Below are 1,153,433 nucleotides of genomic sequence, written 5' to 3'. Positions count from 1 at the left end.
AATAGACTTTGGGGCCAGGGCTTGGCACCCTAACAGACTTGACTGGAAAACACGCCTAAAGGCCAACAAAAAGTCCTTGAACTAACTACAAGGTTTTCTTTCTTGTTGTGTTTTGTTTTGTTGTCATTGGCTTGTTATTGTTGTTTTGCTTTATTTTGTTGCTTGGTTTTGCTCTGTCTTGTTTTTGTGCATGTAATAATAATCTCCACAGGTCTGTCTAAATAAGATAGACTGGATGAACAATCTGGAGGCGAAAACAACGGGACCGACAGTTCCAGGAGGACTGTTCCAGGGGGACGTGTGGGGAAAGGTAGTGATGTTAACAAACCCAGGGAAAAGGGAACAACAAATGATCCAAATCAGTGGTGAGGAGGGTGTAGGAGGCCTGGTAGGGTGTGACCAAGGGTAATGTAAGCGAGAGGAATTACTGTAACCGAAATGAAGGCTTAGCATGATAGTTGGACAGAGGAAAGTAAAAGGAAGTAGAGGAAAGAACTAGGAGGGAAAGGGCATGTATAGAGGTCTAAATAAAGGCATGTAAATATATTTATATATGATGATGTGGAAATAGATCTATGTGCATATATTTATAGGTTTAGTATTAAGGTAGCAGATGGACATTGGGCTTCCACTCAAGTACTCCTTCAATGCAAGAGTGCTTGGTTCTATTAAACTGGCATTCCATGATGCTCACCTTCCCGACACAATCACTGACTGAAGACATAGTGAGTGCATAAGCAAATGTAGTGAAGAAAGCAGATGGAGCCTGGCTATCAATAGATATAGCGCCTAGCGACTTAAACAAGCAGCCATCTAGCTCAGAAGCAACAAAGCCCAACATGAAAGAAGCACACCAGCCTGCATGCTCACGAGGTGCCGAAGGGATCAGTTATCAGGCATCAAAGAACAACAACAACAAAAATCATATCATTGTATTCTCACCTCCCTGATACTATCACTGAAGACAAATGGGTGCATAAGCAAATGGGGTGAAGAAAGCTGATGGTGCCCGGCTATCAAAACATATAGAGTCTGGGGTCTTAAAGGCTTGAAGGTAAACAAGCAGCCATCTAGCTCAGAAGCAACAATGCCCACATGGAGGAAGCGCACTAGCTTGTGTGATCACGAGGTGTTGAAGGGATCAGGTATCGGGCATTATCAGAAGAAAAAAATCATATCATTGTGAATGAGGAGGAGTACGGGGTAGAGACCCAAAGCCCATCTGTAGGCAACTGTACATTCTCTTACGGAAGGGTCATGGGGAGGAGATGAGCCAGTCAGGGTGCAGTGTAGCAACAATGAAACATACAACTTCCCTCTAGTTCCTAACTGCTTCCTCCCCACCCAATATCATGATACCAATTCTACCTTACAAATCTGGCTAGACCAGAGGATGTACACTGGTACAAATAGGAACTGGAAATACAGGGAATCCAGGGCGGATGATCCCTTCAGGACCAGTGATGTGAGTGGCAATACTGGGAGGGTGGAGGGAAGGTGGGAGAGAAAGGGGGAACAGATTACAAGGATCTCCATATAACCCCCTGCCTGGGGGACGGACAACAGAAAAGTGGGTGAAGGGAGACGTCGGACACTATAAAATATGACAAAATAATAATTTATAAATATAATTTTAAAATTATGAGGGAGGGAGGGGAAAATGAGGAGCTGATGCCATGGGCTTAAGTGGAGATCAAATGTTTTTAGAATGATGAGGGCAATGAATGTACAAATGTGCTTTACACAATTGATGTATGTATGAATTGTTATAAGAGTTGTATGAGCCCCTAATAAGATGGTTAAAAATAAAATTAAAAAGTAAAAGATATAGCCTCTCGGGTCTTAAAGATTTGAAGATAAACAAGCAGCCATCTAGATGAAAAGCAACAAAGCCCACATGAAAGAAGCACATCAGCCTGTGAGATCACAAAGTGTCGAAGGGATCAGGTATCAGGCATCAGAAGACCCAAAACAAACAACAATATCGATGCAAACGAGAGAGGCCAGAGTGTAGACCCAAAGCCTATCTGTAGACAATTGGACATCCCCTCACAGAAGGGTCACAAAAAAAATCCAGCCAGGAAACAGTATATCAACAATGAAGCACACATTTCTCTAGTTCTTTAATGCTTCCTGCCCGCACTATCATGACCCCAGTTCTACCTTATAATTCATGCTAGACCAGATTATGTACACTGGTACAAGCAAGAGCTCTAGACACACAGAATCCAAAATAAATAAGTCCCTCAGGAACAATAATGGAAGTATCGATACATGAGGGTAGGGGGATGGTAGGGAGAGAAACAGGGAACCAATTGCAATGATCGATGTATATTCCCCCCTTCCAGGAAGATAAACAACAGGAAAGTGGGTGAAGGGAGATAGTGGAAAGTTTAAGATATGAAAATAATAATAATTTATCAAGGGTTCATGAGGGTGGGAGTGTGGGTGTGGGAGGGGAAATAAGAGAAGCTGATACCAAGGGCTCAAGCAGAAAGGAAATGTTTTGAAAATGATGATGGCAACAAATGTACAAATGTGCTTGATGCGATAGATGCATGGATTGTGGTAAGAGGTGTCATAGCCCCCAATAGAACTATTTATTTTTTAAAAATCACATGGAAGGAAAATTTTGCTGAAGATAATTCAAAATGGTTACAGCAGTACATCAATAGAAAGCGGCCAGAAATTCAAGCTGGATTCGTAAAAGGACGCAGAATAAGATCTATCACTGCTGATACCGGATAGATGTTGGTTGAAAACAGGAAACACCAGAAATATTTGTGTTTGTGTTCTATTGATTATGAAACGCCCTTTAACTACGGGGACCATAGCAAACTATGGAGAACGTGAAGGAAGGGACTTTCAAGACTCTGGCTCACAGGGAATCTCCACATAGTCCAAGAGGCAGTTGTTCCAGCAGCAGAAGGGAATAGAGTGTGGCTGGAAATCAGGAAAGGGGTGTGTCAGGGTTGTATCTTTTCATCCTACATATTCAACCTGTATGCTGAGGAAATAAGCCAAGAAATTGGACTGTATGAAGCAGAATGAGGCATCAGGCTCAGAGCAAGACTTCTTCACAGCCGTGATATGCAGATGAGACAAGCTTGCTTGCTCTTGAAGCACTTGCTGATGAAGATAAGATTGCAGCCTTTCGTATAGATTGTAACTCGACATAAAGACAACCCAAGCCCTCAAACCTGAACTAATAAAAAATATGATAGAAAAGATTGAGGTTGTCAAGGATTTCACTTTACGTGAATCCATAATCAATTCTCTTAGAAGCAGCACCCAAGACATCCCACGATGTATGACACTGGCCAAGAGCAAAGATGTCACTGTGAGGACTAACATGTACCCACCCACGCCATGGTCCTTTCAACAGCTTCATCTGCATGTAAACGCTGGGCAATGAACAAGGACGCCTGCAGAAGAATCGATCAATTTGAATTCTGGGATTGGCAGACAATATTCACAGGACCGTAGGCTGGCTGAACAAAAAGCAAGTCTGTCCTCGAAGTACAGCCAGAATGCTCCTTAAAACAGAAGAAGACAAAACTTGATTTCATGGATGCTAGACATGTTATTGGGAAAGGTTGGTCTCTGGAAAAGAACATCATGCTTTGTAAAGTAGAGAGTGTCTGTGAAAAAGAGATGGATGAATACCAGGGCTGAAATTATGGGCTCAAACGTAACCACAGCAGCACGGACCAGGCGGTGTGTCATTCTGCTGTGCACGGGACACCGCAGGGGAACTGACGAGATGGCACCCAACCACCACGGTATACAGAAGAACTATATCGTTCTGCCACAGTGGAAAAGAGAAAGAGCCTTTGTAGGCATCTTGCACAAGAGGTGGGCGGAGGGTAGAGGTATTTCTTGGCTCTTCTGTTTATCTCCAGCTGTGTTACTTAGGACCTTGCTGAGCTCCAGTAAGGGGGATGTCCTCAGACAGATTGTCTCCAACCCAGACACTGATGCTTGCTTCACGGACAGTCACATTCTTCACTGACAGGCAGGTGAGGGACAGAAAGCAAAGAATGGGAAATCTGTTGGGTTAAGTAAGAATTGAGCAAGACCCCGTTGCCTCCGATAAGCTGTTTTAGAACATAACCACATTCCTTTGTGCCAAGGGCTGATATGACTCCTAAAGGCAACTAACCAGAACCAGACCTCAGACATGTGCAGATGTGAGCCCATCCTATGGACCCAGAATGTTAAAACTCATGTCAAAGATCCAGCATTTACTTGGACTACCCCATTGTGTCCCCCTCGGACCCATGTCCGAAGAGAAGGATCCTAAGGCCTCAGCCATGTGTAGACCCCCCCCATGTGTAGACCCCCCCCATGTGTAGACCCCCCAGCCCTTTGGAAATGTGCATGCTTTGTTCTCAACCTCCCTCTAACACCCCTCCCCACCACTCTTGGAGCAGGTAGTCTTTTCCCAAGAAACAATTCTCCCTCTCTGCGTTTGCTTGCAAGCAAAGCGAAATCCATCTGCCCGTGCGTCACAGGGACCCTCTGTGTCCTTTGAGGGTCCCAGGAGAGGAAGGGGGGATTCCTCCTTCTCGATAACAAGTTCAATATCAAAGAGAACTTACTGGGGGGAAGGGGTGGGTACCTGCATTGTTTTAGCAATAGTCTTTGCGGTGGGGGTTGGCTCCTGATGAGGGGAACGAGTGAACGAGACTAGCATTACCACAGAACTACAGAAAAGGGAGTCATCTCAGCCTCCCACAGGCACCTCGCTCAATTTAGAAAGGACAAGGGCAAGTCGGTGAACCTAATCAACACCGCAGAAGATGAGATTTATCCTCTCACTCCTTGGTTGAGCCTGTAGCCTGTCCCAGGAGGGGCTGTGTTCATCTCCTGTGCCCTGTTTACTTTCCTCCTGTCTTCCCCACTGTGGAAGTTACCTCAGCTGGCATCAGTTTGAGGATTCTGAGGGAGGGGGTGGAGTCTAGCCTGTCAATCAGGTAGTAGCTTGATGACCTCATTTGGAGGCCCTAAGGAGATAATTAGCTCCCTGGAGGCGAGACACACACTCACTCCTTGTGAGACATCCCTGTGGAGAAGACACAGGGAGAGAGGCTGATGGAGCCAGACCGCTGGAGCCGGAGAAGCCACGTGGAGACCCTTGCCAGTGCTGAGATGCTTACAATGCTGCTGGATCCACAAGACTTCCCACCCATTGGCCGGTGATCTCCTTGCATTCAGCATCATTGCACGTGCTTTGTGAGTCTGAAGAGGGCTTTATAGATTGGTATCAGACATAAAGGCTAATATCGGACTGATAGACTTGATCTGGACTGGGCTGGGATGTTTCCTCAATACGCTCTTGTATATAAAGTGCTTGCTTATATACATATGGGTGTCTCTGGATTTGATTCTCTAGTCTACCCAGACTAACACACCCCCATCCCACACTAGAGTTTACTGAAGGGTAAGGAGTTCTTTTTTCAACCTTTTATTGTGAATTAGATGGAGGTTTAGAGAGCAGATCATCAGGTTTATATTCAATAGTTCATACACATTTTGTTTCAATTTACCCACTGCCACCCTCGCTATGCCTGTGTCTCCCTGTTTGCATAATTCCTTCTTTCTCAGTCTTTTGTCGTTTGTACTTGAGTAATGCTGCCCTTTGGTCTTAAGTGGTTGATGATTCTAACACAGAGCGAGTTCAGTTCCAGACCCACGGGGAGGTTCACCAGTCTCTAGCTGACTAGTCAGCTGGTCTGTGGTGATTTTGAGTTCCATTCCACATTTTTCTCTGACTCAGTCCAGGGCCTCCTAATGTGATCCTTTTCTGAGCAGTTGGCAGGGGTAACCTGGGTGCCATCTAGTTCTCCTGGTGGGCAAGGCATTCTCACTTGACAGTGCAAAACGTGCTCTAGCTCTCAGGCTCCTCTGAGACTTACAGTGCTTGTGTGGTAGGTTGGTTTGGGCCTGGACATTCTTCTGTGTCCTCATAAATTGCCTTGCTGAGTCTCCAAATATGCTGTGGGTGACGGGGCTGCTACTCCCTGCCCAGCCCTTGGTTTCAAGTGGCCCATTCCATCATGACTCCTTCTACTGGTACCCATCACCTCCCAAGTTATCCTTGTTGTTCCAGGCGGGGCGGGGGTGGGGGTGGGTGATGGGTGGGAGGGGCGACAGCTGAACACTGAGCCCACCCATCACAGAGTTCTTCTCTCTTTCTCACTTTCCTGTTTGTGAGTTTCTTTGTTTATAAGACTTTCCAGGCCAGGGTCAGACACTAGTACACGGTCTTCCTCTCCACCACCAAGGGAAGGGTGTACATCTCAAGGTCTCCAGATGGAAGCCCTTCGCACTAGACTTGTGAGACTGTGCACTACGTCACAAGTCCCCGTCTGTTCCCTAGGCAGGGAAGCTGGACTCAATGCACCTTTCTATGTCTCCACTTGATCAGCCGTTTACATTTTCACTGTGGTTTCAGAGTTGTCTAACTGGCTTTTGTTTGCCAATATTGTGAAATTCTCACTAATAAAAACCATGAAATGGACAAACTGGGACAAACCAGCCGTCCCATTCCCAGGCCAGCCTTTTTCTCCCATTGACTTCTTTGGCGACAGCAGCTGAAGAGGGGTGATTGCAGCCAGTGACTTTATTTATTTTCGTCTCCGAAAGGAGATTGCTTTCATTCTGTCCAGTTTTCGCTCTCTGTGAATGAAACATTATGTGCAGTCAGAAGGATATGTAGCCTTTCCTGCGAGGAAATTACAGAGCGGTGATTACCATGCTGTCCTGTTCCTCCTTAAATAATCAGAGCAGGAAAGAGAATCTTACAGATGGTACCCATGCTTACCCCTTGAGTCAATGTTGAAATTTATGCTGGAAGGAAGAGAAAAAAGTATCCGACACACAGTTCATCACAGGCTAAATAAGTCTGGGGACATATGGGCTGGCCTGGTTTCTCACTCCTGTGGATTCAGACTCTTGCTTCAACATTCTTATTTTCCCTTGCTGAATCCTCTGTACAGTCTGTCATATTTCACGTCGTTTGTTTCTTGTTAGTGAAAAGCTAAATGTTAGTGAAAAGCTACGATACCTTAGCATTTTGAACATTTTAGACGTTGAAAACATTTTCTACTTTTCGTGCTGAGTTTTCCCACTTTGAAGATGCATGTGCTGGTGGTGCTTCAGAAGCTAGCTGCCATCCCATGCTTAGCTCCAGTCGGAAAGCAGCCGCAGGAAGTAAACATGCGCCTGAGAGCCGCTATTCGACAGCCAAGTTCTCCATGTGCCACTGAGGCAAGCTAGTGAGAAGTTAGTGGGAGTCTGCGCCCAGCTTCCTACTCTGGATTCAAATAGGAGAAAACAATGCTGATTATATTTCTAGCAGCAGCAATTAAGATGGCAAGGAAAGCTCTTCTGGTACATTGTCAAAACAATGTGTTATCATAATTAACAGGGCTGTCACATGTAAGTATTTGATCTACAGTCATTTGTTTAACCTCTATGCTTGACGTGATTAATGTCAGATGTAGTCTAGAGAAGAGACTTTCAACTCTGACGACACCTTATAGTGTCTAGGAAACTTCAAGAAAAATACTTGAAAACACTGTATATACACGAGGATAAGCCAACCGGAATACCAGTCGAGGCACCTAATTTTACCACAGAAACTGCATTAAAAATGTGCTGAAACACCAGCCTACCCTGACACAAATGCTGCGGTGAAGGAAGCTGACCGTGGCCGCTGTCAAAAGATAGAGAATCTGGGGTCCCATGGGCTGGAAGATCAACAAGGGGCCATCTAACTGAGAAACAACAAAGCCCACATGGAAGAAGCATACCAGCCTGTGAGATCACAAGGGATCGAGGGGATCAGGTATCAGGCATCAAAGACAAAAAAAATCATAGCATTATGAATAAAGGGGAGTGCGGAGTGGGGACCCAGGGCCCATCTGTGGGAAATTGGACATCCCTTGCAGAAGGCCTATGGGGAGGAGACGAGCCAGTCAGGGTGCAGTGTAGCAATGATGAAATAAACCATTTTCCTCTAGTTCTTGAATGCCTCCCCCTGCCACTATCGTGATCCCAATTCTACCTTGTACATCCAGCTGGACTGGAAGATTTACACCGGCACAGATAGGAACTGGAAACACAGGGAATCCAGGACAGATGAGTCCCTCAGAACCAGTGGTGAGAGTGGTTATATCGGAAGGGTGGAGGGAAGGTGAGGGAGAAAGGGGAAACAGATTACAAGATCTACATATAACCTCCTCCCTGGGGGACGGACAGCGGAGAAGTGGGTAAGGGAGACGTCAGATGGTGTAAGATAAGACAAAATAATAATAATTTATAAATTATCAAGGGTCCAGCGGGGAGGCGGGAGTGGGAAGGGAGGGGGAAAATGAGGAGCTGATACCAAGGGCTCAAGTAGAAAGCAGGTGTTTTGAGAATGATGATGGCAACATATGTACAAATGTGCTTGACACAATTGCTGTATGTATGGATAGTGATAAGAGTTGGATGAGCCCCTAAAATGATTTTTTTAAATGTGCTTAAAAACTGGGCTTATACACAAGCATATACAGTAATACAAGCCCAGTATCAGAGATTTGTATTTAACTGGGTGGGATGGAGCACAAGGTGATTTCCATCTGAAGCTTGAATTGAGAATAACTAGAGGACAGGGGGAAATTCAGGATGTGTCGTTGGAAATACAATGATGACTCCAATCCTGGATCAAGCATGTACACTTGTATGGCCTTTGAAGAATTACTTATGATAAGCCTAAATATTCTCTTGGGCCTAAAGGAAGAGGAGATGCTGCTTTATGGGGTTGTGACCCATGTGTTACTGTGATGCTGGAAGACATGCCACTAGTATGTCAGTGGTATCAGGGCTACCCATGGGGGCCAGTTCAGTGGAACTTCCAGACTCAGGCTGATTAGGAAAGGGTGCCTGGCAATCTACTTCTGAAACCTTATGAATAGCAGCAAAGCATCGCCTGACACCGTTCCAGAAGATGGACCCTGGGTTGGAAGGCACTCAAACAACAAGCAAACAAACACAAAGAGGCAGAGTTGACTTTACTGACATGGGTGCAGTAAAGCTCTGGGGACTTTTATTTGCTGATGAAGGATGACTTAAACTAGGGGAAAACCCAGCTGCAAGCATTCATTAGTGATTGGAGCTGGGAACCTAGAGAGCAGTGGTTCTCAACCTTCCTAGCGCTGAGACCCTTTAATTCGGTTCCTCGTGTGGTGGTGACCCCCAGCCATGAAATTATTTTCATTGCTACTTCATCACTGTCATTTTGACCCCCAAAGGGGTTGCAACCCGCAAGTTGAGAGTTGCTGATATAGAATATGAATCTAGCAAAATTGAAAGCCAAGAAACATGAAATGGAACACATAAAATTGTTTTTCATCAGCTGAAAGGAGCCCTTTTGGTGTTGCAGGTTAGGTATTTAACTGCTGACAGCAAGGTTAGTGGTTCAAACCCACCAGCCACTCCTAAGGAAACAGATAAGGCCGTCTGCTTCTGTAGATTTATACTCTCAGAGACTATACATGGTTGCTATATGGTCTACTATCCCAAGAATTACGAAGACAAATGGCATCTCATTGATCATTAAATAGACCATTTAGAGATCTAGCCTGAAGTACACTTCTGTTGGTGATAGGATAATATCTGCATGTCTACAGAGAAAACATTTAACATGATTCTAATTCAAATTTGCTCACCAACACTAAAGGCAATAATGAAGATTTTGACAATTTTTATAACAGTTTTGTTAGCATATTATTCACATATCATTCAATTCAGTAGTTCAATCATATTAAAAATAGTTATACAATCAGCTCTACAATCAATTTTAGAATATTTTCTTTCTTGTTCTCATTGTTATTAGCTCTCCATTTACCCTCAACCTCCCCTGCCACACCCTGAAGAAACCATTGATCCAGTTACTGTTTCTATAGATTTACCTATTATGGATTTCATATACAGAAAAACATACAAAACCAAAACAAAAAAAACCCAATAACAATAACAAAGTAAAATACAGAAAAATCTCAATTGAAAAGAAAGCAGAAAATACTAAAAACTAGAGCAAGTTTATATTGTGTCAGAGGGAGATAATGATAAGGTATTACATTTCAACCTGACTTTCCAATGCACTCTGCATGCTAGTAAGAGTATTCGTCTCCCTGGGCCAGTCAGAGGGAATTCACTGGAGTCGTAGTTCACATGTGTTTCCCCTTCATTTTTTTTAAAAAAAAGGAACAACTTTAAAATGAGTCAAGATGAAGATCAAGTGTTATTATGTTTTAACCTAACTGTATCTGCCATAGCAGACTTTTCAACACTCTCTGATAATAAGGCTATTTAAATCCCTCAACTATGGTCAGAGGGGATTTACTAGAGGCTTAATCTAGGAGTGGACTCGCAGTGGATTTTGGGCTTCCACTGTCACCCATAGCTTTCTGAAAACCAGGTGTTCTCAATTTCAGCTCTGATGCCATTGCCTCCTTCCAATTTTATTATTTACAATCCTTGGATCACACAAACGTATGAGTGTGAGCTCCTTTCATGTAGACTTAGTTGATGCCTCACCTAGATGGCTGCTTTTTTGAAAACAAGCCTTAGAGACTCCAGACACTATTTTTTCTGACAGCCAGGACCATCTGCATTCTTCACCACACTTAGTTATAGCACCCATATCCCCAATCAGCTCACTATGAGAGTAAGCGTCAAACGGGGTCATGTTGTAAGAACTAATTGTTCTTAGATTGGAGTTAGAATTAAGGGAGTCCCAAATCCATTCATATACTATGGTTTCTATAGATCACTGACTGACCTTCAGGACTTTATTGTCATTTTATGCTACAGAATTATCAATCATCCCCCCTGGGGTATAAGGTAATTTCATCAATAGTGTCATTAATTTAGCCAATGGTATAGAATTTAAAACAGTGTTGAGAAAAGGACATGATATAAGTTAGCACTTCCCATACATGCAGTAACTTCCCACACATGCAGTAACTTCCCACACATGCAGTAACTTCCATACATGCAGTAACAGTACGTACACAACACAGCATGTATATTATGAGCCCTAACACAGGCTACTCTATGCAAAGTCATGTCATCACATTCTGGAATATCATCGGCCTGCATTAGGCCTCACACTATACAAGCTGCATTGTGAACATTCTGTAAGGCAGTGTATGTAGTAATGCAGTGCATATAGTAACACAGTGTGTATAGGTATTGTTGACAACATGTTGTTTTTGTTGACCCTCTTTTCCATTCCAGAGCTAGTTTTAGTTTTTCTTTGAAATAAATATTCGAAACATTTAACCTACTGATGCCTCAATTAATGTAATTTTACTAGTATCTATGTTTTATTTTGAAATTAACCAGTAGTTGCTGCATTTCCTACCCTAGGCTTATATTCGAGTCAATACATTTTCCCAGTTTTTGTGGTAAAATTAGGTGCCTCAGCTTATATTTGGGTCAGCTACTACTCGAGTATACACGGTAAGTATAGATATTTTTGTTTTACTCACTCATAAAATGGTCAGAAAGACCCTCAATGAGCTATAAGGACACTGGCTGTAACACTGGGATCAAACATAACAGCAATTGGGAGCATGGCCCAGGACTGGGCAATGTTTTGTTGTGTTGTGCATAGGATCACGATGAGTTGGAATGGACTCAATTACATTCCTCCTAAACTCCACCTAACTTGATCAACCTAGTTAGAAAGAGTCTGGGATTGCTCTCAATGTCTTGAAATGAAAACTATGAAGGAATATGGCGCCTCCCATGTTGTCAATAAAGTCCAGGTGCAAGAACATGACCCATGTCCACTGTGAAAGTCTTTGAAGATTAAATGTGATTTTCTCTAGTTCTAAACTTGAGATGCCAAAAACATTCCCACCAGGCTGAGGGCAATAGGAGTGTGGAGTCCAGAAGGCGAACTCGGGAGGAAGAATTAGGAGAGCAGAGGTAGATTGCGTCTGGTAAACAAGTGCTTAGGGATCAGCAAAACAAGGCACCAGATGTCCAAAACAAAGACCCACGGATGCCAGGCCGACAGGATGCAGGAAAGGTGAGTACTGCAACGGAAGGGAACTGGCACGAAATGAAACCCATACCAGCTCCTGTGTGTGAGAACGTGCTGGCTGGGAACACAGTTTCCTACAGGTCATGAGCGTGCCTTCTCGCAAGGCTGTTTAAACTATGATGCCCCTACCTGGGACCTACCACTTCAATACCTTCTATGGCACAGGCCTCCTCTGCTCCACTCCCAAGTAATGGAAACTCCTTATTTGCACTGACCTTTTGGGAGTATACTATCTCTTTCTAAGAAATGAGAGGTGGAGGTGAGCTGTCTAGTCTAACTCTTGCACCATTTACCCAATATTTAACTGGATCCAATATGAGCAGATCCTGGGCAGGGATGAATTACTATTGTTATACTTTAAAAGGAATTACATCATGCAATCATGCAAGACACGTATATATGCATGTGTGTTGATTTACATATCCCAATGGAATACCTGAGTAAGAAGAGAAGGGAGAGCCACAGATTGCTAGTGGTGCCTTCATTTGCCTGAATCTGAGGTAATTTGAGATGCTTGGGATCAAGTGGGTTGGGAACAGAGTCCAGCTGATTATTTTTGAAACAACCTTACAGAAACTGAGCCAAGTCAAGCCGTTTGGTGATTCTGGGTCTTATGTTTTCCTCTCGCACGAAAGAATAGGGAGCTGGTCTAACACGGGAAGGGTTCATGGTTGGGTTGCATTCCTTTCCCCCCTTTTAAGGATATAGAAACTAGGTAATGGGGGGAAAAGATGTAGGAAACTTGGACATAGCCCTGGTGGTGCAGAGGTGAAAGGTTTGGCTGTTAGTCCAAATGTCAGTTGATTGAACTCCCCCCGCCCCCTGCTCTGTGGGAGCAAGATGGAGCAGTCTGCTTCCACACCCATGCGCAGCCTCAGAAACCCTAGGAGGCTGCTCCACGCAGTCCTAGAAGGTCACTGCGGATCCCCTCCAGGACAGCAATGGGTTTGGCTTGGGTTTAGGGTCCTTGGATCATTTCATCTAGACTTAGCACGTTGCAGAGCAATGACAAATTTCTAAGCAATAAATCTCAAATTTTTTTGTTTCTTTTTAACTGAAGGCAATGAGTGGGAAATATTTTTATATTACTGGTTGTATAAAGACTGGTGGAACTCCCGTCAGGTGTGGAAACGAACTCAAGGACATCATGCTTGGTGAAGCAGAAGGTCATTGAAAAAGAGGAAACCTGTCCATGGGATGGATTGACACAGTTACTGCAACAGTGGGTTCAAACATAAAGGCGATAGGATGATGGTGCGGGTCCCAGGGGTGTTTCTATCTTTATACCAACTCCACACACCTATTTCAGGAAACTCAAGCTAATAGGTCAGGGTTAAATAACTTAGTGTCCTAGGTTGGGGACTTGTGCCATTAATTGAAGAAACAACCTGACAAGCATCAGATGAACAGGCAAATGATAACGAAGGACGTTCAACATGTGATATTAATATATAGAGATACTGACTCCTGCACCCTTGATAGGAAACACTCCAGTGTTGGGCAGGAACTAGGAGAGGCAGCTCAGAATGCATCTTCAACTTCTCTTTGAAAACAAATGGCTACAGAGCTGCCTTCGGACAGCATCAGATGGATGGCTACCTTTCCATGTCCCTGAGTGACGTCGATTAGATCTCTAAAACCCACCATTCCAGGTTTTAGTCTGCGTTTTGATGACTGCTGAAATAAACACGTGAAACTAGATGGATTTGAACTATCACATTGGTCTCTTTCTCCCGATCCTTTCAGGCAGCAAGATGTCCACTTTATGGTGTTCGAAACAGGGCTGTAATGAAATACCAAAAAAAAAGAGAAAAGAAGCTTGATTTTAGTTTTTGAGTTTCAGTGTAGACCTTAGATTCATGACAGAAATTAGCTGGCAATGAAATGGTGTTCAAGAACCAAATCCAAAGTCCTCGTTCTATTTAATTAAACTATGTATAACAGAAAATGGAAAAAGAACTTCAACAATACAGAAGTTTATTTCTTGTTCCTTTCAAACAAGCCTAGTAGATAGTGCAGAGCTACCATGATCACTAGAGCCCAGGTGCCATTTGCCTTTCTGTTGCTTCTATTGCAAGACGGGGTCTTGCACACCCACCGTCATAGCTACAGTCAAGGCAGTGGGAATGAGGGAACGGAAAGGGACCTAAGAGCAAACAGATGTAGGTTCCTGAGCTGCCCCTCACGTCTCTAGAGTAATCACGAGACCCTCATGAGGCGTACCAGAAACGTGACGTCGATTTGGGGATCCAAAAGTCCAAATGTTCTGTGCCTTGCTCCTTCAGATGCGGAGGTAACAAGCATCGTGGCATTTTGCCAGACCTGTGTAGTCTGATACGTGTAATAGACATGAAGTTTCCTGTGACCCCAGAGTAATGTGAGTGAGGTCCCCACTGCATGCCCCCACTGCAGTAAGAAGGGCTGAGAAACAGCTGAGTGGCTTTTTAAAGGCTGTTTTTTAAAAAAATATTTACTTCTTTCTAATTTTATTGACATCTACTTCATGAATGATACAATTCAATGGCTTCAATATAGTAAAGCGTAGTGTGATCATTGCCACAATCAATTTGTGAACATTTTCATCGTTCTTGTGTCCATTGTTACTATGTCCCCAGCGGCCCCACCTCTCCTGGTAGAACCTTTTGTTAAGGATCTATTAATCTCGGTACTGTTGCTATAGATTTGTCTATCCTGGATTCATATGAAAAAAGTCATACAAAAAAAATGAAAAACACCCCTCAGGAACAACAAAATAAAACACAGATGTACTTTAACCCAAAAGAAATCAGAAAAGAATATGCACTAGAGCAAGTTAAAAATGGGTCAAGAGGAAAAATAAATGTTAAGATGTTAAATTTTCATCTAACTGTATCTGCAGTATCCATTTTCCTATCCACTCAAATTGAGGACAAAACTATTCACATATCTGGTCAATGGTTTGCGGGAGTTCAGTGGAGACTTGGCCTTTAAGACCCCAGCTTTCTGACTCTAGCCGCCTTCTTCATCATCCTTTGCTATAGCACTCTTCTCTTCCGTGATCACACCTCGGGGGCAAGTATTGAGCGGAGTCAAATCATAAGAGCTAAGTGTTCTTCAGTTAGGGCTTGCCATTAAATGTAAGCTCACAGTCCATTCGTATATCCCAGGCTTATATAAACCTTTGATCTACATTAGAGGCAGTATCATCAACTTCTTGAGAAATAATGTAATTAACCTGTAGGGGACACTTGTAATAATTGTATCATTAATCTAGTCAATGGTATGTGATTTAAAACACTAGTACAGAATATGCATATATGTTGTTAGGTGCCGTTGAATCTGTTCGGACTCATAATGACCCAATGTACAACAGAGAGAAACAGTCCTCATGAGGGGCGGTGATGAGAAGCTGATACCAAGGGCTCAAGTTGAAAGAAAATGTTTTGAGAATGATGATGGCAACAAATGTACAAATGTGCTTGACACAATGGATGGATGGGTGGAGGGGTTGTGGTAAGAGTTGTATGAGCCCCTAATAAAATGATTTTTAAAAGAAAGAAAGAAAGAAAGAAAGAGAGAGAGAGAGAGAGAGAGAGAGAGAGAGAGAGAGAGAGAACGAAAGAAAGAAAGAGTCCTGCATCATCCACACAATTCTGCCAATGTTTGAGTTCATTGTTGCGTCCCTGTGTCCATCCATCTCATTGAAGGTCTTCCTCTTTTTCACTGCCCCTCCACTTTCCCAAGCCTGATGTCTTTCGCCGGAAACAGGTCTCTTCTAGTGGCACGCCCAAAGTCAGGAGATGAAGTCTCACATCCTTGTTTCCAAGGAGCATTCTGGCTGGACTTCCAAGACAGATTTGTTTGTGCTTTTCACAGTCCACGGTCCCTTGAATATCCTCCACCAGAACCATCGTTCAAATGCACCGATTCTTCCGCAGTCTTCCTTATTCGGTGTCCAACGATCCTCTGCATAGGAGGCGACTGAAAATACTATGGTTTGAGTCAGGTGCACCTTAGTTCTCAAATTAACATTCTTTGTCAATACTTTAAAGAGGTCTTTTGCAGTCGATTTACCCAGTGAAATGCATCCTTTGATCTCCTGACTGCGGCTTCCATGAGCATTGCTTGTGCATCCAAGAACGACGAAATTCTGTACAAGGTCAATCTCTTCTCCATTTATCATGCTATTAATTTTTGGTCCAGTTGTGAGGATTTGGGCTGTCTTTACATTAAGTTGTACGCCATATAGAAAGCTGCAATCTTTGATCTTCATCAGCAAATGCTTCAAGTCCTCAATTTCAGCAAGCAAGGTTGTGTCCTCTGCATATTGAGGATTGCTAATGGAGTTTCTTCCAATGCTGATGCCACATTATTCTTCATGTAGTCCATATTTCCTGATCATTTGTCCAGTATACAGATTAAATAATTATGGTGAGAGGCTACAACCTTGACACAAATCTTTTCTTATTTTAAACCATACAGTATTCCCTTGTTCTGTTCTCACAATTGCCACTTGACCCATGTACAAGTTCTGCTTGAGCAAAACGAAGTGTTCTGGAATTCCCATTCTTCTTGAGGCTATCCATAATTTGTTGTGTCCAAATAGTTGAATACCTTTGCATAGTCAATAAAATACAAGTAAACATCTTTCTGATGGTCTCTTCTTTCAGCCAAGATCCATCTGCCATCCTTTCCTGAATCTAGCGTGAGCCTCTGGAAACTCCTTGTCAATGGATTGCTGTAACCTTTGTTGAATGATCTTCAGCAAAATTTCACTCACATGTGATATCAATGATAGCGCTTTATAATTTGTGTATTTTGTTGGGCCACCTTTCTTTGGAATGGGTCCAAATATGGATCTCTTCCATTTGGTTGGCCAGTAGCTGTCTTAAAATTTTCATGGCATAGATGAGTGTTTCTCCAGTGCTTCGTCTGCTTGTTAAAATATTTCAGTCAGTGTGCCTTCAGTTCCTCAAGTCTTGTGATTTGGTTACTACCTTCAGTGCAGCTTGGGCTTCAGTTCCCTTAGTTCTTGATCACGTGCTATCTGTGGAAATGGTTCAATTTTGACTAGTTATTTTTGGTATAGTGACTCTGTATTCTTTCCATCTTCTCTCTCTCTCTTAATATATCATTTTATTGAGGGCTCTTACAAATCTTATGACAATCCATCATTCAGTTGTATTAAGCACACTTGCACATATGTTTCCATCAACATTTCCAAAATGTTTTCTTTCTGTTTGAGTTCTTGGTATCAGCTCCTCTTTTTTCTCCTGCATCATTCAATAGTTTCCCAATATTAATTTATGCACAACTACTAAAGCTAGTGATAAAGAAATGGAAGAATTTACCAATGTCTCAGTCTGACATTGATCAAATATACAATCAAGATGCATGGATAATTAATGGCGATTGGCATGCAAAAGTTTTGGAAACAAGAGGAAAGAACAGTACTTGGAAAATAATGGCCTAGGTGATAGAAACAAAGCGGGAGGTGACATGGTAGAATTTTACCAGACCAACAACTTCTTCATCACAAACAGCAACTGTGCACGTCGACTTCTCTAGATGGAATGAATACGCAGAAATCAAATGACTGTGTCTGCAGAAGAGACCACGGGAAAGCTGAACAACAGCAGCTAAAATGAGCTAGGAGCCGACTGTGGAACAGACCTTCAATGTAAGCTCAGGTTGAAGCTTTAGAAAATGGAAACAAGTCCACAAGAGCCAGAATATGACCTTGACTCTATCCCACTTGAATTTCAAGAACCTCTCTAAAACAGATGTGATGTATTAAACCCTAATAACCTCATCAGAAGACCTGATGAGCTGCAGAAGGACATCAAGAACATCATGTATGAAGAAAGCAAAACGTCCTTCAAAAGACAGGAAAGAAAGATCACCCACAGATCAAAGTGGGTGTCGGGAGAGCCCCCTATGGAGGAAAACGAATTAGACTGAAAAGTCACTGCTGGAACACTGCTTGAGAAAACAAAGACACAAAGAAAATAAAACAAAACAAAACATTTTTAACAGTCGTTCACTAAGACAAAACTATGCCTGCAGAACTAAGACACGTTGCAAAAAGCAAAGAAAATATGAAAATAACATAAAAGCTGTTTTGTTACCTCCTCACCCTGTTGAAAAGGAAAGAATTTCTGGCCTAGGGTTACGGGGATGGCCCTGCGCACCATGCAAGTCCACGTGGACATTACACTTGGGAAAACAATGAATAACCAAGGGCAACAGGGTCCCTGTGAGTCAGGACAGACTTGATAGCGGGGAGTTTGGGTTGGGTTGGTAGGAAGTGGGCTTTGTCGTTTTAGGAGGATGGAGGTCCCGTATGAGGATGGGACTGACTTGTTTGAAGAATTCCATGGACGGCCAAAGAATTGAAACCCACGACTCACTGCATCTGGGTCATTTGAAGAGATTGTTTGACTGGGAGACCTTTTCTGCAGGAGCAGAGCAGAGAGGGGAAACTTGGGGCTAGGCCATCCAAAGCCTTCTTGCTTCAGATATCAAGACAACTTGACATCATACTAAATTTAGGCCTTAAACTACACTGAGAGAGGCCATCAGCCTCAATATGCTTTGAGATTAACATGAGAGGGCTACAAGGTGACCTTCCTGGATCAACTCCCAGAGTCCAGGAGGCGAATCCAGCTGTCCTAGAAGTTTCCTATGGGGAAGAAGTACATCTCTGGAAATGTCAACAGGGACAGATGCTCCCCATCCTCCAGCACCGGTGCTCTTGAAAGCTCCCTAGAACTGAAATATAGTGCAGTAGACCGAAACAAATTTTGATTTCAGTGAGAAAACCCAAGTTTGCCACAAGTGTCTTGGCTTGAGCACCAGGCTGCCGACACGAAGGTTGGCAATTCAAACCCACGAGCCCTTCTGCAGGGGGAACGTGTAGTAAGTAGCTTGCTTCAGTAAACCGTCACAGTCTCGGAAACTGGAGCAGTTCTTCCCTGTTCTTTGGGGTCACGATGGGTCAGAGTCCCATCAGCAGTGGGTTTGAGTTTTGGGGGTTTTCTTTAGCGTAGAGACGATTAAGTTATACTGCTGGGCCAAATGATGGTTATGGTTAAGATGATTTAGTTTGAAGGAAAAAACAATGTTTCTGCACAACAGGGTGTATGACATACAGAACTTCATTGCAGCACACGTTCTTTATTTGTCCTATCTCACCTGACAAAGTCATTTAGCTCATAGTATTTGGGCATTCCTTTCTTCAGCGGTGTAATAAAAAGTAGTAACAGATACCTATAGCTATTTGAAGTGAGCAGACGTCACAACATAAAGCTAATCAATGATAATCTACATTCATACCCATGACTTACAAACACCACCACTCTCCTTCCTTGGCCCCCAAAAAACACCTACACAGTTGGCTAAAAGTTGTGTTTTCCAAATTCACTGCATCTAAGGCGACCAATTCATCTTGGTTTGCCCGGGACAATTCCGGCTTTAGCAGTGAATGTCCCGTGTTCTTGGAATCCTTTCAGTCTAGTGAACTGGGACGGTTGACCACACATGCTGCATCAGAATCAGCTCTACCCGCCCGCACACCCTCTGGGCCCCTGACCTTCTCATTCCGCAGGTCTGGGGTAGGAGCCCAAGATTTTGCATTTACAACAAGCTCTGAGGGGAAAAGATGCAAATGATCTAAAGGCCACATTTTAATCTCAGAGAGACAGAATTCAGTACCACCCCCACATTAGCATAATAAAACAATTCTGTTGAGCCACATAATTACTCAACATGAATTTGTGACGATACCTTTCACAAAGATTTTAGTGGTTGTGTTTGTTTGTTTTGTCTTCTTTCATAGCAGTTCCCTTGTCGGAGATTGGGTGGGATCATCTGGTATTTATCTGAGGCAGAACCTATCCCGTCAGCTCACCTCTGTATTCTATGTCTGACGTCCTTGGCTTCCCTGACAGAAACGGCATAAAACAAACTGCATACGAATTGCAGGATGGAAAACTGACTTGTTCCAAACTGCCTTCATCCAACTCACAATAAAAAGTCTTTCAAAATTCTATGAGCCCATCCAGCCTTTCAAAAATGCAGTAAGTGCCTAACTTTTTATATTCTACCCTTTTTCTGTTAAAACCAGCAAGATTGTTTTGTTTTCTGTAACTGAATCCTGACCGAAACTGATGGGGCCCTGGCCTGCAGCGTTTGAGAAACAGTCAAGAAAAGGGGAGGGAGTTTGGGTGCATTTCAGTGGGTGAGGGAGAGGGAAAGGCGGAGCTCACTTGTGCATGCAAAGGCTTGTCTGGGCAAACATGCCCCTCCATACCTCTGCTGTTTACAAGGCACACACTTCCAACCAGCTGTGGAAAGTGAGATCAATACATTCCTGAACAGTTGTTAGACGCGGTACAACAATGACCTCAAGCCTCCTCCCCAATAGAGCCATAAGGCTGACTCTCACTCTGCAAACAACCGAACCAATAGCTCTCTTTCTAACAGATGGAGAGGAATAGGCTGAAAGCTGATGGTGTGTTTTCTGTGGGTAACCAGGCTCTGCCAGTACAAATATCGTGGAAAGTTACAAACGAGAACCCCACATCCCACAGGAAGACCGCCTGAGCCGACTGCAGACTTCTAATAGAAACCACGGTCCTGACATCCTTAGAGTTTCAAACACAATCTCAAAGAGAGGAGGTCCCTGATCCTCACAGCTCTCCAAAGAATCGCCTTCAAAGCCATTTCCCTTTCAGCCTTAAAACCAAATTCACCGTGTAAGGTAAAGAGGGACAATCGAGAGTAGAGGCACTGTCAGCTCCAGGGTGGCTAATTTGCTAAATCAAGCGTGGAGTAGAGAAACGTAGACCATGACATCTCAGTGAAGCCAGTCTTTGATGTCAACTCGAACTGCCAATTAAATTCTTGAAATTGGATTATGCATGTGTAAGAAAACAAGTGTTAGATATTAAAGTAACATTTTCCAGAGCAATCGGCGCTTCTCGGATTCAGGGAAGCGGTCAGTACGTACCAGTCACTACATCTGAAGGCAATGGCCTGTCGTGTTGTTGCTGCTGTTGTTAGGCGCCATCAAGTCAGTTTCAACTCAAACAACAGACCGACACACAGCCTGATCCTGCGTCATCCTCAAGTGCTGTGATGTTTGAGGCCACTGTAACTGCTGTCATGGTCGCCGGGTCAATGGATCTTGTCCGGGGCCTTTGCCTTTTTTTGCTGCCCCTCTACTTGACCGAGCATGATGTCCTTCTCCAGGGACTGGTCTCTCCGGACAACATGTCCACAGCACATAGGATGAAGTCTCACCACCCTTGCCTGTGAGGGCCATTCTGGCTGTATTTCTTCTCATCCAGGTGTGTTTGTTCTTCTGGCGGTGCAGTGTAGCCAAGGGATAATGGAAAACACTATAGACAGTTTCCACCATTTCGCACTCATTTTAGAAGTTATTTTCTGACTTGCAGACTTATTGCAAGTAAATCTCTTGCTGTATAAACGTCACTGCGATCTGTAAGGTTCCCATGATGTTGCTCAAAGAGCCATGGAATACACATTGTTAAAAACTTGACGTATATCGTGATAGAAACTTTCAGCCCTTATGACCACATCCAAAAAATCAAACCCATGGTCACTGAGTCGATTGCAACTCACGGTGACCCCACGTGTGACAAGGCACAACTGCCCCATAGGGTTTCCTTGGTTGAAATCTCTATGGAGGCAAATTGCCAGGCCTTTCTGTTAGGTGGGTGGGATTCAAACTGCCATCTTTTTGGATAGTAGCTGAGCCCAGATTACATCACCTAGGGACCTCATATGTGTTGCTGGGTGCAGGTGAGTCGACATGGATGAATAGTGGCCATACTGTGGGAAGCCGCAGCTCTCGCCGCCATTACAAGATGGCGCCGGGCAGTCAGGGCGGTGGCCCAGTTAAGTGGTAAACAACCACTTAGAGCATGCACACTGCTTAGATGACGTAGTCATAACTCCACCCTGGAGTATGCTAATAAGGGTTCTGGCGAACGCACCAATCAATGCACAGCACGTCCCCATAGAGCGCATAGAAGCAGCAGTAGTTTGGGGCTTCGGGGTCTTTTTCCGCATCTGCAAATCGAACCCGCATTAAACGCCTGTGGAAGAATCCTGTTGTGGCGCGTCCTTCTTGCTGGCGAGACTGAGCGCGCGACAGCCCCACCAGGTTTTCTAGGCTGTTATGTATCTGGGAGCAGATCACCAGGTTCACCAGTGCTGCCAGGTGAGTTGGAACCACAAATCTCTCTGTTAGCCCCGGAGCACTTAACCATTGTGCCACCAGGGCTTCTGATGTGTCTAACGGTTCACAGTCCAATTAGTTTGCAGTTTTCACATCTGTTTTTCCTGTCCTGCTATGTGTTCAATGAACTCAGTGTAACGATTTCACCCATTTATTGTCAGGCACTTTCTATCCAACGGCTCTGAAGGTGAGGCGGATCCAAACAAAGGAATGGCCGAGAATAGAAAGACTTCTTCCTGGTCTACTTCCTGGCAGGCATAGGGGACACATGTTGGGCTGCAATTCTCAAGGTCAGGCGATCAAAACCGTCAGCTGCTCCATGAGAGAAAGAGATGTCCACTCAGAAAGTTATGGCCTTGGACGCTCGCAGGGCAGTGCCGCTCTGCTCTAGCGGGTCACTGGGAGTCCGCATGATGCGACGGCAATGAGGTGACTTGGCTGTCTCATATTGCAGCTCTCCAGCCCTCTTCCAGCACAGCAGCAGGGACTTTACAAGATGGAAATCTGCTGTGCTCTGCCCTGCATAGAATGCCCCGCAGTTTCCCCTTGTACCCAGGATACAATGAACAATAAAAGAAGCCTCTGTGTTGTGACCGGCAACCACAGGCGTCTTTTCAGGAGCGTTATATGCATTGATGAATGTAAAACTCTCAGAGCTGCGCCTGGGCCATCGCAAGTATGCAGTGACGCTTAGGCAACCTCTCCCTTGTCCCCACCTGCTGCCTCTTTATATTGGACATGATATGACAAGGCTCTACATGGTCGAAAAGGTCCCTGGTGGGTGGGGGATGGGGGGTGAAGTTTGTGCTCAACCACAAGCCTAAAGGTTGCTGGTTAGAACCCGCCTGCCATGCAGGGAATTACTTGGTCTGGCTCGCCACCAAACGGCTCTTTCCCGACGAGTCTGAATGAGAGACAGCGGAGGAAGATTCCAATAGGATCCAGTTGGGGTGGGGGTGGTTGTTAACGGGTTATTGGGGTTGCCATCCTGCTAGGTATAACACGAGCCGTGTCAGAAGCTGGCTGGGAGGAATCTGAGCACCAGCAAGAGATAGGAGCCAGATGTGCCCTTTGGGCCCTAGATTCCTGCACACTGACCCTCCTTGCTCTAGGAGAGAGCTTGGATACCCGAGGAGCAGGAGGTGGCAGAGGACTGGCAGCCGTGGAAACAGAGCCAGAGCATGAGAAAAGTAGGGGATTTCCCAGGCCCCAAAGCAAGTAAAGCTGAGAGCCTTCGGGCAAGAGATTGGCTTGTCCATCGGGTGCCTCCAGGTATTTAATCAGGGGAACTATGTTTGCCGACCCACAGAGGCACAGCCAAGTGTTTACAGGCTGAGGTGTCACCAGAGTAGTGTGCCCTGTGGGCATTTATTGGCAGCCCTAACAGAACTTTGTAACATTACGTGAGCAGGGCCGAGGCCAGGCCAAGAGGCAGAGGGCCAGAGAGAGACCTGCAGAGAAGAAAGCGACCTGAGTCAACTGTATCCTCAGCAGTTCTCACCTAAGATGGGCAGAAGTGAGTAATGTATCCTAGACCTAAACTTTTGATGTCAGAAGACCAAAAGCAGACCCCCATCAAAGCCCTGGACACGGACAAGATACCCTCCTGTGACCTCCTTTTCCCCTCGGAGCACTCACAGAAGACTCATGCTGAGAATCCAGTGACAAATGCCAGTCAGATGCCAGTGGTGGCCCAGGAATGGCACAAGACCCTGTGTGCTCCTTTGCCAGGTGAATCCAGTAAGACCTCCTCTCCCTTCGGGATGTTACCTGTCTCTGTGGATACACTGGACAGCTTTGGCCAAGTTCAGCCTCTTGCTCTGGAACCAGCATCTGGCTTGCCTCCACCTGACCTCTGGCTTTTAGGACTGCCACTGGCAACCTCATGAGTCAACGGTGCCAATTTGGTGAGAATGAGTATCCGCCAGATGGGGGTCTGAATGTCGGTTGCAGGATTTGCCCACCTCCACCAGCAGGTGAGTTGTTTCGTTGTGAGCTTCTGAGTTCTTTGTGGCCATGACAATGAATGCTCAAACCCAGCAGGGAAGTAAAGAGTGCTGTGGGAGTGACCGTTGGTGACAGAGTTGATAAGAAGGTTGAAGGCGTGTCTGATCTCAGCCTACTAGGAATTGGCCCTGATGTGGAATCTGATTCTCTTTCCTCTTGTGGAGATGGAGGATGTCAGGCACCTCCTCATGTCTTTTTTTTTTTTTAATATCACCCATAGAATCACAGACAAAAAGGCCCAGTGATCTCCTTCCAGAAAGATTACAGCCAAGGAGACCCCACGGAGCAGTTCTACTCTGTCATGTTGGGGCTGGCCATAGGTGGGGATCAATTCAAGGGCGAGTTTGGTTTTATGATCTGGTGTTTGCCTCAAGCTTAGTGTGTGGCTGCCTCTCCCTCCTTCGTGGGCAGCAACCACATGGACCATTCCTCAGTAACAGATGGCTTGTCTTAGCTTCTTAGTGCTGCTTTAACAGAAAAGCAGGTGGGTGACTCAGATGAACACAGATTTGTCTTTTCACAGTTGAGGAGGCTTGAAGTCCAAGTTCATGGCATTGCCCTTAGGGGAAGGATCTGTGTGCTCTGCTGAGGATACTGTGCCAGCTTCTCTTAATGTTCTTCTCGGTGTTCCTTGGAGAGCCCCACATGGCCCCCATCTTTCCTCAATTCATGCTTTCTTTCCTCTGTGTCTCTAGCTGAAAATGTATGGGCTTAATCACGTTGGCTACATGGTTGTTGTTGTTGATGATGATGATGTTGTTAAGTTCCCTCAAGTCAGTTCTGACTCCTAGTGATCCTATGTACAATAGAATGAAGCACTGACCCGTCTTGTACCATTGTGATAGTCAGGTTTATTGTGCCAACCTGGCCAATGAACACATGTGGGATTCATTGAAGGGCAATTTAATTGAAGAGCAGAGAGATAAATGGCTTGGTGAGCCTCCCCTTTCTAGTTCTCAGGTCTCTTGCTCGCTGATGGCCGGACCAGGGTGCAGCTGCCTTAGCTAGTTCTCTGCCTCAGCTGGCAAGCCTCACTTCCTGCGAGAAATTCCTGAGGAGAAGCCACATGGACCTACCCTGATGCAGCCCGGGGTGCTGGAGCAGCCGCATGGAGACCCCTGCCAGCGCTGAGATGCTTACAGACTCACTGATTTGGCTTTCCTCCTGCATTTGATGTCATTGTGTGTGTTTTGTGAGTTTGAGGAGGACTTTGTAGATCAGTGTCAGACATATGGACTAAAGTTCGACTTATGGGCTTGGGCAGCACTGGGTTTGGATGGTTTCTTAATGTGCACTTACCCTTTATCTGAAACGCTCTCTTATACACGTAGGAGTTTCTGTGGATTTCTTTCTCTATTCGACCCAGACTAACACAACCATCCTTGCAATTGTTCGGCTGTTTGGGCCCATTATTGTAGCCCCAGTGTCAATCCATCTTGTCAAGGGTCTTCCTCTTTTCACTGCCCCTCTACTTCACCAGGGACGACGTCCTTTTCCAGGAATTGGTCTCTTGATAACTTTTCGAAAGTATGTGAGCCCAAACCTTGCCACCTTTGTTTTTAAGCAGCATCCGGGCTTATTTCCAAGTAGGAAGGCTGTACTTCCAAGACCAATAGGTCTGTCCTCCTCGGAGTCCGTGCTACTCTCAAGATTCCTCACCGGCATCATAATTCAAATGCACCGATTCTGCTTCAGACTTCTTTATTCGATGTCCATCTTTCACATGCATAGGAGACGATTGAAAATACCATGGCTTGATTCAGGGCACCTTAGTCCTCAAAGGAACTTTCTTCCTTTCAACACTCTGAAGAGGTCTTATGTAGCAGGTTTACCTAATGCAATGCAATTAGGTTTACCTAATCTCTTGACTGTTGATTCCAAGAGCACTGATTGTGGATCCAAGATAGACAAAATCCTTGACAGCTTCAATTTTTCCTCCATTTTTCATGATGTTACCTTTTGGTCCGGTTGTGAGGATTTGGTCTTCTTTACATTAAGTTGTAATCCATCCACAAGTGCTTCCAAGTCCTCCTCACTTTGGGCAAGCAAGGTTGTGTCATCTGCATATTACAGGCTATTAAAAAGCCTTCCTTCAATCCCGATGCCACGCTCTTCTTTATGTGGTCAATCTTCTAGGATTACGTACTCAGCATACAGATTGGGTAAGTATGGTGAGACAATGCGACTCTGACACACACCTCTCTTGATTTTATTCCATGCAGTCTTCCCTGGCTTTGTTAGCACGACTGCCTCTTGGTCCATGTCCAGGTTCCACATGAGCACCATGAAGCTCCCTACAATGGCCTGGCTTTATTAACATCACAAAGAAAGCCATATTCTTAAATGGGATGACGTCTACAGATATTGTTCTGAGAAACCATCAAGGCAGCTCCAAATCCTAGTGATCATAGGATAACAGAACAAAACATGCCCAGTCCTGCCGGAGCCCACTATCGGAGCCCTGGTGTCACTCACTCCTGCTGAGCATCTTCCTCTTTTGTCACTGACTCTCCTTTCCCAAGCCTGCTCTCCTTTTCCAGGGAGGGGTTAGGGCTACAAAACATATTTTGGGGGGCCATTAATCAATCTATAACATACCCAGTCAACTTTCAGTGCTTCAGTCACAACTTGTACTTGATCCTTAGCAGCTCTGGTTCCCATCGAGTGATTAGTGGCTACCTCAGCTGGAAGGCACGGAGCGTGACTGTTAATGGGGAAGGGATTTTTGGGAGGGGTGATGAAAATATTCTGGAATTAAATAGTGGTGATAGTTGTACAGCTTTGTAAATATATTAAAATTCACTGGATTCTATACTTTAAAAAGGTTAACTTTATGATATATGAATTAAATCTCAATTGATAAAAATTACATTGGAATGGGAGTTAGTAATTATGTGCCTTAACGCACCTTTAGCTATTTCCACTAAGACAGTGCATAGAAATGCAGCAGACAGCTGAGGACTTGCATGAAGTCCCACCTAATAATTCGTTCCTGTTAGTCCGGGTGGACTAGAAAAACAAACTCATACACTCGTAAGTGTATAAGAAAGAGCTTTATATACAAGAGCAGTTGAATATAGAGAAAACATCCCAGCCCAGTCCAGATCAAGTCCATAATTCCAATATTAGCCCATATGTCTGATACCAACCTATAAGATCCTCTTCAGACTCACCGAACACATGCAATAGTGCTGAATGTAGGAAAATCAGAGGTCAGTGGGTGGAAGGTCTTGTGGATCCAGCAGCAGTGTGAGCATCTCAGCGCTGGCAGGGGGCTCCACATGATTCTCCTCTGGCTCCAGAGCTCTAGCGTAGCTCCATGTGTCTTGTCAATGGAAATGTCTCCCAGAGAGTGAGCTTGTGTCCCGACTCCAACAAGCTATTTATCTCCTTAGCACCCCCAAATGGGGTCATCAAGCTGCGTCCTGATTAGCAGGCTAAACTCCACCCCTTCACTCTAAAGTCTCAAACTGACAACAGATTATGTAACTATCACAGTTCCTTATATTAACTATTCTTTAAAAAAATTTAACCTGTGATTTAAGTCAAGGTTTATAGAGAAGAGAATCATATATGCACTCAATTTGCAAACATTTGGTTTCAACTCATCCACTGGAATCCCTTCAATGTGTCATCACTTTTCCCACTTTCTCCCTCCTTTTTTAACCCTCTGTCCTTGGGTAAGTGTTGCACCTTGATAATTCTAAATGGTTGCTAGCTCCAGACCTGAAAGTCTCTATTCAAGCAGTAAGCCTGGTCTCTAATGAGTGTGAGTTTCACTGCATGTTTCCCTCCCACAGGACCTTCTAATGCGACCCAGAGCAATTGGCAGAGGGCACCATCTAGTTCTTCTGGCCTCAGGGCCATGGAGGCTGATGCTTCCATGGTCCATTAGGTCATTGCCCTCTCCACAAGGGAACAGCTCTGACCTCAGGCTGAGAATCACCAGTCAATGGATGGGTGAGCGTTAGGGGTGGGCATCTTTCTGGCCACCAGGGAGGTTTGGGGACAAGAGAGGGGTCCCACCTTTCTCATTGCCAGCCATGGGGGTGTGCTAGACGACTGTCTGAATGGAATGCTGCTTGCAAATTTCAAGATGTCACACCGTCTCAAGCTAGCTGACAATCCACCCTTCTCTCTCTTCTCTCACCTCGTCTCCCTTTTGTTGTGCTTCTTCTCCAGTCAGTGTCCAATCCACTTCTCTCTCCTTGCTTTGAGAAAGACAGCCTATTCGGTGGAGGGGCAGAGAAAGAAAGGAACACTCTCCAGGACATGGATTAACACAGCAGCTGCAACAGTGAAGTCAAGCTTAGGAATAACTGTGAGGATGGGGCAGAACAGGCAGTGGTGTTCGGTTGTGCGTAAGGTCAGTATGGGCTGGAACCGACTCGATGGCACCTGACACCCCCCCTCTTTCCTTTGTAGCTCAGGGTTGCAAGACCATCATCTGTGAGTTTCATTAGGTCTCTCACTTCTTGGAAGTAGAGGCTCTGTGTGCAGGTCTTCCTCCTCCGCCATCTTGCCAGGAGTCCTCGGTCCTCTTTCAAAGCACATGTCCATAGTTTCCAGGCCTTCACACGTGGCATCTGTAACTCCTTCATGGGAAACGAGAGATTCCTGTCTGGGGCCGTATTTTCAGATAATGTTGCGCCCTTAACCATGAGTTTAAGTGTTCTTGTGTTTCTAAGAGTTCCCTTGAACTTGCTCCCAGGGATGTGTGTGCATGGCACAAAGCACTTGGACAACACCACCCGTACGGCGAGAAATCATTATGGTTTAATGAGCCTGGGCAGCCATTCTCTAATGATTACTGGTCTGAGTCCCCACTCAGTTCTCACGTGTTGAATCATGTTCAAATTTTGCATAGAGAAATTTAGTCTTTGAAAGACTAATGCATTTCAAATATCAATCATAGCACTATCATGAACTGCCATAAATTATCCTGCCACTGTGACTAAGTGGCGTGCCAACCAAAATCTGAAGTTTGCCCTAAAAGCTTTTCAGTATTCTGAGCATTTGAGATTACGCATTCACCAAATGAGACAAGGACATCGGCACCCTTTGTCACACAAAGTCCTGCTCTTCTGATGGATTGAGCCCAGTATGTTTCATTCATTTAAAAGATGCTTTGTTTTGTTTTTAATGTTCACGTTGAAAAAGAACAGAAAAACAGCAACTGATTTCTAATCCCATTCCTCCCATTGACAGTATTTACTGGTGCCATCTGCTGGAAGTTCTTGACATTTTGATGAGGTTAAGATGAACCGAATGATTAATGGCACAGCGCATTGTATTTGAAGTCCACAAATTTCACATCGAAGTTAATGTAGGTAAAGCGTTTGGTGTGCATGTCTCATGTTAAAAGTTGCTGTGAAATGTTGTGATGTTGAGTATGTGGATCTGAATTTTAGCAGTCATTCTATGTTAGTCCAGGCAGACTAGAGAAACAAATCCATAGAAACACTTATGTGTATAAGAAAGAGATTTAGATACAAGAGGAATTGAACATTGAGAAAACATCCCAGCCCAGTCCAGTCCAAGGCCATAAATCTGATATTAGCCCAGATGTCTGATACCAATCTATAAAGTCCTCTTCAGACTCACGAAACACATGCAATGATGCCAAATGCAGGACGATCACAAGCCAGTGGGTAGAAAGTCTTTGAGTCCAGTGGCGTTGTAAACATCTCAGCACTGGCAGGGGTCTCTCGCTTCTCCAGCCTCCAAGGTCGGGTTGCGTCCATGTGGCTTGTCTTTTGCAGTGTCTCCTAGGGAGTGGCAGAGAGAGATAAGTGTCTTCCGCCTCCAAGGAGGAAGTACCAGATTTCCCAGAATTCTCCGGAGAAGGCCATGCCCAGGCAGAAGTCTCTTTGGCTATCTCCAGATTGACAGCATAGACTCCACCCCCACACTCTTAATCCTTCAGTTGACACCAGAGTAAGTGACTAGCACACACTCACTAAGCCCATATGTTTTGCGCTTTTGCTGTTTGCCAAGCTCTGTGCTTGGGCCCAGTGGTACAAGGAGGTATATATCTCTGACTTGCTCACAAAACCCTCCATTTAGTGGGGAGAGAACCAGATACACTCAAAGTGATGTGTATTGCAATAGGGAGGAGGCCTAGTGGCACAGCAGTTACAAGTTGGGCTGCTAACTGCAAGGTCAGCAGTTTGAAACCACCAGCAGTTCCTCGGGAGAAGGATGGGGCTTTCTACTCCCATAAAGAGTTACAGTCTTGGAAACTCACAAGGGCAGTTCTACCCACCTGATAGGTCGCTATGAATAGGAATCAACTTGATGGCAGTGAGTTTGTTTTTTAGGGTTAGTTTGTTTTGTGTTGTTGTTGTCATTGCAATCAGGACAGGGACCTCTCAAACCAGGGGATGGTGATCTTTCTACAAAATAACTGGCATTTTAGCACAGATGGAGCAGATAGGGAAAGCCTAACTGAAACATAAATAGCATCGAGGTTCCTGAACGGGCTCATACTTCTGACGGCCCCGAGTTTGGATCTCTGTTCTATAACTCGTACCTGATCTTGGAAAACTACATCAACTGTTTAAGCTTTAGCTTCCTAATGCAGCCAATAAAAGTCATAAGGTCTACCTAAGAAGACTGTCATAAGGATGAATAAAGATGGAGCATTTAGCACTTGATAACGAACTCCAGGTTGTTGGGTGCTTTCGAATCAATTTCAACTCATGGCAATACTGTGTGACCAGGTAGGACTCCTGCAGGGGGGCGGGGGGGGGGGGGCAGGTCTCGTCTTTATCTGATGGGGGCGGGTCTCCAGGTCTTTTTCCTACAGAGCCTCAGGGTGGGTTCAAACCACCTGCCTTTCTGTTAGCAGCCAAGCATTTAACTGTTGTGTTGCCAGGATTCCTTAACAACTCAGTATGGTCCTAAGGCACAGTCTTTGGTGCATGGGTCCCATACATTGTAGAGGGGAACATATATGTATGTATGTGTTTTTTTAAAACTCATTCAACCATTTTTCCCATGTTATTGGGAGTTCTGATAGATATAACATTCCACAGTTCATTCACATCAAACAGTTATTATACAATTGCTACCACAGTCCATTTCAAAGCATCTTCTTTCTTCTTGAGCTCCTGCATGTTGGCTCCCCTTTGAACATTGCCCCAGTTGCCCACAGCAACCCCAGAGGACAGAATAGACCCGTCCATGGGTGTCTAATGCTAGAGTCTCTACAGAAGCTGACTGCATGTTGTTCTCCCACAGAGGCTACTGGTGGATCTAAACCACTGACCACTGTTCATAGCCCAGGACTCAACCACTGTGCCACCCCGGCTCCTTGATTTGCCCTCATAACAGCCATCAATGTGATTCTGACTCAGAGCGATCCCACAGAGCAGAGTAAAACCACTGTCCCTGGCGGTTTCCAACTCTGCAACTCTTTCTGGGAGTAGAAAGCCTCATCCTTCTCCCTCGGAGAAGCTGGTAGGTTTGAATCACTGGCCTTGTGGTTAGCAGCCCAGTATATGATCCACTACAGCTCCAGAGCTCCCTGAATTGTCCCCAGACCTAAATACTGCAGTCTTCTAGGGAATAAACCCCTTTCAGTATAGTTTTTCAAAGGTCATTTTTACTGGCTTCCCCCTCTGTTTCAACATAGCTTTAAGAACCTTGGTGGGGCTGTCGGGTAGACATTAAACTACAAGATAGCAGAGACTGGCTGCTCCTGGAAATATTCATTACAGCCTCAGAAACACTCTAAAGCAGCGGTTCGCCCCTGTGGGTCATGACTCCTTTGGGGATCAAACGACCCTTTCACAAGGGTCACCTAAGTTCATGGAAAAACACATATTTCTGATGGCCTTAGGAACCAAGATACCGCTCTATCTGTCTCCAGGCGGGTCCGCCCACATGCAGATATGCCCACATACAAGTACCCTGCATAAAGACTGTTGCCCAGGCTACACTATGAGAAAATTTCAAGACAATCTTTCATTTATTTGTCATTAGAAATAAATATTTCATGATATATAATGACATATTGTTTTTGTGATGAATCACTATGCTTCAATGATGTTCAATTTGTAACCATGAAAATACATCCTGCATATCAGGTATTTACATTATGATTCATAACAGTAGTAAAAGTACAGTGATGAAGTAGCAACAAAAATATTTTGATGGGGTCACCACAGCATGAAGAACGATATGAAAGGGTCTCGGCATTAGGAAGGTTGACACCCAATGCTCTAGAGGGTCACGATGAGTTAGAATTGATGTGATGGCATGGGTTTGGGTGTGGGGTCAACACAGCACTGCTGCAGAGTTCTTAGAGATTATCTGTAGGGCGTGGAAGATTTCCTATTGAGTGGTCAGATAAGGGGAAAAATACTTTGATTAGGAAACTCTTTGAATGGGTATGGCTCTCCTCCATCCTGTCCATTATCTAATCTTATACATGGAGTTCCTGAGATAGCTCACTCTGCCTCTTCCTGAGTCTCTCATTCATTTCAATGTTTCAAGCTGTCATTTTCCCTGTCCTGATGATTGTACTGGATCGTACACCCACATTTTACAAATTCTGGTCTTTTCTAATTTTGTGGCTTTGGTCGTGACTGAGCTGGTTTGGATTGATTGGAAAGCCTAGGTTAAATAGAGGGAATGGTTACAAAAGTTCTAGAAGGGTTGAAATATTGAACAAGGGGTTTAGAGATACCTGAGAGAATCAAGTTCTAAGGTTAGAGGGGAGAAAACAGGTAGAAAAATAGGAGAGAGTCAAGTTACTAGGTCTATCAGGCATTCATCACAGTCTCTGATGAAACATCCTGTTACTGCCAGAACCACCAGCAACACTCCGGCCCACCACTGCTACCTACAGCAGCCACCCACCGCCGACCAGCAGCTGGGGGCCGCTGGGGCTACTGCTAAAACTGCCAAAGGCCCCTGGAGCCTGGAACTAAGAGAGAATGTCAGAGGAAGACATTGCTTTCTGGTCTTGCCCCTTCCCCTCAGGGCATCCCATTGCTACTAGAAATTTCTGTAAAGGAAATGTAATATAGAGGGTCTAGAATTCAACCTGGTTCAGCAGAACTCTCCACAACAATAAAAAGAGTCTACAATTTGTGTAGTACAAAATGGTAGTTGTTAGCCACATACGGACTAATGGGCTCTTGAAATTTGGCTTGTGTGACTGAAGAATTGAACTTTAATTCTACTTAATTTTAATTAATTTACATGGAAGTATCCATATGGACAATGGGTGGCCATCTTGGACAACACAGAGCAGCAATACAGAGCCAGCATGAAAGGACGATATTGGAGCTAAAAGCAAATGGAGAAATGACCAGTAGAGAATCAATGTCAGACAGACTTGGCTTTCCACCGCCATGGTCTGCCACTTACTAACTGTGCCATCTTGGACAAATTATTCTCTGGATGTCATCTATAAAAATGGCAAGACTAATATCGACCTCCTATGCCTACAGAGAGTTATTAGAAGAACTACACAAGACGATGCAAGCATTCAGAAAATGTTTGACTGAGGGGAAGAGCCAGATCCATGGTCATGAACATTATCTGAACTAAAGCCTTCCAGAGCTTCAGGCACTGGGGATTGGGCATGCGGTGTAGGACATCTGTGGAGAGATGGGTAGCTCAGTTTTCTCCCAATGTTTCTTTTAGCTATAATTCTGTAAGTATATTTGCTAAACATTTTTCTCCCTCTTTTCTACATTATTTGTTGTTGTATTGTCTAGCAAATGACATCAGCATCTCTCTGTGACTTAAAAAAAATCATTTTATTGGAGGCTCGTACAATTCTTATCACAATCCATACATCCATCGTGTCGAGCACATTTGTACATTTGTTGCCATCATCATTCTCAAAACATTTGCCTTCTACTTGAGACCCTTAATATAGGCTCCTCATTTCCCCCCTCCCTCCCCACTCCCCCTCCCTTATGCACCCTTCATAATTCATAAATTATTATTTTATCATATGTTACACTCTCTGTGTCTTATAAAGATGTTATTGTTGTTGCTAAGTGCTATGGTTTTGGCTCCGATTCACTACAGCTGTGCACACAGAACGAAACACTGCCTGGCCCTGGCCCTTCCTCATAAGTGCTCTGAGGTTGGAGTCCATTGTGGGAGCCACTACCATCTATCTTCCTGAGGCCCTTTCTTTTTAACTGACCATCTACTTTGCCAAGCATGATGCCCTTTTCCAGGAACTGGCCTCTCCTAAGAACATGCCCAAAGGACATGAGGTTAAATCTTACCGCTCTTGATTCTAAGGATCATTCTAGCTATACTTCTTCCAAGATAGACTGGTTTTATTCTTCTAGCAGTTCATGGTACTTTCAATATTTTTTCACCAATACCATAATTCAAATGCATCAATTCTCCCACAGTCTTCCTCATTCATGGGCTGACATCCGCGTGCCTATGATGCAGTTGAAAATACCGTGGCTGCTAGAGTCTGCAGCATCTTTGTCCCAAAGTGACCTTCTTACTTCGACAAGAGCCCTTAAGCAGCAGACCTGCCCAATTCTATGCATCTGGTTTATTTCTTGACTGCTGCTTCCATTCGAACTGATTATGGATCCAGCTGCAATGAAGTCCTTGACAACGTCAATGTTTTCTCCATCAATCATCACGTTCGGAGGATTTTTGTTTCCTTTACACGGAGTCACATCCGACACTGAAAGCTGAAGTCTTTGATTTTCATTCAATGATAACTAGTTGATCAATTTCAGACTGAAGAAGTTGGTGGAATTCTTCGATTTTTTTCCAATCACTAGCTATAGTGGTTGGTGCATAAATTTGAATAACAGTTGTTTTTAATGGGATTTCCTTGGAGACGCATAGCTATTGCCCTTTGGCACACACACACAGCATTGTGCTTCAAGATAGATCTTGTCATATTCTTTTTAAGGGACTTCTCTGCGGTGTAATCCCGAGTATGGCTCGGGGTTACCGCTTCTGACAGTCAACATTCACCTGAGCCACCTCGGGATTGCCGCCAGGGAGGTTAATGATGAATCTCACACCATCTCTGTTGGATTTGTCTTCCCTGGCCCAGGAAACCACACAGTTGTGTGGCTCTCCTTTGAAGGCATTTTGAGTGCCCTCCACCCGAGGGGCTCATTCCAGCACCATATTCAATAAAAACTGCCATTTACAAGGTTTCCAGTGGCTAATCCCTCAGACGCAGGCAGCTCATACCTTGTGCATAGTCTGTGCTCAGTCTGTGAGCTCCACGGAAACCTTTCCCCACCCAGGCCCTGCTGGTATTTGAAAAGCCGGTGGCATAACTTTCTGTATAACAGGTACATACAAGCCACCCAGTGTGACAAGCTGACTGATGCATGGTGGTCTTCTAAGCACATGTTTTTAACTCTGAGTTATTTAGTATACTGTCTGGCCATATTAGTGTAGAAGATTGACTAAACTATCACATTATTGTACTTCGTGATTACTAAGAAATAATGTTTGTTGGACTTGCCATGGTGCTATAAGATTCCTTGTTATATATTCTTATTTCCACGGGTGATTTTTCAGACACCTCTGGGGCATTCTAAGAAGCTTTGTCCACGACACATTTCACTGAATATTTGTCTGACTTTTCCTTACTAGACTCTTAAAGATACGAAAGACACACAAATGTTTATAAACATTTTATACTAATTCTGATATATCACAGAATAGTTCTTGCAAACTCTAATGTTTTGTGTCCAAAATCTCTGTGGCTCTTGGGGTGGTTTAGAAAAACATATTAGCGAGTCCGGCAGGGCGGCCGAGGGGAAGAGTGAAGGAGCAGAACCCCCGAGGTGTGGAGAGGCCGGCGGAGTGGAGGCCCCAGCCGTGGAGCCCTGTGGTGCATGTGTGGTGATACCCTGTCTGTGCCCCCTGCTCCCCGATGCTGCCACTGTGTCTGGAGCTGAGCAGGAAACGGCCGCGTTTATGAGCACAGCTGGGCTGACGCCCTCTCTGCCAACCGGCTCCCTCATGTCAAGTACACCTGTCCCCATGCGCCTCGGATCCCTGGGACACTCAATATGAAGATGGGCATGCCCTCCTGGTTGGACCTGATGGGGCTGAGCCCGGAGGCCCCGGCGGACGAGGCTGGCATCAAGAAGGCAGCGGAGAACATCAAGGCCCTGATTGAGCACGAGGTGCTGGCAGGCTTCTCATGGGGTGGGGCCTGTCCCTCTACACCGCCCTCACTGCCCCCACCCTCTGGCTGGCATCGTGGCGCTGAGCTGTTGGCTGCCGCTGCACCGGGTCTTCCCTTCCCCCAGGCAGCCCATGGCAGCGCCAAGGACCTGGCCACCCTTCAGTGCCACGGGGAGCTGGACCCCATGGTGCCTATCGGGTTTGGGGACTGACGGCTGAAAAGCCCCGCTCCATCGTCACACCTGCCACAGACGCAGCCGGGAGTCATGCACAGCTCCTGCCCGCGGGAGATGGCCGCTGGGAAGGAGTCTCTGGAGAAGCCTTGCCTCCTGTCTAACAGGCGTTGGAGGAACACAGCATAGATCTGAGCGGCAGAGCCAACACCCCCACTTCCTCCACCTGTCCTCTCCCACAGGCCTTGGGGCAGACAGGCCAAGGCCTGCCCAGCTTGCCCCCCGCCCCCGCAGGCAGAGAGCTGCTTCTCTTCCGCCCCCCCCCACCCCACCCCTTCCCTGGAGGCGGCCCCCCAGCAGCAGTATTGGCAGCGGGAGGAAGGGGCCCAGTCGCTGACCCACTCACTAAGGACCTCACTCACTAGCCCCACTTTGGCCCCCCTCTTGTGACCTCAGGGTTTGGCCCAACCGGACCCTCCTGGGCCCCACCTACTGACCCCCCAAGAACTCTGTCCAGATAATCATGTCATCTGCCTCCTCTCCAGCCGCTTCTGAATCACGAATGTGCCCAGGGTCCGCCCCCGGCTGCTGTGGGCCACCTGCCGCAGCCTGGCAGGAGTGTTGGTCAAGGGGTGGCGTCCCCTGCTTGCCCCACCTCCCCTGTGTGTCATCTCCTTCGTGCAGGCCTGGAGACTGCTGGGCTGGCTGGAGGCTCAAGGTCTCCCCAGCTGCCACCCACACTCAGTCCTTGTTCTTGAGGTAAGGTGGCCGTGGGGGAGCAATTGTCTGTCTTCTGTCTCCGTGTGGTTTTGGGTGATTTTCTTGTTGTATCCTGGATTCCGATAAAATTAAGGAAATTGCTTCCTCAAAAAAATGAGAAAGAATAATGTTCCAATTGAAAATGACAAAATTTCTGAAGACCCGACCCTTCTTGCAACTGTGCTACAGAGACAGCTTCTTTTAGTTCAACTCGGGTCCAGGGCTAACGGCGCAGACCTGAGAACAAAACACCTCTATCACGGGCTAGTAAAACCAACAAAACATCTCCCTTGCTCACCTACAGGGACAAGCATAGCTCGTTTCTGAGCTAACGCTTGGAGAAAGGACAGAGGTGGATCCTAAGCAGGGCAGCTATGGAGCATGCCCTGGGCACCTCCTGAAGGGGGCCGTCCCTGAGCAGTTTCTATGGACCATCTGTTTCCATTGCTAGCTGTGAGAGATCATTCAGCAGGCTAGAAAGAATACTTTCCTATCCTTTAGAAAGTCAAACTTTAGAGCAGCGCTTCTCAACCTGTGGGTCAAGACCCCTTTGGGGGTCAAATGACACTTTCACAGGGGTCACCCGATTGCTAACAGTAGCAAAATGACAGTGATGAAGGAGCAGTGAATATAATTTTATGGCTTATGGGGGTCACTAGAACATGAGGAACAATATTAAAGGGTCGCGGCCTGAGGAAGGTTGAGAAACACTGATCTAGAGCATGGCCTTGTACCTTTGAGCAAGACTTAAACAAGTCAAGGGAAAGAAGCCTATGGGCATGAGTGAGGGCTGTCTTTCAACTGCTAAGTTATTTCTGCACTGGCAATATGCAAGAGAGGGTGACTTTAAGCAAATCGCAATAATGCACAAGAAAAAGTTCCCGATGGAGAGTTGCTCCACCAGCTGTTTTCCGTACTTTAGAGGCCTGGAAAGGGGAGTGGAAGGACAGCAATCAAGCTGGTTAACATTAGCTTGTAGCAGCCAGCAGTGTTGTCACCACTTTCCAGAATAGACCCTGTGGAGTTGCGGTCCCTTTCAGTTACACCTGCTATTTAGCAGTATATGAAAACTCTGGCACGATGCCAGAACGGAGAGGGCGATTTCCCTCCAATATTACCTGTCTGGACCATCATGCTTGATTGATCATCAAGGAGAGGGTTGACTGGAATAGTCTCGGAGAATTGAGACTTTCACAGTTGTGGGATTATTTGGTTTTGGAAAATCTTTGGCATTTCCATTTTACTCATTCCCATCACGGTGACACTCCTGCGTGATTCTGTTTCTGCTAAAAGAACAACCAGAAAGAAGCCAGCCCTGGGCTCCTGGCGCTATTTACCACCCCAGGCACCCCGTTCCTCACATACTGAAGTCAGTAATCTGAGAGCTGGAGCAATCCGACAGAGTGTTTATTGACAATATAGGATGGAGTAGGCAGTACAAGCCAAGTTTTCTTCTAATTCTTTCCATGAAAATTAGATGGATTGAATAAACTTCCCAGCTGTGTTTGGTGGAAAGTGGCAGTGGAGAGACTCGCCAGTTATTTGACCATGCTAAGTATTTTAAGTACATTCGCTTCCACTCCACACATTTTCAAGATTTATAAACTGAGGTTTGGAGAGTTTAAATCAGAGTTGTAAATGGTTGACTTCAGATGCAAGCCCGGATGTGTCTGACTAGAAAGGCCACATTTAAAGTGCCGTACTTCCCTAGACTGTCTGGGTAGACTTCCACCCATTCTATGAAGGGAAAATAGGTCCTTAGTGACGAGAACACCACCAGAGATTGTATTATAGGATTTTGAAAGACAATGACCTGCTCATCAGAAAATAACTGCTTTCAACCACATAAACAGTGACTATACACAGGAACTTGCCAAGTAGAATACATATGAATCAAAGCAATTACATCTGTGAGAGGGACCACATCAGACAGAACAAGGCCAGGGGTCGACTGCAGGACAGATCAACACGAGCAAGTTCTAGATGAAACTGAAGAAAATTAAAATAAGTCTGTAAGAGCCAGAGTGTGACCTTGAGTGCATCGTTCCTGAATTTAGAGCCCATGTCAAGGACAGAGGTGATACACTGAACACTAATGTTACCTGATGGGTTGTGGGCTGGCACCAAGGACATCATACATGAAGAAAGCAAAAGATTTTTTAAAAGACAGAGGGGAAAAAAACCAAAATGGTGCCAGGAGAGACACTGAAACTTGTTCTTGAACATAGAGTAGCTAAAGTGAGTGGTGAAATGATGAAGCAAAAGAGCAGAGCAGATGGCTTGAGAAGACAAAGGGTTATGATGAAATGTACAAAGAACCACAGTTGGGAACTCAAAAGGGCACAGCACCATAGGCATTTCTCAAGTTGAACGAACTACAGGAAAAATCCAAGCCTCGAGTTGCAGTATTGAAGAATTCTGGGGACAAGAAATTGGACTACACAGGAAGTATTGAAAAGATAGAAAGAGTACACAAAAATCACTGTACCAACAAGAACTGTTTGCTTTCAATTATTTCAGGAAGTCGTATATAAACAAACTCTAATGGTCCTGAAGAAACAAATCCAAGGTCCATTGAAGGCATTGGCAAAAAGCAAGGCACCAAGAATTGATGGAATACCAGCTGAAAACCCACTGCCACAAGTCAATTTGGTTCCCATTTATAAGGTTTCTGAAACTATAAACCTTTCTGCAAACACCCAGTCTATTTTTCTCCCGTGGGGTAGCTGTTGGTTTTGAACCAGAAACTTTTCAGTTAACAGCCCAATTCTTACCCGACCACCCCACTAGAACTCCTTATACCAACAGAGATGCTTCCGTAAACGAAGGCAATGTTAGAGGCAGTAACTGGCAGATGCAATAAAAGATCAATGTCTGTGCCCATTTCAAAGTCAGGCAATTGAATAGAACAAAGAAATTATCAAGCAATATCATGAATATCATATGCAAGTAAAATTTTGCCCAAGATGATTTTCAAAATGGTTACGGCGGTACATCAACAAAGCCTTGCCAGAGATTCCAGCCGGATTCAGAAGACATGGGATAAAAGTTAGCGTTGCTGATGTCACCTGGATCTTGGATGAAAGCAGGTATGGCATATTTACCAGAAAGCAGATACCTTTACCTACATTTTATTGACTATGCAAGAACATTTGACTGTGTGAATCACAACAGAGTATGAATAACAACGTAATGAATGGGAATTCCAGAACACTTCATTGTACTCTTGTGGAAACTATTTAGACCAAGAGACAATCCTTGGAGCAGACAGAGAGAATACTGCCTGGTTAAAAATCAGGGAAGATGTGTGTCAGGGTTGTATCCTTTCACCATGGCTTTTCAATCTGTGTGCTCGGAAAATAATCAAAGAAACCAGATTATATGAAGAACTTGAATTGGAATTGGAGGAAGGCTCCTTAACCACCTGTGGTGTGCAGATAACGCATTTTGCTTGATGAAAGCAAAGGGGAATGAAGCACGTATTGATGATCACAATTCTAGCCTTCAGTAGGAACTATAACTCAACAAAAAACAAAGACTCACAACTGCACCAATAAACAACGACAACTGAAGTTGTCGAGGATTTACCATAATTTTATTTTTGGACTCACAATTAAATCCATAGAAGCAACATTCAAGAAATCAAACGACATATTCCATTGTGTAAATCCTTCTGCAAAGACCTTTTCTAAGGTACTCAAAAAGGAAAATATCACTTGGAGGACTGATATGCATTTGAACCAAGTCACAACCTTTTCAATTGCCTGATACGCAGCCAAAAGTGAAACAATTAATAAGGAAGAGCAAAGAGGAATCGGTGCCATTTGAACTATGGCGGTGGTGAAGAATATCCAAGGACTGCCAGAACACACAATCAACTCTGTGTTGGAAGAAGTGTAGCCAGAGTTCTCCTTAGCAGCAAGGATGGAGTGATCAGGTCCTGCATACTTTGAACATGTCATCAGGAGGTATCAGTCCTGAGAAAAGACACCATGTTTGGTGAAGTAGAGGATCAGCAAAAAGAAGACCTTCAATGAGATGGATTGGCACAGTGGTTCACAATGTAGGAGTGCTTGCGAGGGTGGCCTTGGATAAGCAGAGTTTCATTTGGTTGTGTGTGAGTCACAGCTGACATGACATCGCTTGACAACAATGAAGAAGTGCTTTCAAGACATTGACAGTAAACGTGAGACCCCAGGAAACTGTGACATCACAGGAAATATATACTAGTCAGGACAGAGATAGTTACTACTAACTGAATGCCTATTAAGTGCTAGGCACTTGGTGGTTGGTATTCACCTAATTATCATAATCACTCTGTGGGATAGGTGTAACTACACACCCATATTTAGGTCAGAAACTGTCTAGTCATACAGTTGACAAGGGGTAAAATGAGGTTTACAGTCAAATGTGATTTGTCACTCAACGTTCTTACTCTCAGCATCCAGTGTGGAGCTCACAGAAACTGTTTCATAGATACTTGTTGAATGAATCAATGCATAAATGAGGGTCGGATTGGAGTATGTATCTTATATCACCCAACAGAATACTAATCAGATGCTCTTGTTGGGTTGCTAACTACAAGGTCAGCAATACAAACCCACCTGCTACTCCTTGGAGGAAAGACTGGGCTATCTGCGCCTGTAAAACGGACAGCTTGGGAAACTATACTGGGTCGCCATGAGTCAGAAAATTTTACTAAATGTTGCTGCAGGTCATCCAAAGCCGTTGCAGCAACACATTGAGAAGGAGCTGCCAGAAGTTCAGGCCAGATTCAGAAGGGGCCGTGGAACAAGGGATAGGATTGCTGATGTCAGATGGATCTTGGCTGAAAGCCGAGAATACCAGAAAGATGTTTCCTTGTGTTTTATTGACTGTGCCAAGGTATTCAACAGTGCGGATCATAACCAACTATGGGTCACCTTGAGAAGAATGGGAATTCCAGAATACTCCATTGTGCTCCTGTGGAACTTCTACATGGATCAAGAGGCAGTTGTAGGAACAGAACAAGGGGACACGACATCGTTTAAAATCAGGAAAGGTAGGTGACAGCATTGTATCTTGTCACCATACTAATTCCATCTGTGTGCTGAACAAATAATCACAGAAGCTGGCTAACATGAAGAATGTGGCATCATCATTGCAGGAAGGCTTATTAACAACCTATAATATACTGACTGATAACACAAGCTTGCTTGTTGAAAGTGAGGAGGACTTGAAGCACTGGCTGATGAAGATCAAGGACTGCAGCCTTCAGCATGGATTGAAACTCAATGTCAAGAAGACCAAAACCTCACCACTGGACCAATAGATAGCATCAATATAAATGGGGGAAAAGATTGCAGTTCTTAAGGATTTTGTCTTGCTTGAGTCCACAATCGATGCTCATGGAAGCAACAGTCAAGAGATTTGTTAGGTAAATGTAGCCCTCCAGCCAGCTGGGAGCTACCCCAGATGCGTGGAAGAACTGCTCATGACCAGAAATTGAGTCTTGAGGGAAAGGGAGAGGGGCTCAAGAGCGAGAAGACCCTCCTAAGCTGCCCTGCTCGCCGGTTTTTATTGGCACCCTGGAGGAGAAAGTTTACAAAGTTCAAATGCAGGACACAAGGCTCAGGTGTTTCGTGATTCATAACTAGCGAACATTCTGGGTGACTAACAGTCTCGCAGGCGAGCCTATTCTGACCTGATGACGTGTGAAATCCTGGTGCCATAGCTTTCAGCGTTGCAGCAACACCTAAGCCACCACGGTCCTCCAAACAGACAGACAAGCCGGACAAGCCTGGGAGGTATTAGCATTTCCCATGCTGTCCCCAGGCCCTATTGACACGGAAGCAAAATAATTGATTTGGGATGGTTTGGGTTGCTTATTAGTAAATTTATTAAAAGGTTGAAAGTTGAGTAATTCTTTCAGAATATGGAGTCATGAGCAAAAATTAAAAAGTTGAGTCTTGGGGAAAGAAAATGAAGAAATTCTTCCTATCTAGTGGAGAGAATGAGAGGCTGGGCCAAGCGCCCAGTAGGCAGTGATCTCCCAGAGCTCCTTAGTGTTTTCTGGCTGGGAATGGAGAACTACCTTCCTTCCGTCCCCAAGGTAGTCAAATACCTCGGCGGAAGGAAGGAAGCAAGCGACAGACATGCCAGGGCTTGGCGATCATCACCAAAATGAACTGGTATGTCTTTGCTACTGCCAGGTGTTCCATTAAGGACCAGGAGGGAAAGGCTGGGGAGGGAGGAAAGAAACTAGTTTGAATTTTTGTGTAAGTTACAGTTAAACAGTGCTACAAGGTTTATAAATAAAATACGTTAGTTGGCAGCCACCTGCGCAGCCATTTCCCCACTGCAACAAAAAAGCAACAACTTTTTAGAATGTTACCTAGTATCTCAGAGCCGACCTGAGTGACTCCATTTCCGTAGCCTGCACTCGTTTAGTTTTGATGATGAGAATCCTGATGTTTATACAACTTGGTGGACCTTTTTTAAGAAGAAAGAAAAATAGCATTTCAAGTATAAAATTAGATAGAACCTTGGGATGATCCTAACTAGCTGAGCTTTATTAAGCTTCATGCTAAAGCTGTCTCTGTTCAAGAGATAAGCCACAAGACCCCTTGTATCAAGTCATCCCATTGTCGCCTCTAAACTATTGCCCAGTCCACATACCATGTCTAAAACACCAAGATCGCTCCTAGTTTTTCCAAGTAGCTCCTCAAATCCTACCTTTTCTCTAAACTCCTTTCTGTCACTGTAAAAGTAATATTTCTCTAGTTCGTTTTCTAAACATTTGATTCCATGTGTTCTTTCACTTAGCACTTTAAAGCACGCGTATCCCATCTCTTAAGGCAATTTTAAAAATCACATGGACTCATTTGCAGCCCATGATGCACAATGAAGTATAGAGTTGGCTTTGTATGTTGAAGAAAATTAATTCAGTTATTGGCTAAATCACTAAATTTGCGTCAAGAAGCATCTTTATAGATATTAGCATCTTTAGGGAGAAATACTATTTCTAGTGTTTGGTTTAATATGGCTACTTAGCTAGGGAAAAAATAACATGGCATAAAGTAGTAAAGATGACCAGATGGCAGGTATGAAAGCCAAAGAAAACAAGCCATGCAGGATACACTCAGGCACAAAAGGTAACTCAGCGCATTGGTTTGGCTGATGCTGTTGTTTAGTATTCTCAATTTATTGACACATGGCACTCCCAGAACTCTAAAAAGTATCCTTCTACAGCAAATTGTCACCTAAAAATGTGACTTTTCCCTGCATTGGTAGGTTGCCACTGCACTGAACATTGATACTTTCAGTAATAGTGGAGGTAGTAATTGGAAGGTGTATCATCTGACCAGCTGTAATGGATACACCTATGGCATACTAAAATGATTGTTGCTAGGCTATCCGCTCTGCAGCAGTTAGATTTTAGAGCATGGAGCCACAGTGATGGATTATGAGTCAATTTTTAAACCGAGGCTAACGTTGTGCGGTGTTTGTGCTGTTGTTGTTGTTAGGTGTCACTGAGTGTTTTCCAACTCGTTACAACCCCATTTACACCAGAATGAGACGCCTGGGTCCTGCACCATCCTCACAATCTTTGCTTTGAGCCCAGTATTGTAGCCAACGTGTCAGGCTAGCTTACTGAGGTCTTCTTCTTTTTCACTGACTCTCCACCAACACGAGGGGACTGGTCCCGTCTCCAGGGACTGGTCTCTACTGAAAACATGCTTAAAAACCTAAGACGAAGTTTAACTTTGCCATCTTTGCTTTTAAGGAGCATCCTGGGCATACTTCTTCCAAGACATATTTGATTATTCTTCTGGAAGCCTGTGATATGTTTAATATTGACACCCTAATTCAAAGGCATCGGTTCCTCTTCAGTCTTTCTTATTCACTGTCTAGCTTTCACGTGTACACCAATTCTTCTTTAGCCTTCCTTACTCATTGTCTAGCTTCCACGTGTACACCAAATTTATCTTCAGTCTTCCTTACTCATTGTCTAGGTTTCACATATACATGAAGTGATTGAAAAAGACCGTGGCTTCATTCAAGTACATCTTAATCCTCCAAGTGACGTCTTTGCTCTTGAGCACTTTAAAGAGATAATGTACAACACATTTGTCCAGTGCAATATGCTGTCTGATTTCTTGTCCTTCATGTCAATGAGCATTAATTTACATCCAGAAAAATGAAATTTAGAAGTCAGAAATAAACACACACATTGATGGTCAATTTGTGACAAGGTGCCAGGACCAATCAATTTAGAGGAAACAGCCTTTCAACAAATGGCATGAAGACAACTGGATATCCAAATGCAGAAAAAGGAAGGTCACCCTTAAATATCTACCATGATACAAAAATGAGCACAAAATGAGTGAAAGTTCTAAATATGAGAACTGAGAGATCCTTAGGGAAAAACAAAGGCACAAGCACTGGACTCGTCTCTTAGATATGCACAAGTAACAAAAATTAAAATACGCATGTACACAGTCTTCAAAAAGATAGTGGAAACTAGAATTAAAAGATAATGGAAATAAAATTTGTATTTTACTTTTATCTTGAAATTCCATTTTCCCACAAATTTTTAGAAGCCCGTGTAGAACAGAAAGAAAAACTTGGTGTAAACAAGAAATAACACCAGTCCCTTCCAGGCAATAGAAGATAAGGGAACACTTGCCAAAGTATTTCATATGGACACCATTGCCTTGATGTCCACACCAGAGAAATAAAGTATAAGGGCAATAATAAGGTCAATGTCCCTCATGAACATAGACCCCAAATCCTCAACAAGATACACCTACTCTAAAATATACACAAAACAAACAAAAAAGATATACCTACTCTACAGCTATCACTCTCTCGTTATATCCAGCAAAATATAAATTTTACATTTACAACAATAGATAAAAATCTACCCGTTTTCTGCATGCATCATAACATATATCTGGCAGTAATGATTTCTGAGTTTTGAGGCAAAAATAACGCTGACTGTGATGGTTATAGTTGCATGTCATTTAACTGGCCCATTATGCCCAGTGGTTTGGCAGTTATGCAACATATATCTGGCATATATGTATACATATATATGGCAGTTAATTCATGATGTAGTCATCTTCCATTTCATGATCTTCTCCACTCTGCATAGCTACCTGGTCTTTGGAACCTAACCGTGTCGATCAGCAAGGATCATGTGTATTAGTAAAGCTCATCAAATAAAATATTAAGTGATGCATGCTTTTGGTGGTTATGAAATGGGTTGGTGAAAGTCTTCTAATTTTCATTGTAGTGGTGGTTACAAAAGTCTTTACACGTATTACAGTTCACAGAACTGTACACATAAATACATGCGGAACAATGTGCTAATTTGAAAATAATAAAGTTTAAGAAAAGTGGGGGTCGGGAGGCCATCATGCAACAAGTTAAATGTAGAAACAGTATGAAAACTGCAGTGTCTTCTAATAAAATGATTTGCAGAAATATCTAACAGTGCACCCTTCTCATGATTATTTTTGTCTTGGAAAAGAATTGTTTTACATAACAATATAATTATGTTAAAAAACTGTGGGTGTTAAAAATACTATTTAAAACATGAAAAAAAGAAAAGAAAACCCAGGGTGGGGTGGGAAGCAAGGAGGGAGGGGAAAAATGAGTAGCTGATCCCAAGGGCTCCAGTAGAAAGTATTTTGAGAATGATGATGGCAACAGATGCACAAATGTGCTGGACACAATGGATGGATGAATGGATTGTGATGAGTTGTACGAGCCCACAATAAAATGATCTTTTTAAAAGAAAGAAAACCCACAGAATTTTATCTGAGATATGCCCTAATTAATATTAGTATTAAAAACTAGGTTTTTGTTATTATTTATTTATTTAAAAGCTAGGTTTTTTAAGCTGTCCAACTTTCTCTTACAATTTTCCATAAACAAAGCTGTAGGGCTTGTCGGGGCTACAATTCCACTGCTGCCAGTGATCGGAGTTGGTGGTCAAACCCCAAACCAAATTGATTCCGAGCCGTCCACAGGATTTCCAAGGCTGTATTCTCTATGAGCGCTGACTGTCACAGTTTTCTCCCACGGAGTGGCTGGTGGGTTTGAACCATCTACCTTTTGGTGAGCATCCCAACGCAAATCTCACTGTGTCACCTGGGTCTGGATACCCCAAAGTAGTGAAAGGACTTTTTAACGGTGGTTATCCAGGAAAGTAAGTCTACTTCTACTTTCCAAGTCTGGTTACTTTTTGGCAAAAAACCATGTAGAGCAAATCCACCCTGTTTAAGAATCTCAGCTTCTAGAAGGAACCCCTGGTAGCACCGCATGCTGGGCGGCTAGCGAGGAAGTCAGTCGTTTGCAATTAGCTGCTGCTCCATGGTAGATGTGCTAGCCCTGGTTTACTACAGTAGTGGTTCTCAACCTTGCGACTGCCCCAACCCTTTCATACAGTGCCTCATGTTGTGGCGACACCCCCCCCACCCCCCCACCCCCCCACCCCGCCCCACCAACCATAAAATTATTTTCGTTGCTACTTCAAAACTGTCATTTTGCTACTGTAATGAATCGGGTGATGACCCCCGTGAAAGGGTTGTTCGGCCCCCAAAGGGGGCGTGACTCACAGATTGAGAGCCACTGCACAAGAAAAACAAATTCATTGACACTCATGTGTGTATAAGAAAGAACTTTATATAAAAGAGCAGTTGTATATTGAGAAAACATCCTAACCCGGTCCAGACCAAATCCTTAATCCAATATTAGGTGGTATGTCAGACGCTAGTCCACACATTCCTCTTTAGACTCACTCAGCACATGCAATGATACCAAATGCCGGAAGATCACACCGGCCAGTGGGCAGAAGGTCTTGTGGATCCAGTGGCAGTGGAAGCCATCTCAACACTGGCACGGTCTCCACGCCCTCCTCCAGCTCCAGGGCTCTGGCTCCATCATTGTGTCTCCATGTGGCTTGTCAACAGGTATGTGTAGCAGAGAGTGTGTGTGTGTGTGTGTCCAGCCTCCAGGGAGGAAGACAGAGTTCCCAGAATCCTCTAGAGAAGGCCGTGCCCACACAGAGGCCTCATTGGCTATGACGTGATTGATAGGCTGGACTCCACTCCTTCACTCAAATCGACAGGAGATTGTGTGACTGCCACAGTAGAGAAGTGAGGTTTCTACGTCGGTAAAAACCATACGATCTTGGAAACCCACTAGAGCAGTTCTACTCTGTCCTACAGGGTGGCTGTGCGTTCAAACAGACTGGATGGCAGTGAGTTCTGCTTTGGGGTTTGGGCTCCTGAAGCCCCCAAGTGAAGTAGGATCTCTTCACTTCACTGCCAATGGTAGGGTGGGAGTTACCAGTTGGCCTGAGACCCTCAAGGTCTGAAGTTCCAAAACACCAGCTGTGCGGAACTCATAGGCAGTTCCATCCTGCCCTGTGGTCGACTCTGGCATCAACCAGCTGGCAGGGAGCTTGATTTCTTTGGGTTTCACTGCTATCGAGCCCATTCTGACTCACAGCGTCCCTTCGGGACAGACCAGAAGTGGCCTGGTGGGTTTGCAGGGCGGCAAACCTTTGCGGGAGTAGAAAGGAGCGGCTGGTGGTTAGCCTCGAACCGGCGGCCCCACGCGGAGCCAGCGCACCACCAGCGCTCCCGGGGCGGTTGGAAAGGAAGATCACCGAGAGCTCCTAAAATGGTCACCAGGCCAACGCCGCGGGCCCCAGATGGAGATAGGGTTCGCCGGGCGCTCGCGGAGCTGTAATTACGCAGGGCGCGGGGCGCGCGCCGCCTTCACCTGGGCCCGGGGCGCGCGGGCGGGGCCTGGCGAGCCGACCCGCCCGCCCGCCGCGCCCGCCCGGACTTGCCCTGCCGACCGGCGGCGCAGTCTCGCGGGATCGCTCAGCTCTCGCGCCCCGCGCAGCTCCCGGGCGGCCGCCGGGGTCCGGACACTGCCCAGCGCCGTCGGAGGCCGCCGGGGCGCAGGGCCCGCACGGGGACCGGAGCTCGCACGGCCGCGGCTCGCGCGCCGCCTTCCGAGGTGAGCGTCCTCCGGGCCCTTCCGGGCGCACGGGAGGGCGGGCCCTGCTGGGGCGCGGGGTGACCTGGGGCCATGGCCAGGGTCGGAGGGGGTGCCGACCAGCCGGGCTGGGGGGGCGGGCGCGCCCCGGGAGCCACAGGTGCCCGGAGGACACTCTGGACGCCCCCAGAGCTCTCGAACGTTGGAGCCAGCTCCCGAGCGACGACGTGCAGCCGGGACGCAGCTTGGGCCCCCGGGCAGGTGCCCAGGAATGGGGCTGGAAGACGGGGTGCAGGTGCCTGTGTAGGAGGCGACCCCAGCGCCTTCCTGTCACCCTCCCGGGATAGCTTTCTTCATTTTCCCTTTGGACAGGAAATCTGCACTGGAGCGCAGGAAAGCGACCATGTCGCTCTCCCGCAGGAGGAATCCTAGAAGGCTCCCTGTGGTCGTCATGTGGGAAAACAGGAAGAGTGTATCCCCAGGAGACTGCCACCAAAAGTTAGTGCGGAGCCAGTCTAGGAATTCCTCGGGGTTCCCCGACCTCGCGGTTCTTGTCTTTAACATGATTTCCAGGAGGGGCTGTGGGGGTGTCTGGCTCCGTTCACCCCGTTCCCTTTCTTCCCAGCCCCTGCCCCTCATCAGATGTCCTTTTGGTGCACCGTGCGCCATAACGCGCAGGTGGTCTGTTCTAGACCAAAGCAGGTGCGTGAGGGTGTACCGCGGTGGGATGGAATTTTCCCAACGTTCGGGACCTAGGATGAAAATCCGAGCTCTGCTCTTCGACGCCCACATTTGTGCTTTTCGACGAATGTTACCAATATACCCTCTTGGTGGTTTTTGTTGTTTTCAGCGTGATTGCCCCCAGATTCATTTTCGGGACGACCGCTACCTTCTGTGTGGCAGCAATGAAATCGGGAGTCTGAATGTGTTGTGCGGTTGGAGGGCAGTCTTCTGAATGAATGAGAAGAGGGACTTATCCGCGCCGTTCGGTAAAATCGGAAACCAGAAGACCATGGAACTGTTTACGTTTTTGTTGACATCAACTTTCCTGGCCTTCGTCGATGGACACAGCTCCTTCTCCTGCGAGCCCATCACAATTCCCAAGTGCATGAAAATGCCCTACAATCTGACCTTTTTCCCCAATCTGATGCGACATTATGACCAGGGCACTGCTGCTAAGGCAATGGAGGTGAGTTGTGCTTCATACCTTTTTTGAGAATTTTGTTTATGCTGTAATCTGGGTTAAACTTTATATAGGATTCTTAAAAATAGTAATACATTTAAATTGTTTAAGAACTTTAAGTTGCATAAATCATATTTTTACTAAATCCTTATATTTTGTGTCCATTCAGGACCACGTGTAGGGAACTTAGATGAAAAACTAAACTGCCATTGAATCAGTTCTGACTCATGGCTACCCTCTAAGGCAGAATAATTTGCCCCTGTGGGTTTATGAAACAGTAACTTCATTACCGAAGTAAAAATCTTCATACTATTTCTCGCTGGAGTGACTGGTGGTTTTGAACTGCTGATCTCGCGTTTAGCAGCCCCTCACATAACTACTACACCACCAGGGCTCCCTGGACTCAAGATAGGGCTTATTTTGTAAATATGGAGATGTGTTATTATGAATGATTTTGAAAAGCTTGCTTCTGGTAATGTTTTTGTTTTCTTGAATTTATTATGATTTTTATTATGAAAGGGGCAAATTGATTCTCCTCCCCGTCCCCTCCAGTTCTTCTGGCATATAGCGTGGTTTGCTTGGCTAAAAGTGAAGATGCCTTCTTCTGATTAGTAGGTGTGATGTTCACTTGGCTTTTCTGAAATAAATTACTGGGAGATTTTGGGGCTGTAGCGAGTCTCTTGCTAAAAAGTGACTTTGTTTTGTTTTAATCATTTTATTAGCGGCTCTTACAACTCTTATCACAATCCATACATGCATCCATTGTGTCAAGCACATTTGTGCATGTGTTACCATCATCATTCTCAAAACATTTTCTTTCTACTTAAGCCCTTGGTATCAGCTCATGTATCCCCCTCCTCCCCACCTTCCCTCCCTCATGAACCCTTGACAATTTATAAATAATTATTTTTTTCATGTCTGTGACTTTTTTTTTAGCATCCCCACTGCCCACGGGTCGATTTTAATGCATAGTGACCCTATTAGGGATTCCGAGGCTGTAAATCTGTATAGTAGAGAGCCTCATCTTTCTGCCGGAGCAACTGGTGGACATGAACTGTTAACCTTTCAGTTAACAGCCCAATGGGAACCCACTAGCCACTCATCCACTGCCATCAAGTCAATTCCTGCTGTCTGTGACCCTGTAAACGAGTTCCTAGACTGTAAATCAGGATTCCTGGTCACAGAGTAGTTACATGTTGTGCAAAGTCAGCAGTTTGAAACCGCCAGCTCCTCTACAGGCCAAAGATGTGACTTTCTACTCCTATCAAGAGTTACAGTCGCAGAACCCCCAGAGGCAGTGCTACCCTGCCTTGTAGGGCTGGTATGGGCGATTATACTCCATGACAGTGGGTTTGGTTTTGAGTTTGAAACTGTACATTTCTGGGTGAGCAGGTAGCCTCATCTTTCTTCCAATGAACGTTCAAATGCTTACTCAATGGACTCTACCAAGAGTCTTTCCCCTAAAGATTCTAAAAAGAAACCAAACTTCCTGCCCTAAAGTTGATTCCAACTCATAGCGCCCCTTATAGGAGAGAGTAGAACCATTCCTTTAGGTTTGGGCATCATTAAAACCTTTATGGAAGGAGACAGCCTCACCTTTCGCCTGCAGAGAACCTGGTGGGTTCCAACCGCCAACCTTGCAGTTACTAGCTCCAGTGTAGCGCACTCCACTCCCAGGGCTCCCTCAGAGGTTATCATGTGGGAACCCTGCGGGTAGTTCTGCTCTGTCCTGGAGGGTCACTGTGAATCGCCAACAACAACAGATCTCTCGGTGCTTTTTCAAATCAAGGCGGGATGTCATTTTGAAAAGTGAGACTTTAATTGATTAGGCAGAACCATTTTGATATTTAAATCTGATCAGATTATGTAGTGGGAATGCCTCCAAGCAATGACTACTCATTCTTATTTATGATGACAATGTGTGTTTGATAATTCATGTTTTACGGTGGTTGCAAAAAAGGTTTTTTAAAATCTAGTTTTAAAGTGTTTTATTAAATGTAGTGGCTACATATAACTTCATTCTGAATGTTAGCAGTGACCTTATAAATTCAGATTGAATAGGATAAGTTCATTATCATAGAGCACCATCATTAAGGTAAGAGAGAGCTGCATCTCTGCGAGTCAATGCCTGGAGTCGTAAGCAGGTTAGAATGCACTTTTATTCCATGTATGGATGTTTTTTTAAAGAATCAGTTGCTTCTGACCAATCTGTAAGTATGTGTGTGTGTGTGTGTGTTAGATACACACAGATACTTAAACACACGCCATTAGCTTCTTTCCCAGGTAATTTGATGTCTGGACATTATCAAGAAGAATGTATTGTCTTACCTCCTTTATTTGATGGCAAATATTACTATTCTCATGATATATTTTTAAAAAGCATTGTTTTAGGGAAATAATGCAGGTACCACATCATTATTCTTTAGCCTAGTATGTTTACAAAATACTTTGGGAAGAGAGCACAGTTGTCCAAAAAATATACCAAAAACCAACTATATAATGTGCATGCCATGTACCTGTAGGGTAGTCTTCCTCCCATATTAAGTGTTCTCATGTTCTTTGCTACTTAAAACTGTAATCATACAGATCATACTTCAGCAGGTTTAGGTTAATGCTATGGTAGCAGCATTAACCTAAAAGTGCTCGGGAAGACAGGGACAGAAAGGCAAATGGGAAGATGAAATCACGCCATCAGTGCAGGTCAGATCGGCACTCCCTGGTTTATGAGTGCAGAGTTTATTTCAGTGCTGTGCTGGCCTGCTTCTCCGTCCCGGTGCACCCTGAGCCGGCCGCCAGGTTTCCAGTTTCTGTGTGGAACCTCCAAAGTCCTGTGCAGCTTTCCCCCACTATCCGAAAACAGAGCGAGCCCATGACACCTTCTGAAAACTGAAATGGGTACAGTGGAGCAATCACCATTGATCCATATGAGAAAAGGGAGCCCGGTGGCACTGTCGAGGGTAAGCATTGGGCTGTGAACCACATGGTTGGCAGTTCAAAACCACCAGCCGTTCTCTGGGAAAACCATGAGCCTGTCTGCTCGGTAAAGCTCTACAAAGCCTTGGACTCACTCTGCAGGGTGGCACGGACCCAGAATCCACGCGATGACAGTGGGTTTGATGTGGGTTTGGTTTAATATGAGAAAAAAATCTGAGCATCTCCAGACCCAGTGGCCCCACAAATCATACCAAATAGCACCCACAGCCTAAACTAGGGTGTTCACACACAGTTCAGTGCCCTTGGGAAGACTTGAGTGCACACTGCCTCTTTAAAAGCAAAAATCCTCTTGGGCTTTTATTCCGTTTGTGAAAATGTGGCAATGGAGACCTTTTGTAAAGTCAAACTTTGATCAAAGCCGGGATACCAGTAATTTTCAAGTTGGAAGTGACCTTAAACATCGTACCAGGCTTCTTAACCTCTTTGGGGCCACAGACTCGCTGTCACTGTCCTGTTTTCAAAATTAGTGTTTGAAATTAAGTGCACAGGATGACAAAGGATTTATATAAGTAAAAAGCACAGGATTCGAATTGGTTCGTTGTATAAAATGCTTATACCCATTTAAGGCTCAGGTGCAGACCTTCTGAATGTCTTATCGTATAGATCAGTGTTTCCGAATGTGGATGTTACCATTCCCTTCAGGGTTGGTGGGGTTGGTGCTGGAAGATCCAAAGGGGCCGCAAAAGCAAATCCCTTTAATCCTGGATTATGGGCCCTAGTACAAAGGTTTTTCATTGCTGAGGGTAGAGAGTTGTGCTGGGTAATTTGTTTCTGAAAAGGGGGCAGTGGTAGACCAAATAAGTTTGGGAACATCTGAGATAGAAGAAGAAACTGAGTCCCAGAGAAGTTCCGATTTCCCCAAGATCTGCGCACTCTAATCGGACCCAGCCTTCTCTCTCAACCTGGATCAGAAGGTCATCTTTAATACTTGTTTTCTTTTTTACTTGTTTCCCTCTTTTATTCAGCTCTTACTCCCCCCCACAACCCCACCCCACCCCATCTGTGGCTTGAATGCAACTCTGGTCAGACTATTTAGATGCAAACAGAAATCTTTACCCCTCTCCTTACCTTTCTCTCTCCCCGCTTCCTGGTGCCCAAGTGCAACCGTCTGCATAGTTCTTTGGGGTTAGGACCTAGCACACCACACCGTGCGTACCCCCTCCCCTCCCCTCCCCTCCCCTCCCCTCCCCTGCATTTCTTCTTGTCTTTGTGCCCAGCCTGCTCTCTTGCCCTTCCCTGCATTGCATGCCCTGTGCAGGCATGCTGCTCTGCTTCTTGAACGTATCATACGTAACTCACTCTCCTCTCCGTGGCTTACACAATCATCCCCTCTGCCTGATGTGCCCGTTGACCCCTCTTCAATGCCTCAGTTCTCAGAGCAGTGGACACTGCCTTCCATCTTTCTCCAAGGCATGTTGAATCAGTTCCGTCCTGAATAGTAATGCCCACGGGGGACCCCATAGGTTACTGCGTAGACCATGCCGCTGCCTTAGCTGCAGTCTTTACAGAAACAGGGGAAGCCTTTCCTTGGCAGTTCTGCTGGGTGGATTCAACACGCAGCCTTCAGTTGAGAGTCAAGCACAAACCGTTTCTGCCACCCTGGTGCCCACACAGCCTTACGGTGGGTGCTTACTATATGTGACTTCCTCTGCTTATCAAACTGTCTTGCAAGCATGTACCTGGCTCACTAGATGGTGAACCTGGCGAGGGCAGGAACGGTGTCTCTTCATCCCTTACTCTAATGTTGGGAGAAAGACTGAACTTTCTACTCTCATAAACAGTTGCAGTCTCAAACCCACAGGGGCCTCTATGAGCCTGCCTCTGCTCGGTGGCAGTGAGTTTAGTTTGGAGTTTAGCTCCAATGCTAGCACAGTCTCATGGGCACTGAAGATGCTCAGTCAAGAAAAAGTTGGTAGTCCCCATGCTAACAAATCAGCAAAGAAAATTTGGAGTACTTGGAAGTGTTCTTTAGTATAATGTAAAAAAGCATGTTGCTATCAAATCGATTCGGACTCATAGTAAAACTTAATTGGTCTACCACCCTTTGCATTAAAAAAAAAAAAAAGACCCAGCGTCCCCCTGGCAATTAACAACTTTTGTACTGTATCCCACCCTCCAGGATAAAGTGTAGGTATCTGCTCTTGTGGCCTGCCTCCACCTCCAGATTGTTCCAGTGCCTCCCAGGGTAGTATCCCCCATTCTGGGACACACTGTCATAGGGTTTCTGAGGCTTGAAACCTGAGTGAAAGCCAATTGCCCCCTCTTTCTCCTGATGAGCAACTCATGGGCTTGAACCTTCGACCCTTTGGTTAGCAGCTGACCACTTTAATCGCTGTGCTACCTGGGCTTCTCAGCATAGGATGCCCACTGCTGTCCTGTCAGTTTTCACTCAGGGGACCCTACAGGACAGAATAGAGCTGCCTGCCTGCTGCTCATGTTTCTAAGACCGTCAAGCTTTATGCAAGCCACCAAAGAGCAGCTGGTGGATTCAAACTGCTGACCTTGGTTTAGCAGGTGAGTACTGCCACTAAGACTCTTAATAATAGAACAGCGTGCCCCCCCCCCAAACAACAAAACAAAATCCGCTGCTATCCAGTGGATTCTAACTCATAGCAACCCTACATAGACTTTCCAAGGTTATGAATCTTCGCAGACACAGACTGCCTCAACCCTACATAGACTTTCCAAGGTTATGAATCTTCACAGACACAGACCGCCTCATCCGTCTCTTGAGCAGTGTCGTGAGTTTGAACCTCTGACTTTGCCGTTGGCAGTCCATCCCTTGCCCAACTGTACCACCAGGGCTCCTCAGAATGATCCGGCCCTGATAAACAGCCAACATCCCTGTGTGTTCTTGTTAACATGCTGTCTGAGTGTCAGGGTGTTTCTTTTGCCACAGACTTTGTTTTGAAGTGTCTTTATCCCCAGCAGAAAGATCTAGCTGAGATTTCCTGGCTCTTGGGGTGAGCTGCAGTTTTGGTTCAGGGAGCACGGGGAGTAAGGGACTCCAGGCATGGGGCCTCGCTTTGTGCTGCGTGTGTTACAAAGAGTTAACCTCGGACTGTGAGCTGCAGTGGGGCTGTGTCATGAAAGGATGTCGGCAGTGGAAAAACAAATGGTTGCTGGTTTCCATTGTGCTGCTTTGTGTTCCATATCTAGAGCATTGTTTCTCAAATTGTGAAGTTGGCCTCCCTGGAGAGGCTGATTTCATCCAGAAAATGCTGAGACTGATCTCGGGAAAATGGAAACAGGAATATTGTATTTTTCTTTGCTTTGAATCGCCTCCATCAGGTCGAGGCAACAGCAGGATCATGTATTGTTTGCAGCAGCATGTGGTCATTCCCCTTTTAGACAGTCTAAAGGGACAGGAGTGTTTTTTTTTGGGGGGGGTGGCGTTTAAAAGAAAAAACAAACTCCTTTCCTTTACACCTGTTACCATGTCTCTGTTCACTTATAAATAAAGGCTGGAGAAAGACTGAATCAACAAACTTTTAAGAAAATAAAAGAATATTTTCCCTGGAGCTGTGGTTTTTACACATTTTCTTCTGGCTGCTTTTAGAAGAGCCCATTGGACGTCGTCCTCTCTTTACTTTGCCGATGTGGAAGGAAAATGGTTAGTGTTTTCCCCCCAGGAAAAAGAACATCAGAAAATAGTGGTAGCCATGCTGAGAGGAAGCTATTGGGTCCTAAACAGAACTAGACATTGAAAGGCCGCTCCCTATCAGTTGTATGTGCGTACACAGTCGCTGCTGTGGCGTGTTAAACACAGAAGCCCCAAAGCTCACCTTCCTCTGAGGCTTTGCTGGCGTAGCCGGGACTCCTGGGTCTGCAGAGTGAGGGTAGACCGGTCGTGAGCCGAGAAGACCATGTTTCTCCTGGGTGACTCTGCTGGTCGGCACTTGGTTCCTCCAGAGCCATTCCTTGGCATGCCCCGTGGTCTGCAGTCTGATTCGTCAGGCCCGTGGGATCTCCTGGTCACAACGGGACAAGGTTCTTCTTGCAGACCGTGGAAAGGCCACCTGGCCATGGCGGTTTCTTTTCCCTGATATTGCAGCCTGCAGATAGTGACCCTTCGTGGTTCTGATGGTCTCGGTGATGCTTGTTGAATGTGTAGCTTCCCTGGGTTTGGAGTTTCAGTTAGAAGTTGAAAATGAATAAATTAAGGGATTCCTCGGTACATAGAATCCTTTGTCGTTAAGTGCCACGGAGTCACTTCCAGTTCCTAAACCCAATGCACAACAGAAGGAAACAAAGGCCAGCCCCATACCGTTCTCACAGCCGTTCCGATGTGGGAGCCACCTGTTGCATCAGGCCATCTAGTCGGAGGGCTTCTTGTTCCCTGGTCCTGATGTCCTTCTCCAGGAGCCAGTCCCTCCTGATTACATGTCCACAGACTCATCATCCTTACTTCTGAAGGAGCTCTGATTATACGTCTTCCCAGACAGCTCTGTTCTGGCAGCCCATGGGATCTTCGATAATCTTTGCCAACACCAGAAACACGTGCATCAATTCTTCTTCAACATTCCTTCTCTACTGGCCAGCTTTTGCATGCATATGAGGTGGTTGAAAATACAAATGCATATGAGATGGTTTGGCTCAGGTCAACCTTCGTCCTCACAGTAGGATCTTCATTCTTGCGCATCTTGATAAAGTCTTTGGATTCCGGCCCAGAACATATCCCTAAGGGGCGGGCTTCTCTTGATGGCAAACTCTCCTGCTCTGGAGGATTCTCTTGTGATCAGGTACAGCTTGGGAAACCATGACCAGGTAGGCATGAGTTACGGCCACAGCTAACGAGAGACCTTGGTGGCAACACTATGGCAGGATATGAAGAAGGGACCCAATGACAGAGGGAGTCAAAGCCAAGCCAAGGAGAAATCATTTGAAGCCCATGGACTGTCCCTGAAAAATGACACACTCCAAATAAAACGCATAAAGAACAAAAAGAAGAAAGAGTACTTAAATGAAGATGTGAATGGGTTCATGGAATACCTAAGGCAGAGCTCACAGTTGGCTCACGATGGGGAGAGGGGAGCACCTATCCGTGCGGAAATCAGGGAAGACATTGCACTTGCTCTGAAGAAAGTCAGAGGGAAGGAAGACGACTGAAAAGGCAAACCTCAAAGACAAATGCAATGGTCTGTCTCCATTGTAGACGACCTGGAGATGGGGTTGCAGACTGCCCAGCTGCCCTTGCCACTCAGGATACAGGCCCTGGAATATGGTATCGTTGCAGGTCCACAGAGCACGAAATAACTAAGTGCAAAGCTAAGGTGGACATAGCTCTTGGCGAATTTCCTTGTGCAAAATGTTTCGTGTGTGGGGCGATGGGGCACCTGTGCAGATCTCGTCCTGAGAACCCCAAAGGCGTCTATGCTGATGGTGGCTGCAGACTTTTTGGGTCCATGCAGAAAGACTGCCCAGAAACGAAGAACTCTGATCGAGTGGTCACAGTTGGTCGCTGGGAAAGGGGAATGAGTGCAGACCATGAAGACATTTTGCATGCTCCCAAGCTACAGGCACCCCAAACCAAGTAGCCCCAATTCTGAACATGTCTGCTTCACCAGAGGGTGCTGGGCTTCCTGGGAGGCCTGTGTGATCTGGTCACAGCCAAGCCTCGTTTCCTGAGTGTGCCCAGTCAAGGAGGACCTTCTACCTACACTGTTTGGAGAATACCCCTGGAAAAAAGGCCTATGTTGACATGAACTTCTCCAAAACACAGTGAACACACAGAACCTTGGTATAACTAGGCTATTACGCGCCTGATTTTAACAATCCCCTTTCCTTAAAAACAATCACGTATTAATGCAAACCGCTGTACCCAAAGGTCTATTTGCCTTTGAAGATCAACTTTTCTCATACTGTTTTCTTCAAAATAGAAATCTTACTTATTATTACAAAGAAACGTATTTAAAATGGGCGCAAAATTGCTGTAGTTTTACAATACGGAATAAGAAGTAATTTACTTGGGAGAAAACAAGAAGTCTTTTGCAGCAGATTGGCTCAGTGCAATCTGTCCTTTGGTTTCTGGGCTGCTGCTTCCATGGGTGTTGAGCGTGGATCCAAGTAGCGTGAAATCCTCGACAGTTCATTCTTTGCTCTTTTGATTACGATGCTGCTTATGGTCTAGTGGCGAGTATTTCATCTTTTTTTTAGGTCGAGTTGTAATCCACAGTGAAGGCTGTGGCCTTTGGTCTTCTCCAGTCAATGCTTCAAGCCCTCGTAACTTTCAGCAAGTACAGATGCGCCATCTACAAATGACAAGTTGTTCATGGGTCTTCTCATCCTGATAGCGGGGTCTTCTTCCGAGAACCCAGTTCATTTGCTGAGCTTACTGAGAAACGGATGCCATGCTCACATGGAGCCAGGGGCCCAGGAATCAACACTGTGCTTTAGTGTCCACACCGGGAGTGCTGGTAACCTAGCACTGAATCAGGAATCTGGGATCTTAATTCAGGCTAGACTTGTGAATGTCAGTAAGGGATTAGTCTCACAACTTCAGGTTTCTCACTTGTAAATTGAGGGTTTGGGTAGTGATTTTTAAACTCCGGTCTGTGGCCATCCTCTGAGGTGGTGGCAGGGGAGGGGATCCCACAGGGAAGACTTCCTTTCTCACAGGAAGGACTTGCTTTTATTAATTAGTATATTAGGCTTCTCTGTAACCTGTTAAAGAGTGTTCATTGGAAAAATTCACACGTACACAGACACTTTGAAAGTAATTTACTTTAAAATTCTCTCAGATCCTTTCAGAGCTCACGTTCTCCAGTCTTCTAGTAGTAGAGTCAGCAGCAGAACTTGAAAAGTGGTGGCCCACAGGGGACCCGCCCTGAAGACCTCTACCCCTAGAGGATTTTAAATATGTCGGCGAACTTGCCGAAACTTAAAAAGAGGGAGATTTGGCATTAAAATTCCAGCGTCGCCTTCATTATGAAAACCGGAAATCCCTGCGCATTCTGTGTCTAGACTCCCAAAGGGCAGTCTGTTGCACTGTGTGGTACCCGCTCCCTAATGCCACCTTATGCTGCCCTCTTGAATTTACCTGCCTGCCCTACGGAGACGTGGACTCTGTCCCGCAAACTGCATGAATGTCACATTATTGGATGAGCCGATGTTGATGCCCTGGCAGAATGAAAGGGAATGACTTGGAACTTTTTCCCCCTGGGCATGCGTTACGCTCTCGTGCCTGCCGTTGAATGGGGGTGCTTGTTTGGAAGCGTCACGCCTGTGAGAGCAGTTTTCCGAATTGCAGGAACTGAACATCGTCCACTTTCACTTTCTCCCTCAGAATCTAACGGTTAGATGTTCAAACACTTCAGGAGCTGGGCTTATTTAAACCCCACATACGGAATCCCACTGCCACTGTCGGTTGTTACTCATGACGCCCCTGTACAAGTACAGACGCAAACTGCCCCTTCGGGTTCCCGAGGCTCAGTGTGAAGGGGAGCAAACAGCTCTACTTTTGGGGAGCGGATTAGAACACCCCGCCTCACCCAGCGCTTAGACCACGTGCCAATGACCAAAACAGTTGAGAGCCATCCAGTTGTTTCCTGTCCAGGCGCCGCGTGACAGAGCAGAAGTACTCTGTAAGAGCTCCTTGGCTGTATTCTTCATGGAAGCCAGGCGCCAGACCTTTCCTTCTGTGGAACCACTGGTGGGTTCGAGCTACGGACCTTTCAGTTGCAGCTAAGTGCTTAAGCATTGGGTCTTGAGCCCAGGCTGTCCGTTTCCTGTATCAGGCCCAGTGGAGGACGTGGAACAGAGGACTTTGAGGAAAATGTGCTTTTCGCTTCCCAACAAACACTCCTGCTGGGGGCAGAGGGCCGTGTCTCAGAGCGTCGTTCAGGTGGAGAGGTGTATGGTCGCTGCCCTCGGTGGCCCTATCAGTTCCGCCACTCTCCTTGCCCCTCCTGTTCATCGGGCAGAGCTCGCTCGCCCTGGTCCAGCATCTTCCAAAGCTGTAATGGTTGGGCGTGAGGTTCTGTGTGAGCCCTTTAAATCAGACGGCTTAATTGCAGTCTTCGAACCAGATCTGTTTACTTACTAATTTCTTGGTCTGCCTTTGACCTTTCATTTAGTAAGATGTGCCAAAGCCTCTCATTACGACCCTAGAACTGTCCATTTCCCCCAGTTGCCAGCCTCTGCTTTATGCATTTGAAAAGAATGTGACTGGGGAGAGACGGTGCTCAGCACTGCGTTCGAAGGTGTCGTCGTTACCAGGCCTGTGAACCCCGAGCCTCTGCCACCAGAGGAGCACGTACATACTCACTGGGCCAGACCGTGGGAAGCAGAAGGCCTCCTCCCTTCTCTTCATCCTCACACATTTCTCCGGGGCCCTTCACTGGTGCCGCCTCTGCCCCACCTGCGCTCTCATTTCAGTGGCGTTTGGAGAGGAAGGGAGCTCATCTCGATTCGGTGCAGACGCTTCATTTGCTCGTACTCCACCTGCTCTTATTGGGTCTTGTCAACCAGTTATTTCAATGATCAGACCGATTTCTTCTGATCTGACATGCTTAACCTAATATCACCTCCCTTGTTCATTTTATCCTGGCAGGTTAGCACCTTTGTGTTTCTCTCTCTCTCTCTCTTTCTCAGTAAGGAAGAGGAGAAAACCTATGTAGTCAATCAACCATTTTTCCCAGAATCTACCCAAACACGGGATTGTAGGCATCGCCGTTACTAACACTTATTGAGTGCTCACTGTGTGCAGCCGCTGCGCTAGGTGCTCGCCCATTTACTAACTCCGTTTTCACAACAATCTTAAGAGGCAAATACTCCCATTATTCCCATTTGACAAATGAAGAAGCCAACACATGTAGAAATTACATCTCTTGACCCAAAGTTAGACACCCGGGAAGTGAGGAGCCAGGATTCAAACTCCGGCTGTGAGACTCTCAATCACTTCCTGCATAAAAGTCTCCAGGAGTGCCCCACTCCTCTAATAAAATCCCAGTGACTCGGCCTGCCATTTGGACTATCAGGGTCATGTCCAGTCTCATCCCCCTCCTCTGCCCCTGGCCCCACCTTTGTGGGCTCCGAGTCTCTTGTCCTGGATGTACCAGGTTCTCAGCACCCCTGTGTTTTTTCCCTGGGGGCCCTGCTGCCCCACTCCTTTGTCTCCCAGCATCCACAGGACCGTGTTGACTTTGCAGCACGTCCTTGGACATGGAGTTATTTGAGGAATTGACTGAGCCTAGTAAGCAAGTTGTCCTTCTGCTTTGTTTGGGTTGAGCACATCTTCTTGGGAAATGTGTGATGGGTCAAGCCATGGGGTCCCATTGTGTCCGGAGCGTTCACAAGTCTAAACCCAGGGAGCAGCGTCCTTTGCTCCCACGTTGGTGTGTGGAGGAGGAGGCGGTGGAAAGGGACGTTTGCACAGTAAATGAAGCCACTTTATGCCTTGGCTAGTGAGTGTTCTCCTACCTGATGGTGCCGTTTGGCTTTCTAGGGCTTTCTCACTCTTGCAAATGTGGAATGCTCCCTGGACGTGGAAACTTTCCTCTGTAACGCTTTCGTCCCAAGCTGCACGGAGCCGCTTCAGGTGACCTTGCCTTGCCGCGAACTTTGTGAGAAAGTGTATGCTGATTGCAAGAAAGTGATCGACACCTTTGACATCCAGTGGCCCGAGGAACTTGAGTGTAACAGGTAAATTATGCTTTTGACAAAAAGCCGTTGATGGTATTTTAACCTTGGTGCGGTCCCCAAAATGCGAGCGACAGACATACTTCCACAGGCGTTTGCTACGTACCTGATGCGTGGGAAGCACAATGGTGAGCAAAAGCAGACGTGATTCTTTCTCTCAGGGAACTTACAGTGTGGTGGGAGAGGTGGATCATAGTCAAATTGCCATATAAATAAATGCAAAAGTATAACTGGTAGGTCAAGCAAAGGAGAGCTGTATGCCTCTCTGAGAACATGCCACGGAACATGTGGCCTGAACTGGGGGACAGGGAAGGCTAGCCTGAGGGAATGACTCTTGAAGTAAAGTCCGGGCCAGACAACACTGACCGGAGAGTGAGGGTGGGGAAAGCATTTTAGGCAGAGGGGCTGGCTTCTTCGGAGGCCCCAGTGGCAGAAGAAAGCGCAGCATAGTCAAGGGATGAAAGGAGCAGCGTGGCTGGGGTGCCATGAGGAGGAGCATGGGCAAGGTAGGGAAGGCCGCGGGGGCCAGTAGAGCATGCTCTATGCCAAGGCAATGAGAAGCTCCTGGACTCCTGACGATCGTGACGCTGGGGGCCCAGGGGAAGGGGTGACCCTGTAATCTGTAGATTGTACGGAGTGTGTTCTCCCGTCACAGTCTGGTGAAAGTTGGTGTTTTCTGTCCCTGAGGGATCTACTTGTCCTCATTTCTATTAATGAGACTCTTAGGGTTTTACAATATATGTCCTCTTACTTTGGAAACACAGAAAGAGAAGCTGCCGGCTGAAGTGCTCGTTCTAGCCTCATGAGAGGATTTGGCGTGATGCTGTGTTGTACATACCGTGTCTAGCTGTGCAGTAAAAGCATAGAAGACTCATTGCTCGAGAAACCATTTATTGCCGTGGCTGTGGGCCCCCTGGAAGTCGGGGCTCCCCAGAAGGGTGCCGTGGCCTCCCGTGCCTCAGCCCTGAAAGTCAGGCAGCAGGCTCATTATTTCTCATAATTGAACTTGGCCATTCTCGGCTTGTTACCGCACCCTTTCACACGGGCGCTGGCTGGCAGATGGGCTCTCTCTCAAGCTCTGGGCCCAGCCCCGATAGTTTGCCAACAGCTAGCCAGCTCACTGCCCCTCACGGAGACCGGTTGTATTTCTTTATGCTCAGTTCTCCTTCTGCTACAGCAGTGTGTGCTCACCGCCTGCTCGTGGGCCTAGGGAATGGTCAGCCTTCCTGGGTTCTGTTTTCTCGCTTTCTGTTCTCGATCTTTCTTCTGATACTCCACCTCTTGGCCCCGGAGGTATCTTTGCTTTGCTTTCGTGAAGATGTGTAGGCCAGCCCTAACCGGCACTCCCTTTAGCTTTGTCTGTCTCCCTGCCAACTAGCAACGCATAGGTAGGGCAGTCCGTTGTGGCATTGGAATACAAATGTTGAAGTCGTGCACTTAACTTGTCTAATCTCTACAGATTACAGTCCTGTGATGGGATGAGCCCTGTGACCCTTGACCTACCCATAAAGCTCCCCGGCCCCAAAGAGAAGAAGAACGAACAAGCGCCAAGAGACATTGGGTTTTGGTGCCCAAGGCATCTGAAGACTTCCGCGGGACAAGGCTCCAAGTTCCTGGGGCTCGACCACTGTGCGCCTCCGTGCCCCAACATGTACTTTCAAAGTGCAGAGCTCGAGTTTGCAAGAAGTTTCATCGGAACGGTTTCAATCGTCTGCCTGTGCGCCACCCTGTTCACCTTCCTGACCTTTCTAATTGACGTCACGAGATTCAGATACCCCGAGAGGCCCATCATCTACTACTCGGTGTGCTGCAGCATTGTGTCGCTCATGTACTTTGTTGGCTTTTTGCTAGGCAACCACACAGCCTGTAACAAGGCGGACGAGAAGCTAGCGCTGGGGGACACCGTTGTTCTGGGCTCTCAGAACAAGGCCTGCACTGTTCTGTTTATGTTTCTGTACTTCTTCACCATGGCTGGCACGGTGTGGTGGGTGATCCTCACCATTACTTGGTTCCTGGCTGCAGGCAGGAAGTGGAGCTGCGAAGCCATTGAGCAGAAAGCAGTGTGGTTCCATGCTGCCGCCTGGGGAATGCCAGGTTTTCTCACTGTCATGCTTCTTGCTATGAACAAAGTGGAAGGAGACAATATCAGCGGCGTTTGCTTTGTTGGCCTTTATGACCTGGACGCCTCGCGCTACTTCGTACTCTTGCCTCTGTGCGTTTGCGTGTTCCTTGGGCTGTCTCTGCTTTTAGCCGGAATCATTTCTTTGAATCATGTCCGCCAAGTTATACAACGTAATGGCCGAAACCAGCAGAAACTGAAGAAGTTCATGATTCGGATTGGCGTCTTCAGCGGCCTGTATCTTGTGCCACTGCTGTCACTTCTTGGGTGCTACATCTATGAGCAACTGAATAGGGCCACCTGGGAGATCACGTGGGTCTCGGATCACTGTCAAGAGTACCACATCCCATGCCCTTATCAGGTAAAGCCAGCACCCAGGTCATTTTACTCTAATTTCCACCTAGAAAATGTTCCCTAGAAATCCCTCTTTCAGTCATGGAATGACTGGTAGGAATAAGGAGCCGAGCCCCAAGGATATGCCTCAAGCAGGGTCAGAGGGAGGAGAGAGGTGACCCGAATGGGGGATTGTTTTTCATTCTTGTGTGATTCTTGTTTTTATTTCTTTGAAATCAAGAAAAGGCTGTATCTGGATATATTCAGTTAGGTCTTTATCATATTAGAATTATTACATAGCTTATGCAGTGTTATTGCATTGCTGTAAAACAGACCTTGATTATTTTGGCCTAAACCATTCTGTCATTTCTTAACTAAAAGTAATGTTTAGAGGCAAAATACAAAAAAGAAGAATGATAATGTATTTGAAGGTGAAATGAGAAAATAATTTTAAAATGTAGCATGACTTGATAAATATAAGGTTCAGAAACCATAAAAGATTGCTAAACTTGACCAAGTTGAAAAAAAAGTAAACATTTTAACAATCCCATCATCAAAAACCCACAACTGGGGAAATGTACTAGCCACTCATTTTACAGTAGGAGGGCTAATGTCTTTAACGTATCGAGAGGGCCTGGCATTAATAAATGCAAAAAATGAGCATAAAATGGGGAAGAATATGAAGATGCACAAAAGCAAATCAAAAGACTTTTCTTGTACGTGTGAGCAGGTGTTGTAGTGAAAGAAAAGAGAAATATAAAAGCCTAAAGGTTTTCTGTCCACTGCGTGGTTAAAGTGTAGTACAATTGGCCTTCTCAGATGTGTTCATTGAGAACTTCAATTAGGACACCCTTTCTTGGAAAGCAAATTGATTGACAATATCAGATTAAAAATGTAGATACCCTTTTTCCTGCCACTTTGGGAATGTATCAACTGACTTACCCATGAGGATATGGGAATTTACGTATGTACCAAGATGGCCTCTGTAACATTATTTGCAATGGCAGTTGATTCAGTTAACTCTGCTCATGACTAGTGATAGTTCAATTATGGTTCATATGTAGAACGAAATACTAGGCTTCCTTGAAAAATAACCAAGAGTTGTATTTGTTCTGATATAGAACGGTTTCCAAGAAATATTATTGTGCCCAAAGCAAGATACAGTGGAGAGTGGAGATTTCTTTGATATTTATTTGCAACATTTAAAAAAATGTATGAAAGCTTATGCCTGAAGAAGTATGATTTTATTATTAGGAGATTTTCACAGTTTAACATTTTGGGGGAACACTGATACTTTATTTTAACTAACCAGGTTTTTTGTTTGTTTTTTTTTTCTAACCAGGTTTTTAAGCATAGACTCTAAAGCAGCATGTTCTTAAAATGAGTTTAAATGTAGTTTTTATATGTTTGTGGTGGATTATCATGAAGGGAACTTGATAAATATCTAGAGCAGCGGTTCTCAACCTGTGGGCCGCGACCCCTTTGGGGTCCAACGACCCTTTCACAGGGTTGCCCAATTCATAACAGTAGCAAAATGACAGTGATGATGTAGCAACAAAAAATCATTTTCTGATGTAGCAACAAAAAATCATTTTCTGGTTCCACCACATGAGGAGCTGTCTGAAAGGGCCAGGGCCTGAGGAAGGTGGAGAACCACCTCTCTAGAGGCACATGGTTCATGGAAACGGATTTATCTCTGAGGGAAAATTTCCGGAAGTCACCATTTCGGCATCTTTCCCTTTTCCAGCTCTGTACAGGGACAGGTACCTTGATACACAGGTACAGGCTCTGTGCTAGTTGTTCACAAAGAAAGTACCACATTTACAGCACCGCTCGTTACAGGACAGCGCGTGAAGCCTCGGGTAGTAAGCTGACTTCGCAAATTGATGCCTCTGTTCACCTTTTACATTTCTGTATATGCAATCTGCATTGCTCACCTTTTGTTTGTTTGTTTGATTTTGGGGCAGGCAAATAAGAAAAGAGAAGCTCGACCAGATTTGGCCTTATTTCTGATGAAGTACCTGATGACGTTAATTGTTGGCATCTCTGCCGTCTTCTGGGTTGGAAGCAAAAAGACCTGCACGGAATGGGCTGGGTTTTGTAAACGCAATCGAGAGCGCAAGACAGAGTAAGAACCCGTTGAATTCTCTGAGGTTGCTTTAAAATAAACAGATCAAGTATCGGGGAACTGGTCAAGTGATCATTGTGCTGGAGATCAACTATCAACTAGTGCTTGAATAGGATGCGCCACGTAATCTTTTTGGAAATCTTCCTCGAGAGAGAGGCTTGATTTTGGCATTTTGTCAGAACAGCCTGTCATGCACTATTCCCTTTAGCATTGTCATTTAATGTGTCATTTTGAGTGGCATTTAGTAGTTTTCTCATGTGTATCCATAATATGAGAATTAAGTGGACTCTATATAAGCATAGCTGTAAAGTACATTTTACTGGAAGGGATGTGTTACAATCTCTGTGTGAAGCTTGTTAAGGAGCCCTGGTGATGTACCAGATTCAGTGTTGGACTGCTAACTGCAAGGTTGGCGTCCAAACCCACCAGCTGTTCTGTGGAAGAAAGATGAGGCTCTCTGATCCCACAGAGATTGATAGGCTTAGAAACCCTACGGAACAGCAAGACCCTGTCCTAAGAGTTGAGTCAACTCCATGGCAGTGAGTTTTTAAAGTCTGTTACACATTGCTATGACATAACCTTCACTTTTTTGCCTTGCTAAAATAAGAAATTCAAATTCACAGACTATTCTGGAACAATATGCTTAATGTACACACTCACACGTGCTATTTCAGCTTTTTAATATGGTATTCTAAAAAGCCAGCAGAGAACATATAATACAGGGGAGGGGCAGTTAGCAAACAACAGTTGAAGGTGTGTGTTATTTGTGCACAAATAGAGTAACTAGTCCAGCTGAGTTATTTACTTACAGTGTGTATAATGTGTTAACAACAAAATACGGTTTGAGAAACTCTTTTGCATTACTCTGATCAAGGAATCTCTTGTGTAAATTTCGGGATGATAGATTTTTTTTCACAAATAATTTTGAGATCAGAAAAAGTAGGCTCCAGCTTTTTTTTGCACATCCTATTATTAGAAGTCTAGCACACATTTGTGTGCTCACACTGAGGGCCAAGTAACTCTCTGACTTTAATGTGAGGAAGTAGCGAAATTCAAACGAGGATTATTATATGCTGAGCTTTCTGTGCTGGCTGCCTGTAGAGGAAGGGTGGCGACCGCGAGTTTACTTACGGTTTTCAAAGAGCTGTCCATCGTGAAGCCCCTCTCTTTACGCCACTTTGGCTACCTCGCCTTCGTCATGCCACTTTGCCCACTTAATCTCTCCAAAGTCAGATACTTTGCATGCACAAAAGACTTCACCTTATAGCTATTGACTGATATCCAATGTATAACCTCAGCTTTTATAAATCGTATTGCATGTCTAGTTTCGGTGCATATTGGTTTGGGGCCCAAGTGGCATATTTTGTGGAGCCCCTGATGGTACAGATGATTGAGTGCTCCATCCGCCACTCACTAAAAGGCTGACAGTTCAAACCCACCTAAGGGCACCTCAGAACAAAGGGCTGGTAACCTTCCAACAAGGTCACAGCATCTTGAGAACCCTCTGGAGTGTGTTTCTGTTTTGCACACATGGGCCACCAGGAGCAGGAATCCATTGGATGACACCTGCTTTTGTGTGTGTGTGTGTGTGTGTGTGTGTGTGTGTGTTTGTGTGTGCGCGCGCGCTTCTACAGTAATGGTATTTATCTAGCAAATCTTACCTTGGGTTTTCCTACAGCTCGGTCACTGAAAGTCGGAAAGTCCTACAGGAGTCATGTGAGTATTTCTTGAAGCACAGTTCTAAAGGCAAGCGCAAACGGAGGCACTGCAGACCCGCTTCGCACAGACTGAAAGTCATTTCCAAGTCCATGGGGACCAGCACGGGCGCCACGGCGAATCACGGCACGTCGGCCATAGCAGTCACTAGCCAGGATTACTTAGGCCAAGAAACCATCCGAGAGAGCGTGACCTCTGCCGAATCAACGCTGAAAGGCGCAGACACAGATGCGAACAGCACCCCCAAATTAAGCAAAGGGGACAGTGGCCAGCCTTCTTCAGCAGCAGCTCCCAGCTCCAAAGGCCCCGGGGAGCAGGCCGACCAAACGGGCCAGACAGCGAGTGGGAACGAGAAGGACAGTCCATCTGGAAGTGTGCAGAGCGAAAGGAGGTAGGAGCCCGTTTCCCCCGCCCCCCGAAGGCATCACCCCTGGGATGGCCCCATCGCACCTTTTCTAATACGAGCAGCACAAACACATCTGGGAAGAAGCCATTGTGTGAGCACACGCCACTGCCATGGGTGCAGGCGTTCTCCACGTTCGCGAGGACATGTGGGCCCGCCCGGGGTCCCAAGGTGTCACTTTGCACCGAGCCTTCATGTCGGGCTGTTGAAGGGGTGGGGGTGGGGGGGATGCCCACTTCCAGCCGAATTGTTGAGGGTTGTTTGCTCATTGATACACATGTTTCAGCTCCATCTGAGACGGAACCATCCAGTCGTCGTCAGCGCACCGTCTAAAAGATACTTGTCATTTTATACAAAGGTGATCATGAAATACTCTGTCGTGAATTTTCCCCAATGGTCCTAAGTGGGTCAGAACCCAGGCAGACGCGTCATTAAACAGAATCACCTTCGGGTCTCAGGGCGAGCTCCCCGGCCCTCCCGCACGGCCTCCGTGTCTGCATCACACCCTCGGGATGCTGCCTTGTCATTCAGCCCTGGCCCCAAAGTCGCGCTGTCCAGCCCCTTCCATCTCAGAGCAGCCCTGGAGGACAGGGGCGAACTACCCCTGTGGGTTTCGGGAACGGTAGCTCGTGACAGGCGTAGAAAGCTGTTCTCCCGCAGAGCAGCTGGGGCTTTCAAACGGCTGGCTTTGTAGTTCGCCGCCCAACAACCAGCCCAGAGGCCACCAGGGCTCCTTGTGAAATGGACATGTGCTATTTCTGTCTCTCCTTGATTCCGACGTGTCTCAAAGGCCACCCCTTCATGAAACAGCTGCCTGGCCCAGGGTGGGACAGCAATGGACTACGTGCTGACCTGAGGGCAGGAGCCCCACCTTAGGGGACACTAGGCGCAGCCATTGCGCGATGGTGCTGGGAACGTTCCCGAAGCCAACAAAAATGGCCCTTGATAAATTACTTGCATTTTGAAAGCTTTGCGTGTACTTGAGGACTTTTGTGAATGATCCTTGGCTAGCGGTGGAGGGAAGTCATAAGGACACCCAACACATACGATTTGCACATGTCTATGCATGGATGTCAACTCTCTTTCTTTTATCTAGGCTCAGCCCCCAAAGTGAGCATGCTGGAACAGACCCAGGCCAGAGCGGCAGCCTACAGGTGTCCGGTGCCTCCCAGCCCAGCAATCTCCAAGGCTCCATGCCTACATGCCTTGCTCACCCGGCACCAGGAGCTGGGACCGAGCAGGGGTCGGGCAGCCCCTCCAGAGCCTGAAGCAGCCTTTCTAGGAAGGAGATTCATGCTGCGCTGCCAGTGACTGATGTACTGTCTTACAAGAATCCCCGTTACAGCCATATTTTGCACTTACATTCCTACTGTTACACTGGAAAAAGGAATCGATTCCAAGGAGAAGATGGTTCATTTCACAAAGAGGTTAAGGAAAGAAGTAGATCTGAATCGTGGCATTGTTACAGGTTAATCTTTTTTTTTTCTCTGATGAGGGGCGGGGGGTGGGGTGGGGGCAGGAGTTAGAATGAATCTTTTTTCTATTTATTGTTCAAAGTATTTTTGAAAGACCAGGCTCACAGGTCGGGAAAGAGACTGGAGGAACTGCCCAGGCTACTGCTCTTTTGATCACTTTCGGCCTTGATATTGAAACCATTCCTGGAGGCCGCCTTCCCACCAAACACAGGGCTGTGAAACAGCCACCACCTCCACCATTGCCAGCATGCAGCTCAGCGACCAGCGACCAGCTCAACACCAGAAGGACCACAGTGAACCACGCCAAAGAGGAGAAGACTGGGAGGGGCAGGCGAACTTGACCGGTGGAAATGGGGCACCAGGGAGGGAGTGGAGAGGACTGCACCCCTCAGTGGGGAGTACAGCCAAGGTCACAACAATTTGTGTCTGAATTATTGATCGGAAGCTCACTACGAAAGTTTTCCCCAACACACAAAAGCATGGTCAGAAGTCCCGTGCGAGTTCACTGTAATGATTTACCACCATGGTTTTTCCTTGATGAAATACTGTTTTTGTGTATTTCAAAGTAAGTTTATATGTATATGAGTTTTTCTAAAGAAACCCTGGGCAGTGTTACATTCCGATATCTTGGTAGTACTTTGGTAGCTTTTACACTGAATTTCTAAAATAAAGAAAAATAGTACTTTTATAGTATAAAAATAGTTCATATACCAAAAGGTATTATGGTGGGAATTCAATGAAAAAAAGAAAGAAAAACCACTATTCTACCTTAAAAGCCTTAAATGTTTGAATTTTATAAGCTCAAACGGTTTTAGAAAACTCCAAGATCTATTATGCAACTGAAATGAGGTGCTCGCTGTGATTGTTCAATGTTGATTCTCTGCTGCTGCTCACTGACCCTTCTGCATTTTTGTAAATCCAATGTCCTGGAGGATTAGTAGATGAATGATTTAGTCTTTTCACAATTAAGCTTTAGTGCAATTGATTTTTTTAATGGTTCAATGTCCACTCAAGATGATACCATGCCCTGTTACAGTTTGCTTACACTTCTGTGCTGCACATTAAGAATAGTGTAAATACGTTGTATTTGTGCACTATCCTTCCCAGACACGGCATTGAACTCATTCCTACAACTCAGGATTCTGATGACCATTTCAAAAGTGCGATAGTCATATTAGTGTGCCAGTCACGTAGGGCAATATATATACATACAGTCCTGGTAAAATATGTTTTATGCAACAGTCTTAAATTTTTAAAGAAAGTTCTTGATTTTATTTCCCAGTAAATGTTTTTCCTTGAATTTTATTCCTTGATTAGTGTTTTTCTGATGCTTTGATATTTTTCCTCTTTAGCATTCTGTTATTACATCATCATGTACTGTATGGGAAAAGTTATATTTTTCACATTTGTAAACAGGTAATGAATACAAGGACTTGTTTCATGTGGTCTTTTCAGGAATAAACTATTCTTTGTAGAAGAGACTGTGGAGTATTGGTCTCCAGGCAGGTGTGATTTCTGTGACCGGTGGCTCCAGTGTTATGCAGCCAGAAGCATCTGGATTTAACCTTTGCCATCTTCACCATTCCTCGCTGTCGAACTCAGTAACATGAATTACTCTCACCAGATGGTGTGCTGCCGCCACCCCTCTCTGTTTCCACGTGTGCACCACCCAAAGAGAAGTGCAGCGCGCCGTCAGCAGTCACCGGCCCTCCCACCTCCCACCGCTCCTGGGACTCAAGGTTTATCTCCTTACTCACGTGAGCATACAATAACTTCCCTTCTGTGCCCAGCTTCACTCGGCGTCATGTTTGGGAGGCTCACCCATGTTCTCCCATGTATCAGACTTTGCTTCCTTTACACGGCTGAGTTGAGTCCATCGGAGAGCACATTTGACCCATCACTGGTTGATGGAGACTTGAGGTTTTCCATCATTTGTCTCCAATGAATAATGCTGCAGTGAACGTGTGCCCACCCATACCTGTTTGAGCCCCTACTCTTAATATTTGAGGGAGAGATCTAGGAGTGTGTCTGAGACGGTCACTGAGTAGAATTGACTTAGTGGCAGTGGATATCTAGGAGTGTGACTCTTGCGTCATGTGGTGATTCTGTTGTGTGTTTTAGAAACTGCCAAACTGTTTTCCACAGCAACTCTTCAGTGCTACACAAGGATTGCAATTTCTCCATAGCCTTGTGTTGGACCCGGTGGACTAGAGAAACAAATCCAGCGACACTCACATAGGTGTAAGAAAGAGCTTTCTATCAAGAAAACATCCCAGCCCAGTCCAACTCGAGCCCATGAGTCCCTCTTCAGACTCATGCAGCCTCATGCAATGATGCAGAATGCAGGAAGACCACAGGCCAGTGGGTGCAAAGCCGGGTGGGTCCAGTGGTGGTGGGCACATTCCCAGGGCTCTGGCAGCAGCCAGGGTCCATCAACAGGGAGAGAGAGAAGGGAGAGGCTCTCAGGGCCCTCCTTAGGAAAAGGTCACACTCACAAGGAGGCACCATTAGGCTGTGACCTCATTGACAGGCTAAATTTTACCCTTACACTTTTATATACCTTCAAGTTCACATGAAATCATGTAACTGCCACAAGCCTCCCCAACACTTAGTACTTATTGTCAATTTTTAAGCCACTGAGACACCTGGCAGGTGGGAAGCGAGGGAAACCCAGGACCCCCTTGAGCTTCAGAAAGTGGACTGTCACCCTAGCAAGCCTCTCCATACAGAAATCTGAAATGTATGGATAAAAGCAAATACCTTGCCCAAAGCACTAAACAATAAATAAGACTGTAAGTAACTGCCAAGCTAAGGTCTGGAAGAAGGCAAACATTCACAGAAATGAAGCCAGCATTTGGAGGTATCTTGGCCCAAGGAGCATTTGCTTATTCGCAGACAGATGGCAGAGAGGTAGAGCTGTCCCACTAACAGCCTCAAAGGGCTGAAGAACAAGGGAAGGGAGGTCTGGCAAATGGCCCTACATTGAGACTTGTGACCTCAAAGGGTTCAATCCTAGAAGGAAGTGTGAACGGTGCATAAGCAAACCTGCTTCAAGTCACCTGCGTAGCTTAGGACAATCTCAAACCCTGAAACTCAGTCATTCTGGGTTGTTCCTGGGTGGCATGAGCAGTTTGCGACTGGCAACGCACCTAAAGGTTGGCAATTTGAACCCACCCAGAGGGCCCTTTGGGCGAAAACTCGGGAGATCTCCCATAAGATTGCTGCTGCTGCTCAAGTCAGTTTTAACTCATGGGGACTCTCTGTGCGGAGCAGAACACATCCGCAGGGTTTTCAAGGTCCTGACCTTACAGACACAGCTCACCAAACCTGTCTTCCAAGGCGTGTGAGGGGGCATCTTGGTCGCTTCCAGTATAAATCACCAAGTTCATTTGAACCACCAAAATTTTGGCTAATAGACAAGCATTTAACCACGCAGAGACTACCAGTTAAGATTACAGCCAGAAAATCCTTTGGAATAACCTCACCCTAATGCATGGGGTCACATGGCATGGGGATGGGTCTATGGCCATAGGTCTATGCTGGAACAGTAGTGTCCCTGACACCAGGTGAAACTTCTTTCTGGAGGAGGAAAATGTCATTCGACATACTCTACAAATACTTTTAAAACGACAATATCTGTATATGATCAAACCTAAGGAAGCACGCAAAAAGTCAATACTACATGAACAGGAATCGACACAAGCATCGCACAGAAAAAAGATCGACAACTCTTCCTGGAATTACCAGGCCTGGGTATTTTAAACTCACGTAACTTAAAGTATTCCCAAAGAAACAATAGCGAGGGAATGCTACAAGCCTATGACAATGGCTAACGTCTAGAAAACCTGATGATCCAAATTTTGGCTGAGAATGTGGAAAAAACAACGGGATTCCTCATGTATTGCTGGTAGGAATGCAAAATGGCATGGCCGCTCTGCAAGACCGTGTGGCAAAGCGAGACATAACTCAGTCCCACATCAAAACTCACTGCCATTGAGTCTGTGCCAGCTCATGACACCCCTGTTTGTTTCCGAGGCTGTAACTGTTTACGGGACTAGAAAGCCCTGTCTTTCTCCTGAGGTGCAGCTGGTGGTTTTGAACTGTAGACCATGAGGATCGCAACCCAACATGTAACCACTGTACCATCAGGGGTCTTGGTAGACAATCCAGCAAACCCATTCCTAGACATTTACCCAATTGCTTTGAAAACATGGCTGTTTTTAGGTGCCATCAAATTGGTTATGACCCATAGTGACCTTATGCCCACGGAATGAAAGCCACGCAGTCCTGTGACAGCTTCACAATTGTTCCTGTGCTTGAGTCCATTGCTGCCTTGAAAACATTCATTGTTGCATTGAAAACATACTTTTACATAACAGCCTGCGTGGAAGTGTTGATAGCAGCTTTATTAAACCGGAAGCAACCAAGATGCCCTTCCATAGGTGAACAAATAAACTGCAATACAGCTATAGAATGAAACATATTCAGCAATAAAAGGAAATGTCCACCAATCCACAACAAGGCACGGGTAAATCTTAAATCCATAGTGCTTAAGTGAAAGAGGAACTAGGCAAGGGCTATATACTGCATGCTTCTAGGTATACTGTACATCGACTGGGTTTGGCTGGGAATTCGAGAGAAGAGGTGGGGATGGTAAACTAAGGATGCTCTCTCTCTCTCTCTCTCTCTATATATATATATATATATATATATATATATATAATTTTTTAGGTAGTGAAACTATTATGTATGATACTGTAATTGTGGGTTCATACCATGATGCATTTGTAAAAACCTACTGAATTTTATAGCACAAAGGCAGCCTTAATGTATGAAAATTTTAAAAAGTCATTTAGGAGGTGGGGAAAATCCTCAGATGAAATGTTTAACGTGACAAAATAGTCTAACTGCATTACAAATGTGCGAGACAACCTCAGTGAAGGGAATAGTGGAAAAAGTAGCTGAACTCTATTCCCTTGGAGATGCAGGGAAAGGAGGAGGATATGGGATGTGTTTGCCTCCATGAACAGCTGCTGCCTTTGCCACAAGACCAGAAGAACTGGCTGGTGCCCAGCTGCCACTACTGAGAAACGTTCCCCAGAAGAATGCTGATCAAAGGGGGGGACATGTAGAAGAACATCAAATTCTCACAGATGTTAGACTTTCTGGAGTCATGGAGGATGGAGGGACCTCTGAAACCACTGCCCTGAGATAATCTTTAAAGGTTAAACCAAAAATATCCCCTAAAGCCATCTTAAAATCTGTTAGCAGTCTAGTTTACCAAGGAAGAAAGACCTGCCTGGAGCATTGTGCTCTTTTAAGAATGAACCTATGTGAGATAAAATTAAAAACAGCAGCCCCAAAGATTAGATAGGAGCCTTGGGAGGCAGGGAGTTGTCAGGTGTGAGCCCATCATTGCAACACTGTGTCAGTTCACCTTATTGAGGGAATTCTTCATTTGACGGTGTGTTAGTCTGGCTAGACTAGACTAGAGAAACAAATCCACAGAAACTCATATGTACAAGAGGGAGTTTTATAGAAAGGGTAAGTGTACGTTAAGAAAGCATCTCAACCCAGTTCAGTCCAAGCCATAAGTCAAACTTTAGTCCATATGTCCTACACCGATCTACAAAGTCCTCCTCAAACTCACAAAACACGCAGGAGGAAAGCCGATTCAGTGAGTGTGTAAGCATCTCAGTGCTGGCAGAGGTCGCCACGCAGCTGCTCCAGCACCCAGGGCTGCATCAGGGTAGGTCCATCTGGCTTCTCCTTGGGGATGTCTCGCAGGAAGTGAGCTTTGCCAGCTGAAGCAGGGAACTGGCTAAGGCAGCTGCACCCTGGTCTGACCACCAGAGAGCAAGAGACCTGAGAACGAGAAAGGGGAGGCTCACCGAGCCATTTATCTCTCTGCCCTTCAATTCATCCTACATGTGTTCATTGGCTAGGTTTGCACAATAAACTTGACTATCTCAGATGGCTTTACCAAGCCTGGTTGTCCTTTTCCAGGGTCTGATCTCTCCTGATGACTTGCCCAAAGAGCTTGAATCACAGGCTCATTGTCCTTGATTCTGAGGAACATTCTGGTTGTATTTCTTCTGAGATAGATGTTCGTTCTTCTGGAGGTTCCTGATATATTTCGAAGCTCTTCGCCAGCACCATCATTCAAATGCATCAGTTCTTCTGCCTCCTTTTCTCATTATCCAACTTTCACATGCATAAGATGCAATTAAAAATAAATGGCTTGCGTCGGGAATATTTCAGTTATAAAGATGACATCTTTTCTCTTAAACATTTTTAAAGGGGTCTTGTTCAGCAGATCTGCCCAGTGCAATATGTTATTTTATATCTTGAATGCTGCTTCCCTGAACATTGATTGTGGAGCCAAATGAAATGAAATCGACAACTTCAATCTCTTTTCAATCTCATTATGTCATCTGCATATCACAAGCTGTTAATGAGCCTTTCGCCGATCTTGATGCCACATTCTTTTCTGTTTAATCATATCATTCTCGGGCTGTGTACTCAGCATACAGGGTAAGTACATAGAGATTAAGTATGATGAGAAGACAGAATCCACCCACATCTCCCAATTTTAAACCACTCAGCACTCATTCTGCTGAATGACTGCCTTTGCGCCTATGTACAGATTCCACATTAGCACCATTAAGTGTTCACAAATACCCATTCTTCCAAATGGTTTTCATAACTTGCTATGTTCCACACAGTTGAAGTCCTTTGTACAGACAATAAACACAAGTAAATATCCTTGTGGTATTCTCTGTTTTCAGCCAAGATCCATCTGTTGTCACCAGGAACCGTTGCTTTCTGTCTTCTTCTGAATCTAGCTTAATTTTTGACAGCTCCCTGTAATTGCTACAACTCTTCATTAATTGGCTGCTGCAAAATTTCGCTGACATGTGATATTAATGATACTGTTAGATACTGTCAATATTATATTGAATCACCCCTCTTTGGCATAGACACAGATATGGATCTCTTCCAGTCTGTTAGCCAGACAGCTGTCTTCCAGATTTCTTAACATAAATGAATGAGTGCTGTCAGTCATGCAACGGTTCGCTGAAATATCTCAATTAGTGTTCCACCAGTTGCTAGAGCCTTGTTTTGGGCTGATGCCATCTGTGCAGCTTGGACTTCTTCCTTCAGCACCATTGGTTCTTGCTTATATGCTACCTTCTGAGATGGCTGAACATCAACCAATTCTTTCTGGCACAACGACTCTGTGGATTCCTTCTATCTTCTTTTGACGCTTCCCTCGTCATTCAGTATTTGCCCAGAGAATCCTTTAATGTTTCAACCCCAGGCTTGAGTTTTTCTTCAGTTCTTTCGGCTTGATAAATGCTAAGCACCATCTTCCACTTTTGTTTTCTAACTCAGGTATTTACATATTTTATTACTACTTTACTTTATCTTCTCAAGGTTCCCTTTGGACTCTTCTGTTCAGCTCTCTGACATTATCACTTCATCCATTTTCATTAACTACTCTACTTTCAAGAGCAAGTTGCTGAATCTTATCTGACATCCACTTTGGTCTTTTCTTTCTTTTCCACCTTTTTAATGACTACTTGCTTTCCTCATGTGTAATATTTTTTTATATCATCCCGCAACTTGTTGGATCTTCTGTCATTAGTGTTTAGTGCATCAAATCTGTTCTTAAGATGGTCCATACAAAAAAAAAAGATGGTCCATACATGCAAGTGTGATATATTCAAGTTCATATTTTGCCTCTCTTGGAATTGTCTTGATGTTATTCAGTTTCAACTTGAACTTGTATATGAGCAGTTGCTGGCCTGTTTCACGGTCAGCCCCAGGTCTTGTGACCAATGATATCAACTTCTCCAGTATCTCTTCCCACAAATGTAGTCACTTTGGTTCCTGTGTAGTCCATCTGGGGAGGTCCATGTGTCTAGTCACCATTTATGTTGTTGAAAACAGGTATTCATAACATATAAGTCCTTGGTCTTTCAAAATTCTATCATCTGATCTCCAGCTTAGTTTCTATCATCACGACCATACTTTCCAAAGACTGATCCTTTTTGTTTCCGACTTTGGCATTGCAACCACCAACAGTTATCTAGGCCTCTTGATTGCCAGAGGATGAATTTCAAACAAAACGCTGGTAGAATTCCTCATTTTCTTCATTACTAGCTTTAGTGGTTGCTGTGTATATTTGCATAATAATTGTATTACTGGACTTCTTTGTAAGCATGTAGATAATATTCCATCACAGACAGCATTACATTTCAGAATAGATCTTGAAATATTCTCTTTGATGATACACACGATGTTGTTGTTCTTGAATTTGTCATTCCCAACATGATAAACTATATGCTGGTTTGGCTCAAAATGGCCAATACCAATCAGTGTCTGTTCACTAATGCCTAGGTTATAGATCTGTATGTATTCCATTTCATTTTTGTTGACTTCTGATTTTCCTAGATTCATACTACAGACATTCCACCTTCTGACTGTTCATGGATGTTTGCCACTGTTTCTTCACATTTTGAGCCGTGTCTTGTCAGCAATTGGAGGTCCTGAAAGCTTTTCTCCATCAGTAGGGCGACCCTCTTGGGATTGGAAAACCCAGAGGCACAGCTCCTGCATCGCAGCAACACTCAAGCTGCTCAAGTTTGACAAATTGACACGTTGAGCGGTGGCCTCTTCAGTTAGGGCACAAAAATAATTAAGTCCTTCCTTGCAAATTGACGGGACCGGTCTGCTCCTGTAGGTTTCATCTTCAGCGGCGTCTTGTTCCTTCTTGAAACAATGTATCCATTTGTAAGCTGCTAATTTCTTTGAGGCATGGTCCCCATTCAGTATTCACTGAACGATCATAGTTTTTCATAAGTGTCAGTGATGCCACCAAGCTTCACTATAGTTTTGGTGTTGCTTCAATTTTACCAGAATTCATGGTGCTCTGATAGGGGCTCATTTCAGATTGATGTTTTATTCCTAGTGCCTTAATTTGGTCCTGATATGTTAGTTTGAGTTTATTTTGCTGCAAAAAGATTTTGAAATCCATGCACACTTTTGTCAAAAATATACATTTTCCATTAACATTTGAGGATCCCTCATAAATGAGAGAGAAGACAAATCTGTGCAAAATTCTGAATGATTTTTGTAGATAGCCTTGTCCTCAAGAAGTAGCATGAGTGTGACTAGTGTGTGTTGAATTCCATTCTGTGGGAGGTGGGAGGTGAGTGGGGGGAATAACTTTACAACCTGATGACCACCATTTCAGCTAGCAGATCATAATCAACAAGAATTTTAAAAAAATTCACAGCCATCAAATCATGGCAACCCTATGGGACAGATTAGAACTACTTCGGTGGGTTTCCAAGACTGTAAGTCTTTATGGAAGTAGAAATCCTCCTCTTTCTCTGTGAAGTGGCTAGCTGTTTCAAACTGCTGGCCTTGGGGACACAACCCAATGCATACCCACAACACCACTCGGCATAAAACTGGGCTGCAATGCAGTTGTCCATTTGGGTGTGGATTTGTGACTGCTATTGATGCTGTCCTAGATGTTGATTATCATCCCACATGGGGCCTGAGATATGTAGTCTTGTTTGATGCCTTGGAGAAGAAATCGACGTGGTGACAACCTGGCCAGTAATGTTTCCATCTACGAAGGAGCCCTAGTGGCACTGGGAGTGAAGTGTTGGACTTTGAGCTGCTAGGGTCAAACCCACCAGCTTTTTCTCAGGAGAATAATGAGGCTGTCTGTTCACTTAAAGATTTAGGGCCTAGGAATCCCTCCATAGGATCCGTAAGTGGCAGAATTGGATAGATGGCAGTGGATTGGGGATTTTTTGTTTGATTTCAATCTACTAATGTAATATATTAATTTCCTAATATAATGCCAATCTTGAACTCCTAGAATAACTCCACTTGATCATAATGCATTATCTAATAGACTGCTGCTAGAATTTGATTTGTTAAGGATTCATTCTGGATAAAAATATAAATTGGCTCCATCTATAATCTATATGATTTCTTAACCATGGGCATAATATTTATAATCTGTAAACCAGAATTTTAGCAGTATTCATTTTTAATAGAAAAAATACCTAATTCAAAAGCAAACAGTCATTTTTCTTGTTTGTGGGACGAGACTTTCAAGCAAAAAGAGCCTGCTGTTTCAAAGGGTGTGACTTAAACTTTTATATGAATTAAATAACATTCTGTAGCCAAGGAAGTTGACTTAACTTACATAATCTATTGACATTTACAGCACCAAGGTTTATGTGCGTGTGGGGCATGAAAGAAAGGCCTTCAGTAGGAGGGAGGGGATCACACACCAGCATTCACTAGGAAGGCTGCTCCAAACGCTGAGCAGAGCTTTATGGACGAGCATCTCTCTGCAAGACCCAGTGCCCCTCCACCCCTACTCCACCCCACCACTCCCACTCCTTTCACCCCCACCCCCACCCCCGGCGGCCTCGCCACTATGCCAGCCACTCTTCTCAAGGAACCTGCTCCCATGGCCAAATGAGAGCTTGCAGTTGCCACCCAGCATCAAAGTCATTTCAGTGCTTCCTCATTCTCACCCCTCAGAAATGCACCACTCGCTGGGCTTTCCGATCCCGACTGCTGGAAAACTTTTAACATTGCCAGGGCAGGCACTTGTATGCTCAGGAAATGAAAGATAGGATTTTAATAACCACAAGAAACTCTGCCATCCTTCTTTTATTTCTTTTGCATGGGATGCATAACCTTTAATACCTCACTGCGCACTCAGCCCAAGTCAGACTTAAATTCCAGATGCTAAATTTGGTTAGCAGGGGCCGCTGTGATCCGCCATGTGAGGAAGAGCCCGGTTTTTATCAACTTTCAGAGGCCGTGTGTCCACAAAGAGCAGGAAAGCAAGGGGTAAAGTGCTCGCTCCAAATGAGCCACATTCAAGACTTTGTCTCCGGTACTTGGGGCATATTCTCAGACCTATCTCTGCAGAAGAGCGTTATTCATGTCATAGCAGGGGATCAGGGGGAAGACCCTCAATGAGATGGATTGACATGTAAATGCAACTGAAGGAAAGCATCCATTGTGAGGATGGTGCAGGCAATGCTGTGTTTGTTTGTTTGTTTGTTTGTTTGGGCACATGAGTCAGAACTCACTGGATGGTACCGAACCACGATAAAAATATTGTTAACTTGAAAATAAAAAGGATCCCATTGGGGGCCATCACCAATGGGAAGTTCATTGAAAACATGATGGGAAGAGGGGAACAAAAAAAGGCGCGAAATATGAAAAGAAGTGTGAGAAAAGAAATAGAAGGGCTTGTTGTTCGTGTGAAATATGAACTAGAAGTGAAAATAAATGAGACGATGGCTGCTCACGTGAGTCAGATTCAGCAGGCAAATCTGAAGTGTAGGGTGGGGTTCTCTTTAACTTTCCATTCTTGAAAGGAAAGTCAGCAAGCCCTGGGTCGAATAAAAAGGTCACGTGCTCCACAGGCTGGCAGTTCAAACCTGCCCAGAGACCCTGGGAAGTAAGGCCAGGCAATGAACTTTGGAAAGCACACCGTCCTGCAGCCCTGCTCTGCCCGTGGGGGCTGCCACGAGTTGCGTTAATTCGACTTGACAGCAGCTAACAATTCCAGCCACCGCCCAGAGAAAGAAGGGGAAACCAGCACCGCTTTGGAAGAATACGTTTCTTAACTTGCCCTCACAGAAGGAGGACGTGAAGGAGGAGGAATCGATCTTGATCGGAATAGGTCAGAGGAAGTGTATCACATATATGCCATGTTCCAAGCCCGCGCCCTGCTTTGTTTTCACTGGCATTGAACGCACACTTCAGCGATCTCCTTCCTGGGCTTCCCGTATCCCCCGTTTCCACGTAGCCAGTACAAAGGCTATCCAACACGATCCGCTGTGGTTGTCGGGGGTGTTGAGTCGGCTCTGAGGCACAGCGACCCTACGAAGCATTGCTCCATCCTCGGCCATCATCACAAAGGGTGTTGTCCTTGAGCCCAGTGTCCCAGCCGCTGTGTGAAGTCATCGCCTGGACCCTCTTCATCCCATCCGTCCACTTTGTCAAGCAGTGATGTCCTTCAGGGACTGGCCTCGCCTGATAACGTGTGCAAATTGCTTCAGACAAAATCTCGACATCTTTGCCCTTTTTTATTATTATTCAAGACTTTTATTGGGGGCTCTTACATCTCTTATCACAATCCACACATTCCTCCATTGTGTCAAGCACATTTGTACATTTGTTGCCATCTCATTTTCAAAGCATTTTCTTTCTACCTGAGCCCTTGGTATAGAGCTCCTCGTTTTCCCCCCACCCTCCCTCCCTTATGAATCCTTGATAAGTTATAGATTATTATTTACATATCTTACATCATTCTCTGTCACCCTTCACCCACTTTTCTGTTATTTGTGCCCCTGGGAAGGGGTTATAGATTGATCCTGTGATCAATTCCCCCTTTCTCCCCCCACCCTCCCCTAATCCTCCTGACATCTCTACTCTCCTTGTTGGCCCTGAGGAGTTTATCTATCCTGGATTCCCTGTGTTGCAGGCTCTTATCTGTGGCAGTGTGCATGCTCTGGTCTAATCCGATCTGTAAGGTAGAATTGCAGTCATGATAGTGGGGGGGGGGGGGGAAGGAAGCAGTAAAGAGCTCGAGGAAAGGTGTGTGTTTCATCCGTGCTACCGTCTTTGCTTTTAGGAAGCGTTCTGGCTGTACTTCTTCCCAGCTGGATTTGCTCATTCTTCGGACAGTCCACGGTGCCCCCCTGATCCTCACCAGGGGAGGATCAAATGCTTCATTCAGAAGAGCCTGTCGTGTTAACAATAGCTTGAGGACAAAGGCACACAACCAAAAGAAGCGTCTTAAACTCTCCGGAGCTTCATCTCCTCTTCCAAAGCGCTAGCTAACATGAAACTGTCTAGCGTGGGGGTTTATTTCCCAAGGAACCTATTTCTAGTTGGTTTCACGGTCCGGAAAAGTTCAGATTTGAATATGTACACTCCAGACTTTGGCCTAGAAAGCATCACCAGTCACGTATAAGTTCCCCCTCGTGATCTCTACGATCGTTCTTAGCAGCCAGCCCACTGGCACCTAAAACAGAAACCTCGAGAGCCGGTGAACAAAGTTGCCCACTGGCAAAGCCCTCCCTGGCACTCTCAGTCTGTTCACTGCCACTTCCATTAGCACTGGAAGAACGTCTCGCCGTGTTTGCAGACTGGCCTCGTTGGCAGGCAGCGAGCAATGAAAGTCCAGTCAAACAACAGGAGGACGGTATTTCCTCAGTGGCTGGCCATCACTGCCTCTGTCGCTGGGCCTGAGTGCAGGCAGGGCTGTCCAGGCTCACCCTCAAGCACTGACAGTTCCAAACACTTTCTGTACGAAACCCAGTTATATGCAAGAGACGTTCGAACATATGCAGAGTTGGGAAGAGAGTACAACCAAGGCTTTGGAGGCAAGGGAGAGTCTGGCTACGCTGGCCACTCTGGAGAGACCAAAAATATTCTAAAAACATGTTTTCCCAACTCCAGTGACATACAGAGTGATGAAGGAGACCGCGTCCTCTTGAAGCCCATCTTAACCAATAGATAAAAAGGAATGAAATCTACATGCATTCCCTCAGAGGCCTCTTGAAACATTGCATCTGAAAAAGGAGGTTGTGTGTTTATGTTGCCATACATGTAAACAACCCCCACATCATAGAACAATACTATGGGGTGTCTGTGGTTATAGTAATAGAGAAAAAGAAAACTTTGTTATTGAGTGAGTTTCCACTCAAGGTGGCCCACGTGTTACCGAAATAGAACTGCGGTTTTATTGGCTGTAATCTTTATGGGAACGCAGCTCCAGGAAGGAGATCACCATGCCATCCTTCAGCAGTATCGCTGGGGAAGTTTGAACAGTCAAGATTTAGCTTAGTTCAGAGAAAACCACTTATAGTACATAAAAATGTGTGTCAATGCACGATCGCTGAAGACAAACTGGGTGCATTAGCAAATGTGGTGAAGAAAGCTGATGGTGCCTGGTTATCAAAAGATATAGCATCTGGGATCTTAAAGGCTTGAAGATAAACTAGCAGCCATCTAGCTGAGAAGCAACAAAGCCCACATGGAGGAAGCACACCAGCCTGTGTGATCATCAGGTGTTGATGGGATCAGGTATCAAGCATCAAAGACCCAGAACAAAAAATCATGTCATTGTGAATGGGGTGGGGAGTACAGAGTGGAGCCCAAAGTCCTTCTGTAGGCAATTGGACATCCCTTTACAGAAGGGTCTCAGGGAGGAGACAGGCCAGTCAAGGTGCATTATAGCACCAGTGAAACATACAACTTTCCTCTAGTTGGTTAATGCTTCCCCTCTTCCCACTATCACGACCCCAATTCTACCTTACAAATCTGGCTAGACCACAGGGAATCCGGGACAGATAAACCCCTTGGGACCAATATTTGGAGTAGCCATACCAGGAGCATAAGAGGAAGGTGGGGGAAAAAGAGGGAACCAATCACAATGATCTATCTATAATCCCATTCCAGGGGGATGGACAGCAGAAAAGTGGGTAAAGGGAGACATCGGTCAGTGTAAGACATAAAGTGGCAGTGGGTAAGACAGCCGTGGCGGCATTCGACACTGGGGATGATCACCAAAGCAGACTTAGGTAGGACTGGCGATGCACAAAGACTTAGAAGAAGAACGTATTAATAGGTTACATGGCATAATTGAAATTAATTTTATTCAAGAGGAAATTCACCCCCTGTATATACCGCTAAAATGCTGGCACAGCACATTTGCCTGAGAGGGTCCTGAAAGGACTCGGCTGCTGCTCTACCAGATACCTGATCAGACAGTGTGATGCCATCTCTGTCCACTGTCGCAGCCTTGACTTCCTGGAGTCTTTGCATCTCTTCTCTCCTGGAAGCCACACTCTCTCCTTCCGGCAGTCACCGCGAGCTTATGGAGTACCTTCATGCCCACTTCCTTCCTGTCCGTCCTTTCCATCCCCGCGAAGAAAGTTCAGAGATGCTGGCCGAATCCCATCACGTGGCAGTCAGAAGACACCGCAGGCCAGTCTCCCAGGGGGTGACATGTGGGCAGAGGGGCAAGGAAGGGACGCAGCAGTGGGCTGTAGCCAGCGGAGCACCAGTGGTGGCAAATTGTCTCCATCCGTTCACCAGACACACACTCAGAGGCCCAATTTGATTGTGCTCCACTTAATTGTCCTTCGTATTGTGTGCTTTTTACAAAGCGGATGTTTGTGATAGCCCCGTATTGAGCAAATGCACTCGCGCCATTTATCCGACAACGTATGTTTCTGTCACATTTTGGAAATTCTCACATTTCAAAAAGTGTAGCTGCTGAGTCCATTTCAACTCCGACAGCCTCATCGCGTCCTTGGAGTTTTCATGTTGTTGTCGTTAGTGCCATTGAGTTGGTTCCAATACACATCGACCCCTTGCCCAGCTAAACAAAACACTGCGTGGTCCTGTGCCATCTCACAACGGTTCCTGTGCCTGAGCCCATGGACGCAGCCGCTGTGTCCATCCATCTTGTTGAGGGCCTTCCTCTTTTCACCGCCCCTCCCCTTTACCAAGCATGATGCCTGAGATAGGTAAGGTTTATTGTGCCAAGCTGGCCGATAAACACATGTGGGGTTAATTGAAGGGTGGAGGGATAAATGGCTCCATGAGCCTCTCCTTTCTAGTTCTCAGGTCTCTTGCTTGCTGATGGTTGGACCAGGTGCAGCTGCCTTAACCAGTTCCCTACTTCAGCTGGCAAGGCTCACTTCCTGCAAGACATCCCTGAGGAGAAGCCACATGGACCTACCCCGATGCAGCCCTGAGTGCTGAAGCAGCCGTGTGGAGACCCCTGCCAGTGCTGAGATGCTTACACAGTCACTGATTCCGCTTTCCTCCCACAGTCAGCGTCACTGCATGTGTTTTGTGAGATTGAGGAGGACTTCGTAGATCGGTGTTGGACATATGGGCTAATGTTGGACTAATGGGCTTGGGCAGCACTGGGTTGGAATGCTTTCTTAATGTACACTACCCTTTCTATAAAACTCTCTCTTACGCATATGAGTTTCTGTGGATTTGTTTCTCGAATGCACCCAGATTAACACAATGTCCGTTTCCAGGGACTGGTCTCTCCTGACAGCATGTCCAAAGTATATAAGATGACATCTTGCCACACTTGCCTCTAAGGAGCACTCTGTTCTTACTTCTTCCAAGACAGATGAGTTTGTCCTTTTAGCAGTCCATGATGCTTTCAATATTCTTCTCCAGTACCACCATTCAAATGCCTGTTTTTCGTGGTTATGGACTTTCAGAAGCACATCTCTTCCAAGGGACTTCTGGATGAGTTGCAACTGCCAACTTTTCAGTGCATTGACTGAGCACCTAACTGCTTGTTCCATCCATTAACAGGTTTCTACAGAAGGCAAGAGAGAGCTCCCTTCTACCAAGGAAAGAGATGCTTATTTGTGCCCATGTCAAAGAAAGGTGATCCAATAAAATGCAGAATATAAAAATATCATTAAGATCACATGCAAATAAAATTTTGTTGAAGATAATTCAAAAGTGGTTGCAATGGTACATTGGCAGGGCACCACCGAAAATTCGAGCTGACTCAGAAGAGGGCATGGAACAAGGGATCTCATTGCTGACATCAGGTGGATCATGGCTGAAAGCAGCGAATACCAGGAAGATGTTTACCTGTGCTGGATTGATGATACAAAAGTGTTTGCGTGGATCATAACAAATTATGGATACCATTTCAAATAATGGGAATTCCGGAATCCATCACTGTTCTCACTCAGCATAGAGATAAAGAGGCTGTGGTCCAAGAGAACACAGCAATACTGTGTGGTTTAACATCAGAGAAGGTATCCGGCATAGCTGTGTCCCTTGATCATACTTATTGAACAAATAGCTTCAGAAACGGCACTGCATGAAGGGAAATGTAGTGTCAGGATTGGGGCCAGACTCATTAACCGCCTGCCATTTGCAGTCGACACAACCTGGGAAGATCAAGCACTACAGCCTTTTGCCTGGGTAGCACCTCAACATAAGGAAAGCGAAATTGCTCACAACTGGACCGATATGCAATAGAGAAAAGATGGAAGTTACCGAAGATTCCATTTACTTGGATCCATAATCAACACTCATGGAAGTAGCAGTCAAAAAGTCAAATGACATATTGCACCAGACAAATCTGATGCAAAGTATTTAAAGTGTTAATGAGCAAAGCTGTCACAGTGAGGACTATGGTGTGTCTCACCCACACCATGATCTATTTAATCACCTCATATGCACGCAAACGCTGGACTCTGAATATGGAAGAAAGAAGAAAAAATGATGCCTTTGAATTTTCTTGTCTTCATTGGAAAACTCTGTCTTGGAAGAAGTAAAGCCACAATGGCCCTTAGAAGCAAGGATGGTTAAACTTTCTCTCATGAATTGTGGACTTGTTCTCAGGAGCGACCTCAGGAAAGGACACCATGCTTGATAGAGGGTCATCGAAACCAACGAGACAGGTCCTCTACAAGGGGACATGGTGGCTGCAACAGGAGGCTCACATATGGTGGAGATGGTGCAGGACAGGGCGGGCTCTTGTTCTGTTGTACATGGGGTCACTATGAATCAGAAGTGACTGGCTGGCACCTAGAAATGAAAACAGCAACAGATGGCAGACCACCATGTCCGCCTTTCTTTAGAAACTCTGTCGAGGTACTCATGCACACTGCTGGGAGCCAGGTAGACTGATCAAGGCTGGCGGATTCTGGACTGAAGCACAGAAGACCATGGAACTGAGAAGAAAGCTGCTTGCTTAGAGTTGGCTCTGTCCATGTAGCCATGGCTGGGTGTTCTTGGGACTGACCAGTCTAGACCAACCGTCCTCAATTGGCCGGGGTGTTTGTGAGGGGGTTGCCCAATAAGCATGGTGAGCTGGGGTTTATTTGTGTTTGATGTGGTGAAATCTGTGTGAAATTGTTCACTATAAATTAGTAAGTAAGCACAAGTAAGACTAAATTTCCCTTACTGAGTATTCCATCCCCATTAAGGATTACACAGTTGAAGAGGCTTTGAGGCTGTACAAAGTTTGTGTGGGGTTAGGAGATATACAGATGCTAGCCAAAATCTTTGATGTGGTGAAACATATGAAGTTGTCCACAGCACAAGTAGTTCCACGGGTAGGCTGAGTATAAAAGCAAACAATTTCTTGCCTGTGATCTGCCTACTATTTCAATTGTTAAGAGACTAGCTCTTGATTTCAGAGTTTGACCTAGTCCTTTCTCTCCAGATCAGGTTTGACAAAAGCAAAAATATGGACTAGGCATTTCAGTAAACTGTTTAATTAATATTTAAATATAAAAATTATCTTTAAAATACAGTTATTAGACACACACATAGCATTCCCTCGAATTCCTTGTGCTAGACACATTACACTTCCTTTACCTCCTTTGTCATTCTCTTGAGAACCTTGCCCGCAGACAGCCTGAAGTACAGGCAATGGCTGACTTTACCCTCCTCCCACCGTGCCCCAACTGGACAAGGAGGAGCATCTGCCTTAGCTAGTAGGAGGAACAGAGTCCAATTTTGGTACCAACCTCTAATTTTACAGAACCCATAAAACTGGCCCCAAATAAACACACAAAATGGCTGTTGGGATTCGCTGCATTCAAAACCTGTAATTTGGATAATATCTTACCAGGAGATATCATGCAGGCTGTCTTTCTTAATTATATTCTAGAGGTTGACTGGCAAATCCAGCAAGAGAAGAATTACTCCAGGATATTCGACATCCTGCCAGGCCACAGTTGAACCTTATTGTGGTAGATATATAATCATTAGTCAGTTTCAGGATTAAGAGTGAATGGGTGAAGTCTACTTGTCAATTGGGTCGTAGCCAATGAGGCTTCTGTGTGGGCATGGCCTTCTCCTGAGAATTCTGGGAAATCTGGTCATTCCTCCTTGGAGGTGGGAGACACCTCCTCTCTCTGCTACTCCCTGGGAGATATTGCAGCTGACAGGATCTCTGAAGCTGGAGAAGCCACGTAGAGAGACCCCTGCCAGCACTGAGATGCTTACAGTGCCACTGGATCCAAAGACTTTCTACCCACTGGCCTGTGATCATCCTGCATTAAGCATCATTGCATGTGTTTCGTGAGTCTGAAGAGGACTTTAGGGATTGCTGTCAGACATATGGGCTAATGTTGGACTTATGGACTTGATCTGGTTTGAGCTGGTTTGTTTTCTCAATGTTCAATTGCTCTTCTATATAAACCTCTCCCTTATAACTATGCATGTTCATGTGTTTGTTTCTCTAGTCTACCCAGACTAACACACATATCTTTGGCTAATTTCACACACACACACACACACACACACACACACACACACACACACACACCACCACCACCACCACCACCACCCACACAGAGCAGAGAGTATAGGCTTCAAAAAAATTGTGGAAAAATTCCATTACCTTGTCAGTTGATTTTTCCATACACTTTTTGAAGCCCTGTGTCTGCATATGTATGTGTACATATATGTACATGTATATAATTCTGATATATGTACTTATATTCATTCATCACATATCTAGTATTTATTATATAGTATGCCACTTGTCTATCAGCTGGACATACAGTAGTGGCTTTTGTGTTAGTGTGATGCTGTGTTAGATATTCCGCCAGTATGTCAAATACCAGCAGGTTCACCCATGGTGGACAGGTGTCAGCAGAACTTCTAGATCAGTGGTTCTTGACCCCTTTGGGGTCAAGAGTTGAACGACCCTGTCATAGGGTCACCTGATTTATAACAGTAGCAAAACTACAGTGATGAAGTAGCAACGAAAATAATTTTATGATTGGGTCACTACGACATGAGGAACTGTATTAAAGGGTCGTGGCATTAGGAAGGTTGAGAACTAGAATAGAAAGAAGAGCCCCACTTCTGCGTTTATAGCCACTGAACACCTTATGAGCAGCTGGGGTCTGCTATCTGATATCACGCTGGAAGATGAGCCCCTCACCGTGGAACGCAGCCGCGGAAGAGAAGTGTGTCGGCTGTGTTGACAGGAAATGCTTAGGATGATGCTTCCATCCACAGTCTTTGTAGTCACTGGGTGGGAGCATGCAGATAAGGAGCATGCCAGGAAAACTCCGGGCTTGCTCAGATTTGCCATTCCCCTGGGTACAGAACAACCATTTCAGAAGCAGGCACAAAAGAGGAGCTGATACCCAGGGCTCAATAGAAAGTAAATGTCTAGAAAATAATGATGGCAACATATACAAAATGCTCGATACAACTGATGTATGGATTTTTTAAGGTCTGTAAGAGCCCCAAATAAAATGATTTTTTAATTTAAAAAAATCAGGAACCAAAAGAATTCCATGACCATCAGGAAAGAACAGACATCATAGGAGCCTGTGCGAGATCCTTGTCTGAAGAGCCAGAGGAGCAGAGACACCAGAGATCAGACTGCTGAGACCACGCGGCAGAGCAGAGGCAGCACTGAGGCTGGGAGGCAGTGGTCCAGGGGCAGGCTTCCCAAACCCGGAAATGAGGCAGAGGCTAAAGGACTACGTGGCCGAGAGAATGGAAACCAGAGAGATGTGATTGCTGGCTGTATTTTATTATTATAACTATTGTTGTTATTATTACTCTGATGTATGGTGACATGTTACTGTCACTAATAAACCCCAGCACTGTGAATATTGTCTGTGAGATTATCAAACCCAGCAAGGTAGAGTGCCCTGGGAAGAAGAGTTGGTGTCAGAAGAGGGAGAAAGAATGGATGGAAGATCGAGGCATGCCTGAACTCTTCCCTGTGGCAATTGGCCTTGCCCTACTGTGGGGCTGGTTTCTCCTTCTTCTTACTGAACCCAGAGGAGGTCCAATGTGGCCCCCATGCCATTTATTATGGCCTCAAAGACATGGATGTAGAAATTTTCCTGGAACGATCCTTTTCTGATGGAGTATGACTCGAAATGAGGACAAAGAGCTACAAACTTCTACTAGTCATCAGAATGTGGATTGTATGAAGCATGAATTTAGGAAAGTTGGAAGTCATCAAAAATAAAATGGGATGCATAAAGATCAATATCCTAGGCATAAGTGAACTAAAATGGGTCGCATAAAGATCAATATCCTAGGCATGAGTGAATTAAAACTGCTACTGGCCTTTTTGAATCAGATAATCATGTGGTTTGCTATGCCAGAAATGACAAGTTCAAGAGGAATGGCATTGTGTTCATCATTAATAATAATAATGTCTATCTTAAAGTACAATGATGGGATAATAGCTATACCCCCTACAAGGAAAACAAATGAATACTAATACTATTCTAATATATGCACCAATCACTAAAGCCAATGATGAAGAAATTGAAGGATTCTGAAATTGATCAAACAATGCAATACAGACGCACTGATAATTACTCATAACTGAAAGTGGGAAACAAAGAGAAAGAAGCAAGAGGTTGAAAAATAGGCCATGATGATAGAAATGAAGCTGGAGATTGTGCGATAAAATTTTGCATGACCAAACATTTATTCGATGTAAATACCTTTTTCAACAAGATAAACAATGACTAAAGTGTAGATCTCCCCAGAGGGAATGCACAGGAATGAAAACACAAGGGAGATGCTCAGTGTCAGCAATGGAAACAAAGCCAAGAGCTAACTGTGGAACAGATCACCACTTGCTCACATGCAAGCTCGGGTTGAAGCTGGAAAACTAAAACAAGTCCACAAGAGCTAAAATACAACTCTGAGTCATCCTACATGAATTAGACACTGTCTCAAGAACACACTGAGCACCAAACTGAAGACAACAGACAGGTTGGGGGAGAACATCAAGCACACAAGCACACCACACACGAAGAGAGCAAGTCATTAAAAAGACAGGGAAAAAGGAGAGACCAAAGTGGATGTCAGGAGAGACTCTGAAACGTGCTCTTCAATACAGAGTAGCTAACGCAAATGCAAGAAGTGCTGAAGTCAACGAGCTGAACAGAAAATTTCAAAGGGAACTTTGAGAAGACAAGGGGATATAATGAAAATTAAAGACTTGGAGGTAGAAAGCCAAGAAGGCGCAGCACACTCAGCCTCTCAAGCTGAAAGCGCTGAAGAAAACAAGCTTATTGGTTTTTGCAATATTGAGAGATCCGATAGGCAAAATACTGAATGATACAGGAAGCATTAAAAAAAAAAAAGGTAAAAGGAACATGGTGAGTCACTGCACCAAGAAGAACTGGTTGATGTTCAACCATCTCAAGAGGTAGCAAGTGAGCGAGACCCACTGGTCCTGAGGAGGAAGCCCAAGCTACACTGAAGGCGTTAGCCAAAGACAAGGGTCCAGGGATTGACGGAATAGCCACTGAAATGCTGCAGCAAACTCATGGAGCACTGGAAATGCTTCCTCATCAATGCCAAGAAATTTAGAAGAAAGCTACCTGGTCAACCGACCAGAAGAGACCCATAGTTGTACTCATTCCAAAGGTAACCCGAAAGAACGAAGAAATTATCAGGTAATCATCATTAATAGCAAATGCAAGTAACATTTTGTTCAAGGTGATTTTAAGATGATTGAAGCAGGACATCAACAGGGAGCTGCCAGAGTTTCCAGTGAGATTCGGAGGAGGACATGGAACGAGGGATTCCATTGTGACCTCAGAAAGATATTAGCTGCAACTAATACCAGAAAGATATTTCCTTGTGCTTAATGGCTGGGAAGGGGCACTGGATTGTGCGGCTCCTAACAAACACTTATTTATGCTCGTGTGGAAGCTGTTCAGAGACCAAGCAGTAGTCATTAGAAGCAACATCAGGATTGTAAGAAGGCTCATTAGCACGCTCCAAATGAAGATGACACAGCCTTGCTTGCTGAAGCATTTACTCATGAAGATTCAAGACAATCCCCTTCAGTCTGGGTTAACATTCAGTGCGAGGAAAACAAACATCTTCACCACAGGATCAATCGGCAGCGTCGTGAGGAATGGAGAAATGGTCAAAGTTGTCAATTGTTTCATTTTACTTAGGTCCACCACAATCTATGTTCAGGGAAGCAGCAGTGGAGAACTTGAACGGCTGACGGCTTCTTTTTGCACAGGATGCGCTCCCACAAACAAGGTGAGTGTCCCTAAAACTCGCCCGACTGTAAGAAGTATGGTAAGCAGCAATCGCACAAAGGGAGACAGAATGAAACGGGCAGAGATTATTTACGGTGTTCCCAGGGAACGCAGCATTTTAACAGGCAGCAGAGCGGATCTGGTGGGCGACTAAGCCATTTTCCGGAAGGCTACAACTACAGAGAAAATGGGTTGTGTTCAGATTCAAATGTGTTGAGCCCCACTGCAGATCTAAGCAAATATTGACTATGAAGAGATGCAAGCATTTTGAACTGGGAGGAGATACGGAGGAAAAGGGTCAAGGGATCCAGTTCTAAGCTTCCTTTTGTTTTATTGACGATACGATCTTGATGTTTAGTTCATACACACAAAAAAATTAAACAATGTATTGTGTTGCAGAAATACCCTGTAAAAAAATGTCCCAGAAGTGTTTAAAGAACAAAGATGTCTCTCTGAAGACTTAGTTGTGCCTGACTTAAGCCATGGTATTTTCAATGGCCTCATATGCATGTGAAATCTTGATACCCAATAAGGAAGACCAGAGACGGATGAATGCATTTGCATTATGATGCTGGTGAGATGCATTACTCGGACCATGAACTTCCGGAAGGACAAACAAATCTGTCCTACAGGAAGTATAGCCAGAATGCTCCCCTGAAGGGGCAATGAGTACTTACGACCTGTCACCAGTCTCTGAAGAAGGATGCCATACTTGGCAAAGCAGAAGGTGAGCAAAAAGGGGAGGGAAGGCCTTGCCCAAGGTGGATGGACACAATGGCTGTGATAATGGGGTCAGGCGCAGCAGCAGGTGGGAGGATGGCGCAGGCAGAGGCAGTTTCATTCTGTTGTGCAGGATCCCTGTGAGCCATCCTATTGCGGCAGGTCTGGGATGCTACCTAGACACTAGGTAACTAAGACACAAACCAGGGCCACTAACTATTTCAGAGCAGCGACGTTACCCTGTGGTTGCTCCTGGGTGCACTGAGTCGCTTGTCAACTCCTACATGAGTCCATGGTCTTCTCGATATATTGAGCTCACGCTATTCAAGATGAGCATGTGCTGCTCTTTCAAAATTAGCATTTCCTATTCTCCACGCCACCCCCAAACTGGGAGGTGGGGAGAATCGCACACAAAAAGTGGTAAGAAAGGACAGCCTGCTTTGCCAACTTCTTTTACTCATTATACTAATTGGATATTTCATGCAAATCAGTGTATATTGCAGGTCAAAATCTATATCCATATGAATGTAGGCAGCTTTCTTGGTTTGTCTTCTACAAGCGGGGGGCCTTAAAAAATTCATAGAAATATGGAATGAAAAGATAATTACATTTCTGAAAAACCCTCCTATATCATTCTTGAATTTTTCTAATAATGACCCACCAGATAGATGTTTCTTTTTAATTTTGTAAAAGATAAAGTATGTATGCCCCTGGAACATGACATGTAAATGTTTATTCATTACCTATATTTTAATGTATAACATGCATAGGTCATTCACCTCCTACCGTAACTTGGCTTAGAAGTTAACTTTGATGAGGGATTTGGGTCCCTGGAGAGAGATCTTAGGAACAGTTCACGTGTTTTAGTCCTATACTCAATTCTCAGTTAAATATTTCAACATGGCTTTGGTCAGCCAAGCCTGACTGCTGGAATGCAGACATGAGCAAATCACTAAAAATAACAATTAAAATTCTTACTCTGGACAGGCAGCTTGGAAGCCAGGATATCTGCTGAACATATTAACAATGAGTCATAACCACATGAGTTAAATATACCGAGAAATTAAACGTTTAGCTCAGAGCTCTGGGTCCGCGGAGGTCTGGGGTGACTGGAATTCGAACAGAAACCTGAGATTGAATTAGGTATATTGGATTTGACACCAGCTTCGAGGCCAAGAGCGGGTGATGCAGCCTGCTGAGCACAGACAGACTAGAGGGAAGCTTCCCGGTCCTGCTCTGCTTTCTGACTTCCAGGACTCTGTCAGGCCAGAGGGGAAAATATCTTCACAGGATCAGTGGTGCCTTTGTTGCTGCAAAACCCAAGAATCTCAGAATGCAAAGGAGACCTCCACACCCAATAAAATGATTTTTTTAAAGGAAGAAAGGAGACCTCCAGACAAACTTATTCCAGAGGATGCAGTCAGGAGAGAGGGGTAAAGAAGATGTTCACTGGCACCCTGAATTCCTATCAGAACATTCCTTGCCTTTGGGGTCATCCCTGTGGACCCTGAACACCCCAGAGCTCTTGGTCTCTCAGCTCTCTCTATCCGTCTCCCATCAAAGCAGCACAGAAACCACCCTGGTATCACAAACCGGCAGACAGTATGCTCAACATACAGATTAAATACATACGGTGAAAGAATACAACCCTAACACACACCTTACCTGACTAAAAATGCATAATATCCTCTTACTTATGCACAGGTTCTGCATGTGCGCCATTAAACGGACTGGACTGGAATTCCCATTACTTGCCATGCTAGCGGCCATTTGCTATGGTCCACACAGTTAAAGGCCAGTAGTTAAATAGTTGATAAGAAAAAAAGCCAAGCCAAACTCAGTGTCAGCAAGTCAATTCCAACACATAGTGACCCTATCCGGAATATCCAAGATTATAGATCTTTACAGAAGCAGACAGCCTCATCTTTCTCCTGAGGAGAAGCCAGTGGGTTTGAGCCATCAACCTTGTGCTTAGCAGCCCAACACCTCAGACACATCACCACCAGGGCTCCTACTCTGGAAGCTCATCTCAGAAATCCACAGGGGCAGTTCTATGCTGTTCTATAGGGTCGCCATGAATCAGAATGGACTCCACAGCAGTGAGTTTGAGTTCAAGAAGTCCCAGGAAGGGCCTTGGCTGTAGGTTACCCTGGACACTTAGAGGGGTGACTTACCCATGCTCCTGGCTTTCTGGAGGCTGCTAGCAATCTTTGGAATCCTTTTGCTGCTTATAGATGCATCTGCCTCTACGGTCACATAGCATTTGTCTTCCCTGGTGTGTCTCCCTTTTGAGAAGATGCCACTCAGAGAGGATGAAGGCCCACTCTTCTCCAGTATGGTGTTGTTAAAATAACTGACAACAAAGAAAAACCCCGTTTCCCCGAACAAGGTAAGGACTTCCACATACCTTTGGGGGGGATGCTATGCAACTCATTGCACCACATGATACATACCTTGTTGGATGATTAAAAACAAAAGAAAACACGACTGATGCCTTCCCTAAGGGCCGAGAGAAGAGATGCAAAGACTCCAGGAAGTCGAGGCTCATCGTTCGCTCTCCATGCTTCTTCATTACAGAATCCCCGTGTACTCAAGAAGTAATGCTTCTTCGAGATGAGAAAACGAGTCCCAGGAGCTTCTTCTTCTTTTGCCTGAGCCGTTTGTGGTTATCTCATTCCCATGGTTAAAGCTTATTTTAAGTCTGGCCATGAGATCATGTCCTGGCCCATCAAATGGGAAGCTGGTCACGGGGCTCCTGGGAAAGAGTCTCATCCTCATGTGAAGCACCTCAAGCGATGATCCGCTTCTTCCTCTAGGCATCGCTGCATCCACCTGAGACACTTAGATCCACTCTGCCCTGGGGGAGATGAAGGCTTGAGTCAAAACCTTGAGAGTACTCACTTCCTTGAAGAATTGGTCCTATTCCTATCAACCCTCGAGGACAGAGGAGCACTGTCCCTTGGGGTAGCAGAAAGCTTTATCTTTCTGGTGGTTTCAACGGCTGGCCTTGCCATGATCAACTAATGTGACACCATGCCACCATCACTCCTTTCCTGAGAGCAGCAGACCCCAAACAAAACAAACATATGACAAACCGAAGCCTTCCCGAGACGAGGAGTCCTTGAATTCACTACCCCTGGAACAGCCTTCCCTCTGGACTTATTGTTGAGAAGAAATACATTTTCTTTTTGTTTAAATCTCATGAAGTTGGATTTTATGTGGCCTGCTTCTGAAACCATCTTAACTGATAGGACAATGGCAACTGGGGTGTGGAGTGAAATATATTCCATAAAGATCACTAAATCATGTTGATTGTATTCAGAGGAGGACATGGAACAAGGGATATCATTGCTGACATTAGAAATACGGTAAGATGGACTCTAACTCTGAGGTTGGTCAGCGTTGCCCTGGGTATAAAACAACCATTTCAGAAGTGGGAACAAAAGAGCTGATACCAAGGGTTCACTAGAAAGTGTTGAGTTGGATCATTTCACCCAAATAACTCTGTTTGATCTCGCTTATATTGCAAAATGAAAAGCAAAATAAGGGCATGGTAGGACTTATGTGGAGTGAGTACGTCACTGGTGTCAAGAGTCGGCACCTGTAACCCTGGGGCTAAGGAAATGCAATTTATGTCTGTGGAAAAGTAGTTGGAAGTTCTGTGGATTTATCCATCAACTTTTGGAGCTGTGGGGAGCCCCGGTGGCATAGTGGTTACATGTTGGGCTGCTAACCACAAGGTCTAGAGTTGGGAGCGACCAGCTGTTCTATAGGAGAAAGAATCCCATTCAAAGTTACAGTCTTGGAAACCCAGAGGGACATTCTACTCTGCTCGGTAGGGTTGCTATGAGCCAGAATTGACTCGATGACAGTGAGTTGTTTTTTTTTTGGGGGGGTGGGGGGTTCGTTATAGGAGAGAATAATGGCAGAACAGGAAAAGAAAATGTTTCCTGATCTGGGATCTGCTGAAAACTATCAAAATAGTTACTGTGCCTCTAGAACAGAAAGTTTGAAGTGAAAGTTTAATTATCTGCCTGGACTAGCTTCACTCTTTTACTTAAGAGAGATGCCACTCCTTATAATCTAGCTGCCCATCTTTCTAATGCATATGAGGGGATTGAACATGGAAGTAAAGCAGAACCTTAGGAAGTCATACTGCATAGCAAAGTGGGGACTTTGAGCAAAAAGTTTACATTACGGCAGAAAGCCTAACAGCTTCAGGTCCTCAGTGCTTGCCTCCAGCAAATGCTCCACCACCGGGGCACGGTCGTCAGGGAACCTGCGAGAGGACTGCCATGGGTTCTTTGGCCCTGTGATTGCTGCAAACAGTGTCTGCCCCTGGACGAGGCATGTGGGGATGGAAGAGGCAGATGCTTACGATGCTAATAGAAAGTAGCTTAATCCATTTGTTAACTTGAGTGAATCTTTTTGTATGTAAATTTTACTTCAATAACATTTATTTTAAAGAAAAGAAAAATGGAAATAAACCTGAATCCTTGATGAAGTGACGAGTGACTGAATTAACTAAGCCCAGACCAGCCCTCTCTCTCTCTCTGAACGTCTTGTTAAGAGAGAAAATAGATTTCTCTTGTTAGGAGAGAAAATAAATTCCTCCTGGGTAGAGAGCACTTTAGTCCTCAAAGTGACCTCGGAAGAAGGATCCGATTCTTGGTAGAGAAGCCGCGGCGAAGAGCAAGGCGCCCTACTAGATGGACTGACACCCTGACCGCAGCAATGCGCTCAAATCAAGACACAGTTGCACCTGTGGTTCCGGACGCGGCCATGTTTCATTCGACTGTACGGAGCATCACCGTGGATCAGAACCAACTCAACAGCAGCGAACAACATCTGCTTGGCATCTTGCCATGGCGCCGGAGATCTCTGCAATGGTGACAATGGCAAGGTTTTGGTCCAGGGTGACCCAGTGGCAAGGTCTTCGTGAGTCAACACTTCACTTTTCCACCCATTCATGCTCAACATTTTAACTGCATTTTGGTTACAGATTCCAAGAGAATGGCCCTCTTCCCAACCCGATTCTAGTAACGTCGTCTAGCTACTCTGAAATGTACATGAAGATAAGACTGGCACTTCAGTGCCATGTAACATGTCTTATTTAACAGCTACTGTGTATCCAAAGAGGAACCCTAGTGGCATCTTGGGGACATGTTGGGCTACTCACCGCAATGTCAGCAGTTCAAAATCACCAATCAGCAATGCTGGAGGGAGATGGGGCTTCCTACTCGCGTACAGAGTTATGGTCTTGGAAACTCACAGGGACAGCTCTCCCTGTGCTAAAGGGTCATATGAGTTGGCAACAACCCAATGGCAGTGAGTTGTTTCCTTTTGTTTTAACATCTGAGCTCTAAGGAGCCCTGGCGGCGCGGTTCGGTAAACCTTGGCCTGCTAACCGTGAGGCCAGGGATCACACCCACCAGCTCCTCTGCCAGAGAGAGGTGAGGCTGCCTGCACCTATAAAAACAGACAGCGCCAGAAGCCCTACAGAGGGTGGCTGAGTCAGAGTTGACGTGATGGCAGCACTTTTGGTATCCGAACTCTGTGACCAAAGCATACTACTAAGCTTTTTATGGCAGGACAAACACAGCACAAGAAAACATCTGTCTCTCAAAATCACTGCCATGAAGTCGATGCCAACTCATAGCGACCCTATTGAACAGGGTAGACCTGCCCCTGTGAATTTCCAAGACTGTAACTCTTTACGGAAGTAGGAAGCCCAGTCTTTCTCTCACTGAGCGACTGGTGGTTTCAAACTGCTGACTTTGTGGATCACAGCAGAACAAAAACCACTACCCCACCAGAGCTCATCTATGTCTCTAGCGTATTAAAATTGTACATTTAACTATGTCACATTGTGGACAGCAGTTCACTGTCTTGAACATGTCATCTCCACCCTCTTCTAGAGCTGCTTGATGTATGAATGGAGTTTACTGCAAAGAGGACAAGAGCGCATGTCTGGAGTGCCTTTGATGCCTGTATCAATCACTCAATGGCTGATTCATCTCCTACCATCACCACTAGCTATCCACTCTGATCATCTATTTCCCCACAAACTGCGGGAAGCATATCTTTTCCTATCGGGCTCTGGTGTAAGCACATGGACGTTGTCTTAGCCATCTCTTCCAGCTTGGCATCATCTAGAACCTGTGGGTCGTGACCTCTTTGGGGGCCAAACGACCCGTTCACAGGGGTCGCCTAATACATCCTGTATATCAGATATTTACATGAAGATTCATAACAGTAGCAATCTTACAGTGATGAAATAGCAGTGAAAATAATTTTATGGTTGGGGGGTCACCACAAGATGGGGAGCTGTATGAAAGGCTCGCGGCTTTAGGAAGGTGGAGAACCACTGCTCTAGACTCAGTTAGCAGAGCATGCTCTCTAAAGAATTCACTGGTGAAGGAGGGATAAAGAGTGAGAAGGAAAAGTGGTGAGAGGCCATGTCTGATCATTCTGAGGATGCCGTGAAAGGATCGGATGATATTGCCAAAGAGCTGTTTTTAAATCATGGGAAGAGTTTGCCTAGACGTGATTTTAATTTCACACACAGTGATTAGCAAGTCTTACCATAAAAAAATCACTGCCATCGAGTCGATTCATTGCACCAGGTAAGGTTTACGCATGACTGGGAATGAACTATTCCACAAGCACTCCCCTCCCCAACACCCCCCTTAGGAAATTCTTGTTCTGTTCCCTAGGATCCAAACCACCTGGCTTCTTTCTCCCTCCGCTCTCCACTTGATTCCCAAGATGTCACTTTTTAGCATTCCTTATTGGCAGATCTGGGGAGAAAAGGAATTGATTCTGCTTGCTTTGCCTTTTGTCCGAAATGGTAAGAATCCTGGCAGGTGAGGGAAATTTCCATCTCAATGACCTGATTTGATATCAACAAATGAATCACATACTAAGAGTCAGGGGGAGAGGTGAGGAGAGAGTAACAAGAAACCAGGCTTAGCCGATGGGGCTGGAGATTTCTGGAGGGAGACTGGGGAAATGAATGCATTTAGCAAACCTAAATGTTTTAAGATGTAATTCCAAAAATCCTGCTTACTTTGGCTGACTTTTATCACCAGACAGGCAGTTCTTTGTGCCTTGAGAGAGACACACAGGCTGCAGAGTCATCTGAACTGCCCAGAAACCTCTTTAATCTTGACCATTTTCAAGCAGATTTCCATGGTGAACAATTTCCTGAGGAATTCTTATAATGCAGAGTCTGTTCCGAGGATGCTGATTTTAAAGCCTCTGTACACAGAGGATAATGCAGGAGTGGGGGGTGGGGAGAAAGTGCACAGCGGAATGAAGCTTTATAAAAAGGACAGGAAAATTGCACAGGAAATGAAAGGCAACCCAACCTGAAAGCAAGTGACAGAACCCACGGAATGGGCCTCTTCCAGGTCTAACCCAAGCCGGGGCAGACACTGCAAAAGCGCCAGCTTCCAGTTGTATAGGTGTGCTGCAGTAAGAGAGGATGTCTGCAGAATGGACACGCCACCATCCCAGGTGAGGGACCGTCACATCTTTTCCCTAGGATTGTCCTAGGATACTTTTCAGCCGGCTTTAATTATCTTGTTGTTGGTGTTGTTGTCAGCTGCTGTTGAGTCAGTTCTGACTCGACAGCGACCCTCTGGACAACAGAACTAAACACTGCCCAGTCCTGCACCATCTCCACAGCTATTCTATGTTAAGCCCACGGTGGTAGCCCTTGCGCCAACCCATCTTGTCCAGGGCCTTCCTCTTTTGTCGCAGCCCCTCCAGTTTACCAAGTATGGTGTCCTTCTCCAGGGACTGATCTCTCCTGACAACATGTGCAAAGTCCGCGGGCAAAGTGTCTCTACGCTTTCGCCTAAGGAGCACTCTCGCTGTCCTTCCCAGACGGATCTGTTGGTTCCTTGGGCAGTCAGTGGTATTTGCAATAGCCTTCGCCAGCGCCATCATTCAATGCATGGATTTCTCTTCAGTCTTCCTTAGTCAATGCCCCACCTTCACAGACACAGGGGGCCATTGAAGATGCCCTGCCTTTGGCCAGGTGCATCGTAGACCTCAGAGTAACAGCCCTGGTTTTCAACATTTGCAAGAGGTCTTGTGCTGCAGACTTATCCTCTCAGAACGATGGGAATTTCCATCACTCCTGGGCTGACAAGAGTGCAGTATAATGTCTGTCAACGTCAACAGAGGAGAGCTGAGATGTCGTGGTTGAACACTCAGCTGTCTACTGGAAAGTTCGCGGTTCAAAGCCACTGACCGCTTCCTGGGGCAGAGATGTAGCAGTCTGCTTTTGTAACGAAGACTGCCTGGGAAACCCTCTGGGGACAGTTCTCCTCCGGCCTAGAGGGCCACTATCAGTTGGAATCGACTCAGTGGCAATGAGTTTGTGTCCATACAAATTCAGTAGATTTGATGGACTTCGTTGTCGCCATGCTTACTTCACTATCTCTGTGGGCTTACAAGGTCACCTGTCCTACCGCCTCTGGAGTTTTTAAATCAGTCCTGAGGAGATTTTTTTTTGGTAAAAATCTCAGCCCCTTTGCCGTGGAGTGAAATTTCTTCATATGGCTCTTCCTTTCTTCCATGGTGACAACGGAGGGGCTTCAAATCACTCACCTTTAGGTTAGCAGTCGATCAAAATGGCTGTTGAAGGATGCCATTATGACGTCATGCTAATGGTCTCCCCTGTGTGGATGATGTGGCTTTGTCCTGTTTAAGACTTAACCGATGTTCTCCTTACAAAAAAATAAATTATTGTTTGTGGAACTCAAACTCCTAGCTTATAATACTGGGTACTATTTCCATAATTATCCATTCCAAACTGTAGATTAATAAACGGAACCCATTTTAAAGCATTCTAACATATGCCCTTCAGATGGGGGATTAGGATTGTAACCCAACTCAACAATGTCTCCTAAGCATATGTTCAGACTGAATCTTACCTACCCAGCACCCTTTGGGCCTCAGCATCTTATGAACTTCTTTCACAACGTTATGCCCCTGATTAGAGCTGATGAGCTTGCCAATAAACTCTCCACGCTTTATGTTCATATATATGATGCAAGGGCTTAGGAGCCCATACGCACAGAGGAGGGGAAGTACCATGACATTTAAAGTAAAATGTCCCAAGTGAGAGCCGAGGATCTGCTGCTTACTAAAATTATGACCTTTTGAAAATCACTTCACTGCTCTGGGCTAGTGGCTTATTCATCGGCAGCTAATGCCATCATCACAGATGATCTGATCCAGGTGTGGAAACTTCCACACTTTCAGGGATCCTAGTGGGTTACACACTGGGCTGCTAACCATAAAGTCAGCAGTTTGAAATCTGCAGGAGAAAGATGTGTTGGTCTGGGTTGACTAGAAAAACAAATCCAGGGACACTCATATGTACAAGAAAGAGCTTTCTATCAAAGAGTAATTATATATTAGGAAAACATCCCAGTCCAGTCCCGATCAAGTCCAGAAGTCAATATTAGCCCATATGTCCAATAGCAGTCTATAAATTCCTCTTCAGATTACTGCAACACAGGCAATGACGCCGAATGCAGGAAGATCACAGGCCAGTGGGTAGAGAGTCTTGTGGATCCAGTGGCAGTGGACGCATCTCAGTACTGGTGTGGGTCTCCACGTGGCTCCTTCAGCTGAAAGGCTCTGGTTCCATCAGTATAGCTCCATGTGGGTTGTCAACAGGAATGTCTCACAGGGAGAGAGTGAGAGTCCGGTCTCCAGTGAGCTAATTATCTTCTTAGCACCACCAAATGGTCCATCAAGCTGTGACCTGATTGACAAGCTAAATGCCACCCCTTCATTCTTAATAGTCTCAAATTGACACCAGATTATGTAACTGCCACTAAAGATAAGGCTTTCTGCACTGATAAAGACTGACAGTTTGGGACACCCTGGGGTGCAATTCTACTCTGCTCTTTAGGCTTGCTATGAGTCGGAATCGACTTAACAGCAGTAGGTTGGTCTTGAAGGAAAGTTCTGGGGAAGACCATCATGCTTGTCAAGTGGAGAGTCAGCAGAAAGAGGAAGACCCAGAGTGAGGCACAGTGGTTGGAACCATGGGCTCGCACATAGCAACAACTGTGAGCATGGTACAGTCCTGGCAGTGTTTCATTCCAGGGTCACTATGAGTCAGAACCGACTGGATGCCACCAAACAACAACTTTAAGCAAAAGGACACCAAATGATGTGCCAAAGTGGCCATTTCAAGTGAGGAAAGAAATCACAAGTTATATATTTTTTAAAAGCCAAGAAATGCCATAGACATTACCAAATCCAGGAGGCAAAATCACAGTGTTTTTCACGAACTGCCTGACACGTGTCTATCTTACTTTTGCTCCTATATCTTTAAGATGCTTACCCTTTGGTTAACTCTGATAGGAGAATGTTCTTATAAAGTAATTTTCTGTAGAGATACTAGAAACACAGTTCTGTCATTCCGGTACAACAGTTGATGGAAGCTTTTTATTATTCGTAGTTGGTATGGGGGGGTAAATGCCTTCACACACTGATGAGCTCAGTAGCTGTGGTGCTAATACAGACTCGTGATCTGTAAGCACAGATTCTTGACAAAAAAAGAAAAAATAGACACACATTATGGTATTCAGTGCACGATCAAGTACTTTCATTGCAGAAGAAAATTTCCATATTTTTTTGTTTATTTGCTTTTTCCCACGTTTTAACATGTAAGTCACATATCATACAATTCAATAGGTCAATCACATCAAGAAGAATTGTCCAATCATCAGCATAATCTGTTTTAGAACGTGTTCTTCATTCTTGTACTCATTGTTATTAGCGCCCCGTTTCCCCCCAACCTCCCCTGCCATATCCCCAAGGAACCATTAATCCAGTTACTGTCTCTGTAGATTTACTTGCCCTGGATTACATAAACAGAAAACCATCAAAAAGCCAACCATTAATTCCCATTTTGACTGGATGTTGATGATAACCCACAACGTATTACCTACTGATTGGAAATGTCCTCACAGACTAGCTTCTGCCCCCATCCAGGTGAATCTTTGTTTCTCCTCTAGAACCAGGTACCTCCAGACGTATCCTAATATACCTGCTTACTTTGTAGCTTCATGTATGGACCAAGAGAGAGTAGCAGATTTCTGGAGGCCATTCCTATCTCAGGGCTGCTAGCAATAGCCAGCCCATATAAGCTCCCTAATCATAAGCTAACCAAATCCCTAAATCGATGACTCCTTAGCTGGGTCTGAAAAATGCTTGCAGCAATTCCAGTGCCACCGGGCAGGAGGGCGAAGCTGTGAAGTGCTAAGAGAAAACAATCTTAAAGTGGGCCGAATATGCTTCCTTTTACCAACTTTGCAAAACAGGAGGCCACATAGACACATGGCCCGACCTCCTTCCAAGACCTTGGAAAACTACTGAGGAGGTGAGGGGTCCTGAAGCTGAAGCCACATCAAAAACACAAACAACAACAACAAACCAAACCAGCTGCCTCTCCATTGACCCCACGTGAGTCAAATCCCGCTATCTCGTGCAGAACTGCATTCCACGGGCCTTCGATGCCGGGACTCCCAGAACCAGCTCCCCAGGCCTTTCTTACGCAGTGCCCCTGCGCAGGTTCACACTGCTAACCTTTCAGCTACACACCCAGTGACTCACTCACTCAGGCCCTAGGAAACCTGCCTCTGCCTGTCAGGCGAGTTAGACCCCCGGGTGCAGGGTGTGGAGAAGCCCTCTGTATTCTGACCGGCAAGTACTTCTCCACTTGCGCTATGCATCATTGAGACGCAGCTGATGATACCTGACTGATTAGCCAATGGTGTCATTTCATTGTGCGAATGTGGTATGAACACAAGGCTAGCTCCTTGCTGGAACCAAAATGCACCCAGAGAGTGGCCATTGGAAGTCACAGGATGGCGGCAGCAGCAGCCCTGGCAGCAGCAGGAACATGGGGAAAAGCAGAGCTTCTGGGTGGCGGCACCGCCTCGGCTGCCCCCACAGTGGTTTGGCTGCAAAACTCTGCCAGCTGGTACGTGGCTTCGCTTCAGACTGGGAACGCCCGGCAGGTGCGCAATCTGTGCGGTGGCTCCGGCTGCTGAACGGGAGAGAGGCTTAGTGCGCTGCTTTAAAGCTCCCAGACGGGCCCCACTGTCGGAGTTTTCAGTTTTCGTTTAACTTGGGGCAAGGACACTTCATTTTGTCCTGCAAATCATTAAGAGGCCCTGGCTGGCTTTTGCACTCACTGGGGTGTGTGCATCTTCTGCCCAACGCCTCCGCCAACTCTGATCCAGTGGAAGGCACGGGACTTGCATGCTGATCTTTTAAAAGACATGATGATGTCTGAAATGCGCCGTAGTTGGGCGCTGGCCCAGGAGTGCCCTGCTCCCAGGCCAGACGGCTCCTTCCCTTTGCAGTTGGAAGAGGCGACAACTTCCTGGAACCCAGCTGGGTTTCCAAAGAGCGCCCTGCGGAGGGTGGTGAGTTCTGTCAGCAACCTGCATGTTGTAACAGATGTGGTCATACTTCTTTTCTGCCGGGGTCCAGTCAGCCATGCATACAGGGGCTGGGGACCCAACATGACCCTCCCAGGTGTGTTTTGGCCTGACCTCCTGAGGATGTGTCCCTCCACTCCCACCCTCAGTGAACAAAGGAGGCCATGTCTGGGGAGCCCCAGTCTGGAAGGGCTCGCGTTCCAGTGGGGCCAGCCCGCCAGCCTCTTACTCCAGCCACCTCTCCGCCTCCGCTTACATCCGTATCGTTCAAATTCCGGAGCACCAGGAAGCCAAGGTTGGCAGGATGCTGCCTCCAGTCCAGGTGAGGCCTGAATTGCTCTAAAGAAGAGCTGGAGGTGAACCTCCCCTCCTGTTTCCTCATCAGTGGTCTGCGGAGGGTCAAGCCCAGGGGACATCTGCACAGGATGGCAGGAGGCCGCCAGCGTGGCTCTCAGAACTTAGTATCAGCACTTATGATTAGGATCAAAACCAAACCAAAACCGAACTCACTGCCATGGGCACCCCCTGTGGGTTTCTGAGACTGTCACTGCCTACGGGAGTAGAAAGCTGGGCTTTCTCCGCGGAGCCGCTGGGGACTTCGAACTGCGGACCTGCAGACCGCAGCCACCAAGACAACCCCTACTATTACAAGAACCATCTGTAACCATTGGGGTCCCAGATCCTTTGGAGAACCTGAATGTCCCAACTCCCCACCCCCTCTGAAAGTCACCTTTCCATCCCCCAAAAGGGGTTGGTCACCCCTTCAAGCCGCCTCCTGGGCCCAGGCGCCTCCAAAAGGTCACTCCGGGGGTCCTCTCGCCACCCTAGGCCTTGCTTACTCCAGGGGCTCCCGGACCACGTGCGCGCCCCTGTCTGCCCGGCCCCCGAGGGTCCGGGAGGGTGGCGTGGCGGCGGCGGAGGGGCGGGCCCGGCCGTCGGCCCGCCCCGCGCGGGGCTCGGAGTGGGGGCTCCGGCCTATGGCAGGCGGGAAGGTGGGGGGCCGAGGGCGGGGGGCGCGGCCCGCGGTGCGCTGCAGCTTGGCTGGGCCACGTCCCGGCGCCTCCACCGCCGCCGCCTCCAGTGCGCGCTCTGCCGCGCCGCCCGCCCGCCCGCCATGCGCCCCCCGCGCCCCGCCGCCGCCTCCACGCCTTGGCCGCTCGGCCTCCTGCTGCTGCTGCTGCTGCTGCCGCTGCCCGCGCCGTCGGGCGGCTCCGAGCTCCCCAGGGCGAAGCAGAAGGCGCTGCTCCGGCAGAGGGAGGTGGTGGACGTGGTGAGTGCGGCCCGGGGTCGGGGGCGCCCGTCCAGGGTCGTGTGGGGGTGCCATCCGTGTGCGACCTGCCTGGTGCTCCGCTTTGTCTGCGTCTCCGTGGGAAGAAGGACACCCCACCCCGGGCTGCATGTGTCGTGGGGTCCTGGAACGGAGAGAGGCGTGGCCCCTGAGCAGAGATGGGGCGGGGGTCCCGTGGGATGCCCCATCAGTTGCCGAATCATCCCTACCGCCCAGGGATGGTGGAGAGAGTTGGGGCTGGGATGGGAGCAGAATGGGGGCACCGTGGGTAGGTTTGAACCCTGCCCTGGGAGCTAGCTGCCTGGGACCTTTTGCTCTCTTGGGCTGGGGTCTGGCTACGTGTCCTTTGTTGGGGCGGTGGCCCCATGGCACCGCAGGAGGTGGGGGAAGAACCTTGCAAGCCTCTGCCCAACCCTTTGTAACTTGACGACGATGAGTCACGATGGGTCATCCTCCCAGGGCCGCAATTTCCTTAGCCCTTAACCGACCGCAGCTGGGCCGGGAATGGCTCACAGGGTTGCAAGCTGCCAGGAGAAATGAAGGGTCCCACGTTAACCCTCCAATGACCCATGTCATTTGTTCTGTTTAGTCCAGAGAATGGGTCCTGCGACACGGTGACCCTGTGACCACAAGGTAGTGACATCCAAGTCTAGTTTAGGGAGAAGGAAGTTTCGGGAAGGATTAGCCCCAGTGCTGTCGGGGTGGTTGCTCTTTGAGCCTCGGTGGCAGTGTGGGCGGAATGTTGGGTGGTTCAAACCCACCAGCCTCTCTGAGGCAGAACCACGACACTGCTTGCTCCTGGAAAGATTCCCAATCAAAAAAAAAAAAAAAAAAAAGATTCCCAGTCTCCGAAACCCTCAGAAATGCTTTGCTCTGCCGCACGGGGACACTGAGTTGCCATCTATTCAATGGCAGTGGAGTATAAGCCGCGAAAAGATCTGCTTGCTTCTAGCTCTTGTCCTTTAAAAGTCTACAGAACCATTGGAGGGCAGAGACCTGGGAAAGCCATCTTTTCCTAACTCCCATATTCCTAGACACAAAACAGCCCTTTGACCAGCGTCACTGGCAAACAAATGTGGGTTACAGGCCTTCCATCAATAAGATGAAAAATAAACCAACCAACCCTCACTGCTATTTCATAGCAACCCTTTAGGAAAGGGGAGGTCTGTCCCGTGAGGTTCTGCAACTCTAACTCTACCAGAGTACACAACCTCCTCTTTCTGCTGCGGAGCACCTCGTGGTTTCCAACTACTGACCTCACAGTTAGCAGCGCAACCGGTAACCGCTTTGCCATGAAGACTCCTTAGCATAGATAAGACATGGGGGCATTAAAAAAATTTTTTTTAAGTGTCAAATTCACCCAGAAGCCATTCTAAGCTGAACTAATAAACCAAAGTCCCTGGCAGCTTGTTCAATACTGGATTCAAAAGCGCTGGAAACTTTCCTAGTTCACTAAGCACTTTTGGGTGATATGCTGTGTCGTTTGCCTTCACGAAAGACGACTCTGTAGGCAAGGCTGTAGATCTATTTTAAATGTCTGAAGTTTTAAGAAATCAGTGTGGATTGTGTGTGACTTGCACGATTATGGGTCTACAGTTAGGAGACATCAATAGCCTCTCTTCTCCTAAGGCTAGCCCTTCTTTTCTGCCCCTTCAAGGATTTCCAGTACTGTAGCTTCCCACAGTTCGCGCCTCACTTGGAAAACCAGACTGTGCAGCTAGGCGCAGGTACAGCCTGTAGATTGGATTTGGTTTTGCTGAAAGGAAAAGCTCACATGGTCATTAAAAAAAGTTTCAGCAGATCCTGTCAAACAACTTCTTTGTACAGATCCTTCAAAGTGGCCCTTTCATGCTTTCAGCAAGCTCTGCCCCCTGGCGGCCAGGGGGAAGAACACTGCAGAGTATCAACTGGGGGATAGGAACTTCAGTGTTTGTCGGTTTTACAGACATTTATCGAAACCCACTGGCATGTGCTGGGTTAACATTTAGACATGGAAGAAGACAGAATCGAACCAGATAAAATTGCTTAGTGCTCGAAATGCACTTTTTGGATGAGAGAATAAATGAAAAATTCAGTGTTTCTAAATCTGGGTCGACACTTTGGGCCAGAAAACCTCTTTGTGGCAGAGGGTCCTCTGTGTGGCACACAGCATCATCCTGGGCGTCTCCTCACAAGGTGCCATTCCTTCCCACTTGGGACTACGGCAGTATCTCCAGACATTGCCACATGCCCTGGGGTGGGGTTAAGGGTCAAATGGTCTCTGGTTGAGAACCACTGGTATATAGGAAAATCAAATTAAGTTTGTGTAGCCTCTTACTCAATGGGAATCATAAAAAGGAAAAAAAATCCAGAAGAAACTTTGTTTCTCTCTCCCCCTTGTTACCTATGAGGGTGCGCACACATTGCGTAGAGCTAATGAAAAGCGCATGAAATCACTGCAATGAAAGTTCATCTAAAATAAAGCTAGACTCTTGGAATGTTGTTGTTTACTTTGACATGCCTTCATATATTTTTACAAATATTAAATACTTTTCTTACTATTTTTCTTATTACTATTTATAGCAGTGGTTCTCAACCTTTCTAATGCCATGACCTTTTAATACAGTTCCTCATGTTGTGGTGACCGCCCAACCATAAAATTATTTTCGTCGCTACTTCATCACTGCCATTTTGCTACTGTGATGAATTTGGCGACCCCTATGAAAGGGTCGTTCAATCCCCAAGGGGTTGCAACCCACAGGTTGAGAACTGCTCATTTATAGCCAATCATAGTGTCCTTTTCACATGACAAATGAGGACATGACAATGGCCATGAAAATGATCCAAACAAAGATCAAACTGGTGATGTGAGAAGAAACTTGGGTGGCTGACATTAGTTTAGATACCTGATAACCCTTTCTAGCCTTGCTCGTTATTGGATTTTATTATTTGACTACTTCCTATCCCAGAGAGTGAAGCCAAAAGATTAGTGTGTTAGTCTGAGTAGACTAGAGAAACAAATTCATAGACACTCATATGTGTATAGAAAAGAGCTTTATATAAAGAGTAATTGTACATTAAGAAAACATCCCAGTCCAGATCAAGTCCATAAGTCTGATATTAGCTCATATGTCCAGGGCCAGTCTGTAACGCCGAGTGCGGGAAGATCACAGTCTTGTGGATCCAGTGGTGGCGGCAGCATCTTAGCACTGGTGTGGGTCTCCACATGGCTCCTCCAGCTCCTAGGCTCTGGCTGCCATCAGCATAGCTCCATGTGACCTGTCAACAGGAATGTCTTGCAGGGAACCAGTGTGTGTCCCACCTGCAGGGAGCTAATTATCTCCTTAGAGCTTCCAAATAAGGTCAACAAGCTATGACCTGATTGACAAGCTAGACTCCACAAGTTGACAACAGATTATGAAACCACCACAATCAGCTTTAAATAATTTTAATAAATGAAGAATTTTATTCTTTGCTCTCATTGGACAATATATTTGTGCAGAATGATGGTATTGAACAATCTACACACAAGTCAGTGGTTAAAATAAAGCACAGAATTGGATTGTGTTGGAGGGTGAAGTCTGATACATGAAGAATTTTCCAACTGATCCTACTAAGGCTTCTCGCTGTCAAGTTGATTCTGACATGAGAATAGGGCAGGTAGCGACCGAAATGCCACCTTTATCACTGAGTAAATGGCATTGGGATATGTGACCTGTGTGCGTAAGCAGCACGTCTGTTAAAGCTCTCTGTCCCAAGTCTTGTTTGTGCCAACGAGTCAGTTCCGACCTACAGTGCTCTGTGACAGAGTAAAGCTGCCGTAATCTTTACAGGAAGAGCCCTGGTGGCGCAGGGATTACAAATTGGGCTGCTCACTTCAAGGTCGGAAGTTGGGAACCACCAGCCGCTCCAAGGGAGAAACACTGGCTTTCGACTCCCGTTAGCAGTCACAGTCTCGGAAACTCACAGGGACAGTCCTGCCCTGCCCTGCCCTGAGTCAGCATCAGCTCCATGGCAGTGCCTTTTGTTTCTGAGTCTTTAATCTTTACAGAAGCGGATCGCCAGTGGTGCTGAGTGGGTTTGAATCTCGGACCTGTCTGTTAGCATCCCAGGGCTTAACCGTTGTGCCCCTAGGTCAAGTCCGACAAGAGGGTGGACACACATGCCCAGGATTACCGGCTCTCACTGATCCTGAAGGAATGAGAATAAGAATAGCTCGCATATGTGGGGTTCATCATGTGCTAAGCGCATTTTATTTATTATTACACTGAGATCACATAACAAGCCCCAGAGTTCAGTTCCTGTATTATCCCCATTTTGTAGCTAGGAGAGCTGAGGCACTGGCAGTTTGAGTCGCTGGCTGTCTTGCTTGTCTAGTGGGGCCATGACAGAAATGCCACCACCAGACGGCATAACCACAGCTCTCTGTGAGAGAAACTTGTCCCAGCTTGCCGCCCAAATGGAGGGCGCAAGCTCTTGGGGATGGCGTTCTCTCTTTGTCAGCTCTAGGGGTACGTCCTTGTCTCTTCTCAGCATCTGTGGGCCTGGTGTCCCTTCCTGATTTCCCTGCATCTTGTTATCAATCTTCCCTGGTTCTGAGCATAGGAAGCCCAGGTCCAAAAGACCCCCCCGCTCCTGGCTCTTTCTGGGTAATAGTAGATACCTCTCCCTGCTTGCTTCTCGCTCCCTTTTAAAATAAAATAAAAGGTGATTCTACTACAACCCTGGGGAAGTTCCCCTGCCTGAGTAAAGCTGTTGTATCCCACCTTAAACTAGCCTCATTAACATAAAAATCAGCCAGTCCTTATTAGCATAAGATAATCCTACTTTATTAATATATAACCAAAACTAAACCAAACCAAACCCACTGCCATCTGTCAAGTTCAACTCATAGCAACCTTGATATAAGGTTTCGAGACTATAAATCTTTAGGGGAGCAGGTAGCCTCATCTTTCTCCCAAGGAGTAGCTGGTGGGTTTGAAGCACCAACCTTGTGGCTAGCAGCCCAATACTTATAGCACCACCAGGATTCCTTAAATGTCAGGATTTACAAAAATCACAAATGGAGGATAATCACATCACATCGTGAGGATGATTACATCATTACATAACTGCCACACCCTGAAAATCATTGCCTAGCTAAGTTAACACATATTCTTGGGGGGAACCTCAATTTATTCCTTGATACTTATCTCAAAAGTGACAGAACCAGGATTTAAGTCCAGAGTAGCTTCAGTAGCTTTCAACCACTACACAATACCACACCCAAGCAAAGAAAACAGAATTCTAGCACCTAAGACTTAATTTTTTTTGGTACTTAAAAACTTTTCATAGATGTCTGCCCTCCTATTGAGAACCAATAGTCACCTACCACCAGGTCACTTACTCCTCAAGGAGGAGGGGTGGGATTAGAGACCAGGAGTGCTTCCCTGGTGACATGTCCTCCGGATAAAAATAGTGAGGTTGTGGGAAAGTAAATTACTTGGTTTGAAAGTAAATCACTATATCCATAGTTTTGTTACTCCCACCAAAGGGCGGCCTGGAAACATGCAAATAAAGTATGGAAGACTCTAGCTCGGGGATTGGTTAGTTTTGCCATCCCCCTGGGTACAGAATGAGCCATCTACGAACAGAGGAATCCCACAGCCATCAAGAAGGAAGCACCACCACATGCAAAATCCCCACCTGAAGTGGTGGAGGCCACAAAGACACCAGAGGCTGCAGCACCAAGACCATGAGACAGAGTGGTGGGCTCCCAGTCCCCCCAGAATGCGGCAAGTCGAGAGCCTCTGAGCAGAAGTGAGACGCCCTTTGGGATATTTACCAGCACTGGATGTCCTTTGTAACACTTGCCGGAATGGGATGGAGGCCAAAGGACCACCAGGCAGATGGAGGACCAAAGAGAGATTGTACTCTTACCATTTTGTAACCTGTTGACTTTCCTTATAATAAACCTTTATAATCATGAGTATTGTCTCTGAGTTCTGTGTGGCCATGGCAACAAATTATTAAACCAAGAGGGTTGCCATCAGAACAGGGTATTGGCAGAGTGAGGGGGCAGTTGGTGGCAGGTGGTGTTTCGGCTGAGGTGAAGCCGAGGGAGCTCAGACGTGGCCTCCACACCATTTCTTCAGAGGGTCTGCAGGGACATGTGTAGGCACAGGAGCCTGTGGGCGCAGTGGAAAAGTTGGTAGTTTGAACTCCACCGCTGGTTCCGAGGGAGGAAGACCAACAGTTTCACGGTTACACTTTGAGTCACAGTCGCCCCAAGAGCACCTCGCGACTACGACGTGTGTCTAATGTACAGGGTAGGATAAATATTGACCACTGCGATTTCAGCATTCTAGTCTTAGGAATTGATCTTTAACAGATAATTCATAACACAAGACCTACCTAACGATGAGAGCCAAGTCTCTTGATAAACTCCAGCAGTAGGTGTAAAATGCGGAACATCAAATTCTATTCAGTGTGGAACCGCCGTTGTTTTAAAATGACACGTTGCAATAAAAAAGAGCCAAGCAAGGGGAACATTGTGCCCTCATATTTTAATGGTGTGGAGCCCTGGTGGCGAAGTGGTTAAAGCGCTGCTAGCGGAACGGGCTTAGCTGCTCTGCCGGGAAAAGGTGTGGCCATCGGCTTCTATAAAGATCATGACTTGGAATCCCTATGGCCTAAGGGTCGCTCGAACGGGACTCCCGGTGGTTCCCCTAGCGGCTACGAAGAGAATGACAAGATCCCTTCTCGGCGGCTGCTGGTCTACCCACCTCTACTGTCCGGAGTTCCCCGGGCGAGGCCAGTGGGGGTGGTGGTCAGTTCAACATTGTCCTATGGGGCCACTAGGAGTCGAATTTGATTCAGTAGCAACTCGTTTGATTTTTTTTTTAATGCGTGTGTGTTAAATTGGTGTAATAAAAAAGTATATAGGCAAGAAACTCATAATATTTTAATAGTTTTTACATGAACAGTCAATAGCTCATAGACTCACATAGACAAGCGTAATGGAGGATGCTTAGCCCCAAGAGGTGGGAATAAATGCATTTCTAATTGTATTCTTACACTAATGGAAATCTTACTCTAATGCTTTCTCCCTGCAGTACAATGGAATGTGCTTACAAGGGCCTGCAGGGGTCCCTGGTCGAGATGGGAACCCTGGGGCCAACGGCATTCCTGGCACCCCAGGAATCCCAGGTCGGGATGGATTCAAAGGGGAAAAGGGGGAATGCCTTCGGGAAACGTTTGAGGAGTCCTGGACGCCCAACTACAAGCAGTGTTCATGGAGTTCCCTGAATTACGGCATAGATCTCGGGAAAATCGCAGTAAGTAAAATCTAATGTATTTTGTTTGTAAAGTTGGAACAAACGTTGGGTTTTCATATCTGACACTTTACTTTTAGGTGGGATTTTATTGTGACTGTGGGTTTTGTGTGTGTTTTTAACCCAAAGACTTAAAAATGATATAAAGGTTAGGTAAAATGTGACTAGTAACTGAAAGTTACACTCCCTCACTGCTAGCAAGGCAACCCTTGCAGGCCAAGCTAGAGCTGCCCCTGTGGGTTTCCATTGACTTGATGGCAATGAGTTGAGCTGAGAATTGAACTCTCTATGAGAGCAGAAAACCCATCCTTTTCCTACAGTGACTGGTTCTTTTGAACTGCTGATCTGGGTCCGCGGCCGGCACTTGTCAGGAGAGTATGCCAAGACCAATGAGAGGGAAACCCAAACCTTATGATTTTACCATATAAACAAAGACTAAGTGGGTTACCTGTTGGACTTTGAACCGCAAGGTCAGCAGTTTGAAATCACCAGCATACTACTGGGGTATGGGGGTGGTGGTGGTGGTGGTGGTAAGGTTTTGAACTCTCATAAAGAGTTAGACTCTCAGAAACTCACAGGGGCTGTTCTACCCTATCCTGTAGGATTGCTAGGGGTCAAAATTGACTCTATTCATTGTTGTACCTGCAGCATCTCAGACATCACTGGGGGCTTAGGAAATATTTTGAATTAAATCAGTAGGTAAACACACATACTGCTCAGACGATGCTGATGTCTAATTGTTTTGGTCAAACTGAGAGAAGTCCTCAGTGGGACTAAGAATGCTGCCTACTTTAAGGTAGCAGACAGGCATTGGGTCTCTACTCAAGTCCTCTCTCAATGCAATAACATTTTGTTCTAATAACCTAGTATTCTGTGATGCTCACCTTCCAGACACGATCACTGAAGGCAAAATGGGTGCATAAGCAAATGTGGTGAAGAAAGCTGATGGTGCCTGACTATCAAACGATATATCGGCTGGGGTCTTAAAGGCTTGAAACTGAACAAGTGGGAATCTAGCAGAGAAGTAACAAAGCCCACATGGAAGAAGCACACCAGCCTGTGTGATCACAAAGTGTCAATGGGATAAGGTATTACCGTATGTACCCGAGTGTAAGCAGACCCAAATATCAGGCAAGGCATCTAATTTTACCACAAAAACTGCATTAAAAATGTTCTGAGACCAGACTTCAACCCAGTGCCGCAAGGTGTGAATGCAATATCCCGGCGTGGAGTAGGGAACCAGTTGGGAGGTCTGGGAGGCTGGCCCCAGCACCCAAAATTAAGTGGATTCCTGCCCCTCCCCCGAAAAGAATTTGTTCCAAAGGATGACATTGACTCTGCAGCCCCGGGAGATGGACATATCTGATCAGAGCACATGGGAGCAGATGAAGGGGCAGGAGGAGAGAGTGGAACACAGCCTGGCCCACCAGGCCGTGAGGATGATGTTCCTGAGTAGAGCAGCCAGTCCACAGAGAGAACAACATGGCTGGCCCCACTGTGAGACATGATGCCCCTCAGTGACTAAGGGCGATACAGGGGACTGCACCGGAGACACAGTGTGGGAATTGCACCTGACCTGATCCCGCCACACCGAGGCAAAGCACTGGGGGAGTGCAGCGGAACAGCAAGGGAATGGAGTGGCAAGGTCCCCAGGGAATGCTGAAAGTGGACTTTGGGGCCAGGGCGTGGTGCCCCAACAGACTGGACTGGAAAACGCTCCTAAGGGCCAGCAAACGATCCTTGAACGAACTACAAAAAAAAAAAAGTGCTGAAAAACTCGGCTTATACACGATTATATATGGTAGGCATCAGAAGACCCCAAACAAACAAATATATAGATGCAAATGATGGAAGTCTGAGTGGAGACCCAAAGCCCATCTGTAGATAATTGGACATTCCCTCCCAGAAGGGTCACAAGGAAAGAAAGAGCCAGCCAGGGTGCAGCGTAGCACCGATGCAACACACAACTTTGCTCTTGTTCTTTAATGCTTCCTGCCCCACCCCCACTCCCGATTACCATAACCCCGGTTCTACCTTACAAATCCGGCTAGACCGGAGCATAACACCCAATACAGATAAGAGTTCTCAACACATGGAATCCAGGACAGACCCCTCAGGAACAACAATGAGAGTAGTGATACCATGAAGGTAGGGGGAAGGTGGAGGGAGAAGGGGTAGAAATGGGGAACTGACTACAATGATGCATAATTCACCCCTCCTCCCCAGGGGGATGGACAACAATCACATGGATGAAGGGAGACAGGGGGTGGTGTAAGATATGAAAATAATAATAATTTATAACTTACCAGGGAGAGTGGGAGAGGGAGGCTAAAAAAGAAGAGCTGATACCAAGGGCTCAAACAGAAAGAAAATATTTTGAAAATAATGAAGGCAACAGATGTACAAATGTGCTTGATACAATTGATGTATGGCTTGTTATAAGAGCTGTAAGAGCCCCCAATAAAATGATTTACTTATTAAAAAATAAAATGATGCAGCCAGCCACCATCAGATAGTCAGAGTTCCTGTATCAGTCTCTTACCCATCTTTCATGACACCTCTCTGTGACCAAATTGAGCATCTTGACCCTGTCTTGACCCAGTTCTTTTCCACTTGGAATTATTTACTGATCTTATGTGTTTTCATTAATGGAAGCCATGCTGAATCACAGGGCATTAATGAGAGTTTTCTATGAAGTATAGATTTGCTTACATAGGTGGGTTACTCTGAACTCTAGGATAAAATTGGATGGGACACATTGGTACCTCTGGACTCGGGAGGTAGGATTAGGGGGTCAAACCTGCCCCTCTGGACCCTGCCTCATTGCTTTCTAGAGCCTTTACCTCGTGTTTGCCATTCAGAGTGCCTGAATGTGTGGTCTTCACATGAACGTGGCCTCCTTGCAAGGCAGGCATTGTCCCAACATGCTCAGGAACCAGGAAACAGAAGGCTTATCTCCCAGTAAAAAAGCTAAAACCAGGCAAAAGCCTGGCCAGACCACACCTCCAAGCTGTGCCTCATACAATCCGAGTCACCTGCAGCACAGGCCCGCTCCTGAGAGCTGCGGCTGGCCCATGAACCCCAGAGGAGGAGAATGGAGGCAGGCGCTTATGCCCCGCAGGCTGTGAAAGAGTGGTTGGGGGTGTGCGGGGATAAACTCACAGTACAATTGGAGAGTCCGTCCCCCTCAGCTCAGACAGCAACGCTCAGCTTTCTGTGTTTGTGGCAGGAGTGTACCTTCACCAAGATGCGCTCCAACAGTGCTCTCAGGGTGCTGTTCAGTGGCTCGCTTCGACTCAAATGCAGAAACGCGTGCTGCCAGCGCTGGTACTTCACATTCAACGGAGCCGAATGCTCAGGACCTCTTCCCATCGAAGCCATCATTTACTTGGACCAAGGAAGCCCGGAGCTGAATTCAACAATTAATATTCACCGCACGTCTTCCGGTATGTAGAAGGACGACACTCTGTCCGGGCTTCCGAGGCTCACAATGAGTTCTGCGGGGCTGCTCTCCAGCTGCCCCCACCCTGCAAAAACCAGATGGTCTGAAGCGTAGGTTCCCAAACGTACTTGGCCGGCCACCCTTTTCAGGGGGAAAAAATCACTCAGCGCCCCGCTGGCGATGAAAACCTTTTGTTCTCTGGCCCATAGCCCAGAATAAAGTGTAGACATCTGCTTTTGCAGCCCCCTGGACCATTCCGGTGCCCCACCGCAGGGGCGCGACTGCCCACTCTGGGAAACTGCTCGAAATGGGAGGCTGTGTCGGGTTCCCAGCACATGATTCTCCCTGGTTTCACTTTAGAATTACTTGGGCATCTTTGATGCATGTCATTATGCATGCTGTGTCCCATCTCTGACAGATGGAATCTCAATCTCTGGGGAAAGGACCCCACATCCACACCTGCAGAAAGATGCCCTGATGATTCTGATGCAGTGACCAGGGCTCATCGCGGGGACCTTGACCATGATCCATGCTGGGACCTCCCCGTCCTCCACGGCAATGGGACTTCCAGAGTAGCTCCAGATTATGCTAGTGTTCAGCCAAGGTTGACACCACTGGTTTAGATGTGTCAAAAGACTGATGCCACTGCCTTGTCCTTAAAAGGGTGGAAAAGTTCTGCTGAATTTGTCAGAGAGAACATTTCTTTGCCATTCCTGCCTTGTGGGGTGTTTTCCCTCTACTCACTAGGAGAGACCCAAAGCACCAAGCGAGCTGATTGCTGTCTCATTGATTCTGCCTCACAGCAAGCCTGCAGGACAGCGGAGACTGCGCCACAGGGCGCCTCGGGCTGCATATCCTTACAGGCGCAGCCGACCACAGCTTCTCCTGTGGAGCAGCTGGTGGGTTTGAACCACTGGCCTTTGGGTTGTCAGATGACTGCTTTCCCTGCTCATGACCAGGGCCAAGAGGAATACATTCTATGAAACTATTCTCAGGCCCTTTAAAGAAATTTTAGAAACTACCAAAAAGAGGAAGACCCAACCCAGCCCACTGTTCTTGAGTCAATCCCAACTCGTAGTGACCCAAGAGGACGGAGTCGAACTGCTTCATAGGGTTTCCAAGAATGTCCACCTCTATGGGCGGAAGCAGACAGCCTTGTCTTTCACTGGTGAGTTTGAACTGCCAACCATTGGGCGTTTGCAGCCCAATGCTTACCCCATGGTTGCCACCAGGGATCCTTAAAAGTAGAAGGGGGTGGGGATCCCCTGTTAACATCATCCATCTTCTCCACTGACAATGTTTGGCTGAAGGCCATTTTGATTTATTGGGTTACAGTGGGGGTGGCACCCCGAGGAGATCCCCTCTGATACAGCCAGCACCATCCTCATCGTTTTTCCTGCTTGAAGGGTTTTCCTACTAAGCTCGTGCCAAAAACAGCAGAAGGAAGAAGGAAAGCCACCTTCCGCCCCACTGCTAACCAGCTCAGCTCAGCCCTCAGCCTCCTACAAGGGATCCGGGTCAGGTGCCTCATTCACAAGCCAGTATAGCACACCTGGACCCCCAAGAAATTAACCATCCCCCTTTCACGTTTTCCCTCAAGCTCTCACAGCACCCTCGCCAATCTAGAGAGGCTATTTATAGGGGAAGACAGCCCATGGACGTAACAGGTCTTAACAGGGCCAGGAGCCCTGGTGGATCTGTGGGAGGAAGACGTGGCAAGCTGCTTCCCCGAAGATCACAGTCTAGGGAGACCCTGTTCCCGAGATGGGGTGGGGTGGGGGGAGAAGGGAGGGGCAGTGCCATGCTGCCCCACAGAGTCGTTGTGAGTGGGAACTGACTCCACAGCAATGGGTTTGGTTCAGAAGGGAGGAGTCTTGTGGGTGAAATTGTCACATGTTCTGCTGCTAACTGGGAGGTGTGGGGTTGGAACCTACAGTCGCCTTGTGGGAGAAAAGACAGGGGATCTGCTGGCTTAACGTCTACAGCCTAGGTCTCCCTATGGGACAGTTCTGCTCCATCACTTGGGGTCTCCATGTGCCGCCAGACGGCACCCGACAGCCACAGACAACCACAGCCAGGAAGGAGACCGGAAAGCGTGCAGCAAAGCGAGAGGAGAACCCTGCTCTTTTGTCTCCCAAGCCTTTTCCATTTTAATTTGTGTTATCAGATTTAAAAGCCTTTTCACGCCTGCCTTAGACACTTGTGCTAAAAAGGAAGCAACGCCTTTCATCTGAGCAGTAGTGTCTAGAATGAGGAAAGCCTCGCTATAAAATAAAAATTTTAAAAATATTTTATTAGGAAGTGATATATGTTTCCATGGCAGGTGGTGACGGCAGCCTCCCTCCAGTGAGATGATCTTTAAAGCGTGCTCAGTAGCTGGCTCAGCTGCAAGCCCTCAGGCAGACACTGTGTCACAGAGGTCCTCAATTATTCAGGGTCACCCTTCCCACCCATGATGTGGAAATCCATTGGCGCTGATCAGCTGGGTGGAGTGTCATAAGTAATTTATGAATAATAGTTTTGTGTTAAGGTAGATTGCAGGTGATAATATAAAGTAGATTACGGGTGTAATATAATCATTTTATCCGGAACATTCATACTCTTTCTTCCTGGAGGGGAAAAGAAGGGGTGAATTGATAGTTCGTGCATCAGAGCCTGACTTAGCGCCTGGGGCACACCCGTGCAGTTTGATGAGCACTTGGATAGCGCCTGTGACACGAGGAGAAGAGGTGAAGGACCCCAATCCGACCTAAGGGGTGCCCTTCAAAATAGGTGGTGGGGAAAATGGATACATAGATAATGGACTTTTTAATGAGCTGCTTGAAGCCCCCTCATATTTTAGGTGTGTAACACACTACTGCATTCAAGAATCAAACCAGGGTCCCCTTCATGACAGGCAAGAGTTCTACCTCTGAACCACCAGTGCTCCTGGTGGTACAGTTGGCTAAGCATTGAACTGCTAACTGCAAGGTGGTGGTTCAAACCTGCTGGCTACTCTGCGGGAAAATGATGAGGCTGCCTGTCGCCATACAAGGTGACAGTCTGGGTAACCCTATGGAGCAGTTTCTGCTGTGATTCAGCATAGCCTCAATGACAGCGGGTTCTTGGTTTTATACTGCACTATTACTCCGGAAAATACTACAGTAGGTACTACAAACCAAAACTCAAACTGACTGTCATCGTGTTGATTTTGACTCATAAGAAGCGTATAGGACAGAGCAGAACTGCCCTTTGGGTTTCCAAGCCCGTTTAGAAAACAACAACAACAACAAAAAACCCCACTGCTATCAAACTGATTCTGACTCACTGATCCCAGATAGGGTTTCTGCGGATCCGTAAATCAGTGTTTCTCAAAGCGGGTCAGAGTGCCCCTTTAGGAGGGTGCTGGAACAATCCTGGGACCTGCAACAGAAGAGGCCTATACTTTATCCTGGATTATGGGCTGTAACATGCAACTTTTCATTGCTGAGGGGTGCTTACTATTATTATTTTTTCCTGAAAAGGCAGCAGTAGGCCAAATACGTTTGTGGGCTTATGCTGAAAACCTCTGTGGAAGCAGCTAGCCTCCTGGTTCTCCTGTAGAGCAGCTGGTGGGTTTGAACCACCTACCTAATGGGTAGCAGTGCTGTGCTTACCCAATACCACCACCAAAATAAAGTAACGCAGTACTACATCATTCATTCAACACACATAATTTCACTTGCCAAAGACTATGACGTGACCGTTCATCTTTCCTGTAAAGCGGATGCTGGCCCCAAGGTGACTTCCTGAGTCAGAGTGTCATCGGGTGAGGGAATAGGTTTCTGGGTCACAGAGATCCAGATTTGAGGAATTCATGACGCTGCCACTTGGCTTGGTATGAGAATACCAGATTAAATGAGATTATGCGTCCACCACTTAGCGGTCCAGATTTGGGCAATGACCTGAACTGGAGCCAGGATGCTGGGTTCTGAGAGAGCAGCCTAGATTCCCTGATGTAATAGCTGAGGAGGCAGGACGTTGCAGCCCTCCATCCCCGGGGCTCTCTAGCCCCTACCACACAGAAAGTGCCCTCAGTCATGTGTGTATGCTCCTTGTACGTCAGGTCTTCTCCTTCGAGAATCTGGAAACCTACAGTTTCTTTTTCCCCCCAAAAGGCACCAAACTTGCCTGTTAAAATGACCACAGGGAGACATCTGTTTGCAACATATGGGAATCGCCTTGGATGGTGGAATACAAGTTGTTTGTCAGTATATGAAAGTCCTGCAGACATTGAAAAGGGCAGCGAGTTAAAGCTTAAAATATAGAGGAAGGGAAGTCTCTGTTTTGTGTTTTGCTTAACTGCGAGGAAGTTCTGTATAAAATTTTATTTCCAACTTGCAGGACTAGTAGAATGCTTACATTAGAACTTCTTTTAATGTTACAAAACACCATCTTTTATTTTAAAAGCATCAAGTATAAGTACTGAAAAGGACTTTATTAAAAGATAACTTGCATTATTAAATCAAAATTGTGTCTTTTTAAAGTGTAGGCTTCCTTTGGTTTAATTAAATGAATTACCTTTAAAATTTTTTAGGTTATCTCTAATTGAATCAATGCTGTTCTTTATGATTGAGATCTGTAAGCAAGTTGTTAAGCTTAACTCCTAGAATGGAATAGATATGTCTTTATATACCAACCTATAAAAGAGAATTGATCTTTATTAGATCTTTATCAAGTTTTGGGATTAGCCATGCATTAAGCAGATTGAATTAAGTCTGCTAAAATAATAAAACTTAGATTTTTGCTAAAGGGATGTATGCTTCACCGTTCTTTGCAGTGGAAGGGCTTTGTGAAGGAATTGGTGCTGGACTGGTGGATGTTGCGATTTGGGTTGGTACCTGTGCAGATTACCCAAAAGGAGATGCCTCTACTGGATGGAATTCAGTGTCTCGTATCATCATTGAAGAACTACCAAAGTAACCTTTAAGTTTCACCTCGACCGTGCTTTACCATACTTTTGAATGTTTTTCTTAATTGCATTTTATATCAGTATTGTGTATCTGAATAAAAATAAAGTGCTACATGTTTACAGACCAAAGTGTGATTTCACACTGTTTTAAAACCTAGTATTATTCATTTTGTTTCTATTAGAAAGGTTGTAATTTTTTAGTTGATTTGAATATTTTCTTCATATTCCCTGAATCTATAATTTGGGTTGTCATTGTGGCTTCAGTTTTACCCATTTGCTTAGTGTGGCATGCTTTAAAATGTCAAAGGTACGACAGCATTGTTAAAAATACTGAAGTTACCAACTTTTTTACAAGTTGTAAATGTTCAGAACTGTTTTTATAACTGTCAAATAAACCTAATTTCAAACGACTTTAATGCTTTACAACTAATAGCCCTTGAAATTAGTCATTTGTAGCTGGAGCCCTGGTGGCATTGTGGGTGATGAGTTGGGCTGCTCACTACAAGGACAGTAGTTCAAAACCACCAGCCACTCCAAGGGACAGAGAAGAGGCTTTCTGATCCTCCAAAGAGTTACAGTCTCGGAAACCCACAGGGCAGTTCTACCCTGCCCTCTAGGGTCAATCTGAGTCAGAATTGACTCGATGACAGTGAGTCTGTATCTGGAAAAAAGTTTAATATACACATAATTTTGCATGTACTCATTTAGCAATCATATATTGATTTTTAGTACCTGTATAGTTAGTACTATTCCATTTTTTGTTGGGAAAAAAAAGAAAGGGTGTTTATGTGTCAGGAAATGTACTGGCCATTTAGGAATTTTAACTTTATTTTTAAAAGTGTAAAAATACACGGACTCTGCCTGCAGGGTGTTTACCATTTGATTGTGAAGATCAGAAACATACAACAACATTAACACATGCAAGGTGAATATGCTGATAGGAGCCAAAGTGGTGTGAGCAGCTGGTAACTGGCTGCTAACCTAAAGATTCAGAACGCCCCCCCCCCCCCAAAGCAGTATTGCAGGAGCAAGGACCGACCAGCTGTAAAGATTCCAGCCAAGATGCCCTGTGGAGCGGTTCTGTTGCCACGCATTGGAAGTTGCCATGAAGGCAGCTAACAGTTGGCAGTACTTTGAGTGCCACAGACGTTGTTGAGGGAGGGGTGCAGTTCACAGGAAGGAGAGATCAAGGCCTCTGGTTGAGGTGTAAGACTGATGAAGTTAAGGAAATCAGTTCTCGATTTAAATCTGGACTTGACTCGAAAGTTCCGGTGTGAATTTGTAACGTATTTTATCTTAAATAGCAACCGCCAAATCTCCTAACTTTGTTCACTGGAAAGCCCAAATTATGATCTCTATGTATCATTTCCTGCTAACGAGGATGAAGGCTCTTTGAAGAAGTAGCTTGTTTCGTATGAGCCTCGAACATACTGGGAACCAAGGTGACTAAAGACAACTCAGAAGGATGAAAATATCTAATAGACTTCCACTGGCAAAAACGATAGAATGTGGGCATCAATAAATAATCACAATGCTTAGAAATACATCAAATATGTTGTTGTTTAGGTGTGTTAAGTTCCAACTCATAGTGACCCAATGTACAAAACCCAAACTTACTGCCAACGAGTTGAACAGGGTAAATTTGTCCTGTGAGTTTCTGAGAGTAACTTTTTTTTTTAATTGTTTTTTAAATTATTTTAATTTTTATTGCTTTTAATTCCACTGTAGAGATCTGCCAGGTTGTGCTTATCCAGTTACCAGTTGACAGATATTTAGATTGTTCTCAGTTTAGGGCTGTTATGAATAATGCTGCACTGAACACTTATACAAATCTTGGTGTACCTTTTTTTTCCATTTCTCTAGGATGCTTGCCTAGGTTTAAGAATGCTGGGCGGTGTGGAAGTATACGTTTAACTTTCTAGGAACTGCCAAACTGTTTTCCAAAGTTACTATCATTTTACATTCTCATCAGCAGTTCCATAGATTCGAGTTCCAGTTTTATTATTAATACTTGTTATCTCAGACATTTTGATTTTGGCCATTCTAATAGATAATATAAGGAGCCCTGGTCAATGGTCCAAGATAATTGCAAGTCCAATTGAGGACTCAGCAAATGGATTTGGGGCTTTCACTGTCATCCTTTGCCTTCTGCAAACCAGGTGCTCAGGATTTAAGTTCTCAAACAATTCCCTCCTCTGATCTTGGATTTTATTATATGCAATCCTTGGGTCACATGAGGTGGTTTACTCCATGTGAACTTAGGCAACACTTTATATAGATTGATGCTTGATTTAAGATAAGCCTCAACTCAATGGCAGCGAGTTTTGCTTTAAAGCATGTATTTTGAATCCCAAGCCCTAGTCCATTGACAGGGAGTTGCAACAAATTCAAGCTGGATTCCATAAAGGGTGTTGCATGAGAGTTGTCATTGCTGATGTCAGATAGATCTTGGCTGAAGGGAGAGAACACTAGAAAGATTTTTACTTGTACTCTTTGATAATGCATAGGCATTCGACTATGTGGATCATAACAAACTATAGATAGCATTGAGAAAAATGGGAATTGCAGAACACATCAAATGTAGGTAAAACTTGTATAAAGATAAAAATTGATAAGTAGGGGGGAAAAAGCAACAAGCAGGTGATTCCTTGGCCTCTGCCTTCCCAGGGCCAGGAAGCCCACCCCTCGCCGTGCCTGTCTGTCTTTTTGCTCCTTTGCTCGGGGCCATGGCCATCTCATACCCCTTTAACTGTGTCACTTGATGGGGTCCTCTGCTCCCTCACCTTCTAGTGATGCCATCACTTTGTCACATAAGGTAGCATAATCACAAGGGTGATAGTGAATTAGTTCCAGGTCCCAACTACATTCATGGGGAGTTTACATAGGGTGTGTGGGGGGGCGGGGGGGGGCAGGGAGTCATTGGAGTTCATTCTGCCTACCGCAGCCAGCCAGCTGGCCATTTAGCACTGCTGAACCAACTGAATCAACCAGTTAGAACAGAGTCATCAGCCCGCTGTTGTCAATGAACCTAATTACCAAGGGAAATTGAGTAGCTGCTCCACAGAGGCAGCTAGGACTATGGGAGATTTCCCAAGGTGCCTCTCCGTACGTCTGCACCCAACAGAAAGGTGAATAGAAAACTGTAACAGTGAGAGAAAGGCTGGCCCTGCAAGAGGGAAGATTTGTATATTGCACCAGGTAAAGCATTCAGAGGCTCTGGCCATCAGCAAGGGAAGTACAGAATGGACGGTTGAAGACAAAAGCCATGGATGTAAATGTTGACATCATGACCAATAGTAGGAACAAGGTCTATCGATTTACATGTTATTTGTGTGTGTGTTTGTGTGTGTATTCCTCTCCTTTTTCACTTGACATATAAGTTGGAAGTTAATTTTACAATAGTTTGTGGCTATCAGAATCCGCAGTGGGATCATGGCTGAATGTGAGGAGCAGCGACCTAGCCCGCAATGGCTGTGATGACTGTTGGGACTTGGTGTGGCTTCTCATATGGGGAAGAGAATTTGGCTAATAAGAAGATAGTGTTGTTGCTTTGTTGCGGCAGAAGTGTGTCTCTGGAAGCTAAGTAGCCAAAGGTGTGGACTGAACCAGGTGGTGCTGTCAGTAAGCACGTAACTGCAAGTTCAAACCCACCAGTCACACGCCACAGGAGAAAGGTGCGATTGCTCTCATAAAGACTTGAGCCTCAGAAACTCACTGACAGTGGGTTTGGGCGGGATGGGGGTAACCAGGTTATTGAATCTCATCCCCATAGCATTTCTTCTGGAGGGTGAGCATGGGGTTGAGCTGTGTCCAGAAAGGCTGCTGGCGGGACGGTGCTTCTCTTCCTGGTTTCAGATGCTGAATTCTGCCCTCTCCTGCTCCTACTGCATGAACTGTCAGTGGTGTGGTGTTTGTGGATGAGGGATGTTCTTCCCACGTGCACACCCAGAAAAAACAAACATTCCACTCCTTTGAGGGAGCTCTGGGGGCATCGTCAGTGGAGTAGGCTGCTAAGCTCGGGAGAAAGATGAAGCTGTCTCATCTCACAGAGAAGCGGAGTGCATCTGTGAGTCTAGGTCAAAGGCAGAAAAGAAGCCTGATGTGAGCAGTTAAAACTTGTCAGCAGGATCCCCCTGGAACCCATGCTAGACCTGATGTGGTGACCAAAACCTTACATATTTGGAGGTTTACTATTTTACTTGTTTTATTGTACTTATTAGGGGATATCTCAAGAGTTTTTTATCCGTGGGGGTCACCCTCTTGAAGTCACGGTATATGTTTGCTTGTTTTTGGGGGTTGAGGTAGTTTATTGTGCCAACCTGGCCAATAAGCACATGTGGGGTTAATTAAAGGGTGGAGAGATAAATGGCTCGATGAGCCTCACCTTTCAAGTTCTCGGGTCTCTTGCTTTGTGATGGTTGGACCAGGGTGCAGCTGCCTTAGTCAGTTCCTTGCTTCAGCTGGCAAGGCACACTTCCTGCAAGACATCCCCTAGGAGAAGCCACATGGACCTACTCTGATGCAGCCCTGGGTGCTGGGGCACCTGTGTGGAGACCCCTGCCAGCGCTCAGATGCTTACATGTTCACTGATTCAGCCTTCCTCCTGCAGTAGGCATCAGTGTTTTGTGATATGGAGGCACTGTGGATTGGTATCGGACATACGGGTTAATGTTGAATCTGTGGGTTTGGGCAGCACTGGGTTTTCTTGATGTGCACTTACCCTTTATATAAAACTCTCTGATACACGGGTTTCTGTGGATTTGTTTTTCTAAAGTACCCAGACTAACACGGAGGGTATGAAAACCAGGCCTGATGAACCTATAGAGTCAGCAAGTGGAATAAGGGTTTTGAGGGGAAGGGGACACGGAAGTGTTGGCAGGGTGAGGGTGTGATGACATTAAGGGGTCCATTTAGAAAAATTAATGCTTGCAAACTGATTGTGGTAGCAAACATACATTTCTGCTGGACATGATGGAACTATGGAATGATTTGATATATGTATTAATACCAATAAATAAAATAAAACAAACATGCCTATGAAGAGCATAAACTTTAATTGAGCTACTAAGACCAAAATGAAACAAATAATAAAAATATATCGTCCATAGCTAATCCTAAAATAAGTTAGTCTCAGAAAACCTACAAGGGCAGTTCTACTCTGCCCCATGGGGTCGCTGAGTCAGAATCAGCTGGAGGGCAGGGACCTGGGGTTTGGGGTTGACTCTCTCGAGGCTCAGACGCAGGCCTGGGAATCACCTTGCTGCGGCCTTCCTCACAGGTACACACCACGGGCTCCCGTCCTTGTGTTCTGTCTCCCTCTGGACACAACACCAGTCTTGGCCTGCATGCCCCGAGAGATGCCCCCGAAGTGTTGCCAATGTGTGGATAAGGCCCGCTCTTGGTTTTGCACTTCCTAAAATCCCAACCCCACTCTGCACGCCTGTCCTCCGACCTTGGCTTGGCTACCCAAGAGGATTATTTCTTGTTTATTAGAAATTTGAAAACCATTTCTGGCCTGGGCATCCCAGCCAATTCCACCACGCAGTAAAGGATACCCGTTCTTTCAAGTTTGTCTTTCTTGGGAATGCTCCCTCAGCATAAAGGCACCACTTAGCATCCCAGTGGCTCTATGGAGTCAGCATAAAGTTAACCACAAGGGAAGCAGTTCAAACCCACCAGCTGTTCCATGAGAGAAGGATGAGGCGGGATGCTCCTGTAAAGATTGTCTTGGGAACCCTAAGGAGTTCTGTTCTGCACTATAGGTTGACTCAGTCAGAAACAACCTGATGGCAGTATTGCATTTACTCTCTTTTATAATTCTTTTTCTTTCTAAAACTAATGTGCAGTTTCCCTCTCCCAATTGAACCCATATACAAAGTGATCATTTGATTGATGAATTTGAGAAAGTGAGCACTGGTTCTTTCTCCTCTTGGGAACAACTTACTCACTGAGAGCCTGTGTTCTGCTCTCTCCCTCCTTGCCATACATTTCATAGGGGCAGCTGCTCAGTGTGCTCTGTGCAAGGGCGGGCATGGCTGCATGATTCTGGGCCTTGGTATGAGGTGCCCACTCCACAAATACAGGCTTCATTTTTCTCCTTTAGGTTTTGTCATGTGCCACTTAACTCATTGACTTCTGAATGAGTTTAGAACTGTGGTGGGAAAGAGGTTAATGCGAATCACTCGAGTAGTTTTTTGCAGTTGTATGCCTCATCGTTGCTGCACTACCTGCTGAATATGAATTGGTTTTCGTCACTTTCTCGCCTTGAATGGAAGAAGCCTAATGTCCCGATCATCCTATACAGAAATTTGATACTAAAAGTAAAGCTCTATAATGTGTGATCTCAGAAAATCGCACTAGGGCAGATTCTTTCTGAACTGTAGAGCTTAAAGGGAAGTTTAGGTTCCCAGCAGGAATTCAGAAAGACCCCAAGACCAAAGGGAAATGATCCTGGGCAGTCAACAACAGGTTCTCAACAGGTGTCCCAAAGTCTTATTTCTCAGCCACTTTAACTCTGCAGAAAGTTAAGACTTTTAAGTAATCTGAAACCACCTATTTCCAGCATGTTACCTAACACATTTTCATAAAACAGGCATAAATTAAAGGTTATGTCATTTCACAGTGTTTTATTTTTGGAAGTTATTTTGTAACTGCTAAAAAAGAAAATAAAAGGGGGGGGGAAGGGATGGGGCTGGGGGAGAAAGGCTACCTCACTATGAGTGTTAACACATGTTCAAGAAAATGTCCACCTTCAAAGGAAAACCCAGACTCTGATGATTGGCACATTCAAACGTGTTTTAGCAGCTGTGCTTTTTGAGTGGTGTTTAAAAGAAAACACCTGATTTTCTATAGTTCACCAGACCACTGAAATGTACCTGCCTTTTCACAAGCCATTTGCCCATCACCACCTTTGGTCACAGTCTGCCCAGTGTCCTCTGGAGGTTAGCTCCAGCAAGCCCTTTTTTTTGGGGGGGGGGGGACTCTATTTTTATTTTCAAGAGTTAGCACTTTTTAAAGAGTTCTCTGGTCCAATCTTCCCCATGCCCACCCCTTTTACACTCACAGTACTTTTTCAAACCGAGTTCTTTCATCTGTCCTCTATGGGCTTCAATCCAGGAAAGAGCCTATAGTGAAATGAATACTTGCCCCCCACCCGCCTTAGCTGCGTGCAACCTGTCTGCAGCCTCTCTAATTTGAGTCTGTTATGAGTTATCGATGGCACTAATCTTCATTCTACGTAAATATTTACATGGTTAATAATTGCCTCCCCGTCCTTTTGAGCTTCCTTTTTCCCCATCTTGACATATAATTCACACACCATACAAATCAGTGGTTCCAGCACATCAAGAGTTATATAATCATCACCACAGTCTTAGAACATTATTCATTCTTGCATCCACTGTTTTCAGCATTCCTGTTGCCTCACCGTCCCGTTGTAGCCCCAAGAAACTTTATCTAGTTGCTCTCTAAGTTTACATATCCTGGATTTCATATAAAGAAAATCATACAAGCAAAACACAAACACCTAGCAGCAATAACGTAACACACAGAACAATCTCATTCCAAAAGAAAACAGAGAGCAACAAAAGTCGGACAAGTTAAAAATAGGCCCAAAGGGCAATGGGTGCACAAGCAAATGTGGTGAAGAAAGCTGATGGTGCCCAGCTACCTAAAGATATAGTACCTGAAGTCTTAAAGACCTGAAGATAAAGTTTTTTTTTTTAAAGACCTGAAGATAAACAAGCAGCCATCTAGCTGAGACAACAAAACCCACATGGAAGAAGCACACCGGCTTGTCTCGACTCCATCGCTGAGGACAAAGTGGGTGCATAAGCAAAAGTTGTGAATAAAGCTGGTGGTGCCTGGCTTTCAAATGATATAGCATCTGGGGTCTTAAAGGCTTGAAGAAAATCAGGCAGCCATCTAGCTAAGAAACACAAAGCCCACACGGAAGAAGCACAACAGCCTACCCTGACACAACGGTGAAGACAAAGCAGGTGCATGGGCAAAAGTTGTGAACAAAGCTAATGGTGCCCAGTTGTCAAAATATATAGAATCTGGGGTCCCATAGGCTGGAAGATAAACAAGGGGCCATCTGAGAAACAACAAAGCCCACATGGAAAATACACACACAAGGCGTCAAAGGCATCAGGTATCAAGGACCAAAAAAAAATAAAAATCATAGCATTGTGAATGAGGGGAAGTGCAGAGTGGGGACCAAGGGCCCATCTGGGGGAAATTGGATATCCCCTTGAAGAAGGGCTATGGGGAGGTGACGAGCCAGTCAGAGTGCAGTGTAGCAACAATGAAATATACAATTTCCCTCTAGTTCTTAAATGCTTCCTCCCCGCCCCACTATCATGATCCCAATTCTACCTTACATAACCAGCTGAACCGGAAGATGTATACTGGCACAGATAGGTACTGGAAATACAAGGAATACGGGACAGATGAACCCCTCAGGATTAGTGGTGAGAGTGATGATATCAGAAGGGTGGAGGGAGGGTGAGGGAGAAAGGGGAACAGATTACAAGGTCTACATATAACCTCCTCCCTGGAGGACAGACAGCGGAGAACTGGGTGAGGGAGACGACGGGTGGTGTAAGATATAAAATAATTATTTACAAATTATCAAGGGGGAGGGAGTGGGGAGGGAGGGGAAAATGAGGAGTTGATACCAAGGGCTCAAGTAGAAAGCAGGTGTTTTGAGAATGATGATGGCAACATACGTACAAATGTGCTGGACACAAATGATGTATGTACAGATTGTGAAAAGAGTTGTATGAGCCCCTAATAAACTGATTTAAAAAAATAGGTCAAAGGGGAAAGCAAATGTTAAGATGTGAAATTTAAACTAAACTGTATCTGCAGTGAGCCACTTTCTAATTCACCATGTCAGTGGACAAGATTATTCACATCCCTGTTCAATAGTCAAAGGGAATTCAAGCAAGGATTAATCCACGTAGACTCTGCAAATAAGATTTTGGGCTTTCACTGATGTCCACTGCCTTCTGCAAACCAGGTGTTCAGAATTTAAGTTCTGATAGTTTCCTCCTCTGATCTTAGGTTTGACTCAAAATCCTTAGATTATGTGGGCTAGTGTGCTTCTTCCACGTGGATTAATCCAGCACTGCACTTAAATGATTGCTTAAGACCTGTTATATTTTTTCTGATAGCCAGACACCATCCTATTTCTAGCACCCATATCTTCAGGGGTCACTTCATGAGGACATGGATCAAGCGGAGCCTTATCTTAAGAATAAATTATTTAGGGTTTACAATTAAGTGCAAACTTCTCGTCTGACTGGCCTTCCTGTCACTTCTAGGACATAGTTATCTTTTAACTATTCTCTTTTTAAAATCAACTAAAATCCACAGTTGTTTTAGTAAAGCTCTAAGTTCTCGTGACCTGGCTCTCCTCCTGCAGCTCTATCTTTCACCTGTTCCTTTCATTAACAAATAGGGGACAACTTGCTGTTCAAGAAATGCCACCTGTGTACCAGTCAGCGTGCACTGTAGCAACGATGAGGCATGCAGTTTTCCTCCAGCTCTTGAATGCTTCCTTCCCCCCACTATCATGATCCCAATTCTATCTTACATAACCGGCTGGACTGGAAGATGTACACTGGCACAGACAGGAACTGGAAATGCGGGGAATCCAAGACAGGTGAGCTCCTTGGGAACAGTGATGAGTGGCGATGTCGGGAAGGTGGAGGGAGGATGAGGGAGATGACAAGGTCTACATGTAACCTCCTCCCTGGAGGACGGACAGCGGAGAACTGGGTGAGGAAGATGTCGGATGGTGTAAGATACGATAAAATAATAATTATAAATTATGGGTTCAGGGGGAGGCGGGAACGGGGAGGGAAAATGAGGAGCTGATACTAAGGGCTCAAATAGAAAGCAGGTGTTTTGAGGATGATGGCAACATATGTACGAATGTGCTGGAGACAAATGCATGTACGGATTGTAAAAAGTTGTATGAGCCCCTAATAAAATGATTTTTAAAAAATGTCACCTATACTTTCCTCCACCCTTCAAGGTTCCTTCAAAGCCCGGCTCAAATGTTTTTCCTTCCATAAGGTCTTCTCTGGTTCTCTTAAGCCACAAAGCACTGCTCCCAACTCCATGCAACCACCAGCTCTTGCTGAGACTTCCATAAATTTCCTAACAAGGATCAATGCTTCTTGCCTTGTTGTTTCTCCATTCAATCATAAGTAAGATCTCTCACACAATCCAAACTCCTTTCCATAGACTACAAGAATTGTGCTTATTGGTTCAACCAATGTGCTAAGTACTTACTTCTGTTGATACAATCCTATGAGCTATCAGCTTTTTGGGTGGTTATAAAAATACATTATCCATTTGCCAACTCAGTATTTTTCAGATGTAATTTAGTACTATCAACTCATAAATCATGTTATGCAATTATCGCCCATAAGTTTTGCCAAATTTCCCCAAGGCTTCCTAAATAACATGAGTTAGGGTGTTTAGTAAAGTCCCCATTTGTAGATGTTACACCTGTACCTACTCTGGGGCTGATGCACACAACTCCAGCTGGCGCTCACAGCTCATGCTTCAGGCCTCTTTGGAGGACTGCTCTTGGCTGAGACACTTAGCTCTCTGCCTACTCCCAGTGCTCCCTCCCCAGTCAATGGCTAAGTGACTTGGGAAGGTAAAAAGTTCGCCCCGTGCGTGCCTCTCGGTAGGCCCTCTGCAGTGCAATCCAGCCTGCAGAAGGCCCTGTACAGCCGGTGGTGACTGCATTTCTCCTTTCCTGACCCATCCTAGTTTTGCTTGTTTTCCACTCCACTACAGTTTTCCCCGAAGAGGGTTCCCTCAATAAATCACTTGCCCGAGAGCCCCACCTCAGGCTTTGATTCAACAGAATGGATCTGAGACACCATTTATTAATGAGGAAACTTGAGACAGAGAGGAAGTGATTCGCCTCAGATCAAACGGAAATTTGAAACGTTTGGCTTTCCAACCTGTTTTCACCACCACACTGTCGAGTCTACTTCTTCAGCCTCCTCAGGACAGACCTTAATCATCCCCCTCTGGTAGCACGATCGTGTGGCACTGAGGCAATTCTGACTCACAGTGGCTTTACTGGACAAAGCAGAATTGCCTCTTAGGGTTTTCCTGGCTGCAATCTTTATGAGAGCCAATCACTAGGACTTTCCTCGAGAGCTCCAAACCACCAACCTTTCCATTGGCAGCCCAGTGCTTAACCAATGCACCCCCTGGGCTCCTCATCCCTCTTCCAGAAAAACTCACCCGGGCCATAGGTTCTTTGTACTTGCTATTTTCTCTGCTTGGACAGTTTCTCTCTAGCTTGTTTCCTTCTCTCAAAATGTGACAAACATTACCTCCTTTAAAAGGCCTTTCGGAACACCTCCACACAGCCCCTACTGTATCTCAACTTTTACATCTGAGGAGCCCTGGTAGCTTAGTGGGTTATGCACAGAGCTGCGGACCACAAAGTCAATGTTCAAGCCCACTTGTTGCTCTCTGGTGAAAGGCGAGCCTGTTTGCTCCTATGGTGGTGGTGTTTTCCTTCAGTATCTGAAATTATATCCTACATATAACTTGTCTGATAACCATCGAAACACCAAACTCACTGCCAGCAAAGGATTCTGACTCACAGTAACCCTGTAAGACAGAGTTGAACGTGCTACCCCTTCAGGTTTCTAAGACTGTACAAATCTTTACGGGAGCAGTCAGCCTCATCTTTCTCCCTTGGAGCAACTGGTGGGTTCCAACTGCTGACCTCAGAGCGAGCTCAGTGTGCCACCCAGGGCACCAGCAGGGCCCCTCTGACACCTACACTAAAGTGTCCATCCCAGGAGGGCACAAAAGCTGTCTGGGGGAGACCTCTCTTGAACACAGTAGGAGCTTAGAAACTGTTCATTCTTGAATGAGTTCTTGAGATGTGTTCTCGTCTCTCAGAAATCCTCCAGGGCTCTGTGGAAATCTCCTTGCATGCTCTTCAACTACACTCTAAATTTTCTTAATTTTGGAGTACATGGTAGGTAGTGGAATAATGAGGCTATCTCTAAATTCCGAATAGCAACGACAATTTGTTTTTCCATGTCGGGATCAACATCAGGGTTTCACACACATTATAATGGCCCAGAATATGAAAGAAAAACCATAATTTACAAAGCGCTTCTACACATCACTAGAGATTTTAGTAAAAACAATTAGTTACTTGTCATCTTTATTTCAAAAACAAAGCCATTTTCAAAATATAAAAAATAGACCTATTTTCAAAGAACCAATTAAATAGGGCTTTGAAAGCCACGCTGTTTTATTTACAACAGAGAGGGTAGTGCAACAGCATGTCTCGTGTTTGTGAGAAACAAAAAGGACTTCGCTGACATTCTGGCAGGCCTTTATCATTTACAATGATGCACAAAAGCAGAGTCAGTCATGGCTATGAATGTAATGTCTATCGAGACCTGGATTTAAAGAACCAATGTAGATTCATCATTTACTGGGGATCTGGGCCCATGGGTCCCAAAGGTAAAGTAGAGTACCATTCAAGAGGGATGCAGACTCGTTTTCTCACAGTCTGTCACCAAACACATCCCAAATGTCCCAGCGGTTGTATAAGAGATTCTATGAGCATCTTCAGTAAGTGATTCATAGGCGGATCCTACAAGTTCAGATTTTGTACATTTAAAACACACTAAGTATCTCGGCCAAAACGCTAGAACTGGATCCGGGGTTCTCTTTTAAATGATAGGAAAACCTCTAAAAATGAAATGGAATGGCATCAGATGTCAGGTATTTTTCAAATTAAGACAACCCAGGCAAATGAGTTCAGAAAAACAAGAAAATTAGTCTAGTCTATTTAGTAAATATTACAAATCCATTTCTACTTGAATAAAAGAGATGCATTTTTGCAAGTCTACACTGCTGGCTGCCAGTGTTCACGTTGTGTTGATGGCAGACATTTCAGGCAGAGGGAAGCCAGGTCCTACATGCACAGAAGGCAAAAAGCAGGAAACACTGTGAAGACGTCGCCGTTCTCTGACTTCTTGTAATGACTATGGACCACTTTCAGTGTGAGCAGGCTGGGGGGCAGTACTCTTCTGAGTTTTACATTTCAGACCCTAGGAAGGAGGCTATCTGCCTGCAGCAGGTACTTTGAAATGATTTCCTTTTAGCTTACTTTGTTTTTTCTCAAGTCAAGTAAAAAATGTAAGACATTTTCATATACCACAAAGGTAATGCAGCAGGCTGGAGTGACTCTAATCAAATTGGGGGCAATGCCTTTGTAAAATCCACCGATGCCTTCTTTCCTGTAGAGAGAAAAACAGATATGTGTTCCATCACCACATGGCTCACCTGAAAATACACACGTTTAACACGGAGCAAACAGTCACAGAGCACAAAAGTTCAGGTTTTCGGATGATAAGACATTTGGAGGGCTTAGACTGCTCTTATGGATGGCAAAAGGACAGCTCAAAGTAGAATTTACCAGTGTTTAATGAAAACCATCTCTCAAGTACCTTTAACCTCTGCAGGAATTTAACTCTCATTTAATGTAGGCACTAAAGATAACTTACTGTGTAAGTGCTAAGCAACACTGAATCCAGCACACACACAACTGACCACCTGATTTCCTTCATGCTTAGAAAAAAGAACATGACTTAAGAACTCATCACTTAAGAGACTAAGTAACTATTTTCTGAATTGAACTAAATTTAAACACCTTCAATAGTCCACTCTGAACTTTTTACAGGAAAAGGGAATCATGGGGATGTTTGTATATAATAGTCTAGCTTTTCCCATGTTAGATGAGGAAGAACAGTCTCTCTCCCATCCATGGAAACAACTATTTGCCAGTGTTACGCTGCCAGGAGCAGGTGTGGCTCTTCTAAAATTATTAACCTGGGATCTTTTTGTTGTTTCTTTTTTTTAAGGGGGAGATGAGTCCAAGGTCACAGATAAAAGCAAATGGGAATGCAGGCAACACCAGACAACTTTTCATCACAACACCCTTACCTTTGCTATAAAACAAGTATCGATTTAACCATCTGCGACATGCAAGGCCTCACCTCCTAAGACCACTTCTGGGGAACCCCATTGCTCTTACCTCCATGTCTTTGTGATCACATCCAGCACACCTGTGTAAAAAATGTGTTGATCCTGAAGACGAGCTCTCACAACTTGATACGGGTATGTTGCCGCCACCGCAACTATCTTGGATAGTGCTGCCACAGATATATATTCCGGTGTGCTCTAAAACAACACACACACATGGCTGGTTTTCTTTAGAAAAGACACGGGCTTTAAAAAGTCCACAGATATATATCCCAGTGTGCTCTAAAACAACATACACACACATGGCTGGTTTTCTTTAGAAAATACAGGGGGCTTTAAAAAATCCACAGAATGGAATCCCAAGATAATGGAGTTTATCCATTAACTTCTTGAAGCCCCTGTTTCTGTAGAAATAAAAATCATATAGGAAAAAACCCTTTACATGGGTTTTTAACAGTTAAGAGGTGCTATTTTTTTAAACATTTATGTATCATGAGACTATAAAGATCAAATTAGTGGAAGATTCAGTATTTAAAATCATAGCAATATCACCCAAGCAAGCATGACCCACTGCCCACCTATATGTAAACGCCCATAAAAGTCAATTATATCATTTTTTCCAATAATCATCTTACCAATGGGGCTTCTGGTAATCTATTGATATGTTGGTTATATTTCAACTTCAGCAATTCATATGTCATAAACTGAAGAGCACCATGTGATGTCCCAAAGAGCCCAGGAACAAATCCCTAAAGGGAACCATTTAAAAAAGGAACTAAGTTACCAGTGCACTCTCAAAGGCGTGTTTTCCCTTCCTTCTTAGGGTAGCTACTTTAAGCAAATCCATCAACTGTTACAGTTTTGGATAAACCACATTTTCATATGAAAACTCTAAAGTGCATTCTTTCCTATTTAATTTTTTTATTTTAAGGCTTAAAATTTCAGATCTTAGGATTTAAAAACTTAATAAACATCAAGTGAAGAGACCTACATTATCAGGGGAGAAAAATGGAAACTTCAAAACTGCAGCAGTTCTGGAATGGAGACAGTACTTTTAGATCCATAAACACTAAGCAACTTTGAATAACTTTTCCAGTTCTTCCTTCCTTGGTTCCATCACTTATAATGTCAGGAGTTGGATTGGATGAGATCTGCTAGCAAAACCACCTACTATAGAGCTGGGGCGTGAGTAGGAGATTAACTATGGGAAAGCTAACAAAGGAAAATGCTAACTCAATGGAATGTTTACCAGTATTTTACAAGAACGTGGACAAAATAATTCTTTATAAATTATCTAGGGTTCATGAGTGAGGGGGAGTGGGGAGGGAGGGCGGAAATGAGGAGCTGATGCCAGGGGCTTACGTGGAGAGCAAATGTTTTGAGAATGAGGAGGGTAACGAATGTACAAATGTGCTTTACACAACTGATGATGTACGGCTTGTGGTAAGAGTTGTATGAGCCCCAATAAAATGATCCCCCCCCAAAATAAATAAATAAAAGAACATGGCAACCAGCAAATGATATATTTCCACAGGTTTTTGCTCCTGCGTCAGTTAAGTGCTAACAAGAATCTTACGATCTATAGAACTTATGACGTAATGTGTTTGATTTTGATTTTTAAACTGGTGAAACTGTCGAGTACCAGGCACACACATGACTGCTAACAGCAAGGGCAGCAGTTCAAACACAGCAGCCTCTCTATGCGAGACAGATTAGGCTGGCTGCTCCCATAAAGCTATATAAAGCACGGAGAACCTATGTAGGGTGCTTTGAGTTGGAAACATGATGCTAGTGGATTTTTTGGTAGGAAGAGTAATAAAATGTTATGAGGGTAAACAGCAGGTAGAGCTAGGAACTAGACAAGAGGCAAACAAGAAAAAAAGAGCTATAAAACTGGAAACAGATTTATAGCCAGAGTAGGAATAAATCTCAAAAAACCAATAAGGGGCTATTTTTGTTGTTTTTTTAATTCATTTAAAATCCAGTCAAAGATATTCCCTTGGAACAGATTGGAATTGTTGCACATTTGGTCAGTAAAATCAACTAAGATCTGTTCACAGGACCACTGACATCTTCTCATTACATTATCCCAAATTCCCAAGGGATCAGGGCTGTCGGGAAGAGAATGGAGATTGAATGCCTGATTGTATGACCTCCTGAAAACACACCAGTTTTATACAGTTCTTCCCATACCTGCCATTATCATGCTACAGTTCTCACAGCTTAAAGTATCATTTCAATACGGTTGATTCCAGTTTTTTAAAATTATGTAACAAGTTATTACCTTATACAGCCCTCGCACACCTTCATACTTATGAATTTTCATGAGCGTATCAAACAGTCCTTTATACTGTCGATGTGGAGGGTTAACCTCATTCTCATACTGCAACATCAGGCGGGTTTTTGCTACCCATAATGGGTTTGTAAGGCAGAGGGTCATGGCTCCTAAAATCAGATACAATAAGGTTACTCAATATACTGGTACCTTCTAATTTCTGATGATCCAATTAAGAACAGCATATTTATGTAAAGAATGGGGGTGCCCAGGGCTGGTCTTAGATTTGTTGTTCATTATGTTCCACAGGGTTTTCATAGCTCTGATCTTTGAAAGCACGGCCAGGCCTGTCTCCTGAAGTGCCTCTGGATAGATGTGAACTACCAGCCTTTGGTTAGTAGTGGGTGCTTTGCCATTTGTGCGCTTTAGCCTCAGAGCAGAATAGACAGAATTCTCAGTGGTCTTACCAAGTTCCGCCACTGGTTAGCAAGAGGTGAATTACAGGAAGTAGACTGTGAGATACTTTCCCTTTGACAATGAACTGTAGGTCCTAAACAATGCTAGCTGGGGTAGAGCCGATGGAAATTTGAGAAATAGTCCACGATAGATAAGAAGACTTGGGAGTAGGACATGATTTAACAAGAGGGGCTGGCTGAAGATTAGGAGACCAGGCGTTCAGCCATTTGCATACATGTAAGATAATTATAAAAATCTTCAAATCCATTCTAAGAAACTCCTTAAAATTGAAGTAGCTATGATATAATGAATGCAATGTTACAATCTTGATAGAAAAAAAATTTTTAATCAGGGAAGTTCCTTTTTGCTTTTTCTTAAGTAGTCACTTCTTCAACAGGTATTTATTAAACCCTGCTGTGGACTCTGTAAGCAGTTAGGTATGCAGAAGTGAGAAAGACAGCTCTTGTCCTGAAGGACTCACGGCATTTTGAAGATGATAAAACTAAAGGAGGCAGGATATCCAAGTAGGAGTTACACTCGGCTTTTCCTTTGTGTTCTTCCCTCTAGACATCAGACGTGCATGAAGCAATTAAACAAGCTACTACACTGTACAATTTTAAAATCGAAATTTTACTTCAAAAACTATCAAATCACTTTAAACTATTAATGGACCCATAACCTTGCTAAATCTTCCACTTTTTGTGGTAGATCTATCCAGAGGAATCAGCAAGGAGCAAAATGTGGGTGTCTGTTCTTATCAAGATTTACAACCAAGGAAACCCTTCGGCAGGTCTACGCTGCCCTATTAGTTCTTCATCAACTGGAATCAACTCCGTGGCAGCGTCCTTGGCTTTGGGTTTTACCCAAGGGGAAGACCTGCTTTCTACGTAATCATGTGGCCCCTGAGTCATATAGGGAATAGAGCACAGTCAAGTTCTGGTGTTCAAAAGGGATAAATCAAATCAAAGAAGATTCAAGGTGTAAACTGACATTCTGCACGTCACACTTTGCCTTACCAGCTTCGGCAGCCGAGATAAGGTATTCTGTAGCCTCTAACTGTTCAGTTCTTCCATCTGTCTTATATGATTTGATGGCATTGTAACTAAAAATTCAAACACAGTTTGATAAAATGTGTGAATAGGCATTATACAACACTAAAGTCTGCTTGAAAGAGTGTTACCAAAGCATCCCAGAATTAATATATATTAAGACAAAATGAGACCTCTTCCAAGAATGGACATGTTGACAGTGGTTCACTGTAACATGAGTATTAAGCTTACAAAAGTAGCCAGTTAAATATTTCACCTTCCTACATGCACTTCATCAAAGGAACTTCTGTAAGAAGTTATGCCGCCACCGCATCCACTTCCTTCCAGAGCAAATGCCTCTGCCAACAGCTCACAGAGAATGAAACTAATAAACCATCTTGCTCTTTCTGACCCTTCTAATTCAGAGAAATTAATTACCTGAGTTATCTTGTATCAACTGGCATGTAAAACTCACTAGGAAAAGAATTAAGAATTTTTATTTGGCATTGTTAAAATCTCCCAGATCTACTCACAAAAAAAAGTAGAGTCCCCAGGATAAACCTGCACCCCACACATTCGGAGTTACTCCTTGGTAGAGTCCTCGCAGTCCATCAAGCTTCCAAATAGTAGTCAGACAATGCAAAATTCCTTTATACTTCGGTCTTAGTTCCAATCCATCATTCACTGCATGACAGGACACACAGATGAGAACAAGTTCAAGTTCTAACTCACATGTGCATATAGGCATCACATCACTGGCTACATAAAAATGACAAACCCACAGAAAAATATTTTAGGTGAAGAAAAATAAAAACGATGGACCTTTTAGGTAGCAGCCAAGCGCTTGAGCACTGCGCCACTTGGGGTCCTTTCTCATAGCCCATAATGATTCACTCTCTTATAGTGACATGTAATTTATAGACTAGGTTACTTTACCTTATAGAATTCTCACATACACCTTTTTCCCTAGAGAATATATTGAGCATTCACCTCACTAGTTAAGACTTTTCTTTCTCATTTTTTTGTTACCATAGAACGTCTCTCCAAGTATACTCTATAACAGAGACTGAATTCTTATTTCCTTGAATTTGCTGTTAAAATGGGATATAACTTTAAGGTCATAATAAGCCAGTGGTTCTCAATCTTCCTAATGCCGCCACCCTTTAATACAGTTCCTCATTTTGTGGTGACTGCCCAACCATAACATTATTTTCATTGCTACTTCAAAATTGTCATTTTGCTGTTATGAATCAGGCGACCCCTACGAAAGGGTCGTTCAACCCCCAAAGGGATCACGACCCACAGGTTGAGAACCGCTGACATAAGCACATGCTGAAATTGCCATCCAGAAAGTTTACACAAATTACAATTCCACTGGCTGGGTGCAATCATACCCATTCACTGGCCTGACTTTCACTGCTAATGTTTACAGTATAGGGCCGAGCCCGGCAGGGAAGCACGACGATCTATCATTGGCAGGCAAAGGTGGATAAGTCCAATTCTTTCATCACTAACCTGGCCATGTGACAGCATCAAACGAGATTAAAGTACACGAGGCTTTGTCAGAAGAACTGGGCTTGAGCTCTAACTGCCCTGATTAGCGTTGGCACCCTCATTTGCAAAACGGGGATAAATATCACCTTTCTCCCAGGATTATTGTCAGGTTTATACAAGACAGGTATAAAAGCAGGCAGGTATACAATCTTTTATGTTGTTTATCAAAAGACATAACTTTCACATGTAGAATATTCAAGTTTTTAGGTTATTTTTAAGAACGAGTCATTCATGTCTCATTATTGTATATTTAAAATTAAATCTTTAAGTCTGAAAGGGCTTCAATCATCGTCTAATCTAAACTTCCCACTGAATACAAGGATTTTCTAACCTGTCATCGAGCCTCTCCCTGAACCACTTCATTACAAGCCCGCTGTTTGACTTCTGCACCCCACCACTCTGCCAGGCCAAGAGCAGCTTCCCTGTAATTTCCACCCAACCTACATCTGCTCTTTGGCCACTCCCTTTCCACTTGGCAGCTCTCTGAGTAGGAGCTTAAGAGATTTTGTTTTTCCCTTCAGGTTCCAGTAATTTTCTCCTGTGAAATGATCTCTGTTCTTTCTAACACCCTGGACATCTCCTGAGGGAGTTCCTTTCAGGATCAACAACCAGATAGCGCCAGAAATTATAATCTAATGAGTCATTTCAGATGGATGCGGATTAAAAAATCAACTATTTTGATCTCATAAGGTCACTATAAGAGCGAGCAGGGCCCTATACAAGATGGACTGATACGGTGGCTGCAGCAATGGCTCAGGCACAGGAACCATTGTGAGGAAAGCGCAGGCCTACAGTATTCCGTTGTGTTGTGTATAAGGTGGCTATGAGTCAGCACTGACTGGATGGTACCTGACAACAGGGATACTATGACTCAGCATGGACTCAATGACAGCAAGGTTTGTTTGTTTTTTGTATTTTGATTTCAGCTATTCATCTTCTGAAATTTCCCTTTTGTCGTTAGCCATTTATAGCCACACTGTGGGCTTTAAAAATGTAATACAAAGCTTTTGCTTTGACAAGATCATTAAGTCCTCAGATCTTACCTCAGTCTCTTACCAGTCACCTCAGCTTTATTGATTGCCTAATTTGCTCCTGATTTCACCAAGAATACCACTCTTCTCAGGTCCAAAGGGTGCCCTTCAGGCATGGCCAGCTTCTTAGCACTGCCTTAAGCTCATAAGGCAACCATCCTTCGCTGGGTGATGTATTAACTGCTACCTGGTAACAGAACACTGAAGAGACAACTCCTCCTAGAGCAAGGGTTCTCAGCCTGTGGGTTTTGACCCCTTTGGGTGGGTGGGCTTGAGCAACTCTTTCACAGGGGCCACCCGATTCTTAAGAGTAGTGAAATAACAGTTATGAAGTAGCAATGAAAACAATGTTATGGCTGGGCTGTCACCACAACATGAGGAACTGTATGAAAGGGTGGTGGCACTAGGAAGGTTGAGGACCACCGTCACAGAGGGTTACAGCTGCAGCCGGGTCTAAAATTGTTTTCTTCATGTTCAGAGGTGTATCAGGGATCCCCTGAGATAGTATGGAGAGTTCTAGGGTTAGACTACCTGGGCTGAAATCCCAGATCCATCTTTTACACGGTTGTGACTTTCACTTACGCAACTTAGCCAACTTTGAAAAAAATGCACAGGATTGTTGAGTAAAAACACAAAACAAAACAAACCTCACTATCATCAAGTAGATTTCAACTTATAACGAGCCTATATGACAGAGTAGAGCTGCTCCTATGGGTTTCTGATAAGCCTTTGTGGACTTTTCTCCTAAGGAGATCATTCTAACTTCCACTGAGTTTCTGTCATCAGAAGTTTCTTGCCTCATTTTCTCGATATCCAATTTAATCTATGGAAAACTTATCAAACAAATGTGGCCATCAACAATCTATAATTCTGATAGTCCATTCTCTGATTATTTTGGTATTTGAGTTTACTCCACTCTGCCTTGGCCTTTGTTACCTAGTTTTAAATATTTGCATAATTAGACTGTAAGCTCCTTGAGGACAAGAATCTCTATGTCCCATCCAGTACTCCACGAATAATAATATAATAAGTATCTGTTGAGTTGAATGGAATGATCTGAACTCCTTAAGATAAAGCACTTTGCAGATCTAATTCTCAATGAGGGAAGAACTTAATTTGTAGGGATAATACCAGAAAAGTTTCCTGATAAAAGTTATACGGATCATCTATGAAAGGATCTTTTCCAGATTATGTGTTGACTGTAAAGGTTCTTTTCATTTCAAGGTACTTAATGGATTAACTCAATACACACAGCACAATAAACTTACATACAACTGCTGGTTCCTAGGTACCTTTGTGATCGCAGCACCTTGCACACGATAAACGCTACAAACTCAAACCACCTTGGAGAGAATTCACTCCTACACCTACTCCCTCCCAATTACCTGCGGGGTGAGGATTAACCTCTACTCGCCGTGCCTGCATTTCCCTCTCAGCAGAACTGCCAAACACGTGGTTACTTTACGATTTTTCGATTTCAAAGTACCTCCAAGCCGTGTGCGGCGGTGGCTAAGCCGTTCAATGTGAGAATCCCTTCATTAGTCTAAACCCGGCTTTGAGCCCTCTCCTGTTCGACACTCAGGAGGATCCTTCCCTACCCACACGTCCCGCGGGGATGGGATCCACAGCAGCCAGACACCTTCGCCGGGTTCCGCTAACCAGACCTAGGTGTAGCTGAGCATCCTCTCCACAGTACGGACGAGGCAGGAGAGACAAGGCTCCTCTGGCACCCAGTCCAGGTGCTGGGGTCGTCAGACTTCTCACAACTCGCCCACCGTTCAGAGGGGGCGGGGAGACGCGGGCTGGATGAGGGGTCCAGAAAAGGGGGGTGTCAGCGAGGGGGCCGGCGCCCGGGGTCTAAGATGGTCCTTACCGGCGAAGCGTATTTTCACGAGGTCCAGCGGGTGCAGCGCGAGGTTGGACAGCACTCCTCCGCTCACGCCCGCCACCAGGTTCTCGTACCGGACATGGCGGAAAATCGAGCTCCAAGCCGACGAGCCGGACGCTGGCTGGCCCTGGCTCGTCATAGGCTCCGGACCCGCCGGCACCACGGCGCTCAGGGCCGCGGCGGTGGGACGAGATGCAGTGGCCGCCACCGTGGCGACGGAAGCCGCCGGGAGCAGCCACTGAGCGGCGCGAACCCACTTCCGTGGCTGGCACGTGGAGTCCGGCGCCAGGACGCGGGAGCGAAGCCGGGACAGACCGGCGCGAAGGGGACTGGAAGGGGGCAGCGGAGGCGAACGCGAGGGAGGCGGGGCCCCAGGCTCCGCCCTGCCTCCCCGGCGGCCACAGCGGCAGACCGCGGTCAAGGAAGCGGGTGAGAGCCGACAGCTGGAGCCCCGCCCCCGGTAAGCTTCGCCGGCGAAACCACTGAGCGCCGCAGGACTCCGCGGTCGGCTTCCGGTTCGGGGGTCACGGGACAGGAAGTAGACCAGGTGCAGCGGAAAGCGCGTGTGCGGGAGGAGGCGGTGCTTCCGGCATCGGGGTAGGAAAGGCTCGTGGAGTGTGTGTGGAGAACCCGTCGCCGAGATGAAGGTGAAGATGCTGAGCCGGAATCCGGACAACTATGTCCGCGAAACGAAGTTGGACATACAGAGAGGTGAGACAAGTTGGCACAAAGGAAAGGGGGCCATTTTCCGCGAGTGCCTGGGGGTTTGTGTCAGCTTTCTCCAGCGTGAGGCTGCGAAGAAGCGCTTCCTTCTCTGTGTGTTTACCTGTTATCGTTCACTGGTAGCGCAGGAAAAACGAGTGCGGGTCTGCGACTGCCAGTGAGGTCCCTTCGTGTCTTTGGTAGAAGTGAAAAGTGGTTAACTCTACGGGGAATTTTTCTGCCAGCTTGTCGCGGGTTCCTGTCACTGGATTGAAGGCTTTGAGAGTTACACTTAAGACTTCTGACTGCTACTTTTACGTTAGTCTGGCCTGTGGAAAGAGACCAAGCAGAACTCTACTCTTGTAAGGAAGTTTAATGCGGAGAATATGGTCACATACATTTTGTTTCCTAGTACTGACATGTTTCCTATTAACATGTTCATGAGACTGAGAACAAGGAACAAACCGTGCCAACATAATTTCCCGGGTAATGAGGGCAAAAAGGTTAACGCGGGAATGAACAGGGAAAGAAAGGCGGCCAGTGGTAGACAGTGAACTGAAGCAGTGCGTCATGTGTTTTGATTGAGTAGTAGAGATCGACAACATGCGTGAGTAGTGTCCTTAAAATGTGGTGTCTGCTCACAAAATGTTTACAGATTATGTAACAAGATTGTAAAGAGAATTTAGATTATGCCACTTTCCCACCAAGGGCCTGGCATTACCCTTATTCCTTTAACTACTAGACCCTCGTTCAATCTCACCTGTCAATTGCTTTCCCACAAGTAGCTTACTTTTGGACTTCCTGGGGAGTGCAAGTAATTAAGCTGGATACTAACCAACGGGTTGGAAGTTCAAACCCACCCAGTGGTACCTTGGAAGACAGGCCTGGCAATCTGATCACAGCCTTGGAAACCCTATGCGCAACCCTGTTCCCTATACACAGTCACCATCAGTTGGAGTCTTCGGGATGGCAGCTGACTGCAGATTACTTTGACGGTTGTTTGTCTGAGTACATTTGAGCCATTCTCTTTCAGTCTTCCTTTAGCACACCCTTATATACGTCAGCTCCTTGCTGCATCCAGTCACCCTGCTTCTGCCCGTTTATCATGTGTACATATGTATCGTGTTGTCTAATTTGATTATGTCTCTCCCACTAGACTGCCCGTGCAGTGAAAAGTTTTGCTTATTTCCACATCCATTCTATTTAAACAGCATTTGGCACATACTATGTTTTCTCACAAATAATGTCCTGAAAATAATGCACAGGAAAGTACGCATGTGTGGTTTGGCAAAAAAAAAAAAAAGTAACAGAAGTATTATTTGCATGAACATCTGGTAGGTGTTTTATAAAAGTTTAAGGATTGAATGAATAAAAGTGGTAGACTGAAGAGGGGAGGTAGGTTGAGCCGTAGATCAGTCTCAGAAATGGGTATTGCAGGGTGTCCATTGGCGTGTGTGTGTGAGGGGAATGGCGATTAGTACGTACTTCAGTTTACATGAGGGGACTAAAGGGAGTTTGTAGAAGAATTGGGACTTTGGGATTTTCCCACAAACTTTTAGACTCTCCTTCATTCTTTTATCTTGAAAATATTTTCACATCATCAATTGGCACTGACTTCCTTACTGGAACCTTATAATAAATGATGATGTCGGAAGCAAGCCGATCCAACTCATGGCAGCCCCTTGTGTGTGGAGCACCACTGCCTGCTGAGATTTTCATGGCTGTGACCTTTGGGAAGCAGATTGCTGGGCCTGTTTTCTGAGGCGACTGAGTTAAGCTGTAGTTGCTGTTGCTGCTGTTAGGTGCCCTTGAGTCAGCTCCAACCCATCGGGATCCTGTGTGCAACAGAACAAAAAACTGCACGGTCCTGCGCCAGCCTCACAATGGCTCCTGAGCTAAACAGTTACACGCTCTATCTGCTTCTACTAGATCACAAGGAAAGGATGTCAAGGTTCTGAATTCTGCAGCATTTTACATTTATTAAGGGCTTAATCTTAAAATCGTGGAATCTTACTAATCATTTTTAGATTTATGTATGATTATAATAGAAAGGACCATGAAAAGAAGCAGAAAACCTCGTCTTTCTCCTGTGGAGAGCTTGGTGGGTTCAAACTGCTGACTTCATGGTTGTCAGTTCAACATGTTATCAGCCCAATGTGTAACTAACTACGCCACCGGGACTCTTTTTTAGAAATCATTAAAAGCAAATATTGAAATGTAAAATTTTTAAATTGCCTTGCCAGGATTAAGTGGGGACTTTTAAAAAGCACTTTTAATCACAGTTCTCCTTAATTCATTATACAAGGAGACTTTAAAAGATTCATGCAAAATGGAATTTAGACATCATGAGGTTTTTCAGTGAATGTTTTGAAGCCACCTCATACATAAGTCGAGGGGAAGAGACCAGATAAAAAATTCTTGTTACTAATGGGCGCAAAACCATGAGAGAAGACTACTACTACCAAGAATAATCTCAAGTTTTAAAATTATGTAAAAAGCTGTCTTTCAGTTTGATTTATCTGACAACAGTATAACTGTCACCAAATAGGTAGGGATGGAATCACAATAGGTCAAAGGTAAACTAAACCTACGAAGTTACTAGCTTACAGCTCAGGTCCATCGAGTCAGTTCTGACTTACGGTGCCCGTAGAGCTCACAGCCGAACTGCCCCTCTGGGTTTCCAAGGCTGTGGCTCTTAATGGAAATAGAATGCCTCATCTTTCTCCCAGTTTGGTGGTTTCAAACTAATTCATTAGATGTGGGAAAAGAGAGAGTAGAGTGAATGACAAATATCAGAAAATGGTAGGACCTCGTGAGTTTTGAGAGTGTGTGATGTGGAAGATGGAATGTATCAGAATGACCAAAACTTGAGCTTGACTGACTAAAATGTTAAGAAGTCTAAACAAAGAGACATCAGGGACCGGGGTATAGGCATGGGGTAAGAGAATGCATTTTCTTTTAAACATTGGGAACATTTTTTTAGGCTTGTGGGCTTAGACTCAACTCAGCAACATTATTAACTGGCTTGGGAGCAACACATGGATTCTGTTTGAACTTAAAGCCAGACCCATCACTTATTTGTCCTCTCTGTGCCTCAGTTTCCCTATCTAAAATTTATTCTTAGGGCACTTTGGGAATGAATTGAGTTCATGGAAGTTTACAATGGTGCCTGGCACATGGTAAGCTATATATTTTTTAAATTAGGCAATGAACAGAAAAATGCTCAATACATGCCAGCTATATAATATAGGTAATAAAATCTTCACACTGTGTGCTTAGCAGTCTAGTGCAGAGCACCAAAGATTGATGGTGTTTTCTACACCAGGAACATAGAGTCCCAGCATTTATCATACACTTATTTTGTCTCAGCATAGTGGTTACACTTTGAGCTATGATCCACAAGGTATGAAGTTTGAAACTTCCAGGCACTCTTTGGAGTTACAATCTCTGAAACTCATAGCACTTCTACCCTGTCTGCAGGTTCACCATGAGTCGGCATCGACTTGTGTAGAATTTGGTTTTGTCCTAGCCACAGTACAAATTACTGGCTACTGGTGTAATTAGGACATACAAAAGGAGAAGTAATCTCTACTGCGGGTCTAATTATTTCACAAAGCATGTATTCCATGAATTTCCAGTAATGTTTGCAAAAGGTATCTGGGTGATAGATCTTTTACTTTCGAATTCTTTATAGCACTAGGCATAGAATTGGTTCTCTAATCAAGGCTGATAGAGAATAAATTGATTAGCTATACAATACCATAGGAAAGATGAATTATTAAGAGGTATTATTCTTCGTTCAGTTCCAAGAAACTATGATCCTGCCTTACATCCTTTTGAAGTTCCTCGAGAATACGTAAGAGCTTTAAATGCTACCAAACTGGAACGGGTGTTTGCAAAACCATTCCTTGCTTCCCTGGATGGCCACCGAGATGGAGTCAATTGCTTGGCGAAGCATCCAAAGAGCCTGGCTACTGTCCTTTCTGGGGCATGTGATGGAGAGGCAAGTGTCACTTTACATATTGATCTCTCTCTCTCTTTTTATTTTAATTCATTTTATTGACTTCATTCTTTCTATATTTTGTTTCCTTTTAATCCTCCAGACAAAATTCTGTTTGAAATAGTAACTTTAATAGTTTCTTCACTCATCCCGGGAACTAAAACGAAGAAACTATTAAAGTTACTATTTCAAACAGAATTTTGTTTTGACGGCCCGTAAAGTAAGAAATTATGCTTGCAATGAAAGGTATTTGTGTGAGCTTTGTCTCACAGAGGGTGTTATTAATGATGCAGCAGGATTATTTCCCACTCTGTTGAGTTCGAAAAAATGCTTCAAACTAGGCTCAACAAAGTGACAGATTAGATTTTCTGCTTGTTGATATACTTATCCATATGTATTACATCATTTTAATACAACACTGCTTGTTTTCAGCTGCCTTGTAGAGTGATTCATAGCCTTCTTATTGTTGAATATCTTTTTCTTAAAATGTAGTATTTCTTTGCCTAAACATTTTCTATTTATAATTCCTGGAAATGTCCTGCCATGCTTTGTTATAGGTTAGACTCTGGAACTTGACAAAACGAAAATGTATCCGCACAATACAAGCACATGAAGGTTTTGTGCGAGGAATATGCACTCGCTTCTGCGGCTCTTCTTTTTTTACTGTAAGTATAAATGCTCTTCCGTTCCTAAAACTTTGCAAGCCACATAAGACTGATCTAATTGAATAGATTATCATCTGAAGTTCATTTCTTCCACAACCCTTTGAGGCTGTACAGTACAAAGTAACCTGACCTTGAAGAATCCACATCTGTATATAATCTCACCCTATAACTAATTACTTTTTGAGTGATTGAACCATATTACTGCACTAATCTTCAGAGAGTATGAGGAGGTCAGACTAGAACGATCGTTTGGCTAAGGTTTTCAGTGCTAGGCTGAGAAATTGATACTTTAATGGAAAGTTGAAAATCTTTGAAGGCTTTTGAGTGACCGTCTGAGCTATACTTGGCGGTGTTGAATGGCAGTGAGTGATCAGCCTGGAGAGTAATCTGTTGGGAGTAGTCTGAGTAGGCAGTAGTAAAATGCTGCGCTAGGGCATAGAAAAAGAAAAATGGTTGTGTTCAGAAGCATTTTGGAGGCTTGACCAGCTTGTTAACTGAGGTGGTGGGTCCTGTGACAGAGACACAGAAGGCAGAAGGACCAGCACTATGAGAGCAGATTGAGATTGGGGTGATAAACTGTGGTCAGTGGGACTGTCAGTGGGCTATTGGAGTTAGGCTTTCAGACCTTTATAGAACAGGTCTGGAACTGGGAGGTGGGGGTGGGGTGTTAGAGCTAAACATGACATCAACACAAGAGTTCCCTGATTTATAGCCATGATATTCCTATCATTGTGACATAGTGAAGAGAAGAAATGTAGCACAAAGGTGTCAGGGAAGGACCGTGGCCTTGGGAATGTCTGCCCTGGGAAGTGGATCGACTGATAGAAGGCTGTGCGTGAACTTAGTATCGCAGGAGGAAAGGTGAATCATCTGTGAACGACATAAAGGATGCTTAGGAGGAAGACAAAACATTTTAGGACTGAATGTATAAAAAACAGAAAGCTATAGTCCCAGCATTCTACTCTTTCATTTCTAACCCTGCTTTCAGGTGTATGTCTTAGGAAGCTAACACAACAATTCTCTGTGTTCTCAGAACCCTTTTGCACTTAGAAATTATGAAGACCCTGACAAGGGGATTCTGTTAATCTGTTGATTTTAAATTATGTATTAGGAATTTAAACTGAGATGAGAAAGTTGTAAATACTTAAAAAAATCCCATTAGCTAGCAACATGAAAATGATGCTATTATGAAAAAGTGAAATTTTTAGGAGTAAAAAATATAATGTGACAATGGGAGTTACCTTACATTTTTGTTGCTGTGTTTCATGTCTGGCTTCATAGAAGACAGCTGGAGTCTTGGGTCTGCAGGATGTGGCTTAGTTCACGTCCAGGAAAGAGTCTGACCTTACAGAGATGTGTAGTTAAAAAGGGGAAGGGTATGTTCTATTTAGGTCATCATTGAATTTTCTTTGATACTACACTCAAAGTTGATAAGGTTTACCTTTTAATGCTGAAACTTCTAAATCTAAAACTGTCTATAAATTTTACATAAAGGGGACTTCAAAAAGTTTGGGAAATTTTCTTTTTTTTTAAATTTTATTTTATTTTAATTTTTATTTATTTTTATTTTTTTAAATTTTTTTAAGGGAAATTTTCAATTCATTATTTTTAACCTGTTAAAAAATCCAGGCTTTTTGGCCCCTCCTCGTTAAATCCTTTGCTCTGTCTTGCATTTAGAATACTCTTTGACTCTAGTGTAATTTTGTGATAACAGGCAGTGATCATCTGGAAACTCTTGGTTCACTGAAATCTGTAGATCTTCTCAATGTTAACATTCTTTAATTGTACAGTATCATAAGTAAGTAAATCTGTTAAGATTGCTAATGGCCTGTTAGAAACCTTTCAAGTGTTGGAAAGCTGTCCACATCATGACGGCGGGTATAGAGTTCCCAAAATTTTTATATTTTTGCTTGAAAGCATTCGTTTTTCTCATGAGCAACGAGTTCTGTCAGTCTTTTTTCCTTGAGGTGATAGGATCACATCCTTTAGGAAAATCTCTGCCACATACTCAGCTCTTAATTACTGTGGCTTGTTGCCCTGCCTTGATTTGTGCTCAGCTAAGGTAACAACTGCTTTACTGTTTTTGGCCGTGTTTATGACTCAACTTTATTCCTTTGCCTGTTCTTTTACTCTGTTCATGCTGTTTTATTTTTAGCTTTATGTAGTTTCTTTGGCATTATTTTTAGCTTTATGTAGTTTCTTTGGCACACAGCTTTACTAAAGCATGATGGCATATACATGCTTTTAATTTGAGGTATGTGGTGGCAAGTGTATGATCTATAACTGTTGCTCATTCTCACTGTAATCATAAGGAAACACTTATTTCTAGACTGGTGACGACAAGACTGTGAAGCAGTGGAAAATGGATGGACCAGGCTCTGGAGAAGAGGAGGAGCCTCTGCTTACAATATTAGGAAAGGTACAGAATCATGGACCCTGACATATTAAACTTCTTCTCGTTCACTTAAGGTTACTGGAAATCCTGTTTTTAACCCCAGTAAGCAGAGAGAGACACTTTAGACTCTAATAATTGAGTAACCTGTGCAGTGGTTTTGAAATTGAGATCCTTTGCAGCTAAAGCCCTTGGATGTTTATTGTACAGTCGTAGACCTGGGCCCTGTTTGTAGCTAGAAGATGCAATGAGACATGTCCTGTAGTAGTATTCAAAACTGAGAATTTAACTTGATAGAACAATCCTCTAGGCAATGAAGAAATGTAATAATGTGATGCATTTGCATTTTTTACAAATTATTCTACATATCAGATTATGTGGTCTAGTAATAGTTTTAAGTATTCATAACATTTGACTTACCCGTGTTTTACAGAGCTTGCATTTTGATATCATTAAGCAAATAAAATTTTAAAATTAGATTTAATTATCAAGCAGAATGCATGAATTTTAAAATCACTTTGTCATTTTGATTAGAATATGCTAAAGTTCTCCTGTTTAGATTTCCAGAAGTTGTGTCCACATTCTTAAAGGGACACAGTGGCGTGGGGTACGGGCATGTGATAAAGCTAAATTCACAGATGATTTGTAATCCCTGAAACAAAGTCAATTCCATTCTGGCAAAATGCCTTTTCCCTAAGGAGTTCCAAAAATATGACACACTTAGGCTTAACTCTACCTCTGTGGTATTGGGGATTCATTTTTATTGTAGGAAATTTGTATTTCTAATAATAGAAAATTATTAGAAATCAGCAGGTGCTGCTAAAGGTTAAAGACTTAGTGCTGCCCAAGTATATCCCTTTAATGCTTTACAATAGGGCTTCCTCTCGGCCAATGCCCTGCAGAGAATTCTGCCTTTCCACCCCACAAATACTGAATCAGAGCCGGCCTTTTTTAGCAAGAGACCAGGTGATTCTTGTGTACATATATGAAGCATGTTAAAAGGTTGATTCTGATTCACTATGTCTGGGTTGGAAGGCAAATAATTCTCAGCATGAGGTCAGACCACTTTGAAACCCTGCTTTGTAAAAAACAATTGTTACAATTTAGTACAAAGATCAGCTTTAATTTGATCCTGAGCTGATTAATCACACATTCCAAGTGAATAATATCAAATTTATGAGGGTGTGTTTTTTATGATTTTGTTTTGTTTGCTTTTGTTTAACACTTTCAACAATATTGGTATCCATTCCATCGCCTCAGTCTTGCTCCTTCCTTCAAGTTTTGTTCTGGTTATTTATGTTCAGCCCAGGACATAGTTTCTGTGTCGAACGTGGAACTAAGTTTTTTACAAATTATTTTGCACTTGTTAGTGCTTTCCAAATTCCTTTGGTACTCAGAATTCAAATCACTTCATTGAAATGTATTGGAACTTAAAATTAAGTTTATCCCACACTAATTTTATTATTCTTAGGCTCAGTGGGAAGCTATATCATGCCATATACTACTATTTTTCCCCTTAGGTAAATGCTTCAAGGAAGTTATTTTGTGAACAGGGGTTGTCTTAATAATAATGATGATTGCTTATAAATGTATTAAAATGTTTGCTGTAGGTTTGCAGTCATAATGAGCAGACCCATCTCTAACACTCTGTGCTTTTGAAGACAGTGTATACCGGAATTGACCACCACTGGAAAGAAGCGGTTTTTGCCACATGTGGACAGCAAGTGGACATTTGGGATGAGCAAAGAACCAGTCCTATTTGTTCAATGACCTGGGGATTTGACAGTATAAGTAGTGTTAAATTTAACCCAATTGAGGTACTATTCCTTTTTAAATTACATTCTATTTATTTAAACATCCTCGGTTAATAATTTTAGCTCTCTTTAGGAAACATGGGTTGTATGATAAAAGAATCTTCTGAATTAATGGTCTGGCATTTGATTACCTTCTAGATTTTAACAGGGTCCTGGTGCCTTTGTTCAGATCTTAGCACACTTGCTCACCATCTGGTCCCTGAAAACCATGTGACGCATATGGCTTCTATACGGGGGTGGGGGTGGCGTGTGTGTGTGTTCATGGATTAGAATTCAAGCAAGTCTGTATGGTTTACCTTTAGTTTTACCCATGCCTCCAATGTCATGATTATAGTTTTTTAACCTTGTAAGGGGTCAGTGATAACAGCAACCCATGCTGTATAATAATCAAAATTGTACTGCATTATATATATCTATACATACTGCTTACAAGTCTGAGGGGTAATTCCTGGTTTCTCTTAGGTCTAAAGCAGCAGTTCTCAACCTGTGGGTCGTGACCTCTTTGGGTGGGGGGGTGTCGAACAACCCTTTTACAGGAGTCGCCTGATTCATAACAGTAGCAAAATTATAGTTATGAAGTAGCAACAAAAATAATTTTATGGTTGGGGGCTCACCACAGCATTAGGAACTGGATTAAAGGGCCGTGACATTAGGAAGGTTGAGAACCACTGGTCTAAAGGAAGTGTTGGAGATTAGCGCCACTGTGGTTCATGTGAAGAAGCCCAGGTGGTGCAGTGGTCTAAACACTGGGCAATTAACTGCAAGGTCAGTGTTTCCAATCCACCGGCTGCCCCGAAGGAGACAGATGAAGCTGGCTGTTCCTGTAAAGATTTAAAGTCTTAGAAACCTGAAGGAGTACTTCTCTGCCCTATAGGGTTGCTATGAGTCAAATTCAAATCACTGGCAGGGTTTATTGTCTATGTAGTTCTGAATAAATTTACCAGAGGTGGCTGCCCTGAAAGCTAAGCTAGCCTTTGAACTCCAGGCCTTTCCTAAATATTTCTAAGTAACATAGTGATAAGTGGACTTACTGACCGAAAAACTGAGTAGAGACGCCTTTTCTTGCAATAAGAAAATTAAGTCATTACCTAGACAAAAAGGGTTTCAGAAAGTTATGGAAAAATAGAATCCTTCCGTGAACTTTTTGAAGCCCTCTTCTGTAAGCTGATTTTAGGATTTATTAGAAGATTGTTGTGTTTGCCTCTCTAAGATAATAGGATATAGAGTGAATACCCTGATTTGTGGGAGCTGAACATTCCCACAAGCCAAAGAAAAGTCAAAGGAGCAGGGTGTAAGCATTGTAGGATGTATTGACCCCGAGCTGCTTCGGGGTGAGGTGAGTTTGGATCGGAGGTGCTGCTGAGAAGTCAGAAGACATTACTCTACTCCCAGAACTTCCCTCCCGGTGCTCCTTGGACAGGCTGCAAGGCTAAGGCAGAGGCTGCAGACTGGTTCATGAGCCAGGTCTGGCTGGCTGCCTGTTTTTGCAAACAAAATTCTGCTGGAGCACAGCCATGGCTGTTTGCTTACGTATTGTTTCTAGCTACTTTTGCATTATATTGGCTGCGTTAAGTAATGGAGATAAGAGACCTTATGACCACAAAGCCTAAAACTTACTGCCTGTCCCTTTGTAAAGTTGCTGATCCCCTGGCCTAGAGTATCCATTTCTTATATACAGGGGTATCCCTTACTGCCATCTCCTTTCCCCTGTATCTCTCTTGGTTGTTTAAAAATAAAAACAAAACCCAAACCCGCGGTCACCAAGTCCATTCCAACTCATAGCACCCCTACGCGGGTTTCCAAGGTGGCAGGTCTTTATAAAACAACATAGTCTCAACTTTGGCCTGGGTTGCTGACCTTGCAGTTGGAAGTCCAGCACTTACCCGACTGCAGGTAAGGGCAAGTCAGCTTTGCAGAGCAGGGACAAGACTACCTACATAGGGTCCGAACACAGGCGATTTGTAGGAGCAGTTTTATGTCCTTTGAGATGTAGAGCAGAGCTGAATTTGAATTTCTTGCCGCTGAGCCTTTGCACTAACTTTGTATGCATCACAGTTTTCCTCTATATTTGCTTCTTTTTTTTAATGAGATTAATTTGACCTCTCAGTCTACTTCGTAGGCTTGTTGTGAGTGTAAGACGTGATAATATATGTGAACATTTCTTAAAGTGCTATACAAAGTCAAGGTAGTGATGTTATTACTATTAAAAAAAACCCAGAGAAGGAACAAATATTGATTTCTTCTTCACTAAGGGCCAAAGAGCATCTTTTGAGTCTTGGTTTTGGTGGCACCTGTGTCAGAAGAGCTGATGTCCATTTCTAGATTCGTGGTGACCTAGTGGTCATGTTCAGACCGGGCAGTGTAACAACCTATTTGTACAGCTGTGAGGTTTTTTCATTAACCATAGGAACTGACTTAGTAGTGCGAACAAACGGTGTGTTTGTCTCTTGACCCGTCTTAAACCCAATGGGGGCAGTGTGCTTTGTCCTCGCATCATTAATACTTGGATTTGCTGCTAAATTGCGCACCTAGCGTTTGAGTGAAGCCACCAGTTTATACAGAGCACTGCCACGTTTTTCCAACGTGAAAATTGGCTTTTGATCAAGGTAGCGTTATGTGCTTTGCTCAGAGTCTTTGTTTCTACAAATGGAACCTGGTCAGATTATAAGGTGACATAGTGAGAAGCCAAAAGGGCCCACTAACTCAAGGAAACTCTGGCAGCGATGAGACCAGGCAGGCTTGGGAAAGGGCTAGCAGGGACTGCGAGAGCATGAGCCCTATGAGGCCTTAGTTAAATGTGTCCAAACATGGTGTAGGAGGTCTCTAGCCACACCACTGTAGTAAATATGAGGAGTTTCAAAGGTTATCGTTAAATAGAATCAAAAGGTGGTGGGTTTTCCCGTGAACCTTCTGAAGCCCTCTCAGAGCTCTCCTTGTTCCTGCTACTCTGGAAAGGGGAAGCCTCACAGGCAGAAGCCAAAAGTGGCGTGTCGGGACCCTTGAGGGAGGAGAAGGGCTCTGCTGGTAGGCGGCGTGCTTATTTTCATGTCTCACTCACCAAGGGATGTTGAGGATCAGGCACATTTGTAAGTGACATGCAAGTACGTGAAACATCTTGCAAGGACTGGACAAAGGGCGAGTCAAAGTTCTTAAAGAGAATTAGCAAACATGAGGAAGTGTTAGTGATTAAGCAGTAAATTGATGTAACTATGAAGTATCGTGATATAAATATTAACTATCAAGGCCACACAAATGTTTATGTATTTTGATTCAATAACGCCACTCCAGAAACCTTATTCTAAGACAATAAGTGAAGAAGAGCTAAATGAAAAACAAAACGTAAGTGAAATGTGTTTCATTGTAGATGAGAGCACGCTAGTATCTGTACGTTATCATACAGACATCTAAAGTGACGAGAATGAGGGCTTAACAGTGAAAATACTGAAGATTCCGAGATTGTGGGTGGTTTATTCTCTTCTTTAAAACAGACTTTAATGTTTTAACTTTGTGATTTAGCATAAGCATGAAGATTGAGTAAGTCATTGTGCACTGAAGTCATTGTGCATTGCTTGGCTTTTAACTGGTGATTGTTACATTTATTTGTAGACGTTTCTCTTGGGAAGTTGTGCTTCTGACAGGAATATAGTACTATATGATATGAGGCAAGCTACTCCTCTGAAAAAGGTAAGTTGTAATAAGGCTTCATGTAATTATCAAAGCATTAATCTATAAGTCAGAGTTGAGGGCAAATATCTTTTTAGAATTAATTTTTCCACGCAGAGATGGTCTTCAGAACCCACAGTGATGACAGCAGCATTCTCTCAGCTTCCGTGGGGTCCCATTTAAAGACCCCGTCAGTGTCCACCAGGTTCTGTGTCCTAGTCGCCTTTGCGTCTTCCATGGTAAATTTCAGTAAATTCCACCTCATACTTAATGAAAGCTGTTAAAAATTGTCATATTACTTAGCTGTATAGTCGATTCTCATGATGTGTCTTCTCCCAGGAAGTTTTATAACTGATGTGGGTGGTGTTACTTGTGTAGTTAAGCTCTGATGGCTACTAGTTTGACATTTTGTTCAGACAAGTGCTATCCTGGTCAAGGTGACATATTCATAATAGTTGTTAGATTGTTCCAGAGGGAGAGCAGAGCTGTCCATGGACAGCAGTGCCATTGTAAAGGACGGTGCATGATGGGTCTCAGTAACTAGGATTGTGAAACGCAGGAAGGGAAGAGCCCATTGCTATAGTCCTCGTGTAAAATAAATGCTTGTACTTCCTATGTTTGCTATCCTTAAAGCATTTCTGTCAAATGTAATCTTTGAGATATAGAAGTAGATTGACTGTATTCATTGAAGTTTAAGACCAATAAATAGGGATGATCTTTCCAAATCACCCTTTTTGTCCTTTCACGTGGTGCAGTAGAATCGGACACAAGCTTTCCTGTTAAGCCATAAGCAGGTAACTTTACCTACGTTTGTCCTTGAAGTGGTGATAGTAATAAGCACCGTGTAGCACAATGGTGAGAATAAAACATGGTGCAGTTGTCATTGCTCATGTCCCTAACGTTTATGTTTAAACCCCCAATCACTGCTCAGTGTTCTCATAGTTGTTTGTGAACATACATAAAGCTGTGGAAAATTAGTCCCCAACGCACATTCCCAGCTAGGGTCAAACAAGGTGACTTGTGCCTTCTTGGTTCATGTTCATTCTGTCTACAGATGTCATTTCCCTAATCTGGGGTCATGTTTTTCGCATTTTTCCTTGTGTGTGTGTCAGGGTGAGGGGTGATTTTGTGTTGAAAGTGGTCCCCGAGTGTGCAGAAGTGCTGTCGTGTTCTTACACTCAAGCGCCTGTGATGGGCTTGATGGAGAAGATACATGTATTAGATAAGCTTTGTTCAAGGTGGCTGTAAGCAGAAACACTTGTGTGTGTCTTTAAAACCCGCCCAACCCACTGCCACCGAGTCATTTCCCACTCAGAGTGACGCTGTATGTAGCACAGCGGTTCTCAGCCTTGTTAGTGCCGCGGCCCTTTCTTACAGCTCCTCAGCTTGGGAGCCATAAATTTATTTTCATTGCTACTTCACCACTGTAATTTTGCTGCTATTATGAATCAGGCAACCCCTGTGAGAGGGTTGTTACACACACACACACACACACACACACACAAAGGGATCGCGACCCACAGGCTGAGAACCATTGCTGTAGGGTTTTCCAGACTACATCTTTAAGGGGACAGGCCGCGTCATCTGTCTACAGAGCAGCTGGTAGGGCTGAACTGCCTACCTTGAGATGAGCAGCCCAGTAGCTAGCCCACAGCCAAGAATCAACTGACACAGCGTTTAGCAGAGAGGTAGCATGAAGTATGAGTTTAATAAATTGGGATTTTCCCCTGGCCCCTCACCTGTGTCCACTTTTAGTGATTTCCCTTAACTTTCAAGTTGAAAAGAACTGTAACTTGACTCTCAAGGTTCTCCAGAATTTGGTCCCAGTTTACATTCCACTGATTTATTTGTTTTAGTAAAACCAAAAGCCACCCTCGGTGTCATCGAGCTGATAAGGTATGGCGATTCTGTAGGGTTGCTATGATGAGACAGTGTTGTCGCATAACAGGCACCATAATCGGAATAGAGATCATTAGCTAGTGCTGTGCTCTGTTGTTTTCCTGTTCTGTCGGCTACACTTTCTATGTCTTTTTCTGTACGAAATGCAATGACTTAGGAGAAACTGGACTTTCAGAAATGGAGGTGGTGAGATTTTGGATGTTGCTATTGGCATTAGCAGACACTCCTGGAGACTAAACTTCCTACAGCAGACAGTTGCACATAATCAGGAGATTGTTCTCTCCAAAACACTGTACTAGCCTGGTCTTCCCAGTCAGCTCACACCATGCTTGCTTTATGACACCTGCACCACCGGCTGTTCACTACAAGGTCGACAGTTCAAACCCCCAAGCCGCTCAGCAGGAGAATGAGGGGCTGTCTGCCCTTGTGAGGCTGTGGTCTCGGGAACCCCATATTGGGTCACATGAATTGGAATCGACTCGATGGCACTGATATTCTTCTCCACTGTAACCTTAAGCTCATACCATTCATTTTGCCATTTGACAGTTTATCATTTTATTGTGTTTGATTGTTTTTATGTATGTCTCATTTTTCTAATTAAACAAAACAATGCATTAAGCATTTTTCTGTTTTTTAATACCGACACTCTGCCTGGTGGCTTAGTGGTCAGCCGTTAGAACTCACCAGCCATCCTATGAGGGAAAGACGCGATGCTCTGCGTCCGTACAGATTACAGCCTTGGAGACGACCAGGCAGTTCTGCTCTGCCCAGTAGGGACACCAAACAGCCAGCAGGGAGTTTGGTTTAGGTTTGACATGTGTGTATTTTCCCCCTTTATTAAGCTGAATGCTGCGTAAAATGGGTGTTCACAAAATACTGCTTGAATCAGGAAAAAAGAAGCAAAGGAGATAAAATGGGAAATGCTTACATTGTAGAGGTCATTCCTTTTGTGGTAATGGGATCTCTCTCGCGTGTCGTTTTGCAGGTGATTTTAGATATGAGAACAAATACAATCTGTTGGAACCCTATGGAGGCTTTTATTTTTACCGCAGCCAATGAAGATTATAAGTAAGTTCTGTTTCTTAAAACTTTGTATCAGGAATGACTCGATTGTATGTCTTACTAATGAAATGTGCTTTACTGAGTACGCCTTCCTCTATGCGTTAAAAACGATCATTTGATTTATTTATTTTTTAATATTCTCAAATTGAGGGAGAGTTTGACAAGGATTCTTGGCCCTCAGAGCACCTACCAAATTTGCAGGTGAATGTTTTTATAGATAAAAAGTTGTCTTGTTGTGTAGCCTCAGTATTGACATACTGAATCTGACTGCTTTTGTACTGCAGTGGCAAAGTTGATCCTATGACCCATCAAGCCAAAAATGTTTATTGTCTGGCCCTTGTCAAAGGAGTTAGCTGGTCCCTAATATACTGAACCATGTTTCCATGGAAACTGCCTGCATAATTTGTAGTCTGACATGTATCTGATACTCAATGGCATCATGGCATCGAATGTTAATATTACTCCTGAAAGACAAAAGGGAAACTTGGAGGTTAGGTTTTTAGTTTAGTATTTGCAGATATACTCTTCTGTGACAACATGTAAAGTTTACTTAGCAGCCTTACATTCTTGACCTAAATTCAATTTTGTGATTTTTGATATATGAGCGGGCTTCAAAATTTCATGAAATAATGGAATTAAGATAGTGGGAGTTTTGCAAAAATGTTGTTTGAAGCCCTCACAGATAACTTGCTGAAGCAGTTAACATCAGAGATCTTATTTGATGTTTTCAGTATCTTTGTAAGTTAGATAGAGCCTCTGCTACCCAGGAAGACTAGTCTCCAAGGGAGGGAAAGAACATTTTATTCATTTTTTTTCCTTGTTATACAAAGTATTTTTGTAGTACTGTGTATGGTAGATTCTTATGCATGTTTTTTGAGAAGGTGAAAGTTTGTTGGTGGATCGCACTATAGACCTTATTTTTATATTCTTGTGTTCTTTCTGTCATACTGACTTTTAAGAATAAATAATAATATTCCCTCACACTTGTCACCTGTTACATGATGCTTTAGACTGATTCGGTAGTAAAAAGTTCAGGTAGACTCTTAAACCAAGCCAATTGAATTGGAGCTGTTGTGACCTGTATTGCCACTGTGAGATTGTGACATCATTTCTGTCAAAGGCCATGAAAGAATGTCCACTGTCCCTACTGATCTCACTGAGGTCCCTGAAATGTGTCCTAAGGAGTCTTGCATCCCGGAGGTCAGATGCTGGGCCTGGGATGAAGGCGTGGAAGCCCTGTGGGGCAGCTTGACTTTGACAGCTGCACCTTTGTAGTGGCTCTTTATTTCCCCCCTCTTTTAATAAATTTTAATCACTCGTACAGAAAGGTGTCTTTTTAGAGAGTAGCTTGGATACGGCCCCTGAAATATAAAGAGTACATTCCTTGTAAGAGGCGAGACTGCTGGAGTGCATTGTCCTCGTCCTTAAAGGCGCTTGTTGTGGTCTCCCGTTTCTGATGTTAAGTATTTTCCTGTAGTGCTATTTAAATATACTAACGATTCCGCGTTAAAGACCCGACCCCAAGTTCATGTGTAGACCCAACCGTTAACTGCTAAAGAAAGTTGAACAAGCCAATGTATATCCTGGTTTCAGTAGCTAAGAGAGTTGGAATAAATGATTACTGAAGAGTGCTATCGTGCAAAACTTGGTTTAAGTAAACATCCTCGATTATTTTGTTTTCCCCAAATGAATAGATTCCCTTGGGATTTAAATAAATTCTTTTTTTTCATGTAGAAATAATGCAGTTTACTAAAAATCAAAATTTGCTTAAAAAAAAACAAACCCAGGGGGAAATCACTCCTCCCACCAGGGACTGTGAAGCAGCTGTGCGCTCAGAAACGGAACGTCCAACATCAGTGTGCTCCTGGATGACAATCCTGTGATCTGGTGGAAGGCGATAGGAGGAAACTGCCGTGTATGTTTTGACAAGCATTCCATGGCACTTAGGATATTTTATCATTAGCATCAGTAACTTTTTGTAGCCATGGTATTAAAAATACTCCAAATGTCGGCTTTTCAAAACATTTCCATTTGAAATAATTTTAGATGAACTGGAAAGCTGCAAAAATAGTACGATAGAGTTATATAAGTTATACAATTATAACTTAGCCACAGTATCATTTGTAAAGCCAAGAAATTAACATGGGGCAGTGGGGTGGACAGTGCTGTCAACTAGACCACAGACTTGATTCCATCACCAGTCCGCCCGCCTCTCATGTTGTTGGTTCTAGAAGCCAACCTAGATCCAATGTTGAGTTTAACTCCAGCTCTCAGCCTGCTCAGTCCGCAGTTGTGCTTCATTCTTGTCTTCCATCACCTTGGTACTTGGAAGAGGACTCGTCAGGTTTTTTGCAGCATGCCCTTACTTTGGATTTAGCTGATTGTTCCTCATGATTGTATTGAAGTTAACGCATTTTGGGCAAGAATTCCACAAAAGTGATATGCCCTGCTCAGTGCATTGTGGTGTTGAGACTGACTCTACCCGTCATGTTAACCTTGAGCATTGGCGATGATGGGATCTGCCAGATTTCGCAGATGCTATAAAGTTAGTATTTTTCCCCCATTAGTTAATGCATATCTTTAGGGAATGTAACTAAGTTTTTGCTTCTCAAATTTCTCCTCACTAAGTGTGCTCTTTTGCTTTAGAAAGTCTTGAAGTCGTTTGCTATTAGGACTTTAGTCACAGTGATGGGGTGTAACTGCTGTCCTTTGTCCATGTTGACTTCTCTGGAACCCTGATCTCTTTGCTGGTGACTCGGGTTTTTAATCTCGAACAAGGCGTTAATTCTCCAAGTGTGTACAAGTGTGGTTTTCTAAAACCTTTGGAAGCCCGTGCTTATGGTTCTCTCACAGACGGCACTAGAGATGGGTGCGGCTTTGTGGGACAGTGATTGGGAACTTGAATCAAGCCTTGACATGCTCATGTCATTAAAGACAATCACCCTACAAAATAACCCATTGTGAGAATCTGCTTAGACAGATAGCATTGATTCTCCCCACTTGATAAAGACCGAATGTTGACAATTTCAATGCTGGGATTTCATGTAAGTATTGTTTATAATCGGTATAATTAGTAGTTGGGAGCTTTCAAAAATGAGAAACAAATTACTTTAATTCATATATAATTATGATGCCATTAAAATCTCTTCAAAGATTATTAAAAGATATATGTAAATGTCCAATAGAATAGTATAAAAGGTTAAAAGACGTTACATTTTTCTGTGTGATGAGATTAAAGGTAAATTTTGTATTGTGGGAACTCTTAAAATTTCCATCTTTTCTGCAGTGAGACCTGTGCTTGTCAGAGGGCATGTGTGTTTCCTATGGAACGACAGCTGATGGCATGTTCCCCTGTTCCTCACTGGGCCTCGTGAAGAATTCAGCCTTACGTATTTTATTTAGCTAATGGATCTTATTTTGACTAGTGAGTCTTAGCACTACATATAACTTAGTCCTAGAAACTTGTGTGAGCAATTTAACATTCTTTTGCAGCTTGTATACTTTTGACATGCGGGCACTGGACACACCTGTGATGGTGCATATGGACCACGTGTCTGCAGTGCTTGATGTGGATTACTCTCCTACTGGGAAGGAGTTTGTGTCCGCTAGTTTTGACAAGTCTATTCGAATCTTTCCTGTGGACAAAAGTCGAAGTAGGTATGTGGCAACCAATACACCTTTGGTTTTCTTTATCTTGTCCCTCATTGTCTTTTCTGAGGTTATGTGTATTAAATGTCTCATCCCTAGGACTGTCACGGAGGGTGCAGGGTCAGCCTACTAGGCAGTTTCTTTCATGGTCAAGATGATGATGCCCTTTGCCTCCTTATGATTTACATTAGCTGTGCATCACTTGTCTCTCCTGGGTTCCAGCCCTACACTGCCTCCTTCGGAGAGGCAAGGGACTCAGCCCTACCTTGTGATGATACACGATCTGCTTTGCTCAACTCTTGGATGCTGCTCCACTCAGATTTGAGGATATACTGATTCCTAAACCTTGAACCATCTTTGATGGCTAGCAAACAGTTGCCCTTTTTACTCCTTAGCTCATTGCCAAGGTGTGTGCCTTTGCTTAAATCGAAAGCATACCAGCTAGAGTTCTCTGGTGGCTTGGTCTTTACCCCACCATCCCTGGTGTTGGATAGCCATGGTTCTTTGTGGCTGCCTTTTCTTTTCAACCAGATGCTCTCCATGCTCTCAGGAAGGGTCAGACTCAAGGCATTCGCGATAGGTTTGATTCACCTCCCATCTATAGAGAATGTGAGCTTCCCCTAATTTTTTTCTCCCCCCACACCTCTCAAGTTTGTAGAACAGTACTTTTTTGACATGATACTGGACACAGACAGACTAGGATGGAAACACAAAGAGAAATGGGAATGTAGAGACCTGTTTTAAAAACAGCCCTGGTGATGCACTGGTTAAGAGTCTGGCTGCTAACTGAAAGATGAGCCCTGGGAACCCACCCTACAGGAGTCGCAAGGTGTGGTCGTCTGCCTCTGCATGGTGCAGCTCTACTCTGGCCTGTGTACAGGCTATGATCCTAGGAGCCTGGCATTTGATTAAGTTCTAACTAAATTATTTCACAGTCAACCTGGGTGGCTAAGTGCAGATTTAGGTAGCATGCCCACGTTATCCCAAAATTGTATGATGGAAAGAGATCCTAGGCCCCAAAGCCAGCAAGTTGTCTCTTAGGGTCCTTTGGAGGTGTTGTCTTCACAGAGGCGTTGCATGCTGACCTTCATCTTCAGCTGCTTTAAAGGTGCTTTCTGTCGGCTCCAGTTTCCTAGAGTGATTCAGGAAGTGCCTCGAATAATCCAAATTTTTTAAATCGCTTTGAACAACCTTAAAATGGCTAAAAAGTTTCTTTTTAAAGTTTGAGTTGACTTTTAGGCATTATGTGGTTACATCAATATCTGAAAATTGTCTTCTCTGGAGTTCACTCTGTTTACTAAACAATTAAGTAAATCAACAACCAGAACTAACCTCACTGCTATCAAGTCAATTCTGGTGCATAGCAACCCTAGGGATTTACAAGACTGTAAGTCTCTGCGGGAGCCAACAGCCTCAGCTTTCTCCCAAGGAACAGCTAGTGAGTTTGAACTACCAATCTTACAGGTTAGCAGCTCGGTGCCTACCCAGCAGTGCCACCAGGGTACCTTAAGTCATTCACATTGTGTGGAATGGTTTGTTGGACTGGATACATAAAAATGCTTTGTCTGCTGATGCATACTATGACTTCCCGTGAGCTTTGTACACCTAGATCTGTGCGAGCGTAAACTTGTCCGGAGCGTAAGAACTCTGCCAAAGGTGAGGTCTCAGTTGTGCAAGTGACTGGCCTAATTGTGACTTGACTAGCCTGAGGGATGGCAGAGTCCTGGTGGTGTGGGGAGAGAGGCACTGAACTGCTACCTGAAAGGTCAGCATCTTGAAACCACCAGCTGCTCTGCGGGAGAAAGGTGAGGGTCAAGTCACACGATGGCAGGGGTTTTACTGCATGAGCGGGGGATGTGGACTGATTGTTGAGGCCTTGAACTTCCTGTCATTTAGACTCGTTCCGTTCCTTTGGAGAGAAGGGCCTCTCAAACAGGTAGCTATTATATTGAAGGAGAGGAAAAGAAAAGGCAGTCTTTTGCATCCAGCTTTCATTTTAATAGGATTTTTTTTTTTGGCCTAACTATTCCCATTAAAAAAAAAAAAGTTTCTTGTGGTTTCCCTGCATATTTATGTATTCATGAACTCAAAATATATAGAAACCACACAAAAGACTCGCTTTGTGTGTGTGCTTTTAGAAGCTTTCGGTGCTCCTATTTGTAGGTGTTTTTTGACTCGTCATCACATGTGGCCTTGCTTTTATTGTGCTTGGTTTGCTTGTTGCCTTTCTCTTGTGGGTCCGCAATTTGAGTCATTTAATCCAGATGCGGAAATCATATTTCTTTCTCCATCTCATCCTTTTATTTTTTCTGACCTTGCCTTTTATTTGCTTTTTAATGCTCTCCCTAACGCCTCCCAATTTGGAATCATCTGTGAATTCACTTAGCATGTTTCACAGCTTCTCCAAATAGGTATGCGATTATTTGACATCTCCATTTATTAAATCCTCCCTAAAGTTAACTCCTCACACACCTCTGGAGCCCTCCCTCCTCTCTTCACACATGTAAATCATCCACTTTAGCATCAATTAACTAAGCTGCTGAAACAGTTTGACTAAAACAAAAATCAGACATTAGAATCAACACACCCAGCTGTGGTCTTTGAAGACCACAGCATGTATTTTCCAGTAAGACGCAGGTTGCGAGTACGGTGCTGAGGGCTGGCACTTAGTATCGCCAGGTTGCTCCAGCTTCGTGGGGTTTGGGTTCTGGCTCATACAAGATCCCCTGTGACACAGTTGAGCTGTCCCATGGGGGTTTCTGAACCTCACAGAAGCAGAGCGGCATTTCTCACTCCGTTGAACTGCCTGGGTGGGTTTGAACTACTAATCTTTTGGTTAGCAGCCAGACCACCAGGGATCGTGCCCACTTTTGCTTTACGTTACTTGGGTTCTATGTCTTCGGTTGTTGGGGAACCACTTTGGTCTGTCGGATTTTGTTTCCTTTGTCTATCATGGGATTCTAAGTTCTTCAAGGGAGGAAATGTTGTTATTGTTCCCCATCACCTAGTACAGTATTGCTGGTTGGACTCAATAAATATACATTAAAATGAATTTGATTTTCCCTTTTATTCTCCCTCAGGACTGAAACATTGCATCCTGGTCATTGACAAGCAGTAGTTAGCAGTAGAAAAATATGTCCCAAAATTAACTTTCGGCTTTTAACTTCCTTCCTCTTTAATAGGGAAGTGTATCACACAAAGCGAATGCAGCATGTCATCTGCGTCAGGTGGACTTCGGACAGCAAGTACATTATGTGCGGCTCTGACGAAATGAACATTCGCCTGTGGAAAGCTCACGCTTCTGAGAAACTGGGTGTGGTAAGAGACCAGCTCTCGTTGCTCTAAAGCTGCTTTGCCGTTTTGCTGCTTATCGTTGTTTTGTGAAGAGAATTGATGTAAGGGGCTGTCAGTGTTTTATCAGATCGACATCGCCATGGTGAGTGAGTGCCAACAGAGCCCGCAAGTGCTGTGAGGAGTGTTTTTATGTCCCCGTCCCCCCTGTGTCACAGGTACCTTCATGCAGACGCTTGATGGTGTGTGAGGGGTCCTGCTTTGTGGCGCTTTCCCAAGGCGGAGAAAGAAGCCGTGCAGACGAACGGACGGACGCTCTCACTGAGGGAGCACGTGCTTCCTCTGTTGTAGAAACGGAATCAGGCAGATCAGAGGCTGCAAGGCCCTTTGAGGCCTTTCAATATCAGACACCGTGAAACTCTTCATTAAAACAAGACTCAGACTTTAAAGAGATTTACTGAAAATGTAGCAGATACTGTCACTTGCTGGCTCCCTCTGGGTGTGGGCTCATGGTTGGTTTTCGTTTTACACTGGAGCAGAACAAAGCACACATCCCTCCTTAAGATACCCAAACTGCTCTGTTTTCCAGCTTTCATCACGAGAAAAAGCAGCCAAGGATTATAATCAGAAACTGAAGGAGAAGTTTCAACATCACCCTCAGATAAAACGGATCTCTCGCCACCGGCATCTCCCCAAGTCCATCTACAGTCAGATTCTGGAGCAGCGGGTCATGAAAGAAGCGCGCCGACGGAAGTATGTTCAGGGCCGTTGATGGCGGCAGCAGAGCCTGTACATCAGGGCAGCTGTGTGCATGTAGAACTGCCCCCCCAGGCTTAATTTCTTATCTGACCCAAAACAAAAGCTGCCTCTTCAGGGAGTAGTTTGTGTGCAGATGTACATCAGGATTAGTTGTGAGACACCTCTGGGCTTCTCTGTTTCTTGAGGAAAACAGTGAGGACCTGAGTGTGAAGATTTGCCTTAACCACGTTTGAGGATTTGTTTCAAGGACATTACAGGTGGGGTGGGGAGGGAGGGGGGAAATGAGCTGATACCAAAGTCTCGAGTAGAAAGAAAATGTTTTGAGAATGATGAAGGCAACAGATGTACAAATGTGCTCGACACAATGGATATATTTATGAATTGTGTTGTACGAGCCCCCAATAAAATGATTTTAAAAGGGGGGAGAGGGGGAAGAAAACAAGTTACATTGCAATAAGAACATACTTATTAGTAAAATACTACCACAAATAGGCAATATTTAAAGTGTATTTCTAGTGTAGGGGGGAGTAGAGCTATGGTAAATTTTCCAAGTTAAAGAATGCAGAGAACCTTTATATAGAGTTCTGAGATAATTTTTCTCAAATTCTTTAATATTTGAGATTTAACATCTTGTATCTGAAGTGGGTTTCCACACACACCCCGCCCCTTATCCCCACCCCCCCCCCACCCCCCCCCCCGACTATTCTTATCTTTGAATTCATACTAGGTCTATAGCAATTCTAAAAGCTCTTTTTTTTTCTAAAACCAGATCATATAAGTAAAGAATTTTGCTGGTTTTTAGGTAGATGTTGGGTTTGTCATTTTGAAAATTGTTTTATACTTTTATTGGGGCCTCTTACATCCCTTATCACAATCCATACCTTCATCCAGTGTGTCGAGCGCATTTGCACATATACCGCCATCATCATTTTCAAAGCATTCTCTTCCCACTTGAGCCCCTGATATCATTTCCCTATTTCTTCCCCCTCCCTCATAAACACTTGATAAGTTATAGATTATTATTTCCATATCTTATATTGCCTTTTGTCGCCCCTCACCCACTTTTCTGTTATTCACCCCCCTAGGAGGGTGCTATAGATTGATCCTTGTGATCCATTCCTGCTTTCTCCCCCCACCCTCCCCTAATCCTCCTGGTATCTACTCTCCTTGTTGGCCCTGAGGGGTTTATCTATCCTGGATTCCCTGTGTTTCTGGCTCTTATCTGTAGCAGTGTGCATGCTCTGGTCTAATCCTATCTGTAAAGTACAATTGAGGTCATGATAGTGGGGTAAAGGAAACACCAAAGAACTAGAGGAAATTTGTGTGTTTCATCTGTGCTATATTGCATCCTGACTGGTTCATCTCTTCCCTGTGACCCCTTTGTGAGGGGATGTCCAGTTGTCTACAGATGGTCTCCACTCCATGCCCCCATCCCTTCCCCCACCCCCTTCACCTTGGTTATGGTTTTATTCTGGGTCTTAGATGCCTGATACCTGATCCCATTGACACCTCATGATCACACAGGCTGGTGTGCTTCTTCCATGTGGGCTTTGTTGCTTCTGAGCTAGATGGCCACTTGTTTATCTTCAAGCTTTTAAGACCCTAGATGCTATATCTTTTGATAGCCGGGCTCCATCAGCTTTCTTCACATTTCTTCACCATTTTGTCTTCAGTGAGTGTAGGGAAAGTGAGCATCACATAATGTTTAATTGTTAGAACAAAGTGTTCTTATGTTGGAGTGAGTCAGGCCCAATGTCCAGCTGCAACCTTAATTCTTCACATATAGATATGAGTACATAGTTCTATTCCCCTCTGCATATATATATATATATATATATGTATTTATTTACATATGTACATGCCTGTATTCAGGCCTCTATAAATGTCCTTTGCCTCCTGGTTCTTTCTTTTGTTTCCTTTGACTCCCCTCTTGTCCCTCCATCATGTCCGGCCTTCATTCCGGTTCAGTAATTGCTCACTGCTACATTGCCCTTGATTGAGCCCCCCTAGGCATCTTACAGCCTTCCTTCCATTGATTTTAGTTCACTTTTTGTTTTGAAATTTCTTAATGACGGTCTTGTTGTTAAACTTAGCAAAGGACATTGATATGTCCTGGGTTATGAACAACTTAATAAGTAATAAATAACCATTTCTACTCACTTTTTATTTACCCTCATTATGAAAAGTATTTTTGCCCCTCCAGTAAGCCATTTTCTGGGGGAAGAAATGGTTTGCTATTTTTTTCTGGGGAAGTTTTATTTTCTTAGGATGATTTTGCATTAACTTGCTTATGTTTTGCCTGTTCTCTTTCTTTGTAGGGAGGTGAATCGGCGTAAGCATAGCAAGCCTGGATCTGTGCCAGTTGTATCCGAGAAGAAGAAGCACATTGTGGCCGTCGTGAAGTAGAATTTGATATCTACGGAGCCTGTTCTGCTGTGATAGGTGGGCTCCTCAAATAAAAGTGCTGGCTCCCGGTGAATGAGGAGCATTTAGCTTGTTTGTGTAAAGCCTTATCAGTGCTCACTTTGGCTTCCTCGCAAAACTATCCTTACAGGTATCCTAGGTGCTAAGATAAGGTGACCAGATTTTAACATCGGTAACGCGGGACACAATTGATAAAACTCACATCCTGGCAAAATAGCCACATGGCAGCCGAAAACCATATACCCTAGCTTGTCGTGTATTCTTTCCTCAAATTGGGACTTTTTTAAAACGCTGCAGGACGCGGGAAAAATTGTTAAAAATTGGGACGTCTGGTCACCTTATGCTAAGACCACCAAACGTTTTTCCTTATTCTTTCATTGAAGAATACAATATTTGCAACCCAACTTAATTTTTGCTGTTAGGAATTAGGATTTTATTTTCTCTGGCCTCTTGTGGGTCGACACTGCATTTAAATTCACACTCGAGGCCAAGCATCTTTGTTCCCCTCATATTAGCTTGGGTAGACTACAGTGATATTCTGCCTTTGATTTCATATATCTTTTAGAAGAAGTAACTCAGTACTTTTTTCGACTGAGATATTGTGTGCTTATTTATTTGGGGGCTTTTCGAGACTTTAAAGGGGATCATGATTGACCTGCATTTATGTAGCTTTGACAAGTTCATATAATAAAACCTCTTTTTTCTTAGTGTTGAGGTTTTGATCAATGTCTCTTTCCTCTCACTGGCATGGTTTTTATGTGTACTTATCATAAGATTAGGGACCACTGAGGGATGCCCTTGATTAGTGCTCAACTACGAGCTAAAAGTTGGTGATTCTCTCCCCGTCGGGGCTCCTCAGAAGACCAGCCTGGCAATCTCAGTGTGCAAGGTCGCAGCCTTGACAACTCTCCTCTGCACCTCGGCCTCCCTCAGTCAGGACTGACAGCAAAGCACACTGGGACCTGCAGGGATGCATACATTCATTGTAAACATATAAAATCCACAGAAATGACAAAGACCACAATCTGGAGAGCAGGAGGAAGATGCAGTCAGGGTGAGCGCAAAGGACTTCATTGCTGTTTCGTTGGTGAGGGTCCATGTCTTAAGCTGGGTGTGCATTCCCTTAGTTTTCATACTACATTCTCAACACAAGAGATGACTATAACCCTGTAGGGATCAGTTTTTAATCCCAGTAATCTATTACAGGGCTTAAGTTCCTGAATAACTGTCTGAGGATTTCTAATCCTGAATTGTCACCTGTTAACTCTCTTAATGAGTCTCATAATCATGAGCATTATCATTAAGTGCTTTGTGGTGATCCTTGCAGTGAATCATCAAACACCAAAGTGTGCCGTGGGGGGTGGGGGTTAAGATTGGAGAATGGAGACACGCCTGACCTTTGCCTCATAGGAATGTGACCTGGGGCTAATGTTGAGTTTGAAGTCAGAGGAAGTGGAATGCCATCCCCCACCCCCCACCCCCATCGTTGTGACAATGTTCTCCATCAACTAGGCTCCTCCACTGCTAGTCCAGGACAGCACATTTCCCGGCTGCCACTCTGTCCGCTTTCATGCCATTATCACTTTGGCTTTGATATCTGTTTGAATAGCTGAATAGGAAATCTCACCGGCTTCGTGGGTGCACAGGAAATCTTGACTTGGCCTGAACTTAACCTAAGTGAAAGTGCATTTCACTGCAGAGTGCTACTCAAATATTAGTCATAACTGGTATTCAGAGCTATCAGGGAACTATCAGGGAACAGAATGGAGCCCAGCTTAGTACTTTGCACATAGTGCTTAATAAATACTTGTTGACACTAAATAAAACTTAAACATGTCTTCCTGATAGAATATTTTCTGATGATTTTAGTTACACTATTTCATGACAACTCTCTCCCCTAACTTGTCATCCAAATCATGGTTAATGTGGAATCTCCTTTTTTTAAAGGCAAGTTTAAAATATAATTTTGCTGAAATAAAGTAATATTTTGTCCAAGGACAAGAGTAAAAGTTTGACTCAGTTTTTAATGAGTGATACAAATGTTCAGTGTTGGACAACTAACCCCAAGGTTGGTCGTTCAGACACACTCGGTGCCTTGCAAGATAGGCCTGGCAGTCTGCCTCTGGAAGGTCACAGCTTTGAAAACACTACAGAGCAGCCATCGGCTGCTTGAGTCAGAACCACTAAAGAGCAGCACACCTGCGCTCACCTCGAGTCGGTGTCAACAGCCACTGACAACAGTAACAAATATCAAAAGGTTCACTTGATAAAACCAAACTGATTAAATTTCTGTTTCCGTCTTCTCATGCTACTGAACGCTGCATCTTAACCAGGTAAAATGACTTCCATGGAAATACTCACATGCTATTTGTCATCCACACCATACCCCAGTTAATTCAAATACGGTAATTGCAAGCATTCACATCCATGAAAATTGTCACATATTTAAAATGAGACCAAATACCATTCTGGTTTTACTATTGTGTTGAAGAATAATCCCTATACAAGTTTTCTTACTTTTCAGCCATGATTTATCTTTCATTTAACTTGATAAAACAGATCTTGTGCTTTAAAAAACAAAACCCACTGCTCGAGTTAATTCCAACTTGACTGTTGTGTAGGACTGAGCAGAGCGGTCCCACAGTGTTGGCAAGGCTGTGCTCTTGCAGCAGGCTCACGGCTCTTTCCTGCAGAAGCCTGGTGAGTTCCCACTGCAGCCGCCCAGCGAGCTGCTGACTGCTCAACCCCAGCACCCAAGGGGCTTGAGGGGCTGACTGCAGGGGAATTTAAATCGGACGGGGTTCTTGCCTATTCACAGATCGCCTGACCACTTTTGACAGTTTTGATGCTGGTGTAAGTGAAAACGGATAACAATTATACCAAGGTTCCAGTTCATACGTACTGAGGTTTGTCCAAGCAACACGTGTTTGAAAACATGCCTCTGCCTCCAGGCAAGTTCTTTCAGACAGACTGAAGTCTCAGGGTGCCTTCCAAAGAAAAGGTCTACTCAAACCTGGTTCCAAGGGGGATCTTTTGGGCCACTTAAGTTCAAGGCAGAAGTCAGCTCAGAAAGCTAGGAAAACGGTGTTGAGATCTTAACGGAATAATCTTGGTAGCTCGATCTTGAGGAACACAGGACCTTATGAAGAAATTTTACGAAAATTGAAAACTGCAGTTGGTGAGGAAAAGGCTAAGAAAGTTGTGCCGAGAAATGAATTGTGTCTCCCCCCCTACACCCGCCCCCTCCATTTTTACAATGTACCTGCACCTTTGAGGGGAGCAAGGGCCAACCTAGATTTCCTGGGAAACCTTACTCTCCCACTGTCCCAGTCTTACCCCTCCAGACTTCTTTTTGTTCCCCAAACCCAATGAATAAAACATGTTATGAACCCACCCCTGAAGGATTCCCAAGCTGCTGTTTTGTCGTCATTTCAAGGGAAGAGGGCTGCTGGGTTCTTTGGGGAAGGACTAGAGAGCGAAACACCGCCCTCAGAAGGGTAGAGACCTGGGGACGGGGCTTCACATTTTGGTACTTCTCCGGTCTCCCTGGTTTTGTAGCAGCACTTTGTAACTTGTTCTCCTTTTTGCCATCGTTCTTGTTGATGTCATGAGGGTTCAGAGCAGAGGCATGGCAAGCTGAATGGTCTGAGCTTACTTCCCTGTAGGACTGAGTTCTCAGCTCTAAAGCCAATAGAATGACAACAGCAAGCATTTTTTAAAAATTAAAGTGACATTAAATACACTAAGAAACACTTGTGGAAGGGAGATCGCTTTAGGTAGGAGCTTTGGCATACAATGAAGTATTTCTTTTCCTTTAAAATGCTCACAGAAGAGTCAGGATTCCCAACTCTAACCCCCATTTAATTACATGGGAGCAGGGCTTTTCCAAACAATCTGAAAAGTGGGACTAGGAAGAGGAATTGGGATTGGAGGTAAACTCCAAAACCTGCGGTACGCTGGAGAGACAACTGGCTGAGAGCGAAGAGGCCTTGGAGCACGTACTGATGAAGATAGACTATACAGCCTAAGTGGGGATGACACCTCGAACAAAAATCCTCAACGAGAAATTATTGAAGGTAATGAAGGATTTCATTTTGCTTAGATCCACAATCAGGGCCCCTGGAAGCAGCAGTCAAGAGATCAAATGAATTAACTACACTGAGCAAATCTGCAAAGGACTTCAAATGCCCCTGACCTCATCCATGGTGTTTTTATATTTTTTATTATAAGATAATTTGGGGGCTCTTACAGCTCTTAGAACAATCCATGCATTGATTGTATCAAACATTTATATTTGTACATACGTTGTCATCAAAATTCTCTAAACATTTACTTTCTATAGAGCCCTTGGCATCAGTGTCCCCCCCTCCCATCCATGGTGTTTTTACTTGTCTAGTTAATACTTGTACAGAAGATGGACAATGGGTAAGGAAAATGGAGATAAATTGATGCCTTTGAACTAAGGGTGTTGCACAGGTCATGCCTCACCAGAACAAGCAACTGTGTCTTGAAGACGTACACCCAGAATGCTGCTCAGAAGTGAGGATGGTGAGATTTTGTCTCGTACTTTGGATGTGTTATCAGGAGGGAGCAGTCCCTGGAAAAGGATTCACTGTTAGGTGCCTTCGAGCCAGTTCTGATTCACAGTGATCCTACATAAAACAATGAAGCACTGCCTGGTCATGTGCCATCCTCACAATTGTCCCTTTGCTTGAGCTCATTGTAGTCCCTGTGCCAATCCGTGTTGTCGAAGCCTTTTTCCACTGCCCTGTTACTTTACCAAGCATGATGTCCTTTTCCAGGGACTGGTCTCTCCCCACAACATGTCCCAAGTACATGAGACTAAATACCACCATCCTTGCCTCCAAGAAACATTCTGGTTGTATGCTTCTCCAAAACAGATTTGTTCTTTTAGCAGTCCATGGTACTTTTAACATTCTTGGCTAACACCAGAGTTGAAATTCATCAAATTATTCTTCAGTCTTCCTTACTCAATCTCCAACTTTCACGGGCATCTGAGGCAATTAAAGATAGCATGGCTGGGATCCAGCACACCTTGCACCTCAAAGTGGCATCCTTGCTTTCAACCCCAAAAATGTCTTGTGCATCAGATTTACCCAACACAAGTCATCCTTTGATCTCTTGGCTGCTGTTTCCATGAGCATTGATTGTGGATCCAAGCAAGATGAAATCCTTGACCACTTTGACCTTCTCTCCATTTGTCATGTTGCCCAGTTGTGAGGGTTTTGGTGGTCTCCACACTGAGTTGTGATCCATGCAGAAGGCTGCTATCCTTGGTTTTCATCCAGTGCTTCAAGGGCTCGCTTTCAGCAAGCCATGTGCAGTGAAGTAGGAGGTCAGCAAAAAGGAGGAAGACCCCCATGAGGTCGAGTGATAACGGAGCCGCAGCAATGGACGCAAGCGGCGGAATGATGGGGAAGATGGTGTCAGAGTGAGCAGTGAGATGGAGATCATCATGAGCCAGAAACTACTCCTGGGCACCAAAGAACAGCAGCGTTTGCACCATTAGTCCAGGGGTTCTCAACCCACTCGCCAGGTTCTGCTGTGTGCACTTTTGTCCCCCAGTGGATGGACATGTGACAAATATCTACAAGTGTTTTTGATTATCCCAACTTGGAGACGGGAATGGAAACATGCTTCTGGTATCTCGGGAGCAAAGAATGTGAAATACCCCACGACATTCAAGACAATCCCCCAACAAGGAATTATGTGGCCCCAAATCTCTATACTGCCATTGATGAGAAACTCTATTTTAGTCAGATTTAAACAAGCTGCCACAGAAATAACCGAGGTTTTTCCAATCAAATTTCAAGTTTATAATTCAGAAAGGGAGAACAATCCAGTGAAAGTTTCACATCTAGCAATTAGCTCCGTCGCCGGCAGTAAGAATGAGTCTAACGGTGGAGCGCACATCGTCTTAGAGCCCCCTGCTAAGTAAGCCCAGTCACTAAGCCGATTTTCCAGTGACTCAAGCAGTAGAAGGGAGGTTAATGTTTTTCTAGTTCTCACTTCAGCATTTGATATGATTGTTGTTTCTGTTGTTGTCTTGCCCATAATCTCAGGATCTAAAATCGGGCTGCACTGTAGCCTGGTGAAACCTCAATCTACGAATCACGTAAAAAGAGGGACAGCCACAGTGTGGCTTTTGCCTGATGTCTCCCGCTGGCTGTTGTGCAGCTCTGGCTAGAAGGGAAATACCACCAGCTGAGTCACGGGCACTACCTCTTCCTACAACCTGCTGTTTCCATAGTGATGTCAGTGAATTGCACACAACAGAACCTGACTAGTTAGAGACATGCGCCCTTTCCTGCAATTTGGACCGTTTGCTAATCAAGAAATGGGTGGGTGGTTTGGGCCATTTGAAGCAAAGCTTTACTCGGCAGAATCTTTGGGGATAAAATGCACCCATGTCGAAAGAAATGAAGTTGTTAGGCAAGCCCCTGGAAGGAGGAAGGAAGGAGGGGACGGTGGGGAAGGGTTACCCCAGAGGACATAGAGAAATGTGTCCCTCGGAAGAAAAGTTGTATGAAGCATCCTCGTTAATCTTCCTACTTATTCACTGCTACAACTTTTGCCTTTGATTGGATAAGAGGAGGCAGACTGCTCCTCAACCTATTCTTCTAGAAGCCCCATTCATCTTATTTTCAGGGGAGAAAAAAGGAAGGGAAAAGGATAATTTCCCCCTCCATCAGTTTTTTATGTGGACATAAAATAATCTTTCTGTCCTTTCTTCCCTGTCTTGCTGGCCTGCCTGCTGCCTGCTTTCCTCCCTCCCTCATCTCCTGGTTCTCCATACGTGTTTACAATTACACACCAGAGCAGAGGGTGGATTTGTGTTCAGAGTGATGTAACAGCCATAGGCCAAGGAGACTTTAGGACTGTCACGGACAAGAGACAATAGGCAACATTCGTGGTCAGCTTGGGGGCACTGACCAACGAATCCCAAGTTGGTTGCAACTCTTTCTATACCTGTAATGTACCCAGGGCCTTCCCAAATCAAGCCCACTACCGCTGAGTGGATTGGAGCTCACAGAGCCTCTGGAGGGTTTCCGCGGCTGTCAGTCTTCACGGGAGCAGACAACCTCACTTTTCTCCCTAGGGAGTGGCTGTGGGGTTGCCTTGAGGTGAGTGTGCAAAGCGTGCCACCAGGACTCTTGAGCGGGGATTTCAGCCCGCTGAGTAGCTTCTTGCTGGGAGGAGTTTTAAAGCAATGGAGCCCTGTTTTCCAGTCGGCAGCTTGGAGGGCACCTCCCCTAGTGATCAGGGAACATGCCTTTCAAGGTTAAAACTAGGTTCTCATTGAGCCCTTTCTTTGGCTGGTGAGCGTTAATGTTAGGGACAATAAGCTCAGTGAATGAAGGAATAATTTGTTGAGTAAGCATTCTTTCATTTGGTTGTCAACATTGACTGAGCTCCAGCTGTGTGTGTGTGTGTGTGTGTGTGTGTGTGTGTGTGTGTGTGTGTTTAGTCAGAAGCAGTACTGGCTTCGTGACTGGATCTCCTCACAAGCACTGAAACCAATGTTGAATTTGAAGACATGCATCAGGTGCTCCATCCCCCACATTTCATCTTCTGCATTGCCTCTGAGTGACATGCCACCCACAAAGACCCGCTCAAGACAGAGATGGGAGTTTAAGGACACAGAGTTCCTAGTCATAGTAAACAATGGCATTAGCAGCTAATGGGGATTGAGCAGTCACAACACTGCAAATGCTTTGCATGCACATAATTTAAATTACATTTAATTCTCATAAGAACCCTCAAAGGAAGGCCCTGTTATTATCCATACTTAGTCTTTGCACTCTGCACTCCATCTTTAAAGGACTCTAAGAGCACAGCTTGCCGGGAGAGGAACATGCAGACAAGGGATTGCAGTGCATTATGGTGCCTTAGCAGTCCCCAGAGAACAAGCCCCACCGTCCTGCCGGGGAAGCAAGAAGCCCTCCCGAGGGGAGCTGTGTTTACCGATGCCAGCTCATGAGATGGCGCGGGCTGCATGGCTGAGTAGACATAGTCTGGGATAAGTCTGGGATCCCTCATGCAGACATGTCACTATTAAGGAAGGAAACTGTCCCAGCATTGCTGTGCTATCAGAAATGTCTTACCCTCAGCTAAAAAAGAAAAAACAACAACAAATAAAATAGAAAAGAGCTCAAGGTAGATAGGGGAATTGTGGGACATAATTTCATTAGGTTCTAAAGGTCAGTGGATCAGAAAACATGATCTATCTGCAGGGCAGAGGGCAGAAAGGGGGTGGTGAGTGGTCAAGAGAAGAGGGGTGTGTGATTGGAGGCCTGAGGCAGAGCAGAGTGCTGCATGTCCTGGTGCACAAGCCCCAGCCAGACTGCCGGCACGTGCACACGGGGTGTCTGCGCACACACCAAGGAGTGAAAGAAGATTGACAGAAAAAGGAATTTATCCCTGAGTTTTTCCCTGCCATTCGCCCATCCAAAGGAGGGCATCACTTTTAGGGCCACCTTTAGAAATACACCTGAATGATCTCATAATTCCAACCCAATCCCTCTCATGCTTCTTATCCTAAGTAAATACCTCTTGGCCAACTAAAGACAAAAGATTAAAAATGTAAGGGTTGTTTGAGTAAATACATTGATTGAAATACACTGTAGCACTGCTGATGTCAGATGGATCTTGGCTGAAAGCAGAGAATACCAGAAAGATATTGACGTGTGCTTCATTGACTATACTAAGACGTTCAACTGTGGGGACCATAACAAACTGAATAGCCTCGGAAGTCCCAGAACACGTCATTGTGCTCATGTGACACCTGTGGGTGGATCAAGAGGCAGTTGGGAAAACAGAACAAGGGACTACTGCATAGTTTACAATCAGGAGGGGTGGGCTTCAGGGTTTCATCCTCTCGCCGTATTTATTCAATCTGGATGCGGAGAAAATCATCCAAAAGGTTGAATTCTATGAAGAAAATGGGGTATCCGGATGGAGGAAGGCTAATTAACAACCTTCAATACGCAGAAACAACCTTGCTTGCTGAAAGCGAGAAGGACTTAAACACTGCTGATGAAGATCAAAGAGTTCAGCTTTCAGTATGGATGACAACTCAATGTAAAGTCTACCGAAATCCTCATGACCTGACCAATAGGGAACATCATGGTAAACGGGGAAAAGATTGAAGTTGTCAAGGATTTCATCTTGCCTGGATCCACAATCAATGCTCATGCAAGCAGCAGTCAAGAGATCAAAGGGCACATTGCACTGGGTAAATCTGCTGCACAAGACATCCTTAAAGTGTTGAAAAGCAAGGATGTTACTTTGAGGGCTAAGGTGCGCCTGTTCCGAGCCATATGAAAGTTGCAAACTGAATAAGGACGACTGAAGAAGAATCGATGCATTTGAACTCTGGTGCTGGCAAAGAATACTGAAAGCACCACAGACTGTCAAAAGAACAAACAAATCGGTCTGGGAAGAAGTCCGGCCAGAAAGCTCCTTAGAGGAAAGGATGCTGAGACGCCATTTCACATACTTCGGACATGTTGTGAAGAGAGACCAGTCGCTGGAAAAGGACCTCATGCTTGGTAAAGTAACAGGGCAGTGACAAAGAAGACCCTTGACAAGGTGGATTGACACAGTGACTGCCACAATGGACTCAAACCCAAGCACTACTGGAGGATGGCCCAGGATGGTGCAGTGTTTCATTCCGTTCTCGTGGGGTCCCTTTGAGTCAGAACTGAATGGTTGGCACCTAACAACAACATTCTTGTCAGGAACAGTATTTTGCAGTAGCCAGTCCAAGAAATTGATGGGGAAGAATATCACAGAAACTCAATGCCAGACACCATCGGACAGCCATGAGGAAACGAAGTCCCTTATACATCAGCTCAGGAGCCCTGGTGGCATTGGCGTTGGGCTGGATGGCAGTGGAAAACCACCAGCTGCTGTGTGGGTGGAAGACGAGTCCTGCTCCCGTAGAGAGTCACGGGATGGAAACCCATCAGGGCAGTCCTCTCTGTCCTCTAGGGCTTACTACACGTCAGAATCAACTCAAGGGCCATGAGTTTTGTTTGGTTTTATGCATCTGCTCTGGGCTTATTCTGCCAACGGGTGGCTTCTCCTTGCTTACGATTGCTAATTTTCCACACTTACTTCTTTCTGTCACCCAAACAGCTGTCCCAGTCACCTGCTGTGGGTTTCCCATGCACCATTTATTGACCACTTACCTCTGTGACTTTCCATTCCGTTATTCTTCCAGGGAAGAAACTCTCCTTCGTTTGGGTCATCTGTTGGGGGCAGAGTCTTTTGCGGCCGTCACGTCAGGGGCCCCGGGTAGCAGCCTGTCTCACCCATCCTTTTGAGCATGTGGCAGAGCAAGCCCCGTGCGTGGAAATCTCCAGAATGACCTGCGGCCGAGCAAGCCTCTGAAATGCCTAGTAATCAAAATAAAGGACCATAGCCTGTCAGTACTTTGATATGGAAAAAAGAGGCGAAGAAAATTAGACAAGTCAGGAGCAGGCAGGTGACTCCCAAGTTGATGAAAGGGCACAGAAAGGAGACAGATGTCAGCACTTGTCCAGTTTCTCTCTCTGTTTTCCTGAGTTCTCAATCCTGCGTCTCCTGACCGTCATTCTCAGACACCCTTCGAGGCTCCGTGTTGCCTCTGTTGTGGCTCCTGGGGGAGGCAGTGGTGCTTGCAATGTAATTAGGTCCCCTAGACCCTCAGAAGCGCCCCAGGCTTGAATGACTTCCTCCCAGATGCTGCACATCTATCTCCCTGTGACTCTCCCCTGAGCTCCCGGGAGCAGTGCAGGAGAGCCCTAACAAAACCAGTTGTTGTCAAGTTGACTGGCTCATGGCAACCCTGTGCGTGTCCCATCGAGCTCACCATAGGCGTTTCAAAGGCTGGTCTTTGGGAAGCAGATCAAAGGGCCTTACTGCTCAGAGAAAAACAACATCGTATCACTTACACAATATTACTTTGAAAGTAGCAACAATAATATCAACATCTAAATTCCCAGCAAGAACAGTGGAAGCCAGAATATAATAACATTACATATTTAAAGTGAGGACGGAAAAAGAACTGCCAACCTGGAAATCTTTACCCAGTGAAAATAAAAGTGGTTTTCAGAGAAATAAACATTTAAAGAATGTCTCACTGGCAAGCCTGCACTAAAATCTATGGGAGATTTTTCTCCAAGGAGGGAAAGGCCTTATTTTTTGAGGTGCCGCTGGGTAAACTCCAGGTCTGCTCTGTGGTACAGAGGGTACTAGTCTGGTTCATAAAGTGAGCTAGTTCTCAGAAAACTTCCCTTTGTCCTTCGACCAATCACCAGTGAGCCCCTGGATCTGACCTGGGTGTGTTCAACCTTCAGCACCTCTGAGACCACTGGTATCTTAGCCAGTCACTGCAGCTCCTCATGTGAAAGGCCGTTAGCCAGAGCTCCTGGCTTATTGCTGAGGTCCCAGCATGCTTCACACCTGAGGGGAATGCAAACTTTGCAGACCTCATAAATACTCGAAAAGGAATTTCATCTCCACCTTAGCAGGGACAAAATAGAAGAGGTGTTGTTTTCTTGCTAGCACGTTCAGGAAGCCTGTTGTTGTTGTTGTTATTGTTGTTGGTTTAAAACGATTTGAGTTGACTTTAACACCCTGAACTTGTGTATGAAGAAATTTATTTCCCTAAGGACTCCTTAATCAAACACATTGACATTCGAGACTGATGTGCACACTTTCCCTGAAGCAATCAGAACGGAGAGGGCATAGAAATCCAAACATGAAGCTCGGGACAATGATGGTATCGTGGGTCCCTCAAAGCCATTGTTCTCGGTATTTAAAATTTTATTTGAATTTTGTGTTGTTATGATAGTATATAAAATATTCAACATAAAGTTTTCTATCTCAAATATAAGAGGTAACTAGAACAAGACTCTGAGTCTAGTTTCAATTCTAAAAGGAAATAGGTCAGGAAATTAATTTGTAAAAAGCAATCTTGTTAATGAGATTCTTTGCAGGTGAAATGTGAAGCTTTGAATAACGTTATCCATTCTGACTTATAATGAATGAATTCAATTTCCATTGTAATGAAGACATTTCCTATTCATCTAGCTGTGACTTCCGAATCACTCTCACTGGTTTTATGAAGAAATAAGGAAGTAAAGTATTTCCTAGAGGAAGTCCGAAGAGTTCCTGGAAAAATTTCATTATCTTTTCATTTCAATTTCCCATGAACTTTTTGGAAGCTATCTTGAAGAGACATAGTTTAAGCTAAATTTCTTAGTCATGTTTTGCTTAAATGAGAACAAATAACAGAGAAGAAACTAATTACTTCCCATTTATTTTTTTTTTGGCCATAATATACCAATTATGTATATAGCACGTGAGTGTAGGCAAATCTTTAGCCTCTTGGGGACTCGGTCACATTGTTTGTAAAATAGGTCTCTGTACAGAGTTGAGGGCTTCTAATATAATGTCACCTCTGGAGCCAGCAGCAGTCTTAGCAAAGATGTTTGCTTCGAGATCTCAGAAACTCAGTGAAGCCAAAGTTCAAGGTAGGCCTGGATGATGTTTGGCGTCCTGGTGGTATAATAGGATACACTTGGCTACGGATCAAAAGGTTTGCAGTTCGAATCCACCAGCTGTTGCATGGGAGAAAAGACCTGGCTGTCGGTTCCCATAAAGACTGCAGCCTAGGAGACCTTCTGGGGTACGTCTACTCTGTCATGCAGGGTCACTATGAGGCGGAAGTGACTGACTACAGTAAGAGGCAGTATTTGCTGCTGGAGTGTGCTATTGTTAGAGGTCAGTCTTGGGCAGAATGCATTTGCTACCCTTCAACCATTCCTAAAATCTGTCACTGAAACTCTACCCTTTCATTCGAATAATAGCTTAATAAATGAGTGTAAGCAGTATGAGATGGACATGCCTCCTTTTCCTGGCTGCCCACTGTGGTAGTTACATCATCTGTTGTCAATGTGAGAGGATTAAGGTAAAGGGGTGGAGTTTAGCCTATCAATGAGGTCGCAGCTTGATGGCCTACTTGGAAGGCGCCAAGGAGATAAATAGCTCACTGGAGGTAGGATGAGCAGGCTGACTCTGGGAGACATTGCAGCTGACAAGACACATGGAACTACGCTAGTGCCCTGAGCTGGAGGAGTCATGTGGAGACCCCTGCCAGCACTGAGATGCTTATACCACCACTGGATCCACAAGACTGCTTACCCACTGGCCTGTGATCTTCCTGCATTGGACATCATTGCATTTGTTTCGTAAGTCTGAAGAGGACTTTATAGATTGGTATCAGACCTATGGGGCTAATATCAGGCTTATCGACTTGATCGGGACAGGGCTGGGATGTTTTCTTAATTTACAATTACTCTATATAAAGCTCTTTCTTATACACATATGAGTCTCCCTGGACTTGTTTCTCTAGTCTACCCAGACTAACATACCCACCATCTGTTTTGCTGACATCCTCATAAATGATAGGGCCCTGTTCTCTTATGCACAAAGCCAATGGGATAATCCTGCCGTAGGCTCTGAAGCTGCAGTTAGTGAGGCTCCTGCTGGGCAGTTTGGCATTGGTGCACCACGGGGCCTCCAGCCACAGCCGAGCTTAGCAGTGGCAGTGATATCTATTGAGGCATCCCAAACAGACCATTCCTGTAGTGGGCATTTGGCCTGGTTCCTGCTGCCCAATGTTTCCTGGCTCCGATCTAATTCCTAGCCTCGGAGTCCAGTCTTCCTATCTAATCCACAGCTTTTCTATTCCTTTCCAATAAATTCCTTTTCTGCTGAAGTCAGCAAGAGTCCGTTTCTGTCGCTATACTCAAGAACAAGCATGTAGCCTCTGGCCAATTAATTCATTAGGAAATTACCTCTTCGTAATTACATTGGAAAAGATTCTCATTTATTAGGATCTCTTAAGTAAATTTTCTTTCTTTAGAAATAGTTTTCTTTAAAAAAAAATCACGGAGTGGGCAACCAGTAAAGAATGGTGAACTCTTGAGAATGATGAGGGCAATGAATGTACAAATGTGCTTTACACAATTGATGTATGGATGGATGGTGATAAGAGTTGTACGAGCCCCTAATAAAATGATTAAAAAAAAAAGAATGGTGAACTCTGTACAATGACCTGGTAATTCACAATGAACTTCCTTCTCTCCTGGTTTGGATAGTCTTGTGGGAGTTTATATGTCAACTTGGGCTAAGCCATGTGATTGCTTCAGTGCTGCTGAGGTGATTATGACCCTGTAGAGTTTGCAAGGCTATGGGATCAGACTGTCGCATCTTTCTCCCTCAGAGAACCGGGTGTTTGATTAGTAGCTAAGTATTAAACCGCTGCTCCTCAAGGCTCCTAAGCTAGCTCATAGGAACCCCGCCATCGAGTCCATTCTGACTCATAGAACTGCTCCTTAAGGTTTCCGCAACTAAAGTGCATGAGAGCAGTCAGCCTCATGTTTTTCCCATGGAGCCGCTGGTGGGTTTGAACTGCTGATTTTGTGGGTTGCAGCTGAATTCTTTTTCTTCTCTGCCCCACCCCACCCCACCCCACCCCACCTCTAATAACTTTTAACCTTTGACATTGCCAGGGTTTCTAAGGTAGGCACCTAGTTATTTAAATGGACAAGACTCCAGGTGATGCTGTTGAAAGTGCTTTGTCCATGTGGTTAACTCAACTCCTTTCCTCACACTCTCCCTGCCATCAAGTCAGTGCTGACTCATACAGACCCCTTGTGGGTTTCTGAGGCTGTAACTGTTTATGTGAGAAGAAAGCCCAGTGTTTCTCCTATGGAACTGCTGGTGGTCTTGAACTGCTAACCATGAGGATAGCAGCCCACCATGTAATCACTATACCACCAGTGTTCTCCCGTGAACTCCTTTACTTTACTTACAAAGATTACCCTTTGCAATGTGGATGGGATCTCATCCCATTAGTTGAAGCCTTTAAAAGCAAAAACTAAGTTTTCCCAAAAAACAAAATTTTTGGCTCAACATAGCTAACTCCTACCTGGAATTACAGCTTTCATACCTGCCTTAAAAATTCCAGACTCAAGGTTATAGTATCAATTTCTGCCTTAGTTTTCGGCCTACTGGTTTAGCCTGCAGATTTCAGACTTGCCAATTTTCACAATTAGACGAGTCGATTTTTAAAAATAAATGCCCAGTAGGGGGATTGCTGGGTCATAAGGTAGCTCAATTTTCATCTATTTTAGATATCACCAAATTGATTTCCACAGTGGCTGTACAAACCTGTAAGTCTACCAGCAGTGGATGAGAGTTCCTATCTCACCACAGCTCCAACACTTGTTGCTTTCTAATTTTTTGAATTGGGTTCTCTTCAAGGGCTCTCTTTTAAAGAGGACTCTCTTTAAAACATAGTTACTTTAATTTGAATTTCTCTTATGTCTAATGATGGGGGACATTTTCCCATGTTTATTGGCCATTCAGATTTCTGCCCTTGTGAAACTTCTGTTCAGGCCCTTTGCCCACCTCCTCAATGGGCGATTAGTTTTTTTCTTATTGTAGGCTAGCAGAGTATTGTAGATTTTAGTAATAAGGCCTTTGTCTGATGTGTCATTGCTAAAGATGTTTTCCCAGTCTGTGGACTCTCTTATTACTCTCTTGGTGAATTCTTTTGATGTGCACAGGTGTTTTATCTTCAGCATATCACACTTATCTTGCTTAAGGTCATTTATCTTCTCTCAACTCTTCCTAACCCACTCACATTTCTGCCACTGATTCACTGATTAGTGTCAGTTGTCCAAATCATGGGGAATCTTATGGCCCCACTCACCTGATTGTCATGCTGTTATGGCTTGTGTGATGCTGGAAGATATGGCATTGGTATTTCACATACCAGCAGGGTCACGCATATGGACTGGCGTCAACAAAGCTTTCAGTCAAAGAACAGACTAGGAAGAAGGTGTAGGCTATCCTATTCAGGCTCCTTAGCTAGGGATTCTGAGAGATTAGCCACTGCACCCTTTGTAAATAGTAGCAGAATATTGTCTGATATCGTCTGATACAGTGTCAGAAGATGAGCCCTGAGGCTGGAAGGCACTCAGAATATGACTGGGAAAGAGCTGTCTTCTCAAAGCAAGGAGACCTCAAGGAGGTGAGTGGAGCAAAGCTTTCAGATCTCCTTTTCCTGGCGGATCACGACTCAAAATGATAAGAAACAGTTGCAAATAACTAATGTTAATAGCCAGAATGTGAATTGTAAAAGTATGAATCTAGAAAAGTCTTCAGTGGTAACAATGAACTGGAATGCACAGAGATGGGTACCCTAGGCATTCGTGAGCTGACAGGGACTGGTGTGGGCCGCTTGGATGATTTACGATCTCAGAATAACAAATTAAAGAGGAATGGTGCCACATTCGCCCTCAAAAGAAACACCTCAAGGTCTATTCTGAAGTACAATGACTACAGAGAAGACCAGCTGATACTCGATCAAAACTGTTACTCAAATGTGTGCACCAGTCATGAAAGCCAGGGATGAAGAAACAGGAACCAAAGTCTTCAGCCTGAATCGATCCATCATGCAATCAACAGACAACGCTAATATGACCTATTGACTTGCATGATGTATGAATTTTGTGCCAATTTTAAAAGAGGGGGAAAGATACATTGACAATTACCGGCATTTAGAATGTGAATGTTGGAAACAAAGATAAATGAAACTAATTAGAAAATATAGCCTTGGTGATAGAAATGAAGGTGAAGATCACATGATAGAACTTTGCAAGACCAACAAGTCTCATAGCAAATACCCTTTTCAACAACATAAATGACAACTGTACATGTGACCTCACTAGATGAAATATTCAGGAATAAGTTGACTACATCTGTGATAACATCGTCCGTTAAAACAAGGCCAAGGGTTGTCTGTGGAGCAGACTGTCAACTGCTTACATTCAAGTTCAAGGTTAAAGTTGGAAAAAATTAAAGGAAGTCCATCAGAGCTAAAATACAACCTTGAACTTACCCCATCTGAATGTAGACACCATCTCAAGAATAGGCCTTGACGTATTGAACTTTAATAACCAAACATCAGTCAAGTTATGGGATAACATCATACACCAAGAAAGCAAAATGTCATAGAAAAAACAGGAAAGAAAAGACCACGTGTATGTCAGAAGAGACTCTGAAATTTGTTCTTTACTATAGAGTAGCTAAAGGAAATGGAAGAAATGATTAAAATTGCTAAACAGAAATGAAGAAAATGTTCTAAAACTGTTTGTGGTGATGAGTGTAAAACTCTTCTTGATGTGAATGAACTACTGAATTTTATGATATGTGAATGAAATGCCAATAAAACTGTTGTGGGGGGGAAGGGGGGCTTGAACCGAAGACTTCAAAGGGCTATTACAGAAAAACAAAGCATTATGTTGTAATGTGCAAAAAGCTGGAAATAGACAACCAAAAGGGACGAATATGCTCAGCATATCTCAATTTAAAGAAATGAAGAAAAAATTCAATCTGCAAGGGGTAGCCCTAAAGGATTTCATACATATTCTGGGGCAGTGGTTCTCAACTTGTGGTTCTCAACTAATGACAGTGATGAGGTAGCAACAAAAATAATTTTATGATTGGGGCCACCACAACATGAGGAACTGCCTTAAAGGGTCGCGGCATTAGGAAGGCTGAGAACCACTGTTTTAGGGGAATCCTGCATGGTTCAAAATCAGGAAAATTGTGGGTCAGTGATATACCCTTTGGAAAAAAGACACAGAGTCACCGTATCAAAAAGTATTGGCTGGTACTCAACTATTTCATAACGTAGCACGTGGTCAAGAAAAAGAAGATCCTCAATCTGATGGCTTGGTGCGGTGTCTTCAACAGTGGGTTTAAACACAATGACAATTGTGAGGATGGCGCAGGGCCTGGTAGTGTTTCCTTCCATGCAGAGAGTCATTATGAACTGGAGCCCACTCGATAGCGCTTTACCACAGCAACCTAGAGAAAAGTAGCCCAGAGGGAGGTCAAGCTGTGGCCAGCAGCTGGGCAGAGAAGAGGAGGCCAGAGAAGACGGGCTATCACACACAGGTAAACATCTCAGTATTCTCTCCTCTCAGCCAAGACGCATCCACCGGACATTAGAAATGAAATCCTCATTCCACATTCTCTTCTGCAGCTCACTTGAACTTCTGGCACCTCCATATCAATACAATTTTATTTGAAGTAGATCACCAGGACTTGCTGCAGTGTTGCCTTTGGTGGGCTCAAACCTTCAACCTTTCCATTTGTACCATTGGGGACCCTGGTGCATGCTATTGTTATTAGATGCCGTTGAGTCAATCCTGGCTCATGGTGACCCCAGTGAGTACAGTGTACACCCCAGGGTCTTCAAGGCTGTGATCCTTGGGGAGCAGATCACCAGGGCTTTGTGTCCCTCATGGGCTCAGAGCTGCCATCACGTCAGCTAGAGTTGAACATGTCATCGTTTGTGTCACTTGGATACTAAATTGGTGTTTAATTCATGTTTGTTGACAAAATGTGATAAAATTTCCATTTACATCAATACATGTAAACTGATACACTAAGTATATTAAATCTTAAAACAAGTTTTTATGAGTTGATTTGAGAACTTCATCATGATTTTGAACTGATTCTTCTAGTAGAGCATATAATCCAGGAATCAAACCGTGGCTGTAACAGATAAACTATAAAAAGGCAATTTCTGATATTCCAGGGGAAGTCAAGTGGAAGGGCATGAATGTTGGCAGTGATGAGTTAGTAAGTAAAGGAGATATAGCCTCAAAGTTGATATGAGTTGATAAAAATGCATAAGCGTCTTGATATATGAATGTACTAAGCTGTTCTCCATTTTAGCATTTGCTCAGATTCTGTCTTGAACAGTAAACCTGCGCTATGTAGTTTGAAGTTAATGTAATAACGTTTAAAAAGTGGGGTTTACAAAAGCTACAGAAGCTTTAAGAGCCTCTCCAGCTTGCAGACTGCTCAGAGCCACCTGAAGTCTTCCAGGGCCTGAGTCCCGGGTCATCACCCCCTGCCGTAGTCTTTGGCTGCGGTATTCGACACTCAGCTTTTTCTACCTGCCCTGAAACATGCTAGCATTGCTTCATTGATTAGCAGTTACCCAGATATTCGGTTTCTACCTTTGGTGTCCTTGGCTCCTCCTTGTCCTCCCATCAATCACCAAATTCAAATATCTCCTTGTTTTTTGTTTTAGATTTCCCTCACTCTCCCTTTCACTGTCAACACCGTATCTATCCCATTACCACCCCTTACTCAGAATACAGCAATAGTCTCTCTGTTTTTAATCATCTCTTAAAAAAATAATTTTAATTGCAAATTCGATGGTGGTTTACATTTCAGATCATCAATTTTGTGTTCAGTAGTTTAATCACCCCACCCCAATAATTTATTCTTCACTCTCGCCTTGATTTCTCTTCTCCCTCTTGTAGACAACTGACTTCCATTTCACTCGAGTTAAAGGAAACATTCTTCAGTCTTATGTAATCCCATAGCCCTTCTTACTACCTGCCAAAGGGCATCAAGTGTACCTGCCTTACCCAGAGCTGTAATTGTCTTATCCATTCCTATATAACTTCCTCAATAACTTCGCTCTGTTTTGATCACATCCACCCAGACTCTCTTTTCCTCTAAGCCCAGAGGAGGGGGTCTATTCCTCTCATCATTCTTATTTTGAACTCTCTCCTAGAGAAATGTATCCCGTATTTAACAGGTCCCTAATCAACTTGTTTCAGTAAACTAATCTTAGAGACAGACCCGTGTCCTAGTTAAAATTGTAGGCCCTTACGCCAACCCTGACTTTGCCAAGCACAAGGAATATGAGTTTGGATAAGTTCTGAGTCTCCTCATATGCAAAGTGCATGCTAGTACGACTTACCTCATAGAGCTGTTGGGAGAATGAAATGAAGTAACATGTGTCAAACACTGGGAAAAGTCCTTGGTGTCTGCTGCAGGTTATGTCTGCTTTTGCAGGGTCATTTCTGGAACACAGACTACAAGCTAGACTAGCAAGGTCAACTCACCGCGAGCGGGGTTATGCGTGTCTTGCTTCATTTGGTTTGACCAATGACTAGCAGTCTAGTACTAAAAAATGCACATTAAGTCGACAGGGCTTCAGAAAGTTCACGGAAGTGTAGAATGAAAAGATAATGAAATGTTTCTATGAACTTTTTTAAGTTCCTCATAGGATGAACACAAGGGTGGCTTATTCACAGAATTGTTATTAGATCTCAGTGGCAATGAGGTCTATGGGTCCTTATCCAGTGGCCACAAACAACGCCCTTCCTTGCAGACCATTGTTACTTTCAGGCTCGGAACCTAGTGTTCTGCTTGGTCTTTTCTCTGGATCCCAGGATTCATTCTCAGTTACACTTCTTTGGATGATCTCTTTGTTCTGACATTTGTGACAAGATGGCCTCTTGTCTTCTCCACCTCCTATTCATTGCTATAATATCTCTCCGAGAGGTCAGCCGACTTCTCTGCCTTCAATTTTAGTGAACACTTCCCCTGTCCCGAGGCTACTCTAGCCTTACGGATATTGAGAAGATAAGGGGACATGATTAGCATGTCCTTCCCAAACTGTAAACCCTCTAAGAGTTTGCCGAAGGGGATTAATATAGCCAGATATCAGCAAAAGAACGTTATGAAGACCTTGTATCTCTCCCGACTTTAATGAGTAAGATGGTAGATGTGATGGCGGTCTGTAAATAGTGTGTAACAGCAAGTTTATTAAAGTCTAGGACAGTCACATTACCCAGCTGTACACAGTGTTTTCTTTCTTCAGATGCTTTGATAAGTGGTGAGGAAAAAGGTTGCCATGGAGATAGTTAAACTCTGCCCTCTGGCTAACAGATTAGAAATCCATTTAAACACAGAAGAGAATGCATTTTGCCTCTAAGTGATATTTACAGATTATTTCTATCACAGTTATAACCCAAGTTATTAAAGCGCAAATATTAAGCTTATAAACTAGTTTATGAAGACTTTGATCTTTGGTGTAACATTTAAAGCAAATCTTAAAAATGACCATCTTTTTGCATTGGAAATATATATTGTAAAAGTTCTTCTTCCTAAAACGGCTAAAAAAATCTTCCTAAAAATCTATTTTATCATGTTGTTGGCTTCATTTTATTTGAAGCTCACTTTTAATTTTTTTGAATCATTTGTCAGAGCCAATATGTAGGCTTGCAAAGGATGTACCTGCACAGGAAACACATTTAAAACATGGAAGCCCCATTTAATAACTCATAGTACATAATCAGTTAGCAGAAAGATTTGTGGATGGTACTATTCAGATTCTTATGTAGTCATTTAATCTCTTCTTCAAAATGCAGAAAGTAATTACAAATCTACCGCTGGCAGAAGCTGCCAGTGGACGCAAACGCTTACTGCGGGGAGAACATTTGTCAAGGTTAAGCTTATGTTGCCTGGTTGAGGAAGATAGGTTCTGTGGATAACAAAGAGGAAGCGGAATTTTTTTTGTAAATTGAATGAATTTTATGTCATTGTAAATCGGACCACTGTTCCCTGAAAGATTGCGGCATAAATGCAATTTTTTTCCGGTGTGACAACTTAAAAGAGATATCTATCCCTTAGGGAACTAAGAATTGCATTTCCCTGTGTTTCCTGGCCATGGAGATTCAGTCACGACCTTTCTTTACCCAAGCCTAGGGTTAGATAATTGCTTCCTTCCCCTATGAGGGTGGTGACTATTTTTATCTGTGTGTGTGTGTGTGTGTGTGTGTGTGTGCACGAGTGCCTGCGTGCTCCCTTGCTTAATTGGGCATTGAAAGGGAGGGAGAATCGTAAGAAAAAAGTACCTTGTCACAGTGCAGCTCTCCAGACTAAGACCTCTTAAAGCTGTCTATTTGAGAGAGTAATTTATGATAGAGCTCCTCTTTCCCTGGAGTGAATTGCCAGGGTCATATTCTTTGTCCGGGTTTTGCACATCCTCTATGCTTTTGCTTGAATGCAGTAAGACCAAATGTTAATATGCCGGAAGATTTCGTAGAACTGGGAAAGAAGGACCATAGAACATTTAGGAGGATCAGTTTCTTTTTCTTGGGCTGATGTGTAAACTTCAGCACTACATGCTTCCTATGCTCGGATAGCTGGACTAGGAGGCATGCCTTGTTCCTGCTCTTTTAACGAGGTTTGAAGTTCACTGTTTGTGCCACCATCTAAAGAGCTCTTGGATATCTGTACAAGGAAAAGTGCGGCAGATCGTGAAGGCTGGCTAACCTGGAATTTATTCCCAATCCTCATCTCCACTCGCAGCGCTTCACTAGAGAAAGGGAAAGGGCTACGTATTTTCTTTCGGCTTCCCTTGCAGCTAAGGGTGACTATCCGATCCTGTGCTGGCCAACGTGGCAAGAGCAGAAGTCTACTGCAAGGTTTCTGGGAAAGGTTTATTTTCCCCTAATCAAGGGTCAGATATGATTAGTGTCACCCTTTACCCCCGACCCTCTTCTTTATACCTTAAATTGAGAATTGGATGCTTGGGACTCTAGTGGCCATTTTTGACCTTGTGACCAAAAGCATGAGGCTCAGGATAGTGGAATGGAAATACAGAAAAGCCAAGGTGTTTGAGGGCATCATGCTACAGAGACCTAACCTTGTATTCTCTGTCTCTTAATTATATGAGATAAATAATTCCCTAATAGGTTAAGCCACTGTTAGTACGATTTTCTGATACTTACATTCAAGTATGTTGTTTAGTACAGCGGGTTAAGTGCTTGAAGCTAGCACAAGACTGGCAGTTCAAACTCACCCGTAGACACTTTGGAAGACAAAGCTGCTTTTGAAATGCTATCGTCTTGTGCTATGGATTGAATTGTGTCCCCCAAAGTATTTATCAAGTTGGTTAGGTCATGATTCTCAGTATCATTCAGTGATCCACCATTTTGTAATACAATATAATTATAAACCTTAACCTATGTGATGTTAGTGAGGCAGGATAGAGGAAGTTATGTTAACAAGGCAAGATATAATCTACAAGATTAGGTATGTCTTAATCTCTCTTTTTTGAACAATATTAACAGTATTATTAACATAAAATTCACACATCCTATAATTCAATGAGCTGAGCTTTTTCATCATCTCTTTGCACAGATGTAGTTGGTTTAATTCCTGTGTATTCCACCTGGCAAGATCTCTATGTATAGTTGCCATTTATATTGTTAAAGAAAGATATTTTTGAAGAAGATGTCATTGGCCTTGCAAAATCCTATTAGGTCATCTTCATTTCTATCACCAAAGTCACACTTTCCAACTTATGATCCTTCCTCTTTGTGATCAACTTTCACATTCCAATCATAGTAATTAATGCATCTTGATGGCATGTTTCATCAATTTCAGAATTCAGAATGTGGGTCAAGGCTGGTGCCATAAATTTGAACAACAGTCATATCAACTGGTCTTCTTTAGAGGTATATGGAGATTATCTTACCGCCGACAGCGCTTTGTTCAGGAAAGATCTTGAAATGTTCTTTCGCACAATGAATCTAATGCCATTCCTCTTCAACATGCCGGGCCTGGGAGAGTAGAGCATATGATCATCTGATTCCCAATGGCCAATATCAGTCTCATTTCAACTTGCCAACGCCGAGGCTAGTGATCTCCAAGTGTTCCATTTCATAAAATGGAACTGAGTTTGGAAATGAGACCACTTACAGACTACAATGGAGCAAACTTAAAACTAAGGCATTTAATCGGAGGCCAGGTGGGCTATGCTCATATAACATACCCAATCATTTCTGTGTAAGCTCATGAAACGTTCTCTCTGAAGAAGAAAGCACATCCTGCTGGTATGGACTCAATTCTTCTAACTCTGTCTCGTCAGTAACAGAACCTGCTCTCTTGACAAATTCATTTGTTTTTTTAATAGAATGATCTACAGTTCTTCCAAAGCACTTCTCCTGTGGACTTCCCCTGGTCCTAATTAGTACTCGACAGAATGGTAGATGTACTTCTATGATTTCTGAGCTGTCAGCTGCAAGGCTCTGTGTCTATCAGTGTCAGCATCTGACACTATCAAGTTCCCCACCATCTCTCAGTCATTTCAGACAGCCACCCTTGTTCAAGTTCATGTCACCTGTTCTGAACACATTCTCTATCAGTTAAGGTGGAAGCAAGACTTTATAATTGATTCTTGCTACCCTTCAAACACACTCATACAGAGAATGGGTTCTCTGGAAAGGATAGCCTTTTGTGACAATCCAGAGAACTGTTTTAATTCAGTGGCTATATGAAGTACCACTAATCATGGTAATAAAAATGTTTCATGCTGTTGATTCTACATAATCAACTGCTGCTTACAAAAATCAATGTTAAATTCATATAGCCTAAAAGTAACCCTTTTAAAGTGTGATTCAGTGATATTGTGCATAGTCACAATGTTACCACCCCCTGCATCAGGTTCTGAAATATTTTTATCCAAAAGAAAACCCCGTATCTGTGAAGCAGTTCCTCTCTACTACCCCTTCCTCCAGTCCAAGGCAACCACCCATTTACTTTTTGTCTCTATGGAATGACCCATTCTGGATATTTCCTTAAAAAATGCAATCATTCAATATATGACCTTTGGCACATAACTCCTTTGACTTAGCTTTGTGTTTTGAATTCATTTATGTCTGAATTTGTATCAGTATGTGGTAATCAGCCATATCTGTCCTCCTCTGGCTTCCCTATTGCCAATAGGCAGGAGTAAGCTATGCCTCCATTCTCCATCCTTCTTTACCTCCTCAGATACCAACTCTTCCTCCCACGCTCTAATTCTATGCTGGGTTCAGTAATTTGTTGCAATGCCCACACAGAGCTCACAGATAATCCTCACAATTGTAAGAGGTGATCAGGAAAGTCCATAGGATACCACAAGTTGGGATCAGGTCCATAGCAACCCCTCTCCTCAGCCAGCAGCCAAGTCTTCCTCTGGTACTCAGCCTGTCAGCCTCATGTCCCTTGGCCTCTCTTCCACAGACCAAGTAGCCCACCTTTCACTGTATCTCACAGTGCTGCTTCTCTTGCTGTATGCCATAGTTTCTGTGCCACAGTTCCTGGTGTCTCTAGTCTTGGCCTCCCCCACTTCAGACAGAGCTCTGGAATGTGCTACTCCAATCGTTCTGGGATTTCTCTCTCTGTTCCTGCTTCAAAGATGGCTCCTCCCGATAGTCAGGGGCGGTAATGAAAACGGACTGGTCCTCTCTATTGTATTACACAGGCCTCTGCATGGTCCCATCCAATCATTTTGTGGGGGTTACAGAGAAATGGATAGAAGAGCCGTATTAAGAAATTTAACTCCACCATGCAGTATTTCATTTCTTTTTATGCCTGAATGTAGCCTATTGTTTGTATCTAGCACATACTGCACATTTACTCATCTCTTAATGAGAATTTGGATGGTTTCCATCTTCTGGTTATTGTGAATAGTGCTATTATGATCACTTCTGGGTAAACACTTGCTTGAGCATTTGTTTTTGATTCTTTTGGATGTGTGTGCAGACGGGGACTTGCTGAGTCATAGAGCAAGTCTGTTTAACGGTTCGAGGACTCGCCGCACAGTTCCCACAGCGGCTGCATGATTTTATATTCCACCAGCAGGGAGTGAGGGCTCCAATTTCTCCAGCTGGTCACGAACTCTTGTTGCTTTTCACTCCTCTGATGAGAGACATGCTAGTAGGTATAAAGTGGGGTCTCATTGTACTTTCCATTTGCATGTCTCTTTTCATTCAAACCATTTTATTAGGACATAACCTAGACATCATTCAATTCAATAAGTCCGTCATATCAAGAAGTGCTGTACATCTATCTGCTACACAATTTTAAAATATTTCCTTCCTTCTTGTACTCCTTGATATTAGCTCCTCATTAAGCCTCCCCCCACCATCCACCTCTCCTGCCACAGCTTCCAGGAACCCTTAATCCACTTATTGTCTTTATAGATTCACTCATCCTGGGTTTTGTATGCTAAAAAACAGCAAAATACATGACAGAGACTCCCAAGGGTGACTAACAGTAACAAATACAACAAAGATAAACCTCAGTTTGGGAGGAAAAAATACCCCTAATATTAAACACTAGACCAAGCTGGAGCTGTGTCAAGAAGGAGCACAAATGATCAGGTTTGTGCCAGTGTACATCCTCTGGTCTAGCCGGATTTGTAAGGTAGACTTGGGATCATGATAGTGGGGGGAGGAAGCATTTAGGAACTAGAGGAAAGTTGTATGTTTCATCGTTGCTACCCTGCACTCTGACTGATCTCATCTCCTCCCCACGACCCTTCTGTAAAGGGTTGTCCCATTACCTACAGGTGGGCTTTGGGTCTCCACTCTGCACTCAAGGGTGTAGCTTTGAAACAAGTAATAAGACTCTTTATTCCTGACACTACCCAACAAGCAAGCCTTTGGGAAACAGGACTAGAAATAGAATTTATTTCGGAGCTTTCTGTGCCTACCAAGGTTTCAAAGAAGGTCAGCCCTCCCGCCACACTGAGTCCTACCTATGAGCTGTGTTCCTGGGAGAGTGAGTCTCCATAGATTTTTAACTTGATAGGTTCAGAAATCTTTTTTTTTTAATTCATGCAAAATTGTTTACCTTTAAGAAGAACTGATTTATGCAAACAACTCAAAAGGGATTGCTTTATGAAGTAAGATACTAATTTTAGATGTACAGAATTGATATTCTCTCCATGGTAAAAAAAATTACTCTAACCTGTCATTTGCTTCTATGCTTCCCAGTTAGAGGCAGTCCACTTGGAAGAACAAGTTTTTGGTGCTGGCATTCAAGAAAAGGGTGTGTGTCTCTGGGTGTGTCTGGGGCGAGGACTCAGGTAGTATGGATCTTCACCTGTCCTTATGCAGTGTGTGTGTCTGTGTGTGTGTGTGTGTGTGTGTGTGTTTTTGGGAGTAGGGAGAGGACTCAGGTAGTATGGATCTTCACCTGCCCTTATGCAGTGTGTGTGTGTGTGTGTGTGTGTGTGTGTTAGGAGCTGGGGAGAGGACTCAGGTAGTATGGATCTTCACCTGCCCTTATGCACTTACAGCACTGCACAGAGAGGGCTTGTATAAATACTAGTGGGTTTTCCCCCAAGGAGGTTGTCTTTCAGCAGGCACGATGTTCATTCCCATCATCAGCCTTCCTCTTAGTGAGTGGTAGCCTGGATGAAAGCATGTTTAGAGATGCAGGAGAAATCTGCTATGAGTCCGGTGGTTTTATTTCCCACCGCAGGGGAGACTTGATTCTTCTATTAATCAAACCTCTCTTGCCAGTGGCTGCACTTCTGGTAATTCAATAGATTCATTAACTTAGAAGCCTCTGAATGACCCAAGGAGAAGAAGGCAAAGATGCTTCATTTTCTCCTGCTTTTGCATCTCCAAAAGCGAGAAGGAGCTGAGAGAAAAAGTGAGTTGTAAGTGTATTTAGCACTTCCGTTCTTATGTATAAGCCACTCCATTACCGTAGACAAACTATTTCAAGAGTCAGAAGGGATTTGCCTATCACTGGTAGGGATGGTTTTAGATGGCCGGCCAATGAAGGACTTTTATTTATTTTTAAAAAATCATTTTATTGGGGGCTCTTACAGCTCATAACATTTCATACATCAAATGTTTCAAGCATATTTGTATGTACATTTCCATCATCATTTTCTTTTTTTAAAACATTTTATTAGGGGCTCATACAACTCTTATCACAATCCATACATATACATACATCAATTGTATAAAGCACATCCGCACATTCCCTGCCCCAATCATTCTCAAAGCACTTGCTCTCCACTTAAGCCCTTTGCATCAGGTCCTCTTTTTTCCCTCTCCCTCCCCGCTACCCCCTCCCTCATGAGTCCTTGATAATTTATAGATTGTTATTTTGTCATATCTTGCCCTATCCAGAGTCTCCCTTCCCCCCTTCTCTGTCGTCCGTCTCCCAGGGTGGAGGTCACATGTGGATCCTTGTAATCAGTTCCCCCTTTCCAACCCACTCACCCTATACTCTCCCAGCATCGCCCCTCACACCCCTGGTCCTGAAGGTATCATCCACCCTGGATTCCCTGTACCTCCAGCTCCCATATGCACCAGTGTACAGCCTCTGTCCTATCCAGTCCTGCAAGGTAGAATTCGGATCATGGTAGTTGGGGGGAGGAAGCATCTAGGATCTGGGGGGAAAGCTGTGTTCTTCATCGGTACTACCTCGCACCCTGACTGACCCATCTCCTCTCCTAAACCTCACAGAGGACTTTTATTTTTAAGGCTGTGTCTTTATGTTAATTTATGTTCAAAAGAGACTTAGCATAGCAGACTTATGGTGTCATCGGTACTCTTGCCTGGGAGGAAGCAAAAAAGTGTAAATTTTAAAACATGAATTGCTTGATAGAATTATATTAAGTCAATGAGGATGGAGCATACAGCAAAGTCGGTGAAGGTGGTACCCAAAGGACACAGCATTTATTTTTGTGCTTAAGCCACACATTTTCTACAAACAGGATTTACACAGCCTATCTTGATAACTGACTTGATACAGCCAACTAATCACACTCTATTTCCTAACGGCAATTTCATTTCACTGGTTTTTAAATGTTTACCCCTCCATCGATTGACATTACAAAGTGTAAACTTCATTTGGAAAAATGCTTACTAGGACAACCTCTACATGGGCCATCCTCTCCCAATTCTCCTCTGCGCTACAGCTTTCAGAGTCAGCATTTATCTGGGAATGCACCGGGGTGATTACGCCTCATCCTGACTCTTATCAGCCCGCCAGCCTGGCCTTTCTCTTCGCCTTTCTTTCTGTTCACCCACTCCTGAGCTGCATCTCTCTCGAAACGTCCATTTCGCCATTTATTTTCCTATCCGGCACTAAATGTACTTTATTTCCTCATTCATGACATTCCTAGCCACTCCTCTTCCCGCTTCTTTCTGCCTACTGCAACACTTGGTGAAAATAATTACAACACAAATAGTTAGATGCAATTACTGGCTATTTTTATAAAATTAAGTGTAGCTTGCCCTTGCTCTATTCTAGGCATATGCTAACTTAATAATTGACATCGGTCCTCGGAAGTCAAAGTGGCCTTCCACGGGGGGAGCCTGGTAAAAGCCGGCTCGACTTCCTTTTCTCGGGTCTCCCTCTGCCATCAAAGGATAGCAGTCGTCTGTGACTGTGGACAGCGCCACTGAGTGAGCTACCGAGTTTGGAGCAAACCAATGACTTTTTTAATAGGATAAAGGGATAATGGCCCCACTTGGGGCATGTTTATAGACCACTTTGAGTGAGTTTCTTTTGGTAGATGGATAACTGACCCCATTTTAGTAGTTTCAATATCAGAAGTCGACTGCTTCTTGACCTCATCCCCCAATGTTATCACTTTATCCAATTTGGAGCCTTGGGAAACTACTACACTCTTCCCTGAGATTTCTCAGCATCCTTATTTCCAGGTTCTTCGTCCCACTATCACCTGCCTTCTTTTCTCAGTGACAGATCTGATTGCAAATTGGATTGTACATTGGTCATTGCTAAGGAGATCTTGGTTGCTTAAGACTTTTGGGTTAAAAAAAATCTTCCCCAGTGCCTGCATGGATTTTAGGGGATAGTATTTCTGTTTATATGGAGGCAAGAGTAATTGAAATAGGGACAGGCTTTACCAAGAAGGGTAGGATGAAAAGCTCGGGAGATACTAGAGGAGAAGATCAGAGAGGGAAAGAAACAAACCCAACTCATTGCCATTGAGTCGATTCTGACTCACAGCGACCCTACAGGACAGGGTAGAACTGCCCCTGTGGGATCTCAAGACTGTAGCTTTACTGGAGTAGAAAGCCTCTTCTTTCTAGAGGAGCTGCTGGTGGTTTCAAACGGCTGACCTTGAGGTTAGCAGCCCAACACCTAACCACCACCCCATCAAGGTTGTGTGGACACTTGGGGAAGTCCATGTAGCATAAGGAACTATAAGAGGAAGCAGAAGTTATAAGGATGCGATGAGAGTACAGTGGGGTGTGCATCAGCTTTATACAGAAGAGTTATCTATAAAAGCCTTGGAAAGCTGAAGCAGCAGCTTAAATCACTTTACTTAAAGAAACAGGGTTGAGAAAAGAATTGGATAAAGGGTGTAGGAAACAACCCAGATAGAACTGTTTTAGCAGAGAACGCTTTTCTTTTGTCATTTGTGGGAATATCTGATTAAATTACTAGCTGACCTGGCAGTACGTTTTTAATAACAATCTGTTAGAATTGGGTTTAATGAGCTCAGAAGCATCAAGCTGGTTTCAGTAGCCAGACATACCACTGTTATTCTGGATAATCCCTATCCCTAAATTTCCCCACTGCACAATAAAGTCATTCTGAAACCTAAATGACTGTGCTGTGAGAGCAAGGACCCAGAATGGAGGGAAAACAAGGGATAAATACAATAAAAGGAAAAATCTACAGTTTCTAAAGTCGAAAAACTTCCCAGACACAGAATTCCAGGAACTTCTCTCTCTGGGTTACTCTGAAAGCTTTTTGTCCCAAAGTGTACAGAAAATTATTTTGGGATGTGGGATCATTCATTTAAAAAAATCATTTTATTGGAGGTTCATATAAGGCTTATCACAATCCATACATACATCCATTTATTGTGTCAAGCACATTTGTACATTTATTGCCAGCATCATTCTCAAAACATTTGCTTTCTACTTGAGCCCTTGGTATCAGCTCTTCATTTTCTCCCCTCCCTCCCTATTCCCCCTACGTCATGAACCCTTGATAATTTATAAATTATTTTCTCATATCTCACACTGTCCAACGTCTCCCTTCACCCACTTTTCTGTTGTCCATCCCCCAGGGAGGAGGTTATATGTAGATCCTTGTAATCAGTTCTCCCTTTCCAACCCACCTTCCCTCCACCCTCTAAGTATCATCACTCTCACCACTGATCCTGAAGGGATCTGAAGGGATCATCTGTCCTGGATTCCCTGTGTTTGTGGGGTCATTCTTAAGCCAAAAAACACACTGCATGGAGTTGAGTCTAATTCATAGTGACTGTATAGGATAGGGTAGAGCTGCCCTTGTGGGGTTCTGAGACTGTAACTCTCACAGCAGTGGTTCTCAAGCTTCCTAAGGCAACGACCCTTTCATACAGTTCCTCATGTTGTGGTGACCCCCCCAACCATAACATTATTGTTGTTGTCACTTCATCGCTGTCATTTTGAGACTATTATGAATTGGGTGACTCCTGTGAAAGGGGTTGCGACCCACAGGTTGAGAACCGCTGCTTTACAGGATGAGATGGTTTTTTGTGCCAACATGGCTCCCATAGAAACATATGGGCGGAGTTTAGTCTGCCAATCAGGTTGCATCTTGATTATTGGGCAACAGAGAAAAATGGCTTTCTGAGGCCAGCCTCTTCCGCTTTCTCCCTGGAAGCAGGTCTCTCTCTGTCTCTCTGTCCCTCTCTCTCTCTTTCTGCTTTCACCTTCCTGTTGACAAACCACATGGAGACATGCTGAGACCTGCGAGAGCCCTGGAAATGCTTCCACTGTCACTGGAGCCACAAGAATTTTCATCTACTGGCCTGTGATCTTCATGCATTTTGCATCATTTCATGCGCTGCATGAGTCTGGAGAGGGATTTGTGGACTAGTATCGGGCTTATATCAGATTTTTGGACTTGATCTGGACTGGGCTGGGAAGTTTTCTTACTATACAATTACTCTTTGATATAAAGCTCTGTCTTATACATATGAGTGTCTCTAGATTTGTTTCCCTAGTCAACCCCGACTAACACGCAGCCTCATCTTTCCCCCTTGGTCTCAAACAACTGACCTACTACCCGTCCAGGACTATCTAGTCTTGAGGATGAATTGAGGTGGGCGACATGTTCTGTTTTTCAGTACACAATGAAATTCAATGTATAACAGAAATAAAATATTTATATCCATTTTCTTTTCAACCAAATTTCCTTCTATTAGAAAGCAAACCAAAGAAACAGATGGCCAAATTCCTCCATCTCTGTTTTTCTCTTAGGAATGTTCCATTCTTCCCTCTAAGCAAATGTCTCTGTTATCATTGAAGTATGATAACTCAAATAAACCAAGCTCACTGCCATTTAGTCAACTCTGACTCATAGAGACTCAATAGGTCAGGGTAGAACTGCTCTCATGGATTTCTGAGACTAACTTTTTACAGGAGTAGAAAGCTTTGTCTTTCTCCCTCAGAGCAGGTAATAGTCCGGTAAGTTTTTAAAAATTGTGGTAAATCATATACAACATCAATTTGCCATTTTAAGTCTGCAATCCAGTACACCTAAATATTCACAATGTTGTGAAACTTTATCGTTGTTTATTTCCAAAACTTTTTCATGACTTCAAATGGAAACCCAGTACCCATTAAGCATTTTTATGCAAGTAACATGTGTCTTCTAGGTTTGTTTGCCAATTGCCACCTCCATGTTGTTGTAAATGTGCCATAGTAATTTTTTACAGCAATCTACGGTATTTGTCCTTTTGTGTCCAACTCATTTCACTTACCATAATGCTTTCAAGGTCCATCTATGTCATAGTACTTATTAGAACTTCATTAATTTTTATGGCTAAATATTCTGTTGTGTGTGTATAGTTTTGTTAATCCATTTATCTGTGTGAATAATGGGATTGTTTTTACCTTTTGACTACTGAAAATAATGCTGCAATGACTATTGGCACACAAGCATCTTGTTGAGTCGATGGTTTGAAGTGTTTGGGGGTGTACAGAGGTAGGAAAGGACTTGTTGGCTCAGAAGATAATTCAATGCTTAGCCATTTGATGGGCAGTCCAATCATTTCCCATAGGAGTCACACCGACTTACATTCCCACCAGCAATGCAAGAGGGTGCCAACTTCTTCTTAACTTGATATTTTCTGTATTTATGATAATAGCCCACCAAGTTGAGTGTAAACTGGTGTCTATCTCATTTGAGTGTTTCTCTGCATTTTTCTAGTGACTAAGACAGTAGCCCTAGTGACATAGCAGTTAAACACCTGGCTGTTAGGTTGGCCACCAAATGCTCCTTGGAAGAATGGTAGTGACTCTTGATACTGAACATCTTTCATGAGCTTATTGGCCATTTGAATCACCTCTTTGGAGACATAGCATCTATTGAAGTCCTTTGCCTATGTTTTTGATTGGGTGGTTAGACTTTTTGTTGTTGAGCTGTAAGAATTTTCTTTCTATAATTCTACTAATGAAACTTTTTATCAGGTATATGATTTACAAATGTCTCTTTGGTTTCTTGAGAATGTCCTTTAATGCACACAAATTACAAAATCTATTACACATCTTTTGACAACTTAAAGTTTTACTGGTGTATGACTTATTGGAAACAATTATATGATTCAAGTGTACAACGTTCCCCTTGATCAGTGTGATTTTACCATCGCTGTAAACTGAGACTCTTTCACTTCCTCCTTCCACTCCCGGTAACCACAAATCAACTTTGACCTCTATACATTTGCCTGTTCTTTTTGTATAAGTGAGGTCACATAGTATTTGTCCTTTGGTGATTACAATAATGTGATTCAGACTACGTATGATTCAGGTTACTCTTAAATTGCTTTGTCTTGATTTGAGAAAATGTCATACACATTTTCTCAAAGCTCATTTCCCCCTCAAAGGTCAATTCTACTGTAAAATAGGTTTTTCTTTAGCAAGTTTTTGGAGCAAAGCTGATAATTCATCCAAGTGGTTAACATAAGCCTTCCACTAGAGGAACAGAACTGCCCTATACACTTTCCAAGGCTATACTCTACCAGGGGTCCTCAAAGTTTTTAAAGAGGGGGCCAGTTCACTGTCCCTCAAACCCGTTGGAGGGCCGGACTATAGTTTAAAAAAAACAACTATGAACAAATTCTTATGCACACTGCACATATCTTATTTTGAAGTAAGAAAAACAAACAGGCTGGATAAATGTCCTCAGCGGGCCACACGTGGCCCGTGGGCTGTAGTTTGAGGGCTGCTGCCACAGATGAGCCCAGTCGTGCAGTGGTTCAGTGCTCAGCTGCAAAGAGGTTGGTGATTTGAACCTACCAGTTGCTTAGTGAGAGACAGATGTGGGAGTCTGCTTCCCTACAGATGTCAACCTTAGAAACCCCCAGGGGAAGCTCTGCTCAGTTGGAATCCATCAGCAGCAAAGGTGTTTGGTTTGGGGTTTAAACGTTTCCAGAAGGAAGTCGTGACATCTTTTTTCTGCTAGGGTTGGTTCTCATTGCTGCCTTTTTGGTTGTCATCCAGGAGCTTACACTAGAAAACCACCAGGCCTCCTTGTGGTTAACATAGGCAACACGGCATTTTGATTTTGGAACGGGGAAACAGTTTGGAAATTCGTTAAAACCAAGTGACTTGACTGGTAGAAGCAGACATCTAAGTGGATAAAACTGGCACATGGCAGTGTGCTGTCTCAGAAATGAGAGAGCCGTGTCAAGTATCAGCAAGATCTGGCATCTGGCATCTGGCTCAGGGACACCATCAACCAGATAAGGGCCATCCAGGGATGCCCTCCCCGGCTCTTGCTTGGCGCCCTGCCCCCATGCCCTGCGATGGGTGAAAATTCAGCGGGGCAGCTGGGCAGGGTGAGAATTTCCTAACATATCTTCAGAGCCAGAAATGTATCCAGGACTTAACTTTAGCATATGCAAAGAAGAGGAGAGGATGGGAGCAGATGATGGTGAGCGATCAGGCTCTTTTCTTGTGAGGGAAGTAAGCGCATAATAAAGCTACGACGTGTCTTCCTGCTCTATGTCCTTCCTCTGCACTCCTTCTCAGTTTTGCTTACTCGCTATCTTTCCATCTTGGTATTAGAGCCTCCAGGTCTTACGTTAGAATATGGCTGAAAGGAAGCCATGTGTTTGGTTGGTACACTTCATCTCCAGGGCAAAGGAAGGGCTAATGCACATTCCCTCCCTTCCTCCACCTGCTTGCCCAAATATTGCACATGCACAGGTTACTCGAGTATCCAGACTATTGGTGGTCCGTCCTCTGTGAGTCACCACCACCACCACCACCACTAATGATGACGCGAACCTTGTGTTCATCTGTGTCCTGCCCCTGTGGACCCATTCAGAGACCATTGCAGCTGGGGGTGGGAGTTGGGGGGAGGCAGGGGTGTGTGTGGATACCTGGTTTCTGAAAGCCTAGGGAAAAGCAGGCATTTTGTCCAGTGTTATGAAGAAGTCTTGAAGTGTGAACTCATTTCTCCATAATATCCCATCTGTACAAACCCTCTGGGGTTTGGATACACAAGAATCATTGAAAATCTTTCTAGAATGAAGTAAGAATGTGATCACATTCTCTGATTGAGTTGATCAAGTCAAGATCTAAATGACATTTGTGTTTTATAGTTGTCATAGCTACCCTGTGTGCACCACCAGTTGTAAATTTCTCTACGGATCCCCGGTGGCACAGTGGTTGCCTGTTGGACCGCTAATCACAAGATCAGCAGTTCAGAATACCAGGTGCCCCCTGGAGAGGGCTAGGCTTTTGACTTCCATAAAGATTTATAGTCTCAGAAATACACAGGGGAAGTTCTACTCTGCCCTATAGGGTCACTACGAGTCAGAATCAACTCAGGTGTTACCAGAAAGGAGCCTTGGTGGTGATGTCCATTAAGGGTTGGGCTGCTAACCACAAGGTTGGAGGTTCAAACCCACTAGTGGTGGGTTGATGAAAGTACTTGGCTGCTAACCACCATATAGAAGTCTGTTTCTGTAAAGAGTTATAGCCTTGGAAACCCTATGGGCAGTTCTCTTCTGTTCTATAGACTCAAAGGCAAAACCAAACCAAACTCACGCCCCCTGAGTCAATCCTGACCCAGTGATCCTAGAGGACAGAGTAGAACTGTCCTTGTGGATTTCTGAGGCTAAACATCTTTAAGAGACCAGAAAACTCTATTTTCCTTCTGTGGAGCAGCGGTGGGCTCAAACTGCTGACCTGTGGTTAGCCACCCAATGTGGAGCCTACGACACCACCAAGGCGCTTCAGGGTCAAAGGTAGGTGGGTTTGATTGTTTTGGTATAGGACACCTGGGATCTCTGGCTTTGCTCTGTCCCCATGACCCAACCCTTTCAACCCATCTGTCCTTGGAAGTTCGTATTTCCCTGCATTTCAGTCTATTTGGTTGTCTGGTGACACCACTTTTTAAATAGGTTCAAGAAAATGTATGATCTGTTGATCAAACAGCTTTTTCCCCCTTGGCAAGTGGGCACAGATTCTTTCTAGTTCACTACGTCTTAAGTGAAAGTGTGATTACATTTGATTTTAAAAACATTAGGTCTATGTGAAGGATAAGCTAGTAGATATTTCTAAGCAGTAGTGAGAGGTGTGAAACTGTTACTGGAACAGAACGTGAACACTCAGGCATCTCTGAAGATGGTGATCATTGAGGTCGATGGGATCGATGCTATCGTAGGGAAAGAATAAAGGGGAGAAGGCAGGGAGACTTAGAATTAAATCATGGAACTTTCCGTAGAAGGATTAATCTTTGTGTGTTTGTCTGTCTGACAGGAAGTGGGCGGTTAGACACAATACTAATAAAACGATCCTTGTAGTCTACTGTCCTTCCAGTTTTAGATCTGGTTTCTTTGCTGTCTGGGTCTTTTGGTTAGGCAGAAGTGTTCTTTGAGCATCGTCTGCAATACTTCTCTTCTTCCTTAGTTGGTTAATATGGACACATTCCAGCTGTATCAGTAAAGGAAGAACTCACTATTTCTTGTGTTCTTTTTCTTCCCATTTCTCTAATCACTTAAAGTCGTGCTGCTCCAAATAGCTAAAGACTAATTAAAAAAACCCAAACGGTGATTCATTCATTTCCTCCACCAGAGCCACATAGCAGCCTAAGGGCTCGGGATGGCAGCAGCATGAGGTTAATTCTGGAATCACAGGCTGCTTGCTCAAGAAGTGTTAGCTTCACTGCTCATCTCCCACTGACTGCAGATACAGAGTGACAGCTGAGAATGAGGCTTTCTATTTGGGAGTTAGGTATTTTGAGCAACATTAAGGAAGGGGGAGACGGGGTGGCTTAGATAGAAATGAACCCTATCCTGACAAAGTCTCTTAAAATATACACACACACAGCAGCTCACAAAGCCAGCATCCACTCTCAAAAACAAGGTAAATCACCAGACATCTGCAGTGGCCTACTAGTTTCTCAGCAAATAGCAGCATCATATGATAATTAAGGTAATTAAGGCAATGGATTCTGAACTTCAATCCTGGCTGCAACCACCCTCTGGCTATGTAACCTTGGAATGTGATTTCATCTTCCCACATTTCCATTTTTTAAGTGTTCTACAGGGGTTAACAAACACTGGTCATGTGTATTGAAGATAGGAGAGGCACAGAGGGATCCCTTCACTAATATATTTATTTTTTCCATTTAACCACTTAAAAGAGGAGTTGGAAGAAAATACTCAGAAGTAAGCAGTATAAAAAAGAGCCAAAGATAAACAGTGACTGGGCTGGACACACATTGCAGTGGGAGTCTCAGAAGGAGTGAGAGACCGTGGAGAAGCTTGAAATTAACATAGGCAACATTGGCCAGGTGCGCACTAGTCATCCCACTGATTTAACCATTAGAACAACTCTCTGAAGGGTACTCTTCTTGCCACACCCATTTTGGAAATGAGCACTCCCTGGCACTGATAAGTCAGGTGACTTTCTTAGGGCCACCTTGGTAATAAACTGGGGAGATGGGATAGAAGCAATCTGGCTTCAGAGTGTGCATTTTAGACCAGTCCTATTCTAAGGATTTTACATATATCATCAAGCGGTTTTCTATTTTAAGGATTTTACATCTATTATTAACTCATTAAATGCTCACACATAAAAAACATTGAAAAAAATTTAAAAACCATGAACTAGGTACAATTATTATCCTCTGTTGGAGATTGAGAGATTAGATCCTTTACCAAAGGTCACTGTCATGGTCATCTAATGATATCCTAACGGAAGCAGCCCTGGTAATGTAGTGGTTATGCTTTGGGCAGCTAATTGCAAGGTCAGCAGTGTGAAACCACCTGTGGAGAGAGGATTTTCTACTCTGGTAGAGTTACAGTTTCTGAAATCCATAGGGGCAATTCTACCCTATCCTATAGAGTCACTACAAATCAGCATCAACTCAATAGCCATGAATAGAGAACAATACCACAAGTGGTTTTGCTTTCACAAATAGGCACTGATTTCTCACAATTCAGGAGGTTAGAAGTCTGAATTCCGAGGGTTGTGTCCAGAAGGAAGGCTTGCTCTCTGTGTTGGCTCTGAGGGTACATCTGGTCTTTTCTGCTTCTTTTTCCTGATTCCTTGAAGACTGAAATGATCTTGCCCCATCTCTGCTTGCTTGCTTCCATCCTGAAGCTGCTCTTTTCACATCTCCAAAAAGATTGATTTTAAGACACATCATGCACTAATACCGCCCCATTAACCATAACAAAGAAAAGCATTCCCAAATGGGATTATAACTACAGGTTCTATCTATCTATCTATCTATCTATCTATCTATCTATCTATCTATCTGTCTGTCTGTCTGTCTGTCTGTCTGTCTGTCTGTCTGTCTGTCTGTCTGTCTGTCTATCTATCTATCTATCTATCTATCTATCTATCTATCCATCCATCCACAGGTTATATCTATCTATCATTTATCTAACTCACTGCATTCAGTTGGTCGTTTTGATTTATAACAGATATTTTGGGGGACACAATTAAATTCATAGCAGTTACCCAGCTAGCGAATGGTCAAGCCCAGATACAAACCCAGGCAAATCTCACTCAAACACCCATAGTTTTCATTATTAGGTTGTATCACCTCTCAGTTACCACACCTGTATTAGAGAGTTCTCGTGAGAATCAAGTGGGATTTGTTACTTAAAATCCCCAGCCTAGGGCCTGGCATGTTCTGAGATAGCAGTTTATTATTATTGCTACTACTACTGCACTTGATCTTCACCTAAAGGCCATGAAGCCAGGCTATCATCACTATTCCTGAGTACCCAGGAAGCTCGTGGCTTACCGAGAGCATGGAGGTGGGAAGAGCCGGGATGTGTAGAATACTCCGAAGGATGCCACCCTTTGGATTTGGTGGCATCCCAAACCATCTAAATGCCCGAGACTGAGGCAGCATCACCAACATCAGCACAAAGCTGCTTCCTGTGAGGGAGAGGTGAGAAGAACCAGCGCTTTCACCCCTTCAGACACTGGGTATCCTCGCAAGGCACTCTATGCTCTTCAAGTGGCTATCCCATTCTCCTTTCCATACCTGTGAGCCTGCACATCTCTGCATGCATTTACACGTCGGTAGAGCATCATTATGGCCAGATTGTGGCTATAACAGCATTTACTTCTGTTGCCTTTCATGTTTCCACTCCTCCCAGTGTCTTCCCTGCCTTCAGCATTTTTGCTGACACCCCTCCCCCACTTATTCGTATATTGCTTTCTTCTTCACCCAAATTCTTTACTGGAGTAGAAAGTCCCATTTTTTCACCCGCAGAGCTGCTGGAGGATTCAGACTTCTGACCTTGTGATTTGCAGCCCAATGCGTAACCACTACACCACCAGAGCAGTTCTACTCTGTCCTGTAGCATTGCTATGAGTCAGCATCAATGACGATGAGTTTGGTTTTTGAGTTGCACTTAAATTAACATGTAGCTACTCTCTAGCCAGCAATTTCCCATCCTTTTCCCTTCTGTTGCTGATAACCTTCAAAGAATGTTTCTTTGAGTATGAAAACCTTTTCTTAATTGTTTACAACAGTGGTCTCATGCAATATCTGTCCTTTGTGATGAACTAATTTCACTGAGTATAATGTCCTTCAGGTTCACCCCTGTTTTGAGGCACTTGACAGACTCGCCCTTATTCTTCAACAGTGCCTAGTTTCCCATTGTGTGTATATGATACAGAATTATTCTTCCACTGATGGCCATTTCAGTTTTTTCCGTCTTTCTATTGTTGTGAATGGTGCTGATATGAACAGGAAGGTGCATCCATCTGTTCATGTTGTGCATCTTATTTCCGTAGGACATATGCCACGTAGAGGGATTTCTGCATCAGACAGTGTTTTTCTTCTCAGCTTTCTGAGGACGGGCCATAGCATTTTCTACAGCCGTTGTCCCATTTTACCAGTCCCACCAGCAGTATATGAGGGTCCCAGCGATGCCACACCCTCACCAGCATTTGTTTCCTGGCGACTTGGCTTTGTTTTGCTTTTGCTATTAATGCTTCGGTGAGACGGTATCTCATCAATATTTTGATTCATATCCATCTACTGAGAAGCCCTGGTGGCAGAGTGATTATGAGTTGGATTCTAACTGTAAGGCCAGCCGTTTGAAACCACCAACCACTCTGGGGGACAAAGACAGGCCTTCTACTCCCGTAAAGAGTTCTGATCTTGGAAACGCACAGGGCCAGTTCTAGGTCTTATTGGCATCAACTTGATGGCAATGTGTTTGTTATTGTGCTTAGAAAAAGCTAGAAACTTCATGAACACATTTAGAAGTGAAACACACTGTCACTTACTGACAGTCGAGATAAACTTATGAACTAGGGAGACCGTGGTTCCACTAAGTGATTAAAGCTGACATTGCAAAAGGAAACTCCACACTTGGCCTTCAAAATGCCTTCTCACTGCAAATGGAATATTTATATAAAACTAAGGGGCTCAGTGTCAGATGTAGAGCGCGTGTGAGGAGCAGCAGATGTCAGAGCAGGTAATGAAGAAAGCAGAACGAAGAACGGAAGCATGTCTGACTCTTGCCTCCTTTGGGTAAGGAAGCCAGCAGAGGCCAGATCCGTCCACATTCCATTGCTGTTGTTTGCACTGTTGTACAAAGGACCTCAGTCATAATCACCCGAACACAATAGTCATCTAGTTTCTCTTCTGTTTTTAGTTATAGTTGAGTGCATATTTCTGACGTCTTAGGGTGTCTGAGTTTGTCCCTATTGTTTCCTTCATGAACTTTATAGTCCTATACTTCACATCTAGGCTTCTGACGCATCTTGAGTTTATTTTTGTACATGGTGTGAGATATGGGGCACGTTATATTTTTCACCAAATGGATATCTGGGTTTGCCAGCACCATTTGTTAGAGAGGTCATCTCTCCCCCCAATTTAATGTGTCTTAGTCTTTTGCCAAAGAGTAGCTGTCTGCAGATAGATGGATTTACTGAAATTTCTCAGTTTTGCTCCATCGGACGGGTCTCTTGTACCAGTGCCGGGCTGTCTTGACTTCCACACTTGTCTAGTAGGTTTTGATATCAGGAAGTGTGAGGCTTCTACGTTTTCTTCTTTAATATTGTTTTGCTTATATGGACTTTCTTTCCTTTCTATGTAAAGTGGATGATTAGGGTTTTTTTTTCTTCCTATTAAAGAACGATGGATCTGGATCATGATTACACCGTGTCTCTAGATTGCATTGGATAACATCGACATTTTCAGGTGAAGTGTTCCTCTCCGTGATCATGTATGTTCTTCCACTCACACAGGTCTCTTTTGTTTCTTGTTAATAGTGTTTTGTCGACTTCTTTTTATATGTCTTTTGTTACTCTGGTTAGATTTATTTATACCTATTTCATGGTTTGTGTGGCTGTGGAAAATGGTTTTACTTTCTTGGTTTCCTTTTCAGAGTTCTCCGTGTAAAGAATTCCAACTGATTTTTATATGTTTATCTTTGCTGAATATTTCAATTAGTTACAGTAATTTCCTTTTTCAGTCTTTTACACTTTCTATATACAGTAACACGTCATCTGCAAAGAAATAGCGTCTTACTACTTCTCTGCTGCTTGAGATGCCTTTAATTTCCCTTTTTGCCTTATATCTCTGACTAAGAGTTTCAGTGCTTTCTGTTTTCTCCCTTTAAAAATAAAGTTGGCCATTGGTTTTGTATATATGACCTTAATTATGTTGAAGAATTTCCCTTCTATTGCTATTTTGTTGAATTTTAAAAATCATGCATGTGTTATTTTTTTCACATCTTTTCTGTATCAATCAATATAATCATGTGGCTCCTTTTCTTTGTTTTATTTTATTTTTGGTGTATTACATTGATTATTTTCTAATATTGAAATATTAACTCTAATGTTTCAACAGATATGTTTCAATATATATATTTGGTTAGGATTCTGTTGAGAACTTTTGCGTCTATATTCGTGAGGGATATTGGTCTATAATTTTGTTTTTAGTAATGTTTTTGCTTGGTTTTGGTATCAGAGTTATGCTTACTTCATAAAATGAATTGGAGAGTTTTGTACCTTTTTATGCTTTGGATCAGTTTGAATAGAAATATTGTGAGCTCTTTCCTGTTCAGTAGTGTTTAGCAGTATTCTCTGGGCCTAGACTATTATTAGTTGGGAATTTTTTAATGGCCTAATAAATTTGCTCTTTTCTTATGGGTGTCTTCAAATTTTCTATCTCACTTTGAATTAGTTTAAGGAGGTAGTGTGTAACTAGAAATTTGTTCATTTCTTCTATATTTTCAAATTTGTTGGAGTACAGTTCTCAAAATATTCTTTTATTACCATTTTTATTTCACTCAATTCTGTTGTGATGCCACCTGTTGTTTCTTATTTGTGTTATACCTTTTCTTTTTTTAAAATCTGTCAGAGGTTCATCAATTTTATTAATCCTTTCAAATAACCAACTTCTAATCTTGAATCTTTCTATTATTTTTGTTTCATTGATTTCCACTCTAATATTTATTGTTTTCTTTGTGTTATTTTGAGTTAGGCTTATTTTGCCATTCTAGTTATAAGAGAAGTTGAGTTAAGGTGTTTGTTTTGGTTCTATCTTCTTTTAGGATGTGTGCATTTATTGTTATAAATTTATTTTAAAAATTAAATAATAAAAAAAGCACAGTTGCTTTTGCTCTGTCTTAATGGGTTGAGTATGTTGTATTTGTATTCTTGTTTGATTCAAGGAATTTATTTCATTGTTAATTTTTTCTATTATCTCAGTTTTTAAGCCTAGTGTTATTCAAGTTCTAAGTATTTCTAATTTTATATCATTGTGACTTTCTAGCTTATCAGTGTTTTTGATGGACTGAAAATTACTCTGTGTATGTATGGATTGTGATAAGAGTTGTATGAGTCCTTAATAAAATGTTTTTTAAAAAAAGAACACGAAAAAAATTACTGTGTGGCATAACATATAGTCTACTCTGGAGTCTGTTGTATATGAACCAGAAACAAATGGATATACTATGTTGTTGTTGGATAGAATGTCCTGTATATGTCTATGAGGTCCATTTTTGGTAGATTGTGTTGTTTAATCCTTTGTCTTTGTTGAGTCTTTCTAGCTGCCATGTACTTCATTGATAGTGGTATATTAAAGTCTCCAACTATTGCTGCAGTGTTTTCTATTTGTCTTCAACTTTGTTAGCTTAATTAATGTATTTTTAGGGTCTTTCATTAAGTGCAGACTTATTTGCTATGGCGATGCTTTCTTGTTCAATTTACCCAGTAATCGCTATATAATGTCAATTCATGCTTCTTATGCTGGCTTTTACCTTAAGATCTATTGTATCAGATATCAACATCACCACTTCTGCTCTATTTTGATTACCATTAACTGGATATACTTTTTTCATGTTTATGTCTAAGATGTGTCCTTCCAGATAGCATATTGATGGGTCTTTATTTCTTATCCATTTTGCTACTCTCTATCTCTTGACTTGTATACTCAATCCATTGATATTCAGTGTAATTCTTGATAGATCTGAATCTTTTGTTGTCATTTCTGTGAGTTTCTTCTCTCTCTCTGAAACTGTTGGTTTCTTTGTTTACAAATTTTTTTGTGTGTTTTAAAATTTTGTGTGCCAAATTCGTTTAATTTGTAATGTTTCTTATTTTCTTCATTGATTTTGCTTTAGTATATCCATTACGATTTTCCTGTTTGTATCTTAATGAGATTTATTGATTTTTCTGTATTTTTTTACTTTCTTCCCATGTTTACAACAGTTCAGTCTATCTTGAAATCTACTTGACTATTTATTTTACTCACTTGCTTGAGTCACTTCGTCTTGTTCTTCATGTGAGCTGAAATTGTCTTTTGCCTCTGGGACCTTGCGTTGTTGATGTTTTTGCATTTAATTGGTGATTGTGCATTGATGTATCCTTGGAGACTCACCACCTGTCTCCGGGTGGGTATGACAGAGGATGGGAGAGTGTGTGCTGTTCTCTGTTCCCTGTAAATGTAGCACAGGTGAGGGCAGTCTGGGCTTGTGTTGGTCATTGTCTTTCATTGAGTAGGTGTAATAGGAACAGGTGGTGGACTTTGCAAAGTGGGTGGGGCTGTAGCAGATATGACTGTGGATAGATTGGGTGGGCATGGCTGCTTTTTGGACACCAGCTACCTGTGTGGGCACTTGTGTGGTCCTTGGGGAGCAGAACCCAGGATCCGTTCATTTTTCTGAGAAATCACTGCTTGCAAGTTCAAAATGATTAGGCTGTGTCAGATCCTTTGACAGTTCACCTGCTCTGTCTGTTTCCCTCGCTGCTTTTGTTCAGTTTCTTTTCCTAAGTGGCATATAATCTATTTATTCACTTCTTTTTTCCCTGAAGAACGGGGTCACAGGATTATTTTCTTAGTTCTTTCATGTACTTGTTGTTGTGGGTCTGGGAAGTATATGGTATAGTCCTTTATCTAGCCAGAAGTCTCCTAAATCTAAAGTGCCTTCTTGATGTCCAATTCCAGGCCCGGTGAGGACAAGTCAATTAGTAGGAAGTGGTGAGTGATGTTCACTCTGCCCTTTATTTTTACCTAAGGCAAAATTTCTTGGCCCATATCAGCAACCAACAATTTTGTTTTACTTCCTTGAAATCCTAAAAAATTACTTTCTACTCAAAAATATGTACCTTCCCTCATTTATCAATGATTCTCATTATCTGACATTTTGTATTGGTGACAACAGTAAAAAAATCTACTACTAGCTGTTTTATGCATTAATAATATACATCTGGCAGCTACAAATGCTGAGGTCTAAGGTGAGAGTAACATTGACTGTGATGGTTATGTGTCAACTTGGCTATACAATGATTCCTAGTGGTTTTGCATCTGTATAATGTTAAAATTTAGCAAGTAGAAGGTGATATGATTTGTCAGGTATGAGATTTACACATGATATAATTACATACCCATTCTCCATTTAGGGATCTTCTGTGGTCATCCTCCATCTCCACATGATGTTCATTTTTGCATAACAACTTATCTTTGGAACTTAATCCTGTCCATAAGTGAGTGGATATTAAAAAGTCAACAAGCAGGATGTGCAAAAGAGGAAGATTTAGGGACTCGATAGGCTTTATATACTCTTCTTCCTCAACTTATTCTTTGTTTGGAAGGGACATCAAAGCCTTTATTAGGCTTTTCTAAGTAGCAGTAGGCCATAGCTGTAGCCGGTTAATCTCATGCTTCACAAGAGAAGAAAAAGACCTACAAGACGCTGTCAGGGAAGAGTCTGGCCTCTTGTAGGAAAGTTTCCCAAGGGTTTTTAGTAAAGAAGTGTTTCCTTCTTTACTACTTTATGCTATTGAATTGAACAGCTTTTATGTAATGCAAGCATTGATACATTTCCACACTCATGGCCAATTAAAAATTTTAATATTGCATTCTATAACATACATGTAGACTTATGATATTTTTACATAATTTTATTTTTTCATATTTGTAGAGGTATTAAGCAGGATTTTATAAAGACGCGGGGTGCGAAATATAAAGCTAAAATTTTGTGTGGATAGTTGTCACTACAAGTGTGAGTTTATCAATATAACTTGATGTGAGTAGTGGATGATTTGCTGACAAACCTTTGTCTTATAGCTCGCAGTGGTTTTCACTAGTACCTGACCACAGTAAATGCTTCATTAGTATTTAACCAATGAATTAAAGGAATGGGTTTAGCAACATCACTGTATAAATTTCCAATAAGTATTTTTTTAATAGTTCCAGGTCTGTTTGTTGGCCTTTATGAGTGTTTTCCAATCGAGTCTGATGAGGTGCCACACTCTGTCTCCAAAGTCTATTTTGGGTCTTCCCCGTGGGTTCATCACTGCTCCCCCTGCTGCTCTGCTGTATGCCCCCAGTGTGATGCGGCTAGACCGTGCACCATTCCTGCACTGTGTCTGTAGTACTGTTCCCTGCAGTGTCATGGTTTAGTGAGAGACCCTGTGTCCCATGGTGCGGCCGGCCCTACGATTCTCCCCATGTGTTGTCTGCTCTGAGCAGAAACACCATCCACAGGGCTTGGTGGGCCAGGATGTCCTCTCCTCCCATGTTCTCTAATCCGATGCACCCATCCCCCCAAGCTGTAACCCCAGTGCTGTCCTCTGAAGTGCATTCTTCTGAGGGGGGGAGCGCAGTCCACATAGTCAGAATTGGGGCCAGCTCTGCAGACCTCTCTATTGGTTCCCTGATAGATGCTGGTATGTTGTATTCATGTCTTGGCACATTGGGTTGAAGCCTATTCTCTCTCTCCCTCTCCTGTGGAGATATAAACAATACCCTCCCCTGCTCCCCCTGCTCCCCTCCTACCCATGTCGTCTTCTTTTTTTCTCTTTTTCTTTCTCCCTCTTACATAGTTGTCTGCAGTATGTATCTCTGGATTGGGTTTGGTCCCTGCCATAGTTGCTGGACCTCACCCCAGGGATGTATGTATATAGTAGCTTTTCTCCTATGCCCCATTGTTGTTTTTAAGCTTACCTCAGTGGACTCATGTTTTACTTGTCCTTTTGTGTTTGACTTGCTTCACTTAGCATGATTTCCCCCAGTTCTTCCCATGTGGTGATATGCTTCATGCGTTCTTCGCTGTTTTTTAGGAATGCATAGTACTCCATTGTATGTATGTACCACAGTTTTTTGAGCCATTCACCTGCTGATGGAAATATGGGTTGTTTGCAACTCCTTGCAATTGTGAACTGTGCCGCGATGAACATTGGAGCACGGATGTCTGGCCGTGGTTTGTTTCTTGCCTCTTCTGGGTATATGCCCAGTAGGGGGATTGCTGGGTCGTATGGTAGCTAAATCTCCATCTGGTTTAGATATTGCCAAATCGATTTCCATAATGGCTGTACATACTTACAGGTCCACCAGCAGTGGAGGAGAGTTCCTTTCTCACGACAGCCCCTCCAACACTTGTTGCTTTCTGACTTTTTGAATTGGGCGACCTTTGAGGGTGTCAGGTGTTATCTCATAGTTGTTTCAATTTGCATTTCTCTTATGACTAATGATCAGGAACCTTTTCTCATCTTTGTTGGCCATTCAAATTTCTGCCCGTGTGAAACTTCTTTTCAGGTCCTTTGCCCACCTCCTCAGTGGGCAGTTAGTTTTTTCTTATTGTAAGCTTGCAAAGTATTGTAGATTTTAGCAATAAGACCTTTGTCTGATGTGTCATTGTTAAAGATGTTTTCCCAGTCTGTGGGCTCTCTTATTCACTTATGTGAATCCAATAAGTTTTCAAGTATAAATACCTAGGTAACAGCATTAGAGGGAGCGTTGGTGGCATAGTGGTTACGAGTTAAGCTGCTCGCTTCACGTAAGCAATTCAAAATCACCAACCGCTCCTCAGAGAAAGATGAGGCTTTCTGTTCTATTGCTGTAAAGGGTTATAGTCTCAGAAACTCATAGGGGCAGTTCTTTCATGTCCTGTTGGGGTGCTGTATGTCAGAATCGACTTGATGGCAGTGATTTTTTAAAAACAACATTAGAATAACTTCAATAAGAATTAAAATACTTTTGAGTTTGGGCTATGGAATAAATACAATTGTGACTTTACTGAGATAATATCAGTAACAATCGAAAAAGAGGAAGATTCTCATAAAGATGGATTGACACAGTGGCGGTATAATGGATCAAATTGTGAGAATGATACATGATGCAGGAACATTTATTTCTATTGTATATGGGGCCACTGTGAGTTGGAACTGATTTTATGAGGAACAAATCCTTTTTTTCTAGCTCACAATCCTGGAACAATCTTGGGACAGTAAAAGGACTTTCAAAGTCACTGTGATGTGTTAATTGAAGCTAATGTGAATCATGTTTTCCCAACTTTCATATACCAGCTAGGCCTCCCAATTTCTTCCTTTAAAATTTAGAACATTTTATAAGGATTAGTCTGTTTTCCCCAAACATCACTTCTGTCACTTTTCTCAGTTAAATTTGTAAAGTTCCAAATCCATGCTCCACCCTCATCTCCATGCTAACTTTTATTTTTAACTCTTTTATTTTCCTATAACTGGATTTTTATAGCATTTTCTTTTTCTATCTCTCAATCTTAGTTTAACTTATTAAATTTCATCATCTCAATTATGATCATATACTGGAAGCCATTAGAGAGTTGGCTTTGTTCCAAGCTACCACAGCAATGTGTGCAGGAGAAGTAAATCATTGGGTACTATGGGGGCCTATAATTGAATTGATGGTAACAATGAGAGATATCCTAGTCTTTTTTAAAAAATCATTTTATTGGGGGCTCGTACAATTCTTATCACAATCCATACATCCATCCATTGTGTCGAGCACATATGTACATTTGTTGCCATCATCATTCTCAAGACATTTGCCTTCTACTTGAGCCCTTAATATCAGCTGCTCATTTCTCCCCCCTCCCTCCCCATTACCCCCTACCTCATGAACCCTTTACAATTCATAAATTATTTTGTCATATGTTACACTGTCCGACGTCTCCCCCCCACCTCTTCTCTGCTGTCCATCCCCCAGAGAGGAGGCTATATTTAGATTCTTGTAATCAGTTCCCCCTCTCTACCCCACATTCTCTCCACCCTTCAGGCATCGCCACTCTCACGACTGGTCCTGAAGGAGTCATCTGTCCTGGATTCCCTGTGTTTCCAGTTGCTTTCTGTACCTATGTACATCCTCTGGTCTAGCCAGATTTGTAAGGTAGAAATGGGATCATGATAGTGGGGGAGAAGAAGCATTTAAGAACTAGAGGAAGAAAAAAAGAGAAAAAAATGATTAGGGCAAAGACTGTACAGATGTGCTTTATACAATTGATGTATGTATATGTATGAACTGTGAAAAGAATTGTATGAGCCCCAATAAATTGTTAAAAAAAAAAAAGAACTAGAGGAAAGTTATATGTTTCATTGTTGCTATCCTGCACCTTGACTGGCTCATCTCCTCCCCATAACCCTTCAGTAAGGGGTGTCCAATGGTTGGTTACTGATGGGCTTTGAGTCTCCACTCTGCACTCACCCACATTTACAATGATATAATTTTTTGTTCCTTGATGCCTGATGCCTGATCCCTTCGACAGCTTGTGGTCACACAGGCTGTTGTGTTTCTTCCATGTGGACTTTGTTGCTTCTGAACTAGATGGCCACTTGTTTATCTTTGAGCCTTTAAGACCCCAGATGCTATATCTTTTGATAGCCGGCACCATCAACTTTCTTCACCACATTTGCTTATGCACACGTTTGTCTTCAGTGATCGTATCAGGAAGGTGGGCACCCATTGATATGATGGGGCTCGTACAATTCTTATCACAATCCATACATACATCTTTTGTGTTAAGCGCATATGTACATTTGTTGCCATCATCATTCTCAAAACATTTGCCTTCTACTTGAGCCTTTAATATCGGCTGCTTGATATCCTAGTCTTTAATCCTGTTTGGCTGAAATTTTACTCACGAATTTTGCAATCTCTTTCTTTTAGGAAAATCACGTGAATCAATATGCTTAATAATAATCTTATATAGTTGGTAAAAATTTATGCTGAGTCATAATGTAAAGTCTCCTCCCTTTTAAAAAATCTTTTTATTGTGATTGGGTGAAAATTTACAGAGTATATTGATTTTTCATTCAGCAATCCATAGGCATTTTATTTCTACTCTTCCTTTTTCAGTTAGTTAATACACAGAATCTTCTCAGTTTTGTTTATTGAAAATACTGGAAGGAAATCCGGAGGAAAAGTCAATTAAATTACCTTAATTCATTCACTTCCATTTTCATCTTTTCTTCGGGGCTCTTTCACTTTGATAGAGGTTGGCTATCAAAGTCTACTCCAAATGTGACCGTTATTTCTTTCCTTGATTCTCCTTGGGAGAGACCAAACAGGTGACCATTTTGAAAATGTTGCTAAATAGTAAGAGAGAAACAACAACAATAAAAAATAACCTACACTCTAAAAGTGATTGTGGTAATTGAACTCTTGAGTTATATGATATTTGGATTATGTCTCAATCAAACTTTATAATTTTTTTAAATTAAAAAAGACTTACAGAAAATAGTAAAAAAAGCATTAAAAGTTTGATGATGAGGTAATTATAATCATTTAGCAACTTAAACGGTTAATTCAATTTTCCAAGTCTGATTTTCTTCCTTCTCCTCGCTCTTCCTCCAGATGACTGGGGAACTCATTGACTCCCACAAAAGAGTGGCTTCCTCATGTACTTAAGTATTCTTGGATCAAGGTTAGGAGGCAACCCTGGTTTAAATGTCCCAGACTAAATAGAGTCTTCTTGGATTGGTTCAGATTTCCATACTTTATCTACAAGGGATATTGAGATTATGATAATCGACACAAAACATTTTCCAAACATTTCTTAGTTATGGTTAACAGATGAGCCAACTACTCAAGCATTCTGTGAGGAAGTAACCTGAAAGAATCACAAAATTCCTTTTAGCATATTATAATCCTCACATACACACAGTAACACAGAGCAATCCTCTCATCAAAACACACAGAGAAGGAAGAAGGAGAAATATTACTAATCCTGGGGCAGGAAGGTATTCCTCCTCTACTCTGAATGAAGCATGGCAGTGAGTGAGGTGAAGGGCTGCTGACCACAAGGTCAGCAGTTCAGACTCATGAGCGACCGTGTGGAAGAAAATGAGGCTGTCTGCTTCTACAGAGGTGGACAGTCTTAGAAATCCCAAGAAAAAACAACCAAAAAGAAAGAAATGCTCAGAAACGGTGCTTGTCTGTCCTTCAAGGTCCCTGTGAGTCAGGACAGGCTTGGTGGCAGTGAGTGCACAGTTAGGAAGGAGCTTAATCATTTTTCACTCTTGAAATCAACCCAGAAAGTTAAATTAAAATGCTCTTTGGAAGGTGAGCTAGAATTTGGAACTATGAAGTGATGTCTCATCAATTCAACTGATCAAATTGATCTAAGATTTTGACAACACTTACGCTAATAATAAAAGCCCAAAGCTGAAATTTTTTGAAAACCTCAACCTTTAAAATGAAAGAAAAAAAGAAAATCATATTACTATGTTTAAATATTAAATTAAATCTTATCAAACTGCTTCATAGGCATATTTTTTAAGATTTAAGAAAATGGACTGACATCATTTGCATAAACATTGTTTATTAAATCTTTTTTAAAATGAATTTTTCTTAACATGTAATTAATTCTCACCTTTATGCTTTGCTATGTTGTGCTGTTGAATTTAACTGTATAAAAAGGTTTCATTTCATTTAGCCTCATTAGTAATATATTTAATGGCGAGTAAAAACATTAGGTGAGTGCTAACGAGCTCAATTTATAAATAAATGATTGCATCATAATTAGGCAACTGTTCTTGCTTTTGAAGTGCTGTGATTCATGAAAAAAATGCTCTTAATATTTCAGATAAATCATATTTAAATTAAAAAAGTGAACTAAAAACTAAAATGCCAACCAGCTGCAAATCTACAAGCAACAGTTGCACTGGGAAGCCTTTATTATTAGAGACGTATCAGATACCCAAGTTTCAAGTCATAATATTTTACTGAAACTCATAATGTGTGGTTTCCATTAATAAAATATTTTGTATAGAAATAGCAAAATATTTTTATACAAACTAATGGGTCCTGTCAACACTTTGATTTGCAGCGGATGAAGACTGTCAATTACAAGTCCTGTTTGCAAAGGTTTTGAGACTTTGCTAGTTGGGGAAGCAATAAAGGGGTCAAGGGCACAATTGTGAAGGAAACTGGTATGGTTTTCCAGGTGCCACTTGTGGGGAAAAAACACTTTAGAAGATCCGAAGACAGTAAGACACTAAAATTGAGGTGAAGCAGGCAGCTTTCAGAGGAATGAATGTAGTCATCAAGCGAAGCTATTGGAAAGACACATTGGGCTCAAAGTCTTTCCTGAGAGCAGAACCAGGGCTCTGTGGGCTCCTTTATATAGGGAGGGAAATTGCCAGTGATTTCACCCAGGGGTCCTTTGCTTCATTGGTTACTCTCTCTCTAGGGCAGTTCTTAGAAGCTGTGCTATTTTTCCCACCGACCGCCTGTCTTTCAGCCACCCAGTCCCACTTTTCAAATGGATTGCACTGAAGCCAGGGTTTTCCTTCCTTGAGTGCTCTCCCTGCAGCGCACGCAACATCCCTCAGTTTGAGGAATTTGTAATCCATCGGCGGTGTCACTAAGGACATGCGCAGACTGCAGACTGCTGGGTGACACTGTCAGAGGGAGTGACACTGAAATCATTGTCTATACATGTTTCTGTAATATCTGAGCCGAAATGTTTTTAAAACAGTTTTATTAATATATAGCTCACATATAGAATGCAATAGTTTAAACATGTAAAAACTTGTGAAATAATCACAACTAATGATTTAAACAAGAGTTAAAAATTAAAAATCCATGTAGTTAATGTAACCACAAAGACAAGTTTGCATAAGCCTAGCTCACAGGTGTCAATGTACCTATCATGCTAAAACACGATGCCAATTGACTTTTTGAACCTTCTAATTCGCTCTGGTCAGAGCTGTCATTATTACCCAGTTACAGTGACACGTGTACAGTGACATCACCACGTGGTTTTTTGTTTGTTTTGTTTTTTGCACTCACTACAAGCACCTGCTGTTGTATTTGTTGGTCCTGGTCTTTTTGTAATTGTTGATTTTGTCAAATTTTCTTAAGTGTTAGCTACGATATTGTGGTAGTTAGACTGTGTGAACCTTTATTAATACGTTTTTAAAGAAGGAAGTAGTATGTAAAGGAAAAGGAGAAAATAACATGGCTAATAATGTCATAATTCAATGTAAAAAAGAGTTTACCAAACAATTTTGTTGTTACCATTCATGTGAATGAAGAAATATTACATTTAAGCCACTTACAACTATTCATCACATATTATTTTGTGAGTAAAATGTATATTAGATATTATTGATGAGTTGTATGGTCTGATATGGGAAGAGTCCCATAGGGAGAGGAGGTATCATGAGTTACTGCACGGGTCGACATGAAGGCAAGTGATATTTTTGTAATGTAGACAGAGAAACAAGACCCTAACCCACGGTCCTTGAGTCTAGCTCCTGGCGATTTGTATGTTAGAGACGGGCTTTTCTGCAGTTTCCAATATCAACCTTTAGGTTAGCAGTTTATCACAAGCCACTTGCAACCACCCAGGGACCTAAAGAAGCAATATCTACATCTAGACATAAAAGACACAATCTAGACATAAAAGACACAAACATAGGCAAGTTTAGGAGCCCAGGGAGTGTGATGGTTAAGCACTTGGCTGCAAATGGAAAGACAAGCTGCAAAACCTAACTGTGTAGCGTTTCAAACCCACCAGTTGCTCCACAGGAGAAAGATGTGGCGGTCTGCTTCCATAAAGCATATGGCCCTGAAAACCCTATGGGCCAGTTCTACATTGTCCTGTAGGGTTAGTGTGACTCAGAATCCACTTGAAGGTAACTGGTTTGGTTTGGGGTTATAAGGTAAGTTAAGGCAGCATTTATAGAAAGAGACATCATCAAAGAGATAGTATTTAATTGGACCTTAGAGATGATGGAGTGGTCATCCTCGAATCTATTAGCCACGTTCATTTGCTACCTTGACAATATCCAGGTTTTAACTCGGGTAGTAGTACTGATAGTGCAATTGCTTAAGCACTTGGTTGCTAACAAAAAGGTTGGCAATTTGAACTCACTGCGTGACTCTGCAGGAGGAAGACCTGGTTATCTGCTTCTGTAAAGATGACAATCAGGAAACCTGATGGGGCCGTTCTACTCTGTCACACAATGACTGGGGCATGGTACTTAAGAATGACAGCATCTTTAATCATAAATGCAAGTACTTTGAAGGTAGCTGATCCCACTGGCAAGCCCTAGTGAAAGCTCTGGTTACATTAATCCCATCACTGGCACATTCTATTTCTCCTGGCTATATCATTGTTTATATAGGGGGATGGAGGGTGAAGGAGTGGGAGATAGAAAGAGGAGGATATGATCCAATCTATTCAATCAGAGTAAATCTTAGGACTCTTGTCTGGAATGATGGGATAGATTCTCTTGTATTCTAAGACCAAATGGAAGCCTGGAACCACTGAAGCCACTTTGCTTCCACCATGATATAAGTAAGTCCACGGACCAAGGAAATGAACAGAGAAGGGTACTGGCAAGAGCTAAAAATAAGCAGAGGCTCAAACAGATCTGTAGCGGGTCTTACCATTGGAACAATACATTTCCTTATTGTTTAACCCAGTTTAAGTTATTATTATCATGAGTGTTCTTGTTAATTCATATATCTGAGAGCCTCCTGGTTCAGATGGGTACACCCCAAATTAATAAAGGGGCTGAAAGGTTTTAGGCATAAATCATATTGAAAAAATATGAAGAAGTCAAGAATTCTTGAGTGATCAAGAGTAGAAAAAATATATTTTGGAGAATAGGGTAAACACATAATATATAGTAAGTACAAGTGTAGAAAAAAGTAATTCAAATGTGGGCAAACTTAAAATGCAGGCTGTGGATTTTGGACTTGCTTTATAGGCAGGGTCATTTAATGGATTTTGAGTGGGGTAGATAAGAATTATAACAAGCACTTATTGAGCCCTTGCTGTGTTACTGAGGAGGGGGACAGTGGATAATTCTGTTTTATGCATATTAAGTTTAGGTGACAGCAGAACCTTCAGGTGGCAAATTGTAGACAGCTAGGATTAAAGGGGTGAAATTGGAGATAGAAGTTTAGATATTCGTTTCATTGACATAGTAGTTGAAATGACGATTTTCTCCTTAATCTTAACATGAGAGTAAAGTTAAGCAAAGCAAAGGCATTATAATATATTTAATCCTGCATCCATCTGGGTTCCTTTCAGTTACTTGAAAAAGCTTTAGGCGAGTAAATGAAAAAGAATGTAATGCTTCTGCAGGATGTGGAGGAAACATTTCCATTCATCTCTCACATATGGAGAAAAGATAAGCAATGATATATTTAAAGCTTGACTTTATCATGGTCATTAACTCAATACATGTTTGTATATGAGAAGACTTATTTATAAAATAGTTAATGACCATGTATGTATCTTTTATGGGTGGCTTAAGTGTTTCTCAATCACTTTTTGCATAGCTTTTATTTTATTAAAGTTTCTCATCTAGAGTTTCTAGGCTACTTCTGGGTATATTCCAACCATTTCCTTATTCAGTGAAGCCTGTGAGCATCAAAATTCAAAAGAATTGCCTTGATTTTTCCAGATCTCACAAGTTTCCAGATACTGACAGGGCGTAGTCTTTGAACGCTCCCATCGCTCATCTTGATGGCGGCTGCCTGCCTCTCCATCTCTGATAGGTTTCTGTCTTTCCAAAGTTCTGGTTTTTGCGGAGCTTTGCTGTACCGATTCTTCTCATAGATCTAGCTTCCCCAATCTTTGGTGGCTACACGAGATAAGTAATCTTTACAACCTTTATATGACTGTGTTTGTTCCTTAGGCTCTCTTTAATATGAGTTTTGTGACTCAGAAACCAACATCTTCTTATATTTCACAGTATATTATCATAAAAGAACTAACATGATATAAACATTTTAAAAATAAGTGGACATAAATTAAAATTAAGGGAAGGTCAGCATTCTTTTTTTTCCCAGCTGATCATGTAAATATGTTTATTTCCCCAACGTTCATTTTACCTTCCCACTCTTTTTTTTTTAAACATTTTATTAGGGGCTCATACAACTCTTATCACAATCCATACATATACATATTATCTAAAGCACATCTGTACATTCTTTGCCCTAATCATTTTCTTTTTTTACATTTTATTAGGGGCTCATACAACTCTTATCACAATCCATTCATATACATACATCAATTGTATAAAGCACATCTGCACGCACATTCCCTGCCCTGATCATTCTCAAAGCATTTGCTCTCCACTTAAACCCTTTGCATCAGTTCCTCTTTTTTTCCCCCTCCCTTCCCACTCCCCTCTCCCTCATGTGCCCTTGGTAAACCTTCCCACTCTTATGTGACTCTCTTGCTACAGTGGAGTCAGTTGGGCCTTGGACAGAGAGATGAGTCAGGGGTGCTCTGACCAGAGGTGCACAGTTGAGAACTTCTGGTGAATGGACAAGGGAAGAGACTCACTCTGGATATGGAAAATCTCGAGCTGTTTAAATAACTGTTCTGGTGACTGAAAGGATAACAAAATCAACACCATGGTCAGGGAAGCACAGATTCAGAATGAAATCTCCATCCCTGGATCAACCAATTCTGAAACCTTTGTTACTTCTGGATTTTCCAGTTACATGAGTCAGTATATTTCGTTTTAGTCAAACCAGTGTGTAACAAATTTTCCTTTCCCTATCACAGACCGCTTCCTAATAAGTAAAGCACTCTTTCTCGATGGTCATTGGAAAAGCCCGAAATAGACCTCATCTTTAAATCTCTGGAACTACTCCTGGCGATTGCACCAGGCTTTAACGAGGAGCCACGTTTACTCATTGCTTCCACATGGGTACGGTGTCTGTGATCATTCTCAAAGACGTACTTAGAAAGGAGCTCATGTCCTCAGGGGTGTAAGGATCTTGAGTTGTCTTCTGGGATTTCCAAACTTTGGTGTTATTTCTCAAAGGAAAGCGATGTGGTCGAGCTTGCCCAGATTGCCTCACTCTATTGAAAATAGATTTGCAACAATACCATTTGCAGTTTTTCCTCATTAATTCTTTGTTGCATTTTTCAAAAGCCCTCAAATGTCTTATAACAAAAGGATTCATTTTAAAAGAAAGGAATAAAAAATTAAGACAATAGGGTGTTGATCACGTGACTTCCCTTAAAGACAGTCTCACCACACACATTACTTCCCTGCTTAGAATAAACTTCCCGTTCCAAATGTGGCCCATGGACTAGTGAGAGCTACATCATTTAGGGCATAGGAGAAGGCGAAATCTCATGTCCCACCACAGGTGACTTTTATGCCCATTTGAATTAGAAATACACCGTACTCACACCTTTACTATAATAGAAAATCTGTTATGAATTTTCTTCATGACCTGACTCAGCTCAGTCCCAGTCTTATTTCCAGCCCTTGCCTTTTCTCCAATCTCATAAAGCCTTTTTTTTAAAAACATTTTATTAGGGGCTCATACAACACTTATCACAATCCACACATATACACACATCAATTGTATAAAGCACATCTGTACATTCTTTGCCCTAATCATTTTCAAAGCATTTGCTCTCCACTTCATAAAGCCTTTATACTTCAAATTATAGCCCTCCAAAAATCATTTGCAATTCTGTGTATCAATCTTCGTATCTCTACACCTAAATAAGCCTTTCTCTTGGCCTCCAAAACCCTATTGAAATTCATCTTTCTGTGGTTCTTTGCCAGGGTTTAGTGAATCCTCTTTGTGCTCTCACCAAATTTTATAGATCGCTCTCTCAAAGCATGTAGTATTCTGGATTATGATCAGTTTTTTATATTGCATGCTAAACCATGCATTTTTTGGGGGGTATGTACTGCTTCTCACACAGTTCTGCCTTCTTAATAAAAGCTCACTGAATGAGTGATGTTTCAGAATTATTAGATAATGGTCGCATTTCATAGAATCATTACACTTGAAAAGTATACAAAATCTCACTGATCACTTGTCTAGGGGTTTTGGTTGACAGGAGGAAATGGAAAACCCCCAGAGATGAATGACTTTAAAACAATGATTACCATGGCAACACCATCTGTCTATACTAGACACTCTATAATGGAGCCAATCAGCACAAGACATCTTCTCTTGTTGATCTTGGGATGAATTAAATTGCCCTTGCCTTGGAAAATAAACACTCTAATATATTTGCACTATTCCTGATTTCTTCTGCTAATCCTTTCTTCACCTTTCCCTTGTGGGAAATGACCAGGTTCTTTTCTATCTCCCTTTCAGTTTGGTGTTATATGACGCTAATCAGGAAGATAGCGAAGTAATTAGGGATGCAGTACTATCAGTACACAGCTGATAGTAAGCTTTGCATCTCCTTTCATCAGATGTAGGATGCAGGTTTCTTGAATTTCACTGTCTGGCGGAGTAAGAGACCTGGACGAAAGCGGCTGGATCAAACACCATCTAGATAAGACTAAGCAAGCCTCGAAGGCAGAGGGAGACAGTTGCAGTACAGAGCAGTCAGTCACAATGTGGAAAACAAACCCATCTTTTCCCTCTTCTTTTTTCTAAACATTTTATTAGGGGCTCATACAACTCTTATCACAATCCATACATATACATACATCAATTGTATAAAGCACATCTGTACATTCTTTGCCCTAATCAGTTTCGAAGCATTTGCTCTCCACTTAAGCCCTTTGCAACAGGTCCTCTTTTTACCCCCTCCCTCCCTGCTCCCCCTTCCTCATGAGTCCTTGACAATTTATAGATTATTATTTTGTCATACCTTGCCCTATCCGGCATCTCCCTTCACCCCCTTCTCTGTTGTCCGTCCCCCAGGGAGGAGGTCGCATGTAGATCCTTGTAATCAGTTCCCCCTTTCAAACCCACTCACACTCTACTCTCCCAGTATTGCCCCTCACCCACTGGTCCTGAAGGTATCATCCACCCTGGATTCCCTGTGCCTCCAGCCCTCATATGTACCAGTGTACAGCCTCTGTCCTATCCAGCCCTGCAAGGTAGAATTCAGATCATGGTAGTTGGGGGGAGGAAGCATCCAGGATCTAGGGGGAAAGCTGTGTTCTTCATCGGTACTACATCGCACCCTGACTGACTCATCTCCTCCCCATAATTTTGTAGGAAATCTTGGATTGCAGGATATTCCTGAGTAGTTAGATCTTGACCAAGACTTCTACAATGACTTCATAGGACCACGACTGCTCACTTCCATCGAGTGGATCCTGATTTGTAGGACAGAGGAGAACTGCCCCTATGGGTTTCTGAGACTACATCTTTATGGGAGTAGAAAGCAGCATCTTTCTCCCAGGCAGTGACTTCATACATGCCTTCAAATAAAAGACTATTAGCTTCTCTTACATTTGGTAAACTTGCTAATGTTTTTAAAGGAACACTTATTCGTATTGTATTTCAGGTCCTTGTTATTTACTGTTGTATTACTTATTATGCTTGTTTTACAAATCCCCAGGCAATTTGATTCATTTTTGCCATGAAACTTCATTGGAATATGGAATTGATACTTTTGTGATTTCTATTAAGTTAGTCCTGGATTCCAGCTGGGGTATAAATCTTGTCTTAGGGGAGAATATACTCTAACCAAATAAGAGTGATTTACTCGTTTCTGGAAGGGAACCTATGTTTACCATAGTGGCTGCTAACCTCAAAGCCAGCAGTTTGGACTCACCAGCAGATGAGGCTTTCTGCTCTTACCAAGATTTACTGCTTGGAAACCCACAGGGACAGTTCTACTTCATTCTGTAAGGTCATTTACGAGGCAGATTTAACTTGATGACAGTAGTCAGAATTGACTTGAGGGCAGTGAGTTTTTGAAAGCAAATGTATAACACAATAGTATGATAATGACAAGGATGGATAAGATACAGATATTTTCTCCAGATGTCCACTACTTGCATTTTGTAAATTTTCTATACCCAACACATACATTGTGCACCTGCACCTAATTAATATACTAAATACAGTCTGACCATATGCTTTGATGCCCAAACTGGGACGTCTGGGGTAGTGGGCAGAGTTGTAATTAATAATTACCTGTGATCAACAAGCATTCTCCTGGGTTAACTGGAATATTATCAAGTAAGCAGGCACACACGGTCACCTTAACTAAAACATTCATTTTCCCCACAATTAAAAAGTTTTAAGTATGACAGTTATTAGGGAACGTGCTAGTTACCTCGTGTTGCTGTAGCAAAAGTACCATGAAGTAGGTGGCTTTAAAGAATGGAAATTTATCTTCTCAAAGTTCAGGAGGCTGTAAGTCAGAGTGATGATTCTAGGAGAGCTCCTTCTTTGTTTCTGTCAGCATCTACGAATGGCCAGTAGTCCTTGCTGTTCCTGCATATGTAGACGCATGTGCCTGTAATGTCAAATGACACGAGGAGCGCTTGTCATGTCTGATTTTTTCTCTTATTTTAAGCCCCCACCTACGAAATGTTGCAAATATACATGAATAATCAGAATGCAGAAGGTATGGTGTGAAGCTAGGAAAATAGGAAGTCATCAAAAATGAAATGGGACGCATAAAGATCAGTATGCTGGCCATTTTGGATCTAGCAATCATATGGTTGATTTGTCAGGAATGATAAATTCAAGAGGAATCAGGTCATATTCCTTGTCAAAAGAATATCTGAAGATCTATCTTGAAGTTCAATGCTGTCTGTGGTAAAATAATATCTACACACCTAGAAGGAAGACCTGTTAAAACAACTGCTATTCAAATTTATGAGGCAACCACTAACGCCATTGTCTGAAATTGAACAGAATGCATTCAAGATGTATTGATAATTACTGGATTGGAATATGAAATCTGGAAACAAAGAGGATCAGTAGCTGCAATGGCAGACGGACCTTAGCTAACATGAAAGAATTCCAGAAAGATGTTTATTTGCATTTTATTTGGCATGCAAAGGCATTTGACTGTGCGGCTCCTAACAAATAGAGCCTCACATTGCAAAGAGTGGGAATTCCAGAATACTTCATTGCGCTCCTGGGGAACTTGTTCACAAACCAAGAGGCTGCCTTTCAAACACAACAAGGGGGGTATTTCATGTTTTAAAACCGGAAAAAGAGTACTTTAGGATTGCATCTTTTCACCATCCTTATTCAATCTGTAGGTTGAACCCATAATCTGAGAAGCTGGGTTATATGGAGACTATCATAGCACCAGGGTTGGGGGACAGGTCATGAACAATCTTTGATATGCAGATGACACTCACTTTTCTGCTGAAAGCCAGGAAGACTTATCGCACTTACTGATGATGATCAAACATTTCACCCCTTAGTATGGATTACAACTCAATGAAAAGAAAACAAAGATCCTCACAAGCAGACCACTAGACAACTGGAGAAACAGAAACCAGATGGTAGTTGTCTAGGCTTTTATTTTACTTGGCTCCAAAGCTAGTGTTCATGGAAGCAGCCATAAAGGAATCAAATAACATATCAATTGCATTGGGCTAATCTACTGTATAAGACCTCTTTTAAGTGTGAAAGAGCAAAGACAATCACTCTGAGGAAAATTTTTAATTTTCTTATATGCATGTGAAAGGAGGACAATGAATAAGGAAGGCTGGTGAAGAACTGATGCATTAGACATATGGTGTTGGCAAAGAATATTGAAAGTTTCATAAACTGTGAAAAGAATGTACTAATCAGTCTTGGAGGAAGTACTGGCAGAATGCTCCTTCAGAGTGAGTGTGGCGAGACTTCATCTCATGGACTTCGGACATCTTATCAGGAGATACCAGTCCCTGAAAAAGCACATCATGGCTGGCAAAGCAGAGTATCCAGCAGATGGATTGACTCAGTGGCCGGGCTCAAACCTAACAATCCCAAGGATGGTGCAGAGCTAAACAGTGTTTCATTCTGTGGCATGTGGGGTAGAGTCAGTGCGTTATTTAATGTGGTTCTTCTAGCCAAGTTTTTAACTCCCACCAAATGACATTTCTCTGCAGGGGTCTGATAAGAAGGTGGAAGAAGATACTGATAGGGTTTACCTATCAGTGAGCAATTTTGTAGGATTCCCTGGAATGCCATCCTGCTGTGTTTAAAATGAGCCCTCTGAGAAGCAGCAGGAACCCAGGAGGAGGAAAGAGCCAGCAAGAGGTGAGAGTGGAGTGCATCCCCAGGACCTGAGGTATGTGTCCAGTGAACCTGCTGGATCCAGATGACAGCTACAACATCATAAGAGCAGCAGCAGAACCAGGAGCCAAAGCATGGAACAGAGTGATGCACTTTTCAACCCAAGTACAGATGAGTGCTTCCATGCAGGAGGCTGGCTTTCCGGAGTAGGGTGCCTCTGCACATAATTGGGGAAGTTGTACTTGCTGACTCACAAAGCTTACAGCGGAATGCCTTAAGGTCGAGATTTACAGCAGACCACTTATTGTATACCCTTTGGACATTCATTAGAAGACTCAACAGAACTTTGTAAAACGTCCTGATAAACGTCTCAATCCTGGTCATTTCTCATTGGCATTACAGCTTGCTCACTTCCTTACTAAACCCTTGAATCGTGGATTTTGTCTGTGAGTTCTGTGTAGCCATTACAACAGATATCAGAACCTAGAGGCAAATCCTAGAATATTAATTAAGACAACACAGACAGGATTGCTCAATCAGAGCTGAATCAGGAAGCACCTAACAATAAAACATCACTCAGAAAGGATTAGGTTTACACTCAACCTAATCTGATATTACCTTCAGAACTGGACTGATAAACAACATCATGATAAATGGAGAGCCGTAGTGATGTTATCAAGGATTTCATTTTGTTTACACTCACACTCAATATCCGTGGAAGTAACAATCAGGAAATCAAAGTTGGTATTGTACTGGGCAGATCTGCTACGAAAGATCTTCTGAAAGTGTTAAAAAAGCAAAGATATTACTTTGAAGAGAAGGGTGAGCCTGACCCAAGATATGTTTTCAGCCCCCTTAAATGCATGTGAGTGCTAATTAATAAAGGAAATAAAATAATTTATGCCTTTGAATTATAATGTTGACAAAGAATATTGAATGGACTGCCTGAAGTGGTAGAAGTATAGTCAAAATGCTTCTTAGAAACAAGGAGAAGGGAGGGGGTGAAATGGGGAGCTGATAATGAGGGGCTCAAGTGGGAAGAAAGTGCTTTGAGAATGATGATGGTCGCGTATGTGCAAATGTGCTTGACACACTGGAGGAATGTATGGATTGTGATAAGAGATGTAAGAGCCCCCAATAAAAGTAAGAAAGGGGAAAAAAAAAAAGAACCAAGGAGGAGGAAACCTCAATTTACATTCTTTGGACATGTTATTAGGATGGACCAGTCCTGGAGAAGGAAATCATGTTTGGTAGAAGGTCCCTGAAAAAGAGGAAGACCTTCAAGGAGATGGACTGACAGCTGCCCCAGCAATGGGCTCAAATATGGGAATGATGGGGCAGCACCCGGCAGGAGTTTGTTCTCTTGTACTTAGCATCACTATGAGTCAGAATGGACTCAACCATACCTGACAACAACATATTGAAAGAAAAATATTTCCAGAGTCATATTCATAGGTACAAATGTTGGACTTCAACATTTTTTTTTGGTGGGGGCCCCATTCAGTCTGTAACAAGGAGTGTTGTTTGGTTAAATATAATTCTTTTATGATGCTTTTTATATGCCAGACATCACATTAAAAGTGGCTGATGTCATTTCAAAATTGATTCTGACTCATAGCAACCCTAGACAGTGTTTCAGATGCAGTAAATCTTTAATGGAAGCAGACAGCTTCGTCTTTCTGTTTCTATTCATTAAGGTTTCAGTATCTGACAATGCTTCCATGCTGTTCATAGGTTTTCAGTGGTGACGTCCTCTGAACTGGACAGCCTATTCCCTCCTCCTAGTCTGTTCTTGGTTTGTAAGCTCTGCTGTCAACTAATCACTACGGGTAACCCTGCCAGTATTTGAAATACCAGTGACAGCTTTCCAGCATTGTATCAACACACAAGCCAGCACACTACGACAGACTGTTGTTCTTAGGGAACTCAACTTTTAGATAGGTAGACAGTATTTGTAGACATTTTGGTCTACAAATTTGTAGGCAGTATTGTAGCCATTGTGTCTATCAACCGCCATCACATTCTGCCTCATAGTGACATTATAATTGGACAGAGTAGAACTGATCCCTAGGGTTTCTGAGGCGTAAATCTTTGTGAGAACATACAGCCTCATCTCTCCTTAGCAGAGCCACTGGTGGGTTCGAACTGCTAATTTGTAGTTAACAGCTCAATCTGTAATCAATGATGCCACGAAGGAGCCTTCGTTTTGTGTAACAGAATGAATAATAGACAGGGAACTAGGAAATCTAGCTTTGAAAATGAGTGCAGAAATTCAGTCTCGTTCTTAGAGCCTATTATCTTATCTCTCTGATGGAAAAAGTGTAACTTTTCTTAGGATGTCATGAGGTGGTTAAAAAATCTGGACACATGCAACAGAATATCCATTTAACAATGAGTGTTTGGCAAAGGGTATCAACCCACCAGCTGCACCTGGGTTAATGAAAGAAAACCAGAGAGGAAATTAGAAACTAGTATAGAATTGCTCTCATTCTCTTTGAAAGAAATTTATTGAGAAGTATTACAAAATATATGTATGTGTATATATATATATGTATGTGTGTGCATACACGCATGCACACACACAAAATAGAAATAAATCCATGTACCCATCACTCAGCCAAGTCACCATCACCCTTGGCCAATCCTGCCTCATTCACATGCCCAGCAATGAAGCAAATCCCTGGTATCACATTTCAACCATACATATTTCATACACTTCATTAAGAATTCTATTTCAACATAATTACCCTATCATTATTAACCTAAAAAGCACAATTCTATATTTTCACCAAATTATCCTGTTCAAATATTCAATTATAAAATTTAACCCCCAATTCTTTTTTCTCCCAATTTTTCTTTTTAAAAAATTCAGGGTACAACTGAGGTCTTCAATTGTGCTTGGTTGATGTCTTTTAAGACTCATTTAAACTTATTTTTTTCCCTTGCAATAGAGTTACTGGAAATTACTTTCCAGTAGATTCACTTGGTCTTCTAGAATGCACTGTAGAATTCCATATAGATTGCAGACCCATCATGCAGATTAATAAATTCCACTGTCCTCAGTCTTTCTGTGAATTGGTTAGTATAGAAGATGTTCACATTTAAATTTGATTTTGGCCAGGATCTTTTCAAAGGTGATATTGTTTTCTCCCATCAGAAGGTATACAACCTGGTTGACACCTTTTCAGATGTTAATACTCACTGCCTATGAGTTGATTCTGACTCACAGTGACCCTATGGGACAGGGTAGAACTGCCCCTCTGGCTTTCCAAGAATATAACTCTTTCCAGGAGTAGAAAGCCTTGTCTTTCTCCCTCAGCGTGGCTGGTGGTTTTGAACTGCTGACCTTGCAGCTAGCACTCCCATGGGTAACCACTATGCCACTAGGGTTCCTTATTTGTTCATAAGGCAATTTTATTTCTGCTCACAGAACTTAACCCTTACAAATTTCAGTACTCGGCAGAATTGTAATTATAAAGTTGTAATTAAGAACACAGCAGCATTAATTAAGCATAAATGTTCCAACCTCTAACATTGTCCTGTTTCATGTTACAGATTTGCTTATTAATTGCTGAGAGGGAACAAAAATGGAAATAATTTTTATAGTACCATAAATGAAAATGATTCGAGTGAGATTTCCTACTTTAATATAAATGGCTCCATGTGTTTTATGGCATAGCAATGAAGAAATAACTGTCTATATTGCTAAATACACAAAAGGTACTTAATTAAATTTATCTACACTAGCATCCACTACAATTTTCATTACCTCTTGGCCTGGGATTCCAATAAGTCAACTGTCCTAATCTCTAGCTTCTTGTCTAGGAACAAACAATGTATTCTTTTTCTGATGCATGATGTTTGGTTATAACTAATATAATACTGCTATTTTAATTTTAAGTGACACTATGGTCCTGTAACTAATAGCCAGGCACTTTCAGTTGCTTCTCCAATAATGGTGATTAAGTTTCGATGAACCAGTCATGTTCTTCCACCCAGTTCCTAAGCGAGAAATAACATGTTGCCCTATGACAACTGGCAAATAATAAGTCAACTATGGCCGCCGCACCCACAGATTCTCCAAGGGATTTAAACCATGACCTTGGCCTCTGTGGTAGTTAATAATTGTCGATTTAAGGATTAAATGTGTAGGGGTAGAGTCTAGTCTATCAATCAGATCATAGCCAACGAGGCCTCTGTGTGGGCATGGCCTACTCCTGAGAATTCTGGGAACTCCAGTACTTCCTCCTTAGAGGCAGGAGATAACTCTCTCTCTGCTGACTTCCTTAGGAGACATTGCAGCTGACAAGACACATGGAACTACCCTAATCCCCTGAGCCAGATAAGCCAGTGCATGCAACCAGACCTCGGAGGCTGGAGAAACCACCGAGAGACCTCTGCCAGCGCTGAGATGTTTATAATGCCACTGGACCCAAAGACTTTCTACCCACTGGCTTGTGATTGTCCTGCATTTGGCTTCATTGCATGGTTTCGTGAGTCTGAAGAGGACTTTATAGCTTGGAATAGGACATATGGGCTAGTATCAGACTTATAGCCTTGGACTGGACTGAGTTGGGATGTTTTCTTAATGTACAATTGCTCGTGTATATAAACCTCTTCCTTATATACATGTGTGTCCATGGATTTGTTTCTCTAGTCTACCCTGACTAACACATTATGATACCAGGAGTGGGGTCATTCTACTGGCCCCCCCTGTAACAAGTGGAGTCCTTGGGCCCCAACAGGGTCAGAGACAGCCTCATTATCATGCTGTTATAATTTAATGAGCAAAAGAGCTACAGAAATAAAATTCGAAAACAGAGGGTGAAAAATTCAATTGGTGTTTCTGACCCTAAACCATTGTGCACCTGTGTCCTTTCAAGAATCCTATTAGCAGGTATTTTGAGTATGAATGACGCCATGAGGCAGTTTATTCTCCTGAAAATCAAAGTTGATTTTGGTCTTTTTGTAGCTAAAAGATCTCTAGCAACTATTTGATGGCTATTAGTTCAAATTCTTTAGCATAGCAAACAGGCATGCCTCAGAGATACTGAAAACTCCATTTCAGACCAAGGTAATAAATCAGATGTTTTGGTTTTCCAGTGTGTATAAAAATTATGTTTACACTATACGTCTGCTAAGTGTGCAACAGCATTTTGAAAAAGTTCCTACCCACTGGCTTGTGACCGTCCTGCAGTTGGCTTCATTGCATGGGTTTTGTGAGCCTGAAGAGGACTTTATTGGGAGAATTATCAAAATGGGACACACAGAGACACAAAGTGAAAACACGCTGTTGGAAATAACTGGCACCGGCAGGCTTGTTGATGCAGGGTTGCCCGAGCCTTCAGTTTGTCAAGAACAAGCAGGCTTGTGAAGCACAGCAAATGAGGTATGTATGTTTACGGTGATCCCTTGCCACAACTCTCTCCTCGCTTTAGACTCCACGGTTTCCTCATTCTCTTCTAACTGCTAATTGCTGAGCATATATTTATTGAACTGCTACCATGTGTGAGACACTGCTAGACCCAGGGGAACTCGAATGAAAGGCACATTCTCTGATGTTAAAGAATCCACAGACCAGTTGGGAAGACAGTGAAAGGAATTAATGCATGTAGCGTGTTAGAAAGTCTGGGTAATGCAGAAGGCGGGAAGAGAAGGGAGGGCTGTGCATATGGCGAAGAAGACAAAGAAGTGAACTAGACCGACAAGAAGGTTATGAGAGAGAAGGGTGGGAGAGCGGGAGAGGAAAAGAGGATCCATGATGAAAGAATAGAAGGTCACACAGATGAGAAGTTTTACATTTCGTTAATTGCAGGTAGACTGTCATGATGGAAGAGGGGATACTGGCAGGCCCTGGGCGGCTGCCGATGCTGCTAGAGAGGTAGGCAGAAGCTGAATTCTAAAGGAACCTGGAAATCGTCTCCTGTTCAACCGAAGCCAACAATATAATGGCAAAAAGTCTTCCTTGAAATTAATGCAACTAACATTTATCAGGAAACCACACACAGTTGTAGGTGCGTGGAATACATTAGTAAAAATCCCTGTCCTGTGTTCACATTCTCCTAGAGCAGTTGATGATGACTGAGAAACATAATGAGCTGGTAATGTTATCCATCTTGGAGGGAAATTACAGTTGTACGAGAGGGTAAGTCTTACGAAACAAGAAGTAGGGCAAAGTAAAGGAGATTACCAGGGAAGGGGATGGTGGGCTGGTATATTACATAGGATGGACAACTGAACCAAGATGTGAAGAAGGAGGAGTGAACCAAATCACTGCATCTCCTCGTGACGTCTGTTCCAAGCAGAGAGAACAGCTAGAGGAAAGCCTGAAAGACAGTGGTGGGGCAGGAGTCAGAGAGATCACATGCCATTTGCAGGCTATTCATGGAGTTTAGCACTTTCTCTGACTCAACTGGGGGCCAACTCAGGGTTTTACTCAGTGCAGTAATATGATCTGACTAATGTGTTAGGAAGAGTACTCTTTGTTATGCTGAGAAAAGACTGAGCCACAAGGGGCAAGCAGGGAGACCTGTTAGGAGAAGCTGTGAAATGCCAATGCTCTAGCATACTCCTGTGGAGTATACTCCTGTGGAGTAGCGGAGGGTTGCTACAGTTCCAGGCCTTGTCTGGCAGCCAGATCTCTTAGCAGAATATGTGACAAATGAGTCCTCAGTAAATCTTAGTGATGTGAGAATCCTAGTTAACAATTTTAGCTTTAGTTTATCATTTTAGTTTAGTGATAGCTCCTGGGAAGTTAAGTAGTAGATTACAATAGGCTATACTCATTTATAAAAGATGAATATATAGACTCGCATGCTTCACTGGCCTAGAGGAATCCAGCAAGTTAGCTCCATGATCCAGATGATGAGTTACTTCTAGAATTAAAACCAACATTTTATAGCTTCAGTTCAACTTCAAAATTGTGTTCATGCATTTGAGGGATGGGCCCAAGTGAAATGTAAGGCTATGCATGGCACAGTGAGATGTAACAAACAGTTTAAGTAAAATAAGCCAGAATATATAAAGCAAAACACCTCTGAGTCATAGTATAGAAAAAGAGGCCCTTTGAAGGTATTTTACTTTATTTTCCAGCATAGCAATCTTATACTAAACGGAGTGACTGCTTTGAAGAGTAGCCTATTTAAATATTCTGTTAGGCCAGGTTGACGAGAGAAACAAATTCAGTGACACTTAAATATGTGTAAAAAAGCTTTATATCAAGGAGACATAATGTATCAGGAAAACATCCCAGCCCAGTCTGATACGGGTCCATAAGTCCCTCTTCAGATTTATGCAGCCACATGCAATGGTGTAGGATACAGAAAGATCACAGGCTGGTGGGTGCAGTTAGGTGGATCCAACAATGGTGGCTGAATCACAGGGTTCACTCAGGTCTCAGTGTGGCTCCAGTCAACCAGATGGTGAAGGCAGAGAGAGGTGGGGGGAGGTTCCCAGGACCTCCTTATGAGAAGGCCACGTCCACAAGGAGGTACCACCAGGCTGTGACCTGATTGACAGGCTAGACTCCACCCCTACATTTTTATATCTTCAAGTTGACACAAAACTGTGTCAACTGAGAAGTGGAAAACCATAACACGTCTAGAGAGAAGTAAATTTTTTTTTACCTAAAATTGAAATGTCGTTTCAAATATTCATACTCTCACATGCAATGAGATATACCCATACCTATGATTTTATCCTTGGAAACCCAAGGTTTAATAAAATGCACTTATTCCTCCTCTAGAAGAGAGAGCAGAGCTGGAAATCATCAAAAGGGAAAGGGGGAACATTACCTTATTCAGCGATAGCTTATTCAGTGTGATATGTAAGGAGTCCTGGTGGTGCAGTGGTTAAGCACTCCCCCCACTTTCCAATAACCTAAAGCTTCATGGTTTCAATCTACCAGCAGCTTTGAGGGAGAAAGAAGTGGCAGTTTGCTTCCCTAAAAAATCACAGCCTTGGAAATCCTATGGGGTCAGTTCTTCTCTGTCCTACTGAGTTACTGTGTCAGAATCAACTCAATGGCAAGGGAGTATGTGATAGATATTTCATCTATATAGTGATGAAATACTTTAATTTTGAAAAGATGTGAGTCCGGATGGAAGATAGTCTTATATTTTCACATTTAAGGAATCCCTGTAATAGGAAAACACACATTGAGTTAAGACTTAAAAAACAGCAACACCAATCCCACTCACTTCTGCTGCAGCCTCTAAGAAGTCAGGTGGCCCAGTGATTCCAGCTCAAGCACACTGTACACATGTCATATGCTGGCACTGTGTCCTGGCAGGTAAGAGGCAGTGGGGATTCGGGGAGACACAGCAGCAGGCATCCAGCGTGCTAACTATGTCACCGGCAGAAAATAATGCAGGGCTAAAGGAAGCCCACACCGTCCAATTGGGAAGACGACTTTCAAGTTCACATTTGATGTACTCAAAATAACTCGAGCTATTTTAACAGTTGAAGCCTCAGAGCAGTGTTTGTATTGCAGCTTCTGGTTCTGCTTGGGGTGATAGTTTGCTTGAGGGTGGGAAGTGCTGTTGTTTTTTTCAAATCTGGCCCAGAAATAGCTGAATAATGTTCCCCCTTGCCCTTTTGATGATTTCCAGGTCTGCTCTCTCTTCTAGAGGAGGAATAAGTGCATTTTATTAAACCTTGGGTTTCCAAGGATAAAATCATAGGTATGGGTATTTTCTGGTATATCTCATTGCATGTGAGAGTATGAATATTTGAAACTACATTTCAATTTTAGGTAAAAAAATTACTTCTCTCTAGACGTGTTATGGTTTTCCACTTCTCAGTTGTGATTTTTTCTCCTCAATTTTTATGTGTGGCAATGCACACTGTGAAATTCTTAACATATGCTATACATTAGTCACTTGGTACCACTGAAAGTACCACAGACTGCTAAAAGCACAAACTGATCTATCTGTCTGGGAAGAAAGATGGCCAGAGTGCCCCTTCGAGGCAAGGATGGTGAGATTTTATTTTACGAACTCTGGACATGTTGTCAGGAGAGACCAGTCCCTGAAGAAGGACATCATGTTTGGTAAAGTGGAGGGGCAGTGAGAAAGAGAAAGGTCATCAACGAGACACAGTGGCTGCAACAATGGACTCAAGCAGAGGAACGATTGTGAGGATGCCGCAGGACTTGGCTGTCTGTTGTTATATTGTGTATAATGTCGCTATAGGTCAGAACTGACTTGACAGCACCTACCAACAAGGCACTTGGGGAGCTATCAAAGTCCCAACCCCAGAGATAAATTCATTTGATTTAGAGATGGTACTCACTGCTAGTCATTGGGATGTCAGTGGCTAATCCCTTAGAAGTGGACTGCCCATTCCTTTATCCCAGTCTGGAAGCTCCACTGAAACCTGACTACTGCTGGTATTTGAAATACCCGAGGTATTAAGTAATGCAAGTTATGATAGCATGCCAAACTGATAGAAGAGTTGTGGAAGAGATGCATGTTTGTACTCATTCCAAAGAAAGGTGACCCAACAGACTCTGGAAATTATCAAGCAATATCATTAACAACACAGGAAAGTATAATTTTAATGAAGATAATTTAAAAACATTTGTATTAGGACACAGACAGAGGGCTGCCAAATATGCAAGTTGGATTCAGAAGAGCATGTGGGAGAAGGATAGCATTTCTGGTGTCAGGTGGATCTCAGCTGAAAGCAGAGAATACTTGAGGGTTTTTACGTGCGTTTTAGTGACTTTGCCAAAGCATTTGACTACGCAGATCCTAGCAAACTATGGATAATCTTGAAAAGGATGGGATTGTGTTCACATGGAATCTGTACATAGACAAAGAGATAGTTGTTTGAACAGAAAAAGGGGGTATCGCATGGTTTAAAAGCAGGAGAGGTTTGCATCCGTGTTATATCCTTTTCAATCGATATGCTAAGCAAATAACTTGAGAAGCTGGGCTATATGAAGAACGTGGCATCATGATCATTACCAACCTGCAATGTGCAGATGACACAGCCTTGCCTGGTTGATGAAGATCAGAGATTACAGATGTCAGATTACACTGCTATGTAAAGAAAACAAAACCCCTCACAATGGGAGAAACATAACAGAGATGAAAGATTAAGGATTTCTTTTACTGAGACCCACCATCAACATTCATGGTAGCAGCTGTCCAGAAGTCAAAGGATGCATTGCTCCAGGCAACTGCAGCACAAGGCTGATTTAAAATGTTCAAGAGCAAAGAAGAGACTTTGAGGGCTAAGGTATTACTGGCCGAAGCCACATATTTTCAATAACCTTATATGCTTATGAAACCTGGACAATGAATAAAGACAATCCAAGAAGAAGAGATGCATGTAAATTATGGTGTGTGTTGGAGAAGAATAGTGCTAGAAGATCAAACAAATCTTGGAGGAAGCACAGCCAGAATACTACTTAGAAGTAAGGATGTGGAGACCTCACCTCATTTTCCATAGGATGAGCTTGGGTGTATAAAACATCTCTAAAATAAGATTAAGTAAATTGGGATTTATAAAATCTTATTGAGCTTAATTACTTCCAAAGAGATGAAAATGGAATTATTTACATATGCGAGTTTGGTTTGAAGCAGGTAATAATGATCAATAGTGAAAAACAGCATTTAAGTATTTTTTTTTCCCTTCTCCCTTTTCCCAATTACAAGGCATGGGAGAAAAGAAACAGAAATTTCAGCTCGGAAACCACATGAGACTTCTGGGGCTGCTTTGTCTGTTCCCCAGCTCCCTTAAATTGAGAGCTAGTTGGAAGGTACCTTGGGACTGAAGGAGGAGGGGAGAGGTTACTACACACCGAGCAAGTAAATACAAACCCCAAGGGTTTTATACTACGTTAGACCATACTTTGGCCTGGCAATAAATCGCGAGAGGCGGGGATCGCGAGAGGCGGGGTCGGGGTGTATACACGTACGGACACACACACACACACACACACACACACACACACACACACACACACACACACACACACACACACACACACACTAACAGGGCTTGCCAGGCACCCACACTAGAGGAAATGGTCCCAGGTGGCAAGTTACTCCCAGCCAGGTCTCGCCCCGCCGAGAGGGTTGTCTGGGAGGCATTGCTCAACCCCACTGAGAGCTAGGCTGGGGCTGCCATAGCAGTTCTCCAAGGGGCTGGTTTTCCTTCTACTCTTGTCTCGTAAATCAATCTCTGTGATTCCAAAATCAGACTCTGACTCCAACCCGACAGCCTTACCCCCCTGCTGCTTCTCTAGTTTGTACGCCCTGGATCCAAGAGCTAGCTAGCTCATCCTCACCTGGGTGGGTGGTCCCTAACCCTCCTACCTTAACAGCACCGCCCTCCTCACATACCTCCTAGATAACCCTTAACTCCCCAATTTCCCCACTTCTCCACGCTCTCCTTCGACCCCACCTACATCTCTAAGAGCATTCCCATTCCACTCGCCCATTTTTCAGAACGTCCGCACCCATCACCCACTTACCTAACCCTTCACATCCCTCCTCCCTTTAGGGACATCCCAGTCCCTAGTCCCCTACCCCTGACACACACCCGGGGCTCCCTGACCTCCTGTGAGCACCCCCGCTCTCCTTTCAAGATCCAGCCCCAAAGCCACGGGCAGCCCCTCTCCCACTTCACCCCGCCCCCAGCAGCCGACACCTGGGGCGCGCCCCTCCCCCACCGCGCCACTCACTCCACTCCGTCACCTCCCGGCCAGACACCTCGGGAGCACTTCCCTTCTTCCTCACCCGCCCCCACTCACGACACCTCGTGCGCCACCACCCGATCACAGCCTCCACAGCCCGACCCCGAAAACTTGGACGCCCACTCTCGCGCTTACACTCTTCCCCTCCACCTCGCCCCAGCCCGCGGGTCGCGGCCCGGAGGGGAGGCCACCGCCCGCGAGCCCGGGCCTGGGCGGCGGGGAGGTGACGCGGTCCGCGCGGGAGGAGCCCGGGAGGCGAAGGGGCGGAGGAGGCGCGGGCGGCGGCGCACGGAGCTGGCCCTCCGCGCCGACTCCATGCACCTGAGGGGCGGCGGCTGAGGGACCCCCGCGGGCGCGTGATGCGGACGGGCCGGCGCCCGACGCAGCTCCTCGTCGGCGCTCGCTGCGACCCCCGTGCGCGGGACTCTCCGCCGCGCGCCGCTCCTCCTCCTCCGCTCCTCTCCAGCCCCGGGGGCTCCGCCCGCGGCCTGCCCCCCTCCGCTTCCAGAGGGGTCCTCCCTCCGCCACGCCGGGGAGCCCCGTGACGCGCCAGCCGGCGGGACAGGTCTCCGGGAAATTCATCGCCGCCGCCTGGCGCCTCCTCCCGGCTCCCGGGACAGCGCCTCGGGAGCCCGCAGCTCCGGGCCGGCGCTCCCGGGGGGCCACCCCTCCCCCGCCCCGGGGCGCGCGCCCCCCGCCGCGGCCGGACACTCGCTGGGGCCGGCGCGCCGCCCTCGCCGCGCTCGCTCGTGTCACCCCACCCTCGGCGGCCGCCGCTACCTTACTCCACCGCCCTCCCCCGCCGCTCGGCGCCCTCGGCGTCCAGGCCCGGCCTCCCGCTCCTCTCTTCCGCGCCGCTCACTTGGCAGCCCTTCGCCCCCGGGAAGACTGCTCGCTCCCCGGAGCGCGCTCTCCGGCCCCCTCCCCCCGCGCCCCTCCCCCGCTGCCCGTTCTTTCTGGAGCCGGGGGGGCTGTCGCCTCAGATGGAAGGCCGTTGATTTGTATGTGTTTGTCCCGGCGCCGGAGGCTGCCCCAGCCGCCCGCCCCGGTGCTGCCGCCCGCGGAGTTGCCTCTCCGTTTCCCTAGGGTGGTTCGGCTCCACCAAACATGTCGGCTCCGGTCGGGCCCCGGGGCCGCCCGGCGCCTACCCCGGCGGCCTCGCAGCCGCCCCTGCCGCCCGAGATGCCCGACCTCAGCCACCTCACGGAGGAGGAGAGGAAGATCATCCTGGCCGTCATGGACCGGCAGAAGAAAGAAGAGGAGAAGGAGCAGTCCGTGCTCAAGTAAGGACCGGGCTCCATCTTCCCGCCTAGCTCCTTGCCCTCCGCCCCCTCGGCCGCTGGCGCGCCCCGGACCGCCGCCCTCTCCGCGCGCCCGCCCGTCCGCCCGTCCGCCGGGGGCGCGGGGCCACGAGGGCCGCGGCCGGCGCCGGGGCTGCTTTCCGGGTGTCGAGCGCGGGTGTGTGTGTCGGGGAGGGAGGGCGCCGAGGCCGGCGGAGGTGAGGGGGGCGAGCCTGTAGGCTCTGCGATTTCCCGGGGCGCCCCTCCTCCGGCTCTCCTGTCCCGGCCAGTTCGAGTCCGGGGCTCCGGCGGCGCTGGGGCTGATCCGGGCGCCGCGCGTCCCTCTCCTTCCCCTGCCGCCCCCGCGCGGAGGCAGGGACCGGGGCAAGGAATCCAATATGGCCGTGCACAGGTGCTCCCGGGCCGGGACCCGGCGAAGGGGCGCCAGCTGGGGGGTTCAGTCGTCGCCGGGGCCCCTCGTCCCGCGCCGCCGCACAGCGGCTCCGTCCCCAAGGCGGCGAGGTGAGGAGGTGCCCAGGCTCGCGGCGGGCGAGGGGCCCGCGCCCAGCCGCGCCTCCGGTGGGTGTGCGGCCGTCGCCATCTTCTAGCCCCTCCCCCTCGGCGGCTCCTCACACCCTGCACCCCGCCGCCCGTGCCGCTTGCCACCAGGAAATCTGCTTAACCCCAACCAGAGGCTCCGCTTCCCCCAGCCCAGCCCTGTGGAGCTTCACCCTCCGTGCTCGCAGTGTAGGCGCCGGGGCTGTGCCCACACCGGCGGGCTGAAAGTGAGCTCGGAGGCGCCCGCGCCGCGCCGGGCGACTTCAGCACCAGGGAGCTGTCCAGACGGGGCTCGCGCTGGCTGGGAGATAGCCTCTCCTGGTTCAGGCCCGGCTTGGTTCTACAAGTTGGCTTTAAATATTTGATGTCTGTTTGAGCTCTCCGTTGCGACGTGAAAGGGATTGTGTACGAGCGCGTGCCTTTTTGTGTTGTATGAAACGGAGCTTGTCTTTTTTTTTTCACTTGAGTTATTCCTAAGCGATGGGTTTTTGCCATGTACATTCTGCAGTTGGGACACTTTTTCTCACGGCGCTCTTCCCCAGAGTTGGGACGGTGTTAGCAAGTACACTTTGACTGTATTTTTCACAGGGCACACATTGTTAGCGAAGGGTTCGTCAATGAAAAGAGCTAACACACTGACCTCTAATCACTTCTCAAAACAGGTTGTTGTTGCGTTCAGGCTTCTTTAAGGTACTTAGAAACAGTTCTGTCTTCCACATATGTTCTTCTTAATATATAGTTCATGCTTTAATGAAAACTACTCTAAATAATTTGTGGTAGCAAACATATCAAATAGACATAGATCTCTCTCGTGCCATTTCTGGCCGAAAGTTGAAGGACTACGGAAGCAAATGTATTCTTGACATATGAACTCACAGTTGAGATGTCTTGGTTCTTTACAGATAATTTCTGGATTTGAATGCCTGTTGGGATATGAGACATTTTATAAACTATAAGTAGTTTATTGAAATTCGTGGAATAAATAATTATTTTTAAGAACATTCGATAGCTTAACTTTCCAAGCTTTTGCTGTGGAACTTACAGTATGACAGTTAAATATTTGGGCTTATACTGCTAAAAATTGGTATTGCTAACGTAGCTGTTTGATCTAGACTTTTTTTATAGTATGCCAAAATTTTAGTGTTTATTGGCTACTTTAATTCTGTTTATATATCGCTCTCAGTACTGTCAAAGTACAGCATGTATTATTGGCAAAAGATTTTTCTTCAACTGTTCTAAATATCATCGTGTTTATGTATTCATATTTGCATAGTTCTGGTAAAAAAACATTCTCTAAGCATATGTTCTTACAATCTCTGGCATTTTGTTGATGGCAACCCTATTCATATTTATTTTCAGTAAATATTTGCATTTCTACTTACCTTAGCTTTGGAAAGGGTCTTATGCAATGGGTAACACCGCTCCAGAATTATTTTTAAATTAATTGTAGCAAGCAATTGAAATACAATATTTTTGATAGTTTAAACTTAAGCATTCTTTGGCTTTTATCATCCAATAAGAGGAGGCAAGGAGACAGTTTATTACAATAGAGTCAAATAGTTTTGAAGGATTTTAAAAGTTTATTAACAGCAAACAATACATTATTGAGGTTGGGTTTTTAATAGCTTGAGGTTACATGTTAACATTCATGTTTAGAGAAGGTCATGAGCAGAGAAAAATAAATGGAAATTCAGATCCATGCCTACCATCTCTAAACTATGTTACAAAGGAAAAAAAACAAGAAAAGCTTGTTGTGTGAAATGATTGAAACTGCTGGATAAAAGATTTTTTGCATGATCTGTGAGTTTCAACATTTATATCCAGTGTTCATGCAAAGTATAGTGTAAAACCTAAAGGGCAATATGATGATATACTGAAGGAGAGGAAGAAAATGTTAGAACTCATATCTACACTTTTGTTTTTATTAGGAAACAAAGAAAGCTTTTTTATTATTTAATGTATAGATTGACCATATTTGTGTGCATATAAATTACCTGTAAATATACATATATTAAGAGTTTTAGCTTGGAAGTTTTCTATTTTTACGGTAATAAACATTTTTAATGAGATTGAGACCAATTCTTGTTTGGAGCCTGAATCATTTAGAATTGTTTATTAGCAATTTCTTAATTCTTAAGTATTAGCAATTTCTTCAAAGCTCTACTATCAATTCCATCTTATGTAGATTGAAATATTATAATTTTGTAATTATTTTTGCATCTCAGTAGATTCCCTTGTCAATAGATTCCCTTTATTGCATCAATTCCTGTAGCACTTTTAGTTTCAATAACAATCTGTCGGTGAAATCTATAAAGTTCTTTTACTGATTGATGTTTTTATACTTTGTTTTATAAGACTGTGAACTTCTTGAGGATGAGAATCCAATTTTACTCCTTTGGTATCTCATTGTTTTGCAGAATATCCTTAACATGTGCACATGGCTGGTGCCTAATAAGTAATGTTGATTTGACTTGTAATATTAGTGAGGCACTTTAAAAATCTTGTTGGAAAATATGAGGAATACATTTTAAAAATTATTCTTTGTTAGGTGTGTGTATTATATTATGAAAAGAATATATAAGGAAAGCCAAGCACAGAAATCAATAGAGTTTTTACTATGTTCGAATTATAGTCTTTTAGATAAGAGTTTCTGTAACAAAGTTGGAAATTGTGTTTTTTGCCTTGTGTATTATCCCTTCATTCTTAGTTTAAATTCCCATCAACACTAAAGGGATTGCTTGATTTCCAAATAAAGAAAGATCAAAATCTTCCTAACTCATTCTATGAGGGTAGCGTTACTGTGCCTATTACGATATAATAATTTAGTTCACATTTAAAACTTAGGCGGGTAATTCTAAATGAGTTTTAATAATTAAAATTTAAAAAAAATTAAAAGTACCTTTCAAGTCAGTTGATACAATTTTTCATTTTCTTTACTAGTAGTCAATACATAGTATGATGTAAAAATTCTTAGCTATTTATTTTGCCTACTCAGAGGTAACTACTGTCACCAATTTAGTGTTACTCTTATAATATCATAGGCATGTAAATCAATATGTATCATATTAAGTCTTGTATGTATTTGTATGTGTATGTGTGTTTATGGAGTCCTGCAGTTTGCTTTCTAGGAGATCCATACCATATCAGTTCATATGTAGCTTTCTCTTTCATGTTTGTTGTTAGGTGATATCAAGTCAATTCTGACGCACAGAATGAGTGAAACATCTCCTAGTCCTGCACCATCTGCAAGATTGTTGCTCTGCCCATTGTGTCAATCTTTCCATGGGAGTTTCCTTCCTTTTCACTGACACTTTGCTGTATCAGCATCCAGGCCCTTTTCTAGTGATTAGTCTTTCTTGATAAGTTCAAAGCAAGTGTGCCAAAGCCTTGGCTCATTGGACCAATTTTGCTTCTAAGGAACATTCTGGTTGTTGTCTAGACCTGATTTGTTTTTTGTTCTTGCGGCAGTCTATGGTATGTTCCATTTTGTCTTTAGAGCTATAAATAAATATCTTTGTACATATAGTCATGTGCCACCTAACATACATTTGGGCAATGTCTGACTGCATGTACATCCAAAGTCCCAGCCACTTGTGAAGTCTATTAAAAGGTTGAGGAACTTTTATTGGCTTATATTAACATGCCTACTGTTTTGTGACACATTAAAACATTGTTATTACTGTACTGTACTAAAGATGTTTTAGTGTATCTAGAAGTGTTTTTTTAATGTGTAGAAAGGTATAGAGTATGGTGTTTTCTCAGTGTCCAAATCACATGATATCACAGATCATGTGGTTATTAAGGGACACATAACTGTATATAATTTTCTACAGGTGTGATGACTATATCTCTGGGATAAGTTCTTAGAAATGAAGTTTTTGGTTTAAAAGGTCAGTGTACTTGGAATTGTAATAAATATTGCCAAGTTCACCTTCAGTGAAGTCATATGAATGGATGACATTGTTGAGAGTCTTTTTCCCATACCCTTGCCAAATCAGTGTATGGTCATATTTGCTTACTTTTTGGTGAAAAAAAAATAGGTCATTGTACTTAATTTGTATTTTTCCTCTCAGTGAATTTACATTTATTTAGAGTAATTTGTGTTTTCTTGCACTTGTTCATGCTTAGTGATTTGTAGAAGCTCTTTATTAAATTTTAATTTTGTTTGTAATGAGTTGTGATACTTTTTGCATGATTAGTCATTTATTTTGCAGTCTTTGCATGTGTGTATGTATGTCTTACACTTGTCAGTGTGTATGTATGTATGCTTTACACTTGTCAGCAATTTTAAGTTCTTATTTATTTGAATTTATGCTTTTAGATTTCTGTAGTGATAATGCATAGAATGACTTTCCCCATTTGAACTCCCCCAAAAAACTTTAAATTTTTTATAGCTTAAATTTTAAGGACTTCACATCATAATACCAAAATGATCAGTTATTCAGACAGACTTTTGAGTAAAAAATATTGCTGTTTGAGGGTAAGTAAAAACTCATATCTATAAAAGCATAGAAACCTTTGTTTATCAAAAGTATAAACAATGGTTGGATGGTGCCTTGAGATATCCTTCACCTGGGTGTATACACCGGGTCCTGGTGGCTGCTGAATCCAAGGCCAGCAGTTTGAAACCATCCGCTGCTGAGGTAGAAGGAAGGGAATTTCTGATCCCATACAGAATGATCAGCCTTGGCATTCACAGGGGAGAGTCCCGCCCAGTCACAGGGGGTTGCTGTGAGTCAGCAATGAGTCCGTGGCGCTGAGTTTGGTTTGCGACCTCGACTCGTATGAAGGTGGTGCTTGCCTCTTACTAAACCCTTTCTCAAAGGATTCACCACTCTTTCTTCACACCATTCTTGACAGCAGTCAGGGCATTCCTGAGGGACTCAAATCATGTTCCTTTTCAATGTTCTTTGAGTTTGGGGAACACAAAGAAATCTGAATGGACAAGACCAGGTCTGTAGGATGGAGATAAGATTTCCCAGCAAAATGCCTGTAGGTTAGGCCTTGCTTCTCTCAAAGAATGAGCAGATGTAACGTCATGACAGAAAGAAATACCTTGGCACATGTTTCATGTCCCTTTCTCACCAAGGCAGTTTTCAATTTTCTTAACTTCTTCCTATGAAATCCCTGTGGTCATCCAGTTTCTTTGAGAAAACCTACCAATATTACCCCGTTAGAATTCCAAAGCACAATTGCCATAACCTTCCGAGTTGACCTCTCTGCATCTAATTTAATTGACCCAGCAGATCCCCTTGGAAGCTACTGTTCTCATTGGACCAATCATGGAGAAGTTTATTGCTGAGAGAACTTGACTGCAACCATCCTCTAATTGCAGGAACATGTTTAAACATGTTTTCTTTGGAATAAAACCAGCCATGTATGAACGGGAACCCTGGTAGCAATACTGTTTACTTGCCCCCTGAGAATATGCCATGGGGGCTACATCTGAGGAGAATCTTAACTCCACACCAGCTTAGCTCCACACTGTGACCCATTGCCACAGAGGATAGACGTGCCTCAACCTCCCATCCTTCTTTCCCTTAGTGTAATAGCAACTATCCCTCCTATTGCACTGTGCTTCCCTGCTGGGTTTGATAAGTCATTGCAGTGGCCACAGAGAACTCACAGTCAATACTCATGGCTACGGAAGTTTATTAGGGAAGCTAGTAGGTTACAAAATGGGAGGACATAGTTTTGTTGTTAACAGTGTCCTTCCCCGTTATACTGACATGTATGTTTCTCTGGTTCTTGGCTTCTCAGCCATGTGGTCCCTTGGCCTTTGCCTCATACTGTTCTACCACATGATCTCAGCATGACTCCTCTGCTCTGTCTCATGGTCTCAGTTCTCTGGTCTCTTGTGCCTCTGCCTTCACCCCTTCAGGCAAGGAACTCAAATGTGCTCTGATGGTGGCAATTCTTTCTTGTTCTTGTTTCTGAGATGATTCACTTTTAGAACCAGTGGAATGGTAAAACTGAGCAATCGCCGAGTTCATCTTCTACACCTTATTTTCATGTATATAAGATTATAGATAGAAGAGCTGTATCACCACACCCTATTATATATAAATAAATATTGTTATTGCCAAATATTAAAAACCTGTGTTTTTTCAAGACTCAAAACTCATTCTAAAAATTTGTTTGGCAGTTTATGAGAATATAATGAATGCATTCTTCTTATGTTCTCTAATTTGTTGTTGTGAGTTCCATCAATTGGTCTGACTAGCGATCTGTGTACAACCAAATGGAACACTGCTAAGTCCTGTGCCAGTCTCTAATAGCTGCTATCTTGGAATCCATTGCTGCAGCCAGGGCATCGATCTGTCTGATTGAGGGGCTGCCTCTTTTTGCTGACCCCTTTCTACTCGATCATGAGAGAAAGACAGGGCTTTCTACTCTTGTAAAGAATTACAGCCTTGGAAACTCACAGGGACAGTTCTACCCTTCTACAGGGTCGCTGAGTCGACATCGACTAGTTGGAAGCGAGTTTGTATGTGTGTGTGTGTGTGTGTGCTTGCTACTTTACCAAGCGTGATGTCTTTTTTCAGGGACTAGTTCTGCTTGATAGCATGTCTAAAGTATTTGAGATGAATTCTCCTCTTCTTCACTTCTAAGAAGCATTCTGATTGTTCTTTCTTCACGACATGTTTGTTAGTTCTTCTGGCAGTTTATGGTATATTCGATGTTTTTTTGTGAACATTATAATCCACACCCGCCAATACTCCTTTGGTCTTCATTGCTTTCACATGCACCTGAGGCGATTTGAGTCAGGTACATGGTAGTTCTCAAAGGGACATCTTTGCTCTTTAGCATGTACAGATAGCAGATCTGCCCAATGCAATACTTCATTTGATTTCTTGACTGCTACTTCTGTGAGTAAAATGAAGTACCAGAGAGCCTCCATCTTTTCCCCATTTGTCATGATGTTTCTTATTGAGCCAGTTATGAGTATTTTTATTTTATGTTGAGGTATAATCCATATTGAAGACTATAGTCTTTGTTTTCATCAGAAAGTGCTGTAAAGTCCTCCTTGCTTTCAGCAAGCAAGGTTGTATCAGAAAATTGCAGTTTGTTAATAGTCTTTCCTCCAATTCTGCTGCTGTGTTCTTTTTCATATAGTCCAGTTTCTTGTACTATATTTGCTTAGCATACAGTTAGAGTAAGTATGGTGTAAGGGCAATTAAATATATCCTGTGGACAATATATTTTGTCAAAGAACTGATTACATTGTGTGATAAAGAGAGGTACTGTATGATGAGACATGATAAAATTTGACTTAAAGGCTTGCTCTGCTAATTAATAATGGTAAGGTCCCGATGTTATTGAATTATGTTACTAAACTTTCTGAGCCTGTGTTTCTTCATCTGTACTGTGTGAGTAATGACACCTACCTGGAGCAGTTAGCGTGTCGCAGACTGCAAATCAAGTAGGCACGCAGTAAATAATACTATCGTCAACTGGCAACAGGGGGTAAGCCTTAGTGTTAGTGTTCCTGGGTGAGAGATCATCTTCCCTTTTTTTTTAATTGAGAAATTCTTTTCCTCATCCATGTGATTCCCACTCATGGTGAACTCGTGTAGATGCGAGTGGAACTGTTCTCCACAGTGGCTGGCTTGTCAGAAGTAGATTGTAAGGCTTTTCTTGTGAGACACCTCTGAGTGCACTTGAACCTCCAGCTGTTCTGTGAGCTGCAGAGTGTACTAGCCTTTTGCATCCCCCATGGACTCCTTGGGTTAATCTAGCTTTGAAGCATGGGTTTGAGAGTTTAAAGTGCTCAGCTTCTCCGCACTGCTCTTTACAGACACACAGTCTCCGCACCACTGCCTCTTCCACAACCCTTCTGACCTCAGCTTCCAATTTTCCTATGTAGAGGAGTCTTTCTTGACCATGTTTTAAAATATGTTTCCGCCTCTAGTCTTTATCACAACGCCATTAGTATTTCCTTCACAATGCTTTCCAAAATTATGTACTTATTTACTTGGTTATGATAAGTCTACCCAGATAAATTTTAAGCTCCTTGAGAGCAGATAGCAACATCTGTCTTATTCACTATTGTAAACTCAACTTCTAATCTAACACAATGCCTTCTACATACTAGAACTCAAAAATATTATGTGGATGAATGAGTGAAACATTGGGAATGAAGTACTATGCTCATTTAAGTAGTGCTTGCCTTTAAGGTAAAATTCAGAAAATCCAAAAGAAAAGGGTTTGCTTATGTAGTAATGCACTTATTTTTAAAACCAAATGTCATCTTTAAGCATATGCCCAATTTTGCTTAGCTTACCTGGAAGTATAATTGTAGTATTTAATTGCATTCATCCATCTTTTGGATTAGGAGAATCTTTGTTTTCACTAGGTACCAGGGGAACATTTCCATATTACATATTTTTAAAGTTTAGGAATAGTACACTTTAAGATGACTGCTTTGCTTTCAGAGCATTTTTAAAAGGTTCCTTGTGTTAATCAGAACTGGGTGATATGGAATTGAGATAACAATGCTACAGATAGAAATGATTCGTGTCCTCCAAGGACTGACAATCTAAGGTTAACCATAATCGTATGAAAAAAATACTAAGATGTTTTAATATATCATAACCATAGTAAAAACATACTAGGCTAGTCTTATGAGTGACATTGTTTCTGTGATAAGGTTTGAGGAGAGTCAGGCGGTTTAGTCAGTTAAAATCCCTGGATGTTTGCCCAGCAGATTTTAAAGACTCTTGGTATTCTCTCATCACCTACAGAAGTGTAGTTATCTCTGAATGTAGCACACCTTTGAAATATTATCAGCTAACTCTTAGCCTTCACTGAGAAACACGATTGACCTTAATTAAAATACTGCATTATAGGTGCTGGGACACTACTACTGTGTAGCGTGGATGTATTCATTCAAGGGGAGTGCCTGCCGATATCTTGGGGAACTAGTATCCATGCTGAGTAGGTGCTAGGCGGTGGTGGTGTGGGGGAGGGGAGGAGAAGATATTCCAAGGAAAAGAACTGAAGTTCTCACCAAACAAAACAAATCCCCAAAGCAGGGCCTGGTTAAGAAAATCTCTGAAAGTGGTTCAGAAAGTGTGGCTCAGAAGGCTTTAAGTGGAGGTGGGTCAGTGGAGGAGGAGTAGGGTTTCATGGAGGGGTTTTAAGCAGTGACATACTACAAATTGGCCATTGGTTAAAACCATGTGGCTGGTCCAAAGTTAGTGAGATATCATAATGATTGCTTACAGTCAATTACTGGTTGACCTATATGTCTACCTCACCTCACTACTACCCTTGACTAGTCTTAAAAAATTAAACAAAACAAAACAAAAACAAAAAACCCACAAATTAAAAAACAAAACAAAACATTTTTCTTGGGAATGTGGTAAATATATATGTAGCAATATATGTGACTTTTCAGCAATTTTCACATGTATAGTTCAGTGATACTACTTTTGTTCATGACTGTCACCTTTTTATCAATTCCTAAATTACATCATTACCCTTAAGAGAAACTCTGTCCTCAAGGATTGAGTCCTCTGTTCCCTCTTCCCTGCCTTTTCTTCCTACTCACTAATCAACAATGGTCTTTACATAATTGTGTATTCTAGATATTTCATATAAGTCTGATCCTGTAATACTTGTCCTTTTGGTCACTGATTTATTTCACTCAGCCCAGTATTTTCAAGCATCATCCATGGAGTAGCATATGTCATGCCAACATTTCTCTGTATGATTGAGTTTATTACACAAGTATGTGCTACATTTATTTATCCATTCATCTGTTGCTGGACATGTGGCTAGTAGGAGCAGTGCTGCAGTGAGCAATGAACATCTGTTTGTGTTCTAGCTTTCAGTTCTCGGGATCTCTACCTAGGAGTGAAGTTGCTGGATCAGAAGGAAATTCTGGTTAACTTTTTGAGGAACTGCCAAACTGCTGTTCCCAGAGGCGGTACCATTTTACTTGCCCACCAGCAATGGATAGGGGTTCTGTTTTCCGCAGATCTTCACCAACACCTATTGGTTTCCGTTGTTACATAACCTTCAGAGTGGGTGTGGTGTGATAATATTTCTGTTTGCAGATTTACCCTTGAAAACCCTAAAACGGACTCGACAATTAACACCACCACGAACACAACGACTAATAACGCTGAGTATCTTTTCACGTGCTTGTTGGACATTTGTGTATCCTCTGCCCCACAAAAAGCCAGAATTGCACTGGCAGAGCCGAGCTTTCATAGTACTCATTTTTCCTGCTCGTTAGCATCGAGCAACTCACTCTGAGTTAGTGCACCGAGTGGTGTTGCCTGGGAAGATTCTCTCTGACCACAGTGCATTTTTTTTGTAAAAGGAGTTTCACTAGAACCTCTCTTTTTGTGATGGATGATTGCAGAGAACAGTATTTGGCTGTGAAATTTTGTTTCCTGCTCGGGAAAAATGTTACAGAAACTTGTGATATTGAATACAGCTTACAAGGACAGCAATTTGGGAAAAACTCAAGCATACTAGTGGTTTTCTCATTTCAAAAAAGGTGAAATGTCAATTGATGACAAACCTTGTTTTGGACGTCCATCAATCTCCCGAACACACGAAAATGTCAAGTAGTGCATTTGGAGTTCGTTCCACCGGGTCAGACTGTTAATCAAGTTTTCTATTTAGAGGTTCTGAAAAGATAAAGTAACAGTATGTGACCAAAATAGGTCTGATTTGTGGCAGGTAGGGACTGGTTTTGCCACCATGACAATGCCATCTCATGCGGCCATCTCAGTGCACCAGTTTTTGGGAAAAAAACAACGTGCCTCTCTTGCCCCACACAGCTGACACACCTGACCTCACTCCATGCTACTTCTCTTTGTTTTCGGGAATGAACAGGGATGCGAACGGACAATTTGACAACGTAGAAGAGGTGAAGAAAAAAATGAGGGAGGTGTGGTCAACCATTCAAACAGATGAAAAAAGTTACCACGAATGGAATCGCAGATTTGACAAATGCATTAATTAAGTGTCATGGAGTGTACTTTGAAGGTGAACAGGTTGTTTTGTAAAAATATTTAAATACATAGCCTTGCAAAAAATCCATTTTTTATGGGTACCACCTTGTATATTTCATTTGATCCTTGATAGTGTTTCTTTGATTTCTTTTAAATGAGGTAGTTTGTCTTTTTGTTGTTTAGTTGTAAAATTAAAACAATATATATCCTGGATATTAAACTTTTAACTAACAGATGATATCCAAAATTTTTCTCCCAATTTGTAGGTTCTCTTTATTTTCTTGAAAAAGCCCTTTGCTAAACAGAGGTTCTTAATTTTCATGAGGCTCCGTTATCAGTTTTGTCTTATGCTGCTCCTGCTTTTAGTATCACAGCCAAGAATCCATTGTTAAAACCTTCTTGGAGTATTATCCCTCCTTTATGTGTTCTGCTAAGAGTTTTATAGTTTAAGATATTACATGTAGGTCTTTGATTAATTTTGAATTAGTTTTCCTAGATGAGAGTAAGTAAAAAACACATGGCTACAAAATCACAGAAACCTTTATTGAAATAAATATAAAAATGTGAAGCTATTGTTTCTTGATATGCCCTCCATCTACGTCTACATACTCTGAAGGTGAAGTTTCCATCTTCCATCCCTTCCTCAAAGAATTCTGCATTTTTCAACTTAAACCATATCAAAATGGCAGTTTGAAATATTCAAGATACTGGTCATGTTCTTTAAGTTTTGCAAACAAAAAGACATCTGAAGATGCAAGATCAGGAGTGTAGGGTAGATGGTGTAAGGTTTCTCAATGAAACTCTCATTGGATAGCCCTTGCCACCCTCCAAGAACGCACAGGTGTGTTGTCACGGGGGGGGGGGGGGATTCCTTGGGATAACTTTTCTGGGATTTTTTTTTCTCACCAATGCAGTTTTCAGGTTTACTGAAATTTCTTCCTCATAAGCCCTTGTGATTGTCCCGTGCCCTTTGAGGAAAATTCTCAAGATTATCCCACTGGAATCCTAAAACATAGTCATCATAATCTTTTGAGCTGGCCTTTCTGCTTTGTATTTAACTGGCCTAGCTGATCCCCTATGAAAGCACCATTTTGATGGGACCCTTTTGGGGAAGGGATCTTAAGGAGACTAAGACAAGACAGAGAACTTGTCTGCATCCATCCTCTGATCACAGAGCTGATTAAACGTGTTTTGTTTGGATCAAACCCTGGGTTCATGAACTGGAGCTCTGGTAGCAATACTTTTTGACTTATCCTCGTGTGTTGTGAACTACAGGTTTAGATTTGTACTTTCACTTCTGGAAGTCCAGTTATCTAAGCACCGTTTATTAAAGAAAACTGTTCTTCCCTATTGGATGTTCTCAGCAACCTGTTGAAAATCAGTTGACCGTAGATTTACAAGTCTGTTTCTGCTTATAGCCAAGGAAAAAACGGCACATTAAGCAGGAGCCCTGGTAGCACAGTGATTACGTGTTGGGCTGTGATCTGAGCGGTCAGCACTTCAAAGCCACTAGCTACTCCCTGTGGGAGAAAGATGGAGCCCTCTACTCCTGTAAACATGCCCATTATGAATTGGCATGGATTCGATGGCAGTGGGTGAGTTTTGAGATTCAGCGTAGCTAGTTAGCACAGCCACAATGATGTTTGGTGCTTTGGTATCGTTTAGTTGACAGATGGAGAGAATGCTCACATCCATCTTGCTTTGTTGGCATATAAGCTATTATCATTTTTTGGGTAACAGTTTGCTTTCCAGGCACATAAATGAAAAATCTGTTTCATCACACACACTTCTCTTTAACTAAAAGCTCTATTTAGCCCAGAAAAATTAATTCATGTTTATAGTAGCACAAAAGGTTTTTTTTTTATCCCCCATCAAAAATGAATGCTGTGGTGAAGATGGGTAGGTGTCCCTCAAAGACTTGAATTCTCTCTTTAGAGTTACTGTTTACTCGAGCTGCTGCACTTTGAACTAATTCCCTAGCCTTGCGCATCTTGATGGATTTTTATGTGATGGACTGTAGTTTATAACTACCCTTTCCTATACCACTTAGACATGTCATCAGTAAGAAATATACTTCTGTGTTAAGTTACTTTGATTCTGGGGATATATCTGTTCGTATGGTTCACATTACACTGACTACTGGATGGTTATTATTTATCATTTACTTCAAACAAAACTCACTGTCACTGAGTTGAACCCAACTCAGAGTGATCATATGAGACAGGAAAACTGCTCCAGTTGGTTTCTGAGACTAAATCTTTACAGGAGTAGAAAACCTCATCTTTCTCCCACGGAGCTGCTGATGGTTTCGAACTGATGGCCTTTTGGTTAGTCCAACCCACTATGCCACCATGCCTCTTAGCATTTGAAAAAATTTGGAGCTTATATCTGTGCAATAGTTGACTCAAGAAGTAATTCCATGACACTGAATTTTACTACCATAGACTAGCTAGGCTAAGCCGTAACTCAGGTATCGGATTTGAGTATAGAATTTATCAGCAAGGGCTGGTCCATTTGCTTGGTGACAACTGGGCTGTGACACACTGAAGATTTGTTGAAGATGCAGAACATGATAAACTCTGGCTCTGGATTCAGATAAAGTACAAAAACTTAATGATAAGACAGAAATCTGCAGTAGGAGGAATCTATATTTAAACAAATTGAAGTCTCATGTCTGATGTTGAGTAGAATGAATTCTAATCACCTCCATCTTCGAACTAAACATTTAGAGAATAGTTACAGAAACCGCAGGTGAGTTTTAGAAGACCAGGGGGAGATAGAGTTGAATGTTGTTTGCACATATTTCCATTTTTTCTTGGTAGATCTACTCTACACTTTCCCTCATCTCTACTGATGGCACCTGAGAGTTCCTTTATTCTCTGGTTTCCCCTTAGGCTCCGTTACTCTGAAAACTGGGCTCAATAGGTTGGAGAGAGGACAGGGATGTCAGGCAGTTTTCTCCCTAGGCTTCCTAAATGCCTGCTCTCTTACTAAAAACCAGTTCCTCCGGTTGGCCCTGTGGTATACCTACTTACTTCTGATTCTGGCAGTTATTGTTGGTTGTGAGCCCCAGGTACTGCACCAGCTTTAGTTAGTTTCTTTAAGTTCCACCCCACCTTTGTAAATAGTCCCTTATTAAACTCTCCTCAGTTGCTCAGTTTTAATATGCCATCTGTTTCCTGCCTGCCCTTGACTGATAGACCTGGTTCAGTAGAAATTTATTGACATTATGGATGTGATTAGACCCAGATCTTATCTACTTTTCTTAATGTCTTTCAATTTAACCAAAGTAACCTCCTTATTAAGGAGTTTTGTTAACACATAGTTAAGTGCTTGGATGCTAATGGGAAGGTTGGTAGTTGGAATTTACTGGCAGCTCCTGGGAGAAAGATGAGACAGTCTGCTTCCTTACAGACTGCAGACTTGGGAACTCTGTTGGACAGTGCTCTGCCCTAAGGGGTCACGAGGAGTTGGAATCAACTTGATAGTGGTCGTTTTATGGTTAATCTCGTTATTGCTATTAAGTGCCATCAAGTTGGTTTAATTCACAGCCGGCCCTATCTGTGTACAGCAGACTGAAACACAGGGGTCCTGTGCCATCTGCACAAATGTTGTCATGCTTCAACCCATTGTTTCAGTCACTGTGTCAATCCATCTCTTCTGCTGCAGTGATCCTCTACAAACTCATCATTAGTTCCGATACAAGTCATGTTCTTAACTTTGATTACACACCTCCTTCCTTTTTACCTCAGGAGGGCTCTAGTGATGTAGTTAGTTAAAAGTTGAGCTGATACCACAAGGTCAGTGGCTCGAACCTACTAATTGCTTCGAGGGAGAAAGATGAATCTCTTGTAAAGATCTGAAGTCTCAGAAACCCGAAAGGGTTATTCTACTCTGTCCTGTAGAGTCAATATGAGTCATAATTGACTTGATGCAAAGGAGTTTGGGTTTTCACTCTTTACCTATGAGCTGTTTTGTGTCTGGCTTCTGTGAAGTTGTAGTCCAAATTTTAATCTTTTTTTTTTTGCTAGGCCCATAAATGTCATTCAGTAAACATTTTGTTAAAACTAGTGGGTGGGATGGGGCCTCTCTCAGCCTTCTAAATAGCACTTCTCAACCTGTGGGTCGCTACCCCTTTAGGGGTCGAACGACCCTTTCATAGGAGTCACCTGATTCATAACAGTAGCAAAATTACAGTGATGAAATAACAATGAAAATAATTTTAGGTTAGGGGGTCACCACAACATGAGGAACTATATTAAAGGGTCGAGGGCATTAGGAAGGTTGAGAACCACTGTTCTAAGACAGTCAATTACCAAATCTATCAGTTGTATTTTCCAACCGCCTTTGAAATCTGTCTCCTCTCAATTGTCATTGACTTTTTAATGCCTTTATTATATTTGGCCTAGTTTTAATGAATTTCTAAACAATTATCTCCACTTTCAGGCTCATTCCTCTGATATACTTTCTGCCTTACAATCTTTAATAAAATCTAGGTTTCTGGGTATATCATACAAGGCCTTTTGTGATATTTTATCAGTCTTTGTCTCCTAGTAAGTAGTCTTTTAGGGGCACCATTAATTTTGGCTGTATAAAACTTATTTGAAGTTAATTCACACATACTAGGGGATTTCAAAGAATTTGTGGAAAAATTCCATTTTCTTTTAATTTCACTTTTCCACAAACTTTTTGGAAGTGTGTGAAAGAGAGGGGGGAATTGAGCACTTCAGAAAGTTTGTGGAAAAATGGAATGGAAAAACAATAGAATTTTCCCATAAACTCTTTAAAGTCCTCTTCTGTGTGTGTGTATGTATGTATATATCTACATGTATATACATACACACATATACATATATATACATATATATACACATGTATACATATAGAACTTCAAAAGGTTTGTGGAAAAATGGAATTAAAAGATAATGGAATGTCTCCCCGAAGCCTCTGTCATTTAGCACATATTGTTCCCGTTGCTTAGAAAGCCCTGCGCCCTTTTTTCTCTAATTTCTGCTAAAGAAATTCTAGGCATTTTAAAGACTTAACTCCGCTTTCAACCTGTTGGAAACTGGGTTCAGTGACTCCTTTGTGGTCTTATAACTATTACTGCATAAGCCTGTCATGCCTTTTATCACATTAATAATTAATAGCTAATGTTTACTCAGCCACAGGGTTTTCATTTTCAGAAGTAAGTCACCAGGTGTTTCTTCCTACTCTTATTCTGGGAGTGTCACTGAAACTTGTTCACCAGAGGTGACCCTGCTGGTATCTGACTAACCAGCATTTTGTTCAGTTGTACATGAGGCAGTCTTGACATAGATCTGACTCTACAAACAGTAACATTTTAAAATGCTCACTATAAGGAGTCCTTGACAATGTGGGATAGGCATTGGGTTGGGAGTCACAAGGTTGGTGGTTCAAACTCACTAGTGTCTCTGAGGGAGAAAGATGAAGTTGTCTGCTTCCTTGAATATGTAGTGTCAGAAACCTTATATAGGGTCCCTGTGAGTCTGAATCAACTAGATGGCAGTGGGCTTTTTTTTAAAACACTTTAATATTCTATATTTTACATGCGTTAACTTATTCATCCCTTATCACAACTTTCTGAGAATTGTTTTTCCCAGTTTTATAGATGAAAAACAAAGCCTTAAGTAAGTGGAAGGAGTTCTGCTGGCATAGTGGTTACACCTTGGGTTGCTAAGCGCAAGGTCAGTGGTTTAAAACCCAAAAGCTGCTCCACAGAAGAAAGATGTGGCTTTCAACTCTGAGAAAGGGCTGCAGTCTTGAAAACTCAGAGGGCATTTCTGTGAGTCAGAATGGACTGGATGGCAGCGAGTTTTTGTGGTTTTAAGTAAGTGGTCAGCGTCGCACACTTGTCAGCAGCCAGAAACCAGAACCTGTACTCTTAATGATTGCATTTTGTGATATTACAGTAGTCGACTTATCTGGCTACTTTTTTCTAGTACATTGTACAGAAAGAATAGTGCTCCCACTGGGTGGTTCCCTGTAAATGGATGGTAACTGTTTGAATGGATACTTCAGAACGGCTCCGCTTCATTAATAGAGTGAAACTGATAATACCCCAGGAAATTATTATCTTTGGAATTTTATGGATACACTTGCAAGATATGAGAGCCATTGGATATGGGGCATGGTATTAATTAAACAAACATCAAGGAGCAACAGATCAAAATCATGACAAAAAGATTTGCAAGGGGTGCCTCCCAAAAAACCAGCATTGCACTGGCAGAGCGGAGCTTTCATAGGATGCATTTTCCCTGCTAGGCAAGCATGGAGCAACTCTGAGGTAGTGCACCCAGTCGCGTCGCCTGGGGTAGGTTCTCTCTGGTCAAAGTGAAATTATTCATAAAAGCAGTTTCATTAGAACCTTGAACCATGTTTTTTTATAGTGGCCGATTGAAGAGAACAGCGTGTGGCTGTGAAATTTTGTTTCCTGCCCAGGAAAAGTGCCAGAGAAATAGTTGTGACGTTGAACACAGCTTAGAACGACAGCGCAATGGAAAAACTCAAGTGTATGAGTGTTTTTTTCATTTCAAAAAAGATGAATTGTTGATTGACAAGCCTCGTTCTACATGTCTGTCAACTTCCCGAAAGAAAAAAAATGTCAACTTGGAGTGCATTTGGAGTTTGTTCCACCAGGTCAGACTGTTAATCAAGTTTTCTGTTTAGAGGTTCTGAAAAGGTTGCATAACAGTGTGCAACAAAAAGGTCTGATTTGTGGCAGACAGGGGACTGGTTTTGCCACCACAACAATCCACCTGCTCATGCAGTCATCTCAGTGTGCCAGTTTTTGGCAAAAAAATGACATGCCTCTCTTACCCCATGTACCTGACTCACATGACCTTGCTCCGTGTGACTTCTTTGTTTCCGTGAATGAAGAGGGACATGAAGGGACAGGCATTTGAGGATGTATAGGAGTTGAAGAAAAAAAACGAGGGAGGTGCTGTCAGCAATCCAAAGAGATGAGTTTGAAAAATGTTACCACAAATGGAATCGCAGATTTGACAAATGTATTAAGTGTCATGGAGAGTACTTTTCAAGGTGACACGGTTGTTTTGTAAAAAATTTAAATGCATAGCTATGAAAAAAAAATTCTGATTTTTTGAGGGGTGTCCCCTTGTATAATGTTAATTTCATTAAAAATTTCCATTTAATAAACATTTATTTATTAGCAATCAGGATATGAGAGTTTAACTGACCTCATACTAGTGACAGGCATGCAATCTTCTTTTTGATATTGTACGAGATAATATTTCTATGTGAAAATATTAGCTGTTAGCATTTTAGAAACAAATTAAAAAAAACCTGAGCCATAGCAATGGGGGTATTCCCAGAAGAGATAACTAAAAAGATCTTCAGAGAAAATATGTAGAATTATATGTATGCTCAAAAAAACAAATGAACAGTCCAGGAAACTCAAGAATGCAGACATTTAAATAGTTCGCTGGTCTGCTGGTAGCAGACCTTTTACTTTAACCAGCTCGAGTTCCTCCTGCAACTCCTTCCTATCCGACCGAAATAGGATAGCCCGAATCTCTCATCACTGCCTCCCAGGGCAACTTGCCTCCCAGTGGATCTTGGCAGATTTATATTCAGTGCCAAGTACAAGACTGCTTTCTACTCCTTTTACTTCCCTGTAGCTGCTGCATGTTTATGGCGGGCATCGATCTGGAGATGGAGCATGCAATGCCAGAGGATCCTGCTGGAGATGGGCGGGTTGTTTCAGCTTCAGCATGATTCCCTAGACCTCTTTGGTGACCCCAGTGTGATGGCACTGACCTACAGGACAACAAATGCAGCTGGCTGGTGGTTCAGTGCTTGCAGGGGACCTCTCTCCAACAGCTCTGGGTCCTGCAGGAGGACTATGGGCAGTAGGAGGCAGAAAAGGTGGTGCCAGTGAGGGCAATGTATGCAGACATGGAGCTGCTGTGCTAGCTGGCCAGTTTATGCAGCGGATGAGTTTTGAGTACTGCGCTGCTCTGCTGCCGTCCTCCGTCTTCTGGGCCTAGCACATGCTGTCTACAAGCAGAAAAAGTGACCTGATGTCTGGGAGGGCAGAGAGGGTAGGTCTCAATATGTTATTTAGCCTTAAAAAAAAAAAAAGGTTAGCTGGTGCTAATAATTTTCAATAAGGAAATTTAAATATAAAGAATTATTTACCTGAAACACGAGCAATAGAGAGCACACTGAAGGTCTAGTAAGATGGAGACAGAGTATCTAAGGAAGGGACGAAGTTGAAAGGATTTCCCTCACTGCAAAGACCGAGGTGCTCCAAACTGGAGTAGGCTAGCCGGAGGCACGGGATCACTGGGGAGATATTAATGGGTCTTGCTGAGAAACTGTCTTGTGTGCCTTCGAAACTCTTTGGAAAACCAACTGGTGTGCCTTCGAAACTCATTGGGAAGCCACCTATTGGTGAAGACTTGTTGAGAAGCTGCCTGAAGGGATCTTGTTAAAACTTATGGGAAGATGCCCTGTGGGGTGCTAGTGAAACTTTCTTAGAAGGCGAGTGCCTTTGGAGATCTCTTAAGTGCCTAGTAGCGCTGAACACTGGAAAAACAACAAACCAAGAAGAGTAGCCCCTTCCTCTCTTAATGTTGCTGCAGCTCCCTCTACTGATCATGCTTAACATCGTGCCCGCTGGCGGAGGGAGCCTGGTTAGACCCATTATTACAGAGCAGGCCAGAGAAGAGTGGATTTGGAGCTAAGAAGCAATTACTTTCTAATAGATCATGCCCCTACACATGAGGAACATAAAACAGTGTAAATTCATTTATTTTTGTTGCTTCACTTTATCCTGGGGCACTCGCAGTGATACTCCGTGCTCCCCTCTCTGAAAGACAGGCTGATAGAATAGCCACTATGTGCAACACTGCTAGAGAGAGAAAGAGACTGTAATGAATGGAAAGTTTTTTTAACATTCTTTTTTTTAGTCAAGATTTTTTTATAGTTTCCACCCAGAATTGGGCATACACATTATGCTTAGATATCATAGGTCAAAGGAAGTTATATGCTCATGCTTGACCTAGAGTAGAGAAGTGTAATCATACCCCATGGGAAAGGAGAGCCAGCAATAATTGCTGACAAATATAACTGCCAAAATCTTAGTAGGACTAGCGGCACTGAGAGATAAAACAGTCTCTACAATTGTAAAAATATTTCTACTTTAAAATTTTTGCTCTGCAGTTTTTATTGATTTTAGTGAATGATTAAAAAAAGAAAACAAAAAGCCAAAAAACTCCCCCAAACTTACTGCCACAGTGGTCTGATTCAGAGAAATCCTATAGGACCGAGTAGAACTGGCCATGTGGCTTTCTAAGACTAACTCTACATGAGAGTAGAATGCCTCATTTTCCTCTTGAGGAGTGACTGGTGGCTTTGAATTGCCAACCTTATGACCATCAGGCCATTAATATAGCATAAGCATAAAAATTGATGCCGTTCTTAAAATTGAGGTCAGTGAATTCAAATTAGGTAGTTATTGTTTGAAACTGAAATGGAATAAATGTGACCAAACCAAGCCAGATCCACTGCAATTCAGTCAATTCTAACACATAACAACACTATATAAGATTTCTAAGACTGAATCATTATGGAAGCAGTCTCAGCTTTTTCCCATGCAGTGGCTTGTGAGTTTGAACCATCGACCTTGTAGTTAGCAGCCCACATCTAGCACACAGCGCCACCAGGGGTCCTTGAGAACAAACTTAAGCAATAGGAAATAAATATTTTGGAAGATGAGTTGCAAGTAGATTTACTATTTTATTTTCCATTTTAAGCGCTAGGCATTCATTTAAGCTTACTTGATATCACGTACATAAAATGTGAAATATCTCGGCTGCAGGTCAGGGAGAGGGACATGTCTGATCAGAGCACACAGGAGCAAATGAAGGGGGAAGAAGAGAGTGGAGCACAACCTGGCCCACCAAGCCTTGAGGATGATATCCATGCTCAGAACAGCCAACGCAGAGTGGACCATGTGGCTGGTCCCACTATGAGACATGACGTCCCTTGCTGACCCATGGCTCTATGGGAGACAACAGTGGAGAGACTCAGTGTTGGGATTGACCCAGTCTGACCCCACCACACCGAGGCAAAACACTAAGGGCGTGTGTGACACAGCAGCGGGGGTGGAGGGTGAAGCAGAGCAGGGAGGTCCCGAGGGAGTGCCATGGATAGACATTGGGGCAAGGGCATGGCACCCCATTGGACTTGACTGGAGGACACTCCTAGAGGTTAACAAACAGACCTTTAACTATTTACAGGTTTTTCTTTTTCAAGTTATTTATTAATTTATTGTCATTGGTTTTTTTGTTGTCATTGTTTTGTTTTCTTTTGTCACTTTGTTTAGCTGTGCCTTGTTTTTTTGTGCATATTATTATCTCTGCAGGTCTATCCAGATAGGATAGGCTGGATGAACAATCTGGAGGAGAAAACAACGGGACCCGATGGTTTCGGGGATACAAGGGAGAGGAGGAGGTGGGGGAAAGGAGGTGCTGTAGACCAACCCAGGGACAAGGGACCAACAAGGATCCAAAATCAGTGGCAAGGAGGTGTAAGAGGCTTGGTAGGAATTGATCAAAGGCCATGTAACTGAGAGAAATTGCTAAAACCCAAATGAAGGCTGAGTATGATAGTGGAAAAAGAGGAAAGTAAAAGGAAATAGAGGAAAGAACTAGGAGGTAAAGGGCATTTATAGAGGTCTAAATATAGGCATGTACATATGTAAACATTTATATATGATGATGGGGAAATAGATCTCTGTGTATATATTTATAGGTTTACTAATAAAGTAGTAGATGGACATTAGGCCTCCACTCAAGTACTCCCTCAATGCAAGAATACTTTGTTCTATTAAATTGGCATTGCATGATGCTCACCTTCCCGACAGGATCGCTGAAGACAAATGTGTGCATAAGCAAATGTGGTGAAGCAAGCTGATGGTGCCTGACTATCAAAAGATATAGCATCTGAGGTCTTAAAGGCTTGAAGGTAAACAAGTGGCCATCTATCTCAGAAGCAACAAAGCCTACATGGAATAAGCACACCAGCCTGTGTGACCATGAGGTGTCAAAAGGATCAGGTATCAGGCATCAAAGAACAAAAAATCATATCATTATGAATGAGGGGGAGTGTGAAGTGGGGTCCCAAAGCCCATCTGTAGGCAACTGGACATCACCTTACAGAAGTGTTGTGGGGAGATGAGCCAGTCAGGGTGCAGTATAGCAATGATGAAGCATACAACTTTCTTCTAGTCCTTAAATGCTCCCCCTTACCCCCCCCCCACTATCATGATCCCAATTCTGCCTTACATATCTGGCTAGACCAGAGGTTGTACACTGGTACAGATAGGAACCGGAAACACAGGGATCTAAGACAAATGATCCCTTCAGGATCAGTGCTTAGTTAGAGTGGCGATACCGGAGGGTAGAGGGAAGGTGGGGCAGAAAGGGGGAACCAGTTATAAGGATCTACATATAACCTCCTCCCTGGGGGATGGACAACCGAATAGTGGGTGAAGGGATATCAGACAGTGTAAGATATGACAAAATAATTATAATTTATAAATTATCATGAGGGAGAGGTACAGGGAAGGAGGGGAAAAATGAGGAGCTGATACCAAGGGCTCAAGTAGAAAGCAAATGTTTTGAGAATGAGGGCAACAAATGTACAAATGTGCTTGACATACAGTGGATGTATATATCGATTGTGATAAGAATTGTATGAGCCCCCAATAAAATTATTAAAAAAAGAAAAGAAAAGAAAAAGGCACTTGTATTATAGTCAATCATGAATTAGGGGATAGTTCAGAAAAATGTCGAGATCTAAGAGTTCAGAGTCTATCATTATGAACTATATTAAAGCAGCATTTAAACCCTGCAAACCTTGTAGATGGAGATCAAAACACAGGTCCACAATCTTGCAACTGAATCCTATGGTGCCAAGCGTATTTTAGAATTCAGGTATTTTGGACTTCAGAAATGTAACTGTGCATATACCATATCACAGTAACTTGGCGGGGTAAGGAACAACATTAATCAAATACATTTGTATTTCTCCAGTAAAACATGTGACTGCTTATACTAAGTGGGTTAAATAAAGATTACACATAGCCTCATGCCAATTCAGCTCAAGAATCTTGGCACAGACTTAAAAAACAAGTTCTGCTTTCAGAGCTTTTTGGACTTTTGGATTGGTAGACTTCTGGATCTGTGCTATCTGTATCATAGACTTGACGTGACAACCTGTGAATGGCAGTAATTTCAATTATCATGATCCGTTGATGTTATCATTAGCATAAGTTGTTTAAAATAATGTTTAAAGGAAATAATTAAAATTTAAATGTAGCTGCCGCAGGCAGGCTCACTTAAAGAGATTAATTCCAGATCATTTGAATTTATATTTAATTTAAATTATACTATTGCTAGAAAGAGACATACATAAAAAGTGAAATCATATAACTCTTTTGCTTTTAGTGACATCTCCGTATTTCCATTTGGATGCTACCTTTAACCTTTAGGGTTCATTCAGAACCATAGAACACCAGAAATATTACGAGCATTTATTTTCTCATTTCTCTAGTACCATTATAGATGCATTTAACAAAAAAAACACCACCAAACTCACTGACATCGAGTTGATTCCCGGCTCATAGGGATCTTATAGGACAGGGTAGAACTGTCCCTGTGAGTTCCTGAGACTGTAACTCTTTACTGAAGTAGAAAGCTGCTTCTTTGTTCCATTGAGTTTTTGAGAGTGGCATAAATGGTTTGTTCTTGGCCACTAAACTCAAGGTTGGTGGTTTGAACCCATCCAGTGTCTCTGAAGAAGAAAGGCTTAGAGTTATCTGCTTCCTTAACAATTATTGCATGCTATCAAGTGAATTCTTACTCAAAACAACCCTACATGAATGCCAGAGTAGAATTTCCATAGGGTTTTCAATGCTGTGATCTTCGCTTCAAGGGAGCTGATTGGGGTTCGATCAGGATATTTTGGCTTTCTGTTGGTGCTTAAAATCATTAAGAATTGTTGTGATTAAGTTAGCTCCAACTAAAAGTGATCCTACTGATAACAGAATGAAACACTGTCCCCTCCACACCGTGAAATCCCTTGGGTCAGTTTTGTTTTGAAACATGGGGTCACCATGAGTTGGGATGGACTTGATAACAATGGATTAGTTTTGGGTCTCACTTGGGACTTAGTGGGAGAAAAAATTGGTTAGGTTTTCTGTTACCTGAGATAAACAAAGTGTAAGATTAAATATCCCTGGTGTACTGGTTAGGCATTGGGCTGTGATCCACATGGTCTGCAGTTTGAAATCATGAGCCGTTCAGTGGGAGAAAGACTATTCTTTCTACTCCGTTGAACAGTTACAGTCCCCGAAACCCACGGAGTCCACGCTATGAGTCAGCACTGACTCGTTGGCAGTGCGTTTAAATAATATCGATGTTCTTCCTCAAACAACGGTCTATTATTCTTAGTCATTTTTCATCAGGACTCAAATGATAACATTGATGATCACTGGTGAATCATTAAAGCAACTTTTTATTAAGTTGTACAGACTATAAATAGATTTTCATTCAACAGGTGATACATTTAGTTTTGTGACATCCCTTAATGTGACAGCATTGTTTTACTTCCTCTCTGCACTCACTATTTTTTTCTATCCCTTACAGCTTTCTGGGCTTTATCCCTGGGCATATGATCCCACGTGGTTGATTGTTCTAAGGAGTGTGTACCTCTCTGGTATTATTCTTTACTTATAGACCTATCTATTTTTTGGCTGAAAGTGGAGCCAGAAGGATGAGTTTCCTTCCAGGCTCAAAAACTGACCAACGGCCATGGTGTTGCAAGGTTGGTGGACCCACCAATCTTTGTTAGACTATTTATTAAACCTTTTTTTTTTTAAATAGTTTTGGGTTTTGTTCCACATTTTTCTCCTACTCTATCCAAGAGTTTCAGTTGCGGCCACTAGGCACTATCTAGTTCTTTTGGTATTGGAGAAAAAAATAATTTCAACCCCGTCATTGTGAAGCTGGGTTTTTGCTTTGAACCTATAAACATTTTCATAATCATTTTCATTGGGTTCATGAACATTTTAAATTAAATTCACTGAGGTGTTTAAAACTGTCATCTATATAAGCCATTAAAAAAAAAACCAAACCAAAAACAATAGTTACCTTTCAACAAATTTGTTAGCTGATAATCCATAACAATGTCAATGCTTATTTTTTAAAATTTCTATTAATTAGGATTCATCCATCTATCAAATCATTCCATAGTTCAGTGATTTCCAGCAGAATTGTACATTTGCTACCACAATCAGTTTCCAAACTTTTTTTCTATGTGGATCCTACAGAACATTAAAACAAAAGCTTGTCATTCAAATAGACAATATTGAATGTGGAATATCAAAGAGTAGTTTCTGATACCATTTCTTTATAAAGCCACAAAATGTATAGAACTATAATAGTTTACAGTCATGAGATTCTCCATTTGACAGCATACACCTGTGGACAAAATTTTACATATAAAAGTTTCTCTAGGAATAAAATGTATTATTTGAGTCTCACATTTCAGAATGAATTCTAACTTTAGAGCTTTTATATTTTCTTGTTATTGCAAATTTATATGGTATTTTTAAAGTGAATTTTTTTATTGTGAATTTGTTGAGAGGCTTACATTTCAGACCATTAACTCTGCTTTCAGCAATTCAAGTCCCCTGTCAACCTTCTGTGGTCCTCTGGCATCCTTGACCTCTTCCACTTCCTTCCAATAGGGACAGGTGGACACCAAGACTAGTTCCCCTTCAGGTATGGAACTGAACTCCCCCCTGTGGTGGTCTAATTATTCATTCAAGACCAAATGTTTAGCATATACTCAAAGATTAGGAAAGGAGAATTGGAAATGGAGGAAGTAGGATAAAGGATGGTACACTTACGGAAGTGTAATGAATGAGCTGAATCAGAAAGTGTATGAATTGTTGAATGTAAGACTGATGATCTGCCCTTTGAACTTTCACCTAATTCACAACAAAAAGCTTTTAAAAATGGGGATTTTTTGTTAGCAGATCTGCTCAGTGAAATACATTGACTTCTTGACTGCTGTTTCCATGAGCACTGATTGTGGATTCATGCAAAGTGAAATCCTTAACAACTTCAGTCTTTTCTCCATTTACGATGATGCTGTTTATTGGTCAGCTGTGAGACCTTCTGTTTGGTGCCAGAGACCAAATGACTATTATTTTATTAGGGAAGATGTTGGAGATTATGGTTCTAAATACCAAATTACGGTTCCATTGAACAAGAGATTAAATCTATACTTTCCGACTCAACAAAGGAGTTAGAAACTACTAAAATAACAATTTATAAAACAAGTTATATAACTTGGTAAGCAGGTATCTGTATTCTACACCTATAGTTTATTTGGAAAATAAAGATAATTATATTTTACTGTTAATTTATATATTAATTTTATGGACATTATTAGATCAGTGGTTAAATACTTTGACTCACCTATGCTTGTATTTGATACTAAGAAGTTTGAATTTATCTAATCGGCATGCTTGATTTGCAGCAAAAAGTTTTGAAAGACAAGAGTGATGAGGATTCATTTTTATATGTCAACAAGTCCTATTGATTTAATGTCAGAAATTCTCACTAGTGTGAGAATTTTCTCCAGTCTGTTTTGATTTGAGCTGCCACCAATTTGTAATCTGGGAACTTGTGTCTACATTCTGGATTTATCCTTAATATTGTGGTAGAGTATCTTCTTAAAAAGCAAATTGAAATCATCCATTGTCTGGTGGAAAGGTATTGTTTGGCTTCTTAATGATTTGGATATAATTCCAACTTCTTAATTTTTCAGGTTCCTCAGAGTCTTTCCTCAGCGTATCTTTCCAGTTTGTTTTCCATCCCTTTATTTTGTGGAGCCTTCCCTTCAGCTATAATGCATTTTTTCTTTCAGTTTTGCAGCGTTGAAAAAGGAAAGGGGGCATGTGTAGAATAATAATTCTGTGAATTTATGTATCATACAAATTATGTACTCTAGCAGAATTGAGACTAGGAACCCAAATAGTGGTCCTTTCATTTTGAAAAGTTAACTTTAAATTATCTTTTGAAGAAACTGACCTATCAGTAAGGACAAAAACCTCTCATTACTCATTTACTTCAACTTCAATGGGAAATCTTATGGAATTATTTTGGAACACATGCTTCCAATCTGCCACTAGATTTTCCAGCAGGAATTTATATAACCATGCCATAACTCAAACTGTCTCACAATTTACCATATGTTTCAGTATTTCCAATGTTTTCAAACACTCTCCTCTCTTTCCCACCCATCCAGTTCACATTTTTCAGCTTTGTCCCAGCATTTACCACAGACTGTATTTCTCTGATTCATGGGCAAGAGCTCCAATGTAAAACCAGTCTTCAATGGTTCTTTTCCATGTACCCCTTTCTTACACACAAATGATGCTTAATTCTCACTTTAGAATGTTAGATTTCTGGTTCTAAATACGAAATTATGGTGCCATTAAACAAGATAATAAATCAACAAGTTGTAAAACTGCACAGTTGACTGGAAATGACTGAAATAACCCTGTGAGCAGCCTTGTCTGGTTCTGCACTCTAATCTCAGGATATATATATATATAATACCCACAAAACCAGTGCTTTCTTGATGTGAAGGGGATCGTGCATTTGGAGTTCATTCCACAATGTCAAACTGATAATCAAGCTTTCTAGTTAGAGGTTCTGAAAAGATTGCATAACAGTGTGGCAGGCAGGGGACTGGTTTTGCCACCATAACAGCTCACCTGTTACACAGACATCTCTGTGCCACCAGTTACTTTGTAAAAAACAGCATGGCTTTCTTGCCTACACACCTGACTCACCTGACCACTCTGTGTGACTTCTTTTTGTTTCTGCTAATGAAGAGGGACATGAAAGGAAAGTGATTTGACAACATAGAACAGTTGTTCTAAACCTGTGGGTCATGACCCCTTTGGGGGTCGAATGACCTTTTCACAGGGGCCTCCCAATTCATAACAGTAGCAAAATTACAGTTATGAAGTAGCAATGAAAATAATTTGATGGTTGGGTCACCACAACACGAGGAACTGTATAGAAGGGTCGTGACATTAGTAAGGTTGAGAACCACTGATGTAGAAGAAGGTGAAGGAAAAAATGAAGGAGGTGCTGTCAGCCGTCGAAAGAGATGAGTTTGAAAATGTTACCAAGAATGGAATCACAGATTTGACACATGCATTAGGTGTAATGGAGAGTACTTGAAGGTAACAAGGTTGTTTTATAAGAAAATTTGAATACATAGCTGTGGGGGAAATTCTGGTTTTTTGGGGGGTGCCCCCTCATGTTCAGGGCTTGGCTTCTTGTTTTTATCTGAATTTAAATTCATTGGAGTTGGAAACAGTATGGGTTAGCGTTGGGCTATTTTCTATACTAGTATGAATGGGCTTCAAAAAATTTGTGTAAACATTCCATTACCTTTTAATTCCATTTTTTTTTTTTTTTGCCAGCAACCTTTGTAGCCCTTAAGATAGCAGTTGTGGTCAACGTTTTCCTCTCTAGTTTTCATCTAGTTAGGGGATTTCTGTATACTAAATTAATCAGTCTTAAATCTAATTATCTAAAGATAGCTTTATGTAAATAGGTGGATCTTTATTACTGTAAATGTTGCCTATCTGCCCATTTTCCTCCTAATTCAGCATTCTCATAGATGGTGCGAGAAATCAAGGCAGAAAAGTCAGAAGGCAATGGCATTTGTCAACTCTGGGTCATATCTCAGTTTGCCAGGTACTGTCTGTGACCTTGTGTCAAGTCTCTGAGATGATCTGTAACCTGAGGACTCCATGTGGTTGTGGTGAGAAGCAAATGTCATCCACCTGGCACACAGGAGACATGTACTAACTGGCAATAGAAAAAACCCAGGCGCTGTGTGCTCCATCGCTCACTCTCTCTCGTTAGACGAGCATTTCTATGAAGGGCAGTCTTGGAGGTTTATAGATGAGAATAGCGTGAGAGGAAGTGAGATGAAGTCCTGATGAAATTCATCTGAGCATTTGTCCTTGAATATTCACATCACTTAAGAGTTTTGGAAAATGTTGCTAATAGGCCAGAGGGTGGGTTTTTGGGCCTTTTTCTGCTTTTTTAATTTCAAATAAAATGGTGAAAACAATCATAATCTCAATTTAATGCTATTCTTGTTATCAGTAACCTATTTTACATTCAATTTTTAAAATAACTATTAAATATTAAAACCAGTTGCCATCAAATCATTTCTGACTAGGCAACCCTATGACTCTTATCAGAGAGTAGAACTGTGCTTCATAGAGTTTTCAATGGCTGATTTTTCAGAAGTAATTTTCCACGCCTAGCCTCTCAGATGCCTCTGTGTGGACTTGAACGTCCAACTTTAAAATTAACCATTAAGTACATTAACCATGCACATCACTCAGGGATTCCTCTAACCATATAGCCAATATACCTACTGCCGTCAAGTGGATTCCAGCTCCTAGCGACCTTTAATAGGGTTTCTCAGCTGTGTGATTGGTATTTCAAATACCAGCAGGGTCACCTAAACTCAATGGGTTTCAGCAGAGCTTCCAAACTAAGAACAGACCAAGAAGACTAAGAGCTGTCCACTTCAGAGGAATTAGCATGGAAACATTGTCAGGTACTGAAAACCTAATGAATGGAAGCAGAACATGGTCAAAGACAGTGCCAGAAGATGAGCTCCTCAGGTCAAAAGTCACCCAAAATATGACTGAGGAAGAACTACTTTCTCAAAATAGAGTTGATCATAATGACATGGATGGAGCAAAGCCATTGGGACCTTCATTTGCTGATTGGACATGAATCAAAATGAGAAGAAACAGCTGAAAGCATCGATTAATTGGAATTTGAAATGTACAAGGTATGAATCTAAGAAAATTAGAAGCCCCATCAAAAATGAAATGAAACCCTTAGCATTTGGTATTGTAGGCATTAGTGAGCTGAAATGGACTGGTATTGACCATTTTAAATTAGGAAATCATATAAGTTACTATGCTGGGAATGGTACAATCAAGAGAAATAGTGTTGCATTCATCATCAAAAAGTACATTTCAAAATCATCTTGAAATATAATGAATGCTATCTGTGATATGATAAAGATTCTCTTCATACAAAGAAATTCAGTCAATACAATTACTCAAATTTATGCACCAATTACATAAGAATTGCTTCAAGATGTTCAATATATTCAGCCTGAAGTGATCAAACATGGAATCAAGGTGCATTGATAATTTTTGGACATTAGAATGCAAAAGTAGGTGACAAAGAGGAAGGAGCAGTAGCTGGAAAACATGGCCTTATGATAAAAATGAAGCTGGAGATGGCATGATAGAATTTTGCAAGACCAAGCATTTGTTCCTAGCAAATAATTCTTTTAAAACAACGTAAAGGTAAATATATTCATGGATTTCTCCAGATGGAATATACAGAGATCCAACTGACTACATTTCAGGGAAGAGACATATGATGTAGATGTTCAATATCAGCAACTAAAACCAGGCCAGGGGCTGAATGTGGAACAGACCATCAATTGTTTATATGTAAGTTCAGGTTGAAGTTGAACAAAATTAAAACAAGTTTACAAGATTTTATGCATATATGTACATCCCACCTGAATTTTGAGAATATCAAGAATAGATTTGATGCATTAAACACTAATTACAGAAGACCTGGTGAGGTGTGGATGACATCAAGGACTTATTTCATGAAAAAAACAAAAGGTCAATAACGAAAGAAAAGATCAAAGTGGATGTCAGAAGAGACTTTAAATTCTTATTAGTACAGCATAGACAAAACATGGAATAAATGATGAAGTTAAAAGATTGAACTGAGAATTCCAAAGAGCAGCTTGAGAAGACAAAGTAAAATTGTAAAAGTGAAATGTGCAAAGACCTAAAGTTAGACAACTAAAAAGGAAGAACACATAGCATCTCTGAAACTGAAAGAACTCAAGAAAAAAAAAAACACTCAAGTTTTGAGTGGCAATACTACAAGATTCTAGGGGCAAAATATTGGATGATTCAGGAGGCAGGAAAGCATCTACAGAATCACTGTACCAAAAAAACCCTAGTCAATATTCAACCATTTCAAGAATAGCATACGAGCAAGAACCAATGGCGCTGCAGGAAGGAGTCCCAGGTGCACCTAGAGCATTAGGGAAAAAGAAGGCTCCAGGAATGGGTGTAATACCAAAGGAAATGTTTCAATAAGCTGATAAAGCACTGGGGGCACTCATTTGTCTATGCCAGGAAATTTGGAAGACAGTCACTTGTCCAGCTGACTGGGAGAGATCCGTATTTTTACCCATTCCAAAGAAAAGTGACCAAACAGATTGTCCAAACTGTTGAACAATATCATTGATATTACATGCAAGTAAAATTTTGCTGAAGACCATCCAAGAACAGTTTCAGCAGTACATTGACAGGGAACTGCCAGAGGTGCAGGCTGGATTCAGAAGAGTACGTAGAACAAGGAATATCATTGCTGATATCAGATGGATCTTGGCTCAAAGCAGAGAATTCCAGAAAATGTTTACTTGTATGTTTATTGACTGTACCATGGTGTGCTCTTGAGAAGAAAGGGAATTCCTGAACACTTCCTTGTGCTCATGTAGAACCTTTACTTCAGTGGGTTTCAACCTTCTTCATGCCACCACCCTTTAATACAGTTTCTCATGTTGTGGTGACCCCCCAACCATCAAATTATTTTCGTTGCTACTTCATAACTGTCATTTTGCTACTGTTATGAATCAGGCTACCCCTGTGAAAGGGTCGTTTGACCCCCAAGGGGGTCGCAACCCACAGGTTGAGAACCACTGCTTTACGTGGATCAAAGGTAGTTATGTGAATAAACCCAGGGAATACTGCATGGTTTATACTCAGGAATTGGATGCATCAGGGTTGTGTTCTCTCACCATACTTATTCACTGTGCATGAGCATGTGCATTGAGCAAATAATCAGAGACACTGGGTTATTTGAAGATGAACTCAGTGTCAGGATTGGAGGAAAGTTTATTAATAATGTGTGATCTGCAGATGACACAACCTTGCTTGCTGAAAGTGAGAGGGATTGAAAGCACTTGCTGATAAAGATCAAGGATTGCAATCTTCAGCCTTCAGTGTGGATTACAACTCAATGTAAAGAATATAGAAATCTTCACAACTGAACCAATAGTTAACATCATGATAAATGGAGAAAAGGTTCAAGTTGTCAGAACTGCCAAACCACTTAGGTTGACAGTAAAGAACATTAGAGAAGAGCACATGATTATAGATCATTAGCCCTTATGAATATAGATGCAAAAATAACATCCAAATGAATCCAAAACTATGTTAAAATGATAATTCACCATGACCAAATGAAATTTATTCCAACAACAAAAAAATCTTTTAAAAATCATTTTATTGGGGGTTCATACAATTCTTATCACAATCTATACATACATCCATTGTGTCAAGTACATATGTACATTTGTTGCCATCATCATTCTCAAAACATTTGCCTTCTACTTGAGCCCTTAATATCAGCTGCTCATTCTCCCGCTTCCCTCCCCACGTCCCTCTCCCTCATGAGCCCTTCATAATTCATAAATTATTATTATTTTGTTATGTTACACTGTATGGCATTTCTCCCTGCCCTCTTCTCTGCTGTCCAACCCTCAGGGAGGAGGCTTTATGTAGATTCTTGTAGGAGGTTCCCCCTTTCTAGCCCACATTCCCTCCACCCTCCAGGCATCACCACTCTCACCACTGGTCCTGAAGGGTCATCTGTCTTGGATTCCCTGTGTTTCCAGTTGCTATCTGTACCAATGTACATCCTCTAGTCTAGCTAGATTTGTAAGGTAAAATTTGGATCATGATAGTGGGCAGGGGGGAAGGGAGAGGAAGCATTTAAGAACTAGAGGACAGTTATATGTTTCATCGTTGCTACCCTGCATCCTGACTGGCTTAACCCCCCCCCCCCCCACCACAACCCTTCAGTAAGGGGTGTCCAGTTGCCTACCGATGGGCTTTGAGTCTCCACTTTGCACTCACTCACATTTACAATGATAGGATTTTTAGATAGGATTTAGAATTTTAGCATCTTTGATGCTTGATACCTGATCCATTCGACAGCTCGTGGTCCCACAGGCCGGTGTGTTTCTTCCATGTGGGCTTTGTTGCTTCTGAGCTAGATGACTGCTTGTTTATCTTCAAGCCTTTAAGACCCCAGCCACTATATCTTTTGATAGTCAGGCACCATCAGCTTTCTTAACCACATTTGCTTATGCACACGTTTGTCTTCAGTGATCGTATCAGGAAGGTGGGCACCCACTGATATTATTTTTAATTCTTTGATATCTGATAGCTGGTCCCATCTACACCTTGTGGTCAGACAGGCTGGTGTGCTTATTCCATGTGGGCTTTGACGTTTCTCAGCTAGATGACCGCTTGCTTATCTTCAAACCTTTAAGACTGCAGGTGCTATATCTTTTGATAGCCAGGTACCATCAGCCTTCTTCACTACATTTGCTTATGCACACATTTTTCTCCAGCAATGGTATAGGGAAGGTGTGCATCCTGGAATGCCCTTTTAATAGAACCACATGTTCTTGCATTGAGTAAGGGCTTGAGTGGAGGCCCAGTGTTCCATCTGCTGCTTTAATACTAAACCTATAAATATATGCACGTGAATCTGTTACCCCACACTCTTATATAAATATATTTACATATATTTACATGTGTACATTCTTTAAACCTCTATAATTACCCTTTGTCACCTAGTTCTTTCCTCTATTTCCTTTTACTTTCCTCTTGTCCCACTGTCATGCTCAGCCTTCATTTGAGTTTCAGTAATTTCTCTCGGTTACTTTGCCCTTGCTGAATCCTTACCAGGCTTCTCACACCCTCCTTGCCACTGATTTTGGATCACTTGTTGCTTCCTTGTCCCTGGGTTGGTCAACACCATCTCCTTACCCCTGCCTCCCCCTTTCCTGTGTCCCTCCCCTGAACCACTGGTCCCATTGTTCTCTCCTCCAGACTATTCATCCAGTCTATCTTATCTAGATAGATCTGTAGAGATAATAATATGCACCCAAAATCAAGCCATAGCAAGATAGGCGATGAATGAGAACACGGTGATGACAACAAAAAAGGAAACCAATTATCCATAGAAGAATAAATTAATTTAAAAAATTTAAAAAGAAAGAAAAACCTGTAAATAGATCAAGGTCTGCTTGTTGATCTCTAGGCATGTCCTTCGGTCAGGTCCGATGGGGTACCATGCTCTGGCCCCAGAGTCTGTCCTTTGTACTCCCTTGGGGGCTCCCTGCTCTGCTCCCATGGTTGCTGTGCTTTTAGTTGTTTGCCTTGGTGTCACAGGGTCAGTCTGGGCCAGTCCCGACACTGAGTCTCCAGTGTTGTCCCCCTTAGGGTCCTGGGTCATCAAAGGATGGAGTGTTTCGTAGTGGGATCAGCCATATTGTCCACTCTGCATAGGCTGTTCAGAGTGGGGATATCGTCCTCCAGGCCAGGATGTGCTCTAGTCTCTCTTCCTTCCCCTTCATTTGCTCCCATTTGCTCTCATCAGACATGCCCCTCTCCCCTACCTGCAGCTTCAGTGCTGTCCTCTCAAATAAATTCTTCTGGGGGAGGGGCAGTTGCCAACATAGCTGGTATGGGGCCGAGCCCTCAGGCCCCTCCAGCGTGCTGGCTCCCCACTCCTTACCGGCACACTGCACTCCTCTGACACTAGCTTTAAATCTAGTCTCTCTTTCCCTCACAATTTTCTGGTCTGGCAGCAGGAGCTCTGGACAGGTGAGTCCTGTCGGGTTGCCATTTTTTTCCTCCATTCCCCAAAGAATCTTTTTTGAGGATTTTTGCTTTATTTTATTAATTCATCTTTTACTCTTCTCAATTCCTTCCCCATGCTGTAATCTCTATTAACTGTTGTACATATCAGTTTAATATTTTTCATTTCCATTTATGTCCTTATAACTTTAATCTACTCTGAAGTTAGCTTATTATGACATTTTTATAAATGAACACAGTATATCCTAAAAAAATCTTTAAATTGCCTGGTAAAATGTGTTCCCTTCATTTTGTTGCATAGTTTACTCCATACAAATTTGTTCAGTTAAATTTGATTGGACTTTGGACCAGGAGATCCCTTGGGACTGATTAATATTAAGTTTGCTGGATGAGTTTAAGGAGCCTTCATGGCGTATCTGCTTATGAGTTTAGCTGTTTGCTAACTTCAAGGTCAGCAGTTCTAATCCACCTGCCACTTCACTGGAGAAATAAGAGATTTTCTGCAACTGTAAAAATTTATAGCCTTGGAAACCCAGAGAGTGGTTTTACTCTCTCCTATAGGGTTTCTATATGTTGGAATTGACTGAATGTGCTGGAAATCTAATTTGGAGAAGCTAATGGATATCCTTCTCACAGTACTGCTTGCTGTTTTGATGGATTCACTGTACCCCTTTCTGCTTAAGAACCCTGTTCCCAGGAGAGCAACAGTGTGGTTGAGCATGGGCTAGTCGATCACCCTTTAGTCACAGGAAAGCATGGCGCCTTGCTTGACAATTCTATCAAGACTGCATTTTGAGATGATTGTGGAGAATGGATACTTGACAAGTAAAACTGCAATATTTACATCAACTGAGAGTTGTTTTAGATTCGTCGTAGGTAGTTCAAAACTTCCACCCAAAATTCTTGAGCCTTTGGTATGTAATAGGCATGCTGATCTCCCTTAATAATATCTCTGAGGAAGTTGTTATTATTATCCTAATGTTACAGATGAGAAAAATTGAGAGGTGCACTTCTGGTGATGGTGAATTACTCAATTTGGACTAACCTTCCCACTGAAAACAACTAGACAAGCTGGATCAAATATAACAACCATCTGTTTGAAGGTATCAGAGAGCTAACACATCAGTAAAAACTATGGGATAAGAGCCTGGAGAAGAAGGAAACCCACAGTGGTGAGCTGGGATTCTAAGGCTTCTCTTCCCCTAGCTGAGTCTACTGTTGGTTTGTGAGGTGGCTAGAGGTGGAGATACTGAGAAGAAGTCAGGGTGTGGGAGAAGAGAGCAACAATTTAGCAGTTAACCAAGGAGTCTCATAACCTGTTCACTGCCCCAGGCTTTGGTTTGAGACCCTGAAAAGCTACTCATTAGGAATAAACGTGAAGTTGATGCAGCAGGGTCTTTTTTTTTTTAATCATCTTGGGGGCTCGTACAACTTTTATCACACTCCACACATCCATCCATCCATGTGTCAAGCACATTTGTACATTTATTGCCATCATCATTCCCAAAACATTTGCTTTCTGCCTGAGACCTTGGTATCAGCTCCTCATTTTTCCCCTTCCCTCCCTGTTCCCCCTACCTCATAAGCCCTTGATAATGTATAAATTATTATTATTTTGTTATATCTTACACTGTCCAACATCTCCCTTAACCCACTTTTCTGTTGTCCTCCCCCGAGGGAGGAGGTTATAGTTAAATCTGTTAGATCTCTCAGGGTAGAGATGTACATCAGTCCTTGGCTCCACACGAGAAAGAATTCATGCCGAAGCCTGGTTTGTGATCCAAGTGAGTTTTATGAGAGTTAGAAGTTTCAGGTTTACTCAGGCACCTGCAAGGCTCCTCACGAATGTGCACCCTGCCTGGAAACTGCACAGAAAGTCACGTGGTCGGCTCTGGGGTCCTGCCTTTTCAATTATTCTATGGGGAGGTGTGGTGGACGACCCTGGCTGAATTGAATTCACCTGGTCTAGGTGGGCCAGTCCAGGTGCAGTACCCACCCATGTGTACCCCCCCTTCATAGCGGGAAACCTGAACCTCTGAGCATGGTCTGTCTCCCACTTCTTGTTACTGGTAGCTCGGACCTCTGGGCATGTATAATGTACGCCCCAGCCCCTAAGTTAGACTACCTAACATTACCCCCTGAAGAGATATGGACCCACATCTTTGGGGTACTGGGTGACAACATCTCTAGCTACTTCCTGCTGGCAAAAGGGGAGAAATGGGGTTTTGGGTCCTTCCATACCCTTCCTACTCTGTTGGAAGGGGTTGTCCATTCAGGGACCAGGATGGATAAGGTCGAGATGGTCCAGGAGATGTTGGTTTCTGGAACTGGTACACTTGGTTCAGAGGCCTTGGAAACCTGAGAACTTTTGGAAAAACAAACAAACAGACAAACAGGAAAACTGTTTAAGTGAGACAAGGATAAGATTGTGAGGTGGCAGTGCCCTTGAAATTAGGTTAGTGTCACAGGAAATAAAAATCTTAGGACTAACAGGTATGAGTGTTGGTTACTGTAAACACAGGAATGGGGTAAAGGCATTCACTGGCCTAAAGGCTGTGAGGGGTCTGAGGTAGAGTCGTCTGTGTAGCCCTCATCTGAAATACCATCCTAAGACCATCTAATGGCTCACAGGAGTATTCTTCTGCAGCCTCTGCCTCGGAGGGGTCAGATGGCGATGGTTTCCAGGGTTTCACCCATGTATGGTGGAACCAAACACTCTGCCCTGGAACTTTGACAGCAGTGGGCTTAGAGAGAATTACTGGCAAAGGTCCCTTCCAGGCTGGCTGGAGCTGGGAATTAAGGGACCTGTCCTTCCAACTTTTTATAAGAACTAGATCTCCTGGCTAGCATAAGGGTGGTAACTTTTCCTCCCTTTGGGTCTGAGTAAGCCCAAATTGATGGAATGCCTCCTGACATTGGGCTACTTGGGTGGCATATTACTGAATTAAGGATACCTCAGAGTCTATAGCTGGCTCTGTTATAAGAAAAGGCTGCCCATATAAAACTCCATAGGGGCTCAAACACGTAGGTTGCCGTGGGTCATTCCTAAGACGTAACAGAGCCATGGGTAAGTGCATCTTTCCAGCTCATATGAGTTTCTTGTGTCAGCTCTCTGAGGGTTAACTTCAGGTGTTAATTAATTCTCTCTACCTGCCCCGAAGACAGGCCTCCTGGTACAATGGAGACGATAAGTTATTCCCAAGTGTTGGGAGACTGCCTGAGTGATTTGGGAGATGAAAGCAGGCCCGTTATCACTCTGCAGTGATTTGGGAAGCCCAAATTGAGGAATTATTTCCTGAAGTAATGTTTTAGCCACTTCATGAGCCTTCTCAGTGTGGGTGGGATATGTTTTAATCCACTCAGTAAAGGTGTCTATAAACACCAGAAGATACTTCAATCTCTGGACAGCAGGAACCTGGGTAAAATCTATCTGCCAGTCTTCCCTAGGGTAGGATCTTTTAGGAAAATCTTTACAGCAGTAGCATACTTAGTTTTGCTAGGGACTCTTGTGTCCCAAACTTGAGGAGTTACGGCTTGTTCCCACAGTTCCTGTGGGGGAATCTGTGGCTCCTCCACTGTGAGGAACATTTGCAAAGCTGTAGAGGGACGAAGATGAGGCCCGATGACTGTGTAGGTGTGTAGCTTAGACAGTATATCTTGGCCTAGGAATGTAGCTGGACATTCAGGGATTCCTAGGAAGCTATGAGAAAAATAGAAGTTATCACATAGGTTCAGTAAAATGTTTAACTACAGGTTTTCCTGACACTCCCAGGATGGAGCAGGTGTGGGGTACCAGGAGTACGGGGAAGGAAACAAGGGCAAAAAAGGTGGCCCCGGTATCTAAAAGGAAATTTACTGACCTTCCTGCCACTTCGATGCTCACCCTAGGCTCCAGACCAGTAACAGCTATCTCTTGCTTCTGGGCTGTCCGAATCATGCACTTTCAATCCTCCTCCGTTATCAGTTGCACCTTAGCCTGTGGGCACCTCTCCTCCAGGGGTTTGGCCTTAGGACAGAGAGAGGCCAGCCCAGTGGCCGGTCTACTTCCAATGGAAACATGGCGTCCGAGGAGGCTTGTTTTGGTTAGGGCAGTTCCTAGGCCAATGACCTGGTCGCCGGCAAATGTAGCACTTGGTACCTGATTCAAAGGTCCGAGAAACCCAGGAGGCATTCAGCGGGTATCGGTTATTAAGTGTATGCTGGATGTCCTGTCTTCTATCCTTCTCCCAGGCTCGAGCCTCCCCTTCCTGCTCCTTATTGTAAAAGGCTGTATTAGCACAAGCAACCATCTCTTCTAGGGTAGCTCCTTCAGGTTTCTGCACTAGTTTTTGGAGCTTCCTGCGAATGTCCAGTGCAGCCTGTGTGAGACACTTGTCCCTGATTAAGACTTGCCCCTCATAAGATTCTATATCTATAGCAGTATGATTCTTTAGGGCCTTCTTTAGCCACCCTAAAATGCTTACAGGAGACCCCGTAGGTCTCTGGTGAATCACTGTCACTTTGGCATAATTAATGGCCTTTTGCCTACCTGACTTTAGTCCCTTTGTGATGCACACCACGAAATGTTCCCGTGCCCACTTGTCCTGAGGCTCACTATGATTATAAGCAGTCAGTTAATGGTACAGCAGTTTCCCCTACAGGACACTTAACACTCCTCACAGGTAACTCATCTGCAAACTCCCTAGCACCTTTGAGCACTTTTTCTTTTCCAAAGTCTGTCATAGTCTGTCCCAGTATGACCATTACATCCTTCCAGGTTAAATCCTAGGCTAGGGTGAGGTGCTGTAAGTGTTCTATGTACTATTTGGGTTTGTTGGAGTAACTGCCCAAGTCATTTTTAATTTGCTTGAGTTCAATTAGAGTAAAAGGCTTGTAAATTGCTGGGGGACCAAATTCCCCTGCTGTCTATTACAGGTAGAATGATCAGGGCTGTTTCAGAGCTGGGGGAATAGTTTCCCCTAAGTCCAGCGTCCCTTAGGGGGTCCTGGGTGCACTGAGAACGAAGATCTTTGCCGCTCCTCAAAAAGAAAAATGCTCTAACATATGGGATCTCCGCCCACTTCCCCATTGTTCCACAAACACGTTCTAGCTGGTTTAGGGCTGAAAGGGGAAGTGTACCATTGGCTGGCCACAATTCTCCTTTCTCTAAAAGATACTGTGGCCAAATAGAGTTGCAAAGTGTAATCAGCTTCTGTTTGTCCAGCCTCTCTGGATCAAATCTATCCCAATTGAACAGGATACATCCAAGGGGGAAGTTCCTGGGTATTGAGCTGGTAAGTTCCATCTAGAAAACACAAAACAAGGAGGCTATTGAGAACTTGATGCCTCAAGGTCAGTAACCAAAGTTTTAGCACGCACATCTGGGGTGCCATGAATCTGAGGCTTAAGGCAGGTGCCCCCGCCCAAGGGAAGGGCTCAAAGACCAGTCGCTGCAGCTGTTAGGTCCAACCGTTTTCTAGACCACAAGTTAGGAAGACCACTGCTTGGTGTGGCCCCACAGCCTTCAAAGATGCCTGTTGGCAGGAGAAGACTCCCAAATCTGTGAAGGGAAGGGATGTTTATCCGGCAGTTCAGGGAACCTTTAGGGAAATTGGAATTTCTGGCTGGAACATTGTGGTGGCGGAGCTGTATTAAGAGCTGTCCCCAAAAGTGCCGGAGGCAGCGTCACTGAAAGGTGAAAGTTAACAGTTACTCGGGCTAGGCTTCCAAATGCGTTTGGCCTAGGCATGGGCAATGGAAAACTAACCGGTAGCAAGGAACAAACCCAAACTGGTAGAACACTAAAGCAGCTTGTTTGAAAAACCAGAAGAAAGCTAAACGGAATGAAGAGGAAAAGGGAAACATTCAGCTCCCGGGACTAGAGCAACCAGCTACCTAAGCACCGCCCTCCCTGTGTTTGGAGTGGTGGGCGCCACCTTGGCCAGGGTCATGTGGTCCCTTGCCCTGCAGCAAAAATGGCGGACACCCAGTGGCGCCATGCTGCCAGGGAAGGAAGAGTCACGTGGTCGGGAAAATGGCTGCCACCACTTGCGGCCTAGCTGAAAGCCATCAGGGGGTCAGCCACCAGAGCCAGAGTCCTGCAGAAACCAACAGAGTGTATGCAGGTGCACCCAGCCACCCAGCTGGCTGGAGCACGAAGCAGACCACTGAGACTGGAAAAGACTTTGGGAATCGCAATTCTCCCAGCCTGCAGGCAACAACGTCCCAGCTCCTCCAAGAAATCCAGATTGGGGATGGCATGCACGTTCCTGGGAAGGCAGGCACAGAAAGGCAGACATAAAATCCCATACACCAGTAAGAAAAGGTCAAAAGACGCACACAAAAGGATGGGGCTGCGGTAATACATTATGAATGTCTCCATGAGTAGGTTCAAGCAGCCATCTGCCTCCACGGTGTTGTGGAAGGAGTTCAGTCTGGCTGCCTTTCCAGCTATGCGCCGTCTCCCAAGGGTGGTGAGGTGAAAAGAGTCCAGAAGGTGCCTGGAACCTGTGAGACCATGATGTGAGGGCCTGCTCCTGGACCGGCTTACTTTATATATCCAAGTCATGGTACCACTTATGTTAAATCTCGCAGGGTCGAGATATACCTTGGTCCTTGGCTCCACACGAGAAAGAATTCATGCTGAAGCCTGGTTTGTGATCCAAGTGAGTTTTTCGAGAGTTAGAAGTTGTTTCAGGTTTACACAGGCACCCGCAGGGCTTCTCACGAATGTGCAGCCTGCATGGAAACTGCTCGGAAAGTCAAGCAGTCAGCTCTGGGCTCCCGCCTTTTCAATTATTCCACAGGGAGGCATGGTGGACAACCCTGGCTGACCCCACTGGCTGAATTGAATTCATCTGGTCTAGGTCGGTCAATCCAGGTACAGCACCCACCCAGGTGTACCTCCCCTTCCTGGTGGGAAACCTGAGCCTCTGAGCATGCACAGTGTGCCACTCCATGTGCCGGTAGCTCGGACCTCTGGCATGTGTAATGGATGCCCCAGCCCCTAAGCTAGATTATCAAACAGATCCTTGTCATTGGTTCCCCCTTTGCACCCCACCCTGTACCCGCCCGGTATCGCCACTCTCAGTACTGGTCCTGAAGGGATCATCTGTCCTGGATTCCCTGTGTTTCCCGTTCCTATCTGTACCAGTGTACATCCTCCCGTCTACCCAGATTTGTAGGGTAGAACTGTGATCATGATAGTGGGGGGTGGGGGTTAGAAGGAAACATTTAGGAACTAGAGGAAAGTTGTATGTTTCGTCATTGCTTCACTACACCCTGACTGGCTCGTTTCCACTCTGACCTTTCTGTAAGGGGATGCCCAGTTGCCTCCAGATGGGTCTTGTGTCCCCAATCTGTACTCCCCCTCATTCACAATGATTTGAATTTTTTGTTCTTTGATGCCTGATACCTGATCCCTTTGACACCTCGTGATCACACAAGCTGGTGGCAGCAAGGTCTTTTAATAGAATAAAACACAGTTCAGAATCTCTTACTCTTGATTTTATTAAGGATATCTTAGATTGTTAATGACTAGCTATCTGTGAAAGCAAGAATGAGATCATCCTTGTCCTCAAATAATCTCTACAGCTTATGGCTGGCATGGACACAGAAATAGCTGGGCAAAGAAGAGACAAGATAATTTGACTGAAAAGAAGAGAAATAACAGATCATAGAAACAGACCCACTTCATTTCTGGGTTTCGGCACACACACACAAAAAAGAAACAGACCCACAGGGGATTCAAACAATAGAATTCTCAGACACTGACTTAAAAATACTCATTTTTAAAAAATATTCTTATGTAGAATATGATTAAGGTAGCAAACTTCAATACTGAGAATTTTAGTAGAGCACTGTGGACCTGAAAAATAGAATAAATGAACTATTTTACAGTAGATGAGTTATAATTGAAGACACAATTAGTTAACTGGAAGATATGATAGGAGAAAATATAGATAATAAGACAGTTTTTAAATATATCTTACAAAAGAGTTAAGGAAAAGAATTATAAACATGGGGATATGTGAATTTGGAGAAGGAGAATATGGTAGACACAATATTTAATGAGATAATAACTAAGGTTCCCCCAAATTGAGAAGATGTACCAAGCCACAGATTCAAGAAGTACTACTTGACAAGCAAGGCCAATGTAAAGGACTGAGGATATCATTCTGAAACTTCCCCCAAACCCCAACAACAGAAAACAAACAAAATAATCACAAAATCTCGTAAGTATCCTCTGGCTGAGGAAAGGTGTAGTTGCTTTCAAGGTTGTAACAATAATATTTACAGCTGATTCCCAACACAAATATGGAGTTTAAATGGATGTCTTCAAAGTTTTGTAAAAAACAACAGAGATAAAACCCACAGACATAGAAATGTATATCCAATAAAACTTCTCAGAAATGAAGTCAAAATGAGAGGCATTTCCGATAATAACAATGGCCATAATTTGACAGATACATTTAAGGCAATGCAAAAAAAAAAGTGGTAGATAGAAGGAAAAAGATCTCACACAAAAGACTAGACATGAAAGGAATGAAAAGCAGTTGTTTGACTTTTCTAAAGAGATCCTGGTGGCGCAGTGGTTAAGCACTCAACTGATAACTCAAAGGTCAGCTGTTCAAACTCACCTGTGGGTCTGTGGGAGAGAAGAACTGTGAGTTTGCTGCCATAAAGACAGCCTAGGAGCCCATGGGCAGTGTACCCCTGCTGTACAGGGCCCGTGTGACTTGAAATCAATTCAACAGCGCACAGCAATAACAATAGGGCTTCCATACTATAAACTGGGTGGCTTAAATAACAGAAAGTTAATTTCACAGGTCTAGGGACTGGAAGTCTTAGCTCAAGTTGTTAGCAAGGTTGGTGCCTTTTGGAGCCTCTGAGGTAGAAATTGTCCCATCTCTTTTTTAGCAATTGATGATTACTGGCAGACCTCGGTGTTTCTGGCTTGTAGCTTCATCCATCATGGCGGTCTCTGCCTCTCTCATCATGTATTATATGAAAGGCCCATTTTACACTAGTGTGCATGTGAATTATCTTACCTAGTTACATCTGTCCTGATGGTGTTGTGGTTATGCTATTGGGCTGCTAACTACATGGTCAGCAGTTCAAAACCACCAGCTGCTCCGAGGGAGAAAGATAAGGCTTTCTATTCCTGTAAACAGTTACAGCCTTGGAAAACCCACCGGGCCACTTCTACCCAGTTTTAGGGTCTCTCTGAGTTGGCATTGACGTGCTGGCAGTGAGTTTGAGTTGCTGTTTGAATTACATCTGCCAGGAGCCCTGGAGGTGTGGATTACCCAACTGGGTTGTTAATCACAGGGTCAGCAGTTCAGAACCACCAGCCACTCTGAAGGAGAAAATTTTCTACAGTCTCAAACTCATAGGGGTCGTACTAATCTGTTCTGTAGGGTCACTGTGAGTCAGAATTGTCTCATTGGCAGTGAGTTTGGTTTTGATTTTTAAATTACGTTTGCAGTGACTGTTTACAAATGAAATCACATTCAGAAGTTCTGGGAAGTACATGACTATTGGGAGGATGCTGAATGCTATTCAGCCTAGTACAGTGGTGGAGAGGGTAAATGTACAAATATATAAAAATCAATATTGAATGAAAACCAATAGAAATGATGGATTATGTGGTTTAAAATATATATATTTTATACATATTTTACACTAGTGTACATGTGAATTATCTTATGTAGTTACATCTGCCCTGGTGGCCTTGTGGTTAAGTATTGGACTGCTAACTACAAAATCAGCAGTTCAAAACCATCAGCTGTTCTGAGGGAGAAAGATGAGCCTTTCTACACCTGTAAACAGTTACAGTCTTGGAAAACCACCCAGGACCACTTCTACCGAGTTTTAGGGTCTCTCTTAGTCGGCATTGACATGCTGGCTAAGAATGATAGTATATAAGTTGAGACAGGGAAAGTTTAAGTCATACTGAGTTACAGTGGCAGGAAGATGTACAAAACCTATGTTTATGTTAGTGTTCTAAGAGTCAAAGATGTGTGTTATAATTACTATGGGTTATTATAAAAGGATTGTGAAATAATGCATAACTTTTAAACTAAGAGAGGAAAAATAAAACAATAAAGTATTTAATCAATTAAAAAGACAAGGAAAAGTAAAAAAAGTAAACAGAACAAGTCAAACAAATAGCAAGTGGTAAAATGATATATCTGATCACAGATATATTAAAAATTAAAATAAGTTTAATGTAATAGACTATTATAATAAAAAAACAAATACTTAAACATAGGATGAAAAAACAAAATCCAACTCTCTTCAGTTTATTATAGACACGTCTAAAATTTATGTGGTGAAATATTAAAAATAAAATGATGTTGTTAAGGCCCATTGAGTTGAATAGACATTAAAATACACTATTTAAATGCTAACAAAAGAATTCAGAGAAAGTAGAATTCAATATAAGATCATCTATAGAGGTAAAGAAGGATATTTCATTATGATAAAAGGCTTGTTTCATTGGAATTTAAAATGGTTTTAATATGCATGCATAATAATATATGATGTGTGTATATGCATATATATAATCATATATGGGCTTTGAACACAAGGGGTTTTAAGTCCCCTTGTGTGTGTTTATATGCAAGTAAACATAGACTCCAACACATACACACTATTTCTCACTTATCACTTACTTAATTTCCTAACATTTTACTTTTATAACAATAATAGAAACATTTCTGACTTTTTTGCACATTAATAATGTGTTTAGCAGTTACAAATAGTGAAACATGTGGAAGAATAAGGCTGGTTTTAATGCTTAGTTATGGGTAGACTTGACTTGATTGTGTCAACTTGGGCCAGGATTCTCTTAGGTTTGGCAGTTATGGAATGATGTAATTTGGCAATCATATAGTGATATAGTCATTTTTCATTTTGTGATGTCATGTGATTTTCATTCTTTTTTCCATAGTGATCTGGCCTTTGGGACCTACCCAGATTGGGAGTGAGAAGTGACTGTATAAAGCAAAATTTTACAGAATTGTTAAGTTTAAAAAGAAGACAGGTAAAATAATTATGTGTGATGAATCGAGATGTATAGACTGAGCATGAGGGATGATTATGTTCTATGTATTGCTTTAATTACTTGTAACAAAACAAACAATCCCCCCACCAAAAAAAGAAAACAACCAACTATGTCATTCATTCGATTTTGACTCATAGCAGTTGTTTCAAGGGTGAGTTACACATAAAAAATTTAAAACCATAACTTTTATGGTTTATATTCTTTTTTGTTTATATGTGATATTTTAGTTTAATATTTTGCTTCAAGGTAAATAACGATAGTGAGAGACTTTTACATAAAGACGACAGCATTATCAATAGAGTAGTCTGTTCACCATCATGAACATATTAAAACCTTGGAAGAATTAAGAGGTTGGCAACGATGACATGAATTGTACTGACTGTGTACAGAGCACTGCCGCCAACAACTGCAGAACGTACATTCAGTTCAAGTGCACGTGGAGTAACTGACTGACCATCAAAAATCAATTCTTAACAAATGCCAGAAGATAATAAGTATACAGAGTGTGTCCTTGGACCATTGGTTGATATCCATCACAAAAAGATAACTAGAAAATTCCCATATATTTTGAAATCAAGAAGACACTACCAAGTAATCCAAGGACAGAAGAAGATATAACAAAGGAATAATAAATAATTTTATCTGAATGATAATGAAAACACAGTTTGTCAAAGTGTCTGTCATACAGCTAAAGTCTCTAGAAGAGCATTTATAGTGTTAAGGGCATATATGACAAATGAAAACTAGATGAAAATTTAATGATCTTTTCAAATATTTTAAGGAAGAAAAATGAACTAAATTAAGCCCCCTCAGAGTAGAAGGAAGTTAGTAAGTTAATAAAGCTGAGAGAAGAAGAAGCCAACATAAAAAAAGAGGACCAATCAAAATAAGTGATAAAATTAGTAAACACTTAGAATCACTGATGGAGGAAAAAAAGACTTGGCACATCCAAGCACTATCAGGAATGAGAAAGAGGACATCACTGTTGATCCTATTGGCATTATGAAGTAGGTAGTAGTAGAAGGATAATATGAAACAGCGTATGGCAAGACTGACTGTTAGTTAATTGAGATGGACAAATTCCTAGAAAAAAAAGACAATTTACTAAAATCCCCTGCCCCCAACAAAAGGAGACTGCAACAGTTTTGTAATGCTTAGTAACATGGAATCTGTAATTTGAGAATCTTCCCACAAAGAAAATAGTGAGAAGCAAATGATGACTGTCATAAAGGAAGGGAGTAGAAAAGGAGAGAACGATTACAGCTCATTTCAGAGGCCAGTAAACTTTCCATTCCTAAAGGTGATATTACAGGAAGGCAACTTTATAAGTCCAGTGATAGAGGCAAAAGTCCCCCAAAGACACAGAAGTGTATAAAGAAATAAAAATGGTAATTCACTATTGGGTGTAGTCCAGGAATTTGCTTTATTTCTTTTTATTAATCATTTTATTGGGGAGCTCTTACAAATCTTAGAACAAGCCGTCATTCAATTGTATTAAGCACACTTGTACATATGTTGCCATCAACATTTCCAAAACATTTTCTTCCTACTTTAGCCCTTGGTATAAGCTCCTCTTTTTTTTCCCCTTCCCACTCCCACCCTTGTGAACTCTTGATCAATTATATATTATTGTTATTTTGTGTATTACACTGTCTGTTGTCTCCCTCCTCCTACCTTTCTGTTATTCAGCCCCCTGATGGGGGGGGCTATATATCCAAATTTATGGTGGGTTCCTCCTTTCTGCACCCCCACCATCCCCCTACCTTCATGATATCACTACTCCTACTACTGTTTCTGAGGGTTTCATCTGTCCTGAATTCCATGTGTTGAGAGTTCTTCTTCTTTTTTTTTTTTAACATTTTATTCATTCAACTCTTATCACAATCCATACATATACATACATCAATTGTATAAAGCACATCCATACATTCTTTGCCCTAATCATTTCCAAAGCATTTGCTCTCCACTTAAGCCCTTTGCAGCAGGTCCTCTTTTTCCCCCCTCCCTCCCTCCCCGCTCCCCCTCCTTCATGAGCCCTTGATAATTTATAGATTGTTATTTTGTCATATCTTGCCTTATTCGGAGTCTCCCTTCTCCCCCTTCTCTGCCATCCGTCTCCCAGGGAGGAGATGACATGCACATGTGGGTCCTTGTAATCGGTTCCCCCTCTCCAATCCACTCACCCTCTACTCTCCCAGTATTTCCCCTCACACCCCTGGTCCTGAAGGTATCATCCACCCTGGATTCCCTGTGCCCCCAGCTCCCATATGCACCAGTGTACAACCTCTGCCCTATCCAGCCCTGCAAGGTAGAATTCGGATCATGGTAGTTGGGGGAGGAAGCATCTAGGATCTGGTGGGGGAAAGCTGTATTCTTCATCGGTACTACATCGCACCCTGACTGATCCATCCCCTCCCTAAACCCCTCTGTGAGGGGTTCTCCAGTGGCCGACAAATGGGCTTTGGGTCTCCACTCTGCACTTCCCTCTTCATTCACTATGGTATATATATATATATATATATATATATATATATATATATATATATATATATATATATATATATATATATATATTTTTTGATGATGCCTTATACCTGGTCCCTTTGGCACCTCGTGAACGCACAGGCTGGTGTGCTTCTTCCATGTGGGCTTTGTTGCTTCTGAGCTAGATGGCCGCTTGCTTATTCACCTTCAAGCCTTTAAGACCCCAAACACTATCTCTTTGATAGCCGGGCACCATCAGCTTTCTTCGCCACATTTGCTTATGCACCCATTTGTCTTCGGCGATCATATCATGGAGGTGTGCAGCCAATGATATGATTTTTTGTTATTTGATTCCTGATAACTGATCCTTCAGGACCACGTGATCACACAGGCTGGTGTGTTCTTCTATGTGGGCTTTGTTGCTTTTGAGCTAGATGGCCGCTTGTTTATCTTCAAGCCTTTAAGACCCCAGACACTATCTCTTTTGATAGCTGGGCACCATCAGCTTTCTTCACCACATTTACTTGTTCACCCGCTTTGGCTTCAGCAGTTGTGTCGGGAGGGTGAGCATCGTAGAGTGCCAATTTAATAAAAGAAAGTATTCATGCATTGAGGGAGTGCTTGAGTAGAGGCCCAAGGTCCTTCTGCCACCTTAATACTAAACCTATAAATATAGACACATAGATCTATTTCCCCATCCTCATATATATATTTGCATGTACATGTCTTTGTCTAGACGTGTTGAGAGTTCTTATCTGTACCAATGTGTGTACTCTGGTCCAGTCAGATTTGTAAGGTAAAACTGAGTCATGGTAGTGTCAGGGAGGAAGCATTCAGGAACTAGAGGAATGCACCCTGGTTGAGTCATCCCATCTTGTAACCCTTCTGTTAGGGGAGGTCCAATTATCTACTGATGGGCTTTAGATCTCTCCAACCCCCACCTTTCGCATTAATAGAATTTTTTGTTCTGGGTCTTTGATACCTGATACCTGATCTTGTCCAAACCTCATGATCACACAGGCTGGTGTGCTTCTTCCATGTGGGCTTTGTTGCTTATCAGCTAGAAGGCCACGTGTTTATTTTCAAGCCTTTAAAACCCCAGGCACTGTATTTTTTGATAGCTGGGCAGGAATTTAAGTTTTGATATAACACTTGAAAAATCAAATTAGTGTTGTTCAAAATATTAACTGTATAAAGAGAGAACTGTCTAATGTCATTAAATGCAGAGAAAGTATGCGATCAAATATATTATCCATTGATGATAAAAGTCTTATCAAGCTAAGAATTGATGGGTTATTAGGATTGTAGTCCTGCCTCTATCAGTTCTGAGACTTTTTAAAGTCTGATAATTTCATTTGTAAAATTAAGAGGCTAGGCATGATTATTTTTATAGCTTTTCCCTATTTTAATGTGCTATTATTCTACTATTGGAAAAAAACATTAAATTTTACTCACCTATTTATGAAACAAGTATTTTGTACTTTACGTTTTTCAAAAATGCACCTTTATGGCATCAAATTTGACTCAGCAACCCTGTAGGACAGGATAGAACTGACCCTGCGGGTTTCTGAGACTGTTACCCTTTGGGGTAGTAGACAGCTTCATCTTTCTCCTACATCGCTACTGGTGGTTTCTAACTGCTAACCTTGTGGTTAGCAGGCCAACTCATAACCTACTGTACCACCAGGGCTCCACACTTTAGATTTTACATAATTATTAAAATAGAAAACTTTTAGCAAGGGTGAGAACAGCACAATTCCAATTTCTGCTAACTATTATAACCTTTTTTAAACTTTCTAACTCAAGTTGATTCCAATTCATGGCAACCTTACATAGGGTTTCTGAGACTGTAACTCTTTACAGGAGCAAAACGCTTCATCTTTCTCCGTTGGATCAGCTGGTGAATTTGAACCGTTGACCTTGTGAGCAGCCCAGAACTAAGCCACAGCACCAACAGGGCTTTTTTGTTCTAGGACTAGGATTTTTTAAAAAATTTAAGTCATTCTATTAGGGGCTCATACAACTCTTATCACAATCCATACATACATCCATTATGTCAAGCACATTTGTACATTTGTTGCCATCATCATTCTCAAAACATTTGCTTTCTACTTCAGCCCTTGGTATCAGCTCCTCATTTCCCCCTCCCCTCCCTCACGAACCCTTGATAATTTATAAATTATTATTGTTTTGTCATACCTTACACTGTCTGACATCTCCCTTCACCCACTTTTCTATTGTCCATCACCCAGGGAGGAGGTTATATGTAGATCCTTGTCATTGGTTCCCCCTTTCTATCCCACCTTCCCACTACCCTCCTGGTATCGCCACTCTTGCCACTGGTGAGAGTGAAGGGATCATCTGTCCTGGATTCCCTGTGTTTCCAGTTCCTATCTGTACCAGTGTACAACCTCTGGTCTAGCCAGATTTGTAAGGTAGAATTGGAATCATGATAGTGGGGTGGGAGGAGGAAACATTTAAGAACTAGAGCAAAGTTGTATGTTTCATCATTGCTACCCTGCACCCTGACTGGCTTGTCTCCTCCCCGCAACCCTTCTGTAAGGGGGTGTCCAGTTGTCTACAGATGGGCTTTGGGTCTCCACTCTTCACTCACCCTCATTTACAATGATATGGTTTTTTGTTCTTTGATCTCTGATACCTGATCCCTTTGACACCTCCTGGTCGCACAGGCTGGTGTGCTTCTTCCGTGTGGGCTTTGTTGCTTCTCAGCTAGTGGCCACTTGTTTATCTTTAAGCTTTTAAGACCCCAGATGCTATATCTTTTGATAGCTGGGCATCATCAGCTTCTTCACCACATTTGCTTATGCACACATTTGTCTTCAGTGATCATATCAGGAAGGTGGGCACTCACTCATAGGATATTTTGTTCTTTGATGCCTGATACCTGGTCCCTTCAACACCTCATGCTCAGACAGGCTGGTGTGCTTCTTCCATGTGGACTGTTGCTTCTCAACTAGGTGGTTGCTTGTTTATCTGCAAGCCTTTAAGACCCCAGGCAATTAATCTTTTGATAGCCGGGCACCATCAGCTTTCTTCACCATATTTGCTTATGCATACATTTGTCTTCAGCAACCATGTTGGGAGGTGTGCATCATGGAATGCCAATTTAATAGAACAAAGTGTTCATGCATTGAGTAAGTACTTGAGTGGAGGTCTCTTCTACAGAAGATATATGTTGTATAGTATTTAATTCATTTAAAAATTATTTAAAAATTTAAAAAGAAAAGATCAATCACATTTTGAAAAATAGAATATTAGTGCAGTGCTGGTTCACTTTAGTGGATATAGATGAAGAGCAGAGATTTTGGAAGCAAAGTTAATTTAATAAATTATTTCTTCTAAGATGGTCAAATGAGGATAATACCACCTGTGTTTAGCGTTGTGAGAATTAAGTGATAATATATACATAAAGTATCTGAAACAGCACCCAAAACACCTCACTGTCATCAAGTTGCTTCCTACTCATAGCCACCCTATAGAACAGAATTTATGAGTCTAACTCTTTACAGGAGTAGGAGACCTGTTTTTCTCTTGAAAAACAACAGAGTGGTATAGAATTTGCAGTTGTCAATTATATTTCCTCCCTCTCTATTTTCTCTTTAGCAATCCCTCAGGGGAGGGGAAGATGGGAAAATAAATAAGTAATTGCAAATACTGTAGCTATGCACTTTGTTACAGCTGAAATAAGTTTCTGAGTGGCTCATTTTTCAGTCAGGCAAGGAAATCCAAGTACTTATAAACTTCAGTTAATTAAATCATATTTCATTAAAGCTGATGAAGAACTTTGTCCTGAGAAAACTTAAAAAAATTGGGGACTATTAATATTTCAGTGAGAATGGTTACTTAAGGAGTTAAGGACATCAGCATCGATTAGAATGCAAGGCAAGTGATTTTGAGTAGTTTTCCTTGGCTTTTCAGAATTGAAAAGCATGATAGCTACTTTACTGTTGTTTACTTGAGAGTTTGAGATGGATGACCAATTAGTCTTCTATACAAATAGACACAAACGTTTTCATAAACTTTGAGGAAGTATTAATTCAGTACAATCTGAAGTGAAATCTGCTAAGATGTGTTACAACTGATGATGATAAAAAAGATGCCTGGAGTAGAAGACTTGTTGCAGGGTCAATTCTGACTCCTAGTGACCCCGAAGGACAGAGGAAAACTGCCTAGTAGGCTTTCCTAGACTGCAGTGGCTGTGAGAGTGTATTATCGGTTCTTTCTCTTGGGGAGTCACTTAGAACTCTGGGCCTTTTGGTTAGCAGCTGTTAACCTTCGTGTCATCAGAGATCCATAGAAAAAGAATTGCCAGTAGTTGTACAAATTTACAAAATTTGTGAAAATAGATAAAAGGTGTTTAAAGCCTTTGGCTATGGTTCTTTATTTGCAGTCACTTTGCAGAAACGATTTGAATTATGTTTTGTATTGGGTAGTGCTACTGATGATTCCCTCTTGTGGGATTAATTATCATCAGTTCTGTGAATTTTTGCTGGAAATGAAATATCCTGGATTATCTTAACTTGCCTTAAGGGAAAGAAGTTTGATGGTTAAGCATTAGTAAACTTTTATTTTTTTTAACATAGGGATGACATTGGGACTTTTATGAACAGAGAGAAACCATTCTTTAACCTTTAACTACTATTATTTAATATGTATGACTTTGGTAACTTGCTCTTACTGCAGAAATTGTAGCATCTCCCTGCTCAATTGAAAATTTCAAGGCAAAACAGTGCTTATGAAGAACTTATGTGGCAGTGAGAGCAGTCCTGGTGGCATAGTGGGTTACATGTTGGGCTGCTAACTGCAAGGTCAGCAGTTTGACTCCATGAGCCACTCTGAGGGAGAAAGATGATGCTGTCTTCCTTAGTGCTCTATAGTTGGGAAACACACAGGGGCAGGTCCATTCTGACTTATGGGCTCATGATCAGTAGGAATTGATTCAATGGTAGTGAGTTCAAAATTTAAAAAAATCGGTCTTTGGTTCTATACTGTGGTGAAGCCATTTGAATGACTAGTGTTCGAACCACAGTCATTCTCGGTTGTTTTATACAGTGGTCACGCTGTATAAAATGTTAAAACAGGTATTATGTTCTCTAGTCCCATTCATATTTGCAGGCAGCTCAAATTCTGGCTCCAATAGTATTTTTCTCAGATTTTGACAGAAGTGCAAAATAAATGTTTACATTTCAAAATCATTTAGCTGTGTAACTGAAAACTTTAACCCAGTTATAATCTTCAGTGTAATGGCACAATAAAAGGCCAATATCAAGTGAAGAATCGAATTCAATTATGTAATTATCTTTTCAGTAATGAATATGCTTAATTAGAATAATGCTTCTAGATTTACTAGTATATTAGTATTTAGAAGTACTGTGTGTGAGACACATTTTCTATGATAAATCATATAAAAGCACTTCACAGATCAGCATTATTCCTTTGAATTGGAATATTATCCTTAATTTTTCCTTTTGGCTTACAAAATACTGTTTGGTTTCTTATAGAAAAAAGTTTGCTGACCCTAATTTAGACCAATAAACAAATAACAGTATATTGAAATAAACAAATATGGAATCTATACTTTGTATTGGTTTTCTTCTTTGACTAACCAAGAGGCATTTGTTTCTTTTCAGCGTAGTTTACAGTTGCCCTATTTTAAAAAAACATGAATTTAAGTAGTAAGTCAGACTTAACCACTCATCTTGATGAGTATCTTCTGGAACTGAGATCAGAGTGTGAAAGCCATTATCAGAGTGCTTGCAGCCAGAAGAACTTCAAGAACTATATCAGAACCCAGGCCTGTCCTAGGATGGCCTATGTGACACGTGTCCTGGGTGCCACTTGAAGCTGGCTGTAGGGATGGGGAGGATGGGCGGTGGTGCTCCTGAGCAGTTTCTACTAACCATTGCAGTTTCCACTGGAAGCTGCGAGAGATTATTCAGCACGTTAAAACTATTGCTTTTGTTTTTGAGAGCCTCCATGCCCCAACGCAAACTATGATCTAGTTCTGTTGAGTGTGGAAGGCAAAGAAATTAAAGGGAAAAAAAAGAATTTGAGTTCATCAGTGAAAGCAAGGAAGGTGCAGTTATAATTTCCTTATGATGTCACAGTGTATTAAGTAAAAGATTAACAAGCTTAACTTGTATGTTTTAGTTGGTTTTATGTAAACTTCTCTACAAGATCGCTGTCAGATGTTTGGACAGGGGAGTGATTTTAGTGCTGGCCTTAGGGGCTATAGTTCGTAGAATATGCCTCTGGCCAGAATCCAACATTAGCTTTTGGCTAGTTCCCAGGATCCAGTGGTGAACCTTGGCCATCTGGGCTTCCGCACCTTCAGTTCCTGCCAAACAGTGAGGCAACAATTTGGTGCATTTTGATTAATGATAGGCTTGGCAGTTGGTGATGGGTTAGACCTTCAGGTAGCCGAATGTGACAGGGCTCAACATTCACAGGTTTCTGAATACTATATGCTTATAGTGAAGATGATAATGTGATATGTCATAAGGAAGAAATTTGGGAAGGTACTAAGATTAATAGAGCAGGGGGCATTGTGCTAGGTGCTTTACATGTGCTATTTTTATTACATTTTAGCAAATAAAGTGTGACATAAGGTACTTCCATGTACATTTGATGGGTGAGATGCAGAGATTAAGTAATTCAGACCAGTAAGGCAAGCTGAGTCCTTCTGCCTTAGAATGTGTACTCTTAGGATACTATTGACACAGGAGAAAGGCCAAAAATAAAACAGCAGTTTGTGACACCCTTGGCTTTAGCTTCATCATACTGTGTTTTACTGGGGAGGCCAATTGTGTTGGGTCCAAACCTCTCTTCTGGGAATGGAGCTATAGAGATAAATCTCTTGATTGCTGTTTTGTGTGCTCAGCTCTAAGGAGCAGCTTTTTTGGATTTGCCTAAGAAAAGGCACATGAGGACCTGTCTGTGGGGTATGGGAGTAAAGAGATTTTACAAAAGAAAACATTTAAAAGCTTATTTACATATTTTTACAAATACAATTTCTGACAGATAAGGCTTTCAGAGCCTATAAGGACCTAAAACAATAGGAAAACAAATATTATTACGGCATGTACAAATTGTGAAATCTGAATATATACACTAGTCAGATTTTGGAATAATATCTATTTTTGGATGTAAAGCTTAAAAAGAACAAGAAATCTACAAAAAGAAAACCTCAAAAGTTGTTAATTGTTTATTGAACAAGCAAACAAATGTATAGCCATTTTACTAATTCATAGATTATTCATCCAATTTTGAATGCACACTAACTGAATCTTTGTTAGGCACGGGTGATATAAAGATGAATATCATGGTTTTGGTATTTCTCAAGTTTCATTGTTCTCATTCATAAAATCAGTGTATAAAGGTTATTTACCTTAAAGGTTGTCTGTGTATTTGAGGTTTAAGTAAGATGATGTATTTATATTCTTTGAAGTGCTTGGCTATGTTAAAAATCCAAACAAACTTAATGCCTTAAGGATAGATTGAGACTCATAGCCACCATATGGGACTAAGTAGACTTACCCCTGTGGCTTCTGGGACTTTAAATCTATGAGAGCAGACCACCTGGTCTTTCTCCTGAGGAGTGACTCGTGTGCTTGATGTACAGCCCACTATGCCACCAAGGCTCCTACTTGACCAAATAATAGGTCTTAATTAATTTCCTAGTCTAGTCGAGGGGATCAAGGAGTAAATATTAATTATATTATGATTGAGATACTATTGAAATCATTCCTCAGAGGAGATGGCATTGAATCCTTGAAGAAGGGTAAACAGATTAGTTAAATTTGGATTTTGGAAGTGATTCAGTTTAGAATGGTTCAGAAGATATCTTGTTAATCCACTTTTTACAGAGATATTCTTGAAGATGTGATGATAGTTTTGTTAAGTCCCAATAGTTTTACCAAGAGTTTTCCAGGGTCTTTGTTTTCCTAGTGCAGGGAGTTAAGACTCTTAAGATTGGGATTCCTAATCTGGTTTTGAAGTATCTAACCTTAAATAATTACTTAATTTCCTTTACCTCAGCATCCACCGATCAAATGAGAACAATAGTACTCATCTCAGAGGATAGTACTTGTGGCATTTAAGTAATCTGTCAACTTGTGAAGGGGTGGAGGTTAGCCTGTCAATCAGCTCACAGCCAATGAGGTCTCTGTGTGGGCATAACCTTCGCCTGAGTATTCTGGGAACTACTGTCTTCCTCCCTGTATGTGGAAACAGATTCACTACTTGACATTCCTAATGACAAGTCACATGGAGCTATCCTGATGGAGCCAGAGCCCTGGAGCTGGAGGAGCTGAGACGCTTCCACCACGCCTAGATCCACAAGACTTTCCACCCACTAGCCTGTGACCTTCCTGCATTCAGCATCATTGCATGGCTGCATGAATCTGAGTTTATAGACTGGTATTGGACATATGTGCTAACTATTGGACTTATGGAATTGATCTGCCCTGGCCTGGGATGTTTTCTCGCTATACAATTGCATACACACACACACACACATATTCTTTTTTATACATATGTGTCTATTAATTTCTTTCTCTAGTCAACTCAAACTAACAAAGTACTTAACATGCCTGATATTGTAAGCAGTCAGTAAAGGGAAATTGCAATGATTATTTTTTAATAATTGTTGAACTTCTGAGTAGTATGTTAGTCCCCGGTTGCTGCTTGCTTATAGTCTTTGCCATGGCCTTTCTCTTTCTGTAACCTTTCAACTAGTAGAGACATACCAAAAGTAGTGTTCTCAGGGAATTCAGAACACATGATCCCTTCAGGACCAGTGCTAAGAGTGGCGATACCGGGAGGGTGGAGGGATGGTGGGGTGAAAAGGGGTAACCGATGACAAGGATCTACATATAACTTCCTCCCTGAGTGATGGACAATAGAAAAGTGGGTGAAGGGAGATGTCGGACAGTGTAAGATATGACAAAACAATAATAATTGATAAATTATCAAGGGTTCATAAGGGAAGGAGGAGCAGGGAGGGAGGGGAAAAATGGGCTCAAGTAGAAAGCAAATGTTTTGAGAATGATGATGACAACAAATGTACAAATGTGCTTGACACAATGGATGTATGTATGGATTGTGATAAGAGGTGTACGAGCCCCCAATATAATGATTAAATAATAAATAAATAAATGAAATGAAAAAATATATAGTGTCTGTGCTTTAGCTGTGGCAGGGCTATTTGATATATTTTGGCTACTTGTTAAATTTTGAGCCTATCAAAAAAGATAATTTTTTTGAAGGTTAAGGCCAAGATGATCAATGTCTGTTTTATAGAGAACATGTGCAATTAGGCTTATGATTGATTTAGGTTAGGTATTAGAAATTGTTGAAGTTATCCTCTGAATTGATAGGAGTTCTCTGTCATGGTCTTTGAAATGTGTTCATCTGTATGGTATGTTCAAGTTTAGATCCCTTCATAGTGACCAACTAAGACTTCTGAATAAATTAAATATAAGAAGTTTGTATATGTGTGTACTCATCAAATTTTCTTTCAAATCATTTCATTAGGGGCTCATACAACTTTTTTTTCCATTAAAGATAATTTTATTGGGGGCGCTTACAGGTATTATAGCAATCCATACATCAGTTGTATCAAGCATATTTGTACATATGTTGCCATCATTATTTTCTAGAATTTACTTTTAAAAATCATTTTATTCGTGTCTCATACAACTCTTACCACAATACATACATACATCAATTGTGTAAAGCACATTTGTACATTCATTGCCCTCATCATTCTCAAAACATTTGCTCTCCACTTAAGCCTCTAGCATCAGCTCCTAATTTTTCCCTCTCCGTCCCCACTCCCCACTCCCTCATGAACCCTTGATAATTTATAAATTATTATTTTGTCATATCTTATACTGTCCGACACCTCCCTTCACTCACTTTTCTGTTGTCCATCCTCCAGGGAGGAGATTATATGTAGATGCTGTAATCGGTTCCCCTTTTCTACCCCACCCTCCTCTCACCATCCCAGTATTGCCACTCTCACCATTGGTCTTGAAGGGATCATCTGCCCTGGATTCCCTGTGCTTTCAGCTCCCATCTGCACCAGTGTACCTCTGGTCTAGCCATTATTTGTAAGGTAGAATTGGGATCATGATAGTGTGTGTGTGGGGCCCCTAGATTTAGGAACTAGAGGAAAGTTGTATGTTTCATTGTTGCTACACTGTACACTGACTGGCTCATCTCCCCTCGGTCCTTCTGTAAGGGGTGTCCAATTGCCTACAGATGGGCTTTGGGGCTCCACTCTGCACTCCCCCTTATTCACTATGATATGATATTTTGTTCTGATGATGCCTGATACTTGATGCCTTCAACACCTCGTGATGACACAGGCTGGTGTGCTTCTTCCATGTGGGCTTTGTTGCTTCTGAGCTAGATGGCTGTTTGTTTACCATCAAGCCAGGCACCATTAGCTTTCTTCACCACATTTGCTTATGTAACCTCTTTGTCTTCAGTGATTGCCAGGAAGGTGAGCATCATGAAATGCCAGTTTAATAGAACAAAGTATTCTTGCATTGAGGGAGTACTTGAGTGGGGGCCCAATGTCCATCTGCTACCTTAATACTAAACCTAGATATATATGCATATAGATCTATTTCCACATCCTCCTACATAAATGTATTTACATATGTTCATGCCTTTATTTAGACCTCTATAAATACCCTTTGTCTCCTAGCTCTTTCCTCTATTTCCATTTACTTACCTCTTGTCCCACTATCATGTTCAGCCTTCATTTGGGTTTCAGTAATTCTTCTCGGTTACAATACTCATATCATTTTCCCAAATTTTTAAATCTACCTATTCCATCCTTCTTTAGTTTTCACTTTTGTATGGGTGGAAGTTTACAGAACAAATTAGTTTTCCTTTGAGCAACTTTTACACATTCTGTTTTGTAGCATTAGTTACAATTCCCTTAATGTAATGACTGTCTTCCAAGCTTCTCTCTGGGTCCCCTAACTCCTTTAGTCCTCCATTCCTGCACCTTACTGCCTCTTGGGCTTTGTTTGGTATAGTTTCTGCCCATTTGCTTGCATATTGATTGTTCTGAGAAGTACATTTTCCTGGGGTGCTCTTGTTCACTGTATCTGCCTTTCTGCTGTTTGGTTGCAAGATGACTCCCAGGGGTGGGTTCAGCTCCAGGTTTGAAGGATGTCTAAGCACTACAGTTTCAGGCTTCTACTAGGCTCCCTCCAGTAAGTGTGGGATTTTTTTGAATGATTTTCATTTTTGTTTTATGTTTTCCTCCTATTCTGTGTAGGACCTACTGTGGAATGATGAGAGCAGTCATAGCTGAGGACTGTCTAATTCCTCTGGTCCCCTTTGCTCTAATTGTTTACCTGAATTTTGGTTTTCTTCACTCTTTGTTTTGGATGGGAAAGGCTAGTAGTTGCACCTTAGATGGCTGCTCCCTAGCTTTTAAGATCTCAGCCACTACTAGTTACAATAGGACGTAGAACACTGTGCACACTATGTTATGCCAGTTGATTTTACTGTGTCTTTGAGATTGTTTCCCTAAGCGTCTAAATCAGTGGTTCACTACCTGTGGGTCACCACCCCTTTGGGGGGTGCGAAGGACCCTTTTACAGGGGTTGCCCAATTCATAACAGCAAAATTACAGTGATGAAGTAGCAACGAAAGTAAGTTTATGGTTTGTGGGGGGGAGGGACCACCACAACATAAGAAACTGTATTAATGGGTCGTGGCATTAGGAAGATTGAGAACCACTGTCCTAAACCCAGTAACTCACTTCCTCAAGGTGCTTGCTTATTGCTAAGAAATGCTAATAATTACCCCCTGTATGCTTTACTGTATACCCACTGCCATTGAGTCAATTCTGACTCATAGTGACCCTCTGTAGGATTTCCAAGGCTAAATCTTCATGGAAGCAGAGAGCCTCATCTTTTGCCCGGAGAGTGGCTGGCTGACTTGAATTGCCATTCTTGCAATTAGCAATCCAATGCTTACTTGCCGGCACCACCATGGCTCTACTGTATACATAGATAGATTTATAGCACACAGAACGAGTTATGTAGAAATATCTGCCAAATCTTCAGGGTGTAGTTCCATTTTCCTACCAATGGTCTATTTAGCTTGCTTGTCCACGTGATTATAATTATTACAGAATTGTGTATGTAATAATATTTATCTTTGTTATATGTACCTGCATTTCTTAGTGTCGTCTTTTGTCTTAGTGACATTGTGCTGATGAGTCCCTTATTGGATATTGCATTTTCCCTTCCCAAAATTAATAGGTACCTTCATTCGATTTTATATATTAGCCATGTCTGCTTCTCATTGACCTTTTCCACTTGGATATGTTAGTTACCTCAAAGTTTGTGCTCAAAACTAAAATATAATCTACATCTTCCCAAATACGCTCTTTTCGACTTGAATTTTCCATTCATTACACACTGTTCTACCGGTCTTCAGGTTTTTAGCCATGGTCTCTTGTGACTACTCCCTTTTTATTGCTTATATGTGTATCTAATTTGTTACAAAGGCCCGTGGCGTTTCCTATTGCTTTCCTTTCTGTTACCCGTGTTAACCAATTGCTGTTGAGGGAATTTGACTCATCTCAACCCCATGTGTTCTTCCCAGGTGCCTCTGGGTTGACTTGAACCTTGCTCAGCACTCAAGCATGTTACCTGCAACACCAAGGGAAGGGACTCTTCTGTTGCAGTTTTAATTAATACTGCATTATTTGTGACTCCTGGAGTTAATTTCCAACCAATTTACTTGTATTCTTGGACTAATTTTGCTCATTGTATCTTGATTAGTTTTCTTCATTAAAGAAAATATAGAATTCTATTCAGAAATCTTAAGTGGTTCCTAGTTCATCAAACAAAAGAGGTGAAGCCTTTAAATTCCATCAAAAACTGACTTATAATACTATTCAATTAGAATTTCACTTAGTCTCTGAAGCAGTTTACAGTTTATTAAGTACTTTAATAAATTATCTTTTTTTTTCTTGGATTAATCTTGTAAAAGTAGGGAAAGTAATTATTTTACAGATGAGGAAACTGAGAGTTCAGTAAGTTAGGTTACCTTCACAGTCGTACTAGAAGAGCCAAGACTTGACTGAGGTCTTTTGAGGTATGTTGACAAAGCATTGCTACTAGCATTCCAGTTCATGCAGGTACAAGTTGATTGAAAATAAGATGTGTTTACACATGCCTCTATGGGCAGTGCATGGCTGCTCTCTGTCATGCACTTGTCTTAGTCTCCATAGGGTGCCTTAAACAAAAAAGGTGGCTTCAAAACCGGTCAGGGCAGAAAGGTCAGCACAGAAGATTATGATAAGTGTGTCTGTGGGTTCCAAGAACACGGGGCAATGTTGGTGACTTATTTGAAAGCTGCGTTGGTGCGGGAAAGACCAAGAAAGTTAAACTTTAAAAACAAAATCTGCTCATTCTTTGAGGTTAGCATGAAATATCATATGAGGATTTTTTGGGGGAAACCTTATCCCACCTGCCCAACAGCCTGGATCTTACCTGATCAAAGTTTTCTATGATTTTGTAGCAATTCTTTTTAACGTAACTTCGTATTTGCCTATCTTCCTAGGAAAAGTGTGCATGAGGTAGGCTAGTATATACTGTTTTCATCAAGTTACCCACTGAACTCAGAGAACAAAAGTAAAATGCCAGCTAATATCCCTTATATTAATGACAGACAAGTCACTACCAATGAGTTGAACAATACTTTATTTTCTTCATGTACCAGGTACATAGTTCTTCACGAAAAAAGAAAACATATTATTGGTAAGGGATTTATTCCCAAGGTGAACCAGAAAACTTACCTAACAAATAATGTGTTTTTTAAGCAGGATTGATTTTCTTACTCTTTCATTAATTGCAACATTATAATATTTCAGTTATATATTAGCTTTTGTGAGTTGGCATTGGGACCTAGCAGTGCTTTCATGGACAGATGTACTCTTGGATAGGAAAAAATATGATTGGAATATAATTATTCGGAAATTGGAGACAATCTACCTAAGCAGAGGAGTCGGATAAGTGAAATAAGAAATACAAATCAAGATTGAAATCCTTTGTAGAACGAGGAAAATAGATTACCTTCATAGGTGAAACAGTGTGTGTGAGTACCTAGTATAATGCTAAACTCAAGAATTTCTAGTGGAATCTCAACAACTAGTAGTTTCTTCTTTTCACCTGCATTGCTGATCCTCAGTGATGACTGATACTACTTACATAATTCCCTATCGGTGCCCCAGCTAGGACAGAACTACCTTAACACTAGACTGCCAGAGTGAGTGTATTGTAAAATGCCAGGATCAAATGGCCCATTCCATTGGTGTAGGCACTTAGTTTCTCATGATTGTTTAGTTTTAATTGACATTCTTCATTTGTGTTCTTTCTGATATATTTTTCTTTTTCACCTTCAGGCTAAACAAAAAAAGAGGTTAGTATAGTTATATATCATTGTTATATATTGTGATGTTGTAAAACAATATGGTTCATAGTAGTAAATAGTTATAAAATGTTATATTTATTTTGGGCAAGGATCCTTGGTGGAGTAGTGAGTTAAGTGTTGGGCTGCTAACTAGAAGGTTGGCACTTTGAAGCAACTAGCTGCTCTGCAGAAGAATGGTGACGTAATCTGCTTCTGAAAAGGTCTACAGTCTCAGAAACCCGTGGAAGCAGTTCTACACTATCCTATAGGTTCTTATGTGTTGGAATCTACTTGATGGCACTGGATTTGCTTTGGTTTGGGTGTTGTGGGCACTGACCCAGGGCTTTGAAACACAATAGCAAACGAGATCACTAGATAAATGATTAAATCATTAATTCCTACACTCATGGAGTTTGGTTCTGCCCAGTGCTAGGTCACTAAGGAATGACTATAACAAGTGTCTTACATATTTTGTTTCTCTTTTGTCAACACTTTCCATTATAATCCAGCCCAACAAGCTACAATTTTGTAAGTGTACAGAATCAAGTATAACAGAATAGTTTCTGGTATAATAATAAGAAATAGTGAAGACTGGTAGTCTGGGCTCTAGTTCTAACTCTTTTCCAACTAAATATGTAACCTCAGACATATTCCTCCTAGCATGGGTTCATTTTAAGGATGGGATTTTCTCCAAGGTTTCTTCAGTTCTAAACATTTCTGAGATTCCAAGATTTTGAAAAGGCATAGAATATTATTCTTTTTCTAATAACACCATCAATTTTTTGACTGTCCATAATACAAATCTAAGTTAAAATTGCAGTGTCTATTTAGCATTGTGCTAAGCACATAACTCACTACTGATTGTTGAGTTGATTCTGACTCATAGTGACCCTATTATAAGGTAGAATAGAACTGCTCCATATGGTTTCTGAGATTATGAAGTTTTACAGGAATATTTTACAGTCATTTGAAATTTAGGATGCATTTCTAAATCTGAATAATAAATTTATTTCAAAGCTTTTATTTCATTTCAAATTCCTTAATGAAAAGTGTAACTCCTGGTGCCATGCATCTAGTCTTTTGAAGTTGTGTTGATTATAGATAGATGTTTTTTGTATCTCCGTTTTACAGTGCATTGACCAGAATTGTAAAGAAGCAAATAAGCACATAGCAACCAGAAATTCACAAACTACATATGTGGGGGGTAATGCCAGCCCCCCCCACAACTAATCAATAGGTGTAATTGCATGGTTGAGAAATATATATATTATAACAAAGTCCTAGAGAGCATGAGAGAAAGAGGAGAGATTGAAATAATGGAGTCAGACACATTTCATGGTAGCATGCTCACCTCCTGGATGGCCATGATCTTACCAGCCAGGTTCGCACACAGCATGGGCCACGGCAAGGTGGGCTGGGGACCTGGGAACCGGCTTAGGGACTGCAGCAGGAGGTGAGGTGGGGCCGAGACCCCATTTATCGCTAACCCAGGCTTTTATCTACTTAAGGGAGCATGAATACAGGTAACCACACATGTCACAGGAAGGGGCTGTACAATAGACAATACAAGCATGACAGGAAGGGGATGAGCTAGGGGTGTGCACATAGGAAGGGGAAGGACTATATACATGTGACAAGATGGGCAGACCCTAGGTTCATGATGGCAGCCTAGCCTTGGTCACTCTTGGCTGGGCTTTACCTCTCTGGGGTCTCCTACAAGGAAACAGTCAACTACTATCCTTATCAGAAGGGAGTGGGTCCTATTTGCGGGATAAACACTGGGGTCTGCTTGCTCTGGATGGCTGATAACCCTTAGGGAGAATAACCCCTGACCTACTTCTGTTGATCTCCAAGTGTATAGTCATTCCCACATGTAGCAAGCAGCTAAGTTTGGGATATATTTGGTGGAGACAACTTGGGTGAAATCTTTCTGTTTCCCACAATTCCCCCTTTTGTTTTATATATAAAATTGAAAAGAGTCACAGTGGTTACATGGTTATTTTCTTTCTTTTTTTAAATTTTATTTTTGGTTTTCTATACATTGAAAGCTGGCAAGGCAAATTTAATGACCAAATCAATATAGCCAAAAACTCAGGCTATGGCAAACATTTTGAATACAGGCACGGGGGATAAAGTCCCCTTATGCCCATCTGCTATTGAAGGAAGATATGAGAGGGACTGGATGCCGCCACAGGAAGAAATAAAGCCAATAGGAGTGTCTGCTTCTATAGTAAAAGCTGCTGGCCACACAGCAATCAGCTAAGTGTTAGTAAAAGACAACCTCAAAACAGCACCATATAGGAGGGTAAAATGGGGAATCATATCATGAGAATGTGATCAGGACTTACCTAAAACTCACAAGGGTGAAGGTCCTCCTCCAAGTCTAGAATCCTAGCCTGCCAGGCTTTTCTGGAGAGAATAAAGGATTCGTCCTCTTAAACACTCTCTTCACTTTCTCTGCTCCCCACAGGGTTTGCTTTATGCACGAACTTCAAAAGAGCCATGGAGACCATATGATTCTCCTTCACATGCCTTAGCTTTCTATAGAGGCAACACGTAATAGCCAGGACAAAAATTGTGATTATGAGCAGCACTGTTAGGCTGGAACCCAGGCTCTGAGAAATACTTTGAACCCAAGCTGGAGGATCCAACCCTTCCATGCCATTCACCAATTGCGTAATCATATCAGAGCCAGGAGATGCTTGAAGCTCGTTTTTGAATGTATAGAAAATATCCTTTTTAAGCTGATCAACATCTAATGAAATGTTTCCCTCAAACCCTTGTAAATGTTTCCTTTTCAAATCCCAATCATGCAATGTCTTATTATATGGTAAGGAGTTATACCAAAATCGGTTACATTCCAATCACATTATAGCATTAATTGACAAGTTCAAAATCTTGATCTTTCAGCAAAAGAACAGTCTGTTGTCATAGTCCAGTCACTCTTGTATAAAATGTTCAGTTATGATAGAGTCCCAGAGTGTCCCTCAGATGGCATCAGCCATAGAAGAAATATCTCAGCAGTCGGTGATCACCATTCTCAGGAATCTGCAAGGTCTACTTGATGTTTTGGATAACTTCAGTAGCAGGACAGGGTCAGGTCACCCATCAGCTTCCCTCCTTTCTTCTGGGCCTTGAAACATAAAAAAACAGCCCCTATGAAAACATAAAAATATAGCCCCTCCCTTCAGGGTGTCAGCAATCTGGAAAAAGAATTATGATTAAGATTTTGTGATTTCTTCATCTCCTTTTTATCCATCTTTCTCCAAACGTGGTTGCGTCCATTTAAGGGGAGTCCATCAGGTTTATTCAGCAAAAACATAAATGCATTGCCCTTTCTCCAGGTGACAAATGGACTTGGATCCCAAACTTGGTTTCCATCTTCTTGGGACTCCTTGGGACCAGCTTTCTCTGTAGAAGTGAAAATGTGTTTATCTGCTCTAATTTGGTACAAGCTTTTAGTAAGAGACATTTTTTGTTTAAAATGAACAAATGAAATTTGTCATACATAGGATTACTCTTCTCCTTCTGTTTTAACAATGCAAATTTTAAAGTACTGCTGGCAATTTTAGTTAACTTGTTTGGTTTTGAACAAGTAAAACTACTAGTTAGCTAGCCTTCATTGTTATGTAAATATTGGCTGTTAGCTCTCAGAGGATTGAGAGAGCTACTTAATTGTGAGAACTTCTTACAACACTCAAGATGATTTGAAAGACTAAAAAAAATTTTTTTTACATTTTATTAGGGGCTCATAGGACTCATCACAATCCATACATATACATACATCAATTGTATAAAGCACATCCATACATTCTTTGCCCTAATCATTTTCAAAGCATTTGCACTCCACTTAAGCCCTTTGCAGCAGGTCCTCTTTTTTTCCCCTCCCTCCCTTCTCTCCCCTCCCTCCTTATCCCTTGATAATTTATAGATTGTTATTTTGTCATATCTTGTCCTATCCGGAGTCACCCTTTCCCCCCTTCTCTGCCATCCGTCTCCCAGGGAGGTCACATGTGGATTCTTGTAATCGGTTCCCCCTTTCCAACCCACTCACCCTCTACTCTCCCAGTATTGCCCCTCACACCCCTGGTCCTGAAGGTATCATCCACCCTGGATTCCCTGTGCCTCCAGCTCCCATATGCACCAGTGTACAACCTCTGCCCTATCCAGCCCTGCAAGGTAGAATTCGGTTCACAGTAGTTGTTTAGCTGTTCTTGAAGTAACTTACCAAACATTTTTTTCCTCTAAGTTTACCAGTAAGGTTACAGGCTCAATTAAGCTGTATTGTTCTTTAGGCTTCTTACAATGTAGGATTTTACAATCTTGCAATATTCTGACTTGGTTAATTTCACTCATTTCTTCCATGCTAGATTTAGGGGAAGTTAACGGGCAGGTCTTGGGCCCTCGTGAATGCCCTAAGGAAATCACCCCATATCCAGAGTTTAAAAACCCTTTCCTCCAATTTCTAATTCCATGTGGGGGCACTGTTGTTTTCACACAACAGTGCTCCCAAAGACCCCTTGATTTAATATAGGGTGGTCAGACTTCTTAACTGTTCTTTCCTGATAGGTATAACTTTTAACTCCCGAAATGCAAGGAAGCAAAAATTGGCTTAAGCAATTTTTCTTCTTTATAAACCATGGTATATCATATTTTATCACTGCCTCAATTTCTTCATAATCCCAATTAGTAACTCTGGCAAGAGTCTAAACACCTTGAGAATTCAGGTTGGACTTTCCTAACAAACACCCCATAGTTCTTTTGGGTAGCGGACCCCAATTACTACTCTTAATAATTTCTGATTTGGCTTTTCCTCACAACTCTGATCAACTCTAGTATCAATTTTAATTCCTTTGAGTACTTGGTTAAATCTTCCTGATAGAAAGTGTATTACTCTTTCAATAAGATGCTCCTGCTTTTAAAAATCAACAAACTGTGTGAGGGCTTCTGAGCCTTTTCTTGGTTAGTCAAACTCACTGCAGTGAGAACAGAGGCTGGGCTTTTGCCTGTTTGGTGATTGCTGCCATTTGAAGATTCTTTTGCTGGTTTATGCAGAGGCTCGGATTTCCGAGCTCTATTGGGTCGGACTTGGATCAAGTTCCTTCCTTCATTTTCCTGCCTGGAAGCCTTTGCTAATGGCAATCCTTTACTGTTGAATCTTGATCCACATTGACTTGCCCAGTGAGTTCCTTTCCTGCAGCGGGGCAAAGTTCAGGTTCTTTTAAACCTGAACTTGGTGGGCCTTGCCCATTCTCGGACACAGGCCCCAGCTTGCTCTCTGTGGCCAGGCTGATTGTCCTGTGCTGCCTACACTCTCTTTGAAGATGACCTGTCTTCCCGCAACTAAAGCATTTTCTTCTACGTCTGGTGGAATTTGGCAAGGCAGCTGCCATGAGGTTGGCCATTCCTGCATATTCTGAGATAATCTAACAGTGTGCCCTGTTCCCAGTAGGGATGCAAGGCATTTTACAGTGTTTACTAGAGAAATCATAAGGTAGCTTATGCAGTAGATCTCTTACTGCTTGGATATTTTTTACACATTTGGAAATCGAATTTTTCTATCGGGACACAAAGTCAGCATAGAATTCATCATTCTGCTGTCTTATAGCCATGCAACTCGGCTTTCTCTCTTCTGATGGAATTATCTTTTCTCAGGCACTTAGGCAAACCTCATGTATCTGTCCTATTGTCTGTTGAATAAACTGTAGTTGAGACTCAACTGTGATATAATTCTCATCCCCTAGCAATTGATGAATTCCTATATCTATCCCATCCTCCGCATTCTTCTAAGCTTGTGAGTGGACTGTAAAGTTTCACCACACATGATAATGTAAAAATTCTGAAGGGTAAAGACATACTTTCCCCAGGGCCCTCCAGTTAACAGGGGTCCAGCTCTGAGACTCTGCTAAAGCCATTATCATGCTAACTACAAAATGTGAGTCTGAGCCATAATCATTGACTGCCTGCTTGAGATCTTTTAGTAACTCAAAGGGTAAGGCAATGTGAATTCCTTGTTGGTGTTTCCCATAAGGTTGTCTGTTAAAAACTCTAAGAGGATAAGACATTCTAAATTCTAAATATCCTCTGCAATCCCTCTTTCTACCCTTGAAAGTAAAGGTGCTTCTCTATACTTTGTCTCTTTGCTTTTGTTCTCTGAGCTGATCTTCTGGACTGACTATCCTAAAGCTCTGCTTCCTGACCTTCATCTTCTGTGTTAGCTCTCTTTGTTTGCATTTCTTTGGAGTCAATCTCTCTACCTCCAGGACTGGCTTGCTTGCTTGTTTTACAATCTCTAGACTTTCTTACACTAAATTCCAGCAGGGGAGCAGATGCTTTTAATATTTCCCGCCCTGACTCAGGTTTAGTTTTCTCAGCTCTGTCAAATCTTCTCATTTGCCTGATACCCGTTCTTCTTGCTTCTCACCAGATTTAAGTTTGGGTATCTTAGAGGGTTCCCATTGCTCTGCTAGTCTTGTTCCTTTGCTCTCTCACCCTGCAGAGGCTCCAACACTATTTTAATCTGCATCCACAGCCCAGGTCTCCATGGGTATGCTCTGTCCTTCCCTGTGGGCTTTTCTTAAGTTAATGGCTACCTTATCCCAGATCTCTACATCAAAGGTTTCTGACTTAGGAAAAGGATTAAATTTCTTTACCACTTGAAGAAACTCTCATTCTCTTATTCGTTACCATTACATTTTGTTTCTTCAAGAGGTGGCAAAGCGTGATACTGTTCTCTGTATCCTTACTCTTTGCCTGACCCATATCTCACGCAGACTAAAAAACACACTTAACAAAAATAAAGTCAAAAATATTTTTCCCGATTCCCCCTCTCTGTCCGATGAGGCCATACAATTGTTACACGGAATATAACTCAAAAGAGTTATTTTCCTACAAGGCCACATGTAATGGGCGCCATGTGTCAGGGTACCCGCCGTAACACATCATCACAGGTCCTGTAAGTACAAGATTATAATAGTAACGATTATAGTAAAGTCATAGAGAGAATGAGAGAAGAGAGATTGATATAATGGAGTCAGACACATTTATATAGATATATATAGATATGTATAGATATAGCTCACCAAGGCCTTTATATTCTCTGGGGATGTGCAAAGCCCCCTAATTACAGGTGATGACATATGTCACAGGAAAGGGTTGTGCTATAGGTAATACAGTAATGGTAGGGGGGGTGATGTAGGGGTATCCAAATAATAGGAAAGGGAGGTAATAAGGGTACACATGTGACAAGATGGGCGGATCCTAGATTCAGGATGACAGCCTAACTTTGGATGTCACTGAGCTGGGTTGACCTGTTGTCTGACTCACTATAGAAACCATTATCAGTAGGGTATAAACCCACCTACAAGAACCAGACTAATGATTGCAAGCCTTTGGGGAGAAGTAGCAGATTGTCCTTAACAGCAGGGAGTGGGGCCTACCTGTGGTGGGCCCAAACAGTAGTCTGACAACTGACTGCCTTCAGGGAGGTAACTTGACAATCATTTATCATTTGCTGCAAGCAATGTCCTAAGTCTAACATGTATTTGGGGGAGCTGACTTGGGAGAAATCTTTCTGTTTCCCACAACCGCAGATCAATGCAAACAAACGTACAACAAAAATTCCTGTGTCTTTAAATTCTTAAGTGTGCTTTGAAATGTTTGATAAAGTTAGGTTGGTTTTAAAATTTAGCTCAGTGACTCAGTTGCAGCTGTTTCAAATAATTGGTCATGAGCTTTTTATACTATCTGGCTTAATCTAAGAGAGTACAGCTTCCTGCTGCTTTCTCCTCTCCCAGAGCAGGAATCTGAAAATACATACTTTAAGGGATTATTTCAATTGTTCATACTTAAGGATAACAAATAGTAAAGATTCAGGACCAGGGATGTGAATGGCGATACTGGGAGGGTAGAGGGAGAGTGGGTTGGAAAGAGGGAGCCAGTTTCAAGGATCTGTGACCTCCTCCCTGGGGGACGGACAACAAAAAAGGGGCTGAAGGGCGACATCGGACAGGGCAAGATATGACAAAATAATAATTTATAAATTATCAAGGGCTCATGAGGGAGGGGGGAGCAGGGAGGAAGGGGAAAAAAAGAGGACCTGATGCCAAGGGCTTAAGTGGTGTGCAAATGCTTTGAAAATGATGAGGGCAATGAATGTACAGATGTGCTTTACACAATTGATGTATGTATGGATTGTGATAAGAGTTGTATAAGCCCCTAATAAAATGTTTTCTAAAAGAGTAAAATATTTTTAATTTGCATACTTTTGATGTAGATAAAAATAATAGGATTTTCAATTGACCATGTGTTTTTAAAATGAAGAAAATCACATGATCATTGTATGAATTTGGAAAAGCCGGGCCTTTAAAAAAAGAAATGACCATTACATGCACTCTTTTCACTTAGTGATAGCTGCTGTAACATTGGGTTTCACTGTGTCTTGACTTCTGGTTTATTGCTTCTGTAATGATTAAAATTGGGTACCCTATACAACATTTGTTGGAACTTAAGAGATTGACAAACAAATGGCCACTACTGATCTTTGAGAAACATTTTCCTTTTTTATCTAAAAGCACTTCCTTTTTTACATTACTAACAAGCAACAGTAGCAATATAAAAGCTCTCTCCTTCTATCTTGAGTTAATAAATATTGGTTGCAGGGGGAAGGAGCATTAGAACTGATTGTGATGATGTATGCACAACTCTTTTAAAAAGCAATTTAACTATGGAAGTTAAATGTTGTATCAAGAAAACTAAAAAAAGAAACCAAACTTGATCAATGGTCACCATGGGTGAAAAAGGAAGAGTTGTTGCTTAGGGAACATTGAGTTTATATTAATAGTGGTGTAATAATTTGGAAAGGGATATTAATAATGATTTTTCTGGTCTCTCTTTTAAGAGACTACAATCACAACCGCAATTATGGCTACCCTACAATATCTATGCAGTTGTTGTCATGAGGTGTCTCAAGTCGGTTCTGGCCCTTAGCAACCCTATGTATTACAGAAGGAAATTCTGCCCCAACCTATACTGTGGTATAGGTTAAAATGATCCTTTCATGAGAAGGAACAGAACTTTTGGAACACATGAACTCAAGTGAAATAATCTACTGTCAACTCTTATTTCAAGTGTGATTACAGAAATATGATTCAAAGGGGGAAATGAACTGATTTTCAATAAACGGATCCAATCAGGTGCGTGTTGCACCTTAGCAGTCACCTTCGGAGGTTATGAGTTTATTATAGCTGTCTTGTTACTGCTGTTAACTTCTTAATTTTAATTTCTTGGTGAGATTAGACATGCTCATAGTTTTAAAATAAAAAAAAAGGAATAAAGACTGTTATGCAATATACTTCCTCGTTCCAGGTTTTAGCCACACCTGCACACCCATGAGTTAATCTATCTCTTTTAAAGTTTTATTGAGAAATTAACATGTCATACAATTCAGTAGTTCAAGCACATTACGAAGAGTTGTACAACAATCACCACAATCATCTTTGGAACATTTTCTTCCTTCTTTTCTGTTGAAAATCATTTTATTGGGGGGTCCTACAACTCTTACACAATCCATACATCCATCCATTGTGTAAACACATTTGTACAATTGTTGCCATCATCATTTTCAAAACCTTTTCTTTCTACTTGGGCCCTTGGGATCAGCTCCTCATTTTTTCCTCTCCTTTCCCGCTCCCCTCTACCTCCCTCCCCCATAAACCCTTGATTATTTATATATAATTATTATTTTTTCATGTTTTACACTGACTGATGTCTCCCTTCACCCACTTTTCTGTTGTGCATCCTCCTGGGAGGGAGTTATAGATAAATCATTGTGATTGGTTTCCCCTATCTTCCCCCACATTTCCCTTCCCCTCCTGGTATGGCTACTCCTGGTCCTGAGGGGTTTATCTGTCCTGCCTTCCCTGTGTTTCCAACTCTTGTCTGCACCCATATACGTGCTCTGGTCTAGCCAAATTTGTAAGGTTGAATTGGGGTCATGATAGTGGGGCCAGGAAACATTAAAAAACTAGAAAAAAAGTTGTATGTTTCATCGGTGCTATACTGCACCCTGACTGTATTGTCTCCTCCCCACAATCCTTATGTAAGTTGCCTACAATTGGGCTTTGTGTCTCTACTCTGCACTCCCCCTCATTCACAATGATATGATTTTTGGTTCTGGGTCTTTAATGCCTGACACCTGATCCTGTCGACACTTCATGATCGCATAGGCTGGTGTGTTTTTCCATGTGGGCTTTGTTGCTTCTCAGCTAGATGGCTGCTTGCTTATCTTCAAGCCTTTAAGACCCTAGACATTATTTCTTTTGATAGCTGAGCACCATCAACTTTCTTCACTACATTTGCTTATGCACCCTCTTTGTCTTCAGCGATTGTGTTGAGAAGGTGAGCACGATGGAATGTGAGGTTAATAGAACAATGTGTTCTTGCATTGAGGGAATACTTGAATAGAGGCCCAATGTCCATCTGCTACCTTAATATTAAACCTATAAATATATGTACATAAATCTATTTCCCTATCATATATAAATATATTTACATATATACATGTCTGTATTTAGACCTCTATAAATGCCCTTTGCCTCCTTCTATTTCCTTTTACTTTCCTCTTGATCCTCACACATTCAGCCTTTATTTGAATTTCAGTAATTCCTCTTGATTACATTGCCCTTGATCAAGCCCTACGAGGCCTCCTTTACCCTCCTTGCCATCGATTTTGGATCATTTGTTGTTACCTTGTCCCTGGGTTTGTTAACATCCACTTCCGTTCCCCCACCACCCCTCTCTCTCAGGTCCCCCAGGAACCATTGGTCCTGTTGTTTTCTCCTCCAGATTGTTTATCCCACCTATCTTACCTAGGTAGACATGCAGAGATAGTAATATGCACCAAAACAAGACAGAGCAAAACAAAGCAACAAAAAAATACACAACAACAACAAAAAGAAAAGCCTACAAGTAGTTCATGGTCTTTGTTGACCTTTAGGAATGTTTTCCTGTTGAGTTGGATGGGGTGCCATGCCATGGCCCAAAGTCTATTTTTTGTTTTCCCTGGGGACTTCATTGCTCTGCTTCCCTTGCTGTTCTGTTGCATGTCCTTAGTTGTTTTGCCTTGGTGTGGTGGGGTCAGAGCGAGCACAATTCCCCCACTGTGTCTCCAGTGTTGTCCCTAGAAGCGTGTGGGTCAGTAAGGGACATCGTGTCTCATAGTGGGGCTGGCCGTATGGTCCTCTCTGTGCATTGGCTGCTCTGAGCATGAATATCATCCTCAGGGCATGGTGGCCAGGATGTGCTTCACTCTCTCCCTCATGCTTCATTTGCTCCTGTGTGCTCTGATCAGATGTGCCCCTTTCTCAGAGCTATAGCTTTAATGCTGTCCTCTGAAGAGAAGTTTTCTTGGGGCAGAGGGGACTGTCCATATAGTTGGGATTGCAGACCTCTCTATTGGTTCCCTGCTTCATGTGGGTATGTTGCATTCATGTCTTGGAGCATCGGATTGAAGTCTGGTCCCTCTTTCTCTGTCAAGATATAAACAACACCCTCCTCTTGGTACCGTGTTTCCCTGCTACCTATGTCTCTTCCCCCTGCCCTTTTTAGTTGGCTATCATATGTATCCCTGGATTTGGCCTGGCCCCTGCCATACTACCTAGACCTCACCCCAGGAATGTACACATTAGCTTATTTCCTATGCCCCCTTTGCATTTTTAAGCTTACCTCAGTAGACTCATGTTGTACTTGTCCTTTTGTGCTTGACTTCCTTTGCTTAGCATAATTGCCTCAAGTTCTTCCCATGTTGTGATATGCTTCATGCATTCATCACTGCTCTTTAGGGATGTGTAGTACTCCATTGTGTGCATATACCACAATTTTTAAATCTATTCATCTGTTAATGGAAGTTGGGTTATTTTCAACTCCTTGTAATTGTGAACTGTGCTGCGATGAACATTGGAGCACAGATGTCTGGCTGTGGTTTGTTTCTTGCCTCTTCTGGGCATATGCTCAGTAGGTGGGGGGGGGAGGGGGATTGCTGGGTTGTATGGTAGCTCCATTTCTATCTATTTTAGATATCACCAAATCAATTTCCACAGTGACTGTACATACCTACATGTCCACCAGCAGTGAATGAGAGTTCCTGTCTTGCCTTGCTTTCTGATTTTTTGAATTGTGCTATCTTTGAGGGTGTTCCGTGGTTATCTCATAGTTGTTTTAATTTGCATTTATTTTATGGCTAATGATTAGGAACATTTTCCCATGTTTCTTGGCCATTCAGATTTCTGCCCTTGTGAAACTACTGTGCAGGTCCTTTGTCCACCTGTTCAGTGGGCAATTAGGTTTTTTTTGGAAGCTAGCAGAGTATTGTAGATTTTAGTAATAAGGCTTGTCTGATGTGTCATTGCTAAAGATGTTTTCCCAGTCTGGACTCTCTTATTACTCTCTTGGTGAATTCTTTCACCGTACACAGGAGTTTATCTTCAGTATATCCCACTTGTCAATTTATGACTCATCTGTATTTGTGTCCTTCCCTATTTCTGATAGCCTATGTATTCCTTGCACCAAAGTTTTCAGTTTATCCCAGTTTCCTCATTGATGGCCCTAATAGTTGGGGTTTTACCTCAAGATCCGTGCTCCACCTTGAGTTTGTTATGCATGGTGTGAGATAAAGGTCTTGCTTAATTTTTTTGCAGGTATTTATCCATTTTTTTCCAGCATCACTTGTTGAATAGGGTATCCACTTCCCATTTGATAATTTTTGGGCCCTTATCAAAGATCATTTGTCGGTATGCTGATGATTTTATTACTGAGTTTAGTTCTTTAACATTGGTCTCAGTATCTCTCATTATTCCAATACCATGCAATTTTGACCACTGTGGCTGTGTATTATGTGCTAAATTCAGGTAAAGTAAGCCCTCCCACTGTGTCCTTCTTAAGGAGTTCTCTGATAATTCTGGGCTTCTTTCCTTTCCATATGAAGTTGGTAATCAGTTTTTCTAGTTCTTCGAAGAAAGATGATAGTAATTTTATTAGGATTGTGTTAAACTAATGTAGTGCCTTGGGCAGAACTGACATATTTACTATAGTGAGTCTTCCAATTCAGGAGCATGGGATAGTCTTCCATTTGTTGAGGTAACTTGTGGTTTCTTGTAATAATGTTCTGTAGTTTTCCTTATACAAAACTTTTGTTGTTTCTTTTAGTCAGGCATATTCCTAGATATTTCAATTTGTTCTTGGCTATTGTAAAGGGTACCACTGTTTTGATCCCCTCTTCTGTGGTCTTGTCTGATCTGTATAGCATTCCGATAGACTTCTGTGTGTTGGTCTTGTGTCCTGCTATTCTGCCATAGTCCACTATTGCAGTGGTTCTCAACCTTCCTAATACTGGGACCCTTTAATACAGTTCCTCATGTTGTGGTGACCCAATATGTGGATGTATCTGCATATTGGCGGACCAGTTCCTAAGACCACAGAAAATATCGTCTTCGGCCACCCTGTGAAAGGGTCATTTGAACCCCAAAGGGGTCGTGACCCCCAGGATGAGAACTGCTGTATTGCTTCCAGTACTCCCCTGTGGAGCTTTTGGGATTTTCCATATATCAGATTGTATCATCTGCAAATAACAATAGTTTCACCTCTTCATTCCCCAGGTGAGTACCTTTGATGTCTTTTCTCTGCCTTATGCCCTTAGCTAACACTTCCAGTACAATGTTAAATAAGAGTGAAGACAAGGGGCATCTTTGTTTGGTTCCCTTTTTCACTGGGATTGTTTTCATCTTTTTTCCCATTGACTACCTTGTTGGCTGTTGGTTTTTCATATATACCTTGTATTGTCTTGAGGAATTTTCTTTGCATTCCTGTCTGCTTGAGTGTCTTAAACAGGACTTCGTGTTGGGCAGTGTTGAATGATTTTTCTGTATCCATCAATATTATCATGTGGTTCTTATAATTTTTTATGTAAATATGGCGAATGATACTAATGGTCTTTAGTATGTTGAACCATCCCTGCATCCCTGGTAGGAATTCCACTTGGTCATGGTGAATTATTTGTTTCATATATTTTGTATTATATTGGACAGTATTTTGTTAAGGATTTTTGCATCAATGTTTATTAGGGATATTGGTCATCTGTAGTTCTCCATTCTTATGGGATCCTTGCCCAGTTTTGGTATCAGAATTATACTAGCTTCATAGAAAGAGTTCATGAGTTTACCATCTTTTTCTATGTTTTGGAAGAGTTTGTGTAGGACTGGTGTCAGTTCTTCCCTAAATGCTTGATTGAATTCTGGTCCATGGGATTTATTTTTTGTTGGTAATCCCTCAATAACTTTGTCTACTTCTTCTATCGCTACGGGTCTGCTGAGATTCTTGACATCCATTGGGGATAGTCTAGGGAGGCATTGTTTTTCCAAAAATTTGTCCATGTCTTCCACGTTGTTGAATTCAATGGAGTACAGCCCTTCATAGTACTGTGTAATTATCCTTTTGATTTCATAGGGTCTGTTGTAATGTCCCATTTTTCATCCCTCATTCTTGTTATTGAAATTTTTTCCTTCCTTTCTTTAGTTAGGCTTGCCAGTGGTCTGTCGATTCTGTTTATCCTAAAAAAAAAGCACACCAATTTTTAGCAGTGTTAATATTTTCCATAGTTTTCTTACTTTCCCTCTCCTGAATCTCAAGCCCAGATTTTTATTATTTCTTTTCTTTTGCAATTAGTAGGATTGTTCTGTTAAGTCTGCTCTAGTTGTATCAGCATATCTGTCATAAGTCTCTATTTTTCTTGTGTGCATGTATTTCTATGAAACTTATGCAGATAACTGCCTCTGCTGTGCCCCATAAGTTTTGCTATGTTGTGTTCTCAATATTGATTTCTAGAAATTTCCCAATTTCATCTCTGTTCTGGGCCAGTACATACTCCTTTTACAATAGAATTATTTATCATGTAATTGCTTTATTTGCCCTTGTTCTATTCATCTTCCTTTTGTTGATTTCGAGTCTTTTGGCACAGTGGTCAGAGAGAGAGGTCTGTATGATATCAATGTGCTTAAATTTATGCAGATCCAACTTATGCCCTGGCATTTGGTCTGTCTTTGAATATGTACCATATCAGCTTAAAAAGAATGTGAATTTGTTTGTATTTTGGTATAAAGCTCAGTAAATATGTATCAGGTCAAGTCATCCAATTGTGCTGCTTCGATTGGTAGCCGCCTTTTGAGTTTCTTTCCCTGTGATCTATCGCAGAGAGTGTATCATTTTCGGAGATTGGTGTATTGAAGTCACCTGCCATAATTGGTGAGCCTGTTCTTTCTTTTTGAATTTTTTTTGGAACATTTGATTGACATATTCATCGGGTCTCTTGTTCTGGGAATATATGTTTAAAATACTTAGTGGTTCTTTGTCTACAGTTCCCTTGAGCATTATATACTGTCCTTCTTTATCTCTTTTTATGGCTTGCATTTTGAGATGAAATTTATCTGAGATTAGGATTGCAACCCCTGCTTTTTTTAAGTGCTGTTTTCTTGGTATATTTTTCTCCAGCCTTTGATTCTGAGCCTATTTTTTTCTGTAATTTTGAGATGTGTCTCCTGTAGGCAGCAGATTGATGCCTCAGCCTTTTAATGCCTGAGTTCAGTCCATTGATATCCAGGGTTATTACATCCATCTGTGGACTCTTTGATGGCATCTTATACCTTTGGTTTGGGTGTTTTCTTACCTCCCTTTCTTATTAGTGTGTTGTGCATGTGCATGTGTGTGGTTCATTCTTGACTTCTTTCCACCCTTAAGCCAGTTCTATCTTGTGATCTGTGTTCTCTTTGTTGCCCTCTGGGTGGGGTTGTTCTATGTAGTGGTCTCTTGTTTGTACTCAGTGAGTGCTCTTCTTCTGCTCATACTGGGCTGGCAAGGCTCTTTTGTAGGGCTGGGTTTATTTTACCATATTGTTTGAGTTTTTCTTTGTCTGGGAAGACTCTTACTTCTCCATCTATCTTGATAGATAATTTGGCTGGATAGAATATTTTTGGGTTTGTGTTATTTTCCTTCAATTTTTGGAATATGTTACTCCACACTCTCCTCTTCTTCATAGTGTCTGCTGATAGGTCTGAGCATAGTATTATTTGAAAACCTATATATGAGACTGCTTGTTTTTCCCTAGCTGCTTTCATGATTTTCTCCTTTTTCTCAAAGTTGGATAGTTTAACTATTATGTGCCTTGGTGACCTCTTCTTGGGATTTAGTCTAGCTGATGTTCTTTCAACCTCCTGAATGGTTGCCTGGTTTTCATTCATTAAGCTGTGTAAGTTTTCCTCCAACAATTCTATCACTATTTTTGCAGTTGACTTATTTTTTCGTGTCTTCCTCTGGTTATCCAATTATTCTAATGTTGTTTCTCTTCAATGCATCAGGCATAGCTCTTTGGGTTTTTCCAGCTTTTCTAATCATCTTATTAGACTTTTTTTTTTTTCACGTTTATTTATGTCTGCTTGGCTGTCCTTTAGGCTACTGGTGAAGTTTTCTGCCTCCTCTAGTCAGTTGGCAAAGTATGTGAATTTGCTACTAGTTTTTGTTATCTTGTTCCTAGCTCTTGTATTTCCCTTTGCAGTATGGTCTAAATCTCCTCTTATCATTTCATCTTTTTTCTGTATTGTTTCCCTCATGTCCTGTATGGCTCCAAGCATCATCCTGAAAATTTCTCTCTGTGGCAGGATCAATGTCCTCTTCTTCTATGTACGTCATTAGAATCAGGGCATCTTCCAACATTGCCTTTTGTTTCTACTGTTTTTCCATTGAGGTCTTTGGGGCTGATTGCTGTTAGCATTCCGTCATTTTAGAGGAGGCTTGTGCCATTTTCCAGAGAGTCGAAGAGCACTGGCCTCTCTCTAGAAGACTTGTAGGAATGCTTCTTCAAACTGGCTGCACCTAATTGCACTATGTGATTGGCCTACTACTTTATCATCCTGGGGCTTCACTCTTTTCCTAGTCAACCAGTATTCTGTTATATGGAGGGTACGTTGGATGATCCTCTCAAGGGATGCTGGTTGGGTCATGGTGGACCCTAGAAGATGGTGCTCCACTGGATGATCTCACAAGAAGCTATGGTGGTGTGGTCCATGGCAGCTTGGGGTGCCGCAGAGCGTGTGAAGTGGTTCCTCCCCAACGGGAGTGCTGCAGAAGGCAGGTGGGTATTCTCACTTTGCTGTAGAGCACTGCACATGGTGGCTGGAATTGCCCGTGCTTCGCTAAATCACTGCAGAGGCTGGGAAGAGGTTCCTGCAGCAGCTTGGAGCACTGCAGAGTGCTGCCAGAGCTACCTTCGGCCATGTGAGGCACTATTGCAGTCAGGAGGAAGTTCCCTCAGTCATATGGGACCACACAGGATGGGCAGGTGCTCCCCCAGCCATGCAGGTGGGACATTCTTCGAATACTCAATTGTGTATTAAGTGCTGCAGAGGGCAGGCAGGCAGGAATTCCCCTGGAGGAAAGGTCAGCGGATTTCTCCTGGAGGTAGGTGGGTCGGCTTCGCCCAGCCTCATGTTATGCTGCAGAGTGTGGAGCTCCCCCAGTTGGGTGGAGGGTGGGCTCAATTGCCCTATGCTAAGAGGAGTGACCTGGAGGTCAACAGTGGCATGTGAGTGAAAAGGGAAAATAAAAAGAAAAAGAACCCCAACTGATCCCACTGATACTGTGGGGGAATGAGAAAAGAGAGAAACAAAAGTTACTATTTAGCCGAGCCCCGATCCCTGACTGAGGGGCTGGAGAGGTTTAAATTCTGCCCTCAGGTGGTGATAAGCTGTGGCTGTGTTGAGATAAAATCCTTGGGCTGGTGGACGGAGTGTAGTTCTGGCTGAGACTACAGCAGGGCTAAAGTTAAACCCTAGCCAGCCTATTTTATTTTTTTTAATAAATCATTTTATTGAGACTCATACAACTCTTATCACAATCCATATATACATCAATTGAGTAAACCACCCTTATACATTTGTTGCCCTCATCATTCTCAAAATTCGCCTTGTACTTGGGTTCCTGGAATCAGCTCATTTTCCTTTTTCCCTCCCCTTCCCTTCCTATTTCCCCCTCCCTCACGAACCTTTAATAATTTATAAATTATTATTTGATCTTATCTTACACTGCCTGGCGTCTCCCTTCATCCACTTTACTGTTGCCCATCCCCCAGAGAGGAGGTTATATGTAGATCCCCGATATCGGTTCCCCCTTTCTACACCCCCTTCCTTCCTGGTGTCGCCACTCTTACCATTGGTCCTGGGGGGTTCATCTGTCCAAGATTCCCTGTGTTTCCAGATCCCAACTGTACCGCTGTGCATCCTTTGGTCTAACCAGGTTTGCAAGGTAGACTTGAGATCATGATAATTGCAGGGGAGGGAGTGTTTAAGAACTAGAGGAAGGTTTTGAGTTTCATTGTTGCTCTACTGAACCCTGAGTGACTCATGTCCTCCCTACTATCCCTCTGCAAGGATGTCCATTTGTCTACACATGGGCATTGAGGCCCCATCACACACTGCCCTCATTCACAATGATATGATTTTTCCCCCTCCCCCCCCCACCTTTCTTGCTTGAAACCTGGTCCCCTTGGCCCTTCATGATCACACATGTTGGTGTGCTGCTTCCATGTGGGCTTTGTTGCTTCTGGGCTAGATGACCGCTTGTTTACTTTCAAGCCTTTAAGTCCCCAGATGCTATATCTCTCAATAGCCAGGCACCATCAGTCTTCTTCACCACACTTACTTATGCACACATTCGTATGTAGCATTTATGTGGGGAAGGTGATCACACAATGATGGTTTTTGTTCTTTGGTGTCTACTACCTGATCCCTTCAACACCTCGTGTTCACTTAGGCTTGTGTACTTCTTCTCTCTGGGATTTGTTGCTTCCGAGCTAGATGGCGCTTGTTTGCCTTCCAACCTTTAAGACCCCAGATTCTATATCTTTTTGATAGCTGGGCACCGTCAGCTTTCTTCACCGTGTTTGCTTATTCACACGTCTGTCTTCAGCGATCATGTCGGGAAGGTGGGTATCATGGAATGACCATTTAGCTCAGCAAGGTGCTATTGTATTGAGGGAGTGTGCTCGAGGAGGCCCAATGTCCACCTGGTACCCTACTACTGAACCTATAAATATATGCACATAGGTCTATTTCCCCCATAATCATAAATATATTTACATATGTACATGTCTGTATTTAGGCTTCTATGTATGCCCTTTGCCTCCTACTCCTTTCTTCTATTTCCTTACACTTTCCTCCTGTCCCACTACCATGTTTAGCCTTCATTCTGGTTTCAGTTATTCCTCTCATTTACCTTGCCCTTAGTCACTCCCTACCAGTCCTCCCATCCCCTCCCTCCACTGGTTTTGAACCACTCATTTTTCCCTTGTCCCTGGGTTGGCCAACATCTCCTCCCTTCTCCTACCTCCCACACTCTCATGTCCCTCTGGAACCATTGGTCCCGTTATTTCCTTCTCACATTGTTTGTCCAGCCTATCTTATCTAGGTGGACCTGCAGTTATAGTAATATGTGCATAAAAATGCAGGTGGCTTTGACAGCACCAAAGTGGCACATAAGAACGTGGCACTGACAGCAGCAACGCCAACATGCTGACAAAAATGCCACTGACATACTAAATTTAAAAGAAGAGGAATAAAAAAGAAAAAAACTAACAAAAAGACAGCAAAAAAAAAAAACCTGTTAGTAGTTCGAGGTCTGTTTGTTGACCTTTAGGAGTGTTTTCCTGATGAGTCTGATCGGGTGCCACATCCTGGCCCCAAAATCCATCCTTTATACTCCCTCGGGACCTTCTTGCTCTGCTTCCCCTGCCGCTCCATTGCATGCCCCCAGTGTTTTGCCTCAGTGTAGTGTGGTCAGCTGCCCACAGCTTTTCAAAACCTAGTAGATCTATGTCTACTTATCTTTATGATGCTCCTCCTGTGACCTGGCAGTGTGGAATTTCCCTCTTAGTGAATATCCTGCACTGATTTCTGTGAAGTCCCTCTGATGTGCGTTACTCAGTCACCATCTTCGGAAGTCTCTATTTCTACCTTCTTTTACCCATTGCCGTTGAATTTTCATTTACCCTCAATCTCCCCTTCAGGGCCCCCAGGTAGTTATTAATCCAGTTACTGTCTCCATGAATCCACCTGTCCTGATTTTCCTATACAGAAAAACACACAAAGATAGCAAACTAAAACGGACCTTGTAACATTGCCCAAATAGAGAAAAACCTATAAAGCAGGAAATATTTAAAAACCAGAATAAATTCAAAATGGGTCAAAAAGGAGATCTCTTAAGGTATTAGATTCCAGCCTAACTACCACTGCTAAAATCCTGTTTACAAGGTTATTTATCTTATATCAAAGCATTGACATTCATAGATTATGGTTGGTTGGAATTCTCCAAAGACTCAATGCACATAGGACTTTGCAATTGAATTTTAGGCTTCATTCATAACTTTCTGCAGACTAAATATTTAGAATTTAGGCCCTGGTACTATTCTCGGAATACAGAAGCTGATGTGCTTTTTCGTGTGACTGAGCTGACTCCTCATTTAGATCGTTGCTTTTTTTGAGACAAGTCTTTAAGATTGTACTTGCTGTTCTTGTCTAATAGCCATGCCCCATTAGATTCCTTCACTACACTTTGTTATGTAGCACTTATATCTCTTCACAGAAAGGGGGAACACGTACATGCTATGAGTTTGGAATAGTGTGCATTCTAAGAAAGAACGTAATGGATAATTGTGATGCAATGGTCATTATACACAAAAATGTGAGTAGTTAAATAAACCACGACGGTAATCTTTGCAGTTTGAGTTGTTAAATGTTAAACTGTGATCAGCCCTGTAAACCTTTACCTAATTCACAAAAAAAGTTAAAATAATTTTTCAAAAAATGCAAAACAACAGCCTTTCTCACTACATTTTTGGGAACATATAACTTATTCTTAAAGTTATTTATATGAACACATTATGGGAATATTGTTGTTTATAATTATAAAATACATATTTAATAACTTAGATTGTATTTGTTATATGGTAAGTAGCATAAGACATAACCCACAATGCAAAAGCTCATTGGGATCCTCAATAATTTTAATAGTGTAATTTTAAATAAGACAAAAAAGTTTGAAAATTGATTAAATAAAGGAAAGGTACAGAGCATCTTAGATGTATTTAGGGATGGCAGATTGTGGCTGGATGGTTTACTTACTGATAAAGAATTGCAGGATATTAATAAATCATAAATGTTCCTACTGTTCATGCCTGATTTATGATTCCAGTAGAGTACCATTGCTCTGGGTCTCTGTATGGTCCTGGGTCACCCAGGCTACATGCCATAGAATACTGAGGTCCACTGCATATTGCAAATCCCACACCAGAGGGATGTGATGTGGAAACTCCACTAGGTGAACAGGCTCTATCTCAAGCACACCTGTAATCCAAGGATTTAGGGTGAAACTATACAGTGTGTGAAGAAGCAGAGGACAGCTATTGGACGTTTGATAGGTGGACTAACAGTTATTTACTATTAATGGCCCACTTATTTTATTAAGATGTGTATTGCTCTGACAGATCTGGGTCTAACATTGTCAGTGAATATTATTGTAAGTTTTCCTGGCTATCTACTCCCATTGTTTGTGTATTGTCTACTCTTGTAGATATTTAATCTGTACAAGTCAACAATCCATGTATTTCGATTTCTTGTTAGCTTGCATTTGTTTAATCTCCCTTTCTCAATGGTATTTAAAAAGTAAATTAATATGAGCTAAATAATTGACACTGTAAACAGAAGAACCTTAACCATGAGGGACATTATTGATATGTCTTCTAATTCCCCACCCCAACACACACACACACACACACACACACACACACACAACAAAGATATCTGTAAGGTAAACCATAGGCAGAAAATCTAGATATAGGAATAGATTTTTGGATCTCACCTAATCCTAGCTCCAATCCAAGAACTATTAATTCTTTTCACATAGCCCTACTTCATAAGCGCCATTATGGAGGAAATTTGACTGATATGGGTGCTACAGCAAAGTGTGGTGAAGAAATTAGATGGTGCTTGGTTATCAGAAAGAGTAGTGTCTGGAGTTGTAAAGGTTTCTTTTCAAACGAGTAGCCCTCTAAATGAGATGTTACCTGAGTCCATATGGAAGAAGCTCACTAACACACATGATCTAAGAATTGTAAATAAAATGATTCAAATCTGAAGGTGGGAATGGTATGAGAGCTTGAATTTTGAAAGTCTGGTTTGCAGAGAACTGTGGATGACAGTGGAAGGCCAAAATACATTTATAGGATATACACATGGATTAAGCCTCTGATACAGACTCCCCTCTGATCACCACTGCGGGATGGAAACAACCTGGTTATCAGACCAAGTGTTGTAGGAACAATTTAAATAGATTAAAATGAAAAGTCCCTAATTTGAGTGGTTAAAACCTTGTAATTTGATTTCCCTTTTGATATATTTTGAACCTAATATGGTTTTTATTAATTTCTGGTATGTTTATTTTTTTTCAAACTGGAGTTTATCTCTTGTTTTTTATGATTGTTGGTACCTTCTTGACTCTTTGTTTTGTATTTTATATGTTTTTTGGTATATAAGAAACCCAGGATGTATGAATCTATAGGGACAATAACTAGATGAAAGCTTCTGGGGCAATGGGGGGTGGGGCAACAGGAGAAATGAGGGAGAAATAATGGGGAGCTGATAGCAAGGGGTACAAGGATGAGGAATTGTTTGGAGACTGATGGTGGTAGTGATTATACAACACTATGTGATATGACTGAACTATTGACTGGTATGTCTGGATTATGTCCTAATAAAGTGGGTGGGGGAAAAGTTCCTCTTCTAAAGAACAAAGAGAAAGAAAATACAGACATTAGTAGGTTGGGGGTATTCCTTAGCTTAAAATCTCCAACATTTATTGGTGTTTCTGAGTTGCCTGATCTTTATTTAAAACTCACCTCAGCACCTTTTTACCTGCTGTCTTCTCTGTAAGACTTGGGACAAAGTCCAGGAAACAAAGACAGTACAATGAGACCTGAAAACAAAACAGGTCATAGTTATTCATTATGAGGCAAGTTTGTACTGTTAATGGTCATCCATATTTTTTTATATCTTGTTTTAAGTTGTATTAAGATTGTGTTTTATGAACAGATGGTCATGTCATGTAAATAACAAAGATAGCATATGCTTCTATTGAATTTAGTGTTGTAATGAATAAAATCATAAAAATACAATGCATATATATATAATCCTTATTGTGGAAATGGCTTCTATACACGACTACAGTATTTTTAATGCAATTTCAATCATCAGGCATGATTTTGCATTCTCTTCTCCTTTGTTCTTTATCAGCAGCTGTCTGATGGTACATTTAACACTCATCACATGGGCACATACACAAGTCTGTAAGACTGTGTATATTTCCTGATCCGTATGCACACAGATGAAAGTTCTGCACCTGATTTTCCTTGTACCGCACCTTGAAGTTGTTCCTCTAGGTTCATGAACTGGAATAAAATGTAATGAGGGCTGTGTAGCCTTGGTGTTTGACCATTGGCATTGGGAAGTAGGAAGAAGGATTAAGGTTTAGAATAGGCTAGAGTCATGCTCAATCAGAGAAGCGACAGGGAGGGAGAGGTAGGACAGGCTTCAAAGTAGAGAGCCGGGTAGTCAGTTGGGGTTATGCTCAAGCACAGCAAACTTCAAATATAGAAACTGCAATTGGAAGGTGTAATTTTCTGTACTTAGTAGTTGGGTCATCAGTTCAGTCTTCCTTGGGGAGTGGGACATCGCTCGACGGAGAGAGAGGTTAATGGTGGTTCCTGCTAAGCCACACGCCTTACCCACCCCTCATATACAAGCATAATTTCTGTAGCACATGAGCACTCTTGCCTCTCTTACTCTAGTCTTCCTTAAAATTGCTTTCTTATTTATTTTCCACACTGTTTATATAAATTATAGAAGTTAGTTTAAAAAGAAAACTTTCGTGTGTGAAACTCATTTTCCTGTTGATTGGTTATTTTCCCCGTTTTCCTCTTATTTTATTTCTTCTTTTTAAATAGTGCTGCAATAAACATTCCTTTGTAGTCTTGGAATATATGATTTTCTTTTACAAAAAATCTTTTATATCCTCAAATAGTCATTAGAATATGCACAATTTAAAAAAATTAAAAGTTGTTCATGGGATAATGCTATATATTGCTTAATGAAATGTATAATTATCTAAATTACTATTTGTTTATACATTGTTAGCTTGCTTGTCACTGAAATTTAACCATGAACAACACTTTGCCAATTAATTTAGATGCTCATCAATTCAGATGGCCATCTTTTTGTGTGTTAGATACCTTTACATAATAATTAATATATTTTGTTGGGTAAAGTGGTGAATCAGCAAATGCCTAATTCTGATTAATTTTAATTTGACCTCACTTCGGTTTAAACATATCCTTAATTTTGTGTATAAGATTTCACTGTAGTTACCTAAGTCTCTCAAAAGAGTGGCTTTTCAAAATAGAATTGTATGTCCCCGTAGTTTGGGAGGTCAGAAGCCCACATCAGGTTCATGGCTGAGTGTCTTCCCTCTGTGAACCAGCCTCTTAATTCCTGGCATCAGCCACCATGCTTTGGTGTTTCTTGTCCTTTGTGTGTGTCTCTGTGTCATACTGATCTTTTTATAACTCAGCAGTGATTTGGTTAAGGTTTCACCCTGCATTGGTGTGACCTCAAAAACACAACAGAATAAAAATCCCATTTCCAAGTAGGATCACATTCACAGGTACAGGAGTAAAATTAAAGCGCTTATTTTGGGGTAGGGTACAATTCAGTTCACAGCAGCACAGATTCTTGTTCTTGAAAAAATGAAATAAAGTGAAGAATAAAACAATAACTACCCAATTATTTTCAAAGACACAGCTTGCACATTTTCCCAAGTGGCAGTTAGTAGTTATTGCATCTCTAAATTATTGATGTCTTTTGGAAATCTTTCCTTTATTAGTAAAGATGAAGAAAAAGATAAATGAAAAGAATGCTTCCATATAATATGCATTTGATATATTTACCCACTAAAGTTATATTATTACTTCCATAGCACAGTTGTGTACTTGAAGTATTAAAGAAACAGGGAAACCATTTGGATCTCCAAACAGTTATAAAGCTATGTGGCAGAAATGAAATTTGATTCTAATTTCTGACCATGGAAAATTATTAAATAGGTAGGCAAGTTATTTAATCAGTTGAGCACTGTAATAAAAATAGGTTAAAATTGTTGGCAGGAAAGAAGTGTTATTGCATAGCATAATAGAGAAAGATTCCGCATTTTCTGTGACTCCAGTGAGTTTCAGTTGTCCGTGCTTGTCTCTGAAAGCCTGAGAGCACCCGCCTAACTGCACAGTTCCATACCTCTCTCTTCTTAAACACAAAGCAGCCAAATGCCATCAACCATATTATTTCTGTTGGCCTTGCTTCCTCTTGTGTGCCTATTTCTGCTTCCCCACCTGGCACTGGTTCGATTAAGCCTCCTGCTTCAGCTGCTCCTTGGTTTCCTCGTCTGGCTGTGCTTACTGTCCATTCTTGACTTCCTGGGCTGGCCCGTAGGTCCCTCACCTCCTGCTTCTCTGACTACTGACTGCTCATTTCCGATTTTCTGTTGAATGCTTATGCTTCCCCTTTGGCCTGGGGATACCTCCCTCTTCTGACTTACTCTCCTTTGCAACTCTTTTGCTCACAGAGCAAAATGATTTGAAACCTATCGTGACCCCATGTTTCAGATAGAACTGTCCAATAGGATTTTCTAGGCTGTAATTTTTGAGAGTGTATAGCCAGGATTTTCTCCTTTGTTCCGGAACCTCTGAGTAGGTTTGAACCACCTGCCTTTCAGTTAGTGGCTGAGTGCTTAATCATTGCACCCCCGGGAGAATATAAAAAGAGCATGAAGTACTTAGGCATTCAGTCCATCCTTAGCCCTGATTTCAGGCACCTTTATTGTCATTTTAAACATTTTAAGAATTATTATGGAATCTTGATGATCCTAATGTAGCTTATATCAGAAACTCTGGCTTATATCGCTCCATCTGTTCTTACTTTAAATTAACTTAGAATAGATTTAGTGGCCTAGGGAGCTGAAATGGAATGTAATATTATTAAGGAGATGGTGAATTCAGAGTTTACCATAACATAGGCAGTGGTAAGGGTGGAGGCTTAGTTTTTGCTTTATGCTGTGCACTTACTCTGGCTTTTCTAGAGCTGAAGTTTCTTTTTTGTTTTCTTTTCTCACTATGTATATTCTTCCAAATGAATTTTTCTTTCTTATTAACAAGTACTTTAATAAAAAGTCTTATTGACATATAATTCACATACCCTACAATTCAACAGTTTAATCATATTAAAAAGAGTTGTGAAATCATCACCACAATCAATTTTAGAACATTTGCTTCCTTCTTGTTCTCATTATTATTAGCTCCTCATTTTTCCTCAGCCTTCCCTGCCAGACCTCTAAGAAACCATTAGTCCAGTCTTTATAGATTTACCTATCCTGGATTTCATATACAGAAAAATGTATCAGCCCCCTCCCCCCCAAACAAAAAACAAAACAAAACCATGCATCGATAATAAAACTAAAAACCTCAACTGAAAAGGAAACAGACATTTTACAAACTAGTCATTATGCATTGGGCTACTAACTATAAGATCAGCATTTGAAACCACCAGCTGCTCTGATGGAGAAAGACGGTGTGATAGGTAGGTTTATTGTGCCAACCAGGCTAATAAGAGCACATGGGATTAACAAAGTTGCAGTTTGATTGGAGGGCAAAGATAAATGGCTCGGTGAGCCCCACCTCTCTCTCTCTTGCTTTCTGGTGATCGGACCAGAGTGCCGCTGATAATTCTCTGCCTCAACTCGTGAGGTATACTACCTGTGGGACTGTGAACCTGTGGATTATGTTGCTAGAGCTTGAGGTTCCTTGAAGACATGCTTTGCCATTGCTGCTGGTGTATCCATTTCTTGAGCTTGGGACTGTTGGACCTTGTTGACTGTTGGTGACTCGCCCTGCTGTTTGTTGCCTGTGGCTGGACTGCCTGCATTGCCCTGTGGAAGACTCAGCTGTCTGCTTCCTTGACTTGGACCCAGTGGCCCTTGTGAGTTGAAGGACTTCCAGTATATTAACACCTCCACGGAAGTGATTTGAACTGAGCCCTCTGTACTGCTGTGTGGGCTAATTAGTTGTTATTATTCCTTCATGCTCTATCTATCTATCTATCTATCTATCTATCTATCTATCTATCTATCTATCTATCTGTATCTGTCTATAAAATCATAAGTGCCCTGGTTTCATTTCTCTAGCTAACCATGTCTAACACACATGGCTTTCTAGGTCCCTAAAGAATTACAGTCTTGTAAATTCACAGGGGAAGTTCTTACTGTCCTACAGGTTCACTATGAGTTGGCATGAACTGAATGGCAATCATTTTGGTTTGTTTGTTTTTGTCTTAAATAATCCAGTTTCCAGTGTACTCTTGTCTAATAGCAAGCTCTTCACAGCCCTGGTCAAAGGTAAAAAAGAATTCATGGGATGCTTAATCCATATAGGAGCCCTGCAAATACATTTTGGATTTTCACTGTCATCCATAGCCTACTGCAAACCAAATACTCAGAATTTAAGCTCTAGTATAATTCCCTTCTCCAGGATTAAATTTCATTATCTACAATTCTTGGATCACCCAGGCTGATGTGATTCTTCCATGTAAATGCTGATGTGATTCTTCCATGTGAACTTAGCAGGCACCTCACTTAGATGACAAACCTTTAAGACCCCTGACACTCTTTCTGATAGTGTCACCACACTTTGGCACCCATATCTTCAGTGATCTCTTCATGAGGACAAGTATTGAGAAGGGCCTTGTTATATTATCAAGTACATAATTTGTTAACAATGGTGGACTAACGACAAAGAAGTTTCAGATTCTGTGAACTTGAATTTGTGAATTGTTAGATGGATGTGGTTATAGTTTGTTTTCATGTATCCAGTCTCTCTGTAACCTTGGAGAGTCAGTACTAGTACTTAGGATGAGAGGGCTTTAAGCCAGCATCCAGTTATATAAAGGAACTTGTGCCTTTAGGTTTTGAAAGGCCTAACAATTGGAGCCCTGGTGGAGTAGTGGGTTAAATGTTGTGCTGCTAACCACCTGGCCCAACAGTTCAAATCCATCAGCTGCTGTGTGGGTGAAAGATGAGGCTTTCCTGCTCCAAGAAAGATTTACAACTTCGGAAACCCAAAGGGGCAGTTCGGCTCTCCCTTTTGGGGCCCCTATGAGTCAGACAAGACTTGATGACAGTGAGTTTAGGGTAGTATACATGAAAGTATTTCTACTTTTGCAAAAGCACAAGTGGCATTTTTCACTCTTAATACATGATTTTATCAGATTGCTGTGTTGGAGTAGTTAGTGGATTACATGTTGGGCTGCTAACTGCAGGGTTAGCCAGCCGTTTGACGCCACCAGTATCTCTGGTGTTTTCTTTATTTCTGCCTGAGAAAGATGAGACTTTCTACTCTTATAAAGATTTATATTTCAAAAACCTACAGGGACTTTCTACTCTGTTCTAGAGGGTTGCTCTGAGTGGGAATTGACTTGATGACAGTGAGTGATTTTCTGGTTTGGGTTGACTATCCTTTTAGGGTTGCTACTCCATATAATGACTATCATTCTAGGCCAGTGAGGAGGTGAGGATCATTATCTTTTTTTGGTTTAATATTTGCTACCTTTAAAAATAATTTTATTAGGGGCTCGTACAACTCTTACCATAATCCATGCATCCATCCATTGTGTCAAGCACTTTTGTTGCCATCATCATTCTCAAAACATTTTCTTTCTACTTGAGCCCTTGGTATCAGCTCCTCATTTTTCCCCTCCCTCCCCGCGCCCCTCTCTCATGAACCTTGATAATTTATGAATTATTATTATGTTGTTATCTCTTACACTGTCCGACGTCTCCCTTCACCCACTTTTCTGTTGTTTGTGTTTATAAGTGGATCCTTGTAATCAGTTTTCCCTTTTTACCCCACCTTCCATCCACCTCCCGGTATTGCCACTTTCACCACTGGTTCTGAGGGGTTCATGTATCCTGGATTCCCCGTGTTTCCAGTTCTTATCTGTACCAGTGTATATCCTCTGGTTAAGCTGGATTTGTAAGATAGAATTGGGATCATGATAGTGGGTGGGAGGAAGCAATAAAGCACTAGAGGAAAGTTGTATGTTTCATCATTGCTACACTGCACCCTGACTGGCTCTTCTCCTCTCCGTGACTCTTCTGTAAAGGAATGTCCAGTTGCCTACAGATGGGCTTTGGGTCCCCACTCCGCACTACTCCTCATTCACAATGATACAATTTTTTGTTCTTAGATGTCTGATACCTGATCCCTTCGACACCTCATGGTCACACAGGCTGGTGTGCTTCTTCTTTGTGGGCTTTGTTGCTTCTCAGCTAGATAGCCGCTTGTTTATAGGGATCATTATCTTCAGGAAAAAAAATGAGGATATCTGCTCCATTAAACATTCACAGTCTAGGAAGCACTGTGTAGCGTCTCTTTGATTCGGAACGGACTTGATGGCAGTGGGTTTTTATATCATTATCTTTAAGGTCAGTGGTTCAAACCCATTGGCCTCTCTGAGGGAAAAAGATGTGGCTGTTTATTGGTCTCAGGAATTAATAGTCTCAGAAATCCTATGTAGGATCATTGTGAGTTTGAATTGATCTGATGGAAGTGGTTGGGTTTATCATTATCGCACAGTCAGGGAAGTTGGTAGTTCTGATGTGTAAAATTGAGAACTTCTTTTTTGGTAATGCCCAAAGGACATCAACTTTTAAATATTTTATTATCTTGTTATATACTTCCTCTAAAATCACTCACTTGTATCTTCTTTGTTTGAAACAGCTGTTTTTAGTCATTTTGAACGTATTAGCAGTTTTGTATATTGTGAGCTCTACCAACCAACAAAACTGTAATAGTTCGTGGATAAAGATTACTTTGTTGTTGGTATAATTATTATTTCTTCTTTTTTGCCTTTAGATAATGTATTGCTTCATATTTAAAGACTGCCCTATTCATTTTTCTACACTAATTTTAAAAAATGGTAGAAGTAAATGATTGTAATTAATTTGTAATAAATGAGGGTGTTAACTTAACAATAATGATTTATTATGAACAAAAATTTTCAATCTGTGAACCATAATTTAGCTATTAAATATTCAGCAATCCTCTTAACAGAAATAACTGAAAGAAACATCTGTCTATGAGTTAACACCTAAACTTCCGTTAAACAGTAACTCTGTTGCAGATAATGTGACATCTAACATGTTAAACCAAAAACCCAACTCACTGTCATGGAAACAGTTCTGATTCAAAACTACCCTACAGGACACAGTGGAACTACCCCTTTGGGTTTCCGAGGCTGTAATTTTTATGGTAATGGAATGTTTGCTGTTTCTCCTGAAAGTATTAAAGTACTTGTAAATTTAATGTTCACTCAATTATTTAACAAAACATTTATTGAGTAAAATTCATAAGTATCAGTGAAGTGTTTTATAGTGTCCCTGTAGGACAGAGTAGAGCTGCCCTGTGGGTTTCCAAGGCTAAGTATTTACATGAATAGAAACCTCATTTCACTTCTGTGGAGCGGCTGGTGGTTTCAGACTTCTGATCTTGTTAGCAGCCCAGCGTGTGACCCAGTATGCTGTCAGGGCCACTGTGAGTTGGAATTGACTTTATGGCAGTGTGTTTGTACTCAAGTGAGGAGGATAAAGGAACAATTAACCTTAATGAAAATATAATAGGTAAGGTTAGAAAGTCAGCAGGTATATAATCTATTATATTTCCACATGTATACAATTATAGCTGTTATTGCAGACTTATGTGTACTCTATAAATATGTGTTGAATGTTGACTAAATTTAACTCCCCTTGCTTTTATCCTTCATTGTTCCTACCTTTATAACAGTGATCTTGATGGTTTCACATAAATTGAATGAACTTTCTTTGTCTAAGTGGGATTCATTATTAGTAATATTCTGACTTTGTATGATGTGAAGATTCCATGAATTAATGCAAAAGAGACCATTTTGGAAATTTCAAGGTAGTGTAGTAGTTAATAAGTTCTTGGTGACTTTCAAGGTCAGTGGTTCAAACCCACCAACTATTCTGTGGGAGAAAGATGAGGCTGTGTGCTTTCCTACAGACTTTTCATGTTTTACAAACCCCAAGGGGCAGTTCTCTTTGTTCTATAGGGTCATTATGAGTTGGCATCTAATAGATGATGGTGAGTTCTTCTTTTTTTTTTTTGCAAAGGGGTGGGATGGGGCTGTTTATTCTTTATTTTTATACCTTTTATGAATACAAAGGTATTGCAAACAAATGTCTTAATATTGAATTCACTTTCTTATTTCTTCTGTGACAATGCTCTGTTCTAGAATATGGCTTCTGAACTAGAATGTGAGAATTTTGAAATCACCTTATTTTGGCTCTTTGCTGTCTTGTTCTTTCATTTTATGTATGTAGTACCTAGACCCATGCCTGACATAATGGGTGATTAAAAAGTATTTGCTAGTGGACTGCTCTACTTTGTAATTAGAAGGCTTCTCTAGGTATTGTGTGGCACCTTGTGACAGTTTTTCCAGATGGAACACAATGGTCTGTGTCTCAGTTCCCCATGTTGTGTGATGTGTTCTGATCTCCTCTCCTTTTCATCTTTTAGTGCTGCTTATTTCTTTGTAAATGATAATTTTTCTCACCATCCACAGGTCTTCCCTTTGTCAGACCTCACTCCATCCTTTTATATACTTTCCCCCTTTACATGTAACCCACTTGTCATCTCTGTAACCACAGCGGTACACCCGAAGGATACCAGGCCCCAGCTTAAATTTCAGGAACCTCTTTTTAAACAGAGATTTATTTCTCAGTCTCATTATATTTTGGTTCCTTGAAGTCTTCATTTTGGGACTCAGGCTGGTGGATTAACCTCTATCTGTAATGCTTCTCTTGGCATAGTGATTATTCGTTGGTCTGCGGCCCACAAGGCAAACAGTTCGAGACCACCAGCCAGCTCCAAGGGAAAAAGATGAGGCTTTCTACTTCGGCAGACTTACAGTTGCAGACACTCACAGGGGCAGCTCTACCTAGCTTTATAGGGTTGCTTTGAATTGGCACCAACTCTATAGCAGTGAGCAATGCCTATGGTAGAGTGAAAAGAGAGATGGCAGTCCATGCAGTGATTAATAAAGCTTCTGCCCAATAATTACTGCTCTTTTGCTGAATGTCATCAGACAAGCAACTCCTAAGTTCAGCAGGATGGGGCCGTGTAATCATCTCATAGAGCAGTGGTTCTCAACCTGTGGGTTGCAACCCCTTTGGGTGTTGAACAACCCTTTCACAGGGGTTGCCTTATTTATAACAGTAGCAAAATTATAGTGATGAAGTAGCAACAATATAATTTTATGGTCACCACACATGAGGAACTATATGAAAGGGTCGCAGCATTAGGAAGGTTGAGAACCACTGACATAGAGGGATCATTGCAGGGAGGACTTAGGGGAATATTTGGTGAAAAGTAATAACAGTTAACTACAGTTAATCTGACATTAATATCTGATGTGTTAATGTTAAACACATGTACATATCTGCAAGAGGAGAATTTCTACAGTGACAGAAAAAGAAATTCTGGTCTTGAACCTTGTCAAACAAAGACGCTTGACTCAAAGCTCCCCACTGGCATTGAGCGGTGAAGCTGGCATTGTCCGCATTTAATTTTCATTGGATTTCTTTTCTTTTTCTTGTTGATTTTTAGGAGTTCTTTGAGTAGTCCAGATATTACTTACTGAGGTTGCAGATAATGGTGCCCTACCTGTTTATTTGATATGTGATGCCCTCTATTGAACAAATGTCTTTACTTGTCAGTTGTCAGAGGCATCGTGTTTTCCATCATTTATAATTTTAAGAGGTTTTCATTCACTCTAAGATGTGTTTTATCTCTCACCTGTAAAACATTAATCCACTTTGAGATTTTGCTTTTAATGATGAAAATCAGATGCTGTGGAGTCTATTATTCAGAGTCATGGCGACCCCATACATTACAGAGTAGAACTGTTCCATATGTTTTTGCTTTTTAAAATAAAATTTTTTTAATTTGGTGAGGGTTTATAGAGCGGATAATCCATTCAACAATTCAAATGTTTTCCATTTAATAATTCATAGACATTTTGTTTTATGTCCTTCATTGTAATCCCTACGTGTAACGTCACTTATCCTACCTCCTTCCTGTGTCCCACATCTCCATTCCTTCTTCTTCCCTACCTTTCCCCCTTCTGGTCTCTGTTCTTGGATACATGCTGCCCTTTTGATCTCAAATGGTTTGATTGCTTTAAGGTGTGTTACCAATCCTGGTGTTCCTGTTCACCTGGTCAACATGTCTGTTGTTTGGCTCGATATTCAGTCACGGGGGTGAGTTCATTTCCAGGCCTGAAGGGAATGTAGGGCCATTGTCTCAGTGGTCCCACCTGTTTCTAGCTGACTAGTAAGCCTGCCACTTTTTGTGATTTTGAGTTTTGTACCACAGTTGCCTCCTATTCTTGTCTGGGCCTTTCAGAGCAGCATCTGGGCACTATCTAGTTCCTGTCTCAGGAGTGTGGAGACCGAGGATTGGCGGTCCATTTCCATTAGTCCCTTGGAATAATTCTTCCCATGTGTCTTTCATTTTCTCCACTTTTCTTTTATTCGGATGGGGTTCCAAACTACTTTTTTGACTGTAATTTAAGTGGAAGTAGATTGAAAAGCCTTTTCTGCTGCTGAATAGGTGGGTTTGAAGCGACACCTTCAGGTTAACAATCAAGAGCAAACAGTTTGTGTCATCTAATAAGGAATTCTGATGGGCTGTCAGGCCAGCAGTCCTAACTGCAAGGTCAGCATTTCAAGCTCACCAGCTGCTCAGAGGCAGAAAGATGAGTCAGCTTTCCTTCAACAGATTTACACTGTCAGGAGCCCTGTGGAACAGTTTTACACTGCCCTGTAGGGTTGATAGGCATCAAAACCCACTGGTTGGCACTGGGTTTGTGCTTTGTATGTTTGATTCATGGTATTACCTATTATGTGGGATTTCTTTATTCTAGTGACTCCAACTTGTAGGTTTTAGTCATTTAAACTAGAGATAACCATAGACATAAGCTCCTCAAAATAATCAATAACTTAGTTTATTCTGGAACAAATGGAATATATCTTCATATTTGTGCCCCTTTTTCCTTAGGCTTTGAGAAGCGTTCCTACTACAACCTTGTGTTGAAGGTCATCAGATGATGTTTATTGACTGATACATCTGCCTAGACGTAGAGGGAAGTCTGAACTTGATAATCTCCTATAGTTACACCCCCCTCCCTTTATTGTCCTTTCCTGCTAAAAAAACTGGTTCAAACATTTCTGATCTGTATCAAGGAAATGAATCTACATAATTCAGGCATATCATGTGTCACTTATAAGTTTATAAACTTATATAATTGTAAGTTTCATAAGTTTGAAATAGTTCACACATGTAGAGAGGTTTAGAGGGTGAGGAAACATGCACCATGCACTTTTATCCATCACTTTATTTAATCCTAAAAGCCACCCAACGAGGTAGGCGACCATTTTTGGCCTCATTTTTGCAAATATTAGAAAATGCTTGCGTAATTGATCATGTGACTGCTAGACCCAATATTCAAGCCCTGTTGGCTTGACTCCAAAGACCATACTCTTGCCATATGAAAATGAACAAAATCCAGTTGGGAAATCCGCTTGTTTTAAATTAACCTCCAGTATTGAGAATAAAAGCTCCAGGCCCCTCTTTTCTTGTGAAGTATCCTAGGGAGGAAAAAGAACCACTCTGTCTTTCTCTTTTCAGTTTATTTCAGGCAATTCTTGGTGCTCTCAGATGTTGTGACAGCAGGCTCTGTTGTCCACCATCCTGTTGAGAACAAATAACCTGTGCTGGGTCAGCACGATTTATCGCTGCTACTTCCTTTCTTTATGTTTCCAGTAATTTTATCATAAAAGAATGTACACTGTTTTAGACATCTCCAAATGCCTCAGCGATGGAAGCAGGCCTCCCGGCTGCTTGGCTAACTGCTTGTGGACAGTACTATATTTGAAAGCTGGAAAAAGTAGGGGAAAAAATTGGATTTCTCAAACAAAATTGGTAGACTAAATCACATCACCATATATTCTCTAATGTCCGTAGAAAGCTGCCAAAGATTTCCAAAGAATCAGAGAGCATTTATGAAGGTTGCGTTGGTTTTTTTTCCTGTTCTTTGAGAAACCCTGCTCTGCTCTGTGCCATTGGGTTGATTCTGTTTCATTACAAGCCCCCGTGTTATAGAGTAGAACTGCTCTATTGGTTCACTTGGATGTAGTTTCTAAGGAAGGAGATTACCAGGCATTTCTTCTGCAAAGCCATGGGTGGGTTTGAACTGCCAAGCATTTCTTTACCAATTGAGCACAAACCCCTTGCCCTGGATCAATGCTAAGTCTCTCTATGAAAGCAGGGCTTCTTAAACTTTTTACACTCATGGCTTCTTTTGCCAAAGAAATTTGCAACATGGGCAAGCACTGTCAGAAACACCGGATTTATTACCTGTTTGCTTTTGAATTACTTTTTGTTCCTTGCGAGTTCAGAGTCTGTGTACTGTTGCCAAATTTCTGAAGCACCACATTCAGTTGCATGACCCCAAATGAGGGTCTCAAGCCACAGTTTAAGAAGTTTTGTTGGTATAGCCCTGGTGGCACTGTGGGGTAAGCATTGGATTGCTAACAGAAACGTTGGTGGTTCAAACCCACTAGCCACTCCAAGGGAGAAGGCTGCTGCGATACCCTCAAAGACCCTAAATAGGGCCAGTTTGAGTCAGAATTGACTAGATGGCAGTGGGTTTGGGTATTTTTGGAAGTCCTAGTGCTGACGGGGGAATGAAGGAAGCGGGGAAGTGATTCGGTCCTGAGGGGGGATGGATGGAAGCGGGGAAGTGTGGGAACTCTGTTTTCAACACCAACCCAGCCCAAACCAAACAACCTGCCTTTGTCAGTTCCATTCAGAGTGACCCTATGGGACAGAATTGAACTGCCTCCGAAATCCACAGGGTTTCTATAAAATTTGACATGAGTAGAAAGCCTCATCGTTTTCCCTTGAAGTGTGTGATGGTTTCAAACTGCTGACCAGGCGGTTAGCAGCCCAGTGCATAAGCACTTACCACCAGGCCACCATTGTCAACACGCTTTGCTGACTGAAAGTTGTTTTTCATGGAAATGGAATTTAGACTATTATGTTTGACATTGATTCATCTTTAAATGACCTATAAGCCTAGAACATTTTTTTAAAACCAAATGGCATTTCAAAATAAAATTTGTGTTACTTGTTTAATGAAGAGAAAAATATAATTGGATTCGGGGGGAAAATGGAAAGTAGAAACTGAAAAGATAAAATTGCCTGCAACTCCAATAACATAAGGTATTTCTTGCTTATTTATTTTCTTTCTCCTATGCATTTTTAATTTTTAACTTAATCTCTCAAATAATGTCTTAACATCTCTTCTGGATATACAATTATATGATTGGTAGTGATGATGCCAAATAATTTCAGAGTATTTTGGTGTGATTGTGTGTATTTAAGCAGTGTGGTTACTCATCTAAAACATGTGATACCCTTTCTGCTTTATCAAGTAACTCTGCATCTACTATAGAAAACAATCAGTTTTGTTCTTTGTCAGTTCTGAAAAAATGACCCTCTGCTTTGTGAAATAAGCTAGGACGAGGTGGTGGTTAGGTGTTCAATTGATAATTGAAAGGTTGGTGGTTCAAACCCCACAATGACTGCTGGAAAAAGATACAGCCATCTGCTTTTGTGAAGATTACAGCATAGAAACCTTTTAGAGTATTTCTACTTTGTCATATGTGGTTGCTGTGAGGTGAAAACACTGATTAAGAAATTCAAAGGTCTAAAATAAATGTGAGATATGTTGTGTTTATGCATGGTAATACTCATTGCTATTAAGATGTTAATTCTAATTTGATTCAAAGGGTCAACATAGTCCCAATAACAATACCAGAAAAAATTTTATAGATGTCATGCTGATTATTAAATTTATATGAAAAGCCAAAGCTACTAGCATAGCCAAAACTATTTTGTAAAACCAAGAGTAATGTGGAATCACTCTTGCTAGAAGCTTATAATTAAAACATTTTTAATGGATATTTGCTATTGATTCTATTGGTATCCCCCCATGTTTTTATTTCACTGATATCTGCCCTTATTATTTCTTTTTTCTATGTGATAAAGGTTTAGTTTGCTCAATTCCTCGTAGCTGATCATGAATGAAAAAAAAGGACATCATCAAAAATTTTATTGAGAAAGGAAGTATTTTGAAGAATACCTGTCTATAAGTTTTTAAATTAAGAGAAAAAATTAAAATCTCTTATTGATAATTATAAAACTGATCAAATAAATTTTTGGCCATACCCAGACCAAAGAAATTAAAATGATAAGTTTTAAAAAATATTCCCACAATTCTCTTATGGACCTTATTATATCTGCTGGTGTTTCTTTTTTGTTTCCAATTTGAGCTGTCTAGTTACTAGTAATTATCAATGCATCTTGATTGTATGATTAATGAATTTCAGGTTGGAAAAATCTTAACATTTTTTCTTTGGCCTTAGTGGTGTGTGCATACTTTGACTAATATTGAAGTGCATAGATTTTATCCTGTCACTGATAATGTTTTATTCAAGGAGAGATTTTGAATTATTCTCATTAGATCATCATGGGACACTACATTAATTTTTTATTCTTGGAATAGTAGACTATATGATTATGTGCTACAGAATGACCAATCACAGTCTATTTCAGCTCTGTAATGAATAGGATATTGATCTTTTGCATTTAATGACATTTCTGATGACTTCCAGCGTTCCTGGATCCATTCTTTGTCCATTCTATGTTCTGATTATTAATGAATACTTGGAGCTGTGTCGTCTCATTTTGCATCATGCCACCTCAGCAAATGAAGGCCTGGAAAGCTTTCCTCTCTTCACATGTGAAAGTCAATTCTATTTTGGAGAACCAGTTTCTAACCTGAATGGCTCTGGGTTAGACAATGTTCCGTGATGCACCTAAGGTTTTCATTGGCTAATGTTTCAGATGTAGATTACCGGATCCTTCCTTGTAGTATGTTTTAGTCTGGAAGCTTCGCCTGTCCACTATACTTCCCCTGCTCGTATGTGAAGTACTGGTGGCATAGGTTCCAACATCACTGCATTAAAGAAACATATAAACCACCATAGCACAAGTGACAGACAAGTAGTGGTTCAGTGTGACAGTATGCTCACACGTTTGGGTAAGCTGTTCCAGAATTATTTGGGAAATACTTATTGAGGTAAAACTTACAGTCTGCCTGTCATGTTTCCTAACCCTGCCTCTAATTTCTTTTTGTTTTTCTCAGTTTTCCTGAGAGTGAATTAAAATCAAAATTTGGTTGGAGGAATTGAAATATATAAAGCATTGAATACTTTCTTAGGGACTAGACCTGCTCCTTACTGTCAACTGCCTCATTATATGATATTTTACATTTATGATCATAGTAAAAATCTACTTAATGAAGTATGTATGGCAGGAATGAATGCCGAAGTGTGAGGTGAGAATAACTACCAGTGATGGTTGAGGTGACGTGTCCTGGATTTTAGTGGTTTGGCAGTTATGCAATAAAGTACTTTGTAAGTTATGTCATGGTGAAATATAGTTGTGTAATGATGTAACTTTGCCGCTATGCGATTATGTAGTCATTCTCCATTTGGGGATATGATGTGGTCCTCTTTCATTTTTGACCAATGCTACCTTCATATAACGACCTAGTCTTTGGAACCTAATCATGTCAATAAGTGAGGAATGGATGTAATGTTATGTCTGTGCATATATGCTGATCCTGGAAAATGGCAGGGCACAATTATTATGAGCATAAGATCTGTAATCAGATTGCCTGGAAATTAGTCCTTGCTCTTATTTTAAAATTTGTGTTTGAATATGTACTCAAATTCTGTAAATTTTAGTTTTAGTACATGTAACACTGGAGCAGTAGAAATACCTAATTCATTGTGGTCTTATGTACATTTTTTGGAAAGAAACCACTACTGCCAAGTCACATTCAACTCATAGTGACCCTACATAGCGTTTCTGAGGTTGGTAATTTTTACCAGAGCAGATTAAGTCTATTTTCAGGGGATTAGTTGATGGGTTTCATTCGCCAACTTTTCAGTTAGTTGTTCCCATGCTTACCTGGCAGTGCCACCAGGGCTCCTTATGTTAATAGAAAGGCATATTAGACAATCCAGTCCATGCCCAAAACACTTGGTATATAGCATTAGATTTTTACATATTTTATTAAAAACTAACAGAGTAGAAGTGTCCCAAAGGTTTCCAACGTTGTGAGACTTGTTTTGTACTGGCCCAGGTTCCCCTTCATGTCCTGAAAATTGTGAAAGGAAAATGATATGGATTAGTGTTTAATCTTATGAAAGAAATGTAAAGAGAAGTTAATCCTACTAATTACAGAGGGTGCCCCCATCAGGGTGACTCATGAATTTGGAATTTACTTTTTTTTAGTGAGGAATAGGTAATTGTTGCCATCCCATCTCCTGTGGATTGACTGCGTACTTCTCAATGCATTTCTGATCATGAATTTATAGCTTTTGGTACTATTAAAATTAATTTTCCCCACATGATTAGAGTGAAAGTTTCTCAGTATACTGTTGGACAAGGCATTATTGAATTCTGAGTTGATCACAGTATAAATGCATTTTCAATCCATTTAATTTTTGTGAATAATTTACTTTAAATTATGGATGTCTTAATTTAGTATTATTTAATAATTCAGTAGTTAGTTTTAGATTTATTGGATACATAATCTCCCCAATATCTTTTTTGCCCAGTTAAGGACTAAACAAATTCATAAATAAATCTTATATTTTATTTAAGATACTTATGCCTTTATTCCAATTTATACTAAAGAAGAAATAGAAAGATAAAATAGGAATCTATTTAACATCAATAATGTAAATGTCACTAGGCTTCATAGGATAATTTAATACATCAAAGGCTTCAGCATCAATAAATATGTGCCAAGAACTTGAGGGTTATTAAATTATTGCTTTAGGATTGTTGTCATATTAGTTCTTTTGGTTAAGAACAAATGATTTAACTTTTTTTGTTTCAAATTAATTGAAATATGTAATGTGATGAAGTACTAAGCTTCTCTGTGTACCTTGTCCCCTTCATATGACCACAGATCTGTAGAGACAGTTCTTAGTATATTGCACTCAGTCGTGCAAACTTATCTTTTTAGGGTTAAAGAAGAACACAAAGCACAACCGACGCAGTAAGTAAATGTCTTAAGAGTGCGTAGGCTTGACTTCTCTGTACCTTTGCCACATTCTGCTTTCCGCACCTTGGGTAGTATGAGCTTTCCCTAATACTGGACTGAGGAAGCTGCCGCTAGTGTGTCTTCTGCTTTCTGACTTTCTGGCTTGTAAGAGAGCTGCCTGCAGCTTCTTACTTCATCCACATAGTGACTGGATGTAGTTTTTTGCTGCCTGCTTGTGGACTGGTTAAGTGTTAAATCTTAATTTCCCTACATTCTTCTTGCCTGGATGGTAATTGGAGCTCACATTTCCATTGGCTGTAGCTTTTGTGCCTGTGTCTCTTTATTATTGTGGATAAGAAAACATTTGACCTACACTGTTATTCATTTGGTTATTCAGTCACATTATTTGCTTATTTAAACAGGTGGTTTCCCTTTAGTGGGATCACTGAACTGGTAAATAACGTTCTTCAGCCCCAGCAAAAACAACAAAATGAAAAGGAGCCCCAGACGTAAGTAAGCTGATCTATACAGACTAAATATTATCTGATGGAGAGTATGTCTTAAAATACTGTCCTTGCAATGGTATGCCCTGAGGAAGCAAAACGGTTAGGTTTGAATATGGCACTTTTATCTTTAATGATCCCCTGGAAACTAAGACAATTTATGGGGGAGAGGGGAGTGAATTCTCCCTTAAATTTTAGTATAAATAATATAAACAATATTTACCAAGTAAAATACCTCACTTCAGTAATGCAGTATGGTGTGTCTTTATTTGAAAAAGTGATGTTAACGACTCCCCGAACTTAGTCTTTGCATAAATACTTCTGGAGAAGTTGAGTTAAAAATGAGGAGCGGGTTTCTGTATTATAATATTCTCCAAAAGTATGAGAGCATGCACTGTTTATTAAATTTATTTTACCACTGAATCCTATTTTTAGTGAGAATTTCGCTAGACTATAAAACATAATCTGTGAAATACAGCAGCTTTTTCATATATTGTCCTGAAGCATTAAGAATCAACTTATTTTGGTTTTTGGCAGATTAAAAATGTCTTTAACAAAATCGATATAGGGAAGAATGGCAAAAATAATGACCCTAAGGGAAGATATTGGGTGATTTGCAAGAGTTAAAGGCAACAGAAGTGAAGACTGCTAGATTCACAATCCTGCAATGACTGTGATCTGCAAGTAAATGCTTGTATAGACACACAGGTTGAACAGATGTGGGAGTGTGCCCAAGCATATATATATTCTGCAAATACATCCATGAATGTGGTGGAGCATACAGGGGACAAAGTTTTGAAAATGCCTTCGACATAACCAGACACCCGAGAGAACAGGTTGCTGGGCCTGGGGACTCAGAACCATAGCCTCAAGAGAAATCAGGGTGAATCAGCATGACATAGTTCACAAAGACAATGTTCTACATCCATCTGGGCTCTTGAAAAAGCTCATTAGCAGCCATCTAAGGGGCAACTATTAGTCTCTCCATGCTTAGAAGAAAGAAGAGTGAGTAAAATCGAATAGACACATGCAAACAATTTGTCCAACAAACTAAAGGTTGATGAAAGCATCAGTCTTCATAACCTGAGACCAAAAGAACTAAATGGTGCCCGGCTACCACTAAGAGATGCTCTGGAAAGTCTTACATTAGAAGATCCTGCATAAAGTGGGCGAAAAAATGTGCAACATAACTCAAAAATCATAAAAGAGACCAAGTAAACTGGTCTGATAAAGAACCACCAAGACTATGGCTCTTAGTCACCCTTCAGGTCTGGAAATCAGCTTGGCGGTTCAAACTTCAGCCAAATAGACAGGTCCATATGGGGAAAACAGCACTAGCAAAGTATGCACACCTTAGAATAAGCAACCACTTCCCATCAAATTTATTATCTAATGACAAAGTTCAGAGGGCGAGTAAAGAAGGAGAATGGAAATAGTAGAGCACAGGGAGGAAGTGGGATAGGTACATTGAGGGAATTGTAGTGAATGAGATGAAACAAAATGCACGTTACTTGCTGAGTGTGAAACCATCTGCTCGGTAAACTTCCACCAAATTCACAATTAAAAGTTTAGAATAAATAATAAGGGGTACAGTAATAATTTTGGGGGATTGTGGAAGGTAGAAGTAGCTGAGAACGTGAGATAATCTGCACATATTCACATTCCAGTCTCCCTATGATAAATGACATCACACGAAGAAATGCTTTTACTATTTAGCCTCTTTTAAGTAGGAGTTATGTCTGTGAAAAGTTGACTTATTTGGAGGAGCGGGCAGGCTGCAAAGTGTTGTGAAGTTCAGGAGAAAATGAGAATAAACAGTAGGCTCTCTAAGATGAAATGCTCAGTACGGCACCATCACTTTTTCTGTAGTGCAAACGAAAGGATGGCTGCCCCTTTGCTTTATGCTATTGATGAGGGTCATCGCCTCATCCATTTTTTTTGTAACCCTGTATGCATCTTATTTTATGTGTTGTTGATGTTTCAGTTTCAATGGAAGTAAAGTAGTGTCATGAGATAGATTACTCCTCATCGCTGATGAAGGAGCCCGTGCAGCACTGCTGGGGAAGGACTGGAGTGCTGAGTTCAAACACTCCCACAAGTAGTTGAGGCTATCTGTTCCCGCAAAGACGTGCAGCCTGGAAACCCTAGAATGGATCACTGAGTCAGATTTGAGTAGAAAGCAGTGAGTTTGAGACTTGGATACTTGGTATGTAGTTCTACAATTTGAACTTCTGCCTGAACTCAGGGCCTGTGTTTTGCTTTTCTAATATTTTCCCCAAACCCCTCACCCCCCCCCCCCCCCCCCGGCTCACTGCCCCGGCATTTAGCAAAATGCTGGATACATAGTTGAGAACTCAGTATTTCTTCTTGATTGATCTTACAAGGTTTACCCTATTTTTATATTGTTATATTTAATTAAATTTTTGAATCAGCAATTATATTAAAAAGGCACACAGTGTAATCATTTTGTTGATTTCCCCCTCCAGGCAGTAAAAGCTAATATAGAATAAAATAGTTCAATCAAAAGCAAACATAATTACCTGTCATATAACTTAGACTTTAAAAGACTTAAGCTATGTATCTTGTGAATGAGCTGTAGAAAAATAAAATCATATCATTACATCATATATACATCATCTCATGTGGTAGATTGCAGTTACATTCTATAAAATATTATACTTTGAGAGTAGGTTTAAACAATGCGCTTTAACATATTACAAAAAGTATTTGGTAGTCATAAATGAAGATCAAGAAATATCTGTCAATAATAAATATAATTTAATCTGCTTTGATTTTTTCATTAGGATATGATTAATAAAAAGTCTTTTGGATTTTTCAAAATTAATTCTGGATTAATGACTATTTTTTTCCCCATACTAGCTCCCCTGTCAATGAATTCATTCTTGTTGTGTAATATATGCAGTTTAAAAATTTAGATTTAATAGAGAATATTTGTCTTCTTCTTCTTACATTATTGTTACATGCAAGATTTCTAATCTATAATTTCCTAGAATCTTTTTCTTTTCTCTCTGGACCACAGAAGAAAGTTCTTTCTGAAATCTTCCTTTGTAATTCATCTACCTCAGAGTTTTAAGACTTCTCCCTGTGTCGTCTCTTTCGCTTTACTTGTTGACCCTCATTTGAGGGAGATAACTTCCTGTCTCCTTACTTTGTGTTCATTCATAAAATTATTTCTGAAAACTCACAGGTTATTTTAAATTAAAAATTTTAAAAATAGACTTTCACTTTTATATTTCTTAAATATTTTCATATTAGAGTAAATGACTAAACTATATCATATATTTAATATTAAAAATATGTTTCTTGAGCAGTTGTAATCTATTTATACAGCTCCTATTTTTATGGTTTTTCCAAATCTATAATAATGTCAACTTCTTTAAGTCTATATATTTTTAGTGTTTTCCCCCCACATAGTTGTTTAGCACATTGACTTAGATCATTCTATGAAGTCTATATTAAAGTCCTAACTTGAAAGATGTAGATGCAGGTACTCAGGCTCCGTAACTTGCCAACAGTTTCATGTAGTTGATTGGTAATGAAGCCATGAGTAGGACCATGTTTAAAGATAAATCTCTTTCCTACCCATAGATTTCCTTGAAGCAATGAGTTGTTTTTGCTCATTTAAAATGCCTCAATGTGATTTTAAACAAGGCATACATTAATTGATTACCTAGTATACCAGATAATGTGCTAGGAAAAAGATAAATGGTCCAGGCAGATAATATACATGATTATAAAATTATGTATTGTTGAGAAGTGCGTCATAAAAGTGAATGTTTAGCTCTGTCCAATGGGTATCTACATTTTTGAAATCTAACGTAGATCTTGTATCCTAAAAAAAAAAAAGAATCTATAAATTACAAAGAGTAAGTTATAATCTCATTGGTGGAAGGAGAGCTATAGCATAGGGCTTCCCTGTAAAGTTTCAAGGTCGATTTGCCATCGAGGGTGCTGTTCCACAAAGCAGTGTTCAAACCATGTAGCTTTGTAGGCTAGTGGTTCTCAGACCAATCTAGTTGTTTCTTGGGCTCCTAACTTACAATTTTAGATATATTAGGTTTGGGGTGAATTCAAGGTTTCTGTTTCTTAAAAAGAAAGAAACTCTAGGTGGTTGGGATGATTAGCCAGTTTTGGCAATCATCGCAAGACATCATGCAAACATATTTTACTATGAATTTGCAATTTACATGTAATTTTGAAGCAGTCTTCTGTTTTTTATATAGATTAGCTATTATTAGTTATTTAGAGCTATTATTAGTTTTCTTTTTTTTAAATTACTTTATTTGTAACATAGTAGGGACAACATCGGATATTTTTCTCAAGTGGCAAATGAGGCAAAAGATAACATTTCTCTATGATTCCTAATGAGAACCTCAAAATCATCTGTCTTTGGAGGATTCAATTTCTTACGACGTCTGTGATACTGTCCATGAGGATACCAATGGTGCTTTGTGGTAAAGAACATTTTGCTAAGTTGCTCTATCATCGGTCCTTGTTGAAGGGGCTGATCTTTCACTTCTAATCTACTTTTCAGCACATGATCATGTGTTTCTTCGCCGTTATGTATAGGATCTGGCCGAGGAATAGGTTTTGTATGTTCCTATGGAATGTCCACAGAAGGGTGGTAGCGTACTATTGTCCTGCCATCTGATGTCAAAGCAAGCTCGACCTTGCAATTATAGTCATCTGGGAGAGGCGGTGTAGATTTATGACAAACACTGTATAAAACTCCATTTCGAATTGATAAGAAATGTTTCAGGGCAGTTCTGTTTGACAGTGTCCATGTTACTGCTGCTACTGCCATGGTGGACCAAGATAAGTGTATCAGACGATATGGCAAAAGATGTTATGCAGAGAAACTGAAATATCTGCTTCCAGGCACATCTATTTTCATCCCTGCTTGACTGGTCCTCACGGCGAAACCGCCATGTTGTCTCCCATCGGCTCCTCTATTATTAGTTTTCAAGATAAGTAACATGTGTTGTTACATCATGTAATATTCAAGACTTAGAGAAATGGCACCAATTTTCAGATTAAGTGCAATTCAGCTCACTCAAACTATAAAAAATGCAAATAATATTATGATCAGAAATTTGTTTCTCTTATTTTTAGATGATGGTATTTAGTCTTTTACTCAGACAGTAATGGACAAAAATGCTTTAGTCTCTTATGTCGTCTCAGATGTGTCTACTTTATTTTGGGTTAAGCAGTTGGTGAAATGTTGACTTAAAAGTGCTGCTTCTCTTTACTCCCTGCTTTCCCCTCAGAATTGTGTTTGTTAAGTACTTTTCTTTAAGAACCAAATTTCAGCAAAGCACTGAAGCACATTTCCCGTCACAGTCAGGAGGGGGAAACATTCCCTCCAACTGATCCTGTGAGTTTGATTGCCTTTCAGCGATTGGTTATGGTAACAACATAAAATAGAGATGAAAATTATTTATATTAAAAATAAATCTTAAAGATAAGGAGTTATTATTAATTGTAGAACTTGATGTGGCTTTTGACATTAAATCTTTCAGAGAGAAAGAGTGCGAGCATATGCAATAGTAATCGTAGTTTCAGAGAAATGCCATTTGTCTAAAAAGAGTGAGCCAAATATCTGGTTTCTTTGAAATAGTTTTGTAATACTCCACAACACTACCTTCCTGATTTCTATAACTTGTTATACTACAAACTAAGATGGATATGAATTCATAAGAGGAAATATTTCTTAGCATGACATTCAAGGTCATCTCCCCCAAGCTGTCTTTCCGCCTTCTTATGCTCCATTTCCCTTTCTCCTCTCACTATGCACACCTTATGCCAAATTAAAATTCTGTCAATATCCCAGGTTCTCCACCTGATTTCTTGTTTTGCACATAGAACATATTAGGCTGTACTTTTCTGCCTGTCTGTCATAATTTTGTAAACCTTTCAAGGCTAAGATGTACATGATATTTTAAAAAGCAAACAAAGCGCCTCTTCTATAAAGTCATTCCAACGTCATTCACGATTATTGTCTTTTTCTTGTGTTCCAATACCAGGTTTTCTTATATATTTATTTAGCATATGCTCCACCTTGCTTCACCTTATAGTTTGTTTATTGCTGAAACATGTTTGTATATGTCTGTTCTCTTATCAGTGACAAGAATTGGGATTCATTCCACTTCATGTTATCTTTTTGCTCTACCGCGTATCACCGTGAGTCTCTCACTGTGCCTCACATAAGGTTTAGAATGTAGAGCAGAAACAGAAGAATTCTCATGGATATGTGTTCTAATTACAGAGATAGTCACTTCTTAAGTAATTAGATAAATGGTATAAAGCTACAACTATGAAAAGCTCAATCTACTGCAGCACTTTGGAAATATTTAAGGGAGGGATTTTGATGTCGTCAAGGGTGATAAGGAATGCCTTCCCATGGAAGTATTGTTGAGTAAATGAGAATAATGAGTGATGGAGGTAAAAACTGTGAAGTATAGTTCATTTTATGAAATTGTTAGAGAACTGGATTTTTAGGGGGAAAAAAGAACGTAGAAATATCTCATAAAAGTCCTTGATCTGTTATTATATGGAGCCTTTGAATTTGTTGTAACCTACAGATACTTTCCCAAAGTAATGCTTTTCAATGAATAACATATACTATAAACTGTTCCAGAGGAAGACAACTAAATTAAAATACAGACCCATCCCTGGACCAGTTGGCTATGAATTATAAACATTTGAGTTACAAAAAATTATCTATCAAGAGAGATAGGTCTGTTACTGTTTGTTTTGTTTTTTTTGTATGTGTGTGTGTTTTGAAGATCTGCAGTAAATGGAGATACGCATCCTGTTTGTTGGAGGGAAGACTCCAACATCAGGAAGACACCCATTCTTCTAAAATGGTTCTAGACGTATATTGAAAGCCCACTAGGATTTTCAAGGGTACTGGATAAAAGGACCTCCAATGTATATGGAGTAAAGCAGTGTATAGAAGAAAGAAGCTTTCCAAATAACGTGGTTCTCAAAAAGAAGAGTAGGAAAAGGGGGACCCATTGATCAAACACCCAAGCCAATTACAAAGTTGGAATACTGTACTTGTACATTGTGGAATATATCAATAGCTGTTTTCTTTTTAACTGAAATTACCTCTCTAATAAAAGGAAAGTCCGCTAATTCTTTGAGTCCTTTAACAATCTTTCCTGTTATGCAGAGCCACTCACCCTTCAGTTTTTCTGTTTCAATGAAAATGTGCTGCTTGGAGAAAACAAAGTAGCCTAATAGGACGTCAAATAATTAGAGTTATGGTTAATATCATGATTATACAATAGTGTTTATAAAAAGGGGAGATAGAGAAATTTAGAAATTTCTTGAAATTCCCCTGACTCTGGACTTACTATCGCAAGTGTTGGAAGCTGATTTAAGCAAACCTTTGAAAAATCACATTAAAAAATAATCATGCAAGTGGTTAGTTTGTAGAGATTATGAAAATATACACATAAAATGAATGGATCAATAACAATAACAGCGACAAGCTATGCTGCTGGGATTCATATGTCCAGGAACAGCAGTGAACCTGGATGGAAAGTGAATACAGGCCAAAGTGAAGACTAGGAACTTTGGGTTCAATGAGGTCCCTAAGTAATGATGGAGAAATTGATACAGAAGATCATTGAAAATTTAAAATATTTTTATGAAATAAAGTACAAAAAGTAATATTTGTAAGTTGATGCATACCTTTTAAATATGTATTTGTGCTAAAATTTTAAAAATGATTATGAATACAAGGGTGCAAGTTTGTGGAAAAATTCCGCCCCCCACCCTGCAAAAGCAAAAACTCCCACTCAATGCCATCAAGTGAGTTCTGACACATAGCAACCCCATAGGACCGAGTAGAACTGTTTCATTGGGTTTTACCTCTTGTATTTTAGGCTCTCAATTATTATGTGAGCATACAGCATCATCTGTCTCCCATAGAGCAGCTAGTGGGTTCAAACTGCTGACTTTTTGGGAAAATTCCAGTATCCTTAAATCTTATTTTTTCCAAGAAATTTTCTCTCAACTATATCAGGCACCTGTGTGCCAAATCCAGCTTGCTGCTTGTTTTTAAAAGTTTTATTGTAATATAGTCACTCCTTTATGTGCATCTTTCTTTTGACTCCTGTACCAATAACATATGTGAATAGTTGTGGCAGTAACCCTGTAGCCCACCAAGTCAACATATTTTCTGCCTGGTTCTTAACAGAAAAAAGTTTGCTGAACTTTGATCTATATCAGGAGATTATATATTCAAGTTTATTCTAGTATTTAAGATACTTTGGATCTTTAGTTGCATTTGAACTTTGGTTATAATAGTTTTGTCTTGGAGTATGAACAGACACAAAAATCAATGAAACACAATAAAAATTAAATGCCTGTATAGACCCAATGGACACACGGGAACTTGGCATATGAGAGAATGACACCACAGATTTGGGGGTGGGGCCGGGAATGACAACAAATTCACTGCCATTAGGAGTTTCCAACTCAAAGTGACCCTACCGTACAGAATAGAACTTCCTCATGATCATTATGGGAGCAGTCAGCCTGAACTTTCTCCCTCAGAATGCGTGGTAGGTTCGCACCACTAGCATGGTGGTTTGCACAGTTTTGGAGAGATGCAGTCTCAATAGGGAGAAGAAAAGCACCCTAGTGGCACAGTAATTAAGCTCTTGGCTGTTAATTGAAAGGTCAGCAATTTGAATCCCCCAGCACTCCATGAAGAAGGTTGTGGCAGTTGGCTTTCATAAAAGTTTTATCACCATGGTAATTATGGGCATATGCTCTCCTGATGGCATTGGGTTTGGGCCTTTTATATGGAGAAAAATGAAGATGCATCATCGCATCGCACAAAAACAAACTTCCAATTGATTGAAAACCTAAATCCAAGAGATAAAATTATAAAGCTATCAGAAGAAATTGTGGAATATTTTTGTGACTGACTGGGGTAAGTAAGGTTTTTTATTCTTTAAAGCCACTGAAACTAGAAACCACAGTGGGGAAATTCATGCATTCGACTACATCAAAAATGAAAGATTTCTGTTTGGAAGGAAAGGATACCACATCAAAACAATGACCAGTTGACAGACTAGGAAAAGGTATTTGCTCTGCTTAAGCTATAAAATATTATTGTGTACTTTATAAAGGGTACTCTGAAAATTAGTGAGAAAAAGATAGGAAATCCAATGGCAATGTACGAGGTCAAGAATATGAATAAGTAACTTAGGAGAGAGACATAATTGGATGGACTTAGTTGTTGTTAGGTGCTGTTTATCAGTGACTCTGCACAAGGTCCTGCACCATGCTCACAGTTCTTATGCTTGAGCCCATTGTTGCAGCCACTGGATCAACTCATTTTGTAGAGGTCATTCCTTTTCCTTGCTGCCCCTCCACTTTAGCCAGCACGATGTCCTTCTCCAGGGACTGGTCTTTCCTGACAACATGCCTAAAATATATTTTTTCTTATTTATAAGTCAGAAAAAATGTGAATTTAAAAAATAAGACTGTCATTTTGCATCCATAAGAGATAACAAAATTTGAATAGTATCACATATTAGCAAGAATAAGAGGAAACTGGAACCTTAATTGTTTGCAGGTGTACTAATTCATTGAGACTATTTAGGAGAGCAGTTTAGAAAGATTTAGTGATATTGAGTAGGTACACTCTCCTTTTCATGTATATTCCATAGGAAACCTTATGTAGGTTTACATGTCATTATAGCCACAGTACATAGAAAATTATGAAGTGACACCTTTTCTTAAGTAACGAAATGGATGAATGGAATATGGTTTATACAAGCAGGAAATATTTGATGTTGTTTGTTGCCATGGTAACGGATGAAACCCTGTGCACAATTGAATGAAACACTGCTTGGTTTTGCCTTGTCTCCATAACTGATTGGGGATGGAGCCTTTGTAAGCCATAGTTTTCATTGACTGCTTTTTGGGAAGTAAATCACCTTTTTCTTCCCAGTATGTCTGCAAACTCTGCTGCTATCTGTTAAGCATCATAGCAACATGCAAGCTTCCACTGAAGCGGATGACCGTGCCTTAGTTGGCTGTAGAGACATATACCCAGATGAGTTTTGAGAAACATACATTGTTACATGTCAACTAGCACACTGACTGGGAATTGACCCTGGGTCTACTGGATGGAAAATGAGAATAGTTTAAAAAAAAGAAAATGAGAATAGTAACTATTAAATGCTTCATTTAATCTATTAACTAGATGCTTCATTTAAATATGTTAACTAGATGCAACAGCTATAGTATATACAAATATGTACACTGGATTTGGATCTGGTTTTTACCATCTAGCTGTGTGACTAGAGTAAGATGAAATCCCTATAAATAAGGACCACTGACAATCATAGTAATGATGATGCTTATCTACCTGATAAGGAGTCCTGGTGGTGCCAATGGGTAAGTGTTGGATTGTAACCACCGTGTTGGTGATTTGGATACACTAGCAGCTCTCCCAGAGAAAGATGGTGCTGTCTGTTCAAAGAAAGCTGTCTAGTATGAAAATGAATGTGGAATCAGGATTGGAGGAAGGTTGATTAACAATCTTTGATATGCAGATAACACAACCAAGCTTGCTGAAAATGAGGAGGACTTGAAGCACTTGCTGATGAAGATCAAGGGTGGAAGCCTTCCAGTGTGCATTGCAACTTGATGTGAAAAAAATCTAAGTCCACATAACTAGACCTGTAGGTGACATCATGATAAATGAAGAAAAGATTGTTATTGTCAAAGATTATGTCTTGCTTGGATCCACAATCTATGCTCATGAAAACAACCATGCAGATATTGAGACAATATCTTCTGCACAAGACCGATTTAGAATGTTGAAAAGCAGGGAGGTTACTTTAAGGACTAAGGTGTGCCTGATCCACGTCAGGATATTTTCAGTGGCCTCTTATGCATGTGAAAGTTGGAAATTGAATAAGGAAGACTGAATGAAGAAGTATCAATGAATTTGAATTGTGGTGCTGGTAATTAATATTGAAAGCAGAATGGACTACCCAAAAGACAGACAAATCTGTCTTGAAAGAAGTATGACCGGAATGAGCCCTACAGGCAAGAACTTCCTCTTTACGTACTTTGGATGTGTTGGCAGGAGAGACCAGTCTCTGGAGAAGGACCTCATATTTGGTAAAGTAGAGGGGCAGTGACAAAGAGGAAGACCCTCAACACGATCTATTGACACAGTGGCTGCAACAATGGACTCCAGCATAAGAACAATTGTGAGCATGTTGCAGGACCAAGCAGTGTTTTGCTCTGTTGTGCATAGGGTCACTGTAGGTAGAACTAACTGGATTACACTTAACAACATCTCCCATAGTGATTGACAGGCTTGGAAACCCTATGTGGGTCGCTATGAGTTGTAAGTGATTCTATGGCATTGGGTTTAGTTTTTTGGTACTACTTGATGCATGTACATTATCTGTAGTTCTCTATTTAGGGTTTAATCACAAAAATATACTAGTGGTTGTTGACTCAAATTGGAAAAGAAAAAGAAAAAAAGTCAACTGAAATAGAAATCAAGCATGGATCTGTGGTGGCATAATGACTATGAGTTCGACTGTTAACCATAAGGTCAGTAGTTAGACTCCACCAGTCACGTGCTGGGAGAAAGAGGAGGCTTTCTGCTCCTGTAAAGATGAACAGCTTTGGAAACTCAAAGGGGCGGTTCTTCTCTATTCTATAGAGTTGCTATGAGTAGGAGACTACCGGATAGCAATTCGTTCCCCTCCCCCGGCCCCCACTGGAGGTTTATAAAAAGGGGGATGTGCAGCATTTCATTCTAAGCAAATGGAAGAGCATATGTAAAAAACAAAGATTGTAATGGAACACATTACACTTAAGCCTGATGGGAGATTTTTTTTGAGAAAAAAATGTTATTAAAGTTAGAGAAAAAAGTTAATTTTGGCATAGATCTTTGAAATCCATTGATCCCAGGTGTGAAAAAGGAGGTGCACTTTTGTGATTAAGAAATATAAAGATACCTATAGTTTTGATTTGTGTACCTACTGACTTTAGATCCGCACTCTGACACTTCTTTTTAAAGTCAAGTCTTGTGAGGCGTAACTTAGTTTCAGTAAAATTCACTCTTAAAATTCATACCAAAGTGAGTTTTGACAACCATATCTAGTCCCTTATCTCACATCCCAATCAAGGCACAGAATATTTTTCTGATCACAAAAAGTTCCTGTGCCCATTTGTGGTTGAAGCTCACTGTACTCCAGCCCTGCTAAACACTGATCTGATTTCCACCCTTATGATTTTGCCATTTCCAGAATGCTAAGTTAATGAAACTATATTTTACAGGAACAGGCAAGCTATGGCCTATGCTTAACCAGGCTTACTCTCTGTTTTTCATAACTGGTGAGTTAAGAATGGTTTTCACCTTTTACAAATAGGTGGACAGAGTTTTAGAAGGGTATTTTGTGACGGATACATAATAAAAATTTCAATGTTTGTAAATAGTATCTTACTGGCATCTAGCCAGGCTCATTGATTTATTATAGAGTTTGGTTCTGATTTCTATGCCATTAAAATACTTGTGAAATAATTCAGATACCTCATTATAAACTACGTTTTCATGATTATTTCCTTTTGTTATCAGTATTTTTGATTTTATTTATATCTTTTTATTTTTCTTGGGGAATTGGAAACATTGCGTATTAACTTGCAGATATAATGACATCAGCAAATTGAGCACTGCCACCTTGTCTGGAGTGCATGTTACTAAGGACAGGATGTGTGAATAAAGACAAAACAAGCCGTCTGCTATAAGTGCGGGGCACTGTAATGTGCATGGGTTGTAAGTCAGAGAGAACCTCTATTTGTCAATGACTGCTTTCTGGTTCATGCTTTTTATGTCTTCTTGAAGGAAGACTACTTTGCTTTATGATTTGTCTAACTCAAGGTCATGACATTTTTCCTCATTGTTTTCGTCTGAAAGTTATGTAGGTTTAATTATTATATTTAGGTATGATCCATTTGAGTTAATGTTTGTATAAGATGTGAAATTTGAATTGAGGTTCATTCATATATTTTCACACAGATTTTCAGGTACCATTTTAAAATGCAAATTTCCCATCACTTATGAGACTATTCTTTACTGAATTCTCTTGACACTTGTGTAAAAATATTACGATCTAATAATGACCCTCACTATGCTGGATGGTTTCTGGATTCTCTGCTCTGTACTATGACATTTGTGTATCCTTTGCTAGAACGACATTGACTTGATACTGTAGCCTTTGTAATAAATCTGGAAATTAGGTTGTGTGAGTCCTTCAACTTCTTTTAAAAAATATTTTATGTCTTGTCTTTTGATTTTCTGTATAAATTTTAGAGCCACCTAATTTCTACAGCCCCCCCCCCCCCCAAAAAAAAAAGCTAAAACTTGATTGGGATGGTGCTGAATTAGTAGAAAACTTGTAAATAATTGAGACACTGACAATATTAATTTTTCTTCATCAATGCACACAGTATATGTATACATGAAGGGACTTTTTGTATATGTATATTAAGTTTGTAGAAAATGGAATGAAAGCTAGTGGATTTTCCTCCTCAAGTTTTTGAAGCCTTCTTGTATCACCTACTCTTTAGATAGTTCTCACCATAAAAAGTTAGCACAAATTTTGCCAGATTTGTACCTGCTTCCTTTGCTGCTTTTCTTTCCCCATTCCCATCCTATTCCTCTTAGCTCCTATTCCCAACCCCATCTCTCTGGGCTACTGTGGACTTAAAAAAACATTTCCAATTGTTCATTGCTGGTCTATATAGAAATAGATTTGATTTTTTAAATGAAACACTGAGTTTGTATCCTAGGCCTTTGCTAAATACACTTACTTGTTCTAGGAGGTTTTTTCCCCCAAGTTGTTTCTTTGGGGTTTTATATGTAAACAATAACCATCTGCATGTGTGTGTATGTGTGTGTATACTCATATATATACATATGTATATATAGAAGGCATTTTATATCTTCCTTTCCAATCTATATGTTTTTCATATCTTTTTTTCTTGCCTTAATACACTAACTAGATTTCAAGTTTGATGTTAATTAAAAATAGAAGACATCATTCTCTTTTTCCTGATATTAGGGGGTTTTTCTGTAGATGCCCTTATCAGGTTAAAGAAGTTTCTGTCTATTACTAGTTTGCTAAGCAGTTTGATTACTTATTCTCAACTTGTTTCGAGTCAGACTTGTTTGATTCCTTTTCCCTTTAGTCTGTTAATAGGGTGTATTACAGTACCAAGTATTAGAATGTAGAAACAACATTAAATTCCCAAGATAAATATGAAAAATATATATATTAACTAATGTTGGGCTGAGGAGTTTTATATTTGTGCATGAGGAATATTAATTTTTACATTTCTTTTCTTTTAACATCTTAGTATATGTACAATCATTTAGGAATCAAAATAATGTTAACTCATGAATTTAATTGATAAATATTCCTTCTTTTCTTTCCTGGAAGAGGTTGTGTAGAATTGGTATTTTTGTTTCTTTAAATATTTGGTAGATTTCACTGATAAAACTATTCAGAACTGGAGTTTTTATTTTTTGGAAAGTTTTTAAGCTAATAATTAAATTTCCATAGTAGATACAGAATGCATGCTGTTTGAGTGACATGTAGTAGTTTCTGTTTTTCTCTTTTTCAAGTAAATGGCTTATTTCCCAAGGAAACTGTAGAAAGTCACACAGGCCTTTCTATCCTGCTCTATAGGGTCGCCGTGAGAGGAATTAATTCAGTGGCAGTGAATTTTGAGCCTTTCTTTCCCTTTAATGGTGACTATGGCTGGGGGGGGGGCTATTATGATCTCACTTCTCTTACTCTTGTTGTCGGAAGTCTGCGTTGAGATGACTAGGTTGCCTTCTAACATCAACATCTGGTGAAGTCAGGAAAGGGTCAGCTTTTGCAGGTTACTCAGCAGTTTACCTTTGTTAAGACCTGAGCTTTCTCACTCTTGGAGCAGGACAAGTTATTATTTTTAAGCATTCTTGATTTTTCTCTAAAAAGGCAATGTAAATAAAAAGTAAACCACGATTTTTATAGGTAAATAATACCTGGTTTTAGGTACTTGAAAAACCGTCATAAAATGAAACTTTGATTCACTTGCATAGCCTGACTTGGTCAGCTCCTGACATTTCATGATGTTTCTGTTACCGACAGCATCCAGACTGCTCAGCAGATGTGAACAATTACTGCGAGAACTCATCCAGTGTTTCCCCCCTGGATCTTGCAGATTACTCCTATTGAGACTCAGTCTAAATGATTTCATATTTGGGTTTCATTGTGTAAGTGAGAAGGAGCCCTGTTTGTGTAGTGGGTTATGTATTGGGCTGCCAATCACAAGATCAGCAGTTCAAAACCACTAGGAAAGAAGATGAGGCTTTCTACTCCTTAAAAAGAGTTTACAGTCTCAGAAACTCAAAGGGACAGTTCTTTCAATTCTGCCCTATGGGGTCGCTGTGAATCGGAATTGACTTAATGGCAGTGACTGTAAGACAAATTAGCTCCATTTCAGAAGCTGGAGCCCTGGTGTTGCTATTGGGTAAACGTTGGACTGCTAACCACAAGGTCCCAAGGTTGGTGGTTCAAACCCACCAGCCGCTCTGAGGTAGAAATATGAGGCTGTCTATATGAATTTGCATCACTCAATGGCAGTGTGTGTTTCAGGAGCTAAACTGTTGAAAAGTAACATTGTAAACATCTTAGAGCCTATGATTGACTGTATGTTATAAATGGTAGAGATTTAAAAATTATATGCAAATATCTCCATAAACATATGCATTGACTCTTAAGTGGACATTCATTTGAGAAGACAGAGTAGTCTCAGCACTTTTATGATATGATGGACTATAAGATGCTCTTTTATAATTAGCAAGCTACATTTTTATTATTTTGTTCTTACTCTATGAATTGTTTGGAATTCTTTTTTTTTGGCCCCGATGTCTCCCTTCACCCACTTTTCTGAATTGTTTGGAATTCTTGTATGCAGCTGTGGTTTGTGGTGATGACTATTTTTCTGAGCCCACCAGGAAACCAATTTTAAAACTCTGTTTTTCTTCGCAGAAAACTGCACCAACAGTTCGAAATGTATAAGGAGCAGGTCAAGAAGATGGGAGAAGAATCCCAGCAACAGCAAGAGCAAAAGGGGGATGCCCCAACCTGTGGTATCTGCCACAAAACAAAGTTTGCCGATGGCTGCGGCCATAACTGTTCGTATTGCCAAACCAAGTTCTGTGCTCGCTGTGGAGGACGAGTGTCCTTGCGTTCAAACAAGGTACAGACATGATTTACATTACTACATGCACCAACTGTCTTCGAGATAAGCAGACTGCTAGTCAAAGTACGGAGATGGTTGCTGTTGTTATTAGATGAGCCAAAGAGCAAAGCACCTTCTCTAGTATCTTCATTCTAAAGCTTTTTACTTTCCAAACTGAATTAAGAAGATTGCTTCACCGTTTCATTTAGCTCATACTTTTGTTTAGAACGGTAGTTTTTAGACTTTCAAAGGATATGAGAGAAATGCAGTTGTTCCAATTCCTTTGTTTACAGGTGCAGAACACTCAGACGAGAGACCAAAGTTCATTCTCAAAGTCACAAATGATGACTGTCACAACTGTGACTCTTCTTTTCCCATTACTACACATATTTTACAGACTTCGTAGAGCTGCTCTTTGTGACTCTTAGCACCTGTGTTAACTCATTGGCCTGCTAACTGCAAGTCAGAGTTTGAGGCAGTTACGCCTGCCCTATAGGGTTTTATGAGTCAAAATTGATGTGAAAGCAATGAGTCTGGTTCTACGCCCCACCCCACCCAGACTATGAAGAAAGAAATGTGTTAAGAAAGTGTTCCCCACTTGTACTGGTGTTTTATAGTTTATACATCTACTATAGGGATTACAATAATGATACCCAAGGAATGATTTGATAAAATTAGCGAAAAACCAAACTCACTGCTATTGTGCCCACTCTGACTTATAGTGATGCTCTAGGACAGGGTAGAACTGCTTCTGTGGTCTCTGAGACTGTAATTCTCTATGGGAGTAAAAACCTAGTCTTTCTCCTGTGGACTAGTTGGTGGGTTCAGTGGTAGCATGGTTAGCAGCCCAATGTGTAACCACTATGCCAGCTAGGAGTTTGTCTCCTTACCCTCCTTAGAACTCACATTTATCTTCTTGTCAGTAAGGTAGCATCCACTTGACTTAGGTAGTTTTTAAATAGGAAGTTGATATTTGTAAATACATGTGTTAGTCTGGGTAGACTAGAGAAACAAATTCATGGACACACATATGTGTATAAGAGGTTTGTATACAAGAGCAGTTGAAAACATCCCAGCCCAGTCCAGTCCATATCAAGTCCATAAGTCCACTATTAGCCCATATATCCAATACCAATCTATAAAGTCCTCTGCAGACTCACGAAACACATGCAATGACGCTGAATGCAGGAAGATCGCAGGCCAGTGGGTGCAAAGTCTTGTGGGTCCAGTGGCATTGTAAGCATCTCAGCACTGGCAAGGGTCTTTAAGTGTCTTCTCCAGGTTAGGGCACTAGCACAGTTCAATGTGTCTTATCAGCTACAAAGTCTCCCAGGGAGTGAACAGAGAGAGAGAGAGAGAGTCTCTCCCACTTCCAAGGAGGAAAATGCCTGAGTTCCCAAAATTCTCAGGAGAAGGCCATGTCCACACAGAGGCCTCATCGGTTATAGCTTGATTAACAGGCCAGACTCCATCCCTTCACTCGTAATCCTCTCAAGTTGACACTAAATTATGTAGCTACCACAATACATTAATCAGTTGGCCTCCAATTGATTCTGATTAAGCCCATGTGTGTCAAAGTAGAAATGTGTTCCACAAAGACTGATGTTGACAAAGATTGCATTTTTTTTCGAGATTTCCTCAAATTTCAACTTTTTGGGTAACCATTTGCATTCACCCAGGGACTCCGCTAAATACTCTAAAGTCCCTCAAAAATTAGAGGGAATTTCTTAACCCTATGTGATTTTGTTTCCCCTTTTGTTGCCATTTTCCCTCCTGGTTTTAATTTCTTGTTTTGCCTAGGACTAATCTTTTTGATTTATTTCCTACTCCCAGTGTCTCCAGCTAGTTTACCAGAGCATGCTTGTTTGTTTTCCTCCTCCTTGTTTGATTGCATGGGCTGAACACTTCAGTAACAATTCTGAGTAGAAGTGGTAGGATCAGACATCCTTGTGTTGTTCTTAAGCCTAAAGGCAAAGCAGTCAGCATTTCATTAGTTCACTCGATGCCATCTAGACTTACTTTGTAGATGCTTGACTTTTAAAACAGGGAATGGCTGTTGGACTTTGTCAGATGCTCTTCCTGCCTCTGTTGAGCTCAAGCATGCATGTTATGTGTTTGTTCATTAATATAGTGAAGTAAACTGATTTAAAGTGATTTTATTTATTTTTGTAAAGTACATATGGGTTAGACATGGTTTTCTAGAGAAACAAAACCAGAAGGCTAATGATTTTATATATATTTATATAGATAGATAACATAAGAAATAAACAGTTAATTAAATTATAAAGCAGTACAAATGGCTCAGTGCAACTCACTCCTGTGAGAAAGTTGTGAGACCCTCGCAGTCCTTCAAGTCTTGAGGGCCGCTGGATAGTCCTCTATAGAGCAATTGCGGCTATCCGGGCACAGGCAGCAAACAGCAAGGCAGGTCACCAACAGTCCCCAGCTCAAGAGATGTAAATTCCAATAGTGTGGCGAAGCAGGTCTTGAAGGAACCTCAAATTATAGCGACACAGTCTACAGTGTCCCACAGGTAGTGTAGCTTGCAAATTGAGGCATAGAACAAGCAGGCAGCTGCACACTGGTCTGATGATCAAAGATCAAGAGAGGTGAGGCTCGCCAAGCCATTTATCTCTCCGCCCTTCAATTAATCTCATGTGTTCATTGGCCATGTTGGCACAATAAATGTTAACTATCTCAACATATAAAATAGTTTGCCATTTTAATATAACATATAAAATAGTTTGCCATTTTAATATAACATATAAAATAGTTCGCCATTTTAATAATTTTTAAGTGCACTATTAAGTGGCATTAACTATTTTTAGAATATTGGACAACTGTAACTATTTCTAAAACTTTCATGATCTCAACTGGAAATTCTGTACCCAATTAGACAAAAGTTAGTCTCTCAACCTACTCTTAGCCCCTGATAACATTCTGCTTTTTGTGTCTATGAACTTGCCTAGTTTAGATATTTTAGATATTTCACATAAATGGAATCATATATTTGTGTCTGGCTTATTTCACTTGGCATTATCTTTTCAAGATTCAATTCTATTCTTTTTATGATGCCATAATATTCATTGGTCTGTGTACTCTATATTTTGTTTATTTGTTGGTAGACATTCAGATTGTTTATAGTTTTTTATTAGGAACAGTGCCGCAATGAACATTCATGTTCCAGAATCTGTTTCAGTCCCTGATTTCAAATCTTTGAGGTCTAGACGTAGGAGTGGTCCTGCTAGGTTATATTCCATGTTTAAATTTTTGAGGAGCTACCAAACTATTTTTTGCAGTGGCTGCACAGTTTTACATTTCCATCAGCAAGAGGAGTTCCTCTTTCACCATCATCCTTCTTCACATTATTTTCACATGTATAATTTAGTAATGTTAATTACCTTCTTTGAATTGTTCAATCATTCTCACTCTCTTTCTGAGTTGTTACTCATTAACATACACTGTTGACCCAGGTTTATATATAATCTTTCCAAGAGTCCGTTCCAATTTGATCCCATGTATGTAATTCTTCAAACAACCTAATGCTTGAGACAGACCTGTTACAGGTATTTTTGTTAAACTATTCACAACCAAAGCAAATTTATTCCCATAAGGTCCGTGCCGATGCATTGTGAGCCTACAGGACAGAGTAGAACTGCCCCTGTGGCAGTCACTCTTTAGAAGGCCCCTCTTTCTCTCATGGGGAAGCCGGCCTTCAGTTAGCCACCCTTTATGTAGCCCACTCTGCCACCAGGGGTTCTTAGCTAATCCCTAGTTATCTTTTAAGATGAATTTAGGGGATAGTTTTGGTTTAAGGTTTAAAGATATCACAGGGCAGTAGTTTCAGAAATTCATCCACCCTGTATAGCTCCATAAAGCCTGGATTCTATGAGAATTTGAAATTTTGTTGTGAATCTCAGATCTGAATTTTTCTATGGAATTTTTGATCAAAACAGTCATGAATGTTAGCTGGTATGAATGGTAGCTTGTCACCACCCCATACTGTGATCTCATGGCAAAAGAGGTGGTTGTTCTTGGAGGCCTTTAGCCACACATTCCAATCTTCCTCCTAACCCTGATTCCACTTCTTCCATTGTTCTGGGTGCTTAGAGACCAGTTGTAAGTTCTCAAGAACCCAGGCACTGTGCAATGAAATAAGAGGTGGAACAGAAGCACTAGGCATGTTTGTAAGCAGTGAATTAGCTTGTCTCATGCTGAGGAACCAAGTCCCATGAGGTGTTCGTGCCCAAGCCGCCACAGCCGCGCTCCTTAGTTGTTGTTATAAACGCACTTATTTAACAGCTTTTGCCCATCAACTTTTTCATGTGTCCCATGTAAAATTCTTTGGACAATGGTCATCTATTGGTTGTGAAGTGGTATTTCATTGAGACTTTGATTTGCATCTAATCATGTTGAGCATCTGTTCCTGCTTCATTGGAATATATTATAGAAATGTCCATTTAATTCTTTGTCCATTGTGTTAAAATTTTAACAGCATCTTAACTTAGTACCACATATTGGGTGACGTGTAAGAAGAGAAATGCATTTTCTCACTGTTCTGGAAGATAGTAGTATGAATTAATTTGTTGGTGGGACCATGTTTTCTAAAGTTTCCAAGGGAAGATCTTTTCTGGTCTCTCCTGCCATATGTTATTTCCAGGCGTTCCTTAACTTGCAGCTCATGCACACAATATAGAGTCACCTCTGTCTGTTTATATTTGTGTCTCTTTTAGAACCCCTGGGTGATGCAAATGGTCTGCACTTAATTATGAACCCAATGGTTGGTGGTTTGGACTCACCAACTGCCCTGTGGAGGAAAGACCTGGCACTCTACTTCTGTAAAGATAACTGCCAAGGAAACCCTTCAGTGACTCTACTCTGTAACACAAAGTTCCAATAGATTTGATGGCAATGGGATAGGATTTTTGTGTTGTGGTGGTTAAGAGCCTGACTCAGATTGTCTTAGGACCCACTCTGATTTGGTATGATTTCATGTTAACTAATGACATCTTCAAAGATCCTACTTTGCTTCAACATATCTTTTTGGGAAAATTTAATCCCAAACATTTCATGCTCTGCCTTCCCTCCGCATCATGTCCTCTCCATGTGTAAAATCCAGTTACCCCATCCCAGCATCCACCAAAAGTCTTAACTCATTCCACCATTAACTCTAAGTCTAATATTTTATCTTTTAAAAAGCTTAAATCAGGCCTGGATGAGGAACTGGGTATGATCCACCCAGGAGCAAAATTCCTCTCTATTTGTAGATTCATGAAACCTAGACTACGAAAAACAGTGTGTGCTAGGCACAAGGTAGATGTTCCTAATCTAAAGGAAGAAATTGGAAGGGAAGAAGGAGTCTAGATCAAGTTTGACACAGATTTCATGGCTTGAAAATAGTAATCTGTCCTGTGGGCCCGCTTGCATACTCTGGACACATTTGGCCATAGCAATGTATTCTGGGCTCACTTGGCTTGCGTCCTCACTCTCCGGCACCACCTTTTTCTGGGGTGGCTACACTGAAGGGATTGGCCAAAAATAGGCTCTGAGAATTGATGAACTACCAATTGAAATGTTTCAGTACAGTGATGCAGTGCTAGAAGCACTAGGCTATGTCTAGAAACTTGGAAGACAGCTACCTGGCCAATCGACTGGAAAAGATCCATATTTGTGTCTGTTACAAAGTAAGGTGACCCAGTAGAATGTAGAAATTATCAAGCCATGTCTTCATGTCACATGGAAGTAAAATTTTGATGACTTTAAAAGTGGCTGCAGCAGTGCATCAACAGGGGCTACCAGACATTCAAGGTGGGCTCTGAAGAGGAAGTAGCATGAGGACAGATACCAGAATAATGTTTACTTGCATTTTATGCAAAGTCATTTGACTGGTTGGATCATAACAAACTATGGGTAATATTGTGAAGAAGGGGAATTCCAGAACATTCCATTGTGCTCCTGTGAACGCTTTACATAGACCAACCAGCAGCCATTCAAGCAGAACAAGGGGAGACTGCACGTTGTAAAATCAGAAAAGGTATGTGTGTCAGGGTTGAATCTTTTCACCATCCTTCTTCAGTCTGTATGCTGAGGAAATAATCCAGGAAACTGGACTATCTGAAGAACCCAGTATCATCATTAGAGGAAGGCTCATTAACAACCTCGATACACAAATGACACAGCCTTGACTGCTGAAAGCCAAAAGGACTTGAAACACTTACTGATGAAGATCAAAGACTATAGTCTTCACTATGGATTACAACTCAGTGTAAAAATAACAAAACCACACATAACTGGACCAATAGAATAAATGAGGAAAAGATCAATGTTGCCAAGGATTTCATCCCACTTGAACCCACACTTAATGATCAGGGAAGCAACAGTCAAGAAACCAAACTATTGATGGGAATGAGCAAATCTGCTCCTATGACCTCTTTTGAGAGTTACAAAGAGCAAAGATGGCTCTTGGAGGACTCATCTACTCGTGAACTAAGCTATAAGGAGCCCTGGTAGTGTAGTGGTTACCAGCTGGGCTGCGATCCACATGGTCTCCAGTTCAAAACCACCACAAGCTCTGCTGGAGAGAGCTGGGTTTTCTATTCTGGTCAACAGTTACAGTCTTGGAAGCCCACAGGGGGTTACTATGTTTTTGAGAGGCAAGCATGGCAGTTCGTCTCATATGCATGTGAAAGGTAGGCAGTGCCCAAGGAATACCTCAGAAGAATTGATGCCTTTGATTATGGCATTTGCAAAGAATATGGAAAATATGGTGGACGGGTAGAAGAACAAGGAAGTCTGTCCTGGAGGAAGTCTAGGCAGAATCTCCCTTAGGTGGATGGCAAGACATTGCTCATGTACTTTGGACATATTATCAAGAGGACTCCGTCCCTAGGAGAGTGTTAGTGAAAAAGAGGCAGACCATTGAAGAAATGGATTGGCATAGCGGCTATCACAATGAGCTCCAACAATACTATTGAGAGAGGTGCAGGATTGGGTAATGTTTTATTCTGGCTTTTACTGTGACTGGACAGAACCTAATATCATATCTTCTTTTTTAGATGACTTCTTTATCATTATGAAGTGACTTATTTCTGATAATATATCCTAGTCTTATTTTAATATGGTCATTTCACTTTTGTATTGAGTAGTATCAGCATGCGATAGCTTTTCCTAGTCTTCTTTCATGTTATCATTGTCGATGTATTTAAAGAGCTTTTATTACAGTCATTGAATAGTTAGAATTTGTGATTTTATCCTGTATGACACCATCTGCCTTTTAATAACTGTTAAGACCATTTACATTTAATTTAATTGTTGATATGGTTAGGTTTGAGTGCATCATATTTGTTTTGTTTTCTGTTGGTCTCTCCTGTTGTTAGCTTATTTTTCTTGTTTGTTTTTTGATTAATAAAGTATTAATTTTATTTTATTATTTTATTTTCTCTCCTTTTTAGGCTTATTACCTATAATTCTTTGCTCTATTTTAGTAATTGTACTTGAGAAAGTACACATTTTGTGAACATACTGTAGTCAAGCTTCAACCAGTATTATACCCCTTCATGTATAGCATGAGAACACACACAGACTTTCAGACAGTGGTATTAGTGTATGGTGCAGTGGTTATAGGAGAAAGTCGAAGCTCTTCACTCCTGTAAATATTTACAGTTGCAGTAACTCACAGGGCTAGTCCCACTTGGCCTTCCAGGGTTGCTATGCGTTAGCATCAACTTCATAGCTACGAATGTCTATTATTATTAGTGTAAAAGCAGCTTCAAAAAGTTCATGGGAAGATATTTGAAGCCCTCTTATGTTTTATGTTATTGATATTAGACATTAATTTTTACCTATGTTACCAATATCATTATAAATTATTATCATTTTTTCATGTCTTAAACTGAAATTTCTCATCACCCACTTTTCTGTTGTCTATCCCTCTGGGAGGGCGTTATAGATTGATCATTGTGATTGGTTCCCCCTTTGTCTCCCCACCTTCCCCTTACTCTCCTGGTAGCTCTACTCTCATTATTGGTCCTGAGGGGTTTATCTGTCCTGGATTCCCTCTGTTTCCAGTTCCTATCTGTTCCAGTGTAAATCCTCTGGTCTAGCCAGATTTATAAGGTAGAATTGGGAGGGATCATGATAGTTGGGCGGCGGGGGGGTTGGGGGGACATTAAAGAGCTAGAGGAAAATTGAATGTTTCTGGCTGGCTCGTCTCTTTCTAGTGACCCTTCTGTAAGGGATGTCCAATTGTCTACAGATGGGCTTTGGGTCTCTACACTGCACCCCCTCTCATTCACATTGATATGATTTTTTGTTCTGGGTCTTTGATGCCTGATACCTGATCCCATCAACACCTCATGTTCACACAGGCTGGTATGCTTCTTACATGTGGCCTTTGTTGCTTCCCAGCTAGATGGCCGCATGTTTATCTTCAAGCCTTTAGGACCCCGGATGCTATATCTTTTGATAGCCGGGCAGCATCAGCTTTCTTCACGTCAATTGCTTATGCATCCATTTTCTACATTATTTTTTGTTGTTGTTGGCCTTGGCTTTCTTTAATGTCTCTCTTCTCATTCAGAAACTCTAATTACCTATATATTTGGACGTCCTACAGCTCACTTCGGTTGTTTTCATTAAAAGAAATTTTATTTAGTCTCTTTTCCGTGGCGTCGCGGAGGCGGTCGGGTGCTTCACCATGAAGCTGAACATCTCCTTCCCAGCCACTGGCTGCCAGAAACTCATTGAAGTGGATGATGAACGCAAACTTCGCACCTTTTATGAGAAGCGAATGGCCACGGAGGTCGCCGGGGAGGCGCTGGGCGATGAATGGAAGGGCTATGTCGTCCGCATTAGCGGCGGGAATGACAAGCAAGGTTTTTCCCATGAAGCAAGGTGTCTTGACCCACGGCCGTGTCCGCCTGCTGCTGAGTAAGGGGCACTCCTGCTACAGACCACGGAGAACTGGGGAGAGGAAGCGCAAATCTGTCCGGGGGTGCATTGTGGATGCCAATCTGAGCGTTCTCAACTTGGTTATTGTAAAGAAAGGGGAGAAAGATATCCCAGGACTTACTGACACAACTGTGCCTCGTTGCCTGGGGCCCAAAAGAGCCAGCAGAATCCGCAAACTCTTCAATCTCGCTAAAGAAGATGACGTCCGCCAGTACGTTGTGAGAAAGCCACTGAACAAAGAGGGCAAGAAATCTAGGACCAAAGCGCCCAAGATTCAGCGTCTTGTGACTCCGCGGGTCCTGCAGCACAAGCGCCGGCGCATTGCCCTGAAGAAGCAGCGCACCAAGAAAAACGAGGAGGAGGCCGCCGAATATGCCAAGCTTTTGGCCAAGAGAACGAAGGAGGCCAAGGAGAAGCGGCAGGAGCAGATTGCCAAGCGACGGAGGCTGTCCTCGCTGAGGGCTTCTACCTCCAAGTCTGAGTCCAGTCAGAAATGAAAGAGCCTGGAATAAATAAGCTCATCTAGTGAAAAAAAAAAAAAGAAATTTTATTTATTTTTGTTTCATTTTGGATACTTGGCTATGCTTTAGTTCACTAATCTTTTCTTTTGTCAAATCTGCTGTTGATACCACTCAGTATCATTTTTACCTCTAGAAGTTCAATTTGGGATTTAAAAAAATATCTTCCATGCCTCTACTTATCTTTATGAACACCTAGGATACAGTTTTAATAAGTGATGTGATTACCTGTTCTGCTAATTCTAACCTCTTTGTCAATTCATGGTAGATTTTGATAGGTTATTCGCAGCATGGGATGTGTGTCTTTGACCCTTGCATGCCGAGTCTTTTAGGTTAAATGACAGGCATTGTACATTTTACTTTGTTGAGTGATGGATATTTTTGTATTCCTATAAATCTTATTAAACATTATGTAGAACCCACCTTATTCTTTTATATCTTGCTTTTATGATTTATTAGGCAGATTTGGGACTGCACAGTTTAACACTCACTATTCTCTTTCAACTGAGGCAAGCTACTTTACCTAATGAGAGTTTGCAAGGCAGGCTGGTAGGAATGGCTATCTTTCCCTCTAATCTTTTGAGAAGGTTCACTTCCTGCTCTGGGGTGTTCCATAACCATGCACAGGTGGCACATTAGCTAAATACGTAGCGGGGGCCATTGGAAGATTTGGAGAGTTCTCTTTCTGCAGATTTCTTCTCCTTGGTAATGGTAACCTGTTCCATTAAGTCTAGCTGTAGCCTCTTCAGATTCTGAACTCTTTCTCTTCAACTCAGGAAGTTTGCTAGGTTCTGCCTCAGTTTCCCCTTACTATGCTGCTGCCTCGAAGTCTCTCAAAGCAATAAACTGAGAAAATTTTAGTGTTTTATCTAGTTTGGCTCCACTGTTCACTGAGGCCTGGTGTGCAGTGTCTTAAAAATAATTTTTTATCCGTTTTATCTGCCCCCCCCCGTTTGTTTTTAGGCAGGACAAATTTAGCCTCAGATTTTAGCTAGAAACAAAAGTCCCCAATTATGTCTGGTTATAATGTACTTGTTAGAAAATATATTTCTTAGTTTCTAATGCACTGTCCCTTTATGTTGAACAGCTGAATCAATAAATTAAACTTTAGTGAAAAGTTGGAATGCCCCTTGAAAATCTATTATATTGTGATCATTGTATACTGTGAAGGCAGGAGGTGGAGCAGTATTCCTTTTTTTGCCTCCTCTCTTCTCTGTTTTGTGTTTTATATTTGATGAGGAATTGTCAGGGAAATAAAAAAGTAATCTAGATTTTAGCTCAAGGAAGACAACCCTGGTTTTTTCCTATTAATTTTTTTATATTGTCCTTCAGGTATGAGACTTATCACAAGAAACTTTTTGTTAATATGGGAAAGCATTTTTCTTTGGTTGATATATGTAAAGGTTGTCTGTATTCCAAATGAAAAGAATATTGAGTTCAATTTCTCTTCTTAAATCATCAGACCTATGCTCAGTTGCCTTAGAGAAGGAAGCTCTTGATGTCTCTAGGGGCTAAATACATTTATCTGATTTATTATACCCTCAAAGGAGTAAGAAGAGTGAAACCTGGGCAGACTATTCTTATGGAATATAATAACTAGGTGACTTAAAACTTATTCATAAAGCTACTTAGAAATTGCTTTTGTAATCTCCTGAGAGACCAAGATAAAATAAACTTTTGGTTTTAATTTCTAAGCTCATCCATGTGGACCCATCCTTAAAAATAACCAATTATCTTGAGGTACAGTTAAGATGCAGAGAGAAACATGAGGTTCATGATAGATGGAAGTCCCAATGCAACAAGCGCTTATGAAGTATTGCCTCCATTTATTTCCTGTTAGATGATACCTTTTCATAAATAAAAGTTGTACGCTGGTCAAATGAAAAAATAATGACTTTATAAAGAAGAGATTATTTTGTAATCATACAAAAAGTTTGTGAAAAATATTCCATTATTTTTAAATTCCATTTTTCTAAGAACTATTTGGAGCCCCATTTAGATGCTGACGTTAATCGAAAAGGCATTAAGGTAATTATAATGAGAATCATGTTATGTTTCCAAGTAGGGCGAATTTGATTTTTATTTCTTTTACTTTTGTTATTGTTAAGTGCTCTCAAGTCAGTCCCGACTCAAGATCATCCCAGCCTACAACTGAACGAAACCCCGTCCAGCCCTGGGCCAGCCTCAGAGTGGCTCTTACGTTTCTTAGGTTGAAGCCTATCCACGCAGCTGCTTAATAGGTTATCTAGTTTCAAAAATTACTAAGTACACAATTTCAGATTTGTATTGCTTAACAGAAATGTAACAGAAACGAACTTTTCACTCAATACCTTATCAGATTTAAGGCAGAATGAACTATGCTTATCATTGTTATAAAAGAAGAAAAATTATTTTTATTGGTTTGAAATGAACTTGTTTGTCACTAAAGACTTTCGGTCCATTTCAGTTTTATCTCCCTCCCTCCCACTGCCTTTAAAAAAAAGTCACTGAAACCACTATTTAGGTTTGTGGGATAAAGAATCTGGAGGGATTTTTGTTAAATTATTACAGAAACATGTGGTATTTATATTTGCACAGACCCTCTTAAGAAATGAGATTAAGAGAGAACTTCTTAGCAAGTTCTTTAAAATATATTGACTGACGTAGAAGCACTATATTAACACAGTAAGACTGGAACCATGACACTGATAGTCTGTTGCAGTGGTTCTCAACCTTCCTCAGGCTGCGACCCTTTCATACAGTTCCTCAGGTCGTGGTGACCCCCCACCCATAAAATTATTTTCATGGCTACTTCATCTCTGCCATTTTGCTACTGTTATGAATCAAACAACCCCTGTGAAAGGGTCGTTCGACCCACACACAGGTTGAGAACCGCTGGTCAATTGTGTAATCAAGTCCTTATGCCTGGTGTTAGTGATTACTATTTATTGTATGCTGTGAGATAAAAGAATGATTAGAGTCTTTTTGCAGTCCTCTAGGCAGTCTTTTTTTAAAACTAAATTAAATTCAAGCCGCTGTGAGAGCCTGCAGTGTGTGGAACTCCTACATAATCGTGACAGGGCACTGGGATAACTTGAAATGAGCCCGCACACACCCAAGTCAAGTAGTAGGGATCTTCCTTAAGATTTCTTCAAATAACCGTATATACTCGTGGATAAGCCGAGTTTTTCAGCACATTTTTAAATGCAGTTTTTGTGGTAAAATTAGGTACCTCGACTGATATTTGGGTGGGCTTATACTCAAGTACATATGGCACTAAGAACCAATGTACAAGAGAGGATGTGACTTCCTCAGGGAGAGTGTGACAAAGAAAAACCAGGAGAGCCAGGTTCTGTGCTCACTCTCATGTGCTGTGGCTTTCGTCTGACAAGTCATTTCATCTCTTGGTGCTCTTATTTTTAAAAATCTGTGAAATGAAGGCATTGATCTAAAATATTCCTAAGGTCTCTGCTGGGTTTAACATTTATTGATTTAAACAAATTAATGCTAGATTATTTATGACATTTTTTAAAGACTTGAAAAATGTGTTTTCCTCTGAGCCACATGTTATATGATCAGATAATTTTTTTAAAATAATTGAGAAGTTCATTAATTCCCTTAGGTTACTGTGAGTGAAGCTTTGGTGTTTTACAGGATCACCAGATCTTCAGTTTTAAGTCATTAGACAGAATAACTTACAGTGGTTGAGAATGTTAGTAGAAAATCCCTGTGGCCTTTAAAGAGAGAAGAAAGGCATCTCCTTAACTCGGCAGGATAGTGTGGCAACTTCAAAAAGCAGTCGAACTCAAGACTCTTCAGGATGTTGTTTTTATCTCCTAATGAATATTAGCATCACAGAAGCTGGCAAATACATTTTCAAATCTAGCATACAGGAAAACATTTTCAACAGAATGTTCATTTGCAATGTTACCGGAAAGCTGGAGCCGCCCAGAGGCTCCTCAGGAGAGAAGCCTGAAGATCTGCTTCTGCAGAACCAGCCAGTGAAAACCATAGGGGCACACCTGATCTCTGAGACAGGGGTCACCTGTGGGCTGGAGGACAACCTCAGTTGCAATACTAACCTCTATCAAGTTTCCACTGGTTCCTTTCCCATCCCGCCACTTTCGTGACCCGTGTTTCCTAATAACCAAATCTGGAATGTGACGTGGTAGAAGGTCAGTGGAAAAGAGGAACACCCTGGAGAGGGACTGGCATGTTGTGGCCACTGTGGGCTCAAACATCACAACAGTTGTGAGGTTGATGCAGGAGCAGTCAGTGATGCACTCTGCGCATGTAGGTTGTTACGAGCCAGAACAGACCAGATGGCACGGAACAGCAATCTTATAGATAGAGTCAGAGTTCTTTGTGTGGAGTTGTTTCTCCTCAACAATCTCCCGGTGATTTCCTGCATTCCTTATGCTGAGGGAACATGGCAGTTCCTGAAGGAAAGGGTTGGTACCTTTGGTGTGGGACAGTAGCTTTCTCCAGGGTAGGGTGAGTGTGAATAACTTAAAGGGCAAATATTTCCAAATGTATTCTAATCTACCCAAGAACATTTTCAGTTTTGCAAATCACAACCTCCTCCCCCTCCCCTTCATTTGGACAATGGTCCTTCTGCTTCTGGTCCACCAAACAAAGGAATGATTGCAGAATGCATTGTCTTGCAGGAGAGCTGGATCAGGGCAAAGCTGAAAGAGCTTTGCAAGAAATGTAAAAAGGACACAACCTTAGTTCATGAAGGAAGCAGGGATGTGTGTGTGTGTGTGTGTGTGTGTGTGTGTGTGACTAGTTCCTAGTCTGTGTGTTTTCGAGCTAGAGCTGGGTTGGGAGCTGATCGTCATAGTGATCCACAGGAGTGCTTAAGCTCAAACAAAATTCATTTGAATTTCAGAGTGAAGTTAGATGTTTTCTTTTCTTTTATTTAGACCCTTTCTTTAAACAAGTCAGATGTGTCTGATGCTATGACAGTCTGGACTGGCTTTGGCATTTAAGTAACAGTAAGGCATTTTTATCAATCGGACGAGCGAAATCTGATCAAATTAAAGCAAATGAAGATCAAATGAAGATCAAATTAAAGCACATTTACAGACCACAATAAATCTGTAAATATATCTATTCAGCCATTTAAATGTAAACTGTGAATGTGAGGGATACTTGGCTTTAGAGCAGTGGTCCTCAACCTTCCTAATGTTGCGACCCTTTCATACAGTTCCTCAGGTTGTGGTGACCCCCAACCATAAAATTATTTTTGTTACTACTTCATCACTGTCATTTTGCTACTGTTATGAATCAGGCGACCCCTGTGAAAGGGTCATTCGATCCCCAAAGGGGTCGCAACTCACAGATTGAGAACCCCCGCTTTAAAAATATATTTTAGGATAGAGGAAAAAGTCTTTGTAGATCATTGGAATTAGGCAAGTTACACTCGTTACTGGCATAGCTGCATTTGAACTTCACATTTACTATCAACTTGCTCTTAAACCCTTGCTGGCAAGGATACCGCCTAGTTGAGTGGCCACAAAGGAGAAAGATATTCCGTCTCCATATCTGCCCAAGGCCGATCGCCGTAAGACCAAGAGACCAGACACGCCTCTGCCCTCCATCCTTTTTTACCCTACTCTGACACTAACCACCGTGACACTACAGTTCTGCTGGGTTCAATAATTCTCTGCAACGGCCACATACATCTCCAGACAATACTCACAATTAAAGGGCTTTATTAGGGAAATTAATAGGTTCCCAAAAGCTAGATCAGAAAACACATCGGATATAGTCATTGGCCCACAGTGACACCTGTCCTCAGCCAACAGCTAAGTCTCTTTTCTGTTCTGTCTCTCAGCCATGCCTTCCTTCTGCCTCCAAAGGCTGGGAAGGCCTGCTTGCTACTTCACCTGACTGTCTCTTGGTCTCCCTGCCTCGAACTCTGGTCTTGCCTCTGTTACCTCTGTTGGCCAGGACAGCTCTTCTTCCTGGATGATCTTGGGAATTCCCTGCTGCTTCTTATGGGATTGCTCTCTTAGAGCCAGAGGAATAGCATTCCCAAAGAAACTGCCCCCCCCCATTAGTGCTTCATACAACCTATTTATATATTCCCACCCAATCATTTGGTAGGAATTAGAGATTGGATGGAAGAGCTACTTTCAGATATTTTACTTCACCACAGCAGTCTAACATCACATCAGTTGACGGAGTGGATACCTTATTAGTAGGCAAGGTGAATGTCAGGTTGAACAGATTCTACTCAGCATATATTGGAACAATCAGTATCTGTAATGAGTTGCAATCATAATAGGAGGTGACACAGTGGTTTAATATGTAACATACTTGTGGACATCACCCAGATTGGCTTTCTCCTCTGAAAAAGAGTTACAGTCTCGGAAACCTGCAGGGGCATTATTATTTAGTCTTCTCTGGGTTGCCCTGAGTCAGAATTGACTCCATAGCAGTGAGAAAATGACACTGGAAAGAAAAGAAGCAAAGTACAAGTCAGAAATGTGAGTCATGATTCCTTTATCTTTTTAAAATGGTTCAATGATTAAAGTAGCTTTCTAATCATGTGTAATGTGAGGGTGCTTCAAAAAATTCCTGGAAAACAGAATGAAAGATCATTGGATTTCTCTACAAACTCTCTGAAGCCCCTCATAAGTCTCATTCAGTTCCTATTCAAGGAAGATTCTTTTACCTCAACTTTGACAAAAAAAAAAAAAGATAAGTGAACTATTTGAAACGTTTTTTTTTCAGTTTAAAAGAATTCTGATTCATATAAAAAGTAGGACTTCCTTTGAAGTCCTTCTCTTTCTAATCCCCTTTTGACATATGTGAAAAGACTTCAAAAAGTTCCTGGAAAAATGAAACTGAAAGATAATGGATTTTTCCAGGGTTTTGTAGTCCCTTTGTATATTAGAATGCCACTCGCATAGAATAGACTTAAGGAGAAATACGTAGATGTACTAGCATAGAATCGACACACATAGAAATACTTAGATATACTAGCATAGAATATATGTAGATTATATAGTTATTTGTGTTAAACAACAACAACAACAACAACAAACAAAACACCCCCTCCTAAAACCAAACCAAACACCATCCTCTGCCATCAAATTGATTCTAACTCATGGTGACCGGGTAGGACAGAGTAGAACCACCATATGGTTTCGAAGGCTGTCCATCTTTATGGAAACAGATGGTATCGTGGATTTGAACTACCAGCCTTTTTGATTAGCAGCCCAATACTTAACCCACATCACCAAGGCTCCGTGTGGTAGGTGCTCTCAAGTTAGCTCCAAGTCATAGTGATCCTCTGGACTGGAGTGAGTAAAAAAATATTGATACTAGAGTCCGGTTAAATACACAGATTTATTCCAAACAAAACATTCTTTAACATGGTCTCTGTGATCAATCGATGGCTTCAGGCACATTTTCTCAGTAATATACAAATAAAGGTTCAATCAAAATTGGCTTCTAGGGCAATCTGCTGGACTAAATTCAAGCCAGGGAAGTCAGATCAGAAGGCTGTTGCATTTGTTTTTTGAAATTGCAAAAAGGTGTTTCACATAGATTTTTCTCAATGGGCATGGCATAGTCTTAAGGGCATCTGGCTCTTATTTTGTGTCCTGACTCATCAGCACATGAAGGCTTTTCTTCTGTCAACATTGTTAATGTGGACTGTACTTTGAGTTACATTTTGATGTGCATTGAAATGCTACATTTTAATTTACAGTTACATTTTAATGCATTCTATCAGCCACTCTAGGAAGCCACTCCAGGTGGTCTAACAGTTACTGTTGGTCTGTTAACTGCAAGGTCAGCAGTTCGAAACCACCAGCTGCTCCTCTGGAGAAAAATAGGGCTTTCTACTCCTGTAAAGAGTTACATTCTTGGAAACTAACAGGGACAGTTATACCCTGCCCTATAAGGTTGCTAATGATTGGATCGACTTGAGGGCCATGACCTTTTGGGGGGCTGGAGGGTGCGGGGGAGCTATCAGCTACCTCACAGGAGAAAGCTAAGGTTATCTGTTTCTGTAAAGATTTACAGCCTCGCAAACCCTTTATAGGACTGTTCTGAAAGCAGTTGACTCCTTGGCAGTGGGTTTGTTTCCAGCTTGAGGTCCTAATTTTTCTGCCATGCAACAGACTATGTTCTGCTGCTATTCATGTTTTCGGTGGCTAATACCACGGAAGTGGGCCACCTATTTTTACTTCTTCTGAAAGATCCACTAAAACCTGTTTGCCTTGGGCCCCATGCAAGACACCACAGGATGGCAGACTGACAGATGGGTGGGTTATTGTGGCATAGACATTGTGTTTGATTCAGTTCCTTACTGTGTTAGATTGGGAATGGAATGCGAGCTTACCTTGGGCGCACGGAATTATTATGACCAGTTGAGATGCAAACACGGCAAAAGGAGTTTTATTTTTCTAGCTCCAGCTAGGGCTTTCCACCCTCCGCGGCCCAGCGCAGCGGGGACCCAGCGCCCTAAGGGAATCAACCCTGAGTTCTTTGTTCTCCAGGCTTTTATAGGGTTAGGGGGCAAGGGGCAGTCCAGGGTTATTATTCTTTAAATTGATTGGAGAATATTTCTGGTGCCAGTCTTGTCCGGCAGTGACTGGCCAGTAGGGTTGTGTGTGTCCTCCCGATTGGTCTGCCGACGGTGGGTGGTCGCCTGTTGGACACTGTGTCCCATTGGTCAGCGTGAGTCAGCCTAAATCAGGCGGTGGTTTACTTCTGTTCCAGGAACCTGAAACTGAACCTTAGGCCCTTTCCGAGAAACCAAAACTTGGGCCCACCTCAAACTTTGTTTTTCCACAGCCTATTCCAGCCCTGACCCAGTTGATCTATACTTGTGCCCCACAGCTGCAGCTCAGTACTGTGGTCATGTTTTCTTGAATATAGTAGTTCAAACTTGTGGATGGACAAAAACACTATAACAGAAAATTTAATTGTCTTAAAAAGAGGCATGAGACATAGACAGGAGATTGAGTCACACTAACTACAGTGGTGGGAAACAGGTGATTTTGAATTACTTATATAAGATAGGCAAGAAGAGATGGCAGAATGATTTCACTAGAGAGTATAGAGTATACATGTAGAAGGAGGGGTTCTGTCTTTTTGGCAATGTAGTGGAGGAAGTGATAGGAAGAGACTGAGTCATCTATGGCAGGAATCTGAGAGGGGTCTGATAGTAGTTTCCTAGTGGCCTGGGAGACTCATCAAAATATTAGACACAGACTTGCTGGGAGATGAAATCACCATGCTTCCAGTAAAATGGTGCCATCACTATCAAGAGGAAATGCCAGAAGGGAGAGACAACAATATCATCAATCTAGTCTGAGTGAGAAGGAGAAGGCATACGAATGGTATGGGCATCTGCCTTCCTCTGACTTCACAAGAGGGAGGAGAATCCAACTGAGCATTAGCTCAAGGCTGATTCTTAGGAGACTGTCAGTCTTGCTTTTACTCTCCAACCTTCTGGACCAATTCTGATACCAACTTTCCCTCCCAACATACCTTTCTCCACTTCTCTGCTTATGTAACACACACACACACACACACACACACACACACACACACGACTATGGGATTTACTAGGAGGGCTTGGTCCTCAGCAATTCTTCTCAGCCATGTCTGCTGGCATACCTCTCTCTGGTCCTTGGCCTCTCAGTTCTGTAGTCCCTTGGCCTTTTCCCTGCTTGGCAATGTTCCTAAGCTCTTTTAGCACTTCAGATAGTTGCCCCAAAGGCACTCCACTCTGCTTTCATTAAGTGAGCCTCCACTTGAAAGGGCTCAGCTTTAGCTCTATGGGTCTGCAAAACTAGCTCCCCTGGTTCAATGCCTGGAGGCACCCCATTCCACAAATATGCCTTCTACCTGCAGGCACTCAGTTTTACTAGCTCTGTGCGCTGGGAAGCCCCCTGATCTGGACTCTGCTGCCACTGTAGCCACTGCACCTATTATCCATCTGCCATTCCTGTGGGGGTGTAGCTCTGTCTGCTGGATCTAGGAGGTTCAGGGCACCAGAATTTTGGGGTCCAAAGAACAGATTTCACTCCTGCTTTGATGGTAGTAAGCTCTTCTTGTTACTTTGAACAGGATATTTTATAGCCAGCATGTTGGCAAAATTGGCCAATCCCTACAGTAGAGGTCCAAGGTTTTACAGTCACAATTAGCCTTGTTAGCAGTCAATCACAAACAAATCACACAATCCAACCAACCTCTTCCATACTCCTTTTCTATTATACACAGTCATCTGAGGGAAAAAAAACTCCTCACTTTATAATGGGCCCACCCAGTCTTTGGTGAGCATTACTTACAAAGACTAAGACTAGAAGAAACATAGCAAGCACATCACTGCACCACAGAAGATTCGGGAATACATGTAAATTAACCTTGGGATATTTGTCCTCCAAATCCATAAGATCTTAAGACTGGCCATTGGGATAGCTGATTTTGAGAAAAATGCTGAGTATAAAGCTATTTTTATTAAATATTCTATACCTTTAACTATTTAAATATAAATTTTAAGTTGTGCAATTATTAGCCCATACTGTTAAATTAGTAATTATTTTTGGATATTAAAAAACCAAACCAATCATCAATAAGTCAATTCCAATGCATAGCCATCAGGTCTGGTAATTTTGACCTAAAACAATAAATTGATTAGCTAAATTTTAGAAATGATGCATGAGGGTGTCAGATTAGAATTAAACTTTTTGAAGCCCCCTTGTATAAAGCCTATATAAGTCACTGGCATTATATAAAGGCAGCATTATATAGCTGCTGTAGAATAAGCTCTGAAGCGAGAGAGACTAAGTTTTACTGTTTACCAGCAATGTGCCCAGGGGCCACATGATTAATCTCTCTGTGCCTCACTTTCTCCATCTGTAGGAAGAGGTAATAATACCTGCCCCACGAGGCTGTTGTAAGGAAAAATGAGCATATTCCGAAGCGCTGAGACGTGAACGTGGCACCACATATTGAGTGCTACAGAAGTGTTTTGCAATGATTATATTGCTGTTGGATTTACCTATTATATGTACCAGGCACTGTACCTGTTTCTCCATGTGTTATTTAATCAAATCACATTTGCATATTGTATCAATGAATTCCTTTAGTGCATGCGAAACTGAGTATGCCTTTAAGTAAATAGGTATATAAAATATATAAAGTAAACCTTTATCTTTGAATGCAACCACTTAGTCATTTATACTATAAGGGCAAAGCGGAGATAAATACCCTCATGATTCAGGTTGAAAATTCATGTTAAAGAGCATTTTAAAATCCAGTTTATCATGTACTTATAATAAAAATATTCTTCCACAGTTGGTTACTTTTTATATTTTACACGAGACTTGAATCAGTCTTTGTCTCAATGCCTGATATTTTAGTTTTAGAATTTACCTCGTTTTTCATGTAACTCTCTTTTTTATTATTAGTGAGATTAATATAACTTTTCAAAGATATAGGGAGACTTCAGTAATTTAATTGAATTACTAAAATGTGATTAGAAGATGTAGCCAGCCCTTTTGTTTGAATTTCTTTTTTCCTGCCAGTCAAAAGAAAAGCACTATTTTGATTCAGGGCTCATCTGCGTTTTTTCTTTCAACGGTCTCCTTGTGGTGGTGCTGGTGCTGTCCAGTTGGTTCTGACCCCCAGCAACACCGTGTGAGCAGCAGGAGAGCGCGGTCCCAGTCCGCGCCATCTTTACATTTGTTATGTTTGACCTTGTGATTTCCGCCACGGTGTCAACCCATCTCATTGAGCATGTTCTTCTTTTTCTGAACCCTTCTACTTTATAGAGCCTGATGTCCTTTTCTAGGGACTGGTCTCTCCGAGGACATGCCAAAATACATGAGACAGAGTCTTACCATCCTCACTTCTAAGGAGCATTCTGGCTGTCCAGCTTGCCAGACAGATTGGGTTGTTCTTGGCAGTCCACGGTGTGGCCAGTATTCTTTGTCAGCACCATTATTCAAATCCATTGCTTCTTCTTCAGTCGTCCTCATTCAGCAGCTAACTTGCACGTGCATATGAGGCGATTGCAAATACCATGACTTGGGTCAGGCGCACCTGAATGCACCTTAGGAAATTGTATTCACTCCTAAAGCTTCAAATACAATGTACACAAGGTGACACGCAAACTTGGTTCACCAGCAGGACGATTCTTCTGAACTCCAGAGTTACCTATATATCCACCTTTTGGGAAAATCTCTAGTTGAATGTGTTATAGACACTTCAGATTCACGTCGTCTGTATCCAAAATTTTTTTCCCTAAACCTTTCGTGTGTGCTTTCAGCGTATTTGTGTAAGGAATTGCCTCTTATCTTCCCAGTTGCTGAAGCCATACTTCTGGAGTCCTGTTGTAGATCTTTCTCTTTCTCACTCAAGTTTGGTGGGGGACGTCCGTTGCTCCTGCTGTTCCTGTAGTTCACGCCACCCTGATTTTTGTTTGTTTCTTAACCAGTTCATCTGCACAGCTTCCTGATTGCTCTCCCTGCTTCCAAATTTTTCTCTTTCAAATTTAGTCTGGATATTGTAACAGGGTAAGCACTCAATAAATGGTAGCTAATAATCGTACCTCTTATATATTCAGCATTTGGTAGATTTGGGGGATTGTGTTTTTCTTTCTTTGGAAAGATAACGATCAAAGATATGATGTCAGTAATATTTCATGTATATATTATGGCTAAGTGTCTCATGTATCCATTATAGCTAAAATTGAGCTAATGACTGTAAAGAGGAGTTAACACTTTGTGTTGACTTTATCTCCTTTTCTTTTTGTCTCAGAGGAACCATTTTCCAGGTTACGTAAGACTGTCTGCCCATTGAATTCTTTTGTGAAAGTGTTATGCTTGTTGTGATCGGTGTTAATATAGTTAGCCTTGGAGACCTAAATTTGAATACATCAATTGTACTCTAGTTATTCCAAGATAATTATAGTCAAAACACACCCATTCAGTTAGTGAGTGTGGGTAGTTTTGCATTATGCCATGTTCTTTCCATGAACTGTTTCCCCTTTCTCTTCCTGAGATTCTCTTCATTATTCAGACTCTGCTCAAGTCCCATCTACTTCGTGAGACGTCTTATTTCTTCCTTCTTGCAGACCCCTCATCTCCTCTGCCTGTGGTCTTCTTCCCTTGCTCCGAGTACCGCTCTCTGTTGTACAGTGATTTGTTTATTTCCAGTGAGCGACACTGAATTCCGTGGGGGTAGAAACTCATTTTCACATCAGAGGCGTCTATGAGCATGCCCCGTACGTATATGACGAGTGTGCAGAAAGTGATTTTGTGGTGAAACTAACTTGTTGGCCGTCGATGCCCTGGGCCATGCGCAGTCACTTTTATGTGATCTGTAACAAAATGAAGCAGCCAAGCACACAGCAATGTCAAGGATACAGTCCTCTCCCCTAGGTACAATGCATTGTGTTTTATAGGCTAGAATAGCAGCAATGGAACGAGGTGCCAGGCACTATCCACATGGTATTTTATCCAATTTTCAACTCGCCCTAAAAGGTGAGTAATTAATGCCCCACTTTCTAGAGGAGGAAGTAAAAGCTAAGTGAGCTTAAGGAAATTGCACAAGATATTCAGAGGTGTAGTTTAAAAGAAGTAAGATTTTAAAATAGACCTGCCTAATTCCAAAGTCTTTCCACTTAATCTCAAATATTATTCTGCCACTGTGTTCATTTATAGTGCACCAACATGTTCTTTTGACCAAATATGTACCTTATATTATTTCCTACCTTTATAATTCATATATCTAGAACCTCAGATTATCAGGTGTAATTCAGAGCATTTTATCTTCAGTGACTATCTTTAATTAAATCTTTCTTTTTAATTATAAAATCTAGAAGACACATGCATTAGTTGGACAGAAATAGATTTTGAAAGCCACATGGATTATACATAATTTATGAAACACTATGTCTTACTTGTTTTTAAGTGATTTTTTTATTGTGAGTTAGTTGGAGAGTTTACATTTCCTGCTGTCAACTCTGTATTCATCAGTTCAAACCACTTGCCAGCCCCCTCCCCGCTTATCATGTTCATTTTTAATAGCCTAAGATTACATTGAAGTTAAGCACTAAAGCTGTGTATTTACTGTCTTTGTACATAAAAGCCTTTTTCTTAAACAAGTTTCAGATTTTTCCTTTGAGTTAATTCAGTGTCCAATTAGGATTTTATTTGTAGAAAGAGCACTTTTCTTTCTGATGTTTGGGGAATTAATTGCTTTTATGGAAATTATTCTTTTTATATAATCTGACTATTTTCTAATATGTAGCATGTTTTGCTTAAACAGAACAAAATGTAAGGAAACTTTTTTATCTTTAATTGTTTAGAATTCAATTAAATTGTTTCTTAAACTTTTTTCAAAGTTTTTAAGTTTACTAACGAACACTTGTTTTAAGAATGGACTTAATTATTTCTTTTTGTTTTTTGTCTTTTCTGTCCTTTCTTACTTGCTTTCGTGGATATTCACACCAGGAGGACAAAGTGGTTAGAATCTTTTATTCTGTTTAATATTATTTTCTTTATTATTATTATCACTCATTTTAATTTTACAACTACATTTAATTTAAATCTTTCTAAGTGTTTGTTTTAGATGTAGTGCATGCTAACTGATAAACATTATGGCATTTTAAGCATGCTGGCTAATTTTATGGGGGAAAAGCCTTTGCATTTTCTTATATATGAAAACGTTGATTATTTGATATGATTTCTAAAGAGACTCATGTCTTTAAAATTTTCCATGTTTTCCAAGGAGTTTCACGGTATTCCTCATTCAGATACGGGTTCCTTTAAGCATATAATGGTTCCCTAGTCCCATTATTGTACCGATCAGATTTTTAAAAAGATTTTTCAGAGTTAGCTCAAAAATTCAATCTTTGTAATCATGAGTGACAATAACATTGAACGTGAAGTTTCTGGAGAGTGCGTCATATTTTTCCAGCTTTTTATAACTATTAAGTGTATATTGAGTTTCCTCAATCATATGTTTTAAAGATTGTGAAGTGAAATCCCTGTATTGAATACTAGGGGGCTTCATAAAGGTGGTGAATTAAATGGAAGGAAAAAGGAATGGATTTTTGTCGAGATTTTGAAGACTTGGGACTGACTACACTGGCCAGCACATTTTGGTGCCTCAACTGTTAGACTTTTTTTCTGGGTGTATGTGACCTTGTTGATTTCAAAAAGGGTACCAGTTTTCTCCTCTCAGCTTGAGCCTTTGAAATACAGAACATAAGCCATATACCACTCTGCACTCTGCTCGTCCATTTAAAAAAAGCATATTTTCATGTAGTGTTAGCTAGCCTGAGATAGAGGCAGTATACTTTAGTTTTATTGAAAGAAGTTTGTATTGTCCTAAATATTTAGGTCAAGTTATACCTCACCTGGTGTCCTATGAGCCAAATATATATTTGAATAGTGCAAGTTAACAGGAACTTGGAATTTCCCCAAGTATCACTTTACCTTTATTAGGATCTGAATAGCAGGCAGTTTCCATTTGTTATCTTAAAACAGGGGCCAGAAATAAAAGTTAATGTGCAATAAATAAAGAGCCCTGATGATGCAGTGGGCTACATGTGTGACTGTTAACCACAAGGTCAGCTTTTCAAGCCTACTAGCTGCTCTACAAGAGAAAGGTGAGACTTTCTGCTCTGTACAGATTGACAGCCTCAGAACCCAGGAGAAATTCCACTCTGTCCCTATAGGGTCTCTGGAAGTCATACTCGACTGACTAGTACAATAAAAAGAGATACAAATCTTCTGAAACCTGAAATGGGTTGGTGAGAGTTAAAACTCCTTTATTAAAATGAAAATGTTCCAATCTTGTAGGATGGCACAACTTCTCCACCTGTGCACAGAAACACTTCAAAGAAACGTTAGAATTTTTAAATTCTTATAAAGAAGTTTCTGAAGCATTGGACATGAATTATTCATTGACATATAGATGAAGATGTATTCTGAAATGTTGACTGCATTATTTGAAGAAAAATTTAGGTCGTTAAAATCTTTATTAAAATTGCAAGGACATTTTACATTTTGACACTCTCAGTGGCCCTCACACTTTCCATCTATGTGCCTTTTCCATTTTATTTTCCACTCTGTGCAGGCTGTGTTCTGGCTTTGCAGGATCCAACTTGTCGTCTGTGTGTTTCTTGCACAGTCTCACATATTAAAAAGAAAACCTGCTGCCAATGAATCAAGTCTAACTCATAGTGACCCTATGGGACAGAGAAGATCTGCTTTGGGTTTCCAATTTTAACAGGTTTTAAAAAATCGTTTTATTAGGGGCTCATACAACTCTTATCTCAATCCATACATACATCAATTGAATAAATCACATTTGTACATTCATTGCCCTTATCACTCTCAAACATTTGCTCTCCACTTAAGCCCCTGGCATCAGGTCCTCATTTTCCCCCTCTCTCCCCGCTCTCCCCTCCCTCATGAACCCTTAATAATTTATAAATTATTATTTTGTCATATCTTGCCCTGTCTGACATCTCCCTTCACCCACTTTTCTGCTGTCCATCCCCCAGGGAGGAGGTCACATGTAGATCCTTGAAATCTGTTCCCCCTTTCCAACCCACCCTCCATATGCCCTCCCAGTATCGCCACTCACACCACTGGTCCTGAGGGGATCATCCGCCCTGGATTCCCTGTACCAGTGTACATCCTCTGGTCTAGCCAGACTTGCAAGGTAGGATTGGGATCATGATAGTGTGTGTGTGTGTCGGGGGGCAGCGGGGGGCGGGGGGGCGATGGGGAGAGGAAGCATTTAGGAATTAGAGGGAAGTTGTATTTTTCAGTTTTGTTGCATCGCACCCTGACTGGCTCGTCTCCTCCCCAAGACCCTAGGGGCTTTGGGTCTCTACTCTGCCCTCCCCTCCCCACCATTCACTATGGTAAGATTTTTTTGTTCTGATGATGCCTGATACCTGATCCCTTTGACACCTTGTGATCTCACAGGCTGGTATGCTTCTTCGATGTGAGTTTTGTTGCTTCTGAGCTAGATAACCGCTTGTTTACCCTCAAGCCTTTAAGACCCCAGATGCTATATTTTTTGATAGCCTGGCACCATCAGCTTTCTTCACGACATTTGCTTAATGCACCCATTTGTTTTCAGCAATTGTATCAGAGAGGTAAGCACACAATGATATGATTTTTTTTGTTTTGTTTTTTTGATGCCTGATAACTGATCTCTTTGGCACCTTGTGATCACACAGGCTGGTGTGCTTCTTCCATGTGGGCTTTGTTGCTTCTGAGCTAGATGGCTGCTTGTTTACCTTCAAGCCTTTAAAACCCCAGATGCTATATCTTTTGATAGCCAGGCACTATCAGCTTTCTTCACCACATTTGCTTATTCACCCGCTTTGTCTTCAGTGGTTGTGTTGGGAAGGTGTTCATCATAGAATGCCAATTTAATAGAAGAAAGTATTCTTGCATTGAGGCAGTACTTGTGTGGAGTCCCAATGTCCTTCTGGTACCTTAATACTAAACCTATAAATATATGCACATAGATCTATTTCCCCATCCTAATATATAAATATATTTGCATATGTACATGTCATTATCTAGATCTCTATTAATGCCATTTGCCTCCCAGCTCTTTCCTCTATTTCCTTTGACTTTCCTCCTGTCCCACTATCATGCTCAGTCCCCACCAGGGTTTCAGCAATTCCTCTTTGTTACATTACCCTTGATCGTTCCCTACCAGACCTCCCACACCCTCCTCACCACCGATTTGGATCACTTGTTGTTCCCTTGCCCTTAGGTTTATTAACACCACTACCTTTCCCTCCACCTCCCCATCTCCCCTCGGAACTGTCGGTCCCATTGTTTTCTCCTCCAGATTGTTCATCCAGCCTATCTTATTTAGACAGACCTGCAGAGGTAATAACATGCACAAAAACAAGACAGAGCAAAACCAAGCAACAATATACAACAAAACAACAACAAACCAATGACAAAAACAAAACAAAACACAATACAACAAGAAAGAAAAGCTTGTAGTTAGTTCAAGGATTATTTGTTGGCCTTTAGTAGTGTTTTCCAGTCCAGTCTGTTGGGGCACCATGCCCTGGCCCCAAAGTCCACCTTCAGCATTTCCTGGGGACCTCGCCTCTCTGTTCCCTTACTTTTCTGTTGCACCCCCTTAATGTTTTGCCTAGGTGTGGCAGGACAAGATTGGGTACAATTCCCACACTGTGTCTCTGGTGTTCTCACCTATAGGGCTATGGGTCAGTGAGGGGCATCATGTCTCATATTCACGCCGGCCATGTGGTCCTCCCTGTGGACTGGCTGCTCTAATTGGAACATCGTCCTCACAGCCTGATGGGGCAGGATATGCTCCACTCTCTCCTCCTCCCCCTTATCTGCTCCTGTGTGCTCCTTTCAGATATGTCCCTCTCCCAGAGCTGTTCAGTGACTGGTGGGTTCAAACCACTGACCTTATGATTGGCAGCTCAATGTGTGACTAACAAGCTAACCATGGTTCCGTATATAACTTTCCTTGGAAGTCACTTAGTACCTAATTCTTTTTCAACTCTTTTGTTCTTTTTTTTTTGCTTATCTTGTCATTTGTGCATATGAATTCTTTTCATATTGAAAACTAGGGTGACAAATTAAAACAGTAGACCTTAATAGCTGAAAATATAATGTAGCACCACGTCTGGGAAACTAGAGCTGATATGATCTGTCCAATACAATTTTCTGAATCAGCACTCCAGATAAACCCTGGAAGAGGCCAAAAAATCAAGACACCAATAAAAAATTATTTTTTATCGGCCTGTGCTGTAATTATAATTTAAAATACTGAAGTGCATTCAATTACACTACATGTTATGTCTTATTATTCTGCTGGTTTCTGCCCCTACTTGGTTTGACTTGTTTATGTATTTGCTCTGGACATAATGAGTTTTTGCAAATTCAGACAAAATCCCTCTATTCTGATTCTCTTTTGATGAGTCAAACTAAAATTTGAAGTTGTTTCACATTTCCCAGTTTGCATTTGGCTTAAACCTAAAGTTGGTTTAAAGCCTTCTTTATGCTCTCTCTCTCAACCTTTAAAACTTTTACCAGTTGGAGCCTTTTCCTCCCTCCTAAAGTCCTTTGATGTTGAGGTTTGGGATGATGTAGGCGGTGGGATATAGCATATGACCTAAACGCACTCTTGAAGGTGTAGAATGAAATATCTGAGCTCAAGAAAGGATTACACAACTGTCGTGCATGTGTATGTGTTTTAACTTATTTGAGTCATACCAGGCTTTCAAAGGAATTTTGTAGATGCATGGTTGAATTATTTCAAGTATGTTCATCATCTTGATTCAAGGCCGATTCCCTAGAGGACCTACCGGTTTTCTACAAGCTCATCTTTTTTAGATGACTCACTAGTGGGCAATTCAAAATCTTTAGAATTTCTAGAGCTAGTTTTCGGTCCAGGATTAACCTAGGATGCACTGTACTGATTATTGTTTGGTTTTCATATGAATTCATAATGTAGGCCAAGGATTGACTAACAAATTAAGATAAATTAATTTTACATGGGGTTGGAACATTGTAAATAATATCTAACAGGTCTTTTCGAGACTCTCTTTATGCACAATTTTTCAATAGAGCTTTAAGCAGCAGTGAGATTGTTTTATATCTCCCCTGTCCTGTGTCATAAGCACTAATACCCTATGAAATTCATTGGGAATACAGTAATAAAGAAGACTGACAAGTTCCTATTCTAATGGAGCTTACATTCCTGTCAGGAAGTAAACAGTGGATGAATAAGAGGTCTGTAAAAACAAGATCATTATTTATGTGTGCCTTGAAGAAAATTAGCAAAATGATATGATAGATTCCCACTCACTCTATCGAGTCAATGCCTACTCATAGTGACCCTACAGGTCAGGGTGGAGCTGCTCCTGTGGGTTTCCAAGACTCAGTCTAACTGCTTACAGGTCTAGTGCTCTTTAAAGGGAAGTGACATTCCACAGAGGTTTGTCACTTTGAAGTGATGACAAGAAAGCTGATATCACACATGGGAAGGAGCTTGCCGTCTGAAACCTGAAGATGTGCGTTCCGTACAGAGGAGCCCACATCTGTCAATGCATGGAGGTAGGAAAGGACGTGGCAAGGACGACTAAAGAAAGGCCTGGGAAAACAAGTGGGAGGGGGCTGGGGATCAGATGAGATGGTGTTGGAGAGATAGTCAAAATCAGATATAGTGTCTTCTGTTTAAGCCCTAGGTTTTTGGTTGATTTTTTTTTTTTTAAGCATTGGAAGGCTCTTAAAAGATTTAGGAAACATGGAAGAACACACTAGCCTGTGTAATCATGAGGTTCTGAAGGGTTCAGTTATCAGGCATCAAAGAACAAAAAATCATATCATTGGGTGCACACCTCCATGATATGATCGCTGAGGACAAATGGGAGCATAATCAAATGTGGTGAAGGAAGCTGATGGTGCCCGGCTATCAAAAGATATAGCATCTGGGGTCTTAAAAGCTTGAAGGTAAGCAAGCGGCCATCTAACTCAGAAGCAACAAAGCCCACATGGACGAAGCACACCAGCCTGTGCGATCATGAGGTGTCAAAGGGATCAGGTACAAGGCATCATCAGAACAAAAAAATCTTACCATAGTGAATGAAGGGGGAAGTGCAGAGTGGAGACACAAAGCCCATTTGTCCATCACTAGAGATCCCCTTGCAGAGGGGGCTAGGGGAGGAGATGAGTCAGTCAGGGTGCGAAGTAGCACTGATGAAGAATACAGCTTTCCTCTAGTTCCTAAATACTCTCCCCTCCCCCACTATCATGATCCAAATTCTACCTTGCAAGTATGGCTAAACCAGATGATACACCCTGGTGCAGATAGGAGCTGGAGGCACAGGGAATCCAGGGCGGATGATACCTTCAGGACCAGGGGTATGAGGACTGATAATGGGAGGGTGCAGGGAGGGTGGGTTGGAAAGAGGGAACCGATTACAAGGATCTACATGTGACCTCCTCCCTGGGGGATGGACAACAGAAAAGGGAGTGAAGGGAGACGTCGGACAGGGCAAGATATGACAAAATAATAATTTATAAATTACCATGGGCTCATGAGGGAGGGGGGAGCAGGAAGGGAGGGGATAAAGAGGATGCCAAGGGCTTAGTGGAGAGAAAATGCTTTGAAAATGATGAGGGCAATGAATGTACAGATGTGCTGTACACAATCGATGTATGTATGGATTGTGATAAGAGTTGTATGAGCCCCTAATACAATGTTTAAAAAAAAGATTTAAGCGAGGCACAGTCTGGTTGCATTTTGAAAAATATTGCCCTAGCAGATTTATAGAGACAGGTTGGAATAAGGAAGCAGAGGGATGGATTAAGAAACTATTCCAAGGCCCACTGGAGACATGCCCATCGCTTAGACTAGGACAGTTGCTTAGACTAGCAACAAAAAAGGTATGTTTTAGAGAAACCACCTGGATATGGTGACAAATTCAAATAGCTCAGTAATGGAATAGGAAGAAATAAGGTTTATCCCTCAGATTTAAGCCTGAGGAGCCAGATATGCAGTGATTCTGCCAGGTGGATTGCATATTAAATTTGAGATGCCTATCTGATATCCCAGAAAAGATACTAAGCAGAGGGGTGGCCTACCCTCCTTCCTGATTTTGGTCTCAAGATGGTGCTCATTAGCTTTGAATCTTCCTGTCACAGATGCCGCCATCCTGTATCTTTTTTTTTCTTCCCCCATCCTGTATCTTATGGTCTGTTTTGCTTCTGAAGTCACTCTTATTGTAAGGTAGGGTCCGATTAAAATGGGCTAGACCCTGAAGTATAGGTCAGAGCTAGAATATACATTTAAAATACACCAACATACAGATGATCTTTACAGCCTTTAAAGAGCCCATATTCTGCCCTGTACCTTTAGAATACAGTTTCTATCCCCTTTGTTTGATCGGTAAAATGAGGAATTGATCTGCGAATTCACCTCTCTTCACCAAAAGATGAATGTCTTCAACACATCCAGTATGCAGTGATGCGCAGGAAGAACAGTAACTAATAAAAACTCTCATTCCAAAAGGTCATGAGCCACATCCAGTGTGCGCCATAGTATACAGCAATTCCTGCATGAACGAGGGCACAACCTTCTTGGTTAGTTGGTCTGGCACCACCCCTGCCCTAGTTTTGCTTCTGAGGTGGTTGGTACTCTTTTGGTCATTGCTATTCATGTCCCCTGGCACTATCCTTTGGGAAGATAATCCCTTTTCTGTTAACTTCCTCGATTATACGCCCAAGGCTTATGTGCATGTCATAATGCCAGAATGGCTACAGGGAGTTGTGTATGGTTCATAAGGTTGAATGGTCATAAAATATTTGCTATCTAGGCTTGGCACTGTTTTCAGACTCCAGACTTATAAGCCACTGGCATCAAGTCAATTCTGACTCATAAAAACCCTTATAGCTGCCCGAGACCTTGCAAATCTTTACAGGAGCCGTCAGCTTTGTCTTTCACCCTCAGAGCGGCTGCTGGGTTTGAACTATCTGTTTACTGTTGCAGTTAGACATGACTATTTTAAACAATGAAGATCAAATAACATTATACATTCATAAGTCACAAGGATGCTGAATAAGCCTACTTGCCACTGGCTGCATCAGGCCAGGGGATTTTTCCTCTCTATTGACATCAGCTTTATGGGTTATCCAAATAATTTAGTATTAAGAGAACTTAGAAATGAATGTGAAACATCCAACTGGGTTTTGTGGCAGTTGTCTCTGTGTTGTGCTTCCCACCCCTGAGTGTACATTCCAGAGAGAACTTGGTCCGGGCTCTTAGGAAACAGTTGTCTTCAAAGAAAACCAGTCTAACAGAGTGCTCATTGGCTCAGTCTATTTCTTGGTATCACAGACTCAGTCATCAAATGCCGTCATCCTATAGCTTAGGTTTGTTCTGTTTTCGAGGGTTGCTCTTATTGTATTGGATGATGGGAGCAGATTAAAATGGGCATAGGTCAGAAGGAGGTGCTGTGATCTGCAGCTCTCCTAGAAAGGTAAATATAACCTGTCATGGAAATTCAGATCCGTGCTTCATTAGAGAGACTGGGAGCTCATCAGAGGGCCGTCAAGCGGAATAGCTCTAAGAATAGCTCATCAGTTATCCAGCCACCACAGGGAACTGACCCGGGCTTTCAGATAACAGATAGTGGTTTCTCGAGGACTAGTTCTTCCAACTGGATGTGCAGTGCTAGTGCAAATTGTCCAGAATAAAAATACACACACACACACACACACACACACACACACACACACACACACATAAAACAGAAGTTGCCGAGCTGTTTATGTGCCTTTTAAAAATGTCAGCACCTTGTGCTTATTGGAATTCAGGCGGGTAAGGATTTTTAGTTTCTAGTGAGACTGGTGTGCTAACCCCCAGCAATGTAGTCTTAGAATTCATTGAGATGTTCAAAAAGCAGAGGAATGCCAATGAAAAGCAAGATATCCTTCACTAGGGATCCCCTGAAAGTAGCCTACACCCAAGCCACAAAAATACAAGAGCCATGGACTTGATTAGATATATTGGGTTTGGGAATAAAGAAGATATCAAGAAAAGGAAGTATTTGCTCTTGGAATTTAGCTACCCTGCCATATAAAACTATCCACGATTGAGATTTTTCTAAATTCTCGACCTTAACCTTCCGCCTGCCCTCCTTTTGTGTCTAAGACCCAGCACTCTTGAAATGTCTTGCATCAAGGAGACATCATCTGTTTAATGCTGCTGCCTGTTCCACGCTTTATTTCCATTGTCCAGAACCCCCTTCTCTGTTTTGTTTATTTAGAAGATGCATGTTGATCCTTCCAAAGCCATCCTGTGCACTACTTCCTTCAGAAACAATAAAGGGCTTTGTCAACTCTTCCTCAGCATTTTCCGTTTGCGATTTTATCAGATTTTATTGTCTATATAAATCATCTGCTGTTCCTTTGAGGACAGTCAATATTTTTATTGATTTTCATATCAGGAGTATATAACATGAGTAGTAAAATACAGTGGATACTCACTGGTTGATATTTAGATTGTTTAGTAATGGACACAGCCTGGACATCAACTGCTGAGAAAGTGTAACTGATGAGTCAGAACAGACACTGGCTGTCTATGGCAGTGGTTCTCAACCTATGGGTTGCGATTCCTTTGGGGTCGAACGACCCTTTCACAGGGGTTGCCCAATTCATAACAGTAGCAAAATGACAATGATGAAATAGCAATGAAAATAATTTTATGGTTGGGGGGAGGAACAGTCACCCCAACATGAGGAACTGTATGACAGGGTCATGGCATTAGGAAGGTTGAGAACCACTGCTCGATGGGCTACTCTGAGGGATTTTAAAAAGTTTGGAAAATGGAATTAAGGATAAATGGGATTTTCCCATGGACTTTTTGAAGTTCCTCATATCAATCTTAGTTGCTTATCCAAAACATATTGATGATAAAAAAGTAGGCAGGATTTTTTCTCTTTCTTTAATTCAACTAAAAAAAATACAATATGCTTCTCATCACCCCATTATGCCATAGATAGACCCAAGTTTGGAATGGAAGCATAACCTATTTGGGCTGGTAGGAAGGGTTAGGCCAGAATGCCAATGTGAGAGTGCTAGGTCATTTTGTAGATTTTATATCTTTCTTAAATATCACTCCAAAAACTCAGTCCACATGAATATAGTATGAATTTTGATGTACTACGTTGGCTAACATCATCTTGTTAGTCAAAGCAATTCTCAATTATTCCTACAAAAATGGAAGTTTGCTTAAGGATATTCTGTTTCTGTTATTTAAAAAAGAGTATTGATGCCAATTTTCCAAATTGCATAAAACAAGAACCTCTGGAACAATTAAAAATGGACATATTCCAGAAAAACAATCTTCAAAGTGGAATTGCATGCATTAGCTCATTTTCCAATGGCATTCACTAATGTGGAAGATGGCTTCTGTTCCCTATGGTTCCTGGAGACGGAGCTGCTGTCATCAGCCCTCGTGCTACCACAGCCCTCGTGCTGGTGGCGAACACTTGATGTTGCTGCGTAAGTGCCCGTTGATAAGAACTGGCAGGGGAACATTGGAACGAAACTCAAAGGTTTCCTAATTAATAACTTTGCGTTCTGTATTTAAAATATGACCCATGAATTTTAAATTCCCAAATAATGTGCAGGTATTTTTAACAGAAAGCAGTAAACTTGCTCAATTTCCTTGGGATATCTAAAAGAGTCAGGATCTCACAAGATCAGCAGACTGACTCTAAAAGTCATGCAGGGGGAGTGAGATGAGACTGTCTGACCTTCTCAAGATTTGCAGCCTTGGAAAGGGGGCAGCTCTACAAGGTCCGGTAGGGCAGCCCTGAGTCAGAGTTGACGCCATGGCAGTTGGGGTGGAGGGGGTGGGGAAGGGGGACAGTGAGTTGGAATCAATTTGATGGCAGCAGTGTATTTGTTTTTAGTGGGAGAATGGGATGGGTTTAAATATTTTCAACAACTATGCCCAGAGATTAGAGAATGGAATCAAACACAGTATTTCTCTGTCAAGGAGCTTAATTCTCTGACACATAGAAAACTGAGCTTCATATGGGTGAACTAACTTGCCCATAGTCCCAATAACTAATTAGTGTCAGACCTGTGATGATTTATCTCAAGAGTTTCTGAATTCTTGTCCTTTGGTCAGATTACAATTATCAGTGAGCATTTGCAAAAAAGTACATGTAACCACCTACAACGGAGTAGCTGAATTAGAGAATCTAAGAATAGTGCACTAGAGTCATTATTTGCTTAAAGTTGCACATATAGTTACTAAGGGACCACTAGTTGATCTGACTTGAAAGATTTTCCAGGAAGACCAGTCACTGACAAAGGATAGCATGGTCGGCAAAGTAGAGGGTCAGCAAAAAACCAAACAGAAGACCTGAGGGAAATGCTCACTAACTGAAATGAAGCATTCAGACGCACCAGTGATGATAAGGCTGCCACAGGATCACACTCATTTTTGTGTCAAAACAAGGTGGCCACTTTTTCAGAGGATTGTCCTTTCTGAAAAGTAAGTCCACAGAAAGAAACAAACACAAGACATTGGAAATCAAAGCGGTTCTCATAGAAGTGAAAAAAATGAGTTCTCTCAGTGCATTCCCTTCTATTAAATTTAGAACAACGTTAGGGGAAAGGGACAGTCTTTTAACCCTTTGTAAGGTTGTGTATCAGGTGGCCTTGGTTCAAATGACAAAGATCTTTTCTTTGAAGCAGGGCCATTCAGGATTAATGCACTTGGAGATGAGTATGTGCTGAATCCTAGAGTCTGAAAGGTAGGACCTGTGTGAAGAATGACAATACGTGTTTTCTGTGGCTTAAAACCAAAGAGATGGCTTATAAATGTAAATCTTGCCCATGGCCGAGAGAGCCTAGCTGCCTGTTGTATCTTAAATCAGACTGGATAGGAAATGATAGATCTAGACAGGTCCTGTTGATGTAAACATAGAAAGTCAACTTGCTCTTAGTGTTTAGGGATACGTAGCTTCTCATCCTTTGACAGATAGTCTACTAGTAAGATAGTGAGGCATTGGAGGGAAGGAACTCCAACTCCAAGTTCACGCATAACTCCCCCTACATCTTGATCAGGATTCTTCTAGAGCAGTGGTTCTCAGCCTTCCTAATGCTGCAACCCTTTCATACAGTTCCTCATGTTGTGGGGACTCCCATCCATAAAATTATTTTTGTTGCTACTTCATAACTGTGATTTTGCTATTATTATGAATCATAATGTAAACATATGATATGCAGGATATACTTTCATGGTTACAAATTGAACATAATTAAAGCATAGTGATTAATCACAAAACAATATGTAATTGTAATTCATGAAATGTCGTTTTACCTCCAATGTACTGCTTTCAACCAAGCCGCTTTTAACAGAGTAGCTGCTTTTAACACAGCAATTGCTTTCTACACAGTAGCTGCTGTCTGCACATGTGTGACTGGTCTGCATGAGTACATTATGGCGCCAACCTTGTCACATACACCTGTATTTGTATGTGATGGGGTTGGTGTGATGATGTCATCATGCCGGGTACTTGCATGTTGGTGCACCTGCCTGGAAACGAATAGTGGAGTGGTGTCTTGTTTCCTAAGACCATCAGAAATAGGTGTTTTCCGATGGTCTTTGAAGACCCCTGTGAAAGGGTTGTTCTACATATCCCCCCTCCCCAGGGGTTGCAACCCACAGGTTGAGAACCAGTGTTCTAGAGTATCTTCGGTCAAAAGTTTAAGTAACTGTAGTTGTCTTTGCTTCAAAATTTACTTACTTTGTTTATATCTTTTTGTTGAGCTGTAAGAATTATTTAATCTTCTGGATATGGACACTTACTGGATATGTAATTCTTTACAAATATTTCCTCCAATTGTGTGGTTTGCCTCTTCACATTCTTTGCAGTGTTTTTTGATGCACAGATATATATATATATTTTTTTAAAAATTTTTTTTTAATTTTAACAATTTATTAGGGGCTCATACAATTCTTATCACAGTTCATACATATACATACATCAATTGTATAAAGCACATCTGTACAGTCCCTGCCCTAATCATTTTTTTCTCCTCTTTTCTTTTTTTACATTTTATTAGGGACCCATACAACTCTTATCACCATCCATACATATACATACATCAATTGTATAAAGCACATCCATACATTCCCTGCCCCAATCATTCTCAAAGCATTTGCTCTCCACTTAAGCCCCTTGCATCAGGTCCTCTTTTTTTTTCCCCCTCCCTCCCCTTTCCCCCCTCCCTCATGTGTCCTTGGTAATTTATACCTCGTTATTTTGTCATATCTTGCCCTATCCGGAGTCTCCCTTCCCCCCTTCTCTGCTGTCCCTCTCCCAGGGAAGAGGTCACATGTGGATCCTTGTAATCAGTTCCCCCTTTCCAACCCACTCACCCTCCACTCTCCCAACATCGTCCCTCACACCCTTGGTCCTGAAGGTATCATCCACCCTGGATTCCCTGTACCTCCAGCCCTCATATGCACCAGTGTACAGCCTCTGTCCTATCCAGGCCTGCAAGGTAGAATTCGGATCATGGTAGTTGGGGGGAGGAAGCATTCAGGATCTGGGGGAAAGCTGTGTTCCCCATCGGTACTACCTCGCACCCTAATTAACCCATCTCCTCTCCTAAACGCCTCTATGAGGGGCTCTCCATTGGCCGACACTTGGGCCTTGGGTCTCCACTCTGCACTTCCCCCTTCATTTAATATGGTATATATATATACATATACACATATATACACACACTTATATCGTTGTTGTTGTTTTTTTTGCATGATGCCTTATACCTGGTCCCTTGGCACCTCGTGATCGCACTGGCCGGTGTGCTTCTTCCATGTGGGCTTTTTTGCTTCTGAGCTAGATGGCCGCTTGTTCACCTTCAAGCCTTTAAGACCCCAGACACTATCTCTTTTGATAGCCGGGCACCATCAGCTTTCTTCACCACATTTGCTTATGCACCCATTTGTCTTCAGCGATCCTATCATGGAGGTGTGCAGTCAATGATATGATTTTTTGTTCTTTGATGCCTGGTAACTGATCCCCCTGGGACCACTCGATCACTTCCATGTGTACTTTGTTGCTTCTGAGCTAGATGGCCGCTTGTTTATCTTTAAGCCTTTAAGACCCCAGTCACTATCTCTTTTGATAGCCGGGCACCATCAGCTTTCTTCACCACATTTACTTGTTCACCCACTTTGGCTCCAGCCGTTGTGTCGGGAGAGTGAGCATCATAGAGTTCCAATTTAATAAAAGAAGGTATTCATGCATTGAGGGAGTGTTTGAGTAGAGGCCCAAGGTCCTTCCGCCACCTTAATACTTGACCTATAAATATAGACACATAGATCTATTTCCCCATCCTCCTATATATATTTGCATGTTCATGTCTTTGTCTAGACCTCCATGAATGCCCTTTGACTCCTAGCTCTTTCCTCCATCTCCCTTGACTTTCCTCCTGCTCTACTACCATGCTTCATCGCCACCTGGGCTAGAGTATACCTCTTCTCTAAGCAACCTTACCCTTGATCATTTCCCACCATGCCTGCCACTCAACCTTCTCTACCATTTGGGGTCCCATGTTTTTCCCTTGTCCCTGGGTTTGTTAACACCACTTCCTTACCCCCCCTACCCCCCCACCCCAAGCCCCCCCGGAACTGTCGGTCCCGTTGATTTTCCTCCAGATAGTTCATCTAGCCTGTCCTATTCAGACAGACCTGTGGAGTCACTAACATGCACAAAAACAAGACAGAGGAAAACAAAGCAACAGTATACAACCAGACAACAAAACAACAAAAACAAACCACTGACAAAGAACAGAACAAAACAGTTCACAAGAGAAAAGCTTGTAGTTAGTTCAGGGATCGTTTGCTGGCCCTTAGGAGCGTTTTCCAGTCCAGTCTGTTGGGGCACCACGCCCTGGTCCCAAAGTCCACTTTCAGCATTCCCTGGGGACCTTGCCACTCCATCCCCTTGCTGTTCCGCTGCACTCCCCCAGTGATTTGCCTCGGTGTGGTGGGATCTGGTCAGGTTGCACAGATATTTTTAATTTGTTGAAGTCAACTGGGTTTGCACTTGTTCCTTTGACTGTTTGTGTATTTGGTCTCAAACAAAGAAACCACATCACCCAATCTAAGGGCATAAGATTTAATTCTAAATTTTCTTTTTTTAAAAACATTTTATTAGGGGCTCATACAACTCTTATCACAGTCCATACATATACATACATCAATTGTATAAAGCATATCTGTACATTCTTTGCCCTAATCATTTTCTTTTTTTCTCCTCTTTTCTTTTTTTACATTTTATTAGGGACTCATACAACTCTTATCACAATCCATACATATACATACATCAATTGTATAAAGCATATCCCTATCTAAATTTTCTTTGAAATGTTTTATAGCTTCATCTCTTACATCTAGGTCTTTGATCTAGTTGAGTTAGTTTTTTTATATGGTGTGATTAAGGGGTCCAGCTTCACTCTTTTGCATATTGATGCCCAATTTTCCCAGTCACCGTGTTGAAAAGACTGTCTGTTTCCCATTGAATGGTATTGGCACCCTTGTTGAAAATGAATTGGTTGTAGGTGTATGAACTTATTTTTATATTCCCTGTTCTATCGATCAGATTCTCTGCTCAAATGCCAGCATTATCTTGATTATTGTACTTCTTCAGTAAGTTTTGAAACTAGAAAGTGTGAGGTGAAGAGGTATTTGATATTCATGTGTACATATATTTCTTTAATACTTATTAGTCCATTTATATGAATACGTACATACAAACTAGTCTTTCGTAAGGTCTTTATCAGAAATGTAACTTTATCTTGTGAATATTATATGTAGAAATGGATGTTTATCCAGAAAAATAAATACTCCTCTCAATAAAAAGATCTAGTAATGTTCTAAAGTTTTGATAAGTTATGTCTCAAAATAGTATCCCAGCTCAACAAATTTGGAACTTCTGAGATAAGCTTTAAATAATGTCTTCATTTAAATATTTAAGCAATTTTAATCCACATGAAAATCTTAAAATAATGTATTCACGTATCTTGAATTTTATTAAAGGAGTATTTTGATAAGAAAATAATTTTATAATAATACTTGAGTTTGCAAAGCTCTTGTGTTTCTAGGTGCAAGGTGGTGGTTCAACGTCAACAGCCACTTCAGCGGATAAAGATGAGGCTATCTGATCCCATGGAGATGTAGTCTTAGAAGCTCACAGGAGCAGTTCTGTTTTGTACCAGAGGTCACTGTGAGTTGAAACCGACTCGGTGGTAGTGAGGGTTGTTTTTTTTTAAGTAACTATTATTTCATTTCTTATCAGATAGTTTCATGAAACCCTACGATCGTAGAAGTTTCATGAGCAAAGAGCTCTTAAAGCAAATAATGCATAGCTAACTACATTTTCTGCAGTTGATACAGAAACTCATTAATTAACGTATCTTGGTGTTTTCAAGTTTTCAGAGTATTATAGCGAATGAAAATAGACCAACATGTTTTAGCTTCAATGAGAGAAAGTGGATCGTGAGCAGTGACTAGCAAGAGGTGGGGGAGTAAACCTGCCGAGTAGCGAGGGGTGAATTATTCTGGTGGACCATCCTTGATAGACTGGCATAACAGCAAGAAAGTTGCCGTCCCTGGAGTTAGCAGGATATGGATCTTGCATGGAAAGAAAAGGCATTGAGGTGTCTTCTGAGCAAAATAGGCAGCTTGACCAGACAAGTGACAGGAAGGAACAGATTCTAAACCTTTGAAAGCAATGATTTTGCCTATTTCCTGGAAATAATTTGTGGTGCATGAGGATCAGCGGCTGTGAGGAGAGATGGCCAAGTAGAGCTAGGCGATTGTGGCGGAGGTGGAAAGCGCGGTTTTTGTTTAAAAGGAGAGCGCGAAAGACCTTCAGGTTGAAGGCATGTGTGATGCGAAAGGAAAGGGCCATTCCAAGAATTTGGAGGGCGGCCAAACTGGGCTCGGAGGTGTGGCGGATGCTTCTAAGAGCTGTGCAATAGCTCGGCGGCGGCGGCGGCCGTCTTGGTAGGTCCGAGATTCAGGCTTGGATCGGCTAAGTTGAAGATGAATTCAGGCGTGAATGCACTCAAGTCCAGCTACGAGGTCACGCTGCAAGTTTGGACTCTGATACAGCTTATCTGTCTAATCAGAGCAGATCTCAGTTGGGTGAGCCCGTTGGATTTGCCATAGGTGGATCTCTGCTTTGCAGTAGTGATTCGTGAGGTTGCTGCGTCTTAGTAGTTACACGAGCAAGAAGCACCATTTGCAAAGTTTGTGTATCATTTCATGGCACCTGGAATTTAACTTTCAAGAAATCCTGGAAGATCCCAAATACTTTGTCATTAAAGATTTGCCACTAATTTTAAATTGTAAAGGATTACGGGTGGGGATTTGGGAAACTGTTAAAATGAAGCTCTTGATATTTTCCATTTCAAAACTCCTTCCCTAAACAGTTCTTCCTGGTGAGAGTGTTTTTACAATTTCTATATCACCAGATTTTGTAGTTTTTCACCATCTTTAGCTCTAGTTGTTTTGTTTTTTTTTTTAAGCAAAAGGGAAGAAATTTATTGGAGCCCATACGGAAACCTTAAGGGGGCCCAGCATACTCTACTGTGTAGGCATGCCCAGCAAAGAGTCATACCATTCACTGTACCCCCATGTCCCAGAGGGACTCCCCTTGAGCCAAGCCCCAAAGCCCCAGGACTGGCTGGGGGTGGGGACGTTTTAGCTCTAGTTTTGTGTCTCAATTTCTCTTCAATCTGGATAAACCGTCATTGTTTTTACCACCTGTTAGCCATTATAAAATTATGTTCTAGATTCCTCCCTTTTCTAAGGTAACATCTTCCAAAATTGTCATGTTCTGTTCCCCATTTTACATTAAATGTAGTCTTCATGTAATATGCTTTTCCACTGTAGGAAAAATTCCACTGGATTTTTCTCCAGTTTAAACTATAGCTTTGTTTTAATTATTACCAGCATTACTTTGTAGCTTTATACTTTGCACAAGGAACGCTGCTAACTGCAAGGCCATCAGTTCAGACCTACCAGCTGCGCCTAGAGAGAAGGGTGAGGCTTTTCTGCCCTTACAAAGACTTAACGTCAAAAAAAAAAAAAAAAGACAACGTCTCCGTAACCCAGTGAGTTGATTCTTTTCTGCCCTATGGGAGCACTATGACTTGAAATAGACATGATGGTAATGAATGTGAGATAGTTTGTACATCACAACTTGTAATTTCTTCTGAATAATGGAAAATAGAATTGTCTACTGATAGTATGTTTGTATTTACTTTTGTAGAATATTTGAATCAGCTAATATGATAAGGGAAATACTTATTCTAAATATGTTTACATTTTACAATGTAGAACAATTAAACTCTTCAAATCATTTTGCCTGATTCATGCTCTTCCTGCAAATCTGCTTTATTTTTAGGGGAAAAGTAGGTTAGCAATACTCAAGCAGGAATGCTTTTCAACAGATTGAACAAAGTGCTATGTCACCACCTAGTGGCAACATTCAATAACTACAGAAATGTATAATTTCCTCTATCTTGTGGACAGACCTAGGATTAAGACTTGACCATTCTCTTTAAAAATTACTTATAGAAATTTAAGTTTAAAATAAAATTTAATACAATTTAGTTTACTAGAAAAGTCATGTTGATTATGAATGCAGCAATTGTATATTCTGATGATAAGGAACACTATTAAATACTTCTCAAAGCTCAGTTTACCTTGGAAACCCTTTTCTTAGATTTTTCAATAAACTTTTAGGACAGGAAGTTTATAAATGAATCACTTCCTATGAGGGAAATTAAAAATGAAAACAGCACAAAAATACATGCAGCTAATTGGTTACTATTTATATAGTTGACTGACCTTCTTACTCCTACTTCTGCTGTCAAAAACCCTAGAAAGTAAGTTAACATATTTATAAATTTTTTTGGTGAAAAATACACTGGCTATTTTAACTATTATAATTATGTCAATACATATTTACCTTCAATGTAATTATAAATTCATTGTCTCTGAGTCAAATTTGACTTATAGAGACTATAATACAGGGTCGAACTGATTTTGTGGGCAGTTTCCAAGACAGTAATGCTTCACTGGAGTAGAAAGCCTCGTCTTTCTCCCTTGGAGTGGCTGATGGTTTTGAACTGGTCACCCTGTGGTTAGCAGCTCAATGAGTAACCAGTAGGCAACATGGGTCTCAGTATAATGATAAATATTAATAAATCTTTCATCAATACAATTAACCTTAATTGTTTATTAGCCTGAGTTTCCGAGTTACATATACTGGAAAATTGTTCTTTCTCTTCAGAATTATCTTGATTGTTATTTTTGGCTCTTCTGTATTTATCTTAGAATCATCTTGCTAACTTTCACAAAAACTAATGGGAGTTTTGATTAAAATTATATTGAACTTACAGATTTTAATTTAAGAAGACTGTCTCTATGGTCTTATATCTTCTCATCTCAGCAGTATAGATCTCTCTACTTCTGTACATCATCTTTTAGGTATTTCAATAAAGGTTTGTAATTTTTAATGGGAGGGCTTACATATCTTTTGTTATGTTGATTTGTAAGAAGCAATCTTGTATGTTGATTTACTTTGTAACAAGTTTATCTTTGGAATTTTAACATAATGTTTACTTGTTAATATTAAATAACAAGTTACAAATAATATCAAGTAATTAAAAACAAACTTCTTGTTAGTATTTGTATAATATAGAATAGTTATATATTTTTTATTTTTTATAATTGATGGAGGAAATTCACTGAGTTCATACTATTTTTAATATTTTGTGTTTAGATTTTTAAAATCATTTTATTGGGGGATCATACAATTCTTATCACAATCCATACATATCCATTGTGTCAAGAACATATGTACATTTGTTGCCATCATCATTCTCAAAACATTTGCCTTCTACTTGAGCCCTTAATATCTGCTGCTCATTTTCCCTCTCCCTCCCCATTCCCCCACCTCATGAACCCTTCATCATTCATATATTGTTATTATTTTGACATATATTCCACTGTCTGACATCTTCCTCTGCCCTCTTCTCTGCTCTCCCTCCCCCAGGGAGGAGGCTATACGTAGATTCCTGTAATCAGTTCCCTCTTTCTAGCCTACATTCTCTCCACCCTCCAGGCATCGCCACTCTCATCACTGGTTCTGGAGGAGTCATCTATCCTGGATTCCCTGTGTTTCCAGTTGTTATCTGTACCAATGTACATCCTCTGGTCTAGCCAGATTTGCAAGGTAGAATTAGGATCATGATAGTGGAGGGGGAGGAAGCATTTAAGAACTAGAGGAAAGTTATATATTTCATTGTTGCTACCCTGCACTCTGAGTGGCTCATCTCCTCCCCACAACCCCTCAGCAAGGGGTGTCCGGTTGGCTACCATTGGGCTTTGAGTCTCCACTCTGCACTCACCCACATTTTCAATGATATGATTTTTTGTTCCTTGATGCTTGATGCCTGATCCCTTCGACAGCTTGTGGTCACACAGGCTGGTTTGTTTCTTCCATGTGGGCTTTGTTGCTTCTGAGCTATATGGCCACTTGTTTATCTTCGAGCCTTTAAGACCCCAGACGCTATATCTTTTGATAGCTGGGCACCATCAGCTTTCTTCACCACATTTGCTTATACACACATTTGGCTTCATTGATCGTATCAGGGAGGTGGGCACCCACTGATATAGTTTTTTAGCTCATTGATGTCTGATAACTGGTCCCTTTTGCACCTTGTGGTCAGACAGGCTCATTTGCTTCTTCCATGTGGGCTTTGATGCTTCTCAGCTAGATGGCCACTTGTTTATCTTAAAGCCTTTAAGACCCCAGATGCTATATCTTTTGATAGCCAGGCACCATTAGCTTTCTTCACCACATTTGCATATGCACGTTTGTCTTCAGTGGTTGTGTCAGGAAGGTGGACACCCACTGATAGGATTTTTAGCTCTGTTTAGATTTTTTTTTCAGGAATTTTATTTCATTCTTTTGCTGTGTGTGAGTGTGTTTTCATTTGCTATGCTAGTTCCTCTAGAACAGTGTTTTAAAAGGAAGTGACTTGGGGCATTCTGATTTTAAATGGAAAACTCTTGTCTTCCATTCTTAAGTAAAATATGCTATGTGTTTTTTTTGTAGAAACATTTTATCAAGTTAAAGCATTGCTCTTATACTTATTTGCTAGATTTTATTGCTACATGAAAAAATCTGGAATCTTCAGATTGATGAATGATTTTTCTCTATTGATATAATCACATATTATTTTATATTTTAATCTCTTCATTTGACAGATTATTAAATTATTCTTGCAATCCTGGTATAACTTCCCTTTTGTCATGATAGATTTATTTTTAATTCACCTACTTTTCATATTTGCTGTATGAAATTTATGATTTGTTTTGTAAGTGTTACTTAATACTTAAGAGTTATGTATTCATCTCGCTTTGTGCTATTGGCCCAGGTTTTACTCTTATTCTGCCTGCGGTCGACTGAAAGATGGCTCCCCAGTTATTCCCATCCTAATCTTTGGAACTAGTGACTGGTACCTTAGGTGGGAAAAGAAAGAACCAAGGGGCTTTGCAAATGTGAATAAATACGTCCTTGCCATGGGAGATTACCCTCCAGTCTCCACTCAAGCCCACTCCTAGTGACCTTATAGAACAGAGTCGTCCTGCTTTATGGAGTTTCTGAGATTGTAATTCTTTATGGGAGAGGAGACAGCCTCATCTTCCTCTTGTGGAGTGGTTTATGGGTTTGAACCACTGACCTTGGGCTCGCAGCCCAATACTCAACCCACTGAGCAACTAGATCTCCTTTGTATTATCCAAATGGGCCTTAACTACATGACTTGTATTCTTATGAGAAGGATAAAGAGGGAGATTAGATGAGAGCAAATAAAAAAAGACTTCAAAAATCACAGAAATCTTTATTAAACAGAAATATAAAAGTGAAAGTGCGAGGCTGTTGTTTCTGAGCATGTCCTGCATCCAGGTCCATGCACTTTGGAAGGTGGTGCTTCCACCCCCCCCCCCCCGCCCTTGGATTTACGTCCTATCAGAACAGCAGTGTGGGCCTCCTCCAGCATCTCAAATGCGGCTGCTTTTAAATGTCCTTTGAGTGTGGTTGGGAACCCGAAGACATCTGGATTAGGTAAGGCTTCCCAGTCCTCATAGGCCAGCAGGCCGTGCCACTTAGGTAAAAAGAGCAGGTGCCTTGTCCTGCCTCGGGGAGGGGAATCCTCAGCACACCTTTCTTGGTTCTTTTCTCATTAATGCAATTTTAAATTGTCTTAAAACATGTTCATAATAATCCCCTGTGATCTTCCAGTGTCCTTTGAATAAACCTGTCAGGATGACCCCTGTGGAGTAAACAGGACGCATAAACCATCACCCTGAGCTTCTGGGCTGGATTTTTCCCTAGAAGGTAACTGGTCCAGCAGATCCTCTCAGAGCCATTGTTTGGATTTGCCCCGCCCCCTTTTAAAGTACTCTAATAAGAATAAGACAAATTTATTACTGAAGGAACGGGTCTGCATGCATTTCGTTTGGAATTGACCTGCATGTAGAAGCACCATGGTTTGACTCTCGCTGTGCACACAGAGGAAAGGCAATGGGAAGACAGAGCAGAGAGAGATGGAGGTCGAGGTCATGCCACCAACAAAACACGGAGCTAAACTCAGGAGCCAGAAATGGCAAGGGATGCGTCTCCCTTTGGGACACTGGGTGGAGTAGAGTCCTCTTGATGCAATAACTGATTTCTGACTCCGGGTCTTCAGAACTGTGAGAGGTTACTGTCCCCACAGTCATCCAAAAAAAAAAAAAAAAACCAACCCTCACTGTCGTTGAGTCACTACTGGCTCATAGTGGTCCCTATTGGTTTCCGAGACTGTAACTGTTTGCGGGAGTAGAAAGCCCAGTCTTTCTCCCGCAGAGCTGCTGAGGGTTTTGAACTGCTGACCATGTGGATTGCAGCCTAACGTGTAACAGCTACGACACCAGGACTTCTTGCCCCAACATAAGAAACTAAAACACTATCCTTCTTGGATTTTGCCATCCATGTTTTCAAGTCTCATGAGTTGAGAATTTTCTCTCCACTACCCCACTTTTCTTCTTTACTTTATAGCATTTTGAGTAAGTTTGAGATTATTGATTGATCCCTTCTGTGTTTGGTAGGAGTCATCTCTATGAGTGGTAGAGTTCATTATCATTTTTAATTCTCTAGAATTGCTCTGAATTTCTAAGTACATGTTAATTTGCCTCTTTTCAATTGCATGTTTGTTTTCATAGTGCAGATGTCTAGCATTTTTTTAATTCACTGGCTGCATGGTAATATAATAGTAAATCTCTTGTATTTTCAACTTGTCTTTTGTTCTGAAGATCATTTTCCATCTTCTAATGAATATTTGACCTCTCCTTTGGCTAAAACATTGGCGATGGAGTCATTATGTTACAGATTTTACAAAGTCATTGAAATGACTCCTGAATCATCTAAGCATCTCAGTTTTCTAATTGAGTTGGTTATTCATTGTGGGGTCATGGGGGTTAATATTCAGTGATTCCCCCACCTCTGTTTTCTGATTGAATAGGTTGAAACCAGTTTTAGTTTCACCGAATAGCTCTCTCTTTAGAGCAGAATCACCATGAACACATCCTTCAGTGATATTGAGATGACCGGGGCCTGGAGCACGTTTTCACCCAGCCACCGGTGGGCATTCCCTTTTTCAGCAATCACGCAAGTTGTTCCTTTGGACTCTTCCAAAGAGGTCTGATCTTTGGTTCTGAGTACTCACCTCAGGCCTCAGGTTTGTTGTGCTGTTTCTTTAGATTACTGATTTCAGTTCGTTTTTCAGTATTTAAAACCGAACACTTTTAAATGTCCTCTTTAAATAGTGCAGGCAATGGCCTTTTCCCCTAAGGACGGGCTCTGACTGGCTTACCTTCCTGCTCAGCCTTCCTTTTATCCCTAACCCCTGCCCACACAGGAAACCAGGCAGTGTGCCTGAGGCCCCATGGAAGACAGGCCAGGTACTTTAGATCCAAGAGTGACAGCCATGAAAACACACCATGACAGTTCTGCTCTGACCACCAGGGGTCACTGTAAGTCAGAATGGCCTCAATAGCAAGATAACAACCTGAACCCGAAGCTCCCAGGACTTCTCTCTGGAACCAGCGGGTGTGGATCCCGTTCATGCTTTGGACTTCCTCCTCAACCCAAACTCAGCCACTGAGTCAATTCGGACTTACCGTGACCTTCCAGGGCAGGGTAGGACTGCCCCAGTGGGTTTCCAAGACTGTCACTCTTTGTGGGAGTAGAAAACCCTGTCTCTCCCCCTTGGAGCAGCTGGCAGTTTTGAACTGCTGTCCTGTCAGTTAGCAGCCTGGTGTGTAACCAGGATGCCAACACAATGCTCAGATCATAGTGTAGCAGGGACATTACGTTCGAAGTACCATTGCATCCGACCTGAATGTGCCTAGGGGAAGTCCTAAGCATATAGACAAGGGCCGATAAAGAGGGAAAGGAGCCTACTTACAGACCTCTCCTCTTCTTGTAGCCTTGGGGGAGAAGCACAAATAGAGACGCCAGGCAAGTAGGCAATCAGATGTGTATTCCAATCTCTTCTCTCCAGACTTGGACCCAAGAGGAGGATGCGTTCTGATTAAATTGAAGACAATCTTATGGTTAGGCGACTTTTGTCATTTTCAGTCATTGAGATTCTTGGAAAAGATCACCTTTCAGCTGTCCTATCACCTGCCTGGAGCACGGGCCCTTTGGAGTGAGTTCGCCAGCATTAGCTTTATGCGACTGTTCTTCCTCCCACTCTAGCACGAAGGACACAAAGGTTGCGCATGCCCCTGTCTTGATATCTCCAACCTTTGAAGGGTGGGTTGGATTTTAGGGAGAGGCTGCACATCAGAGTCTCAGAGGACTCGGTGGGGAGGTGGTTGGTACGATGAGAGGGGGTCAGCAGTGGAATCACAAGTTTGTCCGCACTGAGAAGGATAAGGCGATGAATGAGATACTTGGCAGAAATTTCAGCAACAGGTGTCTCACAGAACACCTGGACCCTTAAGTTTGCAGTGGAACAAGAGCCACAAGCCCATTGATTAGAGTCCAATTTAGTGGTTTGCTTTGAAGATAAATCTGATTTGTGGTTGCTCTTTGAAGAAAACCAGATTAGAAGTTGAGGAATAAGCAACGAGCTACATTCTTTTGGATATCTGAGCATAGTGTCAATTTGCAAAGCTACTACCAGAACAAACAGGTAAGATTTTCTTACAAGTAGGATTGGAAACTCAAGCTCAGAGCTCCTTATGTGTTGGCGCGACTCCCTGAGAAATACTTGGGTGACCATTTCACTTTCACTCTTCAGCCGACAGATGTGGCTGCCACTGGAGACCCCGAGCTTATAGTCCATGGAGCATGTGGGGAAGTCTCACTGCTTATTTGAGGCATGTCTGATGAGGCAGCATTTTCATGTCATTTTGCTTTCTAATCCACGTGTTATACAGGGGATAGATTGACTTCATACTTTCTTAAGGAACATATTTGAAAAACTAACCCTCTAAGAATGTGGATTCGTGTCTAAACGTCCCCACTTTATCATGGCAGCACTGCGGCAGAGTCTGTTAGTTGGGGGCCCAAATGCCTTTGCGGGAGAAAGTGCCCCGCCCTGGATCTGAGGATGGGCAGACTTGAGGAGAATGCTGTGGGTCAGCTTCGTAGGTTTGCAGGCCTTTAGCAGGGGAAGCAAAGTAGATTCCAGTGATCACATGAGATCCCTCCTCATTCTTGTTTTTCTCCAAATATCGTGGGCAGAGAGGGAAGTGTGATGTGAATGCAGTCCCTTTCTTAAGCATTTATTGCAAATATACTACAGAATGTTTTTGTGTAGCTTTGTTTGCTCCCTCCCCCTCCTCTGAACTTGACACTTCACAGCAAAATCTGCACCTGTCGAGCAATATGCACTGGCTCTCAGCATAGGCATCAAGTGGGTTTTGTATGCCTAGATAGATCATTAATGAATTAGTGTTAATAGCTCTGTCTTTCTGTAAATAAATTGGTATTTTATAATGTTATCGATTGTACAGAATAAACACAAACATATCTATGGTTCCACATATTAGGAATTTATTTACCCATGGGAAATACACACTACAGTGTGCCTGATCAGCAGAGAGCTGTTTTCCAAGTGTTTCAGGGTCCTACGCTCCCTTTTCTTGTGCTCTTTTGTCACCTAGGGCCTTGGGGTGAAAAGTGTCGACATCACTGAGAACTCACTGGCCAGCCCTTGCTCCTATGATCATGTTGATGTTAACTGCCGTTGCGTAGGCTGAGTAGCGCTGCCCCATGGGTAGCAGAATCAAAGGTGCTGCAGTCCTGCACTATCTCCTATGCTCCAGTTTGGTTGCGTTGTTACTGCGTACTGTGAAGTCCTGTCCACCTAGGCCCCACATCTTCCAGCACTGTATTGGGCAGTATTCGCTGGTGATGCATGGAGTTTTGCCTAATTTTGTCTGTGTTTGTGAGAGGTGGTTTAATGTCAATTTCTAAGTATGTTGTTGTGAATGTAAAGGTGGTGTCAGTACTTCTTTAAAGGGGATGACTTTTGGTTTCCTGAGCTTTGAATCATAACTTCTTAACTTAAGAGTGAGAAGAGATGGTAAGAGAGGAAAGGTGAGTTAGGTGCTAGAGGATATGAGGACATTAGGAACTGGCAGTTTTAGAAGGGACCTGTGTTAGACCGGGTTGACTGGAGAAACAAATCCAGTGACACTCACATAAGAAAGATCTTTATATACAACGGTAATTGTATATGAAGAAAACATCCCAGCCTAGTCCAGATCAAGTCTATAACTTCTATCTTAGCCCATAAGTTCAATACTAGTCCAAAAATCCTTCTTCAGACTCACGCAGCCACATATAATGATGCAAAATGCAGGAAGATCACAGGCCGGTGAGTGCAGAGTCTTGTGGATGCAGCAGTGGTGGAAACACCTCTGCGCTGGCGCCGGTCTCCGTGTGGCTCCTCCAGCTGAGTGTGGGCTTCAACATGAAGGTGAAACAGAGAGAGGGGCTCTCGTGGGTTGTCAACAGGAAGATGAAGGAAGAGAGCGAGAGAGAGAGAGAGAGAGAGAGAGAGAGAGAGAGAGAGATCCCAGAATCCTCACGAGAAGGCACGCCCACGAGGAGGTGTCATCAGGCTGTGACTTTATTGACAGCGTGACTCCACCCCGACACTTATGTATCAGGTTGACTTGAAACTATGTAACTCCCCCAGGAACATAGGATCTCATCAGGAAAAGGGCAGCCAGTGTAGGAAAGGGATTAGCTTGTAAATTCAAACCCACTGCCGTCCAGTTGATTCTGGTTCCGGGTGGCCCTAGGGGACCGAGTAGAACTGCTCCTCAGACTCAGACCAGTCGCTCTCAACCTTGCATGCCTGCTAGTCTCCTGGAGGACTAGGGCAGGTGGGGGAATCTGAGAATGTTGGGTCCTGTGTCGTGGTGGATCGTGTGTATTTGCCTTCAGTGAGCTCTCTGATGAGACAGACGCTGCTGTTCCAGGCATATTCTTTTGGAATTTCTGTCGCAAGACAAAGTGCCTTGTGATAAGGAATGAGGCCACAGAGGGCTGATTCTGCAAATGGTGGTTTCACAAAACTCTCCTTATTGGGTTCCGTCCAGCACAAAAGGAAGCTAGTCTTCAGTAGGCCTAGTGTGACTTCTCCAGGTAACTCTCTTAATCCCATGGAGCATAGACTATTGTCATAAATCATCATTGGTTTAAAACAGGACTGAGAAGTTGAAACTTGCGTAAATTTTAATGTTATTTTGTTCTTCACTGGTTAGTGTGTAATCCTCAGGTGGTACAGACAGCACAAAAGGTTCAGCTGCTGACCGAAGGAGGAGCGATTTGAGTCGTCGTCTCCCCCCCCAGAGCTGCCTCGGAAGAAAGGCCTGGCAAGCTTCGAGTGCTTTTTTACCATCCGCTTTGTGAGCTCTGGGGACAGCTCTGCTCTAACACACGCACGCACGCACGCATCCGGAGTGGGAAACGACTGAATGTCAAGGGGTTCCTTTTCCACGAGGCTTTCTGTTCCTGTCAAGAGTTGCAATCTCAGAAACCTGTAGGGGGCAGTCCTACCCCTTTCTATGGCAGTGAGTTTGCTTTGAGGTTACTTTTCAAAAAGAGAGCTGCAGTACCTGCTTTGGTCACAAGATGGCAGCAAAAGGCTGTAAATCTGGTTGAAATTTGACTTTGGGGGCTAGGCTGGGGAACAGTGAAGCCTCTAAAGGCCTGGCTTTTACTGACCTGCCTCGTTTTCCTGGCACTTGCAAGTTTTCCACCTTTCACAGGGTGCAGTCTTGCTATCGCTTCCTGTCGCTTCCTTTCGTGGGAAACATTTGTTTTTACTAACCTAACAAGTTTCTTCCTTACATAGGTACTGACTGTCGCACGTTTTACCTAGTCTTTATTTAAACCACGCATAGCAAAAGAAATTTGAATCTCATAGTTATTTTTTAATTAGAAGGCAATACTAGTATTGTTATAGCAAAAATAATTTATTTACTTATAAAAATGATGTATGTACCTATTGATGTTATTGATGATAAATTAGAATTAAATGAAACATTCATTTTGATATCATAATGACAGATTAGTTATAATTTATATTCCCCCCTGAAGAGTTTCAAATGAATTCAAGTTAACAACATTTATAAGGTCTTATTATTTGCAGTTAAGTGTTCCACTATAAGTTCAAAGAATGGCGGGTCAAACCCACCCCAATCCCTGTGAACATGACTACTCTACACACACGGGATTCACGTGTTTTAGAATCACAAGTTCTGTGATAAATAAGTTTTTATCATATGAGCAGAACGTATAGTTAGTTCATGGCCTGCCCTTAATGCACTTTGAATTTAATTGGTCAAAATAAAGTGTGTGTGTGTGTGTTTCTGCACACTTGTGCTTCATATGTTCATGGAAAAAGGAACTAATAAAGGTAGTGGAATTTTTCCATGAACATATTGTAGCTCCCTCATCCAATTCAAAGAGAAAAAAATTATCTAGTATATGATTGCGCGATATGGACTCTTTAACCAATGTGACTTGGAATAATGGCATTTAATAAAATAAGTGATATTTTACAAAAATTTCTTTTATCAGTTGAAAACAGCACACTAAATATTTTATTACTGTGATATATATTGCTATACTTTATGAAACATATAATAAAATAAAAATATAACTCATTTAAAACGTGAGACCATGTGTAGGGACTGGGAGAGCCAACTTCCAGTATTTGCCATAAATAAAACACCAGGAAACTCCCACTTGAAATAGGGACTCCTCTTCTATTTTATGAGTAAATGATTTTATTTACATATTCTGATTTTTATTAAAGTCATAAGCTTTCTTCAGAACTGAGTGGAGAGTGAAGACTTTTCTTTTCAGACAGATGTTATGTAACAGTATGCTTGTAGTCTTGGAAGATGACCGATACGTATCTGAACAATGAGGATCAACAATGTTCCCAGCGCTGTTTTAGCCACGATGAGCTATTTAAAGGAAGTGAAAGTCCCTTCAAGAATTGTATAATGTAATTGGTGACGAACAATTAACCTAATATTACTTATTGGAAATATAGCATATGTCAGCCTCTCTGCTAGACATGTATATTATCTCCAACTCTCAAAACAATTCAACTAAATACGTATTAGCAACACCAGTTCCCTATTTTATCATTAAGAGCACTAGATTTCACAGATGGGAGATTCAGGCTCTTGTTAAGGGTCACAGACTACGGAATCTAGAGTTGGTTTTTAATCAGACTTATAAGCCATTTTCTGTTTACAATGCTTGTTGCCAGTTTCAACAACAACAAGAAACACACACAAGACAATTAGTATTTTGATACTCAAGTTAGGTATTTCTACTGTCAGCAAATGGTTGCATAGTTCATTATCATTCTGAAAAATTTTGAAGAATCAGTGATTTAATGAGAACTGTTCATGTGGTTTGCATCGCCACTTGAGGAAAGATGAGTAACCATCTGATGAATTGTTGACGTGCTGCTCTCTCTCTCTCTCTGCATTTGGTTTTCACACTGGGGGAACATTCATTTCTTTTTTCCCATTGTTTGCACACAGGTTATGTGGGTATGTAATTTGTGCCGAAAACAACAAGAAATCCTCACTAAATCGGGAGCCTGGTTTTATAATAGTGGAACGAATACACCTCAGCAGCCTGATGCGAAGGGTCTCCGAGGACTGAGAAATGAAGAGGCACCTCAGGAGAAAAAAGCAAAACTGCACGAGCAGGCCCAGTACCAAGGAGCCCCAGGTGACTACTCTGTACCTGCAGTGGAGAAAAGTCGACCTCATGGGCTCACAAGACAGGACTCTATTAAAAATGGGTCAGGAATGAAGCACCAAATTGGCAGTGACATAGCTTCAGACAGGTAAACATTTTGTTTAATCTTTAGGTAAATATACTGGCTTTAACCTTCAATCTCTTTAAAATAAGAATACATGAAATGTGTAGGCAATGGTCAGTTGTCTGAGTGTACTGTGGTTTATGTAAATGCGGAATGTGATGTTCATGATTGAGCCACCGTGGCTTTGATATAGGAGTGTTGCGTTCTCAGATTACTTACCATAATAAAGAAATGACGTAAGATGGGAGCCTCGGTAGGGGCTTATTGGATGGAGAGATTACATGCTTAAACTTCGGTCGGAGCAATGGGAATGATTCTTTTAGCTTGGATTGATCAGAGTAATTGGACATGGGCGTTAAGGGAGGAGGGAGGTTGATGTCACAAAGGCTTCTCTCCTGGGCTGGAGTTTCCCAACAAAGTTTTCAGTCACGGTGTTTGTAATTTGATTTATCCATGGTCTCATAACTCTGTTGTTAATATTTTGGTTTGGTTACATAGCATTCCATGTTTAAAATAGTCGGCTCTTAAAAAGTGATTTCTATTTCTTCTATTTACTACCTTTGGAAGAGGTGGAGATGAAAAGAAAAAAATCTCTGGAAATACATAATTCCTCTGTCTAAATGGAATATATATATGTATATATATGTATATATTCTATTAGTTCTATTGTCCATACATTTGGATCTGTTTCTTTGAGAACAGTTCAAAGTCATGCATTGTGGCAAAGTGAAACTAAACACTATTTATAGGACGGTGGATTCTGAGCCATCACTTATAGCAGGAAAGATCACTGGTAGCCATTTTGGATCGGGGCCTACAGCCGTGACTCCAATGTATTTTGGGGACATGATAAAATGATGCTGTGCCAGATTATCTGATCCTTATGGAGTACTTTTAAAAACTCAGTGAAAATGAAATAATATGGGACCAATCCTACCTCTGAGCAAAACAATGGCTGGAATATTCTGTAAACATCCTACGTGGAAATCTTAGGAAGTCATGGGTTTAAAGGGTGAGGAATGCTTAGCTTGAGTCCTTCTTTAAATGGACAAAAATTTGAGTACACAGAATTGTTTGGAAGACAATCCCAGGCTGCACTCATGGGAGAGAAAGGAATAGAAAGAAGGCAATACTGGGTTCATTCGGGAGCAGACGCCTTCTTTTGGCAATCATGACTCGGTTTTACTGGGACATCCGGGAAACACTGTGGAATCCTCTCCCAGTTACCCTACATTCGGACCTAGGACAGGTGTCCATCACACTGGGGCATTTGTCTATCAGTTTTCCTCCTTTTGTTAGTTGGTGGTGGTTCCTGGAACTCACACGCAAAGCCTGTTCCTGTGGCTTCTCTAGAGAAGCACTCAGGCAGAGAATGACAAATGTCGACAATAAGAAAACATGGCTATACAGGGAACAGTGAATGAGGAGGCAAGGTCAACTGAGTGCTGGCAGTGTCTGCTGCACAAAATTTTTCAAGACAAAGTTCAGAAAATGCCCACTATAGTGGTCAGGCTATTTGGGTCTGAAAAAAAATAGGAGTTATGATCTAGAAATATGACAGAAATCCTATGGAAATTTTTGAATGTGATATGTATATTATTCTTTATGATGAATGTTCCTTGTTAGCTTTTATCTCACAATAACTATTTATTGTGAATTGGCTCAAGGTTGACAGAGCAGGTCTGTTTCCCATTCAACAGTTCACATAGATACTTTGTTTCATGGCTTCCAGGGTACCTGCCCCTAACACATAAATACGGCTCCAGTAGGTGTAATTGTACAGCGATAAGAAGTGAAAATTATAGTAAAGTCATAGAGAGCATGAGAGATAGAAGAGAGATATTGAAATAATGGAGTCAGACACAATTCATGGGAGCAATGCTCACCTCAGCCCCGCTTGGTGGTCCACGTGGAGAGAGAGTTATTTAATGCTAACCAAGGCTTTTATCTTCTCTGGGGACATGCAAGCCCCCTAATTACAGGTGAAGGCATACGTCACAGGAAGGGATTGTGCTATAGGTAATACAGTAATGGGAGGGGGTGATCTCAGGGTATCCACACAATAGGAAGAGGAGGGATTAGGGTATACATGTGGCAAGATGGGCAGATCCTAGATACAGGATGACAGCCTAACTTTGGTTGTCACAGGGCCAGCTTGACCTGTTCCCTGGCTCAACTGATAGAGACCAGTAGGGTGTGTACTCCACCTACAAGAACCAAATGACTGTGGGCATGTCCATTGTCCTTAATAGCAGGGCGTGGGGCCTACAGTAGTCTGGTGACTGACTGTCTTCAGGGAGGATGTTTGTAAGCATCTGACCTCCCCCCACACATGACATTGGTTGCAGTCCCCTCCGTGTAACATCCCCTATCCCACTTCATCTAGTGTTTCCTATTTCCGTTCCTTCTCTCGTAGCACTTCTCCACTTTGCCCTTGGGTCAGTGCTGCCCTTCTGAGCTTACAGGCCAGATGTATTGAAGGTCTGTCTATCATCTCTAGATTCACTGTTCCACAATAGAGACTTGTCTATTGCTTGGCTAACAATCAAGCCCGTAGGTCTTAGATAGAGGGATAGATAGATCTAGGAAGAGAGACACATTCATCCTTTTGGAACTTAGAAAGGCAGATTTAGAAAGAATAAAAGTACCTCATAAAAGCATCAGGTCTCATGATAGACGACTCAGTTTTAGAATGCATTTTATCAGAAAGTACATAGTACAATAAGTTCATACATACATTAAAAATAAAAGTTTTTTCCCCATTTCAGCTAAGTTAGCATATTTCTAACCTTTGAAGTATATGGTAATAAGAACATTATATAATTGTTTCTCTATATCTTTCCCACTTTCCTCTTCATTATCTCTCCTCTTACCCTCTTTTTTCTACCAGCAGAGGCCTTCTAGCAATATTTGAGTTTAAAGCATGACCATTAATTTGTTTCTTCAATATAATTGCATTTAAATTTCCGTGGACCTAGAGCACCAATTGTCCTATCAATTTCCATCCTTTAAGTATCTTCAGTTAGCTTATCTTTGAGAACTACGTGCCATCCTAGTTGGGGCTTGCTCTATGACATTTGACTTCTCTCACAGGTCTTAGTACAGGTTCACACAGCTAGGCCTTTAACATTCACTGAATGAAGACATACTAAGTTGGATTTAGACCATACCCCCCCCCCCCACACACACCAAAATACAAGGAAAACAAACAAAAAGACACTCCCATTGAGTGGATCCCGAATCATGCCGCTCTTCCATAGGGCTTCCCCGGCGGTAGATCTCTGCAGGAGCAGACAGCTACATCTTTCTCTTCTAGAGCAGCTAGTGATGTGAACCACCTGGTGCATGTGGATGCTTTGGTTGACAGGCCAAGTTCCACTTTCTTTCCAGACATTGGATGTAAATAAATGAGGATGTACTTAACCCACTCGTTCATAAAAATTGCAAGTGCATATTGTTGGTAGCATTGTCAGCTAAGCATTGGGCTGCGAACCACACGTTTGGTGGTTCAAAGCCCTCATACCCTCCAGGGAGAAAGATGGAGGTCCCATTCCTGTAACGATTTATAAAACTAAACACACACTGCTAATGAGTGAATTCCAACCCCTAGTGACCCTGTAAGACAAAGGAGTCCTACTCTCCTGGTTTCCTAGACTCTAAAAAGCCTCGTCTTTCTCCCATGGATTGGCTGGTGGTTTCCAACTGCTGACCTTGAAGTTACCAGCCCAATGAGTAACCCATTATCCTTTTTCTGCTTAGGTGAAGACATTTATTGAAAGTACCAAGTGATCCTATGTTTTGGATGTTTTAGTGTTATTATCGATTTTTAAGTGGGCTAGAATAGCAAGCTAAGCCTAGTCATGACTCAAGGCATTTATGCAGATAGAATAGGCCACCATGTTATGAGTGATGGTAAGAGAATAAGAGAATTTAAAGCAATCAGATTGTGTTTAAATTGTAATAAGATCGATTAAGTATAATGGATATTTAGCTGTTTGGCCATTTATTTATTTTCTAACACTTCTGATCATTCAAGTTACTTTGTAATAGTTATTATTATTTTTTAAAGAAACAACTGGAATATGGGCTTAAAACTTCCAGTTGAGATAGAGTCATCGGGTTTGAATTTACCTTTCCGACTAAAACATCTGAAAGAAAGAAAAAAAGAAAGAAATAAGCCATGAAACACAAATATTTGAAAGAAAATGTTTTTTTTAAAATGCTGGGCACCACCCCGCAGAGAACTTTGGTACCCGAGAGATGGGCACAGAAAGCGCTGTGGCTCCCCCTAGGGAACTGCACAGGGAATGGAAAGTCCATGAAACCTGGACTTGAGTTGGGGAGACACTTTGGAGAGACTGGGGAGAGATAAAACACATGCCAGAAGAAATCATGACACTGCCTATCGTGAGCGGACTCTCTGGGGGTAATGGGCATGTTCTGGATCTCGGTAAGTATACTGAGTCCATGGTCATATGCATTTGTAGACAGGCATTGTGTAATGTGCTATACTTTAGCAAGAAGTATAGCCAGAATGCTCCTTAGAAGTGAGGATGGTGAGAATTTGGATATATTCTCAGGACAACCAGTCTTTGGAGAAAGAGATCATGGTTGGGCAAGTGCCGTGTCAACAAAAGAGAGGAAGATCTTTGAGGAAATGGATTGACATGGCAGTTGCAACAGTGGGCTGAAGCATACAAACAATTATGAGGATGATGCCGTGCTGGCCAGTGTTTCATTGTTACACGAGGGGCCTCAGGAAGTTTGTGGAAGAATTCTCTGAGCCATTTCCACACGTTTCTCGAAGCTCCTGCATACATACGGTCTGTTTGAGTCAGAACCTGTTCTATGGCCCCTAGCAACATCACCACTTATGATCTGGGCGCATTTCATGAAGAGTCAAGTGTACCTCCAAAGAATTCAAATGGGAAAGTGGGTGATTCTTACCTGCACTGTAAAAATGCCGGTTACATGGAATTGTTTGAGATTTCTTGTGGGAATGGATCAGAAATAATGCCTTTTTTTCTCTCCAAACTTTCCCACAATGGCTCCTTTAGTACATTTGGAGATGGTTATCTTTCTAGAGGAGCCCTCATGGCACCCTCCGGTAAGTCTCCGGACTCCTCACCTCGTCCCTCTCCCCTCGGCTGCTCCCTGGGAAAAGGACACCGCTCTGCTCTGCTTTCACTACGATTTACAAAGCCTTGGAAGCCCTAGACAGGGTCCCTAGGGGTTGGAATGGCCTCAGTGGCAGCGGGTTTGCGTTTTTGTTTTGTTTCGTATTTACAGAGAGGTGGCACAAAGGATTACATACCTGACTGCTAACTGAAAGGTTGACGCTTGGGTCCACGAGAAGTGTCTCGAAAGAAAGCTCTGGATTGACTTCCCCAAAAGCCAGCAATTGCAAACCTTGTGGAGGAGCCCCTTAGACTGAGGCTCCTGTGGATCACCATGAGTCGGCAACTGGTTTGGTTTTATATTTATAGACTGTTGATAGGATACCCACAACCCAAGCAGCCGTGTTTACAATTTACAGTGTGGATTGCACATGGCTTAAGAACTACCCCATACATTTTTATAAGCGGTTCTAGGAAATCATGAATGATTCTCATGAATCTCACTTAAAGTGGTTATCCAAGATATGTAGTGAGGATACATAATATCAGAGGAGGAAAATAAGATAAAAAGATGTAAACAAAAATAGTTTTTTAAAGGGGGCTTTAAAATATAAATAGGAAAGAAATTATACTATCAAGAGCTGAAGACTAGAAAGAATACCATGTCTGTGGTTCCTTCAGGAGTAAAACATCCTTGGAATCAGATGGCCTTGCCGCCTCTATTCTTGTGTGGTTCTTATACTGTAAAAAGTTTACCTTATCAGATAAAAAGAGAAGACAGGCCGCTGTATATTTGATAGCATTTTCTGTGACTTTCCTACATTCAGTCAATGCTCAAAGCAGATGATGAATGAGTGGGAATGGTTGTATTAATGCCTTTAGTATGATTGATGTCCTTTCTGTAGCATCTTTGTCTTTTATTGGCAGAATGATCAGTCAATAGCCTTGAAAATGCACAATGACATGCTTTCATAGCGCTAACGCCTAAGAGACGTCTTCGTTTCTAGGAACATGCTATGCGCTCTGAAAGACAAAGTGTCTCTTTAAATGGCTGTTCAAACTATTAGGATAATTGATTGCATAGAAATCGAGGTAGTCTGTTGTTCTCTTGGAATAAATAGCCTTATTGTTTTTTAATGCCAAGAATCAGGTAACAAAACAAAACCCCCAAAAAACAAATCTACTGCTATTGACTCAATTCTGATGCATAGGAATCTTGATGATGATTATTTTTAGCTGTATGAAACTGGAACCATTCTCCAGTTTTTTTTCAATTCAGTAACCTGTACGTAAGGTGTTTTGTAGTCTGTTCTAAATCTGTAAGCTCTGCTAACACCTGTTTACCTTGGATGACCCCCATGGTGTTTGAAATACTCGTGACACAGCTTTCAGCAGAGGAGCCCTGGTGCATAGTGGGCTATGTGTTGAGCTGCTAACTTCAAGGTCAGCAGTTTGAAATCACCAGCTATTCCACAAGCAAAAGACAAGGCTTTCTACTCCAGTAAAAATTTGCAGTCTCAGAAATCTACCCGGTCACTATGAGCTGGGGTTGACTCAGTAGCAGGGAGAGCTGCCATCATCACAGAAAAACACAAGACATCACAAAGTGACAAAGTGATAGAGACATGGTGATTAAGAACAGACGACAACGGAGGAATAGACTGTTCCCTTCTGAGGGATTAGTCACTGTGAAGTTCATGAAAGCAGCTGAACATTGTCAGAAAGAGTACTGGAAGACGAGGTCCTCAGGTAGGAAGACACTCAAAACAGGACTGGGAAAAGCTGCCTTTGCAAAGATGAGTCAGTCATAAGGGGGTGGATGAACTAACGGTTCCAAGACCTTCATTTGCTGGTGGGCATGACTCAAGGAGAAGAAGCACCTTCAAATGTTTACTAACAATGGAATGCGAAACGTGTGAAGCAGGAGTCTGGGAAAATGGGTAGTTTTCAAAAATGATATGGATCGAAAAAAGATTGATATCCTAGGCATTAGTGGGCTCAACTAGATTGATAGTGGCCTTTTTGACTCAAGCAATCACATGTAGGAATGTCAAATTCAGGAGGACTGACATTGCATTCATCTTCAAAAAGAACAATGAAGATCTATCTTGAAGGACAGTGCTGTCTGAGATAGGCATGCAAGGAAATTCAGTTAATAGAAATTGTATTGAAATTTACACACCAACTAGTAAAGCCAGTGATGAAGAAATTGAAAATTCTACCAATTTCTTCAGTTTGAAATTGATCAAAAATGAAAGTAAGATGCATTGATAATTATTGGAAATTGGAATGCAAAAGTTGGAGCAAAAGGAAAGAACAGTAGTTGGAAACTGTGGCCTTGGTAATAGAAACAAAGCTGCTGGTCTCATGATAGACTTGCAAGAGCATCAATTTCTTCATTGTAAATATCCTTTACAACAACATGAACTGCGGCAGTACACATGGACCTCACCAGATGGAATACCCAGAAATCTACCAGTTGACTACATCTCAATGTGAGTAGCTAAAATGAGGCCAAGACCGTTAATTACTTTTATGAAAGTTTAGCTTGTAGTTGAAGCAAATGAAAACCAGCCCAAGAGAGCCAGAGTATGACCTGGAATCTATCCCACTTGAATAAATTTACACACACAATGCATGCATATATATGCATACACACAACATGTATGTGATAGAAAATGTGTATGACTGTTGCTCCAGAGAGACATGTAAATGATGAGTGTTTTAGGCAGCACACATTTTTGTCGTTTGATATCTACTGGGGAAGCCGCCTCAAAGTCATCACGTACATGCAAAAAGGAAAAAAACCTGGTGACTCAGCAGCTTCTATTTCTAAAGCTGTTAGTTACTTTAATACGGCTCTAAATTGAGGATGTAATGTTTACACATGCAGAAGTCGTCGTCTAGTTGCCACTTTTCAGTGTGACTTTTCCTTCAAAACCCACTTTAATCAGTTTCAAGTCCAAGTTGTCCAGTCAGAAGGTAAATGATTGGCTCCATTAACAGGAAAACGACACTATGTGGGGAAGTGGGGCGTTTCTGCATCATTGACATCAGATCTTTAAAGTGTAAAATTAGTTCATTCCATGGTGATTTTTTAACCTAATTTTTATTGTAATCCCCCCATTTTTTTGGGTGGTGGTTATTGAAACAAAGCAGTGATTTTCAACCATTTTAATGTCGTGACCCTTTAATACAGTTCTTTATGTGGTGGTGACCCCCAACCATAAAATTATCTTCATTGCTACTGCATCACTGTCATTTTGCTACTGTTATAAATTGGGCAACCTACAGGTTGAGAACCGCTAAGTAAAACTTTTGAATGATAAGTGGATTATCCTCTCTGAAGATGGAATCGGTGACACTTTTGTGAAGGCAAACTCAATTGAAAAGATACTTGTTTCTTAATAATACAAATATAAACTTTAATGGATCACAGATCTATTAATGTCATTACTAAATTAAAAAACTTATAGAGGACTATGGAGAAGAAACCAGGGAATTGGTTCTATGTCATATGATGTAGCTTATAATTATATAAAAAGATGCAATATATTTCTTATTTAAATAAAAGTTATTAATACTTACACAATTTTTTTTACATCCAGAGAGTAGTCAGCCGATGACCAGATTTCATGACTACGCTTTGATGCACACATGGTCCCTGTGACTGAAATGTTCTTTCTGTTGGCCCTTTTGAAGACGTTGTTAGGTTTCATGAAGTCAGTGTGGACCCTGAGTGACCCTGTGTCTAACAGAGTGAAACACTGTGTGCTGCCATCCTCACAAGCATTGCTGTGTTTTAGCCCATTGTTGCATTGATAAGTCTTCTAAAACTTGGTTTGCTTCTGTTAAAGATCAATTGGAAATCTTTAATCAGGCAGTTAAATGAATGGATTTTAAGATTTACCGTAAATAGCAGTTATTGAAATCAACGCTTATCAGTAACAACTGAGATTTTTCTCTACAAAAGCCAGTGAAGTACTGAGCAAATAAAATCTGTTGCAAGAATGATGGCTGTTTTCTTCCTCAGTGGATTCCTGGACATCTGAGCAGCCATCAATGCATGGTGGTTATAAGTTGCCATACGTCGATGGCCTTATAAAAAATGAAATGTTTTCTAGTCCCACACCATTTTCATTATCATTGGTACATAGGAATCCCTTGTTGCAGCTGATGTGTTTTTCGTATTTTGAGTTCTCTCCAACCTGAGGAGGCTTGTCTACCAGAACGTGATTAAACCTATTTCATTGTGATTCACAGGGTGTTCATTAACTGAGTTTTGGGTGAAGATTGCTAGACTTTTCTACTTATCATCATCCTTAAAACTCTTTTAAAATTATTAATTGGAAATTAATACCTATATTATATCTTTCCATAGTCCCAGCACATCAGACAGTATTGTACAATTGCTACCACAATTGAAACCGTTCCCATGGTGACCTTGCTGGGATTTGAAATGACACAATATAGCTTCCAGCATTATGGTAACATTTATACATAACAGTGCTCAATGAATATTTGATAAAAGACTGGATGAATGTATGGATAAGTAAAATAACCAAGTAAAAATAGGAGTGTATTATAACAATACTGAAGTGTCTGGTAGAACTCCAAACAAGAAAGAGGAATAACTAGTTGAACAAAGGGAGTTATGAACTCAAATAATTGAACTTTATTCTGGTATCTTGTCTCTGTTTCTCAGTGTAGCACAGTGTTTCCCAGAGTGAGTAATACCACCCCGTGGGGCCGGGGGTCAGTTAGAACAACCCAGGGGAGTTGCAAAAGCGAATGCCTTCACTTTATCTTGGGTATGGGCTGTACGTATAAAAGCTTTTCATTCCCAAGCGGGGCCTGGACTATATATATTTTTTTTTTCTGAAAAGGGGGCAGTAGACCAGAGAAGTTTGGGATCTTCTGGCTTATCGCTTTTACTTGTCCATTTTGACACAGCAACTGAAGATAATTTGAACGTTTTCCATTTCCCCCTGACCCTCTACTGTACCAAACACAACGTTCTTTCTAGAGCTTGGTCCTTCTTGATGACATGTCCCAGTAATCGAGACAAGTTTGCAGCCTTTCTTCAAGGAGCCATCCGAGTGTACTTCTTCCAAGGCAGATTTGTTCATTTTCTGATAGTCCAGTGTTTAGGCGTAGGGCCGTAGTTGGAAAACCACTAGTAACTTCGTGGGGGAAAGACAAGGCTCTCTACTCCCATAGAGAGTTACAGTCCTGGGAGCCTGCAGGGAAGGTTGTGTCCTGTCCTATAGGGTTTCTATGAGTCAGAACCTACTCGATGTCAGTGACTTTGGTTTGAGTTAGTTTTTTCCTGTATGATATTCTTGATGTCATCTACCACGTGTGTAGTCTTTATTCATTAATGTTCAAAGTTTCAAATCTGTTCTTGAAGTGGTCTCTAGATTCAGGTGGCATATATTCAAGGTCATATTTAGGCTCTTATGAGCTTATTTTAAGATTTTCAGTTTCAATCTGAACTTGCTTTTGAGCAACTGATAGTCTGTTTTACAGTTGGCTTCTTACCTTGTTTCAGCCAACAACATTGAGCTTCTCTCTCATCTCCTTCCACCAGATGTTGATTTGATTTCTTTGCACTCCGTCTGGTGAGGTTCACATGCATAGTTGCCACAGACAGATGTAAAATTTTGCATAAGAGTAAATCTGAGATAAACTAAACTTCCCAGATTTGGAATCACTTGATCAATGAGTGTATGCAGTTTTAATTTGCATAGGCATTACTAAATTACTTGCTATAAATGTTGTACTGATTTATACTTTGACGAAGAATTATGAGCATTATTTTCTAATTAGTGAAGCAATGATGTAAGACTTTTGATCTCTATATGTCTGGTGAAGAATATTGCTGTATTATAGTTTTAATTTCCTTATCAAAATTGAATCAAACATGTGATCAGGAAACATTGTATTTCTTTTCATTTTGTTTCGTTCCCATCTTTGGCGTACTTTAATATTGGCTTACTATTATTTAAATTTATACTATAGAAATTAGACCTATTGCTCTGTAACAAATTACTACAAACTTAGTGATGTAATTACCAACACTAATTTATTCTGTCCCAGTAGGCAGCTTCTACTCAAGGTCTTGTCTTGCTTGGCTGAAAGTGAGGTCGTGGCTGGGCAGCAATGTCATTTGATGCTCATGTTCCTCTTCCAAGTTCAGTGGTTTTTGACAAAATTCAGTGCTTTGAAGGTGATGATGGCAACAAATGTACAAATATGCTTGACACAGTGGAAATATGTCTGGGTTGTGATAAGAGCTGTAAGTGCTCCCAATAAAATGACTTTTAAACAATTAAAAAAAAAGATTTGCAACCCACAGGGGCAGTGCTGCTCTGCCCATAGGGTAGCTAGGAGTCAGGATTGACTCGGTGGCAGGGAGTGATCTAATTCCAGAGGCTTTTCAACATCTTCAGAAAAACCAGCAGTCTTTACCAGGGACTCCTCGTTACTCCTCCACCCAGGCCCTGGCAACCAGTACTTCTCTTTCTCTGTCTATGGCTATTCCACAGAAATGGAATCATACCATATATGACCTTTTGTGTCTGCTTGCTTATCGTTCCAGAATTCGTTCATATTGTTGCCTGAATTAGTACATATGACTAAGTGATGTCTCTTTTTATGCATATAACAGTTTTTAAAATTCATTCATAAATCAATGGACACTTAAGTCATTTTCAATTTTGAGTTATTAAGAATAATGCGGCTGTGAACATTCATGTACAAGTTTTTGAATAGTGGTACAGGGATTAAGCATTGCACTGCTGATGGAAAGATGTGAAGTTTGGGCTCACCAGTGGCTCCGAGGAAAAATAATGAAGCTGTGTGCTTCATAAAGATTTGGAGACTTGGGAACTCTATGGAGCAGTTGTGTTCCATCCTACAGAGTTGCTATGAGCTGGAATTGACTTCCTTGAAGTTTTGTGCTTAGCAAAATGCTTAGCAAAAGAACCCTAGTAGCAGACTGAGTAAGTGCACACTGATGACCAAAACGCTGTCAGTTCTAATCCACCAGCAATTTGTGGAGAAAGATGTGGCAATTTGTTTCCATAAAGATGACAACTTTGGAAACTTTATGGGCAGTTCTCCTCTGATGGTTTGCTTGGAATCTGACCGTTCTTTGGAATGGAGCCACTGCAGTGAGTTTTGTGTTCTGGATTGTCTAATGATGTGGATCATCTTTCCATGGGCTTATTGGCCATTTAGATACATTAAAACCAGCAAACGCTGGGTCCTTTGTAAGGCTAGAACTCTCAGAAAAGGAAAACACAAAGATATTTCCCCTGAAAACAAGTTAGAGAACATGGTAGGCCTACTCCCTGCAGAGACAGAAAACTTGGAAGGCCCAGAAAAACATGACAGGCCCATAGAGTTCGGGTCTCATGGTTCTCAGTGCATCTAATTTGGAGAAATGTCTATATATTAATTTTTGTTTAAAATAGTTTTAATTTTTGTTTAAAATTGTGGTTATTTTTAAAAGGCTCTCTCCTCTCCAAGGTTTGAAAATTTTCTCCATGATTTTCTTCTATAATGGTTATTATTTTAATTTTTACATTGTAAGATCATATCTGAAATTAGTGTCTGCAAGGTACGCCTCGGATGTTACGCCTTCCCCCCATGGCTAATCCCTTTGTCTCAACAGTATAGATTAATCAATCTTTGTTCCCACTGCCTGGCGGGACCATAGTGTCCCTATATTTGATTTTTGTTAGTCTATATTTACAGATGTTCTGTTCCTTTGTTCAGTTTGTCCAAAGCATATACCTACCTAGTTTCCCCAAGCCCATTTTCATCACAGTCCACACTATTTGTAGTTGAAAACAGGCCACTTTGCCACATGAACTTTAGAAATTTAAACTTAAGGTTATTTAGCTAACAGTGTTGTAGTATATTGGATCCAGGGAATGAATAATGAAGGAGTGCGAATGGTGAGAGGGGTTGGGAAGTTGCTGTTTTTACTGTAATACTTCAAGTCACACGGTATGAGTGCAAGGATAGAAAATAGGAAGAGAAAGAGCAATTGAGTAATTAGGAAACATGAAAGATCCCTTCCCTGTAAAATATTGCTGGAAATGGCACAAATAAGCATGATGATCAACGTTCATTTTAGTTTCTAAATGATTAAGAATAAACCTGCATTTATCATTTTTGTCAGCAGATGGCGAAGGTGTGTTCTGAAAGCAAAGCTATTACACTGATTGATTCCATGTGGATTAGCTTCAGAGCTGTTTCTAGACTAATACATGGATGAACGTAGCACTTGAGACAGTGGGAAACAGGACTTCTTTCACAGTCGAAGATGGTAGTTATTCCCCAAGGTTACTTATATTTGAAACGGCAGGCTGTACAAGCTTACCTTTGTTGCACAAACACTTCACACAGTGTTCAAAATCCAAGCAGGCATTCATTTCCCATGTTACTTTTTCATAGTAAGTGGGGCCCAACCATAGGCTTCTAAATTTATTTAGCTTTCTGTACCCTTTACAGGGAAAACATTTATTTTTACAGTACACCCTCCTGGCAATTTAAAACATCTGTGCTGTGGCTTGTCGTGCAGGAAGAAGGATATGTGTCTGCTTTTGCCGCCTCCTTGGGTCATCCCAGCATCAGTACCACCCCCCACGCCCTCCAGGAGAGTACCGCCATTTTTTGGCAATTATTCTGTTGCCTAAATTTAGATACCTAGGTATAATTGTCTCTGACTCTTAAAAGTAATACACAGAATTTCTTAAGCTTAATACATGTATATTTAAAATGTTTACTTTGTCCGTTCATCGCTGTCATATCCACACTTGCAGTGGAACCCTAGTGGTGGTGTAATAGGTAAGTACTTTGCTACTCACTGAAAAGCAGGAGATTTGAACCCATGGGCTTCTCTATTTGAGAAAGGCATCACCACCGGCTTAGGCAAAGATGACCAAAACAGCAACCAGAAAATCCCACTGCCATCAAGTAGTTCTGACTCATAGCAATCCTGTATGTGGGACAGAGTAGAACTGCTATGTAGTGTTTCCAAGGCTAGAACTCTTTTCAGCCATTTGCTCTGACTACATTCTGCTTTGGTTCCAGAGTTTTGATCTTTAAATGCAGATATGATCACTCTTGATATCCCCCTTCTCGTCCTTAAAATTTAGTTCCTTAGCTCTCTAAGAGAAGCTAGCATTTGTTAACTACAATATTCTTATCTCAGTGAGAAGCAGTTTAAGGCAGTTAATATCCTTGTTGTTGTTCAGGCACGCTGGTGGTATAGTGGTTACTCATTGGGCTACTAACCGAAAGGCCAGCGTTCAAAACCACCAGCCACTCAGTGGGAGAAAGATGGAGCTTTCTACTCTCATAAAGAGTTAGTGTCAAAAACTGTCAGGGGCAGTCCCACTCTGTGGTGTAGGGTCGTTGAGTTGGCATCAACTCAATGAAGGTGAGTTTGGCTTTTGGTTTTGCTGTTAGGTGCTGTCTAGTTATTTCTGACTCGTATTAACTCTCAACAATGGAATGAAACCCTGGTCAGTCCGTCATCGTCCAACAAAACCATCGTTATATTTCTGCCCATTGCTGCACCTACTGCGTCAGTTCCTCTCATTGAGGGTCTTCCTCTTTACTTGACCAAGAGTGATATCCTCTTCCAGAGACTGATCCCTCCTGATAACATGTCCCGCTACTCGAGATGGGAGTCACACCATCCTCACCTCTAAGGAGCACTCTGGCTGCACGTCTTCCAAGACAGAGCTGTTCATTCTCCTGGCAGCCCATGGTACTTCCAGTATTTTTTCCCCGACACCAACTATTCTTTGACCTTCCTTATTCCTTGTCATTTTCTTTCATGTGTATCGGAGACAATAGAAAATTACCATGGCTTGAATCAGGTGCACCATTCATAAGTTGTCCTAGCTATGCATACATTTGTTAAAAGTATATATATATATATTGAATGGTGACTGTGTCCCAAGGTCCTGGATGTGGAGGGATAGCAGTGAATAAAAAAATAGACAAAGATGGACAGATAAAACTTTTAAATAAGTGTTCCAGCTCTTTTAGAATTTGTCTAGCAGGTTTTCTGGTTTTCCCGGAAAACCCCCACACACCAGTAAGACAGTTATTTAACAATAGGCTAGTTGAGAGATTTTAATTCCATGTACATCGCTCCCGAGGCTTCATGCCTGTTTCTCGGGGGATGCAGCCCCCGTTACGACCTGGCTTCCGGTTGCTGCTGATGCTACTTCCCCTGCGGGCCCCCCCTCCCCCCCCACCCCACCCCTCCTGGCGTCAGGCCCGCTTCACTGCGCGTGCCCCTTCTCTAGCCTATATGGCGTCCGCTTCGGCCCAGCCTGCGGCACTAAGCGCCGAGCAGGCCAAGGTGGTGCCGGCCGAGGTCTCCCGAGAACACCGTGCGCATGGACGAAGCACGGGACAACGCGTGCAACGACATGGGCAAGATGCTGCAGTTCGTCCTGCCTGTGGCCACGCAGATCCAGCAGGAGGTCATCGAAGCCTATGGCTTCAGCTGCGATGGGGAAGGTGTCCTGAAGCTTGCCCGCCTGGTCAAGACCTACGAAGCCCCGGACCCTGAGATTGCCAGCCTGTCGGGCAAGCTGAGGGCCCTGTTCCTGCCACCCATGATGTTGCTGCCCCACGGGCCTGTGACTCCACAACTCCCCCCCCCCCCCAAATAAAACCAAAAAACTTTTTAATTGGCTAAGAGAGACAAAGAAATAAGAAATAACTAGTATATTGGATAGCAATATCAGACTTTGAATTCCACGGTCCAGGCTATAAGTTGTAATAAACTCAATTGCAGTCAGTTTGGTGTTTATGGATGACATAATCAATACATCTTGGGCCTCTAACCACAAGGTCAGTAGTTTGAAACCACCAGCCACTCGTAAGAGGAAAGAGGAAGCTTTCTACTCCCATAAAGAGTTACAGTTTCTGAAACCCACAGGAGTTACAGAAATCTACCCTATCCTGTGTGGTAGCTGTGAGCTGGAATCTACTCAAACAAGGTGAGTTTTTCCCCATAGGCCGGACTGTTCCTCATAAACACCGCGGGGTGCCATTCACTTAGTGTGAGTGGGCACAGTCCGGAATTCTGCTCCTCAGAGCTTGTGGTACCACGTGCCATGTGGAAAATAATGTAGCGAAGAAGAGAGGATTATTAAGGGGAAGTGTACCAATTTTAAATCAAGGGTTAGGGGTGACATTGCATGACACTGAGCTAAGACCCGAAGGCCAGCTGTAAATATTTGAAATCATAAAGTTAGACTAAATAAGAGCTGTATGCACCTGTTCCAACTTACATTCAGTGTTTTTAAGATGACACTTAGGATCTTGTTTGTAATGTATAGGCACTGCCTGTACAGAAATGATATGATGTTTTAGATCTCATGTTTCAAAAGATTTATTCATGTAGGGATATTAGCTCATTGCTCCAGGAAGAATGATGGCCCCAGAGATACTCAGCATCTTAATCTGTGGAGTCTGCGGATAAGGTGCCTTACAGAGCAAGGGAGACTTTGCAAAGGTAATTATGGTCACAGGTCACGAGATGGGGTGAGTCTACTGGGTTTCTTTTCCAGCACAATCCACACAAGTCCTGGAAAGTTGAAAACTTTTCAAGCCTAAGTCGGACTTAACCAGCTACTGTTGAGTTTTACTGTTGAAGAAGGGGAGGGGGCTGTCAATCAAAGAATACAGGGACTTCTAGATGCTGAGGACCACTTTCAGTTTATAACCAGCAAGAACATGGTGCCTCTGTTCTGTGTCACAAGGGATTGAGTTCTGCTAGTGACCTGAATGAGCATGAAAGGGGTTCTCCCTAGAGCCTTCCCTAGGGAACTCCGTCAGTACCTTAATTTTATTCTGAAGAAATTGATGTCAGATTTCTGACCTATTGAACTGAAAGATAATGAACTGGTGGTATCTTCAACCACTAAGTTCATGATATTTTTTATGAAAAGAGAAAACCAATGTTATTCGGTGGCATGGAGCACCCCTTTGTACAAAACACTGCCTAGTCCATCACTGTTTCACAGTGGTTACACTGGAGCTCATTGTTGCTCCAGCTGAGCTCATGTCAGTCCAGCTTGTTAAATGTGTTCCTTTTTTTATTCACTGACCCTATGCTTTACCAAAAATAATGTCCTTGCGCAGGGGCCAGTCCTTCCTGATAACATGTGCAATGTGTGTGAGAGGTACGCTATGCGCATTTCTAAGGAGCATTTTGGTTGTACTTCCTCCAAGACCAATTTGAATGTTTTTTGGCAGTCCATGGTACTTTCAGTGTTCTGCGCCAACGCCATAATTCAAATGCATCATTTATTTTCTGGGCCAGGAAATTAATACATACTCCCTAACGTAAATCTAAGGAGTCCTGGTGGCATAGCGGTGTGAGTATTCTGTTGCCACTGGAAGGTCAGCAGTTTAAATCCAGCAGCTGCTCTGTGAGGCAAAGATGAGGCTGTCTGCTCCTGTAAAGGTTTATAGTCTGCTACAGAGCTTCTTAACCCTTTTCCACTGTGACGCCTTTCAGCCTGACAAAGTTATAACATGGGCAAGCTCTGCCAGAAGCACCTCGTATTCAGTAGGCTTGATTTTGAAGTAGATTTTAGTTGTTGCACATTCAGAAACCTTTTACTGTGATCAAACTTTTCGTGACCTCAACACCCAGTTATGTGACTTCTTAAGGTATCGTGATCATAGTTTAAGAGACTGAGGTCTGGGGAACTCCTCTATGGTGGCTATGAGCCAGCAGTGACACAGTGGCAGGGGTAACATATGTGTACCACATTCTGACACTCCCCTAGAGATGCATCCAATGTTCTTATTACTACAAACAGCAGGGTAGTAGCCATCCTGGCGCATACCTCTTCATGGACCTTTGATACCTGCTCTGTGGTCTGACTCTGCATGTGGGATTAATGTGCCAAAGGGTATGTGTTCTTCAAGGTGCTCTATTGTTCATAATGGCTTTGTCCACCCTCCATTTAGCTAATTGGACTCGTTATAATAGCTGTTTTCCTTTTTTCCTAAGAGTCCTTGGAATTCTCTAGAGATGATTGAATAAAAGACATAAAATGCCAAATAAAAGTGGTGAGAGTGCCATCTTTGCCTTGCTCTCAGTCTCAAGGTGAATGGCTTGAATCTCTCATAATTAAATGTGCCAGCTGTGGGGTTTCATAGATAGCCTTTCAGGTCCAAGATTCTCGTCCAGTGCTACTTGGCTGAGGATGTTTATCAGGAATGACTATGGAATTTTATCAGGTTTTCCTGCCCTCCCTATGTACCTAGTGAGGTGAGAATATGGATTTTTTCCTCTAGTTTATTTATATGGGGAAGTACATTGTCTATTTTCTGATGTTGTATTAACCTTGCACTCCTGGCTCACCCCTCCAGATGGTATTTTTCTATTTATATGCTTCTAGGTCTGAGGTTCTAACTTTGGTTAAGGAATTTCACGTTGATAGTCATGAGGGATTTTGGTGTGTAGTTTTCTTTCCTTATAACATGCTGATTTGGGGATCAGGGAAATGCCAATCTTACAAGATGATTTAAAACGTGATCATCACCTATTTTCAGTTTTCTGTAAGAATTTGTGTAAAACTATTCTTAGTACTCCTTCAAATGTTTTGTACAACTTGCCTCAGACGCCATTTGGACTTGGAGCTGTCTTTGACTATTATTATTATTAATGATATATTAAATAAATGTAGGGTTGTTTAGATTACCTACTTATCCTTGAACATTTGAGTGTTCTTGTAGTCTAGTTTTAGAAACCCTGCTAGCTGTATTTATTCTGGGGTGTCTTACTTATTTTTCCTTTTAAAATGCTGGAAACAGATTAACATGTTTTGATAGAACACTTTCCCAACAGGCTGAAGATCCAGTTTCTTTGAGTTAGTTTCAATGGCCATTCCTATATGTCGCTAGAGACATTTAATCAGAGTGATTTTCCTTTGCCTTGTAGAAATTTTGCCTTTTAGTTCACTGCCCCTTTGTTTTGTCTTTCTTATTCAAAGTCTAGGGAAACTGCTACCTGTTTCTTTTTGGGACTTGGTTAAATTGTTCAATTTGGAAGTAGTTGCTTTTGAGAACCACTAGATTACAGGTGAACATTTTGGGAGCAACCATTGTAATAAAGTATTTATTAACATGTGTTCAGGATTATGTCAAGTAGTCTAAGCTATGAGTATGTTGAACTCTGCTTGCCTCTTTTTCAATTGGTTTCAGTTATATCCTTGAGTTCCTGTACATGAATGATTTTCTTTGATTCTGTGGTAACCAAGTGCAAAAAATCTTGATCCTATTTTCTTGGAGGAATAAGTAAGAATATATCCAGTAGGTAGGGGTTGGGACAGAGTTTTGGTTTTATAAATAATCCCAGCATCTTTTGATTGTAGACTAATCAGCAAAGATGCAGTAGCCTCTCAGAGATTTGGCTCAAGGCTTAGATGTTTTTAAATGTCTTTTTCTATTAATATGCTATTTCTAAATTTTGGTTATTCATTAAAAAATTTTATATTATGGAATCATTTTTATATGTGTGTATGGACATGTGTGTGCATTACTTAATAATGGTAATAGTGTGTATGTATTGTCTTAATATTATCTACTTTTCTAATATCTATTGCAATGACTATACAGAACTTACTGACAAAAGTCATGATTAAAGTGTTTAGTAAGGAAGTTAACAACTTATAATGCCAGTAAGGAATGCTCAGTGTAGCTGTTTACCAGCATATGTTACAAAGTTCAGGTATTCCAAGAAATGCCCAGGGGACATACCACTCTGCCGTAAAGCTCAACCTGAAGGCATTCAGTTCAAACTTAGTAGATCAGAAAACCCAGTTTCCTGAATTAAGTGCCCAGTGGCAGCCCACTCCAGTAAGCCTCAGTCTGAAGACACTCAGCTCCACTTCTGTGGGTCAGCAAGCCCAACGTTCCCGATGAAGTGCCTAGAGGCACCCCACTCCAGAAGCCAGTCTCCTGCACCAAAACACTCATCTGTGCTTGTCCCCTGGCTCCTGGGACTTTTGCCGCTCCTCTCACGTTGTAGCTCGTGTTTAGACCCGGGATGCTCACTGTGCATGGATCTTGGGTCCTCGAGCTCCACTCTTGGCTCTTGTAGTTATGAGATGCCCCCTCCTGCTTTTCAGGCTCATTTTATGCCCAGCAGGATGGCACTCCAAGGAATTCTGTTCACAGTTACAGGTGAATGAATCCTTCACCTCCTTCCCAGACCCACTCAGGGAAAGGTTGTTTGGTGGGAGTTAGAGATGTGGCTGGAAGTGCCACATTGAATAATTCACTGTCTCTGGAAGTATTATTCTTAAATGTTTTTGTGCTAACTTTGTGTGATTGATCCTGTTAATCTTTAAGAATCTTAAAGAATGAATTAGTATCATTCCTTACAAAATAGTTAAATCAGTGTTAAATTGCTGTTGTTTTAAGTTTTGGGTGGGGTGAAATTTGTTAAGAATGGTATATCTTCTGGATTCTTTGTTTAGTAAGAATCCTAATTTTTTGTTTTTCAAACAAGACAATATAGTTACACTATTTAGAGGATTAACTTGTTACTTGTAATCAGTTGTTTTTCATTTCTGTAATACATTTTTGAAAGTAGCATCTATACATTATTTGACATAACTGCATGCTTTGAGGAGAGATTTTAAACTCTTTGAATGGAAAGGAGGTCTTCCAGGGTTGATCTGAAGGATCGGTTTTCATAGTGCTTACTCCATGACACAGTGCTTAAACTGGAAAATTAAAATTTAGTTTGACCTCTTCCCATACAAATTTAATCCCCTACCTTTTTTTCTTCTGTTAATTCTTCTTTCTTTCATTATATTTTACCTGAACATTTTTGAGTTTGTTTTTAACTTTTCCTCAGTAATGTAATTCCATTAAACTTTACATTAATTTAATCTCTTTAGTTATTTTAGTGTTACTTTTCACTCTATAAGGATTTAGTAGAGCTGGATTGGCAACATTTGAAACTATATCTCTTAGAAAGTTTAAGTTATCAGTCATATAACCCAAACTATAAAATTGCAGCGTATAGGGAATCAGAATTGTTATAAAGCAAAGTAACTATTTTTTATTTGCTTTTGTAACTTACTCGACATAGTTGAATGTTTTGAGGTGTTATTTAAAATTGCTATTTGGAAAATGGTAAGAATTCTATTTTAGCCACCTTTGGCTGCTAAGAATTAGATCCAACTTATCTTGGAGCAGTGTTAGCGCAATGTCCTGTATATTTTTCTCCAAAAGTAATGATTTGAGGAGAGAACTTTATATTGATCTTATTGTTTGTATTTTCACACCACCTTTCCCTTTTAAAATTCGGAGGGTAATTACAGACTATAAAATGACCTTCCATTTGCAACCTGAGCAACCCTAGGGCGTGGCTGCTTGACTTGGTCTAAGGTAAGAGTACCAAGCTGTGGGTCTGAAGACAGAGGCGCCAGCTCAACCAGTGGACAGAAGATGCCATGGGAAAAATAGTGCTTCTCACTTATGTGTTTATAAATTGAGCATGTGGATGCTAATCCAAATGTTATAGGACGCTATCAGATGGTTTCGCATGGGAGGAACATTATTTGATTTATGTTTTTGTGTGATAGTTCTAGTATGTGAAGAATGAGTTATTAAGTAGTGTGGCACAAATTGCTACAGTGAGTAGTTAGGGGAGGGTATGGAAAGAAAGGTCGATAGCCAGGAGAGAGCTGTTGTTAGCTGCAACCAGACCTGTAGTAGTGAGTAGGAAAACACTGATGAAAGTAGGCTCCCGTTTGAAGGTTGCATGGGCAGAATCTACTGATAGTGTGGGTGTATGGGATAGGCGTGAAAGAAGTGAGAAATTAAGGCTAACTCCTAGATAAGCATGATATTGTTTTAATATTAGAAAAGGTGAGGGGGGGAGAGGTATGGGTGAAGAAATCAAGAATTCTGTTTGGCCATATTATGTTTGGGATGCCCTTTGATTTCCATTTGCGATGGCAAGTTGGCCGACATTTGTTTGCATCTGAATGTGAGGGAGAGAGCAGGGGGCATGTATGACATTACGTACACCACGTAACTCCAGTTACCAAGGGGAGAGCATGCGGATAAAAGGAGCATGCGGATAAGAGGAGGTCCATAGCACAGGCGTGGCAAGTCTCGACATTCGAGATCTAAGAGCAGCCAAACATTGCAGAGGGGAGAAAAATATTACAGAGAACAGGAAAATCAGAATTTCGTAAATGAAAAGGATCAAAAAAGCACTCAAGAGCCATGGACAGCATAGCATCTGTGTAATGCTACAGGCAAGTTATGCTAAATTAAGAATAGAGACTTGCTTATCGGCTCTATTGAATTGGTCACATGGAAGTAATTGCGGGCATTGGCGAAAGAAATTCCAATGGAGTGTTACGGATAGCAACTTGAGAGGTACACATTGAGAGAATGTGAAATGAAGTGTACATAGAAACTATAGAAAGCTTCATAGATATTTACTGTCAAGAGGTGCAGGAAAAGCTAAACCATATCTGAAAGGGAAGTACTTTAATGATAGGCAGGAGGGAGAGACATATCACTTGATTCACAAGGTTTGATTCACACATAAAGTGAATGGTATTCATTGACCATGCCATGATCATGGGAACCAAAGGGCTTCTGAGGTAGGCTCCAACCCAAATACAGTAGCTAATTTAGGAAGAGGGCGGAGTGGATACAAAGTCGATAGACCAGTCCTTCTGTACTTTATGCTTTCCTCTAGTTTCTACGATCAAGTTTGTACTTTGTACTTTCACATGTCATGGGGAGTAAGTGGGATCAGGCCAGGTCTGATCCAAGCCAGGTCTAGTTTTTCCTCATTCCTCCTCCCCTGCCCCTTTTTAATGGGCAGGATTAGATGATAGTATTTATAAATTTGCATGAGTTTATTTGCATAAGGTTTTCTGTTTGGGCTGAACAAAGACTGAAGATTTTGTTCACTTACCTTTCATCAGGACACGGGAGCATGAAGAGGGAGGCTTAGATGTCTGCCAAGTTCATCATCAAGTGCTTGCTATGGGCCCTACCGAGTGAGAGATTTCTGGCCAAAAGAGCTATTTTCAGCATTGTTTTGAAATAGCCAGTCACAAGCAATTCATCACATTCCAGATGACAGTATCCAAGACCAGGTTGGCCATGCTATTCTTTCTGTAACACTGTCTTTTCTTGGCTTCAGGTCCACCACGTTCTCCTGCCTCTGCGGCTGCTGCTCCTCTAACTCTTGCCGACTTTTCCTTTACTTCATCACTTTAGAAGGAACTTTGTCTTCTGATGTTCTGACTTAGACGTCTTCTCCACTTACTCCCATTTTGAAGCTTTTGCTTTTTAAATATCTCATCCACCCTCTGGAAAACCATTACTAATATGCTGATGTTCCCAAATGTGTGTCTCAGCTGAGAATTCGCGTTTGAATGACATGGTGGCATATCCAGTGGTTTTCTTGATGTGACTTTTTGACCATCTAACGTACACTTAAACTCTACAATTTATCTTCTTCTCCTTGCTCCCTGTGCACCCCACTGCTCCGTTAGCATTCTCGGCCTCAGCAACTTTTAAGACTGTCTGTTCGGTTACTTAAGAGAGAAACACAAGAGCCATTTTAACTTCCTTCTTGACCTTCATATAGTACCTCCCACCCATGGCGAGTCAATCACTAAACCCTGTTGATTCAACACGGACCTTTTTAGTCTGTTCCCCTTTCTCCACCTTACTGCCATCACTCTCATGTAGGCGCAGTCTTCGCTTTCTAATTGCTCTCTCTGCATCCGTGTGCAGTGAGATATTTTGATGTGTTTCTTGTTAATTCCTAAACTGTCTCAATCTGACACGCAGGGCTTGATGTAGTTTCTGACTCAAAGGAGGGTTGCTAAAGAAAAACAGACGATTCCTGGATTTTGAGGATTAGAAATAAAAATGCTCAACAATTTTTAATGCCTTGTGGGGTATAGCTCTTGTTTATTCTCCAGCTACTTGACATCCGCTCAAATTGCCCTGGTCCCTTGATTGTGTCATATAGGTGTCACCTCTTGCCTTGGTATATGTTGTCACCATATGCAGAATATATTCTCTTTCCTCACTCTTTGCTTGGCTCTCAAATAGTTCTTCTAAGGTTTTCACCATGAATGGTGCTTTATTCATGAATTCCCTAAACTTTTGATCAGTATTTATCATCCCCACTAGAGAGTAGACAAAAATGCATTTTGAAGACTTCAGTGATATGTTTCTTCCTCTGCCCTCCCTCCCTCCCTCCCTTCCTCCCTCTCCCCTCTCTCTTCTTTCTCCCCTCTCTCCCCTCCATATACTTGCTTGGCCTGTGAGCCATTATAATCAAAACATGATTTGCTTATATGCAACATTAATGGTGATCCAACGGGATTTTGTCTCTGCATGTATGTGTGTTATTTCAATATATGCAGAAGTCTTTGGAGAGCTACTGAAGAGTAAACTCATTAGGTTTAGACCTTCAAAGGAGACTCAAGCAAAAACTGTACTCATAGCTTGAAGTTTTTAAAATGTATTCAAGCAGAAGATATTAAAGAATTCTGAATTAATTGAAAGATAGGATTAGTTGACTATTGTATTCCCTTCCAAATTTTAGGCTGAATCCCAGATGTCTTCGGTTCCCATCAGGCTATGATTAAACAAGGAATTGCTTTAAGAATACTAATTCAAATTTATACAAGACTTGACTTCCACTTGCATTTTTTAAGAATTCAAATTCTCACCAAATCACCTTTCCTATTTTTGGAAGTTTCCAAACATACCACACTTACTTCCAGAGTCCTCAATTCCTATACTCCTACGATCTCTTCAGGGATATCAGCTGCTTAGAAAGTCATTTGAGTGTGAAACTTCACCACTGTTGGTGAAGTTTGGCCTGAATTTCAGTTTCCAGCCAAAGATGCTGGATCCCAAGACTGTGCTCTTTCAAAGTGATCTGTTTTTTACTAGTATGGGAAGAATGACTCTCTCTTCAAATTGCATCAATTCATTATGCATCTTTATTCAGTACTAAGTATAGTTTTATAGGTGCTTCTCTAAGTACTAAAAAACCAGCGTTGAACAGAATGGGAATTCCACATTGCTTAGGTGTGCTCACTCAGAGCCTGAACATAAACCAAGACACGGTCATTTGAACAGAACCTGGAATATTGCAATATTTCAAATCAGAAAAGGTATGCATTGGGGTTGTGTCCTTTCACTAGACCTATTCCTCTGTTAGCTGAGACAATAATTGGAGAAGCTGGACTATATGAATAAGAATGGAGCATCATGATAGGAAGAAGAGCAACAATTTATGATAAGTGGATGACAGCATCTTGCTTACCAAAATCGAAGAGATTTGAAGCACTTATTTATGAAGGTCAAAACCTATAGCCTTCAGTATGAATTAGACATCAATTTAAAGAATCAAAAAGCTTCATAATTGGACCAATAAGCAACATATGATAAACAGATTTTATTTTACTTGGATGCACAATTAATACCTATGGAAGCAGCAGAAGCAGGAGTCAGGAAGTCAAATTATGTCTTTCCTTGGGCAAATTTGTTGCAAAAGTTCTCTCTAATGTGTTAAAAAGCAAAGATGTCGCTTTGAGGAGGAAGGTATGTATACCTGGCCATAGTCTTCTCAATCTCATTTGCATGTGAAAGGCAGACTTTGAATAAATAAGGAAGAATAAATAAGGAAGAATTGATGTCTTTGAATGATAGTGTTGGTGATGAATATTGACTATACCATTGACTGACAGAATCTGTCTTTTACAAAATACATCCATCCAGATGATCCTTTGAAAGAATGGCTGGTAAGACTGTCTCATGCACTTTGAACATATTATCAGGAAGGGCCAGTTCCCAGAGCTGGACATCATCCTGGATAAAGAGTCAGTGAAAAAGAAGACCCTCACTGGGGTGAATTGATGAGGTGGCTGCAACCTTGAACTGAAAGTGCAATGACGTTCAGGATGGTGCAGGACCAGGCAGTGTTTCATTCAGTTACACATATGGGGTCCCCATGAGCTGAAGTGGACTCATTGCTACCTAACAACAATAACAGAAAGTTCATAGGAAGGAAAGAAAGGAAAGCGAGAGATAAAAGAAAGGGAGGGTGGGAAAGAGGTGGGGATGGAGGAAAGAAGGGGAAAAAGAAAAAAGAGAGGAAAGCTAAGCAATGGAAAAGAGTTAGGCAACTGAGCGCCGAATCACTGTGACCATGCGGTCAGTATCAAGATTAGTGTGTATTTCATTGAACCTCATATATGTGCTGGAAAAATGAGAATATGGAGAATACATTGTATTTTATGGGAAGTGTTCTGTATTGTACAAGTTAGGATGAAGAGCTTTAAACTTTACTCTTATGTTTTTATGGGATCACTTTTTCTTTAGCATTGAGCCTGATAGATGTTCTTAAAGCTTCTAAAGAACTTTTACTACAGCCAGTGTCAAAGCCGAAAGAAATATTTGTATTTATGGAACACATTTGGTAGAAATGACTTTTCACACTCACCGCCCTTTATTTCTCTAAGGCAGAGAGGAATTGCATAAAAGAACAAAACTGTGGTTAGCCACTCATTGAGGCGAATTAGTACACAGTGTTTCCTTTGTCTCATGCTTTCCTGAAGCACAGTAATAGTTGTGCCAATGGCTTTTATTTTGACTATTTTTATATACTAAGTTATATAGCCAGTATTACTTTTCTGAAGAATTTAGGTGCTCTCAGAATTTACTTGGTAGCAGAGGTGCCTTGGAGAGGCAGTTTGCATGCTCAGGTATGAGTTTCTGGAGGCCTAAGGCTCTAAACATTCGATGCACTATGTTTCTGTGAATGTAGCCATTAGAGATGTGGTGGAGCTCATGGATGTTGCTGTGGCCACCAGTGATTCTCTTCATAGGTATCAAGACTTGGGCATGTACTCAGAACTCAACACTCAACACTTAACTGCTGTCAAGTGGGTTCTGACTCATAGTGACTCTATAGAACAGAGGGGAAAGGCACCTGTGTGCTTCTGAGGCTGTAAATCCTTATGGGAGCAGAAGGCCTCATTTTACTCCCAGGGAGCAGATTGCAGATTTGAACTGCTTACCTTGTAGTTAGGAACTCAGTGCATAACTCACTATGCATCAGGGCTTTTTAAAACTAGCAACTTTAATAGTGAAGTAATTTATGTCCCCCCACCCCACCCTCTCTTTTTCCCTCAGAAACTTGGCTTCCTTTCCAATAAAACTTGAGTATCTAGATGTCATGATAGTTTCTCTGGGCATTGTTGATCTGGAGCTACAATCTAGACTTGGTAATCAGTAGCCTGATTCTTAAGTCCAAGGGGAAAGATGCTCCTTCTGTTGCCAACTCTAGGATGTGGGAACTGCCCTGGCAAGAATAGCCCTGGCACAGCACTGCTGCAGTAAGCTGCTAATGCCACGCAGAAGGATACCAGCGCCAAGCACAGGGGAATAATGATAGCGGGGCTTTACTCACTTGTAGAGCCTTCACTGTGTCCCCTGCTTTCCCTTTTTAATTAGATGGTAGGCACTGTTTATGTTTCCATTGTGTCCTGCAGCGGTGGGGGCAATTATAGGCAGATACAGTGTTCAGGCCCTGGAAATACTGGTACTGCAAACAGTTTTGTGTATATCAGAAAACATTTGAGAATCAGCACAACTTAAACATACATATTATAAAAAGCATGGAAACTGCTGGAGATAGTGTAGAATGTAATGCTTTCTGATTATTATTGAATTTTTGATAGTGTAAAATGTATGATGAGACTTCAGAAAGTTTGTGGGGAAATGGAATTAAAAGAGGATAGAGTCTTTCCGTGAACAATTTGAAGCCCTATTATACTACTCATCAGTAGATTTACAATGTGCACACTTAGGTCTGGCCTATTCTTTCTCTCTTGCGTCCTTCAGTTGTGTAAACTATACTTACTGGAGTTGCTCCCCCCCCCCCCCAAAAAAAAACCCAACACCTTTCACTACCTATCTCTCCTCTTGTTAGAAATTCTGTCATCTTTTGGCTTCTTTGTTTATTTACTATCTCTTGGTGGATATTTTTATAATCTTTGAAAGGAAAGATTTATAACCCAAAATGCCAGTTGTTGAGTTGATTGCAACTGATGTTGGGCCGTGTGTGTGAGAAATAAACCATGCTTCCTAGGTTTTCCAGTGGTTGACTGGAAATAAGTACCAAGCCTTTTTTCTAAGGCCCTGCTGAATGTGTTCAAACGTAGTTATTTTCTTTACAGAAAAACCAGTTAAAGAGAATGAACCACTAATCACCAAGAGGACCTCGCTGTACACTTGGTGGCTCCCAGACCATCGATGTGCTCACTAGCTTGTTGGGTATAGTTACCAATAGACTTACAGTTCTAACAATAGTCTGAAAGGTGCTTTCCCTTCTAAAATGTGTGGCGTAACTTGGTGTATAATCTTTTAGCCTTCTCTTAGAGCTCTTGAATATATATATATATATATATATATATATATATATATATATACATACACACATACACACACACAAATATATGTATTTTTGGAAAGGTGGCGTCAGTGAACACATCTACCGTTACGTATGATACAAGAGTACTCACTCTGTTCTCCCTGGCCAATACTTTGTCACTGTAAGAGGCAAATTTATAGTATATCATTTGTTCTTATTTGAGCTTTTTGATGATTTTAGATTGAACTCTTACATATATTGATTGAATTTTTAAATACATTTTTAATGAAATTGCCTTTACTCCTAAACATTTCTTAATACTTCTTTTGTGAGAATCCTTATAATGCATTGCTGTTTTCCAATGAGGTGCTAGCTATCCACTATGATAGCCACAGGGAACCAATTGTCTTGATATGAGAAGTTCACCTCTGTGGGAGTCAATGCCTCTCTGCCAGACTTACTCTCACTCTCTCTAATGTATTTATACAACCCCACCCTCACCCAAGGTAGCACATGCTCTGTACTCCCATTTACCAACTGCTGCCGCCCTCCTGGGGAAATTGTTTGTAAACGCGCTAGGCATAGTGGTGCTTAAGGGAAATACCTGCCTTGGGGATGAAGTGATGGCAATCCGATGTAGAAGGTGCGTGGGATTTGTGTAACAACACAGTAATGCACATGTGGAGCTGATGTTACAGGGAGGACATGCAGGATTCACCTTGCTTTCCAGGAACAGGTCAGAGTGAATGTTGCATGCCTTTCACATCTAAAGAACAGTGCCTGCACCAAGAAATCTATAAATATTTGTTGCATGAATAAATAAGATAAATAGAGGATACCAAATTTTTAGAATTCTAGTCCAAGTAATTTGATTCTTTGTGGAGTTCATAAATAAGCCCTTCAGACTTTCTAAAATGCATTTGTGTATATCCCTGTTTTCATACTCACAATAATAACCATGTGCAGTATGCAATGCAGCTTACTTTACATTTGAAGAAACCATAGCTCAGATGTATACAGTGGTATCCTGAAGCATTGTAGGCACCCCCCATTACCATGGCCTTCCTGTTGTCCTGGACACCTCGAATATTCTTATTACTTATGAGCCCAGGCTCTATAGAAATGTTAAAACAAATGTGAGACCTAAGCAATACTTATAATACTCAAGGTATTCACACAAAAAATTACAAAGCCCATCCAAAATACCAGGTTGTTAAATGCAGATATTGGTGACTCTTGTTATTATGAGTTTATTGAAATAATTTGGTAGGCTAAATTGAAAGCAAACCCAAAGCCGCCACAACAATTCAAAGTATCAAATGGCTTCATACATCCTCTATGATACGTAATAAAAAATAATGAACTTCTCAATAAAATGTAGACATCTATTTGTTCAACAAATATCTATTGAGAATATTCTGTACTAACCTCTCTCCTAGGTAAATAAGAGAGAATGTGGGTTCCACGCACAGGGAAGTAAGCACAAAGTAAAGTTAGAGTTGGTAACTGGGGACTACCCAGATCTAGGTCAGAGAAACCTTCCCGAGAACATGGACATCTGAGGTCCTCAGGATGAATAGGTGCAAGTGAAGGGTGGTAGTACTGTGGGGAGGGGTAATCAATCACTGCCAGGGGCTCGAGGGAGCAGAGAGAAATGGGCTAATGCAGTATGAGGAGGGGGGGAAATAAAGCCCCGGGGCTGAGGAAGGCAGTAATATTGTTAATCCTTCAAAGGAGTCATTTTCAGTCTTATTTCCAATATTTTTTCCATCGTATAGACTGCTTTTGAAACTCTTTCTATGGCATTACCTTTAGCTCCAATGTTGAGATCTATGGAAAGAAAGCATGTTTAAGCAAAATCAAGGCAGACTGTTTCAGTATTATAATCATCTTATTTAATATCCTTGGCTCAAAAGGCCTTTGAGTCGGGGCAGTGGTGGGTTGCGCACACACTTGCACACATACACACGCTTGTATGAGCTGTGATATTTACTTGAAAATAAAACTAATGTGCATGTTACCACATAGGAAAATCAATTTGTGATCAGAGACTTCATAATTTAAGCATATATAGTTGATTCTGTGTGAGCTAAATGGAAGAAAGCCATTTGGAATTACTGAGTTAGCAATTTGGAGACGTTTTCTCTCACCCAGATGCCTTGATGAGGCCTCCAGCAGGTGGTTTTCCTACCCATGTGTGGAGACTGACTAGCAGGGATCGTTGGGGTGGGGGGTTTGGGGCACGGGGACTTATGTGTGCCCATCTATATAGGGAATGACCGGAGGAAATGGAATCTGAAGACCAGCACGTATTCTTTCTACTTCTCATAAGATGTGTCATCTTTGACTCCTTTAAACACTCAATTTGTTTTCATCTCTAAAATGGTAATGACATTAATGCTTACATACAGCATTTTCTGGATAAGAAAAAAGAGCAGAAGTAATTTATAATTTCAAACTAATTCGTTACATAGGTATACATCTATGTTTGACAAATAGGTGCGCATGTATGAAAATAATAGTCAAGATTAAGGGTACTCTTAGTGGAGGACAAACCTATAATTGAATGTCTTTATTTATCCAAGAAATAGTTTAGAAATTTTTATGATTACATGTGATCATTCCACAAAAGAATGAGCCTGTTTTAAAAACTTCCTAGTGTAGGAAAGGGCTTATATATTGACAGGATCATGTGTGTGGAAGGAGATGAAGGGGTTAAAGCTAAGACTTGACATAAAGGACTACAAGAATAGATTTGTTGAAGAAGGAGTTATTCAGACCGAGTGAAAATATCAAGCATCTCTGACAATGAGTTGATCTTAAAAATTTGGTTTACATGTGGCCTTTAGAGCATCTTCTATAGAAACATGAATGCACCTGGCTATAGAAAAACTTGATTTCACTCCGTGGAGGTATTATCCATGAAGAATGGGCCATGCATGATCTTAGGTACTCAGAGAATTTTGGAGCCTTTAGTAAAATCCACTTTTATTCTGTTCCTTCGCTCTAACCACCATTATTAAAATAAATTCTTGAGCATTGATAAGATCACCTTGGCCCTAGCTGTGATTTTGCGGTTTGTGCGGCAGTTTGTATTTACTGTGTGGTTTAAGCTCATTTTAAACTTGATAAGGTATCCTGATTAAAAAATTACTCATGCTCTCATGTAGCAGCTCTGCAGGGCCTTTAGAAAAGAGCCAGATTGGACAGTATTCACTTAACAACAACTAACGAAAACATGAAAAATGCCATGTGAATTTTAGATGAGTAATCCTGTTTTCCAAATGCCCGTTTAGAGGTGTGGTTTTATAAATGCAGGCAATCAAAAGTCTATCACCTGGCATATTTTTATTGCTTCAGGTTTTCAGAAGAAAGATATACTGCCTCCTTTTTTTATTCCCCCACTCTGTCTCTGATGCTCTGCAGCAGCCTGCATGCACACTAGAGAGATCTAGATGCTGTGTTACTGGAGTTAAATCCATTTTTTCAGAGAAGGAGCAAAGGGTTGGGAAGATGCATAATTTCTCCTCCTCTCACCCAGTAGTGCCATTGAGGAGATACCTTGTCCCGTTTTTATGACTTCTGAGATTTGATCGCTGGCAGCCAGATGTGCTGAAACTCCTGACGCCAGCATCTCTTCATTGCGTGTTTTTAATAGGCTTGGAGAAATATGAGTAGAGTACATGAAAGCAGCTCTGCTTCACACTTCAGCTGGGAATGCCCCCAGAGCCCGCTGCTGCTTAGCATGCTTGCTACAGTCAGGAGAAAGCTGAAAGCTGCACGGTGCTGACTCTTCCACAGCGGAGTCGGAAGAATAATGACTGTACAATTAGCTACCAACCTCTGCTCATTTAAGCACAGTTTTTACAGAGACCAGGAGAAATATGGAACTTGATTGGCATGTTTATATTTGATGGTGACTGCAAATAGAGGACTTTAAAGACAGGTGGTAAGGAAAAAATAAGAGAAGGGAAAAAAAAGAAAATGCAATTTGAGACATTGCGCCAGGTCTGCAATTCTGTTTTATCTCATTTCCACGGGGTTTTTTCCTCCCCACCAAATATTTTACAAAATGAGCTTTTTGGACAAACGCTGACCAATGCACGGTGAGTAAAGCTGAACTCTATTTTATTTCAGTGTTGATATTTTCCGGATGATAACCTTTTCTGTCTGTGAAAACTGTTCAGCATGGAAATGCTTGTAGGGTTTTGAAAAGCAATGTAACATCATTTTGTATTGTATCTTCTTCATTTGACATGAGCAAGTAGAAGAAGCTTACTTCAGGCATAAAAAGCATCTTAAATTTAACTAGCGTGACCTCTGAAAGATAACATAGATATCAAAAAGGTTGTTTTTGTTTCGTTTTGTTTTTTTTCATCTTCTAATAATGAAAATGAACTTACAATGTCTGATAGCTGTTTTTTGTGTTTTTTTGCATGGCCCTGGCAGTGATCACACTGCATATGCAGCGATGGGTCTCCATAGTCGTATGTGATTTGTTGGAAACTGCGAATTAGCAATCATGCATGCTCTCTGTAGACAACATGCGGAAGATGTTTTTCAGGTCTAAGGCATATCTCTAAGCAGGGTAGAGCAGTAATCACTTTTAAATCACATATGCTCTGCAACGATTAATAATGCTTTTCAGGGTGGCTAGTGTGGAAGTATTCTTTGTTATAAATTCCAATTGCTTATTCAGTCTGATAGTGTGTGTGTGTGTGTGTGTGTGTGTGTGTGTGAGAGATGGAGGTTGTTAAATTATGAACATATGTTTTGATGGTTCCTATGGCTTGTACTAAAAGGAGAAATTCTATTAAAGAAGGCTTTTACAATGCAGTTTTGTCACCCAGTTCTTCCTCGTGTAAGTTGCTTGCCTTTTGAGAATTTCTAATGTTAGAGACCTAGTAAAGAAAATATCTCATCTTTACTAAATATATATGGCTGAAGATCGAGAAAGAAATTCAGTGCACATGAGAATGCAATGAAATCTGAAATTGAGCGAGGATTAACAGTGCATCAAATATTGAATGGCTTGGCTGGTCTTCCTTGTAGGATCTCCAAGCAATCTGAGCCAGCTTATTTTAGAGAGTTTAAAAAATACCTATGATGCAGTACATATCTTCATTTAGCAAATAAAGAGGAAGCTTTGAATATGTTGACATTTTACTGATGAAAATGTATTTTTTGACCTTTGTTTTAAATATGGAATACCTTCACTTTACTTATTTTTTTAAAAAGCATTTCACTGGTTTTCCTCAGTGCAGTTGAGATTCACTTAACTAATTTACCTGGCCATATTTAATTGTTAGATGTATTAAAATGTATATAATATTTTATTATATAGTATATGGAATTATATTATATGGAATGCTACATGGAATGTTAGGAAACAAGGCATGTTAGGAAATTTTATAATAAGTGACCTATAGTATAAGATATTATTTTCTTTTGATTTTCTAATAGTTGGCTAAGGTGCCTGTATTTTATGACGAAAAACATTCTGAACCATGTATATTAGAATAAAAGAGGCAATCTGTTTTCTAAAAATTTCCATGACTTGAAGCTACCAGAGTTTTAGCATTTATACTCAATCTTGTGAATCTCTTTTTAGTTTTATTTCAATACCTATTTTTAATGTCAGCATTTAAGTGCTGATAAATATTAACATTAGGGCTGTGTGTATGATCACTTTTGAAATTGTGCTAATAGGGTTGGTTATTAACTTTAAGATATATGTATCTTAAAGAAACTGTGTACTTTCCTATCACTATGTCCCTGACTTCAAGTTTCTTTTATTATTGACATACCTATAGTTTCAGTGCCATTAAAATATTCAGGAATTTTATATTACTACAATTAAACATTAAATTATAGAATCTCTATAGCTTTCATAAGATCAATAATATCTTACTTTGATTTGCTTAGCTACAATTATTTTAAAATGTTAATGGATCAATAAAGAATTTACCCTTCTTTAGGAGAAAAGCCCTGTCTTTATATGTTCATATTAATTCGTCTTTTAAAAGTATATGGTTTTTTTACACAAATAGATTTACAGATTTTAATAAATAATCCACTGCTTGATTTACTTATGAAACAAGTCCAGTGATATAAATAGTATTATATTAGAAGTATAAAAAGTGAAAAATAAGTGTCTATGAACTTGCAGTTCTCTGTCCGATGCGATTTCTATGAGTTGGAATCTACTTGGTGGCAGTGGGTTGTTTTTCTTTTTGGGCTCATATTCGTATGTTGGTGATTTCTTGGGTTCAGGTCAAATGCAGTCCCCTTTCAAATGGGTCTATTCTGCTCTCGTTTTTTGAAGCAATAGCATAGGCATTAACATTTCCTTAACGTTGACTTAAAAAGTAAAATACCAATTATAAATCAGTTCCTGAGAAAATCGGTAAGCATGATCTGAATGTCATTAGAAGACAGGCTTTGACAGCCACTTCATGTTCTTTTCCCCTAAGCAGTAGACCCTTCAGTCTTATGGACTGGACATTCATGGTCTAGAACATTTCAAACATTAATTATATAACTCACACCTCTGGACTAGTTAAAATGTCATACTCAATGTTTGCTTTGTCATTTTTATAAACTGATGGAACAAAGCTTCATAGAGGTGGACAATAATAGTATATATATTTTTCAACTGCTTTCAGGAAAAGTCACTAGAGGAATAGTGCTGTGCATTGTCAGCAGACCATATATTCATAGAAGGGGACCTTCCAGGTAGCTAATTTTAATCATAAGTCTGCAACTTACCTTTGATCAGGGTTTAAGATGGTAGGACAGTTTATTTCTCAGACATGCTATCCATGAAGGGTAAGGCACCCAATAATCGCTACAAAAAAGCTCAAACTTTAACTTGCCAAAGGAACGAAGATTTAAAATATACCAATAATATTTACGTATCATGGTTATGAAACTGGAGATTAATATGGGTTGGTAAGCTATTTTATTACCTAATATATAATCAAAATTTATTTTTGAGTGAAAATAATTAAAATCTTTTAGACTAACTTTTATGTCGAAACCCTATAGCACAGCTGTTTTGTTTCTAAGTGCTGTTCACTGTATCTCGCACCACTAGGGTTCTGGGTACCAGTGAAGTACATGAGGGTAGTGCAAGGTGTGGACCAACTGCAGATCCAGCCCCCACCCACACACCCGGAGTTTCTGCCCTCTTTCCCCTCATAAGCTCAGTTGATAGGTTTTTATGAAAGGCCACTTTAATTTAAATTCCTGTTATCAAGCCTTTATATAGTAAACTAATTTTTCTTAAATTATTTAATCAGTACACAAAGATAATTGCTTTTGTTGAAGTAAAAAGTCCTCAAGTCCTGAATTCATTATGGAATCTAATGCGTGTGCTCTTGTCTTTGAAAGCAAACAGAAAGACTGGGGTGCTTGAAGGCGTGTTTCCGGCAGAGTTCTCTCTACTGCACTGAGTAGTCAGTTGCTTTGGCCCATGTGCAAGTGCACATGGGAATAATTACTATATATTTTAATTATGTTTATGGAAAACGGACTTAGCATCCTCTGTGTATTTTCATTTGCTGATTTAGCCATCTTTCTTAAACAATGAAGTGATCTGTATCTTCTTTAAATGTATCTATTTCTCTGACACTGAATGTATGTGACAGTGAATTTTTGCTGTACTGGTTGGCACACAGGGGCATAATATCACTGAATCTGTGCAGAGTGGATATTAGAGACAGCCTTCCTTTCCATTACGTGCGTATAATGAACTATGCAGATTGTCAAATTGTGAAAATACAAAGAAAAATTAGTAGACCAAAGAATATTGAGATTTGTTGATGTAGCTTTTTCATGAATAAAGCATCACATAAAATCTAGTGTGCTTGAAATAATCCAAGTTCACAGCTGCTGTCCTCCAGTCAGAATTCTCAGTGCCTTTTTTTTCCTTTCAAAATGTTCTGATTTGGTCATTCTGATTTTAAAAATGAAACGAATTTTAGATTCATTTAGTTTTAGCGTATTATATTCTTTCATGTCAAAAAATTGTCAAATCTATAAAACATGAATATTTTAAATAAAATATATTACCCCCACCCCAAAATAAACATTTAATTATTTAGTCTGGTGGGGTTTTTAAAATCCTGTACACAACATAAAGCATTGCTTTGGTTGATAATGAAGCCATCGGTTTGCAATCAGACATAATTATTGCCCCAAACACTTGTTATTCATCCTGGTACATTAGTAACTACCTTGACATTGAAAGAACGTAAAGTCCGCATGCTTACTTTTCATGGCTCTGTGAGGGCAATCTGCACCATGTGTGTTGTTTGGATGTGACATGATCAGAACACAGTTCAGTTTTCCTGTTAGAAACGTAGTTCCTCAGTACTCTATTTTGAGTCAAAAAGTGCCTGCTGATTCTCTGCTGTTATACATCCCCAAATCTCTAAAATGTTCTATATGAAGAAGAACGTGGCATTTGGATTGGGGGAAAGTTTGTTATACGGATGACACAAGTTTGCTTGCTAAAAGTGAGGAGGACTTGAAGTACTTGCTGGCGAAGACCAAGAACTGCAGCCTTCAGTGTGGATTTCAACTCAATGTAAAAAAAATAAAAATCCTCATAACTGGACCAATAGGCAAATCCTGGTAAATAGAGAAAAAAATGAAGTTGTCAAGGATTTCATCAATACTCATGGAAGCAGCAGTCAAGTGATCAAAGAATGCATTGCATTGGGTAAATCTGCTGCACAAAATCTCTTTAGTTGAAAAGCCAGGATGGTATTTTAAGGACTTGAGTGTGCCTGACCAAACTGTGGTATTTTCAATTGCCTCATATGTTTATGAAAGTTGGACATTCAATAAGGAAGACTGAAGAAGAATCAATGCATTTGAATTGTGGTGCTGGGGAAGAATGGTGAACCTACTGTGCGCTCTCAAAAGAACCAACAAATCTGTCACGGACGAAGTACAGCCATAATGCTCCTTAGAGGCAAAGATGGCCAGACTTTGTCTTGTGTACTCTGGACATGTCAGGAGAGACACTATACATGGTAAAGTAGAGGGACAGTGAAAAGGAAGGCGGCCCTGGACACATTGGCTGCAATAAGGAGCTCGAACATAAAGAGTTGTGAGCAGCTGCAGGGCTGGGCAGTGTCTTCTTCTGTTGGATACGGGTGATTGTGAGTTGGAACGACGGCAGCACCTAACACCCGCAGTTTGTGGCGTGCACACGTACATACACATCTAAATCACACGAAGTATTTTATAATATGTTTATGAAAATTTATTATTTTAATACTCCATTTATATTTGTAATCAAAATGGCTTTCAATTCAGAGATGTGCATGATTAAGGTTTTTATTAGATATTTACTTCAGACCTTAGTCAGTCTCACAATTACTAGTATAAATGCTCCAGCTGATACCAGTCTGAACTCTTTAAATATATATTTTTTTTACTGAAGGGACTTTGCTAAAGCTACTGCATTTGCTGATATCGCACAGATAGATTTCAATGATCCTTTCTTATTATCAACTTAGATATGGTCTTCACAGATCCCAGAAAAGGCAAAGAATATCATTGTCAGTCAGCCTCTTGCTATTGAATGTTGGCACACTTCTCTGAGTATGAAATGAACTAAGTGCTATCAGCGATTTTTTTTATTCTTTTATGAATTCCTCACCAACATTGGCTCCTCAAAGAAAAGAATTCCCTAAGCATAAGCTAGAACTTGTATCCATTTCTGAATTCAAGAAGCATTCAGGATCTCAGAAATGAGTGTAAAGCTTGATAAGGTGAGAGGGGATAAGCCATTGCTCTTTAAAAGTGGAGCTTCTGAGCTTTGCCTAGCCTTTTTCACACGATGCTTTTAGTGTGGCGTTTTTTATTTTAAACAGGAAACAAACACCTGCTCCATCGTTCAAGCTCACAGACTTTGGAGATTGCCAAGGTGGGGAGGGCACGGGAGGGAAGATAAAGCAATGGGGTGAGATGGTTGGGAAAGAGAAATCAAGGAGCTGGTGCAAGGTAAGCTATTCGGGGAGGTGGGGGTGTTGATTAATAGTTAAAATGATGTGTACCAATTTGATGATTTGATATGTAAATGTACACCTAATTTACAATAAGAACATTGTTTTTAAAAAATCTAAAATGGCATGTGGGGCCCAGCTTGGGTTTTATTCCACCACTGTCATAGACACACTAAAGTACAGCTGCTAGCTGAAGCCCAAATCTAGAACCCTCCCTTCTACCCCTTGAACCTTTTCTCATGTCATTGCCTGTCTCTTCTAATGACCGAGGAGACTGGTAAAGGGCAATGCCACGGTTAAGCAAGTATTGGTATGTTTCTGACTTTTCTATTGTAGTTCTTTTACGCTTAACACAGAACCTAAGGCCACATGTAAGGGGTGCTACTTTCTGGGTATGCCATGTGGGTCACATCACTATGTGGTATGCTTCTTGTGTTAGAGATGACATATTAACCTCTGAATTCCTCGCTCTTCGCATAATATTTGGTGCATGATTTGGACTCAGCAATTACTGGATAAGTTAACATGCTCTTGTGAATCCACATTTTCTTTAAATATGAAGCAGAAACAGTGCTCGTTATCACTTTGAAGGATTAAAGATTTAGGAGGACGTTGCTACAATAATGTCTGGCCTGTACAAGGTACTCTAATACCTCTTCATTTATGTAAATGTTTGTTTTAGTTTATCTCTCATCCCCATACGGACAAGGACAGACCTTGCTTATTTTCTGAGATCAAACAAGATCTGGTGCGTCCAGGCCATTGACTTTCCTTAATTGATCTAAGCAATATTTTATTTTTCCAGAATCAAAGCCTTACATGATTGGTATTAGTTTTCTTACTATTTTTTGAGGGGGGGAAAGAATACTTTTGAATGTTTTAAAATTTCCATTTTCAGTTCTTTATTGCTAATATGTAAAATCGATTTTATTTTTACTATTAAAATAACCTTGTATCTTTGGATTTTGTTAAATTTCACTTGGAAGTTCTAGAACTTACTTTGTAGAGTTGTTGTAATATTTTATGTAAACAGCGATATCTGCAGAGACAAGCTTACCTATCCTTTTGAATGATTATTCTAGCCACATATATCAAATTGGAACATTGTCCTTTCTCTTCTTTCTGCTATTTGAAACAGTGCTGTAAGATTGGTGCTATTTCTCTCTTAAACATTTGATAGAATTCTGTTAAAGCAAGACAATTTGGACATGCGTGAACATTTTGATTCCTATCTTGATTTCCTTTGTGAGATTTGTCAGTGTGGTATAAATTATGTTGCCATTTTATCTAAATTGACAAATTTGTACCTATCAAGTTGTGTTGTTATAGTATGTCTTTTTATCCTTTGATAGCCAGTGCACCTATCTTGATAACCATTATTGTATTTCTGATATTTATATTTTATAATTCATGATCTTTCTGATACTGGGTTTGCTTGATCAATCTGGGTAGTATCCTAGGTTGCCACATTTGGGGGCTTTGTTAATTTTCTGTGTTGTTTGTTATTTTACTGATTCCTGTCTATCTTAGTTAGCTTCTTCTATCGAGTCTTGGCTTCCTTTCCTCTTTTCGCTTAAGCTTGCTAAGTTGTAGTCTTAGGATTTTTTCCGAGTCGTAAATTAGTGAAGTTTAAAAATTTCTACATGTCTGATTTAAAAAAACCATTAACTTGCAATTGCTATTAATTTCTTATGCAACTCCTTGGTGTTCAGGTAATTTACCCTGTATCTTTTCATTTCTTTCAGATTTGTTAAGACTCATCACCAAATATATAGTCTGAACTTTTGTGGTCTATAGACGTCAGTCAGTGTTTGGTCAGATCTTCAATAGCTGTAGAGTTTAAAAAAAATATTATTTTTTCTCCAATGCTGAGAGAAGGATATTAAGTGTTTTGAAGATAATTAAAGAATTTACAATCTTCCATTTTAACTTTGCTAATTTTTGCCATGTTCTTCTGTAAGTTCTGTTACTGGTCACGTACATATTCATGACTTGTACTTTTCTGATGAATTATCCTTTTGATCTGGTGATGTGTTCTGATCTTATAAATATTCTGATTTTATAAATATATATGTAATATATAAATGGGTGGCTCTAATGAGCATACATTTGTTTTCTCACAGTTTAAAAAGTCAGATGCCTGAATTCAGGATACTGACTCTAAGGAAGGGATATCTATCTCTTTATCCATTCTGGGGGAAGATCCCTGTCTCTTTTCATTGTCTGTTCCTAGATTTCTTGAAGATTGTGTGATAGACTCGTCTCCTCTGTCAGCATTTTTATACTTCAAAAGAAACTTGAGTTTCTTGTTGTTAGGTGGCATTGAATTGATTCTAACCCATAGCGACCCTGTTCACAACAGGACGAAACACTGCAAGGTCAAGCGCCACCCTAGTGATTACTTGTAGTGCTGGTAGCTATGAGGTCAGCAGTTCAAAACTATCAGCCACTTTGCAGTAGAAAGATGGGACTCTCTACTCACATAAAGAGTCACAGTATCAAAAACTCATAGGAGCAATTCTAACCTATCTACAGGATTACTATGCGTTGACATTGACACGATGGCAGTGAGTATTTAAGACCCACCACACATTAATACTTCCTCTTTAACCTCACAAAGAAAACCTGTTCTCCAATGGGTTTAGAATGACAGGTATTGGATTAGGGTTAACACATTCAGGGAGGACATAATTTAATCCATGACATCCCCATACTTCCAAAAAGCAGCAGTCAATATATATATATTTTTAAGAGCTACTAGTAATTATCAAAGTAAAGCGAATACAAAATGCGTTCTCTTTGCCCTGAAGAGGAATGGTCTTTCCCTCTTCCCTGGGTCATCATATGGCCAGGATCAGGGAACACTCACTGGAGAAAAGTCCTGTGTTCAAAGTGCGGCAATAGGCCAGCACTCTGGTACAGAGGGGGGCTCTGTACAGTCCAAAGCAGGCACCAGTCTTCACTGAGCAGTGAACTCAGCGTATTGGCCTACCCAGATGCAGAAGATGTCTAGAGAAGTCCCTTTCCTAATATTTACTGCCATTTATCGGATATGTAATCTGTGCTTTTTCCTTTACATTAATTGCCATGGTGTCCCTTGAAGCTCTGTAGGAAGTATCATGAGCTCCATTTTACATTTAGTGAAACTGAGGCTCAGGGAACATATTAATAAGGAATTGGTCTTTTGAAGATAATCTAATTTAAAAGAGCTCAAGCAACAAGTGTACTTTTCTTGGCACACGTAGTCAGAAGAAATTAATGAGATGCAAGCACAGCTGAGGGGACTGCCAGCCTGCATTCCTTGGTGGATGGGTTAGAGAAGCTCCCAAGAGCAGCATGCCCCGCCCCGCAACCCCCCCCCCCACTACACCCCTGTCAACTCCTTTTCCTGTCTCCTCACATCACTGTCCTTTGGCTGTTTCTTGACATCTCTGCTTATAAATCTTGCTTTATTTATTTTTAATAGAGCCATTTGTACATATGATTTGCATGTTAGCCTTTGTTTTCAAGATATCTTTGGTGTTTTGCTCTCAGAATTTTCTCTCATAATCGCTAATTTTAGCGTTTCTAAGAAATAGTCCATGGTCAGTTCCAGACCACTGTAATAAGGTCAGCCATGCAATTATTTGTTTTTGTTTCCCAGTGCATATAAAATTGTATTTATGCAATACTATACCCTGTTTATGGACCAAGAGCCAAAGGCATGGTTTAAAATCAGATAGATATGTGCCAGGGTTGTATTCTCTCAGCATATTCATTTAAGCCACATGCTGAGAAGAAGCTGGACTATATGAAGAAGAAATATGGTCTCAAGGTTGGAGGAAGGCTTATTAACAACCTATGATATACAGATGATACAGCCCTTCTTGCTGACAGTGAAGAGGGCTTGAAGAATTAACTGATGAAGATCAAGGACTGCAACCTTTGATATCTATTACAACTCCGTGTAAAGAAAACCCAAATCCTCACAACCAGACCAATAGACAATATCACGATAAATGGAGAAAAGATTGAAGTTGTCAAAGATTTCATATTGTTTGCATCCACAGTGGGTGCTTATGAAAGAAGCAGTCATGAGATCGAACAACACCATGCATTGGGTAAATCTGCACAAGACCTCTTTAAAGTGCTGAAGAACAGGATGTTACCTTGAGGACAAAATTGTAGTTGACACAAGCCATGGTCTTTTCATTCATATTATATGCTTGTGAAAGTTGGATGTTGACTAAGGAAGCCTGATGGAGAATTGATGCATTTGAATTATGGTGTAGGCAAAGAATATTAAAAATATCATGGGCCTCCATAAGAGCAAACCAATCTATCTTGGAAGAACTATAGTCAGAATGTTCCTTGGAAGGAGGAGAGTGTAATTAGGATTTGTTATCAGGAGAGACCAGTCTCTGAAAAAGTACATCATGCTTGGTTCAATGGCAAGCATAAAAACAATTTTAAGGATGTCACAGAACTGAGTAGTGTTCTTTTGTGTGTAGGGTCCTTACGAGATGGAACCCACCTGGGAGTACTTAACAGTAGAGTGTAGGCTATTAAGTGTGTGGAGCCTTGGTGGTGTAGTGGTTAGGCGTTGGACTGGAATCACAGCATCATTTTGAAACCACCAGCCATTCCTAGGAAGAAAGATGCCCCTTTCTACTCCTGTTAACAGTTACGCTCTTGGGAACTCACAGGGGACTCTTCTACGCGGTTCTAGAGGGTCACTGTGAGTGGCTATTGACTCGATGGCAGTGAGTTTGTTTGCTTGTTTTGGGGATTTGGTTTTATTAAGTGTGTAATAAATAGCATTGTGAAGAAAGCTTGAACTATTAGGAGAATTATTAAAATGTGACACAAAGTGAGCACATGCTTTTGGAAAAATATTGCTGATAGACTTGCCTCAGTCAGTGTTGCCACAGCCTTTAATTTGTAAAAAACACAGTGTTTGCCAAGTGCAAAAAAGTGAGGTGATTGCCAAGTGCAATAAAGTGAGGTGATGCTTTACTGAACTCCTAACAGTAAGGTAGGCAGTTCAAACCCACCAGCCACTCCAAGGGAGTGGTGAGGCTATTTGCTACTGTAAACATTGACAGCCTCAGGAACCCTCCGTAAGGTCACGATGAGTTAGAATCCACTTGGAAACTGTGGGTTTGAGTTTTGCATAAAATTCATCATACCTATTTTGCTTGGACTTGCTGAACTTTTAAAATCTGTAAATTTGTATCTTTCATCTATTTTGATAATTTTTGGCCATTACAATTTTCTCCAATCTCACTCTCTCTTTTTCTGAGCTTTCCAGTTATTTGTATTTAAAGCTTGCCTGAACCGCACTCTTTTGAACAGAGTAAGGGGAACCACGGTTCAAACCCAGAAAAAGTGTGCATCTGGGTGATCACCCTCTACCATCTATAGTCGGTTTGTATGCTGAACAAATACTCTGAGGGGATGGTTTCACATGAAGACGAATGTGGCACCGGAATCGGAGGGAGACTTATTAACAACCTGTGATAGGCAGATGACACCATCTTGCTTGCTGAAAGTCAAGAGGATTTGACTTATTGATGAAGGTCAAAGACCTATCCTTTAGTATGGATTACACTATAATAAAGTAAACAAAAACCCTCCCAACAGGTCCAAGAAGCAGCAGCATAATAAATTGGAAAAAGGTGGAAGTTGTTAAGGATTTCATTTTACTTGGATCCACAATCAATACCTATGAAAAAGAAGTCAAGAAATCAAACAAGACATATTCCATTGGGCACATGTTTAATGTGCTGCAAAGCAAAGATGCCAAACCGAGGAACAAGGTGCACGTGATCCAAGCCAATGTCTCTTCATTCACCTCATCCACACGCAAAGCTGGACAATGAATAAGGAAGGCCAAAGAATTATATATAATATATTTGAAGTATGGTGTTGGAGTAAAATAGAATGCCATCACTGCCAGAAGAATTAACACATTTTTCTGGAAAGATGTGCAACCACAGAGCTCTTTAGAAGCAAGATTTTATCTCACACTGGACATCTCCTCAGGAGGGACCGAACCCAGAACAAGGATATCAGGCTTGGTAAAAGTAGTGGGCCGATGGGTCCCTAGACGTTGGAGCCAACTTCAGGGCACTTCACAGCAACAAGACATAGTTCTCAGAAGGAGCTCTGGTCATGCAGTGGTTACATGCTTGGCTGCTAACTGAAAACCCAGTGGTTCAAACTCACCAGCTGCTGCAGGCGAGAGGTGGCAATCTGCGACTCCCCAGCACGGCACGCAGCCATGATCTACTCTGCCTGGGGGGGGGGGTTGCTGTGCTTCAGAAGAGACAGGATGGCAGTGGTTTTGGGGTTGATGATTATCCTGTAGATTCTTGTCATTTCTTTACATTGTTTTCTCTTGGTTCTTCAAAATGATTTATTTCCATGGTTATTGATTCTTTCATCTAACGCCTATCTAGTGAATGCTTAAAACTTAATTTTTTTCACCTTATAATTTCCTCTTCTTTTTTTATAATCACAATTTTGCCGTTGAGATTTTTCTGCCTTTTCTTTCATTTTGAGCATATGGCTTGACGTCCGTGAACAGTCATTATGGTGGCTCTAAAATTCCTTTATGAAAATGTTAATATCCATGTTATCTCTGGGTCAGTCACCACGGAATGCTTTTTCTCTTGGGTATGGATCATGGGTTCTTAATTCTTTATATATCAGGTTATTTGGATTCTGTCTTGGAGCTTGTTAACAATACATTTATGCCAGTTTGTGGGAAGAGTGTTTGGGTTTTCTTGGGGGTGGGTGTTAAGCAGATACTTAACTTGGCTGATTGTTGGCTACAAACTCTGCTTCTCTTGCAGGGGCAGCTGCTGAAATCTTAGTTTAATTAATTTAATTTTAGCTGAGCAGCTTGGCGGCACCCTGTCCATGATGATGATTTGGGCAGCATTTATCATCTACAGAATTTTGCTTTCCCTTTCTGTAGATTTCTTATTCCCGCCCCTCATTTTTCCTACCTTCTGCCTGTGTTCAAATGCTTTCTCTCCCCTCTGTGTTAAATCCATGGCGACCCTGGATTGTCTTCCATAGATGACTTCTGGACCGGATGCTGCTAAAAGCAATAACCAGGGAAGTTAACCCCCTGCCATTCTCCCAAGAGTCAGCTGTACCACAGGATCTGTTTCTACCTTTTTCTCTTTCTCTGGGCCGGCCTTCAGATATTGACTTGTTCACATTCCATCCTGAGCTGATGCTTTTTAAAAACTCTGTGGGAGAGTTAGTATGATAGAAGTTGCTTGGCTATTAGAGAAGAACCTGTTCTTTTATATTTTAATTGCCTTTATTAACCATTGTCCCGGCAGGAATGAGATCTGTAACTTTCTTCTAAGCCAACTGCACTCCTTGTAAATATGCTTTTCCAAGTGTCATTGGACAACCACTCTTCTGTCCACTGGCTGTTTAGGAACTTCATGTCCTAATGAGATTGTTGTTGGACAGGTTGGAATACATAGAAAGCCGACAGCTCTTAAATGTTCTTTCTTTTCTACTCGGCATCATCCATATCCTAATGATGATTGCTGCCAATAAAATGTGACCAAGATGTGCAGACGTTCTTCACAGAAATTACAAGGTTGATATGTCTAATATAATTACAAGAGAAATTGTCTAATCAGATACAGTAATGAGCTCAAAACTACCATATTTCATCTTCATTCTCTAATTGGATGAGCATCCTTTTCACAGATGACTGCCAGGAATTTTAAAGGAAATGTAGCAGTATTTGTGGTGGCACTGAGGAGGCTCAAGATAAATTCTGCATTGTGGGAGTGGTCACCTGCAGCTTCTTCAACTGGCGTCAAAGGCAATTGAAGAAGGCAAAAGTGTGCGCTCAAAGTTTTATGGTAATCATTTGTAATAATGACCAATGTTTTGAATGAACAGTTTCCCCCCCAAAGCCACAGTGTGTTTTTGCAGTACATTTCTGACCTTTTTTTTCTTTGAGTCCTGCTGAGTTATATAATAATTTTGAAACACAGCAGGGTGATCCTAAAGTAGGTCACACTGCCTTTTCTAAAGAAATGGAGCAGCTAGTATTAAAAGTTATTTGCACAAAATGTAAATCTGATGGAAAAAATACACCGAGAACAATGTATCTCTCAAAGAGTATGACTGCATTTCCTATGAAGCACATATAGCTAGGGAAACACTCATTATTGTATTTCTTACACAAATGATCTTGAGTGCCATGGCTTTTCATTCTGAATAACCCTCTGCATGTTATTTTCATAAGCTCCTTATATCAGCCTTCTTTTACCTGCTGCTGACTTCAGTGCCTGTTGATGTGGAGGCTTGGTTCCCAGCAGCAGACCCCACAGTTTCTAAAGCAGCCCTGCTCTTTGCAGCATGCCTGCCCTGTTCTGCACCCTCCAATGCAGGGAGAAATAGCTGTCCCTGCCCTGGAAGAGCCTTGCCAGTGCAGCCCATGGCAGACTGGCCCCAGTCTGTGCCCCTCGGGCCATAGAGACCACCTTGGGCAGTTTGATTCTTCCACTCACACAGACTTCGTCAGGCAGGGGTGGGAGCCATGGGCACAGGAGGGTCATGCTCCCTTTGTTTGGACAAGACTTGCCTGGGAGTCCGGTGGGATCCGGGCACTGTATACCTGCTGCACCCAGTCCTGCTGTCTGGTTCCACACGGAGCCCGCACAGAGGACCTGGGTCCGTATTGACCAGCCATCCTCTGATCTCCTCTGTGACTTACTTGGGCCCTATTGGGTTCAAACCACCCATCTCCGGCGGAACCAGCAAGTGCCCCAGAGCAAACACGCGGTTTGAGTTGTTTCTTTGTCTCCTCTTAAGCTATTACCACACTTGGTATCCCGACTTCTCAACTATGGCATATATCTTTACAGCACACGTACGGGAGTGAAGGAGGCAGACATTCAGTTCTGACAATGTCACAAGACAAGCATGGTACACACACGGCATGCTATGTCAGAAAACAAAGAACATCACCGCAGCACTTCAGCCCTCTGCATATTATTTACATGGGGGCATTTATTGTGAAAAAATACAGTGTATTCTTTACTATTTAGATTGTAACACATATATGTGAACAGCTTCAGAGTCACCTGGTGCCACCGTTTGATAATATGGTCCAAAGATTTTATGGGATTTTTCAACTGTATGACTGTTTTCATTCATGAACAACTCAGGTTTAGAAGAAATCAACTGCAAGGTGCCTTGGAAGTCAGATCGGCTGGACTTCTTGTCTCGTTTAAACTGGTCAGAAAAGACTAATTGCTAGAAAAGACCTTTTTTCCAAATAAGTCACATTCATGGGTGACTAAGGTAAAAACATCAATAGATCTTTTTGAAAGAGATCATTCAATTCCTAAAAGAAGGCAGTAAGAACTCAATACCAAAAGCTTGATTAAGAATGATTGTTTCACCTTTTAGTAAAATAACTGTTGCTTTCTATTGGAAAGTCGTTTTTGGAAGAATTTACTCTTGTGTCTTAAGCTGTGGAATGTTTTGCATAAAGTTCTTGTTATTATCTTCTTATTAAAGTATATAGTATCTATAGGGCCATTTCATTTTTCATTCATGATATTGTTAATTTGTATTTTTCCTTTTATGTTGACCATAGTTGTTTATAATTTTGCTGACTTTGGAATAAGATTAAATTTGGGGGTAATTTTTTTCAGTTGTATGTTTTTATTTAACTGATGTCCTTTTAAATTTAATTTCTTTAGGTTTTAGTTATACTTATTTTTCCAGCTTATGCTGGCACTTTATATCATAGAATTTATCCTTCCTAATTTCTCATCTAAGGAGCCCTGGTGGTGTAGGGGTTCCATGTTGGGCTGCGATCTGCAAGGTCAGCAGTTCAAAAGCATAGCAGCTCCACGGGAGAAAGACTGGGCTTTGTGCTTCCACGGCTCCAGTGACAGTCCCGGAGCCCAAAGCAGGGTTGCTATGAGTCAGCACTGACTCAACGACAGTGAGAATTTTCTAATATAATTATTACTGCTGTTGGATTTTTCTCCTAGTACTGCTTGATCTGCATGCCAACATATACATATATATATATATATATATATATATATATATATATATATATATATATATATAAAATTGTTTTAGCTAGAACTTTTTGCATTCTAATTTTAACTTTTCTTTGAACCTTTCGTTATTTACAAGTATAGTGTTTAATTTATAAACTTTGATATGTCATTTTTCTTGTCCATTATATGGATTATGTTGGTAAATTTTTCATATGCACTTGGGTAGAATTTATAGCTGTTTGGTATAGTATTCTAATATAGAAGTTAGGTAAAGTTGATGAATATTTTTCACTCAAATCTTCTTGTACAATGATTTTTGTTTGTTTTTCATAATTTACTGAGAAAAGAGTGTTCAAACCTCCCGCTATGAGGTTTTAGATCGCACAGTGTTATCGACCTGTACGTATTTTGTATAATTCTGAAAATTGCCCACCAGTTTTAATGTTTTATTTATCTGCAGGACTATTTCTTAGAATGTGCATTCCCTTCATGATAGATACCTGTTTCCTTGCTTCTTAGTGTGTCTTGCCATGTCTCCTTGTATGCTCAGCATTGTAAACGCTTCATTGTAGGGTCCTGCACTGTCATTTCATCTGAAGAATGCAGACGTTTTATTCTGTCAGGAAGTTAAATGGAGGAGGATCATGCTAATTGAAGCCATGGCTGTAGGCTTTGTTGGGAAGCATATTTTCTGGAGTTCTCGCCAGTGTGCCTTGCTTCATAAGGGCCAGCTACTGTATGTAGCAAGCCAGAATGATCGCTGTTTTTAACACCAGATGGCTTTTTCCCTGCTCAGTAAGACCGATGCTGTCTGCTTGGCCTTATGCTCCAGTTGGGAAAACTTCTCCAGCCAGAAAGCTGGTGTGAATATGAAACTTCCTTTATTTGCTCTCAGCCTGTGTTGTGTGTTATTAGTGCCTTAGAATAGCCGTTTCACAGATTCTGCCCAGTTTGTAGTGATTTACTGCAACGAGTCAAATCTTATGCTAGATCCTGAGAAACGTGCTGGTTATAATGTAACAGATATCTGCAAATCCACAATTGCTGGAGATTATGGTAACTGTCTGGGAAAGTTTCAGGAAAAATTTCATTATCTTTTCAGTTCATTTTCTATGAACTTTATAAAACCTGTTCATAGAAGGCTGCTAGGGGTCAAACTCCACTTGATGACACACCAGCAAAAGCAGCAACAGCTGCAACATAGGAAGACTGTGTTTAGTGTCTCAAGAGACTGCCAGACCGTCTTCTGAATTATTGCTCCCATTTTGCATTTGAACCAGAAATGAATGAGATAACGTGTTGTTCCCCATGATTGACAGCATTCGGTATTGTCAGTGTTTTGACTTGGCCATCGGCTCCGTGGCAGTGGGTTTTTAAATAGGTGTGTGGAGATCTGGTAGTGCGATGGTTAAACCCTCAGCTGCTAACTCCAAAGGTGGGTCCAACTTATCCAGCTGCTCTGAAGGTGAAAGACCAGGCGATGGCTTCCTGCTTACTTGCCTGTGTTAGCGGGGGGGGGGGGGGGGGGGGGGGGGGGGGAGGGGAGGGACGGGGGGAGGGGGGGCTGCTCAAGGTTTGGCGCTCTCCTCTCCTCCCTTCTTTCCCCACTCACTAGGAAGATGGACAAAATTCGGACCAGAATCAGAGGCAAAGGTTGGACAGAAAGGGTGAGTTTATTGAAGGGGATACTTCAGGAAAGAAGCCCAAAAAGCTCTTCAGTAAACCAAACTCACTGCAGTAGTCCATTCAGGTTCATAGCGACCCTGAAGGACAGGGCAGAATTGCCCCAGTCAGTTCCCAAGACTCTAACTTTACCCAGGAGGAGAAAGGCTTCTCTTTCTCCCACGGAGCAGCTGGTGGTTTTGAATGTCTGTCCTTGTGGTTAGCAGCCAGACGCCAGCTTCCTGCCATCATCACCTTTCCTTTCATTGCCCACCTCTGTCTAGCTAACCATAACCAGCAACAATAGGAGTGCAGTAGTATTTCATTATTGTTTTAATGAGTTTAATGTTGGGGACATTTGTTCCCTGGAAACCTTGATTCTGTGTATCAGCCTGTCAGTCTCTCCAGTTGGGGACATCAGTTTCCCTCATGATCTAAATTCTCTGAAGAGTGGAAGAAAAGCTGTTGATTTGCAGTGTATTTTTCTTGATGTAAGGATGCCAGGGATGACTTCCAAGCTCTTTACATGTTGCATTGGAAAGTAGAGGTACATATTGACTCACCTCCTGAATGGACTGTGGATTATTTCTAAGTTTTTAATATTTTCAAAGTGTTCCCATGAACATTCTTGCACATGTCTTTTATATATACATTGGAGTTTTTGGATATGTTCCATTTAGATGTTCAACTTTAGGAAATAATGTCAAAATGATTCTTTCCTATGAAATTTTTAGGCAATGACAATTCATTGCTTCATTGCACCCAGAAGTGTCAATTAAATGTTGTAAGAGCAAAACCTTAGTAAAAAACAAGTGGACAATGTTTTAACTAAAGCGCCTACCTGGAGGTATGCTTCTTTGTTTCAACAAAAACATAATCGTAGAATTCAGTGCCTGTGAGCCATGCCTACATGCCCAAAGTTGCCTGCTGGTCTGCTTTACTGCGTCCTTCCCTTCTTGCTCTTCTTCCTTAATACTAGAGCAAGTTAAGGAAGAAGCCTTCTGACATATGCAGGAGTTGCAGTCGTGGTGTTTTGAGCAGGATTTTAAGAATACAGAGTTCAGCAGTTTCATGTAATTGGTATCTGGATTGCTGAGCATTGCTATAGAAAACTCCATAATCTGCAGTGATAACAAATGAAGCTTCCCAGGCTCACCTAATGCTGCTTATATATTCATTCATTCATGCATTCATTCATCCATTCATTTACTCATTCATTTATTTATTCTCAATTAGTTCCTAAAATCCCATTATCGGTTCTCCCCACAATACCTCCGCCAGGGAATGACTCCTGCTATATCCAGAAACAATAAATACTTAATTTCTAAAGTTTGTTTCTGTATCCTTAATTGTGGGATTTCCCCCACCTTGCTAGCCGAGAATAAGGCATGCCTCCTATTTTTTTTTCTTACACATGTTGCTACTTCATGTCCTTTCTCTTCTCTTTGGATCTTTATTGTTGAACTCTTAAAAAATATTAGTCCTAACAATCTCATGGTGTAAGTCCTGTAAGATGCTGCAGTCAAGTAAATCATAGTATGATGTACAATCTTCACAGCTTGATAGTGCTCTATCTAATCTGCCTCTCGCTACCAAAACGCAGGTGAGCCTTGTTAACCCAATCAGCAGCCATCCTTCTCCATAAAATCTTACAGATGCATCTGACGTTCAGGAGTCTCTTAGCATCTGTTTAAAATTCTCAAGCTGCTTCCACCAAATTTGTTTGAATCCTGTTTGCGGTTGCACTTGATTACACATCTGTAGACGTTTGAGGATTGGCATTAAGAAATAGCTTATGTCTAACAAACATTGCCATCTCAGCAACTATAAATGAAGTAAAGAACTAAACAAAAACAAAGCCACGGAATTTATGAGATTAGAATATTCAAAGAAGTAGAGCTTAACTTCACTTTATGTGGGTTACTAGTACATAATGCAAAATCCGACTTTTCTTTTGATTTCCATTATGCTTTCAATGATTAAATATAGACTAATGCCTTTGACTTCTTCCATTCATGCCAAGTGAAATAAAGAAGATAGATGTATTTATTTTGCCAAACTATTTTCCTAAGAGTTTAATCCAATTACCTTCCCAAAAGGAATACACAAGATTGCTTTTCAGCTCTGGCATTGGCAAGCCTCCGACGGTTCTATTGTTTATATCAGTGGATTTTTATATAAGTTTTGTTTGTTTTTTAATTTTGCAAAAAACTCCCAAGACCAAACCCACTGCCATCGAGTTGATGCTGGCATTATCAGTTGAAAGTAAACAGTACATTTTATTCCTTTTATTAGAATTTAATGCCCTTATTTGTGTGCTTCTTTTTGACAATTCCTTAAAGTCACAATTTTATTGGTTTGGTTTCTTAAATGTAAATATTTTAGTGGTATGAATATTTTGGGTATTTTTTAATGGAAGGATATATGGGTGATGTTTTCTGAAAATGCATGTGTTTGAGACTGTTAGGCTGGGGTTAACTAGAGAAACAGTTGATGATGACAACATACGTACAAATATGCTTGACAGAATGGATGTATGTATGGATTGTTATAAGAGCTATAAGATCCCTCAATAAAATAATATTTAGAAAAAAGAAACAAATCCAATTACACTCACTTATGTAAAATAAAAAGGTTTCTATCAAGTCATTATATATCAAGAAAGCATTTCAGCCCAGATGCTTCATGCATTAAGTTTGATACTCTATTCATTAAGTTTGCTACTAGTCCTGAAGTCCCGCTTCACACTCACACAGCCACGTGTGATGATGCGGAATACAGGAAGTTCACAGGTCGATGGATGGATTCAAAGTCGGTAGAAACATAGCAGGGATTTGGCAACTCTCAGGGTCAGTGACCCAGTCCCAGCAGATAGGAAAGCACAGAGGACAAGGAGTTTCCCAGGGTCTTCCTTATGAGAAGGCCACACTCCCAAGGAAGCACCATCAGTGTAACCTTTTTGACAAGTTGAATTCCACCCCCTACACTTGCATACATCTTCAAGTTGACATAGAATCAGCTAACTAGCACAAGAATGTTTTTGCTCCTTATTCTTCACACGTGGCATGCAGCTTTTGATTCATCGCGGTTTCCTTAAAGTTGTGCAGGAGCCTAAGGTATTACCGTATATACTCATGTATATGCCGCTGAAAACTGGGGTTCTGCTTATACACGGGTCAGTGGCATGAATGGATGTCATCTGGCCAAGCCCAACTAACAAAAGGAGGAAATCTCATGAAGCCTGACATAGAGTTAATAGCAAAGTGAGTTCGAGATGCATGGGAAGACATTCCAGAAGACATGGTGCGACGTGCCTTCCAGAAATGTAGTATTAGTAATGCTACGGATGGCAGCAAAGACTGCGCTTTGTATGAAAATGATAGCAGTGATGGTGATGACGGCGCTCTCAGTGAGGACAGCGTCTATGATGACCTCACACCAGCTGAAGCTCTGCATTGGGATACGGATGATGATGAGGAATCCAGTTTTGAAGGAATTAACTCTTTACATTTTAGCTTGGTTGCTGATTGCTCAGGGAATAGTACTCTTAAGGTATCATTGTTGATACCTTATTGTTTTTGTTGAACCTATTTTCCACTTACTGTGCTGGTTTACTAATGTTAAATGACTTGTCCTTTTATTTATGTTTTTATTTAAAATAAATATTTAAATACATTACCCCACTGATGTCTCAATTTTTAGTTATTTTATTTTCATTTGTTTTGATTATTGAAACTCACTAATAGCTTTTTCATTCTCCACCCTAGGCTTATACTCGAGTGATTCAGTTTTTCTGGTTTCCCAGGTAATAATTAGGTGCCTCGGCTTATATTCGAATACATACGGTATATTTCTCTTTGAAGTTAATGACAGTTCTTACTGTAGTTAGTTGTCTTAGAGTTGGTTCTGACGAAGCACTCTCCAAATGTGTGGACTTAACTGCACTCCACTGAGTTTTCCGAAGTTTTGACCAGTTGGACTTGTCTTTCAAACCATCTCTGGATGAGTGTGTTCTGCCATCTTGATTCGTAGGACAGACGTAGTCATTTGTGCCCCTCAGGGGTCTCCATTTTGACTCTATAATACTTTCCCAAGACTGTAGTCTTGCCTGCTTTCTTACTTCTCTTACAGCCAGTATTTTTGCCCTGTGATATCATAGTATCTTTATGAGTAAAATCTTGGATGAAAAGTCGTGATTATTGTGATAAAAATCACAATTTCGGCATGATTTGGGTTTTCATCCTCTTTGAGACACTTTCTTGTATAATATCTACAAATACAATGGCTCGTGAAAATATATATACATAGTATGCTATAATCTTTAAACAAACAAATAAATAAACAACATTACTACAAGTCAATTCAGATTCATGATTCTGGGACAGCGTAGAACTGTCCCATAGGGTTTCCCAGGCTGTCGACATTTGAGGATTGACATTAAGCAATAGCTTTATTGAAGCAGATTGCTGCTTCTCTCTCTCGTGGAGTTCTGATGGGTTCAAACCATGGAGCTTTGTTCTGTGACTAGGTTCTTAAGCACCGCACCAACAGGATATTCTCGGCAGTTTTACAGCAACCACGTGCATAGACACCTTTGTAGGGTTCCTCTGACAAGTCAGTTCTGTCCCACCTCATAGTGTCTTCATAGGACAGCCTTGCAAGCTCCCAAGTCTCTTGTGGGCACTGAGGGAAGAGAGATAGACAAGATCACCAGGGTCCCTATCCTTGAAGAAGCTATACTTATCTATCACATTTCAACTCACGAGAAAAGAAACGTGTGCTTAGTTAGCATCGTTCTTAGATTAGGCCTTTGAGTTCATCTTAATGCTTCCTTCATTGACAAGCCTCTGTGGATGACTTCCCTTTTTTGATCCAGTTTATGTCTAATTGGAAACTTGAGGATGAGAAGTTAAAATCTTGATAGACTTCCTGAAAACTTATGTTAGAATTTATGCCGCCTTGATGAAAGAAGGGTATCAAAGTGTAAGCTGCCGAGGAAGGAATTGTAGTGGGTATTTCTGGATGAGGGCGTACCCTTCAGGAGTAACAAAAAGAGTGAAGCCGGATTGAGTGGCTTCCGCTCTGGAATGATTATATTTTCACACTGGAAATTTTTTCTAATCAGGTTTTAGCACGTTCCCTTCTACTCACATTTCCTGCCATTATTATTCAGCCACTGTAGGAGAAAAGTACTCTAAAGGAAACATTTCCAAGGGTTGCATCTGTAACTTCTAGTTATAAGACAAATGATGAGCGCAATCTCATTTTGGGACAATACTTTGATGGAATATAGTATACCTTTGGTATTGCTGGTTGATTGTGAAACAAAATTTTCCCTCCATCAAACTCAGGATCCCCAAGTCCAAGACAGCTCAGTAGATTTCCTCTGCCGCGTGTGCCATTTGGAATCATGTTACAGAGGCTGTTAAGTACACTATCTTGGAGGGAGGATCATCTTCCAATGTAGCTCCATGGTGCCTGTTTAGTTTCCCCAGGAATGCCAAAGACCAAGTGCTCTGGGTTTTAGTTGACGAGGAGGAGACTGGAGACCTCCTAATTCGGCTCTTGTCTTTGGTGGCCACCAATTCGTTCCGCCCAGTGATGACGTTCTGCTCTTACTGCACTTATATTTCCTGTTATCAAACATAAGAAAGCAGAGCGAAGGAAGTAGACTTGGGGTTTAGTAGGTAAGTCATCTAAGTTTAATGTGAATGCCTGAAATGTACTAGATCTGCACTGTTGCATATGATCGTCCTGATCTGAAAGTCTACTTAGAATCTTACAATTTCTCTTATCCAGTCTCAACTACTAAGAAAACTAGTTCTTGAGTATAAACATGCATGGATTATATATTGTTTTCTGTATTAAAACTATTATGCCTCTGAATAGGGCAAGCTTTTGATAGTTCTTATTAAGTGTTTTAAAGAACTTCCTCATTATTTGTTCACTTTGTCAGAATTTGGGCAAGTAAATTTTAAAACTCATTATAATTTTTATGGTTTTACATATTAAATTGTTAAGTGCCACACCTGAGTGTGAATTTTTTTTTTACATTCAAGCATGAGAGGAATATTACTTAGAGAACAACTTTTAATATTCGTTTAAGCTTTTATTTTCAAAAAGCTTTTATTTTCTCTAAAGTAATAAAGTAATATTTTCTCTAAAGTTGAAATGGAAAATGAAAGTACATAGTCACAGTCAAATAGTTTTAGACCATAGGAAAAGTGTTTTTGAGAGCCAGAAAAATGAGTTTATTATCTTGTGAATTTTCAATTGCTGTGCATATATTTGTCATAGCCCTATAGGCTTTTTTGGAGTGTGTTTTGTTAATTTTTTACAAATTGACCCCACCATTTCATAATCAAAAAACATTTGTACTGTTCATAAAAGATGAAAAGGATCTATGTGTGATTCTTTGAAGTGAGCAGAATAAATAGTCTAAGAATCTGTGATCAAGAATAGAGTATATTTTCTTCATATTCAGAAAATAGTTTAATTTTATTATTGTTACAGCTGAAAGCTATAGACCAAGCCTCTATTTATACATGTACAAGCTTGTATGTCTAGTCAGAGGAAGGCTGATAACTTTGAATCACAAAATTACCTAAATTCCAATTGTAATTGAATTATTTGCTAGGGTACAACAAAGAGGATAGTTGGAGACCTTGTAAAGCTTAGTATGGGCTATGTCTAAAATCATTCTTTTTTAAACCAAAGCTTTGTTTTTGCTCCAATAAAGCATATCTACTACTCATGCATGAAAGATGTGACAATTAGTCAGAGAAATTCATGAGTATTGATTCTGTTGCTAAAGTTGATGGATCAGAAATTAGGTAAATAGTTGCTTAATATATATTATTCTAGTTTACAAATATATGCAGCTTTTAATGAAGATCCATGGTTAGTGCCTCACAATCTTTCTTTGAGCTGTCTTCTTATTGCAAAGTAGACATGGTAGGGTACTCACTGTCATCGAGTCGGTTCCTCTTCAAAGCAGAGGACCAAATCTGTTCTGCTCTCTCATTAACTTCCATTTTAAGCAAAGTTTTGTTCAAACCCTAAATCCTGAAGCCCATGGGTGCTCGTGTTATTTGAAATTTCTTAACAAAATCATAGACGTACAGATCCTATCTTTTCTGGTTATTGGGATCCTCTGCTTCCTTGCCCCTCTGTCGACTCCCTTGTGAGAGAGCTGCACGGGAGGAGCATTCTGAACTGCTCTACTCCTGCTCCCACTCCTCTCTCTGAAATAAGGAAGTGAGCATAAGTAACACTCCGTCTTGACCTCCTCTTTCTACTGGGAACAAGCTGCTCAGAAAGAGGTGGCATTTTCTCTGCTTTGTGTAGTACAAGAGCAGGCTGGGAAAGTAATTTTCTTGGATTGGTGTTGTCTGACACACACTCCAATTTCAGTTTTCTCAGAAATATTTCATGTGCTATTTACATCTTTTTTTCTATTTCTATGTTAGCTTAGAAGTTCAGTGAAGGATGCTTTCGTGTGAATTATTTGAAAAGGGCATCTTGTTGCTATTTCTTGAGACCTATGGCATGTGATTTGTGTTACAGAACACTCAAGGCAGAGTGGATGAGACATTGGGTTGCTAACTACAAGGTCGTGGATTCAAACCCACCAGCCACTTCACAGCAGAAAGACAAGGCAGTTGGCTTCCATGAAAATTTATAATTGGAGATAGTGGTTCTAGAGGGTTGTAACGAGTCACAAATGACTCAATGGCAGTGGATTTCTAGACTTGGATAAAAGAATCCAAACCAAGCCCACTGCCATAAAGTAGATTCCAACTCGTAGAGAGAACAAGCTTAATAATAAGTTTTATATGCAATTTCACACCAAAAATGCAACCCTTGTGATTTTTGATCTCAGAAATTTTTAGTCAGGGCTTCCCCTAACTAAATCTTTGGTTATTTTAGAAAATTTATTCTTCCTTTTGCTTTCCATGCTGAATTGAATATCTATTCAATCTTTATAAATATTAAATGACTAGTATTTTTAACTGTAAAATTTAAAATAGTTTAGTGAAAACCATATGACCCAAGTGTATGTATACACAGGTCCCAAAGGACTCACTTTCCACAGAGGTAAAATCTTTTCCCCTGGAAAGAGTCCATAAAATAATGACAGCTGATGAAACAATAGCATACAAACTTTAGAGTGTGTGTACAGACTGCTAGCCAATCCAGAGGATTCCAATGACATGGAATAGAAAACCCAGCTGAGACTGGCTTAAAAACCAGAGGGATTTTACTGGTTCATCTAACCCCAAACCCCAGAGGTCCATGCTGCTTCAGACAAGGATTGATACTGGAGTTCATATTACGTGGCTTAGTAGAGAATGTCGTTCTATTTTTAAACTGCCACTTACTGGGTATTGATTCCAGTTTGGGGATAACTATCTTGTGATCCTAAGTTGGCTTCTAGTAGCCCTAGAAGTTACAGGAATGTTTCTGAGTCGTGCAACAGAAATCTGTGTTTCGATGCTGTCAGACAAATGCATGTATAACGGTTTCCATTGCTGTGCCAATTCCAAACCAGGCACTATGAGCAGAGATGACACCTGAAGTTGGCCTTTGTTAACTGGAGCCCTACCCTTGAGCTGCTGAGTCCAATTCCTTGGAAACCACAAAGTTGGAAATGGAAGTCATTTTCACATTCACAAAGGAGGCCATTAATGTCAGGGAGCCAACAGCAGGTATTGACTACAGTTACTCCTGGAGTACAATTCCCATTTTTTCTTCAGTATCAACCCATTCTTTCCCAGGAAAACAAACAAGCCCCCAAACAACATTTTTTTTAAAGCTTGTGTAAACACCATACACCCCTCAATAAAAATGGCAAAAAGCTCCTCTGGGTGGAACTTTCCATAGTATGCATTTTTCCCCACTTGGCAAGCATCTAGCAACTCACTCTGCAGTAGTGCACCCAGTGGCATTGCCTCGGAAAGTTCTCTCTGGTCGCAGTGAATTTTTTCGTAAGCGCAGTTTTACTTGAACCTTAATTTTTGTGATGGTTGGTATAAGAGAACAGTGTGCAGCTGTGAAATTTTGTTTCCTGTGTGGGAAAAATGCTGCAGAAACAGTAGTGATGTTGAACACAGTTTATAAAGACAGTGCTATGGGAAAAGCTCACGTGTACAAGTGGTTTTCTCATTTCAAAAGAGCTCAAGTCTTGATTGATGACAAACCTTGTTCCTGATGTCCATCAACTTCCTGAACGAACAGAAATGTCAACTCAGCACATTTGGAGTTCATTCTACCTGGTTAGTCTGTTAATCAAGCTTTCTATTGAAAGGTTCTGAAAAGATGGTGTAACAGTGTGAGACAAAAAAAGGCCTGGTTTGTGGCTGATGGGGGACTGACTGGTTTTGCCACCACGACAATGCACCTGCTCTCGCAATCCTCTCAGTGCACTACAGTTTGGCAAAAAACAGCATGCCTCTCTTGCCCCACACACCTTTCTCATCTGTCCTCACTCCGTGCGGCATTTTTTATTTCCGCGGATGAAGAGGGACATGAAAGGACAGCGATTTGACGACATAGCACAGGTGAAGAAAAAAAATGAGGGAGGTGCTGTCAGCTTTTCAAACAGATGGTTTTGAAAAATGTTTCCAAGAATGGCATCGCAGATTTGTCAAATGTATTAAATGTAATGAAAAGTATTTTGAAGGTGATAAAATTGTTTGCCAAAAAATTAAATGCATAGCTTTGAAAAAAAATTCCTTTTTTGGGGTGGGGAGTACTTCCTTGTACACTTAGAAATTGGGGTTAAGCAAGTAATTTCACAAAGTGATACCACAATGTAATGCTATTTCCACCAGTTCCTGTTAAATTGTTAAAGAAACATTTCTATAAAAGTGGTGAAGATGTAACTTAACTTGGAGAAATTTATAATAAAAAAACATACTTACATTCAGAAGGGAGCCCTCACTGTGAGGTCTGATCTGGTGCCCTGACTCAGCATCCTTAGCGCTTCAAATGTGCCCTCTAGTAGATGTCCCACTTTTGAGGTGCCACTGAAAGAAAGAACACTGTGCTTTAAATATAATCACACAGAAACTCCACCAGAGCATCTTATTTGGAACTTAGCTCAAGCTAATCCTGCTACCCATTGTTGTCCAGTTGAACCCAACTCCTGGCCTTGCTCTGGGTGTCAAAATAGAGTGTTCTTTGCGTTTCTTGTTTTGAAGGATTTTTGTCAGGCCTTCTGAGATGCCTCTCATTCAAATCTTACTGCCACTGACTTGATTCCAACCCATAGTGATCCAGCAGGACAGAGTAGGACTTCCCCTTTGCACTTATAAGTCTTTACGTCTGTATGAAAGCAAATAGCCCCATCTTTCTCCCTCTGAGTAACTGGTGGGTTCAAACTGATAACCTTGGGATTAGCAGTTCAATGTGTAACCCACTAAACCACCCGGTCTTCTGAGATACTGTTTTCAAAGTCAGTGCCACAGCGTTGATTCTGACCCATAGTGACCCTGTAGGACAGGGTAGAACTGTCCCGTGGACTTCTGAGACTAACTCTTTACAGGAGTAGAAGCTTCATCTTTCTCCATTAGAGTGGCTGGTGGTTTTGAGCAGACCTCGTTGTTAGATCAAATCATAACCCACCACATCGCCAGATGCCTCTGTTGTTCTGACTCATAGCGACCGTATGTACAGCAGAATGAAACACTGCCCAGTCTTGGCACCGTCATCACACTTGTTTTTACGTTTGAACCTATTTTTGAAGCCACTGGGTCAAGCTACTTATCAAAGGCCTTCCTCTGTTTTACTGCCCCTCTCGCTACTCTACCAAGCAAGATGTCCCTCTCCAGGGATTGGTATCTCATGACGTGTCCAAAGTACCCGAGATGAAGTCTTACCACCCTTGCCTCTAAGAAGCATTCAGCCTACACTTCTTCCAAGGTACTTTTAATATTCTTTTCCAGAATCATAATTCATATACATTGATTCTTATAGGTGAACTCAACTGTCAAACATTTTGGTCAACAGCTGATTGGCTTAATTTTTGTCATTACCTAGGTCCAAAAAGCTTCATCTCCCTTTCCCTCACCCTCTCCCTCTCCCTCTCTCTCTCCCTCTCTTTTTCTGGTTATAGTGGGCTATACACTGAACTGCTAACCACAAGGTCAGTGGTTCGAATTTACCAGCCACTCTGACTCGAGGATTGCTATGAGTCAGAATTGACTTGAAGCTTTGATGAGCTTTTGAGTGGGTAATCACTGGCCAAAGGAAATTGGTAGAGTAGTGTTGGGGAAGAAATTGCTAAGAGACTGAGACTTCTTTCTTGAAGGTAGAATCTCTGTAAGGAAAGAATAGAATTGTTTAAAGAGAGAGTATTTTGTTTTGTTTTGTTTTAAATAAATTATTTTATTGGGAACTTGTGGCAATGGGGTGGAGTCTACTCTGTCAATCAGGTCGCAGCTTGATGACCTTATCTGGAGGCACAAAGGAGATAAATAGCTCACAGGAGGCCATCTACACTCTGCTTGTCTCCTTGGGGGACATTCCTGTTGGTAAGCCACATGGAGCTACGCTGATGGAGCCAGAGCCCTGGAGCTGGAGGAGCCACAGGGAGGGAGACCCATGCCAGTGCCGACCGAGAATGGAGTGAACACAATGGCATTCCAAGATATAAATGCAATTACTTTTAATTCCTTTTGAGGACAATCTGCTAAAACAGTCCACTCTATAGTATTTTGCCAGTCTTAAAGAATTAAGTGTGCAAAGTAATCTCTCCTCCAGAGGGCACCTGGATTGAAGTATAATTTGAAGCAATACAGTATTCATATAGAGAGTTAAGGAACAACCCATGGATCATTGCTGGCAGGAAGATGTTAAATGCCACTCTCTGTTTGAGAAAGAACATTCTGTTAACCGAAAGATAAACTGTGGTTCTTCAGTTGTTCTCCCAGTACATGAGTCAGATCCGAATGTGCATCTCATATCAAAATAATTCTGTCCGTTCCTTAAACTGTATCAAAACAAATAGCATGCTATCTATGTACGTGTTTATTTTTATGCACACAATGTCATACAGATGTTACACAGGAACATGTCTGTTACCACACGTACTGGTAAGAAAAGACATCTATATGGTTTCAAACAGTCCTATTGCTTGGTTATTAGTAATGCTCTTAAAAGAAAAATCTTGCCTTTGTACCCCTCAGTCTGTAGAATAATTTGACTAAATTTTATTCTCCTGCAAATTAGATGTGGGCTAATTCAGAGTTGCTGCTTCTTATTTTCAGTCTTTTCATTCTACTGTTAAGAAAGAACTTTTCCTTAACCCCTTACTTCTCTGTCACAAGCAACACAGTTTTCTCCATTTCTGGAAAAAGTCATTTCCATTCTCAAGTTACTCTTAAACAAAACACAGTACTCCAAACACATTCAGTAGCTGGGAGAGTTAAAGAGGTTAATTTAATATTCAGGATTCATATGCATCAAAGGCACATCTTTTGCTGGTTCACTTATGAGTTGTAGTATTTGGGAGTCATTTGGGGATTTATTTTTCAAGTTAAAATGAAAATAAGGAAAACAAGTCATATGAATTTGAGCCCATACTACTAATTTTATATTGTAGGTAAACTGTCTAATTGGGACAAATGAAGTTTACTTTTAGACTTGTAAAAACATGCTTAACTTAAAGAGCTCTTATTTATTTATTATTATTATTTTTAAAAACAATTTCTTAGGGGCTCATACAACACTTATCACAGTCCATACATATACATACATCAATTGTTTAAAGCACATCTGTACATTCTTTGCCCTAATCATTTTCTTTTTTTTCCCTCCTCTTTTCTTTTTTTACATTTTATTAGGGACTCATACAACTCTCATCACAATCCATACATATATGTACATCAATTGTATAAAGCACATCCATACATTCCCTGCCCAAATCATTCTCAAAGCATTTGCTCTCCACTTAAGCCCTTTGCATCAGGTCCTCTTTTTTTTCCCTCCCTCCCCGCTCACCCTTCCCTCATGTGCCCTTGGTAATTTATATATCGTTATTTTGTCATATCTTTCCCTATCCGGAGTCCCCCTTCCCCCCCTTCCCTGCTGTCCCTCTCTCAGGAAGGAGGTCACATGTGGGTCCTTGTAATCAGTTCCCCCTTTCCAACCCACTCGCCCTCCACTCTCCCAGCATCGCCCCTCACACCCTTGGTCCTGAAGTTATCATCCACCCTAGATTCCCTGTACCTCCAGCCCTCATATGTACCAGTGTACAATCTATTATCTTTTGGGGTTTTTTTGGCATGATGCCTTATACCCGGTCCCTTTGGCACCTCGTGATCGCACTGGCCGGTGTGCTTCTTTCATGTGGCCTTTTTTGCTTCTGAGCTAGATGGCTGCTTGTTCATCTTCAAGCCTTTAAGACCCCAGACACTATCTCTTTTGATAGCCGGGCACCATCAGCTTTCTTCACCACATTTGCTTATGCACCCATTTGTCTTCAGCGATCCTATCATGGAGGTGTGCAGTCAATCATATGATTTTTTGTCCTTTGATGCCTGATAACTGATCCCTTTGGGACCACTCAATCACACAGGCTGGTGTGTTCTTCCATGTGGACTTTGTTGCTTCTGAGCTAGATGGCCGCTTGTTTATCTTGCTCTTTTTTTTTAATCCAGGAAATATTTATTGAGTACCTCCTGTATGCCAGGCATTTGGTTTGACTAAAACAATTGCCCACAAAACTTGATTTTCACATGAAAGTAGTAAACCAGCTAAGTTTAAGGAATTAGGAAAAAAATTAAAGTAGATAAAGAGCGTTGCAATGGGGAAAATAGGCCTGGAGGAGGAGACTGGTGTTGTAAATAACTGGAGTGCAGTTCGGAGGCTTGGTAGTGTAGTGGGTTAAACACCGGTCCGCTAATCCAAGGTTAGCCCTTTGACCTCACCAGGTTCATCGCAGGAGAAAGAAAGACCAGGCTTTCTACTCCCATAAAGGCTTTCTATTCCCATAGCAACGACAGTGGGTTTGTTGTTCTGGCCTTTTTGTAAAGAAGGAACCCAGTTAAGGCACGTTTACTGCTTCTGTTCAACCTACTTAGCTGGAGTCTCATACTTTAAAATACTGCATGTGGTGCTGTTTGGAAAGCTTGTTGAATACAAAGCCTACAGCTCAAATCCACCAGCCTCTCCTTGGAAGAAAATTGAGCCCTCTGCTCTTTTCTGTGTATAAGGTCACCATGGATTGGAATCTACTTGATGCCTTTTTTTTTTTTAAAGAGTGGTTAGGGTAGGACTCTAAAAACATGAGACTTGAAAGAAGACTCGAAGGTAAATAATTATCTCTTGATACATGGAGGGCCACCATTGCAGGCAGAGAGAATGGTCCTCCGATGAAAGCTTGCAGGAAGTCAGTGTGACTGTGCACCTTCAGAGAGGAGGCCCGACAGGTAATGGGTGTCAGATCCCCCGGGGGTTATGTAAAGCATTTGATCTCCATCCTAAGGAAGATGGTAAATTACTGCAGGATTTTGAGCACATTCGTGGTATGATCTGATTGACATCTGGCTGTTGTGTGGAGAGGAGACTGTAGGGGATTAGGTGGAAACAGGGAGAAGTTAGGAGGCTTTGCTGTGATTTGCTTGGGAAATGATGGTGCTCAGAAGTGTTTATACTCTGGATATAATCTGAGGGTAGATCTTCAACCAATCTTTTGGCTAGGCAGCTTTGATGGTGTAATCATATATGAAAATACTGTAGGGTTCTTTGTGTAAATAAAGACAGTGAAAATCAATTATATACCTTTTCTGTCTTGCTGATAAGCATCACCTAATTTTCTTTGATAGATACAATTAAATGTGTCTGTTTTGTTTTATAGGAAGAGATTTTGCTGAATGAGCAAACATTTGTACGCTCTCTTTGGAACAAATGAAGTATACTTTTTCAATGAGGAAAGAGTGAAATAGTAAAGTCATCATTGGAATTGAAGAAAGGAACCACTATATTTCCGGGACTATAAACAGGATAGGGGAGAATGGGAAAGAAAATGTCTGGGGGCTCTCACTGATGCTTCTGGAGGCTGGTTGTTGGTCAAAGTTACCTCTGTTTTCTTTTCCCTTTTACTTGCATTTTCTAAGGCTTTTGTTCTAAGGCTGCCTGAGCCTCAGCTAGAGCCCCTTAAAGAAGGAACTAGCTACAGATCTAAATCATCTTCTAGCATAGTCCAGTTCCAGTTCTTAAGCTTATTATTGTGGGCAGGATAGGGACAATGTTAAGAGAGATGCTGAGGCCAGTGACATCATGGGTTACTGTTTTGGACCAATTCACTTTCTGGAGGTTTTAGCAAATGGAGTCTTCGCCCTTCAAGTATATCACTTGATAATATTATCATGGATAAAATAAAAATTGAACTGATTATGATTGAGAGAATCATTTGTTAAATTGTACTTCTTCAAGGAATTGTAAAATTAGTTATTCTCATGAAAACCCTTTTTAACTCAAAATCAGGCCTCAGAAATTTGTGTGGGTGGGGACTACTTGCCCAGGACATGAAGACATGCACCAGTGATGAGTTCAACATCAGGAACATAGATAGTACTGAGAGGAGAGGTAAAGTCCTGGGGAGTGGGAGAAGGGAAAGGGTTTGTAAGACTTCCCCCCTTACCAATTTGGGAGAATCAAAGCATACCATGGGGAAAAAAAAACGTGTGTGTTTTGTTTTCCCCCTTCAGTTTGATAGAAACTGTCTAAAAGGTTGAATTTTGTAATTATGTAGCATTCTGGTGAAAATGAGATATTTTGAATTTATCTCACATTTCTTTTGGATTAATTTGCAAGTCTTACTGAGGGATCTCAATAAGGAGAACTCATTCTTTCTAGGAGAAACACCTTCTAGATGACTGGTACACCATTGGTAGGGGCTCTTGAGATTTGGGAGAGAAAAAGAGCCAGCACCGTCCTTTTGTACCTCTGCTGCTTCTCACACTTCTAATCCGTTCTTCATTTACGTGAACGTATTTGGAATTAGGTCGGTATAATCCGTGTGTAGAGTGGTACTGTCTAGGCTTTGGGCAGGATGCATTCGGTGATGTTATAGCCCTGTCTTCTTTTTTGATGACCACATAGAGACATTTTGAGGCAGGGTGATCATTAAAGTGAGCACATGATTTCTTACTAATTTCCCACAGTCCCCGCTGCACTTTGAACTTCTGAAGAAACTTTTCTTTTAAAGTAAAAACTAAAGATGTTTCTATTGCATCACAGGCCTGTTCCGCTCTCAGCCATATTGTCTTATCACAATACATTTCGCAATGAACACTAAGCTCTCATGACCTCTCATGAGTGCAGCAAACTGTTATTTTAGAAATCCTGCAGTTCATATAGGAGAACATGATTGATAGATTTCTAATCTGTCAGTTTTCAGTATAGTGGCCAGCACCGCCGTGGATGTAGGCTGCATTTGGCATTTAGTACTGAGGCACTAATCAGCTAAGTACCATAATCCTCCTTCCAGGGTAGTTCTTACTTGACCTCGAGCTATATACAGCTGCATAGTAGCAGCATCACTGGCCTGCACTGCTGGGTTTTATGACTCCCATCTTCAGTAAGTGTTGCTTTATGAGTAACATTTTAGACACTGAGTTTTGAAATAAAACGATTTTAGGCAAGTAGAGACTTTTGCAAATCATCGGATTAAGGATGGCTCCTATGCTTTTACTAGAGCGAGAAGGATTAAGTGAAAGCCCTGCCTGGCACAGTGTTGATGTATTTTCGTCAACATGATGCTTCATGCTCGACAGATGTGCGCTGGTTGAGCAAAAGGTAAATCAAAATTGCGTTAGTTTTGATATGTTTTTTAAAATGGCTTATATTGTTTTTGATGTGTATATGTTGTTTGGTTCTTAAGTATTTTGTGGGACTTGCAGGCACTGAACTTATTTCACATTTTATAGAAACAGAATTCTGTTAAATCTCTGATTTTTAGCATTTTAACAGCTTCAGATTTTAGAATTTGAGTCATTCATTGTGCTTTAAAACTCGGCTGTACTGGGCATTATGTAATTGTATTAATTAGACCTTTTTGTATATAGCAATATCCATGATTTACAAAGCTTAGCTTGTGTTCTATTATTTGAGAAATGACATCTTTTTCATGAAAATCACTCAAATGTTACAAATATATACTGGATTATATTTTCAGAGGTCTGATGACTACTTCATAGTATGTATAGTCAGTACTACAGATGGTAGTATAATACTAACCACCTAAGATGGTAAAATTGTATGGTATAAATAAGGCAATAAAATGAAAATAAAACATGAAATTTAATATGAAGTGCATAAATTGAGAAAAGTTTCTCTAATTGGGAAGGAAGCTTTTAATATCCTATCAGTAAGATTTTTTAGCATGGAATTTCTAAGAGATTAATAGGTAGAACATCTTGCTCAAACTCTATTGTGTTAGTGAGAATAACATTTATAATACAGCCCAGAATCAAGCAGTGCAGCTATTAGAGAATATTTCAAAATTCATTGGATAGTTCATCCATAAGACATAAAAATGAGAGCAACGGCTATAGAAACACATTGGTTGAGGTAAATGTGGTTTGTTTAAATAGTGATTTTCCATAAAATGTTTTTAGTTAAAACCACCATAATGTGATGAAGAGAAAATAATTGGGACAATTTAGATCCACGTAAAGATAAGTAAAATAAATAGATACCAGATGACTATAAATTGAATATAAATATGGTTGTTAGTATATCAGGGTACATGAATGGAAAGCAAAACTCCATGGATGTCACAAAAACATTTTATTCTAAAGAAAGAGATAATTTTGGATTGTACCTCTTAATGTTTTGGGGTTTCTGAAGGATTAAATATAATGTCAGATTTACATTTTACACTAAATTATGACTTGTCGGTTATATACTGTTAAATACTTTATAAGGCTTTAAAGAAGTGTACAAACTATCATGATATGCTTTTGCCTACGAAATGTTTTTCATCTGATGATGCTAAGTAGCAAGGCTTGCTTATAATGTGCAGTGATGAAGATCGTGGTGCGAAGGGTTGTTGTTTGACCCTGTTTTACCTGACCCTCCACTGCCCTCATCGTTTTTGCTGTGCTGTCTTCCTCACTTCCACTGCCCCTCAACTTTACCAATACGTTCTTCCTGATAATGTGACCAAAGACTAAGAAACAACGTTTTTCCATCTTCACTTCTAAGGATCATATTTGGATTGTACTTCTTCCAAGATAGTGATTAGAAATACGGTAATTTGGTTTTATGGATTTCCTTCAGTTCCTGAAAGGGATGTAGTGCCTAAGAAATATTTGCAGTTTTAATTTAAAGGGGAATATATATATATATGACAAGGAGCCTCTGGTGGACTTGGCTGCTAACCAAAAGGTCACCTATTGAAACCCACCAGCTACATTGTTGGAGAGAGATGTAGTTTGCTTCCATAAAGATCTACAGCCTTCTAAATTAAATTTTGTCAGTCTGCTTTGCTTGGTGTGGTCGCTGTGACTCAGAATTGACTCAACACAGGATTTTTAGTTTTATAGATGAGATAATTCATCATATGATTGATAGTTTTTTTAACAAAAAAATTTAAATTTGGGAATAATTACTCTCATATGCTATGTTATACATTAAGCACATTAAAACATTTTAAAGCACATTTTTCTAAAAACCTAAGTCTATGTTAGGAGTTTGCATAAAAAAAGAATTTGTCTTACACAGTTTGGCCACCTTGTCCCGAGAGCCTGGAAAGGGCGGCGTGTTTGGTCAAGTAGTGGGGCAGCAAAAAGGAAGACGATCCTAGACAAACGAGGAATTGACACAGTGGCAGCAACAATACGCTCAAACATCAGAACTGGGAGGAAGGTGCCAGCCTAGGCGGTATTTTGCTCTGTGGTCTCTGTGAATTAGAACCCACTTGGCACCAAACGCCATGTGAAAATCGTCATTTCAATTTCAGTAACCACGGCCATTGTTCTGCTTCGATGGACCGTAAGTTCTGTACAGTTCATCATTTACATTATGATTCACAAAGTTCAGGCAAGTTTTAAAAGCTCTATAGCCAAGTCCTGTTCTACACCCTGGTGGTGTAGAAACCACCATCTGTGCTGCAGAACGACAAGGTGTTCTACTTTGGTGAAGGGTGACAGTCTCCGGAACCCACATTGGGATTGACTTGATGGCAGTGAGTTTGTGTGTGTGTTGTTGTTGTTGTTGTTGTTCAGAACATAGTCACTATTGGATTTGATATAAAATTGTTAAATTCTCTTTTCCTAAGGTATGATTTTAAAAAGCCTTTAAAGGGTTCGTTAGAAACTAAGGTAGCTCTTGTGGCACTGTCGATGTTGGGCTGCTAACCACCGGTCTGGAGGTTCAAGCCCACTGACCCCTGAATAGCAGTGGGGGATAACTGAAGTGTAGCAGGCCACACGAGGAAGCTCGACTTGACGATTTTTTCTACAACTGAATATGATGATGATCTAATTTGAGAGCATGAGTATGTTTCATAGTGTCTCAAGTGTTTCAAAACCACTGCAAAAATACTTTTACATGGAATATTTGAACTGAATAAAACGAAGCCTAGTGAAACACTTGCAACAGCAAGCTTTTAAAATGAGTCAGAAAAAAGAAAAGAAAAAGGAACCATTTTGGGTTTATTCAACAGCCTGCCAATGACTCAAGGTGTAACACTGTTTCAATATTGCTCTTCCTCATATTTGTTTTTCCCCTTTGATTGCCAGGAAAAGAAGTCCATCCGTGTCCAGAGAGCAGGATAGAAGATACGACCAAAGGGAAGACAGAGAGGAATATTCGCAGTATGCTCCTTCCGATAGCGCAATGCCCAGGTCTCCGTCAGATTATGCTGACAGGCGACCGCAGCACGAGGCTCCGTTTTACGAAGCACCTGATCATGTGAGTTACAGGGACTCCAACAGGAGAGGGCCCAGGCGTTCCAAAGAGTACCTGGAGGACGCAGAGGAGGACGTGGAGGGCAGGGGTGACTACGGGAGGCAGAGGAGAGAGGAGGAGGACCAGGCGCGCTACCGGAGTGATCCGAACCTGGCCCGGTACCCAGTGAAGCCACAGCTGTACGAAGAACAGATGCGCATGCACGCCGAGGTGTCGCGGGCTCGGCACGAGAGGAGGCACAGCGACGTCTCTCTGGCCAATGCGGAATTGGAAGATTCCCGGATTTCCATGCTAAGGATGGAACGGCCCTCCCGGCAAAGGTCGGTCTCGGAACGGAGGGCGGTTCTGGAAAACCAACGATCTTACTCGATGGAAAGAACTCGAGAGGCTCAGGGACCGGGCTCTTACCCGTCAAGGACCACAAACCATAGCCCGCCCACCCCCCGCAGGAGCCCCCTGCCCGTCGACCGGCCCGACGTGCGGCGCGCCGACTCCCTGCGGAAGCAGCACCACCTGGACCCCAGCTCGGCCGTCCGGAAAACCAAGCGGGAAAAGATGGAAACCATGCTAAGGAATGATTCTCTGAGCTCGGACCAGTCCGAGTCGGTCAGGCCTCCGCCACCCAAGCCTCACAAGTCCAAGAAAGGAGGGAAAATGCGCCAGGTGTCCCTGAGCAGCTCCGAGGAGGAGTTGGCCTCCACGCCCGAGTACACCAGCTGCGACGACGTGGAGATCGAAAGCGAGAGTGTAAGTGAGAAAGGTAAGCAGCCGCCCAGCCCTCGCGGCGTCCTCTGCGCGCGTGTCGGCAAACCTCCCCAGTTAGCGGGCCCTGCCTTTATTTTATGGGCTTGTTCAACAGGGAATAAATACACCGTCTGGGTTCGTGTCTATGAGAAGTCAACCCATTTTACAAAGTGATTATAGCTGTGGGGTTTGGGGGTTGTTTGGCCTTGCATTTCTGAATTTTTCTGTTGTCTCCCTCAATGACGTCTTTGAGAAGTGCCTATTAACTGCAGTTTTAAAAATAACTTATTTTGGGTGATTTATAAAAGGAATGTGTTCATGCAGAACATCTTTTAATTTCCTCAATGTATTAAAAAAATGAAATACAAATTATTCAGAATTTCCAGATAACCATTGTTAACATTTTGCTATATTTCTTTTTACCCTATGCATGTATATTTCACATGTTTGTAAAATTGGTGTCATACTATATATATAAATAACATAATTTTATATCCTCATTTTTTCAGTTAATTTCATAAGCTCCCCCACCCCATGCTATTAGGTGTTACTAAATATTGCTTAAAATATGATTTAAATTACTGCACCAATATTCTATTGTAAGTTTATATCATAACTTAACTATTCCATTGTTTGGATGTATTACCTTTGTTTCTGACTGGTAGTATAATGGTTATATCTATGCATAATTTTTGGCCTATACTTTTTATTATTTCACAAATAAATATTCATATGTAGGACTCCTTTATATTTGTAATGCAGTTTTCTACTTGCTTTCCAAAAAGGCTGTAACATTTTCTACTTTTGCCAAATATGCTTGGGCTCTGTCTCAGTGCACTTGCCAATTGAATAGGTCACAAGGACTACTGTGCCATCGCCATTTTAATTTGATTATAAAGTTGAATGTTTTATATGTACATTAGCCATTTGAGATCTTCTTCTATGAATTATCTATTCATTCATTCAGTTCCCTCAGCACCAGGTCCCATTGGGATTTAATGTTTTTTCATTGCTTAAGAAGAGCCTTTTATTATCGTCAGGATTTTGCTGTATGTAACTGCCATTTGTTTTAAATATATGTCTCATTTTGATATCTATCAACTATTTTTCTTTGGTCACTTGGAAATATTAAATTCTAAGCCTTAGCATTTTTGGAGAGTTTTGCCATCATGATCATTTTACCAAAAAACAAGCAAATAAGCAAACTCATTGCCATTGAGTCAATTCTGACCCTTAGCAACGCTGTCGGACATAGTAGCCCTACTGCGGAGGGTTTCTAAGACTGTCTCTGGTGGGTTTGAACTGCTACATTTGTGATGAGCAACTCAAAGTACAGTCCCCTATGTCACCAGGGTTCCTCTGCTTTCATTTTAGTAACTCTACTCGTTCCTAAATTGTTAAATATTGAACTCTATTTTCTCATGTTTTGATCAGTTATTTTTGAACCTTTACCCTTTCATCAATTGGGAATTTATTTTGGTGTACCAAATGTATCAGGTATGTGTGGGCATCTAACATCCTACCACTGAATGACTGTCTAATATCATTTGATGAGTCATCCACTTCTTGTTTATTCTCAATAAGCCAAGAAGCATAAATATGAGAAGTCAAAATCGGCTAGACAGGATAGAACCATTTTAAACTATACCAACAATTTTTAGTTAGAAACTTTGAATACAAAGTGGTGGCTTGGTTGAGGATCTATCTAGGAGGTAGATCCTGTTTCAGGATCATGCAGTATTCACTTGTTAAAACCTGAAACAAATAAGAGTCAGAATTAATTATAGTCATATTCTCATCTTTATAACTCTATTCAGCAAACCTAAAAAAAATGAAATATAGGAAGACACATCACATTATATATGTATATATATCTATGCTATTCTAACTTGAACTTTGGAGGAATAAGTCCAAGTGAAATAATCCTTTCTTGTGTGAGAGTACTCATGCAAGCAGAATTCATTGTGAAGACATATTAAGCGATTAGTGTAGTATGGGAAAAAGATTTAATTGTGCCATATCTTGGCACTGCTTTATTATATTATTTATTTGGGGAGAAGGTAGGGGACGTCAGTCTGATTTGAGAATCAGCTGCTTTAAAAGAATATCTGACCTTGGGATTGACAACTATCTCTTGAGAGTGAAACAAGTTTTATTAGTGGAATTTAAACACATTTATTTCCCTAGATGTGGCTACATCATTCTTTTGAGGACAAGCAGACTTTTAAAAGATGATCATCCCCTTGCCTTTCGTGTCTCTAGGGGAAATAACTCAAAAGACATATCTTAAAACAGGAGTCTTTCTTTCTCTCTACTTTTATGACTTACCATTTTATATATAACTTTTCAAATATGGGCAAAGCAAATTTAGGTTAAGTAATCAAATAAGAAGTGTTAACAAGTTTTTATACTGTGGATAGTATTAGGCAGCATTATAATTGCAGAAGGATTCTTTCCAGGTCCTTGAATATAATACCATAACATCTACATAGTAGATTCTATTTTGCACCTTAAATAATAGAATACCAATAGTCATTTATATAATTAACTCTATTTTGGGGGGTTTTGTTTGTTTCTCTGAAATATATTTGGCTAATCAGTGGTTTCTTATCTTCAGTTTATTGGAATTTTGGTGTCTTTTGATTTTATTTATTCAGTTGTCACAATGGATCTTTCATTATTTTACATATATAGACTTTAATCCAAATTTGTAGTCAATGCTATTTCACTTACTACATCCTGGTGAATGATAATAATTGTAATCTACAAGTGTATTGTGTAATGCTGACAGGAAGATTTCATGGAATAAGCATGAATTCTAGCATCAAAGAGGAGCATGATTTCTGCCTGTGTTACTCACTGACTATAAGACATTTCCCCACTTATTTAACTACTCTGAATCTGTTTCTTTATGTGTAAACCAGATAATGGCATTCCATTGCTTGTTTCTCAACCTCAGTATTATTGACATCTGGTGACAGATTAGATATGTTGCTTTCTAGTGCATTGTAAGATGCTTGCAAATCTGTGGCTTCTCCCTCTTAGATGTCAATAGCGCTCTGCCCTCTCCCCACTTGTGAAAACCTAGTATCTTCCGAAATGGCTAAATAACCCCTGTTATTGGAGTAAGTGTCCATAGTCCTCTCTCTTATCCCCCTTTCCTTTGTTCAATATCCCTCCATCTTTCAGAAATAATTTAGAGAGACAAAACTCAAACTCACTGCCATCCGGTCTATTTTGACTCAGAGAGACCCTACAGGATGCAGTAGAACTGCTCGTTTGAGTTTCTGAGACCATGACTCTTTACAAGCCTCATCTGCTCACTTTATGGTTTGTGGTTCCACACCACCACCCCTACCACACCAAACCCAACTCACTGCCATTGACAACGTTGACTCATAGCAACCCCCTGTGGGTTTCCCAGGCTATAACTGTTTATGGGAGTAGAAAGCCCACCCAGTCTGTCTCCTAGGAGCTGCTGGTGGTTTCAAACTACTGACCAAGCACTTCGCAGCCCAACTCATTACCACTACACCCCAGGGCTTTTGAATTCACTCAGAGAGAGGGTGTTGTTATTGTTTTGTGCTCTTTGATCAACTCTTAATAGTCTTACAGAACAGAGACCCTATAGGGTTCCCTGGGCAGTATTCATGATGGGAGCTAGGCTCCTGGCCTTTTCTTCAACAAGGCACTGGTGGGCTTTCCGTTAGCAGCCTAGTATGCTAACCATTGTCTTACCAAGGATCCTTGAGAGAAAAGGTAGCAATTACTATTAATAAAAATAACTAGAATAGAACGGATTCAAAATAACGGATTAGAATTCACAGAGTAAGGGTAATTGTTATAGTAATTTGGATTTAGCTCTCTCTCTCTCTCTCTCTCTCTCTCTCTCTCTCTCTCTCTCTCTCTACTCCAAAAACTCTCAATGTTGAATATGCTTTTTAATGAGGATCATGACCAAAGTATTTTAAAGCTACTGCCACACAATAGAATTTTAGCCTCACTATTCTAGAAATGATGTTCAATGGAATTTGAAGCATTACAGACTGACTCTGTTTTTGCTTCATTAGATGTTTTCATCTTCATATTACAATGGAATATATGTTTGCTTCCTCATTTCATTTACCAGGTCAGTTGTCAACTACTTGTCCAGCTGTACAGAAAATGCTCTGTTGGGGATTTTGTTAAAGAAGTAGGCTCTTTTAGGGTCTCCTGTGTTCCAGGACATTACCGGTTACATAGAGACTGATCTTACTTCGTATTACAGGTCTTTTGCTTTATTCTATAAAATCTCGATTAGAAAGTGGACTAGCAAATGAAAAAAATACATGTGTACGTAAGTCTTCTGAACTATTAATTTTGAAGCATTTCTTTAAGTGGTTCATATCTTGAAGATAGCAGAACACATTGTGTTCCTAAACTTGTTTTTGATGGGGAGGGTGACTAGATGTGGAAGAGTGGGGCAAATTAGAAATTCCACCCAACACAGGAAGAACGAACATGGACTGAAAGCCTCCAGACAGCAGCACAGGCCTTAGGGTGTTCATAACCAACACTGCCGATACCAGCTTTTTTTTTTTAACAATTTATTAGGGGCTCATACAACTCTTATCACAGTCCATACATATACATACATCAATTGTATAAAGCACATCTGCACATTCCCTGCCCCAACCATTCTCAAAGCATTTGCTCTCCACTTAAGCTCTTTGCATCAGGTCCTCTTTTTTTTTTCCCCTCCCTCCCCGCTCCCCTCTCCCTCATGTGCCCTTGGTAATTTATACATTGTTATTTTGTCATATCTTGCCCTATCCGGAGGCCGATACCAGCTTTATAGACTTTAGATGCCAGGGTCGACAGTGATGTTTATGCATTTGCATGAGCTCTTATTTTTTATAGTTGGGAATTTATGGTATGTGTTTGTGAAGAATATAGTCTATTGAAATGATAGATAATGTACACTAACACTTGGAAGAAGATGTTAATTTATGGTGTTCAACAAATACATTTGAAAGTGATCAGGAGGTGTTGAAGGGATGAGGTATCAGGCATCATCAGAACAAAAAATCATATCATAGTGAATGAGGGGGGGGAGTACGGAGTGGAAACCCAAAGCCCATTTGTAGGCCCCTGGACATCCCCTTACAGAAGGGTTGCGGGGAGGAGACCAGCCAGTCAGGGTGCAGTGTAGCAACGATGAAACATACAACTTTCCTCTAGTTCCTAAATGCTTCCTCCTCCCCCACTATCATAATCCCAATTCTACCTTACAAATCTGGCTAGACCAGAGGATGTACACTGGTACAGAGAGAAACTGGAAACACAGGGAATCCAGAGAAGATGATCCCTTTAGGACCAGTGGTGTGAGTGGCAATACTGGGAAGGTAGGTTGGAAAGGCGGAACCAGTTACAAGGATCTACATGTGACCTCCTCCCTGGGCGACAGACAACAGAAAAGTGGGTGAAGGGAGATGTCAGACAGGGAAAGATACGACAAAATAATAATTTATAAATTTTCAAGGGTTCATGAGGGAAGGGGAAGGGCGGAGGGAGGGGAAAATGAGGAGCTGATGCCAGGGGCTTAGGTGGAGAGCAAATGTTTTGAGAATGATGAGGGCAATGAATGTACAAATGTGCTTTACATGATTGATGTATGTATGGATTATGATAAGAGCTGTATGAACCCCTAATAAAATGATTTAAATAAATAAATAAATACATTTGAAATTCTGATTTATAGAGTAGAATGTAGCAATGCGAATATTAAAAATATTAGCTATTCTATTATGAAGACTTCCAGAAATAAATATTTTAAAGGAATCTAAGACTAGCTAGTTTTTCATAGATCACTTCATTATTGGTAAAGTATTTTTATGATAGATTATTACTTTAATTACAACATGAATGTTTGAGATTCACTATTGAATTAAAGCTCATACAGGATTTACATAGTTAGCATTAATATATTACTAGATTAGGTGGCAGTTGAAGTTATTTCATTCTATCTTCTTAAAATAGAATGCTTTCCTTTGGGAATCAAGTTCAGAGTAATTGGGACTTGGAAATTGCATAACACAAATGCCAACAGATTAAAAACCAAAGCTAGCTCAAAATTAATTTGTAAATAGCTAAATGCAAGATTTATAAATAGGCATAAAGGAGAATATTTTGTTCCCTGATAAATTGCAGCATTTAAAAAATTAAGATCGAGAATTCATTCTCCTGGCAAAAACATTTCTTTGTTAATTATGGATTAAATACTACCTTGAGCTCTTGTCTACAGAAAAAGGATTGCCTTTAATGGGAAGTTTAGTATCCAATTAGGTATCAAGAACTTTTTTTTTTTACAGATTTCAATTAAGAGATATTTAAATCGGTGCTTAGATGCTTAAATTTAAAAATTAAAAGGACTCACTGTCATTGAGTCAGAGCTGATTCGTACAGACCACCCTGTGGGTTTCCAAGACTATGACTGTTTACAGGAATAGAAAGCCCGGTCTTTCTCCTGCAGAGATGCTGGTAGTTTCGAACTGCCGCCCATGGCGATTACATTCCTACCTGAAACCACTATGCCACCAGCGCTCCTGCGGGTATTTGGATAAGAAATCAAAGCACAAATGTAAATGATCAGCTCATTTAAATGTAGTAAATGTTCATTTTTTTCACTGAAAATGAAATCTCTATTAACCGGGTTAGAATTCAGTAGATTAAACCTAAAAAAATGATGACGAGATCGCTAGAAAGATAGACAAACATACATGGATGGATATTATTATTTTATATATGCCAATTAGTTGAAAAAGCATAGAAATAGTGGAAAAGTTTATCTTAATCTAGAGTTTCGAAAGTAGGCTCCTGAGGGTTCATCTCTCCTTCCAGCCATCCTTTATAGCAGCTGATTGTGGGACATGGACTATGAAAGCATTTGTATCACCCTAAAATTCCCATTCTGAGGACGCAGAAGAAAAAAATTGAGCTCCAAATTTGGCTGCATTTATGGTAGCTGTTCCATTCAAGAAATTTGCATAAGGACTAGATGTGGATTTTATTTGTCGGTGAGGTAAGTGTGTTGGTTTCCTCAGTGTGACTTCACAGACCCATAGCCTGCCTCCTAGTTGAGTCTCTGACTTTGAATCCACGCTGTAATTGTGCTGCAGGTAGAAAAGTGCCCATTTACTAGAAAGCTCCACTTGCAAGTATCACATAATACACAGGTTAGACAAGAGGTTGGCAAAGCATGCCTTGTGAGCTAAATCTAGCTTGTCTGAAGTTCCTATTTGACTCCTGTTTTGAACTGAGAATGGTTTCTATGTTCTTAAGTGGCTCATATAAACTTATTAAAACAGAAAAGGTGACATGTAAACATATGAAAGTCCATGTATGTAAATAAAGTTTTCTTTAAACACAACCACCCTCATTCATCGGCATATTTTCTCTGAGTGCTTTCATGCTACAAGCACAGCGAGGAATGGTTGCACCAGACCACATGTGCTCTCAGCAGTTTGCACGATGGTTCCGTGTTGAGTGCCCTGTGTGTTGCCCTCCTGTGGCAGTTTATTTCATTTTTGTGCCAGCACACACCACCATGCCTCTCAAAGAATGGAAGAGAACGTACGTTTTGCCTGCCACACTTTCAGCAGGACACTCTTGGGGTAGGGGTCATTTTGGTATGGAGTTAGATGGCGAGCCGTCATGCTTCTTATACGATGACAGGATAGCAGTGCTAAGTGGACACAGTATATATCGCCAGCACCAGTCACCCATCAGATATTGCCTCTGACGGTAGAGGGGAAGTCAGGACCATTTGAATGAAGCAGGATATGTCATCACAGCAGAATTTCTTCATGACAATTTTTTATCAAATAAAAATGACCAGAGTAAATTTTCAAGTACCATAGTTCTTTGGTTAGACAATCCAAGAAAGCTGTTGACCATCGGTGGGTTAATTAAAGTGTATTATTAGTCCTGGATTTGAAGTCATATGTCCAGAGAAAAGCAAGTTGTTTCAGATTGCTAGACAAGATCGGTGCTATATTTTTAAGTGACTGAGAAACTAGCCTGAAGCGCCAGAAGGTGAGAATATTTTCAAAGCAACTGATTCAGGATATTCTAGAATGGAATCTGCTGAACTGAAAGATGTATAGAGCTGCAAAAAGCTTAATTGGACTAATATGCAGAGCTTGTGAAAATATAGGGTGTTAAAAGCCTGTGGTTAGTCATTCTATTATTCATGATCACAGGCTCATTTGAACCTATCGTGCATTATAGAGCTGTTAGTCTTAATGGTGAACCTCCTTTGATCTTGTGGATTGAAACCATTTTTGACTTCCATGAATTTTTGTCAGAAGCTGGATGCCCTGACTTCCCTTACCACACAGCAGGTTGATGGCTTAGGAGAAGCAAAAACTCTTTGAATTTCTTTTTTTTTTTTTTAAGGTCAAGGTCAATACCCAAATTTTTCTGAATGATGAGAGTTGTCTCCAGCCACTTTTATAGAATAATGAATGGCTTTTAAAATTAGATTTTGTTGCTGATCTGATATTTCTTAATGGACTATGGTTTCCTGCATAATTTTAGGATAAATAGCCAATTGTATTTTTCCAGTGAGGTGGCAGTTTAATATTTGTAACTCACTTTAAGAAAACTTGTTCTCACATGAATAGGTGAAAAGGGAAGATATTCCTTATTTTCTTTTGTTGAGGGCATGCATAAGAAAACAGTTTCTACATGTACAACTTCGTGACACTGGTCACATTCTTGCAGCTCTACAACCATTTGCCCCCTCTCTCATTAACAAGCTTGTTCCCCCAGAAAGTCTCTATCTGACCTTTCAAATCTGTCTTGGAAATTTTGTCCCACACAGACCAGTGCTAAAAGAGCATAGTGCTCAGGCAGGCAGGCTTTCAGGATATATTTTTGAGTGAATAAGAAAGATTTTACTATTATTCCTGGTAACTATGTATACTTCTTTGTTGCAACACCCAAACTTGACAAATGGTAATTTCACCGATACTTTTTTTTAATACCATTACATTAAAGTCAGTTGGACACTTTCACTTATAATGGATTTTTAGTAACAACACTTGGAAGATGTTGCTTCACCTAGTAATGCAAACTGCATTACTAATGAATGTTAGCATATGACTCTATTTAAAAATATAACTGAAAAATTTAAGATTAAAGAGAAGTTTATAGTGTAATAAAGTCATTTTGACACCAGTATTATTTGCATCACAAATAATGCCAGTCCACTCTGCTCATCAGGTCAGAATTTTATGCACAAAAGCAGTATCTTCATTCTCACCCGAGTTTGTGCTAGAAATACCTTCTGAGCTCTAACTACAGTTGCATCAGTAATTAGTCATCCATGCAAATGTAAGAAAAGTTTCATATTTCAAAATCCATTTAATTGTGCTGTTGAGTTGCTTCTACCTAACTTTCAATTAGAAGTGATTAATCTGCAATGCAATGAATACTAAAAGGTAAATATCAAGAGGAGAATTTAATAAAAGCCTAAAAATACCTTATAAGTGATGAATATGCTCAGTTAGAATCATATAATTATGGATTAATATCAGTGATTAGTGGTAGCTATCTTGGTGACATGATAATTTTAGAAGATGAAATATATTTTATTACAGATCAGTGATAACAGATGAATATTTGCAGTCAAGTTTGATGATAAGGCAAATTATATCATTGACTGCACACCACCAACCCACGAGTACAATAGCACCAGTAGCCAGCAAAGTATAGTTGCCACCACTTTATCAGAGGTCTGACTTGCAGCTTCTTAGGGCCCCTTCTACAAGCTTCCATTTTCAATCATTTCAGCCAGTTCTCTTTGCTCTCCCAGGCCTCGATAGCTACTTTCTACAATTGCAATGGTAGTGATAGCATAGTGTTCTCTTTTTATCTCGTCATTTATCTAGGTGTAATACCTAATGACAGGTCTTCATGTTAAATCCTCTCTGTTCAATAACCGGTGTTGTTTTTTGGCCCCTGACTGAGCCCTGCATGATAGAAAAATCATTACCAGAAGAGATTCCACCAATAGGCACTCAAGCTTGGAATTTTGGAGATGGATTTGATCCTAGTTGTGTGGTTTGAAATTTATTTTGGAAAATATATTAGGCATGCTTCTTTTTGTCTTTTTTTGTATCTTCCATGAATTTCTAGAGCTAGATTTACTAAAATTGGCCCAGATAATCATATGAATTATATACCTGATAGGATGAGACTATGCATAGCCCCATTATGTGACATGATTGATAAACCATGCTGTGAATATCATAATTTTGATAAGGATTTTATTTTAAGAATTTAATTTTTAGGTCCTATTCTTTATCATAAGTGATAAGGGTCAGATTTGCTGAGGAAGGGGTCCAGTGTGGCTCTTGATTTCGACAGCCATTTAAGGGCGATCTTGTCATTTGCTAAGTGATGCTTGGGGAAGATGAGTCAAAGGGAGAATCAAGGGTTACAGGTTGAATATAGAACCTGTACTCGCTAATCAGGTCTAGCCCATAGTGACGTTTCATATGGTTTCTAAGACTGTAACTCTTTATGGGAGTAGACAGTGTCATCTTTCTCCTGTGGAGCAGTAGTGGATTTGAACCACTGACTTTTGCAGTTTGCAGCCCAGTACGTAATGCACAGGGCCACAGGTAACCATCTTTCTGATATTCTTGGCTTTCAGCCAGTAAATATACAGCCTTGGAAGCCCTATGGGGCAGTTCGGGTCTGTTCTGTAGGATCACCATGAGTTGGAATTGACCCAAGGGCACACAATAACAAAGCATGAATAAAATGGCAACATGGTGACTTGACAGTAGCTGTTAAAACTTTGTGAGAAGAATGGCTGACAGATGAGGAGGCGCTGAAAAGGGAATGCGATGTAAGGAAGTGAAGATAGCATGTTTACACTACATAGGAGCGACTTACTGAGATCCACATCAAAAGGGCATCCATATGTGTGGGGGCTTGGGTTAATGAAAGTTGGAATCACAAATTTTCTATTTACTGTTCAGGAACAATTCTTTCTGTCTCCCTTTTTTCCTAGAATATTCCCACGAGAAAGGTTTTGTTGTTGTTATTTTTCTTTTGGATGGGAGGAGGTATGCTTCAAAGTACACAGACCATGTTTGGCAGTAAATTCAGAGCTCAATTGAGTGTCATACATCCTAATCCAATACTCCCTGGAGATGTTTATGGGCCCTTTCTTGTAGGATATAGCTTGGCTAAACACTCACTGGGGCAGACAATAAAGCACATTTAATTTCAAGTATGGACTCCTACAGTATAAAATACTTAATGAAATATAATCAAAGATTTAATCTCATTGGAATTTAAGATATTCCTAATACCTACCTCTTGAATCCAAATTTTAAGGTGTATGATTGTACAAGTTTAGTAGTGAATAAAAATTCAATATTGAATAAAATAACAGGATCTGAGGAAATTGCTATTGTTTAATAATGACCGAGATGGTAAGTGCAAGTTAGACTTCGTATCAGATGGAGATCAAGGAAGAAACTGAAAGGGAATAAAAGAAGGAAATTAAACATTCTGCATAAGAATTGTATAAAGTGAGCTTTCTAATCTCATCAAACCAAATGAATTTCAGTTATATACTTTTACAAAACCATGCATGTTCATAGATGCACACTATGATTATGTGTAGGAGTCACATTAAAAAAGAAGAGCAAATTGCAAATTTTACTCTGAGATGATTAGACAAGCAACTTTATTTCAGCACGTGCTGCTCTGTATATGTTTTGAATAATCATTTAAAACCCCTTGGTACCTCTTATTTCGAATGTAATCATTACCTTTTTTGTACTTAAGGATTTGTAGAGTTTGATTAATTTAGAATTTAGGTCTCATATCCTGTTCTTGATAGTGAATAAGGAGCAATTCTCTATTACTAAGGACACAGGTGGTTTATGCATCTTATTTCAAACTTTGGATACATTTGCTCAAAGGAAAAGTAGTATAAAATGGCAATAAACCATACTTTTTATCCATTTTAACCTGCAAGTTCAAGAAGCATGGGAATCTGATGTGTTCAAGACATGTTACTTAAAAAAAAATCTATGACATTTAAAAAATGTCACCTTTATTTTTTAAGGGGACTTCTCTAGATATAAAGCTCTTGAGTCACAGTCCCTTGCCTTTCCCCTTTAGCACTTTGAATATGTCATAATATTTCCTCTGACCCCCATTTTTTTGCAGAGACATCACTGTTCAGTTTATTTTGTTTCCCTTTACAGCATGAGTCTACGTTCTCGCTGTTTCCTTTTTATCTTGGACTTCACAGTTCGATTTTGATGTGTCTAGGCGTGGGTTGATCAGTGAGCCTGGATCTGTAGGTTAAAGTTTTTCTTGAGTATCTTAAGTTTGAAAAGTTTTCAAATCTTGTTTCTTCATTTTTCCCCCTCCCAGGATTCTCATTGCATGTGTGTTCCCATGCTTGACATTTGCCTGCAGATCTCTGTGATCCTTCCACTTTTCTTCAATGTTTTTCTCACTATTTACCACGGTGGGAACTTTCTATTGACCTGTGTTAAAGTTCACTGGGGTTTTCATCTGCTCTCTCAAATCTGCTGCTGGGCCCTTAAATTGAACTTTTCATTTCATCGATTGCATTTTTTTCAACTCTAAATTTTTCTCTTGTTTCTTTTCTAAAGTTTCTAGTTCTTTTTCGAGAGTTTCTGCCTATTGAGTCATTGTCACCATGTTTTACTCTAACCCTTTGGCACGGGTTCCTTTCATTTAAAATGTTTTTATAAGAGATGCTTTTCAGAGGTAACTCAAGATTATAATAGATGCTTTTCAGAGGTAACTCACGTTTCTTTTTTTTATTTTTTCCTTCCTGATTTTGGGTCCATAATCCTGTCTCTTTGCATGCTACGTAGTTTCTGGTTGAAGACTGGATAGTTTAGATAATATATTGTTATACCCCTGGATTCTGACTTATTTTCCTGAGGACTGTTTTGTCTTTTCTTTCTTTCTGTTTTCTATTTTAGTAACTTACCTGGACTTAAAGTGTGGCATGTGTCCCCGCTGTGGTAGGTGTCCACTGATATCTCTAACCCAAATTCTTTCTTTTGTTTGGCATATATCTCTATCTATCTATCTATCTATCTATCTATCTATCTATCTATCTATCTATCTATCTATCTATCTATCATCTATCTATCTATCTATCTATCTATCTAATCTATCTATCTAATCTATCTTCCCAGGCATACTCCTGTATCACCAAAGCTTCTTTGTCAGGCCAGGCTTTGAGCAGAGGTTGTCTTGAGATCTCTCAAGGCTGTAAGGCTCCGGCCCTCTGCTGTTCAATCTCTGTATGGTTTAGGGCACAGAGTTCCGCTGGTTCTCAGGTCCCCCTTGGGTTCTACTTTATGCTGGGCTCTTGAGTTTTCCCTGCACATGAACTAGTTACCTAAGGAGTCTTCAATTTTCAGAGAGCTGGTCTAGCATTTCTGTGGGTCCTTCATTTCCATGGTCTTTTGGTTCCACTTTGTTTTTTGTGCCATTCGCCTTGTGTGGGACTGCACTCTTAGGCAAGCAAAGCTTCAGCTTTTCCTTAATTACTCTCTAATGAGCATGCCCCTTACTATGTCACTCTGGTACCAAATCTGATGATTTTTCCAGGTAAAATGGTAATACACTACTGCTATTATTATCTGCAGTGCTACCAGATTTTGGTTGTTTTTTTTTTTTTTAAAGAACAAATGCTTTTCAAATTATGATCTGCTTTTGCTTGATCTCCAGAGCTGTGCAATTACTGTTTTTGACAATCTTGTTTGAGCATATTCTTGGTTTTGTGATGAGTGTTAGTTTACACTTCATGCCACTATAAAACGAATTTCCTCCAGTTTCATAATTTTGTGAGTGTAGAAGTCAGGCTACACAGAGTTATTTTCCAGTTAGTTGGACTTTTTATATGGTATCCCAGGAATTATACAGGTAAGAGTCCCAAGAAGCCACTTATTATGATAAAGGTTTAAGTCAGAGAAGGTTCCTTCTGCTTTATTCTATTGGATATAAACAAATCATAATACATAAAAGAGAAGGGTCCAGCTACTACATGGATTTTAAGGTGTTACAAAGATTTTCTCTCTGCTAAAAAATCTTTTGTGCTCATTTTCATTAGTTCCTTCACATACTTCTTTTTCAGACATCATTTTATCCAGTCTTTTCTTTTTTTCCCCCTTCTAAGGCCCCTACCAACTAGTTCTTGTTCTTGTATGCGTGTCTACATATTCTACCACGTTGCACTTCCTTCTATACAAATTGGATATCCAAGTGCACCATCGTAAACTTTGGGAGGTTTCCAGACTTATGATGGTAACTCCACATGCCGAGGATCCCTCGTGGGGGTTCTTCCATATCTCAACTGTTTCCATTTGGGAACCAAGGCAACGAGTGACCACCAGGTGGAATTAGATGAATCGGGGAGCTCACTGTTAACCAGATCTGGACCAGGACTCATTCTATTACCTGATCATTTTACTCTTCAGTCTAAAATGGTGGCCAGGCTGACATGGAGTTCTTGGATATTAAAGTCAATCAATTAGGATCCTTATGTCTAACAGTTCTTGAAATGTCTGCATACTTCATTTTGTACGTTTATTGTTACCCAAGGAAATAGCTGTGCTCCTTGCTGTAATGTTAGAGAGCTTTACCTCCTGGCAACCAGTACTCTGAAAAGTGGTTTCAGTCCAGAACTGGGCACAGAATCTTGTCGTTTTATGGGGATGGCCGCCCGCATCCCTCTGATCCTGTATAATTTATTTGTTTTTGTTGTATAGATTGAGCATACCCTCATTGACTCCCCACAATCTTGCCCTTGGGGATGTTATGTTCTATAATTTTCTCCTTAGCTCTGTAGAACAGTTTCTTGTGGTTAAACTTAACGACCATTATTATAATGCCATGCACGATGTTTCTTATTATTAATAGCTTTCACCCGGATTCCATTTTGTAATTCTGTTACTTCCATTAGTATCTGGGAGCCTCGATCTGTCTAGCATATCCTCTTGCCAGCCTTCCCCTCCTGCAGATACCCACCACTGACATTCACAATGAAACCAGAGTCCCTCTCCGCAGGACTTCTTTGTTCTAATAAGTGACGATCTTCTGGATGTTCTCTTAACATCACTTGCCTGCCTGGTGTACTTCCTGGCTTGCTACTCTAAGCATTTTTATCTTTTTTGTCTTTATCTGCCATGGCAGTTCTGACATTTCTATTTCAGTTGGTTTCCATCACCACTTTTCCCAGATTTTCAAGAGCTCTTTGGTCGTTTTTGAAAATAATGTTCAGCATTGTTGTCAGCGTGTTAGACATGCTCTCATAAGCACATGCTCCAGTATCTATAAACTGCTCCTCATCAGACTTTGTGTGCCCCCTTTCTTTCCACTCAAGACTGCCAGGATCCATTCCCATGCATGATCGCCTTGCTTCTGGTAAAATTGGGAGAGATCCTGTGGGTTTTGTTTTGGGAGGCATAGCCTCTTGCTTTCCAGCATTGCCTTGGTAAGAATATATTATAACTCAACCCCAGGTAGTGATCAAGAAGGAAAATGAGAGTAGATGCATTGTTTTGCAGTCACTTTTTCAATCAAGGGAGTATGGCACTAACATTTAACTGTAAAGAACAGACCCTCTGGAGACACTTGAGGGCCTTTTAGTGTCTTCTTTGAAGAGGGACTGATTTCAGGACTTTTGAGTATATTCAACCCATATGGTCTCCATCCTAGACTTTAGGTTTTGTTTCCCTGCCATTCAGGGCTTGCCCTTGCTGAGATGGAGAATTTAATTTCTCAGGGCATGATGCCCATATCATCAGTACTGGGGAGCGATCCTTAGTTCCTTCTGCTCACTAACAACAAAAGGCAAGAGCCCTTGGTGGCACAGACGTGAACTGCTCCACTGCCAATCACAATGTTGATTGGCGCAGTTTGAATCCACTAGTCACTCTGTGGGAGAAAGATGCGTCAGTGGGCCTCCAAAGATTTACAGCCTCATAAATTCTGTGGGATAGTTCTCCTCTGTCCGATAGGGTCTCTCTGAGTTGGGATCACTCAATATCAATGAGTCAGATGGGGCTTGGATTTGGACCTGCAAAAGAGGATAAAACTCTCTATGCTTCCAATGAAGTGTTTTGGTTTTGACTCTTGACCTTACATTTGTGATTTATCCTTGTGTTCCTTGCCTTTCACAAATGTGTAGATAACCCCCAACAATGATATTTATAGTTATCATAATTACTATTTCTAAGACCCTCTCAAAAACCTGGGGTGTGGGCCAGTAGTATACCTTCCCTTCGATCAGGATTCCATTCCAGTTCACCACTGCAAAAACTTCTATCATAATATCACTATCACATGGCAAGAACTTTCTGTGGTTAACCACTACTAGTGATCAGAGTGCTGTTTGCCAGCTATGCAGTTAGTGATGCAGCCTGCAAACACCATTTTAAGTCATTTTCCTAGGACCACACTGAACTCAGCTCACTTATGTTGGGTTCCCTAAGCAACAGAACTTCGTGTACAGGTTGTTTATCCAGAAGTGCTCTTGGTAATGGCCCTTGTAAGAGAAAGAGAGGAGATAGCAGAGGAAGAAAAATTGCTATTTCATTGCAACAGATGCCTCAACTAAATACAGAAGGGCTTGGAACTGGGCTAGATCTTCAGAGAAGAGCCAGTTTGGGGCAAGAAGAGCAGGTGGACTGGATGTTGGTTGTCCCCTGGGGTTGGGAGTACAATTCGGGGAAAGGCAATTCTCTGCCTGAAGATAGCTCTTGGGGAGGGATTTGGTTATGAGCCACCATTAAGCAACCTTTGGTTCAGCTTGGAGGCTAAACGTTGTTCTGAAAAACCATGCTGCAGTAACGAACAATATTCCCTATCACTTTTATCCTCAGAATTATTTCCTTATATTTACAAGATGATTCTACCTATTCTAAGCATCCCTGACTCATCTAATCTTGAAATTGAGGTATATGTTTCAGACCTTTTAATGTGTCTGTCTTGGCTATTCTTGTTACTTGTCCCAATTCCTAACTAGTTATGAGAAAGGGACTTGGAATTATCAAGATTAGCTTATAGTTTGGAATCCTAAGAAGATAGAGTGGTTGGGTAGGCAATCAATTCTACCTGCCAATGATCCAAAGTGATTACACGCAAAAAAATGACACAACCCAAATCTGCTGTCACCGAGTTGATTCACACACATAGGTTTCTGCGGACACTGTAAATCTTTATGAGAGCAGACAGTTTCATCTTTTTCTATCTGGTGGCTGGTGGTTTTGACCAACAGAACTTATACTTAGCTTAGCCTATATTGTCAACTGGATACAACCGAGGGCTCAAAAATCGCTGGTTTAAGAGCAATGGTGTATTGGAGCTGGCATGCCCCAGTTTGTGAGATCCAATTGTGCACATCTCTTCCTAACTCCATATTCAGCGGCATCTTGCTGCTGGTTCTAATTTGGCCTAAGTGGGAGTATTCGTACCAGGAGAATAAGCAAATGCTATAAAACAGACCCCCCTATTCTCCCAGAGAAGTGTTTGCTAAATATTTACCACCTTGCCATTGATCCCTGCATGCTTTCATAACTACTGTGAAGATCGTGGTCACATGGAAGATTGTGCAGGATGAAAGTTTAGTCTGCTATAATTAAAATTATATCTCCTACATTGAAATTACATGTGCATAATTGTGAGAAAGGAGCACTGGTGGAATACTGGTGAAGTGTTGGGAACCTCTCATGTAGGTTGGCAGTTCAAAACCAACAGCCACTCCCAGGGAAAAAGACAAGGATTACAGTCGCAGAAAGTCGCCGGGGCAGTTACTCCCACTCCTTTAGGGTAGCTGTGAGTCGGCATCTACTCTGTGATAGCCAGTTTGTTTTTTGCTTTTTACTGGTGAGAACTGTAAAGAACTAAGAATAGATTAGAAGTTTGATTTGATGGCAGTAGTTTATTGGAGAAATGTAAAATGTATTTTCATTATGTGGGTATTATGTTTGTGTAATAAGGGGAAAAAAGGAACAATTTCTATTGATTTAATTACTACCTTCCTATAGTATCTTTTCAGTTAAGCATTCCTTTCTACTGCTCCCACTCCATATATCTGTTTTATTTATTGTTTATTTCTTTAGGATATGGATACCATGTAGAGAGATTGCAAGAGCATATGGTACTTGTATTTGTTTAAGGATGGGCCATATTGTTTTCCATAAGAGCTACATAATTCTGCAATCCCACCTACAATGTATGAGCATTCTAATCTCGCCACATCCTTTCCAGCATTTGTTATGTTCTGCTTTTACAAAATTTTTATTTTGATAAAATTGTGGGTTCAAGGTGTTATCTCATTGTTTCAATATATATTTCTCTGTGGCTAATGAATTCGAGCATTTCTTCATATGACTGTTGACTGTCTGAATGTCATCGTGAGTAAACTGTCTACTTATGGTTTGTGTCCATTTTTGATTGGGTTACTTGTACTTTCTATCTTAAGGTGTTGTAGTTTTCTGTAGATGTTTGAAATTAGCCCTTTATCTGACATATCATTGCCAAGTACATTTTCCAAATCTGGGGCTTCTCAATTTGCTCTTTTGCTGAAGTCTTTTGAAGTACATAAATGTCATATTTTGTTATTTTTTTTCATTATGTTTGATCTTGTATTTCATTATGATTGGCCTTGTAGTAGGGCCTTTTAGTTTGACCCTATACTTTCATTGATGAGCCTTATGGTTCTAGGGTTCATATTTAAGTCTTTAATCCATCTTGAGTTCCTTTTTTTAAATGGTGTGAGGTATGGGCTCTGGTTCATTCTTTTGCAGGTGGAGATCCAACCCAATTTTTCCAGCACCATTTATTGAAGAGGCTATCTCTTCCCCCATGTAATGTATCTTAGTCCTTTATCAGAAATCAGGTGTCTGTAGGTGTTTGGTTGTATTCCTGGATTTTGGTTTACATATCTATAGTTGTACAAATACCCAGCTACTCTGATTATGGTGGATGTCTAATATGTTTTAAAATTGGAAAGTGAAATACTTCCTACTTTGTTTTTTAATAGTGCTTTGTTTATCCTGGACTTATTTTCTTTCCATATAAAGTTGATTAATGTTTTTCATTTCTTTGAAGAATTGTGTTTGGATTTGGATCTTAATTGCATTGAATTTATAGAGGCTTTTGGTAATATTGACATTTTCACTATATTATGTTTTTGCCTACACGAGTTTATCACATTCTTCCATTTTTGTAAGTCTCCTTTGGTTTCTTGTAAAAGTGTTTTATAATTTTCTTTGTCTGAGTCTTTTGTGTTCCTGGTAAATTGTATATTCATAATATTTTATCTTTTGAATAATTATTATAAATGGTATTATTTTTATTATTTCCTTTTTAGAGTCTTCTTTAATTTTTATTTGTTGATCTTATAAGCTTGCTGTGGTGCCAAAATTTTTAATTACTTCCAGCAATTTTTAAATTGAATCTTTGCGGTTTTTATGTCTCTCTCTCTCTCTCTCCATATATATATATATATATATATATATAGATGATTATGTCATCTGCAAATAAAGATTTATTTCTTTTGTGCCAAAGAGGTACCTTTAAAATCCTTACTATTTTGAGTTGCAAATATTATATATAAAATAGTAAATGCTTTTTGGGTATGCTGAATGAAAGTTCCTCTTTTATACACACTCAATAAAATCACAAATGAATGCATTTTTAAATGCTAGTATTGTAAACTACAGCAATGGAAAATATTTAATCATCGTTAAAAATATGACATCTTTAAGTAAAACTCTTACATCTTTAATTACAGATGAAGAAAATATAGTCACATAAATAAGATGTTCTAACTATTGTTTTCTTTTTATCTCATAATTGAGAATATTGACTTTCTGTTTGACAGGGTCGTCTAAATGAAATAAATTAAACAAATTACACACAAATAGTTTTCATCTGCTTTGGAAGCAACTGGAGTTATTTCTGGGCAAATGCAATCATGAGCAGTATATGTGTGTAAATAATGGACCACTAAAACCTAATTGACAAATTATGAAAAATATTTTGTCTTTGGATTTCACTACTCTGAGCACCCTATTTCTGAATTGTTCGGTAATTGTTGTTTTTAGGTGCCCTCTATTTTCCTCTCTCTCTTTCTCCTTCTTTGCTCTATCTTCTTTTCTATCTCCCCATTACCATCTTACCTTCCTGTTTCCCCGCCCCTTTCCTCTTTTCGCCTCTTTGCATGTGCCCACTTAATTCCCTTGACATTTTTTCGTGGCACCTCAGACATGATTTGTAAGAATTCAAATATACTGGAAAACTGTATATCTTATCATTTAAATCCAACCCATCATTGAAATCTAAACCCATTACAATGAAATGACATTAAAAGCTTTGTAACTACTTTCTGTTTAACATTGGACAACCCCCAAACTACAAAGAGTAGAATAATATGTCATACAAACAAATCCCCACCCCTACCCAAAATTTGTCTTATGGTTGACTATATTGATGTGATGGCAGTGAAATTTTAAAAATATATATGATGATAATTAATGTTTGCATTTAAATTTAACTGTGAGTGGATTAGCATGATATGAGGCATTGACACATCCACTTGAATTCTTCACATAATTTTTATTATATTAAGTAATTTTTAACACTTTTAGGAATTAATTGAAATTTACATAGAAGATCATCAGTTTTACATTCAATAATTCAAACACATTATGTTTCAACTCAGCAGTTTTAATCCTCTCAAAGTATCATCACTGGTCCAACCTCCTCCCTATATTTCCTGTTTCCATTCCTCTCCTTTCCTAACACTATGAACTCTGTCCTTGAATAAATGCTGTGCTTTTGATGACAGATGTTTGAATATTCTAATACTTGGTGATCTCAGTTTTAGACTTGAATGGTGAGTAAGGGCACTTGGGGTCCCATCTGTCGCTACCCCATAAGTAATTTTGGTCTTTTATATGAGTTGGAACTTTGTTCCACATTTTTCTCCTACTCTGTCCTGGACCTTCTGATGTGATCCTTCTCAGAACAGTTGATAGGAATAGCTCGGTACCACCTTGTTCTTCTGGTCTCTGGGTTGGGATGACTGTGTTAGTCTGCGTTGATTAGATAAACAAATCCAGAGACACTCATATGTCAAAGATGAATTGTGTATTAAGAAAAAATCCCAGCTAAGTCCAGATTAAGTCCATATGTCTGATATTAACCCATATATCCAATACTAGTCTATAAATTCCTCTTCAGACTCATGAAGCACATGCAATGATGCCAAATACAGGAGGATCACAGCCCGGTGAGTGGAACACCTTTGGATCCAGTGACAATGGAAGCATCTCAGGACTCTTGCTGCCATCAGCATGGCTCCATGTGGCTTGTCAGCAGGCATGTGAAGCAGAGAGGATTCTTTTGATGGCAGAATAAAGAGAAAAAGAGTTCCTAAAATCCTCATGAGAAGTCTGTACCCACAAGGCAGGATCATCAGGCTGTGGCCTGATTGACAGGCTAGGCTCCACCCCTTCATTCTTTTATCAAGTTGACATGAAATTCTGTAACTAATATAGACCACCCCTTGTCACCTTGACACCTTATACAATTCTTTAGCCATATATCATTTTAAACACAACAATAATAAAATCATATCTGTACTAACAGGATAAACTAAAATGCATACAATTCAAAATGTACCTGCCTCATTTAAGCATATTTTGTAAGTGAGCAAAGCAACAATATTCTATGCTTACCAATTGAAGTTATGTGAATACCGACACCATAATCCTATTAATATATTCCCTCAGCTATGCAAGTTTGTAAGCCAGCCACTTCATGCCTTTATCCACCCAATTTTAGGTATCCAATTTCTATACTGCCCACTTAAATCAAGCCAATGCTCTGAGGCCATAATCATATTCTTTGACGTGAAGAATCTTCATTCCAGTTGAAACCTTGTGAGTCTGCATCCATTAGCAAAGAAAAATCAGGACAGGCTGTTCACAAAGAGATACCAGGACAGGCTGTTCATAAAGTCAGCAGCAATATGCACCAATTCACGGGCTCAAAAGTCTTCTCTTGATCTGGTCGGGCTTAACTCACTTACTCTTACCTGGGTGTCCATTGGTTGCCTCACCTTTACACCACGGGTCCCATCACAAATTCTAGCCTCCTTGAACTAAGACCAGCCTACCCACTCTTGTCTTCTTTTCTAGTCCCCGTGAACCAGGTCCACGGGTGTGAGTGGCCAGATTCAACCCGGCTCTCTATGGCTGCATTTCTCCCACTTCCACTCAACAAGTGGATCCAGGTGGTCACCTAGCAAGCATTTCAGCTTGCCCACAGGCTCCCTTTAACAGTTCAGTCCTAGATAGAAGAGTTCCTTCATGCCTCCAAATTTTTCCAGCTTTAGGTACAAACCACTAGTTCTAAATTCAAAAGGCCAAAGGGTTTCTTTTTTCTTCAATCTCTCAACAGCCCATAGGCAAGCCTCATAGAAAGCAAATGTCCTGAATACGTCAAAGCACTGGGTGGGGCTTGTCTTTTCAGAGTCTTCTTTGCAGGTGTTTCCTACACCCATTTAAAGATCCATTTTAAAGGCTGAAGACAAGTAGGTCTATAAACTCTCTGTTTTTACTTTCCAATCATCATTCCTATCACATTGATTCAATAACAATAGTCAAAAGGAAACAGCATAAACCTAGTACAGCTAGATCTTAAACTCAGTTTTTAAAATAGTAGTGTTCAATTCTTATCTATTTATTTAATCCTTATCAAAACCATATCAATGATATAAAATATGGTCTTAGGTGTCTGACTGCATCAATTAGGGCTTGACCTTCTGTCAGTCATTTTGACCTTCTGTCATCCATTTTCACTAAGCAGAATGTTTCTAAGAAAAAGTTCAAGGGGCGATTTCATCCCCCAAGCTCAAGATTCACATTAATTTTCACCATTTCAAAAAGGAATAACTAAAGACAACTTCTGGAAATTGAAACCTTTATTTTCCATGCCCTTTTCAGAAAACAATCAAGTAAACACTATGGCCCTATCTGATCTCTGACTCTCCGAAGAACAACTATCCATAAGGCGGGAGTCAAGCAAGCATTCCTTCTCCATCTTTATGATTTATTTTTCTAGTAGCCCATTCCTGGTACTGTAATGTATTAGTCCAAGTTGACTAGAGAAACAAATCCAGGGACACTCATATGTGTGTAAGAGAGAACTTTATATCAAAGAGTAATTGTGTACTAAGAAAACATCCAAAACCTGTCCAGATCAAGCCTATCTGTCTGACATTAACCCGTATGTCTGATACTAGTCTATAAATTCCTCTTCAGACGCATGTAGCACAAGCAATGATGCCAAAAGCAGGAATATCACAGACTGGTGGGTAAAAAGTCTCGTGGATCCAGTGGTGGTGGAAGCATCTTCAGGGCTCTGGGGCTGCCGTCAGCATGGCTCCATGTGGCTTATCAACAGGAATGTGAAGCAGAGACGACGGGGGTGGGACATGTGTGTGTGTGGTGGGGGGTGGCTTGTCTCTTCTGATGGCAGAAACAAGAAAGAGAACATCCCAGAATCCTCATGAGCAGGCCACATCCACAAGGAGGGATCATCAGGCTATGTATGACCTGATTGACAGGCTAGACTCCACCCCCTCGTTATTTGATCAAGTTGATTGAAATTGTGTAGCCACCACAGTGACTGATGTATTTTTGCTATTGTGACTAGTGAGCACGCCTTTCTTTATTTGAATTTACACTATTTATTTCTTAACAAGAACTTTTTTATCATATTAACTGTTGATAAACTTATAAATTTGTTCTGAGTCACAATATAATATACCTACCTAGTTCTAGGAATCACAGCTGCTAAAGTCCATTTAAATTCACTATATCATTTTCTGAAAATGAATTGTTAAGGAAATCATGCCTAACATTTCATTGATGTTTTTCTTATGTGAAGTTATTGACTTTTATTCTTTTAAAATAGTGTCCAGTGATTAAAATTGTATAAATAGATTTTAAAATATTTTAAAGTACGCATCCAAAACAATTATTAATATTAGAGTCAAGTAAAGGTTAGCTAGCAAAAGAAAAAGGAGCATTATAATCAATAATACACAAAATCCATTAAAGAGAAACAATTATTAGGTTTAAAATATGATAAGATTGTGATAACAATCTAGTTTAACTGATGGAACATATCCTACTAATTAAAGCAAATTAGTTCCTGCTTAACCTTCATGAAGCTGGAGATTTACAATACAGATGTGCTCTTAAACCTGACTTTCAGTTTCTGTTTACTACAATTTAATTAACTCAGTACAGGACAGCAAAAATATATTTCATCCTTTTTTTTTTCTTCGGTTCTGGTGCTGTGCTAAGTGCTGTATCTAAGAGACTATAACACAACCACGATTTGAGAGATAAACATTTAAGCAAACAAGATCAATGCAACGTAAAACATAATCGTTCAGTATGAAGATAGAAGGAAAATTAAACAGGATTAGCAATGCTCTGCTCCTTTACACCTACATCGCCATTAGTGGTCAGATCCAGCTTGACTTCAACTAAAAACTTGAAAGAGACACATCTCCTTCTGCTCATCAGAGAGGGCTGTAGAGAAGAGTTAATATGTGCCTTCGTCTTTAAGGGTGAATAAAATTTCCCAGGAGAAAAAGTCATGCAAAGGATCTGAATTCTTTATTCCAGATAGTGGCACAAAAATATGCCCACTGTTATGTGTTGTTGAGCCATTTGCCTCATAACAGCCCTATGGAACAGAGAAGAACTGCTCCACGGAGTCTCCTGGGCTGTAATCTTTATGGAAGCTGATTATAGAATTTTTTGATCATATAAAACACGTTTTTAAACATTTACAACATCTTTGAAATAGGGTAAGTTTTTACCATCACATGTTAGTTATTGTTTCGTGGTATAGTTTTTTCCCCCAAAATTATTAAAATTGTGAAAATGTCAATACTACTGAAAGTAATTTAAAAATACAACACAATTTTGATCCAAATACCAACGTTATTTTTTAAACATATGGAAAAATTAATTACCAACTTCATGTGCAGAGAGTAAAGACCCAGGACAAGCAAAGAGCTTCTTAAAAAGACGAGAAAAGTAAGAGCCCTTGCTCTACAGGACTTCAGACTCTGCTAAACAGCCGTCCTAGCCAGAACAGCCTGGCCGTGCCTCAGTGACAGACAACTAGACCAGTGATACAGGATAGAAAACCAAGAAATAAAAGCATCTACCTACCGGCTATTGATTTTCAACAAATGGCCAAAACCCAGTAAATGGGCAAGGGTTATTCTCCTCTTCAACAAATAGAATAGAAAACATTGGATCGCTATATGCAAAAGAATGAAACACTACCCTATTTCACTACGTGCGCAAAAACCAACTCAAGATGAATTAGAGACCTAAATGTAAACCCCAGAGCTATAAAGATCGTCAATTAGAAAATGGGACAAACTTAAAGACCCTAGTGCAGGACATGTAGAGACTTCCAAACATAAAAAAGAAGCACACTGAGTGGAAGACAAAGTAGATCACTGTGACCTATTGGAAATAAAACACTTAGGCACATCAGAATACCTCAAGAATAGAATAAAATGAGAGACCATGGGTTCGGGGAAAATCTTTAGCAATGACAGTGGACAATGTACTGAATACTAAGATGTATAGAATTCTGCAACACCTCAATAAGGAAGAAGCAATCCAATTAATAGGTAAGCAAAGGACATGAATAAACAATTCACAAGGGAAAACACTCGAATGACTAATAAACACATGAGGAAATGCACACACTCGCTAGCTGTCCGGGAGATGCGGATCAATTTAGCGATGGAGAATCACCTCACCCCCACGATAGCCCAGTTAAAAACAACAACAACGGGAACAGTAACAAATGCTGAAGAGGTTGTGAAGAGATTGGAACTGCTGGTAAGCATGTATAAAAATAAGTACAGTCATTGTGGAAAGCAATATGGCGCTACCTAAAACAACTGGAAATAGAAATACCATGCAATACAGGAATACTTCTTTGCTGGCCATATACCTCAAAATAGTAATAGGACATGAACAGATGAAGACAGGCGTCTACTCCCAGGTTATATAATCGCCTTATCTGGTCTCCAAGCAACGAGGTTGAGAGCCTGCCTGCCTAGTGCCCATGAACCATATATCACACTCTCTGTGCCTCTGAAAAATCACTTGGAGTGAAACCTTACCTCAGCTGGATCCTTTTCAGAAGATGGAGAAGTGGGGGGTGACCATCAGTCGCTGCAATGCTGTATTGTGCTAAGGTCACCCCAGAGCAACAAACACTCCTATGGAAAGGATAAGGGAACCTTACTGGAAATTCAAGGCAAGACTAGGGGAAGGGGACATTACACTCTGTTGGTGGGCAAATAGGAAGGAGCAAACTCCAATCAGGAAAAATTACTTAACAACACTTATAGTACCCCAGCAGGGAATGTGCCCAGTACTGTGTCCATAATTTAACCAACTAGAATAGTTTTTATATGAGGACTTTTGACTGTCCTCTTGAGGCACACAAGTGCCACATCAGAAGAACTCAGTGTGGAAACCCACTAAGAAAACCGGGCTTTATCTCAAGCTCACCTATAGCAGATTTAAGGAACTGACATACCTCCTTGGACTTAAAACTGGAATTCCCTAACGTGAGAAGCAAATTACTGTATATGCTTGTGTATAAGCTGAGTTTTTTTCAGCACATTTGTTAGTGCAGTTTTTGTGGTAAAATTAGGTGCTTCAGCTGATATTCGGGTCGGCTTATACTCGAGAATATACAATACTAAGTCTAAGGAACTGTGTCAGTTCCTTAAATCGGCTACAGGTGGGTTTGAGCTATGGAATTGGTGGTCCTTGGACTTTGGTTTGAGTCTCTTTCTTGAGTGTTCCCAATGACTGGTGGCCAGGAGCTCTCATATATTTACTGTATTAATGATCTCCTTGCTTTATCGTGACATTGTAGGCATGGTTCTGCCTTTGTGAATGAGTGTTATTAAAAGTTTTGTCCTATCACCAACCCCCATTGTTTATGTAAATAGTGTCCAGTAACATAAATGTTTTCTTTATAAGTCAACAATACATGCACTTCCATTTGAAAAGCCAGTCTGTAATTGTATAGCTTCCTTTTCTCAACTGTGCTTTAAATTCTGTACCACAGGCTAACTTAATGACATTATCAGTAAAATTAACCCATGCCCTAGAGAGATGTTTGATAATGTTCTCTATCATAAAATGATAACGATGTCTCTAAAGTGAACTAGAGACATATATAAACCTTAGAGATATGAATGGATTCTGGGCTTCCACTTAATACTAAACTCAATCTAAACAACAATTACCGTATATATTTGAATATAAGCTGACCCAAGTATAAGCCAAGGTACCTAATTATTACCTGGGAAACCAGAAAAACTGATTGACTCGAGTATAAGCCTAGGGTGGGAAATGCAGGATGTGAATTAACACAGAGACCAGAGGGGAGAAAGGGAGCGCAGCCATAGACACATCCTTACCAGTTCAGTTTCCAGCGTAAGTGAATCACTATGGGTGTTTCTGCGAATTGGAGCCGTTCACATCATAGGACTGCTCTGATTGGTTAGATGTGAGTGAACAAACATTCAAAGTCCCGCAGTGTCAGCGGGGCTTTGAATGAACAGCGGAGGAACAGCAATCACCCGAGAGATGTTACACCTCGCTGGGGTACCACTGACCCGTGTATAAGTTGAACCCCAGTTTTTCAACACTGAAAAACTCGGCTTATACATGAGTATATACAGTAATTCTTATGGCATGGCCCTACTTGATACCCTAATGAAGAGATCACTGAAGATATGGATGCTGTGGTAAATGTGAAGAAATTAGATGGTGCCCAGCTATCAGAAAGAATAGCATCTAGGATTTGAAAGCTATCTTCCCAGAATCAGCCAACGAAGTGAGGCATGAACTAAGTGCATATGGAAGAAGCAGACCTGTTTGTATAATTTAAGTCTTGTTAATTTTAAAGTCTAAATCTGAAGATGGGAACAATATCAGATCTTAAATTGTGAACACCCAGTCTGTAGAAGGCTATGGATGACAGTGGGAGCTAAAGCCACTTTCCGGATCCCTACTGGGTTACGTCTCCAGTAACCCTGTCTCAGCACAGTCCAGGGATGTGAATAGCTAGGCTATAAGGCAAAAGTTAAAGGGCGATTATGGCGATTATGATTAGATTAAAATGTGAGACTGTATCATTTTATCTTCCTTTTGGCCCATTTAAAAATATTTTTGTTTTTAATGTTTTCTACTTTCTTTTAGATCAAAATTTTTCCGTTTTTGTTTTGTTTTATAATTACCTAGGGCAGAGGTCCTCAAACTACAGCCCACGGGTCACATGCGGCCCATCGAGGATATTTATCCAGGCCGCCGGGTGTTTTTGCCTGTTTTGCTTTTTACTTCCAAATAAGATGTGTACAGTGTGCATAGGAATTTGATAATAGTTTTTGTTGTTTTTTTAAAATTATAGTCAGGCCTTCCAACGGATCTGAGGGACTATGAACTGGCCCCTGTTTAAAAAGTTTGAGGACCCCTGACCTAGGGGCATGACCCACCACTTGTCTGTGTATTTTTCTTACTATGGTGGTTAATGTGTTGCTGTGATGCCAGAGCTATGTCACTGGTATTTCAAATGCCAGTAGGGTCACCCACTTTGAACAAGTTTCAGCAGAGTTTCTAGTTTAAGAACAAACTACAAAGAAGGACTTGGCTCCCTACTTTGGAGGAAGTAGCCACTGAAAAATCTTACATGTACCATGGAAATATTGCCAGATACTGAAGGCCTAATCAATGGAAGCAGAACACTATTAGAGATAGTGCTGGGGGATGGGACCCTGTGTTCGGGAAGGCACTTAGCACTTGAAATGTGACTGAGGACTAGCTGCTTTGTCAATGTAGAGTCTATCATGGTGAAATGAATATAGTAAGTGAGTTAAAAGCTTGCAGGACCTTCATTTACTGATGGGACACAACACAAGATGAGTACAAACAGCTGCAATAGGTACTAGTAGTTGTAACTCGGAGTTATGAAATATGAATCTATGAAAATTAGAACTCATCAAAATGAAATGGAACATTGATATGATTATTTTTTCTTCTGGGTCTTTGATGCCTGCTACATGATCCCATCAACACTCGTGATCACACAGGCTGGTGTGCTTCTGCCATGTGGACTTTGTTGCTTCTCAGCTAGATGGCTGCTTGTTTATCTTCAAGCCTTTAAGACCCCAGACACTATATCTTTTGATAGCCGGGCACCATCCACTTTCTTTACCATGTTTGCTTATGTACCCATTTTATCTTCAGCGATCATATCAGGAAGCTAAGCATCATGGAATGCCAGGTTATTAGAACAAAGTGTTCTTGCATTGAGGGAGTACTTAAGTAGAGGTCCAATGTCCGCCTGCTACCTTAATCGCATCAATGTGAATGAGGGAGAGGGAGGAGTGGAGACCCAAAGCCCAACTGTAGATAATTAGACATCCTCCTTACATAAGGGTCACAAGGAAGAGACAAGTCAGTCAGGTGCTGTATAGCACTGAGGAAACATATAGCTTTCCTCTAGTTCTTTAATGTTCCCCCCCCCCCACACACACACACTATCATGATCCCAATTCTACCTTACAAATCAGGCTAGACCAGAACATGTACTGGTACAGATAAGAGCTGAAAACACAGGAATCCAGGATATATGAACCCCTCAGGACCAATAATGAGAGTAGTGGTACCAGGAGGGTAAAGGGGAGAAAGGGGGAACCGATCACAATGATCTAATTATAACCACCTCCCAGGAACAGGGAAAACAGAAAAGTGGGTGAAGGGGACATCGGTTAGGGTAAGAAATGAAAAAAATAATAAAGTATAAGTTATCAAGGGTTCATGTGGGAGGGAAAAAATGAGGAGCTGATACCAAGGGCTCAAACAGAAAGAAAATGTTTTGAAAATTATGATGGCAACAAATATACAATTGTGCTTGACTCAATGGATGGATATATGGATTATAGTAAGAGCTGTACAATCTCCCAATAAAATGATTCAAAAACTTTAATGGAACAAATAAAAATCTGTCTTTGGCATCAGTGAGTGGGGATGGACTTATGTTGGCCATTTTGAATCAGAACATCACATTCTATCGAGAGGAATGGCCTTGCATTTCTGGTCAAAAAGGACATTTCAAGATGTAACTTAGAATGTATGAAGTATGAATCTATTGAAGTACAATACTGCCTGTGATTGAATTATATCTGTGTACCTTCAAGGAATTCCAGTCAGTAAACTATTATTTCCATTTATGCCTCAACCACAAAAGCTAATGATTAAGAAATTGAAGAATTCCATCAACATATTCAGTCTGAAACTGATTAACAATGAAACTGAGATAAATTGATAATTATTTGTGATTGGAATACAAAAGTTGGAAACAAAGAAGAAGGAACAGTGGTTGGAAAATGCAGCGTTGGTGTTAGAAATGCACCCGGAGGTCACAGGATAGAAGTTTGCAGACCGCTGCTGCCTTCATTGCGGATTCCCTTCCAGCAACAAATGGCAACTCCACACCATGTCCTTTTCCAGATGGAATGCACAGAAGTCAAATAGACTACATCTGTGGGAACAGACAATGGAGAAGCTCAATATCAGAAGCTAAAAGTCAGGGGCTGACTGTGGAATAAACCATCAATTATTCATATGTAGGAAGAGTTTGAAGTTCTCAAGGATGTTGTTTTGACAACTTGAATCCATAATCAATTCTCATGGAAGCAGCAGTCAAGAGATCAAAAAACGAGTTGCATTAGATAAATCTGCTGTACCAGATTTCCAGGAAATTGACAGTGTCTGAGTCTTGAAAAGCAAGTGTGTTACATTGATGACTATGGTGCAACTGACCCAAGCCATTATATTTTCAGTTTCCTCACATGCATGTGAAAGTTGGACATTGAATAAGGAAGACCGACCAAGAATCAATGCATTTGAATTGCAGTGCTGGCGAAGAATATTGAAAAGTACCATGCACTGCCAAAAGGACAAGCAAATCTGCCTTGCAAGAAGTATAGCCTGAGTGCTCCTTAGAGGCAAGGATGGTGAGACTGCGTCTTACATATTTTGGACGTGTCAGGAACGATCATTCTCTGGACAACATCATGCTTGGTAAAGTAGAGCGGCAGTGAATGTAAGGGGAAGGCTCACAATGAGGTCGATTTAGGAACAATTGTGAGGATGGTGCAGGAGAGAGCAGTGTTTCGTTCTGTTGTGATAGGGTCTCTAAGAGTTGAAGCAAACTGGGTAGCATCCAGCAACAGAGGCATGGGAGGGGAGGTTGAAGGAGAAGTGGAGAGCTCACAACAATCAATACGAGAATAAAATGTTTTGAAATTTATTGTGATAATGATTACTGAACTCATTACGGTTAAATGATAAGATTGTGTAGTATGTGGTCTGTCCCAATAAAACTATTTTTTAAAGGAAAAGTTTGTGTATAAACCATATATGACTTGAAAAACCTAAATATTTAAAGCTTACTAGAAAACTATTTTGGGTTAGATAACACTATAACATTATACTAATATCTCATGAGTTATAGATATATTACACCACTTGTTACTATACATCTTAACCCTCTGGGAGCTGCCTTTGAAGCCACATTTGGAGCTCCATCCAGAGCCAGTTAGAGGCTTTAACTGCATGGTATAGTACAGGTTGTTCCTTGGTTACTAAACCTTAGACTTACTAACAACTTGAACATGACCTTTTATGTTACATATAACTTTCTCCTCAGCATTTCTTAACTGTTTCATAAATTGTGATACGTTGTATCATTTAGCTTTGTGGGTTTTCCTCCCTGGAGATGACTTCTGTGACCAGTAATGGATTTAGAAGTATGTTGTTTTTTAATGTTTGGAGACTTTTATGTTCATGAGTTCTAGTTTGATTTCTTGTAGTCAGAGCATATATTCTTTGATTTAAATTCTTTTAAATTTGTTGCTTTTCCCCTCTAATAATGGTCCTTTTATTGAAATCAACTTTATTTGATATTGGTATAGGCACTCCTGCTTTTATGATTATCAGGTGCATGTTTTTTCCACTCTCTTGTTTTCAACTATCTGTATTGCTTTAACTGACATTGGTTTCTTGCAGGTAGAATATTTTCTTATCCATTCTGTTGACTCTATTTTTTAAATTGGTTCATTTAAAATATGCATGTTTCATATAATTATATGTTAGGCATTTTCTGTTTGCTCCTTCTGTTCCCCTGGGTTTTCATTTCTCTGTCATCTCTTTCTAGTTTTCCTAAGGATTGCTGAAGATATTACTTTATCTAGTTGAGTGGTTCTCTTTGCATAGACTTTAGAGGATTGTGACTCAAACTCAGAAACCAAACTCAATGCCAACTCATGGGGCCCCTTTGGTATGGAATAAAACTGGTGTTTCTGAAGTGTAAATCGTTAAGAGTGGAAAGTCACACTTTTCTCCTGAGGAGCAGTAGGTGGTTTTGAATTGCTGATCTTGTGATTCGCAGCCCAAGGAGTAAGCAGGATGCCTCCAGAGCTCCCTGTATTACTAGTTCCAGCAAATGTAGAAAACTGATTTCCTTTACATTTCCTTACCTCCCCTACTTATAATGATTGTCTTAAATATTTCTTAGATACATTGAAGATCATGTCAAACTGTAGTATGGGTGATTTACCAACATTTTTACATCATATTTATTTCATTCCTTTCCAATATTTCTAGGCTCCCACTTGTTTGCTTCCTTTCTATTTCAAGCACTTCTTTTATTCTTTGAGTATAAATCTTCCAGCGAGGAATTCCTCTCTTTATTTCCCATTCATGCCTGAAAGTTAATTTCACTGTATTTAGAATTCAGAACTGACATTTTAGTCTTTGAAAAACATGCGTTATTTTCTTCAAGCTTCTTAGATTTCTGAAAACTGTTACTCAAATTACTTTCCCCCTATCAGTAAAGCATTATTTCTTTCCTACTGGTTTCAAGAATATTTTCCGTACATTCAGTGTTTAATTTGATTAGGATGTTTCTTGGTGCACATTACTTTGAGTCATTCTATTTGGATTTTATTGAACTGCTGGAGTCTCTGTAGGCTCGTTTCCTGGGCCAGATTTGAGACCAATTCAGCCATCATTTCCCTGGGAGTTTCACCAATGCCATCCACTTTCATTTCTGAGACCCCAGTGATGTAATGTTGAGTCTTTTCTTCTAGTCCTTCAACTCCTTGAGACTTCATGTTTTTTACACTCTATTCCATGTCTTTGATTTTTTTTTGAGAATGGATACTTTCTATTGTTTTCAATATTCAAGCTCTTTGAGTTGTTCTGCTGTCCCCTTGATTCTTCAGCTGAGTCCATCCTATCCAGTGTTTTAATTCACATATTGTACTTTTTTGTACTAAAATGTTTATTCCAATTTTCCTTCTGTCTGTGATTTTTTTGGGGGGTGGGCCTGGAAACCTTAGGCCAGTAGCACATTGTTATATTGCTACAAGAGGATTGATATATGAAACTATATTAAGAATATATAATGAAAAAGCCTCCCCTCTCAATCAAACCCACTGCCATGGAGTTGATTCTGACTTGTACCCCTTTATGGTGTAGTGGTCGCACATGGGCCTGCTAACCAGAAAGGCAGCAAATTGAAATCATTAGCTTCTCCACAGGACAAACATGAGTCTTTCTACTCCCATGAAGTGTTATAGTGTCAGGTACTCCCAGGGGCAGTTCGTTCCACCCGGTCCTATGGGGTTACGCATTAATCGTTAGAATCTACTTGATGGCAGTAAGTGAGAAATCTTTGTAGGAGCAGGCAGGTTCACCCTCATCTTTCTTCTGAGGAGCAGCTAGTGGGTTTGAACTGGTAATCTTGTGATTAGCGGTCCATTGCCTAGCCCAGGATGCCACAAATGTTCCAAACACTCTAATTCGCTGCATTGAATAGATTTTGGCTCATAACAACTGTATAGAACAGGCTAGAATGCTGCAATGGTAAGTCTTTGTAGGAACAGACAGCCTCATCTTTCTCTCCCAAGCATCGAGTGGGTCAGCAGCTCTATGTTTAACTCACTGTGCCACCAGGGCTTCTTATTAAATCAAAAGTATTATCTAAATACTAATAGTTCTAGGTGGTTAAGATGATTTTCTCTCTTTTTCCCCCCAAAAAGGGTATTTATTTAAAACCATTTTATTGGGACATAATCCACTTATCATACAATTCAATAGTTGAGTCATATCAAGAAGGGTTGTACAATTCTCACCAGTCAGTTTTAGAACATTGTGTGCCTTTTAATTAGCTCCTTATTGCCCCCCAGCCTGCATTGCCATACGCTCAAGGACCCATGAATCCAGCTGCTGTCTCTACAAGATTTACCCATCCTGCAGTTCACATTACCAAAAACATAAGACAAAGGGGAAAAATTTAACAATAACAGAATAAAATGAGGAAAAAACCTCAATAAAAATAAATCAAAATATTAAAAACTAGAAAACTTGAAAATGGAGCTCAAATGATAATGTGCTCAACTTTAACCTAACTACATCTGCCATAATCCACTTTCCCGCGTGGTTTACATGGAAACAAAGCTGTCCACCTCCCTGGTCTGCGTTCATAAGGGATTCATCAGAGGCTTATGTTCATGATTTTAAATTTACTACCTTATTTCATTCTTAGTTACATTATAGTGACAATGACTAGTTTTTGCCTGTTCACCAGATCTGTGGCAGAAAGATGAGGCAACAAGCCTCAGTAAAGATTGAGCGCCCCAGAAGCCCCGTGGAAAGGTGCTGCTCTCCCATGGCTGGCTCTGACGCACGCTACCCCCAGTGTTTTTCACTGGGTTTGGAGATCACAGTCTGTCTCTTTTTCTCTTTCTCTCCATGCCTCCCTCAGCTCAAACTCAGAGGGTAGGAATTAATCTGAATTCTCTTCATATCTCACTTTATCTTCTCTTTTTAAGCGGGATGACTTATTACTCCTGTCTTTATGCTGATAATGTCCAAATTAATGTTCCCAGCTGAGACTTTTTGTCTAAGCCTTATTATAGTTTGATAAATTTATTTTATGTGTCCACTTGAATAACTTATAAGCATTCAAATACTATGTAATTGAAAGTTAATCACTATATTTAATCAATTCTGAGATGCTCTTAGATATTTCATATTTCAGTATCTCCAAAACATAATGCTTATTACATTGCATGACTATATGAAAGGCAGTAATTCACTCCTACCTGTTCTGAAATATTAAGTGCCCCTCTTTTAGTCTTGTCATCTCAAATAGGTTTCTTCTTTCATTCAGTGAACACCTGGCATGTCCTTGACTCCTTAGTCATAGTCCTGCTATTCCTGCTTGCAAGCTAGCTCTTAGTTCCTTCGCCTGGTCTGTCCACTGCCATCCTCTTTATTTGAGGCATAGTTACCTGTCTCTTACATTATTTTAAAAACAAAACAAAAAAAACCTTTCAACATGCAGGGTCTTTGAACTCAGTCTTCATATGGTTCTTTGATTTATCTTTTAAAAATGTAAATCAGCTCAGTCACCCTTTTGCTTGAAATTGCTCGGGGGAAAAAAATTCAGCATCATTAGTCCCTTTTGCTTAAAATTGCTCAGGGGAAAAAATTCAGGATCGTTAGTATGCATGAAAAAACCTCTACAAGTGGGTTTGGGCTGCTGCTCAAGTCTCAATTAGCGCTGTATTCCTCCTCATTCTTGCTGGTTCACACATTGGGCTCTCTGTCAGTCCTTTTACAGCACTGCCTTCTTCAGTTTTCACCTGCCTTCTTAGTGGCGTAGGTAAGTATTTGCCAGTCTCAAGGTGTTAGTTCAAACCCACCAGCTGTTCTGCAAGAAAAAAAAGGAGCCTATGTGCTCCTGCCGATATTTGCAGCCTCAGAAAGCCTCGATGGGCTGCACTAGGTGGCGCTGGGTTCGGTGTAGTCTGGTTTGCATCTCCGTATTTGTTCTTGAGTTCTCACCCTTCGCCTCACTCTGTCGATGGGTTTGCTGACAACTAAGTCAAAAGGAGATCTTTTTATACCTACTTGTATGCTGCTTTATAGCACTAAGTCCATGTGTTTTGTATTTTTTGTGGTCATTTGTGTTGATCCTCCACTCTATTGTTAGCGTATCTTGTTGACACCTAACAGATGGAAGATATTTAATAAGAATTTTTTAATAATTGAAAGCATGCATTGAGTTTTTAAAGACAGATGTGTGTGTAGAGATGCAAAATGATTTTTTGCTTTTTAATTTGAGTGAAAGGAGCAACAAGTAAGTTTTAGATATGGATATTATTCTTAGTTGTAAGTTACATGAATTGACTTCAAATGAGTTTAAAAGGAGAAAAACTTTGTTTTTTCCAAGAATATAATTCCTGAAAATGACTTCAAAGTAGTATTAAATTAATGTTAACCCAAATAATTAAAAATTAATTGAAAAATTAGTGTTATTTAAATAGCACCTCCCCACTGGTACAATTTGAATGAATAAGGCTTGTCATTTTCATACAAAACTCACCTTTTATGTCTCCAATTCTTTTATCTGAACGTTTTCCTTAGCCACCCAACTCTTCTAGGGGATCACACCATCATAGGGAATGTCAGAACTTTTGGCTTTTTGTTGTGGTGGTTATTGGCCAACCATTGCTTATTTTATGAAATGTTCCTTATCCTTGAAGCAGAACAAAGGTACCTCTGTATGCCAGCCTGTGAAAATAAATGCCACAAGTAACAGACACAGTTGACAGTTTCTTTTCTTGAATAAGTAGCTTATTTGATTCCTGTTCCGTTTATTATTCGCCTTTTCTCTCTCTTCTTGTAGGGTTCGCCTAGAGTGCAAACATTTTATTTTCTACATTCTATAAATTTTACTCATAGGGAAGCTTAGCTTTCTCTTGGTATGTACAGCAAGTGCTGCAGACAGAGTTCTTAAAACTAGACAGGCTCATAAAATTTAAGATGTTTATAATGTCTTTGTCTGTCCTTTCTTTCGACGTCTCCTTTACTGCACTCTTTTGTCTGTCTGACTCTCACAGGAGACATGGATTACAACTGGTTGGACCATACGTCTTGGCATAGCAGTGAGGCATCCCCAATGTCTTTGGTGAGACATGTGGAGCCTTACTATTTTAATTTTGGTTATCATTTCATGTATCCTTTTTATTTACACCTTTGCATGTTTTCTTGTATCTTTATTTTATTTTTTATTTTTATCCCACACCTGTAGGGGACAGTCAAAAGGGAAAAAGAAAAACTAGTGAGCAGGCAGTTTTGTCGGACTCTTACACCAGGTCTGAGAGACAAAAGAAAAGGATGTACTTTGGAGGCCACTCTTTGGAAGCGGATTTGGAATGGTCCGAGCCTCAGATTAAGGACTCTGGGGTAGATACCTGTAGTAGCACAACCCTAAACGAGGATCATAGCCATAGTGAGAAGGTACTGAGATTGTGGAGCCTGCCTTTTACCTGCTCATTTGGTCTTCGTTTGCTCTCTGTCACTCATTAAAGCAGAACATAGTAATAATAATGATAATAAAAGGACAGGGCATTTCAAAGGTCAATGTAGCATTTTGTAAGGTGCAGAAAAGAAAAACAAAACAAAACAAAAACCCTCTTGCTTGCTTTGCTGTTTTTATGGTTTGACCATCTGCCAAAAAGTAAATAAGTAAATAAAAATAAAAACGAGGCACAAAGGAGAGTTTTGTCTTCTGGTCGCATGAAATAACTTTGTGATGTTATTATAAACCAGAATAATGAAGAATTTATTTTGGATTGGCTTATTTGAATGCTTGCCTATATTTTCCTTGGGATGAAAATTAAATTATTAATAGTGTGAATCCCAGGCAAAAGGGAGATAATTGGGTTTGTTTGCACAGAAAAAAAGTTGTTTTTCTTTTTTCCCTTTCACTGTCATTTTGCTCTTTTGTTTCATTGTCATAGCATTTTAATGTAGCATTAATTAGTATTAGAATCATTGCCATCTGCTTTGGTATTTATTATTTTTGCTTTTAGTGTAGTGGGAATTTTGAAACTCTTTTTACCATATCAATTTGATTGAGTGGAATTTATCTTTTGCCTGCTAAATTTTGCATGACAGTATGCATGCTACTTCCAGATGACTGAAACTACTGTGATTACACAAATCATTTTACTTTATTTTAGATATAACTCATAAAGGAATGGTAGCTATATTTATAAAGGACGTGGGTCTGCCTTGAGAAGGAACTAAACAACCAATATTTCGAGGTTATTTGACAATGGCCAGGGCTGAATTATCTTGTAGATACACTAAATACATCAAGCACATAAAAGCGTCAATGAGCGTGCTCAAAAGTGAGAAGAATTATCCATTCTCACTTGAGAGTTATTTCTCTAAATGACTTCTCCATACCATCTTATTGGAAGGTTATTGAGGTTTGTGTATTCTTTTTGTAAATTTAATCTAGACTTCTCTTTGCTTAAATTTCATGTTTAAATATTTAATATTATCCCTTTCCAAATTTTCCAAAAAATGTTTGAAGGTTAAATTCTCATTTTTAAATGATTTTGCTGCCATTGAATTTCGAGCTATTTTTTCTGCCTGTGGATTTTTAATCTTTAACACATCACTGATATATCAAACTATGCATATATTTTAAAGATTTTTTTGTTTCATAGAACTAAACAGTTTCCATGCTGGGTGAGAACTTGAAGTAATTGCATATTGAAAAAAATTGAGGCTATCAGCTTAATGTACTAAATCCTTTGGTCAATGTTTTAGAATTGAAACTGGTTTGTGTAATCATAACACTTTGGAATAAATAAAATTTTATTTTACTGAAATCTAGAAAGATTGTATAATGAAGTAATTTGTCATGAAAGAACATAATTTGTTTGTTTGTTTGTTGATACAATATGGAAGCATCCTGTGACCTGGCAGCCATCTAAAGACGGGGATCGTTTAATTGGTCGCATTTTATTAAGTAAACGCCTAAAAGATGGAAGTGTTCCTCGAGATTCAGGAGCAATGCTTGGCTTAAAGGTATGTAAGAAAATTGATGATATTTTAGATGTATTTATTATTATGAATAGTGTAATCATTCTATCTATGCCAATTTAGTGCTCCCCCCATTTTCAAGGATCCCCAAATATTTGCACTCATTAGCCTAAACTTTTTTGTTCTCCAAATATTATGAAGTTGACATTGTGCTACATTAGTACCATTATTTCTACTTTTGGAAGTCAATAAACATAACTTGATTTTTTATAAATTTTCATTCTGAATATATGATCAGACTTAATTTCTACACCTTTTTCCATTAAGCCTTGTACTTTATTCAAAGAATATTTTTATTGAAGTACTAAATATGCAAGCCTAAGAATTGTATGTATGTATAACTGAAAACCAAACTCATTGCCCTTGACTCAATTCTAACTCATAGTGGCCCTATTAGGGGCTTCCGAGACTGTAAATCTTTATGGGAACATGGTGGGTTTGAACTGCCAGCCTTGTATTTAGCAGTCCCCTGCTTACCTTACAGTGCCACAAAGGCTGCTTGTATGTATAATATATCAATATAACTTTGTGTTAGTTTTGAAAGATGATTGTATAAAAGATAATACAGTTTGAAGTCTGGAGATGCAAAAACATTTATGTCATGAGGTTAACTAGAAATAGTGAGTTTTATTTATTTTGTAACTTTGATACATATATAAAATAGAATTCTGTTTGTTTTTTTTCTCATATGTGTATCTGGTATGGCCAATGAAAAACTGAAATGAAAGAAAAAGTAAATATTTTAAAGTAAATCATTGCTAGAGAAGTTGTTTTGTAGAGCCTGTATTAAATGGAAGCTATTCGAGAACTCTGGGTATCAGTGGGGTTAGGCAGTGAACACCGTAGGATTACCATATCACTTATACTGATCTCAGGGTTTACATTTATTATCTGATTTGGCACAATACATTTAAAATGGTCTTTTGTAAGGCTGTGTAGCTTGCTATGGCTTTGTGGATTGTGACAAAGGTGGGATTAGCAGACTATGCTATGTGGACACCGTGATAGAGAGGTTAGACTTGAATTCTAGTTACTGCAGTAACTGTATGACATTGGACAGCTAACCTTCTCTTGCCCTTAGTTTCGTACTCTGTTAAGTGGACATTTTCATACTTGTTAAATGCTTGTAATAAGCTTCACTAAAATAAGATATAAAGTTTTAGTACAGCGAGTAGCTCCCTGTAAGCTTTCAATAATAGTTATATGTATCAAACCATGATAATTTAATATTTACTTAAAATTTTAGATGATAAGATATACACATTAATTTTGAAGATCAAACCTGTGAATAACAGTTTAATATTGTCTTGTATCGGAGTGTAATTCACTTTAATTATGGAAAAATTGTGTACAATTAGATAAATCCGTGAATTTTGAGTCCAGGTATATTGGGACAATTGATCAGAATCAAAAGTATTGCTTTCTTTAAGAGATCAGCATGTTACTGGTACACATATTGCTCCACTGCATTATCACTAATAGGTGTTTTGCTGTTGTGAAATAATTTTTAGGTGTGTAATGTTGTTGTTCTGGTTACCCACATGTGCAGAGGGGAAAATGCCCCAGGGTATCTTTTCAGAGCAGAGTGTTGGGCCTGTAGTCCCCAGCACTGCTGGCTGAGTTTCAATAGCCAACATTTTGGCTAGTCAGCAAGTGCTGAATGCTTGTCACACTCAGGATTGGGATGCAAATGATCTAAATTTTATAGTTGTTCTGATGGGATTAAGTCAATTTGGTCATTTTTCTCACAAAGGATCCACCATCACAGTGCACATTAATAAATGTGCTTAAAGGATGACTAATGAATGAAATTTTGATAGTACCTTATAGTCAGAACAATAAGTACTTATATGGTTATGTTACATATCGACAAATGTTTAAATTATTATATTGTATTATAATAATGTTGTTATTTTAGAAATTGTAACCATAAGAATTCTGTAATATAGACTCCAAAACTCAAAAAACCAAATCCACCTTCATTGAGATGATTTTGACCCGTGGCAACCGTATAGAACAGGGCAGAATTGGGTTTCTGAGGCTATAAATCATTTTTTTAAAATAATTTTATTGGGTGCTCATATAACTCTTATCATAATCCATACATACATCCATTGTGTCAGAAATGGGTTTCTGAGGCTATCAATCTTTTTTTTCTTTTTAAAATAATTTTATTGGGGACTCGTACAACTGTTATCACAATCCATACATACATCCATTGTGTCAAGCACATTTGTACATTTGTTGCCATCAAAGGCTGTAAATCCTTATGGAAGCAGAAAGCCTCCTTTTTTCTCAGCGTGCCTGGTGGATTTGAACTGCTGACCTTGTATTTGCCAGTGCAATATAAGTACCCACTCTCCCACCAGGACTTTCTAATAAGTATAGCTATTACAAAATTGTTAATTACTAAAGAATGAAATATTTTTTTAAAAAATGACAGATTAAGTTGAAAACAATTGGGAGATGTAGAAAGTCCACACTTAGAATATGTATTTAGTGCTTAATAATAGCACTATATGATCTAAAGATTATTATTAGTGCATTAGCTTAAGTTAAAAAAAATAAAGCAGCAAATTGCGTAGGTATTTTTACTTGAATTTTCAACTGTTCACGTTGACAATGAGCCTATTTTAATAGTTCCCTCTTTTAAACAGGTTGTAGGAGGAAAGATGACAGAATCAGGTCGGCTTTGCGCATTTATTACCAAAGTCAAAAAAGGAAGTTTAGCTGATACTGTGGGCCATCTTAGACCAGGTACGTCTACTTTGATTTTTTTAAAACGTTTTAAATGTTAAAACTTCTGAAAAAGTAACTCTTATATAACATTGAGTTGGCCAATTTAGAGAGAGCTATTTTCTGTCAGACCTAAGTGTTTATTTATTAAGAGAAAGTTCTATTAGTTCTTGCATCATATTTTATATTTACTGACCATATATTTATATATTTTGGTAGCTATTCTCTATTTTCTATTTGGTTTCTCATATACTTGACTTTAAAAAATTAAGCTTTATTCAAGAAACAAACTTTATAGATAAAGGCATATTTCCTAATAGTAGTCAACCTTGTCTCTTTGGCAATAACTTCTTATTGGAGAAATCCTTGAGTATCTTGGAGAGGATTCTACAAGACACTACTCATTAAGATTTTTACAAGAGAAGTTAGACCACAGAAAACCTGTAAGGAAAACAAGGTCTCCAGCCACGTACATACTGCAAAACCTGGAGTACAGGATTGTGAGATATTCAGAGGGGGAATGGATCTTGACTGTTGCCTATAAATACAATTTCTATTAAGAAATTACATATAGCTTTTCTGTATCTTTCTCTCTTTGATCCTAGACCTTGTTAGAGTCTTTCCTTTGAATGAAATATAATTATCATCCTAATCATAAAATTTTATGCCACTTAAGCTGTTCTCAAGATGTTTCTTGGACCATAATGTTGATTTTAGTATTTAGAGTTCCTTGAGGTTCAAAGTTATTTCTGTTTTAAGTGCGTTTTATGGGACTAGGTTTTCTTTCTAAGACTACCCCGCTGACACACTCTCTAGGTGACGAAGTGTCGGAGTGGAACGGAAGACTGTTGCAAGGAGCCACCTTTGAAGAAGTGTACAGCATCATTCTGGAGTCCAAACCCGAACCGCAGGTGGAGCTGGTGGTTTCAAGGCCTATTGGGTAAATAGATTTCAGTGTTTTATCATGCTGGGTACTAGTCAATAATTTATCATGTGTAAACCAAAAATGTTTCATTGCTCTATGAAAATAAATTTTTGTAGGCAACAGTTTTTCATTCCTTTACCAAAAAGATCTCACCCTAAATCTCTTGATCTGATTGATCATCCTAGAAAATATAGTTAATGACAAAAGAAGAAATACCTTGTTATTTCAGCAGTTTAGTAGATTACTGAAGGCAATAGTAGGCAAAAAAGGACATCTCTCATGTACTTGGTAGAATAAGAATCATTATACTTAGAGTACTTAATGAACTATTTTGTACAATTTAACCCCAAACTCTGCTGCCATTAAGTTGATTCTTACTCATAGTTGTCCAGCAAGGACACAGTAGACTGCTCCCTACTGTTTCCAAGACTGTGCATCTCTGTGGACAGCCCATCTTTCCCCACAAAAGGGCTATTGGGTTCACACCACTACTCTTTTGGTTACTAGTAGCTCGATACTAAGCCCATTGCACTACTAGGTCCCTTTTGTAAAAACAGTACTAACTACATTTACTTTCCCCCCATTCTCCTCAAAATGATTTCAACTTAGGAAAGAGAGAAGAACATAAAATTCCCATGTATAGGTAATTGTTTAAGGAAAGATAGAACCTTCTAAAAAATGATGAGCTAATAGAAAAGTAACCAACACGAATGTATCCTTTGCTTTGCTAATTTATTGCCTATCATTTAAGTAGACATTTGTTTTCAATTGGCCTATATGTGATCCTTTGTACCAATATGAGAATCATTCATCAAAAATCACAGCTGCTCTTCCTTTAGAGAAGCTTATATTCCACCACTAAACCAGAGCCTTCAAGTTGATTCCGAGTCAGAGAAAACCTACAAGGACACACTCGCACTCCTCATAGGGTTCCCCAGGCTGCAAATCTTTCTGGAAGCAGACGACCTCATCTGTCTCATGCGGAGCAGCTTGTGGGTTGGGACTGCAAGCCTTTTTGTGAGCAACTTAATGTTTCACACGCCACACAACCTGTGCCTCTTTTTATATTTTACACCCAAATTACAGGCACACCTATAACTAAATGAAAGCAATAAAAAAATCACAAGCAGTGAGTTATCAGATTCATTATTTAGGAGAAGAGCTCTCTAAGGGGAAGGCAACAGAAATTGTTCCATGTAAAATACTAATTGTTTCGTTGATCTCTTTTTAATTAAAAAAATTATTATTAATTGGGAGTTAATACACATATCATTCCATAGTTCATTCACATCAAGCAGGATCATACAGTTCTACCACAATCATCCTCCAAGCATCCTTTTTCTTCGGGACTCCTTGACATCGTCTCCCTCTTACTCCACCACCACCACCACCACCACCACTGTAATCCCCCTTGTGCCCCCTGAAACCCCTATCCCACTTGCTGACCCTGGAGGTTCATCAGTCCTGGATTTCATTTACCGAAACACAGAAAAACCTTTAACATAACTTCTTCAGGGTGACCTCCAATGACGTAACCTTTGAGATGCACCCTAATATGAACAAATAAAAACAAAACACAACAACAATACAGAAAATATTGAAACCCACATCAGGCCCAGCGTGCTTCAGAGGGGGATCAACTGGCATAGTTTTAACTGGTCAAGTCAGACTTAGGCCTTTGATCTTCTACACCGTCTCTCCAATACACTCTGTTTATTGGCCACTTTCCTCCCATCCCTCAATTGTGGACTTCTTTTCATGCAAAAATAAATTGCTTAAGTTTGCATCTTAGTTTTATTGAAATTCTCCTGCCAGTGTAGTGAGACTGGCACTTAAAATCATATCCATTTTAAATTTTGTCTTAACTTTCTAAAGCTCTGCAAAGTGGTGAATGGCAATGCATCCTTTTAGCAGGCAGTCTGCACTATTGGATTACCTAGTCAGCATGACCGGCATGAGCTTATTTGTGCTTCTTTGCTACTTTCTTGTGGATGGTCTTCCTTTTTAAAATCGCATCAAAGATTCTGCTCCTAGGTGTGACTGTCATCTGTCTTCTTAACCCCTGATACCTTCCTACAGAAAGAATCAGTGTCTCTTCAAATTTACAATTCCTCACAATGATAGAATACCTAGGTAGCAAGGTAAGCACAGTATTACTGGTGCTTACTTACTAATTTGTAGTGAGTAGTTTCACATGTTTTTCAACACATCAAAAATGTGTAAGTACAAATTTTGTAAGTAAGCTCAAATAAGCCCGTGCTTACTTTGCTCATTGGGTAATCTGCCCGTGGTGGTTAAATGTATAAGTTAAATTATAAAAATATTGGTGCCTGGGTGTATTCCAAACAGAACGTGTTTAAATCTGTGTCTCTGATCAGTGGATGGCTGCAGGCAAATCTTGCATTTATACATTTGTCTTTGTTCCACGTGCTTGTGAGGTGCTGTCCGGTTGGTTCTAACTCACAGCGACTGTGCACACCAGTGAAGCCCTGCCCAGTGCTGTGCCATCCCCAGAATTGTCCTTATGTTTGAGCTCACCAACACAGCCACTGGATTAATCCCTCTTTGTTGGAAGTTTCCTCTTTTTGTACTGCCCCACTACTTTCCCAAGCAGATGTCCTTCTCCAAGGACTGTCTCTCCTGACATGTCCAAAGTACCTGCAGTGAATTCTCACCATCTTTGCCTTCTGGCTGCATTTCTTCCAAGACAGATTTGTTTGTTGTTTTGGCGGTCTGTGACACTTACACTAGTCTTCAGCAGCACCTCAATTCAAATGGATTGATTCTTTGGGGGTCTTTATTCAGCATTCAACTTTGACATGCATATGAGGCGATTGAAAATATCATTGTTAGTCCTCAAAATAACATTCTTGCTTTCCTACACTTCATCCCACAGAGTACCTGCAGACAAAAAGGTCCAGTTTAAACCATGGCTTCAGAGGGGTCTGCTGGGCCAGTTAAATTTAAGACATGGAGGTCAGATTAAAAGGTTATGCAACTGTCTTTTGAGGTGACAAAGGGATAATCTTGATAGATTTTCTCAAAATACACAAGACAATCACAGGAGACATAGGACAATCACAGAAGCTTATTATGAAGAATCTTTGGGCAAATGGAAAGCTGTCTTGGTGAGAACATAGCTAGGACAGGTGCACTGATGAACTTTTTCCCACCACAGTGATCCATCCGCTCCCTCCTCTGTGGTAGGAAGGGCTCTGCTAGGAGAATCTCGCTGGGAAACTACGTCCTGCATCCCAGCCCCAATCTTGCCCCTTCAGACTTCTTTTTTACTTCCGAAACTCAAAGAACATTGAAATGGAACTTAATTTGAGTCCTTCAAAAAGACTAAAACATCCATTTAGTATGGTTTTGAGCTGGTTAAAGAGAGACACTTTCTTCCGAAGGGTATAGATCTTGAATGAGGGATGGTATTTTGAGAAACAATAGCCCACATTTTGATATTTTGTTTCAGAAAGTTTCTGTGATTTTGCAGCAGTATGTCTTTACTTACCCTCTTATTTTTTGGTATTAAGGAATTCTCCAAGTGGTGATACGGGGAGGGAAGAGGGAAGGGGTGGGTAGAAAGGGGGAATCAATTACAAGGATCTACATATAACCTCCTCCATGGGGGACGGACAACAGAAAAGTGGGTGAGGGGGCAGTGTAAGATATGATAAAATAACAATTTATAAATTATCAAGGGTTCATGAGGGAGGGGGGAGCAAGGAGAGAGGGGGAGCGAAGAAAAATGAGGAGCTGATTCCAGGAGCCCAAGTGGAAAGCGAGAGTTTTGAGAATGATGAGGGCAACGAATGTGTAAATGTACTTTACACAATTGATGTATGTGTGGATTGTGATAGGAGTTGTATGAGCCCCAATAAAATGATAAAAAAAGAATTCTCAAATCATATGCTCTTTTAAATTTTAAACAATTTGTAGACTTTCAGGTAATTTTTTTAAGATCATAATTTTTACCATAATTTTAACTTCTACCTCATCTAACAAATATCAAGTAAAATCTCTTTTTATTTTAAGTATAACTACAGGCAAGGTAAACAATTTGCAAAATCCCCCCAAGAAACAAGTTTATATATATTTTCTCTAGTAGAATTGTTACATTAATAGAGTTTAAAGCCCAATCTCAGAATGTTAATATTTTTCCTTTGGGTGATATTTTATTTGTATGCTTACCTATTATTGGACATTACAGGGTACAGTAGGATACAATTAAAATATATTTGTGAACCTTGTTGAATAGATATTTTTGAGCAGGATAATGAATAATGCAGCAAGCTAAAGTACATATTCTTTTTAACTTGAAATGCTTAATTCTTTCAGTTAATTTTTAAACAATTGAGATTTGCACAATTATCAGCTTGTTAACATAAGATGTATTTCTCATTCATAGTAATGTTGCTACCACAGACAGTGTTTGCCATTTTAATAAGTTGGCAACCATCCAAGTGGCAGTTGTACTGGTTGTTGAAACTGTTTCTTCTTTCCTTTTTCTGTCATTTCAGAGACATGCCTAGAATACCTGATAGCACCCATGCACAGCTGGAATCCAGTAAGTCCATTTACACGAGAAAAATGTGTCTTTAATAATGTCATTCAGCAGAGGGCAAATGAAGTGTTTTATCTATTAGGCAAAATATGATATATGGTCTTTATATCATATAGAATCATGTAAAGATGGCAAATAATAGTTTTATTCCATGTAATCATGGGGGAAAGTCCAAAATTTTATAGTCTTTTCAGTATTTTTTTAAAACCACACAGCCTTAATAACTATGAGTTTTAAAGTTTTGTGAAAGTAGAATAAAATAAACTGTAAATAATTAAAGTATGTAAATACCTTAAGTTTTAGTCTACATATATGATACCTGTGAAATCATCAACACAGTCTAAAAAATTCATCATCCTCAAAAGGTTTTTCCTAATAAATTTCTGAAAAGTTTTCATTTTACTACTTTGTTGTGTAACATATAAGGAGCCCTAAGGGTGAAGTGGTTAAGCTCTGTGAAGTTCAAACTCACCAGCTTCACTGGAGAAAGCGGTGGCAGTCGGCATCCGTAAAATCACAGCTTTGGAACCCTGTGGGGCAATTCTACTCTGTCTGACAGGGTCACTATCAATAGTAACCGACTCAACAGCAGTGGGTTTAAGCTCACTTAAGGGGAGGATGTGTGGGGGGTAATCAAGTGACTGACTGCATTTCTCCTAATTTACACATATTTCTGTAAGTGTGATAATGGTTCTTATGTAATTACAGAATATTCATGGGAAATTTAGACATGTTATATACACATTCAAATATTGTCAAATACATGAAGGATTTTTAAAGTTTGTTTTTGAGTGCTACTTTAGATGCTAAACAAATGTGTTCTTTCTAACAAAACTGGGTATGTAGATGATTAGAGATTAACTCACTGCCTTTGAGTCTTCCTGCTCACAGCAGCCCTGTCAGTCAGAGTAGAACTGCCCTTTCTGAGTCTCTTCTTGAGAGAGCTTCAGCTTGCTCCTGCAAGAGCACCTGGTGGGTTTAAACTGCTGACCTGGAGGTTTGCAGCCCAACACACAGAAACCACATCACCAGGACTCCTAAGGGGAGTGGAATAAGATACAGGAGGGAGGAAGGCAGGCGGGTTACATTTTGAAGCAGAATGATCAAGATGGAGCACTGTGTAAAGGAAAGATTAGAGCAAAGATTTAACAGTGGTATCTGGGAGAGGAGTTTTCCACGGGTAACTAACTGATGACTCCACGGCAGGGAAGTCTAAGAGAGAACAGCAGGAGAGCAGTGTGGTTGTACAGGTGGGAACGACCATACCCCAGGAGTGCAGAGTAGAGAGGACAGAGTAGTCATGGGGGGCAAGACTGGCTCGATAAGCCACCGTGAGGACTTCGGTTTTTACGGGGAGGGAGATTGAGAGCTACATGGGGTGGTTTGGAGGAGAGATTTGTGTTTTAATATCCGACTACTATGTGCAGAATATATCTGAGGGGATCAGAAGTGCAAACAAGGAGCTCAGTGAGAGCATTGCCCTAGAAACTGAGGAGGAGGAGGAGGAGATGATTTAGACCTCGGTAGTGGCCATGAAGAAGGTGAACTGAGTGCATTGTCTACATAGACAATACGTGGGGAGCTACTATCAACAATCTTTTAAACTTATGTTGACCTTTATACGTATAGGTTTAAACAAGTTTTTTTGCCAAAAAGGTGAAATTCTCCTGACATGACATGCCTTTGTGCTTTGAAATATGGGCACTTGTTCGCATGAGTGTGGTAAATGAAACGGCCTGCATAATGACATTTTGTGAGCAATGAAAGATGATTTATGCGGATGAGATTAGGAAATGTGAGTGAAGAGCCACTGCTACCATTCTTTATGTACAATTATCATTTTAGGTTCCAGCTCTTTTGAATCTCAAAAAATGGATCGTCCTTCCATTTCCGTTACCTCTCCCATGAGTCCTGGCCTATTGAGAGATGTTCCACAGTTCTTATCTGGACAACTATCAGTATGTAATCACTAAATTAATTTATCTTTATGGAATTTAATTAGGTGTTTTAAACATGACCCTAGCTTTTTTCCTGTCTACTTTCTTTTGATAAACCAACATCTTCCTAGAACACAATTTGCTTCTTACCATCAACTATCTCATTTTTAGTAATTTTAATTAATTGAAATTTTATTTTGTTTATTCCAAATGAAAATACATGATGCATTCTTTATTAGAGGTAGATTTTCTCAGGATTTCAAGAATTAGATTTTTATGAGGACAAATAAACCATTTCTTTAAATCTCATTAATATAATTTCTAAAACCCAAGTTCATAGTCTGAGCTGTGTACCTTACAGGACTAAGATATCCTATGCTGAAGAGAAATAACATCCAGCAGTATATAAAGATGGAATTTAAGATAAAAATAAACATTCCTGCTTTTGAGCCTTAAGGAAACATGAGATAGGATATTGCTCTGAAATGTAAAGATATTAGAGATGATTATGAAAATTTTTAACTTTCTATTTAGTACACCATGTGATTTCATGTTCCATGATTCTTAATTTGAATACCTTTTAATAAAAGTTTTAAAATCATGTCCAAATTCAAAAAGCTTTGAAAAATCAGCCACAATTGATTATGGTATTTCTTCAGTTTTCATGCTATGTTTTAATCATTTAAAATAGTCAGAAACTTAAATCTGTTCCTTTATATTTCAGACATGTACAGTTTAATATTGCTGCTAATGCACATGACTGAATAGACGTGAAAATTTCTGCATGTCCGAGAACCTTTTGGGTTCTCAGTATTCAAAGATTGAATTTCAAACGAATATATTACTATTTAAAAACTATTGTTCTGATATTTTAAAAGCAATAGAAAAATCTTTCATTTAACAAAGCTATGGAATTCCTCATTTTATGGGTTTGGTTTGGTGGGCAGAGAGGTTGTTGATGTTTATACTTAAGTATTTTCTTTTACTTAAAAAACTTGTAGAAAGTTTAAGCAAAATTAGATATTAAAGATTTTTGGAAAAATTATTATCTATCTCTATATTGGCAATATCTTTATCACAAATCATAGTAAAGTCATTCAGGAAAGATGAGATTTTATTAGATTTTAAGTGTCATACTGAAGTGAATTTCTCCTCATTATTTTATTTTTCTTTCATAAACAAAGTGGACTTTTTCATTTGAGAACAGTTGTCATTTTTCTGCTCTCCACAATAAGTAGCACTTTTCTATCTATTCATATATATCATAGATATTGTCATTTACAGAGTTATGAATTTAGCATGAAATTACCTCTTCAAATTTGGTAGCTGTAATTCTTTTTTTTATCATCTCATCAAATAGTATATTTTAAAATAATGCTCCCAATGGCTGGATCAAGCCAATAAATAAATTCATCTATCTGTGTGTATTTGTCTGTGTATTCACTTGGATTGAATTGATGGAGAAAGGAGGGGAAATTAGATTTCCATCGTAAGTATCTCTTTATCTCATTTGAAATCCTAAGACCCTTTGATAAATTGACTAGGAGGAGAGGTTGAGGAGAACAAAACAGGGGATTGACACTTAAAATTCAGCTATAAAATTTGCTCACTGTTCAAAACCAAAGTGGTAGAAAAAATAACTCTAGGGCATGAAAGTGACAAGAGCAACTTGAAAGATGAGATAGTGACACTGGGGGCAGCGCATTTACGGTATCAAGTGAGCAACGGAGCAGAAAAGGAAGGCAGCAGTGGTTGCACAAGTTGAGGAATGTCTGCGTTTTATAAGTCGAAACAGCCGAACTGGTGTAAATTTTGATGTGTTATATACTCAGCCACAGCAACGCAGTAAATAAAATTTAGAAGAAAATGAAGCGGAAAACTTCACTTTAAAATGTGTATATAATTGCATAAAGGATAGCCTTTAGATTTATAAATAATGTTGTTTTAAAAGCCATGTTTTAATTCCAATGTGAAATGGTTCTCCTTTTATCATTTTTTTATTATTGGGGAAGGAGGTAGTCTAGTATTTTATTGGCAATAAATTTTAGTTTATTTGATATTTGTATTAAAGTTTCAGCTTTGTGTTTATAATCTTGTTTATGTATACATGCTTACACAGATATCTTTACATACACTTACACACTTCTGTCTACACATCACTCAGCTTTCTGATTAAAAATATTATATATGTATACATATATGTTTCCTGCAAGTTTGTGGAAAAATTGGAAAGTAGAGATAAAAAGAAAAACTCCCTTATAATCCTGGTGGCATAGTAGGTTAAGCATTGGGCTGCTAATGCCAAGTTTGGCCGTGCAAATCCCCCAGCCGCTCACTCCAGGGGAGAACTCTCATCACCCACTCCCACGAAGAGTAAAGGACCACCTTCAGCCTTCTAAACTGCATGGGGCAGTTTTGCTCCGTCCTATCAGGTTTCCAGGTGTCAGAATTGACTGGAAGGCAGTAGCAGAGATAATTCTGTCAGTAAAATAGAGCCATTCATATACATTGGACCTTTTAAACAAAATTGGAATCGCTCGGTGCATAATATTTTGGACCCTTCATTGTCATGTAGTAAGATAATAGGAACTTTTTTCTTCCCTTAAGAATTCCTTTTCAAGTTATTCTGAAAGCTTTTTTTTTTTACCATTTTAACATAACTTCCTATTATAGGATATATAAGTTATTCTAATATATTAGAAATGATAATGCTTTGGAAATCCTTAAATATGTTAATATATCTTGCATATTTTTGTTAGAACAAAACTTTTTGGTCAGAATATCTTTCTAAAGATGAAGTTAGAAATACAACAGGAAAAGAAACATTTTAAGATTTGAAAGTATATACTGACAAATTTTCCTTCCAAAAATGTTTACGTTAATTAAATGGCAGCCTTTAAAAATCCAGGGTCAAATTCCAATGCCACGGTGTAATCATTGGTAATATATTGCATTGAACAAGATATGCCTGGTCTTTACTCTCATGCAACTTATTTTCTCTTATCCTTCACTTCAGGAAAACATAGCAAGTTATATTGCTGGGTGTAATGTTTCTCTTTATAGGGACAATGTTGGTTTGCTCTAGTGATGTAGAGGATGGGAGGATATGTTTATATATGTCATCCCTAGGAAGAAGCCCTAGGCTATATCAAGGCAGCATTACAATCTTTAGTTCCTACATTTCTACCTTTTATCTGTTTGCTTTTGATGTGATTTCCTGGGGCTGACACCTCTTATACAAAATCTTGACAATGCTTGTGGTAATTTTTGAGAACAAGGTTATTTGTGTAGTATGGGAGTTGACCTACCTCATAAAGAATATCAGAGATAGCTTTTTTCAAGTAGAAGAGACATGTAATGCAAGTTGATTTTTAAAAATCTTCCCTCTCAAGACTCTTTTGAAGATTTTGTATTAAATGCATGCCACTCCTGTTTTCTCCACACTTGAGCGGTGCTGCTGCGTGTTTTCTTGGAGGCATTGGTAGGACAGGGCCGTTCATCCTGAGCTGAGATCCATGCCACCCAAGCTTTCGGAGAGCCCTCGCAGAGTTTGCACTGCTTTGTTTTCATTCTCTTGTTATTTTTCTTCTTCCATGATTTAGCTAGTTCCTTCTTTAGAGGATTGCTTGTGCAATCCTCTCGATACCCTTTAATTGCTTGGCAGTCATTGGTTAGCTTTTTGATCTGGCTTAAGAGAAAACCTATAGCCTTCAGTTCTTTGACAAGGCAGGAAGGTCTCTGGACTCCTTCTTGTTATGGGGATCAGTTACACACGGATTCTTATTGACCAGCATACTTTTTTTCACTTCAGGTCCGTGTGGATTTATGCTTACCATGCTTCCCCATGCTGTTATTTTGTTTTAACCTCTCCTGACTCCATTTTTAGTGACTGAGTGTGTACATACTAGAAACACTCCATGTGTCTGCCTATTTAGGGGGCACTAACTAGAGAATGACTATTTATCTGCCACGTATACTTTGAGGCTTGAGCTTCCTAGGAAATGAAAGCCTTCTGTGAAAGGTGTTTTGTTTTTTCTCTTTAACTTTTATGGTTTGCATCTCATGACCACATACTTGTTATTCCAGAAACTTTGGAAGAAGGGATGTCCTAAAGAGAGCAGTGCAGTAAATAGCAGGAAGTAGCATTAAAATTGCAAAACAAATTGTCCTGTATAATTAACATTCTTCATTCAAATGAAGCTTGAGTTGCTGCAGATTTTACCAGATCATTCATACTTAAAACAAATGAATTAATGTAAAGCACAATAAGACACATTATGCTTTACCATTTGTTTCTAATGGTTATCTCTACTAGAACTGTCCCCAACAGGAAAATGTTTATATAGCCTATTTTTCTATATAAACTCAATGGTGAAAATACAGTTTAATTGCCACAGGGTTTAGAAGTTCATTTTAGCAATCTGTGAGGTATTTGTTTGAGGTAATTTTAGAAGGTAGTGAAATGTTTGTCTTAAAAGATAAATGTGCTTTACAATGGCATTCCTTTTAAATAAATCTTTTGTTATATGAATATGTAATATTACTTTTAAAATCTTCAATTCTTACCCTTTGGGGTCTGAAACAGGTAGATAAGTGAGAGGTCAGGAGAGATAAAAATTTTTGAAGATAAGGAAATTTGTCATTTTTATCAACGTGCCTGGTTAATCTCCAGTTTTCATAGATCCTCTTCCCCATTTGCTACAGAATTATCAAACCTGCAGGTAGGCCAAGGTCAGTAACCACCCCAGTCTCTGAACCTTTCTCTCTTCTTTGGGGAAGATCTGCTCCCCAAAGAAAGACAGTTTGTATCAGAGCACCTTGATTGCTTGGAAATAGGGGGGCAGGTGATTTGTAGGATTCAATAGTGTGTTTGAATTAGGCCTACTTTCCTTTGGGTTTTAGATTTGTGTCTTAAACTGTCTCTGATGATCAGAAAGCTGGGCCGTTGTCCTCTTGTACCCATATCTGTTACCCTACAGCAGTGGAAAGTTTGACTATCACGGTTTTAATGAGACAAGAGAGGTATCCATGAGAAATGTGAGAGATGAGCAATGGGGACGTAGGTGAGAGAAGCAGAAATAAACGCCTCGAAAGCCCTCCTCTAACCTGAGACTAGGTCTGATTCTGCTTGGGCTCAACCACGGGCATGCTTGATGAAGACACAGTTTGTTCCAGAGCAAGTAGCCTTTCTTGGGAACTGGGTAAAAGGGAAAAGATAAACTTAAAGTCAACAGAGAAAGGAAACTGGATTTTATTCTGAGAATTTGAAATAGAATGATTCATTCCAAACAGGTCTGCTTCCTGATTTTATATTATATTGTTTTTGTGAGTATGGGCAAGTTTATCTTTGTTATGTCATTGTTTCCTTATCTACAAATTGAGAATAACATCAACTACTTCCTAGGATTATTAGGAATATGTCATGAGACAATAAACTTGAGCGATGTAGAAAAACAGAACAGTTTATATATGAAATGAGGTATTTGTCATTAATGTATGTGATTATCAATAAGCTGTGTTTTTAATGGTATAGAATTAATGCCTAAAGATGATATTTAAACAGTTGAACCTGGTATAGATTCCTAAAGTAAGAATCAACAAATTAATGAGTTCAGTACATTATACTATCTTACTCTGCTTATTCTTGTAAGCAATCCTCAAGTCAACTTGATTAATATACTTTGGACTTTTGTTATACTTAACTATTTTGGGAAAGCCACACAATTATTTTCACTGATGCTTTTTTATAAATTTGTAGGCCGGATTGTATCTTAGATGTTTAAGGGTAAAACCTGGAATTTTTTGACTCGGGTTTGTTTGCAAACATTTTTAGAATATACGAGCCCACCAATGTTAATTTACATTCAATCTTAGGTCCTTTATATTTTAATGTAATTAAGCTTTTTTTCTGTTTTGTGTACTTCTATGTATTATCGCATTTGGACAGGGTTAACATATTCTTTACATTGACGTATTTAATTTAAATAAATATTGCCATTAGAAAATTTCAATTAAGAGATAGTTGTATGTGTTTGTTTTTACTTTGGGTTTTTGGTTCCAGCGTGTTGTCCTTTTGGTTTTGTTTTATTGCTTTTTTCTTTAATTTTGCTTACCAGAGCCAAAGCCTTAGTAGAAGAACAACGCCTTTTGTTCCTAGGGTGCAGGTAAAGGCCTTGTCTGCCTGATAGAAACTAAAGTTTGTTTTTACCCTTATTTGTATGTCTTTGGAAAATGCATAGTAGGAGGATTTTTTTTTTTTGGTATGTGCTCTAAACCATATTATTGACTTTCAAATCATTATCTGAGCCAGCTTGTAAAATTCTGCATGGGGATTAAAAATACTGCATAAAAATTTAAAGAGACAAATTGTGAGTAATTTTATATGATAGAATCTTCTATCTTCTAAGGTTCAGAATGGCATTTGAAACAGATATTATATAGGTTCTACTTACCCACAATTTACAGAAATAGTTAATTCCGCACTATTGATACTTTCTTTTATTATACTAACTTTGCTGTCTCTTTAAATCATTCAATATCACTTGCCATCTACATTCCCTTGCATTTTCCAAGCGATAGTCCTTGAGGAGATTGGCAAATATATTTGTACCTTGTCTAAAATATGAATCTTATACATCATTTATGTAAGATTCAACTCTTGTGAAGTAGATTATTTTGAAAGAACAAAATAAAAACTTATATAACATATATTGGGCTTCTTTTGTTTACCTTTAGTCCTTGTAATTTTACTGTAATACTTGGGTACAAGTTGTTTGCCTCTTTTCATTAGGAAACACTTATATAGTATAGTAATAGAGTTTTTTTCAAAAATAGAATTATGCTTTCCTTGCTTTGCTGCATGTTTTTAAAATTATTTTGTTGGTTTTGAATAATGCTAGTTTTGTTTAAAATTTTCAAAATAAAGTTCTTGTAGTTAATATTATGCAGTGTAATTCTTATCCCTGCTGCTTATGTTCAACACAGGAAAATTGAAAATAACCTGGTAAAGTTGAACGATAATTATATTAAAACTGTTAAAATGATATCAAGATGTTTATTAGTGAAATTCAGCTTGAACAAATGGTCAGGTCTAGAATTGTCGAGACACATTTATTATACTTTGGGGGAATCAACAGATATTTTAAAACAATTAATTGTAGAAGCACAGATTATAAATTGAGGAATGTGGTAAAACAACATCACAATAATATAATTCAATTTTGATGCTGTGAAATGGATAGCTATTAAGAACTTCAATGTAAATCTCCAAACAGAATAATAATTACAGCTATTGCTCAAATGCTTGATCTAAGATAAATGATTTTGAAAAGTGTAATTTTGATCACATAACCAGTAAAATGTATCCAAATCACTTCTAATACTGATTTCCATATATTTGTAAAATATAACTTAATACACTACTAAGTACAAAGGTCATAGCCAATATCTACTTTTATGGGACTCAGATACTATTAATAAATGATATTTTGGTTTCCCACATATAAAAAATATGAAGGAACAAAAAAACTTGAAAGTTATATCTCAAATATTTAGATCTCATGACTTCAAGGAAGCAAAATGTATTGCCATAAAGTTTCCAAGTTCTTAGTCTCAACCCGTAAAAGTTTTCCAAATAAATGATATTAAAGATAATTATGAGATATATTCTGACAATTTTAAAAATGTTTTTATGTGTTTTTCAAGTGTAAAACTTTTTGAAAAGTATGTTTTTAATATAAAATCTTTTACGCTTTGAACTGTTAATGTGTGTCATGATTCTTGAATACTTTTTAATAACATGAATAAAAGAACGTCTCCAGCACTTTTATCACCTTGACACATAGCTTAGCAATCCCATTTTGGGCTCAAATATTAGAGGAACCATAGAGCAATCTAGAAGTGTCTCAGTTTAATCTCAGAATCTATGAGATATCCCGATATTTATTTCTTTCTGTTTCTCGCTTTATGCTTTTTGCCAGAACAATAGTTTCCTTTTCTTACTTTTCTTAAACGAATCTATATCTATGATCTAACAGATTAGGCTAGCAAATATTTGAGCATTTTTCTTTTAAAGAGTGGTTTTTTTTCCTTCCTGTGGTTATACCTTCGTCGAAGACAATGATTCTCAAACTTTAATGAACATTAGAATCACTGGACAGATTTGTTAAAATGTAAATTTCTGGATCCCATTCAGATTCATTACAGGAAAAATGAACCCCACAGGTAGTATAGTATTAAATATATATTTAAATAATTAAACAAATTATTATTTATTTATTCATTCATGCCGGGGGTTGTGAATGACACTGATGTAGGAGTTTGTGAACCACATTTTGAGGAAAGCTATCTAGGGTCCATTTGCATCTATTTGCATTTTGGTATTATTCTACAACAGTACTTGTGTTGAGCATAAGAACTTAGAGCAACATGAAGATCACTAATTAGAATTGTTAAATTTTGGATCTTTTTCACTACTATTTCTCTAAAACGGCTTATTCCAATAGGCAAAAACTGTGAAGTGGATACAAATGATTTTTTACTGGGTCCTTCTGGGCCATCAGTTCTCCTCTGACTCAAAAGTCGTGCTCAGCTCTTCCTCTCTAGCGTGTGAAGGGAAGTACTCAGCAAAGCCCAGGTGGAACTGGAAACCAACGGGCAGTGTTGAATGTATAATCAGGGTTGTATATACCCTTCATTCTCAGACTCCACATTCCAAGTTCAAGATCCGTTTCCAGGATGGTGCTCACCAGGGCACTGAGTTCTAAACCAAGATATCGGACAGACCCAAGTTATTCTAGCTCCTGAAACAGTAGAATTAACTGGGTAGATGTGAATGTGTGCTCTGTGTCCTGAGGGATAACTGTGAAGCGAAGCCAGCAGGTGGGTGTAAAGTTCCCCACCAGGGCACAGAGAAGCTTCTTGGTTTAAAGCTCTGATCTGATTACTTCACAAAAGAGAAAAAGACTGTGCTGGGGTTAGACCAATTCATGCAAGATAAATTTATAATATTTTATCATTTAGAGTGAAGGAGTTCATTGACTAAAGCAACTAGTAATTACCCCTGGGTTAAGGTTTATTTTAATGTTGTTTGCTATGGAATAACATAAAACTTTTGCTTAAAAATTTCCTCTCAGTGTGCTACATAAATTGGCTTCTACTCATTTATTTTAAGCATTTATCATGAGTACTGTCATCATAGTGAAACATAATGAACAAGAGCAATTCTTGCATAAAGATGTAGAGCAATGCTTGCATAAAGTCCTTAGTTATAATATTTATGTGCATTTATTTTATACATGTTAACAAGCAATTGAATTAAGATAATAAAAAAGCCCAAGGGATAGATCAGTCAAATAAAAAAATCTGAATTGATTATTCTATTCATTGAAGTTATTATAGCATATCCTTTTATTCTAACTAACCACAATTTACTGAAATGAGGTTTATTTTCTGTGCTAATCCTAGTGTAAGTAATTGGGGGTGGATATCGGGTTGATCAACATTATATCATGGTAGTAAATATTTGAGTTAATAAATTAATATTTTTGCTTTTCAGATAAAACTGTGGTTTGACAAGGTTGGTCACCAATTAATAGTTACAATTTTGGGAGCAAAGGATCTCCCTTCCAGGGAAGACGGGAGGCCGAGGAATCCTTATGTTAAAATTTACTTTCTACCAGACAGAAGGTAGGGATATGGATAAAAAATGAATGTTCTTGGAAATATGTGGGGAAATGTTAATAGCAGTGATTTTTCTAATATTGTACTTCTTATATTTTTATAGCATGACACTCAGCTACTTTTTAACTTTAATATAAACATAATGCCTTTTAAGAACAAAAGTAATGTGACAGGAACTACTTCATTGGCGTTGCCTTTAAAACACAGCCAATGTTCACTGCATATGCCATTTTATATTTATTTTAGACATTAGTGGATTAGTACTTACGTATATTTTATGTATCAAAATAATTTAAAATCATGGTCCTTTCCATCAAATGTGTTTTAAACAAAAATTATAGTAGCAAAAAGCTGAAATGTGGTCTGAAAGCGACTCATCATATTCTACCGCAATTTCTACCGCTTTTTACAAAAACATTATTTCTGTATATTCTGTAGAAGTAACACGTGTGCTTTTTTTTTCTTTGTCCTAATCACTCCATATCACCAAGGTAACTTTCATCATTGGGCTTAGAATCAACTTCTTACAGCATCATTGGTTTTGTGTCCATTCTGGGGAATGTTGTAGCCTTCTTCTGTCTCAATTTAAATAGGGAAATTAGGATTGGGAATTACTGTCACAAAAGTTCTCTATCCATTCTTTATTTTCAAGGAAATGAAAAATAAAGGATTTTTCCATGGAAGCCAGATTTGACTTTTCCCTTTGAACCCCAGGACCCACCCCCCGAGAGGCAGACACCGCTGGGAGGTTGCTGCTTCCTACATGCTCAGCTGCAATGTGGCCATGCTTCTCCTCTAGGTGCCTGGCTGACATGCTGATGCCCTGCTGCTCAGAGGAGCGGATCCAGGTCTGGGTCATGAGCTGGGCAGCCCAGGCCTGGGGTCTGCTCCCTGAGTGGCTGGTAGCTCTTGAGAAGGTCATGTCTCCAGCCTCCAGCTTCCCCGTCCATATTATGAGGAGCTTGGATGGGACAACGTGAATGCTGTGGGGGCGCAGGGCAGCGTAGGAGCACGTGGTACTAAGTGGGAATGATTGGCAGTGACCGGAGCTGCAGGGGTTCAAACTGGGGACATTTCTCCCCTATCAGCTCCTTGCTGACTCCCAGTCTGGGGCTGAGACAGAGGCCTTCTAGAGGAAAGGATCTGAGAAGGTGGCTGGGGAGATGGCTGAGCAACAAGATGTGACAGCAAGCTCAGGCCCGCCCCACTCAAGACATTTCTTATGCCTCACCTGTAGCCACTGAACACCTACAGGAAACAGCAGTGACCACCATCAAGCTTTCAGGGAGAGTGGGTTGTCCCCAGCGCAATGCACAATGACAGGCTAAAGAAGAGGAAGATGAATTGTGGAAAGGGAGGGAGTGCGCATCAGAGGCCTGCTACCCAGGAGCAGGCAGAGTGAGCTAGTGAGCTAGCAGCAGCTGGCGTGGCAAGGCCTGGAGAAGTCCTGTTACCAGACCTCAGCTCTGGGGACAGGAGAGGAGAGTGGACAACTTTTGAGTTCTTCTTGGACAGGTGGACTGATGTAGAGTGAGCGGTGAAGTGGGGTGGGGAGTGTAGGTGGTGTTTGATATAGATTTGCCCTGGTGATACACAGCTCCACACTCAGTTGGACTATGGACACATCACACACACACACACACACACACACACACACACACACACTTCTTCTTGGACAGGTGGACTGATGTAGAGTGAGCGGTGAAGTGGGGTGGGGAGTGTAGGTGGTGTTTGATATAGATTTGCCCTGGTGATACACAGCTCCACACTCAGTTGGACTATGGACACATCACACACACACACACACACACACACACACTGCCACCACCACCACCACCCCTGAATCTCCCTAAAAGGAAGGAACTCGTACCTTGGAGGAGAAGGTTATCCAGGACTCTCAGTTTTAAACAACAGAAACCAACCCCAATCTGACTTAACTAATAAACAAGACTAAGAAGGTACTATTCACTAGATAGCATAAAAAAGTGATGTAGTGGCACCATTTTCCTTTCCTCAGCTTTTCTCTGTTCCAGGAGCTCGGGGCAATTTTATCTCAAGTTGTGATTGGTCACAGATGTCATCTTATGTCATATTTGGACCTCTTTTATACTCACCCTCATCTGTAGTTACTTAGTTCAAGTAAGAAGTCTTTAGGGTATGTGCCTAAGTATCATCCAAAAAACAGTCGCACTGTAGAAAAGGACTCAGTAAAGGAATTAAACAATTAACACAGACATTATGTTTTATTTGATACATTTTTGAGGTGAAAAGTTGCCAAACAAATTCCTTAGATGTGTTAAAGTGTTACAGCACCTACCTATTGGAAATGATTTTCTGCAAAATGTGATCTTATAAACTTCCCTTGAAGAAATTTGTTCCTTAACAACTTGAGCCCTCTTTTAAAAGAGGAAGCAGGTGTCCCCTGCCTGTTGTTGCAAGTTGCCAAGAAGGCGATTCTGTTTAGTCCAGCTTCAGCTTGAGTAGATGGCGGCTATTGTAGCCCGCCTACACTCTCGCCCCAGCAGCTTGTCTTTGCAGAGCAGAGGGTTTACAATTTCGCATCCTTGGAAAGCCTATGTTAAAACACCTGCAGAAAATACTGCATGCTCATTTATGCTCATTTATACTTTTATATTCACTCAAACTTTGTAAAAGAAAGAATCTTTTAAGAGGATAAAAACTTCTCAACCCACTGAGGTTTTTTTCAGGATGATCAGTATTGAGTTGTATCTTTATTTGAAATGACCCCCTCTACCCTCTCAGAGCAGATAGTGTAGAACTCAAAGGTAAAGGGAAAATCAAAAGCCATACTCATTGCCACCTGACTTGTAGCGACCCTGTAGGACCAGGTACAGCTCCTCCTGTGATTTTTCAAGACTGTGACTCTTTATGGGAGAAGAAAACCTTAGCTTTCTCCCACAAATGGAAGGGAAACGCCCATAAATTACTCCTTTACATAGCAGATGTAGTACTGTCGTTTTAATCTTTTTGTTTTTAGTACAAAATATGTGAGTGTTAATTGTATATTTCATTCTCAGTTTATTTCTTAATCCTTGTTAATTGTCACAAGTTTGAAGAATATTTAGGCAAACTGTTTCTTTAATGAGGAAAAGTATTCTTTGGTTAACTCAGAAAGAATCTTCTCAAAGCATTGCTGTTGGCTCACGAAGTTTTTGCACATGAGTAAAGGATTATTTGTGCTTTGGTTATAAATTATTCCATTTTATTTCATTTTGGACACTTTTTGTGGAAGAAAAGCTCCTAATCAGGTGAACATAAACAAACTATATAACCTTTGATTTCTAAGAATTCATAGAGGGAAAGTGAGGTACATAGAAACCATTCAAAAATCATTTGCTAATTGACCATACTGTGCATTATTGTTATTGTCTTGAATTATATGTATCTGCTTGCCAAAATCCGTATCTTTTTTGCTCCTTTGATTTAAAATACCATCTCAAATGCCGTGACTAAGTTAAATGAAATGGAAACACTTTCAGGTAACAGATCAAATGTATAAGTAATATACATAGTGTATATATATATATATACACACACAAATATGTATCCTGGAAATAGGTGATAGCACTCCATTAATCATTAAATCTCTCTTAAATATTTAGCCTTCACTTTAGAGAGTTAGAATCAGGAAAGGTGTGTACTCGGGTGATATCGACTCACCATAGCTTTTAAATCTATATGCTGAGGAAATAACCTGAGAACCTGGACTATGTGACATAGAATGTGGCATCAGGGTTGGAGGGAAGCTTAGTAACAGCCTGAAATATGCAGATGACACAACCCTGCTTGCGGAAAGTGAGGAAGAGTTGAAGCACTTGATGGTGAAGATCAAGGATTATAACTAAATGTAAAGAAACTGGACCAATAGATAAAATTGCTCTAGCCTCAACCTGAAGCCATTCAGCCTGAAGTCCTTGAGGCAGCAAACCCAACTTCCTGAATTAAGTGCCCAGAGGCACACCACTCAGTAAGCCAACCTCCTGCGTAAACACGCTCAGTTTTACTTGCTCTGTGGGTTGATTTCATGCTTTGGCTCCTGGTTCTGCTGCTGCTCCTCTGATGGATCCAGAAGGTTCACTGCACAAGGTTCAGAGTAAGTTCCCCACTCCTGGCTCTTGCTAGTCATGAGATTCCCCCCACCCCCCTTTCTTAGAGGGCTCATTTTATACACAAAACAATGGCACTCCTGGGAATGCCATTTGCAAGTACAAGGGGGTTCTTTCAGTATCTTCCCCCACCTTTCTATGGAGCAACATGGGGAGAGGTGTTTGGTGGGAGTTAGAGACTTTGGCTAGAGGAGCTACCTTAAATAACTCAGTGCTCCTGCAACACTGCAGGAGGGAAATCTGTTGCACAAGACCTCTTGAGTGTGAAAAGCAAGGCCTTCGAGGACATACACTGAGTAAGACGTGCCTTACTCTCCCCATGGTATTTTCCATTGCCTCATATATATGTTAACGGTGGACATTGAAGAAGGCGGATGGAAGAAGAATCGGTGCATTTGAATGGTGGTGCTGGTGAGGAATACTGAAAGCACCCTAGACTGCCAAAAGACAAACTCATCTGTCTTGGAAGAAGTACGCACAGAATGCTCCTTAAAGATAACCGTTGAGAGATTTCCTCTCACTTGTCTCCGACATGTGATCAGGAGAAATTGGTCCTGGAGAAGGGCATCATGCTTGGTAAAGTAGCAGGGCACTAGAAGGGAGGAAGAACTTCCATAAGTGGCTGCAACCATGGGCTACATGTAACAATTGTGAGGGGTGAAGGGCCAGACAGTGTTCCGTTGTCCTTGTGAAGGGGTCGCTGTGAGTTGGAACCAACTTTACAGCACAATAACTGCTGAGAGCAGTCATTTCACTGGAACTTTGAATCAGATAATCTACTTCGTCTCTAATGTTCTCATCTTCCTAAGACTGTTCGACCTGAGAGGAAATGTAGCCATCAGTATTGGCCCGATGAGAATTCATTTGTTCACTTTTAACTTCTATTAAGGCTCCTAGCCCAAACTCTAAGGAGATAATCCACATCAGAAATCCAAGCCAGTGCTTCCAAGTTGATTCCAGATCATTGTTACCATGTAGGGCAGAATTGTGCTTCTCCATAAAGGTTGCTAAAACCAGAAATCTTTATAAGAATAGATGTTTCTATCACAGAGGTTTCTATCATGCGGTTAGTAGTCCAATGCTTAATCCACTGCACCATCAGTGTACCTTATTGATATTCGAGTAGGTTTTATAAATCTAATTTTCCACTAAAGGAAAGATAGCTTAAATTTCCCTTCCTAAACAATTTCATTTATTCATATAGCCTTTGATCTTCTCTAGAAATGTAATGATTTCCAAAATAGCATGGATTGAACTTAGAGATTGCTTGGAGCAATGCTTAGGGGTTCATAAAGAAATAATCTAATTTTTATTTGCAGTATTTCAATTTTCTTTTTGGTATATTTCCTAATGTGCAGTTGGCCCTGGAACTACATGGGTTAGGGGTGCCAATTTACATGCCATCAAAAATCCACCCATAACTTTTGACTCCCAGAAAATGTATCTATTAGCAGCCTAGTGTTGAGTGGAAACTGTAGCGCTAAATAGACAGTTGAGGAATGCATACATTGCAGTGTTATCTATATCTATATACATACACATTGTATATATAATGTACTACTCTCACAGGAAACAAGACAGAATGGTGTTTTGTAAAAAGAGCAAGGACTCGATGCCTGCTGGCCTAGCTGCAGGGACAGCATCACAGTTTTCTATTCTATACAGTGATCCTCACCCACGCACTGCTTGCAAGATGACTCTGACTCCTAGTGAGCCTGTGAGACTGTGCTCTTTACAGGAGCTGATAGTTTCATCTTTCTCTCAGGGTGGTTTAGAGCCCTCAACCTTGGGTTAGCAGTCCAGTGTTTATCCCATAGACCCATCAGAGCTCCTCATGGTCCTTATGCTGGGTTCATGTATCTTGGAAAGGTGGGCAACCATAGCTGCAGACCTAATCAACATATCAAGCAAATTACTTTTTTACGTCAGTACTTTGCACTGCTTCTTGGGAACATGGCCAGCATTCCTAGTGGCACTTCCGTTAAGTCTTGTGGTGTTATTTAAGAAGACACACAAGAATCACTGGGATATATAATTTACTAGAGAGATAAACTGGTCCCACAGAGATAGATCATAAGGGTCACAGGGAATTTGTAAAAAAAAATCCATGTATAAGATCATATGCACAGTTCAAATCTTTGTTCCCCCAGGGTCAACTGTCTGTGGTATAGAGTAATACACAGTGTAATGGTAAATGTATAGAATTTATAAATATATGCACGTAAAACATACTCAAGTGCATTCATTTATGCAATTTAAAGAAACAGCACAGATACCCGTGAGTACGAAGCCCCAATTGTCAGTACAACTAGTTTGCCTTTCCAATCCACATCACAGTGGATGCCAGAGATTTTACTACATTTTTAAGGATATGAAATATGTTGCATAAATGAACACCTATTTCTGGCATGTGATAAAGTAACTTGATAAGATGTAAACTATTAGCTAAATTATACAGACATAAAATTGTGAACAGCACAATTTACTGAACCTTTTGTAAACAAAACATGTATAAAGTGAATAATATATTATTGATTAATCACCATTTTGAGTATTTCTAATATAAAGATGTGTTAAAACGATTTACAGTTAATTTTCCTCAAGCAGGTTTTCTTATAGATATTGAGAGAGATTTGTTTGCAATTGTTTTAAATGGTATAACTTCAGACTTGCACTCTGCTATTATGAAGATATACTTATAAATTATGATAGAATTATGGTCCTTAGTAAACCTTATTATTCATTCTAATATTTGTAATTTGGTGATAAATTTCAAGAACTTCCCTTGCACCTGAGAGATTTTACAGGAATAAATATCAGTGTAAAACTTAAAGATTTAAACAAGCTCATGCATTTCTTTCATTTTTTCCCCTAGTGATAAAAACAAGAGAAGAACTAAAACAGTAAAGAAAGCACTGGAGCCCAAATGGAACCAAACCTTCATGTATTCTCCTGTCCACCGAAGGGAGTTTCGAGAACGAATGCTAGAGATTACCCTCTGGGATCAAGCTCGAGTTCGAGAGGAAGAAAGTGAATTTTTAGGAGAGGTACCTAGACTTATTTTAAAACTTAGGTTATCCATACCATCCTGAATCATTTTGTTTATATGCCTTGTAGTGAAATTCTGTATATTGAATATTAAAAAACCATACTTGTTTTTATGGAAAGAGTTTAGCTGCTGCTTTAAAGAAAAAACTTAATGCCATGTAGAACAATGGTTTCCACATTTTGATGGTTTATTCTGATTAGAGACTGTAGGTCTCACAGCTAAATGATAAAATATGAGTTTGAATTTCACAAATACATTGCTCTGTTTGTACTGTTGTGTACCTTTGGTTGGTTTTCTGGATCAAGACAACCAAACCAAATGCACTGCAGTAGAGTTGATTCCCACTTACAGCGACCCCATGAGACAGAGTAGAACTGCCCCATTGGGTCTCCAAAGCTATACGTCTTTTTGGGAGCTGGCTGACACGCCTTTGTCCATGAAGCTGACCTTTTGGTTAGCAGACAGGTGCTTAACTACTATGCCACCAGGCCTCTTTACTGAACCCAAACTGATCCCATAATAGCCTCATCATTTATTCATGGTTTGTTATTTTTAATTTACTGTACTTGTTAAGAATATACACTGCAGAACATGCTTCAGCATTTTTACATAGAAAACTCAGTGACATTGATTACATTCTCCAAATTGTGTGACAAGTCATCCTCTGTTCCTAGTTTTTCTCCCCCATTGACATAAACTCGCTGCTTTTACATTTCTTATGCCATCTTTCCAAAGTTGCTGTTGTCTTTTGATTCCATATAGATTTAAAAGAACAGAATGCTCAAGGCAGATATTATCTATGAAACTAAAGTTTTGGTTGGTTGTAAGAAGACTTTAGGGGCCATTTTTGGTTTAAAATTTAAAGATTATCTCTGGGTAATAGGTTGGCAGGTGTGTGTGGAGGTGAGGGCTCAATCAGCCTCAGTGGCCACAGGAAGTCTGGCTTCCATGAAAATTTTGGATTCTGTTCTGAACTTCCCTCTTTTAATCAGAATTTTTCTATAGAAACCTTTGAACAAAATGTGTAGTAATGGTAGCAGAGCACCTTCCAGTTTATTCCAAGATTACCTTTTAATTTCTGTCAGCTGCTGAGCACTGTGTTAGGGACCAAGGCTTCAAGGATTAACTCAAGGCATCTAACTTTCTTCTAGGGATTTAGTTAAGTACATGGTTTTAAGATAGCAGGACAATGTAAGAATCGTCAGGACAAACACATACTCTCTATGCAGGAGGTGTGAGCCAAGTAAAGCCCAGACATCTTTGTCAAGGAGAATGAAATTCCTGCAAAGAGAACAACTGTCTATCTATGGAGCAGTGATCTTGGGAAATGGAATTAAATTTAGGAGTGTAAGTGAGAAAAAAATGAGATGAGGGTTCAACTAGGTCCAAATCCTATCTTTTAACGTCTCATATTAAGAATTTTGGATTTTGTCCCGTGAGTAATGGAAAATAGAAATGTATTTTAAAATGAAAGCTGCTTCTGTGCATCTGTACTTGATAAAGCTATTTCCAGCTGTGATGTGAAGAATGAATTGGAGAGAAGCTACACAGGGGACTATTCTTCAGCTCCCAGCGCAATATGTTACCTGCTCCAGGCTGTTCAGTGTGTTTGGCATTCCTGAATAAATCAAATAGTAATCTCAAAGGAAAAATATCAAGCCATAAAAATGTTGAACTGGATGTTTAAGGATTTCAAGAGTGAGAAACCTTTTATCATTAGGGAAGAAGATTAATATAGTTGTTAAGGACAGGGATTCTGGAACCAACTGTATTGTTCTGTATTCTTGACACTCCCACTTTTCAATCTGGTGTCCTTGATTGAGTTATATAACCTTTTGATGCTTGCTTCAACTTCCTCTCCAACCAAGTGGGAATGAGAATAGTGTCGAGCCCCAAATTGCAAATTAACTTAAGTGGCTCCTAGAGCCCCTGTGTGCAGCCGAGGAGACACTGCCCAGTCCTGTGTCATCCTCGCAGTCTCTCCGGAGGACAGGTCCGATGTACAGGAGATGGAGTCTCACCAGTCTCTTCTAAGGAAAATTCGGGCTATACTTTCTCCAAGACAGATGTGATGCCATTCCTGTTGGGTTTCTCATTTCCAGCGTAATAACCATGTGACTCAAGGTATCCAATATCAGTCCATTGCACACCCCTAAAGGCCAGGCTAATGATCGTTAGGCATTCCATTTTATTTTGAAGATTCTCAGTTTTCTTATATGCATACTTCATGTTTTCCACATTCCATTAGTAATGGATGCTTGCAGCTGTTTCTCAAGTTGATTTGGGCCCCAGTGAAGGTCTTTGCTAATCTTACTCCTAAAGCGCACTCTGGCGCTAATTCTTCCAAGAAAGAGTTGTTTGTCTTCTGGCAGTCCATGATGTAGTCGCTATTTTTAGCCAATACCATGTTTCAAGATCATCAGTTCTTCTTTGATCTTCCTTCAGTTTTGTCATATACATACACAATTTAAAATACTCTGCCGAGTCAGGCGCGTGTTGTCCTTAACATTATATTTTTGCTTTCTAACTTTAAAGCAGACTTTTGTAGCAGATTTGTTCAAAGCTGCATGCCATAATTTCTTTTTGTTGTTGTTGTTTTTCTAAATCATTTTATTGGGGGCTCGTGCAACTCTTTTCACAATCCATACATACATCCCTTGTGTCAAGCACATTTGTATGTTTGTTGCCATCATCGTTCTCAAAACATTTTCTTTCTCCTTAAACCCTTGGTATCAGCTCCTCAGTTTCCCCCCTTCCTCCTTCATGAACCCTTGATAATTTATAAATCCTTATTATTTTTTCATGTCTTACACTGTCTCTCTTCACCCACATTTCTGTTGTCTGTCCCCCAGGGAGGGGATTATATGTAGATCATTGTGATCAGTTCCCTTTTCCCCACCTTCTCCTTCCCCTCCTGGTATCTCCACTCTCATTATTGGTCCTGAAGGGTTTATCAGTCCTAGATTCCCTGTGTTTCCAGCGCTGATTTGTACCAGTGTACATGCTCTGGTCTGGCCTGATTTGGAAGGTAGATTTGGGATCACGATAGCGGGAGGGGAGGGGGAAACAGCATTAACGAACGAGAGGAAAATTGTATGTTTCATCAGTGCTGTACTGCACCCTGACTGTCTCGTCTCCTCCCTGTGACCCTTTTGTAAGGAGATGTCCAGTTGCCTACAGATGGACTTTGGATCTCCACTACGCACTCCCCCTCATTCTCGATGTGATTTTTTTTGTTCTTTCATGCCTCATGCCTGATCCCTGCGACACCAAGTGACCACACAGGCTGGTGTGCTTCTTCCATGTGGGCTTTGTTACTTTCTAACTAGATACCCGCTTATTTATCTTCAAGCCTTTAAGACCCCAGATGCGATATCTTTTGATAGCCAGGCACCATCAGCTTTCTTCACCACATTTGCTTATGCACCTGCTCTGTCTATAGTGATCATGTCAGGAAGGCAAACATCATGGAATGCCAAGTTAATAGAACAAAGTATTCTTGCAATGAGGGAGTACTTGAGTAGAGGCCCACTGTCCATCTGCTACCTTAATACTAAACCTATAAATATATGCACATAGATTTCTGATTGATCTGTCCATGGGTGTAGATTGTTGATGCAGGCCTTTAGCAATGACAGTATTTTCTGGGTTAATCATGGTGATGTTTATTGGTCCAGTTGTGAGAATTTTGTTTTCTTTATCTTGAGGGGCTATCCATACTTCACCAGAGCTACAGTCTTTGGTCTTCATCAATAAGCGCTTCAAGTCCTCTCCTTTTCAGCAAGCAAGTCTGTGCTTCTGCAAACTCTAGCTTGTTAATTATTGATGCCGTGTTATTTGCACAGGCCAGCTTCTTGGATTATTTGCTCAGCATGCAGATTGAATAAGTACAGTGAAAGGTTGCTACCTGGCCCACTCTTTCCCCTGCTTCTAATATAGTCAGTATTCCCTGAGACTGTGTTAATGTCTCTCGTTCTGAGTACAAGTCCCATGTGAGCACAGTAATGTGTTTTGCAGTACCCATTCTTCAGTCTCAGTCAGGATTTGTTATGATGACACAAGCGAGTACCTTTGAGTGGTTGATAAAACACAAGTAAACATTTTTTTCTAGTATTTTCTTATTTTGTTCAAGACCCATGTGACATCAGTAATGACATTCCTTAATCTACAACACCTTCTGAATTTGGCTTCAAAATGGGCACAAATATGGATCTCTCCTAGTTAGTAAGTAAGGTAGCTAGCTGTCTTCTAAATTTCTTGGCATAAATTGTGACCTTTTGGAGCATTACATCTGTTTATTGAAGCACTTCCATTTGTATTCTGCCAACTCCTGGATACTTATTCTTCTTGTTATTTTTAATTAATGCAGTCATTGCAGCTTGAACTCCTTCCTTCAATATCACTGGGTTTTGATTGTGTGCTATCTCCATCTGCTAAACGTTAGGACCTCAAGTATTTGAACAGCAACCAGTTCTATTTGGTGCATTGATGCAGGGCCTTCCTTCCGTCTTGTTTCAATACTTCCTGCATCATCAATAATTTGTCCAGAGGATCATTCAGTATTACAACTTGTGGCTTGAGTTTTTTCCCTTCATTTTGTTCACCTTGAAGAATGTTGAATATATTCTCTTTTGTTTTTTCTTACTCCTGGTCTTTGTGCATTTTATTATAATAATACTTTGTCTTCTTGAGCTGCCCATTGGAATCTTTAGTTCACTTCTTTGATTTATTCATTTCATGTTTCATTATCTCTTTAGACATTCAATTAATTGTTCTTGTCTTTCTTTTTTTAATCTTCTTTTCTTTTTAAAACAGCTTTTGGCTTTCTTCATGTACAATGTCCTTGACTCCATTCAGGTCTTGTTCAGGGATGGTCATTGGTGTTCAGCATCAATTTTATTCTCTAGATGATCTCTAAATTTTGGTGTGATGTACTCCATTCATACTTTGACTCTCATGAACTGGTTTTGATGTAATATGGTGCATCATATGACCTCGCAGTTCCACTGTATAGTATATACTTAAGAGAACTGAAGGCAAGAACACAGATAATTATATGTCAATTTTTATTTTAAGAGCTACCGATAAGGAGTATCTTTTCTGAATATCTTATCTACTGAGATGGTAGCTGTTATTACAGATTTTTTAAAGTTTTCGTTGTTATGCCAGTAATGATGATACATTATGGTTGTAATGGTAAATGGATAATGACAATTGATGGCATAGTTGGTTATGCATTGGCTGCTAGCCACATAGTCAACAGTTAGAATTCACCAGCTCTGCAGGAGACACATGAGGCTGTCTGCTCCCTTGAAGACTGACAGCCTCGCTCGGAAACCCTGGGGAGCAGTTCTTCTTGACACTGTGGCATCCATATGAGTTCGAAGGGACTCGGTAGTAGGTTTTTTGGGAGGGGAGGGGGATATTTTGTTAATCATTGGGTATTCAAGGATATACAAAATAATTGTCTTAGATGTTTAAAGCAATATAATCAGTAAGAAGCTCTAAATATTTGTTTCATTTATTAAATAAACATATTGACAATTTTGCCACATAAAAGTGCCTTAATTCTAATGGAACATCACTACTGTGACATTACCATTATTACGAACGTCGTATGACCATGTAAGAGAATGTCTGTAATATTACTCCTAACATTCTTCTACTTCTTGGGTTTTAGATTTTAATTGAATTAGAAACAGCATTATTAGATGATGAGCCACATTGGTACAAACTTCAGACCCATGATGTCTCTTCGTTGCCACTCCCCCACCCTTCTCCGTATATGCCACGACGACAACTTCATGGAGAGAGCCCCACCCGAAGGCTGCAGCGTGAGTTTCCAAATATTGACTCCTATCTGTAGTGAGCTTTTCTAACCCTGAATGATAAATGTGACGCAGAATTACAGGACGCTGTTATGCGTATTGACAAGTATCTCCAGAGCTGTCAGTACAGCTTTTCAGTTGTTGAGCACACTGAAATGGTGGGACACCGGTAGTATTGATTTCGTCTTATAATTTCAAAGTGCTTTGTGGTTGTATTTTGGATGGTGTCACCTTATAAGAAGCAGTGAAGAGGTGATCTTATCTCTTAACATCTGATATTTAGAAATGAGATAGTGAATGGAATAGTTTAATCATTGATACCTAAGCTTAAAATTTAAACCTTACGAACCCAAGTATTTTATGAATGTATAGGATGGTAAGTACAACATATTGGTTGAAACCATAGCTTTGATCTTGCCTTGACACAAATTTAAATTTTCATTATCTTACCTAAGAATTGTATGACTTAAGAGACACAGTAACTTATTATGTCCCAATTTATTTATAGGATGGAAATAATGCCTGTAATACAGGGTGCTTATCAAGTGTTTCATAAATATCGATATATTGTTGTTTTATCAGCTTTTACATTTCTCCTGGATTATGCTAAATCCAACGTTTAGAAATAATAAAATCAACCCTGAGAATCTTAAGGAAATTCTGTGAAATGTTTCCCATTGAGAACTGAGTGTGCTGGATCTTAGCCAACCCAACCCCCACCCTCTCCATCCTTACCACCAATGATTCTATTAGCGAATGTAAATAAGTGGATGCTTACTGCTCTGGATGGTCGTGAGACCAGAATGCTCTGGATTCAGTAACATTTGTGTGTGTGTGTGTGTGTGTGTGTGTGTGTGTGTGTGTGTGAAGTAAACTTAGAGGAATGATTGGTACAGCCACATTTCAGTGGTATAAATTTTTTAGCATGGATTCACCAGATATCTTTATTAACCTTAGAAGTGAACCTGCAAAGATAACAAATAACTTTCATATGAATCATACCCTTTGTGCTAAATGAGTGGCTTGATTTATACACCAGAAGGCAGTTTGACAAATTCAAAATTAGAGGAAAAAATGGGTCCTATAAGATACTCGGTTATTTATAGAAAAGCCTAGAGAAAAACCTTCACTTGTTTATAAAATACTCTATTGAGTGATTGGAATATATTTCCACTACATACAGTTTATTGTGCTCGGGAGTCTTAATTGCACATTTATTCTGCTGCACACGCTGTGCTCAGCCTCTGCATAGTGAACACTCCTTTTTCAGAAACATGGCATCATATCTTTGTTGTAACAATTATACCTTTACAGTGAATTTTGTGCAGGTTGATTTTAAAGTGTCTACTCTTTCTGGCTACTATACATTATCTAATTCACAATGTAGGATGGCAGCTATATGAATGGTATATGAAAGGTACTACTAATACATTTTATTATATACTAACTTTTTCAACTTCAGGTTTCTAGACTAATATTGATAACACAAAAAACTCAGTACTGGTGGACATATTGGGATTATGCATTGGGCTGGTAACTGCAAGGTCAGCAGTTTGAAACCAGCAGTGTCTCTGTAGGGGAAAGATGAGAATTTTTACTCCTGTAAAGGTTTATAGCCTCAGAAATACATAGTCGGGTTTACTCTGTACTGTAAGGTCTCTGAATTAAAACTGACTTGATGGCAGCGAGGTGCTTTGTTTTGTTTTCTCTTTTTAATACAGGAAATGGTCATAGAGGATGGAGTAACTAAAAAAAGCTAGCAAGAAAGGCTTTTTAAAATGAGCAATCTGTATTAATTTGACAGAAATTTAGAGGATTGCATTTCATAGTAGAGAATGTAATGCTGAGGGAAAACAGAAAAATAAGTATTCAAAGCCCCTCATAAGAGCAGCTGCAAAAGCGTGCAAGAGTGCATTCTATCCCTTCAGCAGGTGATTGATAACTACTTGTGGGATTAAGCACCCAAATGCCAATTGACAGGTTGGTAATATGAGCCCACCACTGGTAAAGATGTGGCAGTATTATATTGTAAGACATGTGAACTCAGTGGGACCTATCTGCTCTGTTCTTCAGATTCATTATGAGTTGTAGTTCAACTTGAAGGCAGTAATTTAATGCTAACTAGCAATACTCTTTGTTACAGGATTCTACTTCACTCCACCCCCTCTAGTTGCTATTGAAACAATCAGATATGAAGTTTCATAATCACCCAGATTCATAGATCTACCTGAAGTTTTCCTTGTTTATTACACTCTAGTTAATTTTAAAAAAAGCAAAATAAAACAAAACTTCTTGCCATCAAGTTGATCTTGACTCATAGCAAGCCTGCGGAGCGAGGCTGTAAATCGGTAGAGGAGTAGAGAGCCTCTTCTTTCTCCAGTGAAATGGTTCATAGATTCAACCTGCTCTTCCCAGTTAGTAGCCCAACATATAACCCACCACACTACCAGGCATCCTTCCCTCGCTAATTCAGAGTAGCCCAAAAGAGAAACTATGAGGGTAGAGTATTGTCAGGTAAGTGTATGTGTCTAGGATTTTGAAGCAATTAATTTAAGATAATAAATTTTATAGCTGTTAATACTTTTCATCCTCAAAATTTCTCTTCTATTATTTAATCGTTAATAATAGTATATTTGCTCATGATTGATAAATTATTTCTTGATGTCCTGTCAATTTTGTCACTAATAAAATTAGTTACTCGTATTTGAACATGTAGCAGAATTTAATATTGTATACCTAAAACACTATTATAATTTATAAGCAATATATATGCCTTACAATAAGTAAAGCTATGCATCCTTCAAGGGAAATAAATAAAGTCTTAGGAAGTGGCATTACGAATAAGAACAAAGTCAACTACTTTTGGCTAAGAATTGCTTAGCGATGTCAAGGATAAGTCAAGGTGTGAGTAAATTTAAGCATGGTACTCATTTTTTTTTGAAAAAATCATCAATTACAAGATCCTCCATTCAAATTTTTTTCCTCTGGGCAGGACAAATACTGTACTTATTTATCAGTATGTTTCATATTGTCAATGATCATGATGATTCATGTATTTAGTAGGTCCCATGTACAAATGGCTATTGTCAAATGTTTATAATAACTTCTCATTTATTCCCTACACCTATATAATGTCAAATTTAGTAATCCATTCCCCATGTACATGAAGTGTACATGGATGCAAATATTTTAAATGACTAAATTATGATTTTCCAATTCTTTTCCCTCCCACTTATGATTTTCTATTCTAAATTTATAGATTAAAATGTTCCAAAGAAGTATTTTACAAAAAAAATACTTTATGTATTTAGATGCAAATGGTTTTGATTGTTATTAAAATTTAAGGAAACATTAAATCAATATAAAAATAATTGTTGCATATATCTTTTTATCATTTTATTAGGGACTCATACAACTCTTATCACAATCTATACATACATCAATTGTGTAAAGCACATCTGTACATTCATTTCCCTCATCATTCTCACAACATTTGCTTTCCACTTAAGCCCCTGGCATCAGGTCTTCATTTTTTTACCCCTCGCTCCCCGCTCCCTGCTCCCTCATGAACCCTAGATAATTTATAAATTATTATTTTGTTATATCTTACACTGTCTAATGTCTCTCTTCACTTACTTTTCTGTTGTCCATTCCCCAGGGAGGAGGTTATATGTAGATCCTTATCATCGGTTCCCCCTTTCCAACCCACCCTCCCTCCACCCTCCCAGTATCGCCATTCACACCACTGGTCCTGAAGGCATCATCTTCCCTGGATTCCCTGTGTTTCCAATTTCTCTCTGTACCAGTGTACACCCTCTGGTCTAGCCAGACTTAGTTGCATATATCTTAATAGTCAACCTTAGTATTTCGATAACTAAAATACATTAATAGAGAAGGCGAGTTGTTTTATTAGAAGGCAAAAATGTCACTCATTCATACAATTTTATTTTTAATTCATTAATGAGAAATCTTACTCATTGCTTCTATAGAACATAAAACCCATTACCTTGTAAAGTGTGCTTTATGATGTTTAAGTTTTTATTGGTACCCGTTCTTTATTCTTATTCTCATTCAGTTAAAACTATAATGCATCTTAATTGGACATCCCTCTTTAATATGATGGAAGTCAATAAAAAATGTTTACTACCTAAATTCCTATTAACCATTGTTTTCCCATATCCTGATATACAGTTTTCTTTAACATGATTCTTTCTTTTACCTCATCTCAATTCCATTCATTTCTTTGACTTCAAAATGCTAATTCTTAGTAAAATTAGCAATTAGCACATCTTTCAAAAATTACACTATTCTCAATAAAGAGCATAAAATATACTATATTTCATTCAGACTTGTGACTAAGAATCATCAAAAATTAATGGAAATTATTAGTAAAGTAACGAAAATAATACTACTAAAATATTGGATTGGAGAAACATTTTTTCATAAAGAAATTTTTTAGGATTTGAACTATTTGGGTGATTCCAACTAGTTGCTTATTTATCTCTTCAAATTTTCTGTCCTAAAATGATTTATACATGTATCTGTAATTACACGTCCAACCTACAGTGTCCAGTTTCTATGCAAAGACAATGCTGTAAATTGTCTTCCTGAAGATAGAGTTCTCACTTCAAGATCTATATGTAATTTTCTTAGAAATTCCGATATCCTTCCCCAAGACCGTCCTCTTATATACAGACATATCATATGAGGGTAAGTAAGTAAAAAGTATTACTGCTGGGGTTCTAGTTCATGCATTCACAGGTTTACCCCAAACAAAACAGTAGATGGCTGTTCAGTAGATGGCTTGCGATCAGTAGGTGGCTGCAGACAAATGCTCTCAGTGATACACTTGTCTTACTCTCCATAAGAGGCCTTCTAAAAGGAAGGGCCAACGAACAATCGCTTCTAAAGGGATCTTCCAAGCCAGTGAAATTCAATAAAGAGAGGTCATGTCAGGGTATGGCAACTGCTCCTTTGCCTTCCAAGGAGGTACTATTGGTAGTTCTTCTTAAAATACACAGGACACAGGAGTTATTATGAAGACATTTAAAGAAAATAGGAACCTGCAGGTTTGAGGAAAAGGCAGGAAAGTCGGACTAAAGACCTCTTTTCCATCATGCAAACACACTTGCTTATTCCTCAAGGGAGCAAGCACTGTCCTCTAAGAATTGGGGTGAAATATTATCCTATCCTCCCCACAGCCCGAATCTTGCCCTTCCTGCTCTCGAGTTCATTTGTGCTACCCCAGTGCTCCTCCCTACACTTGCTGATTTTTTTGTGGGGAGAAACTCACCAGTCTGTTCGTAGTCTGTCTGGAAGTTCTGTTGAAACCTATTGCGTGTCATGATAAGAAGCTGACAGGTGGTGGCTGGAATAGAGGTGCATTGGCCAGGAATTGACCCGAGTCTACTGTAGGGAGCGTGAGAATTTTACCAAAGAACCACTGCCACCCTCATTTTGCCCACAGTTTATACTTTTTACTGGGAAGACTGTTGGTACATCATTTTCATAAAGCTTCACATTTTTTGTGTGTATAAGAAAGCTTTATAGAAAGAGTAATTGTACATTAAGAAAGCATCCCAGCCCCGTCCAAACCAAGTCCATCAGTCCGATATTAGCCCACTTGTCCAATACCAATCTATAAAGTCCTCTTCATTCGGTATCATTGCATGTGTTTTGTGAGTCTGAAAAGCTTCACATTTTTAAACCTACTTTTGACTGATGTATAGTATACATAAAGTAATGCATATAAATCATAAATGCAAGAGGGCTTCAAAAAGTTTGAAAAATTGGAATTAAAAGGTAACATAGAATAGTTTTGCTACTTTTGAATTTCATATGCATTTATGAATCATATAGACCTGGCATTATACATTATATTATTTTTTATATCTGGGTATTTTACCAGTGTGCTTGGAGTTTAATTTTATTAAGATTATAGCTAATTTATTTTCACTTCTATATGGTATTCATTTCAGTACATAATATAAATATTTATATATTCTCATATTGATTAACTGTCATTTTGCCTCCACTTTTTGGCTATTACTAAGAGTGCTGCTACAGACATTCTTGTCGCACTTTTTGAAAAGCTTGTGTCTTTGTTGTTGCCAGGACTATCACGTGAAGTAGAGTGGATACATGCAGAACATGTTGCCTAATAGTTTCCCAAAATTGTGCCAATGTGTGCTTTTTACAGCAGTGAATGAGGGTTTCGTTATCCCCATAACCTTGAGTTCAAGTGGGACTTCAAGAGTTTATGGGAAAACTTCGTTATCTTTTCATCTCATTTTTCTATCGCTGTTTCAAAGCCCCCAATACTTGTTCTTTTCAGTGCTTTTTAGTAGCTGTGCAGGTGGGGTTCAGGTGGTGTTCATTGTTCCTCTGTGGCTTTGAGTTGCATTTCTATAATAACCTTTTCATTGGTAAATTAGGTATTTGTATGTTCTCTTTTATAAAGGACCTGATCAAAATTCTTGTTCATTCTTCTTCTTTGCTATCTGTCTTTTATAATTGATTCATAAGAGTTTTATTAAACCTTCTATTTGAGTTATTTTGGAGACATGTATTCTAATCTGTGGCATGACTTGGCACTCTTTAATGGAGTCTTAATCAAGAAAAGATTTTAATGTTTATTTTCATTTTAAATTTAGGGTTATCAGTTTTTTAATATTCTATTTATTTTCCTATGTTTTTTCCTAGAATATTATTTCACCAATCTTATTAAATCTACAGTACATTCGGAATTGATTTTTATATGGTATTAGGTAAAGATTAAGGTTCATTCCTTATTACCCTTTACACTTGATTTAGCATGCTGAATGTAAAGATGATTTTCTGAACTTTATTCAGCTGGACTATTTTTAACACTTTTATTGGCATGTAATAAATATATCATATAATTCAATAGTTCAGTCACATTAAGAAGAGTTGTACAATCAACATTACAATCAGTTTTACAATATATTTTTTGGTCTCTTTTTTGTCAGTTCCTCATTTCCTCCCAATCCCCCTGCCATAACTCCACCAATAATCCAGTTACTGTCTCTGTAGATTTACCTATCCTAGATTTCATATACAGAAAAACATTTTAAAATAATAAAATAAAAATAACAAAATATCTCTATTGAGAAGAAAGCCAAAAATATTAAAAACTAGAACAAATTTAAAATGGATCAAAAGGGAGATCAAGGGAGACAGTACAAATTATAGTCGTAACTGTGCCTGCTGTCATCCACCGTCCAGCGCACCCTGCATAATAGCGAAGCTATTCACAGCCCTGGTCTAGAGTCAGAAGGGTTCACCAGATGCTGACTCCACATGTGTTCCCTTCACTTTAAAAAAGCGGAATCAACTTCACTATGGGTCCAAAGGGAGATTAAATGATAACTTTAACCAACAACATCTACCTTGGTCAACTTTACAAAATTCTCTGCCTGATGACACGGCTATTCCCATTCCTCAACTATAGTGCCCTACCAAATTGCCTTAATTATTGTTCCTGGATAATGAATTTTGGAACCTAATTCACCCAAATTTGGTCATTAAAATTGTTGTTGCTATTCTAGTGTTAATATTTTGCATTAGTAAGTAGAGTGTCAAAAACCATTTTTCACGAGTATCCTTTTTGTAATTTTATTCAAATCGCATCAGTCAATTTGGCAAGAATTGAAATATTTACATGGAATGGTGTATCTCTAAATATTATTTGAATGGAATTAATGTAGAGTTTTAAAATACCTTCATTAAATCTATCCCTAGAAATTTGTTTTATATAGATACTGTTATATATAAATTATGTTTTTGGTAATTTGTTCTTTAATCTAAAAATTGTGAATCTTAATAACCCCATCTAATTCAGAATAAAAGTGTTCATTTAAGAAAAAACTAAAACATTCCAAAAATTTACAATTTAACAACACTTCTTAAGAAATCCACCTGTCCCCACCAGCCTGTGTGAACAGGAAGTGTCGATGGGATCAGGTGTCAGGCATCTAAGACCCAGAACAAAATCATACCAAAGTGAATAGGGGGGAGTCGTGGAGTGGAGACCCAAAGCCCATCTGTAGACAATGGGACATCCCCTTACAGAAGGGTCACAAGGAAGAGATAAGCCAGTCAGGGTGCAGTGTAGCGCCAATGACACATACATCTTCACTCTAATTCTTTAATGCTTCCTCCTTCCTCCATCCCCACTATCATGACCTCAGTTCTACCTTACAAATCTGACTAGACCAGAACATAAACACTGTTACAGATAAGAGCCAGCAGCACAGGGAATCCAGGACAGATAATCCTCTCAGGACCAACAATGAGAATAGAGATACCAGGAGGAAAATGGGAAGTGGGGGGGGATCGATCATAATGATCTACATATAACCCCCTCCCAGGGGGATGAACAACAAGAAACTGGGTGAAGGGTGACATAGGACTATGTTAAATATGAAAAGAATAATCTATAACTTATCAAGTGCTCATGAGCAAGGGTGGAGGAGGGAGAGGGGAAATGAGGAGCTTATATCAAGGGCTTAAGTAGAAAGAAAATGCTTTTAAAATGATGATGGCAACATATGTACAAATGTGCTTGACACATGGATGAATATGTGGATTGTGATAAGAGATGTAAGAGTCCCCAATAAAAGTATTTAATGACAATTAAAAAGAGAAATTCACATGTGAATAAAAGCACCACATGTTTCCTTTACTGAATTTAAATGCATGCTATTTAGTTATCTGTGAATGACAGTTTTTGTTTTGTTTTACTCCCTGTCCCCTCTTTAAAACTACTGTATCTTGATTTTCTTCTCTTTAAAAAAAAAACATGTTATTAGGGGCTCATACAACTCTTATCACAATATATACATACATCAATTGTATAAAGCACATCTGTACATTCTTTGCCCTAATCATTTTCAAAGCATTTGCATTTTCTTCTCTTTTACTTAGTACATTTGCTAGGTCCCAAATGCAATGCTGCATAGAGTGATGTTGTTGAGTAGATGCTGACACTCATGTTTTGTTCTGCATTCCTTGGGAAGAGCATTGTATGCCCATTGTAATGAATTTGTGTGATATTTTATGAGATTCAGAAAGATGTCTTTTACTCCTACTTTGGTGTGAGTTCTTAGTGATGAATGTTTTTGAAGTTTATCAAATGATTTCTTTCTGCTCATGACATTTCTTTTTATTAATGTGGTGAATCACATTGGTTTTCTAATATTATTTATAGAATATACTCAGCTCATGAGCTGTACTACTTTCTCTACATCTAAATTTAATTTGCTAACGTTTTTTTAAGAGATTTCTTGAGAGTCAAGGACTGTCATTTCATGTTTTGTCATCTGGCTTTGTACAAGAATTTGGGCATTTCCCTTGTGTTCACATAGATGGTTTTCCTTTTCCTGCCATATTATAATCTGTCAGTTTTGATTTCAATGCCATGGCTGTCCTCATAAAAAGTATCTGGAAATAGCTCTTCATTAAAAAATGTTTGGAGTACCTTGTGCATTCTTGATATTGATCCTTAATTAAAGGTTTAGAAGTATTTACAGTTGACATCATTAGCATTGCTTGGATAGATTTGAAATGACAATTTTAGTTTCTCTACTAGATTTAGAACTACTCAAATTTATATCTTCTCATGTCAAGTGTGTTAAAGTTGGTTCTTTATCGAAATGTAAACATTGTTCTTAATATTTTTAATTTATATTCACAATGGCATTGATAAAAACGTATTTTTTCTTTATTATTGAGAGGGTAATTATGTTTTGGGTTTTTTTGTTGTTGTTGCTGGTTTTGGTCCTTGGCTGCTTCTCCTCCCTCCCCTGTTCCCAGGTGATTTGTTAGTGATCTGTCACTTCTATCAGTGTTTCAAAGCCTCCAGTGCTTTGTTTTGTTTACATTCTAGTCTTTTATTCTTAGTTCCTCTATCTTTTCTTTAGGCTTAATCCTTTTATTCTTTGTCCACTTCTTCAGAAGGAAACTTGGATACTCTTTAATGTGGTGCTTTCATTCACATGTGGGCTATTTAGGAATATGTTGTTACATTCCAAACTTTTGCAATGTTCTAGTTTTTCTTTTTAAATGATTTTTAAAATTCTGAATTAGATGGGGTAGTTTACCTTAGACTGTCAATTTTGCATTCCACAATTTAAACTACCAATCAATAACCCACTTCCATGTTCTACACTCCCTTCTCCTGATTCTTTTCTCCCTTTTGGGTAGCACCACCCTTTCTTTCACCTGTTCCGGTACCATCAGCCTTCTAGTCTGTTGCTGCATTTTCCCACCCTTCCCTTCCCTCCCGTGGGAGCCTTGGAAGTGTGTTCTTTTGGGGTGCAAGTTTGGCCCTGTTTTTATCTCTATAGTAGTGGCCTCGTACAGTATCTGACCACTTGTGGTTGATCAACTTCCCTCACCATGGTGTTCACCAGGTTCATCCATATCATGTGTTTGTGGTTTAACCTTTTTTTTCAATGATGCATAGTATGTCATTGTGTGTATGTACCAAAGTTTCTCTATCCATTCTTTTACTATTGGACATTTGGGCTGTTTCCGACTTCCTTCTGTGAGTTGTGCTGTGATGAGCATGAGCGTGCCCGTTATCTGTTAATGTTACTGCTCTTACTTCTTTAGTAATACCCCAGCAGAGGTATTGTTGCAATTTCTGTTCTCAGTAGTCTGAAGTAGCATCATATTGCTTTTCACAAGGGATGCACGTATCTACAGACCCACATGTTTGTTGTTGTTATTGTTTGTTTGTTTTTAGACTGTTGTTGTTTGTGTAAGAAGGTATTTCATCGTTGTTTTGTTTCTAGTTAGTGATTTTCATTTGTAGTTTAATTCCTATCTTGTCAGAGAAATGTATTCTAAGAAAGCTATTTAGACTGTTTAAAATTAGTATATGCTTGCTTTGGCCTCAAAAAGAACGTGGGTGCATTTCTGTATATGTCAAGTAGATCAAGTTTATTAATTTTATTTCCAAACTATATATCTTTGCAGATTTTTCTCTGATTATCTCATCAGTTATTAAGTAACATATGGTGAAGGCTCTATGATTGCAAACCTCTTTTTTTTCCCTTTAAATTGTACCAGTGTTTGCTTTGTGAAACTATGTTCTTGGGAGCATAGAGATTTTTTCCCTAGTAGACTAATTGAGCATTACATAATGCCCTCATGAGACTTAGAAATGTATTTTGCAGTCAGATCCACTTGCTTTGATGTTACAATTGCTGTAGCTGCTTTATTTAGGTTTATGTTTGTGTGATGTGTTTTTCTCAATTCTTATACCTTTCACCTCTCTGTGTTCTATATTTATGGTTTATAATTTCTAAAAAGCATACAATAGTTGGCTTTTGTACCAAGCATTATCTTTTAGTTTAGATAATGTATACCTTTACATATAATGCCATTATGCTCAAATTTGGTTTCAGATCACATTCATTGCTGTTTGTTTTCAGTTTATCCCACCTGTTAATGTTCTCATTTGTTTTCTTTTGAAATCCTCATTATTTTAATGCTATCAACAAATATTTGTTAAATATTTGTTATGTTCATTATAATGAGCCCTGATGACACAGAGGCTAATCACGAGATTACTAACAAGTTGTTCAAACCTACTGTCTAGTCCATGGGAAAGATTACAGCCTAAGAAACTCCAGGAGGCAGTTCTATCATTTCCCACAGCATCACTAAGAGTGGGAATCAGCTTCACAGCAATGAGGCCTTCTATGGTGCTTAATTTGTGATTGACCAAAAGATACATCATACTTACCAAGTAAAATTTTTATTCACAATCTTGAATGTGAAGGACACTTGGTATTTTTTTCAAAACTCAAATTTAATTCAATTGCATTGCCTTTACCCAGACTGTTAAGTTGTCTTTGCACATCTGTACCTCTTCTCACCACAACAGAGGTTGTCAGAAGTGCACAAAAGAACAACTTTCTGGAATGACTCACTGATTTTTTTATGTTTATTGATATGACTGATATGTCTGTGTTAATCTGGGTTGACTATAGAAATAAATCAGGAAGCACTCATCTGTGTAAGAGAGAGATTTATGTCAAGAGTAATTTTATATTAAATAAACATCCAGATCAAGTCCTCCGTTCCCCACCCTAACATCCAGGAACCCTTATTATTATATTGTATATTATTATTTTTGTTTGGGGTCATATCTTACATCATCCAGTATATCCGTTCACCTACAATTCTGTTATATGTTCCCCTCACGTGGGGTTATGTAGTCATCATTGCTATCACTTACCCCTTACTTCCCTTCTCCACACTCTTCCTGCACCCTCAGGGAATCATTACTCCTTTTACTGTTTTGGAAGGGTTTTCCAGGCTTTTATGTGTATCAAATAATCTTAATTAAACAAATGAACCTACTCAGATCTACCAAGATTAATGAGGTAAAAACAAAGACCCTAGTGGTAAGGGGAGGAAATATTAAAGAACTAGTAGATAGTTATGTATTTCATCAGTGCTATACCACACCCTAGAATATCATCCCTTCCATGTGGCCCTTTTGAAAGGGACTGTCTAATTATGTTACAGGAGGGTTTGGGGTCTCCATTTTTAACATATTCTCCTATATTTACTTCACCACACTTTCAATCCAAGAATTGGGTCTTGGTTATAGGGCATGTATTTTGAATATGCAGGTAAATCCTTGTGAATGTAAATATTTTATATGTCAAAGTCTCTGGGAAGCTCAGCCTTAAGTGCTTGACTACAAGCCAATGGACTGGCATTCAGAACCCACACAAAGGTGTCTCGGCAGACAGGCATGGTGATCTTCTCAAAGGCTGTCACCCTGGAAACCCTGCAGAGTTTCTGGACTCTGCATATGGGTCATCAGGGTTGAAATCGGATGTATGGCAATGAACAGCATCAACTCCTAACTCTGTTACTAAAAGAGTGTTTGACTGGATACAGGGATGTCTGGAAAAAAAATTTGAAACTACTGAAATCCCAAGAATCAACTATTTTTTTAAAAACTTTTAAAATGTGTGTTGTTTCAGCCTGTAAAATCCCTTTTCAATATAGATATTTAGTAAGATGTACTATAAAGTTTGATGTTTTTGCTTAGGGAATATTTGTTAAGGAACAATTCATTGATATCAAATTTAAACTTACATAGAACATAGCTATTAAGTCTATTTTAAATGGAAATGTTTTAGGATATGTTTGAAAGCTGATAATTAGAGTGATAGTAAGTGTTGGTCATACCTGCTAATTAGAAGAATAGTGTTGATTTGTTATTGTGTTCTATTTTTTAAAATTGTACTCAACCTGATTCAGCTCATCTTTAACTTGTTAATATAATTTCAGTATAAAAGTTAAAATACTGACAGAATTATTCAATCTAATACTTTATAATCATATTTTCTGTAATTTCGTACATAAATCTGTAAGAAATGTCTATAAGGTTGCCAGAATTTAGTTCTTCCCCACTTTCTAAATAAAAAATTTCATGCCATCAAATTGATTTGGACTCTGGCCCTGTGGATTCCCAAAGCTGTAACTCTTTGTAGGCGTGGAATGCCTTGTCTTTCTCTTTTGGAGTGGCGGGTGGTTTCTAACTGGTAGCTTGTGGTTAGCAGCCTACACTACCAAACCAGGTTCATAATTCCACCACTCTCTAATGGGACACATCCATCATTGGAAGACATGCCAGGCATTCTACTTTGTCATTTGTTAAATGATATTTGGAATTGTTAATCAAATTTTAAGTATTTATTGTAATATTATAAATGAAGAGTCCATAATTATCTTTGAGTGCATAATTTTACTTTCTTGTGATTTACTTGTATTTTGACTAACAACTTTTATGCATTAGGTTAGATATATACGTTTTTCCTAGGATTAGAGCATCTTTTCATTACTTTGCTATTTTTGTAACATTATAGTTCACATAACCTTTTAAATCCTCAATGTATATTCTAACAACAATGTACTCATCTTTCAATATGAATGTCTTAATATTTAGATAACATAAAAATGTTAATATTTATGCAGAGTAAATATTTTTCAATTATATTTTGCAAGCATACTGGAAACATATTCTGCATGGTGTATATGTTTGTTATTAAGTAAGAGTGTAAAATAACTGTTCCCTGTAAATTTCATTATATATATCTGCACACTAAGAATTGAATTTATAACTGTTAGTTTATTAATTCATTTTATTTACCGTCTCTTGTTCCCCGCAGCCTCTAATAATTGTGTTGAATAAAAATAAGTTATCATTTGAATTTTACTAATTTGTAGATCTAGCTGTCTTTTGCATTGCATTGTGAATTATATGGTTTGTCTATATCTTAAAATAAAAATGCTAAACTACAAGCTGTATTGTAAAACAAAAATTTGATTTTCCTTGCTAGATATAAAGACTTTTAAAATGCCATCTTGACATTACTCTAACATTTTTTTTCCAGATAAAGGCTTATGTTCATATAATCCAGGTAAATTTTAGCATGTGTAGTGTTTAATGCATGTATGCATATGCGCAGTTTAATTGGTTTTGTTGTTTTGTGTTTTGTCTGCCTATTGTGCACATGATAAATTTCTGAAAAAATGATTAGTAACATCTATTTTCTGCCTACAAAATTTCCAGTTTCTCCATGTTGACATCTTTATTATTTTAGAATTGAAAACCACATGTTGCCATAGAGTGATTTATCTCTCAGTGTGTCTAATATTGTCTCTTTGGTACTATTCTGTCAGTGAAGTTTGTTTAGTATGTATTATGTTATTATACTTGCTGTTTTGGAAAAATTGTATTTACATGGATATAATTTACAATGTAGTTGATTTATGGAGGGTTTGTTTGTGTTGAACTGCCTAAGCATGTTAAATTAGATAATAATTCGGTCTAAACTGTTTGCTGTAGTTTCCACTAATCTTATCAATTTTATACTATTACCCGAGGAAAATTATATTACTCTTATATAGTATGACTTTTCATTTCACATATGCACAGAGAATATGGTGTGCTATTTTAAATTGATGTTCAATTTTGTTAGTCACTGATATGTCCCTTGACTTGAACAATTTTAATTTGAAAATGTGCTTAACCAATTTTTAAAATATTTGATATAACTTTCCCTCTTAAAAATATTAAGTAATTATGAAAAGCCTCAGACATACACTCTAAGTTTTTTAATTCACTGGGGTAGACTACCAATTTCAGCTGATACGGAAGAAAAGAGACTATGTTTATTCTCTTATCTCAAGCATGAAAATGGAAAAAAAAGATAGATGAAAAGATTGCTTGCTAGAGACTGGATAGCAGGCACTTTAAGGACAGTTCCTCTTGAGAAGGCAAACACATGAGTTCCTCCTTCCCTGAGCTACAGAGATGAAGTTGGGGTTTGAGTGATCCAAAAGGCGAGGGTCCACAGAGCAGGTTCTGAGAAAGAGAGAATTGCGTGGAGAAAGAACTCCAAGCTGCCTTGATTTCCAGTCTCCTCGTGACGACTCTACCTCAGGCCTGTCAAGAACCATGGAAAAGGATCAGAGGCAGCAGTGCCTGAACGTTGTGTGTTCTTTTAAGGAAGACTGGAAAGTTTAAAATCCAGGTAGCATTGTGTTAAATAAACAAAAAGACCTGACCTCATTAGGAATAATTAACTTTACACTGAGAATTATAGCACAAAAATTAAGTATGCATACTAAAAGCAGGGATCGAAAGATCCATATGTTTCTGAGTAACTTAACTGCATTCAGAACAAAGTTTAAGACTATAGGAATAGAAAACTCTACAACACACAGCAATGTAAAAATCACAATGGCTGGCACCATATAAAATATAACTAGATTTTATATAGATAGGAAAACAACAAAAACATAAAAGGAGGTAATTCAATAAAATCCAAGCTATAAAAGGCACAGATGCTCAATTAGTAAGTATATTGCAATAATTATAATAAGTGTGTTTTATGTATCCAAACCATTAAGTACAGATCTGGAAGCTATAAAGGACCTATATAGAACATCTATATATATTAACCACAATATCTGAAATGGAAATATTGAATGAAGTTATTGACAGAATAAACATTGCAGAGATAAATATTAGTGAACTTGAAGATATAACATAGAAATTATCCAAAATGAACCACAGATAAAAGAATATATTTTCAAATGAAAGATTCTCTATAAACTGTGAGACAACCTCAATCACTCTGGTGCCCAGATAGCTGAAGTTCTCGTGGAAGAGGGGAAGGAACAGAACTATTTATAAACAACCAATCCGTGATTATATCAAATAGTCCACATACCCAGTCAAAAGGCAGAGATTATCAGATTGGATACATTGAAGCCTAGACATAGAAGAGATGACAGGATCCAAATTTGCCTAAACGAAACCCACTTAAAATATAAAAACACATGATAGATTTAAAATCTACAAGTGAAAAAAGATGTACCATACTATCACTAATCAAAAGAAAGCTGGAAAGGTGATATTAATATCAAACAAGGTAGGATTCAGAGCAAAGACTATTATGAGCTATAAAGGAAGTTATTTCATAATATTAAAGGAGTAAATTAATCAGAAGCACAAAGAAGCCCTAAACATTTCAAAGGTAAGCCCAACCCATGGCTATGGAATCACCTGTGACTCAGAGTGACTCCAAGTATTAAAAAAATGCTTCACAGTGATTTTTTTCATCTGTAATCTTTGCAGTTTACAGGCTCAAACATAACAATTGTGAGGGCAACGTAGGGCCAGGGAATGCTTTGTTCTTTTGTACATATTCGTTCACTATGTGTTGCAAATGACATATGTTATAACTACAATAACAATAGTAGAGCTTCAAATTACATAAAGAAAAATAATAGAGATAATTGGACAAAAACAAAGCTAAGATCCAATTATGTTCGGTTCATATTTCATAATATTGCTATCTATAAAAGAGCAAAATACAAATCGTTTGGAGGTGAAGTATACCAAAGGGTAAGCTAAATGTGTCTTTTGCAAAAAGTCTCCAACAGAAAGCTGGCATACTCTGCTAGCAGTAGAGAAAATATGCTTTAAGACAAATACAGGACTCTCAACGATAAGGTATATTTTATGGTAATAAAATTCTAATTTTGTTAAGAAGATGTAGCAATTATACACGTAAACATACATAAAACAATGAAGCTTCAAATTATATGAAGCAAATATTAAAACATTGGAGAAATATGCATCTTAACAATACTACACAACACTGAATAACTCACTTTCAGTAGTAACTACTCTCAACCAAACAAAAAGCTAAAAAACAAAATTTAGCTTTCGATATGAATTACAACTTTATGTAAAAAAATAAAAAAGCAAGCTCCTCACAACTGGACAATAGGTAGCATCATGATAAAAAGGAAAACAGATTGAAATTTTCAAGGATTTCATCTTGCGTAGGTCCACAATCAATGCTCATGGAAGCTTCAGTCCAGAAATTAAACACTGCATTGTACTGGATATATTTGGTGCACAAGATCTATTTAAAATATTGAAGAGCAAGGATGTCACTTTGTCGACTGATGTGCACCTGACCTGTACACCAGCGTATTTTGAATTGCTTCATGTGCATTGAAAGTTGGACATGGAATGAGGAAGACTGAAGGAAGAATCCATGCTTTTACATTAGAGTGCTGGCAATTTATATTGAAAGTATCATGGAGTACCAAAAGATAAACAAATCTGTCTTGAAAGAAATAAAACCAGAATGCTCCTTAGGATTGAGGATGGTAAGATTTGGTCTCGCTTATTTTGGACATGCTACCAGGAGAGGCCAGTTCTTGGAGAAGGGCATCATGATAGGTAACGCAGAAGGGCAGCAAAACGGAAGAATTCATGCAAGCAGGTGGAATGAGACAGTGGCTTCCGGTGGGCTCCAGCTGACAATTGTGAGACTGGCTTAGAATGGGACAGGGCTGCATTCCCTTACACTTAGATACATAACATCTCTAGGGAGGCTGCGTCAGAACCCAACAACAGGATACAGAACAAGGAGGTAGACTTACACAACACTATCAACTGATTTGACTTAAATGACTGCAATTGGTATTCCATCCAGCACTAAGGGAATGCATTCTTTTTTCCCCCAAGTGTATGAGGGGTACCCCCACCCAAAAAATGGAAAAACATTCCGTTGGGTGGAGCTTTCGTCGCACGTGTTTTTCCAGCTAGGCGAGCACTGAGCAACTCGCTCTGAGTGAGTGCTTCAGTGGTGTTGCCTGAGAAGGTGCTCTCTGGTCACTTGGAATTTTTTCATAAAAGCAATTTTTCACTTGAACTTTGTTTTTTGTGATGGCCGATTTAAGAGAAAAGCATGTGGCTCTGAAATTTTGTTTCCTGCTCAGAAAAAATGCCACAGAAACTGTTGTGATGTTGAACACAGCTTACAAAGACAATGAGCTCTATAGGAAAAACTCAACTGTACCAGTGGTTATCTCGTTTCAATACGGTACAATGTTGATTGATGACAAACCTTGTTCTAGATGTCCGTCAAATTCCTGAATGGATGGAAATGTCTACTCATATTATATTTGGAGTTCATTCCACCAGGTCAGACTGTTAATCAAGCTTTCTATTTAGAGGTTCTGAAAAGATGTGTAACAGAGTGCGACAAAAAGGCCTGAAAAGATTGTGTAACAGAGTGCGACAAAAAAGGCCTGATTTCTGGTGGAGGTGGGGACTGGTTTTTCTACCATGACAATGCAGCACCTGTTCATGCAGCCATCTCAGGGCACCAGTTTTGGGCAAAAACCAGCATGCCTCTCTTGCACCACGCACCTGACTCACCTGACCTTGCTCCATGCAACTTCTCTTTGTTTCCCTGAATGAAGAGGGACGTGAAAGGACAGCGATTTGATGACATAAGCAAAAAACAAGGGAGGTGCTGCCAGCCATTCAGGCAGATGATTTCAAAAATGTTTCCAAGAATATAATTGCAGATTTGACACATATTAAGTATAAAGGAGAGTAAAAAACTTAAATACATAGAATAAGAAAAATTCCAGGTTTTTTGGGGGTGTTGTACCCCCTTGTATGTAGGAACAGGGAAAAAATATGTGAGGTATTCTCCAAGATAAGACCATATGGCAGACTATCCAAAGTAAATTTAAAAGAATTAAACAAGGAGTTCTCTGATCACAATAGAATTGAATTAGAGATCAACAGCTAAATTTGATCAAGAACTAAATTTGAATATATATCTATATATATATTTGGAAGTTGTAGGACAACCATCTAAATCAGTAGTTCTCAACCTTCCTAATGCTGCAAAACCCTTTCATACAGTTTCTCATGTTGTAGTGATCGCCCAAACTTAAAATTATTTTCGTGGCTACTTCATCACTGTCATTTTGCTACTGTTATGAATTGGGCAACCCTTGTGAAAGGGTTGTTTGACCCCCAAAGGGGTCTCAACCCACAGGTTGAGAACTGCTGATCTAATGATCGATGGGTAAATAAGATAGCATATGGAAAATAAAAACATTTATCTATCAACTGAATGAATACAAAAACAGATATAAATTTCAAACCATGCAGTTAAAGCACGTTTAAAAGGAAATTGATATGACCAAAAAACCGTGTTTCTTCTACCTTTTTGCTGTTAGGTGCCATGTCACCTTACAAATAACAGAGCAAAATGCTGACCAGCCCAGCGCCATCACTATTGTAGTGCCTTTGTGGCAGCCACGAAGTTTGCCTATCTCGTTGCAGGTCTCTTTGTCAGTGACCCAGAACTTTCCAAAACTTGATAACTTTCTCCAGTGATCACTCTTACATGGTGATGTATCCAAAGTAAATGAGATGAAGTCTAGACATTCTTATTTCTAGGAAGTATTTTGGTGGTACTTTCTCTAAGACTGGTCCCACCCCTATTCTTCTGGCCATTGAAGGTATATTCATTCTTCTTTGCCAGTACAAGAATTAGAAGATGTCAGTTCTTAGCCATGTTTCTTTCTTCATTGCCCATATTTCGCATGTATATGAGGTGAATTAAAATGTCGAGCATGGCTTAGACCAAGCTCACCTTATCATCAACGTAACATGTTTACTTTTTAATGATTTAAAGTAGTTTTATGTTGCAGTTTTGTCAAATTCACAACATAATTTGGTGTTGTGATGTTGCTATCATGGGTGTTGATTGTTCGTGCAAATCGACAATGAAATCCTTGGCAGCTTGTGCTTCTTCACTCTTTATCACATATAGCATGGCCCTGTAAAGAGAAACTTTTAAAGAAACAAATTTAGAACTAGGAAACAAGACATGCCAGGTCCTAAGATGATGAATTGTACAAAATATATCATAAGTTTATATACTAGCAATTAATCATTAAAAGGTTATTACAATATTTTAATTCTTAAAAGAATTGAAAACTGCAAACACATTTTACAAAATAAGTGTAAGAATTGGGTACTAAAAGTCTAAAATTTTAAAAATGAATTAAAAAAAGCCTAAAATATATTGCTAAAGAAGCTTGATGAACTAAAGAGATTAACAGATAGTTCACTTTGCTAGATTGATAGATTGAAAAGTTCTTACTACTTTGATGGTATTTCTCTTCAAATTGGTTAATAGATCCAACATAATTTCGGTCAATGGATGCTAAAATATTTATGAAAATATGTAGCATCTATAACAGCAACCAAAAAAGGGGGTGGGGCAAATTTATAGAACTTGCGATCCCTACCTTCCAAATTTCTAGAAAACTACAACAAACAAGCTATTGGTGATGATTTACAAGAGAGGGACCAAGACAGTTCAATGGGAACAGAGTGATTAACAGAAGAATAATAGAACAAAGCTCTCTAATTAAAGTCAAATATATTGGTGGTGGTGGTGGGGCCACTGAATCCATACCGACTCACCGGAGCACATCACATGACAGAATGAAACTGCCTGAGCTGGGGACCATCCTTGTCATTGCTACTGTGTCTGACCGTTGTGCTCCAGCCACTGTGTCAGACCGTTTCTTTGAGGGTCTATCCCGGGGGTCCTCAAACTCTTTAAACAGGGGCCAGTTCACTGTCCCTCAGACCCATTGTAGGGCTGAACTGTAGTTAAAAAAAAAACCATGAACTAATTCCTATGCACACTGCACGTATCTTATTTTGAAGTATAAAACCAAACGGGGCAAAAACACCGAGCGGGCTGGATAAATGTCCTCGGCGGGCCGCACGTGGCCCGCGGGCCATAGTTTGAGGACCCCTGGTCTCTCCTTTTTTCATTGACCCTCTCTCCTTTGCAAAGCCTGATGTCCTTTTCCAGGGCCTTATTCTTCCTACTAATATGTCCAAAGTGCATGAGACAAAGCTGTGCCGTCCTAGGTTCAAAGGACCATTTGACCGGCCTGTATTTCTTCCAAGACAAATTTGCTTCATTTTTTTTGGCAGCCTGCAATTTAGTCAATATTCTTTGGCAATAGCACAATTCATATATCACATAAAATCATAATTGCTCCATTACATCCATTTTTCTTAGGTCTTTCTTACTCCTTGTCCCACTCACATATTCATTTGACACTGTTGAAAATACCATGAGGGGAAGAGGGTGAACCTTCCTCAGTTAATACCATCAGAATGGGGTCCCCAGAGGTTAAATAGTTGCATCCACGAGGAAGATGGGGGAGAGTAGTGGCGTCACTAGGAGATTACGCTGGGGGCCACCTCAGAGGGAATGACAGCCAAACAACTTTCTAAAAATTGTTTTGAAGTTTCAACAGAAATGTATTATTTTTAATAAAAAGATCCATGTAGTTCGTTTCAATAGAAAAATCTTTTTTTGGAAGCCCTGCTTACATATATCGATATATTTACAAGGTCCAAAGTGTGTGCCAGTGTCCGTGTTCATCCTTCTCACACACTCTGGAGAATCTGCACGGTGAAGTTTGGAAGCGTGTAGTTTCATCTGGGTGTGCTTACATTCCACATGGGTATTTCGTTGCCAGTGTTTTTAGAATTGCTTACTTTGTCAAAGTTCCTGGTGTTTTGGCTACACTATTATGGTGTACTTAGTGTCTGTCAACTTCTATGAATAACTTTTTGAGAATGAAGTAGCAATTAAAGGAAAAGATGAAAATTAAAAGACTTTGACTTAGTTACTAAGAATATTATAATTCAATGTGGCAAGATTTTACAATATAATTTTGTTGTTATATTCATACAACCTAGGAAATACTACAATTTATAAATTTGTTTATCACATCTCTCTCACTGCCCTTGAGTCAATGCTGACTCACAGCAACCCAGTAGGCCAGGGTTGAACTGCTCCTGTGGGTTTCTGAGACTGTAACTCTTTATGGGAGTAGACAGCCCCATCTTTCTCTCGAAAGGCGACTGATGGTTTTGAACTGCTGACCTTGAATTTAGAAGCACAATGTGCAACCACTGCACCTCAAGGGGTACTTCTATCTGTCACATATTATTCTATTATTAAAATTGATCATAAATATTACTAAGGATTCTTTTTGGTCTAGTATGGAAGAAGGTTCATGGGGAGTGTGGTGGAGGTGAGACACTACTGATGAATATTGAATAAACACATGAAAATATACTCAACACTTTTGGTCATTAGTGGAAATATAAATTGTAACCACACCTACTCAAATTCCTAAAATAAGTAGTGGTGCTGAAGCAATTGAATATCCATCTGCAAAAAGATTAATTCACATTCTGCCTCACAGAATCCACACACACACAAAAGCATAGAATGAATTATAGATCTAACTATAAAAACTAAAACTAGAAAACTCTAAAAATAAAAAATAGTAGAAAATCTTCATTAGTCAGTTAGTAAGAAGTTTCTAGATACAACACCAACTGCACAATGAATAGAAGAACTGGGTGATCAATTGGGCTGCATCAAAAACAAGCCAAAATCTTATAGAAAATGAAGGCAAGCCATCTTTTTCATAAAGCATTTGCGTCCAGAATAAATTTTAAAACCCTTGAAACTCAGTGGTAAGAAGACCAACACAGCAGTGAAGTACAGGGGCTTCGGGAAGTTTGTGGGGAAATCCCATTATTTTTCATTCTATCTTTCCACAATCTTCAAACTTTCTGATGTTCCCTGTATTTCTTAATTCATGTAAGTGGTATCGTACGAATTTGTCCTTTTGTGTCACCTGGCTCCACTCAGCAGAGCATTCTCTGTGTTCTTTCATGCTTTGGCTTGTTTCCGCTCTTCAATCTTCTCTCAGCTGACCAATACTCCATTGTATGTATAGACTGCACTTTCTTTTCCCATTCATCCATTGGTGGACATGTTAGATGCTTCCATCATTGGGCTATTTTTTTTAAGTGCTTTAAAACTTGCTTGGTAGTTTTTGAAACAGTTGGGAAAAAACTTACCGTATTACCAAACTGTTCGATTCCCAGGGCTATATCCAAGGTAAAAGAAAACATATGTTCTGCCAAAGGCGTGTTCATGAAGATCTGTAGCAGCATATACTTAATGGCCAAAAACTGTCGCTCACATAATTAATAAAGGGCGGTATATCCATATAGGGAATTACTGTTGATAAGAGGAACACAGCAGTGACACATCCTTCAATTTGGTTGAATCTCAAAAACATTATGTTAAATAAAGATGCCAAGTGAAAAATATGGTATATTGTAATTTGTATTTAGATAGCATGTCCATCAAGAGAGTCCAGGTCTGGGTAAAATGAAAAGGCAGCAAAAATGAGGATAAGAGATCTTTTCAGGGAGATGAAAATGTTCAGAAATTGTATTGTGATTTTTCACAACTCAGAAATGTTACTAAATGTTATTGGATTGTATATTTCAAACCAGTTACATTCATGCGATACAAATTACAACACAATTTTACAATTTCAGTGAAAAAATTACAGAAGAAATAGACAAAGCAGGGTTTAAAGGCCATTCTGAATAATTGATAGAACAGGTGAACAGGAAATAAGTCAGATGATAGGCTAGACATTGGGCTGCTGACCTAACAGTCAATTACTAACTCCCCCCATCCCCCAGCTGCTCCACAGGAGCAACATGAGGCTGTCTGCTCCTTTAGTTACCGTCTCAGAAACCTTGTAAAGGCTTGTTCTGAATCAGAATTGATGCAGTGGGTTTGGTTTGGGAGAGGACATAAACACCACCACCAAATTTGGTCCAGTTGACATGTATAGACCATTCATCCAGCAAGAACAGAATACTTTATATTTGCACTAAGAATATCTCAATAAATTGAAGAGTATTTAGGTTCCACCAAGTATATTATTGACCATGATGAAATTAAATTAGAAATCTAGAAAGTGATCTTGGTAAAATTCTCAAACAATTGGAAACTATATAACACACTTTAAATAATCAAAGGTAGAAGACCCCTTGTGGGATTCAGAGACTGTAGCTCCTTATTCCACCATATTAACAAAGTAAACTAAGAATCTTAGAAGATTCAGTTGAAGCCTTTGACAAGATCCAGCATCCATTACCTAAGAAACTCTAAGCAAAGTAGAATTAGAAAGGAACTGCAGCAACCTGGTAATAAGCATCTCTGAAAACTGACAGCTGATATAACATTTACCAGTGAAATAAATGGACCAAGAGTTGTGCGAACAGAACAAGGGAATAATACTGCCTGGTTTAAAATTAGGAAAGGTGTGTGTCAGGCTTATATCCTCTCTCCATACTTATTCAGTCTCTATGCTAAGCAAATAATCCGGAAAGCTCTATCATATGAAGAAGAATACGGCATCATGATTGGAGGCTTAATTTAAAAAAAACTGATGCGCAAATGACACAACCTTGCTGAAAGCAAGGAGGACGGGATGCAGTTGCTGGCGAAGATCAAGATTGCAACCTTCGGTGTGGATTATCCCTCAGTGCAAAGAAGACCCAAAACCTCACCCCTGGATCCTTGCTACCATGGTGACAAAGGGAGAAAAGATTGAAGTTGTCAAATGTTTCTTCCTGCTTGGTTCCAGATCGGGACTCATGGAAGCAGCAGGCAGGGGAGCAAGTAACACATTGCTTTGGGCAAACCTGCTACATATGATCACTTTAACATGTTCAAAGTCAAGGGTGTTACACTGAAGACTAACGTGTGCCTGCCTGAAGCCATGGTATCTTCGGTTGCCTCATAAGAATGTGAAAGTTGGAAATTGAATAGGAACACCTAAGCCTTCTCCAATCTTTAGGCCATCTTCCTATAGTCCAGCACACAGGTTAAATAAATACTGTAAAGAGATAGAGCTATGTATGACACATAACTTTCTCGATCGAACCAAACACTTTCCTTTTGCTCTGTTGAAGACTGCTCTTAGTTCATATATAGGTTCCCCATGAGCACAACGAAGATTTCCAGAAATTCCGTTCTGAATGCACTCCATCACGTGTTCTGATTTATGCAGTCTAATGACTTTGCATAGTCAACAAAACACAAGTAAACAGCTTCCTGGTATTCTCTGCTTTCAGCCAAGATCCATCTGACCTCAACAATGATATACCTCATTCCATGTCCTCTTCTGAATCCAGCTTGGATTTCTGGCAGCTCCCTGTTGATGACAGCTTCCATTTATGTAGAATTTCCTTCAGCAAAATTATCTCTTCCAGTTACTAAGTCAGGTCGCTGTCTTTCAAATTTCTTGGCATAGATGAATGCTTCCAGTTCTTCATTAACTTGTTGAAACATTTCAGTTGTTATTCAGTCAATTCCTAGAGCCTTGTTTTTGGCTACTGTCTTTAATGCAGTATATATATATATTATATATATATATGCCAATTATATTCTAATTGTATTGCAATAGAACTGTTTACAGTGATGAGAAAAAACACTCCTCATAGCAAATAACAGCAAAGAAGAAGGTTTGAAAGATACTTTGTATTACAGGACACGCTTTTGTGTGTTTTTAGGAATTTATCATTATATCATATTCTTAGTGTCTAGTTGAGGACTATAATTTCTACCCTGGATTGTTTCATTTCAGCAAGATGGAAATTAATTTGATTGGAATGTCATTTACCTACAACGGAATCCCCCATGCTTAGTGCACACTTCAGTTAATTGTGATAAATGTGTATGCCCACATGACCAACCAATCTGTCTTGGAAGAAGTTTGGCCAGAGTGCCCTTAAAGGCAAGGATGGCAAGACTTCATCTTACGTACTTTGGGCACATTGTCCTTGGAGAAGGGCATCGTGATTAGCAAAGTGAGGGGTAGTGAAAACAGAGGAAGGGCCTCAGCAAGATGGACTGACCCTGAGCCTACACGATGGGTTTAGGTAGAAGAAGAATTGCAAGGACCGTTTAGTGTTTTGTTGTGCGTAGGGATGTTATGGGTCATAACTGATTTGATGGCACGAGCAACAACACATGACCATCACAAACCATGGAATATCTTCCTCTTCAAAAAAATTCTATTAGACTCTTCCCACTTAATCACCATTCTCACCCGTGGTTTCAGGAATCACTGATCCAATATCTATTGAAATAGATTGACTTCTTAAAGAAGTTTTTGTTTTTGATTGAAACTGAGTCATTGAGAATGTGTTTTTATCTGTCATCATTTGCTCAGCAAAATGATGTTGAAAATCAACTTTGTTTTTACATATATCAACACTTAATTCAATTTTTTACTGTTGAGGAATATTCTATTATATGGATGAGTAGCTATTTGTTCATTTAATCTCAGAATAATAAGGCTGCTCTGAATATTCTTGTGCAAATCTTTTTGCACATACCTTAAGTGTCGATGCTTACATGCTCCTTGTTGAGTTTTCTTTTTCTTGATCAGTATAGTTTGATGTATGCCAAGTCTACAAATCTTTTAAGAGAAACAGCTTTTGGTTCCATTGATTTTTCGTTATTGTTTCTAGTCTGATTTTTATGTCTTTGTTATGTCCCTTTTTTACTTTCTTTGGTATAACTTGACCAGACCTTTGTGGATTGACTGAGCTGCCCCTAAGGTAACCAAGTCAAACTGTCAACAGCTTTCTAAGGGAGCATGTTAACAGTTGGGAACAACCATGGGAAACTACGATCCAGAAACCACTCGGATGAAGTTAGGTCTGAAACTCCTGCTCTAGATGCATTGCTGTATCACCTCAAATGACAATCTCGGCATCTTTCAGGGACTCAAATCATGTCTTTTAAAATCTTCCCTAAGTTTCAGAACAAAAACAAGCCTGAAGGGGCAATTTGAGGATTGTAGAGTGGATGAGGTAAAGTTTCCAAACAAAATTCTCGTACGATAGCCCTTCATCGCCTCAGAGAGTCAGCAGGGGCGTTGCTCTGATTGGGAAAAACTAATCCCTCTGAGCAGCTTCCCTTGCTTTTTCCTTGTGAACGTAATTTCCACTTCCTTTCTTGTTTGGGGCGGGGTGGGGGTGGTGTTTACAAACAGCAAAGTTTCTTTCAGGCCTGGGTACAGACAGGCTGATGCGCACAGCATGGCTGCCACCCATTCAGGGACGAGTCACTATGGACTGTCCAGAGAAGGGGCATGGGTGTGCTTGTAGGGTGACCGGCGGCTTTAATGGCTGTTGTTAGTTGCCATTGAGTTCATTCTAACTTCTGGAGACCATCTCTGAAGTAGGACTGCCCCCAGGACTTTCTACGCACGTCCTTTGGAGAGCAGACCAACAGGCCTGTCTTCTAAAGTGGGTCCTTGGTAGCCATCAAGCAAAAACTTTTTTGTCTTTTTCTTAATAAGCCCCTTTGATTGTCCTGTAATCTTTTCAAAGATCTATCAAGATTATCACTTTACACCCCTATCCTACTCTAATCCCCCTCCCCCCAAAAAATGCTGCAGCTTCTATAACCTTTTGAACAAACTTTTCTTCTCCACCTTGAATTTAAATACCATATCTATTTGTGTGTAAGCTGAGTTCTTCAGCACATTTTTAATGCAGTTTTTGTGAGAAAATTGGCTGATATTCGGGTTGTCTTATACTCCAGTATATACGGTAGTCCAAAAAGCAGTCATTCAACAGTACAAGGGAAAACTGCGTGGGTTTAACTCGGGATAGTTGAGGGTCTGAGTTTTATCTTTTCACTATTGTAGTAGAGTGGACTTTCTTAATATGATTGATGTCTCTCTAACTCCCACTAAGTGACTGGGAGACCATACATTTAGGACTGTGAAATACTAAGAGAGGGGATTGATTGTTTTAGTTGCCACTCTCCTATTTCTAAAGAACTGCATTAGAAGCAGGAAGAGGGAGAGTCCCGGGACCATCAAAGAAGAAGCCCTGCACTTTCAAGATCCCTGAGTAAAGTGGTGGAGGGTAACATCAGAGGCACCATGCCTATGCCAAGGAGACCATGGGACAAAGCCAAGGAACCTTGTGGAGGGCCTGTACCCGCCCTTAAGCCCTGGCACCATAGCGAAGCCCACAGAAGCAGAAGCCTAGGGACTATGAGGCTGAGATGCTGAGGATCAGAGAGACTATGCTACTGGCCGAGGAGAGGAGAGGCGGTGGACCAATGAGCATTCATTCTTCCGTGCAATAGAGAATATATGTTCTTTTTTATGTACAGATAAAATATTGTACTAAAATTTATTAATTACACAATACATGCTTATGGTTTAAATTCAAAAGGATATTTAGTTAAATTTCCCACTCCTTTTCCTCAAACATGTTCAAGTGAATTATGCTACTATATCTTTGCAGATAGTGTTATGAATATATAAAGAAATGAATAAAGCTTTTGTTTCATTTTAAAATAGTAAGAGTAATGTCATCTGTGCACTCAGATTTCCAATTTACTTTCCATTCTTTGATCTTTATCAAAAGTTTAACGAGAATTTTAGTATGCACACTTGACAAATTCTAGTGCCAACTAACAATTATTTTCCTCAATGATATGAAATTAGAATCTAACTGTGCGCACTCTTTCTTTCTAGCATGTTATGATCAGAATTTAACCTTTGTGTGCAGTACGAAAAGGCTTTTAAAATTACCCAGAAATAGAATTAAAATATAATGGGATATTTCCACAAACTTTTTGAATTCCATCCATTTGTTATGAGAGCTAATCAGAACCACCAGCAGCTACCTGGGAGCAAGACTGGGCTTTCTACTCTATAAACAGTTACAGTCTCAGAAACCCACAGGGGGCGTGCTGTGAGTTGGCAATGACTCACTGGCAGTGAGTTTTTAATTATCATTTTATGTATCGATAATGTTTGCTAAAATGTACGGACATTTTTACCACGTTCCTTGTCATCTTTTTTTATGTGTGTGCATTTCATTCCTTCCTTCTGGGATGAATTTCTTGTTTTTTAGAAGTGTCTTCAGTGAAGAAATGAATATGACAGACTTTAGTTTTGTAAATATGTATTTCTTATTCATTCTTGATGGGAAGTTTCACTGTTAGAGAAAAGCCTATGTTGTCTGGCATTCTCAGCCCTCTGACATGGTTGTTCCAGTATTTCTGGCTTCCAACTTTGCAGAAAAGTCATTTTCTTTGTTTGTTTTGTTGTTTTCTTTCATTCATGTTCTGATTCCAACGAGGAAATGATTTCCAAACAAAGTCAATACCTTCATTAAGAATACAAGTATGAAAAAAAAGAATACAAGTATGAACAATAATAATACCTGTAATACTACTATATGCATAATTGTATACATCACACAACTGTACAAGAGCTTCTTTAAGCATCTCTAGGAACATAGTATTAAAAGCTTACTGCTAGATGAAGGGCCGGCAGCCCTCACCAGCTGTCCTGCTGGTACGATGGTGACTGTGAGAGATTTGGTGGACTGCTTCCATACAGATTTACAGCCTTGGAACCCCGTGGGCAGCTCTAGTCTGCCCTGCAGAGTATCTGTGAATTGTAAGTGATTGGAGAGCAGGGGGGTTGCATTTGGGATAATTACTGTTATCAGTATTTTCTCATTTTTGGCATCAATGTTTTTCAAAATTTTATTAATGTTCCCAAGTCATATTTTCATATTACTGGCAATGATACAGATTTTAAATTAAGCTTCTAATTGTTTTCATTATGTAAGCTATTTAATTCATGTTTGTATGTGCTGCAGTGTGGCTCAATTTACTTATTAGACTTGATAACTTATTTTAACTTTCTTAGGACTTTTCAACTTACATAATTATGTTATTCCTTGTTTCCCAATCTGTATTCCGTTCATTTTTTCCTTGTGGTAGCACGTTCGTTGTCTCGGACATGTAGTGTACTGCCAGATGGATGAGTTTGAAGGGAACATTCTTGATTGTCCTTAGTCTTAGAGAGAAAACATTGAGTATTTTATAAAGGTGTGATGTAAGCTGTTTATTTCCTAAGGACGCCCTGTATCAGTTTGGGCACCTTCCCTTCTGTTACTAGTTTTCTGAGATCTTTTATATTGACTGGACGTTATGCTTTATCAAATGCTTATTCTGTCTATGAAATAGTTTTCAATTTGCATCCATGTAATGAAATAGCTCTAGCATAATAGAATCCAATTAGGGAGGAAAATGAAATTGAAGTAGATTTCAACATAATTTTTTCTCAATCTTTGATGCCACTACTGTTGTCAAGTCAATTCTGATAGGTTTTAAATAAAATTCATTTAGTTTATGTGACTAATATGTTGGCAGCTGTGTAGCATTTTCTCTGTAAGCTTCTCTTCAGTCGCCCAAGCTGCACAACCTGTGCCTAACTCAATTGCATTTAAAATAACCCAATTTACAATTTAGATATCATAATCAATATTGTGAGTGATGTATTTTTCATTTTCTTTTGAAATCAATAGAGAAACAGGTTCAACTGAATAGTAAAAAATGTACTCTGTAATATTATCAGTGAGTTTGCTTTTCTGAATTCAGGAGTATCATTTATTAATTATATGCATTACATTTATTAGCCATGAATATTAAAAGAATAATGTTTTTGAAATAAACATATTGTTATGTTTAAAAGTTTATCTGGTCTCCAAGGCAGTCATCTAAATGTATTTGACCATGACTTGAGTGGACTTATCTATTTTCCAACATATTTTATCAATCAACTTCCAATTATATGTATATATATATATTATTCAAATTTAAAACTTGAATTTTATAACTTCGTTATAAACTTTATCACATACCTTTTGAGAATTCATGTATAAATAGTTTTTCAGTTACCCAAATCTGCACATCAAGAAACTTGTGTGAAAATGAATGTTGGTAGTTTTCCTTCTAGATATAACTGTTTTTTTCTGAAATGTCTTATTCAGATTCCTTTTATTTATGTTTCGGGTTGTGAGCATTTTTTGGCTACTATTTTTCACATAATCATTTTAATTATTGTTATTTACTTCATAGGATCAAAGAGAATAAGTGACAGTGAAGTTTCTGATTATGACTGTGATGATGGAATTGGTGTAGTATCAGGTAAGAATATTCTGTTTTGTAGAATTAAGATGGGAATGTAATCACTATTATGTAAAAAAATTAATGAGAAAGAAGCAGCTTACTTTCTTGATAGCCCAAACAACTTTATGACAATATTATGACTGTATTAAAAAGTGAATAACTCTTTACTATAACACCTTACTCTTTATTAGATTGAACATTAATATTGAAAGATGTCAGAGGAGAAAATATTTATAAGCATCCTATTGGTTATATGACCAAATAATAAGAATTATGCTACAAATTTGGGAAGTTATTACACAATTATATAAAATTTTATACCACACTGACATTGTTTAAAACAATAGAAGAAGAAACCTTTTTTTTAACATCACTAAAATGCCCAAATATGGGATAGGCATTTTGTTGTTGTATTAAATATCCTGAGATCATTTTCCTAAACATCTATATTTTTAAATTACAGTAACACAGCTTAAAATATTGCTTCATCTTATGCTGTTGTCTGAGTTGAATACTTCATATAAGTACTGGTTTTTTTATGAATCCTGAAAAGATAGTTTTATATATTTGTGTTTATGTGTATATATAGATAATATATACACTCATATAGAAACCAACATCCCACTACTATCAAGTCAATTCCAACTAATACTACCTCTAAATAAAGTTTCTGTGACTAAATCATTATAGGAGTCGACAGCCTTAGGTTCGTCTTTCCCCCGTGGGAAGGCTGGTGGGTTTGAACTTCAGTACTTGCGGTTAGTAGCCCAACAACTATTCCATTGTACCACCAGCACTCTGTATATGTGCAGTTCTCTGAGCATTATTAAACTATTTTGATCTGATTCTTCTTGAAAGTTCATTAAATGAAAAATTAATAATTAGAACGATGGCAGATAATGTTTACACTGATCCACAGAGATGAATGCTTTTATAGAGTCGAGAAAATGTCATATTTAGTATATCTCAAGGCTTTTATTTTTTCTTTCAAAATGGAAAAATTTTACTTAATACAGATTTTTTGTTAGTTTTAATTCTGTCAAAGGAATTGTATATTTTGGAAAAAGTTAAGTAGATTAGGCAGACAGCTTCATCTTTCTCCTCCGAAGCAGCTGAGGGCTTTGAACATGGCACTTGCCGCTCAGAGTCCAGCCCTTACCCAACTGCTTCATAAATATTTCTTGGTTTCTGTCGTTAGGACAAACTTTTCACTCATAGGAACAAGGATACTGTACTGTGGTTTCTGGAATGTTAAGTGTTTATCATAATAACTATGATAAGCATATGAATTCTGATAATTAATGTCTCTTATTCTTTTCCTTTCTGTATACCCTTTTAGTTTTAAAGTCCAGAATTAAAACTAGTTTTAAAAGAGGATAAATAATTGAAAATTTATTGATAATTTGATGTCAGTCAGATCAATCTGAAAAATGGTTCAATTTTTAACAGTTTTCATATCTCACTGCCCTTGAGTCAATACTGACTCATAGCAACCCTATAGGACAGGGTAGAACTGTCTCTGTGAGTTTCTGAGACTAACTCTTTATTGGTGTAGAAAGCCCTGTCTTTCTCTGAGGTGGTTTCGAACTGCTGACCAAGGGGTTAGCAGCTCAACTTGTAACCACTCACTATGCCACCAGGGCACTAATCTGCATATCTACATGCAAAACATGAGCAATTATGCATACATGCAGTGTACATTCATGATTAGATGATGAAAAAGCTTATTAATATTTTAAACACTTAAAACTAAATAGTAATGCTTCTACACCAGCCAGTTGTCCAGGCAGATAATTGTTTCTACCTATAGATGGAAAGTCTGTCAAATTCAGTTATCAATTACAGCCATTCATAGGCCTTTTAACCTGGACTTTTAATCTTTTCTCCAAAAAGATTTTTTGTGTGTGTCTCTTCTCTTTTCAATTTCAATCATTATTTTCTCTTTTTTTTGTGGAATATAACACATACAAGTACTTAATAAGGGTGATATACCAATAAACCTCTCTCTACACATACAAGTACTTAATAAGGATGATATACCAATAAACCTCTCTCTACACATACAAGTACTTAATAAGGATGATATACCAATAAACCTCTCTCTGTGTGCTTTTTTTCTCTCCCCCTTCCCTTCCCTCCGCTTCCTTCCCTCTGTCGCTCCTCCACTCATCCCTTACCTTATGACCCCTGGCCTCCTAGTAGTCTTCAAAATCTTTCCCTTTGGTGTGAAACTGTCAGAGGGAACCAATCTCTAACAACCGAAGGGTCAGTAGGTGAAATTGTACGGTTATAATACATAAAGATTATAGTAAAGTTATAGAGGATAGGAAAGATAGGAGAGAGAGAGAGTAAAATAAAGGAGTCAGACACATTTTATGGTAGCATGCTCACCTCAGTCCCTCTTGGTGGTTCATAAGGGTGGAGGTGAAAGAAGAGTCTTTACTATCTTGGGACATTTGTAGGTAGCTGTAAGACATGCATATTCAGTAGTTACATACATCACAAGGTGGGTGGTATCTACATTAAGGTCCCTGAGCTCATAGGTGAGGAAACCTAATTAATACTTGCTGTATTCGGGGAAGGTGTGAGAGTTGAGGCGCTGGGTGACAGGGCAGGAAGAGATAGCAACAGGATGGCTGCTTCTGTAGGCGATACAATCAACCCGTGCTCACTTTAAGGCAGCAGAGTTGTTAGGGGAGAACGATCCTGTGGGAGCGATAAAGCAGGATAATGTACTTGGGCTTTCCCTCTAACTTAACCAAAGTGGTGGCTTTATTACCGTGGAGTACCTGCTTTCCAGATTCCCTCTGTTATAATTTAGGGAATACAGTCCTGGCCATAACTCCTTCAGTGTTAGTTTCCCACATGAAACCAATTTTTTCTTTATAATAATGGTGTCATGAAATATTTATCTAAAATAATTATCCAAAGAGTATCTTTTCAGCGCTATTTTCTTCTTTCCTTCCTTCCTTTATTATTTTTATGGAGCTATTTTCAAGCGAAATTTTATTCAAGCTTGCAAAGGCAGATGTCTTGAGAATTGCCTGTACTTGACCTAGTGTTCTTCATATATTCTTATCTTACTTATTCTGATTAACTCATGTCAGAGGTAATTTTGATATTCATGTGATCATATACAAAGTTGGTTGAAACTGGTTGGTATTGAGGTGTAAGTTTCTCTGGTAAGAAATTCCAGGCATGTAATTTGTACCTCAGAATACAGTGAGCTATTTTACATGTGTGGGGGGTGTCATTATGCATAAAAATGACTAATTGCTTGACTATTAGCTGAAAGCGTGGGGCTTTTAACCCTCTCTGAGGCACCCCGGGTTTTAAAACTACTTGCATATTTTGCAAATTAGCTCTTAAAATTCACCTATGATGTTCTAACTTCCTAAGTCAGTTATCTATCCCCAATAGTAAATTTTTATCACCTGTCAGAATCACTTTACATTGTCAATTATGTTTTCTAAAACTATGTATTTCATTAGATTATCTCAGTTCTCTTCTTTTTCGTTATTTTTTATTATGATTTGGGTGAGAATTTACACAACAAATTTTCCCTAGGACAATCCATCCACATTTGTTTTGTCACATTGATGACAACACTTACAATATAACAGCATTCTCCCCACTTCCTCTGTGTGTTAAGCATCCAATATTCTTCCCATCCCCTTCCTGACGTCTGTGCTTTATTCCTGGGCAAATGCTGACCATTTTTTCTCGAATGATTGATTATTCATTCATGCTTACCTGGCTGGTGTTACTACTCACCTTGCAGGCAGTGATGGGATTCAGCCTATTTGCACCAGTTTGGTAGAACTGAGACCTAATTTTTTGTTGAGTTCGGCGAACTGGTTGTTAAGATGTGAATTGTAGTCAGCCTTCCCTCTAAGGTGCAGGCAGCGCGGTGATTTATTCTGTTCGGTCTAGGGTCGCGATGGGTTGGAGCCAGCGTGATGGCACCTAACAACATCAACAACAAGATTCAGAATCCACTATGTGATTGTGGGTTTGGGTTTTGGTTTATACACACTTGACATCTAATATTTTTTTCTAATTTATATCCAAAATGGAGCTCCTAATCTTTCCTAACAACCCAAATCATGTAATAGCAACAGAATTTTGTTACTTGGATCCAAATTGTAGATTTATTCTTGTTCCCTCTCTTCCTTTTATGTTCAACATCAAATATTGTATGAAATCCTCCTGATGGCTCTACCCCGAAAACATAACATGAATTTGATCGTATTTCTTCGCCTTTATTTCTAGTGTACTGGTTCAAGTCACTGTTAGCTTGGTGTCACATACTGCCTGGCCCTCCTTCATTGTTAGCAAACAAACAAAGTGAGATCATGTTCAGTTACTGCTCAAAAAACTCGAAGTTCTCAGGATGATCTTTTCCTTTCCCAGAGTTCTTTCTGATCTCTTCGCTGTGATTCCTTGTTTCACCCTCAGCATCCTGTCCTCAGTGCTGTTTTTTAAAGATGTCCCATGCAATCTGTCTGGAGACCTTTGCACCTGCGTGGGAACCACTCTCCTGCAAGGATCGACCAGGCAAAGTGCCTCCTCTGCCTCGCATTGCTGCAAAAATGTCCCCTTCTCAGGGAGTGTGTCCACGCGACCACCCCATGTACAACTGAAGAGTGCTGCCTCCTCTAACATTTTTCTCTCCCAGTATCTTGCTCTGTTTTTCCCATTGCACTTAATCACTTTCCAGTATAGTTTGGGATCACTTACTGATTTTTGTGTTTATGTCCCTTTTTCCTTCCACAAGAATTTAAGCTCAACATGGGCAAGGAATTTTTTTATGTTTTAAGTGAAACAGGGAATATGTTCTGATGGACATAGAAGAGCACCTGATGTGCACATATGCTCATAAATGTAATTTGGGTAAATCAATGCAACAGTTCTCTTTGTAGTGGGTACCCAGTGCCACTGACATGTTCCACAGTGGTATGACGTGCTCTGTGTAGTCATTTCAACTAACTGAAAATGAATACAATGAAAAGATGCAGTATCTCACGCATAGCTAACGGCAGAGTCAATATTGGAAGATCAAGGACAGGATAACAAGGGCCGCTCCCATCACTGCTGTTCAACACTGGAATGGAATGTCTAACCAGAGTAACTCACCAAGAAAAAAGACATAAAATGCATTCCTATCTAAAGAGAGTAAGTGAAGCAATCTTTAGTAACAGATGGCTTGAGATGTAGAAAATCCCAACGACTCTACCAAACAGCTGCTAATGCTACTAAATAATCTCAGCTAAGTTACAAGTTAAAGAGTCAACACAAAGAAGCAGTTGAATTCTTGCATATTACCAGCAAGTAACCAAAAAGGGAATTCACAAAATGATTCCATTTACAGTAGTATGGAATAGAAAAGGGAAAGACTTTTTTTTTGTTTTTTTGTACGAAACAACCTTATCACCTTCAAAGTACTCTCCATTACACTAATACGCGTCTGATATCTGCAATTCCATTCTTGGAAACATTTTTCAAACTCATCTGCTTGGAGGGCTGACAATACTTCCCTGATTTTTTTCTTCACCTCTTTTACATCATCAAGTCGCCATCCTTTCATGTCTCTCTTCATTCATGGAAACAAAAAGAAGTCGCATGGAGCAAGGTCACGTAAGTGAGGTGCTGGGACAAGAGGGATGCTGTTTTCTGCCAAAATCTGGTGCACTGAGATCGCTGCATGCGCAGATGCTTTGCTGTGGTAGCAAAACCAGTCACCCTCTTGACATTTATCAGGTCTTTTTTGTCGCACACTGTTATGCAATCTTTTCAGAACCTCTAGCTAAAAAGCTTGATTAACAGTCTGACCTGGTGGAAAGACCTCCAAGGGCACTATCCCCTCACATGAAAATCAAATAAGCACCGTCTTGATCTTTGATTTCACTTGACGAGCTTTTCTCGGGTGAGGTGACTATGGTGTCTTCCACGGGCTCGATTGATGTTTGCTTTCAGGCTTGCAAGAATAGCACCATGTCTCCTCGCCAGTAATGACCTCAGGAAATAGGCCAGGGCTCCTCAGAGCTGCCCTTTCAAAGCTGGCATTGCTTCCACCGGATGCCCTTTCCTGGGCTGTCAGAAACCACGGCACACATTTCACAGCAACCCTCCTCCTTCCCGAATCCTCTGTCAAAATGTGCTGAGAGGAGCTCCAGATCAGCACCTCATCTCTTCAGTGGTTCGTAGTTGATCCTCGAGCACAAGGGCACGGGGTTTGTTGACATTTTTGTCTGTTCAGGAAGTTGAACGACGTCCAGAACGAGGTTTGTCATCAATTGACATTTCACCTTTTTGGAAATGAGAAGACCACTTGTACACTTGAGTTTTTCCCATAGAGCTGTCCTTGGACGCTGTGTTCAACATCACAACAGTTTCTTCAGCATTTTTCCTGAGCAGGAAACAAAATTTCACAGCTGCACACTGTCCTTTTAAATTGACCATCACAACAAACTAGGTTCAAGCAAAACTGCTTGTATGAAAAATTTCACTGTGACTTAAGACAACCTTCCGAGGTGACACCATGAGTGGCTTGCTTAGCAGGAAAAAAAATGCATGGTATGAAAACCCTGCTGAGTGGAGTATTTTTCTGGGGTACTTTTTGGGCAGGGGTACCCCTCATAGAAAACAATGCTGAAAGAAATTAAAGATGTAACTAAATGGACATAAACACCATATTTATGGATCGGAAGACTTAATATTATATTAATCTTATATTAATACCTTAATATTAATAATATATTCACATTAATAAGCTGCCAGTACTGTCCAAAGCAATCTACAGCTTCAATGCAGTTCCTATCAAAACTCTTCTCTGCGAAAAAGACAACGCCAATTCTCAAATTCATACAGATTTTCAAGGTACCCCAAATAAGCAAACAATCATGAAAAAAAATCAAAGTAGGAAGATTCTCATGCCAATTTCAAGAGACTATAAAGCTACAGTAATGAAAACAACGTGGATCTAGTATACGAATTAATATATAGACCAACAGAGTGAATTAATAGTTCAGAAATAAAATACATTTTTGACCAGTTGATTTTCAACCAGATAGCAAATCTATTCAGCGGAAGAGAATTGTCTCTTCAATAAAACAGTGTGGAGACAACTGCAAAAGAATGGAGTTGGACCTGTACCTCACCCTGTAGATTAAAATTATCTCAAAATGGAATAATTGCTTCAATAAAAGAACTGAAATAATAGAATTGTTAGACAAAAACATCGCAGTAAAAATTTAGGATCTTGTTTTGTGCAAGGGGTTCTTTGAAATGACACTAAAATCCGGACAATAAAAGAAAAATAAGATAAACTGGAACAATTTTGTGATTAAAATGGAACATTTTTGTGCTTAAAAAGGACTTTACAAAAAACCAAACAACTGCAATTCTAGGTATTTACCCAAAACACACGAGGCAGAGACTCAGACAGGGTTTGTACCCCAGTATTCGTTGCAGCATTACTCCCTGTAACTAAAAGGTTGAAACAACTCCTGTGCTCATCAACAGAGCAATGAATAAAAAACTGTAGCACCTGCATAGAAAGAGGAATGACATGGATGAATCATGAGAACATGCTAACTGAAATAAATCAGATCCTTACAGTGTATCACCTACTTATATGAAATGTCTACAATAGGCAAGTAGATACAGGTAAAATCCATTAGTCTTCACTGGGAAGAGGGAGGATAGGCATTCAGTTTTGTTTGGGCTGATAAAAAGACTTGGCCAGTGACAGTAGTAAAGGTTGTACAACATGGTGGCTATTGTGATGGAACGGCACTGCCTTCTCTAAAATGGTTTAAGTGACAACACTTGTTATATATACTTTACCATGATAACTCGTTTTTGCAAATTTCATTTTCTCATTAAGACCAGCTACTTTTCAAGTTCTCAGCAGCACAATTGATTAGCCCATTGACCTCAAGGTTCTAGCAACTGACACAGTTAATGCTTCGGAGCCTCCAGTGAGATCTTGCTGAGACTAGCTTCTTGCTTACTTCCTTCTCATTCTCTGTTCTGCTTGTCCAACTTATTTCTCCTGACAGCCTTCATTTTTCATGTGCACCAAAATCCTTGGGTTTTTTTGGTTTTTTTTATGAACTGCGCCCAAGATAACAGGGATGTGAATGGCCCTGCGGTCAGACAGTGAGCATTATAGAGTTGATTAGGGATCATATCGTGTGGTTACAGTGGGACACTTTATCATTTGATCTCCCTTGGAACGCATTTTAAAGTTGTTTCACTTTTAATATTTTCTGCTTTCTTTTCAACTGAGACTTTTCTCTGTTTTTATTTTGTCGTTGTTGTTGGGATTTTTGTTTGTTACTTGTTTTTGTTTTGTGTGAATTCCTCTATATGAAATCGGTGATTGGTGAATCTCTTGAGACAATACCTGGATTATAATTACCTAGGGGCATGGCAGGGGAGGTTGGAGGGAAATGAGGAGCTAACAGCAATGAGCATGGGAAAGAAGAAAATCCTCTGAGTCAATCGTGGTGATGATTGCACAACACATCGTAATATCATACGGACCCTGGTGGCATAATGGTTATGTGCTGGGCTGTGATCCCCATGGTCAACGGTTCAAAACCACCAGCAGCTACGTGGGAGAAAGACTGGGCTTTTTACTCACGTAGACAGTGTCTCAAAAACCCACAGAGGATCACTGAGTCAGCAGTGACTCGATGGCAGCGAGTCTTAATATGATTGAATTATTAAAGTGTCTGGTAAGTGAATTATATGCCAATAAAACTATTTTAAAAGATAATACTCTAAAGCTTTAACATGCCTGTGTGAAAAATCACATAGGAAGCTGTATATTTTCCAATTTATTTTGAAGTAAGTGTAGTAAGTAGAAGAACACTGTCACAAAGTGTCTACCAGATGTCCTAGCATATAAAAAAACATGCCAATCAGTAGTAGCCACAGTGAAGATCGTGGTAATAGTGGGAACATCACTTCCAGCTCAGAAATTCCTTATAGACTCAGTGATATTTTAGAGATATATAAATTGGGTCACACTTACCTCGTTTTCTTATTTTCCCACTGTTTTCTTTTCTTTTTTTTTTTTTAACAATTTATTAGGGGCTCTACAACTCTTATCACAGTACATACATATACATACATCAATTGTATAAAGCACATCTGTACATTCTTTGCCCTAATCATTTTCTTTTCTCCTCTTTTTTTTTTAACATTTTATTAGGGACTCATACAACTCTTATCACAATCCATACATATACTTACATCAATTGTATAAAGCACATCCATACATTCCCTGCCCCAATCATTCTCAAAACATTTGCTCTCCACTTAAGCCCTTTGCATCAGGTCCACTTTTGTTTTTCCCCTCCCTCCCCTCTCCCCCCTCCCTCATGTGCCCTTGGTAATTTATACATCATTATTTTGTCATATCTTGCCCTATCCAGAGTCTCCCCTCCCCCTGTTCTCTGCTGTCCCTCTCCCAGGGAAGAGGTCACATGTGGATCCTTGTAATCAGTTCCCCCTTTCCAACCCACTCACCCTCCACTCTCCCAGCATCGCCCCTCACACCCTTGGTCCTGAAGGTATCATCCACCCTGGATTCCCTGTGCCTCCAGCCCTCATATGTACCAGTGTACAGCCTCTGCCCTATCCAGCCCTGCAAGGTAGAATTCCGATCACGGTAGTTGGGGGGAGGAAGCATCCAGGATCTGGGGGAAAGCTGTGTTCTTCATCGGTACTACATCGCACCCTAATTAACCCATCTCCTCTCCTAAACCCCTCTATGAGGGGATCTCCACTGGCCGACACTTGGGCCTTGGGTCTCCACTCTGCACTTCCCCCTTCATTTAATATGGTATATATATATTTATATATATACATATACACATATATACACATACATACACACACACATATCTTTTTTTTTTTTTGCATGATGCCTTATACCTGGTCCCTTGGCACCTCGTGATTGCACTGGCCAGTGTGCTTCTTCCATGTGGGCTTTTTTGCTTCTGAGCTAGATGGCCGCTTGTTCACCTTCAAGCCTTTAAGACCCCAGACACTATCTCTTTTGATAGCTGGGCCCCATTGGCTTTCTTCACCACATTTGCTTATGCACCCATTTGTCTTCAGCGATCCTATCATGGAGGTGTGCAGTCAATGATATGATTTTTTGTTCTTTGATGCCTGGTAACTGATCCCTTCGGGACCACTCGATCACACAGGCTGGTGTGTTCTTCCATGTGGACTTTGTTGCTTCTGAGCTAGATGGCCGCTTGTTTATCTTCAAGCCTTTAAGACTCCAGTCACTATCTCTTTTGATAGCCGGGCACCATCAGCGTTCTTCACCACATTTACTTGTTCACCCCCTTTGGCTCCAGCCGTTGTGTCGGGAGAGTGAGCATCATAGAGTTCCAATTTAATAAAAGAAAATATTCATGCATTGAGGGAGTGTTTGAGAAGAGGCCCAAGGTCCTTCCGCCACCTTAATACTTAACCTATAAATATAGACACATAGATCTATTTCCCCATCCTCCTATATATATTTGCATGTACATGTCTTTGTCTAGACCTCCATAAGTGCCCTTTGACTCCTAGCTCTTTCTCCATCTCCCTTGACTTTCCTCCTGCCCTACTACCATGCTTTGTCGCCACTTGGGCTAGAGTATACCTCTTCTCTAAGCAACCTTACCCTTGATCATTCCCCACCAGGCCTGCCACTCCCCCCTCTCTACCATTTTGGGTTCCATGTTTTTCCCTTGTCCCTGTGTTTGTTAACAACACTTCCTTATCCCCCCTATCCTCCCACCCCAAGTCCCCCCCCCCCCCCCCCCCCCGGAACTGTTGGTCCTGTTGTTTTTCCTCCAGATAGTTCATCCAGCCTTCCCTATTCAGGCAGACCTGTGGAGACATTAACATGCACAAAAACAAGACAGAGGAAAACAAAGCAACAGTATTCAACCAGACAACAAAACAACAAAAACAAACCACTGACAAAGAACAGAACAAAACAGTTCACAAGAGAAAAGCTTGTAGTTAGTTCAGGGATCCTTTGCTGGCCCTCAGGAGCCTTTTCCAGTCTAGTCTATTGGGGCACTACGCCCTGGCCCCAAAGTCCACTTTGAGCATTCCCTGGGGACCTTGCCGCTCCATTCCCTTGCTGTTCCGCTGCACTCCCCCAGTGCTTTGCCTCGGTGTGGTGGGATCAGGTGCAGCCCAATTCCCACACTGTGTCTCCTGTGCTGTCCCCTGTATCGCCCTTAGTCACTGATTGGCATCATTTCTCATAGTGGGGCCAGCCATGTTGTTCTCTCTGTGGACTGGCTGCTCTACTCAGGAGCATCCTCCTCACGGCCTGGTGGGCCAGGCTGTGCTCCACTCTCTCCTCCTGCCCCTTCATCTGCCCCCGTGTGCTCTGATCAGATGTGTCCATCTCCCGGAGCTGCAGAATCAATGTCGTCCTTTGGAACAAATTCTTTTGGGGGGAGGTGCAGGAATCCACTTAATTTATGGTGCTGGGGCCAGCCTCCCTGACCTCTCCACTGGTTCCCTACTCCACGCCGGGATATTGCATTCACACCTTGCGGCACTGGGTTGAAGTCTGGTCCCACTTTCCCTGTGGTGATATAAACAATACCCTCCCCTTGGGTGGATTAGTGCCCCATGACCCCACTCCCCTTTTCTTCCTTGTATTCATCCTTTTGTTTTCCTTTCCCCACCTCCTCCACCATTGTCTACCAGGTACATCCCTGGTTTTGGTCTGGTCCCTTCCATACTACACCGTCTTCACCCCTAAAATGTTTGTATACAGTAGCTTTTCCCCCTATGCCACTTCTTTTCTTTTTTTAAAATTAGAATTTCTTCTGATTTTTCTCCCACCTGTCCAAATCTCAATTGTTTTTAGGGCTCATTTACATTGTATCTCTTCTAATATACATTTTTTAAGTATGTCAACACAGTGGGCCAGTATATAAAAGTAAAATTTGTCATACTTTATCAGACTTCTGGTGTATCTCAATCCTGTCCGATACCTGAAGTAGAGGAGTTCACACATCTGCAGTCATCAATAGGAGAGATTGGTTCAAGACCACTTTGGATATCAAAATTCATGGGTGCTTAAGACTCATATGTGAAGCACGGTACCTTATACATGAAAATGAATGGAGAAGAATTTCCCAAGACACAACATATCTGTCACTATCACCAGATGGTCAAACTATCCAAGGATGATGAGCCAGATACACTCTAGGTCCTCACGATCATACATCAAAACCAACCTAGTCAAGTCATATTTAATATCCCACCACAAAGGAAAACAGAACAATAAATACTGTTCCCTTCAAAGAAAATTAGTTAAAGTTATAATCATGATTTACTAAGGTAAAACCACCTTGGTGATAATGGTATAGGATGGAGTAATGTTTCCAAACATTCTGTTGGGCATGAAGTATAGCTAACAGGTTAACAATGACTCAACTTGCTTTTGGAACTTCAATTTGGAAGCAGTCTTTCAGACCTTTTAGTTTTACTTTGTATCCTGAAGATGATTCTTTGTTAATTTATTGTCATTCATTTTGAAATTTTGTGTTTAATTTTTGCTAAATCTGGTGATGAAGGCAATACCATAGCTATCTGAAAAAAAAATAAGGTATGGATCTAAATAAATTGATATTGTCACCTAGGTGTATGAGTAATAACCCCCCCCCACACACACACACACACCACACCACTACCACCACCACCAAAATGGTTTTAGAACAATGTATTTGGAATTAATACATGGATTCCTAAGTGGAAAATGAACCTTTGGCTGTAAGAGTTCCAGTATGCTAAATTAGATTACTTTATTATATATCTCTATTTTTTGTCTTTAAGAATATTTGCTTATCAGTTACATTTAACTGAAACCATTTGTTTAATAATTTTCTTTGTTCAAATAAACTGACTCCTCCAATTAGGAAAAAAAAGACTCATGTATAAATGACATAGTGTTTGTATATAACTGACACAATTCTCCTGCATACTTTAAACCATCTTGAGATTTCATAAAATATCTAATAAAAAGTAAGCACTACCCTGAACCCCAGACAAACAAAACACTAGCATCCAGTCTATTCTGACTCAAAGCAACCCTATAGGGCAGAGTAGAGCTGCTCCTTAGGTTTCCCGAGACGAATCTTTACGGGAACAGACACTTACATCTTCCTTTGGAGGAGTGGCTGGTGGGCTGGAACTGCCAAACTTGAGATGAGCAGTCAACCCTTTCAGCATTGCCACCAGGTCTCCTTTTCTTGAAGATTAAAAAACAACTAAACTCACTACCATTGAGTTGTGCCAACTTACCTCGGCCCCATAGGACAGAGCAGAACTGCCCCTGTGGGTTTCCAAGACTGTAACTCTTTACAGGAGTAGAAAGCCCCATCTTTCTCCTGAGCAGGTGGTAGTTTCGAACTGCTCACCTTACAAGTAGCACTCCTTATGTGGAAGTGTATGCCTTATTTAGCTAGTGTTACTGTAACTGAAATACCCCATGAGGATGGCCTTTAACAACAGACGTTTATTCTCTTACCATTCAGGAGGCTAGAAATCCAAATAGAGGTGCTGGCTCTAGGAGGGCATTTCTCTCTCTCTGCTGGGCTTTGGCGCTGGTCCTTGTTGCCTTTCAGCATTCCTTAGAGAGCTCCATATAGCTTGTCTTCAGTCTTACCCTTGGTCTAGGCGTTTCTCAAATCCAAAGGACTCCACTGCTGGTGGTAATAGATCTCTCTCTCTCTCTCTCTCTCTCAGCCCCCCCCCACCCCAGCTTCTCCCTCTTATTATCTCTTGTAAAATAAACTGTATTACAGACCATACACACCCCAGGATAACTCTCCTTATATCAGACCCATTCTCTAATTGTATTAGAGATGTTGCACCCCACTCTTAATTCTCTCCCACTGATTGGTGTAAACATCAGAGCCTGTCATGAGGGATCCTTACATAACTACCAACTGACAGAGAATCAGGACCTTGTCAAGCTCATCCATATTTTGAGAAATGTCATCCATAATAGTGTATATAAAATATTTATTCTCAGCACAATACCTTAGATGCATCAGCCATCCATACATTGACCATTCTTTTATAATTTGTGTTTCCAACATATTTTGTCTTATTATTATATATTTATTAATTGCATTTAATATATTCCAAAGCTTTCAGATTTATCAACATTTTATTTTTTTTGTAAGGTACAAAACACACAAAAGGGTTTAGTGTAGATCATTTTAATTTTCATCTCCTCCCTTTAGATTATAGACACAATGATCGAGATCTTCAGAGCTCAACATTGTCAGTGCCAGAACAAGTAATGTCATCAAACCATTGTTCACCTTCAGGGTCTCCCCATCGAGTAGATGCCATAGGAAGGACTAGATCATGGTCTCCCAGTGTCCCTCCTCCACAAAGGTAAGATGACATTTACATTTTATGTGTAGCATGGTACCACAGCCCTAATTATTGCAAATGATCATCAATCTTCTCTAACAATAAGTTATTACACAGTAAAGCTACTTAAGAAACAACAAAATTTATATTCCAAAACCTGGGTAATGAGAACAGTATGAAAAGTGCATTACTCTGTAATTTTGGATGCTCGTGTTATTTTACTTTAACGGTGTGAATCATCCAGAAGAAACAGCTTTGAGTCATATGTTAATATTAAGCAAATATAGCTAGAACTAATATAATCATATCTAACACACATATTGACCATTTTCTTTACAAATAGAAATACTTGATGTGCCTTTTTTATCTTGAAATTTGGAATAACCAGTAGAGGAATGAAAAGATTTATGAACAGTGAGAGAAATTGTGTTAGTCCGCGTCGACTAGAGAAATAAATCCAGAGACACCCATATGTATATGTAAAAGAGAACTTTATATAAAAGAGCAATTGTATATTGAGAAAACACCTTAGTCCAGGTCAAGTCCTGAAGTTCTATATTAGCCCAAATGTCCTATACTAGTCCATAAATTCCTCTTTAAACTCATGCAGCGCATGCAATGCTGCCGAACGCAGGAAGATCACAGGCCAGAAGGTAGAAAGTCTCGTGGATCCAGTGACAGTGGAAGCATCTGAACACTGGAGCTGGTTTCCATGTGTCTCTTCCAGCCGAGTGTCTCAACAGCTGGAAAGGGAAGGCTGAGACTGTGTCCTCCCTCCATGGAGGAAGACCAGAGTTCCCAGAATCCTCAGGAGAAGGCCATGACCACGCAGAGGCATCATTAACTATGACCTAATTGACAGGCTAGACGCCACCCATTCATTCGCTCAGGTTGACAGGATATTATGTAACCGCCACACAAATGGCTTGAAAATTCTGTCTGGTGGAGATCGCTTATCAACACAGAGAGGTGCAGAGAGTCTTCTTGGAGTAAGAACTATGAAAATAATACATTGAAATAAGTAAGAAATATGTGTGTAATTTATATTTTGCATGCTTGCAGAGTTTAATATAATTTGGGCTTATCATTTCTATTTTAAGTGAATAATTTGTTTAGACTTAGAAGATTTAATGATAAATTTACTAATTTTATATAGGGCTAAGAAGTTTTGATTTTCATAAATGTATACGTAAGGTATTTTATTTAGAAGGAAAGTAAGCACTTGAAGAATTTACTTATTTGGACAATTAAAGAAATTAAAAAGAAAATATAATATTAACTTTATAATCCATGCTTCAAATATTAGAAATGATTGAATTTACTATGTTCATAAATGAGACCAGAATTATTTACTCTTCTGAGAAGTGATTTCAAAAATGAGACACATATCATCTGAAATTAACAGTGTAAGTAAGACATAGTTTTCAAATTTATAATTTTATTAAATTTAACCCTCGCCCATTAAAATTTAAAAGTGGAAGAATGTTGGACCTCTAATCAAGGAAAGACATTTTGAATACATCAATAAAAGATAGGCACAGGCTTTAGATTATAGTCACACGATTATAATAGCCCTAGCAAAAGAGCTGTAACATAAAAGATTTATTCTGTCATGAAAATGGAGGGTGGAAGGAGGCAGGCCAGAAATGGTAGCTCGAAGACATCATCATTGATTAATTATAGAGGCCGCTATTAGATCTTAAAAAGCAATGAACAATTACCATCCACCAAACAAGATTCACTAATGTATTGCAAAAAACAAAATGCTTCAAAGCAAACAGAGTGAAAAAAACAGAAGAAAGAAAAAAATAGAATAAAGTAAGCCAAACCTGTTGCCTTAGAGTTAATTCTTTCTCAATACAGACCACGTGAGACAACTAGAACTGCCTTGACAGGTTTCCAAGGCTGGAATCTTTCCAGAAAACAGCCATATCTTTTTCCTGGGGAGCATCTGTATATTTGAACCACAGGACTTCCGGTTAGCAGCTTATTGTTTCAGCTACTACGCCACCAGAATTCCTGTAGAAGCTGGAAGAAAAATGGGATCACAGTTTTGATTGGAAATTAAAAATTGAATCCAATGTCAAAAAATGTCATCAGGAAAAAAGAAAGTGACTCTATTCTAGGAAAGCAATGAAGACTACATCTAAAAGGTCCGCTAATTGAATTAGACACTTGGTGCTTTCCCCAAAGGCATCTGGACAAGATACTAAGCTGGCCCACATAGACAAGTCAAGATCATCAATATACTCTCGGTATTAATATGGAAGTTCTGTCAGATTCTTGACCATAAGATTAACTAATAAAATGAATAATAAAGATTTAGAAAATAGCATATGAAACAAAGCACTGTTCTTCTTATAAGCAGTACAAATTATGAAGCTCCTAACAATTAATTGCATTAGAAATTCACATGATCTTTATGAGAAAATGTAAAATTGTTAGGTAAGGGATAAATGAGATCTGTGAGGCGGCATTGGCTCTATGGTAGTGAGTTTGGTTTTGAAGAAATAAAGTTATCAATTCTTCCCAATTAACCTATGATTTAATCTTAAATCAATCAAAATTATAACAGAAATATTTAAAAATTGGGCAATATCATTCTAGAATTATATGGATTGTAATGAAATTATCTTGAAAAAGAAAGCATAAATTTACTACCACATCATAATCATAGAAAAACAGAATGAATCTTGAACAGTAACAACAAACTACATCTATTGAACAAAATAAAGAGCACGGTATCTCCATAAGTGTATTGCAGTTATAGTTGTCAGTGTGGACTCCTGCTGTATGCTTCTTAAAACATGCATGGGGTGATCTTTCTTACATTTTCAAGGGCTGGTGTTTTGACAGTGGATGAAGCAAGAGACTCCTTAGGCAACTCTTGCCACAGTACATATAGGCAGGGGATGTTCTTTGGAGCTGGGTGCTGTGCCTACAAGGGAGATGGTGAGAATGGACAGACTTTGAGTTACTCTCTTGAGCTCTGAATTATGCCCAACCACGTATGAGGCATCTCTACCTCTATCCCTGTAGGCTGCATACATAAACATGTCCAATACTGGTCTCACCTCCTCCACATAGAGCTAGTCCTCCATACACCACTGAGGATTAACACTATCCTCTGCCCAACCTAGGAGCCTGAACGTCACCCATTCATAGCTTTGATATTGCTTATCTCTAACCCCTTTGACATTAGATTAGTTTGGACTCGTTACATGTCTTGTCTTTTACGATAATTTAGCTCTCTGCCAGTTTAACTCCTACAATTACCTGAGCTTCCAATTGAAATATGTATCTCTTTACCTAGGGATGCAATTAGTTAAAAAAATAAATAAAACCTTGTACTTGGCCTTACAGTGTCTCTATTAACAAACTTCATGGTGTAATATATTTTGTTTCACCAAGGCATTTAATGAATCTTGCTGTTGTAATAGGAATGTGGAACAGCGACTTCGAGGGACAGTCTCCTCTACTGGACATTATAATACAATTAGTCGAATGGATAGACATCGTGTCGTGGATGATCATTATTCTCCAGATAGGGACAGGTAAATATGGTTAAATACTATGAGACTCCATTATAATCACTGCCTTCAGAAAATGTTACCATAAAATATTTTCATCCTGAACACAGACATGCTTTTATCTGAGTTTCTCAAACTATATTTTCCCATTTCAATGAACCGGTTCATTAAGATGACCATTACATCATTCAAAAGAGGGGGAGAGGCAATTTTTTCTTCTGGTAAGAATAAATCAGAATCATCTTGCTTATAACTTTTGGTTTTCTTAAAGAAAATCAGCAAAGTTGGGTTAAATGAAATCAGCTAAGCTAATGAATGTGCATAATAGTTATAGCAAAAACAAGATGTTTCATTTTTATCGCCCTGTCATAACTACACACACGTACTTTCATGGGGAAATAACTTTAAAATTCTTTTGCGTTTATCAAACACTCAACGTGACTATACATCACTAGACATAGACGTATCTTAAAAACAGAGTGTCGTTTGGTGGTGTGTTTAGGAAGTAGTTCACCAGGGGTTTCCTTCGTGGCTTCCAGGAAACTGTAGGCCTGCCTTTAGAAGTGTTGCTTTATGCTTTGGGGGGGCACGCACCCTGAGAAGTAACCTGCACTAAGCCTCAGTTAAGTGATGGGTAAATTGATGAGCCCGTCTAATTCACGTTTGTCCTTATAGGAAGGGTGTACTATCATATTTACCCCACACTACCAAAGAGTTGAGATCACATTTAGAAAAGGAAACGGAGTTCACTACTCAGAGAATATTATGATCAAATAATGGGGAGCTGAGAGTTTTCTGTATGCATCCTAAACCAATTGTAGGAAAATTATTAGGGTGTTTTAATCAATTGATAGGAGTAAGAAGTTGCTTTCAATGTTTATAAATTTAATTGTTTTGTCTAAATCTAGGTTTTTTTTTGTTTAAATGCATTTTTCCAAAAGAAGACTAAGAAATTAGTGCCTTATGGCAACATATATACAAATATGCTTCATACAATTGATGTATGGAATATTATAAGAACCCCTAAGAAGGTGCTTTAAAGAAAAAAGAAAGAAATTAGTGCCTGACGTGTTGGCTTTTTGTGCCTGACATCTAAAAAGAAACGAGAAGACGTTCAATGTCAATAGTGAAAGGACGGATGAGCTTGTTGGCATCATTAGGAGCTGGAAAGAATCACACTCTAGGTTGGATGAATCAGTATTTGAGTAACTACTATGATTAGAGTGAGCTTGGTTATTTCCAGAAAGTATTCATATATCAAGTTGTACACTCTTTTCTTGAAGTCCGGATAGTGAAAATGGTGAGCGAGAAAGCTCTGAGATGATCTGTCATTTATTTTAGTTGGCATTTCCCCTGAAATAACAGAAATACACCAAAGCCTCAGACAACAGAGTAAAATTAACCGTGCTCCTTATAGTTTTACACTATAAACAACATGCAAAAATATCCCATGTAAGAAAAATTCATATATCTTTTATCAGTATTTTAAGGAAAAAGGCCCAAGGATTAACAGCAATAAAACTTGCTATTAAATCTGTGATGACTAGTGCTTGGTACAGTCCTTAACTCCGAAATAGCTCGTTTTCTTTTTCTTATTTACATTATAATACAAGTATTGTAGCTTTGCAAAAATGCTCAACACTTGCCTTTATAAGTTTCGGGGACTCTAGAGGCACATGATCTCATTACTTTTTCAGAGTGGTATAGATTCTAATTCATAAATAGTTACTCCTACTTATTAATTTTCTTCATTTTTAAAAATAAGTAAAGTAAAATCATATTGAAATATTAATACAAATGCATTATATGTTATTCTTGAATTATGTAATAGTTATCCATTCACATAAGGAACAGCTATTTTTAAGTACAGTGTGATCCATCCAGATAGCCTGTCACATTATTAAACAGTGAGTTTTCCATGGGAGCACCCATCTCTAGGCACTGTAAAACTTGGTTACTGCTTAGAAGCAGGAAGAATCTAAAACTTTTACAGTGAATTTTACTGAACAGCATTATGCATAGTCAATTCATGTTATTGACTGAAAAATCTAAAAAATTTCCTTCGAGCTACAGGTATAGTTTAGGCATTTTGTAAAGTGTGCTGACCTTTCTTGTCAGTAAGAAGTGATCCACCGGACTGGATTGCTATTTTGCTGAATACGCCTTTTTCTCTGTAACATAGGCTTTACAGCCAAATAGAGTTTGAGTCAGTATTTTGTCATTTGCTAATTTCAACTTCTTTGACACTTGATTTTTTTATCTATAAAGTTGGGATATAAGTGCCAATTTTATGAAGTTGGTGTGCGGTTTAAATGAAAGTCTCCAGGGTATAGGATGTCCTCAGACAATATGCGTTACCCTTAACATTTTAAAAGGATCTTTTGGTTTTTATATGATTCACATTTTTTAAGGTGCATATCGAATAAGGTGAAGAACTGCGCACTCAGCTAATGGAGGTGACTTTGTAGGGAATATAGTACATCAGTTGGACCATGACAACTGGCCACGTATAAGAGCAGAGACATAGAGACAGAACGTACCTTTACGTTAGAAAGATCCGTTATAAAGGAATGAAGGATTGGGGGATGTGTTGAAAAGTTTGTGCATGAAGACAATGATTTTTTTTTGTGGCTAAACTCAGTGACAAATGCTATTTCACATGAGTTTCTAGCACCTGGTTAAATTTAAGTTGCATGAGGAGTAAATACAATACTTGTGTCCTTTTTTTATAGATATTATGAGGATTATATATAAAATTACAGATAGACCTTTATTTCTCAGAATAATAGCTCACTTTATTATTCTTAGTCAAAATCCAGTTTTACTTTGAAAAGAATAAATCACTTCATTACAAGTAATTCCAATGTAGATATTAACCAATATAATGAAGTCTGATGGAGATTTTTGTTTTCTTGGCTCCTCCTCGTACCTTCTGTACCATTTTTATTTTTTTCTGGAAAAGGCTGGTTAATGCTACAATTAGGAGAAGGAGTTTTCTTGCTCAGACCATATGACTTTAATTAGAAGTCATTCCAATAGATTTTATTTGCATTAACAAATTTGATATTAGAATAATATCTTTATCTCAGATGAAATATCCTACAGCATGCACTTTTGTACATGTGATTTGATGGAGAAGACTTCTAGCATATTAAGAATATAATTAATCCTGGAAGAAGAGACATGATAAACTCCACTTTACATTCAATTGGTACATGTTTATCTGAAAAAGAAAATATTCCGTGATAGGAGCTTCTGTGATAGATAGTTCACACACACACACACACACACACACACACACACACACACATATGCCCTTTCTCTGCTGTTTATGAAGCAATCAGCTGACAAAATGTATAAAACATACTCATAACTATTCCAGACAAAAGATTATTCTCTTTATTCCTTCCGTCTTCAACTCTGAAAGATACACATCTCTGAAATGTTAAAATTATAGTGAAAGCAGATTTGGAAAGAGAGCTCACTTTACAAAGCAATGCATTTGATTACATTTCAGTAACGTGTTTTAAGATAGTTAAAATATTTGCGTGTTTTTGAGAAACTGAAAGATAACACCAACAATACCAAAGACACCGAGCAGGAAAAAAATGCATTAATTTGAGGTTGGACTTAGCTTTGGGGTCTACAAGTTTGCTTTCAGAATAGAGTATTTTCTCATTAAAATTTTCTAAAATGAACGTACAGATTGATTTAATAATATAGAAGGATAATTGATTATGAATGATATTGTGTTATCTTCAAAATTTATATTTAGTAAACATTTTAATGGGTCTAGAAAGTGGATTATTAATCTAGGTTACTTTTTAAAATAAGAAAATTTCTTCATTCCTAGAATCTGGAACTTCTTGCATCTCTCTATTTCATTTTAAAAATTTCAGTACATTTGTTAATTTTCCTTTTGTGCATTGAATTATTGCTCAATTAAAATGATTTCAGACAAATTGGATCATATAACTTATTCCATTTGCTTAACTCAACATTATTCAGTGTTCATTCAATATTCTCTAGTGTAGGAAGAAAGTGAACCGTAGAGGAATGTAATGGGCAGAGATCGAATATCCCCAAGTTCTCACTGCGTGTAGCAAAGAACTTGGTTGCATCTGTGGACTTTGGTTGGATTTCAGAGATCTATTGTTTACTGAAATATTATTACTTATATAATATTACTTGGTACTTTTTAAAAGTTTGTGAAAGATTCCAAAGGAAATCATGACCAAATAAGATTAAGAGTTCTGACATGACTATAGACGCTTGGTGAAGATGATTCTTGCTTAATGTTTTCTTTGACTTTATAGGGGTAATATTAATCATAAAGCTTAGGTTTAATATTAATTATAAAATTCAGAAAATTTTGTAAATTGATAAATTTACAAATTGGTTTTATGAATTTATAAGTTTCCATAAGCTTTGAAATTTACTCATGCTCTGTTACTCAAGTAATTTTCAGAGAAATATATTTCTTTTTTAAGCACCAAATTTTGACATCACAATTGATTGATGTTATTTCCCTTCTTCCTAAAGCCAACAATGAGATGTGGGGCACTCTATTTCCTTACTTGCTTAGAATCATCTGTGGTTTGGATAGCTAGACTACCCCTATGATTATGTGAAACACTGCTCTTTGGGAATGTAGAGTTATAATGAAATAGATAAATTAAAAAAAATTTATCTCTAGTCAAAATATATTTATTGTGCCAGCCATTGTATGCAAAGACTATTTTAAAATCACATTTACCTGGTATAGATATAAAGATCATCTTAGGTCAATTAATTATAAAAGTAGTATCAGAATATTATGAGAGCAGATTGTAGAGAACCTGTTCTTAGGTCGAGTCAAGGCTTCATAGGGGGTGTCTACTCAAGGCTTCATAGGGGGGTGTACTCAAGGCTTCATAGGGTGGTCTACTCAAGGCTTCATAGGGGGGGGTCTACTCAAGGCTTCATAGGGGGGGTCTACTCAAGGCTTCATAGGGGAGGGAGGTCTACTCAAGGCTTTATAGGGGGATCTACTGAAGGCTTCATAGGGGGGTCTACTCAAGGCTTCATAGGGGGGGTCTACTCAAGGCTTCTAAGGGGGTTCTACTCAAGGCTTCATAGGGAGGTCTACTCAAGGCTTCATAGGGTGGTTTACTCAAGGCTTCATAGGGGGTTCTATTCAAGGCTTCAAAGGGGGAAGTACAACTTGAATGGGTGAGTAGGATTTTGAAAGGGAAGGTAGTAAAAGGCATCCTTGGAAGAATGATGAGTTGAACAAAGTCTTAAATGATGCATTTAGAGAATCCCATGTAATTTGGTGTGCTGACATTAGAAGGCAGTGCATGGGAAAGGAGAATTGACAGGAGGTGAAAATTGACATTAGACTGGAACCTAATTTTTTAGCCATTTTAAAGAATTTGTGTTGTTGTTGTTAATTAGGAGCTACTGAAGGTTTTAAGCAAGGTGTCTGCATGATCAGAAATTGCAAACTTTCTGTAGACAGGGCTTGGAATGGGTTTGGTCCGGGGAGACTGGGCTGTGAAGGGAGGGAGGACTCCTGGCAAAACTTGATGATGGACTGAAGCAAGGTGGTGGCAGGAGAAAAAAACAGAAGGGACGAATTTTAGGTATTGTAAGAAAGAGAACCAACAGAGAATATAAATCAGTTGAATGTCAAAAATAAGAAAAATAGAGGAGGAGTTAAAGAAAACTCTGAAAATTTCGATCCTGGTTCATTAGATAAATAGTTCAATCAGTAGTTGAACCTGGAATGACAACTAAAGGTATCATTGACGGTCCACAAGGGGTATGTTTGTAACTAGAGAGGACACTGAAACGCCCCTTACCATTCTAGTCGGCTCTGAGTCCTGGTGGCCCTCGAGAACAATGCTGTGGTCTTTCAGGAAGCAGGCCGCTGCCACATCTTCCTCCCCTGGAGCAGCTGGGGGGTTGCACCATGGCGCCGTTAAACACTGCACTACGACGACGAGGGCCCCGCGGGGACACGAGAGATAGTCCTAGAGCTCAGTATGTGTCTTGCTCCCTCTGTAGCTAGAATCGTTCTTTTATTGGGCTCTTCCCTCTATTAGTTTTACATGAACTTTGTTTGAGAACAGGAAGTGGTCTGCCCTAAATGGACAGTTTTGAAAATCTCTGTCCCAGCGCCCTCATTTCACAAATAGCGCCAGAGGTCCAATAGCAAGGGCCGTGGTGAAGGCCTCCCAGCATGCATTGCTCCGAAGGGGCTGCATGACCCCCAGGAAGCTGTGTGAGAAAACCAATAACTCACCCAAAGGTGTCAGGCGACTCGAGGAAAATCAAGGTTAAAGCAAGGTACTATTAAACATTTTTTAAAGAAATTTAAGAAAACTAATAGAATTATTCAGAGGAAAAAAAGTGTGTTCAAATGTAAAGAGGGTTGAGGAACAATTCTTGGGAAAGGGGACCCAGTAAATCAAACACACCCGGTAAGGTAAGAGTCCAGGCCATGTATGTATATATAAATTCACATTCCTACTCACTTTATCAGGAATAGCTAATATGAAAAGGCTTATCAGGCCATTTTATAGAATCAAAAATTACTCTCCATACTTATTGGGTACAATTTCTTTCTCCCAAGTCTTTCTCGAACTCATTCTAATTAGCCTCTCTCACCACCAGTTTATAGTTAATATTGAAAGAGCTTATGAAGCATTATGTGAGAATCACAGTTCAAAAAATGTCTTTATCCCAACCATGTCTCTGTCAGGGATTCCCTTGACCTTCCTCAGATGAGTGAGGATACCTTGGGGGGAAAGTTCCTGTTGCCCTTCACACATCTGGTAGATTGGCACTGGGCCTGAACCTACATATGCCGATCCCAGAATATTGTCTTGGCTCTGTTCCCTTGCCTCTACCTTAGGCAGTGCTGGATTATCGTTCTTTCTCTTTAAATTTGGCTTTGATTGGTGTAACAGGTGAAGAGCCGGGGTTTGCGTTTAAGTGCCCACAGCTTCCGTTTCTCCGTCTGAGGAATGTGGCCGTGTCTGAGAACTGTTATAAGAAGTCATGGGATAAAGCAGACGAAGCCTTGAAAGGAGGGCTCGGCACATAAACAGAACAAACTCACTGCCATCGAGTCTGGGTGCATTCATAGTTGACCCACTGTGGGTTTCTGAGACTGTAGCTGGAAAGCCCAGTCTTTCTCCTGTGAAGCCGCCGGTGGTGGTTTCGAGCTGCCGACCCAAATTATAACCACGACACCACATAGCAAGAGTTAAAAATGCCAAAACAAAGAGAGGAGAGGCTTTATAAAATAGGGGTTGAAAAAAATGGCCAAGTTTAATACCACAGAAAAGCGTGGTATGATCAAGATCAAGAAAAGATGAAAAGGAATTTTTAGACGTTAACAGATAGGGTCACAGGACGATGCCAAACACATGGTAGAGGTAGAAATCCAGGGGTAGCCAGCCAGTGCTCGGCACGGATGGAGTGAGGGGTCTTGGCAGTTACTGTTGATTTTGAGAAAGGAAAGCGGATGAGTTGACGTCTAGAGAGAAATGCAAGCTTAGCAAAAATGTAACTGAGAAAGGGAAGACAAGAGAAGAATGAAGCAAGGTCACGAACAAGGTTACGCGAGGGAGGCAGGATTACAAGTGGAGGCATTTCTTCCTTTATTTATTCCTTTAATGAAGAAGAAGAGAGCAAATGAAAACATAGCCGTCCCCCCTACTCTGTGGGGGATGCATTCCAAGACCCCCAGTAGATGTCTCAGACTTCAGATAGTACCTAACTCTAGATAGACCATGTTTTGTCCTATGTATACACGTATGTATGATCAAATTGTCTTGATCATAAATTAGGCACCACAACAAACCTCCTGCCACCTGGTTGCGAGCAGACAACATCAGCTTTTACCTACTGAGCAGCTGGTAGGTTTGAACTTTCCAGCCTTGCAGTTAGCAGCCCCAACAGTGACACCAGAACTCCTGGCATTGCCACCAGAGCTCCTTAATATTGGTCCAAAGACTACCAATAATAACAAATAGATGGGGAGCATATAGTGCGGGAAACTAAATTCAGGTGCCAGGCAGGATGGATTGGGATGATGGGAGGCATGCTATTTCTGCAGGTACTCGGTATTTTCAGAGTGTGATTGACCACAGGCAATAGAAATAGGAAAACTGCATCATGGAGAACAGTTGTGTTTACACTCTGGGGAGGTGTGAAAGTGACGAGAGTTCAAAGCTAACTACTATTTTTTAGTGTAACCGATTATCTATTAGAATTAAGTATTCTGTTATTGAAAAAGACAAAAAAAGTCAGTTCATTTAAATACTGTGTAATTTAAATTGAAATTAGTGCTGTAGCAAGAATAGTTAACTGCAAATGGGTTCAGGTCTGAGCCTGTTCTGTGAATTATGGTAGTCCTGATAATAATAAAGTTAATAACCAGTTAAGAACTATTTGAACCAGTTTGTTCTTTATTAAGTGGAAATTTTATTGTCCCTTCTAATAATTTTTCATGGTTATTGATTGATAGAGAAAAATTTACCTCAAAATATCTTCTAATTAATTTAGGTATTGGAATTTTCTTCTGTTACTATTTTTTTCTCAAGATTTCTGATCATTCTATTATTTTTTAAAATTTTCTCCTAGTAATGAGAAAGAATCTCTGTTATCTAACATTTTCTAGATGGCGCTGAAGATGTGAGACTGATCATTGAAAAAGATATTTTTGAGATATGGTTTTATTTTAATCTCAACTGGTTGTATTTCTGTTGCATTTTATTTGAAAATATGTTTACCCCTTAGAAACTGCCATTTTATAATAGGTATTGGCAGGAAGAGGCAGGCTTTTCAGTAACAATTTTCATTTGCTTTGCTTTATTATCTGCTTATCTATTTTTAATCTCACCTTTAAAAAATTAAACTCTACCTTTTCATTTCTTTCCTGAATCTCTTTTATATCCTTGTTTCTGCCACGCTTGCAGTCATTTTCTTACTCTACCTCGCTCCAGATACGGGCAGACCATTGAGCATCATCCCAGGGATGGCAGGTATCTTTTCTTACGATTGCGTCTGTTCCTAGAGCTGCATGTGTTTGTCTACTGATGTGATATAATTCACTTATATTTCAGTTATGCATATATCTATCTATCTATATATATATACACACTGGTGTATATATATCATTAAAATAAAGATATATTAATTACCCTTATGAAATAGTGGGAAATAAAACATTTCTGATCATTCTAGTAGGATGGTAAAAATACAGTTGTGGTTTCTTTAATGAGTTACTGCTATCCAAGAGAATTAGTTCGTTCGTATTTACATTAACTTTTGATAATACAGAAGGACAGAGTAATGGGAGTCTTTTAAAAAATTAATCATTTTTAACTTCCCACTACCTTCAGTGGTGTTCCCAATTAGATAATTAGACAGCCTTGGTAGATTTGTATTTCTGCCTCCTGCTGTTCAGTGCGGACTCTTGTCAATGATGTGCTTAGGGGTACTGACCAGCCTGTGGTTTCCTTGTCATAGCTGTCTGTGCTCCGGCTACTGCTTGGTCATTTGTGCAGAATTTGTGGAGTCTGCGGGGAAGTCTTTGCTCATTTCTAGTGTGCCACCAAACCGCTTTTGCAAGTGAGACTGCACAGAACCAAAGACAGTGCGGCTGGAATACACTGAGGACTAGAACTGCTCTCTTGAGGAGAATACAGTTAGCTGACATTTAGCAGATGATGGAATGTATTAGGAAGAGAGGATAATGTGGGCATCTAAAGTTCCTAATATTTTCATTAAGGATTTGAGCTAGTCAAGTGACAGAAATTTGTGGCTTTGGGGCTGGCAAGAAAATGCCAATGGTAGGGTGGTGGTGGGCTCCAGTGATACAGATAATAAGTTTATGTGCCTTACGTACTACTTCCTGTTTTTGTTTCAAAGTGCTTTGGCTTGATCTATAATCTCATTTGTATCCCCATTAATTTAGTTGGTGAAGAATTGATAATAAAAGCGTTTAGAAGAATAAAATTAATGATTCAATTCTAAGGGTTGAGTTCATATTGATAAGTGTGGAAAACAAACATTAAAAGATAACACCAACAATTTCCTAGTTCATGTTTTGCAATGTCTCTCAGTAAATATAACTGAAATGTTGCACCTACCAATTTAGTTATTTGATAATGGTTTTTGCTAACTTTAAGATTCTTTAGCATTTTATCAGTATCTTTATCTTGCTTTAATTCTAAATAATACTTACTTCATTTATATTTATTTATTCCTTTTTTATTAGGGGCTCATATAACTCTTATCACAATCCATACATGTACATACTTCAATTGTATAAAGCACATCCGTACATTCTTTGCCCTAATCATTTTCAAAGCATTTACTCTCCACTTTAGCCCTTTGCTTCAGGTCCTCTTTTTTCCCCCTCCCGCCTCCCTCATGAACCCTTGATAATTTATAAATTATTATTTTGTCATATCTTGCCCTATCCGGCATCTCCCTTTGCCCCCTTTTCTGTTGTCTGTCCCCCAGGGAGGAGGTCACATGTAGATCCTTGTAATCGGTTCCCCCTTTCCAACCCACTCACCCTCTACCCTTCCAGTATCACCTCTCACACCCCTGGTCCTGAAGGTATCATCCACCCTGGATTCCCTGTGCCTCCAGCTCCTATATGTACCAGTGTACAACCTCTGCTCTATCCAGACTTGCAAGGTAGAATTCAGATCATGGTAGTGGGGTGGGGTGAGGAAGCATTTAGGAACTGGAGGAAAGCTGTATTCTTCATCGGTGCTACGTTGCACCCTGACTGACACATCTCCTATTTTTAAAGGATTGCTATGTATTACATTTAGATTCTCTCTATATTCCTGTCTGAGTTTACTATACATGTAGGTTCCAGAAATATGAAGAATTAGATAACTCTGTCCTGATTATGGACACAGTTTTTATCAGGATGGGTGCCATGAATGATGATATGAGTATTCCTATTCTTGTATTGTCTACATTTCAACTTAAACTAAAATCATGTGCCACATTATCTTGGGAAAAGAGAGGAGATAGGTGTAATGACTCTTTTCTTAGTACTTTCAAGGATCAGTTATCAATAAATATGCATCACTTTATTCTTTCATGAACTTTTAGTCAATTCTGTACAGGCTCCAAAATGAATATCAATTTAATATGCTGACCCAAATTTTCAAATTCAACCTAAATGGCCAATTTTGAAGGGGTGTATTTTTGAATTATCTTTCTGTGCCAACATTTACTTTGTAGTCAGGAAACACAAGATCACTAATATTAATATTACATGAAACATGAGGAAGTCTGTATGAGAAGACAAATTATATAATCTCTTACTGTAAGCTTTGCTATCACTAAATTATTCAGATTTATGAATCTAATGTTTGCATCCTCCTAGACAATTGGATAGAATTTATAGGAATAAAGTTATTCATATAATATATATTCCTTGATCGTGATGGTTTCAATTCATAGAAAATAATGTGTGTAAATGACACGTATTTGTTATGTTTAATAACAAAATGAAAAGCTGTTAATCTGGTCTGAGTGACTTAACATTAAGTTCCCCCAAATATGAAAATGTAGTTAGATAACTATATCCTGGTAATTGGACATAACTCTTCTCAGTCACGAATGAGATAAAAGCCACCACTGTCGAGTCTATTTCAATTCATGGTGACCCTACAGGACAGAGTAGAACCACCCCTGTGAGTTTCTGAGACTGACTCTTTACGGGAGTTGTGTTGTTGTTAGTTGCCATTGAGTTGGCCATAACCCAGCAACCCTGTGAATAACAGAATGAAGTACTCCATGATCCTGTGCTATTCTTACAATTATTCGTTCCTTTGTCATCCTTAAGAGTGTTCCTATGCTTGAGTCCATTGTTGCAGCCATGGTGTCAATCCGTCTCTTTGAGGGCCGTCCTCTGCTTCGGTGTCCTTTCACCTTACCAAATATAATGTCTTTCTCCAGGGACTAGCTTCTCTTGACAACATGTCCAAAGTATGTAAGACAAATTCTTTACCATCCGTGCTTTCAAGGAGCACGCTGGCAGTACTTCTTCCAAGACAGAAAGGTTTGTCCTTTTAGCAGTCCGTGGTATTTGAAATATTGTTCTCCAGCACCACATCCAAGCACTTGTATTCTTCTGCGGTCTTCTTTATCCAGTACCCAACTTTCACATGCATATAATGCACCGTAATCCTCAAAGTAGCATCCTTATTCCTCAATATTTGTGTTAGTCTGGGTAGACTAGAGAAACAAGTCCATGGATACACATATGTATATAAGAAAGAAATTTATATACAAAAGCAATTGAACATTGAGAAAACAGCCCAGTCCAGATCAGGTCCATAAGTCCCACATTAGCCCATATGTCCGATACCAATCTATAAAGTCCTCTTCAGACTCACGAAACAAATGCAATGAAGCCAAATGAAGCCAGTGGGTAGAAAGTCTTTGGGTCCAGTGGCATTGTAAGCATCTCAGTGCTGGCAGGGGTCTCTCTGTGGCTTCTCCGGCTTCCAGGGCCTGGTTGCATCCATGTGGCTTGTTTCTGCAATGTCTCCCCGGGAATAGCAGAGAGAGAGAGGTGCTTTCTCCAAGGAGGCAGTACAAGATTTCTCAGAGTTCTCAGGAGAAGGCTACACTCACACAGAAGTCTCATTGGCTATCTCCAGATTGACAGCCTACACTCCACCCCTTCTACATGCTTCATCCTTAAATTGTCACCAGATTAGGTGACTACCACAATATTCTACAGAGGTCTTGTGCAGCAAATTTATCAATGTAGTACATCTTTTGATCTCTTGACTGCTGTTTCTATGTGAGTACAAGCAAGATAAAATCCTTGACAACTTCAACCTTTTCTCCGTTCATCATGATGTTACCTATTGGTCCAGTTATAAGGATTGTGGCTTTTCTCATATTTAGTTATAATCCAGAATGAAGGCTACATCCTTTATCTTCATCAGCAAGTGCTTCAAGTCCTCCTCAGTTTCAGCAAGCTGGGTTGTGTGATACTCATACCGCAGGCTGTTAATAAGCCTTTTTCCAATCCTAAAGCCACACACTGCTTCATATCATTCAGCTTCTCTGAGTTGCTCAGCATACAGATTGACCAAGTACGGTGAGAGAACACAACCCTGTTGCACACATTTCCTGATTTTAAACCATGAGGTATTCCCTTGTTCTGTTCACACAACTGCCTCTGGATCCAGGTACATGTTCCTCAAGAGCATAATGAAGTGTTTTGGAATTCCCATTCTTTACAAGGTTATCCACAGTTTATTATGGTCCACACAGTTGAATGCCTTTGCATAGGCAATAAAGCACAAGTAAGCATCTTTCTGACATTCTCTGCTTTGAGCCAAGATCCACCTGACATCAGCAATGATATCCCTTGTTCCATGTCTTCTTCTGAATCCAGTCTGAACTTCTGGAAATTTCCTCTCAATGTACTGCTACGATCTTTGTTGGATGGTTGTCCAGAAAATGTTACTTGCTTACTGCCTGTAGTTAGAGCATTCGGTTGGGTCACCTGTCTCTAGAATGAGTACATATATGGAGCTCTTCCAGTCAGTTGGCCAAAGAGGTGTCTTGCAAATTTCCTGGCATAGACAAGTGAGTGCTTCCAATGTTTCATCAGCTTGCTGAAACATTTCAATCGGTTTCCCATCAATCTTGGAACCTTAGTTTTGACTGAAGCGTTCCGTTCCTCTTGAACTTCAGCACCCTTGGTTCGTGCTCATATGCTGCCTCCTACAATGGTAGAATACCACCTAGTTCCTTTGTACACTGACTGCGTATTCTTTCCATCTTTCCTTGATGCTTCCTTATCATTCAGTGACAGTAATCATTGTACCAAAAGAACTAGTTGATATTTTTCCTCCAAAATCTTTTAAGATTGTGACTCGAGGTTTGACATTTTTCTTGAGTTCTCTCCGTTTCAGGTACGCTGAGCATGTTCTTTTCTTTTGGTTCTCTAATTCTAGATCTTTACACATTTCATTATAATACTTGGCTTTGCCTTTTTGAGCTGCCCTTTGAATTTTTCCATTCAGCTCTTTGACTTCATCATTTCTTCCATTTCCTTTAGCTACTGTCATTAGTGTTCAATGCTTGAGATGTGTTAATAAGTCGTCTTTGGATTTCATGTGGGACAGACTAGACCCAAGATTGTGTTTTGGTTCTCATGAACTTGTTTTTATTTTTGTCAGCTTTCTTCTGAACTTACATATGAGCAATTGATGGTCTGTTACATAGTCAGCCTTTTTTGTCTTGTTTTAAAAGGTATTTTTATGAACAAGTCATTGGTTTTGCAAAAGTATTTCACGTAATCTCCAGCTTCATTTCTGTCACTAAGTACAATTGCCGTACCTTCCCCTTTGTTTCCAATTTTTTGCTTCCATTCACCAATTATTATCAATGCATCTTAATTGCATGTTTGATTAATAGTGGTAGAATTCTTTAATTTCTTCATTACCAGCTTTGGTGGTTAGTGCATACATTTGAATAATAGTTGTATTGATTGTGTTTCCTTGAAGGTGGATAGATATTATCCTATCATAGATAGCATTGTACTTCATGCAGGATTTCACAGTGTTCTTTTTGACCATGAATGTCACACCTTTCCTCTTGATTGTGTTATTCCTAGCGTAGTAAATCATGATTTTCTTATTCAGAGTGGTCAATACCAGACACCATTTCATTTTTAATGACTTCCAATTTTCCTAGATGCATCCTTCCCGCATTCCAAGTTCTGATCCTGAGCAGAGTTTTGCAGCTGTTCCTTCTCACCTGGAGAGGAGCCCCATCAGGAATAAGATCCTGAAGGCTCCACTCCCACAGACTTTACCTACCTCACGTCACTCTGGTGGACTCTGCTCCAGGCCATCAGCTCTTCAGTCGTGATTTGAGTGCCCAGGGACCTACGAGATCCATCCTTCAGCACTGTCTCCGACAACGTTCTCTACACTTTAGGGGCCTTCAGTATCTGACGATGTTTCAAAGCTATGAATAAGGTTTTCAGGGACTCTTTTCTTTGACGTGAGGATCCTAGTCATTCTTCAGTGTCTGTTCTTCGTCTGGAAGTTCTGTTGGCTTTTGGTGAACCCGGTGGCATTTGAAATACTAGTGACAGAGCTTCCAGCATCACAGCCACACACACGCTACCACAGTATGAATAGAAGTAGAAAGCCTCAGCTTTTCCCCTTGGGACTGCTGATGGTTTCAGACTACTGACCTTCAGATAGCAGCCCAAGGAATAACGACTAGGAAACCAAGGGAACTCTGTCGTCTATAGCCTTCTACAAAAATGTGCTCAGAATTAAAACTCCAATACAGGGGTCTTCATTGCTGAGCAATTTTATGTATGTGCACTGTGTGTGTGTGTATTATCCTGGGGTATGGGTGTCATAGTGAATTAAATTTTACTCTGACCTTTAGGATCTTTATGAGTTTGAATCAACTCCATGGCAGTGGGTTTCAATTTTAATTGTAGCATTGAAGTGGGGATTAAAGTAAAGAAGATGACTTATGCAAGTCCCGAATGCCTAAGGTATAGTGATTGAGCATTAGATGGATATTAGCAGCCTACTGAAATGATGAGTAGAAGTCAAGGAATGCTTAATAAGGGTAAGGACTCTGCCCCTTATGGTGGAAGAGTGTTCTAGGGGAAAAAGAATTTAAATTCACAAATTAAATTATAGAGACACATTAACTAATTCTTAAACAGGCCAAAGGCAAGACCAGGACAAAGCCTCATGAGGGAGACAGACCACTGGCACGAGGCCATCATGGCGTCCAAGCATCTTCAGTCAGGCTGCCACTTTAATGGACAGGGAACAGAGAGACCTGTCACAAAATCAGGATTAGTGACAGTTCAGTTCGCCACAATCGCAGGGCAGACTATAGACGTGGGAGGGAACCGTGATGGGGAGACACACTGCTGCAGACTAGAAAAGCTGACAAGGGCACTCCATGGAACATGACCGTGACTGTGAGGCCCCCCAAACCAAACTCACCGCCATCGAGTCAGTACTGACTCCTGGCGACCCTACAGGACCGGTAGAACTGCCCCCGTGAGTGCCAAGACTGTCTACAGGAACAGGAAACCCCACCCTGTTCCTGAGGTGGTGGTTTTAAGCTGCAAGTCCTGTGGATCACAGCCCCTCGCGCCCCCATGAGGGCTCCTCAAGAGTCCTAAGGACCCCAGTTTCCATGGGGGCAGACCCAGGCAAATCCCCAAAGGAGGGTGCCCTCCCCGGACTGGGTAGGGGGGTAATAGAATCCTCTATCAAACACAACTCTGCATGAGGGCAAAGTTTTCACTCTGCTGGTCAATGGTCCGAAAAATTCCAGTGGAAGTGAATTTACACGGAGACTCAACTGGGGCTGAGGCTCCCACTGCACAACATAGTTCTTGGCAACCTAATGCTCCCAATTTCAGTTCCCGTACACGAGTATGTGCTCACAGTTTCTATGGGAAAACAGTCGCCCTTCCTGGACACATGGACTATGAATTCTGAAAAACAGAAAAACTAATAAGCAGCCTTGGCAGAAGAGGCTCAGACTGGAGGCAGTGGCTGCAAGACTGAGCTGCATGTCGTCTAAGGCAGGACTATGGGTTAACCATTCATATGATAGGTTCTGAAATCTGTTAACAATGGAGTAAGGACTCTTGAGATTACAGCTGAAGAGAATAGTTAGTGCTCATAAGCTCGTGCCTGCTCAATTGACCTATATAAAACGGCACACTGTCGAGGCAATGGAAAGTTGTATAGAAACCAGCGATACGGGTGAAGAATTTACAGAGAAGAGTTCAGGAGATAAAGTGGCTTGCATTTTACTTGATAACCAATAATGAAAGAGGTAAGATTTTACAGAAGTCATCAACCTCATCCTGAATTGATCTTTTGTTAGTAGCGGCCTGAAGTCAGTTCTGATCCCTGGCGGCCGTCTACAGCAGCGTGAAGCCCTGCCTGGGCCTGCACCGTCCTCACAGATGTTTCCCATGTTTGAGCCCAAGATGCAGGCACTGCGTCATTCCACCTTTTTCCTGCCCCTCTGCTTTACCCACTGTGATGCTCTTCTCCAGGGCCTGCTTTCACCTCACAACGTGTCCTCAGTACGTGAGATGAAATCTCACCATCCTTGCCGCTCAGGAACATTTTACCTGTACTTCTGCAGAGACAGATTAGTTGTTCTTTTGGCAGTCCGTGCTACTTTAAAAAAAAATCATTTTATTGGGGCTCGTACAACTCTTATCACAATCCATACAGATATCCATTGTGTCAGGCACATTTGTACATTTGTTGTCATCATCATTCTCAAAATATTTGCTTTCTACTTGAGCCCTTGCTATCACCTCCTCATTTTTTCCTTCCTACCCTCCCTCCCTCACAAACCCTCATTAATTTATCAATTTTTTTTCATGTCTTACACTGACCGATGTCTCCCTTCACCCACATTTTCTTTCTACTTAAGTCTTTGGTATTGGTTCCTCATTTTTCCCCTTCTTCCCCCACCCTCCCTCCCCCACGAACCCTTAATAATTTATAAATTGTTATTATTTTTTCATATCTTACACTGACCGATGTCTCTCTTCACCCACTTTCCTGTGGTCTGTCCCCCAGGGAGGGGGTTATATGTAGATCACTGTGATAGGGTTCCCCTTTTCTCCCCCACCTTCCCCTTCCCCTCCTGGTATCGCTACTCTCATTATTGGTCCTGAGGGGTTTATCTGTCCTGGATCTCCTGTGATTCCAGCTCTTATCTGTACCAGTGTACATCCTCTGGTCTAGCCGGATTTGTAAAGTAGAATTGGGGTCATGATAGGGGGTGAAGAACTAGAGGAAAGTTGTAGGTTGCATCGGTGCTGTACTGCACCCTGACTGGCTGCTGTCTATAGACTTCTGTAGCCCCACAATTCTAATGCACTGAGACTTCTTTGGTTGCCTTATTTGATTTCCTACTTTCACATGCATGTGAGTCAATGCAAAATGCCACGGCTTTGATCAGTCACACTGTAGCCCTTAAAGTAACTTATTCTCATTTACAGTTAAGACCTGTCTTAACGAGAGTTACTAATTAAGGCCCTTACTGTGATCACCATAATTCTCCAACAAGCATTTTATCTTATTTTGTTATTTGCAGCATTCCATGTGATTCTTTCCTGAGTCTTCATCTATCTGCTAAATGTCCTGTCTATTCATGGACACTTTCCATATTTTTCAGTGGTGTCTCTAATGTATCAGTCATACTTATTTCAAGTCCTCTCTACTGACAGTATCTGTCATCCCTTAGGATGATTTTATTGGTTCCATTGTTTTTTGAAAATAAGCCTGCATACCTCTTCTCTCATTTTTCTTGTTTCTACTCATTTGTGATTGAATGTCATCCGTTATGAACAGGTCCATAGATATTGATGCAAAGTCTATTTATGACTTAAAATGAGCATACCTCTTGTTCTGTTAGTTTGTGAATATGTTGTGTGTTGTGGGAGAATTAATCAATCCAATAAAGGGTTTGGGATTTATTGTTACTGTGGTTACCATTCAGTGTACTACTGACTCCAAATTAATCTTGTGCTACTACCTGCACATTATCTCTCTTTAGCACTCTCCACAGCATCTTCTGGACTAAGATACTGGTAATTACAGCAGGCAGCAGTACATAGGAGGAATTTGCACTCTTATCTGTTCTATGAAACATGTACACTGAGACAAATAAAAGGAAAGCTGGTTAGTGAAACTGTTACACATAGAAATCAGACATTGTTGTGTGAAGAACATGCCACATCACTGCTCATACAATGTCAACACACAATTCAAACCTGTAGAAATACATATTTAAAATAGATATTGTTTGATAGACATTTCGAGGGCACAAGAAATAGATGAATATTGAGACAATACCATGATGGAATAACTTGAATTTATTTCAACTGAAAATGTTACTAAACTTTAACAGACCCAGCAGTGGGAAGCGGAATTTTATAAATTACTCCAAACTCACCACCATTGGGTCAATTCCAACTCATAGTGAAAGATAGTCTCATCTTTCTCCCATGAAGCAGCTGGTGGATTCAAACAGCTGACCTTGTAGTTAGCTGCCCAGCATGTAAATCACTAAGCTGCCAGACCTCTTTAGAGTTTTATAGATAGAATGTGTTAATTCTATCATCTCTCAGATTTTCAGAGTTTATACTTTAACGATGTATTAATTCATTGCATGTTAATCATTGCTGGAGAAATAATCCTTCATATTTGTGGGCTTGTTTCTATTATTTGTGAAGTAATAATTAAATAACAATGGAAGTTATGTGGTCCTCAATCCATTTACCTCTTACATGATGAGCACGTATTTAATAATATAAATCATCTTAATTGTTCAGTATTATATTTTTCCCTAATTTCTTGAGGAAATTGGGATGTTTAATCTTCTCTCTTGGCTATTTCTAATAATTACTATTAAAATACTTTTAGAGAAAAGAATGTTTTCCTTCTCCCTTTGGTGATAAAATAGGTTTGTTGGTAGTAGTACTGTCTTTTGGCATTAATGGTGTCTTACTTTCTGTCATCAATATGTGTAGTACTACTATTTTTCCATTGTAGATTGTTATTTAATACTGTTATTTTTTAATGACCTCATTTATGGCTAACCAACATACAGGGATTACATTTAATTCAACATAAACATTTCTGAGAAACACCTTCATGGTGTTCTGCTTTTTTTTTCCTTCTTTTTCATCAGCGCTGACTCATCATTGTGTCCCCCCCACCACCCCACCCCGGTGTTCTGCTTTTAAACGACATATTTTTCAGGAAATTTAAAAACTTTACTCAGAATCTTTTACCATACAAACATGAAATTACTTAATATAGAATCAACCTATGAGTCTACATTGTAGAATAATTGTCATTGATTTCTAATATTACTTCAAAACACTGAAATGTATAGGTGGATATACATAATAATATCACTATATATGTGATTGTGTCATTCCTAGAGAGCTACTTTGCATTGCCCTCAGATCAAACTGGAGTGGCATCAGTGTGATGGATAAACACATGCCTGCTGCCTGTGCTTCCCTGGTACCTTGCACGAGTCACATGCAACTTTGATGGAGAATGTTGCTCTTTTGGGTGGTCACTTTGTAGATGTCAACCGACCGCAACTCCATGTGACAGAGTGGAACAGCCTCTAGGGTCTTCTGGGCTGTGAATCTTTATCGGAGCAGGTTGCCACAGCTTTTTCCTGTGGAGCCAGTGGTCCTAACTGCTCACCTTTGGTTTACCTGCTCATTGCTCCACTGGGTGCCACTATTTGAGACTAAAGGCTGAAAGTAAGGAGCAAAGGTGATAAAGTAACTTGGTTATGGCAGGTACTTGGAATATTTAAAAACATGGTAGAGAGTAAATTATTCAACCATCACCTTCAATAAAGGATTTTAAGTTTTTTCCCCTTGAGAATTACTGAAAAATACCAAAATGTAACGTTATTTTTGTTTTCATTTTTCTTATGAGCAAGCAGGGACATTAACAGTTTTCTGTTATGTGGCCTGACATTAGCCCATCTTCCTCTCAAACTCTGTATGTACTATTAGAATATGCTTTTGCAGTTTGATTAGGAGCTTGGCAGTATGGCACCAACACCGACTCCTGGGCTTTCTACTCAAGCAGACAGGTCCAGTCTCAGAAATCCACAGCAGGTCACTATCAGTCAGCATTGACCCAATGGCAGTGCATTTGGGTTTTTCTTGAAGTTTGATTGGTATTACTACCCTGTCTGTTGTTACAATATTGTCAGTTATTGTTGATTAGGGTTTTTTTTGTTACAAAGACAACTACTTATTATAGACCTCCAAGTAGTCTCTAAATAGCTCTGTGCTTTACAAAGTGTTATGTTATTAATTTTAAAGTGTTAAGTATTAATTTCTTCTTAATTCTCAGTTGCTGCTATTCAAATTAATTATAAATTCTTATCTTAAAATTCATTAAAGCTCTCAACTTTTATATCTTTATCTCTGTAGGAGACTGGGTGATTTAGGCATTACTTCTTTCAAATTTCATAGCACGAATTTTAGGGCTCATCTAGTCAGACATATTATTGTCTAGTTGTGGAAGAGTAGCATATCATGGTCTTTGATGTGTTATTAAATTTTAAAATATGGTAGCTTTTCATTCTATTGGTTGTGATGGCTCATTTTTTAGGAAGTTTTGAACTTCTATAATTTTTTTAAGTTTATTTACCTATTTTTATCTGGCATTGTGGCAGTGATATTATGTCAACTCTCTATAGTTGTATTTCTTATTCTTATTGAAAGGAAATATAAGTAACATTTAATAGACACAGTAGTTTTCACTTTTTTCAATAAAACAATATTTTTTTATAAATGTTTCTTTTAAAAATGATTTTGTTTTATAAATAATCACTAACACCATTTTAAAGACATAAGGAATACCAAGATTTTTGAAATAATTATCTCAATTTCATCCATACTCATATATGTGAATTATTAAGTAATGTTAAAGAAGTAAAATTGTATATCCTGACCTTTACTTCCCACTTGGTTAAAGTGATTTATGGAATCAGAATAAATAAACTTGTGCATAAATAAATTTTATTCTAACTTTATGTTTAAAGATATTGCACAAATTGTTTTTATAAATTGTATAATTAGGTTATATTTATTATTAACTTAAGATAATAATAAATCTTAACATAAATAATAAAGGTTGGAACTCTGACAGTCTTTCAGATAATTTAAGATAGATTTATATGAGGGGGTACCAAAAAAAAAAAACCCTGGAAATTTTTCCCAAAAAAGCTATGTATTTAAATTTTTTTTTACCAAACAACCTATCACCTTCAAAGTACTCTACATTACACTTATACATTTGGCAAATCTGTAATTCCATTCTTGGAAACATTTTCAAAGTCATCTGTTTGGTTAGCTGACAGCCCCTCCCTCATTATTTTCCTTCACTCTCCTATCTCTTCAAATTGTTGTCCTTTCATGTCCCGTTCCATTAGTGGAACCAAAAAGAAGTCACACAAAGTAAGGTCGGGCGAGTAAGGTGCATAGGGCAAGAGAGGCATGCTGTTTTTGCCAAAAACTGGCACACTGAGATGGCTGCGTGAGCCGGTGGATTGTTGTGAGGACCAAACCAGTCCCCCGTCTGACACAAATCAGGCCTTTTTTGTTACACACTGTTATGCAATCTTTTCATAACCTCTAAATAGAAAGCTTGATTAACAGTCTGACCTGGTGTGAAGATCTCCAAATGCACTACCCCCCTCACATCAAAAAAATAAATGAGCACCCGTTTTGGGGTGTACCCCCTCGTATATCCCTTTGATTCTGGTTATCTATTGTGATGAAGATATGTAAAGATGTAACATGAAACGCGTAATAAACTATTGGGCATATTTATGTTCAAGACTAAATGTTTCCTCTAAAAATCATTGTTTTAGAAATAAAAATAGAATTATCAGATTTTACACTGTAAAGCTTCCTTTTTCACTTTTCTCTTAGATAATTGAATGTTTTATAATATTTACATTTAATATATTTATTTTGTTTATTTTTTCTTTAAACCTATTCTAGAATTCTTATTAAGAATACTAGATCTATCTTAGGGAATCAATCATATTTTGGTACATGGACTTTAATTTTTTAAACAAATCATTAATCTATATAATTTCAAATATAAAGTACACCCAAGGTACAGCATAGAATATGTTCAGTATTCACTTCATAAAATCATTCATTTCTACTGACTCAAAAATGTATACCACATAATTCATTCAATTTGGAAATAGTGGGGGGTTTACCTCTCATATTTGTCATTATCAAAAGAAGAGCTCAATAAGAGAATTCATAGGTAAATGGAAGTCCTTGAAACATTATTTTTGAGAGAAACTAGTGTTTACATTTCTGTGGTGAAAATTCTTGTTGGGTGTCATTATGATAATTATTACTCTTAGAGATCCTTTAGGACAGAGTAGGATTATCTCATAGGCTTCCTGTTTATCAGCTAGCTGAATATAAAATTTGGGTTAAAAGTATATACCATGGTACTTTTTAGTTCTGGCATCAAAGCGAGTGTTTTCAGAGCTGCCTGACAAAGTGGGCTATTGTTAGAAAGCAGTTATCAATCACGTGTTATGTCAAAAGCATTACTCTAGACCAGAGATACAGAAGTCAACAATGATAGCTTACTTTCAATTAAGGGTATTTCTTTCCATGAGGATTAATTTTGCTTATTGAATTTCTTTGTTGTCATGGAGATCACACTATTTTAGAACCAGTGTTATTTCAAATACACCCCCTTCTGAATAGTATTGCTTGGGATAGTACAGTGCAATGAGACAGATGGCGTGGGTCGACTGATAGCAAGCGTTTTACACAATGATTTTATCATAGGCCGTGTTTAATAAAGCTGCAGACTTCCAAGTGGCACTTATCACCTCATTTTGATTCTTCTCTTTGAATGGTCAGGGGTCATGTAGGCTACGGTAACTTCTTACACGTATGTGGGTTGAACACAGCGTAAGGCTGTAAAGAATGAATGTTTATGTGGTTTTTCTCCATCCTTTGGGGAATGTTAGGAAGTACAATGGAATTACATTATTTAAATGAATGCTTCACACGTTTCACTTGTTCCAATCAGGAAATTCATTTTGGAAAACAAGCCATTTTATTTTGTCCTGGATTATACTGAGCACTCCTTAGAAATCTTTAAGAGGCTTAGTGCGAATGTGCTCAGAATGTATTGGGGGAAAGAGAATTCTTTTCATGCGCAATGAAGTTTTAAACAGTTAAGCTTTTTTTCAAAATCAGTTTGATGCGTCATAAGCAAATAGCAGAAGGGCACTGAAGGTCAACTGAGCTGCTTTTTGACTAACGTTTCAGGGATTGTGAAGCAGCAGATAGACAGCCATATCACAGATCCAGACCAACAGAACAACGGCCTCTGCTTGAGCGGACCGCCACCCGCTCCAGATCCACTGAGCGTCCCGACACAAACCTCATGAGGTCGATGCCTTCATTAATGACGGGAAGATCTGCCCCTCCTTCACCCGCCTTATCGAGGTGAAAGATAAATCAATCAGACTAACTCCCCCTTTGCCCCCGCCAGCACACCATTTTATTTTCCCAACAGCTAATGGTCTCTTCTATCATCCTTGGCTGATCACTAATAACAATCAATACTAACCCTTAAATGTAAGCACACTATTCATATTCAGTGGATATAATAGTGTGCGGCTGTCATTGTAATTTGTTTATTAACTGTTCTGACTGCATTTGTTTTGTGATTTCTCATTTCTCGGGAGTTCTGGGTAACTGCCCACATGATGCACCACGTAACGATCATGTTCTTCTCCTACAGAATGAGAAATTGTTTGTGTCCATTCGACATCACTCTTGAAATATCCATCATAATGACAATAAATGAAACGAGTCTCAGTTTCTACCCATCAAAGCTAATGTCATGTAGTAACTAACATCTTAATCTGAACTTTGAGACCTAGAGATTTGTTTGTAGTTCCTTGAGGTGTTGTCCAAGGAAAGGTTATTTAACATGAGCCTGAGTAAAAACCTCTTTAGGTGAGGGGAAGACAGTTAGCGAGGTTGCTGTCCGGTAGACAGACAATCTGCAATGTCAGCCTCTGTTTCTCTTGAGCTGCAGAATCCTCATCTTGCCTCTTTCATATGGATTAATGTCGTTTGCATTAACAGTTCCATGGATCTTACTGTGGGCTTCTGTGTGCATGTATGTGTGAATGTATGCATATGACACAAAAATATAAATGTCTTCTGCTATTTCGATAATCATTCAACACCCTTATTTTGTCCTACTTTCTTAACCTTTGAATCAGCAGCTAACCCACTTTAAAAATTATGTTTAAATAAATACCCTATGAACCAAATGTCTTCAAAGTATTTAACTCATTCTACTGAAATGAATATTAATGGTGTGTCTTGTAGGTCTCATCCCCGTACTGGGTCTGTCCACACAAGCCCATCAAGTACTCCCGTGGCAGGACGCAGGGGCCGACAGCTTCCACAGCTTCCACCAAAGGGAACGTCGGAGAGAAGTAAGTTTTGGTTTGAATTATGTCATCCAGGAAGTGCACATGGAGGCCAAGGGGAATCCAGAATTTTTTTACTTCCCTTGTGTTCATTTTTTGTTGTTGTTGATTGAATATTTTACTTCTAGCTGATGGTAGTTATAGTGATAAGATACATTTTGCCTCCAAAATGGGTACTGTTTGAAGGAAGAATAGGCTAACTTCATCGATTTTGCTTATTTAACATCTTTCAAATGTAATCAATTCATTCTAAGAAAAAATAAACTTTAAAATAATGCTCTTAAGTAAGCATTTGGATGATACTGCATTGCTTAAGTTTGTGTAGTGTTGATAGCTTCATAAAGTTTATTAGTAACTAGCCAAATCAATTTTCACATACTGCAAAGGACTGGTTAGCTGATGCCACACCATGGCGAGCCTTCTCAAAAGTGGAATACCAGAAAGAGGTAATCACGATTATAGCAACCAAAAAAGATGCATGTTGTACTGATACTTGTAGAACTTATAAATGTTGGCATAAGCCCTATTTGTGCGAGCTCGTGCATACACGTACTCCCCCCAAATTTATAACTTCTTGCATAAAAGGCCTCTAAATGCATGGATAATTACTGAATATAATACTTTTCAGCATTACTTTTTGAACAACCCCTTACTGAGTAAGTGGACATGCTTTGCAATTAAAAAAGGAAAAGAAAGTATATATTTAAGTACAATTTAACTTTTTTTTAATAGCCGATACAGTCTGTACCTTTGGAAATTTCTGTTGTTTTTAACCCCTGTGCTTTGGTTCCCTTTTTTCTTTTGTTTTAATTTTTTCTAGACAATGGAGTGAAGGAGATAGAGTCTTATGCAGGTCTGTAATAAAGGAGGGTTTGTTTTCTGCTGACAGCCTTGCTGGGGGGCTTTGTAAGCAAAAATAAACCCAACTGCAATCGATGTCTCTTCTGTGTAGAGACTTTGATAGACCGTTGGTTTTGTTAGTTTGTTTTCGATTTTGGTAATCTTTTCATTTTTCTTAGAAATTCTACCAAGGAGTTAAATTTCTTTGATTCAATCAAGTAAGAATGCAAAGGGTTTAACTTCTTTTAAGTGCAAAGATAATGTGTTCTTTAAAATTCAATTCGTCCTTTAGAAAGTACTTTAAGACTTTAACCAAAGATATCAATTGCAGTCTGCGTTTATGTCATTGAGGTTGTACATGTAGTCTAGTTATATTTATCATCATATATTTCATTTTGTATTTATGATGATCTTTATATTATTAATCTTAGCTTTCTAGAAAACAGTTGTTGAATTAGATAGTGACTGTGGTTTGTATTTCTACATCTTTTTTTATGTTTTAGAAAGACTGTTTATATTGTATCAAAGTTAAATGTGAGCTAGTTTTATTATCAAACACTACATTATGACTCAAGAGAAAGATTTAAGTTGTGAGATACAGGGTGTGATACATTAACTAGCCGCCCCCACCCCCCAAAAACATTCTGTGTTGAATTCTGAGGTTTGTTTTGCATCCTGAAAAAAATCTGAAGCTGTTTGTAATGGACAACTCTGCAGCACAGAGTAATGCACGGCATGTAGGGGGCCCTCAGTAAATATTTGTTGAATGAATGCATCAAATACTGATTTAAAACAGAGGATGTTTCCAGTCATTTCTAAAATGCCATAGAAAATCATTTTGTCATCCTACATATCTTTGTACTAAACTGTATGCTTTCATAGCCTATTTATAACAAATTTGTAGTACGTTGCACTTAAGCAACATGGATTTATACAATTTATTGAGATAAATTGTGCTCTCATTAATGATAGTATGATAAAAACATTCTTTTTTTTTTTTTTGCCTCTTTCTACTTACTGTGTATCAAGATTTTGACTTGGCTCCCTAAAGATGTTTCAGCAGCATTTCTGTACTTATCAATTATTTGCATAAGGGTGTGCATGTCCAATTTAAAACAGATTCTCATAAGGAAAGTGTTATGGTGCATACAGAGCTTTTTGTCCTCCCAAGTTAGTAAAGGAAGTCTTATAGTATAATTTGTTGAAAATATAGGTATTGTCAGGAACAGTTAATATCCCAATTTTTAACAATATGCTATCTTATATAGCTATCATCTGTTGACATGCAAGCGACTCCATTCTTTTTCTCATAACTGTACCAGAAACTGAGCACACGGCTGGTTCTGAAAATGTGCGTGCTGGAGAGCTCGGAGGAATTGCCGAGTGATGGTTTTCTGAAAACCCCTCTTCCTACCGGTCCCTGGTGTCGATTGTTTGGGGCTTTTTCCTTTATAAAAGACAGGGAACCAAAAGCTGCCTTACCCTTTACAGTATGAATTGAAATTGCTTTTGTTTGTGTAATTTTCCTTAAAAGTGGGTGCTTTTTTGCACATTGTTTCTATGTACATTGATACGAAGACTTCAGGATATACATAATGCGTGATGAATTTTTTCAGATTTAAGAGGTGGTAGATTCATAAATACTGGTATATTTTAGAACATTTACTATCTGAGGTAAAAGGTACAGTTAGCTGTGAATAAACTTTCAGTTGACTAAATCAATTTATATTTGACTTGCATAACGCTTAAAGACTAATTATCATAAGTTGTAACTAAATGGCATTTTATGGTCAGACATGTATTGAAACGTCTGTTTTATAATATCCCAAAGTGAGAATATCCTAATTTATCTTTGCGTCATTTCAGTTATTTGTCCTTTATTTTTGTTCCTTCAATTAATTACAAGCCTTATGTATGCAGACTGCGGTGCAGAATTAGCCATCAGCACTCACAGACAAGTAAAATAGAGCATGTAGTTAGAGTAAAGTACTTGTGTTTTATTTTCCTCTAAATTTGATGCATATTTGTTTTATAGTAACGAAAGTCTGTTAGAAGATATTTTGTTTCTCTAGAAGCAAAGCCATGTTGACATTTTTCTGAGAGCATAACACACATAGAAACCACATATGGAGTCAACTTTCCACAGTTATCTATGTATCTTAAATATTTTAGGGGGGTCAGCATTTCTTTTACAAATTAAGGTCATCATAGAAGTCAGCAGTGTGGTAAATTTGAACAGGATACTTGTTTTCTGTAATACAAGTCAGAAATATATTTTAAGTATTAGTGCCTTGTAATCATCTTAATTTAAATATTTTAAGTGATTTGTTTGCTTCCTTTGTTTCAGTTAGCAGTAACACATACACCTGTGTGGTTTTATTTTTTTCTTTATTTTTACGCACGCAAATGCAGGTGTTAATGAAGAAGCTGGGCGAGTCAAAGAGGAGGGGGCAGGGAAGCAATGGGAAGTGGTCAAGGCAGGTCTGTGTGTGCATAACAGCAGTAGGTGAAGGTTTTAGCAGTAGAGTTTTACCCTTTCCAGTACTATTTTGGACTCCAGTTTATAAATATGCAATTAAGGACAGAATTTTAAAATAAAAGGTCTAATTTTGTCAATGAAGAGATATTATGTAAGCTCCCTAGTCATCTGTCCAGGATATTTAATTTATCCAGCTGGTTGAGCATTTAAATCAAACCAAAATTATAGAGAGTGCCCTTGATCAAGACATATCCTTGTCGGTTACCCCAGCTTTACATGCTTAGCACTTTTCACTAAGTCACAAATACTTACTGAGTACGACTCGAACAAACAGACTGCATCTCACTGTGAGTTAGAAGGAATGCAGGTCTGAGTCCTGGAGCCTTGGTCTTTCCCTCAAGACTTTGAATTGAGAAGAGGCAAATTTAAAGTAAATGCAGAGCAGAATTAAGTTTCATTTAAATGTTAGTGAATATAGTAATTTTTTCCATTAAATATTTCCCTAAAATAACAGCAGCTTTACCATTGGTTCTTAAATCAACCACATTTCTCCCCAAAGAGCCTTCCTCCTAAGTGCTGTGAAAAGCCTTCGTTTCTTGATGTTTCAGACATTTCTCTTGTGCTTATATGTCATAATTTTTTTTGCCACTTTCCTTGTCAGAATATTCCAGAAAGCATGTTAAGACTAAAATATTACCACATACTTACTATTTTATTTGAAAATTATAATCGAATCATAATCCTTATCTAAACTGTCAGCTGTTAACTTTCTTTGAGCAATGCAGAATAGCTTTAAATCTGTTTTACTGATCCTTATTTTTTATCCGTGAATACTAGCATATACTTCTGGGGCCTTTTAATCTCTTCCACCACAGTGCGGATGCAGTGCCGTTATGTGGATGCGATGTCTTTTCGTGGATGCTTATTTTCATTGGTGTTCGTAGTTTAGGAGATATTTTAAATATCATTTGGTAATTTTCAGCATACCAGAATATGAAATAAAGTAAAGTTTAGTTGCATATTTATACAAGTGTTTGGTGAACTCATCTGGATATCTAACTGGCTCTTCTCTTTATGTGGAATGAGTTCTATTTTTGTGGAATGCTGTAAGAATGAATTGCATTTTAAGTGAGCTATGCATTGAATGGTTTCCTATTTATCCACTCCTCTATACCTTGTACTGCTTCATTCAAATCCTGAAAGGCTTTTACGTTGCCCATGAATTGACCTCCACAGAAAAGAAATCTTTAAAGCATCATTAATTTGAAGAATTCAGCAGCAGTTTTCCCTACCATTTATTTTAATTCCATAAGGAAAAAGAAGACCATTTGCTGAGCCAGTTTGAGTCTTACATTTAATTCTTAAGATAGGCTTAATAAGCCAATCATGTCAATTGTTGGGTACAACTATATCTTTCTAATTCTAATGAAAGTAGTGCTGTTCTTTGGCCTTATGCTTGCTGTTAATTCTTTCTGGACCAGAAGTATGGTTCTGTTCTGAGGTGTGATAGTCAGTGCATGTGTTTCCTTCCCATTGTGTGATGCTGTCTTTTGTGCTGTGCTCAGTTTCTACTTGGATTGTTAATGACCTTAATTATTAATCACTACTGTTTGTTTTTAATATTGTAAAGACAATGAGGAAGAAACACCAAACCCACCTATTAATGTGAAAAAAGGCAAGTCTAAAATGAAATTAACAGCATCATTATATATTGTATTTTTTTGTATTGATATTGTAATGTAAGTGAATGATATGCTATGCAAAAAAAGCATAAATACAAGTTATAGTCCAATTAAGCTCTCCAACTTTAACTTTTGTACACATCTGATTATGACATTTGAAGTGTAAATTTTACTTTATATTTATGATATTATTGGTTCCTAGGACAAGCTTATCTTATGAAATGTATTGTGTTGAGATTGGAAACTCTGTTTTATTGATCATGTTTAAAGGTCAATATTCTGAGGGAAAAGGTAGTAGTCATAATTATCATGTATTGGAAAAATACAACAGTTGTTTTTCAGCTTCATACTGTAAAATTAAACTATTTTCAAAATATTCTAATTGAAATTTTAAAGTAGAAAAAATCTAATGAGCTAAATAATAATATTAGATTAATATTTTGTGGATTTCTCATCTTTATATATGAATTAGTATAATGTCTTGGTGAGTATATAGGCAGATTGGGTTTAATACTAAAATTTGCTTGGTTTTAATACATAGGTGTGATTTTCCCATAACTAGTGGTGGCTTAATTCTGTAACCCACCAAAAGTAAAATATATGAAAAATATTAAGGCCACATGTCTGGTCAGTAATTTCTTATCTAATAAAATATATATATTGATTTACAATACCAACAGTATAAAATTTCTCTATGCAAAAGTTAACATTCTAAAAAGATCTCAACATCATATCACCAGGCTCAGGACTGTGCACTGTTTTGTTCTGTTGTGCGTAGGGTCGCAATGGGTCTATGGCACCGAGCCACAAGATCTCATAGGAACTGGCATATTGGGTCAAATTAAGACATTAACAGCTTTATAGCTCAGTAACTAATGGAAATGTCCTTTGGTCTTCATTTATAAATATACATATGTGATCTAACTGATATTTAACAATTATGTATCTTTTATGAAGAGGTTTTAATGATTCAGCAGCAGACCTTTCCATGTATAACATGCTTAAAATGTGAGATATTTTTAAAAGACAAAAATAACATAGAATTACATAAGGTATTGTAAAATATGGATGTTTCCCACAAAATATTTAATGTAAACTATGTGTATCTATATTAGTTTATGATTGTTATTGACATCTGAATTTCAGTACACCTAAAAGTGCTTTTCAATATGTATTTCAACATATTTCAGTGATCTGAAAGTTAGTATATCTTTCAGTCATCCAGTGCTTACGTTGCAACAGTTCTAATGAAACCTTAATTCCATTTTGTATTTTTTATGCTATGTGTGTGAATATCTATTTCTGCTTCATATGATCTCACTAGACTAATTTTTTATTGAGATTATATTCACCACTGCTTTGTTTCTTTATCATCTTTGGTTGTATCTGAATAGGCTTAAATCTTGCGCCTCTAGATTGTTTAGGCTTTTTTTGTCTTTTCATTCGATCTTCTACATAATTTCTTATTGGGATCTCATTACAATGTTTTTTCACTTATGTAAAAATACACGCTACTGCAGAAACATCACTATTAATTGTGTGTAACAATTCTAAATATGCAACAGTATAACCTAGAAGAACTCAGTTTACAAAGCTCAGAAGATGAAAATGTGTATATACTTTACAAACGCTGTCTTATTTCTATTTAATTTAATCTCGGTAGTCTGTCTAATTTCCCTTTGGCTATCTCCTTTTAGGAGAATGACTTTCTGCTTATCTTGAATCTTTGATAAAGTTCCGTAGTACAAGATATTGTTTAATAAGTTTTGTGGATCAGAGAAAGCCCTCTAGGTGAGAGACTTGGAAGTAGCCCACTCTTTCTCCTACTGAAGCATCCAGAAGCAAGAAACAGCTATGGGTCCTAGCTTGTGAACAGCTGCTGGGTACCCAAGCATCGAGTAAAATGGTAGAGAATTCCGCTGGCTATGAATGCCAAAGGAGGAAATAATGAATTCAGCTTTTATCAGCATCTTCTGAAAACTGCTAATATATAATTTTGAAATAGACTTACTCTCTGTTGTCCTTCAGTGAGTGAGAAACATACCAGTCAGTCAAATCTACTCCATTCATCTCATATAGGAGCATACCCAGTTATTTTTCTTCATTCATTTATTGATTGTTTCTACCCATGATTGAATACCTTTTATGTTTAAGTTCTAGAGATATAGCACTGAGCATGTCAAAGAAGGACTCTACCTTTAAGATTTTTCCCTATGTTAATGAGGAGATGTTATTGATAAAAGAATGTCATAACCAGATACTGACAAGTTCAAAGACGAAAAATAAGCTAGGATAATGGGAGCGACATTCTTATGGAGAATAAGAGCAAACTGAATTAAGTAGTTAAAATATATATATATACACACCCTATGGTTTTTCAGATGAATCTTCTCCTGGGTGATTTTCAACTGTTTATCTTATTTTAGAGATTAGCTACATGTTTTGTACAATTCAACCTGCATTTACTATTGTATGCTGTACTAGGGAGTCCTTGAGAATGCAGAGATAAATAAGACATTTCCTTCCTTAGGGGATTTCCCAAGAATAAAGAACAAAAATATACTGATATATAAAGTATAGCAGGTAAAAGCATTCTGTGGCCTCTTACTTAATGTCCTGAGGTCATGATACATACTATCTGTCAACTTTACAAAAAGTGGGCTCTTGAGGGATGCTGAGTAATTGTCTACTCAAAATATTTATTCTACTACCAGTCACTAGTTAGGATTCTACTCTTATCTTATGACTTGAATATTATATAACTTAAAGCTGAAGCTTTTGTCTCATTCAGATCTTCATGCAAAGCATGAAGGTCCTGTGATTGGGGAGAGGCAAGTGTTGAGGAGGGAAGGTGTGGTAAGGGGACTGGATCCCTCTAAGGGTGATATGGAATACTCTGCCTTGAACTAGGCCTAAGTCCTTTCTAAATAATATTAAATGCAGTATAGGTATACTATAAACTCACCTCATCAAATTATTTGGTTTCCTTAAATTGCTTTTAGCTATAATTACTATTATTTACTAGTAGTGAATTGTGATGTGTATTTATATGTAATATTATGACAAATAGTTAGCTTCTGTATTTTAACACACAATCTGAAATTTTTAGCTTCAAATTTACTTTAAAAATCCTATCATATTCATTGCCTTAATCAATTGTTAGATATATTTAGTTATTTTTAGGAAGTTAGTATGCATAGTATTCTTGCTTCAGTAATTTGTGTGAGAAACAATGCCATGGTGGAAATACGCAGGATTGGATCTCAGTGTAAGGTCTTTATGTTTTTACAGGTAATGTGAGTTTTTTTTACAATATTTCCAAACAAATGTACCTTTGTTATTCTCGGTGTAAAATTAAATCTACAAAAGTTTAGTTTGGGTTGTTTTTTGGGATTTTCCCAGCTTAGGTCAGGAAGCTCTGACCCCCGGGGACTTCTCATATTTCAGATTGCTCAGGATCTGCACTGACGCTTGGGTCTTAAGCGCTCTGCTGGTGCTCTAAGGAAGTTCGGCAAATATTTTAATGTCTCCGGGCCGTAGTTTTCTCTTGTGGAGAGTGTACTACAGTTAGGTTAATGGGGAAAAGTGTGTGTTTTTGAGATGTGACTGATGAAGTCTCTACTAGTTTGGTTTTTTTTCCTTCCAGGTATGTTGTTATTGTTCTTACTCATTTTTTGTTTGTTCCTATTACTTTAAAAGGTGTATTCCTCCTCTTTACACTTTAGTGAATTAGTCAGTGTCAGGATTATAGACTGAATTAGAAAAGTCACGTGTCTAACGGTGCACGTGAAATGTAAGAGACAAGGAGTCCTTGGCCGTTTTTGGTAGTCTTTGTAATGGGTTCTTGTTTCTGGAGGCGTGCTATGCATTAGGGACCTCTTAGGATGACAGGCTTTGGAGCAGAGGTAGACAGATGCCAATATGCATTTCTTCATTTCACATTGATTATGTTCTGGTGGGATAGGTTTGTGTACCATTCATGGTTATTTCCTGAATATGTCATTCCTCTCAATTGGTTGAATGTCCATGCATCCAAAATTAATTGAGGGACATTTTAAAATAAAAATAGATTTCTCTCTCTCTCTCTCTCTCTGCTTTCTTTATTCCATTATTTTTAAAGCACAATGGACATTGATGGGTATTAAGGAAAAGTAACTGGTGAGAATGAACCGGAGGGCTTGAAAGCGACACGGCTGAAGGCATGTGACCTGTTGGGTATTTCGACAGCTAACTCGGTGGTGACACAGCCTGGGTCAGAGACTGGCCTAAAAAGAAAAGAGTGCACTGAGCTTTCCCTCCTCATGCCCAAGCTTCAGTCAACGTGTGGAAATGGAGAATTTGAGAGCTCAAATTTTCTAATTTCCTTTTTTCATCTTTTCAGTCTTCCTCTTCGTTTGTTTTTTGGTTTCCTTTCCTTTCGTTTATTTATTATGCCTTCAAAGTTTCATGTGGCCTATCAGATTTAGGCGAGAATCCTCCTCCACTCCAGTGCTTTCTGCAAAAGGCAACTCTTTTCATGGCCCCATCACTGCTGGGTTAGTAAACACAGTAGTAATGCGTTCTTCTCTGCTTTTGAAAGTAACTTTTCTTAGGAAAATGATAGGGTGCAGGAGGAAGTACAGGTGGGAACCCGCATTCAGGGCCTGCTCGAACTTCGTACCAACAGTGTACTCGCAGGCAAAGGACGCAGCAGCTCTTAACCCAAGTTACTTCATCTGTAAAATGGAAATCTTTCTTATTTCCCAAATTTGAAAACACTACTTTGATAACACTTCCAGAAAGCACTGCATGAAGTGTACAACTATCTATAAGCTCTTTTTCTTTCATCTGCAAGCACCACTGCATAGGAGATCCCTTATGTGCAAACATCTGAAAAGTAAAAAGATTTCACTAATAGAGGAACTCAGCTATCTAAACGGTGCTGTGATGTAGCATTAGCTACATAGCATGGTGAAGATTAGATTGTAGATAAACATATATTTTGTACTTCTTCATAAAATCTCTTGGCTCTAAGCTCAAATTTCCCAGCAATCTAAAAAAAACTTAATCAATACTTCTTATTGCCATATAAGCTTAATTTTAAGTCATTAAAATAAGTTGTATGAGTTAAATGGCTCAGTTTTAAAATATTTAAGAGATTGATTCAGTCTGCATTCAATCATTGGTCAGTTGTGTTAATCTCTTAAATCTGTCCCCTTCTTCCTTGCAGGTGCCGACACTCGAGTACCCTCCTACTTGTTCCTGCCTGCTGTCCTTCCTGCTGCAGCTCTCTTTACTGTCTGTCCTGCTTGCAGCCACTCTTTCGTCACTGGCTCGGCAGTCTTTCTTTGCTTAGGTTATTCCTTGGTAAAAACGATCTGTGGAGGCTTGGCTGAATCGGATCCTATTCCTTAAGCACGTTAGGATTCCTATTCGACTCTTCTACCTCCGTTTATTTATTGGTCCTTCTAATAATCTTTGAGAGCCCGTTTGTCCTGAAAGTGTGACTCACAGAGCAACATGTGCTCTAGCCTCTTCATAAAATCGAATTCGACTAGTAAGTCCAGTCTCACTAGAAGCGTAACTGTCGATCTGGAGATGAAAATAGACGGAAAGGTCTTAAAACTGGCTTTCTCTCTCCAACTATCACTCTGATGGATGGAGAGGCAATGGGATTCACTAAAAGAAGCGTTGTTCCTCAAAGCCAAGTCTTCTTGGTTTAGTTCAGTGTCATGTGTATCCCTCCCTCTTTCAGTCATTCTTGATCATTGTTCCATGTAGACTGTGTTATTTAAAAATTCATAGCCATTACTCTCTTGTACTCTATGTACACGATAACATTATAAGCTCCGTAAGAATGGGACCTTTTCTGTTATCGTCATTTAATAGAAATTCACTAATGATTTGTGTTCATTTCACAAAATGAACACAAGTGACTATCAACGGTTTATTTTTACTAAATTGTTAGCCCTCTAAAGAAAGTGTCTGAAAAGTAAACTTTTAAAGTTTTAAAGTTATGTTTTAAAGTCCTTTCCCTCTACACCTGAGAAGATACTGTCTACCAACTTGCAAATAAGCTGAACCATTTTCAAAACGATCCATTTCTACCTCCTCACACTCACTCTGGCTCAAAAATAAGAGGCCATATGTCTTCTATCTGTGGAACCTCACAGCTTTCAGAAATGGTGAACGGGGAAATAATGACATGTATGATTTTAGAAAATTTGATTGTGGGACGCCGTGCTTGTAAAATCTCATATTATTTAAGATCTCTCATGCTAGATTAAAAAAGCACAGGCCATTCAAAATCAACAATGATCTTTAATAAATTCAGTCTGTAGCTGGTTATGTTGTCGACAGCTTAACTTAAATCAAGAAGTAGATGATGCCTCCAGTTTTATAATGAAAAAGTTTGCTAGTTTTGTCAAACTTTTTTTTATATTCTTAAAGGTTTTAAGCTTTGCTTTCACTAACACTGGATTGAAATACATCTTTCTTCAGATTGCTTAGTAGTTGTTATTGATAATCCTATATTGTACCTTTATCTAGTTCTGATCATCCTTTATTACATTTTGGTCAAGTTATTTACCAATTGGAAAATCAAGATATAAACTTCTCATCCAAGCGCAACTTTACTACTGAAAAAAGCAGTTTGTTTCCTTGTTGTCATTGCTTTACCTTGGATTGGAACAGAATATACTAATAAGCTTTATTTCAGGCCTAGGAATTGGAAAAGTTGTACACTTCATGCAGTGCTTTCTGGAAGTGTAAGTCATAAAAATAGGTTGTGTATCAAAAATCACCTGTAATTATTACAGCTAGTGGAAAAAGATATATTTTTTAATTTATTGCTAATAGTTTGAAAACTTTATTTTTGATCTTGCGATATAATTTTCCATTTTTAACAGTAGCTTCATCCTCCTAGCTCTATGCTTAGCTTAATATTATAAAATGAATTAATTGTTACCACCACTTGTCTGCCAGTTTGTCGTGTACTGTACTGTGGTGGCTTGTGTGTTGCTGTGATGCTGAGAGCTATGTGACTGGTGTGTCAAATACCAGCAGAATCACCCAAAGTGAACGCGTTTCAGTAGAACTTCTAGACTACAAAGAGTATAATAGGTTAATATTATACAATGAAGTAGTAGTCCACCATTTATTGGCAAAGCTGGTTAAAATTCCAGAGCATAATGTGTAGCACAGGGAAACTTTACGGGAATTAAAATGCACACAAGTTATAACTAGTTGACATAGCTACATACTTACTACCTGACTCATGAATAGCATTGGGTGCTGCAAATGGTTAAGCATGTTGACTACCACCTAAAACCACCGGGGTTCAGTACCCCCAGAGGGGCTGCAGAAGACAGGCCTAGCAATCTGCTTTTGCAGGTCTACGCAGCTTGGAAACTGGAAACCTTTGGACTGTGCACACCCGGTGTCACCTGAGTCTGAATCGAGTCAACAGCCGCTACCGTTATAGCACTTGACTCATGGTGCAGCTTTAGAAAGAAAGGGAATTGAAGGGTTAAAAAGACAAATGATAAGATGTGTAGTCTAGTTTAGGCATGCTGCCTCCGGACCAGAGCCCTGGTGGTGTAGTGGTTGTGCCCAAGGCACAACTATCAGCATGGTTGGCAATTCAAAACCACGAGCAGCTCCTTGGGAGAAAGTGTGGGCTTTCTACTCCCATAAACAGCGTCTTGGAAGCCGCTAGGGGGCTGCTGTGAGTCAACATTGACTGGGTGGCTGTGAGTCTGGAGTACTTTGGTCACACAACAAGATTAAATGACGGCTGTTATTCTTAAATGAGTCCTTTGATGCCTGACCTACGTTGCATGGTCTGTACTTCCTTCTCCCATCCCCAACACCTCGGTCGCTTGTTCTACAAGTTTCTCCTTGTTGACTCTGCTCCAGCCCTGGTGGGCGCCTTGCTTTTTTCAACACACGAAGCCTGGTGTTACCTATGACCTTTTCTTAGGCTGCGTTTCTTCCTGCCATGCTCTCTCCCAGATTAACCAGATGGCTAGCTCCCTCATTCTCTTTGGCTCTTAGGTCAAAAGCTGTCCTTTATAAGGCTTTTCAGGCTACTTGAGCTAAACTATTTTACTTGTTTATCTTGTTTGTAATTTATTTCTCCCATGAAAATTTTATTGCAACATGGATTTTTGTCTACTTTGTTTGCTATTACATCCTTAGGGCCAAAAAATTCCTGGATGATAGTAGGTATCAAATTAATATTTGCTGATATAAATTAATGTTATATCCCACTAAAAGTAATTCTAAATAATCAGATCCTGGGCATCCCAATAGTCAATAATTCCAACCTGTTTATCACTAAATATTTTTCTATTTTTGAATCAGGATTTTTTATTGAAATAATATCTCACGGCATACATTTTTCTGAAATTTATGAAGCTACTACTCAATATGTTAGTAAAATGAGTCGCAATTTTATCTTGTCTATTGAAATTTATGGATTTCCCTTGACATGTATGAAAATTACATTATAATTCCATTTAAACATTTCACTTTAACACAGTAGATGTTTATTTTTAAAGTATATTACTATTATTTAATGCGGATGTTGTGCTATTTTAATTGTTTTCTTTGTATTAAATGTGTTTTATTAGAAATTAGGCATTGACTGGAAGTAATTTTAGTGCTTTGGACTTTGGGATTTTGAAATTTATTTTTTTTAAACATTAAAATATTATAATTCACATGTATGAAAAATAGGACCCCTGGTGGTATCGTGGGTTACGAATTAGTTGGTTACAATTTGAGCTGCCAACTGCCAAGCCAACATTTAGAGGTCACCAGCCTCACAGCAGGAGGAAGACAAGACTCTGGCTGTGTAAAGACTCACAGCCTGGAGCCCCCCCAGGGACAGTTCTTCTCAGTCCTTACAGAGCCACGATGAGTCACAATTGGTTTAGCGGCAATGGGTTTTGTCGTTTTTAAAATATTAAGAATGTTTATATAACCTATTACAGAAAGTGTGTGAGGCTTTAGACAAACAAACAAACAAATTAGTTCCCTGAAGTATTACTAGGTGTTTGTTGTACACATTATCTGACATTTCTGACAAGCTCTGAATTTTTGGTTTGTTTGTTTTATTTATGCTAGAAGTTACATGGGAAGACCAGCAGAAAAAGGTGAATGGTACAGTCACTGGTGACAAACCATTGCCGAAAAAGAAACCGCAGTCTGAGCCAGGTTTGTCAGGGTTTGGAAAACCTCCTGAAAGCATGAGACAAGAAGCATTGCATTTCATGCTTTTTAAACGACGTGTGCTTTGTCGTGTCGCATTCCTCCTGAACTTTGAACTGTGTATTGCCCACTCGGGTGGATGTTTTATTCACCAGATTTGTTTAGAAAACTGTTTTACATTTTTGGTAAAGCAGAGCATTGCTTCTTTTATTTCTAAGGTTAGTTTTTATGTGTGAAAAACATAGTAATTCCAGCACAAATTATTATCTACTTTATGTGTGTGATTATCTTGATTCAAATGAAACTGTACTAATAGGTGGTTCCTTCCTTTAAAAATCACTAATAGATTACTTAATATGCGGTTTGTAGCTCATTATTTCTCATTGCAAATGTTATGGAATGTTTATGCCACATAATGGTGCAAATTAACTTACTCCTCCTGGAGTTGAAAAGCATTGCTAAACAACAAGAATGAGGCAGGGGGATAGCACACTAAGTTCAGTCAGTAGGGAATCTCTTAAACCATTCATTTGGAATGTAGTATTTTTCAAAAGAATGTAGTATTTTTAAAAATACTGTTTTCTCTTTCGGAGTGGTTTGGTTTAACTAATGGAAAGCAAAAATTTGAACCACACAAACAGGGAAGAGAGGCAAAGTGGAACCCAACCAACTAAATAATGAGACTACAGTGAAAATTCACTGAAGGTTTAATAAGTGAAGTGGAGCAGTGAGTTAAGCATTGAACTGCTAAGCACAAGGTGTCGGATTCAAATCCACCAGCTTCTCTATGGGAAAAAGATGAGACTACTGGCATAAAGATTTCATTTCAAAACTCAAACTCTAAGGAGTTGTGTACTCTTTTATTGGGTCGCTAAAAATCAAAATTGACTTGAAGGAGGGGGCTAGGTTTGGTGTTCTAGCATTCATGTACCTATGTCTACAGTATATTTTTAAAGGCTTTTTGTGTGGTGATTGCTTAATACACCCTTATTTTAAAATATACCAATGTATAAGTTAAACAGCTCCATGAGCAACTGTTCATTGCCATCCCGATGAATTGAAGTTTGCACTGAACTATAGAGGTACACAAGACCAACACAGAAGTTGTCCTCATTAACACTTACGTTCTGAGGGAGAAGGCATAGCTTTAAAGGAAATGATATGAACGGGTAGGTCATTATGATACGTACTCTTAGGAGAGGAAGAGAGAACTTTGAGAAAAAGTATCACAGTGCCCAATTCTGGAGAGCAAGGGGTGGTACGACAGAACAAATCAAATGAACTCTCCTCTCCTGAAACAGTTAAGGATGGAACTGTAGACTTCTCCTTGGGAAGTTAAACACAGGCACAAAGTTGTGAGAAAAATATCGTCCTTATTCCTTCCAAATCGTCATTTGGGAACTACTTACTTCATTCGGAAACTGGGGCCTGGGCTTAATATTTTTAACATCATTTTAAAAAGTAAAACAATAATAATATAAAAATTACTGTCTATATTGTAATTTATATAATAAAATACATTGTTGTGAAAGATCTTCTCTTGCTGGAGGGACTATATGAGTCTTCCTTAATCATAAACTAATATTTATTTGTTGGGTTTGTTTCTATATATGATTAGGAAAATATATTTGTGACCATATATTTATATAAATAAATTACACTGCAAATGAAAATCATTAAATAATACATTGTTTGCCTAAAATTTTTAAATAGTTTAAAATTTCACAAAACAAATTTTGATGATCTCCTTTAAATACGATTAATTGGCTTGTTCCCATTTATAATGTATATTATAATTTAAACCTATTGGGGGCTTAAATACTAAAGTAGCTTACAATACAACAGCTCATATAAATGACTTATACTCTAAGAATACAATAGGGAAAAATTAGAGTATTTTAATTTCATGGTTTAAAATATAAATTTTTCCTGTTTGACAATTGTGCATTTTCCTCTATGCTAAGAAACTTTTCCTGGGAAATTCAAGACTAAATGTTATGAGTAAGTATGGAATATGCTAAGCTGTAAAAGCAATGTTAAATTTTGGTGACCTATGACATTTTTTAATAATTATTTATTCCTTGGGAAGATAAAATTGAAGGGATGTATTGGAAATCAGGTGTTCCCGATGATATTTCACCAACATGTTTATGAGCCTGGACTTTTACTGAACCATGTTTTGGAAACATTATTGTATATTAATGTACACATGTTATATTTATGCCTTATTTATAATCAATATGTAATTTTATGCACTCAAATCAATGAGCTTATCTTCCATGATCTGTCAGTTCCTTCAGCAAAAAATTATTGTGGTAGACCTATAGCACCATAGAAAGATTTGTGCTCACACCTGAGATGGAAAGTGGACTTTCCATCTTTTTCAAAAAAATGTTTTTAAATGAAAGTCTATATAAGAAAACCTTTATTATACCTGGAACTATTACCAAATAACTCAAAAACAGAACTCACTGCCATTGAGTACATTCCGGCACATAGTAACCGTGCAGGACAGAATAGAACTGCTCTTTGGGTTTCTAAGACTATCAACCTCCGCTTTCTCCCACAAGGGGTGGGGGTGTGGAGAGGGGTGGATTCCAACCCAGCCCGGTACCTTTTCCCCTCCCCCCCATCGCCACTTCATATTTGTACTTTAGAGTTGACACTCTGAAATTGGCGGTCTGAATGGCACAACGCAGTCTGAAAATGAATGAACAGATATTTGAATGGACTTAAAACTAGTATGTGTGATTTTAAAGGAAAAATCTTGACATCGCTGCATTAAGCAAGCTGTCCTGAGAGCAAAACAGAATGGTTTACTTTCAGTGTCTGCAGCTTCATTGACAACAGTCTAGATGGAAATCACTGCAGAGTGTCACAGTGTGTATCACATTAATGTCTGTGGTCTGAACATGACAGAGGAGCATTTTGCAGGTGGCTTTCAAACATGCTTTATGAATAATGTCTATACTGGATCATTTAATTAATGTCTCTCTCTTGGAATGCAAATTCACTTTTGTTTAGGCCCTAAAGATATAAAAAAATTCTTAATGTTCATCACGAAAAATGATCATGGATAATGTGATATTTTAATGAGTAGTCTGTTTGCTGACAAGAATATAGTAAAAATTTGTGTTGTTAAACATGTTAAACAAACTTTAAACAACTGGATTTTATTATTTTGTGAACTGCCCTGGTTCTGCAGGGAGCTAAGTACTGGGTTGCTCGCCGTAAGGTTGTGTTTTAAATCCATAAACCTTTCAGCAGGAAAAAGAGGAGGCCATTGACTCCCGTGAAAATGTGCAGCCTTGGTTGGAAGTCCTGTTGAGGGCTGCATTGTGCAGAATTCACTAGATAGCAGTGGCTTTGGGGTATGCTATTGGGAATGTGTCTGAGAAAGGGGCAGGCTTTAGATAAAATGTTCATACTTTACTGAAATACTTAACACTAAAAATCTGCTGGGAAAGCTATCTTAAATTAGAAGTTTCGGTGGATGAATGTTGTGGAACTGATAGAGAGAAACTCTTGGAATGACTATTAGAATTTATAGTTGACAGTCTACGCAAAGATAATGAATTAAGAGCCTCTTTAATTATTTTGTTTGATGATACTTTCTCATACTTTACAAATAAAAAAAGGGATTGTCAGTCTTGGTTTGCTATTTCCTAAGTGGTAGTAGAGGAACTGCTTTGTAGTGCCTTTCCTGCTGTGTGGTTGGTAGGCGCCATCAAATGAATCAGGTCTGACTCGTAGGGACCCTTTGCCAATGGAAGTAAGTACCCTCCCAGGGATTGTGTCTGGGCTCATTGACACTTGACAGGGTCTTCTTTCCCGGTGATCCTCTGCTTTACCAAGCATGATGTCCCTTATTGTAATTACACTGAGATCATGATGATACTGTTTGCTGGTATTGCTACCACAGCAAAAATCTGTGTTTTCCATAGGAAGGCAATGAACTTCCTTGCGGGAATACTGTCAGCATATTCAATATTTTGGAAAGTAAAAGTAGTAAAAGTAACTGTTTTCACTACTAATTAAAAAATGTAATGTGCACAGAAACCCTTAGTTTTGACATTATATAGACTAAGTTTATTAATATTTTAATTTTTATTGATATCATACTTATAAAATTAATAATTGGTGGAGATAGGCTTGTTTATTTTTAACTTTTTACCTTTGAAATTATCTTTTTCAAAATGTACCTTATAGAAAAGTTTTATATGGTAGTGGATTTGTTTTATTTCAATCTTTATTATTGAATATCTTGATTTTTCTTTCTCTGTGTACATTTTTGAAAATAGAAGTAATTTAGTGTAGCCCAAACCGGTATTCTCAATAGATGCTAGCTAGTTTATTGCCTCTAATCTGTAAGAAATCAAGGAAGTATTGTTGATCAACATTGGTAGTTGCAGAATTTCTAAGTATTTGGGGGTGACTGTCGAATAAAGGTGCTTTGTTCTTGATGGGAAAAGGTGAAACAATAAGAACATGGTGCGAATAAATATTTTATACAGCACACATCAGCCAATGGATGTTTGGAATCAAGTATAATTGACATTCACAAGTGAACACAACATTCATTGAGAATACATTTTCTATTAGATAAAATAAAATCTCAGGATTTTTCATTCTCTTCTGAGCATACAGATCAATTTATAAGGGCAAGTCTGTTTCCAGCAACTATTCTTTTAAGGTTGTTGGTTTTTTTTAATGTGACTAGCTTGGAAATAACAAATCTGATATTTTAAATGGCCTCACTTACTTTGAAAATGTATTTTTCTACATTTAAAATTATATTGTGTCAAATTTGAAAGATGAAATCAGAAAAACAGCGCACAAAAGGAGCATAGAAGATATTTGAAGATAAACATTTTTTGTGATTTTATTGCTCTTTAAAAATACAAGTTTTTATTATCTTGCTTATTTAATAGGTAAAAATTATTTTAAGTGTTCAGAATCTATTCAGATCCTGATGATATTATAAGAAATGATCCTTTAAAATAATTAGTTCAGATAATCTGATTTTTGTCACAGTAGGTTGGTTTGTCACCTGTTAACCTGCAAACATTTTGCTTTTATAGTCTTGATCTATCTTGAACTTGGAACCATTGAGCTGTTTTATGTTATATAGATACATGTGTAGGATTCCTCCCCCGTCTCATGCCTTTCAAAAAGAAACCTATAGGCCCTCCTAATATGATTTGCTTTTAATTATACATACTTCCTAATGTACATTTAAAATCTTGAGACTTTTCTGTTCCATTGCCAGGAACCTTCTTAATACTAAGCTCGATCCTTTATGACAGAGGCTAACTCTCGTCGAATGAATCCAGTAACAGGACCAGAAGTGTAACTTCTATACGGGTAGTAAGTGAGAACAGTATTGGCAAATACAAGGTTTCTAATAAAAATGACTCCAGACTGTCGCTTCTGTTTGAACTTTAGATAGGATCACAAAAAATACTTTTCTTTAAAAGGTCTTTATAATTTTCAAGTCTGACACAAAGGTCCAGCTATCCTTATTACAGCAGTGTACCCATGAGAGTGGGGCTTTACTATTCTGCATTGTTCTGAACTGGTTATTGTTTAGATGAAGAGTGACACTGTGTGCAGTTTCGTTAGAACTACCGTTACCAGCCCTAAAAAGTAGACGTCTGTGGGAATGTGTACCGAGCAAAGGACAGGTGGGGCGCTGGGAGGGTGGAGAGACACTTCCCACTCCTGTCGAGGATCACTGAAGTCTGCAAAGCGCTAGAGTCACATATGCAAGATGTGCAGCAACAAAAAGGGCCATTTATCTATATGGTTTTAAGTTTCCTGTGAATAAGAGTGGATTGTTTATATCTTTCAGAGATGGAATATAATTGAATAATTATTTCTTCCAGTACACACCGATTTCATTTCAGTGTGTTTGAGAACTGTTTTAGTTGTATGAGGAAAAACATATGTGTATAGGGAAATTTCACATGAAAAATTAATCACAAGATATGATACAACTCAGTATCAACCCATGTTATCCCCCTGTATCGTTTATTTTTCTCCCTTATATCATCTTTGAGAAAGGACTGGAATGCAGTGAAAAGACCACGTGGCATGTGGCATTCGAATGTGTGAGTGCAGTGCATAGATGGGGAACACTTTCTGAGTGGTCAACCTGTCACCTCAGCTGTAACCTAATTGTCACATACTTGTGAGGAGACTTCGTTCTAATTTTGAAGAGGTTAACAATGTGCTCATTAATGTGTGATCTAGCATCATTAACGTTCAGAAGGTGTCGTTTCTTTACCAGTCTTCTGTAACTGATGATAGGCGTCCTCTCTCTCTCTCTCTTTTTCTCCTAAGGTGGGGTAAGCTGGCTCGGGGAGGCCGAGCTTGGAGCATATGAATACAAAGCATTCACTTTCCCTCTATGCAGATAAATAGATAAATGTGTTGAAGAAAATATTCTTCCCCAAAGCTGTATTTGAATATACTTTACCAAACATACCAAAGCATTTACTTTTGTACGAATCATTCTGGAATCCTCATGCATCTGTTGCAGAACAGAATGTGCTGTTTGGGTGTAGAAATTCTGTGGTACTAATTTCAAAACTGAGCAGGTACTCAATCCGGAGGTTTGGGTATTGTTTAGTATTGCTCGTCTGTTGTCATCATAATACTGCTAACTTCCAATATCATTGAAAGTTTTTGTTTCCCAGAATGCAAATGTTAGTGGACCTTTTCTTGCTTTTGAATCAGTTTATGTTTTCTGAAACTGTCCACTGGCCAAGGGAAGAGAAGTATTTCAAAAGAGTGGGCCGGTGCCATTATATGTAGTAGGTGGGGGTTTGGGATGGTTATGTTTTAATGAAAACCTCAATAACTTGCAAGGTGGTACTTATAAGAAATCCATGAAGTAGTAGGCATTATAAGGGCAATATGGTTGAAGAAAATGTGTCTCATTGGAAGATTGGTTTGAATTTTTAATTTTGAAATAAAATAATGTGTTTTGGATATACATCTTATAAAATTTATATTTTTATTCTCCATAATATTTTATGATAATATTGTGTGCTGTTGACGTGGTTCACTGAATTTTTTGGTTTAATGGCCATACTTTATTTTCCTGTGTGCACTGGTGAATTCAGGAAACTGAAAAGATATAGAAATCTGTGGGAACATGTTTTATTGCTCTTTTATTATGGTGACCCTAATTATTTTCCCTCAAAAATGACTAAGAATTCAGAAAGTCTTGTATCTGCTGTAACTGGGTGGCATCTTGCATGGCAACTGGGTGATCGTACAAGTAATGTCATTTCTGCTTGTAGGATCTGTCTTCGGCATCCGGGCTCAAGCTGGCCGCTCAAGAATCATTGTCAACTTTTGAATCCTCTTTCACTTCCACACTAACATTGTTTTGTCTGATTCTGCTAACCGGCAGTGCCTTAACCAGTTCCTCATCTGTTGTTGATTATTCTTTTCTTTTATGGTATGAATTTGATGATCTCTTTTCTACAAATATACACAGGATTCTTTCTGAGAGTGCTTTTGGGCCCGCTCCCTCAGTCTCCCTTTTTACCTTTCGAGTGTCCTCCCCTCCCCTCCCCCCCATCTCCTTTGTCTCTGTCTGTCCATTACACGACGTGATCACGAAGGAGTGGATTCTCCAAGGAGCAGATACTCAGGTCTGTCTCTTCTACTGCTTTTCTTTCTTATGTTTTCATTTACCTAATGAGCCCTAGAAACTTTTTACCATTTTAAAAATTAATTCCATCGTTCTCCTCTAACACAGGCTATTCCTTAATCTGGCATCAGTTTTCATTGTCTAGTCAACTTCTAACAGCTACTGCCCGATGTGAAGGATTATAAAACAAGGATAACTTTATGTGTGCACATATATTTCTCTCTTTGTTTTAGGCTTAAAAGCGGTTTGTGCCTTTCTTACCTAATTCTAAAAGTATTTTCTTTCTGTCATGAGTTCAGCAGTACGTTGTATACTGGAGACTTAACGGATATGATATGTGTTCTCGAGAACCTGTTGCTATCTGAGGAACATGCTGTGCTGACTGCCCATGCGGATGATCTTGATGCTAGGTGCTACAAGGCTATGAAATCAAATATGCTTCAGCCAGATAGTCTAAAAAGGTTTAGTGCAAGAGGGTAATAAAAGTTGAGCTGAAATTTGAACCTTCATTGAACACACGTTTGCTAAAATGCCTGCTGTGAGGTACTGTTCTGGGTACTGGAATGAACGAGGCAAGCAAAAGAGCTTTCTACTCACCAGGTGCTTTTCCTAATGTAGAAAGTAAAGGCAGCAGCGCTGAAAGTTCCGAGAGAGGATTCTGTATGAGAGTCTGTGTAGCCCCAAGATAAAGGATACGATGGAGACGCGTATGTGACGGCGGGATCATTTCTTCCTGATAGCAGTGGGTATTTCAAGCAATAGTTCATCAAAGAGACAACCCTCAGAGAGGAAGCGATGCGAGCAACCACTAAACGAGTTCAGGACAAGGGATAGGAACAGGACGACGAAAGGACATGGAGGCTATTGAAACATGTACAACCGGGAGTAGCAGCGTCTAGGATTTTTTTCTTGAAAGATTGTTTTGGCTGCTATGTGAAAGTTTGACTGGATTAGTGAAGCAGAAGAGACTGAAAATAGATTAGTCAAGCTGAGAAAGGTCAGAACTGAAATATGAGTTGCAGCAATTGATAGATAAATTATTTGAAGATGATTAATCAGTAAGACCGGGCTTTTGATTGGATATTAATTGAGGAAAAGGAGCATGAAGACAGCCTCATCTGACTGATAGTGCATCTTAGTAAGAGGGAGAATGTGGGTTCAACATGATAAACGGTAAAAATAATTTAGTTGGATGATGAGTTTGAGGTTTCTTTGGAACATGCAAAAAGCACAGGTGGCACGATGGTTAAAGCGCGCAGCCACTAACCCAAAAGGTTAGTGATTCAAACTCACCAGCCACAGCACACAGCGTGAGAGCGACGTGGCAGCCTGCTTCTGTAAAACTGACAGAACCCTTGGAAGCCTTAGCAGAGGGACAGCTCGACCACGTCCTACGGGGCCACGATGAGTAGGCATCAGCTCAACAGTAGTGGGAGGTGAGGTGAGCTGGAGCTTTTGGGCATAGATACCATGTACAGGTAGGTGATTAGATTTTATGAATCTGCACCTGGGGGTAAGAAATCTGGACTACTGGGGCAGAAAACAAGAAATGTAATCATTTCTAGGATTGATTAACAGAATTTTTTAAATTCTAGATCTGGTGAATTGGATTATATTCATTAATCACTGTAGTTTTTCATCGTAGTACTATAAACAAGGCAGGTGACTGTATATTCTAGAAATTTTTATTTAAAAATTATTTTACTTCCTTAAAGAATAAAACTTATTTTAATTCTCTCTTGCCCTATGCAAAGCATTACTGTAGAGCAAAAAAGTATGATCTTAAACAAGGTACTTAACCTTTCTAGTCCCAGTGTCCTCACTGGTAAAGAGCCCTGATTGTGTGTGTGTGTGAATCAGAATGATAAATAACCAGCAAGTGGAACATCATCCATTTCAGTAGTAAGCAACTAACTGGCAGAAGAGAAAGAAAACCTGGGAGCTCCCATTTCTCTCTCACTTACTCAGACGAGGATAAAATGCACCTAAAAGAGTTGTATTTGGGGTACATCTTACTGTTAGTGATAACTGGCGGCATGTGCTTTGCTGTGTTATCATTCTCACAGGTTCACTTTCAGATGTTCCATTTATGGTTTGTTATCAAAAACTGCAGATAATAAACCAAATGAAAACCAAACACACTTCAATGGAGTAAATTCTGATTCATAGCAATTCTACATAGGGTCTACTGATAATAAAAAAGCAATACCAATAAAATAGGAGATGTGGGCTTGTAGCAGAACGACCCTTGGATGGAATCATGAATAAAACCCCAGGTCAGAGACTACCTGTATATAAATGACATGCTGTTCTAGAGATTAGAAAAATGTTCCATAAAGTCACAAGTAAGCTCCTGAAAAGATGACATTAATGCATATCATAGAGTAGTCAAACTATTCAAAATTGTACTCTACTATTCTTCTAATGCCAAAATAAACACATTGTTCTTAGGATGAGAGTCAATTCTAGATTTACTATGTAAATAAAGAAAATAAAGTCGTTTATTAGGGTAGAAATCCAATTCCAAAACTTGATACAAATGGATGGATGTATGGATTGTGATAAGAATTGTACGAGCCTTGACTGTTGAAAAAAAAGAATAAACAAAAAAAAAGTCTTATGCAATGATTAAATAACCAGCTAGTTTGATTATACTAGATTCAAATAATCATTCCTGGTTATTAGAATAGCAGGTATTAAGCATGATTCCCCTATACAAAGAAACGACCATTTCTGTAATTCTTAAGTAAGTGTTGTAAAGAAACATTTTTCTTCACTTTTTAGAAAAGCAGTATCATACCATATTTGCCCCTTTGTCTCCACTTCTTTCCCTTAGCCTGCTGTCCTTCAGGTGCATCCATGCTATACACTTTCACAGACTCAGCACGACTCGATTGTTGCATAGTCTCCATTGTTGAATGGACACACAGCAGCCTGAGTATCCATTTACTCGCTGATGGTGTTTCCATCTTCTGGTTCTTGTGAGTGAGACTGCAGAGAACTAGGCTTTGCTGATGTCTATTCATGTCACTGCTCTTTTTTCTCCAGGATGTATTGCTAGGAGTCAGATTCCTTGGTCAGAGGCATTCCTGTTTCTAATGTTTTCGAGGAAGCTCCATACCTTTTTAAATAGTGGTTGTAACTGGTAAAATGTGTTGTAGCATATTTCAGTCCTGCTACCAATCACCCATGAATAGAAGAGTTTGAATAATCCCCCAACTTCAGCAGTATTTGCTTTTTGTTTTTAATTGGTGCCATATTTTCAGGAGTAAGATGTTATCTGTAACTTTGATTCACATCTTTTTTTAAAATACTTTTATTGGGGGCTCTTACATCTCTTATCACAATCCATACATTCATCCAGTTTGTCAAGCACATTTACACTTATGCCGCCATCATCATTTTCAAAGCATTCTCTTCCCATTTGAACCCTGATATCAGCTCCCCATTTCTTCCCCCACCCTCCCTCACAAACCCTTGATAAGTTATAGATTATTTTTTCCATATCTTACATTGTCCTCCCTCACCCACTTTTCCATTATTTGTCCCCATGGGAGGGGGTTCTAGGTTGATCCTTGTGATTGATTCCCCCTTTCTCGCCCTACCCTCTCTTAATCATCCTTGTATCTCTCATTGTTGGCCCTGAGGGGTTTATCTATCCTAGATTCCCTGTGTTGTGGGCTCTTATCTGTAGCAGTGTGTGTGCTCTGGTCTAATCCAATTTGTGAGGTAGAATTGAGGTCATGATAGTGGGGGCACGGAAGCACCAAAGAACTAGAGGAAAGTTGTGTGTTTCATCAGTGTTATACTGCACCCTGACTGGCTCATCTCTTCCCTGTGACCCCTCTGTGAGGGAATGTCCAATTGTTTACAGATGAGCATTGGGTCTCTACTCTATGGCCTCCCCCTCCCCACTCCATTCACGTTGGGTATGGTTTTATTCCAGGTCTTAGATGCCTAATACCTGATCCCATGGACACCTCATGATCACACGGGCTGGTATGCTTCTTCCGTGTGGGCTTTGTTGCTTCTCAGCTAGATGCTCGCTTTGTTTTTCTTCAAGCCTTTAAGACCCCAGATGCTATATCTTTTGATAGCCGGGCACCATCAGCTTTCTTCACCACATTTGCTTACGCACCCATTTTGTCTTCAGCAATCATTTCAGGAAGGTGAGCATCACAGAATGCCAGATTGTTAGAAAAAAATGTTCTTGTGTTGAGGGAGTACTTGAGTTGGGGCCCAATGTCCATCTGCAATCTTAATTCTTAACATATAGATATGAGTACACAGTTCGATTCTCCTCTCATTATATATTTTTCATATGTACATGCTTGTGTTTAGGACTCTATAAATGTCCTTTGCCTCCTTGTTCTTTCCTCTGTTTCCTTTTTACTTTCCTCTTGTCCCACCATCATGTTTGACCTTCATTGGGGTTTAGTAATTCCTTACTGCTCCATTGCCTTTGATTAAGCCCCATTAGGCATCCTACACCCTTCTCTTCATTGATATTAGTTCACTTGTTATTCCCTTGTCCCTGGGTTGGTTTACCACCCACCCACCCCTTTCTCCCACCTCCCCTTCTCCTTTATCCCCCCGGAACCATTGGTTCCATTCTTTTCATCTCCAAAGTATTTATCCCACTGATCTAGATAGACGTGCAGATAGATTAATAAGGGCAAAAACCAGGCAAAGCCAAATAAATCAACATAGGAAGTCAAAACCAATAAAACTATAACAACAGCAGCAAAAAGCAAAACTAAAATAACAATAACAAAAAGCCACTGACAAAAATGGCAAAGCCTATAAATAGTTCAAGATCTGTTTGTTGGCCTTTATGAGAGTTTTCCAGTTGAGTCTAATGAGGTGCCACACTCTGTCTCCAAAGTCTATATTTGGTATTCCTCAGGGGTTTCATCACTTTGCTCCCCCTGCTGCTCTGCTGCATGCCCTCAGTGCCCCACCCCAGCATGATGGGGCCAGACCGTGTACTAGTCCCACAGTGTCTCCAGTGCTGCCCCCCCATAGCATCATGGTTCAGTGAGGGATGCTGTGCTCTGTGGTGGGGCCAGCCCTACATTCCTCCCAATTCCTCCAGGAACTTCGCTTGGGGCTTGGTGGGCCAGGATGTCTTCTCCTCCCTCTCCATCTCTTTATATTTCTCCCGTGTGATCTAATCTGATGTGCCCTCTCCCCAAGCTGTAGCCCTAGTGCTACAGAAGTGCATTCTTCTGGGGGTGGAGGGGATGTCCACATAGTTGGGATTGGGGCCAGCCCTGCAGACCTCTCTATTGGTTCCCTGGTACATGCCGGTATATTGTATTCACGTCTTGGCACATTGGATTGAAGCCTGGTCTCTCTCTCCCTCCCCTGGATTCACGTCTTTCTAAACACCACGTGATTGTCCATCATCTAAGTGCCATCTTTAGTGAAGTATTTGTTCATATCTCTTGCCTATTTTTAATTGCATTGCTGTTTCTTTTGCTGTTAAGGGGTTGAAATTTTCTCTATATTTTATGTTAGACCTTTTCAGATATGCCATTGCCAAAATTTTACTCCCAGTCTGTAGTTTCTCTCGCTACTCTTCTTGCAAAATCTTTGGATGAGAGTAAATGTTTCATTTTAGGAGAGCCTAGTTATATGTTTTATCTTCTATTGCTTTTGCCATTTCATTTATTTTTGATACTGTATTTGTACCATAAATTAGGACCCCTAGCTTTATCCCTAAAGATAATTAAAAACCAATTCTTGCAGTTTAGACAGAAAAGGGATATCATTGCTGTTATCAGGTGGATCTTGATTGGAAGCAGAAAATACCAGAAAGATGAATACCTGTGTTTAATCACTATGCACAGGCATTCAACTCGGTAGATCATAACACATTACAGGTAACGTGATGAATGGGAATTCTCGAACAATTTACTGTGCTCATTTGCAATCTGTACACGGGTCAAGAAGCAACTGATCAAACTGAACAAGTACAGTTTAAAATCAGGAAAGGTTATATCCCTTAGTATACTTAATTCACATGGTGGGCTGCAACGAATCACTATGAGGCAGCATTGACTCAATGGAAGTGAGTTTGGTTTGGTTTTTATTCAGTCATCAAAGAAGTTGCACTATAGAGAAGAACTTGGCATCAATATTGGAGAAGAAGACTCTTCAACATCTTTGATACGCATATAACACAACATTGCTTACTAAAAGTGAAGAGGGCTTGAAGTATTTACTAATCAAGATTGAAGAATAGAGCCTTTAATATGAATTGCACCCCAGCATAAAAAACAAACAAAACAGAAACACCCACAACTGAACCAATAAACTGCATTTCAATAAATGGAGAAAATATTGAAGTTGTCAAAGACATAATTTTACTTGGATCAACAATTAGCACTACTGGAAACAGCAGTCAGGGAATCAGACAGTGTTAGACTGAGCAATTCTGCTACAAATACCTCCCTAAAGTGTCAACAAAAAAAGCTCAGATAACTCTTTGAAGACTTCAGTGAACCTGAACCAAGTCATTGTGTTTTCAGTTGCCTTATGTGCATGTGAGAATCAGATAATGAATAAGGAAGACCAAATAATTACTGCCTTTGAATTATAGTATTGGAGGAGAATATTCAATATGTAAAGGACTGCCACAAGAATAAACGTATCTGAAGTGTAACCAGAATTCTCCTTAGAAGCAGAAATGGTGAGAATTTGTGTCATGTACTTTCCATATGTTATCCAGAAGGACCAGTTCTTGGAGGACACCTTGCTTAGAGGGTCAACAGAAAACCAGAAGATCCTGAACAGGATGGGTTGACACAGTTACTGCAACAGTGGGCGCCGACATACGAGCAGTTGGAGGAGTGGGCAGTGTTTCGTTCTGTGGTACACAGGGGCAGTAGGGATCAGAACCAACTCAAGAACATCTATCAACGTGTGTGTTGTCTTTGGTTTTTTTTTCCTACATTAACTACCAGGCAGTATAGAATTTGTACCTTTAACTTTTAGGTTTATTATCTGTTTTGAGTTCACTTTTGTGTATGTTGTCAGTTAGGATCTTGTTTCATTTTTCTACAAATGGATATTCAATTTTTTTCAGCACTATTTGTTAGATCAATTATCTCTTCTCCAATGAATGGACTTTTGACCTTTCGTCAAAAGTCAGTCATTTGTAACTAGGTGAATTTGCTCCTAGGAACTCAATTCTGTACCGCTGAATTTTGTGTCTGCCATTGTACCAATGCCAGGCAGTTTTGATTACTGTGGTTGTACAGTAACTTCTGAGATAAGGTAGTCTGAGATCCCCTACGTGTTCTTCAGTGATGCTTTAGCTATTTGGGATCTATTTCTTTTCTGCATAAAATTGGAGATTCATGTTCTTCCATTTTGTGCAAAAGTGTTGATAGAGCTTGTATTGGAATTGCATTATATCTACAGATTGTGTTTGTGTGGACATTTTCACAGTTGACTAATGGACCACAAACAGCAGTCTCCACAACTCTGAGACCAGGGGGGAAACGGTGTTCATTTGCCACTACTAATGGTTCTGAAAGGTATCATATTAGAAGGACCAGCTAGAATGGAGGAAAATGTGGAACTAAATTAAAAATATTAAGCAAAACATGCTTACTGATGATTGGAGATTGGTGGACTCCCTGTCAGTCACCTCTGAGGTCTGGAAATGAATTTGCCCTCCTAACTCAATGTTCAGCCAAACTATAGACCGGTCTCTAAGGGGAACAATAACACTAGTGATGTACACACACCTTACATAATTACCCACTTGTGATCAAAAGGCTGCATTAACCCAAGGTCAAAGTTCATAAAGTTTAGGGAAGGATGCAGAATGGAAACAAACACATGGAAGAAAGTAGGATAAATGATTTTACATTGTGGGATGGCAGTCAGTGAGAAAAAGCAAAACGTGTATGGATTATTGAATGGAAAACTGTTTTGCTCTGTAAACCTTCAACCAATTCACAATAAGAAATTAAAAAATAAAGTGTTAAAAGAACAAAGACTTAACTTTGGTGACTAACTTAGGCCTAACCCATGCCGTGATAGTTTCAATTTCTTTATGCGAATGAAAGCAGGCAGTGGATGAGGGAAACTAAAGAAGCATCCATGCACTTGAACTGCGCGGTAGGTGAAGGATACCAAATATGCCACGGGTCCCCGAATATGGAAGTCTGTCTTTGAAGAAATAGAGTTGGAATACTCCTTAGAAGTAAGTATGGTGAGGCTTCCTCTCACATACTTTGGACATGTTATCAAGTGCGACCAGACCCTACACAAGGTCAGGGGGAAATACCCTGAATAAAATGGACTGAGTGCAAAGCTGTGACAGTGGGCTCAGACAGCGGGGGTTTGGAGGGCAGCACAGGAATAGGGCAATGTTTGGCAGCATCAACTCCACAGTTTGTAACATCCCTATGAAGTTCGTTGAGCTTCTTGGGTGATAATTTTCTTGTCTTCTATAATTTGGGGGCATGTGCCAGCCAATGCATCCCTTAAAATTATGTCTTTACCTCCCCCCTCCTCTTCTTGAATTCCTATAAACCGTAAATTATTCCTCTTGATAGTGTACCACATAGCTATTCAGTTTTGTTTTGTTTTTTCGTTCTGATTGTTTCTCAATTGCCCTTCATTTCCTTGATTCTTTCTGTGGTTGTGACTTTCAGTAGAGTTATCTATTTCTGGCATTTAAAAAAAGCAAAAACAAAACTTTTTTAGTTTTCAACTGTGACTTCTAATTGTCTATTAAGTCTGTTACTTTGTACTCATATTGTTTCCCTGAGTTCTTTTATGTTTTTTCTTATCTTTTCCGTGGTCTATTTGGAAACCCTAATTTTTAAGGTTTTTAATATACATTTTAATTAATATAATTTCATTAATTAATATGTTTTAAATGTCATGGGTCAGTCTTTAAAATCCATTTTTCACATGAGTTGCTATTCTCTGATGTCTCAGGTATTAAAGTGTCATTTTATTTATTTATGTATTTATTGATTGGTGGTATCTTTGTCTTTTTTGTTTGTTTGCTTGCTTTGATAGATAAGGGTGAGCAAGGCTAGTGGCTCTGCTCATCGCTAGTCTGTTGGCACAAGAGTGCTCACCACCTGTCAGTGGCAGTGCTGGGCAGCCTAGGAGGCTGGGTGGGTACAGACACACTGTTTGCTACTGCAAACAATTTGAAAGTACACAATGACACTTGCCAGGTGGGAACGATGGCAGGTGGAGGTGAGGGGGTGTGATTAGGGGCTCAATATTCTGCTGATCACTGTGTGGGTAGCTCAGTAGATAGGAGTGAGTGACAGGTGATTAGTGGTGCAGGAATACCCTCTGTCGTTTGCAGAGATGGGCTGGTTATCAGGGCTGGTGGGCAGGGCTAAGTGGAAGACAGAGTAGCTTGCACCATGGCCCCTGGGTGGGCACGACATCACGGAGTTTTATGCCACTAATCACTAGGAGAACTGGGGAAGGAGACACATGCCCTTCTCATCCCTGGGCACGTGTACCTGGGAAGTACCCATTGGCTATACCCAGTGATTGAAACCTGGCCCTGGCCAAGTACATGGGGTCAGGTTTGGTGGGGAATCCCTGGAGCTGTGTCCTCCTTCCTCTCCTTGCCCTACTTAGATGCCATGCCTGTCTTACTCACTTTGCTTCACCCTGAATCTGTCTACATAGTTTTTCCATCTCCTGTTGGGACGACTTCTGTGACATTGTCTTAATGTGGGATTGTTGCTGGCTTTGTTTCACGATGGCCAGCAGGGTCAGCTGGCAGGGTACCTACACTTCATATGTTTCCACATAATCCTCATATTTGCTGTTTCATTTGGCTTCTTGACTCTCCTGTAGAAAAATGACCTGGTATGTTTCACTAAGCTGCAATTTTGGACTGTCTCATGTAATTATTTCAGATGGAATAATCCAGGAAGACTTATCTAAGGCAGAGATATTTGAACTAAGCAAGAAGGATGTAAAAAAAACTAAATATGCCAAACAGCCAGTAGATGCATATCTAAATAAGAACAGTAGAGTAAGGGCAGTTACACTTTGGGAGAAATTATTTAGAAATAATATTTCTATAATTTAATTTTAGAAAATTAATAAGCATCAGTGAAGGATGAGAGTTTTCAATATTCAATGTTCTGCAGAGATAGTAAACTAAACTAAACTCTGGATGGTAGTTAAGATATGGTTTTGTCGGAGCCAGCCGACAAGTCGAACAGTCCTGAAAGGGGGTGAGAGGATTAAGGAAAAAAGAGAGACAGAAAGTATTGGGAGGACAACGGTGAATACTGAAGACCCGAGTTTATTCTGCACACTCCTTCTATCCATGCAGAAACAACCCAGGGCTAATTATCTCATTGTTAAGCAAGGACATTTGATACACATAGCAACTCAATCTTCTGCTAAACCAGACATCCTTGAGAAAATTAAACAACCTGTTTTCCCAGACCTTGCATACTTTGTTTTTGACAGTCTGTTCAAAACGTTAAGTCACAAAAGAAATCAGCAAACACTGACACATAGGTCATGAGACTTCTCAGCAATTTCGAGACTGAGTCTTAATGGCCTTCAACAGGTTTAAATATATTTGTTAAATCATTTGGGTTGGCAGGATAGAGTAATCAGTACTTGGTTACCAACTTGACTTATTAAATAAGTTAGCAATCAAATATTTAGTAATCATTAACACATAACAAAATAGTTACTAAGCATTTATTAGAACATGGTAAAAGTAAGCTATGGTTGTTTTCAGATAGCCTTCTTGTTCTAAGCTCTTTTAAGCTGACTACTTTCATATCTATCATGAAATAATTCAATAGAGGTGACAAGGAAGATAAATGGCTTCATATAAAAGTAGTGAGTTGATATGAGTAATACTACATTGGAGATATTTTTGAGAGAATTTAAAGTAGGTTATAATGTAACCAGAAAGAAGGATAATAAATGACAGTTACAGAGGGTGTTTCTTTTTATTCACCTGTGTGAAGATTCGGGGGATAGAATCTGAGGTGTGAGAGTGATGGTGAGGAGGGAAATGAAGCAGGAAACAGACATTTTAATGAAAAATATGATGATGATAAGTAAAAAATAATTGAATGAATAATTATATGACATAACTGATGGGGAGAACTTAATTATAGATGATATGATCAAACAGAATAAGGAAGAAGATAAGTCACCTTAGAGTACAGAAGTGAGAATCCGAAGGAATCTCTTAAAAGAAAAATGAAGGCAAAGAATGGCTGTGACTATCATCTTAGATTGGAGTCAGAGAGAGACACGGAAGAGAACTGGGACAAATGCTAAAAGGAAAGATGTTGGGGGAAAAACCAAAAGAATGAAAAATCAAAGTTGAGTGTGTAGGGGTTAGGAAGAAAAGAGTCATTTTGTGGTCCACAGATCATGAGCTTGGAACAGAGCAGGCCATGCTCTGCTGTCCCCTAGTTACATAACCTTACGCAACGTTTCTAATAAGAAGAATGGCCACCTGCAGATGTGGTTATACAATACATGCAAAGCTCTTAACACACGGTCTTGATTTCATAGAATCTTATTACTCTTAACTGTGTAGTGAACATTAGTTTTATGTTTTTTAATACAAGTGTTTTCTAAAAATTTTGTTGTAATTTTATATGCCTCAATCAAGTAAAATTTTAATCTTAAAAATAGTATAAAAGGAAAACAAATTATGGGGACAAGAATCATTTAAGGGGTTACCTGCAATTGTGTATGGAAATGACTGAAAAAAAGTCAATCCTCTCCAACAATTGAGTGGGGTAACCTAGTGCTTCAAAGCATAGAGTCAAAGAAAAGAGATAGCTATGGCGGATGAGTAGAGAACCAATGAAAAGAATAAAGCTTTGGTTCTAAAGCAGTGGGCAAGAAACCAAGAAAGATTAAACAAGGGATTTAGAGTTAACAGCCAAGTCCAGAAATAATCAAGACAGTTAACAGAGATATCCTAATTATTCATTGCTAATAATAATTATAGAACAGATATGACAAGTAATTTTAGCTTATTTGGAGCATGCCATTTTGGGTGTTGGTGGGCTATCCAACAAGCTCGCTATGAGTCAGAAACGACTAAAAGGTAGCAGGTTTCCTCTTGGTTTCTAGACGTTCCAGACAATTGGAAATGTAAGTCATTGCATCTACAAGAGCTAAAGTATACGTGGTAGCCATCAGAATTGAAGTGACAGTTGAAGCTCTGGGCCTACATATAATGTCACCCAGAGACAGAAGAGCAGACCAAGGAATGTGTCCATTTGAAATATGGGCTGAGAAAGACGGATAATGTTGGGTGCCATTGAATAGGTTCCAACTCATAGCGACCCTGTGCATAAGAGAATGAGACACTGCCCTGCCCTGGACCATCCGCATACCTTGCTCCGTGTGCTCTCTTAAGCCAGTTGAACCTGAGCTTAAGAGGAAAAAGTGTGTGAGCTGGAAAAGAATTCAGGTAGAGAGGATATAGGTGCACGAGTGATTTTAGTGTCACCTTGTTTGTCATGTCCTTGTTAGTTTCTGGGATCCTTCTGTCAAGTCATTGTTTCTGCAACCTGTGATCTCTCCATTTATTGCTCAATTCCTAGTTTAGTTTAATTTTTACAGCCATGGTTTCCTCTGTGTACTTTCTTTAACATTACTGTAAGATAAGAGACGCAACTCCAAGCAAGAGTTTTTGCAGAATAATCTAACATTAACTAAACAGGTTTCCTTTGATTCGATATTGGAGATAACAGTCTGAGGAGCTCTGTATTTAGATGTTCTTACTTCCAAGCTTAAATGTCTGTCTCACTTGTACAAACATAGATTCGTAAGCCATTTTAAAACTCAGTTTTTATACTTGGTACAATGGGTGCCATTTATAAATTTGCATTGAGAATGAATATTTATAAGATTAAATTATTAATTCCAGGGAGCACAGATGTTACTTTACACCATAAAAATTGGCTTTAACGGGTTGTTTAATTTAAGTTTAGTTGAGGCACTAGGATCAAAGGCAATTTGTACTCTGTGTTTTCTCTGATATTTCTTTGGGTTAATACACTTGTCTTCCAAAAATGCAGTCAGAAAAACAATGCAATCAATATCTTTTATAAATAAGCCACCAGAGCAGGAAGTACTTTAATATATATTTGAATTTAAATTGAAGCTCTCTGGTTTGGAGCCAAGAGTCAACATCCTTAACTTCAAGAAATGGGTATATTTCCTATGACAAAGTGACAGATGTAGAAATGTTAGAACCAAGAAAGTGAAGCCAAGAAAGGAGACATTGTGCACAGAACAATGTCAACCCTGCTTATCCTGAACAAGAACCCTGGTGGGGTGATGGGCTAAGAATTGGGCCACCAGGTCAACAGTTCAATCCCTCTAGCTGAGCAGTTCTCAACCTTCCTATTGCCGCGAACCTTTAATACAGTTCCTCATGTTGTGGTAACAGCCCCCCACACCATAAAATTATTTCTGTTGCTACTTCATAACATGTTGCTACTGTTATGAATCGGGCCACCCCTGTGAAAGGGCTGTTCCACACCCAGAGGGGTCACGACCTGCAGATTGAGAAACGCTGCGCTGCTCTACAGGAAAAAGATGAGGCTGTTTGCTTCCCTGAACTCTAATCTCAAAAACCCTGGCGAACCATTCTTCTCTGTCCTGTAAGGTCGCCATGAGTCAGAATGGACTGATGGGTGACTGGTTACAATTTGCGATTCTGGAAGGCTGAGAACTGGAGAGTCAGACACAAGATGTAAGAAATGGAGATTCAATGTTAGTGAAGACTGGGTTTACAGTTCTGTTTCGGCTCCTCAATGGAACTCATTTTCCCAGGCAGGGTCTAACTGCTGTCTTTTTGTCTAATTCCCTGAGAGTGGATCCATCTAATTTTTATTCCTCTTTAGTCTCAGACTGGAGCAGGAAAAACTAACACTAAGCATTCTTCTCTTTGAATTCAGAGGGCTGTTCCTCCACGACAGGAGCTACTCCATCTTAACTATTTGCATACACTTGAACTTTAACAATCAACATCTTTAGAGAAAAGATATATAAATTGCTGGCCAAACGCAACACTACTTAAAATCAACACAGCTAAACATTCCCTTTTCTCAGTGCAACTTAAAGGTGATCTGAACTTAGGAAAAAGTGTAATATCACTTTTTAGTGTTTTTTACCCCCACTAAACATAAAGGTATACATTGAATGTGCTTTAAAATGATTGATTTAAATGTTATTTCCTCTATATCGTAAGATGGTTGATATCTTGGCTCACTAATTTCATTCTAATTTATAGCCCAAATATGTCATCCCTTTCTAGGAGGAATTACTACTAAAAATCACCTCTCTGCGCTCCTCCCCCAGGAGTCCATCTCACAGTTGTACTTTTGGATCATAGTGTCATGTGTTGGTGATGTCACTTTTGGAATAAACGTTCCATTTTATTATTCCATGTTTTCTCAATTTTCAGGCACAGGACCACCATCTTACATAACATGCCATGGTTTGCAACATATTACCCGCAGAGGCGATTTAAATATTTTACAAATTTGTGTACCTACCGTCATGAGAAATGAGAAGTGAAATATATCTAATAATCAGTTTCCTTCCTGCCTACTTGCTACATTTACCCTGCTCGTTTTACTGTTCCTTCATGATTCTTGTGGGGGAAGGAGGAACATTACTTCACACACTCATTATGAGTTGGCGTGTAGGAGCACATGTTGTGGGGATCCTTTGGAGAGTATCGATAATATAGCCGGATTCTGTGGTGACTGAACTGTCATCTCTTCCGTACCTGGAAGGTCTGTCTCTAATACTCGTAAACACAGCCTGGGTGTGGTCGTGGTTCATACTGGGCTGCAATGTGCTCTGTCCACACTTTGAAACCCACCCGCCATTCCATAGGAGAAAGGGGCGACTTTCGGCTTCCCCATCAGGCATAGCGTGGGAGCAACAAGGGGATCAGGACGAGCTGGCCTCAACTCGATGGCACTGCAGCTTTTATTTATTTAGATGCTATAACTACTGTAACTTAAGTTTACCAAATAAGGTTTCACACAGTGTTAGAAATACCCAAATAAAAGAAGGCAGTATAAAGAATTTTTAAGAATAATTATCATTTATAATGTATATTAAGAATTGATTTTGGAGACATTATTCTGTTAGGGTTTCATTTTTATTGGTGGCCTAGTAGGTAACAAGTTGGACTGCTAACCAGAAGGCCAGCTGTTCAAACCTCCCATCCACTCAGTGAGAGCTAGATAAAGCTGTCTGCTGTGATACAGATTTAGAGTCTCAGCATCCCAGCTGAGCGGTTAGTTCTACTTTGGCCTATGGGGTTGCCGTGAGTCACAGTCAGCTCGGTGCCAGTGAATGGGTTTGCATACAGGCTGAATCTGTGCAGCTTTCATTCTGTCCATTAATTTTCATGGCGGCTATAATTTTTCATTTTGGATAAAAATGTGTAGATTTTAAACAGTTTCACAAATAAACTGTTCTTACTAATTCAAAATTTAAAGTCTCGCCAGCTATTTTGGAATCACAAAATATCAAAAATAACGTCAAATAAAATTTGCAATAGCGACCTCAATTTTAATTAGACAGACTATTTAATTATAGCCTCATGAGTCTACTCTAGTCTGCATGTTTCCAATAAAATAAGGTCGTTTACTGGATCTATTTCCTTGTACAGGTCTCATCTCAGTTTTCATATGATGAATGTTTTTAGTTTTCTCATGTCAAAATTAACATTAGAGCATTTAAATTTATATTTATTTATAAGGGAACAAATGGGCAGATACACTTACATTTATGTGTTGTACTCCTTTTTAACCTTTTATATAATCCTGTGCTGTGAATATTAGATGTGAATCTACTGAAATTTAGATGTAATTTATTTTTGCTAAGATCGTTAGGCTGTAAAAGTAGAATAGGCTGGTCTTTGATAATTATTCTTAAACAAACATTTTGAGATGGGTACAAGAAATGCTACATTCACAAAGGTAGTAGTGTGAGTCCCTCAGTGACATGTTTCTTACTGTAGATACATTTTCAGGGAAAGTATAGAATATTCCAAAGTGGTTAATGCCTAGAAGAAAGTGTTTGCTAGTCTAAGGAATTTGGCTCCTATTGATGTCTTCTACCAAAAGTTTAATTACATTTTACTCAATTTCTTAGAAATAATTTTAGTAATAACCATTGTATCCCTTCCCTGAAAGACTTCATTTTATAATTTGGCTTACTGTCTAAAGTAGACATTATGTTTTCAAAGACACAGGAATGGTAACTAAGGAGTTAAAAGATAAGTTATTAGAAAATCACATTTTCTTTTAAAGGATCCATAGCAGAAAAGAAATGTTTCAGTGGAATCAATTATACCTTACCTAGTCTAAAAGACTACATTCAGATTCAGTCTAGATTCAGTCTCCTGTAATATTTTTCCTGGGGAAAGTTTCTAGTTTAATGAACTTTACAACCAAGTCCTTTCTCTCACTGCCCCTCTATTTGATTTCCTTCTTCTCTCTTGACTTTCTTTTCACAGTTTCTTTGCTTCTTTCCTTTGTCTTGCCCTCTCCACCCACCAGCTCATCACCAAGCAAAGACACATGCACACATCTCCTGTAAAGTTACTGCTCATTTTCCTAGTCATTCCCAGAGAGGGAACGGAACTATTTACAGTGACGGGCCTTGTGAAACTAAGAATCAAAACCAAGTATCTGGCCTATTAAAATAGTGCAGTTTTTAAAATTTTTATGCAACTTCTTGCATATAACTGACAAAATTTAACCTCTACTATATCACCTGTCCCCTGTCACCAACCTTGCGTCACCTGGACCCTTTTCATCTTTAAGATGTTGGTGAACTAACTGAAAATTGTATGAATATCCTATTTCTTCCTAGGTAAAGCTACGTTCTAGTAGCTAAATACATCCAGTAGCTAAATAGTTAGTACTACATAGTTAAAATAAATATTTAATACTAAATAGTTTATACTATTGTACTAAATAGTTAATGCTATTTAGTTAATACCAAATAATTATACTAAAATTTACATGGAATTTGTTCAAATGGATGAAGGAAAAAATATTTTTAGTCAAAAGTTAGATTTAAAGTTTGATAGTAATCTTCAGCCTTAGGAGAATTTAGTTTTCACAGCTGTAGTCAAGCGTGACACGGTATTTGCAAAATCAGACACCAACTGCCTTCTGAATACACATAACCCTCATCATAGCCCCCTAGACCAAGTCGTTCATGATTTGTAAGGTTGGAACCAAAAGTTTTGCTAAATTTAAATCTTCTGAATGATAGCATCTCAATAAATCTGTTCAGTAAATTTCTCTAAAGAAATTCACTGCCCGCAAGTTGATTCCGACTCAGTGAGCCTAGAGGACAGAATGCCATAGAAATGCCCCTGTAGGTTTCTGAGACTGTAACTCTTCATGGGAGTAGAGAGCCTTCTCGATCTCCCACAGAGCGACTGGTGCTTTTGAACTAATGACTTTGTGTTTAGTAACCTGACTACTAACCTATTATGCCTCCACTGGAAGAGACAGGAGGGGAATTAGATTTCAGAAACAGGCGCCCTCAGATCCCGTAGGTCACAAAAACTTACTCCCTCAAAGTGCTCAAATATCTGAAGATTGCTTCTGTACTGTTTCTTCTTGATTACAAGGAAAGGAGACTGTGAATGTCCCTATACCATCCCTCTCTAAACATTAATGGGTGACTAAGGCCGTGAGTGAATAGAGAAACGAGGTAGACACAGTAACATGTGACCTGAAGATCTAAGATGGCTATGGTTTATCATACCCCCCAAAGACTGTAGCCTACGACTGTATGTCTCAGTAGACAGCATAAACAGTTTCTAAATTGCTTACACTTTAATTTTGAATATACTGGTACATGGCATAAGTTCAAAGAACAAAGAAGAGATCATTTTATAAGTAAACATATTGAAAGTAAAATAAAATTAGTACATACAACCATTTCTTTTCATTCTAAAGTTATCAGTTTCTGGTGACTGCACTAAGAAATTCCTCAATGTTAATTGATTTAAAATAAATATTGTTTTTAAAAATGTGTATCTTAGTTTTACAGTTAAGATTAATTTTTTGTTAATCATTAAACAAACAACCCCCTCCCCCATCCTGAGGCTGGTCCTAGACTTAGTCCTAAAGTGATTTGATACCTGATTCAAAATTTTTATGAATAAATTCTTCCATACTTTAATTTTTTTAATTTGCTCCATTTTATTCCCTATATTATAATATAATTAGCCACTATTTAACAAACAAAAATGTGTTTATTAACATTCTAGTATAGAATATATAAAGTTGTAGTATAAAATTCTTGGAAAATGACTCAGGTGATCATGAAGAAATAAGTTCAAAGTTCTTAAAATTTTGGCTGCAAAGAATGTTAAACCAACATTTGAAGAAAAACTGTGGTTTGTTTTTCATGCCAGCTCCCTTACATTCAGAAAAATCAACATTCACAAAAACTGGAACGATCTACAATTTACTAATATGATATGTTACACTTGGAATGTAATATATTGGACCATTTCTAATCAGTGAATTTATGTGCTCATAAATAAGTGTATGTTCCTAAATTCAGTAGTGAATTACTACATTTTGAACTTTTTTTTCTTTTATGATTCCTGGTTTTTGAGTTTGTTTGTTTTTTTTAATCATTTTATTGGGGGCTCGTACAATTCTTATCACAATCCATACATACATCCATTGTGTCAAGAACATATGTACATTTGTCGCCATCATCATTCTCAAAACATTTGCCTTCTACTTGAGCCCTTAATATCTGCTGCTCATCTTGTCCCTCCCTCCCCACTACCCCCTACCTCATGAACCCTTCATCATTCGTATATTATTATTATTTTGTCATATGTTACACTGTCCGACGTCTCCCCCCACCTTCTTCTCTGCTGTTCAGCCCCCAGGGAGGAGGCTATACGTAGATTCTTGTAATCGGTTCCCCCTTTCTACCCCACATTCTCTCCACCCTCCAGGCATCGCCACTCTTACCACTGATCCTGAAGGAGTCATCTGTCCTGGGTTCCCTGTGTTTCCAGATGCTATCTGTACCTATGTACATCCTCTGGTCTAGCCAGATTTGTAAGGTAGAATTGGGATCATGATAGTGGGGGAGAGGAAGTATTTAAGAACTAGAGGAAAGTTATATGTTCCATCATTGCTACCCTGCACCCTGACTGGTTCATCTCCTCCCAACAACCCTTCAGTAAGGGAGTGTCTGGTTGTCTACTGCATTTTGAATTTTAAAAAGTCGTTAGCACTTATTTCCAAAGTCTTTTTGAAAATCAGAGCATCATAAAAATATTGCAACCTTAATAGCTTGACATTTCTTCACATAAAATTAAAATTGCCTTTTTCTTTTTCTATATTGTCATTGGTTAAGTTTATAGGCTGCATATTATCCAAAATAAGGAGACCAGTATAACCTGTATTTATCCCCAGTATCAGTGTAAGGAGAGTCTCACTCTCCTCCCTGCATGGAGTCGGCGCTGACTCACAGTGACACGATGGGACAGGGAGGAGCTGGCCCTGTGCATTTCCCAGACTGTGACTCTTTACAGGAGAAGAAAGCTTCATTTTTCTTCCGAGAAAGACCTGGTGATTTTGAACACATAAGCACACCACTACCAAGGCATATCAGTCTTTAAATCTATTCCTCTCTTTGTCTTTAGCATCGGTTAAATCCATGTATATTTTCATGAAAACATTCATATATGTAATTTTTAATCATGTTTGTCCTTGGTCCTCTGTTGTGAGGCACCAGTGAGTTGGTGTTTGGGTAGTCCACCTAGTCCCTCTGGAAAAGAGATGTGAAGTAGCAGCGCTGTCTCATCTGTCCTGTCTCCTCAGAGGGAGAAAGTAGCTGCTTCTCGATCTGTATTGCTTTCCTTATTTCCCTCCATGTGTACATGGCTAAACGATTAATTTAGCATTTATAGATTACACTAAATTGACCCTTTAGCTTTCTTCATTTTAAATTTCTTTCTGTAACACACACACACACATACATATTGCCTTTCCATATTGCTTTTTCTTAGAACATAAGATTCTAAACTGGAATTCAGTAGAGTAGCTATCAATTTTTGTTTCCCTTCCTTGAGTATTTGGTATAGTTATCTCCAAAAATGTATATTTCGGGGTAAAATATTTTCCTTTGGCCCTACCTGTATCTCTTTCCTCTATGCACAGATTGACCTTACCTACAAACTCCTTAATAAGATCTGTGGAGAATGTGCAGTTTAAACACATTAATAAAGATGTGAATTTCCCCACCCCCTAAAAAAATTGGGATATCAACCAATCCATTTCTCGATCTAAATAAGGTCAATCGTCTGATATTCCCTTTAGATCTACAATTGCAAATTTGCGAGGTTCGTTTTGAGTGGATGGTTCTTTCACTGCACTTAGATCTGGCATGAGTTTTCCCAGGTTTGAGAGTCTGTGTGCCCTGTCAACCAGCATCACCGGGCAACAGTTCTGCCATGTGTTGATCACTGGTCGGCTTCCTCAGGAGCTTATCAAAATGTGTAGCTTAAAGAATATGTGGTACGATGTTAGAAAACATTTTAAATCAGGATCAACAAAGCTTGCTGGTTTTGTTTTTAACATAGTGACCAATATTGGGCCAGGAACTTTCAATATGGAAAAAAAACGTCTCTGAGATATTTTTGAACTCTAGAAATTCACATTTGATTTTTTTTCCTATTCTTTGCCTTGAAATTCTTAACGAAAAAAAAATCTTGTTTAATTTAAGGTGCATAATAAGGAAACTATAAGAAACGTTTTGAAAGAAATGTCATTTATCGACTAGAATTGCTAAAATGGATGGGATTCCAGAGGATATGAATATATGTCTAAAACTTTTGAGACTATTTCCAGCATAATTTAAATCAACTCCATTGTTTGTGATGAAATAAGAATTCACATTTTTTTCTTAATTTATTTAGCACCTTACACTTAAAATGAGCCTTGGTGGTGTAGCGCTTACCATTGGACTGCTATTTCAAACCCATCAGTCAGCTCCCAGGAAAAAGATGCGGCTGTCTCCTCCCTCCCGGGATGCTGTGTTATGGAAACTCAGTCTCAGAAATTCACAGGGGTAGCCCTATCCTGCCCTGCGGGGTTGATGGCTGAGTCACAGTTGACTCCATGAAAGCCAGCTTATTTGTTTGTTCGTTTGGTTTACATCTAAATGAGGCAACTTGAATTTTACAGTTGAGTGCATTAGCAGATTATCATTTCAGTGAATGGACAGAATCATATGCAAAATTTTGAGAAATGTGTTCATCCAGGAAATCTGATAGTCGCATTGACTTTACAATCAAACTGTTCTTACAACTTGAACAGGCTTTGACATTTGTACATATCATCCCTGTAATTTATTTTTTATTTAAACATTTTCTTGGGAGCTCTTAAAGATATTATAACAGTCCATAATTCAATTAGATCAAGCACAATTGTAAAATTGCTACCACCGTCAGTTTCAAAACATTTTCTTTCATTTTGAGCTGTTTAATATCAGCTCCCCTTCTCTACATACTCCAATTACAAAATTAAACCACTTCTTCTGTAATAAGCAATGGTATTACCTATAAGGACATGGATTTTAAAGATTCCTAGATAAAATTTCCTCCTAAAACTGTAAGACAACATTTTCCAAATTTAATAGAGAGTAAATAAGCAATCGTTTGTCAATTGTTTGTTCTTCATGGCAGGGTTTAAGGGGTCTGAATCAAAGAAGAAGTTTGTCAATCCCTAACAGTATATCACGATGCCAATCTAGTGATGACAATTAATTGACTGCAGGTTACATGGCAAGTTAACATCTCGAAAAGACTCGAGATATTGGAAAAGTGTGTACATATATGAGGATAAGTTAAAATCTAGGGTTCCGGGTCACGTGTGGGCATTTTGGGGAAAGAAAAGAAAAGCATAGCATTTCAACATGTCTCTGGTCAGCAGATGGCTGCAGACAAGCTCTCTCAGTAATACATTTCTTTGAGTGTCCTTAGGGTATTTACACACAAAAAGTGCCAGTGGAAACAGTAGATTTCCAGGGAATCTGCTAGTCCACTTACTTTCAAAGAGGAAAGGGCAGTTCAGAAAATTACGGTGAATGGTTTTTTAGGGACTTTAGGGGCTACGAGAGCACTGGTGGAATAGTGGGTTATGCATTGGGCTGCAAGGTGAGCAGTTGGAAACCACCAGCCTCTCAGTAGGGAAAGATGAGGGTTTCTTCTCCTGTAAAGAATTAACAGCCTCAGAAACCCCCAGGGGCAATTCTACACTCTTCTGTACAGAATGTACTTGATAGCAGCAGTGAGTGAGTTATAAGGCTAATCGTGATAGATTTTCTAGAAGGACAAGGCCCATCACCAGGGCATATTAGGAAGAAATTTTAAGAAAATGAAAAACAGCATTGGTGAGAGACCAGGAATGATTCACTGAGAATATTTCTTCTGTCATAACAGCTCACCTGCTTATTAGGGCAATGCACCTGTTCATTCTCCCAGGGTAGTAAGGGCTGTCCTGTGAGCCCTTCACTGGGAAACCTTCCTCATTGACCGTCCAACCCAGAGCCTGGCCCTTCAGGCATCCTTGTGTTCCCAAATCTGAAAGAACACCTCAATGGAACATGATCTGAGTCCCTGGAGAAGGCCAAACTCTCTACCCTTTGATATGTAAATCCGAGTGCAGAATTCTTTGTGGAAAAGTTAGAGAGATTAAGTGTATAGACTTAGGTGGGGGATACATCACGAAACAGTAGCTTTGCACTGTGTTATTTTTGTTTAATAAAGATTTCTATTATGTTGCCACAATGCCTTTTTGACTTATCCATATATATATCTATACAGCCACCTATCTACCTGTCATCTACCTTTTCTCCTTTTTTCTGTTTGCCTGCTTTTCTGTCTGCATATCTTTAAAGGTTTTTGCCATTCTACTGAGGGTACAAACAATTCCAAAATTGTACCATGATAGACTAATAGGCATTTGTACATGATTACATTTTATGTTTGTGTCGTGGAGGCACTTAATCTGTTTTTATATAAATATATCTGTGTAAAATATTTTGGTACGGGGTTCATTAATCAGGTCATTATTAAAATGTAACTATTAGAAGGAATACACTCTCTTTATTCAACAGTTGAATTATTTTTGCTTGGATTATAGGTAGAGATCATATAATATATTCTGTTGAGAGTTTTAAAATCCTGGCTACATTATTTTAAGATTTTTGGACTTCTTTTTGAAATTTTTATTTCATTTTTTTAGTTTATCTTAATGATTTTCATTTAAGTTTTGCTACTAGCAAAAATTATCTGCAATAAGATTTTTGAAGAGCAGAGGGTAGTAATTAGAAATTAAAACATAAGATGGCTCAGGAGGAAATACTTTAACGTTTGATTGTGCTAGTTCATTTTCACTGCTCTGTCCTCTTGTGCTTTAAAATCAGGTGAGTATAGAAATACCAAAATTTCAATAGACAGACTTTTGTCTAGATGCCTGTACTTCACTTGTCAATTGGTAATCAGGAGCATGGGGGATGTATGCGTATGGTTACATTCCTGCCCACACACAGTGCTTCTGAATTTACACGATAGCATTTTATTGTAGATACCCTCTTGAGACCACTGGGGTAGGATTATTTTTCCTAGTTTGTGGATTTTAGTACATAATTGAGATTTTGTTTTTCCCTTCTATATGTTTATGAGAAATGGAACCATCCCATAAAATCTCTTTAATAGAAATCATAATATACTATCAAATCATTTTTTCATCTTTGTTAAGACTTGCTGACTGAATTTAACTCTAACCAAAATTTAAATGACCTTCTTGCTGTCTCTCTTTGATGTGGTTGGAGGCAGCACATGTTGCAGAAGACATTCATCTTACTTTTAATGTGCTTGCCACAGCACCACCCCAGCTTCTTGCAATCTCATGTTCTTGATCAATTTCCTAATTTGGCTTCAGTAGTACCTTGTGCCTTTGCTGGTAGCATATTTTTGTCAGGAGTTTTATTCCAAACTCTTGTCTCTGGATACTACCCAAACCAACTAGTTCTGGAAAATTCAAGTTCAAAAACTTCCTGACAACCAGATCTATCTATATGCTGGACAACCTGCTTTAATATATGGGAATATTTTATAATAATCTTTTCCATAATTTTCTACAATTATATTTTAAATCAATTCCACTTCACAGCTTTATTCCCAGCGATTAAATCAAACTGATGAATTAAAAGCCAAAGTAGCACCTTGTGACGTCATGTGACTGTTGTCAAATGCATGTGCTGTCAGCTCCGTCATGTTCTCCGCGGCATACCTGTGTGCACCAGAACATGTGTTCTCGCAACCGGAGATGTACTGTCTTTTCTTCAAATTTGTTCACATTTCTTTTTGGTTTACAACTATTCTCCATATTGAATAACCATGCTTTTATTCACCAAATTGCATATTTTAAGTGAATCTAGCAGAAGACTATGGCATTGAATTTGTACATACTTTTCTTTGATTGAAAGTAATATATATCAGCCTAGTGTTTCTTCTTTATGCATCCTGTAAGTAGGGCTGAGAAATAAGAACTGAACATTAATTTTATGGGTTTTTTTCTACTCGATAGGTGCTATGGATATAGAGGAGAGAAATCGCCAAATGAAAATTAACAAATACAAACAGGTAGCCGGATCAGATCCCAGACTGGAGCAAGATTACCATTTGAAGGCAAGACAATTTTCTTTTTAAAAGTTGTACAATCAGTTAATCATATGAAGCCTTTAGAGTCTCTTCAAACTGCTGACGGTAGATTAGCCACATGGACATATAACGATAGTGGCCCTGTGATACTCCTACGTGCCAAAAGCTATAATGCGTTTATGTTGCAGCTCTTAGCGAGAAAAATGCAAATGCATATGAAAACTATTTTCAAAAACTACCTCATCGTAGAATATAGAGGATTAAATACATGAGAGTCATCAATGACCTGAAGGAAAAAATATATGTACTCATATAGAGAGAGACACTATAAAGGCCCTAACACCCTAAAAAAAGGTGTAGATTCGTACTATGTTCCTACATTTAGATGTTTTAATAGTATTTTAACTGCATCTGAATTATAACTGGTTTATAAAACAAAAGTCATCCTCATAGGTTGTTACCAGGCTTGCAGAAAGCTTGTAATCAGACTTGTTTTGAACTGTTTTTGCAGGCCAGGAAGTTGAGGCATCAGGTCCACCAAGGAGGAAAAGAGTATTATTTCATTGCTCTTGCCCCTCACTGCCTTCATTTTCAGACATGTTTAAGTTCATGATCTAATTCGGGGCTCAAGTTCTGAAATTACTTTACTTCGATGCATTTATTTAAGACTGAATTTACAAAATAGAGTAGTGATGCGAACCGCATTTAGCTCGTCTCTGCTCTGTGACTTACCCATTTTCTCATGACAGTTCTCTAATGTTTGTGGCCTCTCTGTGTTAGAAGGTTTGCAGTTTGAGGTTTTATATACTTTTATAGAGGACTAGTTTATCCTTTTCTGCTTAGCTTCCTGATCCTCCCCATTACATGCCATTCCTGGTAAAGTCAATATGGATTAACCAAAGCCTAACTAAGTATATTGGAATTGCACATGTAGTAAGTAGGTGACTGCCGTTCCTAATAACCCGACTAAGAAAGCCCAAGGAAAACCTCTGCTCCTGAACCCACCCCTTCTCCAATATACATGAGTCCTAAGATGGTGAAGCTGGGTGAGCTCATCACCGAATTCTGGTCCACTGGGAAGAGGGCAGATCTGAAGCCAGAGAGTTGTAATCTTAAGACAAACAAAGATAGCCCTGGCTTTACCCAATAGGTTCTACACGTCTAGATTTGTTTCTCTAAAATGACGATAGTAAGAGTTTCTAAAAAGTACAGTGAAATTCACAGAGAATAGCATTTCATCAATAACCTTTTGATTGTGACATCAGAAATATTATGCCCTACCACAGAGCTTTGTTTCTTTCAGTTTTAATGCTGAAGGATAAATGGATAACCCTTTGACCTTTTGTAGCATCTGTTATGTTCAAGGAGATCAGTTATTCATTTTATATAGTCATTTTATATAGTCATTTTATAAGGCATGAGCCTTAATTAAATGAGATACTAAATTGTTGTACAATACGTTTCTAGGAACACGACTGACGTGTGTGTGTGTGTGTGTGTGTGTGTGTTTATATCCCACTGTGCTCTTGGCTGGATTGCAGGTGATATGTCAAAATGCATACAGCTGTAAGAGCCCCCAATAAAATGATTTTTAAATGCATCTATTTGCAGTCATTTTGTCAATGAAAAAATGACTCTCAAGGGAAAGTAAGGTTAGAACCAAACAAGGTTTGGCCAGGAAGAAAGTTTGAGATAAAAAAATGCTTAGTGTGAGGTTTATCCTCTGATACAGGTAAGGTGTAGGAGTATCTTTTGGCCCTAAGCTTTTTAGCAGGCAGCAAAGGCAGAAAGAACTACTTGATCAGTTTTATGGATAACAATGCTCACACAATTAAAATAAACGATCTATTCCTTAAAATTGATACCAAATATTTCTTTTAGAGATACCTGACATGCATTTTTGACAGGGAATGGACATGCATTTTTGACAGGGAATGGACAAAGGAATACTATAGACAAATCTAAAATAAAAAATAAGTATATGAAAGCCAACCTTTTAATTCAGGATAAATTGTGCTTCCTTTTAATTCAGGATAAATTGTGCTTAAGCCTCCAAAGTTTTATAGTATTGAAATAAATCATTGCAGACTGGCAAAAAGGTAAGTCTTGGGAAAAGATGAATACTAAGCAAAATAATTTTCCAAGTGTTCCCTAAGCCCCTGGTTCAGTCTTCTCCAGCAGCAGCCGCAGCCTTACCTGGGAACTTTCAGAAATGTTATTATTCATTGGGGCCCCTCCAGACCAGCTAGAGCAGTTGTTCTCAACCTTCCTAAGGCCACACACAGCCCTTTAATGCAGTTCCTCATGTTGTGGTGACCCTCAACCATAAAATTATGTTCGTTGCTACTTCATCGCTGTAATTTTACTACTGTTATGAATCGGGCAACCCCTGTGAAAGGGTCATTCAACCCCCAAAGGGGTTGCGACCCACAGGTTGAGAACCCCTGAAGTAGAGCAAAAACTGGATGGATCCTGGCAAAGGGTTTTCCCAACCCCACCAGGTGATGTTGATGGATACTCAAGTATAAAACTTTTCTCTAAAAAGAACCACTTAAACAATGTCTTCCTAACTCACTGATGGCTTGACTTCTCCAGTAGGGCCAATAGTGAATGAGGTCATCCAAAAGAGTGACCTTGTTCCTTTCTATGAGATAGAGAATGTGACACTTTCACATGGTCCCTCACAACCAGCCCCATATTTTACATACCAAATACTTGTTCTGTGCCCTGCTGGTTATGAAAAATGAAATCAACCCTTTAAGGTTCAGATTTTTATTTCAAGAGTGTAAAACACAGCCCTACGTTGCCCCACTGCAGGTTGTCTTTGCTCGGTCCTCTATCACTGCTCTCCCCACCCAGCTCTTTCTAGCCCATGGAAACAGGGAAAGTTACAGAGGATTCTTCTTCAGCCAAGGGTGTGTGTGTGTGTGTGTTTGTGTGTGTCTGTGTGTGTAGACTTGTGTACATGCACACATGAAGACACAGTTACTAATAATTTCCATACTAACAGTAGCTTAGATTAAAAACTTTCAATAACAACCTTCTTGTCTCCAGTGAACGAAATCTAGTTTCAATTTGGACCGTTCACGTCCTTGTTTTGATGACAGCAGATGGTAGAGTCAGCTGTTGAGCTATGTGTTTTAATATCTTATGAGATCTAATATGTGGGGGGGGTTACTTAACAGAGAAGGAAACTAAGACAGGCTAAGTAAATCTGCTGCTAAATTGTGCAAATTACTAATTATAGTTGATCTGGTTTTAAGTATATTAGGAAAATGGAACCTAATCCAGTCTTTTTTTTTTCAATGGGGCCGAAGGTTTCATTAAATGGATCCTTATTTTGCTACAAGGCTGTTATTTCATTGTGTAAAAACAGCACTAGCCAAGGCAAGTATAATGCAGAGTTAGCACAGTGCTGTTCTTAAGCTCATACCGTACAGGTAATAAAGCTTGCCTCCACTCCCAGCCACTTCCAGTGGAAAGAGCGTAGACACTCTCGCCTAAATCCAGGGTGCTGAAAAGAAGAATGTCGCTTTTGAGACACATACATTTGAAACTATTCTTACTACAGGTAATTTCATGAATTCTGAATCCTCCAACTAGATCCTGACCTGAGGATATCACAGGCAGTTGTGGGGCAAGGTGTGTCTTGTGTTTATCTGCAATCATTGCAAAGTTAAAGGGTGCTTTCTTCCAATGGCATAGTTTCCACAAAGCAGTTTCTGCTTCCCAGCGGTACTGCTGCTACAGCGACTTAAACTCTGTCCACCACTAATTGAAGCCAACTCCGCTGGAATAAGTTGTTTCACACTGGTTTATTCTGGGGTCCTGTTTTCACCCCTCAGTGGATTGTGGGCATTTCTCCTATGTCTCTTCCCTCATTCACTCAAGCTTTAGTCAGTATCATCTTGATCGGCCAACCATCTGCATTGCAGCATTGGTTCTCAAGTCCCAGGTTTTCTGAAGAGCAACATAATGCTGTGATCTCTCCTGATACAGGAGAAGAGAGTTCACTAGCAGCTTTGCTCATCTGTTAGGTCAATTTTGTCCCAACTCAGGAAGACTGGAGTAAACATCTCTCAACGCTTCCTGTGCAAGATTGCTGATCCCCATAGTTCCAGCACCATTTTTTGTTACCCACTTCGGTTTGTCTTATGGATTTATGAACCGAGAACAAGGCATAGCCCCAGCGCTTCGTGGCCCAGTCTGGCTCCCAGAGCCTCAGCAGGCAGGCACGCAGGCAGCGTCCGGAATAGCAGCACAGGCTGCCTGCAGGCGCAGCCCAGGGTGTTCATTGGGTGTGGACGGTCATTGCGCAGGAACTCGGCAAAGGGTCTGTTTTTAATAGGGGCAGAAAAAATCCATGCAGCCACAGTTTCCATTTTAAAATTACTTAATGAAGCATTTCCCCCTCAAAACAGAAATTAGCTGTGTAGTCACTTGTACCATTTTATGCCAACCGAACCCTTTTTAAAATAGAACTATATATGATTAAAGATGATTAATCAGATCTACTCTTTGTAAAAATTTAGGAGTAAGTTTTACTTTTTTCTGTAAAATCACATTTCTCTACTCTTCATTTGTTCTGGAAAATCTGATCTGTTTATTGAATTTAAATTATAGTATAAATTATATTTTACCATAGTTCAACTTCCTTTCTGTGAGTTATACAAGGGTAATTGATATAACTAGTTATAATTGAAGGTGAACTACATTTACATCTGAAAATTAATATGAGTAATTTGATTATGTTTGTTTAAACTCATGTTGATTGCCTACATTAGCCATATTTAATATTTTAAAATGATCCCAGAAGCAACATTAAATTAAACCATTTATTAAACCATTTATCAACAGGTCATTCTATAAAGTCTGTTAACATAGAATGTATTAGAACTAAAAGCTACTTTTCATGTGGAAACAATTGTCATTTTTAAAATTAATATTGCACCGACAAAGCATAAAAGAACATCTGTTGCTCCCAATATAACATTTCCATAGTTTCTAACTTTCCGTTTTTCGTACTTGTCTTCCAAGGGTTAGAGTGACATCATTGCTCCACGCTTTTCAAATGTGGCCCAGAAACACATAATGGTACAGGTTAGAAGCCCATGATCATCCCTTTCATTCATAATCTAGTCAGTTGAGCTAGTGTTTTAGGAGGGGCTGTAATAAAAGAAAGGGAAAGAGCTTTGCTCCACTCCTCTGTGCACCTGACCTCAGAAGTAACTCTTCTACATCTGGCCCAGCACCGCCCTCCAGCGCGGCCAGTCCTCTAAAGCCCTCAGAGTCTCAGCCCTACTCACAAGAGAGCAATGCAGACGGGATGACTGTACATGAAACGATGAGCAACACAGACTGTCATCTTATGCATAACAAATAGAACTCAGTGTTCCTGGAGTTATAGAGAGTCTGGTTAGAAAGTATTTCTGATAAAATAGGACAAAATATTTTGGCAAATAGATTGCCACTGTTAAGTGTTTTAATCTATTGTATTGGAGTTTTGTTCTCTCTCTCTCAACATTCAGCAAATGCTTACAGTAGAAGCATTAGATATTTTTTCCATGGATTTCAAACACAATGAATGGGCACTTCAGAATGGTGAAAGGAGACAGGTGGGGGCTGATTAGGAATGCCTACTGGTGTGTTAAAGCCAGTACTACAATGACGCTCAAAAGTCAAACGTGGAAGCAGTGTGTCCGTATGAGTGCGAGGGAAGTCTGGCCCGCAGTAAAGAGGTCTCCCAGCACCGCCTCCTGAGTGACGTTAGGCAAATTAAGTCTCTGCAGATTATCATTCAGTAGGACTATTCTATGTCATAGGATGGTGGTGAGGATTACATAAGATGCTACTTATAAATGGTGGAGCATCTAGTAAAATGTCTAAGAACGAATTAGATGATATTACTATAGTAGCAAAAGCAAGTGTAGTCATAGGTACCAGAATTGAATAAGAAACTGAAAATAAATGGTGAAGGAATACAAAAGGGTTTCAAAAAGTTTGTGGAAAAATTATGTGATCATTTCATTAGATTTTTCCACAAACTCTTTGAACCTCCCTCATCATTGAGCTAATGAAATACTTTTGGAGTAGCACAAATATAATTCAGTGATATTTTAGACTCAGAGTTATAGTAGCCAGTCATTCAAGCTGCAGATATCTCAATGGAAAATTCAAATTTTGGGAGAAAGAATTTATGGATCTTGATATGGTAATATACAAATAATATGATGCAAAATTACAAACAAGATAACTGAAATTAAATTATTCTAATAAGGTTGATGTTGACTGTAACTGGCCCTGGATGAAATGATTGACTGGTATGCATATTATCATGGATCTGAAAACTCAAAGACTATTTTTAAAAATTCAAATTTTAAATGTCAATCCAATAGCCCTGTACATATTTATTGGACAGTACATAGAAACACATCCCTTTGGAGAGGATGTCGAAGTGAGGAGATTACAATTGAAAGCAGTTATTGAAATAAAATGCTAAAAGTTGAGTTGTCAGTAGCTTGTAACAAGACAGTTCTTTGCAAGGCAAGGTCAGAGCATAGGCCTGTTTGCAAGAGCCGCCGCAGCACCAGTTCTCAAGGCACCAAAGAGAACCTGGTCCCCATGTAAGACAGACAACATCGTGCCAGTGTTACAGGGAAGGGTCCACGGAATAGAGAATCCAGGGGAATTCTCTTAGCAGTCATACCAGTGGTACCTCAGTCTAGTCTGCCATTTCCTCATGTCACAGGATAGGATGACCCATAGAAAGTAATACATCCCCACTGTTGCGTGAACATGGTGGGGACCAGGGGGAGGGTATTCCGGTCTCAAAACGCCCCTGCTAGATGTGGCCAACCATGACCCGACAGATGGCCAGCAAGACGCCTCATGCTTTTGAACCACGACTGAGATCATCTACTTACAGAGTCCACTCTAAGCCCTGAAGAATCATGCCTGCCACTTATAGACAGCAGAGCAAACGCATGTAGCTGTACATGAATTCCACAAAGAAATACACCATTTTCCTTAGAAAACTAAGCTTCTAGTTTGCATCTTCAAAATTACCAATTAATTTCCAGATCACCCTGCTGTTGTCATATATAGCTTCATGTTCTAAAGCGAAATCCCCAGAGAAACATCTATAAATCAGTGGAACTGCATGCATAAGAACATAGGTGAGGGGGAAGGGGGAACAGGAATTACACTTTACACTCTCTAGAAGCATATTTATTACCAAGTTTAGCCTTCAAGGCTCTGAGCAAGTGTGCTGCGCCCTCCGGACTGCTGTCATCTTTTACTTTCTCTAGCTCATCTCCTGCAGCTAAAGAAATAAGAAAGATGCCTTCTTACCAAGTCTTGCACACTTTAGATTGCTTCCTGAAACTGAACCAGGCCTCCCCCTTCTAGATCGACTGCCATCCCTGCGAACCTCTAAACCCTTACTAGTTACCTGCTGTGTATTGTTTTTTCATCCCCTTTTGGTTATTTTTATACTGATTTAAGTATGGTTTTGAAGGAAAATTAACCTAGAATTCAAATAATATGGATTATTTAACTAAGGAGTCAGAGCAGCAATATACATTATGGCCCTAGAAATGGAAGAGGTTGTTGGTGACAATCTTATCAAGACCCAAACTCCAGGCCTACCTACAAAATGACAATTGGCTGATTCTGAAAGCGTTTCCCTCCAAAGTTCCATCTCCTATCATTTTCTTTTCATTAATGTTTATGAGGGTAGATTTCTATTTTTTACTATATGAAGCATCCCCATAAGTTAGAACCAGTATTAACTTGGCTGTTCATCATTAAAGTACTCAGTTTGAAAGGAACTGAAGACACTTGTCTGCATGTCCACAACCATTTCTGTAGACTTGCTGTACTTCAGAAAAGGGTGTGCTTGATAGCTTCAAGCCTTTAGCAGCATCATTTCTTGTGTTGGTGTGCACTGAATTTTCACAACTACCTCAGCAGCCACATTCCCCAGTAGATCTGCTGAAGTCATAGAAAGGGATGGGTATTTTTTGTTCATCCCTCTTCAGTGTCTATTTAGTCACCACGATGAAATACATATAATAAAGTAATGAAAAAAGATGAGTAATAACAGAAATGTGGACCTGAAACCATACTGTTTCTCAATATATTTAACCTCTGTTGAAAACGACCTGTGTGATCTTGGGCAAGTTACATAACATCCCTGTGTCTTGCTTTCTCATTCTGCAAGGTGGTGCTAATAATAGTACCTGGCTCGTAGGATATTTTTCACAATTAAGTCTACTTATATGGTCTTAGAATGAAGATGGACACATACTAGGACAATCAATAAATGATAGGTGTGATGATGGTGGTGGTGGTGGTGGTGGTGGTGGTGGTAATAGAACAGAAGGGTAGGGGGGAAATCCGTGCTTCCTACAGATAGATTTTATTTCCACCAAAAGTCCTTGGAGGTCACATGTGTATTGGTTTGCATCAATAATCGACTAGAGATAGGTCAGGATATCTCTGAAGGATAATATGAAAAATGGGTATTGGGGTGGGGAGATGGAAACAGTTTTTAACATAGAACTATCATAGTTCTCAAAGCCTAAATCAGGGGTCCTCAAACTTTTTAAACAGGGGCCCAGTTCACTGTCTCTCAGACCCGTTGGCGGGCCAGACTATAGTTTAAAATAAAACTATAAACAAATTCCTATGCACACTGCACATACCTTATTTTGAAGTAAAAAACCAAATGGGGCAAAAACACCCGGTGGGCCGGATAAATGTAGTTTGAGGACGCCTGGCGAGGCCCACAGGAAGGAAGAAGCTTTCTTTATAAGATCAGGCTGGACATCTGCAATGAAAAAGAAAGGAACTATAATGAACTGTGTAAGCATTTCTTTTCGACTCCAGCTACATATGATGTAATAAGATCGAGTAAGAACATATCTAAGGACAAGCTACTGGGGTCTGGAGGTGCAGTTTAAACTGTTGAATACAGAGTTGATGATCTGAAATGTGAGCCCCACATAACTTACTGTTTTTCAAATGTAGAAATAAGTAAAATGTCAGGTCTGTGAAAACATACACAGTATCCTATCTATAGTGAAACAACGGGGACACTTTTTAACCTTATAAAATACATATATCTGCCTGTAATATGTGACAGGATATTTACTTATTATATTTTATATTAATTATGCACTGCTTGAGAATGAGGACCACCTCAAGTTCCGCTCTGAGTTCTCCAGTGCCTTATCCTCTCACTGTTGCCCTAGGCATGACAAGCACGCTGCGATTGGTTGTTTTTGTTTGTTTTAATGAATGGACATCCATGCTGAGAAGGGCCGGCTGAGACTGTTTGGGGGTAAAGTTCTTGGAGGAGGTGAAGTTTAATTACTTTGTGCCTGTGCAATAAAGGGAAGATGTAATCATCAAGGATAAATATTTCTTCACAAGGAAGTTATCTCGTGGACCCAAAAGCCACTTTTCTAATGGGACCTGTGATGATTGCTTTTTTTGTGTAAAATTAGTCACGTGGAGAAGCATACTGGGAAAAATTGGGACATGCGGGTTCTAGTTTTGATTCTACCTAGTTGGGTGAATAACACTTTCGATAGCTTGTCTTGTGATTCTCCATACACTAACATCCCTCGCTCCCCACCCCCACCATTGACAAACTGTGGGAAAGTAAATGAAATGATAAAGGACTACTCAAATGTATGGCATTTGGAGGCCACAGTTAAAAGTCACTATGCTATTAACACCTAGATTTTAGGCAGTTTGGCCCTTAGCTAAGAAAAGTATTTAATTTACATCCTCGTCTGTAAAATCTGATTCAAACTAGACTTTCTCTCTATCACCTCCTTTATTCCTAATGCTACTTCATTCATTGATTCAGTAGACACTGATAAGGGTCAGACTATCTACTAAAAAGATTTTCACAAATGATTGAATCAACATATTTTTATTAATTGTGGAATATATTTCATAAGAGAAAAGGAACATTTGGCTAGTGATAACTTCATGAGGTAGAAACTATGTGGCACAGGAAATGCACAGTAATGGTAGTCATCTTTATGATTTATGATAGCATGTGGGGTACAAAACAACAAAAAAATAAAGCCTACGGTCAAACTCTATTTTGATGGGTGAGTTAAAATCCACTAGCTCAATGCAGCCCTCTAAACAGAGAACATGCCCAAGATTCCGACTGGTCAGCTCTTCTTAAGTCATGTCTTGACTTAGCATACTGACCATAAGGCTAATGGCCTCGAAGTTTTCCTCTTACCAGATTTTGGTTACTTCACAGCTTACCATGAGAAATCACCCAAACTGTAAAGCTTCCAGTCTGTTCCTGTTTTGTTTGACTGGCCATGGAAGGCCTGGTTCAAAGCCCGTACTCAAGGGCAAGTGGGAGTTGTCAGTAAGTGGGATATTTGTAGCCAGGGGACTGCCTGTACTAGAATGAGGTGGAATCCACAGCTGCTTAAATTTCTTCAGTCCAATTGGTTAGTTAGTGTCTTTGATCAGTAGCGACTGTGCATCATATAAAGCATACATTGAACCTGTAAGGCAGATTTCGAACCCATTCTGGAGATGGAGACAGGCACAAACAATTCATAGTGCCTTGCTCTGCATGGCATGACGACTATGTGCTGCATGAGTTTGGTACAAGTACCATAGTAGTTGGCAGCGAAAAGAGCCCGCACTGGGCCCAGAAGAAAAGCCTCGAGCGCTGCTTCCTTAAGCTGCAGACCAGAAGATGGTGTCCCACGAGTTACACATAGGATTGCCGTGAGCTGCAAGATCGGCAACTAACAACCGTAGGTGGGAGATGTGTTAACTCTAAACCCTTTGGTTGCTATGACACACTGCCTCTATTGTCAAATTTAGATCACTGAATTATGATGTTCATCATAGGAAAATGCTTTTTTACCTTGAGGTCAGACAATACCTTTCCTCTGGTACAGACCAGGAAGAGTGGTCAGATTTGCAGTCAGCTGGTCCAAACCTGGTAAGATTATAAATAAGGGATTTTTGTTTCGCAGACAGACAACAAGGAGTCCAAACAGTAGCCCAACGTTGGTACTACTGCTTAAGTAGCCACACAGCCTCTAATTCTCTGCCCCTTGATTCTGACAAAAAAACTTTGTGACAGCCAGTGTCCCAGACTAGCTACAGCACTTTAAACTGCAGCTTAAAGTCCAATCAAAAAGAGGAGGGAAAGGCATATAATGGGGCCATACGTGTCCTCCGGTTATCATCAGGAAAGTAATAGCACTCCCAAATAGACTCCTATTTACGTATCAGAGGCCAGACTCATATCAAATGGTCACCTTAGCTACAAAGAGCATGACAAATAGTTGTTTAGTTTTGTTAAACTTCATTGTTGAGTCAGTTGTGACTCATGGGGACCCATGTGCACCAGAGTCAAACTGTGCTCAATGGATATTTTAATGGCTAACTTCTCAAAAGGAGCCCCAGTGGCATAGTGAGTTATATTTGGGGCTTTTAACCTCAAGGTCAGTGGTTCAAACCCACCTGCTATTCCACAGAGAAAAATGAGGCCTTTTGCTCCCATAAACATTGATAGCCTCTGAAACCCACAGGGACAGTTTTACTCTTTCCTATTGGGTTGGAATCAGCCCGATGACAGCGAGTTGATTTGAGTTAGTTTTTCTAAAGTTGATCAGCAATCATTTTTTCCAAAGTGCCTCTAAGTGAACTTGAATTTCCAACTTCTGGGTTAGCAACTAATCCCATGAACTGTGTGTACTTCTAGGGACTTCATTTGGATCAATAAATAAATCTTGGTTCTTTTAGTAAAAAAAATAAGGAAAAAGAATGCTGCATAAGCATTTAGAATCCACTGCCACAAGGAATAGGTGTGAGATGTTAGAATAACACCACCCACATACAAAGGATTCATTCATAATCCCCAAACAGCTAAATTGCAGCGTGCTATTTGGTTCCATGAAGTAACTCCTAGTCATGTCTTCACTGATGAGATATGTAGTATATTGAATGATGAGTGAAAGGCAACACAGTGCTGTTGAATTATATGCAGTACACATATAATTTAAAATCATTGCTCCTTTGATATCAAAGCTCTTCTCTGGATCCAGGAGGTTCACTGCACAAGAACCTCAAGTCCAGCGGATGCACTCATTCCTGCCCCCTGGTATTGAGAGACTTCCTCTTGCTTCTCAGAGGGCTCCCTTTAGATAGAGCAAGACGACACTCCAAGGAACCCTGTTTGCAGGTGAATCCTATCAGTATTTTCCCCACCTGCTTAGCAGACCCTGGCAGGGATAGGTTGTTTGATGTGAGTTAGAGACTGACTAGAAGAAGCATATTAATAATTCACTGTTCCTGGAAATCCTGTAAATTAGGACATTTGTCCTCAGAGAATGGTTCCCTATTCTCTGATACATCTCTGCCCGTGCTCACCTAAGAAAATGTTTAAGTGACTTGAGTTTGAGTCAGCTACTAATTAAGGATATTGTGCTCCAGTCAGTTCTGATCGTAGTGGTAAAACTCGGTCTATGCATTTTGGTAAATTAGACCTTTGTTGAGTTCCTATTACATACCTGCTGCTGATCTAGACAATAAAACTATTAAAGTAAGACGATGTCATTCGCCTCAAGCATTTACAATCCAGCAAGGGTAAACAGAGGCAAAGGTATTCACCCTGTGATCTCATGCGATAAAAGTCATGAATGCAGTCGCTTAGGAACAGCTGGGAGGGGAGGCAGTAATTACGTCTGCTGGAAGGCCATGTGGAAGACGTCATGGAGGTGGCATCTAAATTGAACCTTGGAGGATGACTAGATGTTTAGCTTCTGGAAAGGAGGTCAAGGCAGGGCTCTCCTCCGCTGCCGGCCCCTCCTCCTGACTCTCACAAAGGCCATCTCTGAAGGTTTCAGATTCACATGCATTATTTAGAAAGGCCTCTGTCACTGGCGATTATGTCATCATTCTCTCCCAAGGTTGGTTACTATGCCAGCCTGAAGATGCCAGGAGAACACTCAGGGCCTCAAGTCTCCAAGGAAAGTTTTAGCTTCTTGACTTCTTTCCAGACAGACTATGATAATCCTCAAGCTTCTACTTACCCACAAATTGCTTCCCCCTCAACCCTGTAGCTGCTGGAAATCTCTCATCCTGGGAGTCCGTTTCAATTTATCTGCAAAGCATCCTTGTGTGGAAGGCTGAGTCTTAAATAAGCCCCCACATTCCTGTGGCCTTACCCCAACATCGTCTTCCCAAGTTCAGGTCATTATCATAGGGTCGCCTCTAGGGGTCCTATCTAAACGTCATGCTTCCTACTCACATTGTTTCGAACAGAGCAATCTTCAGATCAGCCACTAATCAGAACCTTGGCTGAGACAGAGGAGAACATCTTCTGGCATTACCTCCTCAAACGCAGAGTGTCTGCACTTGTGGTGTTCGTGGAGGGAAGGGGCCTGTCTTTGAAGTTTGGCCTGAAGGAGACACAGGCAGGGGAACCTGAGAGCCCCTTCTCGCCCCTTGAGGATTTGCGCACTGTGGGGTGTCAGGATCCTTGTTCCCCACCTCCCTCAGCCCGAGAAGCCTGGCTCGCATTGCAGCACCCCTTTCTCTTCCAGGATGATGTTTCCCACAAATTGTATTCCTATCTTTCAGTCCCTCGTTGCGCTTCTTTGTGGAAAGGAAAACATAAATGGGCCTTCAGAGGTTTCTTGATGGCATAAGACTTATTTTTCTTCTTTAAAATTGGGTATTGTGGTAGTGTAGTGGCTACACCTCAGGCTGTTACCCTCAAGATCCCCTAGTTCAGTGATTCTCAACCTTCCTCATGCCGCCACCCTTTCATACAGTTCCTCAGGTGGTGACCCCCAACTGTAAATTATTTTCGTTGCTGCTTCATCACTGTAATGTTGCTACTACGATGAATCGGTGACCCCTGTGATAGGGTCATTCGACTCCCAAAGGGGTCGCGACCCACAGGTTGAGAACCACTGCTCTGTTCGAAACCACCAGGCATTCCTTGGGAGAAAGCTGGTGCTTTCTACTCCCTTGAAGAAGTAGCCTCGCAGACTCCCAGGGGCGGTTCTACCCTGCCCTATGGGGTTGCTATGAGTTGGCAGTGAATGGACGGCAGTAAATTTTGTGAGTTACTGACAATTACTATAACTAGGGTTAGACACTGCTCATTGCAGCTCTCTGGTGAGATTTATTAAAAGGAAGACAAGCAATGTTTAATGGGACTCTCCTAATCCCCCCTCCATCTTCTCTCTGAGAAGCTCATGTACAACGTTCAAACAACCAGTTGCTGAGATGCTACAGAGAAATTAAAACAGGAGTCAAAATCTAACCTAATAACTTAAAGTGAAAGTTATGCAGAAAAATGAAAATTCTCTATATGAAATTCACCTTATTTTGATTCCCTTGTATCCAAGTCTAGAATTAATAATAGTGCCTCCACAGAGTTGTGCAGAGGACCTTGTTAGGCCCACTGATGTAAGACACAAAGCGAGCACATTAACACGAGCTTTCCCAGGCCACTTGGGAACTCTTTAGAATCTAGAATATCCTGAAGGATAGTCATTTCCTGTAATTTTTCTGGCTTGTGATCTGCTTAATACTAATGTACAAAACATTAAAATGTTGGTGGGAAAAGCATTTTCACTCTCGTCCAAGATTTTAATGATTCCCAGCTAGAGTACATTTTTCACCTGAGATCATGGAGTCCTATGCAAGGAATCCTCTCTGTTTTGTTCCATTAAAGAGGGTAATGAGCACATTACTCATTGTTCATCTTGCACACAGGTTCCCAAACTTATTTGGCCTACAGCCTCCTTTTCAGAAAAAACAAAACACCCAACTCTGAACCTACCCCTCCATCCGACCACACCAGAAAAAAAACTTTCTTGAGGAGCCATGGTGGCCTAGTGGGTTACAGATTGGGCTGCTAACCACCAGCCAGAGAAAGATGCAGCTTTCTACTCTCATAAAAAGTTACAGTCTCCAAAACTCATAGGGACAATTCTACCCTGTCCTGCAGTGTTGCTGTGAGTTCACATGTTTTCTAGCCCATAATGCAGGAAAAAGTATAGGTGTCTGTTATTTCAGCCTCCGGGATTGTCTCAGCCCTGTCCCAAGGGTGCAGTGTCTCCGACTTTGAGAAACAATTATCTATGCACTATAAACTAATTGCATGGTAATTAGTATAAAGTGACCATTTAAAAGTAAATGAGATTATTTATTCATAGTCCTTGCTCTTTGCCTTGGCATCATAAAAATTCAGCTGCCTCTCTATCACTTACAAGTATAATGTATCTAAAGCTGCAAGGCCATTGCTATCAAGTCTGTTTTGGCTGACAGTGACCCCGGAGGACAGAACAGAACTGCCGCAGAAAGCTGGCAATTTTGTTCTCTTTACGGGAGCAAACTGCCACGTCTTTCCAACCTCCAGTCTTTCAGTTAGCAGCTGAGTGTGTAATCACAGCACCACTGGGGATCCTGGTTTACTCTTGTCAGAGCAAAACTACATTGGACTATCTTAAAGGTAGAACGCAGTATTAGGTCATGTATGGCTTCCGTGAATGACGGTGACATGTTAAATGAAAATTGTGTTCTTCTCAAGTTTTAGTTATAATCATCTTTTTGCACCTTTCTCACTGTCTGAAGGCCTCCCTCTGTGTATCAGGTGTTTATTTGTAGTGGAAGCCTGAGCTACCTCCCCAAGGGCACAGGTCCAGTTGCTGAGAGGTCAATGGGGAGAAAAGCATTTTGGAACAAGCCTTGAGGGCTTACCAGGACCATGCCCACCTGAGCTTTTTGCTAATTTCCGATCCTTGTTTTATATAAATGATTCCTTTCAGTGACTTCAGTGAGCTTCTGCCTTGGCCACTGAGACCGAGCAGCAATGGTGTTTGGAGGTGTTTTGAGTAGGTTTGAATTATATTGCATATGTTTCCCTTAGTCATTTCACATAAACACCTTGAAAGGAGGTATTACTTCACCTGGTAAGAAGGTTAAGCCTTCAAGAAATTTAGGCTGTTACTCTTCGGTGCAAAATGAGGAAACTGTTGAGCTGACCCTCAGGATTTTATATTCTAACGGAGGGTTTGAGAAACATAAATGCATAACACAGACCTCTTATAACAAAAGGTAGCATGGATGAGTTACATAAAATATCTAAAGCCGCAGTATGAGGAATCTGAGGAGCCCTGGTGGCACTGCGAGCTAGCCGCTGGGCCACTCATGGAAAAACCATGGTTCGAATCCACCAGAGAAAGCCACCGCCAAAGGATGAGACTAACTGCTCCCCAGCAGACCCCGTCTCAGAACCCCAAGGAGTGAGTCCACTCTGCCACACAGGCTCAGTGTGATTCGCTCAATACCAGTAGGTTTGGTTAGTATTGAGATAGGTGGGAATCCTCTTCTCTTCAATTCTGGATTTCTAAAATTTTATCTCAGCTCAGTAAGTCCTCTGGGGGATTCCAGCAAAGGATACCGCCAATGCACACCACGGCCATGCGTATTTTAAAAACTAAAGAGAGTCGTCAGTTTTAGGCTAGCCTGTGTGCAACTATAAATCATCGCGGAAGAATAAAAGTCATGGTGGCTACAGGACAAAGGGCAGAGCACATAATTCAGAATCCTACTTATTGAGACACAAGCTAGTAATGGTAAAGTAGCAGAACAGAGGAAACAGAGAGACCTCTAAGGATGGATTGACACAGCGGCTGCCATAGCGGCCCCAGTGTAACAGCAGCCGTGAAGATGGCACCCGACAGGGCACTGCTTCCTTCTGTCCTACCTAGCGTCACTGTGGGTTGTAACTGACTGGACAGCACCCAACAGCAGTTAAGTAATAGGACTCAGAGATGAAGGCACAGCAAAGTGGAGAAAAACCACCAGGGAGGCGTATGGCATCCACAAGTACAAGTCAGTTTTGGAGATTAGAATATGGTCCCAGAGATTACTAAAAATGAGGCATACGCACTCAGCCAAGAAGTTCCGCATGCATTTCCTGCTGAGATAAAGCTGTTTCTTACCTGCAGTTGAGAGTCTGTCGTTCTCCCTAAGGTAATACAGTATGGGTGAACCTGGCCAGATGGGGAGGCAAAACCTGAGGATTGTGCTTACAGTCAGTACTAGAATTTGGTCTAATATTTTAAATTGCTAAATAATTATATATTTTTTAGACAAATACCTTTAGAAAAAATATTTTTTATTATACTTTAGTGCAATCTTTTTATTTATGGTGCTTCTACCTAGTAGTTCTTTAGGTAAAGATCATACTGGAATTGCTAGTAAGCAAGCTATTGCCTCATCATCATCATCATCATCTGTCATTTATTATACACTTGCTATGTGTCCACTATTGTGCTAAGTGTCTTATCGTATTTAACCCTTACATCATCCTAGGAGATGGGTGCCGTTTTTAGCCACAGTTTAACCAATAAATCACGGGGATTTAGAGAAACTAACTGGCTCAAGATCACAAGCTTAATCATTTATTTATGTACCAGGATTCAGACATTTTATGCAGTTCCACTCCAAGGCAAGTGCTTGTAATTATTGCCTCTAGGGCAGTGCTCCTAACCTTCCCAATGCCGCGACCCTTTAATACAATTCCTCAAGTTGTGGTGACCATAGCATTTTCATTGCTACTTCATAACTGTAATTTTTGCTACTGTTAAGAATCAGGCGACCCCTGGAAAGGGTTGTTCGACCCACCAAAGGGGTCACGGCCCACAGGTTGAGAACCGCTGCCCTCCGGCCTAGCAAGGAGGCCTGGTGGTGCATTGTGTTAAGTGATGGGCTGCTGCGCAAGCTGAGCCGCTCGCCCTCACCGGCTGCTCCACTTACAGCCTCAAGAACCCCTACGGCGGCCTGCTCCTCCTGCAGTGGTGCTTTCAGTCAGACCTGACTCAACTGCCATGGCTTTGACTGCACCATAAAGTAAATATCTATGGCTGTTCATTTGATTATAGATGTAATAACAGACCATGAACAAGCGTAAAGAAAAGACATACACCACCTATACTTTTTTATTGGAATTATAAATAAAATCTCTCCGATATAGCATATGGTCTACTGAAATAACCAGGTAGCTTAGAAAAATTTCCTACAACTTTGGTTTTTCCATATAAGTGAAATTCCCTAAAAATATATAGCTAATAGACTTTGCTCTGTGTCTTGATTTGAGGTCAAATTTTCTTTTAATATATTTAGTTTAATAAATTTACGTTTGTTGTAAACCTGTTACTGGCACTGTGGGTTCACTGTTGGACTGCTAACTGCAAGGCCCACAGTTCAAACCCACCCACTGTCCCCTGGGAGAAAGATGGCTGCTTGTGCTTTTAAAGAGTTATAGTCTTGGAAGCCCTATATTGAATTCAACTTGATCGGGTTTTAGTTATGTATTTGTAGGTAATTAAAACAGACGATGTCAGATGAACCTATTAAATGCCATTATAGGCAGTGGCAGAAGATATTCTTGCTTGGTGTAAATTGCTTTGGGTATTTTAAAATGAAATTAGTTCAGAGAAAGAAACACATTAAATTTTCTTCCAAATAAGTCCACTATAATTAAGTAATTTTCCTTCTAAAAAAAAAAACCAACATGACCACACTGTTTAAGCAGACATTACCTGGAAAAAGACAAATGTATTTGTTTTCATTTTGATAATTTTCAAATTTTATCCAACAATGTTAAAGTGGATTATAAGTACGCCTGACTTAATTTGAATATGGATTTCTAGATTAATAAGTTTGCTTATTAAAACTTTAGGGAAACCAGAATAATCTATTTTTCTTTTGAAGTAAAGGGTATTAACTGATTTAAACGTATGTAGTTGGATATTGGAGGATCCTGGGGCTGGGGGCAGAGATTATTTGAATCCAGTCTATTGTTTCTGCCACACCCTGTTGACATTCAGCTCATCTGGGCCACTTCATTTATGTCAGCTAATATTTTCAGTCGATGGTTGCTTAAGGGGACCGATTCATAGATAATGATTCTTCAAATTATAGTAAATGGCTTATATAAGATAATTTTTTAAAGCTTTGTGAAACTTGTCAGTGCCTATGATGAGAAAATTCTCCATTGAAAATTTAATTAGCTAGGGGTGCTTTGGCACTGTTGAAATGCATATGAAGGAAATATGGAAGTTACTTTCTTAACTCATTAATAACCACATTTGATACCTTCTACCCATTGGGTATTCATCATTATAGCACAGATACGTTTCCCTTGTATTCTTTCTAATGTTCAAAATAACACTGCAAGGAAGGCATTCTTCTTATTGCCTTGTAAACAGGCTTTTCAATGTCAATTTGCTCAGACTTACACAGAATTTTGCTCCAACCTAGGTGTTCTAGATCTCAGAGTGCACACTTTTTACATCCCAACATGCTGACTCCCAGCAAGTTATCTGGCTTTATCAAAAATAAAATAGTATCATGGCCATTAGTTTCTTCCTTAAGTAGGTCATTAACTTAAAGTATTTATAATGGTTTTCAATTTACCAGAATATTCGAACACCCTGATTGTGCCAGATAACAGTCTTAATTATTTTAATTACAGGAGGTTTGATCTATTGTAAACAATAACATTTTTTCCTAGTATTTCTAGGGTTCATCAAAATTCCAGCAACCATTTAAAATGAATTGTTTGTCTTTTCCTCTTGGCATTCCTAAAAGAGTGAGTGTTTTAATCATTAGATTTTGCATTGTCTGCAGGTTTGCAGTGAAGCCTAATGGACGGAAGAGAAACTTTGATGGGTTTGATAAGTTGCGATGGCATCTCTCTCACGCTGCTCTCCCTGTGTTGTTCAGAAATAAGGTTTTCTACTTTCTAGTAGCCAACTAAATGCTTATTTCCCAGATTCCACCTCAAAGCTCTTTCCGGAGGCCATCGCTGTTTTGAAACTATTTTAATGGCCTTCATTGGGGTGTGGTGAAAATGTTCTAATTGCCTTTGCTAAAAACCAGGGTTTCCTATAAATTGAATTTTTCTTTTAGGATAATTGCCATTCGCTTTTGATTTATATGCAACTGAGTGGGGTTTTGCAGTATCCTCAGTGGACGATTAAAGTGCTGAAATTGGAGAAAGCTAATAGCTGCCGTGTGTGGTCATACTGACAACATGTGCATATTTGTCCATCTGTGTTAACAGTATCGATCAGGATGGGATCCTCATAGAGGGGCAGATAATATTTCCACTAAATCTTCGGACAGTGATGTAAGTGATATATCTGCGGTTTCCAGGACTAGTAGTGCTTCTCGTTTCAGCAGCACAAGCTACATGTCTGTCCAATCAGAGCGGCCCAGAGGAAACAAGAAAATCAGGTGAGTGTGGGGAATTTTGCTGTAAACTCCTACAAAAATTTTAGATGGTTCTTAGTTTTTCTTTTGTATAAACTTTAAATCCTTTTTTTCCTAAAAGGCTAAGAGATTCCAGTTGGGCAGTAAGAACCCCTGTCTACTCTTGATTGCATTTGGGGGTACATTTCAAACTTCTTGCAAAGAAAAGAATTCATGCAACTGACAAGTTCTGCTTACTAGAGCATTTCAAGCCTAGCGTTAGCTCTTTTTTTTAATGTACAAGTTTAAGAGAATGTTGCTGTTATATATTTTCTGAATTTAAAATGAAAGTTAAAATGACCATTCAGTGAAGATGAATAGAAATTAATATTTGGGGAGTTTTGCTTATTTATTGATTGCTAAATACAGCTTAACAATTCAGAAAATTAAGAGTTTTGCCTTTTAAAAAATAAGTCCATAGGAAAAGGCCTCAGCTGCTCATGGAAATTTATTAATAAAACTGATAGGACGATAACTTTAACTTCTCACCCGAACTATATTTATGGGCACGTGAGCCAGTTCTTTTTTGCTACCAGTGGGTTAAAAAATCCCTGTGATGGGGACAGCACAGCCTTTCCTCCCTCATTTCCCTGTGAAGGGTCAGAAAGAGAAAATAGGATATTGAAACAATCATGATTTACTATTGCTTATACAGCACACCCTGATGCATACTAAAAAAAACGTTGGCCGTGTTTAAAAGATGTCCTTTTTACATGTGTGTTAATGGTCGTTCATTACCTTTCCATTTAATTTCTTAATGCATGTCTTTCTTGACTTTATTTCCTTTCCGTTTTTCCCCTCGTTCACTTTATTTGCATGCCTTCGATGTGTGTTGATTTCCAAAGACCAAAGGGACTAGAAGAGGGAGGGAAGGAAGGGGCAAAGCTTGAAGAGATAGCTCCCAAGGAGGAAGCGGTCGAGGAAGAAAAGCTTGATGAGAAGGGGAAAGGGAAAGAAAGCGCAGAAACCTGCCAGCAGGAGAAAAACAAAGCGTCAGGTGATGAGGAAAAAACGCAAGATTTGCCTGAGCAAGGGGAAGAAAAAGAACAATGGAAAAGAGAGGATTCGCAGAGGCGATTCTCACAAGAGGATGCCAGGTAAAACAGACGTCCTTAGACCATACACCTTTCCCACCCAGTAGCACAATAGTACTTTTCCCCACTTCTAAAAACAATTTTGCCATTTATGTTGAGTTTTTTTTTCTTGGGTTTCATCAACCTTAGCTCCAAGTGCACCCTATTAATGTGCAGGTAAATTATTATCAAGTATGCTAATTTATTAAACAGTCGTCATTAATCTGTAAGGTGTACCTCACTTGATCGCACATCACTTTCTTCAGTTTGGCAGAAACTGTTCATTTTGATAAATCGGAGGTTCGTGGGGCCCCTGTGTCCAGAAAGCCTTAACAAACAGTGCCGTTTTCCCAAAAACATATGCTCACCTTGTGCCTTTGTGTCACATTTTAGTAGTTCTTGAAACACTGTACACTTGTCTTAATGCACACCCAATCAACTGCCATGTAGTGTGAAAGCTTTATGTTCAGATGCACAAGGAAACCGAAATCGCTCGTGTGACTCGCTTTATTACGATATTTGCTTTGTTGTCCTGGTCTAGAACTGAACCCACACTATTTCTGAGTGGGTAAATGTTGGGCTGCTAGCTGTAAGGTCAACAGTTCGAAACAACCAGCTGCTCTCCAGGAGAAAGACAAGGCTTTCTACTCCCCTCCTGAGTTAGTCTCAGAAGCCCCACAGGAGTCGTTCGGCTGTGTTCTATCAGGTTAAGAGGATTCAGAATGACTCCGTGGCAATAAGTGTAGGGTGGTGACGGGTTAGGTTGCTAACCATAAGGTCTGCAGTTCAAAACTACCAGGCTCTCTGAGCAAGGAAGACAGGGCTTTCTACTCCCATAAAGAATTGCCGTCTCGTCAGCTCGTAAGGGCAGTCTACCTTGTCCCATTGGGTCGCTATGAGCTGGTATTGACTTGATGGCAGTGTCATTGTGTATCCATCCACCAGCTCTGAGAATATGATTTATTTGGTTTATGAGTTCTTAAGAATTAAGAATCAATTTTAAATTTCCCTTTATCGTGAATGACTATCTGTCATCCCCATTTGTGGAAGGGTACTCATATAGTCTAAAAATCTGAGTGAATGAAGAAATGCGTCCCCCATTTCCCTGCCCACATGCCCCACTTTTTCTTTTTTTTTAACCATTAGTGAAGATCGCTTCAGACGGAATTAGGGCAAAACCTTTAAAGAGGTCCTGGGGAGGCCCAAACATTTGAGCCTAGTGAATAAGAAATGCTCAATGCCCAGAATGAACTTAAAAATGAGTAACAAAACAGGTAGTGAGAAGAAAGCTGTCTGTTAAAGTCGCTGTTCTGGCAAGTTCTTGCTGCAGATTATTAAGCCAGACCGTGCTCTTTGGTGCTTTGACAAGTTGGATGTCCCAGGGCTTTTAGAAAGGAAATGTATTGGGTGAGGCCCTTTCAGCTAGAAAGCTGTCAGGGCCACAACTTGGAAAAAGAGATAGAGGCAAGTGGTAGAGAGTCAGCAAGGGCAAGGTAACCGAGAGAAATTACTGAAACCCAAATGAAGGCTGAGCATGATAGTGGAACAAGAGGAAAGTAAAAGGAAATAGAGGAAAGAACTAGGTGACAAAGGGTATTTATAGAGGTCCAAAGACTGGAATGTACATATGTAAATATATTTATATGAGTGTGGGGAAACAGATCTGTGTGCATATATTTAGAGGTTTAGTACTAAGGCAGCAGATGGACATTGGGCCTCCACTCAAGCACTTACTCAATGCAAGAACACTTTGTTCTAATAAATCGGCATTCCAGGATGCATACCTTCCCGACACGATTGCTGAAGAAAAATGTGTGCATAAGCAAATGTGGTAAAGAAAGCTGACAGTGCCCAGCTACCAAAAGATATAGTGTCTGGGGTCTTAAAGGCTTGAAGATAAACAAGAGGCCATCTAGTTGAGAAGCATCAAAGCCCACATGGAAGAAGCACACCAGCTTGGCTGACCACGAGGTGTAGAAGAGACCAGCTGTCCGACATCGAAGAACTAAAAACCATATTGGAAGAAACATACCAGCCGGTGTGACCACAAGCTGTCAAAAGGATCAGGTATGAAGCATTAAGGAACAAAAAATCTTACCATTGAAAATGTGGGTGAGTGCAGAGTGGAGACTCAAAGCCCAATGGTAGCCAACCAGACACCCCTTGTTGAAGGGCTGTGGGGAGGAGATGAACCAGGAAGGGTGCAGGGGAGCAACGATGAAACATATAACTTTCCTCTAGTTCTTAAATACTTCCTCCCCCTACTATCATGATCCCAATTCTACCTTGCAAATCTGGCTAGACCAGAGGATGTACATTGGTACAGATAGGAACTGGAAACAGGGAATCCAGGACAGATGACTCCTTCAGGACCAGTGATGAGAGTGGTGATGCCTGGCGGGTGGAGAGAATGTGGGGTACAAAGGGGGAACTGATTACAGGAATCTACATATAGCCTCCTCCCTGGGGGAGGGACAGCAGAGAAGAGGGCAGGAGGAGACGTCAGACAGTGTAATATATGACAAAATAATAATATATGAATGATAAAGGGTTCTTGAGGTATGGGGGAGTGTGGAGGGAGGAGGAAAATGAGCAGCAGATATTAAGGGCTCAAGTAGAAGGCAAATGTTTTGAGAATAATGATGGCAACAGATGTACATATGTTCTTGACACATGGATGTATGTATGGATTGTGATAAGAATTGTACGAGCCCCCAATAAAATGATTTTTTAAAGAGAAAGGCAGGAATAGCTAGACACATACATACATATACATATAGACATTCAGACATAATCAGTTGACAAGGCATAAGAAGTACATGTGTGCATTTTTGTAACAGGCATTAAGTGCCATGCTGAGAGTCAAATCGGCACCCTGTGTATTCTTTCTGTTCAAGGAGTTAAGGTTGTTATTAATTATATGTATCTAAGGCAGAATTACTCATTCATATTGGAGGAGTTGGGTTTTCTAGTAGTCTAGAACTGAATTTTGTGTTAGTACAGAGTCTGCTGAGAGACCACAGTCTGGTAGGAGACAAATTTGACATTACCCTACCTAAACCCAAACTCAATTTGCACTTGATTCATAATTGAGAGAGAGTGAATTGGGGCAGACAGTTATGCCGTGGATGTCCCGTTAGTTTAGTTGTTGACAACATAGGTTTGGCAATGACAGTTTATTTTCCCCCCAGAGGTTGATGCATTTAAATGTGTCTTTGACCTTGGAGGATAGCAGCCCTGGTGGTCCTGTCAGTGACGGTGGGGCTGCTGACCACAGAGGCAGCACTGGGAAATCAGCAGCCCCTCCACTGGAGAAAGAGGCGGGTTTCTACACCCTCAAGAGTCACTGTGTCAGAAACTCACAGGGGCAGTTCACCTATGCCCTCTGTGGTTGCTGTGAGTCAGTAATGGCTTGATGGTGGTGAGTTTGCTTTGGTTTGGGTTTTCTGACCTTTGAAAGTTTCTGGATAATGATTCTGCATGAAACTAAGAATGAATCTTCAATTGGACCTATTTTGTAACTAGAATCCGAACCAGTAATTTAGAGCCTGTCTTCATGACTTTTGATAATTACATTGCCTTATTTAAAAAGCAAGTATTTTTCTGATTATCGGAGTCTGGGATTGATGCAGTGATTGTAACAATGGGTTCAGACATACACAATTATGAGGATGGGACGGGGCCAGACAGTGTTTTCTTCTATTGTTCTGTGTCTCCGTGAGTGGGGATGACACGACAGTGCATGACAAGGATCCATTAATTCACAGAGACCAGCTTCCCAAATTTCCTTGGGAAGAGACAATTTCCTTTCTTCCCAAAGCATGTGTTTTCCTCTGGATGGATAAGAACAAAAGAGCCCGTTGGTGCTTGGCTGAAGCCAAAAAACCCGTGTTCATGTACCTGGCTTGGAGGGCAATGGCTTCTCTATGTACCAGTCGTAATTTCTTCATCACGTTATTAAAGAAAAGTGCATGTGATGATATAGGAACCTAGAAGGAGCAATCTGATACGTCAAAGTACTGTCCTCCATTTAAAAACTGTACATTGAAGAAACCCGTCCATACTGTGCTCGCTGGGGACATAGAACAATAGTTCAAGAAGTCTTGCTACTGGCTTCCAGTTTATAGATGCATGGGTTCACTTACAACAAACCATGTGTAAAACCTCTCTCTGAGATCAGTGGATGGTGGCAGACAACGTCTCTCACTGTTTGTGTGCTTTCAAAAAAAATAAAGTAAGGACCAATCCAAACAGTGGTGCTTGAGGGGCTGGGGGGCGGGGGTAGGAAAATCTGTTGAGCCATATAAATTCGAATCTGAAAGGTCAGCTCAAGAGGTTATGAAAACTCTTTTTTGGAACTTCAAGGGGTCATCTGGATAGATTTTCTCAAAGGACACAGGATGACCATGGGGCCTGTTAGGACGAAGTTTCAAGAAAATGGAAACTGCAGTTGGGAAGAAAAGGCCAGATAAGTCTCCCCAAGGAGCTGGTTTCCCATCCAGACAGTGCACCTGTGCTAAGCCTTTGAGCACACCAAGGGCTCCTCCCCTGCGAGGCGTTCAGTGGGAAAGCTGACCCCATCCAACCCAAAGTCCCGACCCTGGCCCTTCAGACTCATTCCACGGCAAACCCAAAGATCATTTAAAAAGAATAGACATTGTCATTTGACGACACAAAGGCTACTGGTTTGTTATGGCATAAATAAGAAAGCACAGAATTTCTAGGGAGGAGTTAAGGGGATGTAAACCTCATCTTCAAAAGTATGTAAGACTTAGATGGAAGACAGATCAAGACACCAAAGTTTTACATTTTGATATCTTTGTTTAATAAAGATTTCTATGGGGGAGTCCAAGATAGATAAAGACAAAGTCTTGTCTCTCGGTGTGTAAAGCACATTTCTTCTTCTTTGGTTTTCTTTCTAACAGTGGTGAAACTAGTATTTATTTTGTGAGATTGACTGAGTTTGCTAAGCATAACCTTTTCTCATTTTGGCTGTGTCTTGTGGTGGTTAAGAAAGTTGTCATTTTTTATCGATGGATAAAATCCCCCTAGTATGAATGTATCACTGCTTGTTTATCAATTCCTCTATAGTTGGGGTTCTTGGTTGTTCCATGTTATTTGCTATTATTATACATTAATGGTAAATTAATGTATTTGGTTAACCGGTCTAAAAAATGCTGACAAGGAGAAATCAAATATCTTATTTTGATTAACTTCTCAGACTCTATGCCAAGAATTACTTTCTAAGCTGCTAAGCCTGAGGATATAGGAGTTTCTTGGTCATGTATACATGAATGCTTAAGGTTAGGTCCATGTGGAAAGAGGCCATCCAGATACGTCAGCAAATCTACAAGGATCCTTGTGTGTGTGCGTGTGTGCACGTGTGTGCGCACACGCCCTAGCACACTTCTAGATCTTTACTCATTCCTCCATCCCTTAAACTATACACATAATACAAAAGAAACAAAACAAAAAGTCTTTTTTAAAAACTCATACTTCTCAGGCATAAGAATAAATGCTATGAAATTGCATTTCTCCTTTTTTAAAAAATCAACGGAATAATCTTCATCTTGACAGGAAATCTGAAAGAAAAAGATGATATCAGTGCAAATTTTCATGAACAGCTGTTTCTGAGATTTAAGCAATCTGAGTCATCTGGGGAAAATGCCCTATAATTTTCAGAAGAGCAAGCTGAATTATTGTCAATTAAATAATTACTCAGTATCGTCACTGTTGATAAAGTTGTATTTAGATCAGTGTTATCAATAGCATCACTGTTGATATATCTGTGTTCAGATCAGTGTTAAAGTGTGAAAACAGATTTACATGACTATGTAATACAATTTGATGCACACCGCATACTTAGGCCTATGTTAGAGATCTTTAAAGGGTGTCATGGAAATAACTTTGGGTTAGGAATCTCTTCCATGAGAATGCTTACTCACTTTATCTTCCTGGGCGATCTTAGGTTGTCAAGTAGAGACATGAATGGTACATGGTTCCTTCTAAGTCTTAGATGAACTTAGTGCACAGCAAACAGTCAAGTAAGCACCATTTATGTTGCGGTGATTTTACTTCGTCATCGTGAATTCAGATGACTGTTTCTTACTGACGTCTGTAAAACAAACAGCTCAACGTCAATTGCTATCATTTGGCAGAAGGGGCCAAAATCATATTTAATTCTCCATTGATCCACTTGGCAGTGTTTGATTTTCTGTGGTTTCAGTGCTAACTCCTTCCAGAGGGCCTGCGGGGAGACTTCGCTCTTCCGCGGATTCGTGACTGTTGCCTCATGTTTGCTTTTGCGTGTTTGCTGTGGGTGTTTTGTTCTTGTTTGTCTCGGGCAGGTCAGCTTTGAGTTTATACAGGCAGCCCCTGACTTGTTCTGGGGTTCTGTTCTGATGTGAGAGAAAGACCTCTTTTTAAAGTTTTCATTATTGTCGCCTTTAGTTTTCAGTGTCTTTTATCTGGAAGTGAACTTCTGAGACTTGCTGGAGTATTCTGTGAAGACTATGATGAATATAATGATAATGTGTGTGTGTCCCCCACACACAACCAAACTTTCAAAACAATCAGTTGTAAGTGTAGCCAGCATTTACTAGAATACATTTTAAAAATCAAGGACTATTTGTGCTTTTGAATATCTTACAAATGAAGTAATTTCTGCTCTGTTCTATACCGTGCAGAGGAATCAGCTAAGAACACCTTTTCCTGTCGCTTCTTGAGCATGCCCATCCAGAAGTGTGACTCTATAAATTTAGGGTGAGGCCCGAGGTTTACATTGCTGAAATAAGCATTCCAGGCGATTCTGATCCTGGTGATGCTGCATGCCATTCGCCACCTCTTATAAATCGTTTACTTCTTACCTTTATGCTAATTTAGGCCATTGGATAGCTTCAAATTACACTGTTCTCAGACCCCAAAAGAACTGCCTTTTTTGAAGTAGACTTAATTATGCCTTCCCCTTTTGTATAAAGCTCCCCTCTCTAAGTTAAGATATAGTTCACATGTTATAAAGTTTGTTCGTTTAAAAATTGCAATCTAGTGGCTTTTAATAAATTCACAACATTGTGCAACTCTTTCAATAATCTAACTCCCGGACATTTGTCCCCCTGAAAGGCCCCTGAACCCCAATGAACTGTCCTTTCCACTCTCTTCAGTTCTGGAAACCACTCATCTGCTTTCTGCCCAAAAGAAATTTGTCTCTTTTGGACATTTCATCAAAATGGAATTTACACAAGAACTAAAAGGCTTTGCTTCCATACTACTTCTGCCTTTCATGAACTAGCATATTTCTTTCCAAGCTCATCCATGTTGGAGCATGTATGAATACCTCATAGCTTTATTGTGGCTGAATAATCTCCATTGTATTGATGTGGCACATTCTGTTTATTTATATGCATTGTGCTTCTTTCAAGTGTTTACTAATATGATAATGCAGTTAAGAATTTCTGTACAAATTTTTCACAGAGCATGGAATTTCTGTAATAACTCTGTGCTTAACTTTTTGAAGAACTACCAATTAGTTTCCAAAGTTGGTTGCAGTGTTTTACAATCTCCCCATCATTATAGGTGTTCCAGTTTCTCCATATCCTTGTCAACAGTTTCTGTTGTCTTTCTTTTTTATTAAAAGCACCCTCGTGGTGTGAAGTGCCATCTCCTTGATGTTTTGAAATGCCTTTCCCAATGACCAGTGTGGAGAACTTTTTATTTACCAGTTGACCATTTGCTGTATCTTCTTTGGAGACTTATCTGTTCACATCTTTTGCCCAATCTTAAATCGGTTATATTTTCCTGGTTCAATTGAAATACTCTATATATTCTAGAAAGTAGTTATGAGATTTATGGTTTGCAAATATATTTTTCCATTCTGTGTGGTGTGTTTTTTTTTCACTTTCTTTGATGCCCAAAGTTTTTAACTGTGATGAAACCATTTTACTTATTTATTCTTTGATTGCTGATCTTTTTATGTGGATCTAAGCATCCATTGCCTAATTGAAGATTTACACAAGGATTTACACTATGTTTTCTTAAGATTTTCTCATTTTAACTTTCATATTTAGGGGTTTTCTCTATTTTGAGTTAATTTTAGTGTTTGATATGGGGAAGGATTTCAACTTCATTTTTTAATTTGACTATCTAATTGTCCCAGAGCCATTTAAAAGACTCTTTATACCTCCCACTAAATTATCTTGGTATTTTGGTAAAAATTAATTGACCATAAGTATAAGGGTTTATTTCTGAATTATCAGTTCTGTTTTATGTCCTTGAGTCACATGCCTGCTCTTATGTCACTCCCATGTACTCTCCATTATGGTAACGTTGTAGTGAGTTTTAAAATTGAGAAGTGGGAGTGTCCCAACACTGACGCTACGATATCCAACCAGCTGGCTCCTCGGTGGAGAGACAAGTCTTTCCACACCTGTAAAGAAGCACAGTCTTCGAAACTCATCGGAGCAGTTTTACACTATCCTAGAGTTTTGCTCTGAGTCAGTATCACATTGATGGCAATGAATCGGGCTTTGTTTGGGTGGTTGTTTGTTTGTTTTGCATGGATGGGTTGTTGTTGTGGATTTGTTTTTGTTTTTTGCTATTCTGAATGTGTTAGCCTGGGTACTTTAGATAAGCAAATCCACGGAAACTCATGTATAGGAGAGATTTTTATATACAAGTTAAGTGCACATCAAGAAAACATCCCAACCCAGTGTTGCCCAAGCCCACAAGTCCAATATTACCCATATGTCCGTAACCAATCCACAAAGTCCTCCTCCATCTCACAAAACACACACAATAATGTTGACTGCAGAAGAAAAGCCGAATCAGTGAACGTGTAAGCATCTCAGCATTGGCAGGGGTCTCCACACGGGTGCTCCAGCACCCAGGGCTGCATCGGGGTAGGTTCATGCAGCTTCTCCTCAGGGTTGTCTTGTAGGAAGTGAGCCTTGTAAGCTGAAGCAGGGAACTGGCTAAGACAGCTGCACCCTGGTCTGACCATCACAAACCAAGAGACCTGAAAACTAGAAAGGTGAGACTCATCGAGCTATTTATCCCTCCGCCCTTCAATTAACCCCATATGTGTTTATCAGCCAGGTTGACACAATAACTACCTCAATCCACCTCTTGCCAACTTGGCAAGTGTACATAATTCTTTAGCCTCATAATTGCATATTATAACACAAGTGAAGCTTGCCAAAAGTGTGTTAAATTAAAACTGCCGGACACAAAACCCCACATGTTGTATGGTCCCATTTGTAGGAGATACCAAAGATAGGCAAATCCATATTAGCCAGGGGCTGGAGAAAGGGCAGGATGGGCAGTTTTGACTGATGGTCCAGGATTGCTTGTTTGTGATGAAAATATCGTGGAAATCGCTAGTGGTGATGATCGCCCAGCATTGTCACTGTAGAGCAGGCGTCCTCAAACTATGACCTGTGGGCCACATGTGTCTCAGAGAGAACATATATCTGGTCCACCTGGTGTTTTTGCCCCATTTGTTTTTTTACTTCAAAATAATATATGTGCAGTGTGCATAGGAACTTGTTCATAGTTTTTTGGTTTTTGTTTTTTAACTATAGTCTGGCCCTCCAATGGGCCTGAGGGACAGTGAACTGGCCCCCTGTTTAAAAAGTTTGAGGACCACTGATGTTGAGCTTCAAACAAGGACTTTTCCATTTCCAGTGAATTCCTAGTGTGTGAATTAGATCTTTTTAAAAAATGTTGAATAGATTGCTGCTGCTGCTGAACACAAATGATCTTGCTTTTTTAGTAAATATTGTAAATAGAGCAGTGACTTGTTGTGATCCGGTGGACTCTGGCTCACGGTAACCCACCTCTGTAAGGGTAGAATTGGCTCCACAGAGTTTTCAATGGCTGAACTTTTGGGAAGCAGATTACTGAGCCACCTCTGGGTGGACTCGAATCTTTACCCTCCCAGTTAGCAGTCAAGCGTTTAACCATCTGCTTCAACTCGGGCCTCCATTGTGACTTTTACAAACAAAGACACTGCCATTGAGTCAATTCCAACTCATAGTAACCCCATAGGACAGAGTAGGGCTTCCACGACTGTGGACCCTTACAGGAACAGACATCCCCATCTTTCTCCTGTGAAACAGCTGGTGGGTTTGAACCACACACCTGGTGGTTAACAACCCAACACTTACCTCACTAAGCTATTAGGATTCCTTGCCAGTGCAAGTGTAATAATGATACAGTGCAGACAGTACTGTAGGATATAGCTTACCAAACATCTTTTCTTCAATTCCAGTACTTCTTAACACTCCACCTTTCCTTGAAAAGGTCATTCCTATGTTTTGATTCCTGCATACCTTTTTGACACCTCGGAGGGACTGAAGATGAGTAAGACACAAAATTATTTTTTTTAATTTCACAACCTAAAGTCTTAGCTTTTGCATGTATAGAGTTGTTGGCCTAAAACGTTGAATTCATTATACACAAAAGATTTGGGGTAACAGTTTAATCGGATATTCTCATAAAAAGGAAAACTACTAGGTTAAATGTTGATTCTCTGCTGTATTAGTTTCTCTGTGAGATAAATTTAAGCTTGTGTTGAAAGTAGAGGACCCCAACGCACAAATTACTAGAATGGGAGTCTTGAAAAGGAGGAAAGTGTAGAATCAGAAGCTCCAACGGAATTGGCTTAAATTGGAGGAAAGGTATATACAAAAATAGATAAGTTCATAGGCAGGATGTCGAGGTGTTGGTTGTCCCTGTCTAATGGCCTCAGTCACGTGGGAGGTTAGAGTTTGGAAAATTTGAAGAAAATGTCAAAAATCTGGACGAATCACTGAAGAACATAGAAGTAGCTGACAAGCCACAACTATAGGGTGGATGAATAATTCTAGAGGAGTTGCTGAGCTTTGGAGACCAAGGAATTTTAGACACACCACCAAGAAAACACTGTGATCTTTTCCAGCAATGCAGAGCCCATCCACATGTGGACACAGACTAGTCAGAGCATAAAATGTATGAAGAAGTGGAAGGTTTGATGATGGGTGCTATTGGAAGAACAATGATGGAAATTAATCCAGGTGCTCGTTTAAGCGAGGACACTAGATAAGAAAGAGGAAAGGCCCAGATTGGAACCACTAGAAAACAAACCCAAACCAACCTCTTTGCCCTCAAGTCGGTTCAGACTGATAGCAACCCTGTGGGACAGAATAGAACCACCACCTCGGGGTTTCGAGGGCTGTCCTGGCAGTTCAGTGGTTAAGCACTGGGCTGCTCACCACAAGGCTGCATTTTGAAATCACCAGCCTCCCCTCGGGAGGAAGAAGAGGTTTCAATTCCCAAGAAGAGTTACAGTCTCAGAAGCCAACAGGGGCAGCTCTCGCCTGTCCTGTAGGGCTGATGGCCGTGACTTTGGTTTTGTGGGTTTTGTGTTTAAGTAACCTTTTACAGGAGTGGATTGCCACTTCTTTCTCCCATGGAATGGCTGTGGATTGAAGCAGCCAGTCTGAGCCATTCTTCACCATCAGTATAATTGTGGTGGAGAATGAAACACCAAACCTTGATCGTTGTTCAATATTTTTATTGTTCTATTATTTAAAACATTTTAATCATTTAAAACTTTCATTTACATAAATTTATTACAAAAATGTTATGCTCCAATAACTGTTCAATTCTGTATTGAAGAATTGCAAACATGTAAACTGATCATTTTGAGAACATCTGGAAATCAGTATATATTTATGAAATGAAAATAACTAGATACATTATCTCAGGATATTACTCTGTAATCATTTACAATAATTACTTTGCAGTGACACAGTGTAATTGTGCTGTTCCAAAGCTAAGACTTTGAATGTATTTAAATTCACATTTAATTTATTATAAACCCTAAAATGTAACACTAATTGTGATTATAATTCTTAAACTCTTAGCAAAATAAATTGTATTTGAATAACACCTACCCTTCATTTCATTTTATTTCAGAAATAGTTGTTTATTAAAGAAGGTCGTGAAGGCAGGAGATTGTTCGCAAAGGCAGGAGATGAGTTTTTTTTAGTACCAGAATGACAGTAATGAGCTTGATGTCTTTATTGAGTCATTAAACTATTCTGGTGCCATGATTTGCATACTTACAAGGAGAATCACACAGTAGAAAGAATGTCTTAATGATCTTTTTGATGATTCAATTAGAATGAGGTTAGCATTTTTAACCTTATTGGAACAAACTTGTAAACTATTCCAACACAGAAACAATTGCTCAGTGAGTCTGGTATTTACCAACTAACTAGAATTTTTACTTAGCCATGTTCTGCTTCCTTGTTTGACCATGTGGTCACAGAAACTGCCTCCATCAAGATAACGGAAATGTCTTCCAAAGACTCTGTTCACAAAATTTTCTCCATATTACGTGATGTTTCATTTCCCATGCCGACTCTACTCCCAGTGTTACAGCCGTGCTCTAGAGATCTTTAAAGATAGTCTTAACAGGATATGCAGGCAATGCACGTCATTGAAATATCGCGGGAAGGTCCCTGGGAGGAGCAAAGGCTTTACACTTGACTACTTACTAGCCTCGTGGTGTAGTGTGTTACTTGGTAGGCTACTAACCACGAAGCCAGTGGTTTGAAACCACTAGCGACTCTGATAACCTTAAAGAAAACCAGACCAATTATAATAAAATATGCGAACACTTGGAATTAGAATACTGGCAGGGAAGAACATTCTAGGTATTTCTCAAGCCAATCGATTGAAGGGAAAAGTCAAGCCTTCTATTTCACTGGTGAAGGATTCCATGGGCAGTAAGTGAATGGTGTAGGTTGCATCAGAAGGAGATGAAAGAAATACAGAAGTCACTGTACCAAAAGCACTTGGTCTGTGTTCAGCACATGGTCAAGAACCAGTCGTACTGAAAGAAATCCTAAGTCCACATTGAAGACATTGGCAAAAAATAACACAGGAGTTAATGAAATACCACTTGAGATCCTTTAACAAAGAGAAGCCATGCTGGAAGCGCTCCCTCATTCGTATCAAGATATTTAAAAGACACCTCGGTCAACCACACATGCCCTTTCTAAAGAAAGGTGACTCAACAACATGTCTGAATGCAATCAAAAGTTTGCTGAAGATAGTTTTTAAATGGATGTAGCCAATAGGTCCGTAGATTAGCAGGGAACTGCCAGAAATTCAAGCCAGATTCAGAAGAGGACATGGAACAAAGGCTCGACCTGCTGATGTCACATGGAGCAGTTCTAGTCTAACCCACGGGACTGTCCTAAATTAGGATCCATCGGATGATGGCCACTTGGGTTTGGCTTTTTTTAAAAAACATTTTATTAGGGGCTCATACAACTCTTATCACAATCCATACATATACACACATCAATTGTATAAAGCACATCTGTACATTCTTTTCCCTAATCATTTTTTCCTTTCTTTTTTTACATTTTATTAGGGGCTCATACAACTCTTATCACAATCCACACATATACATACATCAATTGTATAAAACACATCTGTACATTCTTTGCCCTAATCACTCTCAAAGCATTTGTTTTCCACTTAAGCCCTCTGCATCAGGTCCTCTTTTTTTCCCCCTCCCTCCCTGCTCCCCCCTCCCTCATAAGCCCTTGATAATTTATAGATTATTATTTTGTCATATCTTGCCCTATCCGGAGTCTCCCTTCCCCACTTTCTCTGCCGTCCATCTCCCAGGGAGGAGGTCACATGTGTATCCCTGTAATCAGTTCCCCCTTTCCAACCCACTCACCCTCCACTCTCTCAGCATCGCCCCTCACACCCCTGGGCCTGAAGGTATCATCCACCCTGGATTCCCTGTGCCTCCAGCTCCCATATGCACCAGTGTACAACCTCTGCCCTATCCAGTCCTGCAAGGTAGAATTCGGATCATGGTAGTTGGGGGGAGGAAGCATCCAGGATCTGGGGGAAAGCTGTGTTCTTCATCGGTACTACATCGCACCCTGACTGACCCAGCTCCTCTCCTAAACCCCTCTATGAGGGGATCTCCAGTGGTCGACACTTGGGCCTTGAGTCTCCACTCTGCACTTCCCCCTTCATTCACTATGGTATATATATATATATATATATTTTTTTTTTTTACATGATGCCTTATACCTGGTCCCTTTGGCACTTGTTATCGCCCCGGCTGGTGTGCTTCTTCTATGTGGGCTTTATTGCTTCTGAGCTAGATGGCCGCTTGTTCACCTTCAGGCCTTTAAGACCCCAGTCACTATCTCTTTTGATAGCCGGGCACCATCAGCTTTCTTCACCACATTTACTTGTTCACCCACTTTGGCTTCAGCAGTTGTGTCGGGAGGGTGAGCGTCGTAGAGTGCCAATTTAATAAAAGAAAGTATTCATGCATTGAGGGAGTGCTTGAGTAGAGGCCCAAGGTCCTTCCGCCACTTTAATACTATACCTATAAATGTAGACACATAGATCTATTTCCCCATCCTCCTATATATATTTGCATGTACATGTCTTTGTCTAGACCTCCATGAATGCCCCTTGACTCCCAGCTCCTTCCTCCATCTCTCTTGACTTTCCTCCTTCCCCACTACCATGCTCCATCCCCACCTGGGCTACGCAACCTTACCCTTGATCATTTCCCACCAAGCCTGCCACTCCCCCCTCACTACCATTTTGGGTCCCATGTTGTTCCCTTGTCCCTGTGTTTGTTGATACCACTTCCTTATCCCCCAACCCCCCCAACCCCCCCCCCCGACCCCAAGTCCCCCCGGAACTGTCGGTCTGTTGTTTTTCCTCCATATAGTTCATCCAGCCTGTCCTATTCAGACAGACCTGTGGAGACACTAACATGCAGGAAAACAAAACAGAGGAAAACAAAGCAACAGTATACAACCAGACAACAAAAACAAACCACTGACAAAGAACAAAACACTTCACAAAAGAAAAGCTTGTAGTTAGTTCAAGGATCGTTTGTTGGCCCTTAGGAGCGTTTTCCAGTCTGGACTGGATTTGGCCTTTTGATGTTGATGCACTGTCTTCAAATCAGTTCTGACCCAAAGTAACTCTGGATGTGGTTTTTGAGACTAAATCTTTATGAGAGCAGACAGCTGTACCTTAATCTCATTGAGATTAAGATTAAACCACCAGCCCAGTGCCTGCCCTACTGTACCCCCCAGGGCTCCAACTCCCTTTAAAGAATGAACTGCTCAGTTTCAAACAGATGTTACCATCTAAAGATGCAGTTAGTGTTTCCAGATTTCCTGATTTTTCAAGAAGCTAGAAATCCTAATTCTCATTTTAACATTGTAAACAAGGCTTTCTGCCCAAGAAAGCATCTCCCTGGGCAAGCCACCACTATACAACTGAGGTCTTAATTACTGTAATTAGAACAAAAGTTAGACAAAGGACCCTGTGATTTAAGGGCTCAAGTAGAAGGTAAATGTTTAAGAGAATGATGATGGCAACAAATGTACTTATGTTCTTGACACAATGGATATACGTATGGATTGTGATAAGAATTGAACGAGCCCCCAATAAAATGATTAATAAATTGATGTGTAAAAAAAAGAAAAATGACCCTGTGCTACACAAAGTTCCAAACTATCCAAAAGGTAAATTGCGATTGACACGTGGCCACATCACTGGGCTCCACCACATGAACACTGTAGATAATACGGGACTTTGCAGTGTTTTGTTCTGTTGTGCACTGGGTCGCTGTGATTCGGAGCCCTTGATGGCACCTAACAATAAAATGTGGTATCTGAGCCTGCAGTTTGTATTGCAGCATGAATTCTTTTAATTTCTTGAATCATATAATCTAATATAGTCACACTTAATACTGCACTCATAGGGCATTGAAAATTGCATAAGAATTCAGTAATACACACTTTTAAAGATAAATTCATCTTTGGTAAATTCTAAAGAATACATTTGTGAGCAAATAATTTTTTACATTTTCAAATGATTATGAGGAATGTTAGCTAATATTTTATGTATCAACAAAAGTGTTTTTTAATCTTAACAAATGTTTTGGGGAAATTTTACTTTATCCTCATGATTTCGTTTTTAGGAATGCTTTTTATTGAGCTTTCGATGAAAGTTCTAAAAACAGATTAGGTACCCATTTAGCAATTACTGGCCAGATGTTTCAATGACACTGGTTACGTTTTTCACAATAGATCAACATGCTCACTAATTTCATTTGGGAAATTTTCTCTCTAATAATCTAATTTCATTTATCTCTCTTCTATTTTTCTTTGTTTAAGGGCAATTGTTGACTATTTGAGCTCATTTAGGCGATTTTTTTGAAAAGTGCAGTATTCTTTGATAACATTCTTTATTATACAAGACTATCTATTATTGGTGGAGCCCTGGTGGTGTAATGGTTACATGTTGGGCTGCAATCCACATGGTCAGCAGTTCAAAACCATCCACAGCTCTGCTGGAGAAAGACTGGCCTTTCTACTCCAGTGAACAGTTACCATCTCAGGTCACTATGAGTCAGCGTTGACTTGATAGCAGTGAGTTTGATTTTGGTTTGTCTGTTAATTAGTTAAAAGATGACCTCAGGGTAATTTCATTCTTAAGTTTTAAAGAATATCTCAGGGCAGTAACCTCAAGGAGTCCTGTAGTTTCGACTATTGTGGTAAATCTGGACTTCTTAAGATTTGGGGTTCTTTTCCACATTCTTCTGTGGTCGCGATCCACCTGGAGTGGCCCTGATCATACCGATCAGTAGGAATGGATATGCTTCATTTAGTTTTTTCTGACCTCAGGATAGACAAGGCCACGGTTCATGCAAACAGTCATGTGGACTAGTTCCTCGTTTCAATCTTTAGTTTCCTTCTCTCTCCTCTGCTCCAGATGGCAGAGACCAATGGTTGGATCTTAGATCAACACTTGTGAGTTTTAATACAGTAGACACTATTCAATAAATTAGATTACAGAACATAAATCTTAATGAAGTGCAGTGTGCCAGCTGACCACGCTGTATTAGGAGACTCCGGTCCTAAGTATTCAGACCCAGAAAACCAGTCAGGTGAAATGTGTGGTTATGTCTACAAGGTATCTGGGATTGTGCGCCCATGTATGGCATCATTATGTGCACATACATGTACCTACATATACGTACCACACATGTGTGACCGCATATGTTGGTTTTTGGTGATTGTTGGTATGGTTGTAAAATTATATATGTCACATCTGTTACCCAAATGTCCTTTGCTCTCAGGTGGCTTCTCTTACATTGGTCAAGCTACACACATGCATTATTCTCCCGTATTCGGGGCTACCTTTCCTAACACGCGCACACACATGCACACACGCACGCGCACACACATGCACGCACACACACACACACACACCTCCAAAGAAAAGAAAAAAGGGACAGTTTTCTACTATTTAGAGGGTAAGTCTCCTCTCCCCATCCCCTGTCCTTGATAACCACTAAAGAACAAATTCTAGTACTAATTTCTGAGGTGATAACTAAAGAGCCTTATCAAATTTCTGGTTGACTTTGAGGCCACCAGTATAGTCTGTGTACAATTAAAGGAAATTCTCAACCAGTTCGTTGATTTCTTACTTTTGATGGGGCTACAATTCCCACTCATGGTGACTCGGTGTAGAGCAGAACTACTCAGTGGGATATTGAAGCCTCTCGGGAGCAGATTGTCAGACCCATTTTTCAGGACACTTCCGCATGGGAGCGAGGCACCAACCATCCAAATAGTTGTCATGCACAGAAACGCCTTGATTCTGCCCTGCGGTGGGTGTGCCACCCACTCTGTTTTGATTCCCAGTGACTATGTGGCAGAGTAGACTACCCTGTGGATTTCCTAGCCTGTAATCTGTGTGGTGGCAGCTTGCTCAGTCTTTTCCACTGAGGAACAGTCGGTGGATGGTATTGGTGAGTTCGAACCTCTAACCATTCTATTAGCAACCTAGCGTAGAAGGGTGGCAAGGGTGCCACGAAGTGTCCTTTGATTTCCTATCAGTGAAATTTATCTTACAATTAACTGGATTGTTTAGAATCCTTTCAAGAACATAAAAAATAGAACTGCACAGCAGTTCTGGACAAAATATGATACAAGCGTTCATTGGCATTGGCTATTGAAAATTTAGCAGAGGAAATAAATTCTGAGAAGGAAGTAAAAACACTTCCGCCAATCAAAAATGTTATCTCAATGATAGTTCTTTCCCTTTTTCTCTCTTATCCTCCCCTTTTAGTTGCTTATACAAAATAACAAATAGGGAACTTTTAGAGTACTTTATCTAGTATTAGAACCAGAAAGCAAACAAAAAGCCTGCAGCTATCTAGTTAATTTTGATGCACAATGACACTCTACAGGATTCCTTAACCTTGGAGAAGACAGTGAGCTCGAACTGCCAGCCTTGTGGTTAGCAGCCCAACACATATCCACAATGCCGCCAGGGTCCCACCTCGTGTTAGTGTTAGAGAGATTCCTATTACTTCATAGGAGAGACCTTGATAAGAACATTCTCCACTTCCACATTAAAATGGTTATGGTTGGTGTGTGTAATGGATATGAGTTTTCATTATTATATAGTATCAGAATTTCTACATGGCGATAGTGCTTTAGACATGCTGCAATTCTGCATTATTTATTTATATATGTGTGTATGTATTGGTTAATTTAAAAATGCTTCGCAAACTATGCTTTATTCATAAGTTTGAAGAATAAACTTTTTCAGATAAGCTCAAACATCCCAATGTTCACTTATTCCTTAGAGAAGAGTAAGAGTATTTAAAGGTTAAGAGAATAATTTTAAGCTAAAAATTATGGCATGCAGTTTATTTTTGTTTACTTCCAACTTTGTTTTCTCAACATTCTCTCTGAATCAAAATTCATAATGCAAGCACACCTGGCCTTTCAGGCAGTATACTGTCAACTCCTATATGATCGGTGTCTATGAATCAAATACTTCTTGGTTGGAAATGAACGAGGCCAACGGAGTCATTCTTACCTGCCATATTATCGCAGTCCTGGTGAAAATGAAACTCAGTGTCCTTAAACCAAAGTCTAGGGCAGTGGCACACGCTTCCTTAGCTCTGGCTTGAACAGCAAAAGCATACACTTGTACAGACACTTATTTGAGTCCCATTGATTCTGACATGATTAATAAAAGATTACTGACCAATCACACGCAGAATTCAAGAGCCTTTGCAACATGGTAATGTGGACGCCCAGAAGAGTGATTTCGCACCAAGGAATCGAGGCTCGGGGATTTCTACTTGATTTAAATACAGGAAACGAAGGGCAAGTAAGAATTCAAGGTGACGCCAGGGTTCCTATTGAGGCAATTATAACTACTGACAGAAAAATTGGGAGGTTGAAAAGCTTAGTAGGGGTTTTGAGCAGATAAAGAAGCATAAAAGAGTTGAGACATTTGAACATGAATTAAGGCATGGACTGTGCCTGACACTAAGTAAAGAATGGATCTGGCTACTTCTGTTTGATTTCATGTTTAGCCTGTTAAAAGGAAATTAGGATAGCCCATGCTTCACTGAAATAGGTATCAAGTTCGTGTTTAACTTCAGCTTCTCAAATTGTTGCAACAAAATTAAAGCATTATCTATGCCCTTGAGATTAATTTTTGTGAACTATTTCACATCACACTGGTGTACGTCCTAAGTAGAGCAGTGGTAATCCTCAAATTCCGGTTTTCTTTTTAGTGTCCCAGGAAATCTGATTCTAAAGAAAGTGTTCTTACAGTACTGAATAAATAAAAGGAAAGACTATATGATTTAACAAATAACACTTACTTTGTAAGGCTTTCGTCAGTTTACGTATTTCTTGACAGGAAATCCCCACCCATCTTTCCTTTTGTCTTACTGTAGTGGCTTGCAATGCTGCTGGGTGCTGAAAGCTATGCAGCCAGTGTTTTAAAGACCATGGGGATTGTCCATGGCGAGCCTACTAAACTTCTCAGTGGAACTTCCAAACTAAGAACGGATTGGGAAGAAGTAGGTTACCCAATTGCTGGCAGTCCTGGAAGCACTCACTAGTTTACACCAAGACACCTGGAAGATAGCTGACTCAACAAATGTGGGGCTCATCTGACAGTGTCATGGAAACCACAGGCCAGTAAAAGATTCTAGAAGACAATGCAAAAATAGGGGCGGCAGTTCGTTGATAGGAAGCTGCCAGAAACCCAAGTTAAAAGCTAGCATCCCCGGACTACCAAGTCAGCCCAAGATGTAACACAACGCCTGGCGTGTGGCCTACTCAATCCATGTTAGACAAAATTAGGAGCTATTGTCTTTAAAGCATTGCAATCAAGATACTACAGAAGAACCCGAGAACTAGTGAAAATTAACACTTTTCCAAAAGACCAGTCACATGCTTCAAAGAAAGTTACTAGCTTGTGATATTCTCAGAAATTATGAAGGTAGGGAAATTCATTCTACTTCCTAGAAAGGCATGTTTCAAGACAGACACTCAAAGAGAAAGATTTTAGGGGGAAAATCATCCGGGCCACTCTGAGTCTAGTGGCAAACCTTAATTTATCAACTATTCAGGACAACAAATTATATTTATGATAATAATCCTAGACATCAAGTACAAGTTACATTATTTCAATGGCTTTTGTAAAGGTAGGAGAGTCTACTCCTGCTCCTCCCATACGGCTTATCTCATTATCTGATATTTTGAATCTATGACAATAGTAAGTAATCTACTAGCCAACTATCGTCCACACTAACAATGCATGTCTGGCAGTACTGATGCTGTGGTGTGTAGCAAGAGTAATGTTGGCAGTGATGTGTAGGTTCTGTATTAAATTGTCTGGCTCATGATTCTTTGTAATTCCGTATTTAGATAATGATGTAATTTGGAAAATCTACAGTGATTAAAAAGTAGAAATTCTGTATTGATGTAGTTATTCATTCTGTGATCTGATGTGGTCATCCTCCATTTTCACATAAGGCCAATTTCTACATAATGACCTGATCTTTGGAACCTAACCATGTCGATGAGGGGTACATGTATATTATCCTATATGATGTATGTTAACATAAATGTCAGTTCTCTAAAGTACCCACTTATTCAGATTAAATTTTTTTCCATTTTACCTTAAGTAAAATTTCTTAATGTCAGTAAGAAGTAAAATTTCTTAATGTTATCTCTTAATGTGCTTGCTTTAAGTTATAATTACTTCAGAAATGACTTAAAGATTCTCAAAAGTAGAATAAGGTTGAAGGAAAATCATTAATTCAGCAAACATTTATTTGCTGTCTTATTCAACTGCACCCATGCCAGTGTCCCACTCAGACCTTATACATAGTAGGTGCTCAGTAAATGTTGAAAAGCATAGATAAATGAGTAAATTATTGAATTAACCATTTGTTTAGAATACAGCATTGTTTTAAAGTGTAGGTTCTAGAGCCAACCAGTTGATTTTAAAGCCTGGTTCTACCTTTACTATCTATGAGACCTTAGTCAAGTTAAAAGCCGTTTTCTCATCGATAAATTGAAGATGGTCATAATAGTTACCTCAGTGAGTTGTTGTGAGGATTAAGTTAAAACGTAAACAAAGCACAGTAATTACACATATTTTTTTAGAAAATAGGTGTAGCAGATTTAGCCCTTTAAGACAACACTTATATATGGAATGTCAACACTTGCAAAGTACTACAAAATAAAGATTTAGTAGGGGAAAAAAGGCTGACTATTCACCGAGGCAAACTGATACTGACTTCCTGACAGCCCAACCTCCTTTCCCACATGTGAGCCTTTTCCTCAGGAAATTGGTGGCTAGGGATAAGGTGGGGTGGCAGCAAGAGCACGTGTTCATAGGAGTCCAGTGAAATGACTAAACTCAATGCCATCAAGTCCATTTTGACTCATTGCTATGCTTCAGGGCAGAATAGAACTGACCCTTTGAATTCCCAAGGCTGTAAACCTTTACAAGAACAGAAAGCCTCGTCTTACTCCTGGGGAGCAGTTGACTTTGCAATCGAACTGCAGACCTTACATGAACAGCCCAACTGATATTGAGAGCCACACATCTTCCAATATGAAGAGGGAGCGAGATCTAGGGATAGTATTCTTATTGATCTGATCAATAAGCAGAGTTATACAGCATGGTGGGCAAGAAAATGTGTGTCATTTTCGGTTGGGTCGGGGTTATTTAGGTGACCTGGTGGCCTAGTGGCTGTTCATTGGGTTGCAAACTGCAAAGTCAGCAGTTCAATACCACCAACAGATCAGTGGAAGAAGGAAGGGACCTTCTACCCACTGAAGAGGTACAGTCTGGGAAACACACAGGGGTAGTTCTACCCTGTCATGTACAGTCACTATAAGTTAGCATTGACTCTATGGCAGTGAGTGAGGGCTTTTTTAGAAAGTATTCTCTGTACGAATAGACTGGAATGGCTGAGTTTTATATTTGAGTATTGTGTTAGTCCGCGTAGACTAGAGAAATAAATCCAGGTAGACAGTCATATGAGTATAGGAAAGAGCTTTAGATAAAAGAGCAGTTGAGTATTGAGAAAACCTCCCAGCCCAGTCCAGAGCAAGTCCATAAATCTAATATTAGCCCATATGTCCGATACCAATCTATAAAGTCCTCTTCAGACTCATGAAACAAATGCAATGACGCCAAATGCAGGAAGATGACAGGCCAGTGGTTACAAATTCTTGTGGATCCAGTGGTGGAAGCATCTCAGTTCTGGCAGGGGTCTCCACGTGGCTCCTCCAGTTACCAGGGCACAGGGTCTTTCAGCATAGTGTCATGTGTCTTGTCAGTAGATCGTCTCTCAAGGAGTAGGCAGAAAGAGAGTGTGTCTCCCGCCTCCAAGAAGGAAATACAGGAGTTCCCAGAATTCTCAGGAGAAGACCATGCCCACACAGAGGCCTCATTGGCTATGACCCAATTGACAGGCTAGACTCCACCCCTTCACTCTTAATCCTCTCAAATCCCTAATTGACACCAGATTATGTAACTACCGCAAGTATTAAACTATTTCCAAGATTTAGAAGTTTTGAAAATGTTACGAAAAGACTCCATTAAGTGCTGAAATAATAAGTAGTTTTATCTTCTAACCTGTGAGGAATTAAGATATAAAAATGATCTCTTATATAACAATAAGTAGTACTACTTGTTTAACTCAGAGCTTTCTCCTGGTTCCTTAAAATTTTGGTTTCCTTCATGTGCTAACTAAATTTAGTTTTTTTAATAATTAAATCATTTTAGGGGTCTATACAACTCATCACAATCCACATCCATTGTGTCAAGCACTTTTATACATTTGTTGCCATCATCATTCTCAAAACATTTGCTTTCTACTTGAGCCCTTGGTATCGGCTCCTCATTTTCCCCTCCCTCCCTGTTCTTCCCTCCCCCATGAACCCTTGATAATTTATAAATTATTTTCTCATATTTTACACCATCCGACGTCTTCCTTTACCCACTTCTCCGCTGTCTGTTCCACCTTTCTCCCTCACCTTCCTTCCACCCTCCTGAAATTTAGTTAGTTTAAAACAGAGTGACTAGTTTTTGCATTTATGAAAGAACTACTTATCTGTTGACATAGGATCTTGGTCTAGAAAGAATAAAATGTATCTGACCTAGAACTTCTTGTCAATGGTTCTTCTGATCCATTTATTTACTTTAAAATGCGCTGAACAGAAGTGTTGAGCTCTAGGCTAGATGCAGAATGGAAATCAACAAAAAACACTTGCTGATAACCTACTATGTGCTTCAACTGTTGTACTCACTGTTAAGGATGGACTTAGACTATAATGTATGGTTTCTTGAAGATGGCATGATTAACTTAAGCAAACAAAAGCAGGAAAGTGCCCCAGTGGGCAGCAGTGCTCACTGTACCTTCACAGAAAGGGGTGAGTGTGGTGTCTGGGATCATCATGGTCTGTGGGCACTGAGGACTGCTGGGAGGGGTTGAGCTCAATGTAGATTAGGGTCATTCTGAGCTTCTCAGAATCAAGGTCATTCTCAAGTTCATGTTTAACTTGTTATGTTAACTCAAATAACTTTGTTATTTGAGGCTTTTCCACATCCTTAGAAACTTGCTAAAATCCCTTGTGGCGCTATCTGGTTTTGTTGGGCTGCTAATAAGGTCAGTGGTTCAAAGTCACCAGCCACTCCTCAGGAGAAAGAGGAGGCTAACTGCTCCTGTAAAGATTTAAAACCCAATATAGTATCTTTATGAATTGGAGTAAACCCCATGACAGTGCGTTGGTTGGTCAGAATGATCTTAAAAAGGAGTCCTAGTGGCACTGTTGAGTAAATATTGAATTGCTAGTTGCAGGGTCAGCAGTTCAAACCCACTAGCTTCTGGGAAAGAGAAAGATGATACTGTCTATTCCCTTAAATATTTACAGCCTTAGCTATAATACCTTATGTATGACTGCTATAAGTCAGAATTGACTCGATGGCAGAGGACTTGGTTTTTGGAGGGATTTGCTATATTTTATCTTTATGTTTCATTTAGCCCATTAGATCATAGACAGTTTAAGAACAGAAACCATTTGTTATATTGTTACTTAGCATAGCACTTACCTACATGCTTTGTATATTATAGATGTATCAATAAATATTTTGACTTGTTTGTATTGATATACTTATAACACGTGTACTAGAAATTTTTCTTTTATCATCAGAAGATTTTTGCTAATTTCCCTAATTATTTGTGAAACTTGATTCGATGCAATTTTAAACATTCGTTTTTAATCATTTTTCTTCTACTAGGATTGTTTGTTCCAATAACTATTGATTCAACAGTCATCCTTTAGGTCTAGCAATATCATGTCATAGGCTGACATACTTTGACAAAATGAACCATCCAAGTTCCAAGCTGTTGTTGGTAGCTGATGTAGAGTGGATTCTGACTCACGACTCCATGTGCTAGACAGAGGACTTCATAGGGTTTCTGTGAAGCCCTGGGAGAGCCTTCGTTTAAGAGTTCAGCTGCATTTTTTAAAAGTTGCAGTTCAAAATTACCAGTGACTTTGTGCAAGAAAGACCTAGCAATCTGCTCTGTAAAGATTATAGACTAGGAAACCCTATGGGATGCTGTGAATAGGAACAGACTCAGTGCACCCAACCCCTTCAATACAAGCAAATTGCTCAGCCTCTTCTCAGGCAATACTCTTATGTTAGGTAGGATTCTCTAGAGAAATAAAACCAGGACACTTATTATTATATATATTCATATATATATGGATAGGTTTATATAGCGAGAAGTAATATAACAGCTAATTGGTCTACACAGCAGTACAGAGGGTTCAGTTCAACTCAATTCCATGGAAATCCTTCAACTCACATGGGCTATCAGGTCCAAGGTCAAGGAAACAGACAACAGAGTCCTCCCTGGGGCAAGGCAAGCAGAGTCTGCCCACAGGCAACAAGCAGCAGGGTGGGTCACCAACCGTCAGTAGCTCAGGAGCTTAGGGACGCAAGCCTGGTTGGGATATCAAGAATGTAAGCCATGCAGGGTGACAGAATCCACCAACCTCAAGTTCAAGCGATGTAGACACAACAGCAGCATGGTGAAGTAGATCTCAAAGCAACCCCAAGCTCTAGTGACACAATCTACGGATTGGCCTGGACCACAGGTAGTTTAGCTCACAGGCTGAGGCAGAACACTAGCTACAGCAGCAGCCCACGTACTACAGCACACTCCAATCACCAGAGAGCAAGAGAAAGGGTGGCGGGCCTTGCAGAGCCACTAATCTCTTTGCCCTCCAATCAAACTGTAACCTGATTAATCCTACATGTTCCTATTGGCCAGTTTGGCACAATAAACCTACCTATCACAGTCCACCCCTTGCCAACTTGGCACCTGTACACAACTCTGTAGCCATTAAGTGGTTCTAGAGAAATAAGCTCACAAATACTGTTAGGCCTCTAACAGCACTGAGAATGCTGCCTCTCCCCCTACAGGCATGGATAAGTCTGCCACTGTTACTAGAGTGGGTGGTGTGAATCTATGGTGAGAAGTCACAACGCTAATATCCACAGTATCACCACCGATAGATGAGGTGCTGCTGAGCCTAGCAGCTCTGGGTGATTATGGGTTTGCTATTTTCCAGCAGTTTTGTCAGGATGAGAAGTCTAGGGAAGCTGGTTGGCTGGTCCTCCTTACAATAGAAAATGTGATCAAGGAAAGGGATGATCTCAGAACCTCAGCAGCACATCTCAAGTGCCGAACAACAGACCTAAAAGTTTCTGCATGTGCTACAAAGGAGAGTCTTCTCTCCTCTGGTAATAGAGCTGACACTGCCGAAAGCCAAATCCAGAGTCTCCTCATACGAGTGGCTGAATTACAGCGTCAGCTGAATTGCAGGTCTAGATCAGTGTCTTATATTAAAGTAAGGGCATTGATTGGAAAGAAATGGGACCCTGAAACATGGGATGGGAACATATGGTCTGAGGATCCAGAAGAGGAGGATATTGAGCCCCTAGAGTCGATTGAGTCAACCCAGTCAATAGATCCACCCCTCCCACCTGAGAGGATTAATCACCTGTCAGTAAGACAACTCACACCCAGGCAGATAACCAAACTGTTCAAACTGAAATGCCAGGTGGGGCTGCATCTGTAGCTTTGTTTGGGGGAAATGCCTTGCAAGATATTGCTGAGAGCCTCCAAGAAACACCCCCACCACCCATTATTTCCCCTAGACCTGTAACTAGAATTAAATCTCAGAAAGTCCCTAAAGGGGAGGTTCAGATGATGACTCAGGAAAAAGTATGCTATACTCATAATGATCTGCTCGAGTTTTCTAATACAAACAGAAGCCTGGGGAATATCCCTGGGAATGGTCACTAGGGGTGTGGGATACTGGTGCAAGGACTGTAACATTAGACAAGCCTGGGTTCCTTGATATGGTGTGCCCAAGCACAGATTCTTCTTCCATTGTCTCAGCAAGAGAGGTTAAACAAGGATCTAATTGCTTATTTGATTGGTTCACTGAAGCAACTCTTGGCTGGGTTTGACCCACCAATCTTTAGGAAGTCGTTGAACATAAACCACTTGTGCTAACTAGAGACTCATCAAACTCCATGAGAAGAAGTCAAATGATTACAGTAAGGATTTCTATCATGGAGATACAGTTAAAATCTGCCAAAACGCTGTAGCTGGCAGCAAAATCCATGATGTGAATGTAGTTTTCCGGTCCGTGAAATGACCAGAGTGGGCTTATAGGAGGGAATGTGAAATGTGTAGACAATCACATTGACTTTTAGCTCCATTTTCCCACTTCCTTTCTGAAGCGCCTGTACAGCTGTTCCTAGAGTCCTGATGCATGACACCCAACTGTCCAGAGTCTAGTTGTATGTTGGTGTCCGCTGGCTACTGTTTTCTACTGCAGTATAACTACCAGAAATAAAGGGGATTCTGGGTCCTCTGACTGACGGGATCTTCAAAATAACGACAGAGATGCAAGACGTCTCCTGGTTTCCCAACTCAGGCCAGAAGATAGATGGAACCTACCTTTTCTCTCTCTGCTTCTCAGACTGGGTTTTAGAGGTGCCCATTCTCACCACGCCCTCCTCCAAGAAGATAAGAATCTCCCCCACCTTTCTTTGCCAACCATGAACAGTGAGTTATGCTTTGGGCTGCCATGCAAAGAGGGTATGTGGAGGCTTTGAGGTGGAAAAACCCTAATTTCTTTAGGCAATTGAGAAGAGCTCACTGGTGGCTGTAGTTTACCAATAAAAGAGAGGTGGTGCCATATTGGAAAACCATTAGAGAAAGATACTTGATGTATGTGTCTTTTTAATGAGCTGTACCAGGGATGTTGGAAGAGATTCAGTAGAGAGGGATTGAGCCCACCAATTCCGTAAAGTCGAGTCTGACTGCTAGTGGGCCTGCCGGGCAGAGTAGAACCACTCTTTAGGGCAGTGGTTCTCAATCTTCCTCAGGCTGCGACCCTTTCATACAGTTCCTCATGTGTGGTGACTCCCAACCATAAAATTATCTTTGTTGCTACTTCATCACTGTCATTTTGCTACTGTTCTGAATCGAGCAACTCCTGTGAAAGGGTCGTTCGGCCCCCAAAGGGGTCGCGACTCACAGATTGAGAATGCTAGGGTTTCTTGAGCCCGTCAGTCTCTAAAGAAAGTAGTAGACAGCCTCCTTTCTCTGCCACAGATTGGCTGGTACGCTTGACGCCCACCTTGTAGTTAGCAGCCTACCACTTATCCAGTTCTGAAGAAAGAAGGAATAATTCACTGCAACTTTGGAAAAAGACCATGGGTTCCTGACTAGTTAGAAAATTAGGAAATTTCTTTCAAAAGCTTCTACTTTTCTAGATGAAAATAAAATTTAAATATATGCTAAGAGGAAGGCAAAGGATGAAACGGTTTGACAGGCATGAAGAAGAAACTCATTGGCTAGTATACGAGGTGGCAAGAGTATGTGTGGAATACGTTTTTGAGGCTGTTAGCAATGCGTCTTACTGCATTTCTTGGAAAAGCAATGCTCGTTTGTTCAGAAATAGGCAAGGGGAAGCATATGGTAGGATTCATTCCAGTTGGATATCCATAAGAAAGGCTGCATACTCAATTGAAGGCATCTGCAAGCTGGTTAAGTAGAAACCAAAATGATAGTTAGAGAAAAGAAGGAGAGAGTAAGGATGCCCGATTGAGTAACTTGTACAGAGAAGAGAGAGACAGTCTTGTACCCACTGTAAGGTTGAGGTATTGTCCTTATTTTCTATGATAGACAGCTGAGACAGTAAGACACCTTTGATTACTCAGAGTTACAGCATGAGGATGGCAGCTCTATCGGAATGAGTGTCTCTGTATTACATCCAAATGGCATCCAGTGGATGGTTATTTCTGTCATTAGTAATGAAAATCATAGATGTTCTTTATTCAAACTGATGAATCACTTTTCAGAGTGGAAAAACATATAATACAAATTGTGTGTTCATTCTAAAGCAACTGTCTACTGTACCTTTATAATATTTGTTTCCTAGACATTCTCTCACTGTATTATCATTTTAGTGTACATGGTATATGTGTTATTTTAAGTAGAGATTAGATTAGTTATTGTTTTAATATTAAATTTAATATATTTAACAATTTTATTGGCATAATCACATATAATTCAATGGTTTAATCACATCAGGAAGAGTTTTACAATGATCAGCACAATCATTTTAAATGTAATCTTTTACCAATGATATTATTTGATGGCTTCTACAAGGTATTATACATTAGTCCATTTATTAAGAGAACATTACCAAATTCCCATAAGGAATAGCAATTGTGGATGATTATTTACAGAGGAAAATATATTTTATATCAAATATTTTTCCTGGAATTTTTGCCATTTTCAACCCCTCATCTCAAGCAGTATTCATCAGTAGAAATTGGACATGCGTCCTATATGTAAGTTTAGTTTTTTCATTAAATTTTTTTATAAAGCAGGTGAAATTAATTTAACAATATATTTTACTTAGCTTGGATAGCTAAATATTATTCCTACTTGATATCAGTATTAAAATATATTTTATTCGGGTTTTTAGGGTTTAGATTTTTGTTTGTTTATTGTTTCATTTTAGTGCTAAGCTCTCTAAACAAGAGTGTATTTTGCACTGAACAGTTCTCAATCCAACCCCATTCCAAGCTCTCCTTTGCCACATGTTATAAGTCGATATGGGACTGTACCATGCGAGCCCAGAGCCTTTATAGAGTGTAGTTCCCCAGAGCAAAACATCTCACTCCAAAGTCTTCTCTGTTCTTCTTTAAGAAAGTGGGGTTTAATGAAACTTGGATAGGAAAGGTATTTGTTGTGAAGAAGAAAAAAGTATGGTAGTTTTTTTTAATTGACTATGTGTCAGATTGGTCACGTCCCTCGTTTTAGTCTTTCTTTCAGTTAGTTCTGCCATTTAATTGCTGTGCTTCTTCTTTCAATTCCTTGTTTTTACATTAAACTTTCATATATTGATATCGCTGGGATAATTGTGTTTCTAGAAATTTGACTTAAAATGCCTAGTGGTAAATCTTGGGTTATTCAGTAATCTCATTGCATCGTTATCTTTAACATAAGCATTCAAAAATTCCAAAGGCTTTATTATTTCCATGTTCAAACAAAAAATGTTTGGACTATAACAAGTTAATCGTGTACACTGTGATGGAAATGTTACATTTTAAATTTTCAGTTTAAAATTAAAAGTCAACATCATCACTTAATGTTGATTACCAGTATTATGGTTCAACATTTTAAGTCAAAATCCTGTTGTTAAATATTCAATGTGCTTTAAAACATATTACAAAATAAAACACGTGTTTATTATATCCCATAATTTAATATGAAAGCATTTTGAAGTCAAGAAAACCTCCTTATATTTGCATGTGTACTCAGTTTTTTTCTTTTAAAAAGAAATTTATTTTCCTGGCATCTCTTCAGGGTGCCAAAAATTCATTCACTCAAATACGAGTTTGAGAGTAGGAAGTTATACCATCAAAGAAAAGAACCTAATAAATTGCCCCAAAAGCAAAATGTTCCGTAACTACACTAGGAGAGGATTGTTTGAGATATGGACAATTTGTTTCCATCCTATTTAGCTTCATTATTTTTGCTTTTCTGCCATCTCAAGAGTAACTTAAAAGTCAGAATGTTTCATAAAATGAATAAATGAAAGTCTACTCACTCACTGCCACTGAGTGGATTCGAACTCAAATCAACTCATTCGGACTCACGTAAGACAGAGTTGAACTACTGTTTTTAAACTGTAGATCTTGAACCTGCAGAGTAGCTAATGGGTTTGAACTGTCAGCTTCATGATTAGCAGCCCAAAAGTTAAGCCACCAGCATCCTTAATGAACGGTATCTAAAAAAACCAAACTACAGTCAGGTCGACCTTCTAAGTCAGAATAGAAGTGCCCCAGTGGAGTTTCAAGGTTTTACATCTTTAGGGGAGCAGAAAACTTCCTCTGTCTCCCATGGAGTGGCTTTGGGGTTCAGACTGCTCACCTAGCCTTTAGCAGCCCAATGCGTAACTCACTGCCCCACCGGGACTCCACCAACGGAAGGCTTGATGGCCTTCCATTACCTTTAGCTTAGCTTCCAACACCAACTCAAGGAAATAACCCGAATGCTTCAAGAGGACGCGTCCTCATTGCTACACCCAGGTGACAGTCGGGGCTTCTTTGGGTGGCCTATTCATTTGCTTACCATAAGTCTCTAACCTCATGGGATATTTTTGAACCATTTTTGTTAAAGGTATTCACACAGTACGTATACTGGCATTCTTTTCAGGCAAAAAGGGGTTTGATGGGAGTGGCCGAATTTTGGAGTTACCGTGCTTTTAGAGGAGTGTATTGGACAGCGAACCACAAGGTTGGCAGTTCAAACTACCAGCAGCTCTAAGGACAATCTTGTAAACATTTACAGCTTGGGAGACTCCATTATAGGGGCACTATGGGCCAAAGCCCACTTAGCACCAGTGGGTTTGGTTTGACTCTACAAAGACATAGAATTTCCAGTGTTGATTATTTTGGGCAACTAAATAGAACAATTTATTATACATCATATTTTATTTAATACTAGCCTATGTAGCATTTCTTTCCGTGTCCATTAGAGTATCAAGTATTTTATAGGTGATCATTACATGTCCATTAAATTGAATTCAGGTACATTTGCAATATCAACTGTTTTAAGTAATAAGAGCATTTTATAAGTGTTGTCTTTGGATCACGTTTTCAAACTTGAATTGACCAAAGGTTTGGAAAGTATTTTCCTTTATAAAGCCTGAGGGGCTGGCCCTTTAAAAAGGAACAAAAAACCAAAACAAAACAGACTTTAAATGATTATATAAAGTCGCTGCTGCCTCAGATAAATATAGCAAGTTTAAGTGTCTATTCTTAGTCAAGCTCCAATGCCCTCATAGTTATAAGCCTATCCTGTTTTTCACTGAACTTTTTGAAGTCACTTCATAGCATAACTATAGCTAACATGGCTTGAAAAATATTTTGGATGTTGTGCGAAACCGCTGTATACACATTATTTAATTCTCATCACAACTCTGTCAGGAGTTAGGATGCTTGCTTTAGGGATTACTCAACTCATTTCTTCAGCAGACCTCTATTGAACACCCCCACCCCCACCCCAACCCCGGGCAGGCATTCTTTAAAGGCTTGGTATTCTGCAGTGGGCAAAGGACAGTTCTTGCTCCATAGATTTTGCATCCAAATGGGAGGATGGATAATAAATAGACAAAGCAACTACAGCTCAGAGCAGGTTAATAACTCTTAAGTGACAGAAAACGCACGTGGCTCTAACTTACAGCCAAGGTTTACCTATCACCTCTTAATGCAGTTTTCAGATTCTTGTGGCTTGAATAAATTTACATGGTGTCATTGTACTAAATAGCTCCCTCAGAATTGAATTGAATAAAATTTTCCCTATAAGGGACCAGCTTTTAATCCACTATATCACCAAGGCTCTTTAATATAAAATATAATATCCTTCAACTAATTTTTAATGAATTGTTCATTAATTAACAGTGAATGGAAGGGCACCATGCGTGATACAGTAGAGAGTCAGTTAAAACCAAAAGAAAGAAGAGCTCGTGGAGAAGGACTGCCCGGTGGCTGCAACTGTGGGTCCAGCAACACGAGATTGTGTCTCAAATTTAGAGACAACCAGAGGAAGGCGCGGTCTGCCTCGCAGAACCACAAGTGAACAATTAGAACGCTGACAGATATATTTTTCTTTGTAGTATGCTGAGCAGTAACTCTCTTAATATACCCCCCTTTTAACAAAGAAACTGTACACTGAAAATTTAAACTTTTAAAATGAAATAATTTTGTTAATCACTCCCATTAAAGTAAACGAAAAATATTGATTTCAGCAGTTTATTTTGTTTTTATCAAGTCTAAAAACTAGGACCATAGGCTATGAATCCTTAAGAAGCACATGGAATATATATATATATATATATATATATATATATATATATATATATATATATATATATATATATATATATATATATCCATAATCTTTAGTCATTTTTAATGCCCAGCAAAGTCGAGGAAAAAATACAGAAAAAGGATACTCCTGGAAATGAGATACTTATATACTTTAAATATCTGTATTAATTAGCACATCAGTGTGTTATCGACTGAAAGATACCTTTTTTTCTGAGCCAAAAGCCCTCATTTGCTCCGAAGTAAGCAGGGGCCAAGAGCAGCACTGCATTGGAAAGCACAAAGGCCTTCCTTCCTCCTCTAGTTTTTCCAAATCCTGCAGCTGAGGCGTTTGAGCCCTGCTATCTGTTACAGAGGATCAATGACTGTATTTTTCAATAGTAAAGGCTTTCTGGAGCAATTGTGCAAAGCTCACTAAAATAGTAAGAATGTGACATCTGTGAGATAATGTCATAAATTCAGGAACTTGAAACACTAGTAGAGAGCTGTTTCTGATGCCTACAAATCTGTATAGCTGACTCACTGAGGAGCCCTGGGGGTGCGGTGGTTACATGTGAGTGTCCCCACTTTGTGGGCTTTCAATATGCTCTTGGCTATTCAAAACTACCAACTGCTCCTCAGGAGAAAGTCAGGGCGTTCTCCCATAACAGTTACAGTCTTAGAAACTTTGGGGGGGGGGGTGCTGTGACCTTGTCCTGTAGGGTCGCTGTGAGTCAGTATCAAGTAGATGGCAGTGAGTGACAGGGGCGCTGACTAAGGAAGGTCACAGCTTCTTTGCTCTTATTATCATGCAGCGAAAACGAAAATATTGACAGCTTCCACAAAAGTATCTTAGTTTCTGGATATAAAGAAATGATGTACCAGGTTAATATTGCTTCTGGGGTTCCAGTTCATACATGTGTAGTTTATTCCAAACATGTTTAGACATGTTTCTATGATCCACTTTTACTGGATACAAGTTCTCTCAGGAATACACTTGTCTTAGTCTTATTAGGGTTTCTTAAAAAAAAAAAAGTCTCACAAAACAGTGTCTTCTGAGGGCTCTATTGGGCCAGTTAAATTCAAGACAGAGATGTCAGCTCAGGAGGTTCTCTGACAAAGGGTATCCAAAGATGTAATCTTGATGTATTTTCTAAGAGGACTTAAAACGCCACGGGGGCTATTGCGAAATTTTGAGAAAACTGCATTGGTGGTGAGAAGGCCAGGAAAGTTGTATTGAGGAATTGGTGTGCGTCCATCTCAGCAGAGCGCCTGCTCCAGGGGTGGCAAGGGCTGGCCAGGAGATTTCATTGGGAGACTTACTCCACCCCACCTACAGCCCTTTTTGTTCCCCAAACTCAACGAACATGTCAGAGGAGCAGGATTTGAGCCCTTCTGGGACCCCCAGCTGCTGTTTAGCTGGACTGTACCCTGAAGAACAGTCGGAGAGGTGGCTTCGTGAACTCTGCTTTCAAACGTGCCCAGAAACAATAGCTTCACATTTTGATATTTGGGTTGAAAGCGGTTGAATATTTTATAGCAGTACTTTTTGACTTCGTATTGGTAGTAGATGGATCTTTGGGAGGCAAACCAGAAGGAGTATTTAATATTTGGAGTTGGGCAGGGTTTATAGTTTGGTTTTTTTAAAACCCCATGGACTACACAAGTTCTGGTAGATTCCTTTATGTAGGTTTGGAAAACTAGATTTAAATTAGGAATGGAATTAAGAGAGAACAATAATGGGATGTTGTCCAAGATAGATCACTTTTAGGGTCTCAGAAATGGTGTAGTATAATTCTACACAATAGAGATTATCTCTTAAGTGTGGTTTTGATTTGTAATAAATTTCAACTGGCACATTAGATAGTATATTTTTCAAAATTTAAGATTTTTAGTAGCCTTCATTACATAGTAATTTATATATTTTAGACAGCATCGTATAATTTTATATGGATAAAAATTACAGTCCTAACTTCTGCTGTAGTTTAATATTGTGGCTTAACTTTCTAACTATTTCGTAGTTACGTGAATTTTTATTTGGTGTAATTGTTTCAAAAGTATAGAATATTTATCATTGGTTAAATAATCTACAAACATGGTGCACCGACTGTGGAGTTGGGTGATTCGCAAGAGCAGCCCAAAGAGCTGAGTTTCTTGGTATCCCTCTGCTATTAGGAAGTGTGACGCATGGTGTCAATTCACGCTTGAAGCCAGGGCCCAGCGAGCATTGCTTCTGGTAATTTGCATCGACCTTTCACGTGTTTGCAAGCGCTGTGGTCTTTCTTTCTCTTCAACACCCTCTCTCTCTACAAAGTTACTCACCATCCGAGTGTCTGCTTCTTTATTGGGGAATTTGGTAACGCAGCCTCAGAAACGGACTTAAGTAGCTGCTTTTTCAAAGGTCAGGAGTATCCTGTCAGTCTCCAATCTAGCCCTTAAAAGCGCATGCTAATTAGCCGGTGGACACCCTTTGACCACTCTGAGTCGAACTTCCTTCTTGTCTTCTATTCAATTTAACCGTTTGATTTTCCAATTTTTAAAGACATACCTCTGTTCCCTTCTGGGATTCCTGGTCTTCGTTGCCTGTAAATCTAGAACTCCCCCAAGATGTCCTCTTTTCGCTTCTCCCCTGAGCCACTCTCGGCTTCCCGACTTCAAACGTCGTCCTAACTTCAGCTGTCGTCTCCTGTTTTTGTTGTTGTTTCCCCTGGCCCACCAGTTTTCAGTCTTGACTGCTCTCCTGCTTGAACCTCTCCATCAGAACATGGTAATCACTTCCTAAACCAACCCATCGGGGGCAATGATTTTTTCATAATGGATGCAATGTCAGCAACTCTAAGCATTGTTGTAATGGTTTAGGTAAAGCAATAGAAAGTATCGGGCACATAGTAAATGCTAACTAATTTCAGGTATGATAGTTCATCTCCAGAATCCAGCAGATAGTACACTTTTTAGGTAGTTCCTTCAACTAACCCTTACCTTCGGCTTTGCTTCCTCGGGATGATCGTTGGTAGGTGCTATTGAGTTGTTTCCAATTCATGGTAGCCCTCTGTCTAGCAGAACAAAGCACTACCCTGTCCTGTGCCTTCTTCACAATGGTTCTGCATGCGCCCATTGTTGCAGCCACGGGCAATTAGCAATAGTAGGCTCTTATATTCTTTGCTGGGATTATTTCTATAAACTCTTTTTAACCAAAGATATCTAACCATTCTTTCTTATTTCAATCCACCTTTATTAGTTAGACCCAAACCAATCCCATAGTCTCAGAGTCGAATCTGACTCATAAGCCCCCACAGAGGGAGCTGAGGTGGTATAAACCTTGGCAGGAGCTGGTACCCTCCTTGTTGGGTGGGTTTGAACCCCCAATCGTGTGTATAGCAAGCAGCACTATGAGGACTTCTGTAGTCAGGGCAGGCTCAATTGTGTTTCTCGGAATTCCACAAAATTGACTTCTAGCTCATAAAAACAACATGGGTAGTGCGGGTTGGCAAGGTTGGTTCCTTCTAATTCTGGTCACTCGGGCTGGTTGGTTCTAATGGAGATTCCTTTTCCACATGTGGTCTCAGAGTCACAGTGGCAGAGGAAGAAGAAGTTGGAGCCAAACTCCACCGATTAATTCATTCCATTCTGAAGTGACAGAATTCATTGCCACTGGCATTTCATTAGCGAAAGCAAGTCAACGGCCACTCTTAATTTCCACTGTGTGAAAATGCCCGATCCTACCCCGCGTGGCCTGTGCTGTCTTATCTCAGCACGTTTATCCCTAACACTGTCTTCCCTTGAGTATTTTCTCTACGTGTAGTCATTCATACCTATCACTCAAGACTCAACGATGCCATTTGTTTTTATTGGGAGCGGTCTGTTTTCTTCGGTGACATTTCATAGCACAATCTGTGTATTCTGTTTTCCCAGTTGGTAGAAGCGCTGCTACTCATGTTTGCATTCATAAACTACACTCATCTTGAGTAGAATTCCTGTGTCCCATTCATAGTTTTATTAATCATCATAATGTGAAAGGCGTAACTAGCCTATTTGGGATTATGTGCTCACTTTCCAGAGATGGTCTTCTGGCTAGATATCCAGTTTGAGCAGAATATATATATATACACACACACATATATATATATATATCATTCCCCTTCATGTGAAGAAAAGATGGTATCCTTTATCCCAGTCATTTTCAACTGCTTGACTCAGGAGTATAGAGCTTAGCTCCATCTCAGCATCCCACCCCCCACTGGCTCTCCTGGGCACCCAACACCCTGTCAGTGCCAACTAGATGTTTGCTGAAAGTCTCAACTAATGACTGGCAAGCATGTTTATGCTACTTTAAGTTTGCTGAGTCCAGAAATGTTTGCAGGCATAGAATTCACTAGAAAGAGAAAATAAGAAAAAATTAGGTCAGGTCATTGAGAGTGTTTTTTCAGAAGTAACTAAAATCCGAGAAGAGATGCAACTTTCATAAAATACGTGCTGTCATGGAAACATTTCAAAACCTTAACTGTTCTATACATGTGATCTCAAAGCCACCAAGAAAGCAGGAGCCCCCGCGTGTCCTCTCCTTTCATTCCGTGTCCCTCAGGTTCATCGTGTTTCTCAGCACAAGCTTGGCTGGCCTGGGGGTTCCCTGTGCTTCCTCACAGACCAGAGCACGCTTGCGCCTCAACATCCAGTTCCCTGTCTCCTTTCAGAGACCTGTTCACTTCACCGGCCGCCCTCTCGCAGTATTCCAGCCCCTCTTCCTCAGCCCATCTTAGTTTCTCCAGTCACGTCTCTATCCCTGTCTGCATGCTTTTGTTTATTGTCTGTCTTCATCACTGGAATGAAAACCTGCCCCTTCTGTCGTACCTCCCACTGGAGAGAAGCTCCAAAGTGAATGTATTCTAAAGGAACGACAAGACCCCGGAATGGGAGTTGGTTTTGTTTTTTTTGAAAAAATCAACATTCCATGTGGTGGAGTTTTAGGTTTTAACATCCTGTTGAAGAGGAAGCGTGGCGATTTCAGGCTGCCTGCTGCTCCCAGGTACTGCTTCCTGCCACGAGAGCCAGGCTTGAGAGCCACAAATACAGCTTCGCTACTAAGGCTATAATTGAGGCAGAAGTTTTTGACTAAAGGAACCTTGCTTATAATTTATGACTATTCCTCCTTAACGCCTCTGGATATTAACGTTGATGTATGTAAACCCATGTGCCCACATGCAGGGCGCACAAGCACATTTATATACCAGAATAAATCAAAACAGTTATGCGGTGCATTTACATGCAGACCCTACAGGAATGTTGGAAATACTAAACTGTAAATGTCTGCCATTTCCAGAAATCGAAGACTTCGACTCCGAGACTTCAATTTTATATACTAAACAGAGAGGAGGTTTTATCCAAATTTTCTCTTAATTGGAGTTTCTTATCCTTAAAGTTGGTAAACTAACAACAGATTTGTATGCAGCCAGTGATGTCATCAAGAGGGACTGTCTCTCACCATTTTTGTGACCCCGTATTTGTGATGAGTGAAAAATACATGTTTGTTGAATAAATGATGACTCCTTGATTGGCAAAAATGTTAGCTGACTGTGTTAAAGTGGAGTCAAGCTTATTAAGTAGTAAATGTGGGTCGTCCTAATTCCCAGTTCCATATTTTAGGAAAGGAATGCTATTTAGGATAGAAAAATCTTTAACCTAGAAGAACTCCAGTAGGACCAAAGAAGATTGTTTTTGTTTCCCTGCAAGGAATGGCACTTTAAAATCCAGTGCCTAGCAGCGGGTTTGTTCAAATACGTATTGCAATAATGATGGGGTATCTGGTTAGCTCCTGAGGTTTAAGGTGAATAAATAGCTCTTTTTTGGATCAGTTAAGCATAGGACAGGGAAGTGGGGATTCAAGCCCAGAGCTTTTGCACCCAAATCATTCTAGGGGTCCTCAAACTTTTTAAATGGGGTCAGTTCACTGTCCCTCAGACCATTGGCGGGCCGGACTATAGTTTTAAAACAACTATGAACAAATTCCTATGTACACTGGACAGGTCAGCTGCTAAGCAGGACAGGCAGTGACAGTAAACACCCCGGCATGCTGCGTGTGGCCCTCGGGCCGTATTCTGAGGACCCTTGCTCTAGTCTATACTAGTTGTTAAGAGTGGGGCGGGGGGCGGGGGGATACAGACAAGCGTGAAAATGATCAGTTTGGGAAACACTTTTAAACTTTTTACTATGAATTGGTTGAAAACTTACAGAGCAAATCTGCTTTCCCTTCAGTGATCCAGACACATTTTGTTTCATGTCATTGATTGCTGTCGCCACAGCATAACATCCCTCATCTCACGTCCACGGTCCGGCCTGTTTCTCACTGCTTTCCTCTCCTTTCCTAGCTTGTCCTGCCTTCTGAAAGGTCCTGGGGAAGATGCTGTCCCTTTGAGCTCAAAGGGTTGACTATTGTAAGGGGTGCTACTTCCATAGGGTACTAGTCGCTGTCTGTTTGGGGTATCATAGAACAATACACTGTGCTTCCCACCTCACCCCCACCCTTATGGATACCGCACTTCTTAAGATTGATAAAGACTGATGTGAGAGGTGCACGTCACCGCACCTTCTATAGGTTAATTTCACCCTGGGATTTCCCTCTTTAGTTCTTGGCAAAAATGTACATCGGTCAGCAATACTGACATACACCCCTATGTTTTCAGCAAATTTTACTCCAGGGTCGTGGGGAAGAAAACAAACTTGCAAAGCAAAGAAGAAATTGAGTTAAGAGATAACCGATTACCTTAGTCGGGTCACTTTCTCATTCTTAGCCTTTAAATGTTATAGAAGGCTATATCTAATGTTTCTTGGTTTTCACTATTTTCTTTTATTACTGCAAACTTTAGGTTCACTAATTTATTTGGCCTACTGCCCCCTTTTCAGAAACAAAATTAGCGCTACTCCAGTAATAACAAGAACCCCATAATCCAGGATAAAGTGTAAGCATTGGTCTTTGAGCCACCCTGGACATTCCAGCAACCCCCAAGGGGCGATATCACCCACCTTGGGAAGCACTGCTTCAACCTCAAATAACTGAGTAAATAAAACCATCCGTTATCAGAGCCGAATTAAAGCAGCAAATGTAACTGTTTAGAATTGAGTCAACGACTGATGATTTGTGAATAATTCCCGCCACCCCTGCAAAGCAGGCTGCTGTCATTTTGTCACAGGGTTAGGTGGGCCAGCCCGATTGCCTGCGTCCAGTGTTAGTCTTGTCGGAGATTGTTGACCAGCTTCCAGCATGGTGACTTTTGATTGGTTTCTGAGCATATTGTCCAGCTCTGGAATCAGCAAACCAAGACTCTCAACCCACATACGGCTCTTTCAGGACACTTACATGTGGCTCTGACGTGAAACTGAAAAAAAATCTTAAAGGATATTATTCAGATAATGGTGATTTCATTTGTTTGTGAAAACATACTTTAGGCTCCCGAATAATTTTTAAATTAGGAGGCACAGGATTGGCTCTTTAGTCTGGAAAGTTTGCCAACCCTTCAACCCTTCATATTTCTTTCAAATGAAGACAAGGAGAACATCTTGCCTTTATTTGGGGAATGTCAATTTAGATCAAGGTCCCTAGATGGTGCGAAATGATTAAGCACTTGACTACTAGCTGTAAGGTTGGAGGCTCGAACCCACCCAGAGGCACCTGGAAAGACAGACTTGGGGACTCCTCCCGAGCAGTCCCAGCTTTGAAACCCTATGGAGGACAGCTCTGCCCCGTGTCGCACGGGGTCACCCCGAGTTGGAATTGGCTCGATGGCAACTAGCAGCAACATTTCTATTGACAATGTGAAATGGAGCAAAGTAAAATAAATTGTTTTTCATTCACAGCTAAGAAAAATACTAATCCTTCTTCGAAAATGTCATCATTACTAGAAAATCATATTAGCTAGTCATCGATGATAAATTTTTTTGTAAAAATGGCCCACTTGTCTAATTTCTTTTTGAAGGGAAAAGTAAAACACAGCAAATTAAGATGAATGGTTTTGGAAACATCTTTTATGATCCGTAGGGCAGCCTGAAAGCCTATTTGCCCGCGCAAAGCAGCATATTCTTTTAATGAGCCCGCCGATTTCCCATGCAGGTTGTTCCTCTGGGCTTCTCGGACAGCATGGCAGTCTGGCTCGCGTGGTTGCGCGCAGACTAGCACTGATGAGTAGAAAGCGCAGGCAGGACCACAGGAGTTGAAATGTTTCCATCTCAAAGCCACAGCTCATGAATGGCAGTTTAAATGACCTCTAGATCTTGCATCTAAAACACCTTTTCTGTCTTTTCCTTCCCACTCTGCCCCCACTGTGTGTCCGTCCACCTGCTGACAGTGTATTTACATCCAAAATGCAAAGCAGACAAATGGGCCTCTCCGGGAAGAACATGACGAAAAGCACCAGCATCAGTGGGGACATGTGCTCGCTGGACAAGAAGGACGGCAGCCAGTCGGACACGGCGGTGGGCGCCTTGGGCACCAGCGGCAAGAAGCGTCGATCCAGCCTTGGGGCCAAAATGGTAGCTATTGTTGGTCTCTCAAGGAAAAGCCGCAGCGCTTCTCAGCTCAGCCAAACGGGTAGGAATTGTTATTGCTTCCTTTGACTTTGTGTCTGCCCTTCGAGCACCTACTCTCTTCGCTCACCCCTTGTATTGCAGTGGTATGTGGAGGGTCACACCTTCCAGAGGCAGAGGAGCCGAACCTTTCTGGCACGTAACATAAAAAGTGTGTGTAGGCCTGGCAGGACGCTGACGTGTGTGTCTTTCTCCTCAGGGAGGAGTTAAGCTGCGGTACCCTGATGGTCAGTTGCAATGCTTTGTAAAGATGCTCAGATCTGCCAAAGATCTGCTTCTCTTTTGGTAATGCTCCTTGTACATTTCAGGGTGTTTTTTTTGTTTTGTTTTTTTCCCCTCAAGTTGGAACCAGACAAATGCATTTAGGTTCTGACAAGTGGCCCTGATGAAGAGGACACCTCATAGTTGTTGTGTAACTAATGTAGCACCTTTACTACTGACAGCCTGACTTCCTTCTCCGGGGGGAGGAGCATGGACTTCCAGTGCTGTCATTCCCCCCGTTAAACTTCAAGCAGCACTCTCCTCCAGCAGCAAGGATGGGAGGGAGGTTCTGCTGACGGTGAAGATACTCAAAGCTTTGCTTCTTTACAATTCAGTCTCTAAATCACATCTGCAAAAAATAAATTACATACAACACTCCTACTCAGAAAAGCCACTGTTAGCAATTAAGAAAATTTGTGAGTCAAAGCAATGTCTTTTTTTTTTTCAAATGGGAGTTACTAATTAAACATTAAATTCCTGGAATCTTGAAAATAATAGCATATCTTCTACTTAGCAAACCGGCGAGAGCTTATAATATGGTGTTTCTTTTACAGCAAATAAATTATAGTCAACTGGATTAAATCTAATTTATGCCTGAATACAACGGTTCTTGTACACAGATGTCAGGACATAAATCTACAACCCCACAAAATTCTAAGAGTACTTTAATTCTTGGACCCGGCTAATCAGCTTTTTAAACTATAACTGTGATTCTGGAATTTAAACCTTATTTAATATTATATTGAGATGATTATTGAGTAATATTCTTTATATCCCAGTTGCAACTCACTATATTTAATGTGATTACTGTGGTAGGAATTGTTTATCTGGCGCTTTCAAATGCTGTTTCACATTTTTAATGTAGATCCAGATTTGAATTTTGAACATAGCAATCACATTTAAGCTGGATCTTTTAAATTGCTGAAACATACATAATTAACTGTGTTAAGTTAAAATGATAGCGACCTTTGCAATAGATTATTATGTTTTTACATTTCTCTACTGAAACTGTAATTTTGGCCTTTTTTCTTTCACATTTTCAAGCATTAAGAATCTAAAACAGACGTGCTATTAAAGTAAATAATAAAGTAAATATGAAAGTTTTATTAATAGCAATTGAAGACTTATTGCATGACAGAGAGCAAAGACAATTAAGAAATACTTTATAACTCTGAGTGACTTATAGTCTAGTAGAAGGCAGAGACGTGAACAGAATATCTAAGGTCCTTTGTCGGAGGTAAACTAGAATTAAATAAAAGGTGCATTGGAGGCTCCTCGTTAGACCACTTGGTCCAGCAAGGAGGTTTTAGGAGTTCATTCCTAGAAGTGCTGCCTGCTCTGCGCAGCTAAAGAAGATTCCTTATGAACCAGGCATCAGTTCCAAGTAGGAACCATTGAAAGATCAGCAACTCCATGTCATCTTCACATGGAATGTTGAAGGGATGATAATTAAAGACCAGGCCAACAGGATCACATTTTGGGTCACAGTTTAGTGAGGCTTCCTTGACTAAACAGAGACCCCGAGCTGGTAAAGAGCAGTTGAGGGCTAGTTAGCAAAGTAGCAGGTAAGTTCAGACCAGAGAACAGCTCTTACAAGAAGGCATTTGTAGGACAGATATAGAGAGGGGGGATAAGAGATTTAGGAACCATTTAAAGGGCTCATTTAGGAGAACAAAGTGGCTAATTACAGTCCCTGGGGCACAAGCCAATTGCATTCAATGGCTAACTTAAGGGCTGATGGTTTGAATCCCCCCAGCAGCAGTGGCCCTGAAAAACAAAGGGCTGGAGACCTGCGTCCAAACCAAATAGGTCAAGAAAACCCTGGAGGAGCAGCTCTGCTCAGTTATCCTTGGGGTTGCCAGTGAATAGGAATCACCATGGGGTTTGTGTTGTTGTGATGACTGGTATATGGGCTAGTGAAGGAGAGAATGCTAAGGTTCTCTCCCATGTTCAACAGTAATGTCGCTCCTGCATACTGAGCAGCCGGCGGGTGGAAGAAGGATGCGAGTGATGGGTGATGAAGCACTGCTACAGTGTGTCTGTCGTCCATGCAGCATTCAGGCTGGCAGTTCAAGAACATGACGTTAGCACACTTAAGAATGAGAGACTTATCCTTTGTACATCCTATAGCCCCTTCCTGCATATAGAACAGCAGAATTAAGACATTGAACTTCTTTGTTGTGTTCACTAATGATGACCTATACAAATTAAAACACTTAGCATTTTAAAAATGTATAGTTCTACCTACTTATGGATGATGGATTTCAAAATATCGCTCACTTCCAAATTTTGAGTTTTAATTATAGGATTGTTTTACAATGAGTAGACCCTAAATTTCAGTTGACTTCTACATTCTATATTTGTGTGTACACATGTATGTTTTCCTTATGGTTTTGTGTCTTGTCTATTTAAGGAAAAAAATGTAACCACAGACTCCTCTAGTATTTAGAACTGGAATCTTCAAATTTAATAATCGTCATTATTTGATTATGGAATTACATTACCCTAAATAAATAACTAGTTTTATGATGTTGAATCTTATAACAGGTAATTTGCTTAGATGTAAATATATATATACACATATACTCATGATATAAGTATATCATAAGTATATGCATATATATGATGTATTGAGTGTCTGACCTAAAACCAAGAAACACCATATACATTTTCAATTAGTATGTTTGTTTTCAAAGATTCATTTAGTATTCCCTGGGTTGCTTTGGCTTCTATGTAGAGATCTATGTGTAATGAAGTACAAAATTATCAATTCATGAATGATACACCATAATGTTTTCAATTTAGCCAGATATTATTAATCACAGCAAAAATAACTATTACTGTATCAATATGGATTTTAAGTGCAAACAAAACTACTTCCCTGTTTTTTTAAGAATAGAAAACTCAATAAAATGAGATCTTTCTAAAGAATGATGATTACATCTGGATGATAGCCCATTGGTCATGTGTCAAAGGAGAAATCCTTTATAAAGGTATGTTCACCAGTACACAGGACAATTAAGTCATGTCTCACTTTGTCTGTCCTACAAGCTTATATAATTGTTTACCTGTTCATTGAAAGCTCACTGTTAAAGTCGCCATTTCATAAGAATAAATTTGACTTGATAGGTGTCATGGCCTAGTAGCAAGCATATAGACGGGGTAGAAATTTGTGATGTAGTTTTTAGGCAAGGTTATACAGGATGTTAAATATGACTTCATTTAAAACATACCATACATATGTAAACCATAATGTGCTTATGTGACAAAAGAAATGACACCTGTGCTGTTGGTTACGTGTTAGACTGCTAACTTCGACATCAACAATTCAAACCCACCAATTGCCCTGCAGGAGAAAGATGAGGCTCTCTGTTCCTAGAAAGATTTCCAGCCTTGGAAAGTCTATATAAAATCTCTACGAATCAGAATCCACTCACTGGCAATGGGCTGGGTTTTTTTATTTGGTCTTTCCAGAGTTTTTATAAAGTTCATACTTCAAGATATATAAGAAAGTTCTTTGAAAACCCTAAAGTCACTTTGTAAATTTTAAACATGTATAGCCAAGTCGCCCTACAGACATGCTGTTTGTAAGATGGCATTTAGGCATCAAAGTGAAGTTGTAAGATTAGGAGATAGATGAACCTTGTGCTCAGAAGGTCTAGATCAGTGGTTTACAACCTTCCGAATGCCGCCACCCTTTAATGCAATTGCTCTTGTTGTGGTGACCCCCCAGCCATAAAATTATTTTCATTGCTACTTCATAACTGAAATTTTCCTACTGTTATGAATCAGGCAACCCCTGTGAAAGGGCCATTCAACCCCAAAGAGGTCACGACCCACAAGTTGAGAACTGCTGGTCTAGATGAAGGAGGATTTGAGAGTACTCAGCAGATAGCATTTAAAGCCATGGTATTGGATGTGATTACCTAGGATAAGTTGAATTAATTGACTCAAAAGAAAACTAAGACTAGGCTGAGACACTCTTAACAGAAATCAGGAAGAGGAAGAGCGTCCATTAAAGAAGACATTAAGAGAGAGTAGCTATTAAAGAAAAAAGAATGTGAAATGTTGGAAGACAAAGAATGAAAGTATTTTCAGAATGAGGACATGCTCAGCTGTGTCAGAAAGAGGAAGGCTGAGAATTTACCACTGGTTCTGTCAAGAAAAGGGAATTTGATGAGCCCTTGATTAACTTTGCAGTGGTAGATAGAGCTCATTTTGGGGAAATTGTAGAAAATTGGAGGTGAAGCAGAACCAGGGCAGATAACTATAAGAATGTGAATTTTAAAAACACACACAATATAAAAACAAAACAAGATCTATTGCCTTCGAGTCAGTGTCAACATGGCAACCCTCTGCGTTGCATAATAGAACTGCTCCATTGAGTCTTACTGGCTGTAATATTGGTGGATGGAGATCATCAGGCTTCCAGGGAATTGCTGAGTGAGTTAGAACCTTTAGATTCCTAGTTGAGTCACAAACCATTGACACCATCGCGGGCCTTAATAGGACACCTAATAATTATTGAGCACTTATTATGGTCTACCTATTACTTGAATCATTTTATGTGTAAATAATATACACCTTAAAACCCCATTATGAGAAATGATAAATTATGATTACCCCCATTTTACAGATGAGGAAACCAAAGCATACAGAGTGGAAGAGCTTCCCCAACGTTCCCCAGTTACTGAAGGTAGAAATTGAGATTTGATTCCGGGCAGTTTAAATCTAGAGTCTTCTCTTTTAGTTTATTGTAGTGTAGATCAGAATGGTCTCATGGGGCTTTCAGTGATGGCATGCTCTGCAGTTGTGCCATGCAGTATAGTGGCCCCCAGCCACTCATTGCTACTGACCTTTAAATTTCATTTCATTTTTAACTTAATTTCTACTTAAATCGCCATTTGTGAGTATTGGTTATTGTGTTGTGCAATGCGAACAAATTCAACTTTAAAATTTTACCAAAAAATAAAATAATATAGAAATAAAGAACTAACACTGTAACTTGGTGGAGACAGTTGAAGAGTGATTTGTTTTTATTTGGGAAATAAGCATGATAGAGAGAAAAACCCAAGTTCACTGCCATCAAGTCAATTCTGACTCATAGAGACCCTATCTGACAGCACAGAACTGACCCCAGGGTTTCCAAGACTATAACTCTTTAGAGGAATTGAAAGCCTCATCTTTCTCCTATGGATAGGTTGGTGGTTTCAAACTGCTGACCTTATTGATTAGCAGCCCAACACATAATAACTAGGCTACCACTACTTCTGGCAAATCAGCCTTGAAAATACTATGAATCCCAGTCATCTTTCCCTGTGGAGATATAAACAATATTCTCAGAATTCAACTCGGTGCTCCAAGACGTGAATGCAACATACTGGCATGAAGCAGAAAACCAATAGAGAGGTCTGAGGGGCCGGCCCCAATCCCAACTACGTGGACAGCGCTGAAGCTACAGCTCAGGGAGAGGGACGTGTCTGATCAGACCACACAGGAACAAATGAAAGGGGAGGAAGAGTGAAGCACATCCTGGCCCACTAAGCCCTGAAGACAATATTCCTGCTTAGAGAAGCCAATACACAGAGAGGACCATAGGGCCGACATCCCTCACTGATCCATAGCACTATGGGGGACAGCACTGGAGACAAAGTCAGGAATTGCACCCAATCTGACCCCACCATGCAGAGGCTAAGTGTGTGCAACAGAGCAGTAAGGGGAGCAGAGCAATGAAGTCCCCAAGCAATAACAAAAATATTGGGGCCAGGGCATGGCACCCCATCAGACTCCACCGGAAAACGCTCCTAAAGGTCAACAAACAGACCTTGAACTATTTGCAGGCTTCTCTCTCTTTTTATTTTTTTGTCATTGGTTTTTTGTTGTTGTTTTGTTTTGCTGTGTCTTTGTTTTGTGTGCATGTTATTATCTCTGCAGGTCTATCTAGATAAGATAGGCAGGATAAACAATCTGGAGGAGAAAACAGTAGGACTAACAGTTCCAGGGGGACATGGAAGAGGGGGAAGCGGGGGGTGGGGTGGGCAAGAAGAAGTGGGTGTTAACAGTCCCAGGGACAAGGGAGCAAGTGATCTAAAATTGATGGCAAAGAGGGTGTAGGATGCCTGGTAGGGCTTGATCAAGGGCAATGTAAGCAAGAGGAATTACTGAAATCCAAATGAAGGCCGAACATGATAGTCGGACAAGAGGAGAGTCAAAGGAAATAGAGGAAAGAACTAGGAGGCAAAGGGCATTTGTAGAGTCTAAGTACAGGCATGTACATATGTAAACCTATTTACATATGGCTAAAGTGAAATAGATCTATGTGCATATATTTATAGGTTTAGTATAAAGGTAGCAGATGGACATTGGTCCTCTACTCAAGTACTCCCTCAACACAAAACACTTGTTCTATTAAACTGGCATTCCATGATGCTCACCTTCCTGACATGATCATGAAGACAAAGTGGGTACATAAGAAAATGTGGTGAAGGAAACTGATGGTACCCAGCTATCAAAAGATATAGCATCTGGGGTCTTAAAGACTTGAAGATAAACAATCAGCTGAGAAGCAACAAAGCTCACATGAAAGAAGCACACCAGCCTATGTGATCATAAGCTTTCAATAGGATCAGATATTGGGCATCAAAGAACAAAAAAAAATCATATGATTGTGAATGAAGGGGAGTGCGGAGTGGAGCCCCAAAACTCATCTGTAGGCAACTGGACATCCCCTTCCAGAAAGGTCACGGGGAGGAGACAAGCCAGTCAGGGTACAGTATAGCACTGATGAAGTTTACAACTTTGCTCTAGTTCTTTAATGCTCCCCACCCCACTATCATGATCCCAGTTCTACCTTACAAATCAGGCCAGACCAGAGGATGTCCACTAGTACAGATAAGAGCTGGAAACATAGGGAATCCAGGGCAGATAAACCCCTCAGGACCAATAATGAGAGTAGGCATACCAGGAGGGGAAGGGGAAGGCAGGGAAAGAAAGGGGGAACCAATCACAATGATCTACATATAACTCCCTCCCTGGGGGGCACACAACAGAAAAGTGGGTGAAGGGAGATATCGGACAGTGTAAGACATGACAAAATAATCATTTATAAATTAGCAAGAGTTCATGAGGGAGGGTGGGGAGAGCAGGCTCAAGTAGAAAGAAAATGTTTTGAGAACGATGATGGCAACAAATGCTCTTGACACAATGGATGGATGGATTGTGAAAAGAGTGGTACGAGCCCCCAGTAAAATGATTTAATAAAAGAAAAGGAAAGAAGTACTATGAAGCACAGGTCTAATTCTGACAGTGGCCTCCCCAGGAGTCAGAATCAGCTCGATGGAAACTTCTTTTTAAATTCCCGGCTGGACAATTTTTCTTCTTTACATTATCTTCAACGTCTACAATAGTATCAAATACAGTGTTCTTCACTCTGTTTCCATTTACTCCATTGAGTGTGTGTTTCAGTCCTCTGAGGTACAGAAGGAAAATAAACTTATTTGTATCTTTCATTTCAAAAGACAAAAATGATTTTAAGTAGTAATGTCTAAAACATGTTTGATCCTGGTGTTCTTAGTTGTTCTGGTGTTAACCTTCATGATTTACCTTATTGGACTAACAGAATCGTTGTTGTTGTTGTTATTGTTGTTAGTTGCCTGTGAGTCCATTGGAGGGGCCAGTGTGTCAGTCCATCTCATTGAAGATTCTCTTCTTTTCCATTGTCCTTCTAGATTACCAAACAGCATGTCATTCTCCTAATGACGTGTAAAAAGTAAGCATGACATTTGACTATCTTCTCTTGTAAAGAGCATTTTGATTTTATTTCTTCTAAAGTTAATTTGATTATTTTTCTATCCATCCATGGAATAATCAATATTTGTTGCCAATACCACAATTCAAATACATTAATTCTTCTTCTTTTTGCATTGTCCACTTTTACATTTAACTTTTTAGACCATAATACATTATGAATAACTCCATAGAGTGAGAATTCCAGAACGCCTGCCTTTGTATCATGAGAGGCAATAGCTTCAACGAAACAGAGATCCTGCCTGGTTCAAAATGGGAACATGTGTGTGCAGGGTTGTACATACTTACATCAATGTGTATGCAAAACATACATCATACGTACTCAATGTGTATGCAGAACATACATCATACTTACTCAATGTGTATGCAGAACATACATCATACTTACTCAATCTGTATGCAGAACGTACATCATACTTACTCAGTCTGTATGCAAAACCAATCATCCGCGAGGCTGCACGAAGTCAGGAACACAGCATTAAGACTGGAGGAAGACTAAGCAGGTGACACAACCTTACTTGAGTAAATGAAGACAACTTGAAATGCTACTTCCAGAAAGAGCCTCAGCCTGCAGTGTGGGCTAGACATGAGTGTGAAGAAGATGAAACTCTCACCACTGGACCAACAAGCCACATCATGATAAAACAGATGAAACTCTCACCACTGGACCAATAAGCCACATCATGATAAAACAGATGAAACTCTCACCACTGGACCAACAAGCCACATCATGATAAAACAGATGAAACTCTCACCACTGGACCAACAAGCCACATCATGATAAAACATGAAACTCTCACCACTGTACCAACAAGCCACATCATGATAAAACAGATGAAACTCTCACCACTGGACCAACAAGCCACATCATGATAAAACAGATGAAACTCTCACCACTGGACCAACAAGCCACATCATGATAAAACAGATGAAACTCTCACCACTGGACCAACAAGCCACATCATGATAAAACAGATGAAACTCTCACCACTGGACCAACAAGCCACATCATGGTAAAACAGATGAAACTCTCACCACTGGACCAACAAGCCACATCATGGTAAAACAGATGAAACTCTCACCACTGGACCAATAAGCCACATCATGATAAAACAGATGAAACTCTCACCACTGGACCAATAAGCCACATCATGATAAAACAGATGAAACTCTCACCACTGGACCAACAAGCCACATCATGATAAAACAGATGAAACTCTCACCACTGGACCAACAAGCCACATCATGATAAAACAGATGAAACTCTCACCACTGGACCAACAAGCCACATCATGATAAAACAGATGAAACTCTCACCACTGGACCAACAAGCCACATCATGATAAAACAGATGAAACTCTCACCACTGGACCAACAAGCCACATCATGATAAAACAGATGAAACTCTCACCACTGGACCAACAAGCCACATCATGGTAAAACAGATGAAACTCTCACCACTGGACCAACAAGCCACATCATGGTAAAACAGATGAAACTCTCACCACTGGACCAATAAGCCACATCATGATAAAACAGATGAAACTCTCACCACTGGACCAATAAGCCACATCATGATAAAACAGATGAAACTCTCACCACTGGACCAACAAGCCACATCATGATAAAACAGATGAAACTCTCACCACTGGACCAACAAGCCACATCATGATAAAACAGATGAAACTCTCACCACTGGACCAATAAGCCGCATCATGGTAAAACAGATGAAACTCTCACCACTGGACCAACAAGCCACATCATGATAAAACAGATGAAACTCTCACCACTGGACCAACAAGCCACATCATGATAAAACAGATGAAACTCTCACCACTGGACCAATAAGCCACATCATGATAAAACAGATGAAACTCTCACCACTGGACCAATAAGCCACATCATGATAAAACAGATGAAACTCTCACCACTGGACCAACAAGCCACATCATGATAAAACAGATGAAACTCTCACCACTGGACCAACAAGCCACATCATGATAAAACAGATGAAACTCTCACCACTGGACCAATAAGCCACATCATGGTAAAACAGATGAAACTCTCACCACTGGACCAACAAGCCACATCATGATAAAACAGATGAAACTCTCACCACTGGACCAACAAGCCACATCATGATAAAACAGATGAAACTCTCACCACTGGACCAACAAGCCACATCATGATAAAACAGATGAAACTCTCACCACTGGACCAACAAGCCACATCATGATAAAACAGATGAAACTCTCACCACTGGACCAACAAGCCACATCATGATAAAACAGATGAAACTCTCACCACTGGACCAACAAGCCACATCATGGTAAAACAGATGAAACTCTCACCACTGGACCAACAAGCCACATCATGGTAAAACAGATGAAACTCTCACCACTGGACCAATAAGCCACATCATGATAAAACAGATGAAACTCTCACCACTGGACCAATAAGCCACATCATGATAAAACAGATGAAACTCTCACCACTGGACCAACAAGCCACATCATGATAAAACAGATGAAACTCTCACCACTGGACCAACAAGCCACATCATGATAAAACAGATGAAACTCTCACCACTGGACCAACAAGCCACATCATGGTAAAACAGATGAAACTCTCACCACTGGACCAATAAGCCACATCATGATAAAACAGATGAAACTCTCACCACTGGACCAATAAGCCACATCATGATAAAACAGATGAAACTCTCACCACTGGACCAATAAGCCACATCATGATAAAACAGATGAAACTCTCACCACTGGACCAACAAGCCACATCATGGTAAAACAGATGAAACTCTCACCACTGGACCAACAAGCCACATCATGATAAAACAGATGAAACTCTCACCACTGGACCAACAAGCCACATCATGGTAAAACAGATGAAACTCTCACCACTGGACCAATAAGCCACATCATGATAAAACAGATGAAACTCTCACCACTGGACCAATAAGCCACATCATGATAAAACAGATGAAACTCTCACCACTGGACCAATAAGCCACATCATGATAAAACAGATGAAACTCTCACCACTGGACCAACAAGCCACATCATGATAAAACAGATGAAACTCTCACCACTGGACCAACAAGCCACATCATGATAAAACAGATGAAACTCTCACCACTGGACCAACAAGCCACATCATGGTAAAACAGATGAAACTCTCACCACTGGACCAATAAGCCACATCATGATAAAACAGATGAAACTCTCACCACTGGACCAACAAGCCACATCATGATAAAACAGATGAAACTCTCACCACTGGACCAATAAGCCACATCATGATAAAACAGATGAAACTCTCACCACTGGACCAATAAGCCACATCATGATAAAACAGATGAAACTCTCACCACTGGACCAATAAGCCACATCATGATAAAACAGAAAAGGTAAGTTGTCAAAGATCTCATTTTCTTGGATCAACAATCAATGCCCATGCAAGCAGCCGCCAAGAAATCTAACTATGTGTTGCACTGAATAAATCTCTTGCATATTGCCCTGAGCAAAAGACTTCTTTAAAGTTCTGAAAAGCTAAGAAAGAGGCCACTGTGACTAAGATGCGCCTCATCCAACCCGTGGGTGTTTGTACTGCTTCACAGGTGTGTGAGAACTGGACAATGAAAAAGCACATACTAGTTTTTACAGAGATTCGGGATTTTTTTCTAAGTCAAAATTCAGAAAAGAACTTAACTCGGTGCAAAATACAATTAACAACATGAATGTTTTCACTGGAATGCTCACAGCTGGAGGTATATGTGCTATCACTTGCATTTTAACTTGAGAGAAACTGAGATGCAGAAAGTTTCAATGTAAAAACACAACTCCAGAGCTGATCCTCTCTATGTGACCTCACTATTGCCAGCAGGATATTTTTATAATTAGTTGAAATCTTTAGAGGGAAAGAGGAACTTCAAATTAAAAGCTCCTCAGGGGAAGTGTGTTTAATCTAATATGGGTTTTATTTAATTTAATTGGACATAATTTTAGGATGTAAATAGCCAAGAGGCATTGTACATGCTAGTAATCAGTAAAGGCTTAGTAACTGTAAATAACTAAACCATAAAGACTTCAGTTCTGAATGCAGACATATATAACTAAAGAACAGCCCTCTAATGTCATTAAAATCAAATGTATTAAGGGTATTGCGCGTCATATTGTAAGTGGAAAAACAATTTATAAGGTAAAGACCACTTTTAATGAAATTTCCATATACTCTGAATAAGTTCGAGTTGTGAAGTTCTAGATACTTGTTCAGTTGATAGCTGTTCCTGTGACCTACTGGGGAGACTTTCAAAAAGTCATTTGCAGTTATTTGTTGGAATTTAATAAAGCTCTCGCTAGGCAGTGTAAGATTATCCTAGGAGCTATACAAGCTCACTTTTCCACCGTGTGGAGAAAGATGGGGCTGTGGGCTCCTGGTCCCATTGGGCTTGCGAGCTCTTTGGTCTCACAGAGTTCATGCCATGAAAACCACTGAAGTAAAATGCCTTTCTTGCTTGCTGTTGTGATGGAGCAAACCCTTCCAATTCTTATTTTAAGCTAAGGTTTTTTATTAAGACTCGCACTCAGTTATGACGATCTTATGACACTCTGTTTATTTTTCCCTAGATTCTGATTTACTAGAAGGTCAACCAGTTCACTAGATTTACTAGATTATGATTTACTAGAAGGTCAAACCAGTTGTGTTGGGTCAGTTCTGGTGACCCTGCATGTGTCAGAGGAGAACTGTGCCCCGTAGGTCTCCAAAGAGTGATCTTGAGAAGTGGTGACCAGTACGTCCCCCCAAGGGGCCTCTGCGTCTACTCAACCGTTCCAAACCCTCCGTCAGCGACTGAACCCATGGGCCCTTTGTATCACCCAGGGACGACTCCCAGAGGCCGAGTTACAATATGATGATAATATGCGATTGAAAAAGAATGCATAGTTACTGAACTTCTGTGTGAACTTCTGTGTTCTCCTACTGGGGTATGTGCCAAAGAGACTGATCCTTCTCAGTCGGTGATGTTCCCATGGGAGAGACAAGTCTGATCAAATTAGTGAAGCGAAAATTGATCAAAAGTAGCAAACTTGTTTCCACGGTGTATAATGGGATACTGAGTCAGTCGGCTAAAGTGTATCTTTCTACCTACTACGCTCTTCCTTGACGTCAGACATGCTAGGGTCTTAACTCAGTGTTGCGTGATGTGTCCCCTCCGCCTTTGGGTTTGGTTTGCTTTACAGTATATATGCAGAAATGGCATCGAGGCCATGTCTGATCTCTGCTGGCTACCCAAGGGAGAATGGCTCTGCTCCAGTCCAAAGCCAGTTATCACAACGCAGAGGTCAGACGTGCCTCTAGCCATATATCTTTAGTTATTCTGATACCAGTCTTTCTTCCCTCTGCACTTCACTTTTCTGTTGTGTGCAATAGTACATTGCAGTGGCCACAGAGAACTCACCTATTAGGCAAATTGACAGTTCCCACAAGCCAGGATCAGAAAGCTTTAAGGATATAGTCTTTTGTCCACAACGGTGACTCTGCTCAGCCAACACACAAGTCTTTCTCTCCCTGGTCCTCATCCTCTCAAGCACATGGTCCCTTGGCCTCTGATCTTCAGGGACCTAGCAGCCCACCCACGACTCGACCTCTGTCTCATCTTGGTGCTGCTTCTCCATTCTGTCCCGTGGTCTCCTGGCCTGGACCTGTCATCTCAGTGTGGCCACTGCCTCTGCCACTTCAAGTAAGGAAGGCTCTCAAATGGGCATGGTTATCTAGGGAAGAGCTCGGTGCTCTTCTCCCTTGGTGGCTCTGGGAATTCTCTTTTCTTTTTATTATATGGGGAATGACACCTAAAATGGACCAGTCCCCTCTATTTGTGCTTCATTCAGCTGTGTGCATAGTCCCCCTCAGTCATTTGGTGGGAAGACCAGGGAAGAGCTTTCAGCTCACCACAGTGTGAATCTCCGTGTAGACTCAATGTTTGCTTTGTTTTCTATTAAAAAAAAACAACAATGAAATCCCAATGATTTTTGGAAAGAGATTTAAGTTTTGCTATATGGAATTAGAATTGGTATACTGGGGGGTGGCTGAGGAGGCAATAGATTCTAGTCTCACCTAGAGAAATATACTTAAGGTTAAAATATTGGAAAATTTTGGGGAGGGAGGGGGGGGAAAAAAGAGGACCTGATGCAAGGGGCTTAAGTGGAGAGCAAATGCCTTGAGAATGATTGGGGCAGGGAATGTATGGATGTGCTGTATACAATTGATGTATGTATATGTATGGATTGTGGTAAGAGTTGTTTGAGTCCCTAATAAAATGTAAAAGAAGAAAAGAGAAAAAAATATATTGGAAAATTTATCTAGTGAATTTCTCCTTGGCATTAAAGTTTAATGCTGGCATAAGAATCCAAAATCTTTTAGTCCATAAAGTACTAGGGCTCTTGTTTTTGGTTTGGTTTATGAGGGCCACATTGGCTTTTACTTGAAGCATTGTCACTGAAGCTAAGAAAGGAGAGTGGGCCGAGGTGCTACAGAAGTCTGAGATAAGTTTGGGAAATATTCTGATGGGAAATTAACAGTAAGGTAGCATGTGGTGACGTTCTAGACAGGTGGAGGCAGAGGAAAACACTCTCAGCAAACCAGGAGAGCCCTAAGGGGCTGTCATTCCAGTGGAAGCATTTCAACTTCAACACCGTTCAGCTACGGGACGTGGCCAAAGGCAGAGGAACCGCCTCCTGTCCTATCCTTTCCAATCCCACTGACCTCAGAAGTGGCTCCATTTCTCAACCCTTTCATCTTTTTCCTCTCCCTGCTAGCAGGCATTGCATCTTAGAAGTGTAGTTCTCTGTATCCGAGGAAAGATGAGCTGGCCAAAGGTTTCTGACTTGATTCAACTAGATGGATTTCGTCTTTCTTGAAGGAATTGGTTATGAAATTATAATATTCCCCAAACCCCAAACTCTGCCATTGCGTCAATGCCAATTCATAGTGACCCCATAGGACAGGGTAGAACTGTCACTCTGAGTTTCTGAGTTTCTACTCTTCACAGGAGTAGAAAGCCCCATCTCTTACCTGCGGAGCGGCTGGTAGTTTCAAAACTGCTGACCTTGCCGTTAGCAGCTCAACCCGCAACCACGGTGCCCTCAGAGCTTCTGATCATCATCCTGGAGACCCAGTACATGAAGTTCTTCTTCGATCTGTTAAAATAACTCTCTAAAGAAAAGAAAGAGGCTGATTAAGAGCTTTGCTCATTTGACAAATGTAGTTTAGAAAGTCTTTCCCTAAAAATAAGACAATAAAAATATTTGTGTTTGAAAAACAAAGTCGTAACTGTAATGAACAATGCGAAAGAAAGCATACCGTGTTACAAGCAGAGAGACTTACGATGTTTGAAAGTTCTTTTCTTATTTCTACCTAAAATGGAAATCTGACATTCTTTTCCAAGGGAGTTTGAAATTTTTCTCTTTCAAATCATACAGGACAATGGCCAGTTTTAAAACTATGCCGGGTCCTCTCTAAATCAAATTCTAGAATTCATCTCTAGAGTCAAATATCTTCGGCTTAGTATTTTATCATGATGAAGACAGAGCCACATCGTTTGTACATTCGACTAGGAGAACCTGTCATGTATTCAGTGTGAGGGAGAGGGCAGTGGTGCTCTGTATAGAATTCTCACTGCCCATCTGGGAGGGCAGGGTTTGTTCACTGGCTGGTGCCCCGCCGCCCCCCCTCTGTTGGCCATTGCTGGAAGACTGAGCAGGTGTCCATGTGGCTGGCAGACTGAGGAGAAAGACCTGGTCATCTTTTTCAGAAAAATCAGTGAATGAAAGTGGGATGGATCACAAGCATCCAATCCTGTTGTACACGGGATCTCCGTGAATTGGGAGAGGCTCAGTGGCCACTAATGGCTACAGTATCATTTCTGAGTTACACAATCTCAATCGGAATACAGTATCTTCATCGATTCCGTGTCCTGTGTTATGCTTCTTTGTAATCCTGAAAATATATTTGTTTTGAACTTATCTTAATGTGTAGAAACGTAAACTAGGAAAAGATATAATGATGTCCTATAAAGACACTCGGCGTTTTCAGTAAGGCCTGACACGGTGGCACTTGCTTTCTGATTGTTTTATTAAATATCTCTGTGTAAGACATCCTCTTATATGATTTGGGGGCTTAATGTCAATAAGAGAACTATGCATATTTATTTAACACTAACTGGTTTTATTCTCTTTGATGAATGCTCGCTAAATCAGCCTTTCTTTATCTGTTCTTGGTATATTTGCTTTTTATTCTTAAATACCTCTATAAGTTTTATTTTATTTTTCATATACCAAGATTTATTAATATTCTATTCAAATATTTCTTAAAATTGTGAAGATTATCAAGAGCATTAAAAACATTACCTTCGTTTTTTAAAAGTAGTCTATGTTAAGAAATATTCAGAATGATTATGTATGTTTCTAATAAGTATGTTCTGCAAAAGGATATGAATGATGGAAAAATTATACAAATCTCAAAAAGCTTAAGACCGGCGAAGGCAGATATGCCAGACAATATATCAGTGGCAGTAATACCAGACGATTTCAGAAAGATTTATCAATCGATATATCTCTGGATATAAATATAGAGAGCTCTAATATTTTCATCGAGTATCTTACTCATTCTGATATATCCCTTCCCTCCCATACAGTTCTGTAGTTTAGTCCCGTGGGATGGGGCCATGCAGTCTTCAGTGCTATCAAGTCCCCTCTCCCACCCCTGCCCCTCTCACTTTGCGTACCCCAGGGAACTCTGACTCCTGCCACTGTCTTCTGTACCGAGCACAGAAGATCACTCTGACTGGAATTGATTGGGTACAGTGTCTTAGAAGGTCACGAATATATTTCAGAGGAAGATCCGTTTTGCTAACATGCCTAGCGTGCTGGTTTTCACACTTTCTCCCTAAGCAGTTGGGACCTTTGGGGGCTTTGGAAGAGTAGGAATGTACAGTCTGTAAGACGTTCTGAGGACGAGAACGCATGGCGACCCCCTGCCCCCCCACCCCCGGGCCTGAACTGTGGTGTTCTGTGGCCCTAGAGCAGGCAGCTGTGGTGGCTAGGTGCCCTCGAGTCCGTTCCAACCCATAGGACCTCGGCACAGCAGAGGAAACGCTGCCCGGCCCTGCGCCACCACCTCTCTATCTCCACCGTTCCTGTGCTAGCCCATTGTTGCAGCCACGGCTTCAGTCTGTCTCTCGGGGTCCTTTCTCTTCTTTCTCTCTCTCTCTCTCTCTCTCTCTCTCTCTCTCTCTCTCTTCCCCCCTCCCCCCCCCCCAAGCTTGATGTCCTTCTCCAGGGACTGGTCTCTACTGATAAGATACCCAAAGGATGTAAGACAAAGTCTCACCTTCCTGGCCTCTGCAGAGTGCTCTGGGTTTAGGATGAAATCCAACATCCTGTACCTGACTTAGATATTCCATGATGTGCTTCTGCCCAGCTCTCCAGCCTCTTATCCGAACCTTCCTTCTCAGACACCATGCTTTATTACTGAAAGTACCCTGGACTGCCAACAGGATGAACAAGTCTGCCTTGGAGAAGTTAAACCCAGACGGTTTGAGAGCAAGTATCAGCCAGTACATGGGAGGGGAGGAAGAGGGTACCACGACAGACTTGGGAGTTGCTCAAACAACTGGGCACACATATGTTTTTGCTATTTATTGAAATAGGGGAGCCAGCACAGACAAAATGAGACCATGAGGTTGCTCTGATGAGTGAAAATTTGTATGAGTGCTTTTATATGCCAAATGTTGCTTTAGATGATTTTCAATACATCAATTTGATTGTCAATAAATATTAGCTTTAAGATGTGAGACAGTTCAGATCAGCAGAACTGAGGGGGCAGCTATAGAGAGGCATTAGGGATGAAGAGCAGTTGTAGTTCAGGGGCTGGATCATGAGCCATATTTGGCTTGCTACCCCCCCCCAATCCCCCCCCACCCAATCCCCGCGCACACACATCCCTCCCTTTTTGTGGTACATAAAGTTTGATGAGAACACAGCCAAGTCACTCAGTTACATTCTGTCTGTGGGTCCTTTCATGCATGCAGGACACAACGAGTAGTTGCCACCAGAACTGTCTATCCTCCAAACCAAAACCACATGTTATTTGTTCCTTTGTAGGAAAAGTTTGTCAATCTCTAATCTAGTTCAAGGCAGGTGGGGATCCAAATGCAATTTTCATCTGTTGAGAATATGTCAAGGGTCCAAGGAAGAGAATAATTAAAGATACAGGAGAAGAAAATGTTATGTGTAGGAATAGATGCCCAGACATTACACTGAGTAACTTTAAATTCCAATCTATAAAAGGAGACTCTAAATGTCACTTAAATGTCCAGCCAGCTTTCTTCTAATGTCTAATTTTAAGTTCTTTTTCCAAACTTTAGAAAGAGTTCTCTACTCTCACTAAACTGTAGCACGCCAAGATCATTCAGTAAACACATTGGGCTCCTCTGCTGTGTGACAGCAGTATTTGCTATTAAAATAGCCCTGAAATCTTATCACTGCCCATCCATCCATTTGCTATCAAGCTCATTTTTTAAAGCTCATTTTGTACAGAAACTGGAAGAATTCCTTTTAATCACTTGTACTGTCGGCTCATTGATTAATACTTCCTCTCATGTGTACTCTTCTAATTTCATTTTTATTAATATGGCAGCATAGGTATTTAAGATAGTAAAACCAGTATATCAAATTTAATGACAGGGTTTTTTTTTTAAAAAAAAACCCGTGGGATATGTGTTCATGATCGTTTGTCTAGTTTACCCAGAATACTAACAGAAGATCCTTGTATCTTCACTTATGTTTGCAAAGTTTTGGCATTCTTCAAAGAAAATGATGCAAACATAGCAACGGATAACTTCTGCGTGCTATGCTCAATTAGGGAACCACTGCTCTTGTTGATTAACCTCTACTACTATTATTTATTTTACTGAGCATCATTGTAGAAAACAATATTCAATATTTTAACTATGATATTGGTCATAAGAGTTCACTGTACTATACAGAAGAAAAAGGTACAAGCTTTTACTTAAAATTTTCACTGCCCTGATGTTTGTCTGGGTTGATTAGAGAAACAAATCCATAGATACTTATGTGTATAAGAAAGAGCTTTATATAAAAGAGTAATTATATATTAAGAAAACATCCCAGATCAAGTCCATAAATCCGATATTAGCCCATATGTCTGATACCAGTCTGTAAGTTTCTCTTCAGACATACACAACACACACAATGATGCCAAACGCAGGAAGCTCACAGGCCAGTGGGAGGAAAGTCTAGTGGATCCAGTGGCAGTGGAAACATCTCAATTCTGGCAGGGGTCTCCACGTGGCTCCTTCAGCTCGAGGGCTCTAGCATAGCTCCATGTGTCTTGTCAGCAGAGATGTCTCTCAGGAGTAACTGTGCCCCGCCTCCAGCGAGCTATGTATCTACATAGCACCTCTAAATGAGGTCATCAAGCTGTGACCCAATTGACAGGCTAAACTCCACCCCTTCACTCTTAATATTATCACATTGACAACAGATTGTGTAACTACCACAACAGGATTTTTTGATCCTTTAAAAGTTGAATTTGATTCTAATACTTAGAGCTTCATGGTCTAGGGACTGAAATATGGGTAATACCAAAGTAATATTTTATTACTAGAAAAGTTTGGCAAAAGGAATAGAAGAAGTGAAACTTAAACTAGGCCAGTGGGCTAATTAATGATGTTGTGATTGTTGGGTGACATCCAACAGGTTCCAATCCACGGGAACCCTATGTACAACAGAATGAAGCACTGCCTGCTCCTGCACCTTGTCCCCACAGTTTTTGTCATAGTTGCTACCATTGTTGCAGCCTTTTCTACTGACCTTCTACTTTACCGAAGGTGATGATAAAGTAGGTAAAGATGGTTTCTAGGGACTGGTCTTTCCTGCTAACATGCTCAAAGCACGTGCGTCGGAAACTCGCCATCCTCACATCTCAAGAACATTCTGACTACACTGTGTCCAACACAAATATGTTTGTTCTTCTGGAACTACATGATATATTCAATAATCTTTTCAAGCACCATCATTTATAAGGCATCAATTCATCTTCAATCTTCCTTATTCATGGTCCAACTTTCCCATACCCATGAGGCATTGAAAATACTGTGGCTTGAGTGAGACTCACCTTAGCCTTCAAATGAGATCTTCGATCTTTAACGCTTTAAAGAGGTCTTGTACAGCAAATGTGCCCAATGCAATGTGTTCTTTAATTTTTAGTTTTAGTTGATAATAGATTCTCTGAAATCTTTTGATGGGAAAGCTGTTAAGTGACAGGTAAAAATTCAGGGCTTAAAATGGCATGTAGGCCTAAAACAGTGAAAACCAGTCAGAAACAATGCAAATGTATGATCTCCTTGGCATCTGTTTATCATCCTATTCTTGGGGGGAAATACTCATTTTCTCAAATCAAATGAAATAGAGACAGGGCAAACAAGTGCACTTAGCTGGGTGAGCTCCAATAGTGTTTCGGGTAAATTGTGAAGCAGTTTTCTAATTAGTTAACCCTTTTAAACCTTTTAATGCCAACTCTTTTAATATCTCTCAGAAGTGGGGATTTTTGCCCCTGATTTTCAACAATAAATACTTTAAAGCAGCGATTCTCAACCTGTGGGTCTCGACCACTTTGGGGGTCAAACAACCCTTTCACAGGGTCGCCTGATTCATAATAGTCACAAAATGACAGTGATGAAGTAGCTACGAAAATAATTTGATGGTTGGGGTCACCACAACATGAGGAACTGTATGAAAGGGTCGCGGCAGTAGGGAGGCTGAGAACCACTGCTCTAGAGCAAAGCCTACTAAAAATTGTGAAGCAGGTGAATTTCCTTGAGGGGTTTCCACTTCTTATTTTCCTTAGCTTACTTCCCTTTGGTTCTTTTTTAATCTTATTTTTACTCTAAGAAACCAATTGATTATCTCATTTCCATTAAGATTCGAAATAGTTGGAAATATTTGAAACCCTTTTATTAATTTTTTTGTTTTCAGATTAGGACAGTTTTAAGCCAAAAGAGTAAAGTTGTAATAGTATCAAGAGGTGGGAAAAGAAGTTTGGGGGAGGCAGCATGTCTTCCCATAGCTCCAAAATTGTCCTATGGCGATTATAGAATCTCCTTTCCATATTCCAGGTGCACCTTGAAAGGATTGTCGTTTCTGTGAAACCAAAAGGGGTGTTATTTAATAAACGAACACTTCTCTAATTCACATTATAGGAATTTGCACACCCCAATCTACATTTAAAGGTAGTATTCATAAAGGTGAAATTTGAAAGACAGGGAAACAAAGAGAAAGAAGAAATACAAAGAAGTGCATCAATCACATAAAGCTGTACTGTCTGGGAGGCTTTGATTCTCTATTGATAGAAAATATCTGAAGGGAGCCTCTGGAGGTCCAGGTCAAGGCTGAGAAGGTTTCTGCAGGGACCAGTCACTGTTTTCTTATTTCGCCCCAAAGAGCCAAAGAACTGTGCCAAGCTGCATACTCCCTGTCCTGCAGTGGAAACAAAATCCATGGTCATATTCCAAAACCAGGCATCTCCCTGCCTTGTGCTGACCCCTGACAATGTGAGCCCCTTCATTTCCAGCCTCTTGACTTCTTAAGAGTCTAACAACTGTCTGGCTTTCCTGTGTCTCCAGCTCCCCTGGCTTGTTTCCGCCCCCCTTCACGTCGAATCTCACCCAAAGCCCTAAGAGAATGAAGACGTTCCCTAAGCATTTCTCTTCCGGCTGTGATAGTTTGCTAGACTGGCAATCATCTAGGCTGGATTATCATCTTGACAACCTACCACTACCATCTTTCTACCACCAGCATGACTGTCTCTTTCTGCACAGAGTGTTGGCCTGCCTTCAAGCCAAAAACACACATTCATTTTCACAAATTTTAATCCTGGTACTTTAAGCTATAGGTTCCTTTATTTTCTCCTCACTGTGAAATTATAATAGCGATTTCTGTTGAAACAGTAATAGCCTCTTCATAGCCGTGGAGAGGGAAAGTATGCCTTTTCATAATAAAGAGAAGAAGATATATAATGTTGAGTCAAAAAGCATTCCCACTAAGGGTTCAGTTCATACATTGTTGTTAGGGCCTTTCAAGGCAGTCCTTGTGCACAAAAGCACTAGACAGCGCCTGGTCTTACGGCACCCTCACAGTCCTAGTGAACAGTCACTCTCCTTGAAGGTCTCCTCATTGCCCCTTTACCAACTATGATGTCCTCTTCCAAAGACTGGCCTCTCCTGATAACATGGACGTGAGACGAACTCTCAAAATCGTCACTTCTAAAGAGCATTCTGGCTATACTTCTTCCAAAACAGATTTGTTTGTTTGTCTGACAATCTGTGCCACTCTGAGTATTCGCCATCAACACCATAATTCAAGCTCTGCTGGTATAGTAGACTGTGTCGTTGTCTGCTAACCACATGGTTGACAGTTCAAACCCACTAGCCACTCCACAGGAATGAAATGAGGCTTTCTTATAAATCAGACTATCTAGTCCCATATTAAAATAATCTAGAGTTCAGACATTTTTCAGTAGTTAATTCATCAGAAGTGGACAGCCCACTCCCTCTTCATAGTTTGTTCTTTGTCTAGAAGCCCTGCTGAAACTTGTTCATTTTGGGTGACTTGCTGGTATTTGAATACCAGTGAGAAGGCTTTCAGCATCAGCAACACACAAGCCACTGGCATTCCGTCGTACATGGGGTCACTATGAGTCCGAACCGACTCGACACTACTTAATAACGACAATATGGAAGAGATACATACTCTTGAACTTATATCTGAAGGCATAAACCTCACACGACAGCGTGTCCTCCTATTTAAAAAGACGGCCAACGGGTTGAGCCAGGAGCCCTGGTGGCATGGTCGTTAAGCACTGGGATGCCAACCTCAAGGGTAGTCATTGGAAACCCACAGCAGCTCCGCGGGGGAAAGAGGTGGTTTTCTGTTTCCATGCAGCTTCCCCCTCTGGGGAAGCACAAGGACCTGTGCAATACTTTGCTGCTGCATCAGTTTAACGTGGCGCCCTATGGAAAGCCTTCCGGCCTCCTCTATGCATTGCCAAAGTGCGCATCTTATGCTGAGCTATGCACTTAAGCTGTCTTGAGGATAATTTCTAGATGTTAATAGATTAGGTCCAAGGGCATGCTTATTTCAAATTTCGCACATTGCGCTTGAAAAAAGATTGCCAAGAGCAGAAATGAGAATTTTCATCTTTGCGTATCCCTGCCCATGCTAATTGATTTTCCGTTGCAGAGTGGTAACGGTTCCACGCTCTTTTGATTCCGTACTCAACAGAGACAGGACCGCATGCCATGATTCGTGGTGATCTTATTCTCATGTGCTCCTTTAATTTTAACCATGTTTTTTCTCACCCGCTTTTCTTATCAGTTAATTACCTGTTTGTCATATTCTTTGCATAGTCTTCTGGTTGTACGCCATATTCGGCAGTCTTTTATACCCCAATGTTAAATAATACATATACTTTAGTATATATTATATATATATGTTTAACCTTGTATAGGGTTTTATGAATTTAGCATTTTAATGCATCTGAGTTTATTTGGTAGATGCTTACAAATAGAAATCTAATTTTTTTAAATGCTGGGTTGGTTGCACATTGAAGAATCTAAATTTTATCTATTGTTCAAGGTTCCATCTTTAGAAGACTATATTTAAAAAAGAAAACTGCTGTCACTGAATCAATTTTGATTCACAATGACACTCTAAGGTTTTCAAAACTGTGAATCTTGATTGGCGCCGACAGCCTTCTCTTCTGCCCATGAAGCAGCTGACAGACTGGTGCAGTTATCAGCCCATTGACTAACCCACTCCTTATGCTGTATGCCTTGTTTCTGCTGTTTTTGTTTAATTAACGGTACATTTCATTAATTTTAGGAATTAACTACCACACTATTTTTAACAACTATTACTGCTATATTACTCATTTTGCTAACTGGTAGGACAAGACTACCTTCATCCTTCTTCAAAGTTCCCTGAACTATCATATCATTTTTTCCTCTTTGCAAACTGTAAAACTAACACTGCATTTACTTTAAGATTAATCTGGGGAAGGATTGCCATCTTGATAATATTGACTAATTGTAGTCTGAAAATTGAGGCAGGCTTTCTTTTATGCTTCCTGTATCATTTTATGGTTTTTTACCACATATCACCTGGCTATAAATTAATTTCATTTTTAGATATTCTGGTGTCTACTTGCTGCTGACTTCAATCATTTTAAAATTTTATGTCAGGCAACCTTATTGGATTCAAGTATCGGAATATTTTGTTCTCATGAATAACGACCTTTCCCTTTGTATGTTCTTGTAAATCAAGAGATATTTTCAATATTTTTCTCCCAAAAGATGTATGTGCTCACATCTGTCACAGAGGAGTTGGGACAGTGACCTGGGCGATGTTCAATGATGGTATTCCTTCGTCTCATGCTACTCCCAAAGAATGGATCAACTTAATTCTGTGCTTTAAAAAAAGGAGGGAGAGGGTTAATCGTTTTCCTTCCAACCCTATATCTGCGTGATACAAATCCTGCTGCCAAATAAGACAGTAGCGTTCAGCTCTCATTTGTACTACAACCTCTGTCGTTCTTTGAAGACTGAACATTAAGCGATGATTCATTGTTCTTTAAGGTCATTGTGCCATTTCCTCCATTGATGTGACATTGGTCTCGTGATCTAAAATCTATTTCCAGCTATCCGTATTTTTCAAAGATATGAGAAAGTAAGTGTTTTTAATGTGCTAACGAAGCCACAGTACTAGGGCAGCAGCAATCAGAAGTGATGTGGATTAAGGGTCTTTATGCCTTTAGCTTTCTAAACTACTCTCTTATTTAAATATGTTACTGATTTTAAAATAGACAGCATCGGGCATCATAGAAAATGGAACAAACATTTTACCTGAAGCAACATTTTCAGAAATACATTACACAGAATTAGGTACTTGGATGCCAATAGGCATTAAGCAAAAAAAAAAAAAAAAAGCTTCATAGACAAATAAGTTCAGAAAAAGTGGGTAAAACATTTTTAAGCTGGGGTTTTTTTTCCTTGTAGGTCTTTACAAAGTTTTTTGTTATATGTATGTTCTTTGTGACTTTTTAACAGAACAGAAAGGTGGCTTTTCCCTGACTCCTTTGGAAGCATACAATAGGATTCATATTCCTTGGACGATGCTGGCAATCACCTGAGGATCCTCACATGTAAATTGAGGCCTGTGTGTTCAGGCAACAGAGAGTTAGAAGAAGTAGATAGAAATGTTGCCCCAAGTCATTCAGAGACTCTCAGATGTGGTATGTTATCTTTTGAGGGTCATATAAATAATTAGGCTTTTTACAATGAAGGATGTGACCAAACAAGGCTTCACACCAGCAGGCATTGGGTCTGAACTGCCAGCTCTGTCTGTTGTGGTTTCAAGTTGTATATCCCATGCTTAGCCCAACTCTACTCCTTTTGTTTTTTAATTGAAATATAATTTTATCAGGGGAGTGCTCTACTTCGGAATCCTAATCATGCTAGCTTTAAGTTAGAATTTTGGGGAAAGTTTTGTACAAAGCCAAAGTGTTGTCATAATTCCCACAAAGCAATTTTCCCCTAAAACCAATTTGATTGTCAAGAATTTTATTAATACTGTGTTTGAACCATAAGAGGAAGAAGGTATAGCTTAGGATTGTAGGAAATTAACAGCACATTATTGCTAAATGTATTAAATGACAATTGAAAAATATTTTAATTTTTGCATTAATCTATAGGCAACATTTGTCGATTCTTTTGTATGCTTCTTTATTTATAAGCCTTTTCATCTAAAGAAATGTTTGTTTATCCTTTGCACGCATTTTATTTTTCTCCTTTTAAAGTTTATGCTTCACTGTATTGAATTTAAAATTGATACGCACATACCTCGAGGTTCCAGATAATGAGGAGGTTGTAAAATTTCATTTTCTGAAATCTAAGCCTAACTTCTGGGCTTTTACACTTTTACGCCGGACCCACTTAGGATATTTTTCATGAAATATTTTACATGATTTGGAGACCGCTGTGCTTACACGTGTACTTTTTTATCCTGATGGAAAAGTATTTCAATGTAGCAGAAATTGTCATGGTGTTACATAATGCAAAGACCATTGTTTTTATGACGCGCCATCTAGTCTGTTCTCACTCACAGCAGGAGACGATGCACAACAGAACAGAGCCCCGACTGGTCCTGTGCCAGCCTCACCCTTGTTGGGTTGAGCCCATTGCCGTGGCCACTGTGTCAGCCCTTCTCGTTGATGGACTTTCTTATGTGTTTCTGCCAACACTCTGCTTTTCTGAGCATGACCTTTGTGTTAGACAGGGTTCTCTAGATAGACAAAACCAGATTGCTAGTAATTATATATATAAAGATAGATGGATAGATAGATAGATAACACAAGAAATGAACAGTTAAATTATAAAGCAGTACTATTTCAACCTTCCTTTCAAAGACTGAATCTCTTCTGATTGCGTGTGCAAAGTGTGTAAGGCAAAGTCGCACCATCCTCACTCCTTCTTTAACTTATCATTACTTGACAGTTAATACATATATCATTCTGTAGTTCAATCATATCAAGCAGAAGTGTTCTACTAGCTTTTGAAAAATATATGCTATATTGAGGATAATATAGTCTTAGCAAACATATTCTTTACCAAACTTAGCTTGCCAAAGCTCAGCAATTTATGATTAATCAGGTTAGCATTTTATATGTAAAATCAGGGCTTTAATTCACTGAGATAATTCTTCATATTAAACACTGAAAAATTATCAGACCAAAATAAGTAATATAAGGCTACCTTTAAAAAAAGACTATCTTCTGGCTAATAAATATGAATTGGCACATGCAAACAAACTGCTACACGTTCCTTGAATAAAATTAAGTTTAGCATTCATTGTACACCATTAATAAGTTAGTAAACTTGAAGTAAGTACTAGACTAGAAGAATCTTTTCTTTTTTCTCTACCCTTTAAAAGGTAAAAACTAATAAAAGAAAAATGACTGGGCCATTTGAGGTAAATTTAGCCTGCATCTTGAATAAATTGTAAGTTAGATTAATATGATTTTTATGCCTTTTATATTTCCATTGTAGGTACCAGATGTATTCTATAAAGAGAATTATAAATGCCTCTGCATTGTGCATGTTATTAGGTTGGTTGGTTGGTTGGTTGGGAATGGGGAAGATGAGAAGGCTCTTAAGCATTCCTAGTGAGGGGTTTATTGATGCTGTATTTTATATATTGCCACATTACACTAAATTTCTGTTAAATGTTATTAAATGAGATCTAGCATGTCCTAATACAATGTTACTTAGAAGTTATCTACCATAAATATAGACAAAGCCGACAAAATTGTTAATGGCCTTATGTGTGCTTTTCGTTAACCAGTGTTCTTCTTTGTGGTTGCTGTACTATTGCTGTGCTCTTCGTGGCAGCATAGAGCCACCATGTGGGGTTAGCTTGAGAGTAACGAGGGAGGTGTGAGGTGTGATAGGGAGACAAGGGACACGTTAGGGAGACAGTGAGTCACGTGGAGTGAAGAGGCAGTGAACTATCCACATATGGCTTGGTCTAATGAAAGTAGTGCCTACGACATAAATGAAACAAAATATGTGGCGATGATAGAAGTGTGGTATAAACATTAGGATCATTGCCAAAGGTCCCTAGTTCCCTAACATTGCTTATTTGTAGGAAAACATCAATGACTGAGGGCAGCAACGGGGTAAATTTTATGAAATGGTCGCTGATTTATAAAAGAAATATCGCTATTCATGCTAAGGGTAAACAATGTCGGGAACGGGTGAAATGGTCACAAGACACAAACCAGGCTAAATTTGGCACGTGTGGATGTCTTTTAAACTCCACTGTGAAAGCAGTGTCCTTATGGTAAACTTTTGGTAACACTCCACAGCAGGCCAGTAGATTTGGGGGATCTAAAAGGAGAAAGCACTTGTTCCTTTCATTGGTGCCAATGTAGCTTATATGTTGGTCTGAGCGTGACATGTAATGATGGTGAAAGCATAGAATGTATCCAAAACATGTTCTCTAGGCCTAACCTGTGAGTTCTATCTGATCATGTAGAAAATGTGTAGGATGTGATTTATTTGATACCTTTGTGGCCAGAGATGGTCTATCAGTGCTATGCTGTGAAATGCAGCCTTACAGTAGGCTCTGTTTTCTCCAAACCATCAGTCTGCGCTCTGTTTAGATTACGTGTACTGAATTCAATCCTGTTTCTCAAGACCCAGACTTGATCTTCCCTATAAACTACGATGACTCTTCAAGCTTCTAATTCAACTGCATGAGTTGTCAACCAGTTGAACTGAAAACTAGTAGAGATAAAACATTATAATTTGTAACGTGTTACATAGCTCGTGGTATCAAAGACAGTGTCTCGAGTACTCCTTTCAGCGTGTATCGAGGTAAAAGTTGTCATTGGCTGTTGAGTTCAGAGTCACTATGCATCAGGCATGGGCTTGATGGCAGGGAGGGTTGCTTGGGGTTTATTTTGCTTACCATAGTAAAACGTCAAATTCTAACAATATCTTTTAATATCAAGGTTGGAAACTGTTACCAAATGGAATAATGACATGTTCAGTAGTTGTGAACCATTGAATGACTTTTTATGTTTTTAAATAGCATTTCAATTGGATCAATCACATGATAATGCAGTGAAAAAAAGTTGAGATAATGTGAGGTGCTAGAAATTCATAGCAAGGCAAAGACTGATTTTTGAAAGTAAGGAAGAACAAGTCCATGGAGATTTCCTGCTTCCTTTCAAAAGTACTGTGTTTAGACAACCTTTCATATTCATAAGGAGCCCTGGTGGTGCGTTGAGCGTCTAGTCACAGGCCAGCAGCTTGAAAGCAGGCCCCGGCTGCAGGACAGGGGTGAGGTTTTTTACTCCTATAAGAGTGACAATCTCGAACATCCACAGGGGCAGGTCTACCTTGTCCTACAGCGTCACTATGAGTCGGGATCAACCCAAGAGCAGTGAATTTACTATATGTAGATATCATGGCAAGAAGTCAAATGTAGCGAAAGTTTAGTAATAAGAGAAGGAAAAATGGAAAATCCATGGTCTGTGGGGTTCTTCCCTTCTTTTCTTTGTCTTTACTTGATTTCTATTGTTTTGAATCGCCCACAGTACCAGCCAGCACCTGTCTGACTTGGACGTTATAAAATGCTTCCAGTGTAAAACCTGGTTTTGTGTGAAACATAATTGTCTTGATAATATCTTCTTTGTGCATATGATTAAATGAAAACGTGTTTAAATTTGTACAGTTTCATTTAAATTTCACACCAGGAACCTAATTTCAACTCAATAACCCCAGAGAATAAAGCATAAAACCTGGCTTCAACTAGTAATTAATTGCATTTCCATAATAATGAAAAAAGGATTTGTTAAAATGTTATGTTTTCCCTTCCTGGAAATAGTGAGTTATGGATCAATTTTTAACTAGCCTGTATTTCTGTAACCTTTCAAAGGTGTCGTTTTAAGTCTTCATTTATATTCTGATGACCATGAAGAACTAGTCAGCATGCGCATGCACATAACCACAGAGTTCTGTTTTTAAAGCACCAAAGGCCATCCATCTGTTTTCCATTTGCCTAGATTCATGCCATCTATGGCCCCAAATCCTGACAAAATGCACAATAGAGAGAGTAAGTATTCTACTCAAAGAGGACCTGTGGGTACGGAACTATAAAAGAAATGAGAGATACTTGTTTTTAAAACTCAAAATGATATGATCAGCATCTAAAGTTGAATAAAAGTTCAGTGTTTTCTCCTCCGATATCTTCTTGTGATGATTTCTACTCTTCGTTACTCTCTGAAAGGAGCCCTGGTGGCCCTGTCAGATAAGCATTGGACCGCTATCTGCAAGCTTAGCAGTTCAAGCCCACTAGCCACTCTCGTGGAGAAAGTGTAGGCTGTCTGCCTCCATAAAGATTGACAGCCTCGGAAACCTTCCATATCACCACCGAGGAGGAATTGACTTGATAGCAGTGGGTTCCTCTCAGAAGTTTTAACGTCTAGGGTTGCTGAGGTGGAGTGCAGAAGGGGTTAAGGAGAGCTCGTAACTCCTATTCCCATGGCCATGCAGACAGTCTTGGAAACCCACAGGGCAGGTCTACCATGTCCTGTAGGGTCGCTGTGAGTCAGAATCTACTTTATGGCAGTGAGTTTGTGTTTGTTTGTTTTTCAGCCTTGGTTTTTGTCTGTCGAGCTGGAAAATATGCACACCTCTCAGAAGTCCACTGGGCTGTCGTGGCCCTTCGTGGCAACGGCCAGGCCTTCTTTGTCAGTGCCTTCTACCAGCTCTTTCTTCAGTGTACAGTCAGTGGTGGTAGCCCTCCTCTGCTCAGAAACCTGGGCAGCAGTCCAAAAAGAGTCCCCTCACATGAGCCCAGGATTGCTTCTATATTTATATTGGAGAATCTCTGATATTCCATCTCCCTCAAGTCTTGTGCCTGTTTTAGAACCAAGTCAGGCTTCAGAGTCACCCTTGTAGCCTGGACAAGCCAAGCTCCCAACCACGATTTAAGGACCAACCCCAAACAAAACAAAAAATACCTCACTGCCATTGCGTTGATTCCGACTCATGGCAACCCTGTAGGACATGCAGAACGGCCCCTGTGCATTTCTGAGAACACTTCAGGAGTAGAAGAAAGCCTTGTCTTCCTCTTGTAGAGGAGCTGGTGGTTTTGAACTGCTGCCTTTGAGGTTAGCAACCCAACATATAGCCCGCTACAACAAAGGTTAGTGTTGAAAGCAGAACATGTTTTGAAGAAAAATAGAGTCCATTTCCACACAGGAAAGAGAGAATGAAGCTAGGAAGAAATCATCTTGATGGCTAGAGAAAAGGAATAAAGCCATAGTCTTAGTCTCAAGTCTTGAGTGGCATGGTTTGAATAGCCCTGACAGTGTAGTAGCAACACTTTGGGCTGTGATCCACAGAGCCGGCAGTTCAAAACCAGCAGCAGCTCCTCAGGAGACAGACTGGACTTTCTACTCCCGTAAACTGCTACAGTCTCACAAACCCACTGGGGGGCAGCTGTGAGTCAGCATTGACTCAGTGCTAGTGCGTTCTCTCAGAGCAGTGGTTCTCAACCTTCGTAATGCCGTGACCCTTTAATACAGTTTCTTATGTTGTGGTGACCCCCCCCAACCATAAAATTATTTTTGTTGCTACTTCATAACTGTAATTTTGCAACTTTTATGAATCATAAGGTAAATATCTGATATGCAGGATGTATTTTCATTGTTACAAATTGAACATAATTTCATTGTTACAAATGGAGCATAATTAAAGCATAGTGATTAATCACAAAACAATATGTAATTCTATATTGTGAAATATTTATTTCTAATTACAAGTAAATGAAATGTTGTCTCGAAGCATGGTGTAGCATGGGTAACAGTCTTCATGCCGGGTACACGTATGTGGTTGTATCTGCATGTGGGCGGACCCGCCTGGAGGCAGATAGAGGAGTGGTGTCTCAGTTCCTAAGACCATCAGGCATATGTGTTTTCTGATGATCTTAGGCGACCCCTGTGAAAGTGCTGTCTTAGAGTAAGTCAAATGGTTGATTGCCTTTTGGGGTAAGCGTACTCTACAATTTGCAGGGCTGTTGTGTCTTCCTTTATGGATTTCCCAAGGCAAACTCTTTACAGAACTATAATTTCCAGAATCATTAAATGGAGACATAGTCCATAGGTTTGTCCTGTGGATCAGTTCCGCTTCCCCATGAGAATTCCAATTCAGTGCTTACAATATTCACAGGAGAACGATGATGATCCACACGGTGTTCGGTGGAGATTGGATCTCGGGAATTTCGTGCTGTGGCAAGCAAACAGCTTCCTGCTCCTGGTGAAATATCCGTGATGCGATGAAGTAAAAATTAAATCTGTAGATGAAGTGGAAATATTTCAAAGCGCCGGAGCCTTTTATCCTATCGCTACATCCAGAGCTAGCGTAGGAAAAGCAGCCATTCTGATTTAGAGCTGTGCCTTCTTGAAAATTTGGTTTTCTCTGTCAACATTATAAGTAATGCATGGTATATTTTTAAAAGCTTGGAAGCGTTCATCCAAAAAGGGAATTCGGGGAGATAAGCAATGAGGAGTGAAATACCATTTCCATCCTGGGAAAAGGGATTTGGGAATGTCTGTGGAGGTATCCAGGAAGCAGCTGATAGACCAGTGTAGGCAGTGGGGGATTGTGTGCTGGGCGAAGGTCTCAGAGCCACCCGGCATGATAGGAGTGATTGCAGCCTGGCATTTCTGCTCAGTGGGTATGATGGTTCCTAGGGGTTGATCTGAACTTTGCAGGAAGATCAGCTTGTGGATGACACTTGTCAGGGAAGGCTTTGCTTCTTTAGTGGACTCGGAGTCCACTGCTCAGGAAGATAGGGCATCTGTGTCTCTATGTATGAAATTACTAAGGAGATTGATTTGTTACAGTTTTTTAATCTAGAGCTATCTGTAGCTAAACATTCATTAAGATTATATTCCCAGAATCCCATTCGGTCTTTTTCACTTAATGACTGAGTACAAGAATTTAGGAATACATTCTTTGTCTGTTCTGGCCCTCCTGTTTGTAGTTGCTGTCTCCACCATGTCTGGGGAAATAAACTCATTTCTCCAGGAAAGCAATTATCGTAGGACATTATTTATTCCCAGTAAACCTAGCTTTATTTTCATTTTTCACTATGACAGTGTTCACAAGAATATGCATGAGTCAAAAGGGCCTTGTGGTTTTACTGTCAAAGAGAGGCTATGTGCTGAAACAGTTAAAAGACTGCCCCTTTGACACTGTAAGTCATTGGTAAGAGTTCCTTCAATTCCTGCCAGCCGTGGACGGGCCCTTGGGAAGTGGAGTCAAAGAACCAGGTGACATGCAAGTATTCACAGATTCTGGGCTGAGAAAAACAAGGGTCACTGGTTCAGGGCAATGTATCTTTGGTGCTACATTATATAGTACCGGCGACACCCTTTGAAAGTACACCCTTCATGAAATGTATGGGTAAAAGTGCTTTGCTTTTATTTCCAAAATAAACACCCTCTACCCCCAACTGCTCAGAACCATTTTGGAACAAGGCCTGACAGCCTTTGAAGAAATATTTGCTGAGGGCATTGTGAGGATGAAATCTCACTGTAAGCATGAAAGCCTAGTTTTATAGCAAAATTATGATACACATATTTTAAATTTTATAAGAGAAGAACATTTCTCACTATCTGAACAGCAGCATCTCTTCTTTATGATATAAAACAGAAATGAAAGAGCAAAAAATCTGTGTTTCCTCCCTTAAGATGCACTAGCTCTTGCAAAAACAGGAGATCCATTGAAAACACTGCTACCTCGATTGCACCTAAGATTCTATCTCTCCGAAAGAGCAAAACTCGGACACTTATGCTGAAAAAGATCTATGTGAAATTTCTTTTTCAAGATCAGAAGTTCGGCTTGGGATTTTTGTTTTTACGATGGGGCAGCCTAACACAGAACTGTGATTGCATTCATTTATTTCTTCAACAAATATTTCTTGAGCATGCAGCCCCCCAACAGGATATACCCCTGGTCCGCGCCCTCATCTGACTTTGAACCTTGTTGAAGACTCATGGACACATAACCACCCTTCGGGGCCGGGGGGAGCTGGGTTCTGTGCCTCACTGAGAGAAGCAAAGGTGGGCTGTGCTTGAGCTGATCGCTCACTCTGTTTCTTCACTCCCCTAGAAGCCCATTCCCCTTCTCCATCTGGTAGAACGGTTACTCTTGTATGTTTAATGTGGTCCTTCTGCCTGTGTGTGTTTTTGCAAAATGTGTATTAGTATTTTATAGATTCGTATATGTCTTTATGTGTGCATTTTTAATTTGCAGTCTCCTTTTACTTTCCTCATTGAGCACTGTGGTTTTCCGAGCACCTGTGTAGAGACATTTAGTCCTAAATTTCGAATTGCTGCCTGGGATGCATTTACCACGTTTTTCCTCTCTGTTCTTCCAATGCTGGACATGCAGATAGACTCCAACTCCCGCCTCCACAAATAACACTGAGATGAATGTCCTCACATAGCTCTCCTTATGAGCCTGGGTGAGAATTTCCTTTCATTCCATTTCTTTTATATGTCTATAGAGACCCAGAAATAGATTGATTGAGTTGTTCGTGCGCATTTAGTTAATTTGTCCAAGCACTGCTAGCTCCTTCACCAGCCTGCCTGCTCCCAGGTAACGTGCCCACCAGCAGCGCACTAATGCCTCTGTCTCCCAGCACCCCTGCCACCACGTCCTACAACCTCCTACTTTGTAATGCGCTAGGCACAGCAGAGAGATAGCTTGGTGGTTTTAACCTGGGTGGCCCTAGGGATTCATGATGGGAAATCTTTTCATACCTATTAATCTTTCCCTCTGCTCTTATGTACTTTGCCTGTGCTGAACCCTGGCTCATTATTTACTGAGATTTCTATCATTTTCTTTGGCCTTCAGGAGTTTCTGCTATAAACCCCTTCTTTGGTTTCAGACATTGGTGCTATCATCTCTGTGTCTGTCATCTGGACGGTTTCTGATTTCCTGAGGGATTTGGTGGGGTGAAACCTATAAAAGACTTGTTAACCAGGAGGCAGCTCAGACACAGTAGCTAGAGCCAGCACACCTCTTTCAGTGGCCCCCAATACAGCTTTGCTATCAATATGCTTGGAGTAAAGTCGCCACAGCAAATGTCAATATTGAGAGTATTCTTTGTATTCGCTCAAGTCAACGAAATGCTCCCATGCCCTACTTTTGTTCTTGAATCTTTGTAGATTACAACGCCTCTGTAAAGTTCAGACATGAGACTCCAACATTTCTGTTTCAGAGAAAACTTTGAACAACTCGTTGACCAAAGTTTATGAGCAGTTAATATATACATAACCTTGGGCCTAGTTTGCACAGTGTAGTCATGTAATCCCTCAAGATATTGATGGTGGTTTTTAAACAATACGATTTTATTCTTGAACACAGTTCAAAATTCAAGACAAACATTAAATGTCAGTCACACCAAAAACGTTGAGCTGTTATTATCTAGAGACGACTGTCAGGTAGGGTAATGAGGGTAAAAGAAAACAAATTCAAATAAAATGAAACAGGTGTGATGGTCCTCCCCAGTTGAATTAGATATATTTACTCATGGAAACCACTTATTGAACTTCTAGTACACAGCATTAAAAAGTATGTTCACTAACTATTTAACAATCAATGAAGGAGCATAAGTATAGCATAATTTTTAATACTGTGTGGTAGACACTCTCCAGAGACTATGGGATATCAGTGTAAGGGCACCTACTTCCCTGGAAGACGCCTTCCATCTGAACAGGAATTACCCAGGTGAGGAGAACAGGTGGGAGAGGGACGGTCAGATCCCCACTCTGCCCATTTGTGAGGGTAAGAGGTCGCCTGGAACTTTTAGGGAGACGCACACGATTCAGTATTGCCAGTGCCTGGAGTGCGGAACAGAAAGCAGCAAGAGATTGAAGTGGGCAGGCAGAAATATCTTTAGGTCAAGGGAACGAGTTTGCTCTTAACTGCAAAGTCACGGAAAGGTTTTTAAGCAAAGCACTGAAGTGGACTAAATTGCTTTTTAAATTCATCGTTTGGACCTTGTTAAGGATGCGTTTGAAAATATTTCCATTGATGATGGGATGGCTAATTAGGACTATTTTGCAATAATGAAAATGAGAGATGGTAAGGCCTTGAACTAGAGAAGGGGAAAGAATCACTTTGATTCAGCCCACCGTCATCGAGTCCATGCTGACTCCTAGCCTTCCTCGACAGGCTTCCCAAGGCCATAAATCTGTACTGGAGTAGGAGAGCCTTGTCTTTCTCCCATGGGGTGGGAGGTGGGGCGCAGTAGCCAGCCTTGCAGTGAGCAGTCCGAGGCTCACTCACCTAACTGCCGCCAGGGCCCTTGAGAAAAACTGACTCATGCCACCAAAGCAATGCTGACTCACAGAAACCCTGTAGCACAGGCAGAACTGCCCTTGTGGGTGTCTGAGGTTATAGATCCTTAGAGGAGTAGAAAGTTTCTTCTTTCTCCTACAGAGTGGCTGGTGGTTTTGAGCAGCTGACTTTGTGGCTAGCAGCCTAACTTGTAACCAGGCCACCACCAGCGCCCCTCCCAGGGCTCCTTAGAAGTTCTCCATAAGACCAAAGGCGTCCCGAGGGCACAGCAGTCCGGCGGCACTGTGCTTCTGACCAAAAGGTCGGCACTTTGCACTAAGTGCCTCCAAGGAGGGTCCAACCTCCGACCTATTGCTTTCCCCAGAGCGTTAACCATTTTCGCCACTTCAGTACATAGAGTCACTCACTCATTCACTGCCATCGTGTCAACTGCAGCTCATAGCAACCCTGTAGGACAGGATAGACCTGCCCCAATGGGTGTCCGTGACTCTTTATGGGAGTAGAAAGCCTCATCTTGCTCCCAAGAAAGGACTGGTGGTTTTAAAACTGCTGACCTTAACTGCCCAAAGTGTAACCACTACGCCACCAGGGCTCTTTCAGGGAACCGAGTCCCAGGCTTAATTAAAGCTACCAGTGTTTGAAAAGGGAGCATGGTATCAGAAGCTGCTTGGTTGGAAGCTTTGATTTTTAACATCAGTCGAGTAGGATCTGCCCTCCCAGCCCATGCAGAGTTCGTTTGTTGTGTTCTCTAGAAATAGATTTGGTTTAAAAGCAAAGCATTTATTCTAGGAAAACACACCTTTAGCAAGGTCCAGGGTGGCTGGATGGAAAGAGAGGGTCTGGAGGAAGGAGTGCCAGAGAGCAGGCCATGGCAGAGCCTAGCCGCGAGGTGAGGGCCGGACCAGGGCACGGTCTGCAGGGCTGACAATGGAAAAGAAGGAGCAGTTCCCAGTTGTATCTTTCATCTGAACAGGTGCCAGTGTCCGCATGCATTTGTATCTTCAAAGAAGGCTGAAATAATGTTGTGCTGAAACAAATGTGGACTGAAACAAAGGTTTATTCCAAGCATAAGAATCTTAAAAATAATAATTTCAAGATCATAATGAGATGTGTTTGTACTTTCATACTTATGATACCTGGTGTGAATTTGAAATCGTAAGTACATGCTGTATATACTCATGTATAAGCCGAGTTTTTCAGCATAATTTTTTTGTAAACACTTTCATTGGGGGCTCTTACATCTCTTATCACAATCCATACGTTCATCCAGTGTGTCAAGCACATTTGCATATATGCCGCCATCATCATTTTGAAAACTTTCTCTTCCCACTTCAGCCTCTGATATCAGCTCCCCATTTCTTCTCCCACCCTCCCTCACAAACCCTTGATAAGTTATAGATTACATTTTCCATATCTTACTTCATCCTCCATCACCCCTCAACCACTTTTCCGTTATTTGTCCCCAAGGGAGGGCGTTCTAGGTTGATCCTTGTGATTTATTTCTCCTTTCTCCCCCTACCCTCTCCTAATCCTCCTGGTATCTCTACCCTCATTGTTGGCCCTGAGGGGTTTATCTATCCTGGATTCACTGTGTTATGAGCTCTTACCTGTAGCAGTGTGCGTGCTCTGGTCTAATCCAATTTTTAAGGTAGAATTGAGGTCATGCTAGTGGAGGGAAGGGAGCACCAAAGAACTAGAGGGAAGTTGTGTGTTTCATCGGTGCTATACTGCACCCTGACTGGCTCATCTCTTCCCTGTGACCCCTCTGTGAGGGGATGTCCAATTGTCTGCAGATGAGCATTGGGTCTCCACTCCATGTCACCCCCCTCCCCATTCACCTTAGGTATAGTTTTATTCTGGGTCTTAGATGCCTGATATCTGATCCCATCAACACCTCATGATCACACAGGCTGGTATGCTTCTTCCATGTGGGCTTTGGTGCTTCTGAGCTAGATGGTTATCTTCAAGCCTTTAAAACCCCAGACACTTTATCTTTTGATAGCCAGGCACCATCAGATTTCTTCACCATATTTGCTTAGGCACCCATTTTGTCTTCGGTGATCCTGTCCGGAAGGTGAGCATCACAGGATGTTGGATTGTTAGAACAAAGTGTTCTTGTGTTGAGGGAGTACTTGAATCAAGGCCCAGTGTCCATCTGCAACCTTAATTCTTAACATATAAATATGAGTACATAGTTCTATTCCCCTCTGATTATATATATTTACATATGTACATGCCTGTATTTAGACCTCTATAAATGTCCTTTGCCTCCTGGTTCCTTCCTTTATTTTCTTTTTACTTTCCTCTTGTCTCACCATCATGCTCAGCCTTCATTCAGGTTTAGTAATTCCTCTCTGCTACATTGCCCTTGATTAAGCCCTACTAGGCATCCTACACCCTTCCTTCTGTGGATTTTAGTTCATTTGTTCTTCCGTTGTCCCTGGGTTGTTTACCCCCCCACCCCACCCCCACCCTTCCTTTCTCCCACCTCCTCTTCTCCCATATGCCCCCGGAACCATTGGTCTTGATCTTTTCATCTCCGAATTATTTATCCCACGTATCTTACCTAGATAGACATGCAGATACACTAATAAGTGCAAAAACCTGGCAAAGCCAAATAAAACAACAAAGGAAGTCAAAAACCAACAAAACAACAGCAAAAAACAAAAGCAAAATAATACAAAAAGAAAACCACTGACAAAGATGAAAAGCCTGTAAATAGTTCAAGGTCTATTTGTTGGCCTTTACAAGTGTTTTCCAGTCGATTCTGATGGGGTGCCACACTCTGTCTCCAAAGCCTATTTTTGGTATTTCCCGGGGGTTTCATCACTCTGCTCCCCCTGCTGCTCTGCTTCCTGCCCTCAGTGTGATGGGCCCAAGTGTGATGGGCCCAGACCGTGCACTATTCCCGCATTGTGTCTTCAGGCCAGCACATTTTGTGCAGTTTTTGTGGTAAAATTAGGTGCCTCGGCTGATATTCGGGTAGGCTTGTACTCGAGTATATATGGTACTTATGTATTTATGGGAATTTTTCCCCCTGGGTAGGTCAGTGCTTCCCAACCAGAATCTAGCAGCAATCCTTAAGGTTGCTACTACAAACTTTCAAGATAGCCGCATCCCAAACTTCAACTCATTTAGATTTAGTAGATGTCATTGGAGGAAGATACTGTCTTGAAAACAAGTGATGTAAAGACTTAAACATCACAGGGTCAAAGGCTGGTGATACTGTGTGGAACCATTTTAGAAATACACGATTTTGTATTTCTCTCATATTTAAATTAGGTAACTAGGGAATGACCTGCTCCGCTTTCACTGTATTTGATGCTTTAAAAATTAACCAATCTTAGCGAATACATCAGATAAGGAAATGAGAAAACATGTTCACTTTGATTTGCTTCCTAAATAAGTGGAGGCAGAAAAGATGTGTTCAGGACATCGGCTTATTTTGGTAAATTAATTGCTTGAATTATAATTGAATCTTGTAGAACTTTTAAAATACTACAAAATAAGATTTTTATGCAATGATTGAGAATACTAATGGGGGTGTGGGGGTGGAGCATCACTTCCAGAAGCTAACATCCACAGTAAGAGTTAACAAATGACTCATTCAGATCTATCACATAAAAGCTAGTATTAGCAGTTTTCATTGACCTTTTTTTTTTCTTTAAAAGAAACACTCTTTTAGCAGAAATCTGAGATCTGGTGTTAGAATGGTTCCGCATTGGGCTGCTAACTGCAAGGTCAGCAGTTTGAATCCCCTAGGGGCTTCCAGGGAGAAAGATGAAGCTTTCTACTCCTGTAAGGAGCTATCTACTGGCTCAGACACCCAGCCCTGTTCTGCCCTGCCCTATAAGGTTGCTGTGAGTTAGAATTGACTTGACAGCAAGATTTTGGCTTGGGGGTGTGTTTTGTTCTGGTGGTTATCAGAGTTTTTTAAGATAATAGTGTCCTTAGAAGGAAGCAGCCCTGATGACAGGCTACACCTTGGGCTGCTATTGGATAAGTAATCAGTTCAAGACCACCAGCCCCTCCCCAGAAGAAAGATCAGGTTTTTACTCTGTCAATATGTACAGTCTCAGAAACCCACAGGGCTGTTCGACTCTGTCCTGTCGCATCCCTAAGAGTTGACACTGACCCAAGGTTGGGAGGGTTTTTGGGTCCTTAAAAGCACATCAGTTGGTTAGACCCTGATCATCACTATTAACCCTGGGAATTAGAGTAACATCATCCATATGATTCAGCTTCTGCCTTTAAGAAACTTAAACTCTTCTGAGTATGTAAAAATGTGGCGACAAGTGTGTTCTTGTGAGAGACTATATAAACAGTTGGCCTTAAACATGAAAATATGGTATTCTCCATTAGTATAGGCATAGCAATTTTTAAAACCGCAGAAATAATTAGGGAATACCAAATTAATTTATGGAAATTTACAGCTAAATTTTTATTACACCAAGAGACATGGTCTACTGGGGCAGCAAAATTCAAGCAAGATGATGAAAATATATATATTATATTTTAAGATTTGCATAAGGCTAAATCCATTCAGATTTTAGAAAAGACACTGGGGAAATCTTTTAAAAGCAAAGTAGTAAAGTAAGAGACCTGTTGTTGTTGGCTCCCACTGAGCCAGTTCTTGGTCACGGCGACCCGTGCCTTACAGAGTAAAACTACTCCATAGAGTTCTCTTGGCTGTAATCTAACGAAGGAGCCCTGGTAGAGTAATGGTTATGCACTGGGCTGCAAACCACGAGATCTACTGTTCAAAACCCCCAGCAGCTCTGTGGGAGAAAGATGGCACTTTCTTATCCCATGAGAGTTACCATCTCAAAAACTCACAGGAGCAATTCTATCCTGTCCTCTAGGGTCACTCTGAGTCAGCATAGACTCCATGACATTGAGTTCTATAATTTCTAGTGAAAGCAATTCTGTGGGCCTTGCTGCCCTGAGACGTGGGGATGGGTTTGGAAGCATGAGGCTTCACCTCAGCAGCCAATAATAAATCGATTGCACACCCCAGAAACACACATTTGGGAGGCCTTACCTTTCCTCGGAGAATCATAAGTGGCCCTTTACCTATGAGTGCAAATAATTTGTTAGGAGGTGAGTAGAAAATGGCACGCCAGGTGGAATGTCGAAGCTTTGAGGCTTCTTTGATCCTGGAAGTGTGGGCGATAGGGAAGCATCTTTCCCATTATTGAGAAAAGAAGCATCATCGATCTCTTTTCGTGTGAAGCTGCATTTGGAGATGAGACGAGGCTATAACCTGAAGGGGTTTTTCAATCTTCAATGCTATCTCTTTTTCCTTATCTTCCTCTTATAAAGTGAGGTGTCAGGACTAGAAGCTAGACAACCTTTCTAGCAGCAACACACTTAATATAAAATAAACATCAAGAGCTTTTTTCAGAAACCAATTATTTCCTGGACAAGTACTGTATTAGGTAAAGTTTAACACCATAAATCCATTCGGTAATGCATGACTGTAACAAATGCAGTGCCACCGGGCGGATTCTGACTCATGGTGACTTTACACTGCTTCCAAGGCTGTGACTCTTTACCGGAACAGCCGGTCTCGGCTTTCTCCTATGAAGCTGCTGTTGGGTTGAGCCACCAGGCCTGTCTGTGGTAAACAGCCCAACACTTACCTGACAGCACCCTCTTAGATGTATAAACTGACTGTGACATGCATACAATGATTAAAGTAGAAAATACATGAAATGTGGTATTTTTCAAACAGATTTCTTAAACAAGTGGTTATTTTGAACCTCATCAATATATTATGGCACAAATAACTTTCTTCACCCTTATTTTTTGCCTGTCAAACTCATCCTTCAAGATGCAGCTCCGACTTCTCTTCTTTTGGGAAGCTTCCTTTGGCCCATGTAAATCATTGCTCACTGCGATTGAGACACCAGAGTGCCTAGAAGCGCCTATCATTACGGTACTGCTTATTCTGCTACGATAATTGCTGCAAAGACTACATCCACATAAATAATGTTACTTGTGTAAGAATAAAGGAATATTGCATCAATTTACCTTTCCCTGCACCCTGCCCCCTCCTCTCTACCAGGCTCTGAACCCCTTGATGGCCAAATCCACATTTAGTGAACACATCTATTTTACCCCCCAAAACAAAAACAAGCAAACTCACTGCCACCCAGTTGATTCCTACTTATACTAGGATAGAATTGCCCTTCTGGGTTTCCAAGTCTGTAACTCTTGACAGGAGTAGAAAGCCTCATCTTGATGAGGAAAGTTTTGTATCCAGTTCTCAATAACGACCTGAATGACTGATCACCGAATGGGGGGGGCGGGGGGGGCACTGTTACGTTAGAAAGGGAGCTACGTGAATGGCTAAACAGTAACGGTTCCACGTACTTCTATTCTCTAGTCCTAAATCCATTTCTCTAGCTGCTTTGTTTCTCATCTGCCTTTAAATATTTAACTTATCATTGACTCAGCTTTAACTTTACCTGTGAAATAAAGTTGTGGGTTTTTTTTTTAGTATTTGATTGCTTTTGCTTTTTTCTTGAAAGTGATACTTTCACTTAAAACTATTTCTGGTGAACAGAAGCCCAACACACATGACTACGCCACCAGGGCTCCTTTGAAGTCGGTGGAGTCTCATAAACAGAGTCATTTAGTAGTTAAAGAGCACAGATTGTGGAATTAAAGATGCTGGGATTCCAACTGGTTTTGTTAATTATGACATTGAAGAAAGTCTCACTCTGTGCCTCAAGCTTTGAATCCTGGCGCCATCTCTTAGTAACTTGTGTAACCTGGGGACACAGAGTTGCCCACACAATACCTCCATTTTCTCATTTGTAAAACGAATTTAGTAATAATGTCTCCCTCATTGGAGTGTAGAACTATTAGGTAACCGGCATAGAAAGTTGTTTAGTAAAATGGAATGCAAGTGTTAGTTGTTCAATAAACTAGAGGGTTAGCAAAAGGAGAGGAAGACCCCCAACCAAGGGCTTCCACAGCGAGCTCCAGCATAACAATTGTGAGGGTGCTATAGGACCAGGCGGAGTCTCCTTCTGCTTGCTTCACATCGAGTTGCGAACTGGTGAGTATGGTCTCTAGTGTGCAAGCACCGGGAAGGTGGGGATTTTGTCCATTTTGTCACCATCGTATCTCCGGTTCATAGAATAGTGCCTGGCATATGGTTGCATGTATCAATTTTTTTATATGCAAAATGAGAGTGACAGCCTTGCAGAGTTTGTGAAGTTTAAATGATGTAATACATGTGAAGAACATACTTAGTTATCATTAATATTATACCCAAAAAAGGACAATTAATATTCAAAGGGGAAAAAAGTCCCTTCTATCAAGTCATTGCTCACTCCTAGTGACCCCCTGAGACTGTCACTGTTTATGGGAGTAGAGGACCAGTCTTTTTCCCTCGGAGCTGCTGGTGGTTTCGAACTGCTGACCATGTGGATCACAGCCCAATGTGTAACCACTACACCACAGAATTAATATTAGATTCCAAATATTTATTTTCCCCTGTCTTATCTAGCTGTGCTGCTTTTATGACTTTGTTCTTTAGGATTTGCTTTGTTTTGCTTTTCGTTCCTTCCACAGTCAGCTCTTCTCACTATTGTTTGGTTTAATCAATTAATGTTCTTCCTTCTATGGATGTTTTCAATAATGCGGGAAAGGAAAATTCTATTGCTGATCTCATTATGAAGATACTGGCTGTTCCATCTGTCTTTCTTCTCAGATTCTAAGTATCTTTTGACGTCATCAGCCTCTCTGAAAGTTTTGGGTTGACCAACTGCTGAAATCTAATACATGCTATTCACTTTACAAATCTAGTGAAAACCAAAAATACTCTGGAAAACTTAAATCACACAAGTTTAATCTGTATCTATGTCATATTGCATGAAACTGAAGTTGGGAGAAAAGATTGTTTAAGAGGGGCTTCAAAAAGTTCAAAGGAAAATGGAACCAATGGGTCATGGATGTTTTACATGAACTAGTTGAAGCTCCTTCGTATTTTGTTTCATACTCAGAGGAAAGAAGGTGACTGTCCGTGTCCTTCAGCAATTTGAAGTGAATGTGAAATGTTGGCTTTATGGATGTTAGATCTCATGGTTTAATGCAAAGCTATATAATGAAAAATCAATTTAGGATTCTAAAAATTGGTTTTGAATAAATATAAAATATAGATAATACATTTCTGGCTTATATATTTTTAGTACTTGGATTTATTTTTACTCAATCCCTGTTATAAGGTCTACTACCACTCCCCCAAAGGAACTTTATATATTATTTTAAATAGTGTTAAAAATCTAATAAATTATTTTATGATCCCCAAAGATTTGTGACTTTCATTAATATAGAAGAGTTAGACCACTTTCATAAAACCATGTCAGTTTCCAACATTAAATTATTCTTGTATTGTTTAAATGAAAAATCTCATTGAAATTTTTTAAGTTGTCTCTTCTGTGAATAAAAATGGTTTGGTAAGAAAGGGCGCTCGTAACAGTCCCTGGTTTTATCAGGTTCTGCTGGACTAGCTGACGGCTTAACTTCCTCAATGTATCCAGATTTTCCTCTTCAATGATACCAAGTCAACAGATCCTCCATTGACGTGATTTTAAATTGCAGACGCTCTATAGTTGACTGATTTGTTGTCGTTCTCCCCCTCCTAGAGTGTAAGCTCCACGAGGGCAGGGAGTTTAGCTGCTTTGATCACAGGTGTATCCTACGCACCAACATAGATGCGCAATTAATGTTAACTGAGCAAATAGATTAATTTTCCAGTGCGTGTGTAGTAACGACTTATGTAATGTTCGGGAAATGTTTGTTGATTGAAAAAATGATTTTAGGTTGTGTGGTATACATTTTACAGAGCACTAGTAAGCTCCCCTCTTGCACGTACGCATCAACAGGCTGGGGCCTGAGTTGGAGTGAGACCTTTTGGCCCCTTGCATAAGTTTTCTACATTAATCAATAAGGAAACTGAGAGGTTAAGTGGTTGCCTAAGGTTGCAAAAACATGTGTCTTCTGACTCCAAGTGAAAGAGCTAAAAGTTGCTGTTTGTTCTGAGCTAGAGGAGTACACATTGTGGAGTATAACCTGCTATTTGACTATGCTTTGTTTCTAGCTACTGCTGTTTCCAAACGTGAGGATGCTATTTTGTATTTCCTTGTTGGGCCCAGTGTTTCACAAAAATTGGCAGCAGATTATTTAATTTGGGGAAAAGAAACCATGGAAAGAAATATCCTGATACTGAAGCAAAATGAGTCGCCCCCATAGTTCTGGTTCAGCGTTTGTTGCTTTTTTGTTGGTTTTTAAACTTTAGGCTGTTGATGTTTTGTTGGTTTTTAATCTCCTCTCACTCTCCCCCCGCCCCTTGAGTCTCTTTTTTTTTTTTTTTAACAAAGGGAGTGGGAAAAGAAAGAAGCTTTGATTCTAGAAGTTCATGAGATCGGTTCAAAATTCGGGACCCTTGGTATTCTGATTTGAAGAAAATGTCCGTGTTTTCCTCCTTTGCTGTACTTTAGCCGCGCAACAAAATCGCTAGGGAAACGGGGAAAGTGACCGCCAAAAATGAGTGCGTTGCATACCCATCTGGGATGCCTCAGTGATTTCATCCAATTAGTCACCATTCGCTGACCGCCCTCACGTGGAGGCCGCGGAGGAAAAGAAGGGAGGCGCGCCGGGTCGGCGTTGCCCAGAACCTGAGACTTGCGCCGGAGCCGCCCGCCGACCTAGGTGCGGCCGCGCCTCCTCCCCCCGCGGCTGCTGATTGGCGGGCGGGCGGCTCCAGCAGCATCCCCGCGCGAGGGGCGGGCGGGCGGCTCCAGCAGCGCCGGCTTCTAGGAGCCTCAAGTCCCTCCTGGGCCAGACGTCGGACTGCCACCGCGCCGTCGGCCCACCTGCCCCGGCCCCCTCGTCCTCTCTCCTCCGCAATAAAGTGGAGGCCCCGGCGGGCGGCGGCGCCTCGGCTCCTGCGCACCTGGTCAGGGCGGCAGGCGCCAGACCCTTAGATCCCGCGGCGCATCCCGGCCCCGAAGCGCAGCGGTCGCCGCGCCCCAGCCGCCAAGACGCCTCGCATCTTGTACCGCGGGACAAGCGGGTACTCGAGCAAGATGGGCCGGCAGGGCTCGGGGGCCGCCGGCGCTGCGGGCCGCTCCATCCAGCGCTCCCAGAGCCGGAGCAGCCTCTCGGCCTCCTTCGAGGCTCTGGCCGGCTACTTTCCGTGCATGAACTCCCTGGAGGAGGAGGGAGGAGGTGAGGCCACCCACTAGCCCCTGGAGCTGTTGTCTGTGTGGACAGTTTGGACCGTCCGTGGCTGGAGGATGGGGAGTGGGGAGGGGACTCCAGGTGGCCGGGCCCCAGGCCACCTCTGTCGCCTGCAGCGGTGCGGGGAGCAGGAGCCGCCTGGAGCGCTCCCGGGAGCCGGCTGTGTCCGCCCCTGGGAGACAGAGCCCCGCAGGCTGAGCGCTTGTAAATGGTGTGTGCCCGCGTGGACTCCTGGGAGGCAGGGCGGGCGGGCCAGTCGGGCACTCCACCTGTGTGTTTGCTGACTTGCAGTCTTACTGTTAGTCTTTGACTTCAAGGACAGAAAAACTAAAGGGAAGAGCAGTCGTGAACCTCAGCCGCCGAATATTCACGGTGGGTCGGGGTGAGGGAGGCGTTGCTGGTCACTTGGGACTTTGTGTGCAAGCCTAACTGGTTGGGACCGCTGGTTGTCTGTCTGCCATTCTAATCAAGCTAAGGAGATGAGTGAGGAGGGAGCCTCACTGGTTCAAACTTTTTCCTGAAGTGGTTTCAAGCCCTACACAGTTTGTCCCCAAGAACTTTACTGGTTTAGTGACTAACATTGAGAATACATAGCTTGTAAATCAAAGACATAATAACGTTCTGACATCCTGTTTCTTAAAGTGTTTACATGTTGTAAACTGTGTTTTCCTCTTTAGAAAGATGGAGATCCAGAGGTTGGTAGCTGTGATCGTGTTAACGTGTTTACTGTATGTAAGGTCAGGTATGTAGAAATAGATTTGTTAGGTAGCTTAGCCTAGGGAATTGGGAAGTCCATTACGCATGCCCAGGAGAGCCAGCAAAAGACAAAAGCTGGATTTTCCAGCCAGTGGGCTTGGATGGGCATTACACCTGGAGCAGCCCACCTGTGCCGGGTGATTGCAATTCAGCCAATGGGATCGACCTGGGGTCGTTCACCACACCTCCCCCGGGAACCCTTGAAAATGCAGGGACCGGAAGGGAGAGGGTCTCTTGGGCGCCTGGTCTCTTGGTCTCTTGGTCTTGTCTTGCTTGGGTGGTCTGGTGGTCTTCGTGGGAGGAGAGAGATCCTTGCGTGTCCCGGAGCAGTCTCTGCCAGGCCGCATGGTCAAAGGAATCCTATGGGTGCCGCGTAAAACCTGATGCTTCTTTGAACTTTCATTAAATTCACTTGGATCACGAGCCCGGCTTCGGCGTGAAATCTTTCTCGCATGGAGCTAAGGACCGAGACTGAGATTTAGGCCGGAGAGAGAAACCTAACAGCTTCACCACCTTCAACCCTAGTCTCTGTGAGAGTGGGGGAAGAAGAAGAAAAAGAGGAACTTAACAATATGTCTGGAAAGGGATCTTCTAATTCGTTCATTAGCTAGTCATCCCAGTTCCATACAAGTCAGTGTTGCAGTAGGTTTGTTACGCTGTGGTACTGGGAGGCCAGTACAGGGTAACACTCTGCTAGGATGGCAGGGAGTTTAAGTGACGTTTACTAGCCTGATTTTGCAGATGACACTGGGCCAGAGAGTGGATCAGAAACTTGCCTAGAGTTCCCCAAGTAAACTCACTCACTGCCAAGTCCATTCTGATTCATGTTCGACTGTATGGTAGGGTAGAACTGCTTACTGTATACACACACACATACATACATACATACATGAACGTAACTCTTTATGGGAGTAGAAACCTCATCTTTCTCCCTCAAGAGTTGCTGGTGATTTCAAACTACTGGCCTTGAGGTTAAGCAGCCCAACTTGAAAACACCACACCACTTAACCAAGTACGAGGTAATAAATATAGCGTTTGGACCCCAATAGTCAACCTATGCATTCACTGCCAAGCTAGAATACATTACTATTTGAATAAAGGTGTGTGGCCACAGTCACACACCTACTAAGTGGCAAATCTAGGACCCAATCCCTGATCTGCTTAAAAAATACATATTGAAACCAGGCATACAGTATCATGGATGCCTTTCCTACCTTATAATTTCTATGCCAAGTCTTTGGTGTTGAGTTTGCTTCAAAAAGCTATCATTCTTCCTTACGTTGTCACTGGGATGCTTGGATACATAAATGTCCGTCCTTTAGGAGACAACAAGAAAAACAGATGTCTGAAAACTAATCAAAATTGAAAGTGCATTCCCTTAAATGTTGGTTCATATAGACTAATCCCAAAGGAAAGCTTGATCCACCCTTGAGAAACTAGAACACACTTCTGTCTCAGGCTGCAGCTTCTTGAGCTGCCAAGACAAACTATATCACGATTTGAAGGTGAAGTTTGTAGCCAGTCACCAGAGTGGAGGAACGTGAGGGAGCGATCTCCCCTCTGGGCAACAGTGCTTCCACAGCCCAGAGAAGAAACCCTCACGCTCTTCTTCAGTTCTTGCAACGCTTCTCACTCCCTCGAAAGCCCGCGTTGGGGGAAATCATTTCAACATGCCCGACAGAGGTGTGGAAGCTGGAAATCACAGCCCTGGGCAGTGCTTCTCTACTTTTGTTTCTACCAAGACTCCCACACAGAACTCAGAAGCTGTGTGTGTGTGAGCGTACCTAGGAATGTAGTCGTGTAGTAATAGCCACAAAACTCACTCTCATTTCTGGAGAAAAGACAATCATGACAACATGATTTTCATACCAGTTGAGAGAAACTTTTCTAAAGAAATCAGTGGTCCATTAACAAGTGATTCAATCTAATTAGACTTTTGACTAACTTTACCCATCAGTTCAGAAAGTCTGTTTTTATTTGTAGTTATCCCCCCCTTTGGGGGGGGTTGTCTTGCCAGGAATAATGTAATAGTTAAAGAAATTCAAATGTAACCTGCCTTCTAGTTTCTTTGTATTTTCATACCGGAGTATGCAAACATTACTGCATTCTAGACAAGAAAAGCCAAGAAGTCTAGAGACACTATAATCTTTCAATTGATTTACTAATCCCCCAAAAAATATCTTTGGAGTCTTTTTGATGGCTTAGTAAACTATGATCATCTGTAAACTAAGTGGAATACTCCCTAATTTCTTACATAGTGTAATGGACATGGTTAAACACTACTGGAAATAAATATTTATGACCATGGTGTGTGTTGAGAAGATGAAGTACAGAGAGCGGTGAGTGATTATAATAAGACCCTATGTTAGGGGAGGGTGTCCTGAGAAAGGAAATGTTAAACAGAGTCAGATATCAAAGATAGCTCTCAGGTTCCCAGGAGCTGGCTACCCATACCATTGAAAGCAATTCACCCAGAGCCTACAGCTCATAAGCACTTAAGCTAGGATATAAACCCATAATGTGGCTTAGGAGTCTGCAGTGCTAACTACATGTACATTATGTCTTCTTCATTAGTATACCACATGTCCTTGTGCTATGGTCTTGAAAAATGACAGGAAGAAGTACTGAGAGCCATCTCCATGACACCTTCCTTTAAGTTCATGGTAATTGTCCAAGGTAGCTATGATTATCCTCTCTTTACACGCAGGGAAACGGAGACCCAGAGAAGTTTAGCAACTTGCTGACAGATCCTAAATCTCCTAAGTGATGGTCTGCCATCAGTGAGGATGGAGGTGCTAGCCCTATAAGCAAAATATATACTGTGGGCTTGACGTATTTTGTAGCCTCTTTTCTGTTTGCCAAGAGTGGTTTTTGTTTCATATTGTTTACATTCTTGTTTCTGGGAGATTCCAGATCTTGTGTGTGTGTGTGTGTGTGTGTGTGTGTGTGTAGCACTTGACATGTTATTTCATGGTATATATTTTATCACTTAATTTTAGGATATAAGTGATATCTTCACTATATAAACTACTTAGCTCCACCATTGAATCTTCCCAACTTACTGTAAATTATTACTCCACATCAAAAATTTCAAAGCATTTTGGGTAATTATAAGAAAGAGGTAGCATGTCAAAAAATTGTTTTCATTCTTTATAGGAGAATCAGTCACACAGCTTCTCCCCTGTGGACACACAGAATGTCAGAGAAAAGCACACTCCCCAAGTGCTGGCAGGCCACGTTACCATGGTTCCGAACTAATGGTTCTTGTTCAGTTACCTACAGTCTCGGTGATGAATTTGGCCTGACTGAATTTGACCTTTTGGGTTAAAATATCACTTACCAATCATACAGAAGAGAGTCTGTCATCATAATACTCTTTAAATAAATTAACTCATTCCATTGCTTTTACGTGCCACTAAATTGAAACAGTAATTACAGAAAAGCCCATCAAAATGTAGATTCATTCTAAATTACAAATTTTAAAAAATCTACAGAACATGATCTATTCATATGATAATGAAGCAATGAGTGTAATTAATTACCATTATATTAGTTATAAAAGTCAACTAAATAGAGACCTATTTTATTCTCCTCCAGCCCTTAAAAGACAGGATCCACCCATAGAAAAGACTATAAAGGATATTATTCTTATCCTTGTATATAATAAATAATACAGTTAGTAATTTGTAATAATCATTCCCATCTGGTTGAACAAAGATTAGTTCTTTGCACATGGAGTCTCCATTGTAATGGAAAATTCCCCACAATCTTCAGTGTATCACTCCAGGGGCAAATGTCATATCTGCACAGTAGATATTCCTTGTCAATCAATACACATACTCCTCAGTTCCATTAGCTGACGTTTCACATTTGGAACAGTAGTAAAAAATCTCCTCTATGACTATACATTAACACTGTGTGTCTGATCATAACAAAGGCTGAGATGCAACCTGAGAATAACATCATAACAGATTGTGACGGTTAAGGTTATGTGTCAAGTTGACTAGGCCACAGTTCTCAACGGTTTGACAGTTCCATAATGATGTTATTTGGCAATTATGTAATATGTCGTCATCCTCTGTTTTGTGAGCTGATGTGCTCACCCTCTGTTTTCATGTCATGCAGATCTTGGAGTAATGGCCTGTTCTTTGGAACCTACCCTGTGGGTGTAATAGTGGCGTGTGGTTTTGCGCTTTTCAAGCTGATTGACTGCCATCCATTATATTGCTTTTTAAATAGACATGTGATCTAGAACTTTTTAAAGGCCGTTAAGCATTTTTGCACATCCTCATAACACTGATACTAGGCACTCCGTTGTAATCTACTATGACTCTGCCTTTAGGGAGTATTGTTTTCCCCCATATTACTGTTGATTGTATTTAATAAGTTATTTTTAAATGAACTCACATTATTTTCATGGTTTTTTTAATATTTGTTTTATGTTCTTGAAAGATAAAGTCAAGCAAAAGATCTTAGAAAGCTGAAGAAATTAAAAATTTGAAAGCTGAAGAAGGAACAGTTCCACTGATAGTGTTTATCAAATATTCCCTTATTAATAGAAGAGTCACTCATTCAGTGTTAAGTGTCCGAAGCAGGACCTTTAAAGACACTAGAAAGGTCCAGATGAGAGTAGCTCTCATCCTTCAGGAGGCTCACTAAATTTAAAAATAGTCATGAGGTTGAACTTCCCAAAGGAACCGGCTCTCATGTAACAATTCCCAAGGGAAGCCCACCTGAGGGCACAAAGGCAGCATCCCACTGTTGCGCTTTACCCTGAATGCTCTCCATGGATTTTAAGTGTTCCCTGATTATTACTCAGACAAGGTCAGTCTGGCCTCTTTCACATTGTTTTTTGCTGGGAAGAGGTAGAAGAACCAAATGCTGCTTACTTAAGCTACTATTCGAATAACTGAATAGAACGGTGACATAAAATGATAGTATCAATTCTAATCAATTATGAAGATGTAGATTTTTATTTAATGCAAATAAAATGAAAGGGCCATTTATTTTAGCCATTCCAGTCATTAGTTATTTCCTTGTTAGTCCCTTATAAATGAGGGGCTAGAGAGGTGACATGCCCCATAAAGTAGGCCCAAAGGGACTCTCAGAAATGTCCCCATCTCAAAAGGTACGGGTCTTTCTAGCTAATTGGTGCCAAAAGGAAGATGGGGCCAGAGGTGGCATATTTAATATGTCTTCTACCCAAGAGAAGCTATAAATCTGGATCTTAATATCTATCCATGTAAAAATGGCAGTAACCAAATTTTAAAAATTAAATATGATTTGGGCCAGACAATACATATCTGTTGTCCAATACTTAGCTATTGGCATCTTCTAAAACCAGTGCTTCCAGATCTTCAGTTCTCTTTCTTTCTGTTTCTATTGTCACCTTGGTTGTTCAGGGCCACATCCTCACCTTTGAAATCTTGTCATAATCCCCTATCCTGCAGCCCGACCTCTGACTCTCCTCTGCAGTCTAGCATCTTCCCTTTCTGGAAGCAGTTATCTAGATAGCATCTTTTAAAATGATTTTATTGGCATACAATTCACACGCCATACAAAGTAACCATTCGGTCACAGTAAGAAAAGTTATACAGTCAATTTCAGAACATGTGGTTGGGGGGTTCTGTTTCCCACAAGAACACTTGTTTCTTTCTCATTCTCATTGTTAGCTACTCATTGTCCCCCCAAACTCCCCTGCCATGCCCTTGGGCTACTTTCTTGAGTCATAAAAAGACAATTTTCAAGTCTAGATTACTATCAAATTTTTATCAGAAGTAAAGCGGACAGCTTCCTAAATAACTCGAGCTTTGCAACATGTTCATGGGAATGCTGCCCCCCATAACACGAAAGTTTTAAATGGGTCAAGTTTTTCATCTTTGTGGGAGACCTCATAGATGAACTCAAGGCAAAGAAGTCAGTCCCGATGGTTACGGCTACTGTTTTTGAGGGTCCCAGAGGGGGCAATCCTGATATAATTTGACCATGGGGGCTTGATAGGAAGAAGTTTTAAGAAAATGGGAACTTGGTGATAAACTGGCCAGGAAAACCAACTTCAAGACAGCTGTTTCCATCACTCCAGTAGACTCACTCATTCTTTACGGGTCACAGAGCTGCCCTAGGAGAATTCAGTCGGGGAACCTTACACCACCCTCCCCACAGCCCTGATCTTACTCCTGCAGACTCCTTTTTCCTCCCCAAACTCAAAGAACATTCCCAAGGAGCATGCTTGGCATCCCTCCAGAATGCCCACACTGCATTCTGAGGTGGGGGAATGGAAGAGCACAGCAGGCTGCAAAGGAAGGTTGAGGAGACGGAAACAGCAGCCTTCAGAATTGTACCAACCTGGGTGGAGGATATGTCAACAAACAATCCCTTAAGTATACTTTTGCTATTTTTATTTGATAAAGGCGTCTATGATTTTTATAGCAGTATTTGAAAATTATGGTGTTTGTGAAAAATATTGAAACTACCGTGGACTGCCAGAAGAACACAAAGATCAGTCTTGGAAGACGTCCAATCAGGATGTTCTTTGCGAGCGAGGACGGTGTGACTCAGTCTCACGGACTTTGGGCGTGTTACGAGAAGAGGCCACGCTCTGGCAGAGGATATCATGTTTGGGAAAGGGGAAAATTCATGAAAAAGAGGAGGATCTTCAATGAGATCAGCTGACACTGTGGCTGCATCCGTCTGCTCCAACACAGCAACAATGGGGGGACTGGCACAGTGTTCTGTTAGTCGGTTGTATGTGGGATTGCTATGGGTCGGAGCCAACACAGCAGCAGCTAACCACAATATACCGTATAGACTAGTGTAAGCCAACCCGAATGTCAGCCAAGGCACCTAATTTGACCACAAAAACTGCATTAAAAATGTGTTGGAAAACTGAGCTTATACACCAGTATATACGGTAATCAAGTACTATGTCATCATATATAACTTGTTTGTTTTTTGGCAATAACTTATTCTTTGTTAATTATTCAGCACATACTTAGTAAATAAATAAATCGGTGGGTGATATCACCAAAACTGGGTGATACCACTCTCTGGGGGGCACTGGAATGAATCAGGGGTCAATAAAATCAGATGATTCTCTATCCTGGATTATGAGCTATAGTACAAACATTTTTATTTTCAGGAGAAAATAAAACTAAGTGATACTTTTTCTGAAAAGGAAACAGTAACCCAAGTAAGTTTGGGAGCCTGTAAAATAAATGAACAAATCACCAACTGCTCTCCCGTTTATTTCATAGAATAGGACAAGGCTCTGGGATCACTAAGAGACTATTAATTAAATAAAGTTTTCCCCCCGTTCTTGCAGGTACATCCTGCCCAAATGTCATGTGTTCTTTGTGCTACACCTGGCTATTGGGTAGATGTAGTTCCATATAAATTAGGAACATATTTTTCTATTATAAATGATTGGTGGCACATCTATTGAGTGTCTAATTTCAGTCAACAGAAAGCAACTCTGGCAATTTAAGCAGAAAAGGCATTTGTTCAGGGATGTCGGCTGGCTTACAAATCTCCAGCGCTTACAAATCTCCAGCGAGACTGGCGAACCCAAGCCAAAGACGAGGAGCGAGGCCCCAAACGAGGCTGCAAACCCAGTGCTGCCACATCACCACTGCTGTTCAGCATAGACATGACCACTTGCGTCATCGAGCCACTGCCTACTGCCACGACTCCTGGAGATGGTGTACGGTGACGTGGTACTTGGGTTTCTTCGCTTCATTAGCTTCAGACTCGGGGTTTGGGACAATGTTGTCGCCTCAGCCCGTGTGATCATGCTGTAAGTGCCCCACAAACAGGCACAGTAACCCCTGGCCATTGTCGCTTCCGCAATCAGAAGAAAGGATATTTCCTCACAGCTTTCTCCTTTCCATTCTCACACCTCAAAGGACGAGAGTTGAAATGCTAGTGAGCCGAAAACCAAATAGCCTCTTCAAAATATGTTTCTATTAGATAATTAATTTGCATTAAAAAGTCTAAAACTGGGCATGGTTAGTCATTTTTAAATATGGTGATACGTGGTAGTTACCTTTGATTGCTTTCCTGTTGAAATAAGCATAGCTGAGCAAGAAAGACAAAGTAGATGGGAGAAACTCAGGGTCAAGAATATGATTGTCTCCATTTTAATTAACCTTGTCTGCAAATCTAGTCACCCAAATACCTGGGCACACTCTTATTTTCACATGTGCACCACAGCCATCCCCTCCCCCCAAACCTTAAAATGCCACCCACCTACTGCATGCTGGCTGAGATCTTGGATCTGTGGCTAATATGTAGTCTTCTGGCGCATGTATCCTGATGTGAATTTTCCTGTTATGCTGACCAGTAAGATAAAAGACAAGTTGCCAGCCATCTGTCCAATTCGAATGGCATAGTAGGGAAAGGATAACAGAAGAAAAGTCCTGTGTAAGGAATGCGTAAGAAACGACCACAAGGCAATCATTTATCCATATGAATTATCAAATGACACTGGGCAAGAACGGCAAAGATGCCCAGTGGAGTTCACTTCTTGCTTTCCCCATCTGGCCACTCTGCTCGCTGAGAGAGACTTCTCTTTTTCCTTCATAGCTACAGAATTGTACATTGAAGAGTAGCCCTTCATTGGAGGCTGTAAATTATTCATAGCCTACGTCTTACTAGAAAAAAAAATCTCAGGGATTACTTTAGGAGTTGAACATACTTTTGTCGTGTGGGCTGGTGGCTATTTTGACTTATCCAAACCAGAGCTATTACACTTACAGTCAAGTTGATTCTGACTCATAGCGACCCTGCACAGAGTAGAATTGTCCCAGAGGGGTTCGTAGGCTGCAATCTTTCCGGAAACAGATCACCACATCTTTGTCCCCTGGAGTAGCTTGTGGGTTCAAACCAGCGACTTTCTGGGTAACCGTTGAGCACGCAAACACTGTGCCACAGAGGCCCCTTCCTTGGCCACCCAGGCCCTTTCAAGACTGGGCAGATTTACAGTATGTTTCCTCCCGGTCAGTGTCAAATCTGATTGACGACAGGGAAACCTGAAGGCTTGGGCCTTTTATTTTCTAACCTCTGTGCTCTGCCCACTACCTCTGTTCTCACGAATGGCAGCCACTTCAGATCCCCTAAAAAACTGGGTTTGAGTAAGAAGACAACCCCTCCCATTGGGCGAGCAGGCTCCCCCTTTGGTATGGCGGGCCAGTTACTTATGCATCGTTTTCTGCCTACAAAAGTAGAGTAATTTTGCATATTGTTCCAGGCATTTTAAAAATAAGGGTTTCTGTACTCTCTCAAGTAGATTACGTGCCCGGTCCTTACCATTATTTATTTAACACCCTTAGATGCCATGCACCGTGACATAGGCCTGGCATGATCTCCAGTTGGCACAGAAGAGTTCTGAGATTCAGAAAAACAAGTTCCCTGTTCAAAGTTTACAAATAATCAGATAGGAACTTGAACTCACATCTGATTATAAAGTAGCACGTTATTCTCACCCTAAAACTGCCTGAAACTGTCTAACTTGGGAATGAAGACGAGGCCAGTGGCATCTCACGTCCGTTCTTGGTAGAGAAGTACCCATTCATAGGTATCAGTGGGTTGATTGATACATGACCAAACATATTTCCATTTTTTTAAATTGACAGGAAGTGGCCACAGTTTTCTACAAAACGTTGGACAGTTGGATCTACCTGGTTTGAATGTGATTATTTTCCAGTGAGCTTTCACTTGGTCCCCGTTCGTGTGATAAAAGCGACATCAACAGTTGGAATGAGATTTGTTATTTCTGTTAGCTGCCATCAAGTCAGTTCTAACTCGCAGCAATCTGTGTTCAATAGAACAAAACGCTGCGAGGTCCTTTGCTTGCACAATTGGTGATATCAGCCAGTTTCAACTCATCTTGTTGAGGGGCTTCAACTCCTTCACCGGCCCTCTACCCAGCATGCTGTTTCCCAGAGGCTGCTCTCTCCTGCTAGATTGTCCAGAGTGCCGCCTGACACCGTCGGGATCACTATCCTTACTTAAAGAACATGGCAGGCCTCGGTACTTTCAAGAGTATTAAAAAACAAACACCAACTTACTGTCACCAAGTCAAGTCTATCGGCCAGAGCACATCTGCCCTCCTGGCTTCTGAGGCTGTAAATCGTGATGGAGGCAGGAAGAGCAGCTGCGATCTCACACTGCTGACTGGTTAGCAGCCCAAGCCATCTGCACTCCAGGATCCTGGCATCCTCAGTGGTGTAGACCCCTCGGGGAGTATCCTAGAAATACACAGCTAGCTCTGATCTGTATAGTTACAGCTGTCGAGAATGCAAGGATGATGGGCCTGGTGGGGAGGGAAGTAATCTGACTTGCCTACAAAGGAACTATCACCTGGCTTTGGTTTCTCATTAGGGGGCAGGGTTAATAGTGCGGGCATTCCTAAAGGGATTCACTGTTCTGGGCCTCTGGGCCAGCCTTTTTGTCTTGTGGCTGAGAATCAAAACACAAAGAGGCCAAGGTCCTTTCGGACTGCACATAGTGGCCAAGCCAGTCCTTCACAGTGTACTGAGCACTCTGCTCGGGCTTCATGGGATGAAATCTATGCTTTTGGGCGTGGGTAGATCTAAAACGGCATGCTGGGATAGAAATTCACACATATGTATGTTACAGGGAATAACTATTTCTAGTACTGTAGTTTCAATTTTATCATAAATGCATGTTATCATCATGTCCACAGAGTTAGAATTTAGGAATGAAACCGACATCTCATTTTGCATAAGAACATAAATGATCTGAATCATCTCAACTCTCTGCCCATAAAATGATTCACTGTAAGATCATTAGGAGGCACCAGGCGAGTAGGCAATAAAGTTTCAAGTCAGTGATTGTTCTGGAATTAGAACTCTAGTGTCTAAAATCCTAATTGGAGTTTGGAGTGGACATGCCTGGGCAAACCAATGTAAGCTGTGACTTTGCCCAGATTTAGGTTCAAAGCTGCCCTCTCCCTTGCTAGCTGTGTGACTTGGGCACTTTCCTCAGAAGCAAAGTGACAATTATGAGGCAAAGTTGAGACAGATGACTATATCGAAAGTGCCTTGAGATGAGTAACTCAGGAAGTAGTAGCTCTTTTCTTTCCTTGATTTGAATTTAGTGATCAAGTTCCCCCCAATTTTTCATTTGAAACATACAAAAAGGAATAATCCAATGACGACATACGTGGGCCAGTTCAGTTACCTCTCTCCTTCTAGAGATTATACACAATCACACACACACACACAATTTGGACTCAAAGTAACTCTGGAGAACTGAATAGAGCCATGGGGTTTCCAAGGCTGTAAATCTTTACGAAAGCAGATGGGCTCAGCTGTCTCCCAAGAAGCAGCAGCTGGTGCCCTGGAACCACCAACCATATATGATCAAGCAGCCCAAGGCTTTTCATTGGTGCCACCAGCGAGCGCCCTTTTCTATGGACTTGCCATGGAAGTGAGTAAGCGTGTCTCGATCGCACTTCTACTTCATAGCTAGCACAGGAAACCGAGGCAACGGTCGGCCTACTCAAGTTTTGACGGCCACAGCACTGAAAAGCCTGGGAGTGCAGTGGGTTCTGCGCTGAGTTGGGGTCGGATCAGTTTGAGCCGGAAAGAAATCACTCGGTTTTTGACAGGACTTAGTTTGCATTCTCCAAAAGCCAGTGCGATGAAGGGGGTGTGGGGAGTGTTTTTGATTTGAAAATATTACAGAGACCTAACAACCAAATGGAGTGAATGAAATGTGACTGGGTCCGGAACCAAAGGGAATTATTAATGGTTTTAAGACATGAAACAGTTTTCTACTAAAGAGGAACTAACCACTCAAGGACACAGCTTTCATCCAAGTGAGCTGATAAGCTACAAAGGGACGCTAGGTCCTTCATAGATACTTTTGAATTATCACGAGCCAAAAAACTTGAGAAGTTCCGCTTATTGCATCCTTAAAATGATTTCAGTAAAAATGGCTTCTCTAAATTCAACTTTCTCTAGAAAATGATTTTATTTATATAAAAATGTACAATTAAAATATATTTGTCAATTATATTTAATTATATTAAAAGTTATATTTACTTATTTATGTAAATGGGGAAATGTGTGCCTTCTTGCCTTAAAGCATATAAATTGTTGTTTTCTGCATCAGCCAAAGAAGCATGAAACTTCTTTGATTCCATACATAAGTTTGTATAATTAAGACACTCCTAACCCAAATTAAGTCTGTTTGCAACAGGGGATGAAACCTGGAAGGGAAGAGCAAGCAGAAGTGGGTTCTGAGGAGTCTTGATTTACAAAGATGTTCTTGACACTGAGCTTGGTGTTTCTGATGGAACCTTGTCTTGTTCGTGGGGAGAGTTTCCAAAGGTAGTAAGTAGCAGGAAAGACTATTTGATATGTGTTTCCAGGTCCCTCGGAGAGTGTGTTTGGCTTTCAGTTATTGTTGTGAGAAACCAGGCCCTTAGTCTTTTATTTAATCAAGTGGCCGCTTTGAATTTCAGAGAGTGCCAGGCCAATGAGTCAGCAGACTAGCAGAACCCAGAAACAAGGACACCTCCTGAATCCTGGTTTTATCCTGTGGCATTTTGCATTTCCCGAACTGTTACCTGCAGGCACCGCCTCCAAATGCCCTTTCCCTTAAAATAGCCACCACCAAAGTAGTAAGGCTGAGTTCCTGCCTTACAGGCATTAGTTCTGAGGATGGTTACCTGAGTCTTTTAAACCACCTTAGTACACATGCATATTATGTGTCCATATTTGGGGGGGGTGTAAATACACATTTTAAAAAGTCATGAGTTTGAATTTTTTTTTTAATTTGGCTGGTTAAAATACAAAGGATTCAGAATCTACCTATGTTCATTTGCTCTTGCTCCTTATAGATGATCACAAAATTGCAGCTTAAAACAATACCCAGATGGGTCAGTCACCAATCTGCATTGCAGAGCCAGGCTTTCTGCTCTGGGTCAGCTGGACTGAGTGTCTTGGGAGTCCGGAGGTTTGGAGAAAAGCCTTTCTTGCCAGGCTCACGGGCGTAGCTGGCATAATCCTGGTCGCTCCTTGTGGCCTGAGGTCCCAAGTAGTGCTGCTCTAGCCGGGTCCTGCTCTCATTAACCAGAGGTCCCTGTGCTTGCTTTGCCTTGTCGCCTCCATATTCAAGTCAGCAGCGAGTCCTCGCTCATTTCCTTTCTCTGCCACCACTTACGTCAGTCAACTGGCTGGTAACCCTAATTGCTTTCTTAAAACCCCTTTCGCCATGTACAGTACAGAGTTGTGGGGGCGTCTTAGAATTCAGCCTACCACACTTAGCTTAGAAAGACATTTCCTGTTATATGCTTCGTCTATAGGTCAATTAACATGAAAAGTCCTTTGGAACATTAAATCTGAATCACTATATAGGCTAAATTACTTTGGTTGGGAATGTGATACAAAGCTTTGTTTTGCTGAACAATAAATGCACTTTTTAAATAGGTAAGTCTGTAAATTAACCAGTCAAGGGGATTTTAAAAGCCACATGTTAAGTGGTCATTCTAATGTTTCATCTGTGGGGTAGAGCTCTTCATTTCCATCAGATGACAGCGAGTCGTGTGTCTTCCGGATGTGTCATTTCATGATCTGTCCATGCAGTTGTGAGTCAGCTCACAGATGTCAAAGCCAAAAGAGATCAGAGACCGTATGCCTCCCACTGGAAACCTTCTCACAAACAAAGCAGAGATCCTGAGAGGCAGTGAATCCGAGAAGGGGCAGAACTGGCTAGTTAATAGTAGAGGTTGGCCCAGAGTACACATTTTTCTCTCCTTTATCTGCTCATAATATTAATACTACCATTAATTTAAGGAGCTCTAAAAATGTAACCGGCATTATGCTAGGCTGTGCACACTCTTGAAATACATTATTTGTGTTAATCCTTACAAGTCTGAGATCGCCGTTGCTCCCATCACCGTTTCAGTTTCGGAAAACTGATCCACAGACAGGGTAGGTCCCTTATCTACTTAAGATCCCCCCAGGTGGTAGGGACAGAAAGGGAAAGTGAGGAGAAGCAGTCTGACTCAGGCCTCACCCTCCACAGTGCTCTGCTTCTCTTCAGACCTGCCCTCGTTCGGAGTCAGAGCCTTGCTCATCGGTGTAACCATTGTACCACAAGCAGGTTGCCAGTTCAAACTCACCCAGCCTCTCTCTGGTTCAGAGACCTGGCCATCTTCTTCCATATGCCAGGTAAACCCAGTGGGGTAACTCTCCCCTGTCACGTGGGGTCCCTAAGAATCCGGCAGCACCCAACCACTAAGCTGAATAAGTGATCTACATGCTCACAGTCTGACAATAACTTCAAGGGTAGCAGTGACTTTACAGTGGGGAGACTGCACGCTCTGATAAAGCCACACATGCTGCTGCTGCAGGAAACTGTGGAGCCACCGGGTCCTTAAACGCCTTCTCTGCAAAGTGGGAATTGTTGGAGTCGTAAAGAAGGTGCGAGCCAAAAGCTCTCCATAAACTAAAGGCCTCGAAGCTCGTTTTGCTCTTGATGTTATTTGACAGATGGTAGCAGGTTCTTATCACTCCATATTCACCAGGTTTTCAAGTGACTTTGGCAGCGACGACGACGTTGCAAAGACCAGGTCTTGGAACTTTCAGGAGCCTCACTTTCTCCTTGAGGCGTGGGTAATTTCTCTGTGTAGCCTCCTGCCCCGTGCCTCACTGATTTGTGATCATTGTCCTTTCTCAAAGGCATTCTTCACAGGGCAAGTGTGAAAATGATACGGAGAGGCAGGGGCTCCTTCTGGTCGCATCATGTCTGCCTAGACCTTCCATGATTCCATTTCATACCTGAGCACAGTTTTTGATAAGGCTTTTTAAGACCCCTCACAGAAGCATTCCTTTTAAATCAATGAATGCCCAGGCTGACGCTGCCATCTTCATCCTTTTGTTATTGTGGTTAACATCTTACCCTGTTTGTCTCATGTTTGTGTGATAACATTGTTTTCTTTTTGCATTTTTCACATCTGAAAGTAAATTGTCAACATTATAACATTTCAGTTAAATACTGCATCATGCATCTCTGAGAAGAAAATGATCCTATGTTATATGTTATATAGTATATATTATGCATATTTTCTTCTCGGAGTTTCTTTTGGAAGCCAGTTGGAGTACACTCGTAACGCTCAATGATGTCTTTTGATCTGGAACAACCCCCCTTGTTCGTGTTGTTTGTTTTCATGATGTTGACTCTTTGATGAAGAAACACCACCATTGTTTGAACAACATGCCATGGTCTAGGGACCTGATTGATTGTTTCTTCATTGTCTCATTTGTCTTGTTACTCTGCCCTGGGTTCTTCTACACTGACAGTTGGTTCCAGCGACCTGGTTGGAATTCACATTTTGTATTTGTGTCTAGACCACCTGGGTAGGTTCCTATCAGCAGGCGTTGTAGCAGCGGGATTGCCTAGCGGCTCATACTTGCTTACGATGGTGCTTGCAACCCGTCCTAGCATTAAAATCCACAGTTAATCTATGGATTGATTATTTGACCCATCTTCCTTTCCCGACTTTCCATCTAATGGTAGTAACATCCACCGATGCTTACATTTGACATAGCAAATTGGTCGTTTTCCGATGTTACCATTCCATTTCAGTAATTTGACTGTCAGACCTTTGTGAAGAAGAGCTTTCCCTCATCAAATCGGGAGCCTTTATATTTCCCTACTGTTAATATCAGTACAACATGTTCATTGTCAGTAACCTGGTACTAGCCGAATGTAAGGAACTGAGGTATAGATAAGTCATAACTTATTTTCATATATATCTTTAAAGCATATTGATAGACATTGAAGCTTGCAGTGAATAATAGAACTTGAAGCAATGTTTCAAAATGGTGACTGACTATCCACAGGGTTGGTATAAATGGATTTCCATAAATCACAGGCAGTACCTAATATTTATTGTTCTAAAAGCAAACATATTATTATCAGGCACTAAAAGAGCTTACCATGTGGATGTGCCCCAAAGAGCAAAATAGACGCTGGGTCAATGTAAATACATAGTTAGGTTTGACAGGGAGCAAATAGATACAGCCTCTTGCTTCAGTTATGTCCAACAAATACCTCCCAATCGTTCAGCTTCTAAGGCCCCTAGTAAAATGAGCAGTTTCTCATGTACTAATGACTCCATGATTCCTGTTTGTGGTTGGGTTGCTAGACCATCGCTTCAAATGCTAATGGACGTCCCTTCTTCTGTACTTCTATTCACGGTACCACAAAATCTTCCTCTAAACACCTGTCCTTGCTTCTCCTCGGGTCTCAATTGACCCATTTATTTTAAAAAGCCAGCTCAAGTCCTTCTATTTTTGTGGTTCTCCGTCCTCTCTAACTTCTGGTATCACGTCTTATCTTTATCTTAGGTACTTGATATAGTTTTCTATTTGGTCTTCCAAATCAGATGATCCAAATGGGCTAAGAGCTCCATGAGTAGCCAGAGGTTAGAAGTTCAGATCTACCCAGAGGCACCTTGGACAACAGATCTGGTGATTTGTGTCTGAGAGGTCACAGCCTAAAGAACTTCATGGCCTGGTTCTGCCCTGTGTACTTGGGGGCGCCATGAGTCAGAATTGACGGATCGTGACCAGCACCAACAACAGTGGTCTCTAACTGGCTTCAGTAAATAAATCTCATTTGCAAATCCCCCAAGATCCTTGACACTGAGACTGTCTTGACCCAAAAGTACAAAGCTCTTTCATATGGCATTTATTGCCGGGTTTTCTCATTTCCCTTTGCGGATATTTTTAATTTTTCTAAAAGTTATCCCCAAATGTGAATTTGTTACCAAAGACTTTCTCTCCCTTATAATACTTGTCACCCTACAAAGGTAGATTTTGTTTTTAAAGCTAAAAATAGAAGTTTGGAAGTGCTCATCACCTGCTCTTTGGAAACAGCATGAAGATTTAGTAATTCCTTCACTGCGACAAAAAGCAAAGATCGGGGCAAGGAAATCTGACATTTAGCTGTTACAATGAGAACAAAACAGATTTTATTTTACTCCCGTTGAACCTTTTATGTTCCGAATGCTACCAGTTTGCGCACTGTTTTAAATGGAAATCAAACATGGGGTGTTTTGTGCGTCTTGATGATGATTTTTTAGAAAATGTGCATCCCACTCAAGGAGACATTATCTTTGATCCCTAGTCTCTCTGCCTTCTTAAGAAGCGCCTCCCCTCTGTGTTTTTGCAGCTCTTTTCATCGGACCTCGGAGCAGTTGGCTGGTTTTGGGGGGTTTGGTGGTGCCGGTTACCTCCACTGCGTGACTCCTGCTGTTTTCTGTCTCTGCAGAGGCCGGAGGTAAGAAGCTCCGCAGCACAGTGCAGAGGAGCACGGAGACGGGCCTGGCGGTGGAAATGAGGAACTGGATGACCCGTCAGGCCAGCCGAGAGTCCACCGACGGCAGCATGAACAGCTATAGCTCCGAAGGAAAGTGAGTGAGACTGGTCCAGGACCCTGTGCCTCCTCACTTCCCCTCCCCGGGCCCTGCAGCGCCATCGGCTTCTTCACTGTCGGCTTTCCCGTCGAGAGCACTCTTCTTCCCCTGCCTCGGGACAGCGTGGCCTGTCTGGCTTTTCACGTCAAGGGCGATGGGCTTGGGGAGAACGCGTGTTGCACTGATGGCGCTAAAACGTACGTCTCACAGTAGATGCAAAGAAAAGAGTTGGTTTTGTCTTAAAAATCGCAGAGAAGAGCACACAAAGAATAAGCACAGGTGCCCCAAACGCTAATTAAAAAGAACAAACCTTGTTCCTGGAGTTGCTACTACTAAAAAAATATGAAGTGCTGAAACATGCTTCTTACCATCAGGCAGTCGTAATGTTTAGATAAATGTCGCAGCCAAGCATAGAAAATGCCACCAGGGAAGGGGGCGCACGTCTCTTCAAATCAGCTGCCTCTGAGATCTTTTTGTAAAAGTATTTGTAAAGACTGTGTAGCCCTGCTGTCAGCAAACTGGCAATCATAAGCAACTTGTGACCCATAGGCAGGTGTAGAAGAACTCTGAAAGAGGAAAGTGGGGTTAGTGACCCTGCCCGTCCTCACCATGGCCTCACGAGATCTTGAGAGAACATGCATGGCCAGGTCACCCATGTGAGCCCATAGAAGTTGCTGGCATAGATTGATGATGTGCCCTAAGGATAATTGGGCTTAGCAAGACCAATTTCATCCAGTTACAGGCAGGATTATATAGGAAGAAATTCAAATACATGGATTAACTGAATATTTGTGGATGGGGTGAGAAATGGATCTTACGTTAACCCAGGAAACTTTTTTTTTTTAAAGGGTCAAGTCTAAAATAAATGTGTATTGAGCACCTGATGGTAAAGCACCATGTGCTTCATGGTTCTCGACCTGAGGGTCGCAGCCCCTTTGGAGGTCCAACAACCCTTTCACAGGGTGGTCCAATTCATAACAGTGTCAAAATGACAGTTATGAAGTAACAACAAAAATAATTTAAGGGTTGGGGGTCACCACAACATGAGGAACGGTATGAAAGGGTCGCAGCGTTCGGAAGGTCGAGAGCCATGTGCTAAAGAGAGAAGAAGGGTTTAATCTTTAACCTCTGCACTCCAGGCATTGATAGTCTCCTTGGAGAAGTGAGACCAATCCCCACACGTTTATTCAACAGATCTTCCCCAGCCTGTCTGTGTTCCAGGCACGATGCTAGGAATCGGAGGCTCTGAGCTGTAGACGGCAGACACTATTAGTTGGTGGTGAAGTCCAGGGACTTTGGATCACAAGGGGTATAGATTCTCATCTGTTTGGGCTAGGAGGGGAAATTGTACGTCACATTTGAGTACTACATAAACTTGGATGAGTTACATTTTAACTGATGGATTGATGGCACTTCACAAGTATTTGTTGAGTATGATCATTCTAATGGGGAAGGTAGACAATAAGACAAATTATTGAAATATATGAACATGTAATTTTGTAAAAAAATGTATTAGTAATTCCTTTGAGGATCTTTTGAGAGAAATAATGCAAGAGGAGAGATGGTAAAGGGTGGGATTTGGTTTTGTATAAAGAAGCAGGGAAAGGAGCCCTTAGTGCAAAGAGTTAACCCACTTGGCTACTAACCTAAAAGGTTAGAGGTTCTAGCCCATTCAGAGGCACCTTCAAGACCTGGTGATCTTCTTCCAAAAAATCAGCAGTGGCACCCCTGTGTAGCATGTTGTTGCCATTAGTCATAATCAACTATTACGCACAGTCGAGTGGAGTGCAGAAGGACGTGGGCGGGCCATCTGGATATTTAAGCGCATTCTAAACTGAGGCAGTGAGGAAGGGCAGTATTGTCCGGAAGGACAAGAGGCTAACAGATGTGGAGTGAAGTATTGGGGCAGGTGGAGCGCAGATTATGTGGCGTGGTGTCTTTGTAAGGACTTGGCTTTTTACCCCAAGGGGAATGTGAGCACTTTGGAGGGTTCTGACGTGGCGTGACCTCGGTGATCACGCATCCCTCTGACTGGTGTAATGGAGAGGGATGAGGGTAGCAACAGGGTGGCCAGTCAGAAGCTTGTTGGAATAATTCAGAAGATAGATAATGGCCAGAGTGATATCATCAGGGAGCCCAATCATGTTTGTATTTTGACAGCAGCACCAATAAGATTAATTGCTGCATTTGATACAGGCAATTGGAGGGAAAGTCCCTGGCTGAAGCAAATGAGTTGCACCCAAGTGCCAATGTAAAGATAGGTGTTTGGAGCCCACCCACCAGTACCACAGACGACAGTGGGGACTGGCTGCCATTAAATGATGGCCCGGGAAGCCCTGGACACCAACCAGTTCCACTCTTTAACACATGGGCTCACCAAGAGTCAAAGTCGAGTTGGTGGCAACTAACAGCAGGCTGCTGACGACAAGGTCAGCAGTCGCAAACCACCAGCCACTCCACAGAAGAAAGATGAGGCTTTCCATTTCCATAAGGATTTACAGTCTCTGAAACCCACAGCGGCTCCACTCTCTTCTACAGGGTCACTGTGAGTCAGAGTCAGCTCAGTGTCCGTGAGTTCAGTTTGAGTTGAAACAACAGCCAAGAGAGAAAGAAGGGGGGCAGGAAAGATATCTCCAAGGTGGAACCGTGCAACATTAAGTTTCCATTTATCCAGACGGGGCATCCTTTGAGGAGGACAGAGTTGGGTTTTATTGTTGTTTGTTTCTTAATGGGAGGCAATACAAGAGGCTCAGTGCAGAACACGTTTTTCAGGTGCCTACAATGAGAAAGAGGGGTTTTATGTAGCAAGAGAGACTGAGGCAGAGTATCCAAAGAAGAAAACCAAGAGCCCAGGGAGAACAGATTGGAGAAAGTGTTTGGGGGAAGAGTCATGGCTTGGTTGTCCCAACGGCTGGTAGGGGTCAAGTCAGAGAAGGGCTGATCGCTGCATTCAGCACAGTGGGCCTTGGATGACCTTGATTAGAGAAACTGGTGGAATGGTCCAGGCGAAAAGGCGATTAAAGTTTCAACCGGGAATGAGGGGAGAGAAATGGAAGACAGCACAGAGAGACAACTTCGTCAAGGAATTTCATTGAAAAGAGAAGGGAGAGATCGTGAGGTGGCAGCTAGAGAGGAAGATGGGGCAGGAAAGGGATTTTATTTGTTTAAGGTGGAAAAAATAGGTGCATGCTGATAGGGTCCCTGTGAATCAGCATTCACTCGATGGCACTGAGTTTCTTGGGCTTTGGGTTTGGAGGGGAATGGTCCAGAAACTTCTTCATCTGTCACATGAATGCAGTCATGTGACATGTAGCAAGTGCTCACTGGGTCTTGACTGTTCGTGGTAGAAAGCACAGTCCCTGCCTCTGAACCAAGGGAGAGAAAGGCACACTCCAGCCGCCCGTGACTGTGTGGAAGTGCTTTGGGTAGTCGGCATGGCCAGCCAGAAACTATGGCCCGAGAGCCATCGAAAGTAGAGTGGGGCTTGGGATTCAGTAACTGTAAGTGATAAAGTCACGGTGCAGGATGCTCTGTCCCAGGAAGGAGGCCTGAGGTGAAACCCAGGGTGGAAAGCTGAACTCTCATTTGTTGTATTGCTTCTAGTCTGATTTTCCCTGGCGTCCGCTTGGCCTCTGATAGCCAATTCAGTGATTTTTTGGATGGCCTTGGTCCTGCCCAGCTCGTCGGCCGCCAGACGTTGGCCACACCTGCAATGGGTAAGACGCGTCTCTCTCCTGGCTGTTCTTTCAGTTTATCGCGTTACGTCATCCTCTACCTGTCCCAGAGCCTTTCACGCCATCCCGAAAAATGGAGTACCTCAGCTCCACCATGAGACGGGTTCAACTAATGTGTGTTCTACCCTAAGTCATACTGCCTTTTGAAGTAACACAGTGTTCACACAACATGTGAAATACATTTGCAGTTTTTAAAATGTGTGGGAAATAATGAAGGGTTATTAAGCCAAGGTCTTTGGCGTAAGCGTGCCTCTCACTGCGTGGAGATGCTGAGGAGCATTTTGTTTCTTTCCCACGTGCCCTTAGGTGACATTCAGGTCGGAATGATGGACAAAAAAGGACAGTTGGAGGTGGAGATCATCCGGGCCCGTGGCCTTGTTGTCAAACCAGGTTCCAAGACACTGCCAGGTAAAACAGATTTTTCTGTGGTAATTCCCATTTAGAGCCTGGAGATGTTAGCCAATGCTTCAGTGGGTGCTCCGTGTATCGAGGCAAACAGATGAGTCAATTATATGCCTGGTTTGGGGCAAGCATAGTTTGTGTCTCTCCTGAGGGAGCATTTTGTGGGGGTGGTCTGGTACGGATATACTTTACTTGTTCAATAAGTACCTACGTGGTAGAAAGTACTGCAAAATAAGCATCCCCACGCAGAAATCACTCCATTCCTTTGTTTATCCAGACCTGCAGCCTTCTTGGGGTTTCTTCGGGTTCCCATAGACACAGTCTCCCAAGCAGCCTAAGTCTACAAGGGCTGGACATTTTCACGCTAACACGTATGCTTCCTGTCATGTCTAAGGAGAAAGAGACCCTAGTGTGACTTTCTGTCATGGTGCCACATACTCACTGCAGAAGTGTCCTTAAAGCCTAAGATGCTGTAAGTCATAGACAAGGATGTGCAAAGCAATTAGGACAGATTCTGAAATTTGGTTTCTTACCTCAGCACCTGCACTGATTCACTTAACATTTTGAAAGTCTATCCCTGCAGAAGTTTGAGATTATGTTACCCTATTATACAATCTCGCAGTGGTGATTCTAAGACTGCTGTGTTTATAAAGCTCTTGGAACTCGCCCACTCCTTCTGTTCTTTAGACTATCATGATTTCTACATGCATGGAAGTAGTTCTCATGAGCTGTCTTGTCAGACAAATTTCAAGCCATACAATTCCTAATGAGTTGCCTCGTCCCAGCTCAGTTGAACAGATGGGATCGCACCATATCCCTCTCTCAGATGCCAACAAATCCAACAAACACACCCCTTTGAGTGGAAACGAAATAATTTGTGGCAATGTGTGAGTAAACAATACATCTTGGCATGTGTAATTAAGTGGAAGAATTGGTAAGGAAGTACTTCACCTTACTGAATCTGAACCTTGCTCATCTCTAATCCCAGCTGATGGGAGGACACGTCGTCATCAACTCAGAGACTGTGTCAACTTCACCCAAAACTACTGGGCTGGCTGGTAACCATCCTGGTTTAGCTAATGATTTTGACAGCACGTGGAAGCCCTCCCAGCCGCGCGGTCACACCGGAGTGGGCAGGGCTTGATCCACCACGGGCCGCTCCTCACGACTCCTCTGTGTTTTCTTCCCTAAGCACCGTACGTCAAGGTGTATCTGTTAGACAACGGAGTCTGCATAGCCAAAAAGAAAACAAAGGTGGCGAGGAAAACGCTGGAGCCCCTGTACCAGCAGCTCTTGTCATTTGAAGAGAGCCCGCAAGGAAAAGTTTTACAGGTATTTACTGGATTTTCATTCCTTACCTGCCTAAGAAAGCATTTTTATGTGCAGTCAGACCTTATTGTCAACATTTTTTCAATCATTGTTCTCCTTGGTTCTCACCAATGGAAAGCTGTGGAGTTTAAAGCCGTAGCCAGTTCTTTGAACCACTCGCCGGCCACGTGGTTGCCTTTCAAGTGACCCCTCGGCATGCACACCCCGTGTCACACAGCAGTCCAGCGCCCCAACGTGCTTAGGATCTTCACACGCGCACGGTGCTTCAAATGCACCTGGGCATCCCAGCAGTTGGCTGGGATTAGACACCGTCATGAGATGCAGCCATTCGACTTCATAGGCGTCCCCTGGGCAGAGCAGAGGTTGAGCATTTGACTACTCACCTAAAGGTTGCCACTGCAGACCCACCCAGGGACGCCGCTGAGCAAAGGCCTGGCCGCCTGCTTTGGAAAGGTGACCGCCATGGAAGCCCTAGGGGGTCCCTTGTGCTTTGGCGCCCCTGGGGCTCCTTCCCCAGCAACTCTGTAGCCCGAGGTTTGATGTCAGAGCCCGGACGGACTGGATTCCAGTGTGGTCTGCAAGTTGGTCTTGGGCGATTGTTAGGACGTGGCGATGCTGATTGGCCTCTCCTTTCTGTTTTGTTCTAACAGATCATTGTCTGGGGCGACTACGGCCGCATGGATCACAAATCCTTCATGGGAGTGGCCCAGATACTTTTAGACGAACTGGAGCTCTCCAATATGGTTATTGGATGGTTCAAACTCTTCCCCCCTTCATCCCTAGTAGATCCGACCTTGGCCCCTCTGACAAGAAGAGCTTCCCAGTCATCCCTGGAAAGTTCCACCGGACCTTCTTACTCTCGTTCATAGCAGCTGTCAATCTGTTGTCACAGCAACCAGCGTTACAAACCACCACCACACAACACAACAAACCACAGGTCGCAGACCCTGGTAACACTGCATGCTTCGTGTGTGTCTTCTGAGCCTGTGTCCAGGGATCCAGAGTGATCCTGCGTTCTCAGAGGAAGTTGCACACATTGTGCCCTACCGAAGGCCCTCGGGTGACAGCAGAGCTTGGAAGAGCTGCCAGGTGCGCAGTCCAACGCCACTCGAGTTTTCCGTCCAATCTGAAGCCATGGGTTAGAACCTAAAGGATCAGTCCGTTTCATGCGACAGTTGCCCTTTTCGATGGCACCTCTATATTTTTATCATTCCTTTTTCTTCATTTCTCTGACCCTCAAAGCCCTGTTATGCCACAGAATTGGGGCTAGCCGGCTGTGAAGCCAAGGGACAGGGTCCAGGAGAGAAGTTCCAGGAAGCGTGGGTGGAGAGCAGGGGACCCAAGAAGGGGTCAGAAGGAGTCCTCCCCGCCTCTGGACAGTGACCAGGAGTGGCCCGGCGAATCCAGGCCAGTCATTCACCAATGCCAAGATGGGCGGAACTCTGAAGAAACGAGCTCTGTGGCTACACTGTACCGAATGAAATTACAGAGACCTTTTTTTTTTTTTGCATGGACACAGATTAGCTGAATACTTAAAATTATTTTCTTGGGGCTGCAACTTGCAAAAAAATAAAAATAAAAATAAAAATCAGCCATTTTCAATAATTTATATTATTTTTAAAAATAAATTTCATTAGTGCATGGTTTTAAAAGGGGGAGAGAATGCCACAGGGTGATACCAAGTCACACCGCGTTTAGTCTTTAATCACAGTCTGTGTTTTGGCAGACATTACAAAGGAAAAGTCTTTCTCGAAGATTCTTAAAATCCTCTTTATGTGACAAATGCATATAATATGCTCCATTTATTTCATGTTAAATATATAAAGTCTTATAATGGTCAATATTATGTGCAGATTGTTCACATCTCCCTTCCTCTTCTCTAACCTCACCTTTCCCCTTCTTCCTCTTGTAATCTTTTCTTTGACTTCTCCATAGCACAGTGAACCTTACACTGGAAGATGAAACAGCAATGACCAGGTTTTGACCCAGTCTGCTCTTAGACCCCATATATGATTCAGGGCTGTAGATGCTTCTGAGTTTCTAAAAACCAAAGGGGAAAAACAACCAAATGAAGCAACTAAGTCAGAGCTTTATTTCAAACATGTTGAAAAGGATTTTGCAACACGACTTGGGAGTACATTAAAGTCCGCCGGCGTGTATTTGATAAAAAAGACATTTGAACTTTTGCTGTTTTACTGTACAGTGCATGGTAATTTTTTTTCACCTTTGAAAATTCAGGAAAAATCATATGGCCATTGTAATATCTTATAAATTTATTTTGAGCACCAGCATTCTCCACACAGGGGTTAAAGTATTATTTCTAAGTGGTCTGAACTTTGGGTTCCTTTTTAATTGATCAAAGCAGTTTCTTTAGCCAGTTTCTATTTACTCCGTGAATAGAGACACTGCTGAAAATGTGGGAACCCTGAGACACGGGGCTGTTTCTTAATTCATTTTTCTGTCGTAAAAGTCAATTTTTTCACAAATTATATTTCTAAAGAAATAGAGTAGGCATAAATTTGAAACAAATGATTTTAAAGCTCCAATTTTTAGGTGACAAGAAAAGAAGACATTATGTCTACTAGTTCGTCTTCGATGCCATCACCAATAATCCTCTCAAAGCAACTCCCCTAAAGTCAGAACCCCCACCTGTTCTCACAGGCAGTTGTTACCATTGGGTGGCGCTGCAAGGTCAAATTTCTCCTCCGTCCCCTGCTTAGAGGAGAAGTCACTGGTGGTGGGTGTAATAAATCCCCCCACACTCTCTGGGTCTTTATGTAAACTTTGATGGCGCTTTCTTATCAATTGATTTTAATTGATTGCAACAACTTGGGAAATCCACACCCCCTTACTTAACTTTACCATGAAGGCCATGCACACTAAAATGCGTTTTCTTTTGACTTTCGGGTTTTTTTTAATTCAGTGCTGACCATGAAAAATGATCATGCTTGAAATGGTGCAAAAGTTACAATGAGTATCACTAAAAATGCCTTTTCTCTATGTGGTGCAATATGAAACACTCCGAGACAACTGCGTCTCGTCCTCTGCGGTGGACCCGGGTCAGGTTGCTAAGGGAAGGGGTAAGAAGTCTGCTAGAATAATGTAGGCGCCTGTGCACCAGCACAACGGATTTGATAGAGCCCTCGCGTCTGTACTCTCCCCCAGGAGAAGCGTTTGCCATTGTCCTCACCCTAAGAGGCAGTCCCATAGTCTTTTGTGCATATTCCTATATAAAGATTATTTCTAATTTTAATAAGAAAGACACCACCGTATGGCATCTTTGTACATACTTGTCATTATGCAGTATTTATTTAAAAGTTGGTGGATTTGTTTTTTTTAAGTTTCACATGTCTGCACCTCAACTTGTGGTTTAGTCATGTAAACAGCACTTTCCCGGTGACCATGGCTGCCCTGTACATAATATGTTTTAAAAGTAAAGGGACTTCCAGTTGGGGGCAAACAAACAAGCACAGGGCAGATTAGTCCTGTGACGAACACCCACTACTGTAAATCAAATTCATTCTGGTGATGGTATTTAACACTTTAAATAAAACATTTTCTTTACATACGTTGTATGCATGGCTTTCTCTGACATCCTCTTCTCCCCTTGCCTCCCCAAATCTGCCATAGCTCATGCCCCAAAGCCACACGCCCCCTTTTAGACAAGGGTATGCTCTCTCTCTACTTCTCAATAACAGAAATGGACTGCCACAAGGGATCGAGGTGATTTCTGATGGAATGACTCAGCAGCTCACAGTTGTCATGAGTGGGGGGTGGGGTGAGATGTCTGATGTGCTCTTGGCCTTCCCAGAGAGCTGAGTCACGGAGGAAGGATGCCCGGGGCTCTCTTCCTTGGCTGACCAGGAGAGTGGCAGTGGGCTGTGTGCTGATGTGTTTTGATAGAAGTGTCAGTTCGACTTTGGGGTGAGGGTGCATTTTCCAGCGGGGAGACACGTGTCATGACTTGATCGATGACAGCCTGTCCAGAGGTTGGCGCCTGTTTTGAGACTGTAGTGGCGGGAAGGTTCTCCTCTTTCTAGGGCGCTTTTTCAATGAGGGCTGGGGGTGGGGCGGGTAGCATCTGACTTCAGATGGGAGAATGCTCTTAAATGGAGGAGCCATTTTGGATTTGTGTTTCCTTATGTCTTCCAAGAAGGCCATCTCATTGCCAAGGGCTCAGTTCCACTCCAGTCCCCTCCTACTATCCATACTCGTGGTCATGATTCAGTATCCCCTTGAGAACATAGTAAGCTACCTGTTCAGCTGCTAACTGAAGACTTAGAGCAGTGGTTCTCAACCTGTGGGTCGTGACCCCTTTGGGGGGTCGAACGACCCTTTCACAGGGGTTGCCTGATTCATAACAGTAGCAAAATTATAGAAGTAGCAATGAAAATAATTTGTGGCTGGGCGGTCACCACAACATGAACTTTATTAAAGGGTGGCGGCATTGGGAAGGTTGAGAACCACTGTCCCAGAGTTATGTAAAGTGCCCAAGGAAAGAGATTCTTTGGTGAGGATTCATAGAAATGTGCTGCAAATTGGTGGGAAGACACAAACTTTCATTTAAAGACGTGGCTTGGCTTCGGGCAAGTCGCAGAACCTCTGAGAGCCTGTGGGGTCCTTAAAGGGGAAAAAGAAGACAGCAACCACGGGAGGCATTACCACTTCAAGGTTAATAATGCATATTATTTTGCGTTGGGGTGGAATTCAATCAATATGAATATCGACGTCGCACAACATCGGCCTCTGATACTAGTGACTGTTTCCATGGGCCTCATCTCCGGTTTTACAATGCTTTTGATGGCTTCCTGATTTCCAGTTGAATCACTTCTCCAAGGTCTACACAAGGGAAGAGCAATAAAAATGCTTTGGCATTTGGCCTCTTCATTCCCTGAGCCTGCCCTTTGCCTAACTCCTTGGCCCTAAACAAATTAAAGGGGCACTTATTAATGCCACTGTCTTTCCAGTCTCCTTGAATTCCAGCTTTCGGCCTCCTGTCACTCTTGTGGGCACATGCCCCGTTCCTCTGTCCTCCCACTTTGGGACCCCTGCAGTCTCGTTTCTTATTTGTTAACATCTGCGCTTAGCCCTGAGGCATAATCGCTACACACACACACACACACACACATACACACACATTCATAGATCCATGCATATGGCTTGCTTTGTCGTTTTGTCCTCCTTGGAACGTTTGAAAATGAACATATCCCCCAACACAGCCGGCATGCCTCTGTGGCCCTTACTATTCCTGCCAGAGGGTCTTCCTTAGATCCTCTGAGTTTTTTTTCACATGCTATTTAAATAATCTAGGACCTACAGCTGAACATTGCCACCATCCCCTTTCCTCACCAATGATTATAAACTAGTCCGAAGTTTGTGACTGACGCCTGCATCAGACACCGATTGTGTTGTTACTCTTATGGTTGTAATGACAGCTGTTGGTTGGTTTCTGACTGCCATTGACTCCGTTCGGCCTTGCGCCGTCTGAGCTCCATAACCCATCTACAAAATGTGAATCTCACTGGGTGGGTGTGGGGATTTGGTGACGTAAAGCATAGAAAGCCTGTAGCATCGTGTGCGGCATCTGCTCAGCCCACACAAATGCCAGCCCTGAAGAGCATCATATATCCATCAGTTTGCTCTTCCTTGGTCTGTCTCGTGGAAGGCACGGGTCCTCCGGAGGAAGCAAACAATGCCCTCCGGATTGGGGCACCAGCAGCTGGGGTTAGAGGCAGGTCTGCTGAGGGACCTAATAGCAAATCTGTCTAATCTTTCTGAGAGAGGGTTGTACCCTGCAGTGGGCTCAGCAGCTTGCTACCCGGGGCTGCATGACAAAGACCCAGTGAGGAATTCCAAGCAGCAAGGAGCTCAGAACCTCCTCAGAAACAAGCAGCCTGGCTTAGAAGCCACTGGCAGCCATCCAAAGCCCAGGAGCTTAAAATTACCCTGGGAGAGTTTCACTCCCCGTGAGTTTGTTCTGTGCGTCTTGGAGAGTCCAGAGCTGGGAGAGGAAGTCTTAGCTCTTGGAAGATAACCTTAGATGGGAGCAGGACGACCTCAGGACCTCTTAGGAAGGCCCTTGGCATTCCTTATCATGCAGTTTCTCTGCTTATTTCTGAAGTAAGAGAAGGCTGCACCCTGTTCTGGATGTCACCTCGGTCTGGACTCTCTCTTCTGTCATAGGTCTGGCTGGTCGACTGCTGGGGGCTGCTTGGGTAGGTACGCAGTCACCCAAGCATTTTAAGATCCCCTACGGATTACCCTGGATTCCTAAACGTGCTGGGATCCTCACTCACCCTGTGAACCCCTGATGACCCTGGGGACGGGTAAACAGTCACGACGACAAAAAGCGGTGCTTAGTCGACAGCCGTAAGCCTTTTTTTGCAAATCTCAGGCTCTTGCAGGGTAATGTGAGCGGATGGAAGAAGGTCTATGTCTCCCAAGCTGGAAGAACAATAATATATAATTCTGTCGAGGGTCTTCCCGAAGTGTTGTGTGTTCCCTGAATGTCAAGGAGAGGGATCCTGGCTGGTTTCCACCAGCACAAAGGCTGGCAGTTTGAAGCCACCCAGTCACACAGCGTGTCGTAGTTACATAATCTGGTGTCAATTTGAGGATTTAGAGTAAAGGGGTGGAATCTAGGCGATCAATCAGGTCATAGCCAATGAGGTTTCTGCATGGGCATGACCTTCTGAGGATTCTGGGAACTCCTGTATTCCTCCTTGGAGATGGGAGACATTCTCACTCCCTGCGAGCCATCCTTGTGGAGAAGCCACATGAAGAGTCCTGCCAGCTCTGAGATGCTTACAGTGCCACTGGATCCACAAGACTTCCCACTGGCCTGTGACCTTCATGCATTCAGCAATGTTCCATGTGTTGCGTGAGTCTGAAGAGAAATTTATAGATTGGTATTGGACCTATGGGCTAATATCGGACTTTATGGACTTGATCTGGACTGGGCTGGGATGTTTTCTCAACTGTTCTTGTATATGAAACCCTTTCTTGTACACACACGAGTGTCTATGCATTTGTTTCTCGAGTCTACTCAGAATAACACACAGTGAAAAGGAAGACCTGTGATCTACTCTCATAAAAGCTTATAACCAGGAGAAGCCTATGGACCTCAGTCCTGCTCGGGACCTCACGGGTTTCCATGAGCTTGGAATTGACTCGAAACAGGTCATGGAAGAGGCCGCCCCTCCTATGGCCAGAGTAGACATGGGAGTGGGCCAACCACACCAGCAGAGAAAGGGCCACAGGAGCTATGAGACAGAAAGGTCTTTCTTCTAGAAAATGCTAAGTACCATGGGAATGCCCTGCATGGTGTGTGCCCCCCTTTTGTGCGTATCATTTCATTATCAACTAGTCTCCATCATTTCTGAGAAGGTAGCCATTGTTCGTATCCTTTCTGGTAACTTTAAAAACATACGGAACTACTGTTTAGCTTTTTCCTTCATCTTTCCTTTTCTCCATCATCATCATCATCGGTTTGGTTCCATGTACCTGAGTGTAGTCTATATTTAAAGGACATGAAGTGACAGTGACAGATGTGTTCTTTCAGTCTGGCCAAACTGGTTTCATTCTGTTAGGCCAGGGCTGCCTCAAGGGTGAACTTAGTCTTAAGACTTGGCCTGTATACTTAGGCGTAGTCTTTCTAGGGTCACAGCTGACTTATCTGAAGTGCTCCACGCGTGGTCTCCACTCTGGACTGGAGTTCCAATGTCTCCAAGTATCTCCTTTCAGTTGTCATCCTCACCCTAGCTGATCTCCGCTGGCTAGCCCCCGTGCTCTCTTGTCCTTCCATCCTTCCATACCCAGGGAGACCCTCACACCTCCTCCTGTAAACACCCTCTGCATAGCCCTCTTTTCTGGTTCTCGGGTCTAGAAATTCCAGCTACTTCAGCACCCAGAGCTCTTTTTCTGAGTCCATAGCTCAGCAGAACCACCACCTCCCTCTGCTGTGTCAGCTTGTCCCCAGTCAGGAAGCCAAGTCCCCCTGTGAGAAGGCACTCGCCTTCTGTGGTTCCTGTCTTCCAGATCACTGCCCTATACGGGGGTAGTCTGGCACCTAAAAGCAGTCACAGTGGATGATTTGTTCATTTTTCTAGCTGTCTTTGGGGGTAAGATGAGCCTAATGTGTGCGTTTATGGCTAGTAGGAGAAATCCACTGCCAGAACTTATTTTTATGGGTAACACTAGTGACAGTACCATAATAACATTGAGTATCTTGTGTTTTATAAAAACAAATTAATGACTATTTGTCAAACACAACCCAAATAAAAACAAGCAGTGCACCAGAACAGGGAAAAGTCTCAACTATTAAGAACAGATGTGTTACCTGAAGTTCAGCGATTTTTTTTCCCCTCACCATACCAGATCTAATCCACTTGACTTTAAGTCTTAGTGTGTGAAATTGCGCCAGTGCTCCTCAAACTTGCATGTGCACCAAGAAGACCTTGATACAACAGAAATCTCTGACAATGTTTATTAGTGGCTACCAGAGGCAGGAGCAAGGGGAAGGAGGAGAGCTAATCTTTAGGAAGCTCTGTTTCCTAAAGTAGTTATGGTGTTGGATATTTGGCAATGGATACTGGTGATTGCTATACAAGATAATTAATGTCATTGATGTCACTGAACTGTAAACGTGGGAAAAGAATATTGAGTGATGTATGCATATGTTTATACACATAGCTCTATGAGGGGGCTTCAAAATGTTCATGAAAATTCCATTATCTTCTCATTCCACTCTTCTAATAGTTTTGAAGTTTGCATATATATATATATATATATATATATATATATATATATATATATATATATATATATATAGGCCCTATTGCCAGAGTCACATCTAGTAAGTGGAGATGCTGGGATATAAATCCACCATCTGGCTCTCTGGAGTCTGTAATTCTAACTACACAGTCTATCATTTTTAAAATCAGTATATTATATTTTTCATTTTTTATAATAAAAATAAAATTTATTGTAATCAAAATACTCAATAAGAATCACTCGTGATATCTCCGTACATTTCTCTTTTTCCCCAACAGTTTCATTGGTATTTCTTATAATATGCTATGGTGATGAAAAACAGGTGCATACAAGAAGAATTCCTCTCATGATTGGATACTCTCTACGTGCTGTACCCCATAGCAGTTGTGTAAGGTAGTTATTGTTCCCCTTGTTAAGAAACCCTGGGGGCTCAGTGAGTTACACACTGGGCTGCTAACTCCGAGGCCAGCGCTTGGAAACCACGGGCTGCTCTGAGGCAGGCTGACACGGTCTCTGCTCCCATAGAGGTTGACAGCCGTGGAAACCCACTGGGGCAGTTCTGCTGTGTTCTGTGAGGTCGCTTTGAATTGGAATCAACTCAATGGCAGTGAGTGTGGTTTGGTTTGAGTTTTCTTTCACATGCATTGAAACTCAGACTCAGAGAAGTTAAGCAATTTGCAGATAGATCGTAAATATCATGCCATGGGTCTGACTTCAGTGGGGGTGGAAAGAGATAAGCCTATGAGCAAAACACATGGCATGATGTTGATGGACTGGTCTTTGTGGCATCTTGTCCCTCTACTTTGGGAACTGGAATTCACATTTCCAAGAGTTGCCCAGGCAGTGGGGTTGCTGCCGGTCTGGTGTAGAGCATTGGTGTAGCACGTTCTCACTGCAAAGTCACTGTTGGCGTTGATGAAACACCAACTGCATTGCAACGCAGTGCTTTACAGCATCCTGCCGTCCTTGTCTCCAGGGTTAGATGGGAGGGGTTGATGCCCAATAAGCCGACAGCCCCAAACGAGGAGGAAGTCATAAGGGAGACATTACATGAACAACTTTTACCTATTATTCGTGGAAGAAATGACAGCATGGGGATTTGAGGGTTTCAAGTCGCTTCTCCAGCACTTACTGGGCTGTGAGTTAACAACCATGAGGATCCAACGGGCCTAGTGATGTTTGTTTAATACACTAAGCTTGGGAAAAGCTAATGATGGCGAGCTACAGATGTTCCTCACACTGGCGTAGTTATCCTCACCAGCACATAATTCAGATAAAATGAAATTTCATAACCCTTGGGTGGTTCATTTTTTATTCGTTGCAAATTGAAGGGGGAAAAAGAGGAAAAAATAACACTAATTATTACTTCGGATTCATAGAGCCCTTTATCGAAACATGAAAATCCCACCTGAATTCTCTTCACGAAGTCATACAACTTGGCTGTGAATTCGTCCCTGGGCTATTTCTTCACTAATGTATACACACTACCCCGTGGGGAAGGCAATCACATCCGTGATCTTGGTCAAGGGAGTGTGGAGAAACAGAACCAGGGAGGTATTAAGATACTTAGGAATTGGCTGGTGAGGTTATTTAGGTGACAGGGAGGCTGGCAAGTCTAAAATACATAGGGCAGGTGAGGGTAAGAAAGAAGAGATCGGGAGGTTGGGCAACATATCTATCATCTGGAAGAAGACTATACCCTATGGAGAACTCTCCGTTTTCTCATTAGGCCTTCAGGTGATTGGATGAGACCGACTCACGTGATGGAGGGCCATCTGCGTTAACGAAGGCCCACTAGTCCATCCCTGTAGCGCGTCATAACAGCACCTGGACCACTGTGTAACCAAGCATCTGACAGCATAGCCCAGACGGTAAAAGTGAGCCATCAGTCAGGATACAGCCCGATGCACGGGAAGCTCACTGCCCAGTAGGAGAGCTGGAACTGGGGGAAAGAAGAAAAAGAAGGGACCGAGAGGGCTGCTTGAGGTAGCAAGCCAAGCTACTCTGCCCAATCGATCCCCACCCAGTTTTTCAAATTCCTTCTTTCCTTTCATATTTATTGAGCACTGACTCTGGCCAAACCCCGCCTCAGGAGCTGGAGAGCAAACGAGCAAGATGTGTGTTTACTGTTCCCACGGAGCTTATCGTGTGTGGGGGCAGACCCACAATAAATAAACGAGCAAAGAAAGGAATACATGAAAAAAGATCATTTCCGATTATAGTTAGCACTGATAAAAAATAAAGCAGGCGACGGGAGAGGGACCGACAGGGTGGGCATAGGGCGGTCCTGCCCTGGGCCCGGGGAAGCTCTCAGGAAGTCAAAACTCCATAGACGAGGGAAGCCCGGCCAAGCAAAGACGGGGCTCGGCTACTCCACCGTAGACAAAGCCGTAGATGGCAAGGTCCAGTTCTCATAGAAATCGGCCTGGAGGAAAACCATAACAATTGGCGGGGTGTGCTTGTGTATCTGCGTAGGCATGTCTAGAGGGCCTTTGAGGTCAGTGGAGGTGAGGCCTACGTGCTCTGTTGCTTGGTGGTTTCAGGCCAGCCAGCAGCTCGGCGGGAGAAAGACCTGGCAGTCTGCTTTCAGGAAGATGATGGAGAAGCCTACTGGAGAGTTGTGGTCGAGCAAGTGAAATCAGCCTGATGCCTCAGACGACAGGAGACTCATTCATGTGCAAGGAGAGGCGTCCATATCAATAGTGCTGGGATCGCCTGCAGTCGTGCGGACACCCTTGCTGCAGGATAGAAGAAGCTGCTGGGTAGAATCTTCTCTGGACATTTCATGCTGTGGAGAGAACAGTCCATATTGGGCAGAGAGTCTCTGGGTTAAGGCTTGGAAGCAGTCCTTGTGTGCTTGCATTCTCTCGTTGCTGATATGCTTTGCCCATACACATATTTTGGTCAAACATTTGTATAAGGTTGATTCATCCCACAAATTAATGTGGGCTTTGAGCCGTATTCTTCTAGCTATGACCATTTAAAGAGAGAGAGAGAGAGTTAAATAAATCTCAATAGAATTTTCTAACCAGCTCTTGTGCCAGAAAGACTAGCGCAATCATCACGCCCATAGCCTAATAGATTAATTTGTGTTCGTTCAAAGGCTGCCGAAGTAAATACCACTTTGGTAAAAATACAGTCTGCAGTAGGGGCGCTCTCTGAGTAGACGAAGCGTTGTGGGAGAGAAAATGGGAATTTCCTCATGAGTATTCACAGGTTTGACAAAGAGCGTTGAATATGTATTTGCCCTTGTTGAAAATGTATCCATGAATGTGCTCGTGCGTACAGGGGCCAGCCATAGGAAAACATCTTAGACATAAGCAAACGGCTTGAGAGAAGGTGGGCCTCCAGGTTTCGGTATTAATTATTTCCACATGTTTTTAATATACTTATTGCGCGTTGTCTCGGCCACTTCTCCTGCTGTCACAGAAGCTTCCCTGGGCAGGGATATTTGCCTGTTCGGTTCTTTCACAGATATCTCCCCAGGGACTGACCAGGAGGAGCACACAGCATATATTGATTGGATTTCTCTATGTGTTTTGATTTATCTTTTCATCATTTGTTTCATGACGTGGTCGGAACCTCCCACAAGGTAACCGGGTTCCTCCCTGATCTCCCTGTTTCCCACTTCTTTTCTTTCCTTCCTGTCTTCTGAGCTTCTTCCCTGGTACCTGCTGGCCTTTGGATCTCTTATGGCTGGTGGTTCTAAGAAGTGCCTACATTCCTGGTGGCATTGGTTACCGTCTATGCCTGACTAGTTGGGGACTGGAAGTTGAACCACGGGGGTGAGGTCAGTGACAGGCTTGAAGGGGTCCTACCGGTCTCTAGCAGACCAATGAGCATGGTCGTTTTTCTTTTTCAAATGAACTTTTTGATCAACGAGCTTTCCCCTGCTCTATTCCTACCTTGTTGGAGGGTCCTGGAGGGAAGGAGCACACTTTGTGGCCAGTTCCAGGAAGGCAGCCAGCCTTCCGTCTGCGTTGTGTATACGAATCTCAGGGTTTGTCAAAGACTTCGTCCTGTTGTCCTCAAAAGCCCTAAACATGGCATCTGGAAGACAAACGAATAACAACAACACACCTGGGCTCAGAGAATTGGTGGTGAGTGGCCCTTCAGGAGAAAGGTGTGGAGGAAGGATGCTCCCCACAATTCCCTGAACATGAGAGGCAGTGAACAGTCTCTGGTGCGATCCCAAGAAGAGAGAGGAAAGAGCCCCTAGTACCTAACAAGAGGAGAGAGTTGGAACGCATCCTTCTGAGTTTCAAAAATTAAAAAAAAAGCTCTCAATAATACTTTAAGGATCCCAAGGCAATGACGAGGTCAAGAAAATGGCCAAGCTCCCATGCACTCTTCCAAGGGACATGCTGTGCTTGGTGTGAATGGCCAACGCATTTGGCTGCTCACCAAAAGGCTGGGGCTTCAAGTCAAAGCAGAGCTGGAGATGTACTTCTGGAAAGCCAGTCATTGAAGCCCTGTGGAACACACGGCCACTGACATGCATGGGGTCACCTTCGGTAAGAGTTACCTTGATGACTGGTTTGGGCCTTTTTGATTTTATGGGCCTGGCCGAGTAGTAAGTGTGTTGCAGCAGACATGAGTAATCCATCATCTTCATTTTGTGGAGAGATGACTACGGTGTAGAGGATGGCTTTCATCATCAGCTGGTGGTGACTAATGTGACCTGGAGAGGCTAGGCTGGAGGGCCAGCAATCTAGGAACCGTGGAGAATCAGGAGCAGGGGCACAATGCAGTGGGGAATCCTCCCTGGAGCCACAACATCTCCTGAGCAATACTCCCTGGGATTGCAGAGGGTGTGACTTAAAGGAAGGGGCAAGTGGGCTGGTCAACCTGCCATGAACCCCCCACTTGGTATTGCACACTGCAGCTTGGTGTGGATGCGGCAGCAAATGGGGGGAAAGTTGAGCCAATGAGGGTCTAGGAAGGCAAATTCTGATACTTCCAGTGCATCAGTCCAAGCGAGACTGATTCCAAGCAAAGCTCAGTAGGAGGACAGAAAGGCACCCCTCAGGAAACCCCGAGCCAGTCCACAGCTCCCGCTCAGCTCAAGCTCAAGCTCACATTTCAGTTCAGCCCACATTTCAATCATCACGAGCAAAAGAGAAACTGGAGGGGCCTAAGTGACTCACAAAAGTCACACTACTGCTTTTTATTAACTAAAACAAACCCTCGCGTGATTCTGGACGTGTAAGGATTCCCAATCTCAACAATGGCGGGTGTGATTAAGACTACACTTTAAAAGATCATCCTTTAGTGTATGCTTTATTGTTTTCTTTTATATATATTGAAACTATACACACAGAACATATACCAATTCAGCAATTTCGAACCCATGCCATTCCGTGACATTGATTATGTTCTTTGAGTGGCACCACCATTCCCACCCTCACTTTCCAAATTATTCTTGTGCCATTTTAACTAACATGAACTCATTATCTAACCTCGCTAGTGTTGTTGTCAATTTGACCCCAGATAATAGCTCGTTAGAAGAGCACCATGCTCAAGGCTATTTGAAGGAGCAGATCTCTCTTTCTTCATGACTTCCTTTAAATATTGTCACAGAAGAGGTAAGGGAGGACTGAGAATGTCCCACCATCTGGTCTCCCACAAAATGGGCATTCTTTCTTTGTTCTTGAGTGAGAATACAGCCTGGTCTACAGGCACACAAAACCTTCCTGCCAGATCCACAGCGTGGTCCTCCTTACTCCCAGGTGCCAAGAGCCCCGGGGACTCTCACTCTGGCTGTGGGCTGTGGTCCAGTCTTATCCATGACAGCTTCTCTTCTGTGTCCGTCACAAATGACTTAGGATTGTGTCACTCTTGGGGCCACACAGAAAGCAGAATGCTGATTTCATGACACAAGAACAGGTTCTGGTTTGAGCAGTCAGCCCAGCTTTGTGCCAGCTATGAAGGTGGCTTATTTTGACCTTTCAGGACTGGCACACAGTGTATGGTCTCAGAGATAATGTCTTCTGACAGATGGACCCAAGGCTCTCCTCATGCACGGTTGCTTGCTCCTGCAGAGAGGAGTCAGCAGGGGAGATGCTCCCAGATAATTTATTTCTACATGTTTGAGATGCTACAGGGCTCTGGTAAAGAAGTGCAAGTGAGACGGATGATTGAGGGAGACCAACAGCATGTTTGTAATTTTTAGGTGCCCTCCCGGACAACCTGAGCTAATAGGTGAGAATAAAGAAAATTGATTCCAGGGGAGTCAAATACTTGGAGAAAGATGAGCCAGCAGACTCCAAATCCTTCTATCCCCACTTGTTGTGGATTCTGACTCCTGGAAGCTCCAGGTGTGCCAGGGTAGACATGTTCTCCGCGGGGTTTTCCGTGGTTAGTTTAGTTTTGTTCTGGGGTGGGGGTGGAGTGGTAACTAATGAAATGTTTCTTCAAAAGTCCCTGTGCATGGGCTTGAACTTCCCACTCTTTGATTAGCAGCTGAGCATGTTAACTGGCTGTACCACCCAGCCACTGACTACATGAGAACTGATCCCCCAAATTCTTAGGGCCCAAACCATCCCACCTCTAAGAAAGGTTTCTGATCTTTGTAGATCACATGGTTTTCTCTCTTCTCTGAATTCCAACACTGCTTATTGTTCCACGGGGAGGATGGTGCAGGCCTGGGCAGAGTTTCGCTCCTCTGTACGAAGGGTTGCTATGAGTAGGAGCCAATTTAATGGCACCTCAAACAACAACGTTGGCCATTTCCCCACTTTCTTCCAGGGACTCGAGAGTGATCATATCACCACTCTCAGGGCACAATAGAACAGTCGTTGTGCATTGACAGAGACTGCCTTAGAGGGTTAGTCATCTCATCTGCATGTGCGTATGGTTATCTAATCATTTAATTTTTGTTCCCTTAAGACTAAACAGAACACTTTGAGTGAAGGGGTTGTATGTCCCATGGCATTTCAGAGCGAGCAAAGTGTACAGAATATGTGTAACCATTATTCTTGAAACCAGAAGGAAATTAATTTGAGGATATAATTTGCTATCATCAGATCATCCTTCCAGAAGAACAATATCAAAGTATTCATGTATTTGTGACTGGTTTCATTTGTATTTTTTCTACTTGAAAATAACCATATATCTTATTCAGCTAGAAAAAAACATGACCTTAGGGATGTATTGTGGGCTGATCCTCTCCAGGTGTATGAGTATCTCTTTAGGGCAGTCAAATAGCATATTAAGAAGCAAAGGGTAATACTAACAAAAGAAGAATTAGGGTGGATCCCTGTCTCATACCATACACAGAAATACATTCCAAATTCCAGATTCGAAGATTCAAGGTTAAGCTTTTAAAACTAAACAAAGCAAGCAAACAAATCCTGACAAGAATTAGAAGAAAATAGTTGCTATCGCTTTATAATCTTGAAATAAGAAAGGCCTTCCTAGCCCCCCCAAAAAAAAGTCATGGAGAAAAAGATAAACTTGAGGATATACAATTAAAAACTTTTCTGACGCAATAAGAATGATAAATTTTATAAAAGAAAAATAATGTGAATAAAATGACAAAATTATCAGAAGAACACAAATGGTCAGTAAAAGCAAGCAAAGAGTGGGGAGGAGTCAAGATGGTGTCCAGGTAGAATCACCTGCCTGGTGTTCCTGTTGTTAGATCAGAAAATTAATAGGTAAGGAGGCCAATATTGGCAGGCTGGGTGCTAAAAATAGATTCAGTGTACAAGGGTCTGGTTCAGACCTCCCCCTGCGATTTTGGCCCATGGAGCGATTTGAAAACTCCCTGAAATTCTCTCAGTTCACGGCGTCTGCCTGTGGGCTCCACTAATCCCTCACCAGGAGCCAGCGGGATGGCATCCACCACTCCTTCCTATGCCCAAGATATGAGACCCACAGGGTGCAGTGATTTCCCCAGGCTGCTGCCTTAAGGTTGTCATAATCCCAGGCTCCCAGAGATCCTCCAAGAACTAGCCAAAAGACCTCACACTGGAGTTCCTTTCTCTGCAATCCACCCTACTCTTGCATTGTTGGGCTTTGCATCCTTCCTCCCCAGCCATGGACAGAGCGACTACATTGGGAATCCTCTTTCCCCCTACCCCCAGCTCAGTGCCTGCCAGTGTAATGACACATAATTAGTCAATAATTTGCAGCAATTGAGGAATCCCTGGGATATTTATCCATGACATAGCTGTGGAGGAGAGCTGGGAGTGACACAGGAGTGCAGCCAGGGTAGGATTCTGATCCAGTGGGCACCAAACCCACTAGGATAATCTGTTCCCCCTTCCCTGATCCTACACAGCCCCAATACCCAGTCACCCCAAAAGCCCATTATAAAAAGAAAAAACTTTTTACACAATTCCAAGCTGTGTTCATTTGCATAACTTTGAATGTAAACCACCCTAAACCTGGTCCTGGTTTATTAGCACAAGAAAGGCAGAACCCTAATCCCCAGAGCATATCCTAGGATTTTGACATAACAAAATAGGAAAAATCACAGGATGAAAGCCTCAGTCCAAGCCAAAAAACGGTGTCTTCCAGTGTTGGGCTCCACAGAGAGTCTTTCAAAGACTGAAAATTGTGGCCAGACAGCCCACACCATACCCATTTCCCGGCTTCAGGCCCATTCCAACCTGACCCAGTGGCAAACACCTATGGTCGCTGGTCTCAGCACACCTTCTGAGGCCCACCACCACCTCTGGCCACTGAGTCACCACAGCACCTTGCCTACACATCAGCCCGACCCACCACCATAGTGGGCCACAGGCAGTCCCTGAAACCACTTTTACCAGTCACTCAGAGAAGGCGCTCAGGGACCCTTACTTTGCCAGGAACATGGTGTCCAGTTCTTCCAAAATGACATGCAGACAGCAACATACCTCAACAAGAAAACCAAAACTCAAAGGCAGAAGAAATCCTAAACTTAAAACACTTATAGAAGAAACAGATGTTAATCTGCAACAAAAGAAATCTTCAAAATGCTGCTTGGAGTAATAAAGGATATGAGAGAAGCAATTCAGAATAAGGATGTAATGAAAGAGGAGGTGAAGTCCATGAAAAAAGGGATGAAGTCCACACACAAATTGGAAATATAAGAACTAATGGATGAGATAACTGAAGTAAAACACCAGATGCACCAACAGACTAGAAGAGGCAGAGAACCATATAAGGCATCCCGAGGATAATCAGGCAGACTTCAACAAATAGGAAAGACAGTCAAACAAGATAATCAAAGAGGTGAAAGAAGAATGACAGGTGCCAGGAAGATGAAGTGACAGACGCTATGAAGAGAAACAATATTCAAATGATTGCTTTCCCAGAACAAGACACAATAAAGAAGCTTATAGCTACATTAGCAAGGGAATTCCTGGAATCGAACTTCCCCAAATTAATGAACGGGAATCAGATATTCATACAGGAAGCAGAGAGGACAGCAATTAGACTAACCCCTGGGAAGAACTCACCAAATCACATAATAGTTAAATTATCCAAATTTGAAGAAAATTTTAAGAGCAGCAAGAGAAAAAAAATGTGGTCATATACAATTGTGCTCAGGTAAGAATATGCTCAGACCTATCAGCAGATGTCATGAATAGGAGGAGAGAGTGAAGTGACATCTTCCAAAAAGTTAAAGAAAAAAATCACCAACCTGAGTATCTTCTCACCCTGCCAAACGATCTATTAAGATAGACAACGAGGTAAGAGTCTTTCTGGACATGGAAAAACTCAAAGAAAATATCATAAGACACCTAACCCTGTGGAAAATCCTTGCCAACTCACTGTGATCAGAAGACCAACATCCACCAAGCACAAGCAAGAGACCCCCATCTAGCTCGACTCCACCCAAAAGTCAACACGCTGAAAACAATTACCAAGATAACGTTTCCTCCAAAGGATAAGAAGGCAAGACTGTATCTCCTGACATAAACACAGCACACTAATAAGAAGGGAGATAGGAAAATACCCAACACAAGAGGTGTGAGAAGATAGCAAAGAATCCAAAGATGGTGGTAATAACTCTGAATGTCTACGGCCTGGACTCACCCATTAAAAAACATAGGTTTAGCACACTGGCTCAGAAAACAACCCATCAATCTGCTACCTACAAGAGACACATTTTAAGCTCACAGACAAAACTAAACTAAGAATAGAAGCCTCATAGAAAATATGCCTGGCAAACGGCAACTTAAAAAAAAAGCAGGGGTTGCAATCCTAATCTCTGACAAATTTGACCTCAGGGTGCAAACCCTAACAAGAGAAAAAGGTGGGCACTATATAATGCTCAAAGGATCAGTAGACCAAGAACCAGTAAGTATAATAAACATATACATGCCTAACGAGAGACCTTCAAAATTCGTCAAACTATTCAAAAGATGAAAAAGTAAATCACAGACTCAACAGTCATAGTAAGTGAATTTAATACACCACTATTGGAGAAAGATAGGTCATTGGGTTAGAAGCTCAGCAAGGAAGTCACAGAGCTAAACACTACAATTAGGTGACTGGACCTGACAGACATATATAGAGCTCTCCAACCAAATCCAAAAAATGTCACATTTTTTCAAGTGCACATGGCTCATTTTCGAAAAGAAACCACATGCTGGGACACAAGTCGAGCCCAAGAAAATTCAAACACACAGAGATGACTCACATCCCTCTTGGACCACCACTCCATGAAGCTGGAGATCAACAAAAGGACAACCAGATAAGCAATTGGAGGATGAATAACAATCTTCTGCGACACAAATAGGTACTGGCCCAGATTAGAGAGGAAATTAGGAAGTTTCTAGAAACTAATGAGAATGAGACTACACATACCAAAACCTATGGGATACAGCAAAAGCAGTTATCAGAGGAAGTTTGATAGTGATTAATGCATACGTGAAAAAGGAAGAGAGACTTATGGCTGATATGCTATCACAAAACCTCTAGTAACTAAAACAGAGTCACCAGAACAGCCTCTCCAATAGCAAAAGAAAACTAATACTAAAAATCAGGGCAGAATTAAATGAGTGGAAGACAAGAGAACAATGCAAAAATCAATGCAGCAAAAAGCTGGTTCTTTGAAAAGATCAACAGAATAGACATACCTCTGGTAAACCTAACCAAGAAAAGGGAGGAGCAAACATTAATAGCCAGGATGAGGGATGAAAGGATAATCACAAAGCGCTATCAAAGTCTATATTGTAATAAATTCAACAATCTGGAAGACATGGACAAATACTTGGAAAAACAGTCCCTCCCTAGATTATCTCATATAGTGGTCAAGAACCTCAACAGACCTGTAGCAAAAGAAGAAATAGATATGATTATTAAAAACTTACCAACAAAAAAAGCCAGGCCAGACGGCTTCACAGGAAAATTCTACCAAGCATTCCAATCCTCCACAAATTATTCCCAACCATAGAAAAAGATGGCAAACTCCATAACATTCTAGGAAGTCAGTGTTACTTTGCTACCCAAACAGGACAAGGATCCCACAGAAATAGAGAACTACAGACCAATAACTCTAATGAACATAGATGCAAAAATCCTTAACAAAATATTGGCAAATAGACTACGAAAGTATATACAGAGATGGCTTGACATCTGAAAGTCCATCAATATTATTTTCCACATTGATAAGAAAAAGGATAAGAATTATTGATAATATCGATAGACGCAGAAAAAGCATTTGACAACATCCAACACCCATTCTTAATTAAGACACTCAAGAAGATAGGAATGGAAGGGGAATTCCTCAAATTAATACAAGATATTTATGAAAAGTCAGTCAACATCATAGTCAACAGAGAAAAGACAAAAACAATCCCATTGAAAAAAGGGATCAGACAAGGGTGCCCCTTGTCCCCACTTTGTTTCATCATTGTACTGGTGGTTCTAGCTAACAACATAACACAGAGGAAGGACATTAAAGGTATTGTCTATTTGCAGATGACATAATTCTATACATTGAAGATCCCAAACGTTCCACTACAGGAGTACTGGCAATGATAGAGGAACACGGAAGAGTGCCAGATACAAGATCAACAAACAGAAGTCTATTGGTTTACTATATACATCAGACAAGACCACAGAAGAGATCAAGAAGGCATATCCTTCGGAATAACCAAGAACAAATAGAAATATCTTAGGATATATCTAACAACAACAAGACTTATACAAGAGAAACTACAGAACCCTACTGCAGGAAACTAAAAGCGACCTACACAAATGGAAGAATAGCTCATGCTCGTGGATGGGAAGACTCAATATAGTAGAGATGCCAATCTTATCCAAAGCACTATATAAGTTTAATGCTATCCCAATTCAAATATCAATAACATTCTTCAAAGAATTAGAAAAAACTGACCACCAATTTCACATGGAGAGGGAAGAAGCCCAGAATTAGCAGAGCACTCCTCAAGAAGGACAAAGTCGGAGGCTCACTTTACCTGACTTTAACACCTGCTATACAGCCACAGTGGCCAAAACAGTGTGGTACTGGAATAATGACAGATACTCAGACCAATGGAAAAAACAAAACAAAACAGAAAGCCCAGAAATCAAACCATCAACATGTAGACAACTGATCTTTGACAAAAGCCCCAAAAGTATCAAGTGGGAGATAGATGCCCTCTTTAACAAGCGGTGCTGGAATCAATGGATATTCATGTGTAGAAAATTGAAACAAGGCCCTTACCTTACCCCATGCACAAGAACAAACAAGGTGGGACACAGACCTAGAAGTAAAACACCAAACTATCAGGACCATCAATGAAGGAATTCAGACAAAACTAAGAACTTTGGCATAGGGTATACATAGGCTAACTTCAATAGAGAAGGGTACACACACAGGTGAAGCTGTAATAAACAAGAAGGATATATTAAGGATAAAACTGTGTGCCTGGAAGAACTTCGCAAAGAGAGTAACAAGAGAACTCACAGACTGGGACAGGATTTTTAGAAATGACACAACAGACAAAGGGCTTATTACTAAAATCTACAACACCCTCCTAGCTGCCAAAAGAGGAAAACAGTTTGCCCCCTGAGGAAGTTGGCAAAGACTCTGGGTGTAGAGTACACTAGGGCAATCCAGGGTCATTGCAAAAGCATTTTATCCAGGATTGTGGACAAATGCTTTTCATTGCCTGGGTGGCGATGAGTTATTTGTTTTCTGAAAATGGGGTGGCTAGCAAACTAAGTTTAGGAACCTATGATATAAACAAGCAAAACAAAGCAAAATGCAGATTCTTCATGGATGCTTGAGCACATAGTGAAGGCATGAAAACAGACCGGAAGTATAGCTACCAAACGCAGCAAAGTACTTGTCTCAGGAAAGGTTGGGAAAGATTTGCACCAGATGGGCATAAAGTTATATGTATACATTTCCTTTATTTTAAAAAGGTGGGGTGACATAATAAAGTTTTAAGGAATAATTTGTATATCTCAGGTTGTTCATGATAAAATATCTGTACTTTCAATATGTTTTTTTCCACATTAAAATGAGCACAATAAAATGATATTTGTGCAGTGATGCTTACTGCGTATTTTTTTTTGTTAGCTTGGTTTTTTCTCGTTGTTTTGGTTGTTGCTCTTTGAGAGTCAAAGAATAAAGATAACCTAAATGTTTCTTCTTCAAAGAATGGTTAAGCAAATTATGATCTGTTTGTAACTGGGTGGATGTACAGAAGCTTAAAAGTTCAAAAGGCATCATATATACTGCTAAGTAGGGGGGAAAAGAGACAATCATACGGTCGCATTTCTATTTTTTAAAAAAGAACAAAGTCACATTCTATTTTATTTTCTGCTTTGAATATCTAGAATCTGCATGCATCTGTCAATCAATAGCCTCACAGATTAATTGGCAGCAGTTTCTTCTTTGTGATTTGTACATAAATTATGATGTCTCATCCAGTCAACCCTGACTCAGTGTGCCCCTGTGGGGGCAGAATAGAACTCCCCCACAGGGTCTACAAGGCTGCAAACTTTTATGAAACCGACACCCCATCTTTCACTCTGTTGAGTCCTAAAACTCAAACCTCCTGCTATCCAGTTGATTCCAACTCATAGTGATCCCCTAGGACAGAGTAGAACTTTGTATGTTTCTAAGACAATGTCTTTATGGGAATGGGTAGCTTCATCTTTCCTCCCTGGAACAGCGGGTAAGCTGCTAAGTTTACAAATGAGCAGCCTTGTATAAGATGCTTATTTTACAAAGCAGGGATCATGGGTTTATGGGAATTTAACATATGGACATAAGTGCATGCATGGAAATGGATTTTCAAAGTCAGAAAAGAGACCCTCTACGTTAAGGTCGACAGTTGACCCTCTGTAGTCTATAAGGCCCTTCTAAGGGAAGGAGTTTGATTAGGGTTGGTGAGAGGGCCAGTAATATTTATATTCAATGTTGCTGTATTGTTTCAATGTTCACAATACAAACATAGACATGTATCTGCAATAGTATATTGATATATTCAATAAGATCCAATTTGTATACTTAAATATATATATGCCTAGAAAAAGGGTTTATGAGGGAGGGAAGGTGGAGAAGTGAGGGGGAAATATGAGCAGATACCAATGGCTCAAGTAGAAAGAAAATATTTTGAAAAGATGATGGCAACATATGTACAAATGCACTTGGCACAAGGGATGTATGGATTGTGATAAGAGCAGTAAGAACACCCAATAAAATAATTTTTAAAAAACATAGTTTAACAAGGATATTACTGACATTGTATATCCTGCAATAGGTCTGCACTATCCCAAAACTTATCAGAAAAAAAGAGAGAAAAGTCCACTGGAATAGAACCCAAAATATTAATCGTTTTCCCTGAGTAGAAAGATTGCCATTAATCTTGTTTATTTATTTTTGTTTACCTGAATTTCCTTAATTCCCCCTACAATTAATACATGCTATTCGCAATTAGGCGGAAAACTCCAGCATGCAATTCCAAGGGATAGTTCTGCTGACATTATCAACTACATCGTTGACCAACAGGTACACAATGAAACACAGGATAGATACGATCTAACAAGATACCACTGATCTATGTGGTGCCTACATAAGACAGCTAGTTCGGCTGCTGGACGCCTATTAGGAGATGCCCACTCAGGGCAACCTCATGGGAAGGAGAAGAAGTGTCACCTAGGGTGTCCTGGATCATAATCTTTGCTAACACAGCTCACCAGGTCTTGCTCCCACTGAGCAGTGAGGTGATTTCCAACTGTCACCTTTTGGCTTGCAGTCTAGCCCTTACACCACCGGGCTCTTAGATAGCGTGTAAATGGTGGGTAAACAAACACGGATCTACATATAATCTCCTCCCTGGGGGATGGACAACAGAAAAGTGGGTGAAGGGTGAAGGGAGATGTCCGACAGTGTAAGACATGAAAAAATAATAATTTATAAATTATCAAGGGTTCATGACGGGGGCTGAGTGGGGAGGGAGGGGGGAAATGAGAGGCTGATGCCAAGGACTCAAGTAGAGAGGAAATGCTTTGAGAATGATGATGGTAACAAATGTACAAATGTGCTTGACACAGTGGATGGATGTATGGATTGTGATAAGAGTTGTATGAGCCCCCAATAAAATGATTTTTTTTAATGAAGAAGAAAAGAAATGGAGTCATGCCTGGTGAGAGAAGTCAAGTCCAAAGAACTTTCTGTTATTTTTCCTCCTGCAGGTGGGAGAGACATGGTCTATGTTTTCTGATAGTAGGAAAAAGGGACATTTTTTTATGTAAGAAAGAGAAGAATTGAACTATGGCCTGGAGTAGTCAAGAGATTCAGCATATGTTTGGAGGAATTTACTTTAGAAAATGACATGGACCGTTCATCTGTGGGAATGGGAGCCAAGCAGAGATTGCAGATGCTTGTAGATATGGTGGTGGCTGTCATGGAAGTTCTTTGAAGAATTTGTTGTTTTCAGTTATGGAAAAAAAACAAGACCATTCTCTGAGAAGCGGAGGGAGAAGGTGTGAGAGGTCTGTGCTATAAAGAAGTTGTGCAATTCTTATCCAGATAAATAAGAGAGTGTATGAGTTTGAGAACTGCAGTAGCAGGACCAAAGGTCCAGGAGCTCTGGTGGCATAATGGTTATGTGTTGGGCTGCTAAGCTCAAGGTGAGCAGTTCGAAACCACGAGCAGCTCAGAGGGAGAAAGATTATGGGGCGTATCTACTTTCATAGAGTTCGTCTTGGAAACTCCCAGGGACAGTTCCACCCCATCCTACCAGGGTGCTGCGAGTCAGAATCGAGTCGCTGTTAATGAGTAAGTGAGTGGATGAGCGATCAAAGGCCCACTTGGTATTTCTGATTATGAATTCAAATTGAGACCAGTCGTCATGTTGTGTATTTTCCTGCAGCCATATTCAGTAACATGAGCAGGGGCGTAGAGGAAGTAGAGCTTTCTATTTAACCAGGATTGCCACGAAACATTGACACATGGAAAATGGGGGAGAGAAATGAGGAAGAAGTAAAATAGTGATTATAATGGTTACCAGTGAAATTCAAACAATAAAAAGCAAATCAAGAGCCTGTCACATGGGTGTGGGCTGGGGAAAAGTGGTCCCAACTCAAACCTTACTGCCATCCAGTCAATGCCAACTCATTGGGGCCTTACAAGCAGAGCAGAACTGCCCCAGAGGCTTTCCATCCATAGGGGAGCAGAAAGCCTCAGCTTTCACCCAATGAGCAGGGGGCGAGTTCTAACAGCTGACCTTGTAGTTATCAGCCCAACCACACCACCAGGCCCTTTCATGTAGGAAAGGTTCTTGTAGGCCCTAAGGAATTGTTGGAATTGAAGTAGTGGAGGAGATGAACAGAAAGGAGAGAGAGAGAGAGAGAGAGCTGTGAACAGAAAGGTCAAGGCTGAAAATCTTGACGGAAGCAGACTTTCACTTTGTCCCTGTGAAGAGGCTGCTGTATTTTGAACCACCACACTCTTGGTTAGCAACGGAACAACTAACCACTAGCCACCTGGGTTCCGCAACTCCTAAAACCACCGAGCCATTCCAACTCCCACTGACCCTACAGAGCAGGAGTCGAATTGTTCTCTAGGGGTTCCAAGGCTGTAAACATTTACATGAGCAGAAAACCTCATCTTTTCCCTTTGGAGCAGCTCCTGGGTTTGAACTGCTGACTTTGTAGTTAGCAGCCCAGTGCATCATCGGCCCTATCACCAGGGCTCCTTTAATCCTGAAATACTAGATGCGTATTTAGAACAGCTCAAGTTCTTGAACAGTTCACTGATTCACTCTTGAGATCTATTTCACAGAGAGACTTGTTTTCTTAATTACCAGTCATTATTTATTAAACAAATACTTTTTCCATGTATACTCAATACAAGTTTGTTTTAGGTACAGGAGAGGGAGCAAAACAAAGACCCTTGTTTTTATAGACTTTATTTCCTCAAGTCTATTTTCTTTTCAATTCTGTGCAGGAATCAGGGTGTGGGTCACTGTGTCACTCTGGGCTGATGAGAGACAAATTCATAGACACTCATGTGTATCACAAAGAGCTTTATATGCAAGAGCAATTGTATATTGAGAAAATATCCCAGCCCAGTCTAGATCAAGTTTGTATGTCCGATATTAGCCCCTATGTCAGATACCAATCTATAAAGTCCTCTTCAGACTCACGCAACACATGCAATGATACTGAGTATGGGAAGATCACAGGCCAGTGGTGGAAAGTCTTGTGGATCCAGTGGCAGTGGAAACATCTCAGCATTTTCAGGCGTCTGCGCGTGGCTCCTCCAGCTCTAGGGCTCTAGGGTAGCTCCGTGGGTCTTGTCAGCAGGGAGATTAAACATAGAATGTCTTCCCTGCCTCCAGGAAGGAATATAGGAGTTCCTAGAATTCTCAGAAGGCCATGCCCACAAGGAGGCCACATTGGCTATGGTCTGATTGACAGGCTAGGCTCCACCCCTTCACTAGTTGACAGAAGATTATATAACTGCCACAAGTCACCTTGCTTTCAGGGTAAACTTTTGTTGTGTATGAGGTCACCATGCTACCAGGCTAGCCTCAAGGGCAGCTAGCAGCCACAGTTTCCTTAAGTACATTGAACAAGATGGGGACAGTTACAGAAAGAAAGACAAAGCCACCAAAGACGGGCCGTTGGATGGAAACAGTCTGCTGCCACGCAGAGAATACACGCCAGCCCAGGAGGTATGTATGTTTCTGGGAAGGAGGCTCTGGGGAAGAGAAGTTAGGGAATCATTTGAATCCAAATCTCTGGAACCACCTATGCCCCAATATAAAGCAGAATCTTCAAGTGCTGTTGATGGGCCTGGGAATCTGAGTTTTCCGGTTAGGTGGGCACCAGCTAGCTGGCGGCCATCCGTGACAAACATGGTATCCTCTGGTCTCCCCGGCATGTGTGCCCAAGTAGCGTTTGGTCAGGGGTTGACCCACTGATGGCCAGATCAGGGATTATCAAATCCAAGGTACCTGGCATTATCCAAATCCTTAAACCAGCGGTGGGTCGCGACACCTTTGGGTCCCGAACGACCCTTTTACAGGGCCACCCGATTCATAACAGTAGCAAAATGACAGTGATGAAGTAGCAACGAAAATGATTTTATGGTTGGGGGGTCGCCACCACATGAGGAACTGTATGAAAGGGTTGCAACATTAGGAAGGCCGAGAACCACTGCCTTAAACCAGCATTTGCAACTCCAGCCCGAGGCGCTGGTTCTAGCTCCTGTGGCATTTTTTCTCCCTGCGACTTCCCATCCTTTCGGAGCTGCAAAGACCTGCCTGTGTTCCACGCTGGCACTCAGTCTACAGCGCTCCCGCATCTCTCTTGGCCCCCGGCTTCCCCAGGTTTCCCGCCTCTTCCCCTCTGTGCGATGGTGCTGGGCTTGATCCCTCCAAAAGTCATTTGCGTAAAGTCCACGCAGTGTTTTCATTTTAAGTCGCGTTCTAGATGGATTTGCATTCCCAGAAAAGATACCTTCAAGTCCTAACCCCAAGCACCCACGAATGTGACCTTATTTGGAAATGGCCTCTTTGCAGACATCATGAAGGAAACTGAGGTCAGCCTGGAGACGCATGGGTCCTCATACAATGTGACCAATGTCCTTCTAAGCAGAAATCGACACAGACCGACAGACAGACGCAGGAGAGAAATGCGTGAAGACAGCGATTCGACAACAGGCTGAGACACACCTGGGGCTACCGGAAGCTGGAACAGACAGGAAGGACCTGCCCTGGATCCTGCCGAGAGGACGTGGCGGCCAGCGCTCCAGGCCTGTCTGCTGTGGGAAGGCACCTGCCCTGTGGGTCTCTGCTCCGGCAGCCCTGCGACCTGAACACGGCTGTGTAACCCCGGGCGTCCACAGAGAGCTTGTTATGTTCCCAACAACTGCCGCCCATGGCCTTTGATGCCACAGCCCGTGGTGACTGGTGACGGGCGGGAACTGGAGGCAGAAAGGGGAAATTCCAGCCGCTGAGCGGAGGCCAGGCCTGGGTGCAGAGAACAGTGAAGTTCATTCCCGAGGCGAGACTGTTTCGCTCTGGGAGCCCTGGAGTGGAGAAAGGAGGAAGCCTCCTTCGTATCCCTTCTCTGTGGTCCGCGTGATCGCTTGGCTTTCCTCTGATTTTTCCTCGTTGCCTTTCTGCTAGCAATAGTTGCCTTTGTTTGTGAGGCTGCACACGCGCCCCGGTTTCTCCTCGGGGTCTGCTCTGGTACATGACCTTTCCTACCCAATGGCCGCTCACGCCGCATGCTGACCACCATCACTGCTCTGGGCCCTGTGGACACTCCTGTGAACCTCAGAGGCCAGGGCTTTGCCTTCTTGTGCGCGGGAGACGGAAGCTAAAACGAGCCCGAGAGCCATCAGAGAGCAGCTGCTAGAATTAAAATAGGGGGACGAGTTGGCAGCTGGTCAGGGTGATTTCTAGAGACCGAGTGTCTTAGGACGCATCTTTAGAAAGGGGCGGGGCACTACCTTCCTTGCCGGGGCCCTGACAATGTGTGATCTACAATACTATTTGGTTTTTGAGATTTATCAGTCTTATCATTAATTTTTCACATAATATCTCATGAGCACTTTCCCATGACATATTCCTCATAAGCACTGTATTTAATGGCTTCGGCATGCTTCGCCGTTTGGATATTTCTCTTTTATTCTTCAGGGTCTGTCTTTGCCTCCTTTTATGCGACCAGAAACATATTTAAAGGAGAAGAAACCTGGGTTGCTGCAGCACTGACTGTGACTCAGAATGGACTAGAGAGCAGCACCACGACCCTGTTAGGGTTCTAAGACCACATAACTTTTTAAAAAATGTATAATCATATTTATTTTCATTTAAAAAAATTTTTTTTTAATTTTCATTTTTATATGATAGGTTCTTTCCTCTTTTTTTCAAGGTAATTTTATTGGGGACTCTTACAATTCTTGTTCAATCCATACATAATTGTATCAAGCATATTTGTACACATGTCGCCATCATTCTTTTCTAGACATTTACTTTCTATTGAGCTCTTGATATCAGCTCCTGTTTCCTTCCCTTCCTCCCCATCCCTCGTGGCCCCTGGATAGATTATAAATTGATTATTTTCATCTCACACAGACCGCTGTCTCCCTTCCCTTCTGGTTTCTGTTATTCTCCCTGGAGGGGTGTGTGTAATGGACAGGATAAAGGTGGATGTGTTCTGAGTCTCTACTAGACAGTGTGAACCAGCCAGCCAAGGCCACAGTTTGTTTCCCTGAGGGCATGGTCTGCTGAAAGACAAACACTGTCAGGTAGCTAGTTTAGTGACTGGGTGTTGGTCCCTCCCATGCCTGCAAAGGCCCCATTGAGGAGGTTGGAAACACATTGGGTGGTTTTTAGACACCTATGGGAAGACCCCAAACTGAGCATGCTCATACATAAATCCCCAGCCAGGTGGGAGGTACACCTGGGCACCCAAACTAGGCCCAGGCTCATGACATCACTCAGGTGGGCCTAACCCAGCCAACGAGGTCAACCAATACCTTCAACCATGCCTCCCCAGTCAGAGGTGTTAAAAGCCAGCTGCGGAAAAGCCAATCTCTCTCTTTTACCTGCTCCTGGTCAGCGGCAGGTGGAGGGTGAGGGTCCCCCTCACCTGTGCGAGTGCCCATGATCCCACTCCGGGCCTACTCAGAGTCCACAGTCTCGGGGCCCACAGGCTGTTAGCCTCTAGGGTTCTTGGGCTTCCGGCCTCCCCGGCATCCCTCCCAGTTCTGCCCGTGTAGGTGCTCTTTTCCACGTGGTTGTTCATGCCCAGTTGTGAACCCCAGTGCGGCTTTCACGTGCCTGGTTACGCTTCCCAGAAATAGTGTAACACCTACAACTCTTCTGTTTCTTCATAAAACTCCCTTGGATTACAAGACGTGCTTCAGCGTGAATTCTTTGAGTGTGTGGAGCAAAGAACCGAGCCATAACCCACTCCAGAAACCCCACAAAGCCACATGTCATAAAAGGAAGAGGCCTCTCAGAATCAGGAACACCGGGAATGCCCCGGGCCTTTGGAAGGAGAGGAACCAGTGGAGCAGCTTTGAGATCTCTGCAGCTCAGGAGGCAGAAACCAGAGGCACCGGAGCTGCCAGGTGGAGCTCCTGGGACAGAGCAAAGGAGCCAGGCAGAGATCAGACTGAGGCCAGGAGACCAGGAGACAGAGCAGAGGAGGCACAGCACTGCCGCGACTGTGAGACTGGTACGAGCCTATGTGAGGCAGAACAGCAGGCTGGCTTCCTGGTCCATGAAGGCAGAGGCCTCGGGGTGGGGGGGGGGGGCGTGACGGAGAGACGTGGCTGCAGACTGAGCAGAGGCGCCACTGCAGAGCAATGACTGTCTCCTTACTGTTTACTGATGGAGGGGATGAAGGGTGGAGGCATGTCTGCCCTCTGCCTCGTGACAGGAGGGGAGCCCGAGCAGGTCACACAGGACCATACGCTGCCCCCTTTCTCAGTGTATGGATGATTTAAAGCTCTCCCAAGCCCTATAGAAGACCGCGATGGCAGTGGGGTTTTTCATTTGTTTTGTTTTGTAGGGACCCCAAAGCTGGGTACCCTCACTGGGGACTCAATACTAACTCCAGAGGAGTCATGTCAAGGGGGGAGGCTGCCGTTTTGCTAGCCGCCCCTTGCGAGAAGGGGTAGGCTCCCAGAGCTGGAGCCAGGAGCAACCAGGGCCTCCAAAGCTGCCCGCCTTTCCCTGGAAACTGCAGGAGAGAAGACTTGGCATGGTTCTTGATGTTCTTTTCAAGGTCAAAACACTGACCTTCGGCTTAGGAAGTGACTTACCCGTCTGTTGCCACTTGTGAGAAACCTGCCAGAATTTGAGATGAAGCAGCAGTTCTTATAATACCCAGCTATAAATCTAAAATAAAAATAAACCCAGGCAAAAGAGTGCGATAACTCGACATTTTGCATACTTAAATTTAGCACAGATTACAGAAGCGGGATGCCTACGTCATCAACGGCTTCCTTTAAACACAGCACACACACATCCCAATGCAGCTTCCTGGGACTCGTATCCTGAAGGGTGCCTTTTCTTTTGCCAAAGCTTTAAAACCTTAACGGGATTCATGCATACCTGCCTGAGAATGAGGCCACTTGACCTTCTATACTGCTTCTTGCTTGGCCAGCCAGGCCACCGCTTGGCACCTCAGTGTCCTCTCTGGAAGATAAGATGGCGTGCTGTGCAGTGTCTGGGTCTCCCGCCTGAAGGGCAGCATCCCAGCAGACCACATACAGATAGGGGTCAGAGCATGCATATCTCAGTGGCTGGGGCGGTGTGGGCAGGGAGGCCTGGGAGAGTCCATGGACTCTATACTTAGGTTCTCATTATGTCATTGAGCTGATTCAGACTCATGGTGACCCCAGGACTTTAGCTTTTCAAAAGCAGGGGGCCAGAACTGTCTATCACAGGACCTCTTGGTGGGCTTCAACTGCCAGCCTTTCTTTGGCTGGTCCAGCACCTCACTATTGCCATCCACCAGGGACTCCTTCTGTAGCCACACAAACAATAAGACCCTGTGGTTGGCTTGACTCTGTAGGTCAGAGTAGGCCGGTCAGAGCTGCTGTCTTTCTGGAAGCAGATTGTCAAGTCTTCCTAGACACGGAGTAGCTGATGGGTCGAATCACCAACCTTCAGTTAGTGTGCCAATGCTTGATGTACTGTCCTACCAGGGCTACTGACTGTCACGGAGCGGATTCTGACGTCTAGCAACACTACACAGCAGAGTAGAACTACCTCCTGGGCTTCCTGAGGCTTTCGGGAAGCAAACTACCGTAGCATGCTCGCCCAAGCCAGCTGAGAGGTGCAAGCCTCGAATTTTCCAACTAGCAGCTGCACTCTATGCTTAACCACAGGGCCAGCCTCTCTGCCACTGGGGCGACTTTGACCCATAGTGGCCCCAGACAGGGTTTCCCAGGCAGTAAAGCTTTCTGGGAGCAGACAGCTATCTCTTTCTCCCACAGCGTGGCTGGTGGGCTTAAACCTTCAATCCCAAGTTTCCCAGTCCAGAGCTCACCTGCCTGCACCAAGATGCCACTCACCAAGTACTTCCTGAATGCAGACATCTGCTTGGGTTCATTCTCCTTAGAATTCAGTGCTGGTGTGGTTCTGAGGACTGCCGTAGCATAAACCCCACAGAAATCCTTTTCTCTCACAGGCCTGGAGGTTTGAAGTCTGAATTCAGAGTGTTGGCTGTCCACAAAGGTTCTTCTTTGTCGCTTTGGGCTCCTGGTCGCCGCTGGCATCTGCCACCCTTGTTACACGTCCTCTGTCCTCTTTGTGTGGGACCCTGGCTTCATTTTATCCGATGCCAGCCACTCAAAAGGAATTAGATTCAGGGTGCACCTGCTCCTATACGGCCTCCTTAACACAACAAAAGAGAGCCTGGTTTCCAAGGTACCTCGGCGCTAGGACTTCAGTGTATCTTTTAGGCCCAGCAGCTCCGTCCATCCATAACAGATGCACCCATACAGCAACTGTGGTTGTTGATAGTTGTTGTCAAGAGAGGGGGACCCTTCGTGTGCAGAGTAACCCAGTTCAGTGGGAGTGTCATTGCTATGATCATTTGGAAGCAGGTTGCCCAGTTTGTCTTCTGCAGTGCCTCTAGATGGATTGGAACCACCAACCTTTTGGCTAATAGAGGATCACCACACTGTACCACCCAGGAATTCCATGTGTTGTTACCAATGGAGAAACAGAAGCTCAGAGAAGTTACAGAACCCATCCGGGCTCACGCAGCTCTCGGTGGGGAAGGATGACACAGATGTGCAGGCATCTGAGAGCACATCCCTGGCCTGCAGGCTCTGACATCTCCCCACCAATACAGAGGGGTGAAAGGGGAGCAGAGCTAGTGAATCTGTCCCCAGGGTGGCTGCCCCTAGACTATTGTCTCTGGCTCTTACCCGAGGCTGGGGACAAAGTATCTGTCCTGCAACAAAGAGGAGAGATGAAAATGAAATGGTTGGCTTAATCTACACACACACAAAAAAATCTATGAGCAAGGTATTGAATTTTTCTTTTTAAAGATTCCTTCTGATGAAAACTGTTGTACATTTTAGAAAAGTAAATCTAATAGAAGTCAGTGAGGGGAGGGGCGCAAAGTGAACCCAAAGATTTGACCATGAACATTCAAGCCTAGAGACTCTTCCCTTTAAGTAAGCTAAACTTGTACTCAACCCAACTAATCATTAACCTTGGTATAAAGCCTTTGTTACTTTAAATTTATTAAATTTATTATGTGCTGGGCTGATAACTTCAAGATCAGCAACTCGGGACTGAGAGAGAAAGATGAGGCTTTCTACTTCCAGAAAGATTTACAGTCTCAGGAACCCACAAGTACAGTTCTACTCAATCCTATCCCACTCTGTTCTATGTCTGTGAGTCAGAATTGACTTGATAACAACACGTGTGCCTTGGCGACGAGGGAGAGAAGGGCTTGTGTACCACAGAGTCCTTGGATACTGGAGATGTGCAACCCATGAAGGCACCAGCTAATACATTAGGAAACCAAGCGAGATTAAACCAGTTGCCGTCCGGTCCAATCCAGCTCACACCGACCCCATGTATGTGAGAGCAGAACTGGGATCCATGGGCGTTTAGTGACTGATTTTCTGAAAAGTGGATTGCCAGGTGAAACGAGGTTGAACTCGAACTTCAACCTTTCAGTTAGCCCACTCGCTTAGCCACTTCTACCAAGCAGGGGCCTCAGTGATCAATCAAAGTCAAAGGATCAATAAAGTGCAGAGGAATCTTCCTTAGGTTGCAGCTAAACTATTAAACAAGACAATCTAGAGACCAATGAAGGGCAGATGTAGTTGAATGATGGTGTTGGCAAAACACACCATGGACTTTCCAAAGGACAAGCAAATCTGTGTTGGGAGAGCTATCGTCAGAATGCTGCTCAGAGCAAGCGGGATAAGAACTGCTCCCATCTACTTTAGCTTGGTGAAGCAGAGGCTCAGAGGAGAGGAAGAAAACTCTAGACAGAACGATATGATGCAGTGGTGTAATAATGGACGCAAACGTTATGGGCTTGACTCAGGCCTGGCCATTGTTTCCTTCGGTTGTACACCGGGTCACCAAAACCTGGCATGATAGCACCTAACAACAACAGAAGCTCGTGGGAGCGCTGGTGACACGGCGGCTAAGCATCCGGCGCCTTAACCCAAAGGGTCAAACCTACCAGCCGCACCATGCAAGAAAGACGGGGCAGTCTGCTTGATCACAACCGACAGCCTGGGAATCCTCCAAGGGGTGTTCTACTCTGTCCTATGAGGTCACTGTGACTTAGAGTCAACTCAAGGGCAGCCTGTTTGAAGTTTTGTGTCTGCTTTGCTGTATAAAATATCAATGTTAATCATGATAGAGATCAACCATTAGCCTTGAGCATCTTTCGTATGTCTGGCAACAAGTGACATTGTGCAGGAGAGACCAGAGCAGGCTCTGTGAAGCGTTGCGGTCACAGAGCTCAAAGGCATAAAGCCACAGCTCAGAGACCCCAATTCTGTGACTCAAGCTGCGAGGCTGTGCTGCCCCCCCAACAAGAACTGGTGATGTGACTTACTCATCCACGAGTCCAAAACGTGCCCATGACGAAACCAGAATGACGCAGGAGAAAGAGCTGAGCGGAGCACAAGGGCTGGAGCCCTGACTGCTGTTTCCGGGGTGTACGACCCCTTGGCACCTCAGTGTCTTCACTTCTCCAGTGCTCATCCTGGCAGCCACCTCGTGTGAGTGGCAAGTGCATGTGGAAGGTCTTTGTGAACTGCACGTCGCTTGCCTGAGCACCAGGCGTCGAGTGAAGTCTAGGTTGACTTCCAGTGAGCCCAGAAAGAATGCTTCAAGGAGGGGCACAACCTCGCAACAGCATCTGCTTAGCCTTTGCATCCCGCAGACAAAGCCCATGCATGTCTTGTCCCCTGGCTGAGTGGCTCCGCTGGTCCTCCCATTCCAGCCTGTGAACTCTCAGTGGAAAAGCCAGATCCAGAAATGGAGTGGTTATTTCTGGCTAGAGGGAGCTAAGACCTGTCTCCCCGTCGCCTTCTCTCCCTTAAATCACAGTGAAGCTGATGAGCTGTTCCTGCCTTGCAGAACCACATTCCCTCTGTGTGGGGAGAGAAGTTCACACCAGAATCGTTCGACGTCCTGCTTGCTGGCTTCCCCTGTCCCATGTTCCCACTCAGCGATAATGTGAACGACGGATGCTTCGGAGCAGGCATGACTTCCAGTGGCTCCCCTCCCTTCCTGCCCCCTGCCCCCTGCCCCCCAGCCTCAGGCTACTTCCCATGCCAGCAAGGGCCCCTCGGGGCAGGGCTAGAGTGATGGCCTGTGTCCTTTCCACTCTGGTTCATGGCCTTTGACTGTGGGATGCCCCAGGGCCTGTGATGTTGTCAAGTTTCACAAAGCTGGTGTCATGGCACAGAGTCCCCAAGAAACCTGTGAGCTGTCTTTCAGGATGGGCAGGGAGCACCTCTGTGCCCCAAGCCATACCCATCCCAGCCCACCGGCTCTGATGGACATTCTGTTAGGCCAAGCAGCTTCTCCACAGCTGCCTGCTGCTTGGTGGAGCATATTCCCAATGCTCCCTTCGAGCCTCCCAGGGAACCAACAGGGAATACTCTTTCCCATAGGCTCTCAAACTTATTTGGCCTAGCACCTCCTCTTCAGGAAAATTCAGTCAGCGCCCTGCTGGCAATGAAAAACAATTGTTACTATTGCCCATAATCCAGGATAAAGTGTAAGTATCTGCTTTTGCAGCCCCGCCCTCCTGGCTCATTCCAGCGCTTCCCCTCCCCCCAACGCTACCACCCACTTTGGGAAAGAGTGCTCTCTCCTTATCATATAGGCAAGGGGCCTCAGTGGCACATGTGCCCAACAGTTGGCAGCTCAAACTCACCCGTGGGTGCCTCAGAATTCGGCCTGGTGCTCTGCTTCGGAAAGGTCACAGACTGGAAAACCCTATAAAGCACATTCTACTCTGCACACGGGGGATCGCTATGAGTTGGAACCAGTGAATGGCAGCCAACAGAGTCAGACTGACAGACTAAAGCTAACCCCACTTGTACCAGTCTAGGGGTTGCACCCAAGTCTGGAGGGACAAAAAATCCTGCTCTTCCTGCTGAACTTGATCTCCATGCAGCAAGTTAAGATTGGGAATGATTCATGCTCAAAGGTCGAGTGGGAGAATCCACATCTCGAATCTTAGCATCCCCTCTTTGTCTCACCCATGCTATGTGCCTGACTCTTTGCAAGCATGATTGCATCACTCTGTGTGGCAACACACGGTAATCCTAGCAGCCTGGCCACCATGTTATGGAGCAAGGGATTCTGGGAGATTAGGAAACTTATCCATAGTCCATAGCTGTAGGAGAAAGAGCCAGGATACAAATCCAGACTCATTTTCCCAATTTTCATCTTAGTAGCTTGGACAGGAGAGCTTGAAGATCGAGTGTGTCCCTGGTAGTTTGACTTCGATCCAGCAGTTATAGCATGTGCTGGGTATTGGGCAGGTGTTTTCACGTTAATTAAAGCAGTTAACTCCAGGAAAACCTTGTTCAGCAGGTGCTATTACCTCTATTTTACAAATGAGCACGTTGAGACCACATAGGCTACCTGACCCTCCTGAGGTCACATGTCTAGTAGAAGGCAAAGCCTGGGGAGGCCTTCTGGCTCTCGACTGTGTGGGAGGAATAGCTCCCCTGGAAGATACTACATGTTGATCCAATGACCCAAAGCTGGTCTCACTCCCTTCTCCTTGGCACCTCCATTATAGAGGGCAGGCACTGCCTTTCTAAGGCCCTGGGATGACCATAAGACATCATTGTGGCCAATGAGATGGCAGAAGGCCATTAGATGTTGGGAAAGTAAATGTGTCAGTCTGGGTAGACTAGAGAAACAAATTCTTGGACACACACTTAGATACACATGTGTATAAGAAAGAGGTTTATATATAAAAGCAGTTGGATATTGAGAAAACATCCTAGCCCAGTCCAGATCAAGTCTATAAGTCTGATACTAGCCCATATGTCTGATACCAATCTAAGAAGTCCTCTTCAGACTCATGAAACACATACAGAGACGTTGAATGCAGGAAGATCACAGGCCAGTGGATGCAAAGTCAGTGGTGGTAGAAGCATCTCAGCGCTGGCAGGAGTCTCCATGTTGCTCCTTCTGTTCCCAGGACTGCTTCAGGGTTAAGTCCATGTGGCTTCTCCTCAGGGATATCTCCCAGGAAGTGAGTAGAGAGGTGTCTCCCACCTCCCAAGAGGAAATACAGGAGTTCCCAGAATTGTCAGGAGAAGGCCATGCCCACACAGAGGCCTCATTGGTTGTATCTTGATTGACAGGCCAAACTCCACTCCTTCACTCATAATCCTCGCAAATTGACAGCAGATTATGTAACTACCACAGTAAATGATTTTTCAACGAAAGAGGTAGATGCATGCTGTTGGTACCACGCCTTCATCCCCTCTTCTGGTCTTAGCAGGGTCATGTGCCTACATCAGCTTCAATCATCTTGCTACTTTGAAGAAAAAGTGAAGAGAAAACGACTCTGACATCACCAAGCTCTTGGGCCTCTGTCATTAGCTGCCTAGTCAAAGAGCTCTTGGTACGTGTAACCAATAACCCCCTTGCTTCTTAACGTTTGCTTAAACTTCAAGTCTGGAGCCGTGCTATTTGCAGCCAAGCACACTCTGGAGCAGGGCATGTGCTCATGGGTCAGAAGGAAGCGCTAGCGTCCCTTAGAGTCTTGCACTGATCTGTAGTAAACTCCAAGGTATGCATTCATTCATTCACCAGGGGTGGATCTCGGGGACATGAACATGAACTTTTGGAAGGACTGTTGCTAGGTATCATCTAGGTAGTTCTAACTTATGGTGACCCCATGCATATCAGAACAAAACACCGCCCAGTCTTGCACCATCCTTCCTGACAATCACTCCTAGATTTGAGCCAGTGGTGGCAGGCATGGAATCAATCTGTCTCATCAAAGTCTTTTGCTTTTGTTTGTTTTTTTGTCACCAAGGTCTCTTTTGCTGACACTCTACCAAGCAGGATCATCCAAGAGTGGTCCCTCCTGATGACATGTGCTCAGTACGTTAGGTAAAGTCTCACTATCCTTGCTTCATAGGTGCATTCAGACAGTATGAGGGTGAGTCAGAGGATACACTTACAAAATCATAGCAAACATATATATCATAGCAAGAAACCATGAAACAATTTTCTCAAAAGATCCTGCTTGCATTCTTAGTGACAGTTAAGACTACACACCTCTGCAGGAGGTGTTTCTAATCCCTACCTGGGTAATGGACTATGTATTGGGCTGTTAACTTCTAGGTCAGCAGTTCAAATACACCAGTCCTCTTTGGGAGAAACATGAGGCGTTCTGCTCCCATATCGGGTGAGTATGTGTTGGAATTGGGGGGACAGGGTGCTAATGAGTTACATCCTGTCAAATGGCAGCTTTAGCATCCTCCGGGGCTCAACTCATGTTCCCTTCCAATGCTCCTTGAGTTTGAGGGACAACAAGAAGTCTGAAGTGACAAGATCAGGGGTATAGGGTGGACGGGGTAAGGTTTTCCAGGAATGAGCATTGTTGTGACAGAAATAAATTCCTTCCTGCCCTTTCCTACAAATTAAAAAAACTAATTTCTTCACAATAAGGCTCATTATGATCCTGTGTTCTAAAAAAAAAAGGCTTAGCAAGATTATTTCATTGGGATTCCTCAAAAGTAATAAAGTCTCTGTAACATTCTGTGGTGAAAGTTCTGTGTTAAATGTACCGGGGCCAGGAGATCCCTGTGGAAGCTGCTGATTCGATGAGATATTTTTTGGAAGGCACCCTAACAAGACCAGGGTATTACGTACAGAACTTGTCTGCAGCCATCTGTCAGGGGAAGCCAGCCCCTAACACATTACGGGTCTGGTAGGTGCAATTGTACAGTGATAAGTAAAGATCATACTAGAGTTATAGGGAGCATAAGAGATAGAAGAGAAATATTAAAATAAATGGAGTCAGACACGATTCATGGTAGCATGCTCACCTCAGCCCTGCCTGATGGTCCACGTGGAGGGAGAGAGAGAGACCTTTAATGCTAGTCCAGGCTTTTATCTTCTCTGGGGACATGCAAGCCCCCTAATTACAGGTGAGGACATACGTCACAGGAAGGGGTTGTGCTATAGGTAATACAGTAATGAGAGGGGGTGTTCTAGGGACATACACACAATAGGAAGAGAAGGGATTGGAGGTATACATGTGACAAGATGGGCGGACCCTAGATTCATGATGGCAGCCTAGCCTTAGCCATCCTTGGGCGGGTTTGACCTCTCTGGGGTCTCCTACAAGGAAACAGACAACTACTATTCTTATCAGAAGGGAGTGGGCCCTATTTGTGTGGGATAAACAGTGGTGACTGCTTGCTCTAAATGGCTGATAGCTCTCAGGGAGAATAACCCCTGACCTACTTCTGATGACCTCCAAGTGTGTGGTCATTTGCAAGCAGCTGTTTGGGATGTATTTGGGGGAGACAGCTTGGGAGAAATCCTTCTGTATCCCACAGCCATACACTGCTTGCAGAGATGTGGAACCTGTTTGGTGTGGAAGAAGCCCATAGCACGCATGAACGAGAGCCTCGTAGCAATGCTGTTTGACTCACCCTCATCCTAGGCCCACGAGGGACTCGGTCCTTCTTCTGACAGTCCAGAGGATGTCTTTGTCATTACCCTGGCAGTCCAGGCTATATTTAGTATTCTTTATAATCCACCATATTTCAAAAGCTCTTTGGTTTTCCTTATTGGTGGTATAGCTTCCACGTGCATCTGAGGTGATCGAAATACCGCAGCTTGGATCAGGTGTGCCTTGGTTCTTAAAGTGATCTTTTTACATGGAACAGCTAAACAAATGAGAAGGTTGTCAGGGAGTTCAGTGGGCAGGCATGGAACACGGATTCCAATGGATGACACTTCAGGAGCAAACTTGTCAGAGGTTGTGGTTCCTCTGCACGGCCCTTCTGCAGCGCACCCCACCCCGAGGGAACGCGGAGAAAGGGAAGTAGGTAAAGTCAGCAGAAGTCCAAGTGGGAGAGCCCAGAAAAAAAAAAGGTCTCTGCAGAGCCAAGGAGTGTGGGGATTGTGGTAGTTAAATAGTTAATTTAATTTAGTAGTTAATTTCAAGGCAACCTGATAGATATAGGGGTGAAGTCTAGCTTGTCAATCAGGTCACAGCCTTGTGACCCTGCCTTATGGGCGTGGCCACCTCATGAGGATTCTGGGAACTTCCTCTCTCTTGAGTCAGCTTTAGAGACCTGAGTGAGCCTGGCAGAGACAGCCCTGTGATGCTTCCACGGTCATTGGATCCACAAGAGTTTTCACCCACCTCACCCACCGGACTGTGATCTTCCTGCAGTCAGCATCATTGCGTCTGAAGAGGAATTTATGGACTAGTATCAGACATATGGGCTTATCTCGGATGTATGAACTTGATCTGTGAGTTATGCTGGGATGTTTTCTCAATATACATTTGCTCTTTGATATCAAGCTCTCTCTTTACTTCACTCACATATGAGTGTCTCTGGATTTGTTTCTCTAGTCAACCTGGCACGGCACTGGGATATTGGGACTCCCCCACACAGCAGTTTTGCCCCTTCCTGTTTTTTCTGCATGCTTTGAGTGTCTGATTGGCAATTGAATGCAGGGGCTAAGAGTGTCGGCTTTCATTTGTCTGGGTTCAAAGCTCAGGTTTGCACATCAGTTATGAAACTCACTGTTCATATGATACTGACTCCAGCACGCTAAGCCTCTACTTCTTCATCTGTAAAAATAATGCCTAACTCATAGAACTGTTCTGTTTAACTCAGCGCTTAGCATACAATACAGCCCTTTTGGAAGGATGACGTTTGTTATTCTTAGATCTTCTGAGAAAGTAGGTATTTCTCTTGTTTTTGAATGCTTGCTTCTTTAAATAATACTTTATTGCCTTTTTGGGGAAGATGTATAGTTTAGGCTCCCATGCAACAATTTATACTCAAGTTGTTCAGTGACATTGGTTACATGAATTAATTTTCACATAGTCTTCCTTATGGTTGTTCCACTTCCATTGATCTAGTTGCCCTACCCTCCTACAAGCTCATCTTGGTTTTAAAGTCATTGTTGATTATCTGATCTCATATAGGCGATTTTCTAAAGGGCCACAGTACCTAAGGGTGATTGATACTAATTTTCTCTAAGGCATTTTGTTGTTTCACTATTGAGTGACCTCAGGGTTAGTTTTAGTTCAAAGTTTGAAGAGTATCTATCTCAGGGAAACAGTTCTGGAATGCCTACCAGTAGGTCTGAGTTTTTGCTTTGTTTCTTGAAACGCGAGGTTCTGCACCCCATATTTCTCATGGCGCTTTTCTTAAGTTACATGTAGCGCAGCTGACCACAAGGTCAGCAGTTCTAAACCACCAACGGCTCCATGGGGGAAAGATGAGGCTTTCTACTTCAGAAAGTTAGTCTTGGAAACCAACGGGGGCAGGTCTATTCTGTCCTGTAGGGTTGTCATGAGTTGGAATCGACCCGATGGCGGTGAGCGTTTTGGCCACTCTGGGATGGCCATCCTGGCTCCCAACTCTCTTGTCCCGTCAGGAACCCCACAGTGTCTACTCGAAGGCACGTACACTGCTAACTCACCTCCCCGGGCGGTCAGAGAGGCAGGGCGTTGAGGTGTTAGTCCCGCCAGCACTCTGGCCACCATACCAGTGGGAAGCATGATTGTGCCAGTGGCATCTTTTCTGTACCCAACAAGGCCAATGACTATGGACCGAGTGAAAACAAGAGTGCAAAGGACAGGGAGAAAATCAGTGAGGGGCTCCCAACAGGGTAGGCCGGATACCCTCAGGGAGCCCATTCCAACCTTATGGCCTGATATTGTGCTGCAATTGAACGCAATAAATTCACCTCTAAGGGAGACACCCCGGGATCATTTCTCCCCTCCTCTAATCTGGGCAGTCAAGTGAACAAGCCATCCGTCTCCCTGCAGACGCAGCACTGGGCACACAGCACTCTTAGCTGTCTCTCCCGTGTCCAGAAAGAGCTGATAGATCCTTCCCCTCCCATTAATGTGGCACAGCTGAATTTCAACAAGACAGAAACAGAAGACAGAAAGGTTGCTCCTGTCAAAAGTTCTTAATAGAATTATGAGAGCCCCCACCTAAGGAATCAGTAAGCTGCTGGGAAGGCTGCAGCCTCATACCCCCCCCCCTCTCAGAGCTCGCACGGGGTCCCGGCGGCCATCAGAGGCTGCAGTAGCCTCCGGTGGAGCTGTGTGCCCCCCCTTTGCCCCGAGCCTCACTCTGCATAGAATTTTCACATCAAAATAGGCCCTTTTCGGGCCCAAGATCTGCAGTGGGGGGCCAGGGACCTGGCTGCCGGGCTTTATCAGGAGTAAAGGGTGCCTCAGAGGCTCACTCAGCCCCGCACGTGCAGGCCACCAGCGGGAGAACCGAATCCCATTTCCCCGGAACATTTGCTTTATGTTTCTTTTTTTGTTTGTTTATGCTTTAAAAAATCATTTTATCGGGGCTCGTACAATTCCCATCACAATCCAGACATACATCCATTGTGTCAAGCACATGTATACATCTGTTGCCATCATCATTCTCAAAACATTTGCCCTCTACTTGAGTCCTTAATATCGGCTGCTCATTTTCCCCTCCCTCATGAACCCTTCATAATTCATAAATTATTATTATTTTGTCATATATTACACTGTCTGACGTCTCCCCCAGCCCCCTTCTATGTTGTCCATCTCCCAGGGAGGAGGCTATACGTAGATTCTTGTAGTCGGTTCCCCTTTTCTACCCCCACATTAACCTCCACCCTCCAGGCATGCCACTCTCACCACTGGTCCCGAAGGGGTGTCCTGGATTACCTGTGTTTCCAGCTGATATCTGTACCAATGTACATCCTCTGGTCCAGCCAGATATGCAAGGTAGAATTGGGATAATGATAGTGGGTGTGGGGGGGGGAGCATTCAAAAACTAGAGAAAGCTGTATGTTTCATCGTTGCTACCCCGTACCCCGACTGGCTCATCTCCCACAACCCTTCAGTAAGGGGGTATCCAGTTGCTTAACAATGAGCTTTGATTCTCCACTCTGCACTCACCCACATTTACAAAGATATGGTTTTTTGTTCTTTGGTGCTTGATACCTGACCCCTTCGACAGCTCATGGTCACACAGGCTGGTGTGCTTCTTCCCTGTGGGCTTTGTTGCTTCTGAGCTAGATGGCCGCTTGTTTATCTTCAAGCCTTTAAGACCGCAGACACTATATCTTTTGATAGCTGGGCACCATCAGCTTTCTTCACCACATTTGTTTATGCACACATTTTTTTTCGGCAAGCGTGTGGGGAAGGTATGCATCCTGGAATGCTAACTTAATAGAACAACATGTTCTTGCAGTGGAGGCCCAATGTCCATCTGCTGCCTTAATACTAAACCTATAAATATATGCACGTAGATCTGTTTCCCCACACTCTTATATAAATATATTTACATATGTACATTCCACCCTTTAGGCCTCTATAAATACCCTTTGTCACCTAGTTCTTTCCTCTATTTCCTTTTACTTTCCTCTTGTCCCACTATCATGCTCAGCCTTCATTTGGGTTTCAGTAATTTCTCTTGGTTACATTGCCCTTGCTGAATCCCTACCAGGCCTCTCACACCCTCCTTGCCACTGATTTTGGATCACTTGTTGCTCCCCTGTCCCTGGGTTAGTCAGCACCACCTCCTTACCCCTGCCTCCTCCTCTCCCCTGTGCTCCTGGAACCATTTGTCCCCTTGTTTTCTCCTCCAGACTCTTTATCCAGCCATAGCAAGATAGGCGATGAATGAGAACACAGCGATAACAACAAAAAAGAAAACCAATTACTCGTAGAAGAATAATTAAAAGAAAAAATTTTTTAAAAGAAAGAAAAACCTGTAAATAGATCAAGGTCTGATTTTTGATCTCTAGGAGTGTCCTTCAGTCAGGTCTGATGGGGTACCTGTCTAATGTTCTCTTTGAAGGCAATCTAGAGAAGAGGGAAGTCCTGGAAGACCATTTGGTGCGCTCTCTTCCCCAACCTCATCTCCATGCTAATGAGGATGCACCTCCCACCCGCACATTCCTTATTCTCCTCCGGGGCGGTTCTCCGCCGGGCGGGCGCGTTCTAGGTCAGGAGGGCCTACGCCGGTGGAGCCACCTCCTCCCGAGGGCCGCGGCCCTGCGCGCGCCGGACGTGGCCACCCCGACCCCAGAGCGTACGCGGCACAGCCCACTGGGGGTCGAGGGGCCGGTGCTTGCCTCCGGAAGCCTGGAACTTGGCGACTCTGCACCCGGCCTTGACTACGGTGCTGCAATGTAGGTGGCAACTCCGGGTAATCTTTAAGAGCACGCTCTAGTCTAGGAGCTGGGGGGGAGGGGGGGTGTCGCAGTGGCACACTCACTGCTACTCAAAAGGTCTGCGGTTTGAGGCGCCCCCCTCCCCCACCAGCTGCTTCGTGAGATAAAGATATAGACATCTGTTTCTGCAATCTTGGAAACTCAATGGGGGCAGTTCTACTTATAGGCTCCACCTTATAGCAGCGGTTCTCAACCTGTGGGTCGCGACCCCTTTGGGGTTGAAGGGCCCTTTCACAGGGGTCTCCCGATTCATAACAGTAGCAAAATGACAGAAGTAGCAACAAAAATAATTTTATGGTTAGGGGTCACCACAACATAAGGTGCTGTATTAAAGGGTCGCGGCATTAGGGAGGTTGGGAACCTACAGGGTCACTATGAGTCGGAATTGACACAAGAGCACCTGGCTCCCAGTCCGTATCAGTTAGTGTTGGCTGTATTAATTTATCAGTCCCTCCAGGGCAGATCTGGAAACAGAGGCTGGGACTGCAGTCCCTGACATGGCCGCAGGGTGTGCCTTCATCTCGGCACCCCTGGGGTGTAGAGGGAATGGTTGGTTGACCAGATAGATGAGAGCCCACTGCCTGATGCCCACAGATTGGATTCCGTGAACCAATGGGTGATTCCATCCCCGTGGAGACTCTGTCCTTATCCTTCCAACCTGCCTGGCTTGGAGACTTTTCAAGCATATGACCCTGGGGGCAAATGCGCAAAGGGGAAATGGGGGTGGGTGGCTGGGGGGGGTTTCCATCTCCATCGGTAGAGGGGTTCAGGCACAGGGCCACAGTCACGGCTAGGAAGAGGTGTGACAGAGGTCGAAGCCCTCACAATCAAGATCCCCGAGGGCATCTTCCCAGCACCCTATGGGGCTGGTAGGGCCCGTCCTTTGAAAAGGTGGGCAGTTATGCTGAGTCCACAAACAATGCCTTGAGAACAGAAGTGAGGCCGTTTCATAGCCTCCCCTGGCTGGAGAGGCGCTGCAACAGGGGAAGGAAAAGCCGCCCTACTTTAGAGTCTCCACAGAAGGAGATTCGAGCCCGCTCCAGACACCAGACAAGCTGCCACCTTCAGACCAAAAGTGGCTGGCAAGGCCTCTTACTAAAATACTGGGCCTGGGTTCCACCCCGGGGCCCAACCTCCCACAGGTCTTTGCTCCTGGGCCCTGCAAGGGCTCCCAGGGTCAAACCATAGCCTGTGCCCTGCTGCCTGCCTCTGGTCTCAGCCCATCAAACTAGGTGCCCAGGCAGGAGGACACGCAGCTGTCTGTCAGTCATTACAAACAACAACAAATACGATCCCCTCCTCCCACGCAAAACACCCCACAAATCAGTTATTGTCAAGTAAATTCTAATTCACGCCACGGTCAACCATGTTTCAAACTAGAACTGTTCCCCATAGGGCTTTCGAAGGCTATGGTCTCTCAGGAGGTCACCTAACTTTTCTCCTGAGGCACCTCTTGGGGTGGATTCAAAACACCAACCTTCTGGTTAGTAGCTGAATGCTTCACTGTTTATGGCAGCCTGGCACTCCTAATGGCATTTCCTAGCTTGCTGGGGTGAAATGCTGATTGGCAGTGAGTGATTGTGGATGCCAGGTGGACAGGCAGGCCTTGGTTTTCACCAAGCTGGCAAGTCAGGCTATGGAGGCCAGGGACAAACAGATTTCCATGTAACCTGCCCACTCCCACCCTCCTCAGCCCTTTCCTGCCCAGACCCCGTCCCCACCCCACTCCCACTGCTCCCTTCCTTCCTGTGACATGATCCCCTGGATGGCTGGTGTGACTGGAATGTCTTTCACTTGAGGGAACCCCAGCATCATGCCTTACACCCCAGCCACAGATCTCCTGCCTTCTTCTCTGGCCCGAAGTCCTTGCCTGCCAACCTCAAGCAATATATGGCAAGGCATTTGGGGAGATCTGGACCCCTAGGTCATTGTTAGAGACTGATCTCCCAAAGGCCAATCTGGGAAGGTGCTGAGGGCCAAATGGGGAGGTCTTGTGGGCAGAGCCCAGACTTCAGGGTCAGATCTGGGCTCCAGACCTGGTGTGCTGTATGACGTCATGTGATGCCCCACAAAGCAAACCCACACAACAAGGATACTCCTCGCGTGATGCCGTCTGGAAGTGGTTTAACACATGCTCACCACTTGCTACACTATTACGAGGAGCCCTGGTAGTATAGTGATGGCGTGCTTGGGCTGCTAACTTCAAGGTCAGCAGTTGGAAGCCACCACCTGCTCTGTAGGAGCAAGATGAGGCTTTCTATCCCTGGAAAGAGCCACAGGCTAGGAATCGCACAGGGTCCATTCTGCTCTTTCCTCTGGGGTCACTAGGAGTCAGCATTGAATCAATGGCAATGAGTAAACTACTATTAAGCCCATGACACTCAGACAGCTTGAAAGTCATGGCAGTGGGCTGGGGAGGAGGCTGTGCAGAAAGGACGATGGGTTGGTTTGGAGCAGGAGAAGACAGAGGAAGGTACCTTGAGCCTAGGGCCCCCCAAGACAGACACTGGTCAAGTCCAAAGATGGTCCATCCTCAGGCAAACCCTGAACCTGAGTTTTCTGCCTAACACCCTCCTCAGGCCGGGCCCCCCACCTTACAGCGCACTCACGGCCACCACCTCAGGGCCTCACGTTGATCCCCGAGAAGATGAAATCTGTTCAAGGCACAGAAGGGATTGAAGGGCTGAGAATCCTAGGGGGTGGGGCGGGTGTAGAACTTCCCACCAGCAAGGTTCCTGGGCACTCTGGAATTCTGCTGCAGGCCTCAACATCTGGGCCAAGGGAGATGCTGCACAGAAATGCATATGGCAGAAAGCTCGGGTGGTTGATGCCGTGCCTGGGGAGGCTGGTCCCCTAGAAGGCCTGGGTCCATTGTGTATCCATCGGCCGTGAGGCCCATGCCGCCTCCTTCAGAAAGGAAAGGGAAATGCCGGTGACCAGATGCCTGGACTGAGCAGACATGGAGGGCAGTTGGGCAGGGCAGCCACAGAGGCTGAGCGAGCCACGTGTGCGGTTCCTTGTGGCTTTGTGAGGGCAGCGTCACAGAGAACTAGCAGTGACCCCACTTCTAACACCCCACAGAGCAAATAAAACCCAAGGAAAGATGTGTTGGTGCATCTGCTGTGCCACCGACATTAGTAAAGCAATTTCCCTGATACCTGATGGACCTCACATGCCACGTGATTTAATTATTCATCACCACAATCAATAATCATTCATCCTCAAGATGGCAGATGAAGCGGCAGAGTTCTGCTGGAGGAGGTGAATTAGTCTCCTGCCCCAGCCGTCAGCTGTGCTCAACTGTGAGGCGCCTCTTCCTCCATTAGTGCTCCAGGTCCAGTCCTCCGCCCCCATCAGTCATTCCTGCTCTTATCTTATCGATCCTTTTAATAGCAGGCACTAACAATTTATTAGCGATTTTCCTGAGTCTCTGCCCCCTGGCTAGCTATTTTTCCATCTCAAGAGCTAACGTGGTATTTCTTCGAGCTCTGGCTCTCTCTGAGGTTCTGCAGGGTGGGGAGGCAGTGCCGTGGGAGGTTGAGATGCCTACCAAGAATGAACACTTAAATCAGGGCATTAATATTCTTTCCTCTCCTCACTCTTTATTTAAATAGAAAAATATGTACATGAGTTAAGTCAAGGGAACAACTGTGGGGGGTGAGGGCCTACACAGACCAGATGAAAAAGTAGTCATCTTGTCTCTGAAAACACTCCTCAGGCAGAATTTGATTTGTAAAAGTTCCATGATTTGCTGGTTTCCAGTTCTGGGTGATAGTGTCGGGGTCGTCTACACTAGGGGGTGGTCATAACCCAGTGCTATGAGAGGGCTCTTGACGCCTAACAACCCGATTATCAGGTTTCTGAGACTGAATGCAAATCTTCACAGAAGCAGGCCACCTCCTCTTTTTCCCCCGAGAGAGGCTGGTGTGTTTGAACCATGGTCAAAGCAGCTCTGACTCCTGTGTAACACACGAGACACTGACCTGTGGTCTCAGCTTCCACCCGAGATCCCTCTGTTACCATCGAGGATAGCCCCCGTGCGATGGTGTCTTCTTGAATCTGACTCGCATTTTTTCAGCTCACTGTGGATGATGTACTGCGGCACCTCTTCCTGAATTATCGCCAGCAAAATTTTACTTGTATGTGATTGTCATGATGATGTTCAATAACGTCTGCGTTCTGTTGTCCATGTGACCCAGCAATTCCATTTCAATGTGTGTATATTCCCCAAAGACTGAAAAGCAGGGGTGCAAACAGTCCCGTGCACACCAGTGTTCACAGCTGCTTCCAAAGGGAAGGGGCTCAAGTACCCATCAACAGATGAGCAGATAAGACATGCAGTGGAATATCACTTAGCCCTGAGGATATCATATGGACAAGCCTTGGAAACAGTGTGCGGGTGAAAGAAGTCGCACACGGAAGGACACTGCATGTATGAGCCCACGGAAAGGCATAGAGACCAGTGTTTAGTAGTGTGTCCCAGGGGATGGGGAGAGGAGGGAAGGGGAGTGAGTGCGGAGACTGGATTTCGGTTGGGGGTGATCTCAACCCTTTGGAAATGGATCGGAGTGATGGCAATACAACACCTTTGGTTGCCGTGATCAAGGTCACTTAAAAATGGCGACAATGCAGACGTTTTGCTACGGAGATTTTTTTTTTATCACGTGTCACAAAGCTCACCTGTTTAGAGAAATGCCAAAAATGACGGTAGCAGACTGCGTGTATTGTGAATAGACCTGGCTGAAACTGGGCAGGGTCTCCAGCCTTGTCAGGAAGATGGCGTCCAAGAGGGACCGTGAACATGGGTTAGATAGGTCATAGGTATGCTAAGGTATCAGACGATACTCTCAAAGCCGAGGAGACTGTGGGGGCCACATCTGACCACCTCAGCTCCCACGACTTGCCTCCCCTTCCCTCCCCTTTTACCCTATTGTGACACCAACTGTCCTTCCCAGGACACTCTACTTCTGTGGCGGTTTCCATCACTCATTGCAGCGGTCACGCCAAACTCAATGCTCACAATGAAAGGAGCGTTGTGAAAAAATGTTCAGGATACAGTTGTTCAGTTAAGACAGTTCTTTGACTGGTGGGCCTGCAGACAAGTCTCTCCTGGGCCCTCAGCCTCTTGGGTCAATGTTACAAAGCTCTTTTGGGGCTGCCAATAAATGCCCAAAGGGTATGTAAGCCGCCCCATCTTAAGCCTCTTAAGCCCGAAGGCACTCAGCCCCAGCTCTGGCTCAGCAAGCCCAGATTCCTCAATGAAGGGCCCAGAGACATCCCACTCCACAAGCCCCCAGCACGCTCAGTGAGCTGAGGAGCTGTCTTATGCTGGATTGTCTTGATCAACAAAGTCAGTGACGTGCATCTGTGTGTAAGGGAGAACTTTATATCAAAAAGGCGACCCACCCTGTCCAACCCCAGCCCGGGGTCCCATGCTAGGCGGAGCCCCCTTCAGCCTCACGTAGCTGCGGGCTGATGAAGCAGGAAGGTGAAGCAGGAATCAGGGAGATGCCAGACGGGTCGGTGCAGAGTCATGCGACGTCACTGGCACCAGCAGCTCTCCAGGTCAGTGGCCTACATGGCCTGGCCGTCGAGGTGGACGACACAGCCCCAGGGAGGAGGAAGGCGAAGGGCAGAGCAAGAGAGAGAGAGAAGGTCTTTCCTTTTTATGAGAGACCACGAGAACTTCGCTCTCTTCGACACCCACAAGGAGGTATCATGAGGCTGGGACCTGATGGATGGGACGGACTCGACAGCTACCCTTTCTCACATGTGCAAGTTGACATATGATCTAATGACACAGAAGCCCACCGCTCTGCTTCATGCTCTGCCTTTCTGTTGCCGCTCCTTCGACACTCATCTGCTGTCAAAGCATTCTCCGGGATCGCGGAGGTTCCATGCACAGGGGTATCGGGATCCAAAGGACGTGCTCCACACCTGGCTCTGCCCTCCACCCTTTGCTTTTGAGATGGCTGATTTTACACCCAGGAAGAGGCCAATCACAATGGAGCCTGGCTACCCTGCCTCGCAGCTGAATCATATCATCTAACTAGGATCTCCCACCACTTTCTTACCCAGCCTAATCTAGAAAACAAAGGTGCTTTGGTGAGAATAACAAAGGCTATGGCTGGAGGAGTCATATTACATAATTCACACCACGACAGAAGCACAGGGAAGGTTCCAGATATGCCATACATCCTGAAACAGCCTCCAGTCTAGTCGGACCGGAATACCTGCTTCTTGAAGCTGGCTACACACAGCTAATCACCCCAAAGAAGTCAATGCTTCCATCAGAATACTTTACACTCCTAAACTACTTACTAAGATACTGCCCCTAGTGGCGTGGCTCGTTATGCTGCTGCTGACCACAAGTCCAGCAGTTTGAATCCACCAACAACTCTTGGGAGAAGGAGGAAACTTTCTGCATCTGTAAAGATCTACAGCAGCAGTTCTCAACCTGTGGGTCACAATCCCTTTGGGGGTCAAAGGACCCTTTTTCTTTTTTAAAAAAATATTAACTTCTGTTTAATTCTTTGCTTCTTTTTAATCATTTTATTGGGGTCTCATGCAACTCATCACAATCCATACATATATCCTTTGTGTCAAGCATATTTGTACATTTATTGCCACCATCATTCTCAAAACATTAGCTTTCTACTTGAGTGCTTGGTAACAGCTCCCTCCCTACTCCGAGACCTCCCTCATGAACCCTCGATAGTTTATTAATTATTATTATTCTTATTATGTCATTTCTTACACGGTCCATGTCTCTCTTCACCCATTTTTCTGTTATCCATCTCCCAGGGAGGAGGTTATATGTAGATCCTCGTAATCAGTTCCGCCTTTCCACCCTACCCTCCCTCCACCCTCCTGGTATCCCCACTCTCAGCACTGGCAAAGGACCCTTTCACAGGGTCGTCCGATTCAAAACAGTAGCAAAATTACAGTGATAAAGTAGCAATGAAAATAATATTATGGTTTGGGGTCACCACAACATGAGCTGTATGAAAGGGTCGCGACATTAGGAAGGTCAAGTGGTTGGGAACCACTGCTCTACAGCCTTGGAAACCCTAGTGAGTAGATCTATGCCCCGCCGAGTCCCTGTGAGCTGGAATTGGCTCACGGCAGTGGTGGGAGTGGTACTCTTTGAGCAGAAGGGAACCAGGTACTACAAGTTCAACCAGACCCAAGGGTTAATCACCTCTGTGGGACACGCCAATACCCTGAACCTAGAAATCTGGATTCCAAGAAATGCAAGACATTTTTGCCACACAATGAAACTAAAGCAAAAAAAAAAAAAAAGAAACGACCTAGATCAGTGGTTCTCAACCTTCCTAATGCTGCGACCCTTTAATACAGTTCCTCACGTTGTGGTGACCCCTAACCATAAAATTATTTTCGTTGCTACTTCTTAACTGTAATTTTGCTACTGTTATGAATTGTCATGTAAATATCTGATAGGCAGGATGTATTTTCATTGTTGCAAATTGAACATAATGAAAGCATATTGATTCATCACTAAACAGTATGCAATTATATATTGTGAAATACTTTTAATGACAAATAAATTTTGTCTTGAAGCATGGTGTAGCATGGGTAACAGTCTTAACGCCAGGTAGTCGTATGTGGGCGTATTGCATGTGGGCGGACCCGCCTGGAGATAGAGGAGCGGTGTCTCATTTTCTAAGACCATGGGAAATAATGTGTTTTCCGATGGTCTTAAGCAACCCCTGAGAAAGGGTCTTTCGACCCCCAAAGGGGTTTCCCCCACAGGTTGAGAACTGCTGACCTAGAGGAAGAACACTAGCCACTTCCCCATTTCATGAACGGCGACTTGATCCATTCTCATCCCTGGAAATGAAGCGCTGGAGGATGACACCGAGATGAGGGCTCCTCGTGTGACCACGGCAGCCACCCACAGGGAACTGCTGGGTCTGTGGGAAGGTGGAAACTTCTGCTTCCTGGAAGGGGCCCAAGAAACTCTCTGGCTTCTCATTTTCTGCCAGATTAAAGAAGTCATTGGGCATAATGGCAGGTGTCAGCACTGTGGAAATGCACGTTGTTGGGCTTTGAAACAAGGAACCCTTGTAGAGAGATGGTTAAGTGCCTCCAGCCTAGCAGTCTGCTCCTATAAAGGCCACAGCCTGGAAAGCCTGTGAGGAGGGAGTTCCCCCTGTCACATGGGGTCACTGTACGTGGAGAAGCAATTCTACAATACCCAACAACAACCACAAAGGAATCCTGGCGCTGGGGTGGTTACATGCCAGACTGCTAACTGAAAGGTGAACCATGGGAATCCATCAGCCAATCCATGGAGGAGGGGGAGAGGAGGCAGTGTGTTTCTGAAGCTCAGAGGGGCAGTTCTTCTCCACCCTATAGGTTTGTTCTGAGTAAGAACGGATTTGGTTTGGGGTTTTTTAACAGGGCCATCCTGTTAACCTAGGCTGGGTAAAGGATGTCTGGGGCTAAGACATCCCAGGATGCACCAGAGATGCTTTACTTGTCCCATGAAGGCCCTATCTGTGCTATGACCCTTTTGTCTCAGTCCCAGGTCCCCAGACGCCAAGGAAAAATGACCGCACCACACCAGGTCCATGTGGCTCTTGGGCTCACCTCCACCAGATAGTTCTAGAACTGACAAATACTCCAGCCACCAGGCTGTGTGTGGACAATTCATCATCATATCTAATTTGTACAACAATACCCGGTGTTAGTTTTCTTGGAGTAAAACAGGTGAGATAGTTAAAGTTTATTATGCCAACCTGGCTGATAAACACACGTGGGGTTAATTGAAGGGCTGAGAGATAAATGGCTCAGTGAACTTCACCTTTCTAGTTCTGGGGTCTCTTGCTTTCTGATGGTTGGACCAGGGTGGGTTGGACCAGGGTGCAGCTGCCTTAGCCACTTCCCTGCTTTAGCTGGCAAGGCTCACTTCCTGTGAGACATCCCTGAGGAGAAGCCACACATGAACCTACCCTGATGCAGCCCTGGGTACTGGGGCAGCCATGTGGAGACCCCTGCCAGCGCTAAGATGCTTATGCCTTCACTGACTCATTGAGTGTGTTTTGTGAGATGGAGGAGTACTTTGTGGATTGGTGTCATACATATGGGCTAATGTTGGACTTGTGGGCTTGGACAGCACTGGGTTGGGATGTTTTCTTATACATATGATTTTCTGTGGATTTGTTTCTCTAATGTTCCCAGACTAACAAAACAGGCTTGTAAAGAATAATTGACTTGTCTAAGACCACACAGCTGATAATGGTCCGAGACCACATGGTTGATAACTGCCTTCAAAATGCAGGTCTATCTGTTGTCTTACCATATATTACATTATTAATGCACATATTTATATCATTATAATCCACTAATGAAATGATTTGGAGCAATGATGGCTCAGTGGGAAACATGGGTTCAGTCCAGTCCAATGCACATCATATTCAGGACCAGCTGCTTGTTAGCAGAGACTTGCGTTGCTGTGCCACTGTGATGCTGAACATGTTTCGGAGGCGTTTCCAAACCAGGAGAGACCAGGAAGGATGATTTGGCCATTGACTTTTGGAAATTCTCTCACTCATTGCCACCTAATCGCTGCTGACTCACAGTGACCCTATAGTGCAGGGTAGAACTGCTCCTGTGGGTTTCTGAGACCATAACTCTTCATGGGAGCAGACAGCCTCCTCTTTCTCCGATGGAGCAGCTGGTGGTTTTGAATTGCTGATGTTGTGGTTATCAGCCCAATGTGTAATCATTATACCACCAAAAAATATGTGGACAACCATCTCTGTAGTGGAGCAATCAAGGGACAAAGTCATGAAAACTTTTCAGCCATAGCAAAACACCTTGAAGTAATAAGTCACCAGGCTTAGGGGTTAGGCCCATTATGGGGATGAACTCAACACCCTAACATAGTTTATGAAAGCCGTGTTGTACATCCCACTGTGATGAGTAGTGACTAAGGTCTTAAAAGGAAGCGTGTGCCTGATGGTAGGGTTCAGCCATTGGTCTCTCTCCATTTGAAGCAAAGAAGATCAAAGATGTGTGGAAGCAAATAGTCGAGAGGGATAATGCACCTCAGCTTCTTGAACCCTGAGATCAGAACAATGGCTTGTGCCTGGCTGCCACTACTGACTTCACAGAAAGGGATCACAAACCGCAGGACAAAGGGGAGCAAAAGGGCAGTTTTTGCCCAGGGAGAAACTCAGACCTCAGAAAAGTACCAGAAAGAAGGAATGGAAACAGGAAACACAGAAGGCAGTGGGAAGGGCACTAATTGTTGAACAGAAAACCTTTGCTCTCTCAAATTTCACTCAGATCACAACAAAACTTTAAAGAAAGTGGGGTTATGCAGTCATCAATGCTATCAGCTCCCCATCCTCCTTCCCTTCCTCACTCTCGCTCTTCCGCAGGGAACCATTACTCCTGTTGCTGTTTCTGAAGGGTTATCTAGCTTGACTTTCATGTACCGAACGATCTTAAATATGTAAGTGAGCATATGCAAATACCACATGCTTTATAATACTAAGTCATAATACGAAGGGGAGGACATAGGGCACTAGAGGATAGTTACGTGGTTCATCAGTGCCATACTGCCCCTGGATGTATCGGCCCTTCCAGGTGGCCCTTCTGTGAGGCAGTCTATTATCTTACAGGTGGGTTTTGGGTCTCCTCTATATCCACTCCCCTTCACATGGGTTTGGTTGTTTGTTTTTGAACTTCTGATACATCTTCCCATCGACACCTCATGATCACACAGGCTGGTGTGCTTCTTCTATATGAACATGTTGGAGTATCACATATTGCATGGTTATTTATAAAATAGTATGAATTATAATAACAACAATAACAACATACCCTAATATTTCTTCTATATTCTTTTGTTATTTATTTTTAAAGTAGGCAATAGTTCACACCATTCAAAATTCCAAATAGACAAGAAGGAGGTGTTGCTTCTCAGTCTTGTGTTTCAACAATTCCATTCCCTCCTAAAGGCAGCCTGTTAATTAGTATTTTGTTTGTCTGTCAGAGACAGAGTATATGACACCATAATATGCCTGTCTATTTGTTTTGGCTTCTTTTATACAACTGGTGAGGTGTTCTGGTGGAGTACTGGTTCAAGTTTGGGCTGCTAACCAGAGGTCTGTGGTTCAAGCCCCCACGGCGCCATGGAAGACAAGGGCAGACGATGTGTCCCCATCAAGGTGAGCGCCTAGCACACCCCAGGCGGCAGAGCCACTCCGTCCCACGGGGTCGACGCGCGTTGGCACATAGTGTACGTCATTCTGCTCCTCCGTTTGACGTAGGACTTGTTTCCCTCTCTAAAGAGCTGCCTCATTCCAATTTATGGCTCAGTGATATGAACACACCTATTAAATGATGTGGGTTTTTTTCCCGGAAGCAAATGCTTTCCCATTCCTTTTTAAAATTCTTTTTTCTTTGTAAGTTTCATCTTCTCTCCAACTGACATTCTACTTGAACCCAGACCTCCTGGTTCTGGAGTGAAATTCCAGGTGCTGGAGAGCGGCTCTGGAGGCATAGTGGGCTATGGCTAGGGCTACTAAGCTAGGGCTACTAAACGCAAGGTCAGCATTTCAAAACCACCAGCCTTTCTTCTCAAGAAAGACGTGCTTTTCTGTTCCCCATACAGACTTACAGTCTCAGAAACCCCTGGGCTCAGTTCTCCTCTGTCCAATAGGATTTCGATGAGTTAGAATCAACTCAATGGCTGGGAGTTTTTTAGGGAGTGGGGGACAGCAATCTGTCATTTGCTGGAGAAAAACCAGAAATGGGGAGATTGTGGAATCCAGTCTCTCCTGGGCCTATGCCACAAATTGGAGCCCCAACCTTCTGCAGCCGGGGTCCCTCTGCCCCTGCCATGGCATTGGGTCTTGTTGCTCTCCCTCTGTGACGAAGGGCAGACGCACCCCACCGTCTCCACAGCCGGACCTCCGGGAGTCTAATGAAGTCTGATGTCACATGTCATGTGCTTAAGGAGAGGAAGTTGGGCCCTGCTATAATTCTCGATGTCTCTCACTCACTCATTGACATCCAGTCAATTCTGACCCCTGACAACCTCATTGGACAGAGTCGAATGGCCCTTGTGGGTTTCCCAGGCTGTACCTGGGACTGTTTGAACTGTTGACCTTGCTGTAAGGAACCCACTACGCCACGGGGGCTCCTGACAGTGCCCCTCAGCTCCACCCACTGGATGCTTTCACAGAATTCAGGGGCACAGTATGACACCACATGAAAGCTAGAAGTGACTAGCGGTCACCTACAATTCTCCTGACATGCATGAAAGACAGAAGCATTGCGCCATTGGACGACTTTTGGGGAACACACAGCCTGGCAGTCAGTGACAGAGGATGGCTGTGGCAACCAGAAGCGATGATAACATCTCCACCCGTGGCGGCTGGACACTGTGCCACCAGGCAGGGCGTACCAGGCACGCCTTCCCTGTGAGCTCAGGACACTTGCAGTAACTTTGCCAATGACCACTGTACGGTATTGTTCCAGACCAGCAAGTGGTAAGAATGTTCTGTCAGCAGAACAGATCCTGCCGTTTGATAAAGTGAGGAACGGGGCCTGGTACTGAATGGGGATGGAAACATGCAGCCAGGTCATGTGGCCCCGGGGGGTGAGCTAAAGCACGCCTCTATCAGGAGAGCGATCGCTCAGCACTGAAACTTCTCGCTTCACGGATTTGTGTTCTAAAACTGTCTTTGTTTCCTGTGGCTGTCATAAAGTCCCACGAGGTGGGTGGTCCCAGACAACCGAAATGCATTGTCTCATCCTTGGGGAAGCTAGCAGTGCAGAGCATCACGTCAGCCGGGCCATGCTGCTCCTGGAGCTTCCAGAAGCTTCTTTTCCACCACTACCCCCCATCTTCTGGGAGCCTCGGACATTCCTGTGGCATGTAGCTGCTTCTTTATATGGCCGTCCTTCCTCCATCTGCCCCTCTGTGTCTCTTCTCTGTCATAAGGACACCATTCATGTTGGATGAGGACCCATGCTCCTTCAGTATGACCCCTGATTAGCCTCACTGGTAATATTTCAAAGACCCTATTTCCAAACTGGGCCATGTCCACAGGTACCAGAGCTTTGGACTTCAATGTAGTTTGTGTGTGTGTGTGTGTGACAATTTAATCCATATCACCACCAGTCTGGGTGTAGTTCATGGTAAGGGTCAGCGGCCTATTCCTACTATTGCCCTAGTGACGTCAGCTGGATATCTGGCACATCTTTTATTCTCAAGACACATTTATGCAGCTGAAACTGGAAGACATCAAACCAAAATCAGTTTTCAGTGTAAGGAGTGAGGTGGCATATCTGATCAACATCACTTCCCTTTGGTGTCCCTTCAGAAGGCAGTGCCCCACCCCCCTGAGTGTGCCTTGTGCAGATCAGGCAGACACCCCATCACTAAACTCTCCGAACTGCAGCTGAAGCCATGAACTGGTGGGACCAGGGCTTGATAATCACAAAGGATATAACCTTGATGATTTCAGAAAAAAACAAACTTGGGGACAACACCCTGAAGTTAACAGAGTATTTCAGAGTGGAGAAGGCACAATTAGACTTGTAGGTCTCAATCCTCCCGTTGTTCATTCATCATGTGAAATGTATTGCCTCTATTGGCTGTTGAGGGCAGATTACAGCCATGTGTCGGGGCTCAAAATCTACTAAAGGACCAGGTGACCACCCTTGTCTGTGCCAGAGCAGGTGGTCTGACACAATCCCTTGTCCCTATCTCTTCACTTAAAAGGGATTCCTGAGTTGGATCCGCAATCAGCCTCCTAGTGCCTGTGTTGCTATGACAACCAATCTAAAAATCACCTCTGTGGTACAGACATGCCTTGCTGGCAGGAGAGAGAGAGAGAGGGAGAGAGGGGGAGAGGGAGAGAGAAGGAGGAGGAGGAGGAGGAGGAAGAGAAGGAGGAGGAGGAGGAGGAGGAGGAGGAGGAGGAGGAAGAGAAGGGAGGAAGGAAGGAAGCTCCTGAGGCAAGGGCCTTGTCCTGTTTCAGTGGCCACTGCCCCTTGCCCGCCCCTCAGCAAGCCTTCCAGAGAAGCTCTGGGAGTTCAGCCTGCCTCAGCTGGCTGGTAGTGGCCAGACCCTGGCTGTGGAGTCAGCACAGTCCCTGCCTATCAGGGCCTCTCCATCATTTCTGTTCTGAGACTACTTATCTGCGCAATACAGATCCTTTCTGAATCCAGCTCACTAATTGCCGATGCTCAAAGTCATTAAGAAGCATTTGAGCTGAATCAGGTTAAAATTCCCAGCTGAGCATAGCTTTTCCATTTTCTGTGCTCACTTGAAGCGCAGGAAAGAAATCTTGCAGCAACAGCTGAATTTGCTCTTCCTGTGTCTCCAGCCCCTTCACCCCCAGTTGCATCCAATTCAGTGCTCTCTGAGGCCTTAGCCCAACCAGCCCTGCCTGCCCAGAGCTCTAGGACGCTCAGAGCCATCCTCTCCGGCTGCTCTTCTGGTTCCCTGGCGCCGTCCGTTTCCCTAGTTCGGTGCTTCTTCCTTGTAGCTGTTTCCAGATTTGCTCTCCCAGAGTCAGCCCCCTCCGTTTCCCTGCTTTCGAAGGGCTCCGCCTCCCTGCTTTCGAAGGGCTCCGCCTCCCTGCTTCATCGCGAGGTCTGTGACCATCCTGTGCTTTCCTTCTTCCCTCTTTGAAAAGTGTCAACAGTTTCTCTCCCCGTTCGTCTTTATAAGGCCACTATTCTAAAGGTTCTCTCAATTCTGCCAAAATGAGAAGCAGGCCTTCTCCACCGCCTCCTCCTCCATTCCCATCCCGTCCTGCATCCTGCAGGATGCAGGCCATTAGGCTTTCTCCTCCCCCTTCTCCTTCTTGCCTCTGGTCCACTCGACTGTCCTCTGCGCAGCAGGTCTTACCCAGGCCTCTTACTGAAATGGTTCTTGCCAAAGGCAATCATTAAATCCTAGTCACCATCAATCAATCCGGCCAGCCAGCCATCCTAATCACCAAAGGCTGGGGCCATTCTCTTGTCCTCATCCTTCTTCCTGTCCTCCAGATCTTCCACTCTGCCGCATCTTCTTCCCTTCACCTTTACCTGGGCCGCCGACTTTCTCTCTGGTTGACCCAATCAGACATCCACACTGTGATCCGGGCCTGTGTTTCTTTTGCAAACAAAGACATCTTGTTTCAGTGACTTATTTCATCGTCAGGACTAAGTCTTCCACCTTACAGGGATGTTACCTCTTGCCCGAGCCCCATATAGTTCAGATGCACCCCGTTTCTGCAGTAGCATTCTCAGTCTCCATGCATCGCCATGTGTCGGGAATGCCTGCCGCATCCCTCTCCCCTTGTGTGGACTCAGACTCGCCTCTCTGCCTCACTGCAGCCAGCCATGCTCCTGAAGCTCTCCCAGAGTGCATTGCGTGAGCTCAAGGCTTCATAGCCACCTGAGCCCTTTGGGTGGAGGGAAGGTACCTTAGAGCCGGTACACAGTAAACCAAGATCCTCACTTCTTATGGATTAAATTATGAGCTCTCCAAAGATACACTGAAACCCTAACCCCTGCATTCATGAACTTACCCTCTCTTTGATGATGTGATCATCTAAGTTAGTGAGGTCACACTAGGCCCTACTTAGTACCGTCTTGAGTGGTGCTTCATAAAAGAGGGAAACTGACCCAGAGATAGGGCTACCCAGCAGGAGGCACCATGTAAAGACACATCTACATGCAAAGGAATGCCAAAAAATGCTGGAGTGTCCAATATCCAAAGAGACAAGGTAGGGTCTATTGCTCCTAGAGAGAACAGGGGACATGGCCCCACCGATGCCTGCATTCAGATGTCCCTCCAGAAACCAAACTCACTTCCATCAAGGCAATTCTGACTCACCGCAGCCCTACAGGACTGGACAGAACTGTGGGTCTCTTGAGGCTGTTACTCTTCACGGAACTAGGAAGTCAGGTCTTCCTCCCAGGAAGCGGCTGGTGGTTTCGAACTGCTGACCTTGAGGTTAGCAGTCCAATGCATAACTATGACACGAGGGCACCAGGACTCCTTCCTAAGTAAGGTCCCTCGACGGCGGTGTAAATGGTCCATCCTTGACTGCTGACTGCAAGGGTGGTGGTTTGCGTTCACCCAGTAGCACCATGGAAGAAAGGGCGTGGTCATGTGGTCCCATTAAGATTATAGCTAAGAAGATGCCACGGGATCGTTCCATGTACAACTACATGCAGTCCTCTGTAGTGCATGAGGTTGTCATGAGTTGCAATAAACTCAACAACCAGTAACAGCAGCAGGCACCAACGAAAACCGACGTGTATACACTTTGGGAACTGCAGTACAAAGGACCAAAGCCAACCAGGAGAACAGTCCATTCCTTCCCGACCCTATTCCCACCACCTCTCACCCTCCACCCCCTGACACTCAGCTGACCCCGCGCTTCCCTGCACACGGCACGTGGCCCTTTGCATCTACTGTTCCATGTGCCTGGATTTCCTCCTGCTGAGTCAGTCTGCTTAAATGTGCTCAGCTTGAAAAATAGAATCAATGCCATTAGATTGAAACTGTGGAAGTTGTGTTGTGCTTAGTGTGTGTATTTTCACAGATATATGTGTGTATATATTATAAACTAGGACTATCTTATAAGCTAAAATGATGCCAGTAAATAAATAGTGCTCATTCTCGAAAACCTAGCTTGAGCACTACCATCTCTAGGAAGGATTTCCTGAAACTGCTATTTGAAATGCTCCTGCCTTGCCCAGGTATTTCCACACTACATCTCTTACTACATTTACCTGTCTTGCCTTTGCTAAATTGTGAGCTCCTTAAAAATCAGGAATTGGATTTTTATTTGGTTTTACATCCTCCAGTGCCTAAAGTAATTGCTGTATCTTCTCAATAAATGTCTTCTGGCTTGGATATGATTACGTTGAATTGACTACTACTTTCCAAACTCCAGGGAAGGAGGGCAAACATGTTTTTCTACATCTTTAATGATGCTTCCATGGTGAAAGTCACTGAATTGTATGCCAGCAAAAATGGGTAAACAAATCATTGTAGAGAGGAAGGGAATCAGAGTCTCTCAAAACACTCATTGGTTTTTTGGCATTATCTGTCCTTTATTATTTTATATTGCATTTGTCTTCTATTTAAAGGTTTAAGTAAATTCCTAAGCATTCATTTATTTTCTCCTTCCCTCTCTTCCTCCAAAATACTTTTTAAAAATTTTAAATACTTTTATTGAGGGCTCTTACATCTCTTTGACAATCCATACATTCATCCAGTGTGTCCAGCTCATTTGCACGTATGCTGCCGTCACCATTTTCAAAACATTCTCTTCCCACTTGAGCCCGTGATATCAGCTCCCCATTTCTTACCCCTCCCTCCCCCCTCCCCTTCCTCATGGACCCTTGATAAGTTATAGATTATTCTTTTCATATCTTACATTGTCCTCTGTCGTCACCTCACCCGCTTTTCCATTGTTCGTCCCCCTGAGAGGGGGTTATATTGTAGGTTGATCCTTGTGATCGATTCCCTCTTTTCCCCCCCACCCTCCCCTAATTCTCCTGGTATCTCTACTCTCATTGTTCTGGGTCTTAGATGCCTGGTGCCTGATCCCATGAACACCTCTTGATCACACAGGCTGATGTGTTTCTTCCATGTGTGCTTAAAAAAAAAGATGATGTTGTGTTCTCATCGTAGGGTTGATGGTGTAATATGCCTTATCATGGCGATGTTAAGCTTCATCACTTGGTTCCCAGGAGGCATCTTCAGTGTACATGGAATCATACAGCAAGCACTGTTTCGTGCTGGTCTTTGGTTTGCTTACTAATGTTTTTGAGATTCCCACATCTTGTTCCATGTACTGTTTGCCCTTTTCCATTGTTGTATTTGCATTTGTACCTCAGCACAACTACCTAGTGGAGAAGCTACTTGAACCCAAATCCAGGGTCTTAGTCCAAAAGGACTCCACTGCACGCTCTCATTTGTCAAATTCAGCATGAAATCTATGCTCAAGAATGACAATATGCTATAATGGTTGTGTACATGAGTTCCAAAGTCTGCTCCAGGTTGAAATCTTGTAATTATAGCTCATGAACTATGTAGCTTTGACCTAGTTACTTCCTTACTGTGGCTGTTCCACCAGTAAAATGGGTGTGATGATGATGTCACCTGTCCCAAACAACAATTTCAATGGTTAAATATGATTTCATGAAACACTAATTGTAAAATATCTTTATAACTGTATAACACCACATTGTCTTGAGTTTTTTTAAATTTGTCAAATAATTTGTAAATTTACAGGAGTAAGAGCTTTACAGTGTTACTTAATATATGTAATAGGGTTTGTGTCAGCTTGACTGGGTCAGGATTCTCAATGGCTTGGAAGTCAAGGTTTAGTAATCCCCCCACGATGGAACATAGCACAGGGCGCCGGATATACTCGAGTACAAAGTGCCCCAAATATCAGCCGAGGCACCCAATTTTACCACAAAACTGCATTAATAATGTGCCGAAAAACTCAGCTTATTATACATGAGTATATACGTAATTAATTCCATACTGGATTTGGTGTAAGCAGCTGACTGGTTTTATGAACATTAGGGTAGAGTACAATCCTTTGACTCAGGTCACAGCCCTGATGAAGTTGGAAGGACGTTTCTAACTGCTATATAAGTGGACACTAACGTTTCTAACTGCTATGTAAGTGGACACTGGGGAGAGCTTGCTTGCTTCTTACTGGGTCTGGATCCTGACTCTGACTCACCAACCTCTCTGGCTCTTGAGAGTTGAGCCGAAGGCCCACCATATTTCCCACTAACCATTGGACCTACCACCATCTAATGACCCACCAAACCTGAATTCACTGGACACTGCAGCCACAAACGCGACCTAACAATCTTGGATTTATTCACCCCTGCATCCACCAGCCTGTGGTCTGCCTGATTGGTTTTCCTCCTTGTTTCATCAGTCATTGCCACTACGAGAATCTGAAGTCCTCGGCTTCTGAGATCCATGAACTTGAACCAGACTGGACGTCCCCACGCTCCCAATTGTGTGAACCATTTTTTTTCCCCCCGCCCCCCAATGAACCATTTTCTTGATATAAACTTCTCGCTGTCTGGTTATGCTTCTCCAGAGGACCTAGTCTAACTTAACATCTTTTGTAATTTCCATTAACTGGTCATTAAACTACAACTGTAGTCAATAACATGAACTCCTTCCCAGGGATGTTTACATTTCTGAAGGGATCCAGGAACTGGGGGATAAGAGCTCTTGCATTTATGCTATAAGTCCACACTGGCTTCTCCTCCTGACTCAGAAAGTTCCTTGTCACCAAGCAGCCATGTGATGCACTTATGCCATCATGAAGGAGAGTTGGGTATGGTGAGTGCTCCGTCATCCCCCATGGGCTAGAGAGGATGGGAGTGAGAGAATAAGAAGAGGAAGAGACTGTCTTCGTTACCGAGTGCTGCTGTAACAAAGACCACGAGTGGGTAACTTGGAAAATTCTGAGATTTATTTTCTTGATGTTCTAGCGGTTAAAAATTCAAATCACGGTCTTGACACTGTCGATTCCCTTCTTGTTGGCAGCCCCAGGGAGACCTTGGTGACTTGGCTTATAGACAGTCTTCACACTGCCTTTGTCTTCCTCCGGGTGAGTCTGTGGGTGGATTCTTTGACTCTGTCCGTGTGTCTATTTTGTCAGTCGGGATGAGATTTCTAGCAAGGATTGTGAGGGTCCGGTAGGCCTGCGAAGTACGTTGCTCTGTGGTGCAGATGAGGTAGCGAGGAGTTGAAAAAAGCCACTCCGTGGCACCTAGCCACAACAATAGTGGTGAGGCCGGGGCTCAGCCCACACTGTATGATCTCAGTGCCATGGAAAAAGCAAAGGCACTTGCTCAATGTGGTTTTGACCAGGAGTTCCAAAGGTATTTGTTGGGGATAGAATTCCCTCCGTAACAGGTCGTTCGCATTTTCATAACTCACTCCCCTGTGTTGGATGGTCCTGTGTGTTCATTTCGAGGATCGATGGCTGGAACCTCTTCTGAGAAAAACACAGCAGCAGAGAAACATATAGCTCCTTCGCGTGAGTTATAACCTTTGTCAATATTCAAGGGCTTAGTCACCTCTTGGGGGAAATAAAGCGATTGATTCATGAGGATGTGACCCTCCTGTCACTGTGGTTCCCCTTTCTGGTTCTTTATCAAGCCTCACTGCCCCCAGAAGGGCATGCTTGCATCCGGAGACAAACCTGAGCGGACAATCTGTAAGTACACTGCCAACACCATCTTGTTTCTAAAATAAAAATCAGGTATTCCTAAATTAGAATAGACAACTGAGGCTTGGGAACCTCCCTTTCCTGCCCACGGCCTGCATTTCAGAGGAAGTGCAGAAAGAATATTTTTTTGGTTGGTTTGCATCATGTCAGCCTGAGGTCTCTGAATACCCTCACCTCCGGGGAGCTTGGAGACTGCAGCAGGAATTCACAGGGCAGCCTGTAGAGACATGCGTGGCCCCAGGTTTGATGAATTCATCCCTGGAGTCAGGTGGCCTCAGGGGCGCTCATTGCCCCGGAGAAAGGCAGCCATGTGTCCCCCACCCCCCACCCCCCACCCCCAACGTGGCTCCCGTGGCTCTTGGCGCTGAAAATGGACTGAATGGCTCCCGAAGTGCTGCTCTGTTTACCCCGTAACGTTCATCAATCTGTCTTCCTGGTGTGAAGGTTGTTTCTACAAGCTAAGGCATTTGCTGGCTTTTCCAAGGCAAAGGCGATTAAAACAGAATTATGAGGATTCTTTCCACCTCTGCCGGAGGGCCCTGCTCCCCCTCAAGCTATTTTGGCAGTCAGAGAACAGTATGTACTGACCAAGCGATAAGTTTGCTAGTTTAAAAAAAAAAAAGAAGTGGGTGCGGGTGGAGCGGTGGATAGAAAAGAGAAGAAAATGACTTCTTTTGTCACAAGTACAGGTGCAGGCCTTTGAGATTCTGCCTCTGGAAAACCAGTGTGAGGATCCTACCTTCTCTCCCCTTTCATTCTGGTCTAGACACTAGCAGGGGCTTAGAATCATCAGGCCACAGGGATCTGAGGTCCCCAGAGATGGGCTGATTTACCAAAGCCATCTTGCCTGTTCTGGGGGGGAAACAGGCCTTCCTCCCCCCCCCCCCCCACCATCCGCCCTCCCAGTCCAGTTATTGTCCCCTAAACCTCTGTGCCCTTTGACTTTCCCTTTAAAAAGAGATCCAGATCAAGTCCTGAGGACTGTGAGTGAGGTTGCCCTCAGACCAGGTCTCTGCAGGGGATCTGCAGAGCTGGTTGGAGAACAGAGAGACTAGAGGGAGCGGGGTTGGTTGGGCTTTATGTCTCTCTGGGGTGTCTGCAGACTGTGTCTGAGCCTGGTGAGCACAAGCCATTGAATTCCGCAGGGGCAGCAGGATCAGAAGGAACTGCGCTCCTTGATGGAACTGCATGATGTCAGACCAGGCGAGGAGAGTCAGACAGGACAAAGAGGGGAGCCAGGGGAAGGAAGCCCACCTTCTCCAAAAATCACCTCAAAGGAAAACAAAAGCAGGTGCCTTCACTGTGACCCTGTGTGTTACGGTGTAGAACAGTCCCAAAAGGTTTTCCGGTAGGTACTGTTCATGGAAGCAGACAGTCAGGCCTTTATTGTGTGGCTCTACTGGTTGATTTGGGCAGTCTTGAGATTAGCATCCTCAGACCAAACCAAACCTACTATTATCCCAGTGAGTTGATTCCAACTCATAGAAACACTATTTCGGGTTTCTGAGACTAAAGTCTTTATAAGACCTGATGGCCTCATCGTTTTCCCACAAAGCAGGGTGATTAGTAGGTTTTGAACCTCTAACCTTGCAGCCCAATGCCTAACCCACAGTGCCACAAGGGTTTCTTAGACAAGGTAAAACTGGTTGAGTTGCCCAGGGACCTTGACAGAAATAAGAAGACACAGATACTTCTTGGGACGTGGAGAAGCGGGGGGTGTGCAGGGGTCAGTGCTGTGGGCTGTGGGCCTCTGGTGGCTTGAGGACATGGGCCTCACGCTGAGAGCAGCCCCAGAAGATTTTCTGTCCTACTTTGTTTTATGATTACTTTTTCAATAATGTCGCTGTTCGTTGAGAAAAGTCAGAAATCTAGATTTGGGGGGGAGGGCATCTAAATTTAAATATTTGGTTTCAGAAAACTCTTGGGTTGGGCCATTTTGGCCACAGGTGTGTTAAGTGTGTGCTCCCAGGTCTTGGTGAGTCCTCCCATCACTCCTGCTCTGCCCTCCGTGCTCATCGCAGCCCTCCTCTCCTCTGCTCCCAAGAATGATCTTTCCATCCTTTATTCACCAATGCCCTTTAAAATTCTGTGGTCAGCTAGTTCCTCAGCGCATCCTTCTGGGTTTTTCTCTATACCTTGGGTATATTTACTTTTGCCCAAAGAGCTCTAAATCCATGGTCCTCTCCTCTCCTGTGCTTACCGGACTCAGCCCTCCCTCCCTCTCTCTGACCTTTCTTCAGCTCCCTTGACAAGACTGGCCTGATCCCTTGAACCGACGATTTCTCTTTAGTTTGCCTGCATGAGCAGTAATGGTTATTGCCTCCCTCACTGAGGCTCGGTGCCTGCTTCTTGCTCTTCCAGGCAGCAATATCCCAGGAGGAAGGACCATTCTCGGTCTCTTTCCCCCCAAACTAGGGTTCGTGCCAATTAGCCTCTAAGTCTTGTTAGAACTTCAGAGAAGGCTGAGTTGGAATCCACAGAAGAGTGTCACTGAGAGCGATCGCTCCTTTTTGGGATCTAAACAACTTTGTGTGGGACTGTCACAGTGTGACAGGGGACAAGGAAGGGATTGGGAGGTGATGAGGAGCCCTCCTCCAAGCTGAGCTCTGGCAGAATAACGCAGTGTCTATAACCAGTCAGAGCTGAGCTGCTGCCGTGGGAAACCAGTGACTCGGTTTCTCCATCAACCCTGCGCATACTAGCAACCTGGCTCTGAGATGCCAATGCAGCCGCCGCCATTGTCTTCTCTGGGGGGTAATGTCGGTGGACCAGTCAGTGGACCAGCGTGGAGAACACGTGTCCCTCAGTCTCTACTCACTCACCCCAGAGCCCTGTTGGATCAGCTTTTGTTGAGAGTCAAGGAAACTGACATCTTTGAACATTGTCCTCAAGACAGATGAACTTTCAAGGTGCAGAAGTGAATGTCCTTGCTTTCCGATACCAGGCTCAGTCACCAGTCACGACAAACGGACCAAAGAACAAATGCTGTCAGGGGATGCCCGGGTTAATTCCGACTCATAGAATCTCCCTGTGGTGGAGTAGAGCGGCCTTTTGGGTTTTCTTGGCTGCAGTTCTTATAGGAGCAGACTGCCAGGCCTTTCTCCCAAGGAGTCACTGGGTGGGCTTGGGCCACCAGCCTTTCAGGTAGCAGCTGAGCACTTCACCGTGACAGCACCAGGGCTCTTGGAAAGAATAAGACGTGTTTCCCAAAGAAAAGCCCACCGTGAAATCCTTCTAGAGTTCAAAGTCCTGAAGACATGCATCCCATTGCTCATCTAAAACTAGCAGGCGTAGGGAGGCTGAGCAGCAGTATACAAGCGCTTGGTGACAAGTGGATAGCTAGTTTATATCATGATGATGATGATGGCTATTTTCCTGGCTCTTCGAATTAGGATCTGCTTCTCTCTGTATTTGGTGGTGACTGAAGGCAAACCGAGTACATGAGACAGGTGGGCCCATGACTCGGCATTTGTGGTGCAGATGTTAACAGGAGGCTGATGAGATGCCATAGATGAGCTGTTGATGTGATGGGTGGTGTGTTGGTGAGTATTGGGAAACTGACCCAACTCATCGCTTTGCCTCCAACGCCCAGGCTGTTGTAGGCGAGTCCCGGCGCCTCTTGGCTTCATTTCCTCATCTGGAACAAACTACTGGGAAGCCTGAATCACCGGGACCTGGTGGGCGCATAGCCCCAGTCACAAAATAAAGACTGCTGTGTCCCCAGTATCACAAGTCTTATTTCCAGTGTTTAACAGACATGTGTGGCAAGTGGTTATTGTGTTGGATGGCTCTAGAACATTCTGAGCATCATAGAACGTTCTACCGAACAGCACTGCATTTTCAAACTGACTCCCCAATGCCTGAGCCTCACACCAGCAAGCAAGAGCACCTCACGAGAACCTGCTAAGGATGCAGAATCTCAGGTACCACCCGGACCTCCTGGAAATCTTGCATTTTTTTCACAAGACTTGCCCCCCCATGATCACATATGAACGTTTAAGAAGTTTGGGTCCGCATAATCCCTTCCAGCTCCAAAAATAGAATAGAAAAGTCTGAGTGTCTGCTTGGCAAAGTCTTTGAGAAAGAAACAAGTAACACTCTTGACTGAGTCCGCATTCCCTCCTCTGCCTACCAGGAAAGAATTGGGGCCCTCTGAAGGAAGAGCGGGAACCTGGCCGAGCCTCCAGTCAGGGAGGAAGAACCCAGCGCAAGTCTAAAGGAGTGGAACACTTCAACGTGATGGACAGTGACACAGTCTCCTTCGATCCAAGCCTCCCATCAGCATTCCACCTCAAGTGTCCTTCACGGAGCCTCACCCGCCTGGCAGGCAAGCCCACAGCATGGTGAAGCCTGCTCACGAGGGCAGACGCTTCAGAGAGACCGAGGAGCAGAGAATGGGGAAGAAACCAAGATCACACTCAAGATGATGGGAAGACCATCTGTGTGCCCGCCTCTGGGCTTGTTCTGGTCCAAAGCCAAAGTTCTGCTCTGTGGCTGGAGCTGGAAAATAGGAAAAAATGTTCTTCCCCTTCCCTCGGCAGAAACTTTGGGTGACGGGCTGTTTTCAGCACAAAACCAAGGAGGGTTATATGAGAGCTGTTGCTTGTTAAGAAAGCATGTGCCTGTTAGGGACAAAATTGCCGCTGTATATCTTATTTAATTGAGATTAGATTTTATGGCAGAATGTTAAAATTTTAATGTGCTCATAAATCTGTTTCATACTTCCAGGGAGATGTCTGTATTAAGAACACACTGTACCAGGATAAAGGCAGGAGGAGGGAAAAATAAATCCAGAAGATACATTATTAATTTTTCAGAAAGCAAACAGGATGGGGCCTCATAAAAGAAACTAGCCAAAATTTAAAAAATGATACTGCCGGGGTTCCTGATTTGTTTAGAAAACAACCTGCTGATTTGAGACAGATTCTAAAAAGGATCAATAGTTTCGATATGGAGGTGAGAGAAGGGGATCAGATAATAGAAATGAATTTGTGGATTACAGGTCATCTCTTTTAAGTGTGAGCAGTCCTGGTGGGTTACACACTGAAATGCTCACTACTGGGTCAGCAGTTCAGATCCACCAGCTGCTCCAAGGGAGAAAGTTGTGGTCTTCTTCTCCCAAAGGAGTTAGAGTCTCAGAAACCCACGAGGGCGCTCCCACCCTGTCCTACCGGGTCTCTAGGAGGTGGATTGGACGGCAGTGAGTTTTGGCTTTGGGTGTTTCCAGGAGAGACAAACACAATGGACCTAGAGGCCAGTCACATCACCCAGGGACATAGAATTTGGCCCAGAGAGGAGAGAGAGAGACCCACCAGTCAATAGGTGCCCTGACTCTGTCAACTTCTGAGAAATTCTACTATACTGTCCTGAGCCTCTGTTGCCGCGTGTGAAAAAATGCAAGGAACATTAGTCTCTGCAGGTTTCCGGGAAGATGTAGTGAGATGCCTATGAAAAGTGACCCGGATGCATTAAGTAATGAACACCTATTGTTGTTAGCTGCTCTGGAGTGGATTCCAACTGCAGGTGTGACCCCATGTGTGCAGAGGACAACTGCCCCAGGGGGTTTTCAGGGCTGTGACCTTTGGGAAACAGATCACCAGCCTAGTCTTCCTTATCAGGAAGCACCTAACCATGTGTCCCGCCCAGGGAGTCCATACGACTTATCAGCATAGTGGTTCATCAAAGGACAGTTCCTTGAGCCCGTTCCAATCCATAGCAACCCTGCAGGGCAGAGTAGAGCTGCTCCTTGGGGCTTCTGCAGCTGTAAGCCTTCAGTATGATCACAGAACCTCGTGTTTCCTGGCCCATGACTGGTAGTTTTGCACTGCTGTTTGCTAATCCAGCCCAAAGCAATGGCAAGGATTTGCTTGGGAGTGACGGTGGCCCCTATTGACCTGCCTGGCGGCTGGGCGTCCTGCTTCCTGCCCCATACTTAGCAGCAACCCCTCCAAACCTGTCCACGTCATGAATTGAGTCTGACTTGGGGGTGGCAATGCGGAGGGAGGCCCCAGTGCACCGGGACTCGGTGATCATCGTTGTCCCTAGTTGACTCCAGAGTGGAGGGAGAATGCAGTCTGTGCCTTAAGGACTGATGATTTTTGCACCAATCACTAACTCTGAAAGGGAGCCCTTTGCAGGAAAAGAGAGCCACACTTGTTGCTGGCCCCATAATTCCAAAGGGGCTGAGTGGACCATTCTCCTCCGCTTTCCTCCCGGAAGAACACCCTATTATATGGGCCCGTGAATCCCCACAGAGCCCAGATCCACGTGGCAGCAATCCTTCTCTGGACTCAAGTTCTCTCCCCAATTTTCTTTCCTGCTGTAAGCATGGTCCACCCAGATTAATGGGCAGGAGCTATAAATTTTCAGTATTGTTCCTTGAGATGCTTACATACATTTATTCCTAACCTGCCTATTTCCCCACCTCATTCCTACCCTTCATTAATCTCATTCCATCTGAACACAGAAAGAGAATACCATCTGTCTATGCAAAGTTTAACATTTATCAGAACTTGGAAAACATGGTCCAGGCTCCAATTGGGGTTAAGCAGGACTGGGGTATTCTCTGCAGACAACTGCCCCCCCAAACAAACAAACAAACATAGTAGAGGCCCTGGTGATCATTGGACCATGCCAGAGATGACCAGCCAGTCATAGGATGTCTTCTCCCAGTCAACTATGATGACTCACTCTGGCTGGCCTCAATGACTCTGGGTAACATTGGCTAATGTGAGGTCCCAGGCAGTCAGGGGACTAGGACATGCCAAGGACGTCCGGGGCGGGGGTGGGGGAGGGGGAGGCAGAAGGGAGGTATAGGGAACAGAGAGAAGAGCATAGGGCTGTTAGATCAACTGGAGTAAACTGAGCTTGCCAGAGTTCCTGCCCAAGACCAGCAGCATGCGATGGACAATGAGTCACCTCCATCACCCCAACTCCAAGGACTCTGCAGTGGTAGGAAAACATGACGGGGAAAGGAGGCCATCCTAGCCACACGTGTCCTGAAACGATGGGGGGTGGAGTGCATAACCCAACGCAAACATACTGCTGCTCAGTTCATGCCCTCCAGCCAATGCCTGGATACGTATCTCACACCACTGATACACTGGTCCTAACGGGACAGATACAGCTGATAGCTTTCGAGTGGATTTTGAATAATGGCTGTTTCCCAACTGCAATTATGAGTCAACTATGAATTCACGTATAGAGTGAAACTTCCCCATAGGGTTTCCGTGGCTTGTCATCTTTGCAGACACAGACGGTCATCCCTCTCCTGTGGATCAGCTGATGGAGTCTCATCAATGATCTTGTCAGTTTGTCGGTGACCAAGCATTGACCCACATGCCATCAGAGCTCTGTAGGAATATCGTCCCTCCTGCTCTGATGTGGGAAGGGACTTCTTTGAGAGTGGCTTCACAATTAATCACTGCCCTCATTAAAATTCCACATGTATGCTATACTTCTCAGTAGGCATTTTCATGTCTATCAAGACAGAATAATTTTCTATCATGGCAAATGATCCAAAGGTTCTCAGCACAAACTTAAATCTGCCTGCCTGATAGGGTGCCAGTGGCTGATTACACCTTCATTGCAATGATTCCCCATCTAGGCAAAAAGAAAAGATGATTAATTCGGTGACAAACATACTGTTATTTTATTTGTGAGCTTTTCCAGAAGGAATGTGCTTTGGAGGGCAGAGGCAGGGGAATGAAGCAGCAGTGGTTATATAATGTTGACTAATAGTTATGAGGGCAGGAAGGAGGTAGAAAAGGTGGGTTATTGGAAGCTTCCGGGGTGGATTACCCGATAAGGAAGGTAAGCATGGGTTTACCTTAATAACTGGGGCCCCTGTCCCTGGCGGGGACTGGAATAATTTGAAAAGAGGTGCTGATCCAGAAGAAAGGTGCGTGGGGTTGGAAGAGACAGATGCCAGCCATATCAACAGGTAGAATGCCCAACAGGGTGGAAAACGGTGACATTGTTCAATACAGAGTAGTAGGTAAGCATGTAGACTGATGCTTACCTTGATGACAGGCTAAATTGACACTGGGGTGCACTGAGTATCTGTTTATGACGACGGGAAACTTGGCAATGGATACGGTGATAATTGCCCAGAATGATTCAGGCAATTATATTACAGAACAGTACGTATAAAAAATGTTCAATTGACAAATGTTGTGTTATGTTTATTTTTAGAATAATCAAAATAAAAAGAAGCAAAAGCAACGGTTACCGAGAAGAGATTAAAATGGGCTCAGTCCAATTCCACATTTAGGTTTGGATGCCCTTGATATGTTTTCTGGTCTATAAAATCGGAGCACAAGGAAATAGATGGCTACAGAGTGTGATCTTCCATAATGCAGTCTATTGATATTTCAGCCTTATCCTCATCAGGACAGGCTACATTTCAACTATTGTGAAAATTCTATCATTGCCTTTATCAGTGAACAAACTGCTAACCAGCCATCACCTAAAAGCCAGTGGCTTAAGATAATAAACCTTTATTATTCCTCATGTATCTGTGATCAACTAGCTGGTGGGTTAGCTGCGGCTGGCTGGTCTCAGGTGGCCTCTCTCACATGTCTGGCGGTTGCCTGGTCATGCGGTTGACATCATCTAACAGTATAGGTAGTCCAAGGATTAAGACGCCCATGTCCTAATCTTTGCAATTTGTGACTATGCTAATTTACATGGCAGGTGGGATTTTGAAATATGATTAAAGGTACTGAGATGGGGAGATTGTCCTGGATAAATCAAAGGCCCTTTGAGAGGGAGACAGGAGGATCAGATCTGTAGAGACGTCAGAATGAAAGCAAGGTCAGAGAAGAAAGGATGCTATGTTGCTGACTGTGGAGACAGAAGAGGGCCATGAACCATGGGACGCACGCAGCCTCTAAGGCATTGGTTCTCAACCTTCCTCAGGCTACAACCTTTTCATACAGTTCCTCATGTTGTGGGACCCCCAACCATCAAATTATTTTCATTGCTACTTAATAACTGCAATTTTGCTACTGTTTTGAATCGGAAAGGGTCGGTCGGCCCCCAAAGGGGTTGTGACCCACAGGTTGAGAACTGCTGTTCTGAGGTCTAGAAACTAGAAGAGGTAAGGAAATGGGACCCCTCTTAGAGCCTGCAGAAGGAATGCCACCCTCCCATGTATTTTAGACTTCTGATCTGTCAAAGTGTAAGAGAATGACAATGTATTCCTTTGGGTCACTAAGTTCGTTGCGATTTATTACAACAATGATTTGAAAAGAATACATCTGGAACTTTTAAACAAGGTTGTCGTAGACTCCCCAAAGAACAAGCAGAATCAGGTCATGAGCTCAGGATTCGTGGGCTGTCACATTCCATGGAGTATCCTATTCCAGGGGAGAAATGGAGACATGGACCTCATCTTGTGACAGAGCCATTTCTCACTCCTCTTGGTCTGAGAAGACAAGCCCTGGTAGTGCTGTTCAATAAGCATTGGGCTGCAAAGTGCAAGGTTGGTGGTTCAAATCCACTAGCCACTCCGAGGGAGAAAGGTAAGACCGGCTGCTCCCGTCAAGATTTACAGCCTCAGAAACACTCCACAGGGACACAGTGAGTTGGAATCAACTCAATCGCAGTGGGTTTCTTGGAGGAGAAGCTGGAGAGTCACGTAGCACAGGGTGTGGCTACAGGGATGGGCCAAGATGTGTGGAGATTTGCTTGCACTTTGTCTGCCCTGATGCCATTCGGAAAAAAATCTTAGAAGACTTTCAAAAGCCATTTCTGACCTTGGTTTCTGCTTCGTTTCCAGGAGCACAGAGAGCATGAGTCTCTGGACTGGAGCCACGGGGATTTTCCTGAGTCTCTGGGGGATCTATGTGTCTCCGAGGAGCCCCGGATGGATGGGTTTCCTCCGACACGTGTGTGTTTGCGGTTTCGTTGCTCTCCTTTCTGTGAGCTTCCTCTCCGTGGCCTTCTCCTGGCGTTTGCCGTCCTGCCTGGTGCTCACCATCTCCTGGCTCGCCCTGTGTGTCCCGCTGTGCTGCTGCAAGCATGCACGGTGCTTCCTTGTGCTCCTCTTTCTCTCTTGTGGCCTGCGTGAAGGCAGGAACGCGTTGATGGCGGCTGGCACGGGGATCGCGGTATTTGGGCACGTGGAGAATCTTTTTCAGAACTTCAAAGGTCTTCTGGACAGCATGACTTGCAACCTCAAGGCAAAGAGCCTTTCCTTACACATCCCACTTTTGCAAAGATACATCGAAGCCATTCAGTGGCTTCATGACCTTGCTCACCCCTTAAGTCTCCTCGATGACCTTGTTTCGTGGAAGCAAACTCTGGTGGTCTCGCTTTTCAGTCCCAGCGAAGCGGTGAGGGCGCAGCTTAATGACACCAGAGGCGAAGTCCTGCGAGCGGTATACCAAACCATGACGACCGCCGAGGCGCTGTCTTCCCTGGGCCGGAGCCTGTTCGCCGCCGCTGGGCTGGTGTTGGTCCTGCTTGGCACTGGCCTCTTCATGAAGCGCTTCGTGGGCCCTCGTGGCTCGAAGTTTGAGAACATCTACATCACCAGACAGTTTGTTCGCTTTGACGAAAGCAGGAGGCTCCACCGGCAGCCCTGTGTGCTCCCGCTGAGTAAGAAGGAGCGAGAGACCTATGTGGTCATCCCAACTGTCGGTCTGACTCCCCGGGAGAGGAGACGCCTGGGGCTGTTCCTCCTCCCTGTGCTGAGTCATCTCTACATCTGGGTGCTGTTCGCAGCTGTGGACTACCTGCTGTATCGGCTCATTTTCTCTGTGAGCAAACACTTTCGGAGCTTGCCAGAGCTTCAGGTTCACTTAAAACTCCACACAGAGGTAGGTGCCAGGAGGCCAGGGAGGTGGGAACACTTCTTATTTTTTAATCATTTTATTGAGGGTTCCTATAACAACTCATACCTCAATTGTATCAGTCACATTTGTACATCTGTTGCCATCATCCTTTTCACGCATTTGCTTTCTACTTGAGCCCTTGGCATCAGCTCCTCTTGTTTCCCTCCCTCCCTCACCCTCCCACCCTCGTGACCCCTGGATAAATGATCAGTAACTCCTCTTTTCCTGTCTTACACCATCTGCTGTCTCCCTTCACCCCTGTTTCTGTTCTTCGTCCCCTGGGGAATGGGGCTTATACGCTGATCATTGCGATCCGTTCCCCAGTGGAGATACTTCTTGCTGTGTCTCATAGCTACTTGCTTGTCTGCTTTTCAAGAGATCGTGGACATCCCAAGACAATTGTTGTTCCCACTCACAGCGTCCCCGTGTGAAACTTCCCTGCTGGCCGTCCTGGGCTGGGGTCTTTATGGAAGCAGTTTACCAGGTCTTTCTCCCACAGAGCCTGCCAGGGGAAGCCAGCCCCTAACACATCATTACGGGTCTGATAGGCACAATTGCACAGTGGTAATAAGTAAAGATTATGGTAAAGTTATAGAGAGCATGAGAGATAGAAGAGAAATATTGAAATGAATGGAGTCAGACACAATTCGTGGTAGCATGCTTACCTCAGCCCCGCTTGGTGGTCCACGTGGAGAGAGAGAGAGAGAGAGAGAGAGAGAGAGAGAGAGAGAGAGAGAGTCAGTCTTTAATGTTAACACAGGCTTTTATCTTCCCTAATTACAGGTGAGGACCCACATCACAGGAAGGGGCTTGCTATTGGGAATACAGTAATGGGAGGGGATGATCTAGGGGTATCCACGCAATAGGAAGAGGAGGGGCTGGGGGTATACATGTGGCAAGATGGGTGGATTCCTAGATACAGGATGGCAGCCTAACTTTGCATGTCACAGAGCCAATTTGGCCTGTTCCCTGGCTCAACTGATAGAGACCATTATCTGTAGGGTATGAATTCCACCTACAGGAGCCAAGCTAATAGTTGCAAGCCTCAGGGAGAAGTAATCCATTGTCCCCAGCAGCAGGGAGCAGGCCATCCCTGTGGTGGGGTGACACTGCCTTCAGGGAGGATGTCTGTAAGCATCTGACCTCCCCGCCACAGAGCCAGTCAGTGGGTTCCCACGGCCATGAACACAGCCATAGCTGACCTCCAGCTACACGAGGCCCAAAGAGAATCCATTTCCACACACAACCTAAGGCCTAGTCCCACAAGGCAGATGTCAGACACGCCTCGCCCTCCATGTGTCTCTTACCCTGTTCGGACCCCCATGTTTCTGCCCACAGCACTCTGCTTCTCTCCCCGGTTCCATAACCTATTGCAATGACCACACACAACACTCATAATGAAGGGGCTTTATTTGGGAAGTGAACAGGTTACAGGATCAGAAAGCCTTATGAATATATATGGTCAAGGGCCCAAAGCAAACGCTGCCCTCAGCCAACAGCCAAGTCTTTAGCTTCTCAGCCTCATGGCTCCTGGGCCTCTGGCTGCATTGGCTGGGTGGCAAACTGGCTGTTGTGTCTCACAGTCTCATAGCTCTGGCTGCTCCTCTGCTGGGTCTCGTGGTCTCCTTGTCTCGGCCTCTGGCCTGGGCATGGCAATGCTGCCTACACCACTTCAGGGAGGGATTTCCAGCATGCTCTGCTGGTGGCTCTTCTTCTTTGATGGTCCTGAGAACTCTCTCTGTTCCTGCTTTTGAGCCAGCTTTCTTATGCAGAAGGGACCGGCCACCCAAACGGACTAATGCGGTCTGTCAGTGTCTCACACACTCTAGTTGTGTAGTGCCACCCAATCATTCGGTGGGAATTGCAGAGACATGGATAGAGGAGCCGTGTTAAGAGACTTCACTCCACCACAGCCGTCAGCTTTGTCAGTTAGCATCCCATCAGATCACCGTTTAGGCCACCTGTGGGGACACAGTCTGTTTACTCTTTGAATCCCCAGTGCCAGGCATGGGGTCTGGCACCCGTTGATGAAATGGAATTCCATTTGCGAGGTTATGATGCTATAGAGTTGGGGGTGGTGTGTTGGTTTCCTGTGGTGGCTGCAGCCAAGCCTCCCAAATGGGGCAGCTTCAAATAACCCCCTTTCATTTCCTCCTCACTCTGGAGGAGGTAAATCCAAAATCCGTTTCCGCTCGGCTGACATCAGCCTCCTGTTGGCAGGCCAGGGCTCCCTCTGGAGGCCATTCCTTGCCTCTTCCAGCTTCCCTTGGAGGTTGGCACCCCTTGGCTTGTGGCTGCACCTCTCTCTCTGCTGTAGCTTCTCGTCACCATCTCCTCTGCGCACCTAAAAACGCCCTCGGGCTCCCCTCTCAGGAGACGTGTCATTACACTACATACAGCCTTCACCGACCCTTTTACTCACTAAGACAACAGTGCTAGGTTGCAGCAATTAGGACCTGGTATCTTTGGGGGCTCTTTATCAGCCTCCTCCAGTCCCCAAGCACCACGGTATAGGGAGAAGCATCTCTGAGGTTCACTATGAAGTTAATTCACAAGAAGAAAGAACCTGCTGCTGCTGTTAAGTCCCCATCAAGCCAATTCTGACTGACAGGGACCCGGTGGGACAGAGTTGAACTGCCTGAGAGGGGTTGCTTGGCTGTCATCTGTACGGGAAGCAGGTCACCTGGCTTTCCCTACAGAATGGCTGAGAGGGTTCAGACCACCAGCCTTGGGGTTCGAGAAAATGAGCGCTCAGAGCCAGTATTCAGAACTTGACTCGGCTCACCTTCAGACTTGTGTCAGTAGACGCTGGGCCAGGCACCTCATCTGAGAAAAAAACTCACGACACACCCCGAGTTCTTTATCAACCTTGCCAGTCTTGACTTTAGGAGGGTGATTGCTAAACAGGGCTCCTAAGTAACTGTGTGTGTGGGGTGTGTGTGTGTGTGTGTGTGTTAGGCAGAGGGCAACGATGAGTTCCGGTCACACATCTCTTGGTCTCAAAATAAGAGCTTCTACTTCTGTGTTAATCTGCAAGTGCTTTTCATAAACACGCCGTTTGATTCCAAGTGAGGTGGCCCGTAGACCGCTCTGTGAGAAATTCCGGCTGAGGCGCTACAAGGCCAGGTCCCTTGACCCTGGTTGGCAGCACAGAGGGCAGCATCGTCGGCGGGGACCTGAGCGCACACCCCAGCACGAGACGGTTTGAAAAAAAACTAAACTCCACTCGTAATTCCAATAGGTAGCCAAGAGAGCAAAGCAGTGTTGTCCTCCTCCAAAGAATGGACCCCGAGTTTAGCTTCCAGAAGCCATGGGACAGTCTGCGAAAGTCTTAATGACCCATGGCAGTCACTGCCTCTGAGCGGATGGCTCCCGTGTCTCCAGAAATCTGGCTTTCTCACTTCCCTTCTGCTTCTTGCTCCTTCCCCATGCTGACAGGGAAGTTGGGTTTGTTCGGGTGTGTGACCCCATCTCTCATGTTTTCCATTTCCCCTGCGTCTGTGTTGCCGTTTCTGAGGACCTGGGTAGTCCCAGGGTGGGTGAAGACTGAGGTGGCGCACATTAAAGCAAACTCAAGAAAACACAAATGTTGCTTCCATGCCCTTGATTGTTCCTCCCTGTCAGCTGATGCGATGGAAAGCGCTGGGGCTGTAGGGACATCTTAGAGGGGAAGTTGCAGAGATGTGGCTCCTAAGGGTCCACTGGCCCCACCCCTTTGAAGCAAATCTGTCTCCCAGGGCCGGACTGCTCCTGCTGCATCCACACATCCTCTCTCCCTTTCTTCCGGCTCAGCAGCTCAGCAGGTACCATGCCCGCCCTCTCTAGGCTGCTGCCTCTCCCCCCCCCCCCCCCCCCCCCCCGCCCCTGGGCTCTCTCAGCAGTGATTGCTCAGAGCACACTGCTTCCCCTGAAGGATTCAGTTAATTACAAGATGCCCTGTTGCTCCAGACTCTCGGAGCAGCTTGGATAACGGAAGTAGTGCTTCAAACAGAAGCCAAATAAGGATTTCGAACCTGTGGCAGGTTGAGGGGTGGCTAGGGTAAGCACCCATTTCCATCTCCCCTTCCCACATTCCCCATGGTATGAGGCTTATCTTCCCCCTTCATCTCTCCCTCCTTCTCTCTTTACTTCCCTCTTGGGTGTCTTGTCTTAGGAGCCCTGGTGTTGCAACTGTGGAGCAGCGCTCAGCTGCTAACCAAAAAGTTGGCGGTTTGAGCCCACCCAGCAGCTCTGGGGGCCAAACACTTGATTCTGCTTCCAGAAATGACGAACCCCCCCCCCCACTGCCATGAAGTCCATTCTGACCCACTGCGATCCCAGAGCAGAGTAGAACAGGCCCCTTTGAGATTCCAAGACCTCAAAGACAGCCTCATATGTCTTCCAGGGAATGGTGGTACATTCCCACTGCAGATCTTTGGACCAGCAGCCAAGCCTGGAACCCACCACTGTACTCCCGCAGGCTCCTGCCCATCAAGAGGATCGCCTCCAGCTCCCTCCGGGCAGGTCTGTCTGTTTCAGGAGAGCGCGCTGTGTGGAAATGGCTCTTAGCAGCAACTGGGGCATTCATTGCACAGCCAACACTCCTGCTCGCTCTGTGGTTCACTCTGTTTTTTGAAAGAGAAGGTTGGGGCACTGGGAGCAGATGGTTTTTTCAATCCAAAAGGCCCAGAAGCTTTCGAAGGTGATGCTCTACCGGAAAATCTATGTGGGACTTTCCTGGGTGCTGTGGATGCAAAGGTGACTCTTGCCCTGGAGGGTCTTCCATCCTGGGGCAGGTGACTCCCCTGTCCTCACACTTGACATGATCGACTGGGGTGGGTGCTGGAGCAGGCTGCTGCCAGGGGACGCCTGTCAAGCTCGCTCCTTCAGGAGCTGTAGGCCAGTGGCCGGCTCCACGTGACTGGTGACTGGCGAGCCCTGCCCTTCTCCCAGGAAGCCTTTGGAAGCTCCTGGTCTCCTCCCTGCCTGCGGATGTGCCAAGGAAAAGTCAGGCAGGAGAAAAATCATCCTTTGGGCCCATATTTCTCTCTCATTTTTATATGATTTAAAATAAATGTTTTAAAGGAGGAGGGGAAAGACCCGGATTTTGCTGGTCCTGGTGAAAGGTGAGCCCTGGAGGGCATCTGAGCAACTCCTGGCCATCCAGCCAATTCTGAGTCCTAGTGAGCTTATTGAGCACCTACTATGTTTTCAGCCATGTGATCGCTCAGGCATCTCCCAGGAGACAAGAATGTCGCATGAGGGCAAATGGGCAGGCTGGAGAGTCCATCTGTGTGCTTCCAGCATTGGCTCTCACACCTGGTAACCCTGCAGGATGGAGTCCAACTGCCCTGCCGGGGTTCCCAGGCTCGCACCCCTTCTGCAGACGGCCATATCCTTCTCTTCCAGAGCAGCCGATGGGTCCAACCAAGCATCTAACTCAGCGAGTAGTAGCTCAGCGAGTAACTACTACTGGTCCCGTCCCCCCACCGCCCCAACACTGCCCACCGGGCTTTTCCCCCTGAAAGACTATCTATAGAATCCAATGGGGGCAGTTCTACTCTATCACCTGGGGTAGCTCTGGGTCAAAGTCCACTCCACGGTCCATGGCAACAACCACATGGCCACATGGTGGGGCTGTGGTGAGGGTGAGACAAAGCTTCGTCTAAAATGTGGCAGTGCAACGTTAGACAAACCACTCAAGGTCACCCAGCTAAAAGGCCAGGACATGCTGGCCCCGCTATCTTCCCGACAGCGGAGAACCAAACCTTTCTCTCAGGCAGTAGCTGGTGGCCTTGAACCGAGACTCTTTGGGATAGCAGCTGAATGCTTAACCACTGCAGCACCGTGGCTCCTTCTAAAAACATCAGGGTACTGTTTAGTCTCCTGCTCAACACTTTTCAAAAGTTTAATTTGTCTTCCACGTTACCCTGGACCAACCCCGTTAGAAACTGTTGACTCAACCTTTATAAAACCCCGACTCCCAGCTGCCAAATCCCTGGTTAGATTCCTAGACTAAATTAACTTCTTCGCAGACAGAGCCCCCGCTGCTTTCTTATTGCAGGATTTCTCATCACTGACTCAGTCCATGTGTTTGTTTCTTCCACAGGATTTTAAAAGAGCCCCTGCCTTTGCTCTGGAGACCCAAATCTCTCTATTGAACTGTGGGCAGGCTGTCCTTTTAATAAGAAAAAGAAGCAACAGCACAAAGCTTCCCATTGCTTAGGCCAGTGCCCCAGGGATGATAGATTGGCCTTGACATTGGTACTGAGGTCTCAGGTGGGGGCCCAGGGTGCACCTTGTTCTCTGGGTGTGGCTGGGTTCTTGGAGGGGGCTGCTGTTTACCTCTGCCTGGCCCCAGGGCTCTGCTGCACTGGGGTGATAATAATGTACTAAGTACTCTGGTTCTGTAAGGTTAATACGCCATCCCCAAGGTGCTTAATTTACACTGGGAGTAAGATCTGGTCCATTAATTCCTGTTTTACCAAATTAGAAAACAAATCCACCGAGAGATTAAATGACTTTCCCAGGTCAGGGGAAAGAAAGCGCTGAATCAACACACACTGATCTTGCTGGTGGCCTGGCTGGGTAGCTCAATGTCATCTTCTGTCCTCTGTGTCAGTCCCAGTGAGGACAACTGGCATTCTCTTGCCTTCAAACAAGGAAGAAGAAGGAGGAGAAGAAAAGCATCCCTCTGAACGACCAACAGCGATGAGAAAATATCCTCTTTGGAAGAACTCTTCCCCCCAAACAGGATACTAGAGTCTCCTTCGGAAAAGCATGTTCTAGGCTCAGCATGTTAACCTGGAAAAGAATGAAATTAAAATAATACCCCTCTAAGTGCTTAAGAGGAACCCCAGGGGCATGGTGAATTATGAATTGGGCTGAGAATCCCAAGATCAACAGTTTGAAACCACCAGCTACTCCAAGGGAGAAAAACGAGGCTTTCTACTCCAGTAGAGTTACAGTCTCGGGTAGACAGGAGTCAGAATTGACTTGCTAGCAGTGAGTTTGGGGAATGCTTAAGAAGGGGTAAATGGTCCCCACTCAGGTGGCAGTCTGACGCCACACAGGGACTCTACAGGGTGTCTACAGGTAACAGCCCAGAAAACCATGGGAGGCCGTGCACTTCTGCTGCATAAGGTCACTATGTTGATGGACTGGATGACACAAAACAATAACAAATGCTAAAAGATTGGCTTAGAACATATTTTACTACCTAAACATCTTTGTAAGCTCACAACAAACGGAAGGGCTCTCTATCCAGACTGACGGCTATGTGTGGATCTTAAGGCATGATGATTCCCGAACAACCTTCTCTCCAGGTCGGGTCAAGATCATCTTTCCTCAGCTCGGTGTGCCTGGAAGTAGAGCAGTAGATGGTCCATGAAAATGGGCCATGTGAGCAAATTTGTCAGGAGAATCCTTGGCTTTCTCTGCTGCCGGACTGCTCAGAGTCTGACTCTGCCGTGACTCCGCCGGAAGGATAGACTAGACAAGCCTACCTGATACCTTCTCTTAAAGAACTCTACAGCTCCACAAATTCACGTCGGCAAAACCTGCAAGAGTCGGCAAAAGCTGCATGAGTTATGAATAAGACTCAGCTCTTCTTTGCCCAATCATAACTCAAAATAAGCTCATCTGGCTCCTTCGCCGTGCCTTTCAAGACAAGCGTTAGAGATTGCAGCGCAGTCTCGAGGACAGGCAGGGCTGGCGTGGAGCTTGATCTCTCTCTCCTTCTGTCGTAGGTGGAAGGACTCCAACACATCGTCAATGACTCTTCATTCCACATATCGCTGTTTGAACCCAGTTGCATCCCTGAGCCAAAGTTCCTTCTGTCTAAGACCTGGGCGCTTCTCATTATTATCCTGGTCACGCTGGTGGTGCTGGGACTGCTGTCTTCCATCCTCATGCAACTTAAAATCCTGGTGGCAACGTCCTTCTACCCCAGTGTGGAGAGGGAGCGTATCCGATACCTACATGCAAAGCTACTGAAGAAACGATCAGAGCAGCTGCCGGCACCAGTCAAAAGGAAACTGAGTCTGTATCTTACAAAGGTGAGGCCAAGGGAGGGGTGTAAGTTCTACTTTAGGAAATAATTCAGTTGTAAGAGCAAATGAAAAGGCCATTTCAGAATAGTCTCCAATCTCGCATTTCCAGTGTAATGTTGAAGGCTCCTAGATTTCTCCACATAGCCCTAAAGATAGCCTTCAAAACACTTGTTTTCAGTGTGTGTGTTCAGACACATTATAGAAACACCACCACCACAGCAACCACCCAATAAAATTGCCTTCCCATGTCAAGGATAAAGAAACAACAAAGAAAATAAAAGCTATATAGTACAGCTCAGTAAACTCCAAGTAATTTGTGCATTTTCCAGTGTTGAAATAAGTGCATGCATGCGCACAAACACACACCTTACAATTTTATACTGTATAACATGTATAACATACATAATGTACATATGTTTAAATTGTAGCATCTTGATTCTTAGACAAACATGTATCAATTAGTTTGTATAATGTTCATGAGATAGTAACAGTAAGTTACAGTAAATTTAAAGGATTCAACACACACACAAACACACGTATGCCCCCACACCCAGGCCACCAGAAATGTTCAAATGAATTCATTTAAAAGATGCAGAATTGGCCTCCTCCACGAAGCAGGTAGAAATTGAGTCCATCGCATTGAACAGGGCAAAATTCATCAGCATGTTCAAGGACAAGAATTACTGGTTTTGTTGCTACCGATGATCTACAGCTTCCGAAAGAACGCAAGACAGTGAAAGCCCGGGGCAGTTTGGAAGGATAAGCTAGACAGGGTACCCCGTAATCTTTGGGGCCCACTGGAAAAAGTCTTTGAGATTTTTTCCCCCACACTGGTAGCCCCGCAATGAAAACTTTCCCCGAGAGGCATTTGAAGTGACTCTTGCCCTCCATGTACCTTTTTTGTCTCTTCAGATTCACTTCTGGCTTCCAGTCCTGGAAAGAATGAAGAAGAAACAGACAGACACTGTGTGTGAGGACAACCCATGAGAGACCCCAGGCAGTTGCTCAGCCACAGCCCATCAGCCATACGCCTCAGGCTTACTGACCTCGGCCACTCTTCAGGGCCAGCGCCAGGGAACGATGTGACCCGTCTGTCTCGGGGCTGCCGTGTGTAGGGCCACTTTGGGGTTGTGCCTATGGACTACTTGTTCCCCTGGGGCCAAGGAACTTCGATCTAAACAATTAGGTAGTTTGTCGTTCAAATAATACCTATCATTCTAGACTACTTCATAGGGCAACAGGACACTCACTGGTCCCATAATAAGGAGTCTCAGCGTAGAATGATATTTTAAGGACAAACCCAGAAAACCATCCAAACTCTACGGAAGTCTCACAAGCAACATGCCCATGGGGAACAAGCACATCTAATGCCAGCAACCCATCTGTGTTCGTCTGGGTTGACTAGAGAAACAAATCCAGTACACTCATATATATGTAAGAGAGAGCTTTATATAAAAGGGTAATTATATATTAAGAAAACATCCCAGCCCAGTTCTGATCAAATCCTTAAGTCTGGATTAGCCCGCATGTCCCATATCAGTCCATAAATTCTTCTTTAGACTCACATAGTACATGCAGGAATATCACAGGCCAGTGGGTAGAAGGTCTTATGGGATCGGTGACAGTGGAAGCATCTCAGCACTGGTGTGGGTCTCCATGTGGCCCTTCCAGCCCCAGGGATCTGGCTCCATCAGCGTAGCTATTTGTGTCTTGTTAGGAGAAAGATGAAGCAGAGAGGAATCTGGTCTCCAGTGAGCTATTTATCTTTGTGGTGCCTCCAAATGAGGTCATCAAGCTGCGACCTGATTGACAGGCTAGACTCCAGCCCTTCGCAAGTTGACACTAGATTATGTAAACTACCATCTCTGCCGGAGCCAGTTAAATAAAGAAAAGATGAACCTGCTCAAGCAGTAGGTCCAAGCCTGCACACAGGTCATAATTTCCTGAGGATCTCTAAACATTACTAGTGCCCGGCCTCATGCGCAGAGCCTCTGCAGTAGCTGCTCTGGGGTGGGGCTCGGGCTTTGGCATCGCTCAGAGCCCCCTGGGCGGTGGTTAGGAGCAGGTAAAAATGAGAGTCACCAGTCCTCCCCCAGATGCTTACGGATCTGTGGGTCTTTCAATTCAGGCCTTCGGTGGTGAACTTTCTCAAATGGAAGGAGCCTGCATTAGAAATGGGTCTGAATCCCATTTACCAGGTGTGTTTCTCAGACCACTCACCCCTGCAGATATTCCATAAAAAGAGTTTGTGTGAGAACATTATGTAGTCAATTCTCATCAGCAGTCTTCCAACCTTGAAGATTCATAAAGCAGATTGCCACAATTCAAAAATTCCCAAAAGAAATAAACCTCTTTTAACCTTGTTTCACCCAGAATTTCACCACATTATGAACACTGTAGAACAGTTTACCTGCAGGTCCCATTAACTTGATGTAAGACTCTTTCTTCTACAACTTGGACTCTGGTCACTGCTGATGTAGTTGCCATGAATTTCAAACCCACCCCCCCCCAAAAAAAGAAAAAGGATCCGAGAATGTGCAGATGCACCGGACGGACATTTGGGCATATTGAAATATTCTGATGACTTCATGCTTCATTCTGTTTTCTAAACAAACAAATACATTTGTTAATAAAATTATTAATATGGGCATTTTTGTTGTCATTTTGCACTTATTTCTTCCACAGAGAAGGGGTTTTCCTCCCATGAGGTAAAACAGTGAATCAATTGCTTCATGCTCTGAAGGAATTGGGTGCTTTTGGTATTCTGAATTCCACTAACTGACTTCCTAACTTTTTGTCTAGCATCCACAGCAAACATATGAACAGGGTCACAGAGAAGGTCCTGGCAGCACCCAGCCAGCTCACTTTGGTCCCTGTCTTTGGAGGTCTGCCCATCTAGTCGAGATAGCGAGATGCTTAGATGAAAATGCTGCGCAATGCTGGTGCCCAGACCGGTTCCCATCAAGTCACCTCCAGCGCCTGGAGATGCACCTGCGGCACAGTAGCTCTGTGCGCCAGAGGCTCTTCAGTGGCTGGGTTTTTGGGATTAGAGCTCTAGTTCTTTCTTCCAACGTGCCTGTGCGCCGAGGGGCTTCAAACCTCCACATTTTGGTTCCCACTCCAGCATGTAATCATTCACGTCACCCAGGACCCTGAGAGGTTAGTAAAGGTGAAGGAAGCCGCACAAGTCATGTCGTTTCTAACGACTTTGAACAATCCTCTGGTCTTTTGTTAAGTGTCCCATCTTTGCTCGGCGTATTGGCCCTTTGTCTGAAATGCTCTTCCCTGTTGAAAGGACAGACTGACCGGGTCAGGTTGTCATGGCAGGCAATTCTGATCTCCAAATCAGGGCCAACTTGACTTGGGGTATGTGTATTTAATTGTAGTTATCTAATTTAGAGTCCAACAAGTGGTAAGTTAAATTTCCTGAAACATCTGCTGTGAAAAGTGCCCTGTTAATCTTGTATAGCTAGAGCAGCGGTTCTCAACCTGTGGGTCGTGACCCCTTTGGGGGCTGAATGACCCTTTCACAGGGGTCGCCTAAGACCATCGGAAAACACGTATTTCTGATGGGCTTAGGAACTGAGACACCGCTCCTCTATCCGTCTCCAGGTGGGTCCGCTCATGTGCAGATGCGCCCACATAGAAGTACCCGGCGTGAAGACTGTGAAACATGGTGTACCATGCTTCAAGACAAAATGTCACTTATTTGTAATTAGAAATAACTATTTCACAATATAGGATTACATATTATTTTTGTGATGAATATGTTTAATTATATTCAATCTGCAACAATGAAAATACATCCTGCATATCAGATATTTACATGATGATTCATAACTAGCGAAATTACAGTGATGAAGTAGCAACGAAAATAATTTTATGGTTGGGGGTCACCACCACATGAGGAACTGTATGAAAGGGTCACAGCATTAGGAAGGTTAACTACGGAGCTAGAGAGAGATTGCCTGAGGTAATTTTACAGGGCTCTTTCCTTGCCTCGAATATTAGTGGCACATAAAAGCATACTGGGTTATAGTCGAAGTCAGTATTTCTCATTTCACAAACCCCTATGTGGTGGTCCTACTATGACCTTGTTGACTGTATTCGTATGTCAGTTTAGTGTCTGTGACAGTGAGACATAGCAAATCTAAATGGTTTTATTGTTCAGCTTGGGATGTTAACGATTGTCTTGACTTTTCTTAGAGTACATGTCTGCTACCTTCTTAGGACTTACTCCATCAGAATTACAAGATGGGGTGTGAGCATCTTTGCATAGCATTTATTTTTGTCTTAATTCAGCCAAGAAAACGATGAAAAATTTCAACCTAGTGAAGTAAGAACTCTGGCTCTCACCCAGTCAGTAACAATAATTCCCCCAAAGTAACAAAGACTATTGAGATCCGTTGTTTCATTTAAATTATACTGTGCAGAGAAAGAAAATGTTTGTTTGTTTTTTTAACACAAATGTGGGTCCAAGATGGTTATTTACTACAATTAAAAACTTGTTAATTGCATCATATAAGCCCCACATAGTGGGGAGAAAAGATTTAAATGAATGGGTGGCTGAGTCCCCCAAATTTCAAGGGTCTTGGTCTTAGTTCATAGTGATTGCAGGACCATGCTTAAACAGAGGCACTACATGGCACCCATTGCTAAGCGCTCAACTACGAGTCAAAAGGTTGGTGATTCGAAACCACTCGGCGGCACCTCAGCTGACAGACCTGGTGCTCTGCTTCTGTGAGCCTGCAGCCTTGAAACCCTATCAAGTGGGTCTCCTCTGCACACAAAGGGCCCCAATGAGTTGGAATCAACTTGATGGCAAATGACAACAGCAAGAAAGACTTGGCAATCTACTTCCGAGGATCAATCGATAGAAATCTCATCGGATCACAGAAATCCACAACCAACAAGAGAGCTGGTGCAGGACCAGATAGCACTTTGATCCATTGTACGTAGCATCAGTATGAGTCAGGCTGTTAGCAACACCAACGAAAGCTAGAAAAAACCATGGGTTCCAAATCTGTCTTTGCCACCGAGCCGAGTGACTTTGCCAAGTCATTTCACCTCTCTGAGCTGTTTGCGCTTATGTGGAGACGGAGGCGTTGGGTTGAACACACCGAAGAAGCTGCCTCTCTGAAAAGTCTTCGTTTCTGAGGGAGGCTGCGGTGCCTGGGAGAGAAGCCCAAATGAATTGTGACCCACGCCTCAGCATCTCATTTGTTTGTTCTTTCACGGTTGGTCAATGAATCACAAAAGACGCTCTCTGGTCATAAGTGTGTTTTAATAGATGAAGAAAGGGAAAGCGAGCAGACGGTCCAAATAAATGTTGTTTCCTCCACAGACACAAAGAAACAATCAGAAGCGTTATTAAATTCTAAAGGTCACGTGTGCTTTCATAAAGTGGGCTGTGGTGTCAGTCCCTGGCAATCCGGGGATGGACATTTTGACTTCTCCAAAGCCAAGTACACTAACGCTTCATGTGATCTTTTACGTCGGACTTGAAAGAAATCCACCAGGAAAAAAATTGTTTTGAAAAGGAAACCATTGTGGAAATCTATTTAAGAATGCTTTATTTTATTTTTCTGAGAATACAGACGTGTGTATACTGGTTCAACAGTTTCTACATATGTGAGTCAGTGACATTGATTATATTCTTTGAATTATAAATTACATAGTCACACCCTCCTTTTCCTAGGTTGATCCTCCCCCATGAACATAAACTCACTGCCCCTACATTTTCTATCTAATTCTTCCAGTTGTCACTGTGGTCTCATGGCGCTAGATCTCGAGAGAACATAATACTCGAGGCAGACATTCTTTCCTAGTTCAGGAAAACCAGATATATTTTTTAAATGTCAGGATATCTTTCTTACAGGTGTAAAGATGATCTCAGGACAGTATTTATGGGGGTTCATCCAACCTTAAGAGCTCCCTAATATCTGTATACTATGAGAACTGGAGTTCTATTTTACATTCCCTTCTTTTGATCAGGATTTTCCTATGGAGCCTTTGATCAAATTGTTCAGTAGTGGTAGCTGGACACCATCCAGTTCTTGTCATCTCAGCGCAAAGGAGACCGCGTACATGGAGGCTTTGGGAGTGGGCTTTTATGGCAACAGTAAAGATGCTTTGTCTTACAAGAACGTAAGTAACACGCTATTTTAAAACACATGATGCAATGAAAGTAAGAGTGCTGAGTTAGAAGTCAGGAGAAGTGGATTCTAATTTTCATTTTGCTACCAAATCACTTAATGAAGGCACTTCTCTCAATGCAGCTCTTCCATGAAAAAATATCATGAAAGCTATTATTTCTTGAGCCCCTACTAGGTTCCAGGCATTGTTTCAAATATTATTTCATGTAATCTGTACCAAAACCCTGTGAGGGAATTTCTGCTGCAATTGCATTTTTATAGACAAGGAAACAGGTGCAAAGAGGTTAAAACCCTAGTCTACAGTGTATTCCAGAAACCACTACTTGCGGTGCTGCCTCTGAAAACATGGCTCTCCCTCAGGCAGAGATGCAGAGAGTGGCCATCAGAGTCAGATGAGGCCCAGGGGAGCAGTGAGAGCCGGGGAGCAACACCTCCGCTTCCCCACTGGTGAAACAGGAAGACTGAATCTCATGATCTTGTTGATCTCTGCAGACTCGGGAGTCCTCTTATTCCCATGGTGTGTTGTTAGGACCCACGGAGTAACAGAGAGACGATGTGGCTGAGCAGAACGCCCCCCCCCCCCACCGTCGGTTTTCTAGGCTATAATCTTTATGGCAGCAGAATGCCAGGTCTTTCTCCCAAGGAGCAGCCGAATGGGTTTGAACCATCACCCTTTCTGCTAGTAGCCGAGCCTCTTAACCATTGCACCAGTTTGTGGCTATAGAGCATTATAGAGTTTTCACTCTCATTCTTCATCAAATGCGTATTCCCAGTGCAGTGACCAGTCACAGTATTTCATCAATCTGATGCAGCACTGGAAGCACCTACTTGTCTGTGCCAGAAAGAGATTCATGTTGTGGCCATTCCAAAGAAAGGCGACCCAACAGATGCTCGAGCGACAGAACAATATCATTGATCTCACACGTCAGTAACATTGTGCTGAAGAGCATCCAACAGTGCAGGACACTGACAGGGAGGCTCGGGCCAGATTCAGAAGAGAACATAGAACAAGGGACGTCATTGCTGATGTCTGCTGGATCTTGGCTCAAAGCAGAGAATTCCAGAAAGATGCTTACTTGTGTTTTCACTGACTATGCAAAGGCATTCGCTTGTGTGGATCATCACAAACTATGGACAACCTTGAGAAGAATGGGAATTCCAGAACATTTCATTGTGCTCACGAGGAAAAGAGAACATGGCAATACTGCACAGTTTAAAATCAGGAAAGGAATACTGCACAGTTTAAAATCATATTTTAAAATCTTGCTTGGATCCTCAATCAATGCCCACAGAAGCAGCAGTCAAGAGAGCAAATGATGGGTTGCATTGGGTAAATTTTCCACACAAGACCTCTTTAGAGTACTAAAAAGCAAGGATGTTACTTTGAGGACTAAGGTGCAGCTGACCCACGCCATGGGATTCTCCATTGCCTCGTCTGCTTGTGAACGTTGGTCATTGAATAAGGAAGACTGAAAGGAATTCATGCCTTTGAACTGTGGTGCTAGAGAAGAACATTGACAGTACATTGTTCTGCTGAAAGGAGAAACCGATCTGTCTTAAAAGAAGTAAGGCCAGAATGCTCCTTAGAGGCAAGGATGGCAAGACTTCATCTTACATACTTTGGACATATTGTCAGGAAAGGTCGGTCTCTGGAGGACCAGGGAGGGGCATTCAAAAAGACCCTCAGCAAGATGTACTGACACCCTGCCTGCAACAATGGGCTCAGGCACAGGACCAATTGGGAGGATGGTGCAGGGCCGGGCAGTGTTTTGTTCTGTTGTGCATTGATGGCCAGGTGGCTGCACAAGACACAGGACGTGGAAATCATGACCCATCTTCAAATAGCTAGAAAGTTAGTTTACTCAGAAACCAGGATACTTCTCCCTGCCATCTACACTGAAAAAGAAAGGGGGGAGAAACCCAGCCCTTACGATATTATGAAACACACACACGATAGGAATATTAATGCTGCTTAAGGAAATGCTTCCTCTTGTGAAAATCAGCTGCTCTCAACCCATGAAAAGCTAGACAATGTCAGAGGGCTGCGGCTCAGGCCCCCTGATCCCCTCTGAGCACTGTTTATCTTCATAATATGATACCTAGCAGTGCGCTGTGTCACAGTTGTTCCTGAGGGTGTGTGTGTGTGTCCTCAGATGTCTTTAGTCTGTGGAGGTGCCATTTATAGAATTCAGAGAAAGGAGTCTCAGCAGGATTAGTCAGCAGCTAGACCTCTGACGCAGCTTCTGCGATCTAGTTAAAAATAGCAAAGAGGATGTTTTGCCTAAGTCAGCACCCTTGTGTGGTATCAGAATTGACCACCACTGTGTGTGTGTGTGTCCCCACACTTTATCTAAAAATAGAGGGCAACTCTGTCCCTGTTTAGATAAGACCCCTTTCTTCTGTGACTGAGGTTTTCAGGGTCATCTGGTCTCTGGTTGCCCCTGGCTCACTTCTCTCAACTCCTGCCTGTTACAAACACCTTTGGCAGCCGTGGACTCAGGGCTTCTGTTTCCCCTCTTCTCCACAGTCCTCCAGCGGCCAGGGAAGGAAGCCAAATTTGTGCAGATGGCCAGGCAACGCGGACTGTGCATGGGCCATCTAAAGAGAGGGCAGTTTTCACACAGCTCCTGACGTATCAACTGACTCAATGAGTGGCTAGAAACTCAGTTCTTTAGAGAAGTCCTCTAATCTTTAAAAGTCAGAAACAAACTCAAATTTTAATTAAAAAAATTTTTTAAAACCACACATCAGTCAAATTGTGAGCTTGTGGTTTGGGGCTCTGCCCCTTAGCCACTCCTTGTGTTTCACCATGGTTCTAAGTGGGAACCCCTGGGTAGCACAAGGAGTTAAATACTCAACTACTAACCAAAGGTGGGTGGTTTAAATCCACCCAGATGTACTTTGGTCTGCAAAAGCCCTGGCGATTAAGGTCACAGCCTTGACAACTATGGAATGCAGTGTTACCCATCGGCACATGGAATCACTGGGACTTGGAATCAGCCACCCCCCCCCCCCCCGCTACCTGCTCTTTTGCTTTCATTCTTCTTGCCTGGTTGGTGGGTGTGATGGTGAGGGATTACGGCAACTGGACACTCCTGGGGAAGGCCAACCTATCCGTCTGGGGGCTGCCTGATGACTCCTCCTTGGGCCTTGGGGATTTTGGATGAGAGAGAGAGACAGAGCAGACTCGAATCCTCTTGGATCCTTTACCTTCTGCCGGATCTGCATCTTGCATCTGGTTCTTCGATTTTCTGTTGCGTCACCTGCCAATCCTAGGAGCCATCAGCAGACCACGGATAGTGGAATCATTCAGCCCACTTCAGATTCATGTCACATCTGCATCTGCCAGCCTGTGCCCCCACGGTCTCTGTTTCATCGCCCTGCTTCCTGCTCATCAGCTTCCTGCAGTCCAGAGAAGCCTTACTTACCTATGTTGACAACCGTGTAGGCCATTTCTTGATAGAAATCTCTTTCTATCTATAAACTCATAGAAGTATCACTGGTTTGGCTTCTCTAGAGAACCCAAACTAAGAAATTAAAATCTTTAGGTCTAATTGACCCTCTTTGTTTCCTCCAAGTTCTTGATTTCTGTGTCAGTCTGGGTTGACTGGAGAAACAAACTCAGAGACACACATATGTATCTAAGAAAGAGCTTTAAAAAAAAGAAAAGAGCTTTATATCAAAGAGGAATTGTGTATTAAGAAATATCCCAGTCCATCCAGTTCAAGTCCATACATCCAATATAGCTCATATGTCGAATACCAGTCTCTAAATTCTTCTTCAGACTCACACAGCACATGCAATGATGCCAAATGCAGGAAGAAAGATCACCGGCCAGTGGGTGGAAAGCCCTGTGGATCCAGTGGCAGTGGAAGCCTCTCCGCACTGGTGTGGGTCTCCACGTAGCTCCTCCAGCCCCAGGGCTCTGGCTTCATCAGCGTAGCGCATCTGGCTTGTCAGCAGGAAGACGAAGCAGAGAGTCTCCCTCCTCCAGGGAGGAAGACAGGAGTTCTCAGATTCCTCAGGAGAAGGCCATGCCCACACAGAGGCCTCATACACTGTGACCTGATTGATAGGCTAGACTCTACTCCTTTGAAAGTGGACAAATTATGTAACTGCCACAATTTTTAATTTGGGAGGAATACCAGGTTTTGCTGTTGTTGCTGCTGTTGGGTGACATTGAGTTGGTTTTGACTCCTAGCGACTCTGTGTACAACAAAACAAAACACTGCCCAGTCACCCTTGTTTGTACCCATCCCAAGAACCACCAGCCACATGAGATCAAGAGGGCAGCATTTTCCCAGGGATAAAGCTCATGGGGCAGGATAGGATTGGAAAGAAGGACGAACGGAAATGGACAACACAGGGAAGAAGAGGGAAAGGTGCTGTTATGTTGTGGGGACTGAAATCCACGCCAGGAGTTAAAATGTGTGTGAATTGCTGTATGGAAAACCAATTTTCTCTGTAATCATTCACTGAAATGATGATGAAAAGGGTCTTTGTTGTTGTATTGTTCCATAAAGCCTTACAATTTACAGCTGATGAAGAGACCCTTGTCAAAGGGACACGCTAAGAGTGGTCCGAGCTGGTCTTGTGAGGAGAACCATGGCAGGAAGCAGCATGCGTCGTCTACTAAAACAGGAAGCAGCGGGATCCGAGGCTGGGCGCGCTGTGGCACTTGGTCCGGCAGCGGCACGCGTGGTGCTCAGGTCTTCTCAGGATCCCAGCTGAGGCTCTGTGAGGGGTCTGGTCAGGACAGTGACCAGGAGTGGGTCAAGTCCACAGGGGCAGTGTGAGGCCCGGAGCCAGATTTTATTTTGGGAAGCAACTGCTTCTGCTGGAGATTCCTTTCCGGACGGACTTACAATATGTGCGGAGAAAACAGTTCTGAAGAGAGTCAATGAAAACAGCTGACGAGGAGTGTGGTGTCTTGGCAGTTACCTTTTCCTTTTTAATTTCTAGTTTTTCAGAGTTCTGCTGCAGAGGGTTTTAATGCACTGTAAAGTTCTTTCTGAGAAGGTTCCCTTAACTTAAGACACTCTGGTCAAGGCAGGATATCAACACTCATGGTTCAGCCATGACTGGCAACCAGAGGCAGGTGAGGATTACATCACATCAAAACAAGTTGCCATGGAAACAAGCCCCTAAGTCAGACACAACCGTCCTGAGGGCGTATTCCGTAGGAAGAGAAGGGTGGATAGAGGAGACCTGCCAACCAGGAGCTCTCCAGAAGGACAGAAAGAATGGCTTTTACCTGAGCTGGTGTCCTTGGGTGATAAAAACAGTTAAGCAAAAGACTGGAAGCTTAGGCCCACCCAGAGGCACTTTGTGAAGAAGGCTTGAAGTTATACTTCTGAAAAATCTGTCATTGGAAACTCTACGAAGCATACTCCGACTCTGACAACCCTGGTTATCCTGAGTACATGAAAGATGGTCACAAATTACGTTTCTTCCCTCCCATCAAGAGCGGCGACATGGAGCCCGTTCCACTCTGAAACCCAAGGGGTAGCCTCGAGTCAGAACTGACATGAAGACAGCTGGTTGGGTTCACGCTAGCTTTGGGACACTGGGGTAAACAGCCAACGCCACCACGCGAGGGAAGACGTAAAACTTACTGAGTGGTTTGTCCTTCACTTCATCCATCTCTCATTCATCTCTTCACCATCCCAACCAGCACTAGTTGAGTGCCTTCTGTACAGCAGACACTGTGCTAAGCACTAAGGCTCCCGGGTTCCAGGTCTCCAGGAGCCCCCTGTCCTGAACTGATTGCAGGCGGAGCAATTCCAGGATCGTTGTTGTTTCCTTCTGCTCCCTGTGGTTGCACTCCAGGCTGGTGGTCGGGTTTCTATCCTGAGGGTGGCAGCCTGGCCATCCTGCCCAAGATTCCACTTCCTTCAGGACCAGTCTCTTTGGCCGCCATCTCTGTCCTGTGGCAGGTCAGTATACCTGCCGTTGGCTTCCTCTCCCCAGATATCCTGAAGCTCTCTGACCTTGACTCTTGGTCTGCTGCTGCGACTCTTTCGGAACCCGCTTGCAGTGTCCAACTCATGCCATGGGCCTGGTCTGCCGTAGCACAGAAGTTGTTCTGTATAGGTTCTGGTGCTCAGCTCTGGCCTTGATCTAAGCAAAGCTGTTTCTGGCACTAGCTTTTGCATGTGACTTTCCATAGGGACCGTAGAGCGATTCGTGGAGAACATTCTAAGGCGTAGCTCTAGGCTCTAAGCTCCATTTGTCTGCATGTCAGTAAACAAATCCGTCAGTTTCCAGTGGGATCCAGCATCACTCATTGTTCCCCACCATGGCTACACATCTTATTCAGGTCCAGTCACTTCCCCATGTCTTGGTCGGTCACCTTGGAAGTCCCTATCTGTTAGGATTGTGACCTCACCAACAGTGCAGTAAACCTTCCAGAGTCTTTACCATCTCTCCATCTGCATTTTTCACTACAAACCAGCTTTTCAGAGTAATTGGATTTTTGATTATTACTCATTGATTTGTCATCCACCAATTTGATATCTTTGGGCTCTTCCAGCAAAGGAAGCAGGGTAGTATTATCGCCTTCATTTCAGGTATCAAGAAACTGAGATTCAGAGAAGTTAGCGACTTCTGAGTGGTGACGAAGCCCAGGTCTTCTCCTTTAAGCCATGTCGTGTGTCTTTGGGTGTGTGAGGCACTGCCTTTTGTGGCTTTGAGCCTTTGCCCACACGACCTCCCACACCTTTTCAAGGTTAAGCCAGTGCCCTTCTCCCAAAGAATTACAAACAGAAATGCCAACGCATGCCTTCATTTTCCCACTTTCCACGAGAACAAGTGGCATAAGGATCCTCAACTGCCACTGAGTCAATAGCGACTCATACTTAGTTGCAGGATCTAGGATCCTTCTTCTTAGTTGTAGGATCCCAGGATCCATCTAGGGTCACTGTAAGCATCCTAGGATCCTACAGAGAAGATCCAGACACTCTAATTTTTCCTTTGTCGACTGGAAAACTCAACAAAACCGCCACCACCACCTGGAAGCCCTCCCAGGCCCCCCTTCAGGAACTCTCTTGACTTTCACTCATAACCTCTATGTCTGCCTCTCTCAAGACGCCCATCAACTTTAACTTCCTCTCTCTGCAATGTTTGTATTAGAAGGACCCTGAGGCCCGCCTCGCTTCTTCTTAATGTGCCACAAGTCACTCTCACTCAGCAGACTGGCGGAGCCAGTCGACATTGATGGGGGTGGGGTGGGGGTAGGGGGCACGTCTTTTTTGAAAGGGGAAAGTAGATTGTCTTGTTACTAGAATCCCCAAGACAAGAGAATTGTTTACAGTGAGACTGTAAAGAAGGTGTACAACAACGCAGTGTGTTGCAGACTGCTTAAGAAAAGAAAACAGAGCTTAGGGAGGTGGTGGGTAGAGGATAAACAACCCCAAGAGATCTGTCTAGAGGGAAGAGGGGCGTCTAGGAAGCGCTTGGCCTTACAGGGGGAGAAGAGGCTGAAAGTCGGCTCCACACAAAGTCAGCCAAGCGAATCAGAGGGGCCTGACAGCTACACCAGGCAGTACCCATGAAGGACAAGTCGGTGACAGGCCAGGGCAGAATCTCAGAGTCTTGAACAGGGTAGGGATGAATATGGGAGTGTGGGAGGTCTGCTTCCCTTCCCAGGGCCTGCCGTGACTAAATGGCACTGCCTGCTAAGTTTACCGACTGCTCACTCTCTCCTGGCTCTGGGCTGTTTGCTTGCTGGGCACTATTCGGATTCGAATTCTCACGCCGAATCTGCGAGGACTCCACTGAACCCGCGGCCATGGAGTCGACTCTGACTCATAGCAACCCGATCCAGGTTCCAAGGCTGTAAATCTTTCTGGAAGCAGATGGCCTCATCTTTCTCCCATAGACACCTGGTTGGTTTGAACCTTGGACCTTGAAATTAATGCCCCCAATGCTTACCCGGCAGATCCACCAGGATAACACCTCTACTAACCCCATAATGCAAAGCCTAACTAGAGGCTCTGAGTGAACCAGTCTCCTGGCTGGTGCACACTGGTTGTTTGCCTCCCAAGCCTGTGCCCTGAAGCTCTATACAAAGGGTGCTCTGCTCCCTAACCTCTCTGCCAGCGGTGAGGGGTTATGGATTGAGGAGGAACCCTGGTGGTGCTGTGGTTAAGCACTGGGGCGATAACCAGGGGTTAGCAGTTTGAACCAGCCAGCTGCTCCGCAGGGCAAAGAGGTGGCCGTGTACTTGAGTACAGCCTTAGGAGCATGATGGAGCAGCTCGACTCTGTCCTACAGGGTCACTGTGAGTGAGAAGGCACTCACCAGCAGTAGGTTTTGATATGGGTTGAATTGTGTCCCCACCCCCTAGAAACCTGTGTTGTAAAGCCTAAACCTCAATAACTATGACTGTAAGCCCATTTGGAAATGAACTTCAGTAGTGGGGTGAAATTACTTCATGTAACTCCTCTACCCACGCCTCTGTTTTACTCACCAAATGACTGGGTGGGGCTATGCAAATACAGCCCGTGTAACCCTCATCAAGAGGACCAGTCGGTTGTCTACCAATCTCCTGGCTAGAAGGATGAGACATCTTTGAAGAAGGAGGAAACAGCGAAAGGCAGAACCATCCGAAGAGCAAGCGCCAGATCTCTGTCTGGAGTGATGGAGGCCGAGGCCAAGGCCAGAGGCACCATGGAGACTCCGCACAGAGCAAGAGGAGCAGCGCCGAGACTATGAGACTGTGACGCGGGGGCCGAGGTGCCACTTGGCTGAGAGGCCGAGGACCAGAGAGAAACGTGGCTGCTGAGGAGAGGTGTTGCTGCGGACCAATGGCTGTGTCCTCCCTGTTCCCTGATCCTGACGGGTGGTAGCCTATTAACTTCCCCAATTAAACGCCCATCTTTGTGAGCTTTGTCTCTGAGTCCAGTGTGGCCACTGCAACAAATGGCCAAACCCAGCATAAAAGTAGGACATTGTCGAGGAGCCCTGGTAGTGTGGTGGTTACGGGCTGGGCTGCGGTCCGCGTGGCTGGCAGTTCGAAACCACCAGCAGCTTCGCGGGAGCAAGACTGGGCTTTCTACTCCCGCAAACAGTTACAGTCTCAGAAACCCACGTGAGTCATCACCGTGAGTCAGCAACGTTCCAGGGCGGTGAGTTTATTTACTTATTCTTTACTTTGGTGGGAGGAATGGTTGGTCTCAGAAAAGAGTTAATAGAGAGTGGAGGCATGTCTGACCCCTGCCTCGACAGGGAAGCCAGAGGAGGTCAGATATGACCCCATGCTGTGTATTGCAAGTTCACTTTTCAACTCCACCATGTCCCCCTCTTAAATTTTCCAACCACCTTAACTCTCAAATTCCTCACTTATCTCTATAAATGAACTTGTTTTCAAATGGTAATGAAAGTCTGTTCTTTGCCTAGAATCCAGCTAAGTACTGGGGATACAAGAGTAAATAAGACACCGTCCCTGCCTGCAGAAATCCAGAGTCCACTCAAGGACCCAGTTGGGCACATGGCAGGGACAATAGTAGGAATGAGTATATGGTAACTTGGCCCAAACCAAACCCATTCCAGTGCTGTCAGGCAAGGACTCTGACGTGAACAATACTGTGGGGTATTAGAAGTCTGGACTCATTCGGACTGTTCATGGTGTGTGCTTACGAAAACGATCTACCACACAGCATAGATGTTCTGAGAACAGATTGTGAAGGTCAAGAGAAGCTTCACATTGATAGTGAATTTGCTTTGCACCTTGGAAATCGACTTAGAAACCGAGACTAGACAGAGTGAGAGAGAAGGTAGGCGACGCCAGGGATTTACTGCCACTTCCTCTGCTTTGTGTGCACCCCCAACACCCACCTTTCTACGCACAGTAACAGGGAATTGAGTCTAATTTTTAGAGGTCACTAGCCTGTTAATTATGCCAATTCATTAAGCTACATTCATCCAGCAGCCTTCACTGACTTCCTATGACATGCTAGGTAGCGTGTCAGACGATTGAGAACAGAGATGAATGAGCTTATCCTGGTTGCAATGAGGGATAAGAAAGTAAAAGATGCACCTGTTGATGATGAGGAGAGCTGATTGTGAGACCCCAGAGCGTGCCCTGAGCAGCCATCAGGGTAGGAGCTGGAGGAAGCTTTGGAGCGAAGAAGCAGAGGTGGAGAAGGACGCTGACTGAGATACAGAGAAAGGTTTGATGGGTGTCTTCCCAGATGTGCCAAACATGCTGCCACTGCACCCCAAGTTAGCACACGTCCCTGGGACTGTGGATCTGCCTGCCTGTCTCGTCTCAGAGACCATCAAAGAATTCTCCCTAGCACCTACCTCAATTCCTGGTATGGAGCAGCAAAATAAATGCTTACAACTGACCTTGTGAGGCACCAAAATTAGTCTCTGCTCCCTTGCAGCAGTAGAAGCAGCAGCAGAGGCAGCAACAGGAGGAGAAGACGGCAGGTGTTGACCATTGCCTCCGGAAACAACGGCCTCCTTTACCATGAGACCAGACAAACTTGCAGATGCTTGGCTACCATCGCCAAGTATTGTTCAGAACAGTTTAACAGCTAGTGACATATAGTGCACACACCCTACAATGCAATGGCTTAAACCTATTAAAACGAGCTGCACAATCATCACCGCAATCAATTTTAGAACATCACGGAACGGTTTGATCAAAGGTTCTAGAGATGAATTCTTAACAAAAGGAGGAATGTAGAGCACAATTCAAATCCTCATGGAGTTCAGACTTTATGGGGCCATGGGAACTGGCTGAACCTCAAACTTAGTACCCTAGGAAGTGGCTCTCGCCTTCCTAATTCCATGACCCTTTAAGAGTACCTCATGTTGTGGTGACCCCCAACCATAAAATTATTTTCGTTGCTACTTCATAACTGTCATTTTGCTACTGTTATGAATTGGGTGAAAGGTTGAGAACCACTGCCCTAAGGGCAAAGTGGGGCTCCCAAGACGATGGCCCTCAGTCAAGTTCATGCCTGAAACCAAACCCATCTCTGTGATAGAAGAATCAACCACTTAAGATCTTGTGAAAGTATAGCATTTACCCAAGGACAAAGGTCAGAAGGTAGGGAAAGAAGGAGGAATGGGACAAGGCACTCAGGAAGAAAATGGAGTATAATATATACTCGAGTATAAGCCGACCCAACTATCAGTCGAGGCACCTATATTTACCACAAAAACTGCATAAAATGTGCTGAAAAACCTGGCTTATACATGCATATATACAGTAAGTGACAGTACATTGAGGAGATAGCAATGGATGAATTTAAATAAAATATGTATTAATTATTGAATGTAAAATGGATTATCCACTCTATTAAACCTTCATCTAGTTCAAAAAGTTTTTTTAAAGATCAATATCATATAGAGAGTGTGTTAGTCTGGGTACTTTAGAGAAACAAATTCACAGAAACTCATGTATAAGAGAGAGTTTTATATAAAGGGTAAGTGCGCATCAAGAAAACATCCCAACCCAGTGCTGCCCAAGCCCACAAGTCCAACATTAACCCATATTCTGACACCAGTCCACTAAGTCCTCCTCCATCTTACAAAACACATGCAGTGATTCCGAATGCAGGAGGAAAGTGAACGTGTAAGCATCTCAGCACTGGCAGGGGTCTCCATATGGCTGCTTCAGCACCCAGGGCTGCATCAGGGTAGGTCCATGCGGCTTCACCTTGGGGGTGTCTTGCAGGAAGTGAGCCTTGCCAGCTGAAGCAGGGAACTGGTTAAGGCAGCTGCACCCTGGTCCGACCATCAGAAAGCAAGAGACCTGAGACCTCGAAAGGCAAGGCTCACTGAGACGTTTAGCTCTCTGCCTTTCAATTAACCCCACATGTGTTTATTGTCCAGGTTGGCAAAATAAACTTTAACTATAGCAGAGAGTAACGTAACGTATATTACTCTAAAATAATATTTAAAGCTTAAACAAATATTCTCCGCTGTCTTCTTAAAAGGAAACATCCACTCACTCACTGCCATTGAGTTGATTTGGACTCATAGGAACCACACAGGTCCCAGCAGAACTGCCCCATATGGTTTCTATGTGGTTCCCTACATTGAGTTTACGTTAACACCGCAAGATTGGCAGTTCGAGGCCACTAGCAGCTTCAGTAAAGAATTTCAGTCTCAGAAACCCTGGGGGCAGCTCTGCCCAATCCTGTAAGGCTGCTATGAGTTGCAAAGCTTGCTAAAGGGTCTCCATAAAACATATTTGAACTTGGAATCCTTTTCCTTCCAGAAGAGTGTTTCCCAAAGTGGGTAATACCGTCCTCTGCAAGGGGTGGGAGGAGGCAAACGGGAATGATCCAAGGGGGTGAAAACACAGAGACAGACCTACAAAATATCCTGAATCACAGGACGATAGTGTGGAAGTTTTTAATTGCCTGTGACTAACCTCCCCCCCTAAAAGGAGGTGTTAGATCAAATAAGACTTAGAATCTGCACCCTAAATCATAACGCGTCTGTGCTTTACTGAATAGAGAATAGTTTATCCCCAAGAGTGGAAGGGTACAGATAACTATTCATGGCAGCATTTTTATACAGGAAGAAAGGAAAAAACAAAAGGTTTTCACACCGAAGGAAAAGGCTCTGAAGATGATGACAAGGTTGGGTGGGGGTGGGGGTGGGGGTGGGGGTAGGGAAGAGGCAGGAAGCGTATGTGGGAAAACAAGAAAAGACCCCTGCCCGGTGGCGTTGGCCTGGGACACTCACTGTTTGGAAGAGATGGCTGTGCAACGGCATGTAGTAATTTCATTGTCTTTGTGTGCGTTACATTCCACAAGTAAATATATATATACATATTCATATAATGATTACATATATGTAAATGAGCGAGAGGGGTCATAGGCTTAAAAACCATCTAGAGTCCTTCCCCATCAGATCTAGACACTGGTCCGAGTGGTTACAAAAGGAAGAGGAAATTCGTTTGTGACACACACGCTCGTTTCACAAAACAACAAACAAAGCCTGAAGATAAACCCTTCACATGTGTGATCTTAGATGGTTCTGTAACTCTCTTTACCGGGAAGCTTTAATGCACTTTTAACACCTCTTTCCAGGCCCTCCTGTGACGTATCTTGAATCTTAGAAGTTAGTTTCCATAAAAGCTCTGCGTTTCAAATGGGGATAATCACAGTCCCACCTCCTGATGCTGCTGAAAGGACCCTCCATGTAAACTAACCGGGAATGTATTAGGACCTCACTCACTGCCATCTCCACCCACTGGGGGTTTCTGAGTCTAACTGTTTAATGGAGTAGAAAACCCAGTCTTTGTTCCTCGGGGCTGCTGGTGGTTTTGAACTACTGACCAGGAGAGTAGGAGTCCAAGTCATAACCACTGCACCACTAGGGCTCCATGGGACCTCACTAGGTAATCTCCTAATGATGGTTAACCAAGTCAATTCTGACTCCTAAGGACCCCAAGAGCGGCTGGTGGTTTCCAACACACTTTTGTAAGGCTTGTTGCTGTTAGGTGCCGTCGACTGGTTCCAGCGATTCTGATTCACAGCGACCTCTCTGAGCAACAGAAGGCAACACCACCTGGTCCCGCGCCATCCTCACACTGGTCCCTACGCCTGAGCCTATGGTTGCAGCCAAACCATCTCGTTGAGGGTCTTCCTCCTCTTCGCTGGCCCTCCTCTTTACCAAGCATGGCGTCCTGCTCCAGGGCCCGGGCCCTCCTGCCAACATGTCCAAAACACGTGAGATAAAGTCTCACCCTCCTTGCCTCTAAGGAGCATCATGATTTTACTTCTTCCAGGTCACGTCTCTTTGTTCTTTTGGCCGTCCATGATACTTTCAATATTCGTTGCCAGCACCGTAGTTCAATGAATGTTAGCTCCTGGTTTTTGTTTGTTTTCTGAATGCTAATGATGTTCAGGAAGCTGTACATCTTCAGGAATGAGTTCTTTTCAAAGTCCTTAACTGGGCCTTTGAACTCATTCATTCTTGTTCAACCCCTTACTGAGAATCTCCCTTTCCACCTCAGATATACTGAATCATTTTAACAAGATCCCCGGGGTGATACTTACACGTAAATCTGAATCACCTGGACATCTTGTTAAAATGTGGATTCTGATTCAATGTCAATCAGAGGTCACCCACTAACCAGTCGCATGCCTTTGGGCCATTACTGAACCTCTCTCAGCCTTTCTCTTCCCACCTGTTAAAAGAGACTAATACTAGTATCCACATCACAAGACTACAGAGCAAATTAAACTATCGTGTTTGTACTTAGCTCAGCACTGGGCCTGGCGCTTAATAAAGGCCTAATGTATGTTATTTTTGAGAATCTATTGAGCACATGTGTAGGTTTCCGTTAAGAGAAAGCTGAAGGTCGTGCTTTTTGTAGAAACTCCGTCTTATGGAAAGGCCATGGCAACGCTTGACAAACCCTGGTAATGGTCCTTTGCTCCCAAATGTACTGTGCAAAGAGAGCGTCCCTGCCAGTCCCCATGCATCTCTAGGGTGACCGTCCCAACCATGTTGACCCGGGAGCCAGCCTGTGTGTCGCTTGCTTGTGTTCTTGTGTTTTATTTTGCTGGAAATGTATTCCTCTCTTTGCTGGGCCAGGCAGGGGGGTCTTCATACAACAGGGGCTTGCCTCCTTTTCTTTGGGTAAGCCTTTCCAAGTTCAGATACGTTCCTCTAAATCTCCCACAACAGATAATGAACTTGTGCTCTCCCTTTACAGCACTTCTTTTTGTCGTTGATGTTTTTATAGCACTTCTAATGAACACACTCCATAGTTAGTCCTATTGTGTTGCGAGTGTTGGGTGATTTTTAGCTGTGTCAATTTGGGAATTTAGCGGGAAAGCCTTCACTTCTGTCTGTATTTTAAAACTTACAAATATCCATGGAAGATTTTGGAGGCAGGACCTCAAGCGTTTTGTTTCCTGCAGAAATAGGTTCATTCTGTTTGTCCTCCCTGCTGAGAATTTGCATTTCCGCCCGGAATATATTGAATCAGAATCAAAGCTTTGACTGGTACAAAACGGGTCAGTCATGACCAGTGGGAGCATGGGCAGCGGAAGCCCTGCAGAGCAGTCCAATCTGCTGGACGTCCAATTTCGACTCCCATGGGCAACAAGCAGTGGTGCCCTCTTCAAAGATGGCAACCTCCCAACACCTTCAAAGCAGAGGGGTGACGGCCATCTTTGGGTGGGACACCAGTGCATGCTTCCTACTAGGGTCCAACTCTGACTCACAAGAGATCTGGTTGCTCTGTACCACATAAGCGGCCCGAGCTATAAATGGACTGTTACAAAGTGGTTTGAAGCCCCTGTCAGAGTCTAAACCTTGGGACGATCCTCAGGACTGTCTTTCGGTCACTACGATTCACACTGGCCTTGATGGCACTGAGTGCTTTTGTGTTCACTGTCCAGGACCCGCTTCTGTATACTTAGGAGGGTCTTCACAATGCAGGATTTTTATGTCTGTGTAAGAATTTCCTGGGAGTCTTGTTAAAATGTAGCGTCTGATGTATGTCAGAATTGGAAATGCACACTTCAGCAAGGGGTCAACTGGATCGAACTGAATGGGCCACGCTGGCACGTATCCTGCACCGCGGTAGGGTGATGAGAAGAGATCGCCGAGGAGCCGGGGAGCATCAATGAGGGAGTTCGACTTGCCAGGGACCCTGGGTGGTGCAGTCAGTTGGCTGTTAACAGACATGAGGTTTGAATCCACCCAGAAGAGGCTCACAAAGCAAGCCTGGTGATCGACTTCCCCCAAAGCAGCCACCGAAGCCCTAGGAAGCACAGTTCTGCTTGGACATCTGCTGACAATCTGGAGTCAAATTGATGTTGACTGGTTAACTGGCTCACCTTGTCATGCTGAAGGGGTGGTTTTGAAGTGAAAACGAAAGGATGAGTGGAAATTGACCTCTCGGTGGAAAGTGCGATGTAATGAGCCTCTGCAGAAGGCTTAGCAGTTCCATTGCGAAGTGAGGTCCTGGAGGAAGTCCGGCAGCGAGCTCCTTACAGGCAAAGACGGCATGACCGCCTCGCCGACATCGAGCGCGGTACAGTGAGGGGCGGTGAAAAAGAGGAAGGCCCTCAACGAGCCGGACTGACACCGAGTCCAGCAACGGGTGCAGGCAGACGAACAATTGCAGAGATGGCACAGGGCTGGGCAGTGTGTTGCTTGCTGTGCTTCAGGTTGTGGGTCAGCGCCAAGTTGATGGCAGACAACAGTACCTTCCTTCCGAAAAAAGGACCACGTGGAGTTGGATGATTACACTTACTCATCTCGATTGTTGACTATCGCCTTATCTAATGTTTTATGGTCATGGTATTAGTAAAAAAATCTACTCTCCAACTATTTTGCACATTAATGACCTATGTCTGGCAGCAACAAATACTGAGGCGCAAGATGAGAAGAAGGCTGACTGCTGGCTTAGATGTGTCCATTTGACTGCACCAGGGTTCGCAGTGGTTTGGAAATGTTATGACGGGGCTTCAAAAAGTTTATGGAAGGATTCTATTATCTTTAATTTCCTTTTTCCATGAACTTTTTGGAAGCTCTCTACAACGTAATTTTGGCAGTGTGTTAGGCCGGGTTGACTACAGAAACAAATCTAGTGACACTCATATATGTGTGGGAGAGTTTTATATCAAGAAGTAATTATATTTCAAACTAACACCCCAGTGTAGTCCAGATCAAGTCCATAAGTCTGAAACTAGTCTATAAATCCCTCTTCAGACTCACACAGCCACATGCAGTGATGCAGAATGCAAGAAGATCCGAGGCCGGTGGGTGCAGAGTTGTGTGCATCCGATGGCAGTGTCACATCACAGGGCTCACGCAGGTCTCAGTCTGGCTCATCCACAGGAAGGTGAAGGCAGAGAGAGAGGAGGACTGGCCTCCAGAGAGCCATTTATCTGGGTCACACCTCCAAGGGAGGCCATCAAGCTGTGACCTGATTGACAGGTTAACCTCCACCCACACCTGCTTACAGGTGCTATGTTGGCACATACAAAAACCAATCGCAGGCAGTTACGTAATGATATTGCTCTCCTCCAGATTGTACTCAGATGTAGTTACTTTCTAGTTGTGGCCAAAGCTGATTTTCACATCTTTGGGTCCTAACTATCCATAAGCGAGAAGTTCTTTTTTCTGTTCCACGCACTGTCCTTTCTCCTGTGTGCTCAAAGCAAATTGCAATTGGGTAAATGGACAGTCTTGGTGTAATTGTATCCGTGATTTACATGAATACGCCAGGAGTCGATGCAACTGTATGGAGTGTCCTTATTCTACTCCATGTTTTAAGATCCCCATTAACCTGGTTGCCTAGAAGAAGAAATATCAGCTCAAGTTCTCGAATAGCTCTTTGCAAACAAAAATGGTCACAGCACAGCCCGGGAAGCTAAGAGGAGAGAAGGTATCAATGTAGGATCTTTTAGCCTTGCTGATACCATTTGATTCCTTTAAATCCTGCATTTTCCAATGGGCTTGGGTAATTTTCCCTGGAGTTATCCTAAAGTTGAGTTCCAAATTTATCGCACGGGGTTTGCAGAGGAATCTGATTTGCCGAAGCAAAGGCCACACAGCAAATCATGCATCCCAATAAAAACTGACTTCCCTGTCATTAGAAAAATGCTCCCCACAACCAGGGGAAATAAAAGATATGATGCTCTTTCAACTTCTGTAGTAAAACGGAATTAAAAGATAACATATGCCTGTGTACTAATCTTTGCAGCTGTAATTATGAATCTTGAGGTCATCTTGGATGGCCTGGGAGACCTTTAACCCGATAATAAGGGTCTTCCTAAAAGGAGCAAACACAGATCCAGAGAGGAAGACACAGAGAAAGGAACAGAACAGAGATGCCACGTGAGACTGAGGCCGAGAGTGGAAGTTACGCAGCCACAAGCCAAGGAACGCCAGCACCACCACAAGCTAGGAAAGAGAAAAAAGTATCTTCCTCTGGCATAGGTTCCCAAATTATTTGGCCTAGCACCTCAGTTTCAGAAAGAAAAACAAAACATAGAGAAAATTACATAATCTGAAAAAAAAAAAAAGAAAAAACAAAACAAAACAAAAAACACTTGGTACCTCCCTGGCATCCAAAGACTTTCACACTACACTCCATAATCCAGGATAAAGTAGAGGTTTCTGCTTTTGCAGCCCCTGGGGCCGTTCCAGCAGCCCCCAGGGGGCGGTACCACCCACCTTGGGAAGCCTGCCTCTGTTAATACCTTGATTTTAGATTACCGCCTTCAGATCTGTGAGACAGTAAATTTCGGCCATTCTAGGCTAATAGATTTGTGGTGAATTGTTACAACAGCCCTAGGAAATTATTACAGATGGGGAAACACATAACTCAAAGGACACGATGTAACATAAAGGCTTGAATGTTTATTAATTACATTAAGATGGGAAATCACTGCATTCGCTCTTCTAAAGCAAAGGTAGCCACGTTTAGCAAAACTTGAAGGGGTTTTTGACGTTTTCAAGCGAGCACTCTAGCACATGAAAAGAAGACATCTTAAAAGTATCATCTGTGATTTTTCACCCCGATTTCCTGTCGCAATAATGTTCATTTCACACAGCGGCAACGTGGCAGTGGGAGAGGCAGCAATTGCTTCTGAGAGAAAATGAAAGTGGCGGTGACGACTTTTCAAAAAGAGCTTGGGGAGCTGGAGGCAGGCCTGCTTGTGGACGCCCCGAGGACGCTGGGTGGACTGTGACGGAGCTGCAGCGTCCTCTCCTCTGATTGTACCTGTGAGCAGAATCAAAGGCACTTGTGGAACATTCTCCCGCACAAAGGAATGCAGAACTCCAGCCTCATCACCAAGAAACGCTGGAATCAAAGTAAATACCAACCCAGCTCCCACAAGGGCTGTTAGGAGCATTTCATTGTGTTTGGCTCTCTTGCTAACGACCCCCGGAATTTTCAACACAGAGGCTCCTGAACTGGAAGAATCATTTCCACTTGTCCGAAATCGACAAGCAGGCGGAAGCTACAGAGCCTCACATCCAATAAATCCAGGGAGCAGAGCACATAGCAGAGAGGGCCTCGTCCTTCCAGGGCCTGTTTCCCCACTGCCTGCACTCACCGGACTGACTCAGGTTGTCAGAAAGTGGCAATGTGCAATGCCTACCTGCGCATTTATAAACGAGTCCTTTGTCAGACCGCCCCCTGAATTAATGCAAACGCTTACCTCATCCATCCCATCAGCCTCTTGTGTGAGTCTTTTGCAGACTCTTCCATGCTAACACCCCTGATGATACAGCACCAGTGTGAAAACCTTCAGGACACTTTCCATTTGAAAACCTGCTTTGAGCAGGTACGTTCAAAAACAAGGATATGAAAATCCAAGGACTAAGAGAAACTGAGACAGCAATTCCATCTTTTTGTGAAAAATGGCCATCTCTATAATCTTGTTCCAATATTAATCAAATACTATCCAGTACTTTCCCTGAAAACATTAGATCTGTTTTTCATTTGTTCTAAGTTCTAGACCAGTTGCAATGACAAAACAGACATCCTGGGCGCACCCTGCAAACACGGTCCTAATCAAACGGCTTATAAATGGTTTGGCCATGAAGTCGCACTCCCTTCTTTAAGTGGCACCCGATGTCCTCAATAAGGAGTCCCTTGGGGTGCCACTCTGTTAGGGTTTCGTTAACATCTCCGAGGATGAATCTCTAGGATCTTCCATCTGGGAGGCTCATCTAAACTCCCTGTTTTCAAGAGGCCTTTTAGCAGTCTTTCCTGGGCTCAAATGCCCTTCACTTTGAAGTTTTAACCTTGGACTTTTCAAATGCTTCTGAAGAAAGAAATGCCGATTCATCACCCTCTGTCCAGCAGGGACGCTTACTTTTCCTCCTGTCTCTTACCCAACAGCACCCACCTCTAGGGGTGGGCCTGTCTCCCGGTGCCTGCTGCGGAGCCTTCTTTTGTCCCTTCGGATTTCAGGGTGACGACTTCTCCTGTATAGGGCGCCCGCTCCACCGGGGTGGGTTTGCAAGTCTGAAACAGAACATTACATTGAATGCGGCACCCATTATGAACTGAGAGCAAGGAGGAAGCTTGTGGCTTTATCGCCTCCCCCACCCTCTCGTGGGCCCTTTCCTAGGAATTCCTGGCCACTCTTGGCTAGTGTCAGGCAAAGGGGCATGTTCCAGACATCATTCCTTTTGCAGTCCAACTTTCCTGGAAGCCTCTGCCCTATTATCATGCCTGCCAGTCTTCCGGCCATCTCCTAGAATCCTATCACACATTCCCACGCTCTCCCCTTTACGGTACTACATGACCTATGTTCCCAGCGTGCTTTGTCATACGGTCCCTGAGTCTTTAGAATACTGTGCTTCAGATAACAGCAAGGTGTGCATGTGTAAGTAACCTTTCCCAGAACATCACCCCCAACCAGGCCTTGGGTGAGGGACTATAGAGCAGAAGCCTTGGCTGTGTTCAGCTGGAGTTCAGTCAGCACATTGCAATCCATAAAGGAAGGGCCCCCGTTTGTAAATCTGCAAGAAGCCGTAGCAAGCCACAGTGATCAGGAGCCTGGGCTCAGTACCTGACTACTTTGGCCGGTTCTTTTGCATGGAGGGCTTCCCCACCTGGGGAGGATGACTGCCCCTGCCTCACAAGCCTCTAGGCTGGGAGGTTAGGAATGCTTGATTTAGGGACGTGAAGGGCCTGGGTTTATTGAAAGGAGTGGGTGTTGGGTTGAACTGCTAACTTCAGGGGCAGCCATGTGAACTCACTAACCACGCCTTAGGAGAAAGAAGAGATTTTTCTGCCCCATAAAGGTTTACAGCCTCGCAAACCCACGGGGTCAGTTTTACGCTATCTTGTCAGGCCCCTGTGTGCAGGTATTAACTGGATGGCAATGAGTTTAGGTTTGGGTTTGGGGTTACAAATTCTGTACCCCAAAGCCTATATTAAAAATTTAAGATACATACAAAGGCTTGTCATGCCAAATGGCTGCTACTTTGTGACATGCATCAAAACAGTATCATGACTATAATGTTATGTTAAAGGTATTGTAGTGGAGCTGGAAATGTTTCTTTTATTTATTTTTTTTCAAGTACAGAAATGAACACAATATACTATATATTAACATTTGACTCATTGGCATTAGATAAAAATGTAACCAACTTCTAATTTATGTACAAATTTGATTTCAAGACAAATTTAGGGACAAAACTTGTTTGTAATCTGAAGACTACTTGTATTGGTAATGGATTTAAGGTCAAGTACATCTTACTATATCTTTTTTTTTTAAATAGCAGAAAATTCACTGCTGGTTTTTTAAAATATTTTAACAGTTTTATGGACGTTAATTCACCTACCATACAAGTCAATCCTTCTATCTTATTTGTTAAAGTCGTACATCATCACCACACCAATTTAGAACACTTCCCTCTTTCTTGCGCTCTGTTACTGTGTCGTATTACACACCAGGCGTGGCTTCATCCTGCTGCTGCTAGAGTTGCTAAGAGTTGGGACCGATTTGATGGCACCTCCCACATTCAATCGTGGCTACATTTAATTCCCATCACACACACACACACACACAGAGTAACAAATCACTTGGGGTCTTCTGACAGCCCAAACAAAGACAATATAGTGATCAATCATGATCTACGGCTGACCTCTAGCTTTGTTGTTCACTAGTCGTCTATGAAACGGGAGGGAGGACGCCCAACTCCAAGCCTCGTGAGAGTCCCTGACACAGAGCTTGCCTCCATTCATTCCACACGTCTGTTGAGCACACGTGGTCCGGCAGTCTGTCTGGATGAACTGGAAGCGTAGGTTTGGCAGACACCGAGCATCAGTCACTGTGAGGACCCCGTCTTATGCCACCAGTCCAAGTCTGCCGTCGGCTTTCTGCCTGGGGCTTCATCGTGGCTCCCAGTCATCACCCTTGGTCTTGTTACCGTGCTGAGGAGTGATGACAACGGGAAAGGAAGTGCCAGCCTTCCACTTCTGTCACCCTGCCCTTGGACATGGTGGTCACCTGGAGCCATGCCACACCTGGGACCTTACATTCACTTGGTATCCCACTCCCTGGCCTCACCCTCCATCCTTCCAGTCTTGCCCCTGAAGCACATCAGCAATTTCAGGCCCTCAATCCTTGTTTTCTCTTCCCCTGACTTTACTTTCTAAGCCAGCCTATCTACATGATTAAATAATTAAAAACAAACAAAAAACCACCACACCTACAACCAACCCAAACCCACATCCATTCCATCAATTCCACTCGTGGCCACCCCGTAGAACTGTCCTGTAGTTGTCTTGGCTCCACTATTTACAGAAGCCATTGGCCAGGCATTTCTTCCAAGGTGCACTGCTGGCTGAGTTTGAACCGCCCACCTTGCAGCTAGTAGTGTAGCACCATTTGTATGATGTCAACCTAGGTCATTTCACTAAATTAGATGTAGAGAAGATTCATCCTGGACCACGTTATTTATCATCCAAACTGGGGCATGTCTGAAAGTGAGGCAGATTTGACAGACAGACACCAGGACCCTCTGAGCGAATTAGGAGTTCTATCTACCTTCTTTTCATCCCTCTGTTGCCAACTGTCTCCAGGATCTCACCTTTCTCTCTTCCTTTTGACCTCATGCTAGCAGCAGCCTGGGCCTCTTTTAGTTCTCTCCTTGGTCATCTCTGCAGGCAAGAGCCCCCACAGAAAGTGACACAGGGGGACAGGAATGCGTGTCACCAGGGAACTCTGGTGGCGCCGTGGTTAAGTGCTTGACTGCTAGCCACGAGGTCATTGGTTCCCACCCGCCGGCTGCTCTGTGGGAGGAATACGTGTGTCACTCGGCTTCCACAAAGCTGATGGCTTTGGAGCCCCTCCAGCGTAGATGTACTCGGAGCTGGAATGGAGCGGGCAGCCATCGGTCCGTTTTGACTTTCATGGTATGTGTCCCTCTCCCTCTCCTTTGTCTCATAACAGTTCATCTGAAGTTGACTGCTTTGGGATTTGAGTGCTCCTGTATTTATTTGTCTGTCCTGGATTCCATTTTGGAAATAGCTTTCTGGCACCGGTGACTCAGGTGGTGTCTGGGGCTCCATCCTCCTCGCTCAAGGGTGGAGTTTGCTCTGTAAGTTGCTGGGTCTCTCAGAGGATAGCTTCCCCTGAACCCAGCAAAAGCTTCAGGACGAAGACATATCTCAAATTAGGCAAAGCAGAGGCCTTCTCGGGATCTTCCTGCTGGGGCCACCTCGAGTGCTCCCTCCTTCTTATGTTGTAGCTCAGCTGGCAGGAGGGCTTCCATGCACAGATCTGCAGGGGCACAGCTCCCAGGATGCTGTCTTAGCCCAGGCACCCAGTGCAGCCCTGAGCTTTACAGTCACACGAGCCAATAAAAGCCCTTTCGTGACTTGAGCTGGTTCGAGTTGAACTCTGTCATATTCCAAGCGCTTCGCTCTTGTTCCAAACTGTCTCACCTTCCCTCTTGACCACAATCCATCCTATTCCACTTAGATTATCCAACAGGAACTTCCTGCCTCAAATCTTACAGCCTCAAACCTTCCTGTACTCATCCACCCAGCTGCCTCCCTCCCATAAAGGGAAGACATTTCTCTCAAGGACTGTGCTTGGATCTTTTCCATGGCCTCCTCTCCCTGACACTGATATTCAGGATGTTCAGATCAGATAACATGCTCTGTTGCCCCACCCTCAGCCCAACAACCTTCATTTCCCAACCCCCTGTGAATCAGTAACAAAGATTTTATGGCTTTGTGGGAGATGAAAGACACACTCCACAGAAAATATAATAAACTTCCATGTGAGGAATTCTGTTCTCTTCTCCCAAATTCACCTCTTCCTATCTTTTTGATTAGCTAATCTCCAATGAACCCCTTTCCCAATCCCCATAGCTTACTCGGCAAAATAAAAGTCTTATTGAGTCCAACCTGAGCTCTCCTTGGTCCCTCAGACAACCCTGAAGACTCCATCCATCCTGCCCTGGCCTTTGGTAGTCTGGCAGCTCTCTCCCCCTCGTGCCCACCTCCCCCGGGACCCTGTTGTCTCTGCTCCGTTTATGCTGTCCCTCAGCCTGGAAACACAGCCGTGATGTGATTCATTTCTAAAGACTAGTCTACTCAGCGTCCTACCCTGGACGATGCTATTTTCACCAATCCCTTTTGTTGCCAAGCTCCGTGGAAGACTGATTTGCACTTACTGTCTCCGATTCACCTCGTTCACTTCTCAATCCATTGGAATTTGACTTCCTCCTTCAAAGTGTTTACAGAAATGGATTTTTCCCAACTCATCAATGACCACCAAGTGGTCAAAATCAGCACCATGGGCCTGTGTAGGTTTTTTTTCACACTGTAGCTTTTAAACTCTGTGCACGGCTCCTTCGCTCTTGCCACCCACCCGCTCCTACCTGCGCTTCTCAAACACGGTCCTTCCTCCGTGTCTTTCATGTTTTTTCTTTGGAGGCTTCCTCGCTCTGCCATGGCCTCCTCTGGCCACTGTGCACATACACAGGCATGCACACAAAGGCTTTCAATCTAAGATGTAGTCGTCAGCACACTCATCTTCTCATTTTACACATTCTTACTGGTCACTTTGCCTTTACCAAAATGTCAGCATGAGTCACCTGTCTCCATCTTCCCCGGTTACCTCTTCTCCAGGTGGCACTTTCTCGTTTGCTGGCCGCTGACTCACCACAACAGAGATGCTCCCGGCCGCTCTTGCCTTCTCCGATCACTCTGGCCACACTGACCATCAGACGTCTCTGACCTGGCCATCCAGGTCTCATCTGCACAGTCTAGCTCTAGCCTCCTCCTCTAGGTGGGCAGGACCTGGTTTCCTGCCCAGAAGGACTGTAAAAGGTAACCGCTACTGTTCACAGCCTTCTCTCAGGGGGCTTTGTCTGTCATCCTTCAAAATCTCCTTTGATCGATAAGTTAACAGGGATCAAAGACATCTTATTCCCAAGCCTCCCAGAACTTTTAACATTTTACTATGTTCTCCTTAACTTAAAGCTGGGTTACATAAGCTGTTAGGCTCACGGGTAGTGTGTCTTGGCATCTCCGTTGCCCTCATGTATTGTACTCCATGCGTATTTCAGAGCCTCAGTGGGTCTTCTCTGAGACACAGTGGAAGGCCATAGCACTCACTGCAGTCTCTTATCCTGTCCTGCTGTGCCTCAGAAGCTCAACTGCGTATTTGTTTTCCAAGTAGGACTAAGCTACCATCTTGAGGAACTTCTCTGTGGGACAGTCGATGCGTGAAACACCTAACCTTCCCATGAGCCCTCATGTATGGCAATCCCATGAACCCCTTCCCCTAGCTAAACCCTGCGCCATAGAATACACAGAGAGGTAGATAAAGACTCACAGGGCTCTGTGCTGAACTGGGTAAAAGTAGACATATTCATGTCCTGCTATCTCGGTTTGTCCTCCCACCTCAGTGCTCGGGCTTGTCAGGAGAAGCTCTCTTCTCAATCTCTGAATATTGGAGGCCCCAGAGCTGTGGACCCTGGTGTCATGGGTCATGGGTTGGGCTGCTGACTGCAAGGTCACCAGTTTGAAACCACCAGCCACTCCACAGGAGAAAGCTGTGGCTTTCTACAGTCTCAGAAACCCCTAGGGGGCTGATCTATTTTGTACTGTAGGGTCATTATGGGTTGGAATCAACTTGATGGCAGTGAGTTCGATGGTTTGCGTTTGTTGTGAGAGCGCTGTCTTAATGACCCGCTCTTTCCTACCTACTCTCTTCAGTGGCCTATGCCTCCTAGTTTGATACATTCAATGCCATGATGACCAAGTTCTAATCACTACACTCTGATCTCTCCCCTAGATCTTCTGACCAGGCCCTGGACCCATCACAGGGAGATGTAAAAAGTCTCTCTAAAGAGTAGTAGGACATAAAGACTACAAACTGAGTTGAGACAGAAGTAGGATTTAAGCTCACTGAGAGCCGCGCCTGCCATCGTATTGATGCCTGCATCCTTGCACCTAGAACGGCGCCTGAAGACAAAAACGAGGCTTTGCTCCACGAAGGCAGGTCTCCATACTCACAGAAGCCTTCTCAGAATCTGTAAGGGGGTCTTGCACAGCAGAATCGGGAGGTACCTGACCGCCTTCTCAAGGAGTTCCTCAACAGACCAGCGTCCCGAGGATCATACCTGGGCATGAATTGATCTGGGTTGTAACATCTTTTTTTCTGATACAGACTGCTCAAAACTAGATGAATATGACCAGCAAGTGTTTTGTATTTGTTTGTTTTCTATTTAGAAGCTATCAAAGTCAGATAGAGTGGGCTGGGAGCAAACCCGTGGGAGGAAACCATCCAGTTCCATAGGAGACCGAGGTAGCCCTTTGTCTACCAACAGCACAGTTGTCTCCCTTGGTCAGGGGAGAGTGAACTCTGAGCTCCTGTGACTGCCAGAGCGACGAGGTACCAGGAAGACAAACTTGAAAATGATGGCACCGTAATACATGAATAAGCAGTACTTGCAGTAATCACTAATGTCTGCCATCCAGTAAGTTAAGGCTCACAACAACCTTATGCACACCAGAACGATACATTGTCCATTCCTGCGCCAGCCTCACAATGGTTGCGTTTGAGATGGTTGTGCAGGTGCGATGTCCGCCATCTCTTTGGAGAGTCTTCCTCTTAATCCCTGACACTCTGCTTTGCCAAATATGATTTCCTTCCTCGGGGACTAGCCTGTCACAATAATATGTGCAAAGAACGTGAGGCTGAGTGTATCATCCTTGCTTCTAAGGAGCACTCTGGCTGTACTTACTTGAGGACAGATCTGCCTGTTCTTCTGCAGTCCATAGTACTTCCAGTATTTTTCTACTGCACCATAATTCAAATGAATCAATTATTCTCTAGTTAGTCTTCTACAGTCATGGGCCAGGTTTCACATGCATGTTGAAAACATGGGAGCCTTAGTCCTCAGTGTGCATGACCCATTTCCCCTCAATCTGTCTTTCTTGCAATAAACCACAGGATGGAAACCGTAAGATGATTCTATTCCAAATGGCCAATCCCCTTTGGCTAGTAATGTCCAGAATATTGCTCTTTATATATTCCATTTGATTTTCAACAATTTTCAATTTGCCTAGATTCACATTTCACGCCTTCCTAGTTCCATTTATAAATGTTTGGAGCTGTTTCTTCCCATTTTAAGCGATGTTGCATCAACAATAAGCTCTCAAAGCACTTGCTCCATCAACATCCTGGTAATCAACTCTACTTGAAGCATCCGCTTGTCTTCAAAGTTGCATTTTGATGGTCTTCGGACCTGAGGGCCCATCTCCTGGTACTGTGGCAGACAATGCTCCACTGCTATTCATAAGGCTCTCCGTGGCTAATCCCTCGGAAGTGGACAGCCTATTCCTTCTTCCTAGTCTGTTCTTAGTCTGAAAGCACCACTGAAAATCGTTCATCGTGGTGACCCTACTGGTACCTGAAGTACCAGCAGCATAGCTTTCAGCATCAAAGCAACAAACTGACAAATAAGTGGTGGGCAGTCACTATTACAGCCACATAACAGTAGAAATAACGTCTGGTTCACTGGGCAGGGAGAAGAGGGAGTTCAAGTCAACAGAGAAAGAGTGGTGAGAAGCCAGATGTCCTGAGAGTAGCAAGATCGACAAAGAAGAATCTCTGGACACCCAAAGCGTCACTGGTCTGATGAGGCCCGTGGGGTGAATAGCAATAAAGATAGCGGAACTGGCTCCACACCAAACAGTGCAAATGACTATGACAGCCAAGTCCCCAGGAATGAAATCCCTGCCTGTCCTGACAGATTCAGGTGACATTCAGGATTCACTGAACAGTACGATCCACGGGGCTGCCAATCACCAGAACGTAAGTAACCTCCCAGGCTTCATATCAGTCATCTGTAACAGTAAGAATTTGCATTTTTATAGATGTGTTTACAGTCCATCTCATGTTTCTAGCTATTTCTTAAGATACTTTGTGAGCTATTTCTCAAAGTCAAAGGATCAAAGCTGGGCCTTCTCATTTCAGGGTTTGCTTCTCTAATAAATTTGCCAGTCTGAGGGTAATTGAACTGTGGGGCATCAGGAGGGGAGAGTGAAGGGCATGATATTCCCACGGATTGGGGTGAGTGGTTACGTATCTGAGTAGGGAATCGAACTCTGTGACTATGACACTGCCATGGTAGAAGTTAAAGAAATTGACTTTGGAGGTCAATGAACTGGATTTGAGTTCTGATTCTGCCAGTGAGTAACAATGCTAACCTCCCGGGGCCTCTATTTCTTAATAGAGATACCATTACTAAGCTCACAAGGCTGTTGGTAAGGATTAACTGTGTATGACATATAATTATCGTTCACTAAATGTGCATTGAATGAGTGTTGGTTGGTTAAGTAAAGCATGAAAGGAGATTATTTAGAAAGAAAGTACATGATGGTGTAGTGGTAAATGTTAACAAGGACTCTATCCAACATTTTCCTCCCATCCCCCAAAGACCTAAAGCAATTGCCGATCACTGTAGTGTAAATACTTCCACCACGTGGATGTTAAGTTGCCAAAGTGGCATCACCAAAGGAGAGCTGAGAAGCGTCTTTTCCAAACCAGTCTGCATTACAGTTTATTATTACAAGCAATCCATCTGGGAGAAGGTGAATGATCTGACAGTTGATGAGTCAAGGTATTCACCATCACATTGAGAAAGACATTGATGAACTGCGATGTCAGAAATGAGGAACATACAGTTCAAGGACCAGAGCAGCCATCCGCTCAGCTTTATCTCACCTGAAAGGCAAACTATGCTTAAGTTGCAAAGACGCAACCTCGCTTAAAAGCTTTGGCAGCAGTATTGGGAACCTGTACGCCGCTCTGTGAAGCTATTCTTGTTTCGCTATAAAATTCAATGTGACCCATATTTCCCAGAACAGGTCGAGCTTGTTTATTAAGAAAAGAGAGAGAGAGAGAGAGAGAGAAATTGAAGAGTGTGTATACTTCCAAATTTGGGGTAAAATTATAGAACTCTAATTACCAAAATATATAAATAACAGAATCCATTTGTGTTTAAAGAGCTATGTTTTTGATAAAGATTTTTTATCACATTTTAGTTGGTTTTATTCTTCTAAGACTTTCTTCAACATGTAAGTTGCTGTTACCCCCTGCCCCAATCCCCACCTCTACCAGCTTTTGTATTTCTTTTCCACATTTTCAAACACTCTTTTAAGTGATTTTCATATGGAAATTTAAGTATGTTTTTTTTTATTGTGTCTATTTACTTATTCAGTAAATGATGTTTCCGTCTCATCTTCTGATCTAATTTTTTTTCTTTTGGTCCCTTAGGGATCGATTGTTTAGAATTTAAACTACATTAATGAACAATCCCCCAAAGCTGTGAAATTGAATAAAAGTGTCTTTTCTTGCTTCTGAAAAGCCTGACAACATCTGACATGATGAGAGCTACAGGCCTCAGGCTGATAGATTCTATTACATAATAAACTCAGGGGCAGGCCTCAGGCTGATAGATTCTATTACGTAATAAACTCAGGGACAGGCATCAAACGTACAGACCATCTCACTAGTTGGATGGGGCAGGAGGCAATCTTCTGGGTGCATTTATTTAAATCCCCTTCTGTGCGCCTCCCTCTTGCAGCTTATGCATCTGTCAAACGCCGATTCCACACCAAGCTCAGCGCATACAAAGAGGAAGATGCTGTCCTTAAGGAACTGCGCCTCTGTCCAGGAGACCATGAATCCTAGAGCTGGCCAACACTGACATGTCTCTATTAAGTGTGATCTGGGAGTCCTGAACAGGCAGTAACTCATCTTCCTGGGGAGGCTAATAGTTGAGCAGGAGAAATAATATAGAACCTTCCTGCTTGACTTTAAATTCTTATCCTGGATCGCAAAGAAGTCAGCGGTACAGGAAATCAAAGCAAGAGCTCTACAACCCATAATCACTTTATATGTTAGGGTTCCTAGCAAATCTTCTTAACTTTAGGGTGATATTTCTGTTGTTTAAGTTATCCTTGTCCAATAAGGGTGAAAACACTCTGAAAAGTCTCGGGAAAGTTCCCGGACCAGGTTTGCCGTATTTGATACGTGGCCATCAGGTAATTTCTAAAAGCACATTTTCCTTGACTTGAGTACCACAACCATCCCTTTCTCTTTTTCTAGCTCCACAGAGATCACTTGGTACAGTGGAAACCGGAAAAGCCTTAATCACAAACCCTGTCCCCTGTCCCGAAGGTTTGTTTACAAGGAAGTTACCTAATCTTGATGAGATTCAACTTTCTAGTCTTTAAAATAGGGATGTTAACATCTACTAGCTAATGTCTAACAATTTCCAGCTCATTGTGCAGACTGAGTGAAAAGATGGCTATCAACAGTCTATTATAGTGCCTGGTTGGCAGTAAATATTTGGAATTACATTATGATAATAATAGTTATTCAAGTCATTTTTGACTCAAAGAAACTTCTCCCCCAGGGCCTCCCATCTGTGATCTTTCCCCTCAGCAGCCTCTGAATGGGTCCAGTTAGTGGTCAAGTTCTTAACCATTGTGTCACAGGGCCCCTTATATCAGAATATTGAAAAAAAAAGCCACAGAAATTATTTACAGAATTGGCACTCAACTCAAAATAAAACTGACATTAATTCTGCCAAAGAAAATAAGAATTCAAATCACAAGACAACAATTTGAACAAGGGAGCAACCCAAACCAAACCAAACTCACTGCCATCAAATAGATCCCAACTCACAGCAACCCTGCAGGACCGAGTAGAACTGCCTCTCTGGGATCTGTGGCTGAAGAGCTTCATGGGAGCAGAAAGGCTCCTCTTTCCACCCACTTGGTGGTTAGCAGCCTCAAGCCAGCCAGCCCACCACGCTACGTGGGTGTCTGTAAGACGAAGTCATTCGACAGACAAGGGGGTGAAGGGAGACATCGGACAGCGCAAGACAGGAAAAAATAATAATTTGCAAACTATCCAGGGTTCATGAAGGAGGGAGGGGGAAATGAGGAGCTGATACCAAGGGCTTAAGTAGAAAGAAAATGCTTTGAAAACGATGATGGCAACATAGGTACAAATGTGCTTGAGACAATGGATGTAGGTATGGATTGTGATAAGAGTTGGATGAGTCCCCAATAAAATGATTCTTTTTAAAAAAGAGGAAGTCATTAAAATACAACTGACCAGGTGTTCCCTTTCAGTCTGGCGCCCCTGCTGGTAGTAACTGGGCCACACATCTATCACGCAATTCTGTGGCGTCTACGTCTGCACTCCAACCCAACCCGCAGCGATCAAATCCATTTCCACTCCCAGCAGCCCAGCAGATCAGTGGCACTAGGGGATTCAAACTGCTGACCTTGAGGTTAGCAACCTGACGAGCAACCCATGATGCCACCAGGGCTCTAGACACTTGTTAAGTCCATTCCTTTCCGTTCATCTTCTGAATTAATACTACAGTCTTTCGAATGAACGAGGTGCCATCAATACCTTCAATTGAAAAAGATAACCAACTCAAGGTCATTGAGTTGATTCTGACTCATAGTGACCCTGGGGGCTTCCTAAGTGGTTACAGGAACAAGAAGCCTCACCTTGCTCCCACAAAGTGGGTGGTGGTTTCAAACTGCTGACCTTTCAGTTAGCAGCCTGAAGAACAACTCACTACTCCAAACATCCAATTTAGATAGTTCATGTTTTTGAAGAAAGTACTATTGTCCAAACCTAGTATTGAGCAATGCACTGCCAGTTACCTCATTTACAGCTCAATCCTCAGGGTGTGCTGTCTGGTTCTTAATTTTTGAAGCTCCGGTTTCCTAATCTTTAAAAATGCATAAAAAACCCTCCCGTCCTCACAGGGTTATTGCGGTGACAAAGGACTTAGCACTGTGCCTTGCATTCAGTAAGCGCTCAGTCAACGTTAGCCTCACTGTAATTTGCTGCATCAATCTGCAGAAACACACAATTACCCTCCCTGCCTGCCACCGTTCAGTGTCGGCATTTACAAATTAAGATGAGCTGTAACCGAAACACCATCTATTTGAACTGAAATCCAGTCTATAGGGAATTGCATCGATTCTGAGAATGCCGGTGTTCTCCGGCACTTATTTCCTTCATCAATAGTGTCTAAAAATAGATGAACCCTGTGGAACTGGCTCTGAGAAACCACACGTAAAAATGCTCACGAGCTATCAGAGAAGAGAAATCAAAGCGACTACAAGACCCAAAAATGAAACAAAATTTTTAAAAGGCCAGAGAACTTTGAGGAGAAATAAAAAGATGGGAGGCTGATGCTTGAAACCAAACAGGAGAGAGAAGAACCTTACAACTAATCCGAGAGTGAAAATGCTCCACCGGCTACAGGCTGCGGCCAGTAGCACACAGGGGTGAAGCCTGCTGGGTTTCTAGCCCACACGTGCCCTCTGTCGGGTTCTGTGATGCAGCACTGCCCTCTTCTTGCCACTTGAGAGATGGAGGGTCATGGGGGGGGTGTGTGTGTGGCAAAACCCTGTTGTTATTTTTGTTGTTGTGTGCCAGAATGTCAAGCCCCACTCAGAGAAACCCCATCAAAATCAACTGCTTTCCAGTTAATTCTGACTCATCATGATCCTATCCCACACCCAAAATTCCAGAACTCTAGATAGCGTCGTGTAAAAGATGTTGTTATTTTAGAGCGCACAATGAACTTGACATTGTGTCAAGCACGGGCATGAGCTCGGCAAAGTGTCTGTGAGAAGCCAAGTATGTTAAGGATCAGTATCCTTTATAAGTTACTATAAAGAAAGACAGAAGCCTTACCAAAGATTTGATCATCCAAAAGGGAAATCTAGAGAGAGAGACTTAACCTTTCCTGACTTATTTGGGTATCTTATATTTTAAAATCTCATTAAGTTCTCCCAAAAAATTTGTTGCAGAAGAAAAGCAGTCGAGGAAGCAGTCCAGGGAGGACGGAAACACGTGCCCACAATTACAGTGGGAGGCAGTAAGAGGAGAGGGTGGAGTGATCATGATCGCAACCCGACCTCCGGAAGCCACCACTGCTGTGGTGGCCTTGCTCTGAACCCCGCTGTCACACCCCCTGCCGCCGCTCCCAGGCCAGGGCTGAACTAGCAGGGATACGTCTACCCCCATCAGCACCAGTTGTCATCTGCCTAATGGTGGGGCCCTCCCGTGTGTACCGGGGAGGACTGAACTGCGTATGACTTTGGAAGCAGATCGCCAGGCATCTTTCTTCTAAGATGTCTCTAGGTGACTTGAACCCCCAACCTTCCAGTCAGCAACCAAGTGGGTTAACCATCTGCACCACTCAGGGAAGTTCTAAGAGAGAAAGGAGATTTGACTGGAGGACTCAGAAAATTAGGACTCAGAAAATTATCTAAGCCGCTAGAATTCATCCTTTCACCCCCTTTCCCTCTCACCTCCTGACCGCCACTGCTGTTTGAGGGCTCCCCCAGCCTTCCTAACTCCCTCCCTACTTCTCTCAAGGGGGTTTCCTACAATAAAGTCCACCCATCTGGAAACCTGCTTCTTGGAGGACCCAGGCTTCTACCAAAATGTCCACCACGCCTAAGGCAATCTACGGTGGTTCACTGTGAAACTCTCCCATGGACGTTGATCTGCAATGGAAAAATGCATCTATCCAGTAATGCTTTCTTTGAAAACGGGTGTTTGTCTGTAGTCTCTACTACCAATCCTTATGCACCAGGAGTGGGTTAGTGTCACGCCACAGCCACAATGACACCAACAGCCAGGCATCCAGGAGCTCCGCCGGGGGTAAGAGCACCGCGCACACACTCACCTGGTCTCGCTGCTTGATTCGTTTGTAAATATATTCGGCAAATGGTTTTCGAGGAATGAACTTTCCTTCTCCGGCCGCGACACTGAAAACTCCGGCTTCATACACCACTTTGCCTCTGGAGAGGGTCACGAGAGGCACCCCGTGGCAAACCATGCCCTCAAAGATGTTGAAATTCACAGCCTGGTGATGGGTTTGTGCCGAAATAGTCCTGTGTTGGTAAAAAACAAAAATGCTCCGGATCACACCAGTTCCTTGCACGAGGGGTGCCTGCTGGAACAAGGATGACTTAGAAGAACATCGAGCAATGGTGAGACCATCGCTCTGCCACTCGAACGAGTGACTTGAGGAACAGGACTGGGCATCGACATTTCTGAGACAAAGGCCAATAGATAACTCTTTAGGGTGGTTCACGGGGATGGGACAGATGAGCAGTCTCTCACGGGCTTAGATTTTTAAAGGACTTGATTTCTATGGAATCAATATTCAACTCAAAAGCATCCTGTCTTTGGGCTGAGTCAGTGGGGCTTCCCCGACGCTCCTCCCCAAGCCCCATTTCCTTCCCTCCCTTGCAGAAAATTCACCATCCTAAATGTGGTGTCACCGAGGAAAACTTTATCTTGAAATTTTTCCCCTTCGTTGTCAGGTTTTCTATGGAAAATCAGGATACTGAAAATAAATACGTGAGACTAGAGTGTCTTAGCATATTCAGTACCCTGCTGTTGCATTTTCATCCTCACTCTCTGTGGTTCACAGTGCTTTTCAACCTTACGCAATGTGTGTGGTGCCTTCCAGCTAGATGAGGAGGTATCTGAACATGTGGGCGCCGCCTGTCCCTCCATCTCCCTAAGCGAAAAGGGAAAAGAAAAATGGCAGCAAAAATACGAGCATCATCTGGGTTCTGGGGGAAGTTTCCATCATCTTGCTCAGAAATGGGTCAGAGAGCCATATTCTATGAAACCTTTCGAGACTGGGTCAAAAGAAATGCTGCGGAAGGACCCTCTGACCATACCCTGGAGGGCTGCTGCTGGGAGACTCATCCTGCCCCCTGGGGTCCTGAAGGCGCTGCAGTCCCAGAAAGAGCGGCCATTCTTGGCCTTTGGCTCAAGACCCCTCCACTGAATGGTTACCTGCCTCCTGCACTTCAGACGCTCACCCTGAATTCTCGATTGTTTTGAGTTTGCTCTTTCGGAGTTCTCATCTCAGGAAATGACCTATGTTGTTCAAGTCCAAAACCCCAGGATTTGACTCAGATTGCTTTTCCTCTTCCTGACATTTCCAACCACCAACAGACCTAGCTCGTTCGGCTTCCAAACGAACCCCAAACCTGCCTCCTCCTCTTCTCTCCCAGGCTCTGCCCCATGTCTACACTACACGGCCTCTTGCCCGCATGCACCGGTCTCTCTATGTGTTTCTGTGGTCATCCTTCTCCCAGCTCTGGGCCTCTAAGTTACTCACACAATCTTTTAAAAACAAAAGCCAGACCATGCCACTTTCCTTGCTGGAAACCTTCAGTGGCTTCAGTCTGTTATCCAAAACTTAGACAAATAACTTTTCTTTATTTCAAGCGCAGGTAATAATGAAAACCAGAAGCTGCGCCCAGTGAGAAACAGTTCCCGAGGAAGAGAACAAGCCGCCCCTCTGTGTCAAGTAGATGCTTTCTGACGTCCTATTTCATCTTTATGGCACCTTTTCTAGGTGGAGAGTATGTGCCACAATTTACAGGCAGATAAACTGAGATTTAAAGAAGTTAAACACGTTGTCAAAAGACACAAAACTAGTTTGATGACACTGGTTTCTTTTTCCCTCTAACTTTTTAAATCAACATACAATAAAAATGCCTGTTTCCCTGTGTGCAGTTTTATGAATTCTGGCACAAGTGTAGAATCTTGAGACACAGAGCAGTCCTATCACCCCCACAGCCCGCCCCTATTCTCAGCGTAGTCATGCCCTCCCTCACGTCACGCCTAGCGACCACTGCTGTCTTCTCCATCCCTCTGCTTTTGCCTTCTCCAGAACGTCACATAAAGGCCACCATACAGCCCATCGGATGTGGAGACCAGTTTATTGCCTTCGGATTCATTGGCGCTGCTGTGTTTCAATAGTTCATTCCTTTTCATTGCTGAGTAGTATCCCATGATATTAAGGGGCCCCCTGTGCTTATCCATGTGCCTACTGAAGGACACTGGAGTTCTTTCCAGTTTTAGTGGTTCTGAATAAAGCTATGCCGGCATTTGTGCACATGCTTCTGAGAGTGCTCCCAGTGAGAACGCCCAGAGGTGGGATTTCTGGGTCACATAGTGAGGGTATGCTGCAATAAAAAGGAGCTCTAAGGTCACAGGAACAAACTCACTGTTATAAAAAAGAAAGGTTTTAAAAAATCAGTAATGGATGGGAGGCAGGTACAAATACAGCAAGAATAATTTTAAACATGGAAGTAGAAAGGGTATTCATCAAATGGTAAGTAATGTTACTACACGAGGAAAATGAAGAGACATTTTGAAAGGAGACTAAATATTGGCTGCCTTAGGAGTTGGTGAGGCATGCCGGGGGCTCATGAGTCTAAGAACTGAGCTGCGAAGCAAAAAGTCAGCAGTCCAAACTCACGAGCTGCCTTGCCAGAGAAAGAGGAGGTTGCTTACCTCCATAATAATTGAGTTTCAGAAATCCTACAAAACTGTTCTACGCTGCCCTTGAGCGTCGTATGATTTGGAATTGACCCAATGGCAGGGGGTTTTAATGAAAAAATCAAATTCACAGAATATAAACCTAGGAAACACTGCAGAGGGGGGTCAGCCTTTTCGGTTACAACAACGTCTTCTGGCCATCACCGCGTCTTGGCCATAATATTTCCAGAGTCTGGGCTGCTGCTTCTCTACATATTACAGGTTCAGTAATGGCCTTAAAGTTTAGCTCTCGGATTTGTTATGTCTGGAACGGTGCATTAGTAAGGCTGCTGCTATGTAAAGAAAGTAAAATCCCTAAAAATCCATATTGAAGTAGTTATTGAAGAGTAGATTAGGAGGGAGACATGGGAAAACTCTAAACTGTAAAACTCTACTATAAAAATATCTGACAGGAGAACTAAGCTCTATACTCGAAGATTGTCCTGATGATATTGCCCAAACTATTGAACACATGAAGCAAGACAATTTTCCAGTGACTACTCATTGAGATATTGGGCATCTATAAAAAACTAGAATTAAAAATATTCTGGGGAAGTAAAAAGAATAGATGTAATAGTGAATGGAAAAAGTAAGCTATTCAAAGTGTCTGCATTAGTCTACCAAAACATATATGTATGTGGACAAAGACAAAAAGCTATGCAAAATAAACCTTTGTAGCTAGCAAGAAATAAACACAGAGAATTATCTTCAGTTCTTTTTATACCACTTCTGTGATTTACACGGTGCTTTGAAAATGGAGACCAAGCAACACATCACTGTATATTTTTCTGCCTCGCGCCAAAACCAAGGTCGTTACCCTGACTTTTGGAGTCATAGGGCTAGCAGGAGACTGAGGACAAGTAGGCGACATCTCAGTGATTCTTTATAATGAAGCACTATGTAAATGAGGTCAAATTAACACAGTATGTAAATGCTAGACATTATCATCAACAGCAAAAAACAGGTGCTTCCAGTCTCGCTTTTGAAGGTGTCTGACAGGGTGCTATTCCTCACCCAACTTTCTCCTTCCAGCCAAAGTGTCGTTTCCCAATCCTTCAGGAGCCTTCACGTGCCCAAGTCTTTGCACATGCAGCTCTCTTTACCCAGAATGCCCTCCTCACGTCTGCTTCTCCCTCGGCTCCAGTCCTCCTCCCTGGAAGCCGACCTGGACGACCCTGGGCAAAACAGCACATCCTTCCGCTCTTGTTCAATATTGCTGCAGCAGACGGCAATGATGCTGTAACACAGCCCTCTTCCCTGCCGGATGCCCACAGTAAGATGGAGGCCCTGTTGCTTGATCTGAGCACACAGTAGGTGCTTACTAAACGTTTATGAAATAAGCCAATGAAGGAACCACACAACTGACTTCCTCTTACTGCCAGGCTGGGTATCGTTCCTGACTCCACTGTCCTCTGAGGCCTGACTGGGTTGTGGAGATAGAGATACCCAATGAACTGGGATGTAGATGCTCACTTGTAAGGTTGTGTGTGGCCCTTAATGTTTCTGGCAAGTTACACAAGTTAATTAGTATAAACCACCAATCAACCAAAGTAAGTAAGCAAAATTCCAAAATAAGTAAGCGGAATTCTTATAATTAGTATTCTCCAGTGCATCCTATCAAGTTACACTGCATACTTTACTGTCTATCAGTAATTACAAGGAGACCAATAAAGCTCAGTAAAGGGACCCAAACCAAACCCGCTGCCTTTCAGTTGATTCCATGGGAGACTATAGAATCTGTAGGGTCAATCTTTACAAAAGCAGTTGGTCCTATCTTTCTCCCAGAGTAGCTCCACCTGCTGACCTTTTTGATTAGCAGCTCCGTGCTTAATCCAGTGCTCCACCAAGGCAGCATTGTTGCCCTACTTTGAAGATAGTAACGTTGAACTAGAGCTATGTGGGTTTTTGTCCAAAGTTCACACAATCCATCTGTGAATCAACCCCCGAGAATCTGGAACCATTTAATCTATGGAGAATCTTGATAGAGTTGTCATCCGGTCATAAGATTCCAAAGACGGGGTTTCAGTTACCAACACTTTCAAACATGAAAATGCAAGGTGATCCCATTGCACACCTTCGAAAACAATGTCAGGTTTTTAAAAATTTAGTAATTCGTAGTGTAGCATGTGTGCTGTCATCTGTTAATAAAATGCAAGTTCAAACGGATGCAATTAGTACTTAAAAATGGGCATTGTTATGTCATTGACACGCCCACCACTGAGACGGTGTCCTCTTGGCAGATAAGAGCCTGCTTTCCCAGTCTCTTTTGTCTGTGCCTTGGGCACTTCCAAACTGGTGCCTCGGGACTAGACTCCACAGGCAAGGCAATGGCGGCGGAAGCTAGTCATGTATTTTGAAAGGGTGGAGACATGACCATCCTTCCAGGGCCACCTGTGCTGAGGCCGAGCAGTGGTGTCCAAGCACAGCACCAGGCTCTCAACCGGAACTGGCTGCGTGGCCTCTCAACCTGCTCCTCTGCTGGAGAGTTCCTTAGTTACCCAATATCTTTCCACATTTCGTGGTTTTGGTTCACTACCTGAAGTGGATGTCTTACCTAGAGCGGTTGGGGCTGAGAACTCCACTTCATACGCCATTTTTCTTTCAAAGTTGGCAGTATATTTCTGGGACTTTTAGAAGAGCTTTGTTTGCAGTCGTCTCAAAAGCTTAAGTTTGAAGGTTTTCTATGGTATAATGCCTGAGCCCAGCCTTCTCCAAAGTTTGTCCTTGTGACAGGCCACGGGAAGAGGGGAGCATTAAGCAGCATCTCTTGATCCCAGCCAATCACTGTGCACACAGGGTCTCGGAAGAGCACACCATCCTTCTCAGAACTTTGTGGGAAAAAATCTTCACTGTGCTTTTTTTAATTTCTTTTTTCTCTTCACTCTCTCTCAAAATCTCCTAAATTGGACGACTTTTTTTTCCTTGATGATCCAGCTCTCACTTGTTGGAAATTACCCGGTGTCCTGCTCTACCCCAATCAGGAGGCTAACAATTGTATTCTCTTTCCTGAGAGCTTGAATCTTTCGTTGGAAATCAAAAGGACAAGAAGGGGGCTGCTTGAAGGCAGGCGAGTTCCTGCTACAAGCTCCCCAGGGGTGCTCCGGTCCCTGCCTTTCCAAAACCTGAAGTGCCGACCACGCCCTCCGTCAGCGAGTGCCCTTGGCCTTCCGCAGCGTGTGATTCTGCTCAAGCTGCTTCCTGTGCTGTGCTGCAGCCCCGAGCCCCAACTGACAAGAGTGTGTCCATTCGACAGTCAAACCCTTCATGCACAAGCCCCTGAGTGTCTCCGAGGCAGAGTTCAAATGGTCTGTGACTCAGAAATCACCTGGTAGGTGCTTTTAAACCAACACGCACAGAAAACAAACACATGGGGGGCAGTAAGCCAAACTGAAAAACTGAAAAGAAGAATCTCATGCTCTATTATGAACCCCCCCCCCACACACACACAATTTAACAATATGCAAATCAGCTCAGCAAAGTACTGTTTATGAGAAATTCCTTCTCCCTCATTGCTAACTGGATGGCTAGGGTGGTGACAGAAAGTTAGGGGACGGATTACAGCCTTCCCACCCATGAGTCAGGCTGGAGGTCCTGGGCCATTGACTTTTCATGAGCAGATTCACAGGAGAGGTGCTCTCCATGGCCACGATGGCCCTAGGGGAAAACTGCCCTTTGTCAAGTTCACTTTGCGCCCTTATCATCAAACACACTTGTCTCTCTGCCCAAGGGTGTCAAGGTCGTCTTGCTGCTTCCCCATTATACACGTCTCCAGGCTGGAACACACAGACAGACAGAGAAGCCCTGCAGATAGCATTCAACTCTTTCCCCACTTTGTGAATAACTTTGCTATCACTCACATCCTGTCCCTGAGCTAACAGCTTGCTATCACATGAGCATGGGCGCTCCCGGATGAGAAGCCACTGGAGCACAGCGTGCTGGGGACTGCAGCAGCGCCGGGTGTACTCAGGGAGAACACCAGAGAAGAGACGTCCTCAGAGCGATGCGGCTTCCTGACCCTGGAAAAATGACGGTGGAGGTATGTCAGTACATCTTCTCCAGTTCAATCAGTTTGTCCACAGCACGGATGAATGCTTACCAGATAGTCATGAGACCCTCCAGAGGTGAATGGAATCACTTGAGGGCAATTAGTCGCACATTCAAAGATTGTCCACGTTCTCAATGATAGGATGCCAGACTCATAAACTTGCTGGGAAAACATTGACTTACAAGGATAAACTGGTCACCATGAGGCAGAATCAAGCTGATGGCATGGTTGGTGCTGGGCCTGGATTTGACTGTGGAAATCTTCTCAACCCAATGTAGCAGATCTTATTATTGCCTCCAATTAACAGTGATAAAAACAGTGATAATTCCATAGCACACCGCTTATAAATCCATGTCGGTGAGATATACACCCCCGGCCCTGAGATTTCAGAGCTGGGTTCTTAACTATGGGGACGCCTCTTAACAGGTCTATTGGAAGCTACCTGCAAAGTACTCAATTGATGAACACGTCGTTCATCCATCAGGAAGCACAATGGCAAGCAGCTTGTGCTAGGCTTCCTGAATTTTCTTGGTCTGTTTTCAGTTTAGCTGCAAGGAATTTGGGATAATATTAAAAATTCCTTAAGCCGAAACTGACTGGTCAGTCGATGTGATCATGAGAATGTTTCTGATGTGTATTCCCACGACGGTCCATTTCCGACTATTTCTCTTATTAGTTTCTTAGAGGTGACAAATTAGGTAAAAGGAGAGCAAAAGTTCTCTGGAAATGATAATGGCATTACTACAAGTACAGGGTCATTATGAAGCAAAGTTACTGCTCGCGCGCCCATCCGTCTTCCACCCTCTACTCAGACTTCTGTAATCGCCACCTACAGGACACGGGACCGGCTTCCACCACACTATTCAACCTCGTGACCATCAAGTCAATGCTGACTCACAGCGCCCCCCTGTGGGTTTCTGAGACTGTCACTGTGTACAGGAGTGAAAAGCCCATTCTTTCCAGCGAGCAGCTGCAGGTCGTTTCTAATCGCCAACTATACGGGTTGCCGTCCGATCCGTACCTAGTACATCACTGGGGCTCCTTATATCCTAGTTGGATGATCACTTAGAACTCTACTCGTGTCCAGTGCAGGACAAAGGATTTAATGCAGGTGACTAAACACGCTTCCTGATGAAAGGACTGGAAATACTTCTTTGGACTCAGAGCTGAAACACCCCCGAGGGCGAAGACACCGAGGACTGGATTTGGAAGTCTGTGGGCAGGCGGTTTCAACCTCTTGCTTCTGACAATGTCCAGTAATGGACAACTTAGGACTGCCACATACTTGCCATTGTCACGCTTCCCTTGCTTTTTGGGAATAAGCAGGATTGAGATGTTTGCCTCCCATCTAACACTCATTGATTTCTTAAACAGTGTCAATTAAGTGTTTAACCTATAGAAGTGACCATCTCATGTACTTTAGTCTAAAGAGCTGTCCTAGATATGTTTTTTTTTCTCTTAGTAGCACTTTAAAATCCATGGGCTAGATTAATGATACCATCATTGGAATGCCCCATGCTTCATGGAGGTTACTTAAATGTGTGTACACACACACACACACATATTTGTGTTAGTCTGGGCTGACTAGAGGACAAATACAGAGACACTCATGTGTACAAGAGATTACTTTATATCAAAGAGTAACTATATTAAGAACCATCCCAGTCCAGATCAAGTTCCTAAGTCCAATATTAGCCCATATGTCTGATACTAGTCTATAAATTCCTCTTCAGAGTCATGCAACACATGCAATGATGCCAAATACAGGAAGATCACAGGCCTGTGGGTGGAGTCTGGTGGATTCAGTGGCAGTGGAAGCATCTCCAGGTCTCTGGCTGCCATCAGTGTGGCTCCATGTGGCTAGTTAGCAGGAAGGTGAAGCAGAGAGAGAGTGTGGCCCGCCTCCAAGGAGGAAGTTCCAGAATCCTCAAACGAAGACCATGCCCACAAGAGGCATCATTGGCTATGACCTGATTGACAGGCTAGACTCCACCCCTTCTCTCAAATTGGCAGATTACATAACTGCCACAATTAGTTTTTGATGTGACCCTTCTCCATATTTGCCCTCATTAAAGATCACTGAAGGGCTGTAGCAAGTGTGGTGAAAAAAATCAGATGGTGGCCAGCTATCAGAAAGGGTGTCCAGCTATCAGAAAGAAGAGCTCCTGGGGTGCTAAAGGCTTGCTTTAAAACCAGCAGCCATCTAAGTGAAGGTGGCAGATAGGTCCACATGGAGGGAACACACCAGCACATGTGATCCAAGGACTATAAACAATAAAATCCAAGATCAGAGGGGGAAATTGTATTAGAGGTTAAAATCTGAGTACCTGCTTTCCAGGAGTCTATGGATGACAGCGGAAGCCCCAAATCCATGGGCATTCCTCATGCAGATTAAGCTTTCCTTGAACTTCCTCAGACCATTGACTAGAAATGTACATAGTCTTACTTGCAGACAGAGTGCATGGGAAAATGGATTACTACAGATAGAGTAAGGTTACATTTTAATCTATTATCATTTGTTTTCCCTTTTGACCTATTTTTAGTTTGTCCTTTTTTGATTACCTTCTGTTTTCCTCTCCACTGAGGTTTTTCTGTGCTTACTTTGTTGTCATTGTTGGGGTTTTTGCATGATTTTCTTTATATGAAATCCAGTAACGAGATTAGTCACTAGGGTTGTGGCAAGGGAGGTTGAGGGGTGATGAGGAGTTAATAACACTGGGTATGAGGATGAAGAAAATATTCTAAAATTGATCATGGTGATGATTACACAAGTCTGTTTAATATGTGAACACCATTGAATTGTGTGGTACGTGAATTTCATGCCAATAAAACTGAACAAAATAAAAATAGACAAACGTGCTGCCCAAACATTGACTTCAAGGACTAAATTGATTGGGTAAGCCTTGTCTTTGTCCTTGGGGCACGGTAACAGAGACCATGGATAGTGGTGTCCATCTGGTGAGATCTAGACACTAGGAAGATGACCTTGGTCCCATGTCCTTTATCCACTGCCTCACAGTCATAAGCAACTAGAAACCATTTAATGTATGTGTTTATCTGGCCGTAAGTTATTAGTATATTTCTGGATTACTACTTAACATAAATATTGCATGTGTACTAATTTTCAGAAAGTGGGGAACTAAAAATAATTTAGTGTCTCAAAGGAATAGGAACTGAACATGAAACAGCAGAAAAAATATCATGAGACGGGAATGTATGTCCTATGAATATTAATCAGGTAAGTGCTTATTGATGAGGTATGATGATTAGATTTGGGAAGGCTAGGTTATTGCTGTCACATATTGTAAGAGTCAGAAATAACTTCCTAGGGTGGTGTGTGGACTTGGTCGTATTATTTCATTGCCACCCTTCCTGGGAGCTGCCTTGCCCTTGGCAAGATGACACTGCTTGACAAACTTTCTACGTATGGGCACTAGGTATTTGGGCAGGAAAAAAAAAGCGGGGATCATTGTTGTTTTTAAATGTAACACTACACTGGGTAAAATCCACTTAATATCCTTCCTACAAGTTCAGAATAAGCCAGGTGCTTATTACTAGGTTCAGTCTTAACGTCATACTTTAGGAGGAAAAGGGAATGAGTGGACAATAAAGAGAAAACAGTAGTGTTCTTAATTAAAGGAATGGAATTGAGAACATGAGTAAGAGAAATATCTGGGGAACTTTTAAACTTTGCTCCTTTCTTGAAAGAGACATGACCTATTTTCCACACTGTCCCTGCTGCGGGGAATAAAAAGAGCCAGTAAGCACACCTGCTGGCAGGTGAAGTGCAGTTTGACCCAGGAAAATAACTTCCTGGGCACCAGGCAACGAGGTGTGTCAGTGAGACAGAAAAGAGAAGTCTGTGGCCAAGCTAGCCCACCGTGACACCAGCATCCTAGAAAAAATGTATGCGATCCACAAATCATCCTTCACAACTCAGAGCGAGAGAGAGCAGCTAGCCCTCCACTCTACGAACCAAAGTCTGGTCTCCAGCATTCCTGGGAGCCTGTTCAGGCAAATGCAACATTGCACAATTCTGCCCCCAGGTCACAATTTAAAGGGTTTTTCAGAAGTCCCAAACTCACTGAAAGCCATACAAATATTTACAGGTTGCTTGGTGTGTGCCGTCTTGGACTGAAGTCCATGAGGTTTGAGAGGTGTCTCTGTAGTGATGAGAAGCGGCCTGTCTTAACCACAGGGGCCTACTCAGGCTTCTGGAAGTGGCCTGAGGCCATCAGTCATCATGTTACAAGGTGCACAGTACCAGCGCCATGCTTATATAGTCCTGCCAGTACTAGGGCCTTTACGTACTGCTGACTGCTCACGATCCTTCAGTCAGTTGTGAAACTGATGGAGCCATTGATGATCCACGTGTCTGCATGGAATTTCTTTAAACTCTCCTAAACTTCAATGGCATTCACCTACGAATGACAAAACTTTTGCAATCACTAGTATCTACAAACAGGGCTGTGGGAGAAAGTGGACCAAGATGGAAGGGGTCAAAGGCTCCCTCAGCAGCTACTTTGAACGTGTGACCCCCAGTCTCGCCAAGAGGAGCTGACATCCAATGTTCAATGATGGCCTGTCATCTGAGGAGGAGCCCTATGGTGCTGTGAGGTCAGTGCTTCAAACCCACCAGCAGCCCCTTGGGAGAAAGATGAGACTGTCTGAGCCAGTAAAGATTTCCAGCTTCAGAAACTCTTAAAGAGCACACTACCCTGTCATGTAGGGGCACTAAGTGTCCAAACAGACTCCAATTGACTTGACGGCTATGGGTGTCATCTGCGGGATCCTGATGACACAGCGCCTAAGTGCCCGGTTATGGGTGGCGCAAACCCAGCAGCCCCTCTGGTGGCATTTTGTCTTTCCTAGAGATTTACAGCTTGAGAAACCCACAAGGGCAGTTGAGCACTGTCCTGGAGGGTAGCTATCGAATCAGAATGGACTGACAGTAGTGGGTTTCGTGTTTTAAGCTCCAACACGCTAACTCAGGATTCGGAAGACAGCAGCTTGCAGGATGAATCCAGTCCATAGCGCACTCTGGTGGAGAGGTGTTCCTGGCTGGCCAGCACGATGAGTTACTTGCATTGGTCTCTGACTACTTTCACACCACAATGACAGAGCTGGATTGTAACAACAGAAGCGGGGAGGGAGGCCTAGAACATTTATCATGTGGGTGTTTGCAAAAAAAGAGGTTACTTGTTTGTTTATTTATTTTACCAAAAAGAGTGTGCTGTCTCCTGCTCCACTCCAAAACAAAACAAATGAACAAACAAACTCCCAGCCATCAAGTCAATTCTGATTCATAGGTCCCTGCTCCCTGGAAGCACAACAAACAAGGTATCAAGTGCAAGCATTCCCACTCAGACAGCCCTGCAGGGCAGACAACTGCCGGGTTCCTGAGGCTGTAAGTCTAGACAGGAGCAGAAAGCCTCATCCTTCTCCCAGGCACTAGCTCTCCAGGATGGAATCGCAAGCTTGTGGAGGGAGTGGCTGAAAAGTTCTAAAATCTGGCGGGAATGGAAGCAACTGAAAAGACAAAACCACCAGAAAGGAATTTGAGATCGGGAAGAGGGAGTGGTTAAAAACAATCAAAATCCCCAAATCCATCTAGTCCATTCTGACTCCTATCAGCCCTGTAGGAGAGCGCAGAACTAACTTCTCTTCAGTGTTTCTGAGGCTGTCAGTCTGTCTGGGCGCAGCGGGCTCCTCTTGACCCTGTGGGGCAGCTAGTGAGTTGGCAGCCCAGCACTTAACTCTCTGTGCTACCAGGGCTCCTGAGAAAGAAGCCGGAGGCAGAATGAAGGGAGCACACAGGCAGACAGGGACGGTGACCACACCCCAAGTCGTACATGTATGTGTTGAAATAAAAGGGTGGCCGTGACGGCACCAGCGCTGTCATTGAACTACACAGGCAAAAGCGGTTTCACGGAGAACGCAAACGGATGGGTCGATAAATGGAGACGTGGCCAGAGAGTTCCCGGGGGCAGGGGCTCACCAATGACTGCGCTAACACATTCTCTGGGCGGGCTTGGAAATCCCGTGGGAAAGCTGACTGTCCGAGGCGGTCACTATGAGGCCGAATCCACCCGTCGGCCATGTTTGTTGTTTTTATTTTTTCGGGGTGGGGTGGTATCTCGGGTACTTTCCTCTACCTCGTCTCATTGGATGTCACAGCAGTGGTGTTATGATTGCTCTCCATTTCCCAGCTGAGGAAATGAAGCGAAGCGAGGCTGGATGTTTCCCTAGCCACCCAGTGAGCAAGTGACAGCATCAGGACACCAGCTAGCTGACCCCACCCGCTCCCTTTCCCCCACCCCAGCCACCTGTGCTCTGCAGACCGTCCTGACTTATTGACAAAAGATTACCAGAACACTTGCAATTTTACTAGTAATTATTTGCTTTCCATTTGGGTGAGAACTCAGTGACAGCTAAGCGTCCATTTCAGCCGATACACAGTCTAGCGTTTCATCCACCCCCCCGAAACAGAGCATTCGGGAGGCTCTGTCAAGAGCGGGCGGCACAGCTCCTGTGTCCCAATTAGCAAGGAAGTTGTAGCGCTGGCGCCCGAGCCAAGGCACCTGCTTCTCGGAAGCTCGATACCCTGTCGAGCCACAGCGGCGTCGGGGCTATTCATGGAGTCGCCATCCGCTCGCCTCCGCCTCGAACTCTGAACCCAAGGGGGTGACCTTGCGAAGCTGCAGAAACAGCCTGAGAGCCTGACTCCGCTTCTCCACGGAGCCCTCCTGGGGCAAACTCATCCACGAAGGAGGGACCAGAGATCCCGCAGAGCTGGCAGGGGGGCTACTCTGTACCCATTCGACACGCAGGACCTGCTGGCTTGAGCAGAGGGGGAGGAAACCAGGCAACACTCCTGGCCCGTGAGTGGGCAGAGCAGCCTCCGAAGGGGGTCTTTCCATCATCCCCATTTGGCAGATGAGGAAAGTTGAGGCAGAGAGGGGTAAGCAACTCACCCTAGGTTCCATCGTCAGTACATGGAGGGGCAGAATTACAAACCCAGCCAGTCTGGCTCTGGGAGGGAGCCTGAGCCACTGAGTTACTGGCGCACCTGACCCCCTTGGCTGGCTGGGAGGCAGACTGCTTTGCTGTCCAAGAGATTCGCCACTGGGGCCCAGTGGACCCGCTCCCCGCTCGCACTCATCCAGTAGAGTGGTCTGCAGCAAAGGCCGTAACCCCTCTGGACCCGCATACCCCTCAACAGATAAGCACATTGATACCGGTAGAGAATTTTCTTGGTGACTCCACCTTCTTTCAGAAAGACCGTAAAGGGGACGTAGTGTAAAAGGGAAACCTAGTACACAATAGGATCAGTGGGGATAAGCGTAGAACAGAGAGGACTTGAGAAACGAAGATGGTAACAGACGCCTGTGGCTGAATCTAGGTTACGTACAGCAATATCCGCTTCCATCCAAGGCTGCAGTTCCCACAAAATAGACAAGCCTACAGAGATGGCTCGCGTCATGCTTCCATGGAGACCTCAAGTCCGCTTTCTTCACAGACGCCTGCCGTGAAGGGAATTCATTCATTCTCACCATTGCTTTTGTTACTTCCACTAAACGACCCTCCTATTCCGGTGGATCTGAGTACCAAGGGCGGGGAGACACTGACTGGCAAAAATAAATGTACTCACTGGCCCCCAGTCCATTCGGGCTCATGGCCACCCTATAGGACAAGGTGGAGCTGCCACCACCGTGACTCTTGGTGGGAGTAGAAAGCCACGTCTTTCTCCTGCAGAGCGGCTGTTGGGGTTCACAACCCAATGCTGAACCACTACGCCACCAGGGCTCATCAGACCGACTGCTATCTGGGGTTCATTGTGATTGACCTCCTGCCGGAAGTAAAATCGGCATCTTCTGATTGGGGAAGGGAGAAATGCCTACCAGCCAGATGGAAGAGCCCTCCCCGTGCAGTGTTGGACCACCCTGATGCAGGAGACGGCTTTGAGACCGGATGAGCAGCAGCGGCAGAACAGGGAACCAGGGCATAAGGCGAGTGGTGGACTTCCGGGCCACCGAGCATGCAAAGCTGAGTGCTTTGGAAGAGGAGGCTGGCTTGTCAAATGGGAAGCAGCTGGGCACTTAATTGGGCACCACCACCTTATGAAGAATTCAGCTACTGTGTCACACCAATGAATCTTCTTTTTCTTATGGCAAAATGGCCTTCTCATTCGCCTGCCTCCACATTCTTAGATTTCCTTAAATGGCTGGTTGGTGAATAAAATTGAGGACAAAGTATGACTATTTACCACCTGATACTAAGACGGGATCAGAGTCACAGTGGGAACAGGGGGAGCGGGTGGGTCAACCAGAAAATAGTGTCACTGAAACTTACAAGGAAAACCATCTAGCAGAGAAGCAACAAGCCTAATGGATGAAGCACACCGACCTGTGAGATCATGAGGTGTCGACAGGATCAGATAGTAGGCATCAGAAGACCCCAAACAAACAAAAACACATATATTGTTGAGAATGAGGGGTATCAGAGCAGAGATCCAAAACCCATCTGTAGGACACCCCTCACAGAAGGGTCACAAGGAGGGATAAGTCACCCAGGGAGAAGTATAATGCTGACAAAACCCACAATATTCCTCTGGTTCTTTGAGGCTTCCTCATGCCGCCCCTATCATTACCCCAGTCCTACCTCTGAGTTCTGGCTAGACCGGAGCATGCACACTGGTACATGGAATCCAGGTCAGATAAACCTCTCAGGGACAGAATTGGGAGTAGTGACATCATAAGGGTAGAGAGAAGGTGGGGGGAGGAGGAAAAGGGGGGAATCAATTGCAATGATTAATGCATAATCCTCACCCCAGGGAGAAACATGGCAGAAGAGAGACAGCAGTCAGTCCAAGACATGGAAACAATAATAATTTATGATTTACAAAGGGATCACGAGGGGGTAGGGGGATTGGAAAAAAGAGGAGCTGATACCAAGGGCTCAATTAGAAAGTAAATGTTTAGAAAATGATGATGGCAACGCGTGTACAAATATGCTTGAAACAATTGATGCATGGAATGTTATGAGCTGTAAGAGCCCCCAAAAATAATTTTAAAAAGAAAACCTTTAAGACATTTTTAAAGAAGCAAAGAATATTCAAAAAATGGCAGAAGGCAAAGAGGAAATGAGAAAGGGTTTCCCATGAAGAAAAAAGCAAATGGGAAACCATCTTATTAGCATTTGGCCAGAGCACGCATGTGCAAATAGCCCGGTACAAAAGTCATGCTCTGCCCGTGCTTGAACACACAGCAGCCTCCACTCGGCCTGCTTGTCTCCTGGGCACATTTGGGAAGGTCAAGTTCCTTGACCACGGAACTTGCAGGCCTCATTACAGGGCTGAAGGCAAGTACAGCAAATGGATGGGCATTTTTCTTCAGGTAAAGTAATCTCAGCATAGAAAGCATTATTGATCCATCCAAGAGAAACCAATTTAGACCAAAAATAATAATAATAAATTAGGCAATAGGTTGCAGGTGGTGCCAGCTGCAGCTGCAGAATGAACCTCACACTCCTGCCTCTCCTTCTCAAGCTCCGTCTGGTTGTCAGAGGTCAAGCTTTGGCGAGGGTGTCAAGGAGGTGGGTGTTCTGCAGGTGAATGGAACCTTTAGACTCAAGAAAGCAACGGTTTGCTGGTGTTCTAAGAACTGGTGTCCAGAAGCTCCGGCATCTTTGTGGGGACTTGCCCTGCACATGACCAAGCACACATTTGTCACTAAGGGCAGAAAGTGCCGTCTGTTGCCCTGGGACCCTGAGAAAGACGGAGCCTGCTCTACCTGGCACACTGTGGCCTCCTACTTAGTCCACTGCTCAACTCAGGTCTTCTCAAAGCAAATGGGTTATTTCAGGGTCCCAACGGCCAGGGGAATGACAGGGGGCGCGGGGGGGGGGGGATAGTTCAAGGGCAGGGAAAACCATGTCATTTCCTTTGACTTTTCTGACAGTGGGAACAGTCATAAAAAGTTAACTGTGAAAAAGAATTCTGAAAAAGACATCACATAACGTTTGACTAATAAGAATTTTGACTGAATAGAAACACTTGGCATATGATATCATTCATTCTTCAGAAGTATAAACACAATTGTTTTCCCTGAACATAAAATCCAAAGGTGAAGTGTTCTGGGTCCTATAAATTAAATACGTGTGTGTGTGTATTTATCCCTCACTACCATCCAGTCAAATCCAATCCTCTAAGACAGAAAAGAACAGCTTCCTAGGATTTCTGAGTCTCATCTTTCTCCTGAGGAATGGCTACTGGATTCAAACTGCCAACCTTATGGATAGCAGTCCAATACTAATCCATGATACCAACAGGGCTCCGTGTGCAGATGAGTGTCATTTTTTACCTGCTTAGTAGGAAAATCAAGAGCCAATGTGTATGTCTGTGAAAAACAGGTGTGGCTATAACCAGAGGACCTGATCATAGGGAACAGTTTATATTTCTCTGCATAAGAAATGTATGAATCAACGGCTAGGTAACAAAATTCTCTATTTCAAACCCAAGTTCACAAGTGAGTACGAAGGGGAAGCGAGTGTGTGTGAATTGAGTCTACTTCCTCTCTCACGAACATCCAACTCCAAGCCCAGCTCCATGCCAGGGTGACTGGCTAGAAAGTTTTTTTTTTTTCCTGTGGCTCAGCTTTGACCCAGCAACTAGAGATCCTTAAGAGTGGAGGCTGCCCCCTGGGACTGAGAGTCAATATGTATGGACCGTCAGAACCACAATGCAGAACACTATAGCCTGGGGTCATAAGCAAAACCCGCCACAGTTCTACTGGCCCTGGACGTGCTACGGGCCCCAAACTGGGGTTCTTCCTTATTTACTTTGGTCAAGCCATTGTGTTGACATGTATTTCATGTACATTACAAGCCAATGGCTTAAATGTAGCAGAAAGAGTTCTGCAATCACCTTAACTTCAGTGACCTTTCATGAGGGCGGGTATGAAGTAAGCCTTCATCACTTTGATCCTCAGTTACTTACTGTGATCTCTGCACATGGCAGGGGTATCGTATTTGATTTTTAATTGTTGCATAAATCAATGTGGGACAAGATAAAATGTAATAGAGACCAAAAATATAGCCTGAAGTTCATCAGAAAAACCAAGCAATTGTATATGCTTCTACTGGGAAAAGTTTGATGGTAATTCATATAAAATATATATCATATAATATATATTCTAGATTAATATCAGATAAAAAAATCTCACACATCCCATACAAGGACGTTCACAGTGTTTGAAATAGGGAAAAATGGAAACCACTTAAATGTCCACTAGCAAATGAATGCAAATTATGGCCTAGTCTTAAAACAGAACCATATACAGGTATGAAGATCAAAGTAACAAGCCTACATATTTAAAAATCAGTCCCACAGACACAATGTTGAGAAAGTTACACAATAATACATACAGTGGGATTGAGGTACAGCTAGAAATAAATAAAAATTCTCTATACATATCTTGACGATTCATCCATATATAAATGCAAAAAAATGCATGGGAGGAATAAATACCAAATCTAGGGTAGTGTTGGCTGGCTGCAGTTATATTAACTGCACTATTCTTTATACTTTTCGTTGATATTAAATATTACAACTATAGATATTATAAATAACTATCTGCTCCAGGAGACTTAAAGGTGTGATGGAGAAAAACCACAATTTATTATCATCTGTTGTCACCTTTATATAACTATCTAAGAAGAGACATCATTTCAATGCAATTTTTTTTTCAAAATTACTGGCGGAATAGATGTGATATGAGATAGAACCGCATACAAACATCTGTTTTTGGATACTTCGCTAGGCGCTTACTAATAAAGCTTCAGGCTGCATTTAGTTCCCAAACACACCAGCCGTGCCTGTTTCTGCACCGCTGACCTTCAGGAGGGGACCCTGCCCAGGTCTAGGACTCACGTGTTTGTCAGGCACAGACAAGGATTGCCAACAGCAAGAGGTGGAGAGGTGGTTGGCCATGAGGATGTGACTAATCATCGTCCTCAGGATTGCTTGAAGGATATGAAAATCCCTCCTGGATATGGGACACTTACTGGGATCAGTTTTTGCTCAAACCGTTTGAGCTAAATGAATGAATGAAAGGATTGACCTTGATAAGTTACAGTTTGCATCGCCCTACCCTCTGCCATCGAGTTGATTCGGACTCATAGCATCCCTCTAAGGGTTTCCAAGACTGTCAATATTTACGGGCGCACAGTCTCATCTTTCTCCTGCAGAGCTCCTAGTGGGTTTGAACCCCCAACCAAGTGGTTAGCAGCCCAACTCCTAGCCCACAGCTCTACAACCAGGGCCAATTAATTATGTTAAGAAGTGAAAGGCAATCGTTTTATATTCAACCAAAGGAATAATGTCGCTGTCCTAACAACCCCAGAATGGGCTGACCTGCTAGGCGAAACAGAAGGCTCCCCCACACTAATAGTCATCAGGCAGATGTATGGGGGGGGGGGGCGCGAATTAGTTGGACTTTATGAGCTCCAATGTCTCACCCACTCAATGACTCGAAAGAGTGCTTCCAGAACTTGAGCACCATCGCCATTTACAGTAAGGGCTGGTGGAAACAGACTGCTGGACCCAGGCCAGGATTTCCAGTGCAGCCCACCAGCATCTGGGCCGGAGAATCTGCATTTCTAACACACTGCCAGCTGATGCTGACTTTGTGTGTCTTTGACTCATACACGGAGAACCTCTGCTCTAAATAAAACTTACATCCATTAACCCCCCTGAATTGTTCAATGTCTCACCAAGTGTGACATTCTTTTGAAGACAGATGATTAAAAAAAATCATTTTATTGGGGGCTTATACCAGTCTTATCACAATCCATCCACCCATCCATCGTGTTAAGCACATCTGCGTCAAGCACATCATTCTCAAAACACTTGCTTTCTGCTTGAGCCCTTGGTATCAGTTTTTTTGGTTTTTAATGGAAGGTTCCTCCAAAATCCTTTTGGAAGAAGCTGTGGCTCTTTGTTGTGCATGAAGGACCTAAGAATTCTGAGATTCTTCGCAGAGTCAATATCCCTGTCCTTGGTTTCCTTCATAACCAAGAGCCCACGGTTTGTTTTAAGATCACTGGTCAGAAGTAAGGATGAGTTTGGAGCCACCAAGCAGGTCCCCAACACTCTGATGGCCAAGCCTGGTGATGCTGGCTGACCACCAACCCTGGAAGGCAGTCTTCTCAGAAGGAAGAACTGCCAGAAATGCCTTTATTTTGTTTTATTTTTGATAAAACTGAAGATTTCAAACCCAGTTCCCAGGATCAGATAAGAAAGCTCGAACACAATGTGTAAATCACATGATTATTTATTATTGATTTGTTCACCAGCCCAAGACTATCAGGATCTGCTTTATTCATTTAACAAATAATTATTGAGTTCTTCTCAGGTGTCTGGCACTGTTTTGAAACCTGGGGAGACAGTTGTGAATAAGACAGGCAAATGCCTAAGTCGTAGGGGAAAATATAGATATATATGTAGGTTGTGTGTGGAGTCCCAGTGGTGCAGTGGGTGCTTTGAGCTGTGCCCCGTTAGGTCTACAGCTCATAATCTCCAGCTGCTCTGCAGGAGAAAGACAGGCCTTTCTAGTCCAGTAAAGAGCTACCATCTTGGACACCTACAGAGGCAGTTCTACCCTGTCCCGTCCGTCACTCTGAATCAGCATTGACTTGACACTGACTTGGGTTTTGGTTTGGTGTGTGGTACACACATCACACACACACACACACACACACACACACACACACACACAGTGAAGAAAAATACAGCAAGTGCCGAGCTAGGAAAGCTTTTCATAAAACCCCTTTCTCTTGGTGCTTGTCTTTTGCACAAATCTGAATGCTTACAATGCACCGCGCTTACTTTGGGCACAGGCGAATACATGATCCATGGCAGAACGGGTTACTGTGCTCCACCCCGAAGCTGTTTTCCTTGTAGAATGTGGGGAGGGATGGGTACAGCTATTCGCAGTGAAGTCTCTGGAAATCTAGCTCACTTGAACGGTTCAGTTGCATGAGAACATGATGAAATCAACAACCCCAAACAAACTGTTACCTACCTGTAATCAGCAAGGCTAGCTTTTAGGCACAGGCCAGGTTGGGGTTTTTTTGTATTTAAAAAAAGCAAATGTCTCCTGAAGGCCAGAAAGTGAATCTTCGGTGGTTTGTTGGAACAATTTCATTGCAAATAACTTGAGGAAGATGGCAGCTCGAGCACACTTATGAATTTCTATTTGATTGGGAGCCCTTAGCTCAGAGTCCCGCAAACGTCTCAATTTTAGTTCTTGGTGAAAATTGGAGGTGTTTCGGAAGCTGCAAAGATGGGCTTTTTATATGAAAAGAGGGTTCTAGAATCTTTTGGTGCCACTGAATACGGCCTTTGGGTAAGGACTTAAGAATCGCAACGACAATCAAATATAATTCGACAAACTGACCTCTTACCGTTACTGACCACTTACCTCCACCACCCCCAATACCCCTGCCTGACTAGGTGCCCAGCACGATTGGACATTAGTTATGTACCAAGCAGTTTATGTACATTAGCTTAAGCACCCTCCACAATACTACAGAACGCGTATCATCCGCCCAACTTACAAAGAAACAAATTCAGAGAAACAGCGGTTCCCAAGGGCCCACCCTGCTAGTAAGCAGCAGGGGCCGCACTGAGCCCTGTGGCCCTTCACAGTGGGATTGCCCCCACCACACTAAGTAGGAACCTGGACATCATTCGAGACGTTTATTTCTAAAGATTCTTTGCTATCGTCTACCGGAAACTGGTCCTCATTACAAGACGGTGGAGATGGCTATGTGAGGTGTGCTGCTGGCACTGAATAACCTAACCTTAGGCCCCAGGCACTCAGGCAAGACAACATGGTGAAAGAGCCGGCCACCAACCACCGTCTGCTTCTTCCCAGCCCTGGGAAAATGCCAGTTTCCCTTGCTTCCTCCCCACACAACGCGCCCGGCCCAGTTATGGAGTCTGGGGGCTGAAAGAGGAGTTGCTTAGATGTGCTCTTAGAAACAGGCGTTAAAAAGCTGCCTTGCTCTGCGTGCACATGTGTGCATGGACGTGCCGTGTTCGCGAGCGCGTGGGCAGGCCCTTTGGAGCAGGACTTCAGGACACCGTGCAGGAGCAGCCCTGGGGCGCAGGGATTAAGCGCTCGGCTGCGAACGGCAAGGTCGGTTGGTGGTTTGAACCAGCAGGAGAAAGGCGTGGCGGCCTGCAGCCTTGGGAACCTAATGGGCCAGTTGGTTCTGAGCGGTCCTCGAGTTGGCGTGAGTCTGCATCCACTCACAGCGGACTCCCTACTGTGCGCAGGTCAGATGACACACGATGCGAGCTTTCCTGGGATGCCTTAATAACAACTCCTTTTAAACAGGCGTCTCTAAAGGATAGGAAAACATTCACAGTAAACCATAATTGCCACTATTGACCGAAGGGCACCTTCCTCCTGTTAATCTTTCCGCACAGCTCCCTGTCCCCACTGCCCGAGGATGAACCGAGTCGTTCTGCTCTGGCTTTGTTTCGAGCACAAGGCCCCTTCCACAACCCAGAGGGGCACATTTATAAGCTGCCAGTCTTTCCTCTTGGCGGAATACGCATTCATCCCCCATCTCCATCTCCCATGAGAAAGAGCAGGGAATTCGGTCCCAAAGAAGGCACAATGGCTTGGAGAATGGTGTGCCCAAGGTCAGAGCCTGATGAAACGGAGTGAAAGACAATCATTCTAAACTAAAATCACTGCCAGCGAAATTCTCCAGCTCTGCAGAACACGGGGGGCGGGCATCTTCATTAACTGTTCCAGTGCGCACGCTGCGTCAGCCATGTGTTCCTGCGCTCGCGCTTCGGAGATGGCCCGCCGCTCATAAATACTGAAAAGGGACGGTTACCATAGTAACTAAGTGCTCTGTAATGAATGCCGAAGAGCCGAGGCTCACAGGATGATGGCCTGCGATGTCTAGAACATGCATTACATTACAGCGACTGTTATGAGCTTGCAAATAACACGCACGAACATGCCATCCCCCTCATAACATTTTTTAACGAGTTGGCAGCCCGGGCTTGGACCACAGGCATCTCGGCTCCATCCACAGAAAGACCCCTGGGGACCACCCTCCTGACTTCTTCCCCGCCCTTGCACCCACTATCCCCTGAACTGCGGCAAATAACGGATCCAACACGTCAATGGGGGAAGGTGTCCCGAAATCTACAACATTGACCCAGGACGTGCAGCGGAGGGGCACGCACCCCACCCGTGCCAGGGCCATGCAATCAGGCGCGGCGATCCTGCGGAAGATGGCGGCCTCTGTTATGCTACTTCCTAAAAGGGTGACTGCTTCTCCCTGGGCACCCAATGAGGCGTGCTTTTAGTTTGCAACCACACCAAAGAGTTCCTGCAGCCGGTTTTCGCAGGGACTTTCATGTCTTAAGATAATCTTTCACCAGGATGTCCACGCCTTCCCAACAGACTCCCTGCTGACCACCCACACCAGCCAGCCAGTTCCTCACGTGGAAGCCTCTGGCTCTTTACCAGGGTGGGGGAGGAACAGCAAGACGCACTGCTTCTTTGGGCCCTGATTGCCCTTGGCATCTTTCATGCAGTCCATTATTCAGGTGACAGGCAGTGGTGCACGCAGACTTACTTCCACGTGCCATTAATAAGGAACAAAATAAAAGCGAAGCCTCTATGTACCGTGATGCTGAGAATCATTAGCAAACTCATCCTTTCTCCAAGGGCTTGCTTGCATAATCAGCAGCCCCAAAGGCCTGGTTGGAGCCTAGGGCTCTGTGTGGGCCGTGGGCGCCCCCTTCAGGACATAGGCTGAAATGCATATTGCTCTCACTGGAGAGAATATTCCTTGCCAGCTGGGCAATTGCTCTTGCTAAAATCCTTTAGGGAAAACTTTTTAGGGAAAATGTGTATTAAACGGTGCACCTCCCTGGTTCCCTCTGCAATGAAAACTACAGTCACGTGTCTCCACTCCCTTCCACAGCCAGAACCTGTTGTCTCTCACGTGACCCAACCTTAACTCTTCAACCCCATCCCATCTCCCACTCCCTCTCTGATCCGTCCTTCCATCCATGCCCCTGCTTATTTTGCTTCCAGTTTGTCTCAGCCCTCAGGGCAGGTTTCCTTTCCGGTCTTCTCTGCTGGCTGTCTGCGCCAGGGCAGCTCTGATTCAAGAATGATCTTCCTTCTTTGGACCTCTGTGGCATCTGGTTTCTTCCTCTCCTAGGCTGGTCTAGCCCGTTCCTACTCAGAACGCAAGTGCTGACTTTCTTCTTGTCTCCTCTCCAGATGGTTGGTTTCCTAAAGGCAGCCCTGCTCGTGTCCAGCCCCGGGCCTAGCTCGGGGAGGTGCTGCCCTGCTGAAGGACGTACATGCTTCAAGAGGCACCCAGGGGCAGTTATCTCGTGCCGTGGCTTGATGCCTTCTAAGGGCTCCGCTTAGATGTACTCCTCGAGTTGAAAAATGAACGGACACTAAGAGCAATAAAAACCTCCCACAGTTCCCTTGGAGAATGCCTTCTACTTAACTTCATCTTTATTCAGCCGTTCCATCAATGGTCAGGTATTGGCCACTTGCATTCAATGAAATGCGTGAAGTGGGGAGATTCTATTCCTACATTTAATCTCACCATGACTGTCGGTGAATAAAAGTCTTTGAGTTTCCCTTTTCCCCACATTTTAATTGCTACCTCCTTTACCAGCACCTGTCTGACAATGCATTGTACTCTGACCATGTGATGCACTGGGCTAGGTTGGGGCGGGGGAAGAATCAATTGCAACATAAGCCTGGATCAGAACTCCACACTCCTAAGTGGAGTGTGGGGGGAGGGACTTTTTAGGGGAGAAAACTGACAAGCACAACCTTGCCAGGTGACCTAGGGCAGTGACAGTCCATTGGCAGTGTGCACCCTTGACAGTGTGTCACGGGACTGGTGCTCCATGGCCTTCTCCCTACCGTTATTTATATGCCATTAAGTTCACACCTGGCTCACCGTGTTCCCATGTGTGATGGAACAACATGCTACCCAGTCCTGCATCATCCCCATGATTGCTCACTCGCTGACTGAACCATTATGATGCATAGGCTGATGGCTATAGTAGATCACCAGACCTTTCTTCCTGGTCTTTCCTAGTCCAGGAGCTCCACTAGAACTCATTAGTATCATAGCAATACACGTAAACCTCCCAACCGGTGATGGGGTGAGGGTGGGGGCTATGAATGTGCTGCATCGGCCAGAAATTAAACCCGAGTCTCCCAGATGGAAGGCAAACATTCTCCCACTGAACCACCATGAACAACTTGAAAGACCACTGACATGATACAGTATTCACTACAGTTCATACTTTATTCCATTTTGCCTCATTTTATTTCTTTTACCTCATGTCCTTGGTGACCTGTTCCAGACTCGCACCTGGAGCATCAGGCTACCTGGAGAAGTCCTGTCTCCCGAGGCCCCTCTCGCAGTGACAGTTCTCAATTGTCCTTGTTGGGATGACCCGGGCAGTGTGTGGAGTGCTCCTCGGATTCTTTCGTGGAATCAGACTGTTTGGTTTGCCTGGTGTTAGCGCCGTGACGACGATGAGGCTTCTGAGCCGTTCTGAATGGCGTGGATCACACTGAGAAGAACGGGACTTACAGACTCTTCATTGTGCTCATTGAGAACGTGCACCTGGATCGAGAGGCAGGTGTGCGAACAGAACACGGGAACACTGCGGGGTTTTAAATCAGGAAAGGTGTGCGTCGGGATTGTATCCTCTGACCGTACTTGCTCAATCTCTAAGCTGAGCAAATCATCAGAGAAGCTGGATTATATGATGAATAACAGGATTGGAGGGAGAAGTATTAAAAACCTATAATATGCAGCTGGCACAACCCGGCATGCTGAACGTGAGGAGGAATTGAAGTACTTACTGATGGAGATCAAAGATTGTAGCCTTCAGTATGGATCACAACTCAGTATGAGGAAGACCAAAATCCTCACAACTGGTAACATCAGGATAAATGGAGAAAAGCTTGCGGTTGTCAAGGATTTTTCTTAATTGGATCCACACTCGATGCGAATAGAAGCAGGAGTCAAGAGATCAACAGACGTATTATATTGGATAAACCTGCTGCACAAGACCTCTAGAGTATTACTTTGAGGACTAAGGTGCGCCTGATCCAAGCCATGGTATTCTCTGTTGCCTCGTATGCAGGTGAAAGTTGGATATTGAGTAAGGAATGCCGTAGAAGAACTGATGCATTTGAATTGTGGTGCTCCAGAAGAATACTGACAGTCCATGGACTACTGAAAGGGTAAACGGATCTGTCTTGGAAGAAAGTAAGGCAAGAGTGCTCCCTAGAGGCAAGGATGGGAAGACTTCGTCTTACATACTCTGGACACCTTGTCAGGAGACGCCTGAAGGAGGACATAGTGTTTGGTAAAGTGGAGGAGCAGCAAACAAGAGGAAGGCCCTGGGAGAGGTGGCTGCATCCGTGGGCTCTGGCACGGGAACAATGGTAAGGATGGCGTGGGACCAGGCCATGTTTTGTTCTGTTGGGCCGAGGGTCGCTGAAGGTCAGGAACGACTTGATGGCCCCCAACACCATCACCAAGTTTAGTTATCATGATCTATGTACCAAATAATTTAATAGCTAAGGGTCCACAGTACATGGGGACAGTCTGTGCTGTTTTCACAACTTTTCTGTACATCTAACACTGTTTTATATATATATATATATATATACATACATACATATTTATTTATTTAAGTTTATTTTTTTAAAATGAACTATACTTCAAGGATGTTAATGAAGGAGAAAGCCATGTGAACAAGGGCCGTGGTATAATGGTGACGGTGAATTGAATTCAATCCAAATTGAGTGGATTCTACAGAATCCAACAGAACTCAGACAGTAGGGTGAGGAGAGACAGGCCACCCCCAGGGTAGGGGTGGTGGCTCAGCACATGAAGAGATGTCATTCGAGGAGCATGGAAGGCTGACCTGATGGTTGTGCCCCAGGAAAAGTCCAAGTGGAGGCCATCAGCATCGATTTTGACCCAGAGCACCACCCACTCAAAATCACCAGGCCAAGAACTGAGTATGCTGCACCCTGGTTGGCCCAGAGGTGGAAAGAAGCAACACACAGTTTCTAGAACAACCTCTCTGTTTTAATATAGACCCTCCTAAATGCACTGCCTCTTTGTTCAAAAATATCCCTCAGAATCCGTTACTCTATGAAGCTGTTTCTTGAACCGACCCTTGTCGCCTCATTTCCACATCCTGTGATTTCCACTTTGAAAAAGATGAATCATGGAAACGTAAGAACAACCTCTGGGGTGGTGGCTGAAAGACAGTCCTTAAATAGAAGGGCCGGAGAAGAAAGGTATAGAATAAGTCAAAGAAATCCAGAGGAGGCTTGATCCTTCCAGGACATCCTGTCAGGGAAAGATACTATGTTGCCATTTTCCAAAAAGCCAATCCAAAAATTCCTCTTGTTTTTTGTTTCTGTTTTTTACAAGGGTTTGAGGGTCAGAAAAATAGAAGCCTCCCTGGTCCATCTGCCTCCCTGGTCATCGCAGGGAAAACGGATGAGAAGACCTAAAAATGGGAATAAAACCACACACACACACACCAAAATCAGGTGCCAGGGGTTGCTGCCCCTGTGTTCTAAAGAAGAACTGTGCTCCACAGGGTTCTCAGTGGCTGTGATTATTCAGATGTGGATCACCAGGGCTTGCTTCTGAGGCACCTCTGGATGGAATTGAACAGCTAACCTTTTCAGTTAACAGTCGAGAGCTTACCAACTTGTGCCACCCAGGGACTCCTTAAAAATGAGAATGCTCCAGGGCCCAAGTGTCGACCAACGGAGATCCCCTCATAGAGGGGTTTAGGAGAGGAGATGGGTTAATTAGGGTGTGAGGTAGTATCGATGAAGAACACAGCTTTCCCCCGGATCCTGGATGCTTCCTCCCCCCAACTACCATGATCCGAATTCTACCTTGCAGGGCTGGATAGGACAGAGGCTGTACACTGGTGCATATGAGGGTTGGAGGTACAGGGAATCCAGGGTGGATGATACCTTCAGGACCAAGGTGTGAGGGACGATGCTGGGAGAGTGGAGGGCGAGTGGGTTGGAAAGGGGGAACTGATTACAAGGATCCACATGTGACCTCTTCCCTGGGAGAGGGACAGCAGAGAAGGGGGGAAGGGAGACTCCGGATAGGGCAAGATATGACAAAACAACGATGTATAAATTACCAAGGGCATATGAGGGAGGGGGGAAGGGGGAGGGAGGAGGGGAAAAAAAAGAGGACCTGATGCAAGGGGCTTAAGTGGAGAGCAAATGCCTTGAGAATGATTGGGGCAGGGAATGTATGGATGTGCTTTATACAGTTGATGTATGTATATGTGTGGATTGTGGTAAGAGTTGTATGAGTCCCTAATAAAATATAAAAGAAGAAAAGAGAAAAAAATGATTAGGGCAAAGACTGTACAGATGTGCTTTATACAATTGATGTATGTATATATATGAACTGTGAAAAGAATTGTATGAGCCCCAATAAATTGTTAAAATTAAAAAAAATAAAATTAAAAAAAAATAAAATTAAAAAAAAAATGAGAATGCTGCAAATAAGGCTGCCACCCAAACTGTTGCTGTTGTTAGGTGCTGCTATACAACAGGACAAAACACTGCTCGGTCCCGTGCTGTCCGCACCACTGCTGTTAAGTTTCAGCCTATTTTTGCATCCGCCGTGCTAATCCATCTCGTTGAGGGACTTCCTCCTTCTCACCGACTTACTTTACTAAGTGGGATCTCCTATTACAGGGACTGGTCTCACCTAATAACATGCGTCAGTCGGGTAGACTAGAGAAACAAATTCAGAGACAGTCATATGTGTATAAGGAGGCGATGTTGAGAAAATATCCCAGCCCAGCCCAGATCAAGTCCACACGTCCAATATCATCCCAGATGACTGATACCAATTTATAAATTCCTCTTCAGAATCACACACACATGCCATGATGCCGAATGCAGGAAGATCACAGGCCAGTGGGTAGAGAGTCTTGTGGATCCAGTGGCAGAAGCATTTCAGCGCTGGTGTGGGTCTCCACGTGGCTCCTCCGGCGCCAGGGCTCTTGCTGCCATCAGCATAGCTCCATGTGTTTTGTCAGTAGAGAGTCTCTGAGGGAGTGAGCCTGTGTCCTGCCTCCAGTGAGCTATTTATCTCTTTAACACCTCCAAATGAGTTCATCAGCTGTGACCTGACAGGCTAAACTCCACCCCTTCACATATAAGTCGCAAATTGGTAATAGATTATGTAACCACCACAATATCCAATGTACATGAGATGATGTCCCACCACTCTGAGTCCTTTCTCACTCACAGCCGCCCTACAGGACAGAGGGGACCTGCCCCTTTGGGGGTCTGAGGCCGCACATCGATTTGAAGCAGGGAGCCTCACCTTCTCCCTGGGAGTGACTGGCATGAGGCAGGCAGGATGGTTATCAACCTTTCATCTAATCCACGACAGAGTGAAGAGTCAGAGACTTTCAGTGGCCTGTTGGCGATCCAGCTCAGCAGTGGCGGAGCTGGGACCAGAACCCGCTACGTTCAGGCTCTGAGACTCGGGCTTCTTTCATTATGCCTGGTGCCTCAATGACAGGGATAAGCAGAAGCACAGGAAGGATACAGTATTATTCAATGCCAGATATTTGTCTTTATCCCAAAAGGCACGTATATGACAATGTACACATTTACTTTTCTGTCATCACACTGTGCAAGGAGACAGAGAGGAGGCCTTGAAGATTTACACTCCCTACAGGGGCAGTTCTACCTGCCTGGCAGGGTCCCCTGAGTCAGAAGTGACTCGGCGACAGTGATTCTGACATGGCTGACCACAGTATGAAGGTCACTGCAGAAGAAGCCCCCCCCCCCCCTTGCTGGGAGAGACAGAAATCCGCTTAGATGCGCAGGAGTCTCTCTGTCTGACCTTAAGTCAGTTATTCTTAGACTGGAAACAGGTAAGTACAGGCGTTTTCTTTTCCTCCTAACTACATCCACATCTGGATGCTCTGCTCTGATGCAGCTGAATAATGAAGGAAGTACAAAACAGTGTTACCGAAATCAGGAGCTAAAACTTGTAGGACACGGAGTCGGCTACATTTATAGAGTCTAAAAGCATGACTCAAAGAGACATGCGCACAGCCTATAAATATCCTCCCAGCAGCAGTATGTGGCAAATAAAGCAAGTGAATTATTCACCACCTTAAGTTCAGGTCATTTCTCTTTGTCCAGTTGTCTAAGCGAGACAATGCCATGCTCAGAAATGAAAGCGGCCTGGCGGCTGCAAGCCTGAGATGGCCAGGTGCAGCCGCAGCACTGAGAGCGCCCCCCCCGCCCCCCCTCTGGTCTCTGCATGGGAGGGAGGGAGGGAGGGGGCGGGCTGGATGGCCACATCACCCATCCAGCACTCTGTCTCTCCTTCATTTCTGATGAGGGATCCCAGAGAACCAGCTCAAAGACAAACACACAAAAAGGTTTCTCCTGGTGGGCAGAACAAATGCGTGCCGCGGGGGAGACCAGTCAAGTGCGTAGAAAGGTGCTCTGCTCTGATGCTCAGGAGGCACCTTGGTACTTCCTCTCACCAAAGGCATCTGTCTTGCAAAGTCACTGGCTCAGGCGGCGATTCGCCCCAAGCCTGTGGCCCAGACACTTGTCTTCCAGTTTTCTCATCATACATGGTGATGAGATGTCCCCTAACTCATCCAGATCGCACGTTAGATGCCTCATCGTTTTTCAGCACCACGGAGCGCCGTGCAAAATGCAAATGGCTATAGCTCTTATCACCGTTAGGATTTCCCCCATTGCTCTGCTGCGAACCAAACAAGACAAAACTTTTTTTTCACCAAGATATTTTTTCCATGTGATAAGGTTTCTGCCATGTAGACATTTTTAGATTTTCTAAGGCAGTGGCAGCCTTCCTAACGCTTCGTCCCTTTCATACAGTTCCTCATGTTGTGGTGAGCCCCCGCCCAACCATAAAATTATTTTCGTTGCTACCTCATCACTGTCATTTTGCTACTGTTATGAATCGGGTGACCTCTGTGAAGGGGTCATTCGACCCCCAAAGGGGTTGCGACCCACAGGTTGAGACCACTGTTCTAAGGTAATCTCCAGAAGTCACAATTCATTTCAAAAGCACTTAAAACGACCCCCAGTTGTTGGAATATCAACAGAGACTGCACTGCTGGGCAATAGCCTTCTGTAGAGTAACTTAAAGGCCGGGAAGCTCTGCAGGTCGAGCAGGCTCAGTTCATCCCCACCACAGCCCCTGAGTGGATGCCACCCCACAGCCACCCCATAGGCCAGAGGGTTTCCAGGGCTGTAAGCCTTTATTGGAGCAGACAGCCTCATCTTTCTTCCAGGAAGCGGCTGGAGTGTTCAAACTGCTGACCTTGCAGTTAGCAGCCCAGCAAGTACCTCTCAGCACCACAAAATTTAAAAATTCACTGCCTTCGAGTCACTGCTAACTCACAGTGACCCTTAAGACAGAGTAGAACTGGCGCCCTGGAAGTTCCCAAGACTGTAACTCTTTATGGGAGTGGAAAGCCCCATCTTTCTCTGGAGGAGCAGCTAGTAGTTTAAAACAGCTGACCAGAGATTCTTCAAGTCATACTTAAATATAATCAAATCCTAGCTAGCCATGTCTCCCACTGTCTTTCTAAGCGCAAGTTCTCTTAACCAAGAAGCTGTTTTATTCAGTTTCCTTTCTTATTCAGAGAGGGGGAGGCAAGGAAGAGAAGTGACACAGGCTACTTGACAAGCTGGTATTTAGACCTTCAGTGGGCAACAGTGACTTATGCACACAGTCACGGCGATCCTGAATTGTGTCTATCTGCTGTCTGAGGGTGTTTATATAAACTGGATGCTCAGACCCTCATTTACTGCATTGCATGGTGTAATGGCTAAGATGTTATGTCAACTTGGCTGGGCCAGGATTATCTGTGGTTAGGGGTTAAGACCTAGTAATCTCCAAGATGAACTCTAACCTAATGCAATCATCTACAGAATGAGCTCTGTGGCAGTTACATAATCTCCTGTCAACTTGAGAAGGGGTGGAGTCTAGCCTGTCAATCAGGTCACAGCCATTGAAGCCTCTGTGTGGGCATGGCCTTCTCTTGAGGATCCTTGGAACTCTTGTCTTCTCTCTGGAGGCAGGACACACACTCGCTCCGAGACATTCCTGATGACAATGAGCCCTGGACCTGGAGGAATGCTTCCACAAGACTTTCCACCCACTGGCCTGTGATCTTCCTGCATTTGGCATTATTGTGTGGCTGTGTGAGTCTGAAGAAGAATATGTAGACTGGTATCAGACATATGGGCCAATATCAGACTTATGAACTTGATCTGGACTGGGTTGGGATGTATTCTTAATATACAATTACTCTTTGATATAAAGCTGTTCTTATATACATTTGAGTGTCTCCCTAGATTTGTGTCTCTAGTCTACCGGGACTAACAGAAGATCTACCATGATTTACCATAGCATCCTCATGGTAAACCGCAGATATACCTGATACATCTTCAATAAATGCCTTACAATACAAGCAGGAGGCCCTATACTATATTTCAATTTATGCAAACCCACACGAACATTAAAGTTAGTGGGATTGTATCCAAGACAATCGCAAAGGTTACAGAAAACACAAAGCCGGTGCAAGCGTCACCTGGGCTAACATCCGAAGAGGTGAAATTAGCAGAGCCCCAGCCTCTACTGAGTGCCTCCCTGAGCTGGTGGAATTTGCCAAACCTGCAATATTAACAGAGAATTATGGAAATGGGAAACAAAAAGCTGGCGTCTATTGGGAAATGATAGGCTCAAGATGAACTCAACTGGAAATTTTGGCTAACTCTGAGCGGCATCCTTTGTGCTAGCGTTTTTCTCTCTGAAAGCTTTTTAAAAAAGGGCTGTAATTATTTCAAGCTCTCCATTCAGCCTCTCCAAGCTAAGGCTTTTCTTCTCTCCACTGCTCTGCTCCCCCACGTAAACCCAACCATCTGCCAGGTGCTGAAGTGGGAAATTCCTCTTGGTTTTATATCCATACCAATTTCCAGGGAAAGGTAACTAGCACCACTTTCGGACCCTCTGTGCCAAGGAAAACAAAGAAATGCTTGTACATCAAAACCTCTCTCCTTGAGCAGGGGCTCAAAATACCTGAGTCCTGCTAAATAAACCCTGCAAAGGGGAACGGCGGGGAAGGGCAAAGCGCAGTCTCTGGGCCAGTGTAGGCTCTTCTCCAGGTAGAAGCCAGGGAACACAGGAACTCGGGCTTACCTGGTGGCTTTGGGGTCCCAGATCACAATATCTGCATCTGATCCGATCGCGATTCTCCCTTTCCTTGGATAGAGATTGAAGATTTTAGCTGCATTGGTGCTGGTCACGGCCACAAATCGGTTTTCGTCCATTTTACCACTGTGCTGTAAAACAATGTGTCCTCGTTACCCAGTGCCGCTGTAAGAGAAGTATCACTAAGCCGATGGCTTTCACGAGCAGGAGGTTATTTCTTCACCGGTGGGGAGGCTGGGAGTTTGGATTCCAGGCCCTGGCCGGAGGAAGACATTTTCTCAGCTGGTTCGGGGGGAGGTGGAGGGGGAGGTCCCTTTTCCTTGGCTCTTTGGTGATCTTCATGTGGTATGAAATCTATCTCTTCCCTCCTCTCTGCTTTTAGCTTGCCAACTCCATCTCTTTGTATCTCAGGAGAGACGGACTCATGGGCCACCCCACACGAACCCTGCCTCACTCATAGAGCAAGCACCAGCCATCTGCAAACAGGATTGTAACTGCAGGCAGAAGTCAGGGTTTGCGACATATATTTGGAAGGGAAACAGTTCAGTCCACAACACAATCCAATGGGGTAAAAAAAGGCCTTTGTCCTAATGTTCCAGCATCTGACACAATTCTCTTATCAAGACTTGCATCTCTTAAGAGGCAAGACAAATCTGAACCTCCTTTCTTATCTGTAGATGATAATGTGGTGGGGGTGGGGTTACATAGGGCAGCCTGGAGAGGACTTTTCAAAAAGCTTTCTGCTTGGAGGTCTCTTGTCCTCCTTTGCAGGCTCATGAGATTGCAATCTATGACAGTCAGAGGTTGGCAACAGTATTTCCAGTTATCATGTGAATTTTACCACTGCCTCCTACCCCACTTACGACCTGGCTTACTGAAATGTACACCTAAGGTTTATGAGAGAATTATGTAGACACCACCTGGAATATTACAGAGTTTAAACTAGATCAGCTTCAGATCAGGCGACAACAGTTTTAGAAAGAGGAAGAAACACAAGAGCTCAAGGGGTTCTATCATGCGCAACTGAGATGTACCCCCATCCACAGCCACGGACCATCTATTGCGAGAGTTAAATATGGACAGAGCTTGAAGGTTGGGACCCCAATGTAAAGTGATCAATAAAAAAATCGATGGTTTGTACCTATGTAAATATGCCAATTAAGAGCACTCTTATGAGGCTTATTCAATTATCAAAGGTTTCCTGCCTCAAAGAAATGATTGACAACTGTGGCTTGAAAGGAATATTCCCGTCAGCAAGCAAACCATCTCAATGTGTCAGAAGTGACACCGTTCCTTGTGTGCTAATAAATACTCGATCGCCTTGAAGCCTCTTACACAGTTGGGAACAGTAACAGATGCCGACAGCCAGGAGGAGACTCACTGGAACAGGGAAGTTAAGGGAGGGAGAAGTTGAACTGTTAGCAGCAATCTGAGCCGAAAGAAGAGACACTGTCTAAGACAGTTAAGAGGGGTGAAGAGGGTAGTAACATAAGACAGGGCTAGAAAGATGTTTTTAAAACCCTTATATGTAATTGATGATTCCAAGATTATCCTCTAGGCCTAGGAGAGGCGTGACAGAGCCTTGTGTTCGAATGGTCCTCTGGGGCTGGACTACAGAAACCAGGGCAGCAGAGAGAAAATGGACGCAGGCCACCGACTGTGCGACTCCTGCCAAGTCCAAACAAACGATGGGCCTTAATGAAAGCGGTCATTGGGAAGGTGGGAAGAAGGAAGCATCGGAAAATAAAAATTCACTGGAGGTAGGCCGGGGGGGCGGGCGGGGGGAAGGGTAGAGGAAAAGTTATCCAAGAGGATCCCAAGATCTGTTTTCTGTGCCACCCAAGGGAGAATTTCAGGGCGAGGTGTGAGAAAATGTCCCCTCTGCTTCTCTGTACAACCTCACACATCCACCACCTGGACTGGAGAACACAGAGACATCCGCGGTCTGATCGTCCGTCATCCGTAAAGAGAAGTTTAAACCACAGGATTTAAAAATCTCTTTCTAGATGTCGGACTCTTATCTAGCTTAGCCTCATACCGCACTTTAAAAATGTGATTTCCAAAGGTTCTTCAAAGGAGGGTCTCTTAAAATTTCATGAGAAGCAGTGGTGAACACAATTAAATTCTTCAAACGTGTTCTATCATTTCAAGTATTTGCCACAGCGACACACGGAAACGCTGGGATTCAAGAGCCTGCGGGACGGAGCAGAATCTCTGTGAAGTTTCAGTCTTGAAGAAGAATGCTCTTTGAAAAAGAACGTCATTGCCAAATGCAATAATTTAGCCTTTGAAACTGCACAAAGATGCTATCGTTGCTTTGGCGGGGGGAGATGGAAAGCAGCGGTGACCGTCCAGCCTCCACCCTAGGGAGGGGATGTGCTGCTAAGGGCAAGATCGGTGGTTCAAGGGCACCTGCTGTCTACTCCATGCAAGAGGGAGCCTCTGTCCTGGAAGCACGGACGCACTCTACAGCAAGCTCTGCGGTGGAACCTTCTGAATGGCAGTGTTACTTGTTTGGCTTTTCACCCTAGTCTACACCATCAAAAACCTTTTCTATAAAAGCTTGAGAGTCTCCAGGTGGGTCGGCAAGGAGGCCTTGTGGTGCAGTGGGTGACAAATTGGGCTGCTAACCACAGGTCTGTGGTTCAAACTCACCAGTTGTTCCTTAGACGCAAAATGAGGCTTTCTGCTCCTGTAAAGTTATATAGACTCGGAAACCCTCAGAGACAGTTCTACCCAGTCCTAGGGGTCTCTATGTGTTAGAATCAATTTGATGGTAGTTAGTGAGGTTGTGTTATTTGTGGGGCGGGGTGGGGTCCAAGCATTTGCACTGAACTGATCACATACAGCTGATAGTTTAAATTCCACACAGTGAAGCCTCAGCAAAAATAGAGTTGGTGACTTGCTTCCATAAGGAATCCAGTCAAGAAAACCCGATGGAGCAGTTTTGGAATACTTGGGGTCATCACCATGGCCTGAAGTCAGCTATGGCAATGGGTTTCCTGAATTTTGTTTTGGAGAAAAGTTTATGTTATTCTGGTGAAAACATAAGTTGGATCCTGGCTTAAGAATCCAACCTAAAATGGGCAAAATGGGCTAGATTCTCTGACTCACCACGCCTTTTTCCCAGATGACCGACATTCGGTCTTCCACGCCATTCACCCCATTGGGTATCTTGGTAAAATCGTCCTTCCCTAGAGCTTTCTGGCAGGTGTTGAAGGTGCAGTGGTCCGTCCCGGTTGTGGTCAGATCATCGCTGTCAAGAGAGAGATGCACAAGTGTGACGGAGAGGAGTCCATCCAAGGGGTTAGGATGAAACGTTAAATAACCTTCCAATCCCGACTCCCCTTCTCCGCCCGAGAGTCAGAAAACAATACAAAGTAGCATACGTAGCTTTTTAAAATGTCTATTTCACTCCATTTTCACCTTTACCCTGGGATTTGTTTTCTCCCTTTGCTAAAGAAGTCTTTTGAAAGAATACTCTTGGAAGTACCTGGCCAACTCCATCCCTTACTGCAGGGTCCTCAAATTTTTAAACAGGGGGCCAGTTCACTGTCCCTCAGACACATTGGAGGGCCGGACTATAGTTAAAAAAAAAAGATGCACAAATTCCTATGCACACTGCACATATCTTACTTTGAAGCAAAAAACAAATGGGGCAAAAATCCCCGGTGGGCCAGATAAATGTCTTTGCGGGCCGCATATGGCCTGAGGGCCGTAGTCTGAGGATGCCTGCCTTCCTGGCCCGACCATCACGAGAATGTGCTCATTACTGGTGGTGGTATGTACTTGACGGAGTGAAATTCCTGAGTATGGCTCTTCTACCCACGTCTCTGTAACTCCCGCCAAATGACTATGTGGGGTGATGCCAATTGAGCAGGTGCGAAGCTAATAGAGGGGATTGGTCAGCTTTCGTTACCACCCCTTAGCTCTAAGCTTGAGCCATCTTTGAAGCAGGAGCAGAGCAAGAAATCCCAGGACCCTTGGAAGAAGGCCAGGTCCAAGATCTCTATTGGAAGTAGAGTCAGCTGAGACCGGAGGCACCAGCGACTGTGGAAAGGAGACTAGGGGGCAGAGCAGAGGATCCAGGTTGAGACCACAGGCCAAGGCAAGGAAACCAGGAGACAGAGCAGAAGAGCGGTGTCTTGTTTATGGGAGGGTGAGGCAGAGACACCAGCGAGCCTCCTGGTCCATAGAGGGAGGTCAAGGAATCATGTGACTGAGAGGCTGGGGACCAGAGAGAGAGCTGGCTGCTGACTGAGGAGAGGGGTTGCTAGGACGGATGACTGAATCCTCCCAATGAGATGGACGGACACAGTGGCTGCATCAGTGGGCTCAGGAACAGGAACCATTGTGAGGCGGGCGCAGGACTGTGCAGTGTTTCATTTCCACTGTGGGCCGCAGCCAACTCGATGGCACCTAATGACAACAACCACAATGACTGCATCCTTACTGATTACTGATCCTGACTTGTGGTAACCTGTTGACTCCCCTGATGAACCTCGTTCATGATGAGTCTTCACTGTGAGTTCTGTGTAGAGACTACACTAGATCACTGAGCCCAGCACGGAAGCAGAATGCCATGGGTATCAGATTAGGTAAAGAGAGACAGAGGGCGGAGGCACGTCTGACCTCTGCCTTCTGGCAACAGGGAAACCAGAGGAGGTCAGATATGGCCACCCCACACCTCTGAGTGCACTCATGAAACTCCTTCAGGATCACTGCCAATAACATGTAGGAGATGACTGTGAACACAGAACCATGGTGAGCCACATGAAGAGGGAGGGGCAGGTGCACCGGGCAACCCTCTGGCCGAATGGCCATCCTGTGACAAACAGAGATGTGAGCTTGTTGGAGGATGCTGACACCGTCTGGGATAGGGCTCTGGCTTGGACTTGTGACTAGTAGGGGAGAGGTAGAGTGTGAAGGAGGAAGGAGCGGAAGAGGCGGCACCAGTGAACACTTGTACACTCTGTTGTGCATATCCATTTGTTCACTCGAATCTGAGACAGAGGGTCAGGCTGTCCACGAATGGCAGAATCCAAGGGAAAATAGAGCTTCCCAGACAGGAAAATAGACAGAGCTTCCTATCCAATCAGCAGACAGGTTCCAGGTTTTATCAGCATAGAAAAACAATTCAAGAGTGTTCTGCTGAAAATAAGTAACTTGAATAGTCTTGGTTCTGGGCAAGGAGAATCAGAAAAGAGAAGGAAAAACAAATCAGTGAGGAGAGTAAAATGTCAGTGACACAAATGTGAATTCTCAGCATCCGGGAGAGGTTTGGACCGTGTATCCTCCGCAGGCAAGGGCGTTGGGTGCCAACTGAGTAACTCTCCAAGAGCAGCAAACTCCTGGGACGCCAACCAAAGCTCCGAGGCTAGAACAAGGTGTCCTCGGGCAAACCTGAGATTCAAAAAGTGCCCTATTTTGACAAAACACTTCACAATCCCCTACGAACACAATTACTTAGCCAAGAGATTCATGAGGAAATCAGGCGTGGAAGGGTCCGGCCGCAGGGGTGGGCCCATGACATGGTGGGCGGCGTGACACCATTCTTCATTCCAGTAGTGAGTGCCGTCTGTGCCCAGACTTGCTGCGATGGGTTCTCCGTAGACCACCTTTCCTGGAAGGTAGAGGAAGCACTTAGCACCTTACTTTGCACCAAACAACATCACCTGGCAAAGACTGACGCCCCCACTTTCTCTGTCTTAGCAAGAGGAGCTCTGGTTGGGCTGCGGGTTCCTCTTTGGACTGACTGCTCTCCCCCTTGGCCCGACAATGATGACATTTTTTGTTGTTGTTGTTCCCATAAAGATTTACAGCTTTGTGTCTGGGGTCTTAAAGGCTTGAAGGTAAACAAGCAGCCATCTGGCTGAGAAGCAACAAAGCCCCCATGGAAGAAGCACATCAGCCTGTGGGATCATGAGATGTTGATGGGATTAGGTATCAGGCATTCAAGACCCAGAACAAAAAAATTTATCGATGTGAATGAGGGAGTGCGGAGTGGAGACCCAAAGCCCATCTGTAGGTAACTGGGCATCCCCTTACAGAAGGGTCACAAGGAACAAACAAGCCAGTCAGGGTGCAGTATAGCACCAATGAAACATACAATTTTCCTCTAGTTCTTTAATGTTTCCTCCCCACCCCACTATCATGACCCCAATTCTACCTTACAAATCTGGCTAGACCATAGCATGTACACTGGTACAGAAAAGAACTGGAAACACAGGGAATCTTTGACAGATAAACCCCTCAGGACCAATAATGAGTAGCAATACCAGGAGGGGAAGGAGGAGGTGGTGGAAAAAGGGGGAACTGATCAAAATGATCTACATATAACCTCCTCCCACAGGGGGTCAGACAACAGAAAAGTGGGTGAAGGGTGACAGCAGTCGGTATAAGACATGAAGAAAAAAATTTTTTTAATAAATTATCAAGGGTTCAAGAGGGAGGGGGGAAATCAGCCAATACCAGGGCTCAAGTAGAAAGAAAATGTTCTGAATGTGACAATGGCACTGTATGTACAAATACGCTTGGCACAATGGATGGATGGATGGATGGATGGATGGATTGTGATAAGAGCTATAAGAGTCCCCAATAAAATGATTAAAAACAAACAAACAAACAAAGATTTGCATCTTTGGAACCCCCAAGGGCAGTCAGTTCTACCCTGCCCCAGAGGGTCACTGGAGCCTGCATGGACTCGGTGGCAGTGAATCCATTGATTTCTCGGGGGTGTGGGTGGGGGCAAGGGATAACACAAATCCCAAACTATAATTTGGTCTTGAGAACTGGATCTAATGATACCTACTAGTCTACTGAAGGAGCCCCGGTGGTTCCACAATTCAGTGTTCCATTGCTAAGGTAAAGGTAGGAGGTTCTAATCCACTCAGCACCTCTGCAGACCCCTCGGTGATCTGCTTCTAGCCTTATGGGAGGGGATGTGTTTTTAACCCCAGAAAGCCTTTGGGGCACTCCTACCCTGTCACATGGCGTCACTACGAGTTGGAATCCGCTGATAGCACCCAACAACAGTGCAGGGTATTTACTCCGTCCCAGCCAAGGCCAATGCGCATGGTAGGTTCTCGCCCCACTGATTAGTCACATAACTTAACCTTGGCCCATAAAACAGGAAGGGACGTGACACCTCACTCTCACCGGGTCCACTGTGACTCTCAGCGACCATACAAGACAGAGGGGAACTGCCTCTGTAGCTTTCTAAGACTGTAACTCTTCACTGGAGTAGAAAGCCTCTTCTTTCTCCCTTGGAGCGGCCGGCGGTTTCAAACTGCTGACCTTGTGGGTAACGCCCAACTCATAACCCACCACACTACCAACCGAAGCTACAAAAAGTTACCATGGGGTTCTCCTCTCACTACTGCCCTTCTGTCAGAGAACCAACATGCTCCTGGTGGGGACTGCTTCTTCGGTCATGTCCCGCAACGAGAGGGAAAGAGAGCAAGATCACAAGAAGCCCGCATCAGACATGAGTATGAATAAAATGCGAATTCTTGTTGTTGTCAACCACTCGTGTCTTAGATGCATTTGTTACTGCAGCATGTTGCCATTCTAATAGAATCTTCTCAGAACCTTTAGGGTTCAATAACCTTTCTGCAATGACAGTACAGCTAACCTTCCCACACAGAGATGGATCCCAGTTCCCGGTCAGAAAGCCCTGCTGACACACGGTCATCCACAGCGGTCACCACGTTTAACCCCAGCGTGGCTCTGTGGCAAAGAGATGGGTCTTCATTTCACACCCGCTTAAAAAAAAATTCTCCTTAAACTTCCATTAAATAAATGAACACTTAGATGATCAAACTGTAGCCAGGAACGTATTTCAAAAGTCCTGTAAATGAGACCATCGAAAGCACACAATGTTAGAGAAGTTAATAGCAGCGCATTTGAGTTTAACATCAGAGTCCTAGCTCAGATTACCATTTGTCAGAGTAAATAGATTCACCGGCATCGATTAATCAGATGCTGCAGGCACCGAGGAGTGTTCCCGGGAGGAGATGCTGGCATATCAAGTCAGTCCACGTTCATCAAAGGGCAGATTTCAGTTCACAGCCTGATCACTAACCGACATGAGCTGACTTCCTCGGAGACTTCTGAAAGGCTAAGACCACCAGCTGCCTGACTCATATTCAATTGGAACGTAGCACCCTATTATTTCACAGATAATACACCCCCCCCAGCCCCAACCCAAATTAGCCACCTCCCTTTAGCAAGCCTAGCAATGGGAAAGCCCATGACTTGAGCCTCGTTGAACCTAAGAACTGTGGCTTCTGAAGGAAGTGTGCTATCCCCCAGGGGCTCAGGACTGCAACGGCCCAGGTCCTTCCCGCAGGGATCCTTCTTTCCCACACACGAGGTGCAGCCCCCTGCCACCCTCGTCCGACCACCTTGTTCTCAGAAACCAGGGGGAGACCAGGAGCATCTTCCTCTCTGACCAGACAGAATGAGCCCTCGTGGCGCTGCTGGGTAAGTGTCCGACTGCTAACCACAAGGTCGACGGGTCAAAGTGACCAGCCGCTCCATGGGAGACAGATGAAACTCTGCTTCCACAAAGACTGACCGCCTCAGGGGCCCGTAGGTAGGGTCGCCGTGAGTCAGAATGGACTTGGTGGCGATGGATGAGAGGCACTAAAGGCACCCTTGAGTGGCTCAAATGGCTACATGCTTGCCTAGTCACTTAAAGATTGGTGGTTTGAACCTGCCCAGAGCGGTCTCAGAAGAGAGTCTGAGCAATCGGCTTCCTGGAAGTGCCAGCGGGCAGAGTTCTATTCTCAACCAGGCCTGGGTTGCCATGATGCAGATGGTCTACATGACGACTGGTACTGCTAAGAGGTAGGGAGGGTACTGGCTACGGAGAAAAGCTGTAGGAGGAAGACACTTTGGCTCGCAGGTACAGCGAGACCCCCTGCTCCAAGAGAAGGCCCTGCAGATGCATGACCATGGGGACGCAGAGACAGGATCTAGTGACTGTGTTGCCAGCTCAGGAGTTTCCCTGGTGCGTCCTCTCAGGGGAAAGCTCCTGATCACACATCCTGTTCCCTTGCTCGGAACCACCAAGGGTATTCGGGATTACTGTTCAAAAACCCCTGATTTTAATAGCTCTCCGGAAAAATCAAATGTGTCAGCAGCTACCAGGAGTCTGCCAAGACAGATCTGAAGCCCGATGACAGGTAATTTCCTCAGAAGGACTCAGTGTCCTTACAATGTGACAGGCTGCTGTGTGTGTGTGTGTGTGTGTGTGTGTGTGTGTGTGTGTGTGTGTCAGTGACAATGAGCTCTTGGTTAACTGGGCTGTGTCCAACATTCTCCCCACGAAGATTCTGCAAACGTCCAGGCACTTCTTAGCAAGAAAGGAAAAGGGCCTAACAGCGCTTCCTCCCATCCCGTCCCCGTGAGGTTCTGGGGGCACATTGTAAGAACACAAGGGCATGCAGGGAGCCCCAAGGGGCCGGGAGATGGGGGGGTGGAGAGAAAGCACAGGCTGGACCTCCAGGCTGGATCAGGCCGCATGATCCAGAGTTCTCTCCAGTGTGGGCTGGAAATGAAGTGACTCTAAAAACAGGGAGCGCTCTCGTCCACAAGTGGGTAACACACTTGATGGGTGGAAAGTACCTTGGCAGAAAGGTCTGGGGATGGATCAACTGCTGGAAAACTGATGGAGATACACCCAGGGATGCTAGGAATTGCAATCCACTCCAGGATAACCAGGGCTGGAATCGTTCTTGAAGCTCTGACATGCAATCTCCTTTGACCTTCATGGTCCCCCTTAGGCTCCTTTGACGGATAAAGAATCAAGCTTGGGAATCCGGGAGAGATAAACCCCACAGGGCCAACAAGGAGAGCAGAGCTACCAGGAGGATTAGGGGAGGGTGGGGGGAGAAAGAGGGAACGGATCACAAGGATCAACTAGAACCCCCTGCTCAGGGGGACGAAAAAGTGGGTGAGGAGTGATGGAGGACGATGTAAGATATGGAAAAATAAACTACAGCTTATCAAGGGTTCGTGAGGGAAGGTAGGTGGGGGAGGGAGGGGGAAGAAAAGGGGAGCTGATATCAGGGGCTCAAGTGGGAAGAGAATGCTTTGAAAATGATGGCGGCATATGTGCAAGTAAGCTCGACACACTGGAGCGATGTGTGGATTGTGATGAGGTGTACGAGCCCCCAATAAAAGGTTTAAAAAATAAATTAAAAAAGAATAAAAAAAGAAACGACGTTCAAATGAAATAAACTCACGTGCACAAGAATGCACCAGAATGGTCCCCTCTCCCATGTACCATGTTGCCGGGCAAAATGCCCTCTTTCATTTGCTCAGTAAAAAGCAGCCATTGTTAAACATTCAAATCAACCACCAGCTAGGTGTGGACGGAGCTAAGCACTTTTCCAATTGCACCGACTGGTTCATTTACCGCCTTAATGAAAAGGGCTCTATCAGTGTTAGTCGGGGCCTCTCCTGATGACCCTCGAGGCCACAGGGTTTCAACAACTCCTGGGAGATGGCTCTGTCCTCACTCCTCTCCCACCACAGCCTCAGCAAGTGTCCTGTGCCTGCCCATAGTCTCCCTCATCCTTGCTCCATCGCCACCAGGGAAGTCTCTGTGCTTAGGACGCAATCTCCCACGTAAAGGCGCTCAGTCTTCTGCGGGACTCTCAAGGATTTCCAAATAGTGAAGCGAGTCCAAGCCATCCCACACGCCCTGGGACCAGACAGGCTGTGCATCGGATGAAGGGGATGTTGTGGGTGGAGTACCTCCTCTGAACTTAGCACCAGCACTCCACGGGGTCACAGATCTGTCAGAAAAGGCTGAAAGATGCCAAGAGGTGGATGTAAGTGCCCAGGAGTGACAAGGATTGGCTACCAAACAGACAGGGCCACATATAAACACTTCATCAGAATAGCTGTTTCCTCCTTCTCAGGAGCACACGGAGTGAAACCCTGCTGGGCCATGCATGTCTGGATTGCGGGTACTGCAGTTATAAACGAAGAAAAGAACAGAGAAGAAAAAGACACAGAGGCAGCATGGTAAAGTGGGGCACACACCCAGACTTCCCTTCAAGTCCCCAGTTACCACTTTGTAACTGGTGACCCTGGACAAGATGAGTCTCACACACGGTCTCGGTATTCTCATCCGGAACACAAGATCTCCGTGTCCCTCTAATGCGCAGCTGGGTCCAATCAACGACTGCCTATGTGACTCCCTAGCATCTTCCCAGGCCCCTGGGGTCACAGGCCAAATGTTGGTTTCCACATAACACAATTCTATTTTCAAAACGCATTTATCACAGCCAGTTTTTAACTTCTTTGCAACTGGAGAGGAATGCAAGCAATCATTTGGCTCTGAATTTCAAGGACAGACCTTCCCGCCCTGCCGAGACTCTGGCCCTTAGTCACCCTTCAAGTCTGGAACGGCCCGCACCGGGGTTCGAATCATCCACCGTCGAAAGCAGAAGTGGCCGGCATTTACCGGAGGACAAGTCCACAGTGTTCCAGGAGGCGGAGGAATCGGGACAGAGACACAGGGAAGAAGTGGGCTATGTGAGCGTCTCCTGGGGGGATTACGAGAGACGAGCTGAAACAACATAAGCGTGAATTGTTGAGTGGGAACTTGTGATCTGCTCAGTAAACCTACACCCACTTCACAATAAAAAGCGGATTAAAAACATCAAGGACAGTGAATGGTTCAGGTGCTGGGAAGAAAAGATAGATTGAGTTTGAAATTTATCCTGACAGCTCCTCGGCCAGCCCTCCACAGCTCTGGTTACTCAGCACCAGCGTGGTGCACTGGTGAGAGGGAGACCCCGTTCACCCACGCCCAGCACCCACAAGCAACGGGCAGCCACTTTTAAAACACAAGAGGGCTTTAGAGGGATGGGCGTGTCCATAAAATGGAAAATAGAAAATCCAAAATCCGTCTCCAATCCTTCACAACAGAAGTTACACATTACAGTAGTAACCTGGAAAGTAAGGCTCTCTACTAAAAGGGAAAACATGAAAACTAAACCAAATCAGCTCCAGCCAGCCCACACACCACAGGCCACAGTGGAGCCCAGGGCCTGTGAGCTCACTGGGGGCGAAACTGATCTTTTCAATCCCACTGCCCAGAGCACAGTGCCTAGCCAACATGGACTCACTCTGGTGGTGCATGTGGACCTTGCTTTTTAATGAACAACAACCAGAAATAATCATCAGGAAATGGTTTCATTGTGAAATTCATGTGAGAATTACATTTATACCCTAAAGATAGACTATGGCTATACAACTAGAGTTGGACTTTATAGACATAAGTACATATAAACTTGAATGGAAAATTTAGTAAAAATTGCACTGAAAATTTCAGCCAAGAGCAGCACTATTAAGACACATTAGCACAGGTATTTTGGTCATGTATTTATGCGTGTGTACATCTGTACCTACATATAGCTCCACTGAAATATGTGAACGCAAACACATGAGGGGATTTTAAAAGTTCATGAAAAAATGAAAAGATAACGGAATTTGTCCATAGGCCGGAAGAAGATTCATTGACGACCTGCAATATACAAATGACACAACCTCGAATGCTGAAAGTGAAGAGGTTTTCAAGCACTTCCTGATGAAGACTGACGGCTCCTGCATCCAGTGTGGATTGCAACTCAATATAAAACCAAACCCTCACAACTAGACCACTAATCAATATCAAGGCTAAATGAGAAAAATATTAAAATGGCCCAGGAGTCAGTTTACATCTTGATCCACAATCAACACTCATGGCAACAGTAAGAAAAAGGCAAATGATGCATTGCACTGGGCAAATCCGCAGCAAAAAATCTTTGAAGTGTTATTAAATGAGCCATGGCATTTTCCATCATCTCATATGCAAGCAAAAGCTGAACAATGAGACGAGGATGTGCCCGGCCTTGCTAGCAGGCAGAGTGTCCTGCGAAGTGTGCTAATGCAGATGTCATTAGATGTAGTGCTCCCTTTTGACCGGTTTTACATTTGTTCAAGTTTTTATTATTTTCTAGTGAGGTTTCTCTCTGTTTTGCATTGTTATTGGGTTATGCTTTTTGTTGTTGCGTGCTTTTCTTTAAATGAAACCCAGGGTCAGTGAATCCATAGAGACAGTAACTAGATGACTAGTTTCTTAGGGTGATGGCCAGGGGCCTCGGGGGTGGGGAGAAATGGGGAGCTAATGGTTAGGAGCACAGAAGGAAGAAAATGTTCTAAAGTTGGCTGTGGTGATGACCGCACAACTTTTAAAACTACGTTTAAATCAATGAATTACGTGACGTGTGAATTACATGTCAACAAAACTTAGGAAGCCTTTTAAGTTGGACGAGTAAGGAAGACCATAGAAGAGCATACGCATTTGATTTATGGTGCTGGCTAAGAATACTGAATATACCGCAGAGTTCTAGAAGAATGAACAGACCCAGTAGAAGTACAGCCAGGATGCTCCTTCGACGTATGGGTGCTGAGGCTTTGTCTCATTGACTTTGGACATGTCATCAAGAGAGACTCGCCTCTGGAGAGGGCATCGTGATTGGTAACGAAGGTCAACCACAACGAGGCAGACCCTATGTTAGATGACTTGGCAAAGCGGTTGCCCCAATGGGCTTGAAGACGGCACGGAACGAAGCCATGCTTCACTCTGTTACACGCAGGGTCTCTGTGAGCTGGCATCAACTCAACGGAACTTGACAAGTGTACTTATGACGCCTTGGTGATGCAGTAATTGAAAGTGCTCCGGAACCAAAAGGTCGGCAGTTCAAATCCACAGCTACTCTGAAGGAAAATGATGAGGCTGTGAGCTCCAGGGAAAACCCAGTCTCAGAAACACTTCATATGGTCTCTGAGTCAGAGCAGACTCGGTGGCGTCAGGTTTGTGATTTAATTTAAAGATCGCTCCCCAGCCTCCGTTAAATCAGTCACAAAACAAAGATTAAATTAGCTTAAAGCAAGTTTAGGACAATTAAAATGAAGTGTAAATTAAAATATGCTGACAATATAGAGCAAATAAATGAGATCCCTGAAGTAAAATAAGAACCCAAACCAAACTCCCCGCCATTGAGTTGATGCCGATTCAGAGCAACCCTCTAACAGGGTCCAACTGCCTCTGTGAGTTTCCCAGATTGCAACTTTTTTTTTTTTAATCATCTTATTGGGGGCTCTTATAACTCTTGTTACAAACCATACATCAATTGTATCTGACTTATGCATACATATATTCCATCGTTCATTTCTAGGCATTTACTTTCCATTGAGCCCTTGGGATCAGCTCCTTTTTTCCCCTCTCCCCAACCCTCAAGGCCCCCTGATAGATTATAGTTTGTTAATTATTTTCAAATCTCACACCAACCGCTGTCTCCTTCCCCTCTGGTTCCTGTTGTTCTTCCCCCTGGCTGGGGGGTGTGTGGTTATGGGCCATTCAGTGCAATTGGTGCCCCCTCCCCCCTGTACCCCCTTCCCCCTACCCTTTTGGGATCTTTACTCCCATTGCTGTTCCTGGGTTTCATGTGTTGAGAGTTTAATGTCTTGCCTATACTTGTGTACATGCTCCCGTCTAGTCTAGACTGAGGTCGTGATAGTGGAAGGTGGGGGTGTGGGGGGGTGAGGAGGCTTCCAGGAACCAGAGGTATACTGCATGACCCATTAGTGCTCTACTGCACCCTGATTGACTCACCCCCTCCCTGTGACCCCTTTGTTGGGGGATGCTCCATTGTCCATAGATGGGCTTTGGGTCTCCGCTCCAACCAACCACCATTCTTACCAATGCATTTTTGTTTGTTTGTTTACTGTTTATTGTGAATCTTCTGATGCCCATTGCATAGTCTCGACACCTCGCTATCACACTGGCTGGTGTGCTTCTTCCATGTGGGCTTGTTTCCTCATTGTTGGAAGGACGCTTGTTTAACTTCAAGCCTTTAAGACCCCAGACACTATCTTTTAATAGCCGGGCACCATCCTGTCTTCACCACATCCGCTGGCTTATGTAACCATACAGAAAAGCGGCTCGTAATCACTATGCCATCAGGGCTCCCTCAGAAATGAGGTTAGATAGAATTAACTACTACTATATGTCAGGAACATATTAAGCACTCAAGTAAGGGTACCTCTGATCGCTGTCCCTCCCATTGCTTTCTGTTCCGGAGTTGGCAATTCGACACTAAAAACTAATGTAACACCATCAACTGTCTAAACTATTACAATGGAGGCAATCAGTCATTAGACATCCTTTGTGCCTCTTTGGGCTGGTATATTTCACATGCATAAGAATCACCTGGGGTTCTAGTTCTGAAAAAGCCAGACTGGGACAATGGGAGGAGGTCTGACCTACTATCCCTCCTTGAAAATGGAAGGAAGGGGCCACAGGCCAGTGGATGTGGATGGCCTCTAGAAGTTAGAAAGGCAAGAAAAGCCATTTATCCTCTAGTCTCCAAAAAGGAACGCAATCTCAACTAAACCTAGATTTTAGCCCACGGAGACCCTCACCTAGAGAACTATGCAAAATAAAAAAATTACCACAGACTTTGACATTTAAAATATAGACATTTATTTTGTATAGTTTTCAAGTGTCAAAGTCTTGTGGTGATTTTTTTTTCAACAGAAAGACAGAATAGCGTACTGAAAACACAATTCAGTGTAATTTTATTGGCACAGTTTAGGATTAGGATAAACTCCAGTGGCCATCAATAGACAACCAAACCCACTCTCTGAGTCAATTCCAGCTCATCAACCCTATGTGGAATTTCCAAGACTGTAAATCTTTATGGGGACAGAGAGTTTCATCACTTACCCAATGAATGAATGGCTGACTGGCTTGAACAAAGTCACAGCCTAACACTTCCCGGCAGCAGCATCATTGGGGTGGGAGGTAGAAATGGGGGAAGCATATTAACAGACAATTGAGGACGGGCTCTATAACCAATCAGGACTGACCCTCAGGATGTACTGTCAAGTGAGAAGGGGAAGAAATCAAGCCACAGACGGTTATGGACATAGGAGACCTTTGACGTTTCACTTTGTGAAGAAACATAGTGTGAGAGCAGACCAGCAATACACGAATTAAAACGCTTCCACCAGTGAGGTATGGGATGCCGGAGCTGGAAAAGGACTTTAGAAAACATTAAAAAATTTATTTTTACATTTGAACTATTCAGTGTCTTAAATATATTGTCTAAATTAAAATAAAAATTAGCTGTGTTGAGGTTCAATAGCTGTGTACGTCCTTTGGTCTAACATCTTTCCTCTGTTTTCCCTCCACTCCTGAATGAATGCTATCACAGGGCAAAATAAATACCCTAGATGGAAGCTGCTTCCAGACAGAACTGTAAAAATCACAGCTTGCTGGTAGGTTAAGATGGACCATTTCTGCGGATTTCACTGTTTCTTACATTATATCCTGAACCTGAGGAGATGCCTGGCAAGTAATTTAAAAGACACTAGTTCCATCAAGTTGTCAACAGCGCCATCTGGTGGGGATGATCTACATGCTGCAAATCTGTTCTCTGTGAGGGGAAGGCCATCCTAACTGGTAGGAAGGCCTATTAACGCCTGAGAAACACTAAGCCGACTCTGAACAGGAGATAGACACCGACGGCTAAATGCCTTTAAAATCTATCCAGCTGGCGCAACATTCTTACTGAGCCTCAGACAATAAGTGATTTTGACAAACTGACATTCAGAGGCAATTACAGGCATGGCAACTTTATTTTCACAGTATGCAAACAACAGGCGCTGAGATGGCCAGGAGGCTGTTTTGGGTATCAATGGAGTTCCAAAGGGCGAGGTGACAGGAGGCTGTTTTGCGTATCAACTGAATTCCTAAGGGCGAGGTGGCAGGAGGCTGAACCTGAGTGACAGGCAGGGGCTGAAGTCATGGAGTGAAACCCAGTGTTGGTCTTTTCTCCCTCATTTACTAGAGTGGGCAAATGAATGAATGAAATCATTTCTGTGCCCAATTCTTACGAAAAATTGATTTTTTTTTTCTCCTCAACACCGGTTTACAGACTCCATTGAACTACCAAACTCAGGCAATTCATTTTTCAGAACATTTGGGGTAAAAATAAACTTTGGCCCCCATATCAGCTATGTGGACAGCTGCCCCTCCCCCCAGAAGAATTTACTTTAGAGGACAGCACTGAAGCTGCAGCTAGGGGAGAGGGGTCTATCTGATCAGCACAAATGGGAGCAAATGAAGGTAGAGGAAGTGAGAGTGGAGCACATCCTGGCCCACCAGACCTGGAGGACGATATCCCTGCTCTGAACAGCTAATGCACAGAATGGACCACTATGAGACACGACGTCCCTCGCTGACCCATGGCCCTACGGGGGACAACACTGGAGACTCAGTGTTGGGATTGGCCCAGACTGCCCAGAGACACCTAGGCAAAACACTAAATCCGTGAGGCAGAGCAAAGCAGGGCGGGGGACTGGGGGAGCCAGAGCAAGGAGCTCCCTAGGGAGTGCAAGGGATAGATTCTGGGGCCCCGAGCATGGCACCCCATTGGACTTGACTGGAGGACACGCCTAGAGGTCAAAAATCAGACCTTGATCTATCTACAGGGTTTTCTTTCTTTTAAAAAATTTTTCTCTTTTAATTTATTCTTTTATGGGTCATTGGTTTCTTGTGTGTGTCATCGTTGTGTTCTCTTTTGTCACTTTGTCTTGCTATGCCTGGTTTTTTTTAATGCATTTTATTTCTGCAGGTCTATCTAGATAAGATAGGCTCAATGAACAGTCTGGAGGAGAAAACAACGGGACCAATGTTTCCCGGAGGACATGGGAGAGGGGGAGGTAGGAGTAAGGAGGTGGTGTTGACCAACCCAGGGACAGGGGAGCAACAAGTGATCCAAAATTAGTGCGAGGAGGGTGTGAGAGGCCTGGTAGGGATTCAGCAAGGGCAATGTAACCCAAATTACTGAAACCCAAATGAAGGCTGAGCATGATAGTGGGACAAGAGCAAAGTAAAAGGAAATAGAGGAAAAACCTAGGAGACAAAGGGCATTTATAGAGGTCTAAATACAGGTATGTACATATGTAAATATATTTATATAGGAAGGTAGGGAAATAGATCTACGTGCATATATTTATAGGTTTAGTATTAGACATTGTACCGCCACTCAAATGCTTACTCAATGCAAGAACACTTTGTTCTATTAAATTGGCATTCCATGATGCACACCTTCCCGACTGCGATGACTGAAGACAAATGTATGCATAAGCAAATGTGAAGAAAGCTGATGGTGCCAAGCTATCAAGAGATATCGCATCTGGGGTCTTAAAGGCTTGTAGGTAAACAAGCAGCCATCTAGCTCAGAATCATCAAAGCCCACATGGAAGAAGCACACCAGCCTGTGTGATGAGGTGTAGAGGGGACCAGGTATCAGACATCAAAGAATAAAAAATCATATCATTGTAAATGTGGATGAGTGCAGAGTGGAGACCCAAAGCCCATCTGTAGGCAACTGGACACCTCCTTACTGAAGGGTTGTGGGGAGGAGATGAGTCAGTCAGGGTGCAGGGTAGCAACGATTAAACATAACTTTCTAGTTCTAAAATGCTTCCCTCCCCTTACTATCCCAATTCTATCTTATAAATCTGGCTAGACCAGAGGATGTACATTGGTATAGATAGGAACTGGAAACAAGGGAATCCAGGACAGATGACCCCTTTAGGACCAGTGGTGAGAGTGGCAATACCTGGAGGGTGGAGGGAAGGTTGAGTAGAAAGGGGGAACTGATTACAAGGATCTACACTTAACCTCCTCCCTGGGGTATAGACAACAGAAAAGTGGGTGAAGGAAGATGTTGGACAGTGTAAGATATGACAAAATAATAATTTATGAATTATGAAGGGTTCATGAGGGAGGGGGAGTGGGGAGGGAAGGGGAAAATGAGCTGATATTAAGGGCTCAAGTAGAAGGCAAATGTTTTGAGAATGATGATGGCAACAAATGTACAATGTGCTTGACACAATGGATGTATGTATGGATTGTGATAAGAATTGCATGAGCGGCCAATAAAATGATTTAAAAAATGTTGGGAGCCAATAACCATTAAGACCTTGGCCTCAGCCACGTAGCAGAAACTTGGCTGCTTCCTAACAGCAAGGCTTTGTTTCCTGCCCAAATTCGCCCCACATTCCAAGCTACGTACTCTGTAGCACGGGCAGTTGCGATAACTGACCTTGTTGCCATTGGTTAAAATACTGAGCACCCATTGGACTGCAGACATACCGTATTAGGAACATAACGAAATTAGTGGTTCATCTGGTAAGCCTTAATTAGCATGCGGACCTCATGTTGCATGCCCTTTTTACCTGATTAGGAACATGTGCCTGAATTGGTTGTTCTACAGTATGCTTCATTAGAACATGTAGCCGATTGGTTGTTACACAGTATGCCTCATTAGAATATGTGCCTCCCACTTCCTACCTGCAGCTGATTGGCTAACATTGTTATGCTTCATTATAATACACATATTGTATTCGATGTTATGCAGTATGCCTTATTAGCATATACACCTCCCAGTTCCTCTTTAATGTAAATATATACCCCGAGTTTTGACAAAATAGACAGGCTTGATCAGCACTTGTCTTGCTCCATGTCTCTGTCTTTTTTCCATCCAGGTTCGCTGCCCCTTCGGGTCACCGCGTGAGGGTCTCGCTGGACGAGACCCCCCCACAAAAAAATAATAACTTTGGTTTATAGTTTTCATTGTAGAATTGCTCTTATTGTCCCTACACCCAGGTTGCTGTTAAGCAAATCACTTCACAAGGACTTTGCTGAGTCTGTCTGTGTCCCTGATCCAGTTGATGGGAGGGACAAGGAAGATGTGGACGAGACTGGGCAGCTTCTTCCAAGGAAACTGCAGAGCTTGCCGTTATCTATCCAATCCCAAAGTGGGCAGCTCGCAGCTTCCCTGAGCCCGGTGGTCCCATGGTTCCGATGCTTGGTTGCTGATCCAAAGCTTGGCTGCTCCGATGGCCCCAGCCACGAGAGAAAGATCTGGTGTTCTGCCCCCATTAAGTTGACAACCTAGAAAACCCTAGGGGGGCAGTTCTACTGTCGCCTGAAGTCACTCTGAGTAAAAGTCTATCCACCAGTCATCACACCCCAAGTGCGACATTAAGGATTAGGAACACATTGTTCAAGGAAACAGCATAAAGTTCTGAGGGAAGAGGAAAAATAGCCTCAAGGAAGTTCAATGCAGTCAGGGGATGATGAAAAAGGAAAACAAAACAAAACAAAAGTAGCCACGTACAACAAGGATGAAAGGAATGGAACCGATGCTGATGGAAAGCCAGGAAGAAACATGGAAGTTCACGTACACCCTTCTCCGGAGCCTTAGCAGACACAGCAGTCATTTGACTTTCCTGGTTAGCTAACACGGAGCTCTGTCTACCCAAGGAGCCCTGGTGGTATAGTGGTTGTGTTGGGCTGCTTAACAGCAAGGTCGACAGTTCAAAACCCACCGCCATTCCTTGAATAGAAGATGAAACTATTCCTGTAAACTAGAGTTACAGTCTCGGAAACCTGTGGGGCCAGTTCTGCCTGTCCTGTAGGGTCTCTATGAGATGACGGCGAGTTTGATTTGTTTGGGTGTGAGGGGTTTGGTTTTTTTTTTTTGTTTGTTTGGGCTCTACCAAGATTGTCTTCTGGAAGTTACCGTCTCTCCTGGCATCAGCTACCACCTTTGCAGCGGATTTGCTCATCACGTGCACGATGTAGAGCGGGCAGTTGACGGCGCTGGCTATGGTGATGGCTCTCATGGTGGCCTCTGCCTCCACGGCTTCAGGGCGGCACAGCTCGTGGCCCTCAGGGCCAGTGATCCCCAAGGCCAACATCTTCTTCGCTCCCTGAAAGATGCCAACACGAGGTTTACTAAAGCCAAACACTGCTGATTCACTTCACAAATGTACCGCCCTGGTTTCCAGATGTGTTAGGTGTGGGTATGTGCATATGAACGCTATTGTGTACATACGCAAATACAACCTACGTGTATTCAAACAAAATAATGTTCATACTCGATATGTCAAGGAGTGCCAGTGATGCTATGGATTCGGCGTCAGGCTACCAACCACCTGGCTGAGGGTTTGAATCCAGCAGACACTGTGAGGGGCAGGGAGGAGGCTTGCTGCTCCTGTAAGAATGTAAGTCTCAGAAAACCACAGGGGGCGGTTCTCCTCTGCCCTGTAGAGACGCTACAAGTCGCACTGACTTGATGGCAGAGTCGGCAGCCAAATTTACCTGTTCTGGTAAAGATTTATTCTAGGAAACCTCGGGGGGGGGGGGGCTGGGGGTTCCTACGAGGCCCCTCCATGGCAGTGGGCTTGGAGAATGAGGTATGTGAGCCCTGCTGGTACCACGGTTAAGAGCCTCACTGCTAACCAAAAGGTTGGTGATTCAAACTCGCCCAACTCCGCAGCTGACAGATTTGCCAACTTACTTCCGGAAACATCACAGCCTCGAAAGCTCTGTGGAAGCAGTTCTGCTTTGCCGCCTGAGGTCGCTAGGTGTCAAGACCAACAGGCCCACAGCCAACAGCACATGCTGTGTGTGACTTTTCACACGTGTGTTTCAAATGAAATGACCCGGAGTGACTGCAAAACGGAAAGACGGGAAGCCAGTTCACAGCACATTCTTAGAAAAGTAGCATGCACCAGAAGACTTCTTAAGGCTTAGCACAAACCCAGGAAGCTAGGTCTCAGAGGCCTGGCAGTGCACAGAGCTGCTCACCGGATCCATCAGCCATTCAAACCCCAGCGGCTTCCTTGGGAGCAGGATGAGAGTCTCTGCTCCTGCAACGATTTAAAGCTGCAGAAACCCACACGGCCATTCTACGCTGTCCCATAGGGTCGCTATGAGTTGCAGTCAACTCAGTGGCAGTGAGTTTGGTTGGGTGGGTGGTGCTCTTTTCAATCTAATTCCCCAAATTAGATCCTGGCTGCAGTGACTCATTGCACCGCAATAGATACATTCATTTCACGTTTTACTAAATCACAGTCCTCACTGGCCTGGGAAGAATCCACTTAAACCGCAGTCTGTCTGGTCTTACAGGGCCTGCTCTCTTCCTGGGAGCCCTGACGGCGGCGTGGGGGTGAGGGGGCGGGTGTGACACACTGGGCTGCAAATCACAAGGTGAGCAATTCCAAACCAGCAGCCATTCATTGCCCAGGAGACAAATGAAGCTTTCCGTTCCTGAAAAAAAAGAGTTCTGGTCTGGGAAACCCACAGGTCCATTCAATCCTGTTCTGTCGGGTCGCTATGAGTCAGCATTGACTCGAAGGCAGGGAGATCGGTTTGGTTTGCTTGGCTCTCTTCTCATTACGCCATGCTGCCTCCTGGCCAGAGAGCCTCAACCTCACTGACTTAATGTCTCCTGGGGGGGGGGGGAGGGGGAGGAGAGAGAGCAGCAGCTACTATGGAGGGGGAGAGACAGCTCCTTAAATCCCATGGACGGCATTCCCTGCCCCATTAGCAATGGAACCCACACGGGAAATAAACATCAGCTAGATCCCTCCAGAGTGCATTTAATGCCCAGCTTCTAACTAGAGCGGGGCTTTATACAGCACCCCCCCTCCCCCCCCCCCCCGAATATACTGCTTAAATCATCCAGCTCTGCGGAGGCTGCTCTCCCTTAGCATTCTGAAGCAGCAACCTGATTCCAATCAGGGAAAACAAAAGAACCAGGTGCTAGCAGAGAAAGGAAAGCGTTTGTGTTTCTGTAACACACAATGCTTAAGCTCCAGTCAGCGGTTTGAAAAGAGGAAATCCTCCGTTCACATGCCACCTGAGTGACAGAGCGGTGGCCCAAGAGCATCAGCTGATTTCTGATCACCAGTCTCCGTGTCTGTCCTTTCCAGGCATCAGACCAGCGTGACAACTTCAGGACCTGGGTGGACCCAACGCTTGGCTCGCTACCACTAACCGGAAGGCGGGCAGGCCAGACCCACCCGGGGAGGCAGAGGGCAGGACTGGTGATCTGCCCTGGCAAAGACCCCAGCCCCCTGGAGCAGTTCTACTCGGCAACACAGGGGGAGCTGCCAGCCAGAGCTGCTTCCATGGTCATGGCTTGGGGTTTGTTTTCTAATGTTTTGCTTTTTATTTCACCTAAAGTTCTAGCCCTTTTCTTTCCCGAGGGAGACCTGGAATGCAAATGCTTACCTCGGCGATTAAGTCGCCATTTTCTGCATGGACCTGAGCAATTGCTCCGATTTCCTTGCACTGAGAGAAGGCTTCATACAGCTCGCTGTCCCTCACCATGTACAGATCTTTGTAGGCCATAAACATCTTGAAAGAGTTCACGCCTTTATCTCGGCTGAGAATTTCCATTTCTTCTTTAACCTGAAAGAGGAGAGCCACACGCATAAGACCACTCTTTAATTAAGGATAATGTCAATATTCTCCAAAATGGTGCCTTGTCTTCGGACACTGCTGTCGTGGGTGCCAGCAGTTTAAAAAAATTATTGTTATTGTTATATAATTCACATATTATACAATCTTATGGGTGGATTCAATGAAGAGCTGTGCCATCATCACCACAACCAACTGTAGAACATTTTCTTTTTTTAGTGAGTACCCCATTACACTACCCTCCCTCCCAACCTCTCCTGCCATGTCCTAGGTAATTATTAATCCAGTTCCTCTCTCCACAGATTGCTCTAGCCTGGATTTAATATGCAGAAAAACATACAAAACAAAAACCCAGTAATAGTGACAAATAAAACATCAAAAAAACTCAATTGAAAAGAAAGCAAAAAATATTAAAAACTGAAGGGATTTATCAGAGGTTTCATCCATGCAGGGACCCCGCAGATGGATTTTGGGCTTCCACTGTCATCCATAGCCGTCTGCAAACTGGGTGCTCACCATTTAAGCTGTAACACCGTTCCCTCTTTCAGATTTTGATTTTGTTATTTATAGTCCTTGGATACTACAGGCTGGTGTGCTTCTTCCATGTGGATTTGGATGGTGTCTCCCCTAGATGGTTGCTTGTTTTAATACAAGCCCGTGAGACCACAGACGCTATTCTTTCTGCTAGCCAGGTACCATCTGATTTCTTCATCAGTTTTCTCTAATATAGCGCCTGTATCGTTAGTGATCTCTCCATCAAAGTATCAAGTAGGTTATGTCACAAGAACTAATTGTTCTTAGATTATGGGTACAATTAAGTGTGAGCACAAAGTCCATTCATACATCTGTGGTTTATATATGTCCCTGGTTCACTTTAGAGACATCTTTGTCAATTTATTAGAGAACATTATAAACATCCCAGTGGGGCACAAGGTTAATTAATTCTGTCGATAGCACCATTAGTTGAGCCAATAGTATAGAGTTTAAAACACTGTTAAGAAAAGGAAACTACGCAAGTTTGCACCAGCTTTTTGGACAGAAATATGCGAATTGTTGACTTGTACAAGTTGAAAGCTTAAGTGACTGGGTGAGATTTACACCAACAGGATTGGGGCGAGGGCAAAACATTCAACAACACTCATTCGCAAAGGCAGAACTATGCCCGCTGGACTGGCACGTGTCACAGACAAGCCAAGAGGACATGAAAATACATGCACGGAAGCGCCCCAGGTGACAGTAACACCACTCCATGGTGTCTTCTAGACGGCCTCTTCCCGGGAAGAGAACTGGGGGAAGTAAGCAGAGCAGTCTAACCCCAGAGGATGCAACTATACCCTTATTCATCCTTCCCCCATGGTGCAACATTGCGTCTGCATTCATGCTGCCGAGACACTTTAAAGCAAGGGTCCGCGTTTTCACCGGGGTCCTTCACGCCTTTACTTCAAGGTGATATTCTCGGCAACTCAGACTGGAGGAAAGTATTCCAGAAAATGAGAGCAAGTAGCTAGCTAGGTATGAGCTAGAAAGCACAAACTTGGTGTACTTACTAAGCTCTGCCCTTTAAATAACGGGTCATTTAAGGATGCCAGTTCCCCGCTGTTAGCCCTTAGGAGGGGAGAGCAGCTCACCCCCAGGCTCTGGATGGGGTCTGACGGTGTGATGCTTCACTGGCCTTCAAGGTACCAAGGGTGAGAAGCAGTGGCGAGGGAGCCAGCACAGGCTTTGCAGGTCTAGCTCCGGTTACAGGAAGAGCTACGTTTCCAGTGTAGAAAAATCCCACCAAGGTTTAATTCACAGTCTAATTCGAGATGATGACGTAAACAGAGGTACTGTTTTATCTTTCACAAAAGATAAAGCCTTCAGGAATACAGCTGTTCTTGTTATGTACATTTCTATTAATGTCATTCCATTTTAACAGCTTTCGGGAGGTATGACTGGCACAATAAATGGCACATGATTTAAGGGGCAGGACTTGGTAGGTTTTGACAAATCTATACATTCACGAAGCCATCACCCCCATCATCTTACCTGTTTAACATTCTGAAGAGAGACAACAATGAGGATGTCAACATGCGTTCTGTTCACACAGACGCAGACACAAAAAGACGAGCAACACAACTATTCTATGTCCCCTGGGATCGCACCATCGTTACCACTGACAGTATAATCTCCTCTACCTAACGGGGCTTCTGCATAAATTAGTGATTTCTGAGGTACCCGAAAAGTTCCATCCTCAGAGGGGCTAGAGTCTGAAGACCAAGAGTATTTGTGTCTAATTGCCCACCAGACTGAAATGAGAAAGGACTCAGTAAATAGTTGTCTGGTCTGTGAAGAACATCAACACTCAACTACTAGCCGAAAGGTGAGGTGTTCGAATCCCTCTGGAGGCACCTCGGGAGGCAGGTCTGATGCTCTGCTTCGCTGAAGTCACAGCCTTGAGGCCTATGAGCAGTTCTACTCAGCACACATGGGGTCCCCACGAATAGCAATCATCTCAACAGCTACTAACAGCAGCGCAGAGTCTAGAGAACTAGGTCAAGCTAGGATTTGATTCTTACCTTCAGAATTCTTCCACAAGGAACTAAAAGCAAGCCTACATATCTATAGTCCAATTGGGATTGCGGCCAACTGATTCCTGAACAAGGATACCAAGTTCATTTGATGGGGCAAGAAGAATCTCTTCAATGCATGGTACTGGGAAAACTGGATTGCCACATGCAGAAAAATCAAACAAGACCCATGTCTCACGTCATACACAAAAACAAGGTTTGTCAGTCTGGGTAGACCAGAGAAACAAATTCACAGACGCTCATATGTGTATATGGAAGAGGATTATATACAAGAGCCACTGAACATTGAAAAAACATCCCAGCCCAGTCCAGATCAAGTCTGTAAATCCAGTATTAGCCCAAATGTCCAAAACCAATCTATAAAGTCCTCTTCTGACTCATGAAACACATGCAATATACCAAATTCAGGAAGATCACAGGCCAGTGGGTGGGAACTCATGTAGATCCAGTGGCATTGTAAGCAACTTAGTGCTGGGAGGCGTTTCCACGTGGCTCCTCCAGTTTCCAGGGCATGGAGTCTATCAGCTTAGTGTTATGTGTCTTGTCAGGAGAGCGTCTCTCAGGTAGTGAGCAGAGAGAGTCTCCTGCCTCCAAGGAGGAAATACAGAAATTCCCAGAATCCTCAGGAGAAGGCCATGCCCACACAGAGGCCACATGGGCTATACAGGTGAGACTCCACCCCTTCACTTATAATCCTCTCAAACTGACAACAGATTATATAACTACCACACAATGGAAATAAAGGATAAGGAGGTAAATGAATGTACAAATTGAAACTATCAACTACTTAGAAGAACCGGTGAGGGCCATGCGGTCAGGGCACACTTCCAACAATGGATTACCTAAAACAATAGTACCACAAACAGTGAAGACACACTGAAGAGATGAAAAAGTTTATCAAAAGTCTTCACCAAAACACTAACTTCTGATTGCGTTTCTTGAAAAGTCCTATGTCCAGTAATATTCTAACAAACAGAATATATATGAGTATAAAACTTGGACAAAGGCAAAGAGCCCAATCATAAAACAAGCGAAGAGCTTGAAAAGACATTTCATCCCAAAAGGGAGGCAGAATTGGCCACCAAACCTCGAGGAAAGATGCTCGGCTTCATTAGCCATCAGAGTGAGGCAAATCACCACCACAGATGAGATCCTATTTTATTCCCACTAACGATACAGAAGGTCAGCAGTTCAAAACCACAAGCCACTCCTCGGGAGAACGATGAGGCTTTCTAGTACCATCAACAGTGACAGTCTCTGTCACTGCCATGAAAACTTGATGGCCAGGAGCTTGGTTTGGTTGGAGGATAAACCAATACTTCAGACTCACTGTCCTTGAGGCCATGCCGGCTCACAGCAACCTTAGAGGAAAGGTGGAACTGCCCTTGTGGAGTTTTTCTCCAAGGCGATACTGCAAAAGACAAGTGTACATCAAGATCTATGGCAGTAGTGGTCACATGAGGTTATCCAATCAGAGTTCCACATCCCCAGTCCGCTTCGGTAAAGATTACAGTCTGGAAAATCCTGTGAGGCGTGAATTTGTTTCTGGTCTACTAAGGATCTAGGCTGTCAGCATTTATCAGGAGACCTGGTGAGGATATGGTAACACTTTGGGCTGCTCACCACAAGGTGAGTCCTTTGAAACCACCAGCCGCTCTGAGGGAGAGACAGGGCTTTCTACTCCCGTGAAGCGTTAGTCTCAGAAACTCACAGAGGCAGTTCTACCCTGTCCTATGGGGTCACTGTGGGTTGACGTCAACTCACTGTGAGTTTGAGAACCACAGTTCATGTGTTCCTTGTATAAACTTCACTCCCTACTTTCCTCGTGATTCTGTGGACAGTGGGCTGAAGTTTGCACAGTGTCACAGCAGCAGGGCTTTAACCTTGAGTTTCTGAGTTCTATTTCTGCATGTGCTCCCATTAAAATGTATGTCACCTATTGTTCTGAACACACACACACACACACGACGGAGAGCCTCGGAGCAGAACCACGTTGCTCGGACCACGTTGGCCCCGCTCTGCCAAGCAGGTTTAGCATTGTGGACTGGGGCTGGAGAGTCGGCCGTCAGCTCCGGCCCAGACAGTGATAGTCCAGGGAGTCAGTCCCACAGTATAAACGATGAACATGTGCAACTGCTACCCAAGAGGTTGGAGAGTAGAATCTGCCTGGGAGTACCTCAGTAGAAAGGCCTGGTGAGCTACTGCAGAAAAATTAGCCACTGAAAACCCGACGGAGTTTTCATCACCTGGTGCAGAAAACTGGGACTTTTCCCCCTGTAAAGAGTTACAGTCTCAGAAACTCACAGGGGGCAGTTCTGTCCTCCTGGATTGCTGGGAACCAGCATCCACTCGATGGCAGTGAGTTTGGAATTCTGACAAGGACACACATAGGGTGACCCGTCAGAATGAATTCTCTTCCAAGTTTATTCCGGAAGTTGTAACCACCACCAACATGAAGAGAGAAATAACGGGCATGTGTCCTGAGAGGGCCACATTCATTAATGCTGCAGGGAGCAAGCACCCGGAACCTGGAAGCAAAGGTGCTGCAGATTCTCCAACGTTTTAAAGTGGTAACTTTCAAGATAATAGTCAAAATCAATGTTTCCTTTGTGCCCAAACAAAACAAAACAAACAAAAGTCACAGGCTGCTGACAAGACATAAGGGCGAATTTGAAACCAGTAAATCTCTCTTTCTGGGGTGGCTTGCAGAGGAGGGGAGACCAGAACCCGGTGGAAGAACATGAGGGAGAGGCTCCTGAGGCGAAACAGGACACGCAGAGAGCCCAGTCACAGGCACAAAGAAGGTGTTTGTTTTGTTTTTGAGGAAATATTCATCAGTGTTAACAGGGTGGCAAGATTAGCTTGCAAACAGAAAGGCCACTGCAAGCAGCAGCAGAGGTCGGATCTTGATGTCAGTGGGTTGAGGAGTAAGTTGCAAGGGTCACTGAGAATACAGACAACTCTGTTAGAGACCCAAGTGTGAGAGGCGAAGGGCTGCCGGAACGATTTGTGTTTAAGATGAAAGACCAAGCTTTTCACACAGCCGATGGAAACACCCAGAAGAGAGGGGGAGGGACTGGGGTCTAGAGAGAAGACAAGGGATTGAGGGAGGGGATCTCTGTGGAGGTGAGGGGACACACACTGTCTCTGACAAGCGTGAGCTCATGGTCTGGGGTGGGGAAGAATCAGCTCTGCAGAGCAGGGGAAAGGGCAGGCAAGGCTGCCCTTGGATGACCCAGAGCTGATCTGTAAAAGACTGCAGTTTCTATTTCCCCCCAGGGAGGAGGGCAGATGCCCTGCTGAGAAGGAAGGGAGCCAGCGGCAGCCCTGGGGGAGTGACAAGAGATGAGGCTGGCCCAAGGTTTGCTATAAAGCAAGCCAGGGTGCTTGTTTTTACCTGGATTAATTCATGGGTTTGAAGGCATTTCAGTTAATTTTTGGGGGAAACACTTTTGAAACTGATTAAAACTCGTTGAAAATAAATCAAGTGGGCAATATGTTTCCCCCAAACTTGGGAGAAATTAAAGTAGCGATGGAAACCAGCTTTCAAACTATTAAGATCCGCTGAAAAGCAACAAGGAAACAGATGTGTTATCAGCATGTACTTTTCAGGGGCTGGTTCTTCAATGTAGATTTTAAATGCGACTCGGTTAGGCAGATAGGCAGGTATGGGATGTCCATTGACGCATGCCAGAGAGCCAAGCATGAGAACAAAGGGCGGTGCACTGCACATGCTCAGAGGCCTAGGTTACCCCCCACCCCCACCCCCGGGGTTGGGCATGGGTGGGCATTAAACCTGGATAGGCCCACCTGGGCCAGGTGATTGCAATTCAGCCAAAGGCGTTGATCTGGGGTAGTTCACCATGCCTCCCCTGGAATCCTTGAAAAGGCAGGAGCCCAGAGGGAGAGAGGTCTTTTTTTTTTTTTATCTTTTTATTTATTTTTTTTAAATTTTATTAGGGGCTCATACAACTCTTATCACAATCCATACATATACATACATCAATTGTATAAAACACATCTGTACATTCTTTGCCCTAATCATTTTTTTTATTATCTTTTTTTTTTAATTTTAACAATTTATTAGGGACTCATAGAATTCTTATCACAGTTCATACATCTACATACATCAATTGTATAAAGCACATCTGTACAGTCCCTGCCCTAATCATTTTTTTCTCTTTTCTTTTTTTACATTTTATTAGGGACCCATACAACTCTTATCACCATCCATACATATACATACATCAATTGTATAAAGCACATCCATACATTCCCTGCCCCAATCACTCTCAAAGCACCTGCTCTCCACTTAAGCCCCTTGCATCAGGTCCTCCTTTTTTTCCATTCCTCCCCCCTCCCCCCTCCCTCATGTGCCCCTGGTAATCTATACCTCGTTATTTTGTCATATCTTGCCCTATCTGGAGTCTCCCTTCCCCCCTTCTCTGCTGTCCCTGGGAGAGAGGTCTTTTTTTGGAAGAGAACTTGGGAAAGAGATCTAACAGAGAGTCGCAGGGAAAGAGATCTTTGTGTGATGCCGAGCAGTCTCTGCCAGGCTGCATGGTCGGGAGGAATCCTACGGGTGCCGCGTAAAACCTGAAACTTCTTCTAACTCTCATAAAACTCACTTGGATCACGAGCCAGGCTTCGGCGTGAATTCTTTCTCGTGCGGAGCCAAGGACGGAGGTGTAACTCTAGCCCGGAGAGAGATCTAACAATTCCAAGTAGTTAAAAGGCCTGATGTGAAGGTGGTTGAGTGCTCAGGTGCTAACCAAAAGGTCGGAGGTGAGGTCAACAGCAGTAACTTGCTGCTATGGGGTCAATCACGACTCATGGCGGCTCTCTGTGGGTTCCGGAGGCTGTGACTGCTGACGGGGGTAGAAAGCCCAGTCTTTCTCCCACGGCGCTGCTGGTGGCTTCAAACTACTGATCATTGGGATAGCAGCCCATTACACCACCAGGGCTCCTAAAACATTTCTTAGATTATATACATATCTATATCATAATCATTTTGTACAGTCTTTCTACATGGAAGTGTATTATTAATAACTCAGTGGATGCTTTAAATTTTTTCCCTTGTCTTTTAATTATTATGAGGGTGTACCCCCCAAAATAAGGAATTGCACTGGGAAGAGCAGAGCTTTCATTGTATGCATTTTCCCCTCTAGACAAGAATCAAGCAACCCTCTCTGAGTTAGTGCACCCAGTGGCATCACCTGGAAAGGTTCTCTCTGGTCACTGTGCATTTTTTCATAAAAGTAATTTTTCGCTTAAACTTTGTTTTTTTGTGATGGCCTATTTAAGAGAACAGCATGCAGCTGTGACATTTTATTTCCTGCTCCAGAAAAATGCTGTAGAAACTGTTGATGTTGATGTAGAAGCTGTGATGTTGAACACAGCTTACAAGGACAACAAGCTCTGTGGGAAACATTCAAGTGTACGAGTGGTTTTCTTGTTTCAAAAATGGTGAAATGTAAGTTGATGACAAACCTCAGCCTAGACATCCATCAACTTCCCAAACAAACAAAAATGTTGACTTGGAGTACGTTTGGAGTTCATTCCACCAGGTCAGACTAAATCAAGCTTTATATTTAGAGGTTCTGAAAAGATTAAGTAACAGGGTGCAACATAAAAGGCCTGATTTGTGGCAGATGGGAGATTGGTCTTGTCACCACGACACTGCACCTGCTCATGCAGCCTTCCCAGTGCACCTGATTTTTTTGGGAAAAACAGCATGCCTGTCTTGCTCCATGCACCTTACTCATCTGACTGACTGTGTGATTTTTTTTTGTTTCCCCAATGAAGAGGGACATGAAAGGACAGCGATTTGATGATGTAGAAGAGGTGAGAAAAAACGAGGGAGATTCTGCCAGCCATCCAAACAGATGTTTGAAAAATGTTTCCAAGAATGGAATCGCAGATTTGACAAATGTATTGTGATGGAGAGTACTTTGCAAGTGATAAGGTTGTTTTGTAAAAAAAATTGAATACCTAGCTTTGAAAAAAAATCCATTTTGGGGGTACATTCTCATATTTCATACTCTAAAAAAGTTACTGCTATAGATACATATGTAATACCACACTAGAGTAGCTAAAACATCAGGACGTTTGACAAAATCACCGACTACACAAATATGGGCAGCAATGAAAACAGCAGTAAGTGAAAGTATAATTGTCGTTGGGTAACAATGACAGCTAGAACCAGAGCACATTAGAGGGTTCTACAGGGCAAAGGGACATGAACAGACCTTTACCAAAGGGTGACAGACGTCACGCTTTTGGCAGGACAGTCCTTATTTTTTAACAATTTTTCCCGCGTCCCACGGCGTTTGAAAAAAGTCCCAATTTTTGGAAAGAATGCACAAGCTAGGGTATACAGTTTTCGGCTGCCATTTGGCTATTTTGTCACGATATGAGTTTTATCAATGGTGTCCCGCTTTACCAATGTTAAAATCTGGTCACCGTACAAGAGGGCATCCAAGCAGCCAACCAACATACAATGATTTTCATGATCATTAGCCATAACTAAACATATAAACAAACAAAACCCCAGCCTACTGCTATCAAGTTGATTTTGACTCACAGCATCCACATAAGGCTGAATAGATCTGCTCTGTTTCTGAGCGTATGTCATTAGGGAATGTTACATGTAACCAGTTGATATGGCCCTTTGAGCCCCAATTCCAACGATGATGTATGGTACATTCTAGACCAGTGGGTCATGACCCCTTCACAGGGGTCGCCTAAGACCATCAGAAAACACATATTTCTGATGGTCTTAGGAACTGAGACCCCGCTCCTCTATCCATCTCCAGATCGGTCTGCCCACATGCAGATATGCCCACCATGCTTCAAGACGAAATTTCATTTATTAGTAATTATAAATAAATATTTCACAATACATAATTACATGTCATTTTTGTGATTAATCACTATGCTTTAATTATGTTCAATTTATAACAATGAAAATACATCCTGCCTATCAGATATTTACATTATGATTCATAACAGTAACGAAATTACAGTTCTGAATTAGCAATGAAAATAATTTTATGGTTGGGGGTCCCCACATGAGGGTCACGGCATTAGGAAGGTTGAGAACCACTGCTCTAGACTTTCTGCCCCTGGTTATAATCCCATTTTGAGGGCGTTCTCTGCTGATCTAAAGTAGGATTGTCTCGACCTTAGTTGAGGGTGTGAATCATGTCACATTTTGTTTCCACAGGGTATGGTCTGCTAAATAATAAAAACCAAACCTCCATCAAAGCCATTCCTCTGTGTATCAGAGCCACCTTAGGAGTTGGAACTCAGAGAAATCTCAGGATCATGGGCAAAAGAACCCTCTGTGGAGCACATTCAAGGTCTCTGTCTGAAGCGGTGGAGACTGAGGCCAGAGGCTGCACAGACATGCCACCGAGACCATGCGACAGAGCAAAGGAGCGATGTCGAGATAATGGGGCTGTTAGGCAGAATAACAGACTTGGCTTCCTGACCCAAAGAGGCAAAGGCCAAATGACCATGTGGGTGAGAGGCTGAGGAACAGAACGTGAGAGGATTGGACGCTGGCTGAGGAGAAGGTTTGCTGTGGGTCAATGACTATCCTTACTGTGTGCTGATCCTGGCTGGGGGCAACCTGTTAACTGACCTAACAAATCCCCATAATTGTGAGTTTTGTCTGTGCATCTGTGTGGCCACTGCAATAAACTATGGAGCCCAGAATAGATGTGGAGAGCCGAAGAAAGGGCGTGTGTGTCAGAATATGACACAGACAGACAGACAGACAGGGAGTGGCAGATGTCCCTTTGCCTCGTGGCTCCTCTTCCATGCCATGTACAGCAGCCTGGGAACAGAAAAGACTTCTCTTTCTCCTGCCGCAAAGCAAATAAAAACTGCAAGGAGATACCATCTCTCTGACAGTGCCCCCTGGCGTGGCGCACGCGCACACAGACTCACACACACATCACCCCCCACCCCCGACACCCCACTAGTGAAGTCACTGGGAAGCAGGAAGGAAGGGTTGACTAAAGGCATCCAAGAGGTCACTTAGCACAGCACCACACAGGACGGCAGTTTGGGAGAAAAATGAACTTTGGTCGTGGCCCGTGAACCTTGCTGTTAGGCTTGGTGAACTCTGTTAAAGATTGCTTGCTCGCTTGTTTTACATTAACTTGGTGTCTGCATCCCAATTTTTAGAGGGGTGGGGGTAGGTAGAGTCAGAGGTTACCTAGTAATTTTCAAGTCAAATTACTTCTGTGAACCTTTTCTAAAGGATTTCAGAATGAAGTGTGGTGTGTGGGGATTAGCATGTCTGTTTAAATGAAAAGCACAAGTTTCTTCCAAACTCACACGTGTTGACATGGGATCTGGGGATGAGCAGTCTGATGACAACCCAACTGTGGGTTTTCATGTAGGTTTAACTGTAGAAAGATCAGTTTTCCTCCTTTGGCGTTGCTGGTGGTTTTGAACTGCTCACCATTTGGGATCTCATTTGGGTGCGAGACGACAGGCTATGGCTGGCACCCAGCCACCAGCACTATAGCAAGACCTGGCCTTTGCTCCAAATAGATGGCGTTGTCCTGTGTGTGCCTTCAGTTGATTCTGACTCACAGCGACCCTACAGGACAGGGTAGAACGCTCCCCCTAAAGGTTTCCTAGGCTATATTCTTGAGGGCAGACTACTAAGTCTGCTCCTCCTGGGGCCACAGGTTAAGATCATAAAGATTATATAGCCTAGAAACAACCCGGTGGGATGTGCTGTTCTAGCACATGGGGCACCGTGAGCTAAAATGGACTTGCTGGGACCTCGCCGCAACAGCAACCACCCTTTGTGATGTGAAATGCAAGCAACGCATTGTAGCAAACACGAGTCTATTCTACATGACTATAGTCTAAATCCCAACAGCAAGGAGCCGTTGCTGAACTCAGACGCACTTTCATGATCATTCGATGTTCAACAGTTGAGAATCAACTGTAAGCCATGTCAGACCTAAGCCTGGCACGCATCTCTTGGAGCTCAGGCCATGGGCTGAACGGAGCCCAGGCACGCAGCCAGTGCCTCACCTGCTCACTCCACCACGTCACTGCCACGTGAAGACTGTAGTCGCAGCAGACTTTGGGATCAGCCCAGCCTCTCCAGGTCTCAAAGGCTTTGAGGAGGGACTCGCCTTTCTGGGGAATGGCAAAGTCAAGGATCATGGTGGTGCCTCCCGCCAGAGCAGCCTGAAACACAAGAGAGGTCAACCAGTTAGGCACCCATGTTCTCATCATCTCTGAGGGTACACCTGAGCGCACCTGAGGGGCCGGGAGATTGACAAAGATGTCGCCTGTGTGGACAGAATTTGACCGCCCCAAAGAGCTGCTTCAGTTTCTACTGCAAAAAGAATGGCATGCCTGAGGCATGGGAAGGGCTGTTGCCCACCAGAAAACAGAGCCCTGAGTGTCAAACCAAACTCAAACCCAAACCACTACCACCCGGTTGATTCCGACTCAAAGCCCCATCTAGCCGGTTTCAAGGCCATCCATCTAGTGGGGAGTACACAGCCTCATCGGTCTCCCCCAGGGAAGCTGGTGGGTTTTAACCACCCATCTTGCCATCAGAGACTTCGCTTACCCAGCAGGGTCACCAGGGCTCCCTGCAGGGACCATAGTGAAAAAAAGAAAAAATAAGGAGAGAGAAGTGGATTCAAAACCCTCTTCTCAAGAAACTGTACGAGTCATTGTAAAATCACAGCTAAATACAGTCATCAAGTTCATTCGGACTCAGGGACCCCACAGGAAGGAGTAGAATCGCCTCTGGGGGCTTCCAAGGCTGTGAATCTTTAGGGATCCGAAAGCCTCGTATCTCTCCCTTGGAGTAAGCTTGGGGTTTTGAACCGGTGACCTTGCAGTGAGCAGTTCAATGCATAACCACTACCCCACCAGGGTTCCTAAAATTCCAGTTAGTTAGGACGAATGGTGGTGAATGGGATCTCCAGTAACCCTAGGAGCCAGAGCATCTTGGCAGATCAATAGACTCCTTAATCTTCTTCACCCTCCACAACAGGTGTTCTCAAACTGCAGCCCGCCGAGGACACTTATCCGGCCTGCCAGGTTTTTTCCCCCTTTTGCTTTTTTTACTTCAAAATAAGATATGTGCAGTGTGCATAGGAATTTGTTCATAGTTTTTTTAAACTATAGTCCGGCCCACTGTCAGGGGACAGAGAACTGGCCTGTTTAAAAAGTCTGAGGACCCCTGCTCACAACCTGCTGGTGACCCTGTAATTTCTCTTTTACTTCCATCCTTTCCCTCAAATCCATCCCCACTGCTGTACTCACAGTTCAGAGCTCACTCACCCATTCACCTTGACTACTGTGACCTTCTTGATTGCCTTGATGTCTCAGGCCCCACCCCCAACCTTCTACTCCTCCAATCCAATGGAATGATTGTCGGACACTTGACTGTGAGCAGAAGAAAGGCCTGGTAATCTAAGGTCGTAGCTTGGAAACCCTCCAGAGCAGTCTACCCTGCGCTCTGGGGAACTGGCAGAGGGGCAGCCAGGCTGCAGCCCTGCACGGCCAGCTCTCCCTGCAACCAGCGCAGTCAGGGGCGCTTCACTCCAAAGGTTCAATGGAAGCTTCTCGCTGCCTCTTGCATAAACTCTAACCTTCTAGGAGGGAAAGGAGACATTTCTTAGGGGACAGCGAGCTCGCGGTAAGTGAGGGTGATGGAAACGTCTGGAAGCAAATCGTGGTAATGATTAAACAAGAGGAATGGCATCAACGTTAACGAGTTGCGCATGTGAAAGGTGTCGAAATAGCAAACGTTTGTGACATCTGTGGTACCCCCCCCACCCCCAGCCACACACACACAATCTAATCTTCAAGACCGGTCTCAATTCTCCACACATCCCGTGGCATATTGTATTACGGCATATTATGACTAATTTAAAAACCAAATCACCGAATCAAGTGTATTTGGCTAATTACATAAATTGATTTCATGTAAACTAAAAGCACAAGGTGGTTAATGGGCTTTTATTACTGTCCTCCAACAAGGTGGGTGAAGAAAACAAACGCAGGGTTAGCCAGAGGCGAAGAGCATGGGAGTGGGAAGCTCAGGACAAAGACTTAGCTGTCCTGTACCCCTGGGAAAATCCACCACCTCTCTGCGCCTTTGCTTCCTCTAGTGCAGTGGTTCTCAACCTGTGGGTCGTGACCCCTTTGGGGGGGTCGAATGACCCTTTCACAGGGGTCACCCAATTCATCACAGTAGCAAAATGACAGGGATGAAATAGCAACGGAAATAATTTTATGGTTGGGAGTCACCACAACATGAGGACCTGTATGAAAGGGTCAGAGTATTATGGAGGTTGAGAACCACTGCCCTAGTGTAAAGTGAGAAAAATGCAACTGGTCCTAGACCACTGGGTCCCTACTGACTTATTTGTGCATTTTGTCATTCTCTGGGGGCTATGGCACTCCCGTCTGTTCCCAGTATTTTAAACGCCGGCACAGCCACCTGTGGCGAACAGGTTTCCGTGAAGCTTCCAGACAGAGACCAGACTGTGAAGAAGGAAAAAACAGGCTGTGCACTTCTGAGGAATTAGCGACTGAAAACCTTGAAAATAGCACTGGGGCATCTTGTAATGAAATGTCAGAAGATGAGACCCTCCAACGACTCAAAATATGATGCCGCTCAAAATGCAATTAGGGAAAGAACAGGCTTCTCACAACAGCATCGGCATTAATGACCTGGAGCGGGCAAGGCATTTGGAGCTGCGTTTGCTGCTGGGCACGGCTTAAATGGAGAAAAACACAGCTGCAAACGTAGACGGTACAAAGCATCCATTTGGGGAAACCAGATGCCATCAAAAAAGGAAATAAAAGACAATCAAAAGGCACATGCTAACAATTAGTCCAATGAGCTAATGAACCAGGCCAACACCAGTCTTCACAACCCAGGACCAGAACTAGATGGAGCCTGGCTTCTGCTACCAACTACTCTGAAGGAGGTTCACATGAGAAGGTCCTGAGTAGAGAGAGGGGAAAACGTAGAACAAAACTCAAAATCATAAGACAGATCAGGCTGATCACATAGACACAGATGGGACCCCTGAGACGATGGCCCGGAGCTTCCACGTGTGGAACTGCCCTCACCAACCCCTGTGGTAGAATCAGCAACCATGAAAGACCAAAAGGGCAGCATTTACCCAAGTTCAGAGTGGAAGGAAGTTAGGGAAGGAGGAAGCACAGAAACCGGAAACAGAGAAGTGGGAGGGATAAGCATGAGCACGCTGCGGGGAGGCGATGAATGAGTTGAAACAATGTGTTTGCATTGTTTGCACGAAGGCTGATGACCTGTTCTGCAAACATCCGCCTAATCTACACACCAATTTTAGAAAGGCCTCTGGGTGTTGACCACTAGCTGAGGCCTGTTGGCCCAAATGAGCATGGGCTACAAATATCAAATTCTGGACCTATTAAAAACAAACCTTCCAACTCAGCGACCTTCTAGGACAAAGAACTGCACATGGGGTGACCAAGGCTGGAATCTTTATGATCACAACTGCCACCTCTTTTTCCCACAGAGCGGCTGGTGGGTTCGAACTACTGACCTTTTGTTTTGTTTAACAGCCAAGTGCTTTACCACTGCACCACCAGGGTTCCCTGGACACACCCAAGTGTTCTTAAAATTACCCAAATAAGCAGATCGTTAGCCACTTATGGCCGGTCTGGCTTTCCATACTCCACGAAACCTGGTCCAACATCTCCTAGCCCGACAGAAGCTAAAACCCCATCGTTCAGACGTCTCCACAGGGCCCAGAAGCCCCGGTGGCACAAAGGTTAAGCACTCCGCTACGAACCTGACAGGCTGGTGTGGGAACCTACTCAGCTGTGCTGAGGGACAAAGACCTAGCAATCTGCTTCTACTCTGTCCCACTGAGTCGCTTTGAGTTGAAAATCAACTCAATGCCCCCAACCACAACAAGGGCCTCCTCCTCCCTGGGAGCAATCTGACCCAGAGTCCCTACCCGGCTGCAGATGGGCAGCGAGTACCTAGGTTGTGTGCTTGCTTCCCACCTTCCCTTCTCCGCTGTGGCATCATTCATATTCTTTCCAGGGGCATCACTAGGGGGCCACTCGGGTGCAGACCACACTGGGTGACAAGGTTAGCGGGACTGACCCATAAGACTGTCTATAGAATTTTTATTCAGTGTTTTAACAGATTTTTTTCATATAAAAACATTCCTGCAGTAGAGATTACACAAAAGCCTTGGTGGAATAGTGGCTACACATTGGGCTGCTCCACCAGCAAGGTCAGCAGTTCAAAACCACCCGGCACTTTGAGGGAGACAGAGAAGGCATTCTACTCCTGCAGGAGTGAACTGTCTCCAAAATGCAAAGGAGCAGTTCTACCCTGTCCCAGAGCATCACAATGAATTGGAATTGACTCAACAGCAATGAGGGAAGGGTACTCACTGGCGAGGATCAACTAAAATGAGGAAGGCCCTCAATGAGATGGGCTGACACCGGTGCTGGAGCAGTGAGCTCCAGAACCTAACCACTAACGTAAGGCCGGTGGAGGCCAGGCTGTGTGTCGCTCCGTTTGCGTGCGGTGGCTACCTGTTGGAACCGAGTGGATGGCACCTAATGACAAGAGCGCTCCTGCAGTCCGTTGCAATAACAAAAGCATTTTCCATAAGCCCAGTTTACATGTAGCAATAGGCCTAGGAGACTAAACCGCTATGCTAATTTACTTTAGAGCCTTATCACGCTGTCACCATCACCCAATGACAATGCACTCTGAATCACAAGTTGAGTGGTTTCCCCTGTGAGACACCTGTAACCAGGTGCTGTTGTTTTCATCACGGAAGACATTTTTATAGTCACTGATGTTGTACTGTATAATAATCATGATCACTGGTAAACCTTTATCCAGAACCTTGATATATAGATAAACAACAAACAAACTCGCTGCCACGGAGTCAACGCTGACTCAGACGGATGCTTGGGGTCTCTGAGCCCGTCAACTGCAGGCGGGAATAGAAAGCCTAGTCTTTCTCCCGCGGAGCGGCTCCAGGTTTCCAACAGCCAACCATGCGGATCGCAGCCCAAGGCAGAGCCACTACGCCACCAAGGCTCCTGTCTTCATGAGAATGACGAGCTTCTGGAAAAGGAGAAAACTGGAAAGTCTTCTACTTAGTTACTCATGGTGTGATTAATATGGCATGCTGCGATTTGGTGTAGCCAGGTTACAAAGCAGATTTTGGTATGTCTATATGGTATAAAAATTGTACATTTAACCAGTTTACAGCTATACTTAACTACATATTATGCTATGATTAAAATTGAAAATAAACATTCCCAAGGATTCTGCATCGTCTGGAAGGGGAGGAGGTCCACGGGGCGGGGGCGGGGGAGGTGACACCAATCCTAGTCATCCCCACAGCTTGCTTGCTTTCTCCTCCCTCCCTCCCTCTCCTCCTGCCCTCCCGACTTTTGCAGCTCCAGTGCAGTGTGTAGTAACTGAATGTCTTCTCTATACTTTTGTCAGTTAGCCAAACAAAATGCAGTTACCTTTCCTAATCTTGGCTCATAAATCAATTCTTTCAGCTCCTAATTACTTTGGCTGTTCTCCCTTGAAAACCTTCCAATTCATCTAAGCCTTCTTTCCGGGGAGGGGGAGCAAGTGCCATGTCAGGTGCAAATGTGGTGAAACAGAAATCGAGATAAACTCTAACCAACAGGGAATCAGAATATTACGTAACACAAGATTTCATTTAAGAACGTAGTAGGTTGTAAATCGCCGTTGAAAGTATCCCAAACACTACATGTCACCAAATTTCCATTTCTGAACTGATCCTAGGACAACTGACGTTGCTTCACTTAAGCTTGTCCCAGGACCTATTCAACCCATGTCAAACAAAAAGGAAGCTCATGGTGGTATTTGAACGTTAAGGGTACAGGCAGTTGGCTGAACATTCAGTTTCTCCATCATCATAGAGACACACAAAAACCAAACTTTGGGATCCCAATTTACAGTCCAACTCCAGAGGCACATTCAGTATTGTAAAGATGATTAGTACATGAGCTTCATGCCGACCACTGTCAAGTTCAAACTAGCAATCACACCAGCATCCATCCATAAAGGCCTCAGCCACCCTTGCCATCTACCTCTTCTGTGCATCCTGCAATCAATCAAGGACCCTCTGGAGGCCACCTCTTATCCCTGCCTAGCTCACGAATCTCTCCTCTCCCTACATCGTCACCTCCTCTCACTCCGCCCACCTACATCTTCTCCAGATTGGATTAGCTCAGTCCTCGCTTGACCCTGGCGTCATACCAGCCATGCTTGCCACTACGAATCTTTCCATGACTTTTCTTTCCTCTGAGCCTGAAGAAAAGAAACTTCACAGGTTCCATTTGGAGATGTTCGTTACCTTCTATGCTGAGTTGACCCCCTTTCAATCCATGTGTCCCACTCCAGTGTCCCTCTCTGTGAGCTGAAAACCACTCAACTCAGAGGGAGCCTTACCCATGCATTTCCCTCCATTGTTCAACTCCCTCTACAGGTCCAGTGGTTCTTCACACTGGATACACGTTAGAATCGTCTGGGGCACTTTTGTCCCATCTCCCAGAACTCCTGATTACACTGACCTCGGTATACCAAATGCCCTTTCGTACATACATATACTCATTCAATGCCTACTATCTTCATATTCTGTAAATGTTTAAGGGAAAAGGGAGGGACCAGTGAGTTTCCCCACAAAACAATAAGGCTGAGTAACTATAATGATTCCCATTTCCAATAGTCAGCCTTGGCCATGTAGCTCATTCCTGAGATACTTATGTGAGAATGTGACTACCAAATTCAGACCCTGAGCTTCAGAGACCACTACTAATCTGGGTCCCCTATGACTTCAAAACCATAAAACTAGTGTCTTTTTCTGTATTTATGCTTCTCCAAGAACTGTCTTGCTCTGAGAAAAAAATATCATTACATTTTGTTTTGTTTTAAGCTGTTAAGGTCTTTGCTGAAACATCAGATCCTTGAGGCTGAGGAATTACTGGATGTCAACACAGCAATTTCAGTGAAGGTGAAATCGCTTAGATATGACTCTTTTATCCACGTCTTTGTAACTCCCACCAACCGGTTTCGTGAGATCATGCACAAACAGGGTGTGGGACACAAATGGCGAGAACTGGTCAGTTTGGCCATTCCTCTCGGTATAAGAGAAGCATCTCAGAAGCAGGGAGAGGGCTCCCACCATCATCTGGAGAGAAGAGCCACCCGTGGAGCACGTGTGAGATCCCTGCCTGAGGCAGCAGAGGGCATGCGAAGGCGAGGAACACGAGAGCACAGGAGCCACACAAAGACCATGAGGCAGAACAATGGATGCACTGGCCACCGAATAAGGCAGAGGCCAAGGGACCAAGGCCTGAGATGCTTAGGGCAGAACGAGATGTGTCTGTTGGTTGAGAAGAGGCACTGCAGGGGACTAGAGGTCGCATGCTTAATGCTTTCTTATGCTGACTTGGGGTAACCTGTTCACTTCCCCCGTAAACCTCTGTAACTCTCAAGAAGTGTTTGTGAGTTCTGTGTGGCCATTGCAAGGGGCATAAAGTGCTGTGAGGGGAAAGGATGCGGTCAGGGTAAAAAGATGAAGGGTGCAGGCCTGCCTCGTAGCAACTGGTCTTGGGTTGGTGTGGAATTAATTACTCCTACCTTGTGTACCTGGAGGAAGTCAGATGCGGCTCCATGCCATTTCCTCAGCAATGCAATTTCCCTGGTAAATACAATGAAGTATAACTATACATGTAAGTGTCCTCCTTCGGAGTGTTATTGGGCATGTGAGAAGTAAGGGCACAAAGTTATGTTGGGGTGTAGATTCTGGGCTGCCTGGGCTTAATTCTCAGACACGAAATCTACTCAGAAATGTGGCCTGGTGACGCAACCTAGCTGTAACAATGGGGTGGAAGTCACGTCTGACTTCCTGTAACTACATCCCTCCAACCTTCTTTACCAATATTGACAACAACTCTCTCTCTCAAGGAATTTTATGTACCTTTGCTGGATATTAACATTCATTGCAATGACCACAGACCATACTCATGATAATAAGGCTTATTAATGAAGTTAACTGGTGACATGATACGAGTTCTTCTGATCAGGAGCACCTCTACTTTCTGATTCTTAGTCTCCCAGCTATAAGTCCCTTGGCCTCTGCCTTGCCCTGCTGAATATGAAGTGTAAAGTTCTTTAGCACTACCAATAAATTCCCAAAGGGCATGCTACTCTACCATAAGTCAGCCTTCAGCAAGACACTTGGCTCTAGCTCCATAGATCGGCAAACCTAGCTCCACCAATTAAGTGCCTATAGACATATCACTCTGCAAGCTATGTTCCTACTTAAAGGCATTCAAGTTTATTTGCTCTGTGAGCTGGGAAGCCTGCCACTCCTATTCCATGCTTTTTAGGTGCAGCTGCCTTTGCCACCATTGATACTGTCAAGTCCCTGGTTCACAGTCTTCTGATAGAAGGAGGTTCAGCCTGCAGTGAGCTGTGGGCACAAAGGAGCTGTTTCACTCCTGGCTCTTCTTGATGGTAGTGAGAACCCCACTTACTGCTTCTGAGATGGCTCACTGTAAACGTAGCAGGATAGCAAGACTGACCCTTCTGCTCATTAGGCTGTCACACACCATATTTATATGGTTGCATCCAGTCATTTAGTGGAAGTTGCAAAGACTATGATGAGAAGAGCCATAGCAAGTAATTTGTGACACCACATTAGCAAAAGGAAAAGCAGCAGGTGTCCCTGACCTACCAGTTCCTTCAAAATGGTCAAGTTCATGAAGGCTAAATCTACAAGACCTACTGTATATAATTTATCATTAAAAACTAGAGGTTGACTTCTCTCTAGTCTGCCATTGAGAACAGAGAACATGGCTTGCCCACCCCCACCTCCCCAACTGCAAGGTCTGGCATTTCATGGGTTTCGTCCTACTCATAGCAACCCTATAGCACAGAGAAGAATATACAGGGTGTCCAGAAGCAGACTTCTGGTGCCTTTCTAACATGGAGCTGCTGGTGGGTTTGAAATGCCGACATGCTGCCTGGCAGCTGAGGGCTGAGCAGCTGTCCTGTGGGGTTGCTATGAGCCAGCATCAACCAGACCTTGATGGAAACAGGCTTGGTTCTTTCCGTTGGAGTGGCCTGGGATTCCCAGGTAATGAGTAAATGACTAGAATTTCAACATCAACCTAAACAACATTTCATTCTTGTGGGGGAGTGCCAGTGTCCCCTCGGGTTCGTGGTAGCCTCCTGAGAGGTTATCTGGTCATGTGCCCTCTTCACCCGGGCTGGTGTGCTGGCATCCGTTGCGCTGGATGTCTGGCCAGTGGGTGTTTTGAGTCCCTTCCAGCCTAAGGGGCTGATCCTCCAGCGTTCTCCTGAACAGCACTATCTTGTGTCCGGAGGGTTTCCGTGGCTAATATTTAGAAATAGCAGGCCTTCCTTCCTAATCTGTCCATCTGACAGTCCCACCGAAGCTGGTACGCCATCAGATGATCCTGTTGGTTTAGCTTTCAAAATCACGGAGACACCAAAGCCACCACAGTGTGATGCCTTGATTGATGTGTGGTGGTCTCAATGCCTTCATTTTCAGATTCCCTGGAAGCACCGCAGGACTGCCTCTGTCCGACATTGAAAGACAGACCAATGAGGGAGAAAAGAGGCCGGGGCACTGGAATATGAACACAATCTCAGTAAAGTTCTGTGAAAGAATTCCTAACCTACATCACCCTAAATAAGGCCAAAGCCTCCTTTCGTGTCAATTGGTTTGAATCTATTGAATGGATGTTGTTTATCCTGATTATTTAGAGCAGCGGTTCCCAACCTGTAGGTCACGACCCCTTTGGCGGTTGAAGGACCCATTCACAGGGGTCATCCAATTCTTAACAATAGCAAAATTACAGTTATGAAGTAGCAACACAAATAATTTTATGGTTTGGGGCATCACCACAACATGAAGAACTATATGAAAGGGTCACGGCACTCAGAAGGTTGAGAACCACTGATTTAGAAGGCTAACTTGGTAATCAGTATATGGCCATCCAAGGAAACTGTGGAATCACAAATTCCTTGAGCTGGAAAAGGCTAATTACCCACACAAGAAAGTCCATACCTCATTCCCACCAGTGATGAAAGAAACACCTGTTAAAAAATATCAAGAACGCTGCTTTGCTATTGAATTGTGACTCACCGATAGCCCTGGGGTCGATTCTGACTCAACGCCCTGCGGTACAGAGGACAAGTGCTCTTCGGGATTTTGGAGGCTGCAGATCTTTAAGGGAACTGAGAAAGGAATCTTTCTCCTTCACTGAATTGTGACAGAGATTATTATTAGAGTTTACATCCTCCGTTAGCTACAACACAACGAAATGGATATCACAGTACATGGCTGGTGGGAGCAGAGATCGAAAAGCGATCTGGATTACACGTTTGCATGAAGCTCTGGATTACCTGTTCGGAGGAAGATCTATCTGGGTTACATATTTGTATGAAATGCCTTTTTCTGTAGTCTGGGTAGAGAAACAAATCCATGGACACACATATGTGTAAAGGAAGAGGTTTATATACAAGAACAATTGTACATTGAGAAAACATCTCAGCCCAGCCCAGATCAAGTCCTTAAGTCTGATATTAGCCCATATGTCCAATACCAATCTATAAAGTCCTCTTCAAACTCATCAAACGCACGCAATGATGCTGAATGTAGATCACAGGCCAGTGGGTAGAAAGTCCTTGGATCCAGTGTCATTGGAATATCTCAGCTCTGGCAGGGGTCTCTGCATCAGGGCGGGTTCATGAGTCTTGTCAGCTGCTATGTCTCCAGGGTGTATGCTGAGAGTTTCCTATCACCAAGGAGGAAACACCAGTTTTCCCAGAATTCTAAGAAGGCCATGCCCACACAGAAGCTTCATTGGCTATGATCCGATTGAGAAACTAGACTCTACCCTTCACTCATAATCTTCTCAAATAAACAATTATATAACTACCACAGCCTTTTTTACATGCCTGACCCAGTCTCTGTGACTCCACTCTGGAGATGAACTCTAACTTAAACGTCAGTGCTAGCCGTAACCCTATTGAGAGACCAGCATAAAACCACAAACTACCAAAATGCCGGACAAAGAAAAAGACAACGGAGTCATCAGCCATGAGGAGGAGAGTGAAAGACAGGCTGGGCACTTGAGATGAGAAGTTGGGCGGGGCCGTGCTGAGCTAGGATCTTGTCAAGCACAGTGCTGGGGGCATCTATCTGCGTTGTGATCTTGCAGGGAGGTGAAAGGGGGGCGGGATTCAGAGCCTTAAGCTGCGACCTGACACTCAGCCTTGGGGAGCACACTGAGGGCCAAGGGCTCACCTTCTCCAGCAAACCCAGGGGAGACATCTAACAAAAACTGCTGACAACAATCAGCGTGCAGCCTTGGGTAGAAGAAAAATGGAAATAGATACATGCCAAAGACAGACAAAAACTCCTGACATCACAGGTCCTGAAATGTGAACCATGTAAGTTAAATAAGGCGATTTAAATACTTTTTATACTCTTAATTTTCCTTTAAGAAAAAAAAAGTGACTCTCATGCACCAGCTGTTTGCTAAGAGTGGGAGGATGGATATACGTCATTTTTGTATCTATTAAAAGTATATATTTTTAATTGAAGTTCTTTTTCCAATGGAGCCCAAATTTTACTGAAAGGGCATGTGACTTGCCCAAGGTCAGCCGGTCAACCACAGAGCGGAACAGAAGCCCAGCCCAGCGCTCCCACAAGCAACAGAAGATGGAGTTTGGTTCGCAGCCAGGTTTTCTGACCCAGCTCCTCCAGAGGTGAGGAAGCTCTCCAGCATAGCCTCTGCGTCCGTTTAATCACACGCTCTATGCCGCCTCACTGCAAGTAGTCACGTCCGTGGCATTTTACCAAAAAGATCCAAAATAAAGTATGACTCTCTTTCTTAGCAGTTTGAGGACTTTTTGTCCTTTCAAAAAAAGAATGCTGCACGGTTTTCTAAATATATATATATATTTTTTCAGTCAATCCCTCTGCAGCTAGTATTTGAAAATTCTAACACTGCCTCTTAAAATTCACCCTTTTATCGTAGCATGCAATAAAGGCAAAGTCTTAATTCCTTCAAGTTTACCTAGTTCAAAGAAATGTATCTAAATAGGAAATCCCCTGGCCCTTCTTTGTGACTGCTCAATCATTGGAAAATGAATTAATGGAATGCCACTGTGTTTTAAATCGGTCATATGACTGTGAAAGTTGGACAATGAATAAGGAAGACCGGAGGTGAACTGATGCCTGCGCCACGGTACCGGGGGAAGCACAGTGAAAGCACCCCATGAACTATCAAAAGAACAAACGAGGCTGCTTGGAAGTCCAGCCAGAGTGCTCCTGAGAAGCCAGGAAGATGAGGCTTCATCTCCTGTACTTTGGATGTTATCAGGAAGACCAGTCCCTGGAACTCAAAAAGCAAGGCCCTCGACTACAGGTTGACATGGTGGCTGCAACGAGTGGCAGGAACAGAAGAACAATTGTGAGGTGGCACAGAACCCGGCAGGGTAGCATTCTGCTGTACCCAGGGCTGCTGGGAAGCAGAAACAACCCAACGGCGCTGAAACACAGTAACTACTGTGCACCTGGCACAGAGCAACCGAACAAAATGAGAGTTCCTTAACAGAGAGCACTACGGCCAGTCACTACTGGTCAGAGAAAAGCTTTTGCCTGTAAAGAAGTAGGTCAATCATAGGTTTAGGCCAACCCATGACATGAATTAGATTCACACGTTTGGATGGCCTACGTTTCATTGATCTAGTGATCCGTAAACAGGATACTACAACACTCTCCTTTTTATTTGAGGGACGTTACAAATGATCCACCTGGGTAACGCAGAAAGCAAACAGCTACCAGTGTAACCTTTCGGGTCTCATCTCGTGAAAGCAGGGTATTTCGTTTTTGATTTATAGCTTTCTATCCTTTAGGTGTCCATTTCTGTGTCCTTATGGGCTGATGTGTCTCCCAAGCCTCATCTTGGTGATGGATGAGAACCGTCGCTGCCTCCAGCATCAGGATGGAGAAAGGCGCCTGCATGTCCTAAGGACGCTGCTGTTCATTTCGCAAGAAATGCCATCTCCCGTGAACATTCATCTCAGACGATGCTCTCATCCGACATTCACCATCCAGACACCTCTAAAGAATCGAGGTTTGTTCAATCATTACTTCAGAGAGTGAATCAAGTAGGGAAAGACACCAGCGATGGAATCCTTAGGTTCAAGTCTGAAGGTCACGCTGCCACCCACTCGCTGTGCAACCTCAGTCTCACTCACTCCTTGTCATCAAGTCGATTCCAACTCAAAGAACAATGCCCTGTGGTTTCCCGAGACTGTAACTCTTTACTGGAGTAGAAAGCCTTCATCTTTCTCTCTAGGAAACTGGCAGTTTTGAACCAATGACCTTGCAGTTAGCAGCCCAACAGGTTACCTCCCACACCAGCAGAGCTAATTCCAATGGACTCCCCCATGAAGAAGAGATGATGGTAATTGGGAGGGCGCGGGGTAGGGTGGGATGCACAGCTCGGCAGAGTACCTGGTATGTGATGAGTGTGTGAGAGCGTCAAAGTGGTGGTTGTTGTTCATCGCTGTTGGTTCAGGCTCACAGAGACCTCCCGTGTGCAGAGTAGCACTGCCCCAGAGCATTTTCAAGACTGACTTTTTGGAAGCTGTTGCCAGGCTTTTCTTGCGAGGAACCGCTTTTGTCGGTTAAACCCACCAGCCTTTCAGTTAGAAGTTGCGCCATTAACCATCTGTGCCACCCAGAAACCCAAAGCAGGCATTACTTATCATGATTATTAGGAAGCCCTTGTAGTGTAGAGGTTACACGTTGGGCTGCTCACCTTTAAGGTCAGCAGTTCAAAACCATCAGGTCCCTGGGGGTGGGGGGCAACGAGGCCTTCTACTCCTGTAAAGGATTACACTCTCTGAACCCAACAGAGCCAGTTCTGTCATGTCCTAGAGGTTTCCTAGGAGCTGGAAATGACTCGATGGTAGCTTTTTAATCACTTTTAGTGATTTTAGTTTTAAAAATCATTATTACTAATAAGCAAAATAAATGTGACTGTCTCAGTTATGTAGTGCTGCTATACAGAGATACTAAAAGTGGGAGTCTTCAACAAACAGAACATTATTTGCTCCCCGTGTGGAGACTGAAGACCAAAGTCAGGGTGCTGGCTTGGAAGGAAGGCTAGCTCTCTCCGTTACCCCTGGAGGAAGGTCCTTGCTCCTTGACAATCTTCCCTCATCTCTGTCTCCCTGCTTCTTTAGGCCTAATCTGCCCTTGTAAACCTCAACACATTATCAACTAAAAACATATCTACTCCAACACCAAAAGCCAAATCCACTGCCATCGAGTCAACTCTACCGTACCGAGTGCTCCAGACGGTAAAGCTATACCAGAGTGGGCAGCCTCACCTTTCTCCCTCAGAGCGGAAGGAAGGTTCAAAGGGCGGAGCTCTCAGTTAGAAGCCCATCTGAGAATCCATTAAACCAACAGGGCTCCTTCACCCTGTGGTGGTTACATTTAATGTCATCATGTAAATGGATGAAGGCGCAGGCATGGAGGCCAATCTATCTGTCCGTCAGGCCACAGTCTGATGATGCCCCCTTGGAGGTGCGGCCTCTTTAAAGCAGAGACACAGGGAACCTCTGTACCTCTCTCCTCTCGCTCCCCTTGGTTTGCTCCTTGCTTGAAGTGTTAACCTACCTCTAGGGTGCACAATGTGGGTTGCCAACCCTGGAAGCTGTGGTCATCCTACTGTGTTATCATTGACCTTGGACACATATCACTCTGCACCCACCAGCCTGTGATATCCCTTCATCCCACCTCTGCCTCTGCCTGCAGTTATGAGTCTGGAAAGGGCTTCAGCTGGCATCAAACCTGTGGACTTGTTTGGACTGGTCTGGTTGACTGCCTGATATATAACATTACCTCTTGAATTGGGTTTGTTTCTCTAGACAACCAAGCTTAACACAACACTACTGTCTAATCAGTGACTTTGGAGGGGATCTGCTGACCTAGTTACATTCAAGGCACATGGTCTGCGCAGGTTCTGACAACTGTGCTTTGAGATTCCTAAGGCTCACTCTTCATGAATTTTACCAAGGAGCATAGAACAATCACAGGGGCTTATTAAGAACAAGTTTTAAAACGATTGAGAACTACATTGGTAAGGGCCAGGAAAGTGGTAGAGGGGCTTTTTTTTTAATCTTAATAACACATCTTCTTTCGTTTAAAATTTTTCTCCAATGTCCTAAGTATGATATAAAAATACGTATACTTAAATATAAAAATATGTTCGTTAAAACTTAGTATGTTTCACTCTGTAACAAAGGAAGAAACAAACATTCAAAATCAAGTGGGCCAAGTTTCCAACAGATAAAATGGCTTGTCCTACAAAGAACTTTGATCATTGGCCTCGAGGCTGACAATCAGTAACTGGGAACCATCTCTCTAAATACCGGTGTGGGTGGCTTTTCCAGGTCCTTCTCTTTGGATCTCCTTGCTTTTCGGTTGGTTGGTTTTTTTCAGCCTTCTGGGCCGATCATACAGGACCGGGGAGCACGGGGTGGAGAGGGATCAGAGCATTAGCAATGAGTGATCAGTGGATAGAAATGAGTAGTCAGTGGAGTGTTCTCAAAACTTTCTGAAAAGATGGCAGAAAGACCTGACTTAACCCCACGTACATCAAGGCCTGATGGACAGCAAATGTCACAGACATATCCCTTGGCCAAAACGCCGCACTGGAGAGGAGAGGCGCGCTTCCAGCATTTCTTGTATGCAGTCCAAAAGCAAGGGGCCTTGGCCACAGTGGGGGACACAGTTTTAGTTTTGTGATTTTCATGTCAAGCTTCCCTGTCAATCACCTGTTGTTAGAACCCAAATGTCCAGCTAGACCTTGGTGCCTAGAGAAAGAGGTCCTGTTGGCACAGTGGTTAGTGCTTAGCTGCTCACCAAAGGGTCAGTGGGTCAAACCCCAGCCACTCTGGGAAGAAAAATGTTGCAGTGTGCTTCCTGTCTATCTCATAGGGTCACTGTGAGTTGACATGGACTCTACTGGCACTCAGTTTGAGTTCAGTATGGTTTGCTTTTGGTGTCTGGGGAACCCAAAGCTGCCCTGGGGGTGCGTTGGTTAGAGCACTCTCTAGGAGCCCAAAGGCCTGAGGTCTTGGTGGGAGAATGAGGTGGCTGGCTGCTACTGCAGCACAGATTACAGCCCTGGGGGAAACCTACTCCTCATGTTGGGACCAGCAATCTGACCGCATTCCCCTACCAGCAAGGTTGGTGTCAGAGAAGGGCCGGGGGAACTCGTGAGTACCCAGTCAGCCATCCTATCAGGAGTTTTCTCTCTTCTCAGGCATGGTCAGGCTGGACGCGTGGGTCAAAGATTATGCACAAAATGGCCTGAGGGACTCTGGTCAAGGTGGGCAGATGGGTGGATTTTGCATGGGACTCTCGCCGGGAGTATAAGAAGGGGAGAGATGGCTTGGAGGGCAGATCTAAAGACAAGATTCCATAGATTTTTACAGGAAGTTTGTGAAATTGGTTTCGTGGAATACCACCTCAAATGGGGGGAGTGTGTGTGCCCTGTGGGCTCATGAGGTTCAAGGTAAAGAGAGGTCACAGGAAGGGCACCGGGCTGCCTTGAATGTGTCGAATCCCCCAATCAGAGCGGAGGGATCTAGTTTAGCCAAGACTAGACTGAAGCCAGCGCTCTGGTAGCCTCATGGTGGGTGATACTCATGGTCAGCAATTGAAAACAAGCAGCCCCTTCCAGGAACGAAAGACGACGCTCTCTACTCCCACAGAGAGAGATACGATCTCAGAAACTCAGTTTACCCTTGCAGGTGCTAGGAGGTGGGTCTGGTTCTGGTTTGTTTTGTTAGGGACCCAAGCCCTCTCACAGGGGCTCCAAGAAGTAAGGGCTGAGGCAGGAAGAATGCGCATCTCAGCTGAGCAGGTCCCTAGGGCTTGGAGCTCCCTCCTGCCCGCCTAGTCCCTCTCAGAGTGCTGCTGAACGCCCCCTACCCCCTCCGGCAGCTGGGGCGCATTGGGGTGCAGGACGCGGCGCAAGTGGGTACCTTAGTGCCCTGGTAGAAGTCGTCGATGGACCGCGAGCCCATGAAGGGGAACTGCATGTGCGTATGCGTGTCGATGCCGCCGGGCAGCACCAACTTGCCGCGGGCATCCAGGACCCGGAGCCCCGCGGGCGCGTCCCCCGGCGGCAGCAGGTCCGGCCCGAGCGCCCGCACCACGCCGCCCTCCACCAGCACGTCGGCCACCTGCGAGAAGTCGTCGTTGACTACGCGACCCCCGCGGATCAGGAGCCGCGACGGCGCCGCCATGGCGAGGGCGTGCGGGGACTGCACTGGGGTGGCCCTCCGGCAAGGTCCCCGAAGGCAGATGCCAAGGACAGCGGGTCAGGGCCTGGGGGCGGGCCGGGCATAAGAGCCCAGGGCTGTGGGGCAGCTCCACCTCCAGTGGGCTGGGCCGGAGAGGTGCTCAGGGGTCATGGGAAAGGAATCTTGGGGTGAGAAAGTTTAATCTTTAGAAAAGGCTTTTTATTCCTTTTCCTTGGAGGAAAAGGGGGGCGGGGGTGTGTGCAGATGTGGCTTTCTGCTCCTGTAAAGAAATCCAGCCCTGGAAACCACGGGGACCTTTCTACCATGCCTACAGGGTACCTATGAGTCAGAATTGACTGACTGGCAATGTAAGGTTCCACAGGGCAGAGGAGAGCTAGCCTTTAAGGTTTCCAAGTTTGTCATGTTTCTAGGAGCAGGCTACTGCATCTTTTTCCTGTGGAGTGGCTGGTGGCTCAGAACTGCTGACCTTTTAGGCTGGCACCTAGACTCTTCACCTTGGCCCAGGGCTCTTTTTCTTGAATCCAGAACAGGAGACTTCGGGGAGTCATCTAGACAGCACAAGGAAGTGACCTTGCTGAGAAGCGAGACAATCCAAAGAACAGGAAGGACAGCTGGAGACAGATAGTGTTTCTGAAACCAACCATGCCTGAAGACCCTACTGATGTAGATCTTTCACTTGTTAACTTGGATCTTCTAGCATTTTCAGTAGCCACTTGGCAGTAACTCAGAAGACGCCTTTGTGTTTGGCTGGTCACCTTAGACATATTCAGTGGAAGAATGCAAGGTACTATTAGTAGTATTGCCCAATTCCTTCAATCTTCAGATTACACAAACCGCCAATGGCAAAGAATTAGGAAGCAGCAATACTGTTTTCATAGACGTGGCTCTCAAGCCAGGAAAAAGGAACCTGAGAGAGTTATGCAACAGTGCCAGAAGCCCATTGTGTGGATGTTTAAGGGGGTAATTATAAGTGTTCTTTTGTTTGTTTTTTCTATCATGGGCATTTTATATCACGAAATACCCTGCATTACAACACAAAACACCCTCCCCACACTCAGTGAACCAAAACCTTTTTTTCTGGAAAAGAGGTTTGTAGAACAACGAATGACCCTTTCAAAGGGGCCACCTAAGACCATCGGAAAACACATATTTCCCATGGTCTTAGGAACTGAGACACAGCTCCTCTATCCGTCTCCAGGCGGGTGTGCCCACCTGCAGATACGCCCACACATGAGTACCCGGCGTGAAGACCGCAACCCATGCTACACCATGCTTCAAGACAACATTTCATTTACTTGTAATTAGAAATAAATATTTTAAAATATATAATTACATTGTTTTTGTGATTAATCACTATGACTTAATTATGTTCAATTTGTAACTATGAAAATACATCCTGCATATCAGATATTTACATGACGATTCATAACAGTAGCAAAATGACAGGAAGTAGCAACGAAGAGTTTTATGGCTGGGGTCACCACCACAGGAGAAACTGTCAGAAAGGGTCGCGACATTAGGAAGGCTGAGAACCACTGTTGTAGAAAGTCACTGAGGCACGAAAGGGCTCACTGAAACTCACTGGATAGCAGCAGACAAGAGGAGGATACCTGAGCGTGAAATACTAGCTCTCTGCTAAAGGGGTGGGTGTCTTACTTAGCTAGTGCTGCTATCACAGAAATATCACAAGGGGGGGGGGGGTTAGCAAACTGAAATTTATTTTTCACAAGGTTAGAAGTCTGAATTCAGAACTCTTATCTGTAGCAAAGGCTTTCCCTGTTGACTCCTGAGGAATTCCCTCTACTCTTGAGTTCTACTTTGGGTATCTTGGACCATCTCCAAGCATCTTGGCATCTCTCTTACCCCACCTCTCCACTGTGCGCGTGCTTTAATTCTTTTGTATCTCAAAAGTGGTTGATTGATGACATACCCTACACATAGCATAGAAACCCCATTCCAAAGTAGGATGGTTGTCACCACGGGCATCGGGTTCGGATGGGGGGAGAGGGGCACACCTCAATCCACAGCCATTATTCCCCACACCAGCGCACAGGCTGAGGCCAGCACTGGACAAGCATGATCAGCAGTGGCACCTTGTGTTCAGCACCCTCTCACCTGTCCTTTCTGTGCCCCATTCAGCCATTTCCTTCCCCATACAGTCAATTAGTGACCCCAAGTAGCAGTAAATGGGTATTTCTGAGCTACAACGTCAGCAGTGCCAAGGAGGGAAGGCAGGGGACTATTGGTTTACATTCTCAGTGCCAAGGAAGGAGTCTGAATAGACCTCCCCAAAGTATCTTCATTTCAAAGGAGAAGTAGAAAGCTTGGTCATGCTTGACCCACACGTACACACCTGTTCCCAAGTGTGCTGCTGGTTACTCTCCAGATACTGACTCCTGGCAAGCAGTATTACTGCCCCATGGGGGTTCAAGGTTCCAAAGAGTTTCTTTTGGAAGCAAAATCACAGGCTGTCTTCCCAGGTGCCTCTAAAAAACACTGACATCTAGTTGATTCTGTGTCCTATAGGACAGGGTAGAACTTCCCCTGAGGGGTTTTGAGACTGTAAATCTGTACCAGAGTAGAGTGTCTCATTGATTGTTATGAGCTACTGGTGGGTTTGAACTGCCAACCTTGCGATTAGCAGCCCAATGCAGAGCCCACTACATCAGTTTAGGTGGGTTCACTTTTGAACTAGTGGTAAAACACTTAACCATCGGTAGCACTGAGACACAACTGGGCAGCAATCAATAAGGCTGCAGTTCCCAAGCACCAGCTGTGTCTAGGGAGAAAGATGGGGCTTTCTACTCCAGTAAAGAGTTACAGTCTTAGAATCTCCAGGGAAGTTCTCCTGAGCTCAGTAGGGTGCCTATGAGTTGGCATTGCCGCGATGGCAGTGAGCGAGAAGAAAAGTCTGCAGCAGTGTGCTTTGGCTGTTGAAGAAAAACTACACAAGCTGAGTGGCTTGAAAAAATATGTGTTCTGAGGTTAATGGCACGCAGAAGTCTGAAATCAGTTTCACTGATAGAACTTAAGGTAGTGGGAGGACTGCTTTCTTCCAGATAATAAAGGGGGGGCAATCTGTTTCTTTGTCCCTTCCAGCTTCTGGTGGCTGTCAGCATTGCTTGGCTTGTGGCCACATCACTCCAATCTCATGGCCCCCTCCTCTTGGTGTCAAGTCTCTTTTTGCCTCTCTTTAGACCATTGTGATTTCGTGTAGGACATACGCATACAATCCATGAAAACCTCCCCTTCTCAAGCCCCCTGACTTCATCACAGTTACAATTCTCTTTTGCCATATAAAGTGCTTTCTCAAACTGTAGGGATTAGGACCAGGATGTCTTGGAGGACAATCACTGAACCTACCACCGCCTACTATTTTTTCACTTGGCTACCCAACCCAAGGGGCACTTCCTCTTTATGTGATGGGAGGGGGCACCAGGTCCACTTGTCCTGCCTGCCTCATTAACTTGTGCTTCTAGAAAACGTCATTCTCCTTTCAGTCACTCATACTATGTATAATGATTTCCAAGTGATTTTGAGATTTAGCTAAATAAACCCCAGCAATGCCATAATGCTTAAGAAAATAACTGACGTGTTCACTGGGTGATAAAGTAAAATACACTTGCACTTTGTGGCTGAGGTGTCTTGGATTTGAATTCTGGTTTCGGCATCTGGTATTATTCCTGAGTTCTCTAAGTTTCCTAAATGTCATAAAGCTGTTTCCCCCTAACAGATCTACCAATAATTATTGTGTCTTAAAATTTTAACAAACACAGTGTTTGCTAGAATTTAGTAGAAAAATCTAATCTCTTTTCTCTACATTCTGGCAAATTTCTTCTGTGGAAGAGTTCATTTTTCAAGGTGAGATCCACAAAGCCATGAAATGTTTCCACTGATTTTGAAAAAAAAAATTTTTTATGAAGCAACAACCAATCTGTGAAATAATATTATTGTTAGTTTTGCTTCATAGACCAAATAGATTTGATCTTGTACTTTGTTTTGGATTTTTAAAAAGAGAGAGCTAAATCCACCTTTTAGAGTATACAGTTCCCTGAATTTGGACCAACAAGGCCAGGTGCCGTCACGAAGCAGTGAAGAACATTTTCATCCCCAAATCAGTCCCCTCAGGTCCTTTGCCACCAATCTCCTCCCATCCCAAGCTTGTTAAGCGCCATTACGCCCACTGGCCTCTCAGCAAACCTTCACAGACAGAAGGAAACAATGCCTGGGTCTGAGCCATCCTCAACCTTGACCCTACTGAGTTAAGACTCCTAACTTCAAGGTCAGCAGTTTGAAACCACGATGAGGCTTTAAGCTCCCATAAAGAGTTAGCCTTGGAACCCACTGGGCCAGTTCTATTGGGCCTTATATGGCAGTGAATTTGGTTTCATTTTCTATAATGTGTTTTATTTTATTTTTTCCAAGCACAATTGACTTTTAGCTTGGATACAAAGTAAGTTGTGGGTGTCCTCAGACCAGGAAAATTCACCTAGAAGGATCCCTGTTGGTTACAGAGTTCAGCTGCTAACAGCAAGGCTGGGAGTGAAACCCACCACCACCACCACCACCAGCACCACCCACCCACCCCCTCCTCCTCTCTCAGGACAAAGGCCAGGCTGTCTGCTCCCTTTAAGTTTTAAATCTCAGAAACCCTAGAGCAGAGGTTCTCAACCTGTGGGTCGTGACCCCTTTGGGGGTTGAACGACCCTTTCACAGGGATCATCCAATTCATAACAGTAGCAAAATGATAGCAATGAAGTAGCAACAAAAATAATTTTATGGTTGGGGTCACCACATGAGGAACTGTATGAAAGGGTCGTGGTATTAGGATGGTTGAGAACCACTGCCCTAGAGAGTAGTTCTACTCTGTCTCATGGGGTCACTATATCAGAATTGACTTGATGATTCTAAAAGATACCTGCCACTTTGTAGTCGGGTTCTTGTCTGGGTGTCAGGGAAGGCCTGGGCCAGGGTCAGGGCCAGGGCCAGGGCCAGGAGCAGCTTGCCATCCTGAGCCTCCACAGCATTGCTGGTGTTTGGTTCTCCAGTGCAGGAGCTGTTGGAGGGAAAAAGCCGGAAGGAAGACATTCAGCACCATGAGGCCACTTTTCTAGATGCTGGTCCCCACCGGAGCCCATCCCTTCTGAAGTTGGAGCCTTGAGCCTTGTGACCTTGACCGTTGGCATCTCTGAGTGGTGCAAGTGGTTAATATGCTCACCTGCTAAACGAAAGGTTGGAAGTCCAAGTCTACCCATAGATGTCTCAAAAGAAAGGCTTCGCAGTCTAGTATCAATAACAGCAGTACCAGGCTGAGGTGCCTGCTGTCCCGCGGTGGTCTTCTTTTCTCGTTATCTCTTTCATACAAGTGGGAGGTGATGGAATGGTAGGCCTTGTATTAATGTTGTTCACTTAAGCAACTACTTCCTGAGGCTGTTTCACTGTGTGAGGTACTCATTGAGTACCAGACAAGGCAAACCTACAAACTCACTGCCATGGAGCCGATGCCAACTCCCAGTGACCCTATAGGACAGGGTAGAACTGCCTCTGTGAGTTTCCTAAACTGTAATTCTTAACGGGAGTAGAAGCCACCACCCCCTCCTTTCTCCCAGAGAGTGGCTGGTGGTTTTGAACTGCTGACCTCATGGTTAGCAACCCGATGTCTAACCACTACTCCACTAACGCTCCTTCGCCAGACATGGTAAACAGTGAGGATATTGTGTGTAGGTCAAGGATGATCCCAGTTGTTATCTAATGGTGCACTTAAGGACACTACTTAGTGCAATAAATGCTGGATGATATTTATCTTTATATCCCAAAGCCCAGCACAGAGCGCAGTGGTGCACGGCAGGAGCTCCCCAAATTCACTGTCACCTTGTGGGGGCTGTGACACTGCTCTGAGGAATTTCCTGTTTTGTCCACATTAGGAACACATTTAAGAGTCTCCTTTAGAATTCTTTTGAAATGCCAAACTCAAGTTTCAGCTTCATTTCCTTTTATAAGCCACACGGTTGCCTCCAAGGAAGTTTATTTGAGTGTTAGGGAGAAAACAAGTCTTGTTGCTAAATCAGGAGCTCTGGTGGCTGCTACCAGGTCAGTGGTTCAAATCCACCAGCTGCTCTTCAGGAGAAAAGTGAGGCTGTCTATTCCTGTAAAGTTGTAAAGTCTCAGGAACCCAAAGAATTTCTACTCTATCCTATGGGTCACTATGAGTCCCAGAATAAACTGGATTGGCAGCAAGTTTTTGTTGTTGCAAAATCCACTGATTTTCATGCTGAAATAGCCACTAAACAGCATCTTGGCTTGCTCTAAAATTTGTCATCAAAAACAAAACAAACCAAAAACTGCATCATTCCTGATGACCCGATGTCTATATTGATATAGTTGTTCTCCTTTATTCAAGACTGAACCAAAACACAAGCATGCTTATGGGTTCTCTTAAACTGACGCATGCATCCCATTGTGATAGGTTTCATAAAATTATAACTTGCAAAATTTATACCATTATTTTTCACATTAAGCAGTATTTTTACATCATACTTAAAGAGCACATAGCTTGGTCTTGAAATTCATTTTAAAAATAATGAGAGTTCTTTAAATAATGCGTTTCCATCTTCCAGTCGTATCTAGTTCACATGCATTTGATTACAGGAATATAGCCTCACCTATATTCAACTACACTTGAACCCTTCATATGTACTTGAACACTCAAAGATAAAAACGTTAGTCATGCATGCAATAAGAAAATAAACAACCACATTTATTGAGAGGTTGTGAAAAAATGTAATATTAAAGTTATCCTGTAAGTCTCAAATTTTGAAATATGTGTTTCTTCTCTCATTCCTCCTATAATCCCTTATCCTTATCCCATAAAGGCCCCTTATCCTTGAGATCTTTCGCAAACTTTTCTATATGTTTAGCTAGGGTAACAGTATGGGATCTAGTACATAGATTATGTCTATAAATGTCATTTTGAAAGTAAGTCTTTTAAAAAATCATTGTATTGGGGACTCTTAGAGCTCTTATCACAATCCATGTGTCAAGCACATTTGTACATATGCTGCCATCATCATTTTCAAAACATTTTCTTTCTACTTGAGCCCTTGGTATCAGCTGGTCATTTTCCCCTTTCTCCCTCATGAACCCTTGATAATACATTAATTATTATTTTTTCATGTCAAAAATAATACATTTCTTAATGTCACAATATCAAAACTAGGATTTCCTTTGCAATATGCCCTTCAGAAGAACAAGGACAACTGCTACAGATATAAAGTAGAATCACGAGAACACACGTATATTTCTGGTATACAGATGCATCCTTAATGCAAAAGCAATAGCCCCACGTTAAGTGTAATTAAAACAGAACCGTTTTCAAGAGGAAAGCCAAACGTGTAAAGCCCCAGCTGCGTACTTACAAGCAAGGACTTTTGGCTTCTCACTTCAAGGTCAAAGAAAAGAAGTTAAATGGTGCCTGAGTATTTTTCCAATCAGCAGAAAGAATTCAGTATTTTCATCGCATTCATCATTAATGCACCTCCCGAGGGGCTCTGTGTCTGACAGCGTTCCACCGCTTTTCGGAAGGTGTTCAGTGGACCAAGATGCAGGCAGGTTGATTTTCAGCCCTATCAACCATGGGACAGAAGAGACTGCCCCAATGGGCTTTCTTAGCTGTGACCTTTTCTGAGCAGCTCACCGGCTTTCTGCCCAGGAAGCCATTGTATGGGTTTGAACCATGTGCCTGTCACTTAGCGAGGGGGCCTTTGATCAGGGTTCCTTTTGATGATTATGACCCTCATTTTATTCATTCATTCATTCATTCTGCAGATGGTTTAATCCCAGGGCTGGATTCAGCCCTAGGGTTCCTAATGCCTAGGGTAAGTGTGCAGATGAAGAAGCCCCACCTGAGGCTCTCTCTCTCACCTTGGGCAGGCTCATGCTCACTCACCCTTACTTGCGTGTCCACGTTGTTGTGAGGTGGGGTTGACCAGAGAAACAAATCCAGTGACACTCTTATATATAAGTATGAAGGAACTTTTTAATCAAGGAAACACCACAGCCTTTGGGAAACAGAGCACCTGGAAGGAGGTGTGCCATGGTCCCCTCTCAGCACCGACTACAGGCGTGGCATGCCATCCCCAGCATGAGGTACCTCGTCCGAGGTCTGGCAAAGGGAAAGCTTTCAACAGAAAATTCCAGGAAGGATTTCTCCGGTATATCGGTTCCCCATAAAGGCTTAGACAAAGTTGTTTTCTCCTCCTCACACACAGAGGTAAAGGACGCGTCTCTGAAGGAATATCTGTTCCTGCTCTGGGCTTTGTGCGCCCTTTGAATGCTTGCAATACCGAGATCCGTAAGTTGCCCACATGTTGAGGTATTTGATTAACAAGAGGCTTGCGTGTCTCGAGAGGGACAAAAACCCATTTGTGGATAAGCTCAAGGCTTTTCTCCCGAGCATGGGCTTGAATCCCTGTGCCCCGCTTTTTCTGCCGTCTTTGAGCACATCACTCCTTGGGCCCATTCAACTGCATGCTACACCCCACACCAGCCCAGTCAAACTCAAATCCCTGCGTCCAAACCTAGTCCCTAAGTCCCTCTTCAGACTCAACAGTCACATGCAATGATGCAGAATGCAGGCAGATCACAAGCCCATATGTACAAAGTCGCATGGATCCGAGGTTGGTGGAAACCTGGCAGGATTCAGGCACCCCTCAGCGGGGCCAGCAAGCAGGAGAGTCAAGGCAGAGGGAGAGAGTGTTCCCTGGACCCTTCTTATGAGAAGGCCACACCCATAAGGAGGCACCTGTGATCTGACTGACAGGTTGAAGACCACCCCACCACCCCACACTTATCTATCAAGTTGACATAAAATTACATAATCACCACAGTGTTCCACTGGTATTACCTCCCGACCCCCGGCCTTTGGTCCAGTGTGTGCTCGCTGGTGCCTTGGTCCAGTCATGGGAAGAGATATCCAGGGAAGAGAACAGGTCGATCCTAGATGAGGGGTCAGGCCATTTGGACAGGACACCATTAATGTGTTCTAGAAGTGGTGGTGGTGGTGGCGGCGGCGCCGATATGTCTCTCCACCCATAGATACTTACCCCTTAGGGAAGTGAAAAGCTGGAGGGAGACTCTCAAAAGCCAGAAGACCAGGTTGCTCAGCTCAAGGCTGGATGTTAGCCACAACAGTGCCTGGCACTTAGTCCTCAAAACTATTTGTGGAATAATTAGTTTTGAACATGCTAGGCAGTAGACTAAGATCCCTACATACATTGCCTCATCTGGACAAAAATGAACTCCCATGAAACAAGAATACTATCTCCATTTTACAGATGTGAAAACCATGGTTTAGCGAGGTTAAGTAAATGGGCAGACTCACATGTTTGGTTGATGAATTTCAAGGCCATCAGTAGTCACTAGCACTACATTGTAATAAGTAAACAAAGACATAGCCAATAGCTCTACATTAGCTTTGACAAAACATCTTTTTGTAGAATAATTTGTCGTATAGCTGATTCCTAACCCAAACAAAATAAAGGGGGGGGGGAGGAAGGATATTATGTTTGTGTCCTTGTTCTCTAATATTTTAGAAAAACATTTTCTTGAGATATTACATGTGATAAAGTTAACCCATTGAAAGCATGTCTGATAAGTTTGAAATTTCCACATAGCTTTAAAAACACTTCATCCAAAAATCAAACCTATTAGCACTGACAGCCATCCCTGACCCTTCTTTAGCCCTGCCATGGTTGCTAGGTGCTATAAAGTCAAGCTCTAAGTCACAGACGGCCTACACACAATAGAACAAAATGCTGCTGCGTCCAGCACATCCTAACAATGACCGCCATCTCTGGGCCCATTGTAGCACACACTGCTAAGGTTTCTGTTTTTTTTCCCTTTTTGCCTTACCCTCTACATTATCAAGCATGATGTCCTTCTCCAGGGACTGGTTCCCCCTGATATAATGTCCAGTGTACATGAGAAGAAGTCTTCCTATTTTGACTTATCAGGAGATTTTTTATCAAGTCAGGTATGCTCTGACAATCCATGGTATGCTTATTAGTTACTCTTTGCCAACCCCATCATTCACATGCATCATTTCTTCCTGGCTTTCCTGCCTCGTCATCCAGCTTTTGTAAACAAGATGAGGCTGTTGGAAATATTATACCTTGGATGAGGTGCAACTTACTCTTCAAGCTGACATTGTTGATTTTTAATATTTTAAAAATTCCTCTGCCGATTTGTCCAAGGCAAATAATTTGATTTCTTGACTTCTGTATCTATGGGCAATGACTGTGGCTATTTAGTTAGATGGTTGTGGGGATGGGGAAGGAGGAATTCTATATTGGAAATGAGAAATTGACCAGCAAAACAACTCCAAAGAAACTAGGCTGATACTATGTAGAAACTGACAAGCTAACAAAGCCCCCATGAAGCTGAGCTAATAACATCTAGAAATTGACAAGCTAAACAGTCCCCAAGAAACAGACTAACAATATCTAGAAACTGACAAGCAAAACAACGTCCAAGAAACTGGGCCAAAAATAACCAGAAATTGACTAGGTAAACAACCCCCAGGAAACTAGGCTAATACTACCTAGAAACGGATGCGCTAACAAAGCCCCGAGAGGCTGGGCTAATAACATTTAGAAATTGACCAGAAAAATAACCCCAGAGACATTGACTCAGGTCAAGCGGATACAGCCATCAAGAAGGATATAAAAAGAGAACCGTCCTCAGCAGACGTAGCACTATAAGCTCTCCTGAGCCTCATGCTTGATCTCCGTGAAGTATATTAGAACGTTCCCCTCGTTTCTATATTATTTTCAACAAAATCTCTTGTTTTGCTGAATGTAGTCACTTGGCAGAATTCTTTCTTCTAAGAAGACAAAGAACTCCACATTAACCGCCGGGGAGCTCCCACGTAACTTCTTTGGACAGGTAAGAAAAGTTCTTCCGTCTCTGGGTTAGACGATTCTGCTACGCCCGCGTTAATTTGTTTTTCTGTTCCCTTTAATTTCTTTCTCGCTGGTTCTGCTTTTTTGTCTTGTCAGCTATCCCCTCAGAATCGAGTTGCCCCAACTTCCAGGAACCAGGGTCGCTGCCCATCCCAAGTGGAGGTCCCCTGGCCTTGAACTTCTCTTTGTGTGAGCCCCCATTTTGGCAGCTTGCTGGCTTCGAGGCCCATCGTTGTTGCCGCGGAGGGTCCCTGCCATAGATTGGGCATTGTGTGGCCACTGAGACAGACCCTGGGGACTGGGACTAACTTTCCTAGGTTTCCAAGGCGTCATGGTAGCAGAAAAGGCAGAAAGCGGATATGCCTTCCCCTCCAGTTGTGTCTGGAGCTCAAAGTTTGGATCTGGCAGCTGCCACCACCCCAGGGTGTAAGATCAGACCAGGCTGAGATGGCTGCCCTGGGGTCCACTGGCCAACTCTGCGGCAGAGCCCGCTGTCTGCCCAAGGCCCACGCTGACACCCTGCTTATGTTTTGTCCCATGGAGTTTGCACTTTCGAGGAGTTACTGAGGGGCCTCCTGTTGCAAAGACATGCTCTGTTGTAACCTTCCAGGAGGGTGGGCTCCACGGGGCCCAGGGGAAACACTGCAGGTGGGTAGTGGGGTTAGTAGTGGCAAGTCCTACCTGCTCCAGGTGCCCCTCCACTCTGTAGCACCAGCAAAGCACAGGTGTCCATCACACTGGACCCCTTTGGCCTCTGAGCTCTTCAGCAAGGTCATTTCTTGTGGGAACTGGTGGCTGGAGCAATTTGAGAACGACACACCTTAACAAAATCAGCCCCTCTAACCTTTTCATTTGATGTTTTTAGATATTCTTTGGGGATTGCAAATGCTTTTATGGCAGAGAGGAACGAATAGGGGCAGTCTGATATAACCCTCGTGCTCTGGAAGGGGAAAAAACCTAATCAAAACCATCTTCCTACCAGAATGGTCTATCCAAGTTAATCTCACTGGGACAACAAAGTGGATTTCTCTTCCGCAGCCCCTCTGGGAAACTATCCCATTATTCCACCAAAAATAGAGCCACTGAGGGGGCAGGGGGATTTCAGTGAAGAGAACAGCCTTAACCATATTCTCCTTTTACTGACTCTTACAGATGGGAAACCAAGCCACGGCCCAGAGTCCTCTGCCCTTGGGATGCATCCTGAAGAAGTGGGATATTGTGCTCCATCCCCACATCCTGGGTAAAAGACCTCCAGCCCTCGTTGGTAATCTAGCCCTTGCCACAGCCAGAAACTAAATGATGGGGGATGTCTGGCCCGCAAATGAGAGCCAACCCTCCAAGATTTGAGTGGATAGTTACCTTAAATTCATGGTGCTACTAATCTTTTGTAGAAACTGCACATTTGATTCGGCCATACTGTAATGGTAGTTTATGCCCTTCACCCCCAAAAAGTGAAGTCGGGGGGAAATGAAACCAGAAACTTTTAGGGCCAGATTCGACAATACTCCTGGCCTGTACTTGACTCTGGGATCTCTGTACATTGATCTTCCAGCAAGAGCCTTCACGACATGGAGGTCCTTTATGTAACATTTCCTTTATGGTAACATCTGAGGATCAAGTTAAGAGTTGAACTTTCTTGACGCAAACAAGAATATTGAGTTCTCCAGGAACCTGACCCCATGGTCTTTTGGATTAAGCTGGGAAATGCTACCATTGGCCACCAGACTGTCAGACTCATGGAAATTCAAAAAGACTGATGTTACAGAGCTTCCCAACTGCTGCCTGGTGGAATGAATGGACTGGGGTTCAGCTGTTGGCGGGGAGGGGGGATGCCAACTGCAATCATGGCACCCCTGCAGGGGAGTAGATCTGAGACCACCTGTTCTGCTGCTAAACAGATGGACTAAACACCTGTGGTTAGGCCAGCATTTAACAGCTGCCAACCATGAACCAGAATTTGAGAGTCATCCTGCCTTGGTGATATGTTGGGAGACAAACCTTAGAACATGACTCCCCTGAGGGAGGATCGGTCCTGACTTTGGGTGCCCCCGATACTGGGAAGAAACTACAACGGTTGGGGAGCACCCTGGAAACCCCTTAGGTGAAGGAGAAATTTGTAAATCACTTTTTGCGTGAGCCATGAATGTGGATATTGGTTGGGTGTAGAGCTTGCCTGGTGTTGAATGGAGTCACATAGGCTGCCAGCGGAAGAGGTGGCTACTCGGGCGATCCAAATTTTAATGTTATTTAGCAATTGTACAAAGTTGCTTAGTTTTGCTAAGGTGGTAACAAGGTTTTCTTTGACTTTTAAATTTTGAATCCTTTCTGTAACTCAATGAGTATATCCAAAAGAGAAGCAGAACTAGGCTGCTGCTAAGTCCATTGCATATCCTTAAAGGGCGGTAGATCTGCCCCTGTGGGTTTCCATGGCTGTAAACCTTGGCCAGGAGCAAGATAGCATAGCCTCTTGGTTCCTGGGAGGGACTGGTGGTTTTGAGCCATTGATCTTGCAGTAAGCAGCCTGATGAGTCACCCATTATGCCACTGGCTGCTCAGACAAAAGGAAGCACATGTGAAATAGTACATGGTGTTCTGTCTCTAAGAGGAAAATGTCAACGCTTTTGTACTGACAACAGATTGACTACAGTTAACACCTGAAATTCAACCAACTTGGGTAGAATTGTTGGTCACCTAACAGTATAGGCTTTTTGGGAGTTACACAGTAAGGGGACTTGCGATGAACCAGGAAAATGGTTAACAAGATGGAACCATTTAAACTATGGGATTGTAACCCCAAATGTGGCTGAATGCCGTCGGTAGAACGCTTCTGTTTAAATTACCATTTTCTTCAAAGAGCCGTCACATGAAGATGGCTTGAGACTCCGGATGATAACCATCTCTGGGGTGTTCTGGCAGCATTATGGGTTTTCTCTGCAGGGAAACGCTCATTACACATTTCTTGGTGCTTCACCAACTTCCTGGTCCCTTCATGCTCTTCATCAATTGCTCTGTTGGATTTGGGAAGGGAACGCAAGCTCACTTTGGGCGCACGGAAGAGTTGTGACCAGTTGAGATGCAAAAGTGGCAAAAGGAGTTTATTTGCTAGCTCGAACTAGGGCTTCCCTCCCTCCACTGCTCGGCACAGCAGGGACCCAGCGTCCAAAGGGAATCCGCCCTGAGCTCCTTGTTCTCTGGGCTTTTATAGGCCAGGGGCTGTCCTGACCCGTGGGAATTGGGGGGGACAAGAGACACGAGAAATGGAGACAAGACAGTAGCCTGGTCAAGTCTCATTTATTGAGTAAAAGGCTACAGCTTATAAGGGCCAGGGAAAGGGGACCACCCGACACACATGTGAATTAGGCCACTTTGGTGATAGACCAATCAAGCAGTTCGGTGGTGCGCGCCCAACCCATGATGTCAGTACTGGCTTAGTCTTCAACCAGTGATGTAGAGTGACATGCAAATCAAGTGCAGGCGCTAGATATGTAAATAGGGCAAAGACAGTCTTTTACCCAATCAAGGGGAAGCAGGATATAGGTGCTGAAGAAGCGAGCTGCTTCCTGTGAGTGGAAAGTACCTATCTATTTTGGCAAAAACAGCCCCTTCTCTAAAAGGAAACGGGCAGCACTAGTAAATGGCAAAAATAGAAATTTATAAGGTTTGGGCAGAAAAGATTAAGGCTATGGCTGGGCCTCAAGGCTCCAGACAAGGGACAGTCCAGGGTTGCTGTTCTTTAAACTTACTGGAGAAAACTCTGGTGCCAGCACTGTCCAGCGGTGATTACATGCGTGCTTTCCTGATTGGTCGGTCACTGGTGGGCTGTCAAACTTGGCTAAGGCATCATCAAGCGATGTGTCCCATTGGTTAGGTCGGATCAGGCCATGTGTTGCATCAGTGACCAGGAACCTGAAACTGAAACTCGGGCCTACCTCAAACTTTGGTTTTCATACAGCCTCTTTTAACTTTTACTCTGCTGATTCTAGCAGTTGCACACCCATGCCTCACAGCTCATTAAGGGTTAAGAGCTTCAATAACTTGGTGTCCAAACTAAACTGGGCTACCATCAAGTCTAGTCTGACTCATAGTGAACTTACAGGACAGTAGAACTTGTGGGTTTCTGAGATTAAATCTTTAGGAGAGTTAAAATTCTCTTAAGCCAGCTGGTAGTTTTGAACTGCCGATCTTGCTAGAAGCCCACTGACCCGTCCCACAGGTCATCAACAATGTGGATACCTGAAAGAGGGACTGGGAATGAAGATGGGCAAGAGACACGAGAAATGGAGACAAGACAGGAGTCTGATTAAGGCTCTTAACTGTGCACAAGGCAGAGGCTTAAATAGCCCGCGAAGGGCGGGCGCCATTACGTCAAATGGAAATAAGGTATAGCTGGGGTAGCCAATAGTCAAGCACCTACCAAATGAATAAATGGCGGGCGATTGTGCTCAAACAGGTCGTATGCTAATGAGGTATACCAGTCGCCTGGCAGAGGTGCCGCCAGGTGTGTGTTGTCCAATGAGTGTAGTGGCTGCTAGCAATTGAGCACTAATCCTAGCAATGGTCAAGTAACTAATTAACTGCAGGTGAAACAAAGGCAGGAAGACCACTGGGCACAATTTTCATGACAGGAAACCGAGAGTAAATACATGAAGGTTGTACATGGCTTTGATCCAAGGCTGAGGGACATGCAGTTCCCTACAGCCCACTATGCCAAAAACAGTTCTGGTTTGTTGTAAAAACCATGGTAGTAAGGTTTTATCTAGTACTAATCTCGTGTCTAAACTTCTGCCCCAATGTTGACGCATGGAACTAGTCTCAGGGATAGCTATGGCTTTGTGTGTTCCAAATTGATCCCATTTTTTTGGTGACAGGATTTGATCAGAAGTATGATGATTTCAAGTTCTCTCTGCAGGAAGCCCCTGACACGTCAGCTCTGAATCTTCCCTCCCCACATTGAGATTGCTGGTGCAAAGGCCCAGTCTCTTGGGCTTACTGGGGATGTAGGTTCCTGTGCTCCTGGGAACCATAGGGACCTGTTTACCTTCTTGGTCGTAGATAACCACATCCTAATCCCCCAATGCGGTGCATGACCCTGGCTACTTTATTCCCATGGAAGCCCAAAACTGACGGTTTCTGAGGGACAGGAGGACTCCACCCCATGATTTAAAGTTGGCCGCCTCCATCTGCTCTGAGATCCTGTTGGATTACAGGAATATAAATTAGCCTTGAGTGGGAGGCCCTTCCCGCACTCCCATTTGATGGCAAGCAGAAACCAATGTAGTTAAGTATTTCACTGTCTAGCCAAGCATCCAAGATTTGATATGGCAACTAGGCCACGGAGCTGCTCATCCCAGTCCTTCCTTGGTATGAACCTGGAACTCTATTAAAAGTCAGTCTTAAATATGGAAGATGGGTCACGAAAATCCCATTTTATTGCACAGTGGAAGGGTGGCCCACTTCTATTTCACTTTTGTTTGAAATGAGCCTTTCACCAAAGAATTGGTGTTTGAGAGTTGTCAGTGGTTTTTTAATGGTGTACAGAGTTTGTTCATTACTCTATAAAGGGTTTGATTCAGTTTTTTGCTGTGATAGAAATTGCAATAAACGTTATTGACCTTAAAAAAACTACTTCCTGGGGCTGTTTTGCTGTCAGAGGTATTCATTGAGTACCAGACACGGCAAACCTACAAACTCACTGCCATGGAGCCGATGCCCGACTTACAGTGACCCTATAAGACGGGGTAAAACTGCCTCTCTTGAGTTTCCAAAAATAACTTCACAGGAGTTGAAGTTCTTAACCACCCCCCCCACCTTTTCCCCCAGAGTGCCTGGTGGTTTTGAACTGCTGACTTAATGGTTAGCAACCCAACGTCTAACCACTACTTCACCAATGCCCCTTGGCCAGATGTGGTAAGACCTGAAAGTACTGTTTGTAGGTCAAGGACAATCCAGCTGTTTTCTAACGGTGCACTTGAGGACACTATAGTGTTGTATTTTATTTTTCTGAGAGTAGAGGCATTATAAAGTACTTGTGCTTTAGCCTTTAAGGCAACATCATCTTGGTTTCCAGTGTTTGTACGAATTCTCTAGTCCCACCAGAATTGAGGCCACATCCTCCACCCCGTTTGTAGTGGACAAAGTGCCTATCATGCCCAGGTGGATCCATGTTAAATGCTTGTATCAAGACTGCCTTATCCACAATGGCAGCAGCCCAGAGGAAGTGGCCATCTGAGTATGGGACCCTGCATCACAAAGCAGCTTGCCTTGGCGCAGCCAATAGTTAGGGGGCACACACTACCAAGTACTCTTCCTACAACCATGCTGAACTACTCCACACCCTTAACGTGTCCTCCAGCTCCAGCCAAACCAGATAGTCCTTGCTCCCCTTGACATTTCTAGGGCTATTCTTTATTGAGCTTCAGTCCTTGTATATCTTCTTTGTTCTCGCTCAGTTGCTGTTTTGCTGAAAAGGTGAAAACTATACTATGCTGCTCTTAGGGCAAGTAGGCCCTGCTCCCCAAAAATCCAGCAACTTCACCCCCCTGGATGTTTTTCTCACTGCAGTAGTGGACCACACCTTCCCTGGACAGATGTGCAGCAGAATTGGTTCCAAAAGATGGGCTGATGACCAACTGCTAATTCAGGTTTATTGTGCCAACCTGTGTGATTAATTGAAGGGTGGAGATAAAATGCCTCTGTGAGCCTTGCCCTCTGGTTATCTGGTATCATTCTCTGATGGTCAGACCGGTGTGCAGGCTGCCTTAGCTGAGGCGCAGAACTAGCTGGCAAAGCTTACTTCCTGCGATATGTCCCTGAAGAGAAGCCACATGATGCCGCCCTGGGTGTTGGAGACCCCTGCCGGCGCTGAGATGCTTACACTGCTACAGGATTCCAAGACTTTCTACCCACTGGCCTCTGCTCTCCTGCATTCAGCATCCATGTGTTTTCTGAGTTTGAGGAGGACTTTATGGATCAGTGTTGGACATAATGGGCAAAGTTTGACTTAACGGGCTTGTACTGGTTGGGTTTGGAATGCTTTCTGAATGTACACTTAACCTGTATGTAAAATTCTTAAACACGAGTTTCTGTGGATTTGCTAACCTAGGTTACCCAGACTAGCACACCAACCAAATTCCCCAAATGAATTTTAGTCCCAGTCTCGCCAGTGGGGTTGTAGTTGAGAGCGGTGGAGAAGGTTGTGAACAAGGAAGTTGATAAAATGACCAGCTCGACCCAAAGAAGCCGGGCCAGTAAGATGGAAATGGACCAGTAAAGTCACCACACAAAATTACAAAGTTGGGTTGGTGTTAGAAAATGAAGCCTAAAAATCAAGACTCTGAGCCACCTAGTTAAATGTTGGTAAAATGTACTGAAACTTTTTCTATGCTTTGTAACACACCTACACTTTGAATAAAAACTTCATTTTTACCACATTTTTACCACATGCTATGCCTTCGCTGAATTCTTCCTCATAAGACTGGAAAATAGAATCAGCCCAAGATCCCCCATAACATCCAAGCAGAACCTTTGGCAACCAAATAGCTGTCCCAATGCTGGCTATAGAGTCGGCTTTGAGGATATATTTCTTGAAGTAAATTGGAGGCTGTAGTCTTTCTCACCAGTAAGTTGCTTGGTGTTTCACAATCTCAAAACGAGATTATCCACTATCTGATCCCTGATAGCGTTCTCCCACGTAGTCTAATTGCTTGAATTTGCTCAGCATATAGATGAAACTTCTGTTACTATGAGCATGAATGCACAACTCTTGCCAGTGGGGGTGAGATGCTGGAAGTTAAGCGGCATAGTTTGACTGCTGGCAGGGTCATTCAGGTTTTTTCAGGAGAGTTTCTAGACGGCTTCCGATATTTCTCCTTGATGCACAGTACTCCCATTTCATTGTATGACTGTGCCACACTTGGCATGTCCATAGAGGAATTGATGGGCATTTGAGTTATTCCCTCTTTGGGACTACTAGCAAAGAATCCTATGACTATTTGCACAAATTGTGTATGAACACCTATTTCTGATTTTCTTGAATCTACCTACCTGGTAGAACAGCCAGGCTGTATAGGTCTATGTTTAAAGAGCTCAGGTGTCAACTGGGGGTTAGGCATTGGGCTGCTGACTGCAAGGTTATGCTTTAAACCCATCTGTTCTGAATCTCCAGTAAAAATTTAGCCCCAGAAACCCAATATAGGGTTGCTATGATTGGAAAATCTTTGATGGCATTGGGTTTAGTCTATGATGAACTTTTTGAGGAAATGCTAAGCTATCCCAAAACAATTGCAACATTTAATGCCACCAGCAATATAGAAGGTTCCAATTTCTCCACATCCTCACCTCCCTCGGAAGTTAAAGGACTTTCACGAAAGTGAGTTCAACTGAGCCCTCTGTATTGCTGTGTGGAGTAATTAGCTGTTAAATTCCTTCTCGCTGTATCAACCTATCCTCTTACATCTATAATCATAAATATTCTGGTTTTGTTTCTCTAGAGAACCCTGCCTAACGAGTGTAGTGAGGGTAGAGAGCAGGGATGGCTACTAGTTGTAAATCACGTGGGGTCTATAGGGCGACTCTTCTTGGCGTTAGTGTCTGCCTTGATGCTTCCTATTGCTATGGGACCAGTGGAATGTGTCTCTTGAAGTAAAGACTAACTAGTGGATGTATGGAAGTAGAGCAGCCTGTAATTTGGTTTCTATTTGTCATTGGTCCTCCTTTGGTTGTCATATATCCTCTTTCCCACCATGCAGTAGCGTTAGAGTGTAAAGCAGGAAAACAATATTTTAGAATCTGTGTAAATATTGACCCCCACCCCCTTTGTCTTTGGCTAATGTTAAGGCTCAAGTTGTAGCGTTCAGCTCAGCCTTTTGAGAGGTCATGTTCCTGGGAGAGGGTGTGCCTCGACAGTACCTGAGGAACTAACTCTAGCACAGCCAGCCTGATACACCCTTAGAGACGAGAATTGAGTTGCCATCTCGGAACCAAGTATAATCTGGATCAAGTAAAGGTGAGGCAGATATGTCAGGTATCAGAGTGGCGAAGAGATCATGGGCTTCAGTGCAGGGGTGTTAGAGATGAAAAACATGAATCAGTGTTGCTGAATTTAGTGTTGGGCAGGCCTGGAATGTTAAATGAGAACACTCACTAAAGGTGAGATGAAATAGTTGTAGACTACAGGATATGAGGGCTGACAGTCTGGTTGGAGATTAGGTCATACACATGATGAGGTGACATAGTACTGGTGTCCTGGACAAAAGTAATTTTTGAGCTTTCTTGGGCTAGGAGAGCAGCTGCTGCCAGGGCCCATAACCACAGATGGAACTGGCTACTGGAGCGAAAGTGGCTCCTAGTCCCCTGGCCTAGGACTTCCACAGCCAGACCACGAGTTTCATGTACCAGAGAAGGGGAGGCTTAGATTAGGGAGAGAAAGAGCAGGAGCTGACAGCAGGGAAGATTTGTGTGTGTTGTACGGCCTATCAATAGATTCAGTGAGGTCCCCTTGAGCTGCTTCATAGCAGTGTTTACCTAACACACACACACATTGGGAATCCACAGCCTGAGATATCCTGGGCGGGGGTGGGGGGTGGGGGGCAGAAAGTATTTCAGCTTTTGTAGAGAGAAGTTAAGCAAGAAGCTGCGTTGTGTTTACCATAATCTCTCTGGAGTTCTTCCTGAGTTAGAGATAGATGACAGAGAGGAAAGCTGGGCGTTGGTGGGAGTCAATTGGGACCCCTTAATCGCTAGGAAGTTTAAAAGAACATTGGTGTGATTCTGGGAGTCTGGAAGGAAGGGACTACATAGCAGGAGGTTGTCTGCATAATCAGAAGGAAACGGGTAAAGGTCTAAGGAGCGGAGGTGGGTGGCTAGGACTTGGCGAAAGAGGTGAATGCTATTAAATTACCCTGAGGAAGCACACCCTCACACAGCTGTTGAGAATGTAGAGTGTCAGGATCGGTCCAGGAAATGTAAAAAGGTCTTGGGACCTTTCATTGAGAGGGATCGATCGTAAACAAGACATCCTTTAATCGAAAGCCATGTAATGTGTCGTATTGGGTGGGATAGTGGAGAAGAGGGTGTAGGGTTGCAGACGATGGGATGAATAGGCAAGACGGGGGCATTAGTGACCCTAAAATCTTGAACAAGTCTGTAACTTTCATTGGGTTTAATAACCGGAAGAATAGGTAAGGAGAGTGGGTGAGCCTGCTTTAAGTAGCTTTGCGATGATAGGTTTAAGGCCTTTTAAGAGCCAGAGGGCGATAGGGTACTGGGACACGTTAGGAAATTTCAAGGGGACTTTGAACCTGATGTAAACAGGCTGATGATGTCTAGCACCTGAAGACTGAGTGTCATCCACTCACGTGGTTAACCAGAGCAGGTGGTAGAGGGAAAGAACTGGTGGGGGGCATCAGGACACTAGTTCTTTGGGGATAGGCAGGCAGAGTGTCTGACATGACTTTTAAGAGAAGCAATAGGTCTGGGGCCAGTGAGGCCTCTCGTAAATGCAAGAGTATTACTGCTCTGAATATCTGCCTAGTAAGGGAATGGGACATTTTGAGATAACTAGAAATAGATGTGTTCTGGCAAAATGGATATATGTATGGATTGTGATATGAGCTGTAAGAGCCCCCAATTAAAAAAATAGTAGTCTGTGATGAGACATTGAGAAATCATACTTGAGATTCCTGCAATAGTGGTGGGTGCTACAGAAGTTTGTCCTGAGTGTTCAGATAGAATGGAATAAGTAACCCCTGTGTCTAAAAGGAAAGAAATAGGCTTACCCGCCGAGACCATGATTGTTACTCCAGGCTTGAGATGAGTGATCTTTATGGGGGTAGTGACCCAGGGGACCATCAGTCCTCCATCACCAAGCCAAGCATCCCTGACAACAATGAGTCTTGAGTAGTTTTCCCTGGAGGTCTTGTGGGATATACTGCCCCACCTAATCTCACTCTGATGAGGCAGTCAGTTCCCCAGCGATCTTGTCTGCAGTGAGGGCCTGGCTTTAGTGGAGGAAGAGGATTAGGGCAGTCTGGTGCCCAATGTCCCATCTGGGCACAGTGAAAGCAGGGCCCAGTAATAACTGGTTTAGATATACTCATTGCTCTGAGGGGTACTGGCTAGCATCTGGGAGTTAGCCTTGTCTCTCTGCAGCTTCTGTCATTTTTCCTGACCCTCCTGTTGTGGAAAATGTTGAAATCTACATGGAGAAGGTCCTGCTGTGAAGTCTGGGGACCATGTTCTAATTCAGTGGTTCTCAACCTTCCTAGTGCCGCCACTCTTTCATACAGTTCCTCATGTGGTGGTGACCGCCCCCCCCCCCACCATAACATTATTTTCACTGCTACTTCATCACTGTCATTTTGTTCTGTAATTAATCGGGCAACCACTGTCAAAGGATCCTTACACCCCCTCAGAGGGATCCAGATCCACAGGTTGCAAACAGCTGTTCTAATCTCTTGTACATTTTCTTTTAATGTCAGAAGCTGATTGTGTGGCTTTTTGTGAATGAAGTAAAGTAATTCCTGCTTGTTTGGTAGGCTCAAGGCTGGTGTGTTTATTAAGTAAGGTCTCTGAAAGACGTGGTAGGAACTGGGCAGGATTTTCTTTTGGGTCCTGAATGATTTATCTAATTTTATCATAACTGGCTGCCTATTGGTGGTTTTCTGCAAGCCCTCCCTGACTACAAAACCATGTCATTTGAAGCTTGTGGTCCTCATGACTGATGTGACCGTTCTAATTAGGATCCCGTCTAGGGGCCCCATTGGAGCCTGTGGGCGTCTCCTGGTTTGGGGCATGTCCTTCATCGCCTCTCTGTTGAGCAGCAATCAGACGATTTCCCTTTCTTTGGGGGTTAAAGTGGTTGTTAGAATTATACAGATGCCATGCCAGGTTAAGATCGTATGACGGAGTCAGGTATTTACATTCTGCAACATAGCGGTGTCGGGGTCAGAGGACCAACACCCCAGGTGCTTCTCTAAACCAGACAGATCAGTTAGAGACCAGAATGTGAACGTTAACAAACCCTCTTCTCCCGAGACCTCAGAGAGGGCTGAGGATGGACTCTTGGGACCAAAAGAAGCTGCTTTGGGGCAGGGCAGAGCTCACCAGGTGCAGGTAAGTGGAGGAGTTAGTTGTCCCAGAACCAGGCCATGACGGGAGAGGAGCTTCTGATGGAGGAGAGGTGGGAGGAGTTTGCAGGGACCTTGGGGCGATGGCAGGGTAATTTGTGATGGAGGAGGTGGTGAAGGGAAGACACTGATGGTATGGGGGAGGGGGAGCTTGTGAGGAAGTTGGATGAGACAGCAGGGCAAGGGGGTAAGGGATTACAGGATGTCAGCTCAGGTGGTGGGAGGAGGCGCTGAGGACAGCTGTTTCAGGCTGAAGAGGAATGCGATGATCCAGCAGGAGACAATGGGTTACAGTCTGCCAGCTGGGAGGGGCTTGAAGGGGTGTGTAAGGAGAGGGGAGACAGACTGAGCCGAAGTTTGGGCAGAAACTAGGCACAGCAGCTGGCAGCATGATCAGAGGAAGAAAAGACGGGGTCGTAGTCTAGGAGGGAAATATTTCCGTTCCAGTACTGGAAGAATCTGGACATACAGAGGGGTTAGCACAAAGGAGGAAAAAACCCTGAATATATGGAATTTCAAAAATACTGTCAGAAGTCATTGGGGCCTGGGAGAATTTTAAAACCACGACTGCCTCCTGGTGGCCATCTCCAGTTATTGCGCAATTTGTACTGTGGCCACGTGCTGTTACCTAGAACATCACTCTTCAATGATTGATTTAGGACCCAGCGACTTAACGATTGCTAATAAACGACTTAGAGGTGTGTTTCCATGTGGTGGTGTAGACTGGATACACCCCATGTTAGAGGGCTGAAGGAAAATTTGAGCACCCAAAAGTGAGGTAGAAAAAAAACAGGAAAGTGTCCTGTAAATAATTGTCACTGAACCTCCTGGGGCTGTTGGATTTGGGAATGGAATGCGAGCTCACCTTGGGCGTGTGGAAGTTACGACCAGTTGAGATGCAAAAGCGGCAAAAAGAATTTATTTGCTAGCTCGAGCTAGGGCTTCCTCCCTCTGCTGCCAGGCGCAGCAGGGATGCAGTGTCCCAAGGGAATCTGCCCCGAGCTCTTTGTTCCCCGGGCTTTTATAGGGCCAGAGACAAGGGGCAGTCCAGGGTTGCTGTTCTTTACACTTACTAGAGAAAACTTCTGGCACCAGCATTGTCCAGCGGTGATTGGGGAGTAGGTTTGCACGTGCTTTCCTGATTGGTCAGTCACTGGTGGGCTGTCACTCGAACTCTATTGGCTAAGGTGTCATCAAGCGATGTGTCCCATTGGTTAGGTTGGATCAGGCAATGTCAGGCGATGTGTCCCATTGGTTAGGTCGGATCAGGCGATGTGTCCCATTGGTTAGATTGGATCAGGCGATGTCAGGCGATGTGTCCCATTGGTTAGGTTGGATCAGGCAATGTCAGGCAATGTGTCCCATTGGTTAGGTCGGATCAGTCGATATGTTGCATCAGTGACCAGAAACCTGAAACCGAAACTTAGGCCTACCTCGAACTTTGGTTTTCATACAGCCTGTTTTAACTTTTACTCTGCTGATTCTAGCAGTTGCACACCCATGTCTCACAGGGCCAAGAAGGTCGACAGACTTAGTATTAAGATTTTAGAAGGTGGGACTTCTGAAAGGCCAAAACAGACAGACCACTTGAAGTGTAGAGCTTAAATTTTAGACTCACCCACCTTTTTACTGCTGTGTTGTCAGAAGGTCTCTAGCAGTTTAAGAGGAGTTAGTGCCCCAAGTAGTCCTGGCCACAACCACTTCTCCGTACGGGTCACCAAATATAAGGTGATTTTCAGTACAGAGACGGAGGGAGGCAAGCATGTTCGGGCTTTTTCTCCGGCATGGGGCTCACAGGGTCAAGGGAGATCAAGTGGTAGTGGGCTAAAAGGGACTCAGGAAGTCAAGTGCAGGGAGGTTAAAGCCACGCTCAGTCTCAAGCCAGCTTTCTGCCTCCAGATTAGGGAGGGCGCTGGTTTAGCAAGCACAGAGGCAACAGGAGCTGCTGCCGCAGCAGAAAAGAGAAAAAGATTGGAAAACAGACCCACCTCCAGGCTGCTGAGAAGCTGGGTGGACCAGCACCGGAGCCCAGGGAAAGGGCTAGTGAGCCTGTGGGCAGAAGCGGAGGGCCAGGGCCAAGAGCCAAGAGTGAGAGACAAAAGGGGCCCAAGAGCGAGGAAGCCCAGGGGCAGGAGACAGAACATTGTCCTGCTTATATTCCTTTTCAGGCAGTCATTCATCCTGGAGCCTCTAAAAGTACCAGCCTTCTCCTGATTGGGGAGCTAGGTGGGAGGGGCGGGGAGCAGGCATTTTGTAAACAGAGAATGCAGACTTTTGAACATGACTGGAAGCTGCAGTTGAGCTGCCAGATCTAAGGTTTTCTCCCCGTTCTTCCGACCAAGTAGTTAGAAGGTGGACTGGTGACCCACTGGGAACTGAAAAGCGGCCATTTGAACCTACTGCTCTGAGAAGGACCTTGATTACAGCAGAGTAGGCACAGGGGGGGGGGGGCGCGGGGGGGTGTAGTTCTGTTTGCTCACACACGGTCACTTCAAAGGTGGGTCACTTCCAGATGGATTTGATAGCAATGAGTTAGTGCCTGGGAATGTATTACTCTGGGCAACTGAGAAGCCTACACAGTGGCTTCAATCCTTTCCATTCTTCCTGTAGCCAGAAGTCAGAGACAACCAGGCCAAGACCAGGGCACTTGGCCAAAGTCCTCAGGGTTTTCTTCCTTTCAGTCCCCGTCCCCCCCCCCCGCCAAACACACACCCCTACACCTCATCCTTAGTGTGGGGGCTGTTGAGTATGCAAATAGCAGTGTTTGCTGCAATCAGGAAACTGATCGGAGAATCATTAGTTTCTCACCCACCCACTGCCATCAAGTGGAGGCTGACTCAGAGCGACCCTACAGGACAGTGTAGAACTGCCCCAGCCCAGGAGTTTCTGAGACTGTCTCTCTTTAAGGGAGTAGAAAGCCCCGATTTCTCCCTAGGTCATAGGACTCTCAAAAAGAACTCCACCAGCTTCCCTGTCGCTGTGGTGACTGCCTCAGGTCTTGAACATGACTCTCCTTCCTTACAAGTGAGCTGCTCAGGCCCTGTTTGGCTCTTGTTCACGCTTATGAAGCTGTTCCCAGGATCCCAGGGGAAGTGGCTGCTCTCTGATTGCACCTTCAAGATTAATTTCCATTTCTTTTCAGAAATCATGTTTCTTTGGGGGGCTTCTTACATACAAGCTCAGTTAATTAAATTCAAGCTCCGGAGATGTCCTTTTTAGCCTGTAAGCAATGACAATAAGCATATCAAACACATAGTATTTACTACCGAGCCAGACACGGCCCCAGGGACTTGCCATGAATTATTTCATCCTCAGAGCGGCCCTAATCTCCCGTTCTACAGGCAAGAGAACAGAAGTACAAAGTGAGGTACTCGCTAGAGGCCAAGCACCAGTAGGAGACAGAGCAGGATTCAAATCCAGGCAACCAGTCTCCCCATGGTTGGGCACTGTGCTGCATCTTGTAAATTCAGAAGTAGAGATTTGGGAGGGGAGGGGGAAGGCATCGTCCAGTCCGCACTGACTCGTAGCAGCCCCATGATCGGCATCATAATTGTTAAGCTCGAGCCCAATGTTGCAGCCGTGGTGTCAGTCCATCTTGGTGCAGGTCGTCGTCTTTTTTGCTGCCCTTCTTTACCAGGGGCCCTGCTGGCCCAGTGCTTGCTTGTGGGCTGCTCCTGTAAACAGCTCCCAGTCTTAATCCTCCGCAGGGGCGGTCTACCCTGTACCAGGGTCCCTGTGAGTCGGCATTGACTTGATGGCAGTGGATTTGTTTTCTGCTTATCAAGTACAATGTCTTTTTTTAGGGATTGGTCTCTCCTGATAACATATCCAAAGTCTGTGAGACCAAAGTACATCTCCCCATCCTGCCTTTTAAGGAGTTGTAATTTTTTGTTAATTATATATACACACACACACACACACATACATACATATATAATGTTGAATTAAAAATAATTGCTATGAGGGGCCGGCCCCAATCCCAACTATGTAGACATCACAACCCCCCTCTGAAGAATGCACTTTAGAGGACAGCACTGGGGCTGTAGCTTGGGGAGAGGGGCACATCTGATTAAAACACAAGGGAAAAATGAAAAGGGATGGAGAGGGAGCAGAGTACATCCTGGTCCACCAAGCCCTGAGGACCATATTTCTGGCTCAGAGCAGACAATGCACAGAGAGGACCATAGGGCCAGCTCCACCACGAGACACAATGTCCCTCCTAAACCACAGCACTGCAGGGGACAATACTGGAGAGACAGTGCGGGAATTGTGCACCATCTGACGAAACACGCTGGGGCGAAACACTAAGGGAATGCAACAGAGCAGCAAGGGGAGCAAAGTGATGACAGAACAGCACCCTAGCCCATGCTGATGCTATGCCAGCCATCAGCCCCAGGCTCTGGGACTGGTGCCTTCAGATACTGCACAGAAAGGGGGACCCTCCGGGGTGGAAAATACAGACTGGGGTCTTCTTGATTGATCAGCATCATGAAAGCGGCAGGTGGTCATTTTGAGTCGGCATCGCTTGTGGTTTGGTGATCCTTTGTGGTCGTCACTGCCCTTTGTTCATTGGTTCCTGGCAAAAACACATTCTTTACTCTTTGTGCAGAACTTTTTACAGAGGCAGCCTTGGGGCAGAACTCTATAGGGGCCAACCTGGAAGAGCTTTCATTCTTAGGAGACTCGATTGAATCTTTCAGGTAGGGGTGGGGGCTGGAGGGGGGATTGTTGGTTGATTTCTTCATAAAATGATTGGAACACCAGGAGTGCCTCTTTGGCACTATTTTGAACTTGTCCTTGGATGGATATGATAGTTCCTGAGTTTAATCCACTTCTATCCATCGCTAGGTACATTGCACCCCCTCTTGCCTCTGTGTCTCTTCAGGCTAGGTGATAATTGGAAGTGGTTACGCTGATAAACTTGACACTTTAGTGTGGCCAGCCCCTGTCTGAGGAGCACCTGGGTGTTCATTGTTTGGCTTTTGACCCAGCTCCCCCACAACATGTACTTATTTTCCTTTATGTAACTCTTCCCCCATGTACGGAATCACAGTTCAGACCATTGGATTGGCTACTTTCATGACAGACATTAAAGCTAAAGGTTACCTGCTTGAGGCTCCCTTTAACCTTAGTTTGAGCTCTGCTAGGGTCAGGCATGGTAGACAATGAAGCAATTTCTCCAACCCCAACTCCAAAAGGAGGGGGTTCAGTTGGATCCTAACAAGTATGCGTTCCTTGGGGATGTCACATGGAAAACTGAGTGGCTTTATGAACACATTTTCCCACGAGTACTTTTGCGCAGTGGTCAAGGTAGTAAACTAGCTTAAAACGAGGACCCCCACCTTTTTACCAACTGACCTGAACCCCTGCTATCAGTTAGGCCCCCCTTCTTTTACCCCTCCAGGCTTTACCAACAAGATTTGACTCTTACAAGATGTCTCCAAACCCTGCCTGCCCAGTTAGCAAGAAATATATACTATGTTGTAAGACCTTGAATTAGCACCTGCAGCTGTGCTCTTCTCTCCAACCCTGTTATCCTGCCAGCCCGATAGGAATGTAACAGCTAGAATCTCTCTTCCCTTGAGCAAGTTTGGGATTCTTTGTTCTGAATGGAGAGGTTTTCCAGGTGCTATCCAGTGCAGCTGTGAATAAAGGCTTTAATGATTAATATAGTAGTGTTATTGATCGTGCCTGGTTACAGCATTTGGAGGCCCCAGCAAGATCCCACTTGCCTCAGAATCGCTACCCCGCTCTGAGCTCACTGGACACATAGGGCTCTCCTTGGTGGGGAGTGCCCTTGATGATGTTCCAGGACCCTGGGCAACACTCAGGTCTTGGATGAACTTGGAGAGACCACCGCCGAGTCTTCCTCACCACCTTTTCCTGATCTGGCACTCTCTGGTCAGTTGGTCTGTTTTGCGTCTGACGAGGATTCCCTGGGCTTTGATGAGTGTCCACCCTCAGTGCTGAAGTAAGCCTGGCCTTGGTTTGATTTCTGGCAACTGGCTGCTTATACTTTCTTGTCTTCGGAAGGGAATCAATGGTTTCTCTTTTCTCCAAACTTTGTATAAAGTTTCTAAAAAAGGCTAGTTGCCCCTAAATCAGTTCCTGAAAAACCTCCCCTCCTTCCTTGTCTCCTTCAGCTCCCCCTCCCCTGATTTCTTCATTCATCCATGCCAGACTGGCCTCCCGCCTTGCTCAGCTCTGCCCCAAACAGCCAGAGTTCCCCTGATACCGGATTCTCCTCCACTTCTCCTGCACCCAGTCCTTTATGTACAAGAAGCCGGTTCTCCTGACAATTTGTCAAGGTGCCTTTCACCTCTATGTGTTCCATTTTCTGTGTGGGACCTGTATAACTGAAAAGCCCCCTACCTCCACCCCCTCTTCTTCTGAAGAACCCCAGGGTTTAACCTCCTTCACTGAACCTTTTTTTCTCTGCACCCAGACTCTAGGGAGGTGGAGGGCCCTGGCCATTTAGCACGGATCTGCTTGTAAACATAAAAGCCCACGAATGTATCCGTAATAACTGAGGTCATCCAAGAGCACAAATCTCCTAATGCGTTTCTTGAACATCTCCAAAGGGCGGATCATGCTTTCCACTCCTTTTAACCCTTCAGCTCCTGAAAATGCTCACATAGTCAACATAGCTCTTGTCCTGCAATCTGTCCCCACCAGCCAGAGAAAGTTACAAAACTTGAAGACTTTGCCAGCATGAACATTGGCCAGCTTGTAGAAATCACACAAAATGTCTTTCCAAAGTATAACCTCGAAAAACAAAGAACGTGCTGTGTCAGCTGATAAGGCTGTGAAGCTCCAAGTAAACCTTTAAGTTACTGACAGCCAAGCAACAGCCCACAGACACCTGCAGCAAGACCGCCTTAACCACGACCAGGGCGCACACTGATTACAAGCAGACTGGCCACTGGGAAAATGAATGCCCAAGTCACAGACCCATTTTTAAATCTGTCTCTATTCTCACTCCACCTACCCCAGGATTCAGGCTCTGGATAGGGAGGCTAGCGCTCTGTCTTAATAGGCCCCCAGTAGCCCTTGGTCACCACATCTACTGTGGGCCAACCTCTTCCCTTTCTGGTAATACTGGAGCCGAACTTTCTGTTACAAAACAGCTGCATGAACCCTGTCTAGAACCACAGGGCAGCTGCAAGCAGCCACTGGCCAGGTTAAATCATATCTTTTCTCTACTGCGAGCACTGTAAATCTTGGACATAAAACTGTTTCTCACTTGTTCCTTGTGTTTCCAGACAGCCCTTACTCTCTGATGGGCCATGACTTCCTGCCAAAGCTCCGTGCTGTCTTCTCCTTTGACCCATCTAAGGTGACGCTCCTTCTGCCTGACCAGCCTGCTTACCAGGTCAGCATCTCTGTTCCCCTTGCTGAAGAGGATTTACTTGTAACTCCTGAACCAGAGCCATCTCCAGAATCCAGCCTCCTCGCCTCTTTGCAGTTTCCTTCAGTCACACCCTCCAGGGCTCCCTGTCCATCACCCTCCAATTGTGGTAACCCTGCTCAGCACTGCTGAACCTGTATTAAAACAGTATCCTTTTGGCCTCAGTGCCAGACTGGGAATTCAGAAATATATGGACCACCTATTAAAAGCTGGCATCCTGTTGCCATGCAAATTCCTGCAGATTATTCCTCTCCTCCCTATTCAGAAACCTGAGACTGATGATTGCTGCCCTGTTCAGAACTTAAGAAAAGTCAACAAAAAGGTATACCCCACCCCAGCCCACAGTACCTAACCCATATTACCTTGCTAAGTGCTCTGTCTCCCAACCACATCTTCTTCACTGTAGTCCACCTAGGAGATGCCTTCGCCTCTGTACCGCCTGCAGCAGCCAGTCAACTCATTTTTGCTTTTGAATGGACTGATCCCACAACTGTTGGAATCTCCCCGTTCACGTGAAGCCGACTCCCTCAAGACGACAAAAATGTGCATACCTTGTTCAGAGAGACCCTCACCAAGGATTTATAATGTTCTTTTACACACCTCATCTCTCTCTTCTCCAGTATGTAAATGACTTGCTTCTAGCCACCAGTTCATTTGCTAGGTGCTTGCAAGGCCCTAAAAGCTTATTACTGCAGCGGTCACAGAAGGGATGTAACTCTCCAGTAGGAGGACCCACCTCTGTGTCCAGCAAGCCACCTTTCTGGGATATCGTCTGAGACACGGTAAGCCTAAGCTAACTCTACCTTGATCCATGGCCATTCTGCAAACCCCACCTCCACATACACAAAGGTGACTCGGGGCATTTCTAGCAGCAGGAGTCGTTGTCAGCCATTGCAGAGCCCCCAAAGCCCTGACATGCTGGAAGAACCTGGTACAGTCTGACAGATGCCACTCGAAAAGCCCCTGTGAAGTCGGTAAAACCTCACAGCTTTCTCTGTGTGCCTGCTGCCTGTGGTGCTGCCAGACTCTCCCGCTTGCTCGGCAGAAGAGCTCCAGCTAGCTCAGCCCACCTTGAGAAAAATGGTTGAAAAACTCTCCCAAAGAACAGTTCTTTCTCTGAAGGTTATCACCTCCCCCCTAGGAGCTCCTAAGTTGCTCCAACACATAGTCTGTGTTCAACATGCTATGCACAGTGGGATCAGAGACTCAAAGGTATGGGCAATGTGCCCAAGTAAATGCCCGACCGGATCTGCGCTCCCCTCTGGGAACTCAACACTCCCCGACTCTTTGGTACAAGTCTCTGCTAGTATTTTTAGACATCTTTTCTGAATGGGCGGGAAGCCCTTCCCACTAGAAAAAAACAAAACTGCCTCAGTTGTGACTAAATACCTTTTAAATGAGAGTATTTCTAGGTATGGACTCTCTTGTCATTGGTATCCAACAATGGGCCTGCGTTTGCCTCCCAAAGGCACTTAGTGTCAAGTGGAAGCCTCACTGTGCCTACTGACCTCAGAGCTCTGGGCAGGCAGAACACAAGTCACTCTAGAAGGCCATATGAGCAAGGCTGGGAAAGGTGGCCAGAGCTCCTCCCCCTTGCCTTTCTGTGAGCATGGTGTACGCCCTGTAAGAACCGATTGTACCCCCTTTTAAATTGTGTGTGAGTGGTCTCCATACCTGTTGCCTCGACTTACCAGTCTCACTCTTGCTGATGTAACTAACCAATCCCTACGTAAGTATCTCTAGTCTCTCCAGCAGGTGCTCAAAGGCGGGGCATCAATTCCAACGCAGGTCCCTCTTCCGGTCTTTATTCCTGGACATCTGTTCCAGCCCAGGGACTGTCTACATCAAAGGTGGAAGAAGAAAGAACTAGGACCAAGTTGAAAGGAACCCTGTACCGTTGTCTTGGCTCATCTGTCAGTCTTAAAGGTCGCCGGCCAGCCTTCCTGCATTCATTTCTCCCACGCCAAGCCAGCACCTTCCATAGAATAGGAAGCAGTTTTGTCTGTCAACCCCTTGAAGAGAAAGCTCTGGGAAAATAGGCTCATTCAGCCGATGAAACTTGCTTAGTTTTGTCTTCCTCTTAACCTCTTTAAAACACCCCTCCAGGTTAAACACCTCTCAGGGACGCCTGGCCAGCCTTTGTTCTGAATAGGTTTGTGTAATTCCTTTGATCATCTTGTTAGACTCAAAATGTAATCCTATAGCTTGTTCTTTTAGGCCCATGAACATCCCAACCCAGCATTCACAGCTTACGAAAACCTTAACTTATGTTAGTGCTCCCTTTTTTTACTCATGTCCCGGGCATCAAAGCGGACCTTCAGGACCGCCTTTGTGTCCTTTTTAAAAATTGCATAAATATGAAAGTCTGCAAGTATGGATCAAGCAATATACAACTTCGTTCTGCTTGCAAAGAAGAACACCCCCTCTCCCTGTTCCGCAGGAAGCAGAAACCCTTTTTCCGTCAACATCACCAACTGCAGAAGCTTCCTGGTTTCCCCAACAAACCCCAGACCTTCGTTTTTAAAGTCAGGATATACCCTAGAAAGTTGTCTGTTATGCAACAACTCTCCGTGAGAGTATTGGACCCTCCCTTTTCCAGAATGTACTCATTTTCTGCTCGGTAATTTAGATATGCCCCAAATGGATGCTGATAGTAGCCCTGAAGGCTTGAACTGAATTCTCTCAGGGCAGATTATGTGCTGCCCTGGGGAAACTTGTTTTTATGCCAACTCAGGAGTAATAGAAACTCTCTGCAAAAGTAAGCGCCAGATTAGACCAGCGCAACAGGATTCCTGGTCTCATAGAATATTCTGTTGGAAGCCTTGGCCAACTTCCCTATTAAAAAACATTGCCGGCCCATTCATTTTATACTGTTAGCACTGCTTATAGGTCTGAGTTTCATAAATAGTCTTGTAAACTTTATCCCCAAATGTATATAAGCGTCTACCCTCATGGTGCTTCCAACATAGTACAGCTTTTTAGCCTGGAAGAAGCCTTCGTCACTGGTTTAACTCCCTCACTAAAAGAAGTGGGGAACGTAGTCACCTAGCTTAACACAAAGACCTCCACCTTGTTTCAAACAGCCTTGAACCCCTGCTAGCAGTGAGCCCCGCTTCTCTTCCCTCTCCTGGCTCTCCCAACAAGACCTTGACTCTTCCGAGATGTCTCCAAACCCTGCCTGCCCAGTTAGCAAGAAATCTTGTAAGACCTTGAATTAGCACCTGTAGCTGTGCTCTTCCCTCCAACCCCATTACCCTGCCAACCTGAGAAGAATGCAAGGGCTAGAATAGCCCTCCCCTTGAGCAAGCCCCCAATTTTGAACTACAAAATTTTGGGATTCTTTGTTCAGGATTGAGAGGTTTTCCCCGCCACTCGCCGACTTGGTCCAGCTGTTGAATAAAAATGTTTTCTTTATTAGTCGACTGCTGTGGTGGCTGTCGCCCGTCTCCACAGTAATATCTGTACAGCCGCACAGTTCTTCCTGGTGGTAGTGGTGCCCACAGTCTCCACCACCTCTTTCTGTTGCAACCAGTTGGCTGTGAAGCTTGTGAGGAGGAGGATCCTCAGCTGCAGCTGTGCACAGCTGGCTCAGGGTATGGCTGGAGCAGGGCATGATATCTAGTTGTCAAGGTGACTGGGGCGTTTCTGGAGGGTGGCCCAGCATGGGATGGGCAATGGACTCAAATGGTGTTATCTTTCAAAGTGATTCAGAGGAGGCTCCAATTCTTATAAGAGCTATCAGAACAGTCGTGAAAGTCACCTGAGTTTTTACTTTGAATAAGAAATCCCTTCCTGCAGATGGACTTAGGACCTCTACTAAAATCTCACCTAAGTCCAACAAAGATTTGTTCTAATTGTGGTACTCTGTGATCACCACCTTCCTGACATGATTGCTGACGACAAAATGCATGCAAATGCAAATGTGGTGAAGATAGCTGATGGTGCCTGGCTATTAAAAAATAGTGTCTGGAGTCTTAAAGGCTGATAGTCTAACAAGCAGCCATTGATCAGGGAAGCAACAAACCTCCCATGGAAGAACACCACCCTGTGTGATCATGAGGTGTCAAAGGGAACAGGTATCAGAAGTTTAAAAACACGCAATCAGATTTATGGGAAGGAATGTGGAGGACATAGTGGAGACCCAAAACCCACCTGCAAGACAAATGGACAGTCCCTCACAGAGGGGCTGCTTAAGGGGATGAGGAATTTAGGCCACAATATACATTGATGAAAACATAACTATCCTCTGGTTCTTTATTATTTCCTCCCCTTACTATTAAGGTTTATGTTTCACCTCATTAATACTGTTAAACCTATATATGTTCATGTGAATAATTAATATCTTTCTATGCAGGAATACCAGGATGGATGACCCTTCAGCAACAGGAGTAATGATTCCCTGAGGGCCTGAGAAGACAGTGGTGGGGGTGAGGTGGGGAAGGGGGAGCTGATAGAGATGACTGTATAAACCCACTCAAAGGGACTGAATAACAGAATTGTAGGTGAATGGATATATTGGATGGGATAATATATGCCTATATGTATACATATAAATGAATATGATACAAACATGTATATATGATATAAAATAATATAAATATTTTATATAACATATTAATATAAATGTGTAAATGTAAAGATATATTAATTAAAGTATAAAATATATACTTAATATAAATATAAGGTAGATAGTAGATATGGTGATGAAGCCTCCGTGGGTGCTAGAGTGGGGATGAGGCCACATTGCAGGTGGCCAGGTTGGGTATACTGGGATGTATAGGGGAGGCAAAGTTTCTTCCGCTGGTTCACATAGAATAAGTGGGCCTGTGGGCTTTAGGGAATTGTGGCCTCATTTTTTGCAGCTTAGCTCCTTTGTCTGAATCAGGTGGGGGAGGGCTGCAGGCCGGTCCTCTCAACCTAACTGCTCAGTGTCTGGCTCCCAGTCACCCCCGGCCCCACACACTCTGATGCACCTGTCTAGCAGACCAATCTACCCCAGTGATGGCCCAGGCTATTTCACACACCGTTTTCAAGTGTTCCTGGTAGGGTTTCACAACGTCATCCTACAGACCCCTTCTTGAAATTCTTTAACATGACCTGGAGGGGAGCCATTTCTTTCCCCTGTGCACATCCCATCGTGGTGTGTTTCCACTAGACAGTTCAGAGCCCACACCTGGCCGGTCCTTTGGGGAGGATTTTCAAGCACCTCTTGGAGAGTCTGTAGTAACTGGAGCCCACTCTGCCCTAACAGTGTTGGCTGTGTCCGTGGATCCAATGAGGATCGCCAGTGGCCTGGCTGGCGCAGGGCTCACACCTGCCCCTCGGTCAGGGAACACCTAAAGCTCCCCTCTGCTAGACTCACTCCACTCACTCTTGGTCCTGGAACATCCCTTCCCTTCCCGTGCCGACAAGGCCTCCAGTGCGCGCCCTCGGCCCGCACAAGGCCAGTGGTTGGGAGTGGGTCAGCCTCCCCTTCAGGTCCTATGGACCAGGACTGATGGCCTGTGGGCCCGCACATGGTTCAGAAAAGTAGGATCAGCCATCTTCACCCGCTTGGTCCCATAGGAATGGGGTTCTGTGGCAGGTCTCTGCCCTGGAGAGGATCCACGCAGCAAGTAGTCCTGCTGGCGCACCCAGCAGTGGGCCCCAGGGGCACCCCAGCTTCCAGGGCAGCAACAGCGCCGTGGCTGGTGCTTGAAGTACAGAGAAGGGACGAGATTCCTGGCCAAGGCACCAGAAATGTGCCCAGGGGTGCGCTGAAGGAGGTGCCAACGCCAAGCGGGTTGTAACCAAAGGAAGAACTTTAGTGTACCGGCATGTGGCTCAGTGGATTATCTCCAGAGAAACGGCCCGACCTGCCTGGGAGCACCTGAGCAGGAAAGGGAGTGGATCCACAGGGTGGTCTGCGGTAGGTTGGGAGAGCCGGGAAGCAGAAGCAGCAGTTACACAGAGCGGTGGGGGGAGAGAGCTGGCCAGCGGAGAGCAAGGGGGTAACAGAAGTGGAATAGGGGGTGGGTTTAAAGGTCATCAGTTGCTTTCCACAGTCCAGCAGTGCTTTGTCTCTGCCTCAGTGCTACCACTGGCCACCTGCAAGCTGCGGTTCGATGCCATTTCTGAGGGAGTTCTGATACGCAGAGGAAAATAACTTCCTACTGCCCGCTCCCATCGCTTCTTAAACAGGACCATGGGAGTCGCACAGCTCCGTGTCCTTGCCCTCCCCAGCTGGCCTAGAGAAAAGGGCGAGGGAATTACCAAGCAGCGTGAATGGAAGCAGCAGTGCTGTAAAAGGCCCGTCAGCAGCATCGGGTCCTCAGTAGGTGCTCAACGACCACCTAGTGAATCGAAGGTTCTTTGTTCCCTCGAAACCCATCTAGCCCACTTAATCCAAGCACAGCAGTGGGGTGGGTGGGGGGTGGCCATAGGAACAACAATCTAAATAGCTTTTAGAACGACTTTCCTTCACTCTTTGCTGAACACGAGTTTAGACAGGGACTACTGGCTATGTACCAAATACTGTGCACTGCTGTAAGGACAAAGCAATCTGTCCTGGAAGAATGGCCAGAGAGGTAAGGGCGGGCGAGACGCACGCGCTTAGATCTGCTGTCAGGGCGACCCCTCCCTGGGGAAGGCCATCACGGTGACAAGGAGGAATCAGGGTGGACTGATACGGTAACGTCAATGATGGGCTGAAGCACAGGAACAGTGGAGATGGTGCAGGACCGGCCAGTGTTTCCTTCTGTTGGGCAGAAGGCCCCTATGGGTAGGAGCTGACTCGATGGCACCTAACCACCACCCAACACACGCACACACACCTGATGGCAGTGGGTGGCCACTGACTAGATTCTGACCCACAATGAGCCTCTAGGACACAGAACTGCTTCGGAGGGTTTCCGTGATGGTCAGTCTTTACCGGAACAGGCGGTCTCATTGTCCTGTGGAACAGGTGGTGGATCCGAACTACTGATCTGGCCATCCAACACAGAACCCACTAGGTTATCCGTGTTCCTTGTTGGCCCTGCAGCACCTTCCTGGTGCAGTTGCTTTTGTTTGTTTTCTTCTGGACCAACACTGGAGCACTGACAAAGTGCTGTATGAAAGGTCAGTCACATAAACCTCAGGATGATTAAATCTGTTTCCTAAAAACATGCCTTTAAAAAATGCAGGTACATTGAAAAGAGCATGAAAACGCTGCTCAAACCAAATGTAACAGACACCATTCTGATATTTTGATGTCGAAAGAATGGAAATTAGTAAGAATCAGAAAACTACCATCCATATAAGAAAGCCTATTGAGATGGAAAATAAAAGCCCCAGACCTAACACTTTGATATGTAATTAGGTCAAGAGACCCACAGTGACTGAGTTGGACTTGACCCCACAGCAGTTGGGGTTCAGGTCACAGACGACACCAGTGTGTGTAGGGTGGTTGCATTTGCCGTGCTTCAAAATTCCAGTGCATTAAATTTCATGTTGGTGGCCAAAAGAACTAAAGAAAGAAAATGCCGAACTAAAAAATTGAGAGAAAGCATGACAAAGTACACCTAAGGAAAGCAAAAAAGGAGAACGTTTATTAAGGTGGAAATAATTAGAAAACAAGAGTGATAGAGACATTCAAGGCAAAATACATACCGACAAGCTTTTTAAATACCAGGTGAACTATTAGCTATCGTCATAAAGAAGTATGATACACAAATAAGGAATACGAAGGAAGGGAGAGAGAATTCTGATGCACTGTGGGCAAATAAATGTGAAAACTTAGGGAAGGCCATTTGTGAGAGAAATCCTACCTGTACCAATTAACATAGAAAGTGCCAAAAGTTTGTCCAAGATCTTCTCAACCATCCAAGCCAATGTCACTGAAATGATTAAAGTGCCGCTTAAACTGTTCCAGAGCACAGAAGAAAAAAAAGAAAACTTTTCAAACTCTTTTAGGACATAAAATTGGTAACAAAGCTCCTCCGAGATTACAAGAACAGAAAAGATATGATACACAATTTAGCAAATAATACATCATGATCAAGTGGAGTTAATTTCAGGAATTAAGGATAGTTCATTATAAAATATGATCATATTAAAAAACTGGAGAAAAACTATCCTCTGTTGATGTTGAAGAGGTTTTCTATTAAAGTTCACATGCATTCTTCATTTTTCCTGCAAACAGGAATCAGTTGCTACTTCTTCAGCATGACACTATCTTTGCCTCAGTTCATTGTGGCCAGTGCTTTTTAACATGATCTAGAAGAACTAGACAATCACTTCCCAAACCTATTTGGCCCTTTTCAGCTATTTAAAACTTTGTACTATAGCCCATAATCCAGGGTAGTGTGCCATATATACTTGTATATAAGCTGAGCTTTTCAGCATATTTTAATGCAGCTTTGTGGTAAAATTAGGTGCCTTGGTGAATATTCGGGTTGGCTTGTACTCGATTATATATGGTAGGTATTGGTTTTTGCAGTCCCCAACCCCATCATTCCTGCATCCCGCCCCCTGGGGGGAGCATCGCTCACTCTAAGAAACATTGCGCTAGACAATGCAATTAAGGCAAAAGAAGGTACCCAAATTGGAATGAAGGTTATGTTATCGTTTACAAATGACAAAACTGTGGAACTGGAAAATTAAACTGGAAAATAAGCGATAAGAAAATGGAGTTAGATGGCTGGCACCAAACCAGCATTTATAAATAATTAGCCTTGATACTAAACTATGTTTACTATATACAGAAATCATATTAGAAAGGATTTAATAATGGTAATAAAAATTCATAAGAATAAACATTTACAACAGTATCAAATTTCCCTAATCTATAAATTTAAAGCTGTCCAAAACAACAGTATCACTGAATTTTTATTGTGTGGAACTCAACAAGCTAATTCTAAAGTTCAAATTAAAAAATACAGAGTATGTCAAATCAGAGCTACTAAAGCAGCACAGGGCTGGTACCGGGAGAGACAGATGGCCTGAGCAGAATTAGATCTAGAAACACTCAAATGTGGGAGAAACACATTTATTACACAATAAAAATGCCACTTCAAATTAGTATGCAAAGAATGGATTATTTACTAAGGAGTTTTGAGACAAATAGGTGACAAGTACCTAAAAAAAAGTCAAATGCTAAATTCAAGATGGATCAATGCTTTAAATATGAAAATCAAGTAATAGAAATACCCAACTTTAAGTATTTATTAATTTCCCTGGAAAAAAGTACAAGCTACTATCTAGACTCTTGCTGTCAATGGGTATTCCGAGTGCCTATGCGTCTCCATGGATTTGGCAGTTGTCTTCTTAAAGGAAACTAAAAGGCTGAGAGCTAGCTGGGTTAAGAGGCTTTTTAACCGTTTGAAGCAGAGCGTATTACTTAACGATAAGTAAAACAGTACGTAAAGGAAGGCCTCCCTGTAGTCTCCTCTGTATAGGGTAGCATTTCATTAGAACCAAAAAATATGAACGTAAAAAACTGAATCCTGCCAGCAGAATGTTTCATACGGGTCAAAACTCACTGCCAGTGTGTCGATGCTGACAGACAGCAACCCTATAGGTCAAGGCAGAACTGCCTCCAGTGAGTTTCCAAGACCCACTTTAAGGGAGTAGAAAGGCTGGTGGTTTCCAACTGACTGTGCAGGAGGAGCCCAATGTGTAACCACTACATCGCCAGCACACCTTTCTGCAAATCATGCACAGAGAGGGGGCTGAGCTAGTGCATGTTAGAAGACACATCACTGAGAGAGGCAGTTTCCTCAAGGGCAAACTAATAGGTTGCGCATGGATTCTTAGCCAGACGGTCGGCAGAACCTCCTCCGGGTGAAGGATGAAGCTAAGCTCTTCTCTTGTATCTTTTCTTCTGGGTTTACTGCATATTTTATGGACTAAATTTGAACATGCACCCAAATCCAACAAAGAGGGAGCAAATGTGATTTAGAAAGTACCTCGAGGCAATATAAAAAAAAGTCATTTTAATTTTTGATACATATTAAAACATTTTAGTCAAGTCTTTCTGACGGGCATAACACAACAAATACACAAGACTTCAAACATGCTTTAAAATGACATTCAGCAAAGTACTTAAAATTTAATAAATAGCAATAATCACACACAAATATATTTTTCGTACTCAACCATTAGGCTACTAAAACAGACAACTACAGAATAAATAAATAGGAATCGACAATACAAAAAAATATGTCGAGTTTTGCAATTCACTCTACTTTAAAAAGGGGGGCCGTGATCTGAACTGTTTCTCACTTTGCATTTTTTCCCATTAGGGTGAGCCCCCCCTGAATGAAATTATTGGGAAAAAAATCACTTTCTTACAATAATGCAGTCTTTAAATACAACAAATAAATATGAAACCAGCAAAGTAATTTAAAGTTGTAATAAAAATGCAGCCCCTTCCCCCAAAGCTATGGAAATATAGTTGTTGTGGTAGCAAACAATAGTATTTAAAGTGGTAGTGCCGGGCACTACACTCAGCTGAGCGCTTGGAAAGACTTTAGTGCAAATCCCTAGGGTCAGATACAAGCGTCCCCCTGTATCAGGGAAAGACATTGCCGGTTGAAACTTATCTTGTACAGACTTTGTACATATGTTATAAAGTTTAAGATTAATGCATAGTAGAATATCTTCATCCACTTAATCCAGTCCCTAAGTAGAGATGAAAAAAGAAATGACTTGGGATTTTACCATTTGTTTTGTACCATCTTAGAGTATGAAAGTCAACATTAAAAAAATCTATAAAAGAGTTTTGTTTTTGCCAATAATTTCTCTACTATCTAAATTTCACATCACTGCATGTTAAACCTAAGAGAATATTTAGAGGAAGACACTTTCTTCCTGACAGGTTCAGATTATGATGAAATCCCATAATATTTAGACAAATGTGACATAAATAAAAACAGGAGTATGCAGTGTATTTTTTGTCTTTGTACATTAACCACCTTAACATCTAGTGGATTAAGTTTCAGGATGTGTTGGCACAAGCATAACGGGCTCGATGAAAAGAAGATACTATATTGTACAAACAAACCTTTGAACACAGGATGAACTGACAAACGAATTTCAGCAGCCGCATTTCTACTGTGAGCTACAGTACCAGGATAAAACCATGAGAAACAAATGGAAGAACATTACAGAAGAATATGAACACATAATGTATTTGTAGCTGCTAAAACAGTAAACACTAAACGTTCAGGGAGTTACAGGAGTACTTAATTCAAACATGCAGGCTAACACATCCAAGTAAGAAATCACCCTGCACCTTTTTAAAAAACAAAAACCAGTTTTCACTGTAAAGTTATAAAACAATGAAATATTGCTCCAACTTGCACACCATCTCTCTCCTGATTCACCCCTAGCAAAGCAGCAAAGCCTCGTCATCACTAGCTTCGTTCTTTAGTGTTGCTTCCAAGCATGTGTCCGGGATCTGGGCAGTGTGGACCATTCCACAGCGCTCACAGGGGCCATCTCGACCACTGGGCCTCCCTCCTGGGTTGGCTGCAGTAAATGGTGGTCTAAACCCTTGTCCTTGATCTGAGACAAGATCAAGAAGAGGTCTGGAGCAGTCATTCACATCCAAGTCCGAAGCTCCATCGGAAATTGGAATTAGCATTTCCACATCATCATCTTCTTCTCTTCCATTCACCCCATTATCAAGTTGTCTCAAAGGACTTTGGTTCTGATTTACAGAGGAGCTGGAGCGCCCTAACGTGAAACGTACCCAACGGAGCCCCTGAGTCATACGGCTGAGTGCATTTGTGAACTGGTGGCGTGCTGGACTGACACTTGGGGGCTCCACGCCTGTCACTTCCCTTCTAGTGTCTGTGGGACCACCGCGGGTACTCTGAGTGGAGGACCCTGCACACGCTCCCACGGGGGCTTCCACAGCAGTTGTGGGTGGGACTTTCTGGGGCAGAGGAGCTGCGACGGCCCCGGACGCTCCTGCAGTGTCTCTTCGCTCATTCTCTGTGTCCGTGTCGTCAGACTCCACGGAAAACAAACTCCGGTGAGAGCTGTTTCGTTCAGGTTCTCTGCTGGTGCTCTGGCTGGGGACCACTTCATCTCCATCTGCCGACACCAAAGCCAGCGACCCGGAGTGACGGGATCTTGCAAAATTAAAAATGCGGTTCCAGATGTTGCTGGATCTGCCTGCCATGGGCAGCCTGATGGAAGTGAATCCGAGCTGGGATCGTACAGCTAGCCGCAGGTTTTCCAAAACAGAAGCCTGGAAAATAAGAAAAGAGCTTGAGAGGGCAAACAAGGTATGAGACGAACAACATCCTTCTGTTGAGAATGTGTCACGGCAACCATTCCATTTCCCATTGTCGTTGGGGCCCAAGGAGAGCGGGTTCCATCCTTTCACCTGCGGGGGCTCCCGGCATCTGGCGCATGATCTGAACCACGGCTCCCACTGTGTCCTCAAGGTTCTGATACTTCACTTTGAACATACAAACTTCCAGATATTTTTAATGTCAGTGATAAAACCCATTTTTTTTAAAACCTCACATCATATTCCCCTCAGCTCCATAAGCCACTTCTAAAGGTAAACCAAGGCTAGAAAACAAAGCTAACTGAAACTTCCATGAAGGTAACATTACTGAGAAAATCTGACCCTTTATTTTCATATAAACACAGCAAATTAGACTTAATTAATGTGGCTGAAATTATGCCTGAAACATGTACAAAATATATTTCACATTGATTCTTAAGGACTTTTTTGAACTTAATAGATACTAAGGACTTATTTACATGGTCACATTTAAAGGAATTACTTTTCATAAGATAAAATATAATTAAAAAAGACAACTTAAACCCCAAACCAAAGTCAAACAAATTGCCATTGAGGTTTGGTTTGTTTTCGTAAAAGAATACAGAAATAAAAATCAAACTAGACTGCACAAAGTAATTGGTTTATAAGGACCGTACAATGGTATTTTGAGCCATTTGGCTCCCTATCAAACTTTAGATATTGAAGTTTCATTTTCTACTGCTTATTAAAAAGCATTACGTCTTTATCACGGAGCATAAACTATTCTCTCAGTATTACTGAAAAAGGATGATTTTTAGTTGGTAGACATAGAAGACATATCATCTATAGTGTTTATTCTACAGCAGCGGTTCTCAACCTGGGGGTGGTGACCCCTTTGGTGAGTGAACGAACCTTTCACAGGGGTTGTCTAAGGCTCTAAGACCATATTTCCAATGGTTTTAGGAACCGAGACACTGTTTCTCTATCCATCTCCTGATGGGTCTGCCCACCTGCAGATACACCCACCTACAGGGTCACCACAACACCAGGAACTGTAGGGTCGCGGCATTAGGCATTAGGAAGGTTGAGAAAGTAAAAAAGAAATCTTAAGCGCCACCTAGTGGTTATGAAAAGCAGTATTAGAAGTTGAAACAAAGCTCTCAGCATTTGGCATTTACTAGGTCTGTAAAAAACTGATGAATTGATATTTTTCATATGAAACAATGACAACAGACCAATATAATATTAAACTATAAAAGTCCTAATTTAAGCATATATATAATGACTTATAATAATATAACGTCTCAATTGAGGTTTTCCTATTTTGCACACAAAATCCAACTAGTATACCATGTAGATTTATTTACCTAGCAAATTACACCCAGAAAAATGTTTCTAAAATACAAATGCTTACCAAAGAGTTATTAAAAAATTCCCAAGTGAACTCTTAAAATGTCCCCTTGCCACCTCTGTCTCCAGCCTTTCCCCTCACACAAAGAGAACAAGGACAACGGGGGACAAGGAGCATGTGATACAACAGTTTTCTCCTTCCTTTTTTGTAATGCAAACTCACTGCATCAACTTAACTCTGACTCACAGTGACCCCCATGGGACAGAGTAAAACTGCCCCTGTGGGTTTCCTACACCGTACCTTCACAGGAGTAGAAAGCCCGTCTTTCTCCTGCAGAGAAGCAGGTGGTTTTGAACTGTTGCCCTTGTGGATTACAGCCCCAACACATAAACACTTCACCAACAGGTTTGTAACTGGCATTGCATTATTTATGATTTCCATGTAAGCCTTTGGAACATAATCCTTGGAAAGCTAAGAAATCACTATCACAGGAATATTATGTAACTGGGTCTTGGTAAAGTACTAATGTCAGTAAGTTTGTATACAGTACATATGGATTTCCTATACAAATAAGTCCAGTTTTGATGGGCCACTAATGACCAAGGGCCGAGAGTTGGAAATGACTGGCTTGTAACCAATAATACAATCACTGGGAAGTTTGGGGCAAAAAAAGAAAAAGAAAAAAAGTGGTCACACCCGTTATGTACTTCTCCAAGGATCTAAGGTCCTTTGTACTTCTCTAAGGCTGTGGTCATCAACACTTAGCTTCCAGCTCTGAAGCTCTGTGTGAGCACGACATTAATCCAGCAACAGACGCCCAACAGGATCACCTTGGGTGTAACGACCCTTCAAGATCATCAATGGCTTCAGCATCCTTAACCTGACTTTACCTATACTGTTAAGAGTGCGGTGATGGTCTCTAACACCCAGGCTGTTGTTGTTCTTTAAAAGATGGCAATTTTACATTATAATATAGGAAGGTATCTCATCAATGTTTTAAATTATTTTATATACGTCAAGTTTAAAGAGCAGAAATTATCTGCATTTTGAAATGATAAACAGCAGATAGAGAAATTTGATTTACCGAAAGTTACAAACATGAGAGTTTAATTAACTGAATAAAAAGCCTTTTGTAGAAGTAGACTTCTCTCCTAAGCACATTGCAGACGGATCGCGAGTTTACTCGTGTTTCGAGCACCATCTGTTATGGACAGATCCCGAGATAACTCGTGATTTCTACACGCTGTCTTCAGATGCCATCTGCTTGGATATATTTTAACTATTTCATCTAAATCTATTTAGGTGTTTACATCAGTAGTGAATGTATAAAACTTGATTGTCTTCATGTTCTCTTTATTTAGCATTTCAGTGCATTTTGGTTAAATCAAATAGTCACTATTTGTTTGAATTGTTTTGCAAGGAGTCATGCACTTACCATGATCAAACATCAGTGAAATGCTCAAGTGGTCCCCGTTACACAAAAAAGAATGAAGAAATTCTTAGCCCTAATTCTCTAATTTTTCAAAGTAATATAGATTATGTTGATTATTTTTATAAGAAGTTTATAATTTCATGAATATTATAGTTCATAAAAGTAATAATGTTCCACATACATTGTGTTTTTTTCAAATCAGGTAGAAATGTTAATGCTGTTTCAGTAACTTTCACTTACAAGTGGTTGATTAGTCTGGTATGTTACTAATATTCTATTAGTTTTAATACTCATCTTCTTAATGTTTAAGCTCAAGTAAAAATGATTTTCAAACTTTACTTATGAATTTTAATGTCCTAAAAACAGTAAAATGTTTAAGACTCACATAACCAAACTAGAAATATAAGGAACGAAGGTATACTTTTGCACTCTATATCACATGCTAAACTACATTGAAAAGCCGAGTTTAAAATCCTTTCTGTATTTAATACTTGCTTGTAAAAACACTGGCATAGTCAAGGGCTCGTGGTCTATCACAAAGACATATAGATTACATTTGTAAAAGTACTGAAATAGAATAGGTAACAATATACCTGATTAGGTGAACAAACAGGAAAATCTTCAACTGGTGGAATTAAACCCTGAGCAATCAATTGTCCATAAGAGGGGGGAGCTTCTCGTCTTAACAATTCTGCTTCTACTCTGGACAGCTGGGTTTCAAACGATCTTTAAGAATAGAAAGGGGAAAGAAAAGGTTAAAAGAAAAAAAGGAAAGAGCAAGAAATAAGATTTTAGTTATTAACCATTTAAACCATATGCATGTGAGTGAGTAGATCTGAAGCATTTCTAAAGCTCAGTCCTCCTACAGATAGTTCCTGAGGACTGTCACTGCTTCTATGCTGGAAACATTAAGATGAGGCAGTCTGTCCTCAGGGGACTCCACAGTGGCAGAGGCCTGGATTGCTATGTTTAAGTAAGCTGGAAATTCCTAGAAAGGGGAGAAACAAAAATCTTTAAACTCCTACAGTCATAAGGGAGGGTGGGGGTTGGTGCGACACTCCAGACAAACATATTTGAAAGCTCGTAAAAGACACTTTATCGCATCCAACACATTTCCCAAGCAGGGCAGAGTCAAACAATGAGTCACCGACACACTTTCTGGAATGACTGGTTCTTGAACTCAGGACCTCTGACCCTTCATTATGCTGTCGTGCTGCAGTGTGGTAAAAGGTTTCCTTGGCTAGTTATATGTGTCCAAAGAAACTGTGCAGCACTGACTATTCTGGTACCGCACATCTGAGCGTGTCTGTGTGTTCACCACCCGACAGGTGAAGCCTCTTGTCCCATCTGTAACTTATAACTGCTGGAACTGTCTTCACAGCTCTGATTCCCGGGGAGCTTTCTGCCTTCAGCATCTCTCAGGCTCATCCACCCTTCACCAGGATGAAGGTCAATTCTGACAGGGGGATTCTCCTTCTGGAAAAATGCCTTTACTGGTTAACCACGTCTTTCTGAACTCAGAAGAGACCTCCAGCATGGCTCCCAGAGCCACTGGACGCGAGTCCTGTACTCCCATCTTGTGTTCCATTCGTCCTTCCTAAGTACTGCAAATCCTCCATGTGCGGACCCCGAACAACAGTGAAGTCCTAATTCTATTTATTGTGCCCAGCCTATTTCCCCTCCAAACTACCTTTCCTTACTACACTCCATTACAACTTCAAGGTACATTTTAAATGGTACCTCAGCCATGAAAGTTTTCACAATCCTCCATCAGGTCAGCTCACTTCTGAGTTTGTAACAATTTATTTTATAATTCCTATTGCACTTACACTTTTGCCTATGATATTTCTCTTAACCCATTTTGGAATTCTTTCCACCAAATTTCAAACTCTTTGTGAGGTTATTATGCCTTCGATATGAAACTGGTGAATTAATACTTATAAAAACACGTTTCAAACAAAATGACAAGATTCATGTTGACACAGAAACTAGCAAACAAAGTAGTCATCCTCTAAATAGTGATTAGTTTTTCACACAAGTTTTATATATTCTAAGAGATATTTATATATTTCATTTTATATATTCTAAGAGCTATTTCTCCATTTCTAATGGCAAACCCAACTAGCCTGCTAAGCACACTAGTGTTTTCGGTCCTGTTTTCACTGTCGGACCCCTGACCATGAGGGTGCTGTCTGGGGACTGACCTCCGCTCAAACATTCTTAGGGAATAGAGTTTGCAGGTACATCCCAGTGCAATGACGAGCAGCAGGCCGCAGATCAGGCTCCCTATGACGGCTGCAGTTATGACCCTGGTAGGCACAATGACCGGGCAGTTCTCCTCATCGCTGCCGTCGCCACAGTCATCTTGAGAGTCGCACACCCAGCTTTCAAACACGCAGCGGTTGTTTTTACAGTGAAAATTCCCTGGCTGGCAGAAGAAGCAGTTCTTCTCGTCGGAGCCATTCGGGCAGTGGTTCTGGTAGTTGCAGCGGTCCGAGCGCGGGTAACACACCCCATTGCGGGAGCAGGGGAATTCCTCCTTTTGGCACATGGTGCAGTTGACTTCATCCCTTCCGTTTGGGCAGTGCCAGTAGCCGTCGCAGCGCTGCTGCTCCGTGTAGCAGCCCCAGTGTCCCCCGCAGGGGATTTCCCAGGGCAAGCAGAAGCCGTCCACCTGGTAAGTCGCATTAAAGCCTCTTGCAGCATTCACTTTATCAGCACAAAAATGTACCCTTATCTGCCCAGACGAAGACACGACTGTCAGAGGGGCGTGAGCGTCAAAAGCAGTGAGCACACGCAAAAGTTTGTGCGGATTCTCCTCCAACCCATCATAGATCTTGACATAGTCGCCGTAACCAGTCCCATCGAGCTTAAAGTCGGTGAAGCGTACAATGACCTTGCGGTGGTCACCGGTGTCTATGAGCCAGGTGCAGTTGCTTCCCGGAGGGTAGAAGTCCGGGTAATTGGGGGAATTGAAAGTACCATAGAAGTATTTCAACCACTGCCCGCAGGTTGGCACATCACAGTCGATCTCATCCCCCAGATCGAGGCAGTCGATGTTGCCGTCACATTTTAAGGATTCCGGGAGGCAGGTGTAAACTTTGGTAAAGCGCGAGAGACACTGGAACTGGTTGTAAGCACAGGGCTGAAAGGATGCCGCCGTCGGAGGCGTAGCGTCTTTGGCACAGACCTCTTCGTCGGAGCCATCTCCACACTCATCCATGTTGTTACATTTCCAGGCTTCAGGTATGCACTTGCCGTTCCCACACCGAAACTGATCACAAGCACAGTTGGGTTCCTCAGATTTCCCTGGAGGCGGAGAGGGGGAGGGGGCAGGAGAGGAGGGGGAGGAGACAAGAAGAGAAAAATACACTTTAAGACATTTTTTTCAGTTCAATTTTTCCCACCGAGCCAACACGTTTGAAATGTCTAATTTCCTGACGTGAATTACATTAATCATGTTGGGCAGCCCTCACTCAGAATCACCGCCACATCTCCCATCACCATCAGCAAGCTTTCCCTGCAGCTAGAGAGGTGTTTTTATGATCCAAATTGTTTGTAAGTCTAAGTGATAGGGGTTTCAAAATAACTTATGAGAGAATTGTTACGTTCTAATGACAAATTTGTACTGGTCCATTAGTTACCCCACAGCTCACACTGCTTTGTATTGTTTAAATTAATCATAACACAATGCGAGTACTTGTATTTTACAGTTTGTGTTGTGTTACCACACTAGCAGAGACAGATTCTGAGAGAATTCCCAGTTTCTACTGTTTTGTTTCTAAGTGTACAGCAATAATGAGGCAGAGGGGAAAACAACAGCAGAACCCTAACCAGACCCACGGCCATCAGTCAGTTCCATCGGACAGTGATGGTAAGCAAGCAGGAACCATGTCACTGTTCCCAAGGCTATGCTTCCACACAAGCAAGCAGTCACCTCCTTCTCGCAGGAAGTAGCTGGTGGGTTTGAACTGCCGATCTTTTAGTTAACCACCAAGCACTATAACCAATGAGCCATGAGTTCAAGCTCCTTTTTAGACCCCCAGACTCTTCAAATTTTGGCAATGCTAGGCTAACATTTATCCCTCTATTAACAATCCATTTACTGGTAAATAAGTGACAGAAAATGTGATTCAGACAGTATATAATACAAGACTGTATTAATAAAAGAAAAGCATGTTTCTTAAGGAAGAAAACGTAACTAAGTTTTCAGCAAATACAGGTCTCATGCTCTAAATTATTAAACTAAATGTTTGACCAATTTCTCTGGATAAAGTTTAAGAATAGCAACAGACTTTCTTTTAAGAGTATAAGCTACAAAGGTAAAACTGAGCATATGTTTAAAGATTCATAGACAATGATGAATCACACAAAACTCTGCCGTGAAGTAAATTTCAGGGTCCAGGTACACATTTGAGGGAGAAAACGTACACTTTTAGAAATACACATGTTTAAAGTATCTAAAAAGAAAACTGACCTTAGCTTTTTCATGAAACACAGTTTTGACACTCGGCACTAGATCATGGGTTCTTAAGCTTATTTGGGCCACCACCCACTTTTCAGGGCCGGGGAGTTTTTTTTTCCCCTTCCCCATCCAGCAATGAAAAGTTTCTGTGCTGTAGCCCATAAGGCAGGGCATGGGTAGGTGTCTGCTTTTGCAGCCTGTCCTGGAGGGGCCTCCCAGAGGGGGTGCTATCACCCGCTTTGGGAAACACTGCTTTAGGGCAGCTAGAAGCACACCCTCGGCTCCCCGGACATCTAGCCATCGTCAAACAGGCAATGTTTCAAAAGTTATCCTCAAAGTGATAGAACAGTTAATACTATAGAATTTAGCGGATTATCTTTTTTAAAAGCATATCTATTTAAAACACCTTTAAAAAAAGAGCTAATTATCTTATTTAAAAACACACCTGAAAAATACGCCAGTCTGAAGCCTTTCCTAGATATGCTGTCGTCTGAATGGAATCTGACCCACACGTGGTCTTGTGAAGAAATGTATGGAGGTGGTATCGTGGAGCCACAAGCTCTGTAACTTTCAATATTCTTGTACGTCTCTATTGTCAGCCAGTCCGAACTGCATCTTCTGGATCCTTGAATATCAAAGTCCTGGAAACTATAAATATCAGAAAAGAATATTGAAAATAACTTGAAAATAACAAAATACAATATAACTGAGGACATTATTTTTATAAACCTCATGCATTGTTCATTCTGCTAGGTGTTCTAGTTATACCGACTATTATTTGCAAATAGTCCTTCTTTGTTCCTAGAATTTATAACTTTGCAGAGTCACGAAAATACTTATTTTTCATCAGCAATACCACATCATTCCTGCTCAGGCTGAAAGCACAGGGACAGTGGGATCCTTTCCTCCCTCCCAGGACAGCTCCGCCCTTTCATGAAGCACCGTTTTCATGTGGTGTTTTCTTTTTTCAACTTTAAGAATTCTCTCTCAGTAGGCTCGCTATGAAAATGCAAATGATACACACATTTATAGAGTAGTATGTAAAAGAACGTCTTTAAAATCTTTCCTTAGGCTACTGCTGAGACCCTGAATATTCATTCAATGCTCATGCTGTCAGATTCTGGCCGTGGATTCACTTATACCATCACCTGGAAGGAACCAGCCTCAGATATCCCTGTGCAACTTGAGCCCTGAGGAGGGATGCAGGGATCCATGTGTTTGTGTCCTTGTGCTACGCTTCTATCACACACAACTTATTGTCCTGTTTCCTTTTGACAAATTTCCCTCGTTAAAGGAAGGCTCTTCTCTCAATGGTCACATCGGCATCACACTGGTTCCCCGGATTTTTGTCTGGTTATAATGTTTAACTGCTCAGAAATAACTGTACTTTCTCTGCCTCCTGAGTTCTAAATAAAGCACATAATCTTTTCTAGTCTCAATTAATAGAAATTCTGTGCAGTACATAGTGAGAAAGGCTGCTGTGTGGATTTTGGAGGGAGACTTTTAATTCAGAGCACCCCAAAGTATCCTGTGTCTGAGGCAGAAACTCTGCTCTACAAGCTGATAAAGTATCCACACAGCTTCCTTTTGGTTTGGATTAGGCTTGTCATAGCCTCACTCAATGTAAAATTTATAGTTTACATTTACAGAAAAAAAACCTAGCAAAACTCTAAGTAAAAATAAAGACATAAATGAACAATTTTTTGCAGAGAAAAGTCCATCAGTTTTAGAATGCATTTTCACATACATCGCTTTATACTCCAATAGTAAATCTTATAATTCATAAAATATGAATGTGAGTAAAGGCACAACATTCACACACATAAAAGCACATAGGAAATTAACCAGGGAGACTAAAACACCCTTTCCTTAGACCTAAACATGTCTCACCAAAAAGAGGTCTATTTCTCTTTGCCTCGGCCTTAACGAAACAATGATGCAAATCTAATTTGCTCAGTATTTGTCTTTTAAGATTTTTTCTAACTGCAACTAAGGCTGATAGTCAATTTGTTTCTGATTATTTCTCACTACTGTAAATAAAAGCACCCTTATACATGTAACTATCACTCTGCTTATGGGCAAGTACTTCTCTACAGTTCTAAAAGTAGAACTGCTAAGTCAAAAGACAATTCTGCTTTAATTTGTTAAGATATTGGTAGCAAAGGTTTTTAATAACTCACAATTTCACTGAAGTGTATTTAAGCACCACATAACTCTGGCAAAAATAGATACGATTTGTTAACTGCTTCCAAAAAGGTGGGCAGACACGATTTCAATGTTCTGTTTTACACTGCCTTAAATACTGAGGCAAGCCTTGCTAGTCGAGTGGGTCACTCATAACCACAAGGTCAGCTGTTCAAATTCACCAGCCACTCCAAGGAGAAAGATGAATTTACTGGCAATCTCTGTTTTACTGTGAATTTCTTTAAATTATTTTTTCATTAAAAAATATTAACCACAAGATAAGCAGTTCAAAGGCTATTAGTTCCCACAATGACTTTGAAACCCCTATCAGGTGGTTCTGAGTTAGAATCGACTCTATGGCAGAGCATAAAACCCTACAAACTAATTAATAGGCCCAATCAGATAATCTAACTCTTAAAGATGAGATGACTTAATCCAGTTATGAAGTTTACTTAATATACCTTCTTTTGAGAAAGGAAGGCAGCCTTCTTTGACATTGAAATTTTCTGTGCAGTTATTGTTCCTCAGCTACATGTTCAAGACGGTTGTATTTTTTTGTCAGATGTTTTAATTCAAATACTAAAACACTCTTATCCTAACAAAGACCAACTAAGAGTAATCTTTATTTCTATAGTTTCCTTTCAAGTTGGCTGGAAAAAGAAACCAAAACATCTCAATGTATTTTCACTAGCCTCTAATGAAAATTCGCAGTTCCTTCAACTGTAAATATAAGCAACAAACCATCACTGGATTTACAATTGGTGTCACCAACAGGCATCACATTGTCACTTAACATTCTCATTTTACAATTCTTTTGTTACATGTATTTAGAAATACCATTTACACTCCTAACTACTTAGAAAGCACAGGATCTACGAGAATCATCACCTAATCTTATTCAAGTATTAATAAATAAGCATACCTTATATTACAAGTACTCTAAAATACCTGATAACTCTATTTCAATGTAACTGGTTCCATATGTAATAAAATGCATTTTATTTTAGGAATTTCCAGACTTGATTCCATAGGTCTCACCAGGCTACCAAAAGTGTCTATGTAAGCATAAAACAGTTAGAAAAGAATCCCTGGTATATAGCTATTATCTGATATAAACCTGTATGTCTTTACCATTACATGTTCTATGTTCTGGAATTTGGATTACAGACTCATTTTGGAAAAGCTTTCTGGTCCTCTCTGCTTCACAGTCCCTCCCCTATTCCATCTATCTTGTCGATGCCTCTTCCCTGTATCTTCACACCAGAACCAGCTTTAAATGGTGGACAGGGCACAGGGGCTCTTGCCACCGTGGTGGTATGTGCACTGAGCTGATTCAAAGGCAGAGCAACTTAAATTGACCTTTCTTAGAGTGTGTCTTCCTGCCTTTCCAAACCCTCAGCCCCAGGTAAGTCCAGGCGTTGGTTAAAGTTTTTCCCCCAGTTAATTTCTTGAGCAAAATAGTTCAACCTTAGTCCATGGCTTCAAGTAAGACGTTTTCTCTTTGGGCCTTTGTTGATTTAGGTGGATTTCAAAGAACAGAGATGTAGTAAAATTTCCTTTATATAACCATCTTCTAACCAGTTTTATACAGAGTTCTAGGTATTGCTTATTGTGTATAATTTCAGTTTCCCTTCTATCCTGATTTTAAAAAAATTCTATTTGAAATTCCACTTGGCGACTAATTTTTATTTTACCTTTACAGGAAAGAATGTTGCCTGTTTATCAAAAGGCTTTAAAACATCGATTCTACATAATCATATGCTTTTTCTTTTGATGTAATATGGTAAATTAATTAAAATTTTCCTAATACTGATTCATCTTTATGTTTTTATTAATTGAATTTGATTATGGCATGATTTTTGGATACTTTGTTTAGGCTTCTACATCAATATTCACAAGTGAAACTGTCTCTGTGTATGTGTGTCAGCTTCTGAAAGTTTTTGTGTTACCATGATAACCTCGGTAAAAGCAAGAAGACAATGACTAAATTCAACTTCCAATCCTTAGTAAGCTGTAGAAGTCCAAATTCATCAACTCCTTTCAGAATCTAGGAACTCTCCCTTTAGATGGAGGGTGCTGTCATAATTGGTCTCTGTTTCAGTAGTACAGTGCTTGGTTTGTAGTGTAGCTTACTTCGTGAAATCTCAAGTATCCAACATACATGGTCGGAACCAGATGGTGGTGACTCTAGACAAGCGCCTCTGCTACCAAAAATGCCAAGTTTCACATCACAGCAAGTTTCAATTTGGGGTTGGATTTTTAGCTCAAAAGATAAAAAATCTCTACAAATTCTAGTGTTATGTTAAAAACAATAATAATATTTGAAATCTCTGGTGAAAATGATTATGGGGGGGCAAGCAAGTGAATACACTCATATTAGCTAGACTACAAGTAAGAAAGTAGACATATGTTCAGTTTCCAACATTGGTATCATCGCAGGATAACCTTCCTGGTTCATCTTTCCAACCAATCAGGCAAGAACATCAAGCTCCTCGCAAGTATGTAAGTTCAACTCTAGGGAGCCAACTATGTAGCAGGACAAAGAAAACCAACCCCATGGTGATCCCTGTCATACAGGGGATGGGCTAGAGCTGTGTTTCTCGAGAGATTGTTTTTTTCCCTCGGTTTATAAAAACAAAAAGAACGAAGGAGAAAGATGCAAAAGTAGGTTTGCATCTTAACGCAGATTTTGTTCATAAGCATTTTGAAAAAAGTGAAATGAAAGGATCAGTCTGCGAACTGAGACACCCGCGCGGCCGTCACACCGACTGACGGAGCTCCTCGGCGGTGTTTCCCAAAGCGGGGGCACCGGAACGATCCAAGGGGGCGGCAAAAGCAGCTACCGGTATGTCATCTGAGATTACGGGTTATCATGATAAAGGCTTCAATTGCCAGGGGACATGACCAGTAATATTAATAAAATTATATATATATCACATATACTTGAGTATAAGCCGACCGGAATATCAGACGAGGCACCTAATTTCACCATAAAAAATGTGCTGCAAAACTCAGCTCAGACGCGAGTATATTTGACATATATGTGTGTGTGTGTGTATTCCAGCCACCCCCTCTGAAAAGGGGGTAGTAAGCTGTGGTAGTTACATAATTTTATATCAACTAGAAGATATATAAAAGCATAAGGGTGGTCTCCAACCTGTCAATCAAGTCAGCCTGACGGTGTCTCCTTGTGCGTGTGGCCTCCCTCTCTCTGCCTTGACTCTCCTGCTTGATGGCCATCCCGACAGCTGCCCGGGCCCTGCCATGTCCAACCTTCGGTCCACGAGACATTGCATCCACTGGCCCGTGACAGTGCTGCATTCTGATGATGTGAGCCTGAAGAGGGACTTACGGACCTGAGTTGGATTTGGCTGGGATGTTCCTTAATACCTAATTACTTATTGATATAAAGTTCTTTCTTACACAAGTGTCAATATGGCCTAACACATAGGTCAAATACGTTTGGGAACCTATGCTATAGGTTCAAGATGCAAACCTACTTTTGCATCTCTCCTTCGTTCCTTTTGTTTGTATAAGCTGAGGAGAGAACCAATCTCTCTCTTGAAGCACAGCTCCCACCCATCTGCTGTCTGACAGGGACCACCATGTGGTTGGTTTTCTGAGGCTATACATCTTTATGGGAGCAGAAAACCTCATCCACCTCCAGCAGAGCAGCTGCTACAGGGGTCTGAATCACTGACCTTGCGGTTAGCATTGCAATGCTTTACCCAACAGTGCCACAGAATCTGACCCTTCTCACTCTTAGAGCCCCATGATTCCTACCCATACACACCTGAAAGGATGCTGAACACGGTCTCTGAAGGGGAGTGGCATTCTTATGTTTCAATTCCAGTCAAGCTCTCCGTTTGTTGCTGTCCAGTCTCTTTGAACTCACAGCGGCCTCCAAGGCAGATTAGAACTGCCCTCCGGGCTTTCCTGGGTGGTAAGTCATCTTTACAGGACAGAGCGGGGTCGTTCCTCCTGAGGAGCTGCTGGTAGGTTCGAACCACTGACTTTTTGGCTAGCTGCCCAGTGCTTAACCATTGTGCCACTGGGGACCTTTAGTTTGTTTAAAGACACTATTTTCTTTTGCCTTCAGGAAAATATACAATTTTAAATAGCCGTGATATAGTTTCCTTAAGCAAGCACTGACATTTTTCTCAACACCATAGTCCCACACTTTCTCTGTAACTAATTCATTAAGTGATTTCTACAATGAATCTTCTTAATATCACTTTTAGTTTAGAATCTGAAATTCATGGGTCTTTCCTCAAGGATGCCTTTCACTTTCCCCCCGAATATTTTGTATTCTTTTGTTCAAAGTTAGAAAAATATTTTTCTAAACATAGTATTTATGCACTATTTGCATGTTTCAAGGATAGAGAACTCTACTAATGAGACTAAAGTCACGATCTACACCCACCAGTAGAATGATGAGTTTTGGTAGCTTGTCCACAGCCAAGGATTACAATATTGATCCTAATAAGCCATTTTGCAAATGTATGCCTTTTGTTCACAGGTGGGCTAGAGGAACGTGGCAGGCTCGATGCAATCTGCCCTTAGGAAATATTCAAAACACATGCTTCACTAACAGTAGCTAAAGGACGGTCATTATTCTTCCTGCACGATAGAACTGATAGGTATGATTCATTACATTGTCTGAGAGGCTTCTTTTTTATATTACTGCATGTTGAATAACGATAGTTGGGAATTGAATTTGTATTTTATAATAAAATAATATAGAGCAACACAGAAGTGGATCAGAATTACCTGATAGTAATGATTTCCCCTGGGTTTGCCTTTATGAACCAGCTACAGTTGGTCTTGGCAGGATACTCGGAGGGCCAGCCTGGGCTGGTGATTATCCCACTCGGTGCTCGAATTTGTTCTGGAGTCTCGCCACAAGCTGGAAGAGAGCCAAAGCAGTTCCAGCTAATTATTATACTTTCCGCACAGCATTATGAACACCAGCATTTATGAACAACAAACACAAAACCCCACTTCAGACAACCAATCATATACAATAAAATATGGTATTAGCAACTCTGAAGGGCTTGTTATTCTAATAAGATACGTCTTGCCTGCCCTTTTAGTCAAAGCCCCGTAACCTAATTAAGCACACAGTCAGCCCGGGCACAGACTTTCAGATCGGATCTGGAATAACAGTTTAAGAGTCATGATTGCTAGGTTTGGCCATAGAGACTGAGCTTTCTATCTTCAAAACTGTCTTTTAAAATTGGTTTACTCAAATTACCTCAAGGTTCAACATGTACTCCACTATTGTTCACAATGCTGCATTTAGGGCACTTTAAATGAAAGTCTTCTGAACAAAGCCATACAGAAAACCTACGAAACTGTGCCCTGAAGTGTGGGATTATCATTTTTGTTAAGAGGTTAGTGGATCATTGAGTAAGGCAAGTAGAACATTAACCTCAAAATTATGCAAAATAATTGTGAAATCTAGTCAGCAACACTCCAAAACATTATTACAGGGCTATGAATAATTCCTGTTATTTCAATAAAGCTTCAAAATACCAACAATATATGATTAGCTATCTGAATATCATAAAGGAAAATACTCATGCAAGCTGTATGTGCTACTACCAGCAGCTTCTCTGATTACTTTCCTTGCATTATCTTGAAACCCCACTGCAAAACAGTTCATATTTCACCTATCCCAAATTTGGCCGACAGCCTGAGTTTAATCTCTCCCAATCATAAAAAAAAGGCCATCAAGCTACAAAACATTGTATGATGAATATTTAAGCCTTCAGGAGACAAATTCATAGCCTATACCTTTACTTATACTCTTTGAACAAATCAGATTACCTGGTTTTCATGTAAGAGCAGAGGAGGAATAACCAATTTAGAGCACATTGTTGTTAAGCGGTGTCGCTGCGTGGACCCATTCAGACCCTCTGTACATTGAACAAGATACCACCGGTGCTGAGGCCGTCCATTCCACGCCCCCCTTCAGAATGCGACGAGTCCTGGCAGTACAGCGGCTATGAACTGGACTGCCAACCCCAAGGCCAACACTGAGAACCCCTAGCTGCCCTGGGGGAGAACGACAAGACTTCCTAACACTTTATGTGAAGAGCTCACTCTCAGAAACCCAAGGGGCAGTTCTCCCCTGTCCTAGAGGGTCGTTAGGAGCTGGAGTCAACTCAATGGCAGGGAGAGAGATATTAACCCTTCTTCTGATTTCAAGGTGTGCCCCATTAGCAAAGGACGGTTTCACACCACTAAGGCTGGCTCTCTTTTGAAGAGGCAGCTCTTTCCCAGTTAAATTTTGAGTGCATTTCTGGCACTTTGAGACAAAAGAAGCCCTGGTGGTGTAATGGGTCATGTGTTGGGGCTACTACCAACAGGGCCTGCAGTTCAAAACCACCACTCTTTAAGCTACACTGCTTAAAAAGTCAATCCTTATTTCTATAGAATAACCTATTTTCTAAAGAAAACATACAATCAAGTTTTAAAAGTCATTCCTCCCACGAGGGGGGGGGGGGAAGCCCCATGAAGCAAATGAGTCAGTCTGGAAATACGGCACGTAACAAACAGGATCTTGGTTTGAAATTAACTCAGAATATCAAGATTCCTGGCATAGAATCTACCCTACAGAGACATATATACAGAGGTTACTATGTACCTCATTGTCCATGCAGTCAAAGCTCCCAGCTGTTTAACTGTGAAAAGTCAGTCAATTTTCTTACCAAAAGATGTAAACTTTAATAAATACTTTAAAGACACTTAATTTAAATTACAAGAGTTCTGTTTCTACCTGCTCTAATGAGGCATCACAATAATGTAATGAAATGAATACCCTGGAATAACTGATAAGACTTTTTATTATCTTCTGCCAAAGTCTTTCAGAGCAAAAGACATGAATATAAACATGAAATAAACAAGTAAAACCAATAATCCCCCAGTCCCAGAAGGTAGGAAATTATTTTCCCATAGAGACTCATCCACATTAGAGAGAACAATGTAAGTCTGGAGTTGCATTGTATTTGACTTAGCAGTACAGTAGCACTAGCAGATAAGCAAGTACTCGTCCTATACTAGCTCATTGAACAGCAGTGAGAATTGTTTTTTTAATGACAAAGTAGAAAACTGGTAACTTCTAAGTAAACTGATAAGTTAGTCAGAGGGAAAACTAGAAGAAGCAAAAAACTTCATTGGGTTTTAAAATTATTTTTCAAGAAGAAAAACCTATAGGTGGTGCTCTTACACCAAAAACTACTTTTATTTTGGCACGGCTGCTAAAATATACATATTTGAACATTCTATTTCCACACACCTGCTCAAAGATAAGACATAACTAACTACTCATAACTAAGAATGGTTCATTTAAAATTTAGTGTTTTACATTTCCAATTCATTCTGAAATTTAATGATTTCACCAATCAGAAATAAAACTAGTATGGCATCCCTTAATCATTGACATTTGCATCATTAACGAGTTTGACATGCGGGTCCAGATTCTGCCAGTGGCTTTTTATTCACACAGTTTTTGTGCACACAATACAGTGAGCATATCAAGATACTAAAGCACAATCACAATTTATTCCAGTCTGTATCTAACAGAAGAAATTAAAATACTAAAAAAAATTAGCATTCCACACGATTTAAAATGTCTTCCTTCTATTTTGGGTGTCACAGTTGAACTCTACCGCCCGATTTGGAGTCAGGAGACCTGCTGCTGCTAGGTGCCACCTAGTCAGCCTGAGCCGCAGGGAGCCCATGCCCAGCCGAGCAAACACCACTCAGCAGAGCCATCCTCACGATTGCCTGAGCTCATTGCTACAGCCATGGCGTCCAACCTACCTTGCTGAGTGACTCCCTCTTTTTCCCTGTCCTCCTCCTTTACCAAGCATGTTGTCTCTCTCTCCAGGGACTGGTCTCTCCTGACATGGCCAACGTATGTAAGTCAAGTCGTGCCAAGACCTCGATGATGCTCTTCTTGTGCTGTCCCCTGCTGGCTTTCCCACAGGACAAACTACTAAATCTTCAGGGTGTGTGTGTGTTGGTTTACCCATATGCTGCTCTTTGAGAGTATTTCTAAGGTACCCAAGTATTTCTTCAGGGAATGGCCCCTCCTGATAAACATGTACATATCCTTTGGCCATCTCATCAGGATGGACCGATCCCTAGAGAAAGATGCCATGTTTGATAATGTAGAAGGTCAGCAATGAAGGCCCTTTATGAGATGGACTGACAGGGCTCAAGGACCCCAACGGTTCTGAGGATGGAGCAGGACAGAGCGCACTGCTTCCTTTTGCTGCACCCAGGGTCCGTGGACAAGGTCTACTTCAGAAACCTCGCTGGTGCAGTGGTGAAAACGGAAAGGTCTGTAACCCAAAACACCAGTCACTCTGGGTGTAAGATGTTGACAGTCTGCTTCCCTAAGGATTTTACAGCCTTGGAAACCCTATGGGCCAGTTCTACTTTGTCCTGTAGGGTCGCTAAGAGTCAGGCTTGGCTTCTAGTTTGAGGTCTACTTCATCCTCAATCACTCACCTTCTCTCTTCCACTCAGCATCAGGGCACCTCCTCTCTACTTTTGAAAGTTCATCGGGAGGGATGAATGTGCTTTTTAAACATTTTTCTCACCTTTCCTTTGGCCTTTGAAGTCAGACGTCAAATATTTAACTCCATAGAAATAATGCTGCCAGGTACAGGCCATCACTGGCCTCTTACCGTCACATGCAATGAGCTCCTAAGACTGCCTTTTCCCTTGATACTCTACTACCTTGACTTTGCTGACACCACTCGCCTTTTCTGGCTTTTCTCTGTTGTGTTAGCTCCAAAGCAATGGACCCTCCCTCCTCAGTCAGGTCCTGATAGGTTGTTGGTGAACACGCTCAATCCTGAGGAACCCTGGTAGTGCAGTGGGTAAGAATTTTGTTACTAACTAAAAGGGCCAGCAGTTTGAACGCACCTTCCATCTGGTGGGAGAATTATGTGGCACTATGTTCCTGTAAATATTCCCAGCCATGAAAGCCTCCTGGGGCAGTTCTATTCCATCAGGTGGGATCACTGTATAAGTTGGAATTCAACTTAAGGGCAATATGTTTCTTTTGCTTTTTGTTTTGATGGTCGATTCCTAAACCACCTAGTCTTCTCACTTTCCACTCAAGATGGCATTCATTCCTCAAACATCAACATGAATTCATGAGTTTAAAATCTCTAGCCCAAAGGCTTTCTATAGTCAAAATCCCGCTGGATATACCAACCTCACTTGAGAGTATCGGAGCCATGTTTCCCCAAATCCTTCTCATTGTCACACAATCTGAATTGTCTTTGTCTTCCCCATCCTTTCCTTGAAGGGATAGTCACTTCACCGAGAGACAAGTAAACAGGAAATCTACTTCACGAATACCAGAGGCAACCTAAAAGATCTTCAAGGACAGTACACACACAGTAAAGCCAGTTCTTATAGGATTGAGCTGTTTTAACGAATGTTCTTCTGTTTCACCTCTCTGGATTCCCAATTGTGCCTAGAGGCATGCCACTCAAGCCAGTCTCCTGCACAAAAGCACTCAGCTTTGTTTTGTGGATTGGAAAGTCTATGACTCGGTTCCATGCTCTGGCTCCTGGTTCCCGTGCTGCTCCTCTGATGTTATAGCTGTCTTCTGAATCCAGGAGGTTCACTGGGGAGTTTGGGTCAAGATGACATGGTCCACTCCTGGCTCTTGCTGGGAATGAGTTTCCCTCCTCCTACTTCTCAGAGGGTTTTTTATACCCAGTAGGATGACATTCCAGGAAATACTGTTCACAATTACTCACAGGTGAATCCTATCAGTAGCTCCTCCTACCTTCTTACGAGACCTGTGCATTTGGTGGGAGAGACTTTAGTTAGAAGAGCCACATTCAATCATTCACTGCCTCTGCAAGGACCACCCTGGAAATGTGAGACCCTGATCTTAAGGCTGTCCTCACCACCTCTGAGAATCAAGGTTTACTTGATACGATACATGCCCCAATCTTCCAATAGTCTTCCCTGGAGTCCTCTTATGTTTTCATGATTTTAGTGCTTTCTAATGACCTCCCTTAACTCATCCTAACATTTCAGTTCAATTTCATAACAAGTGTATTTTCAACTTTTCCTTAATTTATTACAGTTCTATTACTATATTCATTTTATATCTTTTTACATAAAATGTTTGAGGTGGCTTATTACTGTTCTTGTCTCCATTCCTTACTTGTAAATTAAAACATGACCTAGGTTCACTGAATGTTGCAATAATTAAAGCTGATCATTTCGATAAAGGATCGGGCACACTTCTTGGATTGTAAATGGTCAACGAATGTGTCAATTACCAGCGTCTAGTGTTGCCGTACTGAACACCACAAGTAAATCGTTTTAACACATAGGAACTCATTCTCTCAGTGTGGGATGCTACTGGTCTAAATTCAGGGCACCCATTACAGGGGAATGACGTCTCTCCTTCTAACGTTATGGGTATTTCTAGAGTGCCCCCAGTGTAACTGACATTGATAGTCCCATGGATCTAGGAGGGCCTCAGGCCAGAGACCCCAGGTTCAAAGGATTCACTCTGTTCCCAGATCCTTTTTCTTGGTGGGAATGCAGCCCTGCTTTTTCTACTCGCAGCTCTCTCCTCTGAGAAAATGTGATGCAGCCAAAACCCAGGGAAATTCCCTTACGTGGCATCAGGGCCATGTCATGAGTAAGAATGTTGCACCCCACCCTAATCCCCCTACAACACTGGCTGGCTGATCACATCAGATTACACCGTGTGGATGAGGAGTACATCATTATGCTAACTGCCAAATTACACCATTACACAACCGCCAAACCACTGAAAATCATGACCCAGTAATGGGTAGCTTTATATTAAATACCAAATCAGCGTGGTTGGTAGTTATTACTTATAATTTTGTACTGAGATAGCTATTAATTCTGCAGTGAGAATTAGCTTAGGGTTAGATGAGAAACATAGGAATCTTTTCAGTATAATGTTGAACTGTGTAAGGTTTTATTCCCAGAATTTTAATGCCTAGAAATATTTAGTGTCCCTTCTAGCCCAAAGCCTCTAACTGCCACCACATGACTTTTTCCTGCATGGGTTTGGTACGAAGATGGGGGAAGATACTGGCTTCCTCTCTGAGTAATTGTGAACAGGATTCCCTGCAATGCCATCCTGCTATGCTATGTATAAATAGAATCCTCTGAGAAGGGGCGGGATCTCATTAACGGCAAGAACCGGGAGTGGAGCACAGTGACCCTCCTGGATCTAGAAGACAGCGCTGACATCTGAGCAGCAGCAGAAACAGGAACCGCATATGGACTCCCAGTCCACAGAGCAAGTGGAGCGAGTGTTCTATGCAGGAGGATGGCTTGTGGAGTGGGGGTGCAATCAGGGGAGCTGGGCTCGGGGACCATTTTTTGGGGGGACTCTAAGTCTCGTGTACTTCTTCTTATCTCCTTCTGATGCTTCCCGTGTTGTGTATAATATTTGCGCATCAAACTGCAACTCCATGTTTAAATCTGTTCTTTAGTTCTTTCAGTTTGAGAAATGTTTAGTGTGTTCTTCCTCTTTGGTTTTCTAACACGAAGTCCTTGGCCATGGTAGTATAATACTTTGCCTTCATAAATTTTCCATCGAAATATTTTGTTCAATTCTTTAATAATTTCTTCCAGTCGTTTCAAGAGCAAGCTTCAGAATCTCTTCTGATATCCATTTGTCTTTTTAATGACCACCTCCTCCTTTCTGCACATATTATGTTTGTAATGTTGATCCCTCTAGTCTTCTGCCACTCGTGGGCAATGCCTCTAAGCTATTTTTGAAAATCTAATCTTTAAATTCAGGGGCAGGATCTTATGGACCTTTTATTTCCTTTAGCCCATTTTGAACTTGCCTATGAGTAACTTACAGTTTAATCCACAGTCAGCCCCTGAACTTGTTTTAGTTGATAATAATGAGCTTATATATTGTCCCTTTCCACAGATGTAGTTGATTTGGTTCCTCTGTGTATCTCATCTGGCAAGGTCTATGAGTGTTGCATCTGGCAGCTATTTGTGTTGTTGAAAACGGTATTTGCAGTGGATAACTTGTAGGTTTTGCAAAATTCTGTCATGAGATCTCCAGCTTCATTTCTACTGCCAAAGCCATGTCTTCTAACAACTAATCCTTCCTCTGTTTTCAACTTTCTGATTCCAATCACTAATAATTATCAATACATCTCGATTACGTTTGATCCATTTCAGACCGAAGAAGTTAGTGGAATTCTTCTATTTCTTCACCTTTGGCAATATCATCTTGTGTCAGGCTAGGTTATCTAGAGAAACAAATGTATAAGAATGATCTTCATTATGAAGAAGTATTTTATATTAAAAAATGGCATCCCAGGCCAGTCCAACTCAAGTCCACAAGTCCGTTGTAAGCCAGCGTCCTCTTCAGACCCATGCAGTCATAGGCTGGGGGTGCAGAATGGTGAAAAGGGAGGCAGGAAGATCACGGGCCCAGGGAGGCAGCGTCTTGTGGATCTAAAGTGGGTGGAAATACTGCAAGGCACCGGCAGCTTTCAGGGTTTGTGGCAGATTCTCTGCAAGCAGCAAGGCGCAGGGGCAGAGAGAGAGAGAACAGTTTCCGGTTTCCCTGCTTATAAGAAGACCATACTCCTCAGGAGGCATCATCAGGATGTGACCTGACAGGTTGGATTCCATCCTTTATACTTCTATACATCTTCAAGTTAACGTACGGTCATCAACTGCCACATGCCTGGTACACAAATTTGAGTTACAGTCACATAACTGGTCTGACTTGCACATCTATAGATATCATCTTAGTACTGGCGATACTGTACTTCACCACAGAGCTGGAAAGGTTCTTTTCGATGATAAACGTGATGTTCCATTCTTCTTGAACTTGTCATCCCCCAAACAGTATAACATGACTGTCTGGTTGAAAATGCTTAACACCAGTCTACGGTAGCTCATTAATGCCTAGAAAATAATTTTTACACATTTTATTTCAATTTTGATTTCAAGAGAATACAAATGATTAACAAGTGGATCAGGCTATAAATACATACACAAGAGTGTGCCTACGCAAGCTTAACCAAGTATTGAAACACAAAAATCAGAGTAAGTACTTAGATGGTAGATAGCATGAAAACTAGCTACCTATTGGCCAAATGTTAATTTAGAAAGGCAGAAACATGAAAACTTCAGGGTTAAAAATGCTCAACAGAGTGAAGGGTGAAATTTCTGTTGCAAATCATAACCTTATGGATCCTAAGTTCAACTCTATGAATATCAAAGTGAGGGTATGGTAACATTTATAGGATTCTTATTACATATCAGGGACTTTGTCTTTTCTGTGATTCTACTTAACAGATGAGGCGGAAAATGGAGGCATAGACTCCCATTTTCCTAAATTTACAAAGCCTGTAAGAACCCTGGTAGCACAGTAGTTACAAGTTGGGGTGCAAAACTACAAGGTTAGCAGTTCAAAACCACCAGCTGCTCTGTGGGAGCAACATGTGGCTTTCTGCTTCCGTCAAGAGTTTCACTCTTGGAAACCCACAGGGGCATTTCTAGTCTGTCCTGCAGGGTCATATAATGACACTGATGAAAGTATACATCTAGTTTTAATGTTTCTAAAAACTGATTCCTATTTGCTAGAAATCTATTCTAGGGAATGCAAAAGCAGGCCTGAACTACACTGCAGACTCTAGAACTCTAAAAGGAAAAAGACAAGTTTTATAAACAGCATTCTAGAGCTACCTAAAATAATAATGTATGAGGGATACCCCCCCAAAAAGCGGAATCACACTGGGCAGAGTGGAGCTTTTGTAGTACGCATTTGTCCTGGTAGGTGAGCATCAAGCAACTCACTCTGACTCAGCACACCCATTGGTGTCGTGGGAAAGTTCTCTCTTGTCACAGTGAATTTTTTCGTGAAAGCAGTTTTGCTCAAACCTCATTTTTTTGTGATGGATGATTTAAGAGAACAGTGCAGCTGTGAAATTTTGTTTCCTGCTTGGGAAAATTGCTGCAGAAACAGCTGTGAGGCTGAACCCAGCTTACAAAGACAGTGCTATGGGAAAAACTGAAGTGTATGAGTGGTCTTCTCCTTCCAAAAAAGGTAAAATGTCAACTGATTACAAACCTCTTTCTGTATATCCATTAACTTCCTGAATGGATAAATATGTGGACTTATAGTGAATTTGGAGTTCATTCCACCAGGTCACGCTTTCTATTTAGTGATTCTGAAAAGATTGCATAACAGTGTGCGACAAAAAAGGCATGACTTATGGCAGATGGGAGATTAGTTTTGCCATCACGACAGTGCACCTGCTCACGTAGGCCAGTTTTTGGCAAAAAAAAAAAAAAATCAGAAAGTGTCTCTTGCCCGTGCACCTGACTCACCTTACCTTGCTCCGTATGACAAAGAAGAGGTGAAGAAAAAATGAGGCAAGTGCTGTCAGGGCCATCCAAACAGATAAATTTGAAAAATGTTTCCAAGAATGGAATTGCATATTTGACAAATGAATTAAGTGTAATGGAGATACTTTGATGGTAATAAGGTTGTTCTATAAAAAAATTAAAATACCTAGTTTTGAAAAAAGTTCCATTTTGGGGGGTACCCCCTCATATGTATATTTAAGGGTGTGAAGATAAGGACATGCATGGAGCTGAAAAGTAATAAGGACATGAAGTAAAGGCTAAGATGGCGAAGCCTAGAAGTATACTTCCATTTCCTGAATGGGAAAAACAATGACTTTGGGAAGCTTACCGTGACTCTTGCTGAAACCACAAAGGAGTAAGCAGAATTGTCACCCAACGGAAACAGGCCTTGGAGCTCACAGTTTCCTAAACCCTCCTTCATGTCAATCAGAAACGTTATTTGAAAAGGTTTTAAAGATGAAGTCGTATTAGATTTATAGTAGATCCTAAACCCAATGATCAATATGATTACCATGGGTTGCTTTCCTGTGTTGCATTTTATAGTTTCTTATAACATGAAGGGAGCGCACAGGCGAGAGACACATACAGCAAAGGCAGTCATGTGAAGAAGGAGGCACACACGGGGAAAGGAGCTAACCCGCCAGAAGCTCCAGACCAGCAGGAATACGCAGAATCTGGAGGAGGCGAGCAGAAATTTCCCCAGATTTGGAGAAAGCAGAGTCCTACCAACACTTTGAGTTCTGACTTGCGGTTACTGAACCACAAGAAAACAGTCTTGCTGTTTTAAGCCACTAGGTTTAGTCTGTCTGTAAAGGCCGCCCTAGGTAACTATGCAGCACGGCCTTCAGTGTGCTCACCGTCGTCGGGGAGTGTTGCAGTGCCACTGCAGTGGAGCACCACATCACATCAACTCCCGACCACAAGGAAGCAGGTCCTGGCAGTCCAGTGGTTAAAAGTGCTACACTTCTTGCCCAAGTTTGAACACCTCCCACCCCGACTGCTTTGCAGGAGAAAGATGTGGTGATCTGTTTCCGTAAGGATTACAGCCTGGGAAATCTTGCAGTACACATTTACCAAGTCCTCTCAGATCACTATGAGCCACATTGAACTCAACAGCAATGGGTTTGATTTCAGTCAAGTAAAATCCTAAATTCAGTTTGCTCATTAGGTAATTATTGGCTTTTGTTAAAAAAATATAGAACAGAAACATAATACATGAAAGCCTTCTATAACTGTATAGTTTAATAAATACTATATACTATTATGATTAATACTATAAAAATGCTGGATATAAAAGTTGTCATAATACAATAAAATATTATAAACAAGCTAAGATTATGTAGTGTTCAATCCAATTCTTTAAAAATGATAATAGTTCCATTAGTTTTCTCTCTAAAATTAATGGGAGTGCTCTATTCCAAAGCTTAAGTGTCTCATAATAAACTCTCTGATGGTAGGCAGTGACTTGAAAAATTAATACTATCCTGTACTAATGTGTGTTCTTTTTAAAAAATGAACTCAAGTCCTGTATTCCCCCATTTACTTTCGCCCTTTGAAAAATTTTAGTTCACTCTACATTTTATTTTTACGCTTTGAAATCCTAGAAACCCTAAAGGATTCATTATCTCTTAAAATACAATAAGCTTTTATTCTTTACCTGAAACGTGGGTAAAAGTCTAATTATAACACTGGCCAAAAGAAAGATCTCTTAAATGCATTTAATAAGAAATCGAATAATTGTAATATTAAAACCACATAGGATGGAAGAAAAAGGTCACTTGTGCCTTTTAATTTATTCAGCACATTACTATTCCTATTTAAGTCATTTTATCCATAACTTTTCATTATTAAAACATTATAAAGTACTGTTAAACAATTACTCTAAACTTTATTTCCTTTCAGATTCCTTATTTGGAAGAGCTGAAAATCCTTCTTAGTTTGAACCCATTGTTGCAGCCACTGTGTGGCCTAAGTGAAGTTGTGCTGCTCACAAGGTCAGTGGAGCAAACCCACTAGCCACTCCATAGGAGAAAGATGAGGCTGTCCGTTCCCGCAAACAAGGTTTATAGGACCAGCACAAGGTGCTCCAGTGGCACTGCCAGATAAACATTAGACTGCTAACTGAAAGATATTCCGTTCAAATCCACCAGCCACTCTGCAGGAGAAAGATGAGGCGATATAGGGTTGATGAGTCAGAATCAACTCAACGACAGTAGGGATTTTTCTTCTTCTTAAATAGGACCAGCACTGTGCTCAGCCTTTCAATACTACAGTACTAATTACCAAGTGCAAATACACAAAAGAAATGGTGACCATTTAAAAAATAATTAATAACAATGAGTACAAGGGAGAAGACAGTGTTTTAAAATTGATTGTTGTAATGACTGTATAGCTCTTCTCAATAAGACTTAACCACTGAATTACATGCTATGTGAATAAAGTGCCAATAAAAGTTTTGGTTTTTTATTAAATGGAAGAAATGGTGACCATTTTGATGAAATAAAAAGTCTAAAAAAATTAAGGATGAACAATATTAACAAACATTTTCAAGTCTATTTTACACACAGTGCTAATTCAGTTAGAAGAACAAGAAATTAGAAAACATATATACCTAAATTACACATTCACTTTCTCAACTCTCAGAAATATGCCGTATATACTTGAGTAGAAGCTGACCTGAATATCAGCAGAGGCACCTAATTTTACCACAAAATCTGCATAAAAATGTGCTGAAGAAACTCGGCTTACACACGAATATCCACGGTATTATTTTTGTCACGACGAAAAATTCCATGTGAAATGTAGAGTAAACGTGAGCCTCAGCTACCGTAAAGCAGGAACATTTAGAAGCAGTACCATGTTGGTGAAGTGGAAAAAACTTGTTAAATGTCTTAAGTAAAAATCTTCTACCTGTGAGAGCAAGTCCCAACATCTGTTCCTATCAGTAAGGAGACAATCTTTTTTTAAAGTTCAAGCTACGTTTGCCTAACTAAAGGAAACCAATTTCACTCTCCTGTTCTACACAGTCACACCTCTAGGCCAGGAATTGAAAAGAGACGCAGCCAGTCATATTTCTGAAGAGTTCGGGGAAATGAAAGGTTGGGACTTTAATAGAAACGTGGAAAGAAAAAAGGTTGAAAGGAAAACAGTGATCACACCCGATGTAACTTCTCTTCTGCACTGCAGATAGCTCCGTGTAGAGTGGTAAACCCTTTCGGAAAACAATCTGTCAAAAGAGTTCCAACGTAATTATTCATGACCTTTGACACAGTATTTCCACTTCCAAAAACCTATGCTAAGGACTATTCTTACAAATAAAAGCAGCTAGAAGCTTTTAATACGTGCCCTGCAGCATGGTCCAAACTAGAGAAATTCCAACCTACTGAGACAGTTAACAGCATTACACTAGAGCTACTTGATGGTAACTTTATATGATAATAGTGAAAAAGATAAATCAAAGAAAATCAAATCCATTCCACAAATTGAAGCAGAAAGGGGGGAAATACGATGCTATCACCCAAATGCACACACAACAGTATTTAAGGTATTCATAACATAGGACAAATGCAATAAACGAAAACACCGTGTCATGTGCTACACTGAAAGACCAAGAAAGGAAAACAGAACGCTCTTCCGTGGAGTGAAGTCTGACTTATAGCAGCCCTGTACCGCGTTTCTGAGGCGGCAACCCTTAATCATCCTTCTCCTTCGCTCAGCAACACTAACCTCACAGCCCCCAAGTTGCCTAGACAAAACATAATGGGTGGTTTTTAAAATCTTTGTGCCCCTTTTCAACTTTACCACATGTTTAATATAATTTGCATAATAAATCAATATAATTTGGAAAAGAAAAGTGGTTGACTTGGGAGGGCTTCTTGATTGTTTGGCAACAATCGAGAGTAAGGAAGACATAATCACGTTCACCATGACCCTCATTCAAATCAGCATCCGACTGTAGAGGAAAGTTCAGTTTTACAGATTTTAAAAATCACGTTATGTTTAAAGTTTGCAGTCTTCCCAAGGTGCACTACGTGTAATAGATGGAACAAAATTTGGCTATTTAAAAAATTTAGACATTTTAAAAAGGGCAACATTTCATTTAGTAATATTTTTCAAAACAGAACATTAAAATATCCTTTCATACTCTTTCATACACACCATTATATTACTTGGAGTTTCTATGACACCGTTTTATAATTTTACATTTGATTTGGTTTACAAGCTAGCAATTTGTCTTTTCTTCTTAATCTTAAATATCAATAAGATTTACTATCAGAACCTTGAAATTTTTAAAATAATTTTTAAAGCTATAAAGAGTTTATCAATTCCTTCCCATTGTATAACTACTAGAGATATATTTTCTCGTAATTTACCTGTTTTCTTATGACAACTGTATAGCATAACTAGCAAAATTGTAAAGGCATCTCTCTTGGCAAGGGTTTGAAGTAGCAAAAAGAATAAAATAGATGATCCCAAGCAGAAAAACAAAATATTCTCAATTAAGAATTTTAATATACATTTTAAACTCATGAGTAAAATAAGCACTTAATATTCTTCCTAATAATAAACATAAGCTAATATTATTTACTATTAACCAGGTATTATAATTAGGCCTTTTATAAATTCATTATCTAATTCTAGATGCTATCTTCCATAGGATTCAGCATATTAAAACCACAGTACAGGTGCATTGCGCATACTTGGGTTAATCATCTACGTGCACTGTAGGTTATGCACTGGATTGCTAACTTCAAAATTGGTGGTTCAAACCCACCAGGCTTGCTGTCCTGGGAGAAAAGATGAGGCTGTCTGCTCCTGTGCGGATTTCACCTTGGAAACCTCTGTAAAGTTGTTACGTATCAGAATTAATTTGATCACAGTTTATTTGGGTGGTGGGAGGGGTTGGTGTTGCTTACTTTCCCCATTAAATGACCAAGTCTCTCAAGTCAAGACTATTTGGCTTATTGCTTATTTCCATGCTTCCTAGCACAGGGTCCACATCAGGTGTGTAATACAAATAAGCAAATTCAGTCTTTACTGGTAGAGTGACTATACGTACCGATTTGCCCAAGACAGTCGGTATTGCCTACAGGGACAGCATAATAAAAACGTGTACTCATGCACTTTCAAAGCTGCTAACCAAAAGACTAGAGGTCAAGTGCAATCCGAGGTACCTCAGAAGAAAGGCCTACTGATCTACTTCTGTGTTAGACAGGGTCCTCTGGAGAAACAAAACCAGGGCACTTATGATTTTATATATACATACATATATATATATCACAAAGAAATAAACTGCTAATTAGTTCACAGAGCAGTACAGAGGGCTCAGTTCAACTCGCTTCCGTGAGACAGTTAATACACTGGCAGTCCTTCGACTCACGAGGGATGAGTCCAAGTTAAGGAAGCAGATGGTTGAGACTTCTGTAGAGCAATATAGGCAGTCTGGCCACAGGCAGCAAATAGCAGGGCAGGTCACAACAGTCAGCCAGATGACAGGGTCCAACAGTCCCCAGCTCAAGTGATATATACACCAGCACTGTGGCAAAGCAGGTCTTGAAGGAACCTTGAACTACAGTGATATGGTCCATGGGTTGGGTGTCCCACAGGTAGTGTAGCAGGTCTTGAAGGAACCTTGAACTACAGTGACATGGTCCACGGGCTGGGTGTCCCACAGGTAGTGTAGCTAGTTAAGGCAGCTGCACACTGGTCTGATCATCAGAGAGCAAGAGATGGAAAGGTGAGGCTTGTCGAGCCATTTATCCCTTTGCCTTTCAATTAAACTGCGACCTTATTTATCCCACATGTGCTTATTGGCCAGGTTGGCACAATAAACCTACCTATCACAACTTCCAAAGTACCAGCCACTGAAAAGCCTACAGGGCACATTTCTACTCCAGAGATACAGGCGTTCTCCATGATCAGAACACAATGTCAACTGGTTATTGTATGAAAGTATGTCAAAATATATTGCAGTAAAATCATAGATACCTCCAATAAAAATATCAAAATTTGAAGCTACTGCTTCTTGACCTATCCCATTTAAGTCTCTACACTACTGAAGGCAGTGCATCCATTCCTCTAAGAATTTCCTCTCCCAAAGAGTTTTGTGTTCTGTGATTTACACCATAACAAAATGGAAGTTTGGGCATTTTTAAGAGACACAAATCATGTTCCTTTTCACTGTTCTTTGAGTTTGGGAAACAACAGGAAGCCTGAAGAGACAAGATCAGGGATGTAAGGCAGACAGTGTGAGGTTTCTCAATGAAATTCTCAGAGAATAGCTCTTGCTGCCCTTATAGATGAGCAGGGAGGGGCACTGCCATGATGAAAAAACGTTCCCCACCTTTCCTGGTCTTTTCTCACCAACACATTTTCCAATTTCCCATCTTTTATTTTGTTCCTTTTACTTCCATTTTTCATTATCCTGTTGCTTTCAACTTATGCCACCCCCTCACCCTGGTCACTCCACCCCACCAGTGAAATGAATGAGGGCTTAGAGAGAGGACCTGTCTGCAGAAGTCAACACAGGATCCATCCTTCTAGCTCCTCTTGCTGTGGACAGGTGATCAGGAGAGACGAGGGAACCATGCTTGGTAAGGTGTCAACAAAAAGAGGCAGACCCTCAAGGAAATGGATGACTGACACAGTGGCTGTAACAATGAGTTCCAACATAGCAACTGTGCGCATGGTACAGGACCAGGAAGGCAGTGTCTAGCTCTGTTGCATGTAGTTTCATTATGAGTCAGAAATGACACCATTGTACACTACTGTAGATTAGGGAAGTTTGCAGGATTGATTCTGAGGCTCTCTGACCATTTTGGCTAGGGAATGACTCACAACCATGTGACCAGTTTTCAATTTTCTTAACATTTCTTCATATGTTTCTCTACTTGTTCTGTGTTATCTGAGAAAACCAAGATCACCCCGTCGACACTGATTAAACAACAGGCATCATAGCCTTCTGACCCATCCTCTCCTTGTATCTAACTGGTTCAGCACATCCCCTCAGAAAGCAATGTTGGGATTAGACCTTGCTACCTGGATCATGTTGGTAAATCCAACACTGGTGTCCACAATTTGTTTCATGAAATCGCCATTAGTTTTAATATTACTTGAAAGACTGATGGAAAGATTAGCCCTTTGTGCTAACTGATCTTCACATAGTACTTTTGGCATCTACTGAGACTGAAGCTGTTGAGGCCAAGATATTAGTTTAAAACTAAAAATGTCGAACCATGTGAGGTACCAACTTCAGCACCAATTGATGGTAAGTCTATGGTCTTTTCCCATTAGTTTCTGGTCATTTGCCACAGTTTCTTCATTTCCTAAGGCTGTCTTTCCTCTTGTGGCTCTTTAAGGTCTTCTGGGCCTTCCTTAAAATGCTTGGTCCATCTAAAAATTGCTATTTTACGTGGGGCAGCAGTCCCATAAATTCATTCCAAAGCATCAGTGATTTGGGAAAATGTCCATTGAGTCTTGTTAAAAATTTGGTAGGAGCCTCAGCCTCAAAATTTTTTCCCCACAGCACAAAAATGTCTGTTGTTTATATTTATTTAGGAAGGTACCCTAATGAGACTAAGGCAAGTGTCTTCCTGAGAACTGGCCTGCAAGCACCCTCTGAGGGCAGAGGCAAGTCTAAACATACTTTGTTCGGACCACACCCGGGCGTGTATGAACTGGAACCCAAGCAGTGATATTTTTATTTACCCACATACTGCCAACCAAACATTACATGTTCTGTAATTAACCACATACTATCAACCAAACATTACATGTTCTGTAATAATTACCCACATACTATCTACCAAACATAGCATGTTCTGTAGTAATTACCCACATACTACCTACTAAACATTACATGTTCTGTAGCTCCATTATGGCCACAGCAAATCTGATGGATCTATGTATCCAAAAGCACCTTTTTGTGCAGCATGTTTATTTTATAATGGTATAAACGGAATACATTTATAAATTTTATCCCTCTCATTATATAGGTTATTTTATAAGCCTCTCCTTCAGGAAAATTAGCAACCTTCATTAAAGCTTTATTGATCTCTGAAATTAAATGTTTTACTGACACACAAATACATTTAATTAGAATACACATAACTAAGTATAGGTTTGGTATTCAGGAGTAGGAAAAAGAGGCAAGATTTAAATATGTAAAACACTTTTAAAAATCAAAAGTGCTAAATTTCAAAATTGTTGAATGATTTTTTTCCCCAAAGAATAATTTGTTGAAGGGTAATTGCAAGGCTCATTAACAACAGCCTACTAATTTAACTGCATGCAAACAGATAAAAATAAAAGGTACAATCTAGTCTTGATGAATTGAAAAAAACTCCAAATTTCAGTGAACTTTAAAATTAAGTAAAATCTATGCAAATTCCTCAATTTCTATGCTCACTGTAAACCTGAGTAACTAGGTCAATCAACATTCTGCAAATGGTCAAAGCATGTTACAAAATCATGCAGGGGTGAAAAACTGATGGAAAGTTCAAGAGAGTCCAACTGGTTCACTAATATATTGCCACCGACCTGTAAAAGAAACCACTTATTGAGTCTCAGTGTGTTTTCAAAGAAGAATTTTCACTAGAATCTGAAAAGGCTATTCAAATACTCCTTCATTTCTTAATTACATATTGAGGTGAGTCAGTCTGACTTACACACCAGTCAAAACAACATCATGCTTTTGTTTTCTGTTTTATTGGCATATAATTGATGTACCATAACATCCAGTGAATTGAATGTATTAAAGAGTGATGCACTCATCACCACAGTCAACTTTAGAACATTTGTTTTCATTTTTGTACCCATTGCTATTGGCTCCCCATTTCCCCCCACCTCCCTGGCCACAGCCTTAAGAAACTATTAATCTAGGGGGAGCAAGGGGGAGGAGAAAGAAGAACTCAAATAGAAAGAAAATGTTTTGGAGAAGTTGATGGCAACATACGTACAAGTGTACTTAACACTACTGAATGATGGATTGCTGTAAGATTTGTAAGAGCCCCCAATAAAATGATTAATTTAATAATAATAATAATAAACAACTATTAATCTACTCTCTCTAAAGCTCTACCTATCCTGGATTTCATATAAAGAAAAACATATCAAAAACCTCAATCCAAAAGAGAACAGGATATAATAAAAACTATTACAAATAAAAAATGGTCGAGGGGAAAGCAAATGATAAGATGCTAAAATTGAACCTAACTCTATCTGCAGTGATTCACTTTCTGATATACTCAGTTCGACAGCAAGAGGAAACTGAGGCAAGCTCCCTCAGCAGGACACTGCAAATGGATTTGGGCTGTCACTGTCCTCCTTGGCCTTCTGCAAACCAGGGGCTTGTTTTAAGCCAAACCGTAAGACCACACAGTTATCAAACAGTGGTGTTCTCCCCTTTATTAAAGTTATATTCAATTTACTTTTTTTATCCTTCTTATTAATGTTTGTTTTGTGAAATACATTGTTCATAACTTGTTATTTAATAAGTTTATTACTACCTCCAAGTACACTTTAAAGCACTTTCTCAGTTATGATTTAGAGTGTGAATATTGACAGATTAAAAGAACACATATATAAAACTCTTTGGAGTCCTCAATAATTTTTAAAAATAGTTATCCTTTTGCCCAAAATTTTGAGTATCACATAATTAGACAAAACCATTTGGTTCAATCAATTAAAATGTTTTTAAGCAATCTTACTTCATAGTTACACCTGGGGGAGGGGGGAATCATAATTCTCAGAAGCTACTCAAAAGAGTTTTCAAAAGTTCAAAAAAGTCTCATCTTTTAATTCCATTTTCCCACTAAGTTATACTCCTCGCCTCAAAAAAAAAAAAAGAATGAAAAAGGGAGAAAGACTAAATAAGGTCACCTTAAAAATAACATTTTTCTACCTGAAATACATAATTCTATACACTTGAAAGCATATGAAAATTGTGAAAGAATTAACACAGGGTACTGTGGATATGGCTTTTCATTTTTAGGAAATCAAGTTAATCAATGTGCTTGACTAGTGCACATGAACTCTTAGATTATTTGTTAAACCTATCAATTCTATCAATATACAGTCAAATAAAACAAAAGAACAAATTTACAGCTTTACTTTCTGTGAGAAAAAATAAACAAACCACATGACCTCCCCCTCCAAATAAAGGGCAACCAATGGATTAACAAACATGCTACATGAATGTATTTTTTTAACTATACAAAGATTATAATGAATTTAGGGAAATAAAAAATAAAAGCAAGAAATTCTATTACAGTATGTGCAAGAACAAATGCCTCTCCTTTTCTGGTAAAAATAGTACTATGCCCATGGAAGTTACCTTAGAAAGAAAAATGTTATAGGTATGGCTTTTCAGGAAATTAAGTTTAAAAAGCTTAGGTAAGTGAAAAAAAAATTTGCCACAAGTTTTTGAATTTCATGGACACAGATGTTGCGTTGTTTTTAATTACAAATAATTACACACCCAAGAATAAAAACTTTATGTAAGGCAATACTTTAATGTAAAAATCAAGCAAAATGCTCAATTTCTAAATCTATAATGCTAGGAATTGCTTTGAAAATTCTTTTGAATAAACTCCATTAAAAATATATATATAGCTATGAAAAGAAAATACTAATGTGCCTTGAGCTTACTTTTGTCTTGACTCAATGTATAAAACTATAATTATATAGTCTGTTAAGAAAAATACAATTTATCCAGGGGCATGCAAGTATCAATTTTATTGCATGAGAATTTCTCCTTGTCCCAGTTGCTTCACTCCTTATTACATGCTGCAAAAGGCAGTAATAATTTTTATAGTCAAATATCACTTCATAAGATATCAGGTGGCTTTCAACATTTACCATATATAAGTCATGCATGAAATTTAAACATTGCAAAAAATGACTTACCAGTTGACACTCCTGAAATACGCATATTCTCTGAATGTTCTGCAAGAGCACCATTTCCTAAAATTAAACATAATGAATAAACTAATTTCCAAGATAAAATTTATACATTATTTTTCAGATCCTTCCTTTAAAAGAAAAACTACATTGAGATATTTTAATATTCATAAGCTTAAAAATGATTTGTACTATCTTTAAATTTTGAAATATTTTTTTCATTAACAATTTTCACATTATAAAGATAAAGGACAGAATTCTATCCTACTTTAGCAGGCCCCCTATATTTAAGATTAATCCAAATCTCCCTCAGCATGCAAATGGTTACACTGATACAGTCCCATAGTAAAGGGTTCAACACACTGAATAAAATAATTCTTTATGTACTAACTTGGAAACATGCACAATAAATTTATTATTTTTCAGAATATCAGAGAATGCTTTAACATTACAAATGCAGTTCATAATAAGCCTATATTTATTTAAGCATGTAATATAGGTATACATCTATTTATATAAGCATATAAGAATTAATAACATTTACAAACTGCAGTGGGAAATCCCTGTAAGTGGAATTAGACTTGTCTTGCATTCTTCGATATTAACCAAACTTGTTAAGTAGGAGTGGTTGTCTTTTAAATTTTCATATAACTAAATAAAATCACAAAACCACAGTTCAATAAAACATTGTGCCATTTTGGTAAAAGCCTGATAAATATATTAAATAATATAAAACTTTATGTTTCAGAAAAGTATTAATGATTTTTAAATTCAGTAAAAGATAGAATATGCTGATGCTAACTTTTCATACATTTAACTCTATCACAACTAAAAACTAATACCCAATTCACTGAGTAAATTCTGACTCATAGGGCGCTGTAGTTCAGGGGTGATGTGTCCTCAGGGTCCCCAATCTGTAAATCTTTAGGGGAGCAGACTGAAACTTTTTATTAGTAGCCTGATAATCTTTATATTAATAGTGAAGTGATAGTTCTTTTACTCGGTATTAATAGGTGATGACTGAGAGGGTAAGAGAGGGGGAGGATGTAAGAAGAAGGACAGAGAAAGCCCTATGGAACCATTAGACACTAGAAGCACTCCCAAGACTACTTACTGACCGAAAAAAAAGCCTTTGGACATGGGTTAAAGTGATTTCTGCAGGACACCCTTCAGTTCAATAATAACCTGACTTACATAAAGAAAATAAACAGTAGAATGCATGAGTGATGCACTCCCTTATATGAGACCAGGTGAGAAGGCAAGGAGGGGAAGGGAAACTTGACCAAAGGAAACAGAACAAACAGAATAGAAATGATGAATGAGTATGCTGACACAACAATTTGTATACAAATTTTTAAAGGCAAATCTAATGTATTGTGTAATTTTCCACCTGTTCTCAACTACCCAATTGACTTGAGTATGCCAACAACATAAAAAATATACAGCCCAATAATAGACAACCAATACAATACTGAGAAGGGCAAATGATATGAGCAGACACTTCTATCCCAAGTAGGGATGATCAATATTATTAATTACAAATGAAATGCAAAAATAAAACCACAATAGTCCAACCCACTGCCACTGACTCCATGACAACTCAGAGTGAACCTCTAGAACAGGGTCGAGCTGGCCTCTGAAGGCCCAAGACTAGCACCGTGTGTGGGAGTGGAGCCGTCCTTCTGCCATGAGGCAGCTGGTGGTTTTGAACGTGGTTTTGAACTGTTGACCATGAAGATCTCAGCCCCATGAGTAAACACTACACCACCAGGGATCCCTAAAGCCACATGGGATATTACTATTTACTAACTGGCTAAAATAAACACTGCCAATATGAACTTCTATCTAGATGCGGACGACTAGAACTCTCAGATAGCTGGTGGGAGCAGAAAATAGTACAAACTTTAGCTATATGAACCCAAATAAACCCAAACCCATGCTATCAGGTTGATTCTAACTCAGTGCGACCCTGAAAGACAAAGCAGGACTTCCGAGGCTGTAAATCTTTACAGAAGCAGAACTTCCACATCTTTCTTATGCACAGAAGCTGGTAGGTTCAAGCCACTGACCTTCTAGTTAGTCGCGGAATGCTTAACCAATGCACCACGAGAAACTGATCGTATGACTTAGCAATTTCTTCCAAAGGATATTAAAAATATAGGTATTTTTCCAAAGGACATTAAAATATAGATTCCACATATAATCTGGCTTCCAATTATTCATTATAATGTTAATTTCCTCATCTCTTTAATAAGTGATTTTCTGCCCCATTTTTTAATGATTTCCACAAAAACTAAGCATCTTCTACTTATCTATCTACCCAGAATTAATACTTTAAAATGCCCATTTCATAGAATTTAATGAACACATGGCTAAGCATTCAATTGCTAACCAAAAAGGTGGTAGTTCAAAGCTATCCAGAGGCTTACTGTCAGACAGGTCTGGCTTTGAAAAATGCTGTGGTGCAGTGAATGCTTGACAAGGCTCTTCTAGCCACAGTCACTGTAACTTTAACCAAAGACTGATGAGACCATGCAAACAGAGTGCATGCAAACTTAATGCAGGACCTGCACAGGTTTGCCATCCCATTAGGATACACATGCACCATCTCAGGAGAAGGAAGGAGGGTGGGGCTTACTACCATTAAGAAGAGCCAGGAATGGAGTGCGTCATTTGGACCTCAAGATCCTTGCAAGCTGAACTTGCTTGGTCCAGAAAACCAAAGCTGTGAGAGCAGGGAGCAGTATCAGCAGAAGTAACAGTGAAAGCATGAGACAGAGCTGTGTGGAGCAAGAAAGCGGAGTGCCTTGGGACTGGAAGCTAACTGCTGGAGTGGGGGGCCTCCAAGCACTGAATCAGGGAGGTAAGTTTGTTGACCCAGAGCTAGAGATGAGTATCCTAGGGCTAAGGCTTACAGCAAAGTGAAGTGCCCTTTGGGCATTTGCTGGCAGCACTGAAGGAGCTTTGCCAACTGCGCAAGCCCAACAGAGGCCAAGGGGCTAAGTGGCAGAGGGGTTGAGGGCCACCAAGAGCCAGAGCCATGTCTTGGGTGCATAAACTGGCTCAGAAGCTGTATCGGATCTCCTCTGGCGTCCCTACTGACATGATGTAGAGGTAAGGCATGCCTCCACTCTCCATCTTTCTTTACTTGTTTGATATCAACCCCTCTCTGCTGGGTTTGTAATCCATTGCAATGACCACACGAAACTCAGACAAATTTCACAATTATAGGAGCTTATTAGGGAAGTTAATAGTTCATTACAAGTCAGGATCAGCAACACTTCTCCTCCTCAGCCTGTAGCCAAGTCGTCAGACTTTCAGCCTGTGGTCCTTGGTTTCTGCCTCTCTGGACCAGGAAGCCTGCTTGTCAGTCTGTCTCAGTCACAGCCCCACTTCTCTGTTCTGTCTCATGGTTTCCTTGCCTCTGCCACTGATTTCAGCTGGACTCTTTTGCTCTGTCACATAGTCTCTGTTTCACAGTCTTCAGTGACTGGACTTGGTCTTTGCCACTTCACATAGATCTGGACCATGCTCCTCTTCTGGAGATCCTGAGTATTGTGTCCACGATGACTCTTACACGCAGAGGAATGACTTTGATGGAGTGATTTTGTTTTCTTTTAGCAGACCATATCCACCAAGGAAACAAAGTGTGGCTTGGTTCACATCCTCTACTAAGGTCAGGATTTAATCCCACCTTAATCCTGTCCGTTAGTGTAGCAGGGAACTCCCCACAAAATGGGTTTACAGTCACAGGCATCGTGTCCAGAATTATAATACATCACACAAGGAATTATAGCTAAATAGATCCTATTAATGGATTATAGTTCATGGACATGGCTAAGAGAGACTATCCTGACTGAAAAGTATATCCTGAGCATTTCTGATTCTCAATTGTACCCTCAGAGGCCCCAAAATTGGGAGTATCATCTATGAGTTTGGTGTGGTACTGTAACGTAGTCAAATGATGCAGGAAGTAGAGCCTTGGGGGAGAGAAGGGTATATCTATATGTTAAAAAATATACTTATCAAGCAACTGTATATACTTTATTTTGACTCTCAAATATTTACAACATTGAATGCTTTCCTTTCGGCGCTGCATCCGCAGCCATGAGTATGCTCAGGCTTCAGACAAGGCTTGCCTCCAGCGTCCTCCACTGTGGCAAGAAGAAAGTCTGGTTGGACTGCAACTAGACCAATGAGATTGCCAATGCCAATTCCCGTCAGCACATCCGGAAACTGATCAAAGATGGCCTTATCATCCGCAAGCCTGTGACCGTCCATTCTCGGGCCCGATGCCGCAAAAACACCCTAGCCCACCGGAAGGGCAGGCATATGGGCACAGGTAAGCGAAAGGGTACTGCCAATGCTCGCATGCCCGAGAAGGTCACGTGGATAAAGATGGATGAGGATCCTGCACTGGCTGCTCGGGGAATACCGGGAGTCAAAGAAGATTGACCGCCATATGTATCACAGCCTGTACCTGAAGGTGAAGGGGAACGAAGCTCCTGGCTGACCAGGCTGAGGAGCGCAGGTCTAAGACCAAGGAAGCACGCAAGCGCCGTGAGGAGCGACTCCAGGCCAAGAAAGAAGAGATGATCCAGACTCTGTCCAAGGAGGAAGAGACCAAGATATAAACTCCCCTCTCTTCTCTGTACATAGTGGCCTTGGCATTTCTATTGATCAGTCACTCGATAAAAGCAAGCCTTATTGGCCTGCCCCTGAAAAAAAAATACTTACAACATTCATGAAACTTTAAATTTGAACCTAACTGAATTTTTCTATGAAATTGAGAAAAAATAACAATGATTTCTGAGTTGCGTTCAATGCAGAGTACTAATGACTTAAGTAAAAACACCCTTAGCTTGAGCATGATAGTGGGGCAGAGGAAAGTAAAAGGAAATAGAGGAAAGAACTAGGTGACAAAGGGTATTTATAGAGGTCCAAAGACTGGAATGTACACACGTAAATATATTTATATATGAGTGTGGGGAAACAGATCTGTGTGCAAATATTTATAAGTTTACTATTAAGGCAGCAGATGGACATTGGGCCTCTACTCAAGCACTTACTAATGCAAGAACACTTTGTTCTATTAAATTGGCATCCCAGGATGCACACCTTCCTGACACGATTGCTAAAGAAAAATGTGTGCATAAGTAAATGTGGTGAAGAAAGCTGACAGTGCCCTGCTATCAACAGATATAGCATCTGGGGTCTTAAAGGGTTGAAGATAAACAAACGGCCATCTAGCTGAGAAGCATCAAAGCCCACATGGAAGAAGCACACCAGCTTGGCTGACCACGAGGTGTAGAAGGGACCAGTTATTAGACATCAAAGAACTAAAAATCACATCAGTGGGTGCCCACCTCCCTGATACAATCACCGAAGACAAACATGTGCATAAGCAAATGTGGGGAAGAAAGCTGATGGTGCCCAGCTATCAAAAGATATAACATCTGGGGTCTTAAAGGCTTGAAGATAAACAAGTGGCCATCTAGCTCAGAAGCAACAAAGCCCACATGGAAGAAACACACCAGCCTGTGTGACCACGAGATGTCGAAGGGATCAGGTATCAAGCATCAAGGAACAAAAAAAATCATATCATTGAAAATGTGGGTGAGTGCTGAGTGGAGACTCAAAGCCCATTGGTAGCCAACCGGACACCCCTTACTGAAGGGTTATGGGGAGGAGATGAACCAGTCAGGATGCATGGGAGCAATGATGAAACATATAACTTTCCTCTAGTTTTTAAATGCTTCCTCCCCTCCACTATTGTGATCCCAATTCTACCTTACAAATCTGGCTAGACCAGAGGATGTACACTGGTACAGATAGGAACCGGAAACACAGAAAATCCAGGACAGATAAACCCTTCAGGATCAGTGGTGAGAGTGGTGATGCCTGGAGAATGGGAGAATGTGGGGTAAAAAGGGGAAACTGATTACAAGAATCTACTTATAGCCTCCTCCCTGGGGGAGGGACAGCAGAGAAGGCAGGGGGAGACGTCAGACAGTGTAATATATGACAAAATAATAATAATTTATGAATGATGAGGGTTCATGAGGTAGGGGGGAATGAGGAGGGAGGGAGAAATGAGCAGCAGACATTAAGGGCTGAAGTAGAAAGCATGTGTTTTGAGAATGATGATGGTAACAAATGTACTTATGTTCTTGACACAATGGATGGATGTATGGATTGTGATAAGAATTGTATGAGTCCCCAATAAAATGATTTTTAAAACCCCCTAGCTTTTAGAAATTCATTAAAAATATATATGGATGAAATGATACATCTAATATTTTCTTCAAAATAATATTGAGGGAGACCTTAATATGACTATCGGTAGGGTAAGTCTGGCCTTGGGTAAATGGTTTTGGGGCAGACGTTAGGTACACAAGTTCATTGTTATCCTATGTGCTTACATAAGTATTCTGGACTCCTGTGACAAAGTTTTCTTTTTTAATGAAAAACAAAAGAACATACAGCTCTGATAACTTACTATGCTAGCCATATGGTACACAACATGAACTGTATTAGCAATCCATGCAAGTGAGTGACATATCCTAAAAATGTGTAGCTGCCTTATGATGAGGTTTTTAAAAATCTTACTCCCTTCAATGTCTTCTCTTCAGCACTGTACTGTAGTATCTTAAGTTTTAAATTATGCAAAATAAAGCCTCTCCTCTAATTTATGACTGTTGTAAATGTCTTTCTATATATTTACAGACAGCACTGTGAGAACCTTATAGATAATTCATGTCAAGCTATGTGAGAAGTAAATGTTAGAGAGCTTGAGACTCAGCCCGAGGGCCTTCACATCCAACCCGACCAGCACTTGCTGTTGCTGCCATTGTTTCAATAGAAACTACTACTCCCTTTTCATTGGTTTTAGATCTAAGGTTTAAAAAATGTTTAAAATTTGCAATTCCTATTAGGAACACGTTGCATGCATGAATGTGCTAAGGGAAAGTCACCGTAAAATGTCGGCTGCATCTGGGGAAGCAGGGCAGGGACACGTTCAAAGCACCTGCTTTCCTGCTTGAAGAGAGGAGGCTGGATGGGCACTGGTTTCTATCTCTGCAACTCCCTCTAGGTTGGCTTTCCTTCAATAAGGGCTTTTGGTAGAAGAACATTATACTTAACCTCCAAATTTGCTTATAATTTATTGAAGAGATTCCTAAGTGTAGGCCTACCCTGTAAGTCAACATGGTGGGACATCATCTTTTATTTGTGAAAAAGATGGATTCATGCATGGGCAGCAAAGCCAGGCAAACACATACTTACATTTTAGTGCCAATGAGGGTATTGTCCACAAGCATTCACATAGTTTGCTAAATAAAAAATATACGTGGCGATACTGGGAGGGTGGAGGGAAGGTGGGGTGGAAAGAGGGAACCGATTACAAGGATCTACGTATAACCCCCTCCCTGGGGGATGAACAACAGAAAAGTGGGTGAAGGGTGACATCAAAGAGTGTAAGACGTGAAAAAATAGTAATAATTTATAAATTATCAAGGGTTCATGAGGGAGGAGAAAGATGAGGAGCTGATATCAAGGGGTCAAACAGAAAGAAAATATTTTGAGAATGATGATGACAACAAATGTACAAATGTGCTTGACTCAATGGATGGATGTATGGATTGTGATAAGAGTAGTATGAGCCCCTAATAAAATGATTAATTTTTAAAAAGGAGTAGAACTGTCCCTTTGGGTTTCTGGGGTTATAAATCTTTATAGGAGCAGAAAGCCTCATCTGTCTCCCTTGGGGCAATAGGTGGCCTCGAACTACTGGCTTTGTAGTTAGCAGCCCAACTGGTAACCTACAGCACCTGGGTATTGTCAAGAGGGGTGGACTGCCTTAAAAAAAGAGAGACTCGTAGGATAAGTAAGCTCAAGAGATAAAAAAAAGCCACGTTCTTGTCACTGAGGTCCATGAATGCTCTTCACTTGATGAGTCTATTCCAACACCCCTTTTACTTTGGAGAGGTTCAGAAAGTATTTTCAAGTCTGGAGTCACACGGTCTACATGTTTCTCCAACATCCTCCACACCAAATGGTCATATCTTATACTTCATTACTTCAAGTGGCAGAGAAAATCAGCTTTTATATTTCAACCATCCCATCTCAAGCATTTGTGCTAGAAAATTTTCTGTAAAAACCTTTAGAGGACCCGCCTGGGCTATCATTTATAGGAATTGGGTTCACATTTGCAAAGTCTAGTTTGCCATATAATGTTCTTCAAATTATTTTAAACTATCCCAAGATTAAACCAATGGGCCTAAATTGCATAGCTACCGAGGCATCGGACCAAGTCCGAAGACCAGGGTGAGGAAACATGGTGGAAGCCACGTCTGATCTTCTCTGGCTACACAAGGGAGGAGAGTCCGACTTCATAACAGCCTAAGACTGACAGCCACAATGCAGAGATCAGCTGTATCTCCACCCCCAAGCCCTACCCCATCCTTCTTTACCCTGTCCGAACATCAAGCATTCCTCCCATGGCACTCCACTTCTCGCTGGGCTTGACGATTTTTGCAATGGCCACACAGAACTCACGGATGATACTCAGGATTACGATGCAACTTGGGAAGGTAACAAAATGGGAAGGATACAGATGCTCTTCTGCAGTGCCTTTTCAAAGTCATGCTGGCAGGCATCTCTCTCTCATCCTTGGCTTTAGGCACACGGGTCTGTCCCTTGGCCTCTGCCTCCCTGAGCTAAGAAGCCTTCCTGCCACTCTGCTCACAGTGCTGGGGCTATGATCGCTGTTGCCTCCATCACTTCAGGGAGGATCTCCCCTTGCTCCGCTGGTGACTCTTCTTTCTTGGTGGTTGGGATTCCTGTCTCTGCTTCTGTGGTAGTTCACTTTTATACCCAGTCAAGCAGCAAAACGGACCAATCCCCTCTAGTAGTGTTTCACATGGTGGGAGTTACAGACATATGGCTTGAAGGGCCATATTAAATAATTAATTATGTCTCACAGGATCTTCTACCACCAAGACTAAAAGACGTACAAGCATCCCTGATAGAAGGTGCCCTTCTGCAGATGCAACCTGGATGTAATGCAGTAGGAGAAAACTAAAGGTACATTTACTTAGTCCCCAAGTATGAAAGCATTTTTTAAAAGATGGGCTGGCAACTGGTATCAAAAGTATCCAGAAAAATACTAAAATCCAATACAGTATATGATAGCATGGTGACAGAGTAGACGTAATGTGCCTCAACATCAAAGTCTCTTGAACATGTTTCTTTTTTCCTGTGTTAAATAAATAACCCAATACTTCTATATACTTAAATACATAGCTCTAAAAAGTCATTCTGTACATATTAATGCTATGTGTTAAAAATAATAATAGCCCTTGTTATCATCGAATACAAAAAGTCAGTTGCTGTCGAATCAGTTCTGACTCATAGACACCCCAGCCCCAGTATGTTTTGGATGAGAACTGTGCTCCACGGGGTTTTTAACAGGTGTGACCTTTGGGAAGCAGAATGTCAGGCTTTTCCTTTGAGTCCTCTGGGTACATTAGCCAGCCCTTCAGCGAGTAACCAAATGTTTAACACTTTGCACAACCCAGCGGCCACTCCCATCTAACATAAACTAAAAATCTCACCTGTGGCCATCAAGGAGCTTCCCGCCCACGCTAACTCCATTTGTTACGGCGTACAACAGAGCTCCATAGGGTTTCTCAAGGCTGGCTAGGATATTAAGACATATCATCTTAAATTCTACAAGCACAACTCTCAAGTAACATGATGATATTTTTTTGATAAAAATAATCCTGGTGTGTGTTGTAATTGTGTGACCTTAAGAAAATTATTTCATTTCTCTGTGGCTTAGTTTTCTATACAATAGTTAAAATTGGATCCCTTCCACAGTCTTGACGTGAAGTTAAATTTATACACACACAGTACTTAGAGCAATGCTGTGAGCTGCAGAAAGCAATTTGGCCTCTTTTCTGGGTCAGAGTTGACTTGCCGTTAGTGAGGTTGTTTTTTGTTTTGTCTTGTTTTCTTAAGTGACAACATCTGAGGCTTTGATTGGGAGCTAACTAGCCCTGGAGGAAACACTTAGTGGCCTGATATTGGTCTGACATTGACCGAAGTCAGGAGACACGATGCAATCTCTCATGGACACCTGAACTGGCTGATCTACAATCCTCAGGTTCAGATATGCTTCCTGAGAACATCTGCTCTTTGGAGAGAGCCGCACATCTTTAGAGGCATGAAAGCTTGTGTTGGGTACCCTCCGTGACGTCACCTGATTTATTTCCTCATTTAGATTCCTTTTAGTTAACAATAATCTGAAGCCATAACATAGTATACACTATGAGATTCTATGAGTCATTCCAGTGAATTAGTAACCCCAGAGTGGTCAAGGTCATAGTGAGGATGCTATGTGAACTCACAAGTTTGCTGCTGGCACCTTAAAGGAGCAGTTGGAAGTCAGTACTGAAATGTATGGCTCAAGGATAAGAAGGGTGGGGTGTCATTTGAACCCCATAAAACCTCAGGGCTGGTGTCTGCCTGTTTGGCATGCTAAAGAATGGTATTCTTCCAACCTGTGGGTTCTGACTTTGCACAGGATACCTGGAGTCAAAGAAGGACTTCGGGGGCGGGGGGTGGTGATGGTCCTGGTTTGAGGACCCAGTCCTTTGAAACTGTAAGCTCTGACCCAGTGTTGGGTGGCTAGTGTTGGAGAATGCCGTTTGGATGCACAAGTGGGAGCATGAGAACAGGATCAATTGCTATACTTTGGGGACTGGATTCATAGTAGTCTTTGCCAAACTATTGGCAAGGAGGTAGGCTTCGACTACTTAATTTCTTACTTAACACAAGTGCCTACCACATTGTTTAATAAAAACATTAGGTATGATTTTTATTATTCTATTTTTATTGAGTTTTAAAAATACTCCAACTTTTTGATCTAGTAATTCTAATTTGATGGCTCAAGAAAAACAATGGGATTTTCGGACAAAAATTAAAAGCAATGCTAATTTTAGCATTACTTATATGGAAAAGCTGCACTCTGCCTCATGTCCTATGTTAGGGAAAGTTTATGAAGATGAAATAATATGGAAAATGCTCATGAAAAGTCAAAATATTATCAATAAAGCCATCATCCAAAGACGTCAATTTCCAGTCATTCACAAATGTTCATTTCATTGCATTACATTTTGACATGTGTTTTTACTGAGCATTTCAATATTTTCTTGAACATGTGGATTTTTATATATTTACTATTTTATTTGTATTTCTTCAACTGTTTGTAAAGTTTTGTTTTAATTTTATTAGCCATCCAATAACTGTTCCCACAAATAGCCTTTTGTCTATATAAATCTTAGACAAAAATGATCTTTTAAGTATTTACTTATGCTATTTAATAGCCTCAAAACAAACCTTCAGGGTAGACAATATAAAATCTTGAATCTTGCCATCTAGAAAATCTCAATTGAGGGCAAAGTAAAATTAATTCAGAAAGCACTAATGATCTGGCATCTCTAGCTGAGCTATCAAGCACCACAAGCAGATGAGTCCCAGTTATGAATTAAACAGAGCAAACCTATCAGGAACTAATCAGCTTGCTTAGAAGCTACATTAATTACTTTAGGAAGGTATGTAGCTAAAATTACAAAGAGGCAGTATAGCGCGATGACTGTAGCCAGGTTATCTGGGTCCAAACCCTAGCTCTTACTATGAATAAATTGTGTCTCTCGAAAACAGGGGTTGGAATCCTAACCCTTATACTTACGGGAATAATTCTATTTAGAAAGAGGGCTTTCTTTGCTGTTTGCTGAGAGCCTTCAAATTGATTCCAACTCATGGTGACCACAGTGTTCAACTACAGAACTGCTCCACACGTCTTCTTCACTGTACTTTTACTAGAAGCAGACTGCCGGGCCCTTCGTTCCACAATGCCACTGGGTCCCTGTAGGTTAGCAGTTAAGTGTGCACCATTTGTACCACCTAAGAAAAGCTCTACCACGTTAGTATTTGTGATTGTACAATTATCTATAGCCACACAAGGAAGTCTTGTTAATTCAACCATTATTCACTTTGATACACTAACCAGGGATGCAAGTAATTAAACTGAAGTATTTTACCAACTTTTTCAATTTAAAACTGATTAGACGTGTAACTAAGAAGCACTGATAATTACTAGTGGTTGTGATGCAAAGTTGTATTGCATTCCTTCCACTGCCCTGTGATGCTTCGTCCATAATTCAACATTCTGCACATAGAATCCTTTAATTTTGTAACTTGACACTTAAATTGAGTTATCCTGAGCACATTCTTTCTTCTTGGTTTTCTAACTCCAGGTCTTTGCATATTTCATTAAAATACTTTGATTTCTCAAGCTGCTCTTTGAAATTTTCCGTTTACCACTTTTACTTTATCATTTCTTCCATTTGCTTTACTCTGCGATCAAGAGCAAGTTTCCATTTCTTCTGCCATCTACTCTGACCTTTTCTGTCTTTTTAATGACTCTGCTTTCTGTATGTTTGATGTTCTTGATATAATTTAACAGCTGGTCAGGCCGTCATTCATCAGAGTTCAATGCATCAAATCCATTCCTGTGATGATCTCAAAATTCAGGTGAGATATACTCAAGGGGAAGAGCCCTGGTGCCTTCCTGGATTATGAGTTTGACACCACTGGCCACTCTGCTGATGAAAGATAAGGCTTTCTGCTCCTCTAAAGACTTACAGTTTTAGAAACCCACACAGACAGTTCTTCTCTCAATATATATACTCAATCTATATGCCAACCAAATAATCAGAGAAGCTGACTACATGAAAAACACAAGGGGATCGACGGTTCCGGGGGACATGGGAGATGGGGTAGCTGGAGGGAAGGAAGTGGGTGTTAACAAACACAGGGACAAGGGAATGAGTGATCCAAAATCAAAGGCGAGGAGAGTGTAGGAAGCCTGGTAGGGCTTGATCAAGGGCAATGTAACCAAGAGGAATTACTGAAACCCAATCCAGTGAGGCTGCAAAAGCAGAGACCTACATTTCATCCTGGATTATTATCTACAGAACATAAGTCTTTCATAGCTTAAGAGTGCTAACTTATTTTATGAAAAGCGGACAGCAGGCCAAATAAAACCAAAAGCCTGTGCACTAGATTCCTAGGCCTGATGCCCTCTTTACAGAAAAAAAAAAAATCACTAAGCAACTCCCGAGCAGTGAAGAATGTATCCCGCAGTCCAGGATAAAGTGTAGGTAGGCATTTGCTTTTGTGGCCCCTGGATTGGTCCAGCAGCCTCGGGGGCCAGTATCACCAATTTTGGGAAACACTGCTGGTGCCTTTCTCTATTCACATCCTAGCCTTCTTGACTTGGGAGATAAAAATTTCTTTTTCAAAGCATCCCACTGTGATATTTCTGTTACAGCAACACTAGACAGCTAAGACAGCTTCTCTGTTCCTCAGAGTCCTTTATCTATGAAGGGAAATGAGAAGTGTATTAAGGCTCATCAGGTTGTTATGAGAAGTGAATGAATATGTGTGTTTATACATACCCTTATGCGCACGCGCGCACACACACACACACACACACACACTCACAGAGCAACTATATCATCACCTGGCACATAGTAACTACTACAGAACTGTTTGCTATTGCTTTAAGAATGGGGCTATACTCTGCCTCCTGTATCCATTATGCCACTACAACATAGTTTGCTGTTCAAATTCTAGACTGTGCTGGGACAATTTCAAAATAAATTATTTCTACTTTAATTAGATAGGTACAAGTTATCAAGATATAATTTTTAAGTGCTTGTGAAACTACCAAAATAATTTATTTTAAAAAAGTAAAATCCACCAGAAGACAGAAAAATATCAATATAGATCATACACACCACGGGGTTTCTAACCTCCTGAGCAGTGTTTCTGCACGTTGAATATGAACTACATCCCCTGCAGAGCTTGCTAAAATGAAGATTCTAATGCACTATTGGAGGTAGGGTCTGAGATTCTGCATTTCTAGTAAGTTTCCAGGTGGTGCCAAGGCACTGGTTCAAGAACAGGACTGTGAATATCCTGGATCTGGAGTCATGTGAAATAATATACAAAATTTCTGTGAATGTACCTATGTGGACATTTTATTTCCTCCCCTGAAGGAAGCCAAGCTCTCAGCACACACACAAGTTAGCAATGGGAGTAACAAACAGCGCAAACATAGGAAGAGTGAGGGAGAGAGATGAGAACGTCCTAAACAGATACAGCGCTGTGTGTGTGTGCGCATGCGCACACACATGCAGGTAAGTAAAAAAGGACTGCTGCTAGTGCTCCAGTTCACACACACACAGGTTTATCCCAGACATACTGTGTTAGCAAACAAGTGATCCGCGGATGGCTGCAGACAAGTCCTCTCGCTACTACACTGTCTCAGTCTCATTCAGGTGCCCTCCAAAAAAAGGTCCAATAAAAAAATGTGTCTTGAGGCGATCGATTCACTGGGCCACTTAAAGTCAAGACATGCAGGTAAGATTTTGGGGGTTTGGGGAGGTCTTAAAGGGGTATAAACCGTCTGTGTGTATATGAATGGAGACCTTCGTAGCAATACTTTGTGACTTATTTGTACCTGAGAACTTGAAATTTTGTATGTAGCTGCACCATCTTTCATGTGTGAAGGCAAAATAAACACATTCAGCTAAGTAGTAGCTTAAAAATACACAGATAATCCATACGTATCTCTGTGTGTGTGTGTGTGTGTGTGTAAGACAGCAAGCAAACATGTACTTACTATTCAAGAACACTTACTTCATTGAAACTTTTTTGAGAGCAATCTGGTGGCTGACTTCAAGAAAAACGATAGCACAGAGAACAAGAAAGATAAGGGAGAAGAAAATTTAAGGAGTCAAAATAAAATAATTGTTAGCATTTTGATGGGGAATGTAAATGCAACTGGCTTGGTAGCTGAAAGGAGCCCTGGTGATGTGGTGGTCCAGCACTTGGAAACCACCGCCACTCTGCAGGACAGAAGTGGTTGCGTATCCGGGCAACGGTGACAGTCTGGAAACTCTCAAGGGCAGCTCTACTCTGTCTGACAGGGAAGCGAGGAGTTGGAATCAATTCAATGGCTGTGGGTTTGGTTTTGGCCAGGTGGCTTGGAGGTACAGTTTCTTTTTTCTTTATTTATTGGGAAACATTTCAGACATGTGCAATTTAGGAAAGATAGTGCAATGAATCCCTATGTCTCATCCTCTAAGCGTCAGTAGTAACATGCTTAAAACAGTTAAAAGGCAATTTTTTAAAAAAGCACACAGAAAATACAGACTAAGATTATATGGTCAAAACTTTATTTCTGAGGCCACTTAGTAAGTTGTGCAGTGAGATTGGATTCCAGACAGTCTGGGATCAAAACTCCCAATCTGAAAGGAAACGGAAATGCTTGGCATATGCTAAGTTGCAGAGAAAGTCAATCAATTAGAAATAGCACAAGTTCAATAGGACTCACCATACAAAGCTTAAATGGAAAATTTAGATAGCTCCAAAACCTATTCACTGAAAATACAAAGCTAACTTTGGTAATGAACACTGGTGAAAATGAAAATTACAGTTCATTTTAAATTTAATGAAAACTAGAAAACACTGATTGTAAGTGTGTGGAATGTGGCCAGAGCACTACTCAGGAAACGGTTGCTGGTGTGGACTCTGCCTCAGACTCTCCCCCACTGGTGGCAGCCCCACGAGTCTCAGACAGGAGCTGTGTTCCACGGGCCACCGGGTGTTCAGTGACTAACTTGTAGAAGTAGATCAATCTGAAGGACTACCATTGGACGTGCCTGGGAGTGGACTCAAACCTCCAACCTCAAAATTAGCAGCCAAGCATGTTAGCCATTTGTGCCATCCGGACCACCGTTTAGAAAATGCTGTGTGCCTTCAAGTTAATCCCAAATCATCCTGACCAAGGGCAGGGCAGGGTCCTCTTTGTGGAAGCAGACCAGCAGGCCTTTTCTCCCAGGCTGGTACATTCAAACTGCCAGTCTTTGGTTAGCACTGAGCACTTGACCATTGAGCCACTAGGGCTCCTTTTTCAGAACACAATTACATAAAATGAACTGGCATTTTGGTTCTAGGTAAGATGAAGTAAACATGTACTTTTTATTAGCTCTTGCAGTATTAAACTCTAAAACAAAGGATATATGGGCAGTTATTTTAGAACTCTGAAAACTCGAAAGATTGGGAAGGGACATCAAAATATGAAGTCCCACCGAGTCGAGTGGTGTGTGTTTAACATTCCGAGCTGAGCTCAGTTCAATCCCGAGTTTGAAAATGACCATTTGGAACACAGTAAGGTACACGAGAAACCAACCCTTTATCTAGTTCTGCTCACGCAGTGCGAAAGGAAACAAGCCCAGCATGGGTAGAGGCATTATCCCAGGGATTTTTGTCTTATTTCTCTCTCCCCTGTGATCAGGGGCCCTAGTAGTAGTGGTTGCTCTTGGGCTGCAAGCCGCATCTAGGCGGTTTGAAGCCACCAGCAGCTCCATGGGGAAAGACTAGACTTTCTATTCTCATCAACAGTTAAAGTCTTGGAGACACACAGGAGTCACTGTGAGTCAGCACTGAGTTTGGTTTTTGTTTTTTTTGGATCATGTTCTAACCCTAGTGTTGTTTCATGGTGGTGGCAGTACGAGCAGTCACGAACTGCAAGTCTCCAGAAGCCAAAAGTCCAAGAGAGCAACATCCTCCCCACTCAGTGGAGTGGCAATTTTTCCTTTTGCCTTGGTCCCAGCAACAAGTGAAAAACTGGGAGCTACTGGGTTATACACCCCAGAAGGGGAAGCAGGTGAGGAGGGGTGTGGCCAGGGAACTGGAAAGTAACATGGTAGAGGATTCCAGGAAAGTGAATTAAGCCTTGGGGGCACTCTGGACAAGCACATTCATAAATCTGACCTAACAGGTAGCTCTCTAGTCAGGTCCAAGTCTGAGAACTAGAGGCTCTTATGAGTAGTACTGGCTTTTAAAACCGACCTAATATTAAAACACATAAAAGTTAAAACAAAATATCAGTATTTCCCACAAGTTACAAACAAGACACAGAATCTCATAATGTGATACTCAAAATGTCCAAGGCACAAACCCAAATCACTTAGCATACAAAAAAATGCATGAAAATGCCAACCCTTATAAGCAAAGCAGTAAGAGTATTCAGCAAGCTGACGGAGCTGTAGGAATTCTCTGACAACTTTAAGGAACCTTAAGAAAAAAAATTGTAAATGAACAATAAAATCAAAACTCAAATAAAAAATAGAAACAGGAAATAGAAAAATGAAAAAAAATTAACTGAAATTAACATAAAAAAGGTATGGTAATCCAGGACAGATGATCCCTTCAGGACCAGTGCTGAGAGTGGTGATACCGGATGGTGGAGGAAAGGTGGGTTAAAAAAGAGGCAATTGATTACAAGGATCTACATATAACCTCCTCCCTGGGGGACCGGCAACAGAAATGTGGATAAAGGCAGGGAGACGCCGGACAGTGTAAGACATGACGAAATGCTAATACTTTATAAATTATCAAGGGTTCATGAGGGAGGGGGGAGCAGGGAGGTAGGGGAAGCAGGGGGGAAAATGAGGAGGTGATAACCAAGGGCTTAAGGGCAAATGTTTTGAGAATGATGATGGCAACGAATGTACAAATGTGCTTGACACAATGGATGTATGTATGGATTGTGATAAGAGTTTTTTTTTTAAACGTTTTATTAGGGGCTCATACAACTCTTATCACAGTCCATACATATACATATATCAATTGTATAAAGCACATCTGTACATTCTTTGCCCTAATCATTTTCTTTTTTTTTTTCTCCCCTTTTCTTTTTTTACATTTTATTAGGGACTCATACAACTTGTGATAAGAGTTTTATGAGCCTCCAATAAAATGATTAAAAAACAAAAAGGTGTCTGGGGTCTTAAAGGCTTGAAGGTGAACAAGCAGCCATCTAGCTCAGAAGCAACAAAGTCCACATGGAAGAAGCACACCAGCCTGTAAGATCACGAGGTGCCAAAGGGATCAGGTATAAGACATCATAAAAAAAAAAATCTTACCATAGTGAATGAAGGGGGAAGTGCAGAGTAGAGACCCAAAGCCCATTTGTCGGCCACTGGAGATCCCCTCACAGAGGGGTCTAGGGGAGCAGATGAGTCAGTCAGGGTGCAATGTAGCACCGATGAAGAATACAGCTTTCTCCCAGATCCTGGATGCTTCCTACCCCACCCCCCAACTACAATGATCCAAATTCTACCTTGCAAGTCTGGATAGAGCAGAGGTTGTACACTGGTGCATATAGGAACTGGAGGCACAGGGAATCCAGGGTGGATGATACCTTCAGGACCAGGGGTGTGAGGGGCGATACTGGGAGATTAGAGGGTGAGAGGGTTGGAAAGGGGGAACCGATTACAAGGATCTACATGTGACCTCCTCCCTGTGGGTCGGACAACAGAGAAGGGGGTGAAGGGAGACGCCGGATAGGGCAAGATATAACAAAATAATAATCTATAAATTATCAAGGGCTCATGAGGGAGGGGGTAGTGGGGGGGGGAGGGGAAAAAAAGAGGACCTGATGCAAAGGGCTTAAGTGGAGAGCAAATGCTTTGAAAATGATTAGGGCAAAGAATGTACAGATGTGCTTTATACAATTGATGTATGAGCCACTAATAAAATGTTTTTTAAAAAAAGAAAGAAAATGAAGCTCAACTACTCACAAGGATGACTTAAAAATATAAGGTAAACGCCAAGGAGCCCATATAGAAAATGAATGTTGTTCTAACACTGATTATGGTGATGATTGTACAACTCTTCTTAATGTGATTGAACTATTACCTTATATGATATTTGAATTATATATCAATAAAACTGTTGGGGAAAAAAAAGGTACATACTAACTAGATTAGAGATGACAGAAGAGTCACCATGTCGGGAAAAAAAAAAGATGAATACAAATTCCCCAACCTTAGTGGAGAGAAAGATGGGGAGAAAGAGATGAATCCCTGCAACAATAAAAGGTGTAACATTTGTAGCACCTAAGTCCCAGAAGGAGAGAAGAAAGTGAGAGTGGCTAAAAAATGTATCTGTTAAGAAACAGGGGGGGGGGGGGGCTGAAAATCTGGAGAGTTTGGTGAAAGACATATCCTACAGATTATAAATTCTGTAGATGTATGCAAGCTGAGCAAACTCCATCTAAGATAACTAAAAGAAATCCATACTCAAATATAAGCAAGTTTCTGAAAACTACAACCTGCTTTAGCAACAAGAACTTTGAAAGCAGCTAGAAAAAGACCAACGAACAAAATCTATGGCGGCATGGACGTCAGTAGCAACTACACTTAAAGATACCTAGGCATGTGACTTAACAGAGACAATTCTAATTCAATGCCACTGAGTTAAATCCGACTCTGATTCTACAGAGAAGAAACTGTCCTTGTGGGTTTCCAAGACTGTAACTCTTTATGGGAGTAGAAAACCTCGCTTTTCTTCACAGAAAAGTTGGTTGTTTTGAATTGGTAGCCTCACAGTTAATAGCCCAATATATAATTCACTATGCTACCAGGGCCTACAAAATCCAACTATATTTAAAGAATTAAAATAAAGTATGAGATCGCCAATAAAAGTGAGTTTAAAAAATGCTGGGATTGGAAAGCACAAAATCTGAAATGAAAAAATCACTAGGAAGGCTCAGAAGATCTGAAAGAACAGAAGGGAGAATCAGCATTTGATGATAGGTCAAGGAATATCCAGTATGAAACCAAAAAAGAAAAAATGAAGGAAAATGAACAACCTCTCTAACACCTGTGAAATACCATTAAGTCTATGAACTATATGTGTACATATACGTATACTAAAAGTCCTGGAAGGAGACAGAGAAAGAGGAGCAGAAGGAACACTTAAAGAAATAATTGTATTTTAAAAAATTGATCTACAGTCCCAAGAAATTGAGCAAATTCCAAGTAGGATGAACTCACAGAGATTCAACCCTAGATATATCATAATCAACCTATCAAAAGAGAAAGACAGAATCCTAAAGGCAGCAAGAAGCAACTCCAAACACATAAAAGCCTCAAGAAGATTAACAGCTGATTTCTCACCAGAAATCGGAAGACCAGAGGCCAGCAAAATGGCTCTTACACTGTGAATGCCAGCCGAGTAACACCATCATCAGTACCCACCACACAGCGCTGCTGCAAGAGTCCCTTCGAGTTAAAATGAAGATACGAGACCTAAATCCACGTGAAAATAAAAATAAGTGGTAAAGTTAATTACATAGACAAATACATAAGACAATATCAATGTATATTTTGTTGGTAACCTATTTGACGCTACCTGATTTGAAAGCATTAACTGTACATCTGGGTTAACGGACAAGGTATCGCGAAGCCATCTGACCGACAGCAACGACAGAGGGGGAAGACAAGAGCTACGAAGTTTGTGTAATCTACTGAAATCAAGCTGCACTAATTAGAACTATCCTTTTATAAATTAAGATGTTGACTGTAATTACTTGCACAGCCACCGAGAAAATAGTGATGAGGACAGTTGGATTAAAACGGTAGACTCGAATCTATCCACTTAACATAAAAGGGTCTATTTCTATAAAAGAACAACAAAAAGAAAAAACAAATAGCTGAATGGCAGATATATAAAATCTACTTTAACGTCAATCAGACTAGATGTAAAGAGATTAAACAATCCAATCAAAAGGCAGAGATCAGCAGATATATTTTTTATAAAGACCAATTATATCCTGTCTAGGAGCCCTGATAGAACAGTATACGAGTTACCAACTGAAAGTTGGCAGTTTGAACCCACCACCATTGACCAGGAAACGATGAGGCTGCCTCTGTAAGTATTTACCTCCTTGGAAGCTCTATCTAGAGCTTCCGAATGCCACAGCCCTTTCATACAGTTCATGTGGTGGTGACCCCACCAAGCATAAATTATTTTTCTTGCTACTTCACAACTGTCACTTTGCTACTGTTGTGAATCGGGCGAGCCCTGTGAAAGGGTTGTTCGACCTCCAAAGGGGTCTCCACCCAGAGGTTGAGAAGCGCGGATCTAGAGGGTCTCTGGTGGCTTAGTGGGTTACCAGTTGGGCTGCTAACGACCAGGTCAGCAGTTCACACCCACCTGGCACTGTTCAGGAAGCTCTGTCTTTCTCCTTTCCACAGTCAGGCTCAGAAACCACGGCAGGCATGTTCATCCTATCTGATGGGGTTGGGATGGGTGGGCATCTTCTCAATGGCACTGAGCTTGGTTTGGGGGGTGGCAGGTGGGGTGGAAACCCTGTGGTGCTACTGTCTGACAGGGTGGTTATGAGGAGGAGTGATACAGTGGCAGCAGGTTTGGTTTGGTCTGGCCCTTATGTTTTCTACAAGAGACATACTTTGGATTATCTACAAATACGATTCAACATAAAAAGATGAAAAAATACATACCATTATCACTGTAACTAAAAGAGCACTGGAATGGCTATAATATGATCGAATACTTTAAGAAAAAAATTGTTATTAAAAACAAAGGACATTTTATACTGATAGAAAGTCATCTCCTCAGGAAAATATAACTGTTATAAAACTAAGGAGGCTTCAAAAAGTTCATGAAAAAGAAGAATGAAGAGATCATGGAATTCCCCACAAACTTTCTGAAGTCCTTCATATCTGTACCTATGAAACAGAGCGTCTATCAAAATGTGACATCAGCAGAACTCAAGAAAAATAGTTTTACAAAATAGATGGACTTTAATGTCCCACTTTCAATAATAAGCAGACCAACAAGGAAATGAAAAGCACTTGAATAATACTGTAAGCCAATCCAACCCATAGAACAACCCACTTGATGATAGCAGAATACATATTCTTAACTACAAGAAATACTCGCTAGGAATGACCATGCATCAGGTCATTTTAAAAAGAAAAGGTTTTGGGGAGTTTGAAACATTTGAAATCATAAAATTCATATTGTCAGGTGATGGGAAAAAAGTTAGAAATCAGTAACAGATGGAAACTTCCACAGGCCAAAGAAGAAATCACAAAGACATTATAAAATAATTTAAGATGGATTAAAAATGAAAACAAAACATACCAAAACTTACGGGACATATATAAAAGAGAACTCAGAGGGAAATTTAGTGTTGCAAACCCATATAAAGCTAAATAAGATCTCAAAGTAAAAAAAAACTATAAAAGATCATACCGATAAAAACACAGGCAAATATTCTCAACAAAATACTACAAAGTCCAAAAAGGTATAAGAATTTTAAACTATGACCAAGAGAGACTTAATCAAGGAATATACAGTTTGTTCCAGAAGGATTTATAGTCCTGTAAACCTTACACCAGGTTACTATGAGTCAGAATTGACTCTGTGGCAATGGGTTTGGTTTGAAGATGGGTTTCTTAATGCCACTTAACTATTTTAACAATTTCTGATATTATTTTAAAACACATATAACTCTACCTTAAAAAAAATTCACATTGGATTACCAGATAATCAAATCCTCAAACAAAAAGTTTGGAAACCCTTGCTATATGGTAAATAAAACACAGCATAATTTATTTACACATTCTATTGTCAAGGGCCATACATGCTGATTTTCGTCTGGGATTATAACAGATAAGAATTTAAAGATTTGCATACAAGGTTTTTGCTGCATATTATATAAGCAGGCTTTCAAAGTTCTTGGAAAAATGGAATTAAAAAGGTAAGAGGGTAGAAGGTATGGGGAGGGAGAATGGAAAAAGAGGAGCTTGACATCAAGGGTTCAAGTAGAAAGAAAATGTTTTGGAAATGTTGATGGCAACATATGTAAAGGTATGCTTAATACAACTGAATGATGGATTGTCATAAGACTTATAAGCGCCCCCCAATAAAATGATTACCGAATATACTTGAGTATAAGCGGACCTGATTATCAGTCGAGGCACCTAATTTTAACACAAAAACGGCATAAAAATATGTGAATAACTCAGCATATACACGAGTATGTAGTGTAATAATAATAATGTTTTCCACAGTTTGGAGGCCCGCTTGTCTATTCATTTTGGTCGCATGCAGTCGTGGGTCGTAGGGTAGGTGTAGGTTCACACCTAATAGATGATACAAGTCTCTCAGAGTGTCTAGTGCACATCTGAAATGTAGCTAGTTTGAACTGAAATGTGCTAGGTATAAAAAGTGCACTGGATTTAGAAGACATAAGAGAAAAACACTGCTGAACAGCTTATTAACAATTACTTTTTATTACATGTTATAATATTTTAAGTAAAGGTACTTAAGAATTCCGTGGAAAAATGCAACTATCTTTTAGTTGAAATTTTCCATACACTTTCTGAAACACCGTCATATTTGGTTAAATACATAATTTAAATTAATTTCACTGGTTGATTTTTCCTTTTAATGTGGATACTAGAAAATTTTAAATGACATATGGGGTATCCCCCGCAAAATGTAATTTTTATTACAAAAAGCTATGCATTTAAATTTTTTTTTTTACAAAATAACCCAATCACCTTCAAAGTACTCTCCATTATACTTAATACATTTATCAGATTTCGATTCCATTCCTGGAAACATTTTTCAACTCATCTGTTTGGATGGCTGACAGCACCTCGCTGTTTTTTTCTTCACCTTATCTGCATCTCAAACTGCTGTCCTCCTCATTGGCGGAAACAAAAAGAGGTTGCACTGAGTGAAGTCAGGTGAATCAGGTGTGTGGGGCCAGAGGGGTATGTTGTTTTTTGTAAAAAACTGGTGCACTGAGATGGCTGTGTGAGCAAGCGCACTGTCATGGAGGCAAAACCAGTCAGTCCCCATCTGCCATAATTCATGGCTTTTTGTTGCATGCTGTTATGTAATCTTTTCAGAATCTCTAAATAGAAACCTTGACTAACTTTCCCCCTCATATCATCAGAGGGTTTTTTTTGGGGGGGAGGGGAGTATCCCCTCATATATTGCTTACATTTGAGTATATATACACAAGGAGAAAACAAAAAAAGTTGTAAAAGAGGAAAATGTTTGTGTCTTAAAAATGACAACTATTGCTGGATTTTAAGCAAGAAAGGAATGCCAACAGATTTGTATCTTTTTAGTCACACTGGCTGCTGCTACGTAGACAGCACACTGGATCAGGACTCGACTAGAGCCAAGACTAGTTAGTGGCTGCTACAATAATGTAGGCAAAAAAAAAAAAAAAGAAAGAAAGAAAAAAGATGGGCCTCAAAATGAAGAGAACAGCAGAGACCTGAGCCGTAGAGAAAACTATGCTCTTGAATCTTCATCACTCATTACTCACAATTCTGCAATTTATTACGTCTAAACCAGAAAGATGCTAACGATTTATGAAACGTCACACAGTAAAAAGCTTACTTTCTTCCTCATAATTGAATGGTAAACTCCAACTACTACACATCCTACTCTGCTCCATTTAATCCCAATAGTCTATAAAACTGGCAACATTTCTAATCCCTCTGAAAACTGAAATGGAAACTAACTAAAGGCAAACATCAGTTATTCTTGCTTCAATGGTAAAAACGGGAGTAAGGCAATTTTACTCCTTCACTGAGGTGATACTAGCAGGGCAGTGAGTGATAAAATATTTAAGAAGAAAATAGCTTCATTTAACTTTGAAGTCTCAGGACCTACTGAAGTTGAATTTTCTGGAATAAAAAAAGTAAAGATCACTACACTTTCCAAATGTGTTCTGAAATTCACAAATCCATCACTACATCATGGTCTTTTCCAAAGACATCAAGCAAGTACTGTAGCATCTTTAACTTAGCAAAAAGTTACTTATAATCTACCTTCTTTGCTTTTTACCTTAAAAGTGTGATATAAAGTTGTGTTTTGTACCTATATCATTTTTTCCCTCATTTGACAAAAGCGATAGAATTTAGAATTGATTTATCCAAAGAGCTCTTCCCTAAATTACCCTCCTTGTAATTTAAATGCTCACTCCTTGTCACTTCTTGTACAACTACTTACCATAATATCGATCGCTTCTGGTATTACATGTTGTTAGTGTTTAGTGTTGTCTTTTCTAAAAAACTCCCTAAGGGTCCAATTGTTGTACTAAATTATAGGACATCTCCCTCAACCCATATTAAGGCCCCTTCACTCTAATCTAATGATCTCACCTTGTATTACTGAGAAAATAATAATAATCAGATGTAATCTCCATCTTCCCATCCCAAAGGTACAGACCTAAATACACTTGAACCAGTATTTTCTCCTTCACCTCCTGTCAAAAGAGAAAGTGCCACTATTCCTCTCAAAAGAGTAACTCATACTGTCCTATCTCCACCACTACATTGGTCCAAATGTCTATAGGCCCCACCTTGACTGGTCACCCTACTCAATCCTCTATAATCGCAAAAGTGACTACTTGAAAAAAACCTAACAATAGTTACACTTCAGATCAAACCCAGTCTTTCCTGATTCACAGCTACCAGAGCACCTGTTTCTCGTCCTAGCCACACCCTGCCCCTCCTTTATGACCACTAGGTTGCAGCTAAACTGACCTGACTCACTCACGTGTAGCACACCAGCTCGTTCCCGTCAGCCCTCCCTCCCCTGGTGTACACTTTTAACTTCCGTCGTTCTCACCCTCACAGGACAAGCCATCCTTTGAGACGATGTTTCCCAAAGTGGGCAATACTAGCCCCTGGTGGGGTGCTGGGCCTATCCTGGGGAGTAGGGAGGAAGGGTGTGTGTGTGTGCAAGCAGCAGCACAACACAAGCAGACGACTGGACTGTACCCGATCCTGGACGATGGGCTATAGTGCAAAAGTTTCATCATCAGGGAGGAGGGAGGGGTTGCTGAGTAATTTTTTTTCTGAAAAAAGGGAAGCACGCCAAACAAGTTTGGGAAGCTATGCTTTAAAGCAAAACAAAACCACTGGCATCAAGTCAATTCTGACCCAGCGATTCCATTTGCTTCTGAGGCTGTAAATCTTTATGGGAGCAGATAAGTTTCATCTTTCTCCAGCAGAGCATCTGTTAGGCCAGAACTGCCAACCTCAACTTAGCAGTCCAACACTTAGTAGACAGTACCACCAGTTCCTTTCATAAACAAACTCACCGCCATCGAGTTGATGCTGACTCAGGAGACCCTGTGAAACAGGTTAGAACTGTCCCTGTGAGTTTGAGACTGGAACTCTTTACAACACTAGAAAGCCCTTTCTCCCACTGAGTGGTTGGTAGTTTCAAACTGCTGATATGCAGTGAACCAGTGTGAAACACTAAGCTACTAGGGCTCCCCCCAAGGCCTTTTGATCTTACCAATGCTCCCTTCTCAAAGAAGCCTTCCTCTGATCCTACTGTGCTATTACCAACGGTGCGCCTGTGCTTCCTTTACAGCACTTATGACAGTTTATATGCACTAGACCGTAAGGTCCACGAGGCAGAAACTGTCCAGAGGCGGTGGATGTGGCTCAAAATACACGCAGGTTGTCTAGGGCTCAGGAAGTCTGAGTGGAGAAACAGACAGATCAGATTGTAATCTGTTTTTACCTTCCTAGCAGAGTTTACTTTTGACTAAGTCACAACCTCTCTGAACTTAAATTGTCTCCTATTGAAAAAGGGGTGGGGTGGGGATAAATACAGGATGTTAAATTGGGCCTAATAAAGAGAAGCAATTAAAAGGTTATAGTACCTGTAATTTATTTTAATAAATTTTAGTCTACTTCCCTCCCTGTACCAGTCATTCTCTGGGAGAAAGTGGAGGCTGCAGGCTCCTGCAGAGCTAGCTGTATAGTCTCCGAAATCCTAAGGAGCAACTCTACTGTCCCACAGGGTCACCATGTGACAGAAGCCGCCCTCGGACAGCGGGCGTGGACTTCCCCTAAGCTGAAAAAGAGACTGTGACTTGTCTCTGTTCAGGCAGATGAAGAACTTGTTTGTAGACTCTGATCTCCTACCTTACAAAAGTAGGGTTGCAATGAATTGGCATCAATTTGGCGGGAATGAGTTTGGGTTGATTTGGGGCTCTTGCTGTCTCGGGTACGGAGCAGTCCCTAGAGGAGGGCGCCCGCCATGCTTGCTAGAGCAGCGGGTTGCAGGAACGAGGAAGAGCCTCACTGAGATAGAACAATACAGTGGCTGCAAACGACTTTCACAGCCCTGAGGAGGGCACAGGTTGAGCAGGGTTGTCTTCGTTGTGCACAGGCTCTCTCTGAGTTGGGACAATTCAAAGGCACCTAACAGTATCATCTCTTATCTACTGTTCTCCCAAAAGGAAGCAGGGAAGAAAACTCAGGAAAAACAGGACAATGATGACCTTGAGAATTACAGTTCAGAAACTCAACTTAAGTCGCTAAATTACAATCTTCATTTGCTTTAAAAAACTGAGCAGGAAACAGGATTAATGTTCATGCTAAACTTCTAAAATCAAGATATTGTCTCTTTATTTAGGTCTGTATAAATCACAGTTAAATTAAATGGACCTATCTCCTTTTATGTAACATTCATTCTTTGAATTGCAATACTGCTGAAGAACTATAAAAAACAAAGTAAAAATAAATAAATAGACCACTCCAGCACCAAGAAACACACACACACACACACACACACACACACACACAGACACAAAAAGGTCTTGCTGGGCCCTTAAAGTTTAAAACGTTTAAAGCCTAAAATTTTCTAATCACCTACACACACATTTCCCTCGTGTTCTCTCGCTCTTGCTCGTTTTTTTCACTTACTATCATTTTGATGCTTTCTTCAAGGGTTGTTTTCTTTTCAGAAACTGTCTAAATTGTTTACCTAATCTGAACTGTCTCCATATGATACTTGGAATATCACTAATCCTCTAAAAGTGACATATACTCTTTTCCATCTGAAGGCCATCAAGAACACTGCAACATATGCTGCCTATCATCCTGTTTCCCCTACGGTGTGGATACGATTTACATTCTCGACTCAATGACGAGTTTAGGGTAAGCCACGAGTTCCATTTCATTCCATACATTTTATGTAATTAAACATGACATTTTAGAAATAATTGGACTCTAGATTTCTTACGTTTCAGGTATTTCTACAACTGTTCTAAAATGCGAACTTCTAGTCTATCTTTATATTGGAAATTGATAAAGTGCTACTGAATATTCCACACAGTTCAGGGGGAAAGATTCAACCATGCGATATAAAGTGCAAGCTCAGCAAAAAACCATTTTATGCTACCATATCTAGAACAGTGTTGTGTACAGCAAAGACTACATAATAAGCTTAAAATCAAGTTATACATGAATTACCACATCCACTCAAGTATCAGCTGACCCAAATATCACCAAGGCACCTAATTTTACCACAAAAACGGCATTAAAAATGTGCTGAAAAACTCGGCTTCTAGACGAGTATATATGGCACATCACAAGTCAGATAAGCCAGAATTCTTACTGAATGCTCTAGCACAGTGGTTCTCAACCTGTGGATCACGACCCATTGGGGGTCAAACAACCCTTTCACAGGGGTAGCCCGATCCATAAAGGTAGCAAAGTTACAGTTATGAAGTAGCAACGAAAATGATTTTATTGATTGGGGTTGTTATGACAACATGAACTGTATGAAAGGGTCGCTGCATGAGGAAGGTTGAGAACCACTGCAGAATAGAGCCAAAATTTAACTAGCTGCAACTTTACAAGATTATTGAAGATGACATGTAAACAATCAATTTTTAAAATTATACATTATATTTTAAGGCTTCATCCTTGTTTAATAGCTTTGATTTTCAAACTATGAACGGCATTCCATTAAAAAAAAACCCACTGCTTGGATGGTCTTTTGGCATCTGCTCAAGCCATCCCTCAATGCAAGAACACTTTGTTCTAGCAACCTGGCTTTCTGGGATGCTCACCCTCCTGACACGATCACAGAAGACAAAATGGGTACACAAGCAATGTGGTGACCTGCTATCAAAAGATAAAACATCCGGTTTTTAAAGGCTTTAAGTTAAAAAAGCAGCCATCTAGCAGAGAAGAAACAAGCCCACAAAGAGGAAGCACACCGGCCTGTGCAATCATGAGGTGTCACTGGGACTAGGTAACAGGCATCAGAAGACCCAAAGCAAACAAACAGGAGTCACAAGGAAGGGATGAGTCAACCAGTGCAGTACAGTACTGATGAAATATTCTGGTTCCTTGAGGCTTGTACACATAAACACACACACACACACACACACACACAATCATGACCCCCAGTCCTGCCTTCCACTTCAGGCTAGACTGGAGCATGTACACTGGTACCGAGAAGAGCTCACACACAGCACACGGAATCCAGATCAGATAAACTGCTTAGGAACAGAAATGGGTGTTGAGACCAGGCGGGTAGGGGTAAGGTGGGGAGAGAGGGGAAACTGATGGCAATGATCAACACATAACATCCCTACCTCCCGCCCCAGGGGGATCAACAGAAACCAAGAAAGGGAGACAGCGAGTGGTTGGTGTAAGATATGAAAATAATAATTTATAATTTATCAAGGGGACAGGAGGAGGGAGGGAGGGAAAAAGGAGGAGCTGATATTAAGGGCTCAAATAGAATATAAATGTTTAGAAAAATGGCAACATATACAAATATACATGGTTAAGGGCTGTCAGAGCCCCCAATACAATGATCTTTAAAAAATGAGGGGCTGGCTCCAATCCCAACTACGTGGATAGCCCACTCCCCCCAGAAGAATTTATTTCAGAGGACAGCATTGGAGATACAGTTCAGGAAGAGGGACATGTCTGATCAGCGCACACAGGCGCAAATGAAGGGGGAGGAAGAGAGTGGAGCACATCCTGGCCCACCAAACCTTGAGGACGATATGCCTGCTCAGAGCAGCCAATGCACGGAGAGGACCATATGGCCAGTTTCACGACGAGACATGACATCCCTCACTGACCCATAGTCCTACAGGGAACAACACTGGAGACATAGTGCGGGAATTGCGCCTTATCTGACCCCACCACATTGAGGCAAAACACTAAGGGCGTGCAACAGAACAGCAAGGGTGCAGAGGAAGGAAGTCCCAAGGGAAGACCAAAAATAGACTTTGGGGCCAGGGTGTAGCACTCCATCAGACTCAACTGGAAAACACTCCTAAAGGTAGGTCAACAAACAGACCTTGAACTATTTATAGGCTTTTTTTTTGTCATTGGGTTTTTGTTATTGTTTTGTTTTCTTTTGTTACTTTGTTTTGCTCTGTCTTGTTTTGGGTACATATTATGATCTCTGCAAGTCTATCTAGATAAGGTAGGCGGGATAAACAATGTGGAGAAGAAAACAATGGGACTGACTGCTGTGGGGACATGAGAGAGGGGGAGGAGGGGGTGGGGAAAGTGGGTGTTAAACTCAGGGACAAGGTAACAACAAGTGATCCAAAATCAGTGGCAAGGAGGGTGTAAGAGGCCTGGTAGGACTTGATCAAGGGCAATGCAACTGAGAGGAATTACTGAAACCCAAATGAAGACTGAGCATGATAGTGGGACAAGAGAAAAGTAAAAGGAAACAGAGGAAATAACTAGGTGGCAAAGGGCAATTTATAGAGGTCTAAATACAGGCATGTACATATATATTTATATATGATGATAGAGAAATAGATCTATGTGCATATATTTATAGGTTTAGTATTAAGGTAGCAGATGGACATTGGGCCTCCACTCAAGTACTTCCTCGATGCAAGAATACTTTGTTCTATTAAACTGGCATTCCATGATGCTCACCTTCTTGACACAATCGCCGAAGACAAATCAGGTCCACAGCAAATGTGGTGAAGAAAGCTGATGGTGCCTGGCTATCAAAAGATATAGCATCTGGGGTCTTAAAGGCTTGGAGATAAAACAAATGGCCATCTGTCATCTAGCTGAGAAGCAACAAAGCCCACATGGAAGAAACAAACCAGCCTGTGTGATCACGAGGTGTTGATGGGATCAGGTATCAAAGAACAAAAAATCATATCATGGTGAATGAGGGGGAGTGTGGAGTGGAGACCAAAGGCCCATCTGTAGGCAACCGAACATCCCCTTACAGAAGGGGTGTGGGGAGGGGACGAGCCAGTCAGGCTGCTGTATAGCACCGATGAAACATACAACTTTCCTCTAGTTCTTTAATGCTTCCTCCCCTCCAAGTATCATGATCCCAATTACAAATCCGGCTAGACTAGAGGATGTACACTGGTACAGATCAGAGCTGGAAACACAGGGAATCCAGGACAGATAAACCCCTTAGGGCCAATAATGAGAGTAGCGATACCAGATGGGTAAGGTGAAGGTGGGGTGAAGGTAGGTAAGGTGAAGATAGAAAGGGAACCGATCATAAGGATCTACACATATCCCTCTCCCTGGGGGACAGACAACAGAAAAGTGGGTAAAGGGAGACACCGGACAGTATAAGACATGACAAAATAATAATTTATAAATTATCAAGGGTTTGTGAGGGAGGGGAAAAAACGTAGCTGATACCAAAGGCTTAAGTAGAAAGAAAATGTTTTGAGAATGATAAAGGCAACAAATGTACAAATGTGCTTGACACAATGGATGGATGGATGGATTGTGATAAGAATTGTACAAGCCCCCAATAAAATTTTAAAATAAGTAAATGATGAAACAAAAACCCCTCACTACCACGCAGGAGATTCTGAGAGCTAGCAGCCCTATGTAGGGTTTCCAAGGCTCCCCATTCTTTACAGGAGCAGACGGCCTCTACTTCCTCCCCAGGCGTGCCTAGTGAGTTTGAACCAACGACCTTCTGATTAATAGCCCTCAACAGTGCCACCAGACCCAAACTCAGATGGTTCTGGTTTCCATCGAGTTGATGCCAACTCATCGCTCTCCATTAGAGGGCTCAAAATTCAATGAATGATTCCAGACTAGCAAAGAGAAAACAAAGTGGGTAAATAGAAGATATCAACACGTATCACTGATATATGGGTAGTACTTCATGAACTGTGTGTGTGTGTGTGCCTGTGTAAGGTGGCGATGTGGAATAAGCATTAGTTGCTAACTGCAAGGTCTGTTCAAAGCCATCAGCTGCTCTGAAACCCTACATACAGTCACTATGAATCAGAATGGACTTGACGGGAGTGGGTTTGGGTGGGTTGGATGCTGGACTGCTAAGTACAAGTTCGGCAGTTCAAACCTACTAGCCATGCTGCAGGAGAAGTTGATACTGTCTACTTCTGTAAAGATTTATAGTCTCAGAGAGCCTACATAGGGTCAGTGTCAGACTTGACCTGATGGCAGTTAGTTTGATTCCTATACATGTGTACAGATAAAAATATGTATACACATAGGGAGAAATGTAAAGGTTGGGTTTGAGTAAAAAAAACACCCAAAAGCTTGAAAATACTGATCTGGGAGACAAAGAGAAGCAGAAAAAAAGCCATTAAAACAAACTTAAAATAGTGTGAGGGGTGAGCAAGATGAACAGCACCTTTGATGAGGAGACCTCTATACAGTTGATGAAGAAGCACATTTCTGTCTCAAAGGCCTCAGACCAAGCCTAGTGCAGCTCAGTACTGCCCCCACTAATGTTCCTACCCTTTCCAACTTCTAGTCCACTGCCATGAGATGCTGGCACACAGTGGCCCTGGTTTCCCACACTCTTTATAGGAGTAGAAAGCCTTATCCTTCTCCAACAGAGCAGCTTGTGGATTCAACACGAAACCCATCCCACCACCAGGGACCCTTCAAACTCTAAAGGCAGAGGTTGTTCTTTATTTTCTCCTCCTAACTCTTGGGGGCAATCCAGTTCTGTTAAGAGATAGAAACTTCTGTAGATAATCACTGCTCCTAGGACGGTGACATCTAGGACATGTCATGATTTGTGCTATATTGCATCCAGCTGATTCCAACTCAGTCGCCCTGCAGAATGAAGCAAACTGCTCCTACAGGTTCCCTAGGCTGTATTCTCTCCGGGGCAGGTCACCAGGTCTTTCCTCCACCACTGCAGTCTTCCGAGGGGAGCAGGTGCTGCTTTAACTGTTGCACCACCAGGCTGCCTTTTAGAAAACAGGAAATGAATTATAACTCACAATGAGAGAGGGTTTAAAGTAAGATCTTGGAAAGGAGAAAAGTAACTTGAAAGTGTAATCATTGCACATGACCCAACACAGTCGACGTGAAGATAAATGCAGGCTTTCAAAAAAGGTAAATAAAATGCTCCAAAGATCCAAGGCATGACCTGTAGTTGGTGCTGTCGGGTGCCATCAACTTGGTTCCGCCTCACATCAATCCTCCGCAGTCCGGTTTCAACCTCATACTTACTGCTGTTTGAACCCATCGTTGCAGCTCCTGCGTCAATTCATCGTACTGAGGGTCTCCCTCTTTCTCGGACCCGCCGCTAAACCAAGGCTGCTTTCCTTCCCCACAGCTGGGTCCTTCCTCATAGCATGTGCAAAAATACTGAGGCAAAGTCTTATCATGCTTGCTTCTAAGATGTGTTATGGTTGCACTTCTAAGCAAGATGTGTTTGTTTCTCTGCCAGTCCATGGTATATTCAATATTCTTCACCAACACGATAATTAAAAGGCATCAATTCTTTTTCAGCTTTCCTTATTTGATTATCTTTTGCATGATTATGAGGCGATTGAAAATATGGTTTGGGTTGGGAATAGCTTAATCTCAAAGTGACATGTTTTGCTTTTTAAATAAAGAGATCTTTTAACAGCAGAGGCACAACTTGGAGCCATTCAACATTACAGTTTGTAGCTAAAAAAAGTGTCTCTGTGTTTAGAATTAATATGGGAATCGCTTGGATACTAATAATTAACTTGTCTTTTTCTTCTATGCAATGGCCTTTGTTAAGAGGTACTCTGGATATTCAGCTGTTTTAACAGAGCTTTCTAATTATTTTTGATGCCACGTAAAAAAAACTCAACAACCTTCTGACTGTAGAAAGAATAGTTTAATAAATTACAGCTAGTATCTGCTATAAGAGGTTCAAGGTGGTGGGTATTTCTCAGAACGCATTCACTACTCACTTTACTACAGTATATTCAAGTTACAACATCCCCACTATTTGTTATAGATGCACACTCCTCCCCCTTTCCCACTGCTCTATTATTTCTAACACGAACCCAAATATGGTTTGAGAGACTGAAGCGAGAGGACACAAAGGCAGCTATAAAGAGAATTCCCTCGGCTGTAGGGTAACAGGTTCCTTTAATCTCTGCCCCTACAGTGTAATGATCTGCTTTGCTCACTACCTCCTTTTTTTCATATACTTTGAAAACTTGCTGTGGCTCCAGAAGTCAATCCTTTGAATAATCACTTGTTAGTTTTTAAATTTGGTCCCACATTGTTGGGGTGGAGGTAGGGGGAAAGAAATGGAGTTTCAGACTTTGCCTACTAACAATTTCTCGTTGAACACAAATTCCAAAAAGACAAATCTTGGATAAGCACCTACCACAGTATCATTTTGCATTGATGTATAAAAGAATTCACATCAAGACAAATTAGCGGGGTTCAGTTGCTCTTATCCCTACAGGCACAACATTTTTTTTAAGTTCAAACCCCTAATGCAGCAGTTTTAACAAGAGTGCTAAGGGAACAACACATCTATTTATCCTTTCTGATCAGACACTACAGAAATTCAATTCTGATTATAGCAAACGACCAAGCTGGACATTCCTAATCACCCTGGATTAAAGATGCCTCCCACTTTCTTCTCTCTCTTGGGCCATTACAACACACCTATATCAGAACTACACCCACCTTCAGGCCAGAAGAAACAACATAATAGCTTATTGATCTCTGGTGTAAACCCAAACCCACAAGTCATCAAAGCAAGTAGGGATCACTGCCACTTGAAGCGACTAAAAATCAGGAGTCAAGCACTGGGTTTTCTGGTCACACCAAAGTGCAGCTAGCAAATGTCACATCAAATGTGGACCACAACCAAAGCAACAAACAAAAAAGACTAACACCCATCAGAGAAGGGACTAAGTAATCTGCTCCAAACTACATGGGAAAGATGACTATTTGCTGTTGGCAAGTGCCAATTTAAATTCATTATATTTTTCACTGAGTGTAATTTCTGAGATTTAAGTTACCCTTACAGTTAACTCAAAGACAAATGATGTCAAAAGAAGTATTTGCTCATGAATTACATAGTGAATGAAACATCCCCTGCAGCCACGCTCAGTCAAACCAATGTTCATGGCAAATGACAGGCTTTTTGTAAGTAAATGTTGCTATCGAATAGCACCTATTTCTTTATTCTGATGAGATCAGGTGAGTTGAGGGTTGCATGGCCCTAGACTAATTCCTTTATTCTGAAGGAATCAAGCACCACTCCAAACACGAAAGAGTTGCTGTGAGACGCCCCTCCCTAATCCATAATGTGTTTCACTAATAAACTAGTCATTCCCTCCAGTAATGTGCTTGCCAATTCCATTTAGCTCTTGCAGAGGGGGTCTGGACGGCAGGTGGGTTTGTTGCTGTTGTTGTGGTCTGAATGTTAACACAAAGCTTAGGGCTCACTCATAGCCTCCGGTCTTCTCTTGGCTTCAAAAGAATGTACCTTACCCGTTTTGTGAGACTGGGGGAAAAAAAGTGACCACACAGCAGGCGACAAGGACAGGAAAAATGACAACTGAACTAGGAGTCCGTGCAGACATCTGCGCCCCAGAGGAGAGGCTGGAGCGATTTCCTGGCCTCCTCAGGGTGCTGTGCGGCTAGGGTAGGAACAGGACCCTACACGCCCGGGACTGCGGGGGCCTCTGCCCGCAGGTAGTGGGTGCAAACAGCATCCCGCCCTTGTTCCAGGGAATAGGGAAGGGGCGGGCTAGGGGTTGGTGGGAATTTCAGCAGCCAAAGAACTTCTTGACCCCGGGACAGCGAAAGGGGTGGCAGGACCGTCCGGAAGCGCGGGGGGCGCCCGCCCCCTTTCTCTCGCCTTTGCACACATTTTCGCGAGTGTGTGTGTCGTGCAAGGGGCTGCGAGCGAGGTGTCGGCCGCTGGGGCCCTCCAGCCCAAGTCAGGAAGTCCGACAGTCGCCCTCCGGTTCCAACGGGGGTAACCCCTTCTCCCACACCCCGAGGGCAGCGAGTGAGAAAGCATCCTCTGCCTCTACAGCCACTCCGCCACATCTACCCCCCTCGCCCGGTCTTTGTCCCGCGGGCGGCTGGGCTCGCCCGGTCGCTCGGGGAAACCCCGTCCCGGAGGCCTGGGGGCCCGGGGTCGCCCCAGCTTTGTTCGGTCAGCTAGGCGAGAGGACGCGGGCACTTACCGCACACCCCAGCGAGCAAGAGCAACACCAATGCAGCCCTCCACCACGGAGACTCTTTTGTGCTCCAGCGACGGGCCATAACCACGGCAGATGGAAGGACCGAAGAGGAGGAGGAGGCGATGGAGGCGGAGGCGAAGGAGGAGGAGGAGGAGGAGCCGGGCCAGACGCCGCCGCCGCCGCCGCCGCCGATCCCCCGGCTGCTCCCTGCGCTTTCCGCGGCAGCGGGAGGGGGAGGGGAGGGGCTACCGCCGTCCGCGTGCGCCCCTTCCCTCCCTCCGGCCCTCGTCAGCCGCTCCCACCCGGCGCCGCGACAAGCCCGCACGGAGCGGCCCTCGTTGGGTCAGGGGAGTTCAGCGCGCGCGTCGGCGCCGAGCGAGGGGGCAGCGAACGCGAGACTCCGGCCTCGCGCCGCCCAGGCTAGCCCCCGCCGCCACCCTCCAGACGGAGCGCGAGCGGGGGACCGCGCCCATCCGTGCGCTCGGCAATCCCCTGGCCCGCCTGCCTCGGCGCCCGCCCCGCGCTCCGGCGGACAGGGGCTGTCTGGGGGCCGCTTCCCGCTCTGGGAGCCCGGGAGCAAGGCAGTGGCAATCGATGGGCGAGTGCGCGAACGCCGGCCGCTGGCGGAGCGGGGGCGGGTGGCGGAGCTCCGCTGCAGTCTGAGGCGGAGACCTCGACGCTGGCCCCGCGCGTGCGGAGGGGACGAGTTGGAAGACTAAGGGTGGCGGCTTGGGAGGAGGAGAAAGTGGGTGATTGGAGGCTGGGAACTTGGGTGTTGTTTTCCTCCCTTCGCTCGCCTCCCCTTAACACCGCCGAGGAGCTGGGGGTTGGATGGGCGCCGGTTGGGGCAACCGAGCAGATCGGAGGGGACGCGGGCCAGGGTCCTGGGGAGCCCCCGCTCAGGGTCCCCGAGGGGATTCGGGCCAAGCTAGAGTGGGGACCGCGCCCAGGCTGCCGTAGGAGCCGCGAGAGGCCCTTGGACATCACTCCAGGCGTTGATGCGAGAAGAGAGCAAGTCTGGAAATGACGCGGGGGGTGGGAGGGTGTTCGAAAAATAAGAGGCTTCACCTCGCGTTCCCTAACTCCCCTAAACCTGTACCTTGAGCCTTACAAGTGCGACCGTTCCCGTTGCACTTTCGAAATATTTCTGTAGTGCCACGGCAGATCTACCGTCTTGAATTTTTAACGTGTTTTGTCTTCTTCATGTCTTCCCTGCCCAGCTACACTTGTCATTTTGCACGCACCTTCCCGGGCTCTTCGTGAAGACCCACAGTCCACTGTGTCGTCCTCTTGGCATAGAACGTTTAAACAACCTGGGAGTTAAGTTGTAATACCCACATTTTCTAGCTAAGGAAAGAAGACTCACAAAAGGTTAAAGGACACGAAAGGGTAGCGCTTGGTGTGAAACGGGTTTCTCTTTTTAAGTTCAGGATTGTTTCCCCTATACCATAGTGTAATCTAACAATGCCAATAACTTTTAAGTTCCAAAACAAGGTGGGGGGGCTTCAAACGTTCAGGGGAGCAATTCAGTTATTGTTTACTTCCACTTTCCCATAGGCTTTTTGAAGCCCCCTCAAACTTTATATACTCTGCCCGTTTTCCCCCTTTAAGATCCTATCCATCTCCCCCTCCCAGGAAATAGTATTCTAAAAGGAAAAGCATTCCTCAAATATTACAAAACCCATCAACTAAACCTTTATTAGTTGACAAGAAAGCTACCAAAATTCAAAAGACGTTTTCCACTTCAGAAAAAGCAGTTTTATTGTTCTTCATTAAGTAACCTGCAGATAATTTGCCTTTCGTGCCTTTAGGGTGCCAAACTACTTGCCTGCTTCCCTAGATCTGTACATCACTCTGCCACGAACAGCTGTGTTTAAGATAGGCCACAAGCAAAAGGGAGAATTGGAAAGGCTGTGGACAGCCTCCTCTCCTCTCCTCCTCCTCTCCTGTCCTCTCCTCTCCTCTCCCCTCCCCTCCCCTCCCCTTCCCTCCCCTCCCTTCCCCCCTCTCTCCTCTCTCCCCTCTCCCCTCTCCCCTCTCCCCTACCCTCCTTGCTCTTCAAGTCTCTAAAGAGGTCTAGTGCAGCACATTTACCTAGAGCAATGCATTGTTTGAACTCTTAATTGCAGCTTCCATGTGCATTGATTATGAATCCAAGAAAGATAAAACCTTTTGGCAACTTCAACCTTTTCTTGATTTATCATCATGTTACCTATTACTCCAGTTGTAAGGATTTTGGTCTTGACATTGAGTTGTAATGCAGACTGAAGCCTGCAATCCTTGATTTTCTTCAAGTGCTTCAGGTCCTCTTCACTTTGAACAAGCAAAGTTGTGTTGGCTGCACATCGCAGGTTGTTAATTAGCCTTCCTCCAATCCTGGCGCCGCATTCTTCATCCTTTAAGTAAGCTGCTCTGATGACTTGTTCAACATTCAGATTGAATAAGTATGGTGAAAGGATTTCATCCTTGATGCACACCTTTCCTTATTTTAAACCATACAGTATTTCCTTGTCCTATTTGCACAATTGTCTCTTGATCCATGTACAAATTACACAGCGCAATGCAATGTACTGGAATTCCCATTCTTCTCAAGATTATCCACAGTTTGTTATGATCCATCCAGTCAGATTCCTTGGCATAGTAAACACACACACACACACACACACACACACACACACACACACAAGCAAACATCTTTCTGCTCTTTTCTATTTTCAGCCAAGATCCATCTGACCTCAACAATGATATCCCTTGTTCCACAACCTCTTTTGAATCTGGTCTGTGTCTCTGGCATTTCCCTGTCAGTGTACTGCTGCACCCATTGTTGGATGATCTTCAGGAAAATTCCACTGAGGAAAAGTGATGCCTTTAAGTGTGCTTTTAACATTGACAAACCACAAGAAGGAGCCAGATCGGGATGGTTTTCCATGGAAACGTTTACAACACGTCCCTTGGTTGTTGAGAGGAAAGAGCAGGAATATTATGGTGGAGTACTCGCTAGTGAAGCTTTCCCAGGTGTTTTCTGCTAAAGCTTTGACTTTCTCAAAACACTCTCCTAATAAGCAGATGTTAACATTCTTTAGCCATCCAGCAAATCAAATAGCAACTGCCATAGCTGTTGCCATAATATTTGCTCTTGACTGGACCGCTTTTGCTTTGACCTGACTACTTCCACCTCTTGGTAGCCATTGTTTCTATGGTGCTTTGTTTTCAGGGGCATACTGGTAAAGCCATATTTCATCACTGGTTACAACACTTCTAAGAAATGCATCAGGATATTGATCCCACTGGTTTAAAATGTCCATGGAAAGCCCTGCTCTCAGTGATCTGGGCACAGTGGGTTTGGCACTCATCAAGCAAAGTTTGCCTAACGTTAATTTTCTAGTCAATTTGTATAAACAAAAAATTGAAATATCTGTGGTATTGGTTATTATTTCTTCAATTAGGGCACAAATGATTAACTTTTTCCTCAAAATGTATTTAAATGGTCTGCTCATGCGGGCTTCATCTTCAACATTATTTCATGCCTCCTGAAAAACAAGATAACTATTTGTAAACTGATTTATTTGGGACATTGTCCCCAAACTTGTCATAAAGCACCAAAGATTTCTCCACTCAAGCCTTATGCTTCAATTTTAACATAATTCATGTTGCTCTGATAGGGGCTGTTTTCAAACTATTGTCATATCCTTGTTGGTTCCTTAAGCTCGATCCTCTTCAGACATACCAAATTTGTACAAGTTGTCTCAGTATAAAAATTGTTATAATCCATGCACCATTTTTCATAATATGCATTTCCACTAACTTTTTGAAGACTTTTTTCCAAAACCTGTTAATTCTAAATTATTCCTAATGAATAATTTGTTGGTGTTGCAAAATTATTAGTAGCTGGGCACTTCTGTGCTCACCTTTTGAGAATATGTTTCACGACAGTAATTTATATAAAATAATCTCAGAACGTCAGACATAAGTAAGCAGCATGGTATAGACTAGGCAATGGTTGTTTATAGTTTGAATTGTATCCCTTAAAAAGTAATGCTGATCTCTACCTGTTAATGTAACCCTATCTGGAGTCCTGAATGGTGTAAATGGTTAGTGCACTCATGGTTGGAAATTGAGTTTACCCAGTAGCACCTCGGTAAAACCTGACAATTTAATTCAGCCCCCAAAGCAGCCATTGAAAACCATATGTGGCGCAGTTCTACTCTAATGAGTACGGAGTAGCCATGAGTCAGCGATGACGGGATAATTGGTTTGGAGAACAGTAGGTTTGCCATGTTCATGAGACCTCACTGAACTAGCATGGTTTATACTTAATCACTTCTGAGGGGATCTTTTTTAAAAAAAAAAAAAGTCAGGGGTTGAGGGGACCAGTCATGGAGAGAGAGAGACATGGGAGGAAATGACCATATAAAGAACCAAGACCAAGTCAAGGAACGGTAAGCAACTGCTTTGGGCTGCTAACCAGGATCAGCTCCTCCGAGAGAATTACCAGGATTTGGACCTCTAGTTTGCAAAGCAGCCGGACAATAAATGTCTGTTCTTTAGAGCCCCGACTTTGTGGTGTCTGGTGAAGGCAGCAAGAGGGAACCAATAGAGTTTATTCTTCAGTAGCACTGGGCTGATAGTATCAAATGACTCATTTATGAGAGAGCACTTTGAAGTCTATAAAAACAATGCATGGAAAGCATTAAACTACTGATTTTACTTGGCCAGAGTTCTGATCTGTAGCCTACCCTAAAAAGTACAAAGTGTCCCTCTGAGATTGATGGGGTTCTTACTCTGGGTCCCTGCCTGGGCTGCCAGGAGTCTCATAGCTTCCTGAAATTGTATGGCAATTGTGTGCTCTTGATCGTTTATGGGGCGAAGATTCATTATTTTCATCAGATTCTCAATGGACTCTGTGAAGCATAGTGGAAAAAATAAAAGGTTAAGGAAAATTGAATGAGGCGAGGATTTGACTTGCTCCGAAATTCTTTTCCAGGTGTTTCTCACACTTCTCAAATCCAAGCAGTTGGGGGTGGAGAAGTAAATGCGTCGATGGCTTCTTTTGCTTTGAAATATTTTGACAAGGCCCATGACCCTTCTCTGCTTTATGGATACATCTCTTAAATCATCCTTTTCTTTTGAGCTTAACCTTCTTGTTCATTATTATTTGATTTTTGGTCATCAACTGCAGAGACGATGAAACCTGTGAGAGCCAGAATTCAACTCCACAGGGCTGCTTTTTTCCCCAGGTCTCACGAGTTTTCCACCTTTGATGTGTTGCTGTTTTACCAATTTTCTGTGGCTTGTTTCAGTGGAAACAAGTTACGTTTTCCTTCTCTGATCGGTGTCTTACAGTTTGGCTTTCCCAGGATTTACTGTAATGGTTTAATATTTACTCTTGTTGCTCATACAACACATTCCTTCCCAGTGTACACCCTGCTGCAATCAGTAGCCTTTGAGTATATCATCAACCTTGTGAAGGGAGACTGGGAATTTTAGTCTGCCACTCTGAGAATCATCTTTTGCTGGAAAGAAAATTGATGATAGTTGGTTCTTCCTGGCATGCTGCCAGAGAAAGCTAACTCTTTTAGCTTCCTCCATTCCCCAAAAGGAGAATTATGTAGATAAACAAACAAACATGATAAAGACATAAATAGCTAAAAGAGAAGGAAAAACATATTTAGAGATAATAGTTAAATAAGTGAATTATCTTTACCAGCCAATTGTAATTTCCATTGGAGTTTAATACTATAAGGTAATGAATGAGATCCATCAATCCAGGCAACTTCTATACCAGCTCCCTAGCATATTTATTGTTGTTATTATTTATTATGTTCTGTGCTCTGACAACATATCCAGCATTGTACCAAGCAGTCAAAGATATAATCCTGCCTCTAAAGTAAATATCCAAAATTCACATAGATTTACACCCCCTTAAACTCAGTTTAATTGGAAAACCCGACCGTAGAGCATGTATGAACTTACAGTGCTAATTGCATCTATCTCTAATAGATGGATGGAACAGTTGACCCAACAAAAGAAAAAAAAGTGTGAAAGGGGGAAATGAACTACTGGCCCTGGAGATTATGAAGGGATTCACTGAGGGTTTTGTTTTGTTTTTGTTCTTTGTTGTTGAACTACTATGTTTCAAAGTGCACATAACTTTTATGTTTTCAAGGTTCTTCTTATGATTGATTGAGGATTTGAACGTAGAATGCTTTTAGGCTGTGATCTCATCCCCCGTCCCCATGAGCCCACGAGAAGTGAGTCTGGCAAGGCTGATCACAACCTTAATTTCCGCAGATATAACAGAAGCTAACTGAGTTTGCACTTTGCCCAAATCTAAAAAGGATTTGCGGTTCCTCATTATATTTGGCAATATAATATACTGCAGAGGTTAAAAGCATAGGACTTGAGACTTCAACAGAGTTGAATTGAACTTGGTGACTGACTTTGGGCAAGTAGCCAACCCTCCAGGGGCACCTCATATTTCTACCCCCAATATGGGGTCCCCACTGAATTGTTTATATGCTTTAATTGAGATCATAAGAATTGCTAATACATATTGAGTCTTTCAAGTGCTATGGGTTAAGCATTGGACTGTGAACAGCAAAGTTGGTGGTTCAAACCCACCACCCTGATTTATAGTCTCAGAAACCCATAGAATCATTGAGTTAGGATCAACTCAGTGGGCTTGTTTTTTTAGAAAGACATTCTACACACTTAATCCTCAAAATAATCCTATGATATAAAAGCTATTATTTATTACCTCCATTCTTTCAAATAAAAAGACTGAGGCACAGGGACATCCAGTCTTTTTTCCAAGGTTATGTAGTTAGTTCAAGGCCCACATTTTAACTCAGGCAGGCTGGTTATAGAATGGCCATTCAGTCACTTCACCACCATGTGATATGTGAAGAACTCACTGCGAGGCATATACTAGATGCTCAGTAAGTGGCAGCTCCTTCAGTAAGAGCCTAAACGACATTAACATCACAGTCCTTGTGCTCTAATATCATGCACTTTAAAATAAAGACGATGTAGGAATTGTTCTGGTTTCCTTGTGTTTTCTGAGAGTTGATCATCAACAGTATACTTTAAGAAATTGTACAGCCTAGCGTTATTTATGTTAAGTACACTTAAGCCTACTTTAGAGATTTTGTTCTCTCGCTCTCTCTTAAAAAGTTTATTTTTCCCTTGTTTTTCTTCTTCCTTTCTTTTTTTAAAAAAATTGGAAAACATTAAGATAGTATCCATTAGATGAAGCAGAAGTCTGTCTTTTTGCTGCTTGTGCTATTATTTTCTCCAGTGACCCTGGAACCGTTAATTTTAGTTCCCTTTGAAGATCAGAAAATTCTAGATGGCTTATTGCCCTAATCTGCAGAAAAGATCTATGACAGATTTTTTCTGATCCCAAAGAACACATCACATCACATGCAACTGCTCAGTTATCGGCCATAAGAGTAGAGGTCATTTCTACTGAAGAACAGATTATTCTAGCTTCATCAGGAAAAGAATATTCTCCTTGGAGCTGCGTACGCACCAGCTGTGATGGAAAAGCACACTCTTACCCTTTGGTTCCCCAGACTCCACTGCCTGGCTTGCACAGCAGGGGACATGAAAGAAATGGCATCAAAAACCACTTCAATATAAACATTGTCCTTTCCAGTAAAATGAATTAAATAGCAGGATAAAGAAAGGGAAAGAGGGGTTGGGGCGGGGGGGTGGGGTGCGGAGCTCAGCACTTCAAGGCATTGTGTTGACTGGTTCTAGTCAGTAACTCAAGTCACTTCAACTGTCAGGCACATTTTGACCTCAGGTACTCTTGAAATGATCACCTCAAGGTATAAACACTCCAGACATGCAAAATCCCGTACAATCCTTTCCGTCCTTTAGACGGAATGTCCTAAGAGCAATGCATGAACTTGGCACGCAGAGGCAGAGCTGGGTTGGGGGAGGGTACACTTCCTTGGAGCCTGCCTGGCCTGGGAGGAAAGAGGAAAGAAAGGGCACTGTCCCAAAGCAGCTGTGCTGACTGCTGTCTCTAAGTTAGAGTCCCCACAACTCTAACCTTCAGTGCCCCAGGGACCCCGCTTGGTTCAGAATGAGGCTCCTCAGGATGAGCTGCCCTTTTTCCATACTCCCTCACCCAGGCTGAAGCAGAACCACGCTGCCCATGCTGATTCTTACCCGCTCTCTCCCCTCCTCCCAATTCTATAGCTGGTCTTTTCAAGACATCTCCCCTCGCTTAGTCTTGTTCACCTTCCCTTGACCTGTTAGCTGATTGCTTCCAGAATTTCGTGCCAAAGTAGGCTTCAGGCATGTTCTGGCAAACGACTTCAGGAGCCTTCTGTGCTCATTCAGAAAATACATGTAAGAATTAAGTACAGTATGGACTTCAGAAATCGGAATTGATTCGTCCCATCACAGCCCATGGAAGAACCCTGGTGGCACAGTCGTTCAAGCACTCGCCTGCCATCTGAAAGATCGGGACGTTTGAACCCAACAGTTGCTCCCTGGGAGAACCCTATGGGGCAGTTGTACTCTGCCCAACAGGTGACATCAATCCTGTGCCGGCGAGTGCGTTGGTGGCCTAATTATGACCCGGGTACTGGTGCACTGGCTGATTTGGAGAGTGGAATCGGAATATTGGAGTCTGTCATCTTCCCTGCAGGAGAGGGAGAAGGAGAGGAGGCTGCAGAGAGGCAGAGAGTCTATTCTGTTTGGTTCATTGTGATATCCCCAGCACCTAGAAGAGGCTATTCAGTCATCATTTGTTAAATGAAGGAATTCAGGAATGAAGAGATGCCTGGGGAAAAGGAGAGGCCAGGCTGCGGCCAGATAGCGGGGCTCCTCAGAGAGAGAGAGGGCAGACACATGCCCTCACTGTTGACATTAGTGTCTGGGTGGCCTAAGGTGAAGACTGTTTGCTTTGGAGCCAGGCACAAAAGGATGCTCAGTCTGTGAGTAAGAGCCAATAAAGCTCACTGCAGGAAGGGATCTCTGATCCTGGCAGGCTGATAGTCAAACACTGCTTAGCTGCTGTGTCTTCATTATTCTGGTATTCAAGCTATATGCTTTCACCATTTTATTACCTATGTTTAATATTTCCACTACATTATAGGTTAAATAGATTTTTTTAATGACCTCCATTTGCTTTATGGGATCTGTCCACTGGCATTTCCCATTTTATCGACTACTGAAATAAATAAGACCTTTGTTCTCGAATCCAGCTAAGATCCTTAGGAAAGAAGCATTTTCAAGACTTGCTTCAGAAGGCTGTGAACTAACATTTTGCTTCAGGTGTGCAGAGATGGTGGTTCTATTGTACTAAGGTAAACTCTGCCTGAGTAGTTGTCTAAGAAGTGATGCAATCAGTGCCCAATATGACGTTTGGATCAGGGGGCAGACAAAGGGACTCAGGTGGCCAGATCATAGCCAGACCCCTGCAGTATGAATTCAATGTTTGGTGAATTTCTGGGTCATCACTCATTCATCTTAAAATGTAGGTACAAAGAGCCCTTCCCTATTCCAAATGTAAGTTATTTTCCTTATTCATCATTTGATATTATCAATGTGAAGTTTGTCTCCACTAATGTGTATTTGCTAAAAATGATTGCTCAGCAAAAATTAGAGTATTATTGCTAGGATTTCAGCAATAATTTAGCTTATATGTCTCAATTCTTGAAATACAGTGCAGATGACAGAAAATGTAGAAGATAATATTACCTGAGTCAGTCACTTAACTCTGGGGATTCCACTCTGTCAGACCAGTAATTGTAGATACAAAGGAGGTTATAATGGAGGGGTGGGGCTGATATACCAGTAAATATGAGTGAGGCTCATTTATTTTAAAAATGTTTATTGAGCACCCACAATGTGCTATTTATTGGTCCAGGTGAACACGTATGGTAACTGCTTGGCATGGATTGAATTGTGCTTCCACTGATGTTGAAATCCCAACCCCTCTACCTATTGATATGTCTTGTTTGGAAATTGAGACTCTCTTTTGTTATGTTAATGAGGCCATACCTCATTTAGAGTGGGTCCTAAACCTAATCCCTTTAAAAAATAGCAGATTAGGTCTGAGAGCACACAGGAAAAGACCAAGTGAGGAACCATGTATAAGAGAGAGACTGCCAGAGAATGCCTGGGGCTACCCCAAGAGAGGGACCTTTTCCTAGAGCCAACACCTTGCTCTGGGTTTATTGTTTCTCAAGTCGTGAGATAATTCAGTTTTGTTCTTTAAAATCACTCATTGGTGGTACTTTATTTTTTAATGGCACTGTGAGGCATCCAAGATGTTTCCATAGTGGAGCGGCAGATAAAACTTGACCAGAACCAGAAAGGAGAATTAGAGAAAACCTCACGGAGGAAGAACACTTGCTTTGAAAAGCAAAGGAGAAGTAGAAGGAGATATCCTGGAAAGAATGTA

The 1,153,433-nt window shown here is 42.1% G+C and overlaps 8 protein-coding genes, 1 non-coding gene and 6 pseudogenes across 41 annotated transcripts; 11 read left to right on the top strand and 4 right to left on the bottom strand.

Moving 5' to 3' along the window:
• Positions 1–36,211: 36,211 nt before the first annotated feature.
• Positions 36,212–36,868, top strand: LOC142449064 (acyl-protein thioesterase 2 pseudogene; annotated as a pseudogene).
• A 12,433-nt stretch (positions 36,869–49,301) lies between these two features.
• On the top strand, positions 49,302–72,859 carry FZD6 (frizzled class receptor 6). Its single transcript, XM_075549415.1, has 8 exons — positions 49,302–49,456; positions 50,286–50,624; positions 63,058–63,254; positions 64,711–65,731; positions 67,671–67,831; positions 69,510–69,938; positions 71,047–71,418; positions 71,508–72,859. The coding sequence occupies exons 2-7, from the start codon at positions 50,391–50,393 to the stop codon at positions 71,216–71,218; spliced, it is 2,214 nt and encodes a 737-aa protein (XP_075405530.1). The 5' UTR covers positions 49,302–49,456; positions 50,286–50,390; the 3' UTR covers positions 71,219–71,418; positions 71,508–72,859.
• Positions 58,372–59,149, top strand: LOC142447976 (zinc finger CCHC domain-containing protein 9 pseudogene; annotated as a pseudogene).
• Positions 72,860–108,829: 35,970 nt separating the features above from the next.
• Positions 108,830–124,822, top strand: CTHRC1 (collagen triple helix repeat containing 1). The gene is made up of 4 exons (XM_075549413.1): positions 108,830–109,011; positions 116,103–116,324; positions 119,551–119,767; positions 124,562–124,822. Exons 1-4 carry the CDS (start codon positions 108,856–108,858, stop codon positions 124,702–124,704), a joined length of 738 nt encoding a protein of 245 aa, XP_075405528.1. The 5' UTR covers positions 108,830–108,855; the 3' UTR covers positions 124,705–124,822.
• Positions 124,823–137,517: 12,695 nt separating this feature from the next.
• On the bottom strand, positions 137,518–147,375 carry SLC25A32 (solute carrier family 25 member 32). Its single transcript, XM_075549412.1, has 7 exons — positions 146,963–147,375; positions 143,038–143,188; positions 142,493–142,578; positions 141,030–141,190; positions 139,381–139,494; positions 138,798–138,943; positions 137,518–138,000 (listed from the first exon to the last, which is right to left on the bottom strand). The coding sequence occupies exons 1-7, from the start codon at positions 147,114–147,116 to the stop codon at positions 137,862–137,864; spliced, it is 951 nt and encodes a 316-aa protein (XP_075405527.1). The 5' UTR covers positions 147,117–147,375; the 3' UTR covers positions 137,518–137,861.
• Positions 147,376–147,533: 158 nt separating this feature from the next.
• Positions 147,534–174,004, top strand: DCAF13 (DDB1 and CUL4 associated factor 13). Its single transcript, XM_075549411.1, has 11 exons — positions 147,534–147,688; positions 151,483–151,682; positions 152,237–152,344; positions 154,674–154,763; positions 156,398–156,553; positions 160,157–160,234; positions 163,098–163,180; positions 166,667–166,831; positions 170,005–170,140; positions 170,703–170,866; positions 173,191–174,004. Exons 1-11 carry the CDS (start codon positions 147,619–147,621, stop codon positions 173,276–173,278), a joined length of 1,338 nt encoding a protein of 445 aa, XP_075405526.1. The 5' UTR covers positions 147,534–147,618; the 3' UTR covers positions 173,279–174,004.
• A 74,011-nt stretch (positions 174,005–248,015) lies between these two features.
• RIMS2 (regulating synaptic membrane exocytosis 2) lies at positions 248,016–823,749 on the top strand. 32 transcript variants are annotated; one of them, XM_075549377.1, is made up of 29 exons: positions 248,016–248,191; positions 352,031–352,063; positions 352,471–352,557; positions 368,664–368,874; positions 392,786–392,797; positions 423,033–423,343; positions 493,412–494,340; positions 531,687–531,895; positions 533,360–533,479; positions 536,152–536,251; positions 537,047–537,170; positions 541,676–541,722; positions 543,565–543,677; positions 553,213–553,343; positions 560,340–560,511; positions 566,194–566,347; positions 597,613–597,681; positions 611,955–612,111; positions 615,531–615,644; positions 639,550–639,729; positions 640,627–640,736; positions 687,261–687,361; positions 707,484–707,656; positions 749,937–750,178; positions 814,586–814,727; positions 818,334–818,446; positions 818,771–818,872; positions 820,059–820,198; positions 820,846–823,749. In XM_075549377.1, the coding sequence occupies exons 1-29, from the start codon at positions 248,016–248,018 to the stop codon at positions 821,062–821,064; spliced, it is 4,791 nt and encodes a 1,596-aa protein (XP_075405492.1). In that variant the 3' UTR covers positions 821,065–823,749. The 32 variants fall into 32 exon arrangements, with proteins under 32 accessions (XP_075405492.1, XP_075405493.1, XP_075405495.1 ...); XM_075549378.1 differs by lacking the exons at positions 352,031–352,063; positions 352,471–352,557; positions 392,786–392,797 and adding an exon at positions 624,590–624,655; XM_075549380.1 differs by lacking the exons at positions 392,786–392,797; positions 639,550–639,729.
• LOC142448480 (large ribosomal subunit protein mL42 pseudogene) lies at positions 356,891–357,515 on the bottom strand (annotated as a pseudogene).
• Positions 377,510–378,347, top strand: LOC142448683 (small ribosomal subunit protein eS6-like; annotated as a pseudogene).
• On the top strand, positions 438,488–438,548 carry LOC142449547 (U7 small nuclear RNA). Its single transcript, XR_012784696.1, has one exon. It is a non-coding gene; the product is annotated as a U7 small nuclear RNA (small nuclear RNA).
• On the top strand, positions 438,776–439,142 carry LOC142448478 (protein C10 pseudogene; annotated as a pseudogene).
• Positions 823,750–894,904: 71,155 nt separating the features above from the next.
• DCSTAMP (dendrocyte expressed seven transmembrane protein) lies at positions 894,905–905,056 on the top strand. Of its 2 annotated transcripts, none has more exons than XM_075550596.1 (3): positions 894,905–895,933; positions 903,676–903,984; positions 904,891–905,056. In XM_075550596.1, the coding sequence occupies exons 1-3, from the start codon at positions 894,905–894,907 to the stop codon at positions 904,963–904,965; spliced, it is 1,413 nt and encodes a 470-aa protein (XP_075406711.1). In that variant the 3' UTR covers positions 904,966–905,056. The 2 variants fall into 2 exon arrangements, with proteins under 2 accessions (XP_075406711.1, XP_075406712.1); XM_075550597.1 differs by having other exon boundaries at positions 894,905–895,937; positions 903,683–903,984.
• A 24,932-nt stretch (positions 905,057–929,988) lies between these two features.
• DPYS (dihydropyrimidinase) lies at positions 929,989–1,029,285 on the bottom strand. Its single transcript, XM_075550595.1, has 9 exons — positions 1,029,022–1,029,285; positions 1,011,909–1,012,067; positions 1,000,090–1,000,269; positions 997,592–997,781; positions 982,395–982,551; positions 980,043–980,184; positions 976,917–977,059; positions 943,854–944,061; positions 929,989–930,105 (listed from the first exon to the last, which is right to left on the bottom strand). Exons 1-9 carry the CDS (start codon positions 1,029,283–1,029,285, stop codon positions 929,989–929,991), a joined length of 1,560 nt encoding a protein of 519 aa, XP_075406710.1.
• Positions 1,029,286–1,069,732: 40,447 nt separating this feature from the next.
• On the bottom strand, positions 1,069,733–1,143,582 carry LRP12 (LDL receptor related protein 12). Its single transcript, XM_075549376.1, has 7 exons — positions 1,143,014–1,143,582; positions 1,106,809–1,106,865; positions 1,086,238–1,086,373; positions 1,079,729–1,079,931; positions 1,077,023–1,078,127; positions 1,075,412–1,075,544; positions 1,069,733–1,072,011 (listed from the first exon to the last, which is right to left on the bottom strand). Exons 1-7 carry the CDS (start codon positions 1,143,090–1,143,092, stop codon positions 1,071,142–1,071,144), a joined length of 2,583 nt encoding a protein of 860 aa, XP_075405491.1. The 5' UTR covers positions 1,143,093–1,143,582; the 3' UTR covers positions 1,069,733–1,071,141.
• On the top strand, positions 1,110,910–1,111,550 carry LOC142448477 (large ribosomal subunit protein eL19-like; annotated as a pseudogene).
• Positions 1,143,583–1,153,433: the final 9,851 nt, after the last annotated feature.

This window comes from Tenrec ecaudatus, chromosome 5 (assembly GCF_050624435.1).
Source record: "Tenrec ecaudatus isolate mTenEca1 chromosome 5, mTenEca1.hap1, whole genome shotgun sequence".
NCBI classification, from domain to species: Eukaryota; Metazoa; Chordata; class Mammalia; order Afrosoricida; family Tenrecidae; genus Tenrec; species Tenrec ecaudatus.
Note: the sequence above shows the minus strand (reverse complement) of the source record. Positions and strands in the feature narration are given on the sequence as shown.

Excerpts from the sequence above, each read along its gene's own strand:
- LRP12 (XM_075549376.1), bottom strand. The coding sequence starts at position 1,143,092 with ATGGCCCGTCGCTGGAGCACAAAAGAGTCTCCGTGGTGGAGGGCTGCA. Across the intron at positions 1,086,374-1,106,808 it reads TATTTCAGGAGTGTCAACTG|CTTGTGGCGAGACTCCAGAA; the intron begins GTAAGTCATTTT and ends GCTCTCTTCCAG. Across the intron at positions 1,079,932-1,086,237 it reads GGGGAAATCATTACTATCAG|TTTCCAGGACTTTGATATTC; the intron begins GTAATTCTGATC and ends TGATATTTATAG.
- DPYS (XM_075550595.1), bottom strand. The coding sequence starts at position 1,029,285 with ATGGCGGCGCCGTCGCGGCTCCTGATCCGCGGGGGTCGCGTAGTCAAC. Across the intron at positions 980,185-982,394 it reads CTCATGAATCTCTTGGCTAA|CGATGATCTGACCACAACCG; the intron begins GTAATTGTGTTC and ends CTCTCTTGACAG. Across the intron at positions 944,062-976,916 it reads TGGGACCCCAAAGCCACCAG|GACTATTTCGGCACAAACCC; the intron begins GTAAGCCCGAGT and ends TTACCAACACAG.
- SLC25A32 (XM_075549412.1), bottom strand. The coding sequence starts at position 147,116 with ATGACGAGCCAGGGCCAGCCAGCGTCCGGCTCGTCGGCTTGGAGCTCG. Across the intron at positions 142,579-143,037 it reads TGGGGACTCTACTTTTTTTT|TTACAATGCCATCAAATCAT; the intron begins GTGAGTAGATCT and ends TTGAATTTTTAG. Across the intron at positions 141,191-142,492 it reads TATCTCGGCTGCCGAAGCTG|GAGCCATGACCCTCTGCCTT; the intron begins GTAAGGCAAAGT and ends ATCTGATTTTAG.
- CTHRC1 (XM_075549413.1), top strand. The coding sequence starts at position 108,856 with ATGCGCCCCCCGCGCCCCGCCGCCGCCTCCACGCCTTGGCCGCTCGGC. Across the intron at positions 116,325-119,550 it reads TAGATCTCGGGAAAATCGCA|GAGTGTACCTTCACCAAGAT; the intron begins GTAAGTAAAATC and ends TGTTTGTGGCAG. Across the intron at positions 119,768-124,561 it reads TATTCACCGCACGTCTTCCG|TGGAAGGGCTTTGTGAAGGA; the intron begins GTATGTAGAAGG and ends CGTTCTTTGCAG.
- RIMS2 (XM_075549377.1), top strand. The coding sequence starts at position 248,016 with ATGTCGGCTCCGGTCGGGCCCCGGGGCCGCCCGGCGCCTACCCCGGCG. Across the intron at positions 553,344-560,339 it reads TACTTTCTACCAGACAGAAG|TGATAAAAACAAGAGAAGAA; the intron begins GTAGGGATATGG and ends TTTTTCCCCTAG. Across the intron at positions 687,362-707,483 it reads AGCAAGATTACCATTTGAAG|TATCGATCAGGATGGGATCC; the intron begins GCAAGACAATTT and ends CTGTGTTAACAG.
- DCSTAMP (XM_075550596.1), top strand. The coding sequence starts at position 894,905 with ATGAGTCTCTGGACTGGAGCCACGGGGATTTTCCTGAGTCTCTGGGGG. Across the intron at positions 895,934-903,675 it reads ACTTAAAACTCCACACAGAG|GTGGAAGGACTCCAACACAT; the intron begins GTAGGTGCCAGG and ends CTTCTGTCGTAG. Across the intron at positions 903,985-904,890 it reads TGAGTCTGTATCTTACAAAG|ATTCACTTCTGGCTTCCAGT; the intron begins GTGAGGCCAAGG and ends TTGTCTCTTCAG.
- DCAF13 (XM_075549411.1), top strand. The coding sequence starts at position 147,619 with ATGAAGGTGAAGATGCTGAGCCGGAATCCGGACAACTATGTCCGCGAA. Across the intron at positions 151,683-152,236 it reads CTGGGGCATGTGATGGAGAG|GTTAGACTCTGGAACTTGAC; the intron begins GCAAGTGTCACT and ends GCTTTGTTATAG. Across the intron at positions 163,181-166,666 it reads GCAGCCAATGAAGATTATAA|CTTGTATACTTTTGACATGC; the intron begins GTAAGTTCTGTT and ends ATTCTTTTGCAG.
- FZD6 (XM_075549415.1), top strand. The coding sequence starts at position 50,391 with ATGAATGAGAAGAGGGACTTATCCGCGCCGTTCGGTAAAATCGGAAAC. Across the intron at positions 63,255-64,710 it reads GAGGAACTTGAGTGTAACAG|ATTACAGTCCTGTGATGGGA; the intron begins GTAAATTATGCT and ends TAATCTCTACAG. Across the intron at positions 65,732-67,670 it reads ACATCCCATGCCCTTATCAG|GCAAATAAGAAAAGAGAAGC; the intron begins GTAAAGCCAGCA and ends ATTTTGGGGCAG.